General features: G+C 42.5%; 14 protein-coding genes, 1 long non-coding RNA gene and 1 pseudogene across 26 annotated transcripts; 9 read left to right on the top strand and 7 right to left on the bottom strand.

Moving 5' to 3' along the window:
* Window positions 1-54,026: 54,026 nt before the first annotated feature.
* On the bottom strand, window positions 54,027-122,709 carry LOC139409267 (ELAV-like protein 4). Of its 4 annotated transcripts, XM_071154161.1 has the most exons (9): window positions 122,271-122,709; window positions 121,563-121,694; window positions 89,385-89,471; window positions 85,741-85,981; window positions 76,544-76,647; window positions 70,689-70,842; window positions 59,745-59,970; window positions 57,415-57,453; window positions 54,027-54,524 (listed from the first exon to the last, which is right to left on the bottom strand). In XM_071154161.1, the coding sequence occupies exons 1-9, from the start codon at window positions 122,316-122,318 to the stop codon at window positions 54,197-54,199; spliced, it is 1,359 nt and encodes a 452-aa protein (XP_071010262.1). In that variant the 5' UTR covers window positions 122,319-122,709; the 3' UTR covers window positions 54,027-54,196. The 4 variants fall into 4 exon arrangements, with proteins under 4 accessions (XP_071010262.1, XP_071010263.1, XP_071010265.1 ...); XM_071154162.1 differs by lacking the exon at window positions 121,563-121,694 and having other exon boundaries at window positions 122,271-122,379; XM_071154164.1 differs by lacking the exons at window positions 121,563-121,694; window positions 122,271-122,709 and adding an exon at window positions 102,282-102,429.
* Window positions 122,710-128,492: 5,783 nt separating this feature from the next.
* Window positions 128,493-537,519, top strand: LOC139410181 (AGBL carboxypeptidase 4). Its single transcript, XM_071155635.1, has 13 exons — window positions 128,493-128,542; window positions 134,774-134,896; window positions 156,742-156,866; window positions 276,181-276,275; window positions 329,392-329,608; window positions 391,321-391,360; window positions 490,421-490,510; window positions 492,207-492,321; window positions 495,135-495,246; window positions 511,912-512,061; window positions 525,275-525,437; window positions 535,307-535,409; window positions 535,503-537,519. Exons 1-13 carry the CDS (start codon window positions 128,500-128,502, stop codon window positions 535,612-535,614), a joined length of 1,488 nt encoding a protein of 495 aa, XP_071011736.1. The 5' UTR covers window positions 128,493-128,499; the 3' UTR covers window positions 535,615-537,519.
* On the top strand, window positions 410,218-436,175 carry LOC139409266 (BEN domain-containing protein 5-like). Of its 2 annotated transcripts, none has more exons than XM_071154158.1 (6): window positions 410,218-410,484; window positions 425,573-425,703; window positions 426,567-427,023; window positions 433,458-433,606; window positions 434,401-434,614; window positions 434,731-436,175. In XM_071154158.1, exons 1-6 carry the CDS (start codon window positions 410,307-410,309, stop codon window positions 434,925-434,927), a joined length of 1,326 nt encoding a protein of 441 aa, XP_071010259.1. In that variant the 5' UTR covers window positions 410,218-410,306; the 3' UTR covers window positions 434,928-436,175. The 2 variants fall into 2 exon arrangements, with proteins under 2 accessions (XP_071010259.1, XP_071010261.1); XM_071154160.1 differs by having other exon boundaries at window positions 426,567-426,963; window positions 434,731-435,105.
* Window positions 537,520-539,957: 2,438 nt separating the features above from the next.
* LOC139410180 (spermatogenesis associated 6) lies at window positions 539,958-555,298 on the top strand. 2 transcript variants are annotated; one of them, XM_071155633.1, is made up of 14 exons: window positions 539,958-540,133; window positions 540,431-540,581; window positions 540,975-541,112; window positions 541,231-541,279; window positions 541,360-541,401; window positions 542,529-542,653; window positions 542,858-542,944; window positions 549,481-549,765; window positions 550,680-550,791; window positions 550,926-550,966; window positions 551,602-551,768; window positions 553,382-553,475; window positions 554,305-554,387; window positions 554,642-555,298. In XM_071155633.1, exons 2-14 carry the CDS (start codon window positions 540,489-540,491, stop codon window positions 554,796-554,798), a joined length of 1,473 nt encoding a protein of 490 aa, XP_071011734.1. In that variant the 5' UTR covers window positions 539,958-540,133; window positions 540,431-540,488; the 3' UTR covers window positions 554,799-555,298. The 2 variants fall into 2 exon arrangements, with proteins under 2 accessions (XP_071011734.1, XP_071011735.1); XM_071155634.1 differs by having other exon boundaries at window positions 540,007-540,133; window positions 540,434-540,581.
* Window positions 555,299-556,241: 943 nt separating this feature from the next.
* Window positions 556,242-561,755, bottom strand: LOC139409742 (deoxynucleotidyltransferase terminal-interacting protein 2-like; annotated as a pseudogene).
* A 10,010-nt stretch (window positions 561,756-571,765) lies between these two features.
* On the bottom strand, window positions 571,766-578,932 carry LOC139409265 (glutamate--cysteine ligase regulatory subunit-like). 2 transcript variants are annotated; one of them, XM_071154157.1, is made up of 8 exons: window positions 578,596-578,869; window positions 577,817-577,885; window positions 574,109-574,340; window positions 573,872-573,956; window positions 573,631-573,687; window positions 573,180-573,382; window positions 572,973-573,087; window positions 571,766-572,834 (listed from the first exon to the last, which is right to left on the bottom strand). In XM_071154157.1, exons 3-8 carry the CDS (start codon window positions 574,142-574,144, stop codon window positions 572,653-572,655), a joined length of 678 nt encoding a protein of 225 aa, XP_071010258.1. In that variant the 5' UTR covers window positions 574,145-574,340; window positions 577,817-577,885; window positions 578,596-578,869; the 3' UTR covers window positions 571,766-572,652. The 2 variants fall into 2 exon arrangements, with proteins under 2 accessions (XP_071010258.1, XP_071010257.1); XM_071154156.1 differs by lacking the exon at window positions 574,109-574,340 and having other exon boundaries at window positions 578,596-578,932.
* Window positions 578,933-583,120: 4,188 nt separating this feature from the next.
* Window positions 583,121-588,596, top strand: LOC139409264 (solute carrier family 5 member 9). The gene is made up of 13 exons (XM_071154155.1): window positions 583,121-583,362; window positions 583,623-583,694; window positions 583,974-584,078; window positions 584,247-584,411; window positions 584,490-584,595; window positions 584,686-584,766; window positions 584,939-585,144; window positions 585,317-585,452; window positions 586,226-586,333; window positions 586,523-586,673; window positions 587,264-587,432; window positions 587,551-587,766; window positions 587,856-588,596. Exons 1-13 carry the CDS (start codon window positions 583,234-583,236, stop codon window positions 588,189-588,191), a joined length of 1,980 nt encoding a protein of 659 aa, XP_071010256.1. The 5' UTR covers window positions 583,121-583,233; the 3' UTR covers window positions 588,192-588,596.
* A 49,386-nt stretch (window positions 588,597-637,982) lies between these two features.
* Window positions 637,983-721,548, top strand: LOC139409262 (breast cancer anti-estrogen resistance protein 3 homolog). Of its 4 annotated transcripts, XM_071154152.1 has the most exons (13): window positions 637,983-638,109; window positions 645,233-645,347; window positions 671,200-671,563; window positions 677,842-677,884; window positions 709,879-710,007; window positions 715,372-715,817; window positions 716,385-716,485; window positions 716,818-717,623; window positions 718,258-718,373; window positions 718,481-718,652; window positions 718,795-718,906; window positions 718,993-719,199; window positions 719,396-720,916. In XM_071154152.1, the coding sequence occupies exons 1-13, from the start codon at window positions 638,020-638,022 to the stop codon at window positions 719,569-719,571; spliced, it is 2,877 nt and encodes a 958-aa protein (XP_071010253.1). In that variant the 5' UTR covers window positions 637,983-638,019; the 3' UTR covers window positions 719,572-720,916. The 4 variants fall into 4 exon arrangements, with proteins under 4 accessions (XP_071010253.1, XP_071010249.1, XP_071010250.1 ...); XM_071154148.1 differs by lacking the exons at window positions 637,983-638,109; window positions 645,233-645,347 and adding an exon at window positions 661,181-661,279; XM_071154149.1 differs by lacking the exons at window positions 637,983-638,109; window positions 645,233-645,347 and adding an exon at window positions 667,625-667,692.
* A 7-nt stretch (window positions 721,549-721,555) lies between these two features.
* On the bottom strand, window positions 721,556-765,833 carry LOC139409263 (formin-binding protein 1-like). Of its 2 annotated transcripts, XM_071154154.1 has the most exons (15): window positions 765,676-765,833; window positions 742,748-742,863; window positions 739,895-739,945; window positions 736,079-736,226; window positions 735,855-735,917; window positions 735,034-735,138; window positions 734,795-734,923; window positions 734,506-734,652; window positions 733,779-733,988; window positions 731,001-731,110; window positions 730,737-730,869; window positions 728,195-728,289; window positions 725,704-725,867; window positions 725,342-725,500; window positions 721,556-724,560 (listed from the first exon to the last, which is right to left on the bottom strand). In XM_071154154.1, exons 1-15 carry the CDS (start codon window positions 765,697-765,699, stop codon window positions 724,553-724,555), a joined length of 1,662 nt encoding a protein of 553 aa, XP_071010255.1. In that variant the 5' UTR covers window positions 765,700-765,833; the 3' UTR covers window positions 721,556-724,552. The 2 variants fall into 2 exon arrangements, with proteins under 2 accessions (XP_071010255.1, XP_071010254.1); XM_071154153.1 differs by lacking the exon at window positions 721,556-724,560 and having other exon boundaries at window positions 724,930-725,500; window positions 765,676-765,823.
* Window positions 765,834-766,457: 624 nt separating this feature from the next.
* Window positions 766,458-769,969, top strand: LOC139409741 (uncharacterized). The gene is made up of 9 exons (XM_071155130.1): window positions 766,458-766,611; window positions 767,092-767,409; window positions 767,510-767,706; window positions 767,901-768,079; window positions 768,158-768,238; window positions 768,325-768,503; window positions 768,619-768,811; window positions 768,914-769,005; window positions 769,906-769,969. The coding sequence occupies exons 1-9, from the start codon at window positions 766,592-766,594 to the stop codon at window positions 769,967-769,969; spliced, it is 1,323 nt and encodes a 440-aa protein (XP_071011231.1). The 5' UTR covers window positions 766,458-766,591.
* A 591-nt stretch (window positions 769,970-770,560) lies between these two features.
* On the top strand, window positions 770,561-777,772 carry LOC139409261 (biotin-dependent 3-methylcrotonyl-coenzyme A carboxylase beta1 subunit). The gene is made up of 13 exons (XM_071154147.1): window positions 770,561-770,714; window positions 771,195-771,512; window positions 771,613-771,809; window positions 772,004-772,182; window positions 772,261-772,341; window positions 772,428-772,606; window positions 772,722-772,914; window positions 773,017-773,108; window positions 773,968-774,124; window positions 774,508-774,630; window positions 775,224-775,348; window positions 776,884-776,965; window positions 777,326-777,772. The coding sequence occupies exons 1-13, from the start codon at window positions 770,695-770,697 to the stop codon at window positions 777,410-777,412; spliced, it is 1,833 nt and encodes a 610-aa protein (XP_071010248.1). The 5' UTR covers window positions 770,561-770,694; the 3' UTR covers window positions 777,413-777,772.
* Window positions 777,773-779,955: 2,183 nt separating this feature from the next.
* On the bottom strand, window positions 779,956-783,788 carry LOC139409258 (retinal Mueller cells isomerohydrolase-like). Its single transcript, XM_071154145.1, has 14 exons — window positions 783,736-783,788; window positions 783,285-783,367; window positions 783,008-783,158; window positions 782,536-782,643; window positions 782,295-782,436; window positions 782,060-782,207; window positions 781,889-781,970; window positions 781,580-781,712; window positions 781,321-781,460; window positions 781,101-781,230; window positions 780,868-780,982; window positions 780,626-780,720; window positions 780,389-780,500; window positions 779,956-780,168 (listed from the first exon to the last, which is right to left on the bottom strand). Exons 1-14 carry the CDS (start codon window positions 783,744-783,746, stop codon window positions 780,020-780,022), a joined length of 1,599 nt encoding a protein of 532 aa, XP_071010246.1. The 5' UTR covers window positions 783,747-783,788; the 3' UTR covers window positions 779,956-780,019.
* On the top strand, window positions 779,979-790,941 carry LOC139409260 (uncharacterized). Its single transcript, XR_011634387.1, has 4 exons — window positions 779,979-780,257; window positions 780,407-780,440; window positions 785,828-785,953; window positions 786,379-790,941. It is a non-coding gene; the product is annotated as an uncharacterized lncRNA (long non-coding RNA).
* Window positions 785,266-795,049, bottom strand: LOC139409259 (DEP domain-containing protein 1A-like). The gene is made up of 12 exons (XM_071154146.1): window positions 794,920-795,049; window positions 793,116-793,381; window positions 789,711-789,855; window positions 789,501-789,619; window positions 789,284-789,414; window positions 789,140-789,187; window positions 788,859-788,996; window positions 787,270-788,277; window positions 786,625-786,797; window positions 786,355-786,531; window positions 785,774-785,962; window positions 785,266-785,570 (listed from the first exon to the last, which is right to left on the bottom strand). The coding sequence occupies exons 1-12, from the start codon at window positions 794,968-794,970 to the stop codon at window positions 785,427-785,429; spliced, it is 2,589 nt and encodes an 862-aa protein (XP_071010247.1). The 5' UTR covers window positions 794,971-795,049; the 3' UTR covers window positions 785,266-785,426.
* Window positions 795,050-874,938: 79,889 nt separating this feature from the next.
* Window positions 874,939-992,626, top strand: LOC139409257 (leucine-rich repeat-containing protein 7-like). The gene is made up of 28 exons (XM_071154144.1): window positions 874,939-875,394; window positions 934,605-934,807; window positions 936,491-936,608; window positions 936,782-936,860; window positions 938,791-938,880; window positions 942,131-942,187; window positions 944,068-944,131; window positions 948,121-948,195; window positions 949,587-949,731; window positions 965,052-965,124; window positions 966,147-966,164; window positions 969,207-969,336; window positions 969,972-970,087; window positions 970,838-970,907; window positions 971,038-971,137; window positions 971,588-971,712; window positions 971,797-971,985; window positions 972,181-972,315; window positions 973,928-974,014; window positions 975,167-975,278; window positions 977,865-978,048; window positions 981,066-982,869; window positions 983,569-983,721; window positions 986,426-986,545; window positions 987,523-987,795; window positions 988,092-988,184; window positions 989,566-989,640; window positions 990,889-992,626. Exons 1-28 carry the CDS (start codon window positions 875,370-875,372, stop codon window positions 990,994-990,996), a joined length of 4,821 nt encoding a protein of 1,606 aa, XP_071010245.1. The 5' UTR covers window positions 874,939-875,369; the 3' UTR covers window positions 990,997-992,626.
* A 973-nt stretch (window positions 992,627-993,599) lies between these two features.
* LOC139409256 (leucine rich repeat containing 40) lies at window positions 993,600-1,000,435 on the bottom strand. Of its 2 annotated transcripts, XM_071154141.1 has the most exons (15): window positions 1,000,126-1,000,435; window positions 999,786-999,967; window positions 999,531-999,604; window positions 997,634-997,763; window positions 997,399-997,522; window positions 997,110-997,249; window positions 996,813-996,985; window positions 996,435-996,525; window positions 996,203-996,248; window positions 995,941-996,046; window positions 995,655-995,762; window positions 995,356-995,466; window positions 995,015-995,092; window positions 994,738-994,923; window positions 993,600-994,415 (listed from the first exon to the last, which is right to left on the bottom strand). In XM_071154141.1, the coding sequence occupies exons 1-15, from the start codon at window positions 1,000,271-1,000,273 to the stop codon at window positions 994,310-994,312; spliced, it is 1,803 nt and encodes a 600-aa protein (XP_071010242.1). In that variant the 5' UTR covers window positions 1,000,274-1,000,435; the 3' UTR covers window positions 993,600-994,309. The 2 variants fall into 2 exon arrangements, with proteins under 2 accessions (XP_071010242.1, XP_071010243.1); XM_071154142.1 differs by lacking the exon at window positions 995,356-995,466.
* Between the last annotated feature and the right edge of the window lie 28,458 nt (window positions 1,000,436-1,028,893).

The following is a 1,028,893-nucleotide window of genomic DNA, read 5'->3' as shown; positions in this document are numbered from 1 at the left end:
TCACTACAGACACCCTGGTTCAGCGGTCTAAGGCTCTGCATCTCAGTGCATCACTACAGACACCCTGGTTCAGCGGTCTAAGGCTCTGCATCTCAGTGCATCACTACAGACACCCTGGTTCAGCAGTCTAAGACTGCATCTCAGTGCATCACTGCAGACAGCCTGGTTCAGCGGTCTAAGGCACTGCATCTCTGTGCTAGAGGCGTCACTACAGACACCCTGGTTCCATTCCAGGCTGTATCATAACCGGCTGTAATTGGGAGTCCCATAGGGCGGCGCACAATTGGCCCAGCATCGTCTGGGTTTGGCCAGTGTAGGTCGTCATTGTAAATAAGAATTTGTTCTTCACTAACTTGCCTAGTGAATAAAATAGAAGTGTGTATGGTCTTGTGAGTGTGCATAGAGACTGTGCAAAAATAATAATAAAATACAAGGGTCAACTCAGAGAGTCTGTGTAGCTATTTAGCAGGATGGGTTACTACTGAAGTTGTAAGGTCAGAGGACCACAGAGGTTGGGGTGAAAAGGGAGAGCACCAAGCGGAGGGAAAGGTTACTGCCCATGAATAGGTATTAAGAAATAGTTCAATATGGCATTCGCTATGAGCTTAATGGGAATGGAAGAAAGACAAGAGAGATGGAAAGAAAGGGCTGAAATAATTCTGAATAATGTATCGCTGGCCTCTAATGCCTTCTGTTTAGGACTCGCCTAAATCCCTCAACTTCTCGTAAAACTTCAACAATTTCGCAGTCGAGTAATCTTCAGATTTAATAACCTTAAGCTTCCCTAGCTCCATAAATCTGACGTTCCTACGCCCCCTCCCTTCCTCCTTCCCTTGTTCAGAGCGTCTGTGCATTTTATCTCCATAATAACACAAAGCCTCGTTCACAGCCTCGGTGGGCGAGATAACGGAAATTCCTGCCCATATTTTAATAGCTTCTCTCAGCTATCTCTGGCTCCCAACTCCTCAGGACCGAGCGCACTCACCTTGGAAGCGGTGCCTGGAGAAGATTCCCTGAGAAAGGCGTGACTAGCGTGCGTGAGCACACAGGAAGAATCTTAATGTCATGGCAACTCTGTCTCCTCTCTGTTACCTCTCACTGACCGCTCCCTATTGGTAGTCACTGCCTCAGCAGAGAAAAACACAAAGACGGTTGGAAAGGAGAACATTTCTGTGGTTCTAAAACACACACTATGGCAAAACTGAAAGAACACCAAGACTCCATTGACCAGCAAGTGTCGGTATGAACCGATGATAGGCAACTCTGTCTTCAAGATGGATAATGTGGATGTCATATACACTACATTACCAAAAGTATGTGGACACCTGCTTGTCGAACATCTCATTCCAAAATCCATGGGCATTAATATGGAATTGGTGAGGGGCTGAATACGAATGGTGAGGGGCTGAAGCTTATTGGTTGAAACTCAAATTGCTAGGGGGCTGGCCCACGTGGAGTTAAATGTATGTAAAATGGCGCCACAAATCTTCCAGAAAACTATCTTTCAAACTAAGAATTTTGTGGCTAATTGAGGTAAGACTCATAGATTATTCATGTATGAACTACACATTGACACATCCAGCCCAAAGTGGGAGGTTTAAAAAATATTTACTAGTCGCCAAAGTACCAGAGCACGTCTTTAATTTATGATTTTTATGTAAAGAAAAATGCCACAGAACCAGTGGTCTCATTATACTGATTATATGTCAGGTACACTACATGACCAAAAGTATGTGGACACCTGCTCGTTGAACATCTCATTCCAAAATCATGGGCATTAATATGGAGTTGGTCCCCCCTTTGCTGCTATAACAGCCTCCACTCTTCTGGGAACTCTTTCCACTAGATGTTGGAACATTGCTGCGTAGACTTGCACTGAAGTTGGGTGATTAGGCCTGGCTCGCAGTCGGCATTCCAATTCATCCCAAAGGTGTTCGATGAGGTTGAGGTCAGGGGTCTGTGCAGGCCAGTCAAGTTCTTCCACACCAATCTCGACTAGCCATACCTGTATGGACCTCATGCTGAAACAGGAAAGGGCCTTCCCCAAACCGTTGCCACAAAGTTGGAAGCAAAGAATCGTGTAATATGTCATTGTAGACTTTAGCATTAAGATTTCCCTTCACTGGAACTAAGGGGCCTCATTCAATCCATTAAAAACAGTCCCATAACATTATTCCTCCTCCACCAAACTTTACAGTTGGCACTATGCATTGGGGCAGGTAGCATCTCCTGGCATCCGCTAAACCCAGATTTGTCCATCGAACTGCCAGATGATGAAGCATGATTCATCACTCCAGAGAATGTTTTTCCCCTGCTCCAGAGTCCAATGGAAGCGAGTTTTACACTACTCCAGCCAACACTTGACATTGCACATGGTGATTTTAGGCTTGTGTGCAGTTGCTCAGCCATGGAAATGCATTTCATGAAGCTCCCGACGAACAGTTATTGTGCTGAAGTTGCTTCCAGAGGCAGTTTGGAACGTTCTGTGAGCTTGTGTGGCCTACCACTTCACGGCTGAGCCGGGGCAACGTGGCAACCTATGACGGTGCCAAGTTGAAAATACTGAGCTCTTCAGTAAGGCCATTCTACTGCCAATGTTTTTCAATGAAGATTGCATGACTGTGTGCTCGATTTTACACACCTGTCATGCCCGGGTGTGGCTGACATAGCCAAATCCACTAATTTGAAGGGCTGTCCACACACTTTTGTATATATAATGTACAAAGAGTGATTATTAAGATTACAAAAGCCCCTGAACACGATGAGTAGCCTTGAACAATGTGACTTTATAAGTGGGAATTTAGAAAGGGTGTTCTCACAGTGCAACCAGGGCATGTAGAATTAATCATACAACTGAGTCTGACCTCAGACTGTGAACTCCTGCTCTGCTAAATAATACCTCTAAATAATAATACATTATCTGGCAAACCTATCCTACTGGTGCTTAAATAATATTTTCAGCATATGCCATGTGTTTATTCTTTATATTCGTACTGATGTTGTTTGGCCATAGTTGTGCCTGCTTGAGGTGGTCCAATGAACCTGGTAAAAACTGAATACATGGCTTCATTTTATCTCGTTACCAACCCAACTAGGACAGCTCCCCGATGACGCTGCATTTCATTGTCTCAAATCTCAATATAATTTCTTGGTCTACGTCCTCCAGAAATTAGCTCAACATGTAAATAAACATGTTCTGCTGCCTTTTAATTCATCTGAGTCAATGCTGAGGTATTTATGAACACCTGCTGCCATCAACTCCTGAGGGAAATATAGATTCAGCTGTGTAAAAAAAGGAAAGTACAATTCCATCATACCAGGAAGGAGGCTGCAGAGGCCTGATAGGATGTGTGCCAACTGGGCAGAGCACGGTGCTACACACATCACGGGGCAATACATGTCATGGTGTTACTAACTATATACATCATGGTGTTGCTAACTATACACATCATGGTGTTACTAACTATATACATCATGGTGTTACTTACTATATACATCATGGTGTTACTACCTAGATACATCATGGTGTTACTAACTATATACATCATGGTGTTACTAACTACACACATCATGCATCAACTATCTACACACATCATGCTGCTACTAACTACACACATTGTGGTGCTAATAATTATATACATCATGGTGTTACTAACTATATACATCATGGTGTTACTAACTATTTACATCATGGTGTTACTAACTATATACATCATGGTGTTACTAACTATATACATCATGGTGTTACTAACAATATACATCATGGTGTTACTAACTATATACATCATGGTGTTACTAACAATATGCATCATGGTGTTACTAACTATATACATCACGGTGCTACTAACTATATACATCATGGTGTTAATAACAATATGCATCATGGTGTTACTAACTATATACATCATGGTGTTACTAACTATACACATCATGGTGTTACTAACTATATACATCATGGCGTTACTAACAATATACATCATGGTGTTACTAACTATATACATCATGGTGTTGCTAACTATATACATCACGGTGTTACTAACTATATGCTTCATGGGGTGACTTACTACATACATCGTGGTGTTACTAACTATATACATCATTGTGTTACTAACTATATACATCATGGTGCTGCTAACTACATACATCATGGTGTTTCTAGCTACACACATTGTGGTGCTACTAACTACACACATCATGCTTCTACTACCTACACACATCATACTGCTACTAACTACACACATTGTGGTGTTAAGAACTATATACATCATGCTGTCACTAACTATATACATCATGGTGTTACTAACTATATACATCATGGTGCTACTATCTATATACATCATGGTGTTACTAACAATATACATCATGGTGTTACTAACTATATACATCATGGTGTTACTAACTATATACATCATGGTGTTACTAACAATATACATCATGGTGTTACTATCTATATACATCATGGTGTTACCAACAATATATATCATGGTGTTACTAACTATATACATCATGGTGTTACTAACTATATACATCATGGTGTTACTAACTATATACATTGGGTTTTACTAACAATATGCATCACGGTGTTACTAACTATATGCATCATGGTGTTTCTAACTGTATACATCATGGTGTTACTAACTATATACATCATGGTGTTTCAAACTACACACAATGTGGTGCTACTAACTACACACATCATGCTTCTACTAACTACACACATCATGCTGCTACTAACTATATACATCATGGTGTTACTAACAATATACATCATGGTGTTACTAACTATACACATCATGGTGTTACTAACTATACACATCATGGTGTTACTAACTACATGCATCATGGCATTACTAACAATATACATCATGGTGTTACTAACTATATACATCATGGTGTTACTAACTATATACATCACGGTGTTACTAACTATATGCATCATGGGGTGACTTACTACATACATTGTGGTGTTACTAACTATATACATCATTGTGTTACTAACTATATACATCATGGTGCTGCTAACTACATACATCATGGTGTTTCTAGCTACACACATTGTGGTGCTACTAACTACACACATCATACTGCTACTAACTACACACATTGTGGTGTTACGAACTATATACATCATGGTGTTACTAACAATATACATCATGGTGTTACTAACTATATACATCATGGTGTTACTAACTATATACATCATGGTGTTACTAACAATATGCATCATGGTGTTACCTGCTAAATACATTATGGTGTTACTAACTATATACATCATGGTGTTACTAACTATTTACATCATGGTGTTACTAACTATACACATTATGGTGTTACTAACTATACAAATCATGGTGTTACTAGCTATATACATCATGGTGCTACTAACTATATACATCAACGTGTTTCTAACTACACACATTGTGGTGCTACTAACTACACACATCATGCTTCTCCTAACTACACACATTGTGGTGTTACTAACTATATACATCATGGTGTTACTAACTGTATACATCATGGTGCTACTAACTATATACATCATTGTGTTACTAACTATATACATCATGGTGCTGCTAACTACATACATCATGGTGTTTCTAGCTACACACATTGTGGTGCTACTAACTACACACATCATGCTTCTACTACCTACACACATCATACTGCTACTAACTACACACATTGTGGTGTTAAGAACTATATACAACATGCTGTCACTAACTATATACATCATGGTGTTACTAACTATATACATCATGGTGCTACTATCTATATACATCATGGTGTTACTAACAATATATATCATGGTGTTACTAACTATATACATCATGGTGTTACTAACAATATGCATCACGGTGTTACTAACTATATACATCATGGTGTTTCTAACTGTATACATCATTATGTTACTAACTATATACATCATGGTGTTTCAAACTACACACAATGTGGTGCTACTAACTACACACATCATGGTTCTACTAACTACACACATCATGCTGCTACTAACTATATACATCATGGTGTTACTAACAATATACATCATGGTGTTACTAACTATATACATCATGGTGTTACTAACTATACACATCATGGTGTTACTAACTATATACATCATGGCATTACTAACAATATACATCATGGTGTTACTAACTATATGCATCATGGGGTGACTTACTACATACATCGTGGTGTTACTAACTATATACATCATAGTGTTACTAACAATATACATCATGGTGTTTCTAACTATATGCATCATGGTGTTACTAACTATATACATCATGGTGTTACTAACTATATACATCATGGTCTTACTAACTATATATATCATGGTGTTGCTAACTATATACATCATGGTGTTACTAACAATACACATCATGATGTTACTAACTATATACATCATGGTGTTACTAACTATATACATCATGGTGTTACTAACTATATACATCATGGTGCTACTAACTATATACATCATGGTGTTACTAACTATATACATCATGGTGTTACTAACTATATACATGATGGTGTTACGAACTATATACATGATGGTGTTACGAACTACATACCTCATGGTGCTACTAACTATTTACATCATGGTGTTACTAACTATTTACATCATCGTGTTACTAACTATATACATCATGGTGTTACGAACTATTTACATCATGGTGTTACTAACTATATACATCATGGTGTCACTAACTATTTACATCATGGTGTTACTAACTATATACATCATGGTGTTACTAACTATATACATCATGGTGTCACTAACTATTTACATCATGGTGTTACTAACTATATACATATCGGTGCTACTAACTATATAAATCATGGAGTTACTAACAACATACATCATTGTGTTACTAACTATATTCATCACAATGTTACTAACTATATGCATAATGCTAATACTAACTATATACATCAAGGTGTTTCTAACTATATACATCATGGTGTTACTAACAATATACATCATGGTGTTACTAACTATATACATCATGGTGTTACTAACAATATGCATTACGGTGTTACTAACTATATGCATCATGGTGTTTCTAACTATATACATCATGGTGTTACTAACAATATACATCATGGTGTTACTATCTATATACATCATGGTGTTACTAACTATATACATCATGGTGTTACTAACAATATACACCATGATGTTACTAACTATATACATCATGGTGTTACTAAAAATATACACCATGCTGTTACTAACTATATACATCATGGTGTTACTAACTATATACATCATGGTGCTTCTAACTACACACAATGTGGTGCTACTAACTACACACATCATGCTTCTACTAACTACACACATCATGCTGCTACTAACTATATACATCATGGTGTTACTAACAATATACATCATGGTGTTACTAACTATATACATCATGGTGTTACTAACTATACACATCATGGTGTTACAAACTACATACATCATGGCGTTACTAACAATATACATCATGGTGTTACTAACTATATACATCATAGTGTTACTAACTATATACATCACGGTGTTACTAACTATATGCATCATGGGGTGACTTACTACTACATCGTGGTGTTACTAACTATATACATCATTGTGTTACTAACTATATACATCATGGTGTTTCTAGCTACACACATTGTGGTGCTACTAACTACACACATCATGCCTCCACTAACTACACACATTGTGGTGTTACGAACTATACACAGCAAGGTGTTACTAACTATACACATCATGGTGTTACTAGCTATATATATCATGGTGCTACTAACTATATACATCAACGTGTTTCTAACTACACACATTGTGGTGCTACTAACTACACACATCATGCTTCTCCTAACTACACACATCATGCTGCTACTAACTACACACATTGTGGTGTTACTAACTATATACATCATGGTGTTACGAACTATATACATCATGGTGCTACTAACTATATACATCATGGTGTTACTAACTATTTACATCATGGTGTTACTAACTATATGCATCATGTTGTTACTAACTATATACATCATAGTGTTACTAACAATATACATCATGGTGTTACTAACTATATACATCACAATGTTACTAACTATATGCATCATGCTGCTACTAACTATATACATCATTGTGTTTCTAACTATATACATCATGGTGTTACTAACTATATACATCATGGTTGTTACTAACTATATACATCATTGTGTTACTAACTATATTCATCACAATGTTACTAACTATATGCATCATGCTGCTACTAACTATATACATCATGGTGTTTCTAACTATGTACATCATGGTGTTACTAACTATATACATCATGGTGTTACTAACTATTTACATCATGGTCTTACTAACTATATACATCATGGTGTTACTAATTATATGCAAAATGGTGTTACTAACTATATACATCATGGTGTTACTAACTATATACATCATGGTGTTACTAACTATATACATCTCGGTGCTACTAACTATTTAAATCATGGTGTTACTAACAACATACATCATGGTGTTACTAACTATATACATCATGGTGTTACTAACTATTTACATCATGGTCTTACTAACTATATGCATCATGCTGCTACTAACTATATACATCATTGTGTTTCTAACTATATACATCATGGTGTTACTAACTATATACATCATGGTTGTTACTAACTATATACATCATTGTGTTACTAACTATATTCATCACAATGTTACTAACTATATGCATCATGCTGCTACTAACTATATACATCATGGTGTTTCTAACTATGTACATCATGGTGTTACTAACTATATACATCATGGTGTTACTAACTATTTACATCATGGTCTTACTAACTATATACATCATGGTGTTACTAACTATATACATCATGGTGTTACTAACTATATACATCTCGGTGCTACTAACTATTTAAATCATGGTGTTACTAACAACATACATCATTGTGTTACTAACTATATTCATCACAATGTTACTAACTATATGCAACATGCTGCTACTAACTATATACATCATGGTGTTTCTAACTATATACATCATGGTGTTAGTAACTATATACATCATGGTGTTACTAACTATTTACATCATGGTCTTACTAACTATATACATCATGGTGTCACTAATTATATGCAACATGGTGTTACTAACTATATACATCATGGTGTTACTAACTATATACATCATGGTGTTACTAACTATATACATCATGGTGCTACTAACTATATACATCATGGTGTTACTAACTATTGACATCATGGTGTTACTAACTATATACATTATGGTGTTACGAACTGTATACCTCATGGTGCTACTAACTATAACATCATGGTGTCACTAACTATTTACATCATGGTGCTACTAACTATTTACATCATGGTGTTACTAACTATTTACATCATGGTGTTACTAACTATTTACCTCATGGTGCTACTAACTATTTACATCATGGTGTTACTAACTATTTACATCATCGTGTTACTAACTATTTACATCATGGTGTTACTAACTATATACATCATGGTGTTACCAACTATATACATCATGGTGTCACTAACTATTTACATCATGGTGTTACTAACTATATAAATCATGGTGTTACTAACTATTTACATCATGGTGTTACTAACTATATACATCATGGTTTCACTAACTATTTCCATCATGGTGTTACTTACTATATACATCATGGTGTTATTAACTATACGGTGCTACTAACTATATAAATCATGGTGTTACTAACAACATACATCATTGTGTTACTAACTATATTCATCACAATGTTACTAACTATATGCATCATGCTGCTACTAACTATATACATCATGGTGTTTCTAACTATATACATCATGGTGTTACTAACTATATACATCATGGTGTTACTAACTATTTACATCAAGGTGTTACTAATTATATGCAACATGGTGTTACTAACTTTATACATCATGGTGTTACTAACTATATACATCATGGTGTTACTAACTATGTACATCATGGTGTTACTAACTATATACATTATGGTGTTACAACCTATATACCTCATGGTGCTACTAACTATTTACATCATGGTGTTACTAACTATTTACATCATGGTGTTACTAACTATATACATCATGGTGTTACTAACTATTTACATCATGGTGTTACTAACTATATACATCATGGTGTCACTAACTATTGACATCATGGTGTTACTAACTATATACATTATGGTGTTACGAACTATATACCTCATGGTGCTACTAACTATAACATCATGGTGTCACTAACTATTTACATCATGGTGCTACTAACTATTTACATCATGGTGTTACTAACTATTTACATCATGGTGTTACTAACTATTTACCTCATGGTGCTACTAACTATTTACATCATGGTGTCACTAACTATCGACATCCTGGTGTTACTAACTATATACATCATGGTGTTACTAACCATTGACATCATGGTGCTACTAACTATAACATCATGGTGTCACTAACTATTTACATCATGGTGCTACTAACTATTTACATCATGGTGTTACTAACTATTTACATCATGGTGTTACTAACTATTTACCTCATGGTGCTACTAACTATTTACATCATGGTGTTACTAACTATTTACATCATCGTGTTACTAACTATATACATCATGGTGTCACTAACTATTTACATCATGGTGTTACTAACTATATACATCATGGTGTTACCAACTATATACATCATGGTGTCACGAACTATTTACATCATGGTGCTACTAACTATATACATCATGGTGTTACTAACTATATACATGTCGGTGCTACTAACTATATAAATCATGGTGTTACTAACAACATACATCATTGTGTTACTAACTATATTCATCACAATGTTACTAACTATATGCATCATGCTGCTACTAACTATATACATCATGGTGTTTCTAACTATATACATCATGGTGTTACTAACTATATACATCATGGTGTTACTAACTATTTACATCATGGTCTTACTAACTATATACATCATGGTGTTACTAATTATATGCAACATGGTGTTACTAACTATATACATCATGGTCTTACTAACTATATACATCATGGTGTTACTAATTATATGCAACATGGTGTTACGAACTATATACATCATGGTGTTACTAACTATATACATCTCAGTGCTACTAACTATATAAATCATGCTGTTACTAACTATATACATTATGGTGTTACTAACTATTTACATCATGGTCTTACTATCTATGTACATCATGGTGCTACTAACTATATACATCATGGTGTTTCAAACTACAAACAATGTTGTCGTACTAACTACACACATCATTCTTCTACTAACTACACATATCACGCTGCTACTAACTACACACATTGTGGTGTTAATAACTATATACATCATGGTGTTACTAACTATATACATCATGGTGCTACTAACTACACACATTATGGTGCTACTATCTATGTATATCATGGTGTTACTAACTATATACATCATGGTGCTACTAACTATATACATCATGGCGCTACTAACTACACACATTGTGGTGTTACTAACTATATATATCATGGTGTTAATAACTATATACATCATGGTGTTACTAACTATATACATCATGGTGTTACTAACTATATGCATCACGGTGTTACTAACAATATGCATCACGGTGTTACTAACTATATGCATCATGGTGTTACTGACTATATACATCATGGTGTTATTAACTATGTACATCATGGTGTTACTAACTATATATATCATGGTGTTTCTAACTATATACATCATGTTGTTACTAACTATATGCATCATGTTGTTACTAACTATATACATCATGGTGTTACTAACTATATACGTCATGGTGTTACTAACAACATACATCATGGTGTTACTAACTATATACATCATGGTCTTACTAACTATATACATCATGGTGTTACTAATTATATGCAACATGGTGTTACTAACTATATACATCATGGTGTTACTAACTATATACATCATGGTGTTACTAACTGTATACATCTCGGTGCTACTAACTATATAAATCATGGTGTTACTAACAACATACATCATTGTGCTACTAACTATATACATCACGATGTTACTAACAATATGCATCATGGTGCTACTAACTATATACATCATGGTGTTACTAACTATATACATGTCGGTGTTACCAACTATATACATAATGGTGTCACTAACTATTTACATCATGGTGTTACTAACTATATAAAAATTGGTGTTACTAACAACATACATCATTGTGTTACTAACTATATTCATCACAATGTTACTAACTATATGCATCATGCTGCTACTAACTATATACATCATGGTGTTTCTAACTATATACATAATGGTGTTACTAACTATATACATCATGGTGTTACTAACTATTTACATCATGGTCTTACTAACTATATACATCATGGTGTTACTAATTATATGCAACATGGTGTTACTAACTATATACATCATGGTCTTACTAACTATATACATCATGGTGTTACTAATTATATGCAACATGGTGTTACTAACTATATACATCATGGTGTTACTAACTATATACATCATGGTGTTACTAACTATATACATCTCGGTGCTACTAACTATATAAATCATGGTGTTACTAACTATATACATTATGGTGTTAATAACTATTTACATCATGGTCTTACTATCTATGTACATCATGGTGTTTCAAACTACAAACAATGTTGTCGTACTAACTACACACATCATTCTTCTACTAACTACACATATCACGCTGCTACTAACAACACACATTGTGGTGTTAATAACTATATACATCATGGTGTTACTAACTATATACATCATGGTGTTACTAACAATATGCATCATGGTGTTACTAACTATATACATCATGGTGTTACTAACAATATGCATCATGGTGCTACTAACTATATAAATCATGGTGTTACTAACAACATACATCATGGTGATACTGACTATATTCATCACAATGTTACTAACTATCTGCATCATGCTGCTACTAACTATATACATCATGGTGTTTCTAATTATATACATCATGGTGTTACTAACTATATACATCATGGTGTTACTAACTATATGCATCATGCTGCTACTAACTATATACATCATGGCGTTTCTAATTATATACATCATGGTGTTACTAACTATATACATCATGGTGTTACTAACTATATACATCATGGTGATACTGACTATATTCATCACAATGTTACTAACTATCTGCATCATGCTGCTACCAACTATATACATCATGGTGTTTCTAATTATATACATCATGGTGTTACTAACTATATACATCATGGTGTTACTAACTATATGCATCATGCTGCTACTAACTATATACATCATGGTGTTTCTAATTATATACATCATGGTGTTACTAACTATATACATCATGGTGTTACTAACTATATACATCGTGGTGTTACTAACTATATACATCATGGTTGTTACTAACTATATACATCAGGTTGTTATTAACTATATACATCATGGTGTTACTAACTATTTACATCATGGTGCTACTAACTATATACATCATTGCGCTACTAACTACACACATTGTAGTGTTACTAACTATATATATCATGGTGTTAATAACTATATACATCATGGTGTTACTAACTATATACATCATGGTGTTACTAACAATATGCATCACGGTGTTACTAACAATATGCATCACGGTGTTACTAACTATATGCATCATGGTGTTACTGACTATATACATCATGGTGTTATTAACTATGTACATCATGGTGTTACTAACTATATATATCATGGTGTTACTAACAACATACATCATGGTGTTACTAACTATATATATCATGGTGTTACTAACAATATGCATCATGGTGTTACTAACTAAATAAATCATGGTGTTACTAACAACATACATCATGGTGTTACTAACTATATTCATCACAATGTTACTAACTATATGCATCATGCTGCTACTAACTATATACATCATGGTGTTACTAACTATATACATCATGGTGTTACTAACTATATGCATCATGCTGCTACTAACTATATACATCATGGTGTTTCTAATTATATACATCATGGTGTTACTAACTATATACATCATGGTGTTACTAACAATATGCATCATGGTGTTACTAACTATATATATCATGGTGTTACTAACAATATGCATCATGGTGTTACTAACTAAATAAATCATGGTGTTACTAACAACATACATCATGGTGTTACTAACTATATTCATCACAATGTTACTAACTATATGCATCATGCTGCTACTAACTATATACATCATGGTGTTACTAACTATATGCATCATGCTGCTACTAACTATATACATCATGGTGTTTCTAATTATATACATCATGGTGTTACTAACTATGTACATCATGGTGTTACTAACTATATACATCATTGTGTTACCAACTACATACATCATGGTTGTTACGAACTATATACATCATGGTGTTATTAACTATATACATCACGGTGTTACGAACTATATACATCTTGGTGCTACTAACTATATACATCATGGTGTTTCTAACTACACACATTGTGGTGCTACTAACTACACACATCAAGCTTCTACTAACTACACACATCATGCTGCTACTAACTACACACATTGTGGTGTTAATAACTATGTACATCATGGTGTTACTAACTATATACATCACAATGTTACTAACTATATGCATCATGCTGCTACTAACTATATACATCATGGTGTTTCTAACTATATGCATCATGCTGCTACTAACTACGTACATCATGGTGTTACTAACAATATGCATCATGGTGTTACTAACTATATAAATCATGGTGTTACTAACAACATACATCATGGTGATACTGACTATATTCATCACAATGTTACTAACTATCTGCATCATGCTGCTACTAACTATATACATCATGGTGTTTCTAATTATATACATCATGGTGTTACTAACTATATACATCATGGTGTTACTAACTATATACATCGTGGTGTTACTAACTTTATACATCATGGTTGTTACTAACTATATACATCAGGTTGTTATTAACTATATACATCATGGTGTTACTAACTATTTACATCATGGTGCTACTAACTATATACATCATTGCGCTACTAACTACACACATTGTAGTGTTACTAACTATATATATCATGGTGTTAGTAACTATATACATCATGGTGTTACTAACTATATACATCATGGTGTTACTAACAATATGCATCACGGTGTTACTAACAATATGCATCACGGTGTTACTAACTGTATGCATCATGGTGTTACTGACTATATACATCATGGTGTTATTAACTATGTACATCATGGTGTTACTAACTATATATATCATGGTGTTTCTAACTATATACATCATGTTGTTACTAACTATATGCATCATGTTGTTACTAACTATATACATCATGGTGTTACTAACTATATACATCATGGTGTTACTAACAACATACATCATGGTGTTACTAACTATATACATCATGGTGTTACTAACTATATACATCATGGTTGTTACTAACTATATACATCATGGTGTTATTAACTATATACATCACAGTGTTACTAACAATATGCATCATGGTGCTACTAACTATATACATTATGGTGTTATTAACTATATACATCACAATGTTACTAACTATATACATCATGTTGCTACTAACTATATACATTATGGTGTTACTAACTATTTACATCATGGTCTTACTATCTATGTACATCATGGTGCTACTAACTATATACATCATGGTGTTTCAAACTACAAACAATGTTGTCGTACTAACTACACACATCATTCTTCTACTAACTACACATATCACGCTGCTACTAACTACACACATTGTGGTGTTAATAACTATATACATCATGGTGTTACTAACTATATACATCATGGTGTTACTAACAATATGCATCATGGTGTTACTAACTATATATATCATGGTGTTACTAACAATATGCATCATGGTGTTACTAACTAAATAAATCATGGTGTTACTAACAACATACATCATGGTGTTACTAACTATATTCATCACAATGTTACTAACTATATGCATCATGCTGCTACTAACTATATACATCATGGTGTTACTAACTATATACATCATGGTGTTACTAACTATATGCATCATGCTGCTACTAACTATATACATCATGGTGTTTCTAATTATATACATCATGGTGTTACTAACTATATACATCATGGTGTTACTAACTATATACATCATTGTGTTACCAACTACATACATCATGGTTGTTACGAACTATATACATCATGGTGTTATTAACTATATACATCACGGTGTTACGAACTATATACATCTTGGTGCTACTAACTATATACATCATGGTGTTTCTAACTACACACATTGTGGTGCTACTAACTACACACATCAAGCTTCTACTAACTACACACATCATGCTGCTACTAACTACACACATTGTGGTGTTAATAACTATGTACATCATGGTGTTACTAACTATATACATCATGGTGCTACTAACTATATACATCATGGCGCTACTAACTACACACTTTGTGGTGTTACTAACTATATATATCATGGTGTTAATAACTATATACATCATGGTGCTACTAACTATATACATCATGATGTTACTAACTATATGCATCACGGTGTTACTAACAATATGCATCACGGTGTTACTAACTATATGCATCATGGTGTTACTGACTATATACATCATGGTGTTATTAACTATGTACATCATGGTGTTACTAACTATATACATCATGGTGTTTCTAACTATATACATCATGTTGTTACTAACTATATACATCATGGTGTTACTAACTATATACATCATGTTGTTACTAACTATATACATCATGGTGTTTCTAACTATATACAGTGGGGCAAAAAAGTATTTAGTCAGCCACCAATTGTGCAAGTTCTCCCACTTAAAAAGATGAGAGAGTCCTGTAATTTTCATCATAGGTACACTTCAACAATGACAGACAAAATGAGAAAAAAAAATCCAGAAAATCACATTGTTGGATTTTTAATGAATTTATTTGCAAATGATGGTGGAAAATAAGTATTTGGTCACCTACACACATCATCTTTGTATATGTCCAATTATGGCGTCTGGGACAGCAGGGGAAGCGCCATTGAGGCTATCTCCCTTCTAAAGTAGTCAATTTCTTATTCTACTACTTCTATGAGTTAGTAAACAAACTGAAAGGGTGCATACTCACCTCAATGGCGCTGGCAATGCTAAAATGGGCTTTGGGGCACGAGAGTCAAAGATAAAACTCTGTGCTAGAGTTGTCTATGTTCCAACTTTGCTTCATTGGCATAAATGTACCACTTGAGCTGGTCTGGAATTGGTGAGAAAATTGGAATTTGATTCAAAGGAAGAGTGAATCTGAGACCGGAAATGTTGTTGTACAATACGCTAAGAGACAGTTTTGCAAACAGGCAAGTCTTCAGAGATTATTGTTTTATTTCTCTGAAAGAGAGAGAGAGAGAGAGCTAGGAAGCAGCTCTGTAGAGGGAGCGGTGTGTAGTGAGTGTGGAGAAAGGGGCAGCTGGTATAGGATTAAATGCTGACATTCTGCATTTCTCATTTCTCCAACCCAAAAATACCCCCCTACTTCAGGGAAAGCCTGCCCTGAGGTTTGGCAGCAGGCTCTCGCAGTTATGGGCAGAAAGGATTTGCTTCTAAGTCACTCAGCTTTATGTAATAGCCTCCCGTATGCTCCATTCCAGGGAGGCATCTGTGGAGAAGTGACAGCATTTAGCTGTTGTGGCTTTGCTGGCTGCCAACACTAATGTCAGAGAAAGGTCCCTCAGAAGGGTGGGGGTGTAAAGGGGGGATAAGGGGGGAGGGAGAGAGAAAATATGGAGGAAGAAAGTTGATTGATCATCACAATGCCATATTATGGCTGGAAGGTGACACTGAATCTCACCAATATGTCCAATGCCATAAGTCTGATCTGAGGATGGGAGACGTGTCCCACAGCTTGAGGAACGAAACCTCACTGCCAGAGTTGTAAATCCAGAGGAGATCAGTGCAGGGAGATACGCAAAGAGAAGTTCTGGTTGTATGAAAAACATAATTGAAATTTATGTTGATATTTTAAATTTAACAGTATTAGTAGCGCAAGTCCATTTTGATTCCTCCCCTCAATTCAGAGGTTGAACATAATATGTATAGAATTTGTATAGCATGTGTAGGACGGAGTTTACATACATTAGTTTAGGTTTCAACCTTAAATGTGGATGGGAGAACTCTCAACTTTAGATTCCCTCTGACTTATAAACTGTTCATGAACTCAATCAGTGGTTTGTCTGACTGTCTGTCTGCCTGGTTAATTACTGGTTAATTATTTCTTCAGACACAGGTCGCCATGGCAAGTATTAGCTGTAACATCCTTAGCTGACAGGGACTGAACCCCTGGAGAATTTGTTTCCTTGCTGAACTTTTTCAAAGTGTAAATTTCAACAGATTCTGTCTGAGAGTTTCCCACAGTGGGTTAGTGGGGAGCGCTTGTGAAAGAGTGAGATAGGGGAGGTAACTTCCTTATTTAAAGGATTCATCCAAAGGACACTTCAGTGTGACACATCTGCTTGTATTGACAGCTCTCTGTTATGTCGGCATAAATAAGATGAATAGCACCAAATAAAATGAAAATAATACATATAAAAGCTTAGTGTGCGCATATGGTCCATTAAGCATTTTCCTGTTGTTTTTATTGCTGGTTTAATCTTTTTTAATCTGTCAGAAAATCAATTTTTCATGTTGCTGCCAAGTTGCTGAGTAGGACACTCCATCATATTTACAGTGTCTGTCTGAGGATGACTGGACTAGGCCTCATACTTTGCTTACCACTCATCGGACGTGCCATAGGCCACCACTTCAAAGACTGATGATGTGGGAGTAGTGTATGATTTATTGTTCTTCTTCACAGTTTTGAAGCCATCAGTTTAATCAGTGATACGTTAACACAACATCAATTCCATCATGGATTGTTTTCCTTTGTCATCACTGTGTTGCACTTTCTATCTCTTCACAGTGGAGGACTGCATGATTTTGCATTAATATGTGCAGTTGGATTGTCCTGTACGAATATACTAGTCTTGTTAGTGTATGAAAATGTACACTGATGTCCTCTGGGGCTCCTGATGATACCTTTCTAATAAAGTGCCATTATATTGTAATATATATGTTTCTCTGGATGACATGACACCGCACATGTTCTATCTAGTGCTGGAGAATCTCTTATAGCTAAATAACCCTTGTCATGTTTTCTGAACATGTGGTGATTTCTGTTGAGGGTTGTCTCTGGGGTCTAGAGAGAGACAGACGGGGTTACGTGTTTTCAATGTATAATATGTGTTTTCAATGTATAATACATGTTTTGAATGTGTTTAACCTGAAATGCAAGTTGAATGGTAAGCTAATTCCCTTGAATATTCATTCATATCCTTATTTCCATCAATTATACATTGCCATGAATCTGATCCAAACCAGACCTGGCATATGTTCACAGAGAATCCTACGTGTAAAGTCTCCTGGTACTTACTAGTTCTAATCTGTGTATGACTGCAGGGGAATTAATCACATTCTGTGGCTGAAAGAGAAGGTGAGAATTTCCTCTGACATCAGATCAGTCAGTGTGGGGGAACAAAACTCTCTGGGTTTTCCTTCTAAACCCACAGTGAAACCCACAGTGAAACCATGATTATCTGCATTCAGCAAAAATGAAATGTCTATAATTCCAGTGGGGGCAGGATGCTAAAATACCTCATTTGACAGAACAAGTATAACTATAAAATGTATTTATATATTCATCAAGGGATTTAGCTGAGAACCTAGGCTACCTGGAATAAAGTGGGTTTACTGAATCCATTACTGCTGTAGGGATTATTAACATCGCCACCAGTTGCAACGACTGATACATTCACATTAAGACATTGCAGGGCATTGAAATATGTCATTTTTATTCACAGCCGCAGTGCCTCCGAAGCAGAAACTATTAATATTGTAAGCAATTTATTTGTCAGCTTAAAAAAAAAGCTCTGTTTTGTAGAAACCTTTTTTGCGAGGCTATTTTCCCCTTGAGCTCACTGGCTTATTAGAGAGACACAGAGCGTTATTTGCTTATGCAGTGAAGCCTAAAACAGTGGAGCAGCAGTATTTAAAGCCGCTTCGCCCCTCCATTTCCCTGAATGATTACCTCTGTCAAGGCTCCAGCAGACCCCAGAGCCCCCGACCACAGATACTGTATATCACCATGAGAGCCGTACAACACCTGTCTCTTAAAACGCTCCAGAAAACCTGACGGGCCTTTTTGACACACCTCAGTGTGCATTAACTGTAGCAGAAGGCATCTTTAAATGCCTGCCCATGAAACCAGTAAGGGAGTGAGAGGTAGGGGTCTGAACCATTAGATGACTACTATTGGCACCGGGATGTAGCTGCACACCAGATAGAAACCATGATCCAACCATTACTCTCACATCCTTAGACAGTGTACATTTCAAGAATCTTCCAAAGAGTGTGTGTTCTCCAAATTGCACATGTCATGGTATGGGTGTTGAGTGGCCTAGGACTGCACCAAAGAGATATCAGATCAATCAAGGCTAATGCAGAGTGGGCAATGTTGGCTCCCCATGACCTTACAGCGAGAGGATGGGGTGTTGTAAAAGGGTGAGGTTAAGGGAGAGGTCATGTGTTGCACTGTCCAATGCCCAAATGTAAGGCCCTCAGTGCAATGTTCAGGGCCAGCGAAGTGTTAAGCCCTGTGATGGATTAGGGCTAAATGAGAGTGCTTACTGGATGCTGTCACGCTTGGACTGTTTCTACCTCTCACTCCCAGACACAGGAGAAAGAGAGAGGGGGGGTGGAGTATGTCTGCAAAATTGTAATTTCCTCTCCCCTTTATGTTAATGGACTCAGGGGGGAAAACCAACTGTCCTTTAAGAAAGGTGGAATGAAATGCGCTGTAAATGCCAGTGAATGACAGATCAGAGAGATAGTGCGGACGAGAGAGCGAGGGATGAGGCGAGCGCTTTCTCCACCCAGTCCTTCTCCTCCCACCGCAGACCTCCCCTCACCCTTCCATCTCTCTTCTCACCTATCTGTAACCAGGCATAAAACTACATTTTTACTGCTTAATAATGGAGGAAATATAAAACCTCCGTGAATATGAGTAGGTGAGGGCATTCTGCAATACATCTCCTTTAATTAAAAAGAAGACGGAATGACAAAAGGGAAAGAACCTGGGGACTTGTTCCTTATTTTCTCTCTCTTCTTTTTAGGACTTTTACGGTCTCTACAAAATATTTTATTCCTTTGCAATTACATGTACGGGTGCTTTAACAGCAGAGGCCATAACGACCTGGTCCCTGGGCAGTCGTGTCATGGTAGAGGCTTCAGTGTTGGAGTAGGAGTCATTTATCTCCATGGCTGATGGGCTTTTACCACAGACATAGATTGAGATATAATTTTCATATATGTCAAATTATGGCATCGGTGAGTGCACAGGCAGCGCCATTGAGCAATCTCCATTTTGAAGTTGTCCATTTTCTTCTTCTACTACTTCTACGAGTTGGCAGACAAACTGAAAGGGTGCATACTTCCACCTAGCTCACAGGTATAATTCATTGGCTGAATCATGTGATCCTTAACCCATAGGAAGTCCCACCCAGTTGTCTACTTTAAAATGGTGGAAGCCCTCAATGGCAATGTCCACACCAAAACGGGGTTTATCCATCTAGAGTTCTCTATCTAACTCTATAGCTTTTACACACTGTTATTAGGGTAACTATCAAACAAAATGCAATGGTTGTGGCCTTTTTAAATAAATGTAAACTTTCAAAGTGTTTGGGCAGGTTGAAATAAAAAACACTCCCACTCTTTTATGTAGTTGTTCATATACCCATTTGATTTTTAAACTCATGAGTTATGGAAACAAAATATGGATAGTCTTTTCAAATGTTAGACCATTTCAAATGTGTTATTTCTACCTCCATTAATTAATGTGTTGTTTGCTTTGTTTTGCAGGGCATGTTTAATGAATGTACTGATTTCCCTTGAAGTCGACTATGCCATATGCACGAAAATAAATCAAAGGCCTTTTTGGTGAAAGAAAGGAAATCAAATGCTTGCAGGATTCCGAGGGCCAAAATAGCCAATCAATATCCGTCAAATGGAATTAGCTTTTTCTCCAGGAGTGGGCAGGCCTTTCTAGATGACTCATCCGTGCTTTCCCCTCTCTCAGTTATGGAGATGTTTCCTCCTCACCACAACAGTCATGTTGTTCCACTGTTCTCTACCCACCACAGATCTATTCAAGAATGTACAATGTGATTCGCTCTCATCCCTGGCTTGTACAAACCCTTCATTCAAAAGGAGGTGTACAAAAGAATCCTGTTGAAAATGTATCAGACCAAAGTGCTCTTCTGAATCAAGCAGCTCTCCTACGACATGACCTTTGCTCTGATACTAAGCGTGACCTGTCAGCTAAGGGGCAAATCAGGAGAGGTTTGTGAGCTATACAAGATGCAGGCAAATCATTGAACATATTAAGTTACTGCCCACCACATACTTCCTACTTAATTATCTGTTCTGGTCACAGAGGTACAGCGCATTCGGAAAGTATTCAGACCTTTAGAACTTTTCCACACCTGTTGTATTCGGCGCATGTGACAAATTCAATTTGATTTGATTTGATTTGAGACTCAAAATTGAGCTCAGGTGCATCCTATTTCCACTGAGCATCCTTGAGATGTTAATACAACTTGATTAGAGTCCACCTGTGGTAAATCCAATTGATTGAACATGATTTGGAAAGGCACTCACCTGTCTATATAAGGTCCCACATTTGACAATGCATGTCAGAGCAAAAACCAAGCCATGAAGTTGAAGGAATAGTCCGTAGAGCTCCGAGACAGGATTGTGTCAAGGCACAGATCTGGAGAAGGGTACCAAATAATTTATGCAGCATTGAAGGTCCCCAAGAACACAGTGGCCTCCATCATTCTTAAATGGAAGAAGTTTGGAACCACCAAGATTCTTCCTAGAGCTGGCCGCCCAGCCAAACTGAGCAATCGGGGGAGAAGGGCCTTGGTCAGGGAGGTGACCAAGAACCCACTGGTCACTCTGACAGAGCTTCAGAGTTCCTCTGTGGAGATGGGAGAACCTTCCAGAAGGACAACCATCTCTGCAACACCAATCAGGCCTTTATGGTAGAGTGACCAGACGGAAGCCACTCCTCAGTAAAAGGCAAATGACAGCCTGCTTGGAGTTTGCCTAAAGGCACCTAAAGATCTCAGACCGTGAGAAACAAGATTCTCTGGTCTGATGAAACCAAGATTGAACTCTTTGACCTGAACGCCAAGTATCACGTCTGGAGGAAACCTGGCACCATCCCTACGGTGAAGCGTGGTGGCAGCATCATGCTGTGGGGATGTTTTTCAGCGGCAGGAACTGGGAGACTAGTCAGGATTGAGGGAAAGATGAACGGAGCAAAGTACAGAGAGAGATCCTTGATGAAAACCTGCCTGAGGACCTCAGATTGGGACGAAGGTTCACCTTCCAACAGGACAACAACCCTAAGCACACAGCCAAGACAACGCAGGAGTGGCTTCGGGACAAGTCTCTGAATATCCTTGAGTGGCCCAGCCAGAGCCTGGACTTGAACCCAATCTAACATCTCTGGAGAGACCTGAAAATAACTGTGCAGCGACACTCCCCATCCAATCTGACAGAGCTTGAGAGGATTTGCAGAGAAGAATGGGAGAAACTCCCCAAATATAGGTGTGCCAAGCTTGTAGTGTCATGCCCAAGAAGACTCAAGGCTGTAATCTCTATCAAAGCTGCTTCAACAAAGTACTGATTAAAGGGTCTGAATACTTATGTAAATGTGATATTTCTGTTTTTAATTTTTTATCAATTAGAAAAAATGTCTATAAAACTGTTTTTGCTTTGTCATTATGGGGGATTGTGTGTAGATTGATTTAATAATCAATCTACACACAATCTACACATAATAATTTTGGGACAAGGCTGTAACCTAACTAAATGTGGGAAAAGTTGAGGAGTCTGAGTACTTTCCGAAGGCACTGTATGTTTCCCATGCCAATAAAACCCTTTGAATTGAATCGAGAGAGAGAGAGAGAGAGAGAGAGAGAGAGAGAGAGAGAGAGAGAGAGAGAAAAAACAGAGAGAGAGAGAGAGAGAGAGAGAGAGAGAGAGAGAGAGAAACAGAGAGAGCGAGAGAGAGAGAGACAAAAACAGAGAGAGAGAGCGAGAGAGAGAGACAAAAACAGAGAGAGAGAGCGAGAGAGAGAGACAAAAACAGAGAGAGAGAGCGAGAGAGAAAGAGCATATTGTGCCTACAAACTTGTTTGGAAGTAGGAAGTTTAAGCCACTGAAACGTGTTATTGTTAATCAGTGTTATCATAGCAACAGCAATAAAAGCTTTATTTGTGTTTATATAATTAATCTCTACTTGTTCTGAGTAGTTTTCAAATGTATGTACTGACTGTTGTAGTGAAACCTAGTTAGGTTAAGATTGTAATGAAATTATAGTATAATTTGTATGGTTTTGCTAAGACATCAAGGAGACCCTTTATCAGAGAGAAAATGGGGGAATGGGACAATTAAGAGGGAAAAATAGACCAAACATATCAGCTCTTTTCCTGAGATGGCCTCACTTGGAGGATTCACCATTTCTGTTGCCGTTGTAATGTGAGATCTTTTTAAAGGCAGAAGTGTGAGTGAAAGTAACATTAGTGGGAGTATAATGATGGATAAAATGGCATTTGAGATTCATTAGTACCTCCCCGACAAACTCTCTCTCTCCCTGCTGTGATACACATTTAATTTAGTCTTCAAACAAAGTCTAATTTCTGAGCGAATCGGTCTTGGGCAGCTTTTTGATCTAACATAGATAACCATCATGTTGTCACTATGTCATTCTACCCACTGTCACTGGACTACCTCTGATACCAGGGGACTGTAGTCCTGAGAACTGGGTTTGACATTGATGACTCTGTTAGGGCCATGTGTTTTAGCAGAACACCTTCTTTACAAAGATACATTGTATCCCTGTGGCCCAGAGGCGAGGGGAGGTTTGTGTGCTGTGTGTTTTGCCCTTCAGATCCGGTATGTAGAGAAGCAAAGACATCAGAGATGGATTTATGTAATGTATTTCCTAAAGAGCAAACCCAATGTTGTTTTGACTTGATTTAAACATTAATATATAGACTGTTATTTTATCACGTTTCAGGTAAGACCAAGATGCAGTCAATGTCAAATTAACTAAAGTTTAATACTAGTACAGGTGCAGGCAAAACGACAGAGGTCAGTAATACAGGTAGGGTGCAAAAGGTCCAGAACGGCAGGCAGTCTCAGCGCCAGAGCAGGCAGGGGTCAATAATCCAGTGTGGTGTGGCAAAGTACAGAACGGCAGGCAGGCTCAGGGTCAGGACAGGCAGAATGTTAAAAACCGGGGAAAACTAGAAAACAGGAACAGGAACAGACAGGAGCAAGGGGGAAAACGCTGGTAGGTTTCACAAAACAAAACAAACTGGCAACAGACAAACAGAGAACACAGGTATAAATACACTTGGGATAATGGGGAAGATTGGCAACACCTGGAGGGGGTGGAGACAAGCACAAAGACAGGTGAAACAGATCAGGGTGTGACATATTTATCTAATTAACTAACTATGTTTAATTGTTACCCGATTAAATTAATCATGTAACAATTAACTCATTAGGATCTGGGGCACCACAAGAGCGGTTCTTTAAATAGTTATCATCTCCCGAATTAAACTCTGAAAGATCTTTACCTATCACATCTATAAACAGTCAATTTATTAATCATAACCCTGTATCATATCATCATTCTGAGCAGTCGTAACTCCTTGCATCTGCAAAAACCCAAACCTTACTTATGATTCAGTACTACACAAATTGGTTTCATTATTTATTTACCATCTAATTAAATGTGAACACAGGATAAACATACACACTTTGCGCCTGTTATTGACTGGAGACGTAATACGCTGAAAACAGGTCCCTAGCGGAATGATAACAACATTGATGCTTGTTAAAGAAAAGATGGAGAGGGAGAGAGAGAGGGACAGAGACACTTACATTGTTCCATTCAGAAACTACTCTCACCTACAGTAACCATATACTTTGCACACGAACCGCCACTCGCTTTGAGTAAGAAATCATGAATTTATTTATGTGAAATGCATGGGCTCGCCAGGGATCTGTCGGTGAACAGGGCAGCCTTGGAAAGGGGGTTGGGCCTTTTCGCAGCACGCTTGTAAGGCTCTGATTGTCCTGAACAGAACTACAGAGTTGACTTTCCTTCCATTCACTCTTGAAGATGCTTCTTTGAAGATAGGCTAACCAACTGTATCGATGGTTTCCCAGTGGGGTGATGAGAGTAGCGTAATACGTTGGTTTGAGCAGAGTAACAGGATGGTCCTTCTTAAATTAGCTTTCAAAGATTCTTTACTTAGGACAGCTAGTCAGCCGTACTAGTGATTGTCCGGGAGGTGAGTTTATCGTCTCCACCTTGTGTTGAGATTCAAAGTTCAAACCACTTTAAACGTGCAGCTGCAGCTTCACGTCTTTCTGGTCTGATGTGTTTTTTTCTTAATCCATCATTTATACAGTTTGCTCAAAAGGGGCGTTTCCGGCAGGCTGGCACGCTCCCTGACCTCACTCCGTGCGGTAACTACTCACTGTGCAAAGTTTATGGAAAACAATTATCTCTTATAACTTCTGAAATCACATCCCTCTCTTAACAAAAACACTTTCAGAATTGTTCATATTACATTCGTAATATGGAAAATTTGTGTATGTACAGTAGTGGGTATACTTTCCAAGTTACAGTATTTCTTTATAGCATTTTTAATGACATCACAAAATAACATTAGTGTTCTATAGGTTGCCTCTGACCATTCCCCACATTCTATGTTAGAAATATTTTTCCAGTATTCGCTTTGAACGTGTTAGAGTTTCAGCGGGAAAAAGTCTGCTGAAACAAAGTACATTCCTTTGGTGAATCTTGAGAGCACAGGGCTGGATCTTCTCCCCTGATTTACAACAGGACATGAGTTGTTAGCCCCCACTAGTTATCCCCCCCCCTCTATGGGAGAGAGGGGGTCTGATTGAAGTTATTCATTGCAAACCTAATCTGACCTATTTGGATTCTCATGGACTTTCATGACAATGTACAGCATGCCATCTAGAATTCTGATGAATTGCTTGACTTATTGATTTACTGATTGTTTGGTTGACCTACATGGCTGTCTACAATGTTAACATTTGGATGCTGTTGGACATGTCACACTTCACAAAATAACCTGTCTCACATATTTTCATACCAATCAATTTAATCCTGATTAATATACCAACTGTTAAAGCTATTAGGAGTATATGGGTGTTAGGTTGGAAATGTGGTTACCTACAAAGGCTAACTCTAATATAATTAGCTAGAGTTTTAACAATCAGGAAATGGGATGCTCATGTTTTTATAGCGTTCATCTTAAACGTTCCCCCGTCAAAAATAAAAGAGACATTTGAATAGGGAAAAAGACTTCCTCAAATATAGCTATTTTATTTGAGTCAGATTACCAAGTAATCAGAAAGGATTAAAAAAGTTATCATTTTTTTTCTAAAGAAAAGCATTATATTGTGAGTTGAGAGTAATGAAGATAATTTGCAAGGGAACAGATGGTGGGTGTTGATGTTCTCGTTGACAGGTAGCATGTTGTCAGTGCTTGGTGTTGTTATCATACAGAGAACAGCAGCTTTGAGTCCTAATTGGGACCCAGAAGGATTTTGCTTCAGAGCTGGGAGTGGAGGAAGAGAGAGGAGCAGAGACAGGAGAGAGCAGCCAGAGCTTGGTATTAAAGAGAAACGCACATCAAAAAACACACCAGCTGGCCCATCATTTTCCTGAAAAGAGAAGAGGGTTGAAATGGTGGAAATTCTTTCTAAGGGGCATATGAATACATAAAGAGACAGATCTGTTTTCAGTCAGTGTGTTGATAAAAATAGATTATGTTTGTTTATTTATTTACTGTTTGGTGCAGTGCATGGCTAATGTAACATAAAATCATTTTTTGTCGATATCCAAAACCTACTTTTAGAATTTTAAGCCCATATTCACGGTTCTCCAACCTTGTGACAATACCATGTTGTATAGAGCAGGGGTATTCAACTCTTACGAGTTCTGGAGCCTGGTGGTTTTCTGTTCTACTTTATAATTAATTTCACCCACCTGGTGTCCCAGATCTACAGTAAATCAGTCCCTGAATAGAGGGCAACAATGAAGAAAACGCAGTGGAACTGGCTTCGAGGTCCAGAGTTGAGTTTGAGGGTTATAGAGGTAGATACCTGAGAGAATGAAAGGTTAGGGTTTAGGGTTAGGTCTTGGGTTACAGCTAGGGCTAGGGTTGATTAGTGGTGTGGACATGAATTTACAGATAGGGTTATGTTTTGAATAAAATTAGGGTTTGGGTTATGGACCAAGGATAGGATTAACCCTAAACCTAACACTTAATCCTATTTTTAGATCTTGAACCTTGGATCTAAATGGAATATAACACAAGTATATATCCGCTCTGGAAACACAGCATTTTCATAAGCATCTTTCAGTTTCTCAAGTACATACCTCTACAACATGTTGCTTGTCAGATGGTTGAAAAATAGTGGATACAGTGCATTCGGAAAAAAAGGTTACAACCTTATTTGTCACGCACTGATCTTTTTCACCTGTCCTTGTGATTGTCTCCACCCCCTCCAGATGTTGCTTATTTTCCCAGGTGTATTTATCCCTGTGTTTCCTGTCTCTCTGTGCCAGTTCGTCTTGTCTTGTCAAGTCAACCAGCGTGTTTTTCCCGTGCTCCTTCTTTTTCTTATCTCTCTTTTGCTAGTCCTCCCGGTTTTGACCCTAGCCTGCCCTGACTCTGAACCCACCTGTCTGACCATACTGCCTGCCCTGACCTCGAGCCTGCCTGCAACTCTGTACCTCCTGGACTCTGACCTTGTGATGATATTTTTGCCTGTCCACAACCATTCTCTTGCCTGCCCCTTGGATTATAATAAATATCAGAGACTCTAACCATCTACCTCCTGTGTCTGCATCTGGGTCTCGTCCTGTGCCCTTATAGTATGAACTGGTCATGACAGACCCAGCAGACTTGGACCAGCTCGCCACGCTGTCTCCCTGCAGGGAGCCACCATTGGGAGGCAGGAGGAGCTACTACTGGACCTTTTGGAAGGGCTTCGTTCCCTGACGGAACGCCACGACCAAGGGTTTAAGGCTATTATGGATCAAATCAGGGAGTTAGCTCATAGGCAGCCTGCCACCTCAAGCCCCCAACCACCCAGTAACCTTTTTTCTATTAGTGGTGAGTTTGTACAGCCTACCCCGGCTCCCAGAGAACCCCGCTCCTCCGGAGCAATATTCTGGGGATCCTGGAACCTGCCGGGGGTTTCTATCTCAGTTTCTTTCTTTTCTTTCTTCCCTTATTTTTGAGCTACAGCCCTCTTCGCTCCCTTCGGACCGATCATATATTATTACGCTAATGTCGGGAAGGGAGCTTTCCTGGGCTATGGCAGTTTGGGAGCAACAATCCTCCATTTGTTGTCATCTAGAGCATTTCTTGGCAGAGGTGAGGAAGATGTTCGATTCTCCGGTATCTGGGAGAGGCGGCCTGAAAACTATTTGAATTATGTAGTGTGGCAGACTCCCGTAGTGTGGCAGACTACGCTGTAGACTTTCGCACGTTGGTTGCCGAGAGTGCCTGGAATCCGGAGTCCCTTTTCGATACCTTCCTCCACGGATTATCAGCAGTAATAAAAGGTGAGCTAGCTGCTTGGGAATTACCGGTTGACCTCGATTCCCTCATCGCTCTCACCATTAGGATTGATGGACGTCGGATTACGGGAACGCAGGAGTGAGAGGAGGTCTGGCCAAGGTCACACTCGTCATCCACTGTGGCTCGCTCACCTCAGAGGGAATCCGGAAGTCCCCAAAGACTGTTTTTCAAGAGGATCTGAAGCCACCCATTACTAGGTACAAGTACACTGGTGAGCCAGACTGGGAATCATCTAATTCCTATTACCCGTACCCCTTTTGCTGTTATCCTGCTGTGGGGAGCTCATTGACTCTGGGGCTGATGAGAGTTTCATGGACGCTACCCTGGTATCCGAACTAGGTATTCCCACTCAACTCCTCTACATTCCCATGGATGCCAGAGCACTGGACGGCTGTTCCATAGGTACAGCACAGTTCCCATTAATCTGCGGATATCTGGTAATCCCAGTGAGTCAATACAGCTTCTCCTCATTGAGTCTCCTCACATCCCTGTTGTTTTGGGATTATCTTGGCTCCAGAAGCACAATCCCGATAACAATCCCAATATTGACTGGACCACGGGTTCAATCCTGGGTTGGAGCCCATTCTGCCATTCTCACTGCCGAAAGGCGGCGCAGCCTTCCCCAGAACATCTGCCTCGGGGTTAAGTACGGCTTCGGATCTCTCTGCCGTTCCCGCAGAGTATCATGTCCTCCGGGAGTTTTTCAGTAAGGCTCATGCTATCTCCCTTCTTCCACATCATCCTTACGATTGTGCTATTGACCTCCTCCAGGGCACCATACTGCCTCGAGGCCGGCTATATTCCCTGTCTGGACCTGAGACCAAGGCCATGGAGGAGTACATTGAGAACTCTCTGGCTGCTTGAAGAGCATTCGCCCTTCTGCCTCTCCTGCGTCCATGTATTGATTACCGGGGCCTCAATGACATCATGATCAAGAATAGGTACTCGCTACCAATCCTCTCCTCGGCTTTCAAACCATCCAGGGGGCAACCCCCTCTCCAGGGGGCAACCAACTATGACATTGGCAACCGGGAACTCCTAGCGGTTAAGATGGCTCTGGAGGAATGGAGGCATTGGCTGGAACGGGCGGAGCATTTTTGGTTTGGACTGACCATAAGAATTTAGAATCTCTGAACAGCAGGAGGGGGCTTCAAAGGCTGCGAGAGACTCCTGCCACTTGGTGGACCCAAAGGCATATCGCTGCAGAATGCTGTGGTAGCCATGCTGGTTAAGTTTGCCTTGAATTCTAAATAAATCATAGACAGTGTCACCAGCAAAGCACCCCACACCATCACACCTCCCCCTCCATGCTTTACGGTGGAAAATACACATGCAGAGATTGTCCGTTCACCCACACCGTGTCTCACAAAGACATGGATGTTGGAACCAAAAATCTGAAATTTTGACTCCAGACCAAAGGAAAATTTCCACAGGACTAATGTTCATTGCTCGTGTTTCTTGGCCCAAGCAAGTCTCTTCTTCTTATTGGTGTCCTTTAGTAGTGGTTTCTTCGCAGAAATTCGACCATGAAGGCCTGATTCACACAGTCTCCTCTGAACAGCTGATTTTGAGATGTTTCTGTTACTTGAACTCTGTGAAGCAATTTTTTGGGCTGCAATTTCTGAGGCTGGTAACTCTAATGAACTTATCCTCTGCATCAGTGGTATCTCTGGGTCTTCCTTTCCTGTGGCAGTCTTCATGAGAGCCATGACCTTCATGTCTTAAAGTAATGATGGACTGTTGTTTCTCTTTGCTTATTTAAGCTGTCCATAATATGGACTTTGTCTTTTACCAAATAGGTCTATCTTCTGTATATCCCCCCTACCTTGTCACAACACAACTGATTGGCTCAAATGCATTAAGAAGGAAAGAAATTCCACAAATTAACTTTTAAGAAGGCACACCTGTTAATTGGTATGGGTTCCAGGAGACTATATCATGAAGCTGGTTGAGAGAATGTCAAGAGTGTGCAAAGGGTGACTACTTTGAAAAATCTCAAATATAAAACATGAAAAAAATCAAGGGGTCTGAATACTTTCCAAAGGCACTGTAAGGTCCCACAGTTGACACTGCATGTCAATGCAAAAATCAAGCCATGAGTTTGAAGGAATTGTCCATTGAGCGCCGAGACAGGATTTGCACGAGGCACAGATCTGGGGAAGGGTACCAAAATATTTATGCAGCATTGAAGGTCCCCAAGAACACAATGGCCTCCATCATTCTTAAATGGAAGAAGTTTGGAACCACCAAGACTCTTCCTAGAGCTGGCAGCCCGGCCAAACTGAGCAATCGGGGGAGAAGGGCCTTGGTCAGGGAGGTGACCAAGAACATGATGGTCTCTCTGACAGAGCTCCAGTGTTCCTCTGTGGAGATGGGAGAACCTTCCAGAAAGACAACCATCTCTGCAACCCTCAACCAATCAGGCCTTTATGGTAGAGTGGCCAGACGTAAGCCACTCCTCAGTAAAGGGCACATGACAGCTTGCTCGGCGTTTGCCAAAAGGCACCTAAAGGACTCTCAAACCATGAGAAACAAGATTCTCTGGTCGGATGAAGCCAAGGTTGAACTCTTTGGCCTGAATGCCAAGCGTCACATCTGGAGGAAACCTGGCACCATCACTACGGTGAAGCATGGTGGTGGCAGCATCATAATGTGGGGATGTTTTTCAGAGGCAGGGACTGGGAGGACTAGTCAGGATCGAGGGAAAGTTTAATGGAGCAAAGTCCAGAGCGCTCAGGACCTCAGACTGGGGCGAAGGTTCACCTTCCAAAAGGACAGCAACACTAAGAACACAACCAAGACAACGCAGAAGTGGCTTCAGGACAAGTCTCTGAATGTCCTTGAGTGGCCCACCCAGAGCCCGGACTTGAACCTGATCGAACATCCCTGAGAGACCTGAAAATTGCTGTGCAGCGACGCTCCCCACCCAGCCTGACAGAGCTTGAGAGGATCTGCAGAAACTCCCCAAATACAGGTGCCAAGCTTGTAGCGTCATATCCAAGAAGACTCAAGGCTGTAATCGCTGCCAAAGGTGCTTCTACAAAGTACTGAGTAAAGGGTCTGAATATTTATGTAAATGTTATATTTTCGTTTATTTTTATACATTTGCAAACATTTCTAAAAACCTGTTTTTCATTTGTCATTATGGGGTATTGCTAATCATTTTTAGAAAAAGGCTGGAACTTAAAAGGGGTCTGGATACTTTCCCAATGCACTGTATGGGCTTAAAATGATAAAATCAGGTTTTAGATATGGACTAGAAAGATATTTGATGTTAATTGAGAATTGCATTGCCCCAAGTAAAAAATTAATAAACATATTGGTAAGATTAAGGTAGGGATTCAAAATAATTTACACTTGTGCAGACATACGTAGCATTTAGCATGAACTTGATCTCCACAAAAGTCGAAGAGAATTCCTTTAAAAGTTGCATTATTGGCTGAATAGCATCCTGCGCTATAACACCCCTTCAATTGAATCTCGGCCCAAGTTCAAAACCCTCAAGTCAACTTTCATGCGTTCACAAAAAAAAGGATGACAGCAGGTTATTAACCTTTTCTCACAAGTTAGAGAACTACAGCTGCAAACACGGATACTTCATCTGTCTTTCTTCAACTCAAGAGAAAGCATCTCGTGACCTTATTTTTGGGAGAAAATGAGTCATTTTTGTTTGTTTTCTGGCCATATGGCTCCTTTAGTGTGTAATGACTTCCGAGCCCCCCAGGACATTTAACACAGCCTCCAGTGGCCATTTACATTATATAGTCTATCATGCACCAGTTGGCATGTGCCAGTTTGCATGCGTGCGTGCGTGTGTGTGTTTGGCATAGGCTTGCGAGTATGTGCAAGAATATGAAATTGAAGTTTATGTATTTGAAAACTTTATGACGATGACAAGGGTTGGTGAATGAGAGTGCCTAAAAGCTTTTGAAACAAAGTACAGCAGAGTGCAATAAACAGATTACATTACTGTACATTAATTACATCCTTACATTTCTCCAGCCCCATCACTCAGCTTTTTACCAAAACAGTGGCAGTGTCCACTTTGCTATTCTTTGAATTGCAGATTGCCGCTTTAAGGAAAAGGCAAAATAGTGAGGACATACTAGAGAATTTGCATAGTCACAAAGTTTTCTTCAATCCCAGTATTTTCAATATAGAGTTATTATCAACGCTATTTAGCAGATTTGGTTGATTTTGTGGTCTCAAACCAATGAGCGTAACATTGTTCATCAAGAATATGGTCAAACTGGAATTATTGACAATGAAAAAGGTGGAACTGTTGTTCCCTTGTCATATAATTGGTACATTTAATATCAATATTGGATCACGACTGAGACCTGGTTCAATTTGGGTCCCGTGGCAAAACCTGTTGAGAACCACTGCTATGTATGACTTAGTGGTGCAGCTGCATGGTAAAGAGGAATGAGAATGAGAATCTATCTGACTTCTGGTAGTTTCCCCACTGTGTTGATAAAAGGAGGACCAGGGACTTCAGGATATACAGTGTCTTCAAAAAGTATTCATATCTCTTGACTTATTCAACATTTTGTTGTGTTCCAGCCTGAATTCAAAATTGATTCAAAATCTGTTTTCTTGTCGTCCATCTACACACAATACCCTGTAATGACAAAGTGAAAATGTGTTTTTAGACATTTTCGCCATTTTTACTGGAAATGAAATATCTAATTTACTTAAGTATTCACACACCTTTGCTATGGCACTCCAAATTGAGCTCAGGTGAATCCAATTTCATTTGATCATCCTTGAGATGTCACTATCACTTTATTGTAGTCCACCTGTGGCCAATTAAATTGTTTGGACATGTTTGGAAAGAAACACACCTCTTTACAGTGCCTTCAGAAAGTATTCATTCACCTTGACTTATTCCACATTTTGTTGTGTTGAGTTGGTCCCCCCTTTGCTGCTTTAATAGCCTCCACTCTTCTGGGACTTGCTTACGGGCACTGATGTTGGGCGATTAGGCCTGGCTCGCTGTCGGTGTTCCAATTCATCCTAAAGGTGTTCGATGGAGTTGAGGTCAGGGCTCTGTGCAGGCCAATCATGTTCTTCCACAACGATCTCAACAAACCATTTCTGTGTGGACCTCGCTTTGTGCATGGGGGCATTGTCATGTTGAAACAGGAAAGGGTCTTACCCAAACTGTTGCAACAAAGTTGGAAGCATAGAATTGTCTAGAATGTCATTGTAGGCTGTAGCGTTAAGATTTCCCTTCACTGGAACTAAGGGGCCTAGCCCGAACAGTGAAAAACTGCCCCAGAACATTATTCCCCTCCACCAAACTTTACAGTTGGCACTATGCATTGGGGCAGGTAGTGTTCTCCTGGCATCCGCTGAACCCAGATTCATCCATCAGACTGCCAGATGGTGAAGCGCGATTCATCACTCCAGAGAACGCGTTTCTACTGCTCCAGAGTCCAATGTCGGTGAGCTTTACACCACTGCGCATTGCGTATGGTGATCTTAGGCTTGTGTACGGCTGCTCAGCCATGGAAATCCATTTCATGAAGAACCCGACAAACAGTTATTGTGCTGACGTTGCTTCCCGAAGCAGTTTGGAACTCAGAGTATTGCAACCGAGGATATCACTTTGCGGTCCTGTTTTGTGAGCTTGTGTGTCCTACCACTTCACGGCTGAGCCGTTGTTGCTCCTTGACGTTTCCACTTCACAATAACAGCACTTACAGTTAACTGGGGCAGCTCTAGCAGGGCAGAAATTTGATTAACTGACTTGTGACTAACATCCTATGCCGGTGCCACTGAGCTCTTCAGTAAGGCCATTCTACTGCCAATGTTTGTCTATGGAGATTGCATGGCTGTGTGCTCGATTTTATACACCTGTCAGCAAAGGGTGTGGCTGAAATGTCTGAATGCCCTTATTTGAAGTGGTGTCCACGTACTTTTGTATATATAGTGTAGAATACACAACAAATAAAATACAATCCAATACAAAATACAATATGAAATACATAAAATGTATGTGTGTCTCTTCTATGTTATAGCTGACTTTTCTCATTCCTGATTAATTTAGGATTTTAGACAAACTGATAGATTTGACCAAATTTCTGGACACATCTTTTAGGAATCACAGTTTTGAGAGAAGTCACAGAGGGCTATTGCAAGAAACTATTGTGTATAAGATCATTTTCCAGTTCATATCCATAATTGTCTTTTTTATATATTTTATTTTTTGACACGTTTTTGGAGAGTTTGAAATTGGGAGAGTTATGAAATATCTCCGGACAAGGTTCTTTCCAGGCATAGAGCCGACATGTAACTTCGTAATATTGAAATACATGAACACTTAAAAAACAAAGATTTTCTTTATAAAATTCCCGTAAATGTACATTTTAAGCTCAAATAATACAAATACATATATTCTTTTTTTTTCTTCTTTTTTTTGTATAAAGCTTCCCTGCCGGACAAGGATTGTCCTGACTTTCAAGAATTCCTGAGCTAATTTCCTATAATTCCACACATTTTGCCATGAGGCTGTGAGACATTTTTGCAGTTTTAAATCTAATTTCCTGTAATTCTAAAAGTAATAATTCATGGCTTAGGACGTGTTCATTTGCTATCTGGGGGGCCCAACCTCCAGGGGGACCCCAACCCCAAATGCTAGTGCCATGTATTCTATCTTCTGCTAATTAGCTGGCAAGATGCAGTGCAGGGTCTGCTGCTAGGGAGAATAATGTGGATGGATTTATCTCCTTATTGTTTGATAACTAGTAATAAAAAAACAGAGTAAAACTCTGATAGATTAATACATCAAAGACGAACTTCGCTGACCACCTCCAAATCAGTATGGCTGTAATGTCACTGATGACAAAATCAATGTATAAAAGATACAGATATACTGTACTACTTCATCAAACAGTACAGGGGTTCAGATGAAGCCACCATGTTTTACTGCTATGCTTCTTGGTTGTAGACATCCATCTGACTTTCCATCCCACGTTATTTCTATGCAGTTGATGTTAAGTTAATAAGGAAGACCTGGAATTAAAAAGGGAGATAATTCCTGGGCTGATGGCTACATGGAGCGAATGGGAGGTTGATGAGGGCGGTTTGTTGGCCCATTGTCTACTAGTGGGGTTGCCCTATGATTAGTCAGACAGTATTCTGACTAGAGGGAGACCCCCCGCCTGCCTGCTTTGACTCAGGGAAGCCCATCACATCATTACGCTCAGTTGTTGTGTTACTGAGGTAGACTCACCCTCTCGTCACAGCCATGCATTCACACAAAAAACCCACTCCAGGAGACCCTGTCGGTCTGTCTGTCTTTATGTCTGATCTTGACTACCAGTCTGGAGGTGAAGAGCTCTCCACACTTCCAGACAAATAGTGCATTTTGATGTCCCCTTTCCTTGTTATGGTTACAGACCATCTTACTTTCTGACAGGATCTTGAGGTTTCAAGCTTTTTTTGCATTTACTTAGGAACTAATGCCCTTGTTATATGCTTAATTTCCTGAAAGTTTTACATAGGAGGTTGTCAGTTTGTGATCTGTCACTGTTTTCATCCCCTATCATTTCTGCTTCAATTATCTCAGCACTCTGGCTGTCTTCTCCAGCACTTCTTGCACTTGAGTTACTTCACAGAGGATGTATGCCCTTGAATAAACATTAGACTGACGGGATGATATTCATTAGCTGCCATTCCTCAGCTGTCTGTATCTCTGCTCTGCACTCTGTCCCATGGAGCAGCATCTAGACACCAGACACACCAGACCCTCAACATCAACACAGATTCCTTCCTCGGACATCATTGCACACACACCGCTGTCATCGCTGAGCTCTACAGGCGTATAAGCCCTGAGCTTATTTGAGCTCCAACATGGATCACATAGCAGGACTCCTTCTGCCTGCTGCAGCCTGCCGGGGCCCTGGCACACTGGTTACGCTGGCCCATGGGGAGGCCTGTCCCTGGACCTTGACAGTGACTGCTGCTGCCTGGCCCTGCTGATGGAGTATGCCTGGCCAGCTGTTGTTTCACGCCAGATTAGCCCTCCTGTGGTCAATTTGCTTTTCCTAATGTCAGGTCCCCTCTGCTGCTAGATCGCCTGTCGCCTAGCAACACTGGCTGCAGTCAAGAAGCTCAGCCATGCATGTGAAATTCCACCTGCACGGTAGAGGGCGGGAGGTCCTGTGTGAACTGCCTCCAAATGATGTGTGGTGTGCACACATTCTACTGCAGGAACACAGAGGAGGCCAGGAAATCACTGGCAACCAGGGATCTCTCTCTCCAAGGCTCTTCCACTGGACCCACTGGTCCTGCCTCCAGACTAGCAGAGCTGATTTAGTGGCTGTAGGGCTGGTGGTGTTTCTCTCTAGCTGGTGCAGTAATGCTGTCTGTATCTCTCCCCCAGTCTCTAGGCTCAGAGCTGTAGGCTCTGACTCAGTCTCTCTTATAGAGTGTACTTCTGGGGAGGTTTGATGGGGTGGTGGGTTATACGTCTTCCCTGGATGTACAGTACATGCCAGAATGGTTTTTCCGGGGAATGGCATCGAGAGCTGCACTTGATTACATTTGCAAGGCATGAGCACACAGAAGGTCAGTGAATCAGATACCAGCTCAATACTGCACACTTTAATGCAGGACCTATGCGGTAGTCGGCCAGGATGAATGCAGACGAAGCGTTTTCTTTGTGTTAAGAATTTTGACCATGCCAATGCATAAGAGCTGACTCTGAGAACTGGCAACAGTCCCACTCATTTCCTAAAGAGGAAACTTTGTTACTGAGCAGATGTCAAAGCAGGGAGGGACCATAATAAATACCCAGTCACTGTTATTTGGCTGCACTAGCAGACATCTTTCTCTGCTCTTGTAAACGAAGGACATTTAGTGGACTTAACTGATAGACTGTATACTGTATATTATATCTTACTTGTATTTGGGCAGTGCTTCAGGATTTTCTCTCCCTGTTTCCTACCTATTACACCATTGGTGGACAGTGTGATCAAGAGGGTCAAGATTTTATTGTACTCCAGCGCTGTGCATTATCCCCGTAATTGACCCAATGCCTGAGAGTGGAACCCTCTGTAAAATGTACTAGCGGCTAATTGTGAGTACTCCACCAGGAGAGCAGTTCATATCCATTACCACTTCCCCTGGTCTTGGCCAGAAGAGGACTAACAGCACTGGTGGTCTGACAGCTCTCTGCTCCGCCTGGTGGAGTGGGCTGTTGAATCTGGTGACCAGTGCCAGCACTCACTCTGCTTTTCATCACCAAGAGTATCCATTTCAGGATTTTTCCTAAAGCCAGATTATTAAAAACCCTCTACTTCAATGATCTCCCACAGATGTCATTAAATTCACTGTGTTTAATGTCACTATGTCCGTAGCACGGAAAATATGAGGTGATTTCAATGTCCACCACATCAATAAACACCAAACAAAGCAATACCAAAACTTAAGTGAGGGTTGAAGATCACTGTACATTTAAACCACATCATCTAAATCCCTGTAGATTAGTGATGTGGCCAGGCCAGAGTATGGGAGGGGGGGTTACAGTACATGGTATGTATGGCTAATTAGACCTGGAGGTGAAACTGAGGTGAGAGGGTGTTGAGTCTATTGACCTGGAAGAGAAGCATTCACAACAGACAGACAGTGGTGACAGCAGGAAGGACGAGGGTGCCCGCCAGGCACCAGGTGAACCACTACTTGCCTGGCTGCCTGTGTGTGTGTGTGCGTGCGTGCGTGCGTGTGTGCGATTCTCACAACAACATCCTATTCCACGGACCAAGGGCCAAATTAAATCCACACTGTGCCTGACCCACTGATTTCAAATTATACGCACAGTGCTGATGATAGGTTCCTCTTAGGCCTGAGGCAAGAGCCAGTACCTGCCAGGCAACTGGATATGTGCAGTGTTTTAATCTAATCATAGCCTGTGGCTGGTGTTTGGATGTTTTTATGCCTAGCTGCTTTAGACAGTTGGCACCATATTTGGTCATCTCAAACAGGTCACCCATTTCCAGAGCTGTTTTCAGTGTAAAGGTTCTAAGCTGGACCTGTGATGACAGGTGTTAAAACATAGTGAACAAGTGGGGTGAGACCTCAGACAGAAAGGCCCGTGTACTGTGTGCTCCATCAGACTGTAACTAGAACTTGCTGTCCATTGGCTTTTTGAACTCTATCTTTAATCATTTCAAATGCAGCATAAAGTCAGTGGATCACGGTATATCTGTTTCAAGGGTTCATTATCACTTACATTCTCCTCAACATTTGAAGAAAGGACAGGATTATGGCACACTTATATTTCGAGGTTTATTAAATCCTCTCTTCATGACCACCATTTGAAATTGGTCTGTTCTGCAACCTGATGGGCCTCAGGGATTTAGAACCAAGGCAAGCAGTACAGTATTTGACTCTAACCTGTCTCGACCCTCTTCAAAAGTTCAGTGTGCACATGCATGGTTCAGAATCCAGTGAGATATACCACACTGACTATACCCTATTGTTGAGAAATCAGCAAAGTTATATCCATCATGTTATGGAACTCAGCATTGTTTTATCTTTACTGGCTGTGGATTATGGAACCTTTTCTCATTGTTTTTCCAACAGCTGATCAGGAGTGTATTTTTAGCAGCGTTGCTATTTGTCTGATAGCATAGCATGGTATCTCTCTTTGGACTTGTGGTGAGTAAGTAATTGTTGTAGAAACCAAAGTTACATCAATGGCAGTCGAAAGTCATGTTTTGAAAGCAGGGTCTGTGTGTGTGCAAGGTGTGGCTGGTGTGTATGCTGACAGATACATGTGTCATAGTTTGTCATTGTCTGTCTATGAATGCGAACCTGGCATTGGGTTGTGTCCCAGCCTGCTGTTGGAATGCGGAGCGAGAATTCTAGGGGTCTTGGAATGAGATGATTGGCTTTTGAACATGGCCGCCCTCTGTGACAGATGGTTGGATGCTGTGGTTGCTGAGCCGAGATATACAGATCTATGGGACATTTCTGGCCACTGTCATTCCTTGCTTTGGGAAAGGATAAATTATATTTGATGATGGAACTACTGGCATATGACGAGCTATGTTTTTCAAAGTTTCTGCAGCACTTTCTTATCAGACCATCATAAACTGTATCTCTGGATCTTGGGTATATCTTCAGGTTGGGAGCACAACAGTGTAATTTGCCATGCAGTGCACTCTTGTAATGTTCCACTTTATCGTTGGGAGGATGAAAGCCAAACAGAAGAAGAGAGAGAGAGAATCCAGCATGTGCTGCTTGGTGCCAGGGCCAGTGTGAGGGGCTTTAGCAGAGGCCTGGAGCTGAGAACTGAACACAGTGGAGTCACACCGTCTGTCTCTAAACAAACAGGCAGTATAGGGCGCCCAGTGCTGGTGCCAGCCACCATGCCGCTACGCAGCGCAGAGAAAGACGTCTGCTGCCTGGGGAGGTGACAGAGGGGCGAGGGGAGAAGAGGGGCGCAGCCACACTGCCATATGGATTTATATTTGGTGCAGAAAAAAAAAACTCATGTCAAAACGTGTCTCCTACTGAGGCAGCTTCAGGCTTTTCTTTTGGCAGCTTTGCTCTCTATTGCACCAGCGCAGGATGCTGACATTCACACGACGTAACAAGTGTGATCAGAGGTTTATATAAAACTGAGAATCACAATCATATGTCACCACCACCAATCAGAGTCCAAGCTGGAGGGGATGAGGGATATCTAGGGAAGTTACCCTTACAGTGCCTTTGTTCTCGTTACAAGTTAGTTTGTTTGAGAAACGGGTCAGTGCTAAACTTCAGTCAGGTCACCCATGGTACAAGTCAGCATTCTACGTCCATCCATGATTGGGGATGTTGGGAGATGATGTTGAAACTGTCCACTAGGGGCATCAGTGAGCACTGTTACCTTCAAGTAGGTTTTGCTAGGGCGTTGTGTACAGGAATGGCAAATGGGCGCAGGGGATGGCGGATGGGCGTAAGCATCTGCCTTTGATTCCAAAGGTTGCAAGTTTGAATCCAGTAATAGAATGTTGTTTTTGAGAGTTTTGTTTTAAGCTTATCCCAAACCTTAACCCTTACCTTAATCATTCGGAGTTAATGCCTAAGTTTCAGATTTTGGAGTTAGTGCTTAAAATTAACCCTAACCTTAAATATTTGGAGTTAATGCCTTAACTTAAACACTTGGAAATTTGATGTTTGCAACAACTTTGAAATTTGACATTTGAGGAACATAGAAGAATTCTGACGTGAGACTGTGAGAGCTAGTTAGTAAATGTAATGGTCAGATTATTCCAAAAGTATGCTGAAGGCAGAGACTGAAGGCTGGTTTGAAGGGGACTCCAGAGCAATGGAACAGTGACTCGTTCTCAGAACCCGGCCTTGATGGGATTCCTGCCTCATTAAACCATTAACAACAGGAAAACACAAAGCTGGATGGACAGCACATTTTATATCCATAATCTCCTCAGCATCCATAATGGCCTTTGTTTTTATTTAAGTGATTATTGTGGCAGGAAAATGTCTCACATGAACAGACAAGATTGGGCTATATTTCAGTAGCTAGGTTTTCATCCAATAGGCAACAGATTTTTCTGCATAAATATGTGCATTTTCCCACCAGAGATGTGTTTCCATTAAATGTACTTGTTGCAAATAAAAGACTGTGGGTGATGGATGACGTAGTGCACACGAAATATAGGTCTATTTTTATGCTTACATTTCCATGTACAGAATACAACATCTAAAGTTTGATTTCCATCCATGTTTCCATCGCATTTTCAACTCTACCGATAGTTGCGTTGAATAGCAAATGTGCCTACTCTGGTTTTAGCACATGCACTCGAGACAATATCTCGCAGATACAGTGCAGGTAGGCTGTGCTGATAGGCTAGTCTACATGATGAGAATATTATGGATAAAAGCGAGAATAGTTTATTTGTCAAACAACTGTCAAGCATCGATCATCATGTCACCAGAATAAGACCCTCAATATTTATTGGAAAGGAGCATCAAGATCATTGTGCACTTTGACCTGTGAAGTTCATCATCATTTATTTCATCTGTTGCCTAATAAACTGCATGGTCCCCCAAGTCATAGTGGGAGGCAGGGGCGCAACTTTGGGTTTAGAAGTGTGGAGGGGGATATAACTTGGTGGGGGGTCTGGGGGTCCTCCCATTTTTGTGGGCATCTTAAGCTCATTTCCTGCATTTCTACAAATCTAATATGACCCATGGCCCTTCTTGCCGTCTCTGTTTAGAACAACATAAAGTAAGCAAGAATGCTCAGTCATCAAGCTAGGTAAGAGATCATTGTTAAATATGTTTAAGTGATTGATAAGACTGAACTAGATCAATGATAATTAAATAATCAATATTGTGTTGCACCTTTAACCAATTGCCTAACAAAATGAACACACCAATAAAGTACAAAGACTTTCGATTGTCTTTATTAACACTGTCAGCCAGACCACCAAGCCAGCCCGAGCTGCCTGCACACCTGACCACCACCAGTCTCTCCCCAACACAACTTCCTCCCCATAATTTTTTTTTATGTCTTAAGGAAAGGTTTGGAAAACTACAGTTTTAGAAAAACACATACACCTACACATTAACACACAGAAACAGTACACCCGCCATATAATTCATATCATAGGTCTACTAGTACTGTAGAGCTCTTTTTACTTGCACACAATATAGCTGGGTCACCCCGTCCTGTCCCTAGGGGTCCACAGCACTGCAGCGCCCCAAACCAACACACCCCACTCAGCTTTACGATCTTAGTCAAACATTCATCAACCAACAATATGGCAGACCTCCAGGGCCAGGACTGAGCAGCCCAACAGCTAGGGATTGACTAAATAGGTATCTCCCCTGACGTGGGCATGTTTTCAATATAGACTCCTTTTGTCGTACTGTATTCTGTATAAGGCATCCAGACCTTATGAAAGTTGCACAGTATACCCTTCATTTTGTAATAAATATAATCTAGTGATACATATGTTTACATTTCTTCCATCCATTGTGGGAGAATAACCAACCTTCCAATTAATGGCAATGCATTTGTTTGACGCTATGAATGCTAGGTTACACAGTTGCTTCTGATAACAGTCTCCAGTATCAACATTTCCAAGCAAACATGAACAGAGAGAAGGGAGAATCTGTAGACATGCTGAGATAAAAGAACACACTCTTTGCTAGAATTCCTCCAGCCTTCACAAGACCCTAACATATGCAAATATCTCCCCTTTTGTGTTTTACACCTCCAGCAGAATAATTACATTTATGAGTGCATGATATTCAGTTTCACCTGCATATAATATGTTCTATGGATGGTCTTAAACTGCAGTAATTTATGTCTGAGATTATATGAACATGACTGGGCTTTCTAACATACTGTATCTGTACCATTCATCATCATCAATAGCGTCTCCTAGCTCTTCCTCACATTTTTGTTTTACACGTGTGTCATCAGGAAAAGCCTCGATCAACCCTTGCTACATTTTGGAAATCAACTTTAGAGGTCTGTCAGGCTGCCTTAAAATAGTTTCCATCTTTGAAGCTTCTTGCTTGTCCAGTGTTTGCTGCACAGAGAAAAATAAAGTGTTGTATCTGCAAAAATTCACCCCAGCTCTGTCACAGACTGGTCTTCCCTGGCTGCCTGACCTCAGCTCTGTCACAGACTGGTCTTCCCTGGCTGCCTGACCTCAGCTCTGTCACAGACTGGTCTTCCCTGGCTGCCTGACCTCAGCTCTGTCACAGACTGGTCTTCCCTGGCTGCCTGACCTCAGCTCTGTCACAGACTGGTCTTCCCTGGCTGCCTGACCTCAGCTCTGTCACAGACTGGTCTTCCCTGGCTGCCTGACCTCAGCTCTGTCACAGACTGGTCTTCCCTGGCTGCCTGACCTCAGCTCTGTCACAGACTGGTCTTCCCTGGCTGCCTGACCTCAGCTCTGTCACAGACTGGTCTTCCCTGGCTGCCTGACCTCAGCTCTGTCACAGACTGGTCTTCCCTGGCTGCCTGACCTCATCTCTGTCACAGACTGGTCTTCCCTGGCTGCCTGACCTCAGCTCTGTCACAGACTGGTCTTCCCTGGCTGCCTGACCTCAGCTCTGTCACAGACTGGTCTTCCCTGGCTGCCTGACCTCATCTCTGTCACAGACTGGTCTTCCCTGGCTGCCTGACCTCAGCTCTGTCACAGACTGGTCTTCCCTGGCTGCCTGACCTCAGCTCTGTCACAGACTGGTCTTCCCTGGCTGCCTGACCTCATCTCTGTCACAGACTGGTCTTCCCTGGCTGCCTGACCTCAGCTCTGTCACAGACTGGTCTTCCCTGGCTGCCTGACCTCATCTCTGTCACAGACTGGTCTTCCCTGGCTGCCTGACCTCAGCTCTGTCACAGACTGGTCTTCCCTGGCTGCCTGACCTCAGCTCTGTCACAGACTGGTCTTCCCTGGCTGCCTGACCTCCGCTCCGTCACAGACTGGTCTTCCCTGGCTGCCTGACCTCAGCTCTGTCACAGACTGGTCTTCCCTGGCTGCCTGACCTCAGCTCTGTCACAGACTGGTCTTCCCTGGCTGCCTGACCTCATCTCTGTCACAGACTGGTCTTCCCTGGCTGCCTGACCTCAGCTCTGTCACAGACTGGTCTTCCCTGGCTGCCTGACCTCCGCTCCGTCACAGACTGGTCTTCCCTGGCTGCCTGACCTCAGCTCTGTCACAGACTGGTCTTCCCTGGCTGCCTGACCTCAGCTCTGTCACAGACTGGTCTTCCCTGGCTGCCTGACCTCAGCTCTGTCACAGACTGGTCTTCCCTGGCTGCCTGACCTCAGCTCTGTCACAGACTGGTCTTCCCTGGCTGCCTGACCTCAGCTCTGTCACAGACTGGTCTTCCCTGGCTGCCTGACCTCAGCTCTGTCACAGACTGGTCTTCCCTGGCTGCCTGACCTCAGCTCTGTCACAGACTGGTCTTCCCTGGCTGCCTGACCTCAGCTCTGTCACAGACTGGTCTTCCCTGGCTGCCTGACCTCAGCTCTGTCACAGACTGGTCTTCCCTGGCTGCCTGACCTCAGCTCTGTCACAGACTGGTCTTCCCTGGCTGCCTGACCTCAGCTCTGTCACAGACTGGTCTTCCCTGGCTGCCTGACCTCAGCTCTGTCACAGACTGGTCTTCCCTGGCTGCCTGACCTCAGCTCTGTCACAGACTGGTCTTCCCTGGCTGCCTGACCTCAGCTCTGTCACAGACTGGTCTTCCCTGGCTGCCTGACCTCAGCTCTGTCACAGACTGGTCTTCCCTGGCTGCCTGACCTCATCTCTGTCACAGACTGGTCTTCCCTGGCTGCCTGACCTCAGCTCTGTCACAGACTGGTCTTCCCTGGCTGCCTGACCTCAGCTCTGTCACAGACTGGTCTTCCCTGGCTGCCTGACCTCAGCTCTGTCACAGACTGGTCTTCCCTGGCTGCCTGACCTCAGCTCTGTCACAGACTGGTCTTCCCTGGCTGCCTGACCTCAGCTCTGTCACAGACTGGTCTTCCCTGGCTGCCTGACCTCAGCTCTGTCACAGACTGGTCTTCCCTGGCTGCCTGACCTCAGCTCTGTCACAGACTGGTCTTCCCTGGCTGCCTGACCTCATCTCTGTCACAGACTGGTCTTCCCTGGCTGCCTGACCTCAGCTCTGTCACAGACTGGTCTTCCCTGGCTGCCTGACCTCAGCTCTGTCACAGACTGGTCTTCCCTGGCTGCCTGACCTCAGCTCTGTCACAGACTGGTCTTCCCTGGCTGCCTGACCTCAGCTCTGTCACAGACTGGTCTTCCCTGGCTGCCTGACCCTGATAAGACTCCTGTCACCATCTGACCCTGCTCAGATGAAGCATGACAAAGAATTACATTGGTGTACATTAAATGTATACCAATGTAATTCTTTAATACATTATATTATCCATAAATATAATCAATTTTTCAACAATTAAAATTACCATTATTCGAAGATCCCAGACTATAGCCTACCCATCAACTCAAAATTGAACTTTGTATCCATTCAATGATTGTTATAATATACTGCAAAATTTACCTGAGCTCTGTAGACTGGTCTTCCTTGGCTGTCTGACCTTGCAGGGACACCTGTCACCATCTGATCCTTCTAAGACATGATGAGCATTGTGTTGTGTACTGACTGTGCACCATGACAGTGAAGCCTGTAGAGCTGTTTATACAGTGTCAGTGTGAAAAGTAGGGAAGTCGCTAGAGAAACTGACAGATCAATAACTTTACATTGCTATACTGACTAATAAAAGCTCACATTGGGCTGAAAAACATTAGAATATCGGTCTTCAGTCGTTTGGCCGCTGGTTTCATCATTTGATTCAGGTCTCGTGTGATTGAGGCAAAAATAATAGCTAAATTTAGTGCGCTAGCTAGCTAACGTTAGCCAACTTTTGGCTAGCTCTGTTAGCTAATGGTACAATGACACATCATCAAATTTACTTCTGTTGAAACAGGACAAAACTAAGGCTACAAAACATTTCCATACACACAACAGCTGTTAAATACTGCTACCTGACAGATAGCTAGAGGCTAGCTAGAGCTGAACTGCTAATAGTTAATTCACTTAAGTGATGAAACATTAGCTAACGTAGCATGTCATTTACACTACTAGCTCAGCACTGGAGTAAATATTTGTTTTTTTTGTCAAACAGCAGTTACCATGCCAGCTAAATCAGTCAACTAAAGAGTAGTCAGTTTCTGCTCTGCTTGCTTTTACAACTCAGAGAAAAAGCACAACACATACAGCAGCTGCCTCTGTTCATCTCTCCTGTGCTGGTCCTATACGTCAACCTTTCAGAAGCTTTGCCTTCACACAGCCTGTCCGCACGCTGTGTGATGTCTGTGCTCTGTGGTGTTTGTGAGGTCCTAAATGGAGCTGACTGAAACTCGAAAGCAGCCTACCCAACCACTCTGAGGCGTTCGCATGGTCCTAAAGCACACTGGAGCCGTGTTTTGTATCACAGTGCAATGATAAAACTGGGGGTACAAAAATGCCATTTCAGAATGTGGGGGGGTCATGGTCCCCCCGTCCCCAGTGAAGTTATGCCCCTGGTGAGAGGACCACACACCATGTCATCACGTGACTCCACGTTTACTTCGATATAGTGGTTGTTATATCAATATCTGCGCATAAAGGCGTTTCCACTGGAATCTCTCACATTATTAATCTTACCAACACAAAAAGATCCCACCATGTTGAACGTACAGATTTGGATATTTATACAATTGTACCGAAACTTCCTGTTTCCATCACAGCTGTCATGATTTTTTGTTATACAGTATGACTTTACTCACATAAAATGTGTGGATGGAAACGTGGTTAATGTCAACAATGTGAGAGGTGATAATCTCTGATGTTAGAAATAATACTTCAGCAGGGATGCTGGGGGCACTAGTATCTCACAATTTCACTTTTCCACGTGCCACCTGACTGGGTTTTATGTGACTGTCTACAAGACAGAGGACAAATGCCTTTTATCTCATCACTATTACAATTTAGTGTATTTCATGGTGTTAGAAATGCATCAGTTTCGAGTGTTTGAGAAAGATATGAAGCAGTTATGATAGTGAAATATTTTATATTGAGCAGTGAATAATTCTCTATGAAATCTATATTGAAATTGACATTTAGTACTCCCAAGGCAGCAATTGGGTCACAGGTGTCAAACTCATTCGACGGAGGGCCGAGTGTCTGCGGGTTTTTGCTCCTCCCTTGTCCTTGATTGATGAATTAAGGTCACTAATTAGGAAGGAACTACCTGGTTGTCTCTGGCTTAATTGAAAGAAAAAAAGAAAAACCTGCAGAAAATAGGCCCTTCGTGGAATGAGTTTGACACCCCTGAGGAAGCTGAAGCTTCAGAGCAGGAGAAAGCAACTCTTGTCCTGGAGTGCAACAGGGACTTCATGTTTTGGATTTAACCGAACTGGAAGACCAGGTGTGTTGAATTTAGGCAATCACTGAACTGATCCATTAGCTCAGTTGGTTAGGTGTGGTGCCTAGCTGAAACAAAATCCTGAGGTACCTGCAACACTCCAGGAACAGGGTTGCCTGGCTACCCCTGCTTTAGAGATGCACCATTATCCCAGAAACCCTAGACCCACTCCAATTTGCATACCGCCCCAACACATCCACAGATGATGCAATCTCTATTGCATTCAACACTGCCCTTTCCCACCTAGACACAAGGAACACCTATGTGTGAATGCTATTCATTGACTACAGCTCAGCGTTCAGCACCAGAGTGCACTCAAAGCAACAAAAAAAAAAAATATATATATATATATATATTTTTTTTTTCACCTTTATTTAACCAGGTAGGCTAGTTGAGAACAAGTTCTCATTTACAACTGCGACCTGGCCAAGATAAAGCAAAGCAGTTCGACACATACAACAACACAGAATTACACATGGAATTAACAAACATACAATCAAAAATAGAGTAGAAAAATCTATATACAGCATGTGCAAATGAGGTAGGAAAAGAGAGGTAAGCAATAATAGGCCATGGTGGCGAAGTAATTACAATATAGCAATTAAACACTGGAATGGTAGGATGTACAGAAGATGAATGTGCAAGTAGAGATACTGGGGTGCAAAGGAGCAAGATAAATAAATAAATACAGTATGGGGATGAGGTAGATTGGATGGGCTAATTACAGATGAGCTATGTACAGGTGCAGTGATCTGTGAGCTGCTCTGACAGCTTGTGCTTAAAGCTGGTGAGGGAGGTAAGAGTCTCCAGCTTCAGAGATTTTTGCAGTTTGTTCCAGTCATTGGCAGCAGAGAACTGAAGGAGTGGCAGCCAAAGGAGGAATTGGCTTTGGGGGTGACCAGTGAGATATACCTGCTGGAGCGCATGCTACGGGTGGGTGCTGCTATGGTGACCAGTGAGCTGAGATAAGGAGGGGCTTTACCTAACAGAGACTTGTAGATGACATGGAGCCAGTGGGTTTGGCGACGATTATGAAGCGATGGTTAGCCAACGAGAGCGTACAGGTCGCAGTGGTGGGTAATATAGTACATCACCGCCATCCAGGACCTATATACCAGGCGGTGTCAGAGGAAGGCCCTAAAAATTGTCAAAGACTCCAGCCACCCTACTCATAGACTGTTCTCTCTTCTACCACACGGCAAGCTGTACTGGAGCGCCAAGTCTAGGTCCAAAAGGCTTCTTAATCTCATCTACCTCAAAGCCATAAGACTCCTGAACAGCTAATCAAAGGGCTACCCAGACCCCCCTCTTTTACACTGCTGCTACTCTCTGTTTATTATCTATGCCTAGAATTTTATATATTTTTTTACTTAACACGTTTTTCTTCTTAAAACTTCTTAAAGCCTTGTTTGTTAAGGGCTTGTAAGTAAGCATTTCACTGTAAGGTCTACTACACCTGTTGTATTCGGCGCATGTGACAAATAACATTTGATTTGACATCACTCTGGTCTACGGAATCTAGCACCTAATAACCTCAAACTCAACTCTGGACCTCGAAGCCAATCATTTTTTTCATTGTTCCTATCTAATCAGGGACTGATTTAGACCTGGAATAAATGATCAGATAGAACAGAAAATCAACAGGCTCTAGACCTCGTTGGGTAAGAGTTGAAGACCCCTGATCTAATATATTACACTACTTCTAAGATGTGAGTTTGGAGTAAAGCTAAATACCATGTGCAATTGATCACTTAATAACGGCATACAAGAGAATCAACAACAACGCTCTTCAACACCTCATTTTATTGTCCCAACATTCAAAAGTACAAATAATTCAAACACAACAGTTTTATGGAGAAAAAAAAAACATTTACAGCAAGATTTTTTTGTTTCCAGTTTCAGAAATGACCTAAACTAGCAAGGATAACATGAAGTCATTCATCGCAGTAATTGGATTAATAATAAGGATAAGAATACTAAGAATAATAGCAATAATAATAATTGATAATTGATAAGGAATAACATAAATAGGAGAGACCAATTAGGCTCTGAATTTTTTTCTTCTTTTTTGTCTTTAAAGATAGTTTATAGATTTTCAGATAGTAAACAAACACATTTCAGGAGAAAATGAAAAATGACAAGAGCCTTGTTTCTCTCTTAACCTTCCCTCCTACACTACTGGCTGTTGATTTCCTATTGGCAGGCTGCCACTAGAAGGCGCTACAGGGGATGTGTGAGCCATAGGGGTTGGGCATAGACCGAGGTGACACAGCCCCATGTTTCAAACACCCTTACAAACACATACACACACACACACACACACAAACGTGTTCACAAACACACTCATGAGCATGAACACAGTTCAAAAGACATAGGAAATATGTTCACACATCAGAACAACATTCTACTGGGGTCGTTGCATAATTCAAGCTCCAAACAGCTCTGGAGCATGAAAAGGGGTCTGTTGGTGTTCTGAGGTCAGAACTGTATAGTGGTTGGATGATGACAGATGGTCTGCCTAAGATGTGGTTATGAGAGAGTATATATATATATGCATGTGTCTGAGTGTTTACAATTTTCCTACACCTCATGTTTCCTGGCTCAACAAAATCCAATTCAGTACTTCAGGAACCATTCCCTATCTTTACCTTTCAAAATATATATCATATTATAGTATATAAAATATAGAATGGGTATAATCCATTAAATACCTTCAGTATTTTTAAATAGCAACAACTGCCATAAGTATAGTTAGTGTACAATGATCAAGATCTCTTTAAAGAGATGTTCTTTTGTAATTTTCAAACATGATTCTCTAAAAATAAGTTTGACTCTTAGGTGAGTTGACTGATTAGTCCAGTGCAATGAATGACCCTCAAATACAATGGACATTTGCTCATCGAATTCAGGTGCCTGAGCCTCCAAAATTGGATGTTATAAAATGTTTGAAAACTGAAAATTATGCTTCAGACCCACATTTTTGCATAAAGTTTCATCACAAAGCGGTAGTGTGGAGGGAGGGTGCGGAGTGGCTTTAAAACGACACAAACTGATCACAGGTTATATTGAACCAGAACAACTGTTATAACATTATATTAAGACTAAACTGTATTGAAAAAGATTTAAAGATTTTGTTTAACAAGACAAGAAAAAAGCAATAGCAAATTGAACTATCAACTAGGTTATGCATAGCGAGTAACTGTTTCTAGTAATAAGGGAAGAGCGTTTTTAGTTTTCAACTTTTAGATTTTTTTATATTGTAATTTATATCGGTACAATATCGGTACAAAGCACAAACGTACTAAAAGTTCTCAGTGCAGTGGACTAATGGAAGAGCCTCTCCCCTAGTCGCTTTGTTCCCTTTTGCTCAGAAACGTCACCCCTCCCTGTACCAGATTCACGCAAATACACAGACAACAGAACAAATAAATATAAAAATAAATAAATAATCAATATAAATAAATAGTTGAAGCAATGAAACAATCAATCGATCAATAAATAAATGAATAAATAGTTATTTTCTAAGCTTTTGTTCGGTTTCTTTTGCCGCGGCAGATACCAACATTTTTCTCCAAATCTTTTTTACATTTTTTTTTTACAAGCGACATGACAACATATTAAACAGGATTCCTCACGTGTTTTCTAAGTAACTGAACCATCACTTCATAAAGTTGTCATATGAAAAAGACAAGCTCAAACAAAAGACAGTGACAACTTATATAGATATAGATATTGTAAAACAAATGTAGACTATATATTATCTATTTGTACACAACAAATAAAGACACAGTTGTAATAGATCCTTTGAGGAAACAAATATCTAGACTAACAGAACTAGCTAATTATTATTGAATTTTGACAACGCTTCACACTTAGCCAGTAACCTAAAAGTCAGCAAGCCAAAGAAAACTTGTTAAGTGATTCTTACACGGCCCAAAGTCCGTCATCTGGTATTTCAGCAAGAAATAGTCTAACCAGATGGGGGCCAACAACAAAAATAAACAAGAACAGCAGCTCAATTCAATGCCAACATCAAAGTATTTTTTCTCTGAACAACACATAGAACAACAAATGTGGATATTTAAGATATGTGAATCATGTAATATAGCACCTACTGTTGATCGCTAAAGGAAGTTATTTTAAAATTCCACAAAATTATAGCAAAGAAAACAATAGATAATGTATGTTTTCTAAATGGATAGATGTGTATATATTCATTACTGATATCCCATAGGCTGATGACAAAAAGAAAACAAGTGGACAATGGGTCTTCTTGCTTTGGGCGCTCAACTGTGAGGATGGTTAGGCCTTGAAAGACCCCTCTCCCTTCCCTTTTGGGTATCGCTGTTGAATAATTACGCACTATGAAAAATTACAACGATCACCCGCCTCAATTTGCATCCCTTGACAAAACCTTCCATCTACAAAATCATCGCCAATCAATTTCTCCTAAAAACAAACAACCTTTGCTCCTAAAAAGTACCACGGCAGAACGAACAAGACAAGGTGGCGCCCACCCCTCCCCCACCGCCTAATTAGCCAGTCAAAATATTTTTCTATTTTTTCAAATCCAGATTCTTGTAAAAATTCTTCAATAATTATTTTAATTATCATATTATAAAAATAGATTTTCTTCTCTTTATTTTTTATTTTTCTAAACGCATTTCAAGCAAAGAGATTTTCTCTTTGGCAACAGTGTTTTTTAAATCACTTAACCTGTCATCAGGATTCCTAACCCATCCCTTCCCTCTCCCCATCTCCCAAACCCCAGTGAGGAAAGACGTGTTTTGTTTGCAATACAAAACAAACAAGTGTTAGAAATTCTTTTTTCTGCATCAGAGAAAACAGGATTGTGTCATCCCTTAGAATTGTTAGGGGGTTTTAATATACACAAAAAATGAATGAATGGTCACCAATTTAAAAAAGAGCCCCCTCCCTTCTTCTGTCAGGGAGGCATAATTCTAACGACAGTGGATCCGGATTTAAAAAAAATAATAAATCCTCAATCAAGACCAAGAAAGTTAAATCTAAAAAGGACATTCTCTTCTTTGAAATAAGGGGACTGGTTTTTGCTACTGTTTACATAGAAGAGAAAATAGTTTAACAACCACAAGAACAGAAAGGATATACAACAGGAATCCTGTAGAACCACAGGGGTTCCAAATCATGGATATTTTAATCTTTCATTTTGTAATACTTAGGCAACATTGGCTTATAGTTCCAAAGTTATAGTATAAGCCATTTCTAGTTCTTTTTTGTTTGTTTGCTTGCTGTGTTCCTTCTGGAGAGTTGCTGTGTTGGGCGACTGTAAGGTGGTAGTGGTAGTGGTGACAGGGGATTTGGAGTGAGGAAGGGTTCAGGATTTGTGGGTCTTGTTGGTCTTGAACGAGACTTGCAAGACGCGGTCTCCCAACCGGTACCCGTTGAGACTGGCGATGGCCATGGCTGCCTCATCGTAGTTCGTCATGGTGACGAAGCCGAAGCCTTTGCACTTGTTGGTATTGAAGTCGCGGATGACCTTGACGTTGTTGACTGCTCCGAAGGGCCCGAACAGCTGCCATAAGACGCTCTCGTCCGAGTCTGGAGACAGGTTGTAGACAAAGATGCACCAGCCAGTGCCTGTGTGGCCAGGGATGTTCATGCCCACCAGGCTAGTCATGCTGTCAATGGTGATGGGAGAAAACCTGCACCACAAGATAGACAGAGAGAAAGAGAGAGGGAGGGAGAGAAAAAGTACAATGTTAAGTGAAACAAATGCCCAATTGAGAGAAATAGAAAAGCAACTGCGTGTGCATGGATTTACAAGCATTGAGATTGCAGGCCAAGGCATTTCCCTATACACTCAAGTTCCTCTCCAAGTGTCCAAAGTGAACCTCGCCATGACCCCACTCTCTGAGTGTGTCTCAGGGAGAGTTGCGATATGCAAAAAACACATTTCTAATTCACACATGTGTATTAAAACACTTGTACATGTGTGAAATAGGACAAATAAAAGCACCCACCCACATACAGTACCAACCAAACAGTTCTAACATTCCTGACCATCCTACATTGATTATTACATGTGCAACCCAGTGCACATGATGCACTATGACTAAGGGTCTGTCTGTGTACTGTATCCTCCTGCTAGACTATTTCCCCTCTGTGCGCCTCCATATTGACTGAGTGGCCTTTTCTCAAGGCTGACTGCTCTGTGGGGGGCCTGCTGGGAAATGGCTTCAGCAGCATCCGAGGGAGGGAGGGATGCACAGGGGAAGCTTTTCTCCCTCGGTCTTCCTGAGTGCCTCTATTGGGAGCTAAATTACAGGAACTTGCTGAATTAAAAGATTTTGAAATTCATCAGAGATTGAGTATGCAACCAAGTAAATCTGCACTTATTCGCCTTGTAATCTTCTCCCTTTTTGCGATAGAGATTTGAATGCTCAGTTGACTTCACTTAATTGCCTTTCCGCTTAAAGGAAATTTCCACTTTAAATAAAAGGTAAATTGGATAAAAGGTTAATTTCTTATGCCACCTCTCAGAATGACTATAGGCATTATTGGGTATGCTTTAATTGAGATTTCCGCTTTACTGCAGCTGTCTCGGAGAAGCCTCCCTTCTTAAGGAAGGGAGGAAGGAAGGAGCAAACTAAATGGAAAATGGAAACACTTTACAACCCAGTAGTATTAGGAACAAAGTGTATTCCATCCACCCACTCCTGCAGTCATCTGTTGTGGGGCGGATGAGGATGACAGTGATCGATAGTCTTGCTCAGACCACAGAGCCTCTAAGTATCGGCAAGAATCACTCAGACCTTTCATCAGTACTTTGGCCACGACTTGAGCTTTAACATTTTTGCCAACACAATATCCTTTTTGGTTCTTGTTCGTGTCTCATTACAGTCCCTGTGTAAAATGTATATTTTCTAACAGCAAGTCTTCCCTTCACTAGGGTCTTAAAACCTCTAGTCCCGTCAAGGCCTTTTCTAACACGTTCAATTGTATTCGGATCTCTCTGTCTGGGTGAAATAACACCTCCATAGTAATTTCGATGCAAATCCAGGTATGTATGAGTGTGTGAGGGTGAGAGACAATCAGGCTGGCTAACAGAGCCACGGAGGAGACTACAGTGGTGTCTAACAGGGCAGGATCAAACACACTGTGTGGTTCTTCCATAGAAAAGGAAAGGAGTTGCATAGCAACAAGGGCTGACCTGCAGCCATCCCACCCTCCCCTAGCTCCCACCTCCACTGCTCACTTCTAAAGCACACTGACTACTACTACACTTGCCTTTGTTCATTAATCATCACCACTTCAAACCATGTGCCAAGCAAGCAAGAGGCTGTTCTGAAGGCAGGGCTTGTTGGATTTCTGTATTCCAAAACTCTACTGCTTTGACAGTTTGTACATTTTCAATAGTCTTTGCCTTGGTACTGTGTTGTTCAACCAGCAGGCACTGCAGCATATTGGTGAATATTATAAATGTCTTCTCTTCTTTTTGTTGTCATTTTCTTGGCCAGATCTTTTGCATCCCCCTTCAACTGAATTAATTGTTTCCTGCCCCCAGTACAAATAGAGGTATGTTAGACAAACGAGTTGCTGCCTGGGACATTGAGGTAGAGCTATGCGCTAAACAGTCTTTCCCATGCATCATTCTGTCACCGTCTTATAGTTGAGCCTTCACTCTCAGCAGGAATTGCTGCTAATCACTGCTATGGAAACCGAGGAATTCAGTGGATTTGCTCTTTTCACAGAAAAAGCTATTTAATCATTCCATTTAAAAAATTTAAAAAGCAAATGCTTATTTTTTCATGCTACATCTGGGATCACAGCCTTTCTATTCCAGTGAGTGGACATCAAAGGAACTCACTGATTACTCTAACATGCAACAAAATGTCATCAGCTGATATCATGATGTCTCACAGCCGCTTCACTTCATGTTACATCAACAGTAGCAAAAGCAAAAGTTATGAGCAAAAAGAGGTGATCAGAAGTTGAGCTGGCTGCAGTGAAACAGCATTTCCTGCAGGGATCCAGGTGTCTCCAGCCTCTCCCATCTTGCCCCTTACTGACCCCTTAACCCCAACGCCCCATCACTACTGCTTACTGCTGTAATAACATGTTGTAATACATGTATTATTACAACCATTATGGCAAGTCCTATTGAATTGGGTGGTTTGTTATTGTAAGTTCCATTCACTGCTTTGATATTAGTGTTTTCAAACTGAACTTGATCCCAATGTAACATCTAAATCTGGACAGAGGTTAGGCTAGAGTACCTGAATCCGGTAGAAAAACACGCCTAAAAACAAGAGAACAGAAATATACACAGAAACTATCAAAGCAATCGGGATGTAAAAGTCAGCACTCATCATACTCAAAGCAAACTGAACATTAGAAAACAAAATAGCATTGTTTTCCTTTTGGACTAGTGGTTGGTGGATTCAAATGAAACAAGGCTAAAGAAAACCAAAAACATCAAGGCAGAATAACCTTGAACTGATTCGAATGCAAGTGACTTCTAAAAATGAAGAAAACAGGATAGAAATCATTTTGTCAACATGGACATCTGGCATTCGGTGAAGTTTTAATTACCTCTTTACGCCATAGGCCATATTAAGCAAATTGTCCAGCCTGTAAAGAGAAGGAGGGTTCTGGGGTTAATGCCAGGCAGATGGTTGACTCACTCAATGGAACTAATTCTACATCCCTACCTCACTCAAAGAAGAAAGCCATCCAGAGATGGGCCATTACACTGAGGAGCCCCACCAGTCAGGGGTGGTGTCATTCACACAGCAACAAAGCAGCAGGCTAGCAACAGTACTGTACAGTGCTAACACAAGAGGCCACTCTGTGGCCCAATCAGCCAGCACACAGCGACATTTTCTTTTTTTAGCATGAGGCCCTATGGAGAGCACTCTCACGCTCCACATTCTTATGCTGCACGGGGCTTTCAGAGTGGTTCCGTTGTACATCTGTGCTGTTGTGTTGAGGTCAAATCATTTATAAGTCATTTATAATTGTGAGTTAAGCCATAGTATTGATGTCAAAGAAAGTTTTGAAATCTTGTCTTTCTCAAATTCAATGTCGATCCTGACAGCATAACGAAATAATGATTATTTATGTCATAAACTATGAAAACTGCTTTGCATCATTATTCCAATTGCCCCTCAGGTACTTTGGCATTAAGTTTGTCATTTTCAAGAAGGTTGAGAGACAAATTGAACATATATTATACTACTAAATAGTATAATAATTCTAAAAAAAATAGAGTTCTGTCAGTGTAATGGTTTGGCATTTTTTGAGAGATGGTAAAGGTTTTAAGAGAGGAAGATGACAAATCAGGGAATAATGTTGCATGGTTTGGACTAAGTAAACACTACTGAATAGTAACTGACCAAAAAAATGTGCTTTATTTTGACACCTGTCCATGTAGAATGTCAAATGGAATGGTGTTTGTTAGTCAGTTGGTCGGGAGGAAAAATCAGACCGACCGGTCCTGCAGACAGATAGTCACTGTGCTCAGTGGGCCAAGGATGGAAGCCACTCAGCCACATAAATCAGAGGCTTTTTGAGTGAGCCTTGCGTGGCCACGCAATGACCATCATTTGTCACATGGGTCTGCACTGTTTAATGTCTTAGTAAGCCTTTCAGCCTAATGGAAGGGTTGGGAACTTGGGGCCATTCTAAAGTACCTCTCCCTTTCAAAACACTGTCTGTGCTGCAGGTCATCAGTGGGCAGAGATGCCGTCTGTGAACCTGACCAAATAATCTAAACAAAGCACAAAAATGTGTTGACTCATTAAAGCAGCAATTAGGCCATTATGCGGGCTGGGACTGAGCAATCTGCTTTTGTGGGTAAATTAGTCAATTGGACTGGAAGCTCTGAGGAGGCGCTTCAGGCCGCTGTGCTGGAGACATCTGATGGGCTACTGCTGTAAAAAAAAAAAAAAAAAAACCTGCCTTGGATGCCAGCTTTTCACAAACCCTCTCCAAGCCCACAGCATACAAAAGTGGTGCCTCTCAATGCATGTAAATGGGAACCGTCCGTTTAAAAAGTCTGTTAAATTAAAACCTGCTCCTACCTTAAATATAACAAGCCTAATTGACCAATTACTGTCATTAGTAATGTGGAGCATCACTAATAACTGAAATCTACAATATTTTGCTTAAAAGATTATATTGCCTTCTTAGAGGTGGATCAGACAAACAGGCATTATATTGACTGGTGGCAAATGGGCAACATTGACAAGATATGTGATGGATTTCTGTCTGAGTTTGTGGATTAGGTTCAGCCCTGTGGCTGTTGGTTGTAATGCTGAGGAAGTTGAAAGGCTCTGGATCTGCAGTGCTCAGACCCTGGATTCTACTGAAAATCATGTTGTATATTCCTAACTTTGTTGGTCTAACTTTTCATAAATATATATAATTTTTTATTATAATAATTTGCTCCACAATCTTAAATATTTTTTGGGTTCAGATGATCATTTTCATATATTCTCATTGGGACTACAGTCTGGAATCGGTGAGTATCAGGCTAAGTATGTGTTGGGAATGAACAGTGGATGGAAAGAGGGGATGACAGCTGGTTGCATTATGGAATAAGGAGGGTGATGAGGTGATGTGATGGAGACATTGTGAACGACAGAACCCCACTGTCTCTTGTAAATAGTTCTTCTCAGTTATGGGTGAAGCTCCAGGAAACCCACTCTTTGGAACAAAAATGCTTTCTTGGTTGAATGCACAAAGAATCAAACATCGTATTGGTGACTGATGACTTACAAGGTTGTTGATCGTTGCAATTAGACAATAAAATGCCATACTCAACTCTACAGTACATATAACAGTAGAAACATATATTTGAACCAATAGCACAATGGCTGAACCTGACCTCCCGACCCTTGTTGTGAGCCCTAGGTATTTACCTGAACCTCTGGGCCTGGTGGTGCAGGGGGCCTGGGTACCGGCGGTTGGGGGACTGGTACAGCTGGGACAGTAGGGCTTGGCTGGTCTTCTGGCTGGGGTTGTTGGCGAACTTGACGGTGATGGGCTCAGCAGCTCCAGAGGGCTTCTGTCCATTCAGCCCCTTAATGGCCTCCTCAGCCTCTATCCTCTTATCAAAGCGAATGAACCCCACACCCCGCGAACCACCTGTGGGGCCAACACATCACAAACATAGGGGCGTCCTTTTACTTCATGTGGTTCCGGTTAGATTACACACACACACACACACACACACACACACACACACACACACACACACACACACACACACACACACACACACCCTAACAGCCCTTATTATCTCTTTCATACATGGTACAGAGATGTCTGTTGTTGCTTTTAATAACATTGAAAGCAAAGTTTTGTAAAGGGGATACTATGAGATGGTCATTATTTGTATTCCATACAGAGAGGGATTGTGTTATGTGTATAACAGTGTTATTTGAAGAAGACAGTATAGCGCAGAGGGAAAAGCAAAGGCACCACCATGATTTCCTGTGCTGTCAAAGAGAGGAGGCTATAGAGGAGCTGATGCCTGCTGATGCAGAAATGCTGTTGTGTTGTTTGTGTGCTAGCTGCTGTAGTGCTGTGTCTCCTCACAGCTCATTGAGGCTACTCCGTGAGGTGCGTTGGACTCAGCACACACTGCAGCTCTCCTCCTAGCTGATGGCCACACACCCAGGCCTCACGCCATGTTGCTGGCGACATTTGAGTCGTCTCGAGGCAATGTTTTTTGACCGCCACCTGAAAGTAACATTTGGAGAGACGTACTGCCCAGGAGGTCTTTTCTTGGTCTCCATAAACGCGTGCTGCTCGTTTTTAATGAGGCTGGCTGACTGGCCCAGGGGACACTCGCTCAGTGACAGCATGCTGCCACGACTATTTGCATAATACTGTGTGTGCACATCTATACACCACACACAGAAACACTTTTTATTGTCATTTCTCTCTCACAACGCCGCTTGCGCTTATTGATGTTTTTCTGTTCCGCTGTCTCATTTTCTTCTCGAATCAGACTCTTTTGATATGTGCAGCCCTGAACAAACATTTACACACAATCTCTCCAATGCCGAATGCTTTCATTCACTCTAATGCTGAATAATTTAACTTATGGGTTGCTGCAGCTCTTGACAGACTCTCCCAATCCCTCCCTGCCTTCCCTGTACCTGTACATTATAATTAGGTTGTCACTGCTAGAAAATAATAAACACAGTCTGTTATTCCAAAGGGGTTTGAATTGTTGGCATACAGCTCTGGCTCCGATGTGAAACTAGGGTCACTGCTGCTTCGGTAGAAAATAATGTCATACTGATATTCCTAGGTGGTAACAAGTGCATACTGTTTTTGTACATTATGTTGATTTGTTTGCAGGGTTCTACACTAACTTTTTCAGTTGGTGGCACCATCACGATTTGGTTGCACAAAATGTTAAAAACATTTTTTTCAATAATTGATGATGACCTGTCCCATAATGTACCTGCATTCCATACAGAACCAGGCCAATAATGACTAGCTATCTTTTACATTAGCATGCCCTTGTGTTCTTACATTGACTTGGAGAGATTTACTGTAACGGCAAAGAAAAGAGACTGTTACAATAAAGTGCTAAATATATTTTTTGCAGATTTCAAAGTACCATGTTTTCTGCGAAATCCTCTAGAGGGCAGAACTGGAAAAAGGATACTTGATACCAAAATTATATCACAGTAAAAAAAAAGTTACCTTTCCATCTACCTAAAAACGCTTAGGCTATCATTAGCATTGCTAACAGATACACAAAGTGGTAGACTTATAGGCCCTACTCGCACCGCACACAGCAAGGCTTCAGATAAAATTTGCCAGAGGCACACCGGGCTAGTGCCTACTGAAAGCTACTGGACCGAATAAAAAAACACTGTCCCAGGTTAAGATCTGACAGGAAAGCAAATGATGCGTGCATAATTCCAATAGCTGGTGATTTGATCTTTCATTTACGGGCTATCCAAGTAGCCTATACAGCAGGGCTCTCCAATCCTGTTCCTGGAGAGTACTCTCCTATAGGTTTTCGCTCCAACCCCAGGTGTAACTAATCTGATTCAGTTCATCAACCAGCTAATTATTAGAATCAGGTGCTCTAGATTAGGGTCGGAGGGAAAACAGAGTTCTTTTGTATTTTTTTGTACCATCATCTATGAAATGTTTTTGTTAAAGAATTTGGATCAAGACTGCCCAAATATACCTAATTTGTTTATTAATAACTTTTCATGTTCAAAATTGTGCACTCTCCTCAAACAATAGCATGGTATTATTTCACTGTAATAGCTACTGTAAATTGGACAGTGTAGTTAGATTAACAACAAGTTAAGCTTTCTGCCAATATCAGATATGTCTATGTCCTGGGAAATGTTATTGTTACTTACAACCTCATGCTAATCGAATTAGCCTACGTTAGTTCAACCGTCCCATAGACGAGACACCGATCCCGAAGAAGTTTTTAAATGCTGAAGAGACATTTCAGTTGAATGCATTCAGTTGTACAACTGACTAGGTATCCCCCTTTCCCCTAATGTTACAGGGTTCATACAGACCATGGAAATTACAATTCAAGGACTTAAATGTTATATTTAATTGTTGTAATAGCCTATAGAAAAAAACTCAATGTATACGAAAAAGTATGCATTACCACCCAATGGCATTATTCATTGACATTATTTTGACACTCTAAAATATGGTGTAACGTAAACTCACACCATTCCGTACAAACGTGTGCAACCTCAACATCCAAACGAGGCTACAAAGAAAACTAATGGGACTGTAGCGACTGTGTTGACTTCAAAATCGGGGGTGTGAACTAGGTTTCTATTCAAGCGTTGATCGACATGGTAATGGCTCTATAGTATTGGAGAAAAGTAAAAAAAACTGACCCTCCGTTACATTGTGGCGTGTCATGTCGTAACGTACAGCACGCATAAAGCTACTATTTCTGTCTTACAATCTCTCTCCACCAGGCGTAGCACTTCCCTCATCCTTTAAAAACAAGAAATGGACAGTGATGGGGGTAAGGGGGATACCTAGTAATTTTTTGCGTCATCATTGCATGCGATCATCATTCTCAAAGCCGCTGTTTACTTCTAAGATCACTTTAGCACTGCCCTAAAAACCCGATTCAAATTCGACACAAACCTTCAAATAGGTATGTAATGACACATTATATAAACTCTTTATAGTGTTTTATTTACATTTTAGGGGCGATAAGGTGATAAGTTGTACAGATCGAGTGAAAAAAAGCAATTTTCCCACACGACATCTCTCACTATCACGCATTAGTTTCGCTTCCCCACCCGCCATTTAAAAAAAAGACCCGACGGGGCTAATTGCCTGCTTGAATTATGCAGAAACGGGCAGTGTTTAGGTCATGTAATTGATTATGTTGGAAAGGAGAGAAATTGTGCTTTACAATGGTATTGACATTACAGTTGATCTGGACGTATTACGTTTTTGGGGGCGCTAAAATAAGGGCAATTGTACGGACCAAGGCGATGTACGAGTTTACGTTACGTATCACTGACCCTGGATAAGCTAGCGACTGGGCTAACACTGCTAACCTTTAATTAAGGTCAATAATATGTTGTTTTTATTAAAATTTTGTTGGCTTTTTAAACATGAGAGAAATTGAACTAGCTAGTAGCTAACGTTAGCTAGTTAGTTGTACTTAGGTAGCTTACATGGTTAGCTGACTTTTCTCAAAATTAACTTAAATGTGGCTAGCTACTTATTGTCCCTAATTCTAGCCTTTACAGCCAAATATCACTTCAGAAATGTCTAAATAAAAACATATTGATATGGCCAGCATTGTAGACCATTTCTCCCCTCTTGCTGCAGCTTTAGCTCATCTTGAATTAACATAAATGCTGTGAAAACCAGCGTGCTGTAAACATTCTAAAGTGTGCTTGGTTTGTTGACATGTTCAGTCTTCACGCACTGTTGCTCCTACGGTACTAATCTGGTGAGCACCTTTGGAGCAAAGGCATTTGATTGGTTTGATGTGTTGCGAGGCGTCACTGATGTAACACCAGGTTTCGACCGCACTTAAGCTGATTTCTGCTAATGGTTCGCGATAAGGCTATCTTGCTTATAATAACCGCACATGGTTTAACTTGCAAGAAGCGCAACACCCTTCAATCGAAACAAACGAAAGTGGCTGCATCTCTCAAAAACCGATCAGAAATGAAATCACAGAATAATTATATTAGAGCAGTAGAACTTCTAAATAGGCTACCTTAACTTCAATTACTTTTCAAGGACCAGAGAACCTTAGAGGAAAAGTCTGATTTTCAAGGTAGGCTAAAATGACTGAACTGCACATCGCAAATATTCAACGAAGACTTTGAACTTTTAAATATCTGGATTGCATACCCATTCTTGCCAGCATTTACTGGTAAATATAATTTGGAACATATTTACTATCGCTGTTGGTCTTCGGTGAGTTGCTCTACACAACAACCAGCTGTTTATGAGCTGCTATATGTGTGCAGCCGCGCGTATGATAAATAATCGACACAACGAACGAACTGTTTTGGTAATCTGTCATAAAAATAAAAAAAACACTGGCCCAAGCGGGCCACTAACGGGGATGATTGCCTGGCTCGGAGGGTTCCCGAAACCTCCCTTGTATGTCGAGCCCTGACACACAAAGACAGGGGCATTCCCGGGCAGTTGTTGCCTCTTTAGAAATCTGCTTTATTTTTGGCCAGTTGCACATTACTGTATGAATAAAACATGATAAAAGTGAAGCAAAAACGAACGGGGCTAGATAAAAAATAATAAAAAATCACCGGCACCCATTAAAAAATGTGTCGTATTGCTAAGTCAAACGGTCGCAAATGCAACTGTTTTGGTCGCAGTATCGAACCCTGGTTTGTCACTTTCACTTTAATAATTTCATAAACATTTGTCAATCCAATACAATCATAGTTGTGCTTTGTTTCCCAACTTCACTTCATGCATAGTTTTTTTAATTTTTTTTCTCCATAAACCCACTAGCTACTCATGTCAAGAATGCCCCTTGTGGAAGAGTCGGGACATTATAAGACTTAAAGACTACAGTATTTTTGAGTTTCTAGAGCAATGAAACACCTGTTTACACCCTGTGGACTCATCTCCTGTAGGGATATGACCACACCTCTAGTGAAGAGAGCAGACAAGCACCAGTAGTCTATGTATGCCCCTTGGCCTTGAACTGCACCAGGCTGCAGCTGTTTGAAGAGATCTACACTACAGCAGTGCTTAGCATACAGCTGAAGGCTGCAAACCCACATTCAGGGTGGGATCTGAGAAAAACACCCCAGCCACTTGAATGAAGTGTTGACTTGAAGTGGTGTCCATTAAGGAAGGGGTGTAAAGAGTGGAGGGCTAGTGCAGTGGTCTCTTGAGAACTAGGTCTGTCCCTGTCTATGTGGAGAGGTGTGAGGATCTCTGTGCCTATATGGTAGCACTGTGGAGAGAGGTGTGAGGGTCTTTGACCCCACAAACAGTAATTCCTCTCATTTCTCCTTTCACTGCCGTATAGACCTTCTGGGCATGAGGAGAAACACTACTACTGCACTGTAAGGTCAGCAGGGCCTAATGCAATTACACCACAACAGGTCAGGCGATCATGAACTTTGAACCAGTGACTGTGATATCCTGGCAGAGAGAAGAGACTCCATACAAACAGGTCTGTGTGTCAGACAGTTAACAGCAGTCGCTTCAGAATACAATCTAATGTAGGGTATTAGTTTAGGCTTTCATCAGTGGTTCCCTCAAGCAAGGCAGAAATCTAACAAAACAATCCCAGAAGTTATCTACTTAATAGTACTTTTTTTTTTTTTACTGAATTACTGTCAGTGTTGATATTGTGGAGTACCCCCCCCCCCACTAGCTTTTTCAACATTTACATAATGAGCTTCCAGATGTTTTTTTTTTGCATATCAAAACAAAGCAATGCAAACAGGCAGGCTGAGGAAAGCTGGGAAACAGACGGTGGCAGGCAGGCAGCTTCAGCCGGTTCCAGCACTTATCACAGGCCATACAGCATTAGGCCACAATGTACTACAGGCTACAGGCAGTTTCATTCACAGTAATCAGCCATGGCTTATGTAACTCTACCTGTACTTATCTCTTCTGAGCACACATGAACACAGAGAATGGCTTGTTTATTAATAACCACAACCAGGGAAGACAGTGGCAAGGAGCTGCCAGTGCCCTGACAAAGCTTTCTGCACGCCCACTGCACCCAGACACTACCACGGTGCTCCCCAACACTTCGCTCGGCAAACATTCCTCTGGGAAATCTGGAGGGATCTGAGAATCTGTCCAGGCGGCTGATGAAAGCTTTCTCTCTCCGCTCCAAACCTGAGCGCTTTGCTACCGTTTGTCATTCCGCTCTTTGAAGTGGCTGTAGCAACTGTATGGAATGTTTGTTAAACTTACACATTGAATACATTAGGAAAAAACCTCTCCCTGCCTCCTAATCAAAGAGAGAGAGAGAGAGAGAAAGATGGAGAGAAAGACCTGTTCTTGTTTTATGTAACTTAGTTTGTGGGGATAGATACAGATGGTCTTTGAAAAGGCAGTGTGAAAGAAGCCTTTGAAGAGCTTAGGTGCTCTCTGCTTCGCTCAGTAAAAGCAGAGTTAAAGCCATCTGTCTGCTTCTATGTGTGACCGCAGGCCAAGGTAACTATGCAATACACTCCATGTTATGGGTTCTGGTGGGTTATAGAGACACCAGGAAAGAGATGAGTTGTACAAGGTCTTATTTTATCTGTAAATAAATCAGGTTTGCTCATACAGTACGTAGCCTTGATCTTCAGCCACACATGGTGGGGATTTTACATGAGCCAGAATGTATTACAACATTCATCATCAACATCCACTGTAAAAGTGTAGATGTGTCTATGGAGAGGAAGCCACACACTGATTGATCAGGGTTTTAATATACAGTGCCTTGCGAAAGTATTCGGCCCCGTTGAACTTTGCGACCTTTTGCCACATTTCAGGCTTCAAACATAAAGATATAAAACTGTATTTTTTTGTGAAGAATCAACAACAAGTGGGACACAATCATGAAGTGGAACGACATTTATTGGATATTTCAAACTTTTTTAACAAATCAAAAACTGAAAAATTGGGCGTGCAAAATTATTCAGCCCCCTTAAGTTAATACTTTGTAGCGCCACCTTTTGCTGCGATTACAGCTGTAAGTCGCTTGGGGTATGTCTCTATCAGTTTTGCACATCGAGAGACTGACATTTTTTCCCATTCCTCCTTGCAAAACAGCTCGAGCTCAGTGAGGTTGGATGGAGAGCATTTGTGAACAGCAGTTTTCAGTTCTTTCCACAGATTCTCAATTGGATTCAGGTCTGGACTTTGACTTGGCCATTCTAACACCTGGATATGTTTATTTTTGAACCATTCCATTGTAGATTTTGCTTTATGTTTTGGATCATTGTCTTGTTGGAAGACAAATCTCCGTCCCAGTCTCAGGTCTTTTGCAGACTCCATCAGGTTTTCTTCCAGAATGGTCCTGTATTTGGCTCCATCCATCTTCCCATCAATTTTAACCATCTTCCCTGTCCCTGTTGAAGAAAAGCAGGCCCAAACCATGATGCTGCCACCACCATGTTTGACAGTGGGGATGGTGTGTTCAGGGTGATGAGCTGTGTTGCTTTTACGCCAAACATAACGTTTTGCATTGTTGCCAAAAAGTTACATTTTGGTTTCATCTGACCAGAGCACCTTCTTCCACATGTTTGGTGTGTCTCCCAGGTGGCTTGTGGCAAACTTTAAACAACACTTTTTATGGATATCTTTAAGAAATGGCTTTCTTCTTGCCACTCTTCCATAAAGGCCAGATTTGTGCAATATACGACTGATTGTTGTCCTATGGACAGAGTCTCCCACCTCAGCTGTAGATCTCTGCAGTTCATCCAGAGTGATCATGGGCCTCTTGGCTGCATCTCTGATCAGTCTTCTCCTTGTATGAGCTGAAAGTTTAGAGGGACGGCCAGGTCTTGGTAGATTTGCAGTGGTCTGATACTCCTTCCATTTCAATATTATCGCTTGCACAGTGCTCCTTGGGATGTTTAAAGCTTGGGAAATATTTTTGTATCCAAATCCGGCTTTAAACTTCTTCACAACAGTATCTCGGGCCTGCCTGGTGTGTTCCTTGTTCTTCATGATGCTCTCTGCGCTTTTAACGGACCTCTGAGACTATCACAGTGCAGGTGCATTTATACGGAGACTAGATTACACACAGGGGGATTGTATTTATCATCATTAGTCATTTAGGTCAACATTGGATCATTCAGAGATCCTCACTGAACTTCTGGAGAGAGTTTGCTGCACTGAAAGTAAAGGGGCTGAATAATTTTGCACGCCCAATTTTTCAGTTTTTGATTTGTTAAAAAAGTTTGAAATATCCAATAAATGTCGTTCCACTTCATGATTGTGCCCCACTTGTTGTTGATTCTTCACAAAAAATACAGTTTTATATCTTTATGTTTGAAGCCTGAAATGTGGCAAAAGGTCGCAAAGTTCAAGGGGGCCGAATACTTTCGCAAGGCACTGTATGTAGTGTGTATGAATGTTTTGCATGCTCTAGTCTGTGTGACTAGGCGTAACTTATAAAAGAAAGCTCTCCGGATCAATTGTATTGTCCTTATTGAGGAGATGTGTATTGACTGATTGCTGTGCGCCTGGGCCCTGCAGAGATGTTGAGAATATTTAACTATTGATCAAAGCCTCTCCGTATTATATTTCCTTCACATTGAATTTCTGTTCGCATTGAACATCATGATCCGACAACTTTCCCCAAAGGTTAGAGAGAGTGAGGCGATATAAAAATGCTTCTCTGCGATATTTGTTCCGATAGAGGGGAAATACACATATCCATTCTGCAGAGATCAACAGAAAGAGAGAAGAGAAAGATACTAATATTGACAAAACACTTTGGTTACATGATTGATGTGTTATGCAATGACTGCCAGGCTGCATCAGTGTGGATGAGCGACTGGCCTACCGTGTGATGTTCTGATTGGTTATAAAGGTCATTGGGGTTATTTCTTGATGGACAGCAAAATCTTCATGATCAGGACAGTGGCAAGAAATGTGGGCTTAGGCTTTGTAATAACATCATTCCCCAGTCCCAACTCATTGTCAAGTCAATGTGAGTTCAGTCCGCCATCCTTGGACTATTTGTAACAGAACATTGTCTTCTCTGACTGTGAACTATGCAAACTGTGACTCAAAGTTCTTTCTGATGATACTGAGCAGGAGACTGACTGCAATATGCATCACGTTGATGGTCTGTGAAAATGAACTAAATCTCCTAATTAGTGGGTTTGAGCATATTTGTCCAAACCAAACCGATTCCTAGATTGGCCTTTGGAGCTTGTGTGCTCACTCTGAGCCACAGTAATGTCTGAAACTGAACAGATGGAGGGGAATTCTGATTTGGAATATCAAATTATGTTGATGATATTGGCGTGTGTGTGTGTAATGATGTTGAAATCAATGCATGATTAACTGTCCTATACATATGAATGGTTAACCACTAAAAAGTAAAGGACAAAGGCAACATTTTTAAACTAATCTCTCTCTCTCTTCCCCTCTCTCACCCCACAGTTACACTTGTGTGAGTCGCAAGAGAGTTTTAATTTACGGTCCATTTCTCTTTATGGCAGTACGTGTGATGTGCCAGCTCTGAGCTCTCGGGCTCCTCTAAAAACCCTCCTTGTTTCTTAATCACCAGCAACTCAAATTTAATTAGAAATTCCTTCAGCAGATCCCCCTGCCTCAGGGGAGGCCTCTCTGGGCCGGGTAGGGCCTGTATGTGCTGGTGGGCCAGGCACTGTGTGTGTGTGTACGTGTGAGTGAGAGGGAGACAGAGGGAGAAGGAGAAAGAGAACGTGTGCGTGTGCACGCATCTGAGGCAGAAGATTTGCCTGTCTCTCTCTCGGTGGAGTGGTTCTGGCACTGTGAGACATGTAAGGTTATGATCCTGCCTACTGTTCCCTTCAACAGTGTGATTGGGATACAATGGAGAAGAAGAGACTGTTGGCACACCAACAGGATGAGCATTGGGCTTGTGGAGAACATGCTTGGGAAACTGTTTCTGTCTCATAAGACCAACTGTGTGCAAGCATGGTAATACCATTAACTATTTAGACATGTTCTTTTTTTAAATACTGCTCCACAGAATGCGTCAGACATTCCATTTAGGCTATTCAGAGGTTGATTTATTTATGACAGTGGTATGAGACAAGGTTAATGGGAATATCTAGCTGGCTAGTACTGTAGTTATATGAACAGATGTGTTTTCCACTGCCTTTACTTTTTGTGCTGTTGTTTGTGATCCCGAGGGCTGTGTGGAACAGGTCTTGTGGAAACATAGCTGCAAATAAACAGACCTGCTCTAAATTTGATCCTGCTCTGTTGTGTGTGGAGGGCCCCAGTGTCAGGGCTGATTTATTCTGCTTAGGCAAATGAGTGTGGCTTACAATGTGTTGTACGAATTCTGCTTCTTCAGTACACATAACACTGGAGCCTGCCGCAGGCAGACAAAACCTCTGAAATGGATCTAAGAGCTGTGCAATGGAAGTCATGCTGCATGTTTTGGCATCATGGTTTAATCTCTTTTTGTGCCTGTGCTCGGGTTGTGTGTAGGGTGTGTATGACTCAGATGAACATACGTTTATGTATATATGTGTGTGTGCATATTTGTGTGTGTTATCATGTTTAGGCCAATGCATGTGTGCTGTGCTGGCTAGAGGGTTAGAGTGTGTGTGTGTGTGTGTGTGCATGCATAGGTTTGTATGTATATAAATGAAAAGGCTCCCCATGGATACCTGTGACCTGGTCCACCAGGATGCGGGAGGTGATGATGCGTCCGTACTGGGAGAAGAGCTGCTCCAGGTCCTTCTGGGTCATGGTCTTTGGCAGACCACTCACATACAGGTTAGCGTCTCGGATGGAGGCTGAGCTGGGACGTGCATATGACACCTTAGGAGATAGGTAAGAGATAAAAATGACTGTAGCATCTATGAGAACATTTTAAGCGTAGAGCATTGGTTTGTATTTTTTCCAGGGCATTGGCAGAGATGTTGGTGCAAGTTGTTTTTAATGACCTGAATCACAGGGCTTCACCTTACTGAGCTTGTTTTAATTAGCACATAACTTGCGTTACAGCAGATTCCATCTAAAAGCCACTTACACATTAGCCTAGCAGACCCCATGCAGAAGAGATGTGAGGAAGTTAGGTTGGCACCAATTTATCTTCCGTTTTATTTGTTGTATAACATTCATATTTGTGTACTGTAGCAAAAGGCTCACACATCGAACCCCCATCATTAATATGGAAGTATTGGACAAAAATATATCACTCTTGTTAATTCTTACATAAAAACAAATGCACTCACACATACAGTAGATGGGAGAGAAGGTGTATTTACAGCCTGGAGATGAGGGTGGGAGAGAGAGAGAAAGAGACGAAAAGAGGTCGTTTGTAAATCCTATTTTGGGGGGGGGGTTGTATGGGGATGGATTGTACTAACTATAACTATGCAACCTAAATGAGGTGGGTGCCTTCTCTCACAGATCCCTCCACAGTTCTGTAACACCCTCTCTTCAGTGTGCCACACTCACCAGCACCTTGGACAGCGCCTCTCTCTCACACACTCGGAGTCCCTCACACTCCCACTCTCACACAGACTGTCGTTGCTTGGCTGTCATCTCTCCTGTTAGCCTGGGTCACAGCTCTCATTCTGTCAGAGCACACACTCACCTCCCTCAGTCTAATTTAGATGCTACCATTTCCTTAACTCTTATATTAAAAGGTCATATAAACTGTAGTATTACACTATATTGGAAGCTACTATTTGAAGGCTGTTCTGTTTGTCATTGACAGGGTGTTCTTCATGATCTTTAACTGGCAAATTAGACCTTGATATTGCAGTCGTGCCATGTTCGCTCTCTCCTGAAACAGTTCCTGTCCTTTGCTGAATGCTGTTCTAATTTCTAGATTGTGATCTGGTTTTACTTTTTCAAAATGTGAGTTTAATCTTGTTACCATTGCTGACTGGAGAACCTTTTCCATCCAGGGTATTCATTCAAAGACATAAATCATTAAACACTGGCTCCTGAGTGGCGCAGCGGTTTAAGGCAGCGTTGTCCGGTTTAGGGTTTGGCCAGGGTAGGCCATCATTTTCTAAGGCTTTCCACCTGGCTACCCCTACCCCGATCAACAGCCCTCCATCCCCACAGCAACTCGCCCAAGCCTCCCCCATTTCTCCTTCACCCAAATCCAGATAGATGATGTTCTGAAAGAGCTACAAAATCTGTACCCCTACACATCAGCCGGGCTAGACAATCTGGATCCTCTCTTTCTAAAATGATCTGCCGAAATTGTTGCAACCCCTATTACTAGCCTGTTCTCTTTGTATCGTCTGAGATTCCCATAGATTGGAAATCTGCCACAGTCATCCCCCTCTTCAAAGGGGGAGACACTCTAGACCCAAACTGCTACAGACCTATATCTATCCTACCCTGCCTTTCTAGGATCTTCAAAAGCCAAGTTAACAAATGGATTACCGACCATTTCGAATCCCACCGTACCTTCTCCGCTATGCAATCTGGTTTCAGAGCTGGTCATGGGTGCACTTCAGCCACATTACTGTGCTGCCGTATTCATAGACCTGGCCAAGGCTTTCGGCTCTGTCAATCACCACATTCTCATCGGCAGACTCAACAGCCTTGGTTTCTCAAATGATTGCCTTGCCTGGTTCACCAACTACTTCTCTGATAGAGTTCAGTGTCAAATCGGAGGGCCTGTTGTCCGGACCTCTGGCAGTCTCTATGGGGGTGCCACAGGATTCAATTCTCAGGCCGACTCTCTTCTCTGTATATATCAATGATGTCGCTCTTGCTGCTGGCGATTCTCTGATCCACCTCTACGCAGACAACACCATTCTGTATACCTCTGACCCTTCTTTGGACACTGTGTTAACTAACCTCCAGACGAGCTTCAATGCCATACAACGCTTCTTCCATGGCCTCCAACTGCTCTTAAATGCAAGTAAAACTAAATGCATGCTCTTCAACCGATCGCTGCCGCACCTGCCCGCCTATCCAGCATCACTACTCTGACTTAGAATATGTGGACAACTACAAATACCTAGGTGTCTGGTTAGACTGTAAACTCTCCTTCCAGAATCGCATTAAGCATCTCCAATTCAAAATTAAATCCAGAATCGGCTTCCTATTTCGCAACAAAGCATCCTGCCAAACATACCCTCGTAAAACTGACCATCCTACCGATCTTTGACTTCGGCGATGTCATTTACAAAATAGCCTCCAACACCCTACTCAACAAATTGAATGCAGTCTATCACAGTGCCATCCATTTTGTCACCAAGTCTCTGTTAGGTAAAGCCCCGCCTTATCTCAGCTCAATGGTCACCATAGCAGCACCCACCCGTAGCACGCGCTCCAGCAGATATATCTCACTGGTCACCCCCAAAGCCAATTCCTCCTTTGGCTGCCCCTCCTTCCAGTTCTCTGCTGCCAATGACTGGAACAAACTGCAAAAATCACTGAAGCTGGAGACTCACATCTCCCTCACTAGCTTTAAGCACCAGCTGCCAGAGCAGCTCACAGATCACTGCACCTGTACATAGCCCATCTGTGGCCCATCCAACTACCTCATCCCCATACTGTATTTATTTATTTATCTTGCTCCTTTGCACCCCAGTATCTCTACTTGCACATTCATCTTCTGCACATCTACAATTCCAGTGTTGAATTGCTATATTGTAATTAATTTGCCACCATGGCCTATGTATTGCCTTACCTCCATTATCCTACCTCATTTGCACATGCTGTATATAGACTTATTTTTCTATTGTGTTATTGACTGTATTTTTGTTTATTCCATGTGTAGCTCTGTGTCGTTGTATGTGTCGAACTGCTTTGCTTTATCTTGGCCAGGTCGCAGTTGCAAATGAGAACTTGTTCTCAACTAGCCTACCTGATTAAATAAAGGTTAAATAAAAAAAATAAAAAAATTGTAAACAAGAATTTGTTCTTAACTGACTTGCCTGGTTAAAAAATGTACTTGTACAAATAAAAACATCTCGGCATAATCACAAAAAAATCCTCTTTAACTCTGAAGGCAAAAGCATTGGCAGTTAGCTTCCCCTGTGGCCCTCGTCTTTCAAACCTTCCTTCCTTCTTTCCCCTTTGGTTCTATCACTTTCACTCCTTCTCTCCCTGTCAGCCCACCCCAGATGTCTTATCCATCAACACCTCCAATGGCTGTAACAAGTAAGTGTGTGTGTGTGTGTGTGTGTGTGTGTGTGTGTGTGTGTGAAGAGAGACTGTGTAGCCCTGCTCTTCTCACCTCCAGCGGGCTCCTTCCTCTCACACCTCCACAGGGTAGCAGCAGCAGAGTTGTGCTGAGAAACTCTGAGGTGTCATGGAGGAGGAAACCACACGCTTTAAAAGACAGAAACATACCCCAGAAAGACACCACCTGTGTGTGTGAAACTCTGTGGCGAACCGAGCCGCTCCTTTTTGTTTACACCCTACAGTGAGGGAGCACTGAGGGTACTAGTGTTATGGGGGTACTAGAAGGGAAACGTGTGTATGGAACACAGATGTGTCTGTGAGTATTATGTGTACACGATCGCCTACATATTAACTACAGTATTGTACTGCATAAAAAACACACGTTTCATCAGCTGAGGCTTGGTGTGAAACTGGAAAGTCATATCAAAGACACTAAGCTCTTCATGTCAAGTGTCTTCCCGAAAAGAGGTCTCTAAATGTTTCCTCTGCACATCGACGTATGAACTGTAGTTCAATGACACCACAAGCAGCTCTCTCTTCTCTCCCACCAGAGAGCCTCACACTGGGCTGCAAGACAGAGCTGTCTGCTGCTATTAGGAAGTCTGTCTTCATTTTCATGGCTGCTTAAGATAACCTCTGGTGCAGAAAGAAAGGCCTGTGGCACTGCATGGATATTTTAAGTAGATAATGACCTTGAACACACTTATTAGAAGTTGTAAAAGGGGCATTTTCTTCAGTGCTGCTAAAAGGCCTTATTGATATGGGTAGCACAGTCTAAATAATGGGTTTCGCACAATGGCAAGAATGAAAAGAGCAAAACTCAAATCGAAGGGAGAGACAGACAAAAGGGCTGGCCTAAACCTCTCATGCAGAGAGGGAATCTGCTGCTATCACTGAGAGCTAGGGTGAAGTCGAAGATGCTGCTCCGTCTGACTGGATAAGATGGACAGACAGAGGAAGCTGAACGATGTGGAACGCTGTGTGTGTATTTGTAAGCGAGAGAGATAGGGGAGGACAGTGCGTGTGGGGGGAGAGGACATCGCTCACTGGTGTACTTGCTCTTTGGACTGTGTGCTCCAGGATGATGGACACGGAAGATCGCTCCCGTTTTATTACACACAAGCAGTGGGAGGAAGAGGCTGTGCAAGAGCTGAGGAAGCGAGGAGTGTGTCTAGCTCTGGATATGCTATGGGTTTTGACAGCGTCAATGAGAAACAGCAGTAGGCTCTTCTCTCTAGCCCAAGGGGACAGGCCATGGCACGCTGGTGATTCCTAAGTGGGATGCTTCCTAAAGACAAGCCTGATGCGTGGGGACTTGGGAGGACTGGGGAGCGTCACTGCTACAGTAGCCTGGGTTGGGGGCCTGGGTGCTAGCTTGGCCCTCTGGTTTTCCATCTCAGCAGACTTCATTAGTGAGGGAGAGTGGCAGCGGGAATCTACAGACACGGACCCAGTGACTCATCCTAACGCCTGTCAGCTACGCTCAGTGGGTGAGACCTGCGCTAGAGTAACTGTGGGTCATACTGACTGTCACACTCTGACACGCACAGACATACACAGAGAGCTCTGGCTGTCTCCCCACGCCCTTGCCTCTCAAGAGCCCACTTCAAAGCACTGTGCTGGATTGAAAACAGGCTGGGCTGTGTTGATCTGGTGTGGCTGTTTCCCTTTACAATATTGACCTGTCATGTTCAGGGCTGTCGAGGGATTGGGGATTGTGTATGGGCTTTTCCTATTCAGCTCGGCAGGGTAATCTGATCTGATTAGATTTAGAAATATGTTACTGAAAGGGCTTGGATTATGGTAGCAGAGCAGATTACAGTATGGCTTAAAGCGAACAGCATAACGGAGCCATATGAGGGGATAGCGATCATAATCCTGCTCAACAAGTAAAGACAAACGACTATATAAAATGGATATTGAGTATACTAATACAACTATACTACTTATGAAATTATACTTTTCCCTTCATCTATATTTGACTTCCCAACCTTTAATAAAATGTAATATTAATTTGCGTCCTCTATTTAACTTTGGCAGCATGTAATAAATGTTTTTTCCCTACTGTCTGAAAATCTTCCTAGTTTCACCTTTACATTTTGACATTTTAGAACTGAATTAGCATATCAGTTATACCTCACGGCTTTTTATGCTCTTTGATTCAGCTACTCTTTCTCTCTCTCTCTCTCTGCATGTATTTAAATGAGTATGAATCTCCTCTCTAGCTTATCAGAAGCCTCAGTCACTGCCCAACATTCCTAAAACCTACATGGGCACTGAAGCAGTGCGTTCCTAATCACATGGCCGCTGGGTGAATTGATATTCAGGGTACAGAACAGTTTTTACCAATCTGACTTACCTTGATAGTTTTGGTTTGAAGTCTGAGTCCGTTTAATGTGTTAATGGCTTTCTCTGCATCCTTTGGGTCTATGTAGTTGACGAACCCATAGCCCAGACTCTGTCCTGTAAAACAGAAAGAGCATTTTTACAATACATAATTCTACCCAGTACATTCAGAATTGGTACAGATACATTCTAAGTCCAAGTAATGTCTTCACAACTGAAAGCGAAAAAATGTCATTGTTTTTGAAAAACGTCTGACATTGTCATTAATACCAGATTTGTTTTGATTGAACATTTTCCTGACATCTCTGGATATTTATTTCAGGCAGAGTCGGCTTTGATGAGCTCGTTGACTTTCAACAAACGCCCAAAGCTATTGTGGCTGTGTGATAGTGAAATAAACAAACTTGCTACACAAGTGCCTGGCAAGTCCAAGTGGAGCAACGTACTTATAGCCATTAATGGAACCAGACAGCAGTAAGTCCACAGTGGAATCTCAAATGTAATACAACGCTGCTCTAGCACCAAGTAAATAGCATCCAAGGCAAGCTGCAGCTTTGGGCCAAAGGGAGCTGTATTTCTCACATCAAACACGATGCTTCTCCCTCACTTTCAGTGGATTACCCTGGATTATCATTTCTCCATTGTTCATTAAAAACCTCCTGTCCGGGAGAGAATCTCTGTGGTTCACAGCTATTTTTACCCTTCATCTCGCTGACACTGATCTGACAGCACCCCTCGGAAAGTTTGGACACTAAAATAGAACTATGCCATTAACGCAAAAATATCCGTGGGCCTGTGGATATGTATTCAATATCAAAGTGCCTTCGCAAAGACATCTCTTCTCATACTCCTCAATGTGGGTTGCCGATAATTAGCCAACTGCAGAGCGGCTCCCCCCTCTCTGTCACCTTCCTCCTCCCCCTTCCACTGCTTCACAAGGAGAACTTGAGGCTCGACAAGCATAGCTTACAAAAGGTTAGCTGAAATGAAGTGTGCTTCCGAAGCGCACTCATGCAGAGGCGCCTGGATGTGCTGGGTTGCGATTAATGATACAGTTACATTGCACTTGGGCGGGCAGGCAGGTAGGCAGGCAGGCAGGAGCTGTGTGTGAAGAGAGTCTCAGGTGCTCATCCCTCCTCTGCATGCTCACCCTGGCCCTCAGCGCTCAGCTCTGAGAGGCCATCAGGGCCCCTACACTGTCATGTCCGCTGTGCCAAGCACCTCTCTAAAGTACCTGTGTGCTTGTATATGTTTGTAGGCACATGTGCCGTATACATACTATAAACACGTGTCTGTGTGTGAATGGATTCCAAATGAACACAAGGACCTGTCTCTGTTTGTGATCCCTCACTCCCTCCAATTCTGGTGCAGTCTACACCAATGCGTCTTTGGGAGTTGCATTGGGAGTTGGCACCAGTCCCTGTGCCCACCTTGGCAAGGCTGGATGGGAGATATGGGTGTGCCCATCCTCCCACCCCCTGGCACCACTCCCTAGGTGAGTGGAGAAATGGGGTGAGGCAGCTGCTTTCAGCACGAGGCAGCTCCAAGAGGGGATTCCACCCACCAGTAACAGAGTAGCCCACAGCAGGGGTCCATGGGCTGACTGCTTCCCGGAGACACAACGCCAACGCACAGAAACATACACTCATACTGCATGTAAACCCTTTTTTTTTGCAAACTATGGACCGCTGATGTGAATATAGCACTAAAACGTTCACAGTAAATAGAAAGTGTACACACACACACACACCCTGACAGGGTCAAAAAGCGGTAGTGCGCAGACTGTGGGCCAACATTGGCAGGCAAACTTGTCTTGGCCTTTCACAACAACGACTTGTTCTGCACGCACGCAGCACAGCAGGTTCAACCCAGCACGATGCCTGACTGAAATAAATACACAGGCCTAGCACAGCACGGTTCAGAACAGCACAGCTCAGCACGGCGCAGCACAACATGCCTCAACGCTGTTCTACACAGCACAGCAAAGCTACTACTACAGTACATAGCTGTCCAGGAGAGCGCAGGTGTTTTAGCACAAAAATGTTTTAGCTTTTTGTATAAAGGCTTATTTTCTGGTTGTTTACTGTGTTATATATAGGAATCTAGATCCACGTGTCACTAGAAAGGCTGAGTGCCATTTTGAAGGATTGTACAAATGCCATTAAGGATAATTATAGACAAACATCTGGGAAAAAAGGCATCCCAGGAAGCTGAAAATGCCATTAAGATAGCATAATAAATACCCTCTAATGGAAGAGCAAACAGGAAATTATCCCTATGCCGTTTAATTTGTCTAATGGATACATTAACTTACACATTTTAATTGTCAATTAAAACCCCAAAACAAAATGATGCATTGCAGTTTTAATTAGCTTTTAATGAGGATAGATCTTCATTTTCCATGACTTTCAGCTCCTAACAACAGAAATCCCACCCCATCCCCAAATCTGGAGGCGTTTGAACAACATGTACAAACTAAAAAGACAATGCTTAACATCAGTTAAAAGGGATATTCTTCATAAATAAACAGCTTAGTAATGTTAGTAGTGGGATCGTGCTGAGCTCCTTCATTAGGATGAGTTGAGCTAAAAGCACAGGGCCAATAGTTGTGTGTGACAGTGGATCCCCCCTCTTTGTGATCCAGAGTGGTGCGTTGGTTCGTAGCAGACGTGCGCAGGGATAATTGAGCTCATTAGTTGTGACATTAACACAGCAGTGCCATAATGCTTCATAACAGCTGTCCCGTTTTAGCCCTAACCACTACTGATGAGAGAGCGGGCCGGGGTAATTGAGACCACCTCACCAGGTCTTCACCGCTCCCCGTACAGTCAAAAAATAAATACAAGGGGGAAATAGGCAGTGCACCAAATGTTTTTCCTTGGCAAATCACTGCTATTTCCAGTGAGTGGCTCCGCTCGGTGGTGCTACAGTATGACTAAGTCATTATTTGTTTCCTGAAGAGCAGCAGGTTGCGGAATGTGTGAGATGATAAAATGAGTGTGTTTCCAGCGGGTGTTCTGCCTCTCCCGATGTGGTGACTTGCACAGAGAACCACAGACACTCACACCGTGTGGAAAGAGAGTTGCCCGCTGGGGCCTCCTCTGTCATGGCTTCCATACACTTATGGTCTTCCTTCCTTCCTATTGTTTTGTATTGTTAGATATTACTGCACTGTTGGAGTGATAACATCCCGTGATGATAACATCTGGAAAATATGTGTACTCGACCAATAAAATTGTATTTATTACCTTTAAGTACCCTGTAGATAGTTACAGTACCTCCATTCCATTTATTAACATGCATGTCTGTACACAAGATATGATCTGTAACCTAGTAGTAAACAATATCCTTCTGTGATTGGGCCCTTCATAAAAATAAGAATTGCCTTAATATTTCACAATGGTTAAGACAACATTGCGATGCTCTGTATTAATGACTTACAACCTGTTCTCTCTAAGCCTCCATGTTCGGTCTGTGTCTCGGAGTCCCCACTCCATCCATGTCAGTGAAAATGGCTTCAATCTGTCATATAAGATGCCATGGGATGAGAGCGAAGAGGGGGAAAGTGCACTGTGCATAGGATGACAGTGCTATCAAAAGCTGACAGTAACATACCTTGATAGCACCAGGTTCCTGAGGTAGAAACAGGCATATTGGTTTGGTCAGTCTTAAATTTAGCCACATTTAAGATTTGGAGGAGGAAAGAAAACATTCCAGTTTGTCAAAACAGATGTGTATCATCGTGTTGGTTCCCTGACATTTTACCCTTGCTGCAACAGCAACTTGGGAATTATTTTTGACGGACCAGCACACAAGAGTAGTCACCAACTTAAATTCCGACAAATACACATATACAAACTTCTAGAAGTTCCCAGTTCAGTATTATGTTGTTAAAGTTCAAGAAGTTAGGTTTTGTTTGCTAATCTCCTAAAGAAAGTAGAATGAGCTAATGTGCAGTTTTATGATATGATTGAATATACATTTATAATTCACACTTTAAATCTACATAAACCACTTAGCTGCGGTAAGTGCTTCTAGTACGAAAAACTGACAGAGGCTCAGTTCATTCTAACTGGCTGTTAATAGCAAAAGTAATTTGATTACAGCAAACGTGGACTCAGAGCTATTAAGGGCATTTTGTATGCCACTATTTACCATTTGCATTTTTGGCCATATTTCATTTTTATACCTACAGCAATGGCATAACACTGAACAATTGACAAACATTAGGTCATAATATAAACATTTGACTATAATGGCATTCAAACACTAATACAGCCTTACTATAGCTATGTGCTTACATTAGTGTGACTAAATTGCTGACCAAATAAACATTCCACGCATACACTGCCTCCGCTCAGATGTCTGTTCTCTAGGGTTGCCAAGGTAGCAGCAACTGTAATATGCAGGAGTCTCCCACCCACCCCCAGTCCCTCCTCCCAATCGGTGGCTGCTGCCTGAGGCGAGTTGGATGGAAGCTCAAAATGTGTAGGATGTCTGGGAGGATAGCAGAGTAGCAGGAGAGAGGACCCCTGTGAATCTGGGACACCCCAGCTCCATGACGTCAGGCCCTGGATATGACAACAGTGACAGCAGCAGCTAGAGTCGGAGGAGTGCGACGGTCCTCCAGATCTGGGGACTGGCTGACTGGCCCACTCTCCCTCTCCCATGTAGGGGCCACTCAAGCAGCACAGGGAGTAGGGGGAGAAGAAAGGAGACAGCCAGGGTGTTTTATGCCTGGGATTCTAAAAATGTATTGTGAACACACATTTCAGTTTTTGAGTTCCAGGCATCTGCACTTATGGGCCTGGCTGGTCTGTAATACCTGGCTTAGGAGAAGACGTCAGATGTGTGTTCATCTCGTCCCATACCAGGTATATTAATGCCTTCTTTAACCTTCTATGATTTCTGTCTTACAGTATATTCATGTATTCTGGATTTAACAAATGATAGCGATTTGAAATGAAGTCAATAGGTATCTGCTAGTATGTCTAAGGTGGTGCAGAGTTTGTTTTTTCTATCTTTCACTTTGGTCCAATTTAAGAGCTACCAGCCTCATTGTCATACTAAGTATTTTATATCATACTGTTTTTATCATCAGCGTTCTACGGAGGAAGCTATTTTATGCACGCTTGCATCATATTAATTGTTATATGAACCAGTGAGATTCATGTGAACCGGAGGAGGGTGAATACACACTGTGTTCCACTCTGCAAAGCACTGACATTCATTCCTGATGCTCACCACTATGGAACGTTTGAATGCGCAAGAACTTGGTAAACAAACAGTTCCAGCAACAAACCATGTATTGGAAGTAAATAAAACGCATTGGCTTTGACTGTGAATCCTTTGAATGTACAGGTAACTGCCAAAAAAACAAAAAACAAATGATGGAACCCCACGAGCTTAGAAAAACTTCAATCCACCGTGGCATAGATTCTACAAGTGTCTGGAACTCTACTGGAGGAATGCGACACCATTCTTCTTTGAGAAATTCCATAATTTGGTGTTTTGTTGATGGTGGTGGAAATACGCTGTCTCAGGCGCTGCTCCAGAAACTCCCATAAGCAGCTACTCTTCCTGGGGTCCAGCAAAATTAAGGCAGTTTATACAATTTTAAAACATGACAATACATTCACAGATTTCACAACACACCCTCAGGCCCCTACTCCACCACTACCACATATCTACATTACTAAATCTATGTGTGTGTGTATGTGTGTGTGTGTGTGTGTGTGTGTGTGTGTGTGTGTGTGTGTGTGTGTCAATGTTTCTGTTGCTTTACAGTCCCCGCTGTTCCATAAGGTGTTTTTTTATCTGTTGTTTAAATCTAATTTTACTGCTTGTGTCAGTTACTTGATAGAGTTCCATGTAGTCATGACTCTATGTAGTACTGTGTGCCTCCCATAATCTGTTCTGGACTTGGGGACTGTGAAGAGACCTCTTGTGGCAGGTCTTGTGGTGTATGCATGGGTGTCCAAGCTGTGTGCCAGTAGTTTAGACAGACATCTCGGTGCATTCAACATGTCAATACCTCTCATAAATAAAAGTAGTGATGAAGTCAATCTTTCCTCCACTTTCAGCCAGGAGAGATTGACATGCATATTATTAATATTAGCTCTCTGTGTACATCCAAGGGCCAGTCGTGCTGCCCTGTTCTGAGCCAATTGCAATTTTCCTAAGTCCTTTTTTGTGGCACCTGACCACACCACTGAACAGTAGTCAAGGTGCGACAAAACTAGGGCCTGTAGGACCTGCCTTGTTGATATTGTTGTTAAGAAGGCAGAGCATCGCTTTATTATAGACAGACTTCTCCCCATCTTAGCTACTACTGCATATTAATATGTTTTGACCATGACAGTTTACAATCTGGTGTTACTCCAATAAATTTAGTAATCTCAACTTGCTCAATGTCCACATTATTTATTACAAGATTTAGTTTAGGTTTAGGGTTTAATGAGTGTTTTGTTCCAAATACAATGCTTTTAGTTTTAGAAATATTTAGGGCTAACTTATTCCTTGCCACCCACTCTGAAACGAACTGCAGCTCTTTGTTGACTGTTGCAGTCATTTCAGTCGCTGTAGTAGCTGAAGTGTATAGTATCGAGATATCCGCATACATAGAAACTCTGGCTTTAGTCAAAGTCATGGCATGTTGTTAGTAAAAAATGAAAAAAGCAAGGGACCTAAACAGCTACCCTGGGGAATTCCTGATTCTAACTGGATTATATTTGAGAAGCTTCCATTAAAGAACACCCTCTGTGTTCTGTTAGACAAGTAACTCTTTATCCACATTATAGCAGGGGGTGTAAAGCCATAACACATACGTTTTTCCAGCAGCAGACTATGATCGATAATGTCAAAGCTGCACTGAAGTCTAACAAGACAGCCCCCACAATCATTTTATCATCAATGTCTCTCAGCCAATCATCAGTCATTTGTGTAAGTGCAGTGCTTGTTGAGTGTCCTTCCCTATAAGCATGCTGAAATACTGTCAATTTGTTCACTGTAAAATAGCATTGCATCTGGTCAAACACAATCTGTTGTCGGCTATTTGAGCCAGTAAAGGGGGCTTTACTATTCTTGGGTAGCAGAATGACTTTAGCTTCCCTGGTTATAAATACAAATGCATTCATTTTCCTAAAGAAATGCAGCCTAGTGCACAGAATTATCCAGAAAAATGGCCAACTGACAATGATCCAATTCCTGCCTTGGTGTCGCCTGATCAGTCATTTCCATTCTCTGTATGCTGATGACCCGAATCACTAAAACTTTCCTAATGTATTCCATTAAAAGTTGTCATTCAATATGTTACCAGGTCCACAAGAATCTCACTAGCTCTCCCCAAGGGTGTATGTTTATGTTATTAGAGGCAGACAGAGACGGTGATGCTTCAGCTCTGGCTGAATTTTTACTGAGGATTAGGATTTTAATACCGTCTTCATAGAGATACACACAAGTCTGTTGGAGAACCTTCTGTTTTAGTCAACACCTCAAACACCCTGTCCTTCACTCCCTTCCCACTGAAAAGTGGAACCTGCTGCCACACAATACAACTCACTTTGTGTCTCTCTTTAGTTTTGTCTTCAGCCTGAGAGAAAGTTGAGAGGGTGATGTGCCAGAGTCAGTAAGGGCATGTGTGGGCTCTAGCGATGTGCGTGTAAGTTTGCCTTAAATAAAAGATTAACCTGTAGGTCCCTGGTGTATTACATGCGCAGCAAGAAAGGCGTGGGGAGCAGGGTAAACAATCTGAGGTGGCACTTCACTGAGCTGGAGCGGGCCTGACAGACGAGCGCAGAGTGGCCGGGTGGGCTTGTACCTCACGCCGCTCTCGCTTCATCAAAGCTGACAGCACCCGGTCCAGAGAAAAGAGAAGCCTGTCTCTTACAACGCTCGGGCTTAGGTAGCTCTCATCACCTTGTCATCACAGACATCCTCCTTCCCTTTGAACTGCAGTGTAAAGGAATTTCACATTCTGTACTTAAAAAATGTACATACAGTTAACTGAAAGGGCAGGTCCATATGCATTAATGTCCTGTATGTGGTGTTTGAGAATGTAGTGTTTTAAATGGTATTCTGGTCAAATGTCTAGAAAGGTATGTTTGGAAATGCACAAGAAAGGGCTCAGGTGTATATTAAGCTTAAAAAATAGTCCTCCCCGAAAGTCAGATAATGATACCAAGTGGTTGTGCATGCAGCCTCCTGGCATTCCCTCAACTGAGAGGGAGAAACGGTTTGTTAGTCTAAAAGTTTCAACGACGAAATTGCACCCATGGGAGCACAACACAGACATCCACTGGAGAAGGGGGATATTTATAACACACTTTGTGTTCCTAAGTCATCAGAGACCTTGTATGGTAGAGAAGAACTTTCAACGTTCTCAGAAATGGCCTTACTTTCCCATTTAGGTCAGTGAGAGCTTCCTGGTAATCTTGTGGTCCTTTGTGCCTCAGTTGGCCTGCAACACCACATTTTGTGGGTTTTACTCCCGCTGGGGCCACACATACGTAAAATGTATACACACATGACTAAGTTGCTTTGGATAAAAGCATCTGCTAAAGTCATATATTATTACTCTATGATGTCTCTTTTTACTCTCTCCGATATAAAATGTTAGACCTCACTGTTTACTGTGCATCACACATATGGAAAAAATATATGTAAAATGAGTGGAGAGTGTGGTTTCCAGGTGCTATTCTTATATATACTACACATTACCTTCCTGCCAGCTCAGGCCCATTATTGTAAAAGATGGCCCTGTACTTCCATCAGCCTGCTGCTGCCTGAGCCACTGTCTAGCCTGGCTGCTTCCCATGGTCAAGAGTAGATGTTGCTCTTCAACACTGGCCCTTTTTAATGAGATTATCAAGGAAGAAGTGTCACTAAGTAGGATCTAAAATGAAAGCCATTATCTGGCATTATCTCAGAGCAGCCTCCCCCATCCATCTGCTATACCACCCACACAGCCACTAGGCTGGGATTAGAGGCATGATTAGCTGGGAAGTGCTGCTTAAACACCCCTGTGCCACATAGCACTGGGTTTCTTCACTTTGCTGCTCACCGGCCAGCTCCAGGCCAAGCCCCATCCTCCTGCTCTGCAGTAACCAGCTGGAGTACTGTCCAGGATCATAGGCCTCTGGCACCATGCCATCCCACCCTGTACCACACCCACCCACTTCCTTTCTTCCCATGGCCAGTGTTTCATCGTACCTGTGATCTTGTCGCGGACCAGTTTGCAGGACTCAATCTCTCCGATGCTGCCGAACAGGCTGCGGAACTCCTCCTGGGTCATGTTCTGGGGCAGGTAGTTGACGATGAGGTTGGTCTTGCTGTCGTCGGTGGGGCCTCCAGTTTGCATGGGTGAAGGGCAGCTGCGGCTGTTGCTGGACGGCCCGTTAGCCGTGGTGCCGTTGGGGCCGTTCGTCACCTGAGGCTCCATGTTGCTGATTATCTGAGGGAGGGAAGGGTTCGGGAAGAAGAACAATTAAAGGGGGGGGGGGGTAGGAGGTATGGCGTCTCAATCTGAGAACCATGATTCATTACTGGACCTCACATAAACACAGTAAACATCAAATCTACATTCCAGGCCATCAAAACTCAGACAAAAGAAACAGCAAGTTTAACTCATAGTATGAGACCATAAAGTGAACACTATATGTACACATGCAACTTAAACTCCTGCATATTCATGCTGACATAGCTGTTAGAGACATGAGTGATATTTTTTAGTTCTTCTCTGTGCTTTGATAGCTGGTGCAGTTAGAGAGTGGTAAACATTTGAGCGATTCAGCGGGGCACTGCTGTCTGTCACAGGGAACATTTGCGGCTGGTTTTGCAGTGTGCGTTAAGAGCAGGTGTTTGAAGTAGAGCTTGCAGGCCCTTGAGGGAGGAGGCACTGAGGAAAGGCAGTCTGATGTGCTTATCTACTGGCAAACACTTATTTCAAGATCCCAAGACTGCCACCAAATATATTCAGCCATTAGCATAAAATCTGTGTGTTTAATGGTATTATTTGATTCTCGGTTACAGTCAGTTGATTACCATCATCCACTTACACAGAGAAGCTGAGCCTAAGAGGTTTATGGAAGGTCTGTGCGAGGTGTGGTGTGTTTGTGTTTGGAGATATAGGGTGACAGAATAGGAACCTCAGGGTGCCTGCTGTTAAAAGCATCTGCCCCACATGGGGGTGAAAACACCCCAAACAAGGTTCTTTGAAAGGTAAACTTGATGGGCTTTTAACTAAAGAAGACGACATAGGGAAATGTAACAGTGTGAACAACAGCCAGAGCACTGATTTACTTTTCTGTGTTTTATTGAAAGTCTGTACCAGAGACACTGTGGCTGTGTAGACTCTGAGTTTAATCTGTCAGTGTCTGTACAACACAACTATACAAAATCATTAAAGCTGTAAAATGTAACTTTTTGGGTGACCCGACCAAATTCACACAGAAATGTGAGTTATAGATCTGTCATTCTCATTGAACGCAAGTCTAAGTAACGGTAGATCTGTTCTGTGCACTATTTCTATGCTTCCCATTCTTAAGTTTCGCTTTTGCGTCTTTAACTTAAGGTTTTGTACACCAACTTCAAACAGCTGAAAATATATCTTTGGTTATTGAAAAAATATTTCGCAGCGGTTTGGATTGTACAATGATTCTCTACACTATACAATGCTTGTTTGGTCACATAAACTAAATGAACCATTAGAATTCTACCATCGAGGAAATGGCAGAGAAATTTCTGCATATTGCACTTTTAACAAAGAACCTTGGAAAAAAACACAGGTAAACACTTCCAGAGGTGAAGCAAAATGAACTAAGGGTAGTATAAAGCTCCTCTAAAATGACTGTTAATTTGGTGTCATTTAAATAAAGATCTAAAAGATGAGGAAAATAGGTTTCTAAATATGCTGGTTTTGAATAGAGGTACAAACTTCAATGTTATAACATTGAAGTTTGTACCTCTATTCAAACCCAGCATATTTAGAAAGGTTTCCCCATCTGACTGTAGCTAAGTTAATGTTTTGATAGCAATGATGTTGTTGAAAACTGGTCTAAAAACTAAAATAGACAATATTTTATCACAATATTCTGAACAATCATTATCAGTCATGTAGATCTCAACTCTATTGTTTTCTCCTTTGGTTTTCTAACACGAACCTCAAGCCTGAGACATACATTATCTACAGTGGAGGAGGGTATATCATAAATAAACTTGAATGTGAATCATTTCAACCCCCATCTTCTCATTCCACACACACCAGTCTACTTTACAATGGAACAACACACAAGATAACGCCTGGAGCACACAGCAGAATACAAACAGAGAACCGCCTCTTTAAAAGCGCTCATGATCTATTCTGCATGCAAATTGTGCTTTTGACAGTATCCTCACCACTCCACCAAAGAAGGACCATGGAGACAGCGAGGAAGAAGGGATAAAGTACCTAGCAGTAACAAAGTTGATTGGGGGGGCCTTATTAAATTTGTTTACACTTCCTGCTGGGCTTCATTCTGTCAAAAATACTTTCAACTCCATGGGACGTGTGCTTTGAGTTTTCACCAGGGAAAAAAAATGGCTACCTTGAATTACCCAAGACCTGTCAGTCAGATTGACCAATTATAATTTCTACCCCCTGCCACCGGCACTACCCATACTCAGCTGTCCATTGTGCCTCAGTGGCTGGGTATCTCTGCTCTCCCACAGAGTAGCCCAGTGCTGAGAAAGGCAATATCTCCATGGTCTCTCTGGGTTCCTGGCCGAGGCACTACAGCACACAAGCAAAGCCTTCAAAGGAGCTCTAGCGTCAGCCTGAGGACAGACACCGGGCCTACTGATTCAACAGAACGCTAGCTAGCTAACACTAGCTTCAGATTAGAGCTTGTTTCCCCTGACCGGGCTGAAACACAATGCTGGATTTACAGCCTCCATTAATGCCACTGGGCATGGTGTGTGGGAGGGACCTGCTTCCTCTGGACTAAAATGGAGGCCTTAGTGGGTTCAGAGTGTAGGAAATAAATATTGGTTCATGAATCTAATGTGTGTGAGTCATGCAAGGCGTGAGTAAGGCAGTGTCTCTGGAGGCTGTGTCTGTGTGGAGGATGACGGAGGGGATAGAGGTCCATTAGAAGAGGTTAAAGTTCACCCCTTTAGATGAGTGACTCGACAGAAACACATCATCCAGGCCTATCCTTAATACTTATGTACCGGTGATTTAATGTCATGGGTTTTTATTATCGAGGATTTTGTTGTGTATTATTTAGATTTGAAATAAGATTGTATTTATGTGACTATGAAACAGTACCTCACATTGGGAGTGAGGTAAGAAGTGATTTGCAAGGCTGGAATATTTTCTCATATCGTACATCACAACTTGACAAAATGCATAAATTTTCCATTACCTATACTGTCTTCATTATTCAATAAATAACACACCAGATGCAAGAACAAAATTACAGAAGGGGAAATATATAGCCGACATAAAAACATTTGGATGCAAAATTTTGAGCATTTATATTTATAGGACCTAAAACATGTACATTAAGGTTGATGAATGGTTAAAGCATTATAATTTTACATCCAATATTGTAAAGATTCACATATTTATATTATATATAAAGCTATATTTACTCTACATCTTTTTTTCCACTCACAGTAAATCAATCAGCATCCTCCCAGCACACAGTACATTAGGTTGGCAGAAAAAGTAGCTGGCGCAGTGTGTCTGCCCGGCCGGCCTGCATCAGGGCCCCTCCCCTCTGGCCTAGCAGACAGACAGGCCTGCTCCTTCAGCAGCACTGTCATCACCATTGATAATGTCGGGTAAAAAGCCATTTTTGTGGCTGTCTCCTTACCATCTTTGGCTGTGTCAGCAATCCCTTCTCTGCCCAGCCCTGTAGCTGCGGGAGTTCTGCCTGACGCCACTGTGTCTCTGTCGATCCCTAGGAGGTTTCAGGGTCAAGATTTAACATGCTTGTTTTTCTACACAGGCCTTACGGTCACCAGCCACACTAAAACACACAGGTGGCTTTGCTTCCTTCCAGGTAGGGGTTGGTTTCTGTATAGGAATACTGCTCATTGAGACTTGCGTATAGTTCAGATAAGGGACCATTACTGTAATGTTGGTGTTGAGTATGACGTGGTCTATTTGGGGAGAGGAGGATAGACCTGACTTGGGAACTATGGTGACCTCTGTAGCATTAATGATGTGGATATCCCTCTCACTCCTGGTGAGTAAACAAGCCCCTTGACAAAGACAGCTCCTCAAATGAGCTGCGGGCTGCAGGCAGCAGTATCCTCTGCAGAATATAGAGCTGAAGCTGTAACACCAGGATTTTGAGGCTGACCCCTTGCTTCATTTACTCTCCCAGACAGAGGGATGAGAAGGTAGAGGAATGCAATGGGATGTAACCAGTCAGGTGATGGAGGAGACCATTCATCCTCTGGGGGGTGTTAGTGGGGTTCCAAATGAGAATGGACTGTCAGTTGGAGAGGGGAATGGGGAATAGAGAGGGGCAGCTTGTGTATGCTGATAGGTCGGCGTGTGTCAGGATGTTTGGGTTGATAATTTGGGGAATGTAAATTGAGCCAATTAATTATGGGTACATTTCCTTTACCAGATGCCACCTCTGTTTTAGTTTAGGTGAAGACCGAAGGTTATAGCAACATCTTACAGCTTTAGAATATAAAGAACACACTGTATTACACATTCATCTTTGGGGGATTAATACTTATGGTAATATACATTTTTGATGTAGCTTTTTCTTATGATCTAGATTTTCCCATTCACAGGGATTCAGATGAAACAATACACTGCTTGAGTCAACCTGAACCATCATATACACAGGATTTGTCAAAATGAATACAGGTATGACACAGACCCCTATTTTTAGCCAAATAAAGCAGCATGGGCTGGATAGCCTTAAATAGATATGCCCCCAAGGCTTGGATACTCAGTGGACATAAGAGGTCGCCCAACATGGTGGACCAACGTCCATTTTAAAGGAGAAGGCATATTGATCATGCAACATCCTTTTTTCCCATTGAGTTTTCATCTCATTTAAAATTCTGAAAGCTAACCTGAAAAGAGATGTTAAACATAGGTGAAACATTAAAAGCATTTTTCACCCCATCTGCTATGGATAGCTTTGAATGGGCGAGTCTAAAATGAATGATTTTGCCAAAGTAAGCATAATATGCAGCATGTTCAAATGAGGTCCCAAAACATGGTGAAAAGCAGCAAGCAGGTGTAGGACTAAACATTGGCTATGGTTTCCAAAACATTTGATCAAATGATGTACTACCCACTCTACTGAGAGGTTGTGGGTAGTATTGCAGCAAAAGGGTAGTTTGTGTTCCTTTTGTATTTACATACTGTAGCTACAATATTAACTCTATGCAAACAAATATCTATTCTAAAACCAATTTCCAAGCAAGCAAACAGTTGCTGAAATATTGAGAGATTTTAGTGGGTATTAGATATACGATAAAGACGTATGGTAGCTGAAATCTACATTCTATTGTTTTATTACCAGTAGCATAACAGATATGCAGCCAAGTGTATCAATACAGCCACTAATAATGATTCTCTCCCTCTTTCTATGTCGGTCTGGCTCTCTCCAGTATGAACACACACACACACACACACTTCCTGATAACATCTCAAATAATATTCAAATGAAGGGACAGTGCAATTACGTAAAAAACAACAACAACAGATGAGCAATCGCTCATGGGTACAATTTCCATTATTCAGGGAATATATTTTGGTTGTGACATTAGACAGAGTTATTATATAATCCATATATTCTCTAGTGTGTCAAATATTTGACACCCTGTAAGGGCTCCCCATCTCCTTGAGCTCCTGAGGTGTGTCTGGTATGGCAGTCATGTAGAAAATGTTATAACTGCCCACAGAGGACATTATCTCCCTCCGCAGCCTGCGTCATCTAGCAAATCTCACATGACCAGAAGCCTCTCCTCTGCCACGGTGACACTCTAAAAGCGCCACTTTACTGCCAGGCATACCTCCTCTGCCCAAACGAGCTTAGGCAATCAATTTCCCGTGACTTTGCTGGGATGGATGCGGAGAGGAGACACTGCAGTGGATCAGAATGCGACAGTAGTATAATTGAACTGATAGCGCCTGGCACAAAATGGAGGTCAGTTGGATGGTTGGTTGTGATTTCAATGTCTCGCCACATCCCAGCATTCTCCTATATGCTAGAACAGAGGATGACCCCAACAAGATATTATACACTGACTCATTAGACTATCAGTAAAATGATCCTTTCAGATGTTCCTGTTTACATGGACATGTTCAATCATATAAAACACAAGGAAATCCAATGTGTTAAATATTTCATATTTTTGAATCAAAGGGTTGTCCACCGTACAGTAAAGTATTCTGTAATTCTGTCATCTAATACAGTGAAAGGTCATAGTGTCCTCGATCCATTGAAATGCTCATTTCAAGGAGAGGGTAGGTCACAAACTCAACCATTGAAACCCCAGTATGCACCAACTCCCTCAAAGTGCTTCAGAGTAAGAGGGAACTTGAGTCATCAAAGCGATTCAGACACATTTATATGATTTTTGTATCTTAACTCCAGGTCAGTGAAGTTCCCTCCATGCTATAGATTTTTTTTCTCCATCTTTTTATTTTTCGTTGCCTTTTCAGTCATCCTGCAGGTCAGACGGAAGCTGGGTCGGATCAATCAGGAAAGTAATCTGGAACACCTTGCGCCGCACCCGCCTGACTCCACCAACATCGATCCGCATCTACTTTGCCAAATTGATTTTTTTCTTCCCTTCTCTGTGTGACTCAGAATAATAAATGTTTCAGTGCTGTATGTAAGCAATTTTTCATTTCACTTTGCTTGACTTTTTCCCCTTATGATGTCCACTGTTTTATGGGATCGATAGAACTTTCCCAGAACCCTCTCTTGGCCTCTCCACTGAGTAATCTACGTACACTCTCTAGGGTCAAAGGTCAGGAGACGAGAAGGCAACGCGCCGCTATTAATTGCAGAAGATGTCTGCAGCAGAGTCAAGCTCTTTAAATATCACAGCTACATCTAGTCTAATCTCAGACTACCTTGGAGACATCAGTCTTACATTGTTTCAATTTCATCAATTCTTTATTATATTGTACAACTGTAGACACTTATATAAATCTCAGAATGTATCCTCAAAACAAACTTAAAATATACACTGGTTATACAATAAATATGAAATGCATCCAAGGTCTGCTTCTAGAAGGTCCTCGCCTGACATTCTTTGACCATGGGCTAAATCTCAGATCCGACAGCTAAGTCTGTCAGTGTTACTCTCCACTTCTGAAAGCACCATGTGCATCAAATGGATTTCTCACTCTAACTCACTGGCTGTTAAAGCTTTCTGCTAGCATCTTAAATCACCCTCTCCTTCTTCCCAGCTCTGATGGTAATTGGAAAAACAACTTATCTTTTAAAAAAGCAAACACTAAAGCACAAGTAAACGTCCGCCAGACTACTTTCAGGAAAGTTCAAATTGCAAACAAAAGACCACTTAATAACCACTAGAAGGGAAACATTGGGAGAGCCTGAAACTTTTTCCTACATAACTGAATTATAATTAGGCCTGAATTCAATCAAAATGTAATCTAGCTTCTCTGCAGTGAGCTTTTTCCTGATTTGTTTTCGTGGCATTGGAGTTGTAAACTGCCTTAGTCTAGAGAATAAGCAGCCCACGGACAGTGACCATAGGGACCTACGGGCCGCAGTCTCCTGCCACTGCCAAACCCTAGGTGGACTCAAGCCATTTGTACATTGGCTAAATCCCAACTCTGCACCAATGCATGGAAGCAGAAAATTGGTGAGCATCTTGATTCTGAGATGACACTTCAATTTGTGTGGCTCCACTGACCTGTGCCATCCTCCCCTCCCCTGAAGTGGTGTGAGAACTCCTGGCCACCTGCCTGGCAGCTTGGCCGTACCCTGTACCCTAGGCGTACATGTTCGGCCCCAGCCCTGGGCCCAGGGGCCTCTGGGGGTCCTGTCCATGAGCCAGCATGGGGAGAGGAGCTGTGATATCCACAGGCTGCAAAAGGCCAGCTGAGACTGAACTCTGAACACAGTGGTCCACTCAGAGAGCCTCACAGCCTCATCACTGACAAAACATCAATACTACATGTGCATTGGTCTAATCACACCGCTCATGTGGGATATTAATGTTCCCTTAATAGGTTATTAAGTCTTCATGACAGATTACATTATTTCATTTAATACAGTTTAACTAAAGGAGAGAGAGAGAGAGAGAGAGAGAGAGAGAACAATACCCCCCATGTCTGCTAACCCCAGTCCTAAGGCTGATTCCCAACGACAGGGTCAATACACTGTCACCCCTCACTATGCACGCACCCGCGCCACTCTATCACTACTACATGACTGGACCCTCATCTACACAAGTGGGATACTTCTGAATGAAGGTGACTACAGTACAATGCAGCCTTGGTTTATATTAGTTCGTATTTTAAGTGAAAGCTCATTACCATCTTGAGGTTGTTTTTAGCCAGTGTAGAAGCCATGGTTCCACTGCATCAACACCAGGTGTCAGATCACTGCACCTGTGCAGGCATCAATGTTCCTGACCAACAATAAGCTCCTCTCCTTGTTCGTAATGTCTAAAATAGAAATGATATGTAAAATCCCCAGCCTAGTTGTAATTAAATATTTACATTTTTTTGTTCAAATTAGAATGAACTAATGTACTTTGGATTCTAGTTCATCAAACCTTTGCACATGCCTAAACACCATCCCCTGATTCTACTTTTAATTAATGCTAATTTGAAGCTAGGATGAGTCATATTTGCTTGGGTAAAACAGGTATAGATGTACAAATAGCCTGTAGGAAAAGACCAGAAACTAAGCTGCATTAGGGCAAAGCCTTGTCTGCCTGCCTATAAGACAGAGAGTGAGAGGAAGAGTCCCAGGCTCCCTGCACACACATGCGCGCGCGTGCACACACACACACACACACACACACACACACACACACACACACTGAGGCCCAGCCAGAGCAGAGCAAGGCTCCTCCTAATCTAATCACTGCCTATGATCTCTGCTGCCCCATCAGCTGCTTCCCAGGCTGCCTGCCTGCCTGCCTGCTTGTGTGTCTCCAATGACCAGAATGTGTGCCTGCCTTCTCCTGACAGTCAGGGGCCTTGCAGCTCACACAGGAAGCTAAATCACACAGACACCAGCCGTTGCACAGGGCTTCATTCCAAGGCCCATGATGACAGTACATTGCTAGGAACTAATCTGGTTATTGATTAGAATCTGAACCTCAGCTCATATAATCAAATAGATGACAGGTTGTCCTTTCGTCTTGCAGCTATCTTAAGTCAATAAAACGATCGAAAATACAGAAAAGCAAGCACCTGGACGGAGACAGTTAATACATTATTTGAGAAGAGCAGGAGAGACAGATTCATTACATATAATGTCCTTGTATGACAGTTTAATGTACAGTATGTTCTGTATTAGCATCCATTGTTATATCTATCCATGTGCAGTATGTTCTGTATTAGCATCCATTGTTATATCTATCCATGTGCAGTATGTTCTGTATTAGCATCCATTGTTATATCTATCCATGTGCAGTACATTTAATTGTACTGGTACTAATCATACTATACAAGCTCTATTATGAGAATATTCATATAAAAAAAAGTGCATCTGTGAAACTAATCCTCAATTTTTTTGTGATATAATATACTAACTTGGAGCATATTAGGTCATTAGAAAATTGGAAACAAACAAAAAATCTACTCAAATTTAGCTTCTGCTGCAGTGAGAAGACAAAGCCTAAATGTATACTCACAGCTAAGATTACCCCTCCAGCATATCAACTAAACCATAAAATGTGGCATGCATTCAAAATAGAAGATTAATCTCCTTCTGCCGTGGTACAGTGTAATTGAAAATGCCCACAGGAGACTATCTATGTTCATATAGTATGTGCCAGAAAATATAGGGCTATTTCCATGGAAAATTCTGGAATGGAGTTTTATATCAATAGCATGCCGGGGAGACATGTATTTGGAAGATAGCAGATTGTACACATCTATCTCTCTGGATCCCAACTTGATAGTAATGTTAATTGCTTCAAATGTTTATCTGTCTTGATAGATATCTGTAGTGAAATTCATCTTTCCATCTAGTTTGAGGAGAACGTTTTACAGTTGATATGAAGGGAATAGGCCAGCGTTTTTCAAACTTGGTCCTGGGGACCCCAAGGGGTGCACATTTGAGTTTTTGCCCTAGCACTACACAGCTAATTCAAATAATGAACTAATCATCAAGCTTTGATTCTTTGACTTTGCTGTGTAGTTCTAGGGCAAAAACAAAAACGTGCACACCTTGGGGTCCCCAGAATAGAGTTTGGGAAACACTGGTATAGGCATTGACAGGATGAAGCCCTTTCCCAGATGAGAAAACCTCTGATGGCAGTGGAATTGTTTCATGTCATTTCAGATAGCCATGACACTCACCATCTCAGATTGTTCTGAAATTGTGTATGTAGTTAGAAACAGGTGTGCTTGGCATTCCTGAAGCATTATTTTGTTGGCATTTTATTTCATCTCAGATAAATTAAGCTAATTGATTGCACCCAAATTGGACATTCTAATTTATAGGATTCAAATTTGTATTTATTTTTATTTTTGGGGGGATTCAATTAGTTTAATTTCTCAAATTCAATAAAATGATGTTTCAGGAATACTAATTGTATCTGTTATGAACTACAGAAACGATTTTAGAACAATCTGAGATGGTGGGTGTTGAAATCCTCTTTCTTGTGCTTTTTGAGGTGGAACGACCTAGTGATCAAATCTCATCGCCCTCATGCTTGCCTCTGCTTTTGACAGCGATAGAAAAATAAAGGTATGAACCATAGACTTTTAGGCAGTAACGCTTTTATGTTCTCAATAGGGATTGAGGAAGCTTCTGTCAGCTCCACCACCCTGACCCCTTTCCTGTGGGTACCCTGTCCACTACGGGTCTGTGGGTAGATCTGACTAGGAAATATACTTCCTTCCTCCTTCCATCTCATTCTTAATCCTCCTCCCCTTTCTTTCTCTTGACCTACAGCAAGTAGAAACAGAATAGTTCCCCCTGTTTATATTTACAGTACTAGGATTTGATGGTGCAGACTGTGTGTAACGATGTAGGGAAGCGATAGGCCTAATGTGTTTGTTTGTAATCGAACCAGCAGTGCCATTTTGTTGCATGTTGTTATGTTGCATGTTAAATGTATAATTCATCCGGCAACAGAAATATACATGTTTGATGCCTTCCAGGCTGTGAAAAAAATCCCCTGTTGGAGGGATGACCTTGAAACGTCCTTTATCATCACAGTAACTGGCCACTTTACTTGGCAACGTTGAACAACGAGCCGGAGCAACTGCTAACGATACCAAGCCTGCTGCTGCTTTCCTTTTCTCCTTTTCCTGGGATGCAAAATGTAGATCAGAGGGGTGTGAGGTTTGGGCACAGTCTCAGGAGTAACTGCCACTCAAATCCAAAAGTATGTATGAATACCAAAATGCATTTTTCATTTTCAATGACAGCCTAGGAACAGTGGGTCTATTTCCTTGTGCCTGTTCAGGGGCAGAACAACAGATTTGTACCGTGTCAGCTCGGGGATATGAACTTGCAACCTTTCGGTTACTAGTCCAAAGCTCTAACCACTAGGCTACCCTGCCGCCCAAATGAACAGAGATAGAGAGGATATATTAATATCTATCTATTTCCTTACTTTCCTTTAGTATATTTACTCAGAAAAGCAGGAGCAACAAACAACAAGAGCATGACCCTGTGTTTGCTACCGGGTTGTTTGCGCTAAGAATTTGTAGCTGATTATTGTCTGTCTGTGGTACTTTCAATTTCCGCCAAAGGAATTAGGCTTGTATTTGTGAAGTCAGTTCCCCCTCACAGCTGAATTCCTTCATCTCTCCTTTCTAAAGGGGATATTTAAATAAATAAATAAAATATATCACTGTGGAAGCCTATTACATTTTTAACTAAACCGTTTTGTTAATATTCATGTATGTTTAGTCTTCACACAAAATAAATATTTAATAACAAAGTCATATATTTGAGACAATGGTTCAGAGTGGCTTATTCAAATGGGCATTAGCTCATTAGTCCTTACTGTTTTTGTCTGAGTATAGGCTAAGTTATGTGGAAAATTAGTGTTTTTCTTGCTTACATTAGTAATATTGATAACACCAAAACATTTACAGGGAGACTTATTAATGCTTATGGGATTCAACTGTTATAATTTCCTTGCTTTCCAATTCATGCAAATGCATAGTGTTATCAATAAAACAAAAAGCTTTTTTTGAATCAATTATAAACGAGAGACATTTATGGCATAAGTTTGAAATTAAAATGTGAATCTACTTTACAAAGCAAATGTTCTACTTTATGTGATTTATCATCCTGCTTTAAATCTCAATCCAAATGAATTACTATAGATCCCTCTTCAGGGCATAAATAATCAAAACATGCAATTATTTAACAAATCACCACTTTGATTAAGATACTGCCATGTTAGTGACTATGCCTGACTGGAAGCAGGCAGGAGATAGATGATTGAGAGGACACCAACATGACCATGTGGCATTTCTGCTGGGAGTTGCATGTGAATAATTACCCACGCTTCTCAGGGACTGGAGACTCAGTCCAAGTCCTCTCTTAGGCACGGTAGCATGTCAACAGCAACAACACGATCACATCTCACACAAAACATTGGAGAGCTGCGGGGTGTTTATTTGTCCACATCTGGCTATTCAACGGATCTACAGATTGATTCAGATCTAAGGGCGAGGCATGTGGTCAGTTATATTGCTGTAATTAATGGTTAGATGCCTCTATGACAGGGATAGTACTGAATATTGATGTTATGCACTGATTACAGATGGGTAGAAGTAAACTGCCCTGTTGAGTAATGGCAAAGTATTCCACTGTCCATTTTAGTCAGCCTCACTCCTCTCTTAATTTGTCTACTAGTTAATCCGGCTCTCATTTGTCTATCTACATCTGGACACTTGTCAGTTGTACTTCTTTTCAACTCTATGACAAACTGCATCTGCACAGCATAGGATACAATACATTAACTACAAGACATCCATGACAAAAAAACAATGTTTTAGCAGTTTATTTCCTATTCAGTATTATATTGCAGCCAATATGTTACTGTTTATCATGCAACTATCATGTAATCCTTTCAAATACATCCCGTTGTTTACATGTATAAAAATGTAACCACGATATTTCATACCTGATTGGATGGATGGAAACAGCACTCAGCAAGCTGAACTTTACCTTTACATGTTTGATTTGAGTACACTATTCTCAAGAGCACTACTCTCAAGGGCACAGAATCTAAGGCGGAGCAAGCTAATTTAATCACCACAAACCACCACCACGGTTGTTCGGCAGAACCTCTAATAGCTTTAATACTGTTCTTACACGCGTACTTATACCTCCTTCACCATTACTTGATTCAGGTATAAATACATATCCTATCGCTGTTTGAGGCAATACTGGTCCGTTTTAGAATGACTTCTCTTCACAATAATGGTAGCCTAAGCAAAGAGAACACAACCTGATCTTATAAAATATGATTCTTATTCGTCTCTTTACCCTCTCTCACTCCCTGTCCAACTGTGAGAATCTGAGAGCCCCGTTGACACTCCACTGTTATGCGTGTTAGCACCGTCAAGTGCAAACTCTCCCACCTTCTGAACCACACCATCCACAGCTCTTTACTCACCCCCAGTTCTCCCACTGAGGTCAGCAGCCCCCTCCTCTACCCACACCAGTCTGTGGCATGCCATCCAGCTGCTCACAAAACCCTACTTTATATTAATCTTAGTATCTCTACTTATTAGCATTGATATGTAACCTGGATAGTAAAGATTGCACCCTGAGTGTTGTAACTCTAATGGAGGGCAGTAGAAGTGTGGTGACACTGCCCAGTGTTTGAGCCCCACTGACAGACAGCAGGGTGCTGCTCGATGAGGAGCACGCTCAGTTCCACACCGTAAACACTAGCGTTAGATATCCCCCCCCTCTCTCCTTCCTTCTATCACTCCCAATGTCCCTGTCTCCCTCCTTTAGCACGGAGTTACTGGCAAACCCCTCCATCACTACGCTACAGAGAGCAGTCAGGGAGACAGGGTGCTATCGGTGTCACCATGGTTGGGAATTGCTTTCTTTTCAATTAGCATTTTAATTGCACGGAAAAGCCCACACACAAACGATCAAATATTCACTTCGAAAAATGAATAATGCTTCCCACATTCAAGATGCTAATATGGAAGCTGGCAAATTCCTTTTGTGACAGGGACAACATTTTAAAAGCAGTATAATGCCATTTGAACATTTTATTCAGCTTATTATTAACAGCATACAGTAAAATAATGTTTGATATGTCTATGGAAATGTAGAAGTCAGGGAAAACAGCCTCTGTGAATGCAGAAAGGTTTTACAAAAATATGTGTTTGTTGATTTGGTTAGTCAGCCCTGCCACTTGGCTGTATGTTGTTGTTGTGGATGGATCAGAGTTAAACTGAGTCCCTGGCAGGCACTGCCTCCCACCAGCCGGAGGACAGCCCGGGGAGGAAGTGACTCTGAGCACTTAGTCAACAATGGATGCACAAACATCCACCATGCAGCACAGACAAGACCTACCAGCAGCGTCAGAGGCAGAAGCAGAGGAGGCACAGGCGATTCTTTAAAAACCTGTCTAAGTGAGGGGAAATGTACACCAATGCAGGCATGCATCTCACACACACACACACACACACACACACACACACACACACACACACACACACACACACACACACACACACACACACACACACACACACACACACACACTCTCTCTCTCTCTATTTCTACATAAACCTATCTCCCTCTGATACACTACACATTCACAAATGCTATTCACAACCGTAGGCCTACAGTACATACACTGTCAAACATTACAAAAATAAAACCTACCAAAATGTGCACTATAAAACATGAATATACCAAACCTACAAAAGTACCATCAACTATTTACAATGAACAACATCATGAACAATATTATGCAGGCAAAATATCAGATAAAACAATGTACTTTACGTTTGCTCTGCACAGGTAACATGAATAGTTTACGATTGTGCAAACCTACAGGGAGGACAGGAGATTCACGCACCACTTCATGGTCGTAAAATGGGTGTCGATCCCCGAAACCTCTCCACTGCCCCTCGCCTCCATGCTTTTCCTCTCATAGCAATGACTATACCCATCGCCTTCTCCCAAAACTGGATGAATAACACCCCGTTAACTGTTAGGGAAGGAAGGCACACTGAGTGAGGCATGGTGCTACTGCTGCAGGCTGTCGGATGGATGCAAGGACACAACGAGCAGCTGGCAGGCTGCAGCCTCCTTACCATTTTAAACCCATTCCACTCCATTTGTGAGCCGGCAGCTGTTTTCTCTCCCCAGCGCCTGAGCAAATTTCCCCCTCACTTGGAGCTCTGTCTCTTGCTTTCTCTCTCTGTGATGGTCAGACAGTAGGCGGCTTGTGAAAGCAGGCATGCCCTTCTTCCAGAGCGGCTGGGTGAGAATGTAAAAGGCTTCAACGTGAGCTCTGGGCTGCAGCCCCCTCCCCGGTCTCCTCCTCATCTGTGAGGTCAGAGCTCCCCTCTCTCTGGAAGCGTGTGCTGCAGCATTCTCACTGGCTCCTGCGCCTGTCTTTCCAGCCCACTCCTCCACAAAGTTAACACATTCACTCTGGTAGCCTCACAGATGCAAGGAGTGCTTGGCAAAGAAAAGCTTTTTGGTACCAGCAAAGCAATCAATCGCTGCTAAGGTCTTTGCTTGAGTGAGCACAACGAGTGATTGCACCCTCAGGCACTATGGTAATAGGATGCCTGAACAGCACTATGTATATAAATTAGCTATTACTGCATGCATGATTAAGTCTGCAAATATACACTAGGCTAGTTGTACACATTCATATGTGCTGATATTTGTTGCATGTATCTTATTCAAATAAGGATGGGAATCCAGTTAAAACGCATGTATTTTGCAATTCATGAAACATATCATTACATATTGCTAAAACAAATTCAAAATACAAATGTTATATAGCCTAATTTTAAGTTGCAGTTATTAAAAAAAAGAAAAAGGCTGTTAAATAACTAAGCCAGCCTTGGGTTAACACAGGCTACTACTGATATGCACATAGCTATCTATTTTAACAGTGCATTGTGAGTGAATGAATGTATCAGTGTCCTCTGTTTTTAGTGTATGCAATATAACGGTCTGACTTTTAGAAGTGTGTGATGTGAGAATGTATGTGTGTGATCGTTTTAATATAAGGTAAAGCCAAAGAAAAATGTCCATCCTGGATGGACAATAAAGTTGTATTCTATACTCACGTCAAACTGTAAATCTCTCTCTCTCACACACACACCTGCAGGAGCGACACATCTAGAAACAACAAAGCGCCCCCCAAAAATGGGATAGGCTCACTACGATTTCAAACACAAACCCCATACGGAAGTGTATCACCTGGCTCGGCTACTGCTGCAGAGATGCAATGATGCCGGTTACTCAAAGCAGCTCATTAAATGTAGACAAATAATAAGATAGATATAGCTTATAAGACAGATGCCTTAGCATAGGCTAAACAAATTGTTCCCTACTCACCATGACCATTCTTGTTTTAGGTTGAGGAGGATAAAGCGAAAGGAGAGCAGCAAGTATTTAGTCTTCGTGTGGATAAAGAAAATCGGTAGCTGAAGGAGTCGATCCTAGTGCTGGGCGCGCGTGGTCCCAATGACAATCGGATAAAGAAGGCGCGTGTGAGTGGATGAACGTGAGCCTGCAGTGTGTGCAGCGTGTCAGAGGCGAGCCGTGGGTGGAAATCTCTTCGGGAGCGTCGGAGAAAAGAAACGGTCCCAAAAAATAAAACTAAACTAAAAGGGTAAGTCTTCACTGAAAGGAAACAGCTAATGCAAGCAACCCTTTTCCATCAAACCATTTATGGGTTATTCAGTCTGTATGGTTTAGAATCTCATTGGCTGCGATAGAGCGGGGAAGGGGTGGTGCGCTAGTGGAGGAGAGTGTTGGAGGAGGGCTATAGACTGAGCAGCAGGGAACTACGGGGGGCGATGGTACCGACGTAAGATGCTATTTATATTACGCACTACAACATCTACAGTATTCATCTAACCTCCAAGCGAAGGCAGAGAAGTTAATTGGCAGCTGTAACATGGAGCAAGGTAATCAATAACCACCTCGAACCCCCACACACGGTGTGATGAGGTTTTGTAGCCTACATGGATGGAGACCTAGCACCATTAACGTTGTATAGAGAAGTACAGTAGCTTAATCGTTCCTCTGCATGGCATTACACAGTAGTATATCTGCCCTTTTGATGTTGAGGATTTTGTTGATGTTACAGCCTTGCCCAAGCTCGCCACTCTATACCCCCTGCTCCCTCCTGTCTTTTCTGTGAGCTTCAACCACATGTGCTTTCCTTCACAGCTGCACGCAAGCACCATCAATAATTACAGCTCTGTGGTTGTAGTGCTTTTGTACCTGGGTAGGGGATGCATCTCATGCCATACCTATAAGCCTACTACTAGGCAGGGCAAACCCGTTTGTTTAGGTGATTTCTGCTATATCACCCAAATAAATAAATCACAGCACGTGTTTGGACTCAATCAGCAGTTTTTACCTGATTAAGTACAATACCATTGGAAATTAATGTTGAAAGTTAAATTTGTATTCCTAAAACTTAAATTGAAAATAATGCTGTAGCTGCTTCCTGTTGACAATACATTTGGATAAATAGCACAATGTAAAAACACAGTTTTAAAGTGTCCAAATGAATAACCAATATACATAAACAGGAGTACACTACAGGACCAAATGTATGTGGACACCTGCACGTCGAATATCTCATTCCAAAAATCATGGGCATTAATATGGAGTTTGTCCCCCTTTGCAGCTGTAACAGCCTCCCCTCTTCTGGGAAGACTTTCCCCTAGATGTTGGAACATTGCTGCGGGGACTTGCTTCCATTCAGCCACAAGAGCATTAGTGAGGCTGGGCACTGATGTTGGGCAACTAGGCCCAACGCAGTCGGCGTTCCAGTTCACCCAAAAGGTGTTTGAAAGGGTTGAGGTCAGGGCTCTGTACAGGCCAGTCAAGTTGTTCCACACCGATCTCAACAAACCATTTCTGTATGGACCTCGCTTTGTGCACAGGGTCATTGTCATGCTGAAACAGGAAAGGGCCAAACTGTTGCCACAAATTTGGAAGCACAGAATCGTCTAGAATGTCATTGTATGCAGTAGCGTTAAGATTTCTGAACTGGAATTAAGGTTCCAAGCCCAAACCATGAAAAACAGCCCCAGACCATTATTTCTCATCCACCAAACTTTACAGTTTGCAATGTGCATTCGGGCAGGTAGCGTTCTCCTGGCATCAGCCAAACCCTGATTCATTAGTCTGACTTTCAGATGGTGAAGCATGATTAATCACTCCAGAGAACGCATTTCCACTGCTCCAGATTCCAATGGTGGTGAGCTTTACACCACTCCAGCCGACGCTTGGCACATGATGATCTTAGGCTTGTGTGTGGCTGCTCGGCCATGGAAACCCATTTCATGAAGCTCGACAAACAGTTTGTGTGCTGACGTTGCTTCCAGAGGCAGTTTGGAACTCAGTAGTGAGAGTTGCAACCAAGGACAGACAATTTTTATGCGCTAGACGCATCAGCACTCGACGGTTCGGTTCTGTGAGCTTCTGTGTCCTACCACTTAGCGGCTGAGTCGTTGTTGCTCTTAGATGTTTCCACTTCACAATAACAGCACTTACAGTTGACCGGGGCAGCTCTAGCAGGGCTGAAATGTGACAAACTGATTTGTTGGAAAGGTGGCATCCTATGACGGTGCCACGTTGAAAGTCTGAGCTCTTCCGTAAGGCCATTCTACTGCCAATGTGTGTCTATGGAGATTGCATGACTGTGCTCGATTTTGTACACCTGTCAGCAACGGATGTGGCTGAAATAGCTGAATCCACTAATTTGAGGGTTGTCCACACATTTTTGTATATATAGTGTATTTCTGTCTGTAATAAAGGCCTCTTGTGAGGAAAAACTCATTCTGATTGGCTGGGCCTAGCTCCCCAGTGGGTGGGCCTATGCCCTCACATGGCTACACCCCTGTTCAGTCATGTGAAATTCATAGATTAGGGCATAATCAATCTATTTCAATTGACTGATTTCCTTATGTGAACTGTAATTCAGTAAAATCTTTTAAATTGTTGCGTTTATATTTTTGTTCTGTGTTCATACACTTTTTTTGATGAATCACTGTTATCGATATCACTCTGAAATAAATAGAATAAGGGGCAAACGTTTGAGACAGAAAGTCCCAACTTCGACAGACAAGTGTCTAATTCTCACTGAAGTTTCTAGCCACATCTAGTAACTAGGTAGCTGGGAAGGGCTCATCAGGACAAATGACTGACTAAACCAAATCCGTTCGTCTCCACTCTACTCTCGCTGTGTGACATACGTCAGCAATCTGGGCACCGGGTGTGTCCGTATAGCCTCTCCCTCATTCGCCACTCTAGCATGGTGTTGGAAAATGTTGCTTCATAAAGAATGTATTGATCTTTTCCCTGCCTCGTCGCCATTAAATCTAGTTCAGGAGGAAAACGAAGCCTTTGCAGCCCGAATGGAGAATGTTTTATGTACGAACCGGTCCGTGGGGGATACGAGCTGCATGCATTCCCTTTGGACGGTAAGATGAAACCACTCAACATCACCATCTGCCGGCCTTTGGGCCAGTGTGAGGTAGTAGCACAAACTGTCCACATTAGGAAAATTAGCGCATAATAAAATGATTATATGTTGCCGACTCACAAACTATTGCAACAATGACATATTTGAGAGTTAACATTTTTTCTCAAACACAATGTAACCGGGCCTCTCTAGACTAGAGCCTCCATAGTGTCTGTGCAGCAGCCTGAACATTTGACATCCCTGTATTACTGCAGTCCTGTCAGTCCTACCCTGCACAAGTTAACTACAGTACATGGCACATCTCAAACATAAACTTCAGTAATGCCACCTCTGCATTATGAGAATGCCTCCATAAATGTATTCAGTGTGGCCTCCAACACACAGCTATGATTTGATGTAGCCACACAATAATTCAGAACTAGATTTTACAATGATAAAATAACAATGCATATTTTATACAGTATTTTAGATGCAATAACAATGCATATTTTATACAGTATTTTAGATGCAATAACAATGCATATTGTATACAGTATGTTCTATACCTCATCTACCTTAATCTAGCAGCCACATCCTCTTGGGGATAGTCTGATTTGATTAGAATAGCTTTTGGTATGAGAGCTGCAGTGACCAGAGAGGCCATAAAATATCAGATTTACCCTAGCTGGCCCCAGACTCAGCAACAAGGAGAGCAAGCACCTGCATACTCTAATTCATTTAGTTGACATGGCACAGTATATTACACTTTGCTGTGTTGTTGTTTTGTTACTGCCCAATGTTTTGTTACAGCATTTGCCTGTGTGTTAGGCAGCAGTAGGGCTATTTTATCCATTGTTCAACACTGCGTCATTACAGTACATTGTTTTATTCCAGACACCAGAGACATCTAGCTAGTCCTCTTTTATTCAATTAGGAGGAGGTGGCTCTCATGGCAGACAGACTAACTTGAGTAAGTCCATTAACCTCTGGCTGAGTTCACCAATCTCCAGCTGAATGAGCGCTGATGGCAAATCACACAGAGCTCTTGACAGCCAACAAAACGCTGCAGCACTGTTAGCCTAATCCATAATACGCCCAAAACATTTTCAGGAGTTTTTTGGTGTGGACGTGGGCTTGGAATGACTCAAATGTTCATTTCTCAATATGTAAAGAAGACAATGTATGTATTTTCTTTATGAATGCATGCTATACATACTATATCTGCACGTAATATGTATGCAATGTATGTATATTTGTACATGTACAGTAGTAGTACACTGTATAATATCCATATACAGTATTTACATGCATAGTGACAATGAGAAGAGACCAATAACGTTGGTCAACTTTCACAGGGCACAGAATTTCCCCACAGTGAGAAACTGCTAGGAAGAGCTTTGAAGCTCTCCAATCTCCCCACTGCACCTCTGGCCCCTCCACCTCACTGAGTACTAAAGCCATGCACAACAATGTGCTTGAAATACTAATGAGCATTAATTAAAGCTACGGCTAAAGCCTTGCCACCATCAATTAGGAATCAACAGGACTCGCTCGGGTGTTTCCGGAATGGACGTGTTTTCTGGAGTTATTTTAATTTATGTGTGGTATCTTCCACTATCCCCAACTGCCAGGGACAATATCACATACCAACTGCCTATTTGTTTCGGGAGTTTTCTGGTGCAATGCTTCTCAGTCTAGAAACCTGCAATTAATACTAGACTAGGTTCTCTATCGCTTTTATTCTTCCGACTTGACCTTTCAGAATCCATTGCATTCTGTGCAAGCTTGGGAAGTAATTCTCTGCCTCACTGACTTTAATATTCTCTCTGGCACCATGCTTTTATTGCCACCTTTTAATTCTTGGCTGTAAATATCAGAACATAACACAGATGGAAAACAATCCTTTTTTATTTTGGATTACAGAGAACTGTAACTATTTAATAATGGGTACGCAGTAAAGGCGCTCCAGGAAGACGATTCTTATCTACGCACCGGCATCCTCAATAACTCCAAATATTTCAAATATCCAAAATATCCTCTATTGTAATTGCTTTGTTTCACCATATTATTTTCTTACGTTGTTTTAATCAATACTGTAGAATGTGATGGATGAGAGTGAATGGGGTCTTAAAGCAGTGCTACATTTTGCTCTCTCCAGTGTTGTCAGATGGGGGAGGTTGGCTGCCTGGAGACAGATGGAGTGAGCTGTTTGAGAGATTCTAAATAGGATGCCATCCATGCTGGGAGATTTCAGTTCTAGTCACTGGAGTTGCTGGACAGGAAGGTTTACCTCCCTTGGGCTTTGGCTCTTTATATACACTGTGTATGTGTGTAGGGCTGGCACAATAATCGTATAATCATGTAACCGACAATGATTAACAATAACCGTGAACTAAGGAAAATAACCACTATAACAATAATTATACTTTATTTTCAAGTGGATATCGTTTACCCAATAGCAGTTTTTCATTTTTACATGAAGGGGATAAAGTTGGTCATTATAGGAGCAGAATGGCATGGTCAGGAGGAGAAGCTTTATTTCCAAAAGTTCCAAGGGGTCAAAACCTTTCACTTTTGAGACAGGTGTCACCCAAGCTGTATTGTATTCATTAGGTGTGTCAAAGCTAATTTTCAAATATCCATTATGATACATTACGAGCTCAAAACATTTTCAAACAAAAATAAAATGTATGACAATAACCGTGACTATTTGCTTGACAATTCATTGTTACTCAAAATTACATAATCATCACAGCCCTGTATGTGCGTGCGTGTTTGTGTGACAGATATAAGGAAGGTACAATCTATCAAATTTGTCTAATTTAGTTTTCGGGATTTTGTAAGATGTTGCATAAAAATAAATGTGAATTCAGCTTAAGCCTTATGTACTGTACTGTGTATTTAGACTATTCTGGAATGTTTTAGTTTTTTTGTTTATGCTTCCATTTTTTAAAGTGGAAATCTTTACTGGCCCTAACCCAGGAGGATTGCCAACGGTGCAGTCAGCAATGTAAAGCCCGTCTCATTGATTGTCTCTGCCTGGACATGCCCAGACGCTCTCTCTCACACCCTTTGTTCCCAAAGTACCTCCGACCTGACACACCGATTGCTGTAGCCCTAATTATAGTGCCCCACCAGAATGGCTCCTGCCTCTGCTGAAAGCCTGCTTATTTTGAGACCAGCATCTGGCTAATTGTCATGAACTCCGCCTGCTCTCTCCTGTCCTCCCTACTCACCCTAAACCCCTCCCACTCAAAACCGCTCCACGGATTAACATCCAGTGAATATTTTTTTCTGCTGATGCAAATAGGGATCGGCCCTCAATGCTGACTTGAGTTTCAACCAATGATTTTTATAATTTTTACTGCTGACTACACACGCACGCACACACGCGCTCTCTCTCTCACATACTGTACACTTGATTTTTGCAGTTAGAATAGCAACATTGTAAGATATCTCTTCTGTATGTAGTTAGTATGAAATCAGTTTAGGCATGCAGCAGACAGTCTTATAGTGTCAACTTCATTTAAGTCAAAGCAATCAACTGTTAGATCCAGTGTGTTTGACTCATGTTTCACTCTGAATAATTACAGGTTTATTTAAAAGGTAGCAAAGTGTAGGTGTCACCTGAAATGTGTCAAGAACTGTTAACATTGTAAGAAGTTTCAATATGTCATGCTCATACATGTAACTAACCCTCTGTGCTTAATGTCATACATGTAACTAACCCTCTGTGCTTAATGCCATACATGTAACTTACCCTCTGTGCTTAATGCCATACATGTAACTAACCCTCTGTGCTTAATGCCATACATGTAACTAACCCTCTGTGCTTAATGCCATACATGTAACTAACCCTCTGTGCTTAATGCCATACATGTAACTAACCCTCTGTGCTTAATGTCATACATGTAACTAACCCTCTGTGCTTAATGTCATACATGTAACTAACCCTCTGTGCTTAATGTCATACATGTAACTAACCCTCTGTGCTTAATGCCATACATGTAACTTACCCTCTGTGCTTAATGCCATACATGTAACTAACCCTCTGTGCTTAATGCCATACATGTAACTAACCCTCTGTGCTTAATGCCATACATGTAACTAACCCTCTGTGCTTAATGCCATACATGTAACTAACCCTCTGTGCTTAATGTCATACATGTAACTAACCCTCTGTGCTTAATGTCATACATGTAACTAACCCTCTGTGCTTAATGTCATACATGTAACTAACCCTCTGTGCTCAACGCCATACATATAACTAACCCCCTGTGCTTAATGCCATACATATACTAACCCTCTGTGCTTAATGTCATACATGTAACTAACCCTCTGTGCTTAATGCCATACATGTAACTAACCCTCTGTGCTTAATGTCATACATGTGACTAACCCTCTGTGCTTAATGTCATACATATAACTAACCCTCTGTGCTTAATGCCATACATATAACTAACCCTCTGTGCTTAATGCCATACATGTAACTAACCCTCTGTGCTTAATGCCATACATATAACTAACCCTCTGTGCTTAATGCCATACATGTAACTAACCCTCTGTGCTTAATGTCATACATATAACTAACCCTCTGTGCTCAATGCCATACATGTAACTAACCCTCTGTGCTTAATGCCATACATGTAACTAACCCCCTGTGCTTAATGCCATACATGTAACTAACCCTCTGTGCTTAATGCCATACATGTAACTAACCCTCTGTGCTTAATGCCATACATGTAACTAACCCTCTGTGCTTAATGCCATACATATAACTAACCCCCTGTGCTCAACACCATACATATACTAACCCTCTGTGCTTAATGCCATACATATACTAACCCTCTGTGCTTAATGGCATACATGTAACTAACCCTCTGCGCTTAATGCCATACATGTACTAACCCTCTGTGCTTAATGTCATACATGTACTAACCCTCTGTGCTTAATGCCATACATATACTAACCCTCTGTGCTTAATGCCATACATGTACTAACCCTCTGTGCTTAATGCCATACATGTACTAACCCTCTGTGCTTAATGCCATACATATAACTAACCCTCTGTGCTTAATGCCATACATATACTAACCCTCTGTGCTTAATGCCATACATATACTAACCCTCTGTGCTTAATGCCATACATGTACTAACCCTCTGTGCTTAATGCCATACATATACTAACCCTCTGTGCTTAATGCCATACATGTAACTAACCCTCTGTGCTTAATGCCATACATATACTAACCCTCTGTGATTAATGCCATACATATACTAACCCTCTGTGCTTAATGCCATACATGTACAAACCCTCTGTGCTTAATGCCATACATATACTAACCCTCTGTGCTTAATGCCATACATGTAACTAACCCTCTGTGCTTAATGCCATACATGTAACTAACCCTCTGTGCTTAATGCCATACATGTAACTAACCCTCTGTGCTTAATGCCATACATGTAACTAACCCCCTGTGCTTAATGCCATACATGTAACTAACCCTCTGTGCTTAATGCCATACATGTAACTAACCCTCTGTGCTTAATGCCATACATGTAACTAACCCTCTGTGCTTAATGCCATACATGTAACTAACCCTCTGTGCTTAATGCCATACATATACTAACCCTCTGTGCTTAATGCCATACATGTACTAACCCTCTGTGCTTAATGCCATACATGTACTAACCCTCTGTGCTTAATGCCATACATGTAACTAACCCTCTGTGCTTAATGCCATACATGTACTAACCCTCTGTGCTTAATGCCATACATATACTAACCCTCTGTGCTTAATGCCATACATGTAACTAACCCTCTGTGCTTAATGCCATACATATACTAACCCTCTGTGCTTAATGCCATACATGTACTAACCCTCTGTGCTTAATGCCATACATGTACTAACCCTCTGTGCTTAATGCCATACATATACTAACCCTCTGTGCTTAATGCCATACATGTACTAACCCTCTGTGCTTAATGCCATACATGTACTAACCCTCTGTGCTTAATGCCATACATATAACTAACCCTCTGTGCTTAATGCCATACATGTACTAACCCTCTGTGCTTAATGCCATACATATACTAACCCTCTGTGCTTAATGCCATACATGTAACTAACCCTCTGTGCTTAATGCCATACATGTAACTAACCCTCTGTGCTTAATGCCATACATGTAACTTACCGTCTGTGCTTAATGCCATACATGTAACTAACCCCCTGTGCTTAATGCCATACATGTACTAACCCTCTGTGCTTAATGCCATACATGTACTAACCCTCTGTGCTTAATGCCATACATGTACTAACCCTCTGTGCTTAATGCCATACATATACTAACCCTCTGTGCTTAATGCCATACATGTACTAACCCTCTGTGCTTAATGCCATACATGTACTAACCCTCTGTGCTTAATGCCATACATATACTAACCCTCTGTGCTTAATGCCATACATGTAACTAACCCTCTGTGCTTAATGCCATACATGTAACTAACCCCCTGTGCTTAATGCCATACATGTAACTAACCCTCTGTGCTTAATGCCATACATGTAACTAACCCTCTGTGCTTAATGCCATACATGTACTTTGAATAAACAATATAGATTTCAGAATTTGTTGCATTCATCCATGGACTCATCCATATTTTAAAATATCACTCATTTATATTTTTTAAGAATAAATCCGAAATTCCCTTTGATTTTAAAGAATAAAAAACTGATCTGTATTGAAATGGTGACTTTCACAATGCTGTTTGAATGACCACCAGAAAACCAGGTCAGTGAAAGGTCACCAGTCCTTGATTAATTAGCATGTCACACTGGGCCTGTAGTTAGATCCTCAGCTTTGCTAACAGGAGGCCTCGCCTCTTCCAGCCCGTGCTGTGACATTTCCTATGAGGGACACTAACCGGATTGAAAGTGTCCTCCCCTGCCTGCTTTTCTAGCCCATTTATGCCTGTTTTGGCATAGGAAGATAGACCTCAAAAACATTCTGTTCATCATGCACTTTCCATGGAACTGGGCCTGTCATGGAAAAATCCCAGCACAGTACGTTCCTCATAAATTAGCTGATTATTTTTAATAAACACCCATGTTTCTCTTCTCCTCAGTATACAGGAGCTTACGTAGCTCTTTTTCATTTCCCTTGAAGAATCCATTTACTTCCTGTATCCAAGTTTTGGCTGCACCTGGCCGTGCAACTCAGATTGATTATTATCACTTACCTGGCTTAAGTCCAGTCTGCACCCGTAACAAATCAACAAATTGGGGTCAGACCTTTTGTCTCGATACAGTGTGACAAACTCAGCATTGCTTACTCCGAGACATCAGGCATCAATTACAAATCTGCATTTAGCCGTCAGGACTGGCTTCTCTTATCTTTGATGTTTAAGACGACAGACAAGCATTCCGCCAAATCCTTACTCATCTCCTAAAACTGCATGAGAAACTTTTCACCGGTAAATACCTATCTTTCCATGTCATTGGACATGAACCACGTCCATTTCAACATACTCATATCACCTAAGAGAAACTTCTCAACAAGACATTCATTCTCATTGTATTTTTGTGCATTCAAATTGCCATCGATTAAAATGCAATTGTGTTCGTTGTCCGTAGTTTATGCCTGCCCATACCCTAACCCCACCGCCATCATGGGGCACTATGTTCACAATGTTGAACATAGAAAACCGCTCATCCACACAACGCCATACACGTAGTCTGTGGATGTGAGGCCGGTTGGACGTACTGTCAAATTAAAAAAAATAACATTGGAGGCGGTTTATGGTAGAGAAATGACCATTCAATTCTTTGGAAACAGCTCTGGTGGACATTCCTGCAGTCAGCATGCCAATTGCACACTTGAGACATCTGTGGCATTGTGTTGTGTGACAAAACTGCACATTTTAGAGTGGCCTTTTATTTTCCCCAGGACAAGGTGCACCTGTGTAATGATCATACTGTTTAATCAGCTTCTTGATATGCCACACCTGTCAGGTGGATGGATTATCTTGGCAAAGGAGAAATGCTCACTACCAGGGATGTTAACAAATGTACACAAAATGTGAGAGAAATACGTTTTTTGTGCAGATTGAAAATGTCTGGGATATTTTATTTCAGCTCATGAAACATGAGACCAACACTTTACATGTTGCGTTTATATTTTTGTTCAGTTTAGCTGGAGCTTTTAGACTTAAGAAGTGACATGGCTTGTCTACCTGCCTAAGATATTTCTGTCTATGGAACAGAATGTGATGGGAGAAAACCACATACTGTATATGGAGAGATGGCCACGTCACAAAATGCAGGTAGTAAGACAGTTATTACAATTCAATAGCGGTGGTAGTTATTACAAAAAGCAGTGGCCACGCCAAAGGAACTTTGTTTTACAAATACTGAACCACAACAAGGTAGCCTACATCTCAAGTATATACTTCCAAAAAATTGTTTGGGAGCAAGGACTTAGGCCCCTATAACCTTTAACTGAAATGAGAGGGCTGTACAATTGCACAGGGGGGTTTGCATGGTTGACATGTATTCTGGCTCAGATGGTGCAATCACAGCAGGAGACCTTGGATTACAGTCCATTTGGATTACAGAGGTGTTGCCGCTTGATAAATGATATTCAACTGCAACGACACGTTGCCTTCTCCCCTTGTCATTACCAGTGTTGCCCCTCATCGTTATTGGCGTCTGTGTTGCAATTGTGTGTGGCGAGTGCTGTCATGGTGGTGTAGTGGTTGGCTGTGGGGCGGCCTGCTCTGTGTTTGATCCCAGTCGGGGTACCTCCACGCTCTGAGGGAGACCACTGCGGTCCATCTGGCTGGGGCTTTAATCAGCACCTCCCCTCAGAGCGGGGAATCATTCTCCTGCCTGGCCCCAGCCCTTCGCTGTGCTGCCTGCCTGCCTCAGAGCACTGGAGCCCTTCTAACATGCCCACGCTGCACATTTCATCTTTCTAAATGTCACTTCATGGTTTACTGCTCCTCCTTATGATGCTAGTAGGTAAGCGAGTGCACAATGCTAACCTAACTCTGCAGTATTTTAGTTTAACAGCATATATCCTTGTCGAATAGCTTCACCTTGTGTGTTGTAGTAGCTGTGTTTTATTAAACAATAAAACCCCTTGTTTAGAAAGGCGTAGACCTATGTTTGATAAAATGCAATGCATTAATAAATTATGTTGTGTTTCTACACTAGCTATGAAAGGAATGAATACAGCCCTCAGAATCAGGTGTGTTTTTTCTGTGGCTACAACAAAAGTGTGTGGTGTTGGGGGAACACTTGAGGTCGCAGGTTGCCATTTATTGAGATTACTCATGTACTGGAGGCAGCTCTAGCTGGCATAGCCACAAAGTTATAAAATCTGATGTTAAACCCAACCCAAACCACACTGCTAACCCTTATGCCTAACCTTCAATTATGATCAAAAAACACATTTTTGTTTTCATTCATTTTTTATTTTGTAGCTGGCCCATCCAGCGGAAACCACTCCGTTCTGCCTCCAGGGCAAGACTCATGACAATAAACATCAACCTGCCTCGAGGACTGGAGTTGGGAAACACTGCTCTGAAAAAACAAACCCCCCCACCCATCCCACACACGCGTGCACGCTCTTTCTCAGGAGGATAGAGAACGAGATAAGGAGAGTAAAGAAATGGAGAATGGAGAGCGCAGCAGAGAAGAATACCTTAAGGAATAATTACCATACATAAATACGCTTTTCTCCTGCTTTAAATTGGGTTATTTTAGAGTCTTGTCACTGATGTTCTAGGAAGACTCCATGGTAACACATTTAAACCTGAATGCTGCTGTTAGAAAGGATGAATTATTAATGGCTTGGAAAACTAGTAGGGATGATGCTTTCCCAGGGCTGTGAAGAGAACTGCTATGTGTCTACGGAAGTAATGCCTGGCCTCGCAGGTCTTCCTCAGTAATGTACACGTCAGGCACATATCATTTATTCATGACCGCAGCAGTCACTCTCTAGCTCCCAAACAATTAGTAAATCAATAAAAGGGATGTGCTAAGAAACTATGTCAAGATTCAGCCACAGCCTATTGCTCAGGTGTTGGCTACATTTATCACTTCACCAACGGTCAGTAGCTGTGATCTATAGCATTCTTGAATCTCTACTCTTAAGATGGAGGCCCGATACTGATTTGCTCTTGAATAGCAGGTGCATTCATTTGACTGACATTTTTTTGTTTTATATTCTTATGCATCATAATGTGCAATGCAATTTTGAATACAATTAAAATGCATTTTTTAATAATATAGACACTTCAATTGTATGACTTGAAAAGGTAGACTTTTGTGAGGAGATAATCTTGACTAGAGCGTCATTGTTATTTTTATTCAAGATGGAATCCGCAGGTCGTGGGTGTCCCCATTCCACCCCACTTCTTGTGTTGTGTTTTGGGATTTTGAGCACAGTCAGCTAAGAGAGATTACAATAGTAAACTACACTGGTCAGTAAGGGCTCAAGCTGGGTAATGCCTCCTTTGTTATGGTTGGTGGTGTGGCCCATGTTTATGCTGCTAGAACTGAGTGTACGGAAACAGTTGACTGAGATTGGCATAAAGCTGTGTCTGTTTTCCCCAATACCCTTTCACCGTTCCACTCTAATTAACAGTAACATTCATTACTGTGTGTACACAGACGAGAGTAAACCTCGCTCTCAGGCAATAAAGACAACACAATTCAATTTTTTCTCTCCAAACTTTTCAACGTTGTTCCTTTTCTAATTACTCTGTTAACAGCCGTGAAATAACTGTGATTAGATATGAAACAATGGCCACAGTAAGCATACTGGTAAATAAAAGTGGCTCTAAAATGAAATGTCGGTTTAATCAACACAATATAACTGCTCTTGGGGTTTGTAAGAGGAAAAAGCAGTAATGTTTGCTATTAAAGTTTGTGGTTTCAAACTATTGTACGTTTTAGGCGCTCTGACATAACAGTCAAACTACAATTTCTGTTCTCAAAGTCATGGTTTTCAAACTATCATCATAATTGTATTCTGTGTTTCTCTAGTCTTCAAACGCCTCTCTACGGGTGAAATCACAGACTTACTTCCAGGTCAGGCTACCTGTATTCAGAAAGCCGACCCTTCTGCTAAGTGTTATGGATGACAACCACCTCCCCCTATATATCTATCTGGACCTTCAGCACCATGGACAGTGACATTGCTAGCAAAACATGCTAATGTGATCACACTTAAATGTACTCGGAGGACAAGTTACACAATAGGGTGGCTGGGTATTAAAAGACAGCCCCTGGAGGAGGCACTGTGAAGGAGTAGAGAGAGAGAGCGAGAGAGAGAGTGGGCCACCTGTCCTCTGCGGGGCAAACAGTGCTGTGGTCGGCCCTGCCCCCCCTCTGGCTTAGAGAAGCTTTTTGCCTGGCTGGAGACACCTGCTCCACTCAGCGGTGACGGCTCCCAGCGGGACACTGGCTCAGCTGCTGCTCACCAGGCCCCCCTTGCAGCACTGGCCCCCTCTCAGTGTGGCACTGCCAGCCTGCCCTCCCGGCCCTGCCTGCCACGCAGGAACACAGTACAGTAGCTACCACAGCCGGCTCAGAAATCAATTATGATGGCATTGACTTGACACGATCAGTGTGATTGGCATTCATTGGACAGTTACTGGGTTCTTTACAAGAAGCTGACAAAGCATACCCTATACCACACAGGCCACCTGACCCAACAGTTAGTTTCTTTATGGGCATAATTAGCATGTAGTAAGCATGTAACTATTCAAGTAGCTCAGCATATTCTCTAACAGCCTTATTGTTCAGTTCTTAGAATATGTGGACAACTATAAATACCTAGGTGTCTGGCTAGACTGTAAACTCTCCTTCCAGACTTACATTAAGCATCTCCAGTCCAAAGTTAAATCTAGAATTGGCTTCCTATTTCGCAACAAAGCCTCCTTCACTCATGCTGCCAAACATACCCTCGTAAAACTGACTATCCTACCGATCCTTGACTTCGGCGATGTCATTTACAAAATAGCCTCCATATACTACCCACCACTGTGACCTGTATGCTCTCGTTGGCTGGTCCTCGCTACATATTCGTCGCCAAACCCACAGGCTCCATGTCATCTCTAAGTCTTTGTTAGGTAAAGCCCCGCCTTATCTCAGCTCACTGGTCACCATAACAGCACCCACCCGTAGCACGTGTTCCAGCAGGTATGTTTCACTGGTCATCCCCAAAGCCAACACCTCCTTTGGCCGCCTTTCCTTCCAGTTCTCTGCTGCCAATGACTGGAACGAATTGCAAAAATCACTGAAGTTGGAGACTTATATCTCCCTCACTAACTTTAAGCGTCAGCTGTCAGAGCAGCTTATCGATCGCTGCAGCTGTACACAGCCCTTCTGTAAATAGCCAATCCAACCAACTACCTACCTCATCCACATATTTGTTTTTGTTTTTCTGCTCTTTTGCACACCAGTATTTCTACTTGCACATCCTCATCTGCACATATATCACTCCAGTGTAAATTTCTAAATTGTAATTACTTGTAATTACTTGCCCCTATTGGCCAATTTATTGCCTTACCTTCTTACTTCATTTGCACACACTGTATACAGAGTTTTCTATTGTGCTATTGACTGTACATTTGTTTATCCCATGTGTAACTGTTGTTTTTGTCGCACTGCTTTGCTTTATCTTGGCCAGGTCGCAGTTGTAAAAGAGAACCTACTTGGTTAAATAAAGGTGAAATAAACAAAAAAATAATAACAATAAAAATTGTGGACTCACACTGCAATAATCTATGATAAAATGTTCCACAGCCTATATGTAGTTAACAGCTGTGCCGCAGTTTGAAATGGGCTGTAGTTCTGCAGCTGTATGCAGATGACCGCTGATTGACCTGCAGGAGAAATAGCACTTTTCTTCCTAAAACTGAAGAGAGCTCTGCCAAATCGCATTAACCTAGCCACATATGATTGAGCAAGGTTCTGGTACCTCTGCTGAAAAAGGAAGCGTTCCTTTATTTTCAGACAACCACACACTGAGTGATTGTGTGTCTTGGCTCTTTCTTACTCATACTGCTGTTTAAAAAAAAAATCTAAATCCGGTGAACCCATATGGTTCAATGAATCATGTTGGTATTGACATGTTACCAATTGAGATCTTCGTTCAGTTCACTCAATATTGGTCCAAATCCACCATTAAACAAATCCTGGTTATTTCTTAATTTCATTATTCACCGATAGTAAATCCTAAAATGATGCTCCTGTAAGTTAATCGATATCAATATATGGCCTTTTTATCTGAGATATGATTTTGTGTCGCAGTTAGGTGGGTGATTCTACCTACTTGGCACAGTGCACTGCCTCTCTCAGAGATGATACATGCCTCTGTATATTGCACCTGTAACAGCAAAGGCAGGCTTGTGGAGCTTAAATTAACTAATTTCCTGGAGTAAATTAACCAGAGAAACACTGCAATCAGGGAAGGAGGAAGTGATGGAAGCGGCAGATGGAAAGAGCTAATCATTGTTGTGAAATAGAGATGACCCTTACAATCTATGGGGTGCCAATATGCCTTTGCCAACTGCTGTACAATTCCCTCTACTCGCCTTGCTTCTGTTTGTCGTGACGATGCCTTAAATGAGTTAAGGTAAATCTAACCTTTTTTTTTTACTGAAGAATGGAGTTACCAAAGAAAGCACTGTGTTATGAAAAACAACAGCTGCATGACGACAGTAATCAGGGGCTCACAAATAAATGGCATTCAAAACAGACAGTTAAGAAATCTTAATTTATTTCTCACCCATATCTGCCTCTGAATACTATCCATGCTGAAGTTCTTGGATCTTTGTTAGACCATTCATAGCAACCAATATGGCTGATATTCTGAATGGCGTGTTCTCCTCCCAGTCTATGCTGGCTGGATCCATTGGTTCTGATAGAAAACTCAGTAGAGTTTTAGAACATGTTAGACATCCTTTTAAACACAATGTTCTCTAGCTCACCTAGAGCCTGACAAATGGCTGCCTGGACTACAGGGACATTGTTCTAGACTGTAGCCATTTAGCAAGCTATGTATTTTGCTTTATTACTTTGCTATACTGGATTCCCTTGAAATATATTTGAAGGTGTTCAGTATCATACCAGTATAATAACAACCTTTTATTATTGCGTTTGATTTAATTTTGTCAATCCTTCAGTTTTGATTTCATACTGAAGCATATGCATACAGTGGTATTACACAGCTCACACCGTAAGACAGCTCAGACATCTAGAACTAAACATTTTGGTCTCTAGTATCATAATATTATGCCTTGCATCCACCAAAAGAATTAAAACAATCCAGCTCTCCAAGAGCAAAGCCTCAACAATCTTCCAGCACATTTATCTAATGTATGCAAATGATCTAGCTGTGCTTAATGAAGGTACCATTAATCATTGTAACGATGGTCAGTTTTAACCAGGGTAATCAGAATCCCAGACACGCCTCATATATTCTGATTTACATACAACTCATGTATTCACATTTATTTTAACAGGAAGTAGCATTGTATTTGTGCATTTTCGGGATCACATAGAAACAGGGTCTGCGTTTACTCTGATCATAGCTTGAGAACTGTCTGCCTACTCAGTCAGATATAATGAAAATGAATATAAACATCCACATCAAGTTTTTCTAACCCAAATGCAAAATAATTTCACGTGTTGCAATTAAAAGGCTTGTAAGAGGTGATTTAATAACTTTCCATAACCTCACTATCTATTATTACAATCCACTATTCAATTTTCATTTCAGCAGAAATTAAGGCACTGTGTGGTACTATTGGTATATGTGAAAGAGAAATCACAGCATCAATCTATTTGTCATATGCAATTTAAGTTTATATTTCCCTCAGTAGTATAACTACTGGGATTCTTTACAGGTAGCTAGATAGCAGGACTGTGTATGCGAAAATAGTCTGTGAGTGAATAAGACGGTTCTGCCAGGTGAATAAGAACATTAAGTCTTTATGGATGACCAAACATTTCCTCTGCATTCGCGTACAGTCAACAGCAGACCTCAATGCTGTCAGCATTACAACGATTTCTGCTAAATTCAGGAAAGCTCTAGGGTGGGAAGCTGAGCCTGTTTGAAGGGAAGCCGAATGAGAGCCCGTCACAGATTAGACACCCACAGTTTCATGTAGATGTAATGCACCAAGTAAGGGATTTTCTCTCAACGTTTTCCAGTGAGGGTTTTCTCATGCCTCTCTTCCCCTTGAACTACACTACATTATAAACAGCACATACTGTAGACTCACGTTCTAACAATAACGAGGAAGATTGGAATAAATTATCTCAAAGACCAGACTTAATGTGGGTACATTGCTGCCTCCTCTTCTCATTACGCACAGAATTGAACTGTTAATATAGCGTTATGGTTTAACTTCAGGTTGACTTAGTTGCCACTAAAAGCCACCATCTTCATTACATAAAGAAATCAGATCAGTACCCTGTCTAAACAAATGTTAGAAAAAGTAAAACAATTGAATTACACTATATCCATACTTGTATATTCTGTCCATACAGAGCATCAGGTATTAAAGATAACATTTATGTTTTACAGTATTTTATAATTGTAGCAAGGTTTCATTGTTCTTGCAGTAGCCCTGTGTTTCTAAGTTGCCGCACATCACATCTGGCAGTTACGAGTGTCAACATGGTGAATGTAGTAATGTACCCAACCCCACACTTTTCAATGAAAAACTATTACCTGACGCCATATTACATACTCATTTCCATATTCTAATTTGATCTGTTTCAGATGTAAAAAATGTTTTTTTAAATAAATTGTTTATAAATATTGCAGTAACTATGTTCATGCACATAACGGATAAGCTTACACACATACAAAATTCACATAAAGATGCTGGCATTGGCAAACTACGCACACAGGGAGGCTGCTACACTGAATTCATACACACTGAAAATTCACTCTGCCGGTCTTACTCCCAAGATAACGGACTGATTGACAGAGGGTTAAATAAGGCAAAGTAGGCGGATATTTTTGAGCACACACAAGCATGTAAATAGCTGCTAATACAATTCCTGGGGATAGTCATCTTCCTAAATTGATCTATTCTCTACTGCTCTCTCTCACTTTGTCTTTTATCTCCTGTTAGTGTTTTAAGAGTGAGATATTTCTGTCTATCCTCTTACCAAAATTGACCTGGACCCCATCTGGGTGGATGGGAGATCCCTGGGAAATAGCGGCGAGAGCCTCTCAGGGACGGAGCCGTCAGCAGTGGCTAGTCCCGAGAGCTGGGGGTACCGCACCATCATCTTGAGATGCTGCTCACAGAGTGCACGCTCACACACAGATAGAGAGAGGGGGAGAGGGAGAGAAAGGAAGAACAGAAACGGAAGGTAGGAAGGACAGAAACAGAATGGCAAAGGATAGCGGGAGTGAGGAGACGAAAGAAGAGAGAGGGGGGAAGAGGAGGGCAATCACAGTACACTATGCACTCACACACAAGCTTGTGTGTATATGCACACACACCCACACACAAGCACACAATCATACGCTCATACACATATGTACGTACACACATTTTGAGCCCGAGATGGGCGATTCCTCAAGCAAGCTTAGCATTGATAGCTACCTTGCTTTGGGGAAATTAGGGGAAATTAAACAGCCAGCCGCCTAGCATCCCATTTGTTACTGCAAGCAAGAATGAGTGAGAAGCGTAGTGATCCTTTTCTACTGCCAACCATCAAGCTTGGATAATAGGCTAAGCATTAATCAACCCTGCGTCTTTACACTTAAACCATGAGCACAGAAATGCACACACACTATAATACACAACACAGAATGGTAGGCAGCACATACACTGGGGAGGTGAGAAGAAACAAAGACAATTTCTTTACCTCATTGCTCAACAAAGCAGCGTTGAGAGTTCGGCTGATTTCGAACATCTTGTAGACAATGCTTTTTTCGTCCTTTTCTTATTTTCTAAGGGCTCTCCTTCAGTTATTGTCTCCCTCTTTCTACTGGAAATGGGAGTCAGTCCCAGGAAAAAACAAATAAAAAAATTAATTAATAAAAAAACAGGGGGAAAAAATCCTCTATAATATCTGTTTAGTGTCAGATTTTTGTCCACTTTTCCCCCTTTTTTGGTACACCTCTGGTGTATGTGGCGCTTGTGCCCAGGGTCTCGGCACACGACTGAAGAGTCAATATTTTTTTTATCTCCCCAGTCAGCACATTAAAACAAGCAGTCGGGCTGGCGGGCTTGTTCCCTTATCTGTCCACCGCACACTCGCTCACACAATGCGCTCCGATCCTCACACTGCTCTCTAGCAGATTAGTTTGTCCCAAAACATAGCTCTTAGTTTAAACTCCCTCTCTCTCGCCCTTTCTCTCCCTCTCTCTCTCATTCCATCTCTCTGTGTCGCTCTCTCCCCTCCAACTCGCTTGCTCACGCTCTCATGCAGGCAGCTACAGTTCCCTTTGCTACCACAAGGTGGGAAGACTGTTCTAACAACAGCGACGCCACCACATCTGCCTGTTCTCTCGGTTTCCTGTATGTGTATAAGACATGAGACACAGGGATCAGGCCCATTCCTTCTCCTTTTCTGCCTAGTCCTCATCTCAATAGGACCACTTAATAACAGGATGATGGAACACCACCATAAATATACTATTGTGTATTCAGTGTATTCCTTTTCAGCATGACAAGTAAAAAATAGCCACATAAAACATGAACATTGGTGTGAGACATGTTATTTGTGATACAGTCACCTGTACCGTCTCTCTTGATCAGATTCTTTGGGTTTGCACTGTATGTTATTTAAGGCTTGGGATACTACAATTACTATGTAAAAGCATGTTTATACAACCCAATTATGACAGTAATTCCAGTGTTACTACAGAGAAACATAATATAATTTCCTGTAGATGTTCATCAGTTTGGTTTGACTTCATCTTAAAATAGTGAAAAAGTGTCAGTACCTCCACAAGCAGCATGGCTTGTCTGTCTCCAGTGCACTCACTGTATGTACTTTTTTTTGCCAGGCCCCAGGAGAGGACTGTGGCCAGTTAATAGCAGCCCATTGACACCAGACCATCTGCTGGTATGGACCACAGCCAGGAGAGGACAGAGTCACTGCAAGCAGAGAAGAGAGACAGTCTGCAATTCTCTCCTAATGCTGTTAATGTTGTGCATTTGAACGTGTGATGATGTGAATACTTGCATGGATATGTAAAAGTTAGTTAGAAGGCAAGAGAGTAAGAATATGGCTGAAATCGTACATACCTAGAGAACAGCTGAGACCATACAGCACTAGTCAATAATACAACTACTAGGTGTTTTTTTTCTATCATGGCCTTATTCTTACATTTACCTCACAAAGGCTGTTACCGTGCACAACTGGCTTCTCAAAACAGTCTCTCTGGGGACAGCCAGGCCACCTGTACTCTGGGATGAGCTGTCACTTGAATCATCCAGTCTGAGGGTTGATTTCTCTGTCAGCTGCCTTTCAAGCCCTCTTCTCTGACCTGCTCAGTCCCAAGTCTCTTGATTGCTGTCGCCATAGTGATGGTCTCTTATGCCGCCTGTTCTTTCCAGTCCCCCATGTCCTGTCTTTTGATTTTGCATGACTTCCTTTTCGTTGATGGTGCTTTATATGTTGGAAGTCCCTACATGGTCAAACTAAAAAGGGTTTCCCTGTACCAACACTGTATATGAAAATACATGGTGTTCCACAGGAAAAGACAGACTAGAAGCAATCACTAAGAGAAGTTGTTTTTTTAAATCATTTCAGTCATGCTATAAATACAAATATCTTAAAATAGTAGCATTGAAAGGAGCATTTGAAAATATATCTTGTGTAGTAGCAAAACCCTTTCCCTGAGCGTTTCCTGTTTTCCTGTTCTGCTATGAGCAGTGTGGAATGGTCTCCTCAAAACATGATCACTAACAACCCATATCAAAAATAGGCGTGGAATATCAATGACTGTACAAATACTTTTGTTTCTCGTCTCACAGTAATTTCATTGAACATCAGTCCCCAAATAAATCCAGCACCATGGAGCCCATTAATTGGTTAGAGTTAAGGGATGACATGCCATGAAGGACAGCTATTCAATTTTCTGGAAATATTGCACAGCAATGTTCTTTATAATTTAAGAAATAATAATGCCACCCTAGTTGTTTAGCTGCCTGTAGCTATCAAATATGATCACAGGGACAACAATCATTGCCCTCCTCCCAGCCTTATTTATTTGTTCCTGTTACACAAAGCTTATAACTTGAAAATAAGCAACAGAAAGTCTATATGCCTCTTGCTCTGGAGTCATATGGCCATTCATTTGATCCAGCTAATCAGGTGTGGCGGTAATAATGGAAAGCAATTGGCTTAATGACATATACTCCAATTATCTAGAAAGCCTCTAGCCCAATAATGGACTAAACGAGCCTAACGTAACCATATAGTCCAAGAAATGTACATCATCTCGAGGCAAAATGGCTCTGGCAGCCAAAACAGCTAAATACTCCATCTAAACATGAATCAATTCTCAATTGCGGTACGGTTCTAGAAAAATAATGCACTATACTTTAATTTCACAAATGCAAAATATACACTTACACTGTTTTAACTGGTTTCAACACAGTTGCAGCTGACCGTGTGTATATATACATATATATATATATTTTTTTTAATGAATGTATTTCTTGCTGATATAAAATACAAGTTGCTTGTTTCCAAAACTGTACAGCAAGCGATGCGTGTTAATGTTTATAGCAATTGTCAGGCCTCTTAACGAAACTCTCCTAACCAGAAGATAGTCCTACTATCGTCAATAGGCGCTAAAGGTAGTTAGCATTTATGAATGGGATAGAAATCCTCATGCTTTAAAGCTGCTATATGTAACTTTTTGGGTGACATAAATGTGAGTTATAAGTCTGTCACTCAATGAAAGCAAGTTTAAGAAGCGGTAGATCTGTTCTATGTGCACTATTTCTATGGTTTCCATGCTTAAGTTTTGTTTTTGCTTCTTTTACTTTTGTACATCAGCTGAAAATGAAGGAAAAAAATGTGGTTAAGGAAAATATATTTCACAGCGGGTTAGATGGTACAATGATACTTTACACTATACTTACATGTCACAATCTGAAATTAGGCAAACTATTAGACATTTTTGCAACCAGGAAATGGAGCGATTTCTGCATAGGGCATATTTTATCAATCCGTAGATAATTTAGGGCCATTGGCAACAGCGAGACATTGCATTTCTAAAATCACGATCGAAAATCATGCTACATGTTCAGGCTCTGTAGCCTACCATGTTCTCTCTGTTAGCTAAAAAGTTAAGTGGGGAAAGGAGCATACATTGTTAGTGGAGATTTCCAAAATAAGGCTACTTCCACTACCAGAGATTAAAAAATGAAAACATTTATTTCTTGGACCCAAACACATCGAAATAAACAACCAACTTAAAACAAACATACCTTCTCAGAAAACATTTGACTATACAACTCAAAAACAGCATGGTTGCGCTCACACCAACAGACTAGTAGTGCAACGACATAGCTCATGACCTACAGGACAAAAGTTCTCATCTGTATCAGTATCAACAGAAGTATACAACAGGGATGCCCAATTTCGCCATTTCTATTCATTTTGGTTGTGGAACTTCTATCTCTAGATATTCTGAATAAATAAATACACTTGTATGGCTTAACCATTTTTAACAAAGAAATCAAAATTTCCCAACTGGCTGATGATACTACTCTTTTCTTAAGAGACAAAGACCAGGTTGCCCATGCCCTTAATGCTTTAACTGCATTTTCTATTGCATCCGGATTCATTCTGAATGTTTCTAAATGTGAAATCTTATGTTTATTTGACTCTGATGATAAAGAAATAGAAAATATGCCTGTAAAGGACTGTGTTAAATATTTAGGAATACATCTGTCAAAAAACCACTTAGTCAGACAACATTTGAATTTCTCTCCTAAAATTAAGAGAACTAAACATATATGTAATAATTGGCTACAAAGAGATCTTTCTATACTTGGGAGAGTACTTCTGTCCAAGGCAGAGGGACTGTCTCGTTTTGTGTACCCCTCATTATCGTTATGTATGTATGTAAAGAGATCAATAAGACCTTTCTTGACTTCATCTGGAAAAATATGTCTCACAAACTAAAAAATCTGTCCTTTTTAACAAAAAAGCTGAAGGCGGTCTAGAAGTGTTGGATTTTGTTGACATAAATAACACTTTCAAGATAAACTGGTTGAAAAAATGTTTGATCAATACTGATTCAATATGGTATTTCATAACAAATAATGTGTTTAATAAATTGGGAGGTCTTCAATTTTTACTGAAATGTAATTATATTCCTGAAAGATTACCTACTAAATTGGCTAGGTTTCACCAACAAGCTTTAATGGCTTGGAAAATATGTTTCCTGCACAGTTTTTCCCCACATAAAGCTCTTTTGTGGAATAATTCAGACTCAACTATAAGGAAAAAGTAATTGTTCTACCCCAGCTGGCATGAGAGGAATATTGACTTTGTTCTTGATATTTTCGACAACAAGGGTAAAATGTTCACATATGAACAATTTATAACATTGAAAGAGTTTCCAATACCTTTGTTTATTTCTGTGTTTATTTCTGTGATCAATGCTGTTCCCAGTGGTCTAACTACACTAATGAAAACTCATCTTAGCTTTGGTAATGATCACAAAGTTAATCCAGAACTCAGATTGGAAGGCGTGGGCTTATTTGAGAGATCTTGTTGTAATAAATATATAAGACAAATTCTTCATTCACAAAACCAACTTACACCGAGAGGAAAGTTTTTCTGGAACATGCTTATTCCTGACATTGTCTGGAAAAATGCATGGTTAAGGTCTTACAAATACTGTATACCAAACAAAGTTAAGGAAGTGCACTTCACAATTTTACATAAGATATATCCATGTAATTCTATGATATCCAAATGTGTGGCTATTGATGATATCTGAGTTTTCTGTGAAAAAGAAGGTGAGAATCTGTCTCACTTTAAATTTGTGTCAGAATTTTGTGAAAACCTTGCAAAAGACTTATTTACCATTATGAACACTGCCAATGTTATTGACATGAAAGATATAATATGTTACTATTGCAGTGATAACAAGACCACTGACATGATTGTAATTTTTTTCATTATTGTTGCCAAATACTTCATACAAACAAAAATTCCAAAATTCGATACCAAAATTACAAATCTAATTAAAACATTAACCCTAGTGAATAACAACAAGAATACTATTTTCCTCATTATAATAAGATTTTTTTCAGAGTGAATACAATTGCACTAAAATTGTTTATTTTTGTATTATTTTATTGATATTTTTTGTATGTTTGAGTATTTTCTAGTATTTTCTACCTGTGTTTTGTTTTGTTAGACATTTCTGATGTAGCAATGTAAGTTGATTTTTGTATTATGAGTAATAAAAAGTAATAATGAGTAATAATAAAAATAGAAATGTATTAAAAAGTTCTCACCTGAGAACAGGTCAGGGGTGAGTTTATACCGTTTTACATGTTTCATTAGTAATTAGAGTCCCAGGGGAAATACTGACCCAATTCATGGTTCCTACCCTTTCACAGTAAACTACTACTCATTTGACCATCATTCTTATAAATGGATAATATGTTCAGGTCTTTTCAGTTGACACCATGTGTATACATGCGTTGGGTAAATAAAATAGAGTTCTACATTTTGAAAGAGATTTCTTTAATTTATCTTCAAATGTAATGCTCTTCTTGAGGCTTGCACCTGCTTTTGACTTGCTTAGGGCAACCCCAATGGGTCGTCACAAAGTTATAAACTCCGCGCATTTCTATAATTTATCTTCTTAAAATTAAATTGTAAACCTAACCCTAACCACGCTACTAACCCTTATGCCTAACCCTAACCTTAAATGCAGACAACAAAGCAAATACTTGTTGTAGGCTTGTAACCAATTTTGACTTTGTGGCTGAGGAATCTGACTGTGGAAGCTAGTGGAAACCACCCAACTCCCTCCCACCTGTCCTTATCCCTAGACTGCGTTGCCGTGGCAACACTCAGCCAGCGTTGTGCGCTGGTGTGTTGTGCAAAAATGGAAAGGAAGATGGAGGAGAACATGAGAGACGTCGACGCTGGTGTGTAAATAGTAGTGCTACCTACCTCCTATAGTACCTATATTCAAGTGCATGAGAGTGCATAGCAGGTTGCTGCACATTTAGTTATGAATGAGTCTGGACTGCTGCATCAATCACCTAGACCGACACAACATCGTTTGTAAACACCACTTTGCTAGTTAGCTAAGTAAGCTTGTTACTAGCTAACGACGTTATTTTGTTAGGTAACGTTAACCTTCTAGTTAGCTAGCTACTAATTTAGTTACCTGATATAAATAATACTAGCTAGTAGCATGAAAATGTTCAGCAAATTGAAGTGATTGCCGTAAACACTCTGCCTGGACAGACTACTTGCTATGCATCTAATGTGCGGGATTTGCTCTGTGACTGAGTTTAGCTAACGTTAGCTAGTGCTAGCTCTGGTCCAGGGCGTCGTTCTGCTGTACTCTCAACCGAACGACGCCCAGGACCAGAGCTAGCAAATACTAGCTGCCTCTTGCAGCAACTGGCTGTGGCAAGTAGCTGTGTTGGACAGAAGAAGTAGTGGTTCCCTATATATCTATGGTAATAGCATGGCTGTGGCTACACGTCATTGTAAGGGTTTTAATTAGGTGTGCTTTGCTTTATAAACTGGTCATGCTTATTATTATTATTATTTCGCTGGAATCTCTAATACCAAAACCGTAAACACCATAACAACTTTAACCTTTAACTGGCACACCAATAAAACATTTTATCTGAAAAATGATTGTTATGCAAAATATGTGTGTTTAGCCTCAATATAGGTTTATTTGACAATGTAAAACACAATACAACCACACATGTGGATAATGCATTTAAAATCATTGAGGATGACACCAAAACTTTGAAAACGTATTTTCATTGTGGTCTTCTTAAATAAATGTTTAAAACATTTACAAACAACATTGTAGGCCTAGGCTTCACAGTAGACCTAGCCTAATAGGCATACCTAGCCTAATAAGCATACACCTTTAAAACATAACAAAACAAAGGACAGGACGACATTGTCATAACCATAGGGTATGACTCCCTCAATATACCCGCGATCTCAGGCTCCTAAACTGAGTTAGATTATGGTTTGATGATGGTGATGCCAGATATTGGCTAGAAATTAATACTTTTTGTGTGCATGACTTTGATAGAAACTTAAACTTTGATAGATAATGCATCACAAACATCTCAACCAGCAGGTTGAGTTGCCCAATTAAAGTAAACTAATTTTGTATTGGAATTTGCATAGATTTTTTAAATCATCAAAAACAGGATACATTCATTTACATCTTATCTGCTTAATTTACTTATAATGGAAGATGGGCCTAGTTAAATGAGGACTGATGATCGGAATAAATATGATACATGTAAATTAATGCGTTTACAGTTCATATGCTTAGAATAACAATAACATTTCATGTACTGAATGATGTTATAAAACATATTGAAGATAACAGGCAGGCAGTTAATAATATTTTTCTATTGTCCAAAATCACATCTAGCGTTGGCTTAATATGGCGGCGCACAATTGGCCCAGCGTCGTCCGGGTTAGGGTTTGGCTGGGGTAGGTGGTCATTGTAAATAATAATTTGTTCTTAACCCTTTAACAGGCAGCTAATTTTGCCATATTTTATCATCTCAACCAATGCCATTTCGTAAAATGTCATGCGGTTTTCATTATCGGACTCCCATATATTTTTAGAACACCCATCCAAAGATGGTTGAAAATCAGGAAGTGAACATACCCCAACCAGAGGCCATGGATTACAGGGAACATTCGCACTGAACTAAAGGGTAGAGCTGCTGCTTTCAAGGTGTGGGACTCTAACCCAGAAGCTTACAAGAAATACCGCTATGCCTTGCGACGAACCATCAAACAGGTAAAGCGCCAATACAGGGCTAAGATTGAATCATACTACACCGGCTCCGACGCTCGTTGGATGTGGCAGGGATTGCAAACTATTACAGACAACAAAGGGAAGCACAGCCGTGAGCTGCCCAGTGACACGAGCCTTCCAGGCGAGCTAAATCACTTCTATACTCGCTTCGAGGCAAGCAACACTGAGGCATGCATGAGAGCATCAGCTGTTCCGGACGACTGTGTGATCACGCTCTCCGTAGTCAACGTGAGTAAGACCTTTAAACAGGTCAACATACACAAGGCTGCGGGGCCAGACGGATTACCATGCTCCGGGCATGTGCTGACCAACTGGCAGGTGTCTTCACTTACATTTTCAACATGTCCCTGATTGAGTCTGTAATACCAACATGTTTCAAGCAGACCACCATAGTGCCTGTGCCCAAGAACACAAAGGCAACCTGTCTAAATGACTACAGACCCGTAGCACTCACGTCCGTAGCCATGAAGTGCTTTGAAAGGCTGGTAGTGGCTCACATCAACACCGTTATCCCAGAAACCCTAGACCTACTCCAATTTGCATACCGCCCAAACAGATCCACAGATGATGCAATCTCTATTGCACTCCACACTGCCCTTTCCCACCTGGACAAAAGGAACACCTATGTGAGAATGCTATTCATTGACTACAGCTCAGTGTTCAACACCATAGTACCCTCAAAGCTCATCACTAAGCTAAGGAACCTGGGACTTAACACCTCCCTCTGCAACTGGATCCTGGACCTCCTGACGGGGGTAGGTAGCAACACATCTGCCACGCTGATCCTCAACACTGGAGCTCCCCAGGGTTGCGTGCTCAGTCCCTTCCTGTACTCCCTGTTCACCCACGACTGCATGTCCAGGCACAACACCATCATTAAGTTTGCAGATGACACAACAGTGGTAGGCCTGATCACCGACAACGACGAGACAGCCTATAGGGAGGACATCAGAGACCTGGCCCGGTGGTGCCAGAATAACAACCTATCCCTCAACGTAACCAAGACTAAGGAGATGATTGTGGACTACAGGAAAAGGAGGACCGAGCACGCCCCCATTCTCCTCGACGGGGCTGTAGTGGAGTAGGTTGGGAGCTTTAAGTTCCTTGGTGTCCACATCAACAACAAACTATCATGGTCCAAACACACCAAGACAGTCGTGAAGAGGGCACGACAAAGCCTATTCCCTCTCAGGAAACTAAAAAGATTTGGCATGAGTCCTGAGATCTTCAAAAGGTTCTACAGCTGCAACATCGAGAGCATCCTGACCGGTTGCATCACTGCCTGGTACGGCAATTGCTCGGCCTCCGACCGCAAGGCACTTCAGAGGGTAGTGCGTACGGCCCAGTACATCACTGGGGCAAAGCTGACCCCCCCCCCCCCCCCAACCCCTCCTTTTCACTGCTGCTACTTCTGTTTAACATATATGCATAGTCACTTTAACTATACATTCATGTACATATTACCTCAATTGGCCCGACCAACCAGTGCTTCCGCACATTGGCTAACCGGGCTATCTGCATTGAGTCCCACCCCCCGCCAACCCCTCTTTTTACGCTACTGCTACTCTCTGTTCATCATATATGCATAGTCACTTTAACCATACCTACATGTACATACTACCTCAATAAGCCTGACTAACCGGTGTCTGTATATAGCCTTGCTACTGTTATTTTCAAATGTCTTTTAGCTGTTGTTTTATTTCTTTACTTACCTACACACCTTTTTTTCGCACTATTGGTTAGAGCCTGTAAGTAAGCATTTCACTGTAAGGTCTACACCTGTTGTATTCAGCGCACGTGACAAATAAACTTTGATTTGATTGTGTGCAAAACCGAACCTAATTTACAAAAAAAAATTAAATACTAATTTTGTATAAAATAGGAAATTACAAGGTTGTAAAATGTTGTTGACTTCTAAGACATCATTTGATAATGAAGAAATGACTAATATGTTTTATAATTTTACGAACTCTTGAAAAATATGCTCTCCCAGGCAGTTGAGTTGCCTATTAAAGGAATACTATTATTATTTTTTAAGTGTTTAATTTAACTAGGCAAATCAGTTAAAACATGGCGACTGGTATTGGAACTTTTGCTTTGATACTACTTGTACTTTTCACACTACAACCACGTTTGTATTAATCCCCATGCATTTCAGGGGCCATAGAATTGAATGGGCAAAAATTCTGTCTAGTCTTCAACCGTTTAAGCTAGAAACGCCATTCAAACTCTAAAACGAGCAGACCAGTCTGGAATAGTGTGCTTGTATTCAGCTTTTTTTACTATTACCTCATAAACTATAAAATGTATTGTATCCCCCGTTCATTTCAATGGTGGAATGCAGGCTTCAATACTCTAAACTGAAATCACTGCCACAAAACTTTCAGAATGTTCAAACAATTTTATTTTGAGAGCTTAAAAACACCTAATGATGACATAGCACTCACTCTAGCCTACTATACTAGCCCATAATCAGTGGTGGAAAAAGTACTCAATTGTCATACTTAAGTAAAAGTAAAGATACCTTAATAGAAAATGACTCAAGTAAAAGTGATACTACTCGTTTAAAAGTGTATGGTTTTAAGTGTACTTAAGTACAGTGGTGGAAAACATACTCAATTGTCATACTTGTAAAAAAGTAATAAGTAAAAGTAAATGCTATACATAAAATTCATTATATTAAGCAAACCTTTCTTGTTTTTAAAATTTTAACACTCAGACATAATTTACAAACGCAGAGTTTGTGTTTAGTTAGTCCGCTAGATCTGAGGCAGTAGGGATGACAACGCGTTATATTAATAGGTGCGTGAATTGGACCATATTGCTGTCCTGCCTGAGCATTCGAAATGACAAGTACTTTTGGGTGTAAGCGAAAAGGTATCGGAGTAAAAAGTACATATTGTCTTTAGGAATGTAGTGGAGTAATAGTTGTCCAAGATATAAATAGTACAGGGCCCGGTTGCATAAAACACCTGAAGTTAATTTTCCCCTCATCTTTCCCTTAAAGTTTTCTTAACTGTAAGTCACTTGCACAAAACATTTTAAGGTGAATGTCTCCCTTAAATTAAGGGTGCCCATGAGGTCCCTTAACTGCATAATTCAGTATGGATATCAGTGTAAACATCATTTGTGGAGGTGAATGTTGCTTTCATCAGCCTTGTTTACAAAAGGAAAACATCAACCAACTGGGTACTTAGCTAAACATTGGAAGATGCAAAATCCATGGCTACAAACTTGGTTTATTTTCTTCTGAAGCAATTTTGTTATCCTGTGTTGATTGTGGAAGTTTTGCTATCTAACAAAATACATGTGATCACTTTGAAGAGACATTTAGTCAGTGAATCATGTCAGATACTCTTTCTGCCATGCATGCCTTCAAACTATGGTAAAAGCCCTAAAGTATGGCCTTAAGAGAAACACTTAAGATATGTTATGCAACCAGGCCCAGATATCCCACAAAAACTACTTAAGTAGTACTTTAAAGTATATTTTACTTAAGTACTTTACACCACTGACTATAACGACTCCACACCTACAAACCACCCAAAAATAGGTCACTATAACTAACACATAGCCTTTGAAAACCCTATTAATACCATTGCTGTCACTACCACTATATCACAACCATAAATACTTCAAGACTAGCAAGCACATCACACCACATTTTAATGTCCTTTTCTAGTCTACAATTACAAGACCTGAGTTCATAGAGTTAAATCCTAATCCACATGTGTAGGTTAACATGCACGACATATTAGCTACCTAGAATGTACTGTAATTAAATGCAACACTATCAGGGACACTTGATAATTATTAATGCATTATCTGCAGGTAAAGGACAGTTTGTTTCACTCCAAATAGCATAGGCTGTTTAGCCTATGTTTAGTGCTTTAGCACCTGTCAAAAAAGCAGGCCAAGCACTTGTTAGACCTGGCTATAGCTTTTAAAGGTTGTGAAGTTTTAGCTAGTAACACCATTTGTTTACAATAGTGAAATCTCTGAACACACCAAAATAAATCATTTCACGCCTTTTTGTTTTCTTGAGGTTTTTATTTAGCTCTAATACAATACGAGTAGATATATTTCTGCAATGTGACCTCAGTTAAGGCTTTGCCAACAGCATGCCTTACTTACTATGCATAAGGCAGGCAAGCCACATTTGATGCACAAAATAAATCTTGTCATACCGTATCTACTTCTGATAAGGCACAAAGTGTGAAAATATTGAGATATCTAGCCTTAATATGATATTTACCGCATGTGATATCCTTAGAATGGTGGGGTGTTTAATAGATATTAGTTCAGATGAAGTTGCTTGACAAGTGATATGTGGTTGTCCTAGGCAGTGAAGCTGGAGGAGAGGATGCCTTAGTGGGCAATGTGAACAAGCTGATGGTGACTCCACCAGGATACACAGGAGTTCCACGGAAAGGCCACCTTGTCTTTGATGCTTGCTTCGAGAGTGGTAAGTACAAACTGTAATGAGGTGTAATATCACAATTTAAACTACTGTAACATTTGATATATTTATCACAATATTTGTAAATACATCCACAGACTAGGCTTATCTACGCTAATTAGGCTAACTTAGAATTTCCTTTACCTAGCTTAAGTAGTTATAGGCTATGTAATTCTATTTTGATCACAAAACAATCCAGTGTTATTAAGTGATCATTCTATGATGATATTATTGTCATCCCTCAATTTAAAAAGGGCAGTATAAGACTTAGGCTATAGTAAATAATGAATATAATGTAGGCTATGCCTGCTGGTGCAAGGCAGGTTGACAGGTCATTCGTCACTATATACCACATTTCTGGGTACTGTATTACATTTTCAGCCAATTTTTTTTCTTGTTTACTAATATACAGGAAGACCCACATGCACCCAAACAGGTTGTTTTGTAGTGCGATCTTCTGATCCTCCTTTACAGATCTCATATACTTCAGTTACGAAACCATTTTATTTTCTTAGATATGTTTCTGTGATTTGAATTGCATCCTATTGAAGCAGTGGAATTATATTAAATATTGCCTATTAATAAAAGCAGAATATTCTATACAACTAGGCCTAAATCATTTCTTTGATTGTGTCTTTTAATGGTTAATTAGCTATAGAAAAGGGTAACAAAAAAATTAAAAGGTTCTAAGTGAGTCACTGCTCTTTTACCTTGTCCATCTTCCTAGTTGAAGACTGTAATTAAACAAGTTAATATGTTCCAGAATGCTTTGTAAATGGCCTTTGTTTTGAACTTTTCAACCAAATGAATGGCACTGCAATGAAAATAAAGTGCTTTCCTTTGTGACAAGGTCAAGTGGGCAGCAAAGAGAGTGACTCTGGGCTGGAGTGACAGTGAATCAGTGGGCCAGTGGAACATTCACAATATCATTCTCTGCTGGGAGATTAGGTTCAGGGTCTTCAACAGATGAGACATAGCTTTCATATTCTTGGCAGGCAACCAATTTCTGGCTGTGCAGAGATGAAGTTTAACTTGTGATTCTGTGCTGTTTGGCCCAGCTGTCAGAGGATAGACTTTTTAAGTTGATTTTTATTTTTTGACTTTGTTTATTTGGATAGAATGTGAAACTTCTGAGAAGAATCTATGTGTTTTTCTCCCAGACATAATACTGAATAAACAAGTGGTTAGAGGTTTATTAGACACCATTTTTTAAAGGTAAGCTTATACTACCGAACGGCACTGTCAATCAAATGAAATTAATATGATAGGGTATTACTATAATATCATATGATATTGTCAGTCACACCATGGCACCACATAACAGGTGAGAGGTTTGAAAGTTAAGAGATAAACAAAGAGCTTCTAACTAAGATCTGGGAAGCCATGAGGATTTGAGGATTTGTCTAAAAGTGAGTGCTATGCTCGATCCCGAGTTACAAATGAATATTAAAACGGCTATGCATGTGGCCTGTCAAAGGGGAGTGAATAGAGAGGAGAGTAGACAAACATATGTTTTAGGAGGTTGATATGGATATTAATAAATAATCAGGAGACTTACGTTTCTTACGGGTTTTTAAATAAGTTTCCTTATTTTCCCAGATGACATGCTCGGAGGACCTCAGACATTGATTAATGGGCGTTGAGCTCTCAGACTGAGATCCGCTAACATGTATAACATTACCCAGATGTCTCTAGGTCCGGAAATTCTCCTGAATGATTTATGGAATTGATATTAATCTCTTTCCAGTAAATGCATTACTAAAGTTGGAAACTGAGAGGAATTGAACTACGCTAATGTCAAATTAATGTTGTGTTGCTGTTTCAACGAAGCAACACTGCAGCTAGGCTAACTATTTTAACCACTTATAAGCCAACAGGTCTCCTATAAGGACTAAATGATAAAAAGTCATTTTTCACTTCAGTGGTCATATGGTGAGTATCTGTCAATACATTTCACAAGGAGTGATATGTTTTTTTCAGGACTTAGCCCTCACTGTTCATAAAGAATTGTGGTTTGTTTTGTTGGTGGAATTGAGAAACGAAGAGGACTATTCATAATCCAGTGATTTGGCATTGCCTACCTTGAGTAGCAACACACATCAATGTGTTTTCACTGAAGAAGAATACCTTTCATATTACCAAGGTGTAAGCATATTTAAAACATGTTCGTTTGCCAAGAAGATTCAAGATCAATATCTACTGTTGAATATCTACTGTTGATGTAGTGCTTAAATTTACCCTTTAGATTACATCAATATCTAGACAGTATCACTCACTGCATGGTCAAATAACTAGCATCCATATTCCATGTAGTGACAGTGATATCTGTGAAGGTCTCACATTTCCAATTCATGCATTTGTTATATAATATGACACTGACAGGAAGAACATTTGAATACCCTTATAGAGGCTACTGTACGGATCACTATATGGATCACTTCACCTCAAACAATTTATTGCCTGAAACATGTGAATTCAAGCAGACATTTATTTGAATTTATGCAGAGATATCACTCAGTGAGGTTCATGCTGCCAATATTGCCACTTTTTTGTAGGGCAGCTGTCAACATTTTGCATACATTTTTAGAAACTAGAGATTTTATTTTATTTCTTTAGTATCTCTGGTAATACATTCTAATTGGTTTATTAAAACAGACTACGGTAATGTAAGCCATTTACTAAATGTATAAAACCCCTAATTTACATTTAGATGAGACATAATTCAGTTTCTTGTCAACCAGATGCAGATTATGTCAGTGGTATATATTTTCATAGGCATTGCAGCCCACAGGTCTCTGAGTCACACTAGCTTCAGCAGTCCTCTCCTCCTTTGCTTTTTTGTTCTGTAGATATGGAGTTATGAAAAACAATGTCAATTGTCATAGACTTCTATATGCTTAATTGAGTTTTAATAGTTATAATGATCTCTTTAGCCCATCAATTTCATTTTTGTTATGGATGTTTATTAATCAATGGGTTTTTATTTAGAGAAAGGAACATATTTGTATCTATTATTACTTGGACCTTTATCATTAGTTTTACCATGTGTACATGGAGAAATGAAATGGTTGTCACTTTGACAGTTATTTTCTATCAATGTCAGACAGAATTATGGCATTGCTTTAATGTGAAAGCGGATTAGTGCTTGAAACATAATTCTTTACATTGGTAATATTAGTCACCAATCACAAATCAAATGAGCTCCATTAGTTTTACGAATAAGCAGAAATAATTTGAACTGTCAAATTAGAATAAATTAGAAATATTCTATACAGTGAATCATTTTCCAGAATTCAACCTGTGCATCCATCTGTGCACAATTAGGATTTAGCTAAACCATTCTGTAGCTTATATTTGTAGGAAAATCTTTCCTACAAATATATTAATAATAAAGTACTTGTCAGATCTAATGATGAACTTTGAGAGCTGCCTGTAGGTATTCAATTGAATCCTACATCTTTTTGTGGATTCTGATTTAGGTGGTCAATGGCTTGATTGCCTCCAGCACTGTGTTTCTCATTAAAGGATGACACTGACAGTGTTAGCATATTGTTTTACTGTTCCTGTTGACCATTCACAGAAGTCATTAAGCCATCATTGATTATTGCCTGAACTCGGTCTTCAGACATCAAGTTGCATGGAGAGGGAGACCGAATCAAAGTAAAGGCTTTGGAGATCACAGATATTTAGTAAGGTTAATTGATAAGCGTACGGTACCCTACAACAGAACTCTGACTCACATATTCATGTGACCTTCCATTGTGGGATATGCAGCACCTGTAAAATCCTCTAATCGACTTGTTTCACACTGACTGCAGACACAACTCATTAAGCCTCATTGATTGTTATGAGTTCGGCTGTAATATCCAAAATCACCTGTAATTGCCAACATCTTTTGTCTAATTATCAGTTCAACAAACTTTGTATTTTGTTATAGACCTATTGTATGTCACTGTTGTTTTTATTTAGCATTATTCCTCTTTCTCAGGCCACAGCTTTGATATTGTCATGTGAGTTGAGGGAATTGGTAATAAGACAAATAAAGAAGTAGGGATATTATGATGGTATGCCAGAGAACAGGGAAAAAGTCTAACTGAAGAAAGAAAAGGGGATTTATCAAGTCGAAACAGATGCTCTTTTCACAGACCTGGATGTGCTAGCGACTGTTTTTGTATTTGCTATGCAGATACCTTGAGTCCACCACAGCATCCACTGCTGTTGGAAGCCATTTCCCTTCACACTTCATCAACTGTTTTGCCTGCATGCGTCTGCCACTCGCATTCACCATTTTCATGGAATATCAGGCTGATGCACCTCATTTGTGCTCTGGGCAAATCCTGTGCCCACCTATCAGACGAGGCATAGTGTTGTTTTTCCTACTGAGATAACACTGCATATTTATTTTTTAATCTTTATTTAACTAGGCAAGTCAGTGTAAGAACAAATTCTTATATACAATGACGGCCTAGGAACAGTGTTCAGGGGCAGAAAGACAGATTTTTACCAACGCTTGGTTACTGGCCCAACACTCTAACCACTAGGCTACCTGTCACATATACACTCTTAGAAAGAAAGGTGCAATCTAGAACCTAAAAGGGTTCTTCGGTTGTCCCCATAGGATAACCCTTTGAAGAAGTCTTTTGGGTTCTATGTAGAACATTTTACACATGGAAAAAAAAGTTCTACATGGTACCAAAAAGGGTTATACTGGAACCAAAAATGGTTCTCCTATGGGGACAGTTGAAGAACCCTTTTTTCTAAGAGTGTAGTGATGTAAATGTTTTATCCAAATTTAGAAAACAAATGTAATTTATGCAACTTTTACATGGCTACATTGTAACAGATACAATTGACATTTTCTGCACTGCTGACTGCTAAATGACATCAAAGAAGGACAAAATAACACCAAATTATTGTGTACAAATGATTTTAAATGGAAGTTTTGTTTTTATATGACACGGATACCTCTGAAATGCCAACTAAATGTGTTAACATAGTCTGAGGGGAGTAAGTAGCAACTGAATAAATAAGCAAAAGTAGGGAATATACTTGTGTTTATTCTTGATAATACAATTGTTTCCAAATGCAAAACGAATGTATCCGCCATAGACATTATAGAAAGTATGGAACCTCTGAAGCATTTCATGGATTTGCTACGTGGATTTGAAATCATGCACAGTAATGATAATAGATGAAAAAATATTTTTGGAATCAGTGAACAATAGAACACTGTAAAAAAAATGGACTAAAAGGATTCTGCAGAGAGATTACTAATGAGGATAAACACTATGAACAATTCCTGCACTGTTCACTGCTGATGAAGGTTTAATTGTTTTTTCTTTTCCCAAGCATTTTACGGAATCTATCTTGCCTTATCTTCTCTCAGAAGTGTTCATGTTGCAATTGCAGAGCCCATCTACAGGATGAGTGATTACAGCCAGAGCCAAAGCAACATTTAGAGAGGAAAAAAACTAAACAGGAACTGAACGAATGCTGGGGGGAAATGCAGTCAAGCTTGTCAGAAGACATTTATATACTCCAGAGTACCCATGAATCAAGACAGTTGGGTCTTCATTGATTAAAGAAAAAGGAAACGCTTTAACAATCAAGCAAGATGCTTAGCACAAGTGGTTTGGAGAGGGCTGAGCTACAGTGCCACTCCTGATGTCCTGTTGTTGGTTTTATTCCAAGACTAAAATGTGATTAAAACATAACATAGTGGAAAGCAGTAGACAAAACTTGTTTTTCTTCTGAAAAGGAAAAGCAGATCTAAAGCTGTGCATCGTGATTTCTGATTAGATTGGTAACCAAATATAATTAAATTAAGGATATACTGTAAAAGTTGCTTATTTATCTTTGGACCGTGGGTATAATTTTGGATGTCATTGCATCTTACAGTCACTAGCTAGCCATTCCACATAGGCTAAAATTAATGTTTTAACTTTGTCTTATATAAGTTTATGTAACTTTAACTGAGTTATGGGTTTTCCAGATGAATATTTTGTTGTGCAGCAACACTTAGGCTATGACTCTGATGTATTGAGAGGAAATCTAGCCTCTCCGTCTCCCTTACTTGTCCTTGGTATTGGATTGGCTTCACTGCCCAAAACACTAAATGGTCTTTTCACTTTTTTTTCAAGCTTTTTTTCTTCTTCTTTTAAGTTGGGAGGAGATTATGGAGATAAATTTGGGCTGTCAAGTGAGAGTCGGCTAGACTATTCCTTTTGATTTATTCTATTTATCAACCCTTTATAACTATGAGTTAAAATATATTTATTTATATTATTACATTTCTCTATGTCCATTCCCTCGCCCTCTTCTCTGAACTCTTTTTTTGTCCATTTTTTATTTCCTTTTACGTCCCATCTGATACCCAGTGAGTGTTGTGTCGTTATATAGGCATGGCCCTGAAGGAAACAAAACATCCCAAGATTAAGGTGCTACGCTTAAGCAGGCATAGAGCTTTGTAGCTCTGGAGACATGGGCAGCCATTGCACTTAACCCAGGGTCACAGCATGAGCAGAATCTTTGCCAATCCCCTTGCTAGTCTGTAGAATGCACTTTGCACAGGTAAAATACTATGTTAATGATGTACAGAAAAAATACATATTGTAAGAATACTGGCTCCATTTTCTCATTGCAAGTTTGAGAGAGCAAACGTTTCAGAAGAGTCCCATCTAGTGTCATAATATTTGCAAGCTACAGTAGTCTCAGTTATCATATGTGTCTGTGCAATGTCACTGAGCGAGGCAGGGGAGGTGATATCAGGTTTGTGCAAAAGCAGAGCAAATGAAACGGGCGATAATCCTGTCTGACATTCTCGCCTGCCGCTCTTGGTTTCATCTAATCAGAGAGGGAACACATGGCCCAGTTTGCTCTGACACAGACACTTCTCCTGGCAGAAGTAGTACAAACATCTTCAATATTTTGAAAGTTAATTGTTGATTGTTGAGATACATAAAAATATTGAGCTGGCCTCTTGTTCTCAAAATGTCACAAAATGCTAGTAACCACACAAACGTTTTGTAAGATTTGTAGGGTAATTGTTTGAACAGAATATTCACATTGTTGGCAAATGTTTCCTCTACATGGTGGTGCTTTAACGATAGGTAGAAAAGGTTAATTTATGCATATTATTTTATAATGCAACAGTCATACACTTTATTGCCATTATTGCTTATGAACCCTTCTAAAAGGGATAATATTATATTTTTGCAATTAAGCCCTGTTTCTACTGTACTTACCCAGAGTCAGATGGTTAACAATGGCTTGTGACACTACCATCAACTTCCTTCAACTGCACACAAAGACATAAAAATGTGTTTTAGGTTGATGTTGGCTTTCTCCCCTTTAGTGTTGACATGTGTTTGGGTGCTTGTACAGGATGTTTGGCTGTGATGAATCATGTTTTTCGTTGTCTCTAAATGATCCAGAGATGGTAGTATGGGGATTCTGGGCCTTTGGGTCATAGTCCTCAGGGTCCATGCTTCTCCTCAATCTCTCAGATGTTAATATGTTGTAAGTGAACATGACGGCAACAAGCTTCTATTGCACTTGTGGTGTGTGAACGCAGAGCTCCAATGATGGAGTAATTCATTTCCAAGCAATCCTGATTCCATAAACACAGTTTCTAGGCAAACGTGTCGTTTCTCATCTGAGGCAAGAGGGTGCAGTTTGGGAAAATGGCGAGGATTTGTAACACTTTAGCAGTTCATGTTTTTTAAGCTGCCTCTGTTTATTTTGCTGATTTATTTAGAATGCCTTCCTGAGATGAGCTTCAGTCATGTGTCAGGTTTTGTTTGATATCACAAAATCATGCGCAAAATATGTTTGTAAAGTGAAGTGCAAAATAAGACTATTTTGATAGAATACATGAGATTTTGATACAGACGGCTGTCTTCCGCTATTCATAGTAGACAACATTGAAATGTACACCACATAAAGGTTTAACAAGATCTCATATTGAATGTAAGTATGTATTGAAATATTGCAGAGATATTTTGATGTCACAGTTGGAATAGAATATAGGATATTTAGCCAGGTACAACTGCTTTCAGTGGTTTGCATTTGTTAGTGATGACCAGTTGCTTCAGGGTAGGTAGACTTGACAGAGCTTCCTACCAGGATAATGACTTTATATTGTTTCTGTCTTCCCTCTGCCAAACACTGTGCATAATATGCAGGCCGGGTTCTGGCAGATTGGGAGAGAAGTTGTGAAGCTATTAGACAATCATATTCTCAAAGGCTAGGCTATAATTCAATTTCTGCCGCTACAATATTCATTGATGGGGCAACCACCTATGAATGCCATCTTGGTAGAAATGGGATTTTAGCGCTTTTTAATGTTTCTGCCCTGATTTATTTTGACACATGAGGATAGTGGATGTATGCCTATAAGATTTTATTGAAATGCTCAAGGCTAAACAACTAGTCTTGATGTAGGTTAATGTGCATAGCTCAATGATTGTTATGACTAAGCTAATTATTAATCCCATTTCCCAATAGCACGTTGCCATGATATGCAGTACAGACAAGTCAACAAATTTATTTAATCTTATCTGATTTTGACATGGATGGACATAAAAACTTATGTGGTCAAAATATCATGACAGACAGCTTATTTTCTGATGCAAGCCTGGCCCTTCACATACATAGGCATCACATTGTGAGCGATTTGTGTCTTCAAAACACTTGAAAGGATTTTCTAGCGAATGTGAGATGCCTCTATGGACTCCAACATTTACCAGAAAAACAATTTGAGACTGCCCACTGGCTGTGAATAAGGGCTATTTGAGTATTTGAACAATATTTTTCTAATGAGAGGGACACTTTGCATCCCTCTTCTGAAGAATGTTAAATCTGTGCTCTGCTCTTGGAAACCTCTGGGATCTGCACTTCCTGCAGTGATGAAGAATTCGTAGCCAAAACGTCCCTCTTCACTATTTTCTTTCTTGATAAAAGATTTTTGTAAATTGACATGTCCAAAATATGCATCTTCTCTTACATCCAATGCATTTAATAGAGATTAGGATGTCTGTGGATGTGTTGTCTTTGCCTTTCTGGTATTTAAAAAAAAAAAAGTTATTATTAATATTTTATTTTCGTTGTACTTTTTGACTTTGTTATATATATATTTATTGCTCTGTTGCTTAATTTCTCTTAAGTAATTGCACCATGCTTGGGTACAGCTTGCCAGAGTGATTGCACAAAAACCTGATCCTCTGCCAAGCTTTTTGAATGACTTTCAATATAGCCTTTTTCCTGTCCTTTCATTTTTGTGTAAAGCTGGCAGTGCATTGACAGTAGCAGCACTTTGTGTAATTCCCCAGATTGAAAAGCTGTTTCACAATGAGAGATTTCCTCAGCGTTGCTCCTGACGGTTGGAAACCACACTGGGATTTACAGACATCCTCTTCCCGACTAGCTCAACTCTCAGATTCACTTCAACCTCCCCTTAACTATGGGCCTATCCGATTAACACACAATACTGGACAGGTGCAGGTAAAAAAAAGTAGAAATATTTTTGAGCAAATTCATAGCAGTGATGTTGATCCTCAGTTTGGCCTGTGACTTTGACTCTGAGGGTTGGCACCTCCCTCTCTGTCACACTGTATTGAATGTCAAGAGTCACTTACTGTCAGATTACCTGCCAGGGGCCTCATTGGGGACCCTGCCCTCTCCTCTTCTATTGGGGAGATTTGTTTGGTTTCAAATGGAAGGACGTGCATGGAGAGAAGAGCCATACTAGTAGTTCACTCTCCTTTTGTCTCCACTTGCATTTTCAGTGAAACTTTTTTTTTTCTGCTGACCTATTGGTATGGCCGTTGATTTCTAGTCTCCCTTGTTTCTCCCCTTTTCTTTTGCCCACTCCCTGTGTTCCTGAACTCATTACAGCTCAATCAGCCCAGCCCCAAGCACTGAAGTGTGCACCCAGAAGGAGCAATAACTGTAAATAACCAGGACTGCAGGCTTCCCGATAACATGTTACCAAGATGATAACAGCCCTTCTTAGCAGTCCTGTTGACCTTCTCCCTGCCTTGGGCTCGCCAAGGACCCTTCAGCTCTCTCTGTTTTTATCTCCAAACTCTCTGCAGGGAAGATTATTCTCCTGTGTTGTGAGAGGCAGAGAGAGAGAGAGAAAAATAGAGGGAGAGTGTGTCTGGGAGAAGAAGAAACAAAACAGACAAAACAACAAAGACGAGACCTGGACTGTTGTCCCTCTGCCAAAGCCTCTCTTGTCCTTTGTAGGCCTCCACATAATTAACTTGTAAGAAGATAGCATGAAATTGGAACAGACTTGTATTTATTCTCTGAAGAGGCCACCACTGCATAGCACAAAATGATAAGAGGAGAGGAAAACACAAACGCAACAAAACAAAAACAATACACAAGCTTACTATAGATTCCTCTGGTAAAACCTGATAAAGTAAGGCTTCAGAAATCAATAAATGTAAAGATGATAATGTTTAAGTGCTTTTACAGGCTCATGTCAGGGGCTAGCTTGATGTGACAAGAACTTGTGTGCTAACACATTGGCTGGCTGAGATTGATAATACAACAAAGCCAGTTTTACTAAGAATACATGCATCACTATGAGTATGACCCATTACCATACCAACTGCTCTGGATGTAACATACTTGCTTTAGGGTCTTTTGAAAATGATTATAAAAGGGCAGCGAGAAAATGTGGTCTCTTTTGAATTTACAGGCTTTTACATCATTTGTGCCAAATATGTGGGCTGCATATCTCACTGGTATCCCCAGGCTGAGCCATTTTAATATCTGTTAGAGTTTGCTGGTGCTCAAATGGTTTCATAAAGGGATGATGTTGTTTACCTTGTTCTCTCCACTTCAGTTGTTATCTCCTTTTTTTCCACATACAGATTCACTGTCTTTTCAGGGCTGTCTCTGGCATTCTGTTAATGCAAAAAAAATTAAAATAGTTTAAAGTTCTAACAAAAATGTATTTAAATTCGCTATGTTTTGACACTTGTGAGAGAGTTTGTGTGGACCTTGGAGGTTAAGTGTTTTGTCCTTGTTCAAGGCCACATCGACAGATTCTTCACCTTGTTGGCTCGGGTTCTCGAACCAGTGACCTTTCGGTTACTGGCCGAACGCTCTAACTGCTAGGTTACCTGCCACCCTATTTAATGATAAGGTAGAGGAAAAACTGCTTTTTAGAAGTCCTGAAGCAAGAGATTGATGTTTTCTCTTTGACAACTTGCCTTTAGATACTGGAGGAAAAGTGCAAGGACAGACATTTTGCCTCAGGTCTAAACTGAGACACCTCTGCTGGATGGAATCAATTCCGTCTTTATCAGTTGTCTGTACCCTGAAATTCTCACACCAGGGGCAAACTGATGTGTTTTCCAATAATGAAATGGAGCACATATTCAAAAATACATTTAAAAGGTTCCCACTCTCAGAAGTCCCTTTTAATTTCCAGTAAAGTTTGTATCACGGAGGAAAGCCCAGGAAAAAGACAGATGGATGTCTTTGACCAGCCCTCATTTTTTGTGTACACATTTTTGAGGTGGAAATTCCAGGGGTGTTTTTTGCCTTTAGACAAATGTGTCAAGTTTTGAGGGAGCGTGCAATTGGCATGTTGACTGCAAGAATGTCCACCAGACCTGTTGCAAGGGAATTGAATGTTCATTTCTCTACCATAAGCCGCCTCCAACGTCATTTTAGAGAATTTGGCAGTATGTCCAACTGGCCTCACAACCGGAGACCACGTGTAACCACGCCAGCACAGTACCTCTACATATGGCTTCTTCACCTGCGGGATCGTCTGAGACCAGCCACCCGCCACCCGGACAGCTGATGAAACTGAGGAGAATTTATTTCTGTAATAAAGCCCTTTTGTGGGAAAAAACTAATTCTGATTGTTTGGGCCTGGCTCCCAAGTGAGTGGGCCGATGCCCACCCATGGCTGCTTTCCTGCCCAGTCATATGAAATCCATAGATTAGGGACTAATTTATTTATTTCATTTAACTGATTTCCTTATATGAACTGTAACTCAGTAAAATCATTGAAATTGTTGCATGTTGCGTTTTATATTTTTGTTCAGTATAGATGCAGTTGTCAGTGTAAAGTGCTTCATACCAATAATACCACAAGACATTACTTTATCAAGCAATATTCAGCAATTTATTGGTGTTGGTATTGAAAATTGATTTCAACACTTCATGTGAGCAGTCAATTTGTCTTCATGTGTAAAGTCAATTTCCATTCTCAAGCCTTTTATACTATTTCATTTCAGACACATACTGTATGTTATTCTGTTTATTGTGCCGAAAGGACATTTCTGGGGGAGCAAAATGTTGTGGAAAATGTTTATTTATCATTTTAGTTAGGCTACCCTAAATGGAAGTCATCACAAGTACAGCCATAAATCAATCATTGAAATAATGCATTTGAAAACAACTATCTACATTACTATGGCTCTGTTGAAGACAGCACCCCGGGCATGCTGCATGATACATCTGCATGGCAGAGGCACACAGGCCATCCATCCAGAGCAGCTACAGGCTGTCACATTGTGTGGGCTGAGCACTGTGACTGCTCTCCTTTGTACCTCCGTAATGGGATTAGATTAGCCATGTTTTCTCCTGTGAGTCCATGTGTGAATGACCTTCCTCTTGCACCATGCACTGGCTGCCATTTTGCACACTTCTGCAGTTACAGGTTTTGCAGCTCCCATGTTACTGTCAAATGAACAGCGTTTTTTTAACAAAGCACATAAGTAAATGTATTAAACCATGGTGTAAAATAGAGACCTGGTAGCAGTTGTACGGGCAGAAATGTTGTAGGAGGCAGCCAGGTTCAGGTGCAGATGTTTAGCTTGCTAAGGTTTAGGCTACTACAAACGGAGCGAAACGGGGAGGGACCTGCCTGAATTTGTCCAATAGAAACTTTCTAGGCGGTATTGAATGTGTCAATGTCACCTTGATTACTACAATTTGTCTCTCGACATGTGCACCTACATTATAAACTTTAATTTGTAGCCTAGGTTGTTGCAACATCATGATGGATATAGGACAAATTTGAGTATCATTTAGTAGCTTAAACCTATCGATGTTACCTTGAGCTGGGAGAATGGAATACGAATGACAGTCATTCAGTATGCTGTAATAGAAAAAGACCATACTCATTAAAAAAATCGTCCTCCCTTGGGCTGTTACGGTGACCGTATCACCGGCAGTCACGAGTCATGACCGCAGTCAAATTCCATGTGACTGTTGAGTCATGGTTACTTGTCTTCTCCAAAACTGTGCTCTGATGCCGCTGATGGTCATTAGGCTACTTGCTAATGACCTGGTACTCAGGGCTCTATTGTCCCATTTAATCACTCTGACATCAATGCAAACTAAATCAAATCAAACAGTTCAGCCCTGACATTGAGCTTGAGCGGAAAAAGATCACCTGTTGCACAGAGAGAGCCAGCTCCTCATAGCTGGTTGATGCATGGAATGAAATAAGGGTTATATTTGCTCAACATTTCTATAGGCTGTGCAATTGCATGAGAAAAACACGTTTTGATGCTGTCTATTAAAAAGAGAAGGATCCCATCATCTTTGTATAGGCTAGGCCTACTATATTTATTTCTCTACTTTCCTTATATTAAGCACATTGCTTTGCTTTATAACTGAGGTAACCTACCTGGCTGGCATGAAAATGAACCACGGGAAAGCGTCCTCCATTCGTTATTCAAGTGCGTATGGATTACGTTTTTTTTACCTTGCCCCTGTTCCGACAGGTGCATGGTAATTCTAAATCAAAACTCATTTCACAAATAGATTATTTAGTATATGTAAAGACCAGATTATATTGAGAATAGTCTGATGGGTGAGAATATTATCACTTGTGAATGATGCCCAGCGTGTGCAGTCTAAAGGCAACAAATAGTGCATGCATTTTTTTTGCTACTTTTTCAAATCATAGTGGACTGCATCATGTATCCTAGCCCATAGGCCTTCACTGCCTTCAGAAAGTATTCAAACCCCTTTACCTTTTCCACATTTTGTTGTGTTACAGCCTGAATTTAAAATGTATTACATTTAAAAATGTTTGTAACTGGCTTGCACACAATACCCCATAATGCCAAAATGGAATTATGTTTTTAGAAATGAAGACAGGAAAAGCTGAAATGTCGTGAGTCAATAAGTATTCAACCCTTTTGTTATGGCAAGCCTAAATAAGTTCAGGAGTAAAAATTTGCTTAACAAGTCACATAATAAGTTGCACTCTGTCTGCAATAATAGTGTTTAACAGGATTTTTGAATGACTACATCATCTATGTACCCCACACATACAATTATCTGTTAAGTCCCTCAGTCTAGCAGTGAATTCCAAACAGATTCAACCACAAAGACCAGGGAGGTTTTCCAATGCCTCGCAAAGAAGGGCACCTATTGGTGGATGGGCAACCATTTTAAAAGCAGACTTTGAATATCCCTTTGAGCATGGTGAAGTTATAAATAACACTTTGGATGGTGTATCAACACACCCAGTCACTCCAAAGATACAGGCCTCCTTCCTAACTCAGTTGCCGGAGAGGAAGGAAACTACTCAGAGATTTCATCATGAGGCTAATGATGACTTTAAAACAGTTACAGAGTTTAATGGATGTGATAGGAGAAAAACTGAGGATGGTTACTTCACAATACTAACCTAATTGACAGAGTGAAAAGAAGGAAGCCTGTACAGAATAAAAAATATTCCAAAACATGCATCCTGTTTGCAACAAGGCACATGTGAACCTTCATCATTATAGGGTATTGTGTGTAGATTGAAGAGGAAAACATTTAATTTAATCCATTTTAGAATAAGGCTGTAACATCATGTGGAAAAAGTCAAGGGATCTGAATATATTCCGAATGCACTGTACATTACATCTGGATAGATAGTATTTAATTGTATTTTCAGTCATATATACAGTTAAGTCGAAAGTTTATATACACTTAGGTTGGAGTCATTAAAACTCGTTTTTCAACCACTCCACAAATGTCTTGGTAACAATCTATAGTTTTGGCAAGTTGTTTAGGACATCTACTTTGTGCATGACACAAGTAATTTTTCCAACAATTGTTTACAGATATATTATTTCACTTATAGTTCACTGTATCACAATACTAGTGGGTCAGAAGTTTACATACACTAAGTTGACTGTGCCTTTAAACAGCTTGGACAATTCCCGAAAATGATGTCATGGCTTTAGAAGCTTCTGATAGGCTAATTGACATAATTTGAGTCAATTGGAGGTGTACCTCTTTGCTTGACATCATGGGAAAATCAAAAGAAATCAGCCAAGACCTCAGAAAAAAAATTGTAGTCATTCTTGGGAGCAATTTCCAAATGCCTGAAGGTACCACGTTCATCTGTACAAACAATAGTACGCAAGTATAAACACAATGGGACCACGCAGACGTCATACCGCTCAGGTAGGAGACGCGTTCTGTCTCCTAGAGATGAAAGTACTTTGGTGAAAAAGTGCAAATCAATCCCAGAACAACAGCAAATGACCTTGTGAAGATGCTGGAGGAAACGGGTAGAAAAGTATCTATATCCACAGTAAAACAAGTCTTATATCGACATAACCTGAAAGGCCGCTCACCAAGGAAGAAGCCACTGCTCCAACTGCACATGGGGACAAAGATCGTACTTTTTGGAAAAATGTCCTCTGGTCTGATGAAACAAAAAAAGAACTGTTTGGCCATAATGACCATCGTTATGTTTGGAGGAAAAAGTGGGAGGCTTCCAAGCCGAAGAACACAATCCCAACCGTGAAGCACAGGGCTGGCAGCATCATGTTGTGGGGTGCTTTGCTGCAGGAGGGACTGGTGCACTTCACAAAATAGATGGCCTCATGAGGCAGGAAAATCATGTGGATATATTGAAGCAACATCTCAAGACATCAGTCAGGAAGTTAAAGCTTGGTCGCAAAGGGGTCTTCCAAATGGACAATGACCCCAAGCATACTTCCAAAGTTGTGGCAAAATGGTTTAAGGACAACAAAGTCGAGGTATTGGAATGGCCATCACAAAGCCCTGACCTCAATCCTATAGAAAATGTGTGGGCAGAACTGAAAAAGTATGTGCAAGCATGGAGGCCTACAAACCTGACTCAGTTACATCAGCTCAGTCAGGAGGAATGGGCCAAAATTCACCCAACTTATTGTGGGAAGCTTGTGGAAGGCTATCCGAAACGTTTGACCCAAGTTAAACCATTTAAAGGCAATGCTACCAAATACTAATTGAGTGTATGTAAACTTCTGACCCACTGGGAATGTGATGAAAGAAATAAAAGCTGAAATAAATCACTCTCTCTACTATTATTCTGACATTTCACATTCTTAAAATAGAGTGGTGATCTTAACTGACCTAGGACAGGGAATGTTTACTAGGTTTAAATGTCAGGAATTGTGAAAAACTGAGTTTAAATGTATTTGTCTAAGGTGTACTGTATGTAAACTTCCGAATTCAACTGTATATATCTACCCCTCTGCTACTCTCAGTCCATCCCACCTATCTCTGTAAACCGCCATGTTCTGATTTTTTTAACTGTGCTGAGATGTTTCACATAAACTCTGAACCTGTCTAATCGCATTCTATAGTATCTACAGATTGTGAGTTAAAGATAAGTATTTTTACTAAAAGTATTATTATATTTTTGATTGATTGACAATGGTTTTCCAAATTTCCCAACAGTGCTATTTGTAGGGTTATTTTTAGATAAATGTTGTGATTTTCCAGCCGTACCTGAAATTGTGACCAGATACAAGCTACATATGGACAATACAAAAATTAATGATCTAGTGATTCTGCCTTTTCGTAGCAAAATCTGCAGAGCTGAGCTGGTTGTATGCCCCATTACCTAACATTATATTTGTGGCAAGAATTTAGTGAAATAATTTTAAATTGAAAAACTCAAGCGTTGTTTTGCGTATATATTCGGAAACCATGTTCCACGGAATCGGCACATCAAAAATCTCTTCCCAACTATTTTGAAACTTGTATATATAATAATAAATACATCATTCATTAATTAATAAATAATTATTTTATTCATGACATTTTTTTTGTTGCCAAATATGGTCTTTAATATAGGGGAGACAAACAAGTTCCCTACTTTCTTCCATTTGCATCCTCCATTTTTGCAGATTGCTTTGGTAGGTTACTTTACAGTTACTAGTTACCTGTCCAAAATTGTAATCAGTAAAATACCTTTTGTATTACCGAAACTCGGTACGGTAATCATATCACTTTCTGTTACTTTTTGATTATTTTCCCCTTAAGATGCATTAGAAGAAGACTAAAAGGATCCTTCAAACGCGTTTGGTTTGTCATCATATGTCAATGCCATTGCGAAAACCAAAAGGTGTCATAATGCATTTTTATTTAAAATACAAAAAACTATCCCAGGGTTTAAAACATTGTGGTAGGTTTTCCCATTTTTTTTTACTTGGGCTTTGCTCCTTTCATATTTCTTTTGATTCTGACAAACTCCCCATTGCCTGCCAGTGACAAGCATACCCATAACATGATGCCGCCACCACATTACTTGAAAATATAGACATTTGCTAATCTTGCTTGGCTGATGATTATGAAGTAAAAATGTATCTTGTTTCGTCTGTATTGGTCAAAGGTAATACCGTAAGTAGCACAGAGTGCAGTTGCTTCTCATATGTAACATTTGATGCGTTCTCCACACTCTCATCCTCACAAGAACGTACTCAAGAGAACTTCCTTGGAGACTGAACTCGGAGCATGATAGTGTGGAGCAGCGTAGTATGCATATTGAGAAACACCTACAGTCTATGGTGGGATCTCACATTTTGAAACATGTTTTGAAAATGCATGTGATCAAACGAAGCATCACATTTTGTTGTCATTTAAATTTCATACAAGCTTTTGTACTTTTGTATCGGATCAGACTGCTTTGAAAATTTGACACAAGCACATTTATTGGGTATGAAATGAACTAGCAAATATTCATGTGCACTTTAAGCTTGCACCCACTCAGAGGAGAGGAAATAGAAAAAGAAATGCAACTTACTGTGTACCGAATTTTACAGAAATATCGACAATGTTGCAATATCTGGAAAGGGAATGAGATTGGGTAGCGCTAGCCAGTAATTACTCTAAGATTATATGGAATATAAATGTAACATAAATTGATTTGAACTTTGGGAAACATTAACACATATTTATAATGGGGGAACAAAGTACTCAAATCGCGGGAGTTTGGACAGCACACAGCAGTAGTGGAGACAAAGAGAGACACATGGTGTGTCTTCACTAAAACCGGTATACATTCAGATGGTTCATCGTTTCCCCCAATCTTTTAATTAAGAAAATAAAGATATAGAGACTAGAAAGCGAGAGAGAACAAGAGGTGGTTGGTTTCGTACAAACTACGGAGTCCTTATGGAGAACCTGTCATGTTTAAACTGATTTCCAAAGAACAGCAAAGCCTTTAGTAGGTTTACTCAGCCCACTGGGTGGGTTTTTACAGTTAGGCCATTTGTTGAAACCCAATTTATTAAATTGTAAGTGCTGCATATGTTTCTCCCAATGGTTGATGATTGATATATAATTCATTCTAATTAACTTAATAATTATGACCCACCCCTCACTATTGTCATTGGTTGCACTAATTGCACTCTTTGTCTACATAACCCGGTTCAAGTATTCATGATATTACCCTGAAGGCACAGTGATGCCCAAACTTTGGTGATTTACCCAATAAATGACTGGGAGTTTATGTGTGCGACTCTCTTTTATATATATATATTTTTTTTATAGATGATTGATATGGAACATAACTTATGAAACCTCCACTAAGGACGAATGTAGACACACAAGCCTTGCAGTAGTAACTCTTATTAGATAACTGATGTTTTTCTCTGTTGCTTGCTCCCTCTTTATCTTTATTTTTCCTCTAGTGTAGCCTACACTAATTACACTATAGTTTGACTGCATCTTTGTGCAAATTAATAAAACAACTTTAGATAAGTCACTCTCACTTTTCCAAGTAGTCCATAGGCTACCAATATGATGCTCTTTTTATGCTTTAGGATTTAGAGAGGTCTGTTTGCCATTTATGTTTGTTAAATACTGAATAATATGGAATTGATTAGTACTGCAGCATTGGAATCTGGAGTTAGCCACCATAAAATTACAATTAAAATCAATACTGTGTCATATCCCTGCTCCACAAGCTGAACATGCCATTCTAACCTTGAGGCCTGTGCTATCCCTCACTTCAGGTCTTCAAGCATCAAGCTCAATAACCTAGCAGTGCGTGGCTACTGTGCTTTGAAGTAGAGATAGCATTTTCTATCTCCCTGCAATGACATCCTCAGTTTGTTTTAAAAGTTGGTTCATCATCTTTGTATTTGTCTGGTACTTTTCTGATGGGTAACTTCTACCTCACCAGTTTGTGGTATGGTAAATGCACTTTTGGTTTGACTCTTTTTTTTCATCTATGAAGAGGAGATAAGTGGCATGCCATTCAATGAAGACCTTCAGTGCTTTCGTTGAAATTCCTCTGAACCTCTTGTTGTAGTTGTGCCTGAGAAAGTCCTACTGTATATGCTTATCCGCTGTCCATGGTCCTGAAATGCCAAACGAATGGAAAGGACTCTGGCTGCAGTCTGAGTGAGAGAGCCAGAGAGTTAGTGAGATTTTGATAGCTCTTTATGATGTTGCATTAGTGTACACAAGGTTTCGGTTTAGTTGCAGCCTTGTGCTATTTGGAGCCATATGACAGATTCAATGGACTTAGTCATTATTTAATGTATATTTAGAAAGTTGTATTGCATGCAATATATTTGGCTCTTCATAAATCATATGCCGTTAAAAAGCTTCAGAATCTCTTGACATTTATTTTTAACACACTTATGTTTAGTCCATGTTTACATGTCTGTAGTTTACAAACCTGTAGATACATCCTTCAATTGTATTAATTTGAATATTGAAAGTAGCTTAAATATATCAGTCAACAAAAACAGTAGCTGTGATATCCACACTTCCATATGAAACAACCTTTAGAGGCTATCTGCGTCCTCTAATAGCTAATATTTGGTAGGGCAAACCAGATAAATCGCTAAGACATTGGAATTAGAGATGATAGATTATACAGCACATCTGGTTGGAACAGGTGCAGTTCTCATATCCCCACCATGCTATCTGCAGCTGTGCTTGTTTCAGCTAACAACTATGGCTCTGGATTGCTTTGCCAGCACCTGACACTTCTCAGTCGGTTTGTACAGTAGGTGGTTATTTCAAGTAAGGGTTGTAAAACAGATGTGTCTTTGGTTTGTGGTACAGTGTGTTTCACTTATCTTCTCCCAACTACCACCAAGTGTAGCAATATGTTGTGCTATGGGGTAGGCTAGGTGGTGTGTCATTAAATGAAATAGCTGTGATGATACATTACGCCCTTTTAAACTACACACGAGTGCAAGCACACAATGTTCGTTCATGTAATGGGCACAGTAAAGGTCAGTTATCAACCTTTGCCATAGGTGTCTGATAAGTTGTGAACAGCTCTCACTATGTCTGACCCCTATTTGTATTCTTACAGCTCTAGCATTGTTCACAAGAGCTACAGTCACAGTGTAATCAGTTAGAGTGCCAATATTCATTTTTGCAGAGAGCATTTCCATTTTGCAACCAATGTGTTGGAATGAAACGCCAGTAGCCATTAGTGCAACAGGAAAGCTGTTAGAGAATGGCAGACATGTAAATACAGAATCATGTGTTACAAAATAAGCATACAATTTGTAAGACACTTCCAAAATGATTTCCAGATCATATTCTGTAGGGCTTCTTTTGTCCATAATCCATATTGCATTTCCCAGTGGGGTCTTTGATGTATTTGTATAAAAAATAATAAAGCATATATTTTAGAGCTCATACAGGAGCAACATGCAGTTTCCTGTGAGGGTTGGTAGATGATGGTATTTCTGTGGACAGCGTGACGAGTGAAGGGATTTTCAGGAAGCGGGTGGATTAGCCCTCTCAGATGGCAGAAGGAGAGCGATCTGCTCTGACAGTGTGGTGGTTACCCCATCTGTCGATAATTAGCTCTGTGCTACCTGGCACCAGGTGGTCGGTCGCTTCCACACTCCATCCACACCACATGGACAGGCTGAGGGACGCGGAGCAGAGCAAAGCAGGTTGTCCTCTTGCCTGGGGAGTTAACTGTCTGCGAGCCAGTGGGCTAAGCCGGGCCTCTGGTCTAGGCTTATTTCACATTGTATAAATCACACAGCGGTGGATAGATCTGTGCTGTGAAATATATATATGTGTATATATATATGTAGCCCTGCAAATTAAAGCTAGATGAACATCTTTGACGGCTTGTTATTTTGAACATACCACCATTCAAAGCTTTCCCATTTTTCACCTGAACAGTAGCTAAGTTCCATTCTCTTCATCCCACGTATTGTCACTGTCGCTGTGCCTGCAGGGAGAGGCTATGGTGAGGGATGGACAGGGTTAGTCCTCCCATCCGTGTCTGATACATTATATACACATCTAACGGATAACAAGTTGATCACTTGAATTTTAATGAATCCAATGGAAAATATATCCCAAGGTTCTAGCTACATGAGTGGTGAAGGAGATGCCTGCAACATAAATGCATCAACGAAGACCTTTCTAAATATAACATTTTCAGATTTATTTCAGTAAGCAGCATATGTAGTATCTTGAAATCTATTAATCTTGGAACGGGGGGTTATGCATCACATTTTCAAAAGCATCTAGTTGAGGCATAACTGGCAACTAGACTACTTGCCAGGATGTGAAATGATTCCTGAATGTGATCTTCATTTTCCCAGGTAACCTTGGACGTGTTGATTACATCAGTGAATTTGAGTTTGATCTGTTCATCAGACCTGACACCTGTAACCCTCGCTTCAGAGTTTGGTTCAACTTCACAGTGGAAAACGTGCGGGAGACACAGGTAGGTGGTGGATTTCCCTGAATTTATATTAATACTGTATACTGCATTCCAAATATACACATATTTTCTTTATTGACTGTTACTATTAACCTGTCTGCCTTTATTCAAATTTCTATGCACACTTTTATGGGTATTTAAAAACGAATGTGTTCGTAGCTCACAATTCCAAATGATTTCAAGTTTTGTTGTATCCTAGACCTTCAGAACAGAAGAGTTGTTTGTTTCATACCTGCTTCCTCATCACAGCACTGAGAAGCGCTAGCCACTTGCATGCGTTGAGCTCTCGGATTGGCTGAGAGCAGTGGTCACATGCCACAGAGATACTGTGTGAGGGAACAGAACGCGTGTTTCATGTCTGCGGACCGCTCAGGCTGCAGCCGAGGGCATTTGTTTAATTTTATCAATTCTGATTGGAGCTTCATCAGTTCTGTCATTTCGATCTAATTCAGAGAGAGAAAACAAGATACTAAAAAGGAGTCAACCGGCAGCGGAATTCTATTCCTGCTGTCTAATGTGTAGGCATACAAGCCTGGGTAGCTCTATGTTGAAAAGTGAGAGCCTGGGCTAAGAGACAGACGGAGCGAGAGAGCGTGGATGAAAAAATTGAATGCTGTCTTCTGCAGCCCTGCCCTATCGGCCCCATCTCCCTGCAGTGCTGTAGTCAGCGCTAATCAAATTTTATGGCCAAGAGATGAATGGGAGCCCTTAGCCAGGAGCCTTATCGATTTTAGGGCCAGATACGGCCCGGCATCCTGCGCCAACAGGATATTTGCTGTTGTGGCAAAAAAAAGAGGAGAGCGAAAGGCTAGTGAGAAGCCCACACGAACATACACTCAATGACTCTTGCATACACACACATACACAGACATCTACAGGTGGGGGAAAAAGCAGTAGGAATAAACATTTTCACAATTAGCTTCTGAGTGTTTTGTTGATGCCACACAGTCCTTTCTTTATTTTATTTTATATATATCTCCAATTTCCTTTTTTAGAATGCGAGCATGTGGGAATTGAATCAACTTCAGTAGGAGGTTGTAGGGTATCTGGTGCTTGTGTGTTTTGGTATGGTGTCGTGTGTGTTATACGTATGTGCACTGTAACTGTGTGTGTGTGTGTGTGTGTGTGTGTGTGTGTGTGTGTGTGTGTGTGTGGTGGTGGGGGGGTGAGAGAGAGTGAGTATGTTTGATGTAATTGTTATTTGGCGGTTTACTTGCATTTTATAAATATAAATAAATAAAAATATGGCATGAGTAAATAAATAAATAGAGCTATGTGGAAGCTGTGCTATAGAGATATCAGTACATTCACAAGGAACTGGGCTAGAGTGTTTTATCCAACTAAGCCGACCGACTCTCAGTCGAGAACAGTGAAATTGGAAACAGTAAAAGCCCGTGATATTGGAACTGAGATGACCATTTTGAAGGAATGTAAGCTGGTGAAAAAGATTTGGTCGGCCTCAATCAGCTTAGCAGCTTTGTGGAAATTGGCTGCACCATAGCACGGTTATGATGGATGGATGTCTTTTTCTTTTCTTCTCTACAAAACCTTCACCTCAAACTTCGTCTTGCTTTTGGTATGGTGAGACTGATGCTGGTTAATTATGTTGCAACGACTGAGCAAAGCATAGCAGCACTCTAAACTGGAGTTATCATTCAAGTCATTTTGACTGTTGAGCCAGTTATTAAATCCTAGCACTTCATGTTAGTCCAATGTCACCTAACCATAAAATATAGTCTACATATTTATGGACACTGATAGTGTGTCAGTGATGAATTGATGTTAGACCGCTTCTGCTTGTGATATAATCTCTCTCTTTTTTTTATTTTTTAGATATACTCGTGTTGCAATTTTAGGCAATAAGCCAGCCATGTTACTGCATTTATCTGTGTAGTACAAATATTTCTCTTTCATGCAGTATTTCAAATTGGGAGAGCATGGAAACTATTCAAGATTCTTCCCCACATTTTCTCACCTCTGAAAAATATATATTGAGCTTTTTAACCAGTGGAAACAGTGATGTGCTGTGCTTATATTTAATCCATGCTGTGGACGGTGGCTGTTTGACATCAAGCTGCGTGAAGGGCATGGCTGTGAGGTATTATCATAGAAATCTTTGGGGAGCAATACTATATATAATACAGTAAAACGACTGCCTTCAGCTACTGAAATTCATGTGTGATTTACAAGCTTCACTTATCCAGGAAAAGCTCAGCAGAGGCAGTTATTCTCCATAATCAAAAAATAGAAAGAATTTAGTTAGAATGTGAGGTGTCTTGAATTCCTAAAGGACAATAATCTCTCCAGAACTTTTTATATTGACATTTATTGATGATGATATGGTCTAATCTAACATGAGATATATGGCACATATATTAAATGACATTTCATCTCAGGTGACTGACTCATTTTGGGCAGTGTCATGCTGATAGGAACTATTAGATCATTCAGTTGTGGGTGTCAAAGGGCATGATATAGATTTCTCAGATTTATGAATATTTCTAATTGAGCATAAAAGGTCTTCAAATTTCCTCTGCACTTTGCTATATTCTGAATAGAATGTGAAATGTACAATTTGCACATCAGTTTTAAGAGATGTGAATGTTTTGCAGTGTATTGAGGAGAAGAGAGAAAGGCTGAGTAGTTTGGAGTCCCTGACTTGTCCACGAGCACGGTAATGGATGTAATGCACATTGATTTGTTTTCACAGAGGAGGGATGGGAATGTAGTTACGAGAATTGTCCTGTTTTTATGTTCAGTTAGGTCCGAAATTATTGACACCCTTCATAAAGATGAGCAAAAATGACTGTATAAATTATTCAAATACTGAGCTACATTGTATGCAGAAAAAAAGGGAAATTATTTTATACTAACAGAATTGGTCAGAGAAAGAGATTTTGTTTAACAAGTAATACATTTTTTTTTCTCAAAAAGGTAGGGGTCAATATTGGTTTCAATACCTTTCAATACCTCACCTTGCGAGGATAATGGCATTGAGAATTATTATTATTTTTTGTATTTTTTATTTCTCCTTTATTTAACCAGGTAGGTCAGTTGAGAACAAGTTCTCATTTACAGCTACGACCTGGTCAAGATAAAGCAAAGCAGTGCAACAAAAACAACAACACAGAGTTACACATGGAATAAACAAAAGTACAGTCAATAACACAATAGAAAAATCTATATACAGTGTGTGCAAATGTAGTAAGGAGGTAAGGCAATAAATAGGCCATAGTAGCGAAGTAATTACAATTTAGCAAATTAACACTGGAGTGATATATGTGCAGATGATGATGTGCAAGTAGAAATACTGGTGTGCAAAAAAAGTCAATAAAAACGAAATGGGGATGATGTAGGTAGTTGGATGGGCTATTTACAGTTTTATGAGTTGAAGTACACATTGGGAGGGATCCTTCCAGATCCTTTATATTCTTCGTCTGCGCTTATGGATTGCCCTCTTGGTCATTGGAAAATGTTGATTTTTGTGACAAATTAACCATTTCTTTGTGGATTTTGATGTGCGCTTGGAGTTATTGTCTTGCTGGAAGATCCACTTGCAGCCAAGTGTCAGCCTCCTGCAGAGACAACCAGGTTTTTGGCTAAAATGTCCTGGTACTGGGTAAAGTTCATGATGCCATTGACCTTAACAAGGTCCCCTGGACCAGTGGAAGCAAAATAGCCCCATAACATCAAAGATCCACCACCATTTTTTACAGTAGGTATGGGGTTATTTTCTGCTTATGCATTCTCATTTAGATGCCAAACCCACCACTGGTGTGCATGGCCAAAGAGCTCTACTTTCATGTCATCTGACCACAGCACTGGTTCCAATCCAAGTGCCAATGCCGTTTAGCAAACTCCAGATGTTTACATTTGTTGGATAACATGAAAAATGCTTGCCAAAGCCGGCTTCTAGAACCTCTTGAATGCTGTATAATGTTTTTTTAATTTAATTTTTAAATATCTGTGATGGTCAGGTTTGACCAGGGTGCTGTGGAAGGAAGCCTTGGTCCATGTCTGGGCGTGGCTATTTAACCCCTCCTTTCCTCTGTTGCCTGATGTCCTTCACTGCTGATGGGGACAGCCGGGTCCCCCGTGACTGCCGGAAGATGAGTGTAATCATGGCCGGCATGCCGTGGTGCGGCAGCGTGGTGTGGGGGCCTGCCTGTGGGAGGGCTTACGGTGCTGAGCTCCTGGATTAGAGGCTGCACAAGCAGTTTATCAGGTCTCTCCACACTGGCTCCCCCACTCTGCAACAGGTCTCATCCTCTGTTTACTCTGCAATACTAAAAATACTGCACAGGCAGAGTCCCTGTTTTTTATCCTTTACCTTTTTCCCCTTCTTGCTTTGCTTTGGGAGCAGGACAGCCATTTATATTTCCTATGCCTGCTCTGCTGCTGTGGGGAATGCTTTCAAGGTTTCTCTCCCAGTCACTATAGAAGAGGAATGGGCTTTTGTGGTTTATTCAAAGGGATTATTCAACAAAGTGGGATTTGGGAACAAATAGGCTTACATCGGATATAAAGTTTTGGATTGTAGGTTTAAAGCGTGGTAAGAACATAGTAAGAGAAAATTGCGAATTTGAAAGATAGTCATTAAACAGTGCACTCAGAGAGTTCTGATGATATCAAGTAACTTTCCTCTCCAAGGGGAACTAATGGATCTTATTCTTTGTCAAGACCAATAGTCTTCAGATTTTGCATAATGAAATAGACAAAAGGATTTGAGGGCACACATTGGATTTTCTAATTATAGCAAAATCAGTTTCCATGGGTTATCTTCTGATACGATACTCCTTATAAAAATGTATTGCTTTATTTTTTAGCTTTATTAATTTAAAGCCTAGTCAAATACATTCTGATCTGAGTTATGTTTTGAAACAGAACAGACACCAAGTAGACTAAAGCCAACTTAGCAGTAGGCCTACTTCTGTTTTTATGCAGTGTTTGAAATATGATCACTATAACATAATTCCTCTCAGTATTCACAGTATTAGTAATGATTGTTATTTAACAGATATACAATCTTATTTTGGATTTGACAGTATAGAACCCCATCTCTGTATGCTGTGTTCATCAGGACTGTATATGCATCTGTGCGCCATACAACAGAGTGAAAATGTGTGAATAACTGCCAAATCCAGATACAGACTCTGGTTCTCGTCCCAAATCATGAAAGAGGATGATTACATCTGTATGGCACTGCTACTACAAATATCAGACAGACACATGTGACCAATTTATATACATTAAAATATATATATTTTTCAACGTTTGATGTCTCCGCCTTTTGATACTCCTTAATATGGGTGGTGGGGGTGCCTGGGAGGCCTTTTGAGGTCCTAAAAGGCTGAAATTGGCTGAGCAGCACTGCTGAGCCCAGCATGTGAGGCGGCAGAGAGGAGATGAGCAGAGCCGTTGTAAGGGAAGCACTGGGGCCATGTGGAGCGCTGTGCATCTGCATGAAATTATCAATGCAGAGTCAGGACATGGATCATCCTTTACACAGCGTAATGAATACAGATTGCGCACCGGATAGAGATGCTCTGCAATCTGCTGCGCCACAAATGAAACCACGGCTGTTCTAATCAAATAGTATTTTCATGCCAGCGCAGCCTTAAATTGGACTAAATTCAATTCCAGATTCTGGGTTATAAATGTTGTAATTAGGCTATTGTTTTAAAGGGGGGCCTGGTGTTGGCTCCCTCGCAGTGTGAGCGTTCCCCGTTCTGTTGTTGTAACCCGTTGGTGTCCAGATAATGGGAGGACAGAGTCCGATCACAGCACCACAGGGTTTAACGCCAGCATTCAGATGCAGACACGTTCATTATGCCAACTAGTGGCCTGGGAGCACACATTTTTCCCTGTTTATTAAACAGCAAGGAGCTACTAAGCAGCACTGTGGTGCTGCTTTGATGCTGCTTTTGTTTCTATTTATGTGGTTAATTCAATCAGCAAACGTTCTCCTTCTCGCTGCACTGTTTGCTCATAATGGCTAATTACTTCATAAATTGTTCTCATGATGTTATATCTGTGTTTATATCCAATGGGAGGCATGGTGATGGTTGTGCTTTAGCATTGTGGAGTTGGGCTACACGTTTGTTGACTGTCTGGGGATTTTGGTAATGAGATAGAGAAGTGTTTCAGTTGTTCATTTGCTTACCCTTCACTTTGGAGTTGGTATAACATGGAAGATCTAGGCCTTCAGTGCATTATAAAATCAACACATAGATTCCTCATAGCTGGCTATCAAGCAGTAAGTGCTACACTCAGAACCATCACTCTGTAGGAGTGTAGACCGAAGCCTTGACTAGGCCTCATATTGAATAGCTAATTAAATCTCCATGTTGTTGGTCTAATTATCACTCATGTAACCAAATCAACCGTAAGACTAAATTAGTAGTTCGAGAGGGAAAAAAACAACCCTTCTGTAAGATAATACCACCCAGGTTAAACAAATTTCACAACAGTGAGATGCCCCTAATGTACTGTATTTGTTTGAAAAGCCAGGCAGGTTTGTCTTGTTTTGAAACATGCGAGTCCTCAGCCCACATTTGCATGTTCATTCTATTCAGTGGCTTTCACTTATTACTCAAATGTTGTTTTTGAATCTCTAATTCCCTGGATGGCTCTCTGTATTGAACGCAATTTCCCCTGTATTATTTGCTGTAGGAGGCTGCAGAGGGAGCTGCTGTCAATCTGTGTTCACGGTTAATGTTGTTAAGTAAAGCCAATATGGTTGTTTTCGCTGCGTGTTGTAATAAAGGTGGGACTGGCGGGCGGTGTGCCTGGTAACATGAGAGCTAAGCGTGGGCGTCTGACTCCCCTGCTGCAGAAGAGGAGAGAGAGGAGAGGAGCCCATGCTAGGAGAGCCATTGATAGCCACTGCAGTTGGGGCTTACAGTGAGGTGGAGGGCCAGCATAACACACACTCACAATGGGCTGCAGTTTAATATAGGTCTCTAACTGAGGTCTCACGCTTAACCATGCTTAGGCAGGTTCAGGTGCTCTTGCTATAAATGCCCTAATGGTGCCAAAATGCTTTGAGATAATTATTGTAGGTAAAGGCGATGTGAATAGTAATAACTTAATTGTTTTAACCATGTAACAGTGGCCTAATTATGGGAACCACTCTTTATTTCCTTTCTGAATGTACCCTTCTTAATAAGGATAATCTGCTATTAGCCTGTGTTGTGGAAATAATATAGCCTAATCAAAAAAAACAACCATTTCAAAAATGTTTTAATATGTTAATTAATCAGTATTGCTTCATGACATTTGCAGTAAAATTCAGCTTTATTAAATCTAACATATCAGGCGTGTTGTTGCTAGCTGGTCCGTATAATAAAATTAAGCAATAAGGCCCGAGGAGGTGTGGTATATGGCCAATAGGCCACAGCTCAGGGCTGTTCTTATGCACGACGCAACACGGAGTGCCAGGACACAGCCCTTAGCTGTGGTATATTGGCCATATATCAAAAACCCCTGAGGTGCCTTATTGCTATTATAAACTGGTTACCAACATAATTAGAGCAGTAAAAATAAATGTTTTGTCATACCAATGGTATACGGTCTGATATACCATGGCTTTCAGCCAATCAGCATTCAGGGCTCGAACCACCCAGTTATAATATAATAATATATGGTGTGTCGCAGTTAGCCTAGATATGGCGTGATATGATGTCTTGGCCTTGGAGGGGAAGTGTGCGGTGCGACTAGCTGAGAGGGGAGTGTGGCGATGGTGGTCCGTGATGGGTCGTTGGTCCATGCAGGATTTTATCTCCCAGCAGCACCTTGGGGTCGCTGCCGCCTGAACTCTGCAGTTCTATAAAACAGAGCCGGGGCCTTGACAGTGTGTATTCTTCCTGTCGTGGCTGCAGGTAGATCCAGAGAGGCAGGATGTCAATGAAACAAAGCAGAACATATTCATGCTGTGGCGATTCCGTGCAGACCAGAGCCCTAGGGGATTTCTCATCGTCCATTTTTTCACTTCCTCCTCTTTGATGCCTGGGGTGAATCCTGCATGAATTTGTCACGACTTTGCTTACCAAGGGCTACCTCCTATCATTGGATGTACGCGCACGAGCACACTCTTCTCTCTCACACGCTAACACACGTGCACTCACACACATTGAATGTTTATTATGTTTTTTTTATCAGTTGCCTTTTTGGGTCTATCATGCCTTTGGTGGGTGCATCATGTCATGCAAATTGCATGGATGCAAAACCAATTAGAATTTTATCTTGAATATAACCCTGGAATCCCAGTGTGATAGAGACTTTGAAAACCCACTGCTTGTACATCATGTGTGTGATATCTACACCACAGCCTAGCCAGAGATTGTTTGCTAGGAGTAAACAGATGTTGTTTGTCTTTCAGATGTAGAGATTTAAGTACTCCAGGGAGCCAATGGACCTGTCCTTCTGTCTAAACTTCCTAACTGAATCAAAAGTTGCTCATTGTTAACATATTTGGCTACACAAAGAGTGTTAAAAATAAAAAGGGGAATGTTAGAAGTAGAGTGAGTGAGACAACATCTACCAGCTATATCACTATATAGGGCGGCAGGTAGTCTTAGAGGTTAGAGCATTGGGCCAGTAACCAAAAGGTAGCTGGTTCGAATACCCAAGCCGACAAGGTGAACAATCTGTTGATGTGCCGTACTACTATGGTTGACTCTGTAAAACAACACATTTCACATCCGGTGTATGTGGCAATAAAACATTATAAGAATATGTACAGTACCAGTCAAAAGTTTGGACTCATTCAAGGTTTTTTTTTCTTTTTTTTTCCTATTTTCTACAGTTAATTATAGTGAAGACATCCAATCTATGAAAACTATGAAATAACACATATGGAATCATGTAGTAACCAAAAAAGTGTTAAACAAATTTTAAATTCTTCAAAGTAGCCACCCTTTGCACACTCTTGGCATTCTCTCAACCAGCTTCATGAGATAGTCACCTGGAATGCATCTCAATTAACAGGTGTGCCTTGTTAAAAGTTCATTTGTGGAATTTATTTCCTTCTTACTGCATTTGAGGCAGTCAGTTGTGTTGTGACAAGGTAGGGGTGGTATACAAGATAGCCCTATTTGGTAAAAGACAAAGTCCATAGTATGGCAAGAACAGCTTAAATAAGCAAAGAGAAATGACAGTCCATCATTACTTTAAGACATGAAAGTCAGTCCATTCACTGCATGAATCAGGCCTTCATCTCCTTTGAACAGTTGATGTTGAGATGTGAGATGTGTCTGTTACTTTAACTCAGTGAAGCATTTATTTGGGCTGCAATTTCTGAGGCTGGTAACGCTAATGAACTTATCCTCTGCAGCAGAGGCAACTCTGGGTCTTCCTTTCCTGAGGCAGTCCTCATGAGAGCCAGTTTCATCATAGCGCTAGATGATTTCTGCGACTGCACTTGAAGAAACTTTCAAAGTTATTGAAATGTTCCGCAAAAGAAGAGACTGGCTTGGGCCAAGAACCACGAGCAATGGACATTAGACCGGTGGAAATCTGTCCTTTGGTCAGATGAGTCCAAATTTGAGATTTTTGGTCCCAGCTGCCGAGTCTTGGTGAGACGCAGAGGAGGTGAATGGATGATCTCTGCATGTGTAGTTCCCACTGTGAAGCATGAAGGAGGAGGTGTGATGATGTGGGTGTGCTTTGCTTGTGACACAGTCTGATTTATTTAGAATTCAAGGCACACTTAACCAGCATGGCTACCACAGCATTCTGCAGTGATACGCCATCCCATCTGTTTTGCGCAACACACTTCCAGGCTGTGTAAGGGCTATTTTACCAAGAAGGAGAGTGATGGAGTACTGCATCAGATGACCTGGCCTCCACAATCACCCAACCTAAACCCAATTGAGATGGCTTGGGATGAGTTGGACCGTAAAGTGAAGGAAAAGGAGCCAGCAAGTGCTCAGCATATGTAGGAACTCCTTCAAGACTGTTGGAATAGCATTCCAGGTAAAGCTGGTTGAGAGAATGCCAAGAGTGTGCAAAGCTGTCATCAATGCAAAGGGTGGCTACTTTTAAGAATCTTAAATATAATATAAATGTTTCTTTGTTTAACACTATTTTGGTTACTACATGATTCCATATGTGTTATTTCATAGTTTTGATGTCTTCACTATTATTCTACAATGTAGAAAATAGGAAAAATAAAGAAAAACACTTGAATGAGTAGGTGTGTCCAAACTTTTGACTGGTACTGTATATAATGTACAGTTGAAGTCAGAAGTTTAGCCAAATACTATTTAAAGTTTTTCACAATTCCTGACATTTAATCACAGTAAAATGACCCTGTCCTAGGTCAGTTAGGATCACCACTTTATTTTAAGAATAGAAAATTACAGAACAATAGTAGAGAGAATGATTTATTTCAGCTTTTATTTCTTTCATCACATTGACAGTGGGTCAGAAGTTGACATACACTCAATTAGTATTTGGTAGCATTGCCTTTAAATTGTTTAACTTGTGTCAAAGTTTAGGGTAGCCTTCCACAGGCTTCCCACAATAAGTTAGGTGAATTTTGGCCCATTCCTCCTGACAGAGCTGGTGTAACTGAGTCAGGCCTCCTTGTTCGCACACACTTTTTCAGTTCTGCCCACACATTTTCTATAGGATTGAGGACAGGGCTTTGTGATGGCCACTCAAACACCTTGACTTTGTTGTCCTTAAGGCATTTTGCCACAACTTTGGAAGTATGCTTGGGGTCATTGTCCATTTGAAGACCCATTTGCGACCAAGCTTTAACTTCCAGACTGATCTCTTCAACATATCCATATTATTTTCCTACCTCATGATGCCATCTATTTTGTTATCTATTCATCTATTCATGATGCTGCCAGCCCTGTGCTTCACAGTTGGGAATGTGTTCTTCGGCTTGCAAGCCTCCCCCTTTTTCCCCCAAACATAACGATGGTCATTATGGCCAAACAGTTATTTTTTTGTTTCATGAGACCAGAGGACATTTCTCCAAAAAGTATGATTTTTGTCCCCATGTGCAGTTGCAAATCGTAGTCTGGCTTTTTTTATGGCGGTTTTGGAGCAGTGGCTTCTTCCTTGCTGAGCGGCCTTTCAGGTTATGTCGATATAGGACTCGTTTTACTGTGGATTTTGATATTTTTGTACCTGTTTTCTCCAGCATCTTCACAAGGTCCTTTGCTGCTGTTCTGGGATTGATTTGCACATTTCGCACCAAAGTGCGTTCATCTCTAGGAGACAGAACGCGTCTCCTTCCTGAGCGGTATGACGGCTGCGTGGTCCCATGGTGTTTATACTTGCGGACTATTGTTTGTACAGATGAACGTGGTACCTTCAGGCGTTTGGAAATTGCTCCCAAGGATGAACCAGACTTGTGGAGGTCAACATTTTTTTTCTGAGGTCTTGGCTGATTTCTTTTGATTTTCCCTTGATGTCAAGCAAAGAGGCACTGAGTTTGAAGGTAGGCCTTGAAATACATCCACAGGTACACCTCCAATTGACTCAAATGATGTCAATTAGCCTATCAGAAGCTTCTAAAGCCATGACATCGTTTTCTGGAATTTTCCAAGTTGTTTAACGGCACAGTCAACTTAGTGTATGTAAACTTCTGACCCACTGGAATTGTGATGCAGTGAATTATAAGTGAAGTAATATGTCTGTAAACAATTGTTGGAAAAATTACTTGTGTCATTCACAAAGTAGATGTCTTAACCGAATTGTCAAAACTATAGTTTGTTAATAAGAAATTTGTGGGGTGGTTGAAAAACAAGTTTTACTAACTCCAACCTAAGTGTGTGTAATCTTCTGACTTGAACTGTATACTGTTATTTTTTGTGACATATGTCAACATTATATTCAAAATCATCAAAAGAATCTTGAAATGTGTTTGACCAAATACAAGAAGTCTGCATATGACATTCCATTTACATTTTAGTAATTTAGCAGACACTCTTATCCAGAGTGACTTAGAGTTTGTTCATTCATCTTAAGATATCTAGGTGGGACCGCCACATACAGTACCTCAGTCATAGTAAGTACATTTCTCCTCAGTAAAGTAGCTGTCAGCAAAGTCAGTGCCAGTAAAAATAAATGTGAGTGTTAGTTCATGAAAAGGCAAGGTTGTTGTTGTTGTCTAGTTGTTTTTTTGGGTGTATTAGCTGTGTGATTATTTAAGATACTCTTTGAAGAGGTAGGGTTTCAGACGTTTTTGGAAGATGGGCAGGGACTCGGGCTATCTTAGCTTTAGGGGGAAGCTGGTTCCATCATTGGGATGCCCGGACAGAGAAGAGCTTTGACTGGGCTGAGCGGGAGCTGCCCTCCCATAGAGGCTAGGGCCAAAAGATCTGGGCCTAGATTCACAAATCCTTCTTAATAAGAAATGTCTTCTTAACTATATACTTATGAAGAAATGTAAGCAAAGTTGCTATTCCTCCAAAAGGATATTGGAAATGTTCTTGCATTATTGCTTATGTTTCTCCTTAAGCAAAAAAATTAAGAAGAAATTATTGAAAATAAAGTTATTCAATTGTTCTGGGAGATGTTCGTTATTCCAAGACAGCTAAACCCTTGTCATAAACTCAGGGCAGTGAGATAATAAACCAATGTCAGCAATTAAGTATGTTTAATTCACTCACAAACTTCATCAGCTCTTAGCAAACTGTTAGAAAAAAAGTATTTGACCAAATACAATGCTATTTCTCTGTAAACAAACTAACAACATACTTTCAGCATGCTTATAGAGAAGGGAACTCAACATGTACTGCACTGACACAAAATACTGATGATTGGTTTGTTAGATATTGATAATAAGAAGATTGTGGGAGCTGTACTTTTAGATTTCAGTGCAGCCTTTGATATTATTGACCATAACCTGTTGTTGAATAAACATATGTGTTATGGCTTTTCAACCTCTGCCGTATCGTGGATTCAGAGCTATCTATCTAATAGAACTCAAAGGGTTTTCTTTAATGGAAGCTTCTCTGATTTCAAACATGCAACGTGTGGTGGTCCGCAGGGCAGCTCTCTAGGCCCTCTACTCTTTTCCAATTTTACCGATGACCTGCCACTGGCATTAAACAAAGCATGTGTCCATGTATGCTGGTGATTCAACAATATACGCATCAGCAACCACAGCTAATGAAGTCATTGAAACCCTTAACAAAGAGTTGCAGTCTCTTTTGGAATGGCTGGCCAGTAATAAACTGGTCCTGAACATCTCTAAATCTAAGAGCATTGTATTTGGTACAAATCATTCCTTAAGTTCTAGACTTCAGCTGAATCTGGTAATGAATGGTGTGGCTGTTGAACAAGTTGAGGAGACTAGATGACTTGGCGTTACCTTAGATTGTAAACTGTCATGGTCAAAACATATACAGTGGGGCAAAAAAGTATTTAGTCAGCCACCAATTGTGCAAGTTCTCCAACTTAAAAAGATGAGAGAGGCCTGTAATTTTCATCATATGTACACTTCAACTATGACAGACAAAATGAGAAGAAAAATCCAGAAAATCACATTGTAGGATTTTTAATGAATTTATTTGCAAATTATGGTGGAAAGTAAGTATTTGGTCAATAACAAAAGTTTATCTCAATACTTTGTTATATACCCTTTGTTGGCAATGACAGAGGTCAAACGTTTTCTCTAAGTCTTCACAAGGTTTTCACACACTGTTGCTGGTATTTTGGCCCATTCCTCCATGCAGATCTCCTCTAGAGCAGTGATGTGCTGGGCAACACAGACTTTCAACTCCCTCCAAAGATTTTCTATGAAGTTGAGATCTGGAGACTGGCTAGGCCACTCCAGGACCTTGAAATGCTATTTACGAAGCCACTCCTTCGTTGCCCGGGCGGTGTTTTTGGGATCATTGTCATGCTGAAAGACCCAGCCACGTTTCATCTTCAATGCCCTTGCTGATGGAAGGAGGTTTTCACTCAAAATCTCACGATACATGGCCCCATTAATTATTTCCTTTACACAGATCAGTCGTCCTCGTCCCTTTGCAGAAAAACAGCCCCAAAGCATGATGTTTCCACCCCCATGCTTCACAGTAGGTGTGGTGTTCTTTGGATGCTCTCTAGTAAACTTCAGACGGGCCTGGACATGTACTGGCTTAAGCAGGGGGACACGTCTGACACTGCAGGATTTGAGTCCCTGGCGGCGTAGTGTGTTACTGATGGTAGGCTTTGTTACTTTGGTCCCAGCTCTCTGCAGGTCATTCACTAGGTCCCCCCGTGTGGTTTTGGGATTTTTGCTCACCGTTCTTGTGATCATTTTGACCCCACGGGGTGAGATCTTGGGTGGAGCCTCAGATCGAGGGAGATTATCAGTGGTCTTGTATGTCTTCCATTTCATAATAATTGCTCCCACAGTTGATTTCTTCAAACCAAGCTGCTTACCTATTGCAGATTCTGTCTTCACAGCCTGGTGCAAGTCTACAATTTTGTTTCTGGTGTCCTTTGACAGCTCTTTGGTCTTTTGCAACAGCTAATGGGGAACCTAATAAAATACCAAATACCTAAATCTGAAAGTTTCAGTGTTGATTATTTTAAACCAAATATTTTTTTTTAGAACAGTAACCCAGTATGATTGTGTTTGCTAGCTAAATTGGTTGCCTAGGGACAATAATCTTAAGATAGTTAAGAAATTTGTTAGAAGGTATTTTCAAAGTTCGCAAGAAAATCATTAACATAGTGTTGAGGAATTGACTCTCTTATGAACGTGTTTTTTAAAAAGAAGCTTCTTACGTTTTTGCATGAGAAATGTTTTAGGAATCTGGGCCAGAGGTGGCAGAACAGAGTACTCGGGTTGGGGTGTAGGGTTTGAGCATAGCATGAAGTTAGGGAGGGGCAGTTCCTCTTGCTGCTCCGTAGGCAAGTACCATGGTCTTGTAGTGGATGCGAAAGGTTGCCAGATCTGACATAGGAAAACTTGAAGGTTGAACACCATGCGGGCTGTGGCATTCTAGATCATTTGCAGACATCACAGTCCCTTGTAGCTCAATTAATAACTAGCAGCTGGCCACACCTCGTGAATCTTTAATTGATCACACTGAATATATTGTCAGTTTAATTGCACAAAAAATACATTGTAAAGTGAAAGTTCATTCAATATATGGGATTGAATTAACTATAACTATAACTGCCCCATGGAAGCATCGTTTTCATGACGTCAGTTAACCCATCTATAGATTGAAATTTAAATTGCACATTCATTATTTCCTAATAGTCTACATGAATAACTCTCCTGATTTAACTTGATGATCTATGGTTGAGAATAGAAAGCTGTAATATCTTATGTTTCACGGAGTCGTGGCTGAACGATGACCCAGATAATATAGAGCTGGCTGGGTTTTCCGTGCATCTGCAGGACAGAGCAGCTACGTCTGGTAAGACGAGGGGTGGGGTGTGTGTCTATTTGTCAATAATTGCTGGTGCGCGATGTCTAATATTCAATAAGTCTCGAGTTATTGCTCGCCTGAGGTAGAGTTCCTCATGATAAGCTGTAGGCCACACTATCTACCAAGAGAGTTCTCATCTATATTATTCATAGCCGTCTATTTACAACCACAAACCTATGCTGGCACCAAGACCGTACTCATCGAGCTGTATAAGGCCATAAGCAAACAAGAAAATGCTCATCCAGAAGCGACATTCCTAGTGGCCGGGGACTTTAATGCAGGCAAACTTAAATCCGTTTTACGTCATTTCTACCAGCATGTAACATGTGCAACTGGAGAGAAAAAAATAACTCTAGACCACCTTTAATCAACACACTGAGACGCTTACAAAGCTCTCCCTCGCCCTCCATTCGGCAAATCTGACCATAATTATATCCTGCTGATTCCTGCTTACAAGCAAAAACTAAAGCAGGAAGTACCTGTGGCTCGCTCAATGTCGAAGTGGTCAGATGACGTAGATGCTACATTACAGGAGTGTTTTGCTAGCACAGACTGGAATATGTTCCGTGATTCATCCAATGGCATTGAGGAGTACACCACCTCAGTCACTGGCTTCATCAATAAGTGCATCGACGACTTCATCCCCACAGTGACCGTAAGTACATATCCCAACCGGAAGCCATGGATTACAGGCAACATCAGCACCGAGCTAAAGGCTAGAGGTGCCGCTTTCAGGGAGCGCGACTCTAATCCAGACGGTTATAAGAAATCGCGCTATTCCCTCAGATGAACCATCAAACAGGCAAAGCATCATTACAGGACTAAGATTGAATGCTACTACACCGGCTCTGATGCTTGTCGGATGTGACAGGGCTTGCAAACTATTACGGACTACAAAGGGAAACTGCCCATTGACGCGCGACAACAACAACCTTTCCCTCAATGTGAGCAAGACAAAGGAGATGATCGTGGACCAAAAGAAAAGGAGAGCCAAACTGGCCCCCGTTAACATTGACGGGCTGTAGTGGAGCGGGTCGAGAGTTTCAAGTTCCTTGGTGTCCATATCACCAACAAACTATCATGGTCCAAACACACCAAGACAGTCGTGAAGAGGGCACGACAACACCTTTTCCCCCTCAGGAGACTGAAAAGATTTGGTATTGGTCCCCAGATCCTATACATTACTGTAGCTGCACCATCATGAGCATCCTGACCGGTTGCATCATCGCCTGGTATGGCAACTGTTCGGCATCCGACCGTAAGGCACTACAGAGGGTAGTGGGTACGGCCCAATACATCACTGGGACCAAGCTTCCTGCCATCCAGGACCTATATACTAGGTGCTGTCAATCTTTTATTTAGTAAATATTTTCTTAACTCTATTTCTTGAACTGCATTGTTGGTTAAGGGCTTGTAAGTAAGCATTTCACGGTATGTCTACACCTGTCGTATTCGGCGCATGTGACGAATAAAATTTGATTTGCTTCAATATAAGATACATTTTGCATTAATAACATTACGCCCTCATTGTTAAATCGTTTGACATATTACTAAACTTAATTAAATGCAGTTATTTATGAAGGTAAATTAATACAATTGATTTTGTATGTTTTTGGGACACCTGTAAATAACATGAAACTATTGTTTCCCTTCTTTGAAATGTCATATCAGTGTTGGCCAATATAAAACTGACAGGCTATCAATGCTGTCAAACTATTTCTCCCAAAGGACTGCCACCGTGGGTGGCTGGCAGTGAATATATGATGCTACGCAGTTGAAAAGCGTGAAATGCTGAGGACTGAAAAATAAGAAAATGGAAAAGACGTACATAAAAGCCAAGAGAGTAAAAGTTTGGAGTATAAGGAGCAGTTGGAATGTGTGTTTTGTTGAATTAATCAGCCAAGAGGAGTGCTGTTAGAACACATAAAAAGTAGGCTGAATGCTTTTCATGTGACATGTGTAATTAAGAATGATTTTATACTCCTTGTTTTCACAGGCTCTGAGAGAGCGGACGAAGAATGTTCATCTCCTTCTGTAGTTGATGAGATGCAGCTTTTAATTACACCCCTATTAGAATGACACCATTTCCCTTTCCAAATGTAAATCTTACTGTCATACTTGAATGTTGGGATGTTTTGAGAGAGGGCCCTTTTGAGAAGTCTGTATTTACTCTGACACCACACCATCTCTACAGCCAGAACATTCTTTATTAGACTCACTTTGACATTTGGAGGAGTGTGCTCTCATTTTGCCTGCAACAAGTGAATAATAGGCTACATCCTTGCCTGTCTCAAATAAGCCTAAAATCAGAGTTGTGTTTTACATGTCAACAGGACCTCTAAAAGCAAAAGCAAAGCCCCAAAAGAGAGATGGTACGGGGCAGATCAGACGTGAATGATGGAGCGCTGGTGTTATGGAGAAAGACACTGGCTGTAGTGGACTGCCAGGTGCCATCATCTCACTGAGCAGACAGGAGTGGAAGACCGAGGGCATGACACTGGACAAGTATATCTGCTCAGGGTTGTCTCTGCTGTCTCAGTCTGTCATGGTTACTTCAACATTTTCAATTGTATGGAGAGGAATTGGTTACTCTGTTTGTTTTGGTATTTTGTTAGATTCGAAATGCACAGAAAACAAAATGTTTTCCCTTGGACTCTATTTATTACTCCACATGTTAATGTTCTGTCGGGGTGAAAATATTAGCGTTCAGCATTTACAGCTAAACAACTTATTTCACTTGTCTGATGGTACAGTAGATGTGCTGGAGGAAAGACACCACAACCAATATAGGCCTTTTTCTTGTCGGTTTGCAGAATCTCACGTCTTTACTTTAGTGTGCCGAGAAGCACTACATAACCATTATAAATATTCCAAGCAAGAGAAATTTTCATCATTATCAAATCAAGCAATGAAATGTCCATTGAAATGATTGCTATCAAAATTTTAGGGATAAGTAATTGCACGGTATCTAATGTAGACAGATGGGCCTTGTAGACTGGCCTATTTTTAACGCAGGTTGAGCTGTTGTGGCTGAGCCCGTCATCAACAAAAACTACATTAACCTCAGCAGCCATGCCTGTGGGGCTCATACTTCAATTTCTTACCGAGAAATAAAGTTCCTGGCTCAGGGCACACAGGCAAGCAGTGTTGTTAATGGCTTATTTACTGTTTAATGGCTATACTGAACCAAAACAGCAATTCATGTAAAAAAATGGCAATTAAACAGCAGGGTTTGGTGGAAGTTATTTTCTAACTTCATCTGGGCTTTGCATTCTGCACACCTCTGATAATTTTGGCTCATTTTATGTGGAGGCAGAGGAAGCTTATATTACAGTTACTTCCAATTCAGGAAATAGGCTAGTATCTATACACAACCCTTTCCTGCACTACAGATAGTGGCCTTTATATGCCATGCTTTTCATGTATTCTATGGATGCCATCTTAAAACACAGCTTTTAAATCTGCTTATCATCAACCTCTACTCTATGTTTTACTATTCCAGATCATGAAAAGCCAACAACATAGCTCAATGTGCTTCATAATATCCATATTTAAGCAGTTGGGTCCTCTTTTTCGCCATCTCCTTTTCTCATTGACTCTTTTTATTTATCTCCTATTCCAATTTCCAATCCCCACAATCTCTTTCTCTTCCCATCCTTTTCTACTCTTTCTCTGTGACTCTCTCTAGCCTTGATAATACCATCGCTCAAGCAGTGAGGTGTTGCAGGCACTTTGTTGCTGACCATGGTGCTGAAAGCCTCCTGCCTTCAAATTGCCAGAGTGTTCATTTCATGGTTCATATACCCCGGTCTCCATTTGTCAGGACGCCGTTAGCGTGGGTGCTTATTTCTTTAACCCCTTCCCTTACAAATGATAACAAATCAAACACACATTTGTTTCGGCTCATGGGGACGGCTCTCTGCCATGGCCGTGATTTCAATTAAGGGGGTGGGTACGTGTTGTGTTGAGTGAGTGGTTATTTGAGCTGTGTGCCACCCTTGGCCATTGTTCTACTAGCTGTTTAGTCTTTGAATTCCCCTTTCGAGAGGCTAGGTCAATGTTGCAGTCATGTATGGTACTTAAAGCTGTAATATGTCACTTTTTAGGCAACCCAACCAAATTCACATAGAAATTTGAGTTATACAATGCCTTCAGAAAGTATTCACACCCCTTGACTTTTTCCACATTTTGTTGTGTTACAGACAGAATTTAAAATTGATTAAATATAAGAAGAAAATGTCACTGGTCTACACACAATACCCCATAATGTCAAAGTGGAATTATGTTTTTCAGAATTTGTACTAATTAATTAAAAATAAAAAGCTGAGATGTCTTGAGTCAATAAGTATTCAACCTCTTTGTTATGACAAGCCTAAATAAATTCAAGAGTAAAACTTTGCTTATTATAGTGTAACATGATTTTTTTATGAATATCTAATCTCTACCCCACACATACAATTATCTGTTAAGTCCCTCAGTCGTGCAGTGAATTTCAAACACAGATTCAGCCATCATGACCAGGTAGGTTTTCCAATTCCTCGCAAAGAATGGCACCTATTGGTAGATGTGAAAAAATAAATAAAATGAAAGCAGATGTTGAATATCCCTTTGAGTTTCAATACACCCAGTCACTACAACGATACAGGTGTCCTTCCTAACTCAGTTGCCGGAGAGGAAGGAAACAGCTCAGGGATTTCACCATGAGGCCAATGGTGACAGTTACAGAGTTTAATGGCTGTGAAAGGAGATAACTGAGGATGGATCAACACCATTGTAGTTACTCCACCACACTAACCTAAATTACAGAGTGAGAAGAAGGAAAATTGTACATAATAAATATTTTCCTAAGCATGCATCCTTTTTGCAACAAGGCACCAAAGTAATATTGCAAATAATTTGGCAAAGCAATACATTTTTTCCACAGAATACAAAGTGTTATGTTTGGGTCAAATCCAATACAACCACTCTCCACATTTCCAAGTGTAGTGGTGGCTGCATCATGTTATGAATATGCTTGTAATTGTTAAGGACTGGGGAATTCTTCAGGATAAAAAATAAATGGAATGGAGCTTTGCATAAGCAAAATCCTAGAGGAAAACCTAGTTCAGTCTGCTTTCCACCAGACACTGGGAGATTAATTCACCTTTCACCAGGACAATAACCTAAAACACTAGGCCAAATCTACACTGGAGTTGCTTACAAAGACGACATTGAATATTCCTGAGTGGCAGAGTTACAGTTTTGACTTAAATCTACTTCAAAATCTATTAAAAAAACCTGAAAATGGTTGTCTAGCAATGATCAACAAACAATTTGACATATCTTGAAGAATTAAGAATTTTAAAATAACGGGCAAATGTTACACGATCCAGGTGTGGAAAGCTCTTATAGACTTACCCAGAAAGACGCACCGCTGTAATCACTGCCAAAGGGGCTACAAAGTATTGACTCAGGGGTGTGACTACTTACAGTACCAGTCAAAAGTTTGGACACACCTTCTCATTCCAGGGTTTTTCTTTATTTTGAATATTTTCTACATTGTAGAATAATAGTGAAGAAATCACAACTATGAAATAACCAAAAAAGTGTTAAACAAATCAAAATATATTTCATATTTGAGATTCTTTAAAGTAGCCACCCTTTGCCTTTCATTTTTTTTTTGATGACAGCTTTGCCTTGATGACAACTTTTCACACTCTTGGCATTCTCTCAACCAGCTTCACCTGGAATGCTTTTCCAACAGTCTTGAAGGAGTTCCCACATATTCTGAGTACTTGTTGGCTGCTTTTCCTTCCCTCTGCTGTCCAACTGTGGAGGACAGGTCATCTGATGCAGCACTCCATCATTCTCATTCTTGGTCAAATAGCCCTTACACAGCCTGGAGGTGTGTTGGGTCATTGTCCTGTTGAAAACAAATGATAGTCCCACTAAGCGCAAACCAGATGGGATGGCGTATCGCTGCAGCCATGCTGGTTAAGTGTGTCTTGAATTCTAAATAAATCACTGACAGTGTCACCAGCAAAGCACCCCCACACCATCACACCTCCTTCTCCATGCTTCAAGGGGGGAACCACACATGCAGAGATTATCCGTTTACCTACTCTGCGTCTCACAAAGACTGTAACACAACAAAATGTATAATAAGTCAAGCTGAATGAATACTTTCTGAAGGCACTGTAGATTTGTCCTTTTCATTGAAAGCAAGTCTAAGAAGTGGTAGATCTCTTCCATGTTTGCTATTTCTATGCTTCCCATTCTTAAGTTTTGTTTTTGCGTCTTTTATTTTCGGTTTTCTACACCAGCTTCAAACAGCTTAAAATACAACATCTTTGGTACAATGATTCTCTTCAGTATGCATTGCTTGTTTGTCACACAAATGTAAATTAGGCAAACTTTAAACATTTTGCAACAAGGAATCACTGTAATCACAATTGGATATGTATTGCACTGTACTCATTGCACTGCAACGACTCAAACATTAACAGGCTGCTGATATTATGGACTTGGTTTCTCAGAATACTGAGGTAGTTTCAAATCAAAAGAGCAGAACAAGATTAAATGGTCTTGACTATATGTCATGAAACATACTAGGCTCCTGAACTAGATACTGTAGCTTTGCTCTTTTAAATCTGAAAGGAGCGTGACATGCTTCTACTGTTCTTTGGTAACTAAGGCATTAGCATTCTGCAGACTTTGGCCTCCTGTCCTGTCGCAGGCATCATATGCCTTTGAAAAGTAGATGGGCTGACCTTATAGGCTTTGCCAAGGTAGAGGGAGATCTGCAAGATGAGTAAATGTGGTGAGCTCTCCCACTAAAGCAACCCCCGTGCTTCCTCCCGCTTACTCTCCAGTGTCCTTGATTTAGAGTGCTGCTTCTCTGAGGTCCAAATTGTCCTTCATGCCAAGCTAGATTTGTGAGCGGTATGCCAAACACTTAAGTAAATGTGTTTTTCAATCTATCAGTTCCCCTACTGCCCCCTCCCCACCACCAAATCCCCCATGCTTGCTAGAGCCTTCCTTCTCTCTGTCTTCTACTTCTGCCTGTCATGCTGTTGTTGCCACCATCCTATAGAGCATCATCCCTCACAGGCCTCGATAAATAACCCTCTACCTTTGCCCCTGAGTTGCGCTGAATCACATTTGTTAAACCATCCCCTGCAGTGAGGGAATTTATGCTCTTGCTATTTGCTCTAGGGAATTGAGTTTTAAATTGCACAGTACAAGCCTGAGTGCTAGAAGGCTTTGGCTTACAACAAAAACCCCAGACCGGATATTTACACCATGAATTTGTTTTATAAAATAGTGATTCATAATTTCTACTGAGAAGTCTCCAACTGCAAATCTGTACTGCAGTCCTTGGCCAAACAAGTTCTGCATTGTATTGAAAGGAAGACACAACAGGAAAACCATTTGTCATTTTAGGTCATTTTTTAAAATGTCATTTTAGGTGGAAATTGAAAAAAGGGTCCCATCCTTAAGAGGTTTTAAAGACCATTAAAGAAAATGGGGCATTTAATTTGCAGAGTTCCCTAGCTCCCCAAAAGGAGTTGTTTTGCATATGAATGAAGATTGATCAGGGCTTCTTGTACACACACACACACACACACAGAGGCATATACTAGTTGAGGAGTGAAATAGTAACTTCATTAAAAATGAATAACTGTTTCTCTTTTGGTTATACTCCATTGCTCTAGAGCCTGGTACAACGGAAAATGCCCAGATGACCAGATAAGAAGTCTTCTCTGAGATCGCCACTATCCAGATGGCACCATTAACGATTAAGCCAGTACATTTTCCTTTTATAATTGACTCCATAGGCTATTAAGCAGGTTGGCACAAGGTTGGCTCTGTGAAACTTGTCCAGATGTTCTCCTGTAGACAGCCGTGCGTCAAGTGGAGATTTATTTTGGGGAGTGCAGGTTGTTGTTGTGGATGCATGCGGTGGGTCCAAGGCTGTGTACAGATGGACAGAGGGGTGGGTGGTGGAAGAAGTCAGACTCAATTATATCAATGTCTCTATCAGTCTGGCTGCCCCCTTCTGCTCTATCCCTCTTTCTGCAACCTCAGGGAATGATCTGAGACTGATATGTTCTCCTTCCTGTTAGAAATATTTGTCTGTTTTGTTTTTATTTACAGATGTATTTTGCTGCCACTTCCTGTATACATAAGCAGAGAGTTGTTTAAAATGTTGACTTTAGATGATGCTGATAGATACATTTTTGTCAAGAGCAGTATAACGCTCATCAAGTATCATGCAACACGAGCTGACAATGTTTGTGTTAAGTTTTAGCATGTCAATGACTGGTGTTATTATTGAAGATGTGTCATAGGATGATGAACAGTAGTCTATTTGTTATGATGTAGACTTAGATATGGCCCAGAGATCATGTTTGAGGTAGTCACCTCATACAAGTACTTGGGAGTATAGCTAGTTGGTAAACTGTCCTTCTCTCATCACATATCAAAACTGCAGGCTAAAGTTAAATCTAGACTTGGTTTCCTCTATCGTAATCGCTCCTCTCACCCCAGTTGCCAAACTAACCATGATTCAGATGGCCATCCTAACCATGCTAGATTACAGAGACATAATTTATAGATTGGCAGGTAAGGGTGCACTCGAGCGGCTAGATGTTCTTTACCATTCGGCCATCAGATTTGCCACCAATGCTCCTTATAGGACACATCACTGCACTCTATACTCCTCTGTAAACTGGTCGTCTCTGTATACCCGTCACAAGACCCACTGGTTGATGCTTATTTATAAAACTCTCTTAGGCCTCACTCCCCCCTATCTGAGAGATCTACTGCAGACCTCATCCTCCACATACAAAACCTGTTCTGCCAGTCACATTCTGTTAAAGGTCCCCAAAGCACACAAATCCCTGGGTCGCTCATCTTTTCAGTTCGCTTCAGCTAGCGACTGGAACGAGCTGCAACAAACAATCAAACATTCAAAGACTCAATCATGGACACCCTCACTGACAGTCGTGGCTGCTTTGTGTGATGTATTGTTGTCTCTACCTTCTTGCCCTTGGTGCTGTTGTCTGTGCCCAATAATGTTTGTACCATGTTTTATGCTGCTACCATGTTGTGTTGCTACCATGCTGTGTTGTCATGTGTTGTGGCCTTACTATGTTGTTGTCTTAGGTTTGTCTTTATGTTGTGTTGTCTCTCTCGTAGTGATGTGTGTTTTATCCTTTGTTTCCCGTCCCCGCAGGAGGCCTTTTGGTAGGCTATCATTATAAATACGAATTTGTTCTTAACTGACTTGCCTAGTTAAATAAAGGTTAAATAGATAAACATTTTTTTTTTTTTTTTTAAACAAAACCAACATCATGATTAGAATGACAGTCTATGCTCAATATATCCATTGTGAGTTGATAAATCCTCCCACAAGTAGATAAATATAGTATAAATGTTTGCTTTCTCTCAATAATAGATGTGCTAATCTTGTAAAAACATTCCATGTTCACTTTGGATTTGTCTGTCAGGCCCCATATTGAGTAGCGTACAATACCAGCTTTCAGACTCCAGACAATTTCTCCACAGTGTATTCAGCTTAGCGAAGCATAATGAAGACAATTTACAGCTATGAACCAAGCTAGCACATAACGTTCTGAGAACCAAATGATTTCTAGAGCTCGGTGAGAGCGTCGTTCTTTGGTTATTTTGCATGCAACCATCCCAAACCTTTCTGGGAATGGTGCAAGATAGTTGCTTGGCTTTGGAACATTCTCAGTCAATTTAAGGAGCTTGACAAAACATGTTTTTAAATATTGGTATTTAATACGAAACGTTTTCTAAAACAGGGGTTCCCAAACTTTTTCACTTGGACCCGTGGCAAAAATCGAGAACACCCCGTGCCGCCCTCCCCCCACGTGTGGGTACGCGCTACGTCTATTTCATGACACAAACTGTTCATGAGCACTGTTCAGGTTTAAGGCTTATTATTTGCTATTCTATACATGTTTGCCATGTCTAATGTGTATTCATGTGATATTTGAGTGACAAAAAAATTACAACAATATCTATGGGCTAAAAAAAACTAAATATTTATTTTAGCTAACATAGGCTAGTTGATTTGAACATTTCTGGCAAGTTATAAATAGCTCTCTATGGTATGCAATGACTAACATAAAAAGAGGAACTGATGATGCTCTAACCTTGTGCATTCTTCTATTACAAATTTCAAGAGTAAGTTTAAAGCCAGACTTGAGTTCCTTTAAAACCTCTCTGGGATATGTGGGACGGTAGTGTCCCATCTGGCCAAAAGCCAGAGAAAATGCAGAGCGCCAAATTAAAATAAATTACTATAAAAATCAAACTTTCATGAAATCACACATGTAAGATACCAAATTAAAGCTACACGTGTTGTGAATCCAGCCAACATGTCAGATTTCAAAAAGGCTTTTCGGCGAAAGCAAACGATGCTATTATCTGAGGATAGCACCTCTGTAAACAAAAGAGAGAAAACATATTTCAACCCTGCAGGCGCGACACAAAACGCAGAAATAAAAATATAAATCATGTTTTACCTTTGACGAGCTTCTTCTGTTGGCACTCCAATATGCCCCATAAACATCACAAATGGTCATTTTGTTCGATTAATTCCGTCGATATATATCCAAAATGTCAATTTATTTGGCTCGTTTGATCCAGATAAACACCGGTTCCAACTTGCGTACCGTGACTACAAAATATCTCAAAAGTTACCTGTAAACTTTGCCAAAACATTACAAACTACTTTTGTAATACAACTTTAGGTATTTTTTAAAGTAAATAATTGAGAAAATTGAAGACGGGATGATCTGTGTTCAATACAGGAAGAAAACAAACTGACGCTACCTTTCTGGTCACGCGCCTCTAACAAACAGTACACTTGAAGTGACCCTCGTTTTGAACAGGGCTACGTCTTCATTACACAAAGGAAAAACCTCAACCAATTTCTAAAGACTAGTGACATCCAGTGGAAGCGGTAGGAACTGCAAGAAGGTCCCTCCAAGAAGGTCCCTCCTGGATTCCCAATGAAAAGACATTGAAAAGAGTGACCTCAACAACAAGAAAATCTGAATGGTTTTTCCTTGGGGTTTCGCCTGCTACATAAGTTCTGTTATAGTCACAGACATGATTCAAACAGTTTTAGAAACTTCAGAATGTTTTCTATCAAAATATACTAATAATATGCATATCTTATCTTCTGGGGATGAGTAGCAGGCAGTTGAATTTGGGCATGCATTTCATCCGGACGTGAAAATTCTGCCCCCTGTCACCTAGAAGTTAAAAATATATATATACTTTTTTTGGGGGGACACCCTTCCCTGCCGACCCCTCACACCCCACAGTTTGGTAACCACTGTCTTAAAAGTTCAAACATGGTTACATATAATTGCAATTTTGGCAGTGTTCTGGGAACGTTCTCCAACTGGTTTGACATTGGGAATATTCTCAAATCGTTCAACACTTCGGCATAACATTTCCTACAGGTTTCCTTGTGGTTCTATTTAAAGTAATGTTCTCAAATTGTTTCAAGAATGAAACAACATTCTTCTGTGGGAATTTCAGTGTTTCACATTAGTATTGCACGGTATATTGAAACGTATGTACTTTTTTGATACTATAGTAGAACATGAAAAAAGGTTAGGTACTAGAATTATTGTTTATTTTGGTAATTCTGTCAAATTTGTCTCACGTCATATACGGATTCAGAGGATAGAATCTGTCTAGTCATTTTTCTGAACCTTCTCAATGGGCAGTAGCTAACCAGGCTGTTCTTACACATGCATCTGACACAGCGCAAGCCACTTTTGAGAAGCAAGCAAGAAAAGAGAAAATGCAGACCGCATGGCTTCTTCTAAAGAAAATATCATACCTCCATGGTAGCTTGTGGATAAAACTGGCTCCGGATGCAAACTATGGGAGTACTTTAATTACATAGCTTTGATTACATTACTCACATTAAGCATCTCCAATCCAAAAGTAAATCTAGAATCGGCTTCCTCGTTTGCAACAAGGCCTCCTTCACTCATGCCGCCAAATATACCCTTGTAAAACTGACTATCCTACCGATCCTTGACTTCGGCGATGTCATTTACAAAATAGCCCCTAACACTCTACTCAGCAAACTGGATGTAGTCTATCACAGTGCCATCTGTTTTATCACAAAAGCCTCATATACTACCCACCACTGCGACCTCTATGCTGTCGTTGGCTGGCCCTCTCTACATATCCGTCACCAAACCCACTGGCTCCAGGTCATCTATAAGTCTTTGCTAGGTAAAGCCCCGCCTTATCTCAGCTCACTGGTCAACATATCAGCACCCACTCGTAGCACGCGCTCCAGCAGGTATATTTCAATGGTCATCTCCAAAGCAAAACACTTTCTTTGGCCGCCTTTCCTTCCAGTTCTCTGCTGCCATTGACTGGATCGAATTGCAAAAATCTCTAAAGCTGGAGTCTTATATCTCCCTCTCTAACTTTAAGCATCAGCTGTCAGAACAGCTTACCGATCACTGTACCTGTACACAGCCAATCTGTAAATAGCACACCCGACACATCCCCATATTATTACTTACTCTCTTGCTCTTTTGCACCCCAGTATCTCTACTTGCACATCATCATCTGCACATATATCACTCCAATATTAATGCTAAAAATGTATTTATTTTCACCTCTATGTCCTATTTATTACTTACCTCCCTACTCTTCGACATTTGCACACACATCTTTCTATTTTTCTTTTCTTTTGTGTTATTGACGGTACGTTTGTTTATGTGTAACTCTGTGTTGTTGTTTTTGTCGCACTGCTATGCTTTATCTTGGCCAGGTCGCAGATGTGAATTAGAACTTGTTCTCAACTGGCCTACCTGGTTAAATAAAGGTGAAATAAATCAAATTAAAATTAACATAGCATGATACAAACTGTTTACATAGCAGATGATGAGAAACAGCCCACCAAAATAAATAAGCATAAATGTGTTACTAAGCAGTGCACTGCAAGGGAGGTTCTAAAACTACACTACCGTTCAAAAGTTTGGGGTCACTTAGAAATGTTCTTGATTTTTAAAGAAAAGCTATTTTTTTGTCCATTAAAATAACATTGATCAGAAATACAGTGTAGACATTGTTAATGTTGTAAATGTCTATTGTAGCTGGAAAGGGCTGATTTTAAATGGAATATTTACAGGCGTACAGAGGCCCATTATCAGCAACTATCACTCCTGTGATCCAATGGCACATTGTGTTAGCTAATCCAAGTTCATAATTTTAAAAGGCTAATCAGCACAGCTGAAAACTGTTGTCCTGATTAAAGAAGCAATAAATCTGGCTTTCTTTAGACTAGTTGAGTATCTGGAGCATCAGCATTTGTGGGTTCGATTACAGGCTCAAAATGGCCAGAAACAGACTTTTTTTCTGGAACTCGTTAGTCTATTCTTGTTCTGAGAAATTAAGGCTATTCCATGTGAGAAAGACATGATATAGGGGACATAGGTTGGGGTGCCTTGTAAGAATCCGACGGCGTAAGAATCCGACGGCGAGTAGGTAACGAGTAGGTCCTGTTAGCCAACGTGAAATCATTAGATAATAAACTGAATGATCTCCGATCAAGACTATCCTACCTATGGGACATTAAACACGGTAATATCTTATGTTTCACCAAGTCGTGGCTGAACGACGACATGGCAGCTGGCTGGGTTTTCCGTGCATCGGCAAGATAGAATAGCTAAGACAAGGGGTGGCAGTCTGTGTCTGTCACAGTTTCTGTGTTATTTGATTGTTGTTTCCTTAGGTTACAGTTGGAGGGCACCATTAACCTGTTTTCTCATTTCCAGGTTACCCTGATTATTACTTGTTGGATTCACCTGTCTTTAATTACCTTCTCTGTTCACCTGGTTGCCTTGTTATTTAGGTTCCTAAGTTGGCCTGTATCTTTGCTTGGGTCTCATGTTTTATTAGTGTGCTCTTGTGTGGTTGCCTTGTTTCTGTTAAGACTCTAAGTAAAAGTTATGGATTTACCCTTACCTCTGCTTGCTGTGGTTCTCTGCGCCTGGGTTCGAGTTCATACGAGCATTATTGTTAGTGTCTATTTGTCAATAATTGCTGGTGCGCAAAATCTAATATTAAAGAAGTCTCAAGGTTTTGCTCACCTGAGGTAGGGTATCTCATGATTAGCTGTAGACCACACTATTTACCAAGAGAGTTTTCATCTATATTTTTTGTAGATTTCTATTTACCAGCACAAATCAATTCTGGCACTAAGACCGCACTCAACGAGCTGTGTAATGCCATAAGCAACATTCACAAGGCCATGGGGCCAGACGGATTTCAGGGCGTACACTCAAAGCATGCACGGACCAACTGGCAAGTGTCTTCACTAACATTTTCAACCTGTCCCTGACGAGTCTGTAATTCCAACATGTTTCAAGCCGACCACAATAGTCCCTGTGGCCAAGAACACCAAGGTAACCTGCCTAAATGACTATTGACCCGAAGCTCTCAAGTGCTTTGAAAGGCTGGTCATGGCTCACATCAACACCATTATCCTAGAAACCCTAGGCCCACTTTAATTTGCATACCGCCCCAACAGATCCACAGATGACACAATCTCAATTGCACTCCACATTGCTCTTTCCCACCTGGACAGAAGGAACATCTATGTGAGAATGCTGTTCTTTGACTACAGCTCAGTGTTCAACACCATGTGCCCACAAAACTCATCACTAAGCTAAGGAACCTGGGACTAAACACCTCCCTCTGCAACTGAATCCTGGACTTCCTGATGGGCACACACCCAGGTGGTAAGGGTTGGCAACAACACATTTGTTTTGAGGATCAGCGGGGTGGAGATGTTGTTGCCTACCCTCACCACCTGGGGGCGGCCCGTCAGGAAGTCCAGTACCCAGTTGCACAGGGCGGGGTCGAGACCCAGGGTCTCGAGCTTGATGACGAGCTTGGAGGGCACTATGGTGTTAAATGCCGAGCTGTCGTCGATGAACAGCATTCTCACATAGGTTTTCCTCTTGTCCAGATGGGTTAGGGCAGTGTGCAGTGTGGTTGAGATTGCATCGTCTGTGGACCTATTTGGGCGGTAAGCAAATTGGAGTGGGTCTAGGGTGTCAGGTAGGGTGGAGGTGATATGGTCCTTGACTAGTCTCTCAAAGCACTTCATGATGACAGAGTCGTTTAGCTCAGTTACCTTAGCTTTCTTGGGAACAGGAACAATGATGGCCCTCTCGAAGCATGTGGGAACAACAGACTGGGATAGGGATTGATTGAATATGTCCGTAAACACACCAGCCAGCTGGGCTTCGCATGCTCTGAGGGCGCGGCTGGGGATGCCGTCTGGCCCTGCAGCCTTGCGAGGGTTGACACGTTTAAATGTTTTCCTCACGTCGGCTGCAGTGAAGGAGAGTCCGCATGTTTTGGTTTGCGGGCCGTGTCAGTGGCACTGTATTGTCCTCAAAGCGGGCAAAAAAGTTATTTAGTCTGCTTGGGAGCAAGACATCCTGGTCCGTGACGGGTCTGGTTTTCTTTTTGTAATCCGTGATTGACTGTAGACCCTGCCACATACCTCTTGTGTCTGAGCCGTTGAATTGAGATTCTACTTTGTCTCTATACTGACGCTTAGCTTGTTTGATTGCCTTGCGGAGGGAATAGTTACACTGTTTGTATTCGGTCATGTTTCCGGTCACCTTCCGGCGCTTTCAGTTTCACGCGAATGCTGCCATCAATCCACGGTTTCTGGTTTGGGAATGTTTTAATCGTTGCTATGGGAACGACATCTTCAACGCACGTTCTAATGAACTCGCTCACCGAATCAGCGTATTCGTCAATGTTGTTGTCTGACGCAATACGAAACATATCCCAGTCCACGTGATGGAAGCAGTCTTGGAGTGTGGAATCAGATTGGTCAGACCACAGTTGAACAGACCTCAGCGCGGGAGCTTCTTGTTTTAGTTTCTGTCTGTAGGCAGGGATCAACAAAAGGGAGTCGTGGTCAGCTTTTCCGAAAGGAGAGCGGGGCAGGGCCTTATATGCGTCGCGGAAGTTAGAATAGCAATGATCCAAGGTTTTTCCAGCCCTGGTTGCGCAATCAATATAGCTGATACAATTTAGGGAGTCTTGTTTTCAGATTAGCCTTGTTAAAATCCCCAGCTACAATGAATGCAGCCTCCGGATATATGGATTCCAGTTTGCAAAGAGTCAAATAAAGTTTGTTCAGAGCCATCGATGTGTCTGCTTGGGGGGGAATATATACGGGTGTGATTATAATCGAAGAGAATTCCCTTGGTAGATAATGCGGTCGACATTTGATTGTGAGGAATTCTAAATCAGGTGAACAGAAGGACTTGAGTTCCTGTATGTTGTTGTGGCCACACCACGTCTCGTTAACTATGAAGCATACGCCCCCGCCCCTCTTCTTACCAGAAAGATGTTTGTTTCTGTCGGCGCGATGCGTGGAGAAACCAGCTGGCTGCACCGACTCCGATAGCGTCTCTCCAGTGAGCCATGTTTCCATGAAGCAAAGAACGTTACAGTCTCTGATGTCCCTCTGGAATGCTACCCTTGCTCGGATTTCATCAACCTTGTTGTCAAGAGACTGGACATTGGCGAGAAGAATGCTAGGGAGTGGTGCACGATGTGCCCGTCTCCGGAGTCTGACCATAAGACCGCTTCGTTTCCCCCTTTTACGAAGTCTATTTTTTGGTCGCCGGCTGGGATCCATTCCGTTGTCCTGGGTGAAAGGCAGAACACAGGATCCGCTTCTCGAAAGTCATATTCTTGGTCGTACTGATGGTGAGTTGACGCTGCTCTTATATTCAGTAGTTCTTCTCGACTGTATGTAATGAAACCTAAGATGACCTGGGGTACCAATGTAAGAAATAACACGTAAAAAAACAAAAAACTGCATAGTTTCCTGGGAACGCGAAGCGAGGTGGCCATCTCTGTCGGTGCGGCCATCTCTGTCGGCGCCGGAAGTCCCAGCTCTCTGCAGGTCATTCAAGTTACAGGTCTGTGAGAGCCAGAAATCTTGCTTGTTTGTAGGTGACCAAATACGTATTTTCCACCATAATTTGCTAATAAATTCATTACAAATCCTACAATGTGATTTTCTGGATTTTTTTTCTGATTTTGTCTGTCATAGTTGAAGTGTACCTATGATGAAAATTACAGGCCTCTCTCATCTTTTTAAGTGGGAGAACTTGCACAATTGGTGGCTGACTAAATACTTTTTTGCCCCACTGTAGGTCTAGATTGTGTATCACTATCACTAGCTTTGGAAGTTGCTGGAGCCGTTCGCAATCCACACCGACCAACTTAAGTAAGTCGTAGATGTGGTGTGATGTGGTGTCATGCCTTCTCAATCTTGAGTCACACTTGCAGTCAACTACTGTTGCAAAACAGTTTGCACAAGTCCTCCTGAAGTCACCGCGTGAGTGCATCGAATGCATACTGAATCAGTCAACTTTGATCCAACCTCTGCAGCAGCTTGACTGATGGACCAAATTCTATCTCTGGCACTGATGAGGGAAGCAGAGTGTTTTGTACAGCCGAGGCGCAGCAGGACCCCCGGAAGATGCCAGCATGATGAATTCAGCAAGCATCTCAACAACAGTGCAGAAATATACACTATATATACAAAAGTATGTGGACACCGTTTCAAATGAGTGGATTACGTTATTTCAGCCACACCGGTTGCTGACAGGTTTATAAAATTGAGCACACAGCCATGCAATCTCCATAGACAAACATTGTCAGTAGAATGGCCTTACTGAACAGCTCAGTGACTTTCAACGTGGCACCGTCATAGGATGCCACCTTTCCAACAACTCAAATATCTGCCCTGGTAGATCTTCCACAGTCAACTGTAAGTGCTGTTATTGTGAAGTGGAAACATCTAGGAGCAACAATGGCTTAGCTGCACAAGCTCACAGAACATGCCCGCCAAGTGCTGAAGTGCATAGCGTGTAAAAATAGCTTGTCCTTGATTGCAACACTCACTACCGAATTCGAAACTGCCTCTGGAAGCACCGTCACTACAAATCATTGTTTTTTGGGAGCTTCATGAAACGGGTTTACATGGCAGAGCAGCTATAGATCACCATGCATAATGCCAAGCGTCGGCTGGAGCAAGTCCCTGCAGCAATGTCCCAACATCTAGTGGAAAGCCTTTCCAGAATAGTGGAGGCTGTTATAGCAGCAAAGGTGTTCTTTTAGATTCTTCAAAGTAGCCACCCCTTTGCCTTGATGACAGCTTTGCAGACTCTTGGCATTTTCTCAACCGGCTTCACCTGGAATGCTTTTCCAACAGTCTTGAAGGAGTTCCCACATATGCTGAGCACTTGTTATCTGCTTTTCCTTCCCTCTGCGGTCCAATTTATCCCAAACCATCTCAATTAGTTTGAGGTTGGATGATTGTGGAGTCCAGGTCATCTGATGCAGCACTCAATCACATTCCTTCTTGGTAAAATAAGCCTTACACAGCCTAGAGGTGTCTTGGGTCATTGTCCTGTTAAAATAAAAAGGATAGTCCCAATAAGTGCAAACCAGATGGTATGGTGTACCGCTGCAGAATTCTGTGGTAGCCATGCTGGTTAAGTGTGCCTTGAATTCTAAATAAATCCCTGACCAAAGCACCAGTCAGACCTCCTCCTCCATTCTTCACGTCGGTGTCGTGGAAATTCATGTACACTGAGAGAGACTTTGTAATTTCTTCAGCCATCTTTATTTAATATTGATTCATTATTGCAGTAATGAACCTGGTCGACTGCACAATCTAAGGTGTGTTCCAAGAGCTTAACCTTTACAGAGGAATCCTGCTTCTTATATTGCTGACATGAAGAGTTCCACACCCCTCCCATGCAGATCGGGGAGCACCACAAGCCACCCTGGGTTCATCCTGTGGTCATCTGCACCCGGTGCCTTTTCCCAGATGCAAGAATGATTAGACACAATAAGAGTTTTGTTCTATTCCTCCAGGCTATCTCTATCTCGGTTACACCCACCACATCTTATCTATGGAATGCCAGCTGTAGGTCAATTGTCAGCTCAAGCTCCAGAGGCCCAACTCTGCTCCACAGACACAGATGAGAGAGTACTCATCATAGCTATTCGATGCATAAACAGTATTAAACATGATCTTGTAATTTTTCTCTCACATTCCCACATTTTGAGACCTACAAGCTTTAAAAAGACATTAAAATATCGTTAAGAAATTCTCAGCAATCTAAGTCATGTTTCATCAGTACGAAGCAAAATCATCATGTTGATGCTGAACATATTCCCATCGGTCAGCATGGTGGAAATAAGTATTTCCATCCCCATAGCACCATATGTAGAAACAAAAATGAGCATATCTTGTTTGACAAATCCAGGTAGTGACTGCCAGTTTAAGTAAAATTTATTCACTTTGGTGCCTAATGAACATGACCCAGGACAATTATCATGATCCCACTATTTATAAGTCAACACCTATGGCTATGTGCCATTAGCACAAACCTGATATACAGTGGGGCAAAAAAGTATTTAGTCAGCCACCAATTGTGCAAGTTCTCCCACTTAAAAAGATGAGAGAGGCCTGTAATTTTCATCATAGGTACACTTCAACTATGACAGACAAAATGAGAAGAAAAAAAATCCAGAAAATCACATTGTAGGATTTGTAATGAATTTATTTGCAAATTATGGTGGAAAATAAGTATTTGGTCAATAACAAAAGTTTATCTCAATATTTTGTTATATACCCTTTGTTGGCAATGACAGAGGTCAAACGTTTTCTGTAAGTCTTAACAAGGTTTTCACACACTGTTGCTGGTATTTTGGCCCATTCCTCCATGCAGATCTCCTCTAGAGCAGTGATGTTTTGGGGCTGTTGCTGGGCAACACGGACTTTCAACTACCTCCAAAGATTTTCTATGGGGTTGAGATCTGGAGACTGGCTAGGCCACTCCAGGACCTTGAAATGCTTCTTACGAAGCCACTCCTTTGTTGCCCGGGCGGTGTGTTTGGTCTGTGAGTGCAACAGAACTGATGTTACAGGCAAAACCCAGATACAAAATCCAACCAGGAAGTGGCAAATTTTTTGAAACCGCCTCATGCCAATGACTCCTTATATGGCTGTGAATGAGCTATTCCCCAAGGTGTCTACAGCATTGTGACGTCTTTTTGCACATTTCCGTTGAAGAATAGCCGTAAGGGACCATATTTAGCAAGTGGTCACATGGTGTCTCCCGCAGAAAATCTTGCGTAAAATACTGAGGTAGCCACTTTTCCAATCGCTTCTTATGAGAAACCAATTGCCTCGACGAATATATTATTGAATATATATGTTAAAAACACCTCGAGGATTGATCCTAAACAACGTTTGCCGTGTTTCTGTCGATATTATGGAGCTAATTTGGAAAAAAGTTTGGCGTTGTAGTGGTAGCATTTTCCTGTCGATTTCTCAGCCAAGCATGATGAACAAACGGGAGCTATTTCGCCTACAAAAATAATATTTTTGGAAAAAAGGAACATTTGCTATCTAACTGGGAGTCTCCTGAGTGAAAACATCCGAAGTTCTTCAAAGGTAAATGATTTAATTTGGTTGCTTTTCTTATTTTCTTGAAAATGTTGCCTGCTGCCAGCAGAACCTAGCATAGCATTATGCCATGATAAACTTACACAAATGCTTGTCTAGCGTTGGCTGTAACGCATATTTTGAAAATCTGAGATGACACTGTGATTAACAAAAGGCTAAGCTTGTGTTTGAATGTATTTCATTTGCGATTTTCATGAATAGGAAAAGTTTCTAGGGGCGTTATTCTATTTTCGTTTGAGGCTATGATTACGCTCCCGAATCCGGGATTGCTAGTCGCACAACTTCTTAACACATGTCACTACTAGCATAACAACAATCAAAACAATTAATACATGAATTGCTCCACTCATATAGTTATTAACATACTAACATCTTACTTACTCAAATAATTTAGTCAGTTTTAAAATGAATTCCGTTTCCAAATCATAATAAAAACCCAATTAATTATCCAATCAAATTTAGGATGACATTCTTCAGTGATTCACATTGGTTCTATTACTCAAAGTTAAAACCCTCAACTTAACACACATCAACACCGGCAGAATGTACATTTATATGAACATGCAATATATTAATCTTATAATTCTAGTATTAACTTTCTCATCACAGTTATAATTACAGATTAGTATCTAACAGCATTAGCCTAAATTACTATACATTTAGCCGTGTGTAGACCTCCACAATCAACCTGATGCCCCAAAATAAACACATTTTGACAAGTCTACATCAATTACGGGCAAGGTTGACCAAACGGATCTCTCATGCTCACTCCACATGGACTTCTGTCGAAAGAAGTGGTGCAGGACAGGACCTTCCATGCATCTAGATACCATCTGTAGTCACCTTCTCCATAATCTCAAAAGAGGACAGAACAGAACAACAATTTAGTTTAGTTAATTTCTGATTCAAGAAATCCAGACAAACATTGACTGTGTGACAAATTATCACTTCTACCACACTGTCGACCTCATCGCAGAGTCACAGGTTCAAGAAGTTATCCCGATCATCCAGCAACCCAATCTGGTGAGATTTGTATTGAAACAAAACAAACAAACAACACAACAATACACGCCTTTACATATCACTCGATACATTTCTATATATCACTTGATGTGTAAACTTCAATCCAAAAAACCTCAAAGGACTGGTAATTCCCCCATTTTGACACGACTCACCTTGTGATTAATGTGTAAAAACCACAACCCTGCAAATCAAAGTAGAATTAATACCCTTAAGAAAATAAATGGTACCCATAAGCTGATAGTAAAACAGACTAGAGACAGGTCTATCCTTCTCGTGGTCCGAATCACACATATAACTATTAATTATAAACTTCTTTGTAATTATCAGTATTACAAATGACCTTTAAAATCAGTATTACGTATGACCTTTAAATCATCATCCAATGTCTCTCAGCTTTCTAGTGAGGGTGATCAAACCACACTAGAAAGTCAGGTCAAAGGTCATTCAAACCTTTCATATGTTTCTTTCTATATTAGATTAATTATGTAAAAACAGTCAAACATTTCATACATTTCGTATCCCAGGTTACAGTAAGTTTCTTCAGTACATTTCTTATAAAAAATAATTAACGTGTTCAATTAAAACTCTGAAAGTAAAACCTCTAAAAATTCAATTTGTGTGTGCCTTTAAAATACATTGTCTTTAACCCGTGAAAAACACACTAAAACCAAACGAAATACACTACTCACAATAAATCAGACTTAGCATTAAAAACACTAACGATATTCATAATGTAAGGTTTAAACAAACACAATTTGCCAGGCCTTATTTAATGTGGGAGCTCCCTCTATGGCCGAATCGGGTACCTTTATACTTTATAAAACTGCAGAATTTCACTAACTGCTGGCAACAAGGCAACAACCCCGGAAACATTTGAACGGGAGAGAAATAAACATTTAGTTAGTTGCCATTTTGCTAAATCTTAATCAGTCCAAACAATTCAAATTCAAAACTCTTACTTTCCATTGAACTTCCCATTTCCTTTGTTACCTTCACTAGTCTACATCTGTTTTCTTTAACTCAGAAATCCCTCTACAATCTCTACTATACTCTACCTCTGTCTTTCCGTCTAATGTTACTTTACCAGGTGAACAATAAAACATTTCTTAAAACAAACAAAACTTCTGTTCACAGGGAGGCCACTTTAATTACAATGTTATCTTTTGTTTCGCTGGTTGTACTTTCCTATATGATACCTTGTGCCCTTGCTCTACCAAAGAGTTTACTAATGTGGTGACGTTTGCATATGAGTTTCTTTGTCTTTTTACGCCAATAACAAATTCACTACATATTGTATCAACACAGAGCCCTCAAAGTTACACCATTTATTGATTGTTTAAATGCGGCGTGATACAAAGTTTGATTATTTGTAAACATCATTCCTGCTCTCGCCCATATATACTGCCAATTTGAATATGTTACCTAATATCCACTGTCTTTGATTCTCACAAGGATTATTCAACTCCAAAATCGGCTCCACTTATATCCATGTAAAATGATCCAGTCATTGTTAATGGGCATATGTTTAAAGACATGGCTAATAGCTGTATCTCCTTAGAAACCTGTTTTAACAAATCTAGGACCTCCAAAATGTTGGTGCTGTCTCATCAGTGCAATTGTCAAAACGAACTACAATCCACTTCAGTTACTTGACACTGTTCCACATAATGGAAACAGATTATAATTTTAAATGCTCAAATTCTCTGGTGTTACCTAAACTACAAAACCGAGCAACAATAATCAAACTTTCAAAGAACGTTTCCGATTCAACTATTCAGACCTCTGCTTCAAATGTCCCACTACGCTCTTTACAGCCTGCTCGCTTTCAACCGCAGCTAATCTATTTTTCAATCTGAAGGCTCAATCATTTAACCTTGTATTGAAACCTCAGCAAAATACATCAGCCAATTCTTAAGGAAAATACCAAATCATTCACAATACGAGAGCCTCTTCCTGCCCACAACTTCAATTCATTGCTGTTATAGCCTTGTTTTATCATGCAATAACTAATCCCCATGTTCAGTTATCAATTAAGATCATTGTCACAGCTCTATCGCAATTTCCAATCAGCTGTTATTAGAATGTATTCGATTTAGGTAACTGTCCTTACAGTTGATTACGCTACAGGTAATAAAACAAACACTTGCAATTGTTGACAAACATATATTCAGTTCATGATTCAGTGATTCAAATAGGACTCCATTCTCAGTTGTCTATTGTAGCAGACCATTATGCAACACAAAAACATATTACCTCGAAATTGCTTCGCTATTGATGTTTAATAAATTAGCCTTTCAATTAGAACTAAGCAAGCTGTTAAAGCGTTCAGTTTACATCTTAAAACAAACACTGGCTGCTATATCTATCTAAGAAAAACATGATAATAGTTGAATTACGTCCTTTTCCCTGACGTTTACTGACACCGGCCATATTCAACGGGTGTTGAGCGTTCGTAAATTCATCAGTTATTCTATACTCGGATATATACTTCTATACTTCTATACTCTATACTTGGATAGCATATTTTTAATATACTAGCAAGTTCGATGCAATGATATGCTATGCAGTTCATAAGGATAGCGTAACCAACAAATATGTCAACCAACATAACGTATAATGTAACTTTATTTGAAAAGTAATTCCTTTATAACATTGTTCAGCATGTTCTTAACATTTGTCATAATTCGTTAATCAATGAATTTGTGTCTTAAGACCAATAAGCATACTACATACTCAATTTACTTCACAAATGTTACGGTAAGTGCGGTTACGCTGAGTACATCTACTAACCTTGATTTTATCGGTTTTGCTTTTCATTTGATAGGACGTTAACGTCAATACTCTAGTGTATTGAGCTTTTGATTCTTATTTTATGTCATTGTGCCAAGTCAAAAATCTAATCAAATTATATTTTATTGGTCACATATACATGTTTAGCAGATGTTAATGCAAGTGTAGCGAAATGCTTGTGTAGCGAAATGCTTGTGCTTCTAGTTCCGACAGTGCAGTAATATCTAACAAGTAATCTAACAATTCCACAACAACTACCTAATACACACAAATCTAAGTAAAGCGATGGAGTAAGAATATGTACATATAAATATATGGATGAGCGATGGCCGAGCGGCAATAGACAAGATGCAATAGATGGTATAAAATACAGTATATACATATGAGATGAGTAATGCAAGATATGTAAGCATTATTAAAGTGACTTGTGATCCATTTATTCAAGTGGCCAATGATCCAATGATTTTAAGTATGAAGACAGCAGCCTCTCTGTGTTAGTGATGGCTATTTAACAGTCTGATGGCCTTAAGATAGAAGCTGCGTCTCTCGGTCTTAGTTTTGATGCACCTGTACTGACCCCCTGGATGGTAGGAGGGTGAACAGGCAGTGGCTCAGGTGGTTGTTGTCCTTGATGATCTTTTTTGGACATCCTATGACATCGTGTGCTGTAGGTGTCCCAGAGGGCAGGTAGTTTGCCCCGGTGATGCGTTGTTCAGACCGCACCACCCTCTGGAGAGCCTTGCGGTTCTGGGCGTTGCATTTGCCGTACCAGGCCAGATACAGCCCGACAGGATGCTCTCAATTGTGTATCTTTAAAAGTTTGTGAGTGTTTTAGGTGACAAGCCAAATTTATTCAGCATCCTGAGGTTGAAGAGGCTCTGTTGTGCCTTCTTCACCATACCGTCTGTGTGGGTGGACCATTTGAGTTTGTCTGTGATGTGTATGCCGAGGAACTTAAAACTTTCCACCTTCTCCACTGCTGTCCCATCAATGTGGATAGGGTGGTGCTCCCTCTGCTGTTTCCTGAAGTCCACGATCATCTCCTTTGTTTTGTTGACGTTGAGTGAGAGGTTGTTTTCTTGTCACCGCAAACTTGATATTTACGTTGGAGGCCTGCATGGCCATGCAGTCATGGGTGAACAGGGAGTACAGGAGGGGGCTGAGCATGCACCCTTGTGGGGCCCCAGTGTTGAGGATCAGCGGGGTGGAGATGTTGTTTCTTACTTTCACCACCTGGGGGTTGCCCGTCAAAGTCCAGGACCCAATTGCACAAGGTCGGGTTGAGACCCAGGGCCTCAAGTTTAATGATGAGCTTGGAGGGTACAATGGTGTTGAATGCAGAGCTGTAGTCAATGAACAGCATTCTTACATTAGTATTCCTCTTGTCCAGAAGTGATTGTGCAGTGTGATTGCATCGTCTGTGGACCTATTGAGGCGGAATGCAAATTTAAGTGGGTCTAGGGTGGCAGGTAAGGTGGAGGTTAAATGATCATTGACTAGTCTCTCAAAGCACTTCATGATGTGAGAAGTGAGTGCTATAGGGTGATAGTCATTTTGTTCAGTTATCTTTGCTTTCTTGGGTACAGGAACAATGGTGGCCATCTTGAAGCATGTGGGGACAGCAGACTGGGATAGGGAGAGATTGAATATGTCCGTAAACACACCAGCCAGCTGATCTACGCGTGCTCTGAGGACGCGGCTAGGGATGCCATCTGGGCTGGCAGCCTTGCGAGGGTTAACGCGCTTAAATGCCTTACTCACGTCGGCCGCGGAAAAGGAGAGGGGGGGCAGGCCACGTCGGTGGCACTGTATTATCCTCAAAGCCGGCAAAGAAGGTGTTTAGTTTGTATGGAAACAAGGAGTAGGTGTCCGTGATGTGGCTGGTTTTCTTTTTGTATTCTGCAATTGCCTGACATACGTCTCGTCTCGTGCCTGAAAAAGTCCCAACTGCGTCCCTGAATTCTCTATTAGATTATAATTTTCCTGTCAGCAGGGAAATGCTGCCGAATTTTATCCATTATATTTTCCCATATTCAAGCCGAATTGGTAGAATGCTCATGCGCTTATTTTAGTGCCTCTATGGCTTTCCTATAGTTTACCTCTTCTATGATGGTTATTTCTGTGCCTCTCTCAACGGTATCCAGAGTTTAGATTTCCTAAATAACGGTTTTAATATATGCCAATCATTTTCTGAGACTATCTCCCAGATCATGTAGACAGCCATATAGTCCTTTAACTATATCTCTATCAAATGATCCATAAAGGGACCACTCTGAACCTTTCAGAATACCTTTTACACGGTATGGGTGTGCAAGGTTGTATATTATTATTATTTCCATGACCATATCTCCAGTAATCGATTATACGCACATGCAATTTCAAAATGTTCTATATCTTCACAGAATCCATGTATAACATTAGAAATATTAGGTACTCACATTAACCACTCCATTTGCGCTTTCAACGACTCTTCATCGCTAAAAAGCAGCTCATCAAACATACTCCCAGCGGAACCCAAAAAACTCAAGTTTCCCGTATGCTGCCCGGCCGGTCATGGAAATAATGCTCCACACGGCTCCTCAATGGTTCTCAAGACTTCCAGAAATTATAGACTTGCCGCTATTGTTCTAAAATAACATCCCGCGCTCAATACCACCCCGTAATATTCTATGATGGGCAGTGATGGACAGAACCCCAAGATAACGCTGCATATCTCGGAACTTGTTATCCAAATTTCAATCATCTAATTATGCAAATGTCTATATCTTATTATCCAAATTTAAGATTAACACTTATTTCCACACTCACACAACTCTCATATTGCATTCAAAAACACAGGAAGAAACAGGGGAATGAAACAGACAAGACGGACAGGACGGTTAGCGCTTTTTGTTTTGTTGTCAAATCCTGTCTATATGAACAGGGAAACCCTTACCATTATCAAAATATTGACTAATTTGTGCTCCTAAAACGGGGCGTTGTATCCACACTGGGATATCGCCCACTGCGATTACTGTGGTAGAGATTCTGTTACGTCTATCCAAATGTGCAAAACTACCTACAGAGTACCCGTGCCTCCTATCTAATTGCGTAACATGGTCCCAAAAATCCAATCTTATCTCGTATTTTCTAACCTCCACCTCAGGTGAAGTACCAGGAACTAACAATAGCATACAGTTGAAGTCGGAAGTTTGCATACACTTAGGTCGGAGTCATTAAAACTTGTTTTTCAACCACTCCACAAATTTCTTGTTAACAAACTATAGTTTTGGCAAGTCGGTTAGGACACCTACTTTGTGCATGACACAAGTCATTTTTCCAACAATTGTTTACAGACAGATTATTCAACTTATAATTCACTGTATCACAATTCCAGTAGGTCAGAAGTTTACATACACTATGTTGACTGTGCCTTTAACTTGGGTCATACCTTTTGGGTAGCCTTCCACAAGCTTCCCACAATAAGTTGGGTGAATTTTGGCCCTCCTGACAGAGCTGGTGTAACTGAGTCAGGTTTGTAGGCCTCCTTGCTTGCACATACTTTTTCAGTTATGCCCACACATTTTCTAGAGGATTGAGGTCAGGGCTTTGGGATGGCCACTCCAATACCTTGACTTTGTTCTCCTTAAGCCATTTTGCCACAACTTTGGAAGTATGCTTGGGGCCATTGTCCATTTGGAAGACCATTTGCGACCAAGCTTTAACTTCCTGACTGATGTCTTGAGATGTTGCTTCAATATCCATATATTTTTCCTACCTCATGATGCCATCTATTTTGTGAAGTGCACCGGTCCCTCCTGCAGCAAAGCACCCCCACAACATGATGCTGCCACCCCCGTGCTTCACGGTTGGTATGGTGTTCTTCGGCTTGCAAGCCCCCCCCCTTTCCCCCCAAACATAACAATGGTCATTATGGCCAAACAGTTCTATTTTTGTTTCATCAGACCAGAGGACATTTTTCCAAAAAGTTTGATCTTTGTCCCCATGTGCAGTTGCAAACCGTAGTCTGGCTTTTTTATGGAGGTTTTGGAGAAGTGGCTTCTTCCTTGCTGAGCCGCCTTTCAGGTTATATCAATATAGGACTCCTTTTACTGTGGATATAGATACTTTTGTAGCTGTTTCCTCCAGCATCTTCACAAGGTCCTTTGCTGTTGTTCTGGGATTGATTTACACTTTTCGCACCAAAGTACGTTCATCTCTAGGAGACAGAACGCGTCTCCTTCCTGAGCGGTATGACGGCTGCCTGGTCCCATGGTGTTTATACTTGTGTACTATTGTTTGTACAGATGAACGTGGTACCTTCAGGCGTTTGGAAATTGCTCCAAAGAATAAACCAGACTTGTGGAGGTATGACATTTTTTTTCTGAGGTCTTGGCTGATTTATTTTTATTTCCCCATGATCTCAAGCAAAGAGGAACTGAGTTTGAAGGTAGGCCTTGAAATACATCCACAGGTAAACCTCCAATTGACTCAGATGATATCAGTTAGCCTATCAGAAGCTTCTAAAGCCATGACATCATTTTCTGGAATTTTCCAAGCTGTTTAACCAAATTAAAGCTTAACTTCTTGTTAATCTTGGAACTGTGTCAGATTTCAAAAAGGCTTTACAGCGAAAGCAAACCATGCTATTATCTGAGGACAGCACCCCATCAAGCGAAGACATGACAATCATAATTCAACCTGCCAGGCGCGACACAAAAGTCTGAAATAACGATATCATTCATGTCTTACCTTTGAAGATCTTCCTCTGTTGGCACTCCAATATGTCCCATAAACATCATAAATGGTCCTTTTATTCGATTAATTCCATCGTTATATCTCCAAAATGTCCATTTATTTGGTGCGTTTGATAAAAAAAAACACCAGTTCCAACTCGCTCAACATGACTACAAAATATCTAATAAGTTACCTCTAATCTTGATCCAAACAAGTTTCCTAATACAACATTTTTTAACGTAAATAATCAATAAAATTTAAGACAGGATAAACTGCGTTCAATAGCGGACTAAAACAAAGTGGAGCGAGCTTTCTCGTTCTGAACAGCCCTACTTCTTCATTTCTCAAAGGAATAACATCAATCAATTTCTAAAGACTGTTGACATCTCGTGGAAGCGATAACAACTGCAAGCAAGTGCCTTAGAAATCTAGATCCACATAGAAAACTAATTGAAAACACTGTTACCTCCAAAAAAATGTATCATGGATGGTTTGTCCTCGGAGTTTCGCCTGCCAAATAAGTTCTGTTATACTCACAGACAAGATTTGTAACAGTTTTAGAAACTTTAGAGTGTTTTCTATCCAAATATACCAATTATATGCATATCCTCGCTTCTGGGCCTGAGTAGCAGGCAGTTTTCTTTGGGCACACTTTTCACCCGGACGTGAAAATACCGCCCCTTAGCCCGAAGAGGTTTTAACCGAATGAATAACGAACTGCACGCCCTCATCCAGTCAAAACCTAGAAGAACTACAAATTCTAGCTAATTTTTCAAAAAAACAAGCCTGAAACTCTTTCTAAAGACTGTTGACATCTACTGCAAGCCCTAGGAACTGCAATCTGGGAGGTATTCCTTTGATTTTCCCAATAACAAGGATTAGTATGGGCAAGACACAGAGGAATCCTGGTATATAGCTGACACTAAGAATTCTTAGTCATAGCTGGTTCCACACCCCTCCCATGCATATCGGGGAGCACCACAAGCCATCCTGGGTTCATCCTGTGGTCATCTGCACCCGGTGCCGTTTCCCAGATGCAATAATGATTAGACACAATAAGGGTTTTGTTCTATTCCTCAAGGCTATCGCTATCTCGGTTACACCCACCACATCTTATCTATGGAATGCCAGCTGTAGGTCAGTTGTCAGCTCAAGACCCAGAGGCCCAACTCAGCTCAACAGACACAGATGAGAGAGTACTCATCATTGCTATTCGATGCATAAACAGTATTAAACATAATCTTGTAATTTTTCTCTCACGTCAGGAACCACACATGCGGAGATCATCCGTTCACCTACTCTGCACCTCACAAAGACACGGTGGTTGGAACCAAAAATCTCAAATTTGGACTAATCACACCAAAGGACAGATTTCCACCGGTCTAATATCCATTGCTCGTGTTTTTTGGCCCAAGCAAGTCTTCTTCTTATTGGTGTCCTTTAGTAGTGGTTCGACCATGAAGGCCTGATTCACGCAGTCTCCTCTGAACAGTTGATGTTGAGATGTGTCTGTTACTTGAACTCTGTGAATCATTGACTTGGGCTTCAATTTCGGAATCTGGTTACTCTTATGAACTTATCCTCTGCGGCAGAGGTAACTCTGGGTCTTCCTTTCCTGTGGGGGCCTCATGAGAGCCAGTTTCGTCATAGCGCTGGATGGTTTTTGCGACTGCAAACGTTCAAAGTTCTTAACATTTTCCGCATTGACTGACTTTCATGTCTTAATGTAATGATGGACTGTCATTTCTCTTTGCTTATTTGAGCTGTTCTTGCCATAATATGGACTTGGTATTTTACCTAATAGGGCTATCTTGTTTACCACCCCTACCTTGTCACAACACAACTGATTGGGTTAAACGCATTTAGAAGGAAAGAAATTCCACAAATTAACTTTTAACCTCTCTGATCTCCCCATCCCGGATCCGGTATCAGGAATACAGACTCAAGCTCATTACCATAACGCAACGTTAACTATTCATGAAAATCGCAAATGAAATGAAATAAATATGCCATCTCTCAAGCTTAGCCTTTTGTAAACAACACTGTCATCTCAGATTTTCAAAATATGCTTCTCAACCATAGGAAAACAATAATTTGTGTAAAAGTAGCTAGCTAGCGTAGCATTTAGCGTTAGCATTAGCGTTAGCATCCAGCACGCAACATTTCAACAAAAACATAAAAGCCTTCAAATAAAATCATTTACCTTTGAAGAACTTCTGATGTTTTCAATGAGGATACTCTCAGTTAGATAGCAGATGCTCAGTTTTTCCAAAAAGATTCTTTGTGTATTAGAAATAGCTCCGTTTTATACATCACATTTGGCTACCAAAAAAACCCGAAAATTCAGTCCTCAAAACGCGAACTTTTTTCCAAATTAACTCCATAATATCGACTGAAAACATGGCAAACGTTGTTTAGAATCAATCCTCAAGGTGTTTTTCACATATCTCTTCGATGATATATCGTTCGTGGAAGCATGGTTTCTCCTCTCAATCAAATGGAAAAATACTTGCACATGGCTTTGCGCACCAGTTTCGACGCAGGACACCAGGCGGACACTTGGAAAATGTAGTCTCTTATGGTCAATCTTCCAATGATATGCCTACAAATACGTCACAATGCTGCCGACATCTTGGGGAAACGGCAGAAGGACTAAGCTTATTCCTGTCGCATTCACAGCCATATAAGGAGACATTAGAAAACAGAGCTTCAGAAATTCTGCTCATTTCCTGGTTGACGTATCATCTTGGTTTCGCCTGTAGAATGAGTTCTGGGGCACTTACAGACAAAATCTTTGCAGATTCCGAAACTTCAGAGTGTTTTCTATATGCATAGTCGAGCATCTTTTCGTGACAAAATATCGCGCTTAAAACGGGAACGTTTTTTATCCAAAAATGAAATAGCGCCCCTAGAGATGCAACTGGTTTTAACAAGGCACACTCGTTAATTGAAATACATTCCAGGTCACTACCTCATGAAACTGGTTGAGAGAATGCCGGTTGAGAGAGTGTGCAAAGCTGTCATCAAGGCAATGGGTGGAGGAATCTAAAATATCAAAAATATGTTGATTTGTTTAACACTTTTCTTTAGTTACTACATGATTCCATATGTGTTTTTCCATAGTTTTGATGTCTTCACTATTATTCTACAATGTCGAAAATAGTACAAATGAAGAAAAACCCTGGAATGAGTAAGTGTGTCCAAACTTTTGACTGCTACTTTATGTTCCCACAACTTCTAAGGAACCTAATGTGCTAGCTGTATGTGTTGCAATATATTTGTGAAAATGCATTATTAGTCTAAAAACATGCCTTTTCCTCATCTGGGTACTCACTCAGACTAGGCTGTAGGTATACCACACAATCTTCTCAGTTATGGGAAGCATAATAAAGACAATTTAGAGATGTGAATGCAAAACCTTTTTTTGTGAAAATAGTTTAGTCTCGTCTAAATCATGCATTTTCCTCTGTCTGGGTGCTCAGACTAGGCTGTAGATATAAACTACAGCTGGGGCTTGATTCCGAGAACATGCTGTACAGCTTGGTTGTCTAATGTCAGTGTTATTTTACTGATCAGACTTTCAGCAATTCCTTTATAGCACAAAAATAACCAAAATGCTATTGATTATTCAATACTCTGTCTGGTTTGATAGCAGAGAGCCAGGCTACTGTTTCCACCCACTATTAGTAAACAAATCAATGCAACAGATTTAGCCCGATGTCAATTCATGCTGATCAGCCCTTTACCTGACTTTCAAGACCAGCTTAGAAAACAGGCTTATACACAATATTCTCTATAAAAAAGTGATTCAGAAATAGAGAGAAGATTTGATTGTGGTCGGCTGATAATACTTAACTTTATTGCAGATTTTGTTGAACTATCTGGGTGTTTATTTCAAACATATTGTAGATTCCTTAAATCAAATCAAATGTTATTGGTGCGCCGAATGAAACAGGTGTAGGCTTTACAGTGAAATGCTTACTTACGAGCACATTCCCAACAATGCAGAGTTAAAAAAGTAAGAGAAATATTTGCTAAATAAAAAGGAAATAATAACACAATAAAAACAAAAATGAGGCTATATACAAGGAGTACCGGAGTCAATGTGTGGGTACGAGGTAGTTGAGGTTGTACAGTATGTACATTTGGGTAGGGGTAAATGTGGCTAGGCAATCAGGATATCTAATAAACAGAGTAGCAGCAGCATTTGTGAAGAGTGTGAAAGTGTATCTGTCTGAGTGTGTGTGTGTGGCATCAATATGCGTGTATGTAGTGTGTGTGTATGTATGTGTGTGTGATAGAGTGTCAGTGTTAGGGGTCGACCAATTAATCGGCATGGCGGATTAATTTGGGCTGATTTCAAGTTTTCATAACAATCGGTAATCGGCCTTTTTGGATGCCGATTATGGCCAATTACATTGCAATCCATGAGGAAACTGCATGGCAGGCTGACCACCTGTTACGCGAGTGCAGCGTCAAAATGACTTGGTGACTGCAAGGAGCCACTGTAAGTTGCTAGCTAGCATTAAACTTATCTTATAAAAAACAATCAATCTTCAGATAATCACTAGTTAACTACACATGGTTGATGATATTACTAGGTTAACTACATTGTCCTGAGTTGCATATAATCAATGCGGTGCCTGTTAATTCATCATTGAATCACAGCCTACTTCAACTTTGCCAAACAGGTGATGATTTAACAAAAGCGCATTGGCGAAAAATGTAACTAACCATAAACATCAATGCCTTTGTTAAAATCAATACACAGAAGTATATATTTTTAAACATTAATATTTAGTTAAAGAAATTCATGTTAGCAATATTAGCTAGGGAAATGATGTCACTTTTCTTGCGTTCAGTGCAAGCAGAGTCAGGGTATATGCAACAGTTTGGGCCATCTGGCTCGTTGCGAACTGTGAACTAATTTGCCAGAATTGTACATAATTGTGACATAACATTGAAGTTTGTGCAATGTAAAAGCAATATTTATACTTAGGGTTGCCACCCGTTCGATAAATACGGAACGGTTCCGTATTTCACTGAAAGAATAAACGTTTTGTTTTCGAAATGATAGTTTCCGGAGTTGACCATATTAATGAGCAAAGGCTCGTATTTCTGTGTTTATTACATTATAATTAAGTCTATGATTTGATATTTGATAGAGCAGTCTGACTAAGCGGTGGTAGGCAGCAGCAGGCTCGTAAGCATTCATTCAAACAGCACTTTACTGCCTTTGCCAGCACTCCTAGCAATGCTTGAAGCACAGCGCTGTTTATGACTTCAAGCCTATCAACTCCCGAGTTTATGCTGGCAAAACTAAAGTGCCTGTAAGAACATCCAATAGTCAAAGGTATATGAAATTCAAATGGTATAGAGAGAAATAGTTGATGCGTCATAATTCCTATATTAACTACAACCTAAAACTTCTTAACTGGGAAAATTGAACCACCAGCTTTCATATGTTCTCATGTTCTGAGCAAGGAACATAAACAGTCCCAAGGTCCTTAGCTTAGTGATGAGCTTTGAGGGCACTATGGTGTTGAACACTGTTCTGTAGTCAATGAACAGCATTCTCACGTAGGTGTTCCCCTTTTCTCCAGGTGGGAAAGGGCAGTGTGGAGTGCAATAGAGATTGCGTCATCTGTGGATCATTTGGGGCGGTATGCAAATTGGAGTGGGTCCAGGGTTCCTGGGATGATGGTGTTGATGTGAGCCATGACCAGCCTTTCAAAGCATTTCATGGCTACAGATGTGAGTGCTATGGGGCGGTAGTCATTTAGACAGGTTACCTTGGTGTTCTTAGGCACAGAGACTATGGTGGTTTGCTTTAAACTTGTTTACTGAACAAAAATATAAACGCAACATGCAACATTTTTTTTTATTTTTTATACAGAGTTACAGTTCATATAAGGAAATCAGTCAATTGAAATAAATTCATTATGCCCTAATCTATGGATTTCACATGACTGGTCAGGGGCGCAGCCATGGGTGGGCCTGGGAGGTTATAGGCCCACCAACCTGGGAACCAGGCCCAGCCAATTAGAATGAGTTTTTCACCACAAAAGGGCTTTATTAAAGAGAGAAATACTCCTCAGTTTCATCAGCTGTTCGTGTGGTTGGTCTCAGATGATCCTGCAGTTGAAGCAGCTGAATGTGGAGATCCTGGGCTGTAGTGGTTACACGCGGTCTGTGGTTGTGAGGCTGGTTGGACGTATCTCCAAATTCTATAAAACAACGTTAGAGGTGGCTTATGGTAGAGAAATTAACATGAATTTATCTGGCAACAGCTCTCGTGGACATTCCTGTAGTCAACATGCCATTTACACGCTCCCTCGAAATTTGAGACATCTGGGGCATTATGTTGTGTGACAAAACTGCACATTTTAGAGTGGCCTTTTATTGTCCCCAGCACAAGGTGCACATGTGTAATGACAATGCTGTTTAATCAACTTCTTGATATGCTACACCTGTCAGTATTATCTTGACAATGGGGAAATGCTCACTAACAGGGATGTAAACTAATTTTAAACAATATTTTATCTCAGCTCATGAAACATGGGACCAAAACTTTACATGTTTAGATCCGTTTATATTTTTGTTCAGTATAGGTATTACAGAATGGGTCAGAGAGAGGTTGAGGTTGAAAATGTACGTGTCATGGTAATCCGTCTGGCCCTGCGGCCTTGAATGTTAACCTGTTTAAAGATCTTACTCACATTTGCTACGAGAGCATGATCATACAGTTGTCCAGGACAGCTGGTGCTCTCACGCATGGTTTAGGGTTGCTTTCCTCAAAGCAAGCATTGAAGGCATTTAGCTCATATGGTAGGCTCGCATCACTGGGCAGCTCTCGGCTGGTTTTCCTTTTGTAAGCCGTGGTAGTTTACAAGCCCTGCCACATTCGACGAGTGTCAGAGCCTGTGTAGTAGGATTCAATCTCAGTCCTGTATTGGAAGTTTGCCTGTTTGATGGTTCGTCGGAGGCCATAGTGGGATTTCTTAAAAGCTTCCAGATTAGTGAAACCGGCAGCTCTAGCCTTCAGCTCAGTGCGGATGTTGCCTGAAATCCATGGCTTCTGGTTGGGATATGTATGTACGGTTACTGTTGGGACAATGTCGTCAATGCACTAATTAATGAAGCCGGTGACTGATCTGGTAAACTCCTCAGTGCCATCGGATAAATTCCACTGTGCTAGTGAAACAGTCCTGGAGCTAAGCATCTGCTTCATCTGACCACCGTATTGAGCTGGTGCTTCCTTTTTGAGTTTTTGATCGTAAGCAGGAATCTGGAGGATAAAGTTATGGTCCGATTTCCCAAATGGAGGGTGGAGAAGAGCTTTGTATGCGTCTCTGTGTGTGGAGTAAAGGTGATTTAGAGTTTGTTCGCTCTAGTTCCACAGGTGACAGGCTGGTAGAAATTAGGTAAAACGTATTTCAGTTTTCCTGCATAAAAATCACTGGCCACTGGGAGTACCGCCTCTGGATGAGCATTTTCTTGTTTGCTTATGTCCCTATATAGCTGGGTGACATTGTTGTGCCTCATGCGTACAGTCTTACCACTTTTGTGTCGGTAGGAAATTATGCATCTCTGCTATGATAACGCAGCTCAGTTTGTCACTGTAATCCATTTACTTTAGCAAGTTACTAATTCGGTATTGTGGTAATTATAAACTTACTTGTTAACCGCCTGTAACGGAATTGAATTTGCTCGGTGAATAAGAGTAATATGATTGAGAATACAGAAAATCAATACAGTTCTGCTCATCATCTAAACAATATGTATGCTGAATGAATCGGTAACTTGAGGGAATAACCTTAATTAAATCTTGTAAAGCTAACATGCTTTCTGCCCCCATCACTGTGTTGACAACAGTTCCGTCTTGATTTGAGTTTCCGGGCATCAAAGGAATTGCCTGTAGTGCTCCGAGACAGGATTGTGTCGAGGCACAGATTTGGGGAAGGGTAAAACAAAAACAATTCTGCAGCATTGAAAGTCTCCAAGAAAACAGTGGCCTCCATCATTCTTAAATGACAGAGGTTTGGAACCACCTAGACTCTTCCTAGAGCTGGCCGCCCAGCCGAACTGAACAATCGGGGGAGGAGGGCCTTGGTCGGGAGGTGACCAAGAACCCAATGGTCACAGAGTTCCTCTGTGGAGATGGGAGAACTTTCCAGAAGGACAACCATCTCTGCAGCACTTCAGCAATCTGGCCTTTATGGTAATGGAACACAGAAGCCACTCCTCAGTAAAAGGCACGACAGCCCGCTTGGAGTTTGCCAAAAGGCATGTAAAGGACTCTCATGAGAAACAAGATTATCTGGTCTGATGTAACCAAGATTGAACTCTTTGGCCTGAATGCCAAGCTTCACATCTAGAAGAAACCTGGCACCACCCCTACGGTGAAGCATGGTGGCAGCAACATCATGCTTTTAGGATGTTTTTCAGCAGCAGGGACAGGGAGACTAGTCAGGATCGAGGGAAAAATGAGTGGAGCAAAGTACAGAGAGATCCTTGATGAAAGCCTGCTCCAGAGCGAGCGCTCAGGAACTCAGACTGTGGCGAAGGTTCACTTTCCAGCAGGACAACGACCCTAAGCACACAGCCAAGACAACACAGGAGTGACTTGGGGACAAGTGTCGGAATGTCCATGAGTGGCCCAGACAGAGCCCTGACTTGAACCCGATCGAACATCTCTGGAGAGACTTGAAAATAGCTGTGCAGCGACGCTCCCCATCCAACCTGACAGAACTTGACAGGATCTGCAGAGAAGAATGGGAGAAACTTTCCAAATACAGGTGTGCTAAGCTTGTAGCGTCATACCCATGAAGACTGGATGCTGTAATCGCTGCCAAAAGTGCTTCAACAAAGTACTGAGTAAAGGGTCTGAATGCCTGACACCTACTCATTCCAGGGTTTGTCTTTATATGTGCTATTTTCTACATTGTAGAATAATAGTAAAGACATTAAAACTTTGAAATAACACATATGAAATCATGTAGTAACCACAAAAGTGTAAAACAAATCAAAATATATTTTATATTTGAGATTCTTCAAAGTAGCCACCCTTTGCGTTGATGACAGCTTTGCTCACTCTTGGCATTCTCTCAACCAGCTTCATGAAGTAGTCACCTGAAATGCATTTCAATTAACAGGTGTGGTTGTTAAAAGTTCATTTGTGGAATGTCTTCCCTTAACCTTTTCACGCAAGAGTACCAAATATCTCTAACTGTCGCCGCTGCGTGAGTTTATTCATGCTCGTGATTTCAGAATGCTCTCACTGTTACGCAACAGGAGAATTAACCTCGCTGCTCTCAAACCAAGGCACGCTGCCTGCTAATTATCTATAGGCTACTTGTCAATTTCAAATTATTTTCGAACAAGTTTTATTTTCTAACAACAGTTTGAATTGAGCTGTGTTCCGCCTTCTCGTTAATTTGCATAAGAAGTAGCCTATTTCACTGTTGCGGACAATTTATGTTTGATGCTTTACTGAGCGGACAGACCGCTCCTCTTTTCAGTTCCCTGCAGCTAGCGACTATAAAGATGACGCCGAAGAACATGGCAGACGTTTTACATTCTCCCAACCAATTGTGCTATTTTGTTAGATTTTTTTGCGTTTTGTGTAACTTATTTTTTAAAACTTATTGTGTAAATAAATAATGTTGCTACCGTCTCTTATGACCGAAAATAACTTCTGAACATGAGAACAGCGATGACTCACCGCAGACTGGAAGAAACTTTTTTCTTAAATTAGTCCAACGAGAAGGATATCCTGCTTTTACTGGAACAGGCCCAGATCCATGCTTTTTGCATGAAGAAAAGACACAGGAAAAGGGGCCGCAGATCGGGCAGCCTTCTGAGAATCCATAGGCGAGCGAGTAAACTCCCACTGCCATCCGTTCTTCTTGCTAACGTGCAATCTTTGGAAAATAAAATTGATGACCTACGACTAAGATTATCCTACCAATGGGACATCAAAAATTGTAACATCTATGTTTCACCGAGACTGAACGACGATACAGGCAATATAGCGCTAGTGCGATTTTCCATGCACCGGCAGATCAGAGACACTACCTTTGGTAAAACGAGGGGTGGGGGTGTGTGTCTATTTGTCAGTAACAGCTGGTGCGCAATGTCTAATATTGAGGAAGTCTTGAGGTATTGCTCGCCTGAGGTAGAGTACCTTAGTATAAGCTGTAGACCACACTATCTACCAAGAGAGTTCTCATCTATATTATTCGTAGCTGTCTATTTACCACCACAGAATGAAGCTGGCACTAAGACCGCTCTCAACCAACTCTATGAGGCCATAAGCAAAGAAGAAAATGCTCACCCAGAAGTGGCGCTCCTAGGGACTTTAATGCAGGCCAACTTAAATCAGTTTTACCAAATATTTACCAGCATGTCACGTGCAACCAGAGAGAAAAAAATATTAGACCACCTTTACTCCACACAGAGATTCATACAAAGCTCTCCCCCGCCCTCCATTTGGCAAATCTGACCATAATTATATTCTCCTAATTCCTGCTTACAAGCAAAACCTAAAGCAGGAAGTAACAGTGACTTGCTCAATACGGAAATGGTCAGATGACGCAGCTGCTACACTACAGGACTGTTTTGCTAGCACAGACTGGAAAATGTTCCGTGATTCACCCAATGGCATTGAGGAGCACACCACCTCAGTCATCAGCTTCATCAGTAAGTGCATTGACGACGTCGTACCCACAGTGACTTTACGTACATATCCCAACCAGAAGCCATGGATCACAGGCAACATCCACATCGAGCTAAAGGCTAGAGCTGCCACTTTCAAGGAGTGGGAGACTAATCCGGACGATTATAAGAAATCCCGCTATGTCCTCAAAAGAACCATCAAACCAAGCAAAGCATCAATACAGGATTAAGATTGAATCCTACTACACAGGCTTTGACACTCGTCGGATGTGGCAGGGCCTGAAAACTATTACGGATTACGACGGGAAACCCAGACGCGAGCTGCCCAGTGATGCGAGCCTACTAGACAAGCTAAATTCCTTTTATGCTTGCTTCGAGGCAAGCAACACTGAAGCATGCACGAGAGCACCAGCTGTTCTGGATGACTGTGTGATAACGATCTCGGTAGCTGATGTGAAAAAAACCTTTAAACAAGTCAACATTCACAAAGCCGCTGGGCCATACGGATTACCAGGACGTGTACTCAAAGCATGCGCAGACCAACTGTCAAGTGTCTTCACTGACATTTTCAACCTCTCCCTGACCGAGTCTGTAATACCTACATGTTTCAAGCAGACCCCCATAGTCCCTGTTCCCAAGGAACTGGCTACCTACTCACGTCGGTAGCCATGAAGTGCTTTGAAAGGCTGATCTTGGTTCACATTAATAGCATCCTCCCGGACACCCTAGACCCACTCCAATTCGCATACCTCCCCAACGGATCCACAGATGACGCAATCTCAATCGCACTCCACACTGCCCTTTCCCACCTGGACAAAAGGAACACCTATGTGAGAATGCTATTCTTTGACTACAGCTCAGCGTTCAACACCGTAGTGCCCACGAAGCTCATTCCTAAGCTCAGACCCTGGGACTAAACACCTCCCTCTGCAACTGGATCCTGGACTTCCTGACGGGCCACCCGCAGTTGGTAAGAGTAGGCAACAACATATCTGCCACTCTGATCCTTAACACTGGGGCCCCTCAGGTGTGTACTTAGTCCCCTCCTATATTCCCTGTTCACCCACAACTGCATGGCCTAGCACGACTCAAACACCATCATTAAGTTTGCTGACAACAAGACAGGGGTAGGCCTGATCACTGACAACAATGAGACGGCCTATAGGGAGGAGGTCAGAGAACAACAACAACCTCTCCCTCAATGTGACCAAGACAAAGGAGCTGATTGTGGACTACAGGAAAAGATGGGTCCAAACATACCAAGACAGTCGTGAAGAGGGCACGACAAAACCTTTTCCCCTTCAGGAGACTGAAAAGATTTAGCATGGGCCCCCAGATCCTCGAAAGGTTCTACAGCTGCACCATCGAGAGTATCCTGACCGGTTGCATCACCACCTGGTATGGCAACTGCTCGCCATCTGACTTTAAGACGCTACAGAGGGTAGTGTGAACGGCCCAGTACATCAGGGGCCAAGCTTCCTGCCATCCAGGACCTATACAGTAGGCGGTGTCAGAGGAAAGACCATAACATTGTCAGAGACTCCAGTCACCCAAGTTATAGACTGTTTTCTCTGGTTCCGCATGGAAAGCGGTACCGGAGCGTCTAAGACCAAAAGGCTCCTCAACAGCTTCTACCCCCAAGCCATAAAACTGCTAAAAAATGTATAAAATTGCCACCAGACAATTTACATTTTTCTTTTTGTACACTGCTGCTACTCGTTGTTTATTATCTATGCAAAGTCACTTCACCCCCACCTACATGTACAAATTCCCTCAACTAACTTGTACCCCCGCACGCTGACTCGGTACCGGTGCCCCCTGTCTATAGCCTCGTTATTCTTATTGTTTTACTTTTTATTTTTGTATACTTGGTAAATATTTTCTTAACTCTTCTTGAACTGCACTGTTGGTTAAGGGCTTGTAAGTAAGCATTTCACGGTAAAGTCTACACTTGTTGTATTCGGCGCATGTGACAAATAAAATTTGATTTGACTAGAACGAGCTGCAAAAAATACTCAAACCGGACAGACAGTTTTATCTCCATATCTTCATTCAAAGACTCAGTCATGGACACTCTTACTGACAGTTGTGGCTGCTTCGCCTTTGCGCTGTTGTCTGTGCCCAATAATGTTTGTACCATGTTTTTTTGCTGCTACCATGTTGCGCTGCTGCCATGTTGTGTTGCTGCCATGCTATGTTGTTGTCTTAGGTCTCTCTTTATGTAGTGTTGTGGTGTTTCTCTTGTTGTGTTGTGTGTTTTGTGCTATATTTTTATTTTTAATCCGAGCCCCTGTCACCGCAGGAGGCTTTTTGCCTTTTGGTAGGCTGTCATTGTAAATACAAATTTGTTCTTAACTGACTTGCCTAGTTAATGAAGGTTAAATAAAATACAACATCTCAATATGTTACGATCAGGGTGGACTAAGTTTTGTAGATTTTACCCGTTGCCAAAGTTTCTAAAAATGCCGTTGTTCAGGAGTGCCAGGGCAAATGTAGTTATTGCACATGAGCAATTCACAGTGTAGGCGTTCCCTAAAAGAAATATGCAAATACGTGCTAGAACGCGCCAATTGACTTTCGCTAGCTCGTGCTTGGCTCTGCTCACCTCCTTGCTTGTTTTGCATCTTAGGTTAGTTATAAAAATCTTTGGTAAAGTCTCATTCATCCCCACCAATGAAATATAGCCTATGTATGAGTGTAACATTTAGGCCTAGACTGACAACTCTCTATTGTATTCTACTGTTTGTACAAAGAAATGTATAAGATACAGTATCACCAGCTTCTGCTGCATTGACAAATGTGTTACATCTACATGTGTGGGGGTACTCTTTGGCTTGAAGGACTCGTGACAGTTGCACCTCCCTCGTGATGGAGCCTGTGACCTGAGGAGATGGTGGAAATTCCTTTTAATGTGCGGCAGAACAGCAGTCCTTCCTGATGGATGGGCCCTGTAAAGCTGCAGCGGGCCAGGGCACTTCCTCAAACAGATTGGTTACTCCAGGCTTAGGCTGCCTTTCTTTATCTCCATCTTTATTCCCCTCCTTTACTTTGACTGTTTCTCAGTCATTTAACCAGCCCTAAATTATTAAACTGTTATGGGGGATGTAACAGAGGGCACAAGGCTTTTGTTCCACTCTGTCTGGGAAATGCACACAGTATTGTGTTTACTGTTTGAAATTCCAATACGGTCCAATACTCTCTGTAGACTTGATAAGAACTTGATAGCTAGCTGCAGTGCTCTTATTATAGAAACTGTGTGTGCTGCCATTATTTTATCTTTAAGAGATAAGATAAAATACAGTGGTATAGTGCACATCCTTCTCTCCCCTCCCAATCAGCCAGGTAATCAAACCTGAGTTAGAGTGCACCATTATTACCAAGGAATAGGCCAATGTCAATCAAATCTATGAGTTCCAAAAAATCAGGAGTTTTGCTTGTTTAACCCACTCTCGAGAAAGTGACTAGAATTTTGAAATCAAAGAATAACATTGTGTGTTGGGAGGTATCTATTTGTTTTAGAATTTGTATGATGTTATCTTTATGTGCTCAAATATTTTTTACCCTGTCTACTCATGGGTCCTGGCAATTTTTTCCCAATTCCAAGACACGTTTTTATTTGAGTGAGCTTGATTTGATTCTGCACATTTTGTTGTCTCACAAATAATCTCATAAAGAATATAGAGTGTAGTGAAAACCATCTCGTTCAGTGATAGCAGAGAAGGGGAGATCCCTAGAGCTATGGAGAATGGGTTTTGTAACCTGATGGGTTTTTCTAGCTTTACTAGCTTCTTATTAAGTTGGTTAGTGTTAAGGTGGTTAGTGTAAGGTGGTTAACACACTGAAGGGTGCTCACTGTTTTGGCCTTTTACAAATCCGATCGACTATCTGTCATTCTTCCAACATGCTTATTATTTAATGCTTGTCATGCATCTTCTTTTTCCCATCATTGAGTTGGTTACATCAGCAGCATTGCAGCCTATCCCCCAAGGTCATGGCTTTAATTCTATAGATTCTGCTCTATTTAGGAGGGAGGGGAGGAGGAGAAGGTATTCCCTTACGATATATCCCCTTTACAATGATGGAATAGTTTGAGGGAAACAGGAGGGAATCATAGCTAGCCTCAGAGAAGCAGAAGCTATTCAACAGGGACGCCCACGGTACCAAAGCCATTTCCAATAATGTCCTCTTTCTGCAACAACAATTGTGCTTAACCCCAGTGGCTTCAGCTAGCCTCTATTTTTCATTCCCCATCCCTGCCATTACACTGGCAATTGGAATGGAAATCTGGCCATGTTTTGGTAGACATTTCATCATGTGACTCATTGCGGGGGCACAACAAAGAACGTACAACTATTTGATATCAGTGAAAACCCTAGATGAAATCATGAACGTTTTTATTATATTCAGTTAAATGTGGTCAGTGGAGCAGATCTGAAGGTCAAATTCAGCCTACAAATTCAGGAAGGAAAGAATGTTGAAGAATGAAATCATATACCTGCATCTAGGCCTAGTGTCTTCTCTCTCAACCTTCAGCTTCAGCTCAAATACATCTCATACTGTAGTTTGGATGAGATTCAGTTCCCGTCTTCTGTTCATCTTCAAGACTGAGGGAAAATCTTATCTGCATTACTATTGTCTTCAGTGTGTGTTTGTCCTTTTCTAAGAGTAATATGTAACAACTCCTGATGACACAACTCCTGATGACACAACTCCTGATAACACAACTCCTGATGACACAACTCCTGAAGACAGCTCCTGAAGACTCATACTGAGAGCGTCCTAATATGGACACAGTAGTATTCACCAAAACTCAGTAAGATGTTCTCTGAAATAAGTTATGTGCTGTGAGAATACATGTTCCTCATATGTGACCCGTTTCAGGAAACTAGGCGTATGTCGCATGTCACTACTTCACATGAGAGCAATTTGAACGTAATCTTTTTTTTTGTGTTCTTTTGGCAGAAATGCCTTCTGGAATATGCAAACTTTCATATGCCTTAATAACAAACTTGTATGCCATCTGTAAATATGAATAGAATTGTTAAATTACGAGCCTAGTTGGTTTAGCCACAGAAAAAGGCAGCAACCTTACTGCTTGCCATGATTGGCTGAGATAATGAGTGGGCTGGACATGCCAAGAGATGAGTTCGGATTGGTCTGCCATATAGCACGGGTCTGTCTATTTGAGCTGGTTAGTATGTGTAGGTAATCCTGTCTAACGCCGTTAAAAATAAATAAATATATATACACTGATAAAGAAAATTAAGGGAACACTAAAATAACACATCCTAGATCTGAATGAATGAAATATTCTTATTAAATACTTTTTTCTTTACATAGTTGAATGTGCTGACAACAAAATCACACAAAAATTATCAATGGAAATCAAATTTATCAACCCATGGAGGTCTGGATTTGGAGTCACTCAAAATTAAAGTGGAAAACCACACTACAGCCTGATCCAACTTTGATGTAATGTCCTTAAAACAAATCAAAATGAGGCTCAGTAGTGTGTTTGCCTCCACGTGCCTGTATGACCTCCCTACAACGTCTGGGCATGCTCCTGATGAGGTGGCGGATGGTCTCCTGAGGGATCTCCTCCCAGACCTGGACTAAAGCATCCACCAACTCCTGGGCAGTCTGTGGTGCAACGTGGCGTTGGTGGATGGAGCGAGACATGATGTCCCAGATGTGCTCAATTGGATTCAGGTCTGGGGAACAGGCGGGCCAGTCCATAGCATCAATGCCTTCCTCTTGCAGGAACTGCTGACACACTCCAGCCACATGAGGTCTAGCATTGTGGGGGCTGTGCGTCCCCCCAAAGAAATGCCACCCCACACCATGACTGACCCACCGCCAAACCGGTCATGCTGGAGGATGTTGCAGGCAGCAGAACGTTCTCCACTCTCTCACGTCTGTCACATGTGCTCAGTGTGAACCTGTTTTCATCTGTGAAGAGCACAGGGCGCCAGTGGCGAATTTGCCAATCTTGGTGTTCTCTGGCAAATGCCAAACGTCCTGCACGGTGTTGGACTGTAAGCACAACCCCCACCTGTGGACGTCGGGCCCTCATACCACCCTCATGGAGTCTGTTTCTGACCGTTTGAGCAGACACATGCACATTTGTGGCCTGCTGGAGGTCATTTTGCAGGGCTCTGGCAGTGCTCCTTGCACAAAGGCGGAGGTAGCGGTCCCGCTACTGGGTTGTTGCCCTCCTACGGCCTCCTCCACGTCTTCTGATGTACTGGCCTGTCTCCTGGTAGCGCCTCCATGCTCTGGACACTACGCTGACAGACACAGCAAACCTTCTTGCCACACCTCGCATTGATGTGCCATCCTGGATGAGCTGCACTACCTGAGCCACTTGTGTGGGTTGTAGACTCCGTCTCATGCTACCACTAGAGTGAGAGCACCGCCAGCATTCAAAAGTGACCAAAACATCAGCCAGGAAGCATAGGAACTGAGAAGTGGTCTGTGGTCACCACCTGCAGAACCACTCCTTTATTGGGGGTGTCTTGCTAATTGCCTATAATTTCCACCTGTTGTCTATTCCATTTGCACAACAGCATGAGACAGTTATTGTCAATCAGTGTTGCTTCCTAAGTGGACAGTTTGATTTCACAGAAGTGTGATTGACTTGGAGTTACATTGTGTTGTTTAAGTGTTCCCTTTATTTTTTTGAGCAGTGTATATAAATATATATATATATATGTATTGCTTAGTAGAACTGCGTAAGTGTTGCTTTCCACTTTCTGTAGGACCGAGTTTTGAAATCAGTGGAATTAGAATACGATGGCTAAGGAGATGGAGAAAACACCTGTCTCCGGATTATATCTTCAAACTAAAGGCAACCATGGCATCTGTGAATGGGAGAGGCGTCCAACCATGATGTATACAGCTAAGATTGTCTAGCCAGCTACATTTTTTGATATTACACGTTTCTAATTTTGACATTCGTTTTCATTTCAAGTTAAAGTGTACTGTTACCTAGCTAGCTAATGTTAGCTGGCTGGCTCGCTAGCTAATGTTACGTGTATGATCTTATTATCTCAGACCCATTTGCTTGGCTAGTTATAGCATAGTGTTAGCTAGCTAACATTGAACATGGTTGGTAAGCTATCTGCAGATTCATGCAGGGTAGTAATGTCATACATTGGGATTATGGTTCATTGTTTACCTAGCCAGCTAGCCACATGTTGTTATGGCTGCAATCCCGCTAACAGGATAGATATGACAACTACCAGTGAAAATAGCGGCAAATTCAAACCACAGATATCTCATAATTACAATTCCTAAAACATACATGTGTCTTATATCATTTTAAAGGTAATCTTGTTGTTAATCCCACCAAAGTGTCCGATTTCAAATATGCTTTTTAGCAAAAGCACTACAAACAATTATGTTAGGTCTCCACCAAACCACAATAAGCATAGCCATTATCCAGCGAGATATAGCATTCACAAAAAGCAGAAATAGAGATCAAATTAACCACTAACCTTGAATAATCTTCATAAGATGACACTCATAGGACTTCATGTTGCACAATACAGGCATGTTTTGTTTGATGAAGTTCATATTTATATCAAAAAATCTTAGTTTACATTTTCGTATTAGATTCACTAGTTCCAAAAACATCAAGTGATTTTGCATAGCCACATCGTTTCAACAGAAATACTCATCATAAATGTAGATGATAATACAAGTTATACACATGGAATTATAGATATACCTCTCCTTAATGCAACCGCTGTGTCAGATTTCAAAAAAAGTTTACGGAAAAAGAAACCCATGCAATAATCTGAGACGGAGCTCAAAACAGTAGCCTAATCAGCCGCCATTTTGGAGTCAACAGAAACCAGAAAATACATGATAAATGTTTCCTTACCTTGATGAACTTCATCAGAATGCAGTCCTAGGAATCCCAGGTCCACAATAAATGCTTGATTTGTTTGAAAATGTCCATCATTTATGTCCAATTAGCTATTTTGGTTAGCGCGTTTGGCCACAAAGCGCGTCCACTATAACGTGACAAAATGTCCAAAAGTTCCGTCAGTAGAAACATGTCAAACGATGTACTGAATCAATCTTTAGAATGTTGTTTACATACATCTTGAATAACGTTCCAACCGGAGAATTAGAATGACTTCAGATGAGAGGTGGAACGCAGCTCCTTCCCCTGTGAACGTGCATGGTGAAAGCATGGTCAACTTGTGGCAGTGGTGACTATTTCCTGTCTCATTCGACCCCCCTTCACATTAGAGTAATCAGACAAAGTTCTATTGACGGTTGACATCTAGTGGAAGGTGTAGGAAGTGAAAACTCATCCATATCTCGCTGTAATTTCAATGAGAGCTTGGTTGAAAATCTGCCACCCCAGAAAACATCCAAACAGGAAGTGGAATCTCTCAGGTTTTTGCCTGCAATATGAGTTCTGTTATACTCACAGACATAATTCAAACAGTTTTAGAAACTTCAGAGTGTTTTCTATCCAATACTAATAATAATATGCATATATTAGCAACTGAGACTGAGGAGCTGGCCATTTACAATGGGCACCTTTTCATCCAAGCTACTCAATACTGCCCATGCAGCCATAAAAAAAGTTAACAAAAGACTCCACTATGCAAGTAACCATTTCGGGTGCGTTCGTAGATTCATCTACTCCAATTTCCGAGCACTCTTATCTGATTGTACCAGAGTGCAGAATAACTGATGAATTTGTGTAAGATATATAATTTTGTAGCTCTGTGTCTATGCTTTTATACAATGTAAAAAAAATAATCACATTTTGCTACATACGACTGAATCAAGGCGGTCACATATGCGGTCTTAGGTATGGTTTTTGTTTGTTTTGCACACCACATCTCTACAATTCTCAAATAATTAGGAATGGAATGAAGATGTAAGTCCTGTTATCCCTCTGTCCCTCCATGTGTGAAGTTTTTCTTCTCTTACCTTCCTAATTTTGTCCAAATCTCTACCTCTCCCTCATCACATCTGACTTTTTCTTTCTTCCTCTCCCTCTCTTGCTCTACCTCTAATATCTTTCCCATTCTCCCTGTCCATGTGCTGTGTAACTGTATGAGGAAGTGATTTATCCCCCCCATGACACACATGAACACATGCATGTGTGCTTGTCGCTACAGCCACAAACATGCACACATGCACACAAACACACTCAAATCATATCACATGTTATTGGTAGCCTACAGATATTTTGCAAATGTTATGGCGGGTGTAGCGAAATGCTTATGTTTCTAGCTTCAACAGTACAGTATACCTAACAATACACACAAATAAAAAAAAATACAAATAAAAGACATTAAGAAATATCAGAACGAGCCATGCCAGAGTCCGGAATTGAATATACTGTTTGTATATAATGGGGTGTATATAGACATTATGAATATAATAGGTATGTACAGCAGTAGTTATATAGGATGAGCCTAGACTAGAATATTGTATATATTTATTCTTATTATTTATACACACAGTATGAAGTGGGTAAAACAGTGTAAACATTATTAAAGTGACCAATGACTACGTAGGGCAGCAGCCTCTAAGGTACCAGGTGGTAGCCAGCTAGTAAATATGACAAAGGTTCAGGGTAGGATACTAGGTGGAGTCTGGCTGCTGGTGACTATTTAACAGTTTGATGGCCTAGAGATGGAAGCTGTTTTTCAGTCTCTCGGTCCTAGCTTTGATGCACATGCACTGTCTCCACCTTCTAGAATCTAGATGGTAGCGGGGTGAACAAGCTGTGGCTCGGGTGGCTGAGGTCATTGATTGTCTGTGTGCCTCTTCTCCTATGTCTTTCTCATTGTTGTCCCTCATTTTTGTTTGTTTTCTAAAAAGACACTTGTTAGTGAACTGAACACCCACGTTTGATTCCACTGTACAAATTGATGGATTGCATAGTTTCTGTCACAGGTCAACATTTACATAGCCATGGGAAGATGTTTGGGGGTAGGGGTGCTGCTATCTTATCGCTGACGGTGGGATTTTTTGTTGTCAACAGGGACCATTAAAGGCCCAGTGCACTACTTTTGTAGAAAAATAATTCAGGGGGTGCTGTAGCACCCACAGCACCTCTACTTCCCGCAGCTATGGGCATTTATTGTCATGAATCTTGCCCTGGAGGCAGCTCTGCAGAGTGGTCACAGCCACTAGCTGGCACAGCCACAAAGTCATAAAATCCACTCTCTTTTCCTCCACCTAACCTTATCCCTAACCTTAACCACACTGCTAACCCTAAACCCTAACCCTAACCTTCAATTAAGACCAAAAATATTTTTTACGATATAGCCAGTTTTTTACTTTGCAGCAGGCCCAACTAGTGTAAATTACTCAGTTCTGCCTCCAAGGCAAGATTCATGACAATTAACTTCAACCTGCGTTTCAGTCATGGAGATGTGAATATGTGGTGAAACCTCTGATAACCTTCAGAGGAAAAGAGAGTGGCGCACAATGTAATATGAATGGAGTAGTATATCTCTTTTTATCTTGTTCTTATTTTGACGGGGCAGCTCAGGTGATTATTTACACCCTCAAGCAGATGCATCCATCTGAAGGGTGATTCAGTCCAAACAGATATCCACTGAGTATTCAAAACATTAAGAACACCTACTTTTTCCATGATATAGACTGACCAGGTGAAAGCTATGATCCCTTGTTGATGTCACTTGTTAAATCCACTTCAATCAGTGTAGATGAAGGGAAGGAGAGGTTAAAGAGGGATTTTTAAGCCTTGAGACAATTGAGACATGGATTGTGTATGTGTGCCATTCAGAGGGTGAATGGGCAAGACAAAATATTTAAGTGCCTTTGAATAGGGAATGGTAAAGGGTGCCGGGCACACCGGTTTGTCTCAAGAACTGCAATGCTGCTGGGTTTTTCAACAGTTTCCTGTGTGTATAAAGCATGGTCCACCACCCAAAAGACATCCAGCCAACGTGACACAACTGTGGGAAGCATTGGAGTCAACATGGGCCAGCATCCCTGTGGAACGCTTTCTACACCTTGTAGAGTCCATGCCCCAACGAATTGAGGCTGTTCTGAGGGCAACTCAATATTAGGGTGGTGTACCTAATGTTTGGTATACTCTGCATATATAACGTGGAGGAAAGCACCCCACAGAACAAAGCTATTGATTCTGAGTGTAGTCAATGGAGCCAATGGATAGAATGGATGAGGAAAATGACTATTATTGTACATGTACAGCACATAAAGGAGGAGAAGCTAAAGGGAGAATGCTATTGAGGTGAGAAGGAGATGGCAGGCTGTATATGGCACAGATGGAATATATTCTCTGGGATTACTGTGTTTCTGGGGGAGGAGAAAGATGGTAATTGCATTTTAATTACAGTGTTGATGGTTTCGTGCTCTGCCAGATGGAAGGTTCTTTACAGATATGCACAAAATAAATCAGAGCTTTGCAGCACCCCTCCAACTCCCAGTGCTCACGATTACTTTAGTCCTAGTCTAATTCCCACCCAGCTCTGTTTCGCCTTTGGCAGCCTTTCCGCTGGGATCACACTTCCAGTAACTTACTCACAACTTTCACCTTTCCTGGGCACTGATCCATAGAAGGGTGAGAGATAGGAGTAGGCTTATTATTATAACCATACAACATTAAAGACAAACCCACTCATCAAACTCATCAAATAAGCAGTTAAGAATTTCATAGTCATATTTAGCATAAGTCTTATTTTTTAAGCATATCCTGGAATTGCTTTTACATCAATTTCTTCAAATGCATTAGCATTCTTCTTCAGAAAAGTTTAAGTTTGACGTTTCAGTTGACTTCCTCTCCAAATCCAGGTGAGACCTTCACCTTGTATTAGTTGTTAGTGACAGGATTCCTCTTGAAAGGGTTTTACTCCAAACATTGCAGGGATTTCTGGGGATGGATGACCTGTAGCTGTGCCGTTCCCTCAGTCTATACTCTTTGCTAACTGTCTGAAAGAGATAAGCCTCCGCTGATAAGCTGGCTGGCATGAAATGCTCTCCTGTATCCGTAGAACTGTACCTTAGAGGACAATATATTAATACATCACAGGCTCACACGGGTGTTGGAGAGGTGATAGCAACTTAATAGGTTTATTATACAGGGAGAAAATCCTTCCTGTCTTTCCTTTCAGCCTAATGACTGGGATTGCAACTTGAGAGAGATGGAGACAGTGAAAAATAACTCAGGGTTTCATCGACCAGTACTGGTGGCTATTTTTCTTCGGCAAAAGAGGTCAATCCAATCTCAACACAAGCTTATCGGAATTCTGCAACAATTAACTTATATATTAAACCTGCAACTAATTTTCACCTTTCAATTAATATTGCCAATACGCATTCCAACTCCTCCAGAGATATGTGCAGCAGAGTGTGGCGGCAGGTTTACAGGCGTAATGGTGTTGGTGTGTAGGTCATTTTAATAAATTCACCAATTATAACAGCATTCATTTTATCTTGCCTGGAGCCAAACCATTGCTGTTGTGATATTTTTGAGAACATTACAGTTGCAACGTTTCCCTCGCTGTAGAAATGGACAGGGTAATTTGCTGAGAAATTACCTCTGTTGCCTTGTAATGTAAGCTGGGCAGTGCAATTTTGAAACACAATGACACTCCGATACAATGTTCCGAGCTTAAATCCACTTATTATACGGACATGTTAAGGTTAAGAAAGCTATTTATATGCTAGTCAAATAACTATTTGTGTTGAAATATGCAGTCTTTAATACCTGCCATTTTCTGTGTTCCTGTTCCTGAGTTAATCTGACACATTTACCAAAGGATTTCCCTTGTAGAGAGCAACAATAAACTAACCTTTGCAAAAATGCCAAGTAGTTACGTAAATTCAACAACATCTTAGGCACTATGAAATGGTACATAGTTGAAGTTGGAAGTTTACATACACCTCAGCCAAAGACATTTAAACTCAGTTTTTCACAATTCCTGACATTTAATCCTAGTAAAAATTCCCTGTTTTAGTTCAGTTAGGATCACCACTTTATTTTAAGAAATGTCAGAATAATAGTAGAGAGTGTGATTTATTTCAGCTTTTATTTCTTTCATCACATTCCCAGTGGGTCAGAAGTTTACATACACTCAATTAGTATTTGGTAGCCTTTCAATTGTTTAACTTGGGTCAAACGTTTCGGGTAACCTTCCACAAGCTTCCCACAATAAATTGGGTGTATTTTGGCCCATTCCTCCTGACAGAACTGGTGAAACTGAGTCAGGTTTGTAGGCCTCCTTGCTCGCACACGCTTTTTCAGTTCTGCCCACAAAATGTCTATGGGATTGAGGTCAGAGCTTTGTGATGGCCACTCCAATACCTTGACTTTGTTCTCCTTAAGCCATTTTGCCACAACTTTGGAAGTATGGGGTGGCAGGGTAGCCTAGTGGTTAGAGTGTTGGACTAGCAACCGGAAGGTTGCAAGTTCAAACCCCCGAGCTGACAAGGTACAAATCTGTCATTCTGCCCCTGAACAGGCAGTTAACCCACTGTTCCTAGGCCGTCATTGAAAATAAGAATTTGTTCTTAACTGACTTGCCTAGTTAAATAATGTTTTTTTTAATGCTTGGGGTCATTGTCTATTTGGAAGACCCATTTGTTACCAAGCTTTAACTTCCTGACTGATGTCTTGAGATGTTGCTTCAATATATCCACATAATTTTCATTTTTTCATCTATTTCATCTATTTTGTGAAGTGCACCAGCCCCTCCTGCAGCAAAGCACCCCACAACATGATGCTGCCACTCCTGTGCTTCACGGTTGGGATGGTGTTCTTCGGCTTTCAAGCCTCCCCCTTTTTCCTCCAAACATAACGATGGTCATTATGGCCAAACAGTTCTATTTTTGTTTCATCAGACCAGAGGACATTTTTCCAAAATGTACGATCTTTGTCCCCATGTGCAGTTGCAAACCATAGTCTGGCTTTATTATGGCGGTTTTGGAGCAGTGGCTTCTTCCTTGCTGAGTGGCCTTTCAGGTTATGTTGATATAGGACTTGTTTTACTGTGGATATAGATACTTTTGTTTCTGTTTCCTCCAGCATCTTCACAAGGTCCTTTGCTGTTGTTCTGGGATTGATTTGCACTTTTCGCACCAAAGTACGTTCATCTCTAGGAGACAGAACGCGTCTCCTTCCTGAGCGGTATGACAGCTGCATGGTCCCATGGTGTTTATACTTGCGTACTATTGTTTGTACAGATGAACGTGGTACCTTTAGGCGTTTGGAAATTGCTCCCAAGGATGAACCAGACTTGTGGAGGTCAACATTGTTGTTCTGAGGTCTTGGCTGATTTATTTTTATTTCCCCATGATGTCAAACAAAGAGGCACTGAATTTGAAGGTAGGCCTTGAAATCCATCCACAGGTACACCTCCAATTGACTCAAATGATTTTAATTAGCCTACTTCTAAAGCTTCTAAAGCCATGACATCATTTTCTGGAATTTTCCAAGCTGTTTGAAGGCACAGTCAACTTAGTGTATGTAGACTTATGATCCACTGGAATTGTGATACAGTGAATTATAAGTGAAATGATCTTGTCTGTAAACAATTGTTGGAAAAATTACTTGTGTCATGCACAAAGTAGATGTCCTAACCCACTTGCCAAAACTATAGTTTTGTTAACAAGAAATGTGTGGAGAGGTTGAAAAACAAGTTTTAATGACTCCAACCTAAGTGTATGTAAACTTCCGACTTCAACTGTATGAGGATTAGTGGTTTCTTTATAATGAGAATGTGAGTTCCAAGATGGATGCTTTGTGTCGGGGCTTGTATGTTTTCCCATGTTTTCTACATGTTGCTAGAGTGTTGCTTTGGTAGGAAGTGCTGTGTTTAGTGGGATTAAACCTTATTTATCTTCCTATGGTGTCAAGCAAAACAAAGCTCAACCTATTCTGTTTACTGGATTCTCAATAATCCTTTTATATGAAAATGAAAACAATGCCTGTTATCGAGCTCAAACATTGGTTTAACTAACTTGTCTCCTGTCTTTCCAATGAAGCAGTAGGCTAGCTGTCTATTGAACTCTTGGTGAAGTCCTTATATTGAGAAACTAGAGATACTATTTTCCTGTTTTTTGTACTGTAGTTTGTTTCTGTTACAGTTTCCATGTAACTGGAAGTCCAGTAACCTTGTGTGTGGAATGGTAGTATCTACTGAATTTGTTGTCATGAATTGAATCAAAACATGGCTTATGATCCTATATAGTTATGTAACACATAGGCTTAAGTCTGTTGTGAGACTCAGTTAAACCTCAAATAAGGCAAATACTAATTTAATACTGGAATGGCTGGAGCAGTTTGTGTTATGGACTGCATGTTAGTATTAGTGTAAGATTCTACAACACTTCCTCTTGTGCCTTCCCCCTCCCCAAACACACTCTTCCCCTAGATGCCTTGTTTCTGATCTGCCAACATTTGTTGAAAATGAGATTCCTACAAGATGGGGAATTCCGGTGAGACAAGCAGCCCACTTTAAACGCTGCTGGCTTCTACAGCCTACGTATTCAGAGGTAGAGTAATGAAAAAAATGGAAAGGAAAAACTTACTGTACACATACACACAATGGGGAATTTCTGGTGTCCTGTGGTTTTGCTGAAAAAAGTACTTTGACTGTGAAGTGTCTGAGATAGGTGCTTTTGTATCTTGTAAAATGCCAGAGGATGACGAACCACTGCAGTGTGTAAACATGTTGTTAAATTGTGGTCATAGAGCACTGTACATTGTACTGCTGCCTCTTGATACCAACCCAATCAACACTACTGAAATGTTTTGGGGTTGAAACATTTTTATCTTGTCACTTCCTGTCTATTGTGCCTGTGTTGAGTGTGTGGGTATGATGGGGCCGAGCATAATACAGGATAATTGAGTGTCTTGCAACAGACAGCTCATCCCTACACCAGACTATGTGAGCGGAGCAGAGCCAATTTTACTGGAGCGTGGAGCGAGATTCCCAAAGCCTGGAGCGTCGGCCTTCTCGCCTGCTCCAAATTTGCTCCAGTACCGCTCACTTCATAAACTCGGGGCATGCCCGGGCCAGCATGCATTTGTAGTCTACTTGTGTGCTACTATAGCCCCTAGCTTTAGCTACTATCATGGTGTTCACTAAATATTTTCATAAAGAAACTGATAAAACACACTGGTGCAAAATCAAGGTGACTTACAACGATGAGGAGGACCAAGAGCAAGAGAGGGGGTGTGGTGATGTATTGTCCATAACTAAAGATGAATTGTGGAATCTGAAAATACACGTATCTCGAAAGCATGATGGTGTACTTACTACGAACACACGAAAAAAGAAAGGAACGAGGTGGGTAGATAATTAAGTGTGTCATTGTAGCAAAGTATTTATAAACTAAATGGCGCCGAAAGAGATGGTTGCCGTTTTACGATCCCGTAACCAATTGTGCTATTGAGTATGCTTTTTTGCGTTATTTGTAACTCATTTTGTACATAATGTTTCTGCCACCATGTCTCATGACCGAAAAGAGCTTCTGGAAATCAGAACAGCAATTATTCACCTTGAACTGGAAGAATAATTTCTCTTTAATGAGGCGGACGAGAGGGATTTACTCCAGACACCCGAACAGGCCCTCATCCCCATCATTCGCAGGAGAATGAGACGGAAAACGTATCTCGGAAGGAGATTGGGGTGCCTTGTAAGGATCTGCCGACGAGTGGCTAATCTGCCTTTGCCATCGGTACTATTGGCCTACGTACAATCGCTGAATAATAAATTGGACGAACTTAAAGCATGTATATCCTACCAACGGGACATTAAAAACTGTAATATCTTATGTTTCACCGAGTCGTCGTGGCTGAATGATGACATGAATAACATAGAGCTGGTGAGTTATACAATGTATCGGCAGGATAGAACAGCAGCCTCTGGTAAGACAGGGGGTGGCGGTCTATGTATATTTGTAAACAACAGATGGTGCACGATATCTAAGGAAGTCTTGAGGTTTTGCCTCAAGGAGATCGAGTATCTCATGATATTTCATGATGAGCTGTAGACCACACTATCTACCTAGAGAGTTTTCATCTGTATTTTTCGTAGCTGTCTACATACCACCACAAACCGATGCTGGCACTAAGACCGCACTCAATGAGCTGTATACTGCCATAAGCAAACAGGAAAACTCTCATCCAGAGGCAGCGCTCCTAGTGACCGGGGACTTTAATTCAGGGAAACTTAAAACCGTTTTACCTCATTTCTACAATCATGTTAAATGTGCAACTAGAGGGCGGAAAAAAACTACACCACCATTACTCCACACACTGCGACTCGTACAAAGCTCTCCCTCGCCCTCCATTCGGACCATAATTCTGTCCTCCTGATTCCTGCTGACAAGCAAAAATGAAATCAGAATGCACCAGTGACTCGGTCAATAAAAAAGTGGTCAGATGAAGCAGATGCTAAGCTACAGGACTGTTTTGCTAGCACAGACGGGAATGCAGGGCCAGACGGATTACCAGGACGTGTACTCCAAGCATGTGCTGACCAACTGGCAAGTGTCTTCACTGACATTTTAAACCTCTCCTTGTCAGAGTCTGTAATACCAACATATTTCATGCAGACCACCATAGTCCCTGTGCCCAAGAACACTAAGGTAACCTGCCTAAATGACTACCGACCCGTATCCTTCACGTCTGTAGCCATGAAGTGCTTTGAAAGGCTGGTCATGGCTCACATCAACATCATTATCCCAGAAACCCTAAACCCACTTCAATTTGCATACCGCCCCAACAGATCCACAGATGACGCATTCTCTATTGTACTCCACACTACCCTTTCAAACCCAGACAAAAGGAACACCTATGTGAGAATGCTATTCATTGACGACAGCTCAGGGTTCCACACCATAGTACCCTCAAAACTCACCACTAAGATAAGGACCCTGGGGCTAAACACCTCCCTCTGCAACTGGATCCTGGACATCCTGACGGGCCCACCCCCAGATGGTAAGGGTAGGTAACAACACATCCGCCACTCTGATTCTCAACACGTGGGCTCCTCAGGGGTGTGTGCACAGTCCCCTCTGTACTCCCTGTTTACTCATGACTACACGGCCAAGCACGACTCCAACACCATTATTAAGTTTGCCGATGATCACCGACAACGACGAGACAGCATATAGGGAGGAGGGCAGAGACCTGGCCGTGTGGGGCCAGGACAACAACCTCTCCCTCAACCTGATCAAGACAAAGGAAATTATTGTGGACTACACGAAAAGGAGGACCAAGCACGCCTCCATTGTCATTGATGGGACTGTAGGTTGAGAGCTTCAACACGACAAAACCTATTTCCTCTCAGGAGACTTAAAATATTTGCCATTGGTCCTCAGATCCTCAAAAGGTTCTACAGCTACTGGTTGCATCACTGCCTGGAAAGGCAACTGCTCGGCCTCCGACCGCAAGGCACTGCAGAGGGTAGTGCGTACGGCCCAGTACATCACTGGGGCCAAGCTTCCTGCCATCCAGGACCTCTATACCAGGCTGTGTCAGAGGAAGGCCCTAAAAATTGTCAAAGACTCCAGCCACCCTAGTCATAGACTGTTCTCTCTGCTACCGCACGGCAAGTGGTACCACACACACACACACACACATACACACACGCACACACGCACACGCACGCACACACGCACACACACACACACACACACATTTCTGGTGTCCTGTGTTTTTTTGTTTTTATTACTGCGACTGTAAAGTGTCTGGGGAAGGTGTTTCTTGTAAAATGTCAGAGAATGAATAACCACAGCAGTGTGTAAACATGTTGTTAAAGGCTCAATGCAGCCATTTTTATATCAATATTAAATCATTTCTGAGTAGCAATTAGGTACCTTACTGTGATTGTTTTCAATTAAAAAGGTCAAAAAGAAACAGAAATAGCTTCTTAGCTAGAGCAATTTCACAAGCAATAATTTAGCTAGGACTGTCTGGGAGTGGTCTGAGTGGGAAGGGAAAAACTTAAAACTAGCTATTAGCAACAGAGAGGTTTGGAACTCTTTCTTATTGGTCTATTAACTAACTACTTTACCATCTGGTGATGTCTCTAGGCAGGCCAAAACTCCATCACACCAAAACAGGCAGAATTTTTTTCTCAAACAGCATTATCCACATTTTCACAAATTCACACTATTATTCCAACTTCATATTGTGGAAATAAATATATGTAAAACAGGAAATTCACGTTTTTTACTGCACTGGGCCTTTTAAAGTGTGGTCATAGAGCACTTTACATTGTTCTGTTGCCTGCTGGTACCAACCCAATCAACACTACTGTAAGGTTTTGAGATTTAAACATTTTGAACTTGTCAGTCTTCCAGTCTGTTGGTCTATTGTGCCTGTGTTGAGTGTGTGGGTATGATTAGGCAGAGCGTAATACAGGATAATTGAGTGTCTTGGAACAGGCAGCTCGTCCCTAACTACCTTGTCATCTGTGTGCTGTTACAGGGCCCATGAGACCTTGGGGCCCAATAATGGTACATGGAACAGGCATGTTGAAAAGGCTCAGATGAACAACTGTGTGTTATGGAGGACAAACATCTCTAATTTCCTCCTGTCATCAGCAGATCCTACATCATTTCCATTTCACAATGCAGGTCCTTTCAACCTCTCATGTCAAATATTCTTAAAGCCCATTTCAGCTTTCATTTTTTAGATGTAGGCCTAATCATACTCAAGAGTACAATTGGGATGCTCAAACAATATATTGGGAGACTATGAAAGAGTTATTTTCTACCTGTGCTTGGAGATTGCTTGTTGATTGCCTTTTTTCCCGCCTCAAATCACATTTGTGCCGCTTTCCAGGCTGTGATAATCCTAGCCAAATGAAAGCATGACCAGTTGATAATCCAGGTGCTTGAATGTCCTCTGAGTGTCCCAGTTAAACACTCTGGGATGTTAATGAACCCTCATCTGCATGAAGCGTTATCTGGGATGCTGCTGAGGACATGAACAACTGGCTGCACTGCTCTCTGTAGTCATTCAAAAATAGAATAAAAAAGGGGATCTATTTACATTTATGGTCTTATTGCATGGGTTCAATGCACCTTAAAAACAAACCCAAAAGTTAGATTGTCATCTGCCGTCTAAGTTCTCCAGTATAGACAAAGCAAGCCTTATGTAACATGGACTTCCATTGTTCTCCCAGTCGTCCATATAAGTTCACGCTAGGCTTTCCGGCTTTCTCTGCTCCCCAAACTGTCTACTACTGTATGTCCAACACATTAAAACTGTAGCGATCTTTTTCAATCCCAGATCTGATGCTGCATTTACACTAATGCCACAGTAACCTGTGGCATCAGCCGTTTTACACTATTAATCCATTTACACTTTTCCTATACTTTGGAATGCATGTGATTTTATTGGTGGTGTACGGCAGGCGGTGAGGTGCGGTGCAGCGCTGCCTGGGGAGGCAGCAGGGTTTTTTGCCTGCTGCATATTGATGTTTTCAGCTGATGATTTATAGCCTCCGCTTAGAGATCCTGCTTGGCATTAGTGGAGTCACATTCAAAAACACCAACCCCCAAAATAGGCTTAGACATTGACATTCTCATTGGTAATTGATGATAGTTTGCGGACAGTGCATGCCATGCAGTTTTGATTGTGTTTGTACAGTGTACTGTGTTTGTATGTATGTGAAATTAGTGATATTAAGAGGCAGTGGAAGAACAAACAGATAACAATAATGAATCTATACATTAGAAATAGTTACCCTCTTTGTATAGCTTTTACATTTTAATGTAAACAGAGCAACTTACAGGAGCAATTAGGGTTAAGGGCCTTGCTCAAAGGCACATTGACAGGTTTTTCACCTATTCGGCTCAGGGATACGAACCAGTGGTTACTGGCACAACGCTCTTAACCGCTAGGCTACCTGCCACCCTTCACCTCTGAAGACAATAGGGTGCACATAGTGTGAGTGTACTTTCATTTTTAGGAGAAAATAGAGCATAGATGATAACAGAAGACAAAAGAGAAACAGAAATTCCATACAGTCGAGTGCAATAGTCAATTGCAAGTGTGTCAGGGGTCACAGTCAATTTCAAAAGGAGCATTCCTTCTGTATTAGTCTAGAAACCTTCCTGCTCTCAATCATCAAATCTCTCTGTTAGAGCAGGGCCAGATTTGATCAACATAGACCCTGTGTAAGTCCCAACTGTACTTGTTTTTGTGAGGGGTTGTATAACAATACAAAGGAACACACGGACTGTGAATTAGTTACTAATATTCAGGACCTGGTGCTTGACCAGAACTACACAGGACAATAGTGTGTCTTCAAAAAGGGAAGAAAAGCAGTAGTATGTGTGTGTTTGTGAATGTCTGTTTGTGTGTGTGCACATGTGATGTGGTTGTGTATGTGTATTCATCAGTGGCTGTGTGAAAGACCTGGGGGTTCCTGAGGAGTTGAGGGCTCTCTTCCTGTTACACTGTCACTGTGCCCCTCTCTCCCAACACTCAGCCCAATGCTGCCCTGCTCTCACCCCATCCCCATTGCTATTCATTGTGACAGCTGTCTTTTTCTGCTACACTGACACAGACGGCGCTGTCTTAGTTACCGGGAGCCCGAGGACTCCCGCACCAGCCATCAGATTGAAAGCCTCATTCATTCCCCTCCTCAGGGTCTGTTTAGCACTCTCCTTGATGAACCGGCAGCTGCCACCAGCCACAAGCCTTACCCTTTCCAATCGCTTTGTTAGCTTAGCCCTTCACGGTTGGTACAGTGCCCATAGCAAAGTAGTCTGTTGGGTATGTACGTTCTCAAAATGCTTCGTTTGTAGACATAATAGTTGATGCAGAGTTCTGGTTTTGATTTCATGCCCTAGACTGGATGTGCTATGAAGTCTTGGTAGGACACTGCCAATATACTATTAGCGTATCTTTTCTTGAAAGGCCCATGGCTGTTCCTCCTTGGCTCCTTCAGTATTATGGAGACCAGTGTGAAAGCTGTTAATTGACGTGAGTAGAGTTGACATCCCGGGCAACGCAGCACAGGTTTATTCTCGACTGGGACAGAGCAGCCCATCATTGCCTGTTATTAAGCACCTTGTGCTTGGCTGCACTCACTCGGTGTGAGAGAGTCAGCGGTGGAAGGAAACCCATGTGTCTGGTGGCGGAGCAGCAGAGGTAATGCACAAGGCTGCATTAGTCTCCCCCTCCAACAACCTCCCAACAGGTCAGGCCAGGACTCTGGGATCACTCTACTCTGCACAGCTCTTCAGCGGGGCCAATATGTCTCTTCCTGTTAACAAGCCATCTCTCCTGAGCGCAATGATACCCCCCCCCCCCCCCCCACACACACACACACACACACACACACACACACATACACAGGCGCGTGCACACACACACACACGGACAGATAGATATACACAATCTAGGGAGCTCAAGTAGCGATGCAGTCATTTAATTTGATCAGCTCTACTGGTTAACATCATGATGATGTTAATGCCATTCATTCACTTCAGTAGGTAGAGACAGGAGCAGTGGAATGCATTTTACAAATTTCATATTGAACACACTCCAATTCCTATTCAGGTATTATATGTATCAATATGTAATGCTTGGTTCATAAACCAGCTGATTTACCTGTTTGAAACTTAAACCAGACAAAAAAGTCCATGATTGGGAGAAAGGTCACGGTGCTCACAGGAGAAAACTGCTCTGAGCTCACGGCAATATTGGGCTTCCTCTGCCTTGTTGGAACCTGTTTCCCGGATGATAGAGTAAGCGTGATATGCTCAGTGTTCTGAAATCTGCCCTGAGCTGGTGCTTACCCTTGGAAACTCACATCCATCAATTCCATCCTAATGAGAGCTGTTCCGCCTTTGATGGAATGTTCCTTTCACTGAGGTTAGCAGGTGTGACTCTACCCACACCCCGCTGTATTCATATTAAATTACAGATGCACGTGCCATCACACCTCTTCGTTCTCATTCCATAAACTATCATCTTGTGGATAATCTCTACAGCAACTGAACAGGAGAGGACTCTGTTCTCTACATTTGGGTTTTTACTGAAACTGTAGTGAAACGTCTGTATTTAGTTGTTATACTGAGTCGAACACACAGGAACTGTTGTCCATGGTCCTCAACAAGATATACAGCTGCACCATTGAGAGCATCTTTTGATTGGCTGCGTCACCGCTTGGTATGGCAACTGCTTGGCATCCGACCGGAAGGCACTGCAGAGGGTAGTGTGTATGGCCCAGTACATCACTTGGGCCGAGCTCCCTGCCATCCATGCCCTCTATACCAGACGATGTCAGAGGAAAGCCCTAAAAATAGTCAAAAACTCCAGCCCCCCAAGTCATACACTGTTCGCTCTGCTACCACACGGCAAGCGATACCGATGCACCAAGTCTGGAGCCAACAGGACCCTGAACAGCTTCTACCTCCAAGACATAAAACTACCAAACTACCCGGACTATCTGTATTGATTATTTTTGCCGTGTGATTCTTTTTGCAATCAGTTGTGTTGTGACAAGGTAGGGGGGGTATACAGAAGATATCCTTATTTGGTAAAATACCAAGGCCATATTAATACAAGAACAGCTCAAATAAGCAAAGAGAAATGACAGTCCATCATTACTTTAAGACATGAAGGTCAGTCAATCCGGAAAATATCAAGAACTTTTCAAGTTTCTTCAAGTGCGGTCGCAAAAACCATCAAGCGCTATAATGAAACTGGCTTTCATAAGGACCGCCACAGGAAAGGAAGACCCAGAGTTACCTCTGCTGCAGAGGATAGTTAACTGCACCTCAGATTACAGCCCAAATATATGCTTCACAGAGTTCAAGTAACAGACACATCTCATCATCAACTGTTCAGAGTAGACTATGTGAATCAGGCCTTCATGGTCAAATTGCTGCAAAGAAACCACTACTAAAAGACACCAATAATAAGAAGAGACTTGCTTGGGCCAAGAGACACAAGCAATGAACATTAGACTGATGGAAATCTGTCCATTGGTCTAATGAGTCCAATTCGTTTTATTTTGGTCCAGCCGCCGTGTCTTTGTGAGACGCAGAGTAGGTGAATGGATGATCTCTGCATGTGTGGTTCCCACCGTGAAGAATGGAGGAGGAGGTGTGATGGTGTGGGGGTGCTTTGCTGGTGACACTGTCTATGATTTATTTAGAATTCAAGGCACACTTAACCAGCATGGCTACCACAGCATTTTGCAGAGATACGACATCCCATCTTGTTTGTGCTTTGTGGGACTATCATTTGTTTTTCAACAGGACAATGACCCAAAATAAACCTCCAGACTGCGTGAGGGCTATTTGACAAAGAAGGAGAGTGATGGAGTGCTGCATCAGATGACCTGGCCTACACAATCACCCGGCCTCAACCCAATTGAGATGGTTTGGGATGAGTTGGACCGAGTGAAGGAAAAGCACCCAACTAGTGCTCAGCATATGTGGGCAATCCTTCAAGACGGTCGGAAAAGTATTCCCCATGAAGCTGGTTGAGAGAATGCCAAGAGTGTGCAAAGCTGTCATCAACGCAAAGGTTGGCTACTTTATTGTGATTTGTTTTGGTTACCACATGACTCCATATGATTTCATAGTTTTGTTGTCTTCACTATTATTCTACAATTTATAAAAGAGTAAAAATAAAGAAATACATTTGAATGAGTAGGTGTGTCCAAACTTTTGACTGGTAACGGTGACTAACCCCATTCCGTACAAATTTGCGCTACCGTGGCAAATGACGCTGCAATGAAAAATAAAGGGACTGTAGTGACTGTGTTTGCATCAAAATCCGGGGTGTGAATTACATTTCTATTCAAAATCAAATCAAATTGATTTATATAGCCCTTCTTACATCAGCTGATATCTCAAAGTGCTGTACAGAAACCCAGCCTAAAACCACAAACAGCAAGCAATGCAGGTGTAGAAGCACGGTGGCTATGAAAAACTCCCTAGAAAGGCCAAAACATAGGAAGAAACCTAGACAGGAACCAGGCTATGAGGGGTGGCCAGTCCACTTCTGGCTGTGCTGGGTGGAGATTATAACAGAACATGGCCAAGATGTTCAAATGTTCATAAATGACCAGCATGATCAAATAATAATAATCACAGTAGTTGCCGAGGGTGCAGCAAGTCAGCACCTCAGGAGTAAATGTCAGTTGGCTTTTCATAGCCAATCATTAAGAGTATCTCTACCGCTCCTGCTGTCTCTAGAGAGTTGAAAACAGCAGGTCTGGGACAGGTAGCACGCAGGGGGAACAGGTCAGGGTTCCATAGCCGCAGGCAGAACAGTTGAAACTGGAGCAGCAGCACGGCCAGGTGGACTGGGGACAGCAAGGAGTCATCATGCCAGGTAGTCCTGAGGCATGGTCCTAGGGCTGAGGCCCTCCGAGAGAGAGAAAGAAAGAGAGAATTAGAGAGAGCATACTTAAATTCACACAGGACACCGGATAAGACAGGAGAAGTACTCCAGATATAATAAACTGAGCCTAACCCCCCCGACACATAAACTACTGCAGCATAAATACTGGAGGCTGAGACAGGAGGGGTCAAGAGACACTGTGGCCCCATCCGATGATGGCCCCGGACAGGGCCAAACAGGAAGGATATATCCCCACCCACTTTGCCAAAGCACAGCCCCCACACCACTAGAGGGATATCTTCAACCACCAACGTACCATCCTGAGACAAGGCTGAGTATAGCCCACAAAGATCTCCGCCGCGGTACAACCCAAGGGGGGGCGCCAACCCAGATAGGAAGATCACGTCAGTGACTCAACCCACTCAAGTGAAGCACCCCTCCCAGGGAAGGCATGGAAGAGCACCAGTAAGCCAGTGACTCAGCCCCTGTAATAGGGTTAGAGGCAGAGAATCCCAGTGGAGAGAGGGGAACCGGCCAAGCAGAGACAGCAAGGGCGGTTCGTTGCTCCAGAGCCTTTCCGTTCACCTTCACACTCCTGGGCCAGACTACACTCAATCATATGACCCACTGAAGAGATGAGTCTTCAGTAAAGACTTAAAGGTTGAGACCGAGTCTGCGTCTCTCACATGGGTAGGCAGACCATTCCATAAAAATTGAGCTCTATAGGAGAAAGCCCTGCCTCCAGCTGTTTGCTTAGAAATTCTATGGACAATTAGGAGGCCTGCGTCTTGTGACCGTAGCGTACGTGTAGGTATGTACGGCAGAACCAAATCGGAAAGATAGGTAGGAGCAAGCCCATGTAATGCTTTGTAGGTTAGCAGTAAAACCTTGAAATCAGCCCTTGCTTTAACAGGAAGCCAGTGTAGGGAGGCTAGCACTGGAGTAATATGATTCTAGCAGCCATATTTAGCACTAACTGAAGTTTATTTAGTGTTTTATCCGGGTAGCCGGAAAGTAGAGCATTGCAGTGGTCTAACTTAGAAGTGACAAAAGCATATATTAATTTTTCTGCATCATTTTTGGGCAGAAAGTTTCAGATTTTTGCAATGTTAAGTAGATGGAAAAAAGCTGTCCTTGAAACAGTCTTGATATGTTCGTCAAAAGAGAGATCAGGGTCCAGAGTAACGCCGAGGTCCTTCACAGTTTTATTTGAGACGACTGTTCAACCTTCAAGATTAATTGCCAGATTCAACAGAAGATCTCTTTGTTTCTTGGGACCTAGAACAAGCATCTCTGTTTTGTCCGAGTTTAAAAGTAGAACGTTTGCAGCCATCCACTTCCTTATGTCTGAAACACAGGCTTCTAGCGAGGGCAATTTTGCTGCTTTTAAGTTAGCTTTGCAACAGTATCAAAAATGAATTTCAGATTGTTCTTATTTTCCTCAATGAAGTTGGAAAAATAGGATGATCGAGCAGCAGTGAGGGCTCTTCGATACTGCACGGTACTGTCTTTTCAAGCTAGTCGGAAGACTTCCAGTTTGGTGTTTCGCCATTTCTGTTCAAATTTTCTGGAAGCTTGTTTCAGAGCTCGGGTATTTTCTGTATACCAGGGAGCTAGTTCTTATGACAAATGTTTTTAGTTTTTAGGGGTGCAACTGCATCTAGGGTATTGCGCAAGGTTAAATTGAGTTCCTCTTTTTGTCCTCTGACGTCCTTGGGTAGGCAGAGGGAGTCTGGATGGGCATCAAGGAATTTTTGTGTTGTCTGAGACTTTTGATGCTCCTTGGTTGGGGTCTGAGCAGATTATTTTTTGCGATTGCAAACGTAATAAAATGGTGGTCCGATAGTCCAGGATTATGAGGAAAAACATTAAGATCCACAACATTTATTCCATGGGACAAAACTAGGTCCAGAGAATGACTGTGACAGTGAGTAGGTCCAGAGACATGTTGGACAAAACCCACTGAGTCGATGATGGCTCCGAAAGCCTTTTGGAGTGGGTCTGTGGACTTTTCCATGTGAATATTAAAATCACCAAAAATGTGAATATTACCTGCTATGACTACAAGTTCCGATAGGAATTCAGGGAACTCAGTGAGGAATGCTGTATATGGCCCAGGAGGCCTGTAAACAGTAGCTATCAAAGTGACAGGTAGTGATTGATTAGGCTGCATAGATTTCATGACTAGAAGCTCAAAAGAGGAAAACGTCTTGTTTTTTGTAAATTGAAATTTGCTATCGTAAATGTTAGCAACATCTCCGCATTTGCGTGATGCACGGCGGATATGGTCACTAGTGTAACCAGGAGATGAGGCCTCATTTAACACAGTAAATTCATCAGGCTTAAGCCATGTTTCAGTCAGACCAATCACATCAAGATTATGATCAGTGATTAGTTCATTGACTATAACTGCCTTTGAAGTGAGGGATCTAACATTAAGTAGCCCTATTTTGAGATGTGAGGAATCACGATCTCTTTCAATAATGGCAGGAATGGAGGAGGTCTAGTGAGATTGCTAAGGCGAACACCGCCATGTTTAGTTTCAAGTGTTGATTAACATGGTATTGGCCCGAGAGTATTGGACTAAAGTTGAAAAAACTGACCACCCTAAAAACCCGATTCAAATCCGACACAAACCTGTAATGACACATTATATAAACTTTTTATAGTGTCTTATTTACATTTTAGAAGTGATAAGTTGGACAGATGGGAAAAAAAGCAGTTTCCCCACACAACATCACTATCACGCAGTAGGTTTCGCTTCCCAACCCTCCATTTTTAAAAAGACCCAACGGAGCTCATTGCCTTCTTCAATCATGCAGAGACGGGCAGCATGAAGGTCCCGTCATTGATTTTGCTGGAAAGGGGGGGAAATTGTGCTTTACAATGGTATTCATATTACAGTTGACCTGGAAGGATTACAGCTCTAAAATAAGGTAAATTGTACGGAATAGCGTGATGTACAAAAGTGCGTTAGTTACCGTTACTCTACATATCTACCTCAATTACTTCGTACCCCTGCACATCGCCTCGGTACTGGTACCGTGTGTATATAGCCATGTATTTATTCCTCATGTTATTATTTTTCTATATTTTTGTCTCTTTGTTTGGAATTGCCAGTAAGTAATAATTTCACTGTTACATGCTGAACAACCGCTCGCATTACGTTTGCGAGCTTTGCAAAATAAATGTACACATACAGTTGAAGTCGGAAGTTTACATACACCTAGGTTGGAGTCATTAAAACTTGTTTTTCAACCACTCCACAAATTTCTTGTTAACAAACTATAGTTTTGGCAAGTCGGTTAGGACAACAATTGTTTACAGACAGATTATTTTACTTAGAATTCACTGTATCACAATTCCAGTGGGTCAGAAGTCTACATACACTAAGTTGACTGTGCCTTTAAACAGCTTGGAAAATTCCAGAAAATGATGTCATGGCTATAGAAGCTTCTGATAGGCTAATTGACATCATTTGAGTCAGTTGGAGGTGTACCTGTGGATGTATTTCAAGGCCTACCTTCAAACTCAGTGCCTCTTTACTTGACATCATGGGAAAATCAGAAGAAATCAGCCATAAAATTGTAGATCTCCACAAGTCTGGTTCATCCTTGGGAGCAATTTCCAAACGCCTGAAGGTACCACGTTCATCTGTTTAAACAATAGTTCACAAGTATAAACACCATGGAACCACGCAGCCGTCATACCACTCAGGAAGGAGACGCATTCTGTCTCCTAGAGATGAAAGTACTTTAGTGCGAAAAATGCTAATCAATCCCAGAACAACAGCAAAGGACCTTGTGAAGATGCTGGAGGAAACAGGTACAAAAGTATCTATATCCACAGTTAAACGAGTTCTACATCGAAATAACCTGAAAGGATGCTCAGCAAGGAAGAAGCTACTGCTCTAAAACCGCAAAAATAGCCAGTCTACGGTTTGCAACTGAACATGGGGACAAAGATCATACTTTTTTTGGAGAAATGTCCTCTGGTCTGATGAAACAAAAATAGAAATGTTTAGCCATAATGACCATCATTATGTTTGGAGGAAAAGGGGGAGGCTTGCAAGCCGAAGACACCATCCCAACCGTGAAGCACGGGGGTGGCAGCATCATGCTGTGGGGTTGCTTTGCTGCAGGAGGGACTAGTGCACTTCACAAAATAGATGGCATCATGAGGTAGGAAAATTATGTGGATATGTTGAAGCAACATCTCAAGACATCAGTCAGGAAGTTAAATCTTGGTCGCAAATGGGTCTTCCAAATGGCTTAAGGACAAGAAAGTCAAGGTATTGGGGTGGCCATCACAAAGCCCTGACCTCAATCCCATAGAACATTTGTGGGCAGAACTGAAAAAGTGTGTGCGAGCAAGGAGGCCTACAATCCTGATTCAGTTACACCATCTCTGTCAGGAGGAATGGGCCAAAATTCACCCAACTTATGTGGGAAGCTTGTGGAAGGCTACCCAAAATGTTTGACCCAAGTTAAACAATTTAAAGGCAAAACTACCAAATACTAATTGAGTGTATGCAAACTTCTGATCCACTGAGAATGTGATGAAAGAAATAAAAGCTGAAATAAATCATTCTCTCTACTATTATTCTGACATTTCACATTCTTAAAATAAAGTGGTGATCCTAACTGACCTAAGACAGGGAATTTTTACTAGGATTAAATATCAGGAATTGTGAAAAACTGAGTTTAAATGTATTTGGCTAAAACAGGGAATTTTTACCAGGATTAAATGTCAGGAATTGTGAAAAACTGAGTTTAAATGTATTTGGCTAAGGTATATGTAAATGTCTGACTTCAACTGTACATTTTATTCAATCATTGCATCCAAACTGCTTGCACGTGTCAACGAGCGTATGTGTTGCCAGGCACAAAAATTTAACTTGGTTTGTGACCCTTGACGCGCTGCAAGTCCCACCTCTCCTATCTCCTCATTGATTTTTAGGAGCGTATAGCCACGTGGGTGATTGAAAGATTAGGTCCACACTCCTGTCCAGTTGGTGGTGGTAATGTGCCTTAAAGTTGGTTGCCAACCGCCATACAAAGTCAAAAGAAGAAGAAGAGAACTGAAGGAGGAGAGATTACTAGAAACTAAATCAGTATACCCCTTTATCGGTGAATGAATTGTAAAATAACATCCCAACGTTTATATCCCATAACAAATTAGTTAGCAACAGCAAGCTAGCTAGCTAAATTGACATGAATGTTTAATGCTTTTCGACCTGTTAATATAGTTAATATAGTTGGTTCATTTTGATATTTCAACTTGCGTTTCCTGATTGTGTCTGGTGTGGATGGACAAAATCAACATGCGCATGATGGCGCACGCGCCTCTTGGTCTAGTCAGCATGTGACATGTATTGAATACTTATCTAATGAAGATATATTAGTGTTTTATTTTTCATAAAAATATTGACTTACACATTTTATAATTTGTCTTCCACTTTGACAGTACAGAGTATTTTTGTGTAAAATGACAATTAAATCAATTTTAATCCCACTTTGGAACACAACAAAATGTGGAAAAGATAAAGGGGTGTGAATACTTTCCGAAGGCTCTGTACCTAGGTATTAATGGGCATTCAGACTCTCATGTCCAGGCAAGAGTAATGATGTCACATTCTTTCGTCATTACCAGGATCCTAGCAGCCTTGACTGCATATCATTAGTATTATGACTCGGGATCGATCTGCCTTTCTAATTATTATTGTTGTAAAATGTTAGGAAGAGGAAATGTGGCCCATATAGTGCATCTCTCTCCCTGACATTTCCACCTGCCTCATCTACCTCTTTGCCACAATGAGTTTGCAGTCTGTGGAAAAACTTTGAAGTGGATTGAGATAAATATAAAAAGGCACAACCACCGAAGAATAGGCCTTTCGCTTTCATTCCACAGATGTTTTTTCGCTGTCGCTTTTTTCATCCCTTATAGTAAATCCATAATTGGACATTTTCTCTGCTTAGCTGTCAATCTGACTCATAATGTACTTTCCATTTTCTCTCTTGCATGGTGAGGGAAATGGAGCATTGTCTCATGTTCAAGAGTGAAGCATGGTCAGAGGACTTATCTAAATTGAATATCTGCTTTGTTTTGGGTTATAATGAGATTGACACAGTGAACATGGGGGTCCTTTCCGTAACTGACGGCTCATCTTTTTGAATGGGTGACAGATAACAAAAAAATATGATTTGTGAAAGCACTTGACAAGCCTGTGTAGGAATATTCCACCCTAACAATGCATCAATAAAGAAAACAGCATGTGCCTATGATTAAAGTGATTGGAATTTCAGCTCAGGCTTACAGTTCTCAGAACAGGTTTCTCAGAATAAAGGGTGGGACCTAACACATTTATTTGAAAAGTTTAATGTGTTGTTAGTTGACAGGACATGCAATGTTTTTGTAAAACATTGATTTTAAGAATTTTGTTTGTGGGGTGAATCAACTGTTAATACAATTAAGCAGATCCCTCTGGGTTTCATAGACATTTATATTGTATTATTTATCTTATAGTTCTATTTGTATATAGTTACTACTTCCTTAGATAATAAGACCCTCAGGGTTGTACCTAGTTGGGCTTGTATTTGGCTAGTGGCAGATCTACTCTTTCAACACAGCACCTCTGCTGAAGCCCACTGACACTGCATGACAAATAATGCCTTCAGGAGGTTTTTGCTGGCTTTTCATTCCGGAGGTATGATAGCACAGCCAAAATGGTTATTAAATTGTGTTGTTCCTTTAACTTTAACCTTGTCTTTTGATAATGCCTTCTTTTAGAGGAAATTAAAGTTTGGGAGGTGGGAGAGCAATTGAGATATAAGAACAATGGTCTTACCTGGTAGTGTGATGGTGGTATTATTAGGCTATGCTATGCTATGCTATTCTGTCATAATGTTAAATCCACTGTGGTCATCAAGGTCAGTAAAGTGCTGCTCTATTTTTATTAAATATTACGTAATAATAAAAGTTTCTTATTAAAGAGGAGATCATATTTAACCTCAAGGTAAGGTTTACTATAGCAAGACAACAGCTCACTATAGACCTACAACATGTGTCAGTTTGGTACAAGACACTACATAATGAGGAGACAGATTGTATTTATGAGCATATTAAACATGGCTGTAGCTAGATGACTGACGGGCAGACAGACTATTGAGAGATCCTACCACTCAGGTTGACTGGAGGGACACCAGAGCAGTCTCTATCACTGTCGCAGCCTCTCAAGACAACATAAGGCCACACACACACAAACTAAGAGACCAATCTCATATGTCCATCCAACACACACACAGACCATCAGACCATCTTGTTTTCAAAGACAGCCGTAGGCTGTTTCTGTTTTTCTTTGTTTTTGTTTTCAGAGAGGAACATTTGGCCCTATTTAGATTCGGTAAACATGTTGATGAAATGCTTTTACTGTGTCGCACAAGTTCCCTCTAAATTTCATCCTAGATTAATGAAAAATAATATGTGCTGGATGAGTACCCAATTGGATTTTATGAGCATACCCAAGTTAATTTATTTTCTCTCTTGAGGTTTTAAACATTTGGTTGACGTTTTAAACATTTGGGATTGTTTTTCCTCCTAAATGAAAACTAGTAGAAGATACATGTGCTTAGTGTACTCACAAGACATCTTGCTAACAGGATTGCTAATTAACAGTAGATAAAACAGAGTAGGTGAGAGTCTCTGAGTAGGAATAGATGTGTTAGTTCTCACATGCGCTTGTGTTGCAGTAGTTCTGCCAAGTGCCTTTGGTGAATATACCTTGTTGAACTGGACTAGGTTTTCATGGAATCTCTTTTCTCAGTATCACCAAAGTAGCTTAACATGTTTCGATAATGCTCACAGGCCTCCCTCATAACAGTTTTATTGGAAATAGAAGGCAGCCCTTCATTTGAACTTACCTGATAAGGCAGTGATCCATATGTTGTAAAGGTAGCGTTGTATAGCTTGTAAAAGTATCAAATCGTTTTTGTCATAATATCATGATCACAGTATATCCACCTTTCAAATAAAGAGTTACCGATTGTATCTAGGCTCTGGGTGGCAGAATCTTCAACAAAATCATGGCCTTTTTCTTTGTCTGTCTGGTTTGAAAGGAGCTTGAATGCAAAAAGAGTAACTTTGAATCATTAGAGGGAACATACAACAGAGAGTGTGTTGTAGGGAGGGGTTTGTGTGGGGTAAAATAGATCTACCTTCAGAGAGAACTATTAGAGCTAAAGATCGCTCAGGCCGTCTCAGAGCTCAAGCCTTTTAAAAGGTTGAAATGGGTTCTCATGTCTCCATTATCGGCAATTGCCATTGTTTGTTTGTTTTTAATGTAACATGAACCCCTGGTGAAGCTCAAGGCCTTTTTACAGCTCGATATGCGGTTATTGTCAGGCTCCATTCTGCTGAACTGCATGCTGACACCCCTTTCAACCCCCTCTCAGGGAAAGCACTTTGACGAGAGGGAGCACTGACTCTGAGCGCTTGGAGATTAAGTGACTTATAATGAAAACTCACTGGCTTTAGTTACTGTACTGCGCTACTGCAGGAAACGATTGACACACACCAGGAAAAAAGGTGAAAATAAAGTGCAGTCTATCTGGTAATCTACACAGTCTTACTATTGGCTTTGTCAATAGACACCCGTTAGTGGAACCTGTCTCAAGCACAGGGCTTGCTAACTGAGATCCATTGTGGACCTCTACCTGCTACAGAGAGAGAGCTTTGGAACACTGCTGCTTCAGTATCGGCCTAGTGTTTGTGTCCAAGGTCATCTGGCTCATGGCTGAGACTGTGAGCTCTTCCCCCAGTGATGTTAGACCCTCATGACTGAGCAGACTGCTATATTTAGGACACTTTGGCTCAGCTGGCCATGGTTCTTGGTTCCACAGTACCCACATCCCTCCAGGCCTGTCATACTGCTCAGCACAGGGTGGGTGACTCCTGGGTAATTGATTGAGCTGGCTAGCCAGTCAGAAATCACTCTGATTAAATTCCTCAGACTGATCAATGACTTATGTGGACTTTTGGCAGACAGACATCAGTTTGTCCTGTGCTTTCTCTAAAGACATATGAGGAACATTATCTTGTTCGCCTTTTACCTTGGCCTTACCTGTAGCTTTACTGCAGTTGGGTTTGAATCCAAATAAGCAGAAAGTAACGTAAAATTGTAATAATGATTAATTCTAACCAAGGCATATGAAGATGTAGCTTAATTGAAACTGCCTTTAAAATACATCAAAAACCTTCCATGATTACTGCAATGCTTGTTTCATTGAAATTCCATTCCTCCTGTATGTTATCCACCTGTTATAGATTGATTCACCTCTTTCAACACCAAGTAATCAGTTTTCCCAACTTCCAACTTTCCCTTCTGCAGTACACAATGGTATATAGGGTGTGGAGCGCACAATGTTTTTCTCTCACTGTGTCAGCCCAGTGGTTGGCTTGGCAGTAGGGGCCAACGACTTTGGAAGAAGTCCATTTCTCCGGATTAGATTGTTCCAGGGGGAGTCAGGAGGAGGTGAGAGAGCCAGTCAAGAGGAAAGACTAGGCAGCTCATCTTCCCCAGAGGCATTTGAAATTACCCTGCTAGTTTTATAGTCCAGCTTAGACCAGACTCTCCAGCCCCCGGAAGAAAACTAGTTCAACCTCCTCCAGTCCTCAGGCCATTCTTCAGCAGTATTGCATTTTCTACGCCTCAATGAGAAGCATTTTGGTACTTTTATGCAAAGGAAAATGTATGAGATATAGGGCTAGCTAGCACTCTGTTTCACTGCCATATGGATAATAGTTAAACATCTGGTCTGGAAATCCTTAGGATCCCAATCTCTGTGGTGGGTGTTGAGGAGTCGCTGACAGACAGGGTTGTGTGCCCTCCCCCTTAGCTCCTGTGTCTGGCAACCCTTTGCGAAGGTCATCTCTAGAATTGGAAAATGCACTTTGCGAACGAAACCGATGCAGGCCACAGATACCGCAGTGTTTATCTAATCTTGTATCAGCTGCTGTAACGAAGTACAAACACAAAGTCCTGAAATCAGATGGGAGCTTAGAAGCTTTTTTCCTTTCAAGGACTTGATATATTTCGTCGAGGCAAGTCGGCTGGGGTTGATTTTGCTCAAAACACTCACAACTGTAGTTCATGGTGAAGGTCCCTGGATTACAAGCCAGCTAACTCTCCCTGCAACCCTACTCCTCCATACCTTGGTGTTCTGATTCACATCCCCTGATTTCTCCCTGTTAAGCAAATGAGTGCTCCAGAAATTGACTGCAATTTCGCTGGGTTGCTGGGGACCCTGAGTAATTGTCTGGGAGCTGAAGCAAGACCTAGACTCTGGGCTGAATAATGATGGTCGTACATTGACTGAGGTCTTAAATTAAGGGTACTTATCTTAATTGAACATCTGAAATAATGTTTTATTTACAACAAAGGAAAGGTGCAAGAGAAATTAACCGATTGCTAGTGCTGTCAAGCGCTCGCCTCTCCGTCATTTGCTCTCGTTTGCAGAGCTGCGGTACATTACTGATGAACTGGCTATGGCTCACACGTTTGCAAAAGTCAAGGTCATTATGGAATCAGGTTTGAGTTACTGTAGGGGTCACCCTGTTCAAGTGTTGATAACTGGGAAATAATCATCTTAAATGGTTGTACTCTGTATGTGTTGAATATTATTACACTGGTATTGTATAGCTTCTAGCTGTAGTTTTAGGCTCATGTTTTAGTTATGAGTGCATGGCTGTTTGTCTGCAACCAGTACTGATGGTGGGAGGAAGAATGGTGTGGCCAGACATATTAAGTAACGTGGCAAAGGACAAAGAAAAATATCCATTACTTTTACAGTTGATTATAATGCCACTGTTTCCCATCAGAACTAATCAACTGTATTGTACTGCAGTCAATGTGATTTCACTTTCATCAAGGTGATTATGCTGATTAAACCACAAAATGTCATACCCCCAGTAACACCTTCTGTAAAGTAATGTCACTTGAAGATTTATATATTGGATATTTGACCAAAACCACTTCTTTGTTACTGCAGTGACAACATTAAATTACCAGTTGAGGAATAGATTGGTGAAGACAGCATTTAGCACACAGAAATCCTAATAATTGTATTACAATTTGAAGTAATTACACATATACATAAATGCACAAGGCCTATTCAGTGTGTTCCTCTCAACAGCAATTTTAACAGCTATTTTCACTCTTAATACATTCAGTAGGAGAAAAACCCCAAACACAATTGCACTTAGGGCCCCCAAAAGTCTAGGGCCGGCTCTGATTGCATGTGTGGGTATGGATGCGGGTACACAGACCCGTGAGCCACTGCGGCCCCTCGTAATAAGTTCAGAGTTCTTGTGGCCCCCACCCCCATTGAAGTTGCCCATCACCTTCTAATGAAGTATGCCAATACACATTGGTGTTGGGCAGTGTATGTCTGGCACAACATTATCATCATGAACGCAATCAGCAATTAGATTATTGCACTCTGCACAAGAACTTTGATAGAGTTACATTGCACAGTGGGTTATGTATTATGTATGCGTTTCCTCACAGTATCACTTAGACATTTGAACAATATTCCATCCATCTGAAGTTAGAGATCAATCCTGAACTTTTCCCCTTTGACTGTACTGTCAGTCATGTCTGTTCCCTGTAGAGGGTAGTATATCAGAAAGCAGAGGGAGGCTGCTCCATGCTCCAGCAGGATGGAGATAAGAGCAGAGGAGTTAGTGGGGACGGGGAGGGCCCCCAGACCTCACCCCTGACCACGGCTGATAGATGGTCTTCAGTTCAAGGATAATATTACTCTCACACACGGCTCTGACAAGGGGAGACTCATTGCAGCTTCTTCAATTAAATAAAGGTTAAATAAAACAATTAAAATTAAAATCATAGGGACCTTGATTGTGCTTTTTTTTCAGCTTTTCAAAACTCTTGAGGGACAATTCTAACCCCACTCTGTTCTTAGGACCAACTTCTGGATTACAACCCCAAATTTCTTACTGAGATTTAAAGGCCTCTTCCACTCGTCCACACGTTCACTACTGTTAGTGCTTGGAAGTACTTAGGGCTGTGTTTTTTCCCCAAGTGGTTTCTCTTACTTAACCTCTAATAAATAATGTTTTAGTGTCAGAGTGTATCCTGTGTGGTGTGATACTTGTTTTTGTGTCGAAAAGAAGGTGAAAAAGTAGCTTCTCCCTGACTCCCACTCCCATCTCCCCATCTCCCTGTGCTCCTTCCACAACTTCCCCTGGAGTTTGCAAACTCTCATGGTGACAAATGGAGCATCTCTGGCTCTGCGTTTGACTCCAGGTAGATATTTCTTCATTCTCTGTCAGCCTGGGCTGTTACAGTGCTTCTTTAGACTCACAAGCTAATGAAGTAGCAGATGCTGGCAGTCTCCCCACCCCCTCCAGCTCACACGTTTTTTTTCTTGTGGCTGCGATCTCCCAGCTCGGTGCTAGCTACCTCCCACCTGCCTATTTGTTCCACCTGAACCAAATTAAATCAGATGGAACTGTCAAAGAATGATGGAGGCCCACCTGAGCAGAGGGGCCCTGGAGCACCACAGCCATGGAGCCCTAGGCCTCCCCAGGCATGAGACACTGCCTGTTGAAACTCCTATAAAACAACCTCTCTGAAAAAACAACCCTAACTCAAAAGCAACAAAGACGTAAATAAAAGTCTAACTGTGTTTCGATTTATTTGTTTTTCACTTGTATTACTCCTCCTCGCTTCTACCCATTTACATAAATAATGTTGATTTCTACAGTCTGAATGTAGTGCTATGATGAATTCCTGTGAAGAATCACATAATGGGGAAGGGAGACAGTGTCCTGAAATGTGCCCTCACACTGATCACTTCTAATTCACGCCCACTACCTGCTCTGCTGCCTTAAGCAATTTAGGCATGACTAGTCAGGCTTGGCTTAAGATCACTGTGTCAAATCATTTAAAAAAAATCTTAATGTTAATTATGTTATCGAGCCTAGAAATTCATGGGATGATTAATGTCAGATCATTACTTTATTAAGGGAGGAACACTACTGAAAAGGTTTGGGGGTTGGAAGAGGAATATAATTATTATCGATCACCCCCCACTACTCACACCCCCCCCCATATTGAGTTACTGGTCTACAGTGCTTAAGTCATTTGTAATGGGCATTCGCCATCCTATTTTGTGATGGCTGGATAATGTGATCAAGAGCATTTTAAGCTGCTGTTATTATTCCTCTGAAATATATCACACTCAGAAGCCTCTTTCCTATTTGATTTGATTAGAAGAGTGAACTGCCATGCTAGTTTTGTTTGCATCCTGCTGCAGACAGTTGACCTTGACATGGCAGACTTGTCCTACAAGTTCTATCTTCTCAAAATACACGGTGTATGACTCAACATTCTGTGGGAAACAAACAAACAGCACTGCCAAGCTCTTCTGTTCTCTCTGACTCAGAAGAACACTCATACAGTGCCTTTGGAAAGTATTCAAGCCCTTGACTTTTTTCACATTTTGTTACGTTACAGCCTTAGTCTATAAAAATGATACAAAAATCATCAATCTACACACAATAACCCATAAGGGCAAAGCGCAAACAGGTTTTTATAAATTTTTGCAAATCTATTAAAAATCAAAAACAAATACCTTATTTACATAAGTATTCAGACCCTTTGCAATGAAACTCGAAACTGAGCTCAGGTGCATCCTGTTTCCATTGATCATCCTTGAGATATTTCTACAACTTGATTGGAGTCCACCTGTGGTAAATTCAATTGATCGTACATGATTTGGGAATGCACACACCTGTATATATAAGGTCACACAGTTGACAGTGCACGCCAGAGCAAAAACCAAGCCATGAGGTCGAAGGAATTGTCCGTAGAGCTACGAGACAGGATTGTGTAGAGGCACAGATCTGCAGCATTGAAGGTCCCCAAGAACACAGTGGCCTCCATAATTCTTAAATGGAAGAAGTTTGGAACCACCAAGACTCTTCCTAGAGCTGGCCACCCAGCCAAACTGAGCAATCGTGGGAGAAGGGCCTTGGTCTGAGAGGTGACCAAAAACCCGATGGTCACTCTGACAGAGCTCCAGAGTTCCTCTGTGGAGATGGGAGAACCTTTCCGAAGGACAACCATCTCTGCAGCACTCCACCAATCTGGCCTTTGTGGTGGCCAGACGGAAGCCACGCCTCAGGAAAAGGCACCTGATGGCCCGCTTGGAGTTCCATAATAGACACTTAAAGATCATGAGAAACAAGATTCTCTGGTCTGATGAAACCAAGATCAAACTCTTTGGCCTGAATGCCAAGCATCACATCCGAAGGAAATCTGGCACCATCCCTACGGTGAAGCATGGTGGTGGCAGCATCATGCTGTGGGGGTGTTTTTCAGCGGCAGGAACTGGGAAACTAGTCAGGATATCGAGAAAGATGAACGGAGCAAAGTACACAGAGATTCTTGAAAACCTCCTCCAGAGCGCTCAGAACCTCAGACTGGTGGCGAAGGTTCACCTTCCAACAGGACAACGACCCTAAGCACACAGCCAAGACAACGCAGGAGTGGCTTCGGAGCAAGTTTCTGAAGGTCCTTGAGTGGCCCAGCCAGAGCCCGGACTTGAACCCGATCGAACATCTCTGGTGAGACCTGAAAATACCTATGCAACGATGCTCCCCATTCAATTTACAAAGGAGAATGGGAGATACCCCCTAAATACAGGTGTGCCAAGCTTGTAGCGTCGTAGCTCAAGAAGACTTGAGGATGTAATCACTGCCAAAAAACAACAACTATTTAATCAATTTTAGAATAAAGCTGTAACATAACAAAATGTGGAAAAAGTCAAGGGGTCTGAATACTTTCCGAAGGCACTGTATGCCTAATGTGAAATTAGAATCATAACTGATTTTGGCTGACTACTAGAATATTAGGTAGTATACTAGTAGATAGTAGTTAATAATACTATTATTAGTACTTTTAGGATTGAATTACTATTTTAATTTGCCTTTGAAAACTGTGGTACTTACACAGTATTAGATTTGCTGTAACTGTCTGAACTGAAAGATAAACATCTTCATCTCAGGAGTAGCCAAGAGCATTTCCATGAACAATAATAAATGTGAAGATATTAAAGTGCTGTCAGGAAGCATTGTCTCTGAATACCGCCACATATTGTTGGAATACACTCACACTTACAGCTCACAGTTGCCGCTGACAAACTTAGTAACACTCAGTGTGCAGTGTGAGGTTCTGTCAGAAACTCTGGCATCAAGAAACATATTTATTTCCTCCCTCCCTCTTGTCCCAGGGGAGCTGTTTAGTATGAAGGCAGTGGTTTGTGGCAGTGAGGGTTTTGCACATTTCGAAAATCAGAAGTGTGCACGTGGAAGCTGAGTGTTAGGTGGTGGTGGCAGTGAAAGGCGAGCCCTTCTGTGCTCTGATGTGTGGCAGGCAGGACTGGGTGCGGCCGGCCGGCTGGGACATAGGAAGGAGGTGACAGCTGAGTGCTCGCCCTTGGGCTCCCCAGACACTGGCACGAGGAGGGGGAGAGCTGCTCACATTCTGCTGAACCAGCAGCCATCGCTCCCCACTCACCACTGCTCTCTTCTCCTCTGCTCTTTATGGTGGAGCAGCCAGGTCACCTTCTCTGGACAATGTAATACTGGGGCGATAAAAAAAAATGGGGGAAATTAAGTGGTATAACTTGAGCTGGGCTGAGGCTCAGGGACAGTGGGGCAGATGTACAGCTGCTGAGGACACATCAGTCTGCAGGTCTGACAACTAGAGCTAATGCCTAATACAGCAAGCTTAATATGTTTCTGTTGTCTGGGATAAACACACACATAAATAAGCTTTGGCACTTATGGCTCATTAGCAAGCAGGTCACCTTTTTCAAGCTGCGAGTGTGATTCATTTAGATTGGAACAATAAAACAGAAAACATAGCTTCAAGCTGAGATAACAGGGACCGAGAGGGACAACAATAACAACAACAACATAGCTTGACTTGATCACAATATGGAATCATTTCCTCATTGTATTCTAAAAATTACAGGCTTATGGCGATTTTTGTTTTTACCAAATATTTAGCAATTAGACCTTTTCAATAGGTAGTTTTGTTTAAACCCAATAAACTCAGTAATAATGTAAATCAGATGCCTGTTTGTTTTATAACGGGCAGACATACTATATAGGTTGTTGTTGAGGATTTTGATAATGGAGGTGGTGGTCAGGTTTACTGATTTAACTAGAAACATTAGCTGGAGTGTTTGAAAGGAGACATGTTTTATATGTAGGCCTAGGCTAATATAATGTATTTTGTAGCGGATAATACCTTCTATGTATATTCCTATCACTGTTCTGTGCATTGGCCTGAGGTAGTCTGCCCAGTACAGGCCCCAATATTCTATTTTTAACTTTTGTCTCCCTGGATTGTTGTTTATGTGCTGTTTGTGCAGTTGTTTCCCCTATAAGAAACTGTCTGTGTGAGTATTCTTTGAAACAGTACAGTGTGTTGAACTGTTTTGCTTATGTAAGACACTCTGACATGTCTAAAATAACTATTTGGGTGTTTTTGCTGTGACTGGCGTTTTAGCGTGGTTTGCATGCTGGAGCTCTCTGTGGAACAGGATGATGGTCTGTGGCAGCCAGACAGAAAGGGAGGGCTCTATTGGGACTCTTAGTGTCTGTATAGCAGAACTAGTGCTAACCATAAAAGGTGGCCACTTCATGCACCTCATACAAGCCTGTTTTCAAGTAAATTTTTCATACTAGTACATTTAAGCCCCGGTTAAAGTTAGGTTTTTGAATTGTAGAGGTAATTCTGAAGCGTTATTTAGCTGTTTCTATTATTAAGTTTAGTTTTTGCGTCTTTTACTTTTGGTTTTGTACACCAGCTTCAAAGAGCTGAAAATACATTTTTTGGTTCCGGAAAATGTATTTCATAGCGGTTTAGATGGTATAATGATTCTCTACACTATACTTCCTTGTTTTGTCACATAAACTGAAATTTGGCGAACTACACCATATATACAAAAGTATGTGGACACCCCTTCAAGTTAGTGGATTCGGCTATTTCAACCATACCTGTTGCTGACAGGTGTCGGGAAAAAAAAATCGAGCACATAGCCATGCAATCTCCATAGACAAACATTGGCAGTAGAATAGCCATACTCAAGAACTTTCAACGTGGTACCGTCATAGGATGCCATCTTTTCAACAAGTCAGTTCGTCAAATCTCTGCCCTGCTAGAGCTGCCATGGTCAGTTGTAAGGGCTGTTATTGTGAAGTGGAAACGTCTAGGAGCAACAGCGGCTCAGCTGTGAAGTTGTAGGCCACACAAGCTCACAGAACGGGACCGCCGAGTGCTGAAGCGCGTAGTGCGTAAAAATGGTCTGTCCTCGGTTGCAACACTCACTACCGAGTTCCAAATTTCCTCTGGAAGCAACGTTAGCACGAGAATTGTTCGTCGGGAGCTTCATGAAATGGCTTTCCATGGCCGAGCAGCCGCACACAAGCCTAAGATTACCATGCGCAATGCCAAGCGTTGGCTGGAGTACCGTAAAGCTCGCCACCATTGGACTCTGGAAATCCTGTTCTCTGGAGTGATGAATCACGCTTCACCATCTGGCAGTTTGATGGACGAATCTGGGTTTGGCGGATGCCAGGAGAACGCTCCCTGCCCGAATGCATAGTGCCAACTTTAAAGTTTGGTGGAGGAGGAATAATGGTCTCAGGCTGTTTTTCATAGTTCGGACTATGGAAGCATGTCCCCGCAGCAATGTTCCAACATCTAGCGGAAAGCCTTCCCAAAAGAGTGGAGGCTGTTATTGTAGCAAAGGGGTCACCAACTCCATATTGATGTCCATGATTTTGGAATGAGATGATCGACGAGCAGGTTTCCACATACTTTTAGTAATGTAATGTATTAGAATATTAGCAACCAGGAAATGGCGGAGTGATTTCTGCATAGTGGATCTTTAAAGCAACATAGTCTAGCTACATCCTATCATAACAAAATAATAGTGTACTCCAAAGAATCAGTGTTTCATTTTGTACTGATAAATCTGTGAAGGAATCTGTTATCTGCCTAACACATGCTGTACTATGAACAGGAGACTGATTGGAAAAAACAGCATGGAGCCAACATCCTTCTGAACACCCTGTTGCTGAGAGATTGTGCATCAGCCAGCCAGGTCCACTCAGTGACTGCAGCAGAGCAGGCTGAGTGCCCAGCCCAGCCTGGTATCCACACAGGGCTCACATATGGCTTGGACTCAGCTCTACTGCCAGATCTCCAGTGTTGGGAGAGGAGAGGGTGAATCAGTGCTGGGTATTGTGTGGGCTGCAGCTGGCCCATTGAAACCTGGCGCTGCCTCCTGTTTCATCACAGTACTGTCAAACTCACTTACCACGGCTGGTAATGGTATTCTATCTGAAAGTGTTCAAGTTGTGGCCCAAGGTACACATGGTTGTGTTTGCCGTCTGTCAGTCATCATAAGTCTTCTCACACCAGTTATTTCTTTATTTCACCAGGCAGCAGTGTGAAGGGTCCTCACGCAAGTTATTTCTTTATTTCACCAGGCAGCAGTGTGAAGGGTCCTCACGCAAGTTATTTCTTTATTTCACCAGGCAGCAGTGTGAAGGGTCCTCACGCAAGTTATTTCTTTATTTCACCAGGCAGCAGTGTGAAGGGTCCTCAACTGGTGCAAAACATAGCTGTGTGTTGATGTGAGCATCTGTGGAGGTGCAGGGCTGAAGTGAGTGTTGAGGGAATAGCTGGAATGGAAGGGAGCATCAAAGAGCTTTGGTTATACAGTAGTTGTAACATTCATTTTCTTGCCATTTTGAGTTAATTTACCTCGCACATTACTATATTACAGCATTGAAAGTGATACAGTGGAATACACACATCATAATCTGTAAGTCGTGACTGGTTTTCTAAGGCAACAGTGGGGCGAGGGTCACAATAATGTTTTTGTGCAATCACCTCCACGTAACCTCTCTGGCCCAGCATCCCCACAGCCACTGCCAAGCTGCTGTCTGAGAGGCACACACACACACACACACACACACACACACACACACACACACACACACACACACATACACATACACACACACACTTTTGCCCATTAGAGCTGTAATGTGAACATATAAACATCAATGGCTCCCCCAGTGGCAACTTTTAAGATTATTTTTGAATTCTCTGTGTTCAGGGAGCTTTATGCTGTTTACTTCTATAATAAATAGATACATCAGCTGGCATTGCTGAAGCCAACCATCTTCTGTTCTTTTATTAACCCATTGGTAACCTTGCTCAAGCAGAGGTTTTGACTCGGCACAAAATAATCTTGGTGCAATGCACATAATTATGGATTCCCTGGAATAGTGTCGTCAGATGAGTAATCTCTATCTGTTCCAAACGAGATGCAGATTTACCAAATGTATTGACCAACTGCAGAAGGAATAGTGTCGTCAGATGAGTAATCTCTGTCTGTTCCAAACGAGATGCAGATTTACCACCTGTATTGACCAACTGCAGAAGGAATAGTGTCGTCAGATGAGTAATCTCTGTCTGTTCCAAACGAGATGCAGATTTACCACCTGTATTGACCAATTGCAGAAGACACTTTTTTGTACTTCTGTAATTATTTGGTATTTTTTTTGCCAGACATATATTTTTAGACTGCTGAAAATGCCATGTTTTATATGACTAACATTTCCTAAGCCTGAATGCATGTATATTTCCTTTACTCCTCTTCTTTCCTCCATCCAGACAGTTTTGTATTTCAGCTTTTATTCCAGAAACAGAAAAAGAAAGCTCTCTGACAAAATGGCTTCAGTCTATCTCAGTATATATGGTATTTGAACCCAAAAGAAGGTTATCTGCGGATTATGAGAAATTAGAAATAAAATGCATAAATGAATCAAATGAGTGGCAGAAGCTAAATAAGTTTGGGCAGCGCTTCGCCCACTGAGTGCTCTGGCTGGTGGGGTCGGGTACAACGGGGAGAGGAGGGTGCTGCTGTTGGTAGCTGGGATGGGGCTACAGAGTTGACTAAATATAGATTACAGTAATTTACTTTCAAACAACTCATTTTCTCTGCTTGACACGTCCATTAACCCAAGCTAAAAAAATCATTAATTTTTCACCAATGAAGACATTAGTCATTTGAATGACTTTCATTACTGTCTGCTGCACAGGCGAAAGGGAGCAAGATCTCACTGCCCATAGCCATCTCCAGACACATGCACACACACAGAGATAGAGACTCACTAGCTTCTCTATCGTGGCTTATCGGGGGCTTTATTGTTCCACACAATGCTGGGTAATTAGGTGTCCTCTGCTATGCCTGGCTCTTTTTTTTTAATTGTTGAGAAATAGACCTGTCAGTATTTGGGCACAAGAAAATTCAACAAATGGTAAGCAGTATGGTTTTCTTTGTATCCTGGTGGTGCTTTGCATTGATTTCTCTTTTTCTCTTTAGTTTTTCTCTCTTCTCTTTCAACTTGACCTCTACCTCTAAATGTGTGGCAGAACTCTGAAATTGCATGTGTAAAAAGACGACTACCACTGTTATTCAACTGAACTGAACTGATGAGACTCGTTGGCAGAGGAAGCAGTGTGAATTATCGCGCTATATTAACAACAAAGATATTGATAATGCTCATTAGTGTCAAGCTCAAATCATCATTTCATTTTTCCAAATGTTTTGTGGCTTCCTTGCTCAGTGATATACTGCAGGCTGGGCTTGAAAACAACACCAGTAGCATACAGCAACATAATGTGTCCTTGTGAATTTCAAGGGCACTACCTCAATATGGTTGAGAGGGAGAAATCTCTTCAGGTTAATCCCTACATTCCTGACCTGTCAGCACGATGTCACATAAAACCAGGAGGAAGGGAGAAGGTGCTAGAACACTCAGCAGAGATCCAAACACCTGGCTCAGTCCCAGCCCTAACCCCCCACAAATACAGAAAAACCCTCACAGACAGGACAGACAGACAAACAAATAAGAAGAGAACATAGGGCTATTAAACAGCCGGTGATGGGGTCATGGTTTTAGGAACAAGTCCAACCACAAGCTTAGACAGAAACAAAACAATATTTTTTTTATTGAGGGAGTAACTGCAAGGTGTTGTGCTGAACAACAAATAATTGCCCTCAAGTGTTATACCCCTACTGCATCTTTTGAATTACTTTAATGCATCTAACTGCAGTAACACTTTAGACAACTTCAGATCAGGTACTCGTTGTACAGACCGATAGACACAGAGAAGTCACACTTTCAAGCCATCTTTGTTAAAACGTTGAATGCAGGCATAGATGCTTAAATTCCTGCTGGAGAACTATGGTTAGTCTGTCTGACGACCAACTAGACATTACTGAGCTTCATAGTACCTTGGCTGAAGGGCTCTGGCTTACATTGGAGAGTATATTATCTGGATATGATGGGGGGGTCATTCATAGCTGTCATGCCTGGCTGATATATTTCCCTACCTGTCAAATCCAGCGAGGGAAAGAGGAGTGAGACACCACCTTCACCCTCTCCTCTGGTTGTGGAGTGTCATGTCAAGGTGACCTCCTGTAGGAAATACTGCAGCATGCAGATCAAAGAGAATCCCTGTTATACAGCACTTCTCATTTACTGCATTTTCGACAGATCAAACACTCAAATATGTGGTGACAGGGGTTGAATATTGTACCTTAGAAAATCACTCTGAAGCCTCTTCTAAAGCAGAAATTCATTGTACATTTGTATTTTGTCCAGCAGGTAAAACATTAAATGTTCAGTAACCATTGCATAGTTCCTTAACTATAATTATGATTACATTTTAGTAGTTTAGTGAACTTGATGTAAAAATAGCATAGCATGGCTATTCATAGATTTTAACATTCTGAATTTGTCAAAAGAAGACAGAATGCATTAGGGTCTGTTGTATAAATAGATAATGGATCGGAGCGAGATATTATATTTATCCAACTCAATAAAGCAAGACGAGGAAGATAATTCTATCCTGAGTCACAGAGATAATGATATCTGGCTCCAGCCCATTACAGGCTGCAGCTCTCTTTAAAAACCCTCTGCTCTCGCCATATAGAGAGGCTGGGCTGTTAGGAGACTCCTGTGGCCTGCCTAAGCCCAGGACTGCTTGAGTCAGCCCTCTGCTGTTCCATGAAAGTCACCTTCCCATGCTCTCCATCCCCACACTGGGGTTAGGGGAGGGAGGATTTATTTGCGTAGTTCCAGAATTCCAGGGGCCAGGTGGGCTCGTTACTCATGTCAAATGGAAGTTGTGAGTAAAATGACAGGCCTTACGACTGGTTGCTGCCATCAGATTAATTTCGCCCCCTATTAGCATAACGAATAGCTCATTTCAAGTCATATTAAAACACTGCAGATCAATTAGCCATAAGAGCTATAACCTTGGCCCAGGGAGTGGTGGTGGGAAGTCTGAGCTGCTACCTGGAACTCTGTCCCTGTTCTGATGAGCCCTTCCCAGCTTTCCTTACATCTCTCTCCCTCCACTGCCATTCTCCTGCCCTCAGCACACATGTACTGTAATCCTAGCAAACCCCTTAGAAATGGCTACTTTCAGCTGACTCCCTATGGCGTTGTGTGCTTACACCATCACATTGCCGTTTTCTTTAACTTTGTCTTCTGACATGGAAAAGTGGTGTCTGTCTCTTGGTTGAATGTTGCACTTAGTAGTAAAAATACAATTTATTTGAACAAAGTATACATTTGTCTCAAATCCACATTTGAGGGAGTGCTCCAAAAGGCTTAGCCAGTGTGTGACAAACAAATGTGAAGACTAGGCTACTTTGTTAAACTTTGTTATACTTTGTGTTTGGTGGTCCTCTTTGGTCTGAAGCACTAAACTACTAAAATCACTTGTACAACTTTGTCAGCCATTCCATTCCAATTTGTACCTCTTTGAATACGGCTGATAAGAATGGATTATTATGAGTTTCTTAAAGGCATCTACATAATCCCTTGACAAAGCTTTGACGTCTTTGCATGGTGTTCTTCACTTAAAATGTAACGCTAAATGATGTGTTTTGTGCTCGTGCTACATTTGACTCTGTAAAGTCGTTCTAATCAAGACTTCATAGACACATGATTTGAGTCCCTGCTGTTCAACAGATCTGAAATTCTCTGAAGCAGCAGTTCACTTCTTCCAAGGTCCCAGCCCCTCTCTGTCTGATTGCAATAAAAACACCTGTGATTGGATTGTCTCTGATTGAAATGATGTGGGTCTACCAAAGTGATGGCCCCACGTTCCACAGAACAATGGAGGGTTTCACTTTTTTTAACCACACGTTATGCACCACCATCTCAGAGATGTTCATCCACTGAAAGCCAAAAAGTGGCATTGACTTTATGTGTGTGCCATGTGATTTTATGTGATACTGACAGTGATTTGATGTTATTTCTAAACAGCAAACGGAGACCATTTGTCTTGCAGTCATAAACAGGACTTAAGTAAATGTTTGTAATAGGCTGTTTCTCTATCATTCATAACACTACAGGAGAATAAATATGTACAGTGTGGAGCTGCATAAATATAATTTGCAGAATGAGATTGATACCACACTGGCATTAGTAAATGAATTACTGTAGTTATTGAAAACCACGCTCTTGCACATTACTCTTCTGGTGTTGAAAACAAGAAGGGTTCAATAAAAAGTGAGTGTTTAATGTTTAACTTCATGCTCTTCCAACTAAATCAGTGTTTGATAAAGAATAGTTCTCAGGTTCATCACCAAAGTCTATTGGGAAACCTTTTACAGTGTTTAGATGCATTGCAGTATGGTACAGTATTTATGGAATGATGCATGGTGGGTAATAATGAGGTATGAGAAAGACATTCTTCAAGTAGAACAGTATTATGGTATAGATAGATTATAAGTTAGGATTCAGTAGGGCATACATACTCGAAGACATGGGAAATATTACTATTATTCAATATTATTCATTGAAAACAATGTAATGAGCAGGCTATTCAGACTCAGTTGTGGAGGAAACTCACTTTGAACTGAAGTTCAACTACTGTAGATGTGGAAAGTTTCACAGTAAAACTGGATCATCAATTTGCTTTGGAAAAAAATAATGGGGTCAGTCAACAAACATCACTTTCCTTTGAACCATCAGTAACAGTCTCTTTCATTGCACACTATTCTCTAATGAAACAGAAGTGATGCCTAGAAGGCTCTGCATGAGTGGTGAAAATCGCGGTTGCCCTCGTCTACGATCTTGTTTTGGCTTGTGCTGAGCCTGGAATGACAGCCATTTGTGTTTGCAGTTGATGTAGTAGTGACTCCCTGGGCCCTCAAACCCATTTTTCCTACCTCTGTGTTTGGGGCGAAGGGAACCTGACATCGTCCCACAGGTTCCTTTAAAGGTGTATTCATTTAATCTTTTCTTAAAAAGATTTTGGTGCGAGGTCACAGATCAAATCAGGGCTGCTTTCCGACTCAGTGACCATTTAATCAAGCTCGAGTCCATTTGCAGTGCTCTTTCACGCTACCTTTTGTTCATGGTGTGCAAAGGTGATGTCATTCAACACAGACCTAAGAATCCCATTCCTCCAAGCTTTAGAGGTTGGGTGGGTGACTTCCACTCAACCTTTAGAGCACAGAGGATTGGTGTATGTCCGTCCTTGCTTGAAATGCGTCCCTGAACATTTACTTCTACTTCTTCTCTGACTGGCAGTATTTAAAGAGATCGTTCAGTACATTTAGACTTTAAAGCATCTATCTTATTACATTATGTTCACAGACAGGTGTCCTGTTGCCTGAATCTGATTTCATTATTTGGATGTTCCTTGCATTAAAACTAAAAAAGGGTTTTACCTGATGATTTATCAGACGGAATAATCATCAGACATACTCAGACATACTCTATTTGATGACAAGGTCAGGTCAGGCAGAGGTCGGTAATCTAGATTAGGGTCAGAGGCACAGGACGGCAGGCAAGCTCAGGGTCAGGCAGGATGGTCAGGCAGGCGGGCTCAGCGTCAGGACAGGCAATGGTCAAAACCAGGAGAGCGAGAAAAAAAGAGGCTGGGGAAAAGCAGGAGCTGAGAGAAAACATTGGTTGACTTGACGAACTGGCAACAGACAGAGAACACAGGTATAAGTACCCAGGGGATAATGGGGAAGATGGGCGACACCTGCAGGGGGGTGGTGACAAGCACAAGGACAGGTGAAACAGATCAGGGCGTGACAATGTGATTAACCTAATACATGAATCATTTAAACAGTTTTTTGTCGTTCAAATGACTTTTTTAACCTATTGTGATTGATTATTGTTTATTTAAACTGCCGATCATAGGCCAACAGAACTAATTACATAGTTTTAATGTATATTTAAAGCATTGCTAGATTACTACAACTGTGGAATGGGGGGGAAATTATTTGATGTACCTTTTTCAGTTTACTTTGGGTATTTCATAGTTTAATCTTTGTCAGCATGGGGAATTACTACTGTATGCATGTACATGTTGAAAAACATTTGTTCTTTTGAGGATGTTCCTCATAAAAATTGTTAACACACAATCTATAGATATTTTCCGTTTTAGCATGACTGATGTAACATTTTAGCCCTTCAACAGACATCCTCATTCATAGCAGCTTGCAATCAGTCCATTTCAATTTGAACGCTGGATAGTGGTACAAATACAGGGATCACAATCTCTTCAACAGTAAGTACCTAGTCATAACATTCAGTACCATACACTTTTTCTATAAGGTGCACAAACACTGGTTGTAAAAAGGAGAGTAAAATGCTGGATAACCTGCACACACTAAGCGTATCCATTCAGCAGCACGTTGTTGATGGTGTGGCTCAGCGGTTGTGTTGCTCCACCATACCAAGGCTGTTTGTGTTTAAGACATGAGAAGTCAGCTCTCCTGTAATCCCCTTATGGCAGATAGGGAATAAACCAGTCAAATCAATCTGATCTCTAAAGTAAACTGTTAATGAGCAATGATTACATACGACTGAAACAACCAAACTCATTTTTTCAGCTGCTCATATGTGAGCTTTACTTTGATTTGTTTCCTTTGAGTTTCCATAAGAGAGATATTAGTAGTCGGGCTGCAAGTGTCACATATAGGTGTCTCAGCCATTGACCAATCATGTGCTTGTAAAGCAGTTAGCTAAAGCTACTATACACAGAGGGTGCGTTCGTAAATCCTCTCTAGACTGTCAGTGTTTGCTCTGAGCCTTGTCATATTGTCCATTCTGAAATTCAGAGCGTTTTGCTCTCGGATTGTTCAGAGTGCACTGTGTAGACTGATGAGGAAAAAATCTATTTAATCCATTTTAGAATAAGGCTGTAATGTAACAATATCTGGAAGAAGTCTGAATACTTTCTGAACGTACTGTATTTCCAGACACAAATGAGAGAACACGTCATTCATTTTACCAGCAGAGCTGCTAGAGTGTTTTATTGTTATCAAGAGGGTTAATGACTGTAACTGTGTTACTGGCAACAATTTAATTCCGTTTTTTTGTCGATGTTTACTTACACCTGTCATAACAACCGAGTTTAGGGCGTTCGTAAATTCCCCTATTTATTCTGCGCTCTGGCACTCTCACACCAGAGTGCTCTGAAATCGGAGTAGGTTGCCAGGGTGAATTTACGAACGCAGCCAAACTGATGATCCTTATTCATATCCAAGAGTGACACACCTCCTTCCTATCACTATGGCAACTCAGATTCATCAACATAACCTTTTTTTGTTTCTCTCTTGCGCTCTCTCCTCTTTCATTCTGTGTAAACTTTCCTCCCTCCCTCTTCTTCTTGTTTTATCTATGTGGTGGATTCATTAATTTGATCTCCTGGACTGATATTCTCTTTAGCATCTTTATGGGTTTTACTCCTGCATTTAATTAGGCCTCTCTTTTATACTGAAATATGAGAGGAGAAGACTGTTTAGATTACTTTATCTATGCATTTATCAGATCCTTTTGGGCACAAATGTTGTGTTGATTCATTTGGTATGGTACTGTAGCATCAATTAATTTAAATCTTGGCATGTAAGCCAACATTCATCCTAACTTTGTTTTGTCTGTTGTTCCCACCTTTCTGTGACCTTACCTGCAGTCTTCCTCCACTAATATGTGCAGTGCTAGTATGTGCTGCACATATGGAAGTAATGAAATGACGGTGATCCTACTGTGCTCCTATTTCAGAGGGAAATCTATATCGGAATACAATGTCAAATTTGTTCTTGTTATCTTTTTATGTTATATTCAGTCAGTTAATATCATGCAGCATGATAGTACTTTAGTTAGTTTAATACAAATGGCATGCTGTTACGTCCGTTGTTAGAAGGAGACCAAGGTGCAGCGAGGTAGGCGTACATTATACTTTTATTTTAAATGACACCAAAAAACAACTAAATGCAAAACGAACGTAAAGCTACATACAGTGCAGAAAGCAACTACACACAAACAAGATCCCACTGAAGGTGGGAAAAAGGGCTGCCTAAGTATGATCCCCAATCAGAGACAACGATAGACAGCTGCCTCTGATTGGGAACCATACCCGGCCAACAAAGAAATAAACCAACTAGAATGCCCACCCAAATCACACCCTGACCTAACCAAAAGGAGAAATAAAAAGGCTCTCTAAGGTCAGGGCGTGACACATGCTGTACCCTGTCGGGACATGGGTACAATATTTTAGTTTAAAGCCTTTCAATCGAGAGATATTCCCACTCCCAGCGACCGGAGGTGAAAGACTGCATATAAATCAGCATTACATTCTCAACTCACTAATCCCTTTCTTTAACACACGTATGAGTATGGTGTGTCAGTGGAGAAATACTCATCAAGAGGTTTTATAGGATGTCTTTTTATCATGGGAAATGCAAACTATCATAGCTACAAGAGCAGTACAAATTGAAAATGTTTGTTTTTCTCCTGTAATTCCCATTTAATGGTATATCCCGCAATGAAATGTTAACAACTCTTCAGTAGGGGCAGCTCATACGCAACAATTTAAAATGTAAACCATGTTACACTATGATTGAATCAAGCATTCCACTAGAACTAGATAACTTCATGAGTGGTGTCATAACTAAGATACATAGTGGTCTGTTTATAGGTGGATGAGGGAACATTTGTTCTAAATGTAATAAGAAACAGCTACAGTCATTCTTTAAGGTATGGATTTGCTGTAAGGTGTGCTGGTTGTAGGTTTCGAGCTTGAAGAATTCTTGGATTTTCAGTTGTGTGTGCTTGTGTTTATTGATTTGTTTTCCTGGGAATCGATGGTGGGTGTGGTGTTTTCCATGGTTATCAGACTGTAATCAGTCAACTGCAGGAAAACCATCACTTTTTGTTACGCATGACGTTGCAAAGGTTACTCTGCGTTAATGCGATCATGCATTCAATAAAAAGCAGGCATTTTTGGAGTCATGATGCATTACATTAGCGGAGTGCTATAAAGGCATCACAAAAAGCCATTAGACATCTCAACACATGTTTCAAGTGATGAGTCTGAGTCTATTGTCCTCTTTCTTGTACTTCTGTACATTTAACATTTACATTTGCGTCATTTAGAAGACACTCTTATTCAGAGCGACTTACAATTAGTGCATTCATTTTAAGGTAGCTGGGTGAGACAACCACATATCACTTTACTCTGCTCTCTTGCTTTTCCAAGCTGTTGACACAAGCAGATGCAGCAGAGTTGTCCGTTTCGATCCTTTTTCATAATCTGCAAACAAAGAGGCCCTTGGCGCTAAAACCAGCATGGCTCCATAATAAACTGTGTGCCATGTTTTAACTGTCTCCCTCAGAGGCATGTGGGCAGACACGCAGCGTGCATGTAGATGAGCCCTAGTCTAGAAGATTGCTTTTTTACAGCCTCTCAATCAAAGCCAGAGTGCAAACACTGCAGCAACAGATGGGGGCAGAGTGTACCTCCCGCATTACAATACTCTCCCACAGCCATTGTTGCTGTAGGATGTGCCGAGACACAGAGGGGTTAAAGAAGAAGGGGAAGGAGGGAAATAAAAAGCATGGAGCAGGCCCTACAGAGGCGGCTGATAAATGAATTAGGGTGTTACCTCACAAGTGAGGAGTGCACAGCAGCCAGATTGATATTCTTCAGAGATGTTTAGCCATTCACACTGAGCTCTCTCAGCAGCCGCTGCTGATCCGGCAAGGCTGTGGGGTCCAAGTCCCCTGGGGATCACTGCATTAAAAACGTTGACCTGTGACATCACTTCCTGCCAACGCAGCACTGTTGTCATGACTGTGATGTCCTTGGACCCCCTTGTTGTTGGTCCTGTTTACCAAGGTTTGCTCTCTTTTCCCCCCTTCAAATTGGTGTCTATGTTATTTTGGGGTGTGCTATTGTCAAGGCCTTTGACAGTGAGGCGAGGCCGAAAATATGCCTCTGCCAACGGTGCTGGACACTCATTAACCTCCCCCTCTCCTCTCCATCATAACGGCCCTGACATATCACCCTCCAGAGTGTCATGAGCAATAAAGCCATGCTACTTACATTTTTTAATTTGGGCTTCTGTTGATGTGTGAACAGCTGTAAGACTGAATGGCACATCTATCATCTTCCCCCTCAGAATGTAGCAGGGTCAAATGCCATCAGTTACTATCACAGGAAACCCCTGATGCTTTTATTTATTTGGCCTTTTCTCAGATCTGCATATTCATGTGCGTAGTAGAGAGATGAGAGAGCACCTGCTGGTGTGGGCTCTGTGAGATGTCCAGCCCTGTTATTTATAGCCAGGATCCTGGGTTCACTCTTAGATGTTGGCACTTCCCCTCTAGACAGTAATGCATTATTCATCTCAAAATGACTAATATTTCGCCCCATGGCTCTTAGCAATGTGCCAGGATTGACCAATGGCTGTGTTGTAATTAATGCAGACCGAGCGAAAACCAAAATAACATATTTACTTTCATGCTTGATATTTTTTGCGCGCTTGACTGAAACACTTCCAGTGGCTAAATCTAAAATACTCAACTTAACCCACACACCCAACACCAGGCGTAGAGATGGCAAGACCAGATTGGTTCTCTGCAATGCCCATCTGCCTCCTCACAATATCATTGGTTTTTGACCCCGAGGTTGCTAGGATTTGAAGTTCAAGCTGTAGGATGAAGGTTTAAATGTGGACAGATCAGTGAGAGGGAAGGTAAAGGCTCAAACTGTTTAGCAGCTCCATTGGATCACCTTCAGGTAAGCATAGGAACTCATTGTGTGGGGATATATAGACGGATGACTAAACCAGTCAGCATACATACCCCAGCCAGATCAATGGAAACCATTTCCAGAAAAGTGCTTCTCTGTCAGGGAATGGATTCAGTGTGAGAGTGGTTAGTTAAAAATATCCCAGGACGCCATTAGCTGATGCTTTTCAGCTTGTGTGTGTGCTAAGCTCTGTGATGGTATACTTCAGCCTTCATTCCTGTCTAGATGTTCATTGCAATGATGGCATGTTTGGTAATCACACCACCCGGTCTCTGCTGCAGTGCAAAAATAGATAGACAAATAAACATAATTAAATACATCATAAACATGTCTCAGCACAGGAACAGGATTCCAATCTGGGAGAAATTTGGGCCCTCCGAAGATTTCATTGGAATTTAATGAGCCACAGAATATAAATGAAAAATGTGAACATGTCTGATTAACCTCAGCATAAACTGTGTAATAGGTTGACAGATAGGCTAGAGATCATTTGCTCAGGTACCATTACAGTGGCTTCCACTGCAGTCAGGAGTAGGAGGTGGCCACGTTTCACAAGCTCAAATTATTGATAAAGCTAGTCAGAACGCTCTTTTGCATGTTATTAGACTGCAATCAAAATAACATTTACATGTTAATTTATGTATATTACCCTCTTTTCTGAAGAGATGTATCAGCTCCCTATACTTAAATAGAAATGTATTCCACCATTCAGCATGTCTCCTAGTCTCCTAATTTTTTTTTACTGAAAAGTCATAGATCAAATGTGGTCATATAAAACATAATTGCAACATCAAATTGATTGAGTTGCAACATATGTCTTAGCCCAGTAAATTTCCATTAGGCCTAAATGTACAATCTGTAGTTTTATTGACATGGTAGGACTGATGAAGAGGGTTTTTGCATGAGCAAAAATTATTTGTAAGACTTACAAGACAAGACTTATAAGTGGTCTTCTTATTGTTCTGACATTATAGTCTATGTCCAATCACGTTAGTACATTCTTGGAATTTTATATGAGTTACACAGTTTAGTCCACTCCTGTTCTCTATTCAGGTTTTAGCCCAAAGGAGGGTTTAGATGCAACTTTGCTTATTTAAGGACTTGACCCTGGAAAATACCCCCAATTAGTGGGAGAATGAAACCATTTAATTGCATTAACATAATGCCTTCTAACGATCATTATGTCCACCAGAATAGTCATGATAATAAAGTAATTACTATTTTGAGAGCACAATTAGCCTCACACCTTTCAGATGCTATAATTACAACCCATACATATAGATGGGTAGTCTCTGTGACTTGGCCTGTGGAGAAGTTGGATGTAGAGTCAGCAGATAGGTTGTCAGAGACCAGCCTGTCAGTATAAAGATGTTATGGTGTAGTGACATGGTAAGAATGCCCTTCAAGAGACAAATTGGTTTTTCTGTTTGCGTGAATATTTGTGTTGTTTTTCACACTTTCTCCATTAGAAAAGCTTTTAGGAACAGAGGCAGTTGAAATAGAGAGAGTGAGGTGGTATGAGGGAGAGAGGGAGGAATGAGAAAAACAGATTGGTTTTCATGCCTGGTAGTCAGCGGGCCTGTAAATCTCCCAGGAGCGGTCCGGAAGACAGCAGAAGGTTGATAGTCATCCATCACTTCTGACAATTCCAGCGCTCTGGAGTGGGCTTGACGGGGGACCCTGAGCAAAAATGCTGCAAGAGATGCAAGAGATGGAGAGAGCTGCTAGACTGAGCAAATTAACTCTGCCATGTTTAAAGCAAGAGGAACATCAGTTGGCTCTGAATTAGGTTTATTCATTTCTTGATTTGACCATCTTCTTGGTCCTCGTCCTGCAGCAGGAGACTGTTGTCTGTAGAGGCTGTCATTAGTTCTAGCCTGGCCGTATGAGGTGAGTGGACCTGTAGGACTGGCAGCTCCTCTAAATCATACAGGAGGGAATCATAGAGGGGAAATGCTTCAGTAGGAGAGAAATAGCCAGGTATCCTCAAGAGACCAGAGATTGTACTTAATATTTAGAGCATGTGCATTTCTCTTGCCAATGTGAATATATTAAAAGCATGGGCTGTCAGTATGCATCGCTCTGCTCTTTACTTGTGTGGATGTTAGAGAAGACACATGTTTGATAGGGGAGGGTTGTGTGAGCACAGAGATACTTTGTGGCACACAGATATCAATATTCCTCATATTTATCTGGTTGAGGGTTTATCCATCTGAAAATTCAGCAGGCGAGAAATGAAGACCAGGCTAATAAAGATAGCTGCATGCTCACAGCATGCGTCAAAGCTCGCTGTGTTTTATTGCCTGAGAGCTATCAAAACACTCTGCCGATTACATTGGAGGCAGTGGAGTCTTTTCATATCTGAAGCAGTGTGGCAAGCTGACCATGGAAAACACACACACACACACAATCAATACATGTAACGCATTCAAAGTATGCATACATATTCACACTGTATATAAACATCTATAGGCTACATATGGTAACTTAGTTATATGCTGTATATATATGCTTGAAAATGCGCCCATAGCGCAGTAGTGCCGAGTCTGTTATACAAAGTATTTTAGCAGTTTTATATTATTATTGCCTCAGCTGTAAAAATGTCCTCAATAGGTTAATGGAATGCTTTTTGAACTCAGAGGGTATTATTGTCTCTCTATGTCTGACCTTCTACATTGTCTGGAGGATATTGAGCTTGACTGTCAGACACTCAAAGGAAAGGCCTAATTAAACTTGTTTGAATCGTACATGGCCATACAATGGATTTATAGATTGCCTTTCACGTAAAGACCCAAAGCGTGAACTTCCTGGTTCTCTGGTTAAATAATAGATACCAATACAAAAGGCTGTGAATGCCTATCCAAACAAAAGGTCTGACGGCTGCTTTAAATGACTGTCACCGTTTCCTGTAATCTGATAGCTCTGAAACAAGACTTTTGAATACATATTTTTTTGAGAAGTAGAAGGAAATTAAAAGCTGACATTTAAAGGCTACCCAGCAGGTCTTCAGATCAATAGTTAGGTATCTGAGACTTCACATTACTTTATTTTACAGAGGACATTTCCAAACAATACAAAACCCTATTTTTGTTTTGCCCATGTGAAGCTCAGGTGGTGACAGGAAGACAACAGGAGATGCCCCTGACAGTGTAATATTTTTAACCTGAGGTCAGCGTCCCCTCCACAGGCCGCCACCCTGAGCTGACATTGGCAGCTTGTAAGCGTCCTGTCAGGTCTTCCAAAGCAAAGAGCTCTCCTGCTCCTGCTAATCCCCCACAGGAGACAATCCTGTCCCTCTGCATCTTGAACTCATGGCCATGCAGTTTTTTTTATTTTTTTTACAACCGGTGTGATGAAGAGAGGATAACCACAGGTCATGATTGTGTTGCATTAGACAGGACCTTCACCTCTGGGGCCAATAGAGTAAAGCCTTAGGATTGCAGTGTTCTGACTGTGTGAATCCTCAAAGGCATACCCCATAGCACTAAACGTGTGATATGTAACCCTTGCCGTATCTTTAGGCTGAGGTCTAGCCCTATGTTTTATAGGGAAGAACTGGTGCCCCTGCGTTTCCCCTCTGTATTCCTGTCTGCCGTGGCATCAGGGCTGTCAGTTACTTCATTGTGAATCTGATGTAGGCCTGGTGGTGATGCTTTTCCAGCGATCGACTGATCAAAGCCTGCTGGAGAGGAACAGGTAGGCTGCCACGAACAATAAGCCTGGGTGTCTGTGATGACTGGAGACACTCTTTTCACGCCATTTCGCCCGGTGGGTGGTGCTTTAGATTTCAGCGTGCATACGGGTGCACACCATATACAGTCATTGGTGCACACATTGATCGAGAACGAGCCAAGCACTTGCTCAAGTCTGGATGGTAGAATCTACTCAACACACCGCTAAGCCATAGAGTACTGGTTGGCTAAGCCTGACTACAGTAATGGATCTTATTCTGTTTCATCAGGGAGCCACAAAGATTAAGTAAACAATTGTAATCGCTGAATTCACGTTATGTTTGCTGTTTCATGCAGCCACAGAATTGAAAGAAGCTAAACAAATTATTTTGTATTTGAATTTCGCATTGTTTTAAGTAGAGAGATATCATTCACACAAAGTAATGAGACTGGGTATGTGAGTATTCCTCCAGGATAATATGGTAAAGTTGGCCTCATGTATAGGCCCTCAAACAAATAAATAAGACCAAGGACATACAAAATCCATCAGATTAACCGGGTTTAATTAAGCCAGCATCGCTGATACCAAATTCATTATTGTTAAGAAAAAAAATAATGATTGCATTGGGAGAGATAGAGAGAGATGCTCACACACATAGAGCTAATGCTACTACTGTACAACTCACACACGTATCATGCATATCAATGTATTTATACATGATCATTGATCGTACTGACCTGAAGTATTGGTTGGCTTTTTTTTTGTAGTTCACATCAGTCACTGAAAAGGGAGGGGTAAAGGGTAGGCTCAGTAGTTCTGATCTTGTTCATATAAACGCAAATAATTAATCTCAATGATTGAGAGTATACAGGTATTATTGCATGTTGACTAACCATCACAGTGAAATTAGATTAAATCTAGTCATATTTTTAATTCAGGTAAATTTAGTAGATTGGCTTGATAGCGGCACTGACATTGTTGGTTGGCTAGTATGCTAAACTTGACATTACACATCGTTCACTTTTGGGAAAACTGGTCCAGCCACTTGGTAGCTAGCTATCGTTAGTTCAAATAAAGCAATTATGTACTAATATGAAAATGCAATTGTAAACAATAACGTATAAACCCACCCTAGTGATGTTGGTGAAGAGGTTAAGAATGAGGTCCCACGCGGAGGGTTCTCGTTGAACATGGACGCGCATCGGACAGTCCTTGCACTTTTAAATCCACACCCACTGTAGCACCGCCCACTGGGCGAAATGGCGTAAAAAGAGTGTTTCTAGTGATGACTGAGGGGCTCTCTGCTGTGTACCGTGAGCCAGACAGACACAGATCCACTGGTTCTACAGTCCTGTATGTGTTCCACAGAGGGCATCGAGTCACTTCCTGTTCTCTCCCTAGACCACTTAACTCTACTTAGTACCCATGACCCTTGATTCTCAATGTAAACAAAATAGTCTACCATTCAACTCTGAAGTCTGAATCATGATTCATCATGCCTTGCTGCACTTCCCTGGATCTCTCAACTTGCACTTCTAGCTAGCTAGATCACATGTTGTGTATTTTTGTTCCACTGGTAGAGGGATTGCGTTGTCAGTATAGACTACCACCCCATTAAGAATAGTCTCTTTAATATTTCAGTGCTGGTTTCAGTTAAGGAGCTGGGCTCAGTTCAGGAGCTGGGCTCAGTTCAGGAGCTGGGCTCAGTTCAGGAGCTGGGCTCAGTTCAGGAGCTGGGCTCACTGTGGATTGATGTGTATCAAAAGACAGCATTTTGCACCCAAACGCTGTTTGACATATAGCTATTTTAGTGTGGAGCCTGGACTGGGTTATCAGTGCCTGGCCTGGGAGCTCTGAGTGCTGTGTTTCTGTAGAGGTCAGTGGTTAGGTGAGGGCCCCACTTCACATTCACTACCCTGATGCCTGTCAGGGGCGGGAGGTAGCCTAGTGGTTAACAAGCTGACTATGTGAAAAATCTGTGTCCTTGAGCAAGGCACTAAACCCTAATTGCTCTTGTAAGTTGTTCTGGATAAGAGTGCCTGTTAAATTAGTAAAATGTCAAATGTAAAAATGTTTTGGGGGAATTGTTGGGGAAGCTACTCTGAAAATATAGTTGACCAAGATACCAATTACTTCACACTGGAAGAAGTTGAGCTACACTAAAGCTATCTTTTAATAAAAGATAGTTTACTACATTCAAACTACTTTCTGATAAATTATCATAACTAAGTCTGAAATGTCATAGACTACACATTGCAATAATAGATCACTCTGGGGTCAGATGTGAACATAATATAATATGTTAACTTAACACAAAAAGTGACAATTAGGCAGGTCTGATTTAACAAAAGAAGTGTAGTTCAAGTAGTTAGCTACACCGCTAAATGGCAAAAAAGTAATTTACTGAAAACACCAAGATTTGAATTTAGTTCAACTACCACCAAGATACGACAATATGTAGTTGAACTATATTTAGTTCAAAACTCCCCAACACTGCTTCCTTCTCTACTGCTTACAGTCAACACATTGGAGCTAGATCAAAACATTCAGAAATGTATGAGATAGTACTCAACGTAGAATTTCTTGTTTTTTATTCATTTTACACTATTTTGCCAAAGGTTTCGCCAAAGGCAGAAATCTTCAACGAATGGTTACGTAGTGGTTACACGGTGCTTGTATCTTGGTGTGTGCTGCAGGGTGACAGAGAGACACCTGTTTGGGCTCCGCTCTGGCAGTGACAGGGACATAGGGGGGTTTGACATGCTTCATGAAGATGACAGCTCAGACAGCCTGGATGTTAATCTGTTCAAACTGTTCAATGTGTAATTACATTTCCAGGACAGTGCTCTCCGCACCTAGGGAGACGGGCACCCAAATTGGTCCTGGGTGTAGGCAGAGTTTATAACAAGAGTGGTGGGCCTACAGCACCCAACCGCCAGTCAGTCTTCCTGCGTGTGATGAGTGGGCTCCAGGCGGCGTAGACCACACAAACCACTTAATGACCCCAAAATAAAAATACTCTCCAATTTGACTCCTCTCGTCCTCATCTCAATCTCCCATTGGCCTCAATTTATGATGCTGTAGGACTCTGCAGACTGGCGAGGATCGCTGGAGAGTCACTCCTCATGATAGCTAACACAGCTAACACCGCTAGCACAGCTAATACAACTAGCACACCTAGCACAGCTAATACAGCTAACACAGCTAATACAGCTAGCACAGCTAACACATCCAGATGTGAGCCGCAGCATCAGCAGTACCAGCAGTTTTTGGATGTGGAAGATTAATGTGTGCATAAGCACAGAGAGGCAATCACGGCTAGTGATGATTTTCCATGATAAAGGACAGGGACACACATGAGCTATGATGCAGTGTAGGGTACATGTGAGAGGCTCAGTGTCAGGGAAGTGGATGATGAATGATGACCCTCCAGTGTAGATCTGTCACACTCATGCCACTTCTGTTCCCAGTTAATGCCAGTGAAGGGTGAAGGTTTAAAGGCTTAAGAAATTCAACCCCCCAATGATGTGATCAATCTGAGAGCCAAACCTTACAGCAGCATCAGCACTGTGCTGTAGGCCTATATGCTGTGGTTTGGTCTACTATTTTTTGAACAGTTGCTCAGTTTCTCCATCTACATGTTGTAAATAAATTCCCTCACAGGTAAGCTGGCTGGAGGATTAACTTTCAGGCATGCATGCTGTTGCAATGAGTTTGGACTATAAAACAGTGAATCTGCCTAGATACAACACCATTGTGCATCATGCAATGAAATCAATAACAGGTCTCTATGTTTACGGGTCTATGACTTCAAAGAACACAGTCTTCTCTTCCTTGTGTGAGTCTTCATGTGATCCAGTGTTGAGCTTGAAGAAGAGGGAAGGAACCTCTTTAATCACCATGTCTTAACAGAAGCACAGAGACTGTTGCAGCCTGCCTGCTTTGGTGGAGTACAGAGCTCCCCCTCGGAGTTCAGACGCTTAACAAATAGATTACAGACATGAGACACAGCCACTGAATAAGACAATCTGAATTGGAGAAAAAGAAGAAAGATGACCAATGTAAGGCAGAGAATGAGGATGTATTTGCCTGAGGAAAAGCTGAAAGTAGGCTGGCAACAGATGTGCAGGGCAGTAAGGTGTAATTGAAATGCCAGCAGCGATGGTCTTATCTCCACGGTACAGGAGCCTGCTGCCAGTCTGAACATCAGTTAAATGTCATTTTACCTAAGTCTGAATCAGCCTGCCACAATCCCTGCTCCTGTGATGGCAAGGAGGGAGGGGGTAGAGGAGGGGGTGTTGTAATAGGATTTCAGTAGCACACAGTTCACTTCCACCACCTGGACTTAGTTGGTAATTTGATATGGTCCATCAATAGGATTCATTTACTGCATGGTGATATTATTATCATTATTTATATATTTATTATTCTCTCCAACCTACCTATTTCTTCCCCTGATTCTAATCAGGGATCCTGGCGGAGGAGGGGGGTCCCAGTGCATTTCCTGGGAGAGTAGGACATATCCCTCACTCAGCCATGAATGAGGGTTTTAAAGCCAAGCTGGCCCCATGGTAGCCTGCCAGTTTCAGCATGATCCTCTGCTAGGCCACCGCTTCACCATGCTATCTGTTGACAGACATGTCTTTTCATCTCTACTTTATAGTGTGTTGTACTATCATGTATTGAAGCTCACTTTCTTATCTCTACTCTGACATAATAATCAGTCAGTATATACGATTGATGAGTGGTGTGTTGGCATCACGTTCCTCTATTTCCCTCTCAGTGCTCACCTTCTGATATTTCTACCTTTTCATATCATCCCCCTTCTCTTGTTCTTGAATTCTTCTAATGGAATGTTCACGTTTGTCTTTCAGAGGGTGATTTTCAACATTGTCAACTTTAGCAAGACCAAGAGCCTGTATAGAGATGGCATGTCTCCAGTGGTGAAGTCCACCAGCCGGCCTAAATGGTACGTTCACGGTTTTCAAAATAAAAGATGTAAACTGCACATTTTGTAACATGACATGCGATACAAGGACCTTCATGATGAAAGCTTAAACCCACACATTAACTGAGGTTTTACTTTAACCTGAAACCTTCATGTTTATGATGATAGGAAAACCTACATGTAGTCAACCTCAGGCCATAACAGATCGATCCAGCAAAGCTTGTCCAAACTGTCAGAATCAGAGTCATCTAACAGGTGCATAAAGGGGCTGTTTGATCTCACTCAAACACATCTTTACCAACGCAGTAGGTAGTGGTTGAGGGCAGATTTCTAGATTCTAACTTTTTCCAAAGTACCACTTGCTTGTTTATTATTTAGTTGTGTTAAAATTGGTCTGCTACAACCTGTTCAACCTGTACCTCTAGTTTTCCAGACATTAAAAATAGTGTTTGAAGTTGTGAGATTGGATATGTTGCTAAAGATGTTCCGTTGCCATGGCAGCGATGCCCTGGTAGTTAGAGGGACAGTGACAGGGATGTTGATTAGAGAATTAGACATGAGGCAAGAGCAGTTACATACAGTACATAACGCTTTGTCGTAGACTTGGACCTACATAGGCTGTTGGTTTTTTTTTAGAGGGAGGATCAGCTTAATATTGCGGAAAGAATGTTACTTCCAATGTAATTGTCTGCCTCATTTCCAATCCCCCATATTTTTTGGGTAAATATATATATCCATACACGCATGCATACATATGCACATATATACATACACATACCTATATAGACATAATACTTTTTTATAGAATATACCTTTATTATTATTCCCCGCAAACCCTACCGCCGATCCCCCAATTGGAGTAAACTAATAAACACTTCTGCTTTTACCTTCAATTTATACATCTTATACACATTTTACAGACACAGTCTACTTTACAATAGTTCTCTCTTGTTTGTTCTTAGTCCTTCCTCTATTTCTGATGTCCATCCAGTTAGATTTATATTTGTAACTGTGCTATTTCACAAAAGTTCCGAACCTATATACATTTTACAGATCCCCTATGCTTCACATTGTTTATCTTGTTATTAGTCCCACCCTTCAGCTCCACTCAACCCCTCCCATCTGTCTCTCAACATCATCCATTTCGGATTTCTATTTGCCATATATTTTTCAACTGTGCTGTGATGCTTCACAAAATAATTGAACCTTCCTATTCTCATAGATTCTACAGATTGTAAATAAAAAAATAAAAAATTTTGCTAAAATAATCATTATATTATTGATTGATTGACTATGGCTTTTCAAATCACCCAGTATTGCTATCTGTAGCGTTAGTTCTAGGCAAATGTTGAAATTCTTCAGCCATTCCTGGACCTGTGACCAAAAACGAGCTACATATGGACAATACCAAAATAAATGATCTAATGACTCTGCCTCCTCACAGCAGAATCTGCAGAGCTGGGAAGATTGTATCCCCCATATATATAACATTCTATTAGTTGCAAGAATTTTGTATAGTAATTTATATTGAAAAATTCGAAGTTTTGAATCCGGCGTTGTTTTGCGTATCAATTCATAAACCATGTGCCATGGAATGGGTACATCGAAAATCTCTTCCCAACTATTTTGGTCCTTAAATGAAATTGGTATGTTTTTATTTATCACACCTTTCTTTAACCATTTATGTTCTTTACTACAGGGCCGACATACAAGTTCCTTACTTTTTTCCCCTTCTACTTGCCTCTTCAATTTCTGGGGTAATGCTGCAATTAATTGGTTGTAATTTTAGATAGAGCAGACATTTCCATATGTCTGTGTTAGCAGCATGTGTGACATAACTCCACCAGTCCTATTTATGATATCATTCACAAAAAGTATACCTTTTTTAAACATTTCTTCGATAAATACAGTTTTTTTAATCAATTTGTATATTTGAATTTAACCACAATATTTGTTGTACTATTTGTTCCGTCCTTTCAGGTGGATTAAACTGAAATTGCAACCAACTTTCTAAGGCTTGTTTAAAAAATAAAGATATTTTGGAGATTATTTCCTTTTCAAACAACTGAAAGTGAGCAGGTGTAATCTGAATAAAGGGGAAAAGGCCCTTCCTGAATATAGGATGAGACATTCGTACCAATTGACTAGAGAACCAGTTTGGATTTAAGTATAACTTTTGTATGACTGATGCCTTTAGTGAGAGGTCTAATGCTTTAATATTTAATAATTTCATATTCGTTATATAAATAGGCCCTTTTCATTTTATCTGGCTTGCCGTTACAATAAAATTGTTCATATAATTTAAAAAGTAGGTCACGAGGTGTAGGCAAAGCCATAAGCAAATAGGTCAACTGTGACATGACTAAGGAGTTAATCAGGGTGATTTGTCCACAAATAGACGGGTATTTTCCTTTCCATGGTAGCAAGATCTTATCTATTTTTGCTAACTTTCTATAAAAATGTATTGGAGTGAGATCATTTCTTTCTTTTGGGATTTGTATACCGAGTATGTCCACATCTCCGTCAGACCATTTAATTGGTAAACTACATGGTAATGTAAAATGTGATTTTTTTTTGTGATCCAATACATAATATGGTACATTTATCATAATTTGGTTTTAATCCAGAGAGGATAGCAAAAGTATCTAGATCCTCTAAGAGGCCGTGGAGAGACTCCAATTGTGGTTTTAAAATAAAACATGAATCATCAGCGTACAATGACACCTTAGTTTTTAAGCCACGGATTTCTAATCCCTTAATATTATTGTTTGATCTAATCTTAGCAGCTAACATTTCGATGGCAATAATAAATAGATATGCCGATAGTGGACAACCTTGTTTTACTCCTCTAGACAGTTTAAAACTTTCTGAGATGTAGCCATTATTTATTATTTTACACCTAGGGTTACTATACATAACATTAACCCATTTTATAAGAGATTCCCCAAAAGTGAAATATTCTAGGCATTTATATATAAACTCCAGTCGTACTTTATCAAAAGCCTTTTCAAAATCAGCTATGAAAACCAGGCCTGGTGTCCCCGATATTTCATAGTGTTCTATTGTTTCCAGTACTTGTCTTATATTATCTCCAATGTATCGTCCATGTAAAAAACCTGTCTGATTAGGATGAATAATATCTGACAATACTTTTTTAATTCTATGCGCCAAGCATTTTGCTAGGATTTTTCACAACACTGAAGTGTAAGAGGCCTCCAATTTTTTAAATGGACTGGATCTTTATATATACCACTTGGGTCCTGTTTCCGTAATAATGATATCAGACCTTCTTGTTTCATGTCTGATAATCTACCATTTATATAGGAGTGGTTAAAACAAGCCAATAATGGTCCTTTGAGTATACCAAAATAAGTTTGGTATACTTCCACTGGTATGCCATCCAGCCCTGGAGTTTTCCCATCGTTAAAGGCCCCAATTGCCTCAAGCAGTTCCTCCTCAGTAATTTGGCCTTCACATGAGTCTTTCTGTACAGATATTAATTTTACATTATTATTAGGGGAAAAATCCATACAATTAGTTTCAGTTAGTGGAGATGGAGGAGCCTGAAATGAAAACATATTCTTAAAGTACTTTACTTCCTCTTTCAAAATATAATTTGGTAAATCATGCGTGACTCCATCATTTGTAACAAGTTTTAATACATATTTTTTTGGTAGCATTTCTATATCGAAGATTGAAAAAGAATTTGGTGAATTTTTCCCCATATTCCATCCAGTTCGCTTTATTATTCTAATATATTACACTTGATCTTTCTTGAATAAGTTCCTACATTTATTTTTGTTTTTCCTCTAACTTATTCTGTGCCTCTATAGTACCGTATATGGACTCTTTTGATCTAAATTGCTTTTGTTTTATAGATGAGTACTGAATTGCATTGCCTCTAAAGGTACATTTAAAAGTGTCCTATGCTGTACCTATGTTATGTCTGAAAAAATAACTTATAAATTCTTCTGTCCTAGTTCTAAACAATTTATCATCTAGTAGGCTTTTATTAAATTTCCAATATCCTCACCCACGTGGAAATTCTGTAAGAATAATATATATGCCAATTATGTGACGATCCGACCGCATTCTATCCCCTATCAACACTTTTTAAACTTTTGGTGCCAGAGAGAATGGTATAAGAAAGTAGTCAAGGCGACTTGCTTAATTAAGCCTCCGCCATGTATATCTCACTAGGTCAGGGTATTTAAGTCTCCATATATCCACTAATTCCAATATATCCATAACATTCATGATTTCCTTAAGTGCCTGAGGGTGATAGTTTGTAGTGTGATTTCCTTTCCGGTCCATAGAGGTATTTAAGACCATATTAAAATCTCCCACCATAATAATAGAGTCTAGTGTTGCTTATAGACTTGATAAATTCTTATATATATTTTCAAAGAAGCTTGGATCATCATTATTCGGACCGTATTGGTTAATAAGCCATATCTGTTCATTGTCCAATAACCTATTTTAAATAATCCATCTACCTTGAGGATCTGTTTGGACAATTTGCACATTTGGATCAAAATTATTGTTAATTAAAACCATCACCCCCCCAGTTATTTTTCCACAACACTTCATTCAAAACTGTTGAATGGGTTTCCTGTAAACAATAGATATTCTATTCCTTCTCTTTTAGCCAGGTAAATACTGTCTTTTCTTATTATCTGCTAGGCCATTACAATTGTAACTGGCTATACTTATTTCACCACCTATCATAATGAGACACAACTTTCAATTATTTTTATCAAAATATATGTTTGTAAACGTGCCATTAAAAACTAACATGATGACTGAGTGTCTATATAGCTGTACCATGATCTTTGCATTTCTACTAAGTAAACCTCCAATTGGTCCCTACTATTCCACCCGCTAAAAGCCCTCCTCATCCTGAGTTGGGTTGTCATCCCAATGCCCTGCAGACCACCCTCGACCCCCTGTATCGCATAACCCATAACCGACTGGGATCCATCCTTTGAAAAGAGCACACAGTGCCATTTACCGAATTGAAGTAGATTAACTGCCAAATGCATTTCCATCGTCCTCACCTCAATTTGTATTATATATAGCTGTGGATCATCCTCTATTGTCCCTAACATCTTTTACTCCTTTGCAACAGTTGTTGGATACACACATACACCCACACACACTCAACCCATAACCCCACACAACCATAAACTCACTTACTCAACAATTGCACCACCCCAGAGCCCAACTCAAGAAAGGTCTTGATTTACAAATGCACTTGCAGTTGCAGCTGCACGAGAAGGCCTGCAAGACCGCACAAAAAATAGGCAAAAATGTAGAGATTTTATTTACCATTGTCACATCCTAGATGATAGAGGTCAAATGTACACCTTTTCCCTGAAACACCCACAATACGGTTACCAATATTGACCATATTCCCAAGCATCCCATGCAGTCCGACTTGATTCTGTGCCACTAGGGTCACAATAATATACCCCCTCTCTGAATGTCCAAGTGTGACCCCCTCCCCATGGGTTACTGCAGCTTGTGTTGCCAGTACTGCCACTGCCTGGGTGGGGGCACCCCACCGGAATCCCCACCGGCTGGGTACAAGGTCGTGAAGGTTCACATTAGCAGCTTTGAGAATTTCCTTGTATATTATGCTCTCCCTTTAGGGGGCTTTGGCTTTGCAGGACCAACCCTGCCAATCAGGCTCAGAATCTAGAGGGGGCAGTGCTGCTCTAGGTCTCTGACTGCATTTTGGCTGCATACGGACTGCTTACAGCAGGCACATAAAACAGTTAGGGACTTCTCTTTAGTATCTGGGTCATTCAGGTGGGTGTCTAGGGTATAGGGTCATGGGCCGTACCATTAAAATAGGATCATAAATAAATAATTAGATATAATTTATTTTAAAAATGTAGTTCCCCATGATAGGACAATAACAAATCAAATGTATCATCTATTTTAAAACTGTTCCACCATGATAGGACAATAAATAAATAAGACATATAATTCATTGGAAAAGTATATCCATCATCTGAAAAACATTGAAAGCCCTCTCATACCCCGGCCCACAGCAATACATTGGCTCTGAGATATGCAACCATTTCATTACTCACTCACTCAACTTACAAACATAACAAATCAAAATAAACATACACCATCCACACATACTGTGCTTTCTGTTTACTTAGTTTTTATCTTCACTATGTTGGATTAGTGCTTGTGTGTTCAATTAGTTATATGTGAAGATATATAGAAAAGCTATATTTTTTATTGTATTGTTACAATCCATAACCGGGCTAGAATTGTATTTATTTTCCTCATCTATGAGAACTTTGCAATTTTTAAAATAACCATGGAGTAGACTTTGTGTCTCTGAACAACTGGTTATCAATATATAGTTTATCAACGACGAGAGCTACTCGTTTCCCTTTTAATCAATTTTCTTTGAAAATTGGATAAGGAACTTTGCGCCGTTCTGCAGTGTCCTTCGGAAACTGATCATTCATGCCAATTTTGGTCCCAGCAAGTCTTTTACCTACATAGGCTTAATGTTCTCCTGTACCTGAAAACTTGTCCTCTGTGTCACACTGTTCTGTGTCAAACATAAGGCCCCTTCACAGCTAGCTCAACTAAAATGTCTGTTGTCATTCAACGGGAGACAAATCGTTTTTATGAACAAAAATAATATTGAAGAAACACTGAACCAAACATCTTGGTTAGATGTAAAATTGTGGGACTAAAATTTCCTTGGCTAAAACGTCAACATTTATGACAGATTTCTTTAGTTATCTTAGATTCATTTTGACTATTTTGAGGACAAACACTATTGCCAATTTCTTCTCAATTTTCAAGCGAAGGTCTTTTAAGGGAGTATGCGAGCGCACTCGTTCGGTTCACCTAGCCGAGTTCGGCTAGGCACCAGCCGAACCAAAGCATGTGGAAGGCTTAAGACTGATGCATTAGAATTCCAAAACGGATGTGTCTGGGCCCATTTGCATGTGAACCGTTGGGTGCTTATGTGATGGCTGTCGGAGGTAATAGTCGGAGACTGATGGATGCAGAGGTGGGGCGGGAGGGTGTCGTGGGGCTGGCCGCTGTCTGCCAGACACACCGAGGCACGGGGCGTGCCCGTTCAACAGGAGCCTTGACATCTGTCATAAGGCGATCAAGGGCAGCCATTGAAACACCAGGCATCTGCCACAGGAAACTGTCGACGTCTGCCAACCCCTGGTCACAGGCTAATGGGGAGAGACAATGAGAATGAGATGCCAGAGAGCAACAATAAACTACTTTGCATCTCACAGCCAGATTCACACTTTTTACATGCCATGTTACCATAGGGCTGTTCTGACTCTTTGAGCTCCACTTTCTCTCAATGTGTTCCGTTCAATGGCTTTGTGTGCAAATTTGTTTTATCTTGATCAGGTGGGAAACTTTATGGGAAAATGTAAAAAATAAAATACATTTAAAAAAAGATAACTTGTTGTGCTGTAAGAAATGCTATTACTCTATTCTACCTTGTTCTATTCCTGTTGTGAGAGAAAAAGTGGATACCAATCAATATTTTCTACAAGATGTGTTAAAGGATACAATGGGGAATAGATGTTTTTGGCTATTGATGTGGCTATATGTGGAATTGCAATGACCCTGTGCCATTTATGAAAGGGGAATATCCAACTGAGCCCACTTCTGCCTACAAATGCCACAGTCCACCTCATCAAAGGGCTGCGTGGGGAGGCCATTTCCACAACACCAGTCTCCCCCCACTGCCACAACCTCAGTCCCCCCACTGACACAACCCTAGTCCCCCCCACTGCTACAACCCTAGTCCCCCCCACTGCTACAACCCCAGTCACCCCCACTGCTACAACCCAAGGCCCCCCCCACTGCTACAACCCTAGTCCCCCCCCACTGCCACAACCCCAGTCTCCCCCACTGCTACAACCCTAGTCCCCCCACTGCTACAACCCGAGTCCCCCCCCACTGCTGCAACCCTAGTCCCCCCACTGCCACAACCCCAGTGCCACAACTCCAGTCCCCCCCAGTGCCACAACCCCAGTCCCCCTGCACTGCCACATCCCCAGTCCCCCTCACTGCAACAACCCCAGTCCCCCTCACTGCAACAACCCCAGCCCCCCTCACTGCAACAACCCCAGTCCCTCTCACTGCAACAACCCCAGTCCCCCTCACTGCAACAACCCCAGTCCCCCACTGCAACAACCCCAGTCCCCCTCACTGCATCAACCCCAGTCCCCCCCACTGCATCAACCCCAGTCCCCCCCACTGCAACAACCCCAGTCCCCCTCACTGCAACAACCCCAGTCCCCCCCACTGCAACAACCCCAGCATAGTGGGAGGCCAATGCTGGGAAGAGGATAAGACAGTGTTCAATGTTCTAATGAATCTGTGTTGTTTCTGGAGGATCTCTGACTGAATTGCAAGGATAGAGCACTGCTTCTCTGTTTTCTATGAGATGACAGAGGTGTGACAAACTCCAAGAGGGCCTGCTTAAACACTTACAGTGCCTTGCAGAATTCCCCTTGGATTTCTTCACATTTTATTGTGTTACAAAGTGGGATTCAAATGGATTTAAATGCAATGTTTTTGTCAACAATCTACTCAAAATACTATGTCATAGTGGGGGGAATTTTTTTTTTTTAAATTACATAACTAAAATATAGTTGTTGCATAAGTATTCAGCCCCTTTGTTTAGGCAATACTACCTTAGTTCAGGAGTAGAAAGTTGGCTTAACAAATCACACAATAAGTTTCATGGACTCACTCTGTGTGAAATAATAGGGGTTGACATGATTTTTGAATGACTAACCCTTCCTCTGTCCCCCAGACATACAACAAATGTCAGGTCCCTCAGTCAAGTATTACATTTCAAGCAAAGATTCAACTACAAATACCAGGGAGCTTTTTGAAATCCTCACAAAGAAGGGCAGTGATTGGTAGATGGGTAACAATAACACATCAGACATTGAACGTTTCTTTAAGCATGGTCAAGTTAATAATTATGCTGTATGTATTAAACCACCCAGACACATTAAAGATACAGTTGTCCTGAACTGAGCTGCAGGACAGGAATGAAACTGCCCAGGGATGTTATCATGAGGCCGTAGAGGATTTTAAAACAGAGTTCAATGGCTGTGATGAGAGAAAACTGAGGATGGAGCAACAACATTGTAGTGACTCCACAATAATGACTTGAATGACAGAGTGAAAATAAGAATACAAGTATACAGAATATTCCAAAACATGCATCTTGTATGCAGCAAGGCACTAAAGTAATACTGAAGAAAAAAAAACACGACAACATAATACACTTTTTGGCTTAAATGCAAAACCTTATGCTTGGCGCAAATCCAACACACCATTGAGTAACTGCCTCCTTATTTTCAAGCATGGTGGTGGCTGCATCATGGCATGGGTATGCTTGACATCGGCAAATAGTGGGGAGTTTTTCAGGATAAAAAGAAACGTAATGGAGCTAACCACAGGCAAAATCCTAGAGGAACTGCTTTACACCCGACACTGGGACAGGACAATAACCTACAACACAAGGCCAATTCTACACTGGAGTTGCTTACCAAGAAGACAGTGAATGTTCCTGAGTGGCCAAGTTACAGTTTTGACTTAAATCTGCTTGAAATTCTATGGCAAGACTTGAACATTGCTGTCTAGCCATGATCCCCAACATCTTGACAGAGCTTGAAGAATTATGAAAAAAATGATGGGCTAATATTGCGTAATACAGGTGTCTAAAGCTCTTAGAGACTCACAGCTGGAATCGCTGCCAAAGGTGTTTCTAACTTGTATTGACTCAGGGACCTTCAAGTGAAGGTCTTTTAAGGGAGTATGTGAGCACATTCGTTTGGTTTGGCTAGCCGAGTTCAGCTAGGCGCCAGCCAAACTGAAGCAAGCTGACGCCTTAATAAATGCATTTATATATTGTATGCTATTGGAAAAATTATATTTTGGTTGTGTTTATGGGCAACATCAAAATACGAAAAAAAAAAAAATTCAAAGAATACAATAGCATTTTCATTCGTTTATGTTACCGTAGGCTATCCATTGCCTCCTGCTCACTGTGGAGCACATTATAACGGTGGTTGCACATTGGAACGGTGGTTCTTAGAAAAAGTTATATTTTGAAATAGAGCTCATCTCTTCAATTTGTATAGTTATTTGGCAATGTTAAGGGTTTTGGAATCCTCAGAATTAGCTCTTTCTGATACTATATAGAAATCAAAACGTCTTACCTGTTGTGACTCTAAAGGAGGATTAGAAAAAGTTACGTGTCCTCTTAAAACTGCTTATATCACATTTGGTTTGTGTTATCAAAATTCTTACAACATATGTGTGTTAAATAGACATATTTAGGAAAAGTCAAGGACGGAGGGGGGCATGATTTTAAAAATGGCAGAGATATTTGAATTATTATGTCATATTGAGTCAAAATGACTCACTCGGCTCTTCTAGCGTTACATTGTGTGTGAAACAGTGAGGGAACTATGGTCAAGATGAATTCCCAGACTTGGGAGAAGACTAATAGGCTACATTTAACATTGCTGTCACTCTTAATAGTGGGCGGGGCCTATTGTTACTTTGCAGTCGCTAACCCAGTGTTATCAACAAATTAGGTGGTGATACTGTTGATATTTTGAATAACAAAACTCCCTCTTGATTCATGGTTGAATAAAGTTTATTCCGTTGTCCCCAGCTGGAGCTGTTAGGCCTATTAGGTAGACTAGTTACTGTAAGCCTATTGGTTTTAAGCTGTTTAATACTGCACTAATCATTTAACTCTGGTCATGTTTTAAGTAAATAAGCTCTTGTGGCCAAATATTTAAGGGACAGGCACAGCATGAGTACCTCAGTATTCTAATACCTTGTTTAATCAAGGCTCAGTAAAACTTTAGAAAGGCTTTTTAAACCCATATGAAAGAATGAATACAACTCGGTGAGCTTACTGAGACAAACATGACATCGTTTTTTTGGCCATAATTGGTCAAGATGCTTTTAAAAGAGCTTCCATTTGCTTTTCATCATGACAACAAAGCAGGCTCAAAAGTAGCAATCTTCTTTTGACATTGACAGATATGAAATAAATACAGTGCATTGGGAAAGTATTCAAACCCCTTGAATTTTCCACATTTTGTTACAACCTTATTCTAAAATTGATTAAAATGTTTTTTCCCCTTATCAATCTACACACAATACCCCATAATGACAAAGCAAAAATTATTATATATATTTTTTCCAAATCGATAAAAAAAAATAAAAAAAAGATTTCACATTTACATAAGTATTCAGACCTTTTACTCAGTACCTTGTTGAAGCACCTTTGGCAGAGATTATAGCCTTGAGTCTTCTTGGGTATGACACCTATATTTGGGGAGCTTCTCCCATTACTCTCTGCAGATCCTCTCAAGCTCTGTCAGGTTGGATGGGGAGCATTGCTGCACAGCTATTTTCAGGTCTCTTCAGAGATGTTAGATCGGGTTCGGGATCTGGCTGGGCCACTCAAGGACATTGATTCTTGTCATGAAGCCTCTCCTGCGTTATCTTGGCTGTGTGCTTAGGGTCGTTGTCCTTTTGGAAGGTGAACCTTTGACCCAGTCTGAGGCCCTGAGTGCTCTGGAGCAGGTTTTCATCAAGGACCTCTCTGTACTTTAATCCATTCATCTTTCCCTCGATTAGTCTCCCAGTCCCTGCCGTGGAAAAACATCCCCACAGCATGACACTGCCACCACTATGCTTCACCGTAGGGATGGTGCCAGATTTCCTCCAGATGTAATGCTTGACATTCAGGCCAAAGAGTTCAATCTTGGTTTCATCAGACCAAAGAATCTTGTTTCTCATGGCCTGAGAGTCTTTAGGTGCCTTTTGTAAAACTCCAAGAGGTCTGTCATGTGCCTTTTACTGAAGAGTGGCTTCTGTCTGGCCACTACCATAAAGGTCTGTTTGGTGGAGTGCTGCAAAGATAGTTGTCCTTCTGGAAGGTTCTCCCATCTCCACAGAGAAACTCTAGAGCTCTGTCAGAGTGACCATTGGGTTCTTGGTCACCTCCCTGACCAAGGCCCTTCTCCCTCGATTGCTCAGTTTGGCCGGGCGGCCAGCTCTAGGAAGAGTCTTGGTGGTTCCAAACGTCTAACATTTAAGAATGATGGAGACCACTGTGTTCAAATCATATCAAATTTGATTTGTCACATGCACGAATACAACCAACAATGCAGTTTTAAGAAAATAACTAAAAAAGTAGGAGATAAGAATAACAACTAATTAATGAGCAGCAGTAAATAACAATATCAGGGCTTTATACAGGGGATACCGGTACAGAGTCGATGTGCGGGTGCACCGGTGTCGAGGTATTGGGGTAATATGTACATGTAGTTAGAGCTATTAAAGTGACTATGCATCGATAATAACAGTAGAGTAGCAGCACCTTCAATGCTGCAGAAACGTTTTGGTACCCTTCCCCAGATCTGTGCCTCAGCACAAGAGAGAGAGAGAAATGGGGAATAGATTACATTTGCTGTATATATCAGTGAAAAAGTCACACTTTTAAAAAATATTTTTTGAATTTTACCCCCTTTTCGTGGTTTCCAATTGTTTGTAGTTACTATCTTGTCTCATCGCTACAACTCCCGTACGGGCTCGGGAGAGACAAAGGTCGAAAGCCATGCGTCCTCTGAAACACAATCCAACCAAGCCGTTTCTTAACACAGCGCGCATCCAACCCGGAAGCCAGCCAATGTGTCGGAGGAAACACTGTGCACTTGTCGACCTGGTTAGCGTGCACTGTGCCTGGCCCGCCACAGGAGTCGCTAGTGTGCGATGAGACAAGGATATCCCTACCGGCACAAACCCTCCCTAACCCGGACGACGCTAGGCCAATTGTGCGTCACACTTTAAAAAAATATTTTTTGAATTTTACCCCCTTTTCGTGGTTTCCAATTGTTTGTAGTTACTATCTTGTCTCATCGCTACAACTCCCGTACGGGCTCGGGAGAGACAAAGGTCGAAAGCCATGCGTCCTCTGAAACACAATCCAACCAAGCCGTTTCTTAACACAGCGCGCATCCAACCCGGAAGCCAGCCAATGTGTCGGAGGAAACACTGTGCACTTGTCGACCTGGTTAGCGTGCACTGTGCCTGGCCCGCCACAGGAGTCGCTAGTGTGCGATGAGACAAGGATATCCCTACCGGCACAAACCCTCCCTAACCCGGACGACGCTAGTGCCCTAGTCCACTGCGCCACCCAGGAGGCCCTTTTAACCCAGAAGTTGAAGCCTTAATTTCTATCCACAGGAGCAGTTCTGCCTGGGGCCCCTGGTTGTGCTACTGGGGGGCTAGGTTGTGTTCCCCTGTGAGAGACAGCAATCAGATAAGAACCCATTGCCAAGTGCAGGGATCCATCGTAGACCTGAAGGTGCAGTAATAAGAGGAGATAGAGCACTGTATTTTGATTATGTTACAGCAAGCAGTTTATGCCAGGTGATAAATGCTAGCGTTGAGGGAGCTGACATAGCTGGAGCACCTTGTGAGCTGCTGGCCCATTCTGACACCCTCCATCAGTATTAGTTTGATCAGAGTTGGGAGAGATGGGGTGATGGACAGTGTGTAATGTTTAGGAGATGTCAGCCAGTGAGTTAATGTTATGTGAATGGCCCCGGGCCATTGTTATCCAAATGGGACTTTTTATTGGAAGCCCTCCCACTTCTTGATATATCTCCCAAGTGAACTTCACTGCTCTGTAGTTAAGTGGATCGAAGCCAGTGTACAGCTCATGTGTGGGCGTGTGGAGTCAGCCTCTTCTCAACAGGTCTGTGGGCTTTTTAACATTCTGCTCATCCACCCCCGAGCTGCATGAGGAAGAGCTTGCAGACAATTGAACCGGCTGACTTCTGATCTCTCCTGTTTCCTTAGAGGAATATAGGATTTCCCTGGGAGGGGTCGGGCTCAAGCTATGACATGACTCATCTCTTTGCAGTGTGATTCTCTGATTTTTACCATCGCAGAGCTCCCCACCACCAGCCCAGCAAAATCCACCACTAGCAATAGCAGCAGATAATCACATCTTTCCTTTGTTTATTCTCTTGACTACTCCTCTCTCTATGGAGGAGCTCTCCTCCTCCAGATTGTTGTTGCATTACAAATGGATGTGGAACTGTGATGAGAGGATGCAGCCATAGAACTGGCATTCTCAGTTGTTTGTGTGTTGTGTTTGCGTAAGCTCAGAGAGTGTGCCATATTTTCCTCTGCTTTTCTTTCCAAGGTGTTGACCTTCTGGACAATGCTGTCTGCCAACGGGCCCCCTTGTGTTCACTTATTTGTTGGACTGATAGAGCAAAGAATTACTAAGCATCCTTTTTTCTCCAGAGCAAATAAAAAAAAATCTGTGTGTGTAATGTAATTCAGCGCATGGCATCCAAGCTTTTTCTAGTTGGGAGCATGCTGAATGGCAGAGTGGCTCAACCCACAGATGCTGCTGGGAGCTCCCAGGTTGAGGGGAAGAGAAGGAGATAACTTCTGTCTATAACAGCTCTCATTATGTGAGCTGAAGCAAGTGAGAAAGCAGCATAGATCCGCCACAATATAGCACCACCTTTTAGACAGGGATTTATTGTGTTTTGCACTCAAACTTATATGTTTTATTGATAATTCTCTTCACGTCCAGAATTCTGTCAGCTGTAATTAACATTTCATTTTTTCAGCACTCAGCAGATTTCAAGTAAAAATAGACAGCCCTCTTAACTGAGCAAACAAATTAAGAGTTGGAGAAAGGAAAAGTAGAACAAAAACAGTGACAAAAGTTAGAGGTAGCCAGCCTTGGACAAGGGTTTTATGAAAGAAAAATAACATACACACTAAGTGTTCTGTTAGTAGCAGTGCTCCGTTTTCAGTTGGTGGGGCAATTTTTATTTTGTACAAAATCCTTTCTGTGAGCATCTGATGCTACAAAATAGTAAATTCTATTTGGAGATGTCTCCAGCTCCATCAGGGCTCATGTTAGCGGTAATTGCTCTGTCAATCACAGCAAGTCCTGCTGCGCTCTGGACCATTTAAGCCCTGGGTAAGGGAGGCTGGCCTCAGTGGGGGAGACAGACAGACAGACAGCGTCTCAGGTCTCCCCTCTGCATCTCTCCTCTCCCCTGCCCATCCGTCTCAAACATCCTGCTCTCCGATCATTACTGGCCACAGCAACTACCTTCGTCTTTATCACAGCCCAGACACAGTCGACAGTCCTAAATGTCTGGACATTTAAAAATAGTTTTAAAAAATAAATACAAAAATGCTCTTCAGGTCTCTCACAAGAGTATGTGCAGTATCTCATTTACTAACAATAAGGTAGTGTACCATATTAGCTAGCTATATTTTCACTCTAACTTGTCCTTGAAAAGTAGCTTGTTTAATTTTGTTTTTATATTTTCAGCAAAAAAGTTATGGAAGTTTCAATGAACTTCAAACAGTGGCGGCCGCTGACTGGAGGGGGAGGGGTGGGGGGTGGGAGGTGTTGGAGTTGTCAACAAAGCAGCATGATGCCAAGGTGTCGAATTAGCGGTAGTTTCTTTGAGAAGATAATAAAGTGCTCTGTGCATTTGAACAACAGCATTAATACACCTATTTCACTTTTGCGTGTCAGAAACCGGATGACCACTGCTGCACATGCTGCCACTGTTTTGAACAGATTAGTTATACTATTTAGAATGAGCAGCCAGCTCATGAACGACTGAGTGCACCAGGGAGAACGCAACAAGCATGCAGATGCAATAAGTGAAAACACATTATCTATCTGGGGATAGCTAGCATAATGTCTCAAAGCATGATAGCCAGTTAACTTTGATAACTTCATATTTCCCAGTTAGTCAGATATTAGTTTAGATAGACTTGAAATTGGGTAAGGGGAAAGGAGATACCTGGTCATTGACATGACATTGACATGTTTCTTCCGCATTTAACCTAACCCTTCTGAATCAGAGAGGTGCTGGGGGCTGCCTTGATCGACGTCCTTTCTCTGCTACCGCACGGCAAGCGGTACCAGAGTGCCAAGTATAGGACCAAAAGGCTCCTTAACAACTTCTACCCCCAAGCCATAAGACTGCTGAACAATTAATCAAATGGCCACCGCACTATTTACATTGAACCCCCCCCACCCCTCCATTTGTTTTGTACACTGCTGCTACTCGCTGTTTATTATCTATGCATAGTGACTTCACCATAGTCACTTCATGTACAAATTACCTCAACTAACCTGTACCCCCGCACACTGACTCGATACCGGTACCCCCTGTATATAGCCTCGTTATTGTTATTTTATTGTGTTACTTTTTATTATTTTTTACTTGTGTTTATTTGGTAAATATTTTCTTAACTCTTCTTGAACTGCTCTGTTGGTTAAGGACTTGTAAGTAAGCATTTCACGGTAAGGTCTACACTTGTTGTATTTGGCGCTTGTGACAAAGTTTGATTTGATTTGATGTCTTCAGCTCCCGGGGAGTAGGAGTTATTGGGGGATTAACTGACTCCCTTAAGTGACTTCCTGTACTCCCTGTTGACCCACGACTGCATGGCCAGGCACGACTGCATGGCCAGGCACGACTCCAACACCATCATTAAGTTTGCTGACGACACAACAGTGGTAGGCCTGATCACCAACAACGATGATACAGCCTATAGGGAGGAGGTCAGAGACCTGGCCGGGTGGTGCCAGAATAACAACATATCCCTCAACGTAACCAAGACTAAGGAGATGATTGTGGACTACAGGAAAAGGAGCACCGAGCACGTCCCCATTCTCATCGCGGGGCTGTTGTGGAGCAGGTTGAGAGCTTCAACTTCCTTGGTGTCCACAGCAACAACAAACTAGATTGGTCCTAACACTCCAAGACAGTCGTGAAGAGGGCATGACAAAGCCTATTCCATATCAGGAAACTAAAAAGATTTAGCATGGGTCCTGAGATCCTCAAAAGGTTCTACAGCTGCAACATTGAGAGCATCCTGACCGGTTGCATCACTGCCTGGTACGGCAATTGCTCGGGCCTCCGACCGCAAGGCACTTCAGAGGGTAGTGCGTACGGCCGGGTACATCGCTGGGGCTAAGCTGCCTGCCATCCAGGACCTCTACACCAGGCGGTGTCAGAGGAAGGCCCTAAAAATTGTCAAAGACCCCAGCCACCCCCAGTCATAGACTGTTCTCTCTACTACCGCATGGCAAGCATTACCGGAGTGCCAAGTCTAGGACAAAAGGCTTCTCAACAGTTTTTACCCCCGAGCCATAAGACTCCTGAACAGGTAACAAAATGGCTACCCGGACTCTTTGCATTGTGTGCCCCCCCAACCCCTCTTTTCACTGCTGCTACTCGCTGTTTAACATATATGCATAGTCACTTTAACTATACATTCATGTACATACTACCTAAATTGGCCCGACCAACCAGTGCTCCGCCCACATTGGCTAACCGGACTATCTGCATTGTGTCCCACCATCCGCCAACCCCTCTTTTTACGCTACTGCTACTCTCTGTTCATCATATATGCATAGTCACTTTAACCATACCTGCATGTACATACTACCTCAATAAGCCTGACTAACGGGTGTCTGTATATAGCCTTGCTACTATTTTTTCATGTCTTTTTACTGTTGTTTTTATCTCTGGGACCCACAGGATGACAAATCAGAGCAAGATTACTGAATGTAAGCCCATTATTTACCTTCAGAGGTGAATGTATCAAACCAAGTGCTGTGATAAAAGTTTTTTGTTGTCTCATCAAACAATATCATGGTATTTTTTCACTGTAATAGCTACTGTAAATTGGACAGTGCAGTTAGATTAACAAGAATTTAAGCGTTATGCACATATAAGACATGTTTATGTCCTGGAAGGTTGGATGTTACTTACAACGTCATTCTAGTCACATTAGCGCGTTAGCAACAACCGTCTAGGGATAGGGACACCAATCCAGTAGAGGCTAACTAGCTAGCAAGCTACCAGCTAGTTATAGCTAGTTAGCTAGCTGTTTATCAATGGTTATCAACTGGTTAATTTGACCAACAAATTGACCCGTCTAATTATACATTTTTCTTCTCAATATTAATGTAGCTGACTAATTAATTTGATATGCTCTGTGATACACCCGGTTTTATGCTGTTTTCGTCACATACAGTAGAACCTGATGAACATAGCGGAAACAATACAATTATTTTTTGTCCTACCAGAGAAAGTTCTAGCTAGTGTACTGTATCCCTCTGTCCTTTGAGTCTTGTTGGATGTAATAATATATGCCATTTAGCAGACGATTTACATGCGTGCATACATTTTAGGTATGAATGGTTCCAGGAATGGAACCCACTACTCTGGCGTTACAATTCATTCCACAGGTGTTCGAGGGGGTTGAGGTCAGGGCACTGTGTAAGCCAGTCAAGTTCTGCATGGACCTCGCTTCGTTCACGGGGGCATTGTCATGCTGAAACAGGAAAGGGCCTTCCCCAAACTCTTGCAACAAAGTTAGAAGCACAGAATCGTCTAGAATGTAATTGTATGCTGTAGCGTTAAGATTTCTCTTCACTGGAACTAAGGGGCCCGAAACATGAAAAACAGCCCCAGACCATTATTCGTCCTCCACCAAACTTTACAGTAGACACTATACATTCGGGCAGGTAGCGTTCTCCTGGCATCCACCAACCCAGATTCGTCCGTCGACTGCCAGATAGTGAGGCGTGATTCATCACTCCAGGGAACACGTTTCCACTGCTCCACCACTCCAGCCGACGCTTGGCAACTCGGTAGTGAGTGTTGCAACCGAGGACAGACAATTTTTACGCGCTACACACTTCAGCACTCGGCGGTTCCGTTCTGTGAGCTTGTGTGGCCTACCACTTTGCGACTGAGACGTTGTTGCTCCTAGACATTTCCACTTCACAATAACAGCACTTAAATATGACCGGGGCAGCTCTTGCAGGGCAGAAATTTGACAAACTGACTTGTTGGAAAGGTGGCATCCTATGACGGTGCCACGTTGAAAGTCACAGAGCTATTCAGTAATGCCATGCTACTGCCAATTTTTTGTCGATGGAGATGGCTGTGTGCTCAATTTTATACACCTGTCAGCAATGGGTGTGGCTGAAATAGCCAAATCCACTAATTTGAAGGTGTGTCCACACACTTTTGTATATATAGTGTATATTTTTTGGGGGGGAGGTGACCAATCACAAAATGGGCGGGCCGCGACTAACTTCAAATCTATTATGCATTCATGGCATGCACAAACATAGCACTATATTACGTGGCTCTTATTATATCCTATATAAAGTCTTAAATACAGGCATTCTTAATATAAAAGAGTTTGTAGAAAGGGTTACACCGTTATGCTTCCTTTGGAATGTTTTTAAAGAAGTGGCTGCTTAGTTACATATTTGTTTAGAGAATTTGACAATGTAAAAATATATAAATAAAGTCAAAGTTGAATGAAGTACTTGGCAGAGAAGCCCAGGACTCATTTGGTAATGGTCTTTGATTGCACTGGGAAGGGCCATATGAATTCTTAATGGAAAGTCATTTCTGATGTAAGAGCCTAGAGGATGCATTAGGCTGATTTGATATTTATTTTTTCTTTACTAAATGTTTAAGTTGTTTTGATTCAACAACCTTGAATATTGATTAAGGTATTCTTATTGTTTTGTTTTTGTTATTAAGTATATGACCTCCTCTCTTCAATGTTACTGGTGTCCTCGGGAGCGGTTTGAGTGTGCTGAGGGTCTCTGTGAGAGGTAAACTCTAGCCCTACTGAACACCAAAGGAGCAGTCTGTGTTTGCCAGGCTTTGTACCACAGAGAGGTAGTCTCCAACACACATAGAGCTCAATCACCAACCACAGAGGGAGGGAGAACGCTTGGCCACGGAACCTAGGAGACCCTCTCTTAAATGACACAGCATGCAGATCAACCGCATTAACTCCTATCAATCCCTACTGTCCAAGAACAAAACAAACTATTTTCAAATTCGCCCACTGCAAACCTGTCTGGAAGTAAACAGTTGGTGTTTAATGGTAACCAGGACAAGTTATTTCCTCCTGAAGAGTACAATAGCAGAACCACGAGAGAATTCAGACATTTTAAAAGAACGATAGAAGATAGACAGGAAAGGTTGCAGGGACTACTTTGATTCCCAACTCCGGGAGTCTGTCACTTGCCGCGCTGCTAAGCCACTCACACAATTAACCGTGTGGCATGCTTTTAATATTAGGCCCTTTAATTGTCTACAAATTAAGAGTGATGTAAAATAGCTAAGAGCTTGTGCTAATTAATAAGGGAATTGAATGCTTGTTAATTAAGGGCAAACAGGACAAGGACCGGCTCTGGTAATTTGAGCTATAATGCCAGGCCTAACGACTCATTTTCAAACAGTCGTGATTCATAAAAAAAAAGGTCAAACAGCCCGTTCTGCTCCTGATGAACCCCCCTACCCTGCCCCGACCTCCAACCCCCCCCCCCCCCCCCACACACACACACACACACACACACACACACACACACACACACACACACACACACACACACAAATATGTTCCTCTTAATAACTTTATTGGAAAATGTATTTCCATGTGAGCACAATATCTACTTACAGTAAATTGTGTATTTCAGTTGCATGTGCTCACATCTCTTGGTGCATGCATTCTGAATACTTTCATGTTTTGTTTAAATTGTTTTCTAACCTCCCTTACCCCATTTGGATATTCAACATTTTGCACAGTGGAGCCCATATAATTTATTTGACAACCCATGGATTCTGTAGGATTTTAAATTAAAACCTGGAATATAGGATTTTCAGTCAACATCATCTGTGTGATAAGGGAAATAGGAGGAAAGTACTGACATATAATTGTGTGTCACGAGTTCGATGAAGGAACATGGAAAGGGATATCAATCTGAGAGAATATTTAAAAAATAATATATTTGATGTGGCAATATTAGAGTTCAGTGGCACTACCTAAAATGTAAGTACCAGTCATGTACCAGGGCGATTTCTTGTACTGCAACCTGGGTTTAGCAGACTTTAGGCTTTGTCAAAAAGAAATTACAGAATTATATTTATTAGATGGAATGGCACCTCATTCTATTTTCAGCTTCCAATTCCATTTTGGAGGCTTCATTCACATGTGTATTACATTAGGAAAAATAGGAAATGGAGAGCAAGTGGGGGCTCCAATGGGAATAATCTATGGAGCTCCGTTGTTCAGAGGAACTCATTAGCATTCATGAAGAGATGAGGTAAAAGAGGATTATTTGAGAAATAATGTGTGAAAATGTAACAAATAGATTAATAGCCTTCCAATGAGGATAACAGGGTGCAATTGTGTGTGCTTGTGCAGGGGCGTCTTGCACCCCATAAATCTGAGGTGGCACAAAGTACGTGAGGATGGCTGGGGGGTGATGCATCCGTAAATTTGAGAATTTTGCATTTTTCAAACACCTGAAACAGATTTTTCTAGCAATATAGAGCCATAATCATTATGCTTAATTCTATGTAAAAAAAATAATTAAAAAAAGGGATATTTTTCTGCATTTCTAATCATACTTCTTGAGCTGTCTGTATCGTCCTGACTGGTGGTTATTTTTCTAAAGAAACTATATATGCTTCCCTCCACCATGATATCTGTTTCGGAAAGTATTCAGACCCCTTTACTTTTTCCACATTTTGTTACGTTACAGCCTTATTCTAAAATTGATTAAATAATTTTTGTGTGAAGCGCTTCCACTTGCTTTTCATCATGAGAACAAAGCAGGCTCAAAATTAGCAATCTTCCTTTAACATTGACAGATTTGAAATAAATACAGTGCATTGGGAAAGTATTCAGACCCTTTTACCTTTTCCACATTTTGTTATGTTACAACCTTATTCTGAAATGTATTAAAATGTTTTTTTCTCCTTATCAATCTACTCACAATACCCCATAATGACAAAGCAAAAAACGTTTTTGCAAATGAATATAAAAATAAATAAATGAAATATCACATTTACATAAGTATTCAGACCTTTACTGAGTACTTTGTTGAAGAACCTTTGGCAGCAATTACAGCCTCGAGTCTTCTTGGGAATGACACTACAAGCTTGGCACACCTGTATTTGGGGAGTTTCTCACATTCTTCTCCGCAGATCCTCTCAAACTCTGTCAGGTTGGATGGGGAGTGTTGCTGCACAGCTATTTTCAGGTCTCTCCAGAGATGTTCAATCGGGTTCAAGTCCGGGTCTGGCCGGGCCACTCAAGGACATTCAGAGACTTGTCCCGAAGCCACTCCTGCATTGTCTCGGGTGTGTGCTTAGGGTCGTTGTCCTGTTGGAAGGTGAACCTTCACTCCAGTCTGAGGTTCTGAGCACTCTGGAGCAGGTTTTCATCAAGGATCTCTCTGTACTTTGCTCCGTTTATCTTTCCTTCGTTCCTGACTAGTCTCTCAGTCCCTGCCACTGAATAACATCCCTACAGCATGACCCTGCCACTACCATGCTTCACCGTAGGGATGGTGCCAGGTTTCCTCCATACGTAACGCTTGGCATTTCATCAGACCAGAGAATCTTGTTTCTCATGGTCTGAGAGTCCTTTAGGTGCTTTTTGGCAAACTCCAAGCGGGCTGTCATGTGCCTTTTACTGAGGTCTGGCCACTCTACCATAAAGGCCTGATTGGTGGAGTGCTGCAGAGATGGTTGTCCCTCTGGAAGGTTCTCCCATCTTCACAGAGGAACTTTGTAGCTCTGTCAGAGTGACCATTGGGTTCTTGGTCACCTCACTGACCAAGGCCCTTCTCCCCCGATTGCTCAGTTTGGCCGGGTGGCCAGCTCTAGGAAGAGTCTTGGTGGTTCCAAACTTCTTCCATTTAAGAATGATGGAGACCACTGCGTTCTTGGGGACCTTCAATGCTGCAGATTTTTTTGGTATCCTCGACACAATCCTGTCCCTGTCTCTGTCTCAATTCATTCGGATTTTGCTCTGACATGCACTGTCAAAACTTTGGGACCTTATATGGACAGGTGTGTGCCTTTCCAAATCATGTCCAATCAATTTAATTGACTACAGGTGGACTCCAATCAAGTTGTAGAAAAATGACATGGATGATCAATGGAAACAGAATGCATCTGAGCTCAATTTTTAGTCTCATAGCAAAGTCAGAATACTTATGTAAATAAGGTATTTACAGTGCTTTGCGAAAGTATTCGGCCCCCTTGAACTTTGCGACCTTTTGCCACATTTCAGGCTTCAAACATAAAGATATAAAACTGTATTTTTTTGTGAAGAATCAACAACAAGTGGGACACAATCATGAAGTGGAACGACATTTATTGGATATTTCAAACTTTTTTAACAAATCAAAAACTGAAAAATTGGGCGTGCAAAATTATTCAGCCCCCTTAAGTTAATACTTTGTAGCGCCACCTTTTGCTGCGATTACAGCTGTAAGTCGCTTGGGGTATGTCTCTATCAGTTTTGCACATCGAGAGACTGACATTTTTTCCCATTCCTCCTTGCAAAACAGCTCGAGCTCAGTGAGGTTGGATGGAGAGCATTTGTGAACAGCAGTTTTCAGTTCTTTCCACAGATTCTCGATTGGATTCAGGTCTGGACTTTGACTTGGCCATTCTAACACCTGGATATGTTTATTTTTGAACCATTCCATTGTAGATTTTGCTTTATGTTTTGGATCATTGTCTTGTTGGAAGACAAATCTCCGTCCCAGTCTCAGGTCTTTTGCAGACTCCATCAGGTTTTCTTCCAGAATGGTCCTGTATTTGGCTCCATCCATCTTCCCATCAATTTTAACCATCTTCCCTGTCCCTGCTGAAGAAAAGCAGGCCCAAACCATGATGCTGCCACCACCATGTTTGACAGTGGGGATGGTATGTTCAGCTGTGTTGCTTTTACGCCAAACATAACGTTTTGCATTGTTGGCAAAAAGTTCAATTTTGGTTTCATCTGACCAGAGCACCTTCTTCCACATGTTTGGTGTGTCTCCCAGGTGGCTTGTGGCAAACTTTAAACAACACTTTTTATGGATATCTTTAAGAAATGGCTTTCTTCTTGCCACTCTTCCATAAAGGCCAGATTTGTGCAATATACGACTGATTGTTGTCCTATGGACAGAGTCTCCCACCTCAGCTGTAGATCTCTGCAGTTCATCCAGAGTGATCATGGGCCTCTTGGCTGCATCTCTGATCAGTCTTCTCCTTGTATGAGCTGAAAGTTTAGAGGGACGGCCAGGTCTTGGTAGATTTGCAGTGGTCTGATACTCCTTCCATTTCAATATTATCGCTTGCACAGTGCTCCTTGGATGTTTAAAGCTTGGGAAATCTTTTTGTATCCAAATCCGGCTTTAAACTTCTTCACAACAGTATCTCGGACCTGCCTGGTGTGTTCCTTGTTCTTCATGATGCTCTCTGCGCTCTCTGCGCGACCTCTGAGACTGTCACAGTGCAAGTGCATTTATACGGAGACTTGATTACACACAGGTGGATTGTATTTATCATAATTAGTCATTTAGGTCAACATTGGATCATTCAGAGATCCTCACTGAACTTCTGGAGAGAGTTTGCTGCACTGAAAGTAAAGGGGCTGAATAATTTTGCACGCCCAATTTTTCAGTTTTTGATTTGTTAAAAAAGTTTGAAATATCCAATAAATGTCGTTCCACTTCATGATTGTGTCCCACTTGTTGTTGATTCTTCACAAAAAATACAGTTTTATATCTTTATGTTTGAAGCCTGAAATGTGGCAAAAGGTCGCAAAGTTCAAGGGGGCCGAATACTTTCGCAAGGCACTGTATGTTTTTGCTTTGACATTATTGGGTATTGTGTGTAGAATGATGAGGATTTATAATTTAAAAAAATCTATTTTAGAATAAGGCTGTAACGTAACAAAATGTGGAAAAAGTCAAGGGGTCTGAATACTTTCCGAATACCCTATTCTTTCAAACAGGGCAAATCTGAGGGGGCACGTGTCCCTCTGCCCCCTATGGGCATGACACCTCTCTGTGTGTGTGTAAGAGAGAGAGAGAGAACAAGAAGCAAGGGTGGTGCAGAGACAGCTTGCTCCTGGCTCTCCATTCAACCCGTAAATGACTTACCTGGACAGTTTTATGTTTGCCTGGAGGAGAATTAAAACTGATTTCATTTCCCATTTTAGAGTATAGCTGTTCGTGTCACCACAGTACTTTCTGAAAGCAGTCTAATCTAAATGCTTTTGTCAGGGGAGATTTTGTAGATTGCAGCAGCCAGAGCTACAAATTGGTTGTGTCATCTTATAATGAACTATGTGAGTGTTGCCGTTTCTGCAGCCAATAGTTCCATGAATACTGCAAGTCAGTCCTCCATTTAGCACCCTCACTACCTGCTTTCCCGACTCCCGTTGTTCCTGCTGCAACCTAATAGTATAAGGAGCGTGAAATGTTGGGAGAGTATCACAGGCCACATCATGCGAAAGCTCATCCAAAAGTATTATACACTTGCCTTTTTTTGAGCCTGGCAGGAGTTGCAGTAATTAGTGGCCAGGCCTGCATGTTGTGGAGAAATAAGGCGGGTGTGCAGTTGATACGGGTTGCGATGCTGTGCAGGGGTTTATTGGGGCGTGCTCAGCACAGTGGTGAGGTGACCTTTGACCTGAGTGGGGAGATTATGGGTATCTCAGCGATTTCACAAAGCTCTCCTGTCAGCCGCTGACAGGACACATTAGGACACTCCGAAGGGTTTGTTGATATCTGTATTCTGTTCTGCAAAGACTTTATGTTATTTCTCGGCAGCGTACAAGAGAGCGTGGCAAATTCAAACAGCTCTGCTAAGTCAACAGCTTGACTAGAGGAGCCCAGACAGATGCTTCTGCTGCATGTATCAGCACAGAGCAGGCCTGGAAACCATTTTCCTCCCTTTTGAAGATGGGTCCTTGAAGAAATCCTCCTCGTACTAATTGCATTCACTCTCCTCGTACTCTCCCTTTCTCTCTCTCTCTCTCTCTTCTTCTAGTCCTCTCTCCTAATAGTCCTCTCTCCTTCTAGTCCTCTATTCTTCTAGTCCTCTCTCCCCCTCTCCCCCCCCCCCTCTCTCTCTCTCTCTCTCTCTTCTTCTAGTCCTCTCTCCTAATAGTCCTTTCTCCTTCTAGTCCTCTATTCTTCTAGTCCTCTCTCCCCCTCTCTCTCCCCCCCCCCCCCCCTCTCTCTCTCTCTCTCCTTCTAGTCCTCTATTCTTCTTGTCCTTTCTCCTTCTATTTCTCCTTCTCTCCTCTTCTGCCAGCCATCCACTAAAGTATCCTTCCTCAGACCACAGGCCCTGCTGAGCATTTTGCTCTCCATTTAATTAGCTGTCATCCCAGGAGCTTTAAGAAGAGGGGGGTGGCACAGAAATGTATTTGATTGCACAGCTCTCAAATATTTAAATATATAAACAATATATACATATGTGATAAGTTCTTGATATTCATCCATGTGACAACGGTTTTCATTCATGTGTTGTGTACGATTTTGTATTTAAATGGATATTTTGGTCTTGCTCTGGTGCTCCTCTGTCAGAAATGTGAATGAGTAAATGGAGTGTGAAGACTGGGGGATTGGGCTGTCTCACAAATCAGAGCTGGGATTTAATTATTGCAGCACAGAAAGAATCAAATTTAGTCTGAAAGAATAATGATTATTTATTCTGCAGTAGCACGGTTTGCTGTCCATGTACTGCCTTCCAGCACTCAGCTATAACCCATATATTGTGAAGAATCTATTTACATTTGTACATACTTTTTGTTGTTGTTGTTTATATTAAATGTAGCCTTTGAAGTTATATTAATTTAATACATCTGAGTGTCTTGTGTCATATTTGTTGTAAAGGATTACAGTATAATGTTCCTGTCATATTGTTGTACTTATCTCAGGCTGCAGTTTGCTTTATAATGCAAATAACAGCATTGGTCTTGTCATTCATTCAGAAAGGTAAAGAGTAAACAAGGCAGTCCTCACCACTCTGAGAGCTTGTTGAGATTGTAGGACTACAGCGTAGATTATTATGGATCTGAGGAAACAGCTAATCTGAATATAGATTGGTCCCATCTGTTTTGGGTTGACACCACTCGTATGTCATTTGGTAAGCATCTAAGCATTTGGGGCTGCTAATGCAACAAAAGGCACATTAGAGGCTGAGGGAGAATTTGTCAGTATTTGACTGGAAGGGAAAGGTGGGGCATCATGAATATCTCCCAGAGTGTGCTGAGAATATCCAAGGGCCATTACTCTGAGCTACAGGACACCAGGATACCTATAAGTCATCATATAAAAGTCATAGTATCCTCTAATGTGGTTCATTAAATCCGATCTTCAGAGAGATAGGCAGCACTATATGTGATGAGGGGATACTAGTTTTATCATTGCATACAAATCTAGCCGTGGTTCTACAGCACGTGTATCAAATTTTATAAGACACTGTTAACTCTTCATAACGTGGACGGTGGTGATCAGTAAGACTAGAGCGCTTCAACATGGGAGTCATTCCAGGTTTTAAGGCCAGCCCGCCCTGTGAGCTCTCTGTATTGCAGGCCAATGTCACACTGTGTCACCGCTGCAGGGTCTCCTGTTCACCAAAACAAACATTATTACAGTTTCACTCTGCCACTGCTGAAATGAAGAGATATTAAATGTGGCTGACCCTCATGCCTGTGTTGGATTACACAGGGAATGGAAAGCTACAGACCCCTCTTAAACTTTATTATTGTATTGCATTTATTTCTCTCAACAGATTTCCCAGTGGAAATGAAATGAAAAAGCAATCGTTTTCCTTTTTATTACTGTCTCTTTGTTTTTGGCCTGTGAAGTAAATTGCCTTGCTTTGAGAGGACAGAAGTCACACTTTTACCCCATTTGAAATGGGAAAACAACAATAACAACAACAACGCCAAAAATATACAGGCCTCAAAGTGAATGTGTTGGAGAGTGGAATGTGTGGCTGCCTGTGTGGCAGCATGTATTCTGTAAAAGGTGCCAATCATTGCCTTGGTGAGCCCTACATTACTCAGACTTATTTGTGATTCGATGAATCAGTCCATAACCTTCATGTTTCCAGATAGCAGTGTGGTCATGGAGTTGAACAGAGGTTGTTTGGAAGAGATTAGGAGCAGAGTATCTGTCTGTGGGAGCCCTTGGGGCCCGGCCCAGCCATGCTGAGAGAGAGAGAGAGAAAGAGCATCAGAGTGATCATGCAGAACGACTCAATCATTTATTTATGACCTTAATTAGAGAGAATTACAAGGCTGCTCATGGCCATAGGTCACTCACTATTTGTCTTTACACGTGTTCTTTAAAAAAATCTTTTGACTTAATTCTCTGTTATTTGTACATCAATACAGTGGTTCATGTGGATACTTAGTTGCATTTCTAAACATTTGAATCTTGGAAAGATTCCATTCAAGAGGGAATTTTAACCCCAAAATCTAGTTTCATGTTTTCTTTCCCAGTTTTTTGTTTTCTGAAAAGACCAAGTACAAAGTGTATTACAGTCATTCTTAAGAATAGTGAAATGTTTACTACCACTCACAGTATTATTTCATTAACATTTCCCATGAATTGCTATCATAAAACATAAACTATTCCACCCATCAGCATACAACATCCCTACTGTGTATTGCACATTCATTTCCCAAAGACTCAACAGTAGCTTGCAGTCATCATAATTTGAGAAGACTGGGATAATGGTGAAAGTGTCCTGTAGACCTTGATCTACGTAATTATAACTTTGAAATGTAATTAAGGAGGCGGAGAAGGAAACAGATTCCATAATTTATTGAACAATGCAGCCCAATTTTCTCATGTTGATTCGGCACCTTGAATGACTAAATCACATCCATGCAATCAGTCTGCTAAAAAACAGTGCTTGTTTGGAAACATGACCAGTGCTTCCCAAAATAGGCTAAATGTGTTAATTCCAAACATATCTTCTAGTTTAGACCCTCCCGATTAGAAACTAAATGCATTAGAGGTTAGTATTCAGACGGATTTATGATTTCTCTCACTTGAATTGGAAACGATTTTGCCAGATCTTTTTCCAGGTACAACAAAAACTATTTGCTCTGGGTTTAGTATACGATTTAAGTTTTCAAGCGCACAACGATTGCAGTGTCCTCCACTTAAGTCAATACATATTGATCAAAATCCAGTCAGTATCAGTAGTAGAATAAAGCACCACGCACAATGTGCCATGGCCCATGAAATAATGTCCCTTAAAGATAGAAGAGAATTCTCAAGCAGAATGTCAAAATAATATTTCAGTTTAATGCCTAACTTCCTCTTATTGCCCTTGCATATTCCACTGCTCTCCTCCTCCTGCCATATTAGAAGACCCTTTGTCGCTGATGTCTTTGTCTCTGATTGGTTCCATTAAAGTAACTGGTGGTCCAGTGAATTTTGCCGGGTTCACTCAATCAAAGAGTTACAAATCAACCCATTAGGTGACGCAGGGCCCCTGGCGAGTGTGTTTGAACAGGATCTGGAGCGTTTCTAGCCACCCGGCCCTGGCCCCCTAATGGCGTTTCTAATGATGTGTCCCTCCCAGCCTGCAGAGGCACAGTGTGCAGCCTTCTGTAGCACATCCTCCTCCGCTGCTCCTCTCTTCCATGCTTCTCACATCAGTCCTCTTCACTGGCGACTGCAGGGCACAGTGTCAGAAAGTTACACTGCTTTTGGCCTGTTTGCTCTATCTCTTTGCATACATCTAAGATGCAGTACCACATGTACCACACCAAGGTAATTCATGGATGTCATGTTGTTGGAGACATGTGGTTGTACTGTGCTCTGTGTGTTGGTCTACCCTCTGTGTGTTGGTCTACCCTCTGTGTGTTGGTCTGCCCTCTCTGAGCCATCAGTGTTTTGATTTCTCTCTGGTTCTGTGTGTTTTTCAATATATGAATGGGAACAGAAGTCATCATAATCACGCTGTCTTCCTTTCTTCACAGACAGAGCATACTCCCTCTAGAAGATCAATGTGGGAGTGTTAATTCTATCATTTAAGGAGGGGAAATTAGGAGAAAAATACTTTTGGGCAGTTTCCATTCAGCATAATGAAAGGGAAATATGTTATAATCAAATTAGACAGACACAGCAACATGATGATCAAGGAAATGGGATTAAATATCCCTCCTGTCATTGGTAAATTGTGAAGGGTGTCTGATCAGGTTGCAGAGCTCTTCTCTGTGTGTTCTGATGTGCCAGGTCTCTTAGAGGTCAAACAGAATAGAATAGTTCCCTCCTGTAGGCAAGACATGATGAAGACACTGGCCTACTGGTGCATGTTCTAGAGGGGTGAAATATCTAGGCCCCTCGCTGGACCTCCTGAAGGACATGATGAAGACACTGGCCTACTGGTGCATGTTCTAGAGGGGTAAAATATCTAGGCCCCCCGCTGGACCTCCTGAAGGACATGATGAAGACACTGGCCTACTGGTGCATGTTCTAGAGGGGTAAAATATCTAGGCCCCCCGCTGGACCTCCTGAAGGACATGATGAAGACACTGGCCTATTGGTGCATGTTCTAGAGGGGTAAAATATCTAGGCCCCTCGCTGGACCTCCTGAAGGACATGATGAAGACACTGGCCTACTGGTGCATGTTCTAGAGGGGTGAAATATCTAGGCCCCTCGCTGGACCTCCTGAAGGACATGATGAAGACACTGGCCTACTGGTGCATGTTCTAGAGGGGTAAAATATCTAGGCCCCTCGCTGGACCTCCTGAAGGACATGATGAAGACACTGGCCTACTGGTGCATGTTCTAGAGGGGTAAAATATCTAGGCCCCCCGCTGGACCTCCTGAAGGACATGATGAAGACACTGGCCTACTGGTGCATGTTCTAGAGGGGTAAAATATCTAGGCCCCCCGCTGGACCTCCTGAAGGACATGTGATGTCATAGCCTAAGGGCACCCACTTCCCCACAAACATGTCTGACAGCTCTTTGCCTTTTGGAAAAGGGACTGTCATTTGGGCAAAGGCCTGAGAACGGGCTGTTTAAGTTGAACTGGTTCTCATTTGTCAGGACCTGTCAGTGCTTTGGATATGTCTATCTCAGCCATGTCACCAGGCTGCACTGCTCTGAGATATTTTCACTAGTCACTCCGGAGAGAGAGGCTGTGGCTTTGCCCTGAGGCAGTTGTCGGTAGGGGAGTGGGTCTTCACTCACAGTGGCACCTCACCAGTTTTAGGAGCCAGCTGAACAGCTGGGAGACAGAGATTGCCAGCTCATCAAGGCAGTTTATCACAAAGCCAAAACGTTCAAGTGTGCTGTCAGGCAGATACTGAGCCCTTTACCTTAATAAAGTTGGGAATCACAGGAGGCCTTTATGTTGGAAAACATGTAACAGCATCATTGGAAGAAGAGGGTCTCATACAAGGAACTAATAAGAGTTGATTGGGTAATGGTGAATGATAGAATCTCTATGAACAGCACACACACAATATTCTAGTAAATATCAGCACCAGTGAATCCCACAGTGTAAATTAGATCTGTTAAGTATAATTATTTTTGCAATTTGCTCTTGGTTTGGAGGTTAGCATTTTGTAGTAAGCAAATGCTTTTCTTGGGTGAGGCTCAAATCAGTGGGTGGGCCATTAAAGGTAGATACATTTGTTTATTTTAGGCATTACACTGGGTGGGCAGAGATCAGTCCATCTGCAATATCCTTCACTGGACTGACCTACTTTACCACTATACAATCACTTTAACCGTCCTCCCAGTGTTTCACTGCTACGTTAGCAACCAGCAGTAATCTGTAATAGGCCTCTCTCCTCCTGCTGGGATAATGTCTTTTCGGACACTTTTCCCATTAAATTTGGTCAGACAGCTTGCAGGAACCCTCGGTGTTAGGTATTGTGCAAAATATGTTATATTACTCCCATAAACTAGCTAGAAAGTGTAAACGACTTTCAGATCGCCTTGCAGTCTCCCTCCTCTCAGCTCCCCTTCAGAAGGGAGGGAAATTATTGTGTGAAATTATTATTTAGCAAGATCCCCCATGTGCAACTTTCTTGTCTTGTCTTTGTGTGAAGGCAAACAACATATCTGTTTAGATAAGAAAGCCAACGCAACGCTTTTGATGTTTCTGTAGGGAATCACTGAGGCAGAGCTGACAGGGTACTGTATACCCAGAGATTCCAATGCAATATAGTTGAATGATCCTGCATAGTAGTCATACACAAGCAGCTCACTTTTGTATATAATAAGGATTGTAAACAGCATTTTCATTTTAGCAGACACTCTTATCCAGTGCGACTTACATTTTCATACATTTTCCTTGTGGGAATTGAACCCACAACCCTGGCGTTGCAAGCGCCATGCTCTACCAACTGAACCACACGGCTCATTTGTTTAAAACAAAGTAATGAGCCTGCAGCATTTGGCAGTGCACTTCCCTTTGGCCCTCATATAAAATGGCCTCCATCACTGTAATAAGGAGAGTGGAGATACCTCATCAGATGAAGATAGAAATAAGTAGACATGTCTCCTGCATCTAATGAGATGTTGCAGCCACACAGAAATGGGTATGTATCATTGCACCGATAAGAGATAAGATGAGTTTTCTTTCTGTGTGGTGGAATTCCGTATAGGTCGGGAGATAATATTATCAGCATCCTTAACTATAACTGTGACAAATGAGAGCTTTGATCCTGTACGATAAGCACCATATTCATTTGTTTAATTAAAACAGCTTGTCTCTTCGTGGTGAGGGGTCATTTTAAAAATGTTAGAATTAAAGCACGTAATTAAGTGGAGCCCAGATAAGGACCCCTGTGTGGTGGTTGCTTCTGCCAGTGGGGAAGGCAAACGTCATTTATCCCCTGTGCAATCCCACAAGGTCGTTCAGTTTATTAAAGTTAGCGGTGCGCAAGCACGATAAAATATCTGATGTACTTGTTGGAGGGGATGGTTAGCAAAGATTTTTTTATATCTAACCCAAGATAGACCACAGTCTGTCGTTTCCAATGGGAGCAAATTAATGGGCAGAACAAGCAAGGAGGTGGCCAGCCAAGCACGAGCTAGCAAGATCTTATTGGCGCGTTCTAGCATGTTTTTCTGTTACAGAACACCTACTCTATGAAGTGTGCGTGTGCAATAACTCCATTCACCCTTGCACTCCTTCTAAACAACGCACATTTTACAAACTTTAGGAAAGGGTAAAGTCTACAAAAGTTAGTCCAATCTGTTCGTAGCTGATTTTAGTTTTGGGAACAGAATACTGTATTGAGATCAAATGTTTAATTGATTAGAACATGTGCCACTGGGCTTCCTCTCATCACCATATTTGGTGGTGAGTGTAAATGCCAACCGGATGCTTCAGATTTATACATTTGGTTAAATATCTGGCTCATTGTTCCACCTGTGGGGTTAGGGTGAGTCGGTGCCCAATGCTCATATAGTCTATGGGATGGAGGCAATTAAGATGGCATGTTATCATGTCTTTGAGAACATGAGAAGGACTTGTTTAGCAACAAGCACGTTGACAAAGATATCTGTTTGGGCAATGGAGTGTAGCATTAATTATCACACTCTTTGATTAAATGCGTAGTCTGGGAATGAATATCATTTGTCTTACCAGGTTTCAACATGGGAGCCATAGAGGGTCATATTTTGTTTGACTCTGAACTATTTTTAGGCAGTTGAATGGAAGCCCACTTTCTGTGGCATCTATTACTATCTGGTCTCACAGGAAGGATTGCCTTCCGGCATTTCAACTAGGAAGCTTTGTGTCCTTTACATGTGTAGTCGTGTAATACCTCAATCTCACACAATTCAAAGAGTAATCCAGACATTCAATAAGTCCACTCTGCACGCTATCAATATTGTCTATCCCAAACAGACAGCCATGGAGAATGGCTTTCTAATACATGTCTCACAATCATTATGAATCATATCACAGATGTGACTGGTAGGTGTGTTTAGAGGGAGGAACCATCAGAGGCTAAATACGATGACTTAGTTTGGAGAAATCGGAACCAGATTCCGTCTTCTATCTCATAGGGATGTAGGGGTTACGTGTTCTTTCTGAACATGTTGTTTGAACTCAATTAAATGAAGGAGGTGGGGCTTCTAGACCTCTGTGTAATCAACTAGTTCTACTTTCTTCTGTGAACTAGTGAGGTTCCTCTAACTGGTTGTTCTTTTGCGCTTAGCAATATGCTAAAGCTGGTAGTTGTTTTGTTAAGGATTATAATTTTCCGAAGATACGTTTTTTTATTGTAGTGGATTTTTTGTAGTGGTTGTTTGTTAAACAGTGAAAGTAATGCAGGATTGAGAGTGACATGTTTTAGTCACTTTGACAAAGAAAACATTGGCCACAAGAATAGGTACAGTAGCAGACTTGTATAACCACAGTATCTTTATACTCACATAAAATTCACACAGTAGATTCCTGCTGTGTAAAATAGAAATTCCCAGTAAAATGAAGGAAACAGGTGAAGACTAGAGGATATATTTTCTCACAAAATCTCTTTAGCAACTTTTCTTGAGAGTTAGTCGTGCCATAAATCCATTGAAGCAGTTGGTGTTTGTATCTAAGCTAGACCTATATCTTATCTTTTTTTATTGCTATTCCTTCATCATCCTGTTTTTAGAACAGGTGATTTCACACTCCCTGTAGCCCTCTTAAGTCTCATTATCATTCTGTGTCCCTCTCTTGCCTCTTTTAGACTCCACTCCATCAAGGCTGCTGCGTACTACAGAATCACTGGCTTCAGATCAGGGAGGAATAAATCCTCTGGTTAACATTGCCAGCACTGCTTTTTGTTTGGTTACGTAAATCATCAGATGTGCACCTAGACATATATTTCAAAGGTCACTTCAAATGTGAAATCAAATGGAGTTGAGCCTAAAGGAGGGGAGGCTTGTTCTGGCTGTAGAAGGCAGGTCCAGGGCCAGTGGCAGCTAGTGGGGAGCTGGGGAGTCTGAGCTGAGGCACGCCATCTTCTGGCAAAGCTATACAACTAGGGAGAAGAGGCCAGTGTGATCTGCTGGGAGCAGAACACAAGTACACTCTCCACTTTTACTGGTCCAGTCCAGGTAGTAATTCCCTATAGGGATGAGAGTCAAGCCTACATTTGTCAGAGTCAGAGGTTGTTGTGTTTATCCTGTGGTACCAGTGGAGAGTTCAGTAGTCTCTCTAGGGCCTTAGGGACTGTGTGTGTGTCTCTGTAGAGGCTAGATTCTGCGGACCCAGAGCACGTCTTCATTCACCGGCACCAGCGGTGCCTGGGGTTGCTAACAGACACCCAGTGGCACTCCATGATTCAACAGCACGGTTTCAAGGCCGAGGAAAGAAATATCCAGATTTTCCTATTTCATTGTGTGTCAGTATGAAGAAGAAGGGCGACAGGTGTAATGCATAAAACGGCCCGCGGCTCCATCAGCCCTCTGACAGCTTTATGGGGAGAGGTGTTTCAATCACACAGCAGCGTCGACGTGCATCAATCTCCACACCACTGCACAGCATAGGGCATGGGGGGAGTAGAGAGAGAGAGGGAGAGAGAGAGGAAGGAAGACTCCTGACAAACACAGTAGGAAGATTACTAATAGACCAGCAGGACTCTAGGGAACCCGCACTAGTACAACAAGTTTGAGGACTGAAACGCACATATATTTGGACCATCTACCTTAGTTAGGTAGTAGGTACTTTGGCTGGAGCCGAACACTGTAAGCAGAGTGAACAGCAGCAGTAAGGTAGCTATCTCTCCAAGGTACCAGCTGTAATGAAAATGGGTGAGGACTGCCTAAATGACATTTGTGTTTGGATGCGTTTGTGTGTGTGTGTGTGTGTGTGTGTGTGTGTGTGTGTGTGTGTGTGTGTGTGTTGTGGGAGGTTAAATGAAAGTCACTGAGCACATGTGAAACGTCATAAGCAGACAATGAAAAATGACTGTGGCAAAACTCCTGCAATTTCACAGTGGGAGTACAAGCAGGAGAATGTTGGGCGATAATCACTGGGCTGGCACCAGTGGACTGCTAATTCATCCTGTCCTGGTCTCATCTGGGCCTGTTGTCCATTCTTCCAGCTCAGGTGCAGGCTATTGCCTCTCTCTGTGTAATTCTGAGTGGGGTTGACTGGGGAACCTGCTGTACTGGCCGATTGCTCTCAGCTTGCTCTGAACGTAAGCCTAGTGATTTCACCGAGCGGGCATATTGTAAGGCAGATGTGAGTGAGTGTGATTTGCTATGATTTGGCCATACGCGGCCCGCCACACACTATCTCTGCCAGGTCTGCTCCGAGTGGGGTTAACCCTTTATGCCCTAAAGGACAATGCAACTATAACAAACGTTGATTAAAGGAGGAATCTAATCCTTGGAAATATCATCTTGATATTATTACATTTTGCTCCAATGCTTTTTTAATGAGACGTCTTTTTGATGCATTTGTATTTAGTGAAATCCCCTCGAGCCTTGACCTCTGTGTTGTTTTTATTAACCACAGGCTGGCCCATTACAGTTTTGCAGTGTGTTAAAGAGATTTCTGCCGTGTTACAGTGTGGGCAGGAGGGATGCCATCATGGCAACAGTAATCTGCAGTCCAGCTCGCTGCTAGCTCACTAAATCCCACCCCACGTCCAACAGAAAAATAAATAAGTTATAGTTTCATTAATCCTCTCCCACCTTCAAAATAATAACCCTGTTGCTTCATGGAACATTGATGTGGTTCGTCCATTATTCATAGTGGAGGTCCTGTTCTTTTGTTCTGGAGAGGAAATGAAAGATGGGTGACAAGGGGTAGAACTGTCGGGAGGAGGACAACGTGCATGTTGAGGACGGCGACGCCTTCCAGGACGCTGCTAGGCATCACTCTTTATCTCCACTCTGGCCAACTGCATATTTCCTGCTGTGGGATATTTGAGTCAGTGCAGGGCGACGGCATGACAGTCTGCTGTGAAAGGGATGGATCTTTGTCTACGTTTCACGGCACCAAGGTGTAAAATGCCATTTGTCTTTTCATTATATGAGACTGTTGTTGAACCATGTCGGAGACAATTGTGGGTATGCACTCAACAGAAGAGTGAAAATTGGCATCATCCATAATGGGACTATTGCCTAGGGTTTTTGTTGTGCTTTTTGCATTGTGTCCTCATTTACATATTACTTGTATGAGAAAATGTGTTTGACATCGCTGATTTAGTAGGCGTAATCATGCTATTGCTATGGTCTAATTTGAATATTTAGTATTGGGGTTGCATAGAGGAAAAGGTAATTTGTGTTTCTTTCTTCCCATAGCCCTGTTTCTTAATTAAGACAAATCTTGAAAGCGTTCCATATTGATTCTGCTTCTCTCAAGGCCGCACTTTGAACTATGGTTAGTAATGGGGGAGATAATGGTTGTTTGTATGCAGAAGGTTTGGTGATAGTTTATTGCGGCCAGCAAATGATTTCCAGCAGCAGCTCCCATCATCTCCATGGTGTTTGATGGTGAGAGATGAAAGGAGGATGAGAAAGAGGGGTGGTTGGTGGGAGTCTGACAGGACTGAGGTGGGAGTCTTCCCATGTTTTATTATGATGAGGTGAAATGTTCTAATGCTGTTATATGACATGGAATGCAAACCATCAATCAGACACCGTGCCATTCTTCATGCCAATGGAAACAAAGCCGTGTCCTGAGGGAACCGTACAGTATGTTTCAAAGAGCTGAGGGGTTTGCTGGGATATTACCATATTTTGGTAAGACAACATGCAAAGACATTGTTTTTATCTTTTATAACATGAATATTCCTGTCACCATGTATCACCATGTTAGAGGTGTGTGGTCTTAATGGGTTCCTGTGTTATGAGGGGATGTATATTTGTGCTTATGAGACACTCGATAGAAGGAGAGAAAGCCATCTGCCTACCTGCTGAGTACTACTGTACATGGGTCACGGAAAGTACTGCTAGGCCAACATACAGTACAAGCATACACACTCACTCACTCACTCACTCACTCACTCACTCACTCACTCACTCACACACACACACACACACACACACACACACACACACACACACACACATATACAGTGCCTTGCGAAAGTATTCGGCCCCCTTGAACTTTGCGACCTTTTGCCACATTTCAGGCTTCAAACATAAAGATATAAAACTGTATTTTTTTGTGAAGAATCAACAACAAGTGGGACACAATCATGAAGTGGAACGACATTTATTGGATATTTCAAACTTTTTTAACAAATCAAAAACTGAAAAATTGGGCGTGCAAAATTATTCAGCCCCTTTACTTTCAGTGCAGCAAACTCTCTCCAGAAGTTCAGTGAGGATCTCTGAATGATCCAATGTTGACCTAAATGACTAATGATGATAAATACAATCCACCTGTGTGTAATCAAGTCTCCGTATAAATGCACCTGCACTGTGATAGTCTCAGAGGTCCGTTAAAAGCGCAGAGAGCATCATGAAGAACAAGGAACACACCAGGCAGGTCCAAGATACTGTTGTGAAGAAGTTTAAAGCCGGATTTGGATACAAAAATATTTCCCAAGCTTAAAGCTTCCAAGGAGCACTGTGCAAGCGATAATATTGAAATGGAAGGAGTATCAGACCACTGCAAATCTTCCAAGACCTGGCCATCCCTCTAAACTTTCAGCTCATACAAGGAGAAGACTGATCAGAGATGCAGTCAAGAGGCCCATGATCACTCTGGATGAACTGCAGAGATCTACAGCTGAGGTGGGAGACTCTGTCCATAGGACAACAATCAGTCGTATATTGCACAAATCTGGCCTTTATGGAAGAGTGGCAAGAAGAAAGCCATTTCTTAAAGATGTTCATAAAAAGTGTCGGTTAAAGTTTACCACAAGCCACCTGGGAGACACACCAAACATGTGGAAGAAGGTGCTCTGGTCAGATGAAACCAAAATTGAACTTTTTGGCAACAATGCAAAACGTTATGTTTGGCGTAAAAGCAACACATCATCCCCACTGTCAAACATGGTGGTGGCAGCATCATGGTTTGGGCCTGCTTTTCTTCAGCAGGGACAGGGAAGATGGTTAAAATTGATGGGAAGATGGATGGAGCCAAATACAGGACCATTCTGGAAGAAAACCTGATGGAGTCTGCAAAAGACCTGAGACTGGGACAGAGATTTGTCTTCCAACAAGACAATGATCCAAAACATAAAGCAAAATCTACAATGGAATGGTTCAAAAATAAACATATCCAGGTGTTAGAATGGCCAAGTCAAAGTCCAGACCTGAATCCAATCGAGAATCTGTGGAAAGAACTGAAAACTGCTGTTCACAAATGCTCTCCATCCAACCTCACTGAGCTCGAGCTGTTTTGCAAGGAGGAATGGGAAAAAAATGTCAGTCTCTCGATGTGCAAAACTGATAGAGACATACCCCAAGCAACTTACAGCTGTAATCACAGCAAAAGGTGGCGCCACAAAGTATTAACTTAAGGGGGCTGAATAATTTTGCACGCCCAATTTTTCAGTTTTTGATTTGTTAAAAAAGTTTGAAATATCCAATAAATGTCGTTCCACTTCATGATTGTGTCCCACTTGTTGTTGATTCTTCACAAAAAATACAGTTTTATATCTTTATGTTTGAAGCCTGAAATGTGGCAAAAGGTTGCAAAGTTCAAGGGGGCCGAATACTTTCGCAAGGCACTGTATATATATTTATAAAGCCCTTCTTACATCAGCTGATATCTCAACGTGCTGTACAGAAACCCAGCCTAAAACCCCAAACAGCAAGCAATGCAGGTGTAGAAGCACGGTGGCTAGGAAAAACTCCCTAGAAAGGCCAGAACCTATGAAGAAACCTAGAGGAAGCAGGCTATGAGGGGTGGCCAGTCCTCTTCTGGCTGTGCTGGGTGGAGATTATAACAAAACATGGCAACACACACACCGTGTTGTATTCCTTCCAAAATCCTATTTTCCCTAACCCCTAACCCTTCATCTAACCATAACTCTAAACTTAACCCAAAGCCTAACCCTAAAACTATACCTAAACCTAAACGTAACCCCTAACCCCAACCTTAATTCTAACCCCAACCATAATTGTAACCCTAAACCTAAAATAGCGTTTTTCCTTGTGGGGACCGGCAAAATGTAAAAATCAAATCAAATTGTATTGGTCACATACACATGGTTAGCAGATGTTAATGTGAGTGTAGCGAAATGCTTGTGCTTATAGTTCCGACAGTGCAGCAATTTCTAACACGTAATCTAATAATTCCACAACAACTACCTAATACACACAAATCTAAGTAAAGGTAAGGAATAAGAATATATAGATATAAATATATGGATGAGCAATGGCAGAGCGGCATAGGCAAGATGCAATAGGTGTTATAAAATACATTGCACCAATTGTGCAAGTTCTCCCACTTAAAAAGATGAGAGAGGCCTGTAATTTTCATCATAGGTACACTTCAACTATGACAGACAAAATGAGAAAACAAAATCCAGAAAATCACATTGTAGGATTTTTAATTTATTTATTTGCAAATTATGGTGGAAAATAAGTATTTGGTCACCTACAAATAAGCAAGATTTCTGGCTATCACAGACCTGTAACTTCTTCTTTAAGAGGCTCCTCTGTCCTCCACTCGTTACCTGTATTAATGGCACCTGTTTAAACTTGTTATCAGTATAAAAGACACCTGTCCACAACCTCAAACAGTCACACTCCAAACTCCACTATGGCCAAGACCAAAGAGCTGTCAAAGGACACCAGAAACAAAATTGTAGACCTGCACCAGGCTGGGAAGACTGAATCTGCAATAGGTAAGCAGCTTGGTTTGAAGAAATCAACTGTGGGAGCAATTATTAGGAAATGGAAGACATACAAGACCACTGATAATCTCCCTCGATCTGGGGCTCCACGCAAGATCTCACCCCGTGGTGTCAAAATGATCACAAGAACGGTGAGCAAAAATCCCAGAACCACACGGGGGGACCTAGTGCATGACCTGCAGAGAGCTGGGACCAAAGTAACAAAGCCTACTATCAGTAACACACTACGCCGCCAGGGACTCAAATCCTGCAGTGCCAGACGTGTCGCCCTGCTTAAGCCAGTACATGTCCAGGCCCGTCTGAAGTTTGCTAGAGAGCATTTGGATGTTCCAGAAGAAGATTGGGAGAATGTCATATGGTCAGATGAAACCAAAATATAACTTTTTGGTAAAAACTCAACTCGTCGTGTTTGGAGGACAAAGAATGCTGAGTTGCATCCAAAGAACACCATACCTACTGTGAAGCATGGGGGTGGAAACATTATGCTTTGGGGCTGTTTTTCTGCAAAGGGACCAGGACGATTGATCCATGTAAAGGAAAGAATGAATGGGGCCATGTATCGTGAGATTTTGAGTGAAAACCTCCTTCCATCAGCAAGGGCATTGAAGATGAAACGTGGCTGGGTCTTTCAGCATGACAATGATCCCAAACACACCGCCCGGGCAACGAAGGAGTGGCTTCGTAAGAAGCATTTCAAGGTCCTGGAGTGGCTTAGCCAGTCTCCAGATCTCAACCCCATAGAAAATCTTTGGAGGGAGTTGAAAGTCTGTGTTGCCCAGCAACAGCCCCAAAACATCACTGCTCTAGAGGAGATCTGCATGGAGGAATGGGCCAAAATACCAGCAACAGTGTGTGAAAACCTTGTGAAGACTTACAGAAAACATTTGACCTCTGTCATTGCCAACAAAGGGTATATAACAGTATTGAGATAAACTTTTGTTATTGACCAAATACTTATTTTTCCACCATAATTTGCAAATAAATTCATCAAAAATCCTACAATGTGATTTTCTGGAAAAAAAATTCTCCATTTTGTCTGTGTACCTATGATGAAAATTACAGGCCTCTCTCATCTTTTTAAGTGGGAGAACTTGCACAATTGGTGGCTGACTAAATACTTTTTTGCCCCACTGTACATATGAGATGAGTAATGCAAGATATGTAAACATTATTAAAGTGGCATTATTTATGTGACTAGTGTTCCATTTATTAATGTGGCCAGTGATTTAAAGTCTGTATATAGGCAGCAGCCTCTCAATGTTAGTGATAGCTGTTTAACAGTCTGATGGCCTTGAGATATAAGTTGTTTTTCAGTCTCTCGGTCCCTGCTTTGATGCACCTGTACTGTCCTCGTCTTCTGGATGATAGCGGGGCGAACAGGCAGTGGCTTGGGTGGTTGTTGTCATTGATGATCTTTTTGGCCTTCCTGTGACATCGGGCGCTGTAGGTGTCCAGGAGGGCAGGTAGTTTACCCCCGGTGATGTGTTGGGCAGACCGCACCACCCTCTGGAGAGCCTTGCGGTTGTGGGCGGTGATACAGCCCGACAGGATGCTCTCGATTGTGCATCTGTAAAAGTTTGTGAGGGTTTTAGTCACCACTTGTCTGAATTTTCCTTGTTTTACTATCCTTGTGAGGACTTCTGGTACCCTAAGGATAGTAAAACAAAAAAACACACACACACAGCAAGAGGTGAAATCTAATTGTATTTGGATATGAAAATGCACAGATATGTGTAAATGACATTCCCGGGGCTCCAGCACGTTGAATGATTTACCTTTGTGGCGTAATGGAGCAATTTCTTTCTTTCTTTCTTTTTTCCGCTTTTCAATCTGCAGTAAAAATTCTCGCTTAGCTCTGCGACAAGTCATCTGTCACTCTGCGCATGGCGGATGAGACTCTGGTGACAAAGTGGCCCCAAGACTTGCTATTCTGTCTCCCGTGAGGGATATTAAAGAGCAGCAAGCATCAATAAAATACTACAGTGCTGCTTAGTGCAAAGCAATGCTGGATAGCCATGTAGTTGATCAGTTGGGGACCTGGGACAGTGTGGATGGTTAGCTTTTACTCTCAGGTATATGTTAGGGAGTTGTTTTATGGGGGTGATGATGGAAGTCAGATGTGATGGAACATCAGTGTAAGATTCTAGTTGTATGTTTCCTTTGTTTGTTTTTCTGTTACATTAGGCATACAGAGGTTTGTATTTTGTTGACCCGACTATAGAAATGTTGTTTGAGAGCATTGAGGCTTTAAGGGCAAGGCTTCGGCAGCCAGAATCGCTCCAAAATGACCTGTAATTCCCAGTGTCCGAGGTAATCACTGTAATGGCCTGTCAACACAGCCAGAGAAAGCAAGCAAACAATGCGCATTACTCACCCACTGTCAACTCATCCCTGCTTGGTTTCTGACCAGAAAACGTGTGTGTATGTGTTTCCATGTAACTGTGTGTGTGGACGTGTGTGAAAGAAAGAGAGAGAAAATCCCCCACAATAAGTCAAAAAGCCCCTTCTCTTCAGAGAGCAGAGTTGATCCCCTTTCTTGCCCAATGTCATGGCTGTCACATCCCCTCTGTGCTGAGTGTGTGTGAGGGAAGGAGAGAGAGCAAGAGAGGGCGGGGCGGGCTGTGGTCCAGGGGACAGGCTCTGTTTTCACACTGCTGTCCTGTGACCGAGCAGGGCTGTCACTCACACCCACACCAACACATCACATCAGAGAGGCTGAGAGCTGGGATGGTCTCCCCGGCCTACCTGTGAAATACAGTATTTCGTGCCTCTCCCCTCATCACAATCTGCTCCTCATCTACACCACACTTGTTGGAGGCCATTCTGTTTTGTCTCACTCCCTCTATTGATGAGCTCTCCATGTCATGTCATCCATCCCTATTCCATTATACACCTACAGTATACTCCTACCATCTCTTAGAGAGGCTACGGTCTAGCTGGCCTTATTTCATCCCACAAGGTTGCCTTTTGTTATTCTGACTGCGCTACAATTCGCCGAGTTCAATCAAAGACTGAGATTGCCAGCCCAGCTGTGATAAAAGTACATTCGGCTCTAAATTAAATTCAACATAACTGGGAAATGAAGCAAATGCGAATAAACAAAAGCGGATGCTCGGGTGATTTGACTGTGAATGATAGCGGTGGAGTGTGAAGGGTAATGTATTGTTTCTTCCTCTACCGTAATTGAGCTGTGCCTCTCAGAGGCTCTGATGTGACATGTGGTGCCCCGGGACAGGGCACAGAGACAGTAAGAGGATAGTAGTGCTGTGCTAAGCCTGTGATTCGCTAGCTGACTCCAGTCAACCTCAATAAGTGCGGTGCCCGCTCCTGCTCCCGCTCCCCCAGCCCCAATACCAGCCTGTGGCGTGGAAGTTAATTGGCAGCATCTGCTGTCTGGGAGCCCGAGCGCCCAGTTACCCTCCTGGCACCTGGAGCCACCAGTCTGCCTGCAGGCAGCGAGCGGAGAGAGCCCAAACACCACAGCTGCCACCGGTGCCAGGGGGGATGTGGTCAGACAGGCTGGCCGGCTGTGCCAGGCAGGGACATCCTCAGGGGACAGATGGTTTACAGATCTGGGTGGTAGTGGGGAGAGAGAAGCAGAGAGAGATAGAGACTCACCTGCCATGCCCTAACAGGCACAACACTGATTTCCATTTAGAGAAGGCGAAGAGCCTGCTGGATTTGGTTGTTGTGTAAAATTGGCTTCTTTTAAAACAACAAAGTGGAAAATGTAGCATTTTTGTAGTAGAATCACAATGATTATTTTAATGCCGGTTGTGGTCAAATTATACTTCAAGCTTTTGTTGAGGCGGTATCCTAAATCCAAAGTGCAGATCCTTTCCAATATGATGTTATTGTTTAGAATCTCATAAGGATTGTAGCTATCCTTTGTCCTAATGTCCTTGTGTATGTGTGAGGTCATTCTCTAGTGAAATTACTGGTTCATGCTCTTCATTTCCTGTGTACACTATGACATCACTCTAAGTGTATGACATTATTCTGATGACCTCATTGTGACCTCATGATTTGTCATGTTGCCATCAGGAGAGTGGATGATCTCATCAGCCTAACCTCTATCTGATGAGTCACAGTGACACAGACACAGTAACATGGTTATGATACGGCTGAGATCATTGTTGTCGTACTCTATTTAATGACTATGTGGATGTGCATTTTTTAGATTTACGTTATGGCTGAGAGAAAGCAACAAAGAGGTTTTACACAGAGAGCTGAGATGGGAATACTTTCATCATTGGAATTTCACTTTCAGAAATTACGTTTTTTTGTTGCAGAATACATGTCTCCTTTGATGAACACATTTCCAACACAACTTATATATTTCAGGAACCTGCGGGTGAATTTACTGTATATGGTTTACTCTACAGGAATCATTACACATTTCACGTTAGACTCCTGTCCTATCCCAGTATGAATGTTTACGTAAATACTTGAGGTAAGTTCACAGACAACAAAGGAGTGAGAGGGGAGGTTGTCTGTCTGGGAAGATAATGCTATCAGAGAGCAGGCAAATTGAATCTGGAGATGCATCTGCATTAGCCCTCAAAAAGCCCTGTCACTCCACCATCTCTACTCCATCTCAACAGCATATCTCCAGCACACTGCCCTAGGCTACATTAAGCTACATGTCTGCCTTCCTGTAATTAACAGAGAGAGCTATTGTTCGCCTTCTATGGAGAATGAATGCGGTACAGTTGTCAGGAGCAGATTGCTCTACAGTATGTCTCGGATCTAAGAAATGTGTGTGTGTTTTTGTTGTTGTTTTTTTGAGTTGGTTGTGTGCTTATGTGTGCTTGAGTGTGTGAGTGTGTGTGTGCGTGAGTGTGTGAGTGTGTGTGTGTGCGTGAGTGTGTGAGTGTGTCTGAAGTGTTGTTTGCCTGCCAGTCTGGCGCCAGGCTGTCTCCCTGGGTCCACTCCACCCAGTGAGCTGATGCAGACAGTAGACACATCCACATCTCCCCTGGGAGAGGAGAGTAGAGGAGAGAGAGAGGTCTCACAACCACTCCACCTGCTCTCTCTCTCTCTCTCTCTCTCTCTCTCTCTCTCTCTCTCTCTCTCTCTCTCTCTCTCTATCTCTCTCTCTCTTTATCTCATAGACACTGTATTTGTTTACAACATGCTTTCAGACACCTTTTACTGATTTATCAGTGTGTCTAATAGAATGTGTGATTTCTCTGTTGTTTGCGGCTGGGCAAGGCCAGCAGTTTTTTTGTTGCCTACAGAAGTGAGTGCATCTCAAACAGCTTTTCTATTATGAGTCATTATGACATTCGCTTTACTCCATGTTTAGCATATTCACATTAGCTGTAGTCCTAGTATGATGGGTGTGATGGGTGTGTTGGTGTCAGCCGTCAGCCAGACCACTCTGTGGCATTGTGGCTCCCCTGGGACCTGGCTGAGACTGAACACTAATGTGGGGTGGGGTCTAATGCTGCATGGTGTAGGTGCATGGGGAGCTGGTGTTTGTTCCTGTTATCATAACCCCTCTTACACATTTATCAACACACACACACACACACCAGGGTAAAACACTGACATCATGGTTGTGGCGTGTTAGTGCCCCCCTCCCAGACTAATGCCAACTGCCCTCATGCCCCAGAGGGGGGTGGTGGCGCCACGCTGGCGATGGCAGGGTGATCATCTGCTCTCAGCACAGTGGGACCTGTAGCTGCACCAGCATGGAGCCATGGGCGGGCCTGGGGGAGGGGAGGGAACTGCGGTGTAGTCAACCCTCTGCCCTGTCTGGCACATAGTCCACTGTTAATCAAATGAATTTACCCCATTGAGAAAAATCTAAACTATCCACACCAAGTTTGTATTCAAACTTTCAGATTGGTTCACAGGTTTTGGATGAAGTTTAGTGCTATGGTATTGACCACAGTACTTTAGAGAGATCTAGAGACAGGCGAGTGGACCTGGGACTGTCTGTAGCAGGGAGGGGAAGGTCATGCCACTACTGAACACCACCGAGAGGTGTGGCCATCTGCTGGTCAATCAGGGTGCTGGCACAGCTACACTCCTCTCCAGGATGATTCTGAGCACTGAGCACAGTACAAGGTTGCTTGATCAGACAGGACAGGATTCTCAAGACCTCATTTAAGACATGTTTGCCCTGGTTTTGATTCTGAATGCGATGGCAAGCCACTGGCCCTACATCACATCGACATCCACATAACACCCGTGGAGATGTCTGTCTGTTGAACCGGCTGTGCATGAGTGATATGTGTATGAATGAGGTCCACTGTTTGCACACGGATGTGAGTGGAATATTTCCGCACCACAGAGTAATATAATGCAGCCCACTCACCAGAAGAGGGGTTGTAGAAGGACTATCCTCCATCACAAGCCTCTATGCTTCACCACTGACCCTACTGTATGAACCCACTTTACAGTGCTGCCTGCCTGGCTCCCTCCATACCACCACTACCCAGCCAACCCAAACTGGAAAAAATCTTCCACTGCGTTTCAAAGAACTGTCAGCAGTACCGTAATTTATCACCCCCGAGCCCACTGAGTAATTCTAATGGCATGTATTTTGATGACTTATTTTGATATATTTAATGACGCCATAAAACGAACCCTGAAGTTGAGTCGATGCCTCTAGCTGAATACTTAAGTACCCAGTGTGTGTGTTCTGAGTGATTTGGTCGAGAGAATTTGCGACGCTCTTAAAACATGAATAAAAGTGAGCTGGGTAGTGGTGTCTTGTTTGTGTGATAAACAGAAGAAGCACCATGGTGATGCGCAGCGACCTTACATGTTCTTATGTGACCTGATACCTATATAATCCACTTCCTTCTTACTCCTCTCTGCAACAATAGCTCTCGTTTTTATCCATTATCCACTTTCATCCATTACCTCCTCTAATTTCATACTCCGAAAATACACTCTATGTCAGTCTATGATTTCACATTTAATCACCAGTCCAAATAGAGATAAATAATTATTTTATTTTTTTATTGATGTAAGAAACCCCTATTAGTGAATTTCACCTTAGTGTCTTGGACGTGGCTCAAGTTCCTCATAGTTTCCATTTCTGCATGCAAGCAGATTGGAATATACAACCCCAGTGCATTTCTCTGGGTCTTTGAGTTTATGGTTTCAGGTCTAATGACCCAATGATTTAAGGTCTGGGAGGCTGTATGTGTGTACTGCTGTTCGCCAGGCTCTTAGCTCTAACATGGCTATGTCCCCATAGCATTTATGAGTGGAGGTGAAGCATCACCCGCATGCTCTTGCAATAGAACAAAGTACGGAGCCAAGGCATTTTTTGCTCTTACACATAGTACTTGGTGCTTTTAGGTGGGATTTGTTTAACTCTGACAGAATACTGTATCTGCTGCTGCATACTATTCAATCATGGTAAGCTCTATGAATTTGATCTGATATTGATTGTTCGCCTGTTTGTTCATCTAATTCACCCAAGGGTTTGTAATTTATTGTAGTCTCTAAAGAAAAGGATATTTTAAACGCTGATATCAGACAGCATAACGTTGGGGAGACAGATTTACCTAGACTGAATAGAACAAGCAAATCATGAGGGTTGAATGGTGAGAAGTGAACACTTCTGACATGGATGTCACATCTCACGTGTGATGCCTTTTCTCACTTCTGTCTTTCCCCAAAATGCTGTGGGGAAAGGGACAAGACAGCAAATTAAATCTCTTAACGGTTTTGATGTTAACACCTTAGAAAATCTTCCAGCGGCTTGTTTAAACCACTCAGCTTCAGAGGGTCCCTGTTCAGGCTCAGATGTCTCTGTAAACTACTTATTGTCTCCCCAGAAAGTGGGCTTTGAGATGCCTTTCCAAAGGAAAGCCCGGAGCCTACTAACAACCCATGACTACATTGTTTTAAACCCACGCACTGATTTGATGCTTTCCAGGACATTCAGTGACTTGCAGTGGCAATCACTATACACCATACTACAGTATACCATCAGTGATCACATACGGCCAACAGAATGACAAAGCAAGAGAGGTTGCTTAGTAACAGTGCGATTGGATACCGTCTTTATGTCTGATCTGCATCCTAAAAAGATGGATAGATACATCACACATGTGAGTAGGAGGCATACTTGACTGTTTTCAGATCATTCTAAAGCTATTTTCTGCTTGGATTAGTATGAAAAAAAGGAGGCTGTGCCATGTTTCAACAAAAGTTAAATTGTTCAACATCTGGCAGCGTAGGTAGAGAGATTGGCTCTTCAAATGCGGCTGGTAGTACATTATGGTTGTATAGTATCATTGTGAAAAATATCATCCAACTGTAAACATTTTTATTTTAGGAACAGAGCTACCATTTGTCACAAATTGATGGTGTAGAACTGTGGCACTTGTGGGACATATTTTAAACCATTTCCAACATTGAGCGCTTGACAGGCTCAGCTCTGAGCAGAGAGAGAAGCGAGTAGCGTGACTGCAGTGACCTCTACGCTTGATTGATTTGAGAATGTAGACAAGATGTCCCTAGTATGAAAGCTACCAATTTTATCCCTCATCTCTGAGACTTCTGAAGGAAACAGATCAACATCAAAATCAAAGCCCCTCTTGTATCTGCTAACAGTTGAGAAGTTGAAAAGCAGAGGGAAGGAGAGTGACACCTCAGTAAAGGCTTGCTTTTAGCTGCTAGTGCTCTGCTCTCTTTGGTGTTGACCCGGATTCTGCTGGAGAAGTCGTGTTATCACATAAGACATTTCAAGCAGAGTTTTGTTTTTCTTATCTTCATTTATGCCTGCTCTTGTATAGAAGTTGTGTTAACACGTCTCACAGCCCTCGTTCAGTTGATGACCTTGAGCTTTAGGATGGAACTTTCTGTGGTGTAGAATATATTTGTGACGTGTGAGCGTGTGTTTGCTGTGGCACTGGATTGTGAAACCACGTTTGTGCACATTATCATCGGAGGCGGCTTTTTTGTTGTTGCCACATGTAGTGATAAATCTGTTTGGGAATGGGGGCACTGTACCACATCCTGAAGTACGAGAGGCATGGGGCAGCATTATTTAGATAAAAACGAATTGCCAGCAGCCGTTCAGGAGCAGACACTGCAGAGATATAAACCAGGGTGACAGCAACCTCTGCATCGCTGCTCTCCAGAGGAAGACACAAAGCTATTTTCTTTGGCCCATAACAGTAAAGCAGTCCTGCGATGGCCAGCAGTAAATTCCTGTTGTGTAATTACAATCAATATCGAAGACTCGCTCAGTAGCCAACAAGGTCAAATGGTACAGAGAAGAGCTGCACGGCTGGATAATGCCAAACAGATAGATGAATAAATAACTGGATAAAGTGTCATCTTATTTCATTCTTCCGAGGTGGGGTGTGACAGGGTAAAATGCGGCCCCCGTTTTCAGCCTGCCAGGTCTCCTGGGTGTGCAGGGAACAGCAGGAGGTCCTGCACTCAGCCCTGGACAAGCAATGGAGGAAGCAAAACACCTGGGACCTCCTGACACAAACTATCATTGTGCTGTGTTTGTGTGGGCGTCCATGTGTGCGTGTGTGTGTTTGTGCGTGTGTGTGTTTGTGCGTGCGTGTGTTTGTGCGTGTGTTTGTGCGTGCGTGCGTGTGTTTGTGTGCTTTTGTGTGCGTGTGTTTGTGTGTTTGTGCGTGCGTGTGTTTGTGCGTGCGTGTGTTTGTGTGCTTTTGTGTGCGTGTGTTTGTGTGTTTGTGCGTGCGTGTGTTTGTGCGTGTGTGTGTTTGTGCGTGCGTGTGTTTGTGCGTGCGTGTGTTTGTGTGTGTGTGTGCGTGTGTTTGTGTGTTTGTGCGTGCGTGTGTTTGTGTGTGTGTGTGTTTGTGCGTGCGTGTGTTTGTGCGTGTGTGTGTTTGTGCGTGCGTGTGTTTGTGCGTGCGTGTGTTTGTGTGTGTGTGTGCGTGTGTTTGTGTGTTTGTGCGTGCGTGTGTTTGTGCGTGCGTGTGTTTGTATGTGTGTGTGTTTGTGTGTGCGTGTGTTTGTGTGTTTGTGCGTGCGTGTGTTTGTGCGTGCGTGTGTTTGTGTGTGTGTGTGCGTGTGTTTGTGTGTTTGTGCGTGCGTGTGTTTGTGTGTGCGTGTGTTTGTATGTGTGTGTGTTTGTGTGTGCGTGTGTTTGTGTGTTTGTGCGTGCGTGTGTTTGTGCGTGCGTGTGTTTGTGCGTGTGTGTGTTTGTGTGTTTGTGCGTGCGTGTGTTTGTGCGTGCGTGTGTTTGTGCGTGCGCGTGTTTGTGCGTGCGTGTGTTTGTGTGCTTGTGTGTGCGTGTTTTTGTGTGTTTGTGCGTGCGTGTGTTTGTGTGTGTGTGTGTTTGTGCGTGCGTGTGTGTGTGTGCGTGTGTTTGTGTGTTTGTGCGTGCGTGTGTTTGTGCGTGCGTGTGTTTGTGTGTGTGTGTGCGTGTGTTTGTGTGTTTGTGCGTGTGTGTGTTTGTGCGTGTGTTTGTGTGTGTTTGTGTGTTTGTGTGTGTGTGTGTGTGTGTGTGTGTGTGTGTGTGTGTGTGTGTGTGTGTGTGTGTGTGTGTTTGTGTGTGTGTGTGTAAGTGTGTAATTCACATGAACAGGACAAACACTTCACCAATACACATTTTTCATCCCACATTCCACCAATATGTTTGATTAGGAATAAAATCCTTTGATTTAAATGAAAGGTAATATACTTCATTTAAGTTAAAGGTAATTGCATGAGCCAAGATCCCAAAATATCACATTGAGTATACTTGATTACACAAGCAGATTAAAGTTAGTGAAAATGTAGAAATTCTTAAAAGAAAAGTTTTTAATTATTGCTTCCTTCTCCCATTCCTTCTCCTCTTCATGGCGCTTGTTGAGCACATGTATACATACGAATGTGTGGTGTATGTCTTTGGGCCCGTGCCCAGTAGTATTGTCGACTAGCTCGTCAGCCACCTAATGCCCTGTAAGATGCAGTGCAGGGAGGTGGGAGAGGCACCCGCCCAGGCAGCCAGCCTTGGGGCTCTGCAGACACTGGATAAGAGCCTTCTCTGGAGGGGGGCGGGCCAGCACTGCTTACTGCCCCCTCTCCTCTCACTCCCCTCTCTCTACCTCTCTCCCCTCTTTCTCTCTCCTTCCCTTCAGCCAGGCATGAGGCAGGGCGGGGTGGCTGCATTAGTATTCTGCTGAGACAGGCACACTTGCACAGAGATAGGAACACTTTCTCCTCTACCAGGGGAATAATCAGCTTGTCCTTTTCCCCCTTTCCTCACTTTGCCTGATACAACTCGGCTAATTTGGTTTGATTTTAATTTTGTGTTTCACTTTGTAGCGGCAGCAGCATTTTCTTTGAGTGTTTGTTTGTATATATATATGCGTGTGTGTGTGTGTGTGTGTGTGCGCGCGCACGTCAGCATAAAAACCAACAGCCTATTTCCCATCTGCCCATCCCTAGTTGAGAGGCGATAGAGTATGGGGCTTATTGAGAGGGGGGTCAGGGAGTCCCAGGTTCGTTTGAGACAGGCTGCCTGCTGCCCTCTGCTTATCAGATAGGCCGCTCAGGACGGCAGGCTGCTATCAGATACAGATAGCATCTCAATCTGATCCTGGTCCTACAGGAGGGACGCCAGCCTGCCATCACAGCCTCTGATCTGCCTCCTCTTTCTCATCCTCTCCTTATCTTCTGTCTCCCTCCTCCTCACTCACTCTCTCTCCCCCTCCCCTTCCCATCATCCTCTCTGTGGCCTCAGCTCAATGCCTGTCCGTTATTGCTTTTTCCCCTCTCAGAAGATTCACTCTCTTCTACTCCTCTTTGCCAACATTTGTTGTGGATCGTTATTCACCCCCCCTCCCACCTTTTCTCTCACATATCCTTGTTGTCAGCTTTTTTATTTGCATGTGCACAGGCTTTGTATGCAGTTATCAGCTGCGTAGACACTCATTCAGCTGGGATGTACCATCAATTGTTAGCCTGTATGAAATATCCATAGTCTACCATTGTCCTTCTTTATTTACTGCTTAATACAGTTAGTTTGGGATGCAACTCAGATGATGCCCAGTGAACAGGAGAGATGCAGAGGCAGGCAGGGGAATAGAGAGAGCAGAGCAGAGCAGTAAACTGAGAGGCTGTAGGGGATGCAGTAGTGTCACATTTCTGATTGATCGCTACTTAAGGCCCCTGGATCACTCTCCTTGTAGCCCTCGGCATTACCACAACAGACCGGATGACAGCGAGACTAGAAACTTTCTGTACTGTTCCATGCTCTCACATTGATACCAATGACCTTATAGACAAAATGCTGCAAGCAGTTGTCCCTTTATAATCGGTTATCAACCTGATAGAGTCTGGGGAAAGGTTCTGAGGGAATTATCTAATATGTATACAGTATGTATTGTATATGAGACATGAATTTTCTCTAAATCCTTGAAATGTTCCCCTGTCCTTGCAGGCAAAGACTCCCGACTAAGAATGTGTACTACTACCGTTGCCCTGACCATCGGAGAAACTACGTGATGTCTTTTGCCTTCTGCTTTGATCGAGAAGATGATGTGTACCAATTTGCTTACTGCTACCCCTACACCTACACCAGACTGCAGCACTACCTGGACAGCTTGGAGCGCAGGAACCTGGACTACCTGCAGAGGGAGCAGCTGGGGCTCAGTGTGGTGAGTGTGTGTGTGCGTGCGCATGCGTGCGTATACGTGTGTGTCCTCTCTCCCTCATCAAACAGTTTTCAACAGACTACCAAAGAGCCCACAGCCCAGGTCTATCCACCAGTCCTCCGCTTCACATTTTCATGTTATCAGTATGACTGTTCAACTCTGTGTGATTGTAGCCAGAGGACAGGAGGGATCCTTGACTTTGCTACTGTAGGTGGTGTGGTGGTGAGGCTGGATGAGCCACACAGAGTGTCTCCTCTCTGTGTTGTGCCTGTGCAGCGCTGCACGCTTGTTGCCCTCTGAGGGAGAACACTGCTGCCTGTAATCAGGAGAGCTCTCTCTTTTCACAGGAACAGGAAGAGGATCTTTCACACTGCCTGCAGTATTGTCTGCTCTTATCAAATAATAGTAGGAGAAAAACACATTAGAAATGCTTATTATTATTATTTTTGTATTATTATTTAAAAAAATAACATTTGTCAAGGAAAGCTAGCTGCAAGGGGCAATGTTGAAAGTGCATTTATTAATAAGGAATGTGGCGTAAATTTTAAAAGGAGTCACATTTTTATGAAATATGGTTTGAAAGGGCAGATGATGTTGGTGAAGAATAATTTCAGAAAGTGATCTCTCAACTAATAGGAGTCCAGAATTGGCAACAAAGACAAGAACAGGTATCGGCATATTCCTTCAATAGTTCCCATCATATAATCATATAATTAGAATTCTAGAATTCTATTTGTTTTTCTATGCTTCCCACTGTCCTATGACATGTCCAAGTACAAAATGAGGGCTCCAAAGTGTGCAGCATTAGTTCTACTTTTTAGCCTCACCAGCACTTTGTGATAAATACAAGAAGTTCAGACATAAAACTGAGTAAGTTGGCACTCAGACTAAGGATTAGTTTAGTATGCATAGTCATAGAGGCGTTTTATGGCCTTATTTGTCTTTTAATGTCCTGCGGTCCTGGATCTCTGACAGCCCGGCCCAGCAATCTCATTACGACCTGCAATGAGAGAGGGATGAGGGGACCTTTCCGTCTGCTGCAGTAAAGAGCCCAAGTCCCTCCAGTGGCTTCACACACCCACATGATACATGTTAGCTGGAATAGCTTACCATATACAGTACCAGTCAAAAGTTTGGACACATCTACTCATTCCAGGGTTTTACTTTATTTTTTACTATTTTCTACATTGTAGAATACTAGTGAAGACATCAAAACTATGAAATAACACATATGGAATCATGTAGTAACCAAAAAGTGTTAAACAAATCAAATATATTTTATATTTGAACCACCCTTTGCCTTGATGACAGCTTTGCAAACTCTTGGCATTCTCTCAACCAGCTGCATGAGGTAGTCACCTGGAATGCTTTTCAATTAACAGGTGTGCCTTGTTGAAAGTTCATTTGTGGAATTGATTTCCTTCTTAATGCATTTGAGCCAATCAGTTGTGTTGTGACAAGGTAGGGGTGGTAGAAGATGGCCTTATTTGATAAAAGACCAAGTCCATACTAGAGTATGGCAAGAACAGCTCAAATAAGCAAAGAGAAACGACACTCCATCATTACTTTAAGACATAAAGGTCCGTCAATCTGGAAAATGTCAAGAACTTTTAAAGTTTCTTCAAATGCAGTCGCAAAAACCATCAAGCGCTATGATGAAACTGGCTCTCATGAGGACCGCCACAGGAAAGGAAGACCTTGAGTTACCTCTGCTGCAGAGGATAAGTTCATTAGTTCAAATTTTAGATTTTTGGTTCCAACCACCGTGTCTTTGTGAGACACCGAGTAGGTGAACGGATGATCTCCACATGTGTGGTTACACCGTGAAGCATGGAGGAGGAGGTGTGAGGGGTGCTTTACTGGTGACACTGTCAGTGATTTATTTAGAATTCATTGCACACTTAACCAGCATGGCTACCACAGCATTCTGCAGCGATACGCCATCCCACCTGGTTTGCTCTTAGTGGGACTATCATTTGTTTTTCGACAGGACAATGACCCAACACACCTTCAGACTGTGTAAGGGCTATTTGACCAAGAAGAAGAGTGATGGAGTGCTGCATCAGATGACCCGGCCTCCACAATCACCCAACCTCAACCCAATTGAGATGGTTTGGGATGAGTTGGACCACAGAGTGAAGGAAACGCAGCCAACAAGTGTTCAGCATATGTGGGCACTCCTTCAAGACTGTTGGAAAAGCATTCCAGGTGAAGCTGGTTGAGAGAACCCCCCCCCCCCACACACACACAGAAACCACATGTGCATATCTACACACACAATGAAATAGTTATTTTTGTTCCATTGCCCTTTCAGATGCAGACTCCATGAAGAAATGACACTGTGGCATTAAATAGCAAATGGACCTATAGTAAATCATCAGGGGGTAAAACAAAAGCCTCAACATTTAGTGTGGCGTTCACTGGTGAGCTTGACTGATTGCCTTAGCATGAACAATAGCATTTTCAATCAGCCTCTCACTCAGTTTAACTTGTGCATGAAGGCATAAGATAGAAAGTGTGATGTACAATGCTCCTTATTTCTGATCATTAGGTATGGCTTGCTCATAGGCTAGTCATAGCTCCAAATGGAACTTGTTGGAAAGCTTGATTTCAGAGATGTAGCTACACATTTGAGGTGTGATTATAAATCAGAGGTAGCTTGGATTGTTTCAGACCAGAATGAGCCTGAAAGTGCTTGTCAGAACTGCAGGGCTAGAATTTGTCAGTGACACAGTTCCTCCACTTTTCTGCTACTCCGTATTAACTTTCAACTTTCATTGTTGGAGGGATTTGAAAGGAGGGTTATGTCAGTGTGTACATTGGCTGATGTCTCAGGGAATGTAAACAAGTGCCAAAGTAAGAAAAGATGAGGAGGAGACAAACTGGACTCAGAGTGACAGACTTAGAGACTGGAAGACAAGCAGAGGGAATCAGGCCGCAGGGCCAAGCAGCTGTAGCACACTAGGTCTACCTGCCTACCGATAAACAGCTGCAGTAATTGTGATGCCTCGTCTCCACCAAACACAAAGAGAGATCATAGCTCCACTGTAATAGGGGAGGACTACTATAATTGCACTTCTGGGATAATAACAAATGCTTGAACTGCATATTGCCTTTTAGCCTCCGTCTCTCTACCATCCCTTTATCGTTTTTCTCTCTCTCTCTTCTCCACTCCCTTTTTATATAGCGCCTAGATCTGCTTCAGGGACCAATAGTAAAACAGCTTTTTGATGGCGTATGTGCTACTGTAGGTGAACACCAAAGCTTTGCAAGCATGCTAAGCAGTATGCGTTTGCATGTTTGTCAGTCAGTGTATGGAAATCTTTTTTGCCATCTGCTTTGCCCAGGTGTCATTCAATGAGGTGTGGGGTGAGGTTTGAAAAACCTCTGTTCATCTGTGACATAACAGGCAGCTCGGGCTTTTGTTTATGGCCAAAGGTTTATTTCCTTCAGCTCTTTTAAGACAGATATTACAGACATACTGGATGTCTCTCTTGCTTCTTGTACCCTAACACATTCTTTGGGATGGTCTACAGTCCTGTGATGGACTAGTGGGTTATATGAAAGGTTTTATAGAGTTTCTGTTGGAAGGGTTAGGCAGTATATCCATTTCCCTGTTCTCTCTTTCTGAACATTTCTCCTACAATCCATTCCTTGACTGTTGTGTGAGCTACTCTCCCCCCTGAGGGACAAGTCCATGAAGACAGAGTGGATGCTGCTTGGACCTTTCTCTGCTAACAAGTGTGTGCACTCCAGGCAGAAGTTTCCTTAAATTATTCCACCATTTCTCTCATATTGACTGCTAAAAAGACGGCCAGGGCCCAGTATTGAAAGCACACCAAGTGTGTTTGCTACACAAGTTGACAAAGCATTTTCTTATGGGCAGAGTCAATCTAGGAGTTGCAGAGAAAGCACTTTTACCATTCCCTTCCTGTCATGATTTGTCACCTCTGACAAAGCAGCTCTTATCTGCAGCCATCTATGATTAATGTGCAAATAAGAGCTGCTCAGGATGATAAGTGAGGAGTCGATGACTATCCTTAAGTCTGCACCCCTCAGCTGCCATCACTGAGTTCCACAATACTTACTGTGTTTTATGAGGGAAAAAGAATCACCCTAAAAGTATTTTCTCAAAACAGAGGATTTTATCATTTTGAAGTGTGCAGCTTAAATAAGGAAAACAAGTTCCTCAAATTTGACATAGGAACACAATAAACTGACATTGTTGCAACGGAGTTACACAATGCTTGCTGTAATAACCACAAAACCCTTTTCTCCTCATTCTAAACCAGCTCTGAGCTTGTCGACAATAATAGGCCTTCTAAGTGCCCTGTGGATGTCACCTTCAAACGTTCAGGGCTCACACAGACTGAGGATGTAAAGAGGCCCTTCCATCCCAATGCTCCAAGGAGGAAAGAGGCGTGTGGAAACATCAGATGATGTGCTGGTCTGGGAAGGTGATTTTCTAGGGTCCTAATGGCCACTGGGTCTCCTGCAGACAGGCTGTAGGGGACTGTGTCTTCGTGCCTGTTAGTGGGAATAAAGGATGAGAGGGGCCTTTGGCCCACGGAGTTGGCACTGCGGCTGTCTGCTGGGCTTATCGCTGTGTTTGTACACTGCGTGCCAAGATTTAATCAATAGCCACTCTACCTTCCGCTAGGAGAGAAGGTCAAACTGACTTGAGCGTTAGTAGCTGATGCTAGAGAAGAGAAGAGAAGAGAGGGAGACTAGGTTTGTCTTTCCTATTGCATGGTGGATGGATGGCCATGCTGTGTGAAACCAGGCTGCTGGGTAATTGCACGAGGTCTTGCCATTTACTGGCTTAACAGCAGCCAAAGTGTCTCACACAACATCATGAAGCATTTTGCTCTCCCTTTGTGTCCACTCTTTCACATCCCCGTTTAAGGATGCTGTTGACAGCAGCCATGTCTGTTCTTCCATGAATGATTCTATGATGGCGGTCTAATTTGGAGAGCCCTCCAACAGCTGACTGGTATTTTTGAGCCGCTATCAGACTGCCTGGGCAAGCCTTCATTATCATCTGTATGAGCTGAGAGCACAATATCACATACAGCGACCGCACTAAGCGGAAGTCGTTTGGAACATACAGAGGGAATTGATGATCTCTAGTTCTGACGTCTTGCTGAGGAATGCTGTTTGCCTATATATGATAATACTGCAGCAGCCTAGAATGTCATACACCAGACCTCGGCTCAACCTTTCTGAAGGGTTGTGGGGTCATGCATGATCACTTTTGCTTGACCCTGGCTGCTCTGGTTGCTCTGGTTGCCTTTATTGGTATTTGACCTCTATTCCAACATAGTTGGAAAGTGCTGATGTAGCTGGATGTGCATTTAGGGATATAAATGGGTCTGTTTCACCTGTTATATCTCAGCGAGGTTGGATCAATGGCTTGGCCTCTGACCCCAACAGTAGAGCAAGGAATTTATTCCACATGAAATTGAAGATAAAACGGTTTATCCGACCCCATGCTATTGAGCTGGCCTTTTATCTAGACCAATGAGATTCCTCTAGGCTGTTGTCCCAGTGCTTTATTGCATATCATGACCCCTATAGCAATGCCATCTCACCAGTGTTTAGTATAGTAATGACGAAAGAATGGAGTGGGCTGGAGAAAAGGTAGGTATGGCTAGTGTGGTGGAGACAGTGGCCATTGTCATTAACATACGTTATCTTAAGTGGAATTGGAGGCCATAGCCTATGTGTGGTAGAAAGATAATTCAGGAGAATGTTTGTCAGATGGTGGTGTATTTTCCAACTTGACTTATTATAATGCAGGCACAAAAAGAGCAGATTTGCTCAGTCAGAGATAATATTTATTTTTGAAATTGGAAATCGCTCACACCTTTAAGGCTTAACGCTCTCTCAATATTGTGGAGCGGCTCTGTGAGCTACTTTATATTCACGGGCCCGCAGATAGAATGACTGAGTGGTGAGAGAGGAGAGGGGTGCTTTATGGACAGGAGGATATCACCCAGCATGGCTTATGTTGTCACTTAGCTGGCAGCAGCTCTCTCAGCCTCAGATACAACACCTCTGCCTCCTCTCTCATCCTCTCTCTCCTGCTGCACTCGCCTATAATAGATAGATCTTCTCCATCATCAACAACCCTGTCCTCACATACTGAGGCCTCGGCACCAGAGGAGAGGTGGTACTGTTAGCAGACCCACAAGCCTCACAGTGCAGGGATGACATTTCTCACTGGCAACTAGCTCCAGTGGTGGTGCTGGGAAGGAAGGCTCTGCTGAGGGAGAGTGGGTACTGTAGGTGCTGCCTTGCAGTGTGGGAGTCATGTGGAGGTGGTTGGGAGAGTGAGTTATCGAGTGACAGAGGAAAAGGGATGCGTTGTCAAATGGATCCGCTGCAGCAGACACGCTCGTTTGCTCCTTCTCAGAGAAATCTAATCCAAGCCACAAAGCTCTGCACTGCCGTCCCTCTCGCTCTCTCTGCCGCCCGACAATGAATATTTACCAACCACTACTTTCTAGATGACTCCATGGATGGAGGACTGTGCATGTAAAAAAGTATCTGTTTCATTTTAGTGTCAGTCCTCCTCTCCCATGGGGCCAAGGGAGAGGAAAAAGAAGAAATAGTTTTCTAAAAGTGTTCAGGTTTTTTAATAGGTCAGAATACACTTTTCTGACAGTGTAATTGCTTTCCATTGCTAGACCCATAGTGGGGAGTTGGGACCCTGGAAGGAAGAAGAAAGAAAAGAGGAGAGATAGAAAGAGATATGGAAGGGGAGAGAGAGAAAGAGAGAGAGAGAGAGCGAGGTGTACAGTAGATCATTTGTTAGGAGAAAATAATGAAAATTAATGAAAAGAGAGTTGCTCACCCTCTGAATGCAGCCAAGCTTGAAATTCACTTTGAGGGAAACTTAATTTGTTGTAAATGGGTGAAAAACATATTTAGGAATAGGGAGGAGAGGCTGTGGCGCCTGTCTGTGGCAGATGAGGATGCTATGCTCTGAATGCTTAAGCTGAATGGGGAGGAAATGCATAGCCTGTTATTTTCATCCATTGTAGATGGATAGTCATTATTACTCCCTCCTATAACGTCATTGTAGATGGATAGTCATTATTACTCCCTCCTATAACGTCATTGTAGATGGATAGTCATTATTACTCCCTCCTATAACGTCATTGTAGATGGATAGACATTATTACCCCCTCCTATAACGTCATTGTAGATGGATAGACATTATTACTCCCTCCTATAACGTCATTGTAGATGGATAGTCATTATTACTCCCTCCTATAACGTCATTGTAGATGGATAGTCATTATTACTCCCTCCTATAACGTCATTGTAGATGGATAGTCATTATTACTCCCTCCTATAACGTCATTGTAGATGGATAGTCATTATTACTCCCTCCTATAACGTCATTGTAGATGGATAGTCATTATTACTCCCTCCTATAACGTCATTGTAGATGGATAGTCATTATTACTCCCTCCTATAACGTCATTGTAGATGGATAGACATTATTACTCCCTCCTATAACGTCATTGTAGATGGATAGTCATTATTACTCCCTCCTATAACGTCATTGTAGATGGATAGTCATTATTACTCCCTCCTATAACGTCATTGTAGATGGATAGTCATTATTACTCCCTCCTATAACGTCATTGTAGATGGATAGTCATTATTACTCCCTCCTATAACGTCATTGTAGATGGATAGTCATTATTACTCCCTCCTATAACGTCATTGTAGATGGATAGACATTATTACTCCCTCCTATAACGTCATTGTAGATGGATAGTCATTATTACTCCCTCCTATAACGTCATTGTAGATGGATAGACATTATTACTCCCTCCTATAACGTCATTGTAGATGGATAGTCATTATTACTCCCTCCTATAACGTCATTGTAGATGGATAGTCATTATTACTCCCTCCTATAACGTCATTGTAGATGGATAGACATTATTACTCCCTCCTATAATGTCATTGTAGATGGATAGTCATTATTACTCCCTCCTATAACGTCATTGTAGATGGATAGTCATTATTACTCCCTCCTATAACGTCATTGTAGATGGATAGACATTATTACTCCCTCCTATAACGTCATTGTAGATGGATAGTCATTATTACTCCCTCCTATAACGTCATTGTAGATGGATAGACATTATTACTCCCTCCTATAACGTCATTGTAGATGGATAGACATTATTACTCCCTCCTATAACGTCATTGTAGATGGATAGTCATTATTACTCCCTCCTATAACGTCATTGTAGATGGATAGTCATTATTACTCCCTCCTATAACGTCATTGTAGATGGATAGTCATTATTACTCCCTCCTATAACATCATTGTAGATGGATAGTCATTATTACTCCCTCCTATAACGTCATTGTAGATGGATAGTCATTATTACTCCCTCCTATAACGTCATTGTAGATGGATAGTCATTATTACTCCCTCCTATAACGTCATTGTAGATGGATAGTCATTATTACTCCCTCCTATAACGTCATTGTAGATGGATAGTCATTATTACTCCCTCCTATAACGTCATTGTAGATGGATAGTCATTATTACTCCCTCCTATAACGTCATTGTAGATGGATAGACATTATTACTCCCTCCTATAACGTCATTGTAGATGGATAGTCATTATTACTCCCTCCTATAACGTCATTGTAGATGGATAGTCATTATTACTCCCTCCTATAACGTCATTGTAGATGGATAGTCATTATTACTCCCTCCTATAACGTCATTGTAGATGGATAGTCATTATTACTCCCTCCTATAACGTCATTGTAGATGGATAGTCATTATTACTCCCTACTATAACGTCATTGTAGATGGATAGTCATTATACTCCCTCCTATAACGTCATTGTAGATGGATAGTCATTATTACTCCCTCCTATAACGTCATTGTAGATGGATAGTCATTATTACTCCCTCCTATAACGTCATTGTAGATGGATAGTCATTATTACTCCCTCCTATAACGTCATTGTAGATGGATAGTCATTATTACTCCCTCCTATAACGTCATTGTAGATGGATAGACATTATTATTCCCTCCTATAACGTCATTGTAGATGGATAGACATTATTACTCCCTCCTATAACGTCATTGTAGATGGATAGTCATTATTACTCCCTCCTATAACGTCATTTGGGATGAAAATAAGTATGTGATACTAGTGTATTTCTGAGAACTTCAGCCTGTCAAAAGTTACCTAGAAGGATAATAGTGTGTGGCCCAGTTGGCTTAGGGACAGATCCTATATGTCTTTGTGTCTAATTCCACAGGGGAAGATTATGTTGTGCTGGTTTAGAATCTTCAATACTGTATAGATCGATACAGCCAAATGTGTTTTCTGATTAGCTGGTGGCTGTGGTATGGAATTACTGCCAGGGTATTTAAATCAGAAACCTGGTCCGTTTTATCCCTGCCTGCAGTTATAGCCTAGACCTCAACATACATGTGGGGACAATTTTCTATGAAGCAAGTCATTTTACTCAGAAAGTCTGAACAAAGTGAAGTCCTTGACCCTGGTATACAGCACTCAGTACCCCTCTCCAATGTTCCCATAGCATAGTAGTTGGAGCCAGACAGTTGGAGCTCTCTGAGTGGGTGTGTGGGTGAGATGTACTCCCATGGAATTGAATGTGAGGATAAGAGTCAATGAAGAGGAGCAGCCATCCCTGCAGTAACTTAAACAGAACAACTCTAAAGCCTATGAGACTTACATAAGTCTGATCTTCATTCCAGTCCTTATTTTATGAGCCTGTCTGTCACACAAGGCATCCTCAGATGCTGCTGACCACAGTATGGTAAACGTGTGAGGAGAGGACATATTGTTCCTGTTGAATAAAACAACAAGAGGCCGTCTCACTATAAATTAAACATACAGGGCCTTGAGGCAGTCATAGGGAGGACAGCCCAAGGGTGAGGGCGTGTGTTTAGGGCAGTCAGGGTTGGGGATGAGCAAGCGTGGTCACTGAAGCACTTTCTCTCTCTATGTGGTCCTGGGGTCCTCTACAGAACAGTGGCCTCCACCCTGGCCACAGGCCCTAACCCTACACTCCTCCGGGATCAGCCCCTCTGCCTCGGCCCAGTGCCCTGACATGTGGGGACTGGAGACGACTGATAACAAACATCTCCAGTCATCCTCCTCTGCCTCTCACACCCACCAGGCTTTTTATCCGCCCTGCACAGATACTCTTGTCCATTCCACACTTCTCTTTTAACTCCCCTGTTGCACTTCTCCTTTTTACCTGAAGTAAAGAAAAAAGGAAGGATGTGACTGGGCCCATTTTTCCTCCACTTTCTATTCACTCCTCTTCCTTTCTCCCTCAGCTCCCCCCAGTGTCTGTGTGTCTGCTCTTCTCCCCAGCACTGGAGTGTCTGCCTGAGAGAGATGGATGCCAGCTCCTCTCTCTCCAAAGGCACAATGTCTCTCCTCTCTAGCACGCCTGCACCTGCATATTGTGATATAGTGCTTCTATTCACTAGAGTCGATTGCCTTTAACGGAACCCAGGCAGACTGGGGAAATTGAAAGGGATTGCGGCCTGCTTTTCATCAGAGCAGGAGCGGCGCAGGCTGGAGGGTTTTGGGTCACGGGGGGCTCTGGGGGAGCTTGGCTGGAGAGGGGGTATGAAGGGAGGGGGGACTTGGATGTCAAGGAGATGGGCTTGGATCTGCTGCCAGGTGGCGTGGCAGTTGATTTCTGTCGATTCACTCCCATCTGCATGGCTATTCATCTCTTTGGCGCCTTTTATGTTAGGAAATACTGTACTGCTGAATGAAATTATTCTCAGGAGAGGAGCGTAAAAGTAGAAGCCTTTTGTTCTTCTATGGATTTGTTTCCATGTGGGAGTTCCTATTGATCAGTTAAGTATTGAAATAAAGAGGGAAGCGCAGAAAGAAAATACACATCTTCTTCAAGGAATATCTCATGTTTTTTTCCATTTCATATCAATTTTTTGTTAATTCTTTGAACATGTCATGTTTAAGCTTTCCCTTTACGCCTTCATTCCTCTTGGAGAGAATCACTAAATGTAATTATTGGTCTTTCTAACGAGTTAGCAACACATTTACATTACGCTTGTTATCGCTGTGGAGTGATAGATCGGCAGCTATATGCAAATGAGCAGTCAACTGTGAATGCTGCTAAAGAAGAGAGAATACCTCAATGTGAAACCAGCTCTAAGAACAAAGAGATCTTTTTTTTAATGGAAACTAGCTATTGATATCAAAGGGAATTAAATGATTCCAATTAAAATGACAAACTATTGACAGGGTTGTGTAGGATTCATGATGAGAACGGTGTGGTTCATATAGTGGACTTCTCTCTCTAGATGGTTTTCCCTGAAACTCTGTAGGCCATACAGTCGGTTATATCAGACTGTATCTGTGTGATCTACATTAGTGAGTCTGATACGTTAGCCCTGATCGTCTCTGAATGGGAGCCATACGACAAGCTGTTTAAAGCTCAACATTTCTGCACACTTCACCAAATATACAATACTATATAACTGTAAGCCCTAGCTAATTTATACAAAACGTATCTTAATTTGTTTGTATGGTCAGTTTTACATTAGGTTGGACACTTCCGGTTATGTAAGATTTGTAAGGCGTTGATGTTAATTTGTGCGAGGGCAGAGTGAGAGGAGAGAGGCTGTGGCCAAAGAGGAGCATGGCTCTACCATGAATGGACCCTCCTATGATCACTGCTACTGTAGCAGACACTTAATGATCTCTTTAGAATGCAATAATAAAAGAGAAGTGCATTAAGCCCCATCCCGATATAATTGGATTATGTTAAGATAAATTAGTCGTGTCACTTCCTTGCAAGACTGTCTTTGGAAGTTTAGATCTGTCATATGTAATAAAGTTTATGCCGTTCCTGAAAGATGTGTTTAAATATTAGGGATTTGTGCATGAGTAATTGTGACAGCCCTTCCCTATACCTTCTTGGTTTCTAAGGATACACCTTAGAGACGGGCAGATTTTAGCTTCCTGTCACCTATTATTTATATTATAAATTGAAGACTTTTGTCCCATAAATACCTCTGTAACAGATCAATCTTCACATTTCCCCCCATTGCTACCACAGAACATGGAGGGAAAATAACACAGTCTCATCCACATGCACAAAAGCGCTCTGTCATGAGAAAAATCTGATATCTATTCAGTGACTTACCCTCAGATGTTCCATGACTTTTCCACATTGATTTGAAGGAGGTGAAGAGGCTGAGGGGTGAGGCAGAAAAGGGGATGGAGGGGCCACTTGAAAAGGAAATAACCTTTCGGACTGCGTGGATGTTAGATATAGCATCCCATAGATGCCCATTGTGGAGCCGTCAAGCTGCCACCCTATGATTTGAAACTTGCATTGGTGAGGCACAAAGCGGCTGCACTGGGCTTCCAGCGTCCATCTCTTTTCACTGAGCGATCAATAGTTGTCTTTGTCTCCTCGCTCTCCTCTTGACAGGCCTGCTTTTAAATGGCTGGTTTAACTAGTTACTTACAGGTCTCCTCAGCCTCCCATTTACATCCAAATCAATCACTCTAATGAAAATTAATGGCACAGTGAAAGCATAAGAATTGGCATACAACAGTTCACTCTCCATGACAGACCTGTTTTTTTCCACACTATACTGTAAATGCACAATTACAGCACTGTTGTTGTTGTTTTTCTACATATCATTGACTCCTCACTTGGCTGTCTGTTTGAAGAATCGTTATTGGAATAGGATGTATTGGTCCATTCAGATTAGAGGCTAGTGTGCTGTAATGGGTGGTGTAAGTCTCTCAGTCAGCTCCATTCTGCAGAGAGAGCTGCAGGGCTTTCCTAATGATTCAATATATGAATGATGCTGATGAAGAGCATCGCCTCCCTCTCAAAGCCAGCCTGCTCATTCTGAGAGGAAGGAAGCAGCAATCCCATAGGACTGACTGACGCACACTGGTGAGGCAAAACAATATGACAGAACGATGGAAGCCCTCTGATTATAGAGCTTTGTCTCAACAATGATAACCTGTTTGAACTACAACTACAGGAATGATACATTGGATCGGTTTCATGTGTGTCCATTAGATTTTTAACAACCGATGCATAAAGCTCTGTCCTTGACCAGCTAGAGGAGATCCTAACGCTTGCGTATACTGGCATGGAACTGTGTTTATTTCAATTTAACCAAAAGGGCAGAAATTGTAAAGAATATGCCATTTATACCCCCAACAGTTTGTCTACGTTATTGAGAGTAAACTTATACCCAGCCATTTGAAATAACAAGACGTTGACTAAATTGTTGACTACATAATCATGTCAGTAATAGACCTGTTTTGTTCACGATAATCTGCTTCTTTATGTTAATTTTTCATCAAATAAATGATAACTTTGGTCTAGAGTTATGAAGCCTGTGCATCTGAAGGAGCTGATTAAGGGCCCATGTGCATGTGAAATCACAGCAGTGCCATCAGAATGCCTTTAAATTCCATGGCTGATTTAAGTACCTTGCAAATGTAACTAGATAGATAACAAAGGAGCTATTAAATAACTGACAAAGTACCAAGGTAGAGGCAGGGAGGATTAGCCTTTAACTTCACATAAGATTAGATAGCCTTGAGTTCTAATTAAAATCCTCATTCCCCTTCTAAGGTAGTAATTTCGATCTAAAAGAGAGAAGAAAGTTTGATGTTTTGCAGACATCTTCTTCCCTGTTCACTTCCAAACCTGTTTCTATCTTTCTCTTTTCTTAGACTTGATTGAAATCAATGTTATCTCTTCCACTGGGTAACACTTTCTTGCCCTTCCTCTGCCTGAAAGTCAAATGCCTTAATTTAATTTACCAGAGAACCAGTCCACTATACACCAGCACACAGATAAAAAACATACATACTATGCAAATTTTTCCTCTATATCCTGTATGTTTACCTTTCAGATAAGGATTTTTGTCTAAAAAGTCATCCTCATGAATGCAACCTTGTCCTTTGCTCCTCTGGATGTTTCTTGTCAGAGGCGGTAGGTATTGTCTTTAATGCTCCTCTGGATGTTTCTTGTCAGAGGCGGTAGGTATTGTCTTTAATCCTCCTCTGGATGTTTCTTGTCAGAGGCGGTGGGTATTGTCTTTAATGCTCCTCTGGATGTTTCTTGTCAGAGGCGGTAGGTATTGTCTTTAATCCTCCTCCGGATGTTTCTTGTCAGAGGCGGTAGGTATTGTCTTTAATGCTCCTCCGGATGTTTCTTGTCAGAGGCGGTAGGTATTGTCTTTAATCCTCCTCCGGATGTTTCTTGTCAGAGGCGGTAGGTATTGTCTTTAATGCTCCTCCGGATGTTTCTTGTCAGAGGCGGTAGGTATTGTCTTTAATCCTCCTCTGGATGTTTCTTGTCAGAGGCGGTAGGTATTGTCTTTAATCCTCCTCTGGATGTTTCTTGTCAGAGGCGGTAGGTATTGTCTTTAATGCTCCTCTGGATGTTTCTTGTCAGAGGCGGTAGGTATTGTCTTTAATGCTCCTCTGGATGTTCCTTGTCAGAGGCGGTAGGTATTGTCTTTAATGCTCCTCTGGATGTTCCTTGTCAGAGGCGGTAGGTATTGTCTTTAATGCTCCTCCTGATGTTTCTTGTCAGAGGCGGTAGGTATTGTCTTTAATGCTCCTCTGGATGTTTCTTGTCAGAGGCGGTAGGTATTGTCTTTAATGCTCCTCCGGATGTTTCTTGTCAGAGGCAGTAGGTATTGTCTTTAATGCTCCTCTGGATGTTTCTTGTCAGAGGCGGTAGGTATTGTCTTTAATGCTCCTCTGGATGTTTCTTGTCAGAGGCGGTAGGTATTGTCTTTAATCCTCCTCCGGATGTTTCTTGTCAGAGGCGGTAGGTATTGTCTTTAATGCTCCTCCGGATGTTTCTTGTCAGAGGCGGTAGGTATTGTCTTTAATGCTCCTCTGGATGTTTCTTGTCAGAGGCGGTAGGTATTGTCTTTAAAGAACAACAACAAACGGGTTGTTCTCCAGTGGAGAAGCCTTTACATTGAGCCACTGGTTAGTTGTGAAGGGTAAGCAGGCTGCATGCTTTGCACGCTTTGTGCATGCTGGTAAGAGGGACTGATTTGTATCTACATGAAGAAAATAACAATTAAGCTGATGGAGGAGAGATGGTGGCAACATTGACCCAAATGTTCAATAGCAGACAGACAGACTGTTAAAAAGGAGTTTGACCCTGTTCTCGGTGCCTGGCCCAATTTAGTTAGGTCATTATTTCCTCTGTGCTTGTTGTGACAGAGGGATGTTTACCTTGCTTTTAAAACTCCTCCACCTCATGGTTTCAGTTTCCCTTCTCCCCCTTTTCCAGCTCATTAAACCCAAACCATTATATTCTAGCAGAAAGCCTCATAGGCTGCTGTCTTAAATGAAAACAGTCAGAATTGAGCTGATGGGATGGATCACTGTGCCCAAGCAAAAAGTTATCATCACTGTGCTTGATTTATTTTGCTATGTTCACTGCATGTATTTAGGATAGACCAGGCTCACTGCAATAACCATTATTCTACAAAAGAGTATTCTAATAGTCGACCCCTGAAATTAAACAGGCAATTTTACCTGGTAATTGGGTGGTAGGATATTGTATCAAACCCTGTGCTAAGGACCATACACTATGGCCATTCAGACAAAAACCTTTTCTGTTTTTTTCCAAACATTTGAGCAGAGACGGTAAAAGAGAATTACCCAGAGTAAGTGTTCACTGAAAGTCTTATATGATAACTGGTAAGTAATATACTGTATGAGGCGAGGGACCTTCGTTTTCAATAAGATTTCAGGTGCTAAAGAAACATGTAGCAAGGCCAAATTTGTTGGCCTTATTGACTTATTTCTCTGGTCAATGTTATTTATCTAAGTGGGAAAACATGGTCACAACAAACCAGGATCTAAGGGTTTTCTTGCCTCAAGTCACAGTGAGATAGATAGTTATTGGTAAAATTAAGCGTTTCTCTGGCCATCTGCAGTGATTTAAACAGAGAGAGGAAACTAACCCTCAGGAGACACAAGGACACCACCTCACCTCAGCCAGCTCCTCAGTTCATACATACAGGCTCAAACTGACACATAGCAGACACAGAACAGCCAGAAACGCCACTGTTTTATTAATCAGTTGAACTTGAAACGCCTTTTGAATTTGAAATTGTCATCCTAAATGGTAATATACTGTATCTCAGGGTTAAATAATAAGAATTCTCTCAGTTAGCATCATAGAGGCAGGGAGCTGTAATTGCCATAAACATAGTCTAATTAAAGGTCTTTGGTGTACAGCATGTGATATTTTTTCACCCTGGCACATATCTGTGCATAAATACCATTTATAGCTTTAGTTAATTATCAGTATTTGTGCAGGGATTTAATAACTAGCGTAACCAACAGATGGCATTTTTCCAGTGTTTGCTTTTTTATAGTGGATGTTTGGTGTTCAAAGACACTGAGAAACCCAATGGGGGAACACTGAACAGTGATAGTCAGTGTTAGTCACCAGGATCAAACAGCAGGACAGCCTGATGACACATCTCACCACTGGCTTTTTTTACCCACCTTAGTCCTACCGTTCAGAGCTACTTTGCCTCCCCAACCCCCTCCGGTTCTCCACTTTGATCTCCACTTCTGAGGCTGTTAATGAATGTTTTAATGGGCAAAATTGTAAACGTGTAATGGTGGTAGACCAGAGAGCCAATTAGTCATGAAGATTCATCTTCAACCAGAGGTTGTTTAGAGAGGTAGCATGAACATTATATAGATCCGTATGGATAATATCCCTGCAGTACTGTACCTAATGCATATTCCTCTCATTTGTAACATTTCCCTATGTAACCTATGGCTCACTTTACATGTACAATGGGGTCTGAAATGATTGACACCCTTGAAAAGGGTTGAGCAAAAATGACTCTATCAAATAAATAATTAAAATACTGAACTATATTGTATGCTCAAAAAAATTGGGAAATCATATTATTTTATACTAATGCAATTGCTCAGAGAAAGAGATTTGTTAACCAAGTAATACTCTTTTTCAATATTTGAATTATTTAATTTATACAGTCATTTTTGCTCTTCTTTATCAAGGGTGTCAATAATTAAGGACCCCACTGTAAATCATCATGTTAGTGATTAGGTATGTTAGACTGCTGAAAAGAAAAGGCATCGTTTTATTGCCTTATTGACTTATTTCTCTGCTCAATGTTATTTATCTAAGTGGGAAAACATGGTTACAACAAACCAGGATCTAATGGTTTTCTTGCCTCAAGTCACAGTCAGATAGATAGTTATTGATAAAATGAAGCGTTTCTCAAGCTAACTTTACGTTTCATACAGTATAGATAAGTGGCAGACATACGTACTGTTCGGAAAGTATTCAGACCCCTTCCCTTTTTCCACATTTTGTTACGTTACAGCCTTAATCTAAAATTCATTAAATACATGTTTTCCCTCATGAATCTAAACACAATATCCCATAATAATTATTATTTTTTTTTTTTTTTTTACATTTGAGCAAATGTATAACAAATACAAAACAGAAATACCTTATTTACGTAAGTATTCAGACCCTTTGCTATGAGACTCGAAATAGAGTTCAAGTTCAACTGTTTCCATTGATCATCTTTGAGATGTTTCTACAACTTGATTGGAGTCCACCTGTGGTAAGTTAAATTGATTAAACATGATTTGGAAAGGCACACACCTGTCTATGTAAGGTCCCACAGTTGTCAGAGCAAAAACCAAGCCATGAGGTCGAAGGTATTGTCCGTAGAGCTCCGAGACAGAATTGTGTCGAGGCACAAATCAGGGGAAGGGTACCAAAACATTTCCGCAGCAGGTCCAAGAACACAGTGGCCTCCATCATTCTTAAATGGAAGAAGTTTGGAACCACCAAGACTCTTATTAGACTAAACAATTGGGGGAGAAGGGCCTTGGTCACTCTGACAGAGCTCTAGAGGTCCTCTGTGGAGATGGGAGATCCTTCCAGATGGACAACCATCTCTGCAGCACTCCAACAATCAGGCCTTTATGATAGAGTGGCCAGACAGAAGCCACTCCTTAGTAAAAGGCACAACAGCCCGCTTGGAGTTTGCCAAAAGATTTTCTGGTCTGATGAAACAAAGATGAAACTAAGATTGAACTATTTGGCCTGAATGCCAAGCGTCACATCTGGAGGAAACCTGGCACCATCCCTACGGTGAAGCATGGTAGTGGCAGCATCATGCTGTTTTTCCGCTGCAAGGACTGGGAAACTAGTCAGGATCGAGGGAAAGATGAACAGAGCAAAATACAGAGAGATCCTTAAAAACCTGCTCCAGAGCGCTCAGAACCTCAGATGGGGCGACAATTCACCGTTCACCTTCCTAAACACGCAGATAATACAACACAGGAGTGGCTCTGGGACAAGTGTCTGAATGTCCTTGAGTGGCCCAGCCAGAGCCTGGACTTAAACCCGATCTAACATCTCTGGAGAGACCTGAAAATATCTGTGCAGCGACTCTCCCCATCCAACCTGACAGAGCTTGAGAGGATCTGCAGAGAGGAATGGGATACACTCCCCAAATACAGGTGTGCCAAGCTTGTAGCGTCATACCCAAAAAGTCTCAAGGCTGTCATCGCTGCCAAAGTTGCTTCAACAAAGTACTGAGTAAAGGGTCTGAATACTCATGTAAATGTTTTATCTGTTTTTATTTGTAATCACTTTGCTAACATTTCAGAACCCTGTATTTGCTTTCTCATTATGGGGTATTGTGTGTAGATTGATCCATTGAATCCATTTTAGACGTAAAAAATGTGGGAAAAGACAAGAGGTCCGAATACTTTCCGAATGCACTGTAACTTAGGTTAGGTTTGGTTAGATAGCTAACTATATATATACAGTTGAAGTTGGAAGTTGACATACACCTTAGCCAAATACACTTGCACTTAAACTTTTTCACAATTCCTGACATTTAATCCTAGTAAAAATTCCCTGTCTTAGGTCAGTTAGGATCACCACTTTATATTAAGAATGTGAAATGTCAGAATAATAGTAGAGAGAATGATTTATTTCAGCTTTTATTTCTTTCATCACATTCCCAGTGAGTCAGAAGTTTACATACACTTAATTAGTATTTGGTAGCATTTCCTTTAAATTGTTTAGCTTGGGTGAAACGTTTTGGCTAACCTTCCACAAGCTTCCCACAATAAGTTGGGTGAATTTTGACCCATTCCTCCTGACAGAGCTGGTGTAACTGAGTCAGGTTTGTAGGCCTCCTTGCTCGCACATGCTTTTTCAGTTCTGCCCACAAATGTTCTATAGGACTGATTTCAGGGCTTTGTGATGGCCACTCCAATACCTTGACTCCTTAAGCCATTTTTCCACAACTTAGGAAGTATGCATGTGGTCATTTTCCATTTGGAAGACCCATTTGCGACCAAGCTTTAACTTCCTGACTGATGTCTTGAGATGTTGCTTAAATATATCCACGTAATTTTCCTGCCTGATGATGCCATCAATTTTGTCTCAGTCCCTCCTGCAGCAAAGCCCTCCCAAACATGATGCTACCAACCCCGTGCTTCAAGGTTGGGATGGTGTTCTTCGGCTTGCAAGCGACCCCCTTTTTCCTCCAAACATAACGATGGTCATTATGGCCAAACAGTTTTCATCAGACCAGAGGACATTTCTTCAAAAAGTACAAACTTTGTCCCCATGTGCAGTTGCAAACCGTAGTCTAGCTTTTTTATGGCGGTTTTGGAGCAGTGGCGTCTTCCTTGCTGAGCGGCCTTTCAGGTTATGTCGATATAGGACTCGTTTTACTGTGGATATAGATACTTTTGTTCCTGTTTCCTCCAGCATCTTCACAAGGTCCTTTGCTGTTGTTCTGGGATTAATTTGCACTTTTCACACCAAAGTACATTCATCTCTAGGTGACAGAATGCGTCTCCTTCCTGAGCGGTATGACGGCTGTGTGGTCCCATGGTGTTTATACTTGCGTACTATTGTTTGTACAGTTGTACAGATGAGCGTGGTACCTTCAGGCATTTGGAAATTGCTCCCAATGATGAACCAGACTTGTGGAGGTCTACAATTTTTTTCTGAGGTCTTGGCTGATTTATTTTGATTTTCCCATGATGTCAAGCAAAGATGCACTGAGTTTGAAGGTAGGCCTTGAAATACATCCACAGGTATACCTCCAATTGACTCAAATTATGTCAATTAGCCTATCAGAAGCTTCTAAAGCCATGACATCAAGTGAAATAATCTGTCTGTAAACAATTGTTGGAAAAATGACTTGTGTCACGCACAAGGTCGATTTCCTAACCGACTTGCCAAAACTATAGTTTGTTAACAAACTAGTTTTAATGACTCCAACCTAAGTGTATGGAGTGGCTGCGGATCCAACTTCTCCCTGACCTTTTTTTTCCAGACTAAAGATCCCGAAGCTTCTTCTCATGTGTTTCTTTCCCTCTACTTTACGCACACATTTTTGTGGTCTCCTTCCCTTCACATTTCTCACTGTGAATCGTGAATGATAATTCTTCAAGTTTTAACAGTGAAACGTCCATGCAGTATCTTCCACACCAACCATTTGATATTAATCAGTTTCATGGGGATATGCATTCAGAATGTTAGAGCAGATGGTGTTAACAAACTGTAGCATAACCTAGATGTGTATTTTGCCTCGGCGCGCACTGTTGAGAAAAAAATGCCTTGGGTTTTCCGTCTTACTGTAATGTTATAGGCTACTACAGCCTATAAAATAACTGTTATTTTGTGAATCCTTTTTTTCCTCATTGTGTGTTTTTATAGCACTCTCCATCCATCATTCTCTCTAATTTACCACTCATTCTCTCCGTCTACGCTGGGATGTCAAAAGGCTTATGGCCCTATAAACCTGAGAGAAGGTAGCAAATGGAGCCGCATTGTCAGGTGCAGGTTGGGCCCTTATCAATAGAGCAGGACTGCCAGTAATTAGTAGCATAATCACCTTGGTAATTTAACCACTGCTCACTGTCGCGCCCTGCTCTCTCTCTGCTCTGTAGCAGGGCTGGGGACGGAAAAGACACTGCAGTACCATCAGGGCTCCAGGACACGTATCTCTGTGTCTTTCTCTCTTTTGTATCTATCGATCGATCGATCTATCTATCTGCTTATCTACACTGAACAAAAATCTAAACGTAACATGTAAAGTGTTCGTCCCATGTATCATGAGCTGAAATAAAAGATCCCAGAAATTCTACATTACACTCGAAAAGCGTAGTTCTCTCAAATTTTGTGCACAAATTTGTTTACATTCCTGTTAGTGCAGTTTTGTCACACAACACAATGCCACAGATGTCTCAAGTTTTGAGGTTGCATGCTATTGGCATGCTTTCTGCAGGAATGTCCACCAGAACTGTTGGCAGAGAATTGAATATTCATTTCTCTATGCCGTTTTAGAGAATTTGGCCGTACGTCCAACTGTCCTCACAACTGCAGACCACGTGTACGGCGTTGTGTGGGCGAGCGGTAAATGTAAACGTTGTGAACAGAGGGCCCCATGGTGGCAGTGGTGTTATAGTATGGGCAGGCATAAGCTACGGACAACGAACACATCTGTGTTTTATTGATGGCAATTTGAATGCACATACTGTGACGAGATCCTGAGGCGCATTGTCGTGCCATTCATCCTCCATTGTCGTGCCATTCATCCTCCATTGTCGTGCCATTCATCCTCCATTGTTGTGCCATTCATCCTCCATTGTCGTGCCATTCATCCTCCATTGTTGTGCCATTCATTCTCCATTGTCGTGCCATTCATCCTCCATTGTCGTGCCATTCATCCTCCATTGTTGTGCCATTCATCCTCCATTGTTGTGCTATTCATCCTCCATTGTCGTGCCATTCATCCTCCATTGTCGTGCCATTCATCCTCCATTGTCATGCCATTCATCCTCCATTGTCGTGCCATTCATCCTCCGTTGTCCTACCATTCATCCTCCATTGTCGTGCCATTCATCCTCCATTGTTGTGCCATTCATTCAGCAGGCAACATTTTCACAAAAACAAGAAAAGCATTCAAATAAAATAATTTACCTTTGAAGAACTTCGCATGTTTTCAATGACGAGACTCTCAGTTAGATAGCAAATGTTCATTTTTTCCAAAAATATTATTTGTGTAAGAGAAATAGCTCCGTTTTGTTCATCACGTTTGGCTAAGAAAAAAACCCGAAAATGCAGTCAACACAACGCCAAACTTTTTTCCAAATTAGCTCCATAATATCGACAGAAACATGGCAAACGTTGTTTAGAATCAATCCTCAAGGTGTTTTCACAATTCTATTCGATGAAAAATCATTCCTGGCAGTCGGTTTCTCATCAAAGGCAAACGGAAAAATACTGCTGCTGGAGATTACACAATAATTGCGATGGAGGACACCAAGCGACCACCTGGTAGATGTAGTCTCTTATGGTCAATCTTCCAATGATATCTCTACAAATACGTCACAATGCTGCAGACACCTTGGGGAAAACGTGGAAAACGTAAGCTGACTCCTAGCTCCTCCACAGCCATATAAGGAGTCATTGAAATGAGGCGGTTTCAAAAAATGCGGCACTTCCTGATTTATTTTTTATCTGGGTTTCGCCTGTAACATCAGTTCTGTGGCACTCACAGACATTATCTTTGCAGTTTTGGAAACGTCAGAGTGTTTTCTTTCCAAAGCTGTCAATTATATGCATAGTCACGCATCTTTTCGTGACAAAATATCTTGTTTAAAACGGGAACGTTTTTCATCCAAAAATTTAAGAAGATTGAAGAAGTTAATGACCAAAGGCTCGTATTTCTGTGTGTTATTATGTTATAATTAAGTTTATCATTTGATAGAGCAGTCTGACTGAGCGATGGTAGGCAGCTGCAGGCTCGTAAGCATTCATTCAAACAGCACTTTCGTGCATTTTGCCAGCAGCTCTTCGCAAGCACAGCGCTGTTTATGACTTCAAGCCTATCTGCCTAATGGCTGGTGTAACCGATGTGAAATGGCTAGCTAGTTAGCTGGGTGTGCGCTAATAGCGTTTCAAACGTCACTCGCTCTGAGACTTGGAATAGTTATTCCCCTTGCTCTGCAAGGTTTTGTGGAGCGATGGGTAACTCTGCTTCGAGTGTGGCTGTTGTCAATGTGTTCCTGGTTCGAGCCCAGGTAGGGGCGAGGAGAAGGATGGAAACTATACTGTTACACTGGCAATACTATAGTGCCTATAAGAACATCCGATAGTCAAAGGTATATGAAATACAAATGGTATAGAGAGAAATAGTCGTATAAATAATATATTAACTACAACCTAAAACCTCTTACCTTGGAATATTGAAGTCTCATGTTAAAAGGAACCACCAACTTTCATATGTTCTCATGTTCTGAGCAAGGAACTCAAATGTTAGCTTTTTTACATGGCACATATTGCACTTTGACTTTTCCAACACTTTGTTTTTGCATTATTTAAACCAAATTGTTGTTTCATTATTTATTTGAGGGTAAATTGATTTTTATTGATGTATTATATTAAGTTAAAATAAGTGTTCATTCAGTATTGTTGTAATTGTTGTTATTACAAAATTTAAAAAATTGTCCGATTTTTCGGTATCGGCTTTTGGCGTTGAAATATCATAATCGGTCGACCTCTAGTGATTAGTGTCAGTGGATGCTCCGGTGTAGGTCGTAGCCCCCTGGCTGGGCATCGGCACAAAGGAGGACTCCGGCCATGGAGCTGGGTTGGACGCCGTGCCTGGACTGGGCACCGGCGCAAAGGAAGGCTTTGGAGCTGGACTGGACACTTTGCCTGGACTGAGCACCAGCGCAGAAGAAGGCTCCGGCCATGGAGCAGGACTGGACGCCGTGCCTGGACTGGGCACAGAGGAAGGCTCCGGCTTTGGAGCGGGACTGGAAGCCATGCCTGGACTGAGCACCGGCGCAGAGGAAGGCTCCTGCCCTGGAGCAGGACTGGACCCCGTGCCTGGACTGGTTACCGGCGCAGTAGAAAGCTCCGGCCATGGAGCGGGACTGAACACCGTGCCTGGACTGGGCATCGGCGCAGAGGAAGGCTCCTGCCTTGGAGCTGGGTTGGACGCTGTACCTTGACTCTCCAGACCGTTGACCGTCACAGGAGGTTCCGGACTGTGGATCGTCGCAGGAGGTTCCGTACTGTGGACCGTCGCAGGAGGTTCCGTACTGTGGACCGTCGCAGGAGGTTCCGGACTGTGGACCGTCGCAGGAGGTTCCGGACTGTGAACCATCGCCAGAAGCTCTGGACTGGGAACCGTTGCCGGAAGCTCTGGACTGGGAACCGTCGCCAGAACCTCTGGACTGTGAACTGTCGCCGGAAGCTCTGGACTGTGAACCGTCGCCGGAAGCTCTGGACAGTGAATGCGCACTGGAGGCCTAGTGCGTGGAGCCGGTACAGGTGGCACCGGACTGGTGATACGCACTTCAGGGCGAGTGCGGGGAGCAGGCACAGGATGGACCGGACTGGGGAGGTGCACTGGAGGCCTGATGCGTGGAGCCAGCGCATGTGTCACCGGACCGGTGTCCTCTCATGTCCTCCCAAGTCCAAAACTTCCTTACCTCATTTTCACGCTGCTTGGCGCTTTGTTGGTGGGATATTCTGTCGGCTGTCGTAAGAATGGGACCAAGGCACAGCGGATGTTGAGTTCCACATATTTACTTCAGAGAAACTAAAACAAAACCAAATATATCAATAAATGAACAACTAAACATGACTACGTGGTGCACATGCACAAACACAAAACAATATCCCACAAACATAGGTGGGAAAAAATATCTACTTAAATATGATCCCCAATTAGAGACAACGATTACCAGCTGCCTCTAATTGGGAACCATACAAAACACCAACATAGAAAATATAAAGTAGAACACAATATTAAATTGTTAAACTAGAATACCCCCTAGTCACACCCTGACCTACCACACCATAGAGAAACAAGGGCTCTCTATGGTCAGGGCGTGACAGGGTAGCATTTGATTAGATGTTCAGGAGTCTTATGGCTTGGGGTAGAAGCTGTTTAGATGCCTCTTGGACCTAGACTATGCTACCGCTTGCCATGCGGTAGCAGAGAGAACAATCTATGACTAGGGTGGCTGGAGTCTTTGACAATAACAATAATAATAATAATTTTTAGGGCCTTCCTCTGACACCGCCTGGTATAGAGGTCCTGGATGGCAGGAAGCTTGGCCCCGGTGATGTACTGGCCGTAAGCACTCCCCTCTGTAGTGCCTTGCGGTCGGAGGCCGAGCTGTTGCCATTACAGGCAGTGAGGCAACCCGTCAGGATGCTCTTAATGGTGCAGCTGTAGAACCTTTTGAGGATCTGAGGACCCATGCCAACTCTTCTCAGTCTCCTGAAGGGGAATAGGTTTTGTCGTGCCCTCTTCACGACTGTCTTGGTGTGCTTGGACCATGTTAGTTTGTTGGTGATGTGGACACCAAGGAACTTGAAGCTCTCAACCTGCTCCACTGCACCCCTGTCAATGAGAATGGGGGCGTGCTCGGTCCTCCTTTTCCTGTAGTCCCCAATCATCTTTTTTTGTCTTGATCACGTTGAGGGAGAGGTTGTTGTCCTTGCACTATACGTCTCTCAGGTCTCTGACCTCCTCCCTATAGGCTGTCTCATCGTTGTCGGTGATCAGGCCTACCACTGTTGTGTTATCGGCAAACTTAATAATGGTGTTGGGGTCGTGCAGTCATGAGTGAACAGGGAGTACATGAGGGGACTGAGCACGCACCCCTGAGCGGCCCCCTTGTTGAGGATCAGTGTGGCGGCTGTGTTGTTACCTACCCTTACCACCTGGGGGGCGGCCCGTCAGGAAGTCCAGGATCCAGCTGCAGAGGGAGCTGTTTAGTCCCAGGGTCCTTAGCTTAGTGATGAGCTGTGGTGTTGAACGCTGAGCTGTAGTCAGGCACAGGGACTATGGTGGTCCGCTTGAAACATGTTTGTATTACAGACTGAGACAGGGAGAGGTTGAAAATGTCAGTGAAGACATTTGCCAGTGGGTCAGCGCATGCTCGAGTTACACGTCCTGGTAATCCGTCTGGCCCTGCGAATGTTAACCTCTTACTCACATCGGCTTTGGAGAGTGTAATCACACAGTCATCCGGAACAGCTGATGCATGTTTCAGTGTTACTTGCCTTGAAGCAAGCATAGAAGTTATTTAGCTTGTCTGGTAGGCCCGTGTCACGTGGCAGCTCTCAGCTGTGCTTCCCTTTGTAGTCTGTAATAGTATGCAAGCCCTGCCACATCCAACAAGCTTTCGGAGCCAGTGTAGTACAATTCATTCTTGGTCTTATATTTACGCTTTGCCTGTTTGATGGTTCGTCTGAGGGCTTAGCAGGATTTCTTATAAGACTCCCGCTCCTTGAAAGCAGCAGCTCTACCCTTTAGCTCAGTGCAAATGTTGCCTGTAATCAATGGCTTTCAGTTGGTGTATGTAGTACAGTCACTGTGGGGAAGACATCATCGATGCACTTTTATTTATTTTTAGTTTACCTTCATTTGACTAGACAAGTTAAGAACATATTCTTATTTACAATGACAGCCTAGGAACAGTGGGTTAACTGCCTTGTTCAGGGGCAGAACGGCATATTTTTACCTTGTCAGCTCAGGGATTCGATCTAGCAACCTTCCGGTTGCTGGCCCAACACTCTAACCACTAGGCTACCTGCCGCTCACTTATTGATGAAGCCTGTGACTGATGGCGTACTCCTCAATGCCATCGGAAGAATACCAGAACATATTCCAGTCTGTGCTAGCAAAACAGTCTTGTAGTGTTTCATCTCTTTCATCTGACCACTTTTTTATAGACCTAGTTACTGGTGCTTCCTGCTAAAATTTCTGCTTGTAAGCAGGAATCAGGAGGGTAGAATTATGGTCAGATTTGCCAAATGGAGGGCGATGGAGAGCTTTGTACACATTTCTGTGTGTGGAGTAAAGGTGGTAAAGAGTTTTTTTCCCCTCTGGTTGCACATTTAACATGCTGATAGAAATTAGGTAAAACTGTTTTAGTTTCCCTGCATTAAAGTCCCTGGCCACTAGGAGCCCTGCCTCTGGATGAGCATTTTCCTGTTTGCTTATGGCAATATACAGCTCATTGAGTGCAGTCTTAGAGCCAGCATCGCTCTGTGATGGTATGTTGACAGCTACGAAAATACAGATGAAAACTCTCTAGGATACATAGTGTGGTCTACAGCTTATCATGAGGTACTCTACCTCAGGCGAGCAAAACCTTGGAACTTCCTTAGATATCATGCACCAGCTGTTGTTTACAAGTATACATAGGCCGCTGTCCCGTGTCTTACCAGAGGCTGCTGTTCTATCCTGCTGATAGTGTATAACCTGCTGTATGTTGTTAATGTCGTCGTTCAGCCACGACTCAGTGAAACACAAGATATCTCAGTTTTTAATGTCCGTTGGTATGAATTACATTCTTTCAATTCGTCCCATTTATTTTCCAGCGAATGAACGTTGGCTAACAGTACAGATAGCAAAGGCAGATTAGCAACTCGTCGCATGATCCTCACAAGGCACCCAGATCTCTTTCCGCGAAATCTCAGTTTCTTTCTCCTGTAAATGACGGGAATGTGGGCCTGTTCGTGTGTTTGGAGTATATCCTTCCTGTCCGATCGCTGTCTGTTCATAAGAGACCGTAGCAGCAACATTATGTACAAAATAAGTTACAAACAATGCGGAAAAACAAACAAAATAACACGGTTGGTTAAGAGCCAATAACAAGGCAGCCAACCTCTCCTGCGCCATCACTCCTGTGGCGTTGCCTTGGCTGTGTGCATAGTGTCTTTGTCCTGTTGGAAGGTGAACCTTCGTCCAGGTCAGAGATCCTGAGCTCTCTGAAGTCGGTTTTCATCACGGATCTCTCTGTACTTTGCTCCATTCATCTTTCCCTCGATCACGACTAGTCTCCCAGTCCCTGCCGCTGAAAAACATCCCCACAACATGATGCTGCCACCACCATACTTCACCGTAGAGATGGTGCCAGGTTTCATCCAGGCGTGACACTTGGCATTCAGGCCCATTAGTTCAATCTTGGTTTCATCAGATCAGAGAATCTTGTTTCTCATGGTCTGAGAGTCCTTTAAGTATCTTTTGACAAACTCCAAGAGGGCTGTCATGTGCCTTTTACCGAAGAGTGGCTTCCGTCTGGCCACTCTACCATGAAGGCCTGATTGATGGAGTGCTGCAGAGATGGTTGTCCTTCTGGAAGTTTCTCCCATCTCCACAGAGGAACTCTAGAGCTCTGTCAGAGTGACCATCGGGTTCTTGGTCACCTTCCCGACTAAGGCCCTTCTCACCTGATTGCTCAGTTTGGCCAGGCGGCCAGCTGTAGAAAGAGTCTTGGTGGTTCCAATCTTCATCCATTTAAGAATGATGTAGGCTACTGTGCTCTTGCGGACCTTCAATGCTGCAGATTTTTTTTTGTACCCTTTCCCAGATCTGTGCCTCGACACAATCCTGTCTCGGAGCGCTACTGGCAATTCCTTCGGCCTCATGGCTTGGTTTTTGCTCTGACATGCACTGTCAACTGTGGGACCTTATATAGACAGCTGTGTGCTTTTCCAAATCATGTCCAATCAAGTTGTAGAATATCTCAAGAAACATGTCAAGGAAACATCTGAAGGATGATCAATGGAAACAGGATGCACTTGAGCTCAATTTTGAGTCACATAGCAAAGGGTCTTAATACTTGTGTAAATAATGTATTTCTGTTTTTTATTTGTAATACATTTGCAAAAATGTCTACAAACCTGTTTTGGCTTTGTCAATATGGAGTATTGTGTGTAAATTGCTGAAGATTTGTATGTATTTCATCCATTTTAGGATAAGGCTATAACATAACAAAATGTGGGAAAAGTGAAGGGGTCTGATAACTTTCCGAATGCGCAATCTATCTATCTCGCTCTCTCTCTGTCTTTTTTTTCTGTGTCTGTCCGATCTCTGGCTCTCTGTCCCTGTCTCTTTCGTTCTGTCTGTGCTTCTCTCTCTCTCGCTCTGTCATGCTCTCTCTTTTTTCTCTCCAGGTCTCTTTCTCTCTCCTCTCTCTCCTTGTCTTTGCCCGCTCCGGCGGCACAAACTTAGCACAACTTGGGGAATTCTTCTCATTAGCCGCTGGCCCATGTGACTGGAGGGTGGCTGAACTCGGGCTCAGAGAGTAAATGATCTGTTTAAGGATTGATGTTTAATACTGGTCAATTTATGCAAAATGAAGCTGTGGGAAGGATAAGCACGCCAGTGGAGGCAATAAAGCCAATGACCCTGTCTTCAGTGTGGGGTTATCACTGGGGCTGATGGAACCATGCCCACAGAAAGCACATTTACACTATTGTCTGGATACGTGCTCTCTGGGAGAGAGACAGTACTTTAACTCTCCTAGCATTGATTCTACCCTCTGTAATATGTAGTACGTGTGCGTGCACAACTAAATTCTTGCCTAACTTTTTAAATGATACCATACGATTTTGCAGAGGAGAGGGTTATTACTCCTCAATTTTACATTTTATGGTTAGTATGAATTGTAAGCAATGACTGATGTGAACCTCAATTCCTGGGAATACTTTGGCAATACTCAATATTCCTTCAGTTACAGAGGCTACATTTTCTGCTCTATAATGTGTGTTAAAACATGGATTATGATTACAGAGCTAGGTGCCGGGCGGCGTATATTTCTTTGTTGCTGCTCCTCCATCTTAGAGTAAGCAGATGATGTGGCAAAGCCAAAGCGGATTGGAGATGTGAGTGGAGGGAAGCTGTAGGAGCAGCTGTCTTTCTGTATGTGGTGTGGATTGTGTGTATGTGTGCCAGCAGGGCCTGGGGAGATATAGTGAATGCATACACACTGATGGAGCCTCGTGGGACGGCCTGGTATGCGCCTCTCCTGCTCTCCTCTATAATATGATTTGTCCTGGCTATTGATACCCCAAACCCCCCCCCCCCCTTCCAATTTCCACACCAACTCAATTAGCATCTCGTCAATAATGCTCAGCATTTCATTTTGCTGCTTTAATTAACAAATTCAATTTGCTCGAACCACTGTGAAAACAAATTAAAAGCGTGCAAAATGAAAGCCTGCAGCTCCAAGGATGTGGCTAAGGTGATTACAGATGCGTCAAATTACTGTTTTCTTGTTTATTGTATCTGGGGAGGAAAAAAGGCGTGAGGAGAAAACACATTGATTTTGTGCGGGTCCAGGGACTGACTGGTAGTGGATGGGGGAGGTGGGGAGCCCTTCCCAGTGGCATCAGTGAGGAGCATCACGTCAGCTTGGCTCTGCCCTCACATCATAACCATCTCCCTTCTCTCTGGGGGACCACAGGGCACAATGCTCCTTAACCTGCATACACTTATCTACCCATTTACACTCCATTCATGCTCCTGTAGAGCTGCTGCTTTCTTGTAGGGCCTTCTCCAAGGCCAACTGTAACCCACCATACTGTAGTCTCTGCCTGTATGCTCTCACAGTGTAACAGTCGGAAGGTGTGGACCAAAGCGCAGCGTGGTAAGTGTTCATGTTATTTTTATTTAAACTGAACACAAAACAAAATAACAAAGAGAATGCACGAAAACGAAACAGTCCTGTCAGGTGCAGAAACACAAAACAGAAAACAACTACCCACAACCCATAGTGGGAAAACACGCAGCCTAAGTATGGTTCTCAATCAGAGACAACGATTGACAGCTGCCTCTGATTGGGAACCATACCAGGCCAAACACATAGAAATCTAACACACAGAACAAAACATAGAATACCCACACCAACTCACGCCCTGACCAAACTAAAATAGAGACATAAAAAAGGAACTAAGGTCAGGACGTGACACACAGCCTCACTAAGAATCATAGTAGCAGTTCTGGATGCTCTGCCTGAAGAGCCATATGGCTCTAGAGCAAAATAATCAACAGAAAAAATTATCTGAGATATCAGATCTTATTCTAGCTATTACCTCTGGATTACCTCTGACTAGAGAGTGGATGGAGACAACTAGAAGTGCAACATCTCACTCAGTGTTTTTGTCAATTTAAATCAGAACTCGTTTCCCTCACGTTGTGTCTGTAAGTAGCTGAGAATGAGCAGAAGAATCTGGGGAAGGAATGTCACAGTAAATCATCAAAGAGCAGGCACATTCAGCCAGTTGTCATGGATAATAGTGTCCTACAACAATGTCCTCTGCGTGTGTTTAGTATGCCACTCTCGGCCTCCTCATGTCGTTCTGCCACTGTGGAAATGCAGCCAGACCAGCCGGGATAATCCCCTTGACATTGTACAGCTGTCATGTAAATAATACACGCTCTGTCCTCCCCATTCAGTGCCTCCACCTTGCCATCTCAGAAATGACTAATGAAATTAGCCAAAAGCCATGTACAATGGCCAATGCTTTGTTTCTTTTGTTGCTAAACTGATTTGGTAAGTTCCAAGTCACAAGGCAGGATATTGGCATTGGCAGATCCCTTGTGTGAGAAAACAGAGTTTTGAGGGCCTCTATTAAAGTCAGCTTTCTATAGGCTTGGCCTACTATATTTATTTCTCAACTTTGCTAATATTAAACACATTGCTTCTCTTTACAACATGAGTATAGCCTGGCATGAAAATTAACCACGGGAAAAGCGTCCTCATTCGCTATTTAAGTGCTTAGATATGACTGACCAGCTCAAATTGGTCTTATGGTCTTATGTAGCAAATTGAAATTGGGTCTTTTACATTGAAAAATAGAGACTCGGAGCTACAAAATGGTATATCATACACTGCATTTGAGGAACAATGGGAAAGTAATTCTGCTTTGTAAGTTGTAACTTGTAAACTCACTTTGAAAGGAGTGCTGTCCTTTGTCTACACCCATTCAGCATTGTTCTTACCCTCTTAAGCCAGCCCCACCCATCTCTTTAAGGATTCACATGTAAGGTCATGTGCTAAATAGTAAGTAGTGTAGTAAAGATCAAGACTAACAGTGGTAGTAGCCTACAATAAGGAACAATTCCAGGTAAACATAGTGTCCGATAATTTTTTTAATAAATATTCAACACTTACCCAGACACATCCAATGGTGGAAAAAGTACTAAATTGTCATAGAGTAAAAGTATAAATCATTTCAAATTCCTTATATTAAACCAGACGGCACAATTATTTGTATTTTTTATTGATGATAGCCAGGAGCACACTCCAACACTCATTTACAAACAAAGCATTTGTGTTTAGTGAGTCGGCCAGATCAGAGGCAGTCGGGATGACCAGAGATGGATGACCAGAGATGTTCTCTTGATAAGTATGTGAATTGGACAATTTTCCTGTCAAAAAGTACTTTTCGGTGTCAAGGAAAATGTATTAAGTAAAAAGTACATTATTTTCTTTACGAATGTAGTGAAATAAAAGTAGCTAAAAATATAAAATAGTAAAGCACAGTAATGTACAGATACCACAAAAACTACTTAAGTATTTATTTCAAGTATTTTACTTAAGTACTTTACACAACTTCCCAAATGCCTTCACACCATACATTAGCATAATTTATATACTGTTACACATGCACTTATCACATAGTATTCCATACATAAGTTAAGGCCATGCAACCTGAGTTGCGACCAAGCTTTAACTTCCTGACTGATGTCTTAAGATGTTGCTTCAATATATCCACATAATTTCCCTTCCTCATAATGCCATCTACTTCGTGAAGTGCACCAGTCCCTTTTGCAGCAAAGCAACCCCACAGCATGATGCTGCCACCCCCGTGCTTCACGGTTGGGATGGTATTCTTCGGCTTACAAGCCTCCCCCTTTTTCCTCCAAACATAACAATGGTCATTATGACCAAACAGTTCTATATTTGTTTCATCAGACCAGAGGAAAAAAGTACGATCTTTGTCCCCATGTGCAGTTGCAAACCGTAGTCTGGCTTTTTTATGGCGGTTTTGGAGCAGTGGCTTCTTCCTTGCTGAGCAGCCTTTCAAGTTATGTTGATATAGGACTTGTTTTACTGTATAGATACTTTTGTACCGGTTTCCTCCAGCATCTTCACAAGGTCCTTTGCTGTTGTTCTTGGATTGATTTGCACTTTTCGCACCAAAGTACGTTCATCTTTAGGAGACAGAACGCGTCTCCATCCTGAGCAGTATGACGGCTGCATGGTCCCATGGTGTTTATACTTGCGTACTATTGTTTGTACAGATGAAAATTGCTCCCAAGGATGAACCAGACTTGTGGATGTCTATAATTTTTTTCTGAGGTCTTGGCTGATTTATTTAGATTTTCCCATGATGTTAAGCAATGAGGCACTGAGTTTGAAGGTAGGCCTTGAAATACATCCACAGGTACACCTCCAATTGACTCAAATTATGTTAATTAGCCTATCAGAAGCTTCTAAAGCCATGACATCAAACCGGTGTCTGTATGTAGCCTCGCTACTTTTATACCCTCGCTACTGTATACAGTGGGGCAAAAAAGTATTTAGTCAGCCACCAATTGTGCAAGTTCTCCCACTTAAAAAGATGAGAGAGGCCTGTAATTTTCATCATAGGTACACTTCAACTATGACAGACAAAATGAGAAAAGAAAATCCAGAAAGTCACATTGTAGGATTTTTAATGAATTTATTTTCAAATTATGGTGGAAAATAAGTATTTGGTACTGCAGATAGTGCTGATGACTGGTCCATCCAAATCACGCATGAACAAGGGAATCTATATTTGGAGAGGCTGTCCTGCCTTTGACTTTGGTGCAGGGCATGTGATGTCCATAGCCTCTTCGTAGCAAAACTCCCTGATCTTGTCAAAAATATATTTTGTCTAGCTGTGTCCAGTCCAAGTGGTGCTTTTACAGGCAGACCATCTATGGGAGGAAGGATACTCAGCAGCTGAAACCTGGTCCAGACAGTCTGAATGCTCCTTGAGGACAACACCAGGCTCCAGCGCATCGAAGCTGTAAAACAGAGAATACTAAAAAATCTGAAGACATTACAAATATGCACAACATCAATTCACCTCCCGAGTTTAGATAAGAATAACCTCATACAATTAAAATTTATTTTTACTTGAAGTGCTAGTACTGCTTGATCTGTGGCAGCGGCCTGAAGTACAGAGTCAGGTGTTGTTGCCAGCCATTATTTTCCACCAGCACTGTAACATCCTTCAGTCCAACCAGCTGTTGGATGTTGACCCCTGTCACAGTGGTGTCCTTCACAACACCAGCAATCTCAGACAAAGTGTTCACTCTGGTCTTTCTGAATCGCTGCTTGAAATTTCACATGACCAAGAAAACATTTCTGCCAAAAAACGTATTTTGATAAAAAAAAATATTCACGTTCAAAAGGCTCTCCTGTGAATTTGTGACTTGCGACATACGCCTAGTTTCCTGAATCGGGTCACAGATAACATGTAATGTTTCGAAACAGGTGTATGATAATTGTATTTTCTAAAACAAAACAAATTTTCAGTTTAGTATAGGTATTTAGTATAGGTAAAGACAAGATTAAGTCAAGAATAGTCTGATGGGTGACAACATCAGCCTTTCACTTGTGAATGATATATTATCACTTGAATGATGCCCAGCTGAAGGCAAACAACACATGCATTTTTTTTGCGTCTTCTTCAAATAGTAGTTGCACACCTCATGTAGCCTCATTGCTTTTAAAATATTTTTTGAGGCTAGTGGTTGTATTAGTTTGGGATCTATCGCATCCCACAACTGTCCCAGGCTATGTTTGGAATATTTATTTATTGCACAGAATAGAATAGGTCAACTTTTGTACTATGGGGGATAGTAGATTGACGTAAGCTAGTGCTTTTGTTGTTCGTTAGGGCTACTCGTCTTGTTGACTGACGAAAAGTAAATGTGGACAGTTCTTCCAACATCAACAATATGCGCCTCGGAATTTGATAAGGAAGCACGTAGTTGCGTCCCCGATGTGTCTGTCTTCACTTGTAGCCTGTGAGAAGAATCCGATCACGTGACGGGCCTTGGCTAATAAGAATTTAGATATCTGAGAGAGCCATGTGAGTGAGAGGTGCTTTGGAGCACGCAGCTGGGAGAAGTGAATTATAATTATTATATTCAGCCCACAACAGCCACTGGGCGCAAAAGGCATGGATTTTTCGGGGGCATTAAGGCCACACAAAGGGGATGCTGCCGGGAAATTTGAGGCATTAACAAGTGCTTGTCAAATTGTGAATGAGAGAATGATGAAGGGTGTGCAGCCTGCGTTAAAAAAAACAAAGCAGAGCTCATGCCTTTCATCCAACTTTAGAGTCGCATCATGCATCCTTAGAATGTATTAAAAATCCAACATTTTGCCCAACTTTTGTATCTCAAATAAAGTTGCATAAATAACTCTAAATTGAGTATATAGGAGGATCTGTTTCTTTGTTAACTGCACAACACAGAATAGCTGCATGTGCGCACTCCCTCAAATTGTTTGGAGAAAATATCCTTTCTATCATTTTCAGCTATGTTCAATTGTATTCTTCACACTATAAAATAATTGAAAATAATGCCACGGAATTCTAAGCAAATCTTGTCTGCTAAATGAACTAGTCTATCCCACAGCCATATGGCATGGCCAGATCAGGGCCTAACATCGGAACAACTCAGACTATTATATTCTGTTCTTCTGAAATATACTACATTTTCTTCATATGGTGTTTATTTGGACCTGTCTAAAATAAATAATACATTTATTGTGATGGTGTAGGCTATATTACATGGATTTGTTAGACTTTTAAAATGTAGATGTTTCAAAGGTCTGCGTCCGTGGAAGACAGGAAATGCTAAATGTGTTTATGTTAATTAACGGTCAATAATCGTGCGCATCGGTTTCTCTGTCTCTTTTTTTATGTAAAAAAGTTTCCACCCTCCAAGTACAATTTCTGGGAAGCCAACATGTCTACATCTTTTGGATTTGTTTTATCCTTGTGTGAAGTGGCACGGAGAATTCCCAAATGTGCCATTCTTTATTAAACCGCTCTCTCAATAAAAAATGTTCAGCCTCCTTCCACATCTCCATATTATTTCTTCTACTATTTTTATTTCCCCAAGATGTTGTGTTTCCATTTCCCACCCAACTCTGTGCTTTCTGTGCATTCCATCTGCTCAGACGCACAACTTCTGGGATTGTAAACATGACTCGTAGATTGCTCGCACACTAATTATTGTCCTTTTTAATTACCAGCAAGAGTATTCAGCATGTATTCCCATACCTGAATGAAGTACTGAAATTGAAGTTCTTCAGTCCCTGATACTGTTACGGGGTGATTACAACAAATGAAATGTGAACTAGCAAAATAAAAGAGAAGAAGCACCTGCATTGGAGACAATTATATATTTATTTGTATTATAATTTCATTCACTTCTCTTTGACCTGCACTGTTGGAGCTCCAGTAGTGGCGTGTGGATAAAAATCACTGGGGAAGCCAAGACAGGGGGAAAAAGCAATATTACAACCTATGTGTTGTGATAATTGCATTGTTTGCTCCATAACCTGTTAGTTCAAAGGCCTTGCCACCATGATATACAGTGCCTTCGGAAAGTACTGTATTCAGACTCCTTGACTTTTTCCACATTTTGTTACGTTACAGCCTTATTCTAAAATGTATTAAATAACAAAAAAATCCTCAGCAATTTACACACAATACTCCATAATGACAAATCAAAAACAGGTTTTTAGACATTTTTGCAAGTGTATTAAAAATAACAAATTTTACAAAATAACAAAGTGCATTAAAAATACCTTATTTACATACAGTGGGGAGAACAAGTATTTGATACACTGACAAATTTTGCAGGTTTTCCTACTTACAAAGCATGTAGAGGTCTGTAATTTTTTTGGTGTTGGTGTTCTTGGAGTTGTACTCATCCTTCTTCTTCCTCCAAACACGGTGAGTGGAGTTTAGAGCAAAAAGCTCTATTTTTGTCTCATCAGACCACATGACCTTCTCCCATTCCTTCTCTGGATCATCCAGATGGTCATTGGCAAACTTCAGATGGGCCTGGACATGGGCTGGCTTGAGCAGGGGGGCCTTGCGTGCGCTGCAGGATTTTAATCCATGACGGCGTAGTGTGTTACTAATGGTTTTCTTTGAGACTGTGGTCCCAGCTCTCGTCAGGTCATTGACTGGGGCGGCAGGGTAGCCTAGTGGTTAGAGTGTTGGACTAGTAACCGGAAGGTTGCAAGTTCAAATCCCGAGCTGACAAGGTACAAAATCTGTCGTTCTGCCCCTTAACAGGCAGTTAACCCAGGCCATCATTGAAAATAAGAATTTGTTCTTAACTGACTTGCCTAGTTAAATAAAGGTAAAATAAATAAATAAATAAAAAATTGTCCTGTAGCCCATCCCAGCCTTGTGCAGGTCTAAAATGTTATCCCTGATGTCCTCTGGTCTGATGTCCTCTGGTCTTGGCCATTGTGGAGAGGTTGGAGTCTGTTTAATTGAGTGTGTGGACAGGTGTCTTTTACACAGGTAACGAGTTCAAACAGGTGCAGTTAATACAGGTAATGAGTGGAGAACAGGAGGGCTTCTTAAAGCAAATCTTGTCTGCTAAATGAACTAGTCTATCCCACAGCAATATGGCATAGCCAGATCAGGGCCTAACATCGGAACAACTCAGACTATTATATTCTGTTCTTCTGAAATAGACTACATTTTCTTCATATGTTGTTTATTTGGACCTGTCTAAAATAAATAATACATTTATTGTGATGGTGTAGGCTATATTACATGGATTTGTTAGACTTTTAAAATGTAGATGTTTCAAAGGTCTGCGTCCGTGGAAGCCAGGAAATGCTAAATGTGTTTATGTTAATTAACGGTCAATAATCGTGCGCATCGGTTTCTCTGTCTCTTTTTTTATGTAAAAGAGTTTCCACCCTCCAAGTACAATTTCTGGGAAGCCAACATGTCTACATCTTTTGGATTTGTTTTATCCTTGTGTGAAGTGGCACGGAGAATTCCCAAATGTGTCATTCTTTATTAAACCGCTCTCTCAATAAAAAAATGTCAGCCTCCTTCCACATCTCCATATTATATCTGTCGTTCTGCCCCTTAACAGGCAGTTAACCCACTGCTCCTAGGCCCTCATTGAAAATAAGAATTTGTTCTTAACTGACTTGCCTAGTTAAATATTGGTTAAAAAAAAATATTTGTAAAAAAATTGACCAGGTCCTGCCGTGTAGTTCTGGGCTGATCCCTCACCTTCCTCATGATCATTGATGCCCTGATGTCCCCACGAGGTGAGATCTTGCATGGAGCCCCAGACCGAGGGTGATTGACCGTCATCTTGAACTTCTTCCATTTTCTAATAATTGCGCCAACAGTTGTTTCCTTCTCACCAAGCTGCTTGCCTATTGTCCTGTAGCCCATCCCAGCCTTGTGCAGGTCTAAAATGTTATCCCTGATGTTCTATGGTCTGATGTCCTCTGGTCTTGGCCATTGTGGAGTGGTTGGAGTCTGTTTAATTGAGTGTGTGGACAGGTGTCTTTTACACAGGTAACGAGTTCAAACAGGTCCAGTTAATACAGGTAATGAGTGGAGAACAGGAGGGCTTTTAAAGAAAAACTAACAGGTCTGTGAGAGCCGGAATTCTTACTGGTTGGTAGGTGATCAAATACTTATGTCATGCAATAAAATGCACATTAATTACTTAACCTCTCTAAGGTATGTGGGACGCTAGCGTCCCATCTGGTCAAAATCCAATGAGATTGCAGAGCGCCAAATTCAAATACAGAAATGCTCATTATAAAAATTCAGAAAACATATTTTACATAGGTTTAAAGATTAACTTCTTGTTAATCCAGCCACGGTGTCAGATTTATAAAATGCTTTTCGGCGAAAGCATACCTAGCCCAGAACATACCTAGCCCGGAACATAGTCCAGTTGACAGATTATTAAAAACAGTAACCAGCCAAGCAGAAGCGTTACAAAACTCAGAAATAGAGATAAAATTAATCCCTTACCTTTGATGATCTTCATATCATGGCAATCATTAGACATTAATTTACTCAATAAATGTTCCTTTTGTTCAATAAAAAGTATCTTTATATCCAAAAACCTGTTTTGTTCGCGCGTTTTCTTCAGTAATCCACAGGCTCAAACGCAGTCAAAACAGGCAGACAAAAAAATCTAGAAACATGTCAAACGATGTTATATTCAATCCTCAGGTTGTTTTTAGCCTAAATTATCTATAATATTTCAACCGGACAATAACGTTGTCAATATAAAAGGTAAACAAGAAATGCACTCTCTCGGGATTGCGCATGAAAAAGCTCTGCGACACGGTAGGGTTCACTCATTCAGACTGGTCTTATTCCCTCATTTATAAGAATACAAGCCTGAAACACTTTCTAATGACTGTTGACATCTAGTGGAAGGCATAGGAACTGCAAATTGAGTCCTAAGTCAATGGATACTGCAATGGCATTGAATAGAAAACTACAAAACCAAAAGAAACCTACTTCCTGAATGGATTTTTCTCAGGTTTTTGCCTGCCAAATCAATTCTGTTATACTCACATACATTATTCTAACAGTTTTGGAAACTTTAGAGTGTTTTCTATCCAACTCTACCAGTTATATGCATATCATATCTTCTGGGCCCGAGTAGCAGGCCGTTTAATTTGGGCATGCTTTTCAATCCACATTTCCGAATGCTGCACTTAGAGAGGTTAACAGTGCATGTCAGAGCAAAAACCAAGCCATGAGGTTGAAGGAATTGTCCGCACCGCTCCGAGACAGGATTGTGTCGAGGCACAGATCTGGGAAAGGGTACAAAAAAACGGAAACCACTCCTCAGTAAAAGGTGTTCTATGGGAGACCTTATTTAATAGGGCCCAGATTGCAGTTCCTATGGCTTCCACTAAATGTTAACAGTCTTTAGAAATTGTTCTATGTTTTTCTTTTGAGAAATGAAGAAGTAGGGCTGTTCTTTGTAGGTGTCACTCTGAAGGGCTTTTGTCTTTTGTTGCTCGTGAACTGGAGTGCGCTTCACATTGTTTTTATCCGGTATTAGAAACAGTTTATTCCCTCTTAAATTGTATTGTTTATTTACATTTTAGGATCCCTGAGGTTGGATTAGGAACATTGTTTGAAATGTTTGGACCAAGTTTACAGGTAACTTATTAGATACTTTGTAGTCATGTTGAAACCGGTGTATTTCTGAATCAAACGCCCCAAATAAATGGACATTTAGGGGATATAAAGAAGGAATTTATTGAACAAAACGACCATTCATTGTGTCACTGAGACATTTGAGATTGCAAAAAGAAGAAGATCTTCAAAGGTAAGGCATTTATTATATGGCTATTTCTGACTTTTGTGTTGCACCTGCCTGGTTGAAATATGTTTTTCATGTGTTTGTATGCGGGCGCTGTCCTCAGATAATCGCATGGTTTGCTTTCGCCGTAAAGTATTTTTGAAATCTGACACAGCGGCTGGATTAACAAGAAGTTAAGCTTTATTTTGATGTATTACACTTATATTTTTGTGAAGGTTGAATATTGATATTTCTGTAGTTTGAATTTGGCGCACTACAATTTCACTGGATGTTGTCAAATCAATCCCGCTAATGGGACTCGAGCGGGATTCACGCTTAAGGGATCCATAAGAGGTTTTAAGACTCTCAGACCATGAGAAACAAGATTATCTGGTCTAATGAAACCAAGATTGAACATTTTACCCTGAATGCCAAGCGTCACGTATGGAGGAAACCTGGCAGCATCATGGTGGTGGCAGCATCATGCTATGGGGATGTTTTTCAATGGCAGGGACTGCAAGACAAGTCAGATTGAAGCCAATATGAAAAGAGCAAAGTACAGAGAGATCCTTGATGAAAATCAGCTCCAGAGCGCTCAGGACCTCAGATTGGAGGCGAAGGTTCACCTTCCAACAGGACAACGACCCTAAGCACACAGCCAAGACAACACAGGAGTGGCTTCCGGACAAGTCTCTGAATGTCCTTGAGTGGCCCAGCCAGATCCCAGACTTGAACTCAATCGAACATCTCTGAAGAGACCTGAAAGTATCTGTGCAGCAACACACCCATTCCAACCTGACAGAGCTTGAGAGGATCTGCAGAGAAGAATGGGAGAAACTCTCCAAATACAGGTGTGCCAAGCTTGTAGTGTCATACACAAGAAGACTCGATGCTGTAATTGCTGCCAAAGGTTCTTCAACAAAGTACTGCGGAAAATGTCTGAATACTTATGTAAATGTGATATTTCAGTTTTTATTTGTAATACATTTGCAAAAATGTCTAAAAACCTGTTTTTGCTTTGTCATTATGGGGTATTGTGTGTAGATTTATGAGGAGGAGAAAAAAACAATTTTAGAAAAAGGCTGTAGCATAACAAAATGTTGGAAAAGTCAAGGGGTCTGAATACTGTACTTTCCGAAGGCACTGTAGGCCTACGGCCGAGACAATAAGAAGACACAGTGGCAGAATAAACAGTGTGAGAATACACCTTTGTTTCATTACGATACCAGAGAGCAGCAAGCCCACAAAACATATGTAACAAAGAGTTACCTGACCTACAGCATTGTCAATCAGGTTAACGTTTGCAACATTTTCAAATTACTAAACAATTATTGATTTAGAACCACGGAGAGTTACCGCAAGTCACAAAGAAAACATGAGCTGCCTCCACTATTCCATCACCATTTCAACTTCAACATCATCAAATCACCTGTGCTTAGTCTAATACAGTAACAACTAAAAGATTCCAAAAGCAATTTAGTTCAATCAACATAAGCTAAATATTATGTGGCTGTCCATGGTACTGATTTGTGTGTAAGTGCGTGCAAGTAGAAAAAGCATGTTGACTCACCCTACTTGTAGAGAAACACCAATGCCATCCTCCTCTCTTTCATTCTGCCGAAACGGTCTATGACTCTGTCATACAGTAGGCTACACACTTTCAGTTTTTGTTGTCCTGGCTAAGACTCTTGCTCGCTAGCCTAACTTCCTTTCATGGGCAATGATGAGCCAGCTAGTTAACATTAGCCTACTATCGACATCTAGCTACATAATGAACTTCCATCCTCTCAGGTCAGGGGCAAAATGTATGAATTTATGGTTAGATCAGAATTGTTGTTATAGTCATTGGCCAGTACGGATAATTAAGTAAAACCACATGTCCAAATCCCTATCTCCATCCATGTCACGGATCCCTGTGGAACTTTCACTGCGGACACCTGGCCCCTATTCCCACAGATTATATTTGTATATATGTGCCCTTTGTTCACCATGGTGCTGTCGATTATTGTTACAATGTCCGTTGGTGCATGTGAGCACCTGTGCTGTATGTTTTAGGATTTCGTGCCCTTGTGGATTGCGCAGATGATTACAGATCATTCGTCCCGTAATGGTGTGAAGCCTAATCCAAACTGGCTTCCCTTGATACTTTGTTTTGATGCTCCAGGAACATTCACAGTTGAGCTCACTCAGTTTCCCTTGCATTCAATGCACCCGGCAGCAACAATATCATAGTCTTTTTGACCAGACAGCACCAGATAGATAGGCTACACATACTGAGGCAGAGGGACGCTATTTTGATCTCTTGGATGCTTTCTCTGCTGAGATACATTCAGCCTCTTGCCAATTGCAAGAAAATTATTAAACACAGAGAGACGAAGATAAATTATGTATGTTTTTTTCTTAGTACATTTTTTGGGGAGGCCTGGCTTCCCTTGACATCCATGAATACATGCCACTGTGGAGCTTGGCGTTTAAGAATTTCACTGTACCTTGCAAATACAGTGAGCTCCAAAGGTATTGGGACATTGACACATTTTGTTGAAATGATAAATGATACCGGCTATGGGGTTAAAGTGCAGAATGTCAGCTTTAATTTGAGGGTATTTTCATCCATATCGGGTGAATCGTTTAGAATATTTTTGTACATAGTCCCCCCATTTTAGGGGACCAAATTATTGTGACAAATTCGCTTATATGTATTAAAGAGGATGCTACCATGATTACAGATAATCCTGAATGAATTGTGAAAGTTACAGAGGCACAAATACCATGCCCCACAAAAATGCTAACCTCCCCTATTATTGTAATGGTGAGAGTCCAGCATGTCTTGGGTGTATGATATTTGTGCATCTGCAATTTTCTCACTCATCATTATTCACAATTCAATCAGGATTATCTGTAATCATGGTAGCATCCACATCAATGTAGAAGTGTTTAGAAACATAATTGATATTCTTATTTACAATAAAAGTGAATCCAAAATGACACAATGCATTATTTACCATTAATTTGTATTGGGCACAAAATAATCGGAAACACAAACAGCAAATGCATCTAACAAATGTGTTAAGTCACACGCTTCATGTAGTCTTTGCGTGCTATGAATATGGGACCAAATACTAAACTTTTTGCTCATTTAAAGCTGCAATACGGTATGTAACTTTTTGGGTGACCCGGCCAAATTCACATAGAAATGTCAATTATAGATCTGTCATTCTCATTGAAAGCAAGTATAAAAAGCAGTAGATCTGCTCTATGTAACCCTAACCCTAACCCTTTTCTACACCAGCTTCAAACAGCTGAAAATACAATATTTGTGGTTATTGAAAATATATTTCACAGCGGTCTAGATGGTACAATGAGTGGTTGTTTTGTCACATTAACTGAAATTAGGCAAAGTATTACAATTTTAGCAACCAGGAAATGACGAAGGGATTCATGCATGTTGCACCTTTACTACACATACAGTATAAGTGAATTTGTCCCAATACTTTTGGTCCCCTAAAATGGGGGGGGGGGACTATGTACAAAAAGTGTTGTAATTTCTAAACGGTTCACCCAATATGGATGAAAATACCCTCAAATTCAAGCTGTCAGTCTGCACTTCAACCTCATAGTCATTGTATAATTTCAATTCCAACGTGCTGGAGTACAGAGCCAAAACAACAAAAAATATGTCAATGTCTGTATACTTTTGGAGCTGTGCATATGACTAATAAAATCACCTATCATCTATAGCATTATTAATTATGCATACACATTCATAAAACATTTAATCTACAACCGCAATAAACCAATTTAGGGATACTCATTAATTGACCCTTGACCCTAATTCAGTTCTATGGCTTGAACTTTTCAGTGTTAAGATGACTTGACATGTCACGCCTGCTCCCGCTCTTTTTTATTTTAATTTTATTTAACCATTATTTAAGTAGGCCAGTCAGTTAAGAACAAATTCTTATTTACAATCACAGCCTCCCGGGGAACAGTGGGTTAACTGCCTTGTTCAGGGGCAGAAGGACAGATTTTTACCTTGTCAGTTCGGGGTTTCAATCCAGCAACCTTTCAGTTACTGGCCCAACGCGCTAACCACTAGGCTACGTGCCGCTTCCTGCTTCCTCTTCCCTCCTGGCGCATGAGGGTGCCGGGCTACCCCAGCATTACGCCCTCCTGCCACCATCATTACGCACACCTACTTCCCTAGTCACGCGCATCAGCAATCATTTGGACTCCACTGGACTCAATCACCTGTGTTATTTCCTTCCCTAGATATGTCTGTCCCCAGCTCTGTTCCCCGCTTCCGCATTAACGTTCGTATGTTCTTTTGTTATCCGTGTGCTGACGCAGTTCCTGTCTTGTTCCTTATTAAATGTTTGACTCCCCGTACCTGTTTCTCGACTCCAGCATCGGTCCTTACATGACATGGTTGTCAGAGCTGCTATTTAACGGGATTACACTGTGGTTGGTGGAGGTTGTACACTGTGTTTGCTGGTAGGGGGTCATTGGTCATAGCCTCTGGTAAATACCAGGTCACTTGATCTGCACTCCATCGATGAGGGGTCAGTTAGATTCCAATTGCTCAAATAATGAGGGTTAGGGTGGACCATTGTATATGTTATGCCTGTTCTTAGATCATTGATCAGTCACCATGTCATCATGATGTCATTGATTCTCTTCCAGGTCACAGAAGAAGGTCAGTCGGTGTTCAGTGTTCAGCGGGTGTGGGGTTACCACCAGAGTCCAACACTCTTATGACTACTACTGTATATAGCCCTGAGAGGGATTGCCATGTAGTTGAAGTGAGAGACTGTGATGAACTGTTCCCCTCTGTTCTAATAGCTCCAGCCCCTGTCAGGCCCTGCTCATGTAGATGGGTGGCAGGCAGTGTGTGACTATGGCTTCAGGCTCCTGTGCCTCATTCCTAAAGTGATGTATTCAGTTACTGCAGTGTGCGTGATTATATATCACCCATTCATCCTCCCTCCGCCAGCCACAAATCAAAGAGTGGTTCTTCGCCTATGAATGAATCACAGTCCATAAGGCATATGAAGGGGCTGCATGCTTATATGATATCAGAGAGGAAGAGGCCAAGCGAGAGGTTTCACTCTCGCCAAAATCTGTACAAAATAAGCCCAATGTGTTTCTATGGGCTTATTTTGGACCTAAGCTTGTCACCTGTCTTCCCGCCTTTTGAACAACGACTCCCATTGTTAGCATCTTATCATTATACACAGATCTCTGATGATATCCTCTCTACTTCCATCTGTAAATATGCCTGTTTGTTTTTAGCCCACAGGGTATTTTGAGTGGCTGTACTTCTTGTCTCGGTCCCTGTCTCCCTGCCTGCCTCTTTCCTTGTGTGTGAGAGAGACTCAGAGGATTTGGAGGGAGGGGAAGCAGGAGGAGTCAGGGTCAAGCATATGGACTCTCTGGGTCCACTTTCAAAATAGGTCATCTGATGGACTAGCAGTGACAGAATGATGGAAAGGGTTCTTGCAGCCTGCTAAGCTTCTCTTCTAATTGGCCTTTATGAATATTTAATGAAATCAAGATGAAATTCAATCATGGTTTTTAACTGCTGAATCGGAGAGTGGTGTGTCGGCCAGGGCAGAGGCAGGGGAAGGCTGGTGCGTTATTAGATTTCTCTGGTCTACTGTGGAAGGAGGACTGCAGGAGTGCAGGTGGCAGAGTTACACTATTGGTCTGAGGGGAGCCGGCGCTCTCTCTCTGAAGGATTTCATATTTTATTTGTTTCATTGTTGTTTTTAACCAAGGGCTCCTGGTCACGCAATAGCATCCCCTGCCCGGACCTGAGATTTTTACACAGTCCTACAGTTTTTAATTGCATGCATACCGAGTGATAGATACATTTTTGCTACACTGGCAGCCATTTAAAATAGAGCCAGATCAATAATTACCCTTGACACCTTTTAATGTTGTTTGTACTAATACAGGTAATAATGAGGTGAAATTGGCAGGATTATTTTTCATTATACACTCTCAAAACAAGTGTACACACTGAAAGAAAATAAACCAATCAAGACTGCCATTGTTTGCAATTGTATGGTTAATATTGATTAATATCTATTCATCTTAAATTACACAAATCCCCGACAGCTATTTCTAGAATACTCTGCAGCTACATGTCAGTCCCATATTCATGAAAGTATATACAGATATGGATAAACCAGAGATGAAAATTGCACCTTTTTGTACAAAATAGTAATACAGAACCAATAAAACAATAGCCAGTATATTTTATGTTTTAGCTTTTGTGCATGTAAATGACTTGTTATTGCCAATGATAAAATTGATGTGGAGCATCTTCCAGAATATCCCGTATTCAATCATGTAATATAACAGGCACTCACAGTATTGACCTGTGAGTGTGAAGGCAAAACCCAGGAGACGATTAGCTCACTATTACCTCACTCCTGTTTCTCCCTTTGGAAGATGAGTAAGAGACAGAGAGGCTTCCCTAACTTGATCTTGTGGTGTGTTAGTGCATCATGATGTAGCAAGCTGGCTACAGACTGGGGCGTGGGGGAGTTGAGCATGTGGCGTGGGGGAGAGATTGGGGGGGAGGCAGTGTGGTTACTCACAGTAGGGGGGAGTTTGATTTGATCTGCTCCTGGTCACGCAACAGAACTCTCAGAGAGAAAGAGATGGGGGCTGGTGGAGAGGTGAGTCAGATTATTGACCCCCCCCCCCCCCCCCCCCCCCCCCTCTGTCTCCTTCCACATCTCCCAGTCCAGACCCTGGTAAGCAGGCGTCAGACGGAGAGATCCTGGGGGACACAAGCAAGGACATTAAGTCCCTGAGCAGGGAAGGAAGCAGACGGTTTAAATAGCTCCCTGCTAATTTCTCTTACTTCAACTGGACAGAGACAGGGTTCACCAGGGTCAATAATAACTGTTCCACAATCAGGTGATAGTTTTGCTTCATGCATTTACTCCCCCTGTGGATGTTCCTGCAAGATTTGCCTCCACAATATTATGTCCTTGGTAATATAACCTTACCTTAGTTTAATTATATTTGCGCTATATCCATCTATATGTTTAAATTGATAACTGGGAAGGGGTGGAAGGTGAAACCTGCTGTAATTGTATAATATTGACCTTTCATTGAATCTGAAATTAACTACAAAATGGTGGGTGGATTTGAAATACTCCCCCCTTTCTTCACTCACATGATAATCATCAGCAAATATGAAAAGTCAATTCAGGGGGAAATATTGCAAATGGGTTTGGGTAGATTGTGCATGAATATTTAATTTAGTCATAAAAGTGAGGTTTAGTAAAAAATGAATGGTTTTACAGACGGCTGTGGTCTCTCCCTAGATTGTTGCTGTGGAGGGAGCGCTCTCCTCTCCTGTCTGCTGGCCTGCTCTGTTAATTAAAGCTGTGCTGCTCATCACTTGCACCAGATTACACCTACATTGGACAGGGGGAGAATCGGACAGATCAAATGAATGACTTTTGGAAATAAAGTTTCAGGTGTCCGTTTTTATTTGCTGATGCTTATGGTGAATCCTGTTCAACAAAACAGAGTGAAATAAGCCAATCACTCAGTCAAGCCAGTCTATAATTGTTTAGCCAGTAGTTTTATGTAGACTGAGTGTACAGAACATTAGGACACCTTTCTAATATTGAGTTGCACCCCCTTTTGCCCTCAGAACAGAATCAATACGTCGGGGCATGGACTCTACAAGGTGTCAAGCGTTCCACAGGGATGCTGGTCCATGTTGATTCCAATGCTTCCCACAGTTGTGTCAAGTTGACTGGATGTCCTTTGGGTAATGTACCATTCTTGATACAAAGGCACTTAAATATTTTGTCTTGCCCATTCACCCTCTGAATGGCACACATATACAATCCAAGATGGAGTAGCAGTCGGACGTGTGTTTGTCTTTGTCTTATCCCGTGTAAATAGTTGTTTTTTGGTATATATTTTAATCTCACTTTCTATCTATGAACTAAATCTACTTTCCTGCAACCCGCCTCACCCAATGTGGTACGGATCTGCTGTTTTTATTCCTTATAACCGGAATCTCCATCAGGAACTAACTAGCTACTAGTCTTTGTTAGCCACTGCTAGCGGTCTTCACCTTTAGCTCAGACACCAGCCAGCTTTAGCCCGGACAATACCTGCCAGTCTTCACAGCACACGATAGCAACCCAGAGCATATCGGACTGCTTCTCTCTACCACATCACCGGATTCCTCCCGCTCTGGATCATTACACCGGATCATCGAAGCTAGCTAGCTGCAAACGAGTGGCTACTGTTAGCTAATGCCTCTGTCCCGAAGCAAACAGCAGTTAGCCTTGAGCTAGCCTCGAGCTAGGCCTATATACCAGCTAATTCTAGGGCTACAATACCTCTTTTGCCAATTGGTCTGGACCCTTTATTGTCGACACGGAGCCCCGCCGATCCATCACGACTGGTCTGCTGACGTAATTGCCCGATGTGATCTCAACAGGTTATTCCGTTACGATGTTCCTGAAGAACCATCTGCTAGCCCCAGCCCCGTAGCTTTCTGAATGCTGTGTTCCACGCTCGCCTGGTGTAGTAGTGACTACCGAACGGCCCCCTGACTCACCTATTGCTGTTCATTGGACCCTATGATCACTTGGCTACACAGCTGTTTCAATAACACGGTACCTCATTTTGTTTATCTGTCGGCCCCAGCCTCGAACTCAGGCCTTTTATGTACCTAACTGACCCGCTCTACCCATTCATCACCATTTACCCGTTTTTGTCTTAGCTCTCCTGATCAACACCTGTGATTGCTTTATGCCTCTCTCTAATGTCAATATGCCTTGTCCACTGTTGTCTCGGCTAGTTCTTATTGTTTTATTTCACTGTAGAGCCCTCAGTCCCGCTCAACAGGCCTTAGATAGCTCTTTTGTCCCACCCCACACACATGCAGAGACCTCACCTGGCTTAACTGGTGCCTCCAGAGATTAAACCTCTCTCAACGTCACTAGGTTTACCTCCACTGTACTCACATCCTACCATACCCTTGTCTGTACATTATGCCCTGAATATATTCTACCATGCACAGAAATCGGCTCCTTTTATTCGCTGTTCCCAACACACTAGACGACCAGTTCTTATAGCCTATAGCTGTACCCTTATACTATTCCTCCTCTGTTCCTCTGGTGATGTAGAGGTTAACTCAGGCCCTGTAGCCCTCAGGTCCACTCCTATTCCCCAGGCTGTCACGCCCTGGCCATAGAGAGGTTTTTATTCTCTATTTTGGTTAGGCCAGGGTGTGACTAGGGTGGGCATTCAAGTTTCTTTATTTCTATGTTGGTGTGGTTCCCAATCAGAGGCAGCTGCCTATCGTTGTCTCTGATTGGGGATCATATATAAGTTGTCCTTTTTCGTTTGGGTTTTGTGGTTGGTTGTTTTCTGTTTAGTGTCTGCACCTGACAGGACTGTTTTGTTATTTTGTTCGAGTGTTTTGAGTATTACATTTATCATGAACACTTACCACGCTGTATTTTGGTCCACACCTTCATACGACGATCGTTACACAAGCGCTATCATTTGTTGACTTCTGTAACCGTAAACGCCTTGGTTTTATGTATGTTAACATCAGAAGCCTCCTCTCTAAGTATGTTTTATTCATTGCTTTAGCACACTCTGCCAACTCTGATGTCCTAGCCGTGTCTGAATCCTGGCTTAGTAAGTCCACCAAAAATTCTGAAATTTCCATCCCCAACTTTTCTGCCAAGATAGAACTGCCAAAGGGGGCGGAGTTGCACTCTACTGCAGAGATAATCTGCAGAGTTCTGTCATGCTATCCAGGTCTGTGCACAAACAGTTCGAGCTTCTACTTTTAAAAATCCACCTTTCCAGAAACAAGTCTCTTACTGTTGCCGCTTCATATATACCCCCCTCAGCCCCCAGTTGTGCCCTGTGAATTGATTGCCCCCCATTTATCTTCAGAGTTCGTACTGTTAGGTGACCTAAACTGGGATATGCTTAACACCCACACTGCCGTCCTACAATCTAAACTAGATGCCTTCAATCTCACACAAATTATCAAGGAACCTACCAGGTACAACCCTAAATCCATAAACATGGGCACCCTCATAGATATCATCCTGACCAACTTGCCCTCTAAATACACCTCTGCTGTGATCTCAGCGATCACTGCCTCATTGCCTGCGTCCGTAATGGGTCCGCGGTCAAACGACCACCCCTCATCACTGTTAAACGCTCTCTAAAACACTAATCTACCTGGCCGGGTATCCTGGAAGGATATTGACCTCTTCCCGTCAGCAGAGGATGCCTGGTTATTCTTTAAAAGTGCTTTCCTCACAATCCTAAATAAGCATGCCCCATTCAGAAAATGTAGAACGAAGAACAGATATAGCCCTTGGTTCACTCCAGACTTGACTGCCCTTGACCAGCACAAAAATCCTGTGGCGTATGGCATACTGCATTAGCATCGAATAGCCCCCGCGATATGCAACTTTTTCGGGGAAGTTAGGAACCAATATACACAGTCAGTTAGGAAAGCAAAGGCTAGCTTTTTCAAACAGACATTTGCATCCTGTAGCACAAACTCCAAAAACGTTTTGGGACACTGTAAAGTCCATGGAGAATAAGAGCACCTCCTCCCAGCTGCCCACTACACTAGGAAACACTGTCACCACCGATAAATCTACGATAATCGATCCTTTCAATAAGCATTTTTCTACAGCTGGCCATGCTTTCCACCTGGCTTCTCCTACTCCGGCCAACAGCTCTGCACCCCCGCACAGCAACTTCCCTTCCCTATATCAATGATGTTGCTCTTGCTGCTGGTGATTCTTGGATCCACCTCTACGCAGACGACACCATCCTGTATACTTCTGGCCCTTCTTTGGAAACTGTGTTAACAAACCTCCAGATGAGCTTCAATGCCATACAACACTCCTTCCGTTGCCACCAACTGCTCTTAAATGCAAGTAAAACTAAATGCATGCTCTTCAACCGATCGCTGCCCACACCTGCCCGCCCGTCCAGCATCACTACTCTGGACGGTTCTGATGTAGAATATGTGGACAACTGCAAATACCTAGGTGTCTGGTTAGACTGTAAACTCTCCTTCCAGACTCACATTAAGGATGTCCAATCCAAATTTAAGTCTAGAATCGGCTTCCTATTTCGCAACAAAGCTTCCTTCACTTATGCTGCTAAACATACCCTCGTAAAACTGACTATCCTACCGATCCTTGACTTCGGCGATGTCATTTACAAAATAGCCTCCAACACTACTCAGCAAATTGGATGTAGTCTATCACAGTGCCATCCGTTTTGTCACCAAAGCCCCATATACTACCCATGACCTGTATGCTCTCGTTGGCTGGCCCTCGCTTCATATTCGTCGCCAAACCCACTGGCTCCAGGTCATTTATAAGTCTTTGCTAGGTAAAGCCCCGCCTTATCTCAGCTCACTGGTCACCATAGAAACACCCACCCGTAGCACTTGCACCAGCAGGTATATTTCACTGGTCATCCCCAAAGCTAACTCCTCTTTTGGCTGACTTTCTTTCCAGTTCTCTGCTGCCAACGACTCGAACGAATTGCAAAAATCACTGAAGCCTTTTATCTCCCTCACTAACTTTAAGCCTCAATTGTCAGAGCAGCTTACTGATCATTGCACCTGTACACAGCCTGTGCCATCTGTAAATGGCCCACCCAAATACCTCATCCTCATATTGTTATTTATTTTTTGCACCCCAGTATCTCTACTTGCACATCATCATCTGCACATCTATCACTCCAGTGTTAATGCTAAATTGTAATTATTTCACCTCTATTTATTGCCTTACCTCCATAATCTTACTACATTTACACACACTGTATATATATTTTTTCTATTGTGGGCACAAGGCAAGACCCAGATGCAGACACGGGAGGCAGATGATTTGAGTCTTTGGTATTTACTGATAATCCAAAAGGGGTAGGCAAGAGAATGATCGTGGACAGGCAAAAGGTCAGGAGGTACAGTGTCCAGGAGGTACAGTGTGGCAGGCAGGCACGAGGTCAGGGCAGGTAGAATGGTCAGGCAGGCGTGTCCAGAGTCCAGAAAAGAGGCAAAACTGGGAGGACTAGCAAAAGAGCCTAGAAAAGGCTTGAGGTCAGGGCAAGGAAAACCACACTGGTTGACTTAGAACATACAAGACGAACTGGCACAGACAGACAGAAAACACCAGGTTTAAATACCCAGGAGATAACTGGGAAGATGGGTGACACCTGGAGGTGGGTGGAGACAATCACAAAGACAGGTGAAACAAATCAGGGCGTGACAGTTATTGACTGTACGTTTGTTTATCCCATGTGTAACTGTGTTGTTTTTGTCCCACTGCTTTGCTTTATCTTGGCCAGGTCGCAGTTGTAAATGAGAACTTGTTCTCAACTGGCCTACCTGGTTAAGGTGAAATTATTTGTTTTTTTCCAAATGTCTCAATTGTCTCAAGGCTTAAAAATCCTTCTTTAACCTGTCTTTGTTTTATTTATTTATTTAACCTTTACTTAACTAGGCAAGTCAGTTAAGAAAAATTGTTATTTACAATGACGGCCTACCCCGGCCAAACCCTAACCCGGACGACGCTGGGCCAATTCTGCGCCTCCCAATCACAGACGGTTGTGATACAGCCTGGAATCAAACCAGGGTCTGTAGTGACGTCTCTAGCACTGAGATGTAGTGCCTTAGACCGCTGCGCCCCTCGGGAGCAGCAAGTGGATTGAAAGGTTACAACAATAAGGGATCATAACTTTCACTAGAATAATAGTGAAGACATTAAAACTATGAAATAACACATATGGAATCATGTAGTAACCAAAAAATATATTTTATATTTGAGATTCTTCAAAGTAGCCACCTTTTGTCTTGATGACAGCTTTGCATACTCTTGGCATTCTCTCAACCAGCTTCATGAGGTAGTCACCTGGAATGCATTTCAATTCAAATAAAATATAGGTCACATACACATATTTAGCAGATGTTATTGCGGGTGTAGCGAAATGCTTGTGCTCCTAGCTCCAACAGTGTAGTAATATCTAACAATTCACAACAATACACACAAATCTAAAGTAAAAGGATGGAGTTAAGAAATATATAAATATTAGGACATGCAATGTCAGAGTGGCATTGACTAAAATACAGTAGAATAGAATACAGTATATACACATGAAATGAGTAAAGCAGTATGTAAACATTATTGAAGTGACTAGTGTTCTATTATTAAAGTGACCAGTGATTCCATGTCTATGTATAGCCTCTAAGGGGTTGAGTAACCGGGTGGTAGCCGGCTAGTGATGGCTATTTAACAGTCTGATGGCCTTGAGATAGAAACTGTTTTTCAGTCTCAGTCCCAGCTTTGATGCACACTTTGGCCTTCCTGTGACCTCGGTTGCTGTAGGTGTCCTGGAGGGCAGGCAGTGTGCCCAGGGTGATGCGTTGGGCAGACCACACCACCCTCTGGAGAGCCCAGCTGTTGTGGGCAGTGAAGTTCCCGTACCAGGCAGCCCGAGAGGATGCTCTCAATTATGCGTCTGTAACAGTTTGTGATGGTCTTAGGGGCCAAGATGAATTTCTTCAGCCTCCTGAAGTTGAAGAGATGTTGTTGCCCCTTCTTCACAACACTGTCTGTGTGGGTGGAGCATTTCAGATTGTCGGTGATGTGTACGCCGAGGAACTCACCTTCTCCACTGCGGTCCCGTCGATGTGGATAGTGGCGTTCTCTCAAGGACATAGTTGCACAGGGCAGGGTTCAGACCCAGGACCCGAGCTTATTAATGATGAGCTTGGAGGATACTATGGTGTTGAAGGCGGAGCTATAGTCAATGAACAGCATTCTTACATAGGTATTCCTCTTGTCCAGATGGGATAGGGCAGTGTGCAGTGCGGTGGTGATTGCATCGTCTGTGGATCTATTGGGGCGGTATGCAAATTGAAGTGGGTCTAGGGTGTCAAGTAAGGTAGAGGTGATATGATCCTTAACTAGCCTCTCAAAGCACTTCATGATGACAGAAGTGAGTACTACGGGGCGATAGTCTTTGCTTTCTACAGGTACAGGACATCTTGAAGCAAGTGGGGACAGCAGACTGGGATAGGAAGAGATTGAATATGTTCGTAAACACTCCAGCCAGCTGGTCTGTGCATGCTCTGAGGATGCGGCTAGGGATACCGTCTGGGCCGGCAGCCTTGCGAAGGTTAACACGTTTAAATGTCTTACTCATGTCGGCCACGAGAACGAGAGCCCACTGTCCTTGGGAGCGGGCTGCTTCGGTGGCAGTGTGTTATTCTCAAAGCGGGCAAAGAAGGTGTTTAACTTGTCCGGGAGCAAGACGACATGGCTGGTCTTCCCTTTGTAATCCATGATAGCCTGCCACATACGTCTTGTGTCTGAGCCCTTGAATTGTTACTCCACTTTTAGTACTGACAGGTGTGCCTTGTTAAAATGTAATTTGTGGAATTTCTTTCCTTCTTAATGCGTTTGAGCCAGTCAGTTGTTTTTTGACAAGGTAAGGGTGGTATACAGAAGATAGCCCTATTTGGTAAAATACCAAGTCCATATTATGGCAAGAACAGCTCAAATAAGCAAAGAGAAATGAAAGTCCATCAATACTTTAACTTCTTTCGGATCAGTGCACCTCGACAACATCCGATGAAATTGCAGAGCGCCAAATTCAAATTAAATTACTATAAATATTTAACTTTTATAAAATCACAAGTGCAATACATCAACATAAAGCTTAACTTGTTGTTAATCCAGCCACCATTTCAAAAAGGCTTTACGGTGAAAGCAAACCATGAGATTAAATTTATTTGGCGCGTTTGGTTAAAAAAAAACACAGGTTCCAACTCACCCAACTTGACTACAAAGTATCTAATAAGTTACCTGTAAACTTGGTCCAAAAATTTGAATCAACTTTCCTAATCCAACCTTAGATATCCTAAAACGTAAATAATCGATAAAATTTAAGACGGAATATACTTTGTTCAATAGCGGATAAAAACAACGTGGAGCGAGCTCCAGTTCACGTGCGCCACACAGAAGAGTCCATTTGGCTTGACACTCACACTGAACAGCCTTACTTCGTCATTTCTCAAAAGGAAAACATCATCCAATTTCTGAAGATCTAGTGGAAGCCATAGGAACTGCAACCAGGTTCCTCATAAATATAGTTTCCCATAGAAAACCAATGACCTCCAATTTGATACAGTGAATTATAAGTGAAATAATCTGTCTGTAAACAATTAGGTTTACAGACAGAAAAATTACTTGTGTCTTGCACAAAGTAGATGTCCTAACCGACTTGCAAAAACTATAGTTTGTTAACAAGAAATTTGTGGAGTGGTTGAAAAACAAGTTTTAATGACTCCAACCTAAGTGAATGTAAACTTCCGACTTCAACTGTATATATATATATATATATATATATATGCACACACTACCGTTCAAAAGTTGGGGTCACTTAGAAATGTCCTTGTTTTTGAAAGAAAAGCACATTTTTTGTCCATTAAAATAACATCAAATTGTTGTAAATGACTATTGTAGCTGGAAATGGCAGATTTTTTATGGAATATCTACGTAGGTGTAGAGTCACATTATCAGTAACCATCACTCCTGTGTTCCAATGGCACGTTGTGTTAGCTAATCCAAGTTTATGATTTTAAAAGGCTAATTGATCATTAGAAAACCCTTTTGCAATTATGTTAGCATAGCTGAAAACTGTTGTGCCTATTAAACAAGCAATAAAACTGGCCTTCTTTAGACTAGTTGAGTATCTGGAGCATCAGCATTTTGTGGGTTCGATTACAGGCTCAAAATGGCCAGAAACAAAGAAATGTCTTCTGAAACTCGTCAGTCTATTCTTGTTCTAATAAATGAAGGCTATTCCATGCGAGAAATGCCAAGAAACTGAAGATCTCGTGCAAGGCTGTGTACTACTCCCTTCTCAGAACAGCACAAACTGGCTTTAACCAGAATAGAAAGAGGAGTGGGAGGCCCCGGTGCACAACTGAGCAAGAGGACAAGTACATTAGAGTGTCTAGTTTGAGAAACAGATGCCTCACAAGTCTCAACTGGCAGCTTCATTAAATAGTTCCCACAAAACACCAGTCCCAACGTCAACAGTGAAGAGGCGACTACGGGATGCTGGCCTTCTAGGCAGAGTTCCTCTGTCCAGTGTCTGTGTTCTTCTGCCCATCTTAATCTTATATTTTTATTGGCCAGTCTGAGATATGGCTTTTTCTTTGCAACTCTACCTAGAAGGCCAGCATCCCGGAGTCGCCTCTACACTGTTGACATCACAGGAGTGATGGTTGCTGAAAGTGGGCCTCTGTGCGCCTATTTCATTAAAAATCTGCTGTTTCCAGCTACAATAGTAATTTACAACATTAACAATGTCTACACTGTATTTCTGATCAATTTGGTGTTATTTTAATGGACAAAAAATGTGCTTTTCTTTCAAAACAAGGACATTTCTAAGTGACCCCAAACTTTTGAACGGTAGTGTGTGTATATATATATACAGTGGGGAGAACAAGTATTTGATACACTGCCGATTTTGCAGGTTTTCCTACTTACAAAACATGTAGAGGTCTGTCATTTTTATCATAGGTACACTTCAACTGTGAGAGACGGAATCTAAAACAAAAATTCAGAAAATCACATTGTATGATTTTTAAGTAATTAATTAGCATTTTATTGCATGACATAAGTATTTGATACATCAGAAAAGCAGAACTTAATATTTGGTACAGAAACCTTTGTTTGCATTTACAGAGATCATACGTTTCCTGTAGTTCTTGACCAGGTTTGCACACACTGCAGCAGGGATTTTGGCCCACTCCCCCATACAGACCGTCTCCAGATCCTTCAGGTTTCGGGGCTGTCGCTGCGCAATACGGACTTTCAGCTTCCTCCAAAGATTTTCAATTGTGTCCAGGTCTGAAAACTGGCTAGGCCACTCCAGGACCTTGAAATGCTTCTTACGGAGCCACTCCTTAGTTGCCCTGGCTGTGTGTTTCGGGTCGTTGTCATGCTGGAAGACCCAGCCACGACCCATCTTCAATGCTCTTACTGAGGGAAGGAGGTTGTTGGCCAAGATCTTGCGATACATGGCTCCATCCATCCTCCCCTCAATACTGTGCAGTCGTCCTGTCCCATTTGCAGAAAAGCATCCCCAAAGAATGATGTTTCCACCTCCATGCTTCACGGTTGGGATGGTGTTGTTGGGGTTGTACTCATCCTTCTTCTTCCTCTAAACACGGCGAGTGGAGTTTAGACCAAAAAGCTCTATTTTTGTCTCATCAGACCACGTGACTTTCTCCCATTCCTCCTCTGGATCATCCAGATGGTCATTGGCAAACTTCAGAAGGGCCTGGACATGCGCTGGCTTGAGCAGGGGGACCTTGCGTGCGCTGAAGGATTTTAATCCATGGCGGCGTAGTGTGTTACTAATGGTTTTCTTTGAGACTGTGGTCCCAGCTCTCTTCAGGTCATTGACCAGGTCCTGCCGTGTAGTTCTGGGCTGATCCCTCACCTTCCTCATGATCATTGATGCCCCACGAGGTGAGACCTTGCATGGAGCCCCAGACCGAGGGTGATTGACCGTCATCTTGAACTTCTTCCATTTTCTAATAATTGCGCCAACAGTTGTTGCCTTCACACCAAGCTGCTTGCCTATTGTCCTGTAGCCCATCCCAGTCCTGTGCAGGTCTACAATTTTATCCCTGATGTCCTTACACCCTCTCTGGTCTTGGCCAATGTGAAGAGGTTGGAGTCTGTTTGATTGAGTGTGTGGACAGGTGTCTTTTATACAGGTAACGAGTTCAAACAGATGCAGTTAATACAGGTAATGAGTGGAGAACAGGAGGGCTTCTTAAAGAAAAACGAACAGGTCTGTGAGAGCCGGAATTCTTACTGGTTGGTAGGTGATCAAATACTTATGTCATGCAATAAAATGCAAATTAATTACTTAAAAATCATACAATGTGATTTTCTGGATTTTTGTTTTAGATTCTGTCTCTCACGGTTGAAGTGTACCTATGATAAAAATTACAGACCTCTACATGCTTTGTAAGTAGGAAAACCTGCAAAATCGGCAGTGTATCAATTACTTGTTCTCCCCACTGTATATATACAGGTAACTGCCAGTAATGGAAGCACTAAGTAAATGAGGGATACAAAGTATACACAGGTGTGCCTCCTGAGTTAATTAAGCAATTAACATCCCATCATGCTTAGGGTCATGTATAAAATGCTGTGCGGGTCATTATTTTGGCTACGATGGCTATGCCCCTATACGATGACAATGTCCCCATCCACACGGCACCTGAGACAGTGTTTTCCACCACCATCAACTAACACCAAATGATGGAATTTCTCGTGGAAGAATGACGCATCCCTTCAGTAGAGTTCCAGACACTTGTAGAATCTATGCCAAGATGGATTGAAGCTGTTCTGGTTCGTGATGGTCCAATTCCCGATTAAGACACTTTATTTTGGTGCTTCCTTTATTTTGGCAGTTACCTGTATGTTTTATTGTCACATACACTGAATAGGTGCAGTGAAATGTGTTGTTTTACAGGGTCAGCAATAGTAGTATGTTGCCCCTGGACCAAATTAGGGTCAAGTACCTTGCACAAGGGCAGATGGACAGATTTTTCACCTTGTCGGCTCAGGTGGTCGAACCAGCAACCTTTCGGTTACTGGCCCCACACTCTAACTGCAAAGCAAGAGCCAGAGGTTACAGAAGTTGCAAGGAAGTAAGATCTGCTAGTAGCCTAGCAGTTGAGAGTTTTGGGCCAGTAACTCTGGTTCGAATCCCCGAGCCGACTAGGTGAAAAATCTGTCGATGTGCCCTTGAACAAGGAACTTAAGTCACTATAGATAATAATGTTTGTTAAATTACTAAAACATAAATCAAAACCCAACCTCTAAGTCCTTTAAACATGATCTTGTGTTTGTTTGCTATGGTGTGACACTGGTACCTTTAGTAGGAACATTGGGAGTTTAGGTGTTACCATGACAGCTGGGTAGGTGTATTGGCAACCTACAGTCTGTTCCCAGCCTCACAGCCATTTAACCTGTTCCACCCACTAATCTTAGACTCTGGCTGGGCCACTGGAAATGATCAGCACTGTCAACTTGATGTACACATGCACACACACACTCTGACACAGTATCATTCTATATCAGGCCTTGGTTAAGCCCTGTGACAGTGTTGGAGCACTGGACACCAACTCCGCGTGGTGGCCGTGCTGGCAGAGAGTGTATTGGGTGGTGTGATTCCACAGCTCTTGGCTGCGTTTGATAAAGATTAATACAATCCTATTTTCTGCCCAGGATTGCCTTTCCTAATGTGATTCTTCTCTCTCTCTCTCTCTCTCTCTCTCTCTCTCTCTCTCTCTCTCTCTCTCTCTCTCTCTCTCTCTCTCTCTCTTCCTGGGAAACACTAAGCACCTTATCCATGTAAGGAGTGACAATGAGAGAGTGATGCGAGCTGTGTTAGTGTGCTATAATACTCTAATTCACTGTAGATTAATTATCTCAGGATAAGCAGCGTCAGGGTACAGGATTGGGCCAGGCTGAAACACTGTTTGGCAAATCTCTTCAGTTCCTCTCCAGGCTGGCCAGTGGCACACAGTAACCCTGTGATATGTACGGGCTCGTTACAGTGACGTACAGTATATGGCAGATCAATATTATTTTACTGAGAGCTGTTGTGAATGGGTTTTCACACCTGTATGAATATGGTTTCTACTCTCTTTATTTCACTGAACTGAGTATTAACACTAACACTAGAATGAATTGTCATGTGACATGTTGATGGATTTTTGTGAATTAGTTACAAGGGAAATGTCTTCATGTACACAATATTCTCTGAATGCGGTATCTGTACTGAATATGCCATGTTGAATGTTTTCAGGGGACTGATTTTAATAACATGGACATACTCCAGTGATTTTGATCACGCAGCCAGCCTTACTTTCCCAAAGAGAGTGTGTCTTGACAAGAGGGAATCATTGTTTTTCTTCCTCCCCACTTTCACTTGCAGAGTAACAGACTGCCAGTAGAGGGCGATACAACGTTCTAAGTAGGAGTTCTGCATGAACATCAGCCTGTTGGTTATTCAAACAAAATCAGTGCGAGGTCATTTCTGAATTAGGATAGAATCATTTCAAAATGACTTTAGTACAGAAATCAATCAATGGACCAAAAAGATCATGTTGGAATTTTGATTGAATCATTTGTCCACTGCGGTATATGTTTTCCTCTTAAATGACATAACATACTTTTTTTAATCCTCAAAGTTGCTTTGAGTTCATGATATGTCTCATGTAATGTAAGCTAAGATAGCATTCTCTGTGTTACAATATCTATATGTAGCAACAGTGAGGTCTAGATCCATCTTTCTGTTTTGATATTGATTCGTGCAGTGGCTCCATATCAAATAAGTGGTGAGTCAACAGCCTACACAGGTGTCTTACTGGGGCTGGTTGCTCTCATGCTGTCACAGTGACCTCTGCTGCCTCGACTACCACTTCCTCCCTCTCTCTATACTCCACAACACTCACTGTGCATTCATCTGAAATTTGTTTAGTGCATCTGAGAGGTTCTGACTCTTGTCCATAGGGTGAGAGTGGACCTGAAGCACTGTTGGCTTTGGAGGGATACATATGTGTGTTTTTGCATTAAGATGCTTGAATCTTAAAGGAGTTGGCTTCATCCTCTGATTACATTTGCATTGATCACAGTCTGTGGCCCAGCAGGTGAACCTATCGTCAGCATCCAATCAAGGCAATGACAAAAATATGTAGCATCGCGTGAATACACAAACATAAACACACACACACACACACTCACACCTCCCTAGCCTGTGGTGCATGATCTGGTTCCTGAGGGACACACAGTGTAAGAGAGGGAGAAGGTGTTGATTAATGCAGCACTCAGGAGCCTGCAGCCTTGGCAGAGGGTTGAAGAGAGGGGTGAGCTAGCACCTCTTCTGGCCCCCCTCTCCAAACTAGAGACATGAAGTGTAAAATTGGGCACACTCTCATAAACACTCCATCACACAGGCCGAGCGGACAGGCAAGGCACATTCCCCTGGCTGCAATAGAGACAACATAGAGAACGAATGTTGGAAATGGATCAGACAAACTATTGCCTTGTGCAAAAATAATAAACTGATGCTGACCAATTTTATGACTGAGATAAACAGTAAATGGCTGTTTGTGTCCAGTCACAAACAGATGTTACTTGCTATATGCCCATAATATAATGTAGCATACATGTTATATATACTCTAATTTGATATTTTATTTGTTTTGGAGAGATTTCGACTTGACCAACCCATTTCCGCCCTAAGACCTTCTGACCTTGCTTCTCTTCTCTTTTCCTTACAGCAACAGCGACGTCTTGACCTCCTAACCATCACCAGCCCTGGTGAGTGCCCAGTGTTTCCTAACTCTACTGATGCTGATGGGGTGTGTGTGAGAGCGAGAGTGAGTGAGTGTTGACATTAGATTGAAAAAAACAGTGGACAGAAAACAACTTCTGTTTGCAGAGCTGATAGTGACTACTAGCACAGAGTACACGTTAAAAGATGAAGGTTCCCTGGATAATGGGGCACTACAGGATCAGTTACCAGACACCCTGGGGTCATTGCTTTGTTCATTTTAGCACCCTGATAGCGTACACTCACATCCACTTTAAACTTTCAAAACGTCTGCACGATGATCTAGCAATGTGAATGAAGACATCAGAATAGCTATTATGTTTATTTTCATTTAATTGGATTTAATGGGAATAACTCTTGTCTATTATTTTCATATTATATGGTATCAATGAAAGAGCATGTGTCTGCTGCTCAGCGGAGCTGCGATGTATTGTGATCTGGAGCGCCCCAGTTGGACTGGTGCTGCTCTTTGCTGGGGAAGGCGAACCCAATGTCTTGTAAAAGCAGCTGGGTGAAAGGCGCAAATTGCAGAGATGGCGAGGGGAAACAGATGGGTACGCCAGAAATGATACAGTGTCTATTATGTCTAAATTATCTGGATGGTCTAATATGCTTTGATTAAAATAATGCTTATGTGAGGGAGGCACGTGGAGCCTGCTAATTTCACAGATTTATTTGGCATCTGTTCCCCATGCCCAGGAAAGACCATCTCTGACCTTGACAACTCTGAAAAGGGCAATCAGACATGCAGAGCATTATATGTCATATCAGGGTCTTTGTTTCTTTTTTAAGTGGCAACTTTTCTGCTCAATGCATTGGCCAGTCTGGTTAGTTTCCTGGTTTTTGATTTTATTTTGGCTGCGTATACAGGCAGGACTGCTGTACTGTACTCCTTGCAGACATATTGTATGGACCTGCACTGTGCTTATTACAATTCACAGTGGGAGAACAATAAGGAGTCAAATATAAAAAAAAAAAAAAGCATTGCTCACTTCCCCCCACCTGTGACTCTTCACTGGGCCCTTGCAGTCTGTGGTAAGGTTATTATGCCAGTTGTATGGAAAACCGCCTGTGCTTTTAGATGAATGAGGCTGATACGGAGGCAACAACAAGAGGACACTCTCTCACTTTCTGCCTCAAGATTAAAGGAGACTTGATCTCTTCTTCTCTCCCTATCTTTTCTCTCCTATCTTTTCAATCCTTTCCTTTCTATCTTCTCTCCAAGACATCTCTCCGCTCTCCTCTTTCTCTTACAGTACATGCAGTCGGGCAGCGGGGCTGCAGACGGTGCTGGAGGTGTGAGGACACTAATAAGATCAAGTGGGGCCATGGCTGGGGGTGTGGGTGTCTGAGGGAAGGTCAGAGGAGGAGAGACCCTCAGTGGTTCACAGGGCCCATGCAGCTCAGTGGGTGATGGTGTATGTGAGAGGGGAGGGCTGCAGGATGCTCCATGGATCAGCATCAGCCATTCTGGCCCCAGCCTCCGTCCAGGGGCCCTCATTAGCCCCTCTGTCTGAAGTGCGCTTCCCCCACAACCTCGGTATTCCGTCTTTAATTGGACACTTGAGCGGAGCGATGTGCATCTGGGTCTATTGAAGTCTGACATTTCAGACTGCTGACCTTTCCAGACCTGCCACAACTAAATAATGATTAGCCCTGGCCATTGTTTTCACCACTATGGTACACTAACACACACACCGCGGTGTGCCCAGGAAGAGAGGAAAGGTGCTAAACTAAACACCTGCAGTATCTACACTCTCTGACCAAAATACACATACTGTACCCAGAAACCTTTATTCACACAAATGCTGGGAGAATACGCTTTGGGTGGTCACAATTTTTTGAGAACATATTGTCAATCTATTGATCTCAATGACCTTTTCATATATCTGGACTCCCTACAATAGTGTTTTGAACTAAATTAACTTAGCTTGGCTGTGTTAAGTCCCTTTTCCCCTTCATATGCTCTGTGCGTTACAGGGGGGAAAAGGTCAATCACATTCATGAGATTTGGATAGATGTGTGAGGCCTCGGAGCAGAGAGATAATAGGCAACCTTCAGATGTCCTCTAATGGTATGGTTGTTTCTCTTCAGTCTCAGTCTTCAATCTCTCTAGGGCTGTGGGACTCCACTCTCTCAGGGCCCTGATATTACTATACACATGTTGGCAGTTAAGCAACAAAAACGATTAACACAACCATGGGGCAAAACAGATGAGGTTGGCTTAGATTGTTGACAACATGTAGGCTACAGTATGTTTTGTCTCCAATGTTTATTGAAAACAGAAATACATTTGCACAATGAGAACTTGTATCCTCTCAAATATATATTTACAGTTGTTGGTTAGCTGGCTAGAGAATAATTATTAGCATTGACATGAAATCAGTCAAAACACCTCAAAATAAGACATGGTGTCAAAGACAAGCTGAACTGAGCCATTTATGATTCCCCACATAGCAGTTTGTCATTCTTGCTTGCAATCTGGCCATCCAGAATCACAACATCTATAGAGCCCCCCCAACGCTTGCTCTTTCCATCTATATTTCCTTCTCTCTCGATCACTCAATACCTTTCAGTTCCTCTTCATTTTTCTCAATCTCACAATTACCACACATGCCTCAGAACAAGGGCCTCATAAACAAATTAGCCCGATGATAGGTGGGCTGTTTGTGGGGAGAAATCTTGACAAGTTCCCTCACACCTCTTATGCATGATGTGACAGTCAGTATGTTTTGCACAATGTTGTATTGTCCTTCAGTTTTCATTTACAGATAAGCAACAGTGTGTCACTTTTTATCTCTGTTTAACACATGCCCCTCCAAGTTAGAGAACTGGAGTCTGGAGTAGACTAGATGTAGGCCTATACAGAAAGCCATTCATTCCTTGTGAAAAGCTGAAACTGAAAGAGCCCATTTGTGCATTTATGTTTCCTAGTGGCATCACATTGTCTCATGACAGATTTCTGAGAGGCTGCATAGCTTTCAGTCCGAGTCTGCTGGTGTGATATCCACTGGTGAGAGGCCTAGTTGCTGGCTACTGGCTAGGCTCCCCAGGACAGGCCTCTGCTCTGTGTGTGGATGGGACTCTAGGGTTTCAGCCAGCAGGGCAGCGGGACAGCTGCACAGGCCTGCTCTCAATACCTGGGCTCTGGAGCTGGAGCGGAGAGATGTGTCTTTAATGGAATGCAGGGACTTAGCGCCTTGCTGAGATAGGGGCATTATCTATAAAACACTATCAGGGCTTTGTATAAATGAGCAGCTGTGAAAACAACACTTTCTATTATTGCCCTAATTATATCCTTTCTCTGTGAATTTGCATATTTTATCTCCCTGAAATTCATTATAGGGGACTTTGCTATCGTTTTAATGAAGGAAAGAATTACAACGCAACAAAGAGACGGCTGAGCAGTGGAGGGGGCTCTCTCTTCTCAGGGTGCTTTATATTGACTATTTTCCAGTAGATTTTTTCGAAACCCTCTCAGAAACGTGGCTAAATAAGCAAGAGCATGCTAATGAATTGAGAATGAGTGTGATAATTCAGCAGGCAAAGACGAGTGAGGTCCACAGTAGGGAAAGATATTTAGAAAATATGCATCATTAAACCATTATTTAAAATCATGTATCTTTCCTACACTCAATATTTCTGACTACTAATGCCGAGAGTAAATATTCCCTGTCTTGCAAATACCACAATTTCACACTCTTCACATAATCAGCCACGGTTTTCATGTTTGGCATTTGAACAACAAAGCTAGAACTCAAAGGACACTAAATGACAATTCACAACATTGCTTTCCGGGTAACTCCCCCTGTCTTATTTGAAGAAAGAAGATGTTGGAAAACGTAAACAACATTTTAACAGCATCTTTGCTCCAACAGGGAAGACAGCTGTGATTATTTCTTTGTCACCAGAGCCACCACTGTTGCTGAGCACTGCTGTGTAGCAAATCCTTATAGAAAAAAAATAGATTGGATTTTTGTTCCTGGGTGCCTTTTGTATCTCCAGTAAGGGAGTGTATAATAGAGGTTGATTCCGCGGTGTCTGTCCTGTGTGGATTGAGTTGGTGGGGGCTGGTGTGGTTGTGTGGAGTTGTGCAGCAACCATAGCACCCATTGAACAGCAGCAGTCTCTGCTCTGCGACCAGCTCAGGCTCTCTTTCACAGCTGCTGGGCTAATATGGTTGATATGGTTACCTGTCGACTAGGCAGGCTTGTTTGCAGGGTCACTTCATTAGCCTTTTCTCAGTCTCTTACTTAGCAGTGGCGTCGTGTGTTGGCTCAATAAGGAGCAGCTAGCTGTCAGGCTGTATCTGCTGCGCCGTGTAGCACCTGGTTATCAGATCATGTCTCCATGTTCCCTTTCCCCTCTGACATTTACATGTTCTAACAGCCCAAGATGAGCTGTTTTCACTGTGTCATATTAACTTGCCTCCATTATCTGGATGTGAAAGGAGATGCTTGTCACCATCAAAAGGGAATCTTGCTCCGTTTGCTCATTTTGAAGGGGCCCTTCTTTACTGAGAATGATCTGTTGTGAAATGTAATGTCTCTTTGCGGTGGGTGTGTTTCATTATGGACCTTTTGTTTCTCTGCTTTTGCAGGGAACAACGGTGCGCCACAAAAAAACGTGTTATTACTCTGATTGAAAATTGACCAAGCCGTTAAACAAATGTGAGTGTCGATTTGAAATAGCCTGTGTGTATTCATTTTGAATTCCAAGAACTTAGATCCCCCCTCTACATTGTAGGCGGCGTACAAACAAATTGCGTTGTATGAGGTAATTCTCAAAAAATAAAACAGCAAGAACCAAAAACATCACTTAGCTCTTTGGACATTAATTCAATCACTCAGCTATCATATCTCATAAGCTCAAAATCAATTTCAAGCTCCAGTTACAGGCATATAAACTGATGCTGAGAAGGTGTTTGTGAGATGACCCTGAGTGTCCTTGACTTGTATATTTGGCTTCAGGATCCTGCTGAATGGCTAAAGGCACAGTTCTTCCTCATATGCCGCCTGTCCCTCAGCGGGCTAACTTCTGTTTGGGCATGGGTTTATCTGCTATTATCTGTCAAACATCACACACGAACGACATTGGCCTCTGGTGCAATCCCACAGGCAAGCTGCTGTCATACCAACACCTTCAATGTGTCACTTGCTGCCTCCATTTGTGGCAGCTCCAGGGGCTGTAGGGATAAGCATTAAACCCTATTCCCTAGGACCAAAGCCTCCCTAACAGCTAGGCCTATGTATTTAGTAGGCTGACAGTTTTTGGACATGGAAAAATATACTGTGAAAAATTATATTTTGTTTTCCTGTTCAGATGGATTAAATAAACCAGAACTTACTTTTATTTGACATTTTCTGTCCATTGTTTGTCATATAGACATGTTTACCTCAGTGAAAATATTTGAAATATTCATCATATATGCAACAAATTGCCAACAGGTTTTAGCTAAGTAACTGTGGTCTTTATAGTCTATATGTCCATACATCCTTGAGAATTCATATTGAGAGAGTGCAGAATATATCCCCATGACCCTCGCCCAGTGGTGTAATGTACTTAAGTAAAAAATACTTTAAAGTACTACTTAAGTAGTTTTTGGGGGGTATCTGTACTTTACTATGCATGTTTTTGACAACTTTTACTTCACTACATTCCTAAAGAAAATGACATTTTTACTCCATACATTTTCCCTGACACCCAAAAGTACATTTTGAATGCTTAGCAGGACAGGAAAATGGCCCAATTCACTCACTTATCAAGAAAACCAAATATATTTAAAACCAAATACTTTTAGACTTTTACTCAAGTAGTATTTTACTGGGTGACTTTTACTTGAGTCATTTTCTATTAAAGTATCTTTACTTTTACTCAAGTATGACAATTGGGTACTTTTTCCATCACTGCCTTCGCCAATCAATACAAAATAACCAGGGTAAAGAGTGGCCCTAATGACCTGAATAGTTTGGAGCTGAAATATGATCACTATTTCTGCGGCAGTCATTTGTTCTTTTAAGAAAAGATCAATGTCCTCTGGCATATCAGTGAGAATACACGGTAGGCAGGGGGAGCAATGATACCTCTCCAAATATTTAATGAAGGAGTTAGACAAAGTTTGTTCGTGCTCTTGCTGTCAGAAGTCTGTCTTTGGGCCACACTAGTAATTAATGTCCCTCAGCCTATTGGGGGCCACTGTTCATTTCATGCGCTATCACTTTTTTAAATTGGAAACGGACTACTTTCATGGCCAATTAATTATTTATGAAGTGCTAATTAAGAAGCAAAATAAAGGAACACTAAGACCATACTTAAAATGTAAAAAACATAATTGTTATGTAAATAGTCCCTTGATCAATAGACCCAAGTTTTTTTTAAATCCATCTTGGATTCACTTCCATACTGTAACGATGTGCGCTGAGAGTCTGGAAGCAAGTTCAGAGAGTGAGTATTTTAATAAATAAATGAAAACATAATACAAAACAAGAGACATGAACAACGCACGTACATGAAACAGAAACAGTGACACCTGGGGAAGGAACCAAGGGGAGTGACATATATAGGGCAGATAATCCAAGAGGTGATGGAGTCCAGGTGAGTGTCATTATGTGCAGATGCGCGTAATGATGGTGACAGGTGTGCTCCATAACTAGCAGCCTGGTGACCTAGAGGCCGGAGAGGGAGCACACGTGACACGTACCCTCATTTCCTGTGAGTGTTTACCTTACACTTGTGATCTTAAAGGGATACTTTTGTTTTTGTTATTTTTTGGTGGTAATGGCGCTGGTGGGAGTAGCGGCCGTTTTACAGGCTCCTGACCAATTGTGCTATTTTGTGTGTTTTTTTGCGCTGGTCTTAACTGTTGTACATAATGTTTCTGCCATCGTTTCCTATGACTGAAAAGAGCTTCTGGACATCAATACAGTTACCATTAACCCCGATTTGGACAAAGACTTCTACTTCAATGAGTCAGAGGTGAAAGACATAATTATTGATTATCCCGGACCAGGCTCAAATCCCTGACAATCGAAGAAGGAGGAGACTTGACTATAGAGGCCGGCGTGTGGGATACCTGATAAGACTAAGTTGGAGGGTGGATTAATCGCCTCTACCCTCTGTTCTATTGGCGCATGTGCAATCACTGGAGAATAAACTGGACTGTGTGATCTGTGATCTGAAGAACTGTAATATCCTATGTTTCTCAGAGTCGTGTCTGAACAAGGTTAAGGTAATATAAAATATAGCTGGTTTTCTATACATCGGCAGGACAGAATGGTGGCGTCGGGGAAGCTCAGGGGAGGTGGTGTATTTGTATTTATTAGGGATCCCCATTAGTTCCTGCCAAGGCAGCAGCTACTCTTCCTAGAGTCCAAACACACCAAAGCACCAACATTACATATTAAACAAGAAATACAATTGTGAACTATGTTTGTACTGAATGAGCTAAAGATAACTACATGATTCCATATGTGTTATTTCATAGTTTTGATGTCTTCACTATTATTCTACAATGTAGAAAATAGTCAAAATAAAGAAAAATCCTTGAATGAGTAGGTGTTCTAAAACTTTTGACCGGTGGTGTAGTTTAGTCACATGATTTCTTAATTTGCAGTACGTTTGCCAATCAGTTGGGCTGCCAGACTTATTTGCCTCATCCCTCTCAACCTTAAAATGTTTCAATTCCTCATCAATCCAAGGAGATTTAACATTCTTTACATTCATTTTCTTAATGGGTGCTTGCTTATTAGTAACTGGAATAAGCTATTTCATAAATGTGTCAAGTGCAGCATCTGGTTGCTCCTCATTACACACCACAGACCAGCAAATATTCTTTACATCATCAACATATGAATCACTACAAAACTTCTTGTATGACCTCTTATACACTATATTAGGCCCAGCCTTTGGAACTTTGGTTTTCTGGTTTTCACAACAAAGTGGTGCGCGATCTCTAATATTAAGGAAGTCTTGAGGTTCTGCTCGCCTAGGTTAGAATAGCTCATGATAAGCTGTAGACCATACTATTTATTTTCAACTATATTTTTCTTCCAAATCATCTTGACTCCTGGACTCTGTTCGCACATTTCAAGGCTGCGTTAAGACAATTACTTATCAATGACCCAAGACCAGCTCAGTTAATCCCTACCATTTTGACAATGAGTCATCATAATGCTGCATCAAATGTACATTATACTAGAGGCATTGGCAGACACAATGTAAGTAACTTAATTTATGTCCCCTAATTGCCCTGAACACCTCTGTTAATCCTACAGCTATTGTATGCAGTAATCGTGAGCCTATGAACCAGATTTATACTGTTAGCACTGAGGCGGTGTGCCCTAGAAGGAAGACCAGTTCGTGCAGCTCACCCTGCACTATCAGCTCCAATATAAATAACATGGCCAAGTCTACTTCGGAATAACTTCCCAATAAAGCATTAAAAACAATCAAGCAACCTAGAAAAGTACTAAAAATAGCCCACATTAACATACGCAGCCTGAGAAACAAGGTCCATGGAGTCAATAACTTGCTTGTAACAGATGCCATTCATATTCTGACTATCTCTGAAACTCACTTATATAATACCGTTGATACAGTGGTAGCAATACATGGTTATGACATGTATTTAGAGATTATCTAATGTTAAATACTGTTGAAGTAATATGGCTACAGGTTCATCTGCCTCACCTAAAGCCCATTCTTGTGGGAAGCTGCTATAGACCACCAAGTGCTAACAGTCAGTATCTGGATAAAATGTCTGAAATGCTTGATAATGTATGTGATATCAACAGAGAAGTATATTTTCTGGGTGATTTAAGTATTGAATGGCTCTCATCAAGCTGCCCACTCAAGAAAAAAATTCAAACTGTAAACAGTGCCTGCAACCTGGTTCAGGTTGTCAGTCAACCTACAGTACCAGGGTTTTTACAAACAGCACAGGAATGACATCTTCAACATGTGTTGATCACTTCTTTACTAGTGCTGCAGAAATGTGCTTTAAAGCAGTATCCAAATCCAAAGGATGTAGTGATCACAATTTAGTAGCCATATCTAGGAAAACCAAAGTTCCGAAGGCTGAGCCTAATATAGTGTATAAGAGGTCATACAATAGGTTTTGTAGTGATTCATATGTTGATGATGTAAAGAATATTTGCTGGTCTGTGTAATGAGAATTTAAAAATGTATGGTTGAGAGGGATGAGGCAAAAGGTATGGCAAATAAGTCTGGCAGACCAACTGATTGGCAAACGTACTGCAAATTAAGAAATCATGTGACTAAGCTAAAGAAAAATAAACTATACTATGAAACAAAGATAAATAATATAAAGAATGAGAGTAAAACGCTTTGTAGCACCTTAAATGACATTTTGAGGAAATGGCCAACTTGGCTCCATCATTCATTCAATCAGATGGCTCATTTATCACAAAACCCACTGATGTTGCCAACTACTTTAATTACTTTTTCATTGGCAAGATAAGCAAACTTAGGGATGACAAGACAGCAACACTACACATCCAAGTATATCTGACCAAATTATGAAAGACAAGAATTGCACTTTTGAATTCCGTAAAGTCAGTGTGGAAGAGGTGGAAAAAATATAGTTGTTTATCAACAATGACAAGCCACCGGGGTCTGACAATCTGGATGGAAAATTACTGAGGATAATAGTGGATGATATTGCCACTCCTATTTGCCACATCTTCAATTTAAGCCTACTAGAAAGTGGGTGCCCTCAGGCCTGGAGGGAAGCTAAAATCATTCTGCTACCCAAGAATAGAACCCCCATTGCTGGCTCAAATAGCTGACCAATCAGCCTGTTACCAACCCTTTGTAAACTTCTGGAAAAAATGGTGTTTGACCAGATACAATGCTATTTGACAGTAAACAAATTGACAACATAATTTCAGCATGCATATAGGGAAGGACACTCAACAAGCACAGCACTTACGCACTTGACAGATGATTGGCTGAGTGAAATTGATGATAAAATTATTGTGGTATGGTCTTGTTAGACTTCAGTGCAGCTTTTGACATTATCAATCATAGTCTGCTGCTGGAAAAACGTATGTGTTATGGCTTTTCACCCCCTGCTATAATGTGAATAAAGAGTTACTTGTCTAACAGAACCCAGCGGGTGTTCTTTAATGGAAGCCTCTCAAACATAATCCAGGTATAATCAGGAATTCCCCAGGGTAGCTGTTTATGCCCTTTGCATTTTTCAATCTTTACTAACGACATGCAACTGGCACTGAGTAAGGCCAGTGTGTTTATGTATGTGGATGACTTAACACTACTGTATACACGTCAGCTATTACAGCGACTGAAATGACTGCAACACTTAACAAAGAGCTGCAGTTAGTTTCGGAATGAGCAGCAAGGAATAAGTTAGCCCTAAATATTTCCAAAACTAAAAGCATTGTATTTGGAACAAATCATTCACTAAACCCTAAACCTCAACTACATCTCATAATGAATAATGTGGAAATTGAGCAAGTTGAGGTGACTAAACTGCTTGGAGTAACCCTGGATTGTAAACTGTCATGGTCAAAACATATTGATACAACAGTAGCTAAGATGGGGAGAAGTTTATCCATAATAAACAATGCTATCAACAAGGCATGTTCTACAGGCCCTAGTTTTGTCGCACCTATACTACTGTTCAGTAGTGTGGTCAGGTGCCACAAAGAGGGACTTGGGAAAATTGCAGTTGGCTCAGAACAGGGCAGCACGGCTGGCCCTTAAAAGTACACAGAGAGCTAACATTAACGACATGCATGTAAATCTCTCATGGATCAAAGTGGAAGAGAGATTGACTTCATCATTACTTGCTTTTGTAAGAGGTGTTCACAAGCTGAATGTACCGAGTTGTCTGTTTAATACTAGCACACAGCTCAGACACCCATGCATACCCCACAAGACATGCCACCTGTAACGGCTCTCGTTTGTAGAAGGAGACCAAGGCGCAGTGTGGTAGGCGTATATCATATTTTTATTGACAACACAAAATAACAAAGACAAAAAAATGAAAGCACACAGTTCTGTCAGGCTCAGATACTAAACAGAAAACAAGATCCCACAAAACCCAAAAGGAAAATGACAACTTATGCAGTATATGATCCCCAATCAGAGACAACGATAGACAGCTGCCTCTGATTGGGAACCACACTCGGCCAAAAACAAAGAAATAGGATACATAGACTTTCCCACCCGAGTCACACCCTGACCTAACCAAACATAGAAAATAATAAGGATCTCTAAGGTCAGGGCGTGACACCACCAGAGGTCTCTTCACAGTCCCCAAGTCCAGAACAGACTATGGGAGGCACACAGTACTACATAGAGCAATAACTACATGGAGCTCTATTCCACAACAAGTAACTGATGCAAGCAGTAGAATCAGACTTAAAAGCAGGTAAAAATACACCTTATGGAACAGCGGGGACTGTGAAGCAACACAAACATAGGCACAGACACATGCATACACACACATGATAACATACACACCATACACACACGTACACATGCATTTTGCAGTGTAGATATGTGGAAGTGGAGTATAGGTCTGAGGGCACACACTTAGTGTGTTGTGAATTCTGTAATGCATGTATAGTAATGTTTTTAAAATTGTATATAACTGCCTTTATTTTGCAGGACCCCAGGAAGAGTAGCTGCTGCCTTGGCAGCAGGATCCATAATAAACACAAATAGCTGTCTATTTACAGTTGAACTCAGTTTTTCACAATTCCTGACATTTAATCCAGTAAAAAATGTCCTGTTTTAAGACAGTTAGGATCACCACTTTATTTTAAGAATGTGAAATGTCAGAATAATAGTAGAGAGAATGATTTATTTTAGCTTTTATTTCTTTCATCACATTCCCAGTGGGTCAGAAGTTTACATACATGCAATTAGTATTTGGTAGCATTGCCTTTAAATTGTTTAACTTGGGTCAAACGTTTCGGGTAGCCTTCCACATGCTTCCCATAAAAAGTTGGGTGAATTCCTCCTGACAGCTGGTGTAACTGAGCCTCCTTGCTCGCACAGGCTTTTTCAGTTCTGCCCACACATTTTCTATAGGATTGAGGTCAGGGCTTTGTGATGGCCACTCCAATACCTTGACTTTGTTGTCCTTAAGCCATTTTGCCACAACTTTGGAAGTATACTTGCGGTCATGGGCCATTTGGAAGACCCATTTGCGACCAAGCTTTAACTTCCTGACTGATGTCTTGAGATGTTTCTTCAATATATCCACATAATTTTCCTGCCTCATGATGCCATCTATTTTGTGAAGTGCACCAGTCCCTCCTGCAGCAAAGCACCCCCACAACATAATGCTGTCACCCCGTGCTTCACGGTTGGGATGGTGTTCTTCGGCTTGCAAGCCTCCCCCTTTTCCCTCCAAACATAACGATGGTCATTATGGCCAAACAGTTCATTTTCATCTGGTTTCATCAGACCAGGGGACATTTCTCCAAAAAGTACGATCTTTGTCCCCATGTGCAGTTGCAAACCTTAGTCTAGCTTTTTTATGGCAGTTTTGGAGCAGTGGCTTCTTCCTTGCTGAGCGGCCTTTCAGGTTATGTCGATATAGGACTTGTTTTACTGTGGATATAGATACTTTTGTACCGGTTTCCTCCAGCATCTTCACAAGGGCCTTTGCTGTTGTTCTGGGATTGATTTGCACTTTTCGCACCAAAGTACATTCATCTCTAGGAGACAGAACGCGTCTCCTTCCTGAGCGGTATGACGGCTACATGGTCCCATGGTGTTTATATTTGCTTACTATTGTTTGTACAGATGAACATGGTACCTTCAGGCATTTGGAAAATGCTCCCAATGATGAACCAGACTTGTGGAGGTCTACCATTTTTTTTCTGAGGTCTTGGCTGATTTATTTTGATTTTCCCATGATGTCAAGCAAAGAGGTACTGAGTTTGAAGGTAGGCCTTGAAATACATCCACAGGTACACCTCCAATCGACTCAAATTATGTCAATTAGCCTATCAGAAGCTTCTAAAGCCATGACATATTTTTCTGGAATTTTCCAAGCTGTTTAAAGGCACAGTCAAGTTAGTGTATGTAAACTTCTGACCCACTGGAATTGTGATACATTGAATTATAAGTGAAATAATCTGTCTGTAAACAATTGTTGGAAAAATGACTTAGAAGTAGATGTCCTAACCGACTTGCCAAAACTATAGTTTGTTAACAAAAAATGTGTGGAGTGGTTGAAAAACAATTTTTAATGACTTCAACCTAAGTGTATGTAAACTTCCAACTTCAACTGTACTTCCGCCAACCGATGCTGGCCGTAAAACCACACTCAACAAGATGTATAGGGCCATAAGCAAAGAAGTAAATGCTCAACCAGAGGCGGCGCTCCTAGTGGCTGGTGACTTTAATGCAGGAAATCTGAAATCCGTTTTACCTCATTTCTACCAGCATTTCACCTGTGCAACTAAAGGTGAAAAAACTCTAGATCACTTTTACTCCACACACAGAGACACATACAAAGCTCTCCCTCGCCCTCCATTCAGCAAATCTGACCATTTCTCTATCCTCCTGCTTACAAGCAAAAACTCAAAGAGGAAGTACCAGTGATGCGCTCAATACAGAAGTGGTCCCATGAATCGGATGCTAAACTACAGGACTGTTTCACTAGCAAAGACTGGAATATGTTCTTGGATTCATCCAATGGCACCGGGTTCATTAATAAGTGCATCGACGTCGTGGTCCCCACAGTGACCGTACGTACATATACCAACCAGAAGCCATGGATTACAGGCAATATCCACACTGAGCTAAAGGCTAGAGCCTACGCTTTCAAGGAGCAGGAAACTAATCCGCTACCACCTCCGACGAACCATCAAACGGGTAAAGCGTCAATACAGGACCAAGATCAATTCCTACTGCACCGGCTCTGACGCTCGTCGGATGTGGCACGTCTTGCAAACTGTCACAGATTACAAAGGGAAACCCTGCCGCGATCTGTCCACTGATGCTAGCCTACCAGACAAGCTAAATACCTTCTATGCTCGCTTCGAGGCTAGCAACACTGAACCATGCATGAGAGCACCAGCTGTTTTGGATGACTGTGTGATCACGCTCTCCGTAGTCGGATGTGAGTAAGACCTTTAAACAGGTAAACATTCACAAGGCCGCAGGGCCAGATGGATTACCAGGACACGTACTCAGAGCTTGCACTGACCAGCTGGCAAGTGTCTTCTGACATTTTCAACCTCTCCCTGACCCAGTCTGTAATACTTACATGTTTTAGGCAGACCACCATAGTCTGTGTGCCCAACAACGCCAAGGTAAGCTGTCTAAATGACTATCGCCCCATAGCACTCACATCTGTAGCCATTAAAAGCTTTGAAAGGCTGGTCATGGCTCACATCAACACCATATTCCCAGACACCCTGGACCCACTCCAATTTGCATACCGCCCCAACAGATCCACAGATGATTCCATCTCTATTGCAATCCACACTGCCCTTTCCCATCTGAACAACAGGAACATCTACCTGAGGATGCTGTTCAGCGTTCAACAACTTCTGTGCTCTCCAAGCTCATCACTAAACTGACCCTAGGATTAAACATCTCCCTCTGCAACTGGATCCTGGACTTCCTGAAGGGCCACCCCAGGTGGTTAGAGTAGGCAACAACACATCCGCCATGATGACCCTCAACATGAGGTTCCCTTGAGTGTGTGCTTAGTCCCCTTCTGTACTCCCTGTTCACCCTCGACTGCACAACTCCAACACCATCTTGACCTGGCAGTATGATGCCAGGAAAATAACCTCTCCTTCGAGCTGAAGAAAGACAAAGGAGCTGATCGCTGACTACAGGAAATGGAAGGCCGAGCACGTCCCCATTCACATTGACGGGGCTGTAGTGGAGCGGGTCAAGTGCTTGAAGTTCCTCGGTGTCCACATCACTAAGGATCTATCATGGTCCACACACATCAATATAGTTGTGAAGATAGCACGACAACGCCTCTTCCCCCTCTGGAGGCTGAAAAGATTTGGCATGGGCCCTCAGATCCTCAAAAAGTTCTAAAGCTGCAACATTGAGAGCATCTTCACCACTTGGTATGTCAACTGCTTGGCAAGGCGCTACAGAGGATAATGCGTACGTCCCAGTAAATCACTGGAGCCGAGCTCCCTGCCATCCAGGCCCTCTCTACCAGGTGGTGTCAAAAGAAGGTCCTAAAAATTATCAAAGACTCCAGCCACCCAAGTCATAGACTCTTCTCTCTGCTACCGCACAGCAAGCGGTACTGATGCACAATGTCTGGAATCAACAGGACCCTGAACAACTTCTACATCCAAGCCATAAGACTGCTAAATAGTTAGTTTGGGTAGCTATTGGTTAACGATTCATCTGCATTGACCCATTTTGCACTAACACTTTTGACTCATCACATACTGTTTATTATCATCCTGTTGCCTAGTCACTTTATCCCTACCTATATGTACATATCTACCTCAATTACCTTTTGAAAGGGCCGTATGTAAGCATTTCACTGTTAGTCTACACCTGTTGTTTACAAAGCATGTGACAAATAACATTTTATTTTATTTTATACTTTGGGATTTTGGCAATTAGGCCCTTTACTTCCCCAGATGCTAGTAGAGTCAGATGCTAGTAGATACCCATAGACTCCCAGCCATTGCACTAATGCTAGTTATGCATTGGCTCACAAAACTACCTCTAACTTTCTTCATACTGGACACAGAGACATAAAAATGGTATCCACAAGTTAATCTGACCCTGGGGAAGGGATGCATTGCCAAAATCCCGAAGTATCCCTTTAACGCATATTTCGATTAGTTCACCAAATTATCCTGCTGTCCCTGCTGTATGCTCATTTGCCTGGCAAAGGCTGTGGCGTTCTGCATGCCAGCCTGCTGGCGTTAAACCCAGCCAGCCATCAGGCACACCTGTGCTAGCGTCTGTCCATCGCACATATTGGCACAGGTGCTTTGTTTTGATTGGCTGTGCTCTAATGTTAATGCATCCCTAGCATCACAGCGTTTTTTCCAAAATCCCATGTCCACTTGAAAGCCCCAGGCGTGAAGGGACTAAAGGCCTGCTGTGAACATATGCGAAGCCCTTTTGAATTCCAGGCACAACGAGATGACGTCCATCTCAGCAGTCTAATTCCATCATCATCATTATTGCTATTATCCCATGTCTCTTTTTAATACAGGGTAATGTATCACCAATAAAGATAAATGAGAGAGGCAGCGAGGAGCTAATTGGCAGGACATGATGTCTGACTCTACACTGACTAAAGTTTACAGTGTTAACTGCTCCCAAAGCTTCAGGAAAATTCAACCTTTATGTAGCCCAACTTCTCTGTTAATACCACTGAGGGGATAGATTTTGTCCTCATTGTATTACCTTCTAACTGTGCTATAAAGGTGTATTTAACATGCTGCTTTTATGTATTTAAGGGTGGGGAAACGTCAGTCTACACAGTTTCTTGTGTAATGTCATTTTTACATATGGCAGCCCTACTTTTGGTTCGTAGTTTTAATGGTTTTAAGTATATCTATTCTCATTCCACAGTGAGTGCAGTGTTTAGAATTAGTGTGCAGATCCGTTAAGGCACATGCTGGGGGTCAGGTTGCTTGAGGTAGGACAGGGGAAGTTCAGTCTTAAGCCTGAGACACTTCAAAACAACAGCTCCTGGAATTGAGCTGTTTTATTGTGCCAGACACAGGCTTGAGGACCTAGCCATTGGACAGTAGATTAGATTAACAGTAATCCTCCATTGGAGACATTGGAGACGAGAAGCTGCTGAAATCTTGCCTACCAGTGCTACTCACTGGTCTAGTTTATTACAAGTGTCCTTTGTCTTTCTAAAAAAAATTGTTTTTCTCATTGTCTTATCCCAGGATGATTGACGTTTAACTCATACACAACTCATTTTCCTATGAATGTTAGCAATTTACACTGAGTGCACAAAACATTAGGGACACCTTCCAAATATTGAGTTGCACCCCCTTTTGCCCTCTGAACAGCCACAATTAATTGGCGCATGGACTCTACAAGGTGTCGAAAGCGTTCCACAGGGATGATAGCCCAGGTTGACACCAACGATTCCCACAGTGGTGTCAAGTTAGCTGGATGGTGTACCATTCTTGATACACACAGGAAACTGTTGAGCATGAAAAACCCAGCCTCTTTGCAGTTCTTGACACTCAAACCAGTATGCCTGGCACCTACAACCATATACCGTTTAAAGGCACTTAAATATGTTGTCTTGCCCATTCACCATTTGAATGCCATACATACACAATCCATGTCTCAATTATCTCAAGGCTTAAAAATCCTTCTTTAACTTGTCTCCTCCCCTTCACTGATTGAAGTGGATTTTACTGGTGGCATCAATAAGGGATCATAGCATTCACCGAGATTCTTCTGATCAGTCTATGTCATGTTTTGTACACTCAGTGTATATCAGTGTATTACTTAGCACTTTATTTTGGTACTGTTTCCCACTCACATGTACACTACAGAAAATATTGTAGCTGCCCAGACAGATCCCCACTGGGGTTACAGCGGTAGTAGCTAGCTACCACATTGAAATAGGAGATCAAACTCTAGTACAACAATTGAAATAGCCAACTGGTTACCTGTCCTCATTCTCTGTCAGAAAACATCTCCACTGGACAATAACTCTCAGAACCCTCAGTAAGAGGAAACTCATAAGTGAAATTACAGCAACCTATGCCCCGAGCCTTGATGTCTGATCTGAATCAAAAAATGAAATTAAATAACAGAGTAGAAAAGGCATCCAAGTTCTGCATCAGTTACTTTTCAATTACGACAGGCGAAGCAGAACGAAATTGTTAGTGCCATTTATCGACTATGCTACTCTCTATTAAAGTACAAGTGAAGAAATCCATTCCATTGTGAAACAGCCGGACTATTTTACTATAACAAAGAGTTTCCTTTCTGTCAGATGGCTTTTGTCATCTAGTGTGAAGAAAAGGTACACCAGGCAACACATTGACTGAGACACACTTGTACGCCCACAGACAAATAGAATCAGAGATCAGACCAGATAATCATCTCTGTGGCCCTTCTTCTCTTCTCTTGGTTTCATTCCAGGGGGTTGAGGACTCAATGGGACCTACAGAGGCAGAATGAAAGTAATAGGTGAATGTATTGATTACAATAATGATTGGTTTGTGGAAATGCCATGTCTTTAACTGGAAGTATCTGGAAAGAAACAACAGGAAAAAAGCTGAAATATTACAGTCAGCTCACTAGGAACCATTTTTCTTGAATATCCCCAGTAGTTTAGAAAGTTGACTTTTATTGTATTTCAAACTATGATTTCCATATGTACAAACACCAAAATAAAGATTCCTTTAGATTAAACTTCTGTGATGACAAATGTGTGATTTATCACAGATAGTCACAATCACAAACAAGGTAATATCCTGCATATCCTTTTGAGTTACAGTAAGGGGAGGACTTTAAATCAATCACGTTTTGTGTCCCCGCCCCCTACAAAAAAAAAAATTTAAATCACTTTATGGCGCAGACTGTCATTTTTCCGCTGTCAGGGTTGAGATGCGGGTTTGACTGAATCCCTGTCCATGCCTTTACTGTAGGATATTATGTGTGCCCTGTGTTGATATGTGTACTCTGTCAGTAAATATATATTTAATTAAATTATTTCATGAATTTATTTTACATTTAATTTTGATGAAGAAACTATTAGTTTATTCTTCTCTCCATTAGCAATGTCTTGTGATGGAGCGCGCGGTAAATATCCTGAAGTGATGTAGACCAGGCCAGAGTAGCAGAGGGCAGAATAGAAACCCTCTCCAATTCCACTTTATATTTGTTTAAATACTTATACTTAGAGGGAAAACTGTCAACCAATCCAAAGTAAAGGACCAAAGAAAAATAATGTATGCTTTTGTGAGGTTCTTGGAAGACGATATGTGCTACGCTTTACCAGCTTCAAATGTGAAAGATTTTAGACCTCTGCACAAAACAGATTTTGATAATCAGGTGTATATGGTTCTCAGAACAGAAGAGAATGGTGCAGGCCAGCCGGGCAAAGCACAGATTCTTGCCCTTGCAGGTAAGTTCGCTTCATGTTCTCTTTGTTTTACTGTTTATGCATTGAAATAGTTAAAATGTTTGAAGTGAGACATATCAGAGAAGAAGATACCACGGTCTTCTGTCAAAAACACTCTTAGCTAGCTAGCTATTAGGCTAACATTGTTCTCGCAATGACGCTATTGCTAACGTTACCTAGTTTGCAAGTTTACAGATATATTTGCTCTCATCACATATGTACAAATGAAAGCTACGTAGAGTTATTGCTGACATTGTTTTCAGCTAACGTGGCTAGCTATCTAAACTAGCTAATGTATAGCTAGTTAAGTCACATCAACGTTAGCTTGTTTGCTAATGTTAGCTGACCCAGCCACTCACACATCCAGCTTGCTTACTAACATTGGATACGTTAGCTAGCAATACACAACACTTCGATACGATAGTTAGCTAGCTACGTGATGTGATGACTGTCACTGTCAGCCGACCTTTGGTAGCTAGCTCGGACAACGTCAAGCCAGCTGCATGCAAGTTAGCCAGCTATCAATATGTATCCAGCACGTCACCGGTTATAGCAAAAACATTTCCCCCTACACATATTTGAGTGGAACGTTTTGTTCATGCGTTCACACTTGCATCGTGTAACAGAGCAGCCACAAGTAGCTAGCTAAGCTTTGCACCATCCATAACTATGGTATTTAGCACGATTATTAATAATCCTCGTGTCTGAACAGTCCCTGGGTTTAAATATCTGAATGATCTCAGGTCCCTGGCTAATGTCAATTGAGTGTGCATTGGTTAGGTTTGTTGTTGTTGTTTGAGATTGTCATAGTGTTGCTCGCTAACCCAACAAGATTTCTCTCACAACAGAATTAGACGTAAATGCACATTCTATAAACGTACAAAAAAATCGAAGTTGCTTGAAACTTCACATTTGGAAGTTTATTGTTGCTCTAGCTTTCCATTTATCCAGACTTAAAATGTAGAAGTTAGGTTTAGGCACTCATTCCGAATGGTTAAGGTTTGGGATAGGGTTTAAACAGAAAATAAAAACCAGTGTAAAAAAAAAACTGTCCACGACCGTGATCGAACATGCAACCTGGCTCACTTTAAGACATTTCTCAACGTCCTCAGGTCATGGAAAGACGTCCAATTTCTATGTCAATCTTGAACGACCTGGCTGAGCTAACCGTATGCCTCTCTAGGTTCACACTGGATAGCTAGGTATGGAGCGAGATAGCAGCCAAAATGTTGAACATGCTTATCTTAAGGAAATCCATATGTAAATTGTTACGATAGTAAACCGATGTCAAAGCTGACTTGCATACCTATATAACGTAGGTAGGCACATGACGTAATGACGCCATGTACAATTGCAACACAGCATTCCTAACCTAGCCCACAATGTCTGCTGTGTGGAACGAGCAGTCAACAAGTTGAGCAGTCATTTGAAAGAGTAAGAACATTTCAGTGAGGCAACTCAAAGGCGAAATCCATTAAAGCCAAGGTAATGGAATTAATTTTAGTTGACAATCAACCTTTCTCTGTCGTGGGTGATGTTGGGTTTCACGACTGGTCGAACACCGGTACACACTACCAAGTGCGCTATTTTTCAGATGTTACCCTACCGGAGTTACACAGTAATAGCGTCACTGCTATTAGCTTCACAACATACTATGGAAACCCGTTGGGTCTTTGCATGTCTAAAAAGGCACATGTCAAATAATACTATTTGACAATAACACTATTTGGCGTGTTAAATAAGCTTTTAATTTGACACGTCAAAATACACAGTTCTATTATAGAATGTTGTGTGTTCTGAATTTGCACATGCAAACCAAGCCGACAACGACCAGACAGCCTATACGGAGGTCAGAGAAGTGGCCGTGTGGTGCCAGGACAACAACCTCTCCCTCAACGTAATCAAGACAAAGGAGATGATTGTGAACTACAGAAAAGAGGCCCGAGCACGCCCCCATTCTCATCAATGGGGCTGCAGTGGAGCAGGTTGAGAGCTTCAAGTTCCTTTGTGTCCACATCACCAACAAACTAACATGGTCCAAGCACACCAAGGCAGTCGTAAAGAGGGCACGACAAAACCTATTCCCTCTCAGTAGACTGAAAAGATTTGGCATGGGTCCTCAGATCCTCAAAAGGTTCTTCAGCTGCACCATCGAGAGCATTGGTTGCATCACTGCCTGGTATGGCAACTGCTCGGCCTCTGACCGCAAGGCACTACAGAGGGTAGTGCGAACAGCCCAGTACATCACCGAGGCCAAGCTTCCAGCCATCCAGGACCTCTATACCAGGCGGTGTAGAAAAGCTGTACAAAAAGTCTGCAAACATCGGCCACAAACGATGTTTGCAATAGCGTATTGGTAATAAGCATTATTTGACCGCAACTTCTGGGGTAGCTAGCTAGCTGTAGCTTGGTACCTAGCTAGCACCAGTACAACCAGTCTGAAAACAATGACCAGTAGAAACTGCAGTCATTTTCAATATTCCTAGCAATGATTTAGGAATCCTTGTAAGTATTAGCTAGGTTGCCACTTCTTGTTCGCCTATTGAAATTGAACTTCAGTTCATGAAAATAAATGGCTAGCCAGCTTCTTAACCATGTTGCAAACCAAGCCGAACCAAAGCTAACGTTATAAGCAGCCAGCTAGCTTCATCTGGCTAGTGAAGCTCGACCGGACCGGGTTATGTGTTGTGAAGCTAGCCATAATAAGGATTAGGCACAATAGTGGAATTTGTGGTTTGCCTTCAAAATTAAAGTACCTCTTTGAAAGTGATGCAGAAGGTTACAGTTGGTGGAATCATTCCATATTTAAAGTAGATGATGTTAAACAAGGTTGGAATGTGAAGCAGTAAAATAGGGTATCAGTCTACTCTGTGACACCCACAGAACACAACTGTGAAGAGTTTACGCAAATATTAGCGTTGTACCTATTGTCGCGGGACTGTGACTGTGTGAAATCACCTCCCCAGTTAGCCTATTGAGTTGTCTCGCTGAAATCTTCTTACTCTTTCAAATGACTGCTCGACTTGTTGACTGCTCGATCCACACAGCAGACATTGTGGGCTAGGTTAGGTGTGTTTCATGCTGTGTAGTGCAACATTTTACGTGGCGTCATTATGCCATATACAGTGGGGCAAAAAAGTATTTAGTCAGCCACCAATTGTGCAAGTTCTCCCACTTAAAAAAAAGAGAGAGGCCTGTAATTTTCATCATAGGTACATTTCAACTATGACAGACAAAATGAGAAAAAAAATCCAGAAAATCACATTGTAGGATTCTTAATGAATTTATTTGAAAATTATGGTGGAAAACTTTGGATATTGACCAAATACTTATTTATCTCAATACTTTGATATATACCCTTTGTTGGCAATGACAGAGGTCAAACGTTTTCTGTAAGCCTTCACAAGGTTTTCACACACTGTTGCTGGTATTTTGGCCCATTCCTCCATGCAGATCTCCTCTAGAGCAGTGATGTTTTGGGGCTGTTGCTGGGCAACACGGACTTTCAACTCCCTCCAAAGATTTTCTATGGGGTTGAGATCTGGAGACTGGCTAGTCCACTCCAGGACCTTGAAATGCTTTGATGCTTGATTTTGTCTGCCATAGTTGAAATGTACCTATGATGAAAATTACAGGCCTCTCTCATATTTTTAAGTGGGAGAACTTGCAAAATTGGTGGCTGACTAAATACTTTTTTGCCCCACTGTACATGTGTAGAATGATACGTTTGCTTCTGTTGGCCATCAAGTAGCCTATTATCTTATAAGCCATTGTAGTCTACCATTGGATATAATACAGTGCATTCGGAAAGTATTCAGACCCTTTGACTTTTTCCACATTTTGTTACGTTAAAGCCTTATTCTAAAATGTATTAAATAAAAAACGTTACTCATCAATCTGCACACTACCCCATAGTGACAAAGTGAAATAGGTTTTTAGAAATGTTCGCAAATTTATAAATACAATTTAAAAAAAGAAATAACTTAAGTATTCAGAGCCTTTGCTATGAGACTCTAAATTGAGCCCAGGTGCATCCTGTTTACATTGATCATCCTTGAGATGTTTCTACAACTTGGAGTCCACCTGTGGTAAATTCAATTGATTGGACATGATTTGGAAAGGAACACACCTGTCTATATAAGGTCCCACAGTTGACAGTGCATGTCAGAGCAAAAACTAAGCCATGAAGTGGAAGGAATTGTCCTTAGTGCTTCGAGACAGGGTTGTGTCTAGGCACAGATCTGGGGAAGGGTACCAAAAAATGTGTGCAACAGTGAATGTCCCCAAGAACACAGTTGCCTCTATCATTCTTAAGTAGAAGTTTGGAACCACCAAGAATCTTCCTTGAGCTGGCCGCCTGGCCAAACTTAGCAGTCGGGGGAGAGTCCTTGGTCAGGGGGGAGAGTCCTTGGTCAGGGAGGTGACCAAGAACCCTATGGTCGCTCTGACAGAGCTCCAGAGTTCCTCTATGGAGATGGGAGAACCTTCCAGAAGGACAACCATCTCTGCAACACCAATCAGGCCTTTATGGTAGAGTGGCCAGACGAGAGCCATTCCTCAGTAAAATGACAGCCCGCTTGGAGTTTGCCAAAAGGCACCTAAAGGACTCTGACCATGAGAAGCAATGGCTTGAATACAAAGTGTCACATATGGAGGAAACCTGGCACCATCCCTACTGTGAAGCATGGTGGTGGAAGCATCATGCTGTGGGGATGTTTTTCAGCGGTAGGTACTGGGAGACTAGTCAGGATCGAGGGAAAGATGAACAGAGCAAAGTACAGAGAGAACCTTGATGAAAACCTGCTCGGACCTCAGACTCGGGCGAAGGTTCACCTTCCAACAGGACAATGACCCTAAGCACACAGCCAAGACAATGCAGGAGCAGCTTCGGGGCAAGTCTCTGAATGTCCTTGAGTGGACCAGCCAGAGCACGGACTTGAACCCAAAAGAACATCTCTGGAGAGACCTGAAAATAGCTGTGCAGCGAGGCTCCCCATCCAATCTGACAGAGCTTGAGAGTATCTGCAGAGAAGAATGTGAAAAACTCCCCAAATACAGATGTGCCAAGCTTGTAGTGTCATACCCTAGAATACTCGAGGCTGTAATCGTGCTTCAACAAAGTACTGAGTAAAGGGTCTGAATACTTATGTAAATGTAATTTTATGTTTTTTATACATTTGCAAAAGAATGTAAACACCTGTTTTTGCTTTGTTATTATGGGGTATTGTGTGTAGATTTAAGGAGAAAAAGCACTAATCAATTTTAGAATAAGGTTCTGACGTAACAATGTTGAAAAACTCAAGGTGTCTGAATACTTTCCGAATGCACTGTACCATACCCCAATGTGCCTTATTGCTTAATCGACATCCATTGATGGAAAAATGACCTGCCGAGCTTAATAAGGGTAAATTATTTCTACTCTTGCTACATATTCAAATTCCTTTATTACGTCATGTCATAGCTCGCAAAAATTATTTTTAGGTCAACCTAATTTTGCTTTAAACGTCATTACAAGTTACTACGATATTCCTTAGTTGGCTCGATAATGTTATGGGAAAAGGGTTTATTGTATAAATATTGGAACTCCTTATCTTGCTGTGGAAAATAATTGGCCTAGATTTTAGGCCTTTTGGGTGGGTTTTGAGTGGTCATTGGCAACCTTGGGAGTAATAGAGAATGGAGACTTAACTTGAAAATGTGCAGGATACCTCTTTCCGTGTTCCCTGACTTCCGTTTATTTTAGACTGTGTTATGCTTGTTCACATCCTCATAGGCCGTTTGGTGTACGTTTTTTTTGTTTGTTGGCGAGATGAAACTACCAAAACTCTGAAAGGTTTTATTGTACATCAGAATTGCAGCACAAGATTTGTTCAAGCCTAAAAAATGTGTCTTTAATCGTAACATGTTTGTATGTTCAAGATAAGATGGCATTTTATGTTTCACGCATGGCTTTTCTTACGATTTTAACAATTTACGTATGGATTTTCTCACGAGCCTAACGATACGTATGTTCAACCTTTTAGCAGGTATCTTGTTCCAAAGCTAGGTAGCTAGAAAACACTCACTTATGTGAAGTTTTCCACAATAAGGAGTAGCCACAATAGTGGAATTTGCTATCCCCTTAAATTAAAGTTACTAATTGAAAGTATACAAAAAGTGGAATCATGCCATAGTTGGACTAGATAATGTTGGATTGTTATATCAATTCTTCAAAAGACCGTAATTAGTTCATGTAAAAAGGTAGTTGGGAAAATATAGAACTTTCTAAATGCAGATCTAAAATGGTTCTTATGAAGCTGTTTTCTGCCGAATATGTTGCACTAATGTACACTGCTCAAAAAAATAAAGGGAACACTTAAACAACACAATGTAACTCCGAGTCAATCACACTTCTGTGAAATCAAACTGTCCACTTAGGAAGCAACACTGATTGACAATAAATGTCACATGCTGTTGTGCAAATGGAATAGACAACAGGTGGAAATTATAGGCAATTAGCAAGACACCCCCAATAAAGGAGTGGTTCTGCAGGTGGTGACCACAGACCACTTCTCAGTTCCTATGCTTCCTGGCTGATGTTTTGGTCACTTTTGAATGCTGGCGGTGCTTTCACTCTAGTGGTAGCATGAGATGGAGTCTACAACCCACACAAGTGGCTCAGGTAGTGCAGCTCATCCAGGATGGAACATCAATGCGAGCTGTGGCAAGAAGGTTTGCTGTGTCTGTCAGCGTAGTGTCCAGAGCATGGAGGCGCTACCAGGAGACAGGCCAGTGCATCAGGAGACGTGGCGGAGAGCAACAACCCAGCAGCAGGACCGCTACCTCTGCCTTTGTGCAAGGAGGAGCAGGAGGAGCCCTGCAAAATGACCTCCAGCAGGCCACAAATGTGCATGTGTCTGCTCAAACGGTCAGAAACAGACTCCATGAGGGTGGTATGAGGGCCCGATGTCCACAGGTGGGGTTTGTGCTTACAGCCCAACACCATGCAGGACGTTTGGCATTAGCCAGAGAACACCAAGATTGGCAAATTCGCCACTGGCGCCCTGTGCTCTTCACAGATGAAAGCAGGTTCACACTGAGCACATGTGACAGAGTCTGGAGACGCCGTGGAGAACGTTCTGCTGCCTGCAGCATCCTCCAGCATGACCGGTTTGGCGGTGGGTCAGTCATGGTGTGGGGTGGCATTTCTTTGGGGGGCCGCACAGCCCTCCATGTGCTCGCCAGAGGTAGCCTGACTGCCATTAGGTACCGAGATGAGATCCTCAGACCCCTTGTGAGACCATATGCTGGTGCGGTTGTCCCTGGGTTCCTCCTAATGCAAGACAATGCTAGACCTCATGTGGCTGGAGTGTGTCAGCAGTTCCTGCAAGAGGAAGGCATTGATGCTATGGACTGGCCTGCCCGTTCCCCAGACCTGAATCCAATTGAGCACATCTGGGACATCATGTCTCGCTCCATCCACCAACGCCACGTTGCACCACAGACTGTCCAGGAGTTGGCGGATGCTTTAGTCCAGGTCTGGGAGGAGATCCCTCAGGAGACCATCCGCCACCTCATCAGGAGCATGCCCAGGCGTTGTAGGGAGGTCATACAGGCACGTGGAGGCCACACACACTACTGAGCCTCATTTTGACTTGTTTTAAGGACATTACATCAAAGTTGGATCAGCCTGTAGTGTGGTTTTCCACTTAAATTTTGAGTGTGACTTCAAATCCAGACCTCCATGGGTTGATACATTTGATTTCCATTGATGATTTTGTTGTCAGCACATTCAACTATGTAAAGAAAAAAGTATTTAATAAGAATATTTCATTCAGATCTAGTATGTGTTATTTTAGTGTTCCCTTTATTTTTTTGAGCAGTGTATTTTCTGTGAAGGAAAACTAGTTGCACACCCCTGATCACTCTATTACAGCAAACAAAACACAGTTCACTATCAATATAAAACGCAGGTGAAATGGTATAAAACAGATTTAAAATTTTTTGTCTGCGTTTTGAAATGCAGATTTCTGAACTCTTAACGAGACCGACTGAATGTATTGGATTTCAGAATTGTATTGGGGGCATACTTATACACTGCACGACTAAAAGTATGTGGACACCTGCTCATTGAACATTTCATTCCAAAATCATGGTCATTAATATGGAGTTGGTCCCCCCCCCCCCTTGCTGCTGTAACAGCCTCCACTCTTCTGGGAAGGCTTTCCACTAGATGTTGGAACATTGCTGCGGGGACTTGCTTCCATTCAGCCACAAGCATTTTAGTGAGGTCCGGCACTGATGCTGGGCGATTAGACCTGGCTCGTAGTCCACGTTCCAATTCATCCCAAAGGTATTTGATGGTGTTGAGGTCAGGGCTCTGTGCAGGCCAGTCAAGTTCTTCCACACCAATCTCGACAAGCCATTTCTATATGGACCTCGCTTTGTGCACAGGGGGCATTGTCATGCTGAAACAGGAAAGGGCCTTCACACAAATTTGTGTTCAATGTCATTGTATGCTGCAGTATTAAGATTTCCATTCACTGGAACTAAGGGGAGCTAGCCCCAAAAACGTATTCTTCCTCCACCAAACTTTACAGTTGACATTATGCATTGGGGCAGGTAGCGTTCTCCTGGGATCTGTCAAACCCAAATCCGTCCGTCGGACTGCCAGATGGTTTTTAAACAAAGAGTTCAGAAAGAAGTAATCAATGACACCAAAACCCATGTCTTCATCACACTCCTCTGACCCCTCCATATAGTCCTCCTTCAACACGGAGTTTGGCTACATTTTCTGGAAACATTTAAATTTTTTGGACATGAGTCTGTAGCCAATATGCATATCACCTACACTTTGACATGTAGGCCATTTTTTTCTCCTTCAGACAAGTAAAGAAATCAGTTACCTTGTCTGAAGAACAAGTGGCTAAAAAAGTTAATGTCAAGCCCTGCAATACACATAGGTTGACTAGTAAGCTTAATGTGGCTCCTTTCTGTGCTTTTGAGTCCTGCAATAAGAGCTAGTTCATTAATAGTTGTGTAAACTCAGTTGTGTTGTCGGTCACCCATTTCATTGATCAACAATCCATAGGTAAGGCTGTACAGTGATAATCCAAGATGGCGTAGCAGTCGGACGTGTGTTTTGTCTTGTGTAAATTGTTTTCCTTGTTTGTTTTTTTCATATACGAAATATGTTAATCTCACTTTCCATCTACGGACTGAATATTGTCTCCTGCAACCCGACTCGCCCAATGTGGTACGGATCTGCTATTATACTTTAGAACCGGATACTCCCATCATGAGCTAGCCAGCTATCTAGCCAGTAGTCACTTAGCCACTACTAGCGGTCTTCACCGTTAACTCGGACACCAGGCAGCCTCCGCTCGGTCAATACCTGCCAGTCTGCACAGCGCGATATCAACCCAGAGCATATCAGACTGCTTTTTCTCTACCACATCTCTGGATTCCAACCGCAAGCTCTGGACCATTTATACCGGATCATCGCAGCTAGCTAGATGCAATCCGAGTGGCTAATCCTGGCTAATGCCTATGTCCCGAAGCAAGCACCAGTTAGCCTTGAGCTAGCCTCAAGCTAGGCCCATCTCCCGGCTAGCCGTAAAGGTCTACAATACCTCTTTTGCCAATTGGCCTGGACTCTTTATTGCCGACACGGAGCCCCGCCGATAAATCCCGACTGGTCTGCTGACGTAATCGTCCGAGGTGGTTTCAACATGCTTTTCCATTGCAATGTCGCCGAAGACCCATCTGCTTGCCATGGCCCGCTAGCTTTCTGAATCACCGTGTCTCCAGCTCGCCTAGCGTAGTAGCGACTACTGAACGGCTCCCTGACTCACCTATTGCTGCTCATTGGACCCTATGATCACTTGGGTACACATGCCTCTCCCTAATGTCAATATTCCTTGTCTACTGCTGATTTAGGGTAGTTATTATTGTTTTATTTCATTGTAGAGCCCCCAGCCCCACCCTAAATGCCTTAGATAGCTCTTCTGTCGCACCCTCCACACATGCGGAGTCTTGACCTGGCTCAACTGGTGCCTCCAGAGACCCAACAGCTCTCATCGCCACTCAATGCCTAGGTTTACCTCCACTGGATTCACTCACAACGGGTGTCCTGACTCTCTGAGGTCATTAAAGATCCCATGGCACTTATCGTAAAAGTAGAGGTGTTAACCCACCAAACTTTGTTCTGGCTAATTTCCCAAGCTGTCCCTCATACCATCATGGTCACCTAATCATCCCCAGCTTACAATTGGCTCATTCATCCCCCTCCCCTCCCCTGTAACTATTCCCCAGGTCATTGCTGTAAATGAGAATGTGTTCTCAGTCAACTTACCTGGTAAAATAAATCCTACCATACCCTTGTCTGTACATTATGCACTGAATCTATTCTACTACACCCAGAAATCTGCTCCTTTTATTCTCTGTTCCCAACGCACTAGACGACCCACTCTTATGGCCTTCAGCCGTACCCTTATCCTACTCCTCCTCTGTTCCTCTGGTGATATAGTGAGCCCTGTAGCCCCCAGCACTACACCCATTCCCAAGGCGCTCTCATTATGTTGACTTGTGTAACCATAAAAGCCTTGGTTTCATGCATGTTAACATCAGAAGCCTCCTCCCTAAGTTTTTATTTTATTCACTGCTTTAACACACTCCGCCAACCCTGATGTCCTAGCCTTATCTGATTCCTGGCTTAGGAAAGCCACCAAAATGTCCATCCCCAACTACAACATTTCCTGACAAGATAGACCTGCCAAAGGGGGCGGAGTTGCAATCTACTGCAGAGAGAGCCTGCAGAGTTCTGTCATGCTATCCAGGTCTGTGCCCAAACAATTTGAGCTTTTACTTTTAAAAATCCACCTTTCCAGAAATAAGTCTCTCACCGTTGCCGCTTGTTATACACCCTTCTCAGCCCCCAGCTGTGCCCTGGACACGACATGTGAATTGATTTTCACCCCCATCTATCTTCAGAGTTCGTACTGTTAGGTGACCTAAACTGGGATATGCTTAACACCCCTGTCGTCCTACAGTCTAAGCAAGATACCCTCAGTCTCTCACAAATTATCAAGGAACCTACCAGGTACAACCCTGAATCCGTAACCATGGGCACCCTCATAGATATCATCCTGACCAACTTGCTCTCTAAATACACCTCTGCTGTCTTCAACCAGGATCTCAGCGATCACTGCCTCATTGCCTGTGTCCGTAATGGGTCCGCGGTCAAACGACCACCCCTCATCACTGTCAAATGCTCCTTTTAAACACTTCAGCGAGCCAGCCTTTCTAATCTACCTGGCCCGGGTATCCTGGAAGGATATTGACCTCTTCCTGTCAGTAGAGATGCCTGGTTGCTCTTTAAAAGTGTTTCCTCACCATCCTAAATAAGCATGCCACATTCAAAAAATGTAGAACTAAGAACAGATATAGCTCTTGGTTCACTCCAGACTTGACTGCCCTTGACCAGCACAAAAACATCCTGTGGCGTACTGCATTAGCATCAAATAGCACTCGCGATATGCAACTTTTCAGGGAAGTAAGGAACCAGTATACACAATCAGTTAGGAAAGCTAGCTTTTTCAAACAGAGATTTGCATCCTGTAGCACTAATTCCAAAGAGTTTTAGGACACTGTGAAGTCCATGGAGAATAAGAGCACCTCCTCCCAGCTGCCCACTGCACTGAGGCTAGGAAACACTGTCACCACCGATAAATCTGCGATAATCGATCATTTCAATAAGCGTTTTTCTCCAGCTGGCCATGCTTTCCACCTGGCTTCCCCCCGCTTCTCCTTCACCCAAATCCAGACAGCTGATATTCTGAAAGACCTGCAAAATCTGGATCCCTACAAATCAGCTGGGCTAGACAATCTAGACCCTCTCTAAAATGATCAACCAAAATTGTTGCAACCCCTATTACTAGCCTGTTCAACCTCTTTCATATCGACTGAGATCCCCAAAGATTGGAAAGCTGCTGCGGTCATACCCATCTTCACAGGGGGAGACACTATAGACCCAATCTGTTAGACCTATATCCATCCTGCCCTGCCTTTCTAAAGTCTTCAAAAGCCAAGTTACCAAACAGATCACCGACCATTTCGAATCCCACCGTACCTTCTCCACTATGCAATCTGGTTTCCGATCTGGTCATGGGTGCACCTAAGCCACGCTCATCATCCTAAACGATATTGTAATCGCCATCGATAAAAGACGGTACTGTGCAGCTGTCTTCATCGACTTGGCCAAGGCTTTCAACTCTGTCAATCACCGCATTCTTATCGGCAGACTCAACAGCCTTGGTATCTCAAATTACTGCCTTGCCTGGTTCACCAACTACTTCTCTGATAGAGTTCAGTGTGTCAAAACGGAGGGCCTGGGGGTGCCACAGGGTTTAAATCTCAGGCCGACTCTTTTCTCTGTATATATCAATGATGTCCCTCTTGCTACTGGTGATTCTCTGATCCACCTCTATGCAGACGACACCATTCTGTATACATTTGGCCCTTCTTTGGACACCGTGTTAACAAACCTCTAAACGAGCTTCAATGCTATACAACACTTCTTCTGTGGCCTCCAACTGCTTGTTTACTGTAATGCTAGTAAAACTAAATGCATGCTCTTCAACCGATTTGCTGCCCGCACCTGCCCGCCTGACTAGCATCACTACTCTGGATGGTTCTGACTTAGAATATGTGGAAAACTACAAATACCTAGGTATATGTTTAAACTAAACTCTCCTTCCAGACTCCCATTTAAGCATCTCCAATCTAGAATCAGCTTCCTATTTCGCAACAAAGCCTCCTTCACTCATGCTGCCTAACACACCCTCGTAAAACTGACTATCCTACCGATCCTTGACTTCGGCGATGTCATTTACAAAATAGCCTCCAACACTCTACTCAGCAAATTGGATGCAGTCTATCACAGTGCCATCCGTTTTGTCACCAAATCCCCATATACTGCCCACCACTGCGACCTGTATGCTCTCGTTGGCTGGCCCTCGCTACATATCCGTTGCCATACCCACTGGCTCCAGGTCATCTATAAGTCTTTGCTAGGTAAAGTCCCGCCTTAGCTCAGCTCACTGGTCTCCATAGCAACACCCACCCGTAGCATGCGCTCCAGCAGGTATATTTCACTGGTCATCCCCAAAGCCGACACCTCCTTTGACCGCCTTTCCTTCCAGTTCTCTGCTGCCATTGACTGGAACGAGTTGCAAAAATTACTGAAGCTGGAGACATATCTCCCTCTCTAACTTTAAACATCAGCTGTCACAGCAGCTTACCGATCACTGTGCCTGTACACAGCCCATCTGTAAATAGCACACCCATCTACCTCATCCCCATGTAATTTTGTTGTTGTTTCTCTTTTGCACCCCAGTATCTCTACTAGCACATCATCTGCACATCTATCACTCCAGTGTCAATGCTAAATTGTAATTATTTAGCCTCTATGGCCAATTTGTCTTACCTCCCTAATCTTACTACATTTGCACACACTGTACATATACCTTTTCTATTGTCTTATTGACTGTACGTTTGTTTATCCCTCTGTGTTGTTTTTGTCGCACTGCTTTGCTTTATCTTGGCAAGATCACTGTTGTAAATGAGAACTTGTTCTCAACTACCCTACCTGGTTAAATAAAGGTATAATAAATAAAAAATATAAGTACCCTGTGCAATTCTGAAATCTAATACATCACAGTGCGATTTAACAGATGTTATTTATTTTTGTCAAATTAACTTGTCTTTTGTTAAAATGTACTAAAAACTTGTTTTAGCATTATCAAGTCAAAACATGGCGCAATTCCACTATTTGTAACTAATGGATTTCTTTCAATTAGGGACTTTTATTTTGAATGCGAACCTCAAATTTCAATATTGTGGATAATTCTTATTGTGGCTAGCTTCACATAAGTAAAACAAACTATATGCAGCTTGTTTACTGAAGATGGGTGAAACTCATATGCCAGATGGAGAGGTCTTCAAGCTGGCTCATTTTATGGAGGGTGATCAGTGCCAGTTCAAAATGTATTATTTTATTTTATCTTTATTTAACTAGGCAAGTCAGTTAAGAACAAATTCTTGTTTTCAATGACTGCCTAGGAACAGTGGGATAACTGCCTGTTCAAGGGCAGAATGACACATTTGTACCTTGTCAGCGAGGGGGTTTGAACTTGCAACCTTCCGGTTACTAGCCCAACGCTCTAACCACTAGGCTACCCTGCCTCCCCAATGCAATGTTTAAATGCCCAAATGATAAATGCATTTATATTTTCATAGCAGTGGGCGTGCCACAATGAAATTGCAATGTTAAAATGGTTAATTGAAAATTGGTAAATGTAAACAGAAATGGAAAAGGGGCTATTTTCATTACCAAATGCTCAATTTTAACATTTTTTTTCTCTCTTAATTTTCCATGTTCATGCAAATTGCTTCCTGGATGCGTGAACCAGGAGAGCAACACAACACCACCATGCATTGGTACATTCTAGCCATGTCAGGCTTTTGTTGCAATGATTTTAACTGCTGTAACCGACGGGGTTTGAACCTGGTGTCCTGTACACTAGAATAACATATTGGCCTGCTAAGCCAAAGCCTAGGCAATTTAGATTGCCTGAGCCCAGAAAAAGTACAAAGTTAACCAAACACTAGGCTGAGTTGCTCATCACGTGCACAGTCACCGAGCCACTTCTTCCTGGTTAGTTGTTCGCATGATGAGTACCCTTGCATGATACCTGACGGGTTGCATTGGTGATAGACTGGTTTAGTGGGATAATGTGCACTTTTTCATTTTTATTTAAAATTAAGCATATCCATTTACCATTTTCAATTAACATTTTTCTATTTTCATTTTAACTTTGCAATTGAATTGTGGCATGAATCATGCACACTGTTTTGAAAATAAAAACACATTTGTAATTTTCACATACCAATTTAGAATCTCGAACTGGCACTGATCACCCTCCATAATATTTGCCGTAACACAACAAATTCACTCTGATTTTTGAGAATCTTTTTTTCTCTTATGTAACCTTTTACTTCTCTGAAGAGTTTATATATTTGATTTCAGCTGACACTAAGCTCTATTTTGCAGATAACATTGATGAGTTTGAACACAATATAATGCAAAAGAAGATGAAAATTCCTAAGATGTCGACAAGGAATATGGGAATTTCAGTTGAGAACCACTTTGGGGAGGAACGACTGCCATTGAGACATAAAAAGGTAGGTGCAACAAAGCAAGGTAGTCAAAACTAGTCATGGTTTTCAAACTGTTAGAGCATTTCTGTGTTTTTTGTGCTCAGTGAATTTGATGGTGCGTAAGTAAGTATTTGACTGTTAGTCAACACCTCTTTATGAAGCATGTGACAAATAAAATTAGATTTGTGTGATTCAAAATCTTCACTAATAACGCTGTTCTCCAGGAATATGAAGAATACTTATGGTAATTTGTCTTTTTATAATTTAACAAACTGTTACTATGAGTTTGGACGTTCCCCAAAAATCCCCCTGCTTTTTGTTTAACCATATGCTGGATTAACACATTCAGCACTCTGGACAGCTGCCCTTTTAACAGGCAAGTCCTCTGAGTATCTCATCAAATAACCCCGCTATGGATATATGAACATCTATTCAACATTTACATTTTAAACCATTTTATATATATATATATATATAAATGAAACTGAGGAATAGTTCTGTCTGTAATAAAGTTATTTTTTGGGGGAAAAACTCTGATTCTGATTGGCTGGGCCTAGCTCCCCAGAGGCCCACCCATTGCTGATCCTTTGCCCAGTCATGTGAAATCCATAGGGGCTATTGAATTTATTTAATTTGACTGATTTCCTTATATGAACTGTAACACAGTAAAATCATAGAAATTGTTGCATTTATATTTTTGTTCTGTATATAAATATATATAGTCACATGTATTACAAAAATTTTACTGAAAATATGACATTTATGACACATCAGATCACTCTTATCACATGAAATGATGACGCAGGCTCCACTTCATTATTATCACATACATAACCCTTGTGTTGTAAACAATGATAACCTGCATTAAATCCTATTTGATTCTACAGGCCCAGACACAGGACCATGGGCGTCCCACAGCCAACTCCTCGAAGAGCCTGGCAGCGGTGGTGGCCCGCCTGGAGAGGAACGCTGTGAGTTCCTGCATAGAGGGAGATGATGACCTGGAGGAGGACAGGCTGGCTGAGTTGGAAGAGGAGGAGGAGGGGGACTCTGGACCTGAGAAGGCGGTGGTACCGCGGGTTCTGTATGAGGAGCTGGTCCACAGCTACAGGCAGCAGGAGGAGGAGGTGAGGAGGCTACAGCAGGAGCTGGAGAGAACCCGCAGGCAGCTGGTCCAGCAGGCCAAGAAGCTGAAGGAGTATGGCAGCCTGCTGACAGAGGTGAAGGAGCTGCGTGACTTCAACAGGAGGCTGCAGGACGTACTCCTCATGAGGCTCGGCAGCGGTGAGAGTCACACACTCTCCAGTCACCTCTCACTGCAGCCTGCCTTGCACATCTGTTCAGGTTAAGAAAAAACTGTTTTACTAGACTAGTGTCACCCACATTGAGTTCATCGATTTAAAAAAAATAATAATAATATCTGTAGGTTTGGGTACTGTCATTATATGCTTTTTAGCAATCCGCTGCAGAGTTGATAAGTTAATCGGAATGGCCAATTTAATTAGGGACGATTTCAAGTTTTCATAACAATCGGAAATCTGTATTTTTGGGCGCCAATTTAGCCTTTTTTCTTTAAAAAAGTGTTTATACCTTTTTTATTTAACTAGGCAAGTCAGTTAAGAACACATTCTTATTGTCAATGACGGCCTAGGAACGGTGGGTTAACTGCCTTGTTCAGGTGCAGAACGACAGATTTTCACCTTGTCAGCTCGGGGGACCCAATCTTGCAACCTTACAGTTAACTAGTCCAACGCTCTAACCACCTGCCTCTCATTGCACTCCACGAGGAGCCTGCCTGTTACGCGAATGCAGTAGAAGCCAAGGTAAGTTGCTAGCTAGCATTAAACTTATCTTATAAAAAACAATCAATCATAATCACTAGTTATATCTACACATGGTTGATGATATTACTCGTTTATCTAGCGTGTCCTGCGTTGCATATAATCGATGCATCGCTGGGGGATGATTTAACAAAAGCGCATTTGCGAAAAAAGCACAATCATTGGACGACTGTACCTAACCATAAACACCAATGCCTTTCTTAAAATCAATACACAGAAGTATATATTTTTAAACCTGCATATTTAGCTAAAATAAATCCAGGTTAGCAGGCAATATTAACCAGGTGAAATTGTGTAATTTCTCTTGCGTTCATTGCACGCAGAGTCAGGGTATATGCAACAGTTTGGGCAGCCTTGCTCAATGCGAACTAATTTGCCAGAATTTTACGTAATTATGACGTTAACATTGTAGGTTGTGCAATGTAACAAGAATATTTAGATGCCCGTTAGATAAAATACCGAACGGTTCCATATTTCACTGAAATAATAAACGTTTTGTTTTCGAAATTCTAGTTTCCGGATTCGACCATATTAATGACCAAAGGCTCGTATTTCTGTGTGTTATTATGTTATAATTAAGTCTATGATTTGATAGAGCAGTCTGACTGAGCGATGGTAGGCAGCAGCAGGCTCGTAAGCATTCATTCAAACAGCACTTTCGTGCATTTTGCCAGCAGCTCTTCGCAAACACAGCGCTGTTTATATGACTTCAAGCCTGTCAGCCTAATGGCTGGTGTAACCGACGTGAAATGGCTAGCTAGTTAGCTGGGTGTGCGCTAATAGCGTTTTAAATGTCACTCGCTCTGAGACTTGGAGTAGTTATTCCCCTCTGCAAGGGCCGTGGCTTTTGTGGAGCGATGGGTAACGCTGCTTCGAGTGTGGCTGTTGTCGATGTGTTCCTGGTTTGAGCCCAGGTAGGGGGAGGAGAGGGACGGAAGCTATACCGTTACACTGGCAATACTATAGTGCCTATAAGAACATCCAATAGTCAAAGGTATATGAAATAAAAATGGTATAGAGAGAAATAGTCCTATAAATACTATATTAACTACAACCTAAAACCTTTTACCTTGGAATATCGAAGTCTCATGTTAAAAGGACCCACCAGCTTTCATATGTTCTCATCTTCTGAGCAAGGAACTCAAACGTTAGCTTTTTTACATGGCACATATTGCACTTTTACTTTTCCAACACTTTGTTTTTGCATTATTTAAACCATGTTGAACATGTTTCATTATTTATTTGAGGCTAAATTGATTTTTATTTATGTATTATATTAAGTTAAAATAAGTGTTAATTCAGTATTGTTGTAATTGTCATTATTACAAATACATTTTAAAAAATCGGCCGATTTAATCGGTATCGTTTTTTTTGGTCCTCCAATAATCGGTATCGGCGTTGAAAAATCATAATCGGTCAACCTCTAGTTGTTATCATTAAAGTCTTTAGTGTGTTTATGTTGTAAATCATAGTATTTGCTTGATACTACAGCTATTTGAGGCGGCAGGTAGCCATAGTGGTTTGTGGTTGGACTAGTAACCGAGAGGTTACAAAATTGAATCCCCGAGCTGACAAGGTTAAAATCCGTCGAACACTCGCATTTGCGACCCTTTTGACTTGGCAGTGTGACACCAATTTGTAATTGGACCCTAGCGTGCTAGTGAAAGTTTTTTATAGCTTAGTTTAATGTTGCTTAGTATAGGCCTACCAAAACTTTGGTACGTTTTCGATAATAGAACATACACTTTTTGTTACTTTTGGTACTTCTGTGAAATGTCTCACGTCGTCTACTGATTGAGAGAGGATCAAGTCTGTCAGCGCAGCCTATGTCCCCTTATAGCACGACAGCACCGTGCCTGCTCCACTTACTCATTGCTAGCTGTAGCCTGTCCTGAGGAACCACTGCACTCACTGGGAGTCTAGGCTGCATCATGTTAGCTCCCCACTCATGCTGCACAGAAGTTAACACACTTGAATAATGCAACACGGCATGTAGAAATATTGCAAATGATATTTACAGTTCGCAAAACTGTGCATTACAGGCTATAACACTTTACAATGCAGGAAGATACCAGTAGCTTCCAGCTATGTAGGCTAACATTCCTTGCTAAAGGGGGGTGTAATTATTATTTTTTTGCTTTGGGAAGTACAAAAACAAAAAGTTTTATCAGTTATAGGGTAGTGTGTTGTTTTTTCTCCCCTGGTTTACATTTTGCAGGTTTGACTATATAATTTCTTCCATCCTAGCTAAATTTAATCTGCTAGCATGCGCCTCCCCTATATCAAGGTGTTTTGGTACTTCCCTTATGTTCTACGCTTTTCCGCATGCTTACTAGACCACAGGTCGATATAATCTACCAGTCTCTCTATTCTTCCCTCTATCCACCATTCATAGTGACAATAGTGGTAGGTGGATCGTTTGTCCAGATCTGCAATAGGCTAACTAGCGATCATACCACAAAATCATTCAAAGCTGTACCAATGTTGTATTTATTTTTTATTCCACAAGAACATGGCGGTATAGCTGATAGGCAGTGGAGAGGTCTGGTGCCTCATTGCGGATGGAAGAACAGTGAAGACATGAGACACGCAGCTCATAATGCTCCCCTAATTATCTCTTTTAGGGACATTACAGTTATCCTACCTAGACTCCTACAACACCACAATCAATGAATAATTGCATTACTGTTTTCGAGAGAGTACACAATTCTACTCTAGGCTGTAAACTGCAGTGAAAATTACATTTCATTAACGGCGTAAAAGCCCTGTAATTTGAATGTTTCATTCCTTTTGGATCAGTTGTAGGTCAACTCTCAACAGTTTTATAAGGTTTGGAAAAACACAGCAGCACACCAGTCTGGCTGTATTTTTACTTCTGATACTGAGATGCGCTGTCTGTTGCTATGCTCCCAGCAGGCCCAGTTATTCATCAAAGCTGAATGCTCTGCCTCGTCTCTGATCCGAGCGGCTATTCCGCTATTTTGGCAGTGTGTCAAGAAGCAGTACGGTTTGGCAGGGTCGTGTTACAGAGAACGCATAGCTCTCGACCTTCGCCTCTCCCGAGTCCCATCGCTGCAACTCCCGTACGGACAAGACTAACTACCAATTGGATATCATGAAATTGGGGGGAAAAGGGGGTATAAAAAAAATATATATATAGCTGAAGTCGGAAGTTTACATACACCTTAGCCAAATACATTTAAACTCAGTTTTTAACAATTCCTGACATTTAATCCTAGTAAAAATTCCTTGTTTTAGGTCAGTTTTCTATGGGTTTGAGGTCAGTGCTTTGTGATGGCCACTCTAATACCTTGACTTTGTTGTCCACAACTTTGGAAGTATGCTTGGGGTCATTGTCCATTTGGAAGACCCATTTGCTACCAAGCTTTAACTTCCTGACTGATGTCTTGAGATGATGCTTCAACATATCCACATAGTTTTCCTGCCTTATGATGCCGTCTATTTTGTGAAGTGCACCAGTCCCTCCTGCAGCAAAGCACCCCCACAACATGATGCTGTCACCCCTGTGCTTCACGGTTGGAATGGTGTTCTTCGGCTTGTAAGCCTCCCCCTTTTTCCTCCAAACATAACAATGGTCATTATCACTGTGGATATAGATACTTTTGTACCCGTTTCCTCCAGCATCTTCACAAGGTCCTTTGCTGTTGTTCTGGGATCGATTTTTCGCACCAAAGTACGTTCATCTCTAGGAGACAGAACGTGTCTCCTTCCTGAGCGGTATGACGGCTGCGTGGTCCCATGGTGTTTATACTTGCGTACTATTGTTTGTACAGATGAACGTGGTGCCTTCAGTCCTTGGAAATTGCTCCCAAGGATGAACCAGACTTGTGGAGGTCTACAAATGTTTTTCTGAGGTCTTGGCTGATTTATTTTTATTTTCCCATGATGTCAAGCAATGTTAAGCAATGAGGCACTGAGTTTGAAGGTAGGCCTTGAAATAGATCCACAGGTACACCTCCAATCGACTCAAATTATTTCAATTAGCCTATCAGAATTTTCCAAGCTGTGTAAAGGCACAGTCAATTTAGTGTATGTAAACTTCTGACCCACTGGAATTGTGATACAGTGAAATAATCTGTCTGTAAACAATTGTTGGAAAAATTACTTGTCATGCACAAAGTAGATGTCCTAACCGACTTGCCAAAACTATAGTTTGTTAACAAGAAATTTGTGGAGTGGTTGGTAAATGAGTTTTAATGACTCCAACCTAAGTGTAGGTAAACTTCCGACTTCAACTGTATCTGAGAATATCCATGGGGCTGAAAATATAATGCTAAATTAATAATAATCTCTTTGTTTAAAAAAAAAAAAAGATTTTGGAGATTTTGTTTTCAAATAAGGTAAAATGAATGAGGAAAAAGGACATTCTTGAACATGGGGTGAGACATTGTTACTAATTTGTAAATAAAGCTAGTTTGTTATTTAGAATTATTTATTTATGTTTTTAGAGGGAGAGAAGTCATCTCATTGGTCTCCCAGTTGAGGTTGGCACGGGTATTGAACCAGCATCTGTAGCAACACAGAGTACACTTGCAATTGTAGTCTTAAATTTCTCTCAGAATAAAAACCTTAGTGTAACAACAGTTTTAGTAAGTAATACTGAAGTTGTGCACAATTGTCTGTTTTTATTTAGGTTTATGTCACCCATTCATTGTCAGTTAGAGACACGGTAGTGCCTTGAGACCCAAAAGCTGGTTCTTGTGGAAGGCTGGTCCTTCCACATGCGCAGATCAAAAACACAACTGGAACGCTGATTTTAAGGTGTTAAGGTTTTAAGGTGTAGCTCTTAAAGAGAGTGCACACTTTTATAAAATAATAGTTTGCTTCTTCTATGCAAATGTTGTTGATCACTAGTGGCTAGAGCGTTGGGCCAGTAACCGGAGGGTTGCTGGATCGAATCCCAGAGCTGACAAGGTAAAAATATTCCTCCCCTGAGCAAGGCAGTTAACCCACTGTTCCCCGGGCTCCAAAGACGTGGATGTCAATCAAGACAGCACCCCGCACCTCTGTGATTCAGAGGGGTTGGGTTAAATATGGAAGACATATTTCAGTTGAATACATTCAGTTGGACAACTGACTAGGTATCCCCCTTTTCCTTTACAGTACAATAAAATAACTCCCAAATGGAAGGGAAACATTGTTTTTCATCTGTAGCCCCATGAAATCAGCCAAAAGAAGCCCCATAACTCAATGCATGCACACACTCCTTTTGAATATGCATCCACCTGTACTGTGAATAGGCCTAGGGTATTTAATCTGTTTATCAATAGAGATTTACCATTCAAATAAATGATTACCATTATGTAGTCAGAGTGGTAAAAACAAAGTCAAATTGATTGTATAATTGATTGTATAAACGGACACAGGTCAGGTCACAGCTGTGAAACATTGGTGCGACCAAAATCGTGCTGGTTGTCATCAACTGAAAAAGTAGGTGCCACCAGTGGAGAAAGTTAGTCTAGAACCCTGAGACTACTGTAGTGTGGAAGTGCAGCCCTCAAGCCAGTTCCATGGCCAGCTCCGTGTGTTTTGCATTGGTGCCACTGGAGTGTGATATGGGAGCCAGGCGGTGTAATGGATAGGCTAAAGATTAGACTGGCAAGTGTGCTTTCGGGTCAGGAATGTATTGCGCTGACCAATATTAAAACTTATCATCTACATTAGCTCTTAGTGTGGCGAACCACCAAGCCAGCTTACTGGGTTAAAATAGCCCCATAGTCTTGAGGCACAGTGAAGCCTTGCTGCAGGCGCCGGTCCAAAGCTAAGACTACAACTCCCTAACCACATACTGTTGTGGATGAGTCAAGGCCTCTGTCAGTGTTCTAGGCTTGTTGTCACCTGAGAGACTAACAACACTATACAATGTTCCTAGAGATATGCATCTCAACATTACTTTTGATTTTGCACCTTATACAGAGCCTATGCATGACAATGGCACTCAGACAATCAAAGCAGAGGTGGTGGAGCCCGTCGTTGAGCCACAGGAAGTGTGCAAAGAAGAGGCCAATACCAGCTCCAGCCACTCACCCTCCCCTAGAACAGTCTACACTTGTAATGATGGCAAGGTGAGTGTCACCGGCCCTGGTCTCACCCCCTTTCTTTCTTCCGCTCTGTGGTTGCTTTGATGGGGTGGAAGCATTCTATTTTCCCTTACACGGGAACTTGTATTGCACAAGCGTTCACCTCTCCTTGAGGGTAAACAAGGCTGAGATGATTGTCCGTATAGCTTAGACATCAGTACTGTTTATTGCCCTGATAGTGGTTGCAGGGCTATACACGTAGTAATTCTGCTTGCTTCACATGACAGGGGGGAATTTGTGTTACAAGCAAAGAGCCTCTCAGTTCAAGCGTGAAGAACAAAAGCAAATTAGAACTCTCTCACATTGCCCGCTATTAATTATTTCTACCAGTGGAATTGAAGTGACTGACAGGTAGCCCTAGAAAGAAAAAAGAGAAAGGGTTCCTCTAAGTTAAGAGCAGTGAAAAGCTTGTCTGCTGGCAAGGGGCCTAAAGCACATTAGCTGCAAAGGGAAAAGCCTTTGGATGCCAGCCTAAAGACTTCTCAGCGATAAAGGCAGGACGGCACACATGGCGCTCTCTGCATTCACTCACCTTTAACCCAGGGCAGGCCTGTCTCTGTGGTTCTATGCCAGTATAAATACTCATTGCAAGTCATCCACGCTGGAAACAATTGCCTCTTACTTATTAATGTAGCTGCTGAAACATGGCTCTTTTGATTTCTAATTTGGGCTGAATAGTTGTGGGATGGGTTGCTTTGCTGCTGTTGGTTATAGTCCAGTGTGGTCACAGGTCTGGGTGTAGGTGACCCTCACTACATATCTGTGCTGTGTTGCTGCAGGTGCACCTGGGCGGGGGCATCTGGGTGCAGGAAGAGAAGTGGCACCAGCTACAGCGGACACAGGGAGACTCCAAGTTTACCAAGAACCTGGCCGTCATGATCTGGGGCACTGAGACCCTCAAGAACAGGAGTGTCACTGGCGTGGCCACCAAAAAGAAGAAAGATGCCCTTCCCAAGCCCCCGCTCTCCCCAAGCAAGCTGAAAATAGTCAGAGGTAGAACTGTGTAGGCCTGCTTTCAGATGTTTTAGGCACTGTTTGCAACTCACAAAGTTTGGAATATCGCTTCATTTTTGGGGATGAATAATGCACTCTTATTTCCTTTTTTCCAGAGTGTCTGTATGACAGAGTGTCTCAAGAAACAGCAGACAGCACAGAGATCACACAAAGATTGTCCAAAGTGAACAAATACATTTGTGAAAAAATTATGGATATCAACAAATCCATCAAGAACGAGGAGAGGCGGGAATCGAAGCTGCTCATTAGACAAACTGTCAAGAACGAGAATTTTACCTATGATGGCATGTAGTGTCGTAAAGTTGTCACCATACTGTACATCTCATTTTTTGGTGGGTAGGATCATGTGTGCCAGCACTAGAGGTTTTCAGTGAGGGCCCAAGGCCCTAAACAATCCATCAGCTGTAAGACAGCTTTACCTACCAGTCAATGCCATGAGTGGTTGAGTGCTTTGGTATGAGTCATATGAACGGGTGTGAGTATTTTTACAAGCTTTAAGTAGGACTTTCTTGAACTGCACTGTTGGTTAAGGGCTTGTAAGTAAGCATTTCACGGTAAGGTCTACATGTTGTATTCGGCGCATGTGACCAAGTTTGATTTGGCTGGGTGGACCTGGGTTTTTAGAGATGTTTTTGTGTGGAGAGATTCTTAAAGCAATCTGGTTGTAGAGAATGCAGTCGCGCTCAAACCAAATGTTCTGTGTCAGAACATTACATTGAGTACTGATATTCTCAGTGATTTCCCTTGAAAAATAAGTATTCTGGTTGTAAGAAGATATTTTGGAATAATCATGTTCGTGTGTGTGGTGGAAAGGTTAGCCATGACGAAGGCCTTAGTGTTGAGGTCTCTGTGTGTGCTATTGGTACTTAATGTGTTTCGGGGAGGATGGCGAAGATGCACTTTTACAACAAGGTCTTAATTGATCGAGGCCACATTGCACAGATATTCTGTTGCCCTAGAGATTATTGCTGTGTATCTTCCATGGAAATATGGATTTCCATAGTATAGAGCACCAATGAACATTAAGAGTTTGGTTCAGAGGTTTATCATTGTTTCAGTGCGGTGCTTGTCCACGTCAGACTGGCAACGGTCTTGAGAAGATACAATATGTTATTTTCTGGATACTTGGTTTACAGTATTTATCTATCCTACTTGAGAGATCCAATTTAAGAGTTTATTTTAAGAACGGGAAATGTCAGAATAATAGTAGAGATTTATTTCAGCTTTTATTTCTTTCATCACATTCCCAGTGCGTCAGAAGTTTACATAAACTAAATTAGTATTTGGTAGCATTGCCTTTAAATTGTTTAACTTGGGTCAAATGTTTCGGGTAGCCTTCCACAAGCTTCCCACAATAAGTTGGGTGAATTTTGGCCCGTTCCTCCTGACAGAGCTGGTGTAACTGAGTCAGGTTTGTAGGCCTCCTTGCTTGCCCACACTTTTTCAGTTCTGCCCACCCATTTTTCATGGGATTGAGGTCAGGGCTTTGTGATGGCCACACCAATACCTTGACTTTGTTGTCCTTAAGCCGTTTTGCCACATCTGGGGCGGCAGGTAGCCTAGTGGTTAGAGCGTTGGACTAGTAACCGAAAGGTTGCAAGATCGAATCCCCGAGCTGACAAGGTAAAAATCTGTCGTTCTGCCCCTGAACAAGGCAGTTCCTAGGCTGTCATGGAAAATAATATGAATTTCTTCTTAACTGACTTGCCTAGTTAAATAAATGTAAAATAAAAAATAAAAAATTAAACGTTGGAAGTTCATTGTCCATTTGGAAGACCCATTTGCGACCAAGCTTTAACTTCCTGACAAATGTTGCTCCAATATATTCAAATAATTTCCCCCCCTCATGAAGCCATCTATTTTCTGAAGTGCACCAGTCCCCTCCTGCAGCAAAGCACCCCACAACATGATGCTGCCACCCTCGTGCTTCATGATTGGATGGTGTTCTTCGGCTTGCAAGCTTTTTCCTCCAAACATAACGATGGTCATTATGCCAAACAGTTCTATTTTTGTTTCATCAGACCAGAGGACATTTATCCAGAAAGTACGATCTTTGTCCCCATGTGCAGTTGCAAACCGTAGTCTGGCTTTTTTATGGCGGTTTTGGAGCAGTGGCTTCTTCCTTGCTGACCGGCCTTTCAGGTCATGTCGATATAGGACTTGTTTTACTTTGGATATAGATACTTTTGTCTCTTTTTCCTCCAGCATCTTCACAAGTTCCTTTGCTGCTGTTCTGGGATTGATTTGATCTTTTCACACCAAAGTACGTTCATCTCTAGGAGACAGAACACGTCTCCTTCCTGAGCGGTATTACGGCTGCATGGTCCCATGGTGTTTATACTTTTGTACTATTGTTTGTACAGATGAACGTGGTACCTTCAGGCGTTTGGAAATTGCTCCCAAGGATGAACCAGACTTGTGGAGGTCTGCAATTGTTTTTCTGAGGTCTTGGCTGATTTTCTTTTGATGTTCCCATGATGTCAAGCAAAGAGGCACTGAGTTTGGAGGTAGGCCTTGAAATACATCCACAGGTACACTTCCAATCAACTCAAATTATGTCAATTAGCCTATCAGAAGCTTCTAAAGCCATAACATAATTTTCTGGAATTTTCCGAGCTGTTTAAAGGCACAGTCACCATACTGTTTGTAAACTTCTGACACACTGGAATTGTGATACAATGAATTATAACCGAAATGATCTTGTCAGTAAACAATTGTTGGAAAAATCACTTGTCATGCACAAAGTAACCGACTTGCCAAAACTATAGTTTGTTAACAAGAAAATTGTGGAGTGGTTGAAAAATGAGTTTTAATGACTCCAACCTAAGTGTATGTAAACTTCAACTGTAAATGTCATTGTTGTAGAAGTTATCTTTATTCAAACTGTCCTGCAGGTCATTAAACTGTTTTGGAGAAAGGCCTTAGAATATGGCAATTATTGGGGACTGTGTCCTTTTTTTTTATTTTTTATTTTACCTTTATTTAACTAGGCAAGTCAGTTAAGAACAAATTCTTATTTACAATGACGGCCTAGGAACAGTGGGTTAACTGCCTGTTCAGGGGCAGAACGACAGATTTGTACCTTGTCAGCGAGGGGGTTTGAACTTGCAACCTTCCGGTTACTAGTCCAACGCTCTAACCACTAGGCTACGTCCTCAAGTTTTCTAGTAAGCTGTGATTGTAAAGTAAAGCTGATATAGCTTTAAACTGCACTTTGGTGTCTGAATGTGAAAAGTTGCCAGATACTGTGTGTGGCTGTAGGTAAAGCTGTCTGCAGCGGCCAGTGTTAGTCTTGATCCCTGTGGGCCTGGATTAAGCCAACTTCCTGCTCTCTCACAGCCCTCTTTTTTGAGGCACACCACTTGGAATGAAATAAGGTATAGTGACAACTTCCAATGACATGCCATCAGAACTTTTCAAATGTCTTCTTTGTTTTTCCCCAAACGGCTTGTCTGGCTGTCTGCGATCTGGAATGAAATGCTGCAGATTGAATTCTCAACTGTGACCATGTGGCTAACTGTGAATCACCTGCAGGTCTGCCTGTCAAGCCTTTTTGTCTCATCACTTTCTATTTTTGTTTGTGTGTCTGTCTATGGTTTTTCTTTATAGTTCTTACCATTCGGTCAACCTTTTAAGCTACCATATGTGGGGATATTTTAGTGTGTATATAACTAGTATTTTTTTTCACAAATCTGGGATTTTCAGTTTTTAGTCCGACTTACACGTACGTTACCATGGTAAATACCTTTTCGGTCTTTGTCTGGTTCGTTAATTGACATTGCAATTCCTTTGTTACTTGGTGAATTATTTTTATGTTTGTTTCTTTTCGTAATCATTGTTGGCTTTAAGCTTGATGTTGTATCCAAAATGTATATCAGGAGCATCTAAACTCAAAGAAATGAAGTGTCTCTCGTGTGACCTCAAGACAAACCACAACACTCTGACATATCTTCTGTTTCCCCTGTTTTAAGGATTGGTCAGACTAGCAAATCAATCATTGAATGCACTTTAAATCTCTTGTGACCGATTGTCTATTTCCAAAGAAATGGATTGTTTGCAAAATGGAAAAAAGACAACTAACAATCAATGTATTATATATTTGAGTTCTGGTTTGCTATTTGTATGAACTGAATAAGTGTGAAGAGTGGTCCTTAGTAAGCAATGCCACTGGCACTTACTGCTTTATATTCCCCAGGTTTAGCCTATTCCCTGCCACTCCACAGATATTGGAATACGTTTTAGACCTCAAACTAATGTGTAAAACAAAGATGTTTTGTTTTTTAAAGCAACTTCCTTTGAGCCAGACGATATAATTCTACAGAGGAACTGCATAATAGTTGTTCAAAATGTTAAGATAATCTTGTCTGCTGCTCTCTTGTCCCGTTGTTTCCATGTTTGACAGTTATTTTGATGTGCTTTGAATTGACCCTATTATTTAAATGATGTGATTGTTTAAGACGCAGACTAGGGAGTGGGACGCTGGGAACACTGGAAGTTCTGCTGGAATCATATCCTGGTTGAATGATTGCCAAAAAATAATCTACAGCCCTTTTCAGTCCACTGTTATTTGTGTCAAACAAATGTTCAAATCTGAGAAATTGCGCATTCCCTGTATTTTGTGGTGCGGAGGAGTAGTTAAGAAAAAAGCCCAGTTTTATAACCGGCCCCTCCCTCTCTGTTTGGACAGCTAATGGTTAAGGTGGGCACGGCCATTTACTATACAATACATGGCTTGTCGTCACTCAGCCCTCACAGCCATTGGTCCCTTTATGGCCCGCCATGTCATGTTGCAGCTTTGCTGTTATTGACAGTAGAATCACACTGAACCCTAGGCTGCACTAGATGCCAAGCTATCGCTAGTGGTTAAACATGGGATCCATCTGTGTTACCAGACAGGATAATGTGTTGGAATGGCTATAGAGCAGGGAAGGGCAGCTCTGAGCCACAGGGATGGCAGACTCCATCAGCTCAGTACAAACAGATAGCATGGGAACTGACTTGGGATGGGGAATTGGGTGGGTTGACATATCAAACAAACAAGGACTGTACTGTGCTGTTTCATCTAATGTGATTCACAAATTCAAGGACCTTGGCAATGGAGATGTGCATTTACGAATGGATTGTGTGCTCTTAACTGAATGTGTAGCGGTGCTGGATATATTGAGTGTTGTTGTGGATGAGTTGTAATAGTAAGACAAAGTATTGAATGCTGACGATGTAGCGGGGAAGCTGGTGAGGAAATAGGCTGGGTTTGAACTTGCACAAAAACGACCCTTGCCAAGTTTAGTCCAGAGTTATCTAAGTTACCACAGAGACTGGATATATATATATATTTTATATATTTTTTTTATTCTCCCTAATGTAGATGTCCTGCTATCATTTATGTAGTAATCAACATGGTCCTGTCGAGTCCTTATGCACACTATGTATTACAATGCATACGTTTTAAAGCTTTTAGGTTGTGTGTGAAACTGTTCTGCTGTGTGGACTGCGATGAATTCCTGTGACATGTTATTGTTGTTTACTCATTTGTTTTCTGATGCCAAAACAGGGTGTGTGGTTAAACAGTGATGAATATTGGACTATATTGTCACCTGACCAGTTCATGAAAAGATGTTATGTCTCTGATGCTGAGGACCAGTCCAGGTTTAACCCTCAACTACCCAGTGTTCCTACTACAGTACAATCACTGCCACTAGACGTAGTGACAACACTTCCTTAGGTTTGAAGTGGATATGAGGTTTTACAAAAATACGATTAATTTGTCATATCCTCACTATGGCAGTGAGTCATGGACTGTCAGCATGTCTTACTGCACTCTCGGTCTGTCTGTCTGTCTGATTCATGAGGCCCAATGTACTCACCTCAGATAAAATGTCAAGCTTACACTAAATTAGATGTTTTTTGTTCTGTAATTTAAAAAAATGTATTCTTGCTCATCTTTACATGTAGCTTTATTCTACAATCCATTAGCCAGGTATACTTCATCTAGCATCACCGCCCTACCTCATTGCTACTCTTGTGTCTGTGTGTGATGTGTATATATTTAAAATACTATAGGAAAATACCTTACTGGTAACTCCTTTCCACATGTATATGTAAACTCGTAACCTCAATACTACACAGTTGATATCATTATTGGGAAATCTGTTTTCTAACCTGCTTACTAAAGATGCGACTGTCAAGGGATGCCCAGTTGTCTCCAAATATATATTTCAAATCATTGCTATGCTGTAACTTTGATGGGTGTTTTACGTCACTTTCTGAGATTTTCACGGTTGATGGTGCTACCAGCAAACAGATTAACTGATCTGTGTCTCTTACCTCAAATGGTGCTAATTTTTTCTATGTTTTTATTCTCATTAAACTGTTTATTCAGGTTGGTGATCCCAAAATCAACGACAAGTCAAATTTCTTATTCTTTAAATCATACATTCTGGTTGTAGCAAAATCAACTCTGGTGTTGTTTTTAAGTCAAGTACTTCATAATTCCTAGTTCATCTTAAAATATATATTTTTAGCAGTTATCTGCATACTTAGGAATTGGACAATTTGAGCTTGCTTCAGATTTTGACTTGATCTCAGATCACCATTTAACCAAATACTGCTATTAGCTTGTTGCATATTGGCTTCATGGGCAGTTGTGCTAAAACCATTTTCTAACTGGACTGGGCAGTTCTATAAGAGAGATTTGGTCCTCAGTAAATGTTTGGTTATCCACAGGTCAATGCTGTGACAACACTTTTACAGACAGATTGCAGTTACAGTCCAAGGTTATTTCTAAGCAGTGTCTAGTATTTAGCAGAAAATTCAATATTGGCTTGGATGGGATTGTGAATTTATCTCAGAGAATATTAAATGTACTCCTAATTTTTTTTAATCTTGTAAAAATATTTTATAGATGGGTGTGAACTGTCCTGACAACCTCTTGTTGATATGTGACAATTTGAAAAATGTCAAAAATGCATCAATTTCACCTCTAAAAATTGTAATCGCAATCAATCACAAGTTTTTTTTCACTTCTTGTTGATCTTCATTCTTGCTACTCTTCCTGACCCCAGGAAGAGTAGCTTCTGCAAAAGCTAATAGGGAGCCAAATAAACAAATTCATAAAAAATATATATAAATAATTGCGAACATGCTCAATTGCTGTGAACCAGAACCATAGATCTATGAACAGTATATGTACTCCATCTGTGGCTCTGCTGTAGTCATGTGGTCTTTTACATCCCTCTTTTCTTGGAGTCAGAGATACAGGTTTCAGGAACAGTCTAGTTTTTGAGATCATACATATTCTTGTGTAAGGTGGTGTGCGGAGCCAAGCTCTGTGAATTTGTCCTTGGGGAGGGGGTGTGGCCTCATCAGTGTGTCCTAGGGTGGGACTGAGACCCTCAGTCACCATCCCCAAAAGGTGTCATACAGAAAGAAAATGTTATAAATATACATGTCCTTGCAGATCGGTCACACCTCTGCCATGCAACCGATTTTGACGCTTAGCATAATTTTGTGTTTGATGCGGTCCAGGTACACCTGTTCAATGTACAGATCAACAAAATAAATCCAGACTTTTATTCTATCAGAACATTTGACTCATGGCTCTTTTTCCATTGCACATCGTTGCCCTCAGGCAGCAGAAAACCTTTAAACTCCTCACAACCCCCCCCGATTGTTTTTAAAGGTCCAATGCAGATGTTTTTATCCAAAGATCAAATAATTTCTGGGTAACAATTATGTACCTTACTGTGATTGTTTTCAAATAAAATGGTCAAAAATAAACAAATTACTTACTTCTCAAGCAAGAATTTTGTTAGGACTGTCTGGAAATGGTTTGAGTGGGGAGGGGAAAACTAGCTGTTATTGGAAGAGAGTTCTGTAACTCTATTGGTCTATTAACTAATTTGTCACCTGATGATTACACCAGGCAAGCCCAAACTTAATCTCACCAAACAGGAGAAATTTCAGGCAGACTTTTCAAACAGCTCCTGAGCGGCGCAGCGGTGTAAGGTACTGCATCTCCATGCTAGAAGCGTCACTACAGACACCATGGTTCAAATCCAGGCTGTATCACAACCAGCCATGATTGCGAGCCCCATGCGGCGGACAATTGGCCAAGTGTCGTCTGGGTTTGTTCGGTGTAGGCTGTCATTGTAAATAAGAATTTGTTCTTAACTGACTTGCCTGGTTAAATAAAACGATCAAATGGATCCATTCCACTAATTGCACTCCAGCAATTACCATGAGTTTATCCTTCCCAATTAAGGTGCCACCAACCTCCTGTGGTTCAAAGGCACTTAAATCTTTTGTCTTGCCCATTCACCCCCTGAATGGCACACATACAAAATCCATGTCTCAATTGTCTCATTTAACCTGTCTCCCTTTCATCTACATTGATTTGAAGTAAATTTAACAAGTGACATCAATAAGTGATCATAGCTGTTGTATTCACCTGTTCAGTCTGTCGTGGAAAGAGCAGGTGTTGCAGGTGTAGAAGCACGGTGGCTAGGAAAAACTCCCTAGAAAGGCCAAAACCTAGGAAGAAACCTAGAGAGGAACCAGGCTATGAGGGGTGGCCAGTCCTCTTCTGGCTGTGCCGGGTGGAGATTATAACAGAACATGGCCAAGATGTTCAAATGTTCATAAATAATAATAATCACAGTAGTTGTCAAGGGTGCAACAGGTCAGCATCTCAGGAGTAAATGTCAGTTGGCTTTTCATATCCGATCATTGAGAGTATTGGATAGGTAGCATGTCCGGTGAACAGGTCAGGGTTCCATAGCCTCAGGCAGAATAGTTGATACTGGAGCAGCAGCACGCCCAGGTGGATTGGGGACAGCAAGGAGTCATCATGCCAGGTAGTCCTGAGGCATGGTCCTAGGGCTCAGGTCCTCCTAGAGAAAGAAAGAGAGAGCATACTTAAATTCACACAGGACACCAGATAAGACAGGAGAAATGCTCCAGATATAACAGACTTACCCTAGCCCCCCGACACATAAACTACTGCAGCATAAATACTGCAGGCTGAGACAGGAGGGGCACAACCTGAGGGGCACAACCCAGACAGGAAGACCACGTTAGTGACTCAACCCACTCAAGTGACGCAACCCTCCTAGGGACGGCATGGAAGAGCACCAGTAAGCCAGTGACTCAGCCCCTGTAATAGGGTTAGAGGCAGAGAATCCCAGTGGAGAGAGTGGAACCCGCTAGGCAGAGACAGCAAGGGCGGTTCGTTGCTCCAGTGCCTTTCCGTTCACCTTCACACTCCTTGGCCAGACTACACTCAGTCATAGGACTTACTGAGGAGATGAGTCTTCAATAAAGACTTAAAGGTTGAGACCGAGTCTACGTCTCTCACATGGGTGGGCAGACCATTCCATAAAAATGGAGCTCTACAGGAGAAAGCCCTGCCTCCAGCTGTTTGCTTAGAAATTCTAGGGACAATTAGGAGGCCTGCGTCTTGTGACCGTAAAGTATGTCTAGGTATGTACGGCAGATCAGAAAAGATAGGTAGGAGCAAGCCCATGTAATGCTTTGTAGGTTAGCAGTAAAACCTTGAAATCAGCCCTTGCCTTAACAGGAAACCAGTGGAGGGAGGCTAGCACTGGAGTGATATGATCATCTTTTGGTTATATTTAGCATTCTAGCAGTCGTATTTAGCACTAACTGAAGTTTATTTAGTGCTTTATCCGGCTAGCCGGAAAGTAGAGCATTGCAGTTGTCTAACCTAGAAGTGACAAAAGCATGGATACATTTTTCTGCATCATTTTTGGACAGAACATTTCAGATTTTTGCAATGTTACATAGATGGAAAAAAGCTTTCCTTGAAACAGTCTTGATATGTTCGTCAAAAGAGAGATCAGGGTCCAGAGTAATGCCGAGGTCCTTCACAGTTTTATTTGAGACGACTGTACAACCATCAAGATTAATTGTTAGATTCAACAGAAGATCTCTTTGTTTCTTGGGACCTAGAACAAGCATCTCTGTTTTGTCCGAGTTTAAAAGTAGAAAGTTTGCAGCCATCCACTTCCTTATGTCTTAAACACGGGCTTCCAGGGAGGGCAATTTTGGGGCTTCACCATGTTTCATCGAAATGTACAGCTGTGTGTCATCCACATAGCAGTGAAAGTTAACATAATGTTTTTGAATGACATCCCCAAGAGGTAAAATATATAGTGAAAACAATAGTTGTCCTAAAACAGAACCTTGAGGAACACCGAAAGTATTATTGCGTCAGGTCAAGTGCAGTTAGGCTACTTTTTTGTTGTTGCTTCAGGACAAAGTTGTGCAGTTAGCCTACTTTTCAGGACAATATCATATAAAATTTGATGTAAAATGATGGCCTTTATCAATGTTTATTCCAACATATCCACTGAGATTCACAGGGTCATAAATTCTATGGGCCAAAGGAGCCTAATTGAGCAGTTAGGATCATACCCTCTGATAGTGAGGACAGTTAGCTTGAGGACAGTGACAGCGAGGAAGAATGGGCCCCAAGAATCAGGTTTGAGAGGCAGTGAAATACTAGTTTATGCCCAACTTGTATTATCTTATGAAATGAGTGCTTGTTTATACCAGGTTCACTTAATAAATGTTCTGAAAATATCTGATTGTCCTTGGTATTTTAGTACCCTCATGGTATAGCATTATCAGAATGCCTATATCTTGGAAAAACCTAAATGTGTGGAGTAGAGTTAAAGATTTCATTTTATTTAACGTTCTGTCTCTAACTTATTGCCTAGTTAAATAAAGGTTAACTAAATGTAGGCCTACTGTATGTTTATGAAAAAAACAAAAATCTGTTAATCGCTTAAAAACAAACCTACCCGAGTCTCAAGCTCAGAAAATAGTCTAACTTTGTCAGTCTTTTGTTGTTGACAGCAACTTTGACTGGAGTTGTGAAACCAAGCAGGCAGACAAATAGAGATGAGCCCAGTGATACATCACAGCTCTGCTGAGCGTAGCATACGCAAATTAGACACCTTGTTTGGTATTTAGATTAGCATTATGGCATTTTACAGTAGATCACACATAAGCTCTGTATGCACTCTGAATTCTTTTCCTATCATCGCTGAGATCAATCCTCGCTCCCCATCTCTTCCTGGAGCTTTGACTTTGGATATGGGACACAGGCTGGCGGGCTGTGTCTGATGTGCTGGTTTCACACGAGGCGGAGTGGGCTGGGGATTAAAAGGCAGATTGATCTGGGTGTCAGCCAGAGATAAGCGGACAGGGGCTCTCTGATTTATTGGGGAGACGGGAAGTTAATATCAGCCCACATGCTGCAGTGGCACACAAAAACAAGAAAATCTGGCAATACTAGGGGTTTAGAATGTATGACAATGTCAAAGCTCCAGTGTAATATTAAACAAGCAATTATTACAGCGATTGAGAATCTCAATCTTTTACAATGTTGTGTGTGGTGGTGGGGGGGACAGATTTTTGTCTGTTTTGCATTGAATTAGTCTTTTGTATATTGTTAAATATGGTGGTGAAATGGCACTCCTTGTGAGCAAGCCCTTTCTGTTTGCCTCATAATGCATTCCATGTATTATTGCCTTACTAAGCAATGTGTTGTGCAGCTAGGCTTTTTCTCTGCCCAAGGGGGCTGCTCAATGTCATTAACGCTAACAGTTGCCACATGCCTGTAATGTATTGCTGCATCCGTTATTGACAATGAGATGATTCAGTGTAGTAATGATGGATTGGCCTAGGAGGAACAGCCAGGGCTGGGCTCTGCCTCCTGCAACCAAGCGTCGGTATACTGTGTCCTTTTAGTCACCGCTGCAGTACTAGAGACACATTCATCTTAAACACTGTTTACATTACACATTGTAGGGTATTCATTTAAATCCCTTTATATTGCTGTTGGTTTTAAAAACCTGTGTTTAAGACAACAGTGACAACAGGTCTACATACTATACCTTGCATTTGAACAAATATGACCACATACTCCATTGCCACAGTCTTGACCAATACATTACATGATATCTGCAGTATAATCAACAGGATCTGAAAAGAAATTGTGCTAGGCCTTTGTTCCCTCTCAGAAACCGTTGCCTATTTGGATATCTAAATTAACATTCACAATAGTAGGAAGAGGCTGATGTGACATTTGCTATGAAAGCCTGAGTCTCATTCTACCATCAGCAGTTCTCAAGATAATGAGAGTATGAATAGAAACCTGGCAGCGGTGATCAGCTCCACTGTTCTATTTAGACCAGGCCTCATAGAGGGAAGTTCAGTCATATGGTTTAATTCTGTTTGGCCAGTTTGGTGTGACCTGTCTGCTGCCTTTCAGTTAGACCACCCAGTTGAAGGATCCCTTATTCATTATTAGTGAAAATAGTGACAGAAGGAGTCTATTATTATTTCTAAGCACACTGTGTGTGACCACTGGAATCCTTAGCTTTGGCGGTTAAATCATGCTATTTTGAGACAATTGGAGAAGGAGAGAGGGGGTGTTATAGAGCAGAGGGGTGAGTGGCACCTCAAAATGTATGCCTGCTTTCACATCATTAAAAACCTTGGTGACCCTGAACACTATTTCACTCTCAGCGCTTGAGCTGCCATTGGTGACGGGTGGGAGTCTGGAGAGGTGTCAGCTCCGACACGGACTGGTTTAATCAGCGCTGCTGCTCCCAGGCTAACGTCCATCAGACTCCCTTTGATGTGCTGTCAGATAGCTAGGCCCCGGCCGCCTACTTCAGTCAGCACCTACCGACGCTTCACATTTCATCCCTTACCTGGGAGTGGGCTTAATTGGGCCGATTCTGGGACAAATGCTCTAGCCGGAGGGGGACACAAGTTATGGAGACACGAGTTATGGAGACAGAAGGTAATGGAGAGTGTGTAGAGATAAATAGTCCTGCAGGCATCTATTTAGAATTCCTCATGTGAAGAACCCACTCCATAATAAACTGGTGGTCTTTTGACAGTCTTGAAGCACAGCAGTGTCTCTGCGTGTGGAGTCAGTAGAGCGGTTAATACTATGTATCATATGGGAGACTATTACTGGCTACACAGACGTAAGTAGTCATGCATCTGCCATACCGTTGAAAAAGCCTGTAGGAGAGGAATCTGTTTTTGTCCAATTTGCAGCCCTGGTGAGGTACATACCCCATGTGTCCATATTGTTACTGAACCTACAGACAGCTGCCGCCTTCTCCTATGGTTCTGATCTCAACTATCCAGTTGTTTCAAACTCAATGCTCAAGATTCCATGTGAAAGACTTCCCCATATGTTGTCTTTGTTTTGTTTTTTCCCCAATATAATCAAAATCCCTCAAAGTAATCTGTATGAGTGCACAGTAGAGGGGTTTTAGCTCTAAGTACTATTGTGGATGATTGGTATTCACTTATAGTATTTACCGACAGGTATACATTACTTTTCCAGATCACAGTGACTAATCATTGAGTGAAATCTTGCAACAGTAAATGTTATTTTATGGTTATACTATATTGATGCGTACACATTGATCCAGCTAATGTTGTCGAAGCGTTTGCTTTTTGTTCTGAGTAATTTATTTTTGTGCTGCTCTTTTTTTCATGTTAGTAAATAAACTCCAGGGTTAAACAGACAATGAGATTCTTATAATGAATTCTGCCATTGGTCTTCAAAGTCATCAAATCATTTGCATGGTTAAGCATGCCAATCAAGCAATCAGGTTAAAATATCTCACTCTCTCCCCCAATCCATCCATGGTGGTCCTGGTGTCCATGGAAGAGGTGTCTGGAGACGTTCTGCTATGGGGGCCAGTGTGACTGAGATGCCCTCTAGTCAGCCTCTCATCCCCGGAGGGTAACAGAGAGGACGTCAGTCTTAACACTACCTCCCGCAGCGCCATGGACACAGTCTCTTGTGTCTCATATAATATTGAATACAGAGAATGATGTAAAAATGAGATGTTCTAAAAAGATGAGTCTCTTATGCTTCTCTCCCTCTTCCACGCGCGCACATACACACACACACACACACACACACACACACACACACACTAGAATGAAATGTTGAGGAGGTTTGGCGTCTGTGCGGGACCATATGTCCATGGAGTCTCACATTCTCACAAATTGGCCTTATTTAAAAGGAAATGGGTAAGGTGGCTCAGACACCTTACCTTCCTTTGGATTACTCTCTCTTTTTCTTGAGCAGAAGGCTTTAAAATGGCTTCGATTAATGCATAATGTTCCCTCAATTAAAAAATCCAAAGTGATCATGAATTTTTCATTCTTGGAGCGTTTAAGCTAATTATGGCACAAATGAAGAACATTGTGGTGAAACTCCACAAAGGGGTCTGACATTGACGGCCAATGTCACTGTCACGGGGCCACTCTGCTGCGATGCTAATCACCACAGCTGTTTAATATTCCTGCCTGTGTATTCTCCTCTCTACTGTCCTCTATCAACGCTCTCTCACCCTCCATCAGTCTCTCTCACCCACCCTATTTCTCACTCTCTCTCTCCCTCTCTCTCTGTGGATGGTGTTTATAATGGAAATTAACTAATTGTTGTAATATAATTTTAATGATTATATTATATAATGCAGTAAATATAGCTTGTTACTTGCTAAGCAATTTTGTCACATTTCAAGGGCAATCAATTTGTATAAGATCAAATCTGCCCGCCTCTGTCATGAGAGACAAAGGGAATATTGGGCTGCTCCCCCGACTAGATATTCATGACAACCCACTGACAGCCTCAACAATGACTCTAATGATAGACAACGTGTCAGCCATATGGAGGTCACTTACTGCCTGCCTGAATATTTGCTGAATTGATGATACATTGATGGGAAGTTGATATACACTACCGTTCAAAAGTTTGGGGTCACTTAAAATGTCCTTGTTTTGAAAGAAAATCACATTTTTTGTCCTTTAAAATAACATCAAATTGATCAGAAATACAGTGTAGACATTGTTAATGTTGTACATGACTATTGTAGCTGGAAACGGCAGATTTTTAATTGAATATCTACATAGGCGTACAGAGGCCCATTATCAGCAACCATCACTCCTGTGTTCCAACGGCACATTGTGTTAGCTAATCCAAGTTTATCATTTTAAAATTCTAATTGATCATTAGAAAACCCTTTTGCAATTATGTTAGCACAGCTGAAAACTGTTGTGCTGATTAAGAAGCAATAAAACTGGCCTTCTTTAGACTCGTTGAGTATCTGGAGCATCAGCATTTGTGGGTTCGGTTACAGGCTCAAAATGGCCAGAAACAAAGAACTTCTGAAACTCGTCAGTCTATTCTTGTTCTGAGAAATGAAGGCTATTCTATGGGGTTGAGGTCAGGTGATTGTGAAGGCCAGATCATCTGTTGCAGCACTCCATCACTCTCCTTCTTGGTCAAATAGCCCTTTTACAGCCTGGAGGTGTGTTGGGTCATTGTCCTGTTGAAAAACAAATGATAGTCCCACTAAGCGCAAACCATTGCTGCAGAATGCTGTGGAAGCCATGCTAGTTAAGTGCGCCTTGAACTCTAAATAAATCACATACAGTGTCACCTTCAATGCACCATCACACCCCCTCCATGCTTCAGGGTGGGAACCACACATGCAGAGATCATCCGTTCACCTACTCTGCGTCACAAAGACATGGCGGTTGGAACCAAAAATCTCACATTTGGACTCATCAGACCAAAGGACAGCTACTACTGCATCAATATGTTTTGACCATGACAGTTTACAATCTGGGGTTACTCCAAGCAGTTTATTCATCTAAACTTGCTCAATTTCCACATGATTTATTACAAGATTTAGTTGAGGTTTAGGGTTTAGTGAGTGATTTGTCCCAAATACAATGCTTTTAGTTTTAGAAATATTTAGGGCTAACTTATTCCTTGCCACCCACTCTGAAACTAACTGCCGCTCTTTGTTGAGAGTTGCAGTCATTTCAGTCGCTGTAGTAGCTGACGTGTATAGTGTTGAGTCATCTGCATACATAGACTGTCATGTACTGTCATGTTGTCTTGTCTCTGTCCTTTCCCTTCACCCTGTCTCCCTCTGCTGGTCGTGTTAGGTTACCTTTTCTCCCCCGCTTTCCCCCAGCTGTCCCTTGTCTCCTCTAACTACCCATTCACCCCGTTCCCCACCTGTTCCCTTTTTCCCTCTGATTAGGTCCCTATATCTCTCTCTGTTTCTGCTCCTGTCCTTGTCGGATTCTTGTTTGTTTGTGTCATTCATGCCTGAACCAGACTGCCGTCATGTTTGCTGTAACCTTGTCCTGTCCTGTCGGAATCTGCCGGTCCATCTGAGCCTACCTATGTTTGGTAATTAAAGAAGCTCTGTTTAAGTTGATTCGCTTTTGGGTCCTCATTCACGCACCGTAACAGAAGAATCCGACCAAGAATGGACCCAGCGACTTCGGATCCTCTCCACTCAGCCGTCGAGATCCAGGGAGCGATGCTAGGCAGACACAAGCAGGAATTGTCTGCTGCTCGACATGCCGTTGAGACCCTGGCCACCCAAGTCTCCAACCTCACAGAACAGGTTCACCATCTCCGCCTCGATCCACCGGCCACTTCCAGGGCTTTCGAATCTCCGGAGCCCAGAATCAATAACCCGCCGTGTTACTCTGGGGAGCCCACTGAATGCCGCTCGTTCCTCACCCAGTGTGATATTGTGTTTTCTCTCCAGCCCAACACTTACTCCAGGAGCACTGCTCGTGTCGCCTACGTCATATCTCTCCTTATTGGACGGGCTCGTGAGTGGGGCACGGCAATCTGGGAGGCAAGGGCTGAGTGTACTAACCAGTATCAAGACTTTAAGGAGGAGATGATACGGGTTTTTGATCGATCTGTTTTTGGGGAGGAGGCTTCCAGGGCCCTGTCTTCCCTATGTCAAGGCAATCGATCCATAACAGACTACTCTATTGAGTTTCGCACTCTTGCTGTCTCCAGTGGCTGGAACGAGCCGGCCTTGCTCGCTCGTCTTCTGGAGGGTTTCCGCGCAGAGGTAAAGGATGAGATTCTCTCCCGGGAGGTTCCTTCCAGCGTGGATTCCTTGATTGAACTCGCTATTCGCATTGAGCGACGGGTTGATCTTCGTCACCGAGCTCGTGGAAAGGAGCTCGCGCTCTCCGTCGCCTCCCTCTCCGCATCACTACCATCTTCCTCTGCCGGCTCGGGTGCTGAGCCCATGCAGCTGGGAGGTATCCGCATCTCGACTAAGGAGAGGGAACGGAGAATCACCAACCGCCTCTGTCTCTATTGCGGTTCCGCTGGTCATTTTGTCACTTCATGTCCAGTAAAAGGCCAGAGCTCGTCAGTAAGCGGAGGGCTACTGGTGAGCGCTACTACTCCTGTCTCTCCTTCAAGATCCTGCACTACCTTGTCGGTCCATCTACGCTGGACCGGTTCGTCAGCTTCCTGCAGTGCCTTAATAGACTCTGGGGCGGAGGGCTGTTTTATGGACGAGACCTGGGCTCGGGAACATGACATTCCTCTCAGACAGTTAAAGGAGCCCACGGCCTTGTTCGCCCTGGATGGTAGTCCTCTCCCCAGGATTCAGCGTGAGACGCTACCTTTAACCCTCACTGTTTCTGGTAATCATAGTGAAACCATTTCTTTTTTAATTTTTCGTTCACCTTTTACACCTGTTGTTTTGGGCCATCCCTGGCTAGTTTGTCATAATCCTTCCATTAATTGGTCTAGTAATTCTATCCTCTCCTGGAACGTCTCTTGTCATGTGAAATGTTTAATGTCTGCTATCCCTCCTGTTTCCTCTGTCTCTTCTTCACAGGAGGAGCCTGGTGATTTGACAGGGGTGCCGGAGGAATATCACGATCTGCGCACGGTGTTCAGTCGGTCCAGGGCCACCTCTCTTCCTCCACACCGGTCGTATGATTGTAGTATTGATCTCCTTCCGGGAACCACCCCCCCCCGGGGTAGACTATACTCTCTGTCGGCTCCCGAACGTAAGGCTCTCGAAGATTATTTGTCTGTAGCTCTTGACGCCGGTACCATAGTCCCCTCCTCCTCTCCCGCCGGAGCGGGGTTTTTTTTTGTCAAGAAGAAGGACGGGTCTCTGCGCCCCTGCATAGATTATCGAGGGCTGAATGACATAACAGTGAAGAATCGTTATCCGCTTCCTCTTATGTCTTCAGCCTTCGAGATCCTGCAGGGAGCCAGGTTTTTCACTAAGTTGGACCTTCGTAACGCTTACCATCTCGTGCGCATCAGGGAGGGGGACGAGTGGAAGACGGCGTTTAACACTCCGTTAGGGCACTTTGAATACCGGGTTCTTCCTTTCGGCCTCGCTAACGCTCCAGCTGTCTTTCAGGCATTAGTCAATGATGTCCTGAGAGACATGCTGAACATCTTTGTTTTCGTTTACCTTGACGATATCCTGATTTTTTCACCGTCACTCCAGATTCATGTTCAGCACGTTCGACGTGTCCTCCAGCGCCTTTTAGAGAATTGTCTTTTTGTGAAGGCTGAGAAGTGCACTTTTCATGCCTCCTCCGTCACATTTCTCGGTTCTGTTATTTCCGCTGAAGGCATTAAGATGGATCCCGCTAAGGTCCAAGCTGTCATTGATTGGCCCGTCCCTAAGTCACGCGTCGAGCTGCAGCGCTTTCTCGGCTTCGCGAACTTCTATCGTCGTTTCATCCGTAATTTCGGTCAGGTGGCAGCTCCTCTCACAGCCCTTACTTCTGTCAAGACGTGCTTTAAGTGGTCCGTTTCCGCCCAGGGAGCTTTTGATCTCCTCAAGAATCGTTTTACATCCGCTCCTATCCTTGTTACACCTGACGTCTCTAGACAGTTCGTTGTCGAGGTTGACGCGTCAGAGGTGGGAGTGGGAGCCATCCTTTCTCAGCGCTCCCTCTCTGACGACAAGGTCCACCCATGCGCGTATTTTTCTCATCGCCTGTCGCCGTCGGAACGTAACTATGATGTGGGTAACCGCGAACTGCTCGCCATCCGGTTAGCCCTAGGCGAATGGCGACAGTGGTTGGAGGGGGCGACCGTTCCTTTTGTCGTTTGGACTGACCATAGGAACCTTGAGTACATCCGTTCTGCCAAACGACTTAATGCGCGTCAGGCGCGTTGGGCGCTGTTTTTCGCTCGTTTCGAGTTCGTGATTTCTTATCGTCCGGGCTCTAAGAACACCAAGCCTGATGCTTTGTCTCGTCTCTTCAGTTCTTCAGTAGCCTCCACTGACCCCGAGGGGATTCTCCCTGAGGGGCGTGTTGTCGGGTTGACTGTCTGGGGAATTGAGAGGCAGGTAAAGCAAGCACTCACTCAAACTCCGTCGCCGCGCGCTTGTCCTAGGAACCTTCTTTTCGTTCCCGTTCCTACTCGTCTGGCCGTTCTTCAGTGGGCTCACTCTGCCAAGTTAGCCGGCCACCCTGGCGTTCGGGGTACGCTTGCTTCCATTCGCCAGCGTTTCTGGTGGCCCACCCGGGAGCATGACACGCGTCGTTTCGTGGCTGCTTGTTCGGTCTGCGCGCAGACTAAGTCCGGTAACTCTCCTCCTGCCGGCCGTCTCAGGCCGCTTCCTATTCCCTCTCGACCGTGGTCTCACATCGCCTTAGATTTTGTCACCGGACTGCCTTCGTCAGCGGGGAAGACTGTTATTCTTACGGTTGTCGATAGGTTCTCTAAGGCGGCTCATTTCATTCCCCTTGCTAAGCTTCCTTCTGCTAAAGAGACGGCACAAATCATCATCGAGAATGTTTTCAGAATTCATGGCCTTCCGTCAGACGTTGTTTCGGACAGAGGTCCGCAATTCACGTCTCAATTTTGGAGGGAGTTTTGCCGTTTGATTGGGGCTTCCGTCAGTCTCTCTTCCGGCTTTCACCCCCAGTCTAACGGTCAAGCAGAACGGGCCAATCAGACTATTGGTCGCATCTTACGCAGTCTTTCTTTTCGCAACCCTGCGTCTTGGTCAGAACAGCTCCCCTGGGCAGAATACGCCCACAACTCGCTTCCTTCGTCTGCGACCGGGCTATCTCCTTTTCAGAGTAGCCTCGGGTACCAGCCTCCGTTGTTCTCATCTCAGTTCGCCGAGTCCAGCGTCCCCTGCGCTCAGGCTTTTGTCCAACGTTGCGAGCGCACCTGGAAGAGGGTCAGGTCTGCACTTTGCCGTTATAGGGCGCAGACTGTGAGAGCTGCTAATAAGCGTAGAACGAAGAGCCCTAGATATTGTCGCGGTCAGAGAGTTTGGCTCTCCACTCAGAACCTTCCCCTTAAGACGGCTTCTCGCAAGTTGACCCCGCGGTTCATTGGTCCATTCCGTATCTCTCAGGTCATTAATCCTGTCGCAGTGCGACTTCTTCTTCCGCGATATCTTCGTCGCGTCCACCCGGTCTTCCATGTCTCCTGTGTTAAGCCCGTTCTTCGCGCCCCCGCTCGTCTTCCCCCCCCCCCCCCATCCTTGTCGAGGGCGCACCTATCTACAGGGTCCGTAAAATCTTGGACATGCGTCCTCGGGGCCGTGGTCATCAGTACCTAGTTGACTGGGAGGGGTACGGTCCTGAGGAGAGGAGTTGGGTTCCCTCTCGGGACGTGCTGGACCGTGCGCTGATTGATGATTTCCTCCGTTGCCGCCAGGTTTCCTCCTCGAGTGCGCCAGGAGGCGCTCGGTGAGTGGGGGGGTACTGTCATGTACTGTCATGTTGTCTTGTCTCTGTCCTTTCCCTTCACCCTGTCTCCCTCTGCTGGTCGTGTTAGGTTACCTTTTCTCCCCCGCTTTCCCCCAGCTGTCCCTTGTCTCCTCTAACTACCCATTCACCCCGTTCCCCACCTGTTCCCTTTTTCCCTCTGATTAGGTCCCTATATCTCTCTCTGTTTCTGCTCCTGTCCTTGTCGGATTCTTGTTTGTTTGTGTCATTCATGCCTGAACCAGACTGCCGTCATGTTTGCTGTAACCTTGTCCTGTCCTGTCGGAATCTGCCGGTCCATCTGAGCCTACCTATGTTTGGTAATTAAAGAAGCTCTGTTTAAGTTGATTCGCTTTTGGGTCCTCATTCACGCACCGTAACATAGACACTCTGGCTTTACTCAAAGTTAGTGGCATGTCGTTAGTAAATTTGAAAAATGCAAGGGGCCTAAACAGCTACCCTGGGGAATTCCTGATTCTAACTGGATTATATTTGAGAGGCTTCCATTAAAGAACACCCTCTGTGTTATGTTAGACAAGTAACTCTTTATCTACATTATAGCAGGGGGTGTAAAGCCATAACACATATGTTTTTCGGGCAGCAGACTATGTCAATGTCAAAAACTGCACTGAAGTCTAACAAGACAGCCCCCACAATCATTTTATCATCTATTTCTCTCAGCCAATCATCAGTCATTTGTGTAAGTGCAGTGCTTGTTGAGTGTCCTTCCCTATAAGCATGCTGAAATTCTGATATGTAGTGCCTTATACCGCTGTGCCACTCGGGAGCCCGACAGCAACTTTGACTGGAGTTGTAAAACCAGGCAGGCAGACTAATAGAGATGAGCCGTGATAAACTCAGCAAAAAATAAACGTCCTCTCACTGTCAACTGCATTTATTTTCAGCAAACGTAACATGTGTAAACGTGTAACCTTTCAGGGTATGTCGATATAGGACTCGTTTTACTGTGGATAAGGATACTTTTGTACCTGTTTCCTCCAGCGTCTTCACAAGGTCCTTTGCTGTTGTTCTGGGATTGATTTGCACTTTTCACACCAAAGTACGTTCATCTCTAGGAGACAGAACGCGTATCCTTCCTGAGTGGTATGACGGCTAGTGTCCCATGGTGTTTATACTTTCATACTATTGTTTGTACAGACGAACGTGGTACCTTCAGGCGTTTGGAAATTGCTCCCAAGGATGAACCAGACTTTCAAGTCAGTAGAAAGGCCTCTTGGAGTGGGTTCTTCACACGAGGAATTCAAAAGAGAGGTCTTGGCTGAGGTCTTGGCTGATTTATTTTGATTTTCCCATTATGTCAAGCAAAGAGGCACTGAGTTTGAAGGTAGGCCTTGAAATACATACACAGGTACACCTCCAATCTACTCAAATGGTGTCAATTAGCCTATCAGAAGCTTCTAAAGCCCTGACATAATTTTCTGGAATTTTCCATGCTGTTTAAAGGCACAGTCAATTTAGTGTATGTGAACTTCTGATCCACTGGAATTGTGAAACAGTGAAATAAGTGAAATAATCTGTCTGTAAACACTTGTTGGAATAATTACTTGTGTCATGCACAAAGTAGATGTCCTAACCGACTTGCAAAAACTATAGTTTGTTAACAAGAAATTTGTGGAGTGGTTGAAAAACGAGTTTTAATGACGCCAACCTAAGTGTATGTAAACTTCCGACTTCAACTGTAACATGATTCAACAACTGAGACATAAACTGAACAAGTTCCACAGACATGTGACTGACAGAAATTGAATAATGTATCCCTGAACAAAGGGGGGTCAAAATCAAAAGTAACAGTCAGTATCTGGTGTGGCCACCAGCTGCATTAAGTACTGCAGTGCATCTCCTCCTCATGGATTGCACCAGATTTGCCAGTTCTTGCTGTGAGAGTTTACCCCACTCTTCCACCAAGGCACCTGCAAGTTCCCAGACATTTCTGGGGGGAATGGCCCTAGCTCTCACCCTCGGATCCAACAGGTCCCAGACGTGCTCAATGGGATTGAGATCCGGGCTCTTCGCTGACCATGGCAGAACACTGATATTCCTGTCTTGCAGGAAATCACCCACAGAACGAGCAGTATGGCTGGTGGCATTGTCATACAGGAGGGTCATGTCAGGATGAGCCTGCTAGAAGGGTACCACATGAGGGAGGAGGATGTCTTCCCTGTAACGCACAGCGTTGAGATTGCCTGTAATGAAAACAAACTCAGTCCGATGATGCTGTGACACACCGCCCTAGACCATGATGGACTCCGAATCGATCCCGCTCCAGAGTACAGGCTTCGGTGTAACGCTCATTCCTTCGACGATAAACGCGAATCTGACCATCACCCCTGTTGAGACAAAAACGTAACTCGTCAGTGAAGAGCACTTTCTGCCAGTCCTGTCTGGTCCAGCGACGGTGGGTTTGTGCCCATAGGTGACGTTGTTGCTGGTGATGTCTGGTGAGGACCTGCCTTACATCAGGCCTGCAAGCCCTCAGTCCAGCCTCTTTCAGCCTATTGCGGACAGTCTGAGCACTGATGGAGGGATTGTGTGTTGGTGGTGTAACTCGGGCAATTGTTGTTGCCATCCTGTACCTGTCCCGCAGGTGTGATGTTCGCATGTACTGATCCTGTGCGGGTGTTGTTAGACGTGGTCTGCCACTGCAAGGACGATCAGCTGTCCGTCCTGTCTCCCTGTAGCGCTGTGTTAGGCGTCTCACTGGACGGACATTTCAATTTATTGCCCTGGCCACATCTGCAGTCCTCATGCCTCCTTGCAGCATGCCTAAGGCACGTTCACGCAGATGAGCAGGGACCCAATCAGTAGAAAGGCCTCTTTAGTTCTAAGTTTTCATAACTTTGACCTTAAATGCCTACCGTCTGTAAGCTGTTAGTGTCTTAATGACCGTTCCACCGGTGCTTGTTCATTAATTGTTTATGGTTCATTGAACAAGCATGGGAAACAGTGTTAAAACCCTTTACCATGAAGATCTGTGAAGTTATTTTGGATTTTTACTAATTATCTTTGAAAGACAGGGACCTGAAAAAGGAACGTTTCTTTTTTTGCTGAGTTTACATCACACATTTCTGGGATCTTTTATTTCAGCTCATGAAACATGGGACCAACACTTTACATTTTACGTTTGAGTTTAAATTTTTGTTCAGTGCAATAACTAAGGGGCTATAACATTGACACAAGACCCTGATAGGAGGACTTATGATACAAGAACAACAACTAACTTGAGTAAGGAAGTAATCTGGAAAGAAATCAAAGCAATCAACAAAGAGAAACTCCATAGCCCTAGTAGGCCTACAGATCATCAGTACTGTCTGCGTGTGTATATCAGAAGCCTATACACAAACAGAATCCCTGTGTCCTTTGAAAAGGTCTGTAGTGAACTGTGATGCTTTATATTAATAGCATTACTACGTTTCTGGAAGCAATGCTGATTAAATATTCATTGACTTTGATTACAGTGAAATTAAGACTGAAGCCTCGTCTCAAATCCAGAGGAATAATGGCACTGTAAATAATGCATTGTTCCTAAATCGAGAACAGCAGATTTGACGCCCCTACCCTGATTGTTTAGCCATTTGTCTGAGGCAGTCATTCTCTGTGTACATATTTAGATATCACTGCAGTGGCACTCTGACAGCAAGATGGCTCTCACAGGCTGTCTTGACTTTGGAAAACTTAGTGGAGAGGTATGAGCACACTGGGCGAGGTTAGGCTGACTGATATTATAATTGTACTGTAGTTTGGTTGTATGACCATGTCATCAATAATCAAGGGTCTTGCTGTCCATTTTGTGTCCTTTTTGCGGGCGGACGGGCGGGTGTGCGTGCGTGCGAGTGGGTGGGCGGGTGTGCGTGCGTGCGTGCGGGTGGGTGGGTGGGTGGGTGGAGTTCTCAACAGAACAGCCCCGTTTAATGTCTACTTAACTTTCTGAGTCATATACATTGTCATCAGTTAGTGATTAGATGTATACCTTTTAAGTAAAGATTGGAAATGCATTCATATTTATATTCCTTGGCACATCAACTGTTTTCTCAGCTTAACACAAACTCATATGATGAGGAAGGGTTAGAGTAGAAAGGGAGAGTGAGGAAAAAAACTATTTATTTCCTCTTTTTAAGTTTCAGCATCGGTCATTTAGCTGGCTTGTTTATTTAAATGTTAATGTGCCGCAAGTGAAACATGCATTGCAAATCGAGTTGAGAAGAAAGTGGACTTCAAATAAGAAGTGGCAAGCGCTTGCTTTTGAAAGAGCCTGCGTGAGTTTATCTTTGTCCTTTTCTCGGGTTTTAAGAGGGCTACAAAGTTGGGAGTTTTGTGTGAAGATGACATCTCCCCTGTGACTGTGAATAATTAATGATAAATTATTCCATTCTCGACCAACACTACCGCCACCATCACCATCCACACCAATCCCTTTGTGCCAGATAAGTATTACAATTTCAGTCTTATCAGTCTTCTAGGACTTGAGATGTAGAAGTTCCTGTCAGTCGGCGAAAGCTGTGAAGTGTCAGCCTTGTGACATTATGTTAAAATAAACCATAAACCTTGATTAACTGTGACCTGACACGCCACCACTCTCCTCTCAAATAAAGAGGCTGCTATTTTTTGGGGGGAGGGGTGGGCAGACACAAGAAGAAAGTTACAGAAAGGGTTTTATACATTCACGTTTTATTAGCCTCGTGTATGGGATACGCATGGTATACATTGTCCAAAGAAATGCTTACTTGCAGGTTTCTTCTCTGCAATGCAACAACAATAAGAAATAATACAAGATGAGGATACGAACATAAAGTAAATGGCTCAGTAGAATATCATATATTTTTTAGCATACGTATAATACAGAAAGGAACCATTTATAGTCCAATATTTATACATGAATTGGGGAGGGGGGATTGGGTGGCAGAGTCTGGGAGCAGCAGTTGTGTTGTGTGTGTAGCATGAATGTACAGTTGGAGTCATTAAAACTAGTTTTTCAACCACTCCACAAATTTCTTGTTAACAAACTATAGTTTTGGCAAGTCGGTTAGGACATCTACTTTGTGCATGACACAATACATTTTTCCAACAATTGTTTACAGACAGATTATTTCCCTTATAATTCTCCGTATCACAATTCCAGTGTGTCAGATGTTTACATACACTAAGTTGACTGTGCCTTTAAACAGCTTGGAAAATTCCAGAAAATGATGTCATGGCTTTAGAAGCTTCTGATAGGCGAATTGACATCATTTGAGTCAATTGGAGGTGTACCTGTGGATCTATTTCAAGGCCAACCTTCAAACTCAGTTCCTCTTTGCTTGACATCATAAGAAAATCAAAAGAAATCAGCCAAGAAAACAAATTGTAGACCTCCACAAGTCTGGTTCATCCTTGGGAGCAATTTCCAAACGCCTGAAGGTACCACATTCATCTGTACAACCAATAGTATGCAAGTATAAACACCATGCGTCCAACCAGCCATCATACCACTCAGGAAGGAGACGCGTTCTGTCTCCTAGATATGAACGTACTTTGGTGCGAAAAGTGCAAATCAATCCCAGAACAACAAAAAAAGGACCTTGTGAAGGTGCTGGAGGAAACAGGTACAAAAGTATCTATATCCACAGTAAAATGAGTCCTATATCGACATAACCTGAAAGACCCCTCAGCAAGGAAGAAGCCACTGCTCCAAAACCGCCATAAAAAAGCTAGACTAAGGTTTGCAACTGCACATGGCGACAAAGATCGTACTTTTTGGAGAAATGTCCTCTGGTCTGATGAGACAAAAATAGAACTGTTTAGTCATAATGACCATCGTTATGTTTGGCGGAAAAAGGGGAATGCTTGCAAGCTGAAGAACACCATCCCAACCGTGAAGCACGGGGGTGGCAGCATCATGTTGTGGGTGTGCTTTGCTGCAGGAGGGACTAGTGCACTTCACAAAATAGATGGCATCATGAGGGAGGAAAATTATGTAGATATATTGAAGCAACATCTCAAGACATCAGTCAGGAAGTTAATGCTTGGTCACAAATGGGTCTTTCAAAATGGACAATGACCCCAATCATAATTCCAAAGTTGTGGCAAAATGGCTTAAGGACCACACAATCAAGGTATTGGAGTGGCTAGTTTTGGCAAGTCGGTTAGGACATCTACTTTGCACATGACACAAGTAATTTTTCCAACAATTGTTTACAGACAGATTATTTCACTTATAATTAAATGTATCACAATTCCAGTGTGTCAGAAGTTTACATACACTAAGTTGACTGTAAACTTCTGACCCACTGGAATTGTGACACAGTGAATGTAAGTGAAATAATCTGTCTGTAAACAATTGTTGGAATAATTACTTGTGTCATGCACAAAGTAGATGTCCTAACCGACTTGCCAAAACTATAGTTTGTTAACAAGAAATTTGTGGAGTGGTTGAAAAACAAGTTTTAATGACTCCAACCTAGTGTATGTAAACTTCCGACTTCAACTGTATGTCACTCCCTTTGGTTTCTTCCCCAGTCGTCATTGTTCCTGTTTCATGTCGGTTCGTGTTTCTTTTGTTCATTTATGAATGAAATGTATTCACTCGCTTCCCGACTCTCAGCGTACATCGTTACATTCCTTTGTTAGTATGAATTATTTTGACCTAAATTGTTTTTGTTTTATAGATGAGTACTGAATTGCATAGTCTCCAAAGGCACATTTGAAAGTGTCCATACAATAAGGGGATCTGTTGTACCTACACTATCGTTCAAAAGTTTGGGGTCACATAGAAATGTCCTTGTTTTTGAAAGAAAAGCAAAACATTTTTTGGTCATTAAAATAACATCAAATTGATCAGAAATAGTGTAGACGTTGAATGTTATAAATGGCTATTGTAGCTGGAAACGGCTGATTTTGGGGGGGGGGGGGGTTTTGTTGAATTTCACCTCCCTTTCTCCTCAATTTCGTGGTATCCAATTGTTATTAGTTACTATCTTGTATCATCGCTACAACTCTCGTACGGGCTTGGGAGAGACGAAGGTCGAAAGCCATGCTTCCTCTGAAACACAACCCAACCAAGCTGCACTGCTTCTTAAGACAGCGCGCATCCAACCCGGAAGCCAGTCGCACCAATGTGTCGGAGGAAACACCGTGCACCTGGCGACCTGGTTAGCGTGCGCTGCGCCTGTCCCGCCCCAGGAGTCGCTAGTGCACGATGAGACAAGGTTATCCCTACCGGCCAAACCCTCCCAAACCCGGACGACGCTAGGCCAATTGTGCGTTGCCCCACGGACCTCCCGGTCACGACCGGCTTGCGACAGAGCCTGGGCGCGAACCCAGAGTCTCTGGTGGCACAGCTAGCACTGCGATGCAGTGTCCTAGACCACTGCGCCACCCGTGAGGCTGGAAACGGCTGATTTTTAATGGAATATCTACATAGGCGTACAGTGGCCCATTCTCAGCAACCATCACTCCTGTGTTCCAATGGCACGTTGTTTTAGCTAATCCAAGTTTATAATTTTAAAAGTCTAATTGATCATTAGAAAACCAGTTTGCAGGGGGCCTCCCGGGTGGCGCAGTGGTTAAGGGCGCTGTACTGCAGCGCCAGCTGTGCCATCAGAGTCCTGGGTTCGCGCCCAGGCTCTGTCGTAACCGGCCGTGACCGGGAGGTCCGTGGGGCGACGCACAATTGGCCTAGCGTCGCCCGGGTTAGGGAGGGCTTGGTCGGTAGGGGTGTCCTTGTCTCATCGCGCACCAGCGACTCCTGTGGCGGGCTGGGCGCAGTGTACGCTAGCCAAGGTGGCCAGGTGCACAGTGTTTCCTCCGGCGCATTGGTGCGGCTGGCTTCCGGGTTGGATGTGCGCTGTGTTAAAGAAGCAGCGGCTTGGTTGGTTGTGTATCGGAGGACGCATGACTTTCAACCTTCGTCTCTCCCGAGCCCGTACGGGAGTTGTAGCGATGAGACAAGATAGTAGCTACTACAACAATTGGATACCACAAAATTGGGGAGAAAAAGGGGTAAAATTCAAAAAAAAAAATATATAAAAAATAAAAGAAAACCAGTTTGCAATTGTTAGCACTGTAGCACTGCCTTCATTTCTCAGAACAAGAATAGACTGACAAGTTCTTTAATCGAACCCACATGCTGATACTCAAGTAGTCTAAAGAAGGCCAGTTTTATTGCTTCTTTAATCAGTGCAACAGTTTTCAGCTTATGTTGGGATAAGTCAGTTATATATTTTTCTGGTCTGATTAAAAACAAGTGGTCATCCAATCGGCTTTGGTTACATTTCCAATATCCTCGCCCACGTGGAAATTCTGTAAGAGTATACAGTATATATACAGTATATGCCAATCATTTGATAGTCCGACCACATTCTGTACCCTATCAACACTTTATAAACTTTTGGTGCAAGTGAGAATGACATAAGAAAGTCAAGATGACTAGCTTGATTGAGCCTTTTTTTTTGTTGTGAGAATACTTGATTTTTTTTTTTTAATTATTCCTGGTGTTTCTACATTTAATTTTTTTATTTTTACCAAAAACAAAAATCCTCCCACAAAAATAACATTAAAAAACATTTGGAGGGTCCAAAAAATTATCCCGTGGGCTGGTTTTGGCTCGCTGGTTTTGGCCTGTTACCAACTCCCGCTCTAGTGGCTCCGATGCAATCATTTATTAACCAACATTTAGCCAGCAAACTGTCCTAATCAGGGTTTCATGACTAAAATAAATGAAATGGGCTCATGAGTTCATCCTTTTCTTGCTTCGGACAGGGTTCTGGAACTTGCCAGGAGGTTCTGACGACAGCAGGGCCAGGCAGGGAGGTAGGGACGACAGGCAGGCACGCATAGAGGATGGAAGTGTGTCTGGCATTGGGGGCCAGAGTAGATGGAGGTGATGATGGCTCCAGTCAGAGCTGCTCAGCATGAGCTGAGGGCCGGCAGAGAGAAAGAGGGAGAAAGAGAGAGAGAGTAGAAAGAGAAGGAGAGAGAGTGCCAGTGCTCCCCAGTGCAGTTGGGCAGCATGACTGTGACTTCCTGCTGGCCGCCTGTCTGTCTGTCTGTCTGGGAGCTGAAGCGGCGACCCAGCTGCTGTCAGCTCGCCTCTGTGTCCCCAAGAGTGGGACAGGCACGCTGGCTGTCAACTCCACACTCGTCTCTCCTTACCAGTCTCCTCCATACTCCTCTCTACTCCTCTCCTCTGCTCCTCTCTTCTCTCCCTCTCCCATTGTTAACACAGCACCACAGCCTCCTAACGTATCACACTTCCCTATGTGGATGACAAAATAAAAGATGGATATATGGGGGGAATATTTCCATTGTTGACAGTTATTTACACTTTGTACTCTGGTATCATCTGAAATCAGATCTGGTTCGAATGACCCTCTGGCCCCAGTCTGTGCTTCAAGGTAGCCACCACAGGCACGTTTGAGTCTGACTGTTCTGGTGCGCTCCTGTGATGACAATAAGGGGGAACAGTGTTAAAGCCAAGCTGAGAGAGTTTGACTGTGCGTGTGGCTAGTGAAAACTCATCCCGACAGCTAGCCAGCAGCCGTGTACCTGCACACAGCAAGGTGTTGGCCAAGCGGTGAGGCGTGAGGCTTTTACTGGAAAATAACACGAGCTGAGAGGGCCTTGTCACCCATTGAGGATTCCCTGCTCCTGCTGCTGTGTGACAACAAAAATAGAGGAAGAGGCAATTGGATTTGACACATTCTTTCTTTTTTAACTTGTGGGTGGTTTGCAGTGCCAGGACTTCATTTGTCAGACTTAAGGAAATAGTGTTAAACTGTGACGGTGTCACACTTAAAGAGCTATCTGTTCCACTGCCTCTGGATGCCTTTTGTTGAGGTCATAATTAATGAGAAGTGTAAAGAGCTGGTAGCTATGGTTTCCAGATAGCTGTTTGCCATGTGTCAAGGCTCCATCGGGGGGAGGGGTTGTGTTTGTGTGGGTGCTTGTTGGCATGAGTGCATACAGTGATTATATACTTACTGTTCAGTATGATTGCCAACAGTGAATCACATCTTTTTCGGTTAGCGAGCATCCATATAAACAAGATAGGCCTATTCATGTTGAATATATTAAGATAATGTATTATGTGCTGCTGTCATTATTACTTACCAATGGCATGCTGATGAAGAGGAATTGTTCATCAATCGTCTGTATTGATGACATTTTCTATGATATCTGTAAATTATATGTGTTTCCTGTTCTATAGTATGAAAGTGAGAAAATGAAGTGAGTTGAAGTGACATGGTCCCGAGCTAGTATCCCAGCTGGAGTTCCTTTCCAGCCCATATGTTTCTGCCGGGACTCTCATGGTGTTTGGCTGGGTAGGGATATAGGGCTGGTAGCTGGTGACACTCTCGTCACCGGCTGTGTGACGGCAGAGATCGCAGCCATTCTAGTGTGGAACCCCAGAGCACATCTGAGACTAGTGTCTGTCTGTCTGTCAGGGAAGGAGCAGTATGGTCCCACCAGGGGACATGGGGGTGTCAGGGGGCTTTGGGCCTCATCCCCACACCCCTCCATCTGACAGCAAAGGTCAGTGGCTTCTCCTGCCTATCTCTCTCTGCTCCTGACAGGCCTTCCTGTGGGACCAGGCCGGGCCCCTGCTCCGGGCCCCTGCTCCGGGCTCCTGCTTGCTGACACACGCTGCGTACAATTAATATTTCATCACTGTTTTCCCTTCTCTTTTAATCCACCCACAGAGTTCCTGATAGGGGCACTTCTGATGAGAACACCTTTTCACACCCCTGATCTTCACCAAACCTGCAGAAAGTTAGCCCAGGAAGTCTAGATGTGACGTACATGCTAAAGCAGGGGGAGGGGTCAAATCTACAGCCCGTGGGTGGCTTGAGTAAAAAACATAACTCATTATACTTTAAAATAAACTGTATAGAGATTATAATGAACCTACATTTATACAGTTTCTTGGCTGTGTTCGGTTCGCTAATAGTCACCGCAATGAAAGCTAGACAGTCGGGGACGATCAAAAATTCAAAAACGATGGATAGAGGACTATCTTTGGTAAATTTTGACGGCGAGGAAATATAACACATTTTCAGTGCGTACCTCGTTGAAGACCGAATGCGGCCACCGGAGCAAAATGTGTTTTACACCCCTGGGCTAAAGGATTTGGAGAGTATTACTGCATCACTTTGCATATACAATTGATTATAGATTCTACTATTCTCTTGAGAATTGCAAATCACTGAAGACAGAGCATGGTGTGTTTTTTGCTTCTGACTGGGAGGTTCATTTTCCTGGTTTAGAGTGTTTGTTGGAGTGATTTGGAGTGTTAGTCAGAGCTATTGAGAGCCTAAATGCAGAAGAGACTTGTGTTGTGCATAGAGCATGTCCGTCAGCGGAGTGATCATATCAAACAGAGATATTTGAGCCATTAATAATACATTAGCCTATCTGATGCTCCTGCTATGCAATAATCACCCATTCATCTCCCACCCTGCAGACCTGACAGACAGTCAAATGAGGGGGGAAGGTGGCACTAATGCCGTTCTGGAAACACATACAGGGGGGAGGAGTGGCAAACACATATCACCTACAGCTTATTATAGAGACAGATCCTCTATAAAGGCCTCTATGGAACAGTCTGTACTGCTGAACGTTAATAACATGGCATTATTTCATCCACTATACCCAACATAATTCTGTTGTTCCAAGTTTAAAAAAATAATAACTAACAACATCCATCCTTGGGGCACCGTGACTCACAACGACATAATGGCAGTGTAACAGTTCCACTTTGGCAAGCACACAGCCCCAACTAGGCCTGAGAAATATATGACCTTTGTGCCTGACTTGTTCGAGTAATGTGGTTTCTGCTCTGAGAATAGCCACAATAAAGTGTGACTTGGGGGACATGGTTGGTTGGGAGCGGGAGCGCCGGCCTATGCATTTGTCTGAATCATTGCCCCCAGCCCGGGTCCTGACTGCCGTGCTCTGCCACAGCGTGATGGAGGAGCACTGGGGCCCTGTGTCACACCCTGAGCACTAAAGCACTCGCCCTGCCTCCGGTGAGCCTACATGGCTTTACACTTTGCCTGCAGGGAAGCACGCGCCATTCATCCACACAGCATACACACACACTGAATTGGCCTCTAGTTTGCCTACGGACCCCTTTACTTATTCCACATTTTGTTACGTTACAGCCTTATTCTACAATGTATTCAATTGTTTTTTTCCCTCATTAATCTACACACAATACCCCATAATGACAAAGCAAAAACAGTTTTTATGTTTTAAACTAATTTATTAAAAATTTAAAATAAATATATCACATTTACAAACAGTATCAGTCAAAGGTTTGTACACACCTACTCATTCCAGGATTTTTCTTTATTTTTTTTACTATTTTCTACATTATATAATAATAGTGAAGACATCACAACTATGAAATAACACATATGGAATCATGTAGTGACCAAAAAAAGTGTTAAACACATTATTTATTCAAAGTAGCGACCCCTTGCAGTCGCAAAAGCCAACAAGCGGTATGATGAAACTGGCTTTCATGAGGATCACCACAGGAAAGGAAGACCCAGAGTTACCTCTGCTGCAGAGGATAAGTTCATTAGAGTTAACAGCCTCAGAAATTGAAGCCCAAATAAATGTAACAGACACATCTCAACATTAACTGTTCAGAGGAGACTGTGAATCAGACCTTCATGGTCAAATTACTGCAAAGAAATACTACCAAATGACACCAATAAGAAGAAGAGACTTGATTGGGACAAGAAACACGAGCAATGGACATTAGACTGGTGGAAATCTGTCCTTTGGTCTGATGAGTCCAAATTTGAGATTTTTGGTTCCAACCGCTGTGTTTTTGTGCAACGCAGAGTACGTGAACGGATGATCTCTGCATGTGTGGTTCCCACCGTGAAGCAATTAAAGAGGCGGTGTGATGGTGCTTTGCTGGTGACACTGTCAGTGATTTATTTAGAATTCAAGGCACACTTAACCAGCATGGCTACCACAGTTCTGCAGCGATATGCCATCCCATCTGGTTTGTGCTTATCATTTGTTTTTCAACAGGACGATGACCCAACACACCTCCAGGCTGTGTAAGGGCTATTTGACAAAGAAGGAGAGTGATGAAGTGTTGCATCAGATGACCTGGCCTCCACAATCACCCGACCTCAACCCAATTGAGATGGTTTGGGATGAGTTGGACCGCAGAGTGAAGCAGCCAACAAGTGCTCAGCATATATGGGAACTCCTTCAAGACTGTTGGAAAAGCATTCCAGGTAAAGCTGGTTGAGAGAATGCCAAGCGTGTGCAAAGCTGTCATCAAGGCAAAGGGTGGCTATGAAAAACATAAAATATAAAATATATTTAGATTTGTTTAACACTTTTTTGGTTACTACATTATTCCATATGTGTTATTTCATAGTGTTGATGTCTTAACTATTATTCTACAATGTAGAAAATAGTAAAAATAAAGAAAACTCTTGAATGAGTAGGTGTGTCCAAACTTTTGCTGGTACTGTAAGTATACAGATGCTTTACTCAGTTCTTTGTTGGAAGCACCTTTGGCAATGATTACAGCATCGGTTGTTCTTGGATATGAAGCTACAAGCTTGACACACCTGTATTTGGGGAGTTCCTCACATTCTTCTCTGCAGATCCTCTCAAGCTCTGTCAGATTGGATGGGGTGTGTTTCTCACAGCTATTCACAGGTCTCTCCAGAGATGTTCGATCGGGTTCAAGTCCAGGCTCTGGCTGGGCCACTCAAGGACATTCAGAGACTTGTCCCAAAGCCGCTCTTGCGTTGTCTTGGCTGTGTGCTTCGTTGTCCTGTTGGAAGGTGAACCTTCGCCCCCAGTCTGAAGCCCTAAGCTCTCTGGAGTACATTTTCATCAAGGATCTCTCTGTACTTTGCTCCGTTCATCTTTGCCTTGATCGTGATTAGTCTCCTAGTCCCTGTCGCTGAAAAACATCCCGGCAGCATGATGCTGCCACCGCCTTGCTTCACCATAGGGATGGTGCCAGGTTTCCTCCAAACGTGACGCTTGGCATTCAGGCTAAATAGTTCAATCTTGGTTTAATCAGACCAGAATCAGACAGAGAATCTTGTTTCTCATGGTCTGAGAGTCTTTAGGTGCCTTTTGGCAAACTCCAAGTGGGCTGTCATGTGCCTTTTACTGAGGAGTGGCTTCCACTCATTTTTTGGTAGCATTCCCCAGATATGTGCCTCGACACATTCCTGTCTCGGAGCTCTATGGGCAATTCCTTCGACCTCATGGTTTGGTTTTTGCTCTGACATTCACTGTCAACTGTGGGACCTTGTATGGACAGGTGTGTGCCTTTCCAATTCATGTCCAATCAATTGAATTTACCACAGGTTGAGTTCAATCAAATTGTGCAAATAATCTCAAGGATGATCAATGGAAACAGGATGTACCTGAGCTCAATTTCAAGTCTCATAGCAAAAGGTCTGAACACTTATGTAAATAAGGTATTCCTGCATTTTATATTTAACAAATTTGCTAACATTTCTAAAAACCTGTTTTTGCTTTGTCATTATGGGATATTGTGTGTAGAATGATGAGGATTATTTAATTCTTAAATCCATTTTAGAATAAGGCTGTAACCTAACAATATGTGGAAAAAGTCAAGGGTTCTGAATACTTTCCGAAGGCACTGTGTGTAATGTTATAGCAGAGACAAGGCCCATGTGTGTCCTGTCTTATAGAAGATTACATGGGCTGATAGACAGACAGATTGTTAAGTGTTCAAGGTAATTGTGAAGGTACTGACTGTGATACGGACTGTGAGCAGAAAGACTGGTGACCCAGGATGTTCTCTCTGCATGCACAAATGAGCCTCAGTACGCCCCGTAGCGAGCCCCCTTCTGAGCCACACCCCAGGACTAGTGTGTAATGAGTACTATAACCAGCAGACGATACCAAGGCCAGCTCGGCTTGTTCTTATAGCTTCCCTCTAACCTTGAGTGTCACGAGCAGCACTTCATGCAAATCTCTCTCTCCTGTGAATGAGCCTTTCTTCCCATTAGAGAGAATGGACTGTAACAACACATTCTACCAGAGGACTCATAATCATTAATGCCTAACCCTGTGTGTGTGTGTGTGTGCGTGTGTGTGTGTGTGTGTGTGTGTGTGTGTGTGTGTGTGTGTGTGTGTGTGTGTGTGTGTGTGTGTGTGTGTGTGTGTGTGTGTGTGTGTGTGTGTGTGTGTGTGTGTGTGTGTGTGTGTGTGTGTTGAGCAGTCCCACTATTACTGTACAATGGCATGGAGGGACAGCGCAGGCATTTCCATGATTCAGGGCCTTTCAGTTGGAGACACTATAAAACACCATCAGCCATGTAGCTTATTCTGTGCCCTCCAGTATGTGTACATTGTCTTGTGTTTTCTGTGTAAAGAAAGGTGGGGAGCTGGGAGACAGTTTCCTCGAGTGGTTACTCTCTCTCTGTTTTCCCTGTTTTCTTCTCTCAGTCATCTACATAATAAAGGGAGTGATTATCAGTTAAGGGAGCTGGCAGTCGTGGATTTTTAAAAGCTGCCTTCAAGACAGGACTATATTCCACAGATAACTAGTTTCTCAGAAGCCCTGTTTGTTCTTGAGGTTTGCCCCCACTACAAACATTTTCTTGATCAAAGTGCCTGCCACTTCAAACATGGGCCCCCATTCCTCCATATAGGTCTGCCTGCTCATCGCCATGGCAACTCCATAATCCTCCAACCTCTATGGAGCAGGTAGCCAGGAGTGTGAAGGAAGTGACAAAGGCCTCATTTAAATTAGCTCAACCCTTTTTCCATCTTATTTAATTGATTTCAAAGGTGAGCTGTGTGGCATTACTGAGGTGCAGCATTAGACTATTGATATAGTGAGTAGCCCACACACACACACACACACACACACACACACACACACACCCTAATCGTTCCGTTTGTGTATTCATTGGGAAAATCCAAATTAGGTCAAGCCAATTAAATCAAAAGATAGCAGCTTTCCTTAGGGTTCAAATCATTCCCTCAACAGAATCCCAACTGAGCAGCCAGCTCAGCCCTCTTTAAACTAACATGTGGAGTTATTTATCAAGTAAATTTGTTTCAAAGACAAGTAGCGATATAATCTCACACTTTTGATGTTCATTTTATTAGTGGGTTATAGTAACAGCGGGTATTAAGGTGTGTATTAATGTCTTTTATGTAAAGTTACAAAGGAATTAGAATGAGGGAAAGGACTTAATCATTCCACTGGAGTGAAAAGCTATTCTCAAAGTTAACACAAAGATCAAACTTTACCTCATCTTTGAGGGATTCTCAGATACTTTTGTATACTTTTTAGCCAGTAGTTCGGAAAGTATAAGTAGCTAACTAAATATTACTTGTGTAGTTGTACTGACTCTAAATCTCTGTATGTCCCTAACTATGGTTACGGTGCATGTCCCTGTAAATTGCGTACTACGTCACGTGCAGATATGTGCACCACATCATTGCTTTCTCTCTCACTCTGTTGTGTATGCATGACGTGCCTCTTGCAAGCTGTCACTGAAATGCTGAGGGACAGAAACTCATTGGTTGAACTCAAATTGCTCGGGGGCTGGCCCACATGGGAGGAAATGTAGGGAAAATGGCGCGGCACAGGCTCGCGAAAAACAATCGCTTTCAAACTAGATATTTCGTGGCTAATTGAGGTAAAACAGTAATTCTGCTCAGAGATTATGCATGTATGAACTACACATTGACATATCCAGCCCAAAGCGGGAGGTTTAAAAAATAGTTGCCAAAGTTACGGAGCATCTCTTTAATATGTTGTCAGTGACAGGGCTCTATGTGAGCTGTATCTTCATGCTGCATGCATTCATCATCATTAGGGATTGGCTACCCAAGGTTTTTTATATTTATTTCACCCAGCCTATCAGGATTCCCCAGAATTAACGGACATTTCATTCATCTCTATCAAAGTCTGGCTAACTACATCCTCCATTATTGCTGTTGCAATAAAGCCTACAGGGCATTATTACATTTCACAGCATCATTGTAAAGGAAATGGCAAATGCATTCAAGTAAAAGGGCACAGAGGATGTGTCTCTTTAAAAGACAAACCCCAATGAAATTAGAAGTGCTCAGTTGGACATACCCAGCACAAACCACGTCTCTGCCCTTTTACTGCTGTGTTTGATACATTCTTCAAATGTCTACTCCACAGGGAGCAGCAAAGCACCCTTTAGCTTCTAAAAAGCACACAGAATTCCACACCCCTTTAATATGTGCTAATGATTATGATAATTTTAGAGTCTCATCTTTTCCCAAGTCTGGAGATTAATTTAAGATAACTGTGTAGTATTTTCTCCTGAAAAGTTAGCTAACTAAATAGTACTTGTGTAGTTGTACTGACTCTAAGTCTCTATGTGTCCCTAACTATGGTTATGATGCAGGACTGTAGAACTGATTGGTTGTTTTGTGCTGATCCTCTGTTGCAGAATGTGAGTGAAACAGTAAGTGGATGTTAATGACAGAAATGTGGCTGTGTTTTTAAATAGCAGCAGCCTATTAGTGTGTTATTAACAGGGTAATGGCCTGTTACTAAACTGCAGTGTGACATTGCTGCTCAGGCTGCCTGGGAAGCGGCATGCCGCCCTCTCGCTCCCCTCCTGCTCCCCCTCCTGCTCCTCACTGAGACTGCAGCAGAGATGGAGAGACAGGAGGTGGAGGAGAGGAACTCCACACACATGGACAGAGACAGAGAACAGAGAGGAAGAGAAGGAATAACGCCCAGAGCTTTGATCTCTGGTAAAATGATCTTCAAAGAGAACCATTGATACCCAATTTGAACCCACATACAAGTCTTGAACATTCAATGTTTGAACAGATACATGTCCCCAATAGAGATACACTCTATGCCATGGCAAAATGTTTAAAGTAAATTGAGTTAGATGTGTTGAAAGCATCTGCTTCATCCGTGAATGATCCAGTTGTCTCATTCAAATAACAAAACTTTATTGAATGCTCTGTGTGAATGCACATCCACTACTCAAAGCTTTTTTATCAAAGCTCTTATTGTAGTCTGACATTTTTGATGTGCCCGTGTTGAACCTGAGCCTTCTGTTCAAGAGGTCTCACTTCACTGATTAGTGTGGGAGAAAGACAAAACCACTGCTCCTCTTCTCACACTGCTTAATCAATATTCCTCAGACAGACAAGCGGGGCGTGGCAGTGGAAAACGCAAGGCTCACAAGAAAATGGTTTGCCATCCACAATTGAAGCCCCGGGCCAAAAGCAAGGGGTTGTGTGTCGATATATTTTTTGAGAGTATGAGATAGAGATTGACAGTGAGAGAGAGCAAGGCTGTAAATTGAGTGTCAGTGATCTCACTCAACTTCTACGCAGTGGGAGATAAGATGAGAGAAATTAAACCTCAGAGCTGTAACAGAGTAATAAAGCAGGATGGGGTTCAGTGTCTGGACTTTGTTGCTCTCAGAAATAATTTAGAACTCCGGGGAGAGGAACTAATAATATATATTAAAACGGCAAGCCTTTCTCTTTCCACTCTGTTTATAGTCCAGGGTTCAGAGGGGTTTGCTTCATGTGCTGCCAGAAATAACCTCTGATCTCGCGTGAACAACAACTCTATATTAGGGCCTCATTGGCCTTTAGAGAACAATAATGAGATCCCTCATTTTAAGTTGAGATTGGTAGGTTCAAGTATAGTGCAGACGCAGCAAATGTTGTCTGTCTCTGGATCAGATCACTGTGAATAGAGAACACTAGCAGTGTAAAGCTGCGGTGTTGTTGGAGCACATGCACCAGGTGAGTTAGTGTATTAGGAGTCCCCTCCATGTTTCTCACATTGACTGCTCTGTGGTCTCCCTCAGGTGTGTTCCACCTGTTTGGCCCCGAGCCCCTGTTTGGCCCTGATCCCCAATGGCTCATGGGAGGTTGCCTTGTGTGTGCACCGGCTTGTGGCTTCAGGCCAGTTGCCACGGCAGCAATGTGTTCCCCCATTCCCCCCACCCCTTAACCACACAACCATGCAAGGATAGGGCAGCGCAGTGGGGTGTATTTCCCTGGGGAATCATTTCTTCCTCTTCTTTCTTGTTATTTGTAACTTGTCCTTTCAAGCAAGACAGCCCTAAAGTTCAGTGGCGCATTCTTCAAGAAAGGCTATTACTGCTTCCTTCTGATTCTGTATCATGCAGTGCACAGACCAGTCATCCCTCTTTTTTATCTGCCTTTCTTCCTGTCACATTTTTGAAGCGAAGAGGAGAAGTCAGAGTTTGAGGAAAGGACTATGACCAATGCCTTTAAATGGAAAGCGGGCTTCTCCTCTGAGTTTGCACAAGTCATCCAATACAGTGAAAGTGCTTTGCGCTTGACAGAGCTGTCTCTCTCTTTATGTTTTTGTCCCTTTATGGTAAGAGTGTGCTTACTTACATATATTTTCTCCCATTGGCAAAGACATTCAAAAGGGGTGATGATATTAACAGTCATTTTGATCCAGATGTGCCAATTGTCCAAACAGATCCTCAAGGTAGATGGATTATTTTAAATATGTTATTGGACAATAAACAGATATGGCTTATTAACCTATACGGTCCAAATAATGAAGCTTCTTTGAAAATATATATAATAATTTATCAACTCTACAAGCAACACTAGACTCTATTATTATGGTGGGAGATTTTAATATGGTCTTAAATACCTCTATGGACCGGAAAGGAAATCACACTACAAACTATCACCCTCAGGCACTTAAGGAAATCATGAATGTCATGGATATATTGGAATTAGTGGATATATGGAGACTTAAATACCCTGACCTAGTGAGATATACATGGCGGAGGCTTAATCAAGCTAGTCGCCTTGACTACTTTCTTATACCATTCTCTCTGGCAACAAAAGTTTAAAAAGTGTTGATAGGGGACAGAATGCAGATGGATCATCACATAATTGGCATATATATTACTCTTACAGAATTTCCACGTGGGCGAGGATATTGGAAATGTAATCAAAGCCTACTAGATGACAACTTGTTAGGACAGAATCATTTATAACGGACTTTTCCCGACATAACATAGGTACAGCACATCCCCTTATTGTATGGGACACTTTTAAATGTGCCTTTGGAGGCCATGTGTAACGATGTGCGCTGAGAGTCAGGAAACAAGTTCAGGGAGTGAGTGTTTTAATAAATAAAAACTAGCATAAAACAAAACAAAAAGCACTAACATAAAACAAAACAAAAAGCACTAACATAAAACAAAACAAAAAGCACTAACATAAAACAAAACAAAAAGCACTAACATAAAACAAAACAAAAAACACTAACATAAAACAAAACAAAAAGCACTAACATAAAACAAAACAAAAAACACTAACATAAAACAAAACAAAAAGCACTAACATAAAACAAAACAAAAAGCACTAACATAAAACAAAACAAAAAGCACTAACATAAAACAAAACAAAAAGCACTAACATAAAACAAAACAAAAAACACTAACATAAAACAAAACAAAAAGCACTAACATAAAACAAAACAAAAAGCACTAACATAAAACAAAACAAAAAGCACTAACATAAAACAAAACAAAAAGCACTAACATAAAACAAAACAAAAAACACTAACATAAAACAAAACAAAAAGCACTAACATAAAACAAAACAAAAAACACTAACATAAAACAAAACAAGCAACACGAACAATGTACAAACATGAAACAGAAACAATGACGCCTGGGGAAGGAACCAAAGGGAGTGACATATATTGGGCAGGTAATCAAAGAGGTGATGGAGTCCAGGTGAGTGTCATAATGTGTGTAACGATGGTGACAGGTGTGCGCCATAACGAGCAACCTGGTGACCTAGAGACCGGAGAGGGAGCACACTTGACCCCATGCAATTCAGTACTCCTCTATAAAACAAAAGCAATTTAGATCAAAAGAGTCCATATTAACAAAGGAAATTGAAGGACTAACAGTACAGTTAGATAGCAATTAAAACTGTACCATTGTCACGTATACTCCCTCTCCGGCCTCTAGGTCATCGGGCTGCTGATTATCGCGCACACCTGTCACCATCGTCTTGCGCACCTGCACCTCATGACACTCACCTGGACTCCATCACCCCCTTGATTATCTTCCCTATATCTGCCACTCCCCTTGGTTCTTTCCTCAGGTGTTATTGACTCTGTTTCATGTTGGTACGTTGTTTTTGTTTTGTGTTTATGGTTTTGTTTATTTATTAAAACACTCACTCCATGTACTTGCTTCCCAACTCTCAGCGCACTCGTTACAACCATAGAGGCACAGAATAAGTTAGAGGAAAAACAAAAAGAAATGGAGGAACTTATTCAAAAAAGATACAGTGTAATATATTATAAAAATAAAGCGAACTGGATAATATGGGGAAAATGCACCAAATTATTTTTCTATCTTCAACATAGTAATGCTACATTTGTTTTCGTTGAAACTTCTTACAAATAATGGAGTCAGGCATGATTCACAGAATGATATTTTGAAAGAGGAAGTAAAGTACTTTAAGAATATGTTTTTGTTTCAGTCTCCATCTCCACCAACAAACGCTAAATTGTATGTTTTTTTTTCTCCTATTAATAATGTAAAATTAACATCTGTACAGAAAGACTCATGTGAAGGCCAAATTAGAGGAACTTGTTGATGCAATTAAAGCCTTTAAGTCCAGGAAAACTCCAGGACTGGATGGCATACCAGTGGAAGTATACCACACTTTTTGTATATACTCAGAGGACCATTATTAGAATGTTTTAACCACTCCTATATAAATGGTAGATTATCGGTCAAGCAACAAGGTCTGATTTCATTATTACTGAAACAGGATCCAAGTGGTGGATATATAAAGATCCAGTCCTGTCAAGAGGAGTAAAACAAGGTTGTCCACTATCGGCATATCTATTTATTATTGCCATCGAAATGTTAGATCCAACAATATTAAGGGATTAGAAATCTGTGCTAACCTCTCTGGATTATAACCAAATTGTGATGTGTACTATATTATGTATTGGATCACAAAAAAATGAAACTTTTACATTACCGTGTAGTTTACCAATAAAATGGTCTGACAGGGATGTGGACATACTCAGTATACATATCCCGAAAGAAAGAATTGATCTCACTCCAATAAATTTGAATAGAAAGTTGGCAAAAATAGATAAGATCTTTCTACCATGGAAAGGAAAATACCTGTCTAAAAGTTTTAAAAAATCACCCTGATTAACTCTTTAGTCATATCACATTTGACCTATTTGCTTATGGTTTTGCCTACACCTACTGACCTGTTTTTTAAATTATATGAACAAAAAATATTCAGTTGAATTTGGAATGGCAAGTCAGGCAAAATTAAAAGAGCCTATTTATGTATATAATGAATATGAATTCAGAGGGCAGAAATGATTAAATATTAAAGGATTAGACCTCTCACTAAAGGCATCAGTCATACAAAAGTTATACTTAAATCTGAAAGGGTTCTCAAGTAAATGAGTAAGAATGTCTCACCTCATGTTCAAGAAGGGTCTTTTCCCCTTTATTCAGATTACACCTGCTCACTTTCGGTTATTTGAAAACGAAATCTCCAAAGTATTGTAATTTTTTAAACAAGCCTTAGAAAGTTGGTTGCAATTTCAGTTTTATCCACCAGAAAACACAAAACAAATAATACAACAAATAGTGATTCAACTCAAATATACTAATTTATAAAAAATATATATATTTTTAGTTAAAAACATTTTTAAAGGTATCATTTTTGTAAATGATATCATAAGTAGGACTGGTGGAGTTATGTCACACATGCTGCTAACACAGACATATGGAAATGTCTGCTCTATCTAAAATTACAACCAACAAATTGCAGCATTACCCCAGAAATTGAAGAGGCAAGTAGAAAGGGGAAAAAGTAAGGAACTTGTATGTCGGCCCTGTAGTAAAGAACATAAATGGTTAAAGAAAGGTGTGATAAATAAAAATATATACCAATATCATTTAAAGACCAAAAAATTGACAGCTGTGCCATACAAATTCCAAAATAGTTGGGAAGAGATTTTCGATGTACTGATTCCATGGCACATGGTTTATGAATTGACACGCAAAACAACGCCGGATTCAAAACTTCTCATTTTTAAATTTAAATGATAATACAAATTCTTGCAACCAATAGAATATTATACAGTGGCTTGCAAAAGTATTCATCCCCCTTGACATTTTTCCTATTTTGTTGCCTTACAACCTGGAATTAAAATGTATTTTTGGGGGGAGGGTTGTATCATTTGATTTACACAACATGCCTACCACTTAAAAGATGCAAAATATTTTTTCTTATGAAACAAACAAGAAAACAGAAAACTTGAGCGTGCACAACTATTCACGCCCCCCAAAGTCAATACTTTGTAGATCCACCTTTTTCAGCAATTCCAGCTGCAAGTCTCTTGGGGTGTCTCTATATGCTTGGCACATCTAGCCACTGGGATTTTTGCCCATTCTTCAAGGCAAAACTGCTCCAGCTCCTTCAAGTTGTATGGGTTCTTTAAGTCATACCACAGATTTTCAATTGGATTGAGGTCTGGGCTCTGACTAGGCCATTCCAAGACATTTAAATGTTTCCCCTTAAACCACTTGAGTGTTGCTTTAGCAGTATGATTAGGGTAATTGTCCTGCTGGAAGGTGAACCTCTGTCCCAGTCTCAAATCTCTGGAAGACTGTAACAGGTTTCCCTCTAGAATTTCCTGGTATTTAGCGCCATCCATCATTCCTTCAATTCTGACCAGTTTCCCAGTCCCTGCCGATGAAAAACCTACCCACAGCATGATGCTGCCACCACCATGCTTCACTGTGGGGATGGTGTTCTCGTCGTGATGAGAGGTGTTGGGTTTGCGCCAGACATTTTCCTTGATGGCCAAAAATCTCTCTTTTAGTGTCATCTGACCAGAGTACCTTCTTCTGTATGTTGGGGAGTCTCCCACATGCCTTTTGGCGAACACCAAATGTGTTTGCTTATTTTTTTCTTTAAGCAATAACTTTTTTTCTGACCACTCTTCTGTAAAGCCCAGCTCTGTGGAGTGTATGGCTTAAAGTGGTCCTATGGACATATACTCCAATCTCCACTGTGGAGCTTTGCCGCTCCTTCGGGGTTATCTTTGGTCTCTTTGTTGCCTCTCTGAATAATTCCCTCCTTGCCTGGTCTGTAAGTTTTGGTGGGAAGCCCTCTCTTGTTAGGTTTGTTGTGGTGTCATATTCTTTCCATTTTTAAATAATGGATTTAAATTGTGCTCCATGGGATGTTCAAAGTTTCTGATATTTTTTTATAACCCAACCCTGATCTGTACTTCTCCACAACTTTGTCCCTGACCTGATTGGAGAGCTCCTTGGTCTTCATGGTGCTGCTTGCTTGGTGGTGCCCCTTGCTTAGTGGTGTTGCAGACTCTGGGGCCTTTCAGAACAGGTGTATATATACGGAGATCATGTGACAGATCATGTGAATCTTAGATTGTACACAGGTGGACTTTATTTAACTAATTATGTGACTTCTGAAGGTAATTGGTTACACCAGATCTTATTTAGGGGCTTCATAGCAAAGGGGGTGAATATATATGGTGCATATATATATATATATATATATATATATATATATGCACCACTCACCACTTTATTCTTTAAACAAGTTATTTTTTTTCATTTTCCTTCAACAATTTGGACTATTTTGTGTAAGTCCATTACATGAAATCCAAATAAAAAGCCATTTAAATTACAGGTCGCAATGCAACAAAATATAAAAAGCCAAGGGGTGTGAATACATTTCCAAGGGACTGTATATATGGGGGATACAATCTTCCCAGCTCTGCAGATTTTTCTGCAAGGAGGCAGAGTCATTAGATCATTTATTTTGGTACTGTCCATGTGTAGCTCGTTTTTGATCTCAGGTCCAGGAATTGCTAAAGAATTGCAACATTTACCTAGAACTAACGCTGCAGATAGTAATACTGGGTGATTTGAAAAGTCATAGTCAATCATTCAATAAAATAATAATTATTTTAGCAAAATATTTTGTCTTTAATTTACAATTGGATGGACATCAGAAATAGAGGACAAAATATAGAGGACAAACAAAATATAACTATTGTAAAATAGATTTCATCTGTAAAATGTGTATAATATGTATAAACTGAAGGTAGAAGCCTAAGTGTTATTGTTTAATAGGTTACTCCATTTAGGGGAGGGGTGGTAGGGTTTGCGGGAAATAATAAAGGTATATTCTAAAAAAAAGTGTGTATATGTATGTATGTATGTATGTATGTATGTATGTATGTATGTATGTATGTATGTATATATGTATGTATGTATGTATGTATGTATGTATGTATGTATATATATAGATATATACATTTACCCAAAAAATATATGGGGGATTGGAAATTATGCAGATAATTACATTGATGGAAGCAACAATCTATCCGCAAACAACAATCTATCTGCTTACTCTAATCTGTGGAAAAAGATCTTCAGTCCTCCATTTCTCTAGAAATATGTAATATTGTAGTGCTATAAGAGATATGTGGATCTGCATTTGAAGGCATTATGACAAAAGGGAGTGTTTTGTTTGCCTGGAAAAACACAGTCCATTGCTTTACATGAAAAAGGAAGCTGATGGGGTACCCTAGCTAAGCTGACCTTGTCTAACGCCTGCACAGAATCATCTGTTGGAAAAGAACACAAAGGAACTGCAGGCTTACATGGTCAATTGTTGCTGTGGGCCATATCTCAGGTCGGCCTCTCACCATTTACATAATTAGGAGCCCTTCATCCAAGAAATTTGTGATAGCGCCTCTTTAAAGAGAAAATTCTCCACCCTCAATCCTCAGCCCCTGCCTCGGAGCTGTCACTTCAAATCGCCCATGACCTCAATTGTCATCACTCTCGCCCTTGAAGTGGAGAAATCTTTTCATTTCACAGTGAAAAGGCATAAGGGCCTTGATTGCAGCAAATCGATCTGTAATCACACTGCGCTCAGTTCTTTTATCCTATGGGCTTCATCTCCACTTGAGAGGCCGAGGTTATATTTACATGCTGCGTTCTCAAGGGTTTCTCCCTCGCCGTGATTCTGATATGAGTGTCACAACATGCCATTCTAATCCTCTTTTCAGGTCATTTCTCACACAAGGCTGACTGTGAAATATCCTTTACTGATTGCCCACTTCAGCTGTCCTCTCATCAGCTCAGTTGGGACAGGGGAGCTGTGTTTTAGAGTGGTCAATCCGCACCTTCGACCAATGTCAGCATCGCACATCATACTGTCCTCTGTTACCTTTTCCTGGTCCTAGAATATCATGAAATATGAGTCTGCGGTGGCTATCTGCTTTGCTTTTTCATTTTGTGGAGTCAGAGAGGGAGTTGGCATTTGGTGGAATCTATATTTGGCATGACTGTGAGCTCTGTAGTCTGTATGTGACAGTAGGGATGTTGTGAGAGCCAAGGGTATCTCTCTCCGGGAGTGGATGTGTGTGGCCTGTAGTGGGGAGTGACGGAGGATGGTTTATTAGTGTTTCAGAAGGCCTTGGCACCAACATGCCTCCAAAATAAGATGAGCTGAATAAATCTGAGCGATACCAGAGGCTTTGTGTTCCCACAATCTTATATCCTGTCATGACCAGACCTATTCAGGAGGAAGAAAACAGTGCCATAAAGTTCTATTGCTTTTAAAGCCCTCTCTCTTCCTCTCTGCCTGTCCTTGAGGAGCAGAGGGTGGCAGGGGGGGGGCAGAGAGGGGGGCTCTGATGGTTGTTCGGGCTCAATCGACTGGGCAGAACAACCTTCTGAATCTTATACCAAGGGCCTGTATACATTTAACGTGAGTGACAATTATTATTATTATTTTTTTCAAATCACATTTTATTGGTCACATACACGTGTTTAGCATATGTTATTGTGCGTGTAGCGAAATGCTTGTGCTTCTAGCTCCGACAGTACAGTAATATCTCAAATTTTCACAACATTTACCCCAAAAACACATAAATCTAAGTAAGGAATGGATTAAGAATATATACAGTGCCTTGCGAAAGTATTCGGCCCCCTTGAACTTTGCGACCTTTTGCCACATTTCAGGCTTCAAACATAAAGATATAAAACTGTATTTTTTTGTGAAGAATCAACAACAAGTGGGACACAATCATGAAGTGGAACGACATTTATTGGATATTTCAAACTTTTTTAACAAATCAAAAACTGAAAAATTGGGCGTGCAAAATTATTCAGCCCCCTTAAGTTAATACTTTGTAGCGCCACCTTTTGCTGCGATTACAGCTGTAAGTCGCTTGGGGTATGTCTCTATCAGTTTTGCACATCGAGAGACTGACATTTTTTCCCATTCCTCCTTGCAAAACAGCTCGAGCTCAGTGAGGTTGGATGGAGAGCATTTGTGAACAGCAGTTTTCAGTTCTTTCCACAGATTCTCGATTGGATTCAGGTCTGGACTTTGACTTGGCCATTCTAACACCTGGATATGTTTATTTTTGAACCATTCCATTGTAGATTTTGCTTTATGTTTTGGATCATTGTCTTGTTGGAAGACAAATCTCCGTCCCAGTCTCAGGTCTTTTGCAGACTCCATCAGGTTTTCTTCCAGAATGGTCCTGTATTTGGCTCCATCCATCTTCCCATCAATTTTAACCATCTTCCCTGTCCCTGCTGAAGAAAAGCAGGCCCAAACCATGATGCTGCCACCACCATGTTTGACAGTGGGGATGGTGTGTTCAGCTGTGTTGCTTTTACGCCAAACATAACGTTTTGCATTGTTGCCAAAAAGTTCAATTTTGGTTTCATCTGACCAGAGCACCTTCTTCCACATGTTTGGTGTGTCTCCCAGGTGGCTTGTGGCAAACTTTAAAAAACACTTTTTATGGATATCTTTAAGAAATGGCTTTCTTCTTGCCAGTCTTCCATAAAGGCCAGATTTGTGCAATATACGACTGATTGTTGTCCTATGGACAGAGTCTCCCACCTCAGCTGTAGATCTCTGCAGTTCATCCAGAGTGATCATGGGCCTCTTGGCTGCATCTCTGATCAGTCTTCTCCTTGTATGAGCTGAAAGTTTAGAGGGACGGCCAGGTCTTGGTAGATTTGCAGTGGTCTGATACTCCTTCCATTTCAATATTATCGCTTGCACAGTGCTCCTTGGGATGTTTAAAGCTTGGGAAATCTTGTATCCAAATCCGGCTTTAAACTTCTTCACAACAGTATCTCGGACCTGCCTGGTGTGTTCCTTGTTCTTCATGATGCTCTCCGCTTTTAACGGACCTCTAAGACTATCACAGTGCAGTGCATTTATACGGAGACTTGATTACACACAGGTGGATTGTATTTATCATCATTAGTCATTTAGGTCAACATTGGATCATTCAGAGATCCTCACTGAACTTCTGGAGAGAGTTTGCTGCACTGAAAGTAAAGGGGCTGAATAATTTTGCACGCCCAATTTTTCAGTTTTTGATTTGTTAAAAAAGTTTGAAATATCCAATAAATGTCGTTCCACTTCATGATTGTGTCCCACTTGTTGTTGATTCTTCACAAAAAAATACAGTTTTATATATTTATGTTTGAAGCCTGAAATGTGTCAAAAGGTCGCAAAGTTCAAGGGGGCCGAATACTTTCGCAAGGCACTGTATATACATATATGTCAGAGCGGCATTGGACTAAGATACAGTGGCATAGTATAGAATACAGTATATACATATGAGATGGGTGATGCAATATTTACACACAATTAAAGTGACTAAGATACCGTAGAATTGTATAGAGTACAGTTTATACATATGAGATGAGCAATGCAAGATACGGAGACATTGATGAGCAAGTGAGCAAGTGTAGTGGCTAGTGTTTCATTTCCTTAAAGTGGCCAGTGATTCCTAATCTATGTCTATAGGCAGCAGCCTCTGATGTGCTGCTGGAGCTGGCTGTTTAACAGTCAGTGGTGTAGTATAGAATACAATACAGTATATGCAATATGCTAACACGCTTTAAAAGTGACTAAGATACCATAGAATAGTGTGGAGTGCAGTTTATACATATGAGATGAGTAATGCAAGATATGTAAACATTATTAAAGTGACTAGTGATCCATTTATTAAAGTGGCCAATGATTTCGAGTCTGTATGTAGGCAGCAGCCTCTCTGTGTTAGTGATGGCTGTTTAACAGTCTGATGGCCTTGAGATAGAAGATGTTTTTCAGCTTTGATGCGCTTGTACTGACCTCGCCTTCTGGATGATGGCGGGGTGAACACGCAGTGGCTCAGGTGGTTGATGTCCTTGATGATCTCTTTGGCCTTCCTATGGCTTCGGGTGCTGTAGGTGTCCAGGAGGGCGGGAAGTTTTCCCCCGGTAATGCGTTGGGCAGACTCTGGAGAGCTTTGCGGTTGTGGGTGGTGCAGTTGCCGTGCCAGGTGGTGATACAGCCCGACAGGATACTCTCAATTGTGCATCTGTAAAAGTTTGAGGGTTTTAGGTGTTAAGCCACATTTTTTTAGCCTTCTGGGGTTGAAGAGGCGCTGTTGCGCCTTCTTCACCACACTGTCTGTGTGGGTGGACTATTTCAGTTTGTCAGTGATGTGTACGCCGAGGAACTTGAAGCTTTCCACCTTCTCCACTGTGGTCCCGTCGATGTGGATAGGGGGGTGCTCCCTCTGCTGTTTCCTTAAGTCCACAATCATCTCTTTAGTTTTGTTGACGTTGAGGTTATTTTCCTGGCACCACACTCCCAGAGCTCTCGCCTCCTCCCTGTAGACTGTTTCATCGTTGTTGGTAATCAAGACTACTACTGTTGTGTCGTCTGCAAACTTGATGATTGAGTTGGAGGCGTGCTTGGCCACACAGTCATGGGTGAACAGGGAGTACAGGAGGGGGCTGAGCACGCACCCTTGTGGGGCCCCAGTGTTGAGGATCAGCAAAGAGGAGGTGTTGTTTCCTACCTTCACCATCTGGGGGCGATCTGCCAGGAAGTCCAGGACCCAGTTGCACAGGGCGGGGTTCAGACCCAGGGTCTCCAGCTTGATGATGAGCTTGGAGGTTACTATGGTGTTGAATGCTGAGCTGTAGTCAATGAACATCATTCTTACATAGGTATGCCTCTCGTCCAGATGGGTCAGTGCAGTGTGCAGTGTGGTGGCGATTGCATCGTATGTGAATCTATTGGGTCGGTAAGCAAATTGAAGTGGGTCTAGGGTGACAGGCAAGGTGGAGGTGATATGATCCTTGACTGGTCTCTCAAAGCACTTCATGATGACAGAGGTTAGTGCTACGGGGCGATAGTAATTTAGTTCAATTTTCTTTGCTTTCTTAGGTACAGGGACAATGGTGGCCGTCTTCAAGCATGTGGGGACAACAGGCTGGGATAGGGAGAGATGGAATATCTGTAAACACACCAGCCAGCTGGTCTGCGCATGCTTGCGAGGGTTAACACGCTTAAATGTCTTTATCACGTCGACTATGGAGAAGGAGAGCTCACAGTCCTTAATAGCGGTCTACATCGGTGGCACTGTATTATCTTCAATGCGAGCAAAGAAGGTGTTCAGCCTGTCCGGAAGCAATACGTCAGTGTCCTCGACGCGGCTGGTTTTCCTTCTTTAATCCGTGATTGACCCTGCTACTGTACGTCGCGAATATGACGCACATGTCGTGCTTCCACTTCCACGCAAAGTGAAGCAAATTTATTCTAGTGCATTCATAGGGAGTAGGGCCTTGGTAGGGCCAGAGGCTTGGTTAATAAAGTCTTCGGGCAGTGGGAGGCAGCACTGGTCTCTCCTCACAGACTCCCAATCATGGCCGGTTGTGATATAGCCTGGATTCAAACCAGGGTGTCTGTAGTGACGCCTCTAGCACTGATATGCAGAGCCTTAGACCGCTGAACCAGGGTGTCTGTAGTGACACCTCTAGCACTGATATGCAGTGCCTTAGACCGCTGAACCAGGGTGTCTGTAGTGACACCTCTAGCACTGATATGCAGTGCCTTAGACCGCTGAACCAGGGTGTCTGTAGTGACACCTCTAGCACTGAGATGCAGTGCCTTAGACCGCTGAACCAGGGTGTCTGTAGTGACGCCTCTAGCACTGATATGCAGTGCCTTAGACCGCTGAACCATGGTGTCTGTAGTGACGCATCTAGCATTGATATGCAGTGCCTTAGACCGCTGAACCAGGGTGTCTGTAGTGACACCTCTAGCACTGATATGCAGTGCCTTAGACCGCTGAACCATGGTGTCTGTAGTGACGCATCTAGCATTGATATGCAGTGCCTTAGACCGCTGCGCCACTCGGGAGCCGTAGTAACAGACATATTAATACATGAATACTGAATAATGCCAGAAGTATCCAATAAAAAACTGTACTCTGCAGAATGTGATATCCCATGAATCCAGCTCAAGAAAACAATGACCTCAGTTAATTGTATTATGTCAGAAGCCTTTCCAAGTCTTATCTGTCTGAATTAGAAGTGGTGAGACTGTCATGGCAAAAACGCTGAACTGCACAATCAGAGTGACCTTCAAATTTCATTAGATTTAGGATGTTTGTCAAAGACACTTTTCTTCTTTGATGGAATTTACATATTTATCAGACCTGATCGTAATATGACATCTTAAAATGTTTTCAAGCTCTGAGCGCTAATGTGGCGTATGTGACTTTCTCAGGTGAGAAATATGCTGAGGGAGCAGTTTGATGCTAAGGTGTGGGCAGACATTTTTCTCCCTCTATTTCTCTCTCTTGCTCTCTCGTTCGCTACCATTAGTTCTCTCTCTCCCTCTCTCTCTCTCTCTCTCTCTCTCTCACACACACACACACACACAGTCTCCCTCTTACACTCACTTATACTTTTTCCTCCCTGACTCTTGTGACTTTCCTAATGTAAGGTCCCTCCTTATCTGCAGTGCTGTGACAGGCCCATTGAGGTCTGTGATGATGGTAGTGTTAAGAGGTTCATTACATGGAGACCTGCTCAGTAAGAAACTCTCAAAGCTCTCCTCTTATCACCACTCCACTCTGCTTATATGGCACTAAGGAGATGGGGCAGAGCCATTGGTAAAGACTAGATATCCATAACAAAATATCTGCTTTTCAAACTTAAACAAGAAATGGAAATTCATGTTTTTCAAGGCTAACTGACAGTGCTGAGTGTATTTGTTTAACAATGAAAAGTGTAGTTTGACTCATTGACTCTGTGGTTGCTTTATTTTGATTCCTTATCCTGTATCTTGAGTGTTGCAATATCATATGTCAGTGTATAAGCCTGGAAAGCATACATCACACACATGCATCAGACTGTCTTTCCAATGCTTAACCAAAATAAAGTGAGCAAATAACTCAATGATGCTGCAGGAGAATTTGCCTCTACAGCATATTTCTATTATTTTAAAAGGTTGTATTTCACTCCCTCCTGTTTCCATGTATCCGGATGTGTGGGGGTTACAGCGCCCCCTGCTGATCTTTAGCGGCACCTGCTGGCCAGCATGTGCCACTGCAGCTGTGTGCTGTGCTCTGGGGGCTGGGAACCTGTGGTGCTGTTTGGCTGAACGCTCGGCTGGGCAGAGGCATGCAGGCAGATAGACAGAGAGTTGCAGGCAGGGGAGTGCTTTGGCTGAGGAGGCAGCAGGGATCCTAGGCACTCCCTATACACTGCACTAAGATAAACGGTAGATCTTCTCTAAGCTGCAAGCCTGGTGGAAATTGCACTGATGAAGCGCAATGGCAAATTAGCATAAAACATATATGTACAAGAGCATTATTTTTTAATCCCACACAGATTTCTGTTGTGAGGTGGCTGTTATTTCAAGGTTGTTGGTTTTAATGTGAAGGGGCTTTGTGTGCATGCTACGTTTACTCCATAAGTCCTCTCTGAATGAAGCGCTCCCTGTGCTCGCCCACGGCACTATGTGGGCACTGCTCCATTGTTGTGCATCAAGAGCCATGTCGCGTCGGGTCGAGGCCAAGGTGGAATTTATAACTGATGGAATTTCACACCCAAGTGAGCGCTGGGCCTGGTGAGCACTCACATTTACAACCAATGCCCCGGCGGCTCTGCCGAGACTCCTGAATGGCAAAGTCATTTGTCTCTGTGAAGGGCAAAGAGAGAAAGCGAGGGAACTATCTTTTTTTCTTCTCCTTTAAAAACAGAATAATACTTTATGTTTACGCACACCCCCTCACACCACAACCCATGTTTTCCAAAGCCCTTAGAATCGTAATTGGAATTAAAGAGAGGAAAAGGTACGCAGCCCATTTCCAATTAGCATTTTCTCTGCTCAGGAGACGCTCAGGGGGATCAATAGGATATTAAGTTTGTGTACATAGAAATAAGGCACACAATTACTTCCAGCCATTAGCAACACTAAACATGTGGAGAAATGTCGACCTCCGATGGCTGCCTGACCTGTGTTCTGTGACACTCATTTGCCAGTTTTCAAGCTTTACTGAAGTGCATTGGTACAGTTTGCTTCTATTGAGCAAAATAGTATTTGGCCCTGACAAACAGTAGCGATCAACACAATAAGGCTCATGTGGAGTTCTGCTAACAGGTCTGGCTTCCTCTCAGCAGTGGCTATAAACTTCTTAAGACCATCTTTCCAAACATAGTGATCATTTGAGGTCAAGCTGCAGAGTAACATCTGTTATCACTGAGTGGCTCTCTGATACCTGCTCTCAGGCTAAAGTTGCACAGCCCTCTAGCATCTCACAACCCTCCAGCATCTCACAACCCTCACAACATTAGCCACAGTCCCCTCTTATCACCCACGGAACCCTCAAATCTCCCCAAGCCTGGGGCTATCCTATGGAGACCAAAGCAAGAGCCATTATGTATTAGGTCATGCTTGTTTTTACAGACCGTGATATATGTATATATAATTCAAAGAGTGTGCTGAATAATCCATGCTCTTACTTAATGATTCATGTGCGGGGCTGAGAGTGAGGGGGACATTTTTGTGGGTTGACTTGGGTACCAGTGATACCCCCTCCTCCATACCGGCCAAGGTGTCAATCCATCCTCTTCTCCATTGTGCTTGGCGTCTCTCTATCACTTATTCATCCAATGGACGCCCTGAAGATTCAAAATGCATTCCTCTATGTGACCACTGGAATATATACATTTATCATCATCTAGTTAAATATAATCTGCTATATGGAATGTAATCATCTATATTGAATAAGAGACAAAGCAAGTGAAGACAGGCTTGACCTGTATGTGGTAAAGTATGGTGTGTGAGTGAGGTCGAGGGGTCCATTGTGAAGGCAGAACAGATCCAGGGATATAGGGGGACTTTTTCTGTGTTTCTGGTGAATACCAGCGCTCCATTCAGCAGGTAACCATGTTGATGGTAATGAAACCTGCCTGCTCTCTTTGGAAATGAGAGGCAGGGCCTGGTGTTTGGACAGCCCATCATGTAGTTGATAACGAGGGGAACATTGTGCTACATGAACAAAGGCTGCTGCTGTGCCAGAGCCCCCTGTCTCCCCGTCCCCCACACAGAACAGAACAGAACAGAGCAGGCAGGAATAGAAATGAGCGTGACTCGCAGCAGGTGGAGGCAGATCAGCATTTTAAAAGAGCTTTTTGTCCAGCAGCACCAGTATTCATCCAAACGATTTTATTAGCCTGAATGCAATTCTTCCTAATTTCCCATACAGCCTGGTCCTTTCACAGAGAGAAAATAGCAGGCAGATTTGATTTATGGTGCATTAAGCTGGGCAGTCTATCATGAACATCATGTAGATTGTGAAAACATACCTCCAGCAGAATACCTCCAAATGGATCTGGAGGTCATTGTAGCATCTTTAGTGGGGAAAACTGCACATGGAATTGAATTTTCTGCATTACAAAGAGCCTGTCCTTACACAACATGGGTTAGAGCAGCCTCACGAGCACACACATCACATCATTTCCAATGGGCCACAATGTCCCTTTTTAACAATGATAAATATATATATACTGTATGTTCCTTATTACACCCGTGTGTAGTAGTCACTGAATGTTTTATCCACTTTATCCTGTTTTCTGGGTGATTATCCCTTGGCTGAATGCTAATTTACAGCACATACTTGTGAAGTGTGTTTAGTGACCAATTCATTCTGACAGCGGGGCGCCCCTGTGCTGCCCTGTTGTCCGAATATGCATGCATCTATCTAACCTGTGTGTGTTTCATCTCCAGCTCAACAGAATCCAGAGAAGGTGAAGAAGCTAGTTGTCCTCACAGCCCGTGTACACCCTGGGGAGTCGCCTGCATCCTTCATCTGCCAAGGTAGGTCTCTGTCTCCAACCTGGTGCTCTATACACATCCCTAATACTTATGTGTGCACACGGACACACAGCCCAGGTGGAGCATCTCACCAGCAGTTTATCAAGTTCTCGTAGAATTACAGGGAAAAAAGTGGCAAAGGAGCAGATTCTTCAAAAGAGCCTTGGGTTCCACTCATACCTCTCTTAACATGTCTGGCATTGTCAGGCTATTATTAAGATTAGCTCTCACCTGAAGAGCCTCTTATTTTGTCGACAAGTAACTGAACTCCTGGAGAGTTTCTCTCCTCAAAATCAAGGACATCTGAACTGTGAAGAAAGAGTGAGTTACAGTTAATGAGATGACGGTTGAAGAGGTTTTACATAAAGCATGGACACAAGACTAACTTCTTAGAACAAAAGTTGCCATCTAGAACCTAAAAGGGTTCTTTGGCTGTTCCCATAAGATAACTCTGAATAACCATTTTTGGCTCCAGGTAGAACCCTTTTGGTTCTAGGTAGAACCTTTTTGGGTTCCATGTAGAACCCTTTCAATAGATGATTCTACATGGAACCCCGAAGGGTTCTGCCTGGAACCAAAAGTGGTTCTACCTGGAATCAAAAAAGGTTATCCTATGGGGACAGCTAAAGAATCCTTTTGGAACCCTTTTTTCTAAGAGTGTATGTAAGACTATTATACTAGCCTGTTTGTAGCTTGGGTTTTGGGGACAAGGGTTAGGCTTAGGGTCAGGGTTAGGGTTGAAGTCTGGGCTTAACTGGTCTTTACAGTTTGAGCTAATATCATAGTTTAAGTTAAAGATCCTTGGATCTTCTTTACTTTTCCATTGCCAATAGAGCACAGGAAATCGTTAAAAGCTCCCAGTCTGTAGAGTAGTGTTTGGTCACCCCAGAGCCCTGAGAGCAGACAGCCCATGTAGCTCAATGTGACTTTAAGCTCCACAAAGGACCAGCCCCAGCTCCGACACGCAGATGTGCATGAAGTAATCTCAGGAAGTCTGAGTAATTAGATGGCACACTCTGTGGCCTGTACCTGTGTCCCACGCTCCATCTCTCCTCCTGCCTGCCACATTGACTCAATTAGAGAGCTTGTTATGCCTCCATTAATGGTAACGAGCAGGACAGAGTGGGGCGGGCGGCTGTAGTGGGATGGGGAGGGAGGGCTACAGGCTGGCTGTCGGCCCTCTTTGCTTCTTATTTACCTGTCAATTATCCTGCTTCAGTCTAGGGCTGTGGATGGCTTTCAGTAGCCGGTATGTATCTATCTCTCTCTGTCTCTCTCTTTCCAACTCTCTCACTCTCGCTGTCTCATCTGTGGCAGATAGCATTATCTCCCTCACTCAGTGGCTGAGGCCCTGTGGGCTAATTAGGTCCGCTGTCTGTTTTTATCCCACTGTCAGCTCCATTCCATTTCTATCGATTGTGGACGGATGTCTCAGATTTCCCCTCAGATTTATATAATGCCCTCTTTTTGTCCTTTTCTTTTTGTTACTCAAAACTCAATTAACTGGGGCCTTGAGTTTTCCATTAAAGTCCATTTTACTGGGAGTGTGTGCGGGGGTGTGTGTGTGTGTGTGCGTGGTTGTCCATGCTTGCTTCTGGGTGTGAGTGAGAGAGAATAGCTTTGAGCATGATGCTTTCCAGTTATAGAGTGAAATAACCCTGACAGTCTCTCTTGTGTATCTCCATGTTTTATTGTTTAGGAGTGATTGACTTCCTAGTCAGCCAGCACCCTGTGGCCCAAACCTTGCGTGACCATGTCATCTTTAAGATTGTACCCATGCTCAACCCTGACGGCGTCTACTTAGGCAACTACAGGTAAGCTCTACTATCAATATATAAAATCACCCGTTTCTTCATGGACTAAAAGAGCTGTTCAGTTGTTTTATGACATTTACTGCTGTAGTAATTTCCATCATGTTGCTTGAGGTCTACCTCTGAAAAGTTGTACATTTGATGGATTCTGATAGAGATATCTGACTAGGCTGCATCACGTTGCTAGAGCTAAGGAGAGATGATGTGTTTGGTAATGCCCACTGTGTAGGTCTCCTACCAGAGGATTGATAGATTCTGCTGTTACTGATATGAATTAAACCAAAGGCCATGTGTGGGTATATCTGGATGGGCAACCGCACCATCTCTGGAATATGACCTGCTGGCTTTCTGATTTTGCCATCTCTTTTCTCCTCTGTTGACAGTTCAGATCATTGTAATAGCTGCAGTAGTCAATTCCCCCTCTTATTCTCCAGTGGTTGTTGTCAATCAAATCGTGTGTGTAAAGCCAGACACACACACATTTACCAGTGGGGGATGTGTTAGAGTATTTGTGTCACAGGCATATAAACCCACATCCACTCTCCTTTTACTCGTCTACATATATTTATTCCTTTCTATACCTATTTCTTGTGTGAGACACATCTTGCCTGTGCCATCTTGCCTGTTCTTGCCATGCGGTGTCTCATACACTCTGCTGAGCGTGTTTTCACAGGGTTTAGTTGTAGTGCTGCTGTTTCTGAGGCCATACGTTCCAGCCTCTGTTTAGCACTGAGGCACAGGCTCCATGGGCATCATTTCCACCTCCCTCTCCATAATTGCCTTTTACTTAATGGGTTGGACATAAGGAATACAAATGTGCTGAGACTCTGGTGCTGCCAATAAAAGTGTTTGTGGCTGCCATCTCGTGGTCGCTTCCCTGCGCTGCACCCAGTCTGTCAATGGTACATCACATCTGCTATGATGATGACAGGGGTTAAAAACATCTTGTTGCTGATTGTTGACCCTTAAAGGTTGTTTTCATCAACTCTGGAAAATTATGCGGTCGGCCTGGCTGAATGGTGATAAGCTCCATATTAATATGAAGTGAATAAGAGTGTCTCTCTCTGCCCCTCCCAGTGAGGCCTGATTGGCCTTTCTGTGGGCTCAGCAGCACACTGCATCTGGAGGGCGATCGAACAGATGCATGCAGGGATCAGAATCAATCAGTGCTGACCACAGATTAGTATTTCAGGCATGCCTGCTTGCACATTGGCATTGACACGCAGACACAGGCCCCCATGAAAGTCATGGATACTGAGCAGCAGCAGCTCAATAGCCCAGCTACCTTCCTTCCACAGCCACTCTGGAATAGACGAGAGTTACTTTATTTTTCCAGAAGGAACTTCAGTTGTGGCATGTCAGATAAGATAAAGATGTATAGTAAACATATACACGACATGACCAAAAGTATGTGGATACCAGCTCATCGAACATCTCATTCCAAATTCACGGGCATTGCAATGGCGTTAGTCCCCCCTTTGCTGTCATAACAGCCTCCACTTTTCTGGGAAGGCTTTCCACAAGATGTTGGAACATTGCTGGGACTTGCTTCCATTCAGCCAAAAGAGCATTAGTGAGGTCGGGCACTGATGTTGGGCGATTAGGCCTGGCTCGCAGTCGGCGCTCCAATTCATCCCAAAGGTGTTCGATGGGGATGAGGTCAGGACTCTGTGCCGGCCAGTCAAGTTCTTCCACACTGATCTCGGCAAACCATTTCTTTAGTGACCTCGCTTTGTGCACAGGGGCATTGTCATGCTGAAAGAGAAAAGGGCCTTCCCCAAACTGTTCCCACAAAGTTGGAAGCATAGAAGCGTCTAGAATGTCATTGTATGCTGTAGCGTAAACATTTCCTTTCACTGGAACTAAGGGGTCTAGCCCAAACCATGATAAACAGCAACAGACCATTATTCCTCCTCCACCAAACTTTACAGTTGGCACTATGCATTTGGACAGGTAACGTCTCCTGGCATCTGCCAGATCAGATTCGTCCGTCGGACTGCCAGATGGTGAAGCGTGATTCATCACTCCAGAGAACGCGTTTCCACTGCTCCAGAGTCCAATGGCAGCGAGCTTTACACCACTTCAACCGACGCTTGGCTTTGAGCATGGTGATCTTAGGCTTGTGTGCGGCTGCTCGGCCATGGAAACCCATTTCATGAAGCTCCCGACGAACAGTTCTTTCGCTGACGTTGCTTCCAGAGGCAGTTTGGAACTCGGTAGTGAGTGTTGCAACCGAGGACAGACGATTTTTATGCACTACACACTTCAGCACTCTGCGGTCCAATTCTGTGAGCTTGTGTGGCCTACCACTTCGCTGCTGAGCCGTTGTTGCTTCTAGAAGCTTCCAATTCACCTTAACAGCACTTACAGTTGACCGGGGCAGCTCTAGCAGGGCAAACATTTGACTAACTGACTTGATGGAAAGGTGGCATCGTATAAACGGTGCCACATTGAAAGTCACTGAGCTCTCTCTAGAATATTCTGACTCGTAAGGGAGCCAAACCAGGCAACTACACTAAATGTTAAGACAGGCTCAATAAAACATCTGCAACCTGCAACCTCTGACTAGATGTACTGGCTTTAGCTGCTCTTTGACTGCAGTAGAATTACTTTCTAGTGAAATACATTGGATCTTAGATCTCCGATAGGGAAGCTAAAGCTAATTGATTGTTCATATAAAATAAAGATCTGTGTTTCTTGGGAAGGTTTGATTGTTGATTTAATTGATTAGATATAAACACATACAGCCACAGCATCAGTAGTAATGTTAGGTATCTGCAAATGTTCAACTCACGTGTGTGTGTGTTCATTCCCAGGTGTTCTCTGATGGGCTTTGACCTTAACCGTCACTGGCAGGAGCCATCCCCCTGGGCCCACCCCACCCTCCACGCCGTGAAGCAGCTCATCGTCCAGCTCAGTCAAGACCCAGTGAGTCCCAATCTCCAGCCCGCGACCAACACCTGTATTACACACTTCGTACTGTAGTTACTGTGTGGGCTGTCTATTCCTCACCCTGCAGCACAAAACATGCAACACAGTATCAGAGTCAAGAATATGCATACATTCCACAGATACTAGCTATATAAAACACCTGAGTTGAGGTTTGAACACTGTTCTGAATCTAAACTCTGTTTCCAGTTGACTTAGTTCAGAAGGTTATGCACTCATGTGGTTGAGAACTACTGTATAGAAAGGTGTGCTGTAGGATTGATACTCAGCAGCTCTCTGCAAAGTGTAGGTCTCTGTGACATTAGATTCTACTGAGAGGCCAGTGTCTGTAGTGTACTCTATATTCAGCTTGCACTTTCTTTGTTAGAGGAACGGGCCCTTGTGTTTTTTTGCCTTCGTGTTAATTATAAGTGGAAACGCAGGTTGTTAGATTACTGAAGGTCAGAGTCTGTCCTGGGAATCGTCTGCCCTTTCTTACACTTTCTAATCCTGATAAGACCAGGGTGTTCTGCTGAGCAAAGGGGCACGGCTCTCAGCTTAACCTTTTCCCCCAGCGCTGACATGCTGATCGATGGGCTCCTTCACGGCAGAGTGATCCACTCATGTCCCTCACACTTCTGCAAACTACACACTCCCATCCAAACACACACCACACATAGGTACTCTCGCTCTCTCACTCTCTTACACACACACACACACACGCACACACACACACACACACACACACACACACACACACACACACACACACACACACACACACACACACTTGCATTCAGTGTCATACTCACACGCATACATTGTTTTCCCTCACAGTCCCACTCTAATGCACTCCAACTCCCATAGAGAACATGCACATGTAGGTTAGTGCAGAACCAAGGTCTGAGGGAGAGAACCTCTGTCTGCCTGCCCACATGTGTAATTATGATTCCACTGGCTGATCCAGTGGCTGGAAGGAGAACTCTTGTTAAGCTCTCCACCTCTCCACCACCTCACAGTCTCTGAACCCCCCAGCACCCTCAGCACTACATTCACCCATACAGTGCAATCCCAAGCAGGGCCATGTCCCCACATGTCATCAGCCCCACTCTCTCCATCCCATCCTCTGGCCTGGCTGTGGCCGACTGGCCCTGTCAGAGGAGAGACCTGGGCCGCTTCTCTCCAGCTAATCACATCAGACACAGCACTCAGATTTGGGGCTCCCAGATGCCAATCCCAGTGCCAGCTCTATGGCCAGGGGCCTGGCCCTCCATCCACTGCTGTCTCACACTGTGCACATCCACTAATGAGGTTACAAGGTCACGGTCTGAGGACAACAGGAGGAGATCAGTGCCGGGCTAGCATGTTACTCTTTATTTGTCCGCTTCCCTCTAGCTGGCAGATGGTTGCAGACACAGAGGATTTCAAGCTGTCAACGGCCATTTGACTCTTGAAGAATGTCAAACCAAAGCCATTTCTCTAGCTTTAGGAAAGGGCTCAGTGACAGTCAGACTGCAACAACATTTATTTAATCCCTTTTAGTAATATACACGTTTAGTTTTTTATCTTTGAAAATCTGTGATTGAATCTGTCTTTCATTCGAGAAAGATCCCTCCTTTTTGATAATCTCTAAAAATCCATCTAAGCCTGATTGACAAAGATTTATTTTCATTAATTACAGATTTTAATTGCTTTTTAAAATACCTCAAAGCAGTCTAACACCTTATGTCCTTATTATAGCGCTGAATCCATCTGAATTTTAGGACATTGGAACATAATCTGTTCCCAAGCTCCTTGGTGTTTGTTTTAAAAAAGGAAGAGTGAAGAAACAAATGAACTCATCTCCCACCTAAAGCAATGCTTTTCCAGACCATTTATCAAAGGAAAATAAGATTTATTTTTGATTGGCTGATTACTCAGAACATTCATCATAGTGAACGTATCCTCAGCAATCTGACAGCGCCATTTTGGATAATTTGTTAAGGATGACAAAAGGGCCAGTATTGCCATGGTTCATTTCTGACCTTTTTAATATTAGAAAATTAATTTTCTATCTGAAACAAATGTATTAGGTGCGGTCATACCGGTTAGATGAATATTGCACCTTGAAAATCCCCCCTCCTCCTCCTGGCTGTACTTTCTGTCATGTACTGTCATGTTGTCTTGTCTCTGTCCTTTCCCTTCACCCTGTCTCCCTCTGCTGGTCGTGTTAGGTTACCTTTTCTCCCCCGCTTTCCCCCAGCTGTCCCTTGTCTCCTCTAACTACCCATTCACCCCGTTCCCCACCTGTTCCCTTTTTCCCTCTGATTAGGTCCCTATATCTCTCTCTGTTTCTGCTCCTGTCCTTGTCGGATTCTTGTTTGTTTGTGTCATTCATGCCTGAACCAGACTGTCGTCATGTTTGCTGTAACCTTGTCCTGTCCTGTCGGAATCTGCCGGTCCATCTGAGCCTACCTATGTTTGGTAATTAAAGAAGCTCTGTTTAAGTTGATTCGCTTTTGGGTCCTCATTCACGCACCGTAACAGAAGAATCCGACCAAGAATGGACCCAGCGACTTCGGATCCTCTCCACTCAGCCGTCGAGATCCAGGGAGCGATGCTAGGCAGACACAAGCAGGAATTGTCTGCTGCTCGACATGCCGTTGAGACCCTGGCCACCCAAGTCTCCAACCTCACAGAACAGGTTCACCATCTCCGCCTCGATCCACCGGCCACTTCCAGGGCTTTCGAATCTCCGGAGCCCAGAATCAATAACCCGCCGTGTTACTCTGGGGAGCCCACTGAATGCCGCTCGTTCCTCACCCAGTGTGATATTGTGTTTTCTCTCCAGCCCAACACTTACTCCAGGAGCACTGCTCGTGTCGCCTACGTCATATCTCTCCTTATTGGACGGGCTCGTGAGTGGGGCACGGCAATCTGGGAGGCAAGGGCTGAGTGTACTAACCAGTATCAAGACTTTAAGGAGGAGATGATACGGGTTTTTGATCGATCTGTTTTTGGGGAGGAGGCTTCCAGGGCCCTGTCTTCCCTATGTCAAGGCAATCGATCCATAACAGACTACTCTATTGAGTTTCGCACTCTTGCTGTCTCCAGTGGCTGGAACGAGCCGGCCTTGCTCGCTCGTCTTCTGGAGGGTTTCCGCGCAGAGGTAAAGGATGAGATTCTCTCCCGGGAGGTTCCTTCCAGCGTGGATTCCTTGATTGAACTCGCTATTCGCATTGAGCGACGGGTTGATCTTCGTCACCGAGCTCGTGGAAAGGAGCTCGCGCTCTCCGTCGCCTCCCTCTCCGCATCACTACCATCTTCCTCTGCCGGCTCGGGTGCTGAGTCCATGCAGCTGGGAGGTATCCGCATCTCGACTGAGGAGAGGGAACGGAGAATCACCAACCGCCTCTGTCTCTATTGCGGTTCCGCTGGTCATTTTGTCACTTCATGTCCAGTAAAAGGCCAGAGCTCGTCAGTAAGCGGAGGGCTACTGGTGAGCGCTACTACTCCTGTCTCTCCTTCAAGATCCTGCACTACCTTGTCGGTCCATCTACGCTGGACCGGTTCGTCAGCTTCCTGCAGTGCCTTAATAGACTCTGGGGCGGAGGGCTGTTTTATGGACGAGACCTGGGCTCGGGAACATGACATTCCTCTCAGACAGTTAAAGGAGCCCACGGCCTTGTTCGCCCTGGATGGTAGTCCTCTCCCCAGGATTCAGCGTGAGACGCTACCTTTAACCCTCACTGTTTCTGGTAATCATAGTGAAACCATTTCTTTTTTAATTTTTCGTTCACCTTTTACACCTGTTGTTTTGGGCCATCCCTGGCTAGTTTGTCATAATCCTTCCATTAATTGGTCTAGTAATTCTATCCTCTCCTGGAACGTCTCTTGTCATGTGAAATGTTTAATGTCTGCTATCCCTCCTGTTTCCTCTGTCTCTTCTTCACAGGAGGAGCCTGGTGATTTGACAGGGGTGCCGGAGGAATATCACGATCTGCGCACGGTGTTCAGTCGGTCCAGGGCCACCTCTCTTCCTCCACACCGGTCGTATGATTGTAGTATTGATCTCCTTCCGGGAACCACCCCCCCCCGGGGTAGACTATACTCTCTGTCGGCTCCCGAACGTAAGGCTCTCGAAGATTATTTGTCTGTAGCTCTTGACGCCGGTACCATAGTCCCCTCCTCCTCTCCCGCCGGAGCGGGGTTTTTTTTTGTCAAGAAGAAGGACGGGTCTCTGCGCCCCTGCATAGATTATCGAGGGCTGAATGACATAACAGTGAAGAATCGTTATCCGCTTCCTCTTATGTCTTCAGCCTTCGAGATCCTGCAGGGAGCCAGGTTTTTCACTAAGTTGGACCTTCGTAACGCTTACCATCTCGTGCGCATCAGGGAGGGGGACGAGTGGAAGACGGCGTTTAACACTCCGTTAGGGCACTTTGAATACCGGGTTCTTCCTTTCGGCCTCGCTAACGCTCCAGCTGTCTTTCAGGCATTAGTCAATGATGTCCTGAGAGACATGCTGAACATCTTTGTTTTCGTTTACCTTGACGATATCCTGATTTTTTCACCGTCACTCCAGATTCATGTTCAGCATGTTCGACGTGTCCTCCAGCGCCTTTTAGAGAATTGTCTTTTTGTGAAGGCTGAGAAGTGCACTTTTCATGCCTCCTCCGTCACATTTCTCGGTTCTGTTATTTCCGCTGAAGGCATTAAGATGGATCCCGCTAAGGTCCAAGCTGTCATTGATTGGCCCGTCCCTAAGTCACGCGTCGAGCTGCAGCGCTTTCTCGGCTTCGCGAACTTCTATCGTCGTTTCATCCGTAATTTCGGTCAGGTGGCAGCTCCTCTCACAGCCCTTACTTCTGTCAAGACGTGCTTTAAGTGGTCCGTTTCCGCCCAGGGAGCTTTTGATCTCCTCAAGAATCGTTTTACATCCGCTCCTATCCTTGTTACACCTGACGTCTCTAGACAGTTCGTTGTCGAGGTTGACGCGTCAGAGGTGGGAGTGGGAGCCATCCTTTCTCAGCGCTCCCTCTCTGACGACAAGGTCCACCCATGCGCGTATTTTTCTCATCGCCTGTCGCCGTCGGAACGTAACTATGATGTGGGTAACCGCGAACTGCTCGCCATCCGGTTAGCCCTAGGCGAATGGCGACAGTGGTTGGAGGGGGCGACCGTTCCTTTTGTCGTTTGGACTGACCATAGGAACCTTGAGTACATCCGTTCTGCCAAACGACTTAATGCGCGTCAGGCGCGTTGGGCGCTGTTTTTCGCTCGTTTCGAGTTCGTGATTTCTTATCGTCCGGGCTCTAAGAACACCAAGCCTGATGCTTTGTCTCGTCTCTTCAGTTCTTCAGTAGCCTCCACTGACCCCGAGGGAATTCTCCCTGAGGGGCGTGTTGTCGGGTTGACTGTCTGGGGAATTGAGAGGCAGGTAAAGCAAGCACTCACTCAAACTCCGTCGCCGCGCGCTTGTCCTAGGAACCTTCTTTTCGTTCCCGTTCCTACTCGTCTGGCCGTTCTTCAGTGGGCTCACTCTGCCAAGTTAGCCGGCCACCCTGGCGTTCGGGGTACGCTTGCTTCCATTCGCCAGCGTTTCTGGTGGCCCACCCGGGAGCATGACACGCGTCGTTTCGTGGCTGCTTGTTCGGTCTGCGCGCAGACTAAGTCCGGTAACTCTCCTCCTGCCGGCCGTCTCAGGCCGCTTCCTATTCCCTCTCGACCGTGGTCTCATATCGCCTTAGATTTTGTCACCGGACTGCCTTCGTCAGCGGGGAAGACTGTTATTCTTACGGTTGTCGATAGGTTCTCTAAGGCGGCTCATTTCATTCCCCTTGCTAAGCTTCCTTCTGCTAAAGAGACGGCACAAATCATCATCGAGAATGTTTTCAGAATTCATGGCCTTCCGTCAGACGTCGTTTCGGACAGAGGTCCGCAATTCACGTCTCAATTTTGGAGGGAGTTTTGCCGTTTGATTGGGGCTTCCGTCAGTCTCTCTTCCGGCTTTCACCCCCAGTCTAACGGTCAAGCAGAACGGGCCAATCAGACTATTGGTCGCATCTTACGCAGTCTTTCTTTTCGCAACCCTGCGTCTTGGTCAGAACAGCTCCCCTGGGCAGAATACGCCCACAACTCGCTTCCTTCGTCTGCGACCGGGCTATCTCCTTTTCAGAGTAGCCTCGGGTACCAGCCTCCGTTGTTCTCATCTCAGTTCGCCGAGTCCAGCGTCCCCTCCGCTCAGGCTTTTGTCCAACGTTGCGAGCGCACCTGGAAGAGGGTCAGGTCTGCACTTTGCCGTTATAGGGCGCAGACTGTGAGAGCTGCTAATAAGCGTAGAACTAAGAGCCCTAGATATTGTCGCGGTCAGAGAGTTTGGCTCTCCACTCAGAACCTTCCCCTTAAGACGGCTTCTCGCAAGTTGACCCCGCGGTTCATTGGTCCATTCCGTATCTCTCAGGTCATTAATCCTGTCGCAGTGCGACTTCTTCTTCCGCGATATCTTCGTCGCGTCCACCCGGTCTTCCATGTCTCCTGTGTTAAGCCCGTTCTTCGCGCCCCCGCTCGTCTTCCCCCCCCCCCCCCCCATCCTTGTCGAGGGCGCACCTATCTACAGGGTCCGTAAAATCTTGGACATGCGTCCTCGGGGCCGTGGTCATCAGTACCTAGTTGACTGGGAGGGGTACGGTCCTGAGGAGAGGAGTTGGGTTCCCTCTCGGGACGTGCTGGACCGTGCGCTGATTGATGATTTCCTCCGTTGCCGCCAGGTTTCCTCCTCGAGTGCGCCAGGAGGCGCTCGGTGAGTGGGGGGGTACTGTCATGTACTGTCATGTTGTCTTGTCTCTGTCCTTTCCCTTCACCCTGTCTCCCTCTGCTGGTCGTGTTAGGTTACCTTTTCTCCCCCGCTTTCCCCCAGCTGTCCCTTGTCTCCTCTAACTACCCATTCACCCCGTTCCCCACCTGTTCCCTTTTTCCCTCTGATTAGGTCCCTATATCTCTCTCTGTTTCTGCTCCTGTCCTTGTCGGATTCTTGTTTGTTTGTGTCATTCATGCCTGAACCAGACTGTCGTCATGTTTGCTGTAACCTTGTCCTGTCCTGTCGGAATCTGCCGGTCCATCTGAGCCTACCTATGTTTGGTAATTAAAGAAGCTCTGTTTAAGTTGATTCGCTTTTGGGTCCTCATTCACGCACCGTAACACTTTCTCTCTTTTCCTTTATTTCTGTGGGGAGCCATTGTCTGCTGTATTCAGGGCGCTTGAGGAAATGGCTCTTTCTGTCTGTCTGTCTGTTGAGATGTCCTCTGGTGTCATCGGCCCATTTCTTATCCATTTCTGAGATTTACGGGCAATTTGTCTCCATCATTACTCCCCCTTTTCAATTCCTCAACCACTTCTCCTCCAGTTTGAGGCAGAACTGTCTGGCTCTCACAGGCAAAAAACAAGAAAATGACACCGCGGAGGAACCCATTTGGGGTGTCTTTCTGGTGTGTGCAGTTTGTACTCAAGATGCTTTGGTGACACAATGGGAGCATAGATCCACCAAACAGACCCAGGGTGTGTGAATTGTTGGGAGGTTGGTAGATGGAGTAACAGACTGTGACTGTGGCCAGCTCTTTGACTGACGTTGGTTCAATTACTTGAATTCCATTTAGTGCGTTTTTTTGTGCCCAACGCGCTGTTTCTCTAGAGATAAATCATCTCATTCACGAGAGAAATCGGAGAAATCAAGTCAATAATTATGTGGGACGCTGGGCTGAAGGGAGTTATAGTTTTCAACCTAGTTCAGGGCAGAAAGTGGTATTTAACTATAATGACCATAATCCATTGCACCAGTTTTTTCCAGCTCAAAGACGATCAGAGAGGAAGAGGCGAAACAAGATGTTTTACTCTTGCCAAAATCTGTCCAAAATAACACAATGCGTTTCTATGGATTTATTTTGGAGCTAACCTTGTCGCCTTGCCTTCCAGTGTTTGAGACAACGACTCTCATTGTTAGGGCATAGACATTAGCATCTTGTCATTATATACAGATCTCTGGACGGATACACTTCACGTTAGGTTAGATACACACAGACTGGATAGACCACACGAGAGAGGAATGTACACAACACATCTAGGAGAAGGACAGAGACAGTTTGTGAAATTATACCTTATCTACTTTGAATAACTAGTAAAATTATTTTTTTGTCAGACAGCTCTGCAGCATACTTAGGCAGGCAAGCTAAATAGGATGACTAAAGACAGTAAAGTATGGCGTGGCTGGTTGACTGCTACTGCTTGAGCAGAGATGAGATGATTACTTTATATAATAAACTTATAATAAATATATAATAAAGTAATCAAATAAAAACTAAGTAATATACACAACTGAAATATTTTATTATTTCATAGTCATTTCCTATTTTTCTGTTGATGTCTACCCAATGTGCACCTGACAGAGACAATGGAATATTTTCAATTAAACATCTCAAAAATAATTGTAACATCATTATTTCATAATGCATTTCATGTATAAAAAAAAAGAAGAAGAATAGAAACCGAAATCGAAAACCGTGATTATTTATTGATACTCGAACCGAACCGACCTCATACAGCTCTAATCTCCCAGCACTATTCCAGACAGATGCAGCTGCTTATGAAGCGCTAACAGCCACAGAGTGCTGTCTGAGTGCCCGTTTAGCTTGATTACATGTCACCTCTGTGTTAAAAAGGGCCAAATATGTCCATCAATTAGTCTGTGGCAGAGAGAGAATGAGGGGCTTACGGGCTTGAACACTACCGCGTCTCCTCTCTCTCTCTGCAGCACATCTGGACTCACCCACCGCTCCGACCACACTGCATCACTCATTTCTCTGCTCTCTCTCTGCAGCACATCTGGACTCACCCACCGCTCCGACCACACTGCATCACTCATTTCTCTGCTCTCTCTCTGCAGCACATCTGGACTCACCCACCGCTCCGACCACACTGCATCACTCATTTCTCTGCTCTCTCTCTGCAGCACATCTGGACTCACCCACCGCTCCGACCACACTGCATCACTAATTTCTCTGCTCTCTTTCTGCAGCACATCTGGACTCACCCACCGCTCCGACCACACTGCATCACTCATTTCTCTGCTCTCTCTCTGCAGCACATCTGGACTCACCCACCGCTCCAACCACACTGCATCACTCATTTCTCTGCTCTCTCTCTGCAGCACATCTGGACTCACCCACCGCTCCGACCACACTGCATCACTCATTTCTCTGCTCTCTCTCTGCAGCACATCTGGACTTACCCACCGCTCCGACCACACTGCATCACTCATTTCTCTGCTCTCTCTCTGCAGCACATCTGGACTCACCCATCGCTCCGACCACACTGCATCACTCATTTCTCTGCTCTCTCTCTGCAGCACATCTGGACTCACCCATCGCTCCGACCACACTGCATCACTCATTTCTCTGCTCTCCAGTCATACAGGCATACTTACAGACTTTATCAAATTAAATCAAGGTTTATTTGTCACGTATACAGATTTACAGGTGTTATAGCAGGTGCAGCGAAATGCTTAAGTAACTAGCTCAGACAGTGCAGTAGTATGTCTCACAAATACAATACAAATGCAGAAAAAAAGTATCAAGACAAGAAACCAAGAAATTACAGAACGAGTCCAATTAACAATCCAGAGTAGATATATTATAGTGATCATGTGTCAGAATTCAAAATATAAATAAGTGCTGTGTATAGACAATAGGTAAATTATTCTGCATTTATAAACACTACTTGCCCTGGATGATGGAGTACCATTTTAGCATGTTCAGCTATATGGTAATAATGTTAACAGAGAGCAAAAGTTAGCAAATGCTAAATGCTTTGTGAGAGAATCAGCTAGTCTGTAATCTTGCTTAAATCAGCAGCATTTTTTCTGTGTTAAGATAAGCGAACCGTTTATGGCCCTTATAGGCCCAGACTAATTAATATGCAGCAGATAAGTACTTGTCGGACAAAATTCATTTGACCTTCCGCTTTAAACTAAACTGCAGCAACACCAGTTCAGATGAAGTTGAGCCCGAGTCCTTCTATTGAGTTGTAGGGAGCTTCTGCCGGAACAATCCGTTCTCTGCATCTTTCTCTGAGAGGTTTAATTTGTAATACTTCTACACTCAGATTGTCTTTTGACTTTCATTCTCTACATTTCTTAATTGTCTCTAATTGCTTAATTACAATTTCATATGAACAATTCTCTAGGTCAAGGTGGGTTGTTAATGAAACAATCCATCACTGCTTCAGCCTCACAGTCCTGTCTGCCTGTGATTGACAGCGCATTAGGAGGCTGTTATGCTGGCTCTCAGTTGACATTGTGGGCTGGATTGCACTTCACTGTATCATTGTACTTCCATTGTCCTTGACATTTTAGGGGGAATCACCATAGTGACGTTTTGTTTGGAGACTAAGAGATTCTGTTGGAGATTCACTTTGGCTTCCCAGATTGAATCTTTTATATAATTCCAGAGAAAACTTCTGGAGCACGGCCATTTAAGTGACCCAACGCTGTGCGACCATTTCATTTAGATTCTTAATTACATTGTTAACAGAAGAAAAAAAAGCGGGTGAGCCAATCCAACTCCATCGTTGCAGGACCTCTGCGCCAGATCAAATTGCACCATTACATACAGTACCTCATCATTCGAGCTGTGCTTTAACAAGGGGTGGTTCCCAACTACCTCCTCCCCTTTAGCTTGGCGAGCGCTGCCGATTAGAGGGCTTTCTGCCTCTATTAGACCCTGGGAACTCCTTCAACTGCGTGATGGAGCTGCCTTAATGGCGGCTGCGTTTTGCTTTCTTTTTCTATTTTTTTGTTGTTGTTTCCCCTTCTTCCGCTTGGGCTCCATCCATCAGGCTGCCAGAGCCTGCTGCCGGCCCACTCCCAGCCACAATATTTCACAGCTAGCCATCAGAGCAGCTGACAGCACCGCGCTTGCCAGGAAATTGCTTTGGCTGTGAGCAGAATTTCAAGCATCGCGTCGCCCTCTCCACCCTCCACCCTCCTCTTCTCCCTCTCCATCCCTCCCCACTCCCTGACGACCCCCGGGAACTGAGGTGCGCTCTGGAATGTGTAACAAGAGTAGGAGAGATAGGGAGGGGAAGGAGGCTGTGCTGAGCTGGGCTGGAGAGTGAGGGGTCAAGGGGAATGAGAGTGAGAGAGGGCCCATTACACCTGATTCGCTGTGTCCAGGGCTAGAGAGAGAGCAAGAGCAAGCCTGAGCTTTATACACTGGCCACAGTAGCATGTGATTGGCCTTGAATCCTATTCTACAATTCAACTGGATAAAATGTAACTGAACTGTTATTCCCCACTGTGTCACCCCTGCTATGCAGCCTTGTCAACTGATAGAGATTTTCAGAAGACTGTCCCTAGAGAGAATGCCTATCACCATATTGCACTGTTAAAGCCAAACTTTTGAAATAAAGCTTGGATTAATGATTTAGGGAGTGTGTTATTTTTGTAAAAATGTTTATTAGGGGGTAGATCAGCTTTAATAATACACAATAACCCCTAATGACAAAGCAAAAACAGGTTTTTAGAAATGTTTGCTAAATGTATTAAAGATTAAAACAGAAATACCTTATTTACATAAGTGTTCAGACCCTTTGCTATGAGACTCGAAATTGAGCTCAGGTGCATCCTGTTTCCTTTGATCATCCTTGAGATGTTTCTACAACTTGATTGGAGTCCACCTGCGGTAAATTCAATTGATTGGACATGATTTGGAAAGGCACACACCTGTCTATATAAGATGTGACTAAGGACCCGATGGTCACTGACAGAGTTCCAGAGTTCTTCAATGGAGATGGGAGAGAGAGCCTTCCAGAAGGACAACCATCTCTGCAGCATTCCACCAATCAGACCGTTATGGTAGATTGGCCAGATGGCAGCCACTCCTCAGTAAAAGGCACATGGCAGCCCACTTGGATTTTGCCAAAAGGCACCTAAAGGACTATCAGATCATGAGAAACAAGATTATTTGGTCTGATGAACCAAGATTGAACTCTTTGGCCTGAATGCCAAGTGTCACATCTGGAGGAAACCTGACACCATCCCTATGTTGAAGCATGGTGGTGGCAGCGGCATCATGCTGTGGGTTTTTCACCGGCAGGGACTGGGAGACTAGTCAGGATTGAGGGAAAGATGAATGGCACAAAGTACAGAGAGATCCTCAATGAAAACCTGCTCCAGAGCACTGAGGACCTCAGAGTGAGGTGAAGGTTCACCTTCCAACAGGACAACGGCCCTAAGCACACAGCCAAGACAACGCAGGAGTGGCTTCAGGACAAGTCTCTGTGGCCCAGTGGCCCAGCCAGAGCCCAGACTTGAACCCGATAGAACATCTCTGGAGAGATCTGAAAATAGCTGTGCAGCGACGCTCCCCATCCAACCTGACAGAGCTTGAGAGGATCTGCAGAGAAGAATGGGAGAAACTTGCTTGTAGTGTCATACCCAAGAAGACTCGATCGAGGCTGTAATCATTGCCAAAGGTGCTTCAACAAAGTACTGAGTAATGGTCTGAATAGCTATGTAAGTAAGGTATTTCTGTTATTGTATTTTTTATAATTTTGCAAACATTTCTAAAAACCTTTGTTCATTTTGTCATTATGGGCTATTGTTTGTAGATTGATGAGGGGGGGGGTGATTTAATCCATTTTGGAACGAGGCTGTAATGTAACAAAATGTGGAAAACGTCAAGGGGTCTGAATACTTTCCGAATGCACTGTATGTCCTATTTGCTGTGTTTTTATCCCTACTGTGTTGAGAACTTTTGTGTCCCAGTTCCTTTTAAACTCATCAAAAAAAGAAACGTCTTCTCACTGTCAACTGCGTTTATTTTCAGCAAACTTAACATGTGTAAATATTTGTATGAACATAACAAGATTCAACAACTGAGACATAAACTGAACAAGTTTCACAGACATGTGACTAACATAAATTGAATATGTCCCTGAACAAAGGGGGCGTCAAAATCAAAAGTAATCAGTATCTGGTGTGGCCACCAGCTTCATTAAGTACTGCAGTGCATCTCCTCCTCATGGACTGCACCAGATTTGCCAGTTCTTGCTGTGAGATGTTACCCCACTCTTCCACCAAGACACCTGCAAGTTCCCAGACATTTCTGGGGGGAATGGCCCTAGCCCTCACCCTCCGATCCAACAGGTCCCAGACGTGCTCAATGGGATTGAGATCCAGGCTCTTCGCTGGCCATGGCAGAACACTGACATTCCTGTCTTGCAGGAAATCATGCACAGAATGAGCAGTATGGCTGGTGGCATTGTCATGCTGAAGGGTCATGTCAGGATGAGCCTGCAAGAAGGGTAGCACATGAGCGAGGAGGATGTCTTCCCTGTATCGCCCAGCGTTGAGATTGCCTGCAATGATAGCAAGCTCAGTCCGATGATGCTGTGACACACTGCCTCACACAATGACGGACCCTCCACCTCTGGAGCGGGATCGATTTAGAGTACAGGCCTCGGAGTAATGCTCATTCCTTCGACAAGAAATGTGAATCCGACCATCACCCCTGGTGAGACAAAACCGTGACTCATCAGTGAAGAGCACTTTCTGCCAGTCCTGTCTGGTCCAGGTTTGTACCCATAGGCAACGTTGTTGATGGTGATGTCTGGTGAGGACCTGCCTTACAACAAATCTACAAGCCTTCAGTCCAGCCTCGCTCAGCCTATTGTGGACAATCTGAGCATTGATGGAGGGATTGTACGTTCCTGGTGTAACTCGGGCAGTTGTTGTTGCCATACTGTACCTGTCCCGCAAGTGTGATGTTCGGATGTACCGATCCTGTGCAGGTGTTGTTACACGTGGTCTGCCACTGCGAGGATGATCAGCTGTCCTTCCTGTCTCCCTGTAGTGCTGTGTTAGGCGTCTCACAGGACGGACATTGCAATTTATTGCCCTGGCCACATCTGCAGTCCTCATGCCTCCTTGCAGCATGCCTAAGGCACGTTCACGCAGATGAGCAGGGACCCTGGGCATCTTTCTTTTGGTGTATTTCAGAGTCAGTAGAAAGGCCTCTTTAGTGTCCTACGTTTTCAGAACTGTGACCTTAATTGCCTACCATCTGTAAGCTGTTAGTGTCTTAACAATCGTTCCACAGGTGCATGTTCATGAATTGTTTATGGTTCATTGAACAAGCATGGGAAACAGTGTTAAAACCCTTTACAATGAAGATCTGTGAAGTTATTTGTATTTTTTCCGAATTGTCTTTGAAAGACAAGGTCCTGAAAAAGGGAAGTTTCTTTTAAAAAGGGAGTTTATTTTAAGATGTATTATTTATCTAATTAACCTTTCTTCTAATGCTGTCTTATCTATTTATAAAATACTATAAATAGAAAGTTGAATATTAATTATTTTACAACATTCTCTATCTTGAATGGTATAGTGTAGTTGTAGTTTACTTCTTTATCAATTGTTGTATTTAATTTTTTATATATATTGTGTTATTACAATCCCTATCATTCATAGTATTGGGTGTTCCATTATTCTAATCCTCTATGGGAAATGTGTAATATTTAGAATAGCCATGTAGTCTTGGTGTCTCTGTACATTTGGTTATCAATATACAGTTTATCGACTACAAGAGCTACACGTTTCTCTTTTAATCTATTCTCCTTGAAGAGTGGTTACAGAACTTTGCACAGTTCTGCAATTTCCTTCGGGATCATATCATTCATGCCACTGGGTCTTTTACCCAGACTTTTAACCATTATTTTATCATTGAAGGATGCAAATTTGGGATGCATATTTCTGTCTGAAAAGGTGTACCCGTTCGAGTTGGATTTTATCGACGGCATCGCCTGAAATTCTTTCACCACACTTTCAGGACTTCGCCCGCGTTTTCTTTTGATACCAGTACCAGATTTTCTCTCATAGATCTAGTCTGTATGTCAAACAGTGGCGACCTGTCATTCAGGGCAGGTGGGGCATTAGCTCAGTATTCTGTCAGTCATAGGGATTTGCGCAATCGCCAAGCTTCAGTCCTTCAGTAAATGGTAGACATCCAAAATTTCAGCCCTATGAGATTATATTACAAGTGCCCTTCCAAGAAGGCTCAAGGTCATTGGCCACAGAAATCACGTTATATGTACAGTAGTTTTGATTGGACTGATCATTTCAACATCTTACTTTCACAATCTTAGCTAGCAGTCATCATTATGAATCCTGTCTACTGGCAAATAGTTTTTAATCCTTGTCATATGAAGAGAAATAATGAAGAGAAAATATAGATGAAACGTATCGGTGCTCATCGGCCATTGGACATAAACATTACACAAGTTGTAAATAGTAAAATCGCAAATTCAACAATGAGTTGTTTGGAAGGAATCGGTGACAGTGGCTAACCACAAGCATTGCAACTGGGAAGTCAGACTGGGAAAATACGTTTTGAACGGTCATACAACTCGGAATTGTAAATATTTTTCTTTGATGACAAAATTTGCCAAGGACAGACCGCCGTGCACAACAAGGTCCAAAAATGTTTTATATGCTGCTGCATAAATTATGTAATATGCCAGGGAGATATGTTCAGCCATATCAGCTGTGTGTGTGTGTGTGCGTGTGTGTGTACCTTGTAACCTAGGATGGGTCCGAAATGCCCCTGTGCACAAAGTGAGGTCCATTCAGAAATGGTTTGTCAAAATCTGTGTGGAAGAACTTGACTGGCCCGCACAGTCCTGACCTCAACTCCATTGAACACCTTTGGGATGAATTGGAGCGCTGACTGCGAGCCAGGCATAATCGCCCAACATCAGTGCCCAACCTCACTAATGCTCTTGTGGCTGAATGGAAGCAAGTCCCCGCAGCAATGTTCCAACATCTAGTGGAAAGCCAGAAGAGTGGAGGCTATTATAGCAGCAAAGGGGGGACAAACTCCATATTAATGCCCATGATTTTGGATGAGCAGGTGTCCCCATACATCTTGTCATGTAGTGTATGTGTGTGCGTGTGTGTGTGACAGCTGGTTCTCATAGTGTTTTCCTCTCAGCTCCTCAGCCTGCTGTGTGGGAAGCAGTGTAGCTACAGTAACTGATAGTCTGAATAAAGCCTGATTGTGTGTGGGCTACTGTATTGTAGTGCAGCTGTATCTGGAAGGCTCTCCCCAGCAAGTCTCCACATCTCATCTGTGTGGGGCCACCAAGCCAGTCTCCTGGGCTCTCCTCTCCTCAGCTCTGTCCCTGGGCTCTACAGGGGATAAAATATGACTAGTATCATCATTATTCCCTCCCTCTCTCTCTCACTGTCGCTGTGGGAGGTTTGCTAGCTCTTCTGTGATTCTCCTCTGGTGCTCTGCCACCTCGGAGAGTCATCTTTCACTAGGAAGATGCCCTCCACAGCCAAACAAGGCATTTGTGTGACACAGCTTGGTTGTTGTTGTTCCCAATGTTTTTGTAGAATACATGACGTGGGCCTTTGAAAAATATGTAGCCAAGGAGTCTTAGTCAAATCAAGATCTTTACATTTTGATAGAAATGGCAATGGCTATGAAATTTGTAAATGGTGTATATTCGGCAGGTTTGTGACACCCCTGCCCTGTGCCCCTTTCTCTCTCTCTCTGTGTGTGTGTGTGTGTGTGTGTGTATGTGTGTGTGTGTGTGTGTGTGTGTGTGTGTGTGTGTGTGTCATGTATTCATAAGGTAGGGCTGGAGTTCTACATTGATGTTCATGCCCACTCCACCATGATGAATGGTTTCATGTATGGGAACGTGTTTGAGGAGGAGGAGAGAGTCCAGAGACAAGCCGTGTTCCCTCGCCTGCTCTGCCAAAACGCCCCAGACTTCTCCTTTGTAAGTCCATCACATCAACTGTACCAGGGACAACTTTAGGGCCCAGAGTTGTCCCTGGTCAGGCCATATCAATCCTGACCATACTCATCTCACATATGTTCCACAGGAAATACACCCCACATATTAGCAGGTGCTAGTTGGCTATGCTACAGTAGTTACTGTATCACCCACAGGGTTAACTGAGATCTATCGTACAGCTGGGTGTGGAAGCTATATTTTAAAATTCTGTGTTCCCTTTCACCTCTCAGCCACATTGACCTTCAGCGCTCAGCCAATGTGACATTTTGTATCAGTGCCAGTTACATATAGCCAGAAGAATAACCTTTTTTTGTGCAGTGACACATTCACAGCTCTCATAGAACTTTCTTCACCAGTACACAAGGAAAGTCTTTCAACAGCCAAAATGACTTTAGCCAACCAGCATACATAAAGAATGTCACAGATTGTCCACCACTTATTTATTTTGCTGGCTCAATAAAGAGCTAACCTTTTGTTGTGAGTGTATACAGACGTGTGTGCCTGCATGAGTAAAATAAAATGTTATTTGTCACTTGCTTCGTAAACAACAGGTGTAGACTAACAGTGAAATGCTTACTGATGGGCCCTTTCCAACAATGCAGAGAGAAAAAAGATAAATAATAGAAAAATAATAACACAAAAATACAGAATGAGTAACGATAATTTGGCTATATACATCGGGCACCAGTACCGAGGCGATGTGCAGGGGTACGAGGTAATTGAGGTAGATATGTACAAATACAGTCCCCATAATGACAAAGCAAAAACAGTTATTTAGAAATGTTTGCTGATTTTCAAAAAAAATTCAAATTGAAATTATATTTACATAAGTATTCAGACCCTTTACTCAGTACTTTGTTGAAGCACCTTTGGCAGTGATTACAGCATAGATTATTCTTGGCTATGACACTACAAGCTTGGCACACCTGTGTTTGGGGAGTTTCTCCCATTCTTCTCTGCAGATCCTCTCAAGCTCTGTCAGGTTGGATGGTGAGCGTTGTTTCACAGCTATTTTCAGGTCTCTCCAGAGATGTTCTATCGGGTTCAAGTCCGGGCTCTGGCTGGGCCACACAGGGACATTCAGAGACTTGTTCTGAAACACCTGCGTTGTCTTGGCCATGTGCCTAGGGTCGTTGTCCTGTTGGAAGGTGAACCTTCACCCCAGTCTGAATACCTGAGCGCTCTTAGCAGGTTTTAATCAAGGATCTCTCTGTACTTTGCTCTGTTCATCATTCCCTCGATCCAGTCCCTGCCGCTAAAAATCCTCCCCACAGCATTATGCTGCCACCACCATAGGGATGTTATTGGCCAGGTAAGCAGTGCCTGGTTTCCTCCAGACGTGACGCTTGGAATTCATGCCAAAGAGTTCAATCTTGGTTTCATCAGACCAGAGAATCTTGTTTCTCATGGTCTGAGAGTCTTTAGGTGCCTTTTGGCAAACTCCAAGTGGGCTGTAATTTGTATTTTACTGAGGAGTGGCTTCCATCTTTCCGCTCTACGATAAAGGCCTGATTAGTGGAGTGCTGCAGAGATGGATATCCTTCTGGAAGGTTCTCCCATCTCCACAGAGGAACTCTGGAGCTCTGTCAGAGTGACCATCAGGTTCTTTGTCATCTCCCTGACCAAGGCCCTTCTCCCCCGATGGCTTAGTTTGGCTGGGCAGCCAGTTCTAGGAAGAGTCTTGGTGGTTACAAATGTAATCTTGGGGACCTTCAATGCTGCTGACATTTTTTGGTTCCCTTTCCCAAATCTGAGCCTCAATTTGTATTTTTTTTTGCTTTGTCATTATGGGGTATTGTATGTAGATTGAGGATTTTTCTTTATTTAATCAATTTTAGAATAAGTTAACGTAACAAAATGTGGGAAACGGGGGTCTGAAGGGGTCTGAATACTTTCCGAATGCACTGTATACTGTCCATACCATCTTTATATGTATACATGACACATTCAGATATTTCCTATGTGTGTATTGTTGTTTTTCTGCTTGGTATCACTGCACTGTTGGGGCTGGAAACACAAGCATTTCGTTGCACCTGCAATTACATCTGCAAATATGTGTACGCGACCAATAAACTTAATTAATTTGCCCAGCCTTTCAAAGCATTTCATGGGCACAGATGTTTATTTAAAAAAAATGTATTTCACCTTTATTTAATTAACCAGGTAGGCAAGTTGAGAACAAGTTCTCATTTACAATTGCGACCTGGCCAAGATAAAGCAAAGCAGTTCGACACATACAACAACACAGAGTTAAACATGGAGTAAAACAAACATACAGTCAATAATACAGTAGAAAAATAAGTCTATATATAATGTGAGCAAATGAGGTGAGATACGGGAGGTAAGGGCAAAAAAACACACAAAAAAGGCCATGGTGGCAAAGTAAATACAATACAGCAAGTAAAACACTGGAATGGTAGATTTGCAGTGGAAGAATGTGCAAGGTAGAGATAGGAATAGTGGGGTGCAAAGGAGCAAAATAAATAAATACAGTAGGGGGAGAGGTAGTTGTTTGGGCTAAATTATAGATGGGCTATGTAGAGGTGCAGTAATCTGTGAGCTGCTCTGATAGCTAGTGCTTAAAGCTATTGAGGGAGATAAGTGTTTCCAGTTTCAGAGATTTTTGTAGTTCGTTCCAGTCATTGGCAGCAGAGAACTGGAAGGAGAGGTGGCCAAAGGAAGAATTGGTTTTGGGGGTGACCAGAGAGATATACCTGCTGGAGCGCGTGCTACAGCGAGTTGAGATAAGGGGGCACTTTACCTAGCAGGGTCTTGTAGATGACCTGGAGCCAGTGGGTTTGGCGACGAGTATGAAGCGAGGGCCAGCCAACGAGAGCGTACATGTCGCAGTGGTGGGTAGTATATGGGGCTTTGGTGCTACGATGTGAGATGTGAGTGCTACGGGGCGATAGTAATTTAAACAGGTTACCTTGGGCACGGGGACTATGGTGGTCTGCTTGAAACATGTAGGTATTACAGACTAGGTCAGGGAGAGGTTGAAAATATCATGAAGACACTTGCCAGCTAGTTAGCGCATGCGCTGAGTACGCATCCTGGTAATCCGCCTGGCCCCATAGCCTTGTGAATGTTAACCTGTTTAAAGGTCTTTCTCACATTGGCTACGGAGATCGAGATCAGAGTCATCCGGAACAGCTGGTAATCCCATGCACGGTTCAGTGTTGATTGCTTCGAAGCAAGCATAGAAGGAATTTAGCTCGTCTGGTAGGCTCACGACACTGGGGAGCTTGTGGCTGGGTTTCCCTTTGTAATCTATGATAGTTTGCAAGCCCTGCCAAATCTGACGAGTTTCAGAGTATTAGGACTCAATCTTAGTCCTGTATTGATGTTTTGACTGTTTGATGGCTTGTCAGAGGTCGTAGGGGGATTTATTATAAGCGTCCGGATTAGTGTCCCGGTCCTTGAAAGCAGCAGTAGCTTTATCCTTTAGCTCAGTGCGGATGTTGCCTGGAATCCATGGCTTCTGGTTGGGATATGTGAGGACGGTCACTGTGAGGACGACGTCGTCGAAGCACTTATTAAATTAATGAAGCCGGTGACTGTGGTAAACTCCTCAATGTCATCGGTTGAATCCCAGAACATATTCCAGTCTGTGCTAGCAAAACAGTCCTGTAGTCTGCTTCATCTGACCGCTTCCATATTAAGTGCGTCACTGGTTCCTTTTTTTTGAGTTTTTACTTGTAAGTAGTAATCAGGAGGATAGAGTTATGGTCAGATTTGCCAAATGGAGGGCAAGGGAGAGCTTTGTATGCGTCTCTGTGTGTGGAGTAAAGGTGATCTAAAGGTGAGCTCAAGCCTCGGTGCTTGTGCACTGCTCCTGTACTCCATCTCCTTTCCAACTGCTCCACTAAAACCCGCTCCAAATTCGCTCCATTCATTAAAATCACAATTTAAATACCCATCTATTTTTGTGACTACCTGGACCTACCAATAGGTATTGAATTATTGAAACGAAACCATATGATTTGAATGAAAAGTATTTTAGTAAACAATATGAAAGGTTGACCGTTTGAAGGCTACATGTGGTATTAAACAGCATATAAACACTCTAAAAAGGTCAAGAGCCAGACAGGTAGCCTAAGAAATGAAAATTAATTACTTAGACTATTAGCCTATTACATCAAGGTTATAGCCTACAAATAAATACACTGAGTATACCAAACATTAAGAACGCCTTCGATTCATCAGGGCATGGACTATACAAGGTGTCGATAGCGTTCCACAGTGATGCTGGCCCATGTTGACTCAAGTTGACTGGGTGTCTTTTGGGTGGTGGACCATTCTTCATACACATGGGAAACTGTTGAGTGTGAAAAACAGGGTGGTAGTAGGTGTGCCGGGCACCTACTATCACCCTATTCAAAGCCACCTAAATCTTTTATCTTGCCCATTCATTCTCTGAATGCTACACATTACACAATCCATGTCTCAATTGTCTTCAAGGCTTAAAAATCCTTCTTTAACCTGTCTCCTCCCCTTCATCTACACTGACTGAAGTCGATTTAAGGAGTGACATCAATAAGGGATCATAGCTTTCCCCTGGATTCACCCGGTCAGTCCATGTCATGGAAAGAGCATGTCTCCTTAATGTTTTGTATACTCAGTGTTAATTGTAAAACATTTGCGAGTGCGACACACTAGGCTGGCAGGAACATTAAGCACTCCGCATTTAAACAACATTTTGTTGTATTCAATTAGTATAGTCTATAAATTGTGCATATAGGCTGTGAATTGAATGAAAAATGCCTAATTAGGCTCAGTCTATAATGCGTTTGAATTCACTTTTGGAATCAGTAGTTTGTCTAAAGTCTGGCTTTAGGCTCATGCGATGGTGCCTGGAGAGCAGGCCACCAGCGGAGAATACACTCTCCGCTCTTGCAGAGCCACTGGGAATGCTAAACACCCATCCGGCCACTCTTGCCAGGCTGGGTAGGGATGCGGAGATGTTTTTACATTTTTCTATAGGTAGTTTTAAAGGTTTTTAGGCAAAATAACCCTAGCAAAACGTAAAGCTCCTTGAAAGAAGTAAAATGTCAGGCCCATTGGGCCAAAATCAATGTGGGCGAGAAGGCTGACGCTCCAGCCTTTGGGAAACTCACCAGTCAAATTGGGCATGCTCTGCTCCTCATCTGCTCTGCTCACATACTCTGATTCTAACTGAGGCCAGCAAAACCTTGAGACTTAACATTAAAGATTGTGCAACAGCTGTTGTTAACAAAGAGACACACCTCCCCCTTAACCTTATCCGAAGCTGCCGTTCGGTCTTGCTGATGCATAGCAAAATCATCTAGATGTATATTACCCATGTCCATGTTCAGCAACGACTCCGAGAAACATAGGATATTACAGTTTTTCATGTCCGTTGATAGGATAGTCTCGTATGGAGTTCATCTAGCTTATTCCCTAGTGGTTGTACGTTCATCGAAATAAGCAGTACATCCACAGCTGCCGACTCGTTGAAGTAGAAATCGTCACCCAAATCGAGGTCAGTGATCGCTGTTCTGATGTCCAGGAGATGTTTTTGGTCATAGAAATGATGGCAGAAATATTACAGTTGAAGTCGGAAGTTTACATACACTTAGATTGGAGTCATTAAAACTCGTTTTTCAACCACTCCACAAATTTCTTGTTAACAAACTATAGTTTTGGCAAGTCGGTTAGGACATCTACTTTGGGCATGACACAAGTAATTTTTCCAACAATTGTTTACAGACAGATTATTTCACTGTATCTCAATTCCAGTGGGTCAGAAGTTTACATACACTAAGTTGACTGTGCCTCTAAACAGCTTGGAACATTCCAGAAAATTATGTAATGGCTTTAGAAGCTTCTGATAGACTAATTGACATCATTTGAGTCAATTGGAGGTGTACCTGTGTATGTATTTCAAGGTCTACCTTCAAACTCAGTGCCTCTTTGCTTGACATCATAAGGAAATCAAAAGAAATCAGCCAAGACCCCAGAAAAAAAATTGTAGACCTCCACAAGTCTGGTTCATCCATGGGAGCAATTTTCAAACGCCTGAAGGTAGGGGTGCTTTGCTGCAGGAGGGACTGGTGCACTTCACAAAATAGATGGCATCATGAGGCAGGAAAATTATGTGGATATATTGAAGCAACATCTCAAGACATCAGTCAGGAAGTTAAAGCTTGGTCGCAAATGGGTCTTCCAAATGAACAATGACCCCAAGCATACTTCCAAAGTTGTGGCAAAATGGCTTAAGGACAACAGAGTCAAAGTATTGGAGTGGCCATCACAAAGCCCTGACCTCAATCCTATAGAAAATGTGTGGGCAGAACTGAAAAAGTGTGTGCGAGCAAGGAGGCCTACAAACCTAACTCAGTTATACCAGCTCTGTCAGGAGGAATGGGCCAAAATTTACCCAATTTATTGTGGGAAGCTTGTGGAAGGCTACCTGAAACGTTTGATCCAAATTAAACAATTTAAAGGCAATGCTACCAAATTCTAATTGCATGTATGTAAACTTCTGACCCACTGGGAATGTGATGAAAGAAATAAAAGCTGAAATAAATCATTGTCTCTACTATTATTCTGACATTTCACATTCTTAAAATAAAGTGGTGATCCTAACTGACCTAAAACAGGGAATTTTTTACTAGGATTAAATGTCAGGAATTGTGAAAAACTGAGTTTAAATGTATTTGGCTAAGGGTATGTAAATTTCCGACAACAGTATGTAAAACAAGTTAAGATCAGCGTAAAAAAAACACACATAATATCAGAATTGGTTAGGAGCCCATAAGACGGCAACTATCCACTGCAGCACCATCTTCACCACACCGTTTGTGTGTGTGTGTACTTCTGCATGTGCATGCTCGCGTCGAGTGTGAGTGTATACCATTGGGGTGTGTACAGTAGTGGTGACAGCAGGCCAGAAGTCATGTCCCTTACTCTGCTCTTTTTTTTCCTGCCCATTCAGCACTGCCCAAAGCACATAGAAATAAATAAGTGAAAACTGCCAGGAGTGAAAGCCAACCCTGCATTTACGTTACAGGGGTCAAGTTCCATTCATGTTGAGTGGACTACTAGAGTGCAATGGAAACTAAATTGACTTAATCATGTATTACACTGAAGCTGACTGAAAATACATGTCATATGGAGGGTGTCCACCCACTCTGACCAGAGTAGGTGAAAACACGCTTTGGTGATGAAATTTCACTTCCTTATGTTATATTTTATAACATTTTACCAAGACAAATACGATTATTCATGTTCTGAATCGTTCAATATATCCAAAATGTCGGATTTTGTAACCTATTAAACGGTCGGTTGTTTAGCAACAAAACCAACACATGCGCAACTATGGGGTTAAACAGACAGCGATGGCTTAGATTGTTGACAACACAAACTACAGTGCCTTCGGGAAGTATTCCTGAGCCCTTGACCATTTCCACATTTTGTTATGTTACAGTCTTTTTCCGAAATTGATTATATTGATAAGGGGGGGGGGGGGGGGAACTATCTACACACAACCCATAATGACAAAGCAAAAACAGGTTTTTAGAAATTTTGTATAATTTATAAAAAATATAATTGACTTTGAAGCACCTTTGGCAGTAATTACAGCATTGAGTCTTGGGTATGATGCTACAAGCTTGGCACACCTGTGTTTGGGGAGTTTCTCCCATTCTTCTCTGCAGATCCTCTCAATCTCTGTCAGGTTGGATGGGGAGCGTTGCTGCACAGCTATTTTCAGGTCTCTCCAGAGATGTTTGATAGCATTCAAGTCCGGGCTCTGGCTGGACCACTAAAGGACCATAAGACACTTGTCCCGAAGCCAATCCTGCTTTGTCTTGGCTGTGTGCTTAGGGTCATTGTCCTGTTGGAAGGTGAACCTTCGCCCCAGTCTGAGGTCCTGAGTGCTCTCGAGCATGTTTTCATCAAGGAGCTCTCTGTACTTTGTTCCCTTCATCTTTCCCTCAATCCTGACTAGTCTCCCAGTCCCTGCTGCTGAATAACATCACACAGCATGATGCTGCCACCACAATGCTTCACCATAGGGATGGTGTCAGGTTTCCTTCGGACGTGACACTTGGCATTCATTTCAAAGAGTTCAGTATTGGTTTCCAGAGAATCTTGTTTCTCATGGTCTGAGAGTCTTTAGGTGGCTTTTGGCAAACTCCAAGCAGGCTGTAATTTGCATTTTACTGATGAGTGGCTTCAATCTGGCCACTCTACCATAAAGGCCTGATTGGTGCTGCAGAGATGGTTGTCCTTCTGGAAGGTTCTCCTATCTCCACAGAGGAACTCTAGAGCTCTGTCAGAATGACCATCAGGTTCTTGGTCACCTCCCTGACCAAGGCCCTTCTCCCCCAATTGTGAGGTTTGGCTGGGCGGCCAGCTCTAGGAAGAGCCTTGGTGGTTCCAAACTTATTCCGTTTAAGAATGATGGAGGCCACTGTGTTCTTGGAGACCATCAATGCTGCAGACATTTTTTGGTACCCTTCCCCGGATCACAGATTACTGCACCTGTACATAGCCCATCTATAATTTAGCCCAAACAACTACCTCTTCCCCTACTGTATTTATTTTGCTCCTTTGTACCCCATTATTTCTATTTCTACTTTGCACATTCTTCCACTGCAAATCTACCATTCCAGTGTGTTACTTGCGATATTGTATTTACTTTATTTTGCTTTTACCTCCCTTATCTCACCTCATTTGCTCACATCGTATATAGACTTATTTTTCTACTGTATTATTGACTTTATGTTTGTTTTACTCCATGTGTAACTCTGTGTTGTTGTACGTGTCGAACTGCTTTGCTTTATCTTGGCCTGGTCGCAATTGTAAATGAGAACTTGTTCTCAACTTGCCTTTCTGGTTAAATAAAGGTGAAATAAAAATAAATTAAATATATCTGTGCTTCAACATAATCCTACGGACAATTCCTTCGACCTCATGGCTTGGTTTTTGCTCTGACATGCACTGTCAAAAGTGGCTTTCCAAATCATGTCCAATCAATTGAATTTATCACAGGTGGACTCCAATCAAGTTGTAGAAATATCGCAAGGATGATCAATGTGGACAGGATGTACCTGAGCTCAATTTCGAGTCTCATAGCAAAGTGTCTGAATACTTATGTAAATAAGGTTTGTTTTTTATTTTTATAAATTTGCAAAAATGTCTTAACCTGTTTTCACTTTGTCATTATGGGGTAGTGTGTAGATTGATAAATATTTGTATTTATTTAATCCATTTTAGAATAAGGTTGCAAAATTACAAAATGTGGAAAAAGTCAAGGGGCCTGAATACTTTCCGAAGGCACTGTATATGTCTCTCCAATGTTTATTGAAAAGATAAATATAAATAAATATCTAAATATAAATGCAACAGAAAACTATTTCAAAGATTTTACTGAGTTACAGTTCATATATGTAAATCAGTCAATTTAAATGAATGTATAAGGCCCTAATCTATGGATTTCACATGATTGGGAATACAGATTTGCATCGGTTGGTCACAGATACCTTAAAAAAATAAGTACAGGCGTGGATTAGAAAACCATTCAGTATCTAGTGTGACCATTTGCCTCATGCAGCATATCTCCTTCGCATAGAGTTGTTCAGGCTGTTGATTGTGGCCTGTGGAATGTTGTCCCACTTCAATGGCTGTGCAAAGTTGCTGGATATTGGACGGAACTGGAACACGTTGTCGTACATGTCGATCCAGAGCATCTCAAATGTACTCAATCGGGACATGTCTGGTGAGTATGCAGGTCATGGAAGAACTGGGACATTTTCAGCTTTCAGGAATTGGGTACAGATCCTTGCAACATGGGGCCGTGAATTATCCTGCTGAAATATTAGGTGATGGTGGCGGATGAATGCCAAGACAAGGGGCCTCAGGATATTGTCACATTATCATTGTGCATTGAAATTGACAAAATGCAATTGTGTTCGTTGTCCGTAGCTTATGCCTGCCCATACCATAACTCCATCGCCACCATGGGGCACTCTGAATTAAACGTTGTGAACAGCAAAACGCTCACCCACACGTCGCCATGCACGTGGTCTGTGGCTGTGAGGAAGGTTGGATATACTGCCAAATTCTCTAAAATGACGTTGGAGGCGGCTTATAGTAGTGAAATTAACATTCAATTATCTGGCAACAGCTCTGGTAGACATTCCTGCAGTCAGTATGCCAATTGCACACTCCCTCAACTTGAGACATCTGTGGCATAGAGTACCACAGTATGAGTCATAATACCCATAAACCCTAGTGGTCAAACAAGAAAAAGCTCCAATTGTTCCCCCCCCCATAGGGGATTTTAGAAACTCTTAAAATAAAAGCTGTGTTTCGTGTAGGCTTACCCTGGCGTGACATTTTGATAACCGTGTCAATCTCTCTAGGACAAGGTGACTTATCAATATATTCATCTGTATTTACCCCACAAAAATGAAATGATAATTAGCTGATAATGTGGCTATCATAAAGAGCTACAAATGCCATGGTGATCTGGACAAGACTGCCGAATCAAGGCAAAGGTAAGAATCTCTGGATTAACTATCTAATGTTAGGTAAATTTAGTAATACATTGGTTAAATGTCTTTAAATTTAAAATTTAGCAAACTGTCTTGTGCAAGTTTTAAATTGACACTACATGTTAACAAAGGTGTCAGCTAGAGATGACATTCAGGAGCTTGCAGAGATTTGTAGTCTTGCATGATGTCTCCTTTGATTCTAATTAGCATTTTCCAATCTGTAAATAGAGACAAATATATTGATGACAGTAACCTTGTCCGAGTGTCACGTTCGTTTGTAGAGAAGGACCAAGGTGCAGAACAAACACTACTTAAATATGATCCCCAATTAGAGACAACGATTACCAGCTGCCTCTAATTGAGAATCATACAAATCACCAACATAGAAACATGAAAACTTGAACACCCACATAGAAATAATAAACTAGACTAACCCCCCAGTCACACCCTGACCTACTCCACCATAGAAAATAAGGACTCTCTATGGTCAGAACGTGACACCGAGAGAGATTTACATTGTTATCATAATGTCACGCCAGGGTAAGCCTACAAGAAACACAACCCTTATTTTACTGGTCTAAAATTCTAAAATTCCCTATGGGAAAATGAATGGTGGAAAAACGATTGGAACCATTTCCCTGTTTGACCGCTAGGTTTTATGGGTATTATGACACCACTGTGGGGCTCTATTGTGTTGTCTGACAAAGTTACACATTTTAGTGGCCTTTTATTGTCCCCAGCACAAGGTGCATCTGTGTAATGATCATGCTGTTAAATCAGATTCTTGATACGCTACAACTGTCTGGTGGATGGATTATCTGGGCAAAGGAGAAATGCTCACTAACAGAGGTATAAACAAATGTGTGCACAAGATTTTTGAGAAATAAGCTTTTTGTATGTATGGAACATTTCTGGGATCTTTTATTTCAGCTCATGAAACATGGGACCAACATGTTGCATTTTATATTTGTTCAGTGTACATTTGCAGCAAGTCTGGAACCAACAGGACCCTGAAAATATTTTACCCCCAAGCCATAAGACTGCTAAATAGTTAACCAAATACAGTGCCGTGAAAAAGTATTTGCGCCTTTCTGATTTTCACTTATGTTTTATATTGAATGTTAGCAGATCTTCAACCAAAACCTAATATTAGATCAAGTGATCCTGAGTTTACAAATAACAAAAATGTATACTTAATTAAATAAAATAACGAAGTTATGCAACACCCAATTCCCCTGTGTGAAAAGGAATTGCCCCTTACCACTCAATAACTGGTTGTGACACCTTTAGCTGGTTGACACTTTACCCCTACGCTAAGTTGTCGTTACTCATTGTGTATTTATTTGTGTTATTATCTTTCTATTTTTCTCTCTGTATTGTTGGGAAGGGCCCATATGTAAGCATTTCACTGTTAGTCTACACCAGTTGTTTACGAAGCTTGTGACAAATACAATTTGATTTGATTTTTGATTTGACAATGAGTACTTGTCTCTCAAATACATCGTTACAGTTCATGGTTAGCTAGCTAGTGAATTTTTTCCATATTAGCATAGAAGTGACATCAGTAAAAACACCTCAAAACAAGACATGGTATCAAGGACAAGATAAAACTAGCTGAAACGAGACATCTACAATTCTCCACGTGGCAGCTTCGTGTCATTATTGCAAGCTATCTGGCCATCTAAAATCTAAAAACTGATTGGACTTCTGCCCACATTGAAGCGCGCAAATTGCTTTCAGCTAACCTGTCTATATCGAGCTCTGTTGACATGGCGGTGCAGGTTTGTCGTAACAACTTTTGATAATTTAACATTTTGAGGTTGTCGTGGGTAGCATGTTGTTGCCGTGGGTAGCAAAATGCTAAATTAACACGACGAGCTGAATTAACTGTAAAAGGCTTTGAAAATAAAAATCTTGGTTTACACTCAGTGCTCCGTTGACATTTCAGATATTATTTTCGTGAGAAATTTTCGAAAACAGGAATTTATAATTAATGTGAAAAGTGTATAATAAAATATGAAAATAATACATGTCGTGTATTCAAAATCGATATCCATCTTACCTCTATATTGTTTTATGTCCTGTGGAGTTGAGGAGAAAGATGACGAGTTCAATGGGAAAGTGAGCCTGTCAGGTAACGTTAACCAGTAGGCTTAATTCTTGCACAGAATCCATTCAAATTGACGCAGTTCAATTTTCCAGATTTTTGACCATGTGTTCTCTGGCCTCCATTGATTTAGTCACCCTAATTCTGTCAATCCAAAAGTTTATAAACTCCAATAACTTTTTAACCGATTATAATAGAGACATTAAGTTTGGACCATTGGTTTTCTTAGAAGTATATTAACACAATTGTCCCATTGTTCAAAAATGCTCTTTTGATTGGACATATATGCATTACAACAAGACCACAATGAGTTGTGTGGGAATTATTAGAATTAAGCATTGAAATTCACCAACATACACCAAAAAAAAGGAGGACTAAGGCACTCTTCATATAATGAATTAAAATACCTTTATTTGAATGGCATGTTCAATGGAAACAAAGTTTAAAAACTCTGACGTGTTTCGGCTTCTATACACATATACTTTGTCACTTGTCTGACTAATTATTGATTTATAATGTTGGTATAGTAGAATATATTCTGTATTAACAGTGTTTCACTTCACAGTCCAACACGTCGTTTAACCGTGACGTGGTGAAGGCTGGCACCGGGAGGCGCTTCCTGGGTGGCCTGCTGGACGACACGTCCTACTGCTACACCCTGGAGGTGTCCTTCTACAGCTACATGGCAGCGGGGAGCACGTCGCCCGTTCCCTACACAGAGGACACCTGTATCCTTCTCTCTCATTGTCATCAGGGTTCCCAGGGAGCCTGGCCGGGCCCCCGCCTCCTTCTGCCCACGCCTTCCCAGCCTCCCCCGCTGGCTGATGGAGGAGAAAGGAGAGGAGGCATCAGGGGGAGAGACAGAGATGGAGCACACAACACGTGTACACGTGTATGTCTCCTCCCTCCCTCTCTCCCTCCACTAACTTCCCCAAACTTCAGAGCTTCACATATCATAGAAAGCATGCTGTATTGGTGTCAGAGTTGATTGATAGTTACATCAATACACCCTGTCCATCCATGTAGGACAAGATATGCAACAGGAACAGAGGGGATTGTATGTTGTGGTGCCTGGGACTAGGGTTGCAAAGGGAGGGTATATTACTGGTGCCTGGGACTTGTGGGATGCAGGCTGCAGCACAGATTGGTTTAAAGGGAAATTGAGTGAGAGGTTCTGTTGTATATTGAAAGGCTCATGTCATTGAGCCAGCAAATCAGTGTACAAACACTAACAGTGTTTTGTGTTTTTGTGGACACCAACACGCATCGAAAACAGAATCCGATTTCTCCCTGAGAGCCCAGTCTGTGCGCAGCGATTGGGCACTGTGGGCAGATTGAATTTGTGTCTTCTTGAGGGAGATACTCTGGACTACAAAAGGTCTGATTCTCCAAATCAATGCTACTCCTGAGTAGACAAAAGCCAGACCTGTGCAGATGTCTTGGCCAGTGAAATTATCTGGGCCGTGTCTGTACACCATGCAACAGAAAATCCGTCTGTAGAGCCCACTAATGAGGGCTGATGGTGATAATGTCAGTCTATTGTACTGGTTCTCCATCCCCCAGCGTTTATCCACACTGCCTGCCCCTATAGTAACAACCTCATTTAGGGCCAGACGAGAGCCTATTGATTTCCTAGTCATTATTGGAGGCCTGGCTCGATCGACAGGCAGTACAGGGCTGAGATGTAGACGAGTCAGGTCAGCCCTTATCCACCTGAGCGCTGCCTTGCTCTTTTGTTCAGCCAGATACGTAGTGACAGTGGGAAGGCAACACCTGCCCCATTGATTTTGTTTACAAAAGAGGTAGAGAGCATGTGTGTTCTGCTTTTGTTGTGATGAAGAATAGAATACAGCAGGCCTGTTAATTGCATAGTCTTTTGTACACTCCAAATGCATTCAGGGTTAAATGTGTAACCTTTATTTAACCAGGCAAGTCAGTTAAGAACAAACTCTTATTTACAATGACAGCCTACTCCGGCCAAACCCAAACTACGCTGGGCCAATTGTGCGCCGCCCTATGGGACTCCCAATCACAGTCGGATGTGATACAGCCTGGATTCAAACCAGGGACTTTAGTGACTTCTCTTGCACTGAGATGCAGTGTCTTAGACCACTGCGCCACTCGGGAGCCTTAAAAAATAAATAGGCATTAAATAGACATTCTCTATAGACTAAAATGTTCCTTCAGATTAATTTGTTTTTAACCATTTTAACAAACTTTGTTGGAAAAGAGGAGACACGTCTCAGATCCATGGGATAGAGATGAAGCAGAAAACCAGAGTGGTGTGGAGTCAGCCTACAGGCATAAAAGTGTACTTACTATACAGTGCCCATATTCCCTGTTTTGAGATGAGAGGAGATGTTCTGTGTACCGTAAGTGCCCTCTAGTGCCAGGAGGGTGAGGTGTCTGTGTGTGGCTCAGCTCCATGTGGCTCTGTCCCTGCCTGCCTTGTATCACTCTGTCACACTGTAGACAACCCACTGCCAGCTACCCTTATATACAGGGCATCCATTCACTTCTTTGTTTAATTATTTATTTATCTTGTGTTTATATCAAAAGGGCTGTAAAGCCTTCTCATCTCACTCAATGTTTTTCCCCAACCCAGTGCTCCACTGAACTGTCAAGTCCAAGGCCTAGTTGGCTGGCTCGCTATAATAAGAAACCCATTCATGTAGAATTACACTGCCTCCAGGACATTCTTTTCCCTTAGTGTCAGAGAGGGGATGGAAACAAAAAAAATATCTTTACTGTGTGTGGAAAGAGTCATAATTTACCCGTGATGCTCCTCTCCTTGAAAATGTTCCTTTCTTTGTTTCCCCACATAAAAGAGCTGTGCTGTACAGAGGAGACAGTTGGAACAGAGAGGCTGCTGTAATATGTATGCACATAGCATAACCACGGTGATAGCCACACACTGCAAGTGCATAACAAGTCCCTTGATTATTTGTCACTGTGCAGTGGGCTTAAAGAAAGAGATAAGAAAACAGAACAGAGCTGCTGCGGTCCGTCACACCCCCTTTATGCTTCTGGAGTAGCAGTGTTTACTGGCTGTCTTTGTTGGTCTCTCTGCGCTAAAGTATGCTGGCTGAAAGCAAGATGGATGAGGTGAGGTAATAATGTAAATGGAAGAACATTATATAGGAATACCATGGAGGCGAGCCTAGTGGGTGATCGGGATGTGGAGGGGGGACTGAGTAATGGTAGGGGGCCCTGCTGGAGGCAGGCAGGAACAGGCCTGGGGGATGCGTGTAGCTGGGCTTGGGGAGGGGGAGTGTCAGCACTACGCAGGGAGAGGGCAGCGGGGACTTCGTGTAGAGCAAAGATTGGGGTCAGACAGGTTGAAGGAACCAGCCATGTCGCTTTTTACTCCCTGGTGATCTGGTCTATTGAGCGTGCAAATCATCAACAAAGACCTTTATGCTTTGCAACCCCCCTCCCGCTCTAAAAATGAATGAATTATAAATAAATAATTACCTGGACACCCAAATGAATCCCCCCTTCTCCTGTTTAAAGCCTGTTATATTAAATGAAGTGCCCATTTTGACTCGTCCCTCTGTGCACTCTCTGTGACGTCTATTAAGATTTAACACACTTAACCCCCCCCCCCCCCAAAAAAAAATGTCTCAAGGTTTCACCATCATTGGAAAGCCCTAGTTATTTGGTTGCTTTGACAAAGTAATTTCTGAAGGCTATTATTTATTTCATATGATTAGTGATACATTTTTAAGGTAAAGAAAAAAAAAACCTGTCCTTACGTTGTCCACCCTATTACGTGAACTGAATTCTCATTTTAATATGGTGAAACTATTCCTTTAAAAAAAAAAATTAACAAACAGTGAACATCTAATAGTCAAATCATAGTGGAAAAGCAGATGAGCTAGTTCTACTCTTTTTGGCCATTTTCTGGTGTTTTGGGGTGGGTCAAGCATAACACGTCAACCCTGTTACCTATAATTTTACCAATACATTTTTTTTTTGTTAAGCTTGCATTCAGTTGCCCCTCCCTGTTGCACACAACAAGCTTCTATTCCCCCTGTCTCAAGGGGATGTATGGCTGATTTAAGAGGAAATCATCAACCCTGTTACGGTCAACCCAGTTACGGTCAACCCTGTTACGGTCAACCCTTTTGCTTTATTTATTTGGCACTTAACAGGAACTTACTAAAGTCTTTTTCTTTCTTTTTTTAACCTCGAGGTGGAAACAAAGTGTTTTTTATTAAGTTGAACATGTGCTCTTCATGACAGAATGTAATAATTTGGTGACATCAACAACACCAAAATCACCAAGTTACGCTACCCAAAATGGACTAATTTGATGGAAGGACCTTGTAATCACCATAATTGAAATCTTAAAGGGCAATTCTGCCACTTTTCAACATCATATTCATTATCTCCTGCACAATACTAGTATCTACATATGTGAAAATGGCCCGTTTCTGTGATTAAAAAGATAAGATGAAAGATCCTAAAAAAAAGCTTCACTGTTTCATCACAGGGTAGGATCAAACTTAAGAAAAACGGTTATTTTCAAAAACCTGCAACAGGTTTCCAGCCAGAGAGAGGGTCTTTTCTTGCTCCCCACGTCAATGCGTATTTCATATTTTTCAAATTCACAGATTTTTCCTTACTTTCCTTCCCCCGTCTATGGTCACCCAGGTCTAAAAGGCTCATTATATTGAATGAGCAAGCTGTGAATGTTCCACGCCAGAGCAGTTGGAATATTCTCGGTCGTTTAATGATTTCACCACCTGTAATCTTGCACGAAATGGAGAGAAACAATGTTTCATGCTGAGAATTCACTGAGGCATTTGCTTTGTTCTTAGACTGATGTCCTATTGTGAAGATTCCACTGTGGCTTCATAGGACTGGTGTCCCTCTGAGTCTATAGTCTCTGTGTGCTGGTCTGTTATGGCTCTCCATGGATAGGGATTGGCAACATTGTGAAGAGATGAGCACTCAAACAGAGGAAGGTACAATACCAACCTCTTGTTTAAAGACTTTGTGATGGAGCTGTTTTCTTAAAATAACTTCAAAAAATACATTATTCAAAATGTTATGTCTTACTTCAAGTATGTAATTTGTAATATATCTGAAGTAGGACGGAGCAGACACATTTGGTCTACCTTTCTGTCAAGGTTATTCTATTTTCTCATTTAGGTCATTGTGGAGGTTTTCAGGTTATTCTAATTTCTCAATCAAACTTGATCTTTTTCATGAGGTATACACACTGTAATGTCAGAGCATCATTAACAGGGAGACCAGACAGTGTGAATGTTGAAAGAATCTGGGACCTTATTCAAAACCCAGCTTGATGCTTTGACTGGGAGAGCAAGTAATCTGTGACTTTCATGTCTTCCCACTTTTAGTTATTTTTTATAGAACTTTACACAATGCCTTCCATCTATTTAAAGTAAGATGATGAGGGTTGATTGGACAATGGACTCCAGTGCTAGCTATGTCATGTGACCAGACATGCCAGTGGTGAGAGGGAGCTATGCGTTGCCCTTTTTACTCTTGAGTTAACAAGTCCAGCGCTGGACTGAAGAGAGACAGCTCCTTGTCCCGTCGGTGTGCCATTTCCCCCTGTCCTTTAGGCTCCAGTCCAGACGGCTACTGAAAGACCTATAAAAGTCTCACTCAATCAAGCATGGCCATGTTGTCAAACCCTTAGTTTGGTATCACTGCTTCACTTAAGTGTTGTGCTGTCCTGAACACGTTCCATACACATAAATTGATACAGCACGAGGAGCACAATGTGGAACCGGACAGCTCGGTGGTTCCTCCTGGCTTCAACATCAATCACCAGCCCACAGAAGACGGCACGGCCTGACAGCTAGCTGCAGTCTGGGAGATCACTCTGACAACAGCAATACATTGACACACGCAAAGTATGGGAGCGTGACTCACACAGGGACATTTGAATACCAAACCTGCCAATTGAACATTTCAGGCTTCGCTAATCATGACACTTAGTTGATGGACAGTGACAAGTAGGCAAATATTCTCCCACAGTTGCATTAATATGCTCCTCAGATCATCATTAGACGTGGTAGGATTCTCTCAATTGTTGACTTATTTTCTTTCTCCTTTCCATTAAATCACAGGGTAGGCTTACTTTTATCCACAAACAAATATAATTAGGAATTTCATGCCATTCAAAACCCTATTAGTTGACTTGCGTGACAGTATACATGGAGTCTTAAATTAAGTTTCCTTCATCATCCCTACTGGCTTTTAGACAGACAGATTAGATAGAGGTCATCTGATGCTGCTCAGCCAGTGGCTCTGAGAGCTTTATGGCATGAGATGTACGTACTTACCAATCTAGCCACTGGACATATCTGCTGCCTGCCCTCTGCACCTCTTAAGTGACGGACACTGGACAGACTCCAGACCTGCAGCACTCAGGGCTACTCCTTATCACTGCTGTCAGTCCCCATTAGGAGTCTGCTGAAGATGAGGCCCTATCTGATAGCTGTGTGTGTGTGCGTGTGTGTGTGTGTGTGTGTGTGTGTGTGTGTGTGTGTGTGTTCATGCGTGTGTATGTCTTTGTTACTGCATGGATGCCTGTGTTTTGTGTCTGGATGTCTTTAAGGGGGAGAACAGGTGTTGGATGTCTAATGAATGAAGCATTACACATTAGCTACAAAGTTTCTTATAGGAAAAGGACACAAGGTCTTTGAACATAGTTTAGCTGCGGGGGGAAAACATGCTCCCTTTGTGCACCGCTGTTTACTGTTTTAATTAGCATTGTTAATTGGCTCTTTGTATCACCCTGGTGACAGGCCTGTCACTTGATGGTATTGATGGCGCTGATGTCCCTAATTTGTCTTCTTGTTAGGGATGGTCTGCTGTGGACGCTGGTGTTTTGTTCCTTGTCATTGGGGCATCATTGTCCGTCTGTCTGTTTAGACTGGGCACATGACACTGAAAGCAGATAAACAGCTTGGTAAACAAATCATCTGTCGTATCTGCTGTGGAGTGTCCATTTTCCCATTGTCTCATCACCTCATCAGCCCCATGGTGGCTTGTCCTTGAGTCACAACAAAGGCCTTTATCGATCCTACAAGAGGGTAGAGGAGATATTAAAGCCCCTCATGCTCCAAAGCTGCTGCAGTATCCTCTCTGCCATACTGTAGATCTGGCAGGCCAGAGCACCCAGCACAACTCTCCTCTTCTCATTGACCTGACATTCCAATGTACCAAAAGTTGAGTTCCTATCACCTTACCCAACAAGCACCACAAAGAGGTCCTCTCTGAGCTTTACTGTAGTCTACCTCCGCTGTCCAGTTCTCCATCTGATAACACAATGAAGCACACCCTAATTTACCACCAAATTTCTTGCCATGTTTCCCGAGGACATCCTGTATTCCCTGGCCTGTCCTCTTTGTGAGTTACAGTAGAATGGACTGCTATTGAGTTCAGAGCCAGCTGTCTAGTGTCCAGTCGTTTAGCCTGATGTCCTGTGTTTGTCTCCAGGCAGGGAGATTTAGTATAGAAATTATCCTGAGAGGAAGATATTGTCCATCTTGGCAGGGAAGGTCCTTCAGGGAAGGCTTATTTTCTGCCTGACTGTGCCAATGGGCCTACTTATATTGGGCAGCCTTGTTTTCTATGGAGACAAGGAATTGGAAGGAACTTTGATAGTAATATAGAAATTCTGATGTGCACCTTCATTCTGAAAGGGAAAATGTACTGTCTAGGTGGAATGTGACATTTGTGTCAGTAAAATACTTACATATTGCCAACTGCATACATTTGTTTCTTTATGCACCATTGCAGGAAGGGCTGCCAAACTTCCACCCCCCTTGATTATGCAACACCTTTCCCTCCTGCCTGGTGTGTTGAGTTGATGTTTTGGAACTTTCCGCCCTCCTTCGCGAGCTGCCCTCAGGCTGTGCTTTGGCAGAGTCCTCACTTCCTGCCGCTAGCAGCTCATCCCGACTGCTCTGGTTGCCCTTGGCAACAGGTCAGTAGCCAATCAGGGTGTTGGAGTGTCCCGCCCGCAGCTGTGATGCAGATGAAGTATTTTCCTTCCGAAGCGGCCATCCATCACCAACTTCCTGTAATAGATGTGAGATGTGACATCACAAGCTGAGAGGCCATCTGCACTCCACGGGTTTCTGGGATATTTCTGTCATTGCTCAGAGCATGCGTTTGTGCTGGCACCGTTTGATCACGGGGTAACACAAAACTTTCCCAAGGTCAAAATGAAGATGTCAGGGATACATGAGGGATGGTGGTCTATCAGTGGCTGGAGAGGCTGGTGTAGGATAACCTTATGGAGAGCACTCTGGATTAAAACAGACCTGTATTGGATTATAACAGTCTGGAGGACAAGTATGATGTACTGCATCATGTCTTCAGAAGAATCCTCAAAATTATGGTACTCACTTCAGAGGATGGTCAACATGACATAAGGCTGGAATTAAGATACTGCATGTTACCCTTCTAAAATAACTAGAGAAGAAGATTAGTGTAACGATAGATGCATAGCAGGTTATGAGCCTAAAATAGTTAATGGCATGATGCAGAGGTTGTAGCGCCAGACAGATGGGTGTAAATACAAGAGCTGGAGCTGTGCGGAGAGTGCCCATCGACCGGCAGAGTGACGAATGGAGGCTCACAGAGACACCACCTTTCCAGGCTAAGTTGACTGAGTAGCAACAGTGGGGTATGGAAGGGGGATGAGGAAGGTGCTGGCACTCAAAGCCAAAATAGGGCAAATGGGAGGCACCCTATACAGACAGTGTGGTGAAGAAGGTGCAACAGCGCCTCTTCAACCTCAGAAGGCTAAAAAAATGTGGCTTAACACCTAAAACCCCCAAACTTTTACAGATGCACAATTGAGAGTATCCTGTCGGGCTGTATCGCCACCTTGTACGGCAACTGCACCACCCACAACCGTAAGGCTCTCCAGAGGCTAGTGAGGTCTGCATAACGCATCACCGGGGGCAAACTACCTGCCCTCCAGGACACCTATAGGAAAAAACATCACGACAACACAACACTACATAAAGAGAGATCTAAGACAACAACAGCATGGTAGCAACACAACATAACAACATAGTAGCAGCACAAAACATGGTACAAACATTATTGGGCACAGACAACATCACAAAGGGCAAGAAGGTAGAGACAACAATATATCACACAAAGCAGCCACAACTGTCGGCAAGAGTGTCTATATTCTATACCATCTATTGCATCTTGCCTATACCGCTCAGTCATCGCTCATTCATATATTTATATGTACATATTATTATTCCGTCCCTTTACTTAGATTTGTGTGTGTTGGGTGGTTGTTGTGGAATTGTTACTTGTTAGATATTGCTGCACTGTCAGAACTAGAAGCACAAGCATTTCGCTACACTCACATTAACATCTGCTAACCACGGGTAGGTGACTAATACAATTTGATTTGATTTGTCTTCTTTGTTAATCTATGACATGTTAGCTTCCATACAGTGTGATGTGTGTGCACGTGCATGTGTTCACTGAAAAGACACAAAGGCATGGACCTCCACCCAGACACTCAATTCAGCCCAAGGATGGATTGTTTATGAGTTAACAGCTTTGGATAATGGGATTTCACCTACAAGGCCTTGGATTTATGTTTCCTAGGTAATATCTGAGCGTTGAAAGGAATAATAATACAAAAAATACACAATTTATTTTTATACGGGCACTTGTTTCAATCATAGAGGTGTGACAGATAGACAGGTCATATCTGAACATCAACAAGGAAATGACAAGAGGTGAACAATTATGTCTCTGTGTCATTTCATCATTTTGGTCTGTCTGGTAAAGAATATATTCATAACAGCACCTTCACTGGGGAACCTATGTGTCCATCTTTGATGAAATATGGATTACTGGTAGTTGTCACTCATTTTTTTTCTTGTTCTGGTCCTATGAATTATAATCGTACATGAGGGAATTTTTTCTCATCGTTTTCCCTATTGTCTTAACAGTATTTATGTGTGTAGTGATTCGTCTAGATTGACCAGCATTTAAAAAAAAAAAAATCTACATTTTGCCTTAATCTAAATCATTTTGTTATTATCTGTGTTTGTGATCTAATCCAGCTCGGCGTCATGGCAACAGCATGCAGAGTAACCACACAGTTTTATGATCAAGTGTCTCAAGTTATTGATGCCTTCCATAATGTGGTGGGGGCTGGGGGCTAGACTTGTGAATTTTTAAAAAGCCGGGGCGGTAAGTAATTGCCACTGTGATGCCTTCCACCTTCGTGTTTTGGGCTGATGCAGTTGATTTACCCCCACTAAGTGCGGAACACAGTGTGTTGTAGCCTGGTAATTTATACTCCACATTTCTCTACTGGTTATTGCTTAGTTATTTACTGCAAATGGTTCTATTTTTTCTGTGAGGAAGAAACTAGGGCTTTATTTATTTATTTATTTAAATTAATAGTAGAGCGTCAGAGGCAGGATTTAGAGGCTTTGTGAAATGAAACAGTGTAACTCCAGTAAATGCCTCCCAGCCAGGGAGAAATTGCCTTGTTGTTGACTAAACTAAAGGCTAACAGCGCCATATGTTCATGTTATAGGGAAGAACCTTAACATGGTCCCCTCAGACATGAAGCTGGGAAGAAATGTTGCCCGCACCTTCCTCGACTACTACAGGCACAACAACTTCATTGATGACAACAAACTACAAATCCCAAATCACATCAACAGGTAGTATTTCTAATAACACATTTCAATAACTTGTCCAGTTTACATCCTATTTGTTTAACTTGATAATATTCACTAATGTTTTTGTGTCCTCAGTATGGAGGTATTGTCCCAGGGTCGACAGGGGAATGGAAATGGGAATGGGAGGACTTCTGGGAGTGAGAGAGGAAGAGAGAGGAAGAACCAGAGTATCACAGGAGAGTACTAGACACCTGGCAATAACATACTGGAGAGACCAGTCCAGTCTGACCACTGTATAAGGCTCCTGACTCATACACTATATCCACACAGCCCTACACTATATCCACAGCCCTACACTATATCCACACAGCCCTACACTATATCCACACAGCCCTACACTATATCCACACAGCCCTCATGAAAATTAGATGCATCAGCCCAAGACAAAGGATGCAATTTCACAAACGGATCACTTTTGGATAACATGTTAATTGGAGGATATTTACCCATGGAACTTCATTAGAGCAAGTTGCTCTGACTGTATGAAATGTATGGGACGAATCAAGCTGACACATACATCTCACGGTCCATTTGAGGCCTTCATACGTCATTCATATATTTTACCACAATGTGCTTTTTCCATTTTAGGTATTGCTTTTTATTCAAATGTATTCACGCATGTCATTGAAAATAAGTGCATGTGTTTTCTCTTGTAAGTAACTTATTTTGTGTTTATCTTGCCGCTCTGTATCCTACATTATTTGGAGGGGTGTAATGGGAGGGGTAACCCATTTTTGTTTAGTCATGACCTTATCGGTATCTAAGTATTCTGTTGATAAAACGATGAAATATAACACACATTTGTAAGTTTGTGAAATTGATGTTCAGTCATTGTCAGTGCATTAGTTTACACAGGTGTTTGCGATTTAAAGGAAGCAGACTTAGGGTCAATTTGATTTCAACTGAAGTCATTTCATGGATTATAATATAGAAGAAAATTCATGAATTTGAAATCCCTCTAGAAAATGATGGGTATCTATCAAGTATGAACTTGCCCTGAATTGACTGATATCCATTAATTTCCATATCTTACTGCAATGTAAACATCTATTCAACCTATCTGTTCAGAGCACAGAGTGCTTTTCACTGCATTATGTAAAACACCATCTATGGGACTTGCTCAACACAAAGGCATAAGTAGGAGAGATAGAGAGAATGGTACATTAGTCAAGTGTGGCGTGAAGAACAACATGTAATTTTCAGACCAGTCATTTGGAATAAGTGAGGCAATCTGTCAGCATAAAAGCATACACAAAGGACTTTTACATGGTTGACGAGAAGATGGAGAGGCTGTACGAGAATGACGAAAGACATTTGTCTTTTGATGCTTTCACTGAACATGTGTCAGACCTGGACCTGTCCAACACTAAAGTGCATGTTAGCGCATCTCTCTCTCTCTCTCTCTCTTGCACATGCACACACACGCACACACACACACACAAACAAACTGCATGCACACACACAGGAAAATGCTTCCTTCTATTTAAAGTGCACGGTCCCCACTGTGCTGCTATCATTTTAAGCTTTATCTAGATATATTATTCTCTATTGCTTTCTCAATGAGACCGGGGACATTACTTTCTAATTAATTGTACACAGCTATGCATGCGAGAATTGTTAATACATTTTCTCTTCAATAGTCAAGAAAATTATATTTCTAATTAGCCGTCCTTACATTTGTTATGCATTATTTAGCCTCTTACCAAATCCCAGAGGCTCTTGTTTATCTAAGAGGATGGTTAATTGCAGCTGCAGGTAGCTTAATGGTTAAGAGCAGTGGGCCAGTATCTGAAAGGTTGCTGGTTCAAATCCCTGAGACAACTAGGTGAATATCTGTCAATGTGCCCTTGAGTAAGGAACCTTAGTTGCTCTGGATAAGAGCATCTGCTAAATTACTCAAATGTAAAAGCACTGCAAACAAGTCTGTTTAGAGCCCCGCTGTGGTCAGTGTCACCCTGTATATAACAAAGCCAGTAGAGGTTGGTGTGTATAACTTCTCATCTAAAGGATGATCATGAATGCAAGACTAATGTGTGGTAGGACTGGAAGTTTGTTTTTCTAAGCATTACTCAAATAAAATAAATGCGTGGCATGATCTAAAGTCAACTTATTTGATCGCTCTTCAGCTCATTCAGCTTCATCATTTATCAGGACATTGTAACTATTTATTCTCAATCTGCCCAATAAATGGTTTTGGACTTTTGTTGGATCCACTGAACACAGTCTACAAAATGCAGATTGATTGAATTCCAGTTTTATTTTCCCCCAAGAGTCACATGACCACCAATATCAGAGTAGCGCAGAAGGTGTTGTATGCTGAAGCAGTGCAGACAATTGAGAAGGATGGGTCCAAGGATAAGGGATCCTGTGAGTAGTAGGTCTGTGCCAGCACAGAGGGATAGGTTAATGAGTAATATATGCTTCAGTATGGTTGGCTTCTCTGCGTTCATAGCAATGGTTATCAACTGTGCTGCAGAAATGGAACATAAATCGCAGAAAATGGATGTTGTGGTGGCAGCTCCAGGGAAGTATTTGGGTATACGAGACAAGATTTGACTTTAGAAGAGTTACTTACTGGATGTGTTGAGTGGTGGTGTCCCTTTCTTCCAGGCCATTTGCATGGTACAGGAACAGATAAGGTCAAGGTAGTGGAATGGGTTTTTAATGTTTTAGTGTAGGGTTAGTTGGAAGAGTGTCCTTTTGTATATACAGTACCAGTCAAAAGTTTGGACACACCTACTCATTCCAGAGTTTTTCTTTATGTTTTATTATTTTCTACATTGTAGAATAATAGTGAAGACATCAAAACTATGAAATAACGCATATGGAATCATGTAGTAACCACAAAAGTGTTAAACAAATCAAAATATATATTATATTTGAGATTCTTCAAAGTAGCCACCTTTTGCCTTGATGGCAGCTTTGCACACTCTTGGCATTCTCTCAACCAGCTTCATGAGGTCACCTGGAATGCATTTCAATTAACAGGTGTGCCTTGTTAAAAGTTAATTTGTGGAATTTCTTTCCTTCTTAATGCGTTTGAGCCAATCAGTTGTGGTGTGACAAGGTAGGGGTGGTATACAGAAGATATCCCTATTTGGCAATAGACCAAGTCCATATTATGGCAAGAACAGCTCAAATAAGCAAAGAGAAATGACAGTCTATCATTACTTTATGACATGAAGGTCAGTCAATCGGAAACATTTCAAGAACTTTGTTTCTTCAAATGTAGTCTCAAACGCTATGATGAAACTGGCTCTCATTAGGACCGCCACAGGAAAGGAAGACCCAGTGTTACCTCTGCTGCAGAGGATAAGTTCATTAGAGTTACCAGCCTCAGAAATTGCAGCCCAAATAAATGCTTCACAGAGTTCAAGTAACAGACACATCTCAGTATCAATTGTTCAGAGGAGACTGCGTGAATCAAGCTTTCATGATCGAAATGCTGCAAAGAAACCACTACTAAAGGACACCAATAAAAATAAGAGACTTGCTTGGGTCAAGAAACACGAGCAATGGATATTAGACCGGTGGAAATCTGTCCTTTGGTCTGATGAGTCCAAATTTGAGATTTTTGGTTCCAACCGCCGTGTCTTTGTGAGACGCAGAGTAGGTGAACAGATTATCTCTGCATGTGTGGTTCCCACCGTGAAGAATGGAGGAGTAGGTGACACTGTCTGTGATTTATTTCAAATTCAAGGCACACTTAACCAGCATGGCTACCACAGCATTCTTCAGTGACACATCATCCTTTCTGGTTTGCGCTTAGTGGGACTATAATTTGTTTTTCAAAAGGACAATGACCCAACACACCCCCATGCAGTGTAAGGGCTAGTTGACAACGAAGAAGAGTGGTGGAGTGCTGCATCAGATGACCTGGCCTCCTCAACCCCATTGAGATGGTTTGGGATGAGTTGGACCGCAGAGTGAAGGAAAAGCAGCATATGTGGGAACTCCTTCAAGACTGTTTAAAAAATAATAATATTTAGTTAGGCAAGTCAGTTAAAAACAAATTCTTATTTACAATGACAGCCTATCACAGCAACGCTGAGCCAATTGTGCACTGCCCTTTGGGACTCCCGATGTGATCTAGCCTAGATTTGAACCAGGAACTGTAGTGACACCTCATGCACTGACTTAAACCACTGCGCCACTCAGGAGCCAGTTTGAAAAGCATTTCAGGTGAAGCTGGTTGAGAGAATGCCAAGAGTATGCAAAGCTGTCAAGTCAAAGAGTGGTTACTTTGAAGAATCTCAAATATAGAATATATTTGCCTCCTGAGTGGAGCAGTGGTGTAAGGCACTGCATCGCAGTGCTAGCTGTGCCAATAGATATTCTGGGTTCAAGTCCAGGCTCTGTCGCAGCCTGCTGTGACCGGGAGACCCATGGGGCAGTGCAAAATTGGCCCAACGTCGTGAGGGTTTGGCCTGGCAGGGATTGCCTTGTCCCATCACACACTAGAGATTCCTGTGGTGGGCTGGGTGCAGTGCATGCTGACATGGTTGCCAGGTGTCTGGTGTTTCATCTGACACATTGGTGCGGCAGGCATCCAGGCTTAGTGGACATTGTGTCAAGAAGCAGTGCGGCTTGGTTGGGTTGTGTTTTGGAGGACACTTGGCTCTCGACATTTGCCTCTCCTGAGTCTGTACGGGAGTTGCAGTGATGAGACAAGACTGTAACTACAAATTGGATACCATGAAATTGGGGTAAATCAAATCTATATTTGTTTAATACTTTTTTGGTTACGACATGATTCCATATGTGTTATTTCCTAGTTGTGATGTCTTCATTGTTATTCTACAGTGTAGAAAATAGTAAAAATAAAGAAAAACCCTTGAATGAGTAGGTGTGTCCAAACTTTTGACTGGTACTGTACATTTTTTTGTTCATTTTAGTTTTTTCTTTTCCCATTTTGTATCAGAAAGTATAATGGATGTATATTATACTCCCGTTGATGGCAGTAATGCAACATATTGTATGCTAACCGCCTTTAAATCCCAAAGAAGAAGAATCTCTCCGCTCCCTGTTAGTGTTTGGCAGCTATGACAACGAAGTTTGAAAATGGGTGGTTTGACACCTCAGAAGAAGAAGCTCTCATCCTCTAAAATGTCTCAGAAAGCTCTGAAATGCACCGTGCAAATTAAAATCCAAGCTGTAAGTACAACCTGATATGTTATTTTCTCTCACTAAGTTTTTACTTGATCCATAATGCTAATACTATATTCGCAAATGAGCTAGCTAAGCTAACCCAAACCGCACACTCAATAATCTACGCTAGCAAACGTTAGCTTGCTATCCATCTTCCAACCATCAATATACACACACAAATGCCTAAAACTACTGCAGCCAACTGCTCCCACTGTGCACAAAAGTGAACTCCCAAGCAAAATAGTTAGATCAATAACGTTAGGCTTGCCAGCCCATTGTTGGATTTGTCTTTTAACGTTAGCTAATAATAGCTACGAGCTACGGTAGCAATTTGTTGCACAAAGTAAGCAATTGCTATCTAGCCCAGTAGTGATCTACAATTTATTTGTTTGATTACAGATTACTTGTCCAGGGGTTGTGTTACCCAATCAGGAAGACATATACCTGAGTGTCTGCGTCATGGGACAGTTCAAGAAGACTCTCTGTCTGCCGCCTGCCTTCCCTCTTCTATTCCATGAGAACATGGTATTTGTGAAGGTAAGAAGGATAGAAACACATACTATACCCCGACCCACAACATTGCTTACAGTAACACAAAACAATCATGTTGTCACCGTCAAACTTGCTTTCATATGTTCTTTATCTCCATCGGAAGACGTTCACAGGAGCTGCTGACCCAGGTCACATTGTGGACCTCCTTGAAGGTAGTCATTTTCTCATTTTGAGCCTTTTTGTGATATAATTTCACAACATAAAATATCTTATGTCTCTTATCTTCCCATAGCTGACACAACATCATTTGAACTGATTCAGCTTGTGCCTCCAGGTATGACTTTCCAGAAGAAAAAAATGAAATGTCTTAACAGATCATGGTTTTTAAGCATGATAGGGACATGCATTTCATTATTTCTAAAAGTAACCTGTTTACAAATCATCTCTTGACTTGTTTTTTTCACACTACCTACGCCGAGTAAACAAAACATTAAGACCACCTGCGGAATGCTTCCGGCACCTTGTAGAGTTCATGCCCGACGAATTGAGGCTGTTCTGAGGGCAACTCAATATTAGAAATGTGTTCCTAATGTTTGGTATACTCTGTGTACTCTGTGTTGTAAATTAGCATGGCTATACAGTACATAGAACAATGGACTAATGAAACAAATACCAAAAACTACACTAAACAAAAGTATAAACGCAACATGTAAAGTGCTGGTTTCATGAGCTGAAATAAAAGATCCCAGAAATGTTCCATATGCACAAAATCTTATTTCTCTACAATTTTGTGCACAAATGTGTTTACATCTTTGTTAGTGAGCATTTTATCCTTTGTCAAGATAATCCATCCACCTGACAGGTGTGGCATATCAAGAAACTGATTAAACAGCATGATCATTACACAGGTGTAGACCACGTGTAACCACACCAGCCCAGGACCTCCACATCTGTCTTGTTCACCTGCGGGATTGTCTGAGGGGTTGGGGCGGGATGCTCATTCTGATTGGCTGGGCCTGGTTCCCCAGTGGGTGGGTCTATGCCCACCAATGGTTGCGCCCCAGCCCAGTCATGTGGAATACATAGATTAGGGCCTAATTAATTTATTTCAATTGACTGATTTCCTTATATGAACTGTAACTCAGCAAAATCTTTGAAATGGTTGTGTGTTGCCTTTACATTTTTGTTCAGCATATCTTTTTGTATTTCTTTCATTAGTCCATTGTTGATATAGTCCCAAAATGTTTTTCATGTCAGCAATCAAATTTTGAAGATATATAACTTTGGAAATACAGCCTGCATCATGATGCAAAACACTGCATCATACCGTCTGTATTTTGAAAGTTATATCTTTAAAACTTGCTTGCTGACATGCAAAACATTTTGGGACTATATCAACAATGGACTAATATTTTTTGTGTGGAGTATTACTTTAAGCTATATATTGCTCTGTGGTTTTAGAGGGGGATATTTTGGCCACTATTGAAGAGAAGACCAGAGAATTCCTCTATCCAGGCCCCAAGCTGACACCTAGAGCCGATGGTCCTGAGAGAGAGATGCTGATGAGGAGATCTATCTGTTTCCCTGTGGGTGCACCACCTCCTCCACATGCTTTGTCATATGTTAAACATCTCCAAAGCCAATTTTCTTTCATTTTGTTTTCTTGAATGCAATGATTGTAGATTTTGTGTTTGCAAATTGATCTTGCAAGCGATGTGTTATCTGAAGTCACTCTCTGGTTGGGTTTCCAGCTCCTTGTTAAAGGCTTTTGTTTTCTACTGTCCCCTCAGGGAATCTCTCCTAAAGTGGAGTTTGCAACCATGTCTGTCATTGAGGAATGTGATGGGAAAGATAGCCAGCCTCAGCCTGCCTCCCCTGTAAGTGTCCTCTCCTTACTGCCCTCATCACACCCAGTGTTTCCGTGTTCACAATGAATTCTGTTCAGCTGAGAGATTTGAATGATACCCAGACAGCCATAGTTAAGAGGAAGGAGATGAGGGTTTCTCATTTCCAGACAAGACAGTGATCTAAATGGTTATTTGGTTTTAAATCCTGTCTTATAGCATACAGTGGGGCAAAAAAAGTATTTAGTCAGCCACCAATTGTGCAAGTTCTCCCACTTAAAAAGATGAGAGAGGCCTGTAATCTTCATCATAGGTACACCTCAACTATGACAGACAGAAAATCCAGAAAATCACATTGTAGGATTTGTAATTAATTTATTTGCAAATTATGGTGGAAAATAAGTATTTGGTCACCTACAAACAAGCAAGATTTCTGGCTCTCACAGACCTGTATCTTCTTCTTTAAGAGGCTCCTCTGTTCTCCACTCGTTACCTGTATTAATGGCACCTGTTTGAACTTGTTATCAGTATAAAAGACACCTGTCCACAACCTCAGTCACACTCCAAACTCCACTATGGCCAAGACAAAAGTGCTGTCAAAGGACACCAGAAACAAAATTGTAGACCTGCACCAGGCTGGGAAGACTGAATCTGCAATAGGTAAGCAGCTTGGTTTGAAGAAATCAACTGTGGGAGCAATTTTTAGGAAATGGAAGACCTACAAGACCACTGATAATTCCCTCGATCTGAGGCTTCACACAAGATCTCACCCCTTGGGGTCAAAATGATCACAAGAACGGTAAGCAAAAATCCCAGAACCACACGGTGGGACCTAGTGAATGACCTGCAGAGAGCTGTGACCAAAGTAACAAAGCCTACCATCAGTAACACACTACGCCGCCAGGGACTCAAATCCTGCAGTGCCAGACGTGTCCCCCTGCTTAAGCCAGTACATGTCCAGGCCCGTCTGAAGTTTGCTAGAGAGCATTTGGATGATCCAGAAGAAGATTGGGAGAATGTCATATGGTCAGATGAAACCAAAATATAACTTTTTGGTAAAAACTCAACTCGTCGTGTTTGGAGAACAAAGAATGCTGAGTTGCATCCAAAGAACACCATACCTACTGTGAAGCATGGGGGTGGAAACATCATGCTTTGGGGCTGTTTTTCTGCAAAGGGATCAGGATGACTGATCCGTGTAAAGGAAAGAATGAATGGGGCCATGTATCGTGAGATTTTGAGTGAAAACCTCCTTCCATCAGCAAGGGCATTGAAGATGAAACGTGGCTGGGTCTTTCAGCATGACAATGATCCCAAACACTCCGCCCGGGCAACGAATGAGTGGCTTCGTAAGAAGCATTTCAAGGTCCTGGAGTGGCCTAGCCAGTCTCCAGATCTCAACCCCATAGAAAATCTTTGGAGGGAGTTGAAAGTCAGTGTTGCCCAGCAACAGCCCCTAAACATCACTGCTCTAGAGGAGATCTGCATGGAGGAATGGGCCAAAATACCAGCAACAGTGTGTGAAAACCTTGTGAAGACTTACAGAAAACGTTTGACCTCTGTCATTGCCCACAAAGGGTATATAACAAAGTATTGAGAAACTTTTGTTATTGACCAAATACTTATTTTCCACCCATAATTTGCAAATAAATTCATTAAAAATCCTGCAATGTGATTTTCTGGATTTTTTTCTAATTTTGTCTGTCATAGTTGAAGTGTACCTGTGATGAAAATTACAGGTCTCATCTTTTTAAGTGGGAGAACTTGCACAATTGGTGGCTGTTAAAGGTACCAAATACGTTTTTGCCCCACTGTATTTCCCATTATCTTTGCTCTTGTGTACTTTTGAATTGATTCAAAAGTACACAAGAATTGATTCACTATAGACTTACTTAACAGTGGGAGTACTACCTAACATATTTTGTGTAGTCAGTTTAGGTTTACAGCCTATATTGTATTGTACGGTAGGCTCCACATTTTGTGAGCTGAACATGTATAAACATGTTTCAATTATCCTTACACTCGTCAAGACTCTTGTCTTGTAGACAGTTAAATGATATGTAAATTGCTTTATATGTTATCATTCAGATTGTATGTCCTTGATGAAATACAAAAACAGCCTAATACTGTATAGTGCTACTATATCAACATTGGTACCTTTAACAGCTAAAGGCAGAGGTTGATTGTGGCACATATAAGAGCTCAATAATCACCCTAGTTTGACATTGACTAATTATATCTGGATTTCTACAGAATTTATTTTTCTATCATTCTAGTCACTTTCCACCATATACCTATTTTGTTGCCGTGGCTACTGACATCCCGGTAGTTTAGCAGCACATTTTAAGGTATCCTCTCCTTGTGAAGTTAATTATAGAGAAGCAGATCAGTGGAATTGATATCCAGGCCCGGTTTCTGGTGTCTTTGTGCTTTGTTTAGAGGAACAGCCAGTCAATCAGCGTTCGTATCCGTTGTTCTCACCTGGCTTCTCCTCACTGTGTCCGTTGGATTTAAAGGGCAAGTTGTGCTCAGATGCATAATATTTCCATTTACTTTTCAAACTGAAGATTTGCAGCTCCTTTTAGGATTTGTGTTTCATAACGGGTGCTATCAATTTTTCTAGTGTAATCCGCTCTGATGGCTATACTTTAAAGGGGTATTTGGCAGACAGACTGCAGGAGAGCGAGAGCAAGGTAGTCATCCATTTTCCCTGAGAACTTAAAAGCCCCTGCAGAATCAGACCAAAAAATAGATTTTTTTATTGTTCCAATAACAAATTACAAACCTCAGGCCTTTGAGTATTATCTATCAAGTCAGTGTTGTGAAATGTAGGACTGTTCTCCAGGTGCTGTTACCAGAGCCATTTATTTTAATGGCCATTATTGACAAAATAGCTGAATTTGGATGGGTGTAGGTATTCTGTCGTGACCCCCAAGGAGATGTGAATCAGAGTAAAGTGATAGGGAGAAGCATCATTGATGCTGCCTTTAGCCTTTCTTCATATGATGCTAATGGTTACTCAGGATTCTCATTACCCTGGCAGGTTGAGCAATGCACTAAGGCTCCTCTTTTCCACTTTTACAATAGGAACCCTTTAAAATGTCTTGCCCTGTAATGGAGAATTTAGTAATTCTCTTCTCCCTCTCTCTTGTATCTAGTCTCTCAGACAGCTGTCTTGTCTATTTCCACTGTTGTCACTTCTTTTTTTGTCCGTGTTTGTGTGCATGTCACTCTTTGTGAAGTCTCATGGTGTGGACTTGACATGGCATTCTTTTTAAATGGGTTTTCTCGACATGATTTGCATCCGTTTGAATGGGTCTCGTTTCTTGTTTTATACGCTACTTGTGGCTCAGGCTTTGTTGTTTCAAGGACACCCTGCTTTATCACCCATTACCAATACCACCAGGCCCACTAATCATATCAGACAAGCACAACTCATGGTGGAAAATGGGCCTTTTGTGTTTAACCAAAAAAGAGAGAAAATAATTGGGGAAAAAACGACTTAGTTTCATTTCATTATTGTTCCACTCCAAATCTCAACCAGGATTTATTTATTCCATTTCCTAAAAATGTGTTAATATGCCAGGATGTCCCAATTAGCATTTAAATTATATTTATTATACAACCATGTAATTATATTATTAGTCTGAAGCTGGCCATCAAATAACATAAAAAATTACGTATTTATCTGGGCATTGCCCACAGAAACTAAGATATTGCTTCTCAGAATTATGTTGTTAGCAACCATTAGAATCATTGAAGACATTTTGCAACCAAGGTGATATCCAAGCACAGAGGTGTTATTTACGTTGCATAGTTTTAATGGAGGGAATCACATATTTTTTTCTAATATAGCAATTTATGCTTTTTGTCCCCCCACTTTATCTGAAATCACCATCACCTACTGATTAACTTGTCCGTTTTGCAGATTCAAATTGTTTTGAGCTCGTACTGTGTCAGTAATTATCTTTAGAAAGTAGCATGGCATTCAATATAATGCAGCCTTTTTTTTTTTTACCTCGTCTCAAAAGTGAATGGTTTGGAACTTTAAGGAGAGCTTCTCCCACTCTGATAATGAATGTGACCATGCGCAGCTCACAAAAATGATTGCTTACCTTTATGAAATTACTCTGTTCATGTAAAAAGGACCAAAAATATATATATATATATATATACTGACTGTTTTAAAGCAAAATTACCAAAACTATTTACTTATGGTGAACAATCTAAATAAAATCTGAATGATTGGGGTTTTCAATCAGCAGCTGGGTGTTAGTTGTGTCCACTCCGGTAGGCTAAAATCCAATTTTCTACAGGGCATTTGGTAACATTGACCCAGCAAGTTACATTGGAGGTCACTCAACTACTAAAGCCTATGATTTGACATTGCGAAAGACATTTTACAAGCATCTGAATGCTGAAGGTGTCGTGCAGATGTCCAAATAGCCTATTAGAACAGGGCCTGTTAGCCTGTTTGCAGTTGTTAACCAGTTAAATGTAACTAAATGTAATCTACGTAATCGCCAAAAGTACTTATTTATCATTAGAGGGCCATAAACAATAACTAGTAATGCTGCATACTCAAAGGTTAAAATCTTACTTTTCTGGTTAAAAAAACAAGTTATAAATTGGTGGTCACTTTTAAGGACACGGGCTCAAGTACGCAGTACAAATATGAAATCTTTTATGTATTTCCTATTCAACAAAACTGTATAAGGCTTGAAATGACAAGCTTTCTACATATAGCATAGTCAAGTGATAAAATGGCTAAGATTTCACCTTATAACTGTAAAATACATTTGTTTAGTGTTAGAGAAAATGGGCATATTTTCTAAAGGTCTTTCTTGATCAAAACATCTGCCCCCTTCACTGTGAACGTCTCACAGAGCTCTTGCTTGGCTTCCTGAACTCGTTAGGAACTCGCCTTTCGTCTCATATTGATCTATGACAAGCGGAAAGTGTTTTGTTTCAAATCTATTAATTATTTTAGATTAATGGCTATAAATTGATCTCTGAATGTGCTACTGTGATGAAACCACTTATTATTAACCCTTTATTTTTTACCAGGTAAGTTGACTGAGAACACATTCTCATTTACAGCAACAACCTGTGGAATAGTTACAAGGGAGAGTAGGGGGTATGATTGAGCCAATTGGAGTCTGGGGATGATTAGGTGGCCAGGTTGGATGGGAAGCGTCGCTGTACAGCTATTTTCAGGTCTCTCAAAATATATTAGATCGGGTTCAAGTCCGGGCTCTGGCTGGTTCACTCAAGTACATTCAGAGACTTATCCCGAAGCCACTCCGACATTGTCTTTGCTCTGTGCTTAGGGTCTTTGTCCTGTTGGAAGGTGAACCTTCGCCCCAGTCTGAGGTCCTAACCTGTTCCAGAGTGCTTTTCATCAAGGATCTCTCTGTACTTTGTTCGCTTCAGCTTTCCCTCCATCCTGACTAGTCTCCCAGTCCCTGCTGCTGAATAACATCCCCACAGCATGATGTTGCCACCACCATGCTTCACCGTAGGTATGGTATTGGCCAGGTGATGAGTGGTGCCCGGTTTCCTCCAGATGTGACGCTTGGTATTCAGGCTAAAGACTTCAATCTTGGTTTCATCAGACCAGAGAATCTTGTTTCTCATGGTCTGAGAGTCTTAGAGGTGCCTTTTGGCAAACTCCAGGCGGGCTGCTGTGCCTTTTACTGAGGAGCAGCTTCTGTCTGGCCACTACAATAAAGGCCTGATTGGTGGAGTGCTACAGAGATGTTTGTCCTTCTGGAAGGTTCTCCCATCTCCACAGAAGAACTCTAGATGTCTGTCAAGAGTGACCATTGGGTTCTTGGTCACCTCCCTGACCAAGGCCCTTCTCCCCCAATTGCTCAGCTCTAGGAATAGTGTTGATGGTTCCATACTTCTTATATTTAAGAATGATGGAGGCAACTGTGTTCTTGGGAACCTTCAATGCTGCAGAAGGTTAGATCGGTGTCTCGACACAATCCTGTCTCGGAGCTCTATGGACAATTCCTTCGACCTCATGGCTTGGCTTTTGCTCTGACATGCACTGTCAACTGTGGGACCTTATAGACAGGTGTGTTCCTTTCCAAATCATGTCCAATCAATTGAATTTGCCACAGGTGGACTCCATTCAAGTTTGTAGAAACATCTCAATGATGATCAATGGAAACAGGAAGCACCTGAGCTCAATTTTGAGTCTCATAGCAAAGGATAAGAATACTTATGTAAATAAGTTATCTGTTTTTTTAATTTGTAATACATTAACAAAAATGTCTACAAACCTGTTTTTGATTTGTAATTATGGGGTGTTGTGTGTAGATTGAGGATAAAAAAGGGAATTTTTATACATTTTAGAATAAGGCTGTAACGCAACAAAGTGGAAAAAGTGAAGGGATCTGAACTTTCTGAATGAACTGTGTTTTATCAACAAACAAATCAATCAACCACAATATTTGAAATATCAAGAAGTAGCTTATTTGTGCAATTGCAGTATACAGCCTAGTTGCAGTTGTGGTCACATGATTCTTGTGGACTCCAACCTGTTGCCTCTCCCTTTGCAGCCGTGTTGTAGACCATCCCCAGCCAAACAGTCCCCAGCAAGGCGTAGACCAGTCAGAGGGGCTGTTGGGAGCCCTAGACAGACGCTGAAAGGGAAGGATCTGAGTCTGATTGGTCCATCCAGTGGTTATGAGCAGCCCACTGTGGCCTCCCAGGCTCGTGCTCTCTCTCCCTACACCCACCGCAGGATGTGCCAACTGTCTGAGGAAGCCAGGCAGAGACTCAGCTACCTCCAACTTGGGCCCTACAAGTTCAAGAAGGAAACAGAGGCCCAGATCCCCTTTGTGGTTGGTGTTTACGTCTCGTGCTCTCTGACTGTGTTTGTGTGTAGATATATAGCCCAGTTTTCAATGTCCTATTATCTTACTTCTCAGTTAGGCTATTCCATCAGCACTTATTTCACTCTCTTTCTTTAAGGATCTCTGTAAGTATAAATAGTTTGCCCTTGTTTGCTGCAAACATTGTAAATGTACCAGGTTTGAAGGATATGGATATCTTTTCATAGGGAGGTTATTGCTATGATCAAAGCCAATAGATTCCAAGCCCCTGGGCATGGCTTGAGAACAACTGGAAGGCCTTTCACTGGCTCCTCCTGTTTCTGTTTGATTGTTAATTTAAATAACATACAGTTCCTGAGGTGTAAATATCAAAGCTGTCATGTCATTAAAGTTAAGATTGGGATTTAGCTGTGATATCAGTGTGGCATTTTCCAGCAATGCAGCCTTTAAAAAGAGAGCGTTTTACAGAGGAAATCCCGGGGCTACAATTAACCTAGGTAATTAAGAGTCAGACCTTGATTAACAAGTAGTTACCTATTGAAGTAGCAGAGCCCCGCACTGAATGCATTATCAATGTGTGTTTAAAGCCTGCATTGCGCACATACTGTATGTGGAAGCAAATAGCTAATTTCCTCAGTGCGTGTGATGATATTCATGTTTAATTGAAGAGTGTGGGGTTCAGTTGACACATCAGCAGCTGAATAGAGGTTGAGTTAGTGGTGTCGGTCAGCCTAAAAAGTTTCTCTCTTTGGTTGAACCTTTTTCTAGTCTTTATATAGAGTGATTAACTCTGGAATGAAAGATAAATATAGCAGGAGAAATGAGCTCCCTACGTGTCATTACATGCTGCTTGGTTAGCACCTCTATTATTACTCTAATAATGACTGACTTTAGCTGATTGTTTTGTCTTTTATATGCTACAGGTCACCAGTACTCGGAGTGTCTCCATGATTGAGACTCCTTCATCTTGTCTCGCCTCTAAAATAAGCCTTCCCCACAGCAGGTCCACCAGCTTTGCTCTAGACCCATTAGGAGGTGAGTAATTATGTGTAGCAGTATCTGTGCTGGTGGATGTAAATACATTGTCTTTTTTGATATACCTGACTAACTTCTAGATTACAACTTTTGCACTGTATGGTACAGTACTGTTGTTCTTATTTTCTCCTTAGATGTCTCTCTCCTTGGCAGCTATAGACCAAAGCCTGTTAAAGTAAGTCTATATATATATATATATATATATATATAACATGAAAGACAATATTACGTGAATAATAAACATTACATTAATTATTTTGTGCTTGAAAGGAATGGAAATAAATAGTATTTCAAATACTGCATGTCTTCATGTTATTAAAGGTCCAATGCAGCTGTTTTTATCTCAATATCAAATCATTTCTGGGTAACAATTAAGTACCTTACTGGGATTGTTTTTAAATTAAAATGGTCAAAAAGAAACAAAAATAGCTTCTTAGCAAAGAGCAATTTCTCAAATAAGAATTTTGCAAGGACTTTTCTGGGAGTGGTCTGAGTGGGGAGGGGGAAACTAGCTGTTATTGGCAGGGTGGTTTGGAACGCACTTCTTGGTCTATTAACTAATTTACCGCCATGGTGATGTCAACAGGCTGACCTAAAAAGGCTGAAATTTCAGGAAATCTTTTCAAAGAGCTTACACTAAAAGAAGTATTATCATAATTTTCACAATTTCACAGTATTATTCCAACCTCGTAGTGTGGAAATGTGTATAAAACACATAAAAATCACGTGTTTGACTGCACTGGGCTTTTTAGGAGAGATAATGCAGTGTGTTCAACAGTGCTGATCATAGGTTTTCTTGTCTTTCTCCAGGTAGGCACTGCCTGTCTGAAGACTCAGAAATCACCAGGGAAGTCTTCCAGACAGGACTGTTCCAGAACCACAGTCAGGATGGCCCGGTCAGCCCTGGCTGCCCAGTCCTCTACCCCAGTGTGTGGCCCAAGGAGTCCCCTGCTCAGCCGCTCCTCCCTCAGAGAGCGGTAACAACACACCCGCTACTGGAACACAGTTCAACATGTTTTTTTTCTGTCCTGGCCTCCTGTGGGGTTTTTGCTATTTTAGTTTCCCATACAATCGTCCTCCTGAGATAAAGTTAGATAATAAGGAGCATAATTAAAGTCCCTGCTAATGACTTGGTGTTTTGTCTCTTCCGTCCCCCGAGTAGTTTGTGCAGATCACCAATGACAAGATTTGAAGCTGTGTGTCATTGGGTATCTTCTTTAGCTTAATCTCTATGGTTTTTCTCCCAGATGAGTAAAAAGGGGAAGAATTTGACTAGACCTTGTCATGCTCGGAGCTAAGCTATTTGTGTTTGCTCAAAAGATGTTGAAAGGTTTGCGGGAGAAACTACCTCTCCCATATTTCCAATTATATGGTATTGACAATTTGGACCTCATGAGAACCTGGCCAGATACAACAGACTTTGTACTTGTAATCTTTATTTTGATAACACTCGACAGCCAAGATGAATATCCCCCTCTCTCAAATGACAGGATCTGATGTCTTGTCATGTTTGTTCATTACTTAAAAGAAAAAAAGGATCCCTGAGCAAACAAGGGAAAATGGTATTGATTGTGTTTCAGCAAGACCGAATGCATTTGACCTGACGCACACTTTAATAAATTCTGAGAGACCCTGTCATTGATCTGAACAGCTGCGAGCTAAACCAACAAATGTTTGGTTGTTTGTTACGCCACCTCCCTTTTTTCAGTTCATAAGTAAACATTAAAATCAATAGGCAATTTTAAACTGGAAAGTAAATTGTAGGAAATGAATGATGCTTCCCTCAATTGAAAACGCGACAGAAGTCACAGTGCTGGAGATTAAGCTGGGTTTTGTAGATTCTGACAACGGGAGAAGGAGCACGTCTTGTGGAAGTCTTTGATGGAAAAGCAAATGATAGATCCTTACATCAACTTTGCCCTCCACCCTCAGTCTATTTATGTTGTGATGGTTTGTCCTTTATGACCATCTGTCTGAAGCAGCGACTACATTTAGCTGTTTAAAGATAAAAGCAGCACCAAATGGCAAGTCTCCCTTACCAATCAGATGTGAATTGGAAGTAATACAGAACTTAGAAGGTTTTGTCTTTTGTAAGCCTCTTATTTTATATTGCCCCTTTTCCAGTTACGGACAGCAATACTTTTATGTTGTGCTAAAAAAATAAGTCTGTCCCTAGACTAATAGACAGTATTCTAACTGTTGACATACCACTGTTTAGGATCGGAACACAGAATCCAATCACACTCTTTTAGAAGAGTTGAATTCAAAGAAATGTGAAACATTCAAAGCCTCAATAATATAGAGTAGTTACCTACATGCTACAATGGGTACATTTGAGCTTTTTTTTTATTGCGGTATGTCTTTTGTCTACATGTTTTATGCCTGTTTTTATATCCCCTGATATTTGTATCCCAGGACTTGGCATACAGCACAGACTAGTGGAGAAAAGGAGTGCTGTTCAGAATACATAGATTACGTTCTTTTTTTCCCGTTAAATATTGTAGATACATTTTGATTTGGTTTCCTGCTTACCATAATGTTACATACTTTGTTGTGTGAAGGGGATGTGACTGTAATGTCATTATTCTAGGTTCCATAGTAGTGAGTCCAGTCCGTCTAAGGAGATCCACAGTCGAGTCCAGAAGATTCTCCACACCCATTCTACTGACAGGAAACTACACTTTGTGAGTAATGTATGACCTTTTAGGATAGACAAAGCATAGGCCCCTACTGATATTGACAGATCAATGCCTAAGACGCATTTATAATATGGAGCTTGGAACACTTCTGTTGGTTATGAAGATTAATATGCATGTTATGGAACATTAGTTTTGCACTACATCTTTGTCTAGGCACACTTTGATTTTACTCATTTGGTGAGCTGAACTTCCTCTCACCTCTACATTTTTGTTCCCCATTTTCATTTAAATTTAAAGCCTTGAAATACCTGTTCGGCTCGGTTTACCTCAAATGGGAAAAGCTGTCGAGTTGGCAGGTGTTGTTAATAAGACGTATCACTTCCCACCCTTTGCTGTTTGAAATATCCTGATGGCGAAACCAAAGGGAAATCTGTTTAATTACCCTAAAGCTGTCTGAAAGCGGCTCTGAAATAAAAGGGAGACGGGGTTCTGTGGGTGGGAGATCTTCAGGCAGTAAGCTTCTGTTAAGGGCTCATCTTCTCCAGCACAAAAATAGAGAAGGTACCAAGGCGCCTCAGCATGGTGCCAACAGCTACATGACTGAAGCAGAGCTTCAAGACGAAGAGATGCTTAATCCACACATAATGAAAAGGAAACACTGAGGGGGATTTACTTAAGAGAATGAAATCAAACAACTAAAAGAGCTTGACTTTAAATAGGATATTTTGAATTATAGTAAACAGTGCTATATTTTTGGGGTTTGTGCAATTAATTGATTCGCTAATGTCACGTCACACACTTGGAGTGCATAATTAGTACATTTTTTCAGTAATGCTCAATAATTGTAACAAACAAAATATTTGTATATTTTCAGGACGAGGATGGGTGTTCGGCTAAGCGGGGGCCTCCGCTCTCCTGTGAAGACTCTTTATGTGACAGCCAGGCTTTCCAAGACAGGTACACACTCTAGGCCTGTCATAATACTTTGAAACACCTAATCACTGATATCTTCATCATCATAATAACCAGAAAGTTTTCCCACAGACCATCTTTCCGCTGTTTTAACAATATATATTTATGTAGCAATTAATCCAGTATTATTTGTACGTTCGTTATCTTCAAACAATAATTAGAACGATGTGCATTAATGACCTGTACTGTAGCATAAATGTTCTTAACCTGAGGCCTTTTCTGATGTCCTCCCGCTGCAGGGACACTCCTGGAGAGACATCTGTCCACCTGGACAATGGGACATTCTGGAGCAGGCAGGTTGCCTGCTACACAGGGAAACCCCACAGGGCTGTGTTTGAGGACAGTCTGGGACTCATCTACAAGAACATGTACAGGAGGGCCTTGAGCACCACCTGAGACCTACACTATTATTGCTTCAGACACCTGGCTGGGTTCCAATTATGACACTTGATTGCTAAGATGAAGGAACACTGACCCTTGCTATACCATAACCAAAGCTTTGTCATATGTGCCCTGGTTACACTGATTTTAGCTCATTTATAGGGTTACATGTGTGCACTATTTACAATTGTCCATATTTTTGTACTAAGAATGTTTATCTAAACTGATTTAATGACTGTACTTCTTCAAAATGTCTTTCCTATCCATCTTGTGGATTTGGTGTACTCATTCTCTGGGTAGAAACTGGTTGAGCAGATGTTAATTCATTAACTCCTAACAAGTATAGCAATGGTGGCTATGCATGAAATCTTGATTTCTATTGTTTATGGCCATTAATGTAAAAAGGCCCAGTGCAGTCAAACATGTTGCATTTTTGTTCAATATATGAAACGTGTTGGTCCCATGATTCATGAGCTGAAATTAAAGATCCCTGAAATGTTCCATATGCACAAAAAGCTTGTTTCTTTCAAATGTTAAGCATTTCTCCTTTGCCAAGATAAGCCATCCAGCAGCTGACTAAACAGCATGATCATTACACTGGGGACAAAAGGCCACTATAATGGAGTTGTCACAACAATGCCACAGATGTCTCAAGTTGAGGGAGCGTGCAATTGGCATGCTGACTACAGGAATGTCCACCAGAGCTGCTGCCAGAGAATGTTAATTTCTCTACCGTAAGTCGTCTCCAATGTCATTTTAGAGAATACGTCCGGCTGACGTCAACATTGAAGAGTGCCCATGGTAGCAGTGGTATTATGGTATGGGCAGGCACAAGCTGATGGCAATTTGGATGCACAAAAATACAGTGACGAGATCCTGAGGCCCATTTGTGTCTGTGGCTAAAGGATTCCCAGTTATGTGAAATCCATAGATTAGGGCCTTATTAATTTAACTCATTAAAAATCTATGAAATTATTCCATGTTTATTTTGTTGAGTATATATCCACACTATGCATTTGGAATTAAATTGTGATAATGCCCTTAGTGCGTGCTGTTTGAAAATACATTTCAGCCCGTTTTGGCCTGCCAGGCAGTAAAATAGTTGATAGTTCCAAACCTCTGCCAATAACAGCTAGTTTTCAATTTTCCCCCTCCCCACTTAGGATTGTCTGGGAGTAGTCTGACAATTATTGCTTGAGAAATTGCTATGAAGAGATTTGTTTTCAATTAAAATGATACAAAAAATTAAACAATCACAGTAAGGTACTTTATTGTTTCCCAAAAATGTGATAAAGATAAAAAACCTTTGAATTACAAAGTCATAAAATCTGTTGATACATAGTTCATGTTAATAAAACATTTAACAGATGCATCGACACTCAGACACTTTAAAAATGGTACTGTGTGTTTAACAGGTTTCATTCAGGCATTAACATATAATGGTCTCAATTCAGTCACTCACTTTCTGAACTTATTATTCTTCTTGCCAGCACCAATGGCTGCTTTTTCTGCCATGATCTGTTGGTATTTCTTCTCGTTTCTGTTGAGGTTAAAAGGGAAAGTATAAGCCCTTCAAGTAGTTCATATCAAATATTTATTGTCAATTGTTATGCATTTCCATACACTATGCCAAAAACATAGTTTCAGACATATGAACTAATACTGTACATGACAAAGATCAAATAAAACTTACTGTCTGAACTCTGCATCAGCAAGCAACTCCACCACCATGGTTCTCTTCCGGTCTTTCTTCAGGACACGAGAATGATAGAAGTCCACAGGGCTTTCTACTACTGTAGCAACGTGGGACAAAGACATTCAAGCACAAAAAGGTTCAAATAGTTCCAAAATAAAAAGTACATTGTAAATCCTTACAGTAATTCTAGCTAAGAGTAGTGAAGAATAGTTGCTCAATGTTTTCCCCCCATAGCATTGAACACAACATATGGAGCACTGGGAAAATCAAGCACAGTTGAGGGTTAGATGATTACTGACCTGGAAATACTTGGGGAATCCATCTCTATCGTTCTTCTTGTAAAACCACTTGGGGTCCACTGCTCCACGCATTTTCAGTGCTTTGAGGTCGCCCTTTAATTACTCGTCATTTCAGGAGCCCGCATATTAAACCACCTGGCTCCAGTTGTCAAGTCGCTCTCCTGAGCATGGCAAGCCAAGGAGGAAACATGCCTGCTTGCTAAATGTAGTAAAAATATAACTTCTCCTTGTATCACACTACTTCCTTTTCTAAATTAATAAACAAGGTTACATGGACTTGTATTCACTTTGCGCTTCAGTTTCACAGCCTGTTTGGACTCCCTGTATGGAGGCACAGCATCTTTATTCTCAAGCTCTGGGCCAATAACACTTTTCTTCATCAACTGCCAACAGAAAAAAACAAATCACAATGTAGAAGCAGAAAATCTGAAAAACGCAGAAATCCGTGGCAGTCAAAGGGTTGAAATTCATGAAAAACTTCCTCTCATTATTGAATTACCCAGCCTTGCATAACTGCACAATTCATTACCAATTCTATGCCATATATCACCTTCAAAACAAAATCAATGAAAGTTATTTACCTCATCTTGGCTCTTCTGTTCCTTTAGTTTTTTCAGGGAGTTAGAGACAGTCTTTGATTTGCTGCCATCAAAATTGATGTATAATCCCCCAAGCTCCTTCAATCTCAGGCCCGGGTCAATGCGGCTGGACAACTCTTTCCTATAACAGATTGTCTCAAATAATTACCCGGGAGAGGAAGCATTGTCTAGTCTCCAACTGGTTCGCTCTTGATATGTTAATGAAAATGAATGTGAAAAGTCTTTATACGTGCTTGGCATTGCAATTCAATATTTGAGTAAATAGCTCCATTGCTTGAGATTTGAAAAAAACAAAATCCTGCTATCCATTCAGACTAAAAATGGCAGTGTAACCCTGTCAACTTATAGCCATTTTTAAATGCACAGATGACATGATCATGAACAACAACAAAAAAAAACAGATACTTACAATTGTGGATTTCTGCTTGTGAAGAGGACTTGTGCATATTTATCATAGTCTCGCTCCTGATCAACACATTCTTCCTGATCTTGCTCTTCAATGGCCTCCGTGTCACCAGCAGTGTCCCCCTCCTTTTCCTCTAGCTTGTCAGCGTCAGATACACTGACCTTCAGGTTCTGGATAGAGGTCACCAAAATGGGCTCTGTGGTGTGAGGGGCTTCATCTTGATCAGCCCTTTCATTCTCAGTTACTATTGTGCTGCTCACATCCATAGTCTCCTCACTAGGCACTGCCTTTCATTCCTGGCTGTCTACCTCCGATGGAGGACCTGTGTGGGGGTTTACATCTATGGCCTTTTCCTCAGACACCACTATAACAGGGGACATTGCATTTTCACAGCCATTACTTTTACTGTATGATCGAGAGAGACTTGCGCATCAGCTGGTGTTATCGACTCCTGTTCTATTATCACTGGGGCGTCCGAATCTGCTGCATCCTCAGTGGACAGCTCCCTCTGCTGGTCTTCTGATTCCACTGCAGGCTCACAGAGGGCCTCAGCCATCTCTGCATCAGCACTCTCACAGACTGCTACTCTGACTTCAGACTCTGCTGGGATCACCTTCTCATCTTTTAGGATGTTTTGCTGAGCAGGGACATCCGCCTCAGAGGTATTCTTCTCTGGCTCTTCACGGACGGTTGTCTCAACGGACTCCTGTTGAACACTAGTGACCTCTGCATCATGAGAGACTGTCACACTCCCAGTTTGCTCCAGAGCAGATTTTGGAACTTGGATGGGCTCTGGCTCATCAATCACTACATCCTGATCCTCAAGGATTATCTTTTCTTCACCCACTTCTATCACGAAGCAGTATGGATCAGCGTTGATTGCATCCTCTAATTGATGGTCCTCTGACACTATCCTCTGCAAACTCAGATAACCTCACCTTATCTGACTAGCATAGGGATTTCTCAACTAGTATATCCAGGGCCTTGGCTGTTAGCCGGGTAAGTGGAGCTGCCCTGGAACTGCGGTTGGATCCAGTGCGACTACTACAGGGGGTGCCCCTGCCTCTCACCGAGCTAAGCAGAGGGATATACACATCAGTCTGGTCAGACTCAGTGTCCATTACAGTGGTGCATGTCCGTTTAGGAACAGGCCACCTGCGAGTGGACCTCCTGGGAGACATACTTGGCCCAGACTCAAAGCCCTGAGTCACTAGTCTGGAGGTCACAGGGAACTGCTTTAACCACACCTCTGCTTCTCCTGTGAAGTAGAGGGGACTTGGAGCCATCGGTGGTTTCCGCTAAATGCATGGGGATAGCATCAACAAACCAACCCATGCTGCTTCTGGTAGCTCTACTCACCGTGGACGTCTGAGCAGAGACAAGACTCGGGATCTAAAAATTCAGTGTCCTCAGTATGATACTTTGAAGTAGTCCTTGTGCTCCTGGTCATGCTGGTCTGGAAGTCAAGAACCTTGGACTCAAGACACCACTGAGATGCAATAATTATTATGGTCCTGTTTGGCAGTCTTTGAGAACAGTCTTCCTCAGAGTCCTGGGAGCTCCGCGAATGTTTGGTCCTCTGTAGCCAGACACTGAGGAGGAACAAGAGTCTATCTCAGACACATTCTCTTCCTTTATTGCGTCAGGCTGCGCCCCGCCTGTGGCTATCCTTCGGCCCCTGTGAGCTGGCTGTTTGTTGGGTATAACCTCCATATCTGATACAACCGAACAGCAGGACTCAGACTCATCAGCTTCATGTGTGGAGTCTACCTGGTTAGCAAAGCCAGTGTGACGTTTGGACGCCCTGGTCTTCCTCTTCACGATGGAACTCTGGGCCTCAGAGGGAACATCGTGCTTGGAGTCACTGGTCACCTCAGACTGGGTTGCAGTCTCCCTTTAATCAGCCATCCTCCTGGTTCTCTGAGTGGACGCTGGAGTGGCCTGTGGCAAAATGTCAATCCCAGTACTTCAGAACTATGAGACAAAACACTTTATATAAGCAAAGCAATCTCTGGCATGATGAATCTGTTGAAAACAGTAGGGTGTAGTTGTGTTTTACATGTTTCGACAAACTTTACTGGTACTATTAGGATGTATTCGTCTGCATGTTTTGACCACCCTGGAGCCAGTGGATTACTGAACAAAACGCACCAACAAAACTGAGTTTTTGGGACAGAGGGACTTGATCGAACAAAACAAACATTTATTGTGTAACAGGGAGTCTTGTTAGTGCAACCATATGAAGATCATCAAAGGTAAGTGATTCATTTTATCGCTATTTCTGACTTTTGTGACTCCTCTATTTGGCTGGAAAATGTTTGTATGCTTTTGTAAGCGGGGCGCTGTCCTCAGATAATCGCATGGTATGCTTTCGCCATAAAGCCTTTTTGAAATCTGACACAGCGGCTGGATTAACAAAAAGTTCATCTTTAAGCCGATGTATAACACTTGGATATTTTATGAATGATTATTATGAGTATTTCTGTATTTTGAATTTGGCGCTCTGCAATGTCACCGAATGTTGGCCAGGTGGGACGGTAGCGTTCCATAAGAAGTTTTATAGTCCTACCATATATATATAAAAAGTGTCAGTACAATTTGATAAAATGCCAACAATGTTTGAAATGGTGGGATCTTTGTGTTGGTAAAATTAATTATGAGAGAAATGGCAGTGAAAGTGCTTTTATGCCCAAATATTGATATAAGAAGAATCCTATCAAAGTAGACTTGAGAGTCAAGCAATATGTTGTGTGGGCCGCTCACTACCACACCGGAAAGCATGCAGTTTATTAGACTACAGACTAAATAAATTATGAACTTCACAGGGTGGTGAAAGTGCCTGGTGATCAGGTTGATGCTGATTTCCAATAAATATTGAGGTTCTTATTCTGGTGACACAATCGATGCTTGACTGCAGTTTGACAAATAAAAAAAATAATATCCATAAGCTCAACATGTATATGAGCCTACATGCACAATTTACCCGTGAGCTGTTAACTAGAGTGCACGTGCCAAAACCAGAGTAGGCATATTTTCTATCTAATGCAATAGTTTGACAAAACTATCGGTCTGGGTTTCCATCTTCGCAGTATTTCCACCAAATTGGGATACTTTGAAAATGTATTGTCTGTGGCAGGTTTTTGGGCTACCTTAAAATTGCACCACGGCCGCCATGGCATTTCTATCCATAATAGTACCCGTCAAAAGTTTAGACACCCACTCAATCCAGGGTTGTTCTTATTATAAAATAGTGAAGAACTTCCGGGATGCCTACAAGGCCCTCCCTGCCCTTCCGTCGGCAAATCGGATCACAACTCCATTTTGCTCCTCCCATCCTAAAGGCAGAAACTCAAACAAGAAGTCCACGTGCAAAGGACTATTCAACGCTGGTCTGACCAATCAGAATCGACACTTCAAGATTGTTTTGATCACGTGGACTGAGATGTTCCGGGTAGCCTCCGAGAATAACATTGACGAAGACACTGATACGGTGACCAAGTTTATCAGGAAGTATATAGGAGATGATGTACACACTGTGACTATTAAAACCTACTCTAACCAGAAACCATGGATAGATGGAAGTATTCGCACAAAACTGAAAGCACAAACCATTGCATTTAACTATGGAAAGGTGACTGAGAATATGGCCGAAAACAGTGTAGTTATTTCCCCCGTAAGGCAATCAATCAGGCAAAACGTCAGTAGAGACAAAGGAGTCGTAATTCAACGGCTCAGACACGAGAAGTATGTGGCAGGGTTTACAGACAATCACGGACTACAAAGGGAAAACCAGCCACGTCGAACACAGAAGTCTTCCATCCAGACAAAACAAATCCCACCTTAACCCGCTTTGAGAATAACTGTGCCGCCGACACAGCCTATTACCAAGGACTGTGGGCTCTCCTCTGTGGCTGACGTAAGTAAGACATTTAAGCGTGTTAATCCTCCCAAGGCTGCCGTCCCATACGCCATCCCCAGCCACGTCCTCAGAGCACGCGCAGACCAGCTGGCCGGAGTCTTTACAGACGTATTCAATCTCTCCCTATCCCAGTCTTCTGTCCGCACATGCTTTAAGATGGCCACCATTGTCCCTGCGCCTAAGAAAGCAATGGTAACTGAACTAACCGACTATCGCCTTGTATCACTCACTTCTGTCATCATGAAGTGCTTTGAGAGACTAGTCGAGGATCATATCACCTCCACCTTACCTGCCACCCTAGACCCACTTCAATTTGCTTACCACCCCAAAAGATCCACAGACAATGCAATCGCCAACACACTGCCCTGTCCCATCTGGACAAGAAGCATACATACCCATTTAAGAATGATGTTCATTGACTATAGCTCAGCATTCAACACCCTGGGTCTGAAACCCACCCTGTGCAACTGGATCCTGGACTTCCTGGCAGGCCGCCAACTCAATCATCAAGTTTGCAGACAACAGTAGTAGGCCTGAATACCAACAATGACAAGACAGCCTACAGGGAGGTGAGGGCCCTGGGAGTGTGATGCCAGGAAAATAACCCCTCACCCAACAACAAAACAAAGGAGCTGATCATGGACTTCAGGAAACAGCAGAGGGAGCATGCCCCGATCCACAGACGGGACCTCGGTGGAGCAGGTGAAAAGCTTCAAGTACCTCGGCGTACACGTCACTGACGATCTGAAATGGTCCACTCACACAGAGTGTGGTGAAGGTGCAACAGCGCATCAACCTCACGAGTCTGAACAAAACAACGTTTTGGCACCTAAAACTTCTACAGATGCACAATTGAGCATCCTGTCGACCTGTCTCACCGCCTGGTATGGCAAAACTGCACCACCCGCAACTGCAGGGCTCTCCAGAGGGTGGTGCGGATGGCCCAACATCACCGGGGGCAAACAACCTGCCGTCCAGGACACCTACAGCACCAGATGTCACAAGGTCAAAAAGATCATCAAGGATAACAACCACCCGAGCCACTGCCTGTTCACCCCGCTATCATCCAGAAGGCGGGGTCAGTACAGTACATTCTATCCTTAGTCTATGCCGCTCTGACATTGATTTTCCAAATATTTATATATTCTTAATTCCATTCCTTTACTTCGATTTGTGTGTGTTGTGAAATTGATAGATATTACTGCTGTAACGGTGTTCGTCTATAGGAGGAGAAGAAGCGGACCAAAGCGCAGCGTGGTGGTTACTCATGTTCTTTAATTAATGGAAACTGAACGATACATGAAATAACTTAACTCTACAAAACAACAAACGGAACGTGAAAACCTATACAGCCTATCCTGTGACAACACACACACAGTGACAGGAACAATCACCCACAAACAAACAGTGAAACCCAGGCTACCTAAGTATGATTCTCAATCAGAGACAACTAATGACACCTGCCTCTGATTGAGAACCATACTAGGCCGAAAACATAGAACTGACCCAAAACATAGAAAAACGAACATAGACTGCCCACCCAACTCACGCCCTGACCATACTAAATAAATACAAAAACAAAGGAAATAGAGGTCAGAACGTGACAACTGCACTGTTGGAGCTAGAAACAAGCATTTTCCTACACCCGCAATAACATCTGCTAAACACATGACAAAATTTGATAACGATGAAACAAATTCAGAATCATGTAGTAACCAAGTGTTAAATCAAATTATATTTTAGATTCTTTAAAGTAGCCACCTTTTGCCTTGAAGACAGCTTTGCACACTCTTGGCATTTTCAACCAGCTTCACGAGGAATGCTTTTCCAACAGTCTTGAAGGAGTTCCCACATATGCTGAGCACTTGTTGGCTGCTTTTCCTTCACTCTGCAGTCCAACTCATCCCAAACCATCTCAATTGGATTCAGGTGATTGCTGGAGTGTTGCACCTTCACACTCTCCTTGGTCAAATAGCCTTTACACGGCTTGGAGGTGTGTTGGGTCATTGTCCTGTCCAAATTATAGTCCCACTAAGCGCAAACCAGATGGGATGGGCGTATCGCTGCAGAATGCTGTGGTAGCCATATCTGGTTAAGTGTGCCTTGAATTCTAAAATCAGTGTCAGCAGCAAAGCACCCCCACACCATCACACCTCCTCCATGCTTCACGGTGGGAACCACACATGCGGAGATCTGTTCACCTACTCTGCGACTCACAAAGACATGGCGGTTGGAACCAAGAATCCCAAATTTTAACTCAGACCAAAGGTCAGATTTCCACCAGTAATGTCTATTGCTCGTGTTTCTTGGCCCAGCAAGTCTCTTATTGGTGTCCTTTAGTAGTGGTTTATTTGATTTATTCAACCATGAAGGCCTGATTCACTCAGTCTCATCTGAACAGTTGATGTTGAGATGTGTCTGTTATTTTAACTTTGTGAAGCATTTATTTGGGCTGCAATCTGATGCTGGTAGCTGAACTTATCCTCTGCAGCAGAGGTAACTCTCGGTCTTCCTTTCCTGTGGCGGTCCTCATGAGAGCCAGTTTCACATTTGAAGAAACGTTAAAAGTTCTTGAAATTTTCCAGATTAACTGACTTAGAATGCTTCATGTCTTAGAATGCTGTTTCTCTTTGCTTATTTGAGCTGGTCTTACTTGGTCTGTTCTTATTTGTTCGTATTTGTTCTTTTACCAAATAGGGCTCTCTTCTGTATACCCCCCAACCTTGTCACAATACAACTGATTGGCTCAAATGGATTAACCTCTCTGGGATATGTGGATATTAACCTCTCTGGGATACTCGCCAACAGCCAGTGAAATTGCAGGGCGCCAAATTCAAAACAACAGAAATCCCATAATTAAAATTCCTCAAACATAGAATAATTTACACCATTTAAAAGATAAACTTGTTGTAAATCCAGCCAGTGTCCGATTTCAAAAAGGCTTTACAACGAAAGCACACCTAACGATTATGTTAGGTCAGTACCTAGTCACAGAAAAACACAGCCATTTTTCCAGCCAAAGAGTCACAAAAAGCAGAAATAGAGATAAAATGAATCACTAACCTTTGATGATCTTCATCAGATGACACTCTTAGGACTTCATGTAACACAATACATGTATGTTTTGTTCGATAAAGTTCATATTTATATCCAAAAATCTCAGTTTACATTGACACATTACGTTCAGTAATGTTTTGCATCCAAAACATCCGGTGATTTTGCAGAGAGCCACATCAATTTACAGAAATACTCATCATAAATGTTTATGAAAATACAAGTGTTATGCATGGAACTTTAAATAAACTTCTCCTTAATGCAACCGCTGTGTGTAACAGTATAACTTTAGACCGTCCCCTCGCCCATACCCGGGCGCGAAACAGGGACACTCTGCACACATCAACAACAGTCACCCACGAAGCATCGTTACCCATCGCTCCACAAAAGCCACGGCCCTTGCAGAGCAAGGGGAACTACTACTTCAAGGTCTCAGAGCAAGTGACGTCACCAATTGAAACGCTATTTAGCGTGCACCGCTAACTAAGCTAGCCGTTTCACATCCGTTACATGTGTACGATTTCAAAAAAGCTTTACCGAAAAAGCACACCATGCAATAATCTGAGTATAGCGCTCAGACAACAAAACAAGCCATAAATCAAATCAAATCAAATCAAATCAAATTTTATTTGTCACATACACATGGTTAGCAGATGTTAATGCGAGTGTAGCGAAATGCTTGTGCTTCTAGTTCCGACAATGCAGTAATAACAAGTAATCTAACTAACAATTCCAAAACTACTGTCTTGTACACAGTGTAAGGGGATAAAGAATATGTACATAAGGATATATGAATGAGTGATGGTACAGAGCAGCATAGGCAAGATACAGTAGATGGTATCGAGTACAGTATGTACAAATGAGATGAGTATGTAAACAAAGTGGCATAGTTTAAAGTGGCTAGTGATACATGTATTACATAAGGATACAGTCGATGATATAGAGTACAGATATCCGCAATGTTGTGGAGTCAACAGAAGTCAGAAATAGCATTATAAATATTCACTTACCTTCGATGATCTTCATCAGAATGCACTCACAGGAATCCTAGTTCCACAATAAATTATTGATTTGTTCAATAAAGTCCATTATTTATGTCCAAATACCTCCTTTTCGTTTGTGCGTTTAGTACACTTGCGCGGGCAAGTCCAGGCGAAAGTTCAGATGAAAAGTAATATTACAGTTCGTAGAAACATGTCAAACGATGTATAGAATCAATCTTTGGGATGTTTTTAACATAAATCTTAAATAATGTTCCAACCGGAGAATTCCTTTGTCTGTAGAAATGTGATGGAACGCAGGTCGCTCTCACGTGAGCGCGCATGATCAGCTTATGGCACTCTGGCAGAGCCCTGACTCAATCACCTCTTATTCCCCCCTCCTTCACAGTAGAAGCATCAAACAAGGTTCTAAAGACTGTTGACATCTAGTGGAAGCCTTAGGAAGTGCAATATGACTCCATAGACACTGTATATTCGATAGGCAATGACTTGAAAAACTACAAACCTCAGATTTCCCACTTCCTGGTTGGATTTTTTCTCGGGTTTTTGCCTGCCATGAGTTCTGTGACACTCACAGACATCATTCAAACAGTTTTAGAAACTTCAGAGTGTTTTCTATCCAAATCTACTAATAATATAATACTGCAATACTGCAATACTGCAATTTAAATACGGCTGCTAGAATCCTGACTAGAACCCAACAAATTTATCATATTCCTCCAGTGTTAGCCTCCCTACACTGGCTTCCTGTCAAGGCAGGGGCTGATTTCAAGGTTTTACTGCTAACCTACAAAGCATTACATGGGCTTGCTCCTACCTATCTCTCTGATTTGGTCCGGCAGTACATACCTACACGTACGCTACGGTCAAAAGACGCAGGCCTCCTAATTGTCCCTAGAATTTCTAAGCAAACAGCTGGAGGCAGGGCTTTCTCCTACAGAGCTCAATTTTTATGGAATGGTCTGCCTACCCATGTGAGAGACGCAAACTCGGTCTCAACCTTTAAGTCTTTACTGAAGACTCATCTCTTCAGTGGGTCATATGATTGAGTTTAGCCTGGCCCAGGAGTGTGAAGGTGAACGGAAAGGCTCTGGAGCAACGAACCGCCCTTGCTGTCTCTGCCTGGCCGGTTCCCCTATTTCCACTGGGATTCTCTGCCTCTAATCCTACTACAGGGGCTGAGTCACTGGTTTACTGGTGCTCTTTCATGCCGTCCCTAGGAGGGGTGTGTCACTTGAGTGGGTTGAGTCACTGATGTGATCTTCCTGTCTGGGTTGGCGCCCCCCCTTGGGTTGTGCCGTGGTGGAGATATTTGTGGGCTATACTCAGCCTTGTCTCAGGATGGTAAGTTGGTGGTTGAAGACATCCCTCTAGTGGTGTGGGGGCTGTGCTTTGGCAAAGTGTGTGGGGTTATATCCTTCCTGTTTGGCCCTGTCCGGGGGTATCATTGGATGGGGCCACAGTGTCTCCTGACCCCTCCCGTCTCAGCCTCCAGTATTTATGCTGCAATAGGGGCTAGGGTCAGTTTGTTATATCTGGAGTACTTCTCCTGTCTTATGCTCACACTAATTCTTTCTTTCTTTTTCTCTCTCAGAGGACCTGAGCCCTAGGACCATGCCTCAGGACTACCTGGCATGATGACTCCTTGCTGTCCCAGACCTATTATTTGACCATGCTGGTCATTTATGAACATTTGAACATCTTGGCCATGTTCTGTTATAATCTCCACCCGGCACAGCCAGAAGAGGACTGGCCACCCCACATAGCCTGGTTCCTCTCTAGGTTTCTTCCTAGGTTTTGGCCTTTCTAGGGAGTTTTTCCTAGCCACCGTGCTTCAACACCTGCATTACTTGCTGTTTGGGGTTTTAGGCTGGGTTTCTGTACAGCACTTTGAGATATCAGCTGATGTACGAAGGGCTATATGAATAAATTGATTTGATTTGAATATGCATATATTAGATACTGGGCCTGAGTAGCAGGCAGGACCGGATTGTTATTTTAAAACGAGGACATTAAAGACCTAAATAGACTACATGCAAATGTTTAAAATATATACTCTGGGCACCTTATTCATCCAAGCTACTCAATACTGCCCCCCAGTCCCAAAGAAGTTAAGGAAAGAAATTCCACAAATGTACTTTAACAAGGCACATCTGTTAATTGAAATGTATTCCTGGGGACTAACTCATGAAGCTGATTGAGAGAATGCCAAGACACGACCAGTCGAATCGCGATGCATGCTGAAGAACGTAAACCGATTGTTTTGTTGATGAAAGTACTCAAGTGAGAATAGTCAAGTTTATCATTCATTCCTTGGGGATGTGTCAAAGATACTTGTTTTTATATGATCTGAAATAAATGAATAGTGATTCTGGAGTAATCATGTTCACCCATCTCATACAGACTTGAAATCATTGGCCACTTTAATAAATTGATCACTAGTCACTATAATAATGCCACTTTAATAATGTTTACATATCTTGCGTTACCCATCTCATATGCATATACTGTATTTTATACCATTTATTGCATCTTGCCTATGCCGCTCTGTCATTGCTCATCCATATATTTATGTTTATACTCTTATTCCATTCCTGTACTTAGATTTGTTTGTATTAGGTAGTTGTGTGGAATTGTTAGATTACATGTTAGATATTGCTGCACTGTCGGAACTAGAAGCACAATAATTTCACTGCACTCGCAATAACATCTGCTAACCATGTGTATGTGACCAATAAAATGTGATTTGATTTGAACAGTCCGCCACTCTCCTTCTTGGTCAAATAGCCCTCACACAGCCATGGGTGGCGTATTGCTGCAGGATGCTGTTGTAGCCATGCTGGTTACGTGTGCATTGAATTCTAAATAAAATCACAGACAGTGTCACCAGCAAAACACTATCACACCTCCTCCTCCAAGCTTCACGTGGGAATCACACATGCAGAGATCATCTGTTCACCTACTCTGCGTCTCACAAAGACACGGTGGTTGGAACCAAAAATCTAAAATTTGGACTAATCAGACTAAAAAACAGATTTACACTGGTCTAATGTCCATTACGCATGGATTTCTTGGCCCAAGCAAGTATCTTCTTATTATTGGTGTCCTTTAGTAGTGGTTTCTTTTCAGCAATTCGACCATGAAGGCCTGATTCACGCAGTCTCCTCTGAACAGTTGATGTTGAGATGTGTCTGTTATTTGAACTTTGTGAAGCATTTATTTGGGCTGCAATCTGAGGTGCAGTTCTAATGAACTTATCCTATGCAGCAGAGGTAACTCTGGGTCTTCCTTTCCTGCGGCGGTTCTCATGAGAACCCGTTTCATCATTAATGGTTTTTGCGACTGCACTTGAAGAACCTTTTAAAGTTCTTGAAATGTTCTGCATTGAATGATGTCTTAAAGTAATGATGGACTTTCGTTTCTCTTTGCTTATTTGAGCTGTTCTTGACATATGGACTTGGACTTTTACCAAATAGGGCTAAATTCCACAAATGAACTTAAGGCACACCTGTTAATTGAAATCCATTCTCATGAAGAGGTCACCTGGTTGAGAGAATGCTAAGCATGTGCAAAGCTGTCATCAAGGCAAAGGGTGGCTACTTTGAAGAATCTCAAATATGTTTGATTTGTTTAACACTTTTTTGGCTACATTTATTATAAAAAAAGTGTACCCATTATTTAACTAGGTAAGTCAGTTAAGAACAAATTCTTATTTACAATGATGGCCTACTCCAGGCAAATCCAGATGACACTGGGCCAATTGTGCACCACCCTATGGGACTCCCAATTACAGCCAGATGTGATACAGCCTGGATTCAAACCAGGTACTATAGTGACCACAGCGCCATTCGGGAGCCTACATGATTCCATGTGTTTTTCATAGTTTTGATGTCTTCACAACTATTATACCATGTAGAAAATAGTAAAAATAATGAAAAACCCTCAAGTAAGTGTCTCCAAACTTCTGACTGGTACTACAGTGCCTTGCGAAAGTATTCGGCCCCCTTGAACTTTGCAACCTTTTGCCACATTTCAGGCTTCAAACATAAAGATATAAAACTGTATTTTTTTGTGAAGAATCAACAACAAGTGGGACACAATCATGAAGTGGAACAACATTTATTGGATATTTCAAACTTTTTTAACAAATCAAAAACTGAAAAATTGGGCGTGCAAAATTATTCAGACCCTTTACTTTCAGTGCAGCAAACTCTCTCTAGAAGTTCAGTGAGGATCTCTGAATGATCCAATGTTGACCTAAATGACTAATGATGATAAATACAATCCACCTGTGTGTAATCAAGTCTCCGTATAAATGCACCTGCACTGTGATAGTCTCAGAGGTCCGTTAAAAGCTCAGAGAGCATCATGAAGAACAAGGAACACACCAGGCAGGTCCGAGATACTGTTGTGAAGAAGTTTAAAGCCGGATTTGGATACAAAAAGATTTCCCAAGCTTTAAACATCCCAAAGAGCACTGTGCAAGCGATAATATTGAAATGGAAGGAGTATGAGACCACTGCAAATCTACCAAGACCTGGCCGTCCCTCTAAACTTTCAGCTCATACAAGGAGAAGACTGATCAGAGATGCAGCCAAGAGGCCCATGATCACTCTGGATGAACTGCAGAGATCTACAGCTGAGGTGGGAGACTCTGTCCATAGGACAACGATCAGTCGTATATTGCACAAATCTGGCCTTTATGGAAGAGTGGCAAGAAGAAAGCCATTTCTTAAAGATATCCATAAAAAGTGTCGGTTAAAGTTTGCCACAAGCCACCTGGGAGACACACCAAACATGTGGAAGAAGGTGCTCTGGTCAGATGAAACCAAAATTGAACATTTTGGCAACAATGCAAAACGTTATGTTTGGCGTAAAAGCAACACAGCTCATCACCCTGAACACACCATACCCACTGTCAAACATGGTGGTGGCAGCATCATGGTTTGGGCCTGCTTTTCTTCGGCAGGGACAGGGAAGATGGTTAAAATTGATGGGAAGATGGATGGAGCCAAATACAGGACCATTCTGGAAGAAAACCTGATGGAGTCTGCAAAAGACCTGAGACTGGGACGGAGATTTGTCTTCCAACAAGACAATGATCCAAAACATAAAGCAAAATCTACAATGGAATGGTTCAAAAATAAACATATCCAGGTGTTAGAATGGCCAAGTCAAAGTCCAAACCTGAATCCAATCGAGAATCTGTGGAAAGAACTGAAAACTGCTGTTCACAAATGCTCTCCATCCAACCTCACTGAGCTCGAGCTGTTTTGCAAGGAGGAATGGTAAAAAATGTCAGTCTCTCGATGTGCAAAACTGATAGAGACATACCCCAAGCGACTTACAGCTGTAATCGCAGCAAAAGGTGGCGCTACAAAGTATTAACTTAAGGGGGCTGAATAATTTTGCACGCCCAATTTTTCAGTTTTTGATTTGTTAAAAAAGTTTGAAATATCCAATAAATGTTGTTCCACTTCATGATTGTGTCCCACTTGTTGTTGATTCTTCACAAAAAAATACAGTTTTATATCTTTATGTTTGAAGCCTGAAATGTGGCAAAAGGTCGCAAAGTTCAAGCGGGCCGAATACTTTCGCAAGGCACTGTATATATTTTTATTTTACTGCAACTGCAAACCACAGGAGCCTGCGCTCTTGCAGCTCTGTTAATCATCAGATGGGTGGCCTTGGTTAGGTAACTGAATCATGGCTGGCCCTAGCCTTTGGGGGCCCTAAGTGAGATTTGGTTGAGTGGCCACCCCACCTGGCAGGGAAACACTTTAGCCCCCCCCCCCTCGATTGCAGAGAGAAAGTAAATGTTTCCGTGCCCGGTCGGTAGTCGGCCATGATTACGACAAGTTCAGATAGCGGACATTGCTAATTACGTGACTGACTCATAAGAGAAACTGGCTTAGCACTATACCTTAACACTGAACACATTTCGGTAATTTAGCAGACACTGATCCAGAGACACTTACAGTTAACGCATTCATTTTAAAATAAAACACTTAGTCTTTCATCATTTAATAAACACAATTCTAGGACATGATATACAGAAAATAGCAACATTTTAATTACAGTACAAGAGAGAAATCAAACTTTTTGGACAATGTCTGGAAGAAAAGCCATGATGAATAAGGCATTATCAAGCCAGACACTTCAGAGCTTGTAATTCATTTTCCATGCCAATCTGGAATTTTCCAGTGCTATTATGTACACAATAAAGGTGTTGAGCCTACTAATTTAAACCCTAGGAGGCACACCCCACAGTTTGGGAACCACTGTCCTAGTATATTCTCAGTAAGTACAGGGCTTTAAACATATATTAAAATGTTTGACATGACAATACTAACATCCATAAAGTATCACTAGATTTGTTTAAAATAAAATGTGTACACAGTCAAAAATAGTTTCTGAACTAACCATAAATGTCAATTGGAATTATGCCTTAATCCCCCCCATTGCCAATAGAGGGTGCAAGTATTATACAGTAGAAGCTGCTCATACACATCAGAGAGCACTAGGACTTTACATATGACTCAAGCTATAACAACAGATCCAAATTTACAATGTAAAAATATCATAGGACATTTCCATAGTGGGTTAGAGGCTGTGTTTCCCCTTTAAACTGCTTTTGAATAATTCTGTCATTGTACTAAAATACAAATGCTGTGGTACCAATGCATCATTTTTTCATAATACCCCATAATCCTTGACACAGCAAAATAAAGTAGATGCGGGGAGAAAAGGAAAAAAATCCACTTTGAAACCATGTTGGATAAAAGTTTAGCTACCCATCAGTCTTTAAAACACAGCTTCTACTGCAATGCAGAAGGGTAAGTGGTTTCATTACTATGAATGCATTGGTCATGAATAACATCTGAACAACTGGTTTTCAGAGGACATGCTGCAGGCTGCTTCTCTTTGCGTGAACAAGGTAGCCTTTTGCTTTGATGATCCCCCTGCTTTTGACTATGATGGAGTAACGCAAAACCCACTCCAACCTCCAGTCTGCCACCTTCAGGTCCTGAGTGCTCTCCTGCACTGCCTCCTGGAAGCTGGCAGCAGTAATCAGTTCTACAGGAAGAGACAATGTGTTAATTCACTGACCCTCAGAGCATACACACATCCTGTCTGTACCCTACTCATGTAAAACATGAATCTGATTATATAGTGAAAATATCACAAATTCAAATGCAAGAGCGGAATATTCACCTTTTGGGTCATTATGAGTCAGTAGCTGAATGTCAAACTCCTTTGCAAAAGCAGTCAGGTCAGGGGGCATCACACAGCAGGAGGCCAGATTCACCTGGTTACTACTGGGTTTGACCTAGACCAGGAGAAAATAAAACAATTCAAAACCCAAAATACACCAAAGCAATCCTAGAAAAATCTGAGGGTCTCATCAACATCACCACTCACCTGGGCCCAGTTGTAGAGCTGCTCCAGGAGCTCCTTGTCCAGGTCGGAGGTGCCGATGGTAGCGATCTTGTGGCTTTGCACCAGACCCTCCAGTTCACTCCAGGCAGGCTGCAGGTTGTCCAGGGTCTGGCTCACTTCCTCAGGCAGAGCAGGGGGCGCAATGATCACTGAGTCCAGCTGGGAAACAGCCAGGGCCTGGCAAGCTGTCAGAAACAGTCCCTCTTATGAGCATGAAACTTGAAGCACAAAATTGGTTGAGGTTATGCAAACATGAATTGGGTGTGGTCCAGGAACAGACAGAAGTTCACTGATACTAACGTCTACTTTGGTCTGTTGAATTTTGATATGACAGCATGGTCAGGTTTATAGACTATCGCATATGCCAAATGACTTTTGGCAGTCACTGAGTCAATATGGTTCTTTGCTTATTTGTAACAAATGTAATACTCACCCTTATCTACTGCATCTTTGATTGAAGAGAGGTCTGCCTCGCAAATAAATAGTTTGACTGCAAAGCAAGAATATGGTCATGTTAATGACAAAAACAACCCCTCAGCAAGTTACCAGGAAAGGCATTTTTGTCATGCAATTCACATACTGAGCTCAGAATTCCTCATGTCAATGCCACACTACGGTCTCATATCATCACTATGTCCATTGTCATGAAAGACATAAGTAAGAGTAAAACTCACCTGAAACCTTCAGCTCCTCCCTCTCCTCGGGTGTGATTGCTTCTGTAGCTTGAGGGATGGAGCAGTCAATTGTGTCTGGTAAGTCCTAAATAAATAGGTGTCAATCAATATTAGAACATGTACTCAAACTTCAACAAAAGTTTGTCAAAAGGAAAAGAATTACAAAAATAAAGCTTAAAATTACATAAAGAACCAGAAGAAACTTCAATTGTTCCTCCACTTTGTTCAAATACGAACCCAGAATTTCTGTTTTACAATCTTGTGGGATTTCATTGCAGGGATGCTCCAATAAGCTTTGGCTTTGTGTACGTAATGCACAGTTCAGACCCCAAACTTATGGCGAGTCGAACTGAATGGAAATGAAGAGCGGGCTGGCAACCCTACAGCAGACTTCCTCGTTGGTTGGAGGGGGGGGGGGGGGGGCAAAGGTTTTAAGGCATAACATTAAGCTCTCACAGAATTCCTCCACCTGTGAATCAGAGATCATGAATGTGCTTCCGCTGTTGTGTTTGTAGCTAAGCAATCTTTATTTGCATGCAATTAATATTAATATGCATTATCATTTCTCCCGACAGTGGAAGAACTGCTCGCTCTGGCATGCTGCATGAAACAGAGGCGTGCTTCATTTGCACCGAGCCGAATATGCGGCAGAGGCTGCCAAACTATAATCAAAAGTCCAACGAGGTGCACTTAATGGTTTCAGACAGCCCTCTATTCCCGCCCTTCCAAAGAGAACGTGAAATAGTTCTATCACCGCATCGAACTAAAAAGGTTTTATTTAGGGCTTAGACCCCCTCTCCCCTCTGTATTCACTGAGCGTGCTGAAGCAGATTAGCAGAAATACCACAGGGCAAAGCTACGCCAACCTCACAGCAGAAGCACATGTAGAACCTTTCGCAGGCAACTTTGCATGAACGATCAAAATGACAGTCCCCTTTCATCAGTCTGAGGAATTCTTTGCAGTCAGACAGCTATTTTGTTTTCCCAGGAGAAGAACGCCATCACGTAGAAGTAACCCATGGTTACACAAGTATTGTTCATTAATGCTAGATGATGTAAAATGTTAGCTGATCAGAGATACTGTAGACACTTGGTCACCATGGGAACTTGGTAAAAGGATTATGAACACTATAATCGGTGTTTGGAAGTTGGGTTTAATAGCCCTTTTGTAGCTATGTACGTAATAAAACATGCATGGAAAATACAACTAGGCTAGGTGGTAGACACAGAAGGAGTGCTTCTTTGGTTATAGTTGTTTACCACAAGGAGCTCTTTGATCATGGGATAAAATACTATAGAACAAAAGGTAGTTGATGCTGGATAGTTAATGCCAAAAAAACCTTAGTTCAAACAAATTTTCAGAAATAATAGAAGCACTTTCATGTAGTGGATGCACTTTAAAGTGTATGCATAGCAATAATATATATTTTGTTATTACTAAAAACACAGATGCTTTGCAGCTAAAAAAAGTATTTATCAGCGTGGCGAACTACAATGCATTTGCAAAGTTCAGACCCCTTAAATTTTTAGTTTTGGCCTTATTCTAAAATGGATTCAATAGTTTCTCCCCCTCAATCTACACACAATAACCCATGACAAAGCAAAAACAGATGCCATTTTTGCTAATATATTAAATAAAAACAAGATAATCACATTTACATAAGTATTCAGACCTTTTACTCAGTACTTTGTTGAAGCACCTTTAGCAGCTACTCCAGCCTCGGTCCTTGGGTATGACGCTACAAGCGTGGCACACCTGTATTTGGGGAGTTTCTCCCATTCTTCTCTGCAGGTCCTCTCAAGCGCTGTCAGGTTGGATGGGGAGCATCACTGCACAGCTATTTTCAGGTCTCTCCAGAGATGTTCGATCGGGTTCAAGTCCGGGCTCTGGCTGGGCCACTCAAGGACATTGAGACTTCTGCGTTGTCTTGGTTGTGTGCTTAGGGTTGTCCTCCTGTTGGAAAGTTAACCTGCTCAGGACCTCCGACTGGGGTGAAGGTTTTCATCAAGGATCTCTCTGTACTTTGCTTTGTTCATCTTTGCCTCGATCCTGACTAGTCTCCCAGTTCCTGCTGCTGAAAAACATCCCCACAGCATGATACTGCCACCACCACCATGCTTCACCGTAGGGATGGTGCAAGGTTGCCTCCAGACATGACGCTTGGCATTCAGGCCAAAGAGTTACATTTTGGTTTCATCAGACCAGAGAAACTTGTTTCTCATGGTCAGAGCCTTTTTGGTGCTTGTGGCAAATTCCAAGTCGGCTGTCATGTGCCTTTTACTGAGGAGTGGCTTTGTCTGGCCACTCTACCATAAAGGCCTGATTGGTGAAGTGCTGTAGAGATCGTTGTCCTTCTGGAAGGTTCTCCCATCTCCACAGAGGAACTCTGGAACTCTGTCAGTGACCATCGAGTTCTTGGTCACCTCCTTGACCAAGACCCTTCTCCCAATTGCTCAGTTTGGCCAGCTCTAGGAAGAGTCTTGGTGGTTACAAACGTCTTCTATTTAAGAATGATGGAGGCCACTGTGTTTTTGGGGCCCTTCAATGTTGCAGACATTTTTTGGTACCCTTCTCCAGATCTGTGCAGACACAATCCTGTCTCGGAGCATCACGAACAATTCCTTCGACCTCATGGCTTGGTATTTGCTCTGACATGCACTGTCAACTGTGGGACCTTATATAGACAGGTCTATCCAAATCATGTCCAATCAATTGCATTTACCACAGGTTGACTCCAAGTTGCAGAAACATCAAGGATGATCAATGGAAACAGGATGCACCGGAGCTCAAATTAGAGTCACATCGCAAAATAAGGTATCCTTTTTATTTTATTTTATTGATTATCAAAAATGTCTAAAAACCTGTTTTCACTTTGTCATTATGGAGTATTGGGTGTAGATTTTTTTTTTTTTTAGGCAAGTCAGTTAAGAACAAATTCTTATTTACAATGACAGCCTAGGAACAGTGGATTTACTGCCTTGTCCAGGGGAAGGGGTCTGAATACTTTCCCGAATGCACTGTATGTGGTATTGAGTGGGTGGATGGAGTGTGATGTCTCTCCAGTTTTTCCACTGCAGTCATTTAGCTCTGGCTCTGCGCCACAGTAAAATCATTGCCACCAGCCCCAAAAAATATCTAACATGAACAATATTTCTGCCGAGGAGCACTTTGAAGATGCTAGAGCAGTCCAGATGTAGTTTTCCTCTGCAAACAAAACAACTAATGAATAGATAAACTATTATACTATGGGTTGTCTGATTTATCTATTTCCCTGGTCGGCTTGTTGTGTGTTAAAGTTATCAGTGCCATAGGGAGGAAAACATGCATTCCGACAAGCAGTCAATGCACAACAATTCTGGCAATCGCAGGGAAAACAGCAGTTTTAATGGCCTTTATTAAAAAGAGGGGGATCCCAGCTTTCCATTCCTACTTTATTTCTCAACTCCTAAATATCTGTGAACGGCACCATTTTAAACCCAGAGTTTGCAGTGAGTGCATTGGGAGAGTGGGACTAAATGGAACATGGGTCAATTGTAGGGTAACTTGGGGTAAAATGCAATAACCTCTATATATTTGTTGAGAAGTGACTTAAATTGTGGTGACAGATTACATGCTTAGTTGAACAAAAGTAGTAGCAAACAGGGAAAGTGTTGGGGGGGGGGGGGGGGGTAAATGGTGACATGAAGTGGTTTCTGTTACCCTAGGTGACCCCAAGTTACCCTGACAGGTATGCCTACATTATATTCACTGTGTTTATGCAAGTTTTTTTTTTTAAATAAATCAATAGAATGCTAACTAGATAAAAGATTAAAAGATCACATTTGGGATCTAGCTAATTATTAGTCCAATAGGTTAAATGCAGATGGGCTGAAGCACAGTTTGCCTATTCATTTATAGCAAATAAAGATCAATAAATAAACAAATAAATAAGAGAACTGCCTAACCGTTGGTGAAGTTGGTGGTGGTATCGTGGCAAACCACTCACTAAGTGTAGCTCGAACACAGTCTTGAATCTGGAATGGTAAAAAAAAAATGTATTAAGAGTGGACTGTAAATGAATGGAAGTGTTAACATGTTTGCTATAAACAACACCTCGTAACTAGGTAGGGCTTTCAATGATGCCTATAGATCACTCAATGATGCTGTGAAAGATTGCCAGACATGGACAGTATAGGATTATTTTGTACACTGCTGGCAATTAGTGACTTGGACAGTACGAAAATGTGCGCATTAAGTTCTGGTCCTGAGCTATGGCTTACTATACAACATCAACACTATTAAACGCTAAATAGATATTCTTCGAGTCAAGTTGGGCACAGCTTCAAGGAAATAGTTTTATGATTGTTCTCCATGCCGAATTAAAGCTGGCCTTCAATAATCCACACAAGACAAGTCCTGGCTTTCTTAATTTAAAATGTCCTCATGCATCTTTAAATCTGATTATCAGGTGAATCATGACCTTGACAGGTCTTGCAATACAGCCATAAACGTCAGACTACATAACGCAAACTGATGTTTTTAATGACGTAATGGGGATGGATATAGGAAAGACAACGCATGGTTGTTGAGCTACCTAAACGCGCTAATTTAAGTCGAGGCCATGGTTTTTCAAGCTAGTTAGCAACAACATTATCTAGCCAGTTAGCTGACCAGCCGTGATGCACTCTTTTCAAACGTCTTACATTAGCTAGCCAGTTATGACAAAGTCAATGGTCAGTCTTACCTCTTCACTAGGTGAAGACGGACATTTTTTCTTGAGACGGCTACGGTTTACTAAATTTCCCGTGTGCAGATTCAATGTCGTAGCATGGTTGAGAAGCACTTTAGCACTGGTGGTGTGATTGTCCATGTGGTGTCCTTGGTTGTCAGTAAATATATAGTAGTGAAACGTCCTTTTAAGCTATCCAGCAACTTATCCAGTTATTTAATTCTGCAGTTAGCGACAGGACTCACAGCGTTTCAAAAACAGTACCTCTGTGAATTGCATATGTACCGGTAGTTTATTTTGCTGGTGGAAACTAGCGCTATGAGCACGCCCACCTTGTAACTGTGCGTTGTGTGCAAAATCTGGCATGGATTTATGTGGAATTTAGCACCCTTTTGACCAATATGTTGTTACAGTTCAGTACTGTACTGACAATTGTAATGTACATTAATCATGACTCAGCTTGTTTCAAGAGAGAAGATTTCCTTTTTAATTCAACATGAAAATCACCACCAGTAACCAGGTTTCCATCCAACCTTTTTATGCTTAGTAACATACATGTCAGGTAAAAAATGTGACAGGTCTGATGGAAACATTTTTTTTTAGGTAAACGTTCAAAATGTTGAAAAAAAAATTACGCCAAACTACGTGAAAATCATCTTCTTGTTTCTGTAAAATTAATTATGAATCAGCAAACTGCTCGCCCACACGACGTGGGCGTCTGCGGTTGTGAGGCTGGTTGGATGTACTGCCCAAAACTATAAAATCGACATTGGAGGTGGCTTATGGTAGAGAAATTAACATTAAATGATCTGGCAACAGCTCTGGTGGACATTCCCAGAGTCAGCATGCCATTTGCACACTCCCTCAAAACTTGAGACATCTGTGGCATTGTGTTGTGTGACAAAACTGCACATTTTAGAGTGGCCTTTTATTGTCCTCGGCACAAGGTGCCCCTGTGTAATGAGCATGCTGTTTAATCAGCTTCTTGATGTCCGGCACCTGTCAGGTGGATAGATTATCTTGGCAAAGCAGAAATTCTCACTAACAGGGATGTAAACAAATTTGTGCACAAAATTTGAGAGAAGCTTTTTGTGCGCATGGAACATTTCTGGTATCGTTTATTTCAGCTCATGGGACGAGCACTTTACATTTTGAGTTTATATTTTTGTACAGTGTACTTAACGACCGTTCCACAGGTGTATGTTCATTAATTGTTTATGATTCATTGAACAAGCATGGGAAACAATGTTTAAACTCTTTACAATGAAGATCTGTGAATTTATTTAGATATTTACTAATTATCTTTGAAAGACAGGGTCCTGAAAAAGGTTTGTTTCTTTTTTTTGCTGAGTTTACATTTTTGCCACTTTTGACTATTCAGGAATCCTACATTTGAATGCTAATCAGACAAATTGTGAGAGTGATTTTGATGATTTTGTGTTGTATCCCTTCAGATGCCTGTGGACATCAGTACACTCTCAGAGGAAGAAAGGAAAATCAGGATCTGGAAGCAGGATTCCAAGAAGGGAGCTGTTAAACAAAGGACGGTGGAATTCAAAGACTACAGTGCCTTGCGAAAGTATTCGGCCCCCTTGAACTTTGCGACCTTTTGCCACATTTCAGGCTTCAAACATAAATATATAAAACTGTATTTTTTGTGAAGAATCAACAACAAGTGGGACACAATCATGAAGTGGAACGACATTTATTGGATATTTCAAACTTTTTTAACAAATCAAAAACTGAAAAATTGGGCGTGCAAAATTATTCAGCCCCCTTAAGTTAATACTTTGTAGCGCCACCTTTTGCTGCGATTACAGCTGTAAGTCGCTTGGGGTATGTCTCTATCAGTTTTGCACATCGAGAGACTGACATTTTTTCCCATTCCTCCTTGCAAAACAGCTCGAGCTCAGTGAGGTTGGATGGAGAGCATTTGTGAACAGCAGTTTTCAGTTCTTTCCACAGATTCTCGATTGGATTCAGGTCTGGACTTTGACTTGGCCATTCTAACACCTGGATATGTTTATTTTTGAACCATTCCATTGTAGATTTTGCTTTATGTTTTGGATCATTGTCTTGTTGGAAGACAAATCTCCGTCCCAGTCTCAGGTCTTTTGCAGACTCCATCAGGTTTTCTTCCAGAATGGTCCTGTATTTGGCTCCATCCATCTTCCCATCAATTTTAACCATCTTCCCTGTCCCTGCTGAAGAAAAGCAGGCCCAAACCATGATGCTGCCACCACCATGTTTGACAGTGGGGATGGTGTGTTCAGCTGTGTTGCTTTTACACCAAACATAACGTTTTGCATTGTTGCCAAAAAGTTCAATTTTGGTTTCATCTGACCAGAGCACCTTCTTCCACATGTTTGGTGTGTCTCCCAGGTAGCTTGTGGCAAACTTTAAACAACACTTTTTATGGATATCTTTAAGAAATGGCTTTCTTCTTGCCACTCTTCCATAAAGGCCAGATTTGTGCAATATACGATTGTTGTCCTATGGACAGAGTCTCCCACCTCAGCTGTAGATCTCTGCAGTTCATCCAGAGTGATCATGGGCCTCTTGGCTGCATCTCTGATCAGTCTTCTCCTTGTATGAGCTGAAAGTTTAGAGGGACGGCCAGGTCTTGGTAGATTTGCAGTGGTCTGATACTCCTTCCATTTCAATATTATCGCTTGCACAGTGCTCCTTGGGATGTTTAAAGCTTGGGAAATCTTTTTGTATCCAAATCCGGCTTTAAACTTCTTCACAACAGTATCTCGGACCTGCCTGGTGTGTTCCTTGTTCTTCATGATGCTCTCTGCGCTTTTAACGGACCTCTGAGACTATCACAGTGCAGGTGCATTTATACGGAGACTTGATTACACACAGGTGGATTGTATTTATCATCATTAGTCATTTAGGTCAACATTGGATCATTCAGAGATCCTCACTGAACTTCTGGAGAGAGTTTGCTGCACTGAAAGTAAAGGGGCTGAATAATTTTGCACGCCCAATTTTTCAGTTTTTGATTTGTTAAAAAAGTTTGAAATATCCAATAAATGTCGTTCCACTTCATGATTGTGTCCCACTTGTTGATTCTTCACAAAAAAATACAGTTTTATATCTTTATGTTTGAAGCCTGAAATGTGGCAAAAGGTCGCAAAGTTCAAGGGGGCCGAATACTTTCGCAAGGCACTGTATTTCAAAGGGGATGAATACAGCAAGTTTTGGAAGATGTGATAGAGCCTGTTGTAGCTACTTAACTTTACTGTTCTGCCATTATTGTGTGTGTATATATATTATTTGTAGATGTACATCTTTATCCCATATTGGTAATAAAATAATAATTTTTATTCACTTAACTACATATATAATTTTGTGACCATAGGTTTATTTTATTTTTTATTATGAACACAACATACAAATTACAGAAATATACAAACAAGAGTACATAAACCTAACAGATGGGTATTACATATCGAGACTAACACTTTTATGGTGCATATTTCTTTTTACATTTACTCTTCATTTCAAAATAATATTTAAAGCATCTTAAACAATGTGAAGAGGGGTTTGTTCTCTGCCCACTACTTTTTATGGATAAATAAATTAACAATGAAAGTTACGTCACTGTCGTCATAAAGAGGAGACCAAGGCGCAGCTTGGTAAGCGAACATAACTCTTTAATTAAAGAGAGAACACTGAACAGAACTAAACAACAAAACGTGAAGCATAGAATAACAACCCACAAAATAACCAAGGAATATGGCTAGCTAAATATGGTTCCCAATCAGAGACAACGATAAACAGCTGCCTCTGATTGAGAACCAATCCAGGCAGCCATAGACATATAAACACCTAGACATACAAAAAACCCTAGATATACAAAACCCCTAGACATACAAAAAAACCTAGACAATACAAAAACTAAACGTCACACCCTGACCTAACCAAATAATAAAGAAAACTAAGATAACTAAGGTCAGGGCGTGACAGTCACGTTCCATATAATTTGGATCAAAATAAACATTATCAGATTCTCTCAGATTAACATTAATAGTCGTTTCTTTTGAAATAAAATCTTCTAACTCACTCCAAAATTCCAGTACATTTTACCAGAGGGAATAGTAACATATTGACATAGTTTCCTTATATACATGTTATTACATTTATAGTTTAAAATGTAAATTCCTTCTAACTGTATTGAGGCTACAAAATCCTCAACAGTTGCACTTGGAGTATTGTTATATTATCCTAAAAGAAGAATAGCACCTTTAGGGACAGCTCTAACAACAATGTGATACTCTTCAGGAGTGAATGTAACATTGTGTTCTCATGAAGTCTTGATAATCATATAGTTGGCCATCATTATTCAATAATTGTTTAACCCAGATAATGTTCTTGTCAAACCAGTTCTGGAACATAATAGTATGTTTGTTAGCTGCCCAACAGAGCATACAGCACACACATACATATCCTATGGATTTTAGGAAAATGTCACCACTGAAATCTTTCCAGGAAACATCCTTTACAATCTGATAGGTATTTCTGAAGACTTTCCGGTTTATATGTGACCAATGAATGGGGTTCCATATTGTCTTGATAAGCTGATTAATTATTGACTTGCTTCATGCTAGCCTCAAAGTTCACACGGTTTTCTATGTTTTTGTCAAAATGACTTCAACACCTAGTCTTGCGACAACGACTTCTGTGCCTGAATTACCTGAAAAGTTTGCTTTGGAAGCTCTTGATATTGTTGTGGTCGTGGTATACTTTGTCTTTGTTCTTGTTGTGGGAATATGGGTAAGTAATAAACACTCCTATTACCTGGTGGATGCTTTCATTGTATGAAGAGGGCAGACTGGTACAATGACCTAACACTGAAGTTGTACTGTGGAGATTAATTCATCAGAATTCTTCCTCTCACAAAATCTGTTGTTCAAATAAATGAAATATTGACTAAATAATAAGTATAAAGCAATGTCATTGAGAAGGCTTTGCTGTAACTAATATCTACAGACAGTATAGTTTGATGTATGATGTAAATTAACTCTTTATTGCAGTCTTCTGTCAGGGCAAACCGTGGGACAGTGGGTGGATACTTCTTGGCTGGAAGATCCATGACATGGTGGCCTGTAAGTAGCCTGAGATTATGATGGTATTGAACTCAATGCATTGAACTCAAATAAACTCTATGCATTGAACTGAACATTAGTGAAGAAAGTAGTATGTCAACTAGATAAAAAGTTAATCATGATCCAGACTATTAAGTATTATCATCTATTTTAAATTAGGAAAGTTGTTTCTTTTATAACATTAAATAATTGGATGAAAATAGTTGATACTGATAATAGCTACCTATATCCAAAGATAAAAATGGACAAAATGAAGTACATTTTGTTCTGCTGTCTCAGATTGGGGCCTCTCTGATGTCCAGTAATGTTGGCAGTGGTTTGTTCATTGGACTAGCTGGCACTGGAGCAGCAGGAGGCATCGCTGTTGGAGGGTTTGAATGGAATGTAAGTAATATGTTAAGTGCATTGTGAAAAAACACCAAGATGATAAACAATCGAGAGGATAATCAAGTTATTACAGTTTGTCAATATTTCCATCAGGAGGTGGACGCCGTTTATTATGAAGACCTTTCCACAGTATTTCAGCTTAGAATAAGCTTTCATGTTTCACAGGCAGCTTGGGTCCTCATTGCTCTTGGTTGGATCTTTGTGCCTGTTTACATCTCTGCTGGTGTGGTAACTATGCCAGAGTACCTGAAGAAGCGGTTTGGGGGCCAGCGCATCAGAATCTACATGAGTGTTCTCTCCCTCATCCTCTATATTTTCACCAAGATATCAGTAAGATGCTCATATAAAAAAAAATCTAAAATTTTTCATACTGCAATTCAGGGTGCTAGTTGAATATTCTTGTTACAGACAGACATCTTCTCTGGCGCTCTGTTCATTCAAGTGTCCCTGGGCTGGGACCTCTATCTCTCCACAGTGGTGCTTCTTCTAGTAACTGCCCTCTACACTATAGCTGGTAACTTTTCAACATAATCTACCAGTCATTTATTCATTCATTACATGGCATTGTTTGTTATTGATTACCATTGGCTGTTATTGATTCCAGGGGGGCTGACAGCAGTTATCTATACAGATGCTTTACAGACGGTCATCATGGTGATAGGCGCATTCATACTCATGTTCATAGGTACTGTTTTTATGTTTTTTATAGTATAAGTTCAACAGTATACAGTATATACCTCTAAATATGAATTTGTCTAAAACTACTTTAGTATCATAGTATATAATTATTTTATTCATTAGTGATTGGATGATTTATTGTATCCATTTTCAAACGGACCCTTGAACTTTATCTTTAGCGTTTGACAAAGTGGGTTGGTATGAGGGTCTGCTGGAGCAGTACAAGGAGGCCATCCCCACATTGACTGTGCCCAACACTACATGTCACCTACCCCGGTCCGATGCCTTCCACATCCTCAGAGACCCAGTGACGGGGGATCTGCCCTGGCCTGGTCTGCTGTTTGGCCTCACGGTGATAGCCACCTGGGTGTGGTGCGCTGACCAGGTATGAGATGGAACTTTTGTAGTTGACTTGCATTTTGCATTACAGTCAAGTCTAAGGTGTTATTTTGACTTGTTATTTAGGTATGTTACAGTAGACCATTACGAAGAATCCCACATTTTTGGAGAGGCATGAGATTTCCTCACGTAAGTGACCTTGTCCTAACCTGCTCCAGGTGACAGTGCAGAGGTCTCTCTCAGCCAAGAACCTGTCCCATGCCAAAGGAGGCTCTGTGCTGGGAGCTTACCTGAAGGTCCTGCCCATGTTCTTTATAGTGATGCCTGGAATGATCAGCAGAGCACTTTACCCAAGTGAGTTCTCACTTTGTCTATACTAAATCCAATATACAGCAATGGACCCTCTGCCAGATATACAGCAATGGTATTGCCCTTGTTCAGAAGTTGTATAGTATGTTAATGTACTGTGTATTACTACAGTGGGGCAAAAAAGTATTTAGTCAGCCACCAATTGTGCAAGTTCTCCAACTTAAAAAGATGAGAAAGGCCTGTAATTTTCATCATAGGTACACTTCAACTTTGACAGACAAAATGAGAAAAAAATCTAGAAAATCACATTGTAGGATTTTTATTGAATTTATTTGCAAATTATGGTGGAAAATAAGTATTTGGTCAATAACAAAAGTTTATCTCAATACAATTTTGTTTCTGGTGTCCTTTGACAGCTCTTTGGTCTTGGCCATAGTGGAGTTTGGAGTGTGACTGTTTGAGGTTGTGGACAGGTGTCTTTTATACTGATAACAAGTTCAAACAGGTGCCATTAATACAGGTAACGAGTGGAGGACAGAGGAGCCTCTTAAAGAAGATGTTACAGGTCTGTGAGAGAAATCTTGCTTGTTTGTAGGTGACCAAATACTTATTTTCCACCATAATTTGCAAATAAATTCATTAAAAATCCTACAATGTGATTTTCTGGATTTTCTTTTCTCATTTTGTCTGTCATAATTGAAGTGTACCTATGATGAAAATTACAGGTCTCTCATCTTTTTAAGTGGGAGAACTTGCACAATTGGTGGCTGACTAAATACTTTTTTGCCCCACTGTATATTGTCTCTTTATGTCTGCAGATGAGGTAGGATGTGTTGACCCCATTGCGTGCCAAAGAATCTGTGGAGCCACCGTGGGCTGCTCCAATATTGCCTACCCAAAACTAGTGGTAGAACTTATGCCTGTTGGTAAGACATCCGCACACACGCGTGAACACACCGAAAACACACTTACTATTGATCCTATTTTTGAAAAGGTTCAAATGTGTCATCACTGTATGTCTGTGTCTATATAATTTTCTGAGGATGTTTGTATTTTAAATCTCACTCGCCCAATTTCACTCTTCAATCTGTTATATCTGTGTCTATCTTCTCCAGGCATGCGGGGGTTGATGATTGCAGTAATGATGGCTGCCCTCATGTCCTCTCTGACCTCCATCTTCAACAGCAGCAGCACCCTGTTCACCATCGACATCTGGCAGAGGGTCCGGCCACAGGCCTCCGAGCCAGAACTCATGGTAGTGGGCAGGTAGGTAACGCCATTAAAGAAATGTACAGCAATGTCTTCTAAACATGAGTCAAAGCCAGTTGTTTGACAATAGTTGTGTCTAAACATGCCCAACTTCCTCAGGTTCTGCTTTTGTTTACTCCAGGCACTGTTGTATTTTGTGCTACAACTCCCCTGTGAATAATAAGCTTAGTATAAAATCGCATAACTAAACCGCAGAAGACATTATACAAAATCTAGGCAGCTTAATTAAAGTGTCAATAATTTTTTTCTCAAACAATAATACAAAATGGATGGAGCAAGCATTATTTGTTTTGTGGGAATTCCCTGTTGCAAACATTGCCTTGTTTAGAATGCAAGACTTAAGGTATATATCCCATTAAGATGTCCCTGCCCCATAATCCAAACCCATGACCTCTGGTCCAAAGTCCAATGCTGTATATACTCAATACGGTTACATTTACATACTAGAAAACTGATCAGGATTTTTCTAAATTAAAACTATTTTAGTAAGGCAACGATTCCTAACAAAAGTAACCTATGTACGATTCATTATACAATACTTTAAACTGAAATAATCCTCACCTCCTGTTTGTGGTCATCACCTGCAGGGTGTTCATCTTAGTAATGGTGGTGCTCAGCATTCTGTGGATCCCCATCATCCAGTCAGCCAACAGTGGACAGCTGTTTGACTACATCCAGGCCATCACCAGCTACCTGGCTCCTCCCATCACTGCTGTCTTCATCATGGCCATCTTCTGGAGGCGTGTCAATGAGCAGGTCAGATCAAGAGTTTTATGCCATTATTTGTTTTTATGTCATAAAGTACATTGTTGAGATTTGATACAAAACACTGTACCTTTGTGTGTGCGTTCAATGTGGATGACCGTTAACACAGGGAGCCTTCTGGGGTCTGATCGTGGGCCTTGCTGTTGGCTTGGTGCAGATGGTGCTGGTGTTTGTGTATGGCACCCCATCTTGTGGAGAGATAGACATACGGCCAGCCTTCATCAGGGATGTCCACTACCTGTACTTTGCTCTTATCCTCCTGGCTCTCACTGGCCTGGTCATCACTGCTGTCAGCCTCTGCACTCCGGCCATTCCAGAGCACCATGTAAGAGTGCCACATGTAATAATCATAAACATTAAACAGACTTGCATGTTATAACCTATTCATTCTTCCCCTCTTCAATCCCCCTGCAGCTCCATCGCCTGACATGGTGGACAAGACACAGCAAGGAGCCGCGCATTGACTTCAATGACCCATGGACCACAAAGCCCAGGACACCACCCAGAACTCCTGACCCCAGAGTTGGGGAGGAGGCTGTTGTGGAGGGCGGGCCATGCTGGAAGCGTACTGGAATGTGGCTGTGTGGGCTGTCTGGGCCTGAGAAGAAAAAGTTAACCCTGGAGGAGAAAAATGCCTTGGAGTTAAAACTGACCAGCATTGAGGAAGAACCAATCTGGCGGAACGTGTGCAATGCGAACGCCCTCATACTACTCTCTATCAATGTCTTTATGTGGGGCTACTTTGCCTGAGTTAATATAACTCTCATTTTGATTATAGATATTGTTGAATCACATATTGTTTATTGAATTAGTGATCACACACAAAATGCTAATTGGTTTACAATTAGAATGTCAAACAATAATGGTAATGTTGTTTTTAGTTGTTGGGATTTAGACTTTTTATTGCCAAAACTGTCATCTGAATGTGTACTCTTTGATCAGGGTCAGTAGTTAGGTTTCCATCCATTTGGCGACAGATTTTCATGCGAATATTCAAAAATCCGCATAAAAACAATATGCACATTTTCCTACCATAGATGCGTTCCCATCAAATGGACTTGTTACAGATAAAAGGCTGTGCGTGTTGATGTATTGGACATAAAATACCTTTTGCGGTTAAATTCCCCATTTACTGAATAAAAAATGCAAGTTAAATGGGTTTCCATCGCATTTTCAACTCTACTGTTGGTTTTCTTACAAAAAAAATATTGCATTAAATAGTGAGTGTTCACACTGGTATTGGCACGTGCGTCTAGCCAACAGCGCTATCTGTGTACAAAACATCACAACCGCAAGGCTCTCCAGAGGGTGGTGATGTCTACACAACGCATCACCGGGGGCAAACTACCTGCCCTCCATGACACCTACAACACCCAATGTCACAGGAAGGCAAGACAATAACCACCCGAGTCACTGTCTGTTCACCCCACTTCCATCCAGAAAGCAAGGTCAGTACAGGTGCACCAAAGCTGGGACAGAGAGATTGAAAAACAGCTTCTATATCAAGGCCATAAGATTGTTAAACAGTCACAACTAGCACAGAGGCGGCTGCCTACCATTCTTGATATCATTGGCCACTTTAATAAATGGAACACAAGTCACTTTTATAATGCCACTTTAAGAACGTTTACTGTACATGTCTCGCTTTACTCATCTCATATGTATATAATGTTCATCCCAGGCTGGGATGTATCATTCACTATCTATTCTTTACTATCTATTGCATCTTATCTGCTCTGTCACTGCTCATCCATATGTTTTATACTTCTATATTCTTATCCCATTCCTTTACTAGATTGTGTGTATTAGTTTTGTTGTGGAATTTGTTAGATATTACCTGTTGGATACTGCTGCACTGTCAGATCTAGAAGCATAAGCATTTCGCTACACTCGCAATAACGTCTGCTAACCATGTGTACGTGACCAATACGATTTGATTTGAGTTGCAGACCCCCTTTTGCCCCCAGAATAGCCTCAATTTAACTACAAGTTGTCGCAAGCGTTCCACAGGGAAGCTGGCCCTAATTTTTAAGATACCTCAATAGAAAATGACTCGCGTAAAAGTGAGTCACCCAGTAAAATACGACTTGAGTAGAAGTCTAAAAGTATTTGGTTTTAAATATACTTAAGTATCAAAGTAAATGTAATTGCTATAATATATTTAAGTATCAAAAGTAAAAGTGTAGATCATTTCAAATTCCTTATATTTAGCAAACTAGAAGGCACCAGTTTGTGTTTTTAATTTACGGATATCCAGGGGCACACTCCAACACATAATTTACAAACGAAGCATGTGTGTTTAGTGAGTCCGCCAGATCAGAGGCCGTAGATGACCAGCGATGTTCTCTTGCTAACTGTGATAATTGGACAATTTTCCTGCCCTGCTAAGAATTCAAAATGCAAAGACTACTTTTGGGTGTCAGGGAAAATGTATGGGGTAACAAGTACATTTATTTTCTTTCGGATTGTAGTGTATATTTTCTGTGTCTGTGTGTTCCACATGGAACTGTTTCGGTTTGTTTACTTTGTTATTTTTGTATTTTGTCGTGTTCAGTTTGTTCTATTAAATATGGACACTTACCACGCTGGGCATTGGTCCTCCTCTTCTCCTTCATACGACGACCGTTACAGAAGCACCCACCACCAAAGGACCATGCAGCGTGGTAACGAACAGCAGCAGCGATCTCAGGACTCCTGGTCATGGGAGGAGATTCTGGACGGCAAGAACCCTGGACACGTACACGGCAGCGAAACAGGCACGAGAGGCAGCCCCAAAAATGTATTGGGGGCGGCACACGGGGAGTGTGGCTAAGTCAGGTAGGAGACCTGAGCCAACTCCCCTTGCTTACCGTGGAGAGAGAGGGACCGGGCAGGCACCGTGTTATGCCGTGAGGCGCACGGTGTCCCCGGTGCGCAGGCATAGCCCGGTGCGGTACATAGCAGTGCCTCGTATCGGCCGGGCTAGAGTGGAAATCGAGCCAGGCGCCATGAAGCCGGCATAGCGCATCTGGTCTCCAGTGCGTCTCCTCGGGCCGGGGTACATGGCACCAGCCCTACGCCTTCACGGTCCGGTCTATTCGGTGCCACCTCCACGCACCAGCCCTCCGGTGGCAGCACCCCGCACCAGGCTGTCTCTCCGTCTCCTCCCTACAGGTGCTCCCAACTGTCCAGCGCTGCCAGAGTCTCCTTCTGCCCAGCGCTGCCAGAGTCTTCCTCCTGCCCAGCGCTGCCAGAGTCTTCCTCCTGCCCAGCGCTGCCAGAGTCTCCCGTCTGTCCTCAGCTGCCAGAGCTGTCCGTCTGTCCTGAGCCGCCCGTCTGTCCTGAGCTGCCAGAGCCGCCCGTCTGTCCTGAGCTGCCAGAGCCGCCCGTCTGTCCTGAGCTGCCAGAGCCGCCCGTCTGTCCTGAGCTGCCAGAGCCGCCCGTCTGTCCTGAGCTGCCAGAGCCGCACGTCTGTCCTGAGCTGCCAGAGCCGCCCGTCTGTCCTGAGCTGCCCGAGCCGCCCGTCAGTCAGGAGCTGCCAGAGCCGCCCGTCAGTCAGGAGCTGCTAGAGCCGCCCGTCAGCAAGGAGCTGCCAGCAAGGAACTGTTTTGGTTTGTTATTTCACTTTGTTATTTTTGTAATTTGTCGTGTTCAGTTTGTTCTATTAAATATGGATACATACCACGCTGCGCATTGGTCCTCCTCTTCTCCTTCATACGACGACCGTTACAAGATGTAAGACGTTTAAGCATGTTAACAAGGCTTGCAAGGCTGCCGGCCCAGATGGTTTCCCTAGCCGCGGCCTCAGAGCATGCGCAGACCAGCTGGTTGGTGTGTTTACAGATATATTCAATCTCTCCCTATCCCAGTCTGTTGTCCCCACATGCTTCAAGATGTCCACCATTGTCCCTGTACCTAAGAAAGCAAAGGCAATTGAACTAAATGCCTATCGCACAGTAGCACTCACCTCTGTCATCATGAAGTGCTTTGAGAAACTAGTCGAGGATCATATCACCTCCACCTTACCTGCCACCCTAGACCCACTTCAATTTGCTTACCGCCCCAATAGATCCACAGATGATGCAATCGCCACCACACTGCCCACTGCCCTGTCCCATCTGGACAAGAAGCATGCATACCTATGTAAGAATGCTGTTCATTGACTATAGCTCAGCATTCAACACCATAGTAACCTCCAAGCTCATCATTAAGTTTGAGGCCCTGGCTCATAACCCCACCCTGTGCAACTGGATCCTGGACTTCCTGACGGGTCGCCCCCAGGTGGTGAAGGTAGGAAACAACGCCTCTTCGCTGATCCTCAACACTGGGGCCCCACAAGGGTGTGTACTCAGCCCCCTCCTGTACTCCCTGTTTACCCATGACTGCGTGGCCAAGCACGGCTCCAACTCAATCATCAAGGTTGCCGACGACACAACGGTAGTAGGTTGATTACCAACAACGATGAGACGACCATACAGGGAGGAGGAGAGGGCTGGAAATAACTGCCAGGTGCCAGGAAAATAACTTCTCACTCAATGTCAACAAAACTAAGGAGATTATTGTGGACTTCAGGAAACAGCAGAGGGAGCACCCCCCTATCCACATTGATGGGATCGCAGTGGAGAAGGAGGAAAGCTTCAAGTTCCTCGGCGTACACATCACTAAAAAACTGAAATGGTCCACCCACACAGACAGTGTGGTGAAGAAGGCACAACAGCGCCTCTTCAACCTCAGGAGGCTAAAGAAATTTGACTTAACACCTAAAACCCTCACAAAATTTTACAGATGCACAATCGAAAGCATCCTGTCAGGCTGTATCACCACCTGGTAAAGCAACTGCACCGCCCACAACCGCAAAGCTCTCCAGAGGGGGATGCAGTCTGCCCAACACATCACTGGGGGAAAACGTCCAGCCCTCTAGGACACCTACAGCACCTGATGCGACATGAAGGCCAAAAAGATCATCAAGGACATCAACCACCTGAGCCACTGTGGTCTGTCTGTACAGGTGCATCAAACCTGGGACCAAGAGAATGAAAAATAGCTTCTATCTCAAGGCCATCAGACTGCTAAACAAACAGCCATCACTAGCATATGAGAGGTGGCTACCGATAGACATAGATTAGGAATCACTGGCCACTTATAGAAATGGATCACTAGCCACTTTAATAATGTTTCCGTATCTAGCATTACTCATCTCACATGTATAAACTGCACTCCACACTATTCTACGGTATCTTAGTAACTTTTAAATTGTTTTTACATATTGCATTACCCATCTCATATGTACAGTTGAAGTCGGAAGTTTGCATACACCTTAACCAAATACATTTAAATGCAGTGTTTCACAATTCCTGACATTTAATCTAAGTAAAAATTCCCTGTCTTAGGTCAGTTAGGATCACCACTTTATTTTAAGAATATGACATGTCAGAATAATAGTAGAGAGAATGATTTATTTCAGCTTTTATTTCTTTCATCACATTCCCAGTGGGTCAGAAGTTTACATCCACTCAATTAGTATTTGGTAGCATTGCCTTTAAATTGTTTAACTTGAGTCAAACGTTCAGGTAGCCTTCCACAAGCTTCCCACAATAAGTTGGGTGAATTTTGGCCCATTCCTCCTGACACAGGAAACCCACTGGCTACAGGTTATCTACCAGTCTCTGCTAGGTAAAGCCCCGCCTTATCTCAGCTCACTGGTCATCATAGCAACACCCACTCGCCACGCACTTCAGCAGGTATTTCTCACTGGTCACCCCCAAAGCCAATTTCTCCTTTGGTCGCCTTTCCTTCCAGTTCTCTGCTGCCAATGACTGGAAAGAACTGCAAAAATCACTGAAGCTGGAGACTCATATCTCCCTCACTAGCTTTAAGCACCAGCTCACAGATTACTGCACCTGTACATAGCCCATCTGTAAACAGCCCATCTATCTACCTCATCCCCTTACTGTATTTATTTTATTTATCTTGCTCCTTTGCACCCCAGTATCTCTACTTGCACATTCATCTTCTGCACATCTAGCATTCCAGTGTTTAATTGCTATATTGTAATTACTTTGCCACCATGGCCTATTTATTGCCTCATCTCCTTTATCTTACCTCATTTGCACATGCTGTATATAGACGTTTTCTTTTTTCTACTGTATTATTGACTGTATGTTTTGTTTATTCCATGTGTAGCTCTGTGTTGTTGTATGTGTTGAATTGCTATGCTTTATCTTGGCCAGGTCGCAGTTGCAAATGAGAACTTGTTCTCAACTAGCCTACCTGGTTAAATAAAGGTGATATAAAAAAAAATAGCTATCTTTGTCGCCCCGGTTCTTCTGTGGGGTGTATAGGCGGGTGGCATCCAACGTTGTGGTGCATTATCGCCATCTACTGTACTGGAGCGCCACTGCCTCCTGCCTATATACTGGAGTCAAAAATGGCCAATGGAAGTATAAAGATAGGTTCCTGAAGATCCCGGAATGCCTACACCGAGGAACGCCCCGAATTCCGGGATGCAGTTGAACCCGTCTCAAATCAGCTGTAACTGAAATAGTAAAACAAAGCTTAGAACGATGTTTGAGTGAACACTGAATACAGACAATGAATGGTGAAGTCGCTTCGTCACCACTCTATAGAAATATGTAGGGCGTTGAAGAAGGCTCAAGCCGTACGTAACAGCCAGGACCAGAGCTGCTAGTTAGCGAACGTGCGTCCCATTGAATCTCTTCGAAACCAACGCGTAGTTTATTTAACATTACCTGTTTAAAAGTCTCGTCGACGTCTATACTTTCAGTAGGGCCATGTCGGAGTCTGGCTTTTTTTTTAAATGTATTTTTTAAAACAACGGAACATACAATTTGTTTTGTATGTTAGTTATCTCGCTGTTAATTTTTTAGAGACGTAAAAGAGAGAACAGGAAGCGGAAAGTCATGCGCAGTTGTCCGCTAAATAAACGACATCTGGGAACAATTACCAACCGAATAGTTCCTACTTGTGATATCCTGTGTGTGAATACAGTCACTGGTTTGAATCAAATCAAATGTCAACCTTTCACAACCATGTAATATATTAGAATTTATTAAAGAATATGAATGATCAACTTCGTGCATAAATGTATACATTATAGCTGTAATTTATTCCTAGTAATATTCTCTGTCTGTGTGTAGTTCAGTCCTGCTGGGATGTTTGTTGGCAGGGAACCTGCGGAGCCGGCTGGTATTTCATTTAATTAACCTTTATTTAACTAGGCAAGTCAGTTAAGAACAAATTCTTATTTACAATGACGGCCTACCCTGGCTAAACCCTAACCCGGACGACACAAATAAAATAAAATAAAATTGTATTTGTCACATACATGGTTAGCAGATGTTAATGCGAGTGTAGCGAAATGCTTCTGCTTCTGGTTCCGACAGTGCAGTAATATCTAACAAGTAATCTAACAGTTCCCCAACAACTACCTAATACACACAAAACTGAAAGGGGTGAATGAGAATATGTACATATAAATATACGGAATAGCGATGGCCGAGCAACATAGGCAAGGTGCAATAGATGGTATAAAATACAGTATACACATATGATATGAGTAATGTAAGATATGTAAACATTATTAAAGTGGCATTACTTAAAGTGGCATTGTTTAAAGTGACTAGTGATCCATTTGTTAAAGTGGCCAGTGATTGGGTCTCCATGTAGGCAGCAGCCTCTCTGAGTTAGTGATTGCTGTTTAGCAGTCTGATGGCCTTGAGATATAAGCTGTTCTTCAGTCTCTCTATCCCAGCTTTGATGCACCTGTACTGACCTCGCCTTCTGGTGTGACTAGGCAGTGGCTTGGGGGGTTGTTGTCTTTGATGATCTTTTTTTCCTTCCTGTGGCATCGGGTGCTATAGGTGTCATGAAGGGCAGGTAGTTTGCTCCTGGTGATGCATTGTGCAGACTGCACCACCCTCTGGAGAGCCTTGCGGTTGAGGGCGGAGCAGTTGCCTTACCAGGCTGTGATATAGCCCGACAGGATGCTCTCAATTGTGGATCTGTAAAAGTTAGTCAGGGTTTTGGGTGACAAGCCAAATTTCTTCAGCCTCCTGAGGTTGAAGAGGCGCTTCTTCACTACACCATATGTGTGGATGGACCATTTCAGTTTGTTGTTGATTTGTATGCAGAGAAACTTAAAACTTTCCACTTTCTCCACTGCTGACCCTTCAATGTGGATAGGGGGGTGTGCCCTCTGCTGTTTCCTGAAGTTCACAATCATCTCCTTTGTTTTGTTGACATTGAGTGAGAGGTTGTTTTCCTGACACCACACTCCGAGTGCCCTCACCTTGTCACGCCCTGACCATAGAGAGCTGTTTATTCTCTATGTTGGTTGGGGCGTGATAGTGACTAGGGTGGGTAATCTAGGTGATTAATGGTTTATTTTGGCCTGGTATGGTTCCCAATCAGAGACAGCTGTTTATCGTTGTCTCTGATTGGGGATCATATTTAGGCAGCCATTTCCTCATCGTGCTTTGTGGGATCTTGTCTACAAATGCACACTAGTAGCTTCACGTTTCGTTTGGTAGTATGTTGTTTTTGTTCGGTGTTAATTTATTAAAGGATAATGTACGCCTACCACGCTGCACCTTGGTCCAATCATTATAAAGAGCGTGTCAGAAGATCCCACCACCAAAGAACCAAGCAACGTGGTCAGGAGGAGCAGGGATCCTGGGCCCGGGAGAAAAGTGAGTGGAGGACATCATGACATGGGAGGAAGTTATGGCAGGGGACAAGACCCTGCCATGGAACCAGGCAGAGGCAGCGAAGGAGGATGAACGGCGACTCCGAAGTTCACGACCACGACGGAAGCCCGAAAGGCAGCCCCAAAAAAGCCACTCCTCAGTAAAAGGAACATGACAGCCAGCTTGGAGTTTGCCGAAAGGCACCTAAAGGACTCAGACCATGAGAAACAAGATTCTCTGGTCTAGAAACCAAGATTGAACTCTTTGGACTGAATGCCAAGCATCATGTCTGGAGGAAACCCTAAGCACACAGCCAAGACAACGCAGGAGTGGCTTAGGGGAAAGTCTCTGAATGTCCTTGAGTGGCCCCGCCAGAGCCCAGACTTGAAAAGAAATCAGGCAAGACCTCAGAAAAAAAATTGTAGACCTCCACAAGTCTGGTTCATCCTTGGGAGCAATTTCCAAATGCCTGAAGGTACCATGTTCATCTATACAAAGAATAGTACGCACATATAAACACCAGGGGACCATTCACCTGTCATACCGCTCAGGAAGGAGATGTTCTGTCTCCTAGTGATGAACGTACTTTGGCGTGAAAAGTGCCTATCAATCCCAGAACAACAGCAAAGGACTTTGTGACGATGCTGGAGGAAACAGGTACAAAAGTATCTGTATCCACAGTAAAAGGAGTCCAATATCGACATAACCTGAAAGACCCCTCAGCAAGGAAGGCACACTGCTCCAAAACCGCCATAAAAAAGTCAGACAACAGTTTGCAACTGCACATGGGGGCAAAGATCGTACTTTTTGGAGAAATGGCCTCTGGTCTGAGGAAACAAAAATAGAACTGTTTGGCCATAACGACCATCATTATGTTTGGAGGAAAAAGAGGGAAGTTTGCAAGCCGAAGAACACCATCCCAACCATGAAGCACGGGGGTGGCAGCATCATGTTGTGGGGATGCTTCGTTGCAGGAGGGACTGGTGCACTTCACAAAATAGATGGTATCATGAGGCACGAAAATGATGTGGATATATTGAAGCAACATCTCAAGACATTAGTTAGGAAGTTAAAGCTTGGTCACAAATGGGTCTTCCAATGGACAATGACCCAAGCGTACTTCCAAATATGTGGCAAAAAGGCTTAAGGTCAACAAAGTCAAGGTATTGGCATGGCCATCACAGAGCCCTGACTTCAATCCTATAGAACATTTGTGGGCAGATCTGAAAAGCATGTGCGAGCAAGGAGGCCTGCAATCCTGACTCAGTTACACCAGCTCTGTACAGAGGAATGGGCCAAAATTCACCCAACTTATTGTGGGAAGCTTGTGGAAGACTACCTAAAACGTTTGACCCAAGTTAAACAATTTAAAGGCCATGCTACCAAATAAATCAAATCAAATCAAATCAAATCAAATTTTATTTGTCACATACACATGGTTAGCAGATGTTAATGCAAGTGTAGCGAAATGCTTGTGCTTCTAGTTCCGACAATGCAGTAATAACAAGTAATCTAACTAACAATTCCAAAACTACTGTCTTGTACACAGTGTAAGGGGATAAAGAATATGTACATAAGGATATATGAATGAGTGATGGTACAGAGCAGCATAGGCAAGATACAGTAGATGGTATCGAGTACAGTATGTACAAATGAGATGAGTATGTAAACAAAGTGGCATAGTTTAAAGTGGCTAGTGATACATGTATTACATAAGGATACAGTCGATGATATAGAGTACAGTATATACGTATGCATATGAGATGAATAATGTAGGGTAAGTAACATTATATAAGGTAGCATTGTTTAAAGTGGCTAGTGATATATTTACATCATTTCCCATCAATTCCCATTATTAAAGTGGCTGGAGTTGAGTCAGTGTCAGTGTGTTGGCAGCAGCCACTCAGTGTTAGTGGTGGCTGTTTAACAGTCTGATGGCCTTGAGATAGAAGCTGTTTTTCAGTCTCTCGGTCCCAGCTTTGATGCACCTGTACTGACCTCGCCTCCTGGATGATAGCGGGGTGAACAGGCAGTGGCTCGGGTGGTTGATGTCCTTGATGATCTTTATGGCCTTCCTGTGACATCGGGTGGTGTAGGTGTCCTGGAGGGCAGGTAGTTTGCCCCCGGTGATGCGTTGTGCAGACCTCACTACCCTCTGGAGAGCCTTACGGTTGAGGGCGGTGCAGTTGCCATACCAGGCGGTGATACAGCCCGCCAGGATGCTCTCGATTGTGCATCTGTAGAAGTTTGTGAGTGCTTTTGGTGACAAGCCGAATTTCTTCAGCCTCCTGAGGTTGAAGAGGCGCTGCTGCGCCTTCTTCACGATGCTGTCTGTGTGAGTGGACCAATTCAGTTTGTCTGTGATGTGTATGCCGAGGAACTTAAAACTTATTGAGTGTATGTCAACTTCTGACCCACTGGGAATGTGATGAAAGTAAATAACAGCTTAAATAAATAATTCTCTCTACTATTATTCTGACATTTCACATTCTTAAATAAAGTGGTGATCCTAACTGACCTAAAACAGGGAATTCTTACTATGATTAAATGTTGGGAATTGTGAAAAACTGATTTGAAATGTATTTGGCTAGTTTGTATCTAAACTTCCGACTTCAACTGTAATTAGACATTTAAGGTTATTTTTATTTTTTTATAAATTAGCAAACAAAAACAAGTTTTTGCTTTGTCTTAAAAACTATTTAATCAATTTAGTAATAAGGCTGTAACATAAGAAAATGTTGAAAAGATCAAGGGGTCTGAATACTCTCCTAATGCACGGTGTCTACAAGCTATCAGACTGCTGAACACTTGAACTGGACTGACCACCTGTTCTGATTCTCCACACCTTAGCACACACACATCACATCTGCTGCTACCAGACTCTCTCTTATTATATTGCTCAATTTATACACTTGCTCCCCATTCCTCCCTTTCCCAATATGCGTTTAACTATTGAACTATAAATTGTGCCTTCCAGTATTAAGTTATGCTAAAATGTTGATTCTATTCTACTGCCATTTACTTTATGTTCATATTCATATTTTTTACTATTTTTTTATGTGGTTGCATTGCCGAGAAGGAACCTGCAAGTGAGCATTTGTTGGACGATGTATACCATGCGTAGACTATCCCGTACACACGACTAATAAAACTTGAAACTAGAGTTAACATTTGTTAACATACAGTACCAGTCAAAGGTTGGACACACCTACTCATTCAAGGGTTTTTCTTCATACTATTTTCTACATTGTAGAATAATAGTGAAGACATCAAAACTATGAAATAACACATTTGTAGTAACCAAAAAAGTGTTAAACAAATCAAAATATATTTTAGATTTTAGATTATTCAAAGTAGCCACCCTTTGCCTTGATGACAGCTTTGCACATGCTTGGCAGTCTCTCAACCAGCTTCACCTAGAAGGCTTTTCCAACAGTCTTGAAGGAGTTCCCACATATGCTGAGCACTTGTTGGGTGCTTTTCCTTCACTCTGCAGTCCAACTCATCCCAACCATCTCAATTGGGTTGAGGCCGGGTGATTGTGGAGGCCAGGTCATCTGATGCAGCACTCCATCACTCTCCTTCTTGGTCAAATAGCCCTTACACAGCCTGGAGGTGTGTTGGGTCATTGTCCTGTTGAAAACAAATGATAGTCCCACTAAGCACAAACCAGATGGGATGGCATATCGCTGCAGAATGCTATGGAAGCCATGTTGGTTAAGTGTGCCTTAAATTCTAAATAAATCACTGACAGTATCACCAGCAAAGCACCCCCACACCATCACACCTCCTCCATGCTTCACAGCTGGAACCACATATGCGGACATCATCCGTTCACCTACTCTGCGTCTCACAAAGACACGGCAGTTGGAACCAAAAATCTAAAATTTGGACTCATCAGACAAAAGGACAGATTTCTACTGGTCTAATGTCTATTGCTCGTGTTTCTTGTCCCAAGCAAGTCTATTCTTCTTGTTGGTATCCTTTAGTAGTGGTTTCTTTGCAGCAATTCACCATGAAGGCCTGATTCATGCAGTCTCCTCTGAACAGTTGATGTTGAGATGTGTCTGTTACTTGAACTCTGTGAAGCATTTATTTGGGCTGGAATCTGAGGTGTAGTTAACTCTAATGAACTTAACCTCTGCAGCAGAGGTAACTCTGGGTCTTCCTTTCCTGTGGCGGTCCTCATGAGAGCTAGTTACATCATAGCGCTTGATGGTTTTTGCGACTGCACTTGAAGAAACCTTAAAAGTTCTTGGAATTTTCTACATTGACTGACCTTCATGTCTTAAAGTAATAATGGACTGTCATTTCTTTTTGCTTATTTGAGCAGTTCTTGTCATTATATGTACTTGGTCTTTTACCAAATGGGGCTATCTTCTGTATACCACCCCTACCTTGCCACAACATAACTGATTGGCTGAAATGCAGGAAAGAAATTCCTGGAAAGAAGGAAAGAAATTCCATAAATGTACTTTCTAACAAGGCACACCTGTTAATTGAAATGCATTCCAGGTACCTCATGAAGCTGGTTGAGAGAATGCCAAGTGTGTGCAAAGCTGTCATCAAGGCAAACGGTGGCTACATTGAAGAATCTCAAATATAACATTTATTTTGATTTGTTGAACACTTTTTTGATTGCTACATGATTCCCATATGTGTTTTTCATAGTTTTGATGTCTTCACTATTATTCTACAATGTCGTAAATAGTACAAATAAAGAAAACCCTGGAATGAGTAAGTGTGTCCAAACCTTTGACTGGTACTGTATATAAGCCTTTTAGTCACTTGTGTCCTACTCTGTCATGGTTTCTATTAGCCTTCTGTCAGCTTGGCCACTTCAATAGGCCACATGTGCAAAGCCATTCACATTAATATAGGTTAACTTTTGTTATTTAGCTGAGAAGAGGTAGTATTATGTTACTGTATAAAATATCTGTAATGCACCTGCCTTGGTCCTTCCATTCTATCCACAAAGAAAAATTGTGTTATGCAATATTGTCATCAACCACTAGAGAGCACACAACAATAAAATACTGTAGAGTTTTCAACGTGTCAACCAAAAGGCTATCTATCACCTCTTTCTACACAGGTGACCACAGTCATAAACCTGATTTCTACAATTTATCTTTTTAAAATCTGATTTAAACCTAATTCTAACCTTAATCCTAATCTTAACCACACTGCTAACCTTATGCCTAACACTAACCTTAAATGAAGACCAAAAAGCAAATGTTTGGTTTCATAAATGTTTACAAGAGCCAATTTTGACTTTGTGGCTGTGGTAACTAGTGAAACCCTCAATTTGAGAGGTGTATAACTCTATCAGGGCTTATTTGATTCAACTATGGGGGGTTTTGCCGATCAGACCTGTTTGTTGCTATATTTGAGTGTAAAGCCTGAAAATACTATTTGTTTATGACACAACAACAACAAAAAAGTTAAACGCATGGCAGAGCACATTTTGTTCCCCAGTAGATGCTGAAATAACTTTTATAATGCCTAGGGTATGAGCAGATGCTTGTTGTAATAAGTAACAAGTCCTCTACTTCCCTTCAAAAGCAACTGTTAGAGATGTGGTGGGTGCATGTGTGTATGTATCTTCTTCTCATCCCTGGAGGCCAGTTGAAAAATAAACATCGTCCAACTGTATTATGATACATGCTCCTATTTACCTCTTCATATCCGGGACCAATTATTCACTTGAACAAAAGAGGATGAATTGTGTAGCAGGTATAAGTGAGTGTTGATAATGATGGAGGCTTATTCTCAGGGGGGTGCAGTTTCCAACCAAAGTGGATCACCATCAATGTTGCTATTAACAATTACCTTACCTGAAGCATTGGCACAAATGTCAGATTTGATATAGTATAGCTTTAGTGCCTGGCTTTTCCTTTTTATGGTCAATGAAAACATTGTGAGATGGCTGAAATGTTTCATGTTAATGTCAAATAAATCTAAAATAAATGTATTCATATTTACAGTCATCATGTTTGTGTTTAATTCCTAAACCATAAATGCATGACAGTGAAATTAGATTCACCAATGGGAGAGGGCAACCTTCTCCTCTTTTATCAAGCATTCCAAAGAGTTATTGTACCAAAACGTCAGTTTTCACCCAATCGCTGTGTATAACACTGGCCTTTCAACACATACGGTGCCTTTGGAAAGTATTCACACCCCTTGACTTTTTCCACATTTTGTTACATTACAGCCTTATTCTAAAATGTTATTAAATAGTTTCCCCCATCATCAATCTACACACAATACCCCATAATGTCAAAGAAAAACAGTGTTTTAGAAATGTTTGGTCATTTATAAAAACATAAAACTCAAATTTTACATTTACATAAGTATTCAGACCCTTTACTCAGTACTTTGTTGAAGCACCTTTGGCAGCAATGACAGTCTCAAGTCTTCTTGGGTAAGATGCTACAAGCTTGGCACACCTGTATTTGGGGAGTTTCTCCCATTCTTCTTTGCAGATCCTCTCAAGCTCTGTCAGGTTGGATGGGGTGTGTTGCTGCACAGCTATTTTCAGGTCTCTCTAGAGATGTTTGATCGGGTTCAAGTCCAGGCTCTTGCTGGGCCAACCAAGGACATTCAGGGACTTGTCCCGAAGCCAATCTTGGTTTCCAGACACGTTCAATCTTGGTTTCCAGACCAGAAAATCTTGTTTCTCATGGTCTGAGAGTCCTTTAGGTGCCTTTCGGCAAACACAAAGAGGGCTGTCATGTGCCTTTTACTGAGGAGTTGCTTCCGTCTGGCCACTCTACCATAAAGGCCTGATTGGTGGAGTGCTGCAGAGATGGTTGTCCTTCTGGAAGGTTCTCCCATTTCCACAGAGGAACTCTAGAGCTCTGTCAGAGTGACCAAGAATGATGGAGGCCACTGTATTCTTTGGGATCTTCAATGCTGAAAATAAATGTTGGTACCCTTCCCCAGATTGGTGCATCGACACAATCCTGTCTCGGAGCTCTACAGACAATTCATTTGACCTCATGGCTTGGATTTTGCTCTGACATGCACTGTCAACTGTGGGACCTTATGTAGACAGGTGTGTGCCTTTCCAAATCATGTCCAAATCATGTCCAAGCCTGTTTTCGCTTTGCCATTATGGGGTATTGTGTGTAGATTGCAATTTTTAAAAATGTATTTAGGAAAAACTTTTATTTAATAGATTTTAGAATAAGGCTGTAACGTAACAGAATGTGGAACAAGTCAAGGGGTCTGAATACTTTCTGAAGGCACTGTGCATACAGCCAGGTCACTGCACAGGCAAGCCATTCACTTTCCTCCCCATGAGAACTTGCCCTTTGTTCCGCTAGCCCAGATGAATCAGTGACCTTATTGTGACATGAATTTATCATCAATCTAATTTATCATCTTTCCGCATTATTGTGCACACCGTCTCAGATTACTGTGGTCCAGGGTTCTCCCCTTCAAAGCCAGGGCTCAGATTGATGCTGAGTGAAGGTGAGTGTGGGTGATAAATTATGTCTGATGAGGAGAAAAGGCTAGCCTTGTACTCCACAGATGGCAGATGAATACCCAGACAGCAGGTCCCTTATTTCGAAGGTTGGGACAGAGAATATGGTGGATCCGTGACCATTTTGATCTATATTAATCCCAAGGGGAAGAAATGTGACCCGCTCTGCCCATTCATTCATTCATCGCTCTGCCCATTCATTCATTCATCGCCATTTACCCATTGTTGTCTTAGCTCTCCTGATCAACACCTGTGATTGCTTTATGCCTCTCTCCAATGTCAATATGCCTTGTCTACTGCTGTCTTGGCTAGTTCTTATTGTTTTATTTCACTGTAGAGCCCTCAGTCCCGCTCAACAGGCCTTAGATAGCTCTTTTGTCCCACCCCACATGTGGAGACCTCACCTGGCTTAACTGGTGCCTCCAGAGATGGAACCTCTATCATCGTCACTCAACGCCTAGGTTTACCTCTTTTTATTCTCTGTCCCCAACGCACTAGACGACCAGTTCTTATAGCCCATGGCCGTACCCTTTTCCTACTCCTCCTCTGTTCATCTGGTGATGTAGAGGTTAACCCAGGCTCTGTAGCCCCCAGTTCCACTCCTATTCCCCAGGCGCTCTCATTTGTTGACTTCTGTAACCGTAAACGCCTTGGTTTCATGCATGTTAACATTAGAAGCCTCCTCCCTAAGTTTGTTTTATTCACTGCTTTAGCACACTCCGCCAACCCTGATGTCCTAGCCATGTCTGAATCCTGGCTTAGGAAGGCCACCATAAATTCTGAAATTTCCATCCCCAACTACATTTAATGCCGAGATAGAACTGCCAAAGGGGATGGAGTTGCAATCTACTGCAGAGATAGCCTGCAGAGTTCTGTCATGCTAAACAGGTCTGTAACCAAACAGTTCAAGCTTCTACTTTTAAAAATCCACCTTTCCAGAAATAAGTCTCTCACTGTTGCCGCTTGTTATCGACCCTCCTCAGCCCCCAGCTGTGCCCTGGACACCATACGTGAATTAACTTCAGAGTTTGTACTTTTAGGTGACCTACACTGGGATATGCTTAACGGCAGTCCTATAATCTAAACTAGATGCCCTCAATCTCACACAAATGATCAAGAAACCTACCAGATACAACCCTAAATCCGTAAACACGGGCACCCTCATAGATATCATCCTGACCAACATGCCCTCTAAATAAACCTCTGCTGTCTTCATCCAGGATCTCAGCAATCACTGCCTCATTGCCTGCGTCTGTAATGGGTCCGCGGTCAAATGACCACCCCTCATCACTGTCAAACGCTCCCTAAAGCACTTCAGCAAGCAGGCCTTTCATATCAACTTGGCCCAGGTATCCTGGAAGGATATTGACCTCATTCCGTCAGTAGAGGATGCCTGTTTATTCTTTAAAAGTGCCTTCCTCACCATCTTAAATAAGCATGCCCCATTCAAAACAAGTAGAACTAAGAACAGTCTGGTTCACTCCAGACTTGACTGCCCTTGACCAGCACAAAAATAGCACATCAAATAGCTCCCGCGATATGCAACTTTTCAGGCAAATTAGGAACCAATATACATAGGCAGTTAGGAAAGCAAAGGCTAGCTTTTTCAAACAGAAATTTGCATCCTGTAGCATAAACTCCAAAAAGTTCTGGGACACTGTAACGTCCATGGAGAATAAGAGCTCCTACCACTGCATTGAGGCTAGGAAACACTGTCACCACCGATAAATCTACGATAATCAAGAATTTCAACAAGCATTTTTCTATGGCTGGCTATGCTTTCCACCTGGCTACCCCTACCCCGGTCAACAGCTCTGCACCCCCCACAGCAACTTGCCCAAGCCTCCCCATTTCTCCTTCACCCAAATCCAGATAGCTGATGTTCTGAAAGAGCTGCAAAATCTGGATCCCTACAAATCAGCTGGGCTAGACAATCTGGACCCTCTCTTTCTAAAATTACCTGCCGCAATTGTTGCAACCCCTATTACTAGCCTGTTCAACCTCTCTTTTGTATCGTCTGAGATCCCCAAAGATTGGAAAGCTGCCGCGGTCATCCCCCTCTTTAGCCAAGTTAACAAACAGATTACCAACCATTTCGAATCCCACTGTACCTTCTCCGCTGTGCAGTCTGGTTTCCGAGCTGGTCATTGGTGCACCTCAGCCACGCTCAAGGTCCTAAACGATATTATTACCGACATCGATAAAAGACAATACTGTGCAGCCGTCTTCATCAACCTGGCCAAGGCTTTCGACTCTGTCAATCACCACATTCTTATCAGCAGACTCAATAGCCTTTCTCAAATCACTACCTCGCCTGGTTCACCAACTACTTCTCAGATAGAGTTCAGTGTGTCAAATAGGAGGGCCTGTTGTCCGGACAGAATGAATGGGGCCATGTATCGTGAGATTTTGAGTGAAAACCTCCTTCCATCAGCAAGGGCATTGAAGATGAAACGTGGCTGGGTCGTTCAGCATGACAATGATCCCAAACACACCGCCCGGGCAACGAAGGAGTGGCTTTGTAAGAAGCATTTCAAGGTCCTGGAGTGGCCTAGCCAGTCTCCAGATCTCAACCCCATAGAAAATCTTTGGAGGTAGTTGAAAGTCCGTGTTGCCCAGCAAATGCCCCAAAACATCACTGCTCTAGAGGAGATCTGCATGGAGGAATGGGACAAAATACCAGCAACAGTGTGTGAAAACCTTGTGAAGACTTACAGAAAATGTTTGACCTCTGTCATTGCCAACAAAGGGTATATAACAAAGTATTGAGATAAACTTTTGTTATTGACCAAATACTCTTTTTCCACCATAATTTGCAAATAAATTCATTAAAAATCCTACAATGTGATTTTTATTTTTTTTGTCATATTTTGTCTGTCATAGTTGAAGTGTACCTATGATGAAAATTACAGGCCTCTCTCATCTTTTTAAGTGGGAGAACTTGCACAATTGGTGGCTGACTAAATACTTTTTTCCCCACTGTATTTATTCCTCTGTTCCCCCTCATGTCTTTGTGTGAAATTGTTTGTGTTACGTGTTAATTGTTGACGCGCCAGATTGGTTTGCTTATACCGTGTTGTTCACGAATATGTTTATTGTTAAACATCAATTATTGTGACTGTTTTGCGCGTTTTGCACTTTTGCCTATGGGCTGGAGGTTTTGACGCAGCCGCGTCCGACTGTTGGTTCCTCCTGCCTCAATAAAGAGTGGCTTGTTCACAACTCTCTGCTCTCCTGCACCTGAATTCGCTACCAGTACGCACACACCTGACACACTCCAGTGTTTAATTGCAAAATTGTAATTATTTTGCCACTATGGCCTATTTATTGCCTTACCTCCCTAATCTTACTACATTTTCTCATACTGTATATAGATTTTTCTATTGTGTTATTGACTGTACATTTGTTTATCCCATGTGTTGTTTGTGTCGCACTGCTTTGCTTTATCTTGGCCAGGTCGCAGTTGTAAATGAGAACTTGTTCTCAACTGGTCTACCCGGTTAAATAAAGGTGAAATAGAATTTACAAAAATGTTTTAAAAAATGTACACACTGTTATTCAACCCTTACCTTACCGGAGGACAATTTTGTTCAAACAGTAACTGAAATAGTTTGCACAACAGGATTGTTCACAACACTGTTCACAATTGACCAACAGTCTAAAGATGTGTTTAGGGGCTGAATTTAATTACCAAGTGATCAGATGTCTCACAATGGTTAAATTTAATCTTGAGTGAGCGCAGTAAAACTGGAGAAGTAGGGAATGTATGGTGGCAGGGGGGAGTACACTAGCAGTGTCATTTTTCTCAGGGTGATATTTTCCCCTTCCTACAGAGGTGACTTGTCGGGACAGGACTGTCCAGGGGCAATCGTGCAACTAATTTTAGTTTGTCTAGAGGTTCAGTATAACGACTCTCGTGGGTTGAAGAAGGAGACCAAGGTGCAACGTGGTAGGCATTCATGATTTTTAATAAAACTGAACACCGCACAAAATAACAAAGTAGAAAAAACAAAAGCGAACAGTTATGTCAGGCAACAAAACAGCTAAACAGAAAATAACTCCCACAAAACCCAAATGGAAAATCACAATTTATGTGCTGCCATCCTGTTAGAAGGTAACAGATTATTTTATTACAATGGTTCAATTGGATTTTCATTATGTCCAATGGTGTTATTTGCCCCCTAGTGGATGTTTCTGGTACTTAGAAAGACTACGCAAACAGGAAGTAGAGAATTTGTTCTGCACGCATAGAAGCAGCTACAAACAACGCTACGGTGCAGGTCTTTCAATGTAGTTATTTCTTGTCACGCTTCAGCCTTGGAAAATATTTGTTTGTAAGTTCAATTCAAGCATTTAGCTAATGATTATAATCGTGTTATTGATAGAGTTGCTTACGTATCAATGTTGGTTGCATTTATTCACAAATTGCAATGCCTTTCATGTATGTCGTTAGCTGTATTACTTTGCTCGTGCGTCATGCAAACGAATTGTAAAATATACAATACTGTAGTTTTGTTACTGTTCCTAGTGTAATATGCTTTGTTATTCTACATAAATGGTTGTACATTATTAGAGTAATGAAAGGAGCCAATTACCATATGAGTAACAATTAGCTATATGGTTTGGCATCATGCCAGATGCATGGTACCTTAGCGCGTGCTTTGTATTTATGCAACTTCAAATGTATAATGTACAGCTACTGTCGGTGTGAATTGAATACTAAAGTATATTCTTTTCTGTATTTTGCAGTTTCACAACATAAACGTTTTCAATATATTCATTCAAGAAAAGTCACGCCTTGGGAGTTGTATTGAAGACTTAGTTGTTAGCTATCTGTCTAGTTTTGCATGGGAACGCAACTCAAGGGCAGAATAGTGAAAAAACATCATCACAGCGGGCTCAAGCACAAGAATAACTGCACACGGTGGTTATGTTTCTACGTTCATCAGCCAACAAAGCCTCTTATCCTAGGGAAGACCAGCAGTCTACGATGCAACAACCAGAGTCAGGTGTTCAACAGAGAGAGATGGAAGAGCCTCTTCAGCACATTGGGACCAAGTCTCATTCTACAAGATCAAGGTCATCAAAACAGTCAAGCAGATCCTCAACAGCGAGTTCTGCAGCCGTCAAAGCACGCGCCAAGGCAGACGCAACGCGTGCACAAGTCCCCTATGCTGAGAAGGAAGCTGCTGTGATGAAGCAAAAAGCTGACCTCGAGGCAACTTTATATGTTCTCCAAGTTGAGAGAGCAGCTGCTGCTGCGTTGGCTGAAGCTGCAGCCTTTGAAGAAGCTGTAGAAGCAGAACGCAGAGAGCTTCGCAAAGAACTAGACACAGGGACACAGCCCTTAAGTCCAGTCCAACGTACATGTGAGTATGTGCAACAACATGCTAGGCCCTACTTTGCTGAACTTCCATTTGAAGTGGAGAAACAAGAGCTTAGTGTTGACCCAGCTACATGCCACAATCTAGAAAGTAGCAAACAACGGAGCATAAGCAGAGACTCTCCGTTCAAAAGGAATGAACAGCAGCATGGTGGACATGGAAAACAAGCCCACTTCCAGTCACACACACAAAACTTCCCTGAGTCACAAGTGGCACCAGACCTCATCAAGTACCTCCTACGCCGTGAGATGGTGAGTTCCGGACTCCTGAAGTTTGATGATCGTCCTGAAAATTATTGGGCATGGAAAGCATCCTTTCTCAATGCGACCAGAGACTTGAATTTATCAGCCGGGGAAGAGTTAGATCTAATTACCAAGTGGCTAGGGGCAGAGTCGTCTGAGCAAGCAAACAGAATTAGATCTGTCCATATTTTCAACGCAACAGCAGGACTTAACATGGTCTGGCAACGACTAGAAGAGTGCTATGGTACACCCGAAGTGATCGAGAATGCACTGTTGAAGAAAATTGAGGATTTTCCAAAACTGGCTAACAAAGACAATCACAAACTAAGAGAACTAGGTGACATTCTTCTCGAACTGGAGTGTGCTAAAGTAGAAGGGTACCTTCCAGGCCTCGCTTATCTGGACACATCTCGGGGGGTAAACCCTATTGTAGAGAAACTTCCATTCAGTTTACAAGAAAAATGGATAGCACAGGGATCCAAATATAAGGAGGACTATCTGGTAGCATTCCCACCATTCTCGTTCTTCTCGAGATTCATCAGGAATCAGGCGAAAATTAGAAATGACCCCAGCTTCACCCTCTACACCTCAACTAACCAGGTGCCCATGAAAAGTGAGAAACCTGCCAGGTACAGCAGCAAGACACCTGTGACTGTATACAAGACAGATGTGTCATCTGATGCCTCAGACCACCAAACCAAACCCAGTAAGACAAAGGTTGAAAACCCTGACCATCACTGTCCAATACATAACAAGCCTCATCCTCTTAAAAAGTGTTGTGGGTTTAGATACAAAACTCTAGATGAGCGCAAATCATATCTCAAAGACAATGGCATTTGTTTCCGATGTTGTGGGTCAACTCAGCACAGAGCTAAAGACTGTAAGGTTTCAATCAAGTGCTCTGAGTGCGACAGCGACAGGCATCTTGCTGCTCTGCATCCAGGCCCAGCCCCTTCATATACAGACACCGCTACAGCAGAGAAAGAGCATGGTGGGGAGCAAGGTGACGATGCTCTTCTATCTGTCACCTCAAAGTGTACAGAGATCTGTGGTGAGGCAGTCAATCCAAGATCATGTTCAAAAATATGCCTAGTCAAAGCTTATCCGGCTGGGAAAAGAGAGAAAGCTGTCAAAATGTATGTAGTGCTTGATGAACAGAGTAACAAATCTCTGGCCAAGACAGAGTTTTTCAGTCTCTTCAACATCAATGACAACTCTGCTCCATACACCATGAAGACGTGTTCTGGGGTAACAGAGACTTCGGGCAGGAGAGCCGTCAACTTCATGGTGGAGTCTATAGATGGACACATGCAGCTCACTCTCCCTACTCTGATAGAGTGTGATATGATGCCAGACGATAGGATGGAGATTCCCTCCCCCGACATTGCGTATCATCATCCCCATCTGCAACCAGTTATGGACAAAATTCCAGCAGTGGACCCAGACGCTCCCATCCTCCTGCTCTTAGGACGAGACATCTTAAGGGTACACAAGGTACGAGAGCAAATCAATGGTCCCCACGACACTCCTTATGCACAGCGACTCGACCTCGGGTGGGTCATCGTGGGTGAGGTCTGTCTGGGAACGGCTCACCGACCAGCCAATGTTAACGTGTTCAGGACAAACATACTTCAAAATGGTCGCACATCCTATCTGAGCCCTTGCCCTGACATCATCCAGGTAAAAGAGAACTACAACAGCGTAGCTCAGAAACACATCTCTCCCTCTACAGTGCAATCGAGAGATCCAATCACAACTGTGAACACAGACAGCCTGGGATGTTCCGTGTTCGACAAAACACAAGACGATGATAAACCAGCACCATCAGTGGAGGACAAAGCCTTCTTGGACATTATGGACAAACAGGTTTTCCAGGATGATGGAAACAACTGGGTGGCTCCACTACCCTTTCGTCCCACTAGACGTCGCCTCCCTAATAACAGGGAGCAGGCCATGAACCGTCTCACATCACTTCGCAGGACTTTAGACAAAAAGCCTGACATGAAGCGTCATTTTATTGACTTCATGCAAAATATGCTGGATAACGACCAAGCCGAACCTTCACAGCCACTAGAGGGAGACAAAGAACGTTGGTATCTGCCCATATTTGGTGTTTACCATCCACAAAAGCCTGAACAAATACGAGTAGTATTTGACTCCAGTGCTAAGTGTCAAGGAGTGTCACTTAACAATGTTCTGCTCAGTGGTCCAGACTTAAACAACACACTCTTGGGTGTCCTAATGCGTTTCCGCAAGGATTGCATTACACTAACAGCAGATGTGCAACAAATGCTTTACTGTTTTGGTGTACGTGAGGATCACAGAGAACCCAGATAGAAACATAACCGAGTACAGGATGAAAGTGCATGTATTTGGGAACAGCCCTTCACCAGCCGTAGCCATCTACTGCATGAGACGAGCAGCGCTACAGGGTGAGAAGGAACACGGGTCAGAACCCAAGCAATATGTAGTGAGGAACTTCTACGTCGATGATGGTCTGACATCAGTAGCTACTACAGAAGAAGCTATCAACATTCTAAGAAAAACACAAGCAATGTTGGCGGAGTCCAACATGAAACTACACAAGATTGCATCCAATAGCAAAACAGTTATGGAAGCCTTCCCTATGGAGGACCGTGCAAAATACTTAAAAGATCTGGATCTAGGAGTGGATCCTCTCCCCTTTCAACTGAGTCTGGGACTTTCCTGGAACCTGGAAACAGACAGCTTCTCATTCCAGGTGTCACACAATGAGAAGCCTTTTACGCGGAGAGGCATCCTGTCCACAGTGAATAGTCTTTATGACCCCCTTGGGTTCGTGGCTCCAATAACAATGCAAGGTAAAGCCTTAATCAGAGAACTCTCTTCTGATCAGAGTGAGTGGGATGCCCCTCTTCCCACAGAAAAAGAAGAGAAATGGAAACAATGGAAGCAAGTCCAGTGTCTCGCTGACACCTTTTGGAAAAGGTGGAGACCGGAATACCTGACAACGCTGCAGAGACGCAGAAAATGGACAGCAGAAAAGCCAAATGTAAAAGTGGGAGATGTGGTCTTATTGAAAGACAGTCAGGCACACAGAAATGACTGGCCAGTCGGGCTTGTGGTAAAAACCTTTCCCAGTAGTGACAAAAAGGTTAGGAAAGTAGAACTAAAAATTGTCAAGCAAGGAGCTGCTAAGGTGTTTCTGAGACCAATCTCAGAGATTGTTGTTCTTCTTTCTGAAGCATCCTAGAGACAAAAGATAGAAAGGGCATTATTTGTTTCTTGATATGTTTTATTTCATAGTGGCACAATTTCATTATACCAGGCGGGGAGTGTGCTGCCATCCTGTTAGAAGGTAACAGATTATTTTATTACAATGGTTCAATTGGATTTTCATTGTGTCCAATGGTGTTATTTGCCCCCTAGTGGATGTTTCTGGTACTTAGAAAGACTACGCAAACAGGAAGTAGAGAATTTGTTCTGCACGCATAGAAGCAGCTACAAACAACGCTACGGTGCAGGTCTTTCAATGTAGTTATTTCTTGTCACGCTTCAGCCTTGGAAAATATTTGTTTGTAAGTTCAATTCAAGCATTTAGCTAATGATTATAATCTTGTTATTGATAGAGTTGCTTACGTATCAATGTTGGTTGCATTTACTCACAAATTGCAATGCCTTTCATGTATGTCGTTAGCTGTATTACTTTGCTCGTGCGTCATGCAAACGAATTGTAAAATATACAATACTGTAGTTTTGTTACTGTTCCTAGTGTAATATGCTTTGTTATTCTACATAAATGGTTGTACATTATTAGAGTAATGAAAGGAGCCAATTACCATATGAGTAACAATTAGCTATATTGTTTGGCATCATGCCAGATGCATGGTACCTTAGCGCGTGCTTTGTATTTATGCAACTTCAAATGTATAATGTACAGCTACTGTCGGTGTGAATTGAATACTAAAGTATATTCTTTTCTGTATTTTGCAGTTTCACAACATAAACGTTTTCAATATATTCATTCAAGAAAAGTCACGCCTTGGGAGTTTTATTGAAGACTTAGTTGTTAGCTATCTGTCTAGTTTTGCATGGGAACGCAACTCAAGGGCAGAATAACTTATATATGATTTCCAATCAGAGACAACGATAGACAGCTGCCTCTGATTGGGAACCACACATGGCAAAAACAACAAAGAAATAGAAAACATAGAATGCCCACCCTAATCACACCCTGACCTAAACAAAAATAGAGAATTAAAGGGCTCTCTAAGGTCAGGGTGTGACATTCAGTCCCTGTACGCACAATGGGGACTGACTGCCTCCCTCCATGGAGTCACCATGTACTTCTCTGTCGGAGACAGGTCAGACAGGGCCTCAGGTGCCCTGGGGGGGGGGGGGGGGGGGGGGGGGGGGGGGGGGGGGGGCTTGTTTGGCTTAAGACAGTTGAGTGGCCTACCCAGTGGGGGAAACCATACTTTTCTTACACCTGATGTCATTAACACACCATTATAGTTCCCTTTCAACAAATTGTTGTTTCTCAAGACATTACATGGACTGTTGAGAAGCTTTGCAACAACATATGTGAAACAAAGCATCTGTAGAATACTTGTTTGAGGCAAATTGTTTGAAATGCTTCCAAGTGTTACCGTATGTAATACAGCTGTGGTGGTAAGTTATGCGCACCACAGATAGCTTGTGCATCACTGATCTCTGTGGGTGCTTTCTCTCCTACTCAGGCAAATTAAAATGTGTCCCAGACAATGTAACAGTTGTTGGGTGTTTCAGAGCGCTTATTGTGTTGTTTTCTGTGCATATCGTTCCTGGATTTTCAAATGAGCAGTCTTGCATGGCTCCTGCCATTACAACCTAACTTGATGCCCGTGCCAAGCATGTCATCTGCTACGGTTACCAACAACTGACATGTAAATATTTGTAGTCCCAATTACTGTATCACACAGAGAAAGGGCTGCTTGTAGACCCGCTCCCAAACTAAACACATCAATGATGGGTTATGTCTGGCACTGCAGCATAAATCAAAGGGGAACCTGAGACACAATGCCAAATAGAATCTCATCTTCAAAAAGGGGAAAGGGTATTAAACTATGTTAACAGAGTGCATCACTCACCACTCCTTGGAACATTCAGTTGAATCAGAGGACATAGCCCCATGTGAAAAATTAATCTAATTAAAATGCATTTGAATGATTACAATGCTACATTAATGGCGCCAGAGAGAATGGCTGCCGTTTTACAGTCTCCATACCAATTGTGTGTTTTTTTGTGTTATTTGTAACTTATTTTGTATATAATGTTTCTGCCACCGTCTCTTCTGACCGAAAAGAGCTTCTAGACAGCAATTACTCACCTCGTATTGAAAGACAATTTTTTTCTTTAACGAATTGGACAAGAGGGATTTATTCCAGACACCCGACAAGGCCCTCATCCCCGTCATTCGCAGGAGAAAGAGACAAAGATATCGAGAACGAAGGTGAGGGTGCCTTGTAAGGATCCAGCGTAGAGTGGGGAATTTTTCTCTGCCATCGGTCCTATTAGCCAACGTACAATCATTGCATAATAAAATAGACTAACTCCAAGCACGTATGTCCTACCAACGGGACATTAAAAACGGCAATATCTTATGTTTCACTGAGTCGTGGCCGAACGACGACATGAATAATATACAGCTGGTGGGGTTAGACACTGTATCGGCAGGATAGAACAGTAGCCTCTGGTAAGACAAGGGGTGTAGATCTATGTATATTTGTAAACAACTGGTGCATGATATCTAAGGAAGTCTCGAGGTTTTGCTTGCCTGAGGTAGAGTATATCATGATAAGCTGTAGACCACACTATTTACCAAGAGAGTTTTCATCTATATTCTTTGTAGTTGTCTATTTACCACTACAAACCGATGCTGGCACTAAGACCGCACTCAATGAGCTGTATACGGCCATAAGCAAACAGGATAACTCTCATCCAGAGACGGCGCTCCTAGTGGCTGGGGACTTTAATGCAGGGAAACTTAAATCTGTTTTACCTAATTTCTACCAGCATGTTAAATGTGTAACCAGAGGGGAAAAAACTCTAGACCACCTTTACTCCACACACAGAGACACATACAAAGCTCTCCCTCGCCCTCCATTTGGCAAATCTGACCATAATTCCATACTCCTGATTCCTGCTTACAAGTACAAACTTAAGCACGAAGCAAAAAAAGTGGTCAGATGCAGCAGATGCTAAGCTACATAACTGTTTTGCTATCACAGACTGGAATATGTTCCGGGATTATTCTGATGGCATGCTCGGAGTACACCACATCAGTCACTGGCTTCATCAATAAGGGCATCAATGATGTCGTCCCCCAAGTGACTGTACGTATATATCCCAACCAGAAGCCATGGATTAATGGCAACATCTGCACTAAGCTAAAGTCTAGAGGTGTCAATTTCAAGGCGCGGAACTCTAACCCGGTAGCTTAACAGAAATCTCTCTATGCCCTCTGACGAACCATCAAACAGTCAAAGCGTCAATATAGGACTAAGATCGAATCGTACAACACCGTCTCTGATGCTCGTCGGATGTGGCAGGGCTTGCAAACTAATACAGACTAGAAAGGGAAGCACAACCGCAAGCTTCCCAGTGACATGAGCCTCCCAAACGAACTAAATTACCTCTATACTCGCTTTGAGGCAAGTAACACTGAAACATGCATGAGAGCATCAGCTCTTCCGGACGAATGTGTGGTCACACTCTCTGTAGCCAATGCGAGTAAGACTTTTAAACAGGTCAACATTCACAAGTCCAAAGGGCCAGAAGGATTACCAGGATGTGTACTCTGAACATGAGCTAACCAACTGGCAAGTGTCTTCACTGAATGCCTGTAATGCCAACATGTTTCAAGCAGACCACCATAGTCCCTGTGTCCAAGAACACTAAGGTAACCTGCCTAAATGACTACCGACATGTAGCACTCACGCCTTTCAAAGCATGGCGTGCTTTGAAAGGCTGGTCATGGCCACATCAACACCATTATCCCAGAAACCCTAGACCCACTCCAATTTGCATACCGCCCCAACAGATCCACACTGCCCTTTCCCACCTGGACAAAATTAACACCTATGTGTGCTGTTCATTGACTACAGCTCAGCGTTTAACACCATAGTGCCCTCAAACCTCCTCACTAAGCTAAGGACCCTGGGACTAAACACCTCCCTCTGCAACTGGATCATGGACTTCCTGACGGGCCGCCCCCCAGGTGGTGAGGGTAGGTAACAACACCATCCACCTCGCTGATCCTCAACACTGGGGCCCCTCAAGGGTGCATACTCAGTCCCCTCATGTACTCCCTGTTCACTCATGAATGCATAGCCAGGCACGACTCCGACACCATCATTAAGTTTGCTGATGACACAACAGTTCACCGACAACGATGAGACAGCCTATAGGGAGGAGGTCAGAGTCCTGGCTGTGTGGTGCCAGGATAACAACCTCTCCCTCAACGTAATCAAGACTAAGGAGATGATTGTGGACTACAGGAAAAGGATGACTGCGCACTCCCCCATTCTCATCGATGGGGCTGTAGTGGAGCAAGTTGAGAGCTTCAAGTTCCTTGGTGTCCACATAACCAACAAACGGTCATGTTTCAAGCACACCAAGACAGTCGTGAAGAGGGCACGACAAAACCTATTTCCCTTCGGGAGACTGAAAAGATTTGGCATGGGTCCTCAGATCCTCAAAAGTTCTCCAGCTGCACCATTGAGAGCTGGTTGCATCACTGCCTGGTATGACAACTGCTTGGCCTCCGACCGCAAGGCACTGCAGAGGGTAGTGCATACGGCCCAGTACATCACTGGGGCCAAGCTTCCTGCCATCCAGGACTTCTATACCAGGCAGTGTCAGAGGAAGGCTCTAAAAATGTCCAAATACTCCAGCCACCCCAGTCATAGACTGTTCTCTCTACTCCTGCATGACAAGCGGTACCGAAGCACCAAGTCTAGGTCCAAAAGGCTTCTCAACAGCTTCTACCCCCAAGCTATAAGACTCCTGAACAGCTAATCAAATGGCTACCCAGACTATTTGCATTGCCCCTCTCCCCCCTGCCCGTCTTTTATGCTGCTGCTATTCTCTGTTTATTATCTATGCATAGTCACTAATTCTACCTACATGTACATATTACCTCAATTACCTCGACTAACCAGTGCCCCCACACATTGACTCTGTACCGGTACCCCCTGTATATAGCCTCACTATTGTTATTCTACTCTTTAATTATTTGTTACTTTTATTTCTTATTTTTTACTTATCTATTTTTTTTACTTAACATGGATTTTTCTTAAACTGCACTGTTGGTTAAGGGCTTGTAAGTAAGCATTTCACTGTAAGATCTACACCTGTTGTAATTGGCGCATGTAACAAATAATATTTGATTTGATAGGCGACAGTCATGGATGTCACTGTATGACACTCACCTTGTCAACTTACTCTTTTTAATCATTTTGTTTCTTTGGTTGTTTCTTTGTTTGTCTCTCCAAACAAACTGAGGATTTCTTTCTTTAAGACATAATTGACCATTAACAAATCTAGTGAATGAAACGTGTTTTCATATATCCCATATTATCTCACACGTATATTTCCTATAGTAGAAACTAAACAATCATTAGGGACATCTAGAAAGAGTTTCTAAGTTACATCAGTGTGTCACAGATTACAATTGTAAATGTGTGTCTACATACAGTAGTTATACAGTATTTTAAAGATGTCTCCAGAAATGGAAATATATAGAGATCCATTTTGAATATAGGCCACATACTGATAAGATAAAAGGTAAATGACACTCGAAGGTCATATCTAGGCAAGAACAATGGTCAGACTACAACAGCTGAAGTGGTTTTTGCTGCCTTCCCTGCATGAGAAAAGTTTAATTATCTAAGTGCTAATAGTCTTGTCCACAGGACCACAGATAATTTAGTGCAAAGAATAATGGTCAATAGGTAAAGCTGGAATTAAGTTTAGGCGAGGATATTTAAATCCTTCGCCTACCAATGTTCTTTGGCTGTAATTAAAGTGTCAGATTGCTTCCTAAAGGGATATGGCAGTCCTCAGTCTGTGACCATTGTAATGCATATTACAGAAACAATGGCAGAATACTCATGAATCAGATCAGATCAATATGAATATTTTGTTCACATCAATTGGACCATAGCCAGGCCCTATATCCTAGTTTGTGGAAGGTGGCAAGGATTACGTTTACTGACAGAGGGATGTGAAATGTAAAATGATGGCACGCCATTGAAGTTATTTTGTAATCTATAGAGGGTGGCAATTGTAAAAAATATAAACTGATTCACAGAGACAGAGCACATCTGCAAAGGCAGGTCAGCGGCAGTATGAGAGGAATGTGGATGAAGCCCATCCACGGTGCAGCATCTCCATGGAGAGCTCAGAGCGCAGCGCAACAGATAAAGTGACATCAAGCAGGATGCATTTGCTTCCTGAAGCCCATTCAGTGTAGATAAGAGTTGGCAGTTGCTGCTGTTATCTCTGCAGCAGAAAAGCGGACCTTTCATCCACTGGCGTGCATCATTGAGGTGTGTGCATTTTGCAGCTTTTCTGTCCCGAGGGACAATTTTACTGCCATGGTTATCGACCTGGCAAAGGAAGATACACCTTTCTCATTCAGAATTCAACTCTCCTCTTCAACTACTCTTTTCGAACTGCTCTTGCGTTTTGGATTGCCTTGAATTGCTCAAGTCTTGTAAGGTAAGTTGTGTGTTTAGTAACTTTATTTCTAAGGCTATCCTTCAATTGTGCATGTTGAACGTGTGTCAATCAGATGGAATGTGGGACATTATGTTCCATTACATTTTTGCATGTTTGATGCTGCAACGCACTCGAAATCTACTTTTAGAAAATCTTTGTTGGAACATTATAGGACATTGTTCATTGCACATGCACCTTCTCATGTTGTAACATGGCATGCAGTTAGTTAGAAGCTACACAGGTAACGTCTTGTGATTTATTGCAGGGTGATGTGTGCTCACATGCATCCCTCAAGAATGTTACCTCTGACTGCCAAATTATGTAAATGATGGGGGAAGAACAAATCACAATTTCATGGGGATTTTCAGTAACTGTTATGATATACACAAACTTTAATCCTTGACATTATGTATTGTCATAATTCTGTTTATCAAGATGTCTCATGAAAAAGATCAGGGAGTCCACACAATATACCTTCAACTTGTCATGGATAATACATAAGGTGTGTTTATGCTTGGCTGTTATTATTATATTATATTATATCTTCCTGGGGCATCACTGCGGAGAGAGTCAACTGCTGCATTAACATTAGTACCATGTCTTCTTCACAAGCCCAGTCACGCAGAGTTAGTAACCCAGAATGATCTCTGCCATAGTACCAATAAACCATCTCTGATCCCAGGGTCTCCTGTCATCTACGGGCTAATAGGTTTGGTACAGGGACCTTGTATCAGTCCAGACATTAGAGTTAGAAGAGCAAATTAGATCTTTCTCACTGGAAGGCACGTGGATGCCAGGGGGCCTGAGGAATGGGTTATTGCCGTCCTGGGTGTAATTTCAGAAGGAGACAGAGACCTGAGTCCTTTCTGGCAGTGTTTATGAGCTAACCACACCACAGCGCTGCAATATGTTCAGAGCTTTTCATGTGGCCCCCTTCATCATGCCTTAGCACGATGGGGAAGCGGGCGGGCAGACGACTGAAGAGATGTTGCTCTTCCACTCTGCTCCCACAGCTTTCAAACTCCAAGCTCCACAGGACGCTGACAACTGAACTCCACCCAAAATGGCGAGGATTTGAAGTTATGAACATGCTGTAATCAAGATATGTGTAATGATAACTGTTTGAAGCATGTTCCTCCTGAACTGAACTATTTGAGGCATGCTCAGGGAGGAGCAAATCACAAAGCATGGCATTTGACTTTAAACCTATACAAGATCGGTGTGTCCCCCACGGGACGGTTAAGCTAACGTAGGCTAATGTGATTAGCATGAGGTTGTAAGTAACATGAACATTTCCCAGGACATAGACATATCTGATATGAGCAGAAATCTTAACTTCTTGTTAATCTAACTGCACTGTCCAATTTACAGTACCTGTTACAGTGAAAGAATACCATGTTATTATTTGAGGAGAGTGCACAATTATGAACTTGAAAATGTATTAATAAACCAATTAGGCACATTTGGGCAGTCTTGATACAACATTTTGAACAGATATACAATGGTTCATTGGATCAGTCTAAAACTTTGCACATACACTGCAAATTCTAAATTACGCCTGGACTGGAAAAATACATTATGGCCTTTTTCTTGCATTTCAAAGATGATGGTACCCAAAAAAGCTTGTTTTGTCTTTGTTTTATCTTTTACCAGATCCAATGTTTTATATTCTCCTACATTAATTTCACATTTCCACAAACTTCAAAGTGTTTCCTTTCAAATGGTATTAAAAATATGCATATCCTTGCTTCAGGTACTGAGCTACAGGCAGTTAGATTTGGGTATGTCATTTTAGGCGAAAATTGAAAAAAAGGGGTGGATCCTTAAAACAACATATTACATAAAAAGTTTAACCAGTTGAGTCTTATTGGTCCTTTCACTTTATTTCAGATGACAGTATAGTGACTTTAGATTGTTATCCACCCACAGCTGTTCGCAAACAATTCTTCTTTTTACTGACTCGAGAGTCAATTAATTTGTCCGAGTGACTTGTTCATTTTAGTCGTTCGGTTGACAATATATGCTTTCTCCGCCAATGCGATCCAGAGGGTTTGTAATTGCGCAATTGCGGAGCCTCCAGAAGCATGTCGAGGCCAAATCGAGCTCCATACTGCATCGCCGTGTACCTCCCAAATTCTGTAACAATTCAGAGGGCTCCGTATAGCTCCGTATTAACATGATTGATTTACGGTAGGTGGGGGAGATCCTGTATAAACACAAACTCACTTCCTTGACAACTTTCTTCACAACAGCTCTACTCTGCTCTGCGAAGAGGAAAAGTATGAATGCTTTGACTTCTGTGGAGTCCACATCACAGTAAATGCTGTACGGCCACTGCAGATTGACCATGCAGAACCTTAAGGCTTCCCAGCCGAAACAGTTCTGTAAGTTTGTGCATATCCTATGACAACATTTTGTGACATTTGTGTTCGTTTTGGATTTCGGCGAGTGTTTTTTCAGCTGTTTGAGCACACAACATTTTTTATGGAGGCAAGCCGAAGTCTGTAGCCGAAGTCTATGCCCCTTCGTCGGTGTTTGGTCAACAGTAGGGAATCTTCAATAAAGTCTTTGTGTCACTCCCTGACCATAGAGAGCTTTTTTATTCTTTATTTTGGTTAGGTCGGGGTGTGACTAGGGTGGGTAATCTAGGTTGTTTTATTTCTATGTTGGCCTGGTATGGTTCCCAATCAGAGGTAGCTGTTTATCGTTGCCTCTGATTGGGGATTATATTTAGGCAGCCATTTCACCACTGTGTTTTGTGGGATCTTGTTTATGTGTAGTTGCCTGTGAGCACTCCATAGCTTCACGTGTCGTTTGCTCTTTATAGTTTTTTTTGTGCGGTTCACTTCTAATAAAAACGTCGAACCGATTTCACGCTGCGCTTTGGTCCGAATGTTATTATGACAATCGTGACACTTAGTCATTCAACGAGAGATGACTCGTTTTCATGCACATTTTTTTCATTCAGAAATACAGCACCAAACATCTTAGATAATTTATTGAGTTATCTTAGATAAATTCTGACTATTTTGTGGAAGTGTATACTAACTATGGTGTCTCAAAATGGACAAACAGTAATATTGCCACTTTTCTTATTTTTCAAGTGAAGGTCTTTTAAGGGAGTATGCGAGCACACTCGCTCAGTTCGCCTAGCTGAGTTTGGCTAGCCGCCAGCCCAACTGAAGCATGCTGACGCCTTTGCGAGCTCCTGCACCTCATTGGCTCTGGAGATGTGCTCCGACCAGCAACTGTCTATCATGTGCGCAAGGGGAAATAGATCATGCTGCAGGCAGAATAAAGAAAACAAAATGTTTAGAACTATTAATTGATTATTGAATGTTACTTGATGGACATAGCTTTTAGTAGAACCAAAACATACACAAACTGCCTCTGCTCAACACGCAAACTGGAGAATGAATCGTTGTGGGGGGCTGTTGCAAGCAGTGTCATTCCGTCAAGAGTCCTTCACACTCTAGTCTGGTTGCAGCCGCAACAAGACCTAGTTTCAAAGGTATCAATAAACAATGTTATTTGAATGCCTAGCAACCACAAGTGTACATTGTTTGAAGCACACTTTTATAAGTCTCAATCACAAAGGACAGCTCCAATAACAAACCCCCTATGGTGAATGAGAGACTTGTAGAATCATGATTCTTTTGCATTTTTAGTTCATCATTTTCTGGTAGGGGTCCTGCGTGCTCTGGGTATTAATGAATCAAATGAACGAAATGAGTCAAAATATTTGTTCAGTAAAAAGAGATGAACTTCCCATCACTACTGCCAGGATTAACACAAAAATGGTGCTATGAGTCATGGGCAGCATTTATAATTTTGCTCTAACTTAATTCAATTTGAACAATTGATGACCTTGCACCAGCAGAGTAATCAATATCAAATGGACTTAATATATTGTGTAGGGTCACATTCATTGTGAGTTCTCTAATCCTTATCCATTGCTGCCAAGTATTCAGCATTTTTGTGCCCTCTGCTGTCTGTGACTGTCAATCTCATACGAGTCCAGATTTCTAATAGATGTTTTTGCCAACAACTTAAAATAGTACATCTCATGAGGATACCCAAGAATTGTGATGTTTATAGCCCAGAAGTGTTTTTAAAAAAGGTGAATATTTCTGAATGGCTAGGTTCTTCACATGGTGCCGTTTCACTTGACTTTGGCTGGTATTGGCAGCTTATAAAAGCATTTAATGGACCCACAATTAAATAGGACATGGGAAACAGGGCTATATGACTCTGTTTTTATCATTATCTGTGACCTTCAGGAATCCCTTAGGACCTCTATGGCCTTCAGCCTCGGTATTGACATAGAGTTGCAGAGATTACTCCGGTGTACAGTATGGTTTTGTGTGTTAGGATTAGGCTTGGGCAGTATACTGTTTATACCATATACCGTGTTACTCCATTGCTTATTACTTTAAACTAACTATCTCACTATCTTTTAGAAAGAAATAGTGCCCCTTGTGTGCACTGCCAGTAATACCGTATACCCTTGTATGGTACAGGAACGGTATGAGGCGGTATGCCTAAACCTAATTAGGGTTGATGCTATACTGGAAAATATGCATCATATTTGTGTTTGAATGGTTAACTGTGGGACCATGTCAAGGGTTGGGGTTAGGGTTATGCAAAGTCAGTTTAGCAGGAGTGCACTGTCCATAACTCATCAGCACAGTCACGCATACTTGTCAGATCTGTGAATAAACATAGTGTTCACGCAACACCCTCCCACCTAAATGGGTGCCGACCCTCCCCTTCCCTCAGGACTAGGAGTCTTCCACTAGTGTTTACAGTACACTACACAGCTGACATACCAGCGCTATCTAACAGCATGTTAGAGGGCATGAGTCAAGCCAGAGAATGTGGTGAGTGGTCTTGGCCTGAACGCCACGGCTCAGGCATGGCCCTCACTGCAGGGAGGAAACGCACCTCTGTTTGGTTCTGCAGCCTTGTGAAATGTTCCTCTATTACACAAGCATCTCCCATAGAGCTCTGAGCTGGCAGGTTACTGGTAATGGTCAGTTCTGGGTACTTTCATGTCCTGATCAAGTGCACTGATTTCAGGAGACTTGGGCCGGAACTCTCAACCGTTACAGACTGCTGATAGTAGATCTTCTGCAGTGCTCTGCACATAGATGATGTCCCTCAGCCAGGTTCAGCATGAGTACTGAGTGGGTCATGCTAAATGACTGCCAATTTCTAAATCCCTTCAGCCTTGATTTATATCAGGTTACTGTTGATGATACTAGCGGACCTCGTACAGTCTGTGACTAGAGGCTTGACAAGTTGCCCTTGGTCAATACTGTCTATTCAAAGAGATGGCATCACCCATCATGTAATGGGCTAAGTTTAGTGGAGCTTTGTGCCGTCAATTATTTGTAAAAAGAAACTTAAAAGACGATGCTCTGAGCTTTTTTCCATCATGATATCCCATAATAATGTCATCAGAGAGGCTTTCAGAGCGACAGCCCAGGCCCTCACAACAGACCTTGGATCTGTTTCTATTCATTATTTTATGATCTCAAAATTGTATGAGATGCATGAAATTGTCTTTTTTGTTTCCCCCCAATATTGGTGATTAATATCAATTTCAGTAGATCCGAAAAGGAAAAACAAATGATACAGAGAAGAAAAAAATATGTTGTGTCTGTACTGTTCATCAGGTCTGCAGTGCAGCAGGCAGTATGTACTGTACATATGGGGTTGTGCTTACGTCACAAAACTATTTAGTATTCCATGACTTGTCACGGATGAATGCACTCTTATCCGGCAAAAAGTTGCAATTAAACATAATGACTTCCAAATGGTTTTCACTAACCATATAGGAAACTAAATCAGCAGCTGCTGAGAGGGGGCACATTGAGCAATAACATTCACTAGAATGTATAATGGGCTAGGTTACATCAAGTATGTGATATATAAAGTTAACTGCAAGAATCCTGTGTGGGAATACAGTGGTTTTTATCCTGTATCAGAATGTTTTCTTAGAGAGGTTACTTTGAACCACCAACGATGATTAGTATGCCTATCTCACTGTGTGCTGACGAACACAAAGAACAGCTGCAGAGCACACACGTACGCACGCACACACATGCACACACCCCTGCACACGTACATACACACGCCATGTCTTTGGACTTGATGTGGATATGGAGAGTAAATGTTGGAATTCCTATCAATGCTGATTGGAGTCCTGATCTGAGACCAGCTCTGTCCCCTCGTTGCCTCAGAAATGTTTGTCTTTCAGTGGTGGACTGCACACTCTGGTCTGACAGCATACATACCCCCCTCCCTCCCTCCCCCCACCCACATACACACACACACACGCATGAATGAATACACACACATGTGCACACACCACAACACACACACAAATGCGATGCTGTCATTAATCAAGAGTGCTCTGGTGGTGCTTCCCTGCATTGTACCATTCATAGAGGCTGCCGGCTGCCTGCGTGTGCCTGCCAGTCAGGGGACCTCCCACTGGTACAGTACAGCAGAGATCTGGCCCTGGGCAATCTGGAACTGTTACATCACTGAACAGAACAGGCCCATTATTTCAGAGGAGAGTCATTCTTTTCATCTAGTCTTCACATCTCTCCAGATTAGCAGAAATGCTTACCTCAGCCTGGCATATAGAACGATTTGTCATATTGATATAGTCTGTATTGAGTTGTGGCTGGATGTCAGAAATAATGCTCATATCCACTGATATTGGAATTACATGCCCCATGACCAAATGATCAAACCTGCATCTGTGAAAAACCGTTGTGGTATTGTAGTTATGTTGGAGGGATGTGTGAGTTTTTCTGTGTGTGCCCAAGCTCTGAGAGGAGAAGATTCATAATATTAGATTTATTTTATTTTCTGCTGAGAATAATAGGTGACCACACTGTTCTTAGCCAGGCTGTTAGCCTCAGTCCTGAGCCAGGCTGGTAGCCTCAGTCTCGAAGGCTGGTAGCCTCAGTCCAGAGCCAGGCTGGTAGCCTCAGTCCTGAAGGCTGGTAGCCTCAGTCCAGAGCCAGGCTGGTAGCCTCAGTCCTGAAGGCTGGTAGCCTCAGTCCAGAGCCAGGCTGGTAGCCTCAGTCCTGAAGGCTGGTAGCCTCAGTCCTGAGCCAGGCTGGTAGCCTCAGTCCTGAGCCAGGCTGGTAGCCTCAGTCCTGAAGGCTGGTAGCTTCAGTCCTGAGCCAGGCTGGTAGCCTCAGTCCGGAGCCAGTCTGGTAGCCTCAGTCCAGAGCCAGGCTGGTAGCCTCAGTCCTGAGCTAGGCTGGTAGTCTCAGTCCTGAGCCAGGCTGGTAGCCTCAGTCCTGAGCTAGGCTGGTAGCCTCAGTCCTGAGCCAGGCTGGTAGCCTCAGTCCTGAAGGCTGGTAGCTTCAGACCTGAGCCAGGCTGGTAGCCTCAGTCCGGAGCCAGTCTGGTAGCTTCAGTCCAGAGCCAGGCTGGTAGCCTCAGTCCTGAGCCAGTCTGGTAGCTTCAGTCCTGAGCCAGGCTGGTAGCCTCAGTGGAAAGGTGTTCTAACATTCCCCCACACAAGGGCTATTTAGGCCAGCTCTGAATAGAACTGTCACGCCCTGACCATAGAGAGCCCTTAGTTCTCTATGGTGTAGTAGGTCAGGGCGTGACTAGGGGGTGATCTAGTATAGATATTTATATGTGGGTGCTGATTTAGTTCCCAATTAGAGGCAGCTGTTTATCGTTGCCTCTGATTGGGGATCATATTTAGGTAGGTTGTTTCCCCACCTGCATTTGTGGGATATTATTTTGTGTTTTGTGCATGCGCATGTGCACCATGTAGTCACGTTTCGTTGTTAGTTTATTTGATGTTTTGTTTTGCTAAGTTTCACTTTATAATAAATATGTGGAACTCAACATCCGTTGCGCCTTGGTCCGTCTCTCCTCACGTTTGTGACAGAATATCCCACCAACCAAGCAGCGTGAACATGAGGTGAGGAAGTTTTGGACTTGAGAGGACATGAGAGGATGCGAAACCCTTCCTTGGCGGCAGACAGAAGGAAAAATGGAGGACAGCGACGACGCCAGGGTTCGCGCCCACAGAAAGCCCAAGGACAACCCGAAGATTCTTTTGGGGGGGTCACGAGGGGTGGTCGGCAGAGCTAGCGGTCGAGCAGTGGAGAGTGCCAGAGCCTGTGTGGGAGTCGATAGAGGAATTTAATGAAAGATACCTGAGAGAGGTTCTGGCAAGGAGTATACTGCAGCGCAGGTGCACTGAGGAGTGCCTTCTCAGCTCGGTACCATCTGTGCCAGCTCCACGCACCAGGTCACCAGTGCGCCTCTCCAGGCCGGTTCGTCCTATGCCTGCTCCCTGCACTCGCCCTGCAGAGCCAGAGACTGTCAGGGAGGCAATGGGGAAGTTGGGAGAGGAGAGAGATGTTGTGCAAGTGTGTTCTGCTCAACATCCGACCAGAGGATCCGGTTAGCAGTCTGGTGCAACTTGGGCCGGATCCATGCTTCTGGCCTCCAGAGTGCCTCCCCAGTCCGGATTGTCCTCGCCCTGAAGTATGTGTCCCCAGTCCGGTATGTCCTGTGCCTGCTCCCCGCACTCGCCTTGAGGTGCGTGTCACCAGTCCGGTGCCACCTGTGCCGGCTCCATGCACCAGGCTTCCAGTGCGCCTCCCCAGTCCGGTATGTCCTGTGGCTGCTCCCCGCACTCGCCCTGAAGTTTGTGTCCCCAGTCCGGTATGTCCTGTGCCTGCTCCCCGCACTCGCCTTGAGGTGCGTGTCACCAGTCCGGTGCCACCTGTGCCGGCTCCACGCACCAGTCCTCCAGTGCACCTTCCCTGTCCGGTACGTCCTGTACCGGCTCCACGCACTAGGCCTCCAGTGCGCACTCACAGTCCAGAGCTTCCGGCAACGGTTCCCAGTCCAGAGCTTCCGGCGACGGTTCCCAGTCCAGAGCTTCCGGCGATGGTTCCCAGTCCAGAGTTTCCGGTGATTGTTCCCAGTCCAGAGCTTCCGGAGACGGTTCACAATCCAGAGCTTTCGGCGACGGTTCACAGTCCGAAACCTCCTACGACGGTCCGCAGTCCGGAACCTCCTGCGACGGTCCACAGTCCGGAACCTCATGCGACGGTCCACAGTCCCGATCCAGGGCAGGAGCTCTCCCCTGCGCTGATGCCCAGTCCAGGCACGGAGTCCAGTCCCGCTCCATGGCAGGAGCCTTCCTCTGCACCGATGCCCAGTCCAGACACGGTGCCCAGTCCAGCTCCATGGCAGGAGCCTTCCTCTGCACCGGTGCCCAGTCCAGGCACAGCGTCCTGTCCCGCTCCAAGGCCGGAGCCTTCCTCTGCGCCGGTTCCCAGTCCAGGCACGGCGTCCAACCCAGCTCCATGGCCGGAGCCCTCCTTGGCCGGATCCGGTGTCTGTGCGGGGGCTATGACCTGCACCGGAGCCGCCACCGACACTAATCACCCTCCCTACCCTCCCCATTTGGTGTCAGGTTTTGCAGCCGGAGGCCACACCTTTGGAGGGGGGAGGAGCCCTTAGTTCTCTATTGTTTAGTAGGTCAGGGCGTGACTAGGGGGTGATCTAGTATAGATATTTCTATGTGGGGGCTGATATGGTTCCCAATAAGAGGCAGCTGTTTATTGTTGCCTCTGATTGGGGATCATATTTAGGTAGTTTGTTTCCCCACCTGCATTTGTGGTATATTATTTTGTGTTTTGTGCATGTGCACCACGTAGTCACGTTTCGTTGTTAGTTTATTTGATTTATTGTTTTGTTTTGCTAAGTTTCACTTTATAATAAGTATGTGGAACTCAACATCCGCTGCGCCTTGGTCCGTCTCTCCTCACGTTCGTGACAAGAACCAACTGGAGGGGCATGAATAGCCTTAACTGGGGCCCTAGGACTGGAGCCTCAGTGTATGTTTAGGGATAGGGAAGGAGTGCAGGAAATGAAGGCGAGATAAAAATCCATCCCACTTGTCTGTCCACCCCACAACACATGATTAGAGTGGAGGGTAATGGCACTGTAATAGTACCAAACAATGAGGAGCTATCAAATAGTGCCCACTTGTCTATCTTCATAGCAGCATATGATGCAATACACTGCATCATCGTGCATGAGTCATTGAACACAAGAAGGGAGGGTGCTGAGGGACACTGGACAAAGCATGTTGTCAGAACGGGTATATATTTTAAAGTGCTAGGTCAAAAAGATGAATATGAACTCATTGATCCTCCTAAATCTACAGTAGTCTGTCTTAAAGTTTGTCTGTAAGGCAGTTACTCCCTTCTTTGTTGCAGGTTAGGAAACCTCCTATGCTTCCAACCACCTCTTAGGAGGCAGGAAGCAGGCCCACACAGGATGCAGGAGGCAGTGTAGTCAGTGCTGGGGTTCTTGTGTGGGGGAATGTTGTCTCCAGCCTCCTTATCCTTCTTCTTCTTCTTCTTCTTCTTCTTCTTCTTCTTCTTCTTCTTCTTCTTCTTCTTCTTCTTCTCATGGTTTGATGCTACTGCTGCTGGGCAGTGGGTACTACAGTACAGATCTGGAGTTAGAAAGAATAAGGATGGGCAAAGGTGTGCTGGTGCAGTGACAAAACCACACACCAGAGCCATCCAGGATTAGAGTTATACCCACTGTAGTGGCGTAAGCCAGTGAAAAGCCACTGGCACAGGAGAGAGCTGTCCATAACATGCACACAACAATCAGCTTTCCAAACGTTACTCTTTTCTGATGAAGTTCCCATTTATTGTGCGTATAAAATATAATATCTCCAATACACCTATTCCTATACAAAAGGTACAGAGAGATGCAATTCTATAAGCTGTATCTGTGATAAGGTAAGATCTGTATGCCTTCTCCTCTCACCTGTGCCAACCCTTCCTGGTCACCTGTGCTAACCCTTCCTGGTCACCTGTGCTAACCCTTCCTGGTCACCTGTGCCAACCCTTCCTGGTCACCTGTGCCAACCCTTCCTGGTCACCTGTGCCAACCCTTCCTGGTCACCTGTGCCAACCCTTCCTGGTCACCTGTGCTAACCCTTCCTGGTCTAAAGGTGTTCTTTAGTGTACAAAACAAGTTCAAATAACCCTTGACAGATAACATACACACAACACATAAACAGGCAAAACTGCTCCTACAGCCACCACTGACGTAGAACATTGACATGACATGAGGACAGAACGCAGAGCTTAGGATGATCTAGAGTGAGGGGCTCATCATTGTGAGGATAATGAAGCCAGTCTTAGGTGGGGACCCTCGGGGACACATGACATTGCGTGTGTATGTGACATCACTTAGCGTGATTAAGGCGGCAGAGGCAACCTGATGAAGCCTGCTGCACGTGCCCACTCAGTGACTCTTAAGGGAATTGAATAATTCTGATGTGGATGTTGTGTCTAGGGCAATAGCTCTAACAGCTGAGCGTCAATCATAGGGTGGTACCTCATCAGTTATGGTTGGGTGTCAGTGGGTGTTAGTATAGATGAAATAAGCTACCTCATTACTAATTCTATTACCATCCATTGATGTATTATTTTTGACCAAGCTCTGTTTTTATTTTGCTCCTCTGTTTAGACTGCCACTGATTTAAAATGCTGTTTTCCTGTGTATGCATTATGCAACTGCAAAAAGTAGTTTATGGCATTGTTAAACAAATGACATGTTGAACAGACATCTCCTAATGGCTTGGCACAGTGCATTGTACAAACAGAAATGCTTGTGCACCTTTTGAGAAGTTTAACTTCAACTTCATAAAAAACAAAAATAAAAAAATGACTATAGTAAATGGCTATTAAGTGCCAAATAAAGTAACAGGGTTGACTGTAACAGGGTCGATGATAACATCTTAAATCAGCCATAAATATTATAGGGCACTTCATTTAATATAAAAGGCTTTTTTTCTACTTAAACATCAGAGGACACAAAATGCATTCTTTTCGTGGAATGACCCTAATACAGCACGACTATAATGATGGTAATGAGAGAGTGTGTGACACCATTGGATACTTCCCCAGACTCAACAATACCAGAGAAGAGCCTACTCAGCTATTCCAGACCCAGGGGTCTGAAGACATTGACATTCATGATTGAGATGAATGGGGGATGAATCTGCCCCTGATTTAAATAGTTTTACTCTGCTGATTGCTTCACGCCAGAAGCACCATCCCAGTCAGTGGGCTCAGCTGGGGGAACACACTGCAGGTTGGATTAACTACAACCTCATTGTCCCCTTCTGGGTTTATGACCCTTGCTATGAGCCTCTATCTACACTTTATAGAGCGTTGTTTAAGTATGTAGAGAGGGGCATTATTTGCAGCCTGGAGACTCTCCAATGGAGAGGCCTGCTCTCTACAGGAGTTTGGCACAAGTTTACATTGGGGAAATTAAAGATGGAGTGGTGAGAGCAAGGGAACTCTTTCAATATGCTGCCTCATGTAACAGCAACAATTCTCATCAAGAAATGATACAGCTAAAATATTATGAATACACCATAAAGACTGCCAGTGACTTAAGTTAAAGTTGTCCCACTTTTTAAATTTTTTAAATTTTTTATTTCACCTTTATTTAACCAGGTAGGCTAGTTGAGAACAAGTTCTCATTTACAACTGCGACCTGGCCAAGATAAAGCATAGCAGTGTGAACAGACAACAGAGTTACACATGGAGTAAACAATAAACAAGTCAATAACACAGTAGAAAAAAAAGAGTCTATATACATTGTGTGCAAAAGGCATGAGGAGGTAGGCGAATAATTACAATTTAGCAGATTAACACTGGAGTGATACATGATCAGATGGTCATGTGCAGGAAGATATACTGGTGTGCAAAAGAGCAGAAAAGTAAATAAATAAAAACAGTATGGGGATGAGGTAGGTAAATTGGGTGGACTATTTACCGATAGACTATGTACAGCTGCAGCGATCGGTTAGCTGCTCAGATAGCAGATGTTTTAAGTTGGTGAGGGAGATAAAAGTCTCCAACTTCAGCGATTTTGCAATTCGTTCCAGTCACAGGCAGCAGAGAACTGGAAGGAAAGGCGGCCAAATGAGGTGTTGGCTTTAGGGATGATCAGTGAGATACACCTGCTGGAGCGCGTGCTACGGGTGGGTGTTTCCATCGTGACCAGTGAACTGAGATAAGGCGGAGCATTACCTAGCATGGACTTGTAGATGACCTGGAGCCAGTTGGTCTGGCGACGAATATGTAGCGAGGACCAGCCGACTAGAGCATACAGGTCACAGTTGTGGGTGGTATAAGGTGCTTTAATAACAAAATGGATGGCACTGTGATAAACTGCACCCAGTTTGCTGAGTAGAGTATTGGAAGCTATTTTGTAGATGACATCGCCGAAGTTGAGGATCGGTAGGATAGTCAGTTTTACTAGGGTAAGTTTTGCGGCGTGAGTGAAGGAGGCTTTGTTGCGGAATAGAAAGCCGACTCTAGATTTGATTTTAGATTGGAGATGTTTGATATGAGTCTGGAAGGAGAGTTTACAGTCTAGCCAGACACCTAGGTACTTATAGATGTCCACATATTCTAGGTCGGAACCATCCAGGGTGGTGATGCTAGTCGGGCGTGCGGGTGCAGGCAGCGAACGGTTGAAAAGCATGCATTTGGTTTTACTAGCGTTTAAGAGCAGTTGGAGGCCACGGAAGGAGTGTAGTATGGCATTGAAGCTTGTTTGGAGGTTAGATGGCACAGTGTCCAAGGAAGGGCCAAAAGTATACAGAAGGGTGTCGTCTGCGTAGAGGTGAATCAGGGAATCGCCCGCAGCAAGAGCAACATCATTGATATATACAGAGAAAAGAGTCGGCCCGAGAATTGAACCCTGTGGCACCCCCATAGAGACTGCCAGAGGACCGGACAACATGCCCTCCGATTTGACACACTGAACTCTGTCTGCAAAGTAGTTGGTGAACCAGGCAAGGCAGTCATTAGAAAAACCGAGGCTACTGAGTCTGCCGATGAGAATATGGTGATTGACAGAGTCGAAAGCCTTGGCCAGATCGATGAAGACGGCTGCACAGTACTGTCTTTTATCAATGGCGGTTATGATATCGTTTAGTACCTTGAGCGTGGCTGAGGTGCACCCGTGACCGGCTCGGAAACCAGATTGCACAGGGGAGAAGGTACGGTGGGATTCGAGATGGTCAGTGATCTGTTTGTTGACTAGGCTTTCGAAGACCTTAGATAGGCAGAGCAGGATGGATATAGGTCTGTAACAGTTTGGGTCCAGGGTGTCTCCCCCTTTGAAGAGGGGGATGACTGCGGCAGCTTTCCAATCCTTGGGGATCTCAGACGATATGAAAGAGAGGTTGAACAGGCTGGTAATAGGGGTTGCGACAATGGAGGCGGATAGTTTCAGAAATAGAGGGTCCAGATTGTCAAGACCAGCTCATTTTTACGCGTCCAGATTCTGCAGCTCTTTCAGAGCATCTGCTATCTGGATTTGGGTAAAGAAGAAGCTGGGGAGGCTTGGGCGAGTAGCTGCGGGGAGGGGGGGGGGGGGGGGGGGAGCTGTTGGCCGAGGTTGGAGTAGCCAGGAGGAAGGCATGGCCAGCCGTTGAGAAATGTTTGTTGAAGTTTTCGATTATCATGGATTTATCAGTGGTGACCGTGTTACCTCAGCCTCAGTGCAGTGGGCAGCTGGGAGGAGGTGCTCTTGTTCTCCTTGGACTTTACAGTGTCCCAGAACTTTTTGGAGTTAGAGCTACAGGATGCAAATTTCTGCTTGAAAAAGCTGGCCTTTGCTTTCTTGACTGACTGCGTGCATTGGTTCCTGACTTCCCTGAACAGTTGCATATCGCGGGGACTATTCGATGCTGTTGCAGTCCGCCACAGGATGTTTTTGTGCTGGTCGAGGGCAGTCAGGTCTGGAGTTAACCAAGGGCTATATCTGTTCTTAGTTCTGCATTTTTTGAACGGAGCATGCTTATCTAAGATGGTGAGAAGGTTACTTTTAAAGAATGACCAGGCATCCTCAACTGACGGGATGAGGTCAATATCCTTCCAGGATACCCGGGCCAGCGGATACAGGCGGATACAGGCAATGAGGCAGTGATCGCTGAGATCCTGATTGAAGACAGCGGAGGTTTATTTGGGGGGCCAGTTGGTCAAGATAACGTCTATGAGGGTGCCCTTGTTTACAGATTTAGGGTTGAAGGCTAGCTTAGATTGTAGGACTGCCGGGGTGTTAAGCATATCCCAGTTTAGGTCACCTAACAGAACAAACTCTGAAGCTAGATGGGGGCGATCAATTCACAAATGGTGTCCAGGACACAGCTGGTAGCTGAGGGGGGGGTCGGTAGCAGGCGGCAACAGTGAGAGACTTATTTCTGGAGAGAGTCATTTTTAAAATGAGTAGTTCGAACTGTTTGGGTATGGACCTGGAAAGTATGACGGAAAATGTTATAGTTGGGTATGGAAATTTCAGAATTTTTGGTGGCCTTCCTAAGCCAGGATTTAGACACGGCAAGGACATCAGGGTTGGCAGAGTGTGCTAAAGCAGTGAGTAAAACAAACTTAGGGAGGAGGCTTCTGATGTTGACATGCATGAAACCAAGGCTTTTCCGATCACAGAAGTATACCTCCACATCACCCGCGGAACAAAGGAGGAATAGTATGAGGGTGCGGCTAAAGGCTATCAAAACTGGTCGCCTAGAGCGTTGGGGACAAATAAAAGGAGCAGATTTCTGGGCATGGTAGGGCATAATGCGCAGACAGGGGTATGGTGGGGTGCGGGTACAGCGGAGGTAAGCCCAGGCACTGGGTGATGATAAGAGAGGTTGTATCTCTGGACATGCTAGTTGTAATGTGTGGGAGGTGGTACAAAGGAGGTATCAGAGGTATTAAGAGTGGAACTAGGGGCTCCATTGTAAACTAAAACAATGATAACTAACCTGAACAAGACTATACAAGTTATATTGACATTTGAGAGAGACATACAGCGAGGCATAAAGTAATCGCAGGTGTTGATTGGGAGAGCTAGCTAAAACAACAGGTGAGACAACAACAGCTAAACAGCTAACACAACAACAGCAGGTAAAATGGCGATGACTAGGCAGAGAGGGTCGGATTAACTACACACAGAGCCTGAGTTCGCGGCTGGGGCTGACAGATAAAAAATAAATAAACAGAATGGAGTACCGTGATTAATGGACAGCCCAGCATGCATCAGCTATGTAGCCAAGTGATCATAGTGATCATAGTGTCCAGAGGGCAGCAGTAGATGGAACAGGGGAGCCGCCATTACGCTAGCACTTGGGCGGCACGGCGTTTAAAGTTAGTAGCCCTCCGACGGAGGCCGGTTGAAGGCACCGCGGTTGGAATATTCGTCGGCAGACCAGTCGTGGTGGTGCGGAGGGGGGCCGTGTCGACAGAGAATCCAAGCCAGATGGCGAAAGAGGTATTGTAGAATTTAGTTTGCTAGCCGGGAGATGCGCCTGGCTCACGGCTAATTGGTGCTAGCTTTGTGGCAGTGGCGTTAGCCACAATAGCCAATCGGTAGCAGCGGTGAACCGGTGCCAAGGTCCAGAGTTTACAGCAAGGATCCGGTGGAGTATTGGGCTCTAGCCGTGTATGAGTGGGGTTCGGGTGAACAGCTTAGTAGGCCGGGAGGTGGGCCTCAGGGATAGCTTCGGTACTGGATGCCACGGTGAGTGTAAGCTAGCTGTGAAGACCAGAAGTAGTGGTTCAGGGATTACGGCAGGAATCCGGCGTTGTTGTGGAGAGACAGTCCGATACTGGTAGTATTACAGGGCTGATATCTGTGCAGAAGGTAAAAGCCGCTAGCAGTGGCTAACAATGACTAAATAGCTTGTAGCTAATTAGCTGGTTAGCTTCTGGAGGTTCTTGAATGTGTTCTAAAGTTAAAAAAATAAATAATAATAGCGATACCGTATCACATTGGGTGAGGCAGGTTACCGGAAGGTATAATCGAATTAAAAATCGAAAAGAGATTGAAAATAAAGTTGAAATATATATACAAAAAATACAAAAAAATACAAAAGTACACGAGACACGAACAAAACGTCTTCACTGCTACGCCATCTTGGTTTACTCGCCATCTTGGTTTACTTGATGAAAGCTAGTGTGAGCCTGGTTGTGGAGGAGAGTGTCTAAGCTGAGCTGAGCAGTGTGAAGAGGACACATCAGCTGGCATAGAGAACACTTAACAACGCACTTCTCTGCCTGAGAGGTGACCACAGACTGGCCTTGGCAACGCCCAAGTAATAACTATAATGGCTTCTCTCCAAAGGCCATCTCTCATTAAGAAGTTATTTGCCAAGTTACTCAAGTTATATATTGTTGAAATATGAAATGCATGACCATGATAGCAATTGAAAGGGAACAGTTTGGAGTTTTTGGGAGAACACAACTATACCTTTCACCGCATTTGTTGATAACTAAATCTGAAAATACTGTGGATACATTAAGTGACATGATAAGAATATTCCTGGAAAATGTGGGGTCAGTGAAACAAGGGTTTGAGTGAGAGGACTAACTGGTGTCTCCAAGTGGCCACACACCTCTCCAAAGTGTGCACAGTTCCTAAGTCATTGCAATGAACAATTATGACTCAAAGAAGTCTTGAACTATACGGTGCTTTTTTGAGCTCTCCTAGCTGTGTTGTCGAGGAACTAGAGCAAGCACACTTGTAGTTGCTTTGTTTCGAACACAACCCTGTATCCCCACCATCACACAATTACTGTTGTTGTTTATTCAATCCAAAAATGGTCCATTATAAATCACAATCTGAGTCAGGTGGCATCATTTGAAAGCCTGTTTTATTGCCAACATGACTAGCTAAGGTCACAGTGGTAGGTGGTAGGCTTTCACAATGCAATTTAGAGTGCATTCAGGTGCGTGTGACACAGCATTTTTTTCTTCACAAAAGACAAACATAGGCTCATTCTCTTCAGAACAACCCAGGGTATTCCAGCCCCAGGGTTTTGAAGACAGTGACATGCAAGCATTTTGCTACACTCACATTATCTGCTAATCATGTGTATATGACAAATAAAATTAGATTTTGATTTGGGTATGCCACCATGTCATTAAACATAGTGATCATAAACGTTGACGCTGTATATAACATGAGATTTATGATATGGAAATCTGAAGTGCACATTTAGACTCACAGGTGTTTGGTTTGCTTGTATGACATCAAAGCGGTATTTATTATAATCCTCAACATCTCATCTTTCAAAATACATAGAGTCCTCTTAACTTACAGCATTTCGCTCAATCAGACAACAAAACATATGCAAATGTTGCCCAATTAGTAGGAGGGATTGAGGCAATTGGTTGTCGCGTGTGGTGCTCAAGTTCAGAATGGCTGTCAGTCAGACCCATATAATGCTGTGAAGCGCAGAGCTAGAGCTCTGACGTCATGTATAGCATGTTACTGTACAGCCACTGCGTTCCAATTTAGGCGTTTTCAACCAGTGTACGGGGTACGAGTGTAAAGGGCTACCATGTAATCACTATTTTTTTACCCGGTATTAATATAAAAAAGGATAGACACTGAAGACAATGTTTTAGATCATGTTTAAAAAGTATCATATAAAACCCTTTTTTTTTTTTTTTTTTACACATTTCTAACCATTCTGAACATTGTGAACATTGTAAGCTATTCTCTCATGAGGACAGTTTGTATGAAGTGACAGCTAAATGATTTGTTCAAGGTAAGGGTGTTCAGGCTGTGAGTAATAGTGCTGCACTGTAAATTCCCCATGATGCTGAGTAAAACAAGTTTGTATAGTAAATCATACAATAACCATAATCCAGTCAAACTGATCTGATGGATGTATGAATCAGGTTGGACTCATAGTACTCCTCTCCGATGCCTGAATGAAAGCTGATGACACCGTCTGATGTTGGGTCCTTTAATGTACTTTTAATGACTGATTTGCCTCTTTACCCTTCACTACAAACATATGTAGTAGCCATCCTGAGTGGGTTGTAATGGTGATGTTGTGCCTGGTCCTCTCCTCAGGTGACGAAGGCCCCAGGGGAGCCCCAGGGGAGGGAGAGGCTGGCCTGGTGGAGGGTTGGCAGCATGAAGCATCTGGCCATCTCCAAGTGGCTTAGTCAGCTGGGTCTGCCGCAGTACTGCACTCTGTTTGACGAGGAGTATGACGGCGTGGAGGTAAGAGCAGAACTCAGCCTGATTCCCTATGCAGAAACGTACGCACAAGCAAGCACGAACAGACACACTGACACGACACACACAAACGCATACACACTAAAGAGAACACACATAGACACTAAAGAGAACACACATAGTCTGCTGATGAAGCAGATCAGTGGAAAAGACTAACAAAGCACAGCAGTGTGTCTCAAATGACCCACTCAGCCAAAAGCAGTGAAAGTAGTTGTAGCAAAATAAAAACTAAAGTCAACAGAGATGCATTTAATTAAAATCGGATTAATTAACTTTTACCCATCGTCATGGATAGGTTTTGATTTATAGATTACATTTCCTCTGTGAATGCAGTCTGCAATCCTCAAATTCTTCCACAGAGTGATCGATCCAGGGAAAATAAAATCATATAGCAATATCCCTGCCCTGGGAAATCCATAAATTCAACGAGAAAAAAACACCCTCTTACCCTGGATCCCTAAACTGCAGGCCTAAAATACGATTCCTAGTATAGATTTAAAGCTGTGGCCGCCCAGAGCCTGCGGACACTATGTGAGGAATGTGTGTGAGCAGGGCAGAAGTGGTTGATGGTGTGTGAGCCCTGGGCTGTCGTGGTGATGTGTCATGTTGTATAAAGGATTGGAGACAGGCGCAGGAATACGTATTAGGGGGGTTTAATACTCCACCCAAAAATACAACATGCCATGAAAGGCACAGGGATGAAGCCAAAAACAAACACGTATACAAAAAGAAAGGGATGTAACCCAAACAAAAAAGCGAGGTTAAACCTCTAACAAATACACGGGACGAGACCCGTTATGACAATACACGGGACGAGCCCCGTAATAACAAGTGCACAAGTGGTGATCCAAGATGGCGTAGCAGTCAGACGTCTTTTGTCCTCGTCTTGTCATGTCCTGTGTATATATCTTTTTTATCTTTTTTCTTCGCATTTATTTAAAAATATATTTTTCTTAACCTCAACTTCAACATACTCTCCTGCAATCTGGCTCACCCAATGTGGTATGGATCTGCTATTTTCTTTACTTTTGAACCGGAACCCCAACAGAAGCTAGCCAGCTAACTAGCGAGTAGTCAGCTAGCCACTGATAGCGGTCATCAGCTACCTTTAGCCCGGACAACTCACGCTAGTCTGCACAGCGTGACTCAAACCAGAGCAAATCTGACTTATTTTTCTCCATATTTCCGGATTCCTACCGCAAGCTAGCCGCGGCCCGCTAGCCATCAAGAGCATATCGAACTGTTACCTGAAGAGGCCAATCTGAGAAATTCTTTGGCCACTATACCTATTTTTCCAATTGGTCTGGACCCTTTTACCACACAGAGCCCTGCTGATCCATGACGACTGATCTGCCGACGTAACCGCACGAGGGGGCTACAACAGACTTCTAACGTCGCAACGTCCCTCTAAGGCTCTTCTGCTAGCTTGCTAGCCCCGGCACACTAGCTGCCTGAATCGCCGTGTCTCACTGGACCCCTATGATTACTCGGCTACGCATGCCTCTCCCTAATGTCAATATGCCTTGTCCATTACTGTTTTGGTTAGTAATTATTGCCTTATTTCACTGTAGAGCCTCTAGTCCTGCTCAATACGCCTTAGTTAACCCTTTAGTTCCACCTCCCACACATGCAGTGACCTCACCTGGTTTAAATTATGTTTCTAGAGACAATATATATATTTTTTGTCTGTATATTATGCCTTGAACCTATTCTACCGTGTTCCAAACGTACTAGACGACCAGTTCTTATAGCATTTAGCCGTACCCTTATCCTACTCCTCCTCTGTTCCTCTGGTGATGTAGAAGTTAATCGAAGCCCTGCAGTGGCTAGCTCCACTCCCATTCCCCAGGCGCTCTCATTTGTTGATTTCTGTAACCGTAAAAGCCTTGGTTTCATGCATGCTAACATTAGAAGCCTCCTCCCTAAGTTTGTTTTATTCACTGCTTTAGCGCACTCTGCCATCCAGGATGTCCTAGCCGTGTCTGAATCCTGGCTTAGGAAGGCCACCAAAAACCCTGAAATTTCGATCCCTAACTATAAAATTTTCGGACAAGTAAGAATTGCCAAAATGGGCGGAGTTAAAATCTACTGCAGCGATAGCCTGCAGAGTTCTGTCTTATTATCCAAGTCTGTGCCCAAACAATTTGAGCTTCTACTTTTAAAAATCCACCTTTCCAGAAACAAGTTTCTCACCGTTGCCGCTTGCTATAGACCACCTTCTGCCCCAGCTGTGCCCTGGGCACAATATGTGAATTGATTGCCCCCCATCTATCTTCAGAGCTCATGCTGTTAGGTGACCTAAACCGGGACATGCTTATTAACACCCTGGCCATCCTACAATCTAAACTTGATGCCCTCAATCTCACACAAATTATCAATGAACCTACCAGGTACAACCCCAAATCTGTAAACTCAGGCACCCTCATCTCTGCTATCTTCAACCAGGATCTCAGCGATCACTGCCTCATTGCTTGCGTCCGTAATGGGTCTGCGGTCAAACAACCACCCCTCATTACTGTCAAACACTCCCTAAAACACTTCAGCGAGCAGGCCTTTCTAATCGACCTGGCCCGGGAATCCTGGAAGGATATTGAGCTCATTCCGTCAGTAGAGGATGCCTGATTATTCTTTAAAAGTGCTTTCCTCACAATCTTAAATAAACATGCCCCATTAAAAAAATGTAGAACCAGGAACAGATATAGCCCTTGGTTCACTCCAGACTTGACTGCCCTTGACCAGCACAAAAATATCCTGTGGCGTACTGCATTAGCATCAAATAGCCCCCGTGATATTCAACTTTTCAGGGAAGTTAGGAACCAATATACACAGGCAGTTAGGAAAGCAAAGGCTAGCTTTTTCAAACAGAAATTTGCATCCTGTAGCAAACTCCAAAAAGTTCTGGGACACTGTAAAGTCCATGGAGAATAAGAGCACCTCCTCCCAGCTGCCCACTGCACTGAGGCTAGGAAACACTGTTACCACTGATGAATCCGCGATAAATTGAGAATTTCAATAAGCATTTTTCTACGGCTGGCCATGCTTTCCACCTGGCTACCCCTACCCCGGTCAACAGCCATGCGCCCCCCACAGCAACTTGCCCAAGCCTCCCCCATTTCTCCTTCACCCAAATCCAGGTAGCTGATATTCTGAAAGAGCTGCAAAATCTGGACCCCTTCAAATCAGCTGGCTAGACAATCTGGACCCTCTCTTTCTAAAAATTATCTGCAAAAATTGTTGCAACCCCTATTACTAGCCTTTTCAACCTCTCTTTCGCATCGTCTGAGATCCCCAAAGATTGGAAAGCTGCCGCGGTCATCTCCCTCTTCAAAGGGGGAGACACTCTAGACCCAAACTGCTACAGACCTATATTCACCTACCCTGCCTTTCTAAGGTCTTTGAAAGCCAAGTTAACAAACAGATCACCAACCATTTCGAATCCCACCGTACTTTCTCTGCTATGCAATCTGGTTTCCGAGCTGGTCATGGGTGCACCTCAGCCACGTTCAAGGTCCTAAACGATATCATAACCGCCATCGATAAGAGACAATACTATGCAGCTGTATTCATCGACCTGGCCAAGGCTTTCGACTCTGTCAATCACCACATTCTTATCGGCAGACTCAACAGTCTTGGTTTCTCTAATGACTGCCTTGCCTGGTTCACCAACTACTTCTCAGACAGAGGTTAGTGTGTCAAATCGGAGGGCCGGTTGTCCTGACCTCTGGCAGTCTCTATGGGGGTGACACAGGGTTCATCCCTCGGGTCGACTCTTTTCTCTGTATACATCAATGATGTCGCTCTTACTGCTGGTGATTCTCTGATCCACCTCTACGTAGATGGCACCATTCTGTATATTTCTGGCCCTTCTTTGGACACTGTGTTAACAAACCTCCAGACAAGCTTCAATGCCATACAACTGTCCTTCCGTGGCCTCCAACTGCTCTTAAATGCAAGTAAAACTAAATGCATGCTCTTCAACCTATCGCTGCCCACACCTGCCCGCCTGTCCAGCATCACTACTCTGGACGGTTCTGACTTAGAATATGTGGACAACTACAAATACCTAGGTGTCTAGTTGGACTATAAACTCTCCTTCCAGACTCACATTAAGCATCTCCAAAATTAAATCCAGTATCGCCTTCCTATTTCACAACAAAGCATCCTTCACTCATGCTGCCAAACATACCCTCGTAATACTGACTATACTACCGATCCTTGACTTCGGCAATGTCATTTACAAAATAGCCTCCAACACTTTCCTCTGCAGTGATTTGACGTTATGGTAAAGGGTTAATGGACATAGGTTTGGATCAGAGCTCAAAAGAGAGAAAGTTGTACCTCATTCATGAGAACAGGGTATAAAACATGACAGTAGCGTCTGGCCTCAGGGCCGCTGCCATTGATATTTTTTCCTGTAAAGAGACACTATGACCCAGAGCTGTAGACCGTTAAAGTAGACATCAGAATGAGCCTGTCAAGAGTGTCTTAAGGTTCCTGGAGAGACCTCGTCAATAAGAGGTCCTTAGCTCCCTGACTCATGTCAAGTGATCCAAGGCCTCCATATTGCTGCAACTTTTTGTTTTTTGTAGTCTGTTGTCTGTGGTCACAATTACCTCATCCCTTTATTTCACTTCTATTTTGACAATATGTTATTAGATGATGAACCTACAGTATCTGATGTCTTAGCAGCTTACAGATATACAGTATTTGGTACAAGCAAAGATGTGATTCACTGTGATGAGCTTGTTCAGAACATGCTCATCATGTACTTCAAGAGCTTATATCCGCGCTAAATCACCCCAGAACCACCAGAGAAATAACCCAAATAGTTACGACAAAGGAAATACACTGATCATCTTTTTTAGAATGCACATTTAAGTCCATGGCTCTGCAGTGCTGTTCAACAGACCTTTTAAACACAGGAGAGGGGATCCACCTGTTCCCTCATTATAAAACATACCATCCTATGTGTGAGGACTTCAAACAGGCTTCATAAAGTTGCCGAGTTGGCCTCTAAAAGCCTTTTACAGTAAGTGACACAAAACCTTGGTAGGGTCACATGCCTATGGTCATGGATAGACAGTGTTCCCCACGTTAATCAGGAAGGACAGGAAGGCTATTACAACCTTCTATCCCACCATTACAGAGAGTAGAGAGAACTCTTTGGATCTCAACATACATGAGTGTACCTGACTTTATTATTCACTCAGATCAATGGCTGTTAGATGTTGGATGCTGCAGAAATGTAGCTATTTCAGCCATGCTAATGAAGGCCCACAATGCCTCAGTCATGTGAAACAGAGATTATGGAGCGTGCTAATGAACCTCCTTAACTGCTCCATTATTGGCAGAATTAAGTGAGAAAAGAGAGAGAGTGGGGGATACAAGTTTTTATCAAATTTCTCTAATGGACCTTCTCTTTTAGACTGAGTCTACACTGCAAAACCTAACCCTATAATGCCACACAAGTTAACTGTCCTAGGGGTCAAACCAGTGATAAAACATACACAGTGTATGTGGTGAAATATGCTACAGTTATAACACAGGCGTGCTTTAATGCCTGTCTATCAACCATTGGAGAGCATCCATCAGCCAGGAGATTGTCTGTGACGTCTCTCTGCTCCAATGCTGCCCAGACAGGTGAGAGAGATGAGGGGAGACGCATGACTGCATGGCTGCCTTCCTCTCTTCGTTTCTGCCTCTCTGGCTATGTAGCCCTGATAACCAGCCCTGTAATGAGAGTAATGGGGAGATATCAGCACTTCTAACAGTCTATGCTTCTCACTCCCTGGGGACACGTTCTGCTACATCTCACCACATTCCAACGCTGGTGAGCGTCAGCGTTACATTAACAAACTGCCAGTCATTCAGACCTGCCGGTGCTCAAATATCCAGACAAGAAAACAACAACTCAGACCAAACCACAACTCCGCACGCCACCCCCTGACAAAGATAACTATTAAAATATCTGCTTGAGGAATGTATTGAAATGCCATGGCATGGTTGAATAATGCACTGGAGAGTCTTAAGGATAGGCCAAAGGGCTCTTTTTGGCTATTAATGTCAGCTTTGTCTGCAAGTGGGTAAGAGGGTGTGTAACTACTAGGGGCCTCTATGGGTAAGCACTGCACACCTAGGAGCCGTCATCGGATAATGGACCCTTACCAGCATAGGGCTCCCATTGCCCTAGTGGAGACATTATCTGGATACCCAGACAGACACACACCAGCCCACCAGTCTGGTGGGCCCCCCATTATAACAAAGGCAGGACAATGCAGAAGTATGCTTGGTGAACACAGAGATCCTGGCTGAGATTCCACCGCTACACAGATAACAGGGACAAAAACTCTAATGTACCGTGGTGGAAAAATAACTCTGCTGCCTTAAAACAATCTGGTCCAGATCACTGCTCCATTGCACAAGGGATGATAAAGGCAAAGCAAACAGGAGAGCTGAGAATTTGAAATCTCCATGTTGTTGTTATAATGAAAATGTTATTATCATGTGACTAAAGCGAACTTGTAACTTCACTTGCATCAAGAATATATGATATGAATGCTCTGTCATTATTTGTAAGCTAACCCTGATCTCACAGAGAAAATGAACCCATCATTTCCTCTGTTTGGATATTTCAGTATTGTTAACACAAGCTCAAAGGCATGTTCCAAACAGCAGAAAATATCTCCTAACCAAACCTATAATTAAACTGGTCTGTTTTGTCTCTCTGGGGATCAATGCATGCTGGCACTCTGAGGAAAACAAAGTGGTGTTTGTGAGCTCGCCATCAATAATGTATTGTTTTGAAACAAGCCCCTGGTTTGAAGTGTAAGAAAGGGCACCATCAGCAGCAGCAAAGTGGCAGCCCAGTAATGACAGGCAGTGTATGGTACTGGCCTGAGTAGATTAGGGAGAGGAGAGGACACACTCCTCAGTTTGGAGGTAGGGGAAGGTGTCCTTGCCTGTCTGAAAACTGTCCTGTCTAGCTCCTGAAGAAGGCTGACACAGCCAAAGTGTTGTCTGCATTATGGTACAGTTTGGTACACCTTGCGGGCATTCCTTCTTCATATAGTCTAACCCTCTTCCCATCCATCTGTGTCTCTCCCTGCAGGACCTGTTGCACGTGAATGAGCTGGACCTGCTGGAGCTGGGGGTCCATAACCACCTCCACCGCATCCACATCCTCACCAGCATCCAGACACTGCAGGAGAGGGAGAGGAGGAGAGGTCAGTGGCACAACATCATCTCTGGTAGTTGCAGGCAATGTTATCTTCCTATACCAAACCTGTTGATGAAAAATATACTTTGTTATGGTCTGTTCACATTATGAGCCACTGTTGTTGTGACTCAAATCCAGAAAAGTAATTCCCACTGAAACATTCCCAGTCCCAGTCATTCCCATTGAAAGCCTCAAGATTAAACCGTAGATTTTGAGCTGTTGTTTGCTAAATGCTAAATGCTATGCAATGCCAAGCATATGCCACATAACACCCACCCAATGCACTTACACTTGTTTGGATGTGAAAGGAAAAGTGGTAGTGTTTAAACAAGAGAAGTGTCTTTCTCTTCCAACACTCACACGGCTGACCAAACAGGAGCAGGCCTCATCCGGCCCATCATACTGTTTTCACAGACTGGCTCAGACCCTGCTCGTCTGGTTCCCAGCCCTCCCTCTCTGCTTCCATCCCCTCCCATCCTGACCTCTGTTTGTGTTGGGCAGCACAGGCCATGTAATGCGTTTGGAAGGTTAGAGAGGATGGCCATAGTAGGGAACAAGCCCACCGGCACTCTCTCACTGGCTACTGCCACCCTACGGCCCCACCTCACTGGGCCAGGGTTCAGAGGATAGCCCCCCTCCAGTGAAACAGTGTTGTGCTGAATAGTAGCTGATACTTTCCTTACAGTCACCAGGGAAAACGATGTGCCCTAGTTAAAGGCTAAAGACTTCCTGGTCATCTGAGTGAATAAGCTCCGGAGTCCTCAAGACTCATCAGTGATTAATTAGGATATTCAACAGATTTCATGTTTTTCTTTCTTCTTCTCTTGTTCTTATCCCTTGACGCCACCTGTAAAGACAGACAAAGGTAATAAGGTGTTCAGCTGTAAGTCATGAAAGCACCAGGAGGCTGATGGCAACATATAGGGATTACTGAGATAAGACAGACAGGCATCTTAGGCCTGGGAACAGGAGTGGAAATCAAAACACAGCCTCATTTACTGTAGACACAGGTACTGTGTCATGCATAGGCATACTTCCAGGGTTAGTGCAATCAAGGATCCTTGGATGTCCCTACCCTAAACCCTAACCTTAACCCCCACCCTGACCTTAACATTACCATAACCCTTACCTAACCATAATCCTTACCTTAACCATTTTAAATTTCAACTTCAATGGGGTGACGTCACAACACAGCAACCACGGTGGAACACACGCACGCAAGCAAGCACGCGCACACGCACGCACGCACACGCACACGCACACACACACGCGCACACACACACACACACACACACACACACACACACACACACACACACACACACACACACACACACACACACACACACACACACACACACACACACACACACACACACACACACACACACACACACACCAGGTGATTATACAGGGTCTAGCCAGGCAGCTGTAAGAGTTGGAGCAGCGGTGGCTGCCCTGGGGCAGGTGTCCTGCTGTGTATAATTAACTCTGTAGAAAAGTGGGGATGAGGTTTCCGTATGGATCATAGACAGGCCGCTGCTTGTTTACAATGCATTATATGCCGACTCCCTACTGGTGGTATGGTTACTACCAAGTGTATGACATTTGGTTTGGGGCAATTTGAATTCTTTATTCTAAAAGAGTGTTCATGTAGGGCAATATTCCATTCCTAACAAAATACACTTGCTTTTTTTTATGTGTCTGCATTAAGTGGTTTTGGGCTGCTGATAAAGGGTCATCAAGTCTCCTGTTGCACCATCCACCCACACCAAAAGTTTAATAGCCTTTCACACTAACAATCAGAAAGACAAACTTGCAGGGAGTGTTGGCTAATGGTGTGTGGATTCAGGGATAGTGCTAAATAGATTAGCCTTCTTCTGTTCTTCTGAATGTTAACTTTTCTCTTTGAGGAGTCTTAGCACAATCAGACAAATATGACATATCCTACACTGTGACTCAGTAGAGTTTAGCAAACGGTTAAGTGGCCTCAAAGCAACGAGTAGAGTGGAATTGACACTTCTGAAAATTATTGGATTTCTATTGAATATCTTTCCAAAGTACTGTACTGAGGTAGATAAACATTTTCAGTGATGCTGGGCCAGTTTCTCACATGATACATTTAATAAAAAGATCATAATTTCTATCATTCAAGGACATTGTCATGTCATGCTTTCTGGAAACACTAGACAAGGGGCAGTCAGACATGGTTTTAACTCAAGACACAGAAAAGGTAGGAAAAATACAGAGGATACGGGGCAACAGAGGACGAACAGCAGAGGGGCTAATGATCTTGGAGCGGGTGTAATGGGTGCGTGCTGGTGGCAGGGAAGTCAGGCGCAGGAGAGTGAACTTAGTATAAACGGAGCCGTTTAATGAATATACAAAAACGCAGAAAACCAAAATATACAAAATATAATAAGAGGGTGAAAAACAGGTCGCACACCAGAACATAACTTGCACCAAACATACAACAGACAATCACTGACAAGGACATGATGAGAAACAGAGGGTTAAGTACACAACATGTAATTGATGCGATTGGAACCAGGTGTGATGGAAGACAAGACAAAACCAATGGAAAATGAAAAATGGATCAGCAATGGCTAGAAGGTTGGTGATGTCGACCGCCGAACACTGCCCGAACAAGGACAGGGACCGACTTCGGCGGAAGTTGTGACAGCGGGGGAGAAGGTCTTGGCTTCCGGGGTAGTAGCCGCGGCACTATAGCTGTGTACCAGCGCCTTAGGCTTGACCTTCTTGGATACCGGTTGGTGCTGCGGAAGTGATGTGGCCCGGGCCTTACTGAACCCCTCCCGGAGGTCTTAGTACTCTGCGGAGCTGGCGGAGAAGTCCGGCGGGCCAAGCCCCTGGAAGATGTCTCAGGGCAGGCAGAGCTGACTTCAGGCAATGAGTGTGGCAGGACGGGCTCCAGCCCACGATGGCACCAGTAGCCCAGTCAATGGAGGGATTGTGTTGCTGGAGCCAAGAGAATCCCAATACCACGGAACCTGCAGAGACTCAACCAGCAGGAATTGGATCGTCTCGCTGTGGTTCCCCGACACTTGTAGGTTGATGGGGGTGGTCTGGTGGGTGACCCGGCCTATAGAGCGCCCGTCCACGCTCTAACACCCATGGGAATGGAGAGGGGTTGAGTGGGGATTCCCAGCTCAGACCCCAAGGTCCACCAGAGTACTCACTCCAACGAATGAGTTATGTCTCTTTAAGGGACAGGTAGACACATAATGACCTGCAGTACACCAATACAGAGAACTCTGGGGACAGCCTGGCCCTGCCGAGCTGCATCGGCTCGGGAAGAGGTGAATTGGCAGTTTCCCGAGGCTCGGGTAAGCTTGGATCCTCATGGGGACTTCTGGAGTTCATCAGATGCAAGGTGGGTTCCCTGAGTGACTATTTGGGGCCGCAATCGGACCTCTTCTCCCTACTACGTTCCCGTAGCCGACCATCGATCCGGATGGTTAAAGCGATGAGTGAGTTGAGATCTGTCGGTAGTTCTCGGGCTGCCAGCTCATCCTTTACCTCCTCCGATAATCCGTGCAGGAATGTGTCAAACAGCGCTTCCGTGTTCCAGGTACCCTCTGCCGCTAGCGTGCGGAACTCCACCTCATAGTCTGCTATGCTGAGGGTGTCCTGCCGAAGCTGGAGTAACTTCTGGGTTCATAGTCTGCCACACTGAGGGAGGAGTCCTGCCGAAGCTGGAGTAACTTCCGAGCAGCCTCTCTCCCGGACACCGGAGCCTAAAACCTTTCTCACCTCCGCCATTAATACCTCCAGACTGAGGCTGATGGCGGATTGTTGCTCCCACACCACCGTGGCCCAGGCGAGTGCCCTCCCAGACATCAGCGTAATGATGTACACTATCTTCAAGTGGTCAAATAAGGCTGCAGCTCGAAAATGAGGGAACACTGGGAGAGAAAGGCCCATCAGGAATATGGAATCTCCATTGTAGCGCTCTGGGAGAGATAAGCGGGGTTCCCGGGAAACTGGGGTGATGGCGCTGCTACCAGCCGGGTTACTGAGGGGCTGGGAGGTTACTGTCATGGTAGGCTGCCTGGTAGGCAACCCACAGAATTGCTCCCGCAATGCGTCCAATGCTAGGTCTTGACGTTTGGCCATGTTCTGGAATCCTTCCATTAATCCGCGAAGCAACTCCTCGTGTCTACTAATGATGGCTCCTTGGCATGGCGGAGCTGGTCTAAGTCTGCTGGGTCAGTCATGGCCAGTTCGTACTATCACGTTTCAGGTAAGACCCAAGTGCAGACTATGTTGACTTAACAATGTTTATTGCAACAACAGGGGCAGGCAAACAACAGGTCAAGGCAGGCAGGGGTCGATAATCCTGAGTAGCTGCAAAGGTAAAGAACGGCAGGCAGGCTCAGGGTTAGGGGCAGGCAGAGTGGTCAGGCAGGCGGGCTCAGAGTCAGGACAGGCAAGGAGGACGAGAAAAGCCAGGAGGACGAGAAAAAGAGAGACTGGGGAAAACAGGAGCTGAGAAAACGCTGGTTGACTTGAACAAATAAGACAAACTGGCCCAGACAGACCAAAAACACAGGTATAAATACCCTGGGGATAAGTGGGGAAGATGGGCGACACCTGGAGGTTTGGTGGAGACAAGCACAAGGACAGGTAAAACAGATCAGGGAGTGGCAGATTGTCTATGTACAGTATTTGTTCAAGTTAATGGCATCCTTTGGAACTCATCTTGTGAACCAGATAAGGGGCCTCATTTGTAAACGTTGCTTATGCACAACATCTGTCCCAAAACATGCATGAGCCAGTTTTCACGCAAAAGTTGGAGTTTATAAAACTGAACTTGATGTGAGAATGTGCTTATCCTCTCTAGGGCATGTGGGACGCTAGCGTCCGACCTGGCCAACATCCAGTGAGATTGCAGAGTGCCAAATTCAAATACAGAAATACTCATTATAAAAATTCAGAAAACAAAACATATTTTTACATAGGTTTAAAGATGAGCTTCTTGTGAATCCAACCACTGTGTCAGATTTTAAAAATGCTTTACTACGAAAGCATACCTTACGGTTAGTTGAGAACATAGCCCAGCAGACAAATCATTACAAACAGTAACCAGCCAAGTTGAAGAGTTACACAAGTCAGAAATAGAGATACAATTTATCATTTACCTTTGATGATCTTCATATGGTGGCACTCAGAAGACATTCATTTACTCAATAAATGTTCCTTTTGTTCGATAAAGTCTCTTTATATCCAAAAACCTCTGTTTTGTTTGCGCGTTTTCTTCAGTAATCCACAGGCTCAAACGCAGTCAAAACAGGCAGACAAAAAAATCTAAATTGTGTCCGTAAAGTTCATTGAAACATGTCAAACGATGTTAAATTCAATCCTCAGGTTGTTTTTAGCCTAAATGATCTATAATATTTCAACCGGACAATAATGTTGTCAATACAAAAGGTAAACAAGAAAGGCACTCTCAAGGGATTGCGCATGAAAAAGCTCTGTGACACGGTAGGGTCCACTCATTCAGACTGGTCTTACTCCCTCATTTATCAGAATACAAGCCTAAAACTATTTCTAATAGTATCTAACTATATCTAGTGGAAGGCATAGGAACGGCAATTTGAATCCTAAGTCAATGGATACTGTAATGGCATTGAATAGAAAACTACAAAACCAAAAAAAAAAAAAAAAAAAACTTCCTGAATGGATTTTTCTCAGGTTTTCGCCTGCCAAATAAGTTCTGTTATACTCACAGACATTATTTTAACAGTTTTGGAAACTTGAGAAACTGGAGTGTTTTCTATCCAAATCTACCAGTTATATGCATATCATATCTTCTAGCAGTAGCAGGCCATTTAATTTGGGCATGCTTTTCATCCAAAATTCCAAATGCTGCCCCCTACCCTAGAGATGTTATCCTCCTGCAAACTTTAGACCATGCGTCACACAAATTGTGGTGGTTGAAGTATTACATGGCAAGAAGGCAAAAGTATCCTAGCCTTGTGCTGGAAAATATGATCACACTCTTATTCATAACAAAAACAAACAGGTAGCTTAATATAATAACAAGATACAATCATTTGCCATTAGTGAGAAGTGCGAAAATCGCTTAGTTTTATCTTCGCATTCTAAAATAATTAGAAATAGTTATCTATTTCCTACTATTTTTTTATTTCCATGATCATTGCAGAATAAATTCCTCATCTTTTCTGACTGTGATGGTTTCACACTTGCAAAATAGCCTATAGGCCTACAACAAGTTAGAATAGGCTACCATTCATCCCATCTCTCATTTAACTGGACCCACTTCACAGTAGTAAATATATAAGCTATTTCAAGTATTTTTCTCTATGTGGTCCGATCTGAAGTGCAGTTTAAGAGTAGACCAGACAGTTCACCTTTTCCATTGATGTTTGTAGGCTATGTCTGAATACTGTAACAACAAATTGTTCAATTTTAAAATATTTCATTTATAAATATAATGGTAACATTTTACTTGACACCAAGCGTTATGACATGGTCATAATGTTTTGCCTTGTGTTTTGTGAGTTTTGACACTCTTATGTAGGTGGTATAACCAGACATAAAACAATGCAATATATGTCAAAACAGGTGTAAATATATGGGCCATGACAGTGTTATGACCATATTATGACAGGTTATGACAAGTCATGTCAGCTGTTATGACATATTATGACATGGTTATGACGCTAGGTGTCAAGTAAAGTGTTACCAACATGGGGTACATGGTACACAATACATATATCATAACCATTGCGGAATAAATTCCTCGCCATTTCTGTCTATGATGAGTTCATAGTCCAGAGGTAGTAATACAACAAATTACCATGCACATCTTTCATTTCATTGGAGTTATAATGCTCGTTCACACGCACAGTTGTACCACAAGTCTGATTTATAAAGGGAGAAATGTGTATGTATGCTTGCGCAAAGTTTACTGTATGAATCTCTATATTTTTATGTGTGCGATGTCACTTCAGTGCACAACGGAGCATTTGAAAGCCAATACAGTGTCAGAATATACACTAAGTATACCAAACATTAGGACCACCTTCCTAGTATTGAGTTGCACCCCCCCCCCCCCCCCCCCCCCCCATTGTGCTCTCCTAACAGCCTCAGTTATTCGGGCATGGGGACTGTGCACAAAATGCAAAGATAAAATGAATAGATTTGCGCTCTTCTCAATAACAGCCAATGATTGCATCATGATATTTAGCTACCTGCTTTTTTGTTAGGAATAAGTTGTCATATATTCTCCCTTTGCACAAGGCTGCCAGGTTACTTTTGTGTCTTGCAATGCAATGCTTCAACCACTAGAAACTATGTGAACGCATGGTCTAAAATTTGCCGGAGGATAAGCACATTCTCATGTCAAGTTCAGTTTTGATAAAGGACAACTTTTGTCCTTTTGTTCTTGATAAAGGACAATGTTTCCACAGTTGTGTCAAGTTGGCTGTAGGTCCTTTGGGTGGTGTACCATTCTTGATACACACGGGAAACTGTTTAGCGTGAAAAACCCAGCAGGGTTGCAGTTCTTGACACACTCAAACCGGTGTACCTGGAACATACCCTGTTCTAAGGCACTTTAATCTTTTGTCTTGCCCAATCACCCTCTGAATGCCACACACACAATCCATGTCTCAATTGCCTCAAGGTTTAAAAATCCTTCTTTAACCTGTCTCCTCCCCTTCATCTACACGGATGTAAGTGGATTTAACAAGTGACATCAATAAGGGATCGTAGCTTTCACCTGGTCAGTAAATTTTATGGAAAGAGCAGGTGTCCTTAATGTTTTGTATACTCAGTGTAGTGTGTATACATACATATGGGGATGGCAAGCATATTTAAAAATATTGCTGTTCATTGGATTCCAGCCCAGCCTACATATATATTTAAGTGTCTTCTGTGACCATGAGTGTAAAACTCTGCTTGGGTTAGCACTTTCATCCCTGAGAATTAAAAACATTGCAAGAAATAAAGACAGAAGATAAATGCTATACTAATGCTAGGTCTTTGCAGTCCCACACTATGATAATTTAATTTCATCATGACATACAGCAATACTCTCTGCATTGCCCCTCGGGTCCAGGAGATGACCTGGGATGTCACAGACATGACCATACTTGATGGGATGGTTAATGAAACTATTGTGAGAGCCAGATTATGACAACATGGAGAACAAGTTTTAGTAGCGTTGGATAGAAAGAGATTGAAGCCCCTGACATGATAACAACACTTCCTCCTACCATGACAACACTCAGAGATGTCTATTAAAACCTTATAGGATCAAAGTGTTGTGATGGAGGAGGGCGTTTTCTCAGGGTGGTCTCAGTTCCCATTGCTCCTCTGTCACATGGGGTGGGACAGTGGTGAGAGGGTTCAGTATGTCCAGACCAGCCCTGTTCCTCACCAACATAAACAAAGTCCTCTGGTGTCAACGGCTGGGCATGCTCTGTAAAGAAAGAAAGAAAGAAAGAAAGAAAGAAAGAAAGAAAGAAAGAAAGAAAGAAAGAAAGAAAGAGAGAAAAGTTGCTCAGTTTGAAATAACCCTGCTAATAACACACCTAATATCTCTACCTATTTTAGTGCTGATAGCTGATAGTAAAACAGTCACAGGCCACTCCAACTAGAAATCACTGGTCAGTTTTATTATCAACCAGGCTTGTGTGATACATTTCTCATTGCAATATGAGCTCAAACAATGCTTAGGCAGCGTGTCCAATCAAAGCTCATCCACCAGCCTGCATGCATTAGTCACCATGCTACAGTACACAGCATTGTCACTGACACAGGGCCATCCATTATTTTTACAACACTCACTGCTGACTGACAGCCATAGCCTTTGTGGTATTGTTGGGTCACAGTGCTGTTCTCTTATCCACTGTGTGTGGACTTCCCCTTGGTGAATCGCCCCGTAGCACTCACTTCTGTCATCATCAAATCTAATTTCTTTATATAGCCCTTCGTACATCAGCTGATATCTCAAAGTGATGTACAGAAACTCAGCCTAAAACCCCAAACAGCAAGCAATGCAGGTGTAGAAGCACGGGAAAACTCCCTAGAAAGGCCAAAACCTAGGAAGAAACCTAGAGAGGAACCAGGCTATGTGGGGTGGCCAGTCCTCTTCTGGCTGTGCCGGGTGGAGATTATAACAGAACATGGCCAAGATGTTCAAATGTTCATAAATGACCAGCATGGTTAAATAATAATAATCACAGTAGTTGTCGAGGGTGCAGCAAGTCAGCACCTCAGGAGTAGATTGGCTTTTCATAGCCAATCATTAAGAGTATCTCTACCACTCCTGCTGTCTCTAGAGAGTTGAAAACAGCAGGTCTGGGACAGGTAGTACGTCCGGTGAATAGGTCAGGATTCCATAGCCGCAGGCAGAACAGTTGAAACTGGAGCAGCAGCACGGCCAGGTGGACTGGGACAGCAAGGAGTCATCATGCCAGGTAGTCCTGAGGCATGGTCCTAGGGCTCAGGTCCTCAGAGAGAAAGAGAGAATGAGAGAGAGCATACTTAAATTCACACAGGATACCAGATAAGACAGGAGAAGTACTCCAGATCTAACAAACTGACCCTAGCCCCCCGACACATAAACTACTGCAGCATAAATACTGGAGGCTGAGACAGGAGGGGTCAGGAGACACTGTGGCCCCATCTGATGATACCCCCGGACAGGGCCAAACAGGAAGGATATAACCCCACGCACTTTGCCAAAGCACAGCCCCTACACCACTAGAGGGATATCTTCAACCACCAGCTTACCATCCTGAGACAAGGCAGAGTATAGCCCACAAAGATCTCCGCCACAGCACAACCCAAGGGGGGCCGCCAACCCAGGCAGGAAGATCAGTGATTCAACCCACTCAAGTGACGCACCCCTCCTAGGGACAGCATGAAAGAGCACCAGTAAGCCAGTGACTCAGCCCCTGTAATAGGGTTAGAGGCAGAGAATCCCAGTGGAGAGACGGGAACCGGCCAGGCAGAGACAGCAAGGGCGGTTCGTTGCTCCAGAGCCTTTCCGTTCACCTTCACACTCCTGGGCCAGACTACACTCAATCATATGACCCACTGAAGAGATGAGTCTTCAGTAAAGACTTAAAGGTTGAGACCGAGTCTGCGTCAATCACATGGGTAGGCAGACCATTCCATAAAAATGGAGCTCTATAGGAGAAAGCCCTGCCTCCAGCTGTTTGCTTAGAAATTCTAGGGACAATTAGGAGGCCTGCGTCTTGTGACCGTAGCGTACGTGTAGGTATGTACGGCAGGACCAAATCAGAAAGTTAGGTAGGAGCAAACCCATGTAATGCTTTGTGGGTTAGGAGTAAAACCTTGAAATCAGCCCTTGCCATAACAGGAAGCCAGTGTAGGGAGGCTAGCACTGGAGTAATATGATCAAATTTTTGGGTTCTAGTCAGGATTCAAGCAGCCGTATTTAGCACTAACGGAAGTTTATTTAGTGCTTTCTCCGGGTAGCCGGAAAGTAGAGCATTGCAGTAGTCTAACCTAGAAGTAACAAAAGCATGGATACATTTTTCTGCACAATGAAGTGCTTTGAGAGACTAGTCAAGGATCACATCACCTCTACCTTACCTATCACCCTAGACGCACAATTTGCGCACAATCACCCTAGACGATGCAATCGCAATCGCCATCACACTGCACACTGCCCTATCCCATCTGGACAAGAGCAATACCTATGTAAGAATGCTGTTCATTGACTACAGCTCAGCATTCAACACCATACTACTCTCCAAGCTTATCATTAAGCTTGAGGCCCTGGGTCTGAACCCCTGCCCTGTGCAATTGGGTCTTGGACTTCGTGACGGGCCGCCTCCGGGGGGTGAAGGTAGGAAACAACACCTCCACTTCGCTGATCCTCAACACTCGGGCCCCACAAGGGTACATGCTCAGCCCCCTCCTGTATTCCCTGTTCACCCATGACTGCATGGCCAAGCACACCTCCAACTCAGTCATCAAGTTTGCAGACAACACAACAGTAGTAGGCTTGATTACCAGGGAGGAGGTGAGGGATCTGGGAATGTGGTGCCAATAAAATAACCTCTCACTCAACGTCAACAAAACAAAGGAGATGATCGTGGACTTCAGGAAACAGCAGAGGGAGCACCCCCTATCCACATCGACGGGACCACAGTGGAGAAGGTGGAAAGCTTCAAGTTCCTCGGCGTACACATCACTGACAAACTGAAATGGTCCACCCACATAGACAGTGTGGTTAAGAAGGCGCAACAGCGCCTCTTCAACCTCAGGAGGCTGAAGAAGTTTGGCTTGTCACATAAAACCCTCACAAACTTTTACAGATGCACAATTGAGAGCATCCTGTCGGGCTGTATCACCGCCTGGTACGGCAACTGCACCGCCCACAACCACAGGCTCTCCAGAGGGTGGTGCAGTCTGCCCAATGCATCACCCGGGGTAAAAGGCCAAAAAGATCATCAAGGACAACAACCACCTGAGCCACTGCCTGTTCACCCCACTATCATCCAGAAGGTGAGGACAGCACAGGTGCATCAAAGCTGGGACCGAGAGACTGAAAAACAGCTTCTATCTCAAGGTCATCAGACTGTTAAATAGCCATCACTAGCACAGAGAGGCTGCTGCCTATATACACATATATACAATCACTGGCCAGTTTAAAAATGGATCACTAGTCACTTTAAATATGCCATTTTAATAACGTTTACATATCTTGCATTACTCTTCTCATATGTATATACTCTATTCTATATTATTCTACTGTATCTTAGTCTATGCCGCTCTGACATTGCTCATCCATATATTTATATATTCTTAATTCCATTCCTTTACTTAGATTTGTGTGTATTTGGTATTTGTTGTGTAATTGTTAGATATTACTTGTTAGATATTACTGTACTGTCGGAGCTAGAAGCACAAGCATTTCGCTACACCTGCAATACCATCTGCTAAACACGTGTATGTGACCAATACAATTTGATTTGATTCGATTTGAGGCTGACCGCCCTTCAGGAATGTGAGAAGGCAGATGATGGGCAGAAATGCAGCAGCATGCAGATGAACTGTTATTTGTCCCTGATGGAAAACACAAGTTACCATGGTGAGAGAATTCTACATGGTGCTCAGCTGAGACTGTGGACCAAAGATAGACCACCACTCAACTCTCAACAAAGACTGCCAGAGCAACACTCGTCTGCTAGGCTCAGCTCAGCTAGGGAAGCGAGTGGCTGTACATTCATGCAGACATTCATACATATGTGGCACAGGTACAGTATATTTGCGAGCTGCTCACATTTTTCTACAAGTTTTGACAACCATGAAAAACATTCCTCATAACTAAATCCCAGAGAATTCTATGAAGTGATGGTGTAGTTGAATCAGTTAAACCTGGTCCTACTAACATTGTTCTGTAATTAAGAGTGTTCAATGTCAAATCTTGAATGATGCAATAAAACCATGGTGGTTTATACTCTGTTAAAAAGTTATGGAATGAGGTGTTCTTTAAAACATGGATAGTTTACATTTCAAGTGCTGACAAATTGTTCTTCCTCGCAGCCTTGGGTACTAGGCCGGAGGGGGGATGTCTTCAGGCCTACAGTACATACTGCATACGCAGAACTAAACTACAGCATAGGGAAAAGACTGGTAGAGAAACAGTCTTAGTACACATCCTGTATTAGCATTTTCCTGTACAGAAACATTCCCCTTTACAGAACAGAATAACTTTATTTTTCTTAGAGGGAACATGGTTATGATTGACAGTTTATGGACATGGGATGGCTCCTGCGTAAATGTGGTAATCTATGGTCATCAACAGGCAGTTCTGTGAGTAACCAACAGCAGATTACCGATCAGGATCTTGACTCAGAGGAAATAGAGGGTGACGGATTGATCAAAGGAGTGATTTCTTGGAAATGCCCCCTTCCTTTACAAACCTGTGAGCAATGAGATGGGATCAGGACTTTTGGATCTATTCCGAGGGGAAGAAACATGGCACCTGGCGTCTGAACTTTCCCCTGATGAGTGCATGTGCGCTGGACTAGGAGTGTTTGTGCATGTGTGTGTGTGTGTGTGTGTGTGTGTGTGTGTGCGTGTGTGCGTGTGTGTGTGCGTGTGTGCGTGCGTGCGTGCGTGCATGTGCGCGTGTATGCGTATGTGTGTGTGCGTGCGTGCGTGTGCGTGCGTGTGTGTATGCGTGTGTGTATGCGTATGTGCATGTGTGGTGTGTGTGTGTGTGTGTGTGTGTGTGTGTGTGTGTGTGTGTGTGTGTGTGTGTGTGTGTGTGCGTGCGTGCTTGTGTGCATGTGTGCGTGTATGCGTATGTGTGTGTGTGCGTGTGTGTATGTAGCTGAGGTGCCTGAGGACACCCAGGTCATCAGATAACAGCAGGGTCACTCAGTGAGAAGCTGTGCCAAGCCAAACGGCATCAATACATAACAAATGAGAACACACAGACATTGTCTACAGAACCTACAGTTCTCTCAAACATAATAGCTTCACATCCGCTGTACCACAGTCTGACCTGGTTCATTATGATTTATTGTCAAATAATATGACTATCACAACATACTATGTCATTCAAATGTGAGACATTTTCAATGTCCTGACACCTTGATGAATGAGGGGTGTTATGAGGTAGAGTGTCCTGGCAGGTGCAGTGTAACTGGAGAGGGTCTGTCTGATTCCAGATGTCTTTCAAGTGTGTGCGTGTGTCCTCCTGACAAAATACCCAGCTGGGATGCAGGGGCTGAAGGATTCTGTGGACACACACACACACACTGAGTATATATATATATATATATATATATATATATATATATATATATATATATATATACACTGAGTCACCATGGCAGATTTAGCATAGCGTTACACGAAACAAACATCACCTGTCCTTTCAATCACAGGGCAACAGGACTGGTATCCTTGGCCAGAGTCTGCCAGGAAGGAACACACACACACACACACACACGGTTGTGTGTTATCATCAGCAGACAATGTGAAGGATTCAGAGGACAAAGACAGGGAAAGTGTATTCTGTACCTCAGCCAAGACAAACAGCACTCCCTCTGTTTTTTGGAGACAGTACACGTGTCTTACAAGACAGAATACTAGCTACCTTAACATTTAATAAGTATTATTTTAATGTTTTCAGAGATGTGATCAGATTGCACATCACAAACTCAGCAAAAAAAAAGAAACGTCCTCTCACTGTCAACTGTGTTTATTTTCAGCAAACTTAACAAATATTTGTATGAACATAAGATTCAACAACTGAGACATAAACTGAACAAGTTCCACAGACATGTGACTAACAGAAATGGGATAATGTGTCCCTGAACAAAGGGGGGGATAAAAATCAAAAGTAACAGTCAGTATCTGGTGTGGCCACCAGCTGCATTAAGTACTACAGTGCATCTCCTCCTCATGGACTGCACCAGACTCATCAGTGATAAGCACGTTTTGCCAGTCCTGTCTGGTCCAGCGACGGTGGGTTTGTGCCCATAGGCTACGTTGTTGCCGGGGATGTCTGGTGAGGACCTGCCTTACAACAGGCCAGTCGGAGCACTGATGGAGGGATTGTTGTAACTCGGGCAGTTGTTGTTGCCATCCTGTACCTGTCCCGCAGGTGTGATGTTTCGGATCCTGTGCAGGTGTTGTTACATGTGGTCTGCCACTGCGAGGACGATCAGCTGTCCGTCCTGTCTCCCTGTAGCGCTGTGTTAGGCATCTCACAATATGGACATTGCAATTTATTGCCGTGGCCACATCTGCAGTCCTCATGCCTCCTTGCAGCATGCCTAAGGCATGATCACACGGATGATCAGGGACCCTGGGCATCTTCATTTTGGTGTTTTTCAGAGTCAGTAGAAAGGCCTCTTTAGTGTCCTAAGTTTTCATAACTGTGACCTTAATTGCCTACCGTCTGTCTGTAAGCTGTTAGTGTCTTAACGACCGTTCCACAGGTGCATGTTCATTAATTGTTTATGGTTCATTGAACAAGCATGGGAAACAGTGTTTAAACCTTTTACAATGAAGATCTGTGAAGTTATTTGGATTTTTACGAATTATCCTTGAAAGACAAGGTCCTGAAAAAGGAACTTTTTTGTTTGTTTGTTTAGTTGCACTGTCTGTACAGTGACAAGTATATATATTTTTGTTTAAAGAACATTATTGCATTTTCAAATAACATTATCGGAGTGAAACTGGACAATAACAAAGGCTGTTGTTGGGACATTAAATGTGAGGCTGCTCTGGCCTCTCTCCTGGGATTGGTGACAGAGGAGAGGAGGGAAGAGGTGTGAAGAGAGGGACGTTTTCAGTGCTGGGGGGCAGGGGAGGATGGGGTTGAGGGTAAGTCGTAAATCACTCCCCTGTGGCTCGGTCTGTGTGGAGGAGTAGGGGCACGTGTGTGTGTCTGATGTGTGTATCAGCGAGAGAGATAGAGAACACTGTATATATACATAATATGACATTTGAAATGCCTTTATTCTTTTGGAACTTTTGTAAGTGTAATGTTTACAGTACATGTTTTATTGTTTATTATCTATTTCACTTGCTTTGGCAATGTAAACATATGTTTCCCATGCCAATAAAGCCCTTGAATTGAGAGAGAGAGAGAGAGAGAGAGAGAGAGAGAGAGAGAGAGAGCATACTACGGAGGGGAAGAGGACGGCAACACAGCCACTGTGGGAGGCCCAGAGACACACAAAGCCAGAGAGAGAGAGAGGAGGAAGGGGTTTGTTTCTGCAATCTAGCCTTGTTGTTGCCTGTTCGTGCGAGTCTCTTTGCTGGTCAGTTAGTCTACTATGCCTGGGACTCTGTAGCGCTGCCACTCAGGAGGAACTCTACTGAAGTGAAGTGAGGAGGAAATCTCTGGCTGTGCTGTTCTTCAAAACAAGTGCAACTTTAAACAGACAGGTAAGGATTTCTAGAAACCGTACTGGATTGGACTCTGCTTTGTATAAACGTGTTGGAATGTGTTGGTGCTGTATCCAGATGCTTACAGTAGTGTGAGCAGTATCTCTCTTGCTAGTTTCTCTCTAGCAACTTTGTACAACTTCAAATAATTTTGATTTATTCAGAGTTGTCAACAGGAAACTCTTTGTATTGTTTTCAGTAGAATGACTTCAGTCAGTTCAGTTGATGCTTTTTCTCACTAACAAGGTCAATCTTTAACAAATGTTTCCTCAAACGCTTTACACAATAACATAAGATAAGCATGTTTTTCAAGGACTTTGTTAGTCAATGGAATAGATTTCTGAGACTTTTCCCCTGGGAAATTGGCCACCTAAGTTGCTGGTTGCTGTGTAGGAGAGAGATGACAGTAGCTGGAGTTGTTGGTGAGGAACTGAGTGGCAGCCACTGCTGTGGGCTTTAATAACTCGTGATTCATATGCCACACACAGACCAGCCATGCAGCTCATAGACGGGAAGACTCTCTCTCTCTGAGGAGGAGGAGAGGAAGGTGGGAGAGATCTGAGTTCATATCAAACACCCCCCTCTCTCAACAAAAGAAGGGCCAAAAAGTGTCATGTGACAGTTGGGCTCTTTGTTCTTTTCAGAGGTCTGGAGAAAGACTGGCCAGGGGTTGCTTTAGTAATGCACTGCTGTGTGTGTGTGTGCGTGCATTTGTGTGTGTATGTTCATGCTAATGTCTGTGTGCAAACATGTTTGTCCGCAGTATTCCGCCCATCCACTCTCTCCAGTTTGCAGTGAGAAAGGAAGGGCAACCTCATCCGTCAGTTTCCTCTGGTTAATTGTATTCCTCTCTTCATTTCCCTGCATGTGTTTTATTTGTGGCTATATTTTCCTGTGCCACTCATTAGTTTTCCTAGTGGGTCTGTTCTGCTGTCTGGGTAATGAGGGGCCAGGCCTGCAGCATGTGACAGAGCTGGAGCTGTAAAGTGTCTGCTAGTTGCTACTTTTAGAGCCCCAGCTGAAACACATTCTGATCTCCCTGCCCTGCCTGCTGCCTCCACGTCTTAGCTGATTGGCTGTGTGTCAGCCCCTTTCGCTAAAGCTTCCTATTCCTTCCTGTACACTACATAAGATGCAGGCTGAACGCCCTGCTGTAGAAACCCTGAGTGTCGGCTCGGAGCCTGTCTACAGCCTGATTCACTGGGATTTGTGTACTGAGTGGAGGACCGGCATTAATGGGGGAGAGATAAACTCCCAAAGCCCTGGGTATGATGGGTCTGATGGGGGTTTAGATGTATAGCCCAGCCCATATGTCCACTGTGTAGAGCAGACTGATATTGTAGACTAGAGCAGACCAAACTATTTTGTCTCCCACAGAACTGCACCATTGTCAGATATGGGATGGATGAGAGAAGCTGGTTGGGAATAGCAGTCAGGCTATGGTGACAGATTTATTAGAGGGTTTATTCTGAAGAGTGCTCGTGGCCCACAGCCTCTCTGGGTCTTTTGTCCACTCAAAGCAGGTTTGAATTCATTGAAGGGGACTTGCATTATTCACTAGATTCCCATGGAGGAGTGAGTGTGGGGGAAGGCTGGAGAAAACATAACACTGATAACACTGTTTAGAAATGCACTGGAGTATTCTCTTCTTCCCCTGTACATCTCTAGTAGCTTTAGTTTGGAAGCTTATAGTTTTATTTCCTTTGCATGTTGACTCTTGCGTATCTTTTTGAATCAAGGCCAGTTTTGTTCACTTTCACTTAACATATTTGTATGTGCTGTGGGACTAGTGCAGGACACAATGCTCCTACTATAGGTACAGTAAAAGAAAGACAATATTTGTGTTTGCTGACATCAGCAATGGCATGTGCCATGTGACACAAGCCAGATACAAAGGACTTTAAAGAATTTGGAAGTGTGAATGTGTGAGTGTGTGTCTGTGTGTGTGTGTGGTATTGTGTGTCTTCAGTGAAAGATGCAGAGGATGATGTAAGCAGTGGGCAGAGAGCCAGAGAAAGACCATTGTGCTTGTGAGAGGTAGAGAGACAAAAGAGAGAAAGAAAGTAAAACAGTTTGAGGTAAGGAGGAGAGACATCATGAGAGACACAAAGGAGATAGATGAAAGAAGAGGTATTTTCTAGACCCACACCTCAGTTCAAATGATGGCCATAACCTTGTCACCTCTTCTAGTATTTTGCCTGAATAATTTATGTTATCAGATTAATGTCTTGAATATTCATGTTCTTAAGGAGCCCAGAGAGGGTTAACCCTTTCTCTTCTGGCACGTGCGACAGACTGTCACCACAGGGGAGTAATTGTCAAGCAACATTCCTTAAGTGGAAAGATATGTGCCTGGTTCTGGCCCCACTGACTCACTGCTGGGCTGCTTCATTCTGCTCTCTCCGAGGTCAACAGCAGGCCTCCACACACTGACCAGCCCTCAGGCACTTTACTCACCAGCCAATTAACCCCCCGCCTCCGCACCACCAGTTTAACTGGCTTCTATAGGAATCGTCACCTGGCTACTGCAGGAAGGGATGTGTGGTTGTGACTGGTCAGTGGTCTGGCACAAAATGGCTGCTGACCCGCCCACTGTGCATCATCACCCAGGTGGGTGCTGTTAATTAAGGTTGGGTGTTTGGTTGATTTGTGTGAATAGTCGCACCCGCATAGACTGTAATGTGTTTTAGAGCTGTGAAGGGATATGTTCTTCCCACACGCTGGCGTTTGTCCTGTGGTATGATGATGCTGAGTAACTGGGACATGTTCAGTGACTCAACCCACCTGATGAGTCTAACAGAGCAGGTGAATAAACATCTGTGGTGGTCTGATCCGAGGTGCTTTCAAGACAACTGGGAACATAAAAAAAACTTCAGGTCGGAAAGCTGAAGTTCTTAAAAGAGTTTCCGTATTCGAATTCTGAGTTGGATGACCGTTCAAAATGATTTTCCCAGTCCAAGCTACCCAGTTGTCTTCAATGCACTGAAGTCTGAGATTTCCGAGTTCCCAGTAGTTTAGAATGCGGCACGAGTTCTGCATCATGTCATTCAATACCTGTGATCAACATGATATTAGAGGAGTTAAGCAATTTCTGGAAACTGTTCTTATGGGGTGAGGGAGTTTTTGATTCTGGATACCTAATATCCAGTGCCGTATCACTCTGTGAAAGCCTGTTCTCTGCTCTGATTTTCAGTCCCACCATGCATCTGGAACATTAAGTACAGTACAGTAGGTGGATCAAAAGTCTTTCTGATCCTATCTCATTGGAATGTCCTTTTTCTCCTGAGATTGAAACCTGCTGGTAACCATCTCCCAATATACATAGCTAGCTAGATTACTATGTCAACCAGGAACAAGTTTCAAAGAGCATATCATCCATCATGAAAAAGTGATACTTATTTACTACACAAACCTATTAACGTCTAGAAGGTCATTGTATGCTGTACCATTTAGATTTTCCTTCACTGAAACTAAGGGGCCGAGCCCGAACCATGAAAAACAACCCCAGACCATTATTCCTCCTCCACCCAACTTTAGAGTTGGCACTATAAGTTCGGGCAGGTAGCGTTCTCCTCGCATCCGCCAAACCCAGAATCGTCCGCCGGACCGCCAAATGGTGAAGCGTGTTTCATCACTCCGGTGAATGTATTCTACTGCTCCAGAGTCCAATAGCGGTGAGCTTTACACCACTCTAATTGATGCTTTTCATTGCGCATGGTGATCTTAGGCTTGTGTGTGGCTGCTTGGCAGTGGAAACCCATTTCATGAAGCTCCCAACAAACAGTTATTGTGCTGACGTTGCTTCCACAGACCGTTTGGAACCCGGTAGTGAGTGTTGCAACCGAGGACAGACGATTTTTACGCGCAATTTTCTTTGGTCCCGTTCTGTGAACTTCTATGGTCTACCACCTTGCGGCTGAGCCGTGGTTGCTCCTAGACGTTTCCACTTCACAAGAAAAGCACTTACAGTTGAACGCGGAAGCTCTAGCATGGCAGACATTTGACAAACTGACTTGTTGGAAACCCACAACCCTTTTGTTGTGACAATCCTAAATAAGTTCAGGAGTAAAAATGTGCTTAATAAATCACATAATAAGTTGCATTGACTCATTCTGTGTTTAGTAATAGCAGTGAACATTATTTTTGAATAAATACCCCATCTCTGTACCACACACATACAATTATCTGTAAGGTCCCTCAATCAAGGAATGAATTGCAAGCACAGATTTAACCACAAAGACCAGGGAGGTTTATCAATGCCTCGCAAAGAAGGGCACCAGTTGGTAGATGTGCAAAAATAGAAAAGCAAACTCGGTGTGTAAAAATAGAAAAGTAGACGCGGTATATCCCTTTGAGCATGGTGAAGTTATTAATTTGGCGTTGGATGGTGTATCAAAGATACAGGCATCCTTCCTAACTCAGTTGCCAGAGAGGAAAGAAACTCCTCAGGGATTTCACCATTAGGCAACGGTGATTTTAAAACAATTACGTAATTTAATGGTTGTGATATGAGAAACTGAGGATGGATCAACAACATTGTAGTTTCTCCACAGTACTAACCTAAATGACAGAGTGAAAAGAAGGAAGTCTTTACAGAATACAAGCCACTTAAGTAATACTAGAAAAAATGTGACAAAGAAATTCACTTTTTGACCTGAATACAAAGCGTTACGTTTGGGGCAAATCCAACACAACACAACACTGAGTACCTAGGTTTTTTTTTCAAAATAAATGGAATAAACCAAGCACAGGCAAATCCTAGAGGTAAACCTTGTTCAGTGTTCTTTCCAACAGAAACTTGGAGACAAATTCATCTTTCAGCAGGACAATAACCTTAAACACAAGGCCAAATCTACAATTTAATTGCTTACCAAGATGACATTGAATGTTCCTGAGAGGCCTGGTTACAGTTTTGACCTAAATCGTCTTGACAATCTATGATGGCAAAAAATGGAATTGGCTTTCTAGTAATGATCAACCACCAACTTGACAGAGCTTGAGGAATGTTAAAAAGAATCATGGGTAAATATTGGTGTGCAAATCCAGGTGTGCAAAGGTCTTTGAATGTGCCCAGAAAGACTCACAGCTGTAATCGCTGCCAAAGGTGATTCTAACATGTATTGTCTAACGGGGTGAGTACTTATCTAATGAAAATATATGCCACATCTGCTCCAGCATTCCCTCTCTGGCGCTCGAGGGCACCAGGCTGCCCTTCATTGCACACACCTGTCACCTGGACTCCTTCACGTTGTTGATTGCCCCCTCTGTATCTGTATGTTCCTCAGTTGTGTCCCCCCCCCCATTATTGTCATAATGTCATTTTGTTCCCCCTGTCCAGACGTTGTTCTTGTTTTTGTTATATGTCCGTTTTCCATGAAATGTTCACTCCCTGTTCTTGCTTCTCATCTCCAGTGTCTGTCCTCACAATATATTAGTGTTTTAATTTTATATAAATTTTATCTTTTTTTACACTTTGGCATTACAGCGTATTTTGCATAGATTGTTGACCAAAAATGACAATTAAATTCATTTTAATCCCACTTTGTAAAACAACAAAATGTGGAAAAAGTCAAGGGGTGTGAATCATTTCTGAAGGCACTTGTATGTCTTTTTGACCTGTTGCCAAGGAGGTCCTCAACATAAGAAGACTGGAGGCCGTTGTTGGTAAGATTAACATTATTAGTCAAATGTTTTTCTTTCTGTGTTATCTAATGTGACCTCTGTTAGCAGATGATTGATAATGACTTATAATTGGTTCTCTCTTGTGCTTGTCTTTATTTTCTAAAAGGTTACATGGCGGAGACATGTGTCTGCAAAAAAAAATTAATCTGAAGATAGTTAAATTTAAAGCTGAATGAAGATAAGGCCTTAAAGGGATTAACAAAAGCGTAAATATATAATTTAATATGTAATTAATTTCATTAAAAAATACAATTACATTTGTATAAGCATATTATTTATTGTTTGATGATATAACTACAGTTACAAACTTGAGGAAATAACATGTGTGCTAGTCTAGTGGTGACCAGAGAATGTGCCCAATTTGACTGGAGTGTGGAGTGAGTTTCACCAAAGGCTGGAGCGTTGTCCTTCTCGCCTGCTCTAATTTTGCTCCAGTAGCGCTCACTTCGTGAGCTCAGGGCATTCCCAGCCCAGCATGAATTTGTAGTCTACTTGCGTGCTGCTATCCCCTTGCTTTAGCTACTGTCATCAAGTATGCTAAATATTTTCATAAAGAAACACATAGGTGAAAAATCAAGGCGACTTACAAAGATGAGGAGGATAGAGCAAGAGAGGGAGTGTGGTGATGAAGTGTCCACAACTAAGGAATCATTGTGGAATCTGAAAAAACACATATCTCGAAAGCCTGATGGTGTACTTGTTACGTGCACATGCTAACAGAAAGGAATGAGGTGAGTAGCTAGCTAAGTCTGTCACTGTAGCATAGTATTTATAAACAAAAAATATCTTAAAAGTTTTGTTCATTTTCATTCTATTATCTATACAATAGGCCATCACTGATTTTGGCCCAATAGGCGTGACATATTACCTCTTTCAAGGAGCTTTTTGTTTTGATAGGGTTATTTTCGCTAAAATCTTTTAGGCCTACCTACAGAAAAAAAGCACTGCACATCCTGCCCAGCCTGGCAAGAGTGACCCAAAGGGTGTTTAGCATCCCCAATCACAGAGAGTGTATTCTCCGCTGCTGGTCTCCTCTCCAGACACCATCGCATGAGCCTGAAACCACAGACTCTGGCCAAACTCATGTTTCTAAAAATTAATTCAAATGCACTTTAGACTGAGCCTAATAATTCATTTTTCCTAAATTGAAGTAAGTCACAGCCTTTTGCGCAATTTATTGACTATAGTGATTTAATACAACAAAATGTTGTTTAAATGTTGAAGGCTTAATGTCCCTGCCAGCCTAGTGTGTCGCACTCGCAAATGCTTCAAAATGTATTTATTTGAAGGCTATAATCTTTAAATAATTTAAATAATATAGCCTAAATAATTAATTTTCGTGCTTTCTTAGGCTACCTGTCTGGCTCTTGACCTGTTTAGAGTGTTTATATGCAGTTTAATATGACATGTAGCCTATTTGAAGTGATGTGCGCTTCTTACAGTCACTTTTTCCAGTTGTTTATTAAAATACTTTTCATTCAAATCATATGATTTGGTTTCTATACTTCAAAAACCAAATGATAGGTCCAGGTAGTCACAAAAATATATTGGTGTGATGTTATTGAATGGAGCGAATTTGTAGCAGCTGTTTTTTTTCCTTTGAGAGAGGAGCGGTTTTTAACGTAGTGGTTGGAAAGGATTTCACATCGTTACACTCACTCCCCTTTTGACCTCCTCCTTTGACCGCACAGGAAATATGTAGTGTTCACCAGTAGTGAAACGTCCCAATTTATCACTCATTACTACTTAAATTACTACATAAATCACCACTGGCTTACGACACATCTCAAAAGTAATTAGGTAGTAAAACCAGGAGGTTTTGTGTAGATCTTGTGTATTAGTGATGAGTAGTAGGTAATTGGAAGCTACTTTTCATGAGGGATGTCCAGATGTATATACGTCCACATGCTTCCCAGCCGAAACAGTTCAGAAGAGTTTGTGCATATATTATGAAGACATTTTGTGACGTTTTGGACTTCGGTGAGGGGTTTTCGGCTGTTTGGGCACACAACATTTTTTCTGGAGGCAAGCCAAAGTTCGGAACCGAAGTCTACGCCCCCTTGTCAGTGATTGGTCAACAGTAGGTATTCTTCAATAAAGTCTTTGTTGTCATTCAACAAGATATGACTCATTTTCATGCACATTTTTTCATTGAGAAATACTGCAAACAAACATGTTAGTTAGATGTAAAATCTCCTCTGCAAAAACGTCAAAATTAATGACAGATTTCTTGAGTTATCTTAGATGAACTCTGACTACTTTGAGAAAGTGTATTTTGGCTACAGCGTCTCAAAATGGACAAACAGTACTGTTGCCGCTTTTTTCTCGTTTTTCAAGCGAAGGTCTTTTAAGGGAGCATGCGAGCACACTCGTTCGGTTTGCCTAGCCGACTTCCACTAGCCGCCATGCTGATGATGCCTTTAGTCTACACCCCTGGTGTTCATTACTCCTCTTACCTAATGGCGTTCTTTCATCTCCTCAATACTGCTATGCTGAGTAAGGAGACATAGCACAGAGAGAAGGGAGATCTTATCATACTTTAATTACAGGACTAGATTTGACTACTCTTCATTGAATTTGCAGAATCAGAGTGAGTGTCTGTGTATTTTGAAGTGTGCTGTCATCACAAGGCAGATTATGGTACTCTCCCATCAGTCAGTAGCACCCATGATGTTGGGAAATTCCCACCAGACTCTCTAGACCCATACTGCTATAGTACAGTCCTCCCTGCTGCTGCCCTCCTGGCACTGATCCAACAGCAAAGCATCTCCTTGAAGAAGATGATATCTGGTTGCACTGCAATTACTGTGGGGTGGATCAACCATTTTAGGGACGTGAAGCAGGGCCTTAAATCGCCCCCTCTCAGTTAGAGACATTTCACAGAGTTAATACCAGACCTAAACACTGACACCAGCCCTGGCTCAGATAAAATTTCACACAGCACCTAGAGGACAAAGGCTTTGAAAGCAACATCAGCACTGCCCTGTGTGTGTGTGTGTGTGTGTGTGTGTGTGTGTGTGTGTGTGTGTGTGTGTGTGTGTGTGTGTTTCGGTGGCGGTGTGTTTGTTGTTGAATAGCTTTAATAGAACTGGTTAACAGGGTCAGTGCGTGCTCACACTCAGCTGTTGTCTGGGTCAGTGGATTCTCTACCTCTCCTTATCCCCGTCCTCCCCAAGAGGCTGTTTCCATAGGACTGCTGCTCCCTCAACCCACCACCACGTCTTACCACACAGAGGTTTACATCCATGCATGAGTAAAACAAAGACTGCTGAGTAAGAAACTCTATCAAAGTGCCAGGACAAAGTGTTTCTTTGTCTTTCATCACCACATGATTTCATTTTAATTAAGGCAGCAGGCTTTATCCTCAGTTGACCCCTTATGATAATCCAATATCATAAATTATGGCTGCACCGCTGAGAAGATTGCCATAAACGTTTTACCAAGTTCACTTCCCTTCACATGCCAAGCCAAGTTAAGGAAATAAAACAGGTTATGAATAATCCATAAGCTGTGTGGCTGCTCTGTGAGGAGCAGGTGAAGAAACAGCAGCAACAGCAAGTGATGTCAGCCTCTCTCTCTGCTAAGGCATGAGTTTTGTTTCTCTGCTCATTAGCATGCTAAAAGGCTGGCTGGGGGCAAAGGATGAAAGCAGAAAGCTGAGCAGAAAATCCATTCGGCTTAGAAAGGAGTCTTGATTTCATTGCCCAATTAGTGGCGTAGTGGTCCAAAAACTGGGTGTGGAACGCTGAGGTAAACATGTTTTTTGGAGAGGGCATGGAACAAGACGTCTCTATCTGCTGTCTTGTGGTCAGAGTCAGACTGGCTGGTGGTTCACTGATAGCCTGCAGTTATGTCATCCTGCTCCTTGCTGCTGCTATGGAGAGGGAGGGAGCATCAGTGGAACTATGACTGGGATACATGAAGCATGGTCTCTATGCCACTGGCTTCATTTCACTGTACTTACGTATATATTCCATCATTATCATAACATATCCGGTGCCAATGCAGTTGTCACTGTGCTATAGTATACCGGGTGGGCAGCTTAAGAGGAACTGTACGTACACACGTATATGTTTCCACACATTTGTCCTTTGTGAGGATGTGCATCAGCAGCACATGTTTACTTTACTGGGCACCATGTCTGTGATATTGTCAGCCTTATATAACCCCTAGTCCTCCCACTCCTCCTCCTGCCATGTGGTCTGATCTGACGTCTCTCTCTCTTTCTTCCCTCTTAGAGCTGAGGATGATGGCAGAGGGGAAGTTTGCCAGTCTGCCAAGAAATATGCACATGGGCGTGGGCAGCAGGCAGTGTTCTTTGGCCTCCTCCATGGACCTGCTGAGCTCCAGGCCCGCAGTACCGGAGCTGCCCCCAGCCGGATACCACAGTGTCTCCATCCACGGCACTCTGCCTAGGAGGAAGAAAGGGGCCCCAGTTCAGGGCCCTGCCCGCTCCTGGGACATGTACAGTCACGAGGGACATGTACAGTCACGAGGTGGGCAGGCGGCCCGAGCCCGCCTGCCCACCTCGCCACTCATCCACAACATCATCGAGGAACACCAGCCTTACCATACAGGGATGGAAGGCCACACCTCATACAGGTACAGCCACACACATCTTTTATGCTCCAGCGCTATGCTTTTCCTTTGTTCATTTCACTGAATCCAAATCTAAAACAAATATTTATGTTTTGTCCAATAAGACACTTAGGGTGCGCTCTTTAAAGCCCCTTAAGTACTTTGGAGACTTTCAGCTGCTACCACCCCCCTGACTAACTGAGACTACTTCACTCTGAAATAGTGTCCCAGCTCAAGCCATGGTAAGCAGGTCAGCTGAGATGTAATCAGTGAGCAGCACATGTTAGCACTAGCCTCTCTGCTACCACCTCTCTGTCTGTCAGGGCAGGGGGCTGTATCCCTCAGGCCCTGATGAGTTACTGCAGAGCAGCTTCACTGTGGCCCCCTATAGATGTTATCTGGGGGCTGGGGCTGCTTTGTCAGGGCCTCCTCTTCCCCACAGCACTTTGCGGGGCTTAACACCTCACTCACTACTGAAACACAACACTGTCAGACTGCTGATAGGGCTTGCTTGATCTTAGAGAACACAGAGAAGTGACGAGAAGTTCCTCAGCATCAATCCATGTGATTAGGCCAGGAAACTGTGGATAAAGACACAACAGCACATTCACACGTATACACACACACAGACCTCAGAGAGATGCAGTGAAGGTAAGCCCTCTGTTTAGAGTGATATAAACCAACCGCCACAACAACAAAGCGTGTCTAGATGGTTGAGATATATGCGCCCAGACAACCCAGACTGTGAGTTATATCCGGTGTGACAGAGTTTTATGTGTCACTATAGACCAGAGCAACGGTGCAGTGCTGGACAGAATGAAACACAGTCCCCCTCTTTAGACACACTTTGGGCAGGCAGACAGAATATGTCTGGACTTGGGTGGAGGAAGGGGGTTGGGGTGCGAGGGGGGTGTTACTAATAACTGAAAAGGCTGTGTCTATCCCTTGACATTTGAAGGTTATCTAATATAGGTCTAGTATTTAATCTCCACAAAGCTGGTGAGGTTAGTGAAGGTGAAAAGTAGACCAAAGGAAGGAGAATAAATAAGCCACAACCTTCATTCTGGCAGTATGGGATACACAGTGGAGGTGTGGAGGAGCAACAGAGGAAGAGGGTTGTCTGGCTCAGCAAAGAAAGGGAAGCAAGGAGGGAGGGAAGGAGAGAGATAGTGAGAGAGGGATGGAGAGGAGGGTTAGAGAGGTTCTGAAGAGAGCCCTGAGATGCATTAAGCACACGGAGACCAGAGACCAGATTCTGGCTGCTGCTGTAACTCTAGATGCTGATGTGCAGATAGATGTGTGGAGATGGTGAGGGATCAGGGCTAACAGAACACTATGACAACTATAGTTCTGAGGGACCCATTCTGTGTGGCTGCCAGCACTGTGCTGCCTGCTACAGGACAGGACTGCAGGCCCATTGTGTCTATCTGAAGGCCGCTGGTTGATTGGTTGGTTACCTGGCTATGCCAGGGAGCTGGGTATGGCTGACTGATGAGGGAGATTTCAGGATTAGTCAAAGGGCTTTGTCCTCATCTCTTATGAAAATATATGTGTAACTACCAAAATAAAGGAAACACTTGAGTAAATTAGCGATATAAACTATATTGAAAGCAGGTGCTTCCACACAGGTGTGATTTCTGGGTTAATTAACTAAGTAACATCCCATCATGCTTAGGGTCATGTATAAAAATGCTGGGCAGGCCATTATTTTGATTACGATGACTGTGACCCCATAGGAAGACAATGCCCCATCCACAGGGCACAAGTGGTCACTGAATGGTTTATGAGAATGAAAACGATGTAAACCATATGCCATGGCCATCTCCGTGACCAGATCGCAACTCAATTGAACACTTATGGGAGTTTCTGGAGCAGCGCCTGAGACAGCGTTTTTCCACCACCATCAACAAAACACCAATGATGGAATTTCTCATGGAAGAATGGTGTCGCATCCCTCCAGTAGAGTTCCAGACACTTGTAGAATCTATGCCAAGGTGGATTGAAGCTGTTCTGGTTCGTGGCGGCCCATTGCTCTATTAAGACACTTAATGTTGGTGTTACCTTTATTTTGGCAGTTACCTGTGGCTCTGTCATTAACTTCAGGATGGGAGGATATGCCACTCTGTCCATCTCTTTTCATGCAGATTACATTGATCAATGAACACTGTTTCATTTCTACTCATTGAACTACTTTGCTTATTCTTGTTTTGTGGATATTGTACATGTTTTAAACCAACCTATGTTTCTTTGTGCTGACTTTTTAGTCTCTTCTGACTGTCTGTTGACCCTTGACCCAGACAGTGCTCCATCCTTTAACCACACACTAATTAATCAGTGTTTACTCTGTATCGATGACGCTATCTGGATTGATCCAGAAAGTGAGTGATTCTTCAGGTGACCCCTAACCTCAGTCAATCTGTGTGGTATGTGTGCCTGTGTGGTTGTGTGTGTTTGTGTGTGCCTAAGCCAGATAGCCACTATAACCCAGGGCCCACTCACTCTGCCCCAGGGGGAGGCAGACAGCTCTGGCTGTGGTGTGCCTGCAAATACTTTATGAGTTGGACTCCGGTTGACTCAGGTTGAGATGGCGAGAAGATTTACAGCCTTGTATAGGAGATGAAAGGGAGGATAAAAGACGGAGCTGGCCGTGAGCTCAGAATCTAGAGTGACTGATTGTCTCTGTTTGTTCTGCTGAGAAATGGTCTGCTGCTGGTCAGATCTGATGCCTGGATGGTTTCCTCCAAGGCTAGAGAGTGGTGAAGTGTTTTCTGGATGTCTGTCTGTCAACGCCAGTTCTAAACCACTCTGATCAAAACATCCCACTGGGAATCATGGTGCTACAGCTGCAGTACATACGTTGTTAGGACCAGGTAGGTAGACGAATAGGCATCACACACACCACGTCTTTCACAGAAAGTCTTTGTTTACGCCATGCCCAGGCTGTCCTCTGTATCACAGCAGAGATAAGTAATGATGCCGTGATGTCCGGCCACAATGTTCCCAAGGACACTGTGAACTAACCCAATCCTAAGAAAAGGATGTCATCATAACATTGCTGTTTGATCATTGGTCGCATCTCCAAATGATGCCATGCTGTGTTACTGTAAAGCTGTTGGTTAGGTACAGTAAACATTCTATTCCCATATCTTAAAAGTAATATTCCATTCCCATATCAGAAGCACAGCCATGGAACAATAATTTTTACTGTACACTATTATTGTCAATGATTGTCTGTGGGACTCGAAGGCTTCTATTGTGTGAGCCAATCACAGTGTAAACACTATAATTCCTGTCCTAGTGTTAGTTCTGTTCATAATGTCCAGCCAGAGCAGAAGTTGCTCCCTCTCCTCCGTGAGTGCTGATCTGGTGGGTAAATAAACAGCGCTCCTTTTAGCAGCTCCTGTTTGTGTTGGACCAGGGGTGTCCTGTTTTTTCTCTCTCATCTACTCCCTCCTCCCTCATTCTCTCGTTCTCTCCCTCTCCTCTGGGTTGGAGTAAGGAGTAGGCAGAAGGCAGTATAGCCACAGCTGGTTCTGCTTTTATAAGGCCAGCCAGCAGCAGGCTGAGAGCACATGTTCGGTCTGATGGGACACACACCTGTAGCTACCCAGTAAAATAAAAAGAGAGAAAGAGAGCTCAACCAGAGCAACTCATTACCACCCCCTCTCCTCTCTTCATTTTTCCCTGCATTCATTATTTCATGACCAGATGGACACTCAATGCTATTTGGGAGAGATTAGTATATGTATGCATTTATATAAGTTATGTTGTGCACAGCAGAGCACTGATCCACTGTACTATACAGTACATGTAGAAGTTGAGGGATTTTCCAATAGAGTCAAACTGCCCCTTGAGTCAGTAGTGTGGATGTGCCTCCGCAGGCTTGCGTTGGGCTGAGCCTTGCCGAACCCGGCTAGGCGAACCGTACTAGTGTGCTCGCATACTCCCTTAAAAGACCTTCGCTTGAAAAACTAGAAAAAAGTGGCAATAGTACTGATTGTCTCTCTTGAGACACTATAATCAGTCCTCAAAATAGTCAGAATTAATCTAAGATAAAAATGAATGACCGATTTCTTGAGTTAAGTTTTTGCCAAGTCGTCCTGACGAGGATGTTTGGTGCAGTATGTCTCAAGTTGTTTCTCGTTGAATGACAGGAGGAATTGAAAAATTGAAAAAAAAAAAAAAAATCCTACTTTTGGCTACCAACGTCCGATTGCCTTGAGAAAATGTTTTATGTGCCTGAACAACCAAAAAAAAACCTTGCTGTAGTCCAAAACGAACAAAAACGCCACAAAATGTTGTCATAATATATGAACGAACTGTTCCGAACTCTTTTGGCTGGGAAGCAGGCGAACGCCTTTAGGCATCCAGAACAACCTTTGACTGAGGGAGTGTTGCATGTCAAGTGCCCCTCTCTCTCAGTCAGTGAGTCAGAGAAGGGGAGGCTGTGTGCGGAAATCCAATTATAGCTAAGTCGTCTGTGTGTGACCTGCTCTGTCCTTGTCCTTGGCCTGACTGAGCTCTATTTGAACTTGAGGTTTGGGGAAAGTCAGTGGTTGAGCAGGGTACATTTCCTCACCAGGACACAATGCAGCTGTGGTCTGGCTGACACTAAACCGGTCTAAAGGAGAGGCTCTTTGGCTGGCCTGTGGCCTCACTCGTCCTCTCACTTGTCCTCTCACTCGTCCTCTCTCCAACTCTATGATGTGTCTCCCAACACCTCTGTTCTCTACCCAATATGAACAGTATGGGTGGGATATCTGTTCTCTACCCAATATGAACAGTATGGGTGGGATATCTGTTCTCTACCCAATATGAACAGTATGGGTGGGATATCTGTTCTCTACCCAATATGAACACTATGGGTGGGATATTTGTTCTCTACCCAATATGAACACTATGGGTGGGATATTTGTTCTCTACCCAATATGAACACTATAGGTGGGATATTTGTTCTCTACCCAATATGAACACTATGGGTGGGATATCTATTCTCTTTATTAGTCTCGGCTGTCTGATGGGAGCAGGTGGAACCTGTAATGTCCTGTCCAATTCTATAGGAACACCACCATACTGTGAACTGATTGTGACGTTACCTAACACTGTAGATGTAGTTGTTGAATAACAAGGCCAGCTCTTTATTCTGATGCGGATGGAGCGGCTTCAGAGGTGAACCAGCCAGCGCAGCAGCCTGCCTGTGTTGTGTTCCTCTGAGGTGGCATGACATACCAATCACTCACCCTGCTGAAAGAGAAGCCAGGTTACTGTATAGGCTGACATGAAAGAATGGGCGGAGGAGAGAAAGTTCACCTCTCCTCGCAGTGAGTAGATGAGACAGCAGCTAAATGGAGAAAGATATGTTTAAGAGCTAGTGGCCGGTGCTGAACTTCTTGGGAAGTATTTTTCAGATTGTTATACTCTCAACCGTATTTCCTGCTGCGTTCCCGCCTTTCTCTGAAAGTAGGGAGGAAAGAAAAGACCAAGGGCCATCACAGCAGTTCGGTGAGTTATTTTTAGATTGTAATTTTACACTAAATCCGTTGGTTTAGATACTAACTCGCTTATTCAACATTTTGAATGGATTAAGGGGCAACTTGAAATTCCACTGTTTTTGTTTCCTACTCCACGAAGGCTCTTAAAAGAGATGTTTGTGTTTTTTCCCTTCACAATCCCTATGGGAAAAGTGGTGAAAGGCTCAAGGAATTACTCCCCCTCTTGTCTGACTGTAAGACCCCTGCATCAAGAGCTTGGGTTCAACTTCTCTAACCCCCCCCCCCCTAAAAAAAACCCATTTGAGATGAGAGACAGAGGCAGAACTCAAAATAAACAGAATTTTTCGCAGAGATCTGGGAATGCATCCACACTTCCTCAGGGATTTGAAAAGAACTAATCTTAGCTTTAAGATATTATGTCCTCTCAAAATGCATTTCTGACATCTGAAGTGATACTGAGAATTTTGGGAGGACTAGCCCTGCTAATGATATGGCATTTTAAACCCCAGGGCAGATGTGGGGGTGTCTCTTACCCCTCTGTGAATTTGCCAGTGGGGTCAGAAAAAGGGGACACATGTAGCTGTGACTTGTGTGGGGGCTGGGTGAGTAGACTAAAGAGTGGGGGTGCAGTGGAGGGGTGGAGAGGAGGGAAGGCAGTGTCTGAGCATGCCACTCCTGTCAGAGAGGAGGTAGACCCACAGTCAGCAGGCAGGATAGCAGACGCATCACAGCACAGGGAGGGAGTGGAGGGGACCAGAAGCTGCCATTAGGAATGTGTTCACTCAACAGAACTCTGTCTCTGTTCCCCAGGGACCCCAGCAGCAGCATGGACCCCACCCTGGAGTACGTCAAGGTAGGAACCCACTCAACCCACTTACCTATTCCACTGCTGCTTGAGACACAGGGCCCAACAGGCATCACTAGTGTTTTGTTACTTCTGATTGAGAAGAGGTCAGAAAGATTGAGGGTTGGTTCAATTATCGCTAATCTGAATTGTGTCTTAGTCAGGACAGGCAAGACCAGTCCAGTCTTACAGGTTTATATTTCTATTTCCTTTGAGTGTCAGTAAAACTAGTAAATACTGTAAGCTTATGTAGTTCAGCTTTTGGAATTTGATATAACACTAATTCCTATAACACTAATTCCTAGATTAGGCTTGTTTTGTAACTGTGAGGTCAGTGAAATAGGGCAGGAATGCTAGTAGCTTCCAGGGACCTCTCTCTTGGAACATTGACACATGATGTTGATCTGACATAGAGGATATGGAGTCTCTCAGTTTATTTTTTCCGGTATTTTAAAGGATATAGGACGAAAGATAGATTTATAGACAGTAAATATATACACATGGAGAAGACATGAGAGTACATGATGTGTTTACTGTATGTGTGGGTGTTCCTGTGTTTGACTTTTAGAAGGTCTGATGACTATTCCTTTGACTACAGTGTTTCATCTCATTTCGGTTCATAAAGTTTAGCTGTGCGACAGTGTCCTCTACAAACTTGGTTTTCTGTGTAGATATAGTCTTGTATACCCACTTAATGGCAGAGAGAGGGGTGGGTTTGTTTGAAACGGGGTGAATATCCAGACATAGTCCTCATAAGCCCTGAACTATTATCCCAACGCCACTGGACAACAGTAGGCAAACAGGAGACTGTGACTCACTAGATTTGTATGTTTCGTGTCAGAAGGAGCCACACTGTAACCCATCTGCATTTAAAGGGCTGAGTAACGTCTTCAGGGGACTAACGTCTCTTTGGTTAAAAAGTTGCAGATACCACTTGAGGTAGAAAGGAGTCGCTCTTAGATGTAAATGATGTGGAACAATGTTCAATTTCCTCCAAGTAGACTTTTTAGCGATCTAGTGCTCTAAATAGTTGATGTATGGTACACGTTTAATAGCTGATTAACTGATGTCTCTACCTATACTTCCTCTTTACGTAAGGTTGATGTGTACACAAATCATTCTACTTTCTCTAAGGCTGGAGGCTATCAAAAAGCCATAAGGAAAAGGATGAGTGAGGGGAGGAAATGTCCTCTATCTAATACACTAATCCAATTTCTCTCCAGGCTACGAGGCACTTAGTCTCAGAAGTACAGCAATGCATCAAACAAATCATATTTCCCATTACCTTCACCTGTGTCCCTGTACACTGTGATTGGGCTTGAGTGATGACTGAGGCCTGTGTGTTCTGATACCACACTACCATCACTCTCACACACCTGCCATCTCTCTCACACATGCTCATTCACCCACTCCTTCACTTTTTCCTTCACCCACTTTCTCAGTCTGTCGCTCTTTCCCTGGCCTGCTTGCCTCACGGAATAGGATGCTCTCAGGCCAGTGTGAAAAGCAAACCCAGTGGTTCCTCACATGCAGTTCAGGAGAGCAAACCAAAACAGCTCTCCCCTCAGAAGCCATGTCATCAACACACAGCTACTTCACCATCTCACTAGGGTAGCAGGTAGTCCTAACCACCACTCTGCTACTTCACTATCTCACTAGGGCAGTAGGTAGTCCTAACCACCACTCTGCTACTTCACTATCTCACTAGGGCAGTAGGTAGTCCTAACCACCACTCTGCTACTTCACTATCTCACTTGGGCAGTAGGTAGTCCTAACCACCACTCTGCTACTTCACTATCTCACTAGGGCAGTAGGTAGTCCTAACCACCACTCTGCTACTTCACTATCTCACTTGGGCAGTAGGTAGTCCTAACCACCACTCTGCTACTTCACTATCTCACTAGGGCAGTAGGTAGTCCTAACCACCACTCTGCTACTTCACTATCTCACTAGGGCAGTAGGTAGTCCTAACCACCACTCTGCTACTTCACTATCTCACTAGGGCAGTAGGTAGTCCTAACCACCACTCTGCTACTTCACTATCTCACTTGGGCAGTAGGTAGTCCTAACCACCACTCTGCTACTTCACTATCTCACTAGGGCAGTAGGTAGTCCTAACGACCTCTCTGCTACTTCACTATCTCACTAGGGCAGTAGGTAGTCCTAATCACCACTCTGCTACTTCACTATCTCACTTGGGCAGTAGGTAGTCCTAACCACCACTCTGCTACTTCACTATCTCACTAGGGCAGTAGGTAGTCCTAACCACCTCTCTGCTACTTCACTATCTCACTAGGGCAGTAGGTAGTCCTAATCACCACTCTGCTACTTCACTATCTCACTAGGGTAGTAGGTAGTCCTAATCACCACTCTGCTACTTCACTATCTCACTAGGGTAGTAGGTAGTCCTAACCACCACTCTGCTACTTCACTATCTCACGAGGGCAGTAGGTAGCCCTAACCACCACTCTGCTACAGTGGCTTGCGAAAGTATTCACCCCCATTGGCATTTTTCCTATTTTGTTGCCTTATAACCTGGAATTAAAATAGATTTTTGGGGGGTTTGTATCATTTGATTTACACAACATGCCTGCCACTTTGAAGATGCAAAATATGTTTTAATTGTGAAACAAACAAGAAATAAGACAAAAAAACTGAAAACTTGAGAGTGCATAACTATTCACCCCACAAAGTCAATACTTTGTAGAGACACCTTTTGCAGCAAATACAGTTGCACGTCTCTTGGGGTATGTCTTTATAAGCTTGGCACATCTATCCATTGGGATTTTTGCCCATTCTTCAGGGCAAAACTGCCTCAGCTCCTTCAAGTTGGATGGGTTCCGCTGGTGTACAGCAATCTTTAAGTCATACCACTTATTCTCAATTGGATTGAGGTCTGGGCTTTGACTAGGCCATTCCAATACATTTAAACATTTCCCCTTAAACCGCTCGAGTATTGTTTTAGCAGTTTGCTTAGGGTCATTGTCCTGCTGAAAGGTGAACCTCTGTCCCAGTCTCAAATCTCTGGAAGACTGAAACAGGTTACCCTCAAGAATTTCCCTGTATTTAGCGCCATCCATCATTCCTTCAATTCTGACTAGTTTCCCAGTCTCTGCCTATGAAAAACATATCCACAGCATGATGCTGCCACCACCATGCTTCACTGTGGGGATGGTGTTCTCTGGGTGATTAGCGGTTTTGGGTTTGCACCAGACATAGCGTTTTCATTGATGGCCAAAAAGCAACATTTTTGGCTCATCTGACCAGAGTACCTCCTTCCATTTGTTTGGGTAGTCTCCCACATGCCTTCTGGCAGATACTCCAATCTCCGCTGTGGAGCTTTGCAGCTCCTTCAGGGTTATCTTTGGTCTCTTTGTTGCCTCTCTGATTAATGCCCTCCTAGCCTGGTCTGTGAATTTTGGTAGGCGGACATCTCTTGGCAGGTTTGTTGTGGTGTCATATTATTTTCATTTTTTAAATATTGGATTTAATGGTGCTCCGTGGGATGCTCAAAGTTTCAGATATTTTTTTATAACCCAACCCTGATCTGTACTTCTCCACAACTTTGTCCCTGACCTGTTTGGAGAGCTCCTTGGTCTTCATGGTGCCACTTGCTTGGTGGTGCCCCTTGCTTAGTGGTGTTGCAGACTCTGGGGCCTTTCAGAACAGGTGTATATATACTGAGATCATGTGACAGATCATGTGACACTTAGATTGCACACAGGTGGACTTTATTTAACTAATTATGTGACTTCTGAAGGTAATTGGTTGCACCAGATCTTATTTAGGGGCATCATAGCAAAGGGGGTGAAAACATATACACGCACCATTTTTCTGTTTAAAAAAATACAGAATTTAAACAAGTTATTTTTTAAATTTCACTTCACCAATTTGGACTATTTTGTGTAAGTCCATTACACGAAATCCCCCCCCCCAAAATCCATTTAAATTACAGGTTGGAATTCAACAAAATAGGAAAAATGCCAAGGGGGGTGAATACTTTTGCAAGGCACTGTACTTCACTATCTCACTAGGATAGTAGGTAGTCCTAACCACCCCTCAGGGCACTAGCTCAATATGCCTTAGAATGAGAAGAAAAAAGAAACACACAGTTCAGACTGTCACTCGATTGTCACGTACCCTCTCCTGCTTTCAAATATGAATTCTCTCACTTCCATCTCCAATCATTTATTCATGCCTGCTTCCCAGCCGAAACAGTTCGGAACAGTTTGTGCATATATTATGACAACATTTTGTGACGTTTTTGTTAGTTTTGGTCTTCGGCAACGGTTTTTCGGCTGTTCGTGCACACAAACGTTTTCTCTCGCTGCAAATCTACACCCATTTATCAGTGATTGGTCAACAATAGGGATTCTTCAGTAGTGTTTGTTGTCATTCAATGAGAAACAAAACATTTTCATGCACATTTTCATGCACAACAGAAATATTGCACCTAACATCTTAGTTCGATGTAAAATTGTGAGACTAAGATCTCCTCGTCAAAACGTCAAAAATAATGACAGATTTATTGAGTTATCTTCGATCAAAAACCTTGGATCATTGCTATTCTAACTTCCGCGACGCATATAAAGCCCTGCCCCGCTCTCCTTTCGGAAAAGCTGACCACGACTCCATTTTGTTGATCCCTGCCTACAGACAGAAACTAAAACAAGAAGCTCCCGCGCGGTCTGTTCAACGCTGGTCCGACCAATCTGATTCCACACTCCAAGACTGCTTCCATCACGTGGACTGGGATATGTTTCGTATTACGTCAGACAACAACATTGACGAATACGCTGATTCGGTGAGCGAGTTCATTAGAACGTGCGTTGAAGATGTCGTTCCCATAGCAACGATTAAAACATTCCCAAACCAGAAACCGTGGATTGATGGCAGCATTCGCGTGAAACTGAAAGCGTGAACCACTGCTTTTAATCAGGGCAAGGTGACTGGAAACATGACCGAATACAAACAGTGTAACTATTCCCTCCGCAAGGCAATCAAACAAGCTAAGCGTCAGTATAGAGACATAGTAGAATCTCAATTCAACGGCTCAGACACAAGAGGTATGTGGCAGGGTCTACAGTCAATCACGGATTACAAAAAGAAAACCAGCCCCGTCACGGACCAGGATGTCTTGCTCCCAGGCAGACTAAATAACTTTTTTGCCCGCTTTGAGGACAATACAGTGCCACTGACACGGCCCGCAACTAAAACATGCGGACTCTCCTTCACTGCAGCCGACGTGAGGAAAACATTTAAACGTGTCAACCCTCGCAAGACTGCAGGCCCAGACGGCATCCCCAGCCGCGCCCTCAGAGCATGCGCAGACCAGCTGGCTGGTGTGTTTACAGACATATTCAATCAATCCCTATCCCAGTCTGTTGTTCCCACATGCTTCAAGAGGGCCACCATTGTTCCTGTTCCCAAGAAAGCTAAGGTAACTGAGCTAAACGACTACCGCCCCGTAGCACTCACTTCCGTCATCATGAAGTGCTTTGAGAGACTAGTCAAGGACCATATCACCTCCACCCTACCTGACACCCTAGACCCACTCCAATTTGCTTACCGCCCAAATAGGTCCACAGACGATGCAATCTCAACCACACTGCACACTGCCCTAACCCATCTGGACAAGAGGAATACCTATGTGAGAATGCTGTTCATCGACTACAGCTCGACATTTAACACCATAGTGCCCTCCAAGCTCGTCATCAAGCTCGAGACCCTGGGTCTCGACCCCGCCCTGTGCAACTGGGTACTGGACTTCCTGACGGGCCGCCCCCAGGTGGTGAGGGTAGGCAACAACATCTCCACCCCGCTGATCCTCAACACTGGGGCCCCACAAGGGTGCATTCTGAGCCCTCTCCTGTACTCCCTGTTCACCCACGACTGCGTGGCCACGCACGCCTCCAACTCAATCATCAAGTTTGCGGACGACACAACAGTGGTAGGCTTGATTACCAACAACGACGAGACGGACTACAGGGAGGAGGTGAGAGCCCTCGGAGTGTGGTGTCAGGAAAATAACCTCACACTCCACGTCAACAAAACTAAGGAGATGAATTGGACTTCAGGAAACAGCAGAGGGAACACCCCCCTATCCACATCGATGGAACAGTAGTGGAGAGGGTAATAAGTTAAGTTCCTCGGCGTACACATCACAGACAAACTGAATTGGTCTACCCACACAGACAGCATCGTGAAGAAGGCGCAGCAGCGCCTCTTCAACCTCAGGAGGCTGAAGAAATTCGGCATGTCACCAAAAGCACACAAACTTCTACAGATGCACAATCGAGAGCATCCTGTCGGGCTGTATCACCGCCTGGTACGGCAACTGCTCCGCCCACAACCGTAAGGCTCTCCAGAGGGTAGTGAGGTCTGCACAACGCATCACCGGGGGCAAACTACCTGCCCTCCAGGACACCTACACCACCCGATGTCACAGGAAGGCCATAAAGATCATCAAGGACAACAACCACCCGAGCCACTGCCTGTTCACCCCGCTATCATCCAGAAGGCGAGGTCAGTACAGGTGCATCAAAGCTGGGACCGAGAGACTGAAAAACAGCTTCTATCTCAAGGCCATCAGACTGTTAAACAGCCACCACTAACATTGAGTGGCTGCTGCCAACACACTGACTCAACTCCAGCCACTTTAATAATGGGAATTGATGGAAATTGATGTAAAATATATCACTAGCCACTTTAAACAATGCTACCTAATATAATGTTTACATACCCTACATTATTCATCTCATATGTATATACTGTACTCTATATCATCTACTGCATCTTTATGTAATACATGTATCACTAGCCACTTTAACTATGCCACTTTGTTTACATACTCATCTCATATGTATATACTGCACTCAATACCATCTACTGTATCTTGCCTATGCCGCTCTGTACCATCACTCATTCATATATCTTTATGTACATATTCTTTATCCCCTTACACTTGTGTCTATAAGGTAGTAGTTTTGGGAATTGTTAGCTAGATTACTTGTTGGTTATTACTGCATTGTCGGAACTAGAAGCACAAGCATTTCGCTACACTCGCATTAACATCTGCTAACCATGTGTATGTGACAAATAAAATTTGATTTGATTTTACTTGACCATATTGAGTAAGTATATACTGGCTACGGCGTTTCAAGATGGACAAACAGTACTATTGCTGTGTTTTTCTCATTTTTCAAGTAAAGGACTTTTAAGGGAGAATGCGGACACTTGTTCGGTTCGCCTAGCTGAACTCGGCTAGGGACCAGCCGAACCAAAGCATGCGGAAGGCTTTATTCAGTCACCTCAACATGTTGGGACAGTAACAGGCAACTGCATGGACTACATCTTTCCTCATTACTAATTGTAATGTTGGAGAGAGCCACCTGCCTCTTCTGACTCAGCTTGATGAGTTGTTGTTGATACCAGGTCAGACAGTGTTATATGAGGAAACATCACAAACGCTGTGACATCAGAGCCCTGTCCTCACCTCAGCTCACCTCAGAAGGATTAGACAGATGAGAGTGCAACTGAGATCATGCAGGGCCTCATTCTTAGGCAAGAGTCATCTATGCCCTTTATCCTCTCCACAATGAACCTAGCTATACGCACACACACAAGCACACGTCTGCATGCACACACAAACTCTGAGATGAGTTTCACCAGATTCAGGATGGTAGATAGTGTAGAGTGGTGTTTAACCAACACTAGAGAGGCCTGACGCAGCACAGCCCGCCTCACACCGCCTCATCCCACTGTGTGCTATACTGGGTAGTCACAGTGCAGGAGGATTTCCATATGGGAAAGCCCGGAGGATGGCAGGGCTACAGCAGATTGGAGCACCTTTCCAATTGTTTTGATGGGAGATTAATCTGCTGTGTGTGGGGCCTTCACTGCTGAACTGTACTGTCTGACCCAGGCCTTACATAACACCCATGATGATACTGTATCCACTGTTACTGTAAGCTTCACACAGCCCGTCAACACAGCCCATCCAGGTGGGTTTGTTTTTCCACTCAGCCAGGCCTTAAATGAATATGCTATTGAAGAAACAATGAATGTTTGCCACACATGAACAGTTAAAGTCATTTCCTGTGGGTAGAGGGCCTGTGTGTGAACAGGAAGCTGGTCAGAGTAATGCCCAATGACCACAATCCTCCTGCAACCAACCACTGGGATAGTGGTTTTGATGGGTGTACTGGAGAGACAACAGATAGACCAGGGCTGGTCTGAGAATGACTGAATGTAGCCACAGTGTGGGTGGAAACTGTTGCGTGTGAAAGTCTTGTTGTTTTGCCTCTGATTTGACATGGCTACAATCTTCAAAGCCAATCTATAAGGCGGGAGAGGGGAAATTGTTCAAGAAGGACTCAACGCCTAAAATACCCTCTTTTTCTGGGTGGAGCCCAACTTCTCCCTCTGGGAGTATGTGGTGTTTATGAGAAAAGGGTTTTAAATCATGGTTACGTAATGAGCCTCACATTGATTTAGAGTGAGACTAACTGTCAGAGTGATACAGTCACAAAGACAACATGGTGGCAGACGAGGCACCTGCTACTCCAGTAGACTCCTCAGTGAAACACTAGAGTGTAGAAGAGAGACTGATAGAGAGTGAGAGAGAGAAGAATGGAAAGAGACAGCACAAGAGAGAAAGAGTAGAGAAAGAAGAAGAGAGAGGAAGAACAGGAGGACAACAAAGACAGGATGGAGAACATCAGGCCTAGTGGATTGTCTGGTTAAAAGTTTGGTGAAAAAAATAAGAAATCCCCGTTGGTTGAGGACTTTTTTTTAAATCCCATACATTTTCCACGTTGATTCAACGTCATCAGATTGAATTTAGGGGTTGAAATGATGTGGAAACAACGTTGATGCAACTGGTTTTTGCCCAGTGGTAGCTAACTGCTCATGAAAGAGCTTTAAAGGGAACAATGGCTCTCTATGCCACATGAGAGATCTGCAGCCCTCGCTTAACACCAGATGAAGACCCTTTGGCCCTCCATGTGGCCTGCACAGCACAGCACAGCATAGCCCACAGAAATACACACACAGAAATACACACACAGAAATAAATACACTCTATTTGTGGCAGGCAGGGTGAGAGCTAGGTTAGAGAGATACACAAATTGCCAGAACTACAGAGACATAAGTTTGGATTTATGACAATACTTCTAAATAGGAACAGGACAGCGGATAGCTTCTCTGGACCTTTAATCTGTAGGATGAGGTCGTTCAGAAAATTGCTGCAGATTATGAGTTGCTCATCTCACCCAACTCTCCAAGCCCCACTCATACATAATGTACATGGTGTGGCTAGAATATGCAGTACAGGTACCAGTGACCCCCTCAGGACAGTTATCTTCTCTACCTCAGTTGTCCTTCATCTCTCCCTGTTGTTCCTATCTACAGTATCCATTGTTTCCTAGACGAGTTAGAACTGCGGTATGCCCTTCAGCAGGGTCATAGTCCACAATCTACTCTACCACACGGAAGAGAAATGACACTCTCTAGTGGTTTGACTTAAGAACTACAGTATCATTTATGCAGCCGACCAGCTGAACAGACATGAACATCCACTGATAATACTAGTAAATCTCTTGCTAATCTGTTGTTATCCTATTCTTTTCAGGAGTTGAATTAAAAGACGTGCCAATATGCTTTCCATATTGTATTTTTATTATCCATTGTAGTTTTCCAAGTCTAAAAGGACAGACATTACACACTGTTCCTAGATCTTTTATCTAGAAATGACCAAGAGAAAAAACATGATGTTATATGTGATATATCAATGCAGCACACGTGGCACTGGTCAATTATGCTCTGTGCCAGCATTAGTGTTGTGTGTCTCACGTTTCATCATCAGTGTTGTCATCATCAGTGTCACACTGTGTAGAGAGGAAGCCAGCCTGCCTTACCTAATGTATTTTTCTACATTTATGAGCGATTTGGGTGCAGCAGAATGGAACCCAGCATTTCTTAATGGCTCTTGGGTAATTACACCCCCCAGGTAGTGGCCCTCCTGGCCCTTTCCCTATCCCACTGCCGTTACCCCAACTGAGTTGGTGTTTGAGTTTTTGTTCTAAAGGTGTTGCGATAGGTTTGTTAATGGTGAAAGCAGAGGCTGCGTTTAGACAGGCAGCCTAATTCTGAACTGTTTTTTTTTTACACTAATCGGTCTTTTGACCAATCACATCAGATCAAAAGACCAATTAGTGAGAAAAAAATATCAGAATTGGGCTGCCTGTCTAAATGCAGCCAGAGAGGCCCACTTAACAGATTATTCACTTTGCATAGTTTAAGAGTGGCCATTTTATAAGTTTATTTATTTATTTTATTTCACCTTTATTTAACCAGGTAGGCTAGTTGAGAACAAGTTCTCATTTGCAACTGCGACCTGGCCAAGATAAGGCATAGCAGTGTGAACAGACAACACAGAGTTACACATGGAGTAAACAATTAACAAGTCAATAACACAGTAGAAAAAAGGGGAGTCTATATATACATTGTGTGCAAAAGGCATGAGAAGGTAGGCAAATAATTACAATTATGCAGATTAACACTGGAGTGATAAATGATCAGATGGTTATGTACAGGTAGAGATATTGGTGTGCAAAAGAGCAGAAAAATAAATAAATAAAAACAGTATGGGGATGAGGTAGGTGAAAATGGGTGGGCTATTTACCAATAGACTATGTACAGCTGCAGCGATCGGTTAGCTGCTCAGATAGCAGATGTTTGAAGTTGGTGAGGGAGATAAAAGTCTCCAACTTCAGAGATTTTTGCAATTCGTTCCATAAGTGCGGATTGCTCCCCTTTTTAAGAAAGCACCTGCAAATAGCTGAGCTGTGCATTGCAGACATTCATTCTCACAACTCTGCATCGTTAGTCAGCCAGTTCTCTCTCTCCCTCTCCTATAGTTTAATCGTATCTCTGATTCATAGGGCTGAAGCAAGCCAGTCCTGTGAGGCTGTATTTGCTATTTATTAAAGCAGATTTCCAACATGGCTTTTTTCCACCTTCCTGTAACAGGTCGTAAGTTTCCTTGAAGTTACAGTATTTCAACTGACAAGTGAATTAAGGAGGATTTTACACACACAATAGGATGTCTGCTGATGTCATGGTATTGGAGGACCAAGAGAAAGAGCTAAACAGCCCATCATCATCCATCCAACCAAACATTCCCGGAACAGCTGAGAGCCCAACATGATGCTAATGAAATGGGGATGGAAATTCCTGTAGTTGTTGGAGTGCTTGGTATTCCACTCTGTTGGCATTACTGGGGAGACGGACAAAAAGTGGTCGTGTGTGGCTCAGTTGGTAAGAGTGTTAGCAACGCCAAGGTCATGGGTTCAATCCCTTCAGGGATCACGCATACATCATGTGATGTACAATGTGTGAAAATGATGTAAAATGATGCATGCACTGCACTGTAAGAAACGTGGATAAAAGTGTCTGCGAAGTGGCATTGCTTTGAATGAAGACATATATTTTGGTCATGCTCTGTTATACTCCAACCATCTCTCCACAGCCAGGAGTGCTGACTGAAGTTAAGTGGCCTTAGCATTAAGAGACACAGAGAGATACAGCTCTGACCCCAGTGAATAGTTATCCTGCCACTCGTCTCTCCTGTTCCCCTCCTCGGTCCACATCTGAATGCTCTACATTCTTCTCAGTGGTTGTTCCGAGAGACAAATACAGACTAATGCTTAGATTTAATCAGATCAAGCGTTAACCAGCGATAGCCCACACCCACATAGTTTATGTTTTGGCGGTGTGAGAGGTGTAACTGCTTCGGAGCTGTCAAAACGGTGAGCAGATGCTCTTGATCATTGTCACGAAGCCACAACAGTCCCATTTGCGTTAGAAGTTCAGAACAGGAAAGTTTAGGCTTTATAGAAATAATGAGGATTTCGAACAGCCTAATCAAGGTGTAGATTACATCTCACATTCCAGGGTTCAAACTTGTAAAGAAGGCCGCATGGGATTTCTCTTAATGTGACTCTGTGCAGCCAATGGCAATGTCCGCTTTAGGTGTAATACCAGGAGCCGCTTGTAGATTTGACAGCTCTAAAGCAGTTCCACCTCAGACACCGCGAAACAACTTCTATGTGGAGGATAAAACAGATCTGATTGAATAGAGCCTTCAGAAACCAGATTATTTCCTTATTTGTCTCTTCAACAACACAGGTTATGTCCGACCTGACTGATTTAAAGCTTAGTTTTATATCACTTTTATTCTCAACTGCAGATATTTTCACCTATTTGACCTGGATTTTGTTGCATTACACACATCTGTCTTCCTTTGTAGAGGGTTTCCTATTTTTCTGAGATGAACAGAACAGATGCATCTTTTAATTTAAAACAAACCAAAATACCTCCATAGTTTAAAACACCAGTATGTTAAAAGAGCAGAAGAGGCTCATAGAATGTGTGTGGTGATGGTGTGTTAATCAGAGCAGCACTGTTGGTAGGGGTAGGGGGCTTCAAAAACACACAGCAGCTTCTCTCTTTCACTCTCTCTCTCAATCTTTTACCCCCTCTCTCTGATGGTGTGTTAATCAGAGCAGCACTGTTGGTAGGGGTAGGGGGCTTCAAAAACACACAGCAGCTTCTCTCTTTCACTCTCTCTCTCAATCTTTTACCCCCTCTCTCTGATGGTGTGTTAATCAGAGCAGCACTGTTGGTAGGGGTAGGGGGCTTCAGAAAAACACACAGCAGCTTCTCACTCTCTCTCTCTCTCCCTCTCTTTTTCTCTCTCTCGCTTTCGACCTTCTCCATCTCTCTCTTTCTCTCTCTCTCTCTCTCTCCCTCTCTTTCTCTCTCTCGCTTTTGACCTTCCCCATCTCTCTCTCTCTCTCTCTCTCGCTTTCTACCCCCCCTCTCTCTCTCTTCTCTAAACTCAGCCAGTGGTGAGAGGGGGTTGCTGGGGGTTAGTCTTAGTAGAGCCAGAGGCAGTAGAGGTAGAGGTAGTTCCCTCCCAGCTGGCTAAGATTTCATTTGCGGAAGAGCAAAATCACATGGGGATTCCAAAGCTCCATACATGGAGCTCCGGGACTGAGTGAAGCAGCATGGTGTGGTGTGTTCACTGTGTAGCGCACAGAGAACAGAACTGCTTCGACTGAAAAAGAGAGAGACTAGAGAGAGAGAGCCACAGAGTGAGCTGCTACCATGTTCACACCCCTGGTGCGACAGAAGTGAATGCTATCTGAGAATCTCTGTAGTTTTTGAGACAGTTTTTTGGAGTGGCTTTTACTGTGAGAGGGGTGAGAGATGTCGGAGAGATGCAATGTTCTGAGGACCTTAACTGCAGCCCTGTGCTGCTTTTACCAGAAGAGCTCCGTCATCGGGGCCAAGGTGAGTGACAGACAGACAGGTATTGTGTCACCTGTTCACACAGTAGCATTCACATTATAACATAATCAGTGTATTGCATGTTTTAAACCCAGGTAATCTGAATGGCATGCGCTGTACTTCCTGTAATTACTTCTGTACTTAGTGAAAGGAAAAGTCTCTGATTTGTCCCCTGTAATCTTACTCTTAAAAGCTTTGTTTTGGGCTAACAGGCTTATCCGATGGTCATTTAAATGAATCATCAGTTGCTCCTTTAAAAGGAGGCTTTATCCTTGATCCCTTACTTTAGCCTGGGTATTTGGATGTGATGAATGTGTCCTCTGTGGACTGTGGGAGTGCTTAACATGTTTTTTTTTCTCACAATCTATCGTGTATTAACTGGTCCATGTGGATTGTTTCTCTGATGTGGGATAGAGAGGACTTTTACTTTCTTTTTGTGTTTTTCTATGCTCTGTGCTGCCTGGCCCATATGTCTGAGTCAAAGCTTTAAATAGCCTAGTCAGTGGGTGCTAGTTGGTTTTTATTGTCCCAACCAAGACATGCTGTTTAGATATATGACTGTTTTCATTATAGTAAGTGAAGACGTCTGCCAGACACCCCACTCCATGTGACGACTTTCTGGAGCTGGAGAGTGATGCTAAGCGTGTTTGTGATTCGTTATTGTGTGTGTGTGTGTGTGTGTGTGTGTGTGTGTGTGTGTGTGTGTGTGTGTGTGTGTGTGTGTGTGTGTGTGTGTGTGTGTGTGTGTGTGTGTGTCTGACTGTGACTGTGACCTTGCACTCAAATAAATGTGTGAGATCTCATCTGTAAATATCAGTGTATTTGAGTTAGCATGAATTCACATTCCATTAGCTTGTGTTTTTCAACCTGGACTCAGGAATAGAGGTAACATAGTAAATATAAATATGTCTCCCTCCATTTAGTATGATAGGTTACGTTGCGTATGGTATATATTAATTTGTGGATGTCCATCATCCATTTCGTATGGTAAGTTATGAATTACAATTTGTATGATATATTACGAATTGCAATTCATATCATATATTACGAATTGCAATTTGTACAATATGTTATGAATTACAATTTGTTGTAGCTAGCGTTAGCTAGGTTAAGGTTAGGGGTTTAGGGTTAGGGGTTAAGGTTAGGGTTAAGGTTAGGTTAGGGTTAGCTAACATGCTAAGTAGTTGCAAAGTTGCTAATTAGTTAAAATGCTAAAGTTGTCCGTGATGTGATTCGACCACACATTTGGGTCCTGTCCAACCTCCCCCTTAAGCAACCTTCTGTCTTATGTAACCATACCAAGTGTAACATATCATACTAGTTTGAGTGTCACAGATTCACATGTACTATGTTACGTCTTTGAGGTTAGGCTGGGTTATTTAAACGCTCTTTTCACTTTCCTTTGTCCAAAGTAGGACTTGTTTTTACGCTGTCTCACTGAAGTGTTCTGCCTTTTATGTCATCAGAGGGAATTGTTGCAGTGACATTAAGTGAATTGATGGTGAGGCTTGAAATAGTGAGGCCCTATATCTGTCCCAACCGTGTTTATGGAAGTGACGTGGGCCTGTAACTCCAGAAGGGCTAGGGGGTCATGAGATGGACCAAAATTCTGACATTATTAATAGCCATTATCAGTTCTGATAATTATTCTTGGCTGGCTGAACCCCTTGTACAACCCCCTGTACTGTACAGTACTCTGTAATAGAGCTTTCCTTTGTATATGCACATGTACAATATTTAATTCAAGTGGGTTGTAATAATAGCTGCAACAGCTAAACTGTATATGAGTGAAAAGCTTGTAGATTGAAGTGACGTTTCCCTGGAGGTCTACTGTCCCAAAGCTCATCAGTGTTAGCCACAGGGAGATCAGGCCCATCATCATCATCATCATCATCGTCTACGGTCTCTCACACTCATCTATCAGCAGGAGGTAGGGCTATTGATCTCTCGCTCTCTTTTCTTCTGTGAACCTCTCTCATCATCACCCATAGTGGAGAATGGCATGTTTTGTACAAGTCTATGATCCATCTGACTATCATCTTAAGGGGAGATATTTCCCCCAAAAATAGCCCACAATTTGTGGTTCCTCGCGTCTGAACCTAACGGACCCCAGAGAGTCCGGGAAGTCTGCTAGCTAAGACATGGGCTCTGTTTTGTTTGGCCCAGGCTTAAAATAGCTCTAGGGGTCGTTCGGACAGGCTGGTCTGTGTGTGGGGGTCGGAGAAGGGGGTAACACAGTGGGCAGTGTTGGGGCTCTGGTGCATGGGGTCATTGAAGAGGGAGAGAGAGAGAGACAGAGGGAGAATTACACAGGGGCCTGTGCTATGTGAGAGGATATAGGCCAAGCTACTGTAACTACTGAAAGACATCTCACTAATTTCCTTTCCATGAAAACAACACCCAACTGCAGCTTTAGACTTAGCACTATTAAAGGACCCAGGCAGCTCAGCAGCACAGCTGGGAGTGGAGGACAACCATGTAGAGCCAAGGATCTGTATGCTGAGGGTGCAAAGCCCACACACACTCTAGAAGGCCAGTGTAGATTAACAGGCTTGCTCACTTACATACATCACTCATCTCTATTAACACCCTATACTGATGCAATATGCACTGTCCCATTATAACACACACATTATGTTCTTCAATTTATTTCCGTTCAAAATCCTATTTTCCCTAACCCTAAACCTAACACGTAACCCTAACCCTAACTTCTAACCCTAAACCAATCACTAGCCCCTTACCCTAACTGTAACCCAAACCTTAAACCAAACCCCTAAACTTAAAATGGCCTTTGTCCTCATGGGGATGTGGGAAATGTCCCCACGAGAGAGAATTTCCATTTTTCACTATCTTTGTGGGGACTTTTGGGGATTGTAGGTCCACACAGGGATAAAGGATAGAAGAACCAACCAACCAACCACACACACACACACACACACAGCTCTCCACGCAGAGGTTTGAAGCTGTGTAGAACAGCATGGGAGTGAGGTGCAGTGTCATCACATCAGCCCCCTGACAGAAGCAGTCTGAGGTGCTCAAACAGCATGGCTGAAGCCCGTCCATCACTATTAGTACCTAACGTCATTACAGACAGGTGTGTGTCAAATCTCTGACAACTTACTCTCTCGCTTCAATTAAGCCTGCTGCTGTCTGACCAACAATTCCCTATCATCTCAATCCTGTTATTTCTCTATTTTCCTGTTTCTTTCTTTCTTTCTCTTGTTCTCTTTCTTTCTATCCCTTAGGTATTTTTTCGTTGTGTACTCCTCAGCTCCCTCTGTTTCAACCAGGGAGCCTCCAGCCCCTCCGTGCCATGGGGTTAAGCCTGTTCTCTCTGTAGTTCAACTGCTCTGCGCTTGAGGAAACATTAAAGATGACCACCCCCGGTCTCTAGTGATCTGGCCCAGCTGCCTTGGGTCCCTCCCCAGGATGCCAGCGCTGGGCTGGGGCCTGAGTGGAGCCCTGAGTGGTGCGCTTTGGGGAAGTGGGGCGGAGTTAAGAGAAAAGCCCCAGGAAGGTGCTGATTTAACGCAGCTACGGTGGACTCAAAAGCACATATTATTCTACTCTATCTAAACAATAAGGTCTTACAAATGGCCAAAAAAACTCTGTGAAGGAAGCTTTAATCTTTTAGATAGTGACAAGTTAGACCACCGATGAGAGCCATGCAGCTTCGGAGAAATGTGGGCATTAAGGATGAGTTCAAAGCAGCTCAGTGCCTCCTCCATATCCATCACTTCCCATGCTTTCCTGTGTGGATTTGTCCTGCTACTGGGCATCATATTACCAATATGTTGATGTGGATGAACAGAGCTATGGAGCCATGGAGCCCAGTAGTCATAAACAGGAGAGGGGATAATGGATGGTCAGTGGACTGCAGTAGGTCTCCTGAGGGGCCTCAGACAGAGATAGGATGCTGATGGACCGATCAGTTTACCCCTACACAGGAAGGGTGAGCCCACGCATCAAATCACAGATGAGTGATAGAAAGGCCATGAAAGCCCATTAACTACCCCCGATCTTCCTTAACCTCTGGGACTGATGGTGTCCTCCTCTCATCGTGTCAGTGTATAAGTCAATGTTATTTTCAGCGGCAACCCGGAACATGGCCGCGTGATCAAAAGCTTAATAGGAAAAGCTTTATAGCTGTAGGGTCCACTGAGCCTGGTCTGAGACCAGCCTCTTTGACAACTGATGCAACTGAGGAGTATTTCTGTCTGCAATAAAGCCCTTTTGTGGGAAAGAAATACTCATTCTGATTGGTTGGCCTGGCTCACAAGTGGGTGGGCCTATGCCCTCCCAGGCCCACCCATGGCTGGCGCCCAGTCATGTGAAATACATAGATTAGGGCCTAATTATTTATTTCAATTGACTGATTTCCTTGTAGGAACTGTAACTTAATAACATAGTTGAAACTGTTGCATGTTGCATGTTGCGTTTGTATTTTTTCTTCAGTATATATTCTATTTTATTCTGATAAATAATTCATACTCACAGAGATGAATATGGGGCAAGGTCATGGCGGTTCATAATCATAATCTCAAAGACAAAGCTCAGAGGTTCCATAGTAAGCCAGAACCCGGTTAAAACCAGGGGTTGGAAGTGGTTCAGGGAACAGAACCCAAAAACGGAAAATAACAAACATAGAAAACAGGAATAGAACGAGAACCGGGAACAAAAGTGATCTGTAAAGTTCCAGAACAGAACAGTTATTTAAAAGCATGGGAACCGGTTAATAACGTTCTTTAATGTTTTGGCCATTTTTATCCAGTCCCACAAAAAATGCAACAAAGCGCCTATGCAAAGCCCTCCCTATGTGAATCAGAAACCTTTTCCAGCATCTGCCTGCCAGCTGAAAATCTTTTCCAGGTGTGTATGTGTAGGCTACCAGCCCCTTCCCCTCCAAAGCATAGCTGTAACCTACTCAAATAACATTGTATTTGTCACATGCTTCATACACAACAGGTGTAGACTATCAATGCCATGCTTACTAAAAGGCCCTTCCCAATGCAGAGAGAAAAGAAATAGAGAAATAGAAAAGTAGAGCAAGTAATAATAAAAGTAATAATAAATACACAATGAGTAAAGATAACTTGGCTACATACACAGGATACCAGATTCAAGTCCCTGTGCAGGGGTACGAGGTAATTGACTAGGACTAAAGTGACAGTTAATAAACAGTAGCAGCAGCGTATGTAATGAGTCAAAAAAGTTAGCGCAATAAAGGTCAATGCAGGTAGCGCAGGTAGCTTTTTGGTTAAATATTTAACTAACTATTTAGCAGTCATATGGCTTGGGGGTAGAAGATGATCAGGGCCCTGTTGGTTTCAGACTTTGTTTATCGGTACCGCTTGCTGTGCAGTAACAGAGAGAACACTCTATGACTTGGGTGGCTGGAGTCTTTTTAGGGTCTTTGTCTGAAATCGCCTGGTATAGAGGTCCTGGATTGTAGGGAGCTTGGCCCCAGTGATGTACTGGGCCGTATGCACTACCCTCTGTAGCGCCTTGCAGTCAGATGCCAAGCAGCTGCCATACCAAGAGGTTATGCAGCCAGTCAATATGCTCTTAATGGTGCAGCTGTATAACGTTTTGAGGATCTGGGGGCCCATGCCAAATCTTTTCAGTCTCCTGAGGGGTAAGAGGCATTGTCATGCCCTCTTCATGACTGTGTGTGTGGACCATGATAGATCCTTAGTGATGTGGACACAGAGAAACTTGAAGCTCTTGACCCCCTCCACTACAGCTCTGTTAATGTATTTGGTATTTTATTAGGATCCCCATTATCTGTTGCAAAAGCAGCAGCTACTCTTCCTGGGGTCCACACAAAACACGAAACACAATACAGAATGACATAATACAGAACATCAACAGACAAGAACAGCTCAAAGACAGAACTACATAAAACATTTTTGGAAATGCACACGTAGCCTACATATCAATGCATACACACAAACTATCTAGGTCAAATAGGGGAGAGGCGTTGTGCCTCGAGGTGTTGCTTCATCTGTTTTTTGAAACCAGGTTTGCTGTTTATTTGAGCAATATGAGATGGAAGGAAGTTCCATGCAATTAGGGCTATATATAATACTGTATGCTTTCTTGAATTTGCTCTGGATTTGGGGACTGTGAAAATACCCCTGGTGGCATGTCTGGTGGGATAAGTGTGAATGGGGATCTGTGCTCTGCCCTTTGATTCCTGTTGTTCTCGATCAGCTTCTTTGTCTTGCTGATGTTGAGGGAAAGGTTGTTGTTCTGGAACCACACTGCTAGGTCTCTGGACCTTCTCCCTATAGTCTCATTGCCGTCTGTGTTCAGGCCTACCACCGGCGTGCCGTCAGCAAACTTAATAATGGTGTTGGAGTCGTGCGCGGTCACTCAGTCATAGGTGAATAGGGACAACAGGAGGGGATTAAGCACGCACCTCTGAGGGCCCCCCGTGTTGAGGGTTAGCGTGGTGGATGTGTTGTTGCCCACCCTCACCTCCTGGCAGCAGCCCATCAGGAAGTCCAGGATCCAGTTGCAGAGGGAGGTGTTCAGTCCCAGGGTCTTTATCTTAGTAATGAGCTTGGAGGGCACTATGATGTTGAAAGCTGAGTTGTAGTCAATGAACAGCATTCTCACATAGGTGTTCCTCTTGTCGAGGTGGGAAAGGACAGTGTGCAATAGAGATTTTGCTATGTGTGGAACTGTTGGGGTGGTATGCAAATTGGAGTGGGTCCAGGGTGTCTGGGATAATGGTGTTGATGTGAGCCATGACCAACCTTTCAAAGCCTTTCATCACAGAAGAGTCATTTAGATAGGTTACTATGGGCACAGGGACTATGGTGGTCTGCTTGAAACATATAGGTAACATATAGGACACTTGCCAGCTGGTCAGCACATGCTCTGAGTACGCATCCGGGTAATCAGTCTGTCCGTGCAGCCTTGTGAATGTTAACCTGTTTAAAGGTCTTACTCACACCAGCTATGGCGAGCGTGATCACACAGTCATCCGGAACAGCTGGTGCTCTCATGCATGATTCAGTGCTGCTTGCCTTGAAGTGAGAGTAGGCTTACGTCACTAGGCAGCTGTGGCTGGCTCAGTGTGGTTGTTTCCTGTAATTCATGGCTTCTGATTGGGATATGTATGTATGGTCACTGTGGGGACGACGTCATCGATGCACTTATTAATGAAGCTGGTGACTGATGTAGTAAATTCCTTAATGCTATCGGATGAATCCCGGAACATATTCCAGTCTGTGCTAGCGGAACAGTCCTGTAGCTTAGCATCCGCTTCACCGGATAACTTCCGTATTGGACACGTCACTGGTATTTCCTGTTTGAGTTTTTGCTTGTAAGCAGGAATCAGGAGGATAGAGTTATGGTCAGATTTACCAAATAGAGGACAAGGGAGAGCTTTGTATGCATTTCTGTGTGTGGAGTAAAGATTACCTAGTTTCTAGTTGCACAGGTGTCATGCTGGTAGAAATGAGATAAAACGGATTTCAGTTTCCTTGCATTAAAATCACAGGCTACTAGGAGAGCCGGCTCTGGATGAGTGTGTACTTTTTTAGTTATGGTGTATACAGCTCATTTAGTGAGGTCTTAGTGCCAGCATTGGTTTATGGTTGTAAATAGACTACATAGAGCTACAAAAAAATATAGGTGTAAACTCTATTGGTAAATAGTTTGGTCTACATCAGTGGTTCCCAAAGTTTTTATGGTCCCGTACCCTTTCAAACAGTCAACCTCCAGCTGCATACTCCCTCTAGCACCATGGTCAGCGCACTCTCAAATGTTGTTTTTGCCATCGTTTTGTATAATCATTTTTCTCTTTATTTAACCCTCTTACATATAAAACCTTATTTGTTAATCGAAAATTGTGAATAACTCGCTACAGGTTAATGAGAAGGGTGTGCTTGAAAGGATGCACATAACTCTGCAATGTTTGTTGGGTTGTATTGGAGAGAGTCTTAAATCATTATACACACACATTCTGTGCCTGTATTTACTTTTCATGCTAGTGAGGACCGAGAAACCACTCTCACATAGGTACGTAGTTGCAAAGGGCATCAGTGTCTTAACTGCGCAATTTGCCGAGGCAGGATACTCTGAGCGCAGCCCAATCCAGAAATCTGGCAGTGGCTTCTGAATAAATTACATTTTCACAGAACCGCTTGTTGCAATTTCGGTGAGGATCTCTTGTTCAGATATCATTAAGTGGACTGGAGGCAAGGCATGAAAGGGATAACAAATCCAGTTGTTTGTCATCCGTTTTGGGAAAGTACCTGCTTATTTGCACACCCAACTCACTCAGGTGCTTCACTATATCACATTTGCCGTAAGCTTGAGTTCATTTGCACACAAAAAAAATCATACAATGATGGAAAGACCTGTGTGTTGTCCTTGTTAATGCAGACAAAGACCTCCAACTTTTTAATCGTAGCCTCAATAGCCTCAATTGTGTTCCGCACAATGAATATAGTTGCGGAGAGGCCCTGTAATCCTAGATTCAGATCATTCAGGAGAGAAAAAACATTGCCCAGATAAGCCAAAAAAACATCACCGAGATAGGCCAGTCGTGTGAGAAACTCATCATCATGCAAGCAGTCAGACAAGTGAAAATGATGGTCAATAAAGAAAACTTTAAGCTCGTCTCTCAATTCAAAAAAACATGTCAATCCTTTGCCCCTTGAAAACCAACAGACTTCTTTATGTTGTAAAAGCGTTCCGTGGTTGCTGCCCATATCATTGCATAGTGCAGAAAATACACGAGAGGTCAGGGGTCTTGCTTTAACAAAGTTAACCATTTTCACTGTAGTGTCCAAAACGTCTTTCAAGCTGTCAGGCATTCCCTTGGCAGCAAGAGCTTATCGATGGATGTTGCAGTGTACCCAAGTGGCGTCGGGAGCAACTGCTTGCACGAGCGTTACCACTTCCCTAGGTCTCCCTGTCATGGCTTTTGAGCCATCAGTACAGAGACCAACATGAGCAGCAGCTACGTTTGGCTACTTACGGACCATTAGTGGTAGACTGCGGGAGAGTAGCAGGTAATGTGACTCTCTCCTGCGGGAGAGTAACAGGTAATGTGATTGGATGTAAATTATTTGACCAGGCTACCTGTATTTGACATTGTGTTGTTTTTTCGCTGAACACTGGTTTAATTTTATTTTTGGCAGTGAAACGAGGCTACTCCGGCGAGAAAAAAACCTCACCCGAATGTATAGCCCCGTTGGAAAATATAAATGGACTGTTTGAAAATACTGGTATTTTTAAAATTGTGAATCACATTTTTATTTGGTGTACCCCCGATGGCGCGTATCTCAGTTTGGGAATACCTGGTCTACATCTTATCCTTCATGCCGTTTTGTCCTACCGATGCATAGAAAAACCAGCTAGTTGTATATTATCCATGTCCTTTTCCAGCCACGACTCTGAGAAACATAGGATTTTACAGTTTTTCAGGTCCCATTGATAGAATAGTCTCGAACGGAGCTTGTCCAGTTTGTTTTTATGTACTCGTCGACGTAGTTTTGTTAAGGTGCCCACACGTCGGCCTCTCTGGTCTGGGGTGAGCAGTATGTCCTGCGCCTCCAACTCGTTGAAGTAGAAATCTTCATCCCAGTCGAGGTTGGTGATCGCTGTTCTGATGTCCAGAACTCTTTTCTGTCACAGGAAATGATGGTGGAAACATTATGTACACACAAAAAAAAGTTAACAACAAAACACACAAAATAGCAGAATTGGTCAGTTGCCTGTAAAACAGCTGCTGTCCACTGCAGCATCATTCTCAGCCCTACTGATAACACAAGCATGATTCAGAAGATATTTTTATTAGAATGTGTTCACTTTTAAATTCTAGTTAGGGATACTACAGTTATCACATTTCATATTGGATTTATTAACTACAAATAGGTAAGATGTGTTTTTAATTCTGGTGCCACTCTGCACACACAAGCTTGTTAGCTAGCTAGCCTCTCTGGTCCAGAGTTAAGCCAACGTTAAAGTTCAAAGGAATTCAAAGTTCCTCCATAGAAGCCACTCCTCCGTAGGTATAATTCCGTGGGCCTAATTCAGATAATGCATGTCATCACAAGATGCCCAGCGCTTTAAGCAAAGCCTCTTCTTCCACCCTCTCTCACTCATCTTGCACCCTACACTTGTCTTTCCATCACACATGTAAACAACTCATTGAGCTATAGCCTTCCAGCTCCATAGCGAGCCGCTATATCCGTACCGAATGATTGGTGAAGTAATTCAATGTCGAGCTAAATGTAAAAGAAAATAAATGATTTCAGAGGTTTAAAAGGAACAATTTAAACCGGTACTTTTTGGGGGATTTGAACCAGTTCAGAACTTGATTTTGCTGGTCGGAACAGTGGATCGGAACAAAAAAAAGTATGGTTCTGTTCAGAACAAAATGATTGGAAAATCATTTTGGTTACAACCCCTGGTTTTAACCCAGAGAGATTTACTTCTGACGAACCGCTGCAGTTCGCATCATCTGGAGCAAGAGCTGGAGGGGCCAGCTCTCTGAGGAGAACCCACTAAACACATCCCCATTTCCTCAAGTCATTAAATCACACAATGAACCTGAACCATGTCCAGTAACTCACAGCCATGCCCTCAAAACAAACAAATGACTGTGTCCCATTTTCATCTGGAAGGATGGCACTTCTGCAACTATCCCACTGTGTTTGGCTCTGTATCCTTCTGGAGGTTGTGTCTTTTAGCTAGCAATCTGGATGAAGATGACAGTAACACATCTTAACTGTTTTAGGGAATGGCAGCAGGGTAATGTGATGAAGCCCAGCCAGAGATATGCACTCGATGCAATCATGGTTGAGAGTCCGTCTAACATGGATGGGTGCTTTCCATGATGATGACATGGACAGTAAAGAGAATGTCTTTAAAAAGCCACCCCATGATCAGTCATGCAAATGTGTGAACATTCAGGCATAGGGCAGAGGGAGTGAGTTGAGCCAAAGGGGTAAGTTGAGCCACCCTTGTTTCTAGGAAACCATACACAAAATGTATCATTTGACCGAATATTTAGGAAGAGATCATCATTTTGTGTAGTCTGCGAAGGAATAAACCACATGGAGAAAGTGGTAAGCAAGTTAGGTAAAAAAAAATCACTAATCACTAAGTCAAATTCCTTTGTGTTATAGGTTTCATGATGCTTGTATCTAAACCAAAGTAGATCATTTTAAGATTGTTCCATACATCAGTTGGGGTCTCTATAAGCTTCAATATGAGCTCCTAAACCTAGCATGAAAGTGCATCCTTGTACCTGTGTGGGCTAATATAAACTCAGCAAAAAAAGAAATGTCCTCTCACTGTCAACTGCGTTTCTTTTCAGCAAATTTAACATGTATAAATATTTGTATGAACATAAGATTTAACAATGAGACATAAACTGAACAAGTTCCACAGACATGTGACTAACAGAAATGGAATAATGTAGTTACCCTGATGGAGGGATTAACTATGTCCATCGTATCATCAGGCTCCTCAGGAGTAATTATACCAGAGCTATTTTTAAACTCAGGTTAAGAGTTGATTTCCTCAATGGACAGCTATGTGAACCAGGGCCTGCTGTAATTCTTCAACATTGTAAAGTGGTTCCTCAGTGCTGTTGAAAAGCCACGAGATGCCAAGAAAATCTACTTCAGTTGCAGTGGAGGCTGCTGAGGGGAGGACAGCTTATAATAATCGCTGGAACGGAGCAAATGGTATGGCATCAAACACGTATTCTATACCATTCCACTGATTCCACTCAAGCCATTACCATGAGCCCGTCCTCCCCAATTAAGATGCCACCAACCTCCTGTGTTCAGTTGGCGTCAAGTTCCCCATACCGCTATAAAACGGCCTTAATTCAACTGGGCTAAGTGTTGAGGGGAGGGGGAGAAGGAGCTCTGTGAGTGTGAATGGAGGTTGAAGGTCTTTGGTAGTATTATGTAATGAATTGAAAAAAGGAAAGACAGAAGCAAAGACAAACAGCTCCTGGAAAGATACTTTTCCCAGGCTGCTGTCTGGGTATGGAGTGTCTGGTCACTGTAATTCTGTGGCTTAAGGGTGTTGGCTGGGTCTACAGACTGTTGACAACATGGAGAGAGTATGCCTGCCTGCCTGCCTGCCTGCCCTGCCTCGGGCCATCCTTCAGTACAATGCCAGTGCCCTCAGTGGTTATTTCAGGCTGTGATCCCCTGCTTGGGCCTGGGATTGTAAGTCTCTATATATACATGACATGTATAAATACCCAATGGGTGGAGATGGAAGGATGAGAACTTTTCCATACTGGGCAAAACTTTCACCGCTTTATGAGTTATAACTACTTCATTTTTAATTTCAGTGAGATTTTTTAGAATTTACATTACATCATTGACATAGTGGCCATAGGCTATGTTCGCTTCCTTTTCTGTGGTATTGCAGGGCCATGTGGTGCTGTGGTATTGCAGGGCCATGTGGTGCCGTTATTTCAGGGCCATGTTGTGCTGTGGTATTCTATGTAATATTGCATTGCACACTATTCAGGCCTGTCCAGATGAAAGATATTTGAAGCAGTAGACTGACTGTTTTTTAGGCGGTCAATGTCTTATTATACTCTTCATTACTTAGTTCAACGACTGACCTGTTGTATCATCTGGGGGTACACGCCAAAGCATGCCAGCGTCTTTATCACAACGACACGGGACAGTTCTGACACATGACACACATACATACGGTGGCCATGGTGAACAATGGGTTCACCCTGGCCACAGTATCCATGGGAATAACATATATGGTACTGGGTCATGTGACAAACACATGTTGATGCCTCAAAGCCTGTGACAGAGGCTAATGCTCGAGCCATAGATATGATTCTGGTTGGTTGTTCAGGGCAGTAAAATACCATACTGGCCTGTATTGTTATCCTATCCTATTCTCTATTCTCACTGGATGGCATCAATATCAAATCAAAGTGTATTGGTCGCGTACACAGATTAGCAGGTGTTATAGTGAAGTGCGTGTTACATTTCCAACACTGCAGTATAATGTCGCGCACACGTGACTAATCAAATACGTGACTAATCAAAAACATCAAAACAAGACATCAAGAAATAACAATCCAAAGTACATAAATATGCGGTGTGTATAGACAGTATATCATCTGGAAAAGAAAATAGTATGTAGAGCAGTAGGTATATTAGGATGAGCTATGTTGAGAATACAGTATATACATACACAGTGAGTAAACAACAGCATATTAACAAAATACGAGGTAACCAGCGTTCAATGACTCTATATACCGAAAAACAATGTTGCTCACATGGAATGGCGTGCTTTGAGCACTACCGAAAAGTGTTATTATGCATGTGATAAATGTATGCCATATATTGCATTTGCTATAGGCCTATTGTTTACGTTGGTGACACTTTGATATATCTATAACTTGCAACTGTTTAAGTCTATCAAAAGTGTGTGAGTTTGAGCATGTGTCTGCTAGGCCTATGGACATAAAAAAAGATTGATAGGCAGCTTAAACTTCTTCAATTCCACCATGATTGGTTTAAAATAGACATATACATTTGTGAACAGCCATCCACAACAACTACAATATGTAAGGCGCAAATACCTAAATGAGAGAGCAGTAGTGTGATTCACATCAATGTGCTATGTAGATATCAATAATAATATCACCCCGTAGGCTAGACTACCGCTGTCGTCCTTATCTCTAGGCGTTTATTCAAGTTGGATAATCTTTGGATACCGACATTAGTCACACCATTGGAAGACATAGCCTGGTCTGTAGCCTACAAAAGCCCATTTATGCTCTTTTCCCGCAATCCATCAAAAGCATATTGTGTGTCATCATAGTGGTCAGTGACTTCTAATCAGACTCACTCAGGCGAAGCAAACTTAAATTTGCGCCTTTTTGAATGCTGATTTGAATGTCATTGAGAAAACAGAAAGGTGTCAACTATTTTTTTCCGCAACCATCCTTTATGAATTTAAAAGTAATCATCTAGTTTTTCTAAAGTATCTGTAGTTTGATTACAATCTTTTTGTTGGTAACGTAACAGATTACAGTTTTTTTTGTAATCCATTACATGTAATCTGTTACTCCCAAACCCTGCCCATGCTATTGAGGGTGGCACAGTTGCCGTACCAAACTGTAATGCAGCCCGACAGAATGCTTGCTCTCAATGGTGCATCCATAGACGTTTGCGAGGCCCCGTCGTTGTGGATGGGGTGGTGCTCCCTCTGTCTCCTGCAGTCCACGATCAGCTCCTTAGTTGTTTTTTTACGCTGAAAGAGAGGTTATTTCCTGGCACCACTCCGCCACAGCTCTAACCTCCTCCTTGTAGGCTGTCTCATCATTGTCAGGCCTACCACTGTCGTGTCATCAGCAAACTTGATGACTGAGTTATAGTCTTGCGTATCCATGCAGTCATGGGTGAACAGGGAGTACAGGAGGGGCTGAGCACAGGGGAGGATCAGCGTGGCGGAGGTGTTGCTGCCTACCCTCTCCAACTGGGGTCGGCCCGTCAGGAAGTCTAGGACCCAGTTGCACAGAGTTCAGAACCAGGACCCTGAACTTAGTGACGAGCTAGGAGGGCACTATGGTGTTGAAAGCAGAGCTGTAGTCGATGAACAGCATTCTCACATAGGTTTTCCTCTTGTCCAGGTGTACAGCGCCCCAACAGATCCACCGATGACGCAATCGCCATTGCCAAGAGTGTGCAAAGCTGTCAAGGCAAAGGGTGGCTACTTTGAAGAATATCAAATATAAAAAATATTTTCATTCATTTGTTTTTTGGTTACTACGTGATTCCATATGTGTAATTTCATAGTTTTAGTGTCTTCTATATTATTCTACAATGTAGAAAATAGTAAAAATAAAGAAAACCCTTGAATGAGTAGGTGTGTCCAAACTTTTGACTGGTACTGTAAATATATTTTTTTTACCCATATTTATCCCTTTTTATTTGGGCGATAAACTACTTACATAAAATTTAGCTGGTAAAAAAAGTTTGCCCCGTACCACCTTTCGATGATGCGGTCATATTATTGTAGTGTGTAGCCCAAACTGTTCGGACACTAGAGTCAGAAGTTGTCAGATCGGCATTACCGACTTCATACAAGTCCCGTGATGCTTGCAAAACGGAGAACGTCATCATGTTCGTGAGAGTCTCATCTTTCCACAGAGGGATCATATTAGTTTGTTGCCCAAATGGTTCGTACACTACAGAAGTTTTTGTGAGAAGACAGATTTTAGGGGTGTCTCCTGGTCTGACAAACATCGCTGTAGCTCTGCCTCCTTCCAACGCAGAGGCGGAAAGCGGTGGATGCAGTAGATTGAGACGCAGTCCATTTAAAAATATATATCTCTTGCTTAAACAGACATATTTTGATGGGGATTTTATTGTGCTAATTACATTTAGACTCTAGTTATGTAACATCCCCCTGGAGATCGTGTAAAACTCTTCACACTGCTTTACTGCTGTGATGAGGCTACGCTTGTTTCAACCACTATGGATAATTCTATCATTAGTTTTGACTTCTAGGCTTATAGCTTTCGAGGATATAGAATATCTGACTCTGGCTCAGCTTGAATGTGTTTGTGAGATGCCAGCTCTCTCGATCCTCAGCTTCCCCAGGGCTAGTGGGCCGTTTCTTGGGGAGCGTTGGGCCGTGCAGGAATCACACATGGCTGACAGGCTGTTGACAGCCTCCCTCGCCCAGGGTATGTTTGTGTGTGTCTGTGCAAGCATGTGTGCACTTCCACAGTAAAGCAGAGTGAGAGAGACGGCCTGCCAGCGAAGGATGCAGTGTAAGAAGAATATTCACTACTACTGTCATGACATTTACAAGACTTGTCTTTGCATACATTTCCCACCAATCTAAGTTTAGCATGCAGGCTATGCATATGGATAGGCTTATGCTTCAATATGAGGCTCTCTCGTCTTCTCTCGTGGACAGTCTCAGGCACAGACACCCATAGCCTCACTAGAGAAAGTTTAACCCTAGTCTTTGAAACATATAAAACCTATTTTAATCTGATGGGCAGCAGGTCCACTGTCTCTCCAACGGAACAGACAGACTAAATATATATATACACAGATATAAAACAGTAGCAGCAGCCCATAGCTGACAGTGATTCAGTCCACTTAATTAGCTCTCTGCTAGGTCGTTCCACCTCAAAAAGCACAAGAAAGAGGATTTCAACACCCACCATCTCAGATTGTTCTAGAATTGTTGATGTTGTTAGAAACAGATAAGATTAACATTCCTGTTAATAGGATGAGACATAAACCTAACAACTTCACTGAATAATTCCTCTGAATAGGAAAAAGAAAACATCACCAAATTCACTGAGAATACGTTACATAGGATGAAGAAATAATACTCTGAGCCGCAGCTCCATACTACTTGTCATACATAGGGAGCTGGTACTGTTTACTCTTGTTAGGGTGGAATTAGCGTGTGGGGTCTGTGGGTGGCTTTTCACAATTTCTTTGGATTCTTCATCTCTTACTCATTGTTAGAAACACGTTTGGTCCAAATCAGATGTTAGGTACTATATGTATTGAATATTATATGAATCCTATAAATGGCAAATTTGGGTGCAATGAATTAGCAACATTTCTCAGAGATCAAATTATACTTCAACAGAATAATGTTGCAGGAATGCTAATCTTATCTGTTTCAAACTACAGAAATGATTTCATAGCAATCTGAGATGGTGGGTGTCATAGCTTGTTGAATTGACATGGAACGACACTGCTAAAATAAATAGCTCCATATTACCTCAAGCTTGAGTTTCCAATGCTTACCCCCTCCACCCGCAAAAATAAAACACAATTTCCTGGAGCCTTACTTCAGTTTTATTTGGCATATAATTCTGTCGGCCACAACAGAAAACTAAAATTTACAGTCCTTCCGGATGTTCTCTCTGGGGTCGAAGGTGAACGCAATCTAACATATTTAGCCGTGGGTTAAACAGTGGAAACAAATAGCCTGTTAAGCTCGGCACAATACCGCGTCACTGCTTCTGGAAGTGGTCAGATAGGCAAAACACTGTGCATTCTGAACATTCCGCCAATGTTAATGAGGCCTCATGCTATTTTAGAAGGGGACAAATGGGTATATGATACTGTATGTTCCTGTCCTGTCCCAGTCCCTTAAAGGGAAAAAAACAGCTGTGAAGAGTTTCTGTCCCGAAGGCCATTGTCATATTACATCATTGTTGTTGATCAATGTTCATCTGTATTGTCAATATTCCCAGAAAGATCATTGTTGTAGTGTGCAGGGACAAAGATGTCACTAGGCAAGTAAGGTTAATGCAGAGGTTGTACACAAACAACAATTTATTAGAAAACCAAGTATAATATTGGTCACTGGAGAAAGGTATTGAGTTGATGTAACACAATAATCCTACTGGTCATCGCTCACCCTTAGGGTCAATGCTGAATAGCCAATCAACTCCCTCCTCCCACAACCTCCTCTACCTCCCCATCTCTTTATGAACCAGGTCTTGGCAGCCCCTAGTAATCCTCAGATTGTGTTTTGGAAAGTTGCAGGTTTGGTGCCAACATCTAAAATAACACAATGGCTACAGTAATTTCCTCCAGAGTCTAATCCTGCCTGCCATCTCCAGGGGGTTTGTTTAAAGAGCAACACAATTATAAAACATTATGGTGTGTGTTGTTCTGGCTGGGTCTACTGGACCTCTAGTTAATGAAGTAGAAAACTGAAGCTTGGTTTAATCCCACGAGTGGCGCCACAGGAGGGACATTTCAGTATCACTCTGATCATTTATCGACATAGATACTGGTATATTGTGGGCAGACTGAGAGGTTGCACAACAGGTTGACCAATCCCTTTTGTAATGTGTTTACAAAACTCAATGCAGGACAAGCAGCTAGCCTAGTGGTTGGAGCGTTGGACTAGTAACCGAAAGGTTGCCAGATTGAATCCCTGAGCTGACAAGGTAAAAATCTGTTGTTCTGCCCCTGAACAAGGCAGTTAAACCACTGTTCCTAGGCCATCATTGAAAATAACTGACTTGCCTAGTTAAATAAAGGTAAAAAAATAGTGTGTAGGTGAAGACTTATGATTGTGAAGGAGGATGGGTTTTGTAAATCATAGTGTGTCACAACAGCCCGGCATACTGGACTCTGTCAAATAAAATGAAAGTTTATTGGTTGTATACACACTGCACTCTATATGAGTGAGTGTGTCACAGCAGTCAGATGAGGGAGGTAGAGGTAGGTGTGTTGTGTTGTGTTCCGCCCTGAGGCCTCTCGCTGGGGCGGGGCAGAGGGGCGTGGCAACGAGACCAGGATATGACACAGCAGTCAAAGCAGAGGCAGGTAGAGCCCTCGCCAATTGCAGCCTTCGGCATGGTGTGGCTCTGGGAAATTACAGCCCAGAACACAAAGAGGGGAGGAGAGCCATGTATGACACATTGCTTACACAGAAAGAGAGGGAGAGAGAAAAAGAAAGAGAAAGAGAACGTGTGAGAGGTAGATACAGTAGAGGGAGAGTTACATTTAAAAGGTTTACCACACAGACAGGAGCAGACAGCCAGTGCAGTGCACACAGTGTGCCCTCTCAGTGCAGCATCCATGTCTGTGAGGATCCCAGTACTGAAAGAAGCTGTTGTTCCTGTCTATGTGCAGTTCTCCAGGGACAAGTACATAATGGAGGGCCCGCCGGAGAAACTACGCAAAGAGTTGGAGGAAGAGCTGAAAATGGCCAGTGAGGAGCCATGCAGCCACGCCTGGTACCATGGAGCCATTCCCAGACAGGTAACACACACACACAGACACATACAAAAATAAATCAAATCAAATTTTCTTTGTCAGATGTTTTGTAACAAACAGATGTAAATTGACAGTGAAATGCTTACTTACGAGCCCTTCCCAACAATGCAGAGAGAAAGAAAAGAGAGCAATAACAGAAAAGTAATAATAAATACACAATAAGTAACTTGAATATATAATGTACACAGGGTCAATGTGCAGGGTTACGAGGCAGTACATCTACCTCAATATAATAAAGTGACTAGGCAACAGAATAGATAATAAACAGTAACAGCAGCGTATGTGATGAGTCAAAAGACTTAGTGCAAAAAGGGTCAATGCAGATAGTTTGGGTAGATATTTGGTTAACTATTTAAATAACCACTTAGCAGTCTTATGGCTTGAGGGTAGAAGCTGTTCAGGGTCCTCTTGGTTCCAGACTTGGTGCATCGGTACTGCGTGCCATGCAGTAGCAGAGAGAACAATCTATGACTTGGGTGGCTGGAGTCTTTGACAATTTCTAAAGCTTTCCTTTGACACTGCCTGGTATAGAGGTCCTGGATGGCAGGGAGCTCGGCCCCAGTGATCTACTGGGCCGTATGCACTGCTCTCTTTAGCGCTTTGCGGTCGGATGCCGAGCAGTTGCCATACCAAGCAGTGATGCAGCCAGTGAAGATGCTCTCAATGGTGTAGCTGTATAACTTTTTGAGGATCTGAGGGCCCATGCCAAGCCTTTTCAGCCTCCTGAGGGGTAAGAGGTGTTGTCGTACACTCTTCACGACTGTGTTGGTGTGTTTGGACCATGATAGATCCTTAGTGATGTGGACACAGAGGAACTTGAAGCTCTAGACCCACTCCACTACAGTCCAGTTGATGTGAATGGGGGCATTCTCGGCCCTTTATCTCAGCTTTTTTGTCTTGTTGACGATCAGCTTTTTTGTCTTGCTGACGTTGACGGAGAGGTTGTTGTCCGGGCACCACACTGCCAGATCTCTGACCTTCTCCCTATAGGCTGTCTCACCACCGTCATCAGCAACTTAATGATGGTTGTTGAACAAGTAGTAAAGGAGGGGAATAGGCACACACCTCTGAATGGCCTCCGTGTTGAGGGACAGTATGGCGGATGTGGTATTGCCCACTCTCACCACCTGGGGGCGGCCCGTCAAGAAATCCAGGATTCACTTCCAGAAGGAGGGGTTCAGTCCCAGGGTCCTTAGCTTAGTGATGAGCTTTAGTCAATGAACAGTATTCTCACATAGATGTTCCTCTTGTCAAGGTGGGAGAGAGCAGTGTGGAGTAGAGAATAGAGATTGCGTCATCTGTGGATCTGTTGGGGCGGTATGCGAACTGGATTGGGCCCAGGGTGTCTGGGATGATGGTGTTGATGTTAGCTATGACCAGCCTTTCAAAGCATTCCATGACTACAGATGTGGGTGCTATGGGACGATAGTCATTTAGAAAGGTTACCTTGGTGTTCTTGGGCATTACAGAAAGGGTCAGGGAGAGGTTGAAAATATCAGCTAAGACACTTGCTAGCTGGTCAGCGCATGCTCTGAGTACACATCCTGGTTATCTGTATGGCCCTGCGGCCTTGTTAATGTTAACCTGTTTAAAGGTCTTACTCACGTCGGCTTTGGCGAGCGTGATCACACAGTCAGAACATGCATGCATGCAGTCAGAACATGCATGGTTCAGTGTTGAGTGCCTCGAAGCGAGCATAGAAGGCATTTAGCTCGTCTGGTAGGCTCGTGTCAACTTGGCAACTCGCGACTGGGTTTCCCTCTGTAATCCGTGATCACTTGCAAGCCCTGCCACATCTGACAGAGTGTCAGAGCTGGCGTAGTATGATTCGATCATACTCCTATATTGATGCTTTGCCTGTTTGATGGCTTGTCGGAGGTCGTAGAGGGATTTCTTATAAGTGTGCCGCTTCTTGAAAGTGGTAGCTCTAGCCTTTAGCTCAGTGCGAATGTTTCCTGTAATCGGCATATGTACATATGGTCACATTGTGGGGGCGTCGTCATAGTCATTGCACTTATTAATGAAGCCGGTGACTAATGTGGTAAACTCTTCAATGCCAGCGAATGAATCCCGGAACATATTCCAGTCTGTGAAAGTGAAACAGTCCTGTAGTTTAGCATCCGCTTCATCGGACCACTTCTGTATTGAGCGCCTCACTGGTACTTCTAATTTGAGTTTATCTTGTAAGCACGAATCAGGAGGATAGACTTATGGTCAGATTTGCCAAATGGATGGTGAGGGAGAGCTTTGTATGCGTCTCTGTGTGTGGAGTAACGGTGATCTAGAGTTTTTTTGCACAGGTGACATGCTGGTAGAAATTTGGTAAACTGATTTCAGTTTCCCTGCATTAAAATCACTGCTAGGAGCGCCGCCTCTGGATGAGCATTTTCTTGTTTGCTTATGACCCTATTCAGCTCGTTGAGTACAGTTTTAGTGCCAGCATAGGTTTGTGGTGGTAAATAGCCACACAAACATGCGCACACACACACACACACTCTCTGGAGGAACAACTCAGCTGCTGTTTAATGATTTATCATGAGCCTTATTTTAGCTTGGGTCAAAGGATTTTTGATAAGGTATTGTTTTTGCGGCCGGCGGCACACGCTGGCTCTTTGTGAAAGAGGATAGTTCAATAAGGAGATGGAGCTGAGCGAGGGGAGAGGCTTACCGTGAAACATGACTAGCCCAATGAAAGCATGCAGAGAGGGGAGGGGTTCCCGTGTTGCCAACAGCTACGACTGGGTATCCAGTTGCACACTTATTTCATTCAGGGCCCTGTCATTCCTGCTGCCTGATGGTCACCCACCCACTCTGTAGAGGAATCACAGCACTGCCTGTTGGTCATCCACCCACTCTGTAGAGGAATCACAGCACTGCCTGTTGGTCACCCACCCACTCTGTAGAGGAATCACAGCACTGCCTGTTGGTCACCTACCCGCTCTGTAGAGGAATCACAGCACTGCCTGTTGGTCACCCACCCACTCTGTAGAGGAATCACAGCACTGCCTGTTGGTCACCCACCCACTCTGTAGAGCAATCACAGCACTGCCTGTTGGTCACCCACCCTCTCTGTGGAGGAATCACAGAACTGCCTGTTGGTCACCCACCCACTCTGTAGAAGAATCACAGAACTGCCTGTTGGTCACCCACCCACCCTGTGGAGGAATCACAGCAAATAAAATAAAATAACATTTGTCACATGCTTCGTAAACAACAGGTGTAGACTGACAGTGAAATGCACTGGTGCTCTGAAAACATGACAACCAGGCAAAACCTTCCGCATACCCGCGCAGGGCAGGACAGCTGGGCAGACATAACCTTTTCCAAGCTCAATCAAACGTCTCTATAATGACATCCCAAACAATGCTTTGTTTGGTCACTCTGTGGATTACTGTGTGAATGGAGAGTCAGGGAGCTTAGACACTTTGTCTGGCAGTTCTTGTCATAAATATGTGAAAACTCCCTGAGTGTCTAGAGGTTTCCAAAAGGGAGCTTTCATTTATGTGGACTGCAGAGTGAAACCTACATGGCTGAGGGTGGGGACTTAGGAGGAGGCTATGACAGACTGTGACAGATCCCAGCACAGCAGCATCAGATCAGGGGGATGAGGAAGAACACTGATGACATCCTCACACCCAGGGCTCATCTCAAATGAGTGCCTGTGTACACAGAGCAGATTCATTCTCTGGCAGCTTGTCTGAAACTGGTTGAGCCAGATCAGAATCAGACAAATAAGGACAAGTCAACAACAGAGAGAAGTATTTATCTTGTCAGGTCCGTTCTACAGCACTGGCTGTATTGAATCCATGGTGTGAGGCTGTCAGTTTAACGTGCTGTGGCTGAATGAGGCTTGACACCCGCTGCATGGTTAATTGAAATGGACTTAATTTCAACCTTGTGCTTTCATCATTATCTCACTAAGAGCTTGTCACTGAGAACTTGTCAGTGAGAACAGAGTGGCCCTGGCACACACACACTGCGTCTGTGTGTGTACATACTGTAGTACTGAGAGCTCAGACCGCAGAGCTCTTTCCATGAAACTCAGCTTCAGTGAGGATGCTCAGTCGGTCTCTTAGCACACACACAGGTCTTAATCAGATGACATGACACCATTTAATAATGACATCTTATCTTATTGCCTTCCGCTGGTTCACTGATCTGGCACTGACCACGCCTCTATAATTCTCATCACCGGCTAGCTGCACACGGTACGTTACACACTGTCATGTTTACCCACAAGACTGTGCGTCTCTCAACAAGAACTAGTAAGACCAGCTCAGTCCACTCCCATTCTACCATTAGACAATACACATCAGCAGCTCCAGGCTTCAGGTGATTGAGGAGGTTTCTCTCCATGCCAGTGCATCGAGGATAGTAAATTTCACAACAAAATTAATTCACAACAGATGTCTATTAGAAATATATAAACAACATTGCATGGCTAATGGATTTAACATGGATCTTAATATAAATGAGCAGTTTCATGAGGTATAAATCAAATGACTTTCAATGCGTCAGACTGGCTTTATAAACCCAAAGCATTGCCTTTGTGTGTAAAATCACAGATGGGACCCTGAATAAGAAATTGAACTCTTTTGAGCTTGTCCTTGCAGTCATGACAGGGTGGCATAAGACTGGTAAACACACACACACACACACACACACACACACACACAGCTGTGCTCAGTTTTACGGCTCAGCCTGCACCTCCTCAGTAGGACAGAGACTTTATGTAAGGATACTGAAAAACAGCATTCATGCTGCCAAGTGATCCTAATCAGGTTTAATAAGCTCCTTCCTGGTGTCACTGCGGCCCCATTGTGAAGAGGGCTTTTAAAAAGTCTAATTAGAAACCCATAACCTTCCAACTCATGATTATATAAACATAAATACTTAGTTCAATACTAAGTTAATTAAATAGTAAGGTAATTAAATGTTTGGAGGAATGACATATGTGGTGGAGTGGAGTGTGGACCAATTAAAAAAAGAATTGTATTATTTAACAAAATATTATTCAGACATTTTCAAAAACCAGGCAGGTGACCTCCTGTGTGACGTGGCAGTCTGAGTTACTGCAGCCTGTTTGGCTTGGTATGGCCTGGGCTCAGAGAGCATGCTGGGAGGTATCAGGATGTTACAGTACAGTAACAGTAGTCCTAGAGAAAACATTCAATGAGAGGGACTAGAACACCTGTTGCCACCAATCCAACTGTGAGACAAGTGTGACAAACGGAAAACAGTTCCAACTGTGTGATATTGAAAATACAGCCATTTGTATGAGCTATACAGTATGCCTGTGTGTATGTGTCTCTGTCTATATGTGCTCAACACGTGTCCTCTGGTGTCCAGGTGGCAGAGAACCTGATCCAGAGAGACGGGGACTTCCTGATCCGGGACTCTCTGTCCAGCCCTGGGAACTACGTCCTGACCTGCCAGTGGAAGAACAGCCCGCAGCACTTCAAGATCAATAAGATGGTGGTGGCCATGAACGAGGCCTACTCTCGGGTGCAGTACCTGTTTGAGAAGGAGGGCTTCGACAGCGTGCCTGCCCTGGTGCGCTACTACGTGGGAAACAGGAAGCCAGTGATGGAGGTGGTGGGAGCCATCATCTTCCAGCCCATCAACAGGGCCTTGCCCCTGCGCTGCCTAGAGGAGAAGTATGGGGTGGCCTGTGTCCGTGTGGAGACCGGTCTGACCCTGCCTGAGAGGAAGAGCCAGACCTCCAAACGCCTGAGCCTCAACATCATGAACGGACACACCCAGGACCAAAGCCTTGGACGGGGGAACCTGCTTAGGTTAGTAGGCTATCTAAGGAGGTTCAGGGTTGTCTGCTCTTGACATGGTGAATTGCCAGTGTGTTACAATGGTACAATGGAGATGCTTTCCTGCAGCTGATTTATTACGACATTAAAAGTTCATTTTATTCTCCTCTGCACCCAGGAGCTTATATAGACACTGTACATTCCGTCATACAGGGGTCACTCCAAATGGAATTGGATCTGTATAATGTTCATGTATAGCCTGCCATGCAAACAACACATGTGCACTCCAAATTTGTCACACTAATGTGGGAGTCACAGAGATAAGTATACATCTACAATAAACCATTCCTGAGGCAAAGTAAGTAAGGAGTGATGTTTAGCCTGGATGGAGAATACCAACCTCTGAGCACAATGCCAAGGCAAACCAGGATAAAAAATACCCCCTCAAATTACACAGTACCATTTTACATAAACACTGCGTCAATGTATCAGGTTTCAGTAGGGGTTAGTGGTGTGCCCAGTGGACGTGCCTCTGTTGGTAGCTAAAGGGCTCAGTCCAATTGACCTCTCTCTCTCTGTTTCTTTCTTTCTGTCTATCAGGAACAAAGACAAGTGTGGAAGCCAGCCGGCGTGTCTGAACCACGTTCAGGAGAGAAGGTTGCCTCTCAAAACCCACCAGTCAGAGAGCTTTCTTCCTCTAGGTAGGTACCTTCTCTCGCTCTCTCTCATATCCTGTTGTCAGAGGATTTACAGCCCCGACAAGCCTTCAAAACTTTGCTTTGTACCCTCAGCTCAGAAATGAGAAATGTGACATTAGCTAAGGATGGCGATAAATGTATTTCTGAAAGGATTACAGAGCAGATAAAAGTTGAAATGGAAATGGATAGATGTGCTTGATGTCTGAGTCTTTGGAATAAAAGACAGCAGCCATCACAGCAGCTCCACAGCCACACAACACAGACATGGCTCTAGCTGTTTGTACTAGGCTGCAGTGTGCAGGTTCAGGTAATGATGGTCCCCTCTCACTCCCCAGGCTCCAGGCCCCAGCCCCAGTCCCAGCTGATGGAGCATCAGCCTAGGTCCCAGTCTCCAGTGTTCAGGACGGGCAGTGAGCCGGCCCTCAGTCCCACTGTGCCAAGGAGGATGGCCTTTGAGACCCAGGCCGGAGAGGCCATCCGGGGCTCAGAAAGCCAGCTCTGCCCCAAGCCGCCCCCCAAGCCCAGCAAGGTGCCCGCCATGAGGATACCCCACTCCCCACACCTGCAGCCCCTGGCCCCTCTGGCCAGCCCAGCCCCAGGTCCCCCTGTTCCCCCACTGAAGCCCAAGAAGCAGCATCTGACCCAGGCTCTCCAGTCTCCCCAGCCCCGCAGCCCGGAGGTGAACTACTTTGAGCTGAGCCCCTGCAGCCCAGCGGATTGGGACAGGCTCCAGGCTCCAGGCTTGGGCCCCCAGCCTAACAACAACAATAATATAAACAGCTACGTAGAGAGGCTGAGGACAGAGGAGAATGAGAGGAGCAGCCATGGCTCCAAACTGGACCGCAGCTCCTACCACCATGCCATCGAAGCCCTGGAGAATGGCAGCGAAGAGGAGGAGGTGGAACAAGAGAGGAAAGGAGAGATGGATGAGATAGAGAAGACAGGGGAGGAGAAAGAGAGGAGCTTCCGGCGGCCAGTGTTGGAGACCGCGTCTACGTTCCGGCCGGGGGAGTTTGAATCCAGGCTACTGCCTGCAGAGAACAAACCCCTGGAGATGAGTGTGCTGAAGAGAGCCAAGGAACTGCTCATTCAGAAAGACCACCACATCATTGCCAAGCACATCCTCATGGCAGACTGCCAGGTACTGCACTGTCCCACTACACCATACCCAGATTACCCACAGGACATTCTCCACCGCACTAGGCCTACTGTATGTCTGAGCACTAAGGGCTGAATCTCAACTTGAGATCATAAAAGAAATGTCAGTGTACATCATTAATTAATATGAATGGGAGATTTGCAGGACAGTTTGTGTTTGCGTGATACATGTCTTATTCTTCAGCAGCATCTAATTTAGGGGCTGGACAGTCAGGCACACAGAGGGCATCAGAGACGACTGGCATTTCATTCATTTCCTCTCGCTGGTATTTTGCATTTCACAGACAGTCAGGTGCCTTATGTCTGTCTGGGAGTGGTACACTACACAAAGTGCCAAATGAAACCAGTAAATGTTATTTAGTTAGATGCACCAAAAATGCTCTGTAGCCAAACCCATGACTGGGTGTCTAGTCTTGAGGGAAACATCTTTATGTGTTGTTAAAAACAGCAATGGCACAACGTTATGTAAAGTGGCTGTGGAATTTAATAAAGATGTCTCTGGTTTAATTCAGTCAGAAGGAACTCATAATCAATGACAGGATTTCCCCAAACGTGACCATTCTAAAACACTTCCATCCTCCTATAGCTTAACAAAACAATGTTTATGTACCTGACAGGTTGCTAGGGTACTTGGTGTCTCTGAGGAGGTGAAAGGTCAAATGGGTGTGTCCTCTGGTCTGGAGCTGGTGACCTTACCCCACGGCAGGCAGCTGCGTCGAGACCTGATGGAAAGGTAAACACACATACACACCCAAACCCACCTGACACACGCCTCAGGTGATAGGAACCCACATGTAGACACAAGGCACTCATGACTGAACTCTCCGTTGTGTAACTCAGGCACCACACCATGGCCATCGGGGTTGCCGTGGACATCCTGGGCTGCACAGGAAGTCTGGAGGAGCGAACCGCCACGCTGAACCGCATTATCATGGTGGCTCTAGAACTGAAGGACTCCATGGGGGACCTGTACGCCTTCTCCTCCATCATGAAAGCACTGGACATGCCTCAGGTACCCCACTCAATACAGCCAGACATGGTCCCCCAACCCCACCACATGTTCTGAGATGAGTATTTAAAGGCAGATGTCCCTAGGGATATTGTGATTGTGCTGTTTGTTTCCTAACATACCGCATGTATGCCCTTGACCACAGATCACACGATTAGACCACACCTGGACCATGCTGAGGAGGAAATACACTCAGACTGCCATCATATACGAGAAGTCTCTCAAGCCCTTTTACAAGGGGCTGTATGAAGGAAAAGGTAAGCACTTCAATAGAGCCTCCTTGGTGCTCTTACTGAGCTTAAGTGCAGTTGTAGTCTCTGACCGTGTCCCTGTGTGTGTGTAGTGGACATGCCCCTGACTGGCACCACGGTGCCCCTACTAATGCCCCTGCTCATCTTGATGGAGCGCCCGGCGGTGGCGTTCGAGGGCATGGAACTGTGGGAGAGCAACGACCAGGGCTGTGAGATCATGCTGCGTCACCTAGAGGAGGCCCGCAGCGTAGCACACAATGCTGACTCATACACCGCCAACACTGAACACGTCCTGAAAGGTAATACACTCCACACCTTCTGCTAGATAGTGCTCACAGCTGTTAACATTATTTGTTAAACAAATGCTCTTGTCCAAAACGTCACAGCTTTCCCCATAGTGCCCGAGATTGCTTAAGACACTATAACAGAAGCATGACTAAGCTGGTATGATGTGCTACAAGGCTAACGATAATTTATTCCTCTTTTTGTGTGCAGACTTCCAGGCTGACGAGGACCTGCTGGAGATCTTTAAAACAGACTTTCAGCTGCGTCTGCTGTGGGGCAGCAGAGGGGCGGCCGTCAACCAGACGGAGAGATACGACAAGTTCACACTCATCCTAACTGCTTTGTCCAGAAAGCTGGAGCCAGCGGTCAAACACTCAGAACTCTAAACCGAGCCTGTAGTAAACAGACTGTATTAGTGAACACTGGTGGGTTGTAAAAGGACCTTCAGGCTGGTTAAGAGAGAGGACAAACTGTGCCCCGTATTGACTGGGGATGAGGAAGAAGGTTGCATAGCGAGACTACTGTGATTTCCCAACCTGTCCAAAGGAGGGAGAGTGTCTGAGATCCAGTTGGAACTCTTCCCTGGCAGTGGCAGGATATTGAGTGTGTTCTTATGAAGGGGAAATATTTCCCTCAGTAACGCCGGAGGGGGGTGGTCCAAGATCTGTTTGTGCTCCTGCCTACTCCATTGCTGTCATTGTCAAGCCAATGGAATGACAATGAGTGGAAGGGAGTTGGCATGATAGCAAAAACAGATCTGCACCATATACATGGAGTATACAAAACATTAAGGACACCTGCTCTTTCCATGACAGACGAACCATGTGAATCCAGGTGAAAGCTATGATCCCTTATTGATGTCACTTCAACCAGTGTAGATGAAGGGGAGGAGACAGGTTCAAGGATTTTTAAGCCTCAATACATGGATTGTGTAGGTGTGCTATTCAGAGGGTTAATGGGCAAGACCAAAAATAAGTGCCTTTGAACAGGGTAATGGTATTAGGTGCCATGCGCACCGGTTTGTGTGTGTCAAGAACTGAAACTCTGCTGGGTTTTTCACAATTATTCAGTTTCCCGTGTGCATCAAGAATGGTCCACCACCCAAAGGACATCCAGCCAACTTGACACAACTGTGGAAAACATTGGAGTCGACATGGGCCGGCATCCTTGTGGAACACTCTCGACACCTTGTAGAGTCCTGATGAATTGAGGCTGTTCTGAGGGCGAAAGGGGGTGCAGCTCAATGTTAGGCAGGTGTTCTTAATGTTTTCTACACTCAGTGTATGTGCAGCGGTAGTCATCCTAGTGGATGTGGCAGAGAGGAGAACACACTGACCGCACGGAGACCAAGAGGAGGACCCAAGAAGACTTTCTGAAAGAAATGGGTGTATGAATGTATCACTAAAGTAGGGACTGAGATGTAACACCCTTGTTATAAGGGTTCAACAAATGACAGAGGACATGAAATGATGAAACAGAAGTAAAGGACGACGTTTGGTCGCTATACAAGAGGCAGTTACCGTATATGGTCTAAAATACTATGGAATATATACTGCATGTACATTAACTAGTTCGTCAACTGTCTGCTTCATGTTCAATGTTCCTCAGATGTTGCGGTATACGAGTTCATCTGGATAATCCTGAATGGTAAAAGGTGTACATATTTAATGTGAGCATGTGAATGCTAGACAGTGTAATATATTTCCCTCTTAAATATTATTGACCTGTAAATAGCTGCTTATTCATTGTAATATCTTGATATGAACTCTTGTGGCAAGAAATAGACAAAGAAATGACATGCAGGTGTCTGAGTAACAACTTCAGAACATATATGTTTCAACATACGTATTGTGATTTAAAAAAAGTTGATTTAAAGTAGGAAAGTCAGTTAAGAACAAATTCTTATTTAAAATGACGGCTTACCAAAAGGCCTCATGAGGGGACGGGGACTGGGATTCAAAATATAGACCAAAACACACATCACGATGAGACAACACAACACTACATAAAGAGAGACCTAAGACAACAACATAGCATGGCAGCAACACATGACAACACAACATGCCAGCAGCACAACAACATGGTACAAACATTATTGGGCAGACAAAAGCACAAAAGGGCAAGAAGGTAGACGAAAGTTTTCAGTTGCAGCGAACTGAAAAGACGAGTGACCCAGGGATGTGTGTGCTTTTGGGACCTTTTACTGACAAGAAAGGGTGTTGTATGTGGAGGATGAGGGCTGCAGTAGATGTCTCGGATGGGGGGGGGGGGGGAGTGAAGCCTAAGAGGGTTTTATAAAGAAGCATCAACCAGAGGGTTTTGCGACGGGTATACAGAGATGTTAATGAAGTCTTCAAAAAGATGCCAATGTTTGTTCATGTGTTTGTTTATTAGAACAATTTGAGAGAACAGATTTTTTTCCCACACAAAGTGTCTCACAACATTAAAAGTAAAAATATGTGCACAACATGAAGAAATAGAAGTACTGCAATTGGTTATTACAATATATGTTAAAATAAGACAACAGCGACATTCTCATATCTACTTTTCTGTCATTAGATGAATTTGCCACCATAAGCGTGAATATTACTGAGTCTTAAAACTTATTGTTAAGTTTTGCATAATGATCAGAACTACAGCATAATGGATATGATTTAGCTCAGTTTCAGTCCAAAATGAAAATCCCTTCCTGGCATAACATTTGGTTAAGGATGCTAGTGAGAAACCTACATATCCATCATCAAAAAGTGTCATCACTGAAGGCCACTTGCACTGTGGTGCCAACAATTCGGTCCAGCACCGTTTTAGGCAATTAGAGACAAGCGTGTCAAAATCCTTGTTATTACTGATGAAGGATAGACAGACACACACTGCAGACATGAATGGGTTAACGCACTTCATATTAAAAACAACTACTTACACATTAACAACTTAAACCTTGACTTCCTCTTCTGATTTTGATCAACAATGTCCATCAGGGATTTAACCAGTATTACTATATCGGTTGATATTGTAGAGTAGGGTCAAGGGTCAATACATGAATAGGCCTACAATAGAGGCAGGTAGCCAATATACAGCGCTTAAATATTTGCTGTGAACTCCAGATATGTTGAGTCAAGCATGTACCTTCATGCTCCTCGGTAAGCTACTGAAAGGAATGTCACTGGAACAAAGGGAAGGACTTTCCCCCAGTTCTGATTTCTGATAACATACACCAGTTCAACAAAAGAGGAGTGAACATTCAAAATGAGCTCATCCAGGCAACGGAATGACATGATAAACTAAACAGAATCGCAGGGTGTATATAACCTGCACTGTTCCATTTTAAAAACAGCATTATCTGTGATAGTTAGTGCACATTCATCAAGGAAGAAGATCTGTTCCTCCATTGGATGTCTAAGACCTAGGGTTGTCTCTAGGAAGTTGAGAGAGATGCAGTTCAAGTAAGATGAACATATGGTATAACTTTCACAGCTTTAAGTAATTATTAGGAACTAAATCACTGATCGTATTAGCATTTCAAAGTGGGACCACCAAATTAACTGCAAAAAGGGGAATATTATATCCTGCCAGGGTAAAACCCTGTGTCAGTCTGATAAAAGCTACATCTTTTCTTTGTTTTAAGCAACATGGGTGATCTCTCACCATGCCAATTATGTTCATACTAATTAAAAGGGGAATCATGCAAGTTAAATTCACTTCCAAATTAATTAAATTAAAAATGGTTAGGACTAGGAGTATCAAAAGCAGTAAATTCCTATATTTTGTGGTAGTTCTGAACTGTACACCTCCTATAATAACAGTGGTCACAGCTGTCTCACTTTACATTTGTACAAAAGGTAGCATACAGAGTCCATTTCATTCATTCATTGATATTTCATAAAAAATGCTATCGGGCAAAAGTGCATCATATCCCTATTCATAAGGATGTTCTGACAAACAATGCATGGTTACTATGAGCTAACGGTACGACTGATTAAAACCCTATAAAAAGTCACCATAAAAACACATTCAGTATGAAATAAAAGAGATGTTAATACAATTCAGTAATACAATTAACTACATATATACATACAGGTATATGTATACATATGTTAATATATGTATCATCACAATCAGAAATATAATATGCGCTTGAAAGAGGAACGTTAAGGTAATGCAACACTCATTCGTGTGGAGATGGCAGCACACCGAGGCCTCAGGATGCTCCACGGAGACAGAGGAGAAGAGACGTGGCGGTCAGGCCCAAGAGCAGCACCACAGCAAGCCAGCGTAGACCGAGTCGGTTGGAGTCCTTGTGTGCAGCAGAGAGTAATGGAAGAGCACTCAGTGGGTCCATCCTCTCTCTCAGATATTATTAAGGAAAATAATGCATGGAGTGTTGTTGTTGGATGGCCTTTGTAGTTTGTTTTAGCTCAGCCTCCAGGTTTCCTGGCCTGAGCTTGAGTGGTGACTGACTGGCGAGGGAGGAAGGCCCTCTGCTGGTGTGCTGATGTCACTGCACTACCCCACCAGCCTTCCTCTTGTCTGGTGCTGGTGCAGGGAGGAGTGAGGAGGGGGTAGTGTGATGGGCAAGCCGGCTGTCTGTGACTAGAGTAGTCCTACACTGACCTGAGTGACTGAATGCGGTGCCACGAGTTACTGAACAACACCATGACAGAGATGACATTCAACACACACACGCACTAGCACAATGAGAACAATTCCATCAACACAGTTAGAACAAAAACAAGGCACACAAAAAACTAAACGTGGAAGAATGAAGAAGACATACAGGAAGATTAGAAGTGAATGAATTGGCGGCGGGAGCGACCACAGAGTTACATCCAAGACGCTGCATTCATCATGGCCAGTCCTGTATGAAGGAATGACAGTTCATGTTACAGACATGCTGAAGCGCGTTAAGGTAAGGCGACCACAGGAGAGTGGCACAGTCAGGCAGGCATTCCCAACAATAGAACGACAATGCAACAACAAGACTGGCTGTTAGTGCTGGACGTTATCTGAGGAACAGAAATACAGAGGTGAGTAGTAGTGTAGTAGTAGTGTAGTTCTCTCATTATAAATGATGATGTTGTAAGCTGCTAGCTCTAAGACCCCTCCCCGGTCCCGGATTCTGCTGTTATGCTGCAGTCGGATGGTTACTCTGTGCTGTGTCTAGGCAGACACAGTCTAGGAATAATGCTCCCCTCCTACAGAGGCATAGCTACTATCCCAAGAGTCTCTGCTGCTATGGAATCATGTTAATGGCCATGGACGTGTGCATGCAAACATGCAACCTGCCAAGCCTTTCCCCTCCCCTGTTCTGCCCACCCAGAACAGACTCAGCATGTACCCTCCACCAAAGACCTCGCCACACTGCTCCCCTCAGGAATCTGCAGTCCAATAGGAGAGAGAGAGAGAGGAGAGGAGTTACTGTACCGACCCGGCTACAGAGCATCGACACCTGCCACCACCCACACCACTAGGACAGAGACTACAACTACTCCTCTGAGTGTAATATAGTCCTGACCACCAGAGGGTGCCATTGTTGTGACACACACACGAAGAGAGACAGAGTGTACGATTATCTTAAAGAGTAGTACCGTAGTGGGAGGCATGAGTCATATAGGCACAAAACAAGCCAGTCCTTACCAGGACTGTTTAACTCCATTCCTGTCTTAAATAGGTGGAGCAGATCACTTCACATATGAGACTCACAACAGATAACACATATAAGACCATACAAAAGTAAAACAGGTAAGTTTCTTTTTCTATTTTCCAAATCTGTCACCACTGACAACTAAAAACAAGTAGAGCATTACAACATCTCCTTCTAAAAACAAAAGACACATGAACTAAAAACAAACATAACACAAATCACTTCTGAAATATTAAATACAATAATCTTCCTTTAAGTGGGGGAGGAGTCCCCTTGCCACAGCGGGCTATGGATACGTCCTCATACAGACACACATGGCTTAATTCATTGATACAGAGCTCCTGTACAGGGAGGTCACTACACTACCAGGATGTCTGTTGTGTTTGTTTGTCGTGAGCTCACACAGTGAACAAAGAAGAGGGGCTGCTGTTCTGACCAGCAATCCCCAGAGGAGGAAGAGGGGATGTGATATAGGAGTCCATGCAGGTGGTCAGATCAGATGTAGGTGACTGCACCTTTGCTGTTCTTCTCCATGGCGATCTCCACGTAGGACGTGGGCACATAGCCCTCCTCTCCGCTCTGCTTCCTGGCTCGCGTCCAGCCGTCACCCTTGTCCTCCTCGATGATGTACAGCACCTCGTTCTCCTTCATCAACAGCGTACCCTCGTTCTGACCTGGGGGTCAACAGCACAACACAGAGGCATACTGTTTGCACACAGGGAAAGAATCGCACTGTACAGGAATAGCGCGTCACATTTCATATTCACGCAAATACTAAATACTGCTCCACTAGTCAGAACGCCCACCACTATTACTGTCACTACACACAGTGAGCCAGTGAAATGCAGAGAGCATCACTGGCTCTGCTGTGCTGTACCGTTAAAGGAGTAGAGTGCTTTGCAGTGGCCAATGACTGGGAGCGGGTCGTCATCGTCAAACTCATCATCAAACTCGTCTGGCTGGTGGGCCTGTCGGGGGTCTGGCTGGTGAGGGGGGCTGCGGTGCTCCTGGTTGGGGACGTCAGTGTAACTGCCCTCAGGGCTGGATGAAGAGAGGAGGAGAAGAGAGGATGAAGAGAAGGGAAGGATGAGAGAGTCAGTTCCATCTCAGCCACTCAGGTTTAGATGGGTGAACTCATGATAACCCTGAAGAAGGCACTATGATGCCAAAACGTTGGTGGTTTACCCAATAAATTACAGGAAGATTATAAACTGAGTACCAAACATTAGAAACACTTTCCTAATATTGAGTTGCACCCCCTTTGCCCTCAGAACAGCCTAAATTCATCAGGCATGGATTACAAATTGTTTAAAGGGTTCCACAGGGCCGGATGTCCTTTGGGTGGTGGACCATTCTTGATACAGACAGGAAACGGTTGAGTGTGAAAAACCCAGTAGCATTGCATTTCTTGACACGCTATAACCGGTGTCACGACGTGGCCTTTTGAGGGTGTATACCGTGGCTCCTACCTTCTCTCTCACTCTCCCCACCACAAGTTTTATGACTTTAAGACAGGTCATAAATACCTGGTAGAAAGAGCTTCTCTTCGTTGAAAACTCCTAATCCCCAAAATGGGAGAACTAAACAATATTGATATTTTTGAGAATGTGGGAATTGTCCGTGGACACTAAAGGGATAGTCATGCTGAGTGTGTTTCATTTGGTGATCTCATGAAGGACAGGAAACACAAATAACTGTATCTCTTAAAAGTGTAAATTTCCCAGCTGTCAGGTTTATATCTAAATATTGTGAAACGTATGTGATTAAACATAAAACTATTTGTGAAAAGATGTAATGTGATGTTAACCTTCTAAATTAGAAAATATGGGTTTTCATATAAAAAGTTAACCAGGTCAGTAAGCAGGCCCACGTGAGCATAGACATTCGGCATCATGGATCGCCCTTTTCTCTGAAGTGTATAAAACCCATTCCTACGAAACATACATTAAGTAAGAGAACGCCGGGACAGAGTCCCCACGTTGGAATGGCTACAATTCTATAGGCCACAGAGACCATACAGCTGTAGTTTTGGCTACATGGCTGGAAATGGTTAAACTCTTGAGACTATCGATCACTACAGAATAAGAGCAAATTCTAGACGACACAAATTACTAGTCTGCAGCTAGAAATACCGACAACCTCCGAAGCATCTAGCCTATGAGAACATTTCCAAATGGTACTCTGAAGTATCCATTCCAACCAACTACAACCACAAAAGACATTGTGACATTGTTAACCAGAGACTGATGAACTCTACAGGACGATTGAGGATTTCAAAAGAGAAAACAACGACATACGGGCGTAAATATATACATTGCAATTATTCTCGAATAAGCGGCCGTTCACGTGCAAAGGATTAGCATTTCAATTAATATAATTAGACTGTGTAGTGAATCCATTTTGTCTTTCCCTCTCTCTCAGTCCCCACCCCTTTCCTTTGTCTACCAAGCCGTCATATCGGCTTAGCCCAATAAGGACTTTTCTATCATTGTTAGTAACCAATATCTACTGTTTGTTTGTCATGTAATTATGTGTGATTATTTAGTTAGTAAATAAATAATTAAGCCAATTTGTATATCGCTATATCATGATTTTGGCTAGGGTTCGTGCAGATATCCAAGGGTTTGCGACGTTCAGTAATGAGAATTGATGAAAACTGATTCATTAATAGAAGACTAGTTGATCAGATATTAAAATATCTGAAGAGTTATATTCGGAAAATTATAACGTTGTAATCAACATTTTCGGTGGTGCCCCGACTTCCTAGTTAATGTTTACATGATTAGTTTAATCACATAATAATTAAAGCTAGAGAACTGATTTGACATAGATAAGTCTTCACATTTAATGATAGTCCAGACACGACCCCAGTGTGCCTTGCACCTACTGCCACACCCTGTTCAAAGGCACTTAAATTAATCTTGCCCATTTACCCTTTTAATGGCACACATACACAATCCATGTCTTGATTGTCTCAAGGTTGAAAAATCCTTCTTTAACATGTCTCCTCCCCTTCTTCTACACTGATATAAGTGGATTTAACAGGTACCTCTACTAACCTTTTTGGGTGTGTGCCAGCTCAAGCTTTTCACCGAACTTTCGGTGAGTTGCAAGCTGTAGGATTCTGCTCCAGTCAGTCTGTGACTGAGTCATGTTCCTTTACAGAAAATGATTACGACACCACCCATGTTAAGTATTCTAAGACAGACATAACTAGAATGTGTGCCATTCTATATCTATACAAAGACATCTGGTGAATGTGGATCTTTTTAACGCTATGGCCTATGGGCACCCGTTTCACTACAATGACTCCCTACTACGCATGATAGGATCTATACCACTCCTCGTGTGTTTGTGTGCCCTCTGACCTCTCTCTGCCGTGGGGGGCGTGATGGTTGACATCAGCACTGGGTCTTCGGTCTCCCCTGGTGCTCACTTTCCCCTCCACCTCCGACAGCCAGCTCTGAGTATGAGAGAGTGAGAGTGAGAGTGGAAATTAACAACGGGAGAATCAGTCATAGAACAGTCATACTGCTGTTCACAACCCCACGGTGGATACACTCATTCCTTTCCTTGATATGCCATCATTCAGCCAGTCTTTCAATATAGTGTAGTAGATGGAACCCCCTGAAGATCCAAGCAGCCATCAGAGCATGTGAACAGAGTTGAGCGGTGGGGAAACCTGCTCATCATTCATGGAGCGGTGCTGGTGCTCATCATTCATGGAGCGGTGCTGGTGCTCATCATTCATGGAGCGGTGCTGGTGCTCATCATTCATGGGGCGGTGCTGGTGCTCATCATTCATGGGGCGGTGCTTGTGCTCATCATTCATGGAGCGGTGCTTGTGCTCATCATTCATGGAGCGGTGCTTGTGCTCATCATTCATGGAGCGGTGCTTGTGCTCATCATTCATGGAGCGGTGCTTGTGCTCATCATTCATGGAGCGGTGCTTGTGCTCATCCATGGGGCGGTGCTGGTGCTCATCCATGGGGCGGTGCTGGTGCTCATCATTCATGGAGCGGTGCTGGTGCTCATCATTCATGGAGCGGTGCTGGTGCTCATCATTCATGGAGCGGTGCTGGTGCTCATCATTCATGGAGCGGTGCTTGTGCTCATCATTCATGGAGCGGTGCTTGTGCTCATCCTTCATGGAGCGGTGCTTGTGCTCATCATTCATGGAGCGGTGCTGGTGCTCATCATTCATGGAGCGGTGCTTGTGCTCATCATTCATGGAGCGGTGCTTGTGCTCATCATTCATGGAGCGGTGCTGGTGCTCATCATTCATGGAGCGGTGCTGGTGCTCATCATTCATGGAGAGGTGCTGGTGCTCATCATTCATGGAGCGGTGCTTGTGCTCATCCTTCATGGAGCGGTGCTTGTGCTCATCCTTCATGGAGCGGTGCTTGTGCTGCTCCACGTCCTTTCCAACCGCTCCTCTCACAGGAAAAAACAAAACAAACTTCCGCTCCAAATGTGCTCCATTCATTAAAATCACAATTGAAACAACACCCATCTATCTTTGTGACGACATGGACCTACCATTTGGTTTTGAAGTATTGAAACCAAACCATAAGATTTGAATGAAAAGTATTTGAATAAACATGAAAAGGTGACTGTAAGAAGCGCTCATCATTTCAAATAGGCTACATGTCATATTAAACAGCATAAAAACACTGAACAGGTCCGGAGCAGACAGGTAGCCTAAGAAGGAAATGTATTATTTAGGCTAGAATATTTCAAGGTTATAGCCTACAAAGGAATACATTGTGAAGCATTTGCGAGTGCGAAACAATAGGCTGGCAGGGACATAAAGCGCTCAGCAGTGAAACATTTTGTCGTATTAAATCAGTGGGGTCTAGAAATTGCGCATTTAGGCTGTGACTTACGTAGAATGAAACACAAATTAAACTAAAAATGCCTTAGGTATAACTGACAGTGCCTTTGATTTTATTTTTAGAAACACGAGTTTGACCAGTGTGTGGCTTCAGGCTCATACGATGGTGCCTGGAGAGCAGGCCAGCAGCGGAGAATATCCTCACCGTGCTTGCAGAGCCACTGGGGATGCTAAACACCCTTTTGTCCACTCTTGCCAGGCTGAGCAGAGATGCAGAGTTGCTTTTTTTTCTATAGGTAGGTCTAAAGGGTTTTAGGCAAAATAACCCAATCAAAAACAGAAAGCTCCTTGAAATTGGGAATATGCCAGGCCTATTGGGCCAAATTCAATTATGGCCTATTGTATAGATAATTTTTGTTCTCTTAACTAAACTTTTAAGTGATCTTATTCTTAGTGTATAAATACTTTGCTACAGTGACACAGTTATCTACCCACCTCGTTCCTTTCTTTTAACATGTGCACGTAGTAAGTACACCATCATGCTTTTGGGATATGTGTCTTTTCAGATTCCACAATGATTCTTTAGTTCATCGCCACACTCCCTCTCTTGCTCTATCCTCATCTTTGTAAGTCACCTTGATTTTGTGTGTTTTATCAGTTTCTTTATGAAAATATTTTGCATACTTGATAACAATAGCTAAATCAAGGGGATAGCAGCACACAAGTAGACTACAAATGCATGCTGGGACGGGCATGCCCTGAGCTCGTGAAGTGAGCGGTACTGGAGCGGGCGAGAAGGCTGACGCTCCAGCCTTCGGGAATCTAGTTCCGCGCTCCAGTCAAATTGGGCACGCTCCGCTCACATACTGTACTCTGGCAGTCATATCCTGTTCTACTCAGTGTGCTGTTGACAAAGAGAAGCAGTGTATATAGTCATCCCCCAGAGGGGGCTAACTCCGCACTGTAAACCTCAGCCCAGTCACCATGTCTCCAGATGTGCTGTGAAGGCTCCCCTCCATTCCCCTACCCTCTGCTCTCTGGTTGGGGCTCCAGGGCTCTTGGCTGGGAAGACCTACCTCATTCTTGTGGATCTCAGAGCGCAGTTTCTCCATGTTGCACATGGTCTCTGATATCTTGGGCTGGAGACTCTGGGGGTCGCCCATCTGAGGGTTCTTCTCATACACATCCTTCATCTTGTTCAGTGCATCTCTGGATACACAGTTACAATGGGAAAACATTGTACGCAAACAATTGAACAAATGGCACTGAAATACTAATGGAGCAGAAACATGGGCAATATATAAGATAGAATGCAGCGTTAAAGTGTTCCAATGGCCTACCTTTGGTCCACCTCTTTCTGTAGTTCTTTGCTGAGCTCGTCTATCCGAGCCTGGAGCCTCTTGCGTCTCTGTTCAGGAGGCAGATGGCTGAAGTCCTCCAGTGATGGAGCCTGAAATCACATCAGTATACTGTCTAGTCAAAATGACAGTCACTCATGGGCTCTAGAAACCTTTCCACAGCAAGAACCAAGAGAATGACAGTAGGAGAGACCAGGGAAAGAATAGGTTTGAAAACCTCACTCAAGAACTGTCTGTAACACTAGACATGTGCTATAGAACTCCACTAGATGGGACAAATATGCACAACTAGCTCTGGCAGTGGAGACATCACACCACTGACCACTGTGTTAAAAAAGGCCAATAGAAAAAAAGACCCCAAAAAAAGGTTGTCAACATGTGTACAGTATGTGGCTCATGTAGGTTACCACGGTAACTAACAGCACAGCATCAAACTATCACAAGGGTGTGGCTATTTTCTGTTTGGAACAAAGTTACCCAAAAACATTAAGGACAGAAGTAGGCACAATCTGATGAGCATGTTTAGTGTCTCAATCTGGGTGAGGTTATACTTGTCACAATGTTACATAATCGGTGTTATTTATATTCAGTGATTGAATGATTCTGCACATAATGTGTTGTATCATGTATCGGAAAGGCTATCCTCCAAGGAGAATACACTGTTCTCAAGGTATACTAAAAACCAGTTGACATTTTAAAAGCCCCTTCTAGATGATGCGATGCAATTTAGAGCACAGAGAGAGGGTTGTTTCCAGGAAGTCTGTCTCTTTACTGCAGACACACCATGAATCACCTCAGTCATCCATTAAGGAAATTAAACCAGGTCCTTCAGCCAGAAACCAATGAGACACACAGGGGTGACACACAATCAATGGTCTGGTCCGGTAATACTACCTTGTGTCATTCATTAGACTGTGTAGCCATCATACAGTATATTGGGTGGCGCATGACGAGGTACAATACAGTTAACCTTCATGTCACATCGACATGTCACCACTACCACCCCATCCATATACCACCTACAGTTTCAATATCGCTTCCTACATTTCACCACCACCACCCCATCCATATACCACCTACAGTTTCAATATCGCTTCCTACATTTCACACTAGACACACAGACTCAATCATGACATCTGAATCCTGTGATTTCAACATACCCCTGATCCTAACTAGTGAAAAACAACCTGATTAAACATCAGAGAAGAGGTGAGAAGAGAGAAAGAGAGAGAAAGAAAGAGAAAGAGAGAAAGAAAGAGAAAGAGAGAAAGAAAGAGAGAAAGAAAGAGAAAGAGAGAGAGAAAGAAAGAGAAAGAGAGAGAGAAAGAAAGAGAAAGAGAGAAAGAAAGAGAGAAAGAAAGAGAAAGAGAAAGAAAGAGAGAGAAAGCGAGAAAGAAAGAGAAAGAGAGAGAAAGAGAGAAAGAAAGAGAAAGAGAGAGAGAAAGAGAGAAAGAAGGAGAGAAAGAAAGAGAGAAAGAAGGAGAGAAAGAAAGAGAGAAAGAAGGAGAGAAAGAAAGAGAGAAAGAGAGAGAAAGAGAGAGAGAAAGAAAGAGAGAGAAAGCGAGAAAGAAAGAGAAAGAGAGAGAAAGAGAGAAAGAAAGAGAAAGAGAGAGAGAAAGAGAGAAAGAAGGAGAGAAAGAAAGAGAGAAAGAAAGAGAAAGAGAGAGAGAAAGAGAGAAAGAAAGAGAGAAAGAAAGAGAGAAAGAAAGAGAGAAAGAAAGAGAAAGAGAGAAGAGAAAGAGAGAAGAGAAAGAGAGAGAGAAAGAGAGAAAGAAGGAGAGAAAGAAAGAGAGAAAGAAAGAGAAAGAGAGAGAGAAAGAGAGAAAGAGAGAGAGAAAGAAAGAGAGAGAGAAAGAAAGAGAAAGAGAGAAAGAAAGAGAAAGAAAGAGAGAAAGAAAGAGAGAGAGAAAGAAAGAGAAAGAGAGAAAGAAAGAGAAAGAGAGAAAGAGAGAGAGAAAGAGAGAAAGAAAGAGAGAAAGAAAGAGAAAGAGAGAAAGGTAAATCACTGCAAACCCAAACACATTGACATGCTCTTAGTCTTACCCTTCGTTTAAGACCCCTGAAAGACGCTATCCTGGGTTTGACCGTTCTCATTTCAGACAGACAGAAAGCTATGGGGTCACTGGCAAATTTAGGAAATAGAGTGGCTGACGAGGGGCCAGGTCGGGGGGGGGGGGGGGGGGGGGGGGGGGGGCAACAAAAAAGGGTTGATCAACCTCCCAACTTTCAAAACTTGGAGCATATTTTAATGTTGTAATGATTGAACAGAAACTCATGGTGTTGTTTCTATATAAAAGTGATAAACAAGTGGTTCAACATATTATCCCACAAAACACATCTCAGCAGGAGAAACTCCAGTTAAGCAAGATGACATTTGAGAGAACCTCAGGTGAGAGAGAAGAATGGACAAAACAAGAGCAGGCAAATCAGAGGCAATATGAGCACCAACACCTCCTTCAACGGACTAAAGTCATCTGAAAAACACAAAACCCCCAAAAGTTATAGATTAACAGAGAGACAATTTGGCCTTTGGTAGGTCAAAGTGTAGTGACTGATGTTATGGAGTAGAAAATGTTAGATCTAGGTGACTGTTACAAAACCCAGTTACCGTAAGTCAACAGAAAGGGTGTTAGACGACGGTTGTATAAACCTACCAGTGCACTCTGTTATGACAGAAAAACATAGAAAGATAAATACAAGTTATTTAACACTGAAACAATGAGAGAATGTGTTCGTATTAAGTGATGACAGATCTCTCACCTTCGGCTTTTTCCCAAAGAGCCACAGTTTGTTCTTGGCTGTTTTGCTGATGGAGTGTTTGGGGTCTGGCTTGACCCCCCCCTCATTCTTGGGGGTGCTGATGGTGCTGTCTGAGCCTGTCCGGGAGAGGTTCTGACTATAGTCCTCAAACGGGTAGTCCCCCGGAGGCTCAAAGCCTGACTTAAACGACTCCACTACAATCGCTGAGTCCTGTAAGAAAGAAAGAAAGATAAAGAATGATAGTGAACATTAAACATTACCAACTGACATTTCTTTAAAATGATGTTTTCTGGGATATCATGACAGCAGTGTACTCCACAGCCCAGCCCCTGGTAGAAACCACACGTTGAGTGCATAAATAAGAATCAAATGAAAACATGTCACACAGAGTGGGGAGCAGCTCTGCTCAGCTGCCTCCAGCAGCAGCAACAGCCTGTAGGCCTGTGGGTGGGGAGGAGAGAGGAGAGTGCCAGTACCAGTCATGCCACACAAACACTGGTGGAGGCTGAGGCCAGAGGCTGGCTTTAATAGAGCCCAGGGAGCAATTGCCTCACCACTGGCCTGGCTGCTGGGTGGATGACTAACTACTGGTTCTGGTCCTGCTCCACCCATGCCACGTGCTGCCTCCGCTCCGTGCACTGTGGTAAAGGATAGTCTGGTGTACACCCTACCTCAAACTATAGGGCACAATGCTATATAATGCAGGTGTACCATCCTCCAGACCCACCTTGCGTTGGTCCACAGCCTTGGCCGCAGTCACCATACCCTCCAGACACTTTGAGATAATGGGGACGACTCTGCGCTCCACGTCGGCAAAGCTCCGGTACGTCTCTCCCAGCTTCACTGTCCGCCTCTCGTCCATGTCCTGCAGGTTCTGGAGAGGTCGGAAAACACACAATGATCTCTGACCTTCTGGTTTCCTGTTAGGCAATCCGAGCTCAGATTTCCATCTGTCAGGCCAATAGGGGACAAGAGAGAAGTTGAAGCCTGGAGAAGAATGGCTGACTGTGGCTTACCTTGAATATCTGTGGAATGGCCACGTTGAAATGTTTCCACTGTTCCCCGTTAAAGTTCTGCAGCTGAGCAGCGTACTCGTTCTTACTCTCGTCTGCCGAGTGTGTGCGCAGGTACAACTGGGACTTTGCCTGCAGTGGATAAGAGGGAGAATTCAGGACCACTCAATATAGACAGCAAATCCCAACCTCTGAGGTGTAGGTAGTGTACATGTCATGTCTCAAGCCAGGTCAGGACTTACCTTTTCTACCTCTGACTTGGTGGCGTTGATGTCGTTGTCTAAGCGGTCATAGCTGATCTGTGATTTCTCTGCCTCCTTGCACTCCCGCTCAAACTTTTTCTTACTCTAACAAAGTCAAATGGGAGATTGAGATTACTAGAAGACCTGTTGACCTCTTCTCAAAACCCGAGAGTCAATCCGGCAACCCTGTCCCATTTCTACAGGCCATAGATGGGAGAGCAAAACACTTATCATGCCAGGGTATTAGCAAGATAACTTTGTAAGGATAAAATGAGAGAGAGAGATCCATGCTGTGAGCCCCTTAGATAGCAGTGGTTAAACAGGCAGCAGTGATAACTAAAAAACTAAAAATAAATATATCCTTTCTTCCTGCCAGAACATCTGTGTTGCATTACGTGACAAAGAGGAATACCTAAGGCATTACAACACTGCCATTCTCAATCTGAGACTCAGCTGTAGCTGGCTGCAATTATACAAGCCCTAAAAGCTGCAAAGATGATCGAGCCTCGAGACTGAAAAGGCCTGAAATGCAGGAATGCTCCTCTCGTCAGTGTGTGTTTGTCCACTTGCTTTTTTTATGCATGTATCTTCCTGTGTGTGTGTGTGTGTGTGTGTACTATTTGAAATGTGTGTGAGTGCGCTGTGTAGGTAAGTGGAAATCCTCTAGGCCCTCTCTTGCATGCAGTCCAGCAGGACTAGGCGTCTGGCAGTCGGCGGAGGGGAGCAGGTCCTTGCTGGAGGTGTCACACCCTCCTTTCCCTGTCCCCTTTGCGCTTTGTGCCACCGTGGCCCTCCCTCCCTCTATCCCTCCCTTCTCTCACATTGTCCATCTGTTTCCAACACTGGTCCAGATACTGCTGGGCCTTCCTGCCCTCCTGGAGGTGCTGTGGAGTCAAAAAACACAAACAAACAACTCAACAAAGGAGGATCTCAATAAACACATTTATAATGCACTCACTACAGCGTAAACAAAATAACCAAACTGTACATAATGAAGGCATGTTCTACCAGGGAGTAGTGTACCACTACTAGCAAAGCCACTCACCTGTTTCCGCTCTGACTTGAGGTCCTGTGAATACCTCATCAGCTCTCCGTACACCTTGTGTCCCATCTCCTCGGCCACCACCTCCCTCTGCCCCGCGTAGTCATTCAGCTCGTTCAGGATGGAGTAGAATGACACGCACGACGAGAACCTGAACACAAAGGACAGGTCAGGGTACTCAACACTTCATCTAAGCATGGCCTCGGCCCTAGGGTACAGAAAACCAGGGTATTAGCAAGATAACTTTATTAGGATAGAATGAGAGAGAGAGATCCATGCTGTGAACCCCTTAGATAGCAGTGGTTAAGGCCACATCTACAATATGGGTCGAGTCTGGATTTAGGCTCTGAGTGTACCACACAGACAGAGGAAGACGCCTAAGTGGGAGCTGGAAATCCAATAACACTGGCCTCGGTGTCGAGATTGACAACAAGCCCACCTCCGCCTTAAGGACGATACCATCTCACTTTATTAGAATTCTCCCAAGCCTCCATCCCCCACACACATCCACAGAGGAAGGACCACAGAAGGAGGGACTGTGACATATGGTATGTATCCCTTAGAGGGCCCCAGGAGCCCCACTCCCTCCCTCCCTCCAACCATCCTCTCCCTGTCCTGTTATAGCACCAGTGTTAGGAGTTAGGACACAGGGCCAAATGATGCAGGGATAATGTAATTCATTAGGGGAATGGTTTCAAAGAATTCAGAGGGTGTTGTCCCAACCATGGCCTGTCCTAAATATGTCCACTGTAAATATCAGTGCTGTTAGGCTGAGCCTAAATGCAGCTCTCCGTCTCTCAATTCAAGGGCTTTATTGGCATGGGAAACATATGTCAAGTACAAAAGGGAAAATAAATAAACATAAGATGTATTTGTGCTCTTCACTGGTTGCCCTTTTCTTGTGGTAACAGGTCACACATCTTGCTGCTGTGATGGCACACAGGTGGTATTTCACCCAATAGATAGGGTAGTTTATCAAAATTGGTTTGTTTTTTCCCAAATTATTTGTGGATCTGTGTAATCCGAGGGAAATATGTGTCTCTAATATGGTCATACATTTGGCAGGAGGTTAGGAAGTGTAGCTCAGTTTCGACCTAATTTTGTGGGCATTGTGCAAGTAGCCCATCTTCTCTTGAGAGCCAGGTCTGCCTACAGCGGCCTCTCTCAATAGCAAGGCTATGCTCAGAGTCTGTACATAGTCAATGTTTTCCTTACGTTTGGGTCAGTGACAGTGGTCAGGTATTCTGCCACTGTGTACTCTCCGTTTAGGGCCAAACAGCATGCTAGTTCTCAGTTTTTTGTCAATTCTTTCCAATGTGTCAAGTAATTATCTTTTTGTTCTCTCATGATTTGGTTGGGTCTAATTATGTTACTGTCCTGGGGCTCTGTGGAGTCTATTTGCATTTGTGAACAGAGCACCAGGACCAGCTTGCTCAGGGGGCTCTTCCCCAGGTTAATTTCTCTGTAGGTGATGGCTTTGTTATGGAATCGCTTCCTTTTAGGAGGTTGTAGAATTTAACAGCGCATTTCTGGATTTTGATAATTAGCGGATATTGGGCTAATTCTGCTCTGCATGCATTATTTGGTGTTTTATGTTGCACACAGAGGATATTTTTGCAGAATTCTGCATGCAGTCTCAATTGTATTTTTAGATCCAGATCATAATTGGTATGTCTAATTTTATGTTCCTTTTGATGGCATAGGAGGCCCTTCTTGCCTTGTCTCTCAGATTGTTCACAGCTTTGTGGAAGTTACCTGTGGCGCTGATGTTTAGGCCGAGGTATGTATAGTTTGTGTGCTCTAGGGCAACGGTGTCTAGATATCGTTTTTGGAACACCATTATTTTTGTCTTACTGAGATTTACTGTCAGGGCCCAGGTCTGACAGAATCTGTGCAGAAGATCTAAGTCCTACTTGGTTGAGGACAGAAGCACAAGATCATCAGCAAACAGTAGACATTTGACTTCAGATTCTTGTAGGGTGAGGCCAGGTGCTGCAGACTGTTCTAGTGCCCTCGCCAATTCGTTGGTATATAATGTTGAAGAGGGTTTGGGCTTAAGCTGCATCCCTGTCTCACCCCCCCGGCGCTCTGGAAAGAAATGTGTTTTTTTGCCAATTTTGACCTCACACTTGTTGTTTGTGTACATGGATTTTATAATGTTGTTTGTTTTTCCCCAAACACCACTTTCCATCAATTTGTATAGCAGACCCTCATGCCAAATTGAGTCAAAAGCTTTTTTGAAATCAACAAAGCATGAGAAGACTTTGTTTTGATTTGCTTGTTTGTCAATTAGGGTGTGCAGGGTGAATACGTGGTCTGTCGTACAGTAATTTTGTAAAAAGCCAATTTGATATTTGCTCAGTACATTGTTTTCACTGAGGGAATGTACAAGTCCGCTGTTAATGATAATGCAGAGCATTTCCAAGGTTGCTGTTGACGCATATCCCCCCGGTAGATCTGGGGGTCAAATGTGTCAACCCTTTTGTGGTTTGGGGTGATCAGTCCTTGGTTCCAAATATTGTGGAAGATGACAGAGCTGAGTATTATGTTAAACTCTAAGTATAGCCAAATTGGAATTTGTGGTCTGTATAATTTTATCATTTCATTTAGGATACTATCAACTCCACAGGCCTATTTGGGTTGGAAGGTTTGTATTTTGTCCTGTAGTTCATTCAAGAATCCAGTGGGTTCTGGTAGTCATTAATAGCTGATTCTAAGATTTACATTTGAGCCTGAATATGTTTTTGCTGTTTGTTCTTGGTTAAAGAGCTAAACATATTGGAGAAGTGGTTTATCCATACATCTGTTTTGAATAGATAACTCGAAACAAACAACACGAAGGGTTTTCCCAGAAGTGGTAAGATTCTATGGATTCTTATTACATTGAGCTGATTTCTGACGTGCTGTTCCTTCTTTTTCCATTGTGTACTTCTGCATTGTTTTAGTGATTCACCATAGTGAAGGCTTAGCTTCAAGCTTAGGTTCTGGGTCTCTATGTTTTTGGTTGGATAGGTTTCTCAATTTCTTTCTGCATTCTTCATCAAATCATGGTCATGGTTGTTCATTTTCTTAGGTTGTGAGCTTTAAATTTGATAAGGAAGCCGAGAGGTCAAACATAACGTTTAGATTTTCTACTGTCAAGTTTACACCTTCACTATTTACAGTGTAACCTTTTGTCCAGGAAATTGTCTAGAAGGGATTGAATTTGTTGATGCTTAATTGTTTTTTGGTAGATTTCCACACTATTTACATGCCATCTTCCGCATTTTTTTTTTTTTACATTATTACATTTATTTGGCTTTGATGCCTCATGAATGTGCATTGCTCTGTTCAAGTAGAGTGTGATTTTGCTGTGATATGATATGATAGGGGTCAGTGGACTGACTGAACGCTCTAAGAGACTCTGGGTTGAGGTCAATGATGAAGTAGTCTACAGTACTACTGCCAAGCGATGAGCTATAAGTGTACCTTAAAGCCTTGACTATGTACATACCCAGAGTCTGACAGAGCTCTCGCTCTGTGCGTCTCTCTCCCCTCTCCCAGCCCTCTCCTTTGAGATCATTCCTGTGCATTAGCAGCCAATAATGTCACCGTGGAGTGGCCAAGCACTGTGACCGTACCTCAGAGCCAGATATCCTACACAGCTGTAGGACTCCCTAACTCTCTTACTCGATTCTATGGAAGCAATTAAATGTTTAAAAGTGCTGGGTTGTCATGGCAGCCCGTGTTTGTTGGCTAGTGGGAAGGCCCTGTGTGTGGTGTAAAGCTGATACCACTCACAGGTTAACTATTTAATGAAACTGGGTCTACTCTACTCACCTAGGTTCATCGTCTTTGGAGCGTTTGGGACAGTACTTCTTCACCAGGTTCCTGTGAGGTGAGAGGAGACAGCCATTCAGAGACCGAGATTAGATAGCTTAGTTCATTTCCATCAGTCAGATTCTCCACTGAGACAGAGAAACTAGATAAAGTAGGTCAGACACACACAGCTAAACTGGCACATTGTGATATTCCTGCAAACGCAGGAGGAGCAACACAAAGAAATGGTTCTCTTTGATAAAGTAGTCCCTCTGGAGAGATGCTCCTGTAGTAGTGTTATGCTGTGGTGCTCTTCAGGCATGCAACGCTCTGGCTCCAATCGCTCTTCAGGGATGAATGGAGGAGGAATCCAGAGAGGTTTTCAGACGCGTCTGTCCCCCTCCCCGTCTCCACTGAACCAGCACTCTGTTTCCCCTGTCCTGGGGAGCAGGGAACCAGAGGAGTATCTCCCCACACACAGACTGAGAAACATCAGCCTGGTCTGGTGCCTTTCCATGAATTACACAGAACAATACAGTCGCTAGTAAAAGTCTACACACCCCTTGCACATTTTGCTACCTTAAAAAGGCCCAGTGCAGTCAAAAACACAATTTCCTCACCATGCAGTAAATTAACAAATCAATAAGAAAGTGTTCCAAACCTCTCTGCCAATAAGAGCTAATTTTCTGTTTTCCCCTCCCCACTCAGAACACCCAGACAGTCTTGCTTGAAAAATTGCTCTGTTTGTTTTTGATCGTTTTAATTGAAAACAATCAGATAAATGTGATTATTTTTCCTACCGATCTACACAATCTACTCCCCATTTTCAAAGTGGAAGAAAAATTATAGAAAATGTTGCAAATGTATAAAAAATGAAAAACAAATGTCTTCATTGTGCATCAGTCTTCACACCCCAGATCACCACTACTTGGTGGAAGCACCTTTGGCAGCCATTACAGCTGTGAATCGTTTTTAATAAGATGAACAACATTTATCAAAAAATATAAATAATTTGCCTTTTGTATTTAATTTTAAGGCAGCAAAAAGTGAAGACTGTGCAAGGGCTGTGTAGACTTTCACTAGGCACTGTACCTGAACAGAGTGACTGTCCAGGGAGTCAGGGAGAAATTCCCCAACAGAAATGGTAGGGCGATAACGAGCAGAAAAGACTTGTTCCACTCACAGTGTGTATCCTATCAGCGTGCAATGCACATGTTTAAAGAATGCATAACGGAGAAATCAGGAGCTCCTCATTTTCAGCCCATAATTCATAGCTGGTTAAATTATTCACTGGGTTACACGTGCTTCGTGTGCAAACTCTCGTTAGGAGCCGTGACTAAACATCCCCAGTTTAATAGGTTAGTCATCATTCACACACACGAAAAACATATTTCGAACATCTTCCAAAACAATATGATTTCAAGTCAAAATAATCTGAACCAAACCAAAACTCTTAAAAACAGTACCCTAGGGGATTTCCTTCTTCAATAAAATGTCATGCTTCAGCGCGGCAGGGGGTCTAGTTTCTGATGGTCTGGGGGTCCTGGTGCTCGTCTTACTGAGCGGCTACAGTAGGTGGCTCATGACATGCTAACGAGACTTGGTCAGCGGCAGTGTTGTATCTAAGCAACACCTCAAAGCGATGTGGGGGGTGGGGGGGGGGGGTAAAGCCTCCAGGGGGTTGCAGAGGCCACAGCAGGAGCCCCTCTACATTACCGTCCCACATGCCAGGCAGCAGTGATGACATAGCTTCAGGGGAATGAGGAGGAACACACCATCACACAGCCAGATGGTGTAGCACGGATGCTGGGAAATACTAGGAATAATATGAAATTCCCTTGTGCATTGACAGCACACTGCTGAGATGTTGTAGTTTCTAAACCTTACTAACAGAGATATTCACGGCAGGATGCCTTTTAATGTGGGATAGAATGTTAGTGTTTATGGCATCTGATATGGGATGTGGTACCAGTTACTCACAAGTACAACATACATGAAACTAAATGTGTCAGCATTGACACCTTTTTTCCAAATGGCTTTTCTTCTGGAAAACAAACCAGCCTAATAAAAGTGACCACGTGAGAGAGAAGGAGACAGAGTCATACTCTCTCAGTTGTGGCAGTAGCTCAGAGTAGAGGGGACGATTAAGCAGGAAACAGAGGCATGAAGTTTAACCACAGCATGCCATGGTGACATCATGAGCCATGTGTGTGTGTGTGTGTGTGTGTGTGTGTGTGTGGGCAGGTTCAGTGAGTGGTCACCTATGGTTTACTAACCAGAGCCTACATCTGCCTATTCCCAGCTTACATTTTGTTAAACCAGTGGTCTCACTCTGATCCGAGAACTGGTAGAATCGTCGTCGTTTTAGAAGTCCTTGGTTTTGCTCATTTGTAGATTTGCTCCAAAAGATTACACATGGATGTCAGGCAGGATACAGAGTTGAGTAATCCAATTGCATATAGATCTGTAGACCTACTCCTCTACTGTCTAGAGACTGTCCAGGAGCCACCTCCTAGAAATCCATTTGTTCTGTGGCTAATCCTATTATATTGATTTGTGGCCTACCAAAATCAATTCATGGCAGCACAAGCATGTCTGATTGGGTGAGTTGCGCCTATTGTTCAGACAGAGTGGCCGTACTGATGTTCTCAGATATTCATTAAAACAGATCCAATCACATCATTTCATAATGATGTTTCATTATCTTTGATATAACATGAAGGTTAATATACAGAACTACTAATGTCTAATATGCATGTATAACACAGAATAGGCATACTCGTCAATTCATTATTACGCAACACACCTCAAAACAGTTCCATGGAATTGAAAGATTAAAACCAGTGGGCCAGGGAGTTTGAATAGGGTTTTTACCTCAACTGTTTTGCATACGTCTGTTCGATCTCCAGCCTTTCCTTGACAAACTTTGAATACCTCTCTAGGAAGTCAATCCCCCATTGAGTATGCTTGTCAAGGTTTTCAAACTGGTCCTGAGAAAGAGATGGAGAGAAGAGGGAGGTTAGGGTTGGAGGGAGACTGACCGACCGTGTGAGCTCTTAGTGACATGCACATGACAGACTGAATTAAATGATCCATGAATGAGAACCAGTCGTATTACATGGGATAACAAACATATGTTGAGTCACTATTTTATCGCTGAGTGTCAGGCTTTATTTCATCAACTGAAAGGAAAGCTACACAGACACGGTGCAGACACGGTGCAGACACGGTGCAGACACGGTGCAGACACGGTGCAGACACGGTGCAGACACGGTGTTTCACAGCAGAACCAGCTACACCTTGTCTCTAGATATGGGAGGGGGGGGGTGATATCCCATATCGGGATATTATTTTGGACGATATATTGTATCGTTTTGACAATGTCAAAATATTATTTGTGTGCTAATTGGCTGTACATGCAACAAAACACCGGTATTTTTCCTTCATAGCTTGGAAGCTTTGGAACATCGAATCGCAACATATAAATCGGTACCAAAGTAATGTGATAACGTCATATCGTCAGGTCCCTGGAAATTCCTGCACTACTTGTCTATAGAGTAAAGGCAGAACAGGCCTTACTGTATATTTTGGATGGATGATAGCCTGATGTAAATATCCAGAGAAGGTCAATGTTGTATCTTTCCAAGAGATCCCTTTTAACAGCTCTGGGCTGAGAGGGAAATGTTTAAAACACACAAGAGTCAATACAGCTGACAGCACATACTTTCAGCCGCCTGTCCTCATGTTACTCTCTTCACTGTTAGCCTATGCAGTAGGCACTGTGCACATTCTGCACAGCGGAGGCGATCCCCATTAATTGAAGTCTTACTTGGAACAAGTCAACATCTAACCTACATGATATCAGTAGCCAGTCTGAGTCTATAGAGGAGGCTTAGAGGATGGATTAAAAATGGTGTGATCTCATTTATGACCATTGACATTCCTGTTCCCTATTCTGACTGATACTGACTCAATTTCATTCACACCACTGGTCTCCTCCTCTCCGCTTTGATGTCTGAGCTGCTGCTGACCGACAGAGACAGGATAGTGATGATTAGATCATTCTGTGCCACTGGACTCTCTCCCTCTGAAGCCAGCTTGGCTCTACGACAGTCTGGCACAGCTGGCACCACCAGCCAGAGACACTAGCGTACATTTTCCATACTTCAGCCCTGACGTTCAGGCCAAAAGGCCAAGCGTCAGATTAAGTCCAACTAAGGTGAAGAGAAACAGATTGTACAGTCCAGCTAAGTCTATGAGGGAACAGTGGAGCTGGGCTATACCAAAGTCAGTCAGACTCAGATGATTTCACCTAAGGGGGAGTTGCTCAGAGGTCACGCTTACCTTCCTACTTCAGAGACTGTCTGCAGGCTCAAAATAGATAGAAACTGTCAGGATCACCACCAGCACAGAACTATACACAGTCCAGCCATGAGCCTGATGAGGTGAGTCACTCTCTCATGCTGTGTTCTGGGATACAGAGGGAAAGGGGGGGGGGGGGGGGGGGGGTGGATTCCAGTTCCACCCAGTCTGCTCCTCTCCCCCCCGTCTGCTCCTCTCCCCCCCGTCTGCTCCTCTCCCCCCCTGTCTGCTCCTCTCCCCCCCTGTCTGCTCCTCTCCCCCCCTGTCTGCTCCTCTCCCCCCCTGTCTGCTCCTCTCCCCCCCTGTCTGCTCCTCTCCCCCCCTGTCTGCTCCTCTCCCCCCTGTCTGAGCTGTACTGGAGGAGAGGGAGAAAGAAGGTGAAAAGTAGAGCGAGGGTGGAAGTGAAGTCTCTTCTCTCCCATGGCTTGTGCCCTGCCTGGGAGCGAGGCAGTGTTTAGGCTTGGCTTAGGACGTAGACAGACCCAGAGGGACTGACTGGTGGACTCCAGCCAACACACTTCCTCTGCGAGAGAACAATACCCAGGCCGTCCCCATGGACCCCTCCTCACTGGCGCTTCACACAGACTCAGTCCATACGCATACAGGGAGGGAGGGAGGAGAGAGAAAGAGAGCAAGCTAGTCAATTCCACGGGCCTGTTATACCATACATGAAACCCATTCTCAGAAAATGTGCGCACAGATCATGGGCCAATACTAAGATCAACAACAGATACTGAATCGACAACCTTCCAGAAGTACATCCCTGCGATTAGGCAACGTGTGCCAAATGAGATACGCAAGAGAGCACATATACACAACTGTTTTACACCAAGACACACAGAGAGAGAGCGAGAGAGAGAGAGTGTGAGTGATAGAGAGAGAAGAAAGAACAGTGACTGTGACCAGGTCTGCCTGAGCCTTAGCTGCTCGTCTGATTAAAGCTCTGTCTGTCTCACAGCTTAGTGGACTCAGCCGTCGGCATGGAAATCATTTCTCCTCCAATAAAATGGCTTCCTTGCGGAATGACTCAGCAGCTTCTGCATTTCCATTACCATTTCAGGCCCCTCCAGCTTCAATGTTCAGCACATGTCAGGGTCCCCACACTCATGAAAGTCTAGCGGGGGTGGAGAACAGAGAGAAAGAGAAGAGAGAAAGAGAAGAGAGAGGGAGAGAGCCCTTATGCCTCCAATAAAGATAAGAACCAATGCTTCTCACTTCTGCTTTACGGTCCGTCTTTGGTCTTCCCACACAGTAAACCAACGGAGCACTCCTTCAGTTGAGGTAATGATTGTTGACATGTAAACGGCAGGAATAAAGCCGGGTCAGGCGGGTGTCCCTTCTTCCATCACCGTCAGCAGGAAAACCAACTGGTCCTCACCCTCTGATACCATCCTAACCCAAACAGGTGCTTTAGATCTTTCATTTGGATTATTATGATCCCATCCCTCCAAATGGAAATAAATACTGAAGAATTCATAAAACTATAGGAGACAGAGTTAGTTGGTGTGTGTCCGACATCTGTCATACAGACACGCAGCAGAAACACACGAGACACACCCACCAGTCTAAAAATACAAAAATACAAAATCAGGCAGACAACCACCACATAGTTTGTGCCAAGACAGCAACATGAGAGGCACGGTATTTACAGTGTGAAGGGAAGGATGAGGAGGAAATGGGAGGAAAACCACAACACCTCAATGGACTGAGCGCAGCAACCCACAGTGACTACTATGATGTCGATGGGTAAGAACCTTGCAATAGCACTGACTCAGATCCAGGGAGGAGGGGGGGCTTGTGGTGAAAAAGGAAGAATTGGGTCCATAAAATGAAAAGATGTGTTGTTACAGCAGGGCCCGTTTCACATTGCAAACTCCATGTACGACTCCCTGTGAATTTAACTTCATTCCTTGGTGCTGGTTCTCTTCTGAGACTAGCCATGACGACGACTGATGTTTTTACTAACACCGTCTCATTCAAATCAAATCAAATTTTATTTGTCACATACACATGGTTAGCAGATGTTAATGCGGGTGTAGCGAAATGCTCATTCTCACATGGTTCTCCTTGCGGAGCTGCATGAGGAGGCCTAATGGGTGTTTTCAATAACACAAGGCAGTTTCAGCTCATCAGTGGGCCTGGGAGTTAACCAGCTATGTCCTCAGAGGACAGCCTGCAATTTCATTATGCGCTCGCTGTTTAATCTCAAAGTGATAGCGTTCTCTTGGCCATGAACTGCTATATATTGTTGTTCCTCACTTTTGAGTGTTGTGATGATACAGGTTACTGTTGCCATCGAAGTGCAGAATACTATTACTGATTAACTCAACTACCAACTGTATAGCTGACAAATGGTGCTTGATAGGAGAGGAATTCTGCAGAACAGAGATATTCTGAGGCTCTAGAAAAGGCTCTAATGAGAGGTGAGTGGCTCTATAACCTTGCAAAGCTCTGCGTGCCGATGAGGGTACAACAAAAGATCTGTGTTATGTTTACCGCCACCTACAGTCTACAACCCAAAGTAGGCCTAGACATCCAATCTCTGGGATACGGATGATAGGATCTGGACCATCAAGGGTCGGCATCAGTTTCTTTCATTCCACTGCCGAGGATGTGAACACCACCCCCATGTCCCAGCATGTTTCCTTGTGGGCAGGAGCAGATGTTCAAGTCTGTATCGGTGTCTTTCTGTCCCATCTGCCTTACGTCAGCTTTCCTCCATCGCTCAATACTCATGAATAAGTAACTCCATGAGCTCCTCATCCCAGCCTCGGCCTGCTCCTCCTCTCTGGCTCGCCACAGCCATGACAGACGGCACAGCACACAGTAGCACAGTACAATACAGCACAAAGAGTCACAGTGCAGCGCAATACCGGCCAGTTAGAAGGGCTTCAGAGCTCACCTTTCAGTAACCAGACCTTCACACAGCAGTCTGTCATAACTGGGATCCCTCTATGGAAAAGCCTGAGGAGGAACAGTAATATGTAGGCCAGAGTACAGCCCAACAGACCGTTGGATGTGCCTGGAAGTGCCTTCAAGCCAAGTCTCTCACTCTCAGCAGCTGGACTGACTGACAGGGGAATAGCCTCTGTATTTTGGAAGAGGGGGAAAACTTCTTTATGGCTAGAGATTTGGGTAGAGATTCCCAAGAGGCCAGTTCAGCAGATCAGGTTTCTCTTTTGAGTGTTTCTCCATTTCATTCTCCAAGGTTACTCTTTCCACTGTCTGTGGATGATGTCAGACACACACAGGGCAGCTGGAGACCACTGCTGAGCCTTTTAGCCTACCTGGTCTCCCTTTCACTCACTGTATACCTCAAGCAGAGTCCGTTGTTTTTGTGTAGGTCCGAAGGTTGGGTTTCAATATCATTTGTGTGGCTTGGAAACGATCTTCCCATTTACATACAAAAGTATTCTTCCCTCTAGAGAAGATCCCTTGTGTCCCCAGAGTGGGAGACACTGAGCCCAGTTAGCACAGGGGCAGTGGAAGGGAAACACAGTCTAGTTTAATTTCTCTTGTGCATAGCCCGTCTTACATTTCATTTCCTCTCATATTTAAAGATACTCAGCAAACATTATGATTTGATGAAATTCAGTAGCCCCATAAGAACACTCCAGCAATGACTTTACTGACCATAAGAAACATTAGTCTAACTTTCTCTGAATAAAACAAAAGGGATCATATACGTGGGCACCCCAAACCAGAAGCCACAATGATATCTGGAAAGGCATCCCCCTGGGCCAGAGGAAAACATTGTTACGAAGAATAATGTCAGGATGTGATGTCATTGCTGGAACAATAACATCAGGGACTCCCAAGGTCTCTCTAGGAGCTGTATTATGGGAGTAGCTATTAGCCCCTAGCCTACATGGTGTGACACTCCTAGCACTAGAAATGCTATGTGCATACCATAAATATAATGGACGGGTTTTATTTGCATACACATGGCTGCAGGGACAATACCCTCATTACACCCTGGCATTCAGGGTCAGTGTCAAAAGAAGGCAGACAGTTCCTGGGAGAGCGGGCTTCAGAGTGGGGCAGGGTGGGAAATGTCACAGTGTCTAAAACACTGGCATCACTCTGCAGGCTCTGCCTGCACTGTGTGAGGGTGAGGTGTGGTGTGACTGTGCGTGCACATGAGTGTATGTGTGTGTGTAGAGTGTGTGTAGAGTGTAAACATTGGCTTTAACAACACCCAGATAAGAGGAGATCTGGGTTGAAAAGAGGGAGGTGGTGAAACTATGCAGCCCCCCATCTTTGTTTCATGAATAATACATGGAGAATACAAGACAAATCAAGGCAGCTTTGGGGGGGGGGGGGGGTACGCAGAATAATGTAACAGCTAATTTCTTCTAGTAGAACCCGGATAAAATGTGTCCATACAATCGCAATGGGACACTGGCTAAGATTCTCAAACCAGCTTGTGTTATTTAGGAAAAATAGCTTTAACCTGCAATGGCATTAAAATACTCTGGTTCTGCCACTGAGGCCCCCCCCCCCTCCTTTCCCAGCAGAAAAACTGTTAAAAATTTCCCTGTGAGAGGGGTAGGGTAAAAAAAATAATACATGATACACTGTACTATAAGGGCTGGCTAGCTACGAAGCTAGTTAATTAACCACATCCTCCCTGCCACCTCTAAAATCACTCAGACCTGCTGTTCTAATGAAGCCCCCAGGGGGCCCAGGGACTAGTGTTCCCCTTTGATCCCCAGCCCCACTCTACAACTCAGACAGACCCAAACCCCTGTCCTAATTCAATCTCTACCAGCCAGACCTTTTGATGTGCTGAAAAAATAGAGAAGAGAGAAAGGGAGTGGCAGGGGGGTGAAAAACACGCCTTGTATTAAGTTGCCGGGCAGCCTGCAACATTTATGACTCTGGTTAGCCAATCCCTGGTTGTTCTGTGGACAGACAGGCAGGAAAAGTTACAGTAGTCCTGGAGGCTGACCGTGTAGAGTGAAGACAGACAGGTAGAGAATGCAGCACCATGTAGCTGGTAATCCCATTCCCATGCAGAGACGGGAACTGACTGGATCACATGGGCTGTGCACAGCAGGGGATGAGGGAGAGTGTTAATTAAAAAACTCACTTTCAACATGTGATAGAGTAAGGTGAACAGATTAGGGAAAATTAAAATCTGGGTGTTTTTTGGTAGTGTGGGGGGCATGGAACTAAATTTAACTACCCCCGATATTGTCCTTTCAAATACTTGTATTAATTATAATGCATACATGGATTTCCCATCTAGTCATTTTTGAACCACCCAGTTTAGGTTATTGTAATGGAATGGCTTTTCGTGCGGTGGTTCCAATCCATCACTGATCAGACACTCAAAAGGTCTAAACCAGGTCTAAACCAGGTCTAAACCAGGTCTAAACCATCTTAATACAGGGTGAGAACATTCTTACATGCAAATCAAATTCGATATAACTTTTGATGACTAAAATATCAGCCTTAAATTTAACTTCTGTTACTTTTTTCTTTCTGAGGGCTGGTCGGCAACGGTCCCTGGAAATCAGGGACAGTCCCGTCACCTTATAATAGAGACGTCATGTCTATGTCGTACTGCATTGTCTTAATGTCCTGCACCGTTGGCTCCCTGGCTTCCACCATGGCAATTTATTTTCTAAAGCATTTTAGAAGTAGTTCCCTGTGGGCCTTGTAGCTTGAATGAGTCTGCCTTTGTGATACATGAACCATCCGGAAGGTGCTAGAGAGCAGGAGAGGACTCTGTTCTTTGGATGGAGAGTCAGTGGGCTGTTGATCAAACTAGACCCTGGAGATGAATGAGAATGTGATCATGCGTAGGAGGACTTGGGACAGGAAGAGGCTGTAGGGCCCAGGGACTAACACTACACAATGACTCTATGGTCCTGGCTGGCCTGACGAGGCGTTTCCCACTGGTGCTGCAGGCAGCAGCCCCATGTTCTCAGCCTGGGAGGGAAGACTCACTGTCTCCTTTATGACAGAAAGGATCACGAGTTCCAGCCGGATGGCAGTCAGGCAGTCACATCGATCACATGTAGAGTGAGAGACGGTACTTTACCCCCCTCTACTCCAGTCTCTGAGGAGGCGTCGGCCTACACCGCTGCCTGTCCACTCTGAGTGTGTGTCTGTGCCATGATGAGCTCTCATGGCTTCTCCTGGGGCTGTAGCGTAGTGGAATTGATGTGGCAGACATTAGAGAAGTCTGGCCTGTCCAGGTCTGGTGGACTCTGATTTACTGCCTCTCAAGAGTCTTCAGGAGCATCAGAGTTGGCATTCAACTACCTGAGAACTGGGCCTATTAAGCAGTTCAAGTAGTTTGAGATGTAGCGAATCATGAGACAAGAAAAGGGGAAAGGGGGATACCTAGTCAGTTGTAAAACTGAATGCATTCAACTGAAAGGTGTCTTCCACATTTGAATCAGAGAGGTGCGGGGGGCTGCCTTAAAATGGACACCCACGTCATCAGCGCCCGGAGAACACATAAGGCCCATCATCATCTGCTTTCCAGATTATGCCTACTGTATGTATACAATTCAGAAGCATGAGAGTTGTATATTATTTCATATTTGCCTGGATTTTGATAAGCAATGAATAGACCTGGATAAATGTGAGTTAATTCATGGGTCATTTGGGACAAAATGATGAGTTAAGTCTGATAGAAACACAATGGCTACTTTGTGCATGACCCTGTGTTTCTGCAACGACTTAAGTGGAATATACACAATCTGACAAGTCAGGAACATTGTGCTGAACTCCATGCCACAGAGGCTAAATGTTTAGCATGCAGAAAAACAACATTGATGGAGAGGAAGTGGCCAATGTCTTTAGTGAGTCATTGGGGGTCAGTGAAATTTGAACCAAGCCACAGCCCTTATGAGTCCTACTACCACCAAGGGCTCCACGTGGGGCAAGAACAACAGCTTCTTGTCATACTAGTAGTGCCATGGCTAGTTCATATATTTTCATAGCCCAGCCCAGAAACAAAAGACATACTGTGGTGAATTACCAACTTACCCTCATGAAGAGGGGGCCGGGGGGACATAAACTAGGCCCCTGTTGTCTCATCAGAGCACCGGCCCTGCAGCATGTGAGACTGGTATTCATCCAGTAGCACTCTGGTCAAGCGCCAATGTGCAAGACAGATGTGCCATTAACTTTATTTGGCCAATAATTGAAGTGACCTGGCTACACACCACAATAGTTACTTCTTAGGCACTAATACTAATTCCTTTAACATGACACAGAGCCCTGGAGAGACTCGGCCGGATATAATTCTATATATGGAGAGAGGAAGAACGATATGAAACAGCTAGCATATATTTCTGTGGGAAAGGGGAGGGGTTTTACTCTCTAGCTCCATTTGTGGATTCTGTAAATAAAGACAATACATCTTTACTTTCATACAGACAATGTCTGTGTAAAACCTTTATCTCAGTGACTTGTTTATTGCAAGCCACAATCATAGGGAGTGCTTCAAAAAGTTGAATACATGTTGTGAAAAGTATCTGCCTTAAAAAAATTGCCAATGAAATTGAATGATAAGAGTAAGAACTCACAGCTGTACATTGCCTGCCTTAAGTCAGACAAATAAGGAAAAATCTAGGCTACAATTACTATTTTTCAGAAAGAGAGCAAATGTTCCGATTTTAAGCAGACATCTAATTTTCCTGTTTATGTGATTCTCTCTTGCCTTGTTTGGCTGTTGGCTGGAGAACAGCAGTCTAAGTACAGGGCTGACCCTGGTCTGCCTGACACCATCTGGGCCTGAGCTGGTGAGCTCATCACTGCTCCTGGGCCAGGGAATGACATCTGACAGGGTGGACCCAGCACTGCAGCCAGGCTCCCTGAAGAATCCACTACAACAGCACACTACACACAAACCCATAGGACAGGAAGGAGTGTGTACATCTACATTCAATACACATACGTGCTCACCAGCAGGCAGACAAGCAGGCAGACACACACACACACAAGCTCACCAGCAGGCAGACACACACAAGCTCAACAGTACTGGCCTTTTCCACCTCTAGACAGTAAAACTTCAATCTTTCCGTTGAGTGGCCTTGTGACCCCCAAGTTGTGTGCCCTGGGCATCCCATTTCCTGTTCTAATAGCGAGCTTGGGAATGCTGTTCCCTCCTCCTCCCTCATCAGCATGTTGACGGCTGGAAGCTAACTTTCACAGGACAGGACACACCACAGACAAACACATCTACTTTGGGAGAAACCTGAATCAAGGCTCAGAGAGACCTCTTCATTATTTACCTTATTTCAACAGGGAAGTAATATTGAGACTAAAGACTCGTTTGAAAATTTGCCATGCACAATACAAAAACGTCAATAGGATAGTATAGATAAACAAATATACACAATATAGATATTAAAATACAAAACAGTCAATTAAAACAAAGACATTCTTCATTATTAAATCCTCTGTCAGCTGTCTGAATTGCCCTAGGGACACCAAAGCAGCCAATCGAAACATCGTCTGGAGTTTATTCTAAACACCAGAGTTAACCAACCCTGTGAACAGGTTTGATAACTTGTCATTTTACATCTTAAACAGTGAAGTTGGGTAAGTGTGAAGCTTTGTGGAGCAGGGCTTTGTAAACAAAAAGAGCAATAATGATGTGATCTACGTGACTTTAAGAGCGGCCCAGACAACCCATTGGTTCAGAATACAGTGATGAGTAATACAACAGTCTCCTGTGATAAAACGAAGGGCGCAATGAGAAACCAGGGGTTTAAGAGTAGAGGCAGTTTGATAAATAGCATCACCATAATCAAGAACGGGGTAGAAAGGTTGACTGCACACATCGGATTCATGCTGACGAGAGGAGCGAGATCCGTTTCTGCTCAAAATCCTGCTTTAAATCTTAGCTCCTTAACGAGCTCATTTGGACTTTTTTAAACGTTAAAATCATTAACACGGTGTTAATAACAGTCAACCCAACTACCTGTCACCATTAGTACCAGACCTCTTCAAAACACAGCCAATCTTCCTGAGGCCATCTATTGTGGTATAGTTTAGGCTGTTACCCTGAGACAGGCTGCTGCTTACAGACACACAGAGATCATATAGCTGTGATTGAACAGAGCCTGACTGAATGGAGTTGTTTTTCATATCACAGATATTTCATTACTCTAGAGTTGGCCTGCTACAGAAGGCAGGAAAAACCACTTTCATAGCTATGCCACATGTCTCTATATTTAGTCCTGAAAAAAAACCTGGTCAAGTTTCATAGCAACCCAATCTGCCTCATCGTCTGCTCTGATCCTTCTGCAAAATACAACCCGACCCTGTCACACAAGTCGAGTGGCTTTTTCTGTGGCACCCAGTCAGAAAGAGGAAGCAGGCAAGGCTGGGTGAGGGTGGCCTTTGTCACAAACAATAGCGGCCTGTGGAGTTACAAAGAAGCAAAGGAGATCAGAATATCAGAGCAATATTAGCATTTTAAACACAAACGGAGGATGTTTACGCTACCGGCTCTTCCTGTAAACTAATGCAAATAGATACGGATAAACAATTTGAATACTTGATCTTGTAAGAGACACAGGACTCCACACGGACTTTTTTTTTTTTTACAAGGAGCATGTGTGCGCCTAAGTTGACAAAATGTAGACGCACAAAGAAATTTAGGAGGACAATTAAAAATATTTGAGGTAATAAAGCTAGAATCCTTACATTTTTCTAGGCACACTGGTGCTCCCAAATAAAAATGACAGGTCCCACAGCTAAATACTAAGGTGCATCTGCGAGTAAAACGTTCACACTGTTAAGCCCCGAGACAGCTGGTCACAGTTTGTTTCTTTAAAAACTATCAATTCAAATGATTAGTCTACTCATTTCCTGTGCATCAGTATATGATACGGGCTTGATGAGAATGATTAGTCTACTCATTTCCTGTGCATCAGTATATGATACGGGCTTGATGAGAATGATTAGTCTACTCATTTCCTGTGCATCAGTATATGATACGGGCTTGATGAGAATGATTAGTCTACTCATTTCCTGTGCATCAGTATATGATACGGGCTTGATGAGAATGATTAGTCTACTCATTTCCTGTGCATCAGTATATGATACGGGCTTGATGAGAATGATTAGTCTACTCATTTCCTGTGCATCAGTATATGATACGGGCTTGATGAGAATGATTAGTCTACTCATTTCCTGTGCATCAGTATATGATACAGGCTTGATGATAATGATTAGTCTACTCATTTCCTGTGCATCAGTATATGATACGGGCTTGATGAGAATGTTGTCCTGGCGGTACATGTGCCATTTTGTCCCAGCTTCCTTTGAGTTAGCAGGCATCACATGAAGGCTGGCAGAAGGAGCTGTGAGGAGTGGATCGGGAGGCCACCCTGCAGAGAACCACACACGGGCACAGAACCTGGCAGAGACAGAGGAATATAATGGGGCTGAAAGGATTTGACTGCCTACGCGATCAGAGAATCCCCCTACTACTTGAAAGGATGTGACCGTCTAGGACTTTCCTTGTCATACAGCCAAACTGTTGTGATGACACACATTAGGTCCCTGACTCCCTGTTGATATGGTCAGTGCAGTGTGTGACTGTCTCAACCCATTATGCTGCATATAGGCTATCAAAGCTTTCGTGCATCTTTGTCATTGTGTGTGTATAGATCTTTGAACCCGGGTCTAACTACTTCTATACAGGTATATGTGGTTAGAAAAACAGGCTGAAATAAACACTCAGAATGCTGAGGTGGCACAACGTTTGTTTGGCCAAGAGGGCAAAGCGTGGTCAGAGAGCAAACTTATGGGAGACAAAGTCCCCTGCCCGAGATGTAGCCTAAGACCACTGTTTGCGCAACACACACACACACACACACAAAGTAGAAAGGGCACCTCCACAGCTGGCTGCTAACCTGTCAGCATTCATCTATCTCAGTCAGCAGAGAGTCCAGCCAGCATGACTGTAGGGAATACCGAACACCTCCAAGCCTGTCAACACCCTGGCTTGTTAGTACTGTTCTATCTAATCACTCCTAATGCCCAGACACACAGGATGAAAATAGAAAGGCCTGCCATGCCTCAAGGAAGAAGTTAAATCCCAGGTCCAGTGTTGAGGACATTGATGTGACAACAATGTGGGGATGTTGAAGTGGCTGCTGTTGGGCCATGGTGACTCATGAACTTAATAATACACACATTGACTCGGAGGTGACAGATCGTAAATTACTGTTTAATATCTATACATCATTATATCCTCTTAGTATGAATAGCGTTAGGTTCAAGCTCTGTGTGTATGAGAAGCATCATTATTTAGTGGACTGCAGGAATGTGCACTCCCAGCATCTCAAGGCCTCTCCTGGCTGATAAAAAGTCCTGTGATATGCACGGAGGAGCACAGACAAATCCTGTGTGATGGAAAAGTACATCTTTGTGGAAGGGAGGGGGTGGGAGCTCAGGGTGTAAGTGGACACTGTATTGAATGTATGTATTCAGCTGGATCTTCACCGAGTAAACATTTGAAACTCCAACGAGTTTGAGGTCTTCTGTACAATAAATATGTTTATTCCATTTTGAGATATTGGTCTTCCTATCAGTATCAAAGCACAATCAAGGAACACCTCCACTCTTTAACAGCCACCTTATTTCCTGCCCCTTCCAAGTGCCCCTTGAACTGTGAACAAGACAGAGTGAATACATCCTCCTCCTCTCGCGGCCTGCTGGGTGATACACAAAGAAATGGCTGACATGACTAATGGCACACAGTGCAGAGGGTCCCAGTGAGTTCATACTACTACTAAAGCCATTGGCTGCCTTTAAGGATCCCCACCCGTAAAATAGAGGCTCCAAACATCCGCTATGAATTAATCTGTAGCAGCAAGCCGGCTGGGTCTGGGGCAGGAACCAGTTTACTTCCTGACATCCTTTTTCACTTAAGAGAGGGGACAGAGCTCTATAGAGAGAAGAGAGAAAATAGGGCTATAGAGAGAGAGAGAGAGAGAGAGGAGGAGGACAGGGCTGTGGACAGAGAAGTGAGAGAGAAATGGGGACGAGAGAGAGAGAGAGGACAGTGGTGTATGGAGAAGAGAGAAAAGGGGGATGAGAGAAAGGAGGACAGGGCTCTATAAAGAGAAGAGAGAAAGGGGGCTGTTGGGAGAGAGAGAGAGAGGACAGAGCTGTGGTCAGAGAAGTGAGAGAGAAATGGGGAAGAGAGAAAGACAAAGGAGAGGAAGAGAATAGGGGAAGACAGGAAGAGAGGGTTGGAGAAACAGAGAGAGAATAGGGGAAGACAGGAAGAGAGAGTGTTGGAGAAACAGAGAGAGAATAGGGGAAGACAGGAAGAGAGAGGGTTGGAGAAACAAAGAGAATAGGGGAAGACAGGAAGAGAGAGGGTTGGAGAAACAAAGAGAATAGGGGAAGACAGGAAGAGAGAGGGTTGGAGAAACAAAGAGAATAGGGGAAGACAGGAAGAGAGAGGGTTGGAGAAACAAAGAGAGAATAGGGGAAGACAGGAAGAGAGAGGGTTGGAGAAACAAAGAGAGAATAGGGGAAGACAGGAAGAGAGAGGGTTGGAGAAACAAAGAGAATAGGGGAAGACAGGAAGAGAGGGTTGAAGAAACAAAGAGAGAATAGGGGAAGACAGGAAGAGAGGGTTGAAGAAACAAAGAGAGAATAGGGGAAGACAGGAAGAGAGAGGGTTGGAGAAACAAAGAGAATAGGGGAAGACAGGAAGAGAGAGGGTTGGAGAAACAAAGAGAGAATAGGGGAAGACAGGAAGAGAGAGGGTTAGAGAAACAAAGAGAATAGGGGAAGACAGGAAGAGAGAGGGTTAGAGAGACAGAAAGAGAATAGGGGAAGGGGGAAGATAGAGGACACTGTCCACATGACAAGGGCACTGCCATAATGTAGCACAGCAGGGCCACATCGCAAGTTCACAACTGTATAGGCTCCTTTAGTTTCCTGGCCAGTTAGAACCCCCATGTGGCAGGAGCCTCAGCCTCAGTCCAGCCAGGCTGTTTCCAACTCCTGTCCTGGGGGCACTGACAGGCTGACCTCAACCAGAAAACCTGCCCAAGCCACAAACATGAACCACGGGCCACCACAGCTATTCTTATCTGGACCAAAAGGAAACTCTTCTCCCTCTGCGAGTGTATTATGACAGCACATCCATTCTCACTCAGGCTCCCTGCGGAGTGAGCAGCAGGAGAGGAAAGAATGTTGAAATGTTTTCAAAGTCAGGATGGGAATGTTTGTATGTTCTGCCGTCCCAGTAAATCATCTGCTGGACAAGGAGTCCAGAGAAGTTCCTGGCCCAGCTTGTTTAGAGGCTGAGGGGGCAGCCTGGGCCCGAGGGGGGGGGGGGGGGGGGGGGGGGGGGGGTAAGCAAATCTGGTGGGCCCTTATATCCCTTCCTAGCTCGATCCAGAGCCTCCTGCCAAACATAATAGATAAAAAGCCAACTAACGTGACCATAAGAAGTCCTCCGGTGCAGTCCAGCACAGCAGCTTGAGTCAGCTGAATGGACCGGAAATGGAAACCTTTCCCTGTGCAATATGACAAGGTCATTTCAATGCTCTGCAGTCCTTCATATGGGACTTGAGGATTAGTTAAAGGGAAATAAATAAAAAAAGTTCAACTTCATATTCATCAACTACAGCATCACCCCAACAGTTTTACTACAAAACATAGAAATGCACCATTTTCACATATGTTGATGTTGGGGTGATGCTGAAGATGAACATGAGGTTGTCATTTTTTTATTTATTTTAAATGTCCCTTTAAAAAGGTGAAGGCTCTGAACTGAAAAATGATTTGAACCTTTTATAGTAGAGTAGCCCTGTGATCCATGAGACCCTTCCAGCAAAATGAACCAGAGAAGATCTTTCCCTAACAATCTTTTAGATGTGTCCCTGCCTCCCTCTGAAGAGAGGTGGAGAGTGTGTGTGTGTGTGTGTGTGTGTGTGAGCTAGCACATATGCGAGAGAGAAATCAGAACGCCACTGTTTCTGTCTGCCCCAGTCACCACACAGCGCCTGGTATATGAAGTGACAGTTAAAAGGCATTCCTTGGTAGACTCCAGCTGTGGTGTTATAGTGTGGGCCCCAACAAGGTCCTCGTCTCTGTCCCCGTCAACACCTTTGTTCCCCACGTCTCAGCCCATCAGCACAGAGGTCAACTGAAGAGAACCGAGCGCTTTGAACAACTTCCCATCCCATCTCGTTTCTATGACAGGGCTGTGAAATGTTATTCTGATTTAATGCAGAACAGGACTGATTCTACACAGAATTGTAGCATGTGACATTCGGGTCAGACACACTGACCTCATTTTATTCACCATCTAGTTCAGTGTCATTTTCTGCTTTCTCTCTCTGCGAATCACAGTGTGACGTCATTAGACCAGTGATAGAATTACAGTAGGTTACATGCTTTTATTAACACAACTCTGATGAAAGGAATCAAGTGGGAGAGTGAATCCTTTGATGAATAATAGTATCATGATTGATCAACATCTGGCCTCCCTCTGCTGTCTGCTCTGTTACTGCCATTTAACAGTGGCATTTGTTCAGCACTACAGTTTTAGTGTGTGTGGCTGGGGATCAGCAGAGGAGGATGGGGGTTCACGAGGCCTGCATCCCCCACCCACCTCTTCCTGGCCATTCAACACTGGGGCTCATACCAGCCCCAACTAATTTCAAGGTGACTTTGAGCAGTTAGCAGAGCTTATCACCCTCTCTCTGCTGTGTGAACTGAGTAGACACCAGTGGTGCCTGTGAAAATGTGGCTCAGATGAAATGTTTCACCATAAAATAACAGAAGGAAATAGACATCTCCCTATGCATGTTGACTACACAAGTCTGCAGCCTGAGAGGTGTTGAGCCTGCTTCACTTCGTCAACTAGAGTGTAGGTTAGTGAATCCCTGTCACGCTTGGCTAATCGACTACTTTGTTTAATAATTAACTTCAGAACGGTAGCCTACATTTCCTGCACTGGTAAATGGTTGTCTTGTAAAACACAGCCTACAGCATATGGGCTGATCCTGATACTCAGGTCTAGGCTGCTCTGGGTCACCGCCAAATGTCCTGTTTTTCGTACATGAGAAAGTCAATTACCTGACTTGAATATGTTCAGAAAGTCATTATTCTTTCCGAGAAAAGGGTTACCGAGCAAGCATATGGTGTAGTAAATTGTCAGCAAGCTCAGTGAAATACATTCTGGGAGAGACACGTCCCCTTGTCTGCCTGTCCGATGGTTCCACAGCAACAACTAACCAATCAACATGTTAGTATGCAGATCACTAAAAGAAACCATAATCATTATTTTTCCTGATAGGCTATAACATGTTCTTCCTACTCGGCTCATTGTCTTGGGAAGGAAAACAGCAGCCTGTGAATCAATAGGAAGTTTAAATGTCCTCAAAAGACAAAACTCCTGGAATCCTGCCACACACACACACACACACACACACACACACACACACACACTACTCAATTCCCCCCTAACTAAAGTGGTTCAGTCTGTATTTATCTGGTCGATAAGCAATACATTGCTTTGTCATCTAAACAAAAAAGGTGACACAATGCGGTCCACTTTCTCATGTCTTTTTTCCCCTTCATGTAAACAGACCCAAATAATTAGTCAAGCTGCAAGAGGCCCAGCAAAAATGAATGGGGAGTCAGTGAACTCTGTTACCCTCTCATACAACTCCAGCCAACACTCAGAGAGCCCACGCTAAAGCGCAATTCATTTTCCATGCTTGCAGAACAATGGCTGCCAAATGTGCAAAGTTCTTAGAACAAAAGCAGAAATGAAATGAATGGACAGCAGGTCTAAGACAACCACTGCTTGTGTGGCACAAAATAACTTGCAGTGCCAGTGACAATACTCAGTCTCCATTCAACGGTTCAAATGCATGGCCAGGACTTATTTATTACGACCTGTTATGCCCCGTTTATTACCGTCAATGAGGAAAGAGGATTACTGAAAACGGTGCAACACTACAGTTCAGGTGATATGCATGTTTGTAGTGTGGATGTCCAGAGAACAGATTTGAATCACAACAATACCACCTCACCTGGCTGAGGTTGCTGGTGGGCTGTTTTGTACACATTGGGCAAAGGCATCAGACGGACATTAACCCCAGCAGTGACAAAAGCCTTTAGCGCTCCAGAGCAATAAGATAACCCAGTATGAGGACCCTGTTGGTGTAAAGTTGTGGGAGAGTCAGCTGACCTACCTGTATGAACCCAGGACACAACACCAGTTTCTGTTCCTGACATTCAAAAAGTCTACCAAGTCATGAGTTTATAGCCTAAATTATAAGGTCAAAAGGGTATTCATTCACCTTGTGAGACATTAGCTGTGTTCCCAAGGATACTTGTCACAGAAGGTGGAAAATGACTGTTGTAGCCAATGTTCCAAACTTACATTTTGGCATTCAAACCAGACAAATGATAATGACTGTATTGAGAGTAATTTTTGCTAAAATTCCCACACTTTCCATGTAAAATTCCTAATGCTTTGACTAATGTCTTGTGTAACTGTCTGCAACAGAATGCAGAACCTGAAGCATCATCACCGAACTGGCATCCATTCAAGAGGATTTAAAAAGTCCCGAAACGTAGTGTATTCATGCACTGCATTTGGGGATTTGGGGACCTAACATAATGACTTTAGGCTACAACACACAACACTATAGCTAGTGACCATGGCAGTTAACCAGGAAAGACAATTAAGTTCTGCAATATGCTTAGTTACAACCTATGGCTAGGTTACATGTTCCGGATTAGCTAAAACTAAATTGGATTCTAAGAAAGAGCACAGAAACGGAGGTTACATGGTCCATTAAATCCTGTCAGGGATGGGAAGAGTTGCAGAGATCAGAGTGGGGACATGTTTTCAGAGAGCACCAGCCTAACAGGAAGAGCCCAGCAGCTGTGTTTTCAATGTGACTTGTCAGAGGACAGACACAGTGCCAGCAGAGAACATTAAACATGAATTGTGTGTAAATCTCAACTAGATTGCTCTCATTACCCTGGGGTTGTACTGTAGAAGGAAGGTGTTACACTGTCATGAAACAAAGCTTGGCTGAGAACAAAACATAATTTTACAAATTTCTTTTAAATATTTTTTTTATCAGAATTGAGCCAGGCTTTCTTGAGAGTAATGAGCAATCAACATCTCCTCCCTCAATGCATGATCCCAAAAACCAAAACAGGAGATTGTAATGCCTTGTAGACCCACACGATTTCCACACCGCAAACGAAAAGGAGAACTCTGCATTTCACCTGAGATTTACAGTTTGGTCAATGTCCTACTGTTTTAAATCTGTGGTGGATTTGAAATGTCCTCATTTGAAACCGTTCTCTTTGCACCTGACTGGAAATAGGTCAGAGACAAAAGAAATATGCAGGGTCATGGTGAACCATTGTCTCAGTCAGCCCTCCATTGATGTGACAAGATCTCTACAACTTGATAGAATAGAATCCCAAATACAGACCAATTATAGCCTACTCATTAGTCATCATTACCCAGTCTTCTTTCACCATGGTTGTCAGTGGAAGGAAGCAAGGGCCCCTCTGTGAAGACTAGCAGGCAGAGAGTTTAGCATCTCTCATCTTGGCCTGCTGGACTCACCTGACTTAACCCCATGTTGTCCAGATTAACACTAAGAAAAAAGCCTGGACAAAGGAGGTCCACCAGACAACCCACAAATCATAGGAGCGGACTGGGAGCAACACAGAATGTGAATCACCTTCCTCAAACATCTATTATAGATGGGCTACATTATTCACAGGACATGGAATTAACCCATCACAGATAATATAGTAATATCTGATGTATCGCTCTATACAGGGGGAATGGCTTGAATTGATGCTGCAAAAATCTGCATTAGGCCTTTTGCAATAACAGAGGAGGAGGGTTTCAGGTTGTCAAAAACATGCCAGAATCCCAGGGCCAGGATGATGATCCAGTCAGCAGGATTAGCATTAATTGAACAGTCTTAAACTGAGCTCTGCTGCTTCTGCTACTCCCTTCTAAAGCTCTGACAGTCAGCGAGGCGTTACAATGCACCATCCACATAGAAGACACACACTGTGTCTAGAGATCATGAGCAACCCCCCCCCCCAATAGTAAAAACCCCTTTCAGAACTCCCTAAGAATCAGATAAGAGGCACGGGCGTTCAAATCATTCTGACAGATCATGGGTCATTTACCTTGTAAAAAGAAAAAAAGACCCCAAAGACAGCCAAGTGTGTCCAGGGCAGGCTTTATCAAGCGGAAAATTAGAGGGGCATGAAATAGCAGAAAGCAAAAACTAGGGGAATGAGGACGACTCACCAGGCAAAATAGCTGAGCACCGTCTAAAAATTAATGTATAAGGACCCCACTTCTTTAAGTGTTTGATATATCAACCTCATGTTGCACTGTTTGATATCAGAGAAATCCCTGACTGCATCTTTAAAAAAGTATGGTATGTCAGCTTGCCAACTCGCAACACAAGTCTCGATAAAATAGATGAAGCCACACTGTAAACCACAACCAACTCTTTCCTCCAATATTAGGTCTAATGGCCTGACATGTCTCAGCTAATAATGAGCTATACTTTTTTTGCCATAAAACTGCACAACAAACGTGACTAATGGACTAAATTCTGTGCAGATAAAGCAAAGAAAAATGTACTAATGCATGCAACCCAAAGCCGCAGGCATCCTGGCTATGCAGTAGGGACTCCACCGATCAAATCCCTGTTGAGCTGTGATGCCTCCTGATCCACCTCCCTCTCTCGTTGATTATTTTACTGCCTCTTCTGTTTTGTCCTGTGTAATTTACCTAGGCAGGGCAGCATTTCCCCCCAATGTTCCCAGTCCGCCTCTCAGAATGCATGGGAACAAACGTTACGCACTATTCCCCATCTGTCTCCAAAACCCTGTCTTCCTCCTCCTCCGTTCACACTCTCCCTGTTTAACACCTCCCTAAGCCATGCCTGTAGCACAGCTTCCCTTTATTAAAAGACAACATCCACACACTCCTCTACACAATCCTGTGATTCCACTCTCAGCAACCTCACTGAGGGGAAACGACTTAAGGGTGTGTGCCGGGGACTGACTGCAATAGCAGGTCTCAGGTGTGATTTAACGTCCGTGACCTTAATTGATCTCTCTCCCTCTCGATCCCTCTTCTCACACAAATGACCAACCTCACATTAACCATGATCATCATCATTCAAAGCAGTTGCAAGCAACAAAACATAAACTAGCCTAGAAGAAATCTGTTATGAAAAAGAATGCTAGAATAACTGTTGATAGCCTGTGTGCTCAGCTTGGTAACACTTAACCTCACACTGATCTCCAGTCAGTCAGTTAGACATGTCAACACCATGTAAAAGTATGTGTTAATCTCAGGCATTAGGTCTCAACGCCATGGATGAATGCCAGGTGGACAGAGAAATGAGAAACGTGAAAGGGTCTACAGTAATGAACCCTGAGCCCAAAATCATACTGTCAATGTGATGACACTCCTAACAAACACCCGTCATACCGTGACCACAAACAGTGATAGGCTTAGTTGTGTTTTGATTGCATTGTAGTTCGTTTACATTTCTGAATATTCGATTGTGAAAGCAGACAGCTATTAGCATGTGTTGGGCAATCTCTGTTGTTCTAAAGTAGAAATACAGAATTACAAGACCTCAATGTGACATTGGATAGAAGGACCAGGCCTAAATGAATTGAATTCATAAAAAGAGACAAGGCAGATAACATCGGTGTTACTGTGCTAACGACGCAAATTCAATCTGCAAATGTAGATTTATTTTAGCGAACCAGACACTCTGGGGAAATAACCCAATTATGTTTTGAGGGAGATTCCTGATTGAGATTTAGGAGTAAAAGAATATGGAATGGACATTTTGAATCAAGTTGGTTCCCGCGTGGCACACATTTAAAATATAAGGGATAAGGGCCTAACACATGCACCCAGACAATTAGCCACATAATCCTGCAAATCTGGGGTAAATAGTCAATAGCAGTAATCCGCTGTGCAACATGAGTCCTAGAAAGCAAGGGTGGTTATTGTGTCTACACAGCAAGGAGAATGTGTTTAGCATGCAAATCAATACAATTGAATTGCACAATGTTGGAAAAGTTAGGCATTTTACATCATGGTGCATTAGGTTAGGAGTATAGCCTACTTGCTGAAACCTTTATCATACAGACAGCTCTTGCAAGCAAACAGTATGAGCCTCACAGGGCAGACATGCTATACAGAATGTTTTTTTTTTTCATGAAAAACTGTAGCAAATAGACATTTTCTCAGCAATTTTGGTTCATCATACTGAAGTGAACCCATATGTGCCACATTGTCACATGTTGACTAAGGCTTCAACATATTGTTCTGTTCTCTCAAACTGCATGACAGTGCAGTTCTGTCTATCAATGTTAGCTAGCTATCAATGTAATTGGTATGAAATAGGCCAATTACTTCCTTGACTATCATTTTGGCAGCAACACTGCAGGTTTTGCAACTGTACATTTTAGAATTATAAGGAGGAGAAGCTGCACTGGTAAGCTACCGGTGATGACCAAAGCGTTTTATGGGCAACACCCTTGTCACTGGAATAGCTACATTTCATATGAGTTCAATGTCCCTGATAAGTGAAGATTATGTTCTCAATAACAAGTAACATGGTAGATGGCTACATGCACAAAGTAAATAAGACAATAAACACCTTGGACAAGCCGGATGATGTAGCCAGGGCAAGGGGCTGGCAGTCATAGACAAGCCAGACCAGACAGAACATGACAAAGACGGTACCTTGAATTAGCTCCCCAAAAGGTCTGTTCAATAGGCAGTTCATTGTTATATTGGTAAAATAATAGTCTACTATTGTTTAGCTGATTATATGAATTGCGCAATCTCCTAGAAAATTGGGAGCAATGGTTAAGCTTGACGAGTCACTCACAAAGACCCAGCGAGGAAGCAGAGCAAATAAATAACCTCGAGATTTTAGAACCAAGTTATTCTAAATGTGCACGTGTATTGTTTCATGCTGGGGTAGTAGATCCATACGAGCATCGAGAGAACAGTACAGGGGTTTGCTTACTAGCCACCAGTGTCTGTCTTTGAACTAAGAAACAGGGTGTGATAGGCGCCCTATTCATCTGCTAAAAATAATAAATTAAGGGTCCGAAATCAAGCCACAGTCAGAGACATGTTAGGATAACAAGTGAGCAAATGATCTGCCTTGCTTGGCTGATATTTGTCCACGTATTGCCTATTGTTTACCGTCTCTATGGTAAAGGTGCATGTCAGGATTAGCCTGCTTAGCTGGCTAGCTTTACACAATTCTAGTAAGGTACCCGAGCACCTTCATTGAATTCGTGCCAAGTTGTGTGGCAGCTAGGTGTGTAGTCCACACAAGAACAAAGAGAGCAAAATAGTTTATACCAATAGCTAGCAAACTTACCCAAAGCTCCGTTCCCCAAGTCATTGCGGACTCCCCTTGTTAATAAACCCCCAGATTGTCAGCGTATTCCCCGCTCAAAACTCGCCAAGGTTGCGTTTCCAATCGTTTGCCGTCGTCTGTGGTGTAGCTACTCCTTGCTCACTCTGGAGGAGCTGTCTGATTTAGCCTTGCTGGAGGAAGTTGGGATCTAGCAGAGGATACAGATAAACGGGAGGTTCAGGTTCTCCAATAACATTTTCAAGGCATGCATATTATTTAGTATTAATTAGAAATCAAGCAAATAATTATATAATTTAAGTAAACACATACAATAATTGAGTTAAATCAAATTAGTTATTCTAGAACTATGCTGATAAAATAATCCCCTTCACACAATTTTTTTTATTTACCAAATTTGATGGGGAGGGCAAGATTTTATGAAGAAAATGTGTCAATCGATTAATTTTGTATTAGCTCCTATTAGCTCCTATGTATTAGCTCCTATCATATTAGCTCCTATCGACCATTTGATCAGTTGTCACAACAATCACCTATGGATTATTTGGTTGGAATCATTTGCCTAAAAAGTTAGCCACATTAAGTAATTAATCGTTTATTTAACTCTTACTGTTGAATGAAAAATGATGTAGGACACAAACATTAGTGGGGAATATCAAGGGGCTTTAATGTCAAATTTTTAATGAATGACGCCGTAACCTGAGTTCTGTGGTTGACTAACATGCTTGATATTTTTTTATTGATTCTTAACTACCGCCATCTAGTGGTATGTATAGGGTATGGTCTAGCAAGATGGGCGCGTTGAAGGATCACTTTTGTTTCCGCCCAGACGTTAATTCGTGTAACACCTAGAAGCGAAGTCCATTTGTAATGGAAATAAACTTGAGATACGTCTAATATTTTACGCAGCTAAACAGTCATGTACAGTTGCCTTTCAAGGTAAGTACTATGGTGCATGTAGTCCAAAGTAGATAGCTATGTCATATTGCTGAGATTGTTACAAAGCTAGGTAACGACAGCTGCTAGCTAGTTCACAACAGCCAAAATACTGTGATGACCTTTGGCATACTTAGCAAGCTGACGTGCATATTGTAGCTGTGTGTTACTTTGTAACACTGAATGGTGCAAAATGGTTTGCTACACAGGACGTTGGTGGCACATTTAATTGGGGAGGAATGGCTGGAGAAGAATTGGTGGAATGGTATCAAATACATGGTTCCCATGTGTTTGATGCCATCCCATTTGCTCCGTTCCTGCTGTTATGAGCCGTACTCCCCTCAGCTGCCTCCACTGGTCTTCTACGATGTTTACAAATTAGCTACACTGTCAACAAATTAGAAATAACGGGGCGTGTTGTCAATTAGCTAGATTTCCACATTAAAACATTCTCTACATTGTCATTCATTCATTGCTTTTCAGGGGTTTGAGGACCAAAGGCAGACTATGTCCTGGTTATGTCTCCTCTCAGTCACCTCTATGGAACGTTGACCCGTGCACACACAGGCGTCCAGAACGCTGTTTACACTTAAGGACATCAGCAGGTAACCTATGGCAACCTTTGGCACACATTCTCTCAGGCCAAGCTAAGCAGCTGCCAGTGGCAGCCTACTTGATGAGCACCAGTGTGCACAGAAGACGATTGCCAAGTGCCTTTCCAGTTTTAGATGAAGCCCTTCAGCCAATTCACAATGACGTATTTGAGGCTAACCTACGAAACAGCCAGGCATGCCAAGAAAGGTAGGTCGAAACTCCATACACCTCAGCAATCTCAGTGTATCAACTAGTTTTCAATTTCTGCTGTATAGTATTAGCCTTTTGACCATGGTGGCACTTCCAGGTATATTGAATACATGGAGAAGGTGAAGAAGGGGGGTGGGGAGAATGCAGTAAAGAGGCACACCCAGAGAAACAAGAAGATGTTGGTTACGGACCGTCTTCGCATGCTGTTTGATGACGGATACTACTTTGAGCTGTCTCCCTTCGCTGGAATGGGCCTACCCTATGGAGACATCCCCTCAGCAGGCTGTCTCACTGGTAGAGGGTTCTCTGCTCTGTCAGTGACGGATGTTCTTAATGCATGCTTATCACTCAGAAACTTGAAATGTCCAACCTGAAATTTGGCAGCAAGGGAAATGTCTTGTTCCAGTGCATTGTAAAACAATATGTATAAGTAAGAATGAGTTATACTCAGCCTTATTGTTTCCTTGTGCACTTCTTCACTGTTACAGGTATAGGTAAAATCAACGGGTTGTGGTGTGTGTTTATTGCCAATGATGCTACTGTGAGTGGTGGTACAGCCTATCCCATAACCGTCAAGAAGCAGCTCAGAGCCCAGGATGTAGCTATCCAGAACCGACTTCCTTGTGTCTACTTGGTGGATAGTGGAGGTGCATTCCTTCCTCTTCAGGTATGAACTCAACTCATTGAGATTAATACCACTGATGAATGACTCAATACGTAATTGCTAAGTTTACTCCATCCACAGTCTGAGATTTTCCCTGATAAAAACCAAGGAGGACGTACTTTCTACAATGAAGCCATCATGTCTGCCATGAAGATCCCTCAGGTGAGACAGAAATGCTAAACATCCCATTGAAGACAATCCAAACACAATATTTTCTACCCATGAATGTTGTATCTTACTCCCTCTAGGTATCCGTGGTTTGTGGTTCATGTACAGCTGGCGGTGCATACATCCCCACTATGGCAGAAGAGACTGTGATGGTGCACCGGATCGGGACGATATTCCTGGGCGGACCGCCCTTGGTGAAAGCTGCCACAGGGGAAGAAGTCTCCCCAGAGAATCTGGGTGGGGCCACACTCCATGCAGAGTGAGTGAGTGAGTGGAAAGCCGACAAACTCTCAAGTTCTCTGTGCGATTCACTATACTACTATATCTGCACTAATAGGCTCAAACTTCACCTCCCCCTCCCCGTGCTGTTTCAGAGTGAGCGGCTGTGTGGACCACTTTGCCTCTGTGGAGAAGGAGGCCTATGAAACCACACGTAACATAATCTCTACCCTCAACTTTGAGCTGCCCGAGGAGGACGAGGCAGGGGTGGAGGAGCCTCTACATAGTGTGGAGGAGTTGATGGGTCTGGCCCCACGGGACTATGAACACAGCCTGGAGGTCAAGCTGGTCAGCTCAACACACACTTAAACCAACAGTCACATCTCATGGGGATGTTTTAGAATTACAATTATTCTGTTACTTTTTTTTCTGTTATTTTTTTCTGGTCAGATCCTGAGTCGGCTGACTGATGGCAGTAAGTTCCAGGAATTCAAGGCTCGATATGGAACAACCCTTGTGACTGGTTTTGCCAGAATTAGCAGGTAAGAGTTGTTGATTGACAGTCTTTAGTCTTGAAGTATTTACCTGACCTCCTTCAATGGTTTAGTAGATTTTATCTTAGAGGTCAGACTTTTACATCTCCCTTCATTATGCATACATTTTAATGTATTTTATTTGCTTCAGAAAGTTGCTGTATATTGGAACCTCTTAAAACCTCTATTTTCCGATAACATTTATTAACTGACACATTTTTGAAGCAGACTGTTTAGTAAAAGAGCATCAGGAGATTAACGGTTAACCCTGTTAATTTGCAAATTAGATTAGTGTGCTTCTGTGTTCCAACCAGTCAAATCTTTCCCTACCCCAACAAGAGTCAGATTAAGATGGGCAATGTTTTTGAATGAGAACACAAGGGAAAACAAGTCACTTCAGCCAGCTTTCATCTGCTTACTAGCCACCAGTGTCTGTCTTTGAACTAAGAAACAGGGTGTGATAGGCGCCCTATTCATCTGCTAAAAATAATAAATTAAGGGTCCGAAATCAAGCCACAGTCAGAGACATGTTAGGATAACAAGTGAGCAAATGATCTGCCTTGCTTGGCTGATATTTGTCCACGTATTGCCTATTGTTTACCGTCTCTATGGTAAAGGTGCATGTCAGGATTAGCCTGCTTAGCTGGCTAGCTTTACACAATTCTAGTAAGGTACCCGAGCACCTTCATTGAATTCGTGCCAAGTTGTGTGGCAGCTAGGTGTGTAGTCCACACAAGAACAAAGAGAGCAAAATAGTTTATACCAATAGCTAGCAAACTTACCCAAAGCTCCGTTCCCCAAGTCATTGCGGACTCCCCTTGTTAATAAACCCCCAGATTGTCAGCGTATTCCCCGCTCAAAACTCGCCAAGGTTGCGTTTCCAATCGTTTGCCGTCGTCTGTGGTGTAGCTACTCCTTGCTCACTCTGGAGGAGCTGTCTGATTTAGCCTTGCTGGAGGAAGTTGGGATCTAGCAGAGGATACAGATAAACGGGAGGTTCAGGTTCTCCAATAACATTTTCAAGGCATGCATATTATTTAGTATTAATTAGAAATCAAGCAAATAATTATATAATTTAAGTAAACACATACAATAATTGAGTTAAATCAAATTAGTTATTCTAGAACTATGCTGATAAAATAATCCCCTTCACACAATTTTTTTTATTTACCAAATTTGATGGGGAGGGCAAGATTTTATGAAGAAAATGTGTCAATCGATTAATTTTGTATTAGCTCCTATTAGCTCCTATGTATTAGCTCCTATCATATTAGCTCCTATCGACCATTTGATCAGTTGTCACAACAATCACCTATGGATTATTTGGTTGGAATCATTTGCCTAAAAAGTTAGCCACATTAAGTAATTAATCGTTTATTTAACTCTTACTGTTGAATGAAAAATGATGTAGGACACAAACATTAGTGGGGAATATCAAGGGGCTTTAATGTCAAATTTTTAATGAATGACGCCGTAACCTGAGTTCTGTGGTTGACTAACATGCTTGATATTTTTTTATTGATTCTTAACTACCGCCATCTAGTGGTATGTATAGGGTATGGTCTAGCAAGATGGGCGCGTTGAAGGATCACTTTTGTTTCCGCCCAGACGTTAATTCGTGTAACACCTAGAAGCGAAGTCCATTTGTAATGGAAATAAACTTGAGATACGTCTAATATTTTACGCAGCTAAACAGTCATGTACAGTTGCCTTTCAAGGTAAGTACTATGGTGCATGTAGTCCAAAGTAGATAGCTATGTCATATTGCTGAGATTGTTACAAAGCTAGGTAACGACAGCTGCTAGCTAGTTCACAACAGCCAAAATACTGTGATGACCTTTGGCATACTTAGCAAGCTGACGTGCATATTGTAGCTGTGTGTTACTTTGTAACACTGAATGGTGCAAAATGGTTTGCTACACAGGACGTTGGTGGCACATTTAATTGGGGAGGAATGGCTGGAGAAGAATTGGTGGAATGGTATCAAATACATGGTTCCCATGTGTTTGATGCCATCCCATTTGCTCCGTTCCTGCTGTTATGAGCCGTACTCCCCTCAGCTGCCTCCACTGGTCTTCTACGATGTTTACAAATTAGCTACACTGTCAACAAATTAGAAATAACGGGGCGTGTTGTCAATTAGCTAGATTTCCACATTAAAACATTCTCTACATTGTCATTCATTCATTGCTTTTCAGGGGTTTGAGGACCAAAGGCAGACTATGTCCTGGTTATGTCTCCTCTCAGTCACCTCTATGGAACGTTGACCCGTGCACACACAGGCGTCCAGAACGCTGTTTACACTTAAGGACATCAGCAGGTAACCTATGGCAACCTTTGGCACACATTCTCTCAGGCCAAGCTAAGCAGCTGCCAGTGGCAGCCTACTTGATGAGCACCAGTGTGCACAGAAGACGATTGCCAAGTGCCTTTCCAGTTTTAGATGAAGCCCTTCAGCCAATTCACAATGACGTATTTGAGGCTAACCTACGAAACAGCCAGGCATGCCAAGAAAGGTAGGTCGAAACTCCATACACCTCAGCAATCTCAGTGTATCAACTAGTTTTCAATTTCTGCTGTATAGTATTAGCCTTTTGACCATGGTGGCACTTCCAGGTATATTGAATACATGGAGAAGGTGAAGAAGGGGGGTGGGGAGAATGCAGTAAAGAGGCACACCCAGAGAAACAAGAAGATGTTGGTTACGGACCGTCTTCGCATGCTGTTTGATGACGGATACTACTTTGAGCTGTCTCCCTTCGCTGGAATGGGCCTACCCTATGGAGACATCCCCTCAGCAGGCTGTCTCACTGGTAGAGGGTTCTCTGCTCTGTCAGTGACGGATGTTCTTAATGCATGCTTATCACTCAGAAACTTGAAATGTCCAACCTGAAATTTGGCAGCAAGGGAAATGTCTTGTTCCAGTGCATTGTAAAACAATATGTATAAGTAAGAATGAGTTATACTCAGCCTTATTGTTTCCTTGTGCACTTCTTCACTGTTACAGGTATAGGTAAAATCAACGGGTTGTGGTGTGTGTTTATTGCCAATGATGCTACTGTGAGTGGTGGTACAGCCTATCCCATAACCGTCAAGAAGCAGCTCAGAGCCCAGGATGTAGCTATCCAGAACCGACTTCCTTGTGTCTACTTGGTGGATAGTGGAGGTGCATTCCTTCCTCTTCAGGTATGAACTCAACTCATTGAGATTAATACCACTGATGAATGACTCAATACGTAATTGCTAAGTTTACTCCATCCACAGTCTGAGATTTTCCCTGATAAAAACCAAGGAGGACGTACTTTCTACAATGAAGCCATCATGTCTGCCATGAAGATCCCTCAGGTGAGACAGAAATACTAAACATCCCATTGAAGACAATCCAAACACAATATTTTCTACCCATGAATGTTGTATCTTACTCCCTCTAGGTATCCGTGGTTTGTGGTTCATGTACAGCTGGCGGTGCATACATCCCCACTATGGCAGAAGAGACTGTGATGGTGCACCGGATCGGGACGATATTCCTGGGCGGACCGCCCTTGGTGAAAGCTGCCACAGGGGAAGAAGTCTCCCCAGAGAATCTGGGTGGGGCCACACTCCATGCAGAGTGAGTGAGTGAGTGGAAAGCCGACAAACTCTCAAGTTCTCTGTGCGATTCACTATACTACTATATCTGCACTAATAGGCTCAAACTTCACCTCCCCCTCCCCGTGCTGTTTCAGAGTGAGCGGCTGTGTGGACCACTTTGCCTCTGTGGAGAAGGAGGCCTATGAAACCACACGTAACATAATCTCTACCCTCAACTTTGAGCTGCCCGAGGAGGACGAGGCAGGGGTGGAGGAGCCTCTACATAGTGTGGAGGAGTTGATGGGTCTGGCCCCACGGGACTATGAACACAGCCTGGAGGTCAAGCTGGTCAGCTCAACACACACTTAAACCAACAGTCACATCTCATGGGGATGTTTTAGAATTACAATTATTCTGTTACTTTTTTTTCTGTTATTTTTTTCTGGTCAGATCCTGAGTCGGCTGACTGATGGCAGTAAGTTCCAGGAATTCAAGGCTCGATATGGAACAACCCTTGTGACTGGTTTTGCCAGAATTAGCAGGTAAGAGTTGTTGATTGACAGTCTTTAGTCTTGAAGTATTTACCTGACCTCCTTCAATGGTTTAGTAGATTTTATCTTAGAGGTCAGACTTTTACATCTCCCTTCATTATGCATACATTTTAATGTATTTTATTTGCTTCAGAAAGTTGCTGTATATTGGAACCTCTTAAAACCTCTATTTTCCGATAACATTTATTAACTGACACATTTTTGAAGCAGACTGTTTAGTAAAAGAGCATCAGGAGATTAACGGTTAACCCTGTTAATTTGCAAATTAGATTAGTGTGCTTCTGTGTTCCAACCAGTCAAATCTTTCCCTACCCCAACAAGAGTCAGATTAAGATGGGCAATGTTTTTGAATGAGAACACAAGGGAAAACAAGTCACTTCAGCCAGCTTTCATCTGCTTTTACAAAGAACTTCTCTGAGAGCAACTCGTTGCCATGGCAGCGGAATGTTTTAGATGCAGGTTAGCGTTGTTCGTCATTAATCTTGTTCTGGAGGCAGCGCTGCAGAGTGGTCACAAGCTGACAGTCATAAAATCGGATTTTAAACCTAACCCTAACCACACTGCTAACCCTAATGCCTAACCAAAACATTTACAATATAGCCATGGCAATAAACGTCAACCTGCATTCTAGATCCCAGAGGGTATTTTGATTTTAATCAGGGTATGGTGCTCAAACAATTCATCAAAAAATTACTAATGAAAATCCATATAAATCTTGAAAAGTTTATTTCACTTTGTGTTCTTAAACTCCACTAAAAGTACTAAAATACAATTTTCACAACTGCTGTATGAAGGCAATACATTTTATTCAAGTTTAATGCCTAACTTGCAGTATACATTTTTTCTTCAGGCATCAGGTTGGCATTGTGGCGAGCAATGGGGCGCTGACACACAACGCATCATTAAAAGGCAGCCACTTTGTCCAGCTGTGTGACCAGCGAGACATCCCCCTGATATTCCTACAGAACACCGTCCCAATGCCAGAGCTGACCCTCTCCCAAACCCAGGTATGGCACTGCAGCCAACCCTGAGCACTCACCACAGAATAAAACCACATTTTTCAAACAACAGGAATACCAACTCTCCAAAGAGAAAATAAGGACTCCATTACTCCGAATGTAAAACAAAGCCTGGCGAGGAGGAGCACGGAGAGACCTCTCAATATTATTTTGTAGACGGACACTGCTGTGGAACTCAGTCAGCCATGTTAAATAGGACTATGATTAAAATCAGGTCTCAAAATCAATACAGCCATGTCATCAGGATGTTATGCTCTATTCTTGAACATGGTTGTGGAATTTCATGTCGGTGTGTTAACAAGTTTCTGCTGGTGTTACTCATGGACCAATCTGTTAACTATGTGTGTGTATGTATCCTCTCTCTACTCTAGGCAGAGACCAACGCCAACAGACTGAAGGCTCAGGGTTCCATGATGTCAGCTGTGGCATGTGCCTCTGTTCCAAAAATCACCATCGTCATTGGGGGATGCCATGGCGCTGAAAGTTATGCTATGGTTTGTGCAATAGTGCCAGCAGTAGTTGCTGTATGAATTTGCCCAGTGCTTACACATCAATTCCCTTATACACTCAGTGGCCAGTTTTAGGTTTTGCTCCTATAGACTGAGTCACGTGGCTTGTTCTATAAAGCAGACGGGCATTGAGTCAATCAGTTACAGTTCGATTGAACATTAAAATGGACAAAACGAGTGACCTAAGCGACTTTGAGTGTGGTATGATCGCTGGTGCCAGGCGTGTCGGTTCCTGTATCTCAAAATCTTTTCACGATGAATCCTGGTTCCTGTTACTTCATACTGATGGCAGTCAGGATTTGTCGTGAGTGGCATGAGTCTATGGCACCATCCTGCCTGATGTCAACGGCACAGACTGGTGGCGGTGGTGTAATGGTGTGAGGAATGTTTTCCTGACACACGTTAGGTCCCTTCATACCACTTGAGCAACATTTCAATTCCCAAACTATTCAGGCTATTCTGGAGACAAAGGGGTGTCCGACCCAGTACTAGATATGTGTACCTAATAAACTGGCCACTGAGTGTATTTTGAAAATACTAACTAAACGGGTCTCTTTTCTATGTTTTTCTTTATCTAGTGTGGCAGGTCATTTGACCCAAACTTCCTATTCCTTTGGCCCAATGCCAGAGTGTCCCTGGTGGCCCCTGGTCACTCTGCAGCTCTGGCACAAGAGGAGGAGGATGTTGAGAAGATCAATAAGAGGTAAGTCACCCGTAGGACCAGTGGCAGTCGGTGCCGTTTAAGATGAGGGAAGACGCACATTTTTTTTTTTTTAAATGAGCATGGCCTTATCTATTACAGTATATTGGATGACAGTTATTCATATTCCATTCACCCAGTTCAATGTAACGTCGTTTAGGCTAATACGTGATACTTGAATTTTCCCTATACCCATCATGAGGTTGCTACTACCTAGCCTATGAATGAAAGTTTACAATGTAGGTGCACAGGTTGAGAGAAATTTGACAGACATTGACACATTCAGTACCGTCTTGCACACTATTGCTTGCATCTAGCTGATCTAGGGTATAAGCATTAGTCCAACAGTTGCAAACAGGAGTTTCTAATAGACAGATGCAGGTATGTTTATCCCCGTTTCATTCTGTTTGCTTTCATTTAAGATTGTTGAAAAAATAATCGTCAGAATTAATGCACCCCTGCTCGCACGCAAACACAGTTATATTTCATTGCAGCCACATAGATTCAGCATGATCACTTTGATTGTTGTAGTATTCCTTATCGCATCTATGCACTCTCCTCTCACCTTTTCCCTTCGCTTGTGGACTTAAGTGCACAACACATCAGCTGTCTGTGACCAGGCTAAAAAATACTTTCCAAGCCAAACCATCATATCATAACCGCTACACACAGACCATATGTTATATTCAACATAGCTACTAAAACTAACGCATTAGTAAACTCGCTACATTCATGCAGTACAGTTTAGCAGTTGCATCGGCAGGCCCTGGTGGCAATAAATGAGAAAAATAAAAACGCTTACCTTGGAACATTTCCAGTGTTGGATAGCCAGCTATCTAACATAGCATCCCTCTGTTTGAGCAGGCTGAACTAGCTAGCTGCATTTGCTAGCTAAATGAAAGTGGAAAAAAATATATATTTTTGATTAAATTAATATGTTCAGAACTGTTAAACTATTGTCTTTCTCTCCCTTTTGAGTCATCTACTCACTACATTTTATGCACTGCCATGCTTTAAATACTAGATTCATCCTTTGATTGGGTGTACTAGAACTCTGACAGGTTGGAAGACATCCTATGGAAGTTGTCATAATTACTGTGTAAGTCTATGGAAGGAGTTGAGAACCACAAGCCTCCTAGGTTTTGTATTGAAGTTAATGTACCCAGAGGATGACGGAAACTAGCTGTCCTCCGACTACACCATGGTGCTACCCTACAGAGTAGAATTTTTTTGATTGAACCTTTAACTAGGCAAGTCCGTTAAGAACAAATTCTTATTTACAATGACGACCAATTGTGAGCTGCCCTACGGGGCTCCCAATCACGGCCGGATGTGACAGAGGCTACTGCAGAACTTAATTTCAAAACAGTGTTTCAATTAACTATTGGTGACATTAATTTATTTAGTATAGTTTTATCTAAAAGCGATCACTTTAAAACATTTCTGAAATTCACTGAGGAGCCTGCACTGCATAGTACAGTCTTTCATACAGGAATATGATTGGTTGTGGATGTTAACAGGAGTGTTTATCCTTCTAGGTTGGAGAAGGAGAGCTCTGCATTCTTCTCGTCTGGCAGACTTTGGGACGATGGAGTGATTCTTCCCCAGGACACGAGGAAGGTAAATAACATAAGCATTTAGCAGCTTTTATACAAAGCAACTAAGGCACACAGGACCAGGATTGATTTTAAATCTCTGTAGAATCACAACTGCCACTTAAGGTCACACAGTCCTGGCTTGTCCTCACTGACTGGAAGCAGATTTTGCGGTTTACCATGCACATGTGGGGAAAAAAACACTTACGTAATGGCATAGTTTAGTTGGCTGTGGCCATCAAGTTGTTATTCTTGAGAATCTCTTCGCCTTTTGAAAGTAGGGTTATTGAATGCTATTTGGTAGGTTATTCATTTTTATAAATACAGAAAGTGTTGCAAGTCGGTATCAGTTTACACATGACCATTACATTTTCTTTCTCATTAGGTTTTGAGTGATTGTCTGAAAATCATCAAACAACAGGAATACCAACTCTCCAAAGAGAAAATAAGGACTCCATTACTCCGAATGTAAAACTATTTTTACAATTGTCTTTTAGAAAAAGGTCTTAAGTCTGACTAAATGCCTTAAGGCCCTAATTACCTTAACAATGAAGTGCTGATCACAGAAAAAACATTGGAGATTTGTAATAACATACGTTTATTTGTAATGGCATTGAATAAAATAATGTGTAAATAACTTGAAATATAGAAGGAAAAACAATTGTCGTGTGTTAATTCTTACATAGTGCCTTCATACCCCTTGACTTATTTACACATTTTGTTACAGCCTGAATTCAAAATGTATTAAATACCCATCTACACACAATACTCAAAGGGAAAACATGTTTTTGTAAATGTATTAAAATAAAAATCTCATTTACATAAGTATGCACTCCCGAGTCAATACATGTTTGAATAACTTTGGGCAACGATTACAGCTGAGTCTTTCTGTATACATCAAGAGTTTTGCTCTCCTAGATTATACAATATTTGCACATTTTAAATATTCAAGTTCTGTCAAGTTGGTCGTTAATCATTGCTAGACAGCCATTATCTAGTCTTGCCAAAGATTTAAGGCGAAACTGTAATTAGGTCACTCAGGAACATTCAATGTCATCTTGGTTAGCAACCCCAGTGTTTATTTGGCCTTGTGTTTTAGGTTATTGTCCTGCTGAAAGGTGAATGTCTCCATGTCTCTTGGAAAGCAGACAACCAGGTTTCTCTCTAAAAAAAAAAAGAACTCCCTAGTCCTTGCCGATAAGCATACCCATAACAAGATGCAGCCAGCACCATGCTTGAAAATATGGAGTGTTACTGGTGTTGGATTTGCCCCAAGCACAACACTGTATTCAGGATTAAGTTAATTTCTTTGCCACATCTTTTGCAGTTTTACTTTGTTGCAAACAGGATCCATGTTTTGGATTAATTTGATTCTGCCCAGGCTTCCTTTTCACTCATTTAGGTTAATGTTTCTCCATCAGTTCTATCACAGCCTTTAAACTCGGTTTTAAAGTTGCCATTGGCCTCATGCTGAAATCCTGAGCAGTTTCCTTCCTCTACGGCAACTGAGTTAGGAAGGACACTTGTATCTTTGTATGACTGGTTGTATTGATACACCATCCAAAGTGTAATTAATAACTTTACCATGCTCAAAAGGATATTCAATGTCTGCTTTTGTTTTACCCATCTACCAATAGGTGCCCTTGGAAAACCTCCCTGGTCTTTCGATTAATCTGTGTTTGAAATTCAAGTGCTCGGCTGAGAAACCTTAATGTTACACCATTGCACACAGGATGAGTACATGCAACTTGTGACACATTTGGGGTTAGCATTGATGTAACAATTCAATTTAATCTATTTTAAATTCAAGCTGTAACAAAATGTGGGAAAAGTCAAGGGGTGTGAATACTTTGAAGCCATTGTACATGGTTCCATTAAAGCTAATGAGCACTAGGCCTTTAGGTCTGAGTTTATGACAGATACAACACTTGACCAAAAGTATGTGGAGACCTGCTTGTGGAACATATGGAGTTGGTCACCACCATGCTGCTATATCAGCCTCCAGTCTTCTGGGAAGGTATTCCACTAGATGTTGGGGACTTGCTTCAATTAAGCCACAAGAGCATTAGTATGGTCTGGCACTGATGTTGGGCAATTAGGCCTGGTTTGCAGTCAACGTTCCAATTCATCCCAAAGGTCTTCAATGGGGTTGAGGTAAGGGCTCTGTGCAGGCCAGGCAAGTTCTTCCACACCGATCTTGACAAACCATTTCTGTATGGACCTCGCTTTGTGCACAGGGGTGTTGTCATGCTGAAACATGAAAGGGTCTTCCCCAAACTTGTAAGCACGGAATCATCTAGAATGTAATTTTATGCTGTAACGTTAAGATTTCCCTTCACTGTAACTAAGGGGAACTAGCCCAAACCATGAAAAATAGCCACCAACCATTATTCCTCCTCCAAACTATGCATTGGGGCAGGTATAGAGTTCTCCTGGCATCCTCCAAACCCAGATTCGTCCATCGGACTGCCAGATGGGGAGGCGTGATTCATCACTCCAGAGAATGCAGTTCTTGTGCTGACGTTGCTTCCAGAGGCTGTTTGGAACTCGGTAGTGAATGTTGCAACAGGTGTTTTTTACGCGTTTCAGCGGTCCCATTCTGTGAGCTTGTGTAACCTACCACTTCACGGCTGAGCCGTTGTTGCCCCTAGACATTTCCACTTCACAATAACAGCAGTTCACCGGGGCAGCTCATAACAGGGCAGATATTTGACTGACTTGTTGGAAAGGTGGCATCCTATGATGGTAGGATGCCCCATTGAAAGTCACTCAGCTCTTCAGTAAGGCCCTTCTGCCAATGTTTGTCTTTGGAGATTGCATGGCTGTGTGCGATTTTATATACCTTTCAGCAACGGATGTGGCTGAAATAGCCGAATCCACAAATTTGAAGGGCTGTCCACATACTTTTGTACAGTGTATATCACAACATTGATTTTGAAACTAAGCCACGAACAGGTTACATCAGTGATATATATATATATATATATATATTTTTTTTTAAACATTCCCAACAAAGGTTATAGTATTATTATTGTCCCTTTCTCCTGTGGAGTGGTATTGTGTGTTTGAGAATGTAGTCCTAAGGCTTGTACATTCCATGGAAGGTGACAGGGATGATGACCTCCACCTCAGCCCGTGCGATCTCTGTCAGGTCTCTGGCATTGAGGATGAGGAGATACCCTGGCCTCTGGTCTGCTCCAGGGTTCACCACGATGCTCAACAACACCCCTAGGAAGAGGGAAAAGAACAGTGTCACATCTACAAAAAGAGAGTCCTCCCACCTCAACTCGTATCACACCTCAAGTTGTATAGTATTGGTATGTCGGCCTTTTACATCACACTAAGGTGGATCCTGCTTAGGTAAGTCATGCTACCTGATCAGTTAAATGTTGAAGACCACAGATTGTGTCTATCATATTATAGAATCGCCTAAAATCCCTCTGTTTACCGTCATCTTCCTCCACAGAATCTGGGGTCTGCACAAAGATGGGCTCTGAGGGGTAAGAGTCTGGCTCCTGCCACACCCACGTATCCTTAGTCTTCACGTTCAGTTTGCAGATCTAGAGCATGACACAATCAAAAACGTACTCCCAGAATGACCATTAGCAGATTAGTCTAATCATAAACCTAATCATCAAACTTGACTAATGCATCACCAGCGTTCCTGTCTGCATGCTATACTCACCCTGTCAGGGATGAAGTGGTTCAGGCCCAGTCCATAGGCATAGCTGTAGTTCTTCCCAGAGAATTTACTGTAGTTGATCTGAGGGAACTCAAAAGCTGCAATGATAAAGGAATTCAAATGACTGATTTAATCGAATGAGGAAAATCTTTTGACTGATGATATGACAGATATTTAGTGGCATTAGATGGTATAAGAATAGGGGAGCCCTCAAGGTTTAATGAAACAAGCTGCGTGTGTGTTACCTTGTCGTGGTCCAGAAAACAGAACCTCAGGCTCCAGCCAGATGGTTCCATCGCTGCGCATCACTGCAGTGGCTGTGGTGTACGGAAGAGATATCAGATTCTTCCCCTGTTCCTCCTGCAAGTACAAACAGGAAAAACAACTGATTTAGTCCTCCTCTATCCTGAGAGGATAACATCAAAGCAGTGATAACTCCTTACTCCAGAAATGACAAGATTAAGGCCACAACACTTACCTTGTGGACGTCCATGGGCAGAACGTATCGCCGGACCTCTGGCTGAGGTGCCCTCATAGCAGCTTTCTTCACTTCCTCCCAGTTCTCCCGCAGGTTGGCCAGATATAGGTAGTTGTAGACAAACTCATGACTAAAATTGAACAAGAGAAAGAGGCGCTGGATAAGTGTCTTGTACACATATGTTCTTCTCAAGTCACTACAACAACTGGTCAGTATTCACCCTTTCCAAGTACACAGGTCAACAACGATGAAGCCATCGTCCTCATAGCTGTTGATATGATGGAAGAGATTGAAGGCAGAAGTCCTGAATTTATGCTCTATGTATTCAGCTGGGTCCTTTGTAGCCAGATGGAACCATGTCTAGATGAAAAGGGATACTGTTAGCTAGTGTTGAAGATTATTTTAGTATCAATAAACATTGAAATGCTAACAGCCCTTGAATACAGTTTGATAAGTGGTTTAGGTGTTCCTTTACTTACGCCCATGGTTTCGTTTGACTCAAAGCAATCCATGTAATTTGTGCCCCAGATGCTCCAAGCGGTCAAGAATTTTAGAAGGTTTATCTTCACTGGAGTCTCAACGAAGACAAAGTAGTTTTCTGTCATTCCAAAGCTGATGGAGGATGCAGGAAAAGTATTTTAATACATTTAAATGTGCAATAATGTTACAAGCAAGAATGTGAACTCCAGGGGCCTAGTTATCCAAAAGTTAACAATCAAGTAAATTATTTGTCTGTTCTATTCCTATTCCTTGAAAACTGTATCCTGACAATCAGCAATGTCACTAACCTGTGAACATAGGAGGGCTTGAATCTCTCACTGCTGGGGAGCTGCACAAGAACCTTGGACTTTGCAATGGGATCGGACTTGTCTGAAAACAAGAATCACAACAAGATAGCCATTTGATTTAGGGACATCTCACTTCCAGAATATAGTATCAATGCTGTATACAGAACAAACCTTTCGGTGTGGGAGGAATTTTGACAATGTTGTAGGCCAGTGACATATTCTTCCCAAAACAGTTCCCAATGTTGTACACCGTTCCATCACTTTCAATGTGTGGATGAGCTGTCACTCCATTGACCGAGAGGTAGTCACACAGGTCCACCTGGAAAGAGAGTTTGAGAGACTTTCTTTGTGACTAGAGTTCTTATGTTCACTCAATCTGATGTCAGCCAGAGGGAGCAGCACATACCCTTTTCAGAGTCTCCAGTGTGTCTGGGTCGACTTTGGTGATGTAGTTGGTTTCTGTGCAGGCATAGAAATCCTCACCAACAGGGTACACGTTCACTAAGCAATTATCTGTCACCTCAATCCCTTTGAAGTAGGTGAAAAACCTACAAAGACAAGAATGGACCATTTGAATGTTGCGTCTAATAACTAAGTCATGACACATGAGTGTTTAATTTGATTATCATAAAATGATAGCAAATCACCTTGAGAATATATTTTTGCAAGGATCTGGGTAGGCTGCTGTTCCAAACTCCGTGATGACCACTCTTTTCTCTGTCATGGCTCGCACATAGGCATCTGTTTTGACAAATCTTTAGAGAAACAGTAGTTAAAAACAATAATTACAACCAATATCATTTAAACATGCAGCTTGGAACATACAGATTGGGAATCGATAGGCCCACTTTTGTTTCAGCTCTTTCCAAAGCTTTTGAGAGCAGCAGTAGGTCACTGTGTTTTAGTATTCACTGTTTTAATGAGAAACAGTCCTCACTGAGGTTTCTCAAAACATTCCAGTCAAATTTATGGGCCGAGGGGAACATTTCACAAAACTACACAACTACCACCAGTGTGTAGTGTAAAATTATTGCATGCCCTCATAAAATATATTTTACTACCTCACGGTTGTAAAGTGTTACACATCACTGAAGTCAACATCAACACAGAGGGGCTTACTTCCGATAGTATGTCACATGGCCGTTCTTTAGGTCAAACTTGTGCATGAGGGCCTGGCCATCAAAGAGGTGGTAGAAAGGCTCAGCCCCCACCTCAAACAGGCCGGGTCCAAGACGCAACAGACTGCCGCTCAGCCATTCTGGGATCACACCTGAACAGAGCATGAAATGATCCATGTTACCCTGTTGTGCTCATTCCGCTCTTAACCGTCATAAAACCCCAAACCTTCGCTTGTAAACCAAAGGGTAGTGGAGTCTCAGATCTGTTCCTCACATACCTACAACCACAGCAGGAATAGGCTCATTCAACTCTTCACATGTCTCAAAGATTTTCTTGTAGCCACCAGCCGGATGCTCAATTCTGAAAACCAAACAAAATTACTCCAAATAGAAACAGCTATTAACATGAAATCCTAGGCTGCTGATCCAAATAATATTTTCAGACCTAAAAACACTTACATTATTGCCTAAATTAAGTTTTAGTTCAAAACAAAAAAAATACAATCCGAGACAGAACACACATGTTCAACTGCTTTACACTAGCATGCAGCAAAAAAGTCATGCGTGAAAAATGCTTTGATCTAAAAGCTTTGCACAAGAACAGTTACACAACTTACATACTCCTGTCAGTTATGAAAAGTATGCAAAGAGGTAGTTTACGCACCAACTTATATTCTTGCATGGGGGAAAAGTTGAAGCTAAGGAAAATGTATGAAAGGAGTTACTCACCGACTAACCATTTTCCTATTGACAGTGTGCAGGAAATCAGTCTGAACTGTGGAGTGATCAGCAGCCTTTATAGACACTGTTAGATTCCCAGGCAGAGCGCCGGGAGTTTGAGAACCTCCCCCCAAACCAATCAGAGGTCTCTGAAACAAGAATCCCTTTGTACCCAGACCATTCACTTTTCCATGTACTTTTAACCCACCGCCTTAATACTCCTCCTTCAGGAATTTCTCAGCGTAATTAAGACCAGAACCACATTTGCTAACCTGAGCCCACCAACATACCTAAATCAAGAGGAAAAAAAACAGGAAAGTAATGTACTTCATTATGCAATATCTTTCTAGCTCCCACAGTATTTTAGAACTAATTGGATGGATTTCAGATGAATTTAACTCAAATGTTTTACAATAATCTGTGTAGGCACCCACACAGAGGGTGTTTGTTGTGCACGTATGATTAACTGAGAGTCTTTTCTTTATCCCGATCTAGAGGGATAAAGGTCAGAATCAGAGGGACATGCAAGTTATCATCTTCAGTTGCAATGAGCTTAGAATTCTAACAGCAGAGCTCTGCCACATTCACCAGATGTAGTGCAAAGATACATGGAATTCTGTGTCAGAGTTAACACTGTCTCTCCCTTCTGGTGGCAGACAGACAGTACAAGGGCATGGAGGTAAACAAATCTGATTAAATAAACACCACCCTAGAACACTAATAAAGGCAAGTACATTTGCACAGTTCGTAAAGAGGATTTTGTTTTACAGTTGAACACTTTATTTTCAAGAACGTTGCATAGTAAACAGATGTTTTGCGGGGAAATAACGATACAAGTCAAAGGGTAAACTGATATGTCATTGATGGCTCTTCCTTTGAGGTTAGGTATCCAGCTATAAAGAGGTATTGAGAAAATGCATCTAAATAAGTCCAAAAGTCTCCCTTTTAGGTTTAATACTTCATAAAATGGCAGTAAAAATACATTTGTCAAGTATATATATATGAACCATTATATTGACTAGTCTAAACTACTGTTTGTTTAAAAATGACAGAAAATAGTGCAAAACTTCATTATCCCAAATGGCTGAACATAACTAGCCAGGAAAGAAAGAAAAACATCCCACACCAAAAATATACAATAAAGTAGTTTGAGCTCAACTTTGAGAATGTTAATGGAATAAAAATACAGAGAAGTGACAAAACAAACAGAAAAACATGAACAAAGTTCAATTATAAGCATTTCATACAACCCTATGAAAAAAAACTAGGTAGACTAATTTTATTATGAATCTTAACAATAAAATGAAACCCTGGAAAACACAAATGCTTGAAGGTTTAAATTCCGTACATTGATGTCAGAGTGTATAAATCTGGATCAACTTCAAAATAAAGAAAATAAAGAATCGACTCCCAAATTGTCATTTGCTTACAGCTTATACTCCCATACGAGGGCATCATCAATCCCGAATAAATTATTTGGTGCACTAAAGATACATACTGCAGTATTTAGAAATTGCACACACAAAAACATGACTTAACATAAAACATGCATAATTCAACCCTAAAGAGAAATGTTATAGTTGCAGTCTAAATTGTGGTGGTCCCCACAGTAGTTTCCTCCCACCTTCCTACATTTAGCTGCCAGGTCTAGTTTCAAGCAACAAAAATATTCCACACACAGTTGCATCCCAATTGTACCTTCAATTTCTAATTCCAAAAGCTTTTGGTTTTTTCATACTTATCAGCATTGGAGGTTTGATCTTTGGTTTATCTTCAAAAAGCTGCGCCTCGCTCGCAGTCGTTGGAAATCGGCGAGCGTAAATGTCTGTATACTGCCTCTGAAACTGATGATACAAAAATGTATTAGCTTGGGGGGGGGGGGGGGTGTAAATTGTACACAAATGTGCAGTGAGATTACATTTGTACATTTGAGTAATTTAGCAGAGTCTTGAGTGATTTACAAGTGAGTGCATTCATTTTCGTACTGTGTAGTGAGATAAGAGAATATTAAGAAAGTGGTCACACAACATGCCATCTAACTTGTTACCTGCTTGAGCTTCTTCTTCTTATCCTTCACAGACATGTTCTTGTCTTTGACCAGGCTCTCCAGCAGGTCAGCGATGGCAGCCTGGGACACACTCAGCTTCTGCTCCTCAAACTCCTCAGTACTGATCTGTCTGCAGAAGGAGTAGATGGGCATGGGGGCCTCCACACCACCACTACCTGGGTAGGTTATCTAGAGGAGGAGAGGATAGTCACACTTTCAACACGTTATGGTCTACTTTCTTTAAAGGTAGACTCAGCGATATGACATAGATACATAAAGTAAATAGAATAGTGGGTCAATTTCCACAACTAAGAGCATTGAAGCACAAGGCTAAATTTCGCCGCTGTTTTGGTCCTGTAGCTACCACATTGAAAACAGGGCGAAGGGGACCCCTTGCACATGCACAGATACTGTGTGACCAGGAAATCTTGCATCTTGCTCATCGCAATAGCTAGTGTTGCTCATGGCAACGTCATTTCATTGAGTCTACCTTTAAAATCTATGAAAATTATATTTCATGACAACTCACGTAACCAACTACATTATATAATAGATACCTTATAAGAGTGACAGTATTATACCTGTACTTTTCTGAGGTATACCAGGTGGTCTCGGACAGCGTTCTGCAGATAGACTGGCACCTGGAGTATCTCCTGGTGGTGATCCATGAGGAAGGAGACCAGTCTGGTGGCCAGAAGCTCATCCAGGTCCACCTCTTCCTCACAGCCCAGCACACAGCGGGAGAACGTATGGACCATCTGGAAACACAATGGGATTGAATAATGGAGTTATGAGGATATGTTCAAATCATCACGCAGAATTGTAAAACCTGTGTTTCTCTCAGCCCTCACCAATGTGCGTGTTCCTATGGCGTCATGGAGCCGAGGCATGTCCACATTCTGACTCATCCGGGAGATCATTCTCATCAGCAGCTGGAGCTTCCTCCGGCTGGCAGGGGGCAGCAACAGGGTGCAGAGCTGCAGAGCCTCAATGGCCACCCGCTCCAACTGAGGCTGGAGGAGACCTTCACACACATACACAATCACACGACTGTACACTGGAATGGCATGTATTCAACCCTTGATATGCATCAGATCAAAACAATGCATACACACCACTAGGACTTGAGGCTAATAAAATGCATTGAAGCGGATTAAGCATCTATGTGATTTCACTTGGAAGATTAAATCAATGTTATATCTCAATGGCAAAAATCCCTTGCTTCTCTACAGCAAGAACTGCATTAACTATGTTACATTTAAAAACTTGTACACGTCATCATTAAATGTAATTGTATAGGCATAATACTTTAAACAGGGCAGTTTAAAGTTCTGGAAAGTATCCAGATGATTACAATTGAAATGCCTGCAGTGATAACCTTCTCTTAAAGGACAATTAGAGTCTCACCCCATATTAGTGCAAGCCCAATGAGCAATGTTAGGCCAGGTGTTAAGACATGCAAAAGCACAAACACAAGCATGCAGATGTAGGCTTACTTTGCTCGGAACTCAGACGGCGTGCATAAGTGAACACAGAGGGCAGAGCAAAGGTTGGCCTGGACAGGTCCAGAGAGCTCTGACAGCGCCTGCTAACAGAAGGCCCAGCTCTGAGGTCTCGGAGGTCCATGCTGCTGGCCCTCAGGTTAAGCAGACTGGGACCCCTCAGGCCAATAGTGGAGGAGGAGTCTGGCTTCACGGTGATCTCTGCTACAGGGGCGTTAATACTGAAACAGCTGGCAGACATCCCTCTGTGCTCAGCTATATCCAAACAGGTACCAATGCTCCTAGGGCGCTTGGGCTTCTGACTGACTGAGAGGTTGTCCATTGGTAGCGAGATGCCGCTTCTGGCACCCTCGCTTTTGGAGCTGTGAGTGCTACCGTCTACAGACATCATACCTGAACTGGTGTTGCAACTGGGAGTTGCCATGGTGACAAAGACTTGGGGTTCAGAGTAAGGGTAGCTGTCTAAAACAGACAGAGAGTCAGTTTTATTCTGAGGTGGGGTGCTGTACTTGCTGCCACTGTTACTTTTGCAGGACACCAGACTCTCTGTAGACTGGAACAACTTGTGTTGGGTGCATGAGTCAGACTTAGCTGATTCATCCAGGATTCTCTCCAGGGAGCAACTACTGGGTCTTTTGAGCCTAACTGATGAGGCTCCACTGCTCTCTGACCGTACAAGACTCGGAGAGTTGCCTCCCAGGACATCCCCAGAACTGGCCCTTCGGCCCGTCAGACCCATCTTGGGGACCCTCCCGGTACAGCCCGTCTTCAGAGCTGCAAACGTGGACTGGGCCTTTGAGCTGAACACCTCTCTCATTGGTGAGTCGCCCTCTTCAAAAGCCTCTTTCCGAATTAAGCTCAACAGCAGACATTCCGTTGATTTGAACAGGTTAACAGCACCGTTCATGTGAGGGCTTTTTGCAGGCTGGGGGTAGCTGGGATCCTCTTGGTTTTTTCGCTTTCCTCTTTGAGTTTTAGGAGCCACAATGTAGCCACATAAAACTAGCAAGAGACCAGACAAAAACAAAAACAACACTTGTGAAGCCAGCAGGACATAAACAAGGGAGTTGGCACATTGTGGGGAAAGGGAATAGCTAATTGGACATACATGAGTTAGTTATAACAAATGTCACAGCCACAGAACAGTCGAGTCACATCCTCTGTTAGGAGGGAAATAACAACCGGTTGCAGTTTCATGCTGCTTGTATTGGATCTGGTCAATCTTTGTTCAGTTGCAGAGTGGAGACAAGACAAACTAAATCTTATCAAATAGAGCTCTTATAAAAATATATAAAATTCATATAGAAGGATGAATACTAGTCCAGTAAACTTTAAAACATTTGCCTGAATTCAATAACCACACCTGAGATTTGTCCTCTACTTTAACTTGTAAATAACTGCAAATGTTGATAGCTAAGTTGCAAAAGATGGGAAAATTACATTATAGGTTAATTAAATCCAGGTTTTAGTAACACTTTAGGTTAGAGAGGAACAGGGAAACCCCAAAAATTAAGTTTGTCAAAGCATTTCTCCTCATAGTCATTTATGCATTCAATTTTAAAGCTTGCAAAATGCATACATACCCAAGATGTTGACAAACAACTCATAGTACTCAAATGTAAGAAGTGGTTGAGGGAGGCTGTAGAAGTAGTCAGAGACGGTTTTAAACACATCCCTCTCAAACCCAGGATAGGATGGCTGGTTGGAATCATACTTCGGCCCTAGAAAGGGTTCAGTGACATTTTTTAGATGTTGGTCTGAAAACATAGCTCTCCTATTGAGAGCCTAGTCTTGTTTTGTGTGAGGTGAAATCTATTTCTCAATACAATATGCCACTAAAACTGTTGAGTAAAATCTTACTTACAGTTTGCAAGACATTTCATTGCAGACAAGACCCAGTGTGGGAGGTCATCTGTGGAGAAAATGCTAATAAATGACCATGCATCTTACATTTAGCGTACATTGTGTACAGAGTGCAGATATAAATCAGAGAAAGAATAGGCTATACCAGTCTTGTCCTCAAGTGTAACAACCCCATGCTTGTTCACATTGGTCATGTTGTACACAATGTTTTGAGAATTGATGTGTCTTGGATCCAAAACATCCTCAAGCGCAGTCAATCCCAATGTTTTCTGAAGGCTGAAGGAATAAAGAGGCAATGGAATAATGATCTACTCATTAAAATGAGTAAGAATGACTTAAAATAATTGAAGAGTGAATCTTACTGTGTGAGAGTGATGCCTCTCCAAACATCCTGAATATCTTCCTCTGTTAGTGCTCTGGCCTGGACCACTTCAATCACAGGCTCAGTCTCCATATCTTGTTTTGATGGATCCACATTTTCCTGTGAGAAACAATTTCTCAGTCAATTATGCGGGCAAATCATACCGGGGGCACAATAGGGGAACATTTTCTAAAATATCAACAATACTTACTGTAGTCTCCTTGCCAGGTTTCTTGGAAGTCCTACATTTGAAGAAGCCTTCCTTTTCTTTCATTGAGAAACTCTTCTTTACTGATGCAGGCCCTGACACAGGTGGGCGATAGGGAATTGGTTTCAAAGGAGATGTTGAAGCAAACCTTGAAGCAAAGGTGAAATACTACAATTATTTCCATGAAACACCCAAAAAGATTACTTAGGCCAGAGATGGTAGAGAAAGCGAGACATCCCACTCCCTCATTCTTTCGGGGTGGGATCGCACTGGTCCGCTTATTGCCCCCACCCCGCGGAGGGGGTGCCCCAGAGATTGTAGAGATGACTCCTTTCTCCCTGGCTCAATTTCTGGTGGACAGGGATAATACACATACGACATGGCTTACTGTGACCACACCCCCGAGTACGGTACAGCCGTAGGGCACTCCCATGTTAAATTGCCTACTTTAAGCATAAGCCGACAATGTCTATTCTTTTATTGTATCATTCTATAAAAATTGTGGAAATTCTTGGTTGGTCATCTAACATACTTCCATGTCGTCTTAATCAACAAACTACATCATATCTAAAAACACTTTCATTCTAGATGTAAAATTGTTAGCATGAACAGAGACTGTTGCATGGAATGTATGTCACAATTATCAGCCAAAGAGCAAATTCCAACAGACTTTCTTCAATTAGCTAACTAGCCCTGCTTTTAAGATGCTGAAAAGCTGTTGTGTCCTGTTTTGTTTGAATGGAGAAAAGACAAGCTAATTCAGTTTAATCAACTGCCCAAGGACCAGGCTAGACAAACCTTATTGTTTCAGGCTATTGATGATGGAAAGCTGTGGGCTCCGGTTACTCGGTACATTTGTGTGTTCAAGCACTTAATCACCGGTAAGTCACTTTGCATAAAGCTGGCTAGTTAGCTTGTAGTATGGACTAGTGAGCTGTATCTGTCCAAATAACAGCTATAATATTCTTCTGTATTTCAATATTTGTGCAAGCCTGGAGATTCCACCAAGTAGGTGTAAACATCACCATAGGCTACTTTTGTTAGGGCCATTTGTTAAGGTTGTATGCCCAGCTGGACTCCGGCAAGTTGAAAGGACATACAGTGGGGCAAAAAAGTACTTAGTCAGCCACCAATTGTGCAAGTTCTCCCACTTAAAAAGATGAGAGAGGCCTGTAATTTTCATAGGTACACTTCAACTATGACAGACAAAATGAGAAAAATAAAAATAAAAAAATCAATAAAATTACATTGTAGGATTTTTTATGAATTTATTTGCAAATTATGGTGGAAAATAAGTATTTGGTCACCTACAAACAAGCAACATTTCTGGCTCTCACAGACCTGTAACTTCTTCTTTAAGAGGCTCCTCTGTCCTCCACTCGTTATCTGTATTAATGTCACCTGTTTGAACTTGTTATAAGTATAAAAGACACCTGTCCACAACCTCAAACAGTCACACTCCAAACTCCACTATGGCCAAGACCAAAGAGCTGTCAAAGGACACCAGAAACAAAATTGTAGACCTGCACCAGGCTGGGAAGACTGAATCTGCAATAGGTAAGCAGCTTGGTTTGAAGAAATCAACTGTGGGAGCAATTATTAGGAAATGGAAGACATACAAGACCACTGATAATCTCCCTCGATCTGGGGCTCCACGCAAGATCTCACCCCGTGGGGTCAAAATGATCACAAGAACGGTGAGCAAAAATCCCAGAACCACACGGGGGGACCTAGTGAATGACCTGCAGAGAGCTGGGACCAAAGTAACAAAGCCTACCATCAGTAACACACTACCCCGCCAGGGACTCAAATCCTGCAGTGCCAGACGTGTCCCCCTACTTAAGCCAGTACATGTCCAAGCCCGTCTGAAGTTTGCTAGAGAGCATTTGGATGATCCAGAAGAAGATTGGGAGAATGTCATATGGTCAGATGAAACCAAAATAACTTTTTGGTAAAAACTCAACTCGTCGTGTTTGGAGGACAAAGAATGCAGAGTTGCATCCAAAGAACACCATACCTACTTTTTATTGTATTTAACTAGGCAAGTCAGCTAAGAACAAATTCTTATTTACAATGACAGCCTAGGAACAGTGGGTTAACTGCCTGTTCTGGGGCAGAATGACAGATTTTGTACCTTGTCAGCTCGGGGATTTGAACTTGCAACCTTTCGGTTACTAGTCCAATGCTCTAACCACTAGGCTACCCTGCCGCTGTGAGGCATGGGGGTGGAAACATCATGCTTTGGGGCTGTTTTTCTGCAAAGGGACCAGGACAACTGATCCGTGTAAAGGAAAGAATGATTGGGGCCATGTATCGTGAGATTTTGAGTGAAAACCTCCTTCCATCAGCAAGGGTATTGAAGATGAAACGTGGCTGGGTCTTTCAGCATGACAATGATCCCAAACACCGCCCGGGCAGCGAAGGAGTGGCTTTGTAAGAAGCATTTCAAGGTCCTGGAGTGGCCTAGCCAGTCTCAACCCCATAGAAAATCTTTGGAGAGAGTTGAAAGTCTGTGTTGCCCAGCAACAGCCCCAAAACATCACTGCTCTAGAGGAGATCTGCATGGAGGAATGGGCCAAAATACCAGCAACAGTGTGTGAAAACCTTGTTTAGACTTACAGAAAACATTTGACCTCTGTCATTGCCAACAAAGGGTATATAACAAAGTATTGATTTAAACGTTTGTTTATGACCAAACACTTATTTTCCACCATAATTTGCAAATAAATTCATTAAATCCTACAGCGATTTTCTCCTCATTTTGTCTGTCATAGTTGAAGTGTACCTATGATGAAAATTACAGGCCTCATCTTTTTAAGTGGGAGAACTTGCACAATTGGTTGCTGACTAAATACTTTTTTGCCCCACTGTATAGGCAAGCCAACAAGAAGCAACTCTTTCCAATAACTACAGGTAGGCAAAAAGTGGGAGTAGTTACGCGACTAGCGAATTAGAGCGAGACTAACTTCTCACTAGCCAGACAGCTAACCAACGGGCGAAAAAACTAGGTGTTAACAAACGACAAATATAATGTGACATCTTTTCTTTAAGTGTTAACAGGTCAGGTAACAAATTAGAGTTGAAGAATAAGTATCATGCAAATAATTTGTTGTGATAGCCAAGTATGTAAATATCGACAAGACTGAAAACATTAATTGATTTTTTTTTTACGTGTCAGTTTGCTTAGGATGATGCCAAAGTTAGGCTAATTACATGGGAGTAACCTACTCGGGGGCGTGGTCACCTTAAGCCACACCTTTGCAGGGTGTCTATAAATAGACCAAATCCAGCTATGTTCACACGAGAGAGGGAATGCCCATTTATATGTTGGCTTTGGTCTACATTTTTTACAATGGTAAACAAACAGCCTGATTGAACTATTTATCCACCATCTAGGATTTAGGATACCTGTAGAGATGGCTGTTGTCTTCCAAATCTTCTGAACCCCATCTGCCCTTCACATCCTCGATCACGTGATTTTTGAGGAACTTCTTCAGCAGTTGGATAGTCTGTTGTCTGGTGACATCTGGTCCAAAGTTACTATTGTACCTGAGCAGTTCGTGTAGCCAGTCGACAGCTGCTATGGCAGTAAAACAGTTCCCATATACTCTGAAGTGTTGACGATGTTTCCGCAGAGGCATCCCTGCCTTGAATAGCTTTGTGACTTCATTCCACTGAAAATTAAATTGTACTTACAAATTAAATTGTACTTACTCTACCGGCTGTCTGAGGTTTGTCCAATTTTGTATTCAGATGTCAATATATAAAAAGTAGATTTTTCCTCCACCCTCCCCCGATTCAGAATATCCCATTTTTATTGTCATGGCATGCTTGGTTCAATAGCTACTGACGAGCAAAAACCGAATATCTTATGTTAAACTGACTTTACCTTGGTGCCAAAACATATACATACCACCTCTCTAAAAAGTATTTCATAAGTAAATTCTCTCAAATTTCGAGCCGCTTAAGTACAAACCCCACAAACAACCTGTAGAGTATGTTAAAATTGTATTGAATTCAACATTCTTACTCTTACTAAGGAACATTTACACGATTTCACACAAATGTGTTCAGAATGTATATGAACTGTATCACAGCCGGACTAGTTTTACGCCAGTGTTTGTAAACAAAATAACACTTCATAGAACTATAAATGTAACACTATATAGCCTAAAAAAATGTTAAACGATCAGTTTGGTATAATAGATAGTCTTTGCATCCATTGCTCTCAAACTCTAGGCTGTGAACGTTTAGAAACGTCAATCATCGCTTGAGATTTTGTATTTCGAAACATATCTTTCAGCAGAAATAAATAATCATTCAAATAAAACAGATACACTTACTGTAGCAGTTTTGCATACTTCCATACAGCTATGGGTGACTCCATCCAACAAAACTACCCTCCTGCTACACTTCCAGAATTACGCATACACACAGGTGGTGGCCTCGTCTTCCACAAGTGCTGTAACATTTAGATATGGCCATGTGGGAACAACTTCTATTTTCATGATTTATCGCTGAAATTGAAGTTACGGTCCTAGCTTCCAAAACCATACTTCTTGTTAATTTTCTGATTGTTAAGAGCCCCAGCGTTCAAATTTCCCCCATACAGAAGGACACCTTCATCCAATGACTCGTAACGTTATGTGTAATGGAACTGAGAGTCGTGATCAAGGGCTACCATAGTTGTCTATTCATTTGAGAGTGGTTACAATTCTCCAGCACCATCTCTCATATTTCTACCGAAACAGGGGCGGGGAGTGTTTCAACTACTAATTTCTGATGTGATATCATCCTGACGTCAAATCAGAATAGGAAAACGATCAGGAATTTGTCACTAACTAGCTAATCCTCGCTAACATATTGCTGGCCTAAAATATGTAGGGCTGTCCGACTCTGGAAAAAACAACACCGATAACAGACAGCGTTACATTGTGAGTGATCTGCACAGTTCTAGCCAGTTTGCAGCATAGCGAACGTTAGCCAGTCAGACAGCCAACCAACCCACCAAAGTTGCAACATACTAACGTTAGCTAACTAGCCAGCCTATTTGCCCAAATTACAGCATACGTAACTAGGTTGCCCAATTTACACCATAACTAGTTCGCTCGTTTGCCCAAGTTGCAGCATAGCTAGCATCGTAACACTAGTTAACGGTTTAACGTTAGCTAGCTAACTTCACAACAAGAACAAGTGTACAAGAAAAGCTTACCAGTTTTGTCGCCCTATAAGGCCCAGGAGTGACAATATGAGAACTCATCATATTGACGTTAGAATCAACGCGCAAACAACCCAAATTATTGTAGTTTGTTGGTTATCGGTGCCACATTGTCGATGCAGCGACCAGTGGCATTCCACACTGTTTAAAATTACGAGCTTTCTTCTGGAGGCAGCTGATTGGACTACATCTTTGTCATGTGACTATTCATAAGGCTGGTGGACAAACGACACAAAAGAGTACTGTGAGATCAAAACAAATAGGCGATACTTTTGGCGAGACTCGTGAATGATTACGCAAACTCAGGCAACAATCTATGTAATTTTTTATCAGAGATTGTCAAAATGATATCATATAGCAGTGAATTCTGAGAAGGATAACTTTTGAGTGAAACATTGAATGTAGACTGCCACCTGGTGCATGCAGTATGACCCCACAACAAACAGAGCAGTACAGTAGCCTACAAAACTAAAATACGTTAATACAGTTTACTTAACAACATTTAACTATAAATACAGTGATCCGATACTGTAAACATGAACATATATAAAACAGGGATTATGAGAGGTAAAGTAGCCATTCATGAGAGGTAAAGTAGCCATTCATGAGAGGTAAAGTAGCCATTCATGAGAGGTAAAGTAGCCATTCATGAGAGGTAAAGTAGCCATTCATGAGAGGTAAAGTAGCCATTCATGAGAGGTAATGTAGCCATTCATGAACAGGCATGTACTGTTCTTTGATGTGATTGGCATCAAACTTTGTGATGGAGTTTTTCGTTTTCTAAACGGTCTACAACAAAGATGTTCATTAAACGCTGGTGACTAAATTGTGCAAATGGTCCCAAATATTGAAATGAAAATGAAAACTCCAGGATTGAAAGAGGGAAGAAAATTAGTTTTTTGGGGGAAGCTGACAGAAGGAAGCAAACTAGTGTGGTTTCTGCTCAGATCTTCAGAGGAGGAGGATGCAGCTTCAGTACACACAGTCCCTCCTGCTGAGCTCTGCAGGACAGGAAGCTCTAATACTATCATCTCATCACTAAGGGCCTCCACTGTCCAGGGTTACTGCCTGCCCCGGGCCCATTGTTCCACACACTCATTCATCCCATTAATCCATCCGGAGGATGAACCTACTCCACAGAATAGTAGATGCTGGTTCCCGTAGACAAGTCCTCCCTTATTCACCAACATTAATATTATTCCATAACTTAAACCTGGAGTCTAATCATATTCAGCTATACTTAATTATTGATGTACCTCTCCTCAGGACATGGGAAAGGTAGTAACACAGCAGAGAACTGTCGTGTGGGAATAACAACTTAATCACGTGTATAAAACCACATAATCTCCTTCCCCCTGTGTAATATCAGGATAACAATTTGTAATTTGGGTATTTTGATAAGGGTTTCTTATAGCATGGATCTTTGTAAAACCTTCAAAAAACAATATGATGATGGCTAACGGTGAGGAGGGTGAGTTTGACAGATGGGTGTGAAAACAGAGCAAGTGGCTCTACTTTGTATAATAAAAGGCCTGGGTGAGTTGAATTACAGTGGGACACTGCTGGATAGCAACACTGTCTGTAAATCATCTAATAAGGGCCTCTCCTTTTGTTTCTTTGAGAAGGTTCCTGAACTTTGCTTCCACAATGTTCTAATGACGAATAAACCAATGCATATACTGTTTTTTTTTTTTTAAATACATCTAGCACAGAGGAAACAGTGATATTAAATGGACATGGTTTTCAAATCAAATACAATTTTATTGGTCACATACACGTGTTTAGCAGATGTTATTGCGGGTGTAGTGAAATACTTGTGTTTCTAGCTCCGACAATGCAGTAAAATCTAACAAGTAATGTCTAACAATACACACAATACACACAAATCTAAAGTAATGGAATGGAATTAAGAATATATGAGTATTTGGACGAGCAATGTCAGAGCGGTATAGACTTAGATACAGTAGAATATAATACAGTATATACATATGAGATGAGTAATGCAAAATATGTAAACATTATTAAAGTGACTTGTGTTCCATTATTAAAGTGACCAGTGATTTAAAGTCTATGTATATAGGGCAACAGCCTCTAATGTGCTACTGATGGCTATTTATCAGTCTGATGGCCTTGAGATAGAAGCTGTTTTTTAGTCTCTCAGTCCCAGCTTTGATGCACCTGTACTGACCTCGCCTTCTGGATGATAGCGGGGTGAAAAGGCCGTCGCTCGGGTGGTTGTTGTCATTGATTAACTTTTTTTTTGTTGCCTTCCTGTGACATCGGGTGTTGTAGGTGTCCTGGAGTGCAGGTTGTTTGCCTCCGGTGAGGCGTTGGGCAGACCACACCACCCTCTGGAGAGCCCTGCAGTTACGGGTAGTGCAGTTGCCATATCAGGCGGTGATATAGCCCGACAGGATGCTCTCAATTGGGTGTCTGTAAACGCTTGTGAGGGTTTTAGGTGCCAAGCCAATTTTTTTCAGCCTTCTGAGGTTGAAGAGGCTCTGTTCTGCCTTCTTCATCACACTGTCTGTGTGGGTGTACCATTTCAGTTTGTCAGTAGCCTCTTAACACCTCCTGCAGTGTGTTATCCAATTAGGCAATGCTGTGACACAAAATATGAAAAGTTAAAGGAGGGAGGTTAGATGCATATGATGAAAAGGTTTAGGGTAGTGCTTTAGATTTGCTAATGTCAGGACTGATTGTAAGAAATGATCGAAAATGAATAGACGGGTGTTGCATTGTCCAACAGTAATAGGAAAACAAAAACACTAAACTAGTTCCTGTGTCTTTTACACATGCACCTCAAATCTCAAATCTTTGAAGACTTGCACAACTTGAGACACAGGGTTGGAGAGGTTACTTTCTAAATGTAATCAGTTACAGTTATTATTTACCTGTCCAAAATTGTAATCAGTAATGTAACTTTGGGATTTACCCAAACTCGGTAACATAATCTGATTACATTCAGTTACTTTTATATTACTTTCCCAATAAGAGGCATTAGAGGAAGACAACAATGTATGTTACCAATTGAACAACATCTATTGCAGGATAAATCAATGTTAAAGTTTACATGGCTGGCCGTACATGGATGTTACATTTTACTTTATGGGTTGGTTTTGTAGGCTTCTTCTAACCCATCGTTTTCTACTACGTATAGTAATACGATTCAATTATATTTTTACATTAATATATATCATTTGTAAGTAGCAACTACAGATTGCCCCTTTAAGTTTATCAAAGTGTGTGAGTTTGAGCATGTGTCCATTAGGTCTATGGATTTTATTTATCAGCATCAATTAGATTGAGCAATAAAAGTCCCACTTTTATTCCATCGGCTGGGATCCGCACTATGCAGTTGTTGCAAGAGCACATTTTTCACTAGCTGTCCACTGGTTTAAAAATCAATGATTTATAGGCAGCTTAAACTTCTTGAATTCAACCATTATGGGGTTCAAATTCAAATATAGATTTGTGAACAGCCATCCACAGCAACCCCAATCCGTAAGATGCTGACCACGCAGCTCGCATCACGTGCGCAAGCGTTGCAAAATAAATGTATACATACATGTTATTCAATTATTGCACCTAGACTGCTCGCGTGCGTCAACGAGCATCTGCGTTGCCAGGCACTAAAATAGAACATGGTTCTATTTGTGACGCTTGATGCGCTGCAAGTCCCGCCTCTCCCATCTCCTCATTGGTTTTTAGAAGCATATACCCATGTGGTTGATTGAAAGATGAACTGAGGTCCATACTCCAATGTAGTTGGTAGTGGTAATGCCTCTTAAAGTTGGTTGTCAACCGCCATATAAAGTCCAAAGAAGAAGAACCCTGAAGGAGGAGAGATTACTAGAAACAAACTCGGTTTACCCTTTTATCTGTGGATTAATTGTCGGTGTAGAGTGCCTTGTGCGTTTCAGGTAAAATATGATTCACATCAATGCGCTATGTATATATCAATAATAAGTGCTATCCATATTGCTGTAGACTACACTACTGCTGTCATCCTTACCTCCAAGCTTTTATTCAAGTTGGATAATCTTTGGATACCGACAGCAGTCGCACCATTGGAAGACATAGCTTGGACTCTAGCCTACAAAAGCCTATTCCTGCTCTTTTCCCGCGATCCATCAAACACATTTGGTGTGTCATGATAGTGGTCTCTGACTTGGGGTCAGACTAACTCAGATGGAACAAACTGAAACTTGTGCCTTTTTTCAATGCTGTTTTGAATGTCATTGAGAAAATAGAGAAGTGTCAAAGATTTTTTTACGCAAACATCCTTTCTGAATTTAAAAGTAATCCTCGAAGTAATCATCTAGTGTTTCAAAAGTATCTGTAATATGATTACAATATTTTTTCCCGTAATATAACTGCTTACAGATACCATTTTTTGTTGGGACAACACGTTGTATCTAAAAGCTTCTGCTATACACTAGTCACATTGTCCAAGATGCAGATGTACTAAGCCCATTATCGTGTATGAGTAATGTATAGCCTGTAGGATGCATTGATGCTTTAGTTTCATACTCCATGCTTGACCCAGATCTGTTTGTACTCTTGCCATGCTCTGCAGCTAATATGCTTTGCATATATTACTCACTGCAACCATCCCCAACAAGCCACCACCAGACCCTCTTTAGCAGTGATCTAGGGGCGGCAGGGTAGCCTAGTGGTTAGAGTGTTGGACTAGTAACCGGAAGGTTGCAAGTTCAAACCCCCGAGCTGACAAGGTACAAATCTGTTGTTAACCCATTGAAAATAAGAATTTGTTCTTAACTGACTTGCCTAGTAAAATAAATAAAAAATCTGCTGTTGCAGTACATGGACCTAAGTGAAGGTGATGTGAAAATAAGAATTTGTTCTTAACTGACTTGCCTAGTTAAATAAAGGTAAAATAAAAAAAAAGAGGAGAGGAGACATAGCATGAGGATGTGTTACAAATCATTTCAACGAGGATCACTGTGCAATAGCTCTTGGCCAGCAGGATGGTCTCATATAAACTACAAGTGTGGCCCTCAAATTATGTTTTAAATGAATTGTCTTGAAATGTCTTTGGCTGCGGTGAGTGAGGAGGGGTGTGTAATACACAAGTATATGATACAGTAGTTAATGTTTTGTGTTTTAATGTTTTGACTTTGATTGAATAGCATGTATCTAATGAGTACACCATGCATGCATCTCTCTTCTAAAGGTGCAACATTGAAAAGTAAGTTAGTAACCATCAATTATTTGGTATATTAGTAACAATTCATATTCAGAGGTTCTTGAAATATTCCAAATTCTGAGTTCATAGAAACATTTCAAACCGGCTTGGAGTCAAGGACTAAAGACCATCAGCTGTTAACAGTTTTTATCACATTGCTTCTCCACTTACCACATATCAGTCTGTTGCTAAGCAACTGTAAAATAAAACAGTAAACCTCCGAAGTCAGATAACCTCCTACCAATCACCCTCCACTTCATATTCACAGCATAGATATGGGCCTTTCGATTATTACATAGGAGAGGGACGATTTGGAGGGGAGTGATTATGATGCCATTTTTCACAAGGGACATGCAATTCTATTCAGAAGAAATGTCTTTATAGATTTTTGAAGGCCACATTCTTGATGGAATTCTCTGAATAAAAGTTCTATCAGTTCCTTCATATGACATAGGTCTAGTCTTTGTTCTTCGATGAGATTCTTCCAGGCCTACTGATCCCATGCTTGTGGATTATGAAATGAGGTTGTGTTATTTTATAGTATGACACTATGTGAACATTTATGTTTGATTAGACTTATGTTTCAGGGTGCTGTACTGTTGGTCTGTCACATGGGGATACCTGGGTTGGGTCTGGAATAGCCTATCTTTATTCAGTGTATTCTTGACAATACCATTTTAACACTGTAATAATACCCATGTAAGTACAGTGTAATTACAGATTATGTGCACATTTCGGACTGTAATAAACTCACATCATTGATTATATTGTTTTGTGTAAATAATATGCATAACATCTTTAAATGTGTAATTACACAAACAGTTAGATTACTGTTGTAGGTACACAGGCTAAAGGCCTCGATAGATATAATACAAATATATTTTTCCCAACTCCTTGAGGTGATACAAAAAAATGTATTGCTCAGAAAAGGTCTGCATCATTGAGGATAGATGTCATCATAAATAGGGAATGTAACCATCTGTATCAACAGCCTGCACCCTGTGAGTTCACAATCTGGCTTCCAGTTTATGAACATCGGCGCAGTTATGTTAAAATGTATGTCAATCAAACATATGAGCCAATCCGCGTTGCGTAGGGGTGGGCGCTCCAATTGCCAATGAACCTGTTTGATTGACATTGTAAGTCTGTAGCGCAGCGCATGCTGTGCCCATCGCAGCAAGTGTTATAAAAGGCTGCTATTATATGCAAGCGAAATATCTAAGTAGATAAATGATTGAGAAATCAAAACACCATTCGAGGAAGTAGCTATACCACATACCTACATTTACTCTGACCGTCACCACCCCGAAAGGAAGAATTTGTGCAAGTTTAATTAAGAACGTGACAAATTCGTAAACTAGAGGATTTGACCGAGGGAAAACGACTGCATTTGTTGTGACCTTGTGAAGGTTTAATCAAAATGTACGACCTGCTCAATACGGTAGGTAATTTTTTAAAACACAAGTGTTATGCATGTGCATGTTCTTTATGCTGCGCAGGAGGCTCGTTACATCATGTAAACTGTACGGGTCCAGTGAGTGCTATAACCTACTGTATCTGCATTGTGGCGGAGAAACTACGCCTACCGAATTAGGCAAAAACGTATATGCAGGTAAACCCTTGTATTTACTAAAGTGAGTATCTTGGCTGTTTTTTTTTTCTTCAATATTTACTGTAACATATAGGCTACTACTGTATACAAGGATACCACTACTCAGCCTGGTTTCATATACTAGACGTAACAAAGTAAACGAAAATCTGGGACGCAAAAAAATAGTATGATATGATGTTTGGTATGGTTATATAAGACAGATGGTTACTTAAGGCAAAAACGAAAGTAGGGTGGTTGGTTGGGGTGGATGGGCGGGCGTCGTTTGCAAATTCGTAACATGTAATACGAATTGTACACTGAACAAAAATATAAACGCAGGATATAAAGTGCTGGTACCATGTTTCATGAGCTGAAATAAAAGATCCCGGAAATTTTCCATATGCATATTTCTCTCAAATTTTGTTCACAAATTTGTTTATATCCCTGTTAGTGAGCATTTTATCCTTTGTCAATATAATCCATCCATCTGACAGGTGTGGCATATCAAGAAGCTGATTAAACAGCATGATCATTACACAGGTGCACCTTGTGTTGGGGACAATAAAAGGCCACTCTAAAATGTGCAGTTTTGTAACCCAACATAATGCCACCAATGTATCAAGTTTTGAGGGAGCGTGCAATTGGCATGCTGACTGCAGGAATGTCCACCAGAGCTGTTGCCAGAGAATTGAATGTTGGAGGAGTATTTCTGTCTGTAATAAAGCCCTTTTGTGGGGAAAAACTCAATCTGATTGGCTGGGCTTGGCTCCCAAGTGGGTGGGTCTATGCCTTTCCAGGCCCACCGATGGCTGCACCCCTGTCCAGTCATGTGAAATCCATAGATTAGGGCCTAATTAATTTATTTCAATTGACTAATTTCCTTAAATGAACTGTAACTCAACAAAATCTAAGAAATTACTGCATGTTGCATTTATATTTTGTTCAGTTTAATTTGTAACATATCATACGAAATGCGGGATGGACATCCACAAATTAATTCATACCATACGAAATGTAACAACTAAATGGACTGTCGCATTTACATACAAAATAATACAAAGTGCTCTGAGACCAGGATGCACTACTATGAATTACACTAGCTTAATTCAAAGCTCCAGCAACACTTATGTTGCATATGAGTGCTATCATCCATCGTGAAAGGGCGGTTTGCGTTGGTTACATTGCAGGTTACATTGTTGCATGTGAACATATCACCATAAGCTCTTTAGATAGCTTTGCTTATGTGCCCTGAGCTGTGTCTCCTAGGCTAATACTGGAGTGCATGCCTATACAGACTTTCCCTCATCCCCACTATGCCAAGTCCATCCATGCTGACTCTCTAAAAACACCATTCACAGTGCTGTGTAAAGCTGCTGATGCCTAACATCAAAGAGACTGAGTAATGAGGGAGAATATGAGGGGAACAAAATAATAGAATTCGTCAGCAGCACCCATATGTAAAATGTATGCACACATGACTGTAAGTCGCTTTGGATAAAAGCTTCTGCTAAACGGCATATATTATCAGGCTGTGTTCAAGTAGGCTAAGGTTATCAAAGGATTGATTGGAAACTACTTAGTCATCTAATGTCATCCATTTTGTGTATGGTTTTCATTTGGCCACTTTCTTGACTATCACAAGTACTTTTATACTAGTACAGTTGAGACTTGAGTACACATACCTCCTCTATTGAATGGACTTCATGCCTCAAACTCACACTGAGCATCCATTTTACACTCAGCTCTCTTTAGCCGATTGCTACCAGAAGAAAATAGTTGCCATGGAATACCCAACCCAAGCACTCAGCCGAATACCAATGATCCTCTAAAAAGTTTGCTATAACTTTTTTGCCCTTGTAAGAAATGTATTTCTCCAGAAGAACCTTCTGTTTGACGCTAGCTGACCTAAGCTATTTTCTTCTAGGGAGAGGGGTCCTCCATGTCCTTGCCAGCTTAGCTGGGTCCTATAGGGTTACTGAGGCTAAGATATCACTTACAGGCCAGAGCACAAATCAAAAGGCAGTGGATAGAATTATACCAATGAAACAAAATCTGGTAATACAGGTTGTTTTGCTAATTACATTGGTAGTAGCCTAGTTGGTCACTGAACATGATATGGCATCTTTTTAAACCTGAGAAACTGACCTTTATTTGTAAAATCTGTCAGCGACTAAAGCAGGTACCAATGTGTAAGATAGTGGACCCTAGGTGGTCTTATCAGGGAGTGCGAAGAATCACTAGTCAGATGGAATCAGGTGTAAAATGCAGATATATTTACAGGCGCTATAAGGACACAAGGCGAGACCCAGATGGTTTGAGTCTTGATATTTATTGAACAATCCAAAAGGGGTAGGTAAGAGAATGGTCGTGGACAGGCAAAAGGTCAAAACCAGGTCAGAGTCCAGGAGGTACAGAGTGGCAGGCAGGCTCGAGGTCAAGGCAGGCAGAATGGTCAGGCAGATGGGTACAGAGTCCAGAAAACAGGGTCAAAAACAGGAGTACGGGAAAAACGATGGTTGACTTGAAAAATACACAAGACGAATTGGCACAGAGAGACAGGAAACACAGGGATAATAAGCGACACCTGGAGGGGGTGGAGACAATCACAAGACAGGTGAAACAAATCACGGCGGTGGAAGTCGGTGATGAGGGCTGGATCCAGGATGTCTCTAGTGGGAACCCAGCACCTCTCCCCCGGGCAGTAACCCTCCCAGTCAACCAGGTACTGGAAACCCCTGCCCCATGGTTGAACACCCAGGAGATGTTACAACCTGTATGCCAGATGGCCATAAATGACACGGGGAGGGTTGGGGCCCTGGGGACAGAAGACAAAGGACTGTGAGACACAGGCTTAATCCTAGACATATGAAACGGACCAATGAAATGAGGGGACAGTTTGCAGGACTCTACCCGAAGGGGCAGGTCCCGTGTGGACAGCCATACCCTCTGCCCAACGCGGTAACGGGGAGCTGGAGTCCAGCGGCGGTCCGTTTGTTGACGATACCTGGAGTTGGTCTTGAGAAGTGCTACCCGAGCTGTTCTCCAGGTATGTTGACAGCGGCGGACAAACATCTGGGCCGAGGGTACGTTGACTTATGGTTCTTGTTCTGGGTAGAGTGGAGGTTGATACCCCATGCAACACTCAAAAGGGGAGAGTCCTGTGGGCCACCAGAAACGTTGTCAGAGGAATGCTAGGGTACGGCGGGAACCGGAATGACAGGTCAGCCTGGAGGAATGAGCCCATTTCAGGACCGGACTGAGTTAGGGACAAACAGCTGGTTAGCCAGGCCCCCTTCAGGTCCAGGCTGGGAACGTTGTGCCTTGCAAACAAGGGTCTCAATACACCAACCCACTGAGGCTGCAAGACATGAGGTAGGGAGAATGGTTTTGGAGACTGAGGGTTTGGCAAAGGAACTGTATAGGCGGGAGAGGGTGTCAGGCTTCACATTCTTGGACCCTGGGCGGTAGGAAATTGTGAAGTTAAATCTTGTAAACAGGAGAGCCCACCGGGCCTGCCTGGAGTTAAGCCGCTTTGCTGTATGGAGATATTCAATATTTTCATGGTTGGTCCAGACCAGGAATGGCTTTTCTGCTCCTTCCAGCCAGTGCCTCCACTCTTCCAACGCCATCTCACCGCCAGGAGTTCTCGGTTACCTACATTGTAGTTCCTCTCTGCAGGATTGAGACGATGGGACAGGAATTAAGCTTTTGGTCCTAGGCAGATTGCTGGGACAGGATGGCCCCCACTCCAACATCAGAAGCATCAACCTCTACCACAAATTTACGGGACGGATCCGGATGGATGAGGATGAGAGCTGTTGTGAACCGATGCTTCAGGTCCACAAAGGCTTTGTCGACAGCTGGAGGCCATGTGAACAGTACCGTGGGAGAGGTGAGTGCAGAGAGGGGGGCCGCCAGGGTGCTGTAACCCCAAATGAAACTGTGGTAGAAGTTAGCAAAACCCAGGAAATGTTGCAACTGCACCCTTGACGAAGGTTGAGGCCAATCCACCACTGCTTTCACCTTTCCAGGATCCATCTGGACAATTTCCTCTGCGATGACATATCCCAGAAAGGAGTTTGTAGAGCGGGGGATCTCATTTCTCGGCTTTCATGAACAATTGGTTCTCCAGGAAGCGCTGAAGGACCTGTCTGACATGAAGAACATGTTCTTGGGCAGACCGGGGAAAAAAATCAGGGTGTTGTCAAGGTAAACAAACACAAAACAGTTTAACAATCCTGGAGCACATCGTTTACCTGAGCCTGGAAGACAGAGTGGACATTATTGGGGAGTCCAAACGGCATGACCTGGTACTCATAATGTCCACTGGCTGTGTTGAATGCTGTCTTCCACTCATCTCCTTCGCGTATCCAAACCAGGTGGTATGCATTCTGAAGGTCCAGCTTGGAAAAAATGGTGGCACCCTGGAGAAGTTCGAAAACTGAGGAGAAGAGTGGTAGGGGGTAACAATGTAATTTAGACCCCGGTAGTCAATGCACAGACACAGGGTCTTGTCCTTCCTCTCCACAAAGAAAAATCCCATGCCTGCAGGGGATGCAGACAGACGGTAGCTTGAGACTCCTCTATGTACTCCTCCATGGCCTTGGTCTCCAGCCAGGATAGAGAATATAGCCTACCACGAAGTGGTGTGGTGCCTGGGAGGAGATCAATGGCACTATCATAAGGACGGTGCGGGGGAAGAGAAGTAGCCTGTGCCTTGCTGAAGACCTCCAGGAAGTTGTGGTACTCTGTGGAGACGGCAGAGAAATCCAAGACTTGACTTAAGCCCTGAGGAGGCCGTCTCGAGGAATGCTGCGCTGCTTTGAGGCAATGGGAATGGCAGAACGGACTCCAACCCAGGTTGAACTTGTGGTCCAGTCAATAATGGGGTTGTGTTTTTTGAGCCAAGAAAATCCCTGTAACAGAAACATGGGGAGACTCAATGAGGAGAAGCTGAATAGCCTCACTGTGATTTCCTGAAACCTGCAGATTAACAGGAACAGTACTGTAGGTAACTCTACCAATGGAGCGGCCGTCCAGTGCTCTAGTGTCCATGGGAACAGAGAGGAGTTGAGTTGGGATACCTAATTCAGAAACTAGGGTAGCGCCCATAAAACTCTCATGCACCCCAGAGTCAATAAACACCCGGAGAGATTTAGACTGGTCTCCCCACAGCGGTATCACAAAAAAAGGAGTGCGGTTGATGGGATGTAGAGGATTCCCAGCCTGGTTCATCAGTGTACTTGTACCTACTACATAAATAGGTATCTTAACTGTGCAGGTGGCTATATAATGTCCCACAGCCCCACAGTACAGACAACTGTTGGAACTTAACCTATGTGAACATTCCCTAGGCGATAACCTAGCTCTGCCCAGTTGCATAGGTTCCGGACTCACCCGTCGCTGATGACTCTCGAGGGAGCTCGGGTGGCTTCCGATCCTCTCAGAAAAACAGCCTTCAGGGACTTCCTTCGAAGGTGAGCGAGCCACTGCGGATGAACGAGTGTGACCTAGGCCAGACCTCCTCTCACTCCTGCGTTCCCTTAGACGTCCATCAATTCTAATGGTGAGTGGGATGAGGGAATTGAGGTCCACCGGTAATCTTTTACCACCTCAGATAATCCATGAAGAAAGGTATTGAAAAGAGACTCCGGATTCCAGGCACTCTCGGCGGAAAATGTGCGAAAGGGATTAGCGTAGTCTGCCACACTACAGGAGTCTTGACGTAATTCAATACGTTTTCGGGCCGCCTCTCTCCCGGATACCGGAGATTCAAACACCTTCCTCACCTCTGTCATGAAATCCTTCAGATGACGACAAATGTCGGATTGTTGCTCCCAGACTGGCGTAGCCCAGAATAGCGCCCTTCCTGACATTAGCGTAATAAAAGATGCCATCTTCGATCAGTCCAAAAGAAACAAAGATGGCTGTAGCTCAAAAATAAGAGAGCACTGAGAAAGAAAACCCTGGCAGGTACCATGATCCCCAGAATATCGCTCCGGAGGTAGTAAGCAGGGTTCTCGGGGAGCCGGGGTCGGCTGTACAAACTCACCACTAATAGGGAAAAAGTTACTGGGTGGTTGGGTGTTCTCAGAGGTGGTAGGCTGCCTATGAGCTAACTCCCTGATTTCCTCCATCATAGCCTTAAACCCTTGGTCATGGCATTCCATCAGGGAACGAAGCCATTCCAAAAGGTCCTGTAATAACTCTTCATGCCTCCCAATGGTGGCTCCCTGCAAGGAGACAGCGTGGCGGAGCTGGTCCAAGTCTGTTGGGTCTGTCATGGCCAGTTTGTACTATAAGCGCACAAGGCGAGACCCAGATGCAGACACGGGAGGCAGATGGTTTGAGTCTTGATATTTATTAAACAATCCAAAAGGGGTAGGCAAGAGAATGGTCGTGGACAGGCAAAAGGTCAAAACCAGTTCAGTGTCCAGTAGGTACAGAGTGGCAGGCAGGCTCGAGGTCAGGGCAGGCAGGATGGTCAGGCAGGCGGGTACGGAGTCCAGAAAACAAACAAGGGTCAAAAACCGGGAGGACCGGGTGGCGCAGTGGTTAAGGGCGCTGTACTGCAGCGCCAGCTGTGCCATCAGAGTCCCTGGGTTCGCGCCCAGGCTCTGTCGTAACCGGCTGCGACCGGGAGGTCCGTGGGGCGACGCACAATTGGCCTAGCATCGTCCGGGTTAGGGAGGGATTGGTCGGTAGGGATCTCCTTGTCTCATCGCGCACCAGCGACTCCTGTGGCGGGCCGGGCGCAGTGCGCGCTAGCCAAGGTTGCCAGGTGCCTCCGACACATTGGTGCGGCTGGCTTCCGGGTTGGATGCGCGCTGTGTTAAGAAGCAGTACGGCTGGTTGGGTTGTGTATCGGAGGACGCATGACATTCAGCCTTCGTCTCTCCCGAGCCCGTACGGGAGTTGTAGCAATGAGACAAGATAGTAGCTACTACAACAATTGGATACCATGAAATTGGGGAGAAAAAGGGGTAAAAGGACTAGCAAAAGAGAATCGAAACAGGAGTACGGGAAAAACGCTGGTTGACTTGAAAAATATTTAAGACGAACTGAGAGACAGGAAACACAGGGATATATACACCAGGGATACAAAGCAACACCTGGAGGGGGTGGAGACAATCACAAGACAGGTGAAACAGATCAGGGTGTGACAGGTGCAGAAGATGAGCGGGATCCATGGATATTTACATGACATTGGCAAACACCGACATATAAACGTACAGTGCCTTGCGAAAGTATTCGACCCCCTTGAACTTTGCGACCTTTTGCCACATTTCAGGCTTCAAACATAAAGATATAAAACTGTATTTTTTTGTGAAGAATCAACAACAAGTGGGACACAATCATGAAGTGGAACGAAATTTATTGGATATTTCAAACTTTTTTAACAAATCAAAAACTGAAAAATTGGGTGTGCAAAATTATTCAGCCCCCTTAAGTTAATACTTTGTAGCGCCACCTTTTGCTGTGATTACAGCTGTAAGTCGCTTGGGGTATGTCTCTATCAGTTTTGCACATCGAGAGACTGAATTTTTTTCCCATTCCTCCTTGCAAAACAGCTCGAGCTCATTGAGGTTGGATGGAGAGCAGTTGTGAACAGCAGTTTTCAGTTCTTTCCACAGATTCTCGATTGGATTCAGGTCTGGACTTTGACTTGGCCATTCTAACACCTGGATATGTTTATTTTTGAACCATTCCAATGTAGATTTTGCTTTATGTTTTGGATCATTGTCTTGTTGGAAGACAAATCTCCGTCCCAGTCTCAGGTCTTTTGCAGACTCCATCTGGTTTTCTTCCAGAATGGTCCTGTATTTGGCTCCATCCATCTTCCCATCAATTTTAACCATCTTCCCTGTCCCTGCTGAAGAAAAGCAGGCCCAAACCATGATGCTGCCACCACTATGTTTGACAGTGGGGATGGTGTGTTCAGTGTGATGAGCTGTGTTGCTTTTACGCCAAACATAACGTTTTGCATTGTTGCCAAAAAGTTCAATTTTGGTTTCATCTGACCAGAGCACCTTCTTCCACATGTTTGGTGTGTCTCCCAGGTGGCTTTTGGCAAACTTTAAACGACACTTTTTATGGATATCTTTAAGAAATGGCTTTCTTCTTGCCACTCTTCCATAAAGGCCAGATTTGTGATTTGTCCTATGGACAGAGTCTCCCACCTCAGCTGTAGATCTCTGCAGTTCATCCAGAGTGATCATGGGCCTCTTGGCTGCATCTCTGATCAGTCTTCTCCTTGTATGAGCTGAAAGTTTAGAGGGACGGCCAGGTCTTGGTAGATTTGCAGTGGTCTGATACTCCTTCCATTTCAATATTATCTCTTGCACAGTGCTCCTTGGGATGTTTAAAGCTTGGGAAATCTTTTTGTATCCAAATCCGGCTTTAAACTTCTTCACAACAGTATCTCGGACCTGCCTGGTGTGTTCCTTGTTCTTCATGATGCTCTCTGCGCTTTTAACAGACCTCTGAGACTATCACAGTGCAGGTGCATTTATACAGAGACTTGATTACACACAGGTGGATTGTATTTATCATCATTAGTCATTTAGGTCAACATTGGATCATTCAGAGATCCTCACTGAACTTCTGGAGAGAGTTTGCTGCACTGAAAGTAAAGGGGCTGAATAATTTTGCACGCCCAATTTTTCAATTTTTGATTTGTTAAAAAAGTTTGAAATATCCAATAAATGTCGTTCCACTTCATGATTGTGTCCCACTTGTTGTTGATTCTTCACAAAAAAATACAGTTTTATATCTTTATGTTTGAAGCCTGAAATGTGGCAAAAGGTCTCAAAGTTCAAGGGGGCCGAATACTTTCGCAAGGCACTGTAGACCTTTGAAATAACATATAATAAATAGCCTAAATGGCCAATCAAATCCAATGAACCTTTTCCTAATGCAAAAACAAATCATGAAATAAAATAGGGCCAATTATTCTGTGTGCTGAAAAAAGCACTGATGGTAGTATGTAATACAATCTCATCTTCAAGCAGTGCAGGTCAATATCATTCCCTGCTACCTCTGCAAATAATGGATGTCCATTTTTCATTTCATGTATTAAACATGTTTTGATATTAGCCTTATGAAATGTATAAATATTCATGTTTTCCATTAGTGCCCTAAGGAGTGTACAGTATTAGGGTGGCCTGTTGAGATCTATATGGCCCAATTACTAAAATCTGAAATCCATTAATGAGGTTATTTAAGTCATGCTAAATGCTATCATATTACTTCCTTGTCAATAATGACTTAGACAGAGAACTTGAATGTTTCATATTCGGGCATTATTGCTGTACACTGCTTGTACCTCAGCCATGTTATGGGAACAAACATAAAGACAACAACATAATCTTGTTGTGGAAAAGGCTCTTTTCACTGTTTCCTTAGAAACTTCATTCTCTGGTTTTTCCTCTGTTCCAATAGCCTTGGGTTCTATCCACCAGACGGACTATGGAATGGAGTTGCGCCCTCTGGCTCAGAGAGATTTGGTTTTTTGTCCTGCGGACCTTTCCTCCTCTGCTGGGTGGAATTGGGGTTTGTTGCTGAGGTGGTGGGGAGTAAATTAAAGATTTGTTCTAGTGAGATTGGCTCAATGTCAAATTGAACCTCTCAGCACCAAGCCTTTCTTTTTGACCACTGTAATAAATGAAGAGCCATCCGTTATCGCTCTCTCACTGCTCTGTATGCAATCATATCTGATGTTCATGCCTTTATCCTCACAACAAATAAATATATATTTTTGAGGATAGCCTTATACTTACGCTCTCGGTGGATTCGTGACCTTCCCCCAGTCAAGTTATATTGTTCGTCTCCTTGCCTTTATTATGATATAGACCTAGGTTGCACGGCAACCAACACTGACTCCTTTCTTTTGGAAGCTAATGATTCGTGAGTTCAGCTATACACTCCTACTGTTCTAATGCAACAAAATGTGGCAGGTTTCTCAGTTGAACGCATTGCTACGGAAACATGATATTTTTTTTGTTTTGGTTGATTCTTCTTTCAAGCTATCAGGCATAGATTTTCTCAACTTCTCTCAACCTCAGCCCACAAACAGAATACTTTCATCTGAAAGAACCGAGCCAGTGCATAGATAACAGACATTGCTCTTAAAATCACTGTCGCTTTTCAAGCAATACATTATGTGTCCAGTATATTGAGTATAAATTGATGTTTCATGCAGGTATCCTTAGTTTCCACTTTTATTTTATCCAAGCTTTGATCATTTTTATGTCATTCCTGAACCAAAAGAATGTGTGCTAACTTGGCAGTATGTGAATTAAACCTCCAGTTATTCTGAGGGATGATATCCATGCCTTGGAGGGTATGATGGTTCTCCTGCAGAAGGTCACATCCTTGGATTGTTTTTGTTCTTCAAAGTCATTGGAGAGAGCCAGTAGATCCGGCAACTAGCCGAGAAGAAGAAGCAATCATCTGGTTATCTGCTATCTGGAGAAAGAGAGACACACACATAGTAAAAAAATGATCAAGAATTCTGTAACAATGCAAAGTATGAGGAGGACAATGTGTCAGCTTTCTGCTTAAGACTCTGGTTTCATTGGCTCTGACCATGGTTATAATAAGACGAAGGACTGAGATGCAATACCGTAGCTAGATGTTTACCTTGAATGATAGTTTTCTCGTTTTCTGAGTTTATGTGTCAGCAAAACTGTTAGTTTTATTGAATTATCGTCTTACCATCTGTTATTGTCTAAAAAGTTTATGCCTTAGCATTCTAAAGACACAAAGTACTTTATTTGGTGATAAAAAACATTATTGTTCTTTTCCTTTATATCTTTTTCAATTAGTCATTTTCCAACCCTCATTAAAATCACTGTTTGTCATTGAGTGGGTGTGTGTGTGTGTCATCATTATTCATTCAAGATCTTGGTATATCGCCATCTCCGTTTACATAAGTAAGACAATGAAGCAATCATATTCTACCTTCTAGTAAATGCCCATGAGGCTCGTTGTTGTCACTGTATACTGTATAACCTTTGGACTAAAACATTTCAGATTTGTTGTGTTATTTTAGAAGTCATGGTGGAACCGGCTGTAAGAGGACACATTTGGGACAGACACGCTGAGTGTCTGCCAATGCAGTGTGGTATTCATCACTCCTGCCAGCCGTTCCTCAGTAGGACCTGTCTTTATCATGAGATAGATGACAAGCATTAGGACATGACTAAATATATGACTCTGAAGCTTTTTCATTCTCTTCAACCCAGTGGTTATTCCCCACAATACCTCTACAGATTAATATAGTGATGGCAATCATGACTTTGAATAGGGAACATACAGTGCATTCGGAAAGTGGACAGACCCCTTTACTTTTCCCCCTAATCATTCTACACACAATACCCCATCATGACAAAACAACAACAGGTTTTTAGACATGTTTTTGCAAATGTATAAAATAAACTGAAATATCACATTTACATAAGTATTCAGACCCTTTAGTCAGTACTTTGTTGAAGCACCTTTGGCAGCGATTACAGCCTCAAGTCTTCTTGGGTATGATGCTACAAGCTTGGCACACCTGTATTTGGGGAGTTTCTCCCATTCTTCTATGCAGATCCTCTCAAGCTCTGTCAGGTTGGATGGGGAGCATTGCTGCACAGCTATTTTCAGGTCTCCAGAGATGTTTGAATCAGGTTCTGTCTGGGCCACTCAAGGACATTCAGAGACTTGTCCGGAAGCCACTCCTGCATTGTCTTGGCTGTGTGCTTAGGGTCGTTTTCCTGTTGGAAGGTGAACCTTTACCCCAGTCTGAGGTCCTGAGCTCTCTGGAGCAGGTTTTCATCAAGGGTCTCTCTGTACTTTGCTCCGTTCATCTTTCTCTCGATCTTGACTAGTCTCCCAGTCCCTGACGCTGAAAAACATCCCCACAGCATGATGCTGCCACCACCATGCTTCACCGTAGGGATGGTGCCAGGTTTCCTCCAGACATGACACTTGGCATTCAGGTCGAAGAGGTCAATCTTGGTTTCATCAGACCAGATAATCTTGTTTTTCATGGTCTGAGTCCTTTAGGTGCCTTTTGGCAAACTCCAAGCGGGCTATCATGTGCCTTTTACTGAGGAGTGGCTTTCGTCTGGCCACTCTACCATAAAGGCCTGATTGGTGGAGTGCTGCAGAGATGGTTGTCCTTCTGGAAGGTTCTCCCATCTCTGCAGAGAAACTCTGGAGCTCTGTCAGAGTGACCATCAGGTTCTTGGTCACCTCCCTGGACAAGGCCCTTCTTGGGGCGGCAGGATAGCCTAGTGGTTGGACTAGTAACCGAAAGGTTGCAAGTTCAAACCCCCGAGCTGACAAGGTACAAATCTGTCGTTCTGCCCCTGAACAGGCAGTTAACCCACTGTTCCTAGGCCGTCATTGAAAATAAGAATTTGTTCTTAACTGACTTGCCTAGTTAAATAAAGGTAAAATAAAATAAAATAAAAATTCTCCCCCGATTGCTCAATTGGCCGGGCGGCCAACCATATGAAGAGTCTTGGTGGTTCCAAACCTCTTCCAATAAGAATAATGGAGGCCACTGTGTTCTTGGGGACCTTCAATGCTGCACACATCTTTTGGTACCCTTCCCCAGATCTGTGCCTCGACACAATCCTGTCTCGGAGCTCTACGGACAATTCCTTCAATCTCATGGCTTGGTTTTTGTTCTGACATTTACTGTCAACTGTGGGACCTTATATACAGTGCCTTGCGAAAGTATTCGGCCCCCTTGAACTTTGCGACCTTTTGCCACATTTCAGGCTTCAAACATAAAGATATATAACTGTATTTTTTTGTGAAGAATCAACAACAAGTGGGACACAATCATGAAGTGGAATGACATTTATTGGATATTTCAAACTTTTTTAACAATTCAAAAACTGAAAAATTGGGCGTGCAAAATTATTCAGCCCCTTTACTTTCAGTGCAGCAAACTCTCTCCAGAAGTTCAGTGAGGATCTCTGAATGATCCAATGTTGACCTAAATGACTAATGATGATAAATACAATCCACCTGTGTGTAATCAAGTCTCCGTATAAATGCACCTGCACTGTGATAGTCTCAGAGGTCTGTTAAAAGCGCAGAGAGCATCATGAAGAACAAGGAACACACCAGGCAGGTCCGAGATACTGTTGTGAAGAAGTTTAAAGCCGGATTTGGATACAAAAAGATTTCCCAAGCTTTAAACATCCCAAGGAGCACTGTGCAAGCGATAATATTGAAATGGAAGCAGTATCAGACCACTGCAAATCTACCAAGACCTGGCCGTCCCTCTAAACTTTCAGCTCATACAAGGAGAAGACTGATCAGAGATGCAGCCAAGAGGCCCATGATCACTCTGGATGAACTGCAGAGATCTACAGCTGAGGTGGGAGACTCTGTCCATAGGACAACAATCAGTCGTATATTGCACAAATCTGGCCTTTATGGAAGAGTGGCAAGAAGAAAGCCATTTCTTAAAGATATCCATAAAAAGTGTCGTTTAAAGTTTGCCACAAGCCACCTGGGAGACACACCAAACATGTGGAAGAAGGTGCTCTGGTCAGATGAAACTAAAATTGAACTTTTTGGCAACAATGCAAAACATTATGTTTGGCGTAAAAGCAACACAGCTCATCACACTGAACACACCATCCCCACTGTCAAACATGGTGGTGGCAGCATCATGGTTTGGGCCTGCTTTTCTTCAGCAGGGACAGGGAAGATGGTTAAAATTGATGGGAAGATGGATGGAGCCAAATACAGGACCATTCTGGAAGAAAACCTGATGGAGTCTGCAAAAGACCTGAGACTGGGATGGAGATTTGTCTTCCAACAATACAATGATCCAAAACATAAAGCAAAATCTACAATGAAATGGTTCAAAAATAAACATATCCAGGTGTTAGAATGGCCAAGTCAAAGTCCAGACCTGAATCCAATCGAGAATCTGTGGAAAGAACTGAAAACTGCTGTTCACAAATGCTCTCCATCCAACCTCACTGAGCTCGAGCTGTTTTGCAAGGAGGAATGGGAAAACATTTCAGTCTCTCGATGTGCAAAACTGATAGAGACATACCCCAAGCGACTTACAGCTGTAATCGCAGCAAAAGGTGGCGCTACAAAGTATTAACTTAAGGGGGCTGAATAATTTTGCACGCCCAATTTTTCAGTTTTTGATTTGTTAAAAAAGTTTGAAATATCCAATAAATGTCGTTCCACTTCATGATTGTGTCCCACTTGTTGTTGATTCTTCACAAAAAAATACAGTTTTATATCTTTATGTTTGAAGCCTGAAATGTGGCAAAAGGTCGCAAAGTTCAAGGGGGCCGAATACTTTCGCAAGGCACTGTAGCAGGAGTGTGCCTTTCCAAATCATGTTTTACCATAGGTGGACTCCAATCAAGTTGTAGGAAGTATGATCAATGGAAACAGGATGCACCTGAGTTTAATTTCGAGTCTCATAGCGAAGGGTCTGAATACTTACGTAAATAAGTTATTTCTGTTTTACATTTTTAATACATTTTCAAACATTCTGAAAACCTGTTTTCAATTAGTCATTATCGGGTATTGTGTGTAGATTGATGAGAATAACCCAAAAAAAGTATCCATTTTAGAATAAGGCTGCAACGTAACAAAATGTGAAAAAAGTAAATGCTTCTGAATACTTCCGAATGCACTGTATAGACAGAGCGGAGGAATCTGATATGTGCTGAGGCTGAGCACTACGGCCTGGTACTGCTACTGTCTGTGAGATGTCACCTTCCAGCTGGTATCTGCAAGGGAAGGAGGATACGGCTGTGAGATAGGGCTGGTTTGGATTGGGCCCGGGAACTGGGAGTGGACTGCCTTAAATAAAGCCAATCAGATGAAAGTAGGTCCTCTGTTATCTAGGTCACTATGGCCTAAATTCATTCATCCCATGGAATAGCTTGACTGTGATTTTCCCATTCTGTTTCATCACAAAGTGATGGGCAAAGGAAGTATTATATCCAGTATACGCTCAATATGACCAAAGACATAACGCCTTATGTGAGCATTAGCCACCCCTGCTGTTGCACCATCTTCTCTCGGATTATGAAAATATTTTGTTCAGAACAGAGAACTGTGTGTGGGTTTTAACCTGTAGCAGGCTATTCCAGCACCATCTCAAGAGTGTCACCTTTGGTCTGCCCACAGCACCCGGCATCGGTTCTGGTTTTCAAATCTCTCTTGTCTTTTGACTAAGGTTTAAGGAATTGCAGAGAGAGTTCTCATGATGTGTTAATGAAAAATGTCATATCTTGTGACAACACAGACAAACTAACTTCAGATTTATATTCTGTTTGTCATTGCTTTCATCTCAAGGTGATAGTATTGTAGAGGGGGGAGTGATGATGGATGATGGATGACAGTTCAGCAACACTGATAAATGATTCAGTAAGTCAAGGTTCCTCATACTCTCCCTTCAAGATGAATTTCTGGAAGAGGAATTGCACTCAGTCTAAATATAGTCTGCCCTGCCTTGATGGAGCTTCATCTTGTCATTAAAAAACTGTCCCTCCTCAGTCTGGCTGCTCCCTGTTCCTGTCCCTTACACAAGCACCACCTGCTGGTAACGCAGTGAATTACAGAAAGGCACAGTGCCTTGGCCTCAGGGAAAATATATAATATCATCCACAAGTAATCATGCACAGTAGACAAACAGGGCAAGGTCCTTTACTTGATGCTATTGATAAGTATATGTCTTTATTAAGCTTTATAGTCCAATGACTTGTGACACATTTACTGTAGGCACATTTCTTAGACAAAAAACATTTGTGGAAGCCCCTTCCATACTTCCACCACAAATGTTTGGTTAGGAGATAATACACTTTTTGGGTTTGAACAAACTGTTTTATATTAAGCAAACTGTAGAAAGTTCATGAAATGTTATGGCAATGAAATGGTTTGATCAACCTTCTTTCAGTGATATTTAAGCCAACTTAACATGTATCTTTAGACATAGTTTCCTTGTAATAGAGATTCACCATGTTCTCACCTTAAGAGTAACGATGTCAAATAGCCTATTGCCTGACATAGAAGTGCCCCCATTTTTGGGGAGACATTTTTCTGGCTACGGTACCTCATTAGACTATTGGTGAGGCCCAATTACCACTGTGTGTAGTCAGGCCAGCAAATGACTTCCCTTCACACTTTAGAAGGGCTCTGCACAAGTTGCCAGTGCGCTGGCCGCCTCTTCTGGTCACCATAGCAACAACGTATTGATCAGCTCAGCCGCCTCTTCCGGTCACCATAGCAACAACGTATTGATCAACACAGAATAACGTGTTATTTAGTCATATTGTAGGTGGGGATGTATTCTAACTTTGAGGAAAAAACATTCTGTCCCTTATTTACAGTAATATAGATGTTTACTCTAGTCTAGTGAGACAGGATTTACAAGCTGACACAAGCCCAGCTGTACTGCTCTGTTGACTTTTTTTTTAGGGGGGGGGGGGGGGGGGTGTTGGTGAGGAAGAGAGGAAGGAGAGGAGCCCTAGACTCACTGAGCTGGCAGCTTAATTCCACTGTACTTTTTCTTGCTCAAATCTGTCACCGGGTCGTATAATTAGCTTCAGATATCTGCACAGGTTTCCATGGTGCTGCATCATCTGTGTGAGAGAGGGAGTGAGAAAGAGAGCAGCCAACCCACACACTGCCAATCCCAGCGCAGCGACAGAGAGAGAGAGATCTACTTACACTCCTCCCGCAGTGCTCTTCAACACCTTGTTATCATTACCCTTTTTTATATGTCATCACACAGTTTCCTCCCAGTATCCACACTGGCTCAGTGAGCTACACAGCAACAGGATCTCCTCATCTGACTCATGTGGGCGATATACCCTCTGACGTGCAGTTAACGGATGATGGTGATATCTGTAAATACCTCAACAGAGGAAAAAGACCACAAGGAGCTTGTGTACTCAGACTTACACTGTGCGGTATGGACTGAGAACATATACCCTGTTGTAGTGGGAGCTGCTGTTCTATGGTCGTGAGGAGAGTGTGTAATGCTTGTTGTACTTGTGGGCTCACTGAGTCCATATGGGTGTGTCATGCTGGGGTTCCCGAGCCGGTGCCTTGACTGGCTTTGACTGGGGAGGTCATGAATATGCAAAGCCCATCTCCACTCTCTGCTCCTCCAGAACATCGCTGCAGCTCTCCAGCTTGTCCACCCACTGACGAGCTTTAGCTTGTAACAGAGCGTGGGTGTCTGCACTCTCAACAGATACTCGGTTACCCCTACAGGCCACCGTTGCCGACGAGAGCAGCAAGCCCAGAGCGGCCCCTGCTGCTGGGAGAGCAAGGGGAGACTGATGCAGGATGGGAAACGGCTGTGTTTGTATGTATGTGTGTGTGTGAGTGTGTGAGTGAGAGAGAGAGAGAGAGAGAGGTATTCTGTATTCAGCACCAGTTCCCTATTCCGCTGTGCTCTGCTTTGGGCACAGGGCTTGTGGTGCGCTGCTGCAAATGGTAACCAGAGCTACACTCATCTCCCACAGCATGAGCCTGTCTCTCTCTCCCAGGCCTGTGAGAGATCTACTTTTAGGAGATAAGGAAACCGCAGAATGTATGGTTCTGAAACGTGACATATACCCAAATTTGTCATATTACCCACACAATTTTTTTCTTATTTTTTTCACCTTTATTTAACCAGGTAGGTCAGTTGAGAACAAGTTGTCATTTACAACTGCGACCTGGCCAAGATAAAGCAAAGCAGTGCGACACAAACAACAACACAGAGTTACACATAGAATAATCAAATGTACAGTCAATAACACAACAGGAAAAAGTCTATATACAGTGTGTGCAAATGAGGTAGGATTAGGGAGGTAAGGCAATAGATAGGCCGTAGTGGCGAAGTAAATACAATTTAGCAATTAAACACTGGAGTGATAGATGTGCAGAAGATGAATGTGCAAGTAGAGATACTGGGGTGCAAAGGAGCAAAAAAAGAAATAACAATATGGGGATGTGTCACAAGGAATGACGCTGGAGAGATGAAGCAGGTACGGGAGTAAACATTTAATAAATAACTGAAATAACACTAGACAGGAACAGCGTCAAGAACTAAAACTAAAGACAAAAACAATCAATGCAGCAGCAAGGAACAGAGCTGGGGAACTGACAAATATAGGGGAGGAAATAAACAGGAGATAAGTGAGTCCAATAACGCTGATGCGAGTGACGAGGGAGGGCAGGTGTGAGTGATGGATGGCAGGAGCGTGTGATGCAGGGTAACCTGGCGCCCTCAAGCGCCAGGGGAAGGGAAGAGTGGCAGCAGACGTGACAGTACCCCTCCCTCTTGGCACGCCACTCGGTGTCCCACCTAGGCGAACCGGCCAAGGTATGGGCGCAGGGCAAGCCGGTTGGGGCATGAAAGCCCGATGAACCGGCAGGAGTGTGAGAGCCTGGCGAGCCGGCTCAGGCATGGGAACCTGACGATCTGGCTGAGGCAAGACACCTATCGATCCCGCTGAAGAAGGGGAGCCCGATGATCCAGTGGCATGTGACGTGGGACTGCATCCAATTTGCTGAGTAGAATGTTGGAGGCTATTTTGTAAATGACATCACCGAAGTCAAGGATCGGTAGGATGGTCAGTTTTACGAGGGTATGTTTGGCAGCATGAGTGAAGGATGCTTTGTTGCGAAATAGGAAGCCGATTCTAGATCTAATTTTGGATTGGAGATGCTTAATGTGAGTCTGGAAGGAGAGTTTACAGTCTAACCAGACGCCTAGATATTTGTAGTTGTCCACATATTCTAAGTCAGAACTGTCCAGAGCAGTGATGCTGGATGGGCGGGCAGGTGTGGGCAGCGATCAGTTGAAGAGCATGCATTTAGTTTTACTTGCATTTAAGGAGAGTTGTATGGCATTGAAGCTCGCCTGGAGGTTAGTTAACACAGTGTCCAAAGAAGGGCCAGAAGTATTCAGAATGGTGTCGTCTGCGTAGAGGTGGATCAGAGAATCACCAGCCGCAAGAGCAATATTATTGATATACACAGAGAAAAAAGTCAGCCCGAGAATTGAACCCTGTGGCACCCCCATAGAGACTGCCAGAGGTCCGGACAACAGGCCCTCTGATTTGCCACACTGAACTCTGTCTGATAAGTAGTTGGTGAATCAGGCGAGGTAGTCATTTGAGAAAACAAGTCTGTTGAGTCTGCTGATAAGAATGTGGTCATTGACAGAGTCGAAAGCCTTGGCCAGGTCAATGAACCTTAAAGGGTTCCTCAGCTGACCCCATAGGAGAACCCTTTGAAGAACCGTTTTTGGTTCCAGGTAGAACTCTATTGGGTTCCATGTAGAACCCTTCCCCATGGAACCCAAAATACATGGAACCCAAAATAGTTCTACCTGAACCAAAAAGGGTTCTCCTATGGCGACAGCAGAAGAACCCTTTTAGAACCTTTTTTTCTAAGAGTGCACATCTCTTTCAAGATTGAATTGTGCTGTGAATAAGGAGCTGAATATGACAATCCACACTATATGTGACATTTGGGGATTGATCTACCCATAGCCTGGCAGTGGTTGTCTCATTTGTCGATTCTGTCCTGTATTGTAGATGTATATCAAGCTTAAGTGGGTTACGTAGCAAGGTAAAGCATCCCTCCATCTTCCAATTTTCAGCTCCTTAATACAGCACTCCAGAGCCTGGCCCGCTGTGGGAGGAGATGTGTGGGAGGACATGTGAGTGGAATATACACTGATGCCGGAGTCCCCCCCAATTGCTCTCTCTCTCTCTCTCTCTCTCTTTCCTTCTATCGATCTCTCCCTGTCCCTCTCTCTCTCTCTTCATTCCTTTTTATTGGTGTGCAGATTGAGTAGGGTGGCCTCCATCACAATTTTGCTGAAACAACAGGAGTGGTGTAAATTCCTTATCGGAGGCTCAATACTCACAGATCACTCAAATATTCACACTAGAGCAGGATGTACATAGATAACGGCAAGCGTCGGATGCCCTGCAATAGGAATCGTTTGAGGGAAAATAATATAATATTTTATTTGTGAGCAGCTTTTCTGCATTCATTAATACTGGGAAAAGTTAAAACATCCCACTGGGCACACACTAGTTGAATCAATGTTACATTGAACCAAAGTGGAATAGACATTGAATTGACGTCTGTGCTGCTTCCATCAATACGTTACCTGTAATTGTGCATCTACAGTTGAAGTCGGAGGTTTACATACACCTCAGCCAAATAAGTTTAAACTCAGTTTTTCACAATTCCTGACATTTAATCCTAGTAAAAATTCCCTGTCTTAGGTCAGTTAGGATCACCACTTTATTTTAAGAATGTGAAATGTCTAAATAATCGTAGATAGATTGATTTATTTCAGCTTTTATTTCTTTCATCACATTCCCAGTGGATCAGAAGTTTACATACACTCAATTAGTATTTGGTAGCATTGCCTTTAAATTGCTTAACTTGGGTTAATGTTTTCTTCCGTCGAAGGAGAGGAGGACCAAAATGCAGCGTGGTTATTTCGATTCATGTTTAATAAAAAGATAAACACGAACAATACAAACAATAAACGTAACGTGAAAACCTAAACAGCCTTATCTGGTGCAAACAAACACTGAGACAGAAACAATCACCCACGAAACACTCAAAGAATATGGCTGCCTAAATATGGTTCCCAATCAGAGACAACAATAAACACCTGCCTCTGATTGAGAACCACTTCAGGCAACCATAGACTTTTCTAGACAACCCCACTATACCACAATCCCAATACCTACAAAAAAAAAACAAGACAAAACACACCACATAATTAACCCATGTCACACCCTGGTCTGACCAAAATAATAAAGAAAACACAAAATACTAAGACCAGGGCGTGACAGAACCCCCCACCCCCCCCAAGGTGCAGACTCCCGGCCGCACACCTAAACCCATAGGGGAGGGTCCGGGTGGGCGTCTGTCCACGGTGGCGGCTCCGGCGCGGGACGTGGACCCCACTCCAACAAAGTCTTAGTCCGCATGCATCGCGTCCTTAGATTGGCAACCCTCGCCACCAACCTTGGCTTAGTAACCCTAACCAAAGGCCCCACTGGACTGAGGGGCAGCTCCGGACTGAGGGACAGCTCGGGACTGAGGTAGCTCGGGACTGAGGGGTAGCTCGGGACTGAGGGGTAGCTCGGGACTGAGGGGTAGCTCGGGACTGAGAGGAAGCTCAGGCAGGTAGATGGCTCTGGCAGATCCTGGCTGGCTGGTGGTTCTGGCAGATCCTGGCTGACTGGCGGATCCTGGCTGAATGGCGGATCCTGGCTGACTGGCGGATCCTGGCTGACTGGCGGATCCTGGCTGACTGGCGGATCCTGGCTGACTGGCGGATCTGGAAGATCCTGGCTGACTGGCGGATCCTGGCTGACTGGCGGATCTGGCGGATCCTGGCTGACTGGCGGCTCTGGCGGCTCCATGCAGACTGGCGGCTCTGGCGGCTCCATGCAGACTGGCGGCTCTGGCTGCTCCATGCAGACTGGCGGCTCTGGCTGCTCCATGCAGACTGGCGGCTCTGGCTGCCCCATGCAGACTGGCGGCTCTGGCTGCCCCATGCAGACTGGCGGCTCTGGCTGCCCCATGCAGACTGGCGGCTCTGGCTGCCCCATGCAGACTGGCGGCTCTGGCTGCCCCATGCAGACTGGCGGCTCTGGCTGCTCCATGCAGACTGGCGGCTCTGGCTGCTCCATGCAGACTGGCGGCTCTGGCTGCTCCATGCAGACTGGCGGCTCTGGCTGCTCCATGCAGACTGGCGGCTCTGGCTGCTCCATGCAGACTGGCGGCTCTGGCTGCTCCATGCAGACTGGCAGCTCCTTGCAGACTGGCAGCGCTGGACAGGCGGGAGACTCCGGCAGCGCTGGACAGGCGGGAGACTCCGGCAGCGCTGGACAGGCGGGAGACTCCGGCAGCGCTGGACAGGCGGGAGACTCCGGCAGCGCTGGACAGGCGGGAGACTCCGGCAGCGCTGGACAGGCGGGAGACTCCGGCAGCGCTGGACAGGCGGGAGACTCCGGCAGCGCTGGAGACGAGGAAGGCTCTGGCAGCACTGGAGAGGAGGAAGGCTCCGGCAGCACTGGAGAGGAGGAAGGCTCTGGCAGCGCTGGACAGGCGAGGCGCACTGTAGGCCTGATGCGTGGTGCTGGCACTGGTGGTACTGGGCCGAGGACACGCACAGGATTCCTGGTGCGGGGAGCTGCCACCGGAGGGCTGGTGCGTGGAGGTGGTACTGGATAGACCGGACCGTGCAGGCGCACTGGAGCTCTTGAGCACCGAGCCTGCCCAACCTTACCTGGCTCGATGTCCACTCTAGCCCGCCCGATACGAGGAGCTGGTATGTACCGCACCGGGCTATGCACCTGCACTGGAGACACCGTGCGTTCCACAGCATAACACGGTGCCTGCCTGGTCTCTCTAGCCCCCCGGTAAGCACAGGAAGTTGGCACAGGTCTCCTACCTGGCGTCGACATACTCCCTGTGTGCCGCCCCCAATAAATTTTGGGGGCTGACTCTCGGGCTTCCTTGCCAACTGTGTTCCCTCGTATCGCCGGCTCCTCTCTCCGGCTGCCTCTGCTCTCCTAAGTGCCTCCACCTGTTCCCATGGGAGGCGATCTCTTCCAGCCAGTATTTCCTCCCAAGTGTAACAACCCTTGCCGTCCAAAACGTCTTCCCATGTCCATTCCTCCTTTCGCTGCTCCTGCTGCCGCTGCCTGTCACCACGTCGCTTGGTCCTTTTGTGGTGGGTGATTCTGTTAAGGTTTTCTTCCGTCGAAGGAGAGGACCAAAATGCAGCGTGGTTATTTCGATTCATGTTTAATAAAAAGATAAACACGAATAATACAAACAATAAACGTAACGTGAAAACCTAAACAGCCTTATCTGGTGCAAACAAACACTGAGACAGGAACAATCACCCACGAAACACTAAAATAATATGGCTGCCTAAATATGGTTCCCAATCAGAGACAACGATAAACACCTGCCTCTGATTGAGAACCACTTCAGGCAACCATAGACTTTTCTAGACAACCCATACCACAACATACCACAATCCCAATACCTACAAAAAAAAACAAGACAAAACACACCACATAATTAACCCATGTCACACCCTGGCCTGACCAAAATAATAAAGAAAACACAAAATACTAAGACCAGGGCGTGACAGTTAAGTGTTTTAGGTAACCTTCTACAAGCTTTCAACAATAAATTGGGTGAATTTTGGCCCATTCCTCTGTACAGAGCTGGTGTACCTGAGTCAGGTTTCCTTGCTCGCACACGCATTTTCAGTTCTGCCCACACATTTTCTATAGGATTCACTTCAATACCTTGACTTTGTTGTCCTTAAGCAATTTTGCCACAACTTTGGAAATATGCTTGGGGTCATTGTCCATTTGGAATACCCATTTACGACCAAGCTTTAACTTCTTGACTGATGTCTTGAGATGTATCCACATAATTTTCCTTCCTCATGATGCCATCTATTTTGTGAAGTGCACCAGTCCCTCGTGCAGCAAAGAACCCCCACAACATGATGCTGACACCCCCATGCTTCACGGTTGGGATGATGTTCTTCAGCTTGCAAGCCTCCCCCTTTTTCCTCCAAACATAACAATGGTCATTATGGCCAAACCGTTCTATTTTAGTTTTATCAGACCAGAGGACATTTCTCCAAAAAGTACGATCATTGTCCCCATGTGCAGTTGCAAACCTTAGTCTGGCTTTTTTATGGCGGTTTTGGAGCAGTGGCTTCTTCCTTGCTGAGCGGCCTTTCGGGTTATGTCGATATAGGACTCGTTTTACTGTGGATATAGATACTTTTGTACCTGTTTTCTCCAGCATCTTCACAAGGTCCTTTGTTGTTCTGGGATTGATTTGCACTTTTCGCACCAAAGTACGTTCATCTCTAGGAAACAGAACGCGTCTCCTTCCTGAGCGGTATGGTCCCATGGTGTTTATACTTGCATATTATTGTTTGTACAGATGAACGTGGTACCTTCAGGTGTTTGGAAATTGCTCCCAAGGATGAACCAGACTTGTGGAGATCTACTATTTTTTTCTGAGGTCTTGGCTGATTTCTCTTGATTTTCCTATGATGTCAAGCAAAGAGGAACTGAGTTTGAAGGTAGGCCTTGAAATACATCCACAGGTACACCTCCAATTGACTCAAATTATGTCAATTAACCTATCAGAAGTTTCTAAAGCCATGACATAATTTTCGGGTATTTTCCAAGCTGTTTAAAGGCACAGTCAACTTAGTGTATGTAAACTTCTGACCCACTGGAATTGTGATACAGTGATTTAAAAGTGGAATAATCTGTCTGTAAACACTTGTAGGAAAAATGACGTGTGTCATGCACAAAGTAGATGTCCTAACTGACTTGCCAAAACTATAGTTTGTTAAGAAGAGTGGTGGAAAAATGAGTTTTAATGACTCCAACCTAAGTGTATGTAAACTTCCGACTTCAACTGTACATGACAATGTAATGAGATTGTACAGCCTTGAATCTGACTACTAAATGCTCATTTTACTTGATGTCGAGTGATTACATTCTGTCTCTGTGTTTTTCTAAATTGTTGTGTTATCTATTTTAAATACCCTCTCCAAGAACTCATCAAGCATCAGTTACAGGCTGAACTGTCCTCAAGCTAACCAGCAACAGATAATGCAGAAAGGTGTGTGTGTGTGTGTGTGTGTGTTCATAGCATGCTTTAGGGTTACCTGATGCCATTAGTGCTGCTGTGCTAACACATCCCATCATAGCCCATGACCTTTAAACCCTTGCCAGTGTCATGGTCGTAAGGTGTTGGGGGGCCATAGTGCTGGTGGGGGAAGACTCAGCACTGGGGTTGAATCATAGCTTAGGTCCTATATGGACACTTTAGCCAACTGCACCAGAAGGGCATCCCAAACTGAGTCTAATTATCAGTGAGCAGCTCACTGTAAAGACATGTAATTGTCTCCTGGGAACTGTTTGCTCCGCTGTCGGTGCACTAGCAATACGATTCCTATTTGTGTGAATGATACAAAAGGAATTTGCGTGTTTATTTTTCCTCCCATTAAACCTGGGAGGTTTGACCAGCAGAGCCAATGTATTAATTTTGCTCGTATGAATGTTCCCACGACAAAATGGCTGGTGCTTCAGTTGTGAGTCAAGGCAGCCGGCTGTAGGTAGCAGTGTTGGCTCTTCACGAGTCAGGGTTAATCATGGCATGTGGCTGGTAAGGAGTATGATTTTACTGTATTAACTTCATTCCAGGTAACAAGAGTCACAGCAGAATTTTTATTATAAACACTTTATTTTCTTGCACATTGGTCCCGGAATAACCTTTAGTTTGCTTTGTGAAGACAGTTTTATTCTGTCAGAGATTTGAAAATTGAGAGTGGAAGATATGCTGCAGTATGTGTAACAGCTAGATTACAAGATGATACAAGCTGGATTTCAATCATTTCACATTTTATGATGATGTTGTGTAATCATACAACCAGCAGGAGAAGGCTAATTTGCATTTTGCTACCGAGACACATCAATTCTCAAAACCTTGCTTGCCGAGGAGCCAAATCCTTGAATTCCGTACGGTACAGACACTGGCAGTGTAATGACAAATTCTCCTCCCAGGAATACCCAGGAAAGAAAGAGCATTAATGTAATTGATACTCTCATAATGAACATATTAGTTATAGAGATATTAGATCTCGCCAAAGTGATAATACTTGGACATTCAAATGACTGTGCTGTAGCATAAATGCGTGAATCATGAAATATGTGACCAGTTTATTGGGCTAAAAGGATTACATTATAAAAGATCATGAGTTATTATAAACCTGTCCAGCAGATTTTTACTCAAAAGAGAGGTTTATCTGCCTTTATACATTTCACAGACTAAGTTATGCATTTGAAATTAAACGGAGGGTTCTCTATGGGTCTGTTTCTAGGAAAAGTTCAACGAAACGTCACCTGTATGTTTTCGCTGTCCCTTTAGTCCTGTCTGTGTGGCCTCATATCTGAATGCAGTATATGTGTGACTGAAAGATGATTTTATTTGACTTGGTGTTGCAGTATATTGATCCTCGGAAGACATGTGTGTTTGATGTGTAAAAAGACCATAATATCATGTGTATAACAGGTCATGTAATGCCATAGGACAAATATTTCTGTCTCCAAATGATCTAGCATTGACAATAAGGGTATTTGTATTTTCTATTCCTTATGCGTCCCCATTAGTTCCTGCCAAGGCAGCAGGTTCTCTTCCTGGGGTCCAGCGAGATTAAGGAGTTATACAATTTTAAAGACATTACAAGACATTCACAACAGGGTATACTGGGGAGGAGAGAGGAGAGTGTCTCCTAGAACTCAATAAGTGCCTCTCACCACCTTCCCCATCGCTGTTATAATGACTTTTGTGTCGGGGAGCAATGCAAGCATGACTTTCTCATCTGCATTTGCTTTCTGTAAATGGAAGTCGTACCTGAGGGGTGGGAATGACTGCTGTGGCCAATGGCACCTGTATGCCTGAGGTGTGAAGGGAGGCAGTGGAGTCTGTCCTGTTTTAACAGGGTGATTAGGAGGGCGGCAGTTGTACTGTACATGCTGTAATGGAGAGAGTCACAGCCCAAGGCAATAAATGTACCAGCTACTCATAGGCCTACTCTTTAAACTCATGGTGCAAGTTCCACTTCACTGAAGTCTTTTAGGTTTCACAAACACTTTGAGAATTGTTTAAAACAGTTACACTATTGCAATTTTCTCACAGTAGTGAGACTATTGTGTGCGTGAGAAATTGTTTTGAAGTCTTTGTAGTAGGAAACCATCACTCTGGCATGCTATGATTAAGGTTAATAGAAGATCTCTTCTGTAGAACATTGTTATATTATAGTAGCTAGCTCGTTGCAGCTTTTCTTGATTAGTGGCAGCGCATGTCATTTGCACACAAGCAATCGCGCTAACGGACTACATAAAATAACACATCTAATTTTGTTGACTCAGGTTTTATACTTTTTAATACAAAACATAAGTATGTTAACACTTTAACCATACGTTTTAGCAGGTCTACTCATGAATTATAGCTGGTATATAAAAAGTGCTCTTTTCCCCATATTCATCACCATTTTATAGTATTCTGGCAGACAGATTTTTATTTATATTGAATAACAGTCTGTTCGATACATACAGTTGAAGTCGGAAGTTTACATACACCTCAGCCAAATACATTTAATCTCAGTTTTTCACAATTCCTGACATTTAATCCTAGTAACAATTAGGTCAGTTAGGATCACCACTTTATTTTAAGAATGAGACATTTCGGCCTCCCGGGTGGCGCAGTGGTTAAGAGCGCTGTACTGCAGCGCCAGCTGTGCCACCAGAGACTCTGGGTTCGCGCCCAGGCTCTGTCATAACCGGCCATGACTGTGGGGCGATGCACAATTGGCCTAGCGTCGTCCGGGTCAGGGAGGGTTTGGTTTGTCTCATCGTGCACCAGCAACTCCCGTGCGGGTCGGGCGCAGTACGCGCTAACCAAGGTTGCTAGGTTCATGGTGTTTCCTCCGACACATTGGTGTGGCTGGCTTCAGGGTTGGATGCATGCTGTGTTAAGAAGCAGTTGGATTGTGTATCGAAGGACGCATGACTTTCAACCTTTGTCTCTCCCGAGCCTGTACGGGAGTTGTAGTGATGAGACAAGATTGTAGCTACTAAAACAATTGGATACCACGAAATTGGGGAGAAAAAGGGGCAAAATAAAAAAAGAATGTGAAATGTCAGAATAATAGTAGAGAGAATGATTTATTTCAGCTTTTATTTCTTTCATCACATTCCCAGTGGGTCAGAAGTTTACATACACAAATCAAATCAAATCAAATCAAATGTAGCCCTTCTTAGATCAGCTGATATCTCAAAGTGCTGTACAGGAACCCAGCCTAAAACCCCAAACAGCAAGTAAATGCAGGTGTAGAAGCATGGTGGCTCGGAAAAACTCCCTAGAAAGGCCAAAACCTAGGAACAAACCTAGAGAGGAACCAGGCTATGAGGGGTGGCCAGTCCTCTTCTGGCTGTGCCGGGTGGAGATTATAACAGAACATGGCCAAGATGTACAAATGTTCATAAATGACCAGCATGGTCAAATAATAATAATCACAGTAGTTGTCGAGGGTGCAACAGGTCAACACCTCAGGAGTAAATGTCAGTTGGCTTTTCATAGCCAATCATTGAGAGTATCTTTACCACTCCTGCTGTCTCTTTAGAGTTGAAAACAGCAGGCCTGGGACAGGTAGCATGTCCGGTGAACAGGTCAGGGTTCCATAGAACAGTTGAAACTGGAGCAGCAGCACGGCCAGGTGGACTGGGGACAGCAAGGAGTCATCATGCCAGGTAGTCCTGAGGCATGGTCCTAGGGCTAAGGTCCTCTGAGAGAGAGAAAGATAGAAAGAGAGAATTAGAGAGAGCATACTTAAATTCACACAGGACACCGGATAAGACAGGAGAAATACTCCAGATATAACAGACTGACCCTAGCCCCCCGACACCTAAACTACTGCATCATAAATACTGGAGGCTGAGACAGGAGGGGTCAGGAGACACTGTGGCCCCCACATACACTCAATTAGTATTTGGTAGCATTGCCATTAAATTGCTTAACTTGGGTCAAACGTTTTGGGTGGCCTTCCACAAGCTTCGCACAATAAGTTGGGTGAATTTTGGCCCATTCTTCCTGACAGAGCTGGTGTAACTGAGTCAGGTTTGTAGGCCTCCTCGCTCGCACATTCTTTTTCAGTTCTGCCCACAAATGTTCTATAGGATTGAGGTCAGGGCTTTGTGATGGCCACTCCAATACCTTGACTTTGTTGTCCTTAAGCCATTTTGCCACAACTTTGGAAGTATGCTTGGTGTCATTGTTCATTTGGAAGACCCATTTGCGACCAAGCTTTAACTTCCTGACTGATGTCTTGAGATGTTGCTTCAATATATCCACATAATTTTCCTGCCTCATGATGCCATCTACTTCACAAGGTCCTTTGCTGTTGTTCTGGGATTGATTTGCATTTTTTTGACTCAAATGATGTCAATTAACCTATCAGAAGTTTCTAAAGACATGATATCATTCTCTGGAATTTTCAAAGCTGTTTAAAGGCACAGTCAACTTAGTTTATGTAAACTTCTGACCCACTGGAATTGTGATACAGTGAATTATAAGTGAAATAATCTGTCTGTAAATAATTGTTGGAAAAATGACTTGTATCATGCACAAAGGAGATAACCGACTGCACAACGTAGATAACCGACAAGTTCTAACCGACTTGCCAAAACTATAGTTTTTTCACAAGAAATTTGTGGAGTGGTTGAAAAACGAGTTTTAATGACTCCAACCTAAGTGTATGTAAACTTCCGACTTCAACTGTAGTATCAAATCACTGGAGAGCTATTGTTTACTCCCTCAGTGATCAATATGCATTATTTAGATTCATTATTCAAAATCATGCAGAAACAAATACACAGTTTTTTATGAGATGTTCACTTTGTTAAAAAAAAAAAACAGCTGAATTGGAATGAGCAATTACTTTAATCTTTTATTCCTCTTGATCCTCTTTTATTTAAACCGAAGGGCGAATACAGAGTCCCTGCAGAACATGAAGTCAGCTCCAATCTTTGATACTGGCCAAAAGAAAGAACATCCAGATCTACAACTGCATCGGAAGGCTTGTAGGGAAAATAGGGCAATACTGTGCTTGTTAAACCTACATTGAATGTTTCACAAATGTGATCTATTTACTGGAAATATCCAATTAAATGAAAACATTATGGCTTTCTGCATCATCTAGCACAGTGCCTTGGATCTAACAACATCATACATTTACAGTACTTTGAAATCCTGTAATAGGAACTTTTAGACCGTTTCAGTTGACATTTAAAAGTTTAGTCAGCCAAGTTACATACATAAAAAAAAAATGTTTCTCTTACTCTGCTTACTCACTGTACTTTTTCTTCACAGGCCCTGGCGCTAATCCTTTGGAGCAGTTGGCCATAAATCAGCAGAGTTTTTAATTGAAGTAGAGGCCAACCTGCTCTGATCGAACAGATAAATCTAATGTGCCGTATGGATTAATGAGTCATGGAGAAGGAAGTACTAGTGGAAGGACTTTATGGACTATAGAGATGTCCTTGGTGTCTCCTCCTGAAGAAATAGTGCTGATACATTAACCAATGAAAACCCTATTCTTCTAATCCCCCCTATTCCTCCTACTGATGTGACTAGCGGGGCTGGTAGATAAAATACAGGAGATATATCCGCATAATGCTGCTGATAGAGTCCCAGTCTGAGGTCCCTCTCCGCTGCTCCTCTCTGTTCAGCAGGTGGAGCCCTGGTGCAGCTTGTGAATGGTTGGTGTGAGAATGTGCAAATTTTGCTCTTAAAAATGAATATTTGGTGTTTTGGGTTAAGGCTATTTAATAACTACCAAGCTGAGGGAGGTTACCACCTACTGTGTAAGACGAATTGAAAATGTTACTTGTGTGACTTATTTTTCAAAAAGCCACCTCCAGGGGATTCACATCACTGGCCTGAACATGTTGCAACTCTGGACCAAGCTCTCATCTTACCAAGCGTTTCAGGCTAAATCAATTTCTAGATTTTAGTTTGTCTTGGTGGATTGAAAAAGCAGATAAAAAAAAGTGTTAACCAACTGTTAGGGACCTTGCCTGTGTAGTACAGTGTACTGATCAGTATAGTTCAAGGAAGGACTAAATAAGCTTTATTACTGACATTCACCCTATGCTATACAGAGACTAGATACAGTTTACATTGCACTGCCCGACATTCTAGGGGGAAATGATGGAACTTTTCCTCTCATCCATGGTCTTGCATTTTTCTCCTTGCCTTTTCTAGTTTCCATGGTAACTCTGTGTTGCATGACTGGTTGTCAGCCCACTCAGGCAGTGCAGTACTGCTCAGTCCTCTCTGTGTGAAGTCACAAATAAAACATTCTGTCTGTTCATTTCAACATCACACCATCTCACCACTACCACCACAGCAGAGAGAGAGAGAGAGATCCAGGCATTTCTCCCTCAGCCTTCATGAGCCCTCTCACTGCGCTCATACTAATCCATTCTCTCTTTAGCCCCTCCAAACCCATGGTGAGTTGTAGCCTAGGTTAATGAACACAAGCATAGTTACGTTATATCAATAGGCACTGCCCTTATTAATTAGACCCTAACCCTGAATCACAACATCCAAAGTAAATGAGGTCTTATGCTTTGATCACTACAAACAAGACATCCTGAAAAGGCTGTGTATTTCAATGGGAAAGGAAGTAAGGCACTAAAGACCAATGGATCTGAAACAGAGAGAAGTCGCCTGCTGTGTGTTTTGGAGGTAATTGAGAGGAAAATAAAAATAATGGATAATGCAATGGTTTTACAGTAAGTTATGTATCAGGGCTACCTCAACAAGACCCAACAGAGGACGGTTGAGTTGGACCCTGTTTGGGAGAGTCAGAGACTGGTCATATTTTAACGGCATCTCCTCTCCTTAGCATGATAATGGAATACTACAGTACTATGACCCTGTTATTGTAGGAAGGTAAACTTTTACAAGTGTAGGGTCAGTGAATCAGTCACTGCACAGGCATTAAGAGCCTCTCGTTTGACAAAACAAGAAATATCCCGAGGCCCCGCTCTGCTTTAAGACACTGTGTAGATAAGACAATGTGTCTCATCTGTATGCTCTCCTCTCAGACCCTAATGCAAACTCATGTTCAGCACATTGACTCAGTATTATAAAGTCATCCACACGCTGTAAGGTGAGTTTAATGGTCTCAGTAATAGCAATAAAAGCAATTGAGGATCACTGCTTTGATGGGATGCTGCTCTTAAATCCATATTACATAACAAATTGCCATTTGGGGGGGGCGAACAAAACAAAACATTGAGGACAATGCCTTATTACTCCACAGGAAACTGGAATTGACTTTTTTCACCATGATCTTCCTGTAGCTCCTCTTTCATTGTGAGGGGATGTGATATTAGACCTTGATGCAATTTATTTTTTCTTTATCTCTCAGTATAAGACTGACTCTATTCTTTCCATGCATTCTTCAAATTCTTGGACTTATGGATAGGCTATACTCACTGGTTTATTGAGAGGGCTTCATTGCTCACTCTGTTGCAGTGACAAAATGCAGGAACAGAAATACCAAAGTAGGCCAGTGTGAGGCATTCTGGGATGACAGGACACCCCCTGGGCTTCTACAAAACTAGACATCCATTTAATATAGCTTTCCCTCATTCCACAGTGTTTAATTTTAACGGCATATTCTCAAAATTAAGGCGTGCTTAAGTACTGTCAGTACTTCAGTTTCATGTTATGACTCTGCAGAGAGAAAAGAGATTATACATTTCCAATTGAATCCATCTTGTGATTCGAAATTGTAAAATGTAAACCAAGATTACTTATACAAATGTTTCCTTGGCTGCAATTTGGTGGGATGTGAATGGGACACATCAGACACCATGTGGGCGTCTGTGAGGTAGAAGATCTCTCTCCTTTAACCCCATTGATGGACAAACATAATAAACTTAACAACAGTCAATTAATTCACTTCATTAGATATGACCTTTTGCAAAAAGTGACAGCTCTTTGGGTCAGATGATCACAGATGTGATAAGTTACAGTTAGTAGGAAAGTTTCTCACTGACAGAAAGAGACGGTGGTATGTTTTCTCCAATTTAGCATGTAGTAATACTGTATACAGTTGAACTCGGAAGCTTACATAACTTCATTTGATCACTGGGACCCTCAGGAAGAGAAATAAGAACAAGATATCAGAATGTAAGTCATAATTTTACCTTCAGATGTGAATGTGTAAAAACTGTCATGGCGGAAAATGTTTTTGTTGTTGTTGATCGCTCTTCTGAAACAAAAGCATAGTATTTGTTCTCTGTAATAGCTATTTTAAATCGGAAAACGTAGTTTGATTACCAAGATTCTAATCTTTTGAAGGGTGTAAGACACTTGCATTTTCAAGAATGTTTAATGTTACGATGTTGTATTTTTAGTTGTCACTCTGAAATTTCCCCTGATGTTGATCCCTGTACGGGGATCGCAGCCATACGAGGTTAAAACTCTAATTTCAACCACTCCACAAATTTCTTGTTAACAAACTATAGTTTTGGTAAGTCGGATAGGACATCTACTTTGTGCATGACACAAGTCATTTTTCCAACAATTGTTTACAGGTAGAAACTTCTGATAGGCTAATTGACAACATTTGAGTCAATTGGAGGTGTACCTGTGAATATATTTCATGGCCTGCCTTCAAACTCAGTGGCTCTTCGCTTGATATCATGGGAAAATCAAAAGAAATCAGCCAAGACCTCAGAAAAAAAATTGTAGACCTCCACAAGTCTGGTTCATCCTGGTCAGCAATTTCCAAACACCTGAAGGTACCACGTTCATCTGTACAAACAATAGTACGCAAGTATAAACACCATGGGACCACGTAGCCATCATACCGCTCAGGAAGGAGACACGTTCTGTCTCCTAGAGATGTTTAAATCATTCACAGAACAACAGCAAAGGACCTTGTGAAGATGCTGGAGGAAACAGGTACAAAAGTATCTATATCCACAGTAAAACAAGTCCTATATCGACATAACCTGAAAGGTCGCTCAGCAAGGAAGAAGCCACTGCTCCAAAACTGCCATGAAAAAGCCAGACTACAGTTTGCAACTGCATATGGGGACAAAGATCGTACTTTTTGGAGAAATGTCCTCTGGTCTGATGAAACAACAATAGAACTGTTTGGCCATAATGACCATTAATATGTTTGGAGGAAAAAGGGGATGCTTGCAAGCCGAAGAACACCATCTCAACCGTGAAGCACGGGGGTGGCAGCATCATGTTGTGGGGGTGCTTTGCTGCAGGAGGTACTGGTGCACTTCACAAAATAGATGGCATCATGAGGGAGGAAAATTATGTGGATATATTGAAGCAACATCAGTCAAGAAGTTAAAGCTTGGTCGCAAATGGGTCTTCCAAATGAACAATGACCCCAAGCATAATTCCAAAGTTGTGGCAAAATTGTTTAAAAGTCAAGGTATTGGAGTGGCATAACTTAAAAAGTGTGTGTGAACAAGGAGTCCTTACAAACCTGACTCAGTTACACCAGCTCTGTCAGGAGCTGTGCACCCACCTTATTGTGGGAAGCTTGTGGAAGGCTACCCGAAACGTTTGACCCAAGTTAAGCAATTTAAAGGCAATGCTACCAAATACTAATTGAGTGTATGTAACCTTCTGACCCACTGGGAATGTGATGATAGAAATAAAAGCTGAAATCAATCATTCTCTCTACTATTATTCTGACATTTCACATTCTTAAAATAAAATGGTGATCCTAACTGACCTAAAACAGGGAATTTTTACTAGGATTAAATGTCAGGAATTGTGAAAAACTAAGATTAAATGTACTTGGCCTAGGTGTATGTAAACTTCCGACTTCAACTGTAGGTACTGAAAATGCATTGAAAATATATTATTATACATATAAAGTACTGTAAACATATCGTGAGGGCAGTGTTCTGTAGGTTCACTGCCAGTGCAATTTACCTCAGAAAGCCGACTAAAGACACAGAGACGCTACAGGCAGGTGAGGGAATTAATCTATGAGTGGCCGTACGCTCCGCCGGATGTGCCTGCAGGTGTTGTGACTTCCTCTTTGTTCCCTCCACCGGGAGACCGGCTGTGACAAACATAGGCTATATGTATGGGATGTATGGATTGTGCTCCCCCTGCTCTCCCTCTTAATCTCTGTGATAATAAGCGTGGAGCAGCGATCTGTGGGTTTGCGTCACCTCCATGTGAGTGATGTTGATGGTGCGTCCCAGAAATGGGAGACCTAAGGGATTTCTGCTCCACTTTCCCCTCCCTCCATTTATTAATTTATCTCTCTTTTATTTGTGCCATGCCTGTCTGGACCATGGATGGGAGGATATCTGTGAGATGGTCTTAAAGCAAGAGAGCATCTCAGTGGGCTGCAGGAAGGATATTGTTGAATGGCATTGTCAGAAAGAGACCTAGGGCCTCAGTTTAGAATGGCACTGGCGACTAGAAGGTTTTGATGTAGTGGAATGAAGGAGAGTTGTGGAAACAGGAATGTTTTTAGTTTTCTCTTGTAAGTTATATTGTATGAGCAATAGGTGAAAAGGTTTGTAGCAACTTTGTATAATTGAACAATTATTTCCTGCTTATATGAAAGTTAAGTTCTAAATATTTTCAAAACTGTATCACGTGCGAAGCGTATTTGCGTTTAGACAGCGCATTCGGGCAGCATCAAATAGTTGGGACATTTACCTCACAAGGCTAAAGGGGACGTTCAATGGCTTAATGTAATGCAATGTAGTCACGAATAAGGGCAACAGAACACTATGCCCAGATAGGCAACCTCGCCAGAAGGTCCAACATAACAATAGATATTACTGTAGCTGTGGCCTGTAGCTTGGCCTCAGCCACACTGCCCTTTGTTTTACAAGCACTTATACAAGCACTGATATTAGCATATTTCCTACTTACTGTTCAAAAACATGTTATTGGGTTTAAAATAATCAATAGTAAAACGTTCAGATTACGTTTGTGAGTGAATTAAACATGTTAAATCGCTTTCATGAGTGTATTATCTCACTAGCCTGAGTTTAAGACAAGGGTTTAGCTAACTTATTTTCAATAATCAAATTTCGAAATAGCGCAAGAACATTTCCAAGAACCTTTTTGAGGAATAGCAACTTTGCTTAACTTCCTTCGTTAGTCTATAGTTAAGTGAAAAAATGGCAGTTAAGAAGAAATTTCTTCTTAAGAAGGTTTGTGAATCTGGGCCCTGGATTGTACAAGAATTGCACATTATTATTTTTTAAATTGTTCACACTCTATTATTATTTTTTAAATTGTTCACGCTCTTGTTGTTGATCATTGTTAGACAGTGATTTTGAAGTCTTGCCATAGATTTTCAAGCTGTTTTAAGTCCAAACTGTAAATAGGCCACTCAGCAACATTCATTGTTGTCTTTGTAAGCAACTCCAGTGTATATTTGGCCTTGTGTTTTAGGTTGTTGTCCTGCTGAAAAGTTAATTTGTCTCCCGGTGTCTGTTGGAAAGCAGACTGAACTAGGTTTTCCTCTAGGATTTTGCCTGTGCCTAGTTCTATTCTGTTTCTTTCTATTTAAAAAAAACCTCCCCTGTCCTTGCCGATGACAAGAATACCCATAACATGATGCAGGCACCACCATGCTTGAAAATATGAAGAGTGGTACTGTCACGTTCGTTTAAAGATGGATTGGACCAAGTTGCAGCGTGGTAGGCGTACATTTTTCTTTATTTTAATGACACCGAAAAACAACAAAATACAAAACTAACGTAAAGTTCTGCAGGCTACCCAGCACCTAAACAAAATCCCACAAACTAAGGTGGAAAACAGGCTGCCTAAGTATGATCCCCAATCAGAGACAACGATAGGCAGCTGCCTCTGATTGGGAACCATACCCGGCCAACAAAGAATCAGAAAAACTAGATTCCCACCCAAATCACACCCTGACCTAACCAAATAGAGAAATAAAAAGGCTCTCCAAGGTCAGGGCGTGACAGGTACTCAGTGATGTGTTGTGTTGGATTTGTCCCAAACATAATATTCAGTATTCAGGACAGAAAGTTAATTTCTTTGCCACATTTTTTGCAATTTTACTTTAGTGCCTTATTGCAAACAGGATGCATGTTTTTGAATATTTTTTATTCTGTACTGGCTTCCTTCTTTTCACTCTGTCAATTAGGTTAGTATTGTTTATTTTAACATATTGGACTATGCATGTAGCCTATGTATGATCTATATTATCAGATGTGCTATTAGCAATAAGCATTATCACCTGTAACCCAACTGATAAAGCATAGTGGCTATATAATGTACATACTGTAGGTAGAAGCATGGAGTTTTTCCATCTGCGTTTACCCGATTGGAGACAACATCCTGATTGTTATTATTAGTAATTATTGTTATTTTATTATAAATATGAATGTACGTATAAATAAATATTCATTATCATTCACCCAAAATACGATTTTTTGTTGTTTCTATTACAAAGTATGTCATTGCTCTTTTAAAACGATTGCCCCTTTAAAAGTTCTGTTGCCCAGCTGCATCTAAACCTTTCTTGAAACTCCAGCTGTAAAAGTGTATTTGTAAAACAATGACACATGCTCAACTGGAGGAGTAGATGAATAATCATTGTAGAAATGTTAAACATGAGTGGGTTACCACTCTTTTTTAAAAACAGTATGTAAACATTACTAATGTGGCGGGCATGACAGAAGCCAAACGTGAGTTGGGTTGGGGGTGTGGTTTGATGTGGTGTTTATTGGATGTGTCCTTGCCACCACCAAGACATACCCATCTGTCAGAACCTTGCCCACAGCTGTTTTCCCTCACTCAATCACAACAAACAAACCTCCTGCAGGTTGAGTTCAATAACTACAGGCAGATGTAGGTAGATATAGGTAGATATACATTTATCTGTAGATATTCTAAAATAAGAGTTTTGATATCTTTAAAATGTTGTAACAGGTCCATGTAGTATAAACAACCCTTTACATAATACTATAGAAGCAGTGTTCTGTTAATATAACACTGTGCACCTTTCACCTTTGATTGTCATTCCCAGCCGATACAGATACTGTGCCTATCGGCATTTTGGTGGTGGCAATGGGGCTACCTTGGCAAACATGTCACAGTGGTCACACCTTCCCGTGTGGTGTCCCATATACAACAGGAGTTCCCTGAGACTGGTGCAGAATACACAGGGTTTCTCCCTCCCCATATTGACTGATACAATTCAATTCAATAAAAAAAAAGACAATACAAGTGAAATTAACATTTTTATGCAGAGTGCCAGGTCTCTCTCCATTCAGTGACATCAGTGTCAAGCCTGTCTGTCGGTCAGGGCTCCATCACATCATCTTGCAAGTCTAACAAGTGCTGGCACCATAGATGCATCTGTGAACGAATACACACATAGTCACTGTTCTATTAAGATAGATGATCTCTGACAAACAGACATATACTATGTTGAAGTTTTAACCGGTCCGATTAAACCTACCTAATTCTGGTTTCCCCATCGACGACCGTTGGCGAGCAGGCAAAAGGTGAGGCTGGAGGTAAGGGCTTTGTCAGCGCCCCATTGATGGGCATGGCAGTGGAGATCATCTCCTGGCCCCTCATCAAAGATACTGGTCGGTCACACACAAACACACATCGATCAATCAATGGTGGTTATGATTAGCATGGTGGAACCCACCTGGTTGCTGCATTCACCTTTCTATTTCACTTCAGATATCATGATATGTGAAGACAAGACTTCGCCATGAGCTGTGAACGGAGCACCTGGCTTATGCCAATTAATCGACTCCCCTCAATTGTAATCCAAACCCAATCTTCATTTACTCGTTGTGAGGTTCCAAACTCTGTTTCAGACGACATGTGTATAACTACAACCACTTAGCAAGTCGTACATTTCAGAGTTCCGACTAGCACGCGAACAGGATTCTGGATTCCGTCACGTGAACAGGAATCCGTCATATGGATTCTAGAGAGGTCATTTTTGAGATCAGTGTAGAATAAAAAACACTGGTTTGGAGATGGCAGCCTAATACAGATAGAAGCATGTTTGTTCTGTGAAATATATTCCCAAATAAATGTATTCTCAAATATGTTATTTTCTCTGTTATGCATGATTGTTGATGAAACTCCAATGTTCAGATGAAGGGAATTAAATTGTCTATAATGCGAACCACAGCAGCGCTTAACTCAGACAACAGTGAGGCTTTTGTAGCCTCCTGTAACTGCTGGCAAAGTAATTCAAAGCCTATACTTGATCACTCAGGATGTAACTTTCCAGTGCTACTATTTTTTCCATGTAATGTTATTATTAAAACAAAATCAGACAACCCCATAGTGTAATAGTTGACCTATTTACATAGTGTGTACAAGATAAATATGCCTCTCAGGGACCATTCAAGTTGGGAGAGCCATAGGAGGGAAACATGTATTCCAGTGGAGGCTTCTCAGAGCAGAAAGGGGAGGACCACCTCCTCAGTGAATTTCATTTAAAAAAAAACATTTTAAAACATTTCAAAGGTTATCCTTTTCAGATATAACTTTACTAAATATATTCACGTCACCAAATAATTGATTAAAACACACTGTTTTGCAATGAAGGTCTACAATAGCCTCAACAGCACTCTGTAGGGTAGCACCATGGTGTAGATGGGGGACAGCTAGCTTCCATCCTCCTCTTGGTACATTGACTTCAATACAGAACCTAGAAGGCTCTTGGTTCTAACCCCTTTCCATAGACTTACACAGTAATTATGACAACTTCCGGAGGACGTCTTCCAGCCTATCAGAGCTCTTGCAGCATGAACTGACATGTTGTCCACCCAATCAAAGGATCAGAGAATGAATCTAGTACTGAAAACCTAAGCAAGAGTTATCTAGAACTACAGTACAGTAGTTGACTCAGAAGACAATAGCTGAACAGTTTTGAACAAATTCATTTCTTCAAAATTGAAGGAGAAGCATGAGAGAGAGAGAGAGATTTTGTAATTTTTTCAGTTTCAGTTTCACTTACTTAGCTAGCAAATGCAGCTGGCTAGTTTAGCCTACTCAAACACCTGGCTCAAACAGAGGGATGCTATGTTAGCTAGCTGGCTATGACTATCCAACACAACACTGGAACTCTTCCAAGTCAAGGTAAGATTTTGGCTTTATTCATTTATTGTCACCGGGCCCGGCGGTGTAACTGCTAAACTGCTTACTGACTATACACTAATGTTACTACAAAGCATTAGTTCTATTAGCTATGTTGACTAGGACGTTACTTTAGCTAATATGGGGACAACGATGTAGGCTGTGTGGCGGTTATGACATGGTTTGGCTTGGACCGTTGTTTTTTTTGCTTGATCACATACAGCTGATGTGTTGTGCTGTCATGTGTGCTCCCTCTCCGACTTCTAGGTCACCAGGCTGCTTGTTATGGAGCACACCTGTCACCGTCATTACATGCACCTGCGTGTCATCACTCACCTTGACTCCATCACTTCCTTGATTACCTGCCCTATATATGTCACTCCCTTTGGTTCCTTCCCCAGGCGTCATTGTTTCTGTTTCCTGTCTGTGTGTTGTTCATGTGTCTTGTTTTGTATTATATTTCATTTATTTATTAAAACATTTTTACCTGCACCTGCTTCTGACTCACCACCCCATCATTACATGTGTGTTGAAGTCCACAAACAAAGGGAAAAGGTGTGGACGTGTGAGCCCACCAAATCAGCCTGTCTCTAACCTCCAGCGGAACGTACACCCATCCCGCTGGACACTGTGGTGGAGTAGGCTCAACACGCGATGCTCGCTCGATGTCTGCGTCCACCTCCCACCTCACCGGTGCCACCAGACAAGAGGCCGGGAGGATGAGCGCCTGGTCTATAGGAGATGGTGAACCTAAATCGGGTGAAAAACATGGCCCACCTTGCCTGACGAGGGTTCAGTCTCCTCGCTGCCCGAATGTACTCTAGATTACGGTGGTCAGTCCAGATGAGAAAAGGGTATTGAGCCCCCTCAAGCCAATGTCTCCACACCTTCCGGGCCCTGACGACAGCCAGCAGCTCCCGATCCTCCACGTCATAGCTTCGCTCTGCCGGGCTGGGCGTCTGCGAAAAGAAAGCACAGGAGCGGAGCTTCGGTGGCGTACCCGAGCACTGTGAGAGCACGGCTCCAATCCCAGCCTCGGACGCGTCCAACTCCATTATGAATGCCAAAGAGGGATTCAGATGCGCTAGCACGGGGGCCGAGGTGAAAAGAGCCTTCAGGCGACCAAAAGCCCTGTCCGCCTCAGCCGACCACCCCAGATGCACCGGCCCCCCATTCAGCAGTGAAGTAATGGGAGCAGCCACCTGCCCAAAACCCCGGATTAACCTCCGGGACGTAATTGGAAAACCGCTGCTGTGGTTGGAGTCGGCCAATTACACACGGCTGCAATGCGGTCACACTCCATCACCAACCCTGATGTGGAAATGCGATACCCAAGGAAGGAGACGGCCTGTTGAAGAACAAGCATTTCTCAGCCTTGACGTACAGGTCATGCTCCAACAGTCGCCCATGTACCTTGCACACCAGAGACACGTGCGCGGCGCGTGTTGCGGAATTGACCAGAATGTCATCGGTATAAACCACCACACCCTGCCCGTGCAGGTCCCTGAGAATCACTTCTACAAAAGATTGGAAGACTGCTGGAACATTCTTCAACCCATGACGAGGTACTCATAATGGCCGGATGTGGTACTAAATGCTGTCTTCCACTCATCTCCCTCCTGGATACACACCAAGTTATATGAGCTCCTGAGATCCATTTTTCTGAAAAAGCGTGCTCCATGAAATGACTCAATCTCCGTGGCAATGAGAGGTAGCGGGTACCCCACCGTGATGACATTTAGACCTCTATAGTCAATGCACGGACGCAGGCTTCCCTCCTTTTTTTCACAAAAAATAAACTTGAGGAGGCAGGTGATATGGAGGGCCGAATGTACCCCTGCCCCAGAGATTCAGATATGTATGTCTCCATAGCCACCGTCTCCTCCTGTGACAGTGGATACACGTGAATCCTGGGAAGTGCAGCGCCTACCAGGAGATTTATCGCACAATCCCCTTGTCGATATGGTGGTAATTGGGTCACCCTCTTTTCACAGAAGGCGAAAGCCAAATCGCCCTATTCTGAGGGAATGCGCACTGTGGAGACTTGGTCTGGACTCTCCACCGTCGTAGCACCAATGGAAACTCCTACACACCTGCCTGAGCACTCCTCTGACCACCCCTTGAGAGCCCTCTGTTGCCACGAAATCCTGGGGTTGTGACCGACCAACCAGGGGATCCCCAACACCACCGAAAATGCAGGAGAATCAATGAGGAAGAGACTAATTCTCTCCTCATGACCCTCCTGCATTGTGCCCTCTGCGACCACAGCTGGTACAGGAAAGGCCCCCTCCTCCGGTCGCCCTCGCTGCAGCACCTCCTAGCTCCATGGGCGTTGGAGTGAAGGAGCTGGGGGATGAAACTGACAGAACCCAATCTGGACGTCCGAGGGTCGCCAGCAAGTTGTCCAAACGAATGGACATGTCGATCAGCTGATCCAAGGAGAGAGTGGTGTCTCTACAGGCTAGCTCCCTACGGACGTCCTCTCGCAAACTGCACCTATAGTGATTGATCAGGGCCCTGTCGTTCCATCCCGCGCCAGCAGTCGAGGTCCGGAACTCTAGGGCAAAGTCCTGAGCACTCCTCTTCTCCTGCCTCAGATGGAACAGCCGTTCACTCTGGGTAGTGGTCCCTCGCCCACTCCAGAGCTTTACCTGAGAGGCAGGAAACTAAGGCGTTCACGCTCTCACCTCCCAAAGGAGCCCGGTGAAGGGTTGCCAGGTATAAGTCCATCTGGAGTAAGAACCCCTGGCACCCGGCCGCAGTCGGATCCCACTGTACCCAGGCAATGAAGGAGAGGGTGGTGGTACTGGTTGTGGTGTGGCTGATGGAGGTGTGGGAAGGCCAGCTCTCTCCCATCTTTCCATCGTCGCCATCACCTGATCCATTGCGGCCCCCAGCCGGTGTAACACTACCGTGTGGTGTTGAATGCACTCCCCCATAGACACGGGGAGCGCGTCCGCTCCTGCTGACTCCATGAGTTGGTGCGGGATTCTGTGATAAGGTGCGTCTAGGTGATAGGTGTAGGAGTCAGGCGCAGGAGAGCAGGGATGTCTGAGAAGCGTGTTTTAATAAGACAGTCCACCAACACAGGAATGGCACAGTCGAAAAGGACTACGCCCTCGTTACAGAGAACACAGTTCCGACACAATAATACACTTGTATAACCGTGAAAACAAAACAATGGTAAATACAACTGAGCACATACATAAAAAGACTAATCCCGCACAAACTTAGGCAGGCAACAGGTTACCCTTAAACACACAGAAATGAACGCAAATGAAACCAGGTGAAAAAAGAACCAAAGACAAAACAAACAGAAAAGGAAAAAGGGATCGGTGGTGGCTAGTAGACCGGAAACGCCGACCGCCAAGCGCCTCCCGAACAGGGAGAGGAGTTACCTTTGGTAGAAGTCGTGACAAAAGGTGAGCGGAAGAGAGTGCATAGAAGCGAGAAGGAATACAACGCGGCTGCTATGAAAGTGCACTGTGTTTGCGTGTCATTAGGGGTGTATTCATTCTGCGGATTATTTTGAAAAACGTTTTTTTAAATGGCAGCAAACGAAACAGGGATAAAAATACCTGAATTTGTCCAATAGAAACTGTTGGACTAATGATTACACCCTAGATAAACTAGATGCAGGCAAAAGTGTGCAAGGCTGTATTGAACACTCTCGATCTGTGTGCACTTACGTTGTAAACTTTCATTCATAGGCTAAGTTGTAGCAACCTCATGATGGGTATAGGGAAAATTAGAGTATCATGTAGTAGCCTAAACCTATCGATGTTACATTGAACTGGATGAATGGAATATGAGTGACAGTCATGCAATATGCTGTAGTAGAAATAAGACCATGCGCATATAAAAAAAAATCCTCTCTCATTATAAATGGCACTGATGTAATTGCACAACAATTCTTATTGCAATCGCGGGAACACACTTTTGAAACCAGGTTAGGCAAATGTATGTTTTAAACAGTTTTGGCCTTGGTACGTCTTAAGGATCCACCCCCTTTTTAAAATGTTCACCTAAATGACATACCCAAATCTAACTCTGTCAAGGCTTTCTTCCTCCTCTTCTGAGGAGGAGTAGTAGGAAGGATCAGAGGACCAAAATGCAGCGTGGTATGTATCCATAATTTAATTTAATGAGAATGAATACAGAATACAAAAAGAACAAGAGAAACAAAATGAAAACGGAAACAGTCCTGAATGGTGCAAACACTGAAACGGAAAATAATCACCCATGAAACACAGGTGGGAAAAGGCTACCTAAGTATGATTCTCAATCAGAGACAACTAACGACACCTGCCTCTGATTGAGAACCATACCAGGCCAAACCCACCCAACTCACGCCCTGACCATACTAAAACAAAGACATAACAAAATAACTAAGGTCAGAACGTGACAAACTGCCTGTAACTCAGACCCTAAAGCAAGGATATGCATATTCTTTGTTCCATATGAAAGGAAACACTTTGAAGTTTGTGGAAATGTGAAAGGAATGTAGGAGAATATAACACAATAGATCTGGTAAAAGATAACACAAAGAAAAAACCAACCGTTATTTTGTACCTTCATCTTTGAAATACAAGAGAAAGGCCATAATGTATTATTCCAGCCCAACTGCAATTTAGATTTTGGCCACTAGATGGCAGCAGTGTATGCGCAAAGTTTAAGACTGAGCCAATGAACCATTGCATCTCTGTTCAAAATTTTGTATCAGGACTTGCCAAATGTGCCTAATTTGTTTATTTATAACTTTTAATGTTCAAAACTGTGCACTCTCTTCAAACAATAGCATGGTATTATTTCACTCTAATAGCTACTGTAAATTGGACAGTGCAGTTAGATTAACAAGAATTTAAGCGTTCTGTCAGATATGTCTATGTCCTGGGAAATGTTCTTGTTACTTACGTCATTTCTTGTTGCATGATGTCATGCTAATTGTATTAGACTACGTTAGCTCAACCGTCCCGGTGATCCCGAAGAGGTTTTAAACACATTATATGTAAATCAAATAAAATTGTATTTGTCACATGCGGCGAATACAACAACCTTACTGTGAAATGCTTATATTTCAGCTGTAGACCTTACCGTGAAATGTATATACAGTATTTTAGTCATGGTTTATGCAACATAACTACTTCTGTACACACATTTTCTATTCATATACTGTCCATACTGTCTATATAATTTTAAATATATATTTATATTCCGGACTCTGACATTGCTCATTCTGATATTTCTTCATTTCTTTATTTAAAATGTTGGGATTGTTGTTGTGTTTTGCTAGGTGTTATTACCACAGATAGAACAATGAGACAGATATTTCACAGACAACGATGAGACAGCCTACAGGGAGGAGGTCAGAGACCTGATCGTGTGGTGCAAGGACAACAACCTCTCCCTCAACATGATCAAGACAAAGGAGATGATTGTGGACTACAGGAAAAGGAGGTGTCACGTGTGCTCCCTCTCCGGCCTCTAGGTCACCAGGCTGCTTATTATTGCGCCACACCTGTTACGCGTGATTCGTGTTTCTTGTTTGGTTCATGTTTGTTTATTTATTAAATGTATTCACTCCCTGAACTTGCTTCTCGACTCTCAGCATACATCATTACAGAATAACTCCTCACCAAAGGGAAGCATCAGGGAGTGTTTTTTGTTTTGTTTTTGTGTTGGAGGTGATGTTGGGTCCGAGTGTCAGTACCAGAGCTACAAGGGAGGCCTCAGCCGGTTTGTCGGACTCCCATGCTTCGGCGGGTTCGACGGGTTCCCCTGCCTCAGCTGGCTCGACAGGTTTCCTTACCTCAGCGAGATCGACAGGCTCCCATCCCTCAGCGGGTTTGATAGGCTCTCATGCCTCAGCTGTCTCGACAGGCTCCCATGCCTCAGCGGGCTCGATAGGCTCCAATGCCTCAGCTGGGTGAACAGGTTCCCGTGAGGTTTCTGCGCCTCAGCGGAGGCGATCAGTCCACTCCTGATCCCCGGGATCGTCCCTTTGGTTGGTGTCCTGCGGCTGGAGCTGCGCGCTGGGGAGGGGGTACTGTCACATATGCTCTCTCTCCGGCGCTCTAGGTCGCCATGCTCCCACTCCTCAGCCGGATTGACAGGTTTCCACGCCTCAGCAGAGGTGACCAGTCCACTCCTGATCCCCGGGATCGTCCTTTTGGTCACTGTCCTGCGGCTAGTGCCACGTGTCGGGGAGGGGAGTACTGTCACGTGTGCTCCCTCTCTGGCCTCTAGGTCACCTGGCTGTTTATTATTGCGCACATCTGTCACGTGCATCAGTGCCTAATGACAATCACCTGGACTCCATCATCTCCTTGTTCACCTGCACTATTTATGTCACTCCCTTTGGTTCCTTCCCCAGGTGTTATTGTTTCTGTTTCTGTTTCATGTCGGTGCGCTATTCATGTTTCTTGTTTAGTTCATGTTCGTTTATTTATTAAATGTATTCACTTCCTGAACTTGCTTCCCGACTCTCAGCGTACATCGTTAGAGGAGGACCGAGCACGCCCCCATTCTCATCGACGGGGCTGTTGTGGAGCAGGTTGAGAGCTTCAAGTTCCTTGGCATCCACATCACCAACAAAATAACATGGTCCAAGCACACCAAGACAGTCATGAAGAGGGCAAAACCTATTCCCCCTCAGGAGACTGAAAAGATTTGGCATGGGTCCTCATATCCTCAAAAGGTTTTACAGCTACACCATCGAGAGCATCCTGACGGATTGCTTCACTGCCTGGTATGGCAACTGCTCTGCCTCCGACCACAAGGCACTACAGAGGGTAGTGCGTACAGCCCAGTACATCACCGGGGCCACGTTTCCTGCAATCCAGGACCTCTATACCAGGAGGTGTCAGATGAAGGCCCAAAAATTGTCAAAGACTCCAGCCACCCTATTCATAGACTGTTCTCTCTGCTACCTCACGGCAAGCCAAGTCTCGGTCCAAGAAGCTCCAAAATAGCTTTTACAGTCGTGGCCAAAAGTTTTGAGAATGACACAAATATTAATTTCCACAAAGTTTGCTGCTTCAGTGTCTTTAAATATTTTTTTTGTCAGATGTTACTATGGAATACTGAAGTATAATTACAAGCATTTCATACGTGTAAAAGTATTTTATTGACAATTACATGAAGTTGATGCAAAGAGTCAATATTTACAGTGTTAACCCTATTTTTTCAAGACCTCTGCAATCCGCCCTGGCATGCTGTCAATTAACTTCTGGGTCACATTGATGGCAGCCCGTTCATGCATAATCAATGCTTGGAGTTTGTCAGAATTTGTGGGTTTTTGTTTGTCCACCCGCCTCTTGAGGATTGACCACAAGTTCTCAATGGGATTAAGGTCCGGGGAGTTTCCTGGCCATGGACCCAAAATATCGATGTTTTGTTCCCCGAGCCACTTAGTTATCACTTTTGCCTTATGGAAAGGTGCTCCATCATGCTGGAAAAGGCATTGTTCGTCACCAAACTGTTCCTGGATGGTTGGGAGAAGTTGCTCTCGGAGGATGTGTTGGTACCATTCTTTATTCATGGCTGTGTTCTTAGGCAACATTGTGAGCGAGCCCACTCCCTTGGCTGAGAAGCAACCCCACACATGAATGGTCTTAGGATGCTTTACTGTTGGCATGACACAGGACTGATGGTAGCGCTCATCTTGTCTTCTCCGGACAAGCTTTTTTCCGGATGCCCCAAACTATCGGATGCCCCAAACTTTTGCTACCCTTCTTGACACCAGGCCATCCTCCAAAAGTCTTCGCCTCACTGTGCGTGCAAATGACCTCACGCCTGCCTGCTGCCATTCCTGAGCAAGCTCTGTACTGGTGGTGCCCCGATCCCGCAGCTGAATCACTGACATGATGCCAGCTGGTCCTTTTGTGGCAGGGCTGAAATGCAGTGGAATTTTTTTGGGGGGATTCAGTTCATTTGCATGGCAAAGAGGGACTTTGCAATTAATTGCAATTCATCTGATCACTCTTCATAACATTCTGGAGTATATGCAAACTGCTATCATACAAACTGAGGCAGCAGACTTTGTGAAAATTTATATTTGCGTCATTCTCAAAACTTTTGGCCACGACTGTACACCCAAGCCATAAGACTCCTGAACAGCTAATCAATTGGCTACCCAGACTATTTGCAATACCCCCCCCCCCCCCCCCCCGCAAACTAAATTCTGTAACAGACAGAATGGACTGCATTGTTTAGAAGTGCAAGGGTGAATTGAGTTATTGCACACGAGCAATTCACAGAGTCGGAGTTCTCTAACGTTAATATGCAAATTAATGCTTGAATGCGCCAATAGAATCTCACTAGCTCGTACTTGGCTCGGCCCACCTCCTTGCTTGTTCTGCCCACTATGATTACTTTGCTCCCATTGGAAATGACAGGCTCTGGTCTATATGGGGTTAGTTACACAAACATTTGTTATTACTGCACTGTTGGAGCTAGAAACACAAGTATTTCACCGCACCTGTGATAACATCTGAAATCTGTGTATGTGAACAATAAACTATTTGATTTTAATTTTCTAGAGGCTCTCACCGTCCGGCTGACTGTGCTCACATTACTATTGGCAAATGTAGGCCTATGTGCATTGGTTAGAGTAAGTGGAGGAGCAATGTAGTGCAGTACTCCACACAAGCATTAACCACAAATAAAGCTTACCTATATTTGAAATCTAAAGATACCTATAGAACATACACCCACATAGAACCTCTCTGATGCCCTTGTATTAGATTTAGTGTTCTCCAGTTTTTGTCAACCTCATTCAGAGAGAGGGTATACAGTCTGTTGCTTATTTTGGCTCTGTGGCCAGCCTGCCTCTTGGGTCTGAAGTTGTCTTGAGGTCAGGATTCTAACATGATTGAGTTGAGTGGCTGGAGCTACAGTACTACTGTAAGTGAATCTGGTTGCCATCGTGACTGACTTCGTCTGAGAGGGAGGATGAAATTCACTCAGTTGAGTGACACCACCTGACTACTGAGTCACATGTGTTATGTGGGAAATACACAACAGATCCAGACGCTCACTAACTAACTTATGTAAGCCCTTTTAACCATCTATAGGGGGGGTTAGAAATTACTCAATGACCATGCATGTGGTTTTGACTGACAAACCTACATACAAAGTTGGTCACAAAAAAGAGAAGGGGAAATTAGTAACATTTGGCTTTAATCTAAAAATGAATATTCAAATATAAGATGGCTTCTCTGCTCTAATTGTCACAAACACTCTAATTGTCACAAATGCTGCAAATTGTCCTTTATGTTCTGTACTATACCATCTGAGCTATACAATACATTTTGTGATGAAGCGTGCTGTGTCTCCCCCAGCTACTGTCTATACAACCCTAAAACGACATTAGATAAAGTGATTGAGTCTGAGCTTGGCATGTTTAAATGCTGCTCACTGGTGGAACTAAGGGAGAGATACTTTCTTTCCATTGATCCGCCCGCACGGCTACCCAGCTGTGATTTAACCACTTTCAATCTGTGCGTGGCTCCCCCACCGTCAGCCTTATTTCATCAGGTTGCCCCCGTCTGCCATGGGAATCCACTAACACCACTCACTACACTAAAGCTGCCCTTGCCAGTCACGAGGCTGGCAGCAGAGAGGATCTGAAGGGGCCCGTCATTGTTTACCTGGACATGCGGTGGTGGTGGTGGGGGTGGGGGTGGGAGGTGACATTTACTCATCAGGGCAGAGTGGTTGGTGTGAGTAGTCATCTTTATGCACACAGTGTTTACCTGGCTGGGGCACAGCTGCAGAGGAGATTACTCATCACTTTACCTGCTGTGTGGGTGGGAGAGTTACACATTATATTCAAGGGAAGGGTGAATGAGCTGTTAATACACTGGGGTATTGTTGCTTACCATATTGTATGCTTGCTTTACCAGACTTCTTTGATGCAGTATAGTGAAACTGGGAGAAACCATGACTCCATGGGTTAAGATTACATGCTATCAGGCTAAGTTTATCTTCACCTTAGGCTGCCCAGCCTACTCTGTAGTAAGCGATGCCCTCTCTGGGCTCATTAATATGGAATATTTAACACTTGCCCACTTTGGAAGCCCATTTTAGAGAACCACACTCCAAAAAGCATCTTGGCTGATTATAACTAAAACAATATTTTACAGGATAATTAAATGTGTCAAGAAAGAAAATGGATGTATGCAATATAATATAAGGAAAATGCCTCTGCGTTTTCACTGATAGGTGTTTACCTCTGGGAAAGCATGCAGCAACATTTCTGTTTTAAGGGGAGAAAATACTCTCATTTGCCTTAGGGACGTTCAAACTATGAACAGTTAGTATTTATTTTCCTGTCTTTACTTGATTGATTAAGTTTGAAAGGGAACCGTATTAGAGGCTGAGAAGAAGATTAACATGACAGCACTTTGTGGTTGAATTCAGTTTTGGGCGTTCTTTCTGAGTCATGCCTGGCGATGGCCTCATGTGTACTGTAAAGTACAAAATGACACGTCATTGTTTTTTAGAAATGCAGGTGTGTATGTAGCCCATATTCAGCACACAGGAGCAACAAGGGAAATATAAAATGGAAAATAATGTCATTTAATATTGAATAAGTAAAGTACACATGGCTACAGTAAGTACTTTAAGTTAAATATCCAATCTCGAGCAGAACAGTATCTACATGAGAGCTACATGAATACTGTATTAGTCAATGTCATATGCAATAACCACTCAAATGCAATCATTAAACATGAATTCATAATGATCTATTTTCAATAATTGAGGATTTTCATTGTGTGCATAATGAGGTACTCTTAAGTAACATATCTTTGAGGATGATGGCATGTCTTCTGGTGGACCTTCCTCTAGTCTAGAAGCTGCTTTAGTATATGAGTTAGAGATCAGGGGTGACCATGATGAGGAATTCATTATCCAAGCCTTAACTGGACAGTCATGATCATGCCATTGGCTTGCAGTCTAAAGGGAGATTAGGATCTCCCTTTAGACTGCAAGCCAATGGCATGATCAAGGGAGATCCTAAAGGGAGATCCATGGTATGGCAACCAAACAAATGTGAACAGAAGGGCATAAATCCGTAAGGTGGAGCTTGGTATTCTCAAGGATAAAGCTTATGAAAATAGACATGTCTCCATCACAACACTGATGCTGCCTGCTGTCACTCACAGCCAAAACTTCTTTCTCTCCTTCAACTCACATTTGGGTTTAATACCCGCAATTCCATTTCATGTCAATGACTCACTCATCCTCCTTCTGAATCTGAGGGTACTGTATGTTTAGTTCTTCTGTGGCCCCATGGTTTAAGAGCAGGGAAGTGTGATTTAAGTTATTCGCAGTGAGGCTCAGCCCATCCAGCTAACATTACAGTCACAACCACTCCAATGGAAGACTCTGGGTTGAATGATATAAAATCACAACCACTCCAATGGAAGACTCTGGGTTGAATGATATAAAATCACAACCACTCCAAAGGAAGACTCTGGGTTGAATGATATAAAATCACAACCACTCCAATGGAAGACTCTGGGTTGAATTATATAAAATCACAACCACTCCAATGGAAGACTCTGGGTTGAATGATATAAAATCACAACCACTCCAATGGAAGACTCTGGGTTGAATTATATAAAATCACAACCACTCCAATGGAAGACTCTGGGTTGAATGATATAAAATCACAACCACTCCAAAGGAAGACTCTGGGTTGAATGATATAAAATCACAACCACTCCAATGGAAGACTCTGGGTTGAATGATATACAATCACAACCACTCCAATGGAAGACTCTGGGTTGAATGATATAAAATCACAACCACTCCAATGGAAGACTCTGGGTTGAATGATATAAAATCACAACCACTCCAATGGAAGACTCTGGGTTGAATGATATAAAATCACAACCACTCCAATGGAAGACTCTGGGTTGAATGATATAAAATCACAACCACTCCAAAGGAAGACTCTGGGTTGAATGATATAAAATCACAACCACTCCAATGGAAGACTCTGGGTTGAATGATATAAAATCACAACCACTCCAATGGAAGACTCTGGGTTGAATGATATAAAATCACAACCACTCCAATGGAAGACTCTGGGTTGAATGATATAAAATCACAACCACTCCAATGGAAGACTCTGGGTTGAATGATATAAAATCACAACCACTCCAATGGAAGACTCTGGGTTGAATGATATAAAATCACAACCACTCCAATGGAAGACTCTGGGTTGAATTATATAAAATCACAACCACTCCAAAGGAAGACTCTGGGTTGAATGATATAAAATCACAACCACTCCAAAGGAAGACTCTGGGTTGAATGATATAAAATCACAACCACTCCAATGGAAGACTCTGGGTTGAATGATATAAAATCACAACCACTCCAAAGGAAGACTCTGGGTTGAATGATATAAAATCACAACCACTCCAATGGAAGACTCTGGGTTGAATGATATAAAATCACAACCACTCCAATGGAAGACTCTGGGTTGAATGATATAAAATCACAACCACTCCAAAGGAAGACTCTGGGTTGAATGATATAAAATCAGCTGCAAAATCAAACATTTAAGAGACTTCTATGATAATAGAACACAGTTGAGTTCACATTGCCCCACAGCATTATGTAGACCACATTTACAAATGGATGTTTTTAAGAAAATAAATTGAGCTCTTGCCTTGTTTTGAGGAAGTATACAGCATTGGTATCTATGTTGTTCTATTAACTGAGCATCTAAATAGCCTCAATCGTTTAATGAACATGCGTTCTTATGACTCATGCTCACCATGGCTACAGATTTAAATACTCTTCTGCTCTTAGCATTGACACAATATGGACAGTGGGTTGATTTGATTGCCATGACAGGCAATCATGCCTTAGAACAGAAATAACTTTCAGTGAATTTACATAAACCTAATCTTTCTACATTCTCTGCTTAAGGGGTGATGATGTAAGGTCTGTTTTGTTCTACTCTGGGAGAAAACACAGAGATGTTGAAGTGTATTGATGAGAACACTGAGTGCAGAATTTATACTTGGTTTTGAAACATTTATCTGTGGGATAAGTCCTTCTATGCAGGGATATATAATAATTGCTAAATGCCTTTTTCAAGGGCTTCATTATTTTCCACTCTTTTCAAGTTTAAAAGCATTCTTTCCTGAAGACATGAATGGTGTGGCCATCGCAGGCAGCAGAGTCCTCCTGCTCCTCAGTAAAATAGGGAAATGTTTCACTCACTAAATAAAGCACATTGCCATGAGTGCACTGGCAGATTTTTCATGAGGCTTTCAACTAGAGAATATTTTTAATGGCAAGCTATACAGCCCTCCATGATTCTCTTTTCAGAGATAACAATAATACACATTTTAATGTACTGTGTCTGCTGTTGGAAATATTTTCTCGTATTGAAACCAAACTGAAAAACAGTAGACCATTTGAGCAACCTGTGAAGCAGAATTAAAGATGTCCTTCCCTTCCCTTTTCTTCATTTTCTTAGGAATCTTTGGCGCTTAAGGAGTAACAAGCATTCATCATCACATTGGGACTGAGAGCAGGAGAGTGGCAGGAGTGCCAACTGTACATAACATGGAGGATGTAACAAGAGACTTCTCCAGAGCCTAGTGCCCTGCAGGATTTGCACGGACAGGGAGGCAAAGATGAGGCAGGACAACAAGAACAAACGCAGGTCAATGCACTGGGCGACTGTGTCCATCCACCACCAGTGAAATCCAGGGGCCTTCTACTAACCCTGGCCAAACCGACAACATAGGCAACACAAACCCAAGGCCGTCCCCTGTCTGCCCTGGTAAGTAATAAAACAGACATTTGAAACGCTTATGATCAACAATTTTATAATGAGCTTCAGAAACTGTTTTGGGGGTTCATTTTGCAGTGATGTAGTCTCCCAGTGCTGTAGACTTACTGACCCTGTCGCTAGGCCTGATGTCATCGGAGTGCAGCTGGATCCTCTATTTGAGTGATGAACAAGGTCTAGCAAAAGGGTGAATGAACTGATGTAATGGACTCACTGAGATGTACTACAGCCTGGATATGGGTCCAATAATACAATTGTTTAACTTCTGGCCTCCCTCCAGGGAGAGGTTGACCACAGCTGGATATAGTGCAGTGATAATGATCTATGGAGACATGCAGGGGAGGAAGGCCTGTCTGAATATGGCAGATTGAGAGGAAGGCCTGTCTGAATATGGCAGATTGAGAGGAAGGCCTGTCTGAATATGGCAGATTGAGAGGAAGGCCTGTCTGAATATGGCAGATTGAGAGGAAGGCCTGTCTGAATATGGCAGATTGGAATGTTGACTCACTCATTCTGCCAACAGGCTGTAACATTAAATGTCTGTAATTCCAATGTCATTAAAAAAATCTATATTTGCTAGTCTTAAATGCCATCTTTATGGCCAAAAGCCAAATACACATCGCTGTGCTGCTTTGTTGGGTTGGTGAAAGAGAAGAGTCAAGTCATTAGGAGAAGAGAGTTAGTGGTGCCACTGGACTGTACAATCATGTGTTTCTTCACGCTCCAAGTGTTAAGAACAGGAGCAAATAGAACTTGTGTTTGCTGTAGCCAGATCAAACATTTTTTTTTATCAATCATTGCTGCAGAATATTAAATGTTGTCTTGTATTCCGTTTGTATTTTTTGTATCTTTGAGCTGTGTCCACAAAGTGTTGATCTTGATATGTGAGATAAATAATGAGCAGGGGTCTTATGAGACAGATCAAATCAAGGGCCTTAATATGTGAGATATATAATCAACAGTAGTAATGCATTGCAATTATATGCCCATTCCACTAAAGTGCATTTGAATGATGATAGCAGTGAATAGTGAATGTGCTCCACTTTGGAGAGCGAAGCTGAGAGGTGTCTTTCAGAGTGTCTCAGGAACACTTCTGGCTCTCAGCCATTTGACCAGATGTTCTCATTAGCACTTTCTTCTAACCTCTTAGGGAGGGAGGAGGCTGGCACATTTAGAGTCCTCTCGCTCAGCTGCCATTAAACTATAAGAACCTAGATTCAGCCCTGTATTTTTACCATTAGAATACAGGGCCATTCAATATAGTCTACACAGAAGTTCATGAACTGAATAACAATCCTCAATGAATAACACTAACCACATTATCAGAATAGGGCTATACAGTATATTGACTCTGTTAATTTGTTTGATGATTTAATTATTACCTGACATATCATTAGTGTTTGATGAGGTGGGTAATAAACATGACACGACTAATGGAATGTCATGAAAATAGGGCTTTAATTTGCTTAATCATGTGATGAGGTTTGAGTAATGATTGGGTTTATGGTGCATAAAGGAGGTCAGCTCCTCTCTTATTGGGTGAGCCACCGCTCTTTCTGGTGCACTGTATTTATCTTACCAATCAGTTCCCATGGAGATAGCATCAGAGCCTAACAATTGTCAATCATCTTCAGGGCGGGCTTGCACTGTCAGACTGTCTTTGTGAGCCTTCCTCTACTGTGTGAAGGAGAGAGATGGAAAGAGACCAAGGACACATAATAATATTTGGATGCCATACGTTATGGTTGTTGACAAGGCCCAGTATTATGAATGCAGGCATGTTCAACTTTAATCACCCATGGGATTTCATCCCTGGCTGAATTTGATTTGAAGGAGAGCCATGGTTCTGATTGGAGAGCCTTATAGATGTTTAGGGTCACTTCACCAGTTCTACCAGCATAATCAGGAGATTAACTGCTATTTCCCATCCCTGGAAAGAGAAATGGCTCTGAGGTGACTTCCTGGCCACAAGCCGACTTTTCCCAAAGAGGAGCGATTATCGTCTGTTCCTGAAAGTGCTATAATTCTCTATGTTTTACAATCCAGAACCCCTTCACTACATACATCCTGTTATTGGAGTAATAGGGGGTGTAAAAGCTTTGACTTTTACCTTGCCTTTATTCTGTTGTGATAGTCACATCCCATCATGACCCTGGCTAGCGTTGTTGATCTGGATTCATCTTTCAAAGTGCTTTCTTGTTTTCCCTAGGAACTCCCACATAGTCATGGACAAGTGTGGATTTGGCTCAGTGGAGAAAGGGACAGAGCCCCAGGGAATGTTCTGCTTTACACAGCACTGTAGCGCTATGATGGTCGGCATAGTCAACCAGCCGTGAATATTATGACATTTGAATAATGCCAGTCAAGGTTCATTTCCATGCCCATGGCTAAAGCTCCTTCTTCTTTAAAAAAACATTTTCATACTTCAAAGCTGACATTCGGAAAAAGCCTCTATCGCTCATGTTAAACCTCAAAGAGTGTAGTTGATACATTATTTATGTCGTATCAAATACATATGCAATGCATACAACATGATCAGCGGCAATTTTAGCATGTAAATCATGGTGGGGCAAAAAAAAAAAAGTTAAATGTGGGAAGCCACTACACAACAGTAAACAATACATTAATTGCATTATAACGGTGACAAACTGTGCCCACAAACTGTTAGGGCCTATATAAAGCTGTCCCAACAGCAGAGTCCCAACACCTTACCACTGCTACACCTGGCAGCGAAAGTAAATTTAGCCTCATTTATTGCCTTTAAAAAAACGGCTGACTTGCTTAAATAAATGTGGTTTATACTGACAATTTAGATGTACAAACTATGGCATAAGGGGACGACAAGCAGATAAGAGGCAATCCGTAATTTCAAGTAAGACATTAATGAGCGGGCTAGGACGGACGTAGTCAATATAACTATTTGTTCAGCACTTTTGAAATGTACAGGGACAGAATTCAGAACATGAGCCGATAATTAAAGGGGGCATATAAGCAGACAATGAAAGCTCTTACAATATTCAATGATTACATTTCTCAGAAACAGGTCAGGGAAACAAGTCAGAACAGTAGGCAAAATTAAGCGGTGAAAATAAACCAAATTATTAGGGTGAGGCACATCGACTACTAACAGCTTACTACACAACATACACTTAGTATTACTTTCTTAGCTACAGTATACATATCTCCCTGGCATACTACATTATTTAGGCAGCAGCATACAAGACATTTTTGGACTCACCTTGTTGTGCTGTGTTCATTTGAACAGGAAGGTGGCGCAGTGGTCCTTTGTAGGCAAATGTTGTCATCAAACTTTGTCATTAAAGTCTGGCATTCTCTGGATTTATGGTGCTTTCAAGACATTTGGGAACTCTGGAAAAAAAGGTTGAATCTAGAAAGAGTTCTGAGTTCCTGATTTACAATTCCGAGTTGGATGAAAGTTCAAAACGTATTTTCCCCGAGTTCCCAATTGTCTTGAACTCACTAAAGTCAGATTTTGTTGTTCCGTGATAACAGTTGTTTTGAGCGCAGCACAAGTCATGCTTCATTGACAGCATGGCCAGTGTTGAATGTTTATAATTTTAAACTAGGAAAAGAGACCCTTAATTTTAGACTTGGGACCCCACAGCCACTCCACTGAATAGCAGGCTAATGATTTTCTTGCCAAGCTTGCAGTTTGCCAATGATTCCTTACAAAGCATTCATCGTTGAATTTGCGATTTCCAACTGGTTGTGTAATGTTTATGTCCAATGGCTGATGAGCACTGATACGTTTTATCTATCATTTCTCTTAATTATTTATCTTCATATGACAAGGATTAAAAATGATTTGTCAATAGATTGTCGAATTGATTCATGATGATGACTGCTAGCTAAGATTTTGAAAGTATGACTTTGACATGTAACTCTATGGCAGTACCCAAGGAGGCTTGAATTTTTGAGCTCTACCCTTTCGAGCTCTACCCTTAGACTTGGCGGTGATGTAGTGTCCCCATGAGTGACAGAACACTGGGCCGATCATTGCGCAACGCTCCATATTTTCTGCTGCCCCACCACCACAGAAAGCACTGAACTAGGCTGAAACACCTGCATTTTGGACCTCCTTTACTCAAGATAACATGTTTGTATGCAGTTTTATTAACTCAATTATATATATATATTTTTACATTATTTGCAAACTGATATGTGACACGTATTAATGCCAAAATAACATGCAAAACAAGCAAGCCCCCTCCCCCCAAATATATATTTTAGTTTTTTGGGGCAAAAAATAGCTCCACCTGCCCTGAATGACGGGTCTCTACTGAACATGATACACTATAAACTAACATCTTCGAATACTAGAATATACCGGTACATGTGACTTGGGACATGGTTTTAAGTAATTTAATCATTGTGCAAATCAATAAAAGATGTCTCTGTGGTACACAATCATGAGATCAATATTTCACAAGATGTTCTTATTCCCTCTAAATTGCAGTGTTGAATCATCACTTCTGCCCCATGCAGCTCCTCCATACAACAACAACCATAGGTCTCGGAACAGTGAGGAGAACACGGGGATTGATGTGACCTCCCATTTACAATTTCAGCCCAACGAGAGAAAAATTATGAGCATTAACCTTACTTGTGGAATGATCTACAATACACTTTCAAAATGGTGGAATAAGTGCCTCTAGGGCATTTCAGATGGTTGTTAGGGGACATTTTTTACAGAAGAATGTGTCTGTTTTATATGATTGTTTATAATAATGTGTATTTTATTGTATTTTGATGTGTATTGTGGTGCTATACCATCCTCAGCTGGAAAATAGACCATGGTCTCAGCATTGACTCCCTGTCAAATTAAAGGTTAAATAAAAACTATGTAATGTGGCCAGGCAGAAAGGATGGTTGGCAAGGCCTGTAATGCTGCCTGCCATTGAGTCATGCTAATAGGAACAGCCCTAGCAGATCTTCCCCAACGGTCTCCTATGTAGATCAGTGGGACTGGTCTCCATAGCAACAGTGGCAGATGGAACATAGCTACACCTCAGCAGAGATAGAGAGCAGAGAGTGGCTGGGGTCCTCTTGGAGCGAGGGGATGTGCTCACTGCTACTGCTGCTTTCTGTACCTCTTCTCTACCACCACCCACACTGGAGGCAGGCAAGCCACTCTCACTGTAACACAGAGAACAGGGACACTATTTTATTCATCTTTCTCTTCACTCTTTATGTGAATTTGAGGAGATAGATACTAGACTCCGAGCACAGTCGTGTTTCTTGCTAAGGTGTTGGGTGGAGGTTATGTTTGTGTTTAAGATTAAGGAAGATGACAGCTACCATACGATACTTTACGCTCTAGGACAACGAAACAAGTGGACAATAATCCATTCTAAATTCTTAAAGCCATGCACTGGACCGACATCTGGTCTTCAGCCGGTGGTGATACATTTAGCTTGTAGTAAGGTTGATACACTCAGCAGATAAACTGGGTCATCATGGCAGTAATCTGTTTCTTGCCTGTTAATTTACAGGCCAATAACCATCTGTGCTTTGGTATGATGAGACCTTGAGACCTGAGCAACACTGCAACAGAGAGTGTCCACTCCAGGCTCAAAGAAGCCCACTATGGGAGCTGACTGACTGTGTATCTATGGAGACTCAGTGATGCTGAACGTCCAGGACTGGACACTGTAACTTCATGTCAGAACCCTGCCTAGGCATGCCACTCAAACCCTGGCATGAGCTGATACACAGGCAGGCACAGATAGCTGTGGGTCTCCATGGACGTGTATTGGACTACATGAGATTTTCCTAGCATATGACATATAAAACATTTTATACTGAACATAATCTTTTACTGAGAATTGACATGTAGGAAATGAAACACGTTATAGTGAAATGAGTAATAGAACAGAGGAAGCTTGACTCATGCCTCTTCACTGAAAGGTGTTATTGTGACCCCGATTGAAGCAGTTGGACTGGGCTTTCTATCTCACCATCCTCTCGCTGTCTTGACATCTCCACTGGCTTCGTGCCAGACCTGTCCGTGTGGCAGTGCTGAAGCTGGCACAGCCTGTGATGTACAGTACCACTGACAACCTTTCCCTATCAGAGCTCTGCCACTCAGGCCTGGTTTAATTATGCCAACATGGCATGCTCTGACGCAGACTGTGCCTGTTACCGTGCTGCTTCCAAAAGGAGGGCGCCTCTAGGCACCATTTCTGTGGTCCTTCATGGCTCAGTTGGTAGAGGATGGTGTTTGCAACACCAGGGTTGTGGGTTCAATTAGCATGGGGAAAACAACAAAAATGTATGCACTCACTATTGTAAATTTCTCTGGATAAAGTGTCTGCTAAATAACTCAAATGCAATTTCCAGTATAATGTATACTAAGAGTAACCAATTAATCAAGTATATTTTTGAAAACATTTCTAATGTTTATATGTCCTCCAGACAGTGCTAACACATGGTAATCATTGAAGCTTAGCATGGTGGAGCTCTGTGTTTTTGGTTAAAGAGATGACATGCGATGCGTTTGGCAGCTGTGTAGCCTGGTACCCTCTAATCCAGGCCTGGGCAACTCTAGTCCTCGGGAGCCTGATTGGTGTCACACTTTTGGCCCAGCCCCAGCTATTGACTCCAATAACCAACTAATCATGATCTTCAGTTAAAAATGAAATGATTTTTAAATCAGGTGTGTTTGCTAGGGATGGGGGAAAAGTGGGACACCAATCAGGCCCCTGAGGACTAGAGTTGCCCAGGCCTGCTCTAATCTATGTGATGTTCTTGAGGCTGCATGGCTTCCTGCTGTATGGCAGCCCCCACATTCTGTCTGTCATAGGCTGGCTGAGTTATAGTATCAGGCTCTGGGGGCGGACACACACACAACCCATCCCTAAAGAAAATGACAGAAATACTCTGCATACACAAACAGACATCACAAACAAGAGGGCTATGAAATGTATTTGGGGGCACAGGCAAGCGGATTCGGGTATTTGCGTGAGAGCTTCCAGTTTAGAATCCAGTGCTTAATGAAATCACACCACTGCTCACACTCTGCTGGTTAATGACATGGAGCTAAAACAACATAGTTCTTATAACCTTGGCAAATTTTGACTGGATGTTCTATTCTACCATTTTGATTCCTTTCTTCCCAGAGCCACTCTCTGTTTTTTTAATGTATATTTCATGAAATTCTTCCATGTTATCCACAGCTTGCTTTCTTTGCATGATGTTTGTTAGACCTTTGCAAGCCATCGGATAGCTCCCTGCACTCCTCTGTAATGTACTGTGTCTGCAGATGGCATAATGAAGTAACGCTCCTCCAGCACAAGTGTCACTTCTCTGGGTAGCGTTCATAAACACTGCACTCAATAGCCTCTGCTCAATGTCTGATGACCTTGCTGCTGCTGCTCAGCCAAATGCTGTTTTATTCCTTGGGAAAGAGGAGACAAAGCAGAATAAACTAAATATAACTGCCCGTTCCAATATAAATATTTCATATGATATGCATATGGAGCCTAAAAGATGATAAATGTTGCATCTGAATAGGATGAATCATGCCTTATCATTAAACAATAGCAACAGACCAATAAGAGTGGGTCTCATTGGAATTCTCCAGAGATGGATCTTGGAATACTTAAAGGGTTTTCTTGCCAAAAGGAATTGTTATGCCAGACAGACAATGAGATTAATTAGAAGAATGTCTTAAACAACAGAGATCAGTGAAGACACAGGCCTCGCTAATATATTTCCACGTATACACAACTGTTCAGCCTTATGCGCCCTGTAACAGCTGCAGGAGGACATGAGGAGGAGCACCACAGCATAACATGTTCTATCCAGATTTAAAACCCACTGGTTGAGAATTTTGTACACCCTCACCTATTACTCACAAGGCATCAGGGAGACACAAGGAAACGATGCTGTTAATGTTTCAGCTTTTAGTGAGTATCTTCCCACTTAACCCCCTAGCTCCCTGCTTCATTCCCCTCCCTTAATAAATCAATCTCCTACTCTAACGTGTGTAGACCAAGAGGAACCCTTTAAACCATATAAACCGTGTTGATTCTCTGTGTCATTATTTGTCTTAGCTGGAGCATCCTGCCAGGCTTAGCTCCAAATCCATCTGTCCTCCACTTCCTCTTCAGGTATTTGATCTGTCTCCACCGGGCTAGCTACAGGATGGGGTTTCCATGGCAACAGAGAGCCCATAGGGAAACCAAGTGGTGAGGATGTGCAAGGCTGAGATTTCTCCAGTGCAGATGTAGAACTGATGTGCAGTATGGGGAAGAGCAATCCCCATTGAGAAATGTAGCAGATTAAGATTAAAAAGTGGTTCGTTTTGTTGATTTAGCTTCATATTATACAAACACAGCAATAAGAACACCTGTATGTGCTCATTATTTAACTCCAAATCTCCTTTAAACACACTGTCACCTATTTGTGGTCATTTATTTAAAGATTTATGGTAGGAAACACAGCAGAGTGTATTCAATAATTCCTACATTTTCCTATACTAGTCTCGCTTTGTTTTCTATATTTTCAAAATACAAATCAAATAAAAGTGTATTTGTCACGTGCGCCAAATACAACAGACCTTACAGTGAAATGCTTACTTACAGGCTCTAACCAATAGTGCAAAAAAGGTGTTAGATGAACAATAGGTAAGTAAAGAAATAAAACAACAGTAAAAAGACAGGCTATATACAGTAGCGAGGCTTTAAAAGTAGCGAAGCTACATACAGACACCGGTTAGTCAGGCTGATTGAGGTAGTATGTACATGTAGATATGGTTAAAGTGACTATGCATATATGATGAACAGAGAGTAGCAGTAAGCGTAAAAGAGTGGGGCACCACTTTTCCTGGATATATGATCAGAACCCATTTTCCTCAGATACACTCTGAGTGTGTCAAACGCCGCTGGTGGCATGTACAGTAGGCGACATTGACGTGGTGAAAAATGTTTTTGACTTCTATGGAACCAGTGAGAATTTGATATGCTTAACCGGGGCTGCAGCACCCACACATATACTATACATGCTCCCGACAATGTGGTCGATTCCAGTCCCGTCGTATTCCCAGGATGTAATCTTCATGTGCAGGGAGGGGACTCTGTGGGAGGTTGTTTAAGGCTGGAAGAGCCAAGGTTCAGGGATCAATGAGTGATAGATGGCTGAGAGACCTCAGTGTCCTGTGATTACAGTGTCCAGCTAGGCCACTTCACTGCTCTATACCACTGGCCCTGTCCCTGTCCTTGCCTGCTCAGAGTACGCATTACGATACGTGTTCATCTGCTTTCCAGACCACTAGGCCCCTTGACGAAAGGCCCAATTCAAGTTTTGGGTCTAAGGCACTCATTATGCTAGAGAAGGCCGCCATTGCACACACTCTGAGTGTGTGTGTGTTTAGTTGTGTATGCTCTTTTTGGAGTTTTAATGATTTGTTAGTGGATTTGTGCTCACGCTGGCATTACTTCTCGTTTTATTTTCTAAGGAAGCTCTCTTTGGCATTCATTTGTTCTTCTAGCTTAAAATGATCCACTAATCCAATGGAAAAGGAAACAGATGTAGCATAGTCCTGTGACTCACAAGCTATTATTCCTCTTTTCCAGGGATTTCACCTATCCCTTCTACACCTTTACCTTTAAACAGGTCCACATTCACAAGGCCGCAGTGCCAGACGGATTACCAGGACATGTACTCCGAGTATATCTCAGTCTGTAATACCAACATGTTTCAAGCAGACCACCATAGTCCCTGTGCTCAATAACACTAAGGTAACCTGCCTAAATGACTACCGACCCGTAGCTCTCACTTCTGTAGCCATGAAGTGCTTTGAGACGCTGGTCATGGCTCACATCAACGCCATTATCCCAGAAACCCTAGACCCACTCCAATTTGCATACCGCCCCAACAGATCCACAGATAACACAATCTCTATTGCACTCCACACTGCCCTTTCACACCTGGACTAAAGGAACACCTATGTGAGAATGCTATTCATTGACTACAGCTCAGCGTTCAACACTATATTAAACTATGGACCATGGGACTAAACACCTCCCTCTGCAACTGCATCCTGGACTTCCTGACAGGCCGCCCCAGGTGGTAAGGGTAGGTAACAACACATCCGCCATGCTGATCCTCAACACGGGGGCCCCTCAGGTTCCGTGCCCAGTCCCCTCCTGTACTCCCTGTTCACTCATGACTGCACCGCCAAGCACGACTCCAACACCATCATTAAGTTTGCAGGTGACACAACAGTGGTAGGCCTGATCACTCACAACAATGAGGCAGCCTATAGGGAGGAGGTCAGAGGCCTGACCGTGTGGTGCAAGGACAACAAACTCTCCCTCAACGTGGTCAAGACAAAGGAGATGATTGTGGACTACAGGAAAAGGAGGACCTAGCACGCCCCCCCACGCCTATCATCAATAGGGCTGCAGTTGAGCAGGTTGAGAGCTTCAAGTTCCTTGGCGTCCACATCACCAACAAACTAACATGGTCCAAGCACACCAAGACAGTCATAAAGAGGGCACGACAAAACCTATTCCCCCTCAGGAGACTGAAAAGATTTGGCATGCGTCCTCAGATCCTCAAAAGGTTTTACAGCTACACCATCATGGTTGCATCACTGCCTGGTTTGGCAACTGCTCGGCCTCCGGTCGCAAGGCACTACAGAGGGTTGTGCGTACATCATCGGGGCCAAGCTTCCTTCCATCCAGGACCTCTATACTAGGCGGTGTCAGAGGAAGGCCCTAAAAATTGTCAAAGACTCCAGCCACCCTAGTCACAGACTGTTCTCTCTGCTACCGCACAGTAAGTGGTACCGGAGCGCAAAGTCTCCGTCCAAAAGGCTTCTAAACAGCTTCTACCCCCAAGCCATAAGACTCCTGAACATCTAATCAAATGGCTACCCAGACTATTTGCATTGCCTCCCCCCCCTCTACGCTGCCGCTCTTCTCTGTTATATCTATGCATAGTCACTTTAATAACTCTACCTACATGTACATATTACCTCAATTACCTCGACACCGGTGCCCCCGCACATTGACACCGGTACCCCCTGTATATAGCCTTGCTATTGTTATTTTACTGCTGCTCTTTAATTATTTGTTACTTTGATCTCTTACTTTTTTTTGATATTTTCTTAAAACTGCATTTTTGGTTAAAGGATTGTAAATAAGTATTTCACTGTAAGGTTGTATTCGGCGCATGTGACAAATAAAATTAGATTTGATAACGATACAGCTACATACATAACAGTGGCAGTCAGTGCCGTTTAAAAGGGAGGATTTTTTTTTATGAGCATGACCTTATTTCTAGTACAGCATATTGGATGACTGTCATTCATATTCCATTCACCCAGTTCAATGTAACATCAACTGGTTTAGGCTACGACATGATACTCACATTTTCCATATACCCATCATGAGATTGCAACAACCTATGAAAGAAAGTTTACAACGCAGTGACACATTAAATACCGCCTTGCACACTCTTGCCTTCATCTAGCTGATCTAGGGTGTAATCATTAGTCCAACAGTTGCAAACAAGCATTTCTATTTGACAAATTCAGGTATATTTATCCCTGTTTTGTTCCATTTGCTTCTGTTTAAGAAACGTTTTTCGACAGAATCGGCAGAATGAATACACCCCTGATCACACGCAAACAGTTCACTTTCATAGCCACATATCAACAGCTTGTTGTATTCCTTCTCGCATCTAAGCCCTCTTCTCCTCTCACCTTTCCCTTCACTTGTAGACTTCAATGCACAACACATCAGCTGTCTGTGACCAGGCAAAAAACCTTTCCAAGCCAAACCTTCATATCATAACCGCTACTCACACTCGACATCGTTGTTACCATATTAGCTAAAGTAACGTCATAGTCAACATAGCTAATAGAAGTAATGTGTTAGTAAACCTCCACAACCATGCAGTACAGTTTACAGCCAGTAAGATATTTATCTGTTACACCGGCGGGCCCCGGTGGCAATACATTAGTAAAACCAAAAGCTTGCCTTTACTTGGAAGAGTTCCAGTGTTGGATAGTCACAGCCAGCTAGCTAACATAGCATCTCTCTGTTGAAACTGGGTGCTTCAGTCGGCTAAACTAGTTAGCTGCATTTGCTAGCTAAGTAAGTGAAAGTGAAAGTGAAAAAATAATTATGAAATATAGCTGTCTCTCTCTCTCTCTCTCTCTCTTGCTCCTCCATTTTTGAAGAAATGAATTTGTTCAAAGCTGAGACAACTACTCACCACATTTTATGCACTGCAGTTCTAGCTAGCTGTGGCTTATACTTTCAGTACTAGATTCATCCTCTGATCCTTTGATTGGGTGGACAACATGTCAGTTCATGCTGCAAGAGCTCTGATAGGTTGGAGGATGTCCTCCGGAAGTTGTCATAATTACTATGGTAAGGGGTTAGAACCATGAGCCTCCTAAGTTTTGTATTGAAGTCAATGTACGCAAAGGAGGATGGAAGCTAACTGTCCTTCGGCTACACCATGGTGCTACCCTACAGAGTGCTGTTGAAGCTAATGTAGATCTTCATTGCAAAACAGTGTGTTTTAATCAATTATTTGGTGACGTGAATATATTATGCATAGCTTTATCTAAAAAGGATAACTTTTTTAATGTTTCATTATTTTTATTTTTATGGCATTTCTGGGGAGGATGGTCCTCCCCTTTCTCCTCTGAGGAGCCTCTACTGATACATACAGGATATATTGAAGCCTCCTGGTAATAATGTTACTCTATAATATATTGTTGTATGGTTTTATTAATGAGGTGGAAATGTGTCACATTAATGACTTGTTTTGTTTGATGCCGGTAAACATTTTATGCATGAGAGAAGAAGCTCTGTGTTGTGTTCATCAGTGAAGGAAACGTGTGTCCCAGAATGATATAAATCCCAGATTGATAACATTGATTTACAAGGGGGGACTTACTGAAGTTGTGGTATAAAATGATCATAATTAATGAGGGTATTAAAGTATCAGAGCCTGATTCTCAGCCTTTGTATTAATGGTCCTTGGGAGAGTTTCTGGACTGATCATTGACAACACTACACCAATGTTAATTAGATGAGGTTTCGAGAGCCAGGCTGGGCTGCTGCAGCCATAGTGAACTGAGAAGACACAAATTGACTTCCCCTTCCCAAAGGTGAGGGTCTGAAATGCTGATGAAAGGGCCTGTGGAAAATCTAATTCATTTATTCATATCCAAGCAGAAGTGCTGACACTCGGGTTCAATGTTGGAGAAAGTTTTGGACTTCTGAGAGAGGGGGAGGTAAGAGGGGGAGTGGGAGATTATTTGTGTATGTTTAGCCATAGTAGGTCCATTTTCATATTTAATTATTTGATTAAGTATGTATTCCTTGTCTTATCCTTCCTCCCCATCATAAGCAGAAAATGCAACTCAGTTTCATGGGGTTTCATTAGTCTAGGCAATCGCTGCAGGAAGTGGAAAATGAAACCCCATTTTTTTGAGTAGCCTACATTTAATTTTAGAGCTATAATTGTAAGTGACAGCTATATTTTTATTGAATAGCTTAGGGATCTTTGTCTTAATGTTTACCTTTGTGCTAAAACTACAGGCAACCTCAGTTAAAATTGCTTTGAGATGATATGGCAATTCTGGTGGGATTACTCTCACAGATTGAAAATGACAAAAGCGATCTGTTCTTTTTAAAGTTACTCTCCAGTGTTTCCAGATTTCTATGAAATATGACCTATAATTATTTACAATATGAGTGAAATACATGTAGTTTTCCTTCCATAAAATTGTAATTAAGTATGTTAAAAAAGCAGTTTTCTGTGTTGGAATGTTGTGGGCGTACCCCAACAACAGAATGGTCAAAGGTCAAATAGGGGGTGCTTATATTTGTTCTGTTTCACTGCATGTGGAAGTGGGTAACCTGTACGAGTGTGAGGTGTATATGGAAATGGAAATGTGTGGCCGTATACCGGTCAAAAATGTTAATGGGAGTAAACCACTGATTGGCCAGATCATTCTCCTCATGAGGATGACATCATCCTCCATGAGAAAATAGCAAGCATTTTTGAAAAAACTGTTTGTGGGTTTTTTGTGTGTTTTTTCTACAATTTATGCTTTGGCCACAAATACGAGTATAGGATAAGTCAACACCATTATTTGTGTATGTGTTAACAGAATATGAGCTTTTAAATGTGAGATTTTCACTGGATAGTTACTTTAATGATCTCTAAAGCCTGTGGTAGCTGTCAGGATGGAGGAAATGAATGCAAAGATATTGCCTAGTTCTGATTCATTCAGAGTATCCAGTCCCAGTGCAATACCATACTGTAGGTTTACTAGTTGTAGGTGGATAAACGGTCACCAGAGACTAGAAACATGTTAAAATCTATTAGCTGTATAATTAAAATGTGTTCAACTTAATGTACGATCTGCTTATTTAAGGACTGTGTGCATGCTTATGTTAACAATTAAATAATGTTGTCATTTGTGAAAAATCAAACAGGACTGTTTGTAGGCTGTTCCCTTTGAGGAAGGAAAGGATCAATGAAAATGTACTACTGTACTACTAACACTGTTAACCTCTTAACAGGCAACTGCAGTGGAATTCACTATAAGTATTCTATAATTTCCATCTGTTTTTCTATTTCACCTATTGGACCTATCAAACTGGTCCTGGTATGACTGAATGATGTTAGTGATTAATTAATGTATGATATAGGGTTGACAGGACCCTTACTATGCATCTCATCTCATGATGACCAATCTTTGAGGTCTTTGCACCAATGACCATTAGCACACTGAAATAAAAGCGTTATGTCATTGTATAGTGCTGTCCATTGAGAAGCCCACTGGTGTTTCCAGTGCAGTGGATTTCACAGATGGACTCAATACCTCCCCAGAACCTCATTCATCACCATTACACCCCTCTCTGACAGCAGTCTACCCCATGAAGGTTGCCCACAACACTGCACAGTCGGCAGGAGATACAGTCAGCACACAGGTGGCTGTTAGAGCAGAAATAAAAACCAAATAACCCCTTGTTAATAAGTGATGACATACAGATATCGAATCAGCAATCTTTACAAATCTCAGATAGTTACCCAGATCTGAGCAAACCATATTTTATGCCACTTAGTGAATACATTTCCCATGTAGTATAGACACAAACAGCCCCTGGGCCTTGAAAACATGGAGGTGTCTGATTGCCTTCATTTGCATTTGGTTCTTCATTTGCAACTGTCTCAGTGAGATTGGTCAGGCCCTGCCTGCTTCGTTAAAGACGTGTCCAGGTCTGTTCTTTGATGTTGAGAGCAGAGGCCTGATGCTGTACGCTGGCGGAGTGCCTTGCCAATGTTAACTAGCTTTCCTAGTCCCCACAAAGAGGGTCTCTCCAGTCGTGCTGCACTCGCTGTCAGACTGCCTAATTGAATCGGACACTTCTGAAGCAGCGTTGAAACAGACCCTCTCCGATCGTAGTGCATGCTGGGGTTCCACCTGGGAATGTCTGCCTGTGATGAAGGGGGGGTTGGCTTCGGAGACAAGGCCATAGAGTGCATCTTATTACAAAGGGTTCACACAGCAGTTATGTCACTTGTTTGATAGCTTAATTATCATGTAATATCCCTATGCAGCAACCACACTCACAGAGCACATCACTGAACATTAAACCAGAACATAGACTTTGTTTATATTAATATGTATTTTCATCCTAATGGCATTCTGTGTATTTGTCATGCTCATAATTGATTATGGATAATGAGTGACACTCTGAAGGTCAGTAAACTAGCTCATCATTCTCACGGGATTATGAAAATCATCCTCTGGCTGTATCTAATAGAGAGGCAGCTGTGAGAGTTGACAGTGTACCGTATAGTAGGTATTCACTGGGTTGGACAGACAGAGAGGAGAGACAGATAAGAGTTTGTGTTAAATTAAGCTACTGTATATAGATTTTGTGAAGCAATTGTAATTTGTGACATACAGTCTGTAGTATGATGTATGACAATGATGATTATACATTTTGGTGTGTAGAATAACATTTGTAATGAATAAAAAAAAATGTTGCATCATGTGCATGTCAACTCAGCCTGAAACATTCCAACATCCATCTGAGTGTGTATCCATCTAGTAACTCCATGTCTCTGTCCCCACTCAGGTGCTATTTCCCATATACTGTGGCCTACTGGCTGGCTGGCGATGGTATAGAAAGATTCCAATCATTGTCCTTCAATGTATGGAGGGTGATCTAATGAAGAGTCATAGGAGATTTAAAACCCACTTCTACAGACTTCTACAGTCTTTTTCATAGTCCTAGTCCAAATCTAAAATGCATTTAGCACTTAGCCCACTATTACTACTTTACCTGCCTTGATTCTAAATGTATGTTGTTTTTATTGTATATAATGCTATTTTTTCCCCCTCGGTAGAGCTTTGAGATAACCTTGTAATGAAAATGTATTATTATTATTATATGCCCTTGGATTACAGGGATTCTTGTCACAATGTCTCCATAGTAACCAAGGAAAGAAGGATGTAATATCTGCATGCAACACTAAAATACTTGACAATACCTCTACAAGAGGCTGAGTTTTATAATGTGTTCAGACATTTTACTCTACATACATTTAATCAAGAGAGTGTGCAAATGAGTCCAGTCTTTCAATGGACTTGTTTTGACAGTAGGTATTTTTATCATAAAACAGAAATGTATAGTTAGTTGTTGAAACATACTATAGAGGCTGTGGGTTGGATTATAGTCTCTCTGGTGTATGAAGGTGTATAATTGCCTTTGATTATGTTGTGCAGTGCATGTGATGACAACACAACAATACACACCCGTGGCAAGCATTCTCCTTCATTTGGGAATGACTGTATTTACACCATAGCCAAAGTAAATGTTGCCTGTCTGAAGGTAAAATGGTATTCATGCAGCCATTTAGATGCCTAATATTTAGAAGCCAATAATAGCCTAAGATACTGTATAATCTAGCCTACTATTACTGGACTTGATCCATATAGCTTGAAACATTCAACCATCCATCTGTAATCCATTTAGTAACTCTATGCCTCTGTCCAATTCCAGCGCTTTATCCTATATATGTGGCTTACAGGCCATTGTATGGAACAATTCCAATCATTGACCTTCAATGTATGGAGGGAGATCTAATGAAAAGTCATAGGCGATTTAGTCATCTCTCAAGAGCTGGGTTATGGAAATAACACATTAGGATGACCATCGGTGCTATGATCATCTGACTATTGCACTGCCTGGAGTTTGATAAATGGCATTGGCACTTGGACTGGAACCGGTGCCATGGTCAGATGACATGAAAATAGAGCGCTTCGGCCACGCACACCAGTTGTGGAATTGGCATTGAAAAACAGAAGCACATGCAGAAAAGTACCTTATACTGACGGTAAAATATGGGGGAGGATCTTTGATGTTATGGGGCCATTTTGCTTCCATAGGTCCTGGGGCCCTTGTTAAAGGTCCAATGCAGCTGTTTTCATCTCAAAACAAAATCATTTCTGGATATCAATTATGTACCTGTGCTTATTTTCAATTAAAATGGTCAAAAATAAACTAAAATAGCTTCTTAGCAAGAATTTTGATGTCACCAGGCAGTCCAAATCCCCACCCAGCCAAACAAACTGAAGGTTCAGGCGATCTTTTCAAACAGATCTTACACTAAAATTACATTATCATAATTTGCACAATTTCATAGTATTATTAAAAACTCATTGAATAGAAATATACACTGATTGTACAAGACATTAAGAAGACCTTCCTAATATTGAGTTGCAACCCCCCCTTTTTGCCATCAGAACAGCCTCAATGAACTCTACAAGGTGTCGAAAGCTGGCCAATGTGGACTCTAGTGCTTCCCACAGTTGTGTTCATTTGCCTGGATGACCTTTGAGTGGTGGACCCTTCTTGATACACACAGAAAATTGTTGAGCGTGAACAACCCAGCAGCGTTGCAGTTCTTGACACAAACCGCTGGCACCTACTACCATACCCTGTTCAAAGGCACTTAAATATTTTGTCTTGCCCATTCACCCTCTGAATGGTACACATACACAATCCATGTCTCAATTCTCTCAAGGCTTTGAAAATCCTTCTTTAACCTGTCTCCTCCCATTCATTTACACTCATTAAAGTGGATTTAACAAGTGACATCAATAAAGGACCATAGCTTTCACCTGGACTCACCTTGTCAGTCTATGTCACATGTGTCAAACTCGTTCCACGGAGGGCTGAGTGTCTGCGGGTTTTCACTCCTCCCTTGTCTTTGATTGATGAATTAAAAATGAAAACCCCAAAACCAGCAGACAGTAGGCCCTCCACAGAATGAGTTTGACTCCACTGGTCTATGTTATGGAAAGAGGTGTTCATAATGTTTTGTACACTCAGCCTATATAAAATACAAGAAAATCGCGTGTTTGACTACACTGTCCCTTTCAGGTCAACGGCATCATGAACTACAAAGTACCAGCTAATTTGATCCAAAAACCTGGATGCCTCTGCCAGGAGACTGACACTTGGCCACAGGTGGATCTTCCATCAAGACAACTAAACTAATCAAAATCGATGAGTATTGCTAGAGTATCGAAAACAGGGGTGTCAGTCATTTTGACCCCTATCTTTCTGAATTTTTTCAAAAATTACTTTCTCTGAGCAATTGTATTAGTATAAAATAATATAATTTCACAAATTTGTTTTGCATAGAAAATAGCTCTTTATTTTATAGTATTTTTTGCTCATCTTAACCAAGGGTGCCAATAAATCCTAACAAAGCCGTTGTTTTGTGTGTTTTTCTTGAGTTCTGAGCTCAGTGCAATGTAAACTATGCCCTCTTAAAACATTTACGTTTTTTCTCAGTGGTCCCTAAACCAAAAAATATTAAGACTAAAGCAGCTAAGTATAACAACAGGTTACAAGCCCTCCTCAATCCAGTTTTCTTTACATATGCAATAGCTTTCCAAAGAAGCCCAATGTGATCTGTGCTCTCACCATTCCTCTGTGTGTCTGCTATAGAGAGTGCTGAGATTGCTTGCCCAAATTTCTGTCTGGAAGAGGAATGATGAAAGCAACATGCAATAGTAGGCTGAAAAAATACTGTATTAAACCTCAATATTGGACTTTTATTTCATTGAAAGTGGGCTACACTGTTGGTTAACACAGACATGGAAGGGTTATACACACAGCATTGGGCAGGCTCTTGAGTAATTCTAGAGTGGCGGTGGAGCAGTGGTCAGACAGGAATGTCGTTTCTAGTTTTATGAACGGTGTATTCTGGTCTTATCTTATCTCAGTTGTTTCCCTGCCGCGCACTTTATTCACGCGCTCGCATGCACACAGACCACTCCTTTTGCGTCCCCGTTCGTTCCATCTTCATCTAGTCCTCATTTCCTCCCTTCTTCTGCCTCCTCCTCTCTCGTGTCGATGCGAGAGGAGGAAACGCTCATTTGATTTCATTCGTGAGAAGTCTTCGAGTTCCCTCACGGAGAAGGACATCGAATTATTCGTGGAGGGCAGAGGACCAAATCGGTACCTGCCTCGAAATTCGATGACGGAATCACCCAATGAGCGTAATCTAGCAAACCCGGCATAATCGCGTGTTTTTTTTGCCGTGTTTGTGCACCTCGGTAAACGGGATTGTATGCATAAAGAAGATAAGCATTATGACTTTGAACCCTTTGATAAAAGTATGGGGAGCAATGGCTGGGTGTTCATCTATCGGTTTACAGTGATATAAAGCGCATCTTGATCAATATCCTATTATCACCTGAAATCTGCTATTAGAATAGGAATACTATTTTATGATGTGTAACGTGTCTAACGTGTTATGGTCAGCATGTGGATGCTCATTTGTTTTGTCTTGAAAGAGACCCATTTATTCCTTGTCACTGAAAGGAAAACCGCACCATGGGTTGGTGCTCCTTGAATAGTCTACTCACCTCTGCACATACCTGTCACAGAAGGCTACTGCCCGGTTTTGGAATTACAATTGGATTTAGATAAATTCTATAGAACAACCCAATGGACAATTACTCACATCTACAACGTAAGTGTGCATTTTATTGTTGATACTGTAAAGCCATGTCATCAATAAGAAACTGCATCTAATGTAGTGAGAAAATGATATAATAACAAATATTGCACCTCACTCAATTGATCACTGTTACCAATTGCAAGATTCTTATGTTTTATGAAGATTATGTTCACATTTCACATATAGGCTAGCAGTGAGTTCTGTATAAAGACTTGGTTATATTGATATTATAATTGCATACACTACCGTTCAAATGTTTGGGGTCACTTAGAAATGTCCTTGTTTTTGAAAGTGAAACACATTTTTTGTCCATTAAAATAACATCAAATTGATCAGAAATACAGTGTAGACATTGTTAATGTCGTAAATGACTAATGTAGCAGGAAATGGCAGATTTTTTATGGAATATCTACATAGGCGTACAGAGGCCCATTATCAGCAACCATCACTCCTGTGTTCCAACGGCACTTTGTGTTAGCTAATCCAAGTTTATAATTTTAAAAAGAGAATTGATGATTCAAAAACCCTTTTGCAATTATGTTAGCAAAGCTCACATCTGTTGTGCTAATTAAAGAAGCAATAAAACTGTCCTTCTTTAGACTAGTTGAGTATCTGGAACATCAGCATTTGTCGGTTTGATTACAGGCTCAAAATAGCCAGAAACAAAGAACTTTCTTCTGAAACTCATCAGTCTATTCTTGTTCTAAGAAATGAAGGCTACTCCATGAGAGAAATTGCCAAGAACTGAAAATCTCGTACAACGCTGTGTACTACTCCCTTCACAGAACAGAGCAAACTGAGTGGGAGGCCCCGGTGCACAACTGAGCAAGAGGACAAGTACAGTAGAGCGTCTAGTTTGAGAAACAGATGCCTCACAAGTCCACAACTGGCAGCTTCATTAAATAGTACCCGCAAAACACCAGTAACATCAACAGTGAAGAGGCGACTCCAGGATGCTGGCCTTCTAGGCAGAGCTCCTCTGTCCAGTGTCTGTGTTCTTTTGCCCATCTTAATCTTTTATTTTTATTGGCCAGTCTGAGATATGGCTTTTTCTTTGCAAATCTGCCTAGAAGGCCAGCATCTCTGAGTTGCCTCTTTACTGTTGACGTTGAGACTGGTGTTTTACAACATGGACCATGACTACACTGTATTTCTTATCAATTTAATGTTGTTTAAAAAAAAAAAAAAAAGCTTTTCTTTCAAAAACAAGGACATTTTTAAGTGACCCCAAACGTTTGAAAGGTAGTGTATATCCAGTATTAGTCTTTCACTAACCTACAGTATAGGCTACATCAGGCTTGATGTTTATATTGAACCATGAGCCACTGTATGTTTGTTCCCCAGGTGCCTAGGCTACTTGTCCCTGATATTCATGATTGACATGATTGCACCTCTATGGTATCATAGCTATTCAAGGTGAACCCTGATCATCTTAGACAATTGAATGAGGATATGGGTCTATTCGTAGTCCCATAGTACAATCCAATTTCAATCCAAATCAACTGTTTCTTAAATTGATCAATTAATGAGAAGGCCATTAATTTCCTGGTGTTCATATGAGTGGCATAAGCAGGTCACTCTAACTGATACTGCAGTGCCTTGATACAGGTCGGCTTGTGTCTAAATCCTGTTGCAACCTATAGGAATTGATCTGGTTAGATATCCAGTCAATGGCACAGTTTCATAGTGAAGTAACATAATGGCGCCGGAGGGGATGGCTGCCGTTTTACGGGCTCCTAACTAACTGTGCTATGTTTTTAGTTTCTTTGCATTGTTTGTAACTTATTTTGTACATAATGGTGCTGCTACTGTCTCTTATGACCAAAAAAAGCTTCTGGACATCAGAACAGCGATTTCTCACCTCGAACTGGGTCCAAACTGAGTACTTTAATGAGTCAGATGCGAAGGATATACTGCTTCCCCGAGACTAGGCCCAAATCCCTGTCATTCGTGTGAAGAAAAGACTGAGAGAATTCATTGGAGAGTGGGTAAACCACCTTTACCATTAGTTCTTTTGGCAAATGAGCACTGGAAAATAAACTGTATGATCTACGATCGAGACTATCCTACCAACCGGACATTAAAAACTGTAATATCTTATGTTACACCGAGTCGTGGCTGAACGACGACACGGATAATATAGAGCGTTTTCCGTGCATCGGCAGGAAAGAGCAGCTACTTTTGGTAAGACGCGGGGTGGGGGTGTGTTTCTATTTGTCAGTAACAGCTGGTGCGCAATGTCTAATATTATAGAAGTCTCAAGGTGTTGCTCGCCTGAGGTAGAGTACCTCATGATATGCTGTAGACCACACTATCTACCAAGAGAGTTTTAATCTATAGTATTCATAGCCGTCTATTCACCACCACAAACTAATGCTGGCACTAAGACCGCACTCAACGCACTGCATAAGGCCAAAAGCAAACAACGTTGCTCCTAGTGTCCAGGGACTTTAATGCAGTCAAACTAAAATCAATTTTACCTAATTTCTACCAGCATGTCGCATGTGCAACCAGAGGGGAAAAAAACTCTAGACCACTTTTACTCCACACACAGAGGCACATACAAAGCTCAACCTCCATTTGGCAAATCTGACCATAATTCTATCCTCCTGATTCCTACTTACAAGCAAAAACTAAAGGAGGAAGTAAAAGGGACTCGCTCATTACGGAAGTGGTCAGATGGCGTGGATGCTACGCTACAGGACTGTTTTGCTAGCACAGACTGGAATATGTTCCAGGATTCATCCATTAGCATTGAGGAGTACACCACCTCAGTCACCTGCTTCATCAATAAGTGCATTGACGACATTGTCCCCACAGTAACCATACATACATATCCCAACCAGAAGCCATGGATTACAGGCAACATCCGCACCGAGCTAAAGGCTAGAGCTGCCGCTTTCAAGGAGCGGGACACTAATCCGGACACTTATAAGACATCCCGCTATGCCCTCAGACAAACCATCAAACAAGCAAAGCATCAATACAGGACTGAGATTGAATCCTACTACACCGGCTCTGGCGCTCGTTGGATGTGGCCGGGCTTGCAAACTATTACGGACTACAAAGGGAAACCCAGCCGTCGAACTGCCCAGTGACACGAGCCTATCAGATGAGCTAAATGCCTTTTATGATCGCTTTGAGTTAAGAAACCCTGAAGCATGCATGAGAGCACCAGTGTTTCGTACGACTGGGTGATCACGCTCTCCGTAGCCGATATGAGCAAGACCTTTAAACAGGTCAACATTCACAAGACCCCGGGGCCAGACAGATTACCAGGACGTATACTCAGAGCATGCGTGGACCAACTGGCAAGTGTCTTCACTGATACTTTCAACCTCTCCCTGACCCAGTCTGTAATACCTACATGTTTCAAACAGACCACCATAGTCCCTGTGCCCAAGAAAGCGAAGGTAACCTGCCAAAATGACTACCGCCCCATAGCACCAACGTCGGTAGCCATTAAGTGCTTTGAAAGGCTGGACATGGCTCACATCAACACCATCATCCTGGAAACCCTAGACCCACTCCAATTCCCATACCGCCCCAACAGATCCACAGATGATGCAATCTATCCTGCACTCCACACTGCCCTTTCACATCTGGACAAAAGGAACACCTATGTGAGAATGCTATTCATTGACTACAACTCAGCGTTCAACACTATAGTGCCCACTAAGCTCATCACTAAGCTAAGGACCCTGGACTAAACAACTCCCTCTGCAACTGGATCCAGGACTTCCTGACAGGCCGCTCCCAGATGGTAAGGGTAGGCAACAACACATCTGCCACGCTGATCTTCAACACTGGGGCCCCTCAGGGGTGAGTGCTTAGTCCACCCTTGAACTCCCAGTTCACCCACGACTGCGTGGCCAACACGACTCCAACACAATCATTAACTTTGCTGACGACCCAACAGTGGTAGGCCTGATCACCGACAACGGTGAGAAAGCCTAGAGGGAGGAGGTCAGAGACCAGGCAGTGTGCTTCCAGGACAACAACCTCTCCCTCAATGTGATCAAGACAAAGGAGCTTATCGTGAACTACAGGAAAAGGAGGTTCAAACAGGCCCCCATTAACATTGACGTGGCTGCAGTGGAGCGGGTCAAGAGTTTCAACCTCCTTGGTGTCCACATTACCAACAGACTATCATGGTCCAAACACAACAGGTCAGTCGTGAAGAGGGCATAACAACACCTTTTCACTCTCAGGAGAATGAAAAGATTTGGCATGGGTCCCCAGATCCCAAAAGATTTCTACAGCTGCACCATCAAGAGCATCCTGACCGGTTACATCACCACCTGCTATGGCAACTGCTTGGCATCGGACCATAAGAAACTGCAGAGGGTAGTGCGTACGGCCCAGTACATCACTGGGGCCAAGGTTCCTGCCATCCAGGACCTATATACCAGGCGGTGTCGGAGGAAGGCCCCAAAAATGTTCAGCGACTCCAGTCATGGACTCTCTGTTACCGCACGGCAAGCAGTACTGGAGCGCCAAGTCTAGGTCCAAAAGGCTCCTTAATAGCTTTAATCAAATGGCCAGAGGCCTATTTACATTGACCCCCCCCCCCCTTTTTTTTTACACTGCTGCTACTCGCTGTTTATTATCTATACATAGTCACTCTACCCCTACCTACATGTACAAATGACTGCAACTAACATGTACCCCCGCACATTGACTCGGTACCGGTACCCCTGTAATAGCCTCGATATTGATATTTCATTGTGTTACTTTTTATTTTATTTAGTAAATATTTTCTTAACTCTATTGCTTGAAATGTTGGTTAAGGGCTTGTAAGTAAGCATTTCATGAGCATGGCCTAATTTCCTGTTTTATTCAGTGCATGTGGCAAATAACATTTGATTTGATTTGGAGTTGACAGCTTCCTTTTTGCATATAGTGCCTGGTGAAAGTCTACACACCGTTCACACACTCTTTACATTTTGCTACCTTAAAAATTCAATCTAAAAAAGGATTCAATTTGATTTTGCTCCTATTGATCTATACAACCTAGTCCACATTTTCAAAGTAAAATACATTTATTGTTTATAATTTATAGAGCAAAGTTGGTAGAATCTTATTTAAAATGATTCACAGCTGTAATGGCTGCTAGGGCTGCAAGTAGCCTAGCGGTTCGAGCAGCGAGCCAGCCACCAGAGGGTTGCCAGTTTGAATCCTGGGTCCGACGGGAAATATCTGGCAGGAACTGAGCTGGCAACTGGAGATTTTCTGGTATCAAATCCTAGATGCCATTGCTTGCCGTTGTGCCCTTGAGCAAGGGACTTACCCCCACACAGCAATAGTTCCTGGGCGCCCAGTGTCGGAGCACCCTGTATGTGTGTCAGTGGCGGTCAGTGCCATTTTAGGGCGAGGGCGGAAGATTTTTCTTTCAAAAGCATGGCCTTATTTCTATTACAGCTTATTGGATGACAAATATTCATATTCCATTCACCCAGTTCAATGTAACAGCGATAGGTTTAGGCTACTACATGATACTCTAATTTCCCCTATACCAATCATGAGGTTGCTACAACCTAGCCTATGATTTAAAGTTTTCAACATAGGTGCACACAGGTCGAGAGAACGATTTGGACAGTCTGTGACATTCAATACTGCCTTGCAAACTCTTGCCTGCATCTAGCTGATATAGGGTGTAATCATTAGTCCAACAGTTGCAAACAAGAGTTTCTATTGGACAGATTCAGGCATGTTTATTCATGTTTTGTTCCGTTTGCTTCCGTTTAAGAAACATTTTTAAACAGAATCGGCAGAAAGAATACACCCCTGATCATGCGTAAACACACTTCACTTTCATAGCAGCCATGTTGTATTCCATCTCGCATCTCTGCGCTCTCTTCGTCTAACCTGTTCCCTTCGCTTGTGGAGCTGCATGTGACCAGGCGAAAAAAACTTTCCAAGCCAAACCACTACACACAGCCTACATCGTTGTCACCATATTAGCTAAAGTAACGTCATAGTCATCATAACTAATATAAGTAATGCGTTAGTAAACCCGCTACAATCATAAAGTTAGTGTGCAGTCAGTAAGCAGTTATGCCGGCGGGCACCTGTGGCAATAATTTTGCAATAACAAAAGCTTACCTTGTTGTGTTTTTAAGTCATAGCTAGCTAACTAACAGGGCATCCCTGCTAGTAGGATGTTTCAGTAGGCTAAACTAGCTAGCTGCATTTTCTAACTAATTAAATGGAGAAAAAAAATGATATCTCTCTCTCTCTCGCTCTCTCTCTCTCTATTTTGTTCAAAACTGTTCAACTATTGTCTTTCTCTCTCTTTGAGTCAACTACTCACCACAGTGTATGCACTGCAGTGCTAGCTAGCTGACGCTTATGCTTTCAGTACTAGATTCCTTTGATTGGTTGGACCACATCTCAGTTCATGCTGCAAGAACTCTGATAGGCTGGAGGACATCCTCGAAGTTGTCATAATTACTGTGCAAATCTATGGAAGGGGGTGAGAACCATGATCCTTCTAGGTATTGTATTGAAGTCAATGTACCCAGAGGAGGATGGAAACTAGCTGTCTTCCGGCTACACCATGGTTCTGCCCTACAGAGTGCTGTTCAGGCTACTGTAGACGTTATTTGCAAAATAGTGTGTTTTAATTAGTTATTTGGTGACATGATTATATGTAGTATAGTTTTATCTAAAAAATGTAACTTTTTTAATGTTTTACAATTAACATTTTTACGAAATTCACTGTGGAGGATGGTCCTACCCTTCCTCCTCTGAGGAGTCTCCACTGATGTGTGTCTTTCTTGGGGGTTGGGTTAAAAGCGGAGTAGAATTTTGGCTGGACCTTTGTGTAATTGACCAATAAAGTGATGTTAATCTAATCTTAATCAATGGTGCTCCCACATAGGATTAACTCTGGGGTATGAAGACACACAATCAAGACATCTTCGTTTACATTTTTATTGATTTGGAAATGTTTTATTTCACTTTGAAAATGTGGACTAGGTTGTGGAGATCAGTAGGAAAATAAAGTTTTATCCCTTTAATTTTAAGGCAGCAAAATGTGAAGAGTGTGTGTAAGGGTTGAGATGTTTCATTTTTCATTTGGTTCATATTTTTTGCTTATGGATGAAAGCTGTCTTCCATTCTCATTAGTAAGCAGGTACTGTTTACATTTTGTGCCTTTGAAGGGGCTGATGAAAGCCCAACCTGCCAGTTAGTCACGTCACTGGAAAAGAGGCAGCAGCTAACTGCTACAAGCTGTACCGTTGAAGTTAGCTAGCCATTCAAAGTTGACAACAGGTCTTCCACATAAAAATATCTCTACCTTGAGTTTTATTGCATCTTTCTAATTAACTCATTGATGTCTACACATTTGCCTGTTTAAGTGCTCTTAAAACTACTGCAGAAATAAGCAGAAATAATCTAATTATCTTCCATTTGGGCCCTGTTCCCACTGCAAGATATGAAGGAGAGGAGCATTGTGGCGAAAGATAATTCTACTTTTCAATTCACATTATGTCCTTGCCTTACCTTTCGTTGTGGCTGGCAATGCGACACTCTTGGTCAGCCGTTCTTCTAAAACGTTGCCCTATTGAATAATGCAAACAAACTACATTACACTTAAGTGATAATGCCTGAGTAGCCGGTGTTTGGAGGATATGTTGGCACGGGTGTTGTTAGGCCCGAGATGAACCATGCCAATATATTATCTAAACACAGGCTTTTAGGGCATTATCACTTACAGTGGGGCAAAAAAGTATTTAGTCAGCCACCAATTGTGCAAGTTCTCCCACTTAAAAACATGAGAGGGGCCTGTAATTTTCATCATAGGTACACTTCCTCTTAAAGAAGAAGTTACAGGTCTGTGAGAGCCAGAAATCTTGCTTGTTTGTAGGTGACCAAATACTTATTTTCCACCATAATTTGCTAATAAATTCATTAAAAATCCTACAATGTGATATTCTGGATTTTTTTTCTCATTTTGTCTGTCATAGTTGAAATGTACCTATGATGAAAATTACAGGCCTCTCATCTTTTTAAGTGGGAGAACTTGCACAATTGGTGGCTGACTAAATACTTTTTTGCCCCACTGTAAGTGTAATATGGTTTGGTTGCATTATTCAATAGGGCAACATTTTAGAAGAAAGGTTTCACTTTGGTTTCACTTTAATACAACGAGTTACCAACATATTCAAATAACGATTGACATATTTTCATTAAAAACCTTATTTTGATTCATTTATTCATACTATTTCATCCTTCCACTAGATATAGTCCCGACACAAATCTAGGGTTGCTACCCAAGCCGACTGGTCGTTTGTTCTATTGGTTCGGTTGCCAGAGACGCGACCCAGTCATTCAGTCTTTTTGTTCTATATCTATGGACGCGACCCAGTCGTTCGTTCTAAACGTTCCATTGCCATACTGGCTGGCAACGTTCTTATCCCCTGCTTGCTAGCTAGCCAACTACGGCTAACTTACAGTCACGTAAAACAGTGCACTCAGAATAACAACAGTAGCTGCATTTGCATTTTTTGAAGTGTTTTCTAGTGACATTTATTTGGATACATCCATAACAATGAGCTAATGAGGCGCGATTTCGCCTGACATAGAAAATGTGCTCTCTCATCAGGACACTGTTGTTCAGAGGAGCTAACCAACAACACAGCTAACACAATCACTTCAAACTGAAGCAGGAAAGACAGAAAACTTGCTGCACTTAGTTTTGTTTGACCTTTTTTCAATTAACATTTCTTTGTATCCATAAAAATGATGCCAGATAATTCATGATTTCGACTGGCTGAGAAACGCTGCCTACCTGTCTGTCTCGTCCCGACTAGTTCATTACTATTTGACAGATGGAGATGGACATGATTATTATAATAATTTTTTTCTAACTTTTTCTCCCCAATTTCGTGGTATCCAATTGGTAGTTACAGTCTTGTCTCATCACTGCAATTCCCATACTGACTCGGGAGAGGCGAAGGTCGGGAGCCATGCGTTCTCCGTAACACGACCCAACCAAGCCGCACTACTTCTTGACACATTGCCCGCTTAACCCGAAAGCCAGCCACACCAATTTGTCAGAGGAAACACCATACACCTGGCGACCGTGTCAGCATGCATGCGTCTGGCCCGCCACAGGAGTCGCTAGAGTGCAATGGGACGAGGACATCCCTGCCGGCCAAACCCTTCCCTAACCCGGACAATGTTGGGACAATTGTGCGCCGCCCCATGGGTCTCCCGGTCGCGGCCGGCTGCAACAGAGAATCTCTAGTGGCACAGCTAGCATCTGCGATGTAGTGCCTTAGACCACTGCACCACTCAGGAGGGGTAGAGATCGAATTTATATATTGAAACAATGTTGCAAATGTCAGAGAGACAGACAGCAGGGTTTATTCAAATCTCTGTTGAAAACGAAATGTTAGTCTTAAAGAAATGTGAGATCATGTCTAGATGCTTTTTATAGCGGAGATCAAGTTTATAAAGTGCCTGGCTGGGCTAATGAGACAGTGGATTGTGAAGTCAGATGGAACAGAGTAAATAGGAATTTTAACGTCATAGATTTAGCTGGTGGTAACTTGTGGAATAGACACCAGAATGTGTTTTTAACCAATCAGCATTCAGGATTAGAACCACCTGTTCTATAATCTTGAATAATACAACAATTCACAAGCATGTGCAGACAGTTAAAGGGTTCATTTACGCATCTGTAGGCTACATGCATTACATCAAGTAACGTTAGCCTATCAAAAATGTATGATTAACTCTCTCATACGAAGATATAAGTACAGTAGGCCTACCTTACAACATTGTTTAATTTTGATCTATATCATGCAAATCATTGCATGTGCTATAAGCTAACTGAAAATGTGGGTATAGGTGAATTCACTGCGATGGGCTGTTTTATATGGAAGCCGATACACGCCACCATGATTTCTCAACTGCACAATTAGTCTGTGTTTCAGTCTGATCAACTGTAGCCTACTGATAACAATCCCAACTGTAGGTAGCCCATGCGCTCTGATCCCATCTTGGCCTGGCCAGGGGAAACATAACATCATGTTTTTGTAGCCTAAGCGATGTATTTATAGTCTAAAATAGGCCCATTTATTTGTGTTCTGAGAAATTGTGAATGTGATCAAACTTGGTTTATATCCAAACTTCGGGTGGCTAGGCTACCTAGGTCTTTTTAATAAAAAAGTATTGACTGGAATTAATCAATCAACACGAAAGTGATGACATACTGTTTGAGTATCTTTTTAATTACAGATGCAAAGGCCTACATAATGCAACCCTGCATACAGTGAGCTCAGCCCTGTTAGTTTTGTTGTCCAGTCGCAGTTGTTGTCTCTTTGTTTGTGTAAAGGGTTTTAACGTTTTCATCCTCCTTAGGGCCAGGAGTTTTTCCAGGAGTTAATTTTTTATTTTTACTATTTGAATTGATTAGAAAAATAATCTGGTCCCATCATAGCCCATATAAAACAATTTTTAACAGCTGATTTATTACTGTCATACGCTACAACTAGGGTCCAGAGTTGGTTAGGTTAGTCTACTACCAGATCAGGAAAAACTCTGGGCCCCAGGAAAACAATTTCCCCCACACCACTATGGGACACTATGGGACCAACTTCGGATACACAAACTGTTAGGGCCTACATAAAGTTGTCCCAACAGCAGAGTCCCAACTGTAGTCCCAACACATTACCACTGCTAAAAAACATAGCTGATATGGCTGACTTGCTTAAACAAATATGGTTTCTACTGACAATTGAGATGTACAAACTGTGGCATAATGGGACTACGAGCAGATACACCAATTCAGAAGGAACAGGATAAATAAAGAGGGGATATAAGCAGACAATGAAAGATCTTACAATATTAAGTGATTACATTTCTCTAAAACAGGCTATAGGCTACATGTTCACCACCAAGTCAGAACAGTAGGCGAAATTATGAGGGGAAAAGGGACCAAATAATTAGGGTGAGGCACATGGGCTACTAACAGCTTACTACACAACATACACTTAGTATTGCTCTCTTAGCTACAGTATACATATCTCCCTGGCATATTACATAATTAATGCAACAGCATACAATACATTTTTGGACTTACCTTGTTGTGCTGTGCTTACTTGAACAGGAAGGTGGCGAGGGGGTCCTTTGTGAACAAATTTTGTCATCAAACTTTGTCATCAAAGTCTGGCATTCTCTGGATTTATGGTGCTTTCAAGACAACTGGGAACTCAGAAAAACCAAGGTCGAATCATGATGACGTCAGTGATCTTCAGGTCGGAGCTCTAGAAAGAAGCCCGATTTCTCGTTCAAAACATATTTTCCCAGTCGGTGCCAGTTTTCTTGGACTCACTTAAGTCTGATATTTCACATTTCCGAGTTTCCAGTTGTTTTGAGCAGATATAATGCTGGAAAAACTTGAAAACTTGGAAAAACGTTGAATTTGCGATTTCCAACTTGTTGTGTGATATTTATGTCCAATGGCCGGTTTGCACTGATACGTTTTATCTATAATTTCTCTTTATTATTTCTCTTCATATGACAAGGATTGAAAAGGATTTGCCAGTAGATTGTCGAATTGATTCATCATGATGACTGCTAGCTAAGACTTTGAAAGTATGATGTTGACATAATCAGTCAAATTAAAGCTACTGTAGATATGTTTTTATTTATTTATTTTATTTAACCTTTATTTAACCAGGTAGGCCAGATGAGAACAAGTTCCCATTTACAACTGCGACCTGCAACGCAGGAGACAGAGAGTGCAATGCTGTGCGTCTTTAATAGCACCAACGCACCACAGGGTGCTCACAATAGTTACGTTCCCAAACACAGGGAATCAAAATGTACAACGGAAAAATCACGACCAGGCACTAACACGTACCTCTACAACAGAGCCGAAGGTTACACTGAAATAATCCCGCACAACAACCAGGCGGGCCGGCTGTCTAATAAAGACAAACTAATTATACATAAACAGGTGCTACCAATAAACATACAAGGAGGGGGAGGAAAAACAATCAGTGGCAGCTAATAGGCCGGTGACGACGACCGCCGAGCGCCACCCGCCCGGGAAGGGGAACCACCCTCGGTCGGACTCGTGACACTGGCCAAGATAAAGTAAAGCAGTGCGACAAAAACAACAACACAGAGTTACACATAAACAAACGTACAGTCAATAACACAAAATAAAATCAAAATAGAAAAATCTATGTACAGTGTGTGGAAATGTAGAAAAGTAGGGAGGTAGGCAATAAATAGGCCATAGAGGTGAAATAATTACAATTTAGCATTAATACTGGAGTGATAGATGTGCAGATGATGATGTGCAAGTAGAGATACTGGGGTGCAAAATAGCAAGAGGGTAAGTAATAATATGGGGTAGTTGGGTGTGCTATTTACAGATTGGCTGTGTACAGGTACAGTGATCGGTAAGTTGTTCTGACAGCTGATGCTTAATTTTAGTGAGGGAGATATAAGACTATCTCAGAGATTTTTGCAATTTTGCAGTCATTGGCAGCAGAGAACTGGAAGGAAAGGAAAGATATAACGTGATTTGACGTCATTTTATCTGTGCTCAATGACCTTGAACCTTCTTGGATGGGCACTTCTAATGTAACTTAATGGCAGCAAGGGGCTTGAATGTTTTGAGCTCTACCCTTAGATTTTGCGGTGACGTAGTGTCCCCATGAGTGACAGAACACTGAGCCAGTCACGCGCAACTAAAGAACATTACCAACCCCTACGGTCCGTATTTTCAGCTGGCTGCCCCACCACCACAGAAAGCACTGAGCTAGGCTGAAACACCTACATTTTGGAGCTACCTTTCTCAAGAAAGCAAAAAAAAAAGATCTTGCATGTATGCAGCTTTATTAACTCAGTGATTTTTTTTTTTTGCAAACTGGTATGTGACATGTATTAATGCCAATATATATATATATTTTTTTCACTAAACACCTGCCCTGAATGGCGGACCGCCACTGCCTATTTGTATAATCTACATTTGACATTTTTTGGGTGGTGGGATGGGATTCCATAGTTTTAAGTCACTCAGTGCAGCCGGCAGCTACTGCAAATGTGAAAGGATGTTAATTAAATTTCAAGGAAAAGGTCTATACATTTCACCTGTTTCAAAAATATTGCTCTGCTATTACCAGATATGCTGTAGGAGTGTTGGTTCAGTGAGACAATTCAATGGTTCAAGGGGGGCAACTGTCGGGCGAGGCCATGTGCTACCTCCAGAGGTAGCGCTCCAGACGTAACAGCCAACGATATTTTTACGAAAAGTGTAGTAGTTGTGAAGAGGCTCTTCATTAAGCCTCCATAACCCTATTTGTGTCTTCCATCAATTAACATAAATGCTTTTTATGTTTGTGTGTTAATGAATTATGAATTGTGTTTCTGTTAGTTTAACAACTGCTTATCAATTACTAGATTTTCAACATTTTACAAGTCTAAATGATGTTCTGAAGTTAAGAGGACTCTAAACTTTCCAGCCTTTAGGTGCAGAATAGTGACAAGTGATTTGAATATTGGATGACCCCAACTGGATCTGTAAACACAGTGGAAAAGGTGTTCTTTGTTGTGGCATCTGTCCATGGACATGGGCAGCTGCTGTCTGTGCTTCCTTAAATATACTATTCATCATATTTCACTGATGACTATAGTCCATCTGCCATGCTGAAAATGTCAGCCATCTCTTTTTGCAAGTAAATATATTTCTACTAACAGTATTTCTCTCACATATTGGGCTGTTTTATAGTCATTTCTTTCTACCAGTTTGTGTATTCATTGCTAGAGCAAGATACCAAGTTAGTAGACGAACTCTGCAGGGCAACAATATGCATCTCTGAAGTCAAACTGAAAAAGACATCAACATCAGTACAGTTACAATATAGGCTTCAAATCAAATCAAAAATCAAATGTTATTAGTTACATACGCCGAATACAACAGGTGTATTACCTTACAGTGAAATGCTTACTTACAAGCCCCTTACTAACAACTCAGTTTTAGAAAAAATACGGATAAGAATAAGAAATAAAAGTAACAAGTAATTAAAGCAGCAGTAAAATCTGTACCGGTACAGAGTCAATGTGCGGGGGCACCAGTTAGTTGAGGTAATATGTACATGAAGGTAGAGTTATTAAAGTGACTATGCATAGATGATAACAAAAGAGAGTAGCAGCGGTGTAAAAGAGGGGGAGAGGAGAGTGGGTAATGCAAATTGGGGGAGGGTAATGTGCTAGCAAAATAGTCCTGTAGCTTAGCATCTGCTTCATCTGACCACTTTTTTATTGATCTAGTCACTGATGCTTCCTGCTTTGATTTTTGCTTGTAATCAGGAATCGGGAGGATAGAATTATGGTCAGATTTGCCAAATGGAGGTCGAGGGAGAGCTTTGTATGTGTCTCTGTGTGTGGAGTAAAGGTGGTCCAGAGTTTTTTTTCCCCTCTGATTGCACATTTAACATGCTGATAGAAATTTGGTAAATTTGGTATTTAAGTTTCCCTGCATTAAAGTCCCCGGCTACTAGGAGCGCCGCCTCTGGGTGAGCGTTTTCTTGTTTGCTTATTCCGGAATACAGCTCATTCAATGCTGTCTTAGTGCCAGCCTCTGACTGTGGTGGTATGTAAACAGCTATGAAATATACAGATGAAAACTCTCTAGGTAGATGGTGTGGTCTACAGCTAATCATGAGATACTGTACCTCACTGTACCTCAGGCAGTCCTGATGTCCAGAAGTTATTATCAATCATAAGAGACGGTAGCGGCAACATTATGTACAAAATAAGTAAAGAAATCACAAACAACGCAAAGAAACAAACAAAAAAACAATAATTTGGGGGCACGTAAAACGTCTGTATTCTTCTCTGGCGACATTTTAATCTCAAAGCAGACACTTGAACCTATTGTGCTTATATTATCTCTTTTCAGTCTCTATTAACTTTACCTTGATATATGCCAGTATGAGTCAGTTGTCAAAATTGGTTTGGTACAGTATTTACACTGCAGTTGATTTTCTATTCACAGACGGGAGTGGCCGGCCTCAACTGAAGAGTGGCTTGATTGTTAGTCATATGTGCAGGAGACTTTGGTCTCAATGGCCTGCAGTGGGAGTGCAGGGACGAGATAACATGGTGGACAGGTGTGAGGAGATTAGGTGTGGCGGTGGTGTCTCCCGTAAGCACTGCCATGGGAATGGATCAGGCCTAACTGCAGCACAAAACCTGAGTGACAGTGTGAGGGGAGGGATGTTTGTATGATGGGCCGTGGCACTGGCAGGAGATTAATGGGCCTCTCTCTAGTAGCAGAGAGAGAGAGGAGAGGACCCAGGCAGGGCAAACAGGCCTGACTCCCCTGGACCCCTGCCAGGCGCTTTGGGAGCTCCTGGGGCCTGTCGCCAAAGGCGGCCCATCCATCATCTACCCATACACCCTGCCCCTGCCTGGACAGCTGCCTCAACCACAACATATTAACAGAAACTGTTGCAAAGTGTCTCCAAATCTATGTCTATTCAGCCACTCCCACTACCTCTTAAAGACAAATGGCAGAATCCTCAAAATTACCTTATGGTGTGTCTGCTTTGAGTTGCCAATGGACCCCCAATGTTGGCTTGAAGAGGGTACCATGCAGAATTCAGGCCAAATCCTTATCTCCATTAACCCAATTTTGAGGTCATCAGATGTTCTCTGGAAATAAAGCTTCCTGTGTCTGGCTCTACCACAGAGGGGTTTACCAGTGGGCTATAACTAATGCATTACAGATCTACACAGGATACCTCAATAAGCTTGAGCTAATATCCTTCCTGTTGATAGTGTCACCGTGAGGTACAAGATGAGAGGCACCATAAATGTGATTTTATATTATTCAGTTTGAATATACGGTTGGGGTTTCAATTGCTAGTTCCATTTAATCAACTACAGATTTTCCTGTAACTAGGCAACATAAATATCTGTCTTTCTACTCCATATACAGTATGTGTTTTCTTTAGACCTTTCAATGAAAATATACTGACTGAGAGGGTAATATACTTTAATGACTCCAATAAACTTACTGCCTCTCCTTTCTAGCGTCATAGTGCACATTGAGAGGGGAATTGCTATGTTTTAATTTATTACTGCATGCCTGTCACAGTTGTTCACCTCATTGCGTTAAATAATATGATAAGTTTTACTGACAGTATAACGTATTACGCTTGGTGACTAATATCGAAACAAGTCACAAAATGCCTAAGGGTATGCAGGCTACCTGGGGCGGCAGGTAGCCTAGTGGTTAGAGCATTGGTCTAGTAACCGGAAGGTTGCAAGATTGAATCCCCAAGCTGACATGGTAAACATCTGTGGTTCTAACCCTTAACAAGGCAGTTAACCCACTGTTCCTAGGCTGTCATTGAAAAAAATAATTTGTTCTTAACTGACTTGCCTAGTAAAAAAATACAACCACTTAATCCTTTATCCACCATAGACAACCACTGTTAAAGCCATCTAGGAAGTTGTTTCCTCCTGCTGGGTAGTTTTAAGGTTTTTTGAGTGGGGTTGCAAAGGGAGGGTACATTACTGTAGCATTTCGCTCTTTACCAGTAAACTACCAGAATTTTGGTATCTTTCAAGGAAAATAATAAAGTATGTAATCTATGACAAGATATCTAGTGGCCCTTTTGGGTACTTCAGATCATCAGAGGTGTCTGTAATAATCTCTGTCCCTCTGTGTGGCTTTATCACATGTAAACTATGTGAAATAATTTAATAAGATAATTTAAAAATATTTTTTAAATAACAAAGCTATAAAACATTATACTAAATAAAAACCATCAACTTAGTTTTCTAACTTTTATTTATTTTACTATGTCAATATTTATTTGTTGTCAATGTGTTGGCGTCAAACTGGTGGCAGTTGTGAGGAAAAACTATAGTTGGAAGATAAATAATGCCATTGTGGATTAGATGCTTTTTTCATTCATTATTTTATTTTCCATTAAACCATATGGTGTATCTACTAGAAACTGATGGGCAATATGGACACAGATATTATAAATTAATACTTATATATGAATACGATAGATTGCCATAGATTACCTGATATCTTTGCAACCCTAGAGTTTAGTCTTTTCTAATCTATAAAACTCAATGGATAAATCCGAGTGGGTAAGAAAAGAGAGCGAGCGATTACAATCTGAATCCCCTGACTGCAACAGCACCGCGTATTTCTCACAGCATAATCTCAATTAATTATCCAAGTGCCTTTTCTTACTTAAAGTGGTGAAGAGCTGTTGTGAGCGTGATAAAGAATCCTGTCAGCCAGCATTGTGGATCAGGGTGCCAGCCAGCCATGTCTAATTGCATTCATTCATATGCAGTATGTGGGAAGGAGAAAGAGAGATAGGGAGAGGGGCAAACTGCTGCAGTGAGCAGTATTAAATATACCTTGATTGCAAGGTTTCACCTCTGTTATTATGTAGCATTACATTTGCATTACCTGGACCTCAAGCACAGCACATATAAATAAAGGAATGGAGGTGTATAAAGAATGGACAAACCCTGTACTGTACGTCCTGTGTGGATAAACTGGGACTACTGGTATAAAAACATAACTAAATCATATTTCTCCTCAGGCTTGAAAACAATAAGAAACCATATGTCTGATGTTTTGTGACAACCTAGACTCCTCCTCCTAATAATTACAGCAGCATGACGTAACATGGACTGTATCACTTGAGACATTTGGTTTTGCCTTGTATATTTTTGGTATTGTGTACAAACACACCACATCTTCGTTCCCAATAATTCTCAACTGTTGAGTAGAGGAAGTGCAAAATAAAACAAGTAGGCTTTGCCTGTCTTGTATAGCTGTGGGTTCGTCCTGGCTCTATGCCTTATTCTGACAGTCTGAAAGGACAGAGGCTTTTGTATGACTCTACTAGCTGTTTTCTTATAGTATAAGTGCTCACATTAGAGAGTAAAAGTATGTCTGCCCTTAAGGTTCCATTATCTATAGAAATGACTGCAATTGACTGGAGGAGACGAGATCAAAAACTTTACGTGAAATTAGACCTGGACTCATTGTTCTGTAAGTCTGGCCAAGCGAGACTAATGTACAGTATGTTGTACATGTATGTTGACTGTATCTACTACAGAGTCGCTAACCATGTGCTATCAGGAAGCTGATAGGAGTGTAGTCTGAGCGGACAGACCGGGGCAAGCAACATTTGTCTGTTATTTTCTTTCCAGTAGTCAGCTTTGACTTGTGTCTCAGCAGGGCTGTCATTGGCCAGTCTGGGCTAGAGGGCAAAGGCAAGATGACAATGGATGCTAATAGCCTCTGAGGTGCATTTCAGGACAACAACACAAAGTTATTAATTGTATTAAGTCTATCGTCGTGGGCCTGTAGACCCTAACAGATCTGTAATCGTATAAAGCTCCAATCAACTAACGCTAATGAGTTCAAGATCTGTTTGAATCCAACATGAATGTATGTGGAAGGGCAGGCGGTACTGTACTCAAAAAACCTGAACACTACCTTGGTGTACCTCAAGGGAATGCTATCTATTTTTGCACTCCCGAAGGTGAAGTGAGACTGATGTTCTACTGAGAATCTATTGGTTGCTGCTCATAATTTTTTCAAAGTAAGAAATAGGGATGATTAAACTGAACTGATAATATTCTGTATAACCCATAACTTTGCATGTTTGTCATGGCTTTTTGGTCATTTTGAGAGGGATTATTTGTTCTTAAACGTCTTTTACTCCAGAATCACGTGGGGTAAACTTAAACGTCTTTTACTCCAGAATCATGTGGGGTAAACTTAAACGTCTTTTACTCCAGAATCATGTGGGGTAAACTTAAACGTCTTTTACTCCAGAATCATGTTGGGTAAACTTAAACGTCTTTTACTCCAGAATCACGTGGGGTAAACTTAAACGTCTTTTACTCCAGAATCACGTGGGGTAAACTTAAACGTCTTTTACTCCAGAATCACGTGGGGTAAACTTAAACGTCTTTTACTCCAGAATCATGTTGGGTAAACTTAAACGTCTTTTACTCCAGAATCACGTGGGGTAAACTTAAACGTCTTTTACTCCAGAATCATGTTGGGTAAACTTTTTTTTTTTTTAACTCTGTTTATTAAGTTTTGAACATACACACACACAGACAAGACAAAGCAATATAAATAATACACTCAACTAGAAAAAAAAATACAAAAAAAAAAAATTTAAGAAAAAAAAAAAAAAGCTTTTAAAAAGCTTTAAAGAAACCATACTTTAGACAAGTTAAACACACCAGGCAGAAGGCTACAGAGGTTAAAGGGCAATCTATAGTACAGGGACAGAGCAAACACCTCACCATTGTTCCTGTAAGCAGTCAAGGGATAAGGGTGGAGAAATGCAACCACTCACAGAGAGTCATGGCCACAGACCGACCATCCACTGGACCAAAAAAAAGTTTACAATGCTTTAAAATAAAAAATGATTATTCATGTAGGCGTGAACAAAATGTAAAAATAACTGGGAAAAACAAGCTCACACTTCAGTCTCTGCCTGGGCAAGATGAACAAGGCATCTGCGGACCACAATCAATAAGCACATGGACCTTAATACCCCCCCAGCAAAAACACAGAGAGAAGCTCCTCCAACCCTTAAGTCACAGACTTATTTTAGTATTAATTGGGATGCCATCAGAGGATGGACTGTTTAAAGTAAGACCGGAATGGAGCCCAAGCCTCATCAAACAGTTTGGGGTTCCCACGTGAATTGAATTTAATTTTTTCTAGTTTCAGAGAGCACAACACATCCCTCACCCAATATTTATACGATGGGGGAGCTGCCATCTTCCAGTTCTGTAGTATTAGCCGTCTAGCTAAAAGAGTTGTATAAGCAACAGTGTCCGACTGGATTCTTGATAGGGGGGTACCCATGGGCAGTACTCCAAAAAAGGCTGTAAGGGGAGACGGATCTATAACAGTGTCATATATATCAGAGAAACATTTAAATATTAATTCCCAGAAACCTGACAGTTTATGACAGCCCCAAAACATATGCAACAGTGTGGCTGGTTCCACCTTACATCTGACACAGGTAGGATCAAAATCAGAGAATATTCTTCCAAGTTTGGCCCCCGACCAGTGGATACGGTGAACCACCTTGAATTGAATGAGGCTGTGTCTAGTGCTAAAAGAGGACGAGTGTACCCTGCGCAGCACAGATTCCCAGGCGTCTTCCCCAAGTTCCTCCCCCAAATCCTTTTCCCATCGAGTCTTTAAAGGCACCAGAGAAGGGTTCTGTAGGTCATGAATGATTGCATATACATCTGAAATTGCGCCTCTAGGAAGCTTGTTCAGCTCCAAGATGCACTCTATAGCTGTATTCGCAGGCCTATTGGGAAATCCAGGTGTTTTAGCTCTGACAAAGTTTCTAGTCTGGAGATAGCGGAAAAAGTGGGATTGGGGGAGATTGAACTTTTCCTGCAGCTGAGAAAAAGAGGCAAATGTATCATCAAATAATAATTGGGCTAGCGAGGAAAGGCCTAGTGAGTGCCAAATGCCAAAAGCCCCATCATTCAAAGATGGAGGAAATAAAATGTTCTGATCGATTGGGCCTGATAGAGAAAAGCCTCGGAGGCTAAAGGCTAAACGGAACTGATTCCAAATTTTAAGAGACTGCTTTACAATTGGGTTGGCACACCTTTTGCCTAGGGACACTGGGAGAGACGAGCACAGCACAGAGGAAAGTGCTGCAGGTTTACACGATTCAGACTCCATCTGGGCCCAGAGTGGTCTAGGGCCAGTAGGATCAGTCTGCAGCCAGTACAGAACGGCTCTGAAATTTGCAGCCCAGTAGTATGTCTGAAAATTTGGTAAAGCTAAACCCCCCAATGACCTAGGCTTCTGTAAATGTTTTCTACCAATCCGTGGTACCTTGCCATTCCAAATAAAATGCATGAATGTTTGATCCAGTGAAATAAAAAAAGATTTTGGAATAAAAATGGGTAAACATTGAAATAAATATAAAAATTTGGGCAACACATTCATTTTAATGACATTAATCCTTCCGATAAGAGAAAGGGGTAGCGAATTCCAAAAAGTAAAAGATTGTTTCAATCTGTCTGCTAGAGCAACAAAGTTTTCCTGAAACAAATTTGAATATTTCCTTGTCACTTTTACTCCCAAGTAAGTGAATTGATCCCGGACAATCCTAAACTGAGAACTTGTGAAAGAGCACTTTAAAGCAGCCTTGTTTACCGGAAAGAGCTCACTCTTGCCTAGATTCAGCTTGTACCCTGAGATTGATCCAAACTTTTTAAGAACAGATAGGGCACGTGGCAATGAGGTATCGGGGTTGGAGATAAACAAAAGGAGGTTGTCAGCATATAGCGAGACTTTCTGCTCTAAGCCCGCCCTGATTATGCCTTGAATGGCATCATTAGAGCGTAGTGCAATGGCGAGAGGCTCGATTGCCAAAGCAAACAACAAGGGGGAGAGTGGGCAACCCTGTCTGGATCCGCGGTGCAAGGGAAAATAGTCAAGAGGACAAGTTATTGGTCCGTACCGAAGCCATGGGGGAAAAATAAAGAATCTTTATCCACGCAATGAATTTGGGGCCAAAGCCAAATCTATAAAGGGCAGCTGTTAGGTAATCCCACTCAACGCGGTCAAACGCTTTTTCGGCATCAAGTGAGACCACCACCTCCGGGTCCTCCGATGCTGGGGAGTACAGTATATTCATAAGGCGCCTAATATTGAAAAATAAATGCCTATTTCTCACAAAGCCAGTCTGGTCAGAGTGTATTACTTGGTGCAGCAAGCCTTCCATACGGATGGCTAAAAGCTTAGCTAGGATTTTGTAATCACAGTTTAAAAGCGAGATTGGGCGATAGGATCCACATTCCAGGGGGTCTTTGTTTTTCTTTAGTAGTAATGAAATTGAAGCCTGATAAAGACTAGGCGGCAGCTTTGAAGTATTGAGGCACTCTGCAAATAGTCGGGACAAGAATGGGCAAAGCAGACCAGAAAACGTCCTGTAAAATTCGGTTGGAAAACCGTCCGGACCCGGTGATTTACCACTTTTCATTGCGGACACTGCTGTTGCAATCTCCTCAAGCGTAAATTCTTCTTCTAGACAGTCATGGGAGTCTGTATCAATTGAAGGCATATTCAAGCCATTAAAGAAGGAGTCAATCAGCGAAGGGTCTTGAGGGGATTCAGAGGTGTATAGCGCAGAGTAAAATTGTTTAAATTGATCATTGATCTCTTTATGTATAACTGTGGTGGCACCAGACGGGGTCCTTATTTGTGGGATTAAACGTGAGGCCTCGGATTTACGGATCTGATGTGCAAGGAGTTTACTGGCCTTGTCGCCTTGTTCATAGACTTTGTATCGAGCTCGCATGAGTAACTGTTCAGCTTGCCTGGTAGAAAGCTCATCAAATTCAGATTGGAGTAGTTGGCGCTCTTTATGCAGATCAGAGGAAGGATCCGTAGCATACCTCTCATCCAATGTGGCTATGGACTCGCTCAGGTCCCGAAGTCGCTGGGAGCGAACTCTGTTTTGGTTGGCTGTATAAGAAATAATTTGGCCACGTAGGTATGCTTTGAGAGACTCCCATATGGTAGAGCAGGACATACCTGGTGTTGAATTAGTTTCTAGGAATAAGGTAATTTCAGAAGAAATGAAATTAACAAACTCCTTATCTGAGAGTAAAATGGGGTTGAGACGCCATTGATAACACCTAGGAGGTCGCTGGGGAAACTCTAGTTCAAGCACTAATGGTGAATGGTCAGAGATAACAATACTCTCGTAAGTACACTGCCGAAGGTTAGGCAGAAGTTTTTTGTCCAAAAAGAAGTAATCAATCCGGGAGTATGTTTGATGAACATGAGAATAAAAGGAATACTGTCTATCTGTAGGATGTAGGAAACGCCAGGCCTCAAACATAGCATATTTCTGAAGAAAGGATTGAATAAGTAGGGCACATTTAGATGGGCCTGTATTTGTTTGTGAGGACTTGTCAAGAACTGGGGACATTTTACAGTTGAAATCCCCCCCTAAAATCAACAAATGAGAATCTAAATTGGGAATAGCAGACAGAAAGGAAGAAATGAAACTTGTGTCATCCCAATTGGGAGCATAAACACTAGCCAAAACAAGAGGGGTAGAAAACAGTTCACCGGTTACTATGACGTATCGTCCCTTAGGATCAGCAATAACCTCAGAAGCTACAAAGGGAGTAGCCTTATCAACCAGAATAGCAGCACCTCTTGATTTACTATGAAAGTTTGAGTGGAACACTTGACCAACCCAGTCCTTACGCATCCTAAAATGCTCACCAGTCCTCAAGTGAGTCTCTTGTAGAAATGCAATATTTGCATTCAAACCCTTTAAGTGTGTCAACACCCTCTTACGCTTCACCGGGTTGTTAACCCCTTTGGTATTCCAAGAAATGTACTTGATCGTATTATTTCGTCCCCTCTGGGCATTCCCGTTATTCAACCCTGTCATCAGAGCATAGAATGGAAAAGCAATGAGCGCCCAAAACCCCCAGAATAACTTGTCTCAGAGTAATAATGTACGGTGGTAAATGTTTGGAAAAAAGTACAGAAAAAAAAACAGAAAAAAAACTAAAAAGACAGAATGACAACATTAGAACTGAACAATTCAACCTGCCCCCCCACCCCCTCCCCCCATCCCAGACAATACCTCCCCAAACGAGGTACAAGCCTAAATAGAACATGTTCTCTTCGCACAGTATGTCTGTGAGAGTGCGGTCTTAAACCTAAACCCACAGTCCCGCTCTTTAAAGTCGCGTTTTGTTAGTGGATCAAGCAGCAAAAAGAAAGATTTGTATGTATTTTTTTCAAATAAAAAAAAGGCGAATCCCCTGTGCAAACGGAATGACAAAAGCACCACTTGTAGAGTGGTAGTATTGTAGTATATAATTGTATTCCCCGTCTTATAACAGGCATTGAGAGAAAATAAATAAAATGTATAAAGGCTCTCAGCCAAAAATCTAATTTGAAGTAAGGAAATCGTAGTAAGACAATCAAAAATAATAGTAATTATAATAGTAGTCTAATTGAAGCTGAGACAGCTTACAACCAATCCCAAAAAACTACGTCTGCGCAACGTTGAACGTTTGCTAGGCTTAAATGACGCTCAAAACTTTTAAAATTAAAGTGAGGCCCCGGAAACCGTGTAGCCTCGGGAGACATTTGCTGTTTACTGGGTCAATGCAAACGGATGCAGTAAACAAATAACCAAAAATATTTTGAGTCACTGAGACAATGTGTAAACAAACTAAATAGGTGAGCGAGATAAGGCACGCACCCTAGATGATCAAAACATTAGATCACATCAAATAAGCCTGAATAGTTTCACCAACTATACAAGACTAGCCTGTTATATCTGAACATAATTGTACCACAAGTGGGGTACTTACTATCCACAGTTCGCAAGCAACAGTTGCTAAACTGTGAGCATATTCAAGACTTCTTGATATGACGTTGAATGTGAGCCATAGCCTCCTCCGGAGATTCAAACGTGTGGTCTTTACCCTCATGAGATATCCATAAACGGGCCGGGAATCGCAGTCCATACTTCACACTTGGATGGTCCCGAAGTACTCGTTTGGCCTGTCCGAAAGCTGCGCGCTGCCTGGAAACAGTGGGGGAGTAGTCCTGGTATATGGAAAAGCTCTGTCCTTGAAAGCTCAGAGTGGTATTGCAGGCTTGTCGGAGGATCTCCATCTTCTCATGAAAAAAGTGCACTCAAAGAATTATGTCACGGGGCCTCTCCCCATCCTGGGGCTTTGGGCGCAGCGACCGGTGGGCTCGATCAATCAGGGGCTTTTCATCTAAGGCAAGAACATCCTTCAGCAGCCCTGAAACAAAATCCGTGGCGCGATGCATTTCCGCGGACTCTGGGACTGATACAAGCCTCAGATTATTACAGCGAGAGAATCCCTCTAAACTCACACAGCTCTCCCTCACCTTTTTCAAATCCGCAGCTAGGCGTTTAACTTCAGCCTCCAGGGATGTAGTTAAGTCGGAGACATTAGTAGCGGAGGCCTCCAGTGCTGCAATCGTTGTAGTGTGTGACGCAGTTGTTGTTTTGAGTGATGTAATTGCCGGCACAGTCTCGTTCCGCAGGATGGTTAAATCTGCTTTTAAAGTATCAGAAACCTCCTGTATTCTGGCCTCAATCGTAGCAACCACCTGTGTTTTCATTTCAACTATCTCAGAGCGTAGTAGTTTGATGGCCTCGAGAATGTTCATTTCAGCGCCGCCAGTCCAAGCCGCGCCCCCGGGTAAAGTGTGCGTCCCCGGGCCCTCAGACTCAGGAGAGGGCGGTGATGAGAGCGGGTCTTGTAGGCCGGGTTTTCTCAGAGTCATGTTCTTGGCCTTATGTTTGGTCGACATGCTGACATTCGGAAGCAAAGTAGTCTTGGTTTTTACGGAAAGGGATCACCAAATTAATATTTGAAAATAAATATGGTTTTGCTGCAGAATTCACATAAACTTTAAGAATACCACGGGAGCAAACGGAAAACACGTCAGTCGCACATGGCGTCCCCTACCATCCCCATGTTGGGTAAACTTAAACGTCTTTTACTCCAGAATCATGTTGGGTAAACTTAAACGTCTTTTACTCCAGAATCACGTGGGGTAAACTTAAACGTCTTTTACTCCAGAATCACGTGGGGTAAACTTAAACGTCTTTTACTCCAGAATCACGTGGGGTAAACTTAAACGTCTTTTACTCCAGAATCACGTGGGGTAAACTTAAACGTATTTTACTCCAGAATCACGTGGGGTAAACTTAAACGTCTTTTACTCCAGAATCACGTGGGGTAAACTTAAACGTCTTTTACTCCAGAATCACGTGGGGTAAACTTAAACGTCTTTTACTCCAGAATCATGTTGGGTAAACTTAAACGTCTTTTACTCCAGAATCACGTGGGGTAAACTTAAACGTCTTTTACTCCAGAATCACGTGGGGTAAACTTAAACATCTTTTACTCCAGAATCACGTGGGGTAAACTTAAACGTCTTTTACTCCAGAATCATGTTGGGTAAACTTAAACGTCTTTTACGTGGGGTAAACTTAAACGTCTTTTACTCCAGAATCATGTGGGGTAAACAGTAATCATAACTATCATTCTCTTTGTGATTTAGACTCATCTCTCCCTCTCTTATTTTACCTTGTTGGCTAAACATCAGCTTGTCATATTTATGCTGCTGTATTACATACCACTAATACAAACTATTGCATGCAAACATACTTGGATGCTTCATCTATTCTCTTATGTTTTTTCTGGAAAGGACAATACCTTAGATTTAGGAATTGTTTGCTTCTGTAAGCTGGTTATAGAGTGTTTGGAGGATATGAAGCATCTGTTGATATTCTTTCTGTTTGTCACTATGTACAGTATATCCCAATGGTTGCACAAATGCTGGTTTACTATTTATTGGCATTTCATATTTATATACAGTATATAAACCTGTCAAGTGAACAGGATGCAGTCAAGGTGCTTTGTATGTTACAATGTGCGTTCCAGGTATCAAGAGAAGTTTCTCGGACAGCAGTGCAACCTTAATACACTATATATACAAAAGTATGTGGACAGCCCTATTTCAGACACACCCGTTACTGACAGGTGTATAAAATTGAGCACACATCCATGCAATTTCCATAAATTAACATTAGCAGTAGAATGGCCTCAGTTTCTTTCAACATGGCACCGTCATAGGATGCCACTTTTCCAAGAAGTCAGTTCGTCAAAGTGCTGTTATTGTGAAGTGGAAAGGTCTAGGAGCAACAACGGCCCAGCCACGAAGTGGTAGGCCACACAAGCTCACAGAACGGGACAGCTGAGTGCTGAAGCGTGTAGCATGTAGCATGTAAAAATCGTATGTCCTCAGTTGCAACACTCACTACCAATTTCCAAACTGCCTCTGGAAGCAATGTCAGCACAACAACTGTTTGTCTGGAACTTCATGAAATGTGTTTCCATGACCGAGCAGCCGTACACAAGCCTAAGATCACCATGAACAATACCAAGCGTCGGCCGGAGTGGTGTAAAGCTCGCCGCCATTGGACTCTGGAGCAGTGGAAACGCATGCTCTGGAGTGATAAATCACGCTTCACCATCTGGCAGTCCGACGGACGAATCTGGATTTGATTTTTCCTGGTTCGGCTAGGCCCCTTAGTTCCAGTGAAAGGAAATCTTAACACTACAGCATACAATGACATTCTAGACAATTCTGTTCTTCCAACTTTGTGGCAACAGTTTGCAGAAGGCCCTTTACTATTTCAGCATGACAATGCCCCCATGCACAAAGCGAGGTCCATACAGAAAAGGTTTGTCGAGATTGGTGTGGAAGAACTTCACTGGCCTGCACATAGCCTTGACCTCAACCCCATTGAACGTCTTTGGGATGAATTGGAACACAGACTGCAAACCAGGCCTAATTGCTCAACATCAGTGCCCGACCTCACTAATGCTCTTATGTCTGAATGGAAGCAAGTGTTCCAAATGTTCCAACATCTAGTGGAAAGCCTTCCCAGAAGAGTGGAGGTTGTTATAGCAGCAAAGGGGGGACCAACTCCATATTAATGCCCATGATTTTGGAATGAGATGTTCGACGAGCTACATTACTTTTGGTCATGTAGTGCATCACCTTTGTAAGGGAACACCCCCCTGAAATGTACAAAAATGAATGGGAACATATTGGCACCGTACGAAACATATACACAGTGTCCAATACCACTCAATTCGGCGTTGTTTCATTCAAAGTTGATTGCAAAAGCCATATGACAAATGCCAAGTGTAACACTGCAAAAATACAACAGATGGCGAGTGCGCTCCACTGTAATTTTTCAAATTGCAAATGTAACACAATTTTGAAAAATGCAACTTTTTTTTAACACAATTTTGAAAAATATAAGTTTTATTTTTCTTTTAAATACCTTTCGATTTTTTTTGTCAATTATACATGTGTAAGAACTGTATAAATATACTTTTGTCAAATTTTATTATCATAATTCTTTTAAACATTTATTTTTACTTGTGCATAAGGCATATGTTTTGTCCATTTGCAATATGATTTCATAGGAAGTCAAAAGTAAAAAATAACAAAAAATTTGAAAAAACGTATCATCCCCTTAAAAAAGTGCTTTCTGGACCGTTTTTCGAAATTCTTTTGATTTTTGTGTCAATTACACATGTATAAGAACTGTATCAACATACTTTAGTCATATTTTATTATCATAATTTTTTTAACTTGTGCATAAGGCATATGTTTTGTCTATTAGCAATATGATTTCATAGGAAGTCAAAAGTAAAAAATAGCAAAAAATATGAAAAAACTTATCACCCCCTTAAAAAGTGCTTTCTAGACCGTTTTTCTAAATTCTTTAGATTTTTGTGTCAATTACACATGTATAAGAACTGTATCAACATACTTTAGTCATATTTTATTATCATCATTTTTTAAAACTTGTGCATAAGGCATATGTTTTGTCCATTTGCAATATGATTTCATAGGAAGTCAAAAGTCAAAAGTCAAAAATAGCAAAAAAAGTGAAAAAAAAATTATCACCCCCTTAAAAAAGTGCTTTCTGGACCGTTTTTTGTGCATAAGGCATATGTTTTGTCCATTTGCAATATGACTTCATAGGAAGTCAAAAGTCGAAAATTTGAACATTTTTTCAAAAACTTATCACCCCCTTAAAAAAGTGCTTTCTGGACCGTTTTACGGAATTATTTCTATTTTTTTTGTCAATTACACATGTATAGGAACTGTATGAACATACTTTTGTCATATTTGATTATCATAATTTTTTGCACTGTGCATTTGCATTATGTTTCAATGGGCATTTACCATCACGAATTTGGCATGCTCAAAAATACTGCAGAAATGCTAAATTGACTGGCCTGATGAACTCGGGATGGCCAGGCAGTGATTCTGGTTCCTCTCCATCGCTCGTTGTGTTGATTTCATCATGTCTATTTGGTGATGTTTTTTCACTGCTGAATCACATTGAAAATGCACTGTATATTTGCAATATGTTTCAATGGGCATTTACCATCACGAATTTGGCATGCTCAAAACTCTTGCAGAAATGCAAAAATGACTGGCCCAATGAACTCGGGATGGCCGGGCAGTGATTCTGGTTCCCCTCCATTGCTCGTTGGGGTTGATTTCAGAATGTCACTTTGGTGATGGTAACTCACTGTTTAAACATATTGCAAATGGACAAAAGTCAGCCAGCAAGTCACCATCCATCAGTCAATTAGATATCATTCTGACACCAAACTGATACAAACTGACACCACACCAACTTTTTCCAAATTGTTTAGAAGCCAACTATCACATATTTCAGAGCTGGCCCAAAATTCACAGCGCCTTCTGTTCAAACCATAATAAAAACATGAAACACGTAGTTACATTCTAGCTGAGGGCCCAGTTCTGACATTATATGTAGGTCTAGCTGAGGCAACCTCAAATCCCAAGTTTCTGCTCGATAAGTCATTCGGTGCATGAGCAAGGTGCTGAAAATCCACTTTTTTCCATGCCTTTCTTCGGGGTCCTTGAATGAGCTATCGGACAGAAACGTTGGGGTCCGTCTCTATGGGCCGAGCCGGTTTCAATGGACCTAGTCTTGCGACTCTTGCGACTTTTCTAAATGTTGTTATTTTCGTAATGGTCAAAATGAATTGAAGTTATTGCAAATGTACGAGGCTGTTTCTCGGTCCGAGAACCTTCTAGAGCCACATAACTCACCACGCACTATCGATCTGAGCTCTAGAACAGGTTTCTAAAGTTTCAGAACTCTAGGTCTGACGGTTCTTTAATAGTTTGAACAAAGTTAACTATTGCAGGCTCTGTCTGTCTCTACGCACCACACTGTGTCCCTCCGTCCAAGCTTTGTGTGTGTGTGTGTGTGAGTTTTTCTTGGAAATTTTATGGGAGACATGACTGATTTACAGTTCATTAGGGTTGCCTAATCACACATATGAAGTTTTGGAAAGAGCTGACTTTTTTAACCCTTCAAAACAGCCCCTATGACTCCAATTATGGCACTTCCGGTTGGCACAGGAAGCTAAAAAGTAAACACATATCCTCCTTGCAGTATGCTTTTACAGAATCTTGAGTTGTAAGTCTATACGTTAAGAATTGACTGATTTACACAGGGTTGAATGCACTATTTCTATCACACATCAGGTTGGGTATGGCAAAACACTTTTAGGGTGATTTTAACCATTTCCGGTTGCTTCAGGAAGCTTAGAATCGACAGAGGTAGACCTCATAGTGGCTTGATGGACTATCATCGAAGACAGGTTCATAAGGCATTCATAACCCACATAGGCTTCAGGTTGACTTTAGAGGAGCAGGCAATGTATTCCTATGGGGAGAGAAGTCATTGTAAACTGTGAGATGAAAAAAACTGTTTTCACTGTTAAGGGTTAATGCCACACGGTCAAGTTTAGGCTTGCACAGATCGGGAGGACCTCAGGAACGTACCTGAGGTCGAATTATGCTTCTCACCCTAACAGTTCTCTCACTGTCACCCAAAAAAAGCAAATTACATTTAGGTCCAGGCTTCATTTTGGGCCTACTTTTTTCACGGTCGCTGCACTCAGAGCGAGCTACGGTCAAGCAGGGCATCTTGTTGAACTCGGCACAGCCAAGAGACTATGGTAATGCCATTGCAGGCTCTGAGTGTCTTTAAGCACCGCACTTTGTCACTCCATCCTTCCTGTGTGTGTGTGTGTGTGTGTGTGTGTGTGTGTGTGTGTGTGTGTGTGTGTGTGTGTGTGTGTGTGAGAGAGAGAGAGCTTTTCTTTGACATCTGTTGGGAGAAATGACTGATTTACAGTTCATGAGGGTTGCCTAATCACACATAGGAAGTTTTGAAAAGATCAGACCTTTTTAACCCTTCGAAACAGCACCTATGACACCATTTTAATGCACTTCCGGTTTACACAGGAAGCTGAAAGTGAATACATATCCTCCTTTAGGTAGGCACTTATATAATATTGAGTTTTAAGTCTTTATGTTAAGAACTGACTTATTTACAGAGGGTTGAATGAGTGTGTGTTATTTCAGAAAATCGCAGAAAATCACAGAAATCTCACATAGCTCGGAAACACAATTCAAAAAGTTTCGTCTGAACACGCTGCAACTGGATCTGTAACTTAAAAAAACAAAACCTTTTTTTGAACATCACCAATTTGACATTGTACGATTTCTCTTAAATTACAATAGATAACTGGCTGTATTGACACCGTAGGTTCATTTACTTTGACGTGAAGTGGAAAAATTATTGCTCTATTTTCATTTTTGACCTTTAATCCCAGAACAATGGCCATAACTCAAAAAACGTTGAGGCCTTTAGGCCATCTTGTTCGGGGCCAACTACCCATTATACCAAACCTATGCTCATCAAGTTTCATCTTGGAAGTCTTTTCCGTTTAGGAGATAAGGCCACGTCGTGATTGGTGATGTTTTGTACATTTGCAATATGATTTGCAATATGATTCAATATGATTCCTCCTGTGGGATTTACCGGGACAGCGGAAAAATCAGGTTCATTCAACCAACACTGTTAAATTCAATATACTACACTGGACAAAAATATAAACGCAACGTGCAACAATTTCAAAGATTTTACTGAGTTATAGTTCATATAAGGAAATCAGTCAGTAGAAATAAATTCATTAGGCCCTAATCTATGGATTTCACATGGCTGGGCAGTGGCACAGCCATGGGTGGGCCTGGAAGGGCATAGGGCCACCCACTTGGGAGTCAGGCTCAGCCAATTAGAATTAATCTTTCACCCACATGTGTATGGACAATTTCTGGTATATTTTATTTCATCTCATGAAACATGGGACCAATACTTTACATGTTGCGTTTATATTTTTGTTCAGTATACAGTGGGGCAAAAAAGTATTTAGTCAGCCACCAATTATGCAAGTTCTCCCACTTAAAAAGATGAGAGAGGCCTGTAATTTTCATCATAGGTACACTTCAACTATGACAGACAAAATGAGAAAAAAAATCCAGAAAATCACATTGTAGGATTTTTTATGAATTTATTTGCAAATTATGGTGGAAAATAAGTATTTGGTCACCTACAAACAAGCAAGATTTCTGGCTCTCACAGACCTGTAACTTCTTCTTTAAGAGGCTCCTCTGTCCTCCACTCGTTACCTGTATTAATGGCACCTGTTTGAACTTGTTATCAGTATAAAAGACACCTGTCCACAACCTCAAACAGTCACATTCCAAACTCCACTATGGCCAAGACCAAAGAGCTGTCAAAGGACACCAGAAACAAAATTGTAGACCTGCACCAGGCTGGGAAGACTGAATCTGCAATAGGTAAGCAGCTTGGTTTGAAGAAATCAACTGTGGGAGCAATTATTAGGAAATGGAAGACATACAAGACCACTGATAATCTCCCTCGATCTGGGGCTCCACGCAAGATCTCACCCTGTGGGGTCAAAATGATCACAAGAATGGTGAACAAAAATCCCAGAACCACACGAGGGGACCTAGTAAATGACCTGCAGAGAGCTGGGACTAAAGTAACAAAGCCTACCATCAGTAGGCCATCTCACCCTACCACACACTACGCTGCCAGGGACTCAAATGTTGCAGTGCCAGACGTGTCCCCCTGCTTAAGCCAGTACATGTCCAGGCCCGTCTGAAGTTTGCTAGAGAGCATTTGGATGATCCAGAAGAAGATTGGGAGAATGTCATATGGTCAGATGAAACCAAAATATAACGTTTTGGTAAAAACTCAACTCGTCGTGTTTGGAGGACAAAGAATGCTGAGTTGCATCCAAAGAACACCATACCTACTGTGAAGCATGGGGGTGGAAACATCATGCTTTGGGGCTGTATTTCTGCAAAGGGATCAGGACGACTGATCCGTTTAAAGGATAGAATGAATGGGGCCATGTATCTTGAGATTTTGAGTGAAAACCTCCTTCTATCAGCAAGGGCATTGAAGATGAAACGTGGCTGGGTCTTTCAGCATGACAATGATCCCAAACACACCGCCCGGCAACGAAGGAGTGGCTTCGTAAGAAGCATTTCAAGGTCCTGGAGTGGCCTAGCCAGTCTCCAGATCTCAACCCCATAGAAAATCTTTGGAGGGAGTTGAAAGTCTGTGTTGCCCAGCAACAGCCCCAAAACATCACTGCTCTAGAGGAGATCTGCATAGAGGAATGGGCCAAAATACCAGCAACAGTGTGTGAAAACCTTGTGAAGACTTTGACCTCTGTCATTGCCAAAAAGGGTATAAAACAAAGTATTGATTTAAACTTTTGTTCATGACCAAATACTTATTTTCCACCATAATTTGCAAATAAATTCATAAAAAATCCTACAATGTGATTTTCTGGATTTTTTTTCTAATTTTGTCTGTCATAGTTTAAGTATACCTATGATGAAAATGACAGGCCTCTCTCATCTTTTTAAGTGGGAGAACCTGCACAATTGGTGGCTGACTAAATACTTTTTTGCCCCACTGTACATACATTAGGAGTATGACTCCAGCTACTACATTTGATTTGATAAGATGCCATTGTGATGCAATATCATTTCCACATGAGTGCATGGCTCCCATTAATGGGCTCTGGGGTTGTAATGACCTCACATGTTTATGGTTAGCGGTTCTACGGCTGGATGGTTTAGTTGATGTGTGCTGTGGATGTGGGTGGATGGCTGGGCGGCACTAGTGGTCCTGGGAGAGGCAGGATTATTGAAGAATGCTGACCGGGCAATTCCATTCAGAGAACACTTTACATTCCTGCTGTGTAATTCCACTATTCTCCCAGATTACAGGGCACCTTAAACCATCGCTGTCCTCCCTCCCTCCTCCGCAGGGCCATATCACGATGGAGATGTCATGTAATCTTTCTCAGGCATAAAGAAATGGAACAGCACTGGAATAACACTACTGAGATGAAAAGTCAGAGAAATACCCTCAAGATGCTTCAGAGCGCTAGCAGGATTTGAACACAGATTTGGCTCATTAGTCCAATTAGTCATTTTGTCACCCCCTTTATATTAAGTAACAATAAAAAATATGGGCCTTGACATTGTAACCTTTGGCTAGTGTTTTGAGTCGTGGTAAACGCACCAGGGCACAAATGAGATATTAGATAGGGTGGATTACTTCATAATACCCCCTTTAATCAGCATTCTATGGAGAATGGAGTGAATGGAGTAGCCAAATATACTGTATTAGTTTTACAGGGTTTCCTTTAACTTTCCAGAAATTGTTCTCCCTGGTCTCTCCTTCCAGCTCTCGGAACAACTCCCAATTCTGAATCTAGGCCGAGTCCCTAGAGCCTTGATTCACTTATAGGTATCAGTCTATCGAATGAGGCCAGTTTCTGCTGAGGAAGCATGTTCTTTTTTTAGATGCACTTGTATGACGACGCGGCGGTAACCACTATTGAATGGAACTTGCTCCTTTGACCCGTCGTTACACCTGACCCTCCCATTGGCTTTCAGTTTTCAAATCTATGTTCTTTGAAAGGTGCAGCATTTTAGCACGTACTCCAGATATAAACCGTGGCCATACTCGGCTCATATGCAAATGTTGATTGGTGCAACATTTTTAATGTCTGCGTAAGGCAATATGGGGCACCGTGTGTTGCACAGACTTCCAGTAATCTTTCTCAAGTTGTACAGGTTAAGCTTTCCTCTCATGGCTGTTCTTCACATTCATTGCTCCAGGGCTTCGTGGCTGCAGTAGAGTAAGCAATATGTAGCAAAAACATTTATGGCTGAGTGAGTGCAGTCCAGAGGGGCTCAATGCTATTGGAGTCCTCCCCTCTTCTCTCTCTTACAAGATGGTTTACCTACCTACCTCAGCCTCATACTGGAAGGGACTCTACGGACATGCCCTGGATGCATGATCAGAGAGAGATAGAGAGAGAGAATCAGAAAATAGTGTCACAAGCTCTACAGACACATGCCTTAGCACTGATTACTTCTGCCTCTCACATTTGCATCTCGGTTTAAAAATAGCAGCTCTTAATATCGCAGGGTTGTGTGATACAAGTCATTTTTAGCATTTGTTTCGCCCACCAACATGGTGGATTGGTACCGATGCATTGCAATCGGCATAGCAACAAGGAAGGGGACTCATCAGTTGTAAAGCAATCACATTACCCAACTAACACAACCAGAAAACCATATTTCAACCAGACAATGACATCACATTATGTCCCATACACCAAATGATGACCGCTGGGTGAGCAGCAACGAAAGTCATAGGCTACTTTGAATGAATATGTGAATTGGTTGCATGTTCTGTAAAGCAGTCTTTTCTATCTTGTTATCAGTCTAATCTTTGCATATACTGTAGCTTCATACCTTTCTATTGTACTGCATAGGATTCTGAAGTAGGTCATAGTTACATTTGAGATAAATAATATATGATATAAATTCTGCCTGGCCTGCCGCCGCTCATAATAGTTTCATGATATATAGGAAACGGCTTTATTAAAACACCAACTTTTCATTCACAGTGCTTAACCTTGTCAAGTTGTCTGGCCGAACACATATTGTGAAATGTGGCTTTCATAGTATCAAGCACGGGGGTTTCATGAATTACTCAACTTGGTTTGTTAAAATCCTATCATTTGCACTTTGTTGCAGTTTGAGTGATTTCAAGCCAGTCCATTGGTTGGCACCTGAGGTAGACTGAGCTTAGATTTTATGATGGAATTTTGGCAATGTTTTCACTCAACATCAGAGGGCCTTGTGACTGTCTTGTGTTGCATCAGACAGTTCCTAGTTTTGTCCTCCTGTACCATTTTATACATCGCATAGGCCCAAGTATTTGTTGCAAATATTGTTAAAAGAAATTAAAGAATACTGGACTGGGTCTGTACATCCTGGTTCAGAATCTAATGTTCCAGTACCCAACACACTTCACCAAGGCACAGATTTTAAACCGCTCACATCAACCAATCTCATGGTTTCCCTGGGTAACCACGATAAAATGACAATTCATGTCACGACCCCTAATATCAACCTGAGGAAGACAGAGAAAAAATTCCTCCTCCCACTACATACATCCAGCCCCATATGAACTGTGTGAATGGACTGTGAGCCACATCACACCAGGTCAGAGAGGATTACTCCTTAACTGTGAAGAGGATCTTTTTTTTCTTCTTTCCCAGAGTTCTGAATGTTATGAACCGCTGCGTCACCACTGGCATCCTAATTAGACGATGCAGGTTGATTATTTGCCAATGCCTCCTTTCCCAGACTGCTTTCTAGCACCCACTGGTGAACAACATAGTCTTTCATTTTAGGTTCACTCACATGAACATTAAATCCCTATGATTAAAGACAAAAAAGGCAACTTTCACTTTTTCTAGCCCATTAGAAATATTTTCATCATTTCTCTATTGGGTCTGGTGATGTAAAGACAGTAGTTCATCAGGATCTCTCTGTAAGTCCCAAACCATGGAGGCATCAGTGGAGAACTTCACTGATTAAGTGGAACAAGATTCTGATCACACAGACAGTACAATAGTCCGTTTTGTAAATCACCAGTCACTCTCAGGGTGAAGTTTCAAATCTTCAAATTAGGCGAGGAGGAGGAGAGTGTGTTGGGTACACTCCACAGAGCCATTTTTATTGCTTTGCATTATCTCTGAAAGTGGTTCAAGGCCACTCAGGGGTATGAGCTGTCACGCAATGCTGCCTGAGCATGCTCTATCTGCTAAGTTAGCTTGGCACTGGAAAGTCGGGGATAAACAACATTATCAATTTAATTATTCCTAACTGGGGCATTTAAGTCGTAAGTTTTGTTTAGAATGTCATTTATTCTTTCCTGGGCAGCAACTAAGTCAAGTGTATCAGCAGTGTTTGTTGCAGCCGTCTATAACACTATCTATAACACCATCTATAACATCGGCGGAGATCACTGTAGTGGTAAAACAGATTTACAAAGCCTTGTTGACGACATGATCTGAAGCCACCAGCACTAGCTACTGTTGTACTGCTTATCAGGCCCTGTGGTACAGAGACTCAGTCTGGTGTGGACTACAGGAAAAAGAGGACCGAGCACACCCCCCTTCTCATCGACGGGGCCGTAGTGGAGCAGGTTGAGAGCTTCAAGTTCCTTGGTGTCCACATCACCAACAAACTAACATGGTCCAAGAACACCAAGACAGTCGAGAAGAGGGCACGACAAAACCTATTCCCCCTCAGGAAACTAAAAAGATTTGGCATGGGTCCTCAGATCCTCTAAATGTTCTACAGCTGCACCATCGAGAGCCTGACTGGTTGCACCACTGCCTGGTTTGGCAAGTGCTCTGCCTCCGACTGCAAGGCATTACAGAGGGTACTGCGAATGGCCCAATACATCACTGGCGCCAAGCTTCCTGCCATCCAGGACCTCTATACCAGGCGGTGTTGGTGGAATTCCCTAAAAATTGTCAAAGACTCCAGCCCCCCTAGTCATAGACCGTTTTCTCTGATACTGCACGGCAAGCGGTACCGGAGCGCCAAATCTCGGTCCAAGAGGCTTCTAAACAGCTTCTACCCCCAAGCCATAAGACTCCTGAACATCTAGTCAAATGGCTACCCAGACTATTTGCAGTGCCCCCCCTCTCACCTCCTCTTTACACTACTGCTACTCTCTGTTGTCATCTATGCATAGTCACTTTAATAACTTGACCTACATGTACATACTCCCTCAACTAACCGGTGCCCCCGCACATTGACTCTGTATCGGTACCCCCTTGTAATATAGTCTCGCTATTGTTATTTTACTGCTGCTCTTTAATTACTTGTTACTTTTATCTCTTATTCTCATCCATATTTTTTTGAAACTGTATTGTTGGTTAGGGGCTCGTAAGTAAGCATTTCACTGTTGTATTCAGCGCATGTAACTAATAACATTTGATTTGATTTGTGTCAGGCCCATTGTTGTCCAACATTACCGCTTCCTCAATGAGATTATCGGCTGTTTCAGATACCTCCACCAACTTCCACTACAAGAATTTTGGTATCTTTCAAGGATTTTATGTAATCTATCACAAGACATCTAGTGAACCTTTTTGGTACTTCAGATTATCCCAGGTGTCTGTAATAATCTCTGGACCTCTGAGTGGCCTCATGTAAAATATATGAAATAATTTAATAAGATTATTTTTTTTATTAATTAAAAACTGTATGACAAAGCTGTAAAACATTCTCCTAAATATAAACCATCAATTTAGTGAATACCATTGGTGTTTAAAATGAGAGTTTCAGCAATAGCTGGAAGAGTGAAAATAATGCCATGTTGATTCAATGCTTTTTTTCATTAATTTGGCTATTTTCTCTTGAACCATATGGTCTATCTACTAGAAACTCATGGACAATATGGAGACAGATATAATAAATGAATACTATATATGAATGCATTCAAATTATTCAAGTATAAATTACCAAAGTTAACGATAGAGTGCCATCGATTTTCTGTTATTTTCTGAAGATTACCAGTAGCATTGCAACTCTACTTACAACACACACACACACACACACACGCACACACGCACGCACGCACGCACGCACGCACACACACACACACACACACACACACACACACACACACACGCACACACGCACACACAGGCACAGTGGGATGTGAAGTGGGACAGGATTAGTGCATGTACTGTAAGATCTGTGACAAGACCAAATCTCTCCCATTCATTGCTCTCTGCATTTACTGAGATTAAGTTTGATGAAGAACATGCCTTAATTGTTATTTGATATTTTAAATGGTAGTTTAGCACAGTTAAATGCTTCATGAGCTGAGTCTAAATGCTTATTAGCCCCCAATATAGGGATGTCGAGTGTTGGAAAAGGGAGGAAAAGGTGCTTGAGGTTGGCCAGCCAACTTAATGGTGTATTTTGAGAGGGGGAGATGGTAAAAGTTGAGTTCTGTGAGCGGGATTGAGAGAAAAATGTGTCTGTTATTGGGGTTGTGTAGCTCATAAAGGGATACAGAAGAAAGAAATGGAGAGCCTCACAGAGCAATTGCCTGGCACAGACTACAAAGAGATTAAATTAGCGCCAGCAAGGCAAGGGGAGTCGATCCCAGAATAATGCATCAATGGAGAAATTCGGAAACGTAGCAGTTCTGTGTGAGGGTGAAATGTGTTCTATATGGAAAGGTCACTTGTTCCCCAGTACTCATTAAGAGTGTAATAATGAATGGAGATGGTGGTCTAATATGTAGGTTAGAAGGCTCATCAAGAAAAATAGCATCAGAAATTACACTTTGAAAAACTTTTAATTAGATTTGACCTTTTTCAAAAATAGTTATGGTTTAATATGGAATCATTAATAATACTAAATGTTGGGCAATTACTTAAGGAGTACTGACCTATACTAAAGGGACAATGAAAACACTGTTGTGTTTGTTGCACAGAAGGAATCCTCTTTTTATTACTTTTGGGAATCATTTTTTTGCCGGCCTAGAGACAGAGGACAGATTGTCTGGCTTCAGACTACAGAAGCATTAGATCAGCGTCAGATAGTGGGTCATGGGCCAAGGCTTGGGTCATACAGAGACGTACGTGCTGCAGTATATCAGGCTAAACAGACTCATTGCAGCGAAATGGGTCATCATTACCCATTATAGATATGTAATTATAGTAGGTATTTAACTGTGTTTCCTCCTAATGGAGACATATCATAATGCCTCTCCTCAGGATCAGCTATGATTCACTATCCTCCTCCGTAATGTGATCTGGACCTGGGTCAGCTGAGTGATTGTTTCTTTGATTGTTGTGACAGGGTGAAATGGACTACAGTTGCCTGTTCCCCTCTGGTAGCTTTACTCTGTTTATACACATAGTCAGTGAACAGATGTGGTGATGAGTGATGACAACACTGCGTCACTGTACCCCTCAACCCGCCAGTTCCCTGCCTGCCTCCCTCCCTGTCTGCCCACTGACCTGCCTGCCTGTCTCCCTGCCTGCCCCCCTCCTGTCTGCCCACTGACCTGCCTCCCTCCCTCCCTGCCCGCCCACTGATCTGTCTCCCTGGCTGACTGCCTGCCTCCTTCCCTCCCTACCCACTGACATGCCTGCCTGTCTCCCTGCCTCCCTGACTGCCTCCCTGCCTGCCTCCCTGTCTGTCCACTGACCTGCCTCCCTCCCTCCCTTCCTGCCTGCCCACTGACCTGTCTCCCTGCCTGCATGACTGCCTGCCTTCCTCCCTTCCCATTGACCTGCCTACCTGCCTGCCTCCCTGCCTGCTTCCCTGCCTGCCCACTGACCCACCTGCCTGCCTGCCTGCCTGCCTGCCTGCCTGCCTGCCTGCCTGCCTGCCTGCCTGCCTGCCTTCCTTCCTTCCTTCCTTCCTTCCTTCCTTCCTTCCTTCCTTCCTTCCTTCCTTCCTTCCTGCCTTCTTGCCTGCCTGCCTGCCTTCCTCCCTCCCTCCCTCCCTCCCTACCTTCCTGCCTCCCTACCTTCCTTCCTTCCTGCCTGCCTGCCCACTGACCTGCTAAAGATCACAGCAGCAAAGCATTCCTCCTCAGTAACCACATTTACTCACAGAGCACAAATTCCCTCTGCCTGTCAGAATTATGAGAGTGCATGGAAGTATCTGCAAGGACTCTTTAGGAAACATATTCAGGTGCATCAAGGCTTGTTCACTTGCAGACATTACATTGGAATACATTCTTGTCATATTAATCATTTTTGACAATTAATGCTGAAACTTAGCTCATAGTGTTGAGAAAAGTGATACATTGGTTTGAGTCCACAAAATAAATGTCAGGAGGTGTTGTCAGACTCCAGCAGGGTGAGGTATCTGTTCTAGTTCCCCTCCATCTTCACTATAATGGTCTGCTCTGCCTGATGTCCTGGATCTGTCTCCATTATCTTGAAAGTCCCTGGCTCCCTGGGCACCGAGCACCAGTTCTCACAGGCAGCTGGGAGTCCCTTCTGTTAGGTGACCTAAAACACAGCACCAATCACCACCATCCTCAGTCCTAACTTTAATGCTCAGCATTGCACTCTCTCCAGATATTTAGTTGTTGTCAACAGTGTTAAGGCAGTGCACACAAGCTCCTTTTCAAAAGGTACTTTTTGTTGTAAGGGGATAAATGGTTCCATTATAAAAGTATTTATGTAAATGATTATTACTTAGACATTAATTGATATTATAGCCTCCCTGTACTGTATGTAAAAGCACTCAAGCTGTTCCCGCTTAGTCGCTACACCAGTGGCAGCCATGGGATACGACTGCAATTTATTTTTGTATGTGTGCCCCTGTTCATTTGGACATGGGCCTATTTCTCAAGAGAGAACATAGTGTATCCACCCTGCATGGGAAGCATACTGCCTCTGCCAAGAGACTGGGATCTTTATGGGCCAACATAGCATGCTTACCCTGTAATAATAGGTTATTGGTTCATGCCCTGTCTGGCTGTTCCCCCTTATTCGCTACACCAATTCACCCAGAAAATGTAGTCTTTCTCTATTGTTAGTGATAGATTCCCTCTTTCTAGCAACAGAGCGTGAGATATCATTATAATGCTGTCCCTGCCCACTCTCATGCTCAAGGATGTTCTGCGACAGAGGCAGAACTGGGCCATGGATCACAGGCTTTTGTCCAAGAAAAGAGAAAAAAACTAAGCGGTGGCCTCAAAAGAGGCCAATCAAATATAGCTAAATCCCTCAGTACTGTACCATATAATGCGGTTGTTGGTAATGCTATAATGTTCTAAACTGCTTTTTGTCACTCTTGAAGGCTTGGATATCTCCTTGGTTTAATAGTCTGTGACCTGGCCACTGTATTTAAGAACACAAATGATTCCATTTTAAGCCATGAAACCTCTCCCGGCACTTGTAATTCAGACAACTGAAGCCAGTAAATCCCAAGTATTCAAGGACAGTCTCAAGTTCACTTCACTGACTTTAAAAACTTTCTACAGTATATTTCCCCAGGCTTTGTGATGTTGAGCATTTTGACTGTAATTGTTGCAGAGGCTTTTGTTATGTCACTTGCGTGAAAAATCAGCATATTAACAAATGATTCCGTCTTACATCGAATCCACCTAGAGCTAAAAAGGAGGACGTGAGGGCGCGTGTGTATGTATACAGTGCATTCGGGAATGTTTTCAGACTCCTTCACCTGTTCCACATTTTATTACGTTACAGCCTTATTCTAATTGATTAAAGTTTTATTCCCTCATCAATCTACACAAAATACCCTATAATGACAAAGCAAAAACAGGTTTTTAGACATTTTTGCAAATGTATGCATTTTTTAAATGGTTTCCTCCAGATGTGTCACTTGGCATTCAAGCCAAATAGTTCAATCTTGATTTCATCAGACCAGAGAATCTTGTGTCTCATGGTCTGAGAGTCTGAGAGTCCTTTAGGTGCCTTATGGCAAAATCCAAGTGGGCTGTCATGTGCCTTTTACTGAGGAGTGACTTCCGTCTGGCTACTCTACCATAAAAGCCTGATTGGTGGAGAGCTGCAGAGATGGTTGTCCTTCTGGAAGGTTCTCCCATCTCCACAGAGGAACTCTGGAGCTCTGTCTGAGTGACCATCGGGTTCTTGGTCACCTCCCTGACCAAAACCCTTCTCCCCCAATTGCTTAGTTTGGCCGGGCGGCCAGCTCTTGGAAGAGTCTTGGTGGTTCCAAACTTCTTCCATTTAAGTATGATGGAGGCCACTGTGTTCTTGGGGACCTTCAATGCTGCATAAATCTTTTGGTACCCTTCCCCAGATCTGTGCCTCGACACAATCCTGTCTCGAAGCACTAAGGACAATTCCTTCCACTTCATGGCTTAGTTTTTGCTCTGACATGCACTGTCAACTGTGGGACCTTATATAGATAGGTGTGTTCTTTTCCAAATCATGTCCAATCAATTGAATTTACCACAGGTGGACTCCACGTTGTAGAAACATCTCAAGCATGATCAATGGAAACAGGATGCACCTGAGCACAATTTAGAGTCTCATAGCAAAGGGTCTGAATACTTATGTAAATAAGGTGTTTCTGTTTTTTATTTTTAAAACATTTGGAAAAATAAAAAACAGTTTTCTCTCTGTCATTATTAGGTATTGTGTGTAGAATTATGAGGGGAAAAAATGATTTCATAAATTTTAGAACGTAACGAAATGTGGAAAAGGGAAGGGGTCTGAATACTTTCCCGAATGCACTGTAGGTGGCTGTTAAGCTAAAACATTGACATATTTAGTGAGGCTAATTAGGCAATTCTGCAGCCGACCAATGGAAGTGCCAGTGTCTGTGACTACAAAACCCTGCATATGGACGGACAGCAGCGAATAGGAGAGCTGAGCCTTGTTAGCATGTTTCATCAAAGTGAATCTCACACCTGGTGAGTGAATATAAAAGGACTCACTGAACGTTGTTGTGAAGATAAATATATGACATTTAATTTATGAAATATGAAATGAATATAAAAATCTCACCCAGTTGTCAACAAGTGCAATTGATCATCATCAGCACCACTGCCCTTGTGAGTTTGTTGCACAGACATAGCTGTGTTTTGTCGGTTCTCACCATTAGAAGCCATGGTCCATTGCCCAACCTGTCTGACTCATCAGAGCATTATGTGCACTGCTTAAAAACTCATCTTGTCTCCATGTGAGGATCTTACTTTTGCCATCCTGCATCCCTAGTCTTCCTCTATAATGAATGACAACTTGCAGCAGAACAAGATAATAAAAAAGATGTTCCTTGCTTTTTCCCCCCACACACTCTGACATGTTACCACAGAGAGCCTGATTGTAAATGTAGAGCACAGGACATGGAAAAAAGAAGCCCCCATTTTCCTTGCCATCGTGACAAGTACAACTGCTGTTGTGCTGAAGAGGCCTGTCCTCAAATGTTAACATTTTAGCTTGCCTGTATGATTAATGAGCAGTTGCTACGTTGTTGAGAAAACAATGACCTCACAGTATGACATGATTTCCCTTGTTCAGTCAACACTATTCTGTAAATCATTGTGTTAAACCCACTGAAGAGGTCCTTCTACTTGGAGCATTTTTTCAGTAATTTCAGAGTTTTAGAAACAACGCGCCTTTGAGGTTGACCTGGATTCTAGGATGAGAATAGCTGTCAGAAGCCCAGTCCTGTTATATAGCGTATATATCTTCATTGTCTACATCTACCAGTAGACTGAGTGACCTTTAAGTGTTCCCATCAAGTCTCAGCTTCCTGTCATCCTTCACACAGCTACAGTCCTTTAACCCCTAACATTTTAGTTTGGTATCACCAATTGAGGGTGTATTCTGTTTTTCAGGAATAAGGCAATGTAAAGCTGCATGTAGACATATCAGTGTTAATCTGTATCTGCACTGTTATTCTTTCCTGCAGCCAGCTGTGGATGTCATAAAGTAGACTATGAAGTGAACCGCATATGTTGAAATCCTTGTTCTAGTGTAAATTATGATGGTGTTGACTGGCCAATGACGAGAGGAGAGGCAGCTGTGATGATCCCATTCTGAAGTCACCTTGTGTGTGTGTGTGTGTGTGTGTGTGTGTGTGTGTGTGTGTGTGTGTGTGTGTGTGTGTGTGTGTGTGTGTGTGTGTGTGTGTGTGTGTGTGGTGTGTGTGTGGTGTGTGTGTGTGAGCATCAGTGATGGACTACAGTAGACCCTTGGGCACCATGTTTCAATGGAGAGAGCTTCCACTCTCATGATGTATGGCTCTCTAAGGCCATATTGTGGAGTCAGTCCAACAGTTATTGTATGACTGAGTCTGACAACATTTTATTTTCTTGGGATTCTTACAAATAACCTCTCAGCAAACAGATCTGTGCCAGTAGTCTGTTTGTTGTCTCATCTGGATGTGCGTACTAACAGTCATTTTGAATTTAGAAATGTCAGACTGTAGTCTACATGACGACATTCATATCGTCTTCTCTTATACTGAACAAAAATATAAATGCAACATGTAAAGTTTTGGTACCATGTTTCATGAACTTAAATAAAAAATCCCAGAAATGTTCCATACGCACAAAAAGCTTATTTCTCTAAAATGTTGTGCACAAATTTGTTTACATAACTGTTAAAGAGCATCTCTCCTTAGCCAAGATAATCCATCCACCTGACAGATGTGGAATATCCAGAAGATGATTAAACAGCATGATCATTACACAGGTGCACCTTGTGTTGGGAATAATAAAAGACCACTCAAAAAATGGGCTGTTTTGTCACGCAACACAATGCCACAGATTTCTCATGTTTTGAGGTGAGGCTTGCAATTGGCATTCTGACTGCAAGAATGTCCAACAGAGCTGTTGTCAGATAATTTAATGTTCATTTTGTTTTAGAGAATTTGGCAATACATTCCACCGGCCTCACAACCCCAGACCACGTGTAACCACACCAGCCCAGGACCTCCACATCCAGCTACTTCACCTGTGGGATCGTCAGGGGGGGTTGGGGGGGGGGGGACTAAAAAGAGTCCTTTTATTTTCTTAAAATTGTTGGTATTTTACCCCCCCTTTTTCTCACCAATTTTGTCATATCCAATTACGATCTTGTCTCAACACTGCAAGGGAGAGGCAAAGGCTGAGTAAGGCGCCCTCCAAATGACCCGCCAAACCACGCTCCTTAACACGGAATCGAACCCGGGTCTATAGACCTGCGCCTCTCCCGAGCCTGTTGGGGAGTTGAGGCGATGAGACAAGATCATCATTGGATCGCAATTGGATATCACTGAAAGGGGGGGGGGGGGGGGGGGTACTTATTCAGATCTACCACTATCCATGCACACCCATATTAGCCTTGATTTCAATTCAACTATTTTAACGGTTTAATATTTGATGTGTTTACACAGTATGTAGAGTAGTTTCACTCTAACTGGACAATAGTTTTTATGAACGTTGGTTGGCTACAGTTGGTTGGATACAGTTTGAATCTTAAAGTGAATCCTTCCTAAGGATGTTTATCATTTAAATAGTGTTGTTGGAGGATTAGACGGATAAGACCTGTCACAGATAATCCAAACATATAGTTGCAGTCTGAGATAAAAGGTTAAATCAATGCCCTGTTATTGATTAGCACCTGTCTGATATAACTGTGAGATTCCCCTCAGTAAGCTATGTCCTTAACACTCCTGCCTCCAAGGCTGGCTAGGCCAAACTTCTGAGAACTGGAGAGATGGCAGGTTCAGTAACTTGATCTGACTCTGCTCTAATTTAACTGCTCTCTCCCTCCTACTGCCAGTAAGGGGTATATTCACACACTCTGCTGCCTGACAGGTACTCCTTCTCACCCCTTTTCACTGCCTCTCTGTGACATGTGCCCTTGAGAGTAGGTTTCTCATTTTCTTGTTAACTAGGACTGCATAGCATGCTCTAACACCAGTCAACCACACTAGGCTATATAGTGTGCTGTAACACCAGTCCCAGAGCACCAAGGCTATTGAAGTTTCTTTCTGACAAACGGTTTACTAGTGTGACTGACTGGGGTTTGAATTGAGGTCTTTTGCCCGCCACAAGACAGTCTAAGCCCGCTGAGCTAAAGCTGAGACATTCTGTAAAATTCCAAGGAAATATTATGGAATTCCGAGGAAATAGCATGCCTCATACATGTTGCTGTGTGTGAGAGTCATACCCATTATAATTTTTTTAAAGTAGCAAAACAAACAAGAAGTCTGTTTCTGGTGACTTTGGGTGCCCTCTATAGTCTTATCTGTAAGCTTCTGTAATCCACTGTTGGCTGATGTCCAGCTGGAGACGTTTGTATTGTGTGTCTGGCTGCACATTGTGACTGAGCCGTGGAGGGCTTACTCTTCCTGACCTGGCTGTGACTTCCACAGGGCCTGTTCTCAATCCAGCCCAAGGGAGGTAGACGACTAGTCTAGTCACTCAAACAGGACCATGCTGCTTAAGAGCGATGTGCTGCTCACTGTTAAATAAACTGCATCTCCTCTGACAGGGCAGCAGGCACAGGAAGAGAGTGAGTAGAAGAAGTAGGGGAGATGGATGAGAGTTAGGCATGCTATATTTGTACTAACTTCCCTCTTGTGTGTATCTCTTGATAGATTTGTATACGTGTTCATACTGTCATGACACATTGACTGCTTTGGGACATCTGCTTTGTGTTTCCATTCTAAGGAGCCATTCACAAAGTTGTCAAACTTCAACTTGGGCTCATCCAGCTGTTGCAAATTCCCATAGCTGCTAGACACTACAAAATCGTGACAGTACATGTCAATTGACTGATGTCTGAATTGTAGGTGGCAAACAACACACCTTGCTTGTATACGCTGTTAACAAATTGTGACAGAGGGTTTATGGGATTGTAAAAGTAGAGATTTTTGTGTTTTTCTCTTCAAACAAGTTCAACTGCCCTAAAATATTAAATCAATGTCTTGTTATTGACTAATATTTGTCTGTCGTTTTTCAACCACTTCACAAGTTTCTTATTAACAAACTATAGTTTTGGCAAGTCGGTTAGGACATCTACTTTGTGCATGACACAAGTAATTTTTCTAACAATTGTTTACAGACAGATTATTTCACTTATAATTCACTGTATCACAAGTCCAGTGGGTCAGAAGTTTACATACACTAAGTTGACTGTGCCTTTAAACAGCTTGGAAAATTCCAGAAAATGATGTCACGGCTTTAAAGCTTCTGATTGGCTAATTGACATAATTTGAGTGATTTGGAGATGTACCAGTGAATGTATTTCAAGGCCTACCTTCAAACTCAGTGCCTCTTTGCTTGAGATCATGGGAAAATCAAAAAACATCAACCAAAACCTCAGAAAAAAATGTAGACCTCTATAAGTCTGGTTCATCCTTGGGAGCAATTTCCAAATGCCTGAAGGTACCATGTTCATCTGTACAAACAATAGTAACCAAGCATAAACATACTTTGGTGCGAAAAGTGAAAATCAATCCCAGAACAACAGCAAAGGACCTTGTGAAGATGCTGGAGGAAACAGGTACAAAAGTATCTATATCCACAGTAAAACGAGTCCTACAGTTGGGCAAAAAAGTATTTAGTCAGCCACCAATTGTGCAAGTTCTCCCACTTAAAAAGATGAGAGATGCCTGTAATTTTCATCATAGGTACACTTCAACTATGACAGACAAAATGAGGAAAAGAAATCCAGAAAATCACATTGTAGGATTTTTAATGAATTTATTTGCAAATTATGGTGGAAAAAAAGTATTTGGTCAATAACAAAAGTTTATCTCAATACTTTGTTGACAATGACAGAGGTCAAACGTTTTCTGTAAGTCTTCACAAGGTTTTCACACACTGTTGCTGGTATTTTGGCCCATTCCTCCATGCAGATCTCCTCTAGAGCAGTGATGTTTTGGGGCTGTTGCTGGGCAACACGGACTTTCAACTCCCTCCAAAGATTTTCTATGGGGTGGAGATCTGGAGACTGGCTAGGCCACTCCAGGACCTTGAAATGCTTCTTACGAAGCCACTCCTTCGTTGCTCGGGCGGTGTGTTTGGGATCATTGTCATGCTGAAAGACCCAGCCATGTTTCATCTTCAATGCCCTTGCTGATGGACGGAGGTTTTCACTCAAAATCTCACGATACATGGCCCCATTCATTCTTTCCTTTACACGGATCAGTCGTCCTGGTCCCTTTGCAGAAAAACAGCCCCAAAGCATGATGTTTCCACCCCCATGCTTCACAGTAGGTGTGGTGTTCTTTGGATGCAACTCAGCATTCTTTGTCCTCCAAACACGACGAGTTGAGTTTTTACCAAAAAGTTATATTTTGGTTTCATCTGACCATATGACATTCTCCCAATCTTCTTCTGGATCATCCAAATGCTCTCTAGCAAACTTCAGACGGGCCTGAACATGTACTGGCTTAAGCAGGGGGACACGTCTGGCACTGCAGGATTTGAGTCCCTGGCAGCGTAGTGTGTTACTGATGGTAGGCTTTGTTACTTTGGTCCCAGCTCTCTGCAGGTCATTCACTAGGTCCCCCCGTGTGGTTCTGGGATTTTTGCTCACCGTTCTTGTGATCATTTTGACCCCACGGGGTGAGATCTTGCGTGGAGCCCCAGATCGAGGGAGATTATCAGTGGTCTTGTATGTCTTCCATTTCCTAATAATTGCTCCCACAGTTAATTTCTTCAAACCAAGCTGCTTACCTATTGCAGATTCAGTCTTCCCAGCCTGGTGCAGGTCTACAATTTTGTTTCTGGTGTCCTTTGACAGCTCTTTGGTCTTGGCCATAGTGGAGTTTGGAGTGTGACTGTTTGAGGTTGTGGATAGGTGTCTTTTATACTGATAACAAGTTCAAACATGTGCCATTAATACAGGTAATGAGTGGAGGACAGAGGAGCCTATTAAAGAAGAAGTTACAGGTCTGTGAGAGCCAGAAATCTTGCTTGTTTGTAGGTGACCAAATACTTATTTTCCACCATCATTTGCAAATAAAGTCATTAAAAATCCTACAATATGATTTTCTGGATTTTTTTTCTCATTTTGTCTGTCATAGTTGAAGTGTACCTATGATGAAAATTACAGGCCTCTCTCATCTTTTTAAGTGGGGGAACTTGCACAATTGGTGACTGACTAAATACTTTTTTGCCCCACTGTATATTGACCAAACCTAAAAGGTTAACGATTCTCGTCCTCCTCTTCTAAGGAGGAGAAGTAAGAAGGATCGGAGGACCAATGCGCAGCGTGGTAAGTGTTCATTATATTTATTTATAACTCAGAACACTAAATAATAAAACAACAAAGAGAACTAAATGAAACCGAAACAGTCCAGAAAATAATCACCCACGAAACACAATAGAAAACAGGCTACTGAAATATGGTTCTCAATCAGGGACAATGATTGACAGCTGGCTCTGATTGAGAACCATACCAGGCCAAACACAGAAATAGCAAATCATAGAAAAACTAACATAGACAACCCACCCAACTCACGCCCTGACCATACTAAAACAAGGACATAATAAAAGAACTAAGGTCAGAACGTGACAGAAACGCCGCTCAGCAAGGAAGAAGCCACTGCTCCAAAATCGCCATAAAAAGCCAGACTACGGTTTGCAACTGCACATGGGGACAAAGATCGTACTTTTTGGAGAAATGTCCTCTGGTCTGATGAAACAACAATAGAACTGTTTGGTCATAATGATCATTGTTATGTTTGGAGGAAAAAGGGGGAGGCTTGCAAGCTGAAGAACACCATCCCAACCGTGAAGCACAGGAGTGGCAGCATCATGTTGTGGGGGTGCTTTGCTACAGGAGGGACTGGTGCACTTCACAAAATAGATGGCATCATGAGGTAGGAAAATGATGTGAATATATTGAAGCAACATGTCAAGACATCAGTCAGGTTGTTAAAGCTTGGTCACAAATGGGTCTTTCAAATGGACAATGACCTCAAGCATACTTCCAAAGTTGTTGCAAAATGGCTTAAGGACAACAAAGTCAAGGTATTGGAGTGGTATAAAGCCCTGACGTCAATCCTATAGAACATTTGTGGGCAGAACTGAAAAAGCGTGTGTGACCTGACTCAGTTACACCAGCTCTGTCAGAGGGAATGGGCCAAAATTCACCCAACTTATTGCGGGAAGCTTGTGGAAGGTTACCCGAAACATTTGACCCAAGTTAAACAATATATAGGCAATGCTACCAAATACTAATTGAGTGTATGTAAACTTCTGACCCAATGGGAATGTGATGAAAAATATTAAATCTGAAAGAAATCACTCTCTCTTCTATTATTCTAACATTTCACATTCTTAAAATAAAGTGGTGATCCTAACTGACATAAGACAGGGAATTTTTACTGGGATTAAATGTCAGGAATTGTGAAAAACTGAGTTTAAATGTATTTGGCTCAGGTGTATGTAAACTTCAGACTTCAACTGTACCTGCGACATTCCCTTTAGTAAACTGTAACACTAGTCTAGCACACTAGGCTATATAGTGTGTTGTAACACTAGTCTACTACACTAGGCTGTATAATGCCTCCAAGGCTGGCTAGGCCGAACTTTGCAATGGAACGTCATTAAATGTAATGTCACGGTGTAAGGGAAGTTTATGACAACCTTGTGTAGGCATTATGACAGAATATTTACATAAAACATTACAGATCATTGAATATGGAATGATTAGACATACAGGATGCATGGAGCTTTTTAATCGTTTTAATACTGGTAGCATCCTAGTCAATGTGTCCCAGGCTATAGGCTCTGTCTGTCTCTGTCTCTGTCTGTCTGTGTCACGAACGTTGTTATAAGAATCTGACCAAAATGCAGCGTGGGTTGGATTCATCATCTTTATTTAACGTGAACAGGCAAAAAACAATAAAGAAGAAAGACACGAACGTGAAGCTATGCAGTGCTCAAGGCAACTATACACACACAAGATCCCACAACCAACAGGTGGGAAAAGGCTGCCTAAGTATGATCCCCAATCAGAGACGATGATAGACAGCTGCCTCTGATTGGGAACCATACCAGGCCAACCTAGAAATAAAGAAACTAGAATGCCCACCCTAGTCACACCCCGACCTAACCTAAAATAGAGAATAAAGAATCTCTCAGGTCAGGGTGTGACAGTACCCCTCCCCCCCAAAGGTGCGGACTCCGGTTGCAAAACCTGACTCTTATAGGGGAGGGTCCGGGTGGGCATCTAGCCTCGGTGGCGGTTACGGTGTGGGACGTAGACCCCGCTCCGCTTGTGGATCCGCCCACTTCGGTGGCGACTCTGGTGCGGGGATCGTCGCCTGAAGCTCCGGACCATGGATCGTGGTCGGAGGAAATGGACCGTGGATCATCGCCGGTGACTCCAGACCGTGGATCGTCGCCAGAGGAACCGGGCTGTGGATCGTTGCCGGAAGCTCCGGCCCGAAGATCGTCGCCGGAGAATCCGGGCCCTGGATCGTCGCAGGAGGAACCGGACCGTGGATTGTAGCCGCAGGAACCGGACCGTGGATCGTCGCCGGAGGGACCGTATCGTGGATAGTCGCCGGAGGCTTCGGACTGCAGACCGTCGCTGGAGGCTCTAGTGCGTGGAGCTGGCACAGGGTGTACCAGGCTGGGGAGACGCACTGGAGGCCTGGTGCGTGGAGCTGGCACAGGGTGTACCGGGCTGTGGAGGCGCACTGGAAGTCTGGAGCGTAGAGCTCGCACAATGTGTCCTGGACAGATGACAACCCTTGCTCTGCAAATGCGGGGGGCTGGCACAGGACGCACTGGGCTGTGGAGGTGCACTGGAGACACAGTGCGTAGAACCTGAAAACATTGTACCGGAACGATGACACTCTCCTCAAAGCGAGTGCGGAGAGCTGGCACAGGTGGCATCGGACGGCTAACACACTCCTCAGGGCGACTGTCTTGCCTCTCCAGCCAAACCAACAGCTCTTCCGCTTCACTTTCTTCACATTTCGCCAACCACTCCTCGAAGGTCTCTAACTCACCCCTCAGCGTCGCCGACCACCCCGTGTGCCCCTCCCAAAACATTTTTTGAGGCTGCTTCTTGGGCCTACGTCGTGGCCACAAACCCCGGTGTCGTCGCTGTCCCTCTTTCGCTGCTTCCGCCTGCTTCCATGGCAGGCTTTTGTCTCCTGCCATTATTTCGTCCCAAGTCCAGGATGTCCAGGATGTCCTCCACTCCTGGCTTTCCTCCCAGGCCCAGGATCCCTGCTCCTCCTGGGCACGCTGCTTAGTCACACCCCGACCTAACCCCTTTCTTTCTTTCTTTCTTTCTTTCTTTCTTTCTTTCTTTCTTTCTTACTGTCAGTGGGCCAGGCTCTGTCTGTCTGTCTTTCTGTCAGTGGGCCAGGCTCTGTCTGTCTGTCTTTCTGTCAGTGGGCCAGGCTCTGTCTGTCTGTTTTTCTGTCAGTGGGCCAAGCTCTGTCTGTCTGTCTTTCTGTCAATGGGCCAGGCTCTGCCCAGGCTCTGTGAATAAGCCCCAGTGCTACAATTACCTTTTACAGATTGCTTGATTTATTTACCCTGAGCCCGTTTTCCTTCATGTTCACTGTAATCTTCCATTATTTACAGCCAGGCAAGGAAGGCATAGCTCTCAATCACTTCCGCAGCATCCATCCTTATTAACATATTGTTCACAGAGGAAAAATACATACTTTTTAGCCTTCTTCTGTAAACCAATCATATTATCAATCATATTATCATATTATCACATTTTCAATGTATCACATCAAAAGAAATGAAAAATAATACAACCATTGTCCAGATTACTTACAAGCTTGCTTTTAAACCGGGTTGGCGCGCGTTGGAGCTGAAAAAAAAATTGACACACATGAAGTCCCGAAGAACCCCACCATTATGGTTACTCACTACTAGTTGATATTTCCTCAGGGAAGTATAGCAGTTCTGTGTAGGTGTCCTACCAGAGCAAGCACAGCTATCAATGCAGACAGTACACCTTAGCAGCAACAGATATGCCATGGAAACATTAACTCATTTACAGTGGGGAGAACAAATATTTGATGCACTGCCGATTTTGCAGGGTTTCCTACTTACAAAGCATGTAGAGGTCTGTAATGTTTTATCATAGGTACACTTCAACTGTGAGAGAATCGGAATCTAAAACAAAAATCCAGAAAATCACATTGTATGATTTTGAAGTAAATTAATTTGCATTTTATTGCATGACATAAGTATTTGATACATCAGAAAAGCAGAACTCAATATTTGGTACAGAAACTTTTGTTTGCAATTACAGAGATCATACGTTTCCGGCAGTGTATCAAATACTTGTTCTCCCCACTGTATCTTCCACAAGCAATTCTCTCCAGGTCTCGCACAGTACTAGGCTAACTTCGAGGCTGTCAAATACCTCTACGATGAAACGGTAGCTTCAGTCTCTACTAAGTCTTTCTTAACAAAATAATTATAACTCTCTAATAAAATAAAATCAGTATTTCCCTCCAAAACTCGGTAGATATAGGTTTTGTTATACTTTTATCTTCTTCTTTTATAGTTTTTCTTCACCAACACTGATAATGTCTCCCCATCCTTTTTTCAACATCTCTTTTTTTCTTACGTCTCTTTCTCAGGCCTCCTGTTAACCAGGTCAACTCTCCCATTGGCCTCAGCTTAACAAGCTACCATATTGGTCAACACTTAAAAGTAAACTAATCTATTCACTTGTACATTAAAGAAATATTTCTTCAAAAAAAATGCATTCATGACATTACACTTCAGGAGCAATTCGATCACCTTTTATATCTAATACAACGTAATTATAACAAATCAACTCTACTTGATTTTAACAAGGGTATCACACAACATTCTCTGGACATCTAAATCAATGCTTATTTTCCTTGGTTCCTGAACGTGTGTAATATCAACTGTCAGATAAATAAATACAATTGTCTATAAAATACATTGACCCCTTAAAGATGGTTACCGTGGTAACGGATTGGAGCTATTGTGAGGAGCTGCGTTTGTAAAGTTGGCTGCTAGCTGACCCTGAGGAATTCAGCTGTTGGGGTACGCATGCATTTATAATGACTATGTACAGTGTTCTGCTGTTCCACATTTCCTGGGAGAGAAGGGTTTGCTCACCGGAGCCACTGATATAGACACAAATTACAACTTTCCTTAAAAAAATAAGACAGAGCTGGCTTTTTATTGAAATCTGTAGCCAAAAATAAACTTATTTTACAGGCAACATCTCCATTCATGTGCATATTCTCAGCAGTGCTCTTGATAAGCCAACAAAAGAGTACATATTTTATACTCAAGAGTGAGGGCTCACGTTAGAGACATTTGGAATGACTCGTCTAGCGAATTAAATCTAATCAGCAGAGCTGTTCCCATAGAATGGCTGACAGAGAGAGATAGAGAGGGAGCTGAGCCGGTGTCCTCGCTCCTCACCTCTGCAGAATCTGCTCCTGCGTCATGTAGTTTCCATAGCACCCTGAGCAGAACTCACTGATGATAACACAACATACCAAAGTGCTCTTCTTTTACTCTTTCCTTTTCTCTCTGACACTTGGTAGACTGGAGAGAATAGAATAATAGTCATTGTACCGTATACAAAAGGATATTCAAAATAGAAGCTCAATAAACTGTATACAATTCAACAAGTGATCCATTTTGCATTACAGGCATATGCGTATGTTACTTTGTTATGTATACTCGATTTGACTTGATTGAGCGTTGGGGTACCTCTTCACCCTGCTCTTAGAGTAAATGAGACCAACCTAAATGAGACCATAGATTGAGTCCATAGATTTCCCATAATGTCAGATTGCTGATGAACTCATTCAGTTTTATGCAATCTTTCTGTTCTAGAGGCAATTCATCTTACAGAAAAATGAGATTCAGTGGGTTATAGGGTTCATTGATTGTGTAATGCAGCTAATCTTGATCAGGAATTTGAACACTCGTTTATTGTTGGTTGTAGAGAGAACATAGTATTGGCATCAGTTCGTTTTCACATTTCTGAATTGTTTAGGATTGCTATGTAAGATAACCACAGTCTTACAATGAATGGTGCCTAAAACAAATAGATACATTTCACGCGCTGTGGATCAATGTGTGTAAAATCTTGCTGTGGCTTCGTCAGTCAGCTTTCTTGACTACTGTGGAGATTAAGGAGACCTTATCTTGTCTGGCTGATGCTGCTTATTCTTTCTCTCTGCTGTCTGTCTTCACCTTCACCACTCTCTGTCACTTCTCTCTCTCTCTAGCCCCATTGGGAATATTCTCACACACAGGCAGCTGAGCCTAGCACTGGAGTCATGCAGGTCTGATCTGTGTGAAGAGGCCCTATATAATCAGAATTATACTTCTATGAGAGGCCCTCCGGCTCTATGCTATACAACCAGTCATAAGAGCAGGGATCTCACTCAAAGGATCTGATTAGGAAACCCACACGAAGCTGCTGGATATTTCTAAGGGTATTTTTTTTGCTGCTCAGACAGCCTCTTCCCTGCATTTTGATTGGCTGTTGACACCTCTCTGTGGGTGTGACCCCTGATGCTGCTGTGTGTGTGTGTGAGGACTGAGGAGAAGAGGAGAGGGAACTGGCAGCTGCTGCTGTGTTCCTGGAAGTAGGAGTCGGGATGTGATAGAGGGATTTCACTGTGACCTTGTGTGATATACTCCTGCCCCCAGAGAGCCCGGCTCCATACTGGCTTTATGTCTCCCAAGCTGAAATATCATTTATCTCCCTGCTCTGCTCTGCTCTACAGTATTGGAGAGAGGCTCTTTACAAGGCGCTCCGATTAAAACAGGGTTGTTTGTCTCCTTTACAATAGGATTTCAGAACAATACAAAGACCAATACATGGAAAATGTGGCTTCTGGAAAGAAGGTTGTTCTGCCTGTGCTATAGCCATTGTTGTTGTGTGTGTGTTTTTGGGTGAAAAACAAAGATGAGTGGTTGGGACCCAGCCTGTTCGCTGTGGAGTCACTACTGGCTGGTGGGGGCTGTGGATCAGTACCCAGCTGCCCCTGCTCTCCACCTGCACAGCTGTCCTCCCGCCAGCAGCCACGCTAGCTGGGCCCCAAATCTCGACATCTAACTGTACACACTACACAGCACAGTACACTAACCAACGGCACGCCTCTCAGAGCTGCTACTGCTGCGTCTGTAGGAATCCAAATCTCATCATATGGTTTTAGCCTATGATGAATAACCTTGTTTGACTGCCAGAACTGATGTGACTGCATCTTTCAAAATAAACAGAGACAAAAATCTTACAGTGACGTTACAGTGAACGATGGATTTGTACAGGGACAGTGCAATTCACACGCTAGTTGTAGTGGCATAGAGCAGCCCAAGGTTAGGGGACAATCACAGCTTCACGTCTTGGTATTTTTAGTGGTGTTTAATGTGGTATTTACAAGGACTAAAACAGGAAAAACTAAAATGATAAACAAGTATCTTGTTAATTTGGCATTGATTTCCCAGCAGAGACTGAACGATGGGTTCAGTATAATAGAAGAACGTTTTAATTATCACAGGGTACATTTAAGTAATAAGGCACGAGGTGGTGTGGTATATGGCAGTTCTTAGGCACGACACAATATATTACAACCCCCGAGGTGCCTTATTGCTATCATAAACTGGTTACCAACGTAATTTGAACAGTAAAAATAAATGTTTTGTCATACCTGTGGTATATGGTCTAATACGCCACAGCTGTCAGCCAATCAGCATTCAGGGCTCGAACCACCCCGTTTCTAATCACATTTATACCACTGCTTTATTATTAGACATTTTATTTAATTGGGGGAATGATTGACTTCTGTTCAAAAGATCTCATTATGGCCTCCCGAGTGGTGCAGTGGTCTAAGGCACTGCATCGCAGTGTTGCGGCGTCGCTGCAGCCTGGGGTTCGACCCCAGTTAGCTGACTTCGGTCGTCAGTTGAACGGTGTTTCCTCAGACACATGGGTGCAGCTGGCTTCCGGGTTAAGCGAGCGGGTGTTAAGAAGCGAGGCTTGGCGGGTCATGTTTCAGAGAAAGAGCCCATTGGGAAAAACTGTTTATACAATCTCCAAGAGAAAGGAATATGGTCTCGCAGACTCTATAAACTCAGATACAACTCAGATCTTACAACATCGTTACATGGAAATAGGACACATTCATACTAATTGTCTTCTATAATTTTGAGTGCAGAGCTGCTAATTATTTAGTGCAAATTGTCTTCACACAAACATGTTCCTTGTCTTCACTTAATAAACATGTTCCACCGTTAGTTAACCAGTGCAGAGAGGCTTTGTGAGAGACTATTCTATTGCTGACTGATCACTAACAAATGAATCACGTCCAGATCAGTGTCTATTTATTGTTAGTCCAATGTTTGTCTCCTTTCTTTTATTCAATATATTAAAGACTGTGGATAGGCACACATAACCACTTTGCACTAAAGGACTTACACTTACAGAGATATTTCAGCTTATTAGCGTACCTTGTGCGTATTGATAAGTGGCATCATTTGCACAGTTTTGTGATAGTGAAAAAAGACAGATGGAGAATGTATGCTAATAGTACATTTTATGAGCCCTGATATCTAACATTTACTTTACCCAGTAAATCTCCTTTAGCCCTAAGAAATAGTGCTTAGGAGTTGTTGTCCACGGCAGAATGTTACATTTTTATTTGTGTGAAATGACTATACTTCTCCTTGGTAGTTGATGTAAACTATACTGAACAAAAATATAAACGCAACCACAACGCAACAGCAATTTCAACCATTTTACTGAGTTACAGTTTATATAAGGAAATCAGTCAATTGAAATAAATTCATTAGGCCCTATTCTATGTATTTCACATGACTGGCAGGGGCGCTGGCGAGCCACTCCTCGGTTTCATCAGCTGTCTGGGTGGCAGGTCTCAGACAATCCCGCAGTTGAAGAAGCCAGATGTGGAGGTCCTGAGCAAATGGGGTTACTGCCAAAATCTCTAAAACAACGTTGGAGGCAGCTTATGGTAGAGAAATTAACATTAAATTCTCTGCCAACAGCTCTAGTGGACATTGCTGCAGTCAGCATGCCAATTGCATACTTCCTCAAAACCTGAGACATCTGTGGCATTGTGTTGTGTGACAAAACTGCACATTTTAGAGTAGCCTTTTATTGTCCCCAGCACAAGGTGCACCTGTGTAATGATCCTGCTGTTTAATCAGCTTCTTGATATGCCACACCTGTCAGGTGGATGGATTATCTTGGCAAAGGAGAAATTATCATTAACAGGGATGTAAACACATTGTGCACCAACATTTTTAGAAATAAGCTTTTTGTGTGTATGAAACATTTCTGGTATCTTTTATTTCAGCTCATGAAACATGGGACTAACACTTTACATGTTGAGTTTATATTTTTCTTCGGTATAATTAGGATGTGGCACTGGTATGATGGTATTGCTGTGCTTTGTAACAGTGTGAATAGTGGCTTTGACTCAGGTTGGCTAAATGCACTTAACTTTGTCGGAGACAATTAAGAGCCTGGTCGACGACCGTGGTTCAGCATGGCTGCGGCTAATTACATTTAATCTTCTGCAATGCTGTCCTGACCTAATCGTGGGGATGGCGAGGCGAGGGCCAAGCAGTGGGGAGATTATTTAAAGCAGAGTGGGTCAGAGGAACGCTCGGCTAGTTTATGTTGTCGATAACTCAGGACACGCTAGCCTGGCGTCAGCACACATTAATATGGGATTGAAATGCCTTCTCTCCCTTTCTTTCCTTCTTCTCTCTTCTCCTCCTCCATCTCCTCCTCCCCCTCAACAGTGCAGTGTCTGGAGATGACGACTAAGAGGAAGATCATTGGGCGTCTGGTGCCGTGCCGGTGCTTCCGGGGTGAGGAGGAGGTCATCTCAGTGTTGGACTACTCTCACTGCAGCCTGCAGCAGGTGCCCAAGGAGATATTCAGCTTCGAGTGCACGCTGGAGGAACTCTACCTGGATGCCAACCAGATCGAGGAGCTGCCCAAGGTGGGATCTGCTGGGGCTGAGGCTGGGGACAGGGCCTGGGGCTGGGACTGAGGCTGGGGACGAGGCTGGGGACAAGGCTGCGACTGGGGTTGAGGCTGGGGCTGGGAAATGAAAGGGGTGAACTGTAGAAAAGAGGCTCTATAAAGCCAAATAGTTCAGACAACAGTCATTCCCTTGAATTTCCCCCACATTACTAAAGCATGTCATAATGACCGATGGAAACATTATCTCAGCTCGATGCACTCTCTCTTCATGTGGCGCTCAGTGTTGATTGGCTAAATAAGTTGCCAGGCCAACCAGACCCCCACAGACCAAACAGTGCCGTAATGTCCTTCCTGTCTGTAAATGAGCTGCTTATGAAGCAGAGAGTGAAACACAAATGGACTTGCTGACTCTTGTCTGACCTTCACATTGAACTGAAAACAATACAATCTGTGAATGTAGCTTTCGTTAAGACTTTCAACGGAGATCTATTACAATCTTGACAATAGTGTCTTTGTTTTAAATTGAAACCCCTGGCTGAATACACCGTAGTCGTTTAGTACAACATTGTTGAAATCCAACAATATATTGGCTGAATGTTTACAGTGCAATTAACTGTGATATCCTTCAGAGTGTTTCAGTGGAATTACTACATTTCATGAAATTTCACAGTGTTCATCAACAAACTCCCAATTAGATGCTTTAAGTCGGCAGAAACCGACTTCGGTATCTTCAACTTCTTTTTCTCATGACACCCGAATATGAGGACCCCGCTCTGACTTTTTCTTTTACGCCTGCTACGTTAGGTCAGGGTCTTTGTGAATAGAGTTCAGGGCCAGTGTGGCTCCTCACAGGGTTGCATAAGACCAGGCATTGATAGATCCAGAGTGTGTGGTCCTTTATGTAAGTGTGGCTCATGTATCAGAGTGATGCCCTGGGCAGGACTGGACAATGCTGGCTCTCCTCTCCAGTCTTCATTGTTGTAGCTACTCCCCCTCTGGCTCTTACTGCTCTTAAAGAGTAATGGCCTCTCATAATGGGCACGTTATAGTAATGTCCCCACTGGACTGTAATGTCTCCTTGACTGCATCTCAAATGGCACCCTCTTCCCTTTGTAGTGCACTACTTTTAACCAGAGCCCCATGGGCCATATAGGGAATAAGGTGCTGTTTGGGATGCAGAGACTCAGAACGTCTCCCTTTCTATTCTCTCCTTTTCATGGAGAAAGGAATGGACTGCAGTCAAATATAGGAGAATGCGCTTGCTGATACTGTATTGGCTGGCTTTGAATGTAAAAGCTGATCTATTCATTATTCATGATACACTGTGATGGTAATTTGTAACCTGTTATCTCAAACATCAAGTGGCATGCTGTGATGCACATGCACACTATAATTCTGTATAGCACCCTTTCTCTCTCTCTGTTACCCCTCTCTCTCATGTGGCTCCCCCCTCTATATAGAGCTGTGGAGGACTAATGTTGTCCCACAAGGTTACTCAACTGAGAGTGGCTGCTCTTACAGTGATCAATGGGAAACCCGTTAGAATGTTGAGACGTTACTCATTTAACAGCATCGCATCACTAGAGACCAGCCTCATTGAAACGCAATGCATGAAGTCTCACCAAGTCTACACTCTATCAACTCAGAAGGCTAAGAGTAAAACTTGTGTTTCTTCTATTCTGCCTCTCTCTTTCTAAAGCAACTATTTAACTGTCAGGCTCTCCGGAAGCTGAGCATGCCTGACAATGACCTGTCAAACCTGCCAACCACCATAGCCAGCCTTGTAAACCTGAGGGAGTTGGACATCAGTAAAAACGGTAAGCGAGTGAGATCCATCAATCTCTGCTAGTTTCTACTCTGATCTATTCGAAATCTCTACTCTCTACTGATACTGTGACTCTAAATGTTTGCATGATGTACAAAAGGATGAGGCATGAGTGGTAATTGGTTTATGAATGACAAACATGTTTCTATTCCATTCCATCTTTAGGTATTCAAGAGTTCCCAGACAACATTAAATGCTGTAAATGCTTATCTGTTGTGGAGGCCAGTGTAAATCCCATTGCCAAGTAAGTGAAGAGAGAAAGTGTATCATTGTGGTGGAATGGCTGTAGTCTATAGGGACAATGGTAATGCTGTACTATCATCGCCAACAGCTGTGTCTGTCGCTATGTACCAAGCAACAACCACAGATGACCTCAGTAAGAAACATCCATTAATATTTCAGTAAAAATGGCTGTAGAAATTGTGGGTCAATCTTTTTAATATTTTCCAAAATCGCCCCAGGGCAACTCTAACAGATAAACATAAAGAGGCAAATAACTACATGGGAGACTGTTCTATTTGCGTATCTGAGGCTTTTTTCTGAATTGAAATGATTTGAATGGAAGAATAGAAACAATTCCATCAATGTTAAACTAAGACATTTCTGTCCTGCCCTGTTAATTATCTTAATTGATACTGCATTGTCTAAATATGCCATTTGTTAAATATGGCATATTTCGCTGCACTCGCATTAACATCTGCTAACCATGTGTATGTGACCAATACATTTGAGTCGTTTTCTGTCCTTACAGAGGGTAATGCAGGTCTCTGCTCGTTCTTGACATGACGTGACTCCTGCTATTAAATACATTGAAAAGCCATAAGGAGTTGCTCTGCCACTGAACATTTTTTACACCATACATTTAGCATTTTTTGGGGTGGAAAATCATAGGTTGACAAACAAATGGCTCCTCGTAGACTAGAGTAAGGATGTATTACTGATTGGCTTTTTATTATACTGAGACTAGGGTCTCTTTTACAGATGAGCCCTGCATAAATACGTCAAATACACAATACACAATGTTTCCAAACATATTAAGAAAAAACAGACACATTTATCAACGTAAAGGTCTCTGATCAGTACTCAGAACTGACCAATGGGGACCAGAACATCTCAGAGATCTCACATAAATGGTGCAAGAAAATTAAAATCAGCTTTACCCAGCTCTGTAGAGACTGAAGGGGCCTCCGCTGTTATCCAATTCTGAGCCTGGGTTTGGCCATTTTAAAAGTCTACATTTAATTAATGATGATAGATACATAGGATGTTTCTACATGAGTGCTTTGTAGATAAACACAAGAAAATGCTGCTTTCTCCTTACATACAAAGAGGCCCAACCCATTTTTTTGATACAAAACACAATGGTGAGTTGTACAACTATCACCAGTAATAAACCTAAGGGCACAATGAAACAGCATCTAGTGGTTTAAGTGTAGCTGCTGCTGCATGCGTATAGATAATATCCCCAGAATCTAAAATAAACATTCAAGTGGCCTGGACAATTTCCTTCCTATTAACAAAAGTCAGACATGCTTTTTCTGTAAAAAGAAAAAAAAACATGAAACTTCAACTTCAACTTCTTCACCAGTTTTTTAAACGAAGGTTTGTCACCAAGCCAGCTACCATGATATTTGTAGGAAGGAACTCGCTCAATTTGTGTACCGTTCAAACTAGGCATTACACATTAATTTAAATATTGTTTTTTGGGACCTAGAAAAAAGCATGTATTTTGTTTGTATCTAGCACTAACTTTAGATCAAAAAGTGACCTCTGCAGTGCATGAAAATCTGACTTAAAATGTGAAAAGGCTTGGCTAACCGATGGAGCAATGGAATACAACACTGTCTCATCTGCATACAATTATATACATTTTTTGCAGCATTACCAATGTTATTTATATATGTAGCCGAATATTGAACCTTGGGGCACCAAGGTATGAGTATGAGTCATTCTGTAGTGCTGCAGTGTGCTAGCTTTTCTGACAGTGCTGAGTGGAGCTGTTTCAGGGGAGTTGGGGCGGGCTAACATTTAGCCTGACTTTAAATGTGTCTGAGGTCCTTAGTCTCTGTAAATCCTGTACCCTGGCACCAACTAACAGGAACCTGCTCTCTTTCTTTCTACAATTCTCTCTATTCCCTTCCCTCTCTCTCTCATTTTCAATCTCTCCACTACAGGCTCCCAGACGGCTTCACCCAGCTCCTCAACCTGACACAGCTCTTCTTAAACGACGCCTTTCTGGAGTACCTCCCCGCCAACTTTGGCAGGTGAGCTCAGCTTATGGAGTACCCTGCTCTGCGTCTGTGGGTCCTTGGGCCCTCTGTGTATGGATAGGGTTTGGATTGGAGCTTTTATTCTGCGCTCCGTTACAAGTATGCCTGGGTGGGTTTACATTGTAAACAGACTGTTCTTTATTCTCTGCACACAACGCCTGGTAAAAAGCACCAGCCTGGGGCTTGCTTTAATAAAGCAATGGGTTTAGCAGCATCTCCTCTCTGGTTTGGTGATGAATTGAAAATAAAGTAACAGTTCATTAAAACAGCAGTGGTATTGCTCTTGGGCTCAGTGTAATGGAATTTAAGGTTGGGGTGTCATGTTTTCTGATCCAATACTTGACAGTCCTATGCATATCATTAACATCTATTACTACTAAGGTTCATTTACCAAAGTTACTGTAATCTTCAGTAATTTTGGTAATTAACAGAAAATCTAAGGCAATCTATCGTAAATTTGGTCATTTCTACTTGGATAACTGTAAAAAAAATATATATTTATAAATATATTCATATATAGTATGCATTTATTAAGTCCATATTGTCCATGAGTTTCTAATAGATAGACAGACCATAAGTTTCAAGAGAAAATATAATAATTAATGAAAGAAGCATCTTGTCAACAAATGGAATTATTTCAATTAACTCTGCAACTCTTCCAACTATTGACATTTTTCAAAGCTACCACCAGTTTGACGCCAAAATATTGACAACAAATACATATTGACATAGTAAAATAAATAAAAGTTTGTACAGTGCATTTGAAAAGTATTCAGACCCCATTACCTTTTCCACGTTATGTTATGTTACAGCCTTATTCTAAAATTGATTAAAATATTTTTTTCCCTTAACAATCTGCACTCAATACCCAATAATAACAAAGCAAACAGTTTTTTTAGAAATGTTTGCAAATGTATAAAAAAATAAAAAAACAGAAATACCTAATTTACTTAAATATTCAGACCATTTGCTATGAGGCTCGAAATTGAGCAGAGGTGCATCCTGTTTCCATTTATCATCCTTGATCTTTTTACAACTTTTACAACCATCTACCTATGGTAAATTCAATTGATTGGACATGATTTGGAAAGGCACATACCTGTCCATATATGGTCCCACAGTTGACAGTTTGTCAGAGAAAAAAACAAAGCCATGAGGTCAAAGGAATTGTCCGTAGATTGTGTCGAGGCACAGATCTAAGAAAGGGTACCAAAAAATGTCTGCAGCATTGAAGGTCCCCAAGAACTCAGTGGCCTCCATCATTCTTAAATGGAAGTAGTTTGGATCCACCAAGACTCTTCCTAGAGCTGGCTACCCGGCCAAACTGAGCAATCGGGGGAGAAGAGCCTTGGTTAGGGAGATAACCAAGAACCCGATGGTCACTATGACAGAGCTCCAGAGTTCCTCTGTGGAGTTGGGAGAAACTTCCAGAAGGACAACCACCTCTGCAGCACTTCACCAATCAGGCCTTTATGGTAGTGTCCAGGCAGAAGCCACTCCGCTGTAAAAGCACATGACAGCCCACTTGGAGTTTGCCAAAAGGCACCTAAAGGACTCAGACCATGAGAAGCAAGATTCTCGAGTCTGATGAAACCAAGAATGGCTTGAATGCCAAGTGTCACATCTGGAGAAAACCTGGCACCATCCCTACAGTGAAGCATGGTGGTGGCAGCATCATGCTGTGGGTACAAAATCTGTTTTGTCACCAAAGCCCCATATACTACCCACCATTGTGACCTGTACACTCTCTTTGGCTGGCCCTCGCTTCATACTCGTCGCCAAACCCACTGGCTCCATGTCATCTACAAGAGCCTGCTAGGTAAAGTATCCTTATCTCAGCTCGCTGGTCACCATAGCATCACCCACCTGTAGCACGCGCTCTAGCAGGTATATCTCTCTGGTCACCCCCAAAACCAATTCTTTCTTTGGCCGCCTCTCCTTCCAGTTCTCTGCTGCCAATGACTGGAACAAACTAAAAAAATCTCTGAAACTGGAAACACTTATCTCCCTCACTAGCTTTATGCACCAACTGTCAGAGCAGCTCACAGATTACTGCACCTGTACATAGCCCACCTATAATTTAGCCCAAACAACTACCTCTTTCCCTACTGTATTTATTTTATTTATTTATTTAGCTCCTTTGCACCCCATTATTTTTATTTCTACTTTGCACATTCTTCCACTGCAAATCTACCATTCCAGTGTTTTACTTGCTATATTGTATTTACTTTGCTACCATGGCCTTTTTTTTGCCTTTACCTCCCTTATCTCACCTCATTTGCTCACATCGTATATAGACTTGTTTATACTGTATTATTGACTGTATGTTTGTTTTACTCCATGTGTAACTCTGTGTTGTTGTATGTGTCGAACTGCTTTGCTTTATCTTGGCCAGGTCGCAATTGTAAATGAGAACTTGTTCTCAACTAGCCTTTCTGGTTAAATAAAGGTGAAATAAAATAAATAAAAATAAACTTCAGAACAAGTCTCACTGTCCTTGAGTGGCCCAGTCAGAGACCGGACTTGAACCTGATCTCTGGAGAAACCTGAAAATAGCTGTGCAGCGACGCTCCCCATCCAACCTGACAGAGCTTGAGAGGATTTGCAGAGAAGAATACAGGTGTGCCAAGCTTGTAGCGTCATACCCAGGAAGACTCGAGGCTGTCATCGCTGCCAAAGGTGCATCAACAAAGTACTGAGTAAAGGGTCTGAATACTTATGTAAATGTAATATTTCAGTACATTTTTTATACATTTGCAAAAAAAATGGTAAACATGCTTTGTCATTATGGGGTATTGCGTGTAGATTGATGAGGGGAAATAAACGTTTTAATACATTTTAGAATAAGGCTGTAAATCAAGGGGTCTGTATACTTTCCGAATGCACCAAATGCACTGTATAAAGGTTATTTCATGCTGGTACACTGAGTTTATCGTTTTTATTTAGGATAATGTTTTGTAGCTTTGTCATTCAATTTTTTTGACTCTTATTCAATTATTTCATGTATTTTACATGTGATAAGGCCACACAGAGTGCCAGAGATTATTACAGGCACCTGTGACAATCTGAAGTACCCAAAGGGCCACTAAATGCCTTGTGATAGATTACATAAAATCCTTGAAAGATGAAAATTCTGGTAATTTTCTGGTAAACTTCAAAAGTTTCCAGGAATATACCCTCCCTATAATTTATTTTGTTTGTCTTGTCGTGATTGTGTGTGTTTTTGACATCCTCTACCTTTCAGACTTTCCAAGTTACGGATCCTGGAACTGCGAGAGAACCACCTGAAAACGATGCCAAAGTGAGTGACTCACCACGCAGAGACATCACCAGGGCAGCTAGAGTTAGCTACAGATACGTGTTTGATCATGGGATGGAAAGGAAAGGGTACAGTAAAAGACATCCCAGGCTGAAACTAAACTCTTTGCCAACATACTTTTCATTAAATTACATAGATAATTGTATTTAAAAAAATGATTTAACCTTTATTTAACCAGGCAAGTCAGTTTAAGAACAAATTCTTATTTACATTGACGGCCTACACTGGCCAAACCCGGACGTGCGCCGCCCTATGGGACTCCCAATCACGGCCGGTTGTGATACAGCCTGGATAATTTGCAGGCAATATCACTGATTCATACAAATAGAGAGAACTACAATGTTGAACTGTTTTAGTGTTATCTATCCACATGTTAATAGAGTATTTTATTGCAACGTCTCCATGTCTTCCACAAGCACTTCAAATAAATGATAGCCTTCCTCCCACTCCATCCAGCCTACACATAGCCTACCCACCTCACGTCTGTCCCCTCTCTCCTATGGAGGAGCTACTGAAGTAGCCCCTGAAGTAGCCATGAAAAGTGTCTGTTAATGGAAGCACTGACAGCTTTAGCAGCCAGCATGCCTACTCAGTCCCTATGAATAATCCAACCCTGCCCAAGGTACTCGTCAACACAGCAGGCTTTGGTTTTACCATTCCCCCTGCATCACACGCTGGGGGGCAAATAGCCTGAGTAACATTCTGAGGTGGAATCTTAATGGGCAGATCAGAGTCAGAGCATGGTAAATAGCAGCTTCGAAAGCAAATGCCATCAGTCTCTCTCTGTGCGATGGGTAGCATGTGTCAGAGGAGGGGCGCTGTGCTGTGGTCTTGTTATTTGATGTCTAAATGAAATGTGAAGAAGGCCCCACATTGGAGTGTGTGTGTACTGGTGTGTGTGTAGCTAGTGGAGCGCAGCCAGTGATGTTGTGATTTATCATAGTGGAGAGTGTTGCGCTGCGTGCCCAAGAGACAGACACACTGCTCACATTGGTTGGTGCATGCTGGCTCACTCAGGTGTCCTGATTTGAAAACAACTTTTATTCCACCATAACAATAACCCTACCCCCATCCCTCACACTAGAGATTGAATCAAATGAAGTACACTCATCCTCTGTCACCTCTAATGTGGCACAGCAAGGGATGTTTATTCATCTGCGTAAACCAACTGAAACATGTTTCCCCTTGAAGATGAGTGTAATGTCCTCATTCAGTTAATGAGTGTGTCACGTTATCACAGAGTCATTGGAGGGAAAGTGTATCCTAGAGGAAGGGTATAGATTACAAATAGGATTTTGATATGTAATCAAGGTTGGGGAGATATTCTGCCATGAGGGATCTGATCTGTTTGTTCTCACATCATAATTGAAATGAACTATATGGCCCAGCTGCTGTATATCATGACATAAAACATACATGGCAGACTATCCTCTTTAGTGATTTTACTAATGGACGCGCACCACTCAAGACAAAGGTCCTCTGCAATCGCAAGCCAATACAACCAGTAATGATGTGCAATACATCTTAGATGAAATCATTTTGACATTGCTCTCCCCGGCTGACATTGTGTACACTGCATGGATGAAAGAGTTTAATTTGAGGTGTTGCATGGTGCAATGGAGAAAGCCATTTCATGTTATATTAATCATTAACTAACTGCATTGTTTTGATTTTAGCTATTTATATTTGTAGTGAATATTATGTGAATGTGTGGGGATATCTGGCAAGCACGGCGTCCCCTCTGCGATGGCAGAGTTGCAGGAGGCCTGTTTGGGAAGGAGTTTGGCTGGTGATTGGCCTTTCTAAATGGTGACTTTGTTTCTATGCCAGAATCTGAGGCTCTTCCCTCTTGTTTGCTGCAGGTCAATACACAGACTGTCACAGCTGGAGCGATTAGACTTGGGAAGCAATGAATTCACTGAACTGGTAAGAAAAGAGGCCCTTTGAAGACGGCAGTCACGGGGACAGCAGCTGTCACCACACAGGCAGCCATGACCCAGCAGACCTGGGAGACGAGCCGGGCCCCCCTCGCTCTGCTCTGCACCCTCATTACGTCTCCAGTACTGCTCCCTCCGCCTGCTGTTTGTGTGTGTACATGTGTGTGTGAATGCGTGCATGTGTGCCATGGGGAATGGCTGGTACATTAGAGAGGTACTGTGAGATTAGTTTAAAATGTTGCATGATTATTGACCGACAATCCATGTGATATCTAAAATGGGGCAATATGAAGTGTGTGGATGCAGAATGCTCAGGGAGGGAGGGAGGCTTTTCAAGTGCGTAACTTTTCAAGTCATCCTTGGTTAACATGATCACACACTGTGCTGGGACTGCGGAGCCCCTGGGAGAGCTTCTGGGTGATGCCATGCATGACATGCTCTGTGCCACAGGTCCCACTGATGCCTTAATTGTGCATGTCTAAATGTGCTGTTAGACTGAGGGCTGGGCTGCCTCCACGGACCCCTCTGTGACTCACTGTGGTGATGGAACACACTCACTATGCACACGGCAGCACCTGCCTCCTCCTCACTCAAGGTCAAGATTAACAGGCACACAAACCCATCTCAGAATGACTGGGTGATATTTTCCAACCATCGAATTTTAAACATAAGAGCATTTTTCTGTTTGGAGTTGGTTGTAGGTCTGAACCAGCGTTTCTCAAACGAGGGGTCGCAACCCCATGTGAGGTCGCCTTATTTGAAAATAGGGTTGTGAGAGAAACTCTGAAATGAAATAAAAAAGATTGAACTTGCTTCATAGCCGGTAGCCGCTAGATGTATTAAACAGAGCTGTTTCTGTTTCTTCCTAAAAATGGCTCTATTTTTTTGAACAGTTTAAACTTCTAAATATTATGACCCCATCACTGAAAGATGACTCTAAGACACGTATGTGTCTTCTGTTTCCCTGCAAAGCCCACAAGCCACGCAGGACTTATTAGAACAGAGTGAACAAGACCAGGCACTAAATCAGACTGGGGGGAAAATAATATCAAGATCATACAAGATTATTACCTGATGGTCTTCTGAACTTCCCATTACCTTTCTGATGCATTTCAGTCACTTCAAAACATACTTCCTTCAGATTGAAATACTGTCAAAAGTACTGTCAGACTGATTTGTAATAGACTGTCATAACCCCAATTTAAAAAAAGTAAACATTGGCCGTTGATTACGTCACTTTGTTTACATGATGGAGTCACGAAAAATATTTCATCTCAAAATGGGGTCGGGGGCCAAAAAAGTTTGGGAACCCCTCGTCTATACTTTCTGTCACGTCTGATGTACCTTTAGTATTTCCAGGACTTTGTCCTTGGGAAGTGAGGAAAAGGCATAATTTTGCACAGCCCGTTCCAAGGGAGCAGATGGTTTGGCATTGTGATAAGCATGCTTTGCTGAAGCCCCCAAGTTACTGCAGAGAGAGAGAGTGCCCATCAACTCTTCCTGGTGCTATGGTCTGAACTCACAATCTGTGTGTCCTACTTAAATACAAGCCTTCCTCCCTCCACTTATGGCCTCTCTTGTCCTATCCCTTCCCCATTCAAGGACTCCTGTTGCTTTTTGCTGATAGTGTGAGCAATATTGCCAATTGCATCTCAATTCCCCTCAAATAGAATCCTGTAGTCTAGCTTTATTGCCTGCTGATTTCGAAGCCCAGGGAAAATAGAATGCATTTTCTCGCATTCCTTAAGCTGTTGTCTGCCCCATACTTTGTGCCAACATGCCTATTGCATTTCTTCAGCTGATGGTTTCTGTGGCGAATGTTAGATTATTCTATCAGTGTTTTTCAGCACAGAGAATTCAGGGATTTTTTTCCAGAATTCCGTCCTGGTTTATTGGTATTTATTTGTAGAGGCAGACACCTTTCCCCTTAATTTAACCAAGCTCTGGAATGTAATTCAGAATCAACAGAGCTTCTAACAGGTTGGCTGAACCAGAAGCTCTATGAAAGCTCTCTCCATCTGATTTCAGCTCATGCCTTATTTTAGTGGCAATCAGTCTTCTACTCGGTTTTACTAAACTGCAAACATTTACATGTATAAGACCAGGATTCAGAAGACCTTATCTTATGCACCTTACCTCACCTTGCATTCAGCACAAGCACAAGCAGCTCATTGATATGAATGAGACTGAAAACGTTGTCCTTCTTGCTCTAGGCTAAACGCATGCAGAAGATGCAGATGTGAAAACGTCTGCAACTTCAGAGGCATTGTCATGTGACGAAACCAAACAATGACCTCAGCACATGTGGGCCCAGCTGAGCCACGAGCAGATGCTGAGTCCTGTGTGTCACAGGCAGAGAGTGAGGAAAGTTTCCTAATTAAAGTCCCTGCCTGGAGAAGGGGAAGGGGGGGAGGGGGAGGGGGATGCAGATGCCGGTGCTTGGAGGGCCGGGGTAGAGCAGAGCAGTGGATGTCATCAGCAGAGAGGAAATGACATCGCAGCGCTTCAAAGACAGACAAGAGGACATGCCTCTGCACAGGAAGCTCCATGGCACTGAGCACCATCCAAGTGTTTAATCTCCATCCGGAGAGAACAGGAGGCATGGTAGAGGTGCCAACACAGTCCACCATGCCAACCCTTCTCTTTGTTTCTCATTAACGCTGAACTTACAAGTAAAATAGTGTGGTGCTACTGTACTGACTCCAGCTCTACTGTAGATAGTGAGTTATGGATTAATGAGTCATACTACACACAACACTCAAAGAGTTCAATGAGGGATTTGGAGATTGTGTGTGATGTTTTGGGAGGGTAGTGGGCAGGTAGGGGACACAGCGACTACATGGGACATTTTTAGCACTGCATCCATTACCCAATTACCTTCTTTATACCCTTAGTGGGACAGAAACTTCATTTGTTTTTTGGGGGTTTGAAGTTTACTCTAAATTATACTTTTTTTGAGCAGATAATAGAATATGCATTGCATCAGTCTGATTTAGATTGCTATGTTGTCAAGTCTCAAACGATACTGTAGGAATTTCTATTATTTTTGAGAAAGTGGTTGTGTACCTCCTGTTTTTGTTGTTGTTGGGTTCTGGCTGCTTCCATGCTGCGATTCTGTTAACTTCGCTCACAAATTCTGTCACTGAAGCTAGCACATACCATTTTTTTTTAGGAGAATGCCCTTGGCAAACTTAATAAAACATCACTACTTTTTCAGAAAACACACAAGATACTGTAGCTACCCTCACAACTATGAGAAAAAAGCTGTCAGAAATAACAATCAGAAATAGTCTAAATAGAAAATAGTCCACGATACAATTTGTAGTCCTTATTGACTGCCACACCATGCTGGGGAAAGAAATGCATGAAACACCTAGATGAGAGAGATTGGAATTGATTTGGGCAGCATGAAGGACTGTGGAGTCTGTCACTTAGTCTCTCAGGTTGGCCTAATGGAGTCATTTACACATAGTCGGGTATAACCTTTACTCCAGAGAGACACACACAGTGTGGCCAGGCCTCTCCACACAGGCCTGTATCGAATACAATCACCCACAGAGCTCCATTCATTCATTACCCCACTCTGTGGCCCGTGCAGCAATTCAAACACACCTTTCCCATTATAGAATACGGAACGTGAGATGATTCTAGAATACATCTGGAGGAGCGACTGAGGATCGTAACTTTGCACCACTCTGTGTGCATATGCCGTCATTGACATCCCTACTTTGTTTTGTAATTATCCCCCATTGGTGCTGTGGCATGAGATTGTTCACTTCTTATATTGTTGGTGTTAAAATCCCACTTCCTTTACCATGATGATAAATTACATGCCACTCCTCACCCTGCCCTGACTCCAAGTTGCCAGGGCTTTCTTATGTCTCTGCCCTAGTTTCTGGGCTATTTTCTAAGGTACAGCCCTCCTGCTGCTGGTTGTTCTAGACAGCTACAGGATGTTGTGTGTCTTTGGTGTTTCAGCCTGAAGTCCTGGAGCAGATCCATAACCTAAAGGAGCTGTGGATGGACAACAACTCTCTGCAGAAGATACCTGGGGTAGGCCAAAAGCCCTTCACTGCCACCTCCAGTCACTATCTGTCTGTTTCATTTGTCATTGGCCCTGATGAAGTCTGTAGATGGAGGTTGTGATGCACTACCATAGGGAAACTCTTGCAAGACAGCTCCCTCAAACCCACATGTTGGAACAATGGCAACGCTCTCTCTCTCTCTCTCTCTCTCTCTCTCTCTCTCTCTCTCTCTCTCTCTCTCTCTCTCTCTCTCTCTCTCTGTCTCTCTTTCTCTTTGTCTGTCTCTCTTTCTCTCTTTCAATTCAATTCAAGGGGCTTTATTGGCATGGGAAACATGTGTTAACTTTGCCAAAGCAAGTGAGGTAGATAATATACAAAAGTGAAATGAACAATAAAAATTAACAGTAAACATTACACATACAGAAGTTTCAAAACAATAAAGACATTACAAATGTCATATTATATATATATATATACATTTACAATGGTGTTTGTTGTTCACTAGTTGGTCTCTCTAATATGGTCATACATTGGGCAGGAGTTTAGGAAGTGCAGCTCAGTTTCCACCTCATTTTGTGGGCAGTGAGCACATAGCCTGTCTTCTCTTGAGAGCGATGTCTGCCTACGGGGCCTTTCTCAATAGCAAGGCTATGCTCACTGAGTCTGTACATAGTCAAAGCTTTCCTTAAGTTTGGGTCAGTCACAGTGGTCAGGTATTCTGCCACTGTGTACTCTCTGTTTTTTGTTAATTCTTTCCAATGTGTCAAGTAATTATCTTTTTGTTTTCTCATGATTTGGTTGGGTCTAATTGTGCTGTTGTCCTGGGGCTCTGTGGGGTGTGTTTGTGTTTGTGAACAGAGCCCTAGGACCAGCTTGCTTAGGGGACTCTTCTCCAGGTTCATCTCTCTGTAGGTGATGGCTTTGTTATGGAAGGTTTGGGAATCGCTTCCTTTTAGGTGGTTGCAGAATTTAATGGCTCTTTTCTGGATTTTGATAATTAGTGGGTATCGGCCTAATTCTGCTCTGCGTGCATTATTTGGTGTTCTACGTTGTACACGGAGGATATTTTTGCAGAATTCTGCATGCAGAGTCTCAATTTGGGGTTTGTCCCATTTTGTGAAGTCTTGGTTGGTGAGCGGACCCCAGACCTCACAACCATAAAGGGCAATGGGCTCTATGACTGATTCAAGTATTTTTAGCCAGATCCTAATTGGTATGTCGAAATTGATGTTCCTTTTGATGGCATAGAATGCTCCCCCCTCTCTCTCTCTCCCCCTTCTCTCTCTCTCTCCCCTCTCTCTCTCTCCCCTCTCTCTCTCCCTCTCTCTCTCTCTCTCTGTGTCTCTCTCTCTGTCTCTCACTCTCTTCAACCGCTCTAACATCCATCTCTCCATGTCTCTCCCTCCCCTTCTGCTGAAGTGTATAGGGAAGCTGAGGCAGCTGCGCTACCTGGACCTGGCTAAAAACAGGATTGAAAGCCTGGACACTGACATCTCTGGCTGTGAGTGCCTGGAGGACCTCCTACTCTCCTCCAACATGCTGCAGCATCTGCCTGACACCATAGGTGAGGCCATAGAACATCTCTGTTCTCTCCCCTCTGGAACAGTAGGATCTCCTGGTTAGATTGTCTCTGCTCTCTCCCCTCTATAACAATGGGATCTCCTGGTTAGATTGTCTCTAATCTCTCCATTCTGCAACAATAGGATCTCCTGGTTAGATTGTATCTGCTCTCTCCCCTCTGCAACAATAGGATCTCCTGGTTAGATTGTCTCTGCTCTCTCCCCTGTAGAACAATGGGATCTCCTGGTTAGATTGTCTCTGCTCTCTCCATTCTGCAACAATAGGATCTCCTGGTTAGATTGTCTCTGCTCTCTCCCCTCTGCAACAATAGGATCTCCTGGTTAGATTGTCTCTGCTGTCTCCCCTCTGAAACAATAGGGTATCCTGGTTAGATTGTCTCTGCTCTCTCCCCTCTGCAACAATAGGATCTCCTGGTTAGATTGTCTCTGCTCTCTCCCCTCTGAAACAATAGTATATCCTGATTAGATTGTCTCTGCTGTCTCCCCTCTGAAACAATAGGATCTCCTGGTTAGATTGTCTCCTCTCTCTCCCCTCTGGAACAATAGGATCTCCTGGTTAGATTGTCTCTGCTCTCTCCCCTCTGGAACAATAGGATCTCTTGTTTAGATTGTCTCTGCTCTCTCCCCTCTGGAACAATAGGATCTCCTGTTTAGATAGTCTCTGCTCTCTCCCCTCTGCAACAATAGGATTTCCTGGTTAGATTTTCTCTGCTCTCTCCCCTCTGAAAGAATAGGGTAGACTGGTTAGATTGTCTCTGCTCTCTCCCCTTTGCAAAAATAGGATCTCCTGGTTAGATTGTCTCTGCTCTCTCCCCTCTGCAACAATATGATCTCCTGGTTTGATTGTCTCTGCTGTCTCCCCTCTGAAACAATAGGGTATCCTGGTTAGATTGTCTCTGCTCTCTCCTCTCTGCAACACTAGCATCTCCTGGTTAGATTGTCCCTGCTCTCTCCTCTCTGCAACAATACGATCTCCTGGTTAGATTGTCTCCTCTCTCTCCCCTCTGGAACAATAGGATCTCCTGGTTAGATTGTCCCCTCTCTCTCCCCTCTGGAACAATAGGATCTCCTGTTTAGATTGTCTCTCCTCTCTCCTCTCTGCAACACTAGGATCTCCTGCTTAGATTGTATCTGCTCCCTCCCCTCTGCAACAATAGGATCTCCTGGTTAGATTGTCTTTGCTCTCTCCCCTCTGGAACAATATGATCTCCTGGTTAGATTGTCTCTGCTCTCTCCATTCTGCAACAATAGGATCTCCTGTTTTTATTGTCTCCTCTCTCTCCCCTCTGGAACAATAGGATCTCCTGTTTAGATTGTCTCTGCTCTCTCCCCTCTGCAACAATAGGATCTCCTGGTTAGATTGTCTTTTCTCTCTCCCCTCTGCAACACTAAGATCTCCTGGTTAGATTGTCTCTGCTCTCTCCCCTCTGCAACAATAGGATCTCCTGGTTAGACTGTCTCTGCTCTCTCCCTTCTGCAACAATAGGATCTCCTGGTTATATTGTCTCTGCTCTCTCCCCTCTGTAACAATAGGATCTCCTTTTTAGATTGTCTCTGCTCTCTCCCCTCTGCAACAATTGGATCTCCTGGTTAGATTGTCTCTGCTCTCTCCCCTCTGCAACAATAGGATATCCTGGTTAGATTGTCTCCTCTCTCTCTTCTCTGCAACAATAGGATCCCCTGGTTATATTTTTCTCTGCTCTCTCCCCTCTGGAACAATACGATATCCTGGTTAGATTGTCTCTGCTCTCTCCACTCTGCAACAATAGGATCCCCTGGTTAGATTGTCTCTGCTCTCTCCCCTCTGAAACAATAGGATCTCCTGGTTAGATTGTCTCCTCTCTCTCCCCTCTGGAAGAATAGGATCTCCTGTTTAGATTGTCTCTGCTCTCTCCTCTCTGCAACAATACGATCTCCTGGTTAGATTGTCTCCTCTCTCTCCCCTCTGGAACAATAGGATTTCCTGGTTAGATTGTCTCCTCTCTCTACCCTCTGGAACAATAGGATCTCCTGTTTAGATTGTCTCTGCTCTCTCCTCCCTGCAACACCAGGATCTCCTGCTTACATTGTCTCCTCTCTCTCCCCTCTGGAACAATAAGATCTCCCGGTTAGATTGTCTCTGCTCTCTCCCCTCTGGAACAATAGGATATCTTGTTTAGATTGTCTCTGCTCTCTCCCCTCTGCAACAATAGGATCTCCTGGTTAGATTGTCTTTGCTCTCTCCCCTCTGGAACAATAGGATCTCCTGGTTAGATTGTCTGTGCTCTCTCCCCTCTGCAACAATATGATCTCCTGGTTAGATTGTCTCTGCTCTCTCCATTCTGCAACAATAGGATCTCCTGGTTTTATTGTCTCCTCTCTCTCCCCTCTGGATCAATAGGATCTCCTGTTTAAGATCTCCTCTTTAGATTGTCTCTACTCTCTCCCCTCTGCAACAATAGGATCTCCTGGTTAGATTGTCTTTTCTTTCTCCCCTCTGGAACAATAAGATCTCCTGGTTAGATCGTCTCTGCTGTCTCCCCTCTGAAACAACAGGATCTCCTGGTTAGATTGTCTCTGCTCTCTCCCCTCTGGAACAATAGCATCTCCTGGTTAGATTGTCTCTGCTCTCTCCCCTCTGGAACAATAGGATCTCCTGGTTAGATTGTCTCCTCTCTCTCCCCTCTGCAACACTAGGATCTCCTTGTTAGATTTTTTCTGCTCTCTCCCCTCTGCAACAATTGGATCTACTGGTTAGATTGTCTCTGTTCTCTCCCCTCTGGAACAATAGGATCTCCTGGTTAGATTGTCTCTGCTCTCTCCCCTCTGGAACAATAGGATCTCCTGGTTAGATTGTCTCCTCTCTCTCCCCCCTGCAACACTAGGATCTCCTTGTTAGATTGTTTCTGCTCTCTCCCCTCTGCAACACGTGGATCTCCTGGTTAGATTGCCTCTGCTCTCTCCCCTCTGCAACAATAGGATATCCTGGTTAGATTGTCTCCTCTCTCTCTTCTCTGCAACAATAGGATCTCCTGGTTATATTGTCTCTGCTCTCTCCCCTCTGCAACAATAGGATATCCTGGTTAGATTGTCTCCTCTCTCTCTTCTCTGCAACAATAGGATCTCCTGGTTATATTGTCTCCTCTCTCTCCCCTCTGGAACAATAGGATTTCCTGGTTAGATTGTCTCCTCTCTCTACCCTCTGGAACAATAGGATCTCCTGTTTAGATTGTCTCTGCTCTCTCCTCCCTGCAACACCAGGATCTCCTGCTTACATTGTCTCCTCTCTCTCCCCTCTGGAACAATAAGATCTCCTGGTTAGATTGTCTCTGCTCTCTCCCCTCTGGAACAATAGGATATCTTGTTTAGATTGTCTCTGCTCTCTCCCCTCTGCAACAATAGGATCTCCTGGTTAGATTGTCTATGCTCTCTCCCCTCTGCAACACTAAGATCTCCCTGTTAGATTGTACTGCTCTCTCCCCTCTGTAACAATAGGATCTCCTGGTTAAATTGTCTCTGCTCTCTCCCCTCTGGAACAATAGGATCTCCTGGTTAGATTGTCTTTGCTCTCTCCCCTCTGGAACAATAGGATCTCCTGGTTAGATTGTCTGTGCTCTCTCCCCTCTGCAACAATATGATCTCCTGGTTAGATTGTCTCTGATCTCTCCATTCTGCAACAATAGGATCTCCTGGTTATATTGTCTCTGCTCTCTCCCCTCTGGAACAATACGATCTCCTGGTTAGATTGTCTCTGCTCTCTCCCCTCTGCAACAATAGGATCTCCTGTTTAGATTGTCTCTGCTCTCTCCCCTCTGAAACAATAGTGTATACTGGTTAGATTCTCTCTGCTCTCTCCCCTCTTTAACACTACGATCTCCTGGTTAGATTGTCTCTGCTCTCTCCCCTCTGCAACAATAGGATCTCCTGGTTCGATTGTCTCTGTTGTCTCCCCTCTGAAACAATAGGGTATCCTGGTTAGATTGTCTCTGCTCTCTCCTCTCTGCAACACTAGCATCTCCTGGTTAGATTGTCCCTGCTCTCTCCTCTCTGCAACAATACGATCTCCTGGTTAGATTGTCTCCTCTCTCTCCCCTCTGGAACAATAGGATCTCCTGTTTAGATTGTCTCTCCTCTCTCCTCTCTGCAACACTAGGATCTCCTGCTTAGATTGTCTCTGCTCTCTCCCCTCTGGAACAATAGCATCTCCTGCTTAGATTGTCTCGGCTCTCTCCCCTCTGCAACAATAGGATCTCCTGGTTAGATTGTCTCTGCTCTCTCCCCTCTGAAACAATAGGATCTCCTGGTTCGATTGTCTCTGTTGTCTCCCCTCTGAAACAATAGGGTATCCTGGTTAGATTGTCTCTGCTCTCTCCTCTCTGCAACACTAGCATCTCCTGGTTAGATTGTCCCTGCTCTCTCCTCTCTGCAACAATACGATCTCCTGGTTAGATTGTCTCCTCTCTCTCCCCTCTGGAACAATAGGATCTCCTGTTTAGATTGTCTCTCCTCTCTCCTCTCTGCAACACTAGGATCTCCTGCTTAGATTGTCTCTGCTCTCTCCCCTCTGGAACAATAGCATCTCCTGCTTAGATTGTCTCGGCTCTCTCCCCTCTGCAACAATAGGATCTCCTGGTTAGATTGTCTTTGCTCTCTCCCCTCTGGAACAATATGATCTCCTGGTTAGATTGTCTCTGCTCTCTCCATTCTGCAACAATAGGATCTCCTGTTTTTATTGTCTCCTCTCTCTCCCCTCTGGAACAATAGGATCTCCTGTTTAGATTGTCTCTGCTCTCTCCCCTCTGCAACAATAGGATCTCCTGGTTAGATTGTCTTTTCTCTCTCCCCTCTGCAACACTAAGATCTCCTGGTTAGATTGTCTCTGCTCTCTCCCCTCTGCAACAATAGGATCTCCTGGTTAGACTGTCTCTGCTCTCTCCCCACTGCAACAATAGGATTTCCTGGTTAGATTGTCTCTGCTGTCTCCCCTCTGAAACAATAGGATCTCTTGGTTAGATTGTCTCCTCTCTCTCCCCTCTGGAACAATAGGATATCCTGGTTAGATTGTCTCTGCTCTCTCCCTTCTGCAACAATAGGATCTCCTGGTTATATTGTCTCCTCTCTCTCCCCTCTGCAACAATAGGATCTCCTGGTTAGATTGTCTCTGCTGTCTCCCCTTTGGAACAATAGGATCTCCTGTTTAGATTGTCTCTGCTCTCTCCCCTCTGGAATAATAGGATATCCTGGTTAGATTGTCTCTGCTCTCTCCCCTCTGCAACACTAAGATTTCCTGGTTAGATTGTCTCTGCTCTCTCCCCTCTGTAACAATAGGATCTCCTTTTTAGATTGTCTCTGCTCTCTCCCCTCTGCAACACTTGGATCTCCTGGTTAGATTGTCTCTGCTCTCTCCCCTCTGCAACAATAGGATATCCTGGTTAGATTGTCTCCTCTCTCTCTTCTCTGCAACAATAGGATCCCCTGGTTATATTGTCTCTGCTCTCTCCCCTCTGGAACAATACGATATCCTGGTTAGATTGTCTCTGCTCTCTCCCCTCTGCAACAACAGGATCTCCTGGTTAGATTGTCTCTGCTCTCTCCCCTCTGAAACAATAGGATCTCCTGGTTCGATTGTCTCTGTTGTCTCCCCTCTGAAACAATAGGGTATCCTGGTTAGATTGTCTCTGCTCTCTCCTCTCTGCAACACTAGCATCTCCTGGTTAGATTGTCCCTGCTCTCTCCTCTCTGCAACAATACGATCTCCTGGTTAGATTGTCTCCTCTCTCTCCCCTCTGGAACAATAGGATCTCCTGTTTAGATTGTCTCGGCTCTCTCCCCTCTGCAACAATAGGATCTCCTGGTTAGATTGTCTTTGCTCTCTCCCCTCTGGAACAATATGATCTCCTGGTTAGATTGTCTCTGCTCTCTCCATTCTGCAACAATAGGATCTCCTGTTTTTATTGTCTCCTCTCTCTCCCCTCTGGAACAATAGGATCTCCTGTTTAGATTGTCTCTGCTCTCTCCCCTCTGCAACAATAGGATCTCCTGGTTAGATTGTCTTTTCTCTCTCCCCTCTGCAACACTAAGATCTCCTGGTTAGATTGTCTCTGCTCTCTCCCCTCTGCAACAATAGGATCTCCTGGTTAGACTGTCTCTGCTCTCTCCCCACTGCAACAATAGGATTTCCTGGTTAGATTGTCTCTGCTGTCTCCCCTCTGAAACAATAGGATCTCTTGGTTAGATTGTCTCCTCTCTCTCCCCTCTGGAACAATAGGATATCCTGGTTAGATTGTCTCTGCTCTCTCCCTTCTGCAACAATAGGATCTCCTGGTTATATTGTCTCCTCTCTCTCCCCTCTGCAACAATAGGATCTCCTGGTTAGATTGTCTCTGCTGTCTCCCCTTTGGAACAATAGGATCTCCTGTTTAGATTGTCTCTGCTCTCTCCCCTCTGGAATAATAGGATATCCTGGTTAGATTGTCTCTGCTCTCTCCCCTCTGCAACACTAAGATCTCCTGGTTAGATTGTCTCTGCTCTCTCCCCTCTGTAACAATAGGATCTCCTTTTTAGATTGTCTCTGCTCTCTCCCCTCTGCAACACTTGGATCTCCTGCTTAGATTGTCTCTGCTCTCTCCCCTCTGGAACAATAGCATCTCCTGCTTAGATTGTCTCGGCTCTCTCCCCTCTGCAACAATAGGATCTCCTGGTTAGATTGTCTCTGCTCTCTCCCCTCTGTAACAATAGGATCTCCTTTTTAGATTGTCTCTGCTCTCTCCCCTCTGCAACACTTGGATCTCCTGGTTAGATTGTCTCTGCTCTCTCCCCTCTGCAACAATAGGATATCCTGGTTAGATTGTCTCCTCTCTCTCTTCTCTGCAACAATAGGATCCCCTGGTTATATTGTCTCTGCTCTCTCCCCTCTGGAACAATACGATATCCTGGTTAGATTGTCTCTGCTCTCTCCCCTCTGCAACAACAGGATCTCCTGGTTAGATTGTCTCTGCTCTCTCCCCTCTGAAACAATAGGATCTCCTGGTTCGATTGTCTCTGTTGTCTCCCCTCTGAAACAATAGGGTATCCTGGTTAGATTGTCTCTGCTCTCTCCTCTCTGCAACACTAGCATCTCCTGGTTAGATTGTCCCTGCTCTCTCCTCTCTGCAACAATACGATCTCCTGGTTAGATTGTCTCCTCTCTCTCCCCTCTGGAACAATAGGATCTCCTGTTTAGATTGTCTCGGCTCTCTCCCCTCTGCAACAATAGGATCTCCTGGTTAGATTGTCTTTGCTCTCTCCCCTCTGGAACAATATGATCTCCTGGTTAGATTGTCTCTGCTCTCTCCATTCTGCAACAATAGGATCTCCTGTTTTTATTGTCTCCTCTCTCTCCCCTCTGGAACAATAGGATCTCCTGTTTAGATTGTCTCTGCTCTCTCCCCTCTGCAACAATAGGATCTCCTGGTTAGATTGTCTTTTCTCTCTCCCCTCTGCAACACTAAGATCTCCTGGTTAGATTGTCTCTGCTCTCTCCCCTCTGCAACAATAGGATCTCCTGGTTAGACTGTCTCTGCTCTCTCCCCACTGCAACAATAGGATTTCCTGGTTAGATTGTCTCTGCTGTCTCCCCTCTGAAACAATAGGATCTCTTGGTTAGATTGTCTCCTCTCTCTCCCCTCTGGAACAATAGGATATCCTGGTTAGATTGTCTCTGCTCTCTCCCTTCTGCAACAATAGGATCTCCTGGTTATATTGTCTCCTCTCTCTCCCCTCTGCAACAATAGGATCTCCTGGTTAGATTGTCTCTGCTGTCTCCCCTTTGGAACAATAGGATCTCCTGTTTAGATTGTCTCTGCTCTCTCCCCTCTGGAATAATAGGATATCCTGGTTAGATTGTCTCTGCTCTCTCCCCTCTGCAACACTAAGATCTCCTGGTTAGATTGTCTCTGCTCTCTCCCCTCTGTAACAATAGGATCTCCTTTTTAGATTGTCTCTGCTCTCTCCCCTCTGCAACACTTGGATCTCCTGCTTAGATTGTCTCTGCTCTCTCCCCTCTGGAACAATAGCATCTCCTGCTTAGATTGTCTCGGCTCTCTCCCCTCTGCAACAATAGGATCTCCTGGTTAGATTGTCTCTGCTCTCTCCATTCTGCAACAATAGGATCTCCTGTTTTTATTGTCTCCTCTCTCTCCCCTCTGGAACAATAGGATCTCCTGTTTAGATTGTCTCTGCTCTCTCCCCTCTGCAACAATAGGATCTCCTGGTTAGATTGTCTTTTCTCTCTCCCCTCTGCAACACTAAGATCTCCTGGTTAGATTGTCTCTGCTCTCTCCCCTCTGCAACAATAGGATCTCCTGGTTAGACTGTCTCTGCTCTCTCCCCACTGCAACAATAGGATTTCCTGGTTAGATTGTCTCTGCTGTCTCCCCTCTGAAACAATAGGATCTCTTGGTTAGATTGTCTCCTCTCTCTCCCCTCTGGAACAATAGGATATCCTGGTTAGATTGTCTCTGCTCTCTCCCTTCTGCAACAATAGGATCTCCTGGTTATATTGTCTCCTCTCTCTCCCCTCTGCAACAATAGGATCTCCTGGTTAGATTGTCTCTGCTGTCTCCCCTTTGGAACAATAGGATCTCCTGTTTAGATTGTCTCTGCTCTCTACCCTCTGGAATAATAGGATATCCTGGTTAGATTGTCTCTGCTCTCTCCCCTCTGCAACACTAAGATCTCCTGGTTAGATTGTCTCTGCTCTCTCCCCTCTGTAACAATAGGATCTCCTTTTTAGATTGTCTCTGCTCTCTCCCCTCTGCAACACTTGGATCTCCTGGTTAGATTGTCTCTGCTCTCTCCCCTCTGCAACAATAGGATATCCTGGTTAGATTGTCTCCTCTCTCTCTTCTCTGCAACAATAGGATCCCCTGGTTATATTGTCTCTGCTCTCTCCCCTCTGGAACAATACGATATCCTGGTTAGATTGTCTCTGCTCTCTCCCCTCTGCAACAACAGGATCTCCTGGTTAGATTGTCTCTGCTCTCTCCCCTCTGAAACAATAGGGTATCCTGGTTAGATTGTCTCTGCTCTCTCCTCTCTGCAACACTAGCATCTCCTGGTTAGATTGTCCCTGCTCTCTCCTCTCTGCAACAATACGATCTCCTGGTTAGATTGTCTCCTCTCTCTCCCCTCTGGAACAATAGGATCTCCTGTTTAGATTGTCTCTCCTCTCTCCTCTCTGCAACACTAGGATCTCCTGCTTAGATTGTCTCTGCTCTCTCCCCTCTGGAACAATAGCATATCCTGCTTAGATTGTCTCGGCTCTCTCCCCTCTGCAACAATAGGATCTCCTGGTTAGATTGTCTTTGCTCTCTCCCCTCTGGAACAATATGATCTCCTGGTTAGATTGTCTCTGCTCTCTCCATTCTGCAACAATAGGATCTCCTGTTTTTATTGTCTCCTCTCTCTCCCCTCTGGAACAATAGGATCTCCTGTTTAGATTGTCTCTGCTCTCTCCCCTCTGCAACAATAGGATCTCCTGGTTAGATTGTATTTTCTCTCTCCCCTCTGCAACACTAAGATCTCCTGGTTAGATTGTCTCTGCTCTCTCCCCTCTGCAACAATAGGATCTCCTGGTTAGACTGTCTCTGCTCTCTCCCCACTGCAACAATAGGATTTCCTGGTTAGATTGTCTCTGCTGTCTCCCCTCTGAAACAATAGGATCTCTTGGTTAGATTGTCTCCTCTCTCTCCCCTCTGGAACAATAGGATATCCTGGTTAGATTGTCTCTGCTCTCTCCCTTCTGCAACAATAGGATCTCCTGGTTATATTGTCTCCTCTCTCTCCCCTCTGCAACAATAGGATCTCCTGGTTAGATTGTCTCTGCTGTCTCCCCTTTGGAACAATAGGATCTCCTGTTTAGATTGTCTCTGCTCTCTCCCCTCTGGAATAATAGGATATCCTGGTTAGATTGTCTCTGCTCTCTCCCCTCTGCAACACTAAGATCTCCTGGTTAGATTGTCTCTGCTCTCTCCCCTCTGTAACAATAGGATCTCCTTTTTAGATTGTCTCTGCTCTCTCCCCTCTGCAACACTTGGATCTCCTGGTTAGATTGTCTCTGCTCTCTCCCCTCTGCAACAATAGGATATCCTGGTTAGATTGTCTCCTCTCTCTCTTCTCTGCAACAATAGGATCCCCTGGTTATATTGTCTCTGCTCTCTCCCCTCTGGAACAATACGATATCCTGGTTAGATTGTCTCTGCTCTCTCCCCTCTGCAACAACAGGATCTCCTGGTTAGATTGTCTCTGCTCTCTCCCCTCTGAAACAATAGGATCTCCTGGTTAGATTGTCTCCTCTCTCTCCCCTCTGGAAGAATAGGATCTCCTGTTTAGATTGTTTCTGCTCTCTCCTCTCTGCAACACTAGGATCTCCTGGTTAGATTGTCCCTGCTCTCTCCTCTCTGCAACAATACGATCTCCTGGTTAGATTGTCTCCTCTCTCTCCCCTCTGGAACAATAGGATATCCTGGTTAGATTGTCTCCTCTCTCTCCCCTCTGGAACAATAGGATCTCTTGTTTAGATTGTCTCTGCTCTCTCCTCCCTGCAACACCAGGATCTCCTGCGTACATTGTCTCCTCTCTCTCCCCTCTGGAACAATAGGATCTCCTGGTTAGATTGTCTCTGCTCTTTCCCCTCTGGAACAATAGGATATCTTGTTTAGATTGTCTCTGCTCTCTCCCCTCTGCAACAATAGGATCTCCTGGTTAGATTGTCTCTGCTCTCTCCCCTCTGCAACACTAAGATCTCCCTGTTAGATTGTACTGCTCTCTCCCCTCTGTAACAATAGGATCTCCTGGTTAAATTGTCTCTGCTCTCTCCCCTCTGGAACAATAGGATCTCCTGGTTAGATTGTCTCTGCTCTCTCCCCTCTGGAACAATAGGATATCCTGGTTAGATTGTCTGTGCTCTCTCCCCTATGCAACAATATGATCTCCTGGTTAGATTGTCTCTGCTCTCTCCATTCTGCAACAATAGGATCTCCTGGTTTTATTGTCTCCTCTCTCTCCCCTCTGGAACAATAGGATCTCCTGTTTAGATTGTCTCTACTCTCTCCCCTCTGCAACAATAGGATCTCCTGTTTAGATTGTCTTTTCTTTCTCCCCTCTGCAACACTAAGATCTCCTGGTTAGATCGTCTCTGCTGTCTCCCATCTGAAACAACAGGATCTCCTGGCTAGATTGTCTCTGCTCTCTCCCCTCTGGAACAATAGCATCTCCTGGTTAGATTGTCTCTGCTCTCTCCCCTCTGGAACAATAGGATCTCCTGGTTAGATTGTCTCCTCTCTCTCCCCTCTGCAACACTAGGATCTCCTTGTTAGATTGTTTCTGCTCTCTCCCCTCTGCAACAATTGGATCTCCTGGTTATATTGTCTCTGTTCTCTCCCCTCTGGAACAATAGGATCTCCTGGTTAGATTGTCTCTGCTCTCTCCCCTCTGGAACAATAGGATCTCCTGGTTAGATTGTCTCCTCTCTATCCCCCCTGCAACACTAGGATCTCCTTGTTAGATTGTTTCTGCTCTCTCCCCTCTGCAACACGTGGATCTCCTGGTTAGATTGTCTCTGCTCTCTCCCCTCTGCAACAATAGGATATCCTGGTTAGATTGTCTCCTCTCTCTCTTCTCTGCAACAATAGGATCTCCTGGTAATATTGTCTCTGCTCTCTCCCCTCTGGAACAATACGATCTCCTGGTTAGATTGTCTCTGCTCTCTCCCCTCTGCATCAATAGGATCTCCTGTTTAGATTGTCTCTGCTCTCTCCCCTCTGAAACAATAGGGTATACTGGTTAGATTCTCTCTGCTCTCTCCCCTCTTTAACACTAAGATCTCCTGGTTAGATTGTCTCTGCTCTCTCCCCTCTGCAACAATAGGATCTCCTGGTTCGATTGTCTCTGTTGTCTCCCCTCTGAAACAATAGGCTATCCTGGTTAGATTGTCTCTGCTCTCTCCTCTCTGCAACACTAGCATCTCCTGGTTAGATTGTCCCTGCTGTCTCCTCTCTGCAACAATACGATCTCCTGGTTAGATTGTCTCCTCTCTCTCCCCTCTGGAACAATAGGATATCCTGTTTAGATTGTCTCTCCTCTCTCCTCTCTGCAACACTAGGATCTGCTGCTTAGATTGTCTCCTCTCTCTCCCCTCTGGAACAATAGGATCTCCAGCTTAGATTGTCTCTGCTCTCTCCCCTCTGCAACAATAGGATCTCCTGGTTAGATTGTCTTTTCTCTCTCCCCTCTGCAAAACTAAGATCTCCTGGTTAGATTGTCTCTGCTCTCTCCCCTCTGCAACAATAGGATCTCCTGGTTAGACTGTCTCTGCTCTCTCCCCACTGCAACAATAGGATCTCCTGGTTAGATTGTCTCTGCTGTCTCCCCTCTGAAACAATAGGATCTCCTGGTTAGATTGTCTCCTCTCTCTCCCCTCTGGAACAATAGGATATCCTGGTTAGATTGTCTCTGCTCTCTCCCTTCTGCAACAATAGGATCTCCTGGTTATATTGTCTCCTCTCTCTCCCCTCTGCAACAATAGGATCTCCTGGTTAGATTGTCTCTGCTGTCTCCCCTCTGGAACAATAGGATCTCCTGTTTAGATTGTCTCTGCTCTCTCCCCTCTGGAATAATAGGATATCCTGGTTAGATTGTCTCTGCTCTCTCCCCTCTGCAACACTAAGATCTCCTGGTTAGATTGTCTCTGCTCTCTCCCCTCTGTAACAATAGGATCTCCTTTTTAGATTGTCTCTGATCTCTCCCCTCTGCAACAATTGGATCTCCTGGTTAGATTGTCTCTGCTCTCTCCCCTCTGCAACAATAGGATATCCTGGTTAGATTGTCTCCTCTCTCTCTTCTCTGCAACAATTGGATCTCCTGGTTATATTGTCTCTGCTCTCTCCCCTCTGGAACAATACGATATCCTGGTTAGATTGTCTCTGCTCTCTCCCCTCTGGAACAATAGGATCTCCTGGTTAGATTGTCTCTGCTCTCTCCCCTCTGAAACAATAGGATCTCCTGGTTAGATTGTCTCCTCTCTCTCCCCTCTGGAAGAATAGGATCTCCTGTTTAGATTGTCTCTGCTCTGTCCTCTCTGCAACACTAGGATCTCCTGGTTAGATTGTCCCTGCTCTCTCCTCTCTGCAACAATACGATCTCCTGGTTAGATTGTCTCTTCTCTCTCCCCTCTGGAACAATAGGATCTCCTGGTTAGATTGTCTCCTCTCTCTCCCCTCTGGAACAATAGGATCTCCTGTTTAGATTGTCTCTGCTCTCTCCTCCCTGCAACACCAGGATCTCCTGCTTACATTGTCTCCTCTCTCTCCCCTCTGGAACAATAGGATCTCCTGGTTAGATTGTCTCTGCTCTCTCCCCTCTGGAACAATAGGATCTCCTGGTTAAATTGTCTCTGCTCTCTCCCCTCTGGAACAATAGGATCTCCTGGTTAGATTGTCTCTGCTCTCTCCATTCTGCAACAATAGGATCTCCTGGTTTTATTGTCTCCTCTCTCTCCCCTCTGGAACAATAGGATCTCCTGTTTAGATTGTCTCTACTCTCTCCCCTCTGCAACAATAGGATCTCCTGGTTAGATTGTCTTTTCTTTCTCCCCTCTGCAACACTAAGATCACCTGGTTAGATCGTCTCTGCTCTCTCCCCCCTGGAACAATATGATCTCCTGTTTAGATTGTCTCTGCTCTCTCCCCTCTGGAATAATAGGATATCCTGGTTAGATTGTCTCTGCTCTCTCCCCTCTGTAACACTAAGATCTCCTGGTTAGATTAGCTCTGCTCTCTCCCCTCTGTAACAATAGGATCTCCTGGTTAGATTGTCTCTTCTCTCTCCCCTCTGGAACAATAGCATCTCCTGGTTAGATTGTCTCTGCTCTCTCCCCTCTGGAACAATAGGACCCCCTGGTTAGATTGTCTCCTCTCTCTCCCTCTGCAACACTAGGATCTCCTTGTTATATTGTTTCTGCTCTCTCCCCTCTGCAACAATTGGATCTCCTGGTTAGATTGTCTCTGTTCTCTCCCCTCTGGAACAATAGGATCTCCTGGTTAGATTGTCTCTGCTCTCTCCCCTCTGGAACAATAGGATCTCCTGGTTAGATTGCCTCCTCTCTCTCCCCCCTGCAACACTAGGATCTCCTTGTTAGATTGTTTCTGCTCTCTCCCCTCTGCAACACTTGGATCTCCTGGTTAGATTGTCTCTGCTCTCTCCCCTCTGCAACAATAGGATATCCTGGTTAGATTGTCTCCTCTCTCTCTTCTCTGCAACAATTGGATCTCCTGGTTATATTGTCTCTGCTCTCTCCCCTCTGGAACAATACGATCTCCTGGTTAGATTGTCTCTGCTCTCTCCCCTCTGCAACAATAGGATCTCCTGTTTAGATTGTCTCTGCTCTCTCCCCTCTGAAACAATAGGGTATACTGGTTAGATTCTCTCTGCTCTCTCCCCTCTTTAACACTAAGATCTCCTGGTAAGATTGTGTCTGCTCTCTCCTCTATGCAACAATAGGATCTCCTGGTTAGATTGTCTCTGCTCTCTCCCCTCTGCAACAATAGGATCTCCTGGTTAGATTGTCTCTGCTCTCTCCCCTCTGTAACAATAGGATCTCCTGGTTAGATGGTCTCCTCTCTCTCCCCTCTGCAACAATAGGATCTCCTGGTTATATTGTCTCTGCTCTCTCCCCTCTGCAACAATTGGATCTCCTGGTTAGATTGTCTCTGCTCTCTCCCCTCTGCAACAATAGGATATCCTGGTTAGATTGTCTCCTCTCTGCAACAATAGGATCTCCTGGTTGTATTGTCTCCTCTCTCTCCCCTCTAGAACAATAGGATCTCCTGGTTAGAAAGAAAAAAGGATCAAGAAATTATGATTAGGAGATAAGGTGGGGAGAGGATGATTAATTCTGGAATGACTGCATTCATCGTGGCGGCTCCTCTTGGAGGTTGCTATCTGAGAGCGCAAATCCCTGAGTTGGATTGCCATTATCAATCATATGCGTCATTAAAATGCCATTCCTATTTGGAGAGAAAAAAGTGTTTGTTTGAATCCTCAAATTTAATTTGCACAATCTATTAAGTTATTTTGTACTTAATAAGTTTGTCAATAATTTCCTGGCTGTAAATGAATCAACCGGTAAGAGGATTATATAGACAATGGGTTTGAAAAATTCCTTTTAACTGTGTTCTTCTCTTTTGACTTTGCTTCTCATAATGTATTTGTTCCTTTTTTAAAAGAATCAATTACATAACATCAAATGAATAGTGAAACTAGAGTTATGTCTTTGTCTCCATTGTAGGAATGTTGAAGAAGCTCACAACACTAAAAGTGGATGACAACCAGCTCACCTCACTGCCTAACACCATTGGAAGGTGAGTACTTTCACTTCTCAAATTGCAATCCCTGAACTTCCCAAATGACATTTTTTGAAAGGATGTGGCCAAAAGCTAAACTAAATTCCAAGTCTTGTTTATTAATGCATATCTATCATTGAACTGAATGTTAGTCAGTCTTAGGGCATCTATTGCATAACCAAATTAAAAGCCGTCAGAGACAGATTTTGATGGTAAATTGAGTTGACACATTGCATCTTAATCTTAGCTCGACTTCTATGCCAGTGGTTTGTTGCTGTAGTCAACACGGCCTGTGGATAGAAGGGGTCTGAAACTCTGCTGTCTCACTCTGGCACCTTCTCCTTGATGCTGCTTCTCACCTCACATTGACTAACGCTGATTTGCTCCATCACTGTTCACACCAAGTACAGAGTGATGTAGAACATTGTGTCTCAGTTGGCGGCACTGAGAGAGAGAGAGAGAGGGAGGGAGAGAGAGAGAGAGAGAGGGAGGGAGGGAAAGAGAGAGGGAGAGAGAGAGGGAGGGAGGGAAAGAGAGGGAGAGAGGGAGCGAGAGGGAGGGAGAGGGAGGGAAAGAGAGAGGCAGAGAGGGAGAGAGATACATTTTGGGGGTGTGCCATTCATTTGTTGTGCAATATTTAAAATGGAGGCTGTCTGAGTGGACTTGACTCTGATGTAAAAAAAAAAAAAACTTCCCAAGCTTCCTCTGCTTGTATTGTAACCTCAAACTCAAACACAATAGCCAGCCAAGTTGATTTGCTTGTTTTATATATACTATATCAGTTTAATCTGTAAACTAGAATGAGTCAGAGGCAATTCTGGGGGTCAAGTCTGAAGACGCCCAGTTACTGGGATGTCATAGGTCAGGGTCACCACCTTACAGCTCATCATGTCATGTTCATCCTTACCGTGCCCTGCCTCCCCCACTGCTGCTCCCCAAGCCTGTGATACTGTTTCCTGTACACCTTTTTTTCTTGGTTTGTCATTGGTCGGTTTTGTGTGTTGTGGTTATTTCACATGCATCTAAAATGGGCCACTTAGTGGACGCGCCAAAATAGGGTAAGTAGACTGTAAATCCCTGTCTCCTGTACACGTTCCTCCTCGCCACAGCATGTTTATTCAGGCAAGTGCTCACCTTAATGTCCCCTGTCTGTATGTTCTGGCCAGGGAAGCAGCTCTAGTAAAAGGCCTGCATATGGGAGGCCAGCTGGGCCAGCCTGTTCAGACAAATGTTGAGCTAATGACTCTGCTGTGTGTATAATAAATAAATACAATTGTAAATGGTGATTGGCCCAAATGCTGATTGACTTAAAGCTGTGGTATGACACAAAATGAACTGTTTACTGTTCTAATAACGTTGATAAGCAGCAATAAGGCACCTCGGGGGTTTGTGGTATATAGCCAATATACCACAGCTAAGGGCTGTATCCAGGCACTTCACATTGTATCGTGCTTAAGAACAGCCCTTAACTGTGGTATATTGACCATATATCACACCCCCTCAGGCCTTATTGCTTAAATGAAGTCTTTCCAGTGTGGGGAGGCAGCTCTTTCCCTCATCCTATCCTGTTCATATACAATTACATTTTACACTAAACGCTCTGTTGGAGTTTGAATTTAAAAACTGGACAGTTGTTGTTGTTTTTGCTCACGTTGTCCTTTCAAATCTGACAAAGAGGCAAGGGCATTTGACTCAATAAACACTGTGGCTTTAGAGTTTAAGGTATAATATAAGAGTTAAGTTTGTCATTCATGAAGTTCAGTATTTAATATTCCCGATTTTGGTAAAAAGCATACTGTTGATTATAATCTGATTGAAAAGAGATACTGGCACCACCAGATAGTGAGTATTCATTTTCATTTTCACTCATGGAATTAATAAAGTTGAATAAATGTTGTGGTTTGTCTGTAAAAATCTCTCATTCTATCAAGTCATGGTATTGAATATTGCCATGATTCTCATGAATCCATTTGATTCATGATTTCGCCTTTCTGTAGTCTGTACATGTCTTAGATGGATCTACTCTTATAAGGAACACAATTATGATTTGTTTCCATTAATGTCTCTATACCAAGGAGGGATCAGTCATCTGAGACTATCTGTCAACAACAAATACAGTCAATAACTAATAATGCAACCTGTTGCTGAAATGAATCTGCCCGTGGCTTGAGTGAAATACTGCTTGTATCATTATGATACAGTTGAAGTCGGAAGTTTACATACACCTTAGCCAACTACATTTAAACTCAGTTTTTACAATTCCTGACATTTAATCCTAGTAAAAATCCCCTGTCTTAGGTCTGTTAGGATCACCACTTTATTTTAAGAATGTGAAATGTCAGAATAATAGTAGAGATAATAATTTATTTCAGCTTTTATTTCTTTCATCACAATCCCAGTGGGTCAGAAGTTTACAAACACTTAATTAGTATATGTTTAATTTGGGTCAAACGTTTCGGGTAGCCTTCCACAAGCTTCCCACAATAAATTGGGTGAATTTTGGCCCATTCCTCCTGACAGAGCTTGTGTAACTGAGTCAGGTTTGTAGGCCTCCTTGCTCGCACACGCTTTTTCAGTTCAGCCCACAAATTTTCTATGGGATTGAGGTCAGGGCTTTGTGGTGGCCACTCCAATACCTTGACTTTGTTGTCCTTAAGCCATTTTGCCACAACTTTGGAAGTATGCTTGGGGTCATTGTCCATTTGGAAGACCCATTTGTGACCAAGCTTTAACTTCCTGACTGATGTCTTGAGATGTTGCTTCAATATATGCACATAATTTTCTTGCCTCATGATGCCATCTATTTTGCGAAGTGCACCAGTCCCTCCTGCAGCAAAGCACTCCCACAACATGATGCTGCCACCCCCATGTGTCACGATTGAGATGGTGTTCTTCAGCTTGCAAGCGTCCCCCTTTTTCCTCCAAACATAACAATGGTCATTATGTCCAAACAGTTATATTTTTGTTTCATCAGACCAGAGGACATTTCTCCAAAAAGTACAGTCTTTGTTCCCATGTGCAGTTGCAAACCGTAGTCTGTTTTTCTATGGCGGTTTTGGAACAGTGGCTTCTTCCTTGCCGAGTGGCCTTTCAGGTTATGTCAATATAGGACTCGTTTTTACTGTGGATATAGATACTTTGTACCCGTTTCATCCAGCATCTTCACAAGGTCCTTTGCTGTTGTTCTGGGATTGATTTTCACTTTTCGCACCAAAGTACGATCATCTCTAGGAGACAGAACGCGTCTCCTTCCTGAGCGGTATGACAGCTGCATGGTCCCATGGTGTTTATACTTGCACACTATTGTTTGTACAGATGAACGTTGTACCTTCAGGCATTTGGAAATTGCTTCCAAGGATGAACCAGACTTGTGGTCTACAATATTTTCTGAGGTATTGGCTGATTTCTTTTCATTTTCCCATGATGTCAAGCAAAGAGGCACTGAGTTTGAAGGTAGGCCTTGAAATACATCCACAGGTACACCTCCATTTGACTCAAATTATGTCAATTAGCCTATCAGAAGCTTCTAAATTCATGACATCATTTTGGGGAATTTTCAAAGCTGTTTAAAGGCACAGTCAACTTAGTGTATGTAAACTTCTGACCCACTGGAATTGTGATACAGTGAATTCTAAGTGAAATAATCTGTCTGTTAACAATTGTTGAAAAAATTACTAGTGTCATGCACAAAGTAGATGTCCTAACCGACTTGACAAAACTATAGTTTGTTAAGAAGACATTTGTGGAGTGGTTGAAAAACAAGTTTTAATGACTCCAACCTAAGTGTATGTAAATGTTCCACTTCAATAATTCACAGCCCATTTTTTTGCGTACAAAATAAGTTGGTCTGTGTAAGTAGGTCTGTGCTTCACAGGTTCTTGACAAAATGATATGCACATATTAATATGGTACATCAAAGACATGTGTAGTAGAAAATCTATGCAGATTTGTGGTTGTTTTTCCTTTATTTTTTACTGATAGGGTTTTGGTTATTGTGCTTCTTTACATGTTGATGGTACACTAATAACTAACCAAGTGGAAGTAGCTGTGGCATGAAGGATTCTTAAGGGACCCGTTCTCCTCTTTCTTCTTCTACCCAGTTTATCGCTTTTAGAGGAGTTTGACTGCAGCTGTAATGAATTAGAGTCCCTGCCCCCCACCATTGGCTACCTGCCCAACCTTCGCACGTTTTCTGCTGATGAAAACTTTCTCATTGAACTACCTAGGGAGGTACGTCCGTCTGTCCCTATATCCTCACAGTGCTCCTGTACTCACACACATACACAATGCATTTGGTTGTGTATTTAACAGTGTTGGGGAATAGTGAACTACATCTAGTTCAACTAGTAATTTAACTATGTTTTGCAGTAGCTTGGTGGCAGTTGAACTAAATTCAAATCTTGGTAGTGTTGTCAGTAGTTAATTACTTCTTTGCTATGCAGCGGTGTGGCTAACTACTGGAACTACATGCTACTTTTTTGCAAAAATAATATATAGGTGAGGTAGGCAAGAATTTTCTTGCTTTTTCAGCGTCAGACCTGCCTAATTTTCACTTGAAACTTTGAATAGGCTAAATCACACCTTCTGCTAACATCTGACTCCAGAGTGATCTATTCTTGCAATTTGTAGTCTATGACATTTCAGGTTTTGATATGATAATTTAGCACAAAGTAGTTTGGATGTAGTGATCTACTTTTTCTTCAGGGTAGCTTTAGTGTAGCTTAACTTCTTCCCGTGTGAAGTAATTGGTAGCGTGGTAAACTATATTTTCAGAGTAGCTTCCTCAAAACTGGTCATTTATATGGTTTGGTGCATGGAAGATGGAAAGTGATCACTGAAATATCTGCTTGGCTCTTTTGTTGCAGATTGGGAACTGTAAGAATGTGACAGTCATGTCGTTGCGCTCCAATAAACTAGAGTTTCTACCTGATGAGATTGGGCAGATGACCAAGCTACGTGTTCTCAACTTAAGCGACAATAGGTATCTACCGATTTTTCTGCTATGTATACATACAGTAGCACACGCACACACAGAAACACAGACACACAGAAACGCAGACACACAGTGAATCCATATGTTCCTCACACTCTCATTGACGAGGAAAAGGCTTGTGTTGTGTGTCTATATATTTACATAGCGCGTAGGTGGAGTGGGGCATTCTTCTGAGGATTTTATATAAACTAGGGAAGCTAGCTAGTGGTTATTATTTTGTTAATAGCACATTAAGATAGCTGCACAGCCTTAGAAAGCACTTCCCCCTGCCCACGGGCTAATTAAGAAAGCTCTTTATGAGATGTTTGGTTGCTCTGCCAGTGATTAACTGGATCCAAGGTAATTAAACCTGACCATCACTTAACACACGACAGCCATTAGTCAGACCTGCCTCTACACGCAGCACCACACACCACAGAGCTGATAGGCTGCCTCAGAATGGGCATCGAATCACCCCAACCCTGCATCATCCTGCCTATCGTAGCCCACAACACTGTCTTCCTCTGACATATTTCTGTTGTCAAAGTGAGGCAGAGTTTGCTGAGCGTGTTGCCAAGGTGAGTAGTGGGTGTCAGTCAGTCAGAGGCAGGCTATTATAGTTCCTTGGCAGAGGAATAATATTGGCTTTTCACAGGGGACTTAATGATGATCTGTGTCCTTGAACACACCCGAACACAGTGTACTCTTTGAGATGATATGCCTTCTTACTCCCATTTCGTCTTCTTCTCCCTTACACAGATTAAAGAATCTCCCATTCACTTTCACAAAACTAAAAGATCTTGCTGCTCTTTGGCTTTCAGACAATCAGGTAAATATGATCTTATATATTGTTTTGTTAGAAAGAAACAGACCTTTACATTTTAGGATCAAATCTATTGTTTTACCTGTGTTAGCTATACTTGAAGTGTCAATGATGTGTGATTGTCTTCTGTGTGCAGTCCAAGGCCCTGATCCCTCTCCAGACCGAGGCTCATCCAGAGACCAAGCAGAGGGTCCTCACCAACTACATGTTCCCTCAGCAACCACGACATGATGAGGGTGAGCTAGCCAGATACTGTGGGTGGAAATGTAACACATGCTGACATGAGGGAAAATGCTCATAGCCAAGTATTCCCACAAAGTGGATGTTGCAGTACTATGAGTATGTGATTTTGTGATCTCTAAGGTGCCATGGATATGTATTTACAATTGATGAATGGTGCTTGAAATAACACTGGTATCCCTCATAGTAATGGGTATAGTGATATGTGTGCAGAGCATGTGTCACTGAACTACCCTTTGAGGGTCAGAGAGACTGAAGGTGTACATTTACTCAGGGATTGAATCCATTTTGAGGTTCCACTTGAGGGCGTTTGACAGATGGTTGGGTTAGGTGCCAGTGCACTGTATGCTGTTGGTGAAGTGAGCATGTCAGAACAGCACCAGTGTGAGACCAGTGCACAATAAGTCAGTGACACCTCCCTGTTTTCCTGCCCGTCCTCTCTGTAGACTACCAGTCAGACAGCGACAGCTTCAACCCCACCTTATGGGAGGAGCAGCGTCAGCAGAGGATGACCGTTGCCTTTGAGTTCGAGGAGAAGAAGGAGGAGGAGGACAACTCTGGAAAAGTCAAGGTTTCACAGGACTTTCTGTTGACCTCAGTTTCCCCCGTTTTTATTTTGTTATGCCCGCTTATTTTGCTTGTCCTGTCCATCCAGGTTGAGATCAATCTGAAGCGCTACCCCACACCGTACCCAGAGGACCTGAAGAACATGGTGAAGTCAGTGCAGAACATGGTGGGCAAGAACCAGCTTCCCCTCAGCACTGGTACTAACTCCTCTGGTACCAACATGGAGTCGCGAAAACAAGAACAGTATGAGCCCCCCTGGCCCATGCCCCCCAAAGAGGTAACAGACCGGGTCATACCACACACCCAGAGACCTACACACACACACACACACACACACACACACACACACACACACACACACACACACACAGAGACAAATACAAAAACAAATGATTTGATTATACATAGTCCTCTTTGGCTGAATGCGATAGATATGTGTCACCCAGTCACTCAGAGTGATCTTCTGTTCCAGGTGATGGAAAGAGAGATGTTAGAGAGAGAGAGAGAGTTCAACAAGACTCAGATGACAGAGCAGGGCATCATCCACAACTCTGCCATCGACATCCCAAAGCGCAAGGACAAGGAGGATCTGACTGAGAGCTCAGAGGTACAGGAGCAATTTCCTTATCTCTTTGTGAAAATGTTAAATCGTTTGTAGCACTTAATTACGTCCTTTTAACACCAGGAAAGCAAAACAAAACAACAGCTTGTATTGGGCTTGGTGGGGGAGAGAGTACTGACATGAATGTTTACACTGCAGCCTCAAGGTCCTCTCAGGCCGTTATGTCAGATTTAGTCCTTAGTTGCCTTGGACATCTCAATGTGAGAGTTCGGGTAGAGGTGAGACCACCTGTATTGAACGCATGGGAACTGAATTTAATTGAAAGAACTGAGTGGGTGTGTCCAAACTTTTTCAAAGACATAGATTAATGTAGTATCAGGTTTCAGTGTTTTTGACTTATGGCCAGGTGTGACAAAGTTTGAGGGGGCGATGTATTAAACCCAGGGCCATGGAACTGTGGCGTAGCAACTTTTTAGAGGTGATTGAAACCTACAGAGATCATAGAATCCTTTCATCTGGAAGCCTCAAAGGCCCCATGATGGCTTCAACTGGGTCTTTGTTAAATCGTTAGCTCTCTCTCTCTAAATACACAGAGGAGTCAGACAGGTAGTCTGCTGAGGTGCTGTTTTCAGATTTTTTTTTATGCTGTGTGCAAAAAGGTGCATTATCTTGGCATAATATCATATTGTGGCTGAAATGGAGGTTAACTCGGCCATAGCTCAAATGTCAAGTATTAGTGCATTTGCAAGTCCCCAGGGGGGCAACCTGGTGCAGAATTTGTAGCCTTTAATAAGGCTTGAAATACTGCACAACGAACAGCAGAGGCTGTTGAACAAACAGAGCAAAGGTCAGTGTTAAATGTCAATTGCATTCAGAGGACTCCAAGAGGCTAGATCTGAATAAGCGCCTGTTCCCAGAGTCAAGTGGTCAGCATCTGGAGATGAATGAAGCAGGTCATATAATATGTATCTTGTATCTGATTACTGCCATTTCTTTATAAGCTCTATAGGAGCCCAGAGTTTGGGCCATTTACATCAGGGTTGTAAATGCACTAATGCTGGTTGTGAGTCCTTTAAACATTGTATATATTTAAGATGAGATGTAGATGAGATTTTATTTTAACCTGTAAAATGAAAATACATTTCCAGTGGAAGTAGGTTCCAACTTCCAAGGAGTCAGCTAGCAACCACTTACTTTCCTAACCCTACATCTGGAAGGTTCTCCTGTGCTTGGCACTCTGCTATATCTCTACCTCTCTGTAAAGTGTGTTGACAGAGCTGCAATGTCCTGTGTACTTTGTGTCCATAACTGCTTTGGATTGCCTCATGCTGTCTCCTCCCATAAAACCCCAGGGAGAAAGAGACCCTTGGGTGCCGCGGTGCCGCAATGGGAACTGGGTCACAGGGTGGGGGCTGGAGGGGTGGGGGGCTGGTGGGGAGGGGGGCTGGAGGGATTGGGGGATGGAGGGGTAGGGGTGGCTGGAGGGATGTGGGGGATGGATGGGTGGGGGGATGGATGGGTGGGGGGGTGAAGGGGTGGGGGGGCTGATGCCATAAACCATGCTTCTTTACCTCACACAACTTTTTTTTTGTAGAACCATGAAAATTTCCTCTCCATCTTTTATTTGTTTGTATGTGTGTTTGTTTGTTTTGCTTAGATTTCTTTACATCGCGTGGTTCCCAAGCTGCCACAGCCAGAGAATGCATCATCAGCCGTTACAGCTTCTTCCTGTTTCTGCCTCATAGTAAGTGGCTGTGAGATCAGACATTAGACAGTCTGCTCAACCACGGCTCGGCTGGTGTGACTTCACACTGCCTCTTGCACGCTGACAAAGACTATGAAACGTCTGGAGAAACAAAGTCGGAGTATCATGAAATATGAAGATGAAAGCCGATAACAGCCACTCTCTCTAATGAACAGCGAAACTGTAGATATGTAATGTATATCAAGTACAGTACTTATGAAGAGGAACATTTTTTATGCAAAGTCTGCATCATGGCATATATAGTATACACAGTAGTGTGCCAACGGGCAGTAGACTGGCAGTGCCAAGGCTAACTCCAGCACTTATTGGCATCACCACACCACGCAGCTGTTTGTTTTGAGTTAATCAAGCATTCCTCTGAGACCAGGCAAAAAGCATCCAGCCTGGCATACCAATTACTCCCAGCCACAGAGAAGGTGCTGGTAAATTATGGACACAATCTTGGGAGTGATTTAAGGTGGCATTTTTACCCAAAGCAGAAAGCGGTTGCAGCTGTCGTTGCGTGTCATGTAACACTGAACATGCTGAACCCTCATAGTAGCCCCATCATGGGTATGGATTTATAGATATTCGATTATATGTTTTGAAACATATAGAAGTATCGGATATATTGTGATCTCTTTTTTTACACAAGAGAAAAAGAAGATGGCGGGAGATACAGATATGCCAGTGAGACAGTGCTGTGTAGTGAGTGTTCCTGGGATGTGGTTCCTGGAGTCGCCTGGCAAGCAGGCCTGGTGTTCTCTTTCCGCTCGGCTGCCTCAGCCTGCCCTGTGGGGGTGCAATGAGCAGAGCTGCAGATGTGGGACATCAGGTGTGGGAAGTAGGCTCTCCTGTAGCAAGCAGCTGGGCCTCTAAGCCCTAAGAGATAAGGAAGTCACAGATAGGACATGCTCCAGTGTGTTACACATCACTAAGATATAGAGAAAATATATCAGTTACTGATGACACTATCAGTATAAGCAGTACAATAATGATCAGTTATGTACTATATTTGTGTCATTTTGTTAGTTCCTGCCTCAGGAAGAGCTTGTGGAGTTAAGTCGTTGAAGCTGTTAACCAAGCTGTGTGTAGGTTTTTGTCTTTTGGTCTTTTGTTCAGAAATAAGAATTGTGTAATAACTTTTCTCAGGATTCTATGAGCGGCTCTCCAAATGATATCCGTATCTCTGATATGAGGCCCACCCTGGTGGAACCGGCCATGTACAAACCAAAGGTTGTATTACTGGGGAAAGACAAGAAAGGTAGGCCGTAAACTCCCATCCCTGGTATTCTACTTCACTACAAACACAACCATTATCATTAAGGTTATATCATCACTGCTCTCTGTTCCTCTAAACTCATTTCAGAAAACAAAAATGAGTGATGTTAGAGGTCAAAGATCAAGCCCCCAAGACATGCTAACCTCCCCTGTTATGGTAATGGTGAAAGGTTAGCATGTGTTGGGGGTATGATCTTTGACCCTCCGTAACTTTCTCAGTCATTGTTATTCACGATTTATCCAGGATTGTCCATAATAATGGTAGCATCCACATTAATGTAGTGTTTAGAAATATATTATATTCTTATTTCTAAGAAAAGGTACTCCAAAATTACACAATAAATGATTTACCGTTCATTTCTATTGGGCACAAAATAATCTGAAACACAACCCAAACAAACTGAAGGCATCAAACAAGTTTATAGAGTCACAAGCTTGATGTAGTCATTGCATGCTAGGAAAATGGGTACAAATACTGAACTTTTTAATACTTTATAAGAATCTTTAGGGGTGTCAATCATTTTTATCACTACCTTTTTGAGATAAACAATGATTACTTGTTAAACAAAATCTCTTTCTCTGAACAATTATACTAGTATAAAATAATATAATTTCCCAATGTTTTAAAATGATTGTGTAGTCATTATTGCTCATCTTTATCAATGGTGACCCCACCATATACAGTACCAGTCGAACGTTTAGACCTACTCATTCAAGGGTTTTTCTTTATTTTTACTATTTTCTACATTACATTTTATCAAGGCACACCTGTAAATTGAAATGCATTCATGAAGCTGGTTGAAAGAATGTCAAGAGTGTGCAAAGCTGTCATCAAGGCAAAGGGTGGCTACTTTGAAGAATCTCATATGAAAATATATTTGATTTGTTTAACACTTTTTTGGTTACTATATGATTCCATATGTGTTATTTCATAGTTTTGATGTCTTCACTGTTATTCTACAATGTAGAAAATAGTAAAAATAAAGGAAAACGCTTGAATGAGTAGGTGTGTCCAAACTTTTGACTGGTACTGTATATCTTGGGCCATACTTTCAAACTGATAAACCAGAGAGTAAGCTGATTGACTAGTTGCTGCAGGCCATTTGGGCTGATATCTCAATCGGTGGGAGGCTGACCCCTATCAGCAAATACACTCACTCTCCGCTCTTACCTATTCTGACATGAAAAAGCCTCAAGCTTTCTCAACTCTACAGTGAAAATCCCTGTGTTTGCTATTGTTATTTCTAATTGCATGGTTGTTTCCTCCTGTGAGATTACAAAGCATAGTCCTGCAATGCACAATTATTATATAATGTCCTTGGGGAGTTTTGTATTCTAATTAGGTACGGTATAAAGCATAAGGGCGACTCCACGCCAGCGGGAGCGGGAATAATATTTTTGGTATCTCAGATTGTTCTGGCAATTCTCACATAGAAAATTAATTGGGAGGAAGGATGTTTAAAATGCTTTTTACATTTGTACCACAAACGATTTTTTTGAAAATCATGATGGAATTGGCCATTTCATGCCCTTTATAGACCCATACATGCCTCCTGTAAGACCATATGATATGTGAACCATATATGATACAGACAACATCTTGGTGTCAGTATACTCCTTATAGTGGTCTCTCTAATATGTAGTATGTCTTTATTCTGAAATACAAATATTCACATTCATTTATTCAACATTAAAAATATTTATTCCTCAAAATGACCCTTTTAGATTGTGTTCATTTTAAGACAGATTGTTCGGGACGATATACTCTACAAGTACATCACATTTCTAGAGTGGACTCTGCTAATTCTGAAGGTATGATACATTTTATGAGCACCACCAACACCGTGAATGGGAAAATAGATTAAATGCAAACTCCCTCTGCTGGTGACTTGCTGAATGTGCAATCCTAAAGGAGGGCTGTGATTGGTTACTGACCTATAACGTCAATTTCTGTATATAAAATGGGTCATATCATTAAAAGTACCGGAGAGCCCACTCTGTAAATTAGAGATGTTTACAAACAATATGTCAAAAATAATCTTCATCAAAAAGGGTAGTTTAGAAATACTAATATTACTTTTTATCACATTGAATAAATACACATCAAAAGGTGTATTTCAGAATAAAGACATACTTCATATTAGAGAGACCAATATAAGGAGTATAATGACACCAAGATGGGCATAAAATGGCAATATTACTCATTATACAAAAAACGTTTTTTGATACAAATGTAAAAAGCATGTTATACATCCTTCCTCCCAAGGAAGTAACTATGTGAGAATTGCCAGAACTATCTGAGATGCCAGAAATATTTCTTGTGGAATCGCCCATGTTTATTGCAATCCATTACATAACGACTCCCTGTTGGATTGAGGAGAACAGCATCCAATTCTCTCCAATAGCTTTTGCTCCCCTGGAGACCCAGCTTTAGCCCACATTTCAAGTGGAAACATGAGCAGTGACCTTTTGAAAATAAGATAACTCCTTAAGCCCCCATTCAAATGAAATGTTCAGGTAGATGACAGCAGAGACATGTCAATGCTTTTCTCTCGCCCTTCCCTGTCAGAGTCTACAGATGAATCAGATCCGGATAAGATGCATTGCCTGAACAACAGTGGCTCGTCAGCCACCTACTCGGACTACTCTCCATCCCAGGGTTCTTCTGGCTCCTCTAACCCCCCGGGCAACGTGGCCGCCCTGCAGGCTGCTGGGAAGGATGGAGGAGTGCCTCAACAACACTGGACCAACAGGTGGGCAGTGGCTCACCGGCTTTCAACCCACAGTCCTCACACAGAACCAGTGGCCAGCTACAGACACACGCCTGATAGCAAGCTTACGGTGACCCATGATCGGTCTTCCATCGGCAAAATCAGAGGCTCAGCATAGCCCTATATCGTCTGTTTGCCGACAATGGTCTGATGTCAGTTTGCCTACCATGGTGTGCTGCCTCAGCCACCTGTGGTATGATAAGTGCTTGCTAGCTGGGTCACTTCCAGTACTGTTCTGTACTGTGTAAATATGTCATTTAGCAGGCATCGATTCCAGCCGTCTGTTTCTTGAGACAGGGATGTTGTGTAGAGCACCTGGGTGAACAAGGGTTGGAACTCCAGCTGTCAAGAGGCTGTGAGAGAGAGTGGCGCAACAAGGCTATTTTAAATCTTTCATTAACATACATCTCCATAAGACTGACAGAGCGCCGCACAGCACACCTCTCACTCACTCACTCACTCACTCACTCACTCACTCACTCTCACACACAGAGAAGATAGCCCTATTTGGTAAAATACCAAGTCCGTATTATGACAAGAACAGCTCAAATAAGAAAAGAGAAATGACAGTCCACCATTACTTTAATTCCGAAAGTTTCTTCAAGTGCAGTCGCAAAAACCATCAAGTGCTATGATGAAACTGGCTCTCATGAAGACCACCACAGGAAAGGAAGACCCAGAGTTACCTCTGCTGCAGAGGATAAGTTCATTAGAGTTAACTGCACCTCAGATTGCAGCCCAAATAAATGCTTCACAGAGTTCAAGTAAGAGACATATCTCAACATCAATTGTTCAGAGGAGACTGTGTGAATCAGGCCTTCATGGTCGATTGCTGGAAAGAAACCACTACTAAAGGACACCAATAAGAAGAGACTTGCTTGGGCCAAGAAACACAAGCAATTTGGTGGAAATCTGTCTTGGTCTGATGAGTCTAAATTTAATCATTTTGGTTTCAACCGCCGTGTCTTTGTGAGACACAGAGTAAGTGAACAGATTATCTCGGCATGTGTGGTTTCCACCGTGAAGCATGGAGGAGGAGGTGTGATGGTGTGGGGGTGCTTTGCTCGCGACACTGTCAGTGATTTATTTAGAATTCAAGGCACACTTAACCAGCATGGCTACCACAGCATTGGCTACCACAGCATTGAAGCAATACACCATCCCATCTGGTTTGCGCGTAGTGGGACTATAATTTGTTTTTCAACAGGACAATGACCAAAAGCACACCTCCAGGTTTTGTAAGGGCTATTTGACCAAGAAGGTGTCACGGATCCCTCCGGAACTTTCATTATGCGCACCTGGCCCCTATTCCCAGTGATTAGTAATTGCTTGAGTGTGTCCTTGGTTTACCATTGTCCTGTCGATTTATTTTTACAATGTCCGTTGGTGCGTGTGAGTACCTGTGCTGTGTGTTTTGTCTTTCGTGCCATTGTGGATTGTGCAGATGATTACGGGTCTCGTAATATCATTGTGCGCTTGTGTTATTTATTCGAGGTACTCCTCGCTCTTTAGTTCAGGTTTCAACCCTGTTTTGTATAGTGTTTGCCTTTAAACGGCACACCGTAATTTGGGGTATAATAAAAAAACTATTACGCGTTCCTGCGCCTGTCTCTCGACCATTTATGCCAACGTGACAGAATAATCCACCATTACGGGAGACAGCGGGAACTTCAGCAGCTGCAACTGGGCCGTCCGACGCCGCCACAACGTGTCCGTCCGGCGATGCAACTTCAGCAGCTGCAACTGGGCCGTCCGACGCCGCCACAACGTGTCCGTCCGGCGATGCAACTTCAGCAGCTGCAACTGGGCCGTCCGACACCGCCACAACGTGTCCGTCCGGCGATGCAACTTCAGCAGCTGCAACTGGGCCGTCCGACACCGCCACAACGTGTCCGTCCGGCGATGCAACTTCAGCAGCTGCAACTGGGCCGTCCGACGCCACTGCGAATGGTCCTTCCGACAACCGCCGCAACTTCGGCAGTTGCAACTAGCCCGTCCGACGACGATGCAACTTTGGCAGTTGCAACTAGCCCGTCCGACGACGATACAACTTCGGCAGTTGCAACTAGCCCGTCCGACGACGATACAACTTCGGCAGTTGCAACTAGCCCGTCCGACCCGCACTGCGTTCCTGTGATCAGCGCGTCAGGGGGATACTGTCACGATCCCTCCGGAACTTTCATTATGCACACCTGGCCCCTATTCCCAGTGATTGGTAATTGTATAAGTGTGTCCTTGGTTTACCATTGTCCTATTGATTATTGTTACAATGTTCGTTGGTTTGTGTGAGTACCTGTGCTGTGTGTTTTGGCTTTCGTGCCATTGTGGATTGCGCAGATGATTACGGGTCCCGTGTGTTAATCATTGTGCGCTTGTGTTATTTATTCGAGGTACTCCTCGCTCTTTTATTTGGGTTTCAACTCTGTGTTTTGTATAGTGTTTGTTTGGGCTTTGTCCCCGTGCCTTTACACGGCACGCCGTCATTTGGGGTATAATAAAAAAAACTATTACGCATTCCTGCGCCTGTCTTCCGACCATTTATGCCAACGTGACAGAAGGAGAGTGATGGAGTGCTGCATCACCTGACCTTAACCCAATTGAGATGGTTTTGTATGAGTTGAACCGCAGAGTGAAGGAAAAGCAGCCAACAAGTGCTCAGCATGTGTGGGAACTCCTTCAAGACTGTTGGAAAAGCATTCCTCATGAAGTTGGTTGAGAGAATGCCAAGAGTATGCAACGCTGTCATCAAGGCAAAGGGTGGTTACTTTGAAGAATCTAAAATGTAAAATGTATTTTGATTTGTTTAACACTTTTTTGGGTTACTGTATGATATATGTTATTTCATAGTTCTGATGTCTTCACTATTATTCTACAATGTAGAAAATAGTAAAAATGAAGAAAAACCGATGAGTGAGTATGTGTGTCCAAACTTTTGATTGGTGCTGTACATCTTAATGAAATGATACACTGTCATACCTGTGCTTACGCTCTTTCTGCAGGCTGGTCCAGCAGTTCCCCAAACCCATCGAAACCAAGCCGCTACTGAGTCAGAGAGACCCCAGAGAGACCCCTCCCTCCAGCACACTGCAGCAGCGCGGTGAGCGACGCCCCCTCAGTGACACCTTTGACCAGTGGAACGATACCTCCCACTACGACAACACAGGCTTCGTGTCTGAGGAGGCTCCTCTGGAGATCCCCAGTGGTAGCAGCAGTGGTAACCCCATGCTGGGCTCCAAGTCCCGCAGCTCCTCCACCTCCCACGGGGGCCGCCGGCCCCTCATGAGGCAGGAGCGCATCGTGGGCGTCCCCCTGGAGCTGCAGGATGCCCCTCACCAACACCCACACCCCTCCCACCAATTCCATAATGTCCGCACCACGCCAGAAAATGAAGTGCCTCAGCCTCCCCCTCCCAACCCATGGCAGAACTGGACACGAACGCCCAGCCCCTTCGAGGACCGCACAGCTTTCCCCTCAAAACTGAGCTCCCCAGGCAACAGCCCCAACCCTGACCGCAAGGACTTTGAGCAGGAGATGCATCATGGGGAGCTGCCGGGGACGTTCCCCTCCACAGGAACATGGGGTTACCTAGACTCCAGGAACTCGGGACAGGGTCAGGGGCGCAGCAACCAGCAGGCCAACATATCCAGCATGTACCAACATGTCCAATCCAAACCCACTAGACCAAGCTCTGGGGCCATGGTGATGAGCAAGAGCTCTGAGCGCCTCTCTCCCATGATGAAGGAGGTGAAGGCTAAGTTCAAGAAGTCCCAGAGCATTGATGAAATAGACATGGGCTCCTACAAGGTGTACAGCATCCCCGTGGACAGCTACAGCTCCAGCATAGAGAACCATGGGAGTGTTGACCGTCCAGACATGCCGGCCCCCATGGAACAGAGCATGTCCCGCAGCCAGTCTGCCCCCATGCTGGACGATGATGACGCCTACGGCACAAATAGCCAGCAGCAGAAGCCTGCCATCCCCAAGAAGGTCTACCACTTCGACCAGAGCTTCAACCCTCAGGTGGCTATGGATATGAGGAATCAGCAGCAGGAGAGGAGGGCCCCTCCGCCCTTCCCCAACACCCCTGAGTATGTCAACCAGCCAGGGAAGACCCTGCCCAAAGAGCTGGTGAGCCCCAGGGGCTACCGGGGTTACCCTCCTATGGACCAGATGTTCTCCTACTCTCAGCCCTCAGTCAACGAGGAGAACCAGCCGCCCCAGCAGCAGCAACCCTTCCCCATCCCTAGTCAGCGCTCCCGACCTGGATTCCTGAGGCGGGCTGACTCCCTGGTCAGCTCCACAGAGCTGGCTCTGTTCCGCAGGGTTCAGGAGGCCCAGGAGATGCAGCAGATGTCGGACCACTACGGCCGGCAGCACTTCAAAGGTATTCTGGAGCAACAGAACAGTCCCAGCATGGCCCAGCAGGACCAACAGTACAACAAGAGGAATGGCAGGTACGAGGAAGACTACTCCTCCTACCAGGAGCCCAAGAAGCCTATCATGGGCTACCCTACAAAGAGCCTGACGCAGCGACGCCCCCTGTCGGCCAGGAGTTACAGCACAGAGACGTTTGGGGCGTCCCAGGCCAGGCCTGTGTCTGCCAGACCCACAATGGCTGCACTGTTGGAGAAGATGCCTCCAGATTATAATCTGAGCACGTGCACTGAGAATATAAAGAGCCCTGATGAGATGAAAATGCGCACCATGCAGCTGCAGCATAAGCCTGATGATATGTCCTCTAAGATGCCAGTAGACTGGAGGCAACAGCTGCTTAGACATATAGAGGCCAAACGATTAGACCGGGTAAGTCTGACAACTTCTTAAACACATTTTATTACACGCTCACGTAACATATATATGGGCGCTTCTGTTGACACACCACATGACTGCATGACTGTCAGTATTAATGAACGTGTTCAGTCCACTGCTTAGCAATGTGCGCCAGTTGTGGTACCAGACCCACTTGATGTTTCTCTATATGTATGTTAATCACTTATGTCGATTGTGATAAGAAGCACAAACATGGTAAGTTTTCCCCTCTTACCTCCTTTCTCCTCTTCTTTCTCTTTTATTTTCATCCTACTATTACTGTTAGTATGATATCATACTTTATCAAGACAAGTATATCTGTCTGTACTACAACAATTTGGATGAGTTTCCCTAACTAGATTAAGTCTAGTTCTAAACTAAAAAGCTCTCCAGGACTAGGCTTAATCTGGGTCCGGGAAATCGGCCCTTGATAATATAGGCAAGTACTTCAGTGCTATACATCTCTTAAAGAAAAGTACATACTGTTGCTTGTATGGTATACGTAATCGTACTGTATCCATGAGTGTGTTTTTAATGTGTTTGTTCTGGTACTGTAGTAACTCTGTACTGTTGTTGTTCTGTTTGTCAAGCTCACTTTATCTGTTGCAGCTACGCAATGTGTGTTGGTGCAATCCCGTTTACCCAGTGGCTCACCCATTTACTCATGTCACGCGGTTGTTTCCCTCCAATCAGAGCGCTGTCCTTAAGCACAACACAGTAAACTTCGGCATGCTGTACTCTGGAGGCTATGCCGCACCGCATGCCGGCAGAAGCATGACAATAAACTTTTACAATAACACGAATAAGCATGAAAACCAAACAACACAGTGGCTACCTCTACCCAATGTGAGTATGAACCAGAAAACACAGAAACAGTCTCAGTGCAGTTGAACCCTTTAACGTTCATGTGATAGTGTGTACTGCATTTGTACTGTTTTGTAAGGATAAAAGCTTAAAAATAACATTTATCATAAGAAGCACAATATTACCAAACAATTGCCAATGGAGAATGTGAATATTTGTTATCACTTGCCTTCAATATTGAAATGCTATGGCCGTATATACAGTGCCTTGCGAAAGTATTCGGCCCCTTTGAACTTTGCGACCTTTTGCCACATTTCAGGCTTCAAACATAAAGATATAAAACTGTATTTTTTTGTGAAGAATCAACAACAAGTGGGACACAATCATGAAGTGGAACGACATTTATTGGATATTTCAAACTTTTTTAACAAATCAAAAACTGAAAAATTGGGCGTGCAAAATTATTCAGCCCCTTTACTTTCAGTGCAGCAAACTCTCTCCAGAAGTTCAGTGAGGATCTCTGAATGATCCAATGTTGACCTAAATGACTAATGATGATAAATACAATCCACCTGTGTGTAATCAAGTCTCCGTATAAATGCACCTGCACTGTGATAGTCTCAGAGGTCCGTCAGAAGCGCAGAGAGCATCATGAAGAACAAGGAACACACCAGGCAGGTCCGAGATACTGTTGTGAAGAAGTTTAAAGCCGGATTTGGATACAAAAAGATTTCCCAAGCTTTAAACATCCCAAGGAGCACTGTGCAAGCGATAATATTGAAATGGAAAGAGTATCAGACCACTGCAAATCTACCAAGACCTGGCCGTCCCTCTAAACTTTCAGCTCATACATGGAGAAGACTAATCAGAGATGCAGCCAAGAGGCCCATGATCACTCTGGATGAACTGCAGAGATCTACAGCTGAGGTGGGAGACTCTGTCCATAGGACAACAATCAGTCGTATATTGCACAAATCTGGCCTTTATGGAAGAGTGGCAAGAAGAAAGCCATTTCTTAAAGATATCCATAAAAAGTGTTGTTTAAAGTTTGCCACAAGCCACCTGGGAGACACACCAAACATGTGGAAGAAGGTGCTCTGGTCAGATAAAACCAAAATTGAACTTTTTGGCAACAATGCAAAACGTTATGTTTGGCGTAAAAGCAACACAGCTCATCACCCTGAATACACCATCCCCACTGTCAAACATGGTGGTGGCAGCTTCATGGTTTGGGCCTGCTTTTCTTCAGCAGGGACATTGAAGATGGTTAAAATTAATGGGAAGATGGATGGAGCCAAATACAGGACCATTCTGGAAGAAAACCTGATGGAGTCTGCAAAAGACCTGAGACTGGGACAGAGATTTGTCTTCCAACAAGACAATGATCCAAAACATAAAGCAAAATCTACAATGGAATGGTTCAAAAATAAACATATCCAGGTGTTAGAATGGCCAAGTCAAAGTCCAGACCTGAATCCAATCGAGAATCTGTGGAAAGAACTGAAAACTGCTGTTCACAAATGCTCTCCATCCAACCTCACTGAGCTCAAGCTGTTTTGCAAGGAGGAATGGGAAAACATTTCAGTCTCTCGATGTGCAAAACTGATAGAGACATACCCCAAGTGACTTACAGCTGTAATCGCAGCAAAAGGTGGCGCTACAAAGTATTAACTTAAGGGGGCTGAATAATTTTGCACGCCCAATTTTTCCGTTTTTGATTTGTTAAAAAAGTTTGAAATATCCAATAAATGTCGTTCCACTTCATGATTGTGTCCCACTTGTTGTTGATTCTTCACAACAAAAATACAGTTTTATATCTTTATGTTTGAAGCCTGAAATGTGGCAAAAGGTCGCAAAGTTCAAGGGGGGTGAATACTTTCGCAAGGCACTGTATATATTTTTATTATAGTCCATATTTCAACATCAAACAGAAACTAGCCTACAGATACACCATGACATGTGATGGGCTAAGCCTCATGTATCACAGTATCAGTATAGAATCCATAGTGAAGCCGAGTATTATACCATTTCTCAGCCAAATGGTGAAACAAGCCTTAAAATGACGGACATGGCAATCCCTCCCATTTCAACTTCAAGCCAAGTGCTGTCTTTTATCTGTTGTCTGAAATCTTAAAATGTCTGCGGTGTGTTGCATGTCTGCAATATATGTGTGTCAGCTACGGTGTCTGCTCTGCTCTACGGGTTACAGCCGTCCTCTGTACAAGTATTACTGTGTCACTCAGTAGCCTCAATCCAATGGAGCCTAGCGAATAGACACCATGCATTTCAGGACATAGACATGCACATTGAAATAAAACGCGGAGATTGTATCTTTCTCGTATAAGGTATTTTAGTGCCTAGACAATATGGCATTTTGAAAGCAAACCCATCATTCAGAATATCTCTAAACCTGTTACAATCTATTCTTAACAAAAAAGTATTGTATGTGGGAAAATGACAGGAGGCAAATAACCCAACTAATATATTCATACGTATAGGACTTTGCGCTTACTATTATAAAGAAGTTAAGGTCATGATTGATCCAAGGACACCCACTGGTTTACTAGCTGCAGTACTCCGTCAATAGTAATATTATTATCAATGATTATAACCTTATAATTAACACTGTAAATCAATTCATCTTTATCTCTGGTAAAACTGTAGTCCTTTTGGCAGAAAACGCAGGTTAACCCCATAGCCGTAATGATACTCTGAACCCTGTTCCTTTACCCTATTCTCTCTCCAGACCCCTTCTCAACAGAGCAATATATTAGACAACGGCCAGGAGGTGGTCTCTCCCACCACTCAGTGGGCCCCCTACTCACTGGGCAGGAGAGACGTGCCCCCAGAAAACATCATGAAAAAGGTTTGTGCTTTACACTGACAAAGGACCCAGAGAGAGAGAGAGGCCTGTTTGGAGTGTTAGATATGTGGTGTAATGTCACTGTTAATTTGAGCCTAAACTATGCTGATGATATAGTGCTCATTATCACCCAGCTTGCTGACTGAAACATTGAGCTTGTAGCTCATTCATGTATTTATTTATGACATACCAGTACATTTAACGTCAAACCGTAATACACCCCCCATACATGCATTGTTTTAAACAAAGGTGACATTACAAGGACATACAGTATAACCACATAATGCTTCATAAAGGGTCCCTTGTCTTGTCTCTGTTGTACTTCTTAAGGTTACTCCACCTGTTCTTTTAAGATGGGCTCCTTTATTTAGCTGTGATTGCTATGTCAATGTTGTTAAATGTCAGGAGTAATTGCTAAGCACCATGAATCATTCCTGCAGCGGTCCATTCTTGCTTGGTCTCCCTGGCAACCTCTGTTTTTCAGTTAGTTTGGCTGTCATTTAATTGTGGTCACAATCTAGCCATCGGTGTCTGTGCAACAATAATGAGAAAGGTAGACCAGGGACTTCCTATGAAATATTAATGCACAGAGAAAACTGTGGGTTGTGTATCCTGTTTTATTACTTGTACACTCTTAGATAAAAGGGTTCCAGAAGGGTTCTTCGGCTGTCCCCATAGGAGAACCCTTTTTGGTTCCAGTTAGAACCCTTTTTGGTTTCAGGTAGAACTACCTTGGAAAGGGTTCTACATGGAACCAAAAAGGGTTCTGCTATGGGGACAGCCGAAGAACCCTTTTAGGTTCTAAATAGCACTTTTTTTCTAAGAGTATCATGTAGGATGATAGGGTTTGCAGGAAAGCCTCTATATGGTCATTCAGGCTTGAAGAAAACCAAACTAACAGAGATAGGGGCTGAAGCATGCTGCACCTCATCTGTCTGTTATCCGCCATTTTGTAAGACGTGACGTTTGCATCTTTGCAGCTTCCTGACTCTTTGCCTAACGGGTTGAATTACCCACAGGCAGGCGGCCACCACCCCCACCAATCACAGACAATGATAGTGACATCCGCGTCGGCCACACCCCCACACCGCTCGGTGCGGGACCAGCAGTACGAGGGCGCCATCAACAAGATCTCCATTCAACAGTACCAGTCTCCTCTGCCCATGGCCACCACCACCAGTCCCCGGCCCCAGAGCGCACGCTGTCTCATCCAGACCAAAGGCCAGAAAAGCATGGACGGCTTCCAGGAGCAGGTTGGCCATCACTCCCTCGCTCCACTTCCATCTCTTTGTTTGTCTCTGTGTTTGTCCCTCCATCTGTGTTTGTCTCTTTGTACTTCTCTCTCACCCTCTTCCTCTTAGGCATCCTTTCACTCTCCTTCTCTCTCTCTTCCTTTCCCTCTCTCAATCTGGTCGACAACAGATCTCTGAGAGGCCTATATTCTGGCTACCGGTATATAGAGAGGAGAGATTTGCACCACGTAATTGTATCGTAATACAATATCAAATTTATATTTTTGGCAATATGAAGTTTTTGTGTCGTTTGGCAGTTCTGTGTGCGGATAGAGAAGAATCCAGGTTTAGGGTTCAGCATCTCAGGAGGAATCAGTGGCCAAGGGAACCCCTTCAAGCCTTCTGACATGGTAAGATTAAAGCAGCTAAATGTTCTCTGTGGGGGTCTGATACTGTGCAGCCTGTGCCATAGGAACATGTTCCATTTTTCTCTGCTGTAGGCTGTTCCTTAAGCTGTTTGAATAACCACTGCACAGCACTGTATGTCTCGCTTCAGAGTTTCCATGGTAACAGGTGCTACTACAGTGCTGCAGTTTACTTGGTTAACTTTGAACCTTTTTATTATATGCCAATAATGAGCAAGAATCAAGAAGAGACTCGTAATGTAGACAGACGTAAGGTTGGCAAATGCCCAATAGTTCAATACTGTCTTGTTACCATGGTAACCGCAAAGAAAGGATGCAGTGAGAAAAATGTCCATAGCTTTGCATTTAAACAATTTCTAAATCAGTTCAAATGATGTTGTTGTTTTTCCCTTGTCGTTTTGAAACATCAAAGCCTAGGGCTGGATTAAATCCTTATCGCAGAAGTATCGTGGAAGATCCACGTAGAAATGTAAAGGTCATTTCCGATTTAGATGACATGCAGCGTTTACCGTGAATGTAGTGGCGGGAACATTGCCTTTAAATATCAATTGAGCATAACGTGGATCTTCCGCGAATCCAGTCCCTAGTTTCTTCTCCTTGACATTAAATTTGCAGTGTGGAAAGTATTGTAAGCCATGGAAATAGAATTCAAATTCAATTTTGTACACCTTGTTATAGCCATTGAATGTGTTGTATATTTTTGTATGCATATCATCCCCCATCTTAGCACCCCACTGAAAGGTGGTGCATGCTGATTACAGAGGGAATCTTCTGAGGGCCTGCTTTCCTGTGATGCCTCAAGGAGTCCCTGATGTAATACATGAGTCATTAGATGTTAGTAATGTTATTCGGGCTTCAAGTGAGGATTAACTGTGTTGAATAAGCATCTTCATATGGTATTATGATCATCTTCATATGGTTTAAACGCATGCAAAGATTGGTATATTTATAATCTCTGCCTTGATTAGAAATTTTTTGGAAACATGAAGTGTAAAAAAAAACTCCCCCACAGTGTCCATAACTTTGTAAATAGCTGGACAAATATATTTTTATTGTATCTGTTTTAGTACTGTTGATACCTTTTCATTAAAGTTAGATGTAAATGCCATGTAAGTACATGTAGTTCTTGAGTTTAACAAACAGAGCACACTCAGAGAACACTTCCATTTTTGATCTTGTGACAGATCCTTACGATAGTCCAGCTAAACCTATAAAGTTAATGTTGACAATGACATCATCAAAATCATGCACAGAACTTGAGTTCGAGGAAACACAAAAAAAGCGCCAAACACCCAGTTTGAAAGGCAAAGATTCTAAACCATCTTCACCATGTGGTTCCTAACCTCATATCACTTTTGACTTATAGGGTATCTTTGTTACTAGGGTACAGCCTGATGGACCGGCCTCCAACCTGCTTCTGCCTGGGGACAAAATACTGAAGGTAACCATGTTGTTCATCACTGCATCGATCATCATTGTCCTCTGAGTCTGTGAGAGCGCATCCTCCTTCCGCCACATTGCCAGTAGAGGCTTTGCATGTGGCATTTTGTGCTGGACGTACATGTGTCTACCAAGTGAGCATGGTCCTCTGTTTTGACCTCTGTCAAACCTCCAACATGCTTTACTTGTCCCTCAGTCAGGTCTTCCACTAATAGTGCTTATACTGTATGTATCCTAATAAAGGCCCATAGAAGCAGACTGAAAAATGTAAGTGGATAACATACAAGTAAGTAACTTTACTGATATATAGGATTCCTAATGTGATGTTTTATATATAGTATCGACCAGCAATGTAATGATCCCAACTTTTTTGATAACCTTGAAACCCCTGGAGCATTTTCTGCTATTTTTTCTCAACTGTCCTCTCCATCTTTCCAACTTTGCAGCAAAGATTGAATCTGGTCTCTTCCTCTATTTCATTATTATCAGATCCTCCAATCTCTTCTCGAAAAATACTTTAGGAGTAAACATTTTAGGATGAGCATCAGAGTTCTTCTACCCAATGTGATAAGAAACAAATTGCACACTATGATGTGGTGGTGTATTTAGCTTAGGTAGAGGGCTGTTACTCTAAAAGGGTAATCACCATCACACATACAGTACATAGGGATGAAGCTGTCAAAGTAAGTGTTTACCATAGTGCAGAGAGGGCACTGTACCCCTGTAGATTGTCAGATCCCTGGTCCATGTGAAGCTACTGTTCAGGCTCTATTTGTCAGTCATAAATCCAAACCCATGTCAGTGAAGCCTACATGAACAAGCCAGGCCCTCTGCGCCAATACAACTTAATGGGATTGCAATAGTCTCTACAGTTATTGGCATGTCTATTATATCTGTGTCGCTTTAAATGTGTGCTAGTAGAAGCCCTCGCCCCTTTCCCCTCGCCCCTTGCTCCTCGCCCACCCGTAGCCTGCAGAAGCAGGCACTTCTCTACTCTCTCCACAGATACAAGTGTTAGCTGAAGGACAGACCTCTAAAGACCAGCTTCTCTCCTCCTTCTCTCCTTTACAGCATGACCTCCTTCTCTTCCTGTGTGCATCTCTCTGCTCTTCCTCTCCTCTTTTCCTTGACAGTCTTGTGTTTCTATCTCCTGAGCTAGGACTGTTTCCAGTCCTCTCCGTGCTGCCCCGCCCTGCCCCTCCTCACCCCCTTCACTCTGTTCACCTTCTGCTTCATTTTTGCATTGCAGGGCAATGGACATAGTTTTTTACACATGGAACATGAAACTGCTGTCTCTCTTCTGAAGAATTTCCAGAAACCTGTGGACTTGGTAATCTTGAGGGAGAGCACAATTTAAATATTTTTTATAACACCATTGCTTCTTGCCCAAACGGTTTGTGGAAATGTGTACAACCGATTTTTATCTATGAACAGAGACATTTGCCAATTGCTGGACCAATGGCAATACTAGTGCCAAATGTACTATAGGATACATATCTTATAACCTATCTATGAATTTTGTGTAAACAGGAAATGTATATTCTGAGTTGATGTGAATGAAAGTCATTTTTCTCATTCAGCACGAGGCTGTAGGTTGGAGTAATTTCATGTTATTTCTTTTTATTTGATCTTTGTTTTTATTTAGAAGTTTTTGCTTATTTATATTGCCTTTTATTTTGTACCTTTTTCATTGTAGCTTCTCATTTTACTCTCAGAGCATGAAAACACACTAGCTCTTTAGAAATTACATTCACCATAAACACTGCCTCAACTTTGTATATGCCTTGTGTAAATATTTTCATTTACAATAAAGACATGAACAGTAGAGAGGGGAATGGTACTGAAAATATTATAATTTTTTGTTACAGAAGAAAGAAATCGCACTTGTCTCCAACCTTAATACAGGGCCAACTTATAAAATGCTTTTTTATTATAGCTTTTCCCACCGGTTTATTTAATCGTTTTAAAACGATGTCGCTCTCTGTACCCAACCAGTCACTGCATTCTGTGAACTAGAATGTTTGTAGGTGCTCAATGCTCAATCATGTATATGTATATGTTTACAGACATGAGCAAAATTGAAGTAGAAGCAATATTCTATCCCAACGTGACAAGACTACCCTAGAGGGCCATCTGCTGGCTATATTATGTGGTTTCCCATAATTGTGCCAAGGAGTATGTAATGTATACATACCCCCACATTCATATACAGAAAAATCCATTGTTTGTGCACTTAAGCACAATTGTAACATCGTTTCTCATCTGTTTGTCTGTGTTTCTATAAAAAACAACTGAGTGGTTTTGTTCGCACTGATTTGAAGTGGTGTGAGTAATATTGCTTAGCTTTTCAGCACCACTCTGTGGAACACCAATGACTTTTTAGAACATTTCAAGCTCAGTTTATTATGAGTACGCATCATTGGAGAAGTATTAATGCGAGAACTATGATGGGTTTTTTTTCCAACAATGCCACTGCCCAGAATAAGCATTTCACCCTGTTACATTTCTGGATGGATGTTCATTTTAAGCTCTGATGTTACAGCATGGTCTTTGAATATGTTTTTGGGATACATTCTGTGTTTTGAAATAGATTTTAGGGTCTCTCTTATAAAGAGATTTCTCTCTTTTTGCAAACCAATGAGATTATTATATTGTCAAAATTGGTGCCATTTTATCCCAATCAAAAACATATTCCTTATGAGCCCTGACAATTTTTCATAACATTTTTGTCAAATGTAGCATCAAATGTGACATTCTTGAGAAAAACTAAGCACCTATAACTCTATGGAAGGACCCTGGTTGAATTTGTGCCAAGCTAAGCTGGTAAGTGGTACTTCGGTATCCAGTCAATTATGAGTTCAAATATTCAAGATATTGTTCCAGAAAGTTTGATAATATAATTATTTTTACTAAATGTTTTCAGGTAATTATTCGGAATATATTGATATACCTTTGCTCAAATATATAGCTTTGCGAGATTTGCGAGATTTTATAAGGACAATGAACGATGACGATGAAGATCTTACGACTTGAAGAAAAGCTCTACTATCAAATGTATTTCTACAGTAATTGTGAATTTGTGTTATACAAATATTATATATATGTATATGAATATAAAAATAGTCATTTTTGTATGTGTTTAAAATACAATTAAATATAAAAAAGTGAATATATGGTAATATTCAGTCAAATTGCAGTATTGATGTAAATAATTGTGAATGAAAACACATTGAGATAATTTATTCATAGATTGTGAATGTACTCCAAGCTTCTGCAGTATGAAGACTCACTGGACTTGAATGCTGCTTCATTTTTTGTGCAAAAAGTAATTTTAACTATTGAAAGAGAATTATTCTGTTTAGTTGGACAAATTTAGTGATAATTTATTATACTATTTATTTGCACATGCAAGTTTAATCCTTCCAGTTTTATTTCTGTATTAACACAAAGAAATGTAATTGGTAAAGTATATATTGTGTGTTTAGATTGCATTTCACAGATGCTATCTGTACATATTTAAGATACATTTTTATTAAAAAAAGATTATAAAATTGAACGAAAAATGCTGTGCAGCAAATACAGAGCCATTTTCGGCTTTGGAAGTACAATTTTTCAGTATTTAAGAAGTGTTTTGAATAATGTATAAAAGTATATTGTACAAATAATAAAAATGTCACTTGTTATTTTTCATGGTCCTCTGTGGTCTTTATACAATCCCATCAAAACCAGTATTTTCTTCCCCTAAATTAGGAAGTTAATTTGTCACTCTTGATAACAGCATCTGCTAAATGACTAAAATGGAATATTTCATGGTAAGTCTGGTATCTTACTGCCATCTATCACACTTGACTTTCCATGACTAGGTGGTGTTTTGCCACATAAAAATATTATTTTTCTAAACAGTATCATACTGTGAATTTATTAAAGACTATAACAAAGGATCAAAGCACCAAACACATCTGCCTTGTACACATTTAATGTGGTTGGAATTCAATCATTATTGTGGTTGGAGTCATTGAAACAGACATGGTTCAATTGTCTTACTCAGTTTTCATGAATACAATGACAGAGTGCATGCAAGTTCTTCTGTTTCACATAAAAAGTGACTGAAGAACACAATGTTTTTTTTTCAGGCTATTAGATATGTTGTTACACTATCTCAATGTCATTACAAATGAATTATTGAGAATGATATAACATTTTAAAATGTCTCGTTTGGATCAGAGTATCAAACAGGCCAAGGCCAAATCAGTAGAAGTGTCAGATTATCTTGCAATTGCCATACATTATGTTAAACATTGAATGCAAAACTTTCCTAAAGAATAAGCTTAGTGGAATTGCTATTGTTTTTCCATATATTGAGAAAATGAACCCACACTAAGACAGGCTTTTCAGCTTGGAATGCAATTCAAATATTGCCATTGGTAGAAGATCTTGTAAACATTGTTACAGCAGTCTCCCAGTAGTAATCATTCAAACTTTATATCTTAGATCAAACAAGAGAAAGTACACTTCAAATCATTAGGCTCGAATGTCATGAACACTTTTACAGAATAATGGCAGTTAGTTTCAAGCCAAAAACAAACACTGATTAATCATAAAATTGTACTTTCTCATTTGGTGTGTTGTAGTTGTGTGTGTTGTATCTCATTTGGCTTTAATGCAGTTGACTATGTAGGGATCCTGCTTCGTAGGTACTCCAGGACAGCATCAGTTCCTCTGGATACAATGGCTGCTCTGGGGTTGCGGAAAGGATTTCCATCCAGCATGAGGGCTCTAAATGAAAGACGAGAGAATTAGTGAGACCAGCTTCAAGCCAGCTTCAAATATTGATATACAAACACATACTTCCCTCTATACAACAACTGCTCGGCGCAAAATCACAACTATATGGATCACTGAGTTGGATGCCCTAGTGCATATACCTTTTCTGATTGCTATTCAACACCATACCTGACACAAATAGCACAGTTCCTGCAGCTTCCACCCCTATCTAAATAAAACCAGATATGACCACGCTTTTTGAAATCCTGTCCAGTTATATCTTCGTCACATCATATATTGTCCCCTAAACACAGTGTCACATCCCGGTCCCTACCTCAGGCTCGTACAGTTGCCCAGTTCAGGTGGCACCTGCATGATGTCATTGTTCTGCAGGTCCAGAGTGGACAGCTTGTCCAGAGCTTTGAGCTGCAGTGGGTTAATGGCTCCCACTTGGTTATTACTGATAAGAATGGTCTCCAGGCTAGGAACCCGGTACAGCACCTCTGGGAACAACTTAAACCTGTCAAAATATGACATGAATTTGAATCCGTTTCTACCAATCATCTGTGTACAGCACGATGACTACATTCCTTTAAGACCAGAGTGCTTACCTGTTGAATGACAGTGTGATGCTCCGCAGTTTCATTAGGGCCTCAATTTCCATTGGTAGAGATGTCAAAAGATTGTTCCTAAGGGAAAAGCCAAAATAAACTGCATATTACAAATGGTACATCGGTGCATGTGAGACATCTTAAGCAAATGTACCAATTTTAGACCGGGTTAAAACAATGCTCCCACCAGAAACACCTCGGAGTCTAAAAAAGGTTGAGCCTCTCGTCTCACTGACCTCCGCAACACAAACGCTACTTTTATTCGGAAAGACAAGGCCTTCTGATATTTGAGCTGTAGAGCTGACAGATGTGCTGTGGAGGCTGATTGTCAGTTTATGTACCTGAGGTCTATGTGTGCCAGCTGCTGCAGCATGCAAAACTCCAAGGGGAGGCTGGTCAGCTTGTTAAACCCCAGGTTGATGTCAGAAACAGAGTCCTTCAACTCCACAACCCTGAGGACCAAGCAGAGACTCATTCAAACTCATCCAACATTATCACCACAACAGTCCTACTGTATCTGACATTCTCTATCAATGGCTTTGTGGTGACTTTTAGGAGTGGTGTGATTCTTCTCACACTGAGGGTTTTTCCTCCATAGGCCCAGACTGTGGTGTGAAGTCACTGATTACAAGCAAGGTACCTGGGAGGTACTGCAGCCAGCTGGTTCTTGCTGAAGTTGACACTGGCAACAGGCTCACTTCCCACAGCATCAAACACATCATCAGGAACACATGCCATCTGCTTCTCACTGGAACCAGGGTCACACACAAAGCAACAGTTTACTGACAACACTTCACTACATCACAACTACCCTCATGCTGTGGCAACGCAATATCATTTTGTGGTAGAACGTTTGAGTTTTTAACTTTCCCAGAATGTCTTAACTGAGCTTCAAACACGGCACAAAAATAATAGTTGACACACACCTGTAGTCCAATGTCTTCCGTGTTTTAATGGTGTGCACGTTGATCTTCGCCTGACTGGGCAGAGTCATGGCAGTGTCAGGCTCATCTCCTTTGCCATCTGAATCCTCTACAGATCCAAATGAAAATGTCAGTCCAATGATATGAGACAGTCTGGTAAATCAACAGCGGCCTTTCCACAAAACCTTGCAAAGTAAATAAAAGGGTCTATTCACTGAATACGAGAACCTTCTGCATAGACAGAGAAAGACAAACATCCTTGTACCTTTTATTCGACCCCTCAAGTACTTCAGCAATTCATTGGTTCCTTTCTGTGAAGGACACAAAAGTCATATCCTTTCACAGAACTGACTTGCCTAGTTAAATAAAATAAATAATAATAATAATAATAATAAAAATAAAAATGGCTACATTGCAACTCTACAGTGAGGTTCATTGAGGTTCTACTGTAGTGGTGAAACTGTAGTAGCTTCCAGAAGGTTGTCGTCCTAACTCACAGTCAAGAGGTCTCTGCGGATGCCTCTCAGAGGGTTGCCCTCTAGAGTCAGAATCTTCAGCTTGGGCAGGAGGGCAAGGGCAGCTGGCAGACTGGCTCACGCATACAAGGGAGAAATGCAGTAGAACAGCCATAAGATATCCAGGCAGCTAAACACTACACAGGACATTTTGGGGTGTTTTCACTTGTGAGCTTTGTTCTTATTTAATTGGTTTATATTTGTGCTGTGTATAAATCTGTTATATGCACTGATGAAAGAGGCTAAATCAACTAAATAATAAACAAATGAGTTAAGAATAACAGCACACGACCTGTGAGGTGGACCAAGTACATTAACCACTGAGGAGAGACCAGGGGAGATCTGATCAGGCAAACCTACCTGCTGATGTCATTGTTGACTAGGTCTAGGCGCTCCAGGCCTTGGAGTAGTTTGATTTCCTCAGGGAGAGTCTTCACCTTGTTGTCCCTCAGCTCCAATACACTCAGAGTGCTCAGGTGTTTCAGGTGCTCTGCCTCCAGCACCTCAATCTGGTTATTACCAACATGCAGCTCCTACCAGACATGTGATAGAAAGCTGTCAGAGTTTGCATAGGGCACTTGTTTACAATTCATTCATACAGGTAATCTCATTGAGACTCAAACGTTCCTTCTTAAAGGAAATCATCAGTGTCCTTACCTTGAGCCTTGAGGAGGGCAGTTCAGGAAGAAAGCGCAGTTTGTTGTGTCTCAGATAGAGCTGCTCTAAAGACGCCATTTGAGACAAGACAGGAGGTATGCTCTCAAGCTGATTGTGTGTGCAGTCCAGCAGTCTCAAATCTGTGGAGGCGTTCATACAGGATGTTATGCTTCAGCCATGTTCACGTCAAGAATATAACAGTGGATGCATCCATTTCTAAAGGGTAGGCAGTACATACAAAAACTAAACAACACACAAACCAAAACATATGCTGCCATTTCCGTCTTACTTTTCATGACACTGATTCCTGAGGGGAGGCTCTTCAGCTTGTTGTGGGAGAGGTTCAGCTTCACCAGATGGTTCAAGTTGCCCAGACTGTCAGGGACGGCAGTTAGCTGGTTGTTGGAAAGATCCTTCCACCAACAATACAAAAACAAGTCAGCGAGATCATCCAAAGAGTTAATCTAAGATAATCACTTTGTTACACTGACACATTTTAGTAGTGTTTCATTGCCAGAATTTACAATATCATCCAGGTTAGTGAGCAATCCCACTCCCTCTGGCAGGTGCTCCAGTAGATTCTGCTGCAGCTGGAGAGAGGTGAGGTTCTTCAGACTCCATATCTCCTCCGGAAACTCTTTCAGTTTATTGTGACTGCAACAGAGAGGTAATGGGGGTGGGTATAATTTGTGGAACATTCCAACAGGAATCTATTCCAAAAACATTGTAAATAACAAGGTTGCTAACAAATAACGCATAAAAAAAATTGTGCCCTCAAAGCTCATCACTAAGCTAAGGACTCCAGCACTAAACCCCTCCCTCTGAAACTGGATCCTGGACTTCCTGACGGGACGTCCCCAGGTGGTAAGGGTAGGTAACAACACATCCGCCACGCTGATCCTCAACACAGGGGCCCCCTCAGGGGTGCTTGCTCAGTCCCCTCCTGTACTCCCTGTTCACTCATGACTGCACGGCCAGGCACAACTCCAACACCATCATTAAGTTTGCTGATGACACAACAGTGGTAGGGAGGAGATCAGAGACCTGACCGTGTGGTGCAAGGACAACAACTCTCTCTAAATGTGAGCAAGTCAAAGGAGATGAATGTGGACTACAGGAAAAGGAGGACTGAGCACGTCCCCATTCTCATCAATGCGGCTGTAGTGGAGCAGGTTGAGAGCTTCAAGTTCCTTGCCGTCCACATCACCAACAAACGAACATAGTCCAAGCACACCTAGACAGACCTGAAGGGGGATAGGTTTTGTCGTGCCCTCTTCACGAGACTGAAAATATTTGGCATGGGTCCTCAGATCCTCAAAAGGTTTTACAGCTGCACCATCGAGAGCATCCTGACGGGTTGCATCATTGCCTGGTATGGCAACTGCTCGGCCTCCAAACGCAAGGCACTACAAAGGGAAGTGCGCACGGCCCAGTACATCACCGGGGCTAAGCCTCCTGCCTTCCAGGACCTCTATACCAGGTGGTGTCAGAGGAAGGCACTAAAAACTGTCAAAGACTCCAGCCACCCTAGTTGTAGACTGTTCTCTCTGCTACCGCACAGCAAGCGGTACCGGAGTGCCAAGTCTAGGTCCAAGAGGCTTCTAAACAGCTTCTGCCCCCAAGCCATAAGACTCCTGAACAGCTAATCAAATGGCTACCCAGACTATTTGCATTGCCCCCCTTCTATGCTGCTACTCTCAGTTACTATCTATGCATAGTCACTTTAATAACTCTACCTACATGTACATATCACCTCGACACCGGTGCCCCCGTACATTGACTCCATACCGGTATCCCATGTATATAGCCTCGCTATTGTTATCTACTGCTGCTCTTTAATTATTTGCTATTCTTATCTCTTAATAAAAAATAAATACAAATTTGGGGGGGGGGGGGGGGGTGGGGGGGGGGGGGGATATTTTCGTAAAACTGCACTGTTGGTTAAGGGCTTGTAAGTAAGCATTTCACTGTAAGGTCTACCTGTTGTACTCGGAGCATGTGACAAATAAAATGTATAGCGGCAGAATAAGATACCGGGTAGGGAGTGGGCTATTTAATTACGTTTTTCACTCACCATGTTTATTCTGAAAAATGTCTGTCCTCACTCTGGTAACCTATGGACAAACATTAAGAATAAGCTACGTGGTGAGTTGATGCCTATTCGGCAGCTAGTTCGCTAGGTGAATTGATCATGTTACTTTGTATGCATTGTTTGTTAGCAACCTTGTACTTTACGAAGTTATTGGAACAGATTCCTGTTGGAATGTTCCACAAATTATACCCACCCAGTTAACGGACAGCATTTTAGCAGAAAGTCAGTATATAGAGGAAAGAGACCTCTTCTTTCTTTATAATGGAAGTGATTCCTGGTGTGCATTTCTCATTTGTTGAGTAACTTTAGTTGACAAAATCCTCACATACCTCAGACTGAGTTTCTGAAGATGTTGCAACTCTCCAATAGATGTGGGTAATGAGGTAAGCTGATTATCATGGACCTTGGGAAAGTGGAAAGACAAGACAGAATGTCAGAGGGTCATCGTAAACATCAAACTTGTCAAAGTAGTTTCTCCCATAAATCTTGGGAGCATAGACCTTCCATTCAAGCTTTGAAAGGGCCTAGTCGATCACTTCTTAAATCAGGCAACACAAAACACGTCAGAAAAAAACAATACCCACATCCAAAACAGTAAGGGCTGGCAACAGCTTGACATCCTCTGACAGAGCTTCCAGCTTGTTTGAAGAGAGAAGCAGCTTGGTCAGATCTGTCTGGTCCCACCAGCGATCATCTGCTCCAAAGGACAAGTTCTGTTTGGCCTCCTCAGGTGTGTCTAAGTTCAGCCTCCAGACACTTTGTGGGACTAAGTGCAGAATAGTGGTAAAATGGTTAGCATTAGCATAACGTTACATGCATTCATTCAAGTGGTCATCAATCAATCAACCAACCAATCAACACCATACCCATCTCATGATGTGTCATCATGATAAATAGGCAGAGTCTTTCTTCCCTGACAGTTACCTTCAGTCAGCCCTCGCCCAGACAAATTGAGCTGCCCGCTTTTTCTGGCGGTTTTCAACAATCCATAAGGGACAGCAACCGGTTCCTCTTTTTCTGTTCTAAATCCTGCTCTAGAATCCACTTTGGCACCTCTTTTAAAGCGTGACATTGTTCATATGTTGTTAGTGCCACTAACTTTGTCTAACCAGCTTGTTAGTCATGCCAATAATGTTAGCTAGCTAGCTCGCTATGTATTTATAAATTGCCGATAGAAAACTAAATTTAGGAGCCAAGCATTTCATAAGCCTTTCTGGGTAAAACGATCATTTCCGGTTCAAATGTGAATATTTAATTGTAAAAGTCATTCTTCAGAATTATAAACGTTGTAAAAAGCGATGTATATTGAATTGTTAATTGATGTACCTTTATCTGAAATAGGAATTAGTAATGCTCGATATAATTCACGTTTCGCTATTTTATCCAATGATGCACCCGGATTTCAATATGGACTCTTATTTTGGTAGTACGTGAAAACCTTGACCCGGAAAAGGTTGAGCAGGTGAGTCAAAGACAGTACAGTATTAGAAACTCAATGGCTGTTGGATGAGTTGGATCCACTGAGGTATAATAAGAACAGTTTTGGCCGGGGTAGGCCGTAATTGTAAATAATAATTTGTTCTTAACTGACTTGCCTAGTTAAATGAAGGTTAAATATTGTAACGACCCTGGGTTTATAAGCGCGGAAATCGACTCTGCCGCACGAATGCTTTTGCGGTACAGTCGATAGCGCGCCGGACCTCGGGCTAGAAGGTCGAGGGTTCGTGACCTGCTCCCTGCCGGTTTCATTACATTGGTGTCAGAAGTGGGATCGGGCCTTGCATCCACGACAGTGCGTGTGCTTGGCCGGTGAGCGCGTTCCTGTAAGACGTAGAGTAGTGTAACGACCCTGGGTTTATAAACGCGGAAATCGACCCTGCCGCACGAGCATGCTTTTGCGACACAGTCGATAGCGCGCCGGACCTCGGGCTAGAGGTCCGGCTAGAGGTGCAAAACAAAAAGAGAGGATGAGGCGAAGCGAGAGAGTTTACTCCCGTCAAAATACTGTCCACAATAAGCAAACCAATAAGCCTTTGGGATGACCACACAAGACTCTCTCGTCGTTATATACAGTATCTTTGTTGGATTATTTTGGAATTACCGAAGATTCAATCAAATATTCGCCTGTTCCTCTCTGATTTACCGTCACGTCAGCATCCCGTGGTCACAGCTGGCCACAATTAAGTTGTAGTAGCCTACATTTGTAGTGATTTTTATTTCTTATTTTTGTTTGTTTTATTTACTAAAATAAATAAAAACATAAATAGAAAATATATTTGTGATGTGCTATGTTTATTTGTTTTTGTATTGGAATTGGAAGAAAAAATATAGAGGCCTATAATAAAAAAAACATTGACTTCCGCTGTTCCCCTTCAAAATAAAAGCTTGCAATGAAACGCTATTTCTTTGGCGTATACATCGAGTGTACAAAAGATTAGGAACATGGACTCTACAAGGTTTCGAAGCGTTCCAAAGGGATACCGGACCATGTTGACTCCAATGGTTCCCATAGATGTGTCAAGTTGGCTGGATGTCCTATGGATGGTGGACCATTCTGGAGACACATGAAACCGTTGAAGTTCTTGACACACTCAAACCGGTGCGACTGGCACCTACTACCATACCCATTCAACGGCAGTTTAATATGTTGTCTTATCTATACACTGGATTCACCTGGTCAGTCTTTGTCAGGGTTTCCCAAACTCTGTACTGGGACCACCCGGGTACACATTTAGTTTTTTGTCAAAAGACTACACGGCTCATTTAAATTAAATAATCAAGTCGTGATGATGAGTTGGCTATTTGAATTAGCTGTGTAGTGCTAGGGCAAAAACCAAAATGTGCACCCAGGGGGGGCCCAGACAGAGTTTGGGAACCCTGGTCTATGTCATGGAAAGAGCAGGTGTTCCTAATCGTTTGTGCACTGAGTGTACTTGCCGCCTTCCCTTGCCAGTCGGAACTAGGAAATTCAGAAATGTCAGACTTGCTAAGTGGTTGAACGTGGCACGTGTATAACTACAACCAGTTAGCAAGTCAGACTGAGTTTGCTAGTTACTACTAGCACATGAATGTGACACTAGATACAAAATATTTTTGGTAGGGCAGTTTTGCATAGTGCATAATGTTAAATTATGATACCTAATTATAACTACATTGGGGAAAAAACTAAACTCAAGAGTATTCCTACTTTTTACAAGTTAAATAATATAATAATGTGGAGCCTATTGAGAAATGGTTGGAGCCTAAGTAACCTTTATGCATGTAAAGAACATAATAATAGCCCAGCTGTAAAACATGTTGCAGATTCCTTAATTAAGAGCAATGTTGTTTTCAGTTTTTGTTTTTCTGTCTTCTGTCAATGTATTGTTTGGTGTCATTTATCTGTCAGTAAAACTGAAAATTCATGAATAAAATATAGGCTATAATAATAACAATAATAGCCCACATGTAAAATAATATACAATTAAAATATACAATTATAAATAATTATTTTGATTAAATGGATTATTGTTAATTTACCTATGTTTAAGGATGCAATTTTAAAATGTATGTTTAAGCATCCCACTTGGCACAGATGTCAATTCAACGTCTTTTCTACGTAGGTTCAACGTAATTTCTGTCATGGATCCCTCCCGAACTTTCATTACGCACACCTGGCCCCTATTCCCAGTGATTGGTAATTGTATAAGTGTGTCCTTGGTTTACCATTGTCCTATTGATTATTGTTACAATGTCCATTGGTTTGTGTGAGTACCTGTGCTGTGTGTTTTGGCTTTCGTGCCATTGTGGATTGTGCAGATGATTAGGGGTCTCGTCCCATGTGTTTATCATTGTGCGCTTGTGTTATTTATTCGAGGTACTCCTCGCTCTTTTGTTTGGGTTTCAACCCTGTGTTTTGTATAGTGTTTGTTTGGTCTTCATCCCTGTGCCTTTACACGGCACTCCATAATTTGGGTAAGAAATGTAAAAAACTATTACGCATTCCTGCGCCTGTCTCCCGAGTCATTCATACCAGCATGACAATTTAATTGAAAAGACATGGAATCAACGTTGATTCAACCAGTCTATGCCCTGTGGGATTGTTATATTGCACAAACAAATTTTACTTTAAAGGAAATAATATTGATTGTGTGTCCATAAAAATAAAGTTCAGTCTACTCATTAGAGCATACTATATTATCCAAAAAAGGTGAGTTGAACAAAAAGCTAGGTCATAGCAAGTGTTGCTGTACTTTTACTGTGGTCAAACTGGTTTGTGTGGGGCCCCTGGATACTATGTTAGAAATATTGCACTGCACAGGACAAATATTTGTGTGTCCAGTCTTCTCACTAGAGTCCCTAGAATACAAAACGCGTTTGAAAAAAAATCCTGTTCATAGGAAGCATTGCTGTCAGTGGCGGCTGCTGAGGGGAGGACGGCTCATAAAAATGTCTGGAAGGGAGCGAATGGAATGGCATTAACCTTCCGGTTGTGTTCGTTTCATGTTCATTAATTCTGTGTTCCTGGTCGAAAATGACCGCCCCCAATATAGCTGATTATAAATCCATAACAATCAACTTAAATTCTTGTGACCATTTCAAGTTTTGAACTTCTATTTGCTATTTATGGCCCGTAGGCCTCATTGACTTGAGCTAATACCACACATTTGAGTAAAAAAAGCATAATGCATGGATTATTGTGATTATAACAAATTCTCAGATTAAACATATTGTGCTATTTATCACAGACTACTTTGTCAAAGTTTAACAAGGACCCTCTCCTGTTGATCAAAGATATGAACAACAGCCTCACATACATTATATAATTTGGTCATTGTGCTGCCACAGAATGAATTGTGAGCAAGGCCTCAAAAAAGCTTTATTTACCAGAGCTGCAAGAGAAGTTCTATATATTGTTGAAACAATGTTGCGATTGTTTGTGAGAATGTCAACAGGTGTGGTTCCCCTGGGGGAAAGATTCTATTGGGGAAAGGTTCCTGTGGGGGTGTCCATGGAAACCAAGAAGGGGAGTGGTGTGTGTGTGTGTGTGTGTGTGTGTGTGTGTGTGTGTGTGTGTGTGTGTGTGCTCAAACACATATGCATGTGGGGGTCTGGGAAAGGAAGTGTGTCTATCTGATGAATGGGCATGTGCCTGAACTCAAATTTAGAACCTAAATGTAGTCTCACCCATTCATCAACCAGTCATGTTGACCGGGCACACCACAGGTGTACAAAAGTTAAATAAAACACCCAAATTTTAATGAAAATAATCCAAATGTATTTTGTGTGTTTAGATGCCCTGTGTGGACAAAAGTCATGGAACCTTATGACAATTAGATTAAATGAACTACATTTTTCAGAGAGAAAATATGTAAATCGGTCCAATTCGACCAGAACACAGCAGGAGGGTTAAACCATGTGTTTGATGTATTTGATACCATTCCACTGATTCCGCTCCAGGCATTACCAACAGCCTGTCCTCCCCAATTAAGGTGCTGCCAACCTCCTGTGATTGCTATATCAAAATAGCTTACATTCTAAAATGGTAGCTGTCCATAGTGCTGGTATGTGTCAGTATAAAGCTTCCCAAGACCTAGCTTTTTGTTCAAACTCACTTGTTTTGTATTCTAGGGACTAGACTAACCTATAGAATAAGGAATTACAACTACATGAATTAGACTGGATTCTAAATACATGGCTCAGGACTGGACCATGGTACAGTCAATAATGATGAAAGATTACATTATTTCACTTTCTATGCCATCAATAATGATTTCAACATAATCTAAAATGAGTTATCTGTTTTACAGCATAAATATAAAATTGATCATTTTTCAAGTAAAGGCGAAGGTCTCCCCCTACCGGACACAAGAAGTCATCACTGATTGAGCATCTTAATTTATGGCCAATATTGCTCAGGCCTGGGTTGGCTGGTTGGAATGCAATTGCTAATCATCCATCCGAAACCGCCCGACTAAATGTGATAAAGTGAAAATCTGAGGCCCCGACCCTAACACGCTAATATAGAAAATGCGCTGTAGGCTGCAGTCAGAGATGGCGGAACGATTATTATTTGCCTGATTTAAATGTTTCTGCTTATAATTTCCAAAATTTTGGTAGGCTATTTGTAAGTCAACTTTTCTATAATTAGATACATGCAGCCTTTGCTCACCAGCATAATGTCATAAATTAATAGAATGAATGCTTCCATCTAGTTGACATAGGTAAAGTTCTCTCTGCCATCTCTACTTCTTTCGTCATGCAAAGACGTTTAGGGAACTGGGGAGAAAATGCAATAAACCCCCACCTCCAAAAAACAGGAAAGATTTTCTGGCTAAATTTCCAAATGTTTCAAGTTTCAAGATCACATGCACAAGTACAGTGAAATTTGTTTCTTGCAAACTCAACACCCAACAATGCAATAAAAACAATGTAATACTAGAAAAAGTAACACAAGAAATAAGAAATATGAACACAGGAAGTAAGCATACTATATACACAGGGTCAGTTCCAATATCATGTTTACAATGTGTAGGTATACTGGAGTGATGGAGGTAGATATGCATAGGGGTAAGGTGACAGGGAAATTGGAGTGATGGAGGTAGATATGTATAGGGGTAAGGTGACAGGGATATTGGAGTGATGGAGGTAGATATGTATAAGGGGTAAGGTGACTATGCAACAGGATATAAGATTATCAGTAGCAGCAGCTTGTATGTGAGTGGGTGTGTGTAGAGCCAGTATAAATGTATGTTTAATTATGTGTGTGTGTGTGTGTGTGAGAGAATGTGTAGGACCCTGTGAGTGTGCATAGAGACCGTGCAAAAATGAAATGTCAATAAGTACACAAGGTTAACTCCGATAGTCAGTGAAGCTATTTTTATTAGGTATGTCTTATTTCTTGAGGATAGAAGCTGTTTAAGAGCCTGTTGGTGCCAGACTTGATGCACCGGCATGGCTTGCCATGCGGAAGCAGAGAGAATAGTCTATAGCTTGGTTGGTTGTGGTCTTTAATGATTTTCAGAGCCTTCCTACCACACAGCCTAATATAGATGTCCTGGATGGCAGGGAGCTCGGCCCCAAGTATGTACTGAGTTGTACGCATCACATTCTGTAGCACCATGCGATTGAGGGCAGTGCTATTGCATTACCGGGCAGTGATGGAGCCAGTCAAAATGCTCTCAATGGTACAACTGTAGAACTTTGAGGATTTGAGGGTCCGTGACAAACTTTTTCAACCTCCTGGGGGTGAAGAGGCGCTGTCACATCAGTTTGACTGGTTGTAAGGAAATAAAGCTGTGAAAACAACCCAACATGTTTCTGATAATATTTCAGTTTGGCTTGGACGCATATTTTGTCATTTGAAATACTATCAGCTTTTATTGGTTGGTTAAGGGCTGTAAATAAACATTTCATGCTAAGCTGTTGCATTTGGCGCATGTGACAAATAAAATTTTATGCTGATAAAGATAGCACCTCTACAGATGGAATATAACTGCACCAGTGGCAATTTTAGAATGTAAATCTTGATGGGGCAAACTTAATATATTTTGTTTAAGATGCATGCCAGCAAAGCCATTACACAGCAATATCTTAATTGCTCTATAAAAGTGACAATTGAGATGCATAAACTATGGCATAACGGAACGACGAGCGGATAAGAGGCAATCCGTAATTTCGATTAAGACATTGAGTGAGCTAAGAAGGACATAGTCAATATAAGTATTCAGCACTTTTGAAAGGTACAGTTACAGAATATGGGCCATTCGTACAGTATTCTCCCTGTACACCAAGTCAAACCGTAGGATAAATAAAGGGGGCATATAAGCAGACAATGAAAGACCTTACAATATTTGATGACAACATTTATTTTAAACAGGCTATAGGCTACATGTACACCACCAAGTCTGAACAGTAGTCTACATTATGAGGGGAAGGGGACCAAATGATTAGGGTAAAGCACATGGCCTACTAACAGCTTACTACGCAACATACTTAGTATTACTTTATTAGCTACAGTATATATATATCTCCCTGACATATTACATAATTTATGCAGCAGCATAAAATACATTTTTGGACCATTGTGCTCTGCTTACATGAACAGAAAGGTGGCACGGGAGTCCTTGTGGACAAATTTTGTAATGACACTTTGGCATCAAATGTTGTTATTCTCTGGATCTATGGTGCTTTCAAGACAACTGGTCACTCTGAAGGTTAGGTTGAATCATGATGTCAGTGATCTTCAGGTAGGAGCTCCAGAAAAAGGCCCGAGTTCCTGACTTGGAATTTTGAGTTGGATGACCGTTCAAAATGTATTTTCCTAGTCTGAGCTAGTTTTTTTTCTCAGAATTCCCAGTTGTCTAGAACTCACTGAAGTCTGAGATTTCCCAGTTTCGAGTTTCCAGTTCTTTTAAACGTGCAGAAGTCATGCTGGATTGGCAGCATGGCTGTTAAGGTTTTCTTCCTGGGAAGGAGAGGAGGACCCAAATGCAGCGTGGTTATGGTTGAACATCTTTAATAAAGATGATACCGTGAACAATAATCACATACAAAATTCGAAACCGGTGAAACCCGAAACAGTCCTAACTGGTGCAAAACACAGAGACAGGAACAATCACCCACAAAATACCCAACGAATATGGCTGCCTAAATATGGTTCCCAATCAGAGACAACGATAAACACCTGCCTCTGATTGAGAACCACTCTAGGCAACCATAGACTTACCTAGAATACTACACTGAACACAACCCCATCAATCTACAAAATCCCTAGACAAGACAAACACATAATCGCCCATGTCACACCCTAGCCTAACCACAATAATAAAGAAAACACAAAATACTAAGGCCAGGGCGTGACAATGGCCAATGTATTCAACCTTTTCTGACCCATGGTGTTGCGTGTGAATGTTTATCCTTTTTTTATCCTATCTTGGAAAACCCAGACTTGGTCCACTCATCCTCTCCACCGAATAGCAGGGGAAGCATAATACTGATTACTTTGCAACGCTTGCAGTTAGCCACTGATTTCTTCCAAACCACTCATTGTTGAATTTGCGAATTTCAACTTGTTGTGCAATGTTTATGTCCAATGGCCGATGAGAACCGATACGTTTTATCTATAATTTATCTTCATATGACAAGGATTAAAAAGGATTTGCCAGTAGATTGTCGATGTGATTCATGAAGATGACTGCTTGTCTAGCTTGCTGGCTAAGATTTTGAAAGTATGATGTTGACATGATCAGTCCAATCAAAGCTCCTGTAGATGTAATGTGATTTTTTATCTGTGGCCAATGACCTTGATCCTTCTTGGATGGGCACTTCTAATGTAAATCTATGGCAGCAACCAAGGGGGCTTGAACTTTCTAGATCTCCCTGTAGATTTGAAAGGTGATGTTGTGTCCCCATGAGTGACAGAACACTGAGCCAATCACAGCACAACTAGTGAAGATTACCAACCCCTATGCTCTGTATTTTCCGCTGGCTGCCCCACCACCACAGAAAGCGCTGAGCTAGGCTGAAACACCTGCATTTTGGAGCTGCCTTACTCAAGAAAACAAAAAAGAGACTATGTTCGTATCGATGTTACATAGTTTGCAAACTGATATTTTCCATGTATTAATGCCAAAATAAAAAATGTTTTTTAACCTAAACAGGTGGGGCTCATATTTCTCCACTCTTTCTCCTACGTCAAAATGTTGCCTAGATTGGTGTATAATTTTACTGCAAGAAATGTTTAATTTTGCAGGAGTTCAAATTAAGGCTATGTGAGAGGTTATCCGACCTACACTCAGTGTCCGGATTTCAGTTTCCATTTAACCCATCTGAACAGTAGGCTACATGTGCCATAGGCCTATTTGAAGTCCCATCTTGTGACTGTGGCATTTGTGTAGTGCCTCACAATCATCACACACAGGCTTAACATAGCCACCACTGCTATCATCCTCTTTTATCACTTCAACAAATCTTTCAAAAACAGTTATTTTCTGGTCCTCCCTTATCTTTATTTTCAACTCTCCATTTCGCAACTTTTCTCTTATTGAATTAAACTCCGACATTGTCCTTTTTGCCTCCATGGATCTATGTTAACTTTTTCTGCCCATTCCCAAAAGCATTTGGCATTTGGAGTGTAGGTTATTTGGTGCGCATACAGTTAGGCCCTAAAGCTTAGGCTTACACACTAATGCCAGACACACTCTTTGCACACTCTTGGCGTTCTCTTAACCAGCAAAGCTGTCATCAAGGCAAAGGTTGGCTACTTTGAATAATCTAATGTATGAAATATATTTTGATTTGGTTAACACTTTTTTGGTTACTATATGATTCCATATGTGTTATTTCATAGTTTTGATGTCTTCACTGTTATTCTACAATGTAGAAAATAGTAAAAATGAAGTAAAACCCTTGAATGAGTAGGTGTGTCCAAACGTTTGACTGGTACTGTATCTGAAGACATCGATGGAGTGGCTGGTGCTCGTCGACTGATCACTTCATCAATGCTACTGTTCTTTGATGAACAGTAGTCTCTCCCTTCTCATCTAAAGTTAGGATTCATGAGATACCCTGTAAGAGCTTTTGTGCACAAGCCCCTTCAGTGTCATGAATGTAAAATATTTGGTCATGTGTCAAGTGTGTGCAGAAGGGAAGAGTATTGTATGCCATATGAAGGGAAATGCTGCAACTGTGGAGGTGAACATGCGCCTGAATTCTTGGAGTACCCTGTTAGCGTGAAGGAGAATGGGGTGGCAAGGGGGAGGAGTGTCCAGAGTGTCTCCTATCTGCATTGAGAAAATTGGAAGGAACGAGTGGCGGGGACAAAGCAATGGTAGTAGAGCCACAACGACCAGTGAAAGTTTCTCATCTCCCGAGGGATAGTGGAATGTTACACACTAAATATATATTTAGTGTTTTTTACTGCTGCAACAAGCATATTCAATGCTTGTAATTGTTCACACAACTTGCTTAGGGTTGCTTGGTTGCTCTATGACAACTCTTTAACCTAATTGTGTGTGAGGTATTGAGTTTCTTAAAGGAATAATCCTCTACCCCACACCCTCACTTTATAATCACTGACCCAGAGAGCAAGGTGATGCAGCTCTATACACTTGTATGTATTCAAATCAAATCAAATTGTATTTGTCACACACCGAATACAACAGTGAAATACTTATTTACAAGCCCTTAACCAACAATGCTTTAAGAAGTTTTAAGAAAAAAAAGTTAAGTAAAAAATAGACAAGTAAAAAATGGAAAATAAAAGTTACAAATAATTAAACAGCAGCAGTAAAATAACAATAGCGAGGCTATATACAGGGGATACCGGTACAGAGTCAATGTGCGGGGGCAAAGGTTAGTTGAGGTAATATGTACATGTAGGTAGAGTTAAAGTAACTATGCATAGATAACTAGCATAGACATTCGGTCTGTGTGTGTGTGTGTGTGTGTTTGTAGATTGTGTGGCCTGCGCCTGCCAATTAAATTACCCTTAGCTCTCAGTGTAAAAGGCTGCAAGATTCTACAATACACTAAAACACCAAAAGTCACAAAAAAACTATGAAGGGGGAAATGTGTGGATGATTCAGCTATCAGGGAACCGTAAAATATCATGCCAATGAATATAATATAATTCCAGTATAAATGGTTCCCTGTTGCCAGTTCTGTTGAGTTCAAGGTGGTATTTGTCAGGGCATGTGTGGGAACGGTGAATGATTTAGATAGAACGCAGTGCAGCAGGCTAGGCAGGTAGACAGCTAACAAACAGGGTTAGAGGGATACCCTGTGATGATGATGGGAGTGGTGAGGAATGTTGAGTTTTTAAATCATGCTTTCAGATGTTCTTCATTTCCAAAGGGGCAGGTCGCTGCTTGAAGAAGTCTAGGGGGAAGGGTACCCTGCTGACAGCCCCTAAAATCCTGTTGAGCCGACACAGTATACTAATGGCAGCCAAGGGGAAGCAGAGTGATTGTGGGGTTAGCCTGGCAGACTGTGACACATTTGCTCTCTTGTAATGGGGGAAGATGGAGTGTGGTCTCGGACTCATTACTTAGATGCTGTTGGTGGTTTCAAATTGCTAGTCACGCCGGTGTGAAAGCGACCTCTGGTAACTAAAAGCTGCTGCACACACTTCACAATATTTACAACTTTAACTTTAATCTCCAGGGAGGTTACGGCCCATTCAGAACAGAAAGTAAAAGAAATCACAAAAGTAATGGAATGGCAGAGTGTTGTTCACTGATCAAGCTAATCTTCTGTCTAGCTTTTCTGCTCTCATGTTTATAGTGACGGTAATAGGGTGAAAAGGAGGAAACATCCTGTCTCTCAGGTTATCAGTGCTGGAAAGGCACCGGGGTTTTGGTGGGAAGTCTTTTTCCCTTTACTAAACAGATGGATACTCCATGACACAGTTATGTTTTAGGTTAAATATCAATTTCCTAAAAACATTCATGATGGATTTTATGAACTGAGGACACAGAGGTGAATTGAAATGGTATGTATATTACTGCATAGTCTGAAATGGTTATGATATGAGACAAGAAATGCATGAATTCCTAATGATAGTGAATGATTGTGGAAAATCTGAAGTTGCAACCACTGACCCACTATAATCAGACCCATACCTTGCATGTTGCACTCAATCATGTTCTTTCTCAGCCAGAAGTGGAGTGTGTTTGGTTTAGGATAGGTATTTGCAGTGGTGAGGGAAACTCTTTGACCTCTGTTTGACTACAAAACTATTTGAACTGCTCTGGGTTGACTAAGAGCGGAACACAGTTTGTTTAAGTGATCAGAGTGGAGGTATCTGACACCTTGAAGCACAGTCCAGGTGCTTTCTGTGAATGTTATCATGGAGCCTCTGACTGAACCCCCTGCTCACACTGACAGCTTGTCTAGATCAAGTATTTTGTTGCCAAACTGATGGCAAATCAAATTTGCCAAGTTCAACGCAATAAATCATCCATATTGAGAAATAGCCTACCTTTCACGTCTGAACAATAGGCGTTGTAGCGTTTTCATTATTACAAATAAAGCAGCATGAGTTGAAATAATTGATAGAATACTGAAATATAAGTGATATGTACCACTTGTCTGACAGAAATTGTCCAAAATTGTTATGGAGCAAAGCTTCAGGCTGTAGACCTAGTGGCACATATGGAAGATAATTGATAGTCATGTATACTACAGCCTTTCATGTTTCCTAAGCTTTCCCCCACTAAAACATGTATTTAATTGCCATGCCATCATGTAAGCTCCACCTGTCTTGTAGAAAGTTGAAGTGCCATGTCAAATACGTTCTCTGGGCTGTTAGTACCTGCATATGTCTTAATCCACTCAATTCCTGTTGTTTTTTCTGCTTAAGCGGCAGAGAAGAATGCCCAGACTCTGTCAGGACACACCTGCAGCCCAGGCTGCTCTCCTAGCACCTTTCCTGCCATTCCTGACCCCCAACGATGCTGCATCCCTCCCTCCCTCAATCTGAGAAAGAAGTTGGCTAGATGCTATGAGAACCCAAAACAAGTAGGTGTATGTATAGTCATACAGCAACAAACTCTCTACATCTGTGTTGGACCCATGGGCCAAGGTACAGCAAGCAGTACAATCCAGGGCTGTGAGAAAGCCACAGAGTCATTTCTAATTCCCCCTAGACACAATGTTTTCACTGCAGCTGGCAAGAGAAAAGACAGGTCTAGAATTGCTCATCCAAACGTGTTTTCTCTCTAGCCTGACTAAATCAATATCGAGCTGTGACTTTTACAGGGCTTCAGTAATTGCCCCTGACTGTGGGTCTGACTCAAGATTTTGTGGCTTAGGTTTAATGCACCTGTAGAGTTTTTGCATGTAAACTTCTGGAAGCGAAGCGCTGCATACCTGTCAATTGTTAGCTAATCCAACGCTGTCTGTCTCTCAAAAGCGGTGAATCATTTCCTAAAGCATGACCGTGGAGAGAGATGGAGACCACCAGGGCTGTGTGCCAAAATATATTTTCTTTGCTCTTGTCATTATTATTTCTCCTCTCACTTTCAACTCAGATGAAAACATTTGGCTTTCTCTTATCTATTCCAAATTCAGATATTCCATATTACAGTGTATTTTGTTGTTGTGTTTAATTCTGAGCTCTCCCTATGCCAAATGTTGAGAAAGCTTGAGAGGTGGCCCTCATGTCCCCACTGTCTCCGAGGACATTCAACCAAGCTGTGGTGCGAGTACAATATCACATAGATCTAATCACACTCCTCACCCATATTTTAGTTCCTGCTCTGTACCTTTTGTTCATAGGAGACTACCCTCTACTAAACATTGGAATCAAAGGCAAGCAGGAGGGGAAACAGGCTTTGAACATAACATAACATGTGGCAGTCCCCCAAAAGCAGCCCTTTTAAGATCACTGTATGGAAGGTAAATATTTTTGTCTGGCATATGTAGTGGCTGCAGGAAGCATGCCATCCATTTCTTTCTAGTCTTTTTTAAAATTGGAAAACATTTTTTTTCCATCTTTACTAGTAGTTTTAGTCTACTCTTTGTTAGAGGTGAGATAGGCCTAACTCTTTCAGGGCATTTCTTTATTGATTTGTGTTGTTTTGAATTTCATTAATGTATATCTTTACATTCAGAATAAACATTTGCAAATGCACATAAACATGCTTAGTTTTTAGCTAACTCTGGGCAAAGGAATAGTAACTTAACAATATGAATCATCTCCACAGTCTGTTCTCTCCTGAACCAGCAGGTGGCACTGTATACTCACCAATGAACAGATAAAGGTAGCAATGGAAGACCTGTAGCATGTTACTCCACTACAAAATGTGGGGTTCACTACTTTACATGAAATCAGTGTGGCGGTGTATTTATAATATAACTATTATATCTAATATCTAATCTAGTGGTTTTTAGAAACATGATTTTTACAAATGCTACACAGAGATAGTTGACCAAAAAAAGTTTAAACACTTATTTACGGATTGGATGCGAATTCTGATTTGTCATTGCATGTTCTTTTATATATGGTAAGCTTTTTAATTACACTTGTACCCGTGCACAGATTCAAAATGGCAGATTTGGGCACTGATAAACGCCTAAATTGGAATGCAGTAACATGCTATGAATGACATCAGAACTCATTCTCTGCACTTCACAGCGCTGTATGGGCTTTGAGTGAGAGACGTTCTGAACTTGAGCACCGCATGCGACAAGAAGTTGCCCCCAGCCTTCCTGCTAATTGGGTAACTTTAGCACATTTTTGGTTGTCTGAGTGAGGGAAATGCTGTACATTTAAGGACTTGGTATATCTTGAAAGATGAGACGTTGAGGATTATAATAAACACAGCGTTGATGTCATACAAGCAAATCAAACACCTGAGTCCAAATGTGCACTTCAGATTTCCATATCAAAAAACTCCTGTCATCTACAGTGACAACGTTTATGATCACTATGTTTGATGACATGGCGTCATACCCTGGGTTGTTCTGAACAGAATGAGCCTATGATTGTATATTGTGAAGAAATGTTGCCATGGAACACGGACCTGAATGCACACATGACTTTTCTATTCGGACCAAAATTATGTTTCTCTGAATTGCCCTGTGAAAGCCTACCACTAAGATCTTATTTTATAACTTAGCTAGTCATGTTGGCAATTGAGCAAGCTTTCAAATTATGCCCACCTGACCCAGATTGTGATTTATAATGGCCGTATTCGGATTGTGTAAACAACAACAACAGTAATTGTGTGATGACGGTGATACAACAAAACAACTACAAGTGTTCTTGCTCTAGTTCAAGAAAGCACCTTATAGTTGAAGACTTCTTTATGTCATCAAAGTGCAATAAAATGACTTAGGAACTGTGCATACTTTGGAGCAGTGTGTTGCCACTTGGAGAAACCAGTTAGTCCTCTCCCTCAAACCCTTGTCATTGCTTTGTCTTATGTTGCATCCACCACACATTTTCCATGGATATTCTTATCATGTTACTGGTAAGCATCAACAAGTACAGCAAAAAAATAAATAAAAAAGGAACATCAAATCAACAGTGTAATGTTTGGATTCAGTCTTGTGTCAGGTGAACTGTTGTGTCCTCAACTTTGATCTAATCATTTTCCTAAAATCTCCAAACGTTCCCCATTTTCAATTGCTACCATGCATATGCTTTTCATTTTTCTTCTGTGAGTAACATGTAAATGTTGCCCTGTCCATACAGGCCAATCCCCATGAGTTTAAAGGGTTACATTTGTTCTGCAGATAAATCTAACAATCTTGTGAATCATGGTACCCTACACACCAGATCAGTCTTCTACCATCCCCAGCTTTACACTGTTATACACTCTGTATGGCAACACTGTGGCTTGGTGTACTGTTGAAACCACCGAATATGATCGTTTTTCAGTAATGTATTATGTTCTATACTCAAAATACCCCACATTGAAGATATTCAGGACATCAAGAACAACTTAATCAACTTGGTTGTAGGAATTTGGTATCTATTGCATTGCCCCCAGAAATTGAAATAAAAAAACATTTTTTTGAGAAATATAATTGTGCAGTATTTTACAAATGCCATTTTATTCCAGGTGAAACAAAGGCAAATTGTTGTGTTCCTTATTTTGAAAGTCCAATCTTCTCAGTCCCAAACTGAAACCAGAAGGGAAAATCAGAACAACATAATCCTCATCTGTAGAAGCATTATTTGCTCATAACAATAATTAAATAAAGTATGGTGTAAAAATATATCTAAAACCTAACTCTTTCCTATCAATGCAAAACAGTGAAAATTACTTAAACATCAAACCTCACAGGGGAGCACTTATTTGCAGCTAAATATACTTCAGTGAGTTGAGGTTCATCGTTTTTTTTATTTTGAGGGGGGAAATAATGAATGAACGGTCGAATGTCACATAGCAGCTCACTTTCCCGGCTCAGCTAGGCTGACATGACATACATGGAGAACTAGGCATCATTACATGAGAGATTGTTTGCTTAGCTGAATGGATTTTTCATATTCTCTTGTGTCGCGCTCCAGTGCTCTTCTGCACATTTTGTGCCTGCTGTTTTAAAATCCCTGACCCTATATCTGTGTGTCTCTGTGTGTATAGTCTTATGTACTACTGTATATGTCATCAAGGCACAGACAAACATTTTCATTTGTTCCCACACTTATGCACACAGAAACACATACACACAGCTTTACAAAGTGACATCTTTTTCCACGGTGCTCTGGTTTGTAAGTGCTGTAGGAGGTGGGTAAAAGATCACAAGTTACATACAGGTGTACAGTAACAATTGGCCGTGTGGATTGATGTTGCCTACAGAGGGCTTGTGGTTAGGAACATGCGTGACTATTGCACCGAGCCCAGGAAAGGATGGATGGCACAGCAGCTGTGTGTATGGAAATTATATTCTTGTTTGTTTGCTTTTTTGGCTGCTAGAGAACTACCACGCTCTTAAGGACCTTAATCCCACTGGAGCGCAAGCGGAAATTCTGATAGTTTCAACAGAACCTTCAACAAAGTCTCCCGCTAAAACTCAATTAATTCCAGGGATGATAGAGTGCATGTTGTTTTCACTCAGCTTAGACCTGAAGGAAGGACACCTGACATCAAAATAATCTTGAACTTGTTACCCTCAGGTAAATATTGGTTTATGGGTGCTCAAAAGCTTTCTCCCGTTTCATCCATTGTGTCAACAGCTGGCACAAAACAAATCTAGGTTTGCATTGGTTCTCTTTTGGAAAAAACATAATTTGGTTTGAGCTTGTCATCTTTAGGGTGTAACAGTTCAGAAATCCAATGATGTTCCCAGACTGTTTGTAGAGGCTGTGTAGAGCTTCCTCTTGGCTCAGCTTAGCTCAGCTCAGCCGGTCTCCCCAGTGTTCGTGTGGCTGTTGTGTTGTGTAGCAGCTGATGGCCTCCACACATACAGGGTATAAAAAGATGAATGAGCGCCCAGCTGGAGAGGAGAGTGAGCTGCATCAACAGCGAGGCTCTGAAACAAAAGCCAGCACACACGTGAGATCTGAAATGTCAGGAAAGCGAATTGGACGCAAGCAACTTAGTCAAAGCAAGGTGGATTAAGGTTATGCTCAATTTGGAGGGCAAGAGTTTAACTTTTTGTCTGACAAGATTGATAAATCATCTTTATATGATGATACTGTAAGTATAGTCAATTACAACAGTATTGGGTCATTTGGGCCATTGCAGTCTGGTGTGATGTGGTTAGAAGTTCACTCAAAATAAAGTTGAGATTTTCTCCAGTCACGTGCAAGCTTCACCCATGACTAGGTACTTGTGTTTTTGCTCAATTAAATGAGGCACTGTGATTTTATCAGTATTTCCAACATTATCCGGCTAGTGCTGTAGGTACAAAATCCTAGTAATTTGCACAAGGTGTCTCCAATCTATCAATCTATGTCTGGTTGTGCATGCGTATTTGAGTTAGGGGTGGTGAGGCTCTGCAAATCTTGATTCTACAAAGTCTATTATTTGGCAAAGAAAATTATTTGTAGATCAGTGATTCTGCTCCTCACTTTGCTCAAGCTGATCCTCTCCAACTGACTCAATCTCTGGTCATCGGAAGTTGTAAAAGTGGGGCAATTACGGGAAATTAAAGGGAAGAGTCAATGAAACAAACCATGGAAGTATAGAGTACCACATTATGAGTCATAATACCCATAAAACCTAGCGATCAAACAAGGAAATTGTTCCAATCGCTTTTCTAACTTTTTCCCCATATGGGATTTTAGAAACACTTATAAGGGTTGTGTTTTGTGTAGGCTTACCCTGGCATGAAGTTTTGATAACTGTGTAAATCTCTCTCGGACAATGTGACTTTTATTAATATATTCATCTGTATTTACCCCCCAAAAATGAAATGCTAATTTGCTGCTAATGTGGCTATCATAAAGAACTACAAATGCCATGATCTGGACGAGACTGCCGAATAGAGGCAAAGGTAAGAATCTCTGGATTAACTATATAATGTTAGCTACATTTAGTAATTAATAAATTGCCTATATTTCTTTAAATTGACAATTCAGTGAACTTTCTTGTGCAAGTTTTAAATTGATACAATACTTATTAGCAAAGGTGTCAGCTACAGATGACGTACAAGAGCTTGCAGGGATTTGTAGTCTTGCATGGCGTCTACTTTGATGCTAATTAGCATTTTCAAATCTGAGAGTAAATAGAGCCGAATATATTGATAAAAGTCACCTTGTCCGAGAGAGATTTACATGGTTATCAAAACATCACGCCAGGGTAAGCCTACACGAAACACAGCCCGTATTTTAAGTGTTTCTAAAATTCCCTATGGGAAAAATTTATGGTAGAAAAATAATTGGAACCATTTCCCTGTTTGACCGCTAGGTATTATGGGTATTATGACACCTCCACTGTGGTGCTCTATAAAGAAAATAATAGGAAATCCAAGATCTAGAAAAGTGCATGAATGTCTATTAGTATAGTGATACTAATAGAAAGAACGATACAAACAAAACAACTATCTGTGCATTTGTATCATTACTTTTTTATCTTACTGAAGCGTTCTCTAAGTTTGGCTCTAGTTAGGCTTGGCTTATATGTAGTATTCATCTTCTTCAACGAGCTGTCAGCCATCCTCTTTGGCCACTAAATTGTTTGCCCAAATATCTGCGTCTGCAGCGGATGCTCCTGGACACCACCCAAGGCTGGTCTCTTTCTGTTTCAGGCTGTGCCCATGGAGTGTGACCCCGCGGAGGCCTGTACATTAATCATGATGTGGAGAGAGGGCCCCAGACAAGCCTGGGACATTCCTGGGACAGCTTGCCGCTGGGCAGGTGAAGCAGCCAGTCACGCCGACACTGCTGGGAGGGCAAGGTAGGGGCCAAGAAGGGTTGCTAAGGGGCTGTTCCCCACTGTGAGTTCGCCAACTGAACTCCTGACAAGTAAATAGGATGAGTAATTAGATATTATAATTTAAAGATTAATGGTGTCAAAGGAATTGTCCCCTCAACGCCTGTGCGTGTAGGCTAGCTCCTCTGAAGTTGCCCAGCTGTAGTAGTGCATTCAGTCAGTCCCAGTTTGCATTGTAAATATGACTGTGTTGATAAATCCACAGACCAACCGTCCACTCCTCCATGAGTGCTTGGATGGTTTCCAACATGTAAAACCTAGCAACAGGATTTGTCTCAGGCCTCTGAGAAAGACCAAGTGGTGTGCTGGCACACAAACCAACGACATATGGATCTTTGTTTTGCTTAGTGCATTTTGTCAGCTGGTTAGCAGAGTGGATTGCTATTCTTACTGGTTGTGCATTACAGCTATGTTTTCATGGTTTTGTATTTTTGTATGACATTTATTGTAGATTAAAAAAAAAAGAAAGTAGTCTAATGAACAGTGTTTCCTCTAAGATTTTCTTTCAGCAGTGGTGGCAAAGTTAGATGGGAGGGGGGGTCCGGGGGCATGCACCACAGTGGTATTTGTTTTGTAAAACGACTGTGAGAAGGTCACTTCTGGTGACTTTTTAAAACGACGTTCTACTCCAAAATGAATGAAATTGACACCATCTGAAATATAATTTTCCTTTTAAAAGCATTATAAGCTGTAGCCCAAATGATGCAGCATAGCGGCTTTAAATAAATAGGCTGAAGCATGGGGTTTCCATCTTCATTTACCTCATTGAAAACCACAAAAGATTCAATGATTAAAATGCTACAAATATACAGTACGTTGTAACTTGTCACTCCAGGGTTTTTTCTGGAACGAAATGGTGGGGGTGGCAGGGAAGTGGCAGTGGACATGGCCAATGGCACGGTCTCTGATTGAAAGATAGGCCCTCCTCTTGGCTGCAGAGATGAGCTGTTATACATTGTATTTCCTGCAATTCTACACATTTTTCCGTGGGGCGGAGAGAAAATTTTACAGTTTTGTAAAGCTAGTTTTATGCAATTCTACACATTTTGTCATGGGGCTGAGAGAAAAAAATGTCAGTTTTAAAGCAAATTTCCTGCAATTTGACACATTTCGCCATGGCTTATGCCATGTTCTTATGCTATCTGAGTGACTCAAACATTATAACAAAATCAATGGGATACCATAACATTTTTAGAATTTTAGATTCTCCCTGACTGTCTAGTTATTATTTTGGTGACTGTTAGTTCTCAGAGGATCTAATAAAAAAAATATATAGGTCCATTATCTTTTCTACATACTTTATATCTGGGTTTAGTCCTTTACACTGGAAACATTTTACCACCCCCCCAAAAAAAAATTATAACAAATTGAAAAAAGGAAACTGTTTTTGAATTCGTATTTTTGGAAGTGGCAGCAACAATGTATTAAGTGGTGGCCCGCCACTGCTAAATGAATATGGGGGAAACACTGAATGAACTATGATCAAGTCTTGTTGTGTACACAACAAGCATGGTATTGGTGCCAACAAATTCTTGCTCACAGTTTCAGAACATGCGCTTCAGTGCATCTGGAATCTAATATGTATGTTGCTGATCCATACAGGACACTGAATAGGAGAAAGAGTTGACTGTGATTGGATGAATGCAACATTAAGCAAAGGCCTTAAAGTGCCACATTCCTTCTTAATTGATGATGACAGTTGCAATTACAAGCAACAGTCAGTCTAAGTGAAGCTGACACTCAGTTTTGTGGACACCTATTCCAGAACTCTGGTGGGCTGACCTACATAACCTCTTTGGATGGCTGCCATGTTTGATGGCAACCAGTACTTCATAACATTGTGCCTAGGCTATTTTGAGCTTTTTTTGTCTTAGCAAGTCATGGTAGAAATGAAGAATAAACATGCTCATTGTTTTGAAACACTTTATCCCCCCCTTCCCAACTCCTGTCTGGTGACATTATTATTGAGAATGGACCTCTCTTCAGCTCTTACACAAGTTTTGGATTGCTGCTGCCCTGAAAGGCATTAGCGTAGAACACCATTGCGGTGTGTAATTGTCGTAAAAGACGGCACACTTTTCAATGTTATGTTGGTAACTTCAATTCTTAGCTACACTGCCTAATTTAGAAACACATGACCATAATAACAGTATCAGAGCTGACGACACTGTTTCGACTATGCAAATGTGGGGGGAAAAGTGGCGAAATCCACACCTAGCAAAATCAATACAAACATTATTCTTACATTTTCAACCTGTCTCAGCACTGTTGTCTTATGTAGACATATGAAACATTGTCCAATATTATTTCCAGGTGTAAACAAAACATCTGAAGCCTGAAATGACCACTTGATTGGACGACATATCGTTACACTTAAATCATCTCGTGGTCTACTCTCTTCTTAGTTAATCGAACGGTAATATAGCTTAGTCTAATTGTAAGTTGACATAGCAGCACGCAAACAATCCCCCTGCATGATTAGACCATTTTACATAGTTAGAACTCTAAAATGAACATTGATCAATGGCTCTCTTCATTTCTGACTACCTTGAAATAGAAACCACTCATATGTTAAAATGTCTCATGCAATAATATGGTGACAAATATTGAGATTATGATCATTTTAGTAATTTTGCATAGTTGAAAGTAGCCAATGCTTGAATGACCAAAATCAGTTAATGTAATGATGTGTTGAAATATGGGAGTAATGTGCCATGGAGCAGATTAGAAGTCTCCTCATTTTACACAGACCACTAGAGATGAGGTATAGTAGGCTATTTGATTCACATTGTTTGGTTCAGTGTATTTTTATTTTTGTATTATTTGGGTGACTTCACCTGCAATGAGCAAGATGGTCACCTTGAACAAAAGCAAGCAAGTCAAAATGCTAAATTGTATTAATCTTCACAATCAAGCATGAATGGCATTCTGTTATTTGAGGATATATTATATTTGTCCCTTCGTAAATGGTTGGTTGCTTTTGGTCATTGTTGTACTGGCATCAAGGTTATAAACTACTTAAGGCTTACACTTGGTCACATTTACCTTTTTAATTTGCTATTGATTGGGATTCAACAACAGTTTCCTTTAGATTGCTGACCACTTGATGTAATTACCGTCATTTGCACAATAAGGAGCCGAGTAAAGGCCTGTGTTTTGAAGTTTATGTCAATAAGGTTAGAGTGAGGTCATCCTCTTTGATGCCTGTCTGGGGTAGGATGCTGTACCCCCCAGCTCATAAAGAGTGAACACTATGAACAGAAGCTAGAGGCCAGGAGAATGACCCCCCCCCCCTTCTCACAGCAATCACTAAAGCAATACTCTCAGCTACAGTCAGCCACCACAAGACAGTTTATGCCATATTTAAAGTCTCTGCCACTTGCCACTCATGAGTATGTCCAAATGCACAGCTTTGAACAAGTTGTCAACATAACCAGAGTTGTGCCATTATTAGTGTTAATCATGTTGACAAGTTGACAGGCCGTCACAGTTTTCTCTATTCACCATGTTGATTTCTAGAATCCTTAACCCCCTTCCTGTGCTCATCTGCAGCAGTGTGTATTGTCTGTGTTACTTTTTTGAAATGCCGCCTGGTTGAGCGCTTGTATTGAGAGATGAAAGAGGAAAGATTGAGCTGCCTCGCCCTCCGGTTGTTCTGAAACATGGAATAGTCAGCGTTTGCTCACCTGGTCATACAGTGGGTTCCCAGGCATTAGCAAACAAAGAGGGGCTCTGGGAGCAGAGCAGACATGCGTAACAGCTGTCCATCGTAGGCAGCGCTGAGCAACAGATCCAGCCAGGGACCTCGCCCTGTTTCCCTGTTCCGCTCCAGAGAGATTCCTGCCTGCCTCACTGCAGTCAGCTGCACAGGGGTGGCTCCTCTGTTCCTCTCGCACAGAGTGGATCTCACAGAGCCACCTAATAACTGCTGTAAAACTTCAACAATAGCCTGGTGTCTATTTGCTTAAATCACTGAACACAACAGGCGCTTATTAGAGATGGGCTTCTATTTCCTTAATGCACACATTTTTTTCTCATTTGCATAGTTAATTGTTTAATTCTAGCATTCACTTCCAGTATTTGAAAGTGAATGCTATAATGTTATAATTTACACACTGCATCACATTTATTTTTGTCTTAGTATGTCTTTCTGTTTTATTTATTTTTATTGACAGAATAATTATTTTCACAGCATTTTCGTCAGTTCTTACTTTTGCCACTAGAGGGTGATTGAACGATTTCTGGGGGTCTGTACTTCCGAAGTTGTTGACTGTTTTTGTGCTTGCCAGTTAGCTAGCAGTTTTCAGCTGTTAGCGCCCAATGGCTAGCAGATTCATACTGGCAATAAAAACAGATGATTGTCATATTTTGAGTCATTACTGAATTATTATATATAACAAATCAAACATTAAACCTCATAAACAATTCATGGTATTTCATGGTAACCTAGTAAACAATTCATTTAGATCCAGCATTTATTTTCTGAAATGTGTACCGTTGCCCGGCTATTAAAAGGGACAGGCGGCTGTTTGAAATCGGCGTTTAATTGAAATTTTACAATATGGTGTTATGACTGAATTTTGGGGCGGGATTTTTACCCATCTTATTAAAGTGTTTCCTCTTAAGGATTGTTCATAGTTAGTCAGGTGTACATATTTAAAGTACTTACTTTATTCTGACACGAGCAAGACCTAAAGTCTGAGCCAGAGAGCGAGCTAGTCAGATCCTCATCAGGTTACTCTGAGGATGTAGCTTTATACAGACTGAATTGTTGTGGTGTGTTAGTATCATAAGTCGCAGGTCTGATCTGTACCTACTCACTTTAGTTCAGAGACCCTTATGACTTTGGCAGGTGTGTGTGTGTGGTGGTATATTTGTTCTGTTGCCTCACATGCACTACAAACACAAGGGGACTGATATTAGGAATGAACTACACAGATTTGTACTGGGCTGGTTTAAATTGTATCTACTGGGTGTGTGTCTGCTTACTACTTTGATCTGAGTCAAACAACACTTGGTAAGACTTTGCGGGTTGGTTGGCTTTTGGACATTACCTCTGCTTCCGTTGTGCAAGAAATCCTGCAGTCTGATTGGTTTCCAATTGTGAACGCACCTCCAAGACATCATGAGTAGTAACTGACTTTTTATGAACAATTGGCCTCCTCACAAAGTGGGTGGGAGAGCCTCACAATAGAGCTTCCTTTTTACCAGGAATTGCTCAGTGATGTGTGTATACTACATACAAAAAAGCAATACGCCTGGCTTTGGAGGCTAGAGTAGAGCTTGTAGAGGTCAGAGAGAGTTGCTTCCTCTCCTGATTCTCCTCGTACAGGGAATGGTGAAAAACAACCATGTGGAGAAAGTCATTTATTTGGAGTATGACCAGCAGCGGTACCCTTGTCCTGATGCTGTATTTATATTTTTCAGATTGATCGATGTCCGCTAACTCAAATAATGTCACTTGCCAAAGCTTGGAATTGGCTGTGTGATTAAAGGGCCTTAATGGCAGTTTAAACATCCTAATGGAATAATCAACCAGGATCAAGAAAAAGCTTTAAAGAGTTTGCTTAATTATGTTTGACTTTTTAAATCAATATTATTGTGATTTTATTGTCAAGGGGATTCACATCGGGTTGAATTATGGAAATGTTGTACTAATTAAACTGTAACCATGTTGTAAATGATACTGTTGAGCAACAAACTATTTGCATATCAAGCATCAGCCTTTACATGCAGTACCTCCCTGTTGACTGTACTGTGTGCTTACGTGAATAGCGTGTGTTAATGGCCTGAATAAAGCAGGGACTCCACACAGCCTAAGGGCTTTATAGAAGTCTGTGATTGCCTTTAGGCTCCCTTGGTTACGTTTTTAATGCTGGTCAATAAAGTGTTCTCCAGGGAGAGGTGTGAAGTAGTAATTGCGTCTCTTCATTGGGTGTGAAGAGAAACATGGGCCCTAACAAGGTTATTCACATGGTCATCCACAAATGACCCCTCAGAGGCCCATCTTTAAGCCTCAGCACCACTCATAAAGGCCAATCACGTGAGGAATTTCCTGTTCACGGTAGCCCTTAACAGCTGGGAAGAAAAGCAGGGGACTTGTGAAAGGGGAGCTCCCAGTGGGGAGGGGGTTTATTATTTTTAAGCTGATCTAAACACCTGTGCCACCCCCCACTCCTCTGTTACCTCCCTCTTACTCCCCATTCTCACCCACCCCCCAGTAGACACCTTTTACTGACGTGAATACACAGCAATTTGTCGACAAACTTTTTAATGAGTTGGCCCAGATCAGTGAGTAAGCTTATTAGTGTCTGGTTTGATATTGGTGACATCATGTGAATGGTGTGTAATACTGTTCCTCCCTCCCTCTCAGTGTAAACCTCCCTCCCTCCTCTAATCCCTGATTGGAATGGCAGGATGGTTGGGCTACATCAGACCTTGTTTGCAATGCCACACATATAGTAGAGAGAAACACTGTGTAGTTTCAGTTTCATCACGGATGAGCTTCAATAAAAATGAACGCCATTTTTTTGTACACTTTTAAGTAGTTGACAATTGCAATTCAATTGTACATCTAGTGCATTATCTGTTTATGGTATTGTGACGAACGTAACAGTGGCTATTAATAGACAATCAGCAGTAAACTTGTGATTATGAGATTCAAGATGTTTCTTCATATGCAAAAGTAGAAATCTACTTTCAACCTAATCCACTTCATTCCACTGTGTTCCTGATCCAGCAGGTTGCAGCAGTGATGTGTCTGTCGGTCTGTCTCTGCACAGACGGATGTTCCTGTCTGGCCAGACTCTGGCTGCTTCTTTCTCTTTTCTTCCTTTGCTGAAGCCACTGCCTCATTGCTATGCACTGCACGCACAGCCAAGCGTATGTTGATCCACAGGACTTGGGAAAGAGAAAGCAGGGGGAGTGGGTGGGACCTTACCATTCATTCCATCTTCTCATTTACATTGTAACCGTCAAAGCAAAGCCTGGCTGTTTTTCGCCAACGCTGGTCACTCTAGATATGAATATGGTCCATAGTCCTGCTACCAGGGGTCCCAGGGGAGGGGAGTTCCACTATCTTAGGTTGAGAGACACTTTACAGTTGGACTTAAACTGTTGTGAATGATCATGAAAAAGCTACGATTTTGAAGACAGTTTTACTACCAAGCAGCCCAGTAGAACCAGAGCACTTTTGGAACCTCCACTCCAACCCCCCCTTACAGCCAGCTCCCCCTTACCTACAACCCCCCCTTTACAACCAGCCTCGCTTACAACTAGCCCCCCTTACCTACAACCCCCCCTTACCTACAACCCCCCCCCCTTTACAACCAGCCTCCCTTATCCCCCCCTTATCGCTAACCCCTCCTTACTGCCAGACCCCTTACCACCAACCCCCCCTTACCTCCAACCACCATACCAGCCTCATTCATGCCTTATTTCTCAGTCCTCTTTCTTTCTTTCTTTCTTTTCTTCCATTTGAGGAGGACTGTGTCTATAAAAAAATGAATGTTCTTGTTTCAGATGGCAGTGGAGGTGAAAATGGTCTGTTAACAAGCAGGTGCATGGGCCCTAAGCAGCTGTTTTTGGTACTCAAGACGAGGCGGCCTGGCTGCCTCAAGCACTCATGTAATCCTCTCATGCAATTCACACTGTAATTGCTGAGCTACAAGCTGCCAGGGCCCAATTTCTCCCCCTCCAATAGCAGTGTCCTCAGCAAACACAGACCTCTGCATTAATTGAGAGAGAGAGAGTGTATAGTCTGTGAGTTCCCTTCTTGAGGTACCGGCATCGTCAACAACTTGAGCTGAAGTCTGGCGGATAGGCTACGGGCGGTGTGGGTTATTGTCTAGCATAGTGCTCTTCCCTTCTAAGGCCTCGGATGAGCTGTGTCTGCCTCTATCTCATCGTTTCATCAGCCACACAGGTTTCTTTTATACCCCTCTACAGGAAAAATACAGTTTTATTCTGTCTGAACTGAACATGTCTTTAAAAAAACATTGTAGTTTCATATGCTATATTATAAATAGGCTTTGTTTAATTTACTTTATATAATATGTGCATATGGAAATTATAGTTATGTACATGTTTAAATAGACAGGTAAAACCTTTTTGGATTCAACAGGTTGTCTTGTTTGAGGAAACGTGGTCTGGAATATCCTAATATCTGCTTCACTGAGTTTTCACTGAGTTTTCTGTGACCATTTCAGTTTACTTATCCCAGAAGCTGAATGGACCAATCAAAACGAACGCTCAGTGTGTCGTGTGGTGTGGGTTAAGTTGTTTCCAATGCCATGAATACTTTTGGGGGATTTAGCTCTTGGCCCCTGAAAGTAAAGGAATGCGATTGCTCGCAAAGGGGGCTGTGGTGGATTTAAGCTGCTGTCCCCATCGCTAAAACCACATTCTTTTGCCCCTCGCGAGGTCCCCCCAGGGATGACACAGCTCATTGATGCGTCTCTCTCATTACCATTTTACCAGCTCGCCTCACTCATTTCACAAGCAATCTGTCATGAGAAAAATGGAAGAATGTGCTCCATTTGCACAACTTTTTTCTTGTTCCTCATTTGGTCATTGTAATCTGCCCCAGCCTATTCAACTTTAGAGAAAAAATGATGGAAAGAAGGCAAGAGAGAGGCGGTAAAGAGAGAGAAGAAGATAAGACCCAGGGCTACGGTGCTCATATCAGCATACAACTTTTTTCTATGGGCTACAACACTTTTTGTTTGATTGGTTCTGAATAGACAGTGATGCTGTTTAAAAAGTAGATGTTACTTTGCACTGTATCATTAGTATCACAATAATATAAACAATACAATTGGCAAGGTACAATTATCCTTCATTAGCAATATGCTACCAGATTAGTTTCTTATGTTTGACTTTTGTGAATGATGGTGCCTCAACATATGACCGGGTCACATTTCCGTTTGAAGAGATGTGTGTTGGTTAACAAGATCATTAGAAGATGATCTGCTTCAAACTGCTCTGCTGATCAATAACCACCTTTACAGATAATCCACCATACCAAAGTGAAAACATAGGTTAGATGTTTGGATTCAATTCACTTTTTTGACTTGATGTTGATTTTATGATCAAGGTGGCAAATGTATACATTTGTAATGTAATTTTTGTCCAGTTTGACATTGGATTTATTGTTATAGGGCCATTATTATTTCTTATCAAGGTCATCGAATGAAAAGACTTTGTACATCATTCAAAGCTTATGAAAACAGACCATGGTTGGCTGATCCCTCAAAATAATAGACTGTCTTCCCAGCCTCTCGAGTGGGTTAGTGCTGATCAGAGTGCAATTTCATTAATAATAGTTAATTGATTTAGCCTTGGAGGGGGGCTGCTGTGTCTCCCTCTAGTCCCTGCCTACCTGCGGTGCTGATGGGAAACTGTTGTCTAATCCAACACTACATCCAGCTCATTTTTAGATGATGGGATCCTCTTTTATCTTACCTCTTTGGGAGGCAAGGAGCAATCTTCTTTTAACAGGCATCTCCACACTGAGCGTGTGACAGACAGACACACACACACACTTGCGTGCACACACACATATATATATATATATATATATATACACGCACACACACACATAGACCTGATTAATGGCCGCTAATTAGCAATGTTAATGACCAGGTGTCCGAAAACAAGCCAGCTTCTCTCAGCATGGAGGGGCTTCTCATTGAAGGCCTGCAAATCCATTCCAAGTGACCCCTTCCCCTCAGCTGGCAGCCCCCGATGCGCAGCCCTCTCATTACCTCAGAGAGCGGCTCAGAGGGAGGCCAGGGCCTGAGAGCCGGCCGCGTTCCCATTTCCACCCA

The sequence above is a fragment of the Oncorhynchus clarkii genome, chromosome 5 (genome assembly GCF_045791955.1).
Source record: "Oncorhynchus clarkii lewisi isolate Uvic-CL-2024 chromosome 5, UVic_Ocla_1.0, whole genome shotgun sequence".
In the NCBI taxonomy this organism is placed as follows: Eukaryota; Metazoa; Chordata; class Actinopteri; order Salmoniformes; family Salmonidae; genus Oncorhynchus; species Oncorhynchus clarkii.
The sequence above is the reverse complement of the archived record's forward strand: the minus strand, read 5'-3'. Positions and strand labels throughout refer to the sequence as shown.

Coding starts and splice junctions, on each gene's coding strand:
- LOC139409267 (XM_071154161.1), bottom strand. CDS start 122,318: ATGTTCGAAATCAGCCGAACTCTCAACGCTGCTTTGTTGAGCAATGAG. Junction 70,843..76,543: donor TTCAAACCAAAACTATCAAG/GTAAGTCAGATT, acceptor CTATCTCCTAAG/GTGTCATATGCACGTCCCAG. Junction 54,525..57,414: donor ATGGCCTATGGCGTAAAGAG/GTAATTAAAACT, acceptor CTTGTGGTGCAG/GTTTTCTCCCATCACCATTG.
- LOC139410181 (XM_071155635.1), top strand. CDS start 128,500: ATGGAAAGGAAGATGGAGGAGAACATGAGAGACGTCGACGCTG. Junction 495,247..511,911: donor TCCAGCTCAGTCAAGACCCA/GTGAGTCCCAAT, acceptor TGTATTCATAAG/GTAGGGCTGGAGTTCTACAT. Junction 535,410..535,502: donor ATCCCAAATCACATCAACAG/GTAGTATTTCTA, acceptor TTGTGTCCTCAG/TATGGAGGTATTGTCCCAGG.
- LOC139409266 (XM_071154158.1), top strand. CDS start 410,307: ATGTATGCTTTTGTGAGGTTCTTGGAAGACGATATGTGCTACGCTTTA. Junction 410,485..425,572: donor ACAGATTCTTGCCCTTGCAG/GTAAGTTCGCTT, acceptor TCTATTTTGCAG/ATAACATTGATGAGTTTGAA. Junction 434,615..434,730: donor CAAGCTGAAAATAGTCAGAG/GTAGAACTGTGT, acceptor CCTTTTTTCCAG/AGTGTCTGTATGACAGAGTG.
- LOC139410180 (XM_071155633.1), top strand. CDS start 540,489: ATGGGTGGTTTGACACCTCAGAAGAAGAAGCTCTCATCCTCTAAAATG. Junction 550,967..551,601: donor ATAGACCAAAGCCTGTTAAA/GTAAGTCTATAT, acceptor GTCTTTCTCCAG/GTAGGCACTGCCTGTCTGAA. Junction 554,388..554,641: donor AGCCAGGCTTTCCAAGACAG/GTACACACTCTA, acceptor CTCCCGCTGCAG/GGACACTCCTGGAGAGACAT.
- LOC139409265 (XM_071154156.1), bottom strand. CDS start 578,721: ATGGACAATCACACCACCAGTGCTAAAGTGCTTCTCAACCATGCTACG. Junction 577,886..578,595: donor CGTCTTCACCTAGTGAAGAG/GTAAGACTGACC, acceptor TTACCATTCCAG/ATTCAAGACTGTGTTCGAGC. Junction 573,957..577,816: donor CACCACCAACTTCACCAACG/GTTAGGCAGTTC, acceptor CTATTTATTTAG/GACTTACCAGACACAATTGA.
- LOC139409264 (XM_071154155.1), top strand. CDS start 583,234: ATGACTTCAACACCTAGTCTTGCGACAACGACTTCTGTGCCTGAATTA. Junction 587,433..587,550: donor GGAGGCGTGTCAATGAGCAG/GTCAGATCAAGA, acceptor CCGTTAACACAG/GGAGCCTTCTGGGGTCTGAT. Junction 587,767..587,855: donor CGGCCATTCCAGAGCACCAT/GTAAGAGTGCCA, acceptor ATCCCCCTGCAG/CTCCATCGCCTGACATGGTG.
- LOC139409262 (XM_071154152.1), top strand. CDS start 638,020: ATGAAGCATCTGGCCATCTCCAAGTGGCTTAGTCAGCTGGGTCTGCCG. Junction 716,486..716,817: donor AGAGAGCTTTCTTCCTCTAG/GTAGGTACCTTC, acceptor CTCACTCCCCAG/GCTCCAGGCCCCAGCCCCAG. Junction 719,200..719,395: donor CACTGAACACGTCCTGAAAG/GTAATACACTCC, acceptor TTTTGTGTGCAG/ACTTCCAGGCTGACGAGGAC.
- LOC139409263 (XM_071154153.1), bottom strand. CDS start 765,699: ATGACTTGGGGAACGGAGCTTTGG. Junction 742,864..765,675: donor CTTGGGGAACGGAGCTTTGG/GTAAGTTTGCTA, acceptor TCTCTTTCTCAG/GACCAGTTTGAAAACCTTGA. Junction 734,924..735,033: donor CCAAGTCAGAGGTAGAAAAG/GTAAGTCCTGAC, acceptor TATCCACTGCAG/GCAAAGTCCCAGTTGTACCT.
- LOC139409741 (XM_071155130.1), top strand. CDS start 766,592: ATGTACAGTTGCCTTTCAAG. Junction 768,239..768,324: donor CTGCCATGAAGATCCCTCAG/GTGAGACAGAAA, acceptor TACTCCCTCTAG/GTATCCGTGGTTTGTGGTTC. Junction 768,812..768,913: donor ACAGCCTGGAGGTCAAGCTG/GTCAGCTCAACA, acceptor TTTTCTGGTCAG/ATCCTGAGTCGGCTGACTGA.
- LOC139409261 (XM_071154147.1), top strand. CDS start 770,695: ATGTACAGTTGCCTTTCAAG. Junction 770,715..771,194: donor ATGTACAGTTGCCTTTCAAG/GTAAGTACTATG, acceptor ATTGCTTTTCAG/GGGTTTGAGGACCAAAGGCA. Junction 774,631..775,223: donor GCGCTGAAAGTTATGCTATG/GTTTGTGCAATA, acceptor TTCTTTATCTAG/TGTGGCAGGTCATTTGACCC.
- LOC139409258 (XM_071154145.1), bottom strand. Junction 783,159..783,284: donor TATTCCTGCTGTGGTTGTAG/GTATGTGAGGAA, acceptor TGCTCTGTTCAG/GTGTGATCCCAGAATGGCTG. Junction 780,721..780,867: donor GTTTTCTGGACCACGACAAG/GTAACACACACG, acceptor TTATCATTGCAG/CTTTTGAGTTCCCTCAGATC.
- LOC139409259 (XM_071154146.1), bottom strand. CDS start 794,970: ATGATGAGTTCTCATATTGTCACTCCTGGGCCTTATAGGGCGACAAAA. Junction 788,997..789,139: donor AATGAAATGTCTTGCAAACT/GTAAGTAAGATT, acceptor AACCCTTTCTAG/GGCCGAAGTATGATTCCAAC. Junction 785,571..785,773: donor AGAAGAAGAAGCTCAAGCAG/GTAACAAGTTAG, acceptor TTGTATCATCAG/TTTCAGAGGCAGTATACAGA.
- LOC139409257 (XM_071154144.1), top strand. CDS start 875,370: ATGGACAATTACTCACATCTACAAC. Junction 938,881..942,130: donor CTCCCCGCCAACTTTGGCAG/GTGAGCTCAGCT, acceptor TCTACCTTTCAG/ACTTTCCAAGTTACGGATCC. Junction 949,732..965,051: donor GCATCTGCCTGACACCATAG/GTGAGGCCATAG, acceptor TCTCCATTGTAG/GAATGTTGAAGAAGCTCACA.
- LOC139409256 (XM_071154141.1), bottom strand. CDS start 1,000,273: ATGTCACGCTTTAAAAGAGGTGCCAAAGTGGATTCTAGAGCAGGATTT. Junction 999,968..1,000,125: donor TGGGCGAGGGCTGACTGAAG/GTAACTGTCAGG, acceptor TTCTGCACTTAG/TCCCACAAAGTGTCTGGAGG. Junction 996,047..996,202: donor CTTGAGGGGTCGAATAAAAG/GTACAAGGATGT, acceptor TTGGATCTGTAG/AGGATTCAGATGGCAAAGGA.